Source organism: Aquarana catesbeiana, linkage group LG08 (genome assembly GCF_042186555.1).
Source record: "Aquarana catesbeiana isolate 2022-GZ linkage group LG08, ASM4218655v1, whole genome shotgun sequence".
Taxonomy (NCBI): domain Eukaryota; kingdom Metazoa; phylum Chordata; class Amphibia; order Anura; family Ranidae; genus Aquarana; species Aquarana catesbeiana.
This window is the reverse complement of record NC_133331.1, coordinates 245111587-245940252: the sequence shown is the minus strand read 5'-3', so window position 1 is coordinate 245940252 and position 828666 is coordinate 245111587. Positions and strand designations below refer to the sequence as shown.

At 44.8% G+C, this 828666-nt stretch overlaps 1 protein-coding gene across 4 annotated transcripts; it reads left to right on the top strand.

Annotated features, from left to right (window-relative positions):
- The first annotated feature begins 283486 nt into the window (after positions 1–283486).
- SERPING1 (serpin family G member 1) lies at positions 283487–795489 on the top strand. Of its 4 annotated transcripts, XM_073596976.1 has the most exons (9): positions 283487–283757; positions 438291–438864; positions 619633–619773; positions 668625–668828; positions 671315–671457; positions 697444–697666; positions 717716–717850; positions 733162–733262; positions 795089–795291. In XM_073596976.1, the coding sequence occupies exons 1-9, from the start codon at positions 283647–283649 to the stop codon at positions 795152–795154; spliced, it is 1698 nt and encodes a 565-aa protein (XP_073453077.1). In that variant the 5' UTR covers positions 283487–283646; the 3' UTR covers positions 795155–795291. The 4 variants fall into 4 exon arrangements, with proteins under 4 accessions (XP_073453077.1, XP_073453076.1, XP_073453079.1 ...); XM_073596975.1 differs by lacking the exon at positions 733162–733262 and having other exon boundaries at positions 795089–795489; XM_073596978.1 differs by lacking the exon at positions 717716–717850 and having other exon boundaries at positions 283489–283757.
- The last annotated feature ends 33177 nt before the right edge of the window (positions 795490–828666 follow it).

The window sequence follows — 828666 nt, the reverse complement described above, 5'->3', positions numbered from 1 at the left end:
ACATCACCTTATGGTTAGTGTATGAGATGTTGTCAACCAATGCAAAGCACCACTTGACAAACCAAAACATATCTTCCATCCCTTACTCAACATCTCCCACTTTACACATATTGGAAGTTGCAAGTGTTGTAGACCAATAGAAGGTGGAGATGTGCCGTTCCAAGTTTGACAGCAGAACAGATTTGCAGGCAACAAGTATCTGCCACGTTTAGGTTACAATAGGACCAAGTACCATCTTTCTACCTACTTTTTTTATTTTTATTTTTTTTAATTTAACTATCATTCAAACTGTAAAATCTCTATTTGTGACTTCTATTGATTTACCAAACCTAGTTTATTGTAAAATTATTTTCAAAGTAAAACATGCTGGCTATAAAACCAAATCTTTATTCAATAATAATTAAAGTGAAACTTCACCCAAAAGGGGAAGTTTTGTTCTCCTCCCTGCCTCCTCTACCACATTTGACATAAACGTTTTTGTAGGGGGGAGTGGGTATGACCCCCACTCTTCACCTGCAGCTTTCTGGGACATGTCATAGGTCCCAGAAGGCTGTGAGACCATTCACAAACTGTGGTGTGCAGTAGAAAGCCAGCTATGAAGCCACAAGTTGTCACAGCTGGTTTCCTACAATAAAGATGCTGGCACCTGGGACCTGAAGGTTAGTGAAGAACTAGCCCAGGTGAGACCGGCGCTGGATCCCCAGACAGGTAAGTGTCATTTTTTTTCTTCTTTTTCTAGAGTGAAGAACCACTTTAAGATCTTTTAGAATAGCAATACCCATGTTGCTACACGGCACAATATAGGAATTGTTTACCATCAAAAATGTTATTACTACAGAATAACTAGATTATATAAGTATCCTGCTAAGTTATTCAGTGCACTAAAAATAATATTTCTCCAAGCATATGTGTGACAGACTCACCTGGGACAGAGGCTTTTGGAGAGGACTGAATGCCAGCCTCTTGCCTACCGATTATGGGCCCTGGCATTTCGGGGAACGGTGCACTTTGTGAGCTGTATGCCTGGGGACCCTTGAGGTGGTGTTACTTTGGATACGGGTCCTTGTCCCCAGGACACACAGACTCTGGGGACCCTGTATTTGCCATATTAGAAATAGTGACTGATTCATACTGTTGGGACACATACTGTGAGGAGATGCTAATATCATCAACTCCAGCCACCTGTCTGTTATCCTCTATAATGTAAATGAGTCTAGTCTGGCTTATCACAGATTTTAAGAGAATTTCCACCCGTTGTTTGTGCTAATTAACCCTGTGTTGATGTTTATGGTAATGTGTATTGAATAGTCAGTGAGCTAGGAGACGTAAAGTCTTACTCTGAAAGGTCATGTCTCTGAGTCACCTAGTCTGGATAAAGGATTAGATAATTAGCTCATGTTAATTAGGTTTCTCTGTACAGTTTTATTGTAAGCCTGCTGTATATATTTGGGTGTCATCTCAAATAAAATAGTCCATGTTAGCAACTAAACAAGTGTCGTCTTGTTTTGTGCTTGTGAGCGGTTGGAATACCTGATATCTATATCCAGACTGGGAGGAAGTGGTATACTGACGGAAGCACTCAGTGGAGTGAGGGACATTCCGTTACATTGGTGGCAAGCAGTGGGACGCTTCCTGCAGTCTGGGACATCCAAACTTCCACCTGGATCCAAGGTCCGGATAGCAGGAGAGGAGATGAGAGGTACAGATACCAGCCGCCATGGAAGAGAAAATCAGAAGGGGGTTGCGAGAGATGCAGATACTGCACAGAGGACCAGTATCAGAGCAGGTCCTGCTGGGATGGTTTGATTCTATTCGCTGCACCAGGGAAAAGTTCTCCCCTCCATCGAGGAAAGGTACTGGTCGCAGTATGGATTGCGGGTGCTGTTTTTGGGAGAAAAACCGCACAAGGAGCAGACAGCTGAATTAAGCAGGCTGGTCTGGGCAGAGATGCGGCTGGATGAGAGCTACAGAGCCCTCCGGTGGCATGTATCCCAAGCATACCCTTGGATAGTGGATGACAGCCCAACGGAAGGCTTTGGCTACAGCGGCCTGGGACTGTTGTATGTGAAGCTGACAGGGGACCCTAACTTTTGGAGTGTCAGAGAAGGGTCCTCTCCAGTCACATTCATCCTGTCCTTGGGCACGTGTGCGCTGGATTGGCGCTTCGGCACATGCGTGCACGTGGCCCGATGGAGCGGCGAGCGTGCGTGCGCGATAGCACACGGGTGCATGCGGTGATTCATGCACGCCCACCGTGACACTCTGGCGGGGCTATTTAAATCAGCTCCAGCACCCAGACTTGTAGCTGGTTTGTCTTCAGCTCCTGTTGCTTTCTGTTTCCTGTTTATGCTGACTTGATCTCCCGTTGTGACCCGGACTGCTCTTACCACGCTGCCTCTCTGCTGGATTGACCCCCAGCCTGATTAACGGACTTCCTCTGCTTAATACCAGTGTTTGACCCCCGGCCAGATTAACGGACTTCCTCTGCTTGATAGCAGTGTTTGACCCCCGGCCTGATTAACGGACTTCCTCTGCTTGATACCAGTGTTTGACCCCAGCTTGATTAACGGACTTCCTCTGCTTGATACCAGTGTTTGACCCCGGCCTGATTAACGGACTTCCTCTGCTTGATACCAGTGTTTGACCCCCGGCCTGATTAACGGACTTCCTCTGCTTGATACCAGTGTTTGACCCCCGGCCTGTTCTACAGACTTGTCTTGCTTATTGCCTGTGTTTGACCCTCTGCTTGCTTACAGTTTGTCTGCTCCACCCAGCAACGGGACTTCCACCGGTTCCTGGACTCCTGCATCCCGAGACACGGCTCTGCAGTTTCCCACAAGGGACCCATACCTGCTGGTGGCCCGTGCTCCTTAGTGCCACCCATTCCCTGTTTCATCTCCAGGGGACGGGGTGCACGTAGTGGCAAGGGCAAACCGCTCTCGGCATCTCAGCCTCGGTAAGTTCTTACCTGACAGTACAAACCAGCCAGATGTCTGAGGCCGACAGAGCGCGTTCCCCTTTAGAGATCCTGTGCCAGCAGGTCTCAGCCCTCACTGACGCAGTCCAGAAACTACAAGAGGGCTATACCCAAAATTGACAACCACCTTCAGCAACTATCCAGTCCGCCTCTACCTGCAGCCGCAGCTCCCGCACCTATTAGTGGGGCCTCCGCCCCTCAGCCCACTGCAAGCTCAACGGTAGTTATGGCGCTCCCTGAGCCCAGGGTCCCTACACCTGAGCGCTTCTCAGGGGATTGTAAAAAATACAGAGCCTTCAAGAATGCCTGCTCGCTCTATTTGGCCCTCCAGCCCAGGACTTTTTCTTCTGACGCAGTAAAAGTGGGGTTTGTTATCTCCCTTCTAGCTGAGGAGCCACAAGCTTGGGCTCACAGTCTGATGGAACAAAGGAGCCCTGTCTTGAATTCTATTGATAACTTCTTTGAGAGCATGGCTCAACTTTATGACGATCCACAACGCTCTGCTACCGCTGAAGCAACCCTGCATAACCTTTCCCAGGTAAAGAGGCCCATAGAGGATTACACAGTGGAATTCCGCAAGTGGGCAGCCTACACGGGTTGGAATGAGCCTGCTTTGAGGTACCAATACCGTCAAGGTCTGTCTGAGGTCCTTAAGGATGAACTGGCTAGGATAGAAACCCCAGCCTCTCTAGAGGAACTAATCTAATCAGCCACCAAGCTGGATAGGCGTTTACGTGAGCGACTCGCAGAACGTTTTCAAGGGCCACGACCTAGTTGGACCCCCTTCAGGCCAATGCCTATCCATACTCCACCTCCTACTGCTGCTACCTCCTCGACTCCTGAAGCCGAGCCCATGCAACTCGGACTGGTCCGTGCCCCCCTGACTCCTGAAGAAAGGCAACGCAGACGCCAATCCAATCTGTGTCTGTACTGTAGAGGTTCCGGTCATGTCCTCCACAGCTGTCCAGTGAGGCTTAGTAAGTCATACCAGCAAGACACTGTGAATTACCGATCCATGGGTATACCCAAGACTTATGCTTCTCTCCTTATTTCTCTACAGCTACCGGAAGAGGAAACCCGTCTGCCAGCAATAATTAATTCCGGAGCTTGTAGCTGCTTCCTAGACATCTCGCTGGCCCAAAATCTACATGTCCCTCTTCAGGCTAAGGCTCAAAGTCTCCTGGTACGTTTGGCTCATGGGTCTCTTCCCCGTTCTGGACCCATCACCCGAGAAACCAAGCCCATCCTTACCTCCACCGACTCAGGCCATCAAGAGTTTCTACGATTTGACCTTATCCATTCACCTATCTTTCCTGTAATCTTAGGCCTGCCCTGGCTCCAGGCGCATGAACCTCAAATTAACTGGAAGACCAAGGAAGTATCCTTCTCCTCTCAATACTGCTCCCAGCACTGCTTCACCCCAGCTCCTGGTATTTGCTCAGCCATTTCACCCGTGCCTGACAATCTCCAACACGTCCCTTCAGAATATCTTGAGTTCCGGGATGTATTTGACAAACAGAAGGCAGACTGCCTACCGCCTCACCGGCCCTACGATTGCCCCATTGACCTCCTTCCTGGCTCAGAAGTCCCATTTGGCCGCATTTTTCCACTGTCAGAAACCGAGCTGAAGGTCCTGAAGGATTATATTGATGAAAACTTAGAAAAACGCTTCATCCATCCTTCCTCTTCGCCAGCCGGAGATGGTATCTTTTTCGTAGAGAAGAAAGATGGGTCCTTAAGGCCGTGTGTGGATTACAGGCAACTAAATAACATAACGGTAAAGAACCGTTACCCACTACCACTCATTCCCAAATTGTTCCAACGATTTCGGTCGGCCCAGATCTTCTCTAAACTGGATCTTCGGGATGCTTACAATCTCATCAGGATTCGGCCTGGGGATGAGTGGAAGACCGCCTTTAGGTCCAGGTTCGGCCATTATGAGTACCTGGTGATGCCTATGTGGTTATGCAACGCCCCGGCCACTTTCCAACATCTAGTTAATGACATCTTCTGAGAATACCTTAACGATTTCTTAGTCGTCTACCTAGACAATATCCTCATCTTCTCTGCCACCATTGAGCTTCACCGAGTCCATGTTAAAAAAGTCCTTACCATACTCAGGAATCATAAATTATACCTCAAGGCCGAGAAATGCGAATTCGAGAAGACTGTGGTGCAGTTTCTGGGATTCATCATTTCCACCAATGGGGTCGCAATGGACCCACAAAAGGTCAAGGCAATTCAAGAATGGCCGGCTCCATCAGATAAAAAAGGGGTACAGTGGTTCATCGGGTTTGCTAACTTCTATAGAAGGTTTATTAGTGGCTTTTCATCCATTGTGGCACCTATCACTCAACTTACCCGTCAACACAACCGTTTCCAATGGTCACAGCAAGCACAGGAAGCCTTTACCAAGCTCAAAACCTTGTTTGTTTCTGCACCAATCTTACGACATCCTGATCCGGCTTTACCATTTGTGTTAGAAGTAGATGCTTCAGAAACTGCTACAGGAGCCATTCTCTCCCAGAGACATGGACCCAAGGCCATTCTTCACCCTGTAGCTTTTGCATTACGGAAACTGAGTCCACCAGAACTCAATTACGATGTAGGTGACAGGGAGCTGCTGGCCATCAAGTTCGCCTTAGAAGAGTGGAGGTATCTGTTGGAAGGGGCGTCTCATCCTGTTATGATCTTCACCGATCATAAGAATCTAGAGTATCTCAGGCAGCAAAACGGCTGAGGCCCAGACAAGCACGCTGGGCCCTCTTCTTCTCTAGATTTAACTTTCATATATCCTACAGACCGGGCTCTAAGAACGGAAAAGTGGATGCGCTCTCTCAGATGTTCTCTGAGACTCCTCAGATCACTGTGTCTAGTACCATCCTCTCTCTGCAAAACTTCCCTGGAGTCACCCAATCTGATCTAATGACTTCCATCAAATCCTTGTCTAGCCGCCTTTCCACTCCTGAAACACATGCTTTTAAAAAACATGATCAGCTGCTCTGGGCCAAAGAGAAAATTTTTGTTCCACAGGATGTAAGGCCTCTAGCCCTCAAAACCTTCCATGATCACAGATTTGCAGGCCACTTCAGAACAAGGAAGACTATTGAACTGATCTCCCGTTCTTTTTGATGGCCGGGGTGGAGACGGGATTGTAAAGACTATGTCTCTTCTTGTTTACCTTGCCAACGCAATAAGGGTCTAAACACCAAATCTTGGGGTCTACTCAAACCCTTGCCCATCCCGGAACAACCATGGGCGGAAGTGTCAATGGACTTTATTGTGGACTTACCTGCTTCGGCGGGGTTTACCACCATCTTGGTCGTAGTTGATCGCCTCTCCAAGATGGCGCATTTCCTACCCATAGTGGGCACCCCCTCTGCTTCTGATACGGCTAATGTCTTCCTCAAGGAAATAATCAGACTCCATGGTGTGCCCAAGGGCATCGTCTCTGACAGGGGTGTTCAATTTACCTCCAAGTTTTGGAAGGAGCTCTGCAAGACCCTGGAAATTAAAATGTGCCTCTCCTCTGCGTACCATCCTCAGAGCAATGGCCAGACGGAGAGGACAAATCAAACTTTGGAGCAGTACCTCCAATGTTTTTGTTCTGGTTCACAGGATGATTGGGCGACTCTACTACCATATGCGGAGTTTGCCTATAACAACTCCGTTCACTCCACAACAAGCCAAACACCCTTCTGGGCAAACTTTGGATTCCATCCTCCCTTCCTCCCTAACATCCTCCCTGAAATGTCTGTTCCTGCCATAGAACACCGGATAGGCTCTATTCAATCTAACTTCCAAAGGATCCAAGACACTCTACGGAAAGCTCAGGTCAATTATAAGAAACAGTATGACCGAGGAAGGAAGAAAAATCCAATCTTCAAAGTGGGTGAGGAAGTTTGGTTGGCAACCACAAATCTCAGATTACCTCTGCCCTCACGGAAACTGGGGCCAAAGTTCATCGGGCCTTTTTTTTTTTTTTTTTTTTTTTAACTTATAACAAACTTTTTATTTGCAAGATTGTACATAATACATGAAAAGCATTGGTATACATGTTTAACATCTTACAGAAGATATTCCGCATTCAAAGAACATGATACACATATATTACTATCATGTAGTTAGTTCTGTAGGTTCATATATAATCCGTACACTTCCACACTCATATTTAGTAAGTATCAGGATAAGCACCGTTTATATGCATGTCATAGACTCTTGTAACCATCTATCCCATATTCTGTTATACTTGTTTGGACAACCTCTGTTAATATAGAGGAATTTTTTATATGGAAGGGTTGTGTTAATGTCTCTTTTCCAGTCCACCAATTGAGGGGGTTCGGATCTCATCCATTGTCTGGCAATAATTTTCCTAGCTGAAAATAAAGTTTCATGTAGGAATATTAGTGTGAATTTGTCTAGTACATCTGGAAAAATTCCCAGTAGGCATTGTTTTGGGTCAAGAGTTAATGGGGACCCCATGTCGTCATGCAAGAAGGCAACTATTTGTTTCCAGTAATCTTGTATCTTCTGACAAGACCATATAAGGTGAAAGAATGTGCCTGTTTCAGTTCCACACATTGGACATGTGATGGATTGACTTCTTTTATATCTAGCTACCCTAAGAGGAGTGAGGTATGCACGATGAAGTATAAAGAGTTGGGACAGTCTGTCTGAAAGTTTGGGTGAAACCAACTTGCATGTTTCCAGGGCCTCCTCCCACTCCTCATCCTCCATCCTCCCAACCTCCCTCTCCCATCTTGGTTTCAATGCGTAAGCTGATTTTGCAGAGGCAGGGGCGGATAGCATGTTGTAAAAACAGGAAATTAGTTTTTTTGAGTCTGTATCCTTGACTATGGCTATAATAGAGTTAGGAGTGGGCTGAGGAAGGTCCCGTGAAAACTGCGTTTGGATCGCATGGCGGATCTGGAGATAACAAAAAAACATTTGATTCGGAATCTGGAACTCCATCTTAAGTGCCTCAAACGTTTTAAAAGTTCCATTTGTGAACAAATGGTGTAAATAGTATATGCCCTTGGCTGCCCATAAGTCTGAGTTCTGGACTCCATTAAGTTCCTGCATCTTGTTATTATGCCAAAGTGGTGTATAGTCATTAAATGATGGTATCTCTAGTTTAGAGGAGGCTAATTCCCATATGCGTCTATAATGATATAGCAAGGAATGTCTATAATCTTTTGACTGTGTGTTCCCTACACCCACCGCTATCCCGTTTATTGGGTCCCCAGTATGCTGAACCCAACGGGGGCTCAGCAGAATGAGAAAGCGTTCCTTGTCAGTTTTGTCAATGTGAAATAGTTGGGATAGCTGTGACGCTATATAGTAATGGTTAAAATCAGGAAGTGCTGTTCCACCCATGTCCGTTGAGCTTTTAAGTGTTTGCCATGCGAGTTTGTGTCTAGATTTCCCCCATACAAATGGTTTAAGTAGTGTTTCTAGTAGTTTAAAATACTTAAGGGGTAGATATACTGGAGTGTGCCATAGGACGTACAGTACCTTAGGCAGTAGTACCATCTTTATTAAATTGACTCGGCCCCATACTCCTAAAGGGAGGCGGGACCAGACCTGGATCTTAGATTTAATTAGGGAGAATAATGGTTCGACGTTCAAGGAAATATAGTCTACTGGATTCTTGGATATTTTAACGCCAAGGTATTTTATTATATCCACCCGTTGAAGGGGTAAATTAGCCTGTGATTCTGTAGGTGGAAAACTATCAATTGGTAATATCTGTGATTTACCCCAATTAATCCTCAAGCCCGAAAATGTCCCAAATTGCTCAATTACGTTAAGGGCTGTGTGTAGAGAGAGGCCAGGGTCTGCCAGGTAGAGGAGGGTGTCATCTGCATATAGGCTAATTTTCTCGGTAAGGGATCCGAATGTCAAACCTATTATCTCCTGGTTAGTACGGATGGACACGGCGAGGGGTTCCGATGCCAGAGCATACAGCAAAGGCGAGAGCGGGCATCCCTGTCTCGTACCTCTGCTTAGGCCAAATTCCCGAGAGGGGCATCCGTTAGCCACCACTCGGGCAGTTGGTTGCTGATATAACAGTTGCACCCATCTAATAAACTTGGGCCCAAATCCGTATCCCTCCATGCATCTCCAGAGACCCAAGTGCAGTATCTGTCGATCACTATCACTTACAAAACACTAGACACACATAACTGCAGCGTTCGCAGAGTCAGGCCTGATCCCTGCGATGGCTAACAGTTTTTTTGGTAGCGTTTTTTTAGTCGCCAACAGTCAGGAGCTTTTTTACCTGTGAGTCTCACTAGTGTACCACTAAATTTAGAGCCCAAAATGGCAAATCGAAGGTACACTAGTGAAGAGGCCTACATGTTTCTGAGCATGACAGCTAGTGAAGAGGAAGTCACTCATCTGTCAGATTCAGGCTCAGAATACGATCCTGTAGAGGACAGCGGCTCCATGACAGATAGCTCTGACGACGGAGTTGTGGTCCCTGCCAAGGTCAGGCGTACCAGACCCCGATCTTCTTCTGCTGTTGTTGAGGTGCAAGAATCCCAGGTCCCTCGTACGGAGCAGAGCAGTACTAGCGCCGCTATTGGTGAACTGGCAAGCACTGACCAAACTGGTCATAGTCAATCCAGCACTGCAGTAACACTTGATGACGTGGCGAGTCCCATAAGTGCAGTTCAAGCTGGTGAGGTGGTAAGCACAAGTAGTGTCTCGCTGCCACCAAGAAGAAGATGAACACAGGCCCTTCGTGCCCATAGTGCCCTTCCTGCTGCATTCGCCAATCCTAATTGGGAACCCACCACTTCTGCAGCACCCGTACTTCCCCCATTCACTGGCCAACCCGGCATTCAGGTGGAAACAGTTGATTTTACGTCACTTGATTTTTATTCGATCTCTATAGATCTATTGTGGACCAATGCAATTTGTACGCTGGTCAACACATTGACACTATTCCCCAATCCTTTCCCTCAACATGGGCATAACTAAAAAGAGTGAGTTGCTGTCATATTGGTCCACTGACCCAATTCACCATATGCCCTTGTTCTCTGCCTCCATGACCAGGGCACGATAAGAGCAGATTTTGCGGTTCATGCACTTCAACAACAATGAACTCTGTCGTCCTCGTGGAGACCCTGGATACGATCGGCTCTACAAAATTCGGCCCCTCGTAAATCACTTCAACCAATGTTTTGCAGACTTGTTTACGCCCCATCAAGTTGTCTGCGTTGATGAGTCCCTTATTAAGTTTTCTGGCCGCTTGTCATTCAAACAGTACCTTCCCAGCAAGCGTACCAGATACGGGGTCAAGATGTATAAGCTCTGTGACAGGGCCACAGGCTATACATGTAGTTTTATGGTTTACGAGGGCAAAGATAGTCACGTAGAGCCGACAAACTGCCCTGACTACATAGGAAGCGCTGGCAAGATTGTGTGGGACTTGGTGTCACCCTTATTCGGAAAGGGGTACCACTTGTACGTGGACAATTATTACACGAGAGAGACACTTTTTAGTCACCTGTTTGATCATCAGATTGGAGCATGTGGCACCGTGCGACCTAATCGCCGGGGCTTTCCCCAGCGGCTTGTAGATTCCCGTCTTAGGCTGGGGGAGAGAGCCTGCTTGCAGTGTAATAACTTGCTCGCTATGAAGTGGAGGGATAATAAGAATGTTTTCGTTCTTACCTCCCTTCATGCAGACACAACGGTCCAAATTACTACGGCGACTGGTGTTGTGGAGAAACCCCTCTGTGTCCATGAATATAACCTTAACATGGGAGGGGTGGACCTCAACGACCAGTTGTTGGCGCCGTACCTAATTGCCTGTAAGGCCAGACGCTGGTACAAGAAAGTGTGTGTTTATTTATTTCAATTGGCTTTGCTGAATGCTCAAGTGCTATACAGAGCTTCAGGACGGACTGGATCCTTCCTTAAATTCCAGGAAGAGATCGTCAGAGCCCTTCTGTTTCCAGACGGTGCTCCACCTCACCTTCCCCAACCAAATGCAGTAAGCCGGCTGCATGAGAAGCATTTTCCTTATCTCATCCCGAGTACCCCTACCCAACGAGCCCCCCCAAAGAAGATGTCGTGTCTGCAGCAAGCGCGGATATAGGCGTGACACCCGCTATTATTGTCCCTCCTGTCCTGACAATCCTGGTCTTTGCATTGGTGAATGTTTTGAACGCTACCATACACTAGTTGAGTATTAGCGTAGGGTACAGCACTGCACAGACTAGGCATACTTTCACAGGGTCTCCCAAGATACCATCGCATTTTGAGAGACCCAAACCTGGTACCAGTTACAAAAGTTATAGTTACGAAAAAAGTGTAAAAAAAAAAAAAAAAAACACAAAAAAATATAAAAACGCCAAAAATAGTTGTCGTTTTATTGTTCTCTCTCTCTCTCTATTCTCTCTCTATTGTTCTGCTCTTTTTTACTGTATTCTGTTCTGCAATGTTTTATTGTTATTATGTTTTATCATGTTTGCTTTTCAGATATGCAAGTTTTTATACTTTACTGTTTACTGTGTTTTATTGTTAACCTTTTTTTTTTTTTTCAGGTATGCAATTCAGCTGCAGCGCGGATTTATTTATCTTGACAGCAACAGCGTTTGCTCCCACGATACATAAAGCCGTGACTCCAGCGCTGTCGGAGGTGATTTCACCACCATAGTTACATACTTCAACATAAATGCCGAAGCATGGGGGCAGCAGGGGCAGAGGAGCGATTTGCTCCTACCTTTTGCGGGAGGATGCCCCCATGCTTCGGCATATATATATTTTAGACACAGGTTGCGTTAAAAAATGTTTTATTTTTTACTATGTTTTTTTGTATTTGCTTTGCAGGTATGGTAAGTCTTACTGTTATACTGTAATGTTACTTTGTTTTATTGTTAACCATCATTTGCTTAGCAGGTACGCCATTCAGTTGCAGCGCAGATTTATTTATCTTGGCAGCAACAGCGTTTGCTCCCACGATACATAAAGCCGTGACTCCAGCGCTGTAGGAGGTGATTTCACCACCACAGTTAAAAAAAAGAGCATATATGCCAAAGCATGGGGGCAGCAGGGGCGGAGGAGCGATTTGCTCCTAACTTTTGGGGCGGATGCCCCCATGCTTTGGCATATAAAAATGGTGCATGTATGCCCATCATTAGAAGTGGGTGGATGAAGGGAGGTATTCTAATGGTGGGCATACCCACCGATCAATCTCTTTTTTTCATGCAGCCCACAGGCTGCATGAAAAAAAAGATTACAATATATGCCCAACAAGGACCAGCAATGTATTGGTATGTTGCTGAAATTTGAGTGGTTATACCAGAATGATGCCTGCAGGTTTAGGTATCATCTTGGTATCATTCTTTTCAGCCAGCGGTCGGCTTTCATGTAAAAGCAATCCTAGCAGGTAATTAGCCTCTAGACTGCTTTTACAAGCTCTCCCATCCCAACAGGGAACCTGAGAATGCAGCCGGTGATTTGGCCAGCTGACCATAGAGCTGATCAGAGACCAGAATGGCTCCAATCATCTCTGTGGCCTAAGAAACCGGAAGCTATGAGCATTTCATGACTTAGATTTCGCCAGATGTAAACAGCGCCATTGGGAATTTGGGAAAGCATTTTATCACACCGATCTTGATGTGGTCAGATGCTTTGAGGGCAGAGGAGAGATCTAGGGTCTACTAGACTCCAATTTTTTCAAAAAAGAGTACCTGTCACTACCTATTGCTATCATAGGGGATATTCACATTCCCTGAGAAAACCATAAAAATTATTAAAAAAAAAAAAAATGAAAGGAACAATTTAAAAATAAGATAAAAAAGCAAAAAAAAAAAAAAGAAAAAAAAAATGCACCCCTGTTCCCCCCTGCTCTCACGCAAAGGCGAACGCCAGCGTCGGTCTGGCGTCAAAATGTAAACAGCAATTGCATCATGCATGTGAGGTATCGCCGCGAAGGTCAGATAGAGGAAAGTAATTTTAGCAGTAGACCTCCTCTGTAAATCTAAAGTGGTAACCTGTAAAGGCTTTTAAAGGATTTTAAAAATGTATGTAGTTTGTCGCCACTGCACGTTTGTGCGCAATTTTAAAGCCTGTCATGTTTGGTATCCATGTACTCATCTTTTTTATTGCATCAAACATTTGGGCAATATAGTGTGTTTTAGTGCATTAAAATTAAAAAAAGTGTGTTTTTTCCCCAAAAAAATGCGTTTGAAAAATCGCTGCACAATTACTGTGTAAAAAAAAAAAATATGAAACACCCACCATTTTAATCTGTAGGGCCTTTGCTTTAAAAAAATATATAATGTTTGGGGCAACAAAGTAATTTTCTTGCAAAAAAATATATTCATGTAAACAAAAAGTGTCAGAAAGGGCTTTGTCTTCAAGTGGTTAGAAGAGTGGGTGATGTGTAACATAAGCTTCTAAATGTTGTGCATAAAATGCCAGGACAGTTCAAAATCCCCCAAATGACCCCATTTTGGAAAGCAGACACCCCGAGCTATTTGCTGAGAGGCATGTCGAGTCCATGGAATATTTTATATTGTAACACAATACAAAGACAATTTTTTTTTTTTTTTTTGCACAAAGTTGTCACTAAATGATATATTGCTCAAACATGCCATGGGCATATGTGAAATTACACCCCAAAATACATTCTGTTGCTACTCCTGAGTACAGGGATACCACATGTGTGAGACTTTTTGGGAGCCTACCCACGTACGGGACCCCGAAATCCAAGCACCACCTTCAGGGTTTCTAAGGGTGTAAATTTTTTATTTCACTCCTCACTGCCTATCACAGTTTCAGAGGCCATGGAATGCCCAACCCCCCCCCCCCAAATGACCCCATTTTGGAAAGTAGACACCCCAAGCTATTTGCTGAGAGGTATGGTGAGTATTTTGCAGACCTCGCTTTTTGTCACAAAGTTTTGAAAATTGAAAAAAGAAAAAAAAAAGAAATTTTTCTTTTCTTTCTTCATTTTCAAAAACAAATGAGAGCTGCAAAATACTTACCGTGCCTCTCAGCAAATACCTTGGGGTGTCTATTTTCCAAAATGGGGTCATTTGGGGGGGTTTTGTGCCATCTTAGCATTTTATGGCCTTCAAAACTGTGATAGGTAGTGAGGAGTGAAATCAAAAATTTACGCCCTTAGAAATCCTGAAGGCGATGCTTGGTTTTTGGGGCCCTGTACGCGGCTAGGCTCCCAAAAAGTCCCACACATGTGGTATCCCCGTACTCGGGAGAAGCAGCAGAATGTATTTTGGGGTGCAATTCCACATATGCCTATGGCATGTTTGAGCAATATATCATTTAGTGACAACTTTGTGCAAAAAACAAAAAAAGTTTGTAATTTTCCCACAACTTGTGGCAAAATATAAAATATTCCATGGAATCAACATGCCTCTCAGCAAATAGTTTGGGGTGTCTACTTTCCAAAATGGGGTCATTTGGGGGGGGTTTGTGCCATCTTAGCATTTTATGGCCTTCAAAACTGTGATAGGTAGTGAGGAGTGAAATCAAAAATTTACGCCCTTAGAAATTCTGAAGGCGGTGATTGGTTTTCGGGGGCCCCGTACGCGGCTAGGCTCCCAAAAAGTCCCACACATGTGGTATCCCCGTTCTCAGGAGAAGCAGCAAAATGTATTTTGGGGTGCAATTCTGCATATAACCATGGCATGTGATAGCAATATATCATTTAGTGACAACTTTTTGTAAAATATTTTTTTTTTTTGTCATTATTCAATCACTTGGGACAAAAAAATAAAATATTCAATGGGCTCAACATGCCTCTCAGCAATTTCCTTGGGGTGTCTACTTTCCAAAATGGGGTCATTTGGGGGGAGGGGGGTTGTACTGACCTGCCATTTTAGCACCTCAAGAAATGAGATAGGCAGTCATAAACTAAAAGCTGTGTAAATTCCAGAAAATGTACCCTAGTTTGTAGATGCTATAACTTTTGCGCAAACCAATAAATATACGCTTATTGACTTATTTTTATCAAAGATATGTGGCCGAATACATGTTGGCCTAAATGTATGACTAAAATTGAGTTTATTAGATTTTTTTATAACAAAAAGTTGAAAATATCATTTTTTTTCAAAATTTTCAGTCTTTTTCCGTTTATAGCGCAAAAAATAAAAACCGCAGAGGTGATCGAATACCATCAAAAGAAAGCTCTATTTGTGGGAAGAAAAGGACGCAAATTTCGTTTGGGTACAACATTGCATGACCGCGCAATTAGCAGTTAAAGCGACGCAGTGCCAAATTGTAAAAAGTGCTCTGGTCAGGAAGGGGGTAAAACCTTCCGGGGCTGAAGTGGTTAACCTGCATTTAGGGCCCACCTCCGGATCCCCCCAAGTTATTTATTTTCAACCTTACTGATACCTTGCACCTCACTGATATTTGCCTAACGCTTGTAAAACAAACTTTAAACGTGCCATAAGTGCCCAGTAAATGCTACAGGTGCGTTTACAGCACATTACCATAAATTTGAATGCAAGGAGTTGACAAGCTTTAACATCTCACAGACTCGACATATAGCTTAATTTTTTCTGCAGTGATGCAAAGTGACAAACACATGTTTTTCAAATGTGAACAGCTCTGTTTGATGTCCATATTATTCACTGCAGGCTGCTTTACTAGGCATATTAGAAGCGGCAAAAATGCACCTTTAATGCCTGCTTTTAATGCAATATGAACAGGGCCTTACTGTACTTTTTCAGTTTTTGGAGCAATATACAGAATCAGCATTCATTATTTTACATGTAGTCAAACTTTATTACAGTCTTTTTTGCATATGCTTTGTTTTCTAGGAAACTGGCAGACTGTCCTCCTCTTTTGGATATAGAGGACATGATGCATATGAAGGTCCCCGATTCCAAATGTGTTTACACCTATGTGCAAGAACTGTATCGCAGCTTGGTTGCTAAGGGGCTGGTGAAAACCAAAAAGGCTTGAGATTATCAATGGCAAATAAATGAGGTAAGCAAAGATTATTCCTTGTATATAAAAAAAAAAATCAGAACCTAATAAATAAACCTAAAGGGACTATAATTGGTTGTGTCCTGGGCTGCCTCCGCATAGTGGTGGAATGTTTGTACATACCACTACTTTCAAAGTACAGTGGGTCAGGTTAGAAAGTATATTCACGCACTTCAGGTGCATTAAATGGATATTTCAAGATGATGGCACATGTATTTACCTAACACATCACCTTATGGTTAGTGTATGAGATGTTGTCAACCAATGCAAAGCACCACTTGACAAACCAAAACATATCTTCCATCCCTTACTCAACATCTCCCACTTTACACATATTGGAAGTTGCAAGTGTTGTAGACCAATAGAAGGTGGAGATGTGCCGTTCCAAGTTTGACAGCAGAACAGATTTGCAGGCAACAAGTATCTGCCACGTTTAGGTTACAATAGGACCAAGTACCATCTTTCTACCTACTTTTTTTATTTTTATTTTTTTTAATTTAACTATCATTCAAACTGTAAAATCTCTATTTGTGACTTCTATTGATTTACCAAACCTAGTTTATTGTAAAATTATTTTCAAAGTAAAACATGCTGGCTATAAAACCAAATCTTTATTCAATAATAATTAAAGTGAAACTTCACCCAAAAGGGGAAGTTTTGTTCTCCTCCCTGCCTCCTCTACCACATTTGACATAAACGTTTTTGTAGGGGGGAGTGGGTATGACCCCCACTCTTCACCTGCAGCTTTCTGGGACATGTCATAGGTCCCAGAAGGCTGTGAGACCATTCACAAACTGTGGTGTGCAGTAGAAAGCCAGCTATGAAGCCACAAGTTGTCACAGCTGGTTTCCTACAATAAAGATGCTGGCACCTGGGACCTGAAGGTTAGTGAAGAACTAGCCCAGGTGAGACCGGCGCTGGATCCCCAGACAGGTAAGTGTCATTTTTTTTCTTCTTTTTCTAGAGTGAAGAACCACTTTAAGATCTTTTAGAATAGCAATACCCATGTTGCTACACGGCACAATATAGGAATTGTTTACCATCAAAAATGTTATTACTACAGAATAACTAGATTATATAAGTATCCTGCTAAGTTATTCAGTGCACTAAAAATAATATTTCTCCAAGCATATGTGTGACAGACTCACCTGGGACAGAGGCTTTTGGAGAGGACTGAATGCCAGCCTCTTGCCTACCGATTATGGGCCCTGGCATTTCGGGGAACGGTGCACTTTGTGAGCTGTATGCCTGGGGACCCTTGAGGTGGTGTTACTTTGGATACGGGTCCTTGTCCCCAGGACACACAGACTCTGGGGACCCTGTATTTGCCATATTAGAAATAGTGACTGATTCATACTGTTGGGACACATACTGTGAGGAGATGCTAATATCATCAACTCCAGCCACCTGTCTGTTATCCTCTATAATGTAAATGAGTCTAGTCTGGCTTATCACAGATTTTAAGAGAATTTCCACCCGTTGTTTGTGCTAATTAACCCTGTGTTGATGTTTATGGTAATGTGTATTGAATAGTCAGTGAGCTAGGAGACGTAAAGTCTTACTCTGAAAGGTCATGTCTCTGAGTCACCTAGTCTGGATAAAGGATTAGATAATTAGCTCATGTTAATTAGGTTTCTCTGTACAGTTTTATTGTAAGCCTGCTGTATATATTTGGGTGTCATCTCAAATAAAATAGTCCATGTTAGCAACTAAACAAGTGTCGTCTTGTTTTGTGCTTGTGAGCGGTTGGAATACCTGATATCTATATCCAGACTGGGAGGAAGTGGTATACTGACGGAAGCACTCAGTGGAGTGAGGGACATTCCGTTACATTGGTGGCAAGCAGTGGGACGCTTCCTGCAGTCTGGGACATCCAAACTTCCACCTGGATCCAAGGTCCGGATAGCAGGAGAGGAGATGAGAGGTACAGATACCAGCCGCCATGGAAGAGAAAATCAGAAGGGGGTTGCGAGAGATGCAGATACTGCACAGAGGACCAGTATCAGAGCAGGTCCTGCTGGGATGGTTTGATTCTATTCGCTGCACCAGGGAAAAGTTCTCCCCTCCATCGAGGAAAGGTACTGGTCGCAGTATGGATTGCGGGTGCTGTTTTTGGGAGAAAAACCGCACAAGGAGCAGACAGCTGAATTAAGCAGGCTGGTCTGGGCAGAGATGCGGCTGGATGAGAGCTACAGAGCCCTCCGGTGGCATGTATCCCAAGCATACCCTTGGATAGTGGATGACAGCCCAACGGAAGGCTTTGGCTACAGCGGCCTGGGACTGTTGTATGTGAAGCTGACAGGGGACCCTAACTTTTGGAGTGTCAGAGAAGGGTCCTCTCCAGTCACATTCATCCTGTCCTTGGGCACGTGTGCGCTGGATTGGCGCTTCGGCACATGCGTGCACGTGGCCCGATGGAGCGGCGAGCGTGCGTGCGCGATAGCACACGGGTGCATGCGGTGATTCATGCACGCCCACCGTGACACTCTGGCGGGGCTATTTAAATCAGCTCCAGCACCCAGACTTGTAGCTGGTTTGTCTTCAGCTCCTGTTGCTTTCTGTTTCCTGTTTATGCTGACTTGATCTCCCGTTGTGACCCGGACTGCTCTTACCACGCTGCCTCTCTGCTGGATTGACCCCCAGCCTGATTAACGGACTTCCTCTGCTTAATACCAGTGTTTGACCCCCGGCCAGATTAACGGACTTCCTCTGCTTGATAGCAGTGTTTGACCCCCGGCCTGATTAACGGACTTCCTCTGCTTGATACCAGTGTTTGACCCCAGCTTGATTAACGGACTTCCTCTGCTTGATACCAGTGTTTGACCCCGGCCTGATTAACGGACTTCCTCTGCTTGATACCAGTGTTTGACCCCCGGCCTGATTAACGGACTTCCTCTGCTTGATACCAGTGTTTGACCCCCGGCCTGTTCTACAGACTTGTCTTGCTTATTGCCTGTGTTTGACCCTCTGCTTGCTTACAGTTTGTCTGCTCCACCCAGCAACGGGACTTCCACCGGTTCCTGGACTCCTGCATCCCGAGACACGGCTCTGCAGTTTCCCACAAGGGACCCATACCTGCTGGTGGCCCGTGCTCCTTAGTGCCACCCATTCCCTGTTTCATCTCCAGGGGACGGGGTGCACGTAGTGGCAAGGGCAAACCGCTCTCGGCATCTCAGCCTCGGTAAGTTCTTACCTGACAGTACAAACCAGCCAGATGTCTGAGGCCGACAGAGCGCGTTCCCCTTTAGAGATCCTGTGCCAGCAGGTCTCAGCCCTCACTGACGCAGTCCAGAAACTACAAGAGGGCTATACCCAAAATTGACAACCACCTTCAGCAACTATCCAGTCCGCCTCTACCTGCAGCCGCAGCTCCCGCACCTATTAGTGGGGCCTCCGCCCCTCAGCCCACTGCAAGCTCAACGGTAGTTATGGCGCTCCCTGAGCCCAGGGTCCCTACACCTGAGCGCTTCTCAGGGGATTGTAAAAAATACAGAGCCTTCAAGAATGCCTGCTCGCTCTATTTGGCCCTCCAGCCCAGGACTTTTTCTTCTGACGCAGTAAAAGTGGGGTTTGTTATCTCCCTTCTAGCTGAGGAGCCACAAGCTTGGGCTCACAGTCTGATGGAACAAAGGAGCCCTGTCTTGAATTCTATTGATAACTTCTTTGAGAGCATGGCTCAACTTTATGACGATCCACAACGCTCTGCTACCGCTGAAGCAACCCTGCATAACCTTTCCCAGGTAAAGAGGCCCATAGAGGATTACACAGTGGAATTCCGCAAGTGGGCAGCCTACACGGGTTGGAATGAGCCTGCTTTGAGGTACCAATACCGTCAAGGTCTGTCTGAGGTCCTTAAGGATGAACTGGCTAGGATAGAAACCCCAGCCTCTCTAGAGGAACTAATCTAATCAGCCACCAAGCTGGATAGGCGTTTACGTGAGCGACTCGCAGAACGTTTTCAAGGGCCACGACCTAGTTGGACCCCCTTCAGGCCAATGCCTATCCATACTCCACCTCCTACTGCTGCTACCTCCTCGACTCCTGAAGCCGAGCCCATGCAACTCGGACTGGTCCGTGCCCCCCTGACTCCTGAAGAAAGGCAACGCAGACGCCAATCCAATCTGTGTCTGTACTGTAGAGGTTCCGGTCATGTCCTCCACAGCTGTCCAGTGAGGCTTAGTAAGTCATACCAGCAAGACACTGTGAATTACCGATCCATGGGTATACCCAAGACTTATGCTTCTCTCCTTATTTCTCTACAGCTACCGGAAGAGGAAACCCGTCTGCCAGCAATAATTAATTCCGGAGCTTGTAGCTGCTTCCTAGACATCTCGCTGGCCCAAAATCTACATGTCCCTCTTCAGGCTAAGGCTCAAAGTCTCCTGGTACGTTTGGCTCATGGGTCTCTTCCCCGTTCTGGACCCATCACCCGAGAAACCAAGCCCATCCTTACCTCCACCGACTCAGGCCATCAAGAGTTTCTACGATTTGACCTTATCCATTCACCTATCTTTCCTGTAATCTTAGGCCTGCCCTGGCTCCAGGCGCATGAACCTCAAATTAACTGGAAGACCAAGGAAGTATCCTTCTCCTCTCAATACTGCTCCCAGCACTGCTTCACCCCAGCTCCTGGTATTTGCTCAGCCATTTCACCCGTGCCTGACAATCTCCAACACGTCCCTTCAGAATATCTTGAGTTCCGGGATGTATTTGACAAACAGAAGGCAGACTGCCTACCGCCTCACCGGCCCTACGATTGCCCCATTGACCTCCTTCCTGGCTCAGAAGTCCCATTTGGCCGCATTTTTCCACTGTCAGAAACCGAGCTGAAGGTCCTGAAGGATTATATTGATGAAAACTTAGAAAAACGCTTCATCCATCCTTCCTCTTCGCCAGCCGGAGATGGTATCTTTTTCGTAGAGAAGAAAGATGGGTCCTTAAGGCCGTGTGTGGATTACAGGCAACTAAATAACATAACGGTAAAGAACCGTTACCCACTACCACTCATTCCCAAATTGTTCCAACGATTTCGGTCGGCCCAGATCTTCTCTAAACTGGATCTTCGGGATGCTTACAATCTCATCAGGATTCGGCCTGGGGATGAGTGGAAGACCGCCTTTAGGTCCAGGTTCGGCCATTATGAGTACCTGGTGATGCCTATGTGGTTATGCAACGCCCCGGCCACTTTCCAACATCTAGTTAATGACATCTTCTGAGAATACCTTAACGATTTCTTAGTCGTCTACCTAGACAATATCCTCATCTTCTCTGCCACCATTGAGCTTCACCGAGTCCATGTTAAAAAAGTCCTTACCATACTCAGGAATCATAAATTATACCTCAAGGCCGAGAAATGCGAATTCGAGAAGACTGTGGTGCAGTTTCTGGGATTCATCATTTCCACCAATGGGGTCGCAATGGACCCACAAAAGGTCAAGGCAATTCAAGAATGGCCGGCTCCATCAGATAAAAAAGGGGTACAGTGGTTCATCGGGTTTGCTAACTTCTATAGAAGGTTTATTAGTGGCTTTTCATCCATTGTGGCACCTATCACTCAACTTACCCGTCAACACAACCGTTTCCAATGGTCACAGCAAGCACAGGAAGCCTTTACCAAGCTCAAAACCTTGTTTGTTTCTGCACCAATCTTACGACATCCTGATCCGGCTTTACCATTTGTGTTAGAAGTAGATGCTTCAGAAACTGCTACAGGAGCCATTCTCTCCCAGAGACATGGACCCAAGGCCATTCTTCACCCTGTAGCTTTTGCATTACGGAAACTGAGTCCACCAGAACTCAATTACGATGTAGGTGACAGGGAGCTGCTGGCCATCAAGTTCGCCTTAGAAGAGTGGAGGTATCTGTTGGAAGGGGCGTCTCATCCTGTTATGATCTTCACCGATCATAAGAATCTAGAGTATCTCAGGCAGCAAAACGGCTGAGGCCCAGACAAGCACGCTGGGCCCTCTTCTTCTCTAGATTTAACTTTCATATATCCTACAGACCGGGCTCTAAGAACGGAAAAGTGGATGCGCTCTCTCAGATGTTCTCTGAGACTCCTCAGATCACTGTGTCTAGTACCATCCTCTCTCTGCAAAACTTCCCTGGAGTCACCCAATCTGATCTAATGACTTCCATCAAATCCTTGTCTAGCCGCCTTTCCACTCCTGAAACACATGCTTTTAAAAAACATGATCAGCTGCTCTGGGCCAAAGAGAAAATTTTTGTTCCACAGGATGTAAGGCCTCTAGCCCTCAAAACCTTCCATGATCACAGATTTGCAGGCCACTTCAGAACAAGGAAGACTATTGAACTGATCTCCCGTTCTTTTTGATGGCCGGGGTGGAGACGGGATTGTAAAGACTATGTCTCTTCTTGTTTACCTTGCCAACGCAATAAGGGTCTAAACACCAAATCTTGGGGTCTACTCAAACCCTTGCCCATCCCGGAACAACCATGGGCGGAAGTGTCAATGGACTTTATTGTGGACTTACCTGCTTCGGCGGGGTTTACCACCATCTTGGTCGTAGTTGATCGCCTCTCCAAGATGGCGCATTTCCTACCCATAGTGGGCACCCCCTCTGCTTCTGATACGGCTAATGTCTTCCTCAAGGAAATAATCAGACTCCATGGTGTGCCCAAGGGCATCGTCTCTGACAGGGGTGTTCAATTTACCTCCAAGTTTTGGAAGGAGCTCTGCAAGACCCTGGAAATTAAAATGTGCCTCTCCTCTGCGTACCATCCTCAGAGCAATGGCCAGACGGAGAGGACAAATCAAACTTTGGAGCAGTACCTCCAATGTTTTTGTTCTGGTTCACAGGATGATTGGGCGACTCTACTACCATATGCGGAGTTTGCCTATAACAACTCCGTTCACTCCACAACAAGCCAAACACCCTTCTGGGCAAACTTTGGATTCCATCCTCCCTTCCTCCCTAACATCCTCCCTGAAATGTCTGTTCCTGCCATAGAACACCGGATAGGCTCTATTCAATCTAACTTCCAAAGGATCCAAGACACTCTACGGAAAGCTCAGGTCAATTATAAGAAACAGTATGACCGAGGAAGGAAGAAAAATCCAATCTTCAAAGTGGGTGAGGAAGTTTGGTTGGCAACCACAAATCTCAGATTACCTCTGCCCTCACGGAAACTGGGGCCAAAGTTCATCGGGCCTTTTTTTTTTTTTTTTTTTTTTTAACTTATAACAAACTTTTTATTTGCAAGATTGTACATAATACATGAAAAGCATTGGTATACATGTTTAACATCTTACAGAAGATATTCCGCATTCAAAGAACATGATACACATATATTACTATCATGTAGTTAGTTCTGTAGGTTCATATATAATCCGTACACTTCCACACTCATATTTAGTAAGTATCAGGATAAGCACCGTTTATATGCATGTCATAGACTCTTGTAACCATCTATCCCATATTCTGTTATACTTGTTTGGACAACCTCTGTTAATATAGAGGAATTTTTTATATGGAAGGGTTGTGTTAATGTCTCTTTTCCAGTCCACCAATTGAGGGGGTTCGGATCTCATCCATTGTCTGGCAATAATTTTCCTAGCTGAAAATAAAGTTTCATGTAGGAATATTAGTGTGAATTTGTCTAGTACATCTGGAAAAATTCCCAGTAGGCATTGTTTTGGGTCAAGAGTTAATGGGGACCCCATGTCGTCATGCAAGAAGGCAACTATTTGTTTCCAGTAATCTTGTATCTTCTGACAAGACCATATAAGGTGAAAGAATGTGCCTGTTTCAGTTCCACACATTGGACATGTGATGGATTGACTTCTTTTATATCTAGCTACCCTAAGAGGAGTGAGGTATGCACGATGAAGTATAAAGAGTTGGGACAGTCTGTCTGAAAGTTTGGGTGAAACCAACTTGCATGTTTCCAGGGCCTCCTCCCACTCCTCATCCTCCATCCTCCCAACCTCCCTCTCCCATCTTGGTTTCAATGCGTAAGCTGATTTTGCAGAGGCAGGGGCGGATAGCATGTTGTAAAAACAGGAAATTAGTTTTTTTGAGTCTGTATCCTTGACTATGGCTATAATAGAGTTAGGAGTGGGCTGAGGAAGGTCCCGTGAAAACTGCGTTTGGATCGCATGGCGGATCTGGAGATAACAAAAAAACATTTGATTCGGAATCTGGAACTCCATCTTAAGTGCCTCAAACGTTTTAAAAGTTCCATTTGTGAACAAATGGTGTAAATAGTATATGCCCTTGGCTGCCCATAAGTCTGAGTTCTGGACTCCATTAAGTTCCTGCATCTTGTTATTATGCCAAAGTGGTGTATAGTCATTAAATGATGGTATCTCTAGTTTAGAGGAGGCTAATTCCCATATGCGTCTATAATGATATAGCAAGGAATGTCTATAATCTTTTGACTGTGTGTTCCCTACACCCACCGCTATCCCGTTTATTGGGTCCCCAGTATGCTGAACCCAACGGGGGCTCAGCAGAATGAGAAAGCGTTCCTTGTCAGTTTTGTCAATGTGAAATAGTTGGGATAGCTGTGACGCTATATAGTAATGGTTAAAATCAGGAAGTGCTGTTCCACCCATGTCCGTTGAGCTTTTAAGTGTTTGCCATGCGAGTTTGTGTCTAGATTTCCCCCATACAAATGGTTTAAGTAGTGTTTCTAGTAGTTTAAAATACTTAAGGGGTAGATATACTGGAGTGTGCCATAGGACGTACAGTACCTTAGGCAGTAGTACCATCTTTATTAAATTGACTCGGCCCCATACTCCTAAAGGGAGGCGGGACCAGACCTGGATCTTAGATTTAATTAGGGAGAATAATGGTTCGACGTTCAAGGAAATATAGTCTACTGGATTCTTGGATATTTTAACGCCAAGGTATTTTATTATATCCACCCGTTGAAGGGGTAAATTAGCCTGTGATTCTGTAGGTGGAAAACTATCAATTGGTAATATCTGTGATTTACCCCAATTAATCCTCAAGCCCGAAAATGTCCCAAATTGCTCAATTACGTTAAGGGCTGTGTGTAGAGAGAGGCCAGGGTCTGCCAGGTAGAGGAGGGTGTCATCTGCATATAGGCTAATTTTCTCGGTAAGGGATCCGAATGTCAAACCTATTATCTCCTGGTTAGTACGGATGGACACGGCGAGGGGTTCCGATGCCAGAGCATACAGCAAAGGCGAGAGCGGGCATCCCTGTCTCGTACCTCTGCTTAGGCCAAATTCCCGAGAGGGGCATCCGTTAGCCACCACTCGGGCAGTTGGTTGCTGATATAACAGTTGCACCCATCTAATAAACTTGGGCCCAAATCCGTATCCCTCCATGCATCTCCAGAGATATCTCCATTCAACCGTATCAAATGCCTTGGCTGTATCTAATGTTACTATCACTCTTGTGCCCACATTATCATGCTTGGCCTGGAGATTGATAAATAACTTCCTTAAATTAAAGGAAGTGTTACGGCCAGGCATAAATCCTGACTGATCTACATGTATAAGGGATAGTATTACTTGGTTTAGACGTTTGGAGAGTACTTTGGCTAGTATTTTGACATCTACTTGGAGTAAAGATATGGGGCGGTATGACTCAGGGTATCCTAAATCTTTCCCTGGTTTGGGTATAAGTACTATCGTGGCCTCTCTCATGGATGCAGGTAGTGTTAAAGTTTCGAACATGGTGTTGTACAGAGTCAGCAGTTTGGGTGTAAGTATCTCAGAAAAGTGTGCATAAAATTCAATGGGCAAACCATCAGACCCCGGGGATTTGGACCTAGCAAAATCTGCAATAGCAATCTTTATTTCCTCCACCGTGAGGGGTGCCTCAAGAAGTTCGACTTGACTCTCTGAGAGTTGTGGAAGTATGATGTTGCTCAAAAACTGATCCATTATTGCCGTATCCTCCGAGACCGTTGATGTGTAAAGTTCTGTAAAAAAGTCTCTAAACTTGGAGGACACGACAAGAGGATCCGTGATCGGCTGTCTATCCTTATCATGAAGCGTGATTACAATTGGGGGTTTGTCTTCACTATGAACAAGATATGCAAGCAATTTACCTGCTTTTTCTCCATGTTCAAACCACCGCTGTCTACTGAAGAATAATTTCTGCTTGGCTTTTACATATTGCATCTGAGACACCACTCTTGTCTGTAGTTTAAGAGTATTGGCATTTGTTGTGGATGGTTCAGCTATATATGCTTGTTCTGAAGAGGATAGTTCTGTGATTGCTTTATCTAAGGCTTCCGCTGAGTTTGTTTTAATCTGATTGATGCATGAGGTCAGGACAGCTCGGACATGCAGCTTAAACGTGTCCCACACTACTGGCGCGGGAGCAGAATGTTCATTGTCCGTAAAAAAACGAGTCCATTCCACCTCAAGCATATCATCTTCTGGCAGCAGGGACAACCAAAATGGGTTCAAGCGCCAGGTCCGCTTCTGCTTGGCTAGGGGCACGCTGAGAGTAATTGAGTAAAGGCTATGATCAGACAACAGCCTAGGTCCAAAGGACACTGTCAATAATCTAGGTAAAAGTTGTTTTGATGTCAGAATGAAATCTATTCGGGACATCGAGTTATGTGTGGAGGAGAAACATGAATAGGCCTTGGTATGTGGAAATTTATGTCTCCATGTATCAATTAGATGAATGGATGAGGTTATTTTATGTAGTTTAGTGTCATTTGTCCTCATTGCAGCTACTGTCGGTGAGCGAAGTCTGTCTAGGGCATCATTCATTGTGGAATTAAAATCCCCCATCCATACTGCTTGCACTGTGGGGTATCTTGCCATGAAGGAGACACCCTCTAGTATTATAGTAATAGCAAATGGAGGGGGGACATAGAAAGCTAAGATTAGGAAGGGTTCTCCGTATAGTTTAGCAGATATAAACACATATCTGCCCTGAGGATCTGTGCATATCTCTCCTGGCTCAAAGTGTATGGATTTTGCAATTAAAATAGATACACCTCTTGAATGGGATGTAAACGTGGAATGATATGCCCATCCTACCCAGGGGCGACGTAGGGCCATCTGTAGCTTGCCATCTATATGGGTCTCCACCAATGCTATTACATCGGCCCTCTGTTTCTTAAGGAATGTGAAGGTTGCCGACCTCTTAAGCGGTTCACGCAAGCCCCTCACATTCCAAGTAAGGAATTTTATAGACGCCATATGGAGTTCTCACAGATCATTTTCAGTATTAAGGTGTGTATCCTGAGTCTCACCGGTGCCTTTATACAAGAATTATGTATGTATATGTACAGTACTACAAAATATAACAACAGAGGCAAATTTTCAATATTATTCAAAAAACTATATTGACTCGAAAAGTGTAAACATAGTACTTCTTGCATTTTAAGAAGTAACTTAAACATTTTCCCTCCCCTCTCCCTCCCAGCCCTGCACTGACCCCAACCTGTGCGGGCATACTTCCCAAACAAAACTGAGATTGAAATCCAGGAAAGAACAGTCAGCTTCATCAAAAAAAAAAAAAAGAAAAAAAACCAGGGTAGCCGTTGGGTTTTAGAACCCGGGGTAAACATATCCCACAAAATCATATGTAAAGAAAATGGTGCCATGTGTTCTCTGGGATAGTTAAATGCGTGTAATTGTAGTTGAACGGCTTCATTCCAGGTTTGGTGACTGATTTCCCTAAAGGTGCGTGGGGCAAAGTCACGCTGCACCATACATATGTTCTGTAGGACTATTGCTGACCCGAGGCTCCGGTCATCAAAATAATAAATGATAGTATATAGTTTCTCCTGAGGTATTAAGAGCAAAGTCTTTCATGTTGTAAGAAAAGAGGGCTGCGGTCTCCTGCCGCAATCCACGGCCATGTGCTGTGTGTATTGGGTTATTCATTCTCTTTCCTGTTATCTCGGCGCTCCAGCCAGGCGATGGTATCTTCAGGGGTTTCAAAAAAAACGGCTCGGCCATCATCCTCCACACGAAGACGTGCGGGAAATAACATTGAGTATTTAAGATTTTTAATGCGTAAGCGCCTCTTGGCTTCGGTGAAGTTTTGTCTGCGCTTCTGTACTTCAGTGGAAAAATCAGGGAAGATGGCTACCTTGACATTGTCAATGGGTATATTACCTTTCAACCTTGCCATGCGCAGCGTTGCGTCGCGGTCTTTGTAATTTAGCAATTTAGCGATAAATGTTCGGGGTGGGGCACCCTGTGGTGGCGGCCTAGCGGGCATGCGATGCGCTCTTTCGACAGCAAACGTGGGCGAAAAGGCCTCCCTGCCATACACTGTAATTAGTAATTGTTCCAGGAATGTGGTGGGGTCTTTCCCCTCCGTCCCCTCTGGTAGGCCAATGAAGCGGAGGTTGCACCTACGAAGCCTGTTCTCCATGTCATCCTGCTTTGCCAGGAGTTGATTAATCTGGTATTGCATGCGTTCAGAGGTAGTCTGTAATGGCGGGATCGCATCCTCCACCTCTCCTAGTCTGGTCTCAGATGTCTTAACTCTCTCCTTAAGCTTATGCAGGTCTTGTCGGACCAGGGAGACATCTACCTTCACCTCCTCAATTTTGGTCGTGAGGGCGGCCTGGAGCGCAGAGATGGCTTCCAGCACTCTATCTGTGTCTGCGCCCGCCACCTCCCTCCCCCCCGATGTGGTGCCGCCATCTTCTCCCAGGCTGTCTTTATCCTGTCGGCGGTACTTATCAAGTTTGACAGCTGCGTCGGTCTTGGGTTTCGTCGGAGCCATGACTGTTAATTAGAGGGGGCAGACGCAGCTGACTGAGCGGTTGCGGAGTTGGTATTGAGGGTAAGCTGTGGGAGTTTGGAGGTCAAGATCAACAGGATAGTCCTCACACAATTCGTCTAGGATAGGTCTTGAATCCCCGTTCACCCCCAATGAGCCCGAGTACCCCCAGCAGGTTTGGGTAGGGACAATGCTTTGGCGGGCAAGGGCGCTGGGATTATCAGCTGGGGCTCAGATCAGGCAGAGGAAAGATGGGAAGGTCAGGAGTGTCCAATATAGAGTAGTAAAGTGGATGCCGCTCACCTGGAGGATGCGGAGGTCCTCTGTAGGTCTGAGTACTGTGATGTCCCTGGAGGAGTTGCAGGGGGCAGTAGGTGGGTTAGATGATCCACTGTGTTATATGCAGAGTCCAGGAAGGGAGGATGTGTTGCTGGTAAAGAGGCAGGGAGCACCAAGATGGCCGCCGAGACTAGGCCCAGACCACGGCCCGGATTTGGGGTTGTCACTGTGTGGGGGGGCCCTGTTCAGTTCAGGCTCCCAGTCAGGATCAGATGCAGTTGGGTCAGCCTCTGGTGGAGGAGCCAGGCATCAGAGGGGCCAGGACACAGCACCTCCAAAGAGGCAGGGAGGAGCAAGATGGCCGCCGGAGCTCCGGACCAGGCCGAAGCCGCGGCCTAAATTTAAGAGCGCCCCCGCACAAAAGGGCACCGTTCCACCCGATCCCCCAATCGGAGGCCCGCTGAGCAGGGACCGCGTTCGGCAGGGGCTCCAGACACCAGGGAGGAGTATAGAAGAGGCGGCCGAGTGGAGCAAGACGGCCGCCGGCATCGACTAGGCCGAAGCCGCGGCCTGTAGTTGTGGCTGCGGCCGCGGAGGAGCGCCGTGCCGCTCGGGACTCCCGTACGGCCGGAGGACCGCTGAAACAGGTCTGTATATGGCTAGAGACCTCAGGAGGTATGCCAGGTTGCTTCCGGAGATTGCTGACGGGCAGGATTAATGGGGATGCAGGAGTATTGGACGGAGCTCGGGTCTTCCACGTCCTACTCCATGCTGTAGCAGGCCACGCCCCCTTTCATCGGGCCTTTTAAAATCAAGAGGATGGTCAACCCCGTGGCATTTGAGCTGGCACTACCAACATCTTATAGAATACATCCAGTTTTCCATGCATCCCTGCTTAAGCCTGTGGTGGCCAGCCCTTTCCCTGGGAGGAAGGAACTTCCTCCTCCACCTGTTGAAGTGGATAGGGAGAACGAATTCGAAGTGGAGTCTGTTTTGAGTTGAAGGAAGAGGGGCAGACAGCTCCAATATCTAATTCAGTGGAGGGGGTACCCTCCTGAAGACAATTCCTGGGAGCCTGCTAGGAATCTCCATGCTCCACGTTTAATCCAAGCTTTTCATCGGGAACATCCTGAATTGATGTCTAGTCTGGGCGTCCGGAGTCCGCCCCTTGGGGGGCACTGTCAGAGAAGGGTCCTCTCCAGTCACATTCATCCTGTCCCTCGGCGCGTGCGCGCTGGATTGGCACTTCGGCGCATGCGTGCGCGCGGCCCGATGGAGCGACGAGCGCCGTGCGCGATAGCACACGGGTGCGCACGGTGACTCATGCACACCCACCGTGACACTCTGGCGGGGCTATTTAAATCAGCTCCAGCACCCAGACTGGTCGCTGGTTTGTCTTCAGCTCCTGTTGCTTCCTTTTTCCTGTTTATGCTCACCTGATCTCCTGTTGTGACCCGGACTGCTCTTACCACGCTGCCTCTCTCCTGGATTGACCCCCGGCCTGATTAACGGACTTCCTCTGCTTGATACCAGTGTTTGACCCCCGGCCTGATTAACGGACTTCCTCTGCTTGATACCAGTGTTTGACCCCCGGCCTGATTAACGGACTTCCTCTGCTTGATACCAGTGTTTGACCCCCGGCCTGATTAACGGACTTCCTCTGCTTGATACCAGTGTTTGACCCCCGGCCTGATTAATGGACTTCCTCTGCTTGATACCAGTGTTTGACCCCGGCCTGATTAACAGACTTCCTCTGCTTGATACCAGTGTTTGACCCCTGGCCTGATTAACGGACTTCCTCTGCTTGATACCAGTGTTTGACCCCCGGCCTGTTCTACGGACTTGTCTTGCTTATTGCCTGTGTTTGACCCTCTGCTTGCTTACAGTTTGTCTGCTCCACCCAGCAACGGGACTTCCACCGGTTCCTGGACTCCTGCATCCCCAGACCCAGCTCTGCAGTTTCCCACAAGGGACCCATACCTGCTGGTGGCTCGTGCTCCTTAGTGCCACCCATTCCCTGTTTCAACTCCAGGGGACAGGGTGCGTAGTGGCAAGGGCGAACCGCTCTCTGCATCTCGGCCTCAGTAAGTACTTACCTGACAGGGAGTGATTTTGAGTGGCGGTTGGATGAAATCATGGATTACAAAGAAGGGCTACTGAACGTCTCGGAAGTGCACTGGGCACTGGAAGATATAGAGTTTCTGGCCGTTCAGGAATGGGAGCTGGAGATTGCCTACAGACGGCTGCTAGACTCTGCTCAGTGCCAGGGCTGGGCTCCCTTTGCCTGGGACTACCAGGAAATATCAGTTGACAACTCTGAAATCCTGGCTGAAGAGTCGGCAATGTGGCAGAGTAACAGTGTGTTTTGCCAACCTGCTCCCACAGCTATGAACGCGGAGGTCTTATGGCGGATGCAGCAAGTGCTGACTAACCTTGATTATCTTGTTTCTGCATGGGATGATCTTGGATGGAGCCGGCTCACCTCCCCAATGGCAGCTACACAGTTTGGGAGTGGAGGAATCCAGCCTCCTGCCCCAACGGTTAGCCAGAGCAGAGGTTGTGGAGTCCCCAGCAGAAGTGCTGGCAACAAGGCAGAGTGCTACCAACCTCTGCCCAGCACCGGCAACAACTATGGAGATTCAGGGAGCCAGGGCAGTCGGCCCCTCTCTCCGGCAACAAGCTGATGCAGTGAAGCTGCTTCTCCCAGCTGAATCACTGGCAACAGGGCAGAGCGCCGCTGGCCTCTGCCTAGCACCTACAGTTTCTTCTCAGCTTCAGGGAACTGGGGCAGTGGGCCCCTCTGCCCAGCAAAAGGCCAAGCCAGGGAATGGTAAACACCATCCAGCTGAAGCGCTGACAGCCAGACAGAGAGTCAATGACCTCTGCCCCACACCTACTGAGGTCAACTATTCCTTGCAGCCAAGAAAGGAGATCATGTGGACAGACTTTGTGAGTTCCCTCTGCCTAACGCATGTCCAAACCAGGTGGAGGTCTGGGACCTTGTTAGTCAACTTTTGATGGGGGAGAAATGTGACAGACTCACCCAGGACAGAGGATTTTGGAGAGGACTGAATGCCAGCCTCTTGCCTATTGATTATGGGCCCTGGCATTTGGAGGAACGGAGCGCTTTGTGAGCTGAATGCCTGGGGACCCTTGAGGTGGTGTTACTTTGGATTCGGGTCCTTGTCCCCCAGGACACACAGACTCTGGGGACCCTGTATTTGCCATATTAGAAATAGTAAGTGATTCATACTGTTGGGACACATACTGTGAGGAGATGCTAATATCATCAATTCCAGCCACCTGTCTGTTATCCTCTATAATGTAAATGAGTCTAGTCTGGCTTACCACAGCTTCTAATGCCGCGTACACACGAGCGGACTTTACGGCAGACTTTGCCCAGTGGACTTTTCGACAGACTTTGTCCGCTAGGTGTGCCGGACTTAAAAATGGATGGACTTGGACACACACGATCACTCCAAAAGTCCGGTGGTATTGAACGCAGTGACGTACAGCACGTACGACGGGACTAGAAAAAGGAAGTTCAAGCCCCACTACGGCACCCTGCTAATCTCGTGTTTATCTCGTGTTAGTAGAAGTTTGGTTAGAGACGATTCGCGCTTTTCACACTTCAGCTTATTTCGATCGTTTTCTGTGGTTCAGTTTGTGCTTGTGAGGTTTGTATCTGCTTTTCAGTGCGTGTTGGTCAGTTCGTAACCTGCCTAGCAGGCCGTTCTGGTCCGCTCGTTCCTGATTTTCAGGTCGCTCTTCATAGGCCTTGCTGTTCTTCAGTGCATTTGTTATAAGTTTGTTTGTTTGACCAGCCGACCGTTTTGAAGCCATGTCGCGTGGATGTACTCGTTCTCGAGTTCGTGCTGCGTGGGGACTTGGTTTTGGGGTTAATACTTTGACCCGAGTCCAGTCCATGAACAGGGCGAGGAGGAGTTCATGGATGAAGAATTGGTTGCGCCAGCGTGACCAATTCTCGCACATGCCTTTGCTCCGTGAGATCCGTGAGAATAATCCTGTGGATTTCAGGAATTATCTCAGGATGACAGACCCCGTTTTTGAACGTCTGCTGGCTATGCTGACCTCCTATGTCAGCAGGCAGGATACCTGCATGAGGCAAGCCATCACTCCAGAGCAGAGGCTAGTCGCCACCCTGCGGTACTTGGTGACGGGGAGAAGTCTTCAGGACTTTAAATTCTCGACAGGCATCTCCCCCCAGACTCTGGGGATCATTATCCCAGAGACCTGTTCTGCTATTATTCAGGTCCTGCAGAAGGGCTATATGAAGGTAAGTTTTATCCTTTAATATTACATGATATGTATTAAATGTTTGCTAATGTATTGTCTAAATGTCCTCGTTACCTAATTACCATGCTTGGAATATGCTGTGAATGTCCCCTTTATCTTTATGCATGCCTGTTTTTTTACATTAATCATTTTTTGCCCTACATGCATATTTACCTTCAATAACCTCCCCACCATGCAATCCTGGGTCCATTTATATCTCTAGCCTCTGGTCCCTTGAACAATGTATATTGTCAACTCCATTGTACTGTCTGACCCTCCCCCACCCCCTCAAATGTTTGCAACTGTCAGGTGTGTTTTTTACCCAAATTAGAACCCCTCCCCTACCCCCTCAAATGTTTGCAACTGTCAGGTGTGTTTTTTACCCAAATTAGAACCCCTCCCCCTCAAATGTTTGCAACTGTCAGGTGTGTTTTTTACCCAAATTAGAACCCCTCCCCCACCCCCTCAAATGTTTGCAACTGTCAGGTGTGTTTTTTACCCAAATTAGAACCCCTCCCCCACCCCCTCAAATGTTTGCAACTGTCAGGTGTGTTTTTTACCCAAATTAGAACCCCTCCCCCACCCCCTCAAATGTTTGCAACTGTCAGGTGTGTTTTTTACCCAAATTAGAATCCCTCCCCCACTCCCTCAAATGTTTGCAACTGTCAGGTGTGTTTTTTACCCAAATTAGAACCCCTCGTCCACCCCCTCAAATGTTTGCAACTGTCAGGTGTGTTTTTTAACCTAATTAAAACCCCTCCCCCACCCCCTCAAATGTTTGCAACTGTCAGGTGTGTTTTTTTACCCAAATTAGAACCCCTCCCCCACCCCCTCAAATGTTTGCAACTGTCAGGTGTGTTTTTTAACCTAATTAGAACCCCTCCCCTCACATTCAAATTGATCAATGGGCCATCAGAGGGGGTGAGTAATCTTATGTTTTTTAGAATTAAAAAAAAATATATTAATAATTTTCGACTGCTGTTGTTCAAGAATGTTTTTGTGTAATCTGATATCCAAGTTATGTTTAAAAGTACTTATCTTATTTTTTTTCTTGTTTCACTCCACAGTTTCCTTCCAGTACACAGGAATGGCAGACTGTGGCCTACCAGTTCGCTGACCATTGGGACTTTCCCAACTGTGTTGGGGCGATTGATGGGAAGCATGTCCGCATTGTGCCACCACCCCATTCGGGGTCTTATTTCTACAACTATAAGGGGTTCCATAGTGTAGTTTTGATGGCGGTGGTCTCGGCACATTTGGACTTTCTGTTTGTGGACATGGGGAAGAACGTCCGGATGTCTGACGGAGGAGTCTTTGCACAGACCGAGCTGTGCCAGCTTCTCCAGACTGGTGGCCTGGGATTGCCACCTGATGACCAGAATGTAGATGGAATGCGCCGAGCACTTGATGAGGCCGTTCCCCCAAAGGACACTCACCCCTGAGAGGAGGGTATTTAATTACCGGCTGGCCAGAGCAAGAAGAGTTGTGGAGAATGCCTTTGGGATTCTGGCCAGCCGGTTCCGTTTGTTCCTCTCAGCCATAAATCTGGCGGACTACAAAATAAATCATGTGATAATGGCTTGCTGCATTCTACATAATTATTTGAGAAGACATTCTGCTACATATATGACCTCTGTTGGGCCTGAGGCCGGACTTGTAGTCAGGCCCGGATTTACTCCCTTTGCCGCCCCAAGGCCGGGTCCTTCAATGCCGCCCCCCCCCCCCCCCACACACACACACACCCACACCACCATTCTCGTCCTTTATCGAAGACTGCTACAATAGATCAATTAAAAACATATCTCCACACACGAGAACACTGAAAATAACTGGCTTTAATTGTACAGACTGAAAATTCTCTGTAATGCAGAAAATGCCTTTTAAAGATTATAGCAGTAAGAAACTCCCTACAATTTTTTAGTTCTAACTTTTCTTTTGGCAAACTCATCGATAATATCTTCGTAGGACAAAGTATTTAAACGTTCTGACTCAATGGCAAGTAAAGCTAAACTGTTCAGTCTTTCTTCACCCAAAGATGATCGTAAATAGTTCTTTATGCAAATACATTTCATTCATTTCTATGCACCACAGCTCAGTTGCAGTGCATAGAAAAGTATGCATTTTGCACCACACTGCTCAGCACGCACTGGCGCTGTTGCAGTGTGAACAGGACACATAGAAAACAATTGGTTTTCCATTGCCCTTGGAGAGACCTGTGTTTTGCTAGTGCAGAAATCACAGACCCCCTTTTACATCAGTGTCTTCAGTCCCCCCCTTCACATCACATCACAGACCCCCTTTTGCATCAGTGTCCTCAGTCCCCCCTTTACATCACATACCCCCTTTTACATCACAACCCCCTTTTACATCAGTGTCCTTAGCCCCCCCCTTATGTCACTTCCCCCCTGCCTCATCACAAACCCCTGTCACAGAGCCTCATTACAGACTGACCCATCACAGGCTGACCCCCCCATCACAGACTGACCCCCCAAATCACAGACCCCTCATTACAGACTGACCCCCATCACAGACCCCCATTACAGACTGACCCATCACAGACTGACCTCTCCCATCACAGACTGACCCCCCAAATCACAGACCCCTCATTACAGACTGACCCCCCATCACAGACTGACCTGACCCATAGCTGAGCCCCCATCATAGACTGACCCCCCCATCACAGACTGACCCCCACCACAAACTGGTCCTGACCCATCACAGACTCCCTATCAAAGACTGACCCCCCAAATCACAGACTGACCCCTTTAATCACAGACTGACCCCCATCACAGTCCTCTCTCAATATCAAACTTCTTTACAGCACAGCACTCCCCCCTCCCCAAAGAACCCTACCTTATTCACACAAGACATGGAGTCCTGCCCTTTGTCTAGAGCGGCCACGCTTCATGTTTTGTGTGAATAAGAAAGGCAGTGTGGGGAGGGGGCAGTGCAGTGATATTAGAGAAGGCATGGACCTGCCATGCTGCTATGTTAGTGCGGAGGGGGGGCGGCCGACAGGGCAGGGCTGGCAGCCTTATGCCTGGGGGGCAAGTCCAGTCAAGTGGCCCACTGAACCACCGAATCAGCTCACCATCACCAGTGCCCATCAGTGCAGCCTCACCAGTGCCTATCAGCGCAGGGACCTGCTGAGCTGGCACAGGCAGCTGCCATCGCTGGGGTGAGAGACCCTGACACCCGCAGCTGAACCCCACATACCATCTACCCCCCCATACACCCTATTTACCCTGTCCCAGGCCAGTGCCCACCTAGTAGTCTAAAAATAGCCCTCAACACTGTGGGTCCTGCTGTGAGCTGGTCATGGCCTCTTGATCATGCTGGGAGCTGGCCATGGCCAGCAAGACCCACAGGCCAGCAGAATGCACAGGCCATGGCTAGCGGCCAGTAGGCTCCCTGCTGGGGGTCAGTGGGTGGGTGGCTGGCAGGCACAGTGCACACTGCTGCAGGTGGCTGGCCTGGCTCCTTGCTGTTAGAAAGTGTCCCTTCCAGGCCCCATTAGAGACTACAACAGAGTCTAATGGGACCTGGAGAGGGGGTCTCTCTCTAATAGTGTCCATTAGAAAGTCTCTGTTAGAGAGAGACCCCCTCCAGGACCCATTGGAGACTTCAAAAGGAGTCTAATGGGACCTGGAGGGGGGTCTCTCTAACAGAGGCCCATTCAGTGTCCATTATAGAATCTGTTAGAAAGAGTCCCCACCAGGTCCCATTAGAGACTGAAAAGGAGTATAATGGACCTGGAGGGGGCCTCTATCTAACAGAGTGTACAGTGAACACCTTCATTCACTCTGTTCCTCATGGGACACCCTCCTTGTGCCATGACTCTCACCCCTGCCCCAACCTCTCACAAAGTAAAAATAAAATTGGCACTGTGTAGCACTCCTCTTACCTTAACTATGGGTACTGCAGATGTTGCTGACTCCCGTGTCCTCTGTGGCTGGCTCCTGTTGGTGGCTGGCTGGCTCCCGCGTCCTCTGTGGCTGGCTGGCTCCCGCGTCCTCTGTGGCTGGCTGGCTCCCGCATCCTCTGTGGCTGGCTGGCTCCCGCATCCTCTGTGGCTGGCTGGCTCCCGCGTCCTCTGTGGCTGGCTGGCTCCCGCGTCCTCTGTGGCTGGCTCCTTTTGGAGGCTGGCTGGCTCCTGTGTCCTTTGTGGCTGGCTGGCTCCCGTGTCCTCTGTGGCTGGCTGCTGTTGGTGGCTGGCTGGCTCCTGTTCGTGGCTGACTCCCACGTCCTCTGTGGCTGGTTCCAGTGGGTGGCTGGTCAGCACCCTGCTGTGGCTGGCTGGCTCCCTGGTGTGGGTGGGTCACCGTGGGTGGCTCCTGTTGTGGCTGGCTGTTTTTCTGCTGTGGGTCAGTGGGTGGGTGGGTGGCTGGCACGGTGCACACTGCTGCAAGAGGCTGGCCTGGCTCCCTGCTGTAGGTCAGTGGGTGGCTGGCTGGCATGGTGCACTCTGCTGCGGCTGACAGAGAGGGGAGGGCACTGACAGAGGGGGGGGCACTGACAGAGAGGGGAGGGCACTGACAGAGGGGGGGGCACTGACAGAGAGGGGAGGGCACTGACAGAGAGGGGAGGGCACTGACAGAGGGGGGGCACTGACAGAGAGGGGGGGCACTGACAGAGGGGGGGGGCACTGACAGAGAGGGGGGGCACTGACAGAGAGGGGGGGCACTGACAGAGGGGGGCACTGACAGAGGGGGGGCACTGACAGAGAGGGGGGCACTGACAGAGAGGGGGGTCACTGACAGAGAGGGGGGCACTGACAGAGGGGGGCACTGACAGAGGGGGGGCACTGACAGAGGGGGGCACTGACAGAGAGGGGAGTCACTGACAGAGAGGGGGGCACTGACAGAGAGGGGGGTCACTGACAGAGAGGGGGGGCGCTGACAGAGAGGGGGGGCGCTGACAGAGAGGGGGGGCACTGACAGAGAGGTGGGGGCACTGACAGAGAGGTGGGGGCACTGACAGAGAGGGGAGGGCACTGACAGAGAGGGGAGGGCACTGACAGAGGGGGGGCACTGACAGAGGGGGGGCACTGACAGAGGGGGGAGGGCACTGACAGAGGGGGGGGCACTGACAGAGAGGGGGGGCACTGGCAGAGAGGGGAGGGCACTGACAGAGGGGGGGCACTGACAGAGAGGTGGGGGCTCTGACAGAGAGGGGAGGGCACTGACAGAGAGGGGGGTCACTGACAGAGAGGGGAGGGCACTGACAGAGGGGGGGCACTGACAGAGGGGGGAGGGCACTGACAGAGAGAGGGGGCACTGACAGAGGGGGGGCACTGATAGAGAGGGGGGCACTGGCAGAGAGGGGGGGCACTGACAGAGAGGGGGGGCACTGACAGAGAGGGGGGGCACTGACAGAGAGGGGGTGGGCAATGGCAGAGAGGGGAGGGCACTGACAGAGGGGGGGCACTGACAGAGAGGGGGTGGGCACTGACAGAGAGGGGGTGGGCACTGAGAGGGGGGCACTGACAGAGAGGGGAGGGCACTGACAGGGGGGGGCACTGACAGAGAGGGGGTGGGCACTGACAGAGAGGGGGTGGGCACTGAGAGGGGGGCACTGACAGAGAGGGGAGGGCACTGACAGAGGGGGGGGCACTGACAGAGAGGGGGTGGGCACTGAGAGGGGGGCACTGACAGAGAGGGGAGGGCACTGACAGAGAGGGGGTGGGCACTGAGAGGGGGGGCACTGACAGAGAGGAGGGGCTGATAGAGGGGGGGCACTGACAGAGAGGGACGGGCTGACCTAGAGGGGCGGGGCATAGAGAGAGGGACGGGCTGATAGAGAGAGGGTACACTGACTGTGAGGGGGTAGATGAGAGAGAGCGAGACCTCAGAAGACATACAGCACATCAGCACACCAGGCAGAGAGGCAGGATTCCCGCAGCAAGTGGTCGCGTTTACGCACAGACCAGCCCCGCCTCCACAGTGACTAGCTCCCCTGGGCCAATCAAAGGTGCCCATGACGGCCGCCCTCACATGACCCTGTTCGGCCAATCAGAGGGCGCTCGCCTGGACTACAGCTCCCAGAATGCCACAGCGTAGTGGCTTTCTGATAACACACCCCGCTGCGGCCGTGCCCCATAGTCTGTGGGCGGCCGCGGCGCCGCCCCTGTACCACTGCCGCCCCGAGGCCTGGCCTCGGTGGCCTTGTGGGAAATCCGGCCCTGCTTGTAGTTGACCAAACACTCACAGGCCTGGAAATTGGCCGTATTGGCTTGGCCCCCCCAAACCGCACGTCAAGTGCGTGACCGATATGTTAATTATTTTAATGACCGGGAGGCCATTGCTATTCAACAAGAGCTATAATTTTTTACAAAAATAAAGAAAATACATTTTGGATAAAATATCTTGTTTTTATTCTTGTTTGCATTTAATTTTGTCTGTCTCCTAGTGCACTTGTAGTGGCAAGTGCATTTCCCTTTAGTTAATAAGGCCCTTTGTCACTGTAACAAAACATCTTATTGATAAAAAATCAGCCACACACATTGTAGTAGTAAAAACATTTTACTGTGTGCACATTGAAAGGTGCATTTTTTTGGAAACGTTTTTTTTTTTTAAATAAAAACTTTTTTTTGTTTGTTATTTTAGGCATATTTCAACAAAAATAGACCTTGTTTACAAAATTACAATTAACAACAGTGTTTTTAAAAACATAAAAACATATATATATAAAAAAAAAGAACTTACAAAGTTCAACATGTTAATAACGGTGCTGGTAATGTCACCCTTGTAAAGACTAAAATTTGCAGATGCTCAAAATTTGGTATTAAAAAAGGTTCAAGTCAACATGTGCTATCTCCCATCATGGGGGAGCAATGTACGTGTTTTGTGTGTGCAATCCCTTTGTTCCTCTCACAAACGAACATTTTTCTGATGAAGGGGTTGCAAACACAAAACAAGTACATTGATATCCCCTGATGGAAGATAGCACATGATGACACACCGTGTGCATCTGCAAATTGTTTTTTTTTTTTTTTTTTTTTTTTTTATAAAACTTAAAAAATGTAAGAAATAACAAACTTGACAATGAAATGAAGAACATGATTGATGTTTTTTGGCAAAACGTTATTATATTCTGCCCAAAACATCAATCATGTTCTTCATTTCCTGTTGCATGGTGTCCAGCCGATTCCTCATGCTGTCAATTTGGTCACGCATTCGATCAATTTGGCCATTCCACAACATTATCTGGCCAATAAGTCTTTGTGCACTGTCTGTGCTAAATGGCTCTGCCGCTTGGCCTTCCACAACCAGAACCTCACCTAAAATGTGTGGATAAAAAAATTGGTTAAAATATGCATGCCTAAATAGATTACCTTAAGCTGGGGTGTCAGTCACTCACTTGGTGGGGTTGAAATCTCGCACACTTTCTCCACCTCTCCTTCCTCCAGCTCGTCAGGTGGGCATGGTCTTGGGCTGGGGCTTGGGGTAATGTCAGCTTCAGGCTGGTGACTTGGGGGGGTCCTGGGATCCTTGGACTGTTGTCTGAGTCTTTTCTCCCCTATGATAATTAAACAAAAGGTATAGTTAAAACACAGTGATATTTCTTTTTTTTTTAATTAATATGAAACGTTGGTTATGAGTTGGGGACAATTGACCTTTTTTGGCCACAAAAATTTAGAAGACAGGATGAAAATTCCCTCTGAACAACAATTATAAACAATACACATTTTCATGCAAGTTTCACAGATGCAGACACCTCAATGATCTCCTGTGTGCATTACCCCTCAAAAAATCCTTTATGGCCACATAGTACACTAGTGCTCGTGAGTCCAGATGTGGAAACAGCTGCTGTGTCCTTACATTACACTGAATCATTTTTGAAGAAGCATTATATTTTCAAACACATCTACACCACCTCACCACATTTTTGGAATACGACAAATACTCAAGACCTAAATGTATGTCCAACCCTGTACCATCGTTTTTGGCGAAAAAAATACGTCATTTTCTTAGTATCATATGTATTTTACAAAGAACGGTCTTTACGAACGATGTTGTATAAACGAAAAAAAAAGGATCAGCACGCAAGTTAAGTGTCTCAATAGGAACACACAACAAGTACTTACTTTTTTTAAGCAGCTTCTTTATTCGCCAATATTGTTCCGGCTCCCTACTTTTGATGTCAGACCACAGCTTCCTCAGTTGCTCTTTAGACCGTTTAGTGCCAAATTTTGCTTCTAGAGCGGTGACGACTGAGGACATTATTTTGTCTTTCCGCATATTCAGTTGTGGGTATGGTACTTTTTTCCCATCGTAGTCTCAATATGGACACCATCTCCACCATCTCTTCAAAAGCCATGTTGGTGGCCTTATATCTCCTCCTGGATGTGGATGGTTGTGGTTCCGGGCTTGCCTCCGCGCTAGTTGCAGATAATCTCTCCGCCATCTTTCTCTATATACTCCCACTGCACAACGAAGAGTGAAGGGGCGGGGACAAATCGTACTAAAGAACGTCAGGGGCGGGCGACGCAGGCGGAGCATGACACATGCGCAGTGTATATAAAGCTATTACTTTGGCCTACATATGTCCGTGCGGAAGTAGAGAGCGTCAGAAACGAAGGTAAGATTAAACATGGGTGTGTGCGTGTGTTTGTTGAATGTGTTTTGTGTGTGTGTGTATATGTGTCCCCTAGATTCTGCCAAAAATAATCCTGGGAGTTCTGACTGACATTACAGTTTTTATCTTGTGTCTTGTCTTTCAGCAAAAATGAATCCCTTTAAGGAGGCTGATTTTTTGTCAAGATTCATTTGTATCAGGAAAACAAAAACCTGTGGGAGGTCAAACACCCACTATATTACAATAGAGATGTAAGGAAGGCAACACTGGGCGCACTTTTAGAATTTGTGATGACTCGAGTCTCCCAGGCAGACCTCAAGTTTGTGGACAAGAAAATTGGTATCTTGCGCAACATGTACAAGCGGGAACACAATAAGATCCAGGAGTCGCTCAGATCCGGAGCAGCAGCCGACCAGGTTTATGTACCCAAGCTGTAGTACTACCACAAAATGCGATTCCTGGATGACCAGACAGAAGCAAGGCAATCACTTTCGACCCTTCCCCCCACCCTTCCCTCCAGCCTTCCCTCCAGCCTTCCCTCCACCTCCACCCCAGTTGAGGAGTCCCAGGAAGAACTGGGCCTTTTCATCCTTTATGAAGTGGATGCGCCCAGCTTCAGCCAGGTATCCTTTTTTGTTGAATTTGTGATTGTGTAAATATTAATGATGTAAACGTCTTAAATTTTTAAGTGCTTCATAAAAAATGACTTCATCACAAATATTAATATGTAGACATATCACTAGACAGTAGTGGCCAAAAATATACTTCTGCATAGGTGTGCGCAGCCTCTTGCATTAGGGTGTGCACCCCAAAGCTCAAATACAAATGCATGTGTATATGTACTGATGGTGTCAGTAGTTTTAATTTTATTATTTTAAAATTTTTTGATTTTGTAACATTTTTTTTTGTGATGAAATATCAGTGGTCTAAACAAGGGGGAATATGCACCACACAAGGCGATTAGGGTGTGCCTAGGCACACCTGGCACACCCTGTGCACACGCCTATGTACTTCAGATATTGGTGAGCAGCTGGAATAATGGTGGGGTCAAATAGATAGCCTTTACTATTTGTTTAGAATTATATTTGCAAGTCATGAGCTGAAAATTGTGTGTGATTGCGTAACCCAAAATTACAACTATGTCCCTTTTTTTACCCAGGATGACCTCAGCCAGGAGGAGGCCTTGCCCAGTGGGAGAGAGGAGGAGGCCTTGCCCAGTGGGAGAGAGGAGAAGGCTGTGGCTGGGCCCAGTAGAAGCCGCACATAGTGTCAGGTGCCTCCCCTCCGCATTACCACCAAAAGGCCCAGAAGAATAACCCAAACTGAGGAGGAATCCCTAGCCCTTATTTGTGAAGTGAGCAAAGTCATAAGCACACCACCCAATGCAGAGGAGGCGTATGGGACATATATGGCCAGCAGATTGCTGGAACTGGAAAAGGGGCAACGCCTCCTCTGTGAGGGTTTGATTTTTCAGGCCTATCAGAAGGGCTTGAGAGGGGAGCTTACTGCTAAAACACATCTAGCAGATGAAGCCACTCCTCCTCCTCCTCCTCCTGCCCCAAGTACACCACCAGAGGCACAGCCTCCGAGGAAGGCTGCAGAGAAGCGTGCAGGGAAGGCTCCACAGAAGAGCCAAAAGTGATTGCCTGGCTTCTGTCTGGTCTGACTGTGCTCCCTAGTCGCAAGACACCAATTTTCTTGTCCTAAAACTTGATGTGTGTCCTGGGAGACGAAAGGTTTCACAGATTCCAAAAGTGTCTCCAGTGTTGCCTTCCTCATTTTTTTTGCCAAAAATAAATGGATTTTTTATTTACCTTACATTATTGACTATGTGTTTTGATTCCAAAACGACATTTGGTTTGGGAGTAGGCAGGTACAGGTCAAAAAGACTATGTGTGTTTTTTCAAAAAGGCTAAATCATTTAGAAAATCAAGTGCAAAGTACTAGTGAAAAGTGCACTTTAGAAATTGCACTGCAAGTGCACTTGTTGGAAGTGTAGTCGCTGTAAATCTGAGGGGAAGAGCTGAAATGAGGGGAAGCTCTGCTGATTTTATCATACAATCATGTGCAAGAAAAAGTTTTGTTTTTTTTTGTGGTTCCTTGCATGTGCCCCTCGGATCCACAGCGAATGCACTTCCAAATGCTCTTTCTGTGCAATTCCAAGTATAATTTGCACTCGTAGTGAAAAATGAATTTGCCTTTGGAAAATAAACCCCCCTATGTCTAATTAACAAGGGACACCACTCTCATTAAGGTTCATTAAAACAACACAAAATATTAAGGTTATTGTGGTAACCTGAAACTCCAAAACGAAAAAAAAAACAAAAAAAACATTTTGTATAATTTAGCACACATTGTAAAATAGATATTGTTTAAATCTAAAAAAAAAGAAAGATGAGTCCAAAATCTAATTTAATACTTTATTTATGGAGATCTGGCTTTTTAAATATATCATATTAGTCATGGCATGAGGATAAATCATGAAGAAAGTAGTTTGTGAGAACTCTGTGTGAATATAAAGCAGCAAAACAACTTCATTCCTCTCGCATTATAAAGAAAAAAAAGCGCTGTATTAAAAGATCACAGAAGAGGAATGTGCTAGCTTCAATATGAAGGCTAGTTTTACCAGACCGAGCGCTTCCGTCTTGTACTTACTTCAGAGCATGCGTGAGTTTTGGTCCGTTGGACTAGCACACACACGACCGGTTTGTCCGCTAGAAAGCAGAGTCCGTCGGATAGATTTGAAACATGTTTCAAATCTAAGTCCGTCCAACTTTTGAGAAAACAAAGTCCGCTGGATCCCACACACGATCGAATTGTCCGACGAAATCCAGTACGCCAGACCAAGTATGCCGTAAAGTCCGATCGTGTGTACGTGGCATAAGAGTATTCCACCCATTGTTGTTTGTGCTAATTAACCCTGTGTTGATGTTTATGGTAATGTGTATTGAATAGTCAGTGAGCTAGGAAATGTAAAGTCTTATCCTGAAAGGTCATGTCTCTGAGTCACCTAATCTGGATAAAGGATTAGATAATTAGCTCATGTCAATTAGGTTTCTGGGTACAGTTTTATTTTAAGCCTGCAGTATATATTTGGGTGTCATCTCAAATAAAACAGTCCATGTTAGCAACTAAACAAGTATCGTCTTGTGAGCGGTTGGAATATCGGATATCTATATCCAGACTGGGAGAAAGTGGTATACTGATGGAAACACTCAGCGAAGTGAGGGACGTTCCGTTACAATATGTATGTTTGTATTGCACTTAAAGTGTTACTAATCCCAGTAATATGAAAATAGTTCCTATGCATTAAGGTGAAAAAAACTTCTGTCACTGAGCCACCCCTAAGTTTTACTCACCTGTGCCCCTTCACTCCCCCTCCGGAGACACACTCTACCTTTCTGGGCGCGGTTCTCGATTGGATAGATTGATAGCAGCGCATCCATTGGCTCCCGCTGCGGTCAATCAAATCCAATGACGCGGGTGCCGGGGGGAGGGGGCGGGGCAGAGTCCGGCATTCTGTGTCTATCGCTGCAAGGTAACCCCCAGGGAGAGCGCTTCTCCTAGAGCCACGAGCACCGTTGGGGGACCCCAGAAGAGGCAGACAAGGGCCACTCTGTGCAAAATGAACTGCACAGTGGAGGTAAGTATGATATGTTTGTGATTTAAAAAAAAAAAACTAGGGTTTACCATCACTTTAAGTTCCACAGTGAGTATAACAAGCATGCTATGCTGCATATACAGACTGATTTTACTGTTGTGGGTTTAGCAACACTTTAAATCCTGTGGCCTGATCTATACATTCAGTATTTTGAGAGCAGCAATGTTTCTTTTTTCATACATCAACAAGATGTCAATATCATCTGAATGTTCAAATTAAAGTGGAACTTCCGCTTTAAGGACTATTAAGGACTACATTTGGCATGTCATTTTTTGGAGGGGCAGTGGGTACCTAGTTTTGACAGGTACACAGCTGCCACTTCTGCTCTAGCCGCCTAGGCGACTAGAGCGGAAGTTCTCCTCTCCCCCTCCCTCCCTGCAATCTTCTGGGACACGTCACAAGTCCCAGAAGATTGTCCAGCCATTGAGAAGGCGCAGCGTGATGTGCGCACACAGCTGTGAAGCCACAAGCTGTCACAGCCGGGTGCCCACACTTGTGATGCTGGTGTTGTAAAAAAAAGCTTGACCTGTGAAAAGTCTCGACCGCGTCACTTCCGGTGCGGCTACGTCACTAAACAGCTGTTCGCGCGGCTTCACCGCGCCTACACCACACATGCACAGACACTATTCACGGTCCAGAAAAATTATAGACACGAGTGGGTGGGCGGAGGCAGTGCGAGTTGCTTAATTACGTCATCGGCAGCACCACCTCCAGCCCTGCCCCCAGCCTGCTCTGGAGAAGGGGGGCGGGTTCCGTGCATAATATCACTGTGTATATGTATGGGAGGTCGAGGAAAAAACAGAGCTGTGCTTGTGGGAGGGGCCAAGCCTTTGCATAGAAGACATTCCTCATCAATATGAGCAGCCATACTGCATGATGTATGTAATGTGAATGGCTGTTCAATCTGTTCAGGAACGAAAACAGCAGCCAGCAGCCTGACACACAGAGCCTCTGCTTACACAAATCTGTCTGTGCACAGCCCTGCAAAATACATATATGGGAGGTCAAGGAAAATTATAGAGCAGTGTCTGTGATCTCTGTCAAGTGCTTGGGGCTGGATCGCCTCTGCTGCTTTTCCTCCAATCAGGAGCCAAAGAAGCTAAGTGCGAGTTTACCTGTAGCCCTCACACTGGAGACTTGTACACCATCATCATGGCATCCCAGGATGGTGGGTACCGGGTCCCCCGAGGGCAGTGCGTATGTGTGACCCGCTTTGGGGGTCACTTGTGGCTTAAGGAGGAGGAGAGGGCCCCTGGGTGGACGTGGGAGAAGGAGAGGGCATCTGGGTGGATGTGGGAGAAGGAGAGGGCTCCTGGGTGGACATGGGAGAAGGAGAGGACCCCTGGGTGGCCGGGGGAGAAGGAGAGGACCCCTGGGTGGCAGGGGGAGAAGGAGAGGGCTTCTGGGTGGACGTGGCAGAAGGAGAGGGCTCCTGGGTGGACATAGGAGAAGGAGAGAGCTCCTGGGTCGATGTGGGAGAAGGAGAGGGCCCCTGGGTGGCCGGGGGAGAAGGAGAGGACCCCTTTGTGGCCGGGGGAGAAGGAGAGGGCTTCTGGGTGGACGTGGGAGAAGGAGAGGGCTCCTGGGTGGACATAGGAGAAGTAGAGAGCTCCTGGGTCGATGTGGGAGAAGGAGAGGGCTCCTGGGTGGACGTGGGAGAAGGAGAGGGTTCCTGGGTGGAAGTGGGAGAAGGAGAGGGCTCCTGGATGGATGTGGGAGAAGGAGAGGGCTCCTGGTTGGCTGGTGGAGAAGGAGAGGGCTCCTGGGTGGCCGGTGGAGAAGAAAGGGCTTCTGGGTGGACGTGGGAGAAGGAGAGGGCTCCTGGGTGGATGTGATAGAAGGAGAGGGCTCCTGGGTGGACGTGGGAGAAGGAGAGGGCTCCTGGGTGGACATGGGAGAAGGAGAAGGCTCCTGGGTGGACGTGGGAGAAGGAGAGGGCTCCTGGGTGGATGTGGGAGAAGGAGAGGGCTCCTGGGTGGACGTGGGAAAAGGAGAGGGCTCCTGGGTGGACATGGGAGGAGGAGAGGGCCCCTGGGTGGCCATTTAGTGAAGAAGAGGGCCTCTGGGTGGACATTTGGAGGAGGAGAGGGCACCTTGGTGTTTAGAGTAAGAGAGGGCCCCCAAGGTGAATGGGGGAGGAGGAAAGGGCCCCCAGGGTGGTTGGCAGAGAAGGAGTGGGCCCCTGGTTGCTTGTTGGAGAAGGAGATGGCCCCAGGTTTGGCCAAAATTGGAAGAGCTGGTTCTTGGGTGATTGGAGGAGGAGAGGGTGCCACCCCTCTCCCCCGAGGACTGGGACACCCTTCTCTCCTGGGCACAGAGTCCCCCCTTCTCCCCCCAGGGACAGAGTCCACCCTTCTTCCAGGAGGACAGGGACCCCCTTCTCTCCTGGAGGACAGGGCTCCCCCTTCTCCCCTGTAGACAGGGACTCCATTCTCCCCTGGGGACTGAGTCCCCCCTTCTCCCCTGGAGGACAAGGACACCCCTTCTCCCCTGGAGGACAGGGACACCCCTTCTCCCCTGAAGGACAGGGATACCCTTCTTCCCTGGAGGACAGGGACACCCTTCTCTCCTGGGGACAGAGTCCCCCCTCTCCCCTAGGGACAGGGACCTCTTCTCCCCTGGGGACAGGGACACTATCTCACCTAGGGATGGGGAACCCACCTTGCCTACGGACAGGAACCCCATCTCCCCTGGCAACGGGGACTCCATCTCACCTAGGGACCCCATCTTCCTCCCTAAGAACAGGAACCTGATCACCCTGAGTGTGCCAACCTCACCGCCCTGTCTGATCACCCTGTGTGTGCCAACCTCACCACCCTGCTTGCCCTGTGTCCTGTGTGAGGGCCCTCCTGTGACAGCTCTTATCAGGACTTCACCCCACTGTGTACTCTTACATGGATACATGGATGTGCTCCCACTACACGACTGACCCCTCTGTGTGCTTCTGCTACACGATTGACCCTTCTGTGTGCTCCTCCTACATGACTGACCCCTCTGTGTGCTTCCCCTACATAGGGGACCAGTCTGTTTGCTCCCCCTACATGTCTGCATACTCTGACCACCTCCTGTATCCTGTGCGCATGTTCTGACCAACTCCTATATCCTGTCCGCAGCCTCTAACCATCTCTTGTATCATGTCTGCAATGTCCGACTATCTCTTGCCTTTTCTCATGTCTGCAGTTTCTGGGGGGGGGAGTCTGGAGAGGAATCAAGAGTGAGAGCGCCGCCGGGATGGGGATTACGGGAGGAGTCAGACTTGTGTGGACTGTGGAGAGGAGACTATAGAATAAAACCAGAGCCACCAACCTGGAGCCGTCTAACAGCCCTGCACGGTGCACCTGAGAGGAGGTCAGTGACAGCGTTGTCAGGCCAGTTTAAAGGGGGGGGGGCAGGGGGTGTCACTGATGCAATGGGAGAAGTAAATACAATAATGTAAGGGGGCACTGCAGCCTTTTCCTTTGCATCTGAGTTCCCGTGCACCGCAAGGGAGAATCCTGCAGACTCTGATGTAAAGGGAAATGCCGGAAACTCTGATGTGGGGGCGGGTGGACGAGGGGTGGGAGACTCTGGTGACCAGAGACCACCTTCTGCAGAGTGAATACACCAAAGTAAGGGGGGGGTTACTAATCTAAGGCAAAATCTTTATATCGGTGCCCCCTTACATTATTTTATTTACTTCCCCTATTACATCAGTGACCCCCCCTCAGACTGGCCTGACGGCACTGTCACTGACCTCCTCTTAGGTGCACCGTGCAGGGCTCAGTTAGATGGCTCCAAATTGGTGACTCTGGTTTTATTCAATAGTCTCTTCTCCACAGTCCATACACGTCTGACTCCTCCAGTAATCCCCATCCCGGCGGCGCTCTTACTCTTAATTCCTCTCCAGACTTCCCTTCAGGGACTGCAGACATGATAAAAGACAAGAGATAGTCAGAGATTGCAGACATGGTACAAGAGATGGTTAGAGGCTGCTGACATCATATAGCAGGTGGTTAGAGGCTGCAGACATGGTACAGGAGGTGGTCAGAACATGTGCACAGGATACAGGAGGTGGTCAGAGGATGCGCAAAGGATACAAGAGGCGGTCAAAGGATGTGGAAATGGTACAGGTGATGGTCAGAGGATACAGACAGGATACAGGAGGCAGTCAGAGGATGTGGAAATGGTACAGGTGGTGGTCAGAGGATGTGGAAATGGTACAGGTGGTGGTCAGAGGATGTGGACAGGGGATACAGGAGGTGGTCCGAGTATGCCGACATGTAGGGGGAGCAAAGAGAACAGAGTGGTCTCCCATGTAGTGGGAGCATACAGAGGGGTCAGTTGTGTAGTGGGAGCAAATCCATGTATCCATGTAGGGGGAGCACACAGTGGGGTGAAATCTTGATAAGAGTTGTCACAGGAGGGCCCTCACACAGAACACATGGCAGGCAGGGCGGTGAGGTTCCTGTTCTTAGGGGAGGTGGGGTCATGGTCCCCAGGGAAGATGGGGTCCCTAGGTGAGATGCAGTCCCTGTTGCCAGGGGAGATGGGTTTCCTGTCCGTAGGCACATCCTCAGGGGATATGTGTCTCCATCCCTAGGGGAGATGGGATCCCTTTCCCCAGGGTAGATGAAGTTCCTGCCCCCGATAGAGAAAGGGGTCCCTGTCCCCAGGGAGATAGGGTCCCTGTCCCTAGGCGAGAAGGGGTGACTCTGTCCCCAGGAGAGAAGGGAGTCCCTGTCCTCCAGGGGAGAAGGGGTGTCCCTGTCCTCAGGGAAGAAGGGGGACTCTGTCCTCAGGGAAGAAGGGGGGACTCTGTCCCCAGGGAAGAAGGGGGGTGCCTGTCCTCCAGGGGAGAAGGGGGTCCCTGTCCTCCAGGGGAGAAGGGAGTCCCTGTCCTCCAGGGGAGAAGGGAGTCCCTGTCCTCCAGGGGAGAAGGGGGTCCCTGTCCTCCTCCAACCACCCAAGAACCAACTCTTCCAATTTTGGCCAACCCTGGGGCCATCTCCTTCAAACAGCCAGGGGCCCACTCCTTCTCTGCCAACCACCCTGGGGGCCCTTTCCTCCTCCCCCATTCACCTTGGGGGCCCTCTCTTAATCTAAACACCCAGGTGCCCTCTCCTCCTCCAAACATCCACTCAGGGGCCCTCTTCTTCACTAAATGGCCACCCAGGGGCCGTCTCCTCCTCCAAACACAAAGGAGCCCTCTCCTTCTCCACCGGCCACCCAGGAGCCCTCTCCTCCTCCCACGGCCACCCAGGGGTCCTCTCCTTCTCCCATGGCCATCCAGGGGTCCTCTCCTTCTCCTACAGCCACTCAGGGATACTCTTCTTCTCCCATGGCCACCCAGGGGTCCTCTCCTTCTCCACCAGCCACCCAGGGGTCCTCTCCTTCTCCACCGGCCACCCAGGGGTCCTGTCTTTCTCCACCGGCCACCCAGGGGTCCTCTCCTTCTCCACCGGCCACCCAGGCGTCTTCTCCTTCTCTCATGTCCACCCATGAGCCCTCTCCTTCTCCTACATCCACTCAGGGGCCCTCTCCTTCTCCCTAAGCCACCAGTGACCCCAAAGCGGGTCACACATGCGCTCTACCCTCGGGGGGACCTGGTACCCACCGCCCTGGGACGCCATGATGATGGTGTACAAGTCTTTAGTGTGAGGGCTACAGGTAAACTTGCACTGGCCCCCAGCACTTGACACATCACAGACACTGCTCTATAATTTTCCTTGACCTCCCATATATGTATTTTGCAGGCTATGCACAGACAGATTTGTGTAAGCAGAGGCTCCGTGTGTCAGGCTGCTGGCTACCGTTTTCGTTCCTGAACAGATTGCGTAGCCCTTCACATTATGTATACAGAACCCCCTAAATTTACATGCAAGCACCTGATCAACAGGAGCAGGGCACTACATGTACATCATGCAGTGTGGATGTTCATATTGATGAGTAAGGATGAGCTGTGGCGTGTTTGCACACCCCGCGTGCAGAGCCCGCCAGGAAGTCGGCACTGTGCTGCACTAATCACAGGCAGTGAGACATTTCCCGATCTCTGCAGCTGCGCATCGGGACAATGTCTCACTGCCTGTGATTAGCGCAGTGCAGTGCCGACTTCATGGTGGGCTCTGCACGTGGGCTGTGCGAACACGCTGGAGCTCATCCTTATTGATGAGGAATGTCTTCTATGCAAAGGCTCGGCCCCTCCCACAGGCACAGCTCTATGTTTTTCCTCAACCTCCCATACATATACACAGTGCTATTATGCACGGGGCCCACCCCCTTCTCCAGAGCAGGCTAGGGGCGGGGTTGGAGGCGGTGCTGCCGATGACATTACTTACAACTCTACTTCCTCCTCTCCTCTTCCTTTTTCCGTTGGGGTCCCCCAAGGTTCTGTTCTCGGACCTCTCCTTTTCTCAATCTACACCACCTCCTTGGGTCAGTTGATTGCCTCCCACGGCTTTAAATATCATCTCTACGCTGATGACACCCAAATCTATCTCTCCACCCCCCAGCTCTCTCCATCTGTCTCCTCACGCATTACCAACTTATTAGCAGACATATCAGCCTGGATGTCACATCACTTTCTCAAACTCAACCTATCCAAAACCGAGCTCATGATATTTCCTCCCTCAGGTGCCACTTCCCCTGATCTCCCTGTCAAGATCAACGGCTCAACTATCAACCCATCTCCCCACGCCAAGGTCCTAGGTGTAATCCTGGACTCTGAACTAACCTTTCGACCCCACATTCTATCACTATCCAAAGCTTGCCGCCTCTGTCTTCGCAACATCTCCAAGATACGCCCCTTCCTAACCATTGACACCACAAAGCTTCTAATCCACTCCCTGGTCATCTCCCGCCTTGACTACTGCAACTCCCTCCTCATTGGTTTACCTCTAAATAGGCTATCCCCACTTCAGTCCATCATGAACGCTGCGGCCAGGCTCATCCACCACACAAACCGCTCAGCGTCTGCTACACCCCTCTGCCAATCCCTCCATTGGCTGCCACTCAGTCACCGAATTAAATTCAAGATACTAACTATAACTTACAAAGCCATCAACAACTTGGCCCCTAGCTACATCTCTAACCTAGTCACAAAATACCAACCTAATCGTTCTCTTCGCTCCTCCCAAGACCTCCTGCTCTCAAACTCCCTTGTCACCTCATCCCATGCTCGCCTTCAGGACTTCTCCAGAGCCTCCCCCATCCTCTGGAATGCTCTACCCCAATCCGTCCGTTTTTCTCCTACTTTATCCACTTTCAGACGATCCCTGAAAACTCATCTCTTCAGAGAAGCCTATCTGGCCCCCACCTAACAACTGTACATTTATCTTCTCAATCAGCACATCACCCACAGTTATTACCTCTTGTATCTCTTGACCTCCCCTCTTAGATTGTAAGCTCTAAGGAGCAGGGCCCTCTGATTCCTACTGTATCAAATTGTATTGTACTTGTACTGTCTACCCTCAAGTTGTAAAGCGCTACGTAAACTGTTGGCGCTATATAAATACTGTATAATAATAATAATAATTAAGCAACTCGCACTGCCTCTGCCCATCCGCTCGAGTCTATAATTTTATTTGACAGCAAATAGCGTCTGCGCATATGCAGTGAAGCAGTGTTAACAGCTGTTTAGTGACATAGCCGCACCGGAAATGACGCGGTCGAGACTTTTCACAGGTCAAACTTTTTTTACAACACCGGCGCTGGAGAGAACCAAAGGAGAGAACCGAAGGTTCGGGCGGCTGGATCATGGGACAGGTGAGTGTGTGTTTACACTTTTTGTAGCTGTTGACTTTTAATAAACGCAACACCCAGTGAAACTCCGCTTTAAGAGAACTTAATACAACAAGTAACTTGCATGCTGACATTTGCGGTTAGGTTCATGAATACTTGAACAATTACATGATTTCTGTAATTCTGTCTTTGTACACCCCATGATAGATTTGAAGTGAAGTAATCAAGGTGTGACTAAAATGTAGACTTTTAGCTTTAAATTGTTTGTAAAGTCTCCACAATAACCTCCCATGATAGGTTTTCTTAGGCACTAAGAAAACGAAAGACAGAAAGACAGACATTCATTTGTTAATCTCATCGTGCGCATGAGGCATTAGTTGTTGTTAAGTTGTTGTTAATGCCTCTATGGAGGACCCTGGGCTGGGACAAATGGGACAGCTCCATCCCCTACAACTGGGACACCCCTTGGTACTACTTGGACACCTTCAAGTTTATTAAGGAGCTGGGGCTACATGGAGTGAAGCCCGACTTGTGGAAGCCAAAAACTATCCACAAGTTGATCAGAGCATCGGACATTGTTGAGACTGTTCCAGGCCTCCCTTCAGCCACTTGTAAAGTGGTCTGGAGGAATGTTTCTTCAAAGAGACTCACCAACAGGCACAAAGATCTGGCATGGATGGCAATCCAAGGGGGGTTGCCACTCAGGACATTCATGCATGCCAGAAACCTGTGCAGATACAGGCACTGCCCCTTTTGCATCATCCAGGAGGAAACTGCTCTGCATGTTTTCTGGGAGTGCCCCTTTGCACAGGACCTGTTGAGGGCCTTGGAACCTGAGCTCAAAGACTTTGTGCCTCAGACTGCAATCACACACTTTGGTGTGTTGAACGGACTCTTCTGTGGAACTCATTCACAGGAGGACATTGACGGTGCCTGGCGGGTGCTGTGTTGCTTTAAGGACGCTTTATGGTGCGCCAGAAAGCGCCTCATCCACCAGCGGGAGAGGATGTCCATCGAGGACTGTCGCAGACTGGTTCACAGTCTGCTCAGAGACTATCACCTGATGGACTTCAAGGAGGAAGAGGAGGTCTGAAGATTTCCCCATCCCCCCCCCTCTCCCCCGTGTATCCTTTGGCAGTTCAAATAAAGCTTCGGGCCTGTGAACTCTTTTACTCCCTCCCCTACCCCACCTCCTCCACCCCCCCCCATCACACCCGTTGCCCATTTGAATGTTATTTGACTGTATGACCGGATTTTTTGTGAAATGGTTTTGAAGTACTGCTTTCAGGGTAATGCGGCGTCATGCATGATGTGATGTTTCGGGGTATTATTACTCTGCACAACACATTAGGCATCATACCGCAGGATGAATGTAATTTATTTGTATGCTTGGCAATGTACTGTTATGTAGTGTATTTATGCGCTGCGTCGCAGTACTGAATGTACCCTGTTTAAGTATTTGTTTTTTGTATATTTTCTTGCAAAATAAAGTATACATTTTCAATCAAAAAATTAGTTGTTGTTAAGTCACCATGTTTAGTCCTGTTTGGTGAATTCCGGGATTGAGAAGGATAGGTATTCTGGGGCATGATCTGACCATAGGATATTTTCTATAGTACAACGTGGTTGGAAGGTAAGGGCGAATTGGCTAATGAAGAAATAATCTATGCGAGAGTATGAAGAATGGGTAGCAGAAAAAAAGGTATTTATTGGTTGGGTGGGAGACCCTACAGAAATCTACCAAGGTATGCCGGAGGAAGAAATTTTTGAGCCTATTAATCTCTGATCTAGATTATCAAGGGCAGGATTAAGAACGCAATTGAAATTCCTGGCTATTAGAGCTACAACCTCTGCAAATTCAATAAGGTCTTGAATACATTTAATACTTTCTTTCTTTCTTTTTTCTTTTTACATTTAATACTTAGGGCACTTTCACGCGGATGCGACGGCGGTAAAGCGCTGCTATTTTTTGCGGCACTTTACCGTCATTTTAGCATAATTTTTCGGCTGCTAGCGAGGCGCTTTTAACCCCTGCTAGTGGCTGACAAAGGGTTAAAAGCGTCCGCAAAGCACCGCTGCAGCGGTGCTTTGCCGGCGCTGCCCATTGATTTCAATGGGCAGGGGTGCTTTAGGAGCGGTGTATACACCGCTCCTAAAGCACCTCAATGAAGGACTTTTTTTAGTGTCCTGCCAGCGCACCTCTTCAGTGTGAAAGCCCTCAGGCTTTCACACTGGAGTGACAGGAGAGGCACTTTTTAGGCGCTATTTTTAGCGCTATAGCGCCTGTAAAGTGCCTCAGTGTCAAAGTAGCCTTAGGGCAATTTAATCACTGTTAGGGACATACATATACAGTATTCTGGGGTGTATGTTTTGCCATTCAAGGAAAGTTTTAGAAAAAGATATCACCCCTCAGGGTCCAAGCGGGTATCTAGGAGTTGGTAAGTCAGAGACATGTGGAGGATGATTGACACCTCCCTCGACTTAGACTGGGAATAAGTGCTATAAAATCACATTTGGAAATATTTATTCCTCAATGTTGGGATGTGTTTTGTGTGAAAAGGAGGCTCTTGAAAAAAGACTATTCTGACCTTGTGTTTGTGAAGATCATAGCGCACTTGGGACCTCTTGACAGGTTTGTTCAGACCTCGTGCATTGAATGTACACATACAGAAGTCATTGCACTGTCCTCGATGTAGTAGGGAGTCATCCAGGGCAGTCTAAGGTTCCTATAAAAAAAAGAGGGGGGGATAAAAAAACATGAGAGAGAGAGAAAGTGAAAGTTGTAAAGGTCAGAGAAAAAAAAAGTAAGGAGGACTTCCCATGCAGGAGCGCATGGTGTTACATGTGCCATAGTGATCCCTCCTTCCTGCCTTCCATGTGCCATAGTGATCCTTCCAGCCTTCCAGGTGTCATAGCAATCCTTCCTGCCTTACATGTGCCATAGTTATCCTTTCTTGCTGCCTTCTGGGTGTCATAGTGATCCTTCCTGCTTTCCATGTGCCATAGTGGTCCTTCCTTTCTGCCTTCCAGGTGTCATAGTGATCCTTCCTGCCTTACAGGTGTCATAGTGATCCTTCCTGCCTTCCATGTGCCATAGTGATCCTTCCTGACTTCCATGTACCATAGTGACCCTCCTTCCTTTCTTCAATATACCATAGTGATCCTTCCCTCTCTCTCTCTCTGTAAAGGTTCTTCCTACCTTCCATGTGCCATAGTGATCCTTCCTTCCTGCCTTCCTGGTGCCATAGTGATCCTTCCTGTCTGTCAGGTGCCATAGTGATCCTTCCTGCCTTCCAGGTACCATAATGATCCTTCCTGCCTTCCATGTGCCATAGTGATCCTTCCTGCCTTCCATGTGCTATAGTAATCCTTCTTTTCTTCCATGTACCATGGTGATCCTTCCTGCCTTCCATGTACCATAGTGATCCCTCCTTCCTTTCTTCCATGTACCATAGTGATCCTTCCTGCCTTCCATGTACCATAGTGACCCTCCTTCCTTTCTTCAATATACCATAGTGATCCTTCCCTCTCTCTCTCTCTGTAAAGGTTGGTTCATACTGCAGTACTTATTCTTTGGCTCCATCCCGGGCTCTATTTTAAGCTCTCTATTTTCAGTGTATTGAAAGTAATTTGCTAAATGATTGTGTTGAGGTTTATATGTATCCCTGAGACTCCAGTCAAAACATTTTATAGGTACAAGGAAGCCCAGGTTTTGTTTAACCAGTGCCCTTAAGCCCCTACCACGATCAAGTTTAGCCACACCCACTTTTTCCCTGAAGTGTCTCTCCTTCCCATGTTCAAAAAAGTTGGGAGATATGCGTATACATGGACAGGGCAAAGGGGGTGGAGTCATGGGTGGAGCCAGGGGAGTAGAAAAATTAGGTTTCGCCTAGGGTGTCAAAAATCCTTGCAACCCCCAAAAAACATGGGGTGGACATATTGTAGGGAGTTACAGTACCACTTGAGAGCTCACTCATGGGGATATCCCACATGTTGTGTTGGATAGTTCTCTCCAAGAGTCCTAAGGATAAACTCAAAACACAAACAAAAATGAGAACCATGATAAAAAGAAATACAATCCCACCAGACTTCCATATGGGAACTATGTAGGAGCTAGGTGAGAAATTTGCGGACCTCACTGAAAGGGTTAATCCTGTGTCTAGGGGGGGTCCCTTTTAACCTCTCAGACCTCGGATCGATGTATTATGCATTTCAGATATATCCGGAGCAAAGTCCCAAATTACAAACGAGACACACACGGTATTATGTCTTGGGAAATGGCTGCATTTGTGTGCCTCTTGGCATCTTTTATAGCAAAATTACAAGTCACACAGAAGATTCATAGTAAGACATGCGCAGTAGATATTAAAATGGTTACACCTGGTTAAGACAAACAGTCATTGTTCTCTGTTTCTCAGGCTGTTAAATACAAAGGAATGTGAGAACCAGATAACAAAGCATGAGACAATTCATTTTACAAGACTCTTATGTTTAGCCAGATATTTGTGAAGTTTAAAGAGTTATTCTAACTGTTAATTCCTTTCCCCCCCCCTCCCTTTTCTCCCCTCCCCCCCCCTTCCCTTCCCTCTCCTTCTTTTCCTCCCCTTTTTACCTCCTCCCTTCTCCCCGTCTTCTCCCCCCCCCCCCCTTTTCCTTCCCCTCCCTCCTTTTTTCTTTCCCCCCTCCCCCCCTTTGCCTTTTATTCTTCCCTTTGTCCCATCCAATACCGTTGGTCTGCTCTTCCCCTTCTCCTTTTGCTCACTTGTCCATTCCTTTGTGGTTTGTTGGTACTTTTACCCTATCAATTTCCTTATATATTTCGAAGTCGCATGGTGAACAATTGTCAGCAGGGCATTTGCTATTTTCTAGTTTAATTGTATTTCACTCACTCTTCCTTTACTCACTTTTTTCTTTCCTTTTCTTTTCACTCTCTCCTCACATGCCTTTCCTTTCCCATTTTTCCTTCTTCCGCCCTCTTTCCCCTTCCTCCCCTTTCCCTTCCCCCCCTTTCCTCCCCTTTTCTCCTTCCCTTTTTCATTCTTTAGCAATGCCCTCCTGTACATCCATGGACTTATAATTTAGTAAGCATACAGAACTCCAGGGTTGGGAAACTTCCCAACTACATGGTATGAATCAACTGACCCTCCGTTATTTTCCATTTTTGATTTGTAGCACTAACGTGAATCCTATCTGGGTGCGGTTTTGGATTGCCCGTCTCGCCCCTCCTCTTCCCTCCCTCTCCCACATGGGGGGCTGGTAAGCGTGATCTCTCGTAAGACTCATTTGGTCCATCACCCGTCCCTGGGGCAGTTGGTCCGACACGGGGGAGACAGGGGAGCGAAGGAATAATTGTACCATCTCAAACATTTTGCAATGTCAACAATGACATTGTAGTGTCACAATTCTTGCGATAGGTAACTATACAATTTATTCAATTACATTACAGGGTATGCTTGCATGGTTTCTAGCACCGTGGAAATTTGATGTTATGTTTGATATATGTTACCCCCTTTCTTTTAGTGTGGACAGCCATCCTCTGAAGAAGACCCGGGAAGGGTCGAAACGCGCCAGAATTAATACATACAATTATTGTTGTCCCACATACACTGTATGGCCTACTGTCTTTATTTAGAGGCATTTATTGTTATTTAACCCCAAGGCTCACAATTGGGGGAATTTAGGCTGCCCCCGTATACATTGTGTCTTGCATTGGTTTTCACTGTAGGCTGTTGTCTGTTGCATATGTACGCCATATTCAGTTCGTATCCTGACTCTAACAGTCAGTATTCATTTCAATGAATTTTCTCTTTTAACGTTATTTATATATATATTTTTTGTACCAATAAAACCCAATTTTTTCAACCACCTATATTGCATTTTATTGGCTGCTTAAAAGCCCCGATAGGGGGTTCTTTCTTGTTCTTTTCAGATATTTTCTACTTTTTGTTATAAAAAAATCCAATAAACTCAATTTTAGTCATACATTTAGGCCAAAATGTATTCGGCCACATGTCTTTGGTAAAAAAAAATGTCAATAAGCGTATATTTATTGGTTTGCATAAAAGTTATAGCGTCTACAAACTAGGGTACATTTTCTGGAATTTACATAGCTTTTAGTTTATGACTGCCTATGTCATTTCTTGAGGTGCTAAAATGACAGGGCAGTACAAACCCCCCCAAATTACCCCATTTTGGAAAGTAGACACCCCAAGGAAATTGCTGAGAGGCATGTTGAGCCCATTGAATATTATTTTTTTTTGTCCCAAGTGATTGAATAATGACAAAAAAAATAAAAATATTTACAACAAGTTGTCACTAAATGATATATTGCTCACCCAGGCCATGGGCATATGTGGAATTGCACCCCAAAATACATTCAGCTGCTTCTCCTGAGTATGGGGATACCACATGTGTGGGACTTTTTGGGAGCCTAGCCGCGTACGGGGCCCCGAAAACCAATCACTGCCTTCAGGATTTCTAAGGGCGTACATTTTTGATTTCACTCCTCACTACCTATCACAGTTTTGAAGGCCATAAAATGCCCAGATGGCACAAAACCCCCCCAAATTACCCCACTTTGGAAAGTAGACACCCCAAGCTATTTGCTGAGAGGCATGTTAAGTCCATGGAATATTTTATATTTTGACACAAGTTGCGGGACAATGACACATTTTTTTTTTTTTTTTTTTTGCACAAAGTTGTCACTAAATGATATATTGCTCACACAGGCCATGGGCATATGTGAAATTGCACCCCAAAATACATTTAGCTGCTTCTCCTGAGTATGGGGATACCACATGTGTGGGACTTTTTGGGAGCCTGATTTCATTGGCTGGGAGCGATTGCAAGGGGGGGCCACGAATGGATGGCCTCCCCCTCACCTCCGATCGCCGGGGGAGAAATGCCGACTGCCTCGGGCACCGGGGCCATTCTGCCAACGTATATCGTCATGAGGCGGTCGGCAAGTTGTTAACATAACCTTTCAACCCCCTTTTAAGTCATGAATATGACTTTCTACAGATCTGCAGCCTCCTGAAATCTATGGTTCTTTCTATGTTTGTTGTATTCAGTTACATAAAGCTGCAGATATTGTGTATATCCGTGAGAAGGTTGGTCTGGTGTAGCTTATTTCAAGCTTATTTTGCTCTAATACAAAGCAAAATAAGCTTGAAAATCAGATAGCCTATCAATAAGTTAACCTATATACTGGACTTGAAGTAACTTGTATGTGATGCTCCTGAGTCTGGCCTAGGGCTGACATGACTGGTACTTACTATGCTAAATAACATCATCCTTTCACTCCTGCGGGGATCCATGGCTAACAAATTTTACCACAGCATATGTATGTATTGTTTCCCAATGAAAAACTTCTTAGAGAACTATGCTGGGGCTCAGCTCCAGCCTCAAGCGCAGCACTAACAAGTTTACCCACAAGTATCCCAGAGGTTTTCTTGTATGTAGTAAGTTTACTAATGGTGTTGTTAAGGGATTGATTTTTGTAACTACACAACTGACCTGTATGTGTAAAATTACTAAAATTACTAGTGCGGATGGGAATACCCTTTGAAATGTTGAATACTGACTTGGAACACATACCTACTCCTTTGGATGTATTGCCTAACTGAACACGCCACTCGGGTTCATGTGTCATTCCTAAAGTGTAAAACATAATACTCTGATTGCGGTATCCTTCTGAGACATTCTTAATACTTAAGACTAGAGTATTTTTCAATAATGACTTGAGGTTTAGAGGGACAGCTAAAAATGGGATCTTAGCAGTTTCTGGGTGTAACTTGCTACAAATCCAGCATGTTTCATATCCTGACTTTCTAGCATAAGCATATTTAAATTTTAACAGTAACATTTTTCCAGAAAAAACTGTTTCTTTGATCAATTCATTAGAGACATCTCTTTTACTGTGATCTCTGTGGTGAAAGTCAGTATGGTTGGTGTGTACTTCACTTTTACCACATATGAGTTTCAAGACTCCTAAGTCATCAGGATGATAGGTACAGTTAGTTATTATCCACACTGGGACAAAGATCAGAAGTAGAAATGAGCGACATCACTGTCCTTTATTCCTATGTTTGTGTTTTGAGGACCTAAAACACCTGCTTCGCCTCTTTTCAGCATTTCTTCAATTCCTGGGCTTAGATCAACCTTTCTTATCCTGCTGGCATGGTTCCAGATAGGACTTTCCTCAGTAAGGATGGCGGTCCTGGTGATGGCTACCACTGGTCAATGTTCCGAATGGAACCTCTTGTGGCTTTCGACCTTTCTGAAGCCTCTGGACCACAACTTGATCACCGACCTGGAACAGGTGGGTTAGTACCTGTGAAGAAGAAGGAGAGGTGCGAGCAACTCTTCTTTCAAAAATATCAAGAGTTTCAATCAGTTTTTTTTACATATTCCTCCTGAATCTGTTCCAAATCACCTTCCTCCACCATCAAAGGATGATTAGCCCACAGTGTGGGGAATGGCCTACCCATGAGTACCTCAAAGGGGGAATAACCCATCACACTGTGAGGGGTCATTCTGATTTCAGCTAATACAGCTGGGAGAACTTTTCTCCATTTGCCAAAATTCCCACCCGTAGCTTTCCTTATCCTGTCTTTAATTGTTCTATTCATTCTTTCTACAATCCCTGAACTCTGTGGATGGTAGGGGAGGTGAAATTTCCAATCTATTTTTAATACTTTTACAAGATCTTGGAAGATTTTAGCTGTGAAGGCTGGGCCATTGTCTGAATTTATTTGTAATGGACATCCCCACCTGGGAATAATTTCCTGTGTCAGGATCTTCACCACAGTTTGTGCATTTTCATTGTTGGTGACAAAGATTTCTGGTCAGCGTGACGTCATGTCCACTATGACCAAAAGGTATTGTTGTTTCTTCCCTTCTTTGGGCATAGAGTTCACATGTGGCCTGCCAGCCCTTGTGACCCACTCCATGGTATTGTGCAATGAACAGAGGGGCGCTAGCAACAGGAATACACGGTCTCCCCTCTTGGCAGATTATTCCTTTTTTAGGATCTTTTTGCTCAATATCATCAGGGGTGGCAAAAACAAGCAGTTCCGTGAGCCAATGTGTCTCTTTCAGGGAACATGGCTGAGGTGTTAGCATGGGCATTTGAATGTTTGCCTTTTGTGTAGAGGCAGCTTCTTTGGCAATTCTGTCAGCTAGTGCATTCCTTTTGGCTTTATCAGTCATTTGGCCTTTATGTGCCTTACAGTGCATGATAGCTAGTTTTGAAGGCAACTGAATTGCATCTAGTAATGCTGTGACTAAGTCAGAATGTGAGATGCTCTTTCCATCTGCTGCTACATATCCTCTGCAAAGCCATATTACACCATGGTCCCAGACCACACCATGAGCACATCTGGAATCGGTGCAAATGTTTACCTCTTTTCCTGCAAACAGCTGGCATGCACGGGTTAATGCCATCAATTCAGCAGCTTGTGCAGACTGATAGGGTATTGGATTGGCCTCAAGGACAGCATCCGGCAGTTGGACCACAGCATATCCTGCGTGATAGACATTATCACTTGGTCTGCTGCAAGAGCCATCAACAAAAACTGTTTGTGCAGTAGGGATTGGTACTGAAAGCATATCTCCTCTAGGTGAAGTGTCCTGATGTATTGATTGTGTACAGTCATGAGGTGGTGGTAAGTCATCATGTTCTCCTTTAAGCCCTAATAAGGCATTCAAAATTGGAGCTGGCCCAGAGTTTGTTTGAACTTTTTATTTTCAGGTTTGGATTTGACAGGAGGATGACTTCATACTCACTCAATCTTTGTGCTGACATATGCTGAGTATGTAAAGTTTTGAGGAGTGTGTTGACATTGTGTGTAGTATGTAAGGTAGTGTCATGACCCAAGGTAAAAGGTGTTGCTATCTCTACAACCATTGCACAAGAAGCCAGTGTTCTGAGACACGCGGGCATGCCCTGCACCTGTACTGGAACCACCTTTGAGAAAAAAGCTACAGGGCGTAGTCTCTCACCATGTTCCTGGGCCAGTACTTCCGCCATGGTTTTGGAATTTCCCCTGGCAAACAAGTGAAACATTTTGCCAAATTCAGGGAGGCAGAGGCTCGGGCTGGTAACCATTGCACATTTCATCAGACCATTTTACAATATCAGTCATTTCAGAGAGGGTTGCTTGTCTCAATATATTGTCATAGAAAGAACAGTCAGGTATCCATTGGCGGTAGTAACCAATCAATCCAAGAAAGGTAGGCATGTCCTTCTTGGTAAGTGGGCGGGGCAGACACACAAGAGCGGCAGCTCTTTTGTGACTGACTTTCCTAACTCCCGGAGACAGCAAAAACCCTAGGTATTCAACCTCCTGTATACACCATTGTAATTTTTTCTTAGACACTTTGTGACCATATACATGTAACCATTTCAATAAGGATAGGCTATCAGCTCGGCAGTCCTCTTCTGAAGAACTACAAATCAAAAGATCATCAACATATTGCAACAGTACAGGACCATGAGGGGTAGTCCAAGGCCTAAGGGTGGCTTGAAGTACTATAGAATAGACCACAGGTGAGTCTATATAACCCTGGGGCATTCTACACCAGGTAAACTGGCGATTGTGTTGGTCAATCGACACAGTAAAAGAAAAGAGTGGCCGTGTCTGCTTGTCTACATGGACGGAGAAAAAAAACATTCTTTAAATCAATCACAGCCAAATAAAACATTTGGCTGTTTCTGGAATGGAGGACAGGAGTGATGGAACATCAGGTACAATGGGTACTATTGGGACTATGAGGTCATTTATGACCCTCAAGTCCTGTACAAACCTGAAGGAGCCATCCAGCTTCTTTACAGGGTTAACAGGTGTGTTGTATGGAGAAGTAATTTCCAGGATCCCAACCTGCAGAAACCATTTCACCATTGGCACTATGCCATCCATCTTTTCCTTAGAAAGTGGATATTGTTTGTGACAGATAGGAAATGCACCTTCTTTGAGAGTGGCTTTGTATGGTGTGCATGAAATAAGTCCTACATCCAGATCTGATGTAGACCAGACCCGGGGGTCTATATCCTCAAAATCTTCTTCACTACTTTGTTGTGACAGCATTTATAAACCTGGTTTACATGCTATTATAGTGATTTTATCTGAGGAAATATCTAGACCTCCTTCTGAGTTGGTTCTAATTGTGATTCCTAGTGGCCCAGTCTCTTCCCATCAAATTTACAGGGCACCTGTAAAGTATCATCCTAAAAGAGTGTGTGCATATGGTGTAACCTTCATCATCCTCTATTGGTAGGGTCCTATATGTTTTTGTCAGTATCCCATTAATTCCCAAGGAGGGTTCCACTGGTTTCCATTTGCCTTTGAAATGATCTTCACAAATAGTACTCCTATTGGCACCAGTATCAACGAGATAGGGAAGAAGTCTCCCATTTACTGAAATAACAACCATTGGACTGTCGGTGAAATCATTTTAACAAAAGGAATAGCTGGGACACTACCCTCTGGGCCCCATCATTGTTGTTGATTTCCCCATTTGATTGGAAATGTTGGACCTTGTTGGGTGGATGCCTGTGGTTGTTGTGTCTGGTTAGGGGCAGAGCTGGAGTCGAGAGTCTGTGGAGAGGTGGGGTGAGGACACTGACTTACCCAGTGATCCTCGGCACCGCAGTTGAAACATCCATTGTTCCTAGGGCGACTCATCCCTCTTCTATTTCTGCCTCTAAACCTGCTGCATCTTTCTGTGAAAGTGCTTTGCCAAAGTCAGTTCTAGAAAGGGTTGACCATTCAGTAATCATTTGTTTGACTGGGACCACTAAATGGTGTTTGAGATTACTCAGGAAAGTCTGGATCAATAATGGATCCATATCTGGCTGAATACCCAAACCGGCCTCCTGTGTCCACACATTATTGAATCTTTTCCAAAATTCAAGAACTGATTCTCCTGTCTTTTGTTTGCATGCTATGACGGTGGGCAATGAAAATTTTGGTTTTAAATCTCTAGCATGTGAGTTTTTAATTCAATCCACATATCATCTCTCCCTTGTTCTGTGTTAAGCTTTTAATCGGTTGCAGCTGTACCCGCCGATTCTACAGTTGATATAGTTCCGACCTTGGTCCAGTCCCAACCTGTACCAGTCCCTACAACACCCTCAATAATTAACCGCATATCTTCCTGTGTGTAGTTTCTGCCTTTACAAGCTTTTTTCAGGTAGGCGAGAGTGGTGGATTTATGTCTATGTTTTTCTTTTTAAACATTCTGATTAGGTTCTTGTAGATACTCTGAGTCTTTTTTTTTTTGGCAAAATGCCAATAAGCACTCCTTATGGTCAGAGGTTCCCCTGATCACAAGCAAGCAATACAACCTTGCTCACGGATCTGCTGTCTTGCTTGATATAACCCCCAGGGACATTACTCACCAAATATGCCCTGTGGTTCTTGAAACAAAATAGCACACATATACACTCACCACAATTCATTCAGCGTGATACTTTTAAAGCAGTTATACAATCATACACAGTTTACACAATACTTTGATCGTCTGTCTCTTGTTCTGTACCAAACAGAAAAAAACTCTAGAGTACTCTATAACTTTTCTTAAGGTCAAACCTTTTTAAAGGTCACTAAAACCTTTTTAAGTGTCCCCAAAACACTATTTATATGACCGGTCAACTTTTACCTATACTTATGAGAGGTTCTATAACCCAGCAGCAATCTCTATGGGGTGGAAGCCACACCGACCCCTGGCAAGTCAATTTCACTCAATAAGAATAAGATTAACTTACCAAAGGGTTAATCCGTTAAGGGTTGACTTCCAATCTCGGACTGAGCCCCCAGTGCTGAAAGGGTTAATCCTGTGTCTAGGGGGGTCCCTTTTAACCTCTCAGACCTCGGATCGATGTATTATGCATTTCAGATATATCCAGAGCCAAATCCCAAATTACAAACGAGACGCACACGGTATTATGTCTTGGGAAATGGCTGCATTTGTGTGCCTCTTGGCATCTTTTATAGCAAAATTACAAGTCACGCAGAAGATTCATAATAAGACATGCGCAGTAGATATTAAAATGGTTACACCTGGTTAAGACAAACAGTCATTGTTCTCTGTTTCTCAGGCTGTTAAATACAAAGGAATGTGAGAACCAGATAACAAAGCATGAGACAATTCATTTTACAAGACTCTTATGTTTAGCCAGATATTTGTGAAGTTTAAAGAGTTATTCTAACTGTAAATATTATTTAAGATGGCTGACAGAACAAGATGGAGGCATTAACATAACCTTTCACTCACCATGCGCTGATGGACTACCATAAGCTAAAGAAAAAAATCAGACATCTCCAAGGGGAGGTTGGATAAGTGGGTCATAAAAAGATAAGCACATAGAGACTAAAACAGGGAAGGAGGCGCCCCCACCCTTGGGGGAACCAAATGGCAAAGAGATGAGGAGTGGGTAATAAATATGCCCTGCTATAGCTTGCTGTGTCAGGCAAAAGTAGGATCTTTATAGATGTGGAAGCAAGCCCTAAAGCGCTCACCCAATAGGCGTAAATGCGAAAGTCACACCACCACCACCACAGAACAAATGTAGTACAGGCTTTCATATCAAACAGGGTAGTGGAGTCCCTGGCCAAAATTAGGAGCTGAAAAGCCAAGAAGTTACAGTCCATATATATCAGAAATCATGAACATGGGTGAGGTATACAGTATGTATAGCTGGTGAGGCTCCTCCATGGCAATCGGAGAGTCTTGACCTAGAGTAGAAATGGGCGGAAGAACTCTGGACAGCCGCAAATTTCTTATGCCTTTAATTATAAATCAGGACCACAAAGTACACAAGACACCACAGCAGAGTGGTACAGGAAAACAGCTGACACGTTTCACACTTATACTAAGTCCTTACTCATAGCTGACGATCATGGAAGTGAGAACCACATATATACTCTATGCTGTAGAACATGTGACAGTATGATTACACAAGAACTCAAGACAGCTGGGATCCAACCACATGAGATCTCTGCACATGTTGCTGAGTAATGGATTCTAAAGTGGAAACAAGCCATGGCCGTGTGGTGTATAAGCAACAGAATAAGAGAAAAGGTTAATGAGAAAATGAGTGAAGTGACCTAGCCAAAATTAAACATAAATTGAATGAAGAAAATAAAATAAAGTCAAACAAAATAAAGTGAAGAAAGACTAAAGTTAAATGGGACCCTTGTGCAGAGAGGGACATCACTATATGTGTTACTTAAGTCTAAAAAAAACTGGTGTGAAAAAATGAGAATAATGTCATGTGGCTGATAATATATAATTGATGATATATAAAATATATATATGTAGAATTTAAAGGTTGTGAGGCAGTTTTATATGGGAACGAAAGTAAAAAAGTGATGTCCTTAAAGACCTGATGGGTAAAGTGAAAGATAATAATGATAATAATATATGAAGGATTAAATAAATAAACCAAACCCCAAAGAGGGGGGGTAGTAAATAAAAAACATGAAATACAAAATATGGTGGTGATTATAATAAATATATCATAAAAACTGTCCGTAATATGAATCCAGCCTGCATGAATACGTATATTAATGTAAAAGTTGGGCCAAAAACGTATACAGTGTGGCAAAATGATGACAGAATGTGTAGGTGATTCTGTCAAAAAGAAAGGTAGTACTGTAATGATAATGTGATATGACTACCCAAATGTCTAATTAAGTTAGACTAGATGTTTGTTGGCATGTTAATATACGTTATAAGAAAAGGGCAAGATGACCCGAGCAACAAGTGCCGAGACCTCAATGGCCAAAACATGAAATACATAAGTAACTGTACAGAAAAAAAGAGACTAGTCCTAATATATAGCACCAGATCCCCGTCATTCACAACAATGTAGCCCATAATCTAAAGAAAGAGACAAATGTGTCAAATAAGCATTCATTCAATTCAGGATGTTCATAACCTAACATATAAATAAAAATAAGGTGAAAATAAAAGTGAAATAGACATGTCGACATATAAAAACATTTTGCACAAAGATCAAAACCGTGCTTATTGGACAGTTATAAACTATAGATCTCAGAATACTCATACAGATATATTATCAGAGGATCAATGAATAAAAGTATGTGAGGAATAACTGTCCTAAACCAAAATAAAGGGAAATGGGTGTCCGAAGGGTATGTTGGGTAATCACACTCAAATGGGCCCCATAAATAGAACTCTCATGGATTGCTGTATGTGTAAAGTTTAACTGAAGACCATCCATAGTTATTGTAGGTTGTGCAAATATAAAATAAGGTGCAGCGCTAAATAAAAACATCCAGGGAAAGATATGAAGATAACAAAGTAATATAAAGTCCTTAGGACAATGGTTTGTGAAATTAAAGAGCAATAACAATGTCCAAACACTCCTGTGAGATTCCACCAAACAAGCATGAAAACATGCCAGTGTGAGTGACTGATGGATGTGCCCTTCACCGGTAAACTGAATGGCCTCTCACCTGATGACCAGGACCCTTTAGTTACAGAGGGTCATTAAGAAATTAAAAATTGCACTTACATAGCAGGCACTTCACAAGTGCCAGGACGAAAGCAGTATACGATACAGCCGTGTGTAAACACAGGATGGAGCATGCGCGGTAGCAGCGGGTGACGTCACACCGTTACGTTCTGGACGCGTTGCATCCCAGTGGGCGGGGACTTCTTCAGCAGATCAATTTTTTATTTTTTAATAAGATTTGGGCAAACGGAGAGCACTATTCGTGTCCCTTTTCTATTCTATATGTCTTGTGAGAATTACCCTGATCCTCATCCAAGTGATAGCTGACGGATTTCCTGACTACCGATTTGGACCTTCATTTACATGACCCCTATGAGAATGCTTATGTGACCCTCTGTAACTAAAGGGTCCTGGCCATCAGGTGAGAGGCCATTCAGTTTACCGGTGAAGGGCACATCCATCAGTCACTCATACTGGCATGTTATCACGCTTGTTTGGTGGAATCTCACAGGAGTGTTTGGACATTGTTATTGCTCTTTAATTTCACAAACCATTGTCTTAAGGACTTTATATTACATTGTTATCTTCATATCTTTCCCTGGATGTTTTTATTTAGCACTGCACCTTATTTTATATTTGATCTAAGGGATTTGATTGTATGACCCTGGTTTACAGCTGCTTTGTTTTTTGCATATACGCGCTGATTTATTTTCATATTGTAGGTTGTGCAACTAACCTATGTTTAAATGTATAGACAAGTGGACGGTAACAGTTGACAAGCAACCTGATTGGCAACGTCTAACATAAGCCCGTTAAAAGAAAAAAGGAAGAAGCAGGGAAAGAACATGGCTATGTCCATAGACACAGCGATGTGTGAATCGAAAGGATTCTGCAACGACCTAAAAAGATCATCTAGTAAAACTAGTGATGGTATAAGGTTGAGGCATGGAGAACGAGAGACTTCTGGTGAAAATGGTTAATTAATTAGTAGTGGTCATGTCCCCCGCAGGAAACAGTAAATGGACCTCGCACCAGTATGAACAAGAGGCGACGATTACATTAAACTTTTAATTTTTAATTTTTATTATTAATTTTTTGTTTTTAATTTTCAATTCAAAGAGTTTCTTGTCCCAACGCCAAAATGGTAAGTAAAAAGGTGGTCCATCGTGCCAATCAAACCAGTGTGGAACACTGGGTTAGATGAGGAGATGGACAAGGTACAGATGGGGAGGTACATAGTCCCAAAGAACAGAGGAATTTGTCAGGCGCAGGTTAATCATAATAGTGGGAAACGTCCCATTCGAAATTCAAGCCTGACAGATTTCTAGCGTTCACAGAGAACATCCAGTACACCTCACGTTTACATAGTAACTGGAACCTGTCTCCTCCTCTAACAGGAGTGACAGTCCTTTCAATACCCTGAATGAAGTGGCTTATTTTATTTATTTATTTCTTTCAGGTACTTATATAGCGCCGTCAATTTACGCAGCGCTTTACATATACATTGTACATTTACATCAGTCCCTACCCTCAAGGAGCTTACAATCTAAGGTCCCTAACTCACATTCATACATACTAGGGACAATTTAGACAGGATCCAATTAACCTACCAGCATGTCTTTGGAGTGTGGAAGGAAACCGGAGTACCCGGAGGAAACCCACGCAGGCACAGGGAGAACATGCAAACTCCAAGCAGGTAGTGTCATGGGTGGGATTCGAACCAGTGACCCTTCTTACTGCTAGGCGAGAGTGCTACCACTACACCGGCTTGAAACCTCTTTGTGATGTACAGAATTCCAATGCTTGGCTACGTTAGTCAACCTGTTTTTCTCTATGTCATGTAAATGGTCATATAGCCGATCCCTAAGACGAGTGTAGTACGGCCTACATATTGAATCTGACAGATTTCACAGGTGATCATATACACCAAGAATTGGGTATTACAATTGATGAAAGAGGAGATGTCAAAAGTTCTGCCATTGACACAAGATTGAATATATTTGCCTTTTTTGAAATGGCCGCAGTAGTTACATCCTCTTTTACCGCATTTAAAATTCCCTTTGAGACTTAACCAATTTAATCTCAACTGACCAGTTGAGAACAGACTGGGTGAGAGAGAGCCACCCAAAGTGGGTGCTCTACGGGAAATCACCTTGATGCCTCCAGAGAGGATTTTACTGAAAACGGGGTCATTAAACAGGATTGTAAGGTATTTAGTGACTATACCTTTATAGTACATCACTCATTTCCTCATTAACCTTTTCTCTTATTCTGTTGCTTATACACCACACGACCATGGCTTGTTTCCACTTTAGAATCCATTACTCAGCAACATGTGCGGAGATCTCATGTGGTTGGATCCAAGCTGTCTTGAGTTCTTGTATAATCATACGGTCACATGTTTTACAACATAGAGTATATAGGTGGTTCTCACTTCCATAATTGTCAGCTATGAGTAAGCACTTAGTATAAGTGTGAAACGCGTCAGCTGTTTTCCTGTACCACTCTGCTGTGGTGTCTTGTGTACTTTGTGATCCTGATTTATAATTAAAGGCATAAGAAATTTCTATCGGAGTGCGGCTGTCCAGAGTTCTTCCGCCCATTTCTACTTTGGGTCAAGACTTTCTGATTGCCATGGAGGAGCCTCACCAACTATACATACTGTATACCTCACCCATGTTCATGATTTCTGATATATATGGACTGTAACTTCTTGGCTTTTCAGCTCCTAATTTGGGCCAGGGACTCCACTACCCTGTTTGATATGAACGCCTGTACTACATTTGTTCTGCGGTGGGGGTGTGACTTTCGCATTTATGCCTACTGGGTGAGCGCTTCAGGGCTTGCTTCCACATCTATAAGATCCTACTTTTGCCTGACACAGCAAGCTATAGCAGGGCATATTTATTACCTACTCCTCATCTCTTTGCCATTTGGTTCCCCCAAGGGTGGGGGCGCCTCCTTCCCTGTTTCTTCCCTGCTTATCTTTTTATGACCCACTTATCCAACCTCTAATTTCTATTGGAGTGCGGCTATCCAGAGTTCTTCCACCCATTTCTATCTGCAATGAGTATGCCAGTCCAAAACTGTATTTTAACCACTTCCCTCCCAAGGTATGTCATATGACGTCCTTGACTTTGTGGGGGTATATCTGAATGATGCCTGCAGCTACAGACATCATTCAGATAACATCTTTTAGTGCCAGCGATTCCCTACACCATAAGAATGATCATAGTGGCTGTTTCGCTGCTTGATCGTTCTTACAGGCGGCGAGAGGGGAAAACCCCCCTCCCGCTGCCCTCCGGTGCTTCTACCGACTAACCTCTTTCATCGGTGAGTCGGAGACAGGATCTGCCGTCCCCGGATGGTGATCATAGAGATTTCTATGATCACCTATGATCGTTCAGAGGCTGGGCGCGATGTTATGATGTCATGCTCGGCCTCTGCATTCAAACGAATGGCGTCGCCTCGGCTGGGGAGACGTGATCGTTAATTTTTGTTTTTTTTATTTCAGGCTTCCCAGCCTAGAGTTGAGATGTGGGGTCTTATTGACCCCATATCTCATTGTAAAGAGGACCGATCATGCCATATTCCAATTACAAGGGATGTTTACATTTCTTGTAATAGAAATAAAAGTAATCAATTTTTTTTTGAAAGTGTCAAACTAAAAAAAGAAAAGTAAAATTAACAATTAAAAAAAAAAAAAAAAATTTAAAGCCACCGTGTGCTCGCACGCAGAAGCGAACGCATACGCAAGTCCAGCCAGGGCAGGACTTAGGGTGGTGGGGGCCCCTGGGCTTGAGTCACTTTTGGGCCCTACCTTCTATACATATGCACAGCTCTATAAAACAGAAATAGAAAAGGACAAGGTGCGCCAGACTCAGTGCAGTATTAAAGAACTTCTGTTTAATTGGACAAGACAAAACAGTCAAATGGCTTCTCACAAAAGTAGATAATATATAGACGTATAAGTGGGTTATACTGTACTGGTATTCGTCCTGGGTCCATGATTAATAAAAGCAAAAAAATGGATAAAATGATAATTACCGTATTTATCGGCGTATAACATGGGCCGGCGTATAATGCACACCCCAAGTTTAGGAGGGAATTTTAAGGAAAAAACCTTTTAGGAGGGAAGTTTAAGGAAAAAAACTTACATTTAAATGCCCATCAATGCAGCCTTATCAGTGTCCATCTGCAGCCTTATCAGTGTCCATCTGCAGCCTTGTCAGTGTCAGTGCAGCCTTGTCAGTGCCAGTGCAGCCCTGTCAGTGCCAGTGCAGCCTTGTCAGTGCCAGTGCAGCCTTGTCATTTCCAGTGCAGCCTTGTCATTTCCAGTGCAGCCTTGTCAGTGTCAGTGCAGCCTTGCCCCAGTGTCAGTGCAGCCTTGCCCCAGTGTCAGTGCAGCCTTGCCCCAGTGTCAGTGCTGCCTTGCCGTTTAAAAATGGCACTGCCGAGATACCGAGCCGGCTTTCGGCTGCTCTTGGCGACTCTCGGCAGCTTTCAGCGGCTTTCGGCCGCTCTCGACAGCTTTCGGAACGGGCAGGGCCCCCTATTGGCCGGGGCCCATGGGCTTGAGCCCCGTCAAGCCCAATGGAAAGTCCAGCCCTGAGTCCAGCCCACATATGAAAATGGTGTTCAAACCACACATTATTATTATTATTATTATACAGGATTTATATAGCGCCGACAGTTTATGCAGCGCTTTACAACATTAGGGCAGACAGTAAAATTACAATACAATTCAATACAGGAGGAATCAGAGAGCCCTGCTTGTTAGAGCTTACAATCTAGGCGGGAGGGTCAAGTTATACAAAAGGGTAATAGCAGTGGGGATGAGCTAATGGAGAAATAATGCAGTTGTTAGATGGAGGCAGGATAGTCATCTCTGAAGAGGAAAGTTTTTAGGGATTGCCTAAAAGTGGATAAATTTGGAGACAGTCTGACAGATTGGGGTAGGTAATTCCAGAGGATGGGCGAGACTCGGGAGAAGTCCTGGAGGCGGATATGGGAGGAGGTGATGAGGGAGCTAGAGAGCAGCAGGTCTTGAGAGTTACGAAGAGGGCAATTAGGTTGGTATTTTGAGACTAGGCTAGTGATGTAACTGGGGGCAGAGTTGTGGATGGCTTTGTAACTTATTGTTAGTATTTTGAATTTAATTTGTTGGGTGAGTGGCAGCCAATGGAGGGATTGGCAGAGAGGGGTAGCAGACACTGAGCGGTTTGTAAGGTATATGAGACTGGCAGCAGCATTCATGATGGAGTGAAAGGGGATAGTCTATTTAAAGGTAAGCCAATGAGGAGTGAGTTGCAGTAGTCAAGGCGAGAGATAACCATGGAGTGAATCAGGAGCTTTGTGGTTTCATTGGTTAGAAAGGGACGTTTAGAGATGTTGCGGAGGTTGAGGTTGCAAGCTTTGGAAAGTGATTGGATGTGGGGCCTAAAGGAGAGTTCAGAGTCCAGGATAACACCATGTGAGGTATCACCGCGAACGTTAGAGCGAGAGCAATAATTCTAGACCTAGACCTTTTCTGTAACTCAAAACATGTAACCAGTAAAAAATTTTGAAGCATCGCCTATGGGGATTTTTACGTATCGAAGTTTATAAGATAGCTCAAGCACTGACGTGGTAGCAATTTTCAATAAATGAAATAAAACGAAACTAATCCCACATAAATGTGCTGATAAAAAACGTAAGGTGGTAAAATAAGAGATAAGATTCCACTTCTAAAAATAACAGTGAATATTCATTATTAAATTAAGTTCAACTGAACTAATCCCACATAAGTGTGCTAATGGAAAATGCACAGTAATGAACCTTGCTGTGTGTGTGCTTTAACACAGCTGTAAGCCCCTTATAATGAATATATTAGGTGAAATCTAATTAAGTAAAACAAATGAAATCAGAATATATATGTCATGCTTCCATGAGGTTTCTCCCAAATTATAAATACAAATGTGTAGAAAATTGTATAGACAAAAATCCTCCTTTGCCTACAAAACCTTCATGTGGAGTGTGGCTAATCATCAAGTTTTATAACATTAAGCCAAAACAGTGTCAATTAACTCGTGACAATGTTGAAACAAAGTGATGGTGAAAAAAGAATAAAATGTTACTTCTAACTCCTTGCGCTTTTTCTTCAATATTAATCACTTCTCCTCTCAGATTCCGGACATATAGGGAGAAAAAATTAACAATCCATTGCGCAGAGATTAATGATTCATTGGATAATAAACTTAAGATAGGGTTTTCTCACTCACAGACTCATTCTGGATGGGATTGCTTTTAGATTGATCAGGCTGCAAACAAGAGCTCAGCGGCACAGCTCTCCCTTCACCGCCGCCAATTCACACACTGCAGATGCTGGACGTCACAGGCTCCTCCTACATGTTACGTCACTGCCACGTGACTTTTTCAAGGATGCCTGTCCTTTCCATCTGCCGTGTATTTATAGTGTGTGTGTCCTTGTTGCTATAGCAATCATCATTTCAATGATGCGATCTCCCTTGCTTACTCATGATCATTCACACTATCTCCTGTGGCTAATTATAATGTTCCCTACTTCATTAATCTTTAATAAACACTTCTTAAATACAAATTTAATATGATCGGAAGCCATATAATCCTAACAAATTTAAGATATAGCTTCCTAACTAAAACAATATATACTAATCATTAAAACATATTGTCTTTCTCTCACCTAGAGCAATACTTCGCACACAACGTAACACCTGATATGTCTCCTACAAATATCTGGATGGCACATAAAGCAGTAATGAGAGGCCATCTGATAAATATTGCCTCAATTAAAAACAAATCCAAACTTGCAGATATTAGATCCCTTACAAACGATCTAGATAATTTATATCACAGACACAACCAAAACCCATCTAGTGACCTTTTTAAACAGATTCAAGAGAAACGCACTACCTTAGACACATTATTAGCATCGGACACCAAAAAGGCCCTCAGGTGGTCTAAAGCCAGATTCTTACTCAATAGTAATTCATATTCCACCATGTTCGCTAGAAAACTTAATCAATCTACAAAACCACCCCACGCATACAAATTAAGGAACCCATCTGGAAATATGGTGTCCCATCCCAAAGAAGTCATGAAACTGTTCTTAGACTTCTATAAAAATCTTCTTTCCACATCACAATCAGCCCCCAAACAGTCTTCCCTTGACTGGCTTAACAACATTACATTGCCCACTCTTTCTAAGGACCAAATAGAATCTCTCAATGCCCCTTGTACAGACATAGAAGTTTGCAGAATCATTAGAACTTTAAAGATATCCACTGCCCCAGGCCCAGATGGCTATTCCTCGTCCTACTATAAAAAATGTGCCCCTACCATTACCCCACACCTTACTAAACTATATAATAGTATTTTACAAGGCGGCCAATTCCCATCTGAAATGCTATTAGCCAACATGTCTCTTCTTCCCAAACCAAATAAAGACCACTCCACCCCTCAAAACTACCGCCCAATATCAGTTATTGATAATGACCTAAAAATATTTGGCCGGATTTTGGCAGACAGATTATCGGCTGTTATCTCCCCACTAGTTGATCCTGATCAAACGGGTTTCATTCCTAACAGACAAATAACAGACAATATACGATTGACCACAAATATCATTCAAGACTCCAACACAAATTCCAAATCCACACTACTACTCAGTCTCGACATACATAAAGCGTTTGACAGCGTTTCCTGGTCATATCTTGACACTCTACTCCCCAAATATGGCATCAACAATGAATTCTTACATGGTTTTAAGGCTCTCTATCACAACCCACAAACACGTATCAAACTCCCAGGCAACAACTCAGACTTTTTCCCCCTAACCAAAGGTACCAGACAGGGTTGCCCCCTCTCCCCTCTACTTTTCGCCCTCGCGATAGAACCCCTTGCCTGCGCAATTAGAAATAACATAGACATTAAAGGATACTCCAAGGGATCCAAGGAATACAAACTAAGTCTCTACGCAGATGACGTGCTTCTGTTTATAACCGACCCTCTTATCTCCCTACCCAACCTAACTAAAACCCTTGCCATCTTCCACGACCTGACAGGCCTGAGTGTAAATTTATCTAAATGCTCAGCTTTACCAATCAATATTCCTCCAGCCTTAATAGCTTCACTTAAGGACAAATTCTCATTTAATTGGAATATGGATTCATTTAGATATCTAGGCATTCAAATTACTTCTTCCTATAAAACGTTTTACCAAGCAAACTATCCTCCTTTATTTAATAGTATTAAAAATTTACTTAAACTTTGGTCATCATACCAGATTTCATTCTCGGGTAGAATAGTGGCTGTAAAAATGATGATACTACCCAAGCTTTTATTTTTTTTCAGAGCCCTTCCTATTATTCTACATAAAAAAGCATTAGATTCCTTACAGAGAGAGATCAACAAATTCATATGGCTAAACAAGAAACCCAGATTTAGCTATTCCCTTATGTTTAGACCCCAAGGAAAAGGAGGCCTCAGCATTCCTAATCTTTGGCTTTATTATCTATCGGCCAGATTTACCCAATTAGCCCAATGGTATGCCCCCTCACTTCAAATCCCTTGGCTCCAGTTTGAGGAAGAATCCGTCCTACCCTACAATCTACAAGGACTTCTCTGGTCCAAGACTATCCCACCACAAAAAATTAGACCATTAAATCTCATCGTCACTCACACCCTTCAACTATGGAACAGACAAGCCTCTAAATTCAAATTATCCTCTGACATTCCCCCCTTGGCCTCCTTTCTAGGTGACCCTCGTTTCCCCCTCCCAGACAGAGCTCAAGATCAAAACTCTCTAACGAATTGGAAGTCACATAACCTAACACATTTAAAATCGCTCTCCCACAACAATTCATTCCTCACTTTCTCCAGTCTACAAATAAAATATGATTTTCCACCTTCTTAACTAGAGAACTATACAAATATAAGACAATTCTATCAGAAATATCATTCACTTACACTTCATCCCCCCTATACACAATTTGAGCAAATTTGTATCTCTTTCCCCCGTGATAGAGGTTTAATCTTCAGATTATATAAAAGTTTAAATGAGACCAACATGCCTGAGAAGTCACATCCCACGCTACAATGGGAATCAGATCTAAATACCTCATTTACTCCTGATCAATGGGATACTATTTTTACAAATCTCCATAAATGTTCCAAAACAACCTCGATCAGAGAATCATCCATCAAATTGCTCTATAGATGGTATCTTACCCCCGCTAAACTTAACTCATTCTATCCCTCACTATCCCCACTCTGCTTTAGGGGTTGCCCCTCTCAGGGTACACTTTTACATATCTTTTGGGATTGTCCCCATATAAAAAACACCTGGCATAAGGCTAGCATAATCATTGAAAAAATATCCGGTAGGAAGTTTTCTCTTACACCCCAAATATGTCTTCTCTTCTCCCCTATACAGGATATTCCAATGACTAGCACAAGGCTAATCCACACATTTCTCAGCTCCATTCATTGGGCTATAGCCTTCAATTGGCGCTCCACTATGGTACCTTGGTCACAAATTCTCAACCGCATGTCGAACATCAGACTTTCTGAAAAAATTCACCACACGTTATATGACTCTATGCCTCTTTATCAAAAAAAGTGGACCCTCTGGGACACCACCTCTCTGATTTAGAAAAATTTCTATTTTATTTTCCTCACCTCCTCTCCTTAACACATACGTAATTGCCCTTCCTTCTTCCCTCCATGATAACTGGCATATTTATGACACTGTGCATTATTTAATCTGAATAACCATAACCCTTTTTTATTTCCTGTACAACATTCACTGTTAAAGATATTTGTATTTATACCTGTACCATCATTGTAATTGTTTTATACCTTGACCTTTTACATAATAAAAATCATTTGTAAACAAAAAAAAACATATTGTCTTTCTAATAGTATATTCATTATAATGTTCAATACTCCCCCTGCTGCTTTTGACATGGAACTTCACCCTTTAAAAGAATATCTTATAAGATCTTGTCAGATATCGAATCGCATATCTAATCCATATAAAACTTTAGATTATAATTTATCCCCTACCCGGGAGAGTTTTAAAGTTTAGAATATACTTCCAGATTAAAAAAAATTAAAAAATTTATGTTAAAAATTATATATATAAAAAATATATATAAAATATATAAAAGCTCACATAAAAAAAAATCGAAAAAATCCTAAAATACTTTTATTTAAAAATCTGATATAAAACAATTAAGATCAAAATCTATGTTTAGGCCTAGCGGCGTGAGTGTATGCATATTAAAAATCCATCTTGATTCCTGTTTGCTTAGTTCTTTCACCTTATTACTCCCTCTCCAATGTGCATTATATTTTTCAATGGCCCAAAATTTTAGCAGTGTTGGATTTTTTTGATGGTGTGTGGAGAAATGCCTTGAAACGCTGTGTTTAGGGAATCCTTTTATAATATTTTGAATGTGTTCCCTAATTCTTTTCCATAATGGTCTTTTCGTTCTTCCAATATATTGTAACGAGCACGGGCACTCCAACACATACACAACCCCTTCACTTCTACACGTCAGAAAGTCTTTGATCTCATACTGAATATTGGTACTTGTGGCTCTGAAGTTCATGCATTTTTGTCCATTTAACTTGGTGTTTGTGCATGCATAGCACCGTTTACGTGGATAGAACCCTTTTCTTTGGAAGAAAGACAATTTTTGCGATGTTTTTGGGGGGTCAAGAACGTTTTTTGCAATTATGTCTCTCAGCGTTGGTGCCTTCCTATATACAAATTTAGGTTAATCCGGTAATATTTTCCTTAATTGATGGTCCGCTAATAAAAGTGGCCAGTGCTTTTTAAAAATCTTTTCTATTTTACGGTGTTGAATGTTAAAATCCATAATCATAGGGACATCTTGTGACAATATAGGGGGTTCTTTCATTTTGTTCTGGATTAATCCATCTATGTTGATATTTGCAACCTCCCTTATTTTATCTTCAATAAATAACCTATTATATCCTTTCTGGACAAACTTTTCACCAACATTTCCTGCTTGTTCAAGAAAAGTGCATTTTTCAGTGCAATTCCTCCTTAGGCGGATAAATTGTCCTTTTGGTATATTTATGAGCCAGGGGTCAAAATGACAGCTGTCCACTGGGATAAAACTATTTCTTTCTACAGGTTTAAAAAATGTTTTTGTTGTGATTCCATTGTGGGTTAATTTTATCTCCAGATCTAAAAATTGTACAGATTGGGTATTAATTTCATAATTCAATTCTATGTTTCTTTCATTGTTGTTTAATTCTTCCAAGAAGCTACGGAGTGGTTCCTCTTCACCCATCCATAACATAATGCAATCATCTATAAATCGTCTGTACATTATTAATTGTGTGGGGGTGTTACTATATATCGCTTGCTCCTCCCATTCAGACATTAATATGTTTGCAATGCTTGGGGCATACTTGGCTCCCATCCCTATTCCATTTAATTGCCTGTAGTATTCCGAGTTGAACCAAGTATAATTATGTTGCAATCCAAATGCTAAACATCTTAATATAAATTTCTTTTGTTTTGATACTAAGTTTGTGTATTTATTCATAGCCCATTTTGTTGCTGATATGGCATTCTCGTGTCCTATATTGGTATGATGATACATCCACTGTAGCCAGTATATATAGTAGGTGAGGTTGAAAAAAGACACAAGTCCATCAAGTCCAACCTATGTGTGTGATTATGTGTCAGTATTACATTACATATCTCTGTATATTGCGGTCATTCAGGTGATTATCTAATAGTTTCTTGAAGCTATCAATGCTCCCCGCTGAGAACACCGCCTGTGGAAGGGAATTCCACATCCTTGCCGCTCTTACAGTAAAGAACCCTCTACGTAGTTTAAGGTTAAACCTCTTTTCTTCTAATTGTAATGAGTGGCCACGAGTCTTATTAAACTCTCTTCTGCGAAAAAGTTTTATCCCTATTGTGGGGTCACCAGTACAGTATTTGTAAATTGAAATCATATCCCCTCTCAAGCGTCTCTTCTCCAGAGAGAATAAGTTCAGTGCTCGCAACCTTTCCTCATAACTAAGATCCTCCAGACCCTTTATTAGCTTTGTTGCCCTTCTTTGTACTCGCTCCATTTCCAGTACGTCCCTCCTGAGGACTGGTGCCCAGAACTGGACAGCATACTCCAGGTGTGGGCGGACCAGAGTCTTGTAGAGCGGGAGAATTATCGTTTTATCTCTGCAGTTGATCCCCCTTTTAATGCATGCCAATATTCTGTTTGCTTTATTAGCAGCAGCTTGGCATTGCATGCCATTGCTGAGCCTATCATCCACTAGGACCCCCAAGTCCTTTTCCATCCTAGATTCCCCCAGAGGTTCTCCCCCCAGTGTATAGATTGCATTCATATTTTTGACACCCAAGTGCATTATTTTACATTTTTCTACATTGAACCTCATTTGCCATGTAGTCGCCCACCCCATTAATTTGTTCAGGTCTTTTTGCAAGATTTCCACATCCTGCGGAGAAGTTATTGCCCTGCTTAGCTTAGTATCGTCTGCAAATACAGAGATGGAACTGTTTATCCCATCCTCCAGGTCGTTTATGAACAAATTAAATAGGATTGGTCCCAGCACAAAACCCTGGGGGACCCCACTACCCACCCCTGACCATTCTGAGTACTCCCCATTTATCACCACCTTCTGAACACGCCCTTGTAGCCAGTTTTCAATCCATGTACTCACCCTATGGTCCATGCCAACGCACCTTATTTTGTACAGTAAACGTTTATGGGGAACTGTGTCAAATGCTTTTGCAAAATCCAGATACACCACGTCTACGGGCCTTCCTTTATCTAGATGGCAACTCACCTCCTCATAGAAGGTTAATAGATTGGTTTGGCAAGAACGATTCTTCATGAATCCATGCTGATTACTGCTAATGATATCATTCTTATTACTAAAATCTTGTATATAGTCCCTTATCATCCCTGTAGTGATCGGGTATATTAATATTATATTGGGTGATAGATAATTAATATGTAGGTAATTGTTATAATGCTGATGATGTAAGTACTCTTCCGCAGCAACCCAATTCTTCCAGAGAGATGCACTTTATTGACTTCCAACACAGAACAAAGTCCAAAGTCCACAGATGACAAAGAAATCCGACAGAGGAGATATAATTCAGAAAACCATATTATTCAGTCTTCCCAGCCATGCACAGACAAGCCTCCCCTACACAGACAAGCCTAACTCACTTTAAAACTTATAGACTGAATGCCATGTTATATTCACCAGGCATTGAATGGCTGAGCAATTTGATTGGCCTTTGATTAGCTTCAGTCTTTCAAACAGACAACAACCCCCAGCCGTGAACAGCTGTAGTCATAAACCACCCCAATTTGCACTCCCGCATATCAACATCAACAAGTCCCCTTTAGATATATGTAATTAGATTAGATTAACATACCACCTGAATACCCTTTGGAATGTTCAAATAGACTTGCATAAGATTAACACATCAAAGAGTCTTCAGCTGTTAAAATTCAGTTGGACAAATCAACCATTCGGTCAACATTGACTGCATGTGTACATACACACAACAATGTCCCACATAAATCGGTGAACATTACAACATAGTACAACATATACCCCCACTTGGGTCGGTTCTAACTACTAGAACTGACCCATAAATCAAACAACAAAAAATATCATTACGATTTAAGGTACTGGATGCTTTACAATGGCTCATATAAAATATGAAGTTGAAACTGGTTACATCTCTCTTCGCCAGCCTCTAAAATATCCCCATGAAACAGTTATTAGATAATATAACTTTTAGACCATGACTGGAAAAGGATTTGGTAAACGTCAGTGGCCCATACAGAGGTTAGGCCTTATTATATCACATCAAGATCTTGAATATTGCGCAAAGACGAGCTGATGTCACAGTCCATTCTTCGGTCTGACTTCATCACATCTCTCACCATCTCACTGAAAGTAAACTTGGTATGCTCTGGGAACTCCAATCCACAAGTCCAGGATTCTCTCATCTCCAGGCTCAAGCTTTTCATTTTTAAAGATGCTTTTACGCAAACACTCTACTTTCATCTTTATAGTAAGAAGAACTATCAATGTACCAGCACTCACTTTCAAGGTCAAAAGGTTTGGATATGGCAGTAAAAACTGTGCTTCAAACTATTTTCTTGCACTTGACATTCATGAGTCCATCTTTGTTGATTGCCAGTCACAATTTGCTTTTGTAATTTGCTGTAGGCCAACCCCTCATTGTCTTCAATAAAGCAGTTACTTGGATCATTCAGTCCACAATTACACTTGAATGGTATACCAACATATACATATACCCCCACACGATGGTTCAGATAGAATCAGCTTGACATCAGTGTTTATCAGATCTTCTATCCAGACAAAGCGGCAGTGGAAATTCTTGCCAGTATCTTCACCATTAAAGGTAGAAAGGTCTTTTTCATCCATATATGTCATAGCCTTTAGCATATTATAAACAACTGAATCAACAAAGTTTCAAATCATGACTGGAGTGTTGAATTTCACTCACCCCTCTTATAAATTTAGGAAAACCACCCAACATACTAAAATTTATGCTATGCCAAGCCATTGTGCAGCATCTCACCTTAGATGTCAAATATATTGATCAATACGCATTATGTAATATGTACAGATGTTATGAAAATTATTTTAGGTTAAAATGCCTCTCTTTGGTTTTAAGATAAAGTTCAAGAAATAAAACATAAAGAAAATAAAAAAACGAAAAGCAAAATATATCAGGAAAAGGGAGAAAAATTAAAAAAAATTAGGGTGTTGAAAAAAAAAGAAAAAAAGGTCCATTGCTTGATGAATTTCGAGAGAGTCCATGAATGCTTTATAATTCCATGTATAGTGATATATTGTCTATTCAGCATTTCTCCCATAATTCTCCACCACTATTCAATTTCAGACTTCTGCTATTCACATGCAAGCATCTTCAGACATCCCTGAAAAACAAAACTCTCCAACAAAACTAATTAGCAAGGTCCTTAAACATTGTTTGAAGTTAAAACAAAACACTATTTACACGTTTACAGTTTGAAGCTAATTCACCCCTACTGCTAGAGAAGTGTCATCTGCATTCAAAAACAGATCTGGAGAATGTACATCTTGTACATTCATGACACCCTGTACCCCCTTCAACTGCTGTAATAATTTATCACGTTCCCCTCTCATCTTGTCATACTCAATTTTCAGCTGGTCATATTTATGTTTTAACTGAGAGAACGGTATCCAAGTCTTTGACCTTTTCTTATTATTATTTTGGTCAGCTCTGTTTTTCATATTAATATCACCTATGTTTGACCCGGAGTGTCCTCTCTGGGTGTTGTCATAGGATATTATCTTCTGATCTTTATGTTCAGTATTTGTCCTAAACAATGTGGCTAAATCAATTTTGACAGCCTGCTCATTTGACTTTCTCCATAAATGGTCTGCTCTCAACAATATGTCTTTTAAATCATGAGGATTTGGGGTAACTAATAAAATATTTTGTTTGATATCTTCATGCAAAGCATCTAGAAACATACTCATATGTATCGAGCCCCCACGCTCAAATGCAAGATTATTACCGACCAATAATTCCATAACAGTTGCTATCCTGTGTGACAATTCATAGGGAGATTCATTTTGCATTTGTTGGATCTTTCCATGAATAGTAACATCAGAACGTACACCATACAAAACACATAATAATTCCAGTAATATGTCCCTTGTTCTCAGAGGCTGAATACAGATTTGTTTAATTCTCATCCAAAGACCACTTCCTACAGAATGTTGCAAAACTCTTTCTAAGTCAGATGGGTTGAGATTGTACATATCTCTGACTTGCTGCACGTCACAAAACCATTTTAAAAATCTGTTTAAATCATGGTATGGAACCATTCCTATTTCTTTAAGAATTGCGTCTAATAATTTTGGTTTCAATGGCTTCATTACAAGCTGAACTTCACCTGTATTATTATTATTGTTATAAACTGTGGTAGTCACAGTGGGGGCAGCTGGTAATGAATTATCAGATTTAATACGAGGTTCTGTTTTCTGCAGATTGCTGAATCCAAGATTTGATGCATATCTGCATTCCTGAGATCTCTTCTCTAATTCCATAATTCTTAATTTTAATCTCTCATTTTCCTCTGATAATTCATCACAATGTTTAGATTTCTCAAGTAAAGCTTCTCCAATGGTAACCGCATGCAATTTTAAATTTACTGTCTCGGTGTCTGATTGGTTTTGTAACCTCTCACAAACACTGTTGCTATTAGCAACTGCCTTCTGTAACTGGGTAATTTCCTCAACCTTATTATTCAAAGAACTTTCCATTGTTAAACAGCAAGATAACAAGCCCTGTATAATGCAACCTTTTCTTTTACTTTCTGAAATTTTGCTATCAAAAATATTTTTCTCTAAAAATTCCTTCATCATCGTCCATGTCTGCTTACATTTTTCTGGAATTTCATAAGGACCACCATGGCGCTTAATACATTTTAATACCCATCTGTTAACTTTATCAGAACTGACACTAGCTTCACACTGAGTAAGCATTTTGACTATATTACTAATAATTAAAAAAAATAAAATATTTTACTCACCGCATTAGTTACTCCTTTGGCTTCCACTTCAGGTCTTCTGGTACACGACACAGTCCTTTTTTTTGTTGTTGTTTCCGGTCTCCAGAGAATAATTCTGGGGTTCCCAACTTGTTTAAATTTGTAGATCAGACTCTCTTATGTCACAACCAGACATTCCAGACATTAGAGTCACAGCACAGCTCTTGGTTCTTCATCAGACTTCTGTCCACCTCACAGGATTGTTGTCACCACCGACTTCCGTTACTAAGTCCGAAAATGCACTTCTGGTCATATGAACGGCACCAGTGTAGTGATCTAGTATAAGTTCAAAGAACGGGTCACGGCACCAGTGTAGTGATCGGGTATATTAATATTATATTGGGTGATAGATAATTAATATGTAGGTAATTGTTATAATGCTGATGATGTAAGTACTCTTCCGCAGCAACCCAATTCTTCCAGAGAGATGCACTTTATTGACTTCCAACACAGAACAAAGTCCAAAGTCCACAGATGACAAAGAAATCCGACAGAGGAGATATAATTCAGAAAACCATATTATTCAGTCTTCCCAGCCATGCACAGACAAGCCTCCCCTACACAGACAAGCCTAACTCACTTTAAAACTTATAGACTGAATGCCATGTTATATTCACCAGGCATTGAATGGCTGAGCAATTTGATTGGCCTTTGATTAGCTTCAGTCTTTCAAACAGACAACAACCCCCAGCCGTGAACAGCTGTAGTCATAAACCACCCCAATTTGCACTCCCGCATATCAACATCAACAAGTCCCCTTTAGATATATGTAATTAGATTAGATTAACATACCACCTGAATACCCTTTGGAATGTTCAAATAGACTTGCATAAGATTAACACATCAAAGAGTCTTCAGCTGTTAAAATTCAGTTGGACAAATCAACCATTCGGTCAACATTGACTGCATGTGTACATACACACAACAATGTCCCACATAAATCGGTGAACATTACAACATAGTACAACAATCCCCTCCAAGAGTTTACATACTATTGATGTTAGGCTAACTGGTCTGTAATTCCCAGGGATGTTTTTTGGGCCCTTTTTAAATATTGGTGCTACATTGGCTTTTCTCCAATCAGCTGGTACCATTCCAGGTTGAATCTCAATCTTATTAAGTTCTTGTATCAGATGTTTAGTATCTTTTAAATACGCTGGTGTTTTGGGTACTAATGGTTGCAAGTAATAGTCCACATATTCTCCAAGTCTGGAATTAATGGATTGGATTCCATTAATAATAGGACGTCCGGGGGGTTTTGCTTGATCCTTATGTATTTTGGGTACTGTGTATATTACAAGGTACAAGGTATTTTTCCTCCTTCTTGGTTAAAATATCTCTCATACTTCCTTTTTTAATTAGTTCCTGTAGTTCTCTTTTGTACTCTCTTGTGGGATTACCCCTTAGTTTTATGTATGTATTGCTGTCATTGAGCTGTCCTTGAAGTTCCTCGTTGTAATATTCTTTGGACAAGATTACAATTGCCCCTCCTTTATCCGCCGGTCTTATTACTATTCTTTTGTTTTCTTCCAATTCTTTTATTCCATTTTTAATCACTGTTGGGTTGTTCATTTTTCTTATTTTCATCTTTTCGATTTCCTGTGTAATCATTTTGTTAAAAACATGAATGTGTTGATTATTATGCACTTGAGGGTTAAAAAGAGATTTGTTTCTCAGTTGGCTATATAAAACTTTTCCTGAGGTTTCTGTAACATCCCTGTTATTCCTATCAGTAGCCACTGTTTTATTTAACATATACTTTTTGATGTTTAATTTTCTCGTATATTTTTGTATATCCACATATAGATTGAATTTGTTAAGATTCCGTTTTGGTGCGTACTTCAGGCCTTTATCTAGCAGTTTTATTTCATTTTGTGATAATTCAATTCCACTTAGATTGTATATTCCTTCTCCAAGTACTCCCTTTTCCTTTTTGACCTTGTGTCCTCCTCTGCATCCCCTTTTACGTTTGGACTTCTTGGGTCTGTCGGTCTTAGTTGTCTTGGAGGGGTTATATTTCTGCGGCGTTCTAAAAAAGGAGTGGGTGGGTTGCTATCCCTGTAGTCTCTTAACGGTTCCTAACGGTTATACGTATGGATTGGGCTCTGTCTTGGTGCATATTGGTTTTGTTCATGCTGTTCTTGATTCCTTTCATAATTTTGTTGGTACTGGGGGTATGATCTGGCTTCTTGTCTGTCTTGATGGTTCTGGTGATAATAATCTGAATTGGATTCTCCATATCTCCCTTGATGATATTGTCTTTGATATCCATAGTTGGATGAGTTGTCCCTATTCCTGGAGTAATCATAATTGTTATTGGAATGTTTCTGTGATTTTTTTCCCCCATTATTTTTCCAGAATGGTTTTCTTGGAGATTTATTCCATGGTTTTGATTGGTAATTCTTGTTCTGCCACCATGGCCTTGGTGTTCTGGGTCCATTGTACTCTTGTTGTTTAGGTGGTTGTTCCATATAATTCCTAGATTGTCTTTCTTGTTCAATCTCATAGTGTCTTGTTGGGGATCTTTGCCTTTGCTTTTTTGTGGGGGTTAACATCCGTACCTCCCTTTCTGGGGATGATGTGACAGATTTTTAATATGCGTATACTCACACCCCTAGGCCTAAACATAGATTTTGATCTTAATTGTTTTATATCATATTTTTAAATAAAAGTATTTTAGGATTTTTTAGATTTTTTTATGTGAGCTTTTATATATTTTATATATATATTTTTTATATATACAATTTTTACCATAAATTTTTTAATTTTTTTTTATTCTGGAAGTATATTCTAAACTTTAAAACTCTCCCGGGTAGGGGATAAATTATAATCTAAAGTTTTATATGGATTAGATATGTGATTCGATAACTGACAAGATCTTATAAGATATTCTTTTAAAGGGTGAAGTTCCATGTCAAAAGCAGCAGGGGGAGTATTGAACATTATAATGAATATACTATTAGAAAGACAATATGTTTTAATGATTAGTATATATTGTTTTAGTTAGGAAGCTATATCTTAAATTTGTTAGGATTATATGGCTTCCGATCATATTAAATTTGTATTTAAGAGGTGTTTATTAAAGATTAATGAAGTAGGGAACATTATAATTAGCCACAGGAGATAGTGTGAATGATCATGAGTAAGCAAGGGAGATCGCATCATTGAAATAATGATTGCTATAGCAACAAGGACACACACACACTATAAATACATGGCAGATGGAAAGGACAGGCATCCTTGAAAAAGTCACGTGGCAGTGACGTAACATGTAGGAGGAGCCTGTGACGTCCAGCATCTGCAGTGTGTGAATTGGCGGCGGTGAAGGGAGAGCTGTGCCGCTGAGCTCTTGTTTGCAGCCTGATCAATCTAAAAGCGATCCCATCCAGAATGAGTCTGTGAGTGAGAAAACCCTATCTTAAGTTTATTATCCAATGAATCATTAATCTCTGCGCAATGGATTGTTAATTTTTTCTCCCTATATGTCCGGAATCTGAGAGGAGAAGTGATTAATATTGAAGAAAAAGCGCAAGGAGTTAGAAGTAACATTTTATTCTTTTTTCACCATCACTTTGTTTCTTTGTTTCAACATTGTCACGAGTTAGTTGACACTGTTTTGGCTTAATGTTATAACACTTGATGATTAGCCACACTCCACATGAAGGTTTTGTAGGCAAAGGAGGATTTTTGTCTATACAATTTTCTACACATTTGTATTTATAATTTCGGAGAAACCTCATGGACGCATGACATATATATTCTGATTTCATTTGTTTTACTTAATTAGATTTCACCTAATATATTCATTATAAGGGGCTTACAGCTGTGTTAAAGCACACAAACAGCAAGGTTCATTACTGTGCGTTTTCCATTAGCACACTTATGTGGGATTAGCTCAGTTGAACTTAATTTAATAATGAATATTCACTGTTATTTTAGAAGTGGAATCTTATCTCTTATTTTACCACCTTACGTTTTTTATCAGCACATTTATGTGGGATTAGTTTAGTTTTATTTCATTTATTTATGAATATTCACTGTTATTATTGGAAGTGGAATTTTACCACTCTTATTTTTACCACCCTTATGGGAATTTAATGTTACTACTAGAAGCATATTTTTACTCTTCATTTTTTATGGGAATATGAGGATAATACAAGCGCAACTGACCATTCTTACTACGTATCAAAGTTTGGCACCATTCTACAAGCGCGTGCAATTTTGAAGCGTGACATGTTAGGTATCTATTTACTCGGCATAACTTCATCTTTCACATTATGTAAAAAAATTGGACTAACTTCAATGTTTTGTTTTTTTTTAAAGCATGAAACAGTTTTTTTTTTTAAAAAGTGTTTGAAAAATTGCTGCGCAAATACCATCATTGTATTCTCTAGGGTCTTTGCTAAAAAAATCTTATAGAATGTTTGGGGGTTCTATGTAATTTTCTAGCAAAAGAATGATGAATTTTACATGTAGGAGAGAAATGTCAGAATTGGGCTGGATGGGAAGTGGTTAAGGGCGTGGTAGCCCACTTTTATTTAAAAGAACAAAAAAAGGTTCACAAAGACATCAGTAACCCACGTGGGAGGTTCCACCATTACTGTACCTTACAGACTCCAAATGCTTCAGCCTCCTGGCTTACGTTATTGCCACACAGCTGCTTCAGGCCTGTAGCCTAGGCCTTAGGTCTGCTCCTTAGAACAAATAAGTTTTCTTAAATTTAAGCTCTCTCCTTGCTTACTCCTGAACAGCACCTTGCTGCTCTGTCACAAAGTACATCTGCCTCCTGCAGACATGCATGCTCTGGTGGCACCTATGCAGCCTCTGACTCCTGCAGAGGAATGGGAGTCCACCTGACTCCCATGCACAGACTTCCTGTCTGTTGGGTGGGGCCCTGAGCCATAGCCAGGTCACAACTAAATAGCCCAGCACACAGCTGTGCAATCAGCGTGCCTTTCTCTCCAAAATCTGGCGTAAACCAGCTATCTTCCAGGTAGCACAGGGTCCCACTGCCGCATATCCTCCCCCTTGTTTCGAACCAGAGGGAACATGCAATGCCAAGTTGCTGCTAACAAAGCAAACATAATTTTGGCATGCATTAAAAAGGGGATCAACTCCAGAGATAAAACGATAATTCTCCCACTCTACAAAACTCTGGTCCGGCCGCACCTGGAGTATGCTGTCCAGTTCTGGGCACCAGTCCTCAGGAAGGATGTACTGGAAATGAAGCGAGTACAAAGAAGGGCAACAAAGCTAATAAACGGTCTGGAGGATCTTAGTTATGAGGAAAGGTTGCGAGCACTGAACTTATTCTCTCTGGAGAAGAGACACTTGAGAGGGGATATGATTTCAATATACAAATACCATACTGGTGACCCCACAATAGGGATAAAACTTTTTCACAGAAGAGAGTTTAACAAGACTCACGGCAACTCATTAAAATTAGAAGAAAAGAGGTTTAATCTTAAACTATGTAGAGGGTTCTTTACTGTAAGAGCGGCAAGGATGTGGAATTCCCTTCCACAGGCGCTGGTCTCAGCGGGGAGCATTGATAGCTTCAAGAAACTATTAGATAATCACTTGAATGACCGCAACATACAGGGATATATAATGTAATACTGACGCATAATCACACACATAGGTTGGACTTGATGGACTTGTGTCTTTTTTCAACCTCACCTACTATGTAACTATGTAACATAAACCCATCACCATGGATGGGACACCTCTATGCCAGCCATTAGCTGCGTAGGCCAATTTATTGACATCTGAAGGACTTAAAGTAGATGTAAACACACTCCCATCTTTTTTAAAGTACTGCCATAGGGGTGATCTATAAGGATATACATGCCTCCTACATGTATCCCTACCTTTCAAATGTCTCCCCTCTGTCTGTTTGCAGCCCCCAAAAAACGCCGGATTCAGTGGGCGGGTCCGTTGTACGGCGCTCGGTGGGCGGAGTCATGACATCACCAGACTCCCCGCCCACCTCTACACTCGCACCTGGCCGGAGTGAAAAGTGCGCACACAGGGGAAGAGGAGCGCGCTCATGGCTCCTGTCACTGTCCAGTGACAGTCAGGGATGATCGGTGCGGCAGGGACAGCTGTGAGCACGGATCCCCCTGAGGAGGCAGAGAAGGAGAAGCAGCTGATCAAATGCCATGCAGGGAGATCGCTGCTCACGGCTGTCCCTCCGCTGCACCGATCACCCCTGACTGTCCCTTGTGTCCTCCTCCTCCTCCAGCGCCTGACCTGTTCTCTCCACCACCACCACCTCCCCTTCTTCTCTGGCCCCCCTCCTGTCCTTAATCGCCCACTGTGTCTTCCTCCTCCACCCCCCTGCAGCCGACTCCCCTCCATTCCAGCGGGCTCTGTCAGGATGGAGAATGGAGGAAAGGACGGAAATGTACATGTCATTTACGGGGGGGGGGGGGGGGGTGGAGTGCTGCTGGACACAGCTTTATACAGTATATATATATATATATATATATATATATATATATATATGTAATATAGCTGTGTCCAGCAGCAACCCCCCCCCCCATCAGACCAGTGGAATGTCTGCAGCCAGGGCTGAGATTATGTGGAACAGCCAATCCTGGAAGAGCAGCAGAAGAAAGGAGTGGGAGGGAATTAAAAAATACTGCCTGTGTCTTACTTAGGCTGGTGCACAAGATATACTCTACAATATGACATAAAAAAAAAAAAAAAATTCGGGTTTACATCCACTTTAAGCCCATTAACCTGATACCACCCCTTATCCATAAACTCCACCCTTCCAAATCCCTCACAAATGACATGACCAGATTTGGAGTAAATGGCCTTGACGGCCTTTTTATTAACAAACTATAAAATTCAATAAATAACATTTTTTTTATAAATAACCCTTAATAAACTTTCTGTACTTTTTTTGGGGTCATGGAGGGAAAAACAACACACCACTGGTCACTGTGAACAACTTCTTTAAACTTCTGGCCTCCAGCCGGCAGCCCCTGACTCGGAGACGGTACCCAACCTTCTCAGTGACCTACCTTTTACCCCTTCCAGGTTAACCCCTCATAACCTGAAATTACCAGAAAAACCCCCATACCATAGATGGGTACCAACATGTTCAATACATGTAACATCTATCTTCTCCTCCTCAAAAGACCCAACACTGCAACCACACGAAAGGGGTAACACCTTACCCTTTTGTGCACCCCCACACCCTCAGCCCTCGCTGTATACCTTCCTGTAAGCCCAGAGCCCACAAATCAGTTCCCACATAGTTAAGGTGCACCCCATCACTCCTTAGATATCTCCATGTGTCCAATTCCAGCTCTCTGTGGCATATGGCCGAGCCCCCGTTTCTAATAATGAACCTGCTCACTTCTTTATTTACTTTGACTCGGGCCCTGTCTGCCTTTTTTGCTGACACGGCCCACCGCCAAGACGTCCTACCCACCATATCCAACCATACGATGACCATGCCTGGAAAAGCCGCACGTAAACGTAAAAAATCACATTTTACTTCACGTATGAGGTCACTCATGGATCTGGCTCCCATATCGTTCCCCCCTACATGTAGCACTAACACGTCCGGAGCCCTGTCCAAACGGGAGAACCGGTATACTTCCCCCAGCACCCTGTTCCACTGCATGCCCGGTACCCCAATCCATCTGACCTTAGCTTCCTGCCTGGGGATGCGCAACTGCCTACCGTTCGGCCGAACATCAGCTCGTCTGGCCCCCCAGTACACGTAGGAGTGACCCAGTATCCAAACTAAGCCCACCTCTCCACCTGTAAACAAAAAAGATGACAACACAAAGCAAAACCATAAAATATCCTTAACCAATACAATATCATACAATAACCTAAAACCATGTGAGACTTAATTCTGCATGAGATGTGGGCGAATATACAATTTAAATCTATCCGAGGCCCACCTTCTAATACGCCGTACCGCTTCCTGACTAAGACCAGCCCTAGAAGCCTCTGTGGCTGCCCCTATTTGAAAAGAATGGGAAGAGAAACTCTTTGGGTCATAGCCGGCTGCTTTCACGCATTTTCGGAACACCACTATGAACTGGAACCTTGACAAGGACTCACCATCCTTGTGTATTAGAAAAGAACCAGCGAGCCCGGGTCGCATGTACCGGAAGGATTCCACCGCCCTTGCAGGGCAGATGCGTAACTCTGCAATTTGGAACACCTGGAGTTGCATACCCTTGCCGGTCTGGTCTGTTTTTGAGCGTCTGACCCAGATTCTAATCGAATCCTGCAAATACTCTATATCCCCTAGCAAAAGCCCCCCTTGCACCCTTTTTGAAGGACTGACCAGCTCACTTATCCGTAGAGCCCCAAAGAAAGCCAGTGCAAAGGCCGCGCGGAATAGCGCACATTGATAGACTGAGCTGCAAACCTTTTTTAAACTAGAAAATAAAACCTGTAACATGTCGAACGAGACTGGGCGCTGCCCATCCCTCTGTTTATGCGCTCTCCTGTACCCCTTCACTGTTTGTTTTACCCAGAAATCCTTAGTAGAATCCCGTGGCCCTTGCCATTTAAAAAGAAAGGCCAAACCTGCCAACTTGCGGTCGATGGCAGCTGCCGAGATACCCCTCTCCAGTCCCATATTGATAAAATAGAGGACTGCTTGGGCAACCGCTGAACCCTCTGCTGCAATCCCAAGCTTGTTCAAGCAAGCAAACCATTCTTGCCATACCTTTGAGTAGGCATTCCATGTGGCCCTACTCACGGAGCGCTGAATCCACGCTGCTGCATTCCCAAAGCAATGTTCCACAACAAGTCGGGACAGGCGACCCTGTGTTGCTCCGCTTCTGGTGCCAACTCCCGTAACCTGTCCCACTGAAAATGAGACAATGCGTCAGCCAAAGTGTTTTCGACCCCTGGCAAGTGTACAGCGTAAATGAACGCATTCCATTGCAAACAGCGTAGTACCAAATGTCGCAACAACCTGACCACCGGCATGGATGCTACCGACAGGCGATTAACTACCTGAACCACCCCCAGGTTGTCGCAGTTAAGACGGACCTTCAAATTGCGGAAGGATTACCCCCATATTTTCATTGCCACTACAATGGGAAACAGTTCCAGGAGAACTAAGTTCTTCAGGAGACCGGCTTCCCCCCAAGCTGGGGGCCAAGGAGCTGTGCTCCATTGTCCCCTGAAAAAGGCTCTGAAACCCGTGGAACCTGCAGCATCTGTGAATAGCTCTAAATCGCAATTGCTGATGGGACCTGACATCCAGAGCGCGCGCCCATTGAATGACTCTAGGAAGTCCTGCCACACCCGCAAATCGTTCCTTGTTGAGGCTCACAAAGTGAGTGGGCACCCTAACTCCTGCGGTTGCTGCCGCCAGCCGGCGGCAAAAAACCCTACCCATGGGAATTATTCTGCAAGCAAAATTTAGCTTCCCCTACAAAGATTGTAGTTGGGGTAACTGTAACTTGCGTATTCCTATGGTCCCTCGCACCTCAGCCTTGAGTTTCTCTAGTTTTTCCCTTGGCAACCGGCAATTCATCCTGATCAAATTCATTTCAATACCGAGGAAAGTAATGGTTGACTTAGGGCCCTCTGTTTTTTCCGGAGCTAACGGGACCCCGAAACGTTACGCCATATGTTGTAAAGTCCCCAATAGGACGACGCAAATATTGGAACCTGCCGGGCCAACACATAAGACGTCATCCAGATAGTGAACGACCGAGTTGATCTCGGAAACGTCCGTACTGCCCATTCCAAGAATGAGCTAAACGTTTCGAAGAACGCACATGAGATGGAGCATCCCATCGGTAGACAACGATCCACGTAGTATGCCCCATTCCACGTGCAGCCCAGCAGCCGAAAGCTGTCTGGATGAACCGGCAAGAGCCTTAAAGCCGATTCAATATCAGCCTTTGCCATCAGTGACCCTTGCCCATAACGCCGCACCCATGCCACCGCGGCATCAAACAAAGTGTATGTCACCGCACACTCCTCGGGAGCAATTGAGTCATTGACCAACCCACCCTTAGGAAAAGAAAGGTGGTGAATCAATCGAAACTTGTTTGGCTCCTTTTTTTGGAACCACTCCCAGTGGAGTGAATGATCGGCTCAAGTTTACAGGTGAGCTCCTCATCCAGAGTGCCACATGAGAGACCACCAGATCTGGAAGAGGAATCTTACTAAAAGGGCCGGCCATGCGCCCCAAAGTAACTTCCTTCCCGATTTTTCTGAAACCACTGCAGGATGAAGCAGGGCCGAACTTAAATTCTTTGTTAGGGTGGAACGGTTGCCAATGTGCATGGTATTTTGAAACCGCTAGTGAAACCGGATTCTAACAGCTGAGCCGCTTTCCGGTCGGGGTATCTACTGAGGTAAGGAAGCATCCTTTCCACCCGCACCAGCGTCGTCCCTCTTACTTGCAGACTCTCCGGCACGGCCCTTTTCTCTCTTGAAGCACTTTGACAGTGCATGGGATCCTCTGCAGCCTGAACACGTGTGTTTGAAGCGACAGTTCTCCCCATACTTACACGTACCCTCGTTGAACTGACAACAGAAGCCCCATCTTTTCTCGGTCGGTTGTCCTGAGGCCCCTGTACCTCCGACCCCTGCCTGAAAAAACTGGTTAGGAGCACGCGCCGCTGTAATAAGCTTTATCCACAGGCTGATGTCCTTGTGGTCCCAGCGTAGCGACGGTCGGACGGCCATCCGTTGTCGAAACTGTTCGTCATACCATAGCCATGCCACGCCGCCGTACGTCCAGTGTGCTTCGCTAATGGCCTCAAGATACACAAACAGCGCCGAGCAGTGTTCGGGGGTCTTTTCCCCTACCACACTTGCCAATATTGCGAATGCCTGTAGCCAGTTCGAAAAAGTCAGAGGGATTAACCTGTATCTCTGTTTTTCTTCATCTTCTTTCTTGTTTTCCTCTGGCTTCAATCTGTCCAGGTTGAATTTCTCTAAAGGCAATAATGTGAATATCTCCACATATTCCTGTCATGGTTATGCAATAGAGTTTGTCGATCAGCATACCTGTCTCCATGTGTTCATCTCTAGAGACCAGCTGACCCTCACCTGACTGCTTTTGTAACCTCTCCTCTAAGCATGGCCCCACCCCAGGCCCTATCAGGGAACCCTATATTAACCTGTGCACTGCAAGCCAGCAGTGCTGATCAACCATTGTGTGTTAGCCTCTGTGTGTACTTGCTGTGTTTCCTACGTCTGATTCCTGTTACCGACTTTGGCCTGTTCTTAACTATTCCTGTCTGCTCGTGACCCTGACCTTTGGCGTGTTCCCGACCATCCCTGTTTGCCTGTGACCCTGAACCTTGGCGTGTACTCTGTTGTCCTTGTCTGCTTGTGGCCCCGACCTTGGCTTGTCCCTTACTTTCCTTGTTGTTCCAGCCTGCTGCCTCCTTCCTCTTCTCCTGTAGTCTACCGTGAGCGTGAGCTGTGAGACCCTGGGGGCCGCGACCTGGAGCCAGATTGCAGCTCAGTCCATCCTTACCATTAAAGGCTCTGGTGAACAGCTGCTGGCTCTTAGACTCCGCGCCCTGGGGAATCTATGCTCTAGCTCCCAGTGGGATCTGTGTCAGTCATCTAGTAGACCTGCTTCCTGAACCTCCCAGGGTTCAATCCGCAGCAGTCGGCCGTAGGGTCCACTACCTTGCGGTGCACTCCTGATCCCAACGGGGTGCATCTGTCACCCGGATACAGGTGACCTGACAGTTTGATCAGCCATGGACCCGGATTATGTGCCGCTACCCGCACATGATCCGTTGCCGGGCTTAGTTCGCAGACTTGAGACCCAGGAATCGCATCAGACCCAAGTGATGCGATTCCTTCAGGATTTGGCATCCCGTTTTGAACAGGTTCAGGCCTCATTAGGACCCCCGGTTCAACAACCTCAACCGCTATCTGCTGCTGCACCTATCGCACCAGTCGCAGCCACACATTCATTACAACTTCCAGCTCCGGCCTGTTTCTCTGGGGACTCCAAGGCTTGCACGGGGTTCCTTAGCCAGTGCACGATTCATTTTGAACTTCAGCCCCAAAACTTCCTGTCCGATCGGGCGAAAGTAGCCTATATTATATCCCTTCTGTCCGGCGAGGCGCTAGCTTGGGCTGCCCCTCTGTGAGAACTGAATGATCCAGTGGTTTCTAGCCTGTCTGATTTCTTGAAACTTTTTCGGAATATCTTCGAGGAACCGGGTCGTGTCTCCTCAGCAGCTAGCGCTCTTTTACGCCTCCGTCAAGATTCCGCTTCTGTGGGACAGTATGCTCTTCAGTTCCGTATCCTCACAGCTGAATTGAGCTGGAATAATGAGGCCCTAATTGCAACCTTTTTACATGGCCTCTTTGATAGAGTGAAGGATGAATTAGCAGGAAGATCCCTTCCTGCTGATCTGGACGGTGTCATCACCTTGTGTAACCAGATCGATATTCGCTTTCAGGAGAGGGCCCTGGAAAAAAGACGCCAGCACTCACCGTTCCTTAGGCAGCTTGAGCTTCCAGTCCCTTCTCTTCGGTCCGAGGAGCACCCCCTGCCCGCTGAGGAACCTATGCAGCTGGGCTGGACCAAGTTGTCTCCTGAAGAACACGCTAGGTGCAGAACTCTGGGCCTGTGCCTCTATTGTGGGGCCAAAGGTCATTTTTGTGACACTTGTTCTCTTCGTCCGGAAAAACGATCGGGTCTAATACATCTGGAAGGTGGGGTATTAGACCCTGAAGTATCACCTTCTCTTATTCTTCTTTCTGTGTTCCTTCATGTCGGCGCTTCCTCTTGTTCGGTCTCAGCACATCTGGATTCCGGAGCCGCTGGCAATTTCATGGATTGGGAAGCTGCATCTTCCATGAGACTTACCCTTTTGCCCCTTTCAACGACATTGGTGGTCTTGGCGATTGATGGCACTGTTCTCCCAGGGGGTCCTATCCGCTTCCAGACCCTTCCTGTTAAGATGTCGGTAGGGACACTCCACCAGGAGTGGATATCCTTCCTTGTCTTGCCTAAAGCTTCATCTCCTATCATATTAGGTCTTCCTTGGTTACGGTTCCATTCTCCACACATTGACTGGACTGCTGGACATATCCTGGCTTGGGGTTCCTCCTGTTCCTCTTCCTGCCTACTCAAGGTTACCCCAAAAGAGAAACTTCCGGTTGCCACCATCCCAGTATCTTCTGCTCTTCCCACTGCATATAGCGATTTCTGGAATGTCTCCTGCAATAGTCGGGCTGAGGCACTCTCTGGGTCATGTGGCACTCTGGATGAGGAGCTCACCTGTAAACTTGAGCCGATCATTCACTCCAGTTTGCATGGTCATTTACCTTTGCCTGTTCCTGGACCCCCTTGGACGCACACCCAGGCAGACTTGTCTACCAGTTCCACAGTCGCTACGCCCTGTGATGCGATTCTGGTGGTCGCTGCACCTGGCAATGCTGTTCAGTCGGCCTCTGCACCAGTTCAGACTATGCCCAGTGAAGCTATCCAGCTTGACTTCTGTGACACATCACTTTCTAAACAACCTGGCCTCAGGGATCCACTGACTTCTGCCCAGTCTGATGATCCTGTGTTGGATGTCCAGCTCATCTTTAAGGGTCTGGGGGACCCTGCTCAGACTCCTGATGGTTTTCTTATGCCTTTACCCATTCCTAAGAAGCCTTTAGCCCTCAATAAGTCCTCTCGTCCTCTCCCTACCTCGGTTTCGGTCTCTGAGGATAATCTTAAGTACGAGGTTAGTCAAGTTCTCGAATCCCGGCGCCGTAGAGGCATTCTTCAGTACCTCGTACATTGGAAAGGGTTTGGTCCTGAGGAGAGGTCTTGGATCACTGCATCTGAGGTCTTTGCTCCTCGTCTATTGAGGAGGTTCCATCTGGAGTTTCCCTTTAAGCCTGGGCACAGGCGGGGGAGGGGGAGGTCTTAAGAGGGGGGATACTGTCATGGTTATGCAATAGAGTTTGTCGATCAGCATACCTGTCTCCATGTGTTCATCTCTAGAGACCAGCTGACCCTCACCTGACAGCTTTTGTAACCTCTCCTCTAAGCATGGCCCCACCCCAGGCCCTATCAGGGAACCCTATATTAACCTGTGCACTGCAAGCCAGCAGTGCTGATCAACCATTGTGTGTTAGCCTCTGTGTGTACTTGCTGTGTTTCCTACATCTGATTCCTGTTACCGACTTTGGCCTGTTCTTAACCATTCCTGTCTTCTCGTGACCCTGACCTTTGGCGTGTTCCCGACCATCCCTGTTTGCCTGTGACCCTGAACCTTGGCGTGTACTCTGTTGTCCTTGTCTGCTTGTGGCCCCGACCTTGGCTTGTCCCTTACTTTCCTTGTTGTTCCAGCCTGCTGCCTCCTTGCTCTTCTCCTGTAGTCTACCGTGAGCATGAGCTGTAAGACCCTGGGGGCCGCGACCTGGAGCCAGACTGCAGCTCAGTCCATCCTTACCATTAAAGGCTCTGGTGAACACCTGCTGGCTCTTAGACTCCGCGCCCTGGGGAATCTATGCTCTAGCTCCCAGTGGGATCTGTGTCCGTCATCCAGAAGACCTGCTTCCTGAACCTCCCAGGGTTCAATCCGCAGCAGTCGGCCGTAGGGTCCACTACCCTGCGGGGCACTCCTGATCCCAACGGGGTGCATTTGTCACCTGGATACAGGTGACCTGACAATTCCTCTTTCCAGATTTTTTCCTTCACCTCTGTTTTGAAATGGGCACCCAGGGGGCCCTCAAAACAGACGTAAACTTCACCTTTTGTGGAGTTTGCCAACCTGACCGAGTCCGACTTTTTCTCCCGTCTTTCCCTGGCTGTCCGGAGCCGACACGCTACCCAGTAAACACGGGAGCCTCAACTACCAACCACTCCCGCTGCTGTCGTGGTCGGATCGCCTGCGACCCTGGCAGCTCCCGCTGTTAGCGGTGAGGACTGTGTCGGTGCCCATGCCTGCACTGGCGACGTATAGTTCCTTTGCGCTCGGCTCAAAACGCTGTATCAAGTCCTGCAGACCCGCCAAAAACTCCTGTAGACCCACACCACCTGACTGGAGTCCTGCCTCCCTAGACTGTACCACACTGGGCCTATCATCACCGGCCCCCGCTACCCCACCTGTCCCCGGGGGCCCGTGTTGTCTACTCTGATCAAACAGATTTTGCAATAAGGAAGAAATAGAAAGTGAAGAATTACACTCACCAGGCTGCCCAGGACGGGGCCCACCAGCCTCCACTCCAAACTCCAGTGCTGCCGGATGTCCCTGGTCCTCGCCACCTTCCGACCTGGACAGTTCACCCTCCGATCTGTCGCTGTTGTTTTCTGTCCGACTGACCTCTGGCTGAACCCCAGACGGGCTTGCTCTGGATGCTGGGGTTCTGCGTTGCTGTTCCCGTCCTTCTCTCCATCCCGACCCGCCAGACCCGCTCGCTGCCTCTCGTAATGAGCTCCTGTACCTCCTTCCCATCCGGGCAATTGTCACTCGACCTCTGCATTCAGTCACGATCGACACTGCACTCCTCACGGTCCCACTTCTGGTCAATGAGGGACTGCTGGCCGCCCTGGCTGCCTGGCCTGCATCCCGAGGATCATTTTTTCTTTGCTGGGCCGACTGACTGCACTGGTCCTCTCCCGCAGCCCTGGCCGCATGTTATGGACATATGCAACAAGCAGGGGGGACAGAGCCATGTGCTGTGCTGGGCTCCCCCCCGTGGCACTCCTGCCTCTGCGCTGGGTCCCTCTCTTGTCCCCATACCTGGATCCCTGGTTCTGCTGAGCACTGGGGGTTGGGGGTTCTCTCCCGTCCGTCTGTTGCTGTCTTAGCCTCTGACCACCAGGGGAGGTGTCAGGGCTGAAGCGCTCCAGCGGCCGGGACCGATGAGCACGTGGAGTCAACGTCCCCCCCGTTCGGCGCCGACCTCATTTCATTTTCTATGGCTACTAACTGTGCCTGCAGCCAATCCGCGCCCTGTGCAGCTACCGCCGCTCTCAGTTGGGGTAAAAAGCCGTCCATAGCTGCCATTGTGTTGTTGGGACAGGGAGAGATGAGCGGTGAGGGTGAATCTTCTCCTCCGCCGCTCTGGACTGACGTCACTTCCTTTCTCCCTCACTTACTAGCTAACGAACGCCTCTCTGCTCCCAGCTCCTCCCCTTTTCCTAAAGGGGACAACTTTTTTCTCAAATCAGCCAAACTGTGCTGTCCGGCAGTGTCATGCCATCCCTGCGCTTATCTTCTCCCTTTCTCTGCTCCGGGACTCTCTTTTTCCGGGTATGTTTCCACCAGCACTTCACCTTGGCATTTCTGTGCCAACTATCAGCAGCAGGAGTCCTAATTTTCCCAACCTTTTTTCTAAAGGGGCACTCCACCCACATCTTCTTCTGGGTGTGCTTACACCTGCACTTCTTCCTGAACTGTGGGCTCCCACTAATCTCTCTATCCCTTCTACTTTCTGGCCACGGGATCCTCCCTTTATTTTTTCCTCCCATAGACCTACTCTCCCGGGACTGTTGGGGAACCACTTCCATGAAATCTGTCAGGGACTGACCCCTCTCACTACCTGATGCAACACTAACCAACAACATCTGTTCCTCAGGTTCACTAACCCCTGTGTGGTTACCCTCGGCAACCAAACCATCTGAGATCAACACCACATGCTTCTGTTTAACCTCAATAGCAATGTTCCACAAGGGGTTATTCAACTCAATATTATCATTGTCATTAGGACCTCTTGTCACCTTGTTTGCTAGGACAGTGTCTATGGAGGGACCATCTACAGGCAAGCAGTTACTCCCTATGGGACATTCCCACAGTTTCACATCGCCCCCTGTTGTCCAACACTCCAATAGCCACTGTCCTACCAACGCACATTTTTCGCCACACATTTCCACACCAATCTCTTTAAACATTTCTGTGTCCATTGGTACCTCAACCAATACCTCTGAGCTGTCCGACAGTGCTCTACAGTGCTTCTCATACACTTTTCATTACAGTTCCCAACACTGTTATTTCCTGTCAGAGGAAATCTGCGGCGGATACATGCAGGTGTACAGCGGAAAGATTTTCACCAATTCCAACAACATCTCAGTTATTTCTAGACATGCCACATCTAAACACAGAACTCTAGGGACTTTTCCCTTATTAACGACATGGATTGGCTCATTTGCTAAGGCTTGAGAGGCCGAGACACTTAGAGACTTCCACCTCCGAGGCAACTGACAAAACTTGCGGCTCCCCATGAGCACTGCAAAACGCATGTGTAACACTATTCCTCTCATTTTCAGCAACACTAAGCCCTTCCAAGTCTTTATCCATTATCCCACCATCCTGACACTCAACAATACTCATCTCTTTTGCTGTGGACAAAACTTCTGCTATGTATTTCTTGATCCTTCTGCCTGGAGGAGGTTAAGTTCTGCAACAGCCAATGCACCAGTGTCTACTGGCTTTGCAGCCTCTCCATTTGTCACAGCAGCAATAGTGTTCACCTTACTATCACACATGAAGGTTTCCTTCAATACTACCATTAAGTTTCTTACCAAACTATCCCAGTCTATCCTGTCTGTGCTCCAGTCAACAGCACTCCGTAGTACTGCTCCATCTACCCAAGGAGACACAGGCGGACAGAGTGGCTTGGTATCAAACATCCGACACAAGTCATTGTTAACCACATTAGACTGCGATAATACATGCTCCACCATTTGAGCTATTTTCCCATTTTGTTCCTCCTGAGCAGTATTAGAGCTGTCCTGGACCACAGCCGGCTCCAACACAGGGAGTCCTCGTGAGATTTCCAGGGACAACTCTGCGTCACTGCCTGTGGTTACTATGGGAAAACCATCATCAACATTGTCAGAAATACATTCCTCATCATCATTACTGACTTTCACAGGCTGTCCCAGCTCATTACCAGCTTGAGCCTGTGGAATATTTATTACATCACTTTTTACTTTATAAGACACTCTCTCACCCGTTGGGGTGGCTACACAGTCATCCTCGGAAACCTCAAGGTCAGACACCATGAGCTCCTGGGAGGTCTCCAGGGACAACCTTGTTGCACCTGTCATGGTTGCTAGGGGCAATGGCACATATCTCTCAGTAGTCACCCCTGACCTATCTACTTCAGCACTTTGCTGAATCAGTCCTGTCCCTTGCACAGAACAGTTTGCTCTTTTAAACATCAACATAGAGGAAAATATATCACCATTTTCAGACTTAGTACACACCACATCGTTAGGTTTAGCTTTAACCCTTGTCTCTCTGCTACAAAGGGCATTGCATGGAGACAAGTCCTCAACAGTCCTCAAGTTTGCTGCAGGTTCAGCTTCAAACTGTGCTTTGCTACTAGACAGGGTATTCATTTGTAGCAAGTCTCTGAAAGCAGATTTTCTCACTGGACTTAGCCTGGGTTCATACATGTGCATTGCAAATTGAAGCTCCCGTTTCACTGCGAAGATAAAAATCAGTTGTTCAGAGGTTCCTCTGCATTTAGCTGAGGATCAGTGAGCAGGGAGAGGGGGGGAAGTGTAGTGAGGAGAAGGAGAGAATTTGTGTTCAGAACAGAATGCATTTGCGAATCAGATGCGTTACCATAGCAGATAATGGGCTTGTAATTCGCACCGCAATGCCCAGAAATCGCACACGTTTTTTGTGCAGTGCGCAGTGCGGATGCAATACACATATGTGAACCAGATGCATTCAAATGTATGTATTTTAAAATGTCCTGCGAATTGGATGCTGGGTAAGCCGCATCTAATTCGCATAGGTGTGAACGGGGGCTCACTCCTACTTCACAAGGAATAGTCCCCTGACCCGTCTCTCTCACATTTGTGACAGCAACAGTCTTACCATTCCATTTGGCAGGTGTTGAAAGCTTCAATTGAGGGTGTTGTCACTTCTTTGCTGTGCTCTCACAAGCTAATGCCCCCATGGCAACATTGCATCCTTCTTGGATTTTCCAACATCCCCTGCAGGCCAAAAAGGTTTCCTGTTGCCAGGGGTAACAGCAGACCCACACACATGGTCATACCCCTTGCAGGAGTCTGGATACTGTGCCCTCTTCTCTGGGCTGACCACTTCACACAAGCAGCCATAACTTGAAACCACTGGTTTCCTGTGCTCTCCATCACCCCCTGCAGGCTGAACAAAAATTTCCTTCACGGTTGCCAGGGGTGACAACGTATACTTTTGGACTAACCTCTTCACTCAGAATTTGAGCCACCTCTCTGCTGTAGCTCCTCCTTTCCGCAAACTGACTTTCTCCAGTTGCTATGGGAGACCACATCCTCCCTGCCGATTTTTTCCAACGCTCTCTAGATTGGATTGTTTCCAGGAAATTGATGTAGTCATCTCGGGAGGAAGCAATCATCGCAAAATCAGCCAAAAAGTCTTCAACATGTTCAGAAGGCAACATAGGCTGTATAAAGTCAGCCGTACAGATTTCTCCCTTGTTACCACGGGCAACCGCACCCATCTGCTCACTCTTTGCACTAAGTGACGGCTTGCTTTCCTTTTGTCTTTGCTCCAGTGCGACCAAATGCATGTTGCACCAGTCTGGGGCTTGTTCTGTTTGTAACAAGCCCTCCAGCCACAGGGTTCTGTCTCTCATCTCAGCAAACATTGCTTCCTTTTTGCGTTTTGACTGCCCCATCTCTGCAGTCAGGCCGCAACGCTTTTTAATCACTTCAGCCCTGGAAGATTTGGCTGCCCCACGACCAGAGCACTTTTTACAATTAGGCACTGCGCTGATTTAACTGGTAATTGCGTGGTCATGCAATGCTGTACCTAAACAAAATTTGCGTCCATTTTTCCGACAAATAGAGCTTTCTTTTGATGGTATTTGATTGCCTCTACGATTTTTATTGTTTGCGATTATAAACGGAAAAAGACTGAAAATTTTGAAAAAAAAATATTTTCTACTTTTTGTTATAAAAAAATGTAATAAACTCAATTTTAGTCATACATTTAGGCCAAAATGTATTCAGCCACATGTCTTTGGTAAAAACACTTTTCACACATTTGTCAAATAAAAAAAAAAAATGATAATTTTCCTTCGACTTCACAATTATGTGCCACTTTGTGCTGGTCTATCACATAAAATCCCCAAAAAATAAATTTTCAATAAGCGTATATGTATTGGTTTGCGCAAAAGTTATAGCGTCTACAAACTAGGGTACATTTTCTGGAATTTACACGGCTTTTAGTTTTTTGACTACCTATCTAATTTCTTGAGGTGCTAAAATGACAGGGCAGTACAACCTCCCCCCCCCCAAATGACCCCAATTTGGAAAGCAGACACCCCAAGAAAATTGTTGAGAGGCATGTTGAGCCCATTGAATATTTTATTTTTTTGTCACAAAAAAAAAATTACACAAAGTTGTCACTAAATGATATATTGTTCACACATGCCATGGTTATATGTAGAATTACACCCCAAAATACATTCTGCTGCTTCTCCTGAGTATGGGGATACCTCATGTGTGAGACTTTTTGGGAGCCTAGCCGCGTACAGGACCCCGAAAACCAATCACCGCCTTCAGGATTTCTAAGGGTGTACTGTACATTTTTGATTTCACTCCTTACTACCCATCAGTTTTGAAGGCCATAAAATGCCAAGATAGCACAACCCCCCCGCCCCCCAAATGACCCCATTTTAGAAAGTAGACACCCCAAGCTATTTGCTAATAGGCATGTTGAGTCCATGGGATATTTTATATTTTGCCACAAGTTGCGTGAAAATGAAAAAAAAATGTTTTTTCTTTTCTTCATTTTCAAAAATAAATGAGATCTGCAAAATACTCATCATGCCTCTTAGCAAATACCTTGGGGTGTCTACTTCCCAAAATGGGGTCCTTTCGCAGGGAGTTGTGCTGTCTGGACATTTCAGGGCCTCCGTAACTGTGATAGGTAGAGAGGAGTAAAATCACAATTTTATGCCTTTAGAAAGCCTGAAGGCGGTGCTTGGTTTTTGGGGTCCTGTACGCAGCTAGGCTCCCAAAAAGTCCCACACATGTGGTATCCCCGTACACAGGAGAAGCAGCAGAATGTATTTTGGGGTGTAATTCCACATATAACAATGCCATGTTTGAATAATATATCATTTAGTGACAACTTTGTGTAAAAAAAAAAAGTAAAAGAAAAAAAAAACTGTAATTTTCCCAAAACCTGTGGCAAAATATCAAATATTCCATGGACACAACATGCCTCTCAGCAAAAAGCTTGAAGTGTCTTCTTTCCAAAATGGGGTCATTTGGGGGGAGGGGGGGGGGTTGTGCTATCTTAACATTTCATGGCCTCCGAAACTATGATAGGTAGTGAGGAAGTGAAATCACCATTTTACGCCCTTAGAAAGCCTGAAGGCAGTGATTGGTTTTCGGGGTCCTGTACACGGCTAGGCTCCCAAAAAGTCTCACACATGTGGTATCCCTGTACTCAGGAGAAGCAGCAGAATATATTTTGGGGTGTAACTTCACATATGCCCATGGCATGTTTGAGCAATAGCTTATTTAGTGACAACTTTGTGCAAAAAAAAATGTAATTTTCCCACAACGTGTGGCAAAATATAACATATTCCATGGACTCAACATGCCTATCAGCAAATAGCTTGGGGTGTCTAATTTCCAAAGAGGAGTCATTTTGGGGGATGTTGAACTGTCCTGGCATTTAATGCACAACATTTAGAAGCTTATGTCACACATCACCTACTCTTCTGTGTTTTTCACACAGTATTTGCGCAGAGATTTTTCAAACGCAATTTTTTGGGAAAAAACGCACTTTTTAATTTTAATGCACTAAAAACACACTATAATGCCCAGATTTTTGATGAGATAAAAAAGATGATCTTATGCTGAGTACATGGATACCAAACACGACATGCTTTAAAATTGCTCACAAATGTGCAGCGGCGACAAACTACATACATTTTTAAAAGCATTTACAGGTTACCATTTTAGATTTACAGAGGTCTACTGCTAAAATTACTGCCCTCAATCTGACCTTCACGGTGATACCTCACATGCATGGTGAAATTGCTGTTTACATATGACACCAGACTGATGCTTGCGTTCGCCTTTGCGCGTGAGCATGGGGGGACAGGGGGTCTTTTTTTTAATTATTATTTATTTTGCTTTTTATTATATTTTTAAACTGTTTCTTTCATGTTTTTTAAATCATTTTATTGTTATCTCAGGGAATATAAATATCTCCTAAGATAGTACTAGGTAGTGACAGGTAATCTTTGTTGAAAAAATTGGGGTCTATTAGACCCTAGATCTCTCCTCTGCCCTCAAAGCATCTGACCACACCAAGATCGGTGTGATAAAATACTTTGCCAATTTCCCAATGGCGCTGTTTATATCCGGCGAAACCTAAGTCATACAATGCTCGTAGCTTCCGGTTTCTTAGGCCATAGAGATGATTGGAGCTGTTCTGGTTTCTGATCAGTTTCTACGGTCAGCTGCCAGAACCACCGCCTGCATTCTCGGGTTCCCTGTTGGGGCAGGAGAGCCCAAGAAAACCATAGAAGACGGTGGAAGGGGGGGGAACGTTCCCTCCCACTGCTTATAAAAGCAGTCTAGAGGCTAATTACCCTCTAGGATTGCTTTTACATGAAAGCCGACTGCTGGCTGAAAAGAATGATACCAAGATGATACCTAAACCTGTAGGCATCATTCTCATATAACCACTCAAAGTCCAGCAACATACCAGTACGTTGCTGGTCCTTCTTGGGCATACATTGTAATGTTTTTTTTCATGCAGTCTGTGGGCTGAATGAAAAAAAAAAGAGATTGATCGGTGGGTATGCCCACCATTAGAATACCGCCCTTCATCCACCCACTTCTAATGATGGGCATACATGCACTATTTTTTTTTTAACTGTGGTGGTGAAATCACCTCCGACAGCGCTGGAGTCACGGCTTTACGTATCGTGGGAGATGTTGCTGTCAAGATAAATAAACCAAAATAAACCTAAAACATTGCAATCTGTGCCTAAAAAAATATATGCCGAAGCATGGGGGCAATCCACCCCTAATGTTAGGAGCAAATCGATCCTCCACCCCTGCCCCCCTGCTTCGGCATACAGTGCCTTGCAAAAGTATTGACCCCCCTTGGCATTTTTCGTGTTTTGTTGCCTCACAACCTGGAATTAACATGGATTGTTTGAGGATTTGCATCATTTAATTTACAGAACATGCCCACAACTTTGAATATTTTTTTTATTGTGAAGCAAACAACAAATAGGACAAAATAACAGAAAAATTTAATGTGCATAACTATTCACCCCCCTAAAGTCAATACTTTGTAGAGCCACCTTTTGTGGCTATCACAGCTCCAAGTCGCTTTGGATAAGTCTCTATGAGCTTGCCACATCTTACCACTAGGATTTTTGCCCATTCCTCCTTGCAAAACTGCTCCAGCTCCTTCAAGTTGGATGGTTTGCGCTTGTGAACAGCAATCTTTAAGCCTGACCACAGATTTTATATTGGATTGAGGTCTGGGTTTTGACTAGGCCATTCCAACACATTTACATGTTTTCCCTTAAACCACTCAAGTGTTGCTTTAGCAGTGTGTTTGGGGTCATTGTCCTGCTGGAAAGTGAACCTCCGTCTTAGCCTCAAATCACAGACAGAGTGGTACAGGTTTTGCTCAAGAATATCCCTGTATTTAGCACCATCCATCTTTCCCTTTCCCAACTGCTGAAAAACATCCCCACACCATGATGGTGTTCTTTGGGTGATGCGATGTGCTGAGTTTGCGCCAGACATAGCGTTTTCTTTGATGGCCAAAAAGTTCAATTTTAGTCTCAAACCAGAGCACCTTCCTCCATACATTTTGGGAGTCTCCAACATGCCTTTTTGCAAACTCAAAACGTGCCATTTTGTTTTTTGCTGAAAGTACAGTAATGGGTTTCTTCTGGCCACTCTGCCATAAAGCCCAACTCTATGGAGTGTACGGCTTATTGTCATCCTATGTACAGATACTCCAGTCTCTGCTGTGGAACTCTGCAGCTCCTCCAGGGTTACCTTAGGTCTCTGTGCTGCCTCTGATTAATGCCCGGTCTGTGAGTTTTGGTGTGCAGCTGTCTCTTGGCAGGTTTTGTTGTTGTGCCATGTTCTTTCCATTTGGTTATGATCGATTTGATTGTGCTCCTAGGGATCATCAAAGATTTGGATATTTTTTTATAACCTAATCCTGACTTGTACTTCTCAACAACATTGTCCCTTACTTGTTTGGAGAGTTCCTTGGTCTTCATGGCAGTGTTTGGTTAGTGGTGCCTCTTACTTAGGTGTTGCAGCCTCTGAGGGCTTTCAAAAAGGTGTGTATATGTAATGACAAATCATGTGGCACTTAGATTGCACACAGGTGGACATGATTTCACTAATTATGTGACTTCTGAAGGTAATTGGTTGCACCAGAGCTTTTTATGGGCTTCATACATACGCACATGCCAATTATCAGTTTTTTATTTCTGAAAAATAGTTTTAGGTAAATATTTTTCTAATTTTACTTCACCAACTTAGACTATTGCATTCTGATCCATCACATATAATTCAGATTAAAAATCATTGAACTAAAGGCTGTAATGTAACAAAATAAAAAAAGCCAAGGGGGGTGAATAGTTTTGCAAGGCAATGTATATGCTCTTTTTTTAACTGTGGTGGTGCAATCACCTCCGACAGCACTGGAGTCACAGCTTTATGTATTGTGGGAGCAAACGCTGTTGCTGTCAAGATAAATAAACCCGTGCTGCAGCTGAATGGCGTACCTGCTAAGCAAATGATGATTAACAATAAAACAAACATTACAGTATAACATACCTGCAAAGCAAATACAATAAAACATAGTAAAAATAAGAACGATAGATATAGAACAATAGTGAGCGAACAGTAGAGCGGACAGTAGAGAGCGAACACAAGAGAGAGAACAATAGAGAGAGAGAGAGAAGAAAAATACAACCACACACAGCTATTTTTGGCTTTTTTATTATATTATTTTGTGCTTTTGTGTGTGTTTTTTTCCCACTTGTTTCACTTTTATAAAAACTGTAAAAAAACTGTAAACTGAATGTTGCAGATTAGGGTCTCAAAATGCGATGGCCATCACATCTTTCGAGACCCTGTGTACGTGTGCCTAGGACTGTGTGGTGCTGTACCCTACGCTAATACCCAACTAGTGTGTGGTAGCGTTCGAAACAGTCACCAATGCAAAGACCAGGTTGGTCAGGACATTATCGTTAAAATGCATGAACCGCAAGATCTGCTCATATCGTGTCCTGGTCATGGAAGCAGAGAACACGGGCATATGGTGAATTGGGTCAGTGGACCAATATGACCGCAACTCACTCTTTTTAGTTATGCCCATGAGGGATAGGCCCAGGAAGGTCTTAAATTCGGAAACCGTAATTGGTTTCTATTCTCTGGTAAGGGTCAGCTGGGGATTAGCGGCGATGAATTGACCAGCATATAAATTGCTTTGGTCCACAATAGATCTATAGAGATCTTCAGTGAAAAACAGCGAATAAAAATCAAGTGACGTAAAATCAACTGTTTCTTCCTGAACCTTGGGTTGGCCAGTAAATGGGGGAAGTACGGGTGCTGCAGAAGTGGTGGGTTCCCAATTAGGATGGCGAATGCAGCAGGAAGGGCACTGTGGGCTCGATGGGCCTGTCTTTGTCTTCTTGATATGTCAGGATATGAAATATGGTGTGGGCAATCCACAGAACAGAGGGGTGGAATCTCCATCATATATCAGTCACTTGCCCACCAGTCTTGCAAAACCCCATATATGTCCGCTTGGGAGAACAACATTTCAATAAATTGGGATGTAGAGAGATGGCGGGCATCCTACTCTAGATCCTTTAAGGGCATTAGGAATATTTCACTAATTGAATCCAACCTCAAGGTAATGACCAGATGGTACCTTACCCCAGCTAGACTGGCCAAAATGTATCCAACGACAGACCCTCAGTGTTTCCGAGGATGCCAACTTACAGGTTCCATGTCCCACATCTGGTGGGAGTGCCCCAGAATAAGGTCGTTCTGGAGCAAGATTTTCTCCCTGATCCAAAAGTGACAGATCTCCAAATACCAAGAACCCCAGCCAACGTCCTTCTCAATGCAACTCTAACCAAGACCTCTAAATACAACTGCAAATTAATCCACTTCATTTTACTGGGAGCCTAGCTGACTATAGCCAAAGCCTGGAAACAACCCAGGGTCCCCATTGCAGCTGCTAAACGTAAAATATCTTGGATCATGTCCCAAGAGACACTGACTGGCATCCTTCTTGGGAACCCTGGGCTCGACATATGGGCATCTCCCTCATACCAGGAGTACAGCCATACATATTTTCGGCCCACTCTGGGCCTTCAAATCTTCTCCGGTTGATAGGATCTTTCTGCTCTTTCCCCCCACTTCTCCCCTCTAATCTTCTTCTACCCTCCCCCTCTCCCCTCCCCAATATGGCCCTCTATGACACGCCGGAGAGACCCTCCGACTTAAGCGCCATTTGGCTTATTTAAACAGAGGGCACACTCGGAGCTATCCCAAAGTCCTAAACTTTGTGTTTGACTCCAGGCTTGAATATTGATAATGTGAATTTATAGGAGCTTGGGTAGGAACCACCAGGCACAGTATGCTCCCTTTAGGGGTGCCGGAGGAGCCTTCCCAAGTCCCTAGATGCTAAATTCTTCTGGCTGGAGTATATTACTGAGGAAGGAGCTGACACAGAAGCTAGTAGCCCTGCCTTACTGAATCAGTTATTGTTCTATAATGCATTTGGGTTATGTTATATCTCTAACGGATGTTGTATTGTACAATTAAAATAAAATTTTTGAAAAAAAAAAACACTTCAAAATTGTGTTTGCTTTTCACATTTAATTTTGAAACTTTCGATTTTTGGACTTTCCCAAACAAAAACCACATTTGCTGTTAGAAATTTGTAGTTTGAAAAAAAAAAAATATATTCTGATCCTTCAAATTTTCTCACTGTGGTGGTGATTTTATTAGAAAATCAAACATTCTGAAAATGAAAACATTTGAACAAAGTTCTACTAGTGTATGGCCAGCTTTAGATTTTAATAGCCTGGTCGAACATTGCTCAGCCTGTAGTGAGAAGGGAGTGGAGACACAGTGGATATTGACAGCAGCCAAGAGACTTCCTGTGTTTGAAGATGTCGATGGCAGCCATGTTCCTGACACTCAGGGGCGGACTGACCATTCGGGCACTCGGGCACTGCCTGAGGGCCCCATGCCACTAAGGGGCCCCATCAGGGTTGCCAGCCTCAATAAAACCAGGGACAGTATGTAAAAATGTGTGTCTTTTTAAAAATCCCAAGATTATAGCTGCCCCGCCTCTCCAGTACCTTTTCAGTGTGTGTATGTGTATTCTGTGTGTGTATAATGTGTGTGTATATTGTGTGTCTGTGTGTGTATACTGTATGTGTGTGTGTGTGTATACTGTGTGGCCCCATAATCTATTGCCTGGGGGCCCCATAATCTCCTATTGCCTGGGGGCCCCATAATCTCCTATTGCCCAGGGGCCCCATAATCTTCTCCTATTGCCCGGGGGCCCCATAATCTCCTATTGCCCGGGGGCCCCATGAGTTGTCAGTCCACCCCTGCTGACACTCCATCTTCAAGGTAACAGGCGATCTGTCTCTTTTCCTCTATGTACTTTGGGGGAATTTCTGCCACAAATATATCCCCCTGTTAATGGTGCCCTTTCTCCATAGGGAGCAAAAAAACTGAAATCTTGTGGCAGGAGGGATAAGAAGTTGAATCTCTGTGGCAGTGAGATCAATAAGAGCACACTCAGTTATATAATGTATAGTGAATCATCAGGGGACAGACTAATGTGTATGATCGAATGATAATATCTCTGTAAGTACTATGAGAAGCATAAATCCAATGTGTTTGGGAAATCATGTTTAATTTACCATACATTATATAAGTTGGGTGATAATTCACATGATTTTATTTTTTTTTACAGATCAGCTTGGGAAATTATGACATATTTAGCAATGAAAAAATAGACTGATATAAAGGTATTAAGCTTTGAAGAAGTGGCTGCATGCTATGAAACGCGTAGACGTGACCTACTTCAGAAAAAGATGCGTCTTAATTCAATGTCATATGGCTGTTACTGGTAAAATGTATAAATGCCGTTTTATCTGATGGATGATTATGTTTGTCGCCTTCCCTGTATGGTTTATTTGAAAAAAATAAAAAATATGTTTTACCTGTATGTATAAATAGTTTGTGTTTTTTAGGTTTATGGGTATACCAATAACATAGTCCCAGTCTCTGATACAATATTTCTTGCAAAGTCCATCTAAGTTTGCTAGTCCATCTAAGTTCATACTAGTACAGATGCAACTTGATCTTCTTTTCAGTGTGATTTTGTAGTGTGACCTTGGTGTGTTTTGACATGCTTTTGAAACGATTGTCATGCTGCTGTGTTTTTTTGTAGGTGAAGGAAGTTGCTTAATACACAATAACCCTGGTTGTTAAGGATTCAGCACCCGCCAGTGTCCTACAAACCAATGGCTCATTGGGATTCTCGGCTCACAGCATAATATAACCAAAGGACAGAAACATTTTAAAAATGGATGGGGCTTCCCTCAATGCATAGCAGGCCCTTCAGGTCTGTTATGTACATAAGAGGGGGGATCCTATGCCAAAGAGACAAAAGAAGGCATGAAGTCCCTCCACAATTCAGGGTCTGGTATGGCTTTTGGAGGAGACTAGACATGCGCAATTTGTTTTGGCTCAAATCTAAATTCAGATGAATTTTTAGTTATTGTATCCGAATCTCCAAATGACAATAGTAACGGATTTTCACTGAAATTCATTATATTTGTTTTCTAATGGATTCCAAATTTTCAGAACAATTCAGATCGATCGAAAAATCGACCGCTACGAATTCTGTGTGAAGAATAGCTGTTTTTTAAACCCTTGTGTTTTTTCACCTTAATGCATCCTATGCATTAAGGTGAAAAAACACCTGGCAGTGACTGGCCCCCCAGCCCCCCCATTTTACTTACCTGAGCCCTGGAATTTTACCCAGCAGAGATGCGCTCTTCCTCTGCCCGGGGTTCTCAGCTCTCGATTGGATAGATTGATAGCAGCGCAGCCATTGGTTCCCGCTGCTGTCAATCAAATCCAATGATGCAGGTGCCGGGGGCAGGGCCGAGTCCGGCATTCATGTCTTTGGACGTATATGCTCGCTACTCAGGAGCGCACCTGTAAGGTAACCCCCCCAGGGAGATCGCTTCTCCTAGGGGGTTATACGATGCGGGAAGGAGCCGAGAGAGCTACCGGGGGACCCCAGAAGACAAGGTTCAGGGCCACTCTGTGCAAAACGAACTGCACAGTGGAGGTAACTCTGACATTTTTTTTAAAATAACACAAACCTTCACAATCACTTTAAGGAGTTGGCCGGGAAGCCAGCCGCTGGGTCCTTAACAACCAATGACTCATCAGCTGTTAGCGGGTTTCCCCACTGACGGCTAAATGTAAACAGAATTGCCGACAATTAAACATTATAAAAAAATAACAGTGTGGAGGTTCCCCCCATCCATACCAGGCTCTTTGGGTCTGGTATGGATTAAGGCCCTTCAGATATGGTATGGATTCCTTTCTTTAGGTTTGGTATGGATTTTACAGGGAACCCTATCCAAAATTCATACCAGACCCTTATCTGAGCATGCAGCCTGGCAGGCAAGGAAAGGGGGGGAATGAGTGAGCGCCCCCCCCTCCTGAACCATACCAGGCCACATGCCCTCAAAATGAGGGATGCTTTGGGGCAGGGGGGCTCCCCCCAAAGCACCTTGTCCCCATGTTGATGGGAACAAAGGCCTCTTCCCCACAACCCTGGCCCAGTGGTTGTGGGGGTGCAGAAGGGGTGACTTATCGGAATCTGGAAGCCCCCTTTAACATGGGGGCTCCCAGATCTGGGGCCCCCCTATGTGAATGAGTATGGGGTGAATGAGTATGGGGTGAATGAGTATGGGGTGAATAGTTCACCAAAAAACAAGTTAAACACAACAGTTTTGGCAAGTCCTTTATTAATAAAAAACTTAAAAGCCAACCCGAACTTAAAAAAAAAAAAAATCACCACATGCTTTCCGCCGGAGACTGTTCTGGTCTAGGGACACAGCCAAATTACAGGTAAACATAGGGTGACATAACTGGGTGACCCTGTCCCCACGTCTACCTCTTACTGGACGAGTGCCAATATGGGGCGGAATCACAAGTGTCATTCGGGAATGACACTCGACCGATGAGAGGTAGACTTGGGGTGTTTTTTGTTTTGTTCAGGTCAGCGTTTATGTTTTTTTAAATTAGAAACTTCTCAAAAATGGTTGTGTTTTTTATTAACTCTTTGTGCACTTCCTGGTGAATGAGTAGGGGTATGTACCCCATACTCATTCACATAGGGAGGAGATCTTGGGGCCCTCGTAATAAGCACCTGCCCACAAACCCCTACAACCATAGGGCAAGAGGGCAAGGAAAGAGGGGAGATGAGGGGGGATGAGCAAGCACCTCTCCTGAACTATACCAGGCCACATGCCTTCAACATCGGGAGGTAATTTGGGCAGTGGGGCTCCCCTCCAAAGCACCTTGTCCTGATGTTGATGGGACAAGGGCCTCTTTCCCCCACAACCCTGGCCCGACAGCCAGGTTCCAGGGGCTGGGCACTTTAACAAGGGGGCCCCAGATACCCCCCATGTGAATGAATATGGGCTACAAAGTGTTGGAAAAGAACAGCATGTAAAGTTGTTAATACACTGACAATACTGTATGCATTATACCCATCTATGCAGCAGGTGGTGCTGTAGTATTACAGTGTATAGTTAATGTTTTCTATGATATAACAGGATGTATTGTCTATCTCAGTGCATGTACTTTTATATTCCTGCCTCCTGTTCGTGTTTCTCATGCTGTAAGACATGCATTGTAATCCCCCATAAAGGTAAAGCCGTTTGCTGTATACAGGAAGCTTCCAGCGCTTAATTGCAATACTCTGCACAATAGGTTATGGGTTCCAGGCACTCAGCAAAACCAGCAGCACTGGAAAGAATACTCAGTGAGTACAGCAAGTCAGTGAATACTGTATACAAGCTACTGAAACATGGCAAGTGGTTCAGATGTGAAGTTTTCAATTTCAAAGCTGAACAATTCCAATTACCAACTGTGGAAGTTTATACTGGAAGTGTTTCTCATCAAGGATCACTTGTGGCAAGTGCTGAATACAGACAGACCCACAGACGGAGAGACAGAGGACTGGGATAGGAAGGACAAACAGGCAAAAGCAATTTTAAGCTTACTAGTGGAAGATGACCAGCTTATCCAGACAAGAACAGAGAAAATGGCCAAAGGTATGTGGACTTCATTAGAAATCTGCATGAGCGTTCAAGTCTAAACAGCAAACTGTTTTTGCTAAGAAAGTTGTACTAGAAGAGACTACAAGAAGGCCAGCAAATGTGTGACCACGTGAAGGCTATGCTAGAGATCATAGAGCAGCTGCGTGGCATCAGAGAGGACATCAAAGATAATCATAATGTTGCCCTGCGCCTCTGCAGCCTTCCTGAGACATATACTGCTCTCATTGATGCTTTAGAAACCAGACCAGGGCAGGAGCTGACACTGGAATATGTCAAAGGGAAAGTAATCGATGAATATGACAGAAGGAAAAAATATGCACCATGATGACAAAGCTCTTAAGCTGTACAAAGGCATAAAGCACTAAAAGAAAGCAGAGCCTGTTTTCACTGTAAGAAGTTCGGTCACTTAAAAAAGGTCTGTTGGAAAGCTGAGCAGCGAACGCTAGAGCTATTCTCAAAAGAAAGTCAAAGCAGCCACAAAGGAAACTGCAGATACTTTATGGAGTGGCACCTTTAAAGTGACAGAGCGGCAAGCCAAGCGGCTGGTGCATAGACTTGGGTGCATCAAGCCACATGTTATAAAAAAGCAGTACAGCGCATACAATTAAAATCTACTATAAAACAATAAGGAACAGTCCATTTTCTAATGTTCAAGACAAAGGTTTCCGGCAAATATTCCAGTGACACGAGTGACATCCAAAAAAGATGAGTGACCGTAGTGAAAAGACCTCCACCATCGGTAACACAAGCCGCTCACCTCAGGAGATGGACCCCTAAGTGTATCAGTCAGGTCTAAAACAGCAGTTCCCTCAAGGGGATAATAGCAGGAACAGATGCACTGGTGACTGGTCGAGCACCGATATCTTGTAAACTTGCAGTAATCACATATAGGGATGAGCTTCGAGTTCGAGTCGAACTCATGTTCTACTCGAACATTGGCTGTTCGCAAGTTCGCCGAACAGCGAACAATTTGGGGTGTTCGCGGCAAATTCGAATGCCGCGGAACACCCTTTAAAAGTCTATGGGAGAAATCAAAAGTGCTAATTTTAAAGGCTTATATGCAAGTTATTGTCATAAAAAGTGTTTGGGGACCTGGGTCCTGCCCCAGGGGACATGGATCAATGCAAAAAAAAGTTTTAAAAACGGACGTTTTTTCAGGAGCAGTGATTTTATTAATGCTTAAAGTCAAACAATAAAAGTGTAATATCCCTTTAAATTTCGTACCTGGGGGGTGTCTATAGTATGCCTGTAAAGGGGCGCATGTTTCCCGTGTTTAGAACAGTCTGACAGCAAAATGACATTTTGAAGGAAAAAACTCATTTAAAACTACCGCGGCTATTGCATTGCCGACAATACACATAGAAGTTCATTGATAAAAACGGCATGGGAATTCCCCACAGGGCAACCCCGAACCAAAATTAAAAAAAAAAAATGATGTGGGGGTCCCCCTAAATTCCATACAAGGCCCTTCGGGTCTGGTATGGATATTAAGGGGAACCCCAGCCAAAATTTAAAAAAAAAATTGACGTGGGGTTCCCCCTAAATTCCATACCAGACCCTTCAGGTCTGGTATGGATTTTAAGGGGAACCCCGCGCCAAAAAAAAAAAAAAAAAACGGCGTGGGGTCCCCCTAAAAATCCATACCAGACCCTTATCCGAGCACGCAACCTGGCAGGCCGCAGGAAAAGAGGGGGGGACGAGAGTGCGGCCCCCCCCCCCTCCTGAACCGTACCAGGCCACATGCCCTCAACATTGGGAGGGTGCTTTGGGGTAGCCCCCCAAAGCACCTTGTCCCCATGTTGATGAAGACAAGGGCCTCATCCCCACAACCGTGGCCGGTGGTTGTGGGGGTCTGCGGGCGGGGGGCTTATCGGAATCTGGAAGCCCCCTTTACCAAGGGGACCCCCAGATCCCGGCCCCCCCCCTGTGTGAAATGGTAAGGGGTTACTTACCCCTACCATTTCACTAAAAAACTGTCAAAAATGTTAAAAATGACAAGAGACAGTTTTTGACAATTCCTTTATTTAAATGCTTCTTCTTTCTTCCTTCATCTTCTTCTTCTTCTGGTTCTTCTGGCTCTTCTGGTTCTTCCTCCGGCGTTCTCGTCCAGCATCTCCTCCGCGGCGTCTTCTATCTTCTTCTCCTCGGGCCGCTCCGCACCCATGGCATGAGGGGGGAGGCTCCCGCTCTTCTCTTCATCTTCTTCTTCATCTTCATCTTCTTCTTCATCTTCTTCTTCTTCTTCTTCTTCTCTTCTTCATCTCTTCTTCCTTCTTCATTTCTTCTGCGGGCCGCTCCGCATCCATGCATGGAGGGAGGCTCCCGCTGTGTGACGGCGTCTCTTCGTCTGACGGTTCTTAAATAACGGGGGGCGGGGCCATCCGGTGACCCCGCCCCCCCTCTGACGCACGGTGAATTGACGGGACTTCCCTGTGACGTCACGGGGAATGCCACAGGGAAGTCCCGTCATGTCCCGTGCGTCAGAGGGGGGCGGGGTCACCGGGTGGCCCCGCCCCCCGTTATTTAAGAACCGTCAGACGAAGAGACGCCGTCACACAGCGGGAGCCTCCCTCCATGCATGGATGCGGAGCGGCCCGCAGAAGAAATGAAGAAGGAAGAAGAGATGAAGAAGAGAAGAAGAAGAAGAAGAAGAAGAAGAAGATGAAGAAGAAGATGAAGATGAAGAAGAAGATGAAGAGAAGAGCGGGAGCCTCCCCCCTCATGCCATGGGTGCGGAGCGGCCCGAGGAGAAGAAGATAGAAGACGCCGCGGAGGAGATGCTGGACGAGAACGCCGGAGGAAGAACCAGAAGAGCCAGAAGAACCAGAAGAAGAAGAAGATGAAGGAAGAAAGAAGAAGCATTTAAATAAAGGAATTGTCAAAAACTGTCTCTTGTCATTTTTAACATTTTTGACAGTTTTTTAGTGAAATGGTAGGGGTAAGTAACCCCTTACCATTTCACACAGGGGGGGGGGCCGGGATCTGGGGGTCCCCTTGGTAAAGGGGGCTTCCAGATTCCGATAAGCCCCCCGCCCGCAGACCCCCACAACCACCGGCCACGGTTGTGAGGATGAGGCCCTTGTCTTCATCAACATGGGGACAAGGTGCTTTGGGGGGCTACCCCAAAGCACCCTCCCAATGTTGAGGGCATGTGGCCTGGTACGGTTCAGGAGGGGGGGGGGGCCGCACTCTCGTCCCCCCCTCTTTTCCTGCGGCCTGCCAGGTTGCGTGCTCGGATAAGGGTCTGGTATGGATTTTTAGGGGGACCCCACGCCGTTTTTTTTTTTTTTTTTGGCGCGGGGTTCCCCTTAAAATCCATACCAGACCTGAAGGGTCTGGTATGGAATTTAAGGGGAACCCCACGTCAATTTTTTTTTTAAATTTTGGCTGGGGTTCCCCTTAATATCCATACCAGACCTGAAGGGCCTTGTATGGAATTTAGGGGGACCCCCACATCATTTTTTTTTTTAAATTTTGGTTCGGGGTTGCCCTGTGGGGAATTCCCATGCCGTTTTTATCAATGAACTTCTATGTGTATTGTCGGCAATGCAATAGCCGCGGTAGTTTTAAATGAGTTTTTTCCTTCAAAATGTCATTTTGCTGTCAGACTGTTCTAAACACGGGAAACATGCGCCCCTTTACAGGCATACTATAGACACCCCCCAGGTATGAAATTTAAAGGGATATTACACTTTTATTGTTTGACTTTAAGCATTTTTAAAATCACTGCTCCTGAAAAAACGGCCGTTTTTAAAACTTTTTTTTGCATTGATCCATGTCCCCTGGGGCAGGACCCAGGTCCCCAAACACTTTTATTGACAATAACTTGCATATTAGCCTTTAAAATTAGCACTTTTGATTATTCATGTTCGTGTCCCATAGACTTTAACGGTGTTCGCGTGTTCGAACGAATTTTTTTCCTGTTCGCATGTTCTGGTGCGAACCGAACAGGGGGGTGTTCGGCTCATCCCTAATCACATATAATAAAAATAAAAGAGATCTCGTGCTCTCTGCATACTACATTAAAAATTTATTGAAAGTCAATAAGAACACTTACAAACAGCGCACTGTGCCCCAGTGCGAAGGATGAATCGCAAAATGGATGATCCACGGAGATCAGCGAGCAAGACCCGTGTGACGTCACGATCAATGTCACATGGTGGTATTCCGTACGCGTTACGTCCCTAAAGGGGGCGGGACTTCTTCAGCAGTGACGGCATGACGTGAAACACCCTCTTAATATGCATACCAGCTGATCGGAGCAACCAATGGGTCTAGGTGTATGCCAATCACCATAACAACCCAGGAAATAAAAAAGCGTTCGCAGTAACCATTAAAACATTATGTGAGAGATGCCCCTAATCTAATGGTATAACTGAAACAACTTCGCCACAAAATTAAGTAGTGAATAACTACAACTTTGTTGGCTAATGTAAAAGTTTACTAAATAAACAATGTTAAAAAATAAACAATGTTAAAAATGTGTGTGATAGTCAACCCGCGTTCGAGCTCGATCTCGTGGAACATCCATAACAGCAGAGAAGGGAGAATTGTGGTCTGAAGAAACCGCTCTGCCACCTCCATCCCTAAATACAGCAAAAAGAAGGGGAGGACGGCCTTGGGACTTTGAGTGAGGTGGGAGAGATTCAGAACACTTCCACAATCAGTGCAAAAAATGTTTTATTGATCACAGAGTGCTAAATACATAAATGGGATCAGCAAAAAGTGTGCGTTACCCGGGATAGTGGCCTAGTTTACAGCATAAGTAAAAAACAAATACAATTCATTACACTTGATTTATACATCCATAAGAGGTATTATAGATAGTGAATCGCTAGAAAGCTAAAAATACACATACATCATCTGAATTAGTAAAATACATAATACACATGCATGGATAGCAGCAGTGTGTGACCATATGATGACCAACTTCAAATACCCAACAAGATGGGCATGCATGTGGCATCGATAGTGCCCTACGCGTTTCGCGAGTCTCTTCTCGCTCATCAGGGGCTGATGCGTAATTTGTATGTCTAAAACAAAAAATATTGAGAATAATGAGGGTGTGAAAATAACTAATAAGTCGGGGTAAACAAGATGGTTGGCACGGGAGGTCTGTAACAAAACAACCCCGTACTTACCACTTGACTGGATTAGGTCACCAAAAAACCGGGTCTCAAGATGGCGGCAATGAGCAATGCCGGTACGGGGGCTGAGGGGGAGTGGCAACCAACAACCGCTGCAGGATAGACCAGGAAGCACAGCAAGGACTGCAGGAGCTAATGTGGTAAGTGGTCTGGAGGTGTCCATAAACATATCTAGAAAAAATATATATAGGGATGCATGAGTCTCAACAGATGTACCCAGAGTAGACTAAGCATCAGAGGGTCATCTCTAATCCTCAGGAATAACCGAAAAGGATTAAATTAAAAGTAAAAAATGAAATATGTATATATATGTACAGGGGTTAACATTGATTCCTAATATGAAATGGTAAGAAATAAAAATAAATGAATAGACCGTCATGATGACAAATAATTAAGGGCAAGGGCTGGAGGGAAGTGCACACATACAAATAAATATATAATATAAAAATAGATCTAGATTGTATAAGGGTAAATGTGTGAACCAGCGAAAAATGTTAAATTAAATTAAATTAAATTAAATTAGATAATCTTGTGTGTGGTGAGAGGGTATCACCGACGCAACAGGTTTTATTAAGTGGAAAAAAGATTTAAAGGAATAATACCTGAGTAGATGTAAAAAGTTCCAGGCATAAATGGTGCTCTCACAGACCCAAAACCATAACAGCAGACCAACCGACCACAAATGCAGGCTGCAGCTGCGCCGAGCCCCCGGATATACCCACAGCGGCCACGGAGGCCACGCGCCCAGCGTCATGTACAGATGGTGATAGGCTGATGCTGGAAACGCCAACCAGAGAAGCCGGATGGGCGTGACAACAGCCGCTCACCCATCCGGGGTGTTCCACACAGCCCAGGAACGCGAGGTCAGAAGACATTGCGCATTGGGCGTGGAAAACATGACACCGACGTGCAGGTGGGCCCGCCCACCCGTGAGGACAGGTGAGGGCAGCAGGAGGTCGGGTAAACCTCCCCTTTGCATGTCGCAGCCCCCAATGCCGGAAGTGCAGTGTCACCACCAAACAAACCACAGCAAAAGGGAGCCAAACCAACCCGGAAGTAAAACCTGATTCTAGCTGGATGTAATGGTGAAAATGGACCATTGGTTAAAACCGACCACCTTTTTGGCCTAATGGGTGTCTTCCACCCGGGTACATACAGAGAAGGGAGAATTGTGGTCTGAAGAAACCGCTCTGCCACCTCCATCCCTAAATACAGCAAAAAGAAGGGGAGGACGGCCTTGGGACTTTGAGTGAGGTGGGAGAGATTCGGAACACTTCCACAATCAGTGCAAAAAATGTTTTATTGATCACAGAGTGCTAAATACATAAATGGGATCAGCAATAAATGTGCATTACCCGGCATAGTGGCCTAGTTTAAAGCATAAGTAAAAAACAAATACAATTCATTACACTTGATTTATACATCCATAAGAGGTATTATACATAGTGAATCGCTAGAAAGCTAAAAATACACATACATCATCTGAATTAGTAAAATACATAATACACATGCATGGATAGCAGCAGTGTGTGACCATATGATGACCAACTTCAAATACCCAACAAGATGGGCATGCATGTGGCATCGATAGTGCCCTACGCGTTTCGCGAGTCTCTTCTCGCTCATCAGGGGCTGATGCGTAATTTGTATGTCTAAAACAAAAAATATTGAGAATAATGAGGGTGTGAAAATAACTAATAAGTCGGGGTAAACAAGATGGTTGGCACGGGAGGTCTATAACAAAACAACCCCGTACTTACCACTTGACTGGATTAGGTCACCAAAAAACCGGGTCTCAAGATGGCGGCAATGAGCAATGCCGGTACGGGGGCTGAGGGGGAGTGGCAACCAACAACCGCTGCAGGATAGACCAGGAAGCACAGCAAGGACTGCAGGTGCTAATGTGGTAAGTGGTCTGGAGGTGTCCATAAACATATCTAGAAAAAATATATATAGGGATGCATGAGTCTCAACAGATGTACCCAGAGTAGACTAAGCATCAGAGGGTCATCTCTAATCCTCAGGAATAACCGAAAAGGATTAAATTAAAAGTAAAAAATGAAATATGTATATATATGTACAGGGTTAACATTGACTCCTCATATGAAATGGTAAAAAAATAAAAATAAATGAATAGACCGTCATGATGACAAATAATTAAGGGCAAGGGCTGGAGGGAAGTGCACACATACAAATAAATATATAATATAAAAATAGGTCTAGATTGTATAAGGGTAAATGTATGAACCAGCGAAAAATGTTGAATTAAATTAAATTAAATTAAATTAGATAATCTTGTGTGTGGTGAGAGGGTATCACCTACGCAACAGGTTTTATTAAGTGGAAAAAAGATTTAAAGGAAAAATACCTGAGTAGATGTAAAAAGTCCCAGGCATAAATGGTGCTCTCACAGACCCAAAAACCATAACAGCAGACCAACCGACCACAAATGCAAGCTGCAGCCGCGCCGAGCCCCCGGATATACCCACAGCGGCCACGGAGGCCACGCCCCCAGCGTCATGTACAGATGGTGATAGGCTGATGCTGGAAACGCCAACCAGAGAAGCCGGATGGGCGTGACAACAGCCGCTCACCCATCCGGGGTGTTCCACACAGCCCAGGAACGCGAGGTCAGAAGACATCGCGCATTGGGCGTGGAAAACATGACACCGACGTGCAGGTGGCCCCGCCCACCCGTGAGGACAGGTGAGGGCAGCAGGAGGTCGGGTAAACCTCCCCTTTGCACGTCGCAGCCCCCAATGCCGGAAGTGCAGTGTCACCACCAAACAAACCACAGCAAAAGGGAGCCAAACCAACCCGGAAGTAAAACCTGATTCTAGCTGGATGTAATGGTGAAAATGGACCATTGGTTAAAACCGACCACATTTTTGCCCTAATGGGTGTCTTCCACCCGAGTACATACAGAGAAGGGAGAATTGTGGTCTGAAGAAACCGCTCTGCCACCTCCATCCCTAAATACAGCAAAAAGAAGGGGAGGACGGCCTTGGGACTTTGAGTGAGGTGGGAGAGATTCGGAACACTTCCACAATCAGTGCAAAAAATGTTTTATTGATCACAGAGTGCTAAATACATAAATGGGATCAGCAATAAGTGTGCGTTACCCGGCATAGTGGCCTAGTTTAAAGCATAAGTAAAAAACAAATACAATTCATTACACTTGATTTATACATCCATAAGAGGTATTATATATAGTGAATCGCTAGAAAGCTAAAAATACACATACATCATCTGAATTAGTAAAATACATAATACACATGCATGGATAGCAGCAGTGTGTGACCATATGATGACCAACTTCAAATACCCAACAAGATGGGCATGCATGTGGCATCGATAGTGCCCTACGCGTTTCGCGAGTCTCTTCTCGCTCATCAGGGGCTGATGCGTAATTTGTATGTCTAAAACAAAAAATATTGAGAATAATGAGGGTGTGAAAATAACTAATAAGTCGGGGTAAACAAGATGGTTGGCACGGGAGGTCTGTAACAAAACAACCCCGTACTTACCACTTGACTGGATTAGGTCACCAAAAAACCGGGTCTCAAGATGGCGGCAATGAGCAATGCCGGTACGGGGGCTGAGGGGGAGTGGCAACCAACAACCGCTGCAGGATAGACCAGGAAGCACAGCAAGGACTGCAGGAGCTAATGTGGTAAGTGGTCTGGAGGTGTCCATAAACATATCTAGAAAAAATATATATAGGGATGCATGAGTCTCAACAGATGTACCCAGAGTAGACTAAGCATCAGAGGGTCATCTCTAATCCTCAGGAATAACCGAAAAGGATTAAATTAAAAGTAAAAAATGAAATATGTATATATATGTACAGGGTTAACATTGATTCCTAATATGAAATGGTAAAAAATAAAAATAAATGAATAGACCGTCATGATGACAAATAATTAAGGGCAAGGGCTGGAGGGAAGTGCACACATACAAATAAATATATAATATAAAAATAGATCTAGATTGTATAAGGGTAAATGTGTGAACCAGCGAAAAATGTTAAATTAAATTAAATTAGATAATCTTGTGTGTGGTGAGAGGGTATCACCTACGCAACAGGTTTTATTAAGTGGAAAAAAGATTTAAAGGAATAATACCTGAGTAGATGTAAAAAGTTCCAGGCATAAATGGTGCTCTCACAGACCCAAAACCATAACAGCAGACCAACCGACCACAAATGCAGGCTGCAGCCGCGCCGAGCCCCCGGATATACCCACAGCGGCCACGGAGGCCACGCCCCCAGCGTCATGTACAGATGGTGATAGGCTGATGCTGGAAACGCCAACCAGAGAAGCCGGATGGGCGTAACAACAGCCGCTCACCCATCCGGGGTGTTCCACACAGCCCAGGAACGCGAGGTCAGAAGACATCGCGCATTGGGCGTGGAAAACATGACACCGACGTGCAGGTGGCCCCGCCCACCCGTGAGGACAGGTGAGGGCAGCAGGAGGTCGGGTAAACCTCCCCTTTGCACGTCGCAGCCCCCAATGTCGGAAGTGCAGTGTCACCACCAAACAAACCACAGCAAAAGGGAGCCAAACCAACCCGGAAGTAAAACCTGATTCTAGCTGGATGTAATGGTGAAAATGGACCATTGGTTAAAACCGACCACATTTTTGGCCTAATGGGTGTCTTCCACCCGGGTACATACAGAGAAGGGAGAATTGTGGTCTGAAGAAACCGCTCTGCCACCTCCATCCCTAAATACAGCAAAAAGAAGGGGAGGACGGCCTTGGGACTTTGAGTGAGGTGGAAGAGATTCGCAACACTTCCACAATCAGTGCAAAAAATGTTTTATTGATCACAGAGTGCTAAATACATAAATGGGATCAGCAATAAGTGTGCGTTACCCGGCATAGTGGCCTAGTTTAAAGCATAAGTAAAAAACAAATACAATTCATTACACTTGATTTATACATCCATAAGAGGTATTATACATAGTGAATCGCTAGAAAGCTAAAAATACACATACATCATCTGAATTAGTAAAATACATAATACACATGCATGGATAGCAGCAGTGTGTGACCATATGATGACCAACTTCAAATACCCAACAAGATGGGCATGCATGTGGCATCGATAGTGCCCTACGCGTTTCGCGAGTCTCTTCTTGCTCATCAGGGGCTGATGCGTAATTTGTATGTCTAAAACAAAAAATATTGAGAATAATGAGGGTGTGAAAATAACTAATAAGTCGGGGTAAACAAGATGGTTGGCACGGGAGGTCTATAACAAAACAACCCCGTACTTACCACTTGACTGGATTAGGTCACCAAAAAACCGGGTCTCAAGATGGCGGCAATGAGCAATGCCGGTACGGGGGCTGAGGGGGAGTGGCAACCAACAACCGCTGCAGGATAGACCAGGAAGCACAGCAAGGACTGCAGGTGCTAATGTGGTAAGTGGTCTGGAGGTGTCCATAAACATATCTAGAAAAAATATATATAGGGATGCATGAGTCTCAACAGATGTACCCAGAGTAGACTAAGCATCAGAGGGTCATCTCTAATCCTCAGGAATAACCGAAAAGGATTAAATTAAAAGTAAAAAATGAAATATGTATATATATGTACAGGGTTAACATTGACTCCTCATATGAAATGGTAAAAAAATAAAAATAAATGAATAGACCGTCATGATGACAAATAATTAAGGGCAAGGGCTGGAGGGAAGTGCACACATACAAATAAATATATAATATAAAAATAGGTCTAGATTGTATAAGGGTAAATGTATGAACCAGCGAAAAATGTTGAATTAAATTAAATTAAATTAAATTAGATAATCTTGTGTGTGGTGAGAGGGTATCACCTACGCAACAGGTTTTATTAAGTGGAAAAAAGATTTAAAGGAAAAATACCTGAGTAGATGTAAAAAGTCCCAGGCATAAATGGTGCTCTCACAGACCCAAAAACCATAACAGCAGACCAACCGACCACAAATGCAAGCTGCAGCCGCGCCGAGCCCCCGGATATACCCACAGCGGCCACGGAGGCCACGCCCCCAGCGTCATGTACAGATGGTGATAGGCTGATGCTGGAAACGCCAACCAGAGAAGCCGGATGGGCGTGACAACAGCCGCTCACCCATCCGGGGTGTTCCACACAGCCCAGGAACGCGAGGTCAGAAGACATCGCGCATTGGGCGTGGAAAACATGACACCGACGTGCAGGTGGCCCCGCCCACCCGTGAGGACAGGTGAGGGCAGCAGGAGGTCGGGTAAACCTCCCCTTTGCACGTCGCAGCCCCCAATGCCGGAAGTGCAGTGTCACCACCAAACAAACCACAGCAAAAGGGAGCCAAACCAACCCGGAAGTAAAACCTGATTCTAGCTGGATGTAATGGTGAAAATGGACCATTGGTTAAAACCGACCACATTTTTGCCCTAATGGGTGTCTTCCACCCGAGTACATACAGAGAAGGGAGAATTGTGGTCTGAAGAAACCGCTCTGCCACCTCCATCCCTAAATACAGCAAAAAGAAGGGGAGGACGGCCTTGGGACTTTGAGTGAGGTGGGAGAGATTCGGAACACTTCCACAATCAGTGCAAAAAATGTTTTATTGATCACAGAGTGCTAAATACATAAATGGGATCAGCAATAAGTGTGCGTTACCCGGCATAGTGGCCTAGTTTAAAGCATAAGTAAAAAACAAATACAATTCATTACACTTGATTTATACATCCATAAGAGGTATTATATATAGTGAATCGCTAGAAAGCTAAAAATACACATACATCATCTGAATTAGTAAAATACATAATACACATGCATGGATAGCAGCAGTGTGTGACCATATGATGACCAACTTCAAATACCCAACAAGATGGGCATGCATGTGGCATCGATAGTGCCCTACGCGTTTCGCGAGTCTCTTCTCGCTCATCAGGGGCTGATGCGTAATTTGTATGTCTAAAACAAAAAATATTGAGAATAATGAGGGTGTGAAAATAACTAATAAGTCGGGGTAAACAAGATGGTTGGCACGGGAGGTCTGTAACAAAACAACCCCGTACTTACCACTTGACTGGATTAGGTCACCAAAAAACCGGGTCTCAAGATGGCGGCAATGAGCAATGCCGGTACGGGGGCTGAGGGGGAGTGGCAACCAACAACCGCTGCAGGATAGACCAGGAAGCACAGCAAGGACTGCAGGAGCTAATGTGGTAAGTGGTCTGGAGGTGTCCATAAACATATCTAGAAAAAATATATATAGGGATGCATGAGTCTCAACAGATGTACCCAGAGTAGACTAAGCATCAGAGGGTCATCTCTAATCCTCAGGAATAACCGAAAAGGATTAAATTAAAAGTAAAAAATGAAATATGTATATATATGTACAGGGTTAACATTGATTCCTAATATGAAATGGTAAAAAATAAAAATAAATGAATAGACCGTCATGATGACAAATAATTAAGGGCAAGGGCTGGAGGGAAGTGCACACATACAAATAAATATATAATATAAAAATAGATCTAGATTGTATAAGGGTAAATGTGTGAACCAGCGAAAAATGTTAAATTAAATTAAATTAGATAATCTTGTGTGTGGTGAGAGGGTATCACCTACGCAACAGGTTTTATTAAGTGGAAAAAAGATTTAAAGGAATAATACCTGAGTAGATGTAAAAAGTTCCAGGCATAAATGGTGCTCTCACAGACCCAAAACCATAACAGCAGACCAACCGACCACAAATGCAGGCTGCAGCCGCGCCGAGCCCCCGGATATACCCACAGCGGCCACGGAGGCCACGCCCCCAGCGTCATGTACAGATGGTGATAGGCTGATGCTGGAAACGCCAACCAGAGAAGCCGGATGGGCGTAACAACAGCCGCTCACCCATCCGGGGTGTTCCACACAGCCCAGGAACGCGAGGTCAGAAGACATCGCGCATTGGGCGTGGAAAACATGACACCGACGTGCAGGTGGCCCCGCCCACCCGTGAGGACAGGTGAGGGCAGCAGGAGGTCGGGTAAACCTCCCCTTTGCACGTCGCAGCCCCCAATGTCGGAAGTGCAGTGTCACCACCAAACAAACCACAGCAAAAGGGAGCCAAACCAACCCGGAAGTAAAACCTGATTCTAGCTGGATGTAATGGTGAAAATGGACCATTGGTTAAAACCGACCACATTTTTGGCCTAATGGGTGTCTTCCACCCGGGTACATACAGAGAAGGGAGAATTGTGGTCTGAAGAAACCGCTCTGCCACCTCCATCCCTAAATACAGCAAAAAGAAGGGGAGGACGGCCTTGGGACTTTGAGTGAGGTGGAAGAGATTCGCAACACTTCCACAATCAGTGCAAAAAATGTTTTATTGATCACAGAGTGCTAAATACATAAATGGGATCAGCAATAAGTGTGCGTTACCCGGCATAGTGGCCTAGTTTAAAGCATAAGTAAAAAACAAATACAATTCATTACACTTGATTTATACATCCATAAGAGGTATTATACATAGTGAATCGCTAGAAAGCTAAAAATACACATACATCATCTGAATTAGTAAAATACATAATACACATGCATGGATAGCAGCAGTGTGTGACCATATGATGACCAACTTCAAATACCCAACAAGATGGGCATGCATGTGGCATCGATAGTGCCCTACGCGTTTCGCGAGTCTCTTCTCGCTCATCAGGGGCTGATGCGTAATTTGTATGTCTAAAACAAAAAATATTGAGAATAATGAGGGTGTGAAAATAACTAATAAGTCGGGGTAAACAAGATGGTTGGCACGGGAGGTCTATAACAAAACAACCCCGTACTTACCACTTGACTGGATTAGGTCACCAAAAAACCGGGTCTCAAGATGGCGGCAATGAGCAATGCCGGTACGGGGGCTGAGGGGGAGTGGCAACCAACAACCGCTGCAGGATAGACCAGGAAGCACAGCAAGGACTGCAGGAGCTAATGTGGTAAGTGGTCTGGAGGTGTCCATAAACATATCTAGAAAAAATATATATAGGGATGCATGAGTCTCAACAGATGTACCCAGAGTAGACTAAGCATCAGAGGGTCATCTCTAATCCTCAGGAATAACCGAAAAGGATTAAATTAAAAGTAAAAAATGAAATATGTATATATATGTACAGGGTTAACATTGATTCCTAATATGAAATGGTAAAAAAATATAAATAAATGAATAGACCGTCATGATGACAAATAATTAAGGGCAAGGGCTGGAGGGAAGTGCACACATACAAATAAATATATAATATAAAAATAGGTCTAGATTGTATAAGGGTAAATGTATGAACCAGCGAAAAATGTTGAATTAAATTAAATTAAATTAAATTAGATAATCTTGTGTGTGGTGAGAGGGTATCACCTATGCAACAGGTTTTATTAAGTGGAAAAAAGATTTAAAGGAAAAATACCTGAGTAGATGTAAAAAGTCCCAGGCATAAATGGTGCTCTCACAGACCCAAAACCATAACAGCAGACCAACCGACCACAAATGCAGGCTGCAGCCGCGCCGAGCCCCCGGATATACCCACAGCGGCCACGGAGGCCACGCCCCCAGCGTCATGTACAGATGGTGATAGGCTGATGCTGGAAACGCCAACCAGAGAAGCCGGATGGGCGTGACAACAGCCGCTCACCCATCCGGGGTGTTCCACACAGCCCAGGAACGCAAGGTCAGAAGACATCGCGCATTGGGCATGGAAAACATGACACTGACGTGCAGGTGGCCCCGCCCACCCGTGAGGACAGGTGAGGGCAGCAGGAGGTCGGGTAAACCTCCCCTTTGCACGTCGCAGCCCCCAATGCCGGAAGTGCAGTGTCACCACCAAACAAACCACAGCAAAAGGGAGCCAAACCAACCCGGAAGTAAAACCTGATTCTAGCTGGATGTAATGGTGAAAATGGACCATTGGTTAAAACCGACCACATTTTTGGCCTAATGGGTGTCTTCCACCCGGGTACATACAGAGAAGGGAGAATTGTGGTCTGAAGAAACCGCTCTGCCACCTCCATCCCTAAATACAGCAAAAAGAAGGGGAGGACGGCCTTGGGACTTTGAGTGAGGTGGGAGAGATTCGGAACACTTCCACAATCAGTGCAAAAAATGTTTTATTGATCACAGAGTGCTAAATACATAAATGGGATCAGCAATAAGTGTGCGTTACCCGGCATAGTGGCCTAGTTTAAAGCATAAGTAAAAAACAAATACAATTCATTACACTTGATTTATACATCCATAAGAGATATTATACATAGTGAATCGCTAGAAAGCTAAAAATACACATACATCATCTGAATTAGTAAAATACATAATACACATGCATGGATAGCAGCAGTGTGTGACCATATGATGACCAACTTCAAATACCCAACAAGATGGGCATGCATGTGGCATTGATAGTGCCTACGCGTTTCGTGAGTCTCTTCTCGTTCATCAGGGGCTGATGCGTAATTTGTATGTCTAAAACAAAAAATATTGAGAATAATGAGGGTGTGAAAATAACTAATAAGTCGGGGTAAACAAGATGGTTGGCACGGGAGGTCTGTAACAAAACAACCCCGTACTTACCACTTGACTGGATTAGGTCACCAAAAAAACGTTTCTCAAGATGGCGGCAATGAGCAATGCCGGTACGGGGGCTGAGGGGGAGTGGCAACCAACAACCGCTGCAGGATAGACCAGGAAGCACAGCAAGGACTGCAGGAGCTAATGTGGTAAGTGGTCTGGAGGTGTCCATAAACATATCTAGAAAAAAATATATATAGGGATGCATGAGTCTCAACAGATGTACCCAGAGTAGACTAAGCATCAGAGGGTCATCTCTAATCCTCAGGAATAACCGAAAAGGATTAAATTAAAAGTAAAAAATGAAATATGTATATATATGTACAGGGTTAACATTGATTCCTAATATGAAATGGTAAAAAATAAAAATAAATGAATAGACCGTCATGATGACAAATAATTAAGGGCAAGGGCTGGAGGGAAGTGCACACATACAAATAAATATATAATATAAAAATAGATCTAGATTGTATAAGGGTAAATGTGTGAACCAGCGAAAAATGTTAAATTAAATTAAATTAGATAATCTTGTGTGTGGTGAGAGGGTATCACCTACGCAACAGGTTTTATTAAGTGGAAAAAAGATTTAAAGGAATAATACCTGAGTAGATGTAAAAAGTTTCAGGCATAAATGGTGCTCTCACAGACCCAAAACCATAACAGCAGACCAACCGACCACAAATGCAGGCTGCAGCCGCGCCGAGCCCCCGGATATACCCACAGCGGCCACGGAGGCCACGCCCCCAGCGTCATGTACAGATGGTGATAGGCTGATGCTGGAAACGCCAACCGGAGAAGCCGGATGGGCGTAACAACAGCCGCTCACCCATCCGGGGTGTTCCACACAGCCCAGGAACGCGAGGTCAGAAGACATCGCGCATTGGGCGTGGAAAACATGACACCGACGTGCAGGTGGCCCCGCCCACCCGTGAGGACAGGTGAGGGCAGCAGGAGGTCGGGTAAACCTCCCCTTTGCACGTCGCAGCCCCCAATGTCGGAAGTGCAGTGTCACCACCAAACAAACCACAGCAAAAGGGAGCCAAACCAACCCGGAAGTAAAACCTGATTCTAGCTGGATGTAATGGTGAAAATGGACCATTGGTTAAAACCGACCACATTTTTGGCCTAATGGGTGTCTTCCACCCGGGTACATACAGAGAAGGGAGAATTGTGGTCTGAAGAAACCGCTCTGCCACCTCCATCCTTAAATACAGCAAAAAGAAGGGGAGGACGGCCTTGGGACTTTGAGTGAGGTGGGAGAGATTCGGAACACTTCCACAATCAGTGCAAAAAATGTTTTATTGATCACAGAGTGCTAAATACATAAATGGGATCAGCAATAAGTGTGTGTTACCCGGCATAGTGGCCTAGTTTAAAGCATAAGTAAAAAACAAATACAATTCATTACACTTGATTTATACATCCATAAGAGGTATTATACATAGTGAATCGCTAGAAAGCTAAAAATACACATACATCATCTGAATTAGTAAAATACATAATACACATGCATGGATAGCAGCAGTGTGTGACCATTTGATGACCAACTTCAAATACCCAACAAGATGGGCATGCATGTGGCATCGATAGTGCCCTACGCGTTTCGCGAGTCTCTTCTCGCTCATCAGGGGCTGATGCGTAATTTGTATGTCTAAAACAAAAAATATTGAGAATAATGAGGGTGTGAAAATAACTAATAAGTCGGGGTAAACAAGATGGTTGGCACGGAAGGTCTATAACAAAACAACCCCGTACTTACCACTTGACTGGATTAGGTCACCAAAAAACCGGGTCTCAAGATGGCGGCAATGAGCAATGCCGGTACGGGGGCTGAGGGGGAGTGGCAACCAACAACCGCTGCAGGATAGACCAGAAAGCACAGCAAGGACTGCAGGAGCTAATGTGGTAAGTGGTCTGGAGGTGTCCATAAACATATCTAGAAAAAATATATATAGGGATGCATGAGTCTCAACAGATGTACCCAGAGTAGACTAAGCATCAGAGGGTCATCTCTAATCCTCAGGAATAGGGATGAGCCGAACACCCCCCGGTTCGGTTCGCACCAGAACCCGCGAACGGACCGAAAGTTCGCACGAACGTTAGAACCCCATTGACGTCTATGGGACTCGAACGTTCGAAATCAAAAGTGCTCATTTTAAAGGCTAATTTGCATGGTATTGTCCTAAAAAGGGTTTGGGGACCCGGGTCCTACCCCAGGGGACATGTATCAATGCAAAAAAAATTTTTAAAAACGGCCGTTTTTTCGGGAGCAGTGATTTTAATGATGCTTAAAGTAAAAAAAAAAAAGTGAAATATTCCTTTAAATATCGTACCTGGGGGGTGTCTATAGTATGCCTGTAAAGTGACGCGTGTTTCCCATGTTTAGAACAGTCCCTGCACCAAATGTCATTTTTAAAGGAAAAAAATCTCATTTAAAACTGCTTGCGGGTTTAATGTCATGTTGGGTCATGGCAATATGGATGAAAATCAGTGAGACAAATGGCATGGGTACCCCCCAGTCCATTACCAGGCCCTTTGGGTCTTGTATGGATATTAAGGGGAACCCCGCACCCAAATTAAAATAAGGAAAGGTGTGGGGCCACCAGGCCCTATATACTCTGAACAGCAGTATACAGGCGGTGCAAACAAGACAGGGACTGTAGGTTTGTTGTTAAGTAGAATCTGTTTGTAATTTTGAACATTTTTAACGTGTTTAGCTCCAGCCAAAAAATCTTTTCTAAGCTTTTTGGAAAACATAGGGAAGGGTTATCACCCCTGTGACATTTGTTTTGCTGTCTTTCCTCCTCTTCAGAAGATTTCACCTCACTTTTTTGTCCCAATGAAAAATGTTTTTTGAAAATTTGGGTTTTTTTGTGGAACAAGGATTGGAAAGCATCAGTGGAAAGGAGAAATTGTTTTCCCATATTAACTCTTACAGGAAAGAATTTCCCTTCCTAGGGGTAGATTTCATCTCACTTCCTGTTGTCTCCTTCCGTTTGCAAGTAGGAGTCGTTTGTAAGTTAGATGTTTGAAAGTAGGGTCCTGCCCTATATACTCAGCAGAAATTTGGGCCTTAGGTGTTGCTGTGGCCACAACACTGTAAGCCCTCACAGGGCCCTGCTGTGAAATATTAGATCAAGAATTGTAATTACATGCCCCTGTTGAACAGGAGCTGAAAAATTAGGCCTTAGGCACTGGTGCTGGTGCCACAACACTGCAACCCCTCACAGACACTCTAGTTGGAACGCAGGAACGAGCCCTGCTGCAAAGTATTGCTTCAAAAATTGTAATTACACGCCCCTGTTAGACAGGGGCAGAAAAATTGGGCCTTAGGCACTGCTGCTGGTGCCACAACACTGCAACCCCTCACAGACACTCTAGTTGGAACGCAGGAACGAGCCCTGCTGCAAAGTATTGCATCAAAAATTGTAATTACACGCCCCTGTTAAACAGGGGCAGAAAAATTGGGCCTTAGGCACTGGTGCTGGTGCCACAACACTGCAACCCCTCACAGACACTCTAGCTGGAACGCAGGAACGAGCCCTGCTGCAAAGTATTGCATCAAAAATTGTAATTACACGCCCCTGTTAGACAGGGGCAGAAAAATTGGGCCTTAGGCACTGGTGCTGGTGCCACAACACTGCAACCCCTCACAGACACTCTAGTTGGAATGCAGGAACGAGCCCTGCTGCAAAGTATTACATCAAAAATTGTAATTACACGCCCCTGTTAAACAGGGGCTGAAAAATTGTGCCTTAGGCACTGGTGGTGGCGCCCAGAACCAAAAATGTTCTTACAAGCTATCAGCGTGATGATTGAGGAGGAAGAGGATAATTACTCAGGGATAGTCACTCAGCATCAGCATAGGCAGTCTTTGAAGGGATCTGAGATTTCAAAAAAAATTATTCGGTTACATCAGCATCAGGTGCTTGGTAGCTGGTGGTGATCCAAGACTCATTCATTTTTATGAAGGTCAGCCGATCGACCGAGTCGGTGGACAGACGCACCCTGTGATCGGTTACCACGCCTCCAGCAGCACTGAATGTGCGTTCCAAAAGAACGCTGGATGCAGGACAGGCCAGTAGCTCAATTGCATACTGTGCAAGCTCTGGCCAGTGATCCATCCTCAAGACCCAGTAACCCAGAGGATTTTCGGTGGGAAAGGTGTCCAAGTCTGATCTTGCCCCTAGGTATTCCTGCACCATGTAAAACAGACGCTGGCGATGGTTGCTGGAACCGATCATACCTTGGGGCTGCGGACCAAAAAATTGTCTGAACGCATCGGTCAGACGGCCACCTTCTCCACCGCTCCTTCTTTGACTGACCGAAGCCTCAGCAACACGTTGTCCAGAAACAGGAGTTTGTAACCTCCCAGTCTCTGGGAACGCGTTGCACAGACCTTTCTGCAAGGCCTCCCGAAGATGTTTCATCCTCTGCTCCCTCTGCGATGGCAAGATAAGGTCCGCAACCTTACCCTTGTAACGTGGATCAAGGAGGGTTGCCAGCCAGTATTGGTCCTTCTCCTTGATACCACGAATACGAGGATCCTTACGCAGGCTTTGCAGGATCAGGGAGGCCATGCAGCGTAGGTTTGCTGAGGCATTCGGTCCGGAGTCCTCTGGGTCACTAAGAACGACATGGTCCGCAGCCACCTCCTCCCAGCCACGTACAAGTCCATGTGTTTCTTGGGACTGATCCCTTAAAGACTGCTGCTGATGCTGAGTGCCAGGCTCCACCTCCATACTGACACAATCTTCCTCCTTCTCCTCTTCCTCCTCGTCCTCTTCCTGTGTGATCGGCGGGCACGCAGGAACACTGTCTGGATAAAGGGGGCCTTGAGAGCTAAGGAAGTCCTCCTCTTCCTGCCTCTGTTCTGCCTCAAGTGCCCTGTCCATTATTCCACGCAGCGTGTGCTCCAACAGGTGGACAAGGGGGACAGTGTCACTGATGCATGCACTGTCACTGCTCACCATCCTCGTGGCCTCCTCGAATGGTGACAGGACAGTGCATGCATCCCTGATCATGGCCCACTGGCGTGGGGAAAAAAAACCAAGCTCCCCTGACCCTGTCCTGGTGCCATAGTCGCACAGGTACTCATTGATGGCCCTCTGCTGCATGTGCAGCCGCTGCAGCATGGCCAACGTTGAGTTCCACCTGGTGGGCATGTCACAGATTAGGCGGTTCTTGGGCAGGTTAAACTCCTTTTGGAGGTCCGTCAGCCGAGCACTGGCATTATATGACCGGCGGAAATGCACACAGACTTTCCTGGCCTGCCTCAGGACATCCTGTAAGCCCGGGTACCTGCCCAAGAACCGCTGCACCACCAAGTTAAGGACGTGAGCCAAACAGGGCACATGGGTCATTTGTCCCTGTCGGAGGGCAGAGAGGAGGTTGGTGCCATTGTCGCAAACCACCATTCCTGCCTTAAGTTGGCGTGGCGTCAACCACCTCTGAACCTGCCCCTGCAGAGCTGACAAAACCTCTGCCCCAGTGTGGCTCCTGTCCCCCAAGCACACCAGCTCAAGCACCGCATGGCATCTTTTGGCCTGCGTACTTGCGTAGCCCCTTGAACGCCTACGGAGCACCGCTGGTTCCGAGGAAGAGGCCATGGAGGAAGAAGAAGAGGAGGGGGTGGAGGAGAGAGGTGTGTCACAATCAGCATTTTGGAGGCGTGGTGGCGGAACAACCTCCAACACTACTGCACCTTGTCCTGCATCCTTCCCAGCTGCCAGCAGAGTCACCCAATGCGCCGTGAAACTTAGGTAACGTCCCTGTCCATGCCTGCTGGACCATGAGTCAGCGGTAATATGCACCTTACCGCTGACCGCCCTGTCCAGCGAGGCATGGACATTGCCTTCCACATGCCGGTAGAGAGCCGGAATCGCCTTCCGTGAGAAAAAGTGGCGTTTGGGTACCTGCCACTGAGGAACCGCACATTCCACAAACTCACGGAAGGGGGCAGAGTCTACCAACTGAAAAGGCAGCAGTTGAAGTGCTAGCAATTTTGCCAAGCTAGCATTCAACCGCTGGGCATGTGGATGGCTGGGAGCAAACTTCTTTCGACGGTGCAGCAGCTGGGGCAGGGAAATTTGCCTGGTACAATCTGACGTCGGTGTACCAAAAGCAGATTGCCCACAAGTACTTGGCTGTGACACACCTAATTCTACACCTTCATTCCTCTCACTGCAGGTCTCAGAGAGGACTGAAGGTCTAGTGGGGTTGGAAATCTCAGCTGATGAGGAGCAAGGAGAGATCCTCTTTGTTCTTTGGTGTGGGTCTTTTAGATACGCTTGCCAACGAACTGCATGGCAGGTCAACATATGTCTGGTCAAGCATGTGGTACCCAAGCGGGAGATGTTTTGGCCACGCGAGATACGCTTGAGACATATGTTGCAAATAGCAGCGGTGCGATCTGATGCACTCGTCTCAAAAAAGGCCCACACCAAAGAACTTTTTGAATAACGCGCAGAGACTGCAGCGCCCTGCACATGTGGAGCTTTGGGGTGTGATGCAGTCAATGTGCTGCCCTTAGGCTGGCCCCTGGAGGGCATCCTGCCTCGTTGGTGATGTGCCGCCGCCTCCTCCTCCTCCTCCTCCTCCTCCTCCTCCTCCTCCTCCTCCTCTCTCCTATCAGGCACCCACGTTGAGTCAGTGACCTCATCATCCCCTCCCTCCTCATCACTGGAGCAAACCTGGCAGTATGCTGCAGCAGGGGGAGCATGACTGCCAGATTGCTGTCCTTCTTGGGCACCCCCTCTGTCCGTGCTCATGTTACTGCCTTCATCGAGCTCAGTATCATCATCAGAGCCTTCCAAACGCTGGGCATCCTCCTGGAGCATGTACCCAACACTGTGGTCAAACAGTTCGAGGGAATCCTCATGAGGACATGGTGGAGCTAGGGAAGGAGTCACTGATGACATTGAGCTGAGGGAAGAGGCCGCTGCTTTGCCAGACAAAGCACCCTGGGCATGGGTGAGAGAGGATGAGGAGGATGAGGACGGCTTGGTCATCCACTCGACCAAGTCTTCCGCATGTTGCGGCTCAACACGGCCAGCTGCCGAAAAAAAGGCCAAGCGTGTCCCATGGCCACGTGCTGATGAGGATGCACCGTCTCCACGACCAGCACTAGACACAGAGCCTGCTTGCCCTCTCTTATTGGCTTGTGACTGTCTGCCTCTCCTTCTTGGCCTTCCAGACATACTAATGGCCTGTAGCTGCACTAAGCTGGGATAGAACACCTGTAATTTTCTTCAAGTAGCTTTATATACTGTAACTAGACAAGCCTGCCTGTCAGTAGGAAGATAACAGGAACGGATCTAGCTGAACACTGTGAGCAGGACGCACTGTACTAAATGTAAATAGTCTAGCTGCCTGACCGTGGTACTAATAGGATCAAATAGAACACCTGTAATTTTCTTCAGGTAGCTTTATATACTGTAACCAGACAAGCCTGCCTGTCAGTAGGAAGATAACAGGAACGGATCTAGCTGTACACTGTGAGCAGGACGCACTGTACTAAATGTAAATAGTCTAGCTGCCTGACCGTGGTACTAATAGGATCAAATAGAACACCTGTAATTTTCTTCAGGTAGCTTTATATACTGTAACCAGACAAGCCTGCCTGTCAGTAGGAAGATAACAGGAACGGATCTAGCTGAACACTGTGAGCAGGACGCACTGTACTAAATGTAAATAGTCTAGCTGCCTGACCGTGGTACTAATAGGATCAAATAGAACACCTGTAATTTTCTTCAGGTAGCTTTATATACTGTAACCAGACAAGCCTGCCTGTCAGTAGGAAGATAACAGGAACGGATCTAGCTGAACACTGTGAGCAGGACGCACTGCACTAAATGTAAATAGCAGGAACGGATCTAGCTGAACACTGTGAGCAGGACGCACTGCACTAAATGTAAATAGCAGGAACGGATCTAGCTGAACACTGTGAGCAGGACGCACTGCACTAAATGTAAATAGCAGGAACGGATCTAGCTGAACACTGTGAGCAGGACGCACTGCACTAAATGTAAATAACGGGAACGGATCTAGCTGAACACTGTGAGCAGGACGCACTGCACTAAATGTAAATAGCAGGAACGGATCTAGCTGAACACTGTGAGCAGGACGCACTGCACTAAATGTAAATAGCAGGAACGGATCTAGCTGAACACTGTGAGCAGGACGCACTGCACTAAATGTAAATTGCAGGAACGGATCTAGCTGAACACTGTGAGCAGGACGCACTGCACTAAATGTAAATAGTCTAGAAGATAACAGGAACGGATCTAGCTGAACACTGTGAGCAGGACGCACTGCACTAAATGTAAATAGCAGGAACGGATCTAGCTGAACACTGTGAGCAGGACGCACTGCACTAAATGTAAATAGCAGGAACGGATCTAGCTGAACACTGTGAGCAGGACGCACTGCACTAAATGTAAATAGCAGGAACAGATCTAGCTGAACACTGTGAGCAGGACGCACTGCACTAAATGTAAATAACAGGAACGGATCTAGCTGAACACTGTGAGCAGGACGCACTGCACTAAATGTAAATAGCAGGAACGGATCTAGCTGAACACTGTGAGCAGGACGCACTGCACTAAATGTAAATTGCAGGAACGGATCTAGCTGAACACTGTGAGCAGGACGCACTGCACTAAATGTAAATAGTCTAGAAGATAACAGGAACGGATCTAGCTGAACACTGTGAGCAGGACGCACTGCACTAAATGTAAATAGCAGGAACGGATCTAGCTGAACACTGTGAGCAGGACGCACTGCATTAAATGTAAATAGTCTAGATAGAAGATAACAGGAACGGATCTAGCTAAACTGAATACAGTGTATATATATATATGCAACACCTGGAATGCATATATATACACAATACACTGTAAGTGCAGCTAACTGACTGACTGTTCTGCCTAATCTATCTAACTCAAATCAAATGACACTGTCTCTCTCTCTCTCTATCTCTCAGCACACCGGAACACACACTACACAGGGCCGCCGTGCAGGCGGCCTTATATAGTGTGGGGTGTGTACTAAATCCCCTGAGCCATAATTGGCCAAAGCCACCCTGGCTTTGGCCAATTACAGCTCTCTCTACTGACGGCGCTGTGATTGGCCAAGCATGCGGGTCATAGTGCATGCTTGGCCAATCATCAGCCAGCAATGCACTGCGATGCCGCAGTGAATTATGGGCTGTGACGCGCCACACGAATTTAGCGCGAACGGCCCATATCGTTCGCAATTCGGCGAACGGGCGAACAGCCGATGTTCGAGTCGAACATGGGTTCGACTCGAACACGAAGCTCATCCCTACTCAGGAATAACCGAAAAGGATTAAATTAAAAGTAAATAATGAAATATGTATATATATGTACAGGGTTAACATTGATTCCTAATATGAAATGGTAAAAAAATAAAAATAAATGAATAGACCGTCATGATGACAAATAATTAAGGGCAAGGGCTGGAGGGAAGTGCACACATACAAATAAATATATAATATAAAAATAGGTCTAGATTGTATAAGGTTAAATGTGTGAACCAGCGAAAAATGTTAAATTAAATTAAATTAAATTAAATTAACTTAGATAATCTTGTGTGTGGTGAGAGGGTATCACCGACGCAACAGGTTTTATTAAGTGGAAAAAAGATTTAAAGGAATAATACCTGAGTAGATGTAAAAAGTCCCAGGCATAAATGGTGCTCTCACAGACCCAAAACCATAACAGCAGACCAACCGACCACAAATGCAGGCTGCAACCGCGCCGAGCCCCCGGATATACCCACAGCGGCCACGGAGGCCACGCCCCCAGCATCATGTATAGATGGTGATAGGCTGATGCTGGAAACGCCAACCAGAGAAGCCGGATGGGCGTGACAACAGCCGCTCACCCATCCGGGGTGTTCCACACAGCCCAGGAACGCGAGGTCAGAAGACATCGCACATTGGGCGTGGAAAACATGACGCCGACGTGCAGGTGGCCCCGCCCGCCCGTGAGGACAGGTGAGGGCAGCAGGAGGTCGGGTAAACCTCCCCTTTGCACGTCGCAGCCCCCAATGCCGGAAGTGCAGTGTCACCACCAAACAAACCACAGCAAAAGGGAGCCAAACCAACCCGGAAGTAAAACCTGATTCTAGCTGGATGTAATGGTGAAAATGGACTATTGGTTAAAACCGACCACATTTTTGGCCTAATGGGTGTCTTCCACCCGGGTACATACAGAGAAGGGAGAATTGTGGTCTGAAGAAACCGCTCTGCCACCTCCATCCCTAAATACAGCAAAAAGAAGGGGAGGACGGCCTTGGGACTTTGAGTGAGGTGGGAGAGATTCGGAACACTTCCACAATCAGTGCAAAAAATGTTTTATTGATCACAGAGTGCTAAATACATAAATGGGATCAGCAATAAGTGTGCGTTACCCGGCATAGTGGCCTAGTTTAAAGCATAAGTAAAAAACAAATACAATTCATTACACTTGATTTATACATCCATAAGAGGTATTATACATAGTGAATCGCTAGAAAGCTAAAAATACACATACATCATCTGAATTAGTAAAATACATAATACACATGCATGGATAGCAGCAGTGTGTGACCATATGATGACCAACTTCAAATACCCAACAAGATGAGCATGCATGTGGCATCGATAGTGATCTACGTGTTTCGCGAGTCTCTTCTCGCTCATCAGGGGCTGATGCGTAATTTGTATGTCTAAAACAAAAAATATTGAGAATAATGAGGGTGTGAAAATAACTAATAAGTCGGGGTAAACAAGATGGTTGGCACGGGAGGTCTATAACAAAACAACCCCGTACTTACCACTTGACTGGATTAGGTCACTAAAAAACCGGGTCTCAAGATGGCGGCAATGAGCAATGCCGAAATGGGGGCTGAGGGGGAGTGGCAACCAACAACCGCTGCAGGATAGACCAGGAAGCACAGCAAGGACTGCAGGAGCTAATGTGGTAAGTGGTCTGGAGGTGTCCATAAACATATCTAGAAAAAATATATATAGGGATGCATGAGTCTCAACAGATGTACCCAGAGTAGACTAAGCATCAGAGGGTCATTTCTAATCCTCAGGAATAACCGAAAAGGATTAAATTAAAAGTAAAAAATGAAATATGTATATATATATGTACAGGGTTAACATTGATTCCTAATATGAAATGGTAAAAAAATAAAAATAAATGAATAGACCGTCATGATGACAAATAATTAAGGGCAAGGGCTGGAGGGAAGTGCACACATACAAATAAATATATAATATAAAAATAGGTCTAGATTGTATAAGGGTAAATGTGTGAACCAGCGAAAAATGTTAAATTAAATTAAATTAAATTAGATAATCTTGTGTGTGGTGAGAGGGTATCACCTACGCAACAGGTTTTATTAAGTGGAAAAAAGATTTAAAGGAATAATACCTGAGTAGATGTAAAAAGTCCCAGGCATAAATGGTGCTCTCACAGACCCAAAACCATAACAGCAGACCAACCGACCACAAATGCAGGCTGCAGCCGCGCCGAGCCCCCGGATATACCCACAGCGGCCACGGAGGCCACGCCCCCAGCGTCATGTACAGATGGTGATAGGCTGATGCTGGAAACGCCAACCAGAGAAGCCGGATGGGCGTGACAACAGCCGCTCACCCATCCGGGGTGTTCCACACAGCCCAGGAACGGGAGGTCAGAAGACATCACGCATTGGGCGTGGAAAACATGACGCCGACGTGCAGGTGGCCCCGCCCGCCCGTGAGGACAGGTGAGGGCAGCAGGAGGTCGGGTAAACCTCCCCTTTGCACGTCGCAGCCCCCAATGCCGGAAGTGCAGTGTCACCACCAAACAAACCACAGCAAAAGGGAGCCAAACCAACCCGGAAATAAAACCTGATTCTAGCTGGATGTAATGGTGAAAATGGACCATTGGTTAAAACCGACCACATTTTTGGCCTAATGGGTGTCTTCCACCCGGGTACATACAGAGAAGGGAGAATTGTGGTCTGAAGAAACCGCTCTGCCACCTCCATCCCTAAATACAGCAAAAAGAAGGGGAGGACGGCCTTGGGACTTTGAGTGAGGTGGGAGAGATTCGGAACACTTCCACAATCAGTGCAAAAAATGTTTTATTGATCACAGAGTGCTAAATACATAAATGGGATCAGCAATAAGTGTGCGTTACCCGGTATAGTGGCCTAGTTTAAAGCATAAGTAAAAAACAAATACAATTCATTACACTTGATTTATACATCCATAAGAGGTATTATACATAGTGAATCGCTAGAAAGCTAAAAATACACATACATCATCTGAATTAGTAAAATACATAATACACATGCATGGATAGCAGCAGTGTGTGACCATATGATGACCAACTTCAAATACCCAACAAGATGGGCATGCATGTGGCATCGATAGTGCCCTACGCGTTTCGCGAATCTCTTCTCGCTCATCAGGGGCTGATGCGTAATTTGTATGTCTAAAACAAAAAATATTGAGAATAATGAGGGTGTGAAAATAACTAATAAGTCGGGGTAAACAAGATGGTTGGCACGGGAGGTCTATAACAAAACAACCCCGTACTTACCACTTGACTGGATTAGGTCACCAAAAAACCGGGTCTCAAGATGGCGGCAATGAGCAATGCCGGTACGGGGGCTGAGGGGGAGTGGCAACCAACATCCGCTGCAGGATAGACCAGTTAGCAAAGCAAGGACTGCAGGAGCTAATGTGGTAAGTGGTCTGGAGGTGTCCATAAACATATCTAGAAAAAATATATATAGGGATGCATGAGTCTCAACAGATGTACCCAGAGTAGACTAAGCATCAGAGGGTCATCTCTAATCCTCAGGAATAACCGAAAAGGATTAAATTAAAAGTAAAAAATGAATTATGTATATATATGTACAGGGTTAACATTGATTCCTAATATGAAATGGTAAAAAATAAAAATAAATGAATAGACCGTCATGATGACAAATAATTAAGGGCAAGGGCTGGAGGGAAGTGCACACATACAAATAAATATATAATATAAAAATAGATCTAGATTGTATAAGGGTAAATGTGTGAACCAGCGAAAAATGTTAAAATAAATTAAATTAAATTAAATTAGATAATCTTGTGTGTGGTGAGAGGGTATCACCTACGCAACAGGTTTTAGTAAGTGGAAAAAAGATTTAAAGGAATAATACCTGAATAGATGTAAAAAGTCCCAGGCATAAATGGTGCTCTCACAGACCCAAAACCATAATAGCAGACCAACCGACCACAAATGCAGGCTGCAGCCGCGCCGAGCCCCCGGATACACCCACAGCGGCCATGGAGGCCACGCCCCCAGCGTCATGTACAGATGGTGATAGGCTGATGCTGGAAACGCCAACCAGAGAAGCCGGATGGGCGTGACAACAGCCGCTCACCCATCCGGGGTGTTCCACACAGCCCAGGAACGCGAGGTCAGAAGACATCGCGCATTGGGCGTGGAAAACATGACGCCGACGTGCAGGTGGCCCCGCCCGCCCGTGAGGACAGGTGAGGGCAGCAGGAGGTCGGGTAAACCTCCCCTTTGCACGTCGCAGCCCCCAATGCCGGAAGTGCAGTGTCACCACCAAACAAACCACAGCAAAAGGGAGCCAAACCAACCCGGAAGTAAAACCTGATTCTAGCTGGATGTAATGGTGAAAATGGACCATTGGTTAAAACCGACCACATTTTTGGCCTAATGGGTGTCTTTCACCCGGGTACATACAGAGAAGGGAGAATTGTGGTCTGAAGAAACCGCTCTGCCACCTCCATCCCTAAATACAGCAAAAAGAAGGGGAGGACGGCCTTGGGACTTTGAGTGAGGTGGGAGAGATTCGGAACACTTCCACAATCAGTGCAAAAAATGTTTTATTGATCACAGAGTGCTAAGTACATAAATGGGATCAGCAATAAGTGTGCGTTACCCGGCATAGTGGCCTAGTTTAAAGCATAAGTAAAAAACAAATACAATTCATTACACTTGATTTATACATCCATAAGAGGTATTATACATAGTGAATCGCTAGAAAGCTAAAAATACACATACATCATCTGAATTAGTAAAATACATAATACACATGCATGGATAGCAGCAGTGTGTGACCATATGATGACCAACTTCAAATACCCAACAAGATGGGCATGCATGTGGCATCGATAGTGCCCTACGCGTTTCGCGAGTCTCTTCTCGCTCATCAGGGGCTGATGCGTAATTTGTATGTCTAAAACAAAAAATATTGAGAATAATGAGGGTGTGAAAATAACTAATAAGTCGGGGTAAACAAGATGGTTGGCACGGGAGGTCTGTAACAAAACAACCCCGTACTTACCACTTGACTGGATTAGGTCACCAAAAAACCGGGTCTCAAGATGGCGGCAATGAGCAATGCCGGTACGGGGGCTGAGGGGGAGTGGCAACCAACAACCGCTGCAGGATAGACCAGGAAGCACAGCAAGGACTGCAGGAGCTAATGTGGTAAGTGGTCTGGAGGTGTCCATAAACATATCTAGAAAAAATATATATAGGGATGCATGAGTCTCAACAGATGTACCCAGAGTAGACTAAGCATCAGAGGGTCATCTCTAATCCTCAGGAATAACCGAAAAGGATTAAATTAAAAGTAAAAAATGAAATATGTATATATATGTACAGGGTTAACATTGATTCCTAATATGAAATGGTAAAAAAATAAAAATAAATGAATAGACCGTCATGATGACAAATAATTAAGGGCAAGGGCTGGAGGGAAGTGCACACATACAAATAAATATATAATATAAAAATAGGTCTAGATTGTATAAGGGTAAATGTGTGAACCAGCGAAAAATGTTAAATTAAATTAAATTAAATTAAATTAGATAATCTTGTGTGTGGTGAGAGGGTATCACCTACGCAACAGGTTTTATTAAGTGGAAAAAAGATTTAAAGGAATAATACCTGAGTAGATGTAAAAAGTCCCAGGCATAAATGGTGCTCTCACAGACCCAAAACCATAACAGCAGACCAACCGACCACAAATGCAGGCTGCAGCCGCGCCGAGCCCCCGGATATACCCACAGCGGCCACGGAGGCCACGCCCCCAGCGTCATGTACAGATGGTGATAGGCTGATGCTGGAAACGCCAACCAGAGAAGCCGGATGGGCGTGACAACAGCCGCTCACCCATCCGGGGTGTTCCACACAGCCCAGGAACGCGAGGTCAGAAGACATCACGCATTGGGCGTGGAAAACATGACGCCGACGTGCAGGTGGCCCCGCCTGCCCGTGAGGACAGGTGAGGGCAGCAGGAGGTCGGGTAAACCTCCCCTTTGCACGTCGCAGCCCCCAATGCCGGAAGTGCAGTGTCACCACCAAACAAACCACAGCAAAAGGGAGCCAAACCAACCCGGAAGTAAAACCTGATTCTAGCTGGATGTAATGGTGAAAATGGACCATTGGTTAAAACCGACCACATTTTTGGCCTAATGGGTGTCTTCTACCCGGGTACATACAGAGAAGGGAGAATTGTGGTCTGAAGAAACCGCTCTGCCACCTCCATCCCTAAATACAGCAAAAAGAAGGGGAGGACGGCCTTGGGACTTTGAGTGAGGTGGGAGAGATTCGGAACACTTCCACAATCAGTGCAAAAAATGTTTTATTGATCACAGAGTGCTAAATACATAAATGGGATCAGCAATAAGTGTGCGTTACCCGGCATAGTGGCCTAGTTTAAAGCATAAGTAAAAAACAAATACAATTCATTACACTTGATTTATACATCCATAAGAGGTATTATACATAGTGAATCGCTAGAAAGCTAAAAATACACATACATCATCTGAATTAGTAAAATACATAATACACATGCATGGATAGCAGCAGTGTGTGACCATATGATGACCAACTTCAAATACCCAACAAGATGGGCATGCATGTGGCATCGATAGTGCCCTACGCGTTTCGTGAGTCTCTTCTCGTTCATCAGGGGCTTATGCGTAATTTGTATGTCTAAAACAAAAAATATTGAGAATAATGAGGGTGTGAAAATAACTAATAAGTCGGGGTAAACAAGATGGTTGGCACGGGAGGTCTGTAACAAAACAACCCCGTACTTACCACTTGACTGGATTAGGTCACCAAAAAACCGGGACTCAAGATGGCGGCAATGAGCAATGCCGGTACGGGGGCTGAGGGGGAGTGGCAACCAACAACCGCTGCAGGATAGACCAGGAAGCACAGCAAGGACTGCAGGAGCTAATGTGGTAAGTGGTCTGGAGGTGTCCATAAACATATCTAGAAAAAATATATATAGGGATGCATGAGTCTCAACAGTTGTACCCAGAGTAGACTAAGCATCAGAGGGTCATCTCTAATCCTCAGGAATAACCGAAAAGGATTAAATTAAAAGTAAAAAATGAAATATGTATATATATGTACAGGGTTAACATTGATTCCTAATATGAAATGGTAAAAAAATAAAAATAAATGAATAGACCGTCATGATGACAAATAATTAAGGGCAAGGGCTGGAGGGAAGTGCACACATACAAATAAATATATAATATAAAAATAGGTCTAGATTGTATAAGGGTAAATGTGTGAACCAGCGAAAAATGTTAAATTAAATTAAATTAAATTAGATAATCTTGTGTGTGGTGAGAGGGTATCACCTACGCAACAGGTTTTAGTAAGTGGAAAAAAGATTTAAAGGAATAATACCTGAATAGATGTAAAAAGTCCCAGGCATAAATGGTGCTCTCACAGACCCAAAACCATAACAGCAGACCAACCGACCACAAATGCAGGCTGCAGCCGCGCCGAGCCCCCGGATACACCCACAGCGGCCATGGAGGCCACGCCCCAAGCGTCATGTACAGATGGTGATAGGCTGATGCTGGAAACGCCAACCAGAGAAGCCGGATGGGCGTGACAACAGCCGCTCACCCATCCGGGGTGTTCCACACAGCCCAGGAACGCGAGGTCAGAAGACATCGCGCATTGGGCGTGGAAAACATGACGCCGACGTGCAGGTGGCCCCGCCCGCCCGTGAGGACAGGTGAGGGCAGCAGGAGGTCGGGTAAACCTCCCCTTTGCACGTCGCAGCCCCCAATGCCGGAAGTGCAGTGTCACCACCAAACAAACCACAGCAAAAGGGAGCCAAACCAACCCGGAAGTAAAACCTGATTCTAGCTGGATGTAATGGTGAAAATGGACCATTGGTTAAAACCGACCACATTTTTGGCCTAATGGGTGTCTTCCACCCGGGTACATACAGAGAAGGGAGAATTGTGGTCTGAAGAAACCGCTCTGCCACCTCCATCCCTAAATACAGCAAAAAGAAGGGGAGGACGGCCTTGGGACTTTGAGTGAGGTGGGAGAGATTCGGAACACTTCCACAATCAGTGCAAAAAATGTTTTATTGATCACAGAGTGCTAAATACATAAATGGGATCAGCAATAAGTGTGCGTTACCCGGCATAGTGGCCTAGTTTAAAGCATAAGTAAAAAACAAATACAATTCATTACACTTGATTTATACATCCATAAGAGGTATTATACATAGTGAATCGCTAGAAAGCTAAAAATACACATACATCATCTGAATTAGTAAAATACATAATACACATGCATGGATAGCAGCAGTGTGTGACCATATGATGACCAACTTCAAATACCCAACAAGATGGGCATGCATGTGGCATCGATAGTGCCCTACGCGTTTCGCGAGTCTCTTCTCGCTCATCAGGGGCTGATGCGTAATTTGTATGTCTAAAACAAAAAATATTGAGAATAATGAGGGTGTGAAAATAACTAATAAGTCGGGGTAAACAAGATGGTTGGCACGGGAGGTCTGTAACAAAACAACCCCGTACTTACCACTTGACTGGATTAGGTCACCAAAAAACCGGGTCTCAAGATGGCGGCAATGAGCAATGCCGGTACGGGGGCTGAGGGGGAGTGGCAACCAACAACCGCTGCAGGATAGACCAGGAAGCACAGCAAGGACTGCAGGAGCTAATGTGGTAAGTGGTCTGGAGGTGTCCATAAACATATCTAAAAAAAATATATATAGGGATGCATGAGTCTCAACAGATGTACCCAGAGTAGACTAAGCATCAGAGGGTCATCTCTAATCCTCAGGAATAACCGAAAAGGATTAAATTAAAAGTAAAAAATGAAATATGTATATATATGTACAGGGTTAACATTGATTCCTAATATGAAATGGTAAAAAATAAAAATAAATGAATAGACCGTCATGATGACAAATAATTAAGGGCAAGGGCTGGAGGGAAGTGCACACATACAAATAAATATATAATATAAAAATAGATCTAGATTGTATAAGGGTAAATGTGTGAACCAGCGAAAAATGTTAAATTAAATTAAATTAAATTAGATAATCTTGTGTGTGGTGAGAGGGTATCACCTACGCAACAGGTTTTATTAAGTGGAAAAAAGATTTAAAGGAATAATACCTGAGTAGATGTAAAAAGTCCCAGGCATAAATGGTGCTCTCACAGACCCAAAACCATAACAGCAGACCAACCGACCACAAATGCAGGCTGCAGCCGCGCCGAGCCCCCGGATATACCCACAGCGGCCACGGAGGCCACGCCCCCAGCGTCATGTACAGATGGTGATAGGCTGATGCTGGAAACGCCAACCAGAGAAGCCGGATGGGCGTGACAACAGCCGCTCACCCATCCGGGGTGTTCCACACAGCCCAGGAACGCGAGGTCAGAAGACATCACGCATTGGGCGTGGAAAACATGACGCCGACGTGCAGGTGGCCCCGCCCGCCCGTGAGGACAGGTGAGGGCTGCAGGAGGTCGGGTAAACCTCTCCTTTGCACGTCGCAGCCCCCAATGCCGGAAGTGCAGTGTCACCACCAAACAAACCACAGCAAAAGGGAGCCAAACCAACCCGGAAATAAAACCTGATTCTAGCTGGATGTAATGGTGAAAATGGACCATTGGTTAAAACCGACCACATTTTTGGCCTAATGGGTGTCTTCCACCCGGGTACATACAGAGAAGGGAGAATTGTGGTCTGAAGAAACCGCTCTGCCACCTCCATCCCTAAATACAGCAAAAAGAAGGGGAGGACGGCCTTGGGACTTTGAGTGAGGTGGGAGAGATTCGGAACACTTCCACAATCAGTGCAAAAAATGTTTTATTGATCACAGAGTGCTAAATACATAAATGGGATCAGCAATAAGTGTGCGTTACCTGGCATAGTGGCCTAGTTTAAAGCATAAGTAAAAAACAAATACAATTCATTACACTTGATTTATACATCCATAAGTGGTATTATACATAGTGAATCGCTAGAAAGCTAAAAATACACATACATCATCTGAATTAGTAAAATACATAATACACATGCATGGATAGCAGCAGTGTGTGACCATATGATGACCAACTTCAAATACCCAACAAGATGGGCATGCATGTGGCATCGATAGTGCCCTACGCGTTTCGCGAATCTCTTCTCTCTCATCAGGGGCTGATGCGTAATTTGTATGTCTAAAACAAAAAATATTGAGAATAATGAGGGTGTGAAAATAACTAATAAGTCGGGGTAAACAAGATGGTTGGCACAGGAGGTCTATAACAAAACAACCCCGTACTTACCACTTGACTGGATTAGGTCACCAAAAAACCGGGTCTCAAGATGGCGGCAATGAGCAATGCCGGTACGGGGGCTGAGGGGGAGTGGCAACCAACAACCACTGCAGGATAGACCAGGAAGCACAGCAAGGACTGCAGGAGCTAATGTGGGAAGTGGTCTGGAGGTGTCCATAAACATATCTAGAAAAAATATATATAGGGATGCATGAGTCTCAACAGATGTACCCAGAGTAGACTAAGCATCAGAGGGTCATCTCTAATCCTCAGGAATAACCGAAAAGGATTAAATTAAAAGTAAAAAATTAAATATGTATATATATATGTACAGGGTTAACATTGATTCCTAATATGAAATGGTAAAAAATAAAAATAAATGAATAGACCGTCATGATGACAAATAATTAAGGGCAAGGGCTGGAGGGAAGTGCACACATACAAATAAATATATAATATAAAAATAGATCTAGATTGTATAAGGGTAAATGTGTGAACCAGCGAAAAATGTTAAATTAAATTAAATTAAATTAAATTAGATAATCTTGTGTGTGGTGAGAGGGTATCACCTACGCAACAGGTTTTATTAAGTGGAAAAAAGATTTAAAGGAATAATACCTGAATAGATGTAAAAAGTCCCAGGCTTAAATGGTGCTCTCACAGACCCAAAACCATAACAGCAGACCAACCGACCACAAATGCAGGCTGCAGCCGCGCCGAGCCCCCGGATACACCCACAGCGGCCATGGAGGCCACGCCCCCAGCGTCATGTACAGATGGTGATAGGCTGATGCTGGAAACGCCAACCAGAGAAGCCGGATGGGCGTGACAACAGCCGCTCACCCATCCAGGGTGTTCCACACAGCCCAGGAACGCGAGGTCAGAAGACATCGCGCATTGGGCGTGGAAAACATGACGCCGACGTGCAGGTGGCCCCGCCCGCCCGTGAGGACAGGTGAGGGCAGCAGGAGGTCGGGTAAACCTCCCCTTTGCACGTCGCAGCCCCCAATGCCGGAAGTGCAGTGTCACCACCAAACAAACCACAGCAAAAGGGAGCCAAACCAACCAGGAAGTAAAACCTGATTCTAGCTGGATGTAATGGTGAAAATGGACCATTGGTTAAAACCGACCACATTTTTGGACTAATGGGTGTCTTCCACCCGGGTACATACAGAGAAGGGAGAATTGTGGTCTGAAGAAACCGCTCTGCCACCTCCATCCCTAAATACAGCAAAAAGAAGGGGAGGACGGCCTTGGGACTTTGAGTGAGGTGGGAGAGATTCGGAACACTTCCACAATCAGTGCAAAAAATGTTTTATTGATCACAGAGTGCTAAATACATAAATGGGATCAGCAATAAGTGTGTGTTACCCGGCATAGTGGCCTAGTTTAAAGCATAAGTAAAAAACAAATACAATTCATTACACTTGATTTATACATCCATAAGAGGTATTATACATAGTGAATCGCTAGAAAGCTAAAAATACACATACATCATCTGAATTAGTAAAATACATAATACACATGCATGGATAGCAGCAGTGTGTGACCATATGATGACCAACTTCAAATACCCAACAAGATGGGCATGCATGTGGCATCGATAGTGCCCTACGCGTTTCGCGAGTCTCTTCTCGCTCATCAGGGGCTGATGCGTACTTTGTATGTCTAAAACAAAAAATATTGAGAATAATGAGGGTGTGAAAATAACTAATAAGTCGGGGTAAACAAGATGGTTGGCACGGGAGGTCTGTAACAAAACAACCCCGTACTTTCCACTTGACTGGATTAGGTCACCAAAAAACCGGGTCTCAAGATGGCGGCAATGAGCAATGCCGGTACGGGGGCTGAGGGGGAGTGGCAACCAACAACCGCTGCAGGATAGACCAGGAAGCACAGCAAGGACTGCAGGAGCTAATGTGGTAATTGGTCTGGAGGTGTCCATAAACATATCTAGAAAAAATATATATAGGGATGCATGAGTCTCAACAGATGTACCCAGAGTAGACTAAGCAAATCCTCAGGAATAACCGAAAAGGATTAAATTAAAAGTAAAAAATGAAATATGTATATATATGTACAGGGTTAACATTGATTCCTAATATGAAATGGTAAAAAATAAAAATAAATGAATAGACCGTCATGATGACAAATAATTAAGGGCAAGGCCTGGAGGGAAGTGCACACATACAAATAAATATATAATATAAAAATAGATCTAGATTGTATAAGGGTAAATGTGTGAACCAGTGAAAAATGTTAAATTAAATTAAATTAAATTAGATAATCTTGTGTGTGGTGAGAGGGTATCACCTACGCAACAGGTTTTATTAAGTGGAAAAAAGATTTAAAGGAATAATACCTGAATAGATGTAAAAAGTCCCAGGCATAAATGGTGCTCTCACAGACCCAAAACCATAACAGCAGACCAACCGACCACAAATGCAGGCTGCAGCCGCGCCGAGCCCCCGGATACACCCACAGCGGCCACGGAGGCCATGCCCCCAGCGTCATGTACAGATGGTGATAGGCTGATGCTGGAAACGCCAACCAGAGAAGCCGGATGGGCGTGACAACAGCCGCTCACCCATCCGGGGTGTTCCACACAGCCCAGGAACGCGAGGTCAGAAGACATCGCGCATTGGGCGTGGAAAACATGACGCCGACGTGCAGGTGGCCCCCCCCCGCCCGTGAGGACAGGTGAGGGCAGCAGGAGGTCGGGTAAACCTCCCCTTTGAACGTCGCAGCTCCCAATGCCGGAAGTGCAGTGTCACCACCAAACAAACCACAGCAAAAGGGAGCCAAACCAACCCGGAAGTAAAACCTGATTCTAGCTGGATGTATTGGTGAAAATGGACCATTGGTTAAAACCGACCACATTTTTGGCCTAATGGGTGTCTTCCACCCGGGTACATACAGAGAAGGGAGAATTGTGGTCTGAAGAAACCGCTCTGCCACCTCCATCCCTAAATACAGCAAAAAGAAGGGGAGGACGGCCTTGGGACTTTGAGTGAGGTGGGAGAGATTCGGAACACTTCCACAATCAGTGCAAAAAATGTTTTATTGATCACAGAGTGCTAAATACATAAATGGGATCAGCAATAAGTGTGCGTTACCCGGCATAGTGGCCTAGTTTAAAGCATAAGTAAAAAACAAATACAATTCATTACACTTGATTTATACATCCATAAGAGGTATTATACATAGTGAATCGCTAGAAAGCTAAAAATACACATACATCATCTGAATTAGTAAAATATATAATACACATGCATGGATAGCAGCAGTGTGTGACCATATGATGACCAACTTCAAATACCCAACAAGATGGGTATGCATGTGGCATCGATAGTGCCCTACGTGTTTCGCGAGTCTCTTCTCGCTCATCAGGGGCTGATGCGTAATTTGTATGTCTAAAACAAAAAATATTGAGAATAATGAGGGTGTGAAAATAACTAATAAGTCGGGGTAAACAAGATGGTTGGCACGGGAGGTCTGTAACAAAACAACCCCGTACTTACCACTTGACTGGATTAGGTCACCAAAAAACCGGGTCTCAAGATGGCGGCAATGAGCAATGCCGGTACGGGGGCTGATTCAGATGATGTATGTGTATTTTTAGCTTTCTAGCGATTCACTATGTATAATACCTCTTATGGATGTATAAATCAAGTGTAATAAATTGTATTTGTTTTTTACTTATGCTTTAAACTAGGCCACTATGCCGGGTAACGCACACTTATTGCTGATCCCATTTATGTATTTAGCACTCTGTGATCAATAAAACATTTTTTGCACTGATTGTGGAAGTGTTCCGAATCTCTCCCACCTCACTCAAAGTCCCAAGGCCGTCCTCCCCTTCTTTTTGCTGTATTTAAGGATGGAGGTGGCAGAGCGGTTTCTTCAGACCACAATTCTCCCTTCTCTGTATGTACCCGGGTGGAAGACACCCATTAGGCCAAAAATGTGGTCGGTTTTAACCAATGGTCCATTTTCACCAATACATCCAGCTAGAATCAGGTTTTACTTCCGGGTTGGTTTGGCTCCCTTTTGCTGTGGTTTGTTTGGTGGTGACACTGCACTTCCGGCATTGGGGGCTGCGACGTGCAAAGGGGAGGTTTACCCGACCTCCTGCTGCCCTCACCTGTCCTCACGGGTGGGCGGGGCCACCTGCACGTCGGCGTCATGTTTTCCACGCCCAATGCGCGATGTCTTCTGACCTCGCGTTCCTGGGCTGTGTGGAACACCTCGGATGGGTGAGCGGCTGTTGTCACGCCCATCCGGCTTCTCTGGTTGGCGTTTCCAGCATCAGCCTATCACCATCTGTACATGACGCTGGGGGCGTGGCCTCCGTGGCCGCTGTGGGTATATCCGGGGGCTCGGCGCGGCTGCAGCCTGCATTTGTGGTCGGTTGGTCTGCTGTTATGGTTTTGGGTCTGTGAGAGCACCATTTATGCCTGGGACTTTTTACATCTACTCAGGTATTATTCCTTTAAATCTTTTTTCCACTTAATAAAACCTGTTGCGTAGGTGATACCCTCTCACCACACACAAGATTATCTAATTTAATTTAATTTAATTTAACATTTTTCGCTGGTTCACACATTTACCCTTATACAATCTAGATCTATTTTTATATTATATATTTATTTGTATGTGTGCACTTCCCTCCAGCCCTTGCCCTTAATTATTTGTCATCATGACGGTCTATTCATTTATGTTTATTTTTTACCATTTCATATTAGGAATCAATGTTAACCCTGTACATATATATATACATATTTCATTTTTTACTTTTAATTTAATCCTTTTCGGTTATTCCTGAGGATTAGAGATGACCCTCTGATGCTTAGTCTACTCTGGGTACATCTGTTGAGACTCATGCATCCCTATATATATTTTTTCTAGATATGTTTATGGACACCTCCAGACCACTTACCACATTAGCTCCTGCAGTCCTTGCTGTGCTTCCTGGTCTATCCTGCAGCGGTTGTTGGTTGCCACTCCCCCTCAGCCCCCGTACCGGCATTGCTCATTGCCGCCATCTTGAGACCCGGTTTTTTGGTGACCTAATCCAGTCAAGTGGTAAGTACGGGGTTGTTTTGTTACAGACCTCCCGTGCCAACCATCTTGTTTACCCCGACTTATTAGTTATTTTCACACCCTCATTATTCTCAATATTTTTTGTTTTAGACATACAAATTACGCATCAGCCCCCGATGAGCGAGAAGAGACTCGCGAAACGCGTAGGGCACTATCGATGCCACATGCATGCCCATCTTGTTGGGTATTTGAAGTTGGTCATCATATGGTCACACACTGCTGCTATCCATGCATGTGTATTATGTATTTTACTAATTCAGATGATGTATGTGTATTTTTAGCTTTCTAGCGATTCACTATGTATAATACCTCTTATGGATGTATAAATCAAGTGTAATGAATTGTATTTGTTTTTTACTTATGCTTTAAACTAGGCCACTATGCCGGGTAACGCACACTTATTGCTGATCCCATTTATGTATTTAGCACTCTGTGATCAATAAAACATTTTTTGCACTGATTGTGGAAGTGTTCCGAATCTCTCCCACCTCACTCAAAGTCCCAAGGCCGTCCTCCCCTTCTTTTTATCCATAACAGCAAGACATAACAGAAGTACTGGGTGAAACATAATAATAGCTGTGAATAAAAACAAAACTTCTAACGGTCAGAAATAAAACAATTGACGTCAAATTCAACGTTCAAGCCTCCCGGTATGAGAACCTTGGTCTCGTGAATCCAATGGGATTCCCTGCGACTAAGTTGACGTAGGAAGTTGCCCCGCAGGGAATCCCATTGGATTCACGAGACCAAGGTTCTCATACCGGGTGTTTCACGTCATGCTGTCGCTACTGAAGAAGTCCCGCCCCCTTTAGGGACGTAACACGTACGGAATACCACCACGTGACATTGATCGTGACGTCAGCCGCGTCCTGCTCGCTGATCTCCGTGGATCATCCCTTTTGCAATTCATCCTTCGCAGTAGGGCACAGTGCGCTGTTTGTAAGTGTTCTTATTGATTTTCAATAAATTTTTAATGTAGTATGCAGAGAGCACGAGATCTCTTTTATTTTTATTATATGTGATTGCTGCAAGTTTACAAGATATCGGTGTTCGACCAGTCACCAGTGCATCTGTTCCTGCTATTATCCCCTTGAGGGAACTGCTGTTTTAGACCTGACTGATACACTCAGGGGTCCATCTGCTGAGGTGAGCGAATTGTGTTACCGATGGTGGAGGTCTTTTCACTACAGTCACTCATCTTTTTTGGATGTCACTCGTGTCACTGGAATATTTGCCGGAAACCTTTGTCTTGAACATTAGAAAATGGACTGTTCCTTATTGTTTTATAGTAGATTTTAATTGTATGCGCTGTACTGCTTTTTTATAACATATTTTTGGGGATTTGATCAATTTGACCCTCAGTACCATAGCTGCTTATTGTTAGTTCTATATGGTTTGCGCTGGTTGATTTCAATATATTGCATCAAGCCACATGACTAGTGGCTTGACGCACTGTTGTTTGTCGCAATGTTTGACCTTCTCAAACATTGATTACAGTGCAAAAGACAAAATTTTCCTAGCAAACGGGAAAAAGTATCACTGCCGAAGGTAAATGCCAGGGCTTCCTAAACTGCATTACACCACAAGGCAAGCAGAGTATCCTTGCAAAGAAAGTGCTGTATGTTCTAGAACTAGAAGGCAGCCTTCTATCAGTGAAAAGTCTTGCAGACAATGGTCTAATGCCTCGTACGCACAATCAGAATTTCAGCCCGCAAAAGACCGATGAGAGTTTTTCATCAGAAAATGCGACCGTGTGTATGCTCCATCGGACTTTTGCTGGCCTAATTCCAAAAAGCATAAATAAAAGAAAAAAAACGCGCTGAAAAATAATATAAACACTTAAAGCGGAGTTCCACCCAAATTTTGAACAATATCTGTATGTATTCTCTTCCTTGCCTAGATGCTGACATGCCGTTTAAAAAAATTTAAATCGCCGTAATTACCTTTTATTTTTCTATTCTTCTTTGCACTTCCTGGTTCTCCTCCCGTGGGAGTAGGCATGTTTCTAGCCTCTCCCAGACTCCTGGGAGCTAGTCTCAGGCTTCCCAGGATGCCACTGAGCATGTGCGGGAACGAGCAGTGAATGCTGGGAGCACAGCATTCACCACATCCAGGAAATAAATGCTTGTGGGCTTCAAATGCCCACAATGAAGGTGGAAACCGCCTGCAGTGAATAATATAAGTTATTCTTTCCAACGAAATCTGACACAGGCGGACATATTACACACAATATGTGAGTATGTAATGCTGAGAAGAAAAGTTTATGAATGAACTCAAAAAAAAATAAAAAGCATAGATAGGTGGACCCCCGCTTTAAAGCTGCATGAATAAAACACCAATACCTGTATACAATAAAAATAAAAGAGAAAACAAACGTGCGCTCATAATGAACATAATCTGTGTAAAAAATACATAATCTAAATCCCTGTAAGAAAATCAGAAATGTGCATCAAAAAAATATTGATAATTAATAAATGGTAAAAAGCTGTGAAAAAAATATGCTTAAAAATCGTCATAACATTTCAAGAAAAGTTTTCACAACCCAAATGGATAAGGAACAGTCCTTAGATGAAATACTCCAAGGAGCGAAAGTTCTTATGATGAACAGTAGGAGAGGGAGTCCCATACATAAACAGTTACTTCACAGAAGCAGGAGGAAGCATCCACCTTCCGACCAGTCAGACACTGCACATATATATGGAGAGGGAGGGAAATGAGGATAAGAGCTCTCATATAGTCCCACAGTATTAAAAGGTGGACCCTTACCCTCAATTATGGACCTCCTCTCTGGCGAGGTCTCACACACAGGCAGACTTTGCCCTCTGCAGGGACTGTGGATGGATGATGTCCGGATCCAGCTCATACAGTGTGCGTCTCCAGCTTGGCTTCTACCAACTCGTCCACCTGGGGGGGGAGGGAGTGACAAGCACATTCTTTTAAACGACCATCTCTTCATCCATAGTTTAGAAAAAGAAGGCCAGGAATTGTTTAAGAGAGGCTTCTCTCTTAAACAATTCCTGGCCTTCTTTTTCTAAAAAAAAGAAGATGTGCTGGAGATGCACACTGTATGAGCTGGATCCGGACATCATCCATCCACAGTCCCTGCAGAGGGCAAAGTCTGCCCGTGTGTGAGACCTCAGGTGGATGCTTCCTCCTGCTTCTGTGAAGTATATGTATGGGACTCCCTCTCCTACTGTTCATCATAAGAACTTTCGCTCCTTGGAATATTTCATCTAAGGACTGTTCCTTATCCATTTGGGTTGTGAAAACTTTTCTTGAAATGTTATGACACTTTTTAAGCATATTTTTTTCACAGCTTTTTACCATTTATTAATTATCAATATTTTTTTGATGCACATTTCTGATTTTCTTACAGGGATTTAGATTATGTATTTTTTACACAGATTCTGGCCTAATTCCAGCCAGAAAAAGACTGGGAGCATGCTCTCAATTTTTCAGTCCGCAAAAGTTCCTATACAAAAATGCGATCGTCTGTGGCAATTCCAATGCGCAAAATTCCTACGCATGCTCGGGAACAATTTGATGCATGCTCGAAAGCATTGAACTTCTTTTTCTCGGCTCATCGTAGTGTTGTATGTCACCGCGTTCTTGACGGTCGTAAGTTCAGCGAACTTTTGCGTGACCGTGTGTATGCAAGGCAAACTTGAGCGTAATCCCGTCGGAAAAGTCATCATTTCTTTTTCCGATGAGACGTTTGATCATGTGTACGGGGCATCACAGTTAAAGTTCCAAGGTGATGAATGCACAATTCACAATAATAAGTAATTCCTCGCAAAAGGAAAACTGGATGATCACCTTTACAGGCTCATCACCACAGACCAGCAAGCCAATATAGTCTAATGACCTACACAGCAAATGGATTCACTTATGGCACAGGTGGATGGGGCATAGAAGTCCAGAAGCTATACAGGACATTATAAAAAGAGGTTTATCAGACGATTTAACAATAGCGCCTTGCAAAGTGCTCATGAAATGCAAGCGCTGTATTGAAGCAAAAGCCATACGAATCTCAAAGAAAAACTACCCACCCCCTGCAGCTCATACAGAGTGACGTATGTGGTCCAATGAAAACTCCCACGTTAGGCAGGAACAGATATCTACTGACCAGGTACATAACTACCTCTCTGATGAAACACGAGACTGAAACCAAGAAACTTCAATAGTACGTTGCCATGTCTAGCAACAAATTCCAATGCAAACCAGGAATAATACACACCAACAATGGTGGAGAATACATAAGCAAAGAAGTGGCCTCATATCTGAAGAGACAAGGAATAGTAAACCAGACAACCACACCATGCACTCCTGAAAAAATTGGTGTAACAGAAAGGAAAAAATAAAAATCACACTCTTATAGAAATGGCCAGGTGCATGTTGTCGGATGCCAACCTACCTCACAAGTACTGGGGAGAAGCAGTCATGACTAGACATGTGCATTTGTTTTCGTCCGAATGCATTTTCGTCCGAATTTCGGGGATTTTCGCGTTCGTTTTAACAAACAATAACGAACGTGCAGAATCCAAAATCTGAAAGATCCGACATAAAAATGCTTTATTTTTGTTTCGTTGCGACAACAGTTCGATAATAGAAGATTTGACATGACAGTGACAATAGCGATCTGTGTCTATCGAACCTGCGGTTGAATGTGCCTAACCTAACCCTATTAGTCCAAGATTATTCGACATAGAGGGAAAAGATTTGACATTATAGAAACATGAAGATTCGACAAAGCAGCTAAAAACATACGAGCGGACATTTATGGTCAAATGCTCCGCCCATAGGCTATAGAACAATTCTAATGTTGGTTGACTAGTAATAATAATTAATTAATAAATATAATTATTACTAGTCATACAACATTAGAATTCTACTAAGAAAAAAAGGTATGGTGGCTAGTATGTCCTTAATAGATAAGGCACCTCATCCCAAAGATTGAGTACAATAAGGAGCAAAGGGAAGGGGATTATTGTGGTGCCATGAACCACTCAATACAATATATATAGGATAGAAAAAACTAATTTTATTACAATAAGTTAAAAGCCAATAGTGCAGTATATTGAATCACATATAACAAGGGAGCATTTTACAATGTTCTGTTGACCAAAAAGATGATGGTAAATTATAATAGCAGGTCAATTCTTCCCTACTAGGTTCGCCAAGGCATTGGCTTCATCAGGGAAATAGAATATAACCGAAAACAATTGTTGCTCTAAGAAGAAAAAGAACAAAAACATGAGTTTTTTAAGAAAAACAAAAACAGTAACAAAAATAACAACATGATGCGCATCACTGAATGATTGCATGGTACCACGTGTCCGATCCCCTCCTCCAGTAAACCAAGCCCCTCCAGGAATACTACCATATGATGGGAATATATCCCAAACACCCCCAATAAGTCACGCGAACATACTCTGAGAGTCCAACGGGGCAAGGTAGATGCGATCCAATGTCACAGGGCAGCAACCCCACACTGCAAATTTATGGCTGCAGAGGGCTAAAAAGAGGCCTCATAAAAGCTATAAAGGGAGAAATAAGTAAAAAACATATGGCTATAAAAAGCTCAATTATTTTACAAAGAAGGGGCTAGATAGCTTCAATACATATCAAAAACATAAAGGTAGCATCATAGAAAGGGGTGCTGTTGATACAAGAATCATGTGGTCAATCCAGAAGGGACGAATATGCTGAGTGGTTGACAAGATATTAACTAAGAGCCCTTTCACACTGGGGCGGTTTGCAGGCGCTATTGCGCTAATAATAGCACCTGCAAACCGACCCGAAAGTGCCGCTACTTTCATTCCAGTGTGAAAGTCCAGAGGGCTTTCACACTGGAGCGATGCACTGGCAGGACGGTAAAAAAAGTCCTGCCAGCAGCATCTTCGGAGCGGTGAAGAAGCGGTGTGTATACCGCTCCTTTACCGCTCCTGCCCATTGAAATCAATGGGACGGCGTGGCTATACCGCCGGCAAAGCGCCTCTGCAGAGGTGCTTTGCGGTGGTATTTAACCCTTTCTCGGCCACTAGCGGGGGTAAAACCGCCCCGCTAGCGGTCGCATACTGACGGTAAAACGCCGCTAATAATAGCGGCATTTTAACGCCGACGCCGCCCCCGCCCCAGTGTGAAAGGGCTCTAAATAAAAGTAAAAATTTGTTGTTTAATAAAAATAAATAAATAAATAAATAAATAAATAAAATTGAAAGCAAACTTATAAAGAACCTAACTGTATGCTGGTTAAAAGCTTACCCTGGAATCAGTGTGATACAGTCCAGGGCTTCAACAAGCTTAAACAGGTGGTAAACATCAGCAGGGAGCAGTAATTGAAAGCAGGGCCATATATGAATAGCCAAAGATATCCAAACAAACAGCATACACAAACCTGGTCAATGAAAAAATGTATGCCAGAGTAAGTGCTATAGCCTTCAGACACCTATCAACATGGGGCGAAGAAAGGCCGGAGGGCGAGCTAACTGTCATAGACAGTCAGCCCTAGGGTGTCCATACAGCCAAGGGCTGTGAATTGGTATGCGCTCCCAGGACTGAACAACAGCCAACCATGCACTGAAAGAGAACCAGAGGAAAGGGGGAAGAATGGAGAGGTGAAATGGAAGCAGTGGGGGAGGGATTGGGGAGCGAGATGGACAGGGAAAAGTCATGTAGTGCTCCATGTACATGACATACAGCCAATCATATATATATATATATATATATATATATATATATATATATATATATATATATATATATATATATATATTAATTTGTTAAAGCATCATAGTCAAATCTATAAAGAAATATACAAATGGGTAATTAAAACACAATAGCCAAAACAGTTGTAGCATGTATATAATTATCAACAGAGCAAAATAAACAACTAATGTAAATGAAAAATAATAATAAGTACAGAAAAGATAAATGATAGTAAATAATTTTTAAACAGCGGATAAACAACCAGAACTTTTTCTATGTTGATCCCAAGATGGTAGAGGGATCGGAAGAGCAGTGAAATATCAAAAGCAGAATAGGGAGAAAGCATGATGGAAAATAGGAAGGACCGAACGCAAACATCCTAATCAAACCAATTGGAGACACAGCTGGACCATCATTATGGAGTCCACCAAAAATTACATTGGATCAAAACTATAAATAAAATTGATAAAACAAATATAAATTATAGAAAAGATTAAAAACTAATGTATTCATTCAGACCTGGATATTTGATAGCATCCAGACTGGGTATCCATTTGGTCTCCAACTGTAATAAGGTAACGTCAATACCACCGCCTCGAGCATGTAAAGGTACATGCTCCAAAGCAGCAAAGAGAACAACATTAGGATCATAATCATGTTGACTGACAATATGTCTATTGAGGGCAGTGGTCATTAGTCGTTTGTATAATGGCATGATGTGATCCTTGATGCGCTTGAAAAACAAACGTTTCGTCTTACCGACGTAAAAACATCCGCATGCGCAGGTGGCTAGATAGACCACTCCGATTGTTTTACATGTGACTCTATATTTGACAGTGTGGATCTGGCCATTAGGGAGAATAATGTCTCCAGAATTAATAATGAAAGGGCAAATGTCGCAGCGTCCACATGGGAAGGTACCAGTGGTTATAGAGTTAACTGGATTTCTGCGCATGTGATGGCTGGTAACCAGATAGTCCCTCATAGAGGGAGCCCGTCTGTAAGCAATCTCAGGATAGGATTTTATATATTTCTTGGTATTATCTGCAGTCAACAAGGGCCAGATATTCTTAAAAATAGCTCTCATCTGAGTATGTTGTTTTGAGAACTGGGTAATGATACGGACCGATTGATCAGATCTAGAAGGTTTTTTAGAATTAATGAGATCTTGTTTGTTAAGTTTAACTACTCTATTGAATGCCCTTTTGAGTAAAGATCGACTGTATCCTGTTTGGTAAAGTGTTATATAAATCTTTGGCTGCAAGATGAAAGTCTGCATCTAGATTGCAGTTTCTCCTAAGTCGTAGAAACTGACTATAAGGGATACTGTCCAATAGAGGTTGTGGGTGTGCACTGGTGGTATCGTATTGCCTGCAGAAGGCTTACAATACAGAGATGAATGTAAGATCCCGTCGTTATCAACATTGATTTGTAAATCCAAAAAATTAATCTTAGACTGACTACATTCCATCGTAAAAGTGAGGTTATAAGCATTGATGGCCAGTAGGTCCATCAGTCGTGAGCGTTCATCCAAGGTACCTGACCAAAAAATAAGAATATCATCAATATACCTGTGCCAGGTGATGACATGCTGGAGTAGTTCTGATAAAGAGTCATTGGCAAAGAGGTCCCTCTCCCAACCTCCCAGGTACAGGTTGGCATAGGAGGGGGCACATTTGGTCCCCATAGCCACCCCCTGCACCTGGAGGAAGTGGGAGGAACCAAACATAAATACATTTCTGGTTAGGATGAACTCTAATAACTGAAGAACAAACTGGCTGTATAAACTGGACGATGGTCCAAGTTCATTTAGTTGAGTGTGAATAACCTCTATACCCTTGGCATGTGGGATGGAATTGTAAAGACTTTCCACGTCTAAAGCTACTAACCAAGTGTTGGGGGGAATTTGTTTGCCATCTATGTTTCAAAGCAAATCAATAGTGTCTTGGACATAAGAAAAAAGAGAAGTCACATGCGGGTTTAGACCTGGTACGGTGTTATTTTTGTTACTGTTTTTGTTTTTCTTAAAAAATTCATGTTTTTGTACTTTTTCTTCTTAGAGCAACAATTGTTTTCTGTTATATTCTATTCCCCTGATGAAGCCAATGCCTTGGTGAAACTAGTAGGGAAGAATTGACCTGTTATAATTTACCATCATCCTTTTGGTCAACAGAACATTGTAAAATGCTCCCTTATTTTATGTGATTCAGTATACTGCATTACTGGCTTTTAACTTATTGTAATAAAATTCATTTTTTCTATCCTATATATATTGTATTGAGTTGTTCATGGCACCACAATAATCCCCTTCCCTTTGCTTCTTATTAGAACTCTACTATAGCTTGTGGGTGGAGCATTTGACCGGAAATGTACGATTGGGGCGACATACAGTTTAGCTGCTTCGTCGAATCTTCTTAGAACTTTCGACAGACACCATAAGCCTTCAATGACAGATTCAACCTTAGTTAATTCTGTTTTTGGACGAATGCATTTTTTAACGAAACAAAATAAATAAAAAACGAATTTCAGAAGTAACTAAATAATTTTATTTTTCGGACGAAAACAAAATTCCGAAACGAAATATTTCAGTGTGCACATGTCTAGTCATGACTGCAACCTACCTACAGAACAGACTACCCTCAAGAGCCATTAAAAGTACTCCATTTGAAATGTGGCATGAATCAAAGCCTAGCATAGGGCACATCAGAGTGTCTGGATGTAAAGCATATGCCTATATTCCAAGTGAAAAGCGATCCAAGCTGGAGAACTGAGCCACAGAGGGCATTCTTTTAGGCTACAGTGAGCAAACCAAGGGTTACAGAATTCTACACCCAAAGGCTGACAAAGTGTCAATAAGCGGTAGTGTTTATTTTGATGAGAGCCCATCACCAGAAACACTGATGCCAGAAAGCTGTGAAGTGAATATGCCAAGCAAACCAGACGAAAAGGTCAAACCAGAAGGGCCTAGTATGGATGGGGGGGAACCGCGCTGTTTTTTTTTTTTCAGAATTTTTAATTGCTGACAATTCTTCTGTTTACATTCAGCTACCAGTGGGGAAACCCGCTGATGAGTCATCGGTTGTTAGGGACACAGCAGACGCCTTCCCAGGCTGTTCCCTAACAACCAGCTATTCTTCACACAGGATTCAGATTGGTCAATCCTATTTTGGTTGATCCTAATTCAAATTGTTCTGAAAATTTGATAGAAAATGAATAAGAAACTAAGCGAATTCCAAAATGAATTAACGGAACGAAATTAGTGACATAACGAATTTATCCAAAACAAAATAAAATACATTTTTAATTTCTGCACATGTCTGGAGGAGACCCCATGCAATTTTTTTTTGTTTTGTTTGGAATGAAGTCCCCCTTAAGATCCATATGGGACCCAAAGGGCCTGGGTGGACTGTGGACTAGCAATCAAGGAAAAACACTATTGCTGGCTTAGACTAGTCTGGCAACATTTGCAATGGTGTGGTAGTAATTAGGAACATAGTTGCTGGCTGCATTGTTGGGCTGTGCACTGCTGTGATGACCATTGTATTGGTACAACAGCAATCAGAAACACTGATCGATCAGGAACGATGTTGCTGGTGTACACTGGTTTGGAGACATGGGGGCTGCTGTAGCATCACACTCTCTAATGGGTCTGCAGGGTGCACATCTTCACCCCTTAATAATATCTAAGACACAGCAAACATCTTTTTTGGAAGAAATAATGGCTGTGGCACCTTTATTGGTTTTATTCTTAAACAATTAAACACCAGAACTTTATTTTGATCAAACATTTACAATACATTATTAACAAAACTGCCCAGTCATAGGACTTGAACATAACTTTGAAAAAAAAAACAAAGTCCCCCCTTGATCCAAAAGGTGACAGACCACACAAGGTGGCAACGACAAGGAAGGAGGGTGGGGAGTTCAAAGTCCAGTGTCCAGCCAATTGCAAAGCATGCAGCAGAACATCTGTCTTATTTACTGATCCACATAGGGTGCAGAACTTTTTGGAACATCACATGCTGTCAATTAGATTTTACCTGTACAGGTAAGCTCCAAAAGAGTCAGTACACCAAAATCATGCATTATACCTGAGGTACAAAACTGTTCTTATTTTTTAATCAGTAGCAGCAGCCGCAGGCCTAGCAAACGGTCGCAAATAATTTGTGCCCTTTTTGGCCATGGTCCCACTGCTGCACGTCTTAACCCTTTAATACCTAAATAAGACACAGCAAACATCTTTTTGGAAGAAATAATGGTCTCTGCACCTTTTTTGGTATTATTCTTAAACAATTAAACACAAGAACCAGAAAATATTGTTGTTTGCGGAAAATACATTTTTAAGATAACCAATATTATTTCTGCCAACATGAACAATAAAAACAGAAAGATAAGGCCACAAATTATACAACATTGAAAGTTAAAAATAGAGGTTACACCACCTCAGACTTCTAATACCATTCCAAAATATCTGTACATAATCAAATGGTAAAGAGATTTGCAGAGTAGCGCCTTTGTAGTGCTTGTTTGTGAGCCCATAAGACATATTCGTATACAGTATCTCACAAAAGTGAGTACACCCCTCACATTTTTGTAAATATTTTATATCTTTTCATGTGACAACACTGAAGAAATTACACTTTGCTACAATGTAAAGTAGTGAATGTACAGCTTGTATAAGTGTAAATTTGCTGTCCCCTCACTATAACTCACACAGCCATTAATGTCTAAACCGCTGGCAGCAAAAGTGAGTACACCCCTAAGTGAAAATGTCCAAATTGGGACCAAAGTGTCAATATTTTGAGTGGCCACCATTTTCCAGCACTGCCTTAACCCTCTGGGGCATGGAGTTCACCAGAGCTTCACAGGTTGCCACTGGAGTCCTCTTCCACTCCTCCATGACAATATCACAGAGCTGGTGGATGTTAGAGACCTTGCGCTCCTCCGCCTTCTGTTTGAGGATGCCCCACAGATGCTCAATAGGGTTTAGGTCCGGAGACATGCTTGGCCAGTCCATCAACTTTACACTCAGCTTCTTTAGCAAGGTAGTGGTCAACTGGTCATCTTGGAGGTGTGTTTGGGGTCGTTTTCATGTTGGAATACTGCCCTACAGCCAGGGCAGGCCCTACCAAGGGACCCGATGGTACCATTGGTCCCGAGTGGCAATTTCAGGGGGGGTGGCAAAATGCCACCCGCCAGCCAGCCCGCTCCGCTGCTTATCCCACTGTGAGGAGCCGAGGTGACAGGAGCAGGCCAGTCGGCAGGTGAGCGGGCTTGCTGGCCAATCAGCGGGTCCGCTGGCAGGGTAGCAGAGAGATGACATCTCTCACCGCCCACCCTGCATCACTGCAGTTCTGCCCTCACTGTGCAGCCACGGGCAGCAGAGAGATTACATCATCTCTCTGCTGCCTGCCTTCCCTCTGGGACACAGAAAGTGGCAATCCGCTATGTGTGGCAGGTGAAGTGGCAAGTGACAATCCGCAATGAGTGGCAGGTGACGTGGCAAGTGACAATCCGTTACGTGTGATAGGTGATGTCGTGGCTAGTGACAATCCGCAACGTGTGGCAAGTGACAATTCGCTACATGTGGTAGGTGACATCATGGCAAGTGACAATCCGCAACGTGTGGCAGGTAATGTCGTGGCAAGTAGCAATCTGCAATGTGTGGCAGGTGACGTCGTGGCAAGTTATAATCTGCAACATGTGGCAGGTGACGTTGTGGCAAGTTACAATCTGCAACGTGTGGAAAGTGACAATCCGCATCTGAAGGCAGGTGACATTGGCAAGTGACACGCTCAGGGCTCCCACTGATTCTGCATTATGGTGAGTTGAACTATTTTATTTTATAAAACCATGTAATAATAGAAATAATGCACTTCAATCATTCTTTGTATGGTCTGAGCACCGACGTGCTGACCCCCCACCCCTTCAACCTCTGCAGCAATGCATACATCTATTTCCCAAAGACAACCTCTGGATATGACTCTCAGCACGTGCACGCAACTTCTTTGGTCGACCATGGCAAGGCCCTTTCTGAGTTGAACCTGTCCTGTTAAACCGCTGTATGGTCTTGGCCACCGTGCTGCAGCTCAGTTTCAGGGTCTTGGCAATCTTTTTATAGCCTAGGCCATCTTTATGTAGAGCAAAAATTATTTTCAGATCCTCAGAGAGTTCATTGCCATGAGGTGCCATGTTGATCTTCCAGTGACCAGTATGAGAGAGAGAGAGAGATAACACCAAATTTAACACGCCTGCTACCTTACATTGGTGTCAGTAATAGTGTCTAACGAGTCACATGACACTGGGGAGGAAAAATGTCTAATTGGGCCCAAATTGGACATTTTCACTTAGGGGGTGTACTCACTTTTGTTGCCAGCAGTTTAGACATTAATGGTCGTGTGAGTTATTTTGAGGGAACAGCAAATTTACACTGTTATACAAGCTGTACACTCACTACTAGGGATGAGCTTCGAGTTCGAGTCGAACTCATGTTCAACTCAAACATCGGCTGTTCGCCAGTTCGCCAAACAGCGAATAACTTGGGGTGTTTGCGGCAAATTCAAAAGCCACGGAACGCCCTTTAAAAGTCTATGGGAGAAATCAAAAGTGCTAATTTTAAAGGCTTATATGCATGGTATCCATGCATGGTCCTGCCCCAGGGGACATGGATCAATGCATAAAAACTTTTAAAAACGGCCGTTTTTTCGGGAGCAGTGATTTTAACAATGCTTAAAGTGAAACAATAATAGTGTAATATTCCTTTAAATTTCGTACCTGGGGGGTGTCTATAGTATGCCTGTAAAGGGGCACATGTTTCCCGTGTTTAGAACAGTCTGACAGCAAAATGACATTTCAAAGAAAAAAAAGTAATTTAAACTACTCGCTATTAATGAATTGCCGGTCCGACAATACACATAAAAGTCCATTGATAAAAACGGCATGGGAATTCCCCACAGGGGAACCCCTAACCAAAATTAAAAAAAAAAAATGACGTGGGGGGTCCCCCTAAATTCCATGCCAGGCCCTTCAGGTCTGGTATGGATTTTAAGGGGAACCCCCCGCCAAAATTTAAAAAAAATGGTGTGGGGTCCCCCCAAAAATCCATACCAGACCCTTATCCGAGCATGCAACCTGGCAGGCCGCAGGAAAAGAGGGGGGATGAGAGAGCGGCCCCTCCTGAACCGTACCAGGCCACATGCCCTCAACATTGGGAGGGTGCTTTGGGGTAGCCCCCCAAAACACCTTTTCTCCATGTTGATGGGGACAAGGGCCTCATCCCCACAACCCTTGCCCGGTGGTTGTGGGGGTCTGCGGGCGGGGGGCTTATCAGAATCTGGAAGCCCCCTTTAACAAGGGGACCTCCAGATCCCGGCCCTCCCCCCTGTGTGAAATGGTAAGGGGGTACTCCCCTACCATTTCACAAAAAAAAGTCAAAAATGTTAAAAATTACAAGAGACAGTTTTTGACAATTCCTTTATTTAAATGCTTCTTCTTTCTTCTATCTTATTTCTTCTATCTTCTATCTTCCTTCGGTTTCTTCCTCCATCTTCTTCTTCTTCTGGTTCTTCTGGTTCTTCCTCCGGTGTTCTCGTCCGGCATCTTCCTCCGCGGCGTCTTCTTCCCTTCTTCTCCTCGGGCCACTCTGCATCCATGATGGCATGGAGGGAGGCTCCCGCTGTGTGACGCTTCTCCTCTTCTGATGGTTCTTAGATAATGGGGGCGGGGCCACCCGGTGACCCCGCCCCTCTGACGAACGGGGACTTGTCGGGACTTCCCTGTGGCATTCCCCGTGATGTGAGAGGGGGCGGGGTCACCCGTTACGTAACTCCGCCCCCTTCTGACGTCACAGGGAATGCCACAGGGAAGTCCCCGTCAAGTCCCCGTGCGTCAGAGGGGGGCAGGGTCACCGGGTGGCTCTGCCCCCCCCCGTTATTTAAGAACCGTCAGAAGAGGAGAAGCATCACACAGCGGGAGCCTCCCTCCATGCCATCATGGATGAGGAGCGGCCCGAGGAGAAGAAGATAAGAAGACGCCGCGGAGGAAGACGCCGGATGAGAATACCAGAGGAAGAACCAGAAAAACCAGAAGAACCAGAAGAACAAGAAGATGTAGGAAGAAACCGAAGGTAGATAGAAGAAAGAAGATAGAAGACAGAAGAAGTATTTAAATAAAGGAATTGTCAAAAACTGTCTCTTGTAATTTTTTAACATTTTTGACACTTTTTTGTGAAATAGTAGGGGTACTTTTGTACCCCCTTACCATTTCACACAGGGGGGAGGGCCGGGATCTGGGGGTCCCCTTGTTAAAGGGGGCTTCCAGATTCCGATAAGCCCCCCACCCGCAGACCCCCACAACCACCGGGCAAGGGTTGTGGGGATGAGGCCCTTGTCCCCATCAACATGGGGACAAGGTGTTTTGGGGGGCTACCCCAAAGCACCCTCCCAATGTTGAGGGCATGTGGCCTGGTACAGTTCAGGAGGGGGGGCGCTCTCTCGTCCCCCCCTCTTTTCCTGCGGCCTGCCAGGTTGCGTGCTCAGATAAGGGTCTGGTATGGATTTTTGGGGGGACCTCACGCCATTTTTTAAAAAAATTTTGGTTCGAGGTTCCCCTGTGGGGAATTCCCATGCCGTTTTTATCAATGAACTTTTATGTGTATTGTCGGACCGGCAATTCATTAATAGCCGCGAGTAGTCGAGTAGTTTTAAAGGACTTTTTTTCCTTTGAAATGTCATTTTGCTGTCAGACTGTTCTAAACACGGGAAACATGCGCCCCTTTACAGGCATACTATAGACACCCCCCAGGTACAAATTTTAAAGGGATATTATACTTTTATTTCACTGCTCCCGAAAAAACGGCCGTTTTTAAAACTTTTTTTTGCATTGATCCATGTCCCCTGGGGCAGGACCCGGGTCCCCAAACACTTTTTATGACAACAACTTGCATATAAGCCTTTAAAATTAGCACTTTTGATTATTCATGTTCGTGTCCCATAGACTTTAACGTTGTTCGCGTGTTCGAACAGATTTTTTGCCTGTTCGCAAGTTCTGGTGCGAACCGAACAGGGGGGTGTTCGGCTCATCCCTACTCACTACTTTACATTGTAGCAAAGTGTCATTTCTTTAGTGCTTTCACATGAAAAGATAATAAAATATTTTCAAAAATGTGAGGGGTGTACTCACTTTTGTGAGATACTGTACATACAGTATATTCATGATATCCTATAATCCAGATGGATTTTTTTAACATTCAAAGGTGCATTATTGTTGTCATTTAAAGTAAATACAGTATACCAGTTGACGTAGAACATAACATTTCATGCCAAGTAAACATATACAAGTAGATGAAAAGTAGAGGTGTTATGAACATCATATGCAGTAACTGATCAAGTGCCTAAAGCCTAAAGTGTATAGAGATTAGGGGGCTACTAGCAGGAACATTACAGTCCAATATAACACAGTAAATATGGTGAGCAATCGCCAAAGGCAACCTAGGTAGAGGTCCAAGGGGCCCACACTTTATTGTATTTCCACTGACAGCCCATATTTATACAAGTAATCCTTTACATAGGCAGGGCCGCATCTATCTGTGCCTCCCAAGAGGAGAGGGCCGGAGGGGAGGGCGAGATCCATTTCAGGAGAATCTCCTTTTTTGCATAGAATAAAAAGGTAAGAATTTAAAAGTTTGGAATGATGAGGGCGCTGGGCATCCTCATGAACCCCCAGTAAGGCCAGCTCTAGTAGAACCGGAAGGGACATTGTAGCCTCAAATTTATTTCGCTGAACACCACTATCCCATAGGTTGATATAATTGGGCATTCCCAAAACATGTGAAAAAATTTACCCACATGAATTTTACATCTGGAGCAGATGGGATCCCTGTCCGGAAATATCTGATTAAGTTTCTGGGGTGTGTAGTATGTCCTATGTTGGAATTTCATCTGGATGAAATTGTCATTGGAAGAGATGACTAGCTTTGGGCCGTGTTCCAGACAGTCCTCCCAATCCTGTCCAGTGAAGGTATGTCTCTATGCCATATTTCCCACAATCTTTCTATCTTGGGGGAGTCAGTGCCCAGGAGTGCTCCATATAGAGTAGAGAGGCGTTTACTAAGGTCTCTTGGTGACAGAAGTTCTTCAGTGTCAACAATCTCAACGTCAGCCTGGAGGAGAGGCAAATCGAGGAAACTAGGCCCTAGCAGCGTGTCGTAATTGTAGGTACTTGAACCTCATCCATTGGGGTAAGTTGTACTTAAGCATTAGGTCTGAGAGCAATATCAACACACCCTGGGGCATAACATGGCCCTGTACATATCTGGCCCATATGTGGGGGGGGGGGGCAACATTTTGAGGAGATTGATACGATCCAATAGATTAAGGGGTAGGCTCGCCCTGGCTACACACTTTGTTCGTAGGGTGGCCAAGACAGGGAGAAGATTTTTTTTCAAGATAATTAGACGGATGCTTGGTTACTTGCATCCCAAGATAACCCAACTATTTAGCCCACCGTAGAGGAGAGGGGGTGGCCACGTGAACTGCTCCTTCATCTATGGGAAATGGAACCGATTTAGCCCAATTTATCTTGATGCGTGAGAACCCACCAAATTCATAAAAAATTTGCAAAGTGGCCAAGAGCGAGGGGCCTGCGTCATTTACAGTAATGCGTCATCCATCCGCAGGCCCAGGACCTCTGGGGCACACCTGATCAAAATTACCAGGGGCTCCAGAGCCAAGGCGAACAGACTGGGGAAGAGCGGGCAGCCCTGTTGCGTACCACAGAGAAGACTAAATGGTTCAGATTAGCCAATTGTTCATTCGGACCCTTGCCCTAGGTGCTCTATGGAGCCGCTGGATCCCGTGGATAAATTTGGGGCCTAACCCAAACTGATGCAGGACCTCACAAATATATGATCATTCGAAGGAATTGAATGCCTTTTCAGCATCTAAGAAGGCAATGACTCTTGTACTCGGGTTAGCATGATTGAAAGAGAGGTTTAGAAAGAGCCATTTGATGTTTATGTCAGTCCCTTTACCCGGCATAAATCCAGTTTGGTCTATGTCAACCAAGTTCTGGGACAGTTGATTGGACAAGGCCTTCGCAAAAATCTTGGCATCCACATTTAACAAGGAAATGGGTCAATAAAATGCACAATCTTGTGGATCCTTGGTTTGAGGACTAGCACAATTATAGCCTTGTTCATAGAGTCAGGCAAAGATTCCAGGGTCACAAAGTTAGAAAGGAGTGAAGTCAACTTATGGGCCAGAAGTTCCGTAAAGTTGGTATAGAATTCGGATGGTAGGCCATCCGCCCCAGCGGCTCCCCCCCCCCCCCCGTAGACACCCCATTGCCAACTGCATCTCCTCCATGGTGACATCAGCCTCCAACCTCTCCCTATCCTCCATGGTTAATTGGGGGGTCCGTGATACGATCAAGAAAGGAGGAGAGATCAGAGTCTGAAAAATCAACCCGGGAGATGTACAGCTCGCTAAAAAAATCCATAAAGCGGGTATTAATGCTATTGAGTGCTATAAGCACCCATAATGCCCATCCCCGATAAAACCAATGAGTGGAAGGACTATTTCCCTTAGCCAACTATGCCAGCAGTTTCCCATTATTCCCCCAAATTCAAAGACCTTCTGGGCTGAGTATAAAAGACCCTTATCAGCTTGGGCTATCCTGACAGTGGACAGATTCTGCAGCGCCTGTTGCCAATCTCGGTAGTGATTGTCATCCAGGGCAGAGACATACTCTGCCTCCAGCTTAGTTGCCCTCTCCTCCAACGAGTGTGCGGTCTCCCTCTTAATGCATGATATTTTGGAAATATACTCCCCCCTAGTGTCAGGGCTGAGCCCTTCTCTGAGCTGGCTGCTCAGCTGTCGGCTAATTGCCAGCTTCTATATCTCCACAGGTACTCAGCTGTTGAGGATATCCTGCTCGTCAGTCTTGCCTACTTAAGCCGTCCAACCCAGAGGATCTCTGCCTTCGCCTTAGTCAACATCACAGAGATGCTCTCCTGCATTCCTGTTAAAAAATACTTGTTTGGCTGACATCCCTTCAGGCTCCAGATCCTGCTTGCTGTTTTACTACACTCTTCTCCGGCTCCCTCACGTTTGGCCTGTCTGACTATCCGTTCCGGTTCCTGAACTCTGGCTGTGTTGTGACTACTTTGTTCTATTTACTTTCACTATTAAACAAGTGTGATTAAACTGTACTTCTGTCTTGGTCTGAATTCATGGTTTGACACCTAGGCCATGACTTAAATGAGTCCCAGAGCACTGGAGGGGAGGCAAAGTCAGTGTTATAAGTCCAAAAATTAAAGATAGATGCAGTTAGAGGTTCCTGCAGGCGCTCATCATTCACCCCAAAATCTGGATAATCTACAGAGACGGGACTCAGGAGGGGTAGTTAGAGCCAGAGAAAGGCACAATGGTGTATGATCAGAAATGCCCCGGGGAAGCACACATAGACCCTGAACATATTGCAAGGCAGGTCTAGAAGCAAAAACCAAATCAATTCTGGACAAGGTCCTATATGTGGAGGAATGACAAGTATACTCTCGTAGTGTCGGGTGCATGCGTCTCCAGACATCTGTGAGGGCAAAGGTATTAGCCCATTGTCGGAAGTCAGGAGAGTCACGAGCCAAAGCGTTCAGCCTGTCCAGAGCCGCAGAGGGGACCATATTGAAATCTCCAGAAGAAAATCTAGATCTGTATTAAACTGTACCACAAGTTGCATAATCACATGTATGATCTGGGCTGAGGCCGGTGGTGGGACATATATCCCAACCAACACCACAGTCTTGTCATAAAAGTTAGCATGTACAATGACATATCTGCCCTCCCTGTCTGTCCTGACTTCAATAAGCTGGAACGGCAGAGTTTTCCTAACTAGGATGCAAACCTCACGAGCATACGTGGAGTTGGTGGCGTGGTAATTCAGGCCCACCCATGCTTTTTTCAGACAAGCAGTTTTAGTTCCCCGGAGGTGCGTCTTCTACATGATACAAATATGCAGATTATGCTTATAGAGGAAACAGAACACCAGGGAGTTTTTAACAGCCGAATTGAGGCCCCTAACATTCCAAGAAATCACTATAAACAGACATCTGGGGTTTGAAAAAATAGATCGATCATAAGGAATATGCTCACAGGGGTAGCAGCACAGCCCCGACTGTAAATATTCTAGCATGATATACAATCCTATGGCAAAATTACATGAGTAAGAACTAAACAAAGCACCTTTAAAAACATCGGCATTAACAACCCAAACAATAACCCTAACCCCCACCCCGCATCCCCCAAACAAGGAATGCTTAAATTCCCAAACATAGTACACCCAATGTTAGGGGGCGCAAACCAGTGGGTGTAGTCTCATAATGGAGTTAGTCTGGCCATATAGAGCAACAGTGGCTCCACCGCAGTAGGAGAAACTGGATAAGCAGAGGGCTTCACCTGCAAACATAAAAAAATCAATCCAGCAGAGAGTAAATTAAAGTAGGAACAGAACGTTCCCAGTCAAAAGGGCAAGAAACAGATGTAGCTATTTGCGGGGAATTCTTTTTACTGGTACATCTAGGATAGTGTTTAGGGAAAATGCACTAACAGCAGCAATCCAGATTGTGGATATTTAGCCATGCAATTCCTGGGATAGGCCACTAGAGTCCGCCAGTGGCCAGGTAAAAAAACAAAGGAATCACTTTCAGCTAGAGACTGTACTCATAGAAGCCATGAGAAAAAAAACGTGGCCCCACGTGACAATGACAGCTGATCACGTTATGTAAACAGAAGATCGGTAATCTGTTTTTTTTTCTCCTCACAAAAAAAAAAGCCGATCACCCGCAAAGCGCGCCGCTGCGAAAGATGGGCGTGGTTTACGCAAAATAGTGGGCATGTCTTACATGGGCATGGCTCAAAGGGGTTGTGGTTAGAGTTTAAGATGAATGAGGGATGGAGAGGCCCAGATCCTACACAATAATGGAAATATGTGTATTCTAGAAAGTTTAACAACCAGCAGATAAAGATACTCCAAACACCTGGTGTTAGCACTTCAATCATCCCGGCACCATGGTTGTTATGGTGTCAGGATGATTGAAGTGCATTATTTCTATTATTACATTGTAATATAAAATGAAATCATTCAACTCACCATAATTCCGAATCAGTGAGATCCCTGAGCATGTCACCTGCCACGTCGCCTGCCACCAGCCGTCCGTCCTTGCATCAGGTGCCCCCAGCAGAGTCCGTCCCTGCATCAGGTGTCCCAGCAAAGTCCGTCCTTGCATCAGATGTCCCCAGCGGAGCCCCCCCTTACATCAGATGTCCCCAGCGGAGCCCCCCATTACATCAGATGTCCCCAGCGGAGCCCCCCTTACATCAGATGTCCCCAGCGGAGCCCCCCTTACATCAGATGTCCCCAGCGGAGCCCCCCCTTACATCAGGTGTCCCCAGTGGTGCCCCCCTTACATCAGGTGTCCCTAGCGGAGCCCCCCTTACATCAGTTGTCACCAGCGGAGCCCCCCTTACATCAGGTGTCACCAGCGGAGCCCCCCTTACATCAGGTGTCACCAGTGGAGCCCCCCTTACATCAGGTGTCACCAGCAGAGCCCCCCTTACATCAGGTGTCCCTAGCGGAGCCCCCCTTACATCAGTTGTCACCAGCGGAGCCCCCCTTACATCAGGTGTCACCAGCGGAGCCCCCCTTACATCAGGTGTCACCAGTGGAGCCCCCCTTACATCAGGTGTCACCAGCAGAGCCCCCCTTACATCAGGTGTTCCCAGCGGAGCACCCCCCTTACATCAGGTGTCACCAGCAGAGCCCCCCTTACATCAGGTGTCACCAGCGGAGCCCCCCTTATATCAGGTGTCCCCAGCAGAGCCCCCCTTACATCAGGTATCACCAGCAGAGCCCCCCTTACATCAGGTGTCACCAGCGGAGCCCCCCCTTACATCAGATGTCCCCAGCGGAGCCCCACTTACATCAGGTGTCACCAGCGGAGCCCCCCCTTACATCAGATGTCCCCAGCGGAGCCCCACTTACATCAGATGTCCCCAGCGGTGCCCCCTTACATCAGATGTCCCCAGCGGAGCCCCCCCTTACATCAGGTGTCACCAGCGGAGCCCCCCTTACATCAGGTGTCCCCAGCGGTGCCCCCCCTTACATCAGGTGTCCCCAGAGGTGCCCCCCCTTACTTAGTAGGAGGGGGTATACAAAATAATGTCTCCCTCCGCCGGTCGCTTGGGTACAATAGAACCCCGCCCCTTTCCATAACAGACCGGCAGCGGGGCGGGGGGTAGATGGGCCAGTTTAAATACAAGATGACACACTCTGTTTGCAGCAGACTGAGAGGATGATCTCACAGTACCTCTCCTCACTTGTCAGAGGCACTGAGCTCAATGGACAGCTTGGAGCCTGCAGAGTATGACAGGCAGCACCGCCTGTCAAACTCGCCTATTGGTTTGAATGAATGAAAGACTTGTATAGCGCTGCAAATGCGAACTGAATCGCCTCAAGGCACTTATCTGTACTGTGTCATCCAGCTCCTTAGAAGAGGTAGGTCTTAAGTTTTTTTCTGAAGGCCTGATGGTTTTCTTCCAAGCGAATGTTAGTTGGCTATGGAGCATTCCATAGCCGTGGTCCTTGGACTGCGAATCTTCGGTCTCCCTTCGATTTGTAGCGGGATTTGGGAATGAAGAGTAGGTTTTGGTTCACTGATCGAAGATTGCGATTAGGTGTGTAGTGTTTTATTTTCTCGCATAAGTATTGAGTAGCGTTTCCTTGTATGCATTTGTGGGTAAGGCTGTATACCATATACTGCTGTTCAGAGTATATAGAGCCTGGGGGCCTGGGAAACCCCAAGCCATTTTTTTTAAATTTGGGTGCGGGGTTCCCCTTAATATCCATACCAGACCCAAAGGGCCTAGTAATGGGCTGGGGGGGGGGTAAACCCATGACTTTTTTTCAATGATTTTCATCTATATTGCCGGGACCCAACAATATATTACAGCCGCTTTAAATGTAAACGCTGTTTTAAATGCCATTTTTTGCTTTAGAAATTTAATTTTGCTGTGGTATTGTTCTAAACACGGGAAAAATGTACTACTTTACAAGCATACTAAGGACACCCCCCAGGAGCGATATTTAAGGGAATTTCAGTTTTATTGTTTCACTTTAAGCATTATTAAAATCACTTCTGCCGAAAGAGAAAAATTTTGCGCTGATGCATGTCCCCTGAGGCAGGACCCAGGTCCCCAAACACTTTTTATGGCAATAACTTGCATATAAGCCTTTAAAATTAGCACTTTTGATTTTTCACATTCGTGTCGTATAGACCAACTGTTCTAACAAATTTTTTGCCTGTTCACATGTTCTGCTACGAATCAAACCAGGGGGGGTTTGGCTCATCCCTAGTAAGCAGTAACGGAGTAACCTACAATGCAAAGACAGGTAATTAAAACTGAATATTCCGGGCTAGTTTACCCACAGACCGTGGTGGGTAGTCGTACAGATGTAATGAAATGAACGTGCATCGTATGACATATGGTATACAGGCGAGAAGATTGTCGTCAACAATTATTTAAAAACGAAACCTCAGCCCATAAGGATCTGTAGACGTGACAGATCCCTGAGATATGAGCACTAGCCAACTAAACCCAGGTATAGGTAATAAAAAATGTAGCGTTAACCAATAAACACAAATATGATAATATAAGTGAGGTGTAGAAAAATAATAGTAATTGATCCAAAAAAATATATATGGCATGTGAAATGTCCGATCTGTGAAAGATAATGTATAATAAAGTGGGGTAAACCCAAATCACTGGAAAATGTAAATCAAACCAGTGCAAAAGTATATATAGTGTTGTCCAACATAAACAATGATGGAAACAAGAGTCTAAGCGTCCAACACAGGATAATGCAGGAAAAGCAAATGCTGAACACTGTCCTATGTAGAAAGCATCAGGGATGGTACATCATCAACAATGAAAAGAAGTGCATGTGCCCTTACCGGAACAGATGGACTCCAATGTCAGCGACATGGAGTCATACAGACATAATTCCACAAATGGCTGATGTATGGAACTCCAAAGGGTCAAGGACCTCCGAGATGGAATCCAAAGAAAGGATGGAAAACCTCCAAAAGGGACCTCCAATCACAGGGACATCGACGCTGGATCTGGATGGTAAGATCAACAGGACATCGGAGCCACTCTCATCGGGATAATATGTGGAAAAAGAAAATGCTTCCACATAGTGTAATTCAAAAATGGTAATTTATTTCTAAAAACCAGCATACAAGAATAAAAATGTGATCAAAAAATAAAAAAGTACAGGGCAATGGGGAGAGCGATAAGCCTAGCCCTACGCATTTCAGCCAATGGGTCTTCAACAAGGGCATGTATCGACCTCCCCCCACACTGCCAATATATATATATATATATATATATATATATATATATATATATATATATATATATATACACTAAATAGGAATACATTACTTAGTACACGACCAATCGGCACATAGAAACCTCAACTGGCCACTAATTAGAGCAAAAAAAAGGTCAGATCACCACTGGGTTCCAAACCTCCTTTGGGGGACCAATAGTAAAACGGATAGCGCCACTCACGTGAGCTCATGGACCAATCACATGATGACCGGGAAGTGTGAGTAAATACAGCCCGGCAAACACATGGCAAACACAGGGCAAACATCCGGTCAAAAAAACAGCGAAAAACAGATCGTAATACCAGGTGACAGGCTCAAAAAATGAGCACATGACTGGGAAGGACATCACATGACCAAAACCGATGGAGCCTTGAGCTAGTCACGTGTGGATGGCGCTAGCCTGGAAGTTATGCTCCTTAATGAAACACATATATATATGGATGAATGATCGAGGGGTTATTATAGCCAAGAACCTATTGGTCCAAGCGGCCGGAAAAGCAAACAGCTGCCAGAACCAAAACATCAATGGAGATAAGACAACTTCCGGGTCCCGGGGCCAAAACCAGAAATGAATGGCCGCGCGACCGGAAGTGAACGGTCACCTGACCGGTAGTGATCCCAGACACCAAAATCAACTCCATCAGCGGTCACGCAATTACAAGTGCTTGGCTTAAGGATTATCACAGAACGGCACAAATGGGACACAGCATCACTGCTAAGCCGTATAACCAAATGGGCCATGAATGAATGGGGAAAAAAAACACAGTAATAACAACCACAAGTTAGTCAGAAATATGGCAAAATTAGTCAAATAAACCTATTAAATTATAATAAGATCACGATCAAATGAATGATAACAAGGGAGTAAAACCCATATACAATAAACAATATATGCTTAAATGTAGAAAATAAACAATACATAATGGTAAATCAAAAATAAAACACTTAATTATAAATCTGAAAATGCATAGTAATAAAATACATGAATGAACTTAAGCCTGATTGATAAAAGAGTAAATATCCCACTCCACGTTCATCCTGAACGGTGAGTAGGATCTGAGCTCATACAGTTGCAATAAAAAAGTATGTGAACCCTTTTGGAATGATATGAATTTCTGCACAAATTGGTCATAAAATGTGATCTGATCTTCATCTAAGTCACAACAATAGACAATTACAGTCTGCTTAAACTAATAACACACAAATAATTAAATGTTACCATGTTTTTTATTGAACACACCATGTAAACATTCACAGTGCAGGTGGAAAAAGTCTTACATAGTCTTACATAGTTAGTCAGGTTGAAAAAAGACACAAGTCCATCCAGTTCAACCTTAAAAACAATAAATAAATAAAATAAAAAATATCGTACAATCCAATATACCCAATTTTATACCCTCAGTTGATCCAGAGGAAGGCAAAAAACCCCAGCAGAGCATGCTCCAATTTGCTACAGCAGGGGAAAAAATTCCTTCCTGATCCCCCAAGAGGCAATCAGATTTTCCCTGGATCAACTTTACCTATAAATGTTAGTACCCAGTTATATTCTGTACATTTAGGAAAGTATCCAGGCCCTTCTTAAAGCAATGTGAAACTTTTTCTTTAAGTATGTGAACCCTTGGATTTAATAACCAGACACTTAAGGGTCTCAGTCTTGGAACTTTGCCATGATCACAAGTTTGCTGGTCTGCCTAACTTGTGCAATGCACATTCTGGTGGCCCCAGGTGGCATGTGACTGTAGACTGTGACATAGAACGTATGTGGAATCTTGCACCATCTGCACCTGAAACAAGAACAGCAAAGTCAAGGCCTGGGGTTTGCTGAAGCCATTGTAGTGCTTCCCCAGCAGAAGGCTTTCCTATCATCTTTGCGGTGGTAGATAGATTGTCAAAAATGGCCCATTTCATACCAATGAAGGGGACACCCTCAGCTGTGGAAACAGCGCAAGTCTTCATTAAAGAAGTCATGAGGCTTCATGGAGTCCCAGCCAATATTGTATCCGACCGTGGGGTGCAGTTCACCTCCAGGTTCTGGAAAGCCTTATGTGAATCCCTGGAAATTGAGCTATCTTTCTCTTCGGCATACCATCCGCAGATGAACATTCAAACAGAAAGAACCAACCAAACCCTAGAACAGTACCTGCGCTGCTCTGAAGCAATACATTTTTTCAACAATGTCAAGCAGAAAGCTCTGCGCTTATTACCAACAGAAGGTATGCAGCCCCCGACAGACCCCCTGAGGGGCTAGTGCATAATTAAAATCAATAAGATGGGGTAAGTGGCGCTCCCTAATTGGGGGGTGAGAAAATCCCTAATTGTGCACCATCAATACTCGTATGATGAAAATAATAAAACGCACAAAAATTGGTGAAAAATATGTAAACATAGGTAAATAGATAAAAATATATCAAAGTGATAATCTAATAGTATTAGCCCCCTATATTACATGACTGTAAATAATCACGGGGTAAAGTGTCAGTGTCAGTGACTGTTCACATCCATAGGCAATGTAACCATAAATATTAGGTGTTAAAACATATAATGTAGGAAACAATAATAAATCACTCTCGATAAAAATTGCATAAATATTACACCAATCATATATCAATGTGTGTGCACCATACCAGATCCAAAAAAAAAAAAAATAATAACAATTTTATATATATATATATATGTATATATATATGCACCATAACAAGTCTAGCTGAAAAAAAACAAACACAAAAATAAAAAAATCGTCCAAATATTAATGAAAAAGAAAAAGAAAAAGAAAAAAGGGGAACCAGAAAAAAGTGAAAAAATAAAAAAATTATTTTTGATATTCCAAAAATAACAAAAAATGTGGAAAAAGTGTTCAAAACAATCTGGTGACTCTTGTGCTCAAGCCGAACAGGTGACTCTTGTGCTCTCCCTTGTGGGTCCCCACTCACCAGCTCCTTGTACCCCTACAGGGGTGGTAGGCATATACAGATTAACGCGGATGATCTCTCTTAGTGGCTCTGTCACTGGCCCATGCTTCCATCTGCTAGCCCCAACAGCAAGGCATTTGGGAAGGTCATCCGCTCAGCGCAACCTCCGCCACCATATCCAAAAAGTGATACAACAGATCTTCAGGGTTTAGGTCCTCATTGGAAGAGATAAAACTCCCATAGTGTAGTAACGTTTAAAAAAATGACCTTTATTAAAATAACTTTAAAACAAAAGTAAAAAGACACTACAGCATATGGTCAAAAAGTAATAACAGGAAGAGCCGGCACACATCGTGTGCTCCAACTGCGTTCCAGGCTCCCTGTCTTCGTACCAGAATGACGTAAGTGCGTAGCCCCGCCTTACGCGTTTCATCATCCTCATTCTCAAAGGCAGCGCCTTTTTGCTACACCTCATACCTTATAAGGCGGACGGACATGCTCGATCCTCCTGCTTCCAGTTAATATAAAGGGCAATCATGGGCATCATGGATAAACCAAACCCTCCCCCATATAGCAGCCACCATAAGTAATAAAGGGATAAAGGGAACGCCCAGCTGGAGGAGCCTAATCCCATTGTGTATTTAGATGGACCAATGCATCTCTGTACACCTGTACATGTATATTAGCAGACATAGATCAAAAATTATATATACTTAATGGGCATCAAAGAACTTTATATTTGAATGCAAAACACTAAAATTATATATATATATCAATAGTAACGGATTTACCCTATCTGTGCTTGTAGTGGAATTTAGAGAAACCCCCCCATGGTGGGTAACAGTAATGCACCTATTAAGAAAAAGGGGAACATCTATACACAGCCAGATATTGTCTTAATAAAAGCCCGCAGATAATACGAGCACTGAAAACATCCCTGGGATAGGAAAAAAAATAGAAAAAAGAGATAGGGAAAAAATATATATATAGGGAAAAAAAATATATATATATATACCCCCTATACATTCACTTTCCTAGTAAATAAAAATATAATATAAAACTTTATAGATATATAAGGGATGTATTCATCCGGGGATGTTCAAATGATAGCTGATAATTTATTGTATTGACACCTATCCAGTACCTTCCTCCATATAATGTCCTAGTGTTATATCAGTATCAATGTCCTCCAGGTGTTAAATTATATATATAAGGAGACAAGCCCAGAAATGATATTATAAACCTTATACATTCAAGATATGGGGGTGTGAAAAGATAAATTAATTCATCCGTCCCCTAATAATCCACATATACCCCATTAGGTAAATTGATGACTATGGCAGGGGCACCCATAGCCCCATTGTATTGTATACCCAGGCAGTATTGCCTTCCTTCCCATAGCCTAAATGTAGATAAAAGTTCCAATACAGGATAAAAATAAAGATAAAAACTAGAATACAACTAAAATAAAAAGTTTTAATTAAACAAAATAAGATAATCAATAAAGATAATGTTTCCCAATTGACCTCTCATCCTCATAGGGGAATATTATGGTCCGATAAGGGGTATCTTTGATAATGGTGAGTACAGAGGTATTTGTTAGTGCATTCCTCTAAAAACCCTTGTAGTTTAGCTACATCAATTTCAACCTAAAAGTTCTAACCTCAAGAACAGATATGAGCATCTGAAAGGTAAAAAGCTACCATATATAAGGAGTTGGAGGCCCACAGCATCCACATTTGATGGTAGTGCCCAACATCACTTGAGGGATTAGCAATAGTCCCCTCCTTGGGGGAAAACGCTGTAGAGCCCCCTAAAGACAGGGGAATTTGTTATTTACATCTATGGGTTGACTATAAAGCAGTTGAGGCCTATGTCTAAATTCAGGCCCTTGGGGGCAAGAGACCCCAACTGATATATACACCCTGTCTCATTCCTGGAGATGAGTATCTGTTTATTGCCTCCTCTCCAATGGTCCCTAACCTGGTCAGTGCCATAAAAGATAAGTCCACTAGGGTCTTTATGATGAATCTCAGCAAAATGACGCGATAGGTGGTGTTTAGTGAACCCTTTCTTGATGTTATTAATGTGTTCCCGTATCCTAACACAAAGGGGGCGGGTGGTACTTCCCACATATTGGAGGTAGCAAGGACATTCAATAATGTAGGTGACATGAGTGCTGTGACATGTTATCAATTGTTTTATCTGGTATTCTTTCTGGTCCACTGTGGATTTAAATACTTCCTTCTTTCTCGGTTGGGATTTACTAACCCTACAGGGTAGGCATCTATGGCATCTATAAAAACCTTTCATATCGGAGAAAATTTGAATTTGTTTAGGGGGGTCCATAACATTATGTACAAGATGGTAGTCGCTTTTCTGTACACAAATTTAGTTTTTCCAGGGAGAATTTTAGATAGGACACTATCTTCGTTCAGGATAGGAAAATATTTTTTTAATAATACGTTCAACATCCTTGTATTGGTTATTGAACCCTGTGATGAACGCCAATTCTCTTTGTTCAGTCTTCACCCTGATTTTTTTGTTATTGAGTAAAGTGTTTCTGTCCAGATTCATAACCTCAAACCCCAGTCATATATTATACACCGAAGATCCACAAAAGATTGGATAAACCGCCTGGTAGGCCCATTATTAGTGGGATTAATTCAGTTTTCTCACGATTAGGAGAATATTTGGATAAATACATAAAACCACTGGTACAGCAGGGTAAATCGTACCTACGTGATAGCTTACAGCTCATTCAGGAACTTCAAGAAATAAAAGGTGTGGAAAACTAGGTGCTGGCAACTATAGACATAAACTCACTGTATACCAGCATTGAACAACAAGATTGACTTCTTGGAGTAGAAAAGGCAGTATATGAAAATACAGGGATGAAACAGCAGCAGATTAGATACATCCTTGAGGGCCTACAGCTAGCAATGGAATGTAACTACTTACGGTATAATAAGGAATATTTCGTACAAACAAAAGGTGTTGCTATGGGGGCTCGGTATGCTCCCAGCATAGCAAATTTGTTCATGAATATGTGGGAGGAGGAGCATGTTTATAGTAGGAACAATCCCTAAATCAAAGTGTATAGGAGGTACATTGATGATCTAATTATACTTTGGGATGGCACACCTGAGAGTTTTGAAAAATTTCTGGTAGATTTGAAAATGAATAGATACGGTATCACGTTTATGGGAAAGTGGAACTTTCATAAGATAGATTATTTAGATCTGGAAATCTTCAAATCAGGGGACTCTTTATGTACCCGCACTTTCTTTAAGAGTACTGACCAGAACTGACACATACCCACTTCTAGTTGCCACCATCCTAAGTGGAAATGTAACATCCCAAAGGGCCAACTACTTAGGTTACGTCAGAACTGTAACACACTTGAGGAATTTGAAGTACAAGCTGATGTTCTAATCCAAAGATTCCAGGAGAAGGGATATTCACATGACAACCTGATTAGGCTGAAGTTAGAGGTTATGAATCTGGACAGAAACACCTTACTCAATAACAAACAAATCAGGGTGAAGACTGAACAAAGAGAATTGGTGTTCATTACAGGGTTCAATAACCAATACAAGGATGTTGAACGTATTATTAAAAAATATTGGCCCATCCTGAAGGAAGATCGTGTCCTAGCTAAAATTCTCCCTGGAAAACCAAAATTTGTGTACAGAAAAGCACCTACTCTCCGCAACCATCTTGTACATAATGTTATCGACCCCCCTAAACAAATTCAAATTTTCTCTGACATGAAAGGTTTTTTATAGATGCCTACCCTGTAGGGTTAGTAAATCCCAACCAAGAAAGTAGGAAGTATTTCAATCTACAGTGGACCAGAAAGAATACCAGATAAGACAATTGATAACATGTCACAGCACTCATGTCACCTACATTATCGAATGTTCTCGCCACCTCCAATATGTGGGAAGAACCACCTGCCCCCTTTGTGTTCTGCCTCGTACACACGGTCGGATTTTCTGATGGAAAATGTCCGATCGGAGCGTGTTGTCGGACATTCCGACCGTGTGTGGGCTCCATCGGACATTTTCCATCGGATTTTCCGACACACAAAGTTTGAGAGCAGGCTATAAAATTTTCCGACAACAAAATCCGATCGCGTCAATTCCGACCGTGTATGGCCATTTCCGATGCACAAAGTGCCACGCATGCTCAAGAAATTCCGAGACGTAACAGCTCGGTCTGGTAAAATTAGCGTTCGGAATGGATACAGCACTTTCGTCATGCTGCAATGTCAAAAATAGTTTAATGCAGCGCACTAATCTTCTTCTTTATAATGTGAGAAGAATGAAGTAGTTTTGCTGCTCATATTCGCACAGACTTCTCACAAACTTATTTATTTATTATTTATTGGGATTCCCCCAATATATTTACATTCGTCACATCTGACCAAATATTTTTTGGGTTGTTTTTAAATATTTTTTTTTTCAAGGCTGTTTTTGTATTTGTTTGGTGGTTTGTATTTTTTCCAAGGTTGTTTTTTTTTTGTGGTTTGTATTTTTAAAAAGTCCGATGTTTTTTTTTTGTGCGTGTGTTTTACTCCATAATATTTTTGTGTGTGTTTTGTGTCAAGTTACCACAACACCATTATTATTTTGTATTATTGAATCTCAAGGAGGTTGCTTGGTGTTGGTGTCTCTTGTTAATTTCACATTGTATATTTGAAATGTACCTGTCTCCTCACAAACAAACTGTCCTTTTAAAAGGAAAACACACATAGGCGAGTATAATTGTAAAAAAATTCCTTTATTAAGGGCTCAGAACCAAACAAAGAGGGAGGCAACTCTGGAGAAACAGCTGAAATGGGTGAAGCCTTTGGCCCCCAGGGCACACATCAACTATTTTCTTGCAAAATTGGTGGTCTGAGGAGTCCATATCTAAGGGAGTGCAGCCTGGTCCATAAGTCCCAGAGATCCGGAAAGCATCAGATGACATCTGTGTCCCCAGGCTCTGGTTATACCAGAGCCTGCATCTTTGGCCAGACCAGACTGAACCCAGGGCCATCACTCTCTGGTCTTCCTTCCACGCTTCCTTCCACGCTGTGGCTGTGGTGGTGGAGTTGTGGCAGCAGGAGGAGGAGGAGGAGGGGCCAACTCACTCAGGTGGGTATTGGGTGTTAGTTCACCACTCACCCCCTTACTTAGGACTTTATAAAGCAGGTCCTCACATAGCTTGCGTTGACCCTTCTGCATCCCCCTCAGTTTGGTGGCAGCCATGCAAGCAAAGGCCTCTTCAGGAGTGGGTAAGGCTCTGAGGGACTCAAAAGCCTCCTGAATGAGCCTGAGCGCAGAATCCTGCATGTGAGTCGCCTTCCTCGCTCTTTTGTATGGAAGGCGGAGGGGAGGGACCTGCGATTCGGTCAGGCTGCGACTGGTCCCAGGCTTCTCCTGGCTGCCACTTAGCCCCGCCTCCTCCTGGCTGCCACTAACCCCCACCTCCTCCTGGCTGCCACATTCCACAGCCTCCTCCTGTGTGCCACATTCCACAACTTCCTCCTGGCTGAGGTCTTCCTGTGTATGAAAAAGGGACATCGTTTTAGTTTTTTATTCATCAATCACACACAATTTTCATCTCATGACTGTTGCAAATTGAATGTTAACAAATATAACAGACTATCCTTCTGAGCCCAGCATTTTTCAGTCTTGTCCAAAATCTTATTGCCCACTACTCTCTATTGATATGTAAAACACTTTTTTCAATCAGCATATAGTGATCAATAATAACATCTAGTAAACATCATTTATTTATTGACCAGAAATCTTTAGAACAATGCTATACCTGACTCCATCTGGGCTCCTCCACTTCTTCCTGGCTGGAAGTCCCAGGTTGGACATCAGAAGCCTCAGCTGGGGTGGAAGGAAGAGTGGAAGGAAGAGTGGAGAGGGATTCCCTGACTTCAGTGTGGTCTGACAGAAATCGCAGTCTCTCATAGTACCACAGCCTGGGGACATAAACGTCATCTGCTGCAGCTCCGGATCTCTGGGAATCCGTGACCTTCTTGCGCTCCCTAAGATAAGTGCTCCTCAGGCCACCAATTTTGGTTTTTAAATAGGGGATGGTTGCCCTGGGGACCACTGGCATCACCAACTCCAGTACTTTCTCCAGCGCTGCCTGCCTCTTTTGTTTATTATTGTAATGTGGATGTCTCACCTGCCACAGACAGGGCAGCTCCCTGTACTTGTCTATGAACAGGGAGAGGAAGTTGTGGTCATTGAAGCCATCCATTTTATTATCTGCAAGACACAACACAAGACAAACCCTAATGTCAGCCTAAAGTCTACTAAACTTGTGCAAATACAGGCCTCAATCTAGAAGCAGTATAGGCCCAATGTAAAATCTTACCTTCGCAATCAGGATCGGCGCCTCCGTTACTCCTTCCTCCGCTCACAGATCGTACGTAGTACGCACGCATGTTACGCTTTACAGACACTGCGCATGCATGAAACTCCGCCCGCCCCTGACATTCTTTCTAGTCTATTCCCTGCCCCTTCTCGTTTAGTGCAGTGGGGGAAGAGCACATGGCAGAAACACAGCAGGTATTGATAATTACACCAACGAGGAGGAGGAGGAGGAGGAAAGCCCGGAGCCAGAAACGTCCCAATCCAGAAGGAGACGATATAAGGCATCAAATATGTCCTTTGGGGAGATGTTGGAGATGGTCGACATCCTGAAGAAGGCCGACTTTGATGGAAAGTATGGACCTTACCCCAACCCCAATGTCAGAAAGGCCAAGATAATGGCAAAAGTAGTCAAGAGTCTGCACCGGAATTTCGGGGTACGACGATCGAAAGATCAACTCAGGAAGCGGTGGTCGGACCTCAAATTAAGAGAACATGAGCAGTACAGAAAGATCCAGAGAGTGCTGCAAAAAAGTAAGTAGTTGTGCTGTGTTCCTATTCTTTATGTTTATTACGTTCATGCTGCTCCATGTGCTTTTCTTAATAACTGTTATCCAGTTTAAAATGGCAACTTTCATGTTCATGGGCACATTATTCGTTCGTATCAAACATAGTTCGTTTGGCCATATGCAATTGCCATCATTTTTTGGGGCCTACTTGTGTGAAAAGAATTGGGTGGCGTAGATGTGTTTGTTACTAGAATGAAATGCCAACTCGATTCTGTGTAAGGAGAGGACACTCAGCAGCAGTTTTCACATCTGGATGCTGGAGCACTAGTGTGGGACACAAGAACACCCTTTTTATTAGGGGGCCCACACAGGTGCTCCAGTGTATACTATAGGGGGGTCTTGATCTGTGAAGCTTGTACAAGACAGGTAAAGTATTGAAGCTTGACAAAGGACAATAAAAATGCTACATCGTGGAACTCTGCCAAAATAGACAATTGTACCCCATTTCCAAGCAATGCTTCATATTTATATTTCTGACATTAAATATCTGTGTGCTAAGTATACCTATTTTTTTTTACATAGGGGATAAAAGACTCGGAGGACACCCCTCATCCGAGGAGACCACAGACCCCCCACCTCTGGAAGAAGGTGAAATCCCCCAAAGACAAGAAGAGCAGGAGGAGGAAGACATGGTGGAAATTGTCACCACAACAGGTGAGTGTCTGCGACCACAGGCTCAGGTAAGAGATGGATGCCGCCATATTTATAATACCTGTTTTTTTTTGTTTTCTCTCTTTTTAGGTGATCGTGATGTTGTGGATCCTGATCCTTTCACCTCTGAAAGTGCCCAGATCCTGATCGGGGAGATCATGTGGTGTAATGTTGCATTGGAAAACATCAAGAAAAGACATCAATGATGTTCTTCAAAAAAATAAGAACATCATTGATGTTTTAGGGCGAGTTTAAAAGCCCTCCAAATCCCTTTGTTTTTTGGTGTGCTACAATTTTTGAAAATGTTTTAAAAAATATTAGAAAAGCCAAATTTTGAAGATGCACACAGTGTGTCAACATGTGCTATCTGCCATCACGGGAGATCAATGGACGCGTTTTGGGGGTGCAACCCCTTCCTCAATAATAAAGTAGCTGTGAGGAAGGGGTTGCACCCCCAAAACACGTCCCTTGATCCCCCATGAATTCAGCTAGCACATGTTGACATTCTTAAATTTGTGTGTATCTTCAAAATTTGGCTTTTCCTGGGGTGACTTCACCCCATCTGAACGCAATATCAAACTCAGTTTGTAAATACTCATGTCTGATATTGCCTTCAAGTTCTACCAAATGTGAACTTTGTAAGTTCAAGATTTGTGTCTTTCTTGTTGGTTTTAAACATGCCTGTTTGATCTAAAATGGACATTTCTAATTTTTCTAATGTGACCCCAAAAATTGTTATACAACAAACATGTTGGTTTGTTTTAAAAAAAACTTTTCTAAATGCACATGTGATTGTGCTGGTATTAAAAAGATTATTAATCAAGATTGTGTGGATTATTGTCTCAACGCTACAAAACTTTTGTGCTGTAATGGGTGTTTTCTGTGACAATGGGTATTATTTCCTGAGGGGAAATCCACTTTGCACTACAAGTGCAGTTTCAGTGCAGTTTCAAGTGCACTTGTAGTGCAAAGTGTCTTTGCCTTTAGGAAATAACACTCAACAGTGCTTTGTAAGGTTACACAATCACGCCAATTTCAGGACTCACCACATTTCTCTCAGGGTCAGCTAAAACAAACACAAGTAGGAAATGTCTCCAAACCTTGGTTTTATTTTTTTTTATTTAAAAAATGTTTTAGACATTGTCTGGCATATTGATGGCCCCCCCTACCCACAAAGAATTCAAGGTATCTTAGCCGGACATCACGGGCACTCAGGGGGGGCAAGCCAGGGCGGCCACTTTCAAGCGCCGTCAGGGTTGGGTCATTAGGAATTCCGGCCTCAGGCCCAACTGAGCCAGCATAGTTGGCAGAATGTTTCCGTAAAAAGTTGTGTAGAACACAGCACGCCAGGATAATGTGATTCAGTTTGTACTTCGCCTTATGTATGGGTGTAAGAAATAGGCAGAACCAGCTGGCCATGATTCCAAACGTGTTCTCCACCACTCTTCTGGCTCTGGCCAGCTGGTAATTAAAAACCCTCTGGTCCGGGGTGAGGGTCCTCATCGGGAATGGCCGCATAAGTTGGTCCCCAAGCGCAAATGCTTCATCCGCAACGAAGGCGAATGGGAGTCCTTCCATATTGTCTTCTAAGAGGTGGCAAGTCCAAGCTGCCATTCTGGAGATGCCTGTAAAACTCTGTCTGGGCGATGACTCCACCATCGGACATCCGGCCATTCTTCCCCACGTCCACATGCAGGAACTCATAATTAGCCGACACCACCACCAACATCACAATACTATTGAACCCCTTGTAGTTGTAATAGTACGACCCCGAGTTGGGTGGTGGGATGATGTGGACGTGTTTCCCATCAATTGCCCCTCCGCAGTTAGGAAAGTCCCACCGCTGGGCAAAGTGAGAGGCCACAGTCTGCCATTCCTGTGGCGTGGAAGGAAACTGTGGAACCAAAACAAAATAAAAAATTAGTCATTTTACACATAAACAAGGAAAGCAGATTAGACACAAACATTCTTGCCCAACATCAAGCTAACATTTTTATGAGGGAATTTTTTAAGACCAAAGTATAAGGTACACCTATCAGATCCCCCCTCTCCTGGGCCATTTCTAACATTATAGGGGGGGGGGAACTCTGGGACAGGTAACCCTCTCCACTTCATTGAGATATGAATGCCTAAATAAATGCCTAAATAATGGGTATTACTTTTTTTAACACAGAAAATGTTTATTGAGTGATTTGCACTTTACAGTTGATACAATAACATAGCATTTCACTAGAAGTATCAGCGGATCATTACCACAGTTCTAGATAATATACATTGCATTGTCGGATGAAAACTGGGCCTGTGATCATACGTTTAACTCAGTTGTTAGTAAACTTTATTAATATCAAAAAAAGGAAGGAAATTCTCTTTCTCAACTACCTTAAGTATGACATCTATCTTTCATACATTATGCCATTGCTACTAGAAAGTCTTTTCCCCGTGAGAGTCTTCTTAGCTTAAAAATTTTTTTCGGTCTTAGGGGGGGGAGGGGGGGAGGAGCGAAGAAGGCAGGGAAGCTTTGAGTAGCTGAAAGGAATATGAGGAGGAACACCAAGAGGGACCAAGAGGGGAAGTAAGAGGGGGAATGGAAGAGCAAAAGCAGAATTGAGGGAGGGGGGGAGATAGGCTCCCAATTTGAGACCACCTGTACTATATGAGTAAAAGAGGTGAAGAGATGGAGAGAAGAGGATGGGAAGGCCAGTCAGAGCGAGGATTCGGGGAAACTCGCCCGTTATGTCTATACAATTGTGTGCTGGTACCTATCAAATTCAGAGGGTAGTATCTCCACCATCCACCCTAAGCCAGCCTGCCCCTCCAGGCCCATCCCATCGGTATGTCACACCACCAAGTGTCGGTCTGCGACCCAAGCTGCCCAGATTTTGTCGAACTTCTTGGGACAATTTCTGCCCATATAGGTAAGCTTGTATATTGGGAGTACTGCATTGATCTGCGCCCTCCACGCCTCAGCGGTAGGGGGGTCCGACCATTTCCAGCGTAGCAAGATTTCTTTCCTAGCATAGTAGGCTGCGTAAAATACAAAAAATTTGGTATACTTGCCCGCTGTCAAGTTATCCGTGACGCCCAAAAGGAACACCATTGGGTCTGCTTTCAATTGTAACCCCGCCACACCATTTACATCCGATACCACTTCACGCCAGTAGGCCTGGAGGACCGGAAACGCCCACACTACGTGAAAGAAAGTCCCCACTGACTGTCGGCACTTGGGGCACCTGTCTAAATAATGGGTATTACTTTGAACAACCCCTCCTTAGTTACACTATTGGCAGCCCACTGGACAGGTAAGAAGTGTCATAATACAAAGATATAAATACACACTGTACACATTTTAGCACATTTGGACATTCTGCTATTACCTATCAAGATAATAATAGTATACAAAAACTTGAAACAGTACCATTTGAAAGTATACAGGCAGGCCCTTGCACTACATGCTTTGGGGAATTCCTCCATAAATCAGAGCACAAAAGAGGTGGGTATAGTGTGTATGGGTTTGGAAAAGTCAGCAGATAGATGATTGAGGATAGATAGAGAATTGGTATCAGCTGACTTAGCAGTTGGGGGGAGGGAGGGTTCCAAATGATTTTGGGGACACCCAAAAAAAGCCTCTGGCACTCTGCCTGAATTTAAAGCACAAATCACATTTCTAAACATTTTAGGGGGTGTTTGGGGTAAAGCAATACTATGGAGCTGATAAAATACATTGTTAATTGACTACATGAGGTGAATAAAGGATAAAAATCTTTCCTTAATATACTCCTTCTGCAGGACCTGAATGATGGCAGAACAGGTCTCTGGGATAATGATTCCCAGAGCCGGGGGGGGGGGAGATGCCTGTCGAGAACTTCAAGTCCTGCAGGCTTCTCCCCGTCGCCAAGTAATGCAGGGTGGCGACCAGCCTCTGCTCCAGAGTGATGACTTGCCTCATACAGGTATCCTGCCTGCTGATATAGGGGGTCAGCAAAGCCAACAAACGGTGAAATACGGGGTCCGTCATCCGGAGAAAGTTCCTGAAATCATCAGGATTATTCTCACGGATCTCACGGAGCAAAGGCATATGACAGAACTGGTCACGCTGAAGCAACCAATTCTTGGTCCATGAACTCCTCCCCACCCTGTTCATGGACTGGACTTGTGCCAAGGTCAGGACCCCAACACCAAGCCCCCGCACAGCACGAACTCTACGAGGAGTACGTATACGCAACATGGCTAGAAAACGGTCGGCTGCTCAGAACGAAGTAACAGAACGCACTGAAGAACAGCAAGGCCTGTGAAGAGCGACCTGAAAAACAGCAACTAGCGGACAAGAATGCAATGAATAATCAAATACGAACTCACTGTACGCACTGAAGAGCAGATACAAACCCACAAGCACAAACTGAACAGCAGAAAACAATCTGAAAACCACGAGTCTGAAAAAGCGCGAATCGTCTCTCACTAAACTTTTACTAACACAAGATTAGCAAAAGGAGCCCAAAGGGTGCCGCGCTTGGTTCTGAAATGGCCTTTTATAGTCTCGTCGTACGTGGTGAATGTGACTGCGTTCTTGGCGATCGGAAATTCCGACAATTTTGTGCGACTGTGTGTACACAAAACAAGTTTGAGCCAACATCTGTCGGAAAAAATCCTAGGATTTTGTTGTCGGAATGTCCGATCAATGTCCGACCGTGTGTACGGGGCATCAGGATACGGGAACACATTAATAACATCAAGAAATGGTTCCCTAAACACCACCTATCACTTCATTTTGCTGAGTTTCATCATAAAGACCCTAGTGGACTTATCTTTTATGGCATTGACCAGGTTAGGGACCATTGGAGAGGGGGCAATAAACAGATACCCATCTCCAGGAATGAGACAGGGTGGATATATTGGTTGGGGTCTCTTGTCCCTAAGGTCCTGAATTTGGACATAGACCTCAACTGCTTTATAGCCAACCCATAGATGCAAATAAGAGGTCAATTGGGAAACATTATCTTTATTGATTATCTTATTTTGGTTTAATTATAACTTTTTATTTTAGTTGTATTTTAGTTTTTATCTTTGTTATGCGAAGATAGTATTAACAGCGCTAATTCAATTCTCAGATAGTCCGAGGCACTCTCCCCTGTACATCTGAGAGCCCTGCCCCCTACCACGGAAAGCCCCACCCCAAGACCTCTGAGAGCAGGAGGTGAGCCTGCTGACCAGACTGAGGAGGACAGAGGGATTCTGGTGGTGGAGGAGCCGATCTGAAGGAGAAAGGAGATGACAGGCTTGTTTTTGTCTTACCTTTGGTAAGCTCACATCCATAGGGGTTATTCACGCGGTGATGGTTTAGTTACCCATGGATATGTGCACTCCAGAAGAAATACATTCCCTGATTTTGATTATTGTCCGCCTTATGCAATGAACTGTTCTCATGAAATCTTGGAGTTTATGCAGTAGATACAATCAGTGTCCATACACTATTGCTGGTATTCTATGAACTATCGATTTGGGACTGTTGGTTCTCTTTTAACTGCATTGTACTTTTTTTATGATTATCAATTTCATGTCTACTCTCACCCACTTGGGAGTTTAGTTATATTATATTGATTAGCCTCGGACTATCTGAGAATTGAATTAGCGCTGTTAATACTATCTTCCCATAAGAGAGTATATTTTGTTGTATCAGTGTGTTTTTATTGTATAACAGCAGCTTGTAATTTGTTTCTGATTTATTATCTAAGTGGATTCACTTCCATTTTTGCTTTATCATCCCGTAAGCGCTTGGACCAGTGCTGCTTAGCAACTCTGGTATTTGTTTTTTTCAGTTTTTATCTTTATTTTTATCCTGTATTGGAACTTTTATCTACATTTAGGCTATGGGAAGGAAGGCAATACTGCCTGGCAATACAATGGGGCTATGGGTGCCCCAGCCATAGTTAGTCATCAATTTACCTAATGGGGTATATGTGGATTATTAGTGGAAGGATGAATTAATTTACCTTTTCACACCCCCATATCTTGAACGTATAAGGTTTATAATATAATTTCTGGGCTTGTTTCCTTATATATATAATTTAACACCTGGAGGACATTGATACTGATATAACACTAGGACATTATATGGAGGAAGGTACTGGATAGGTGTCCCCTGGGAATATACAATAAATTATCAGCTATCATTTGAACATCCTGAATACATCCCTTATATATCTATACAGTTTTATATTTTTATTTACTAGGAAAGTGAATGTATAGGGGGTATATATATTTTTTCCCTATATATATATTTTTTTTTCCCCTATCTCTTTTTTCTATATTTTTTTCCTATCCCAGGGACGTTTTCAGTGCTCGTATTATCTGCGGGCTTTTATTAAGATAATTTCTGGCTGTGTATAGAAGTTCCCCTTTTTCTTAATAGGTGCATTATTGTTACCCACCACGGGGGGGGTCTCTAAATTCCACTACAAGCACAGATAGGGTCTATCTGTTACTATTGATATGCATATAATTTTAGTGTTTTGCATTCATACATAAAGTTCTTTGATGCCCATGAATTATATATATAATCTTTGATCTATGTCTGCTAATATACATGTACAGGCGTACGGAGATGCATTGGTCCTTCTAAATACACAATGGGATTAGGCTCCTCCAGCTGGGCGTTCTCTTTATCCCCTTATTACTTATGGTGGCTGCTATATGGGGGAGGGTCTGGTTTATCCATGACGCCTATTATTGCCCTTTAACTGGAAGGGGGAGGATCTTGCATGTCCGTCTGCCTTATAAGGTATGATGTGTAGCAAAATGGCGCCGCCTTTGAGAATGTGGAGGATGAAATGCGTAAGGCGGGACTTACGTCATTCCGGTACGAAGACAGGGAGCTTGGAACGCAGTTGGAGCGCACGCTGTGTGCCGGCTCTTCCTGTTATTACTTTTTGACCATACGCTGTGGTGTCTTTTTACTTTTGCTTTAAAGTTATTTTAATAAAGGTAATTTTTTTAAACATCACTACACTATGGGAGTTTTATCTCTTCCAGTGAGGACCTAAACCCTGAAGAGCTGTTGTATCACTTTTTGAATATGGTGGCGGAGATTGCGCTGAACAGATGACCATCCCGGACGCCTTCCTGTTGGGGCTAACAGATGGAAGCATGGGCCAGTGACGGAGCCACTAAGAGAGTCCATCCACGTTAATCTGAATATGCCTACCACCCCTGTAGGGGTACAAGGAGCTGGTGCGTGGGGACCCACAAGGGAGAGCACAAGAGTCAACTGTTCGGCTTGAGCACAAGAGTCACCAGATTGTTTTGAACACTTTTTCCACATTGTCATTTTTGGAATATCATTATTAATTTATTATTTGTTCACTTTGTTCACTCTGGTTCCCCTTTTTTCTTTTTCTTTTCCATTAATATTTGGACGATTTTTGATTTTTGGTTTTGTTTCTTTTCAGCTGGACTTATTATGGTGCACATATATATATATATATATATATATATATATATATATATTTTTTTTTTTTTTTTTGGACCTGGTATGGTGCACACACATTGATATATGATTGGTGTAATATTTATGCTATTATTATCGAGAGTGATTTATTGTTGTTTCCTACGTTATATGTTTTAACACCTAATGATTATGGTTACACTGCCTATGGATGTGAACAGTCACTGACACTGACATTTTACCCCGTGATTATTTATAGTCATGTAATATAGGGGGCTAATACTAGTAGATTATCACTTTGATATATTTTTATCTATTTACCTATGTTTACATAATTTTCACCAATTTTTGTGCGTTTTATTATTTTCATCATACGAGTACTGATGGTGCACATGGGATTTTCTCACCCTCCAATTAGGGAGCGCCACCTACCCCATCTTATTGATTTAAATGTTTTCAACAATAACAACAAACTACTGCAGGAAACCATGAACAAGACGCAGGAGTATAACAAAAAGGTCTTTGATAAAAAGAAACGTGGAGAATTAATCTTGGAACTGGGCAACCAAGTATGGCTATTGACAACAAATCTAAAACAAGCATGCCCTTCAAGGAAATTGGGCCCAAAATTTGTGGGAACCTTTCCTGTGAAAAGAAAAATTTATAATGTAGTGTTTTCTGACTGCAGAAAAATTAAAGTTACACTTACCGGTAACGTCTTTTCCTGTAGTCTTTCAGGACAGCCACTATGAGAGATAGTCTCCTCCTCTCCCCCAGGAAACACTGTGCCAGCCCATAAATTCTTACATCCCCTGCCAGACCTCAGTTTTTATATGATCCCCCCCGGCCAGCTGGGGAGACACAAGAACACATTAATAACATACTATCAATCCTCAGTGCCTCAATACTTTGGAGTGGTGCTAGATGGGAGGAGTAGACGTGTGAGGTGAGAGTTCCCTCACACACCCAGATCACAGAGAGAGAGAGCTGCAGCTGATGCACCTGATTGGAGGTTGATTGCTCCATGCGCCAGCAACACAAACAGTGTTGGTAGGAGGAAGACAGAGAGGAGAGCTATTGCAGTTGAGGTGGATATGACCACTCGTAGGCGTGCAACCCTTCAGCCAGCCGGAGGAGAAAGCAGGACTGTGACCGGTGGATTGAGGGCATATATGACGCCGCAGAGAGAGGAGAACAGCACTGAAAGAGCGGAGATGGGCAGATACAGAAGCCCAGAAATCAGGGGACTTTGGGGTAAAGCCGGCCGCAGTTCACCTATGCCCCACACCGCGCATGGTCACAGCTCACAGAACCGGAGCCCGCTCACAAACGGGAGAGGCAGGCAGATGTCGGAAGGAGGGATGGAGCGGAGTGGCGGGGGCTGTGGCGGACACACAGTGTTTGGTGAGATGGAGCAGAAAGGTACCCTGTAGAAACCTAAAGGTATGGACGAAATCTTTTGGGGGGACGGACTTAAAAAAGACAAAGAGGGTCTTCCAGAGCCGGGGGATATCCCAATAGAGCAGGTGCTGGAGACATCAATACCCCTTAAGGACAGAGTAACACACCTAGTGGATAAACAGGGAGTTACCTTGGATGTAATCCCAAAAGAAAATTCAAAAGACTTAATACCAGCCGCCAAACCACTGAGGGGAGATGACCTGGACCCTGCAGGAATAGTGGCAAGTGCCAATGGAGCAAAGATTGGAGGAGACGGCGACGCCCCTGCCCCCTGTTGAACTAGTGGAGGGTGCTGTTGGGGAGCGTATGCTCCATACAGAGGGTGCAGAGATGGAGACAGCAGGGGGTGGTAATGACCAAGATATCTGAAAGATATCAGAGCCCTGATAAAAGAATTCCCCAGAAAATAGATATCCAAGAACTGATATCCATGGTAGAGAAATCATGCAAACAGGCAGTGGAAGACCTCAGGGAGGAAATGGCGGCGGTGGAAAATAGAGTGGAAGTGTTATAGGAAGGTCAAGATGAAATTAAACATGCTGTGGAACAGGTTCAATATATTATAAGACAACAGGAAGATATGATGAACACATATAGAGATCAATTGGACAATGTTGAGAACAGGGATCACCGTCAAAATATACGGATACAGGACTTACCTGAGAAATATAGTAACAAAGATCTCCTAGCAACAGTACAAAAACTTTTTTCACAAATTATGGGGCTGAGTATGAAGGAACCAGTAGAAATAGGCAGGGTCCACCGCATTAACCCTCTTATGAGGCAGAATAAAGAAAGGCCAAGGGATGTGATATGTAAAGAGGAGATGATAATGAAGACTGCACGAGACACAACCTTGATTAGATTTGAAGAGGCACAAATTTCTCTATTCCCTGATATATCACGCAGAACTTTAATGCAACAGAAAATGGTGCGTCCATTATTGGAAGCAATGCGACAGGCAGAAATTAGATATAGATGGGGATTCCCCTTTTGTATAACAGCAACACAAAATGGGAAAACGGCAGTACTACGTACAAAGGATGACCTAAAAAAGTTTGTGGAGACATTGGACCTTCCCCTGATTGACTTTGCTGACTAGAGAAGAAATAATGTAAACAACATAATACAATGTCCTGAACCCTGGTCCCAAGTACCAAAGAAAAACCGATAGAGGACTCAAATAGGAAAAATAATTGGAAATATTATGAAAATTTTATAAGTTAATGGGGAGAAGACGGAGGAAGGGGAAGAGGGGAAGGGAATTACCCCCCCCTTTTTTTTTTGTTCCTCCCTTTCCTCCCTCTCCTCCTCAGGACTAAAGATGGAAAAGGTGTGTTAAAATAGAGGAAGCAGCTACAAAAGAAAAAATTAGAAGGAATGGTCCGGGGCACAAATGAGGTAAAGGCTCCCTCATTACAAGTAGGTAGGTCATGATGAAGGATTGGATAATCTGCATTAAGCAGATGGGCGGGAGGGTGAGGGGTGGGCAAGAAGTGCCCATATGGGCTTACCCTCCTGGTAGATGGCACACCCTAATTAGTAGGGGGTTTTGTTGTGGCGGATTTAGGTTTTTAGTTTTTGATACAGATTTCCTAACAGAAAAGGATAATATAACAGACAGCAATAAGATTAAAATGTATAGATCTTGGGCATCTCTTGAGAAAACAGCTGATGGATAACCCATTGAGGATCATGACATATAATGTAAGAGAACTGAGTTCACCCCAGAAAAGGGGCTGCTTGTGGCAGGAAGTGCGTCACCAGGCTGTGGATATAATCTACATGCAGGAGACGCACTTTACGCCAGGAGCGGTCCCTAAATTGCCGTTATCTCAATATAATCAATGGTTTCATACACTATCCCCAATAGCAAGGGCAAGAGGAGTATCTATAGCTTTTAGGAAGACATGTCCCTTGATTACCATAGCAGACAAACAGACCTAGAGGGGAGGTATTTGTTTATTTTAAGGAACAATTTATGGATTTTGTTATACATTTGCAACTATTTACACTCCAAATAGTGGTACAGTAGATTTCTTATTGAAAACGTTAAGAAAACTAGATAAGTTTAAAGAAAAGTTGCGTAATACTGGGGGGGGACTTTAATATCATCTTGGATCCTGAATTAGATACTTCATCAGGGAAAACAGCCCTCTCATATAAAGTGCTTATACAAATAAAAAACAGCTACGATGCCTCCATCTGGTAGATAGCTGGCGGGCCTTTAATGAGGGGGCGAAAGATTATAGTTACTATTCAAAAACCCATAAAGCATATTCTAGGCTGGACCTATTTTTGGTCGACCAGTATTATTTGGAACAAGTGAGAGTAGTGGCAATAGAGCCAATAACGATCTCCGATCATGCCCCAATCGTAATGAAGTTTCTTCCGGTGTCTATGGGTCAATGGGAACAGACATGGCGATTAAACGAGTCATTGCTTGATGACAAACAGATAGCGGAAGACATACGAAAGAAAATAATAAGTTATTTTGAAGAAAATACATCAAGAGAAGTTTCAGAACAAACAATATGGGAGGCACATAAAGCTGTTATTAGGGGTGAGTTGATAGCCCATGGTTCATGACTTAAAAAGAAGAAAAGGAAGGAGTTGGAGGATTTATTAGGAAACATACATGAGCTATAGATTAAGCACAAAAGCAGTCTCGACCCTGAGGAATCAAAACAGCTGGAAAAGCTTAGAATAAAACTCTCTACATATCTGGATAAAAGATATGCACACAGATTCTATGAACATGGAAATAAATGTGGCAAATTATTAGCCAGACAACTAAAAAAACAACAAGAGATTTCCCATGTTCATAGCATCCGAGCAAATAATAAACTTATGTTTATTATTTGCACTAAATCTATAGCTAAGGAATTTGAACATTTCTACAGGGGTCTATATAATATACATTCAACTTTGTTGGGGTCTGAATAAGGAGATCAAGTAGGGGGAATAAGAGACTATATTAAAGAATCTAAATTACCACCTCTTCCTTCGGAGGCAGTGGAAAGACTGGAGGAGCAGATTACGGTAGAGGAAATAAAAAAAACTATAGAAAATCTGCCAATTGGGAAAAGCCCGGTGCCAGATGGCCTAACAAATGCGTATTATAAAAAATGTATTAATACTACACCAATTTGCAACTACTTCAATCAAATTATAGCAATGAATCCGCTACCCCCAGAAGCATTGTTGGCTTTCGTGACAGTAAAACCAAAACCTGGAAAGGACCCACAATATTGCGCAAACTACAGACCTATTTCCCTTTTAAATTCAGACACGAAATTACTCGCAAAAATATTAGCAACTAGATTGCAAGATAAAATAACACATTTGGTACATTCTGATCAAACGGGGTTCATGATGGGAAGAGAAGCTAAAGACAATACTATACAGACCCTTCATGTTCTCCACTGGATGCGGAATGGACCTAGTAAGACATCAAAGGTAGTGCTATCAATGGCTGCCGAAAAGGCCTTTGATAGAATGAATTGGATATTCATGATGGAAGTGTTAAGGGGAATAGGTCTGGGGGAAAGGATGATAGGGTGGATATCAGCATTATACGCAGGACCAAGGGCAAGGGTAAAAGTTAACGGAACCCTATCAAGCGGTTTTGAAATACGAAACGGCACAAGGCAAGGCTGCCCATTGTCCCCAACATTGTTTGCCCTAATGTTAGAACCTTTCTTATGCAAAATAAGGGAACATAAAGGAATACGGGGAGTAGAAATCGGATCCAGAGAATATAAAGTGTCAGCATATGAAAAAAATTTAATTAAATTGTGAGAAACCATACTAGCGTGCAGGAACTGCCATCATCCTAAATATATTGGAAGGAGTTATCTGCAACAAAGTGCATGTAAGGGATGCCCCTTTGGATTTTAAAGGCAGAAAAAGAGTATGGAGAATGTATAACCATAAAAGGCACCAACAGTGCCAACTTTATTAATGTACAAAAAATAGAAAAAAAAAGTCTAAAAAGACAAGACAAGCAATACAAGGTAATCAATCTCTTTACAGGAAAAATTATATCTGAGACATATAGAGCATAAATAGAGCATAAATAGATGGTATCACCCAGTGCCAGCGACCCCAAACCATCCACCCGCACAAGCTGAGTGTGGTGGGGGTAGGTGGCTAATGCATATATCCCGACATGTTTCAGAGAAGACCGTAGTCAAACTTGTATAATCCTTCTTCAGGGAAATTGTTTATACATACAGATGGGTGAAAGGAAATAATTTCTTGTCTCTAGAACATAAATATGAACATAAATAAGTAACATAGCAAAAAAAGGGTCCAAATGAATGGTCTACTTTGTGGCTATTGTTATATAACAGAAAATCATCAATCATAGTACTTCCATAGTGAAGCTCATGTCATAAATAAAAACAATCAGATGAGGAAATCAACATGCTGGTTGTGAAGGTCCTAAGGTGACAGAGAGAGCGCCCGTGACAACACGCGGAACCGCAAGAGCACCTTCACAAGGGACGCCCAATCCACCCTGTAGCAAACAATGTCAGCATTAGGGGGAAAGATTGCACAGGGAAAAGGCCAAAAGAACAATGTATTTGTTTTTTAAAAAAGTTTAAAGGAACTGGCTCTGTAAGACGCCAAATCCATAAAAAGCATGGTTCTTACCTGGGTTTAGAAAGTGGATCAGGGGCAACTGCTGCTGACAATCCGGTGTCTGCCACTGTATTGGCATGAGACATCCGGATGTGAGCAGAGGAATGGCCTATATATGCAAGCAATGGATCATTATGGCAGGGTTGCTAAAATTGATGCAGCTGTGTGGTAACACAGCTGAGGGAGATTGAATCAGGGGTGTGTGAGGAATGGCCAATCCGAGGCAGACTGAGAGGCCGCCCCGGCCACTGCGTTGACATGCACGCCGGGCGGGGACGTGCCTCAGGCACAAGGGCGCGCGACGCAGCCGCGCCCACAAGTGGCGCGATGGCGTCACGCTTCAGCGTGCCACCGGCGGGGAGGCCTCACCAATCGTCATGGGGATGGCGGTGAGGGCATGTAAACGCTCCACCCCGCACAGCCAGCACAAGACGGGAAGGGGAGACCATCACCGTCCTCGGCTGCAGCAGGGGGAGCCCACCCGCCGGGTGTCAGCGCGCAGGCAGCACCCCTTTCTCAATCCGAGATGAATGTCCTTAGGCGTGGCCTCACCTTTTGCCCTGATCGCGGTCTGGACAAATTTGACGCCATCAAGGACATTCATCTGTTCGTCCGCAAAATCCTACTCAAAAGTATGTTTAACAAAAAAACTGATCCGGACCCTCAGCAGTCCGACCAGGAAAGCCTTGCATTGGCCAATTTAATTGCATTACTCGACGAAAATGACCCCATTGAGTGCTCTGATTCTGAGGACCCATCCTATCTTACAGATCCTGATCACCTCCCTGAAACAGTTGGCTATACGGCAACTCCCTCAATAACTGAGGAGGTTCCCACCATGCCAACTACAGCACCGGTTCTTGATTTACCAAGAAAAATCAAAAAGAAATCCACACTTTATCCATCTCCAAGCTCCAATCCAAACACTTCTGCTTTTCTGAAGCTTGTTACAGCTGATATTGACAATATGAAACTTTTTCACAAACCCACAAGCAATCTCAATCGTGAGGAGCGTGAGGCGCTCGACACTTTGGCCCATGACCACGGCATTGTCATCAAACCATCTGACAAAGGTGGCAATGTTGTGGTCATGGACAATACCCAATATATAGAAATGTGTCAGAATCTACTTAAAAACAGGGAGTGGTACCGCCCTATTGGACGGTCCTCCTTAGACAAATTCACACACGAGTTTTATAATCTCGTGGATACAGCATTCCATCACAACATCATAACCAAAGACACTTGGGAATTTGTCAGAACTGACCACCCAAAAGAAGCTACCTTTTATGCACTGCCAAAACTGCATAAGGGACTAGACAAACCACCAGGCAGACCAATCATTTCCGGACGTGGCAATCTCACGGAAAACCTTAGTCGGGTGGTCGACAACCATCTGAAACCTCTCGTTGAATGTCAAGCATCATACATACGCGATACCATACACTTTTTACAAGCACTACGAGATATATACATCCCTGAAGGCACTCTCCTAGTCTGCATTGACGTTGAGTCCTTATATTGCAGCATACCACACAATTTAGGCCTTGTAATGGTGCGCTGTGCACTTTCTCAATTCAGTGAATCCAAGCCAGATTACGATGAGTTTATTTTAAACACCCTCGAATTCATACTATCTCACAACGTATTTTGTTTTGATGGTTCCCACTACCTCCAGGTACAGGGTGTTGCGATGGGGACTTGCTGTGCCCCATCGTACGCCAATCTGTACCTGGGGGACTGGGAACACTCCCTGATTACTAATGATTCCCTGTCTGTCTATATGTGCCACGTTTTAACGTGGCGCAGGTATATAGACAACGTTTTTCTTATATGGGAAGGCTCAGACAAACTTCTGCACAAATTTGTGGCTGCCATTAACTGTAATGAATTCAATCTAGCCTTCACTATGGTATACAGCGAAACTGAGATCACCTTTCTGGACGTGTCGGTCAAAAAACAGTCTGACGGCAGTCTTTCTAGTCAGCTGTACCGGAAGCCCACAGCAGGAAATTCCCTTTTACATGCTACTAGTTTTCATCCCAAACCCCTGTTGTCCTCCATACCTTACACACAGTATCTCAGGACACACAGAAACTGTTCAGACGACTCTACATTTAAGTAAGAGGCTGATAAATTATGGATTAGACTTCTCGAAAGAGGTTATTCTCGATCTTCCCTCAAAAAAGCCTACAAAAGAACACTAGCCTTGTCACGACATGACCTATTGGATTCATCGACACAACCCTCTACTGACAATACTATAAGAATTATTACCACGTATACCACACAACACTGACGATTGAAACAAATTCTGAATAGGTATTGGCACCTACTTAAAATGGACGCACTCCTGTCCCCTTTTGTCCCAGACACACCGGCTGTGACTTACAGGAGCTCCCCGTCTGTCGGTGACCGAATAGTGAAAAGTGAGTACAGGTCACACAGGGGGGACACTTGTAAAACCCTGGGTACCTTTTCATGCGGTGGATGTCCCTACTGTCAGTATATGGACCGGCGTAGGGACATTCACCTACCCAATGGACAGTTATTTCACCCAAAACATTTTATCAACTGCAAAACCCCAGGTGTGGTTTACTAACTTACATGTGAGTGTGGAGGTTATTATATCGGAAAGACCATTAATCCTCTATGGAAGAGAATATATCAACATGTCTCAACAATCTGTAAACGTGATCCCGACGTAACTATTGGCCGACATATGGCCCTGGCACACCCCACTTCGATCCCCAAAATTCATTTTCTGGGATTGGATCGCATCCACTTTAGTTCACGAGGTGGTGACTTTAACAAAAGCCTCCTCCAGCGTGAACTTAGGTGGATCCATAGTTTACGAGCTACTGTACCACCAGGTTTAAATGAGGCCTTTAACTTTAGACCTTTCCTCCCAGGCTTCTCATCAGGGGTCTGTGAACTCAACATGTAGGCCACCAGCTTGGTACAGTTTTCTTCCAACCAGTTTCACCATATATACCAATATACTCTGGTATATAGTGCTGGCTTGCTGCCTTATGCTTTATATAAAATTACTGTTGCTCTCCCTTTCCCCTGTTCATGTTTTTGTTTTTCTTGTTTTTTTCCTTTTTTTTCCTTTTTTTCTCTTTTTTTTCCTTTTTTTCTTTTTTCCTTTTTGTCTTTTTTCTTTTTTTCTTTTCATATTATTATTATTCACCTTTGCAACACCATCATATTTTTTATTCTTATTTTTTATTTATATGTATTTCTATTTTTCATGACACACTGTGTTTTCTTTGTCAAACATGCTGGTTGTCTTTCTTCATCCATCCACAAGATGGCAGGATCCGGCGTCTGCGGCTACTGTTGTGCTGCCTGCGCGCTGACACCCGGCGGGTGGGCTCCCCCTGCTGCAGCCGAGGATGGTGATGGTCTCCCCTTCCTGTCTTGTGCTGGCTGTGCGGGGTGGAGCGTTTACATGCCCTCACCGTCGTCTCCATGACGATCGGTGAGGCCTCCCCGCCGGTGGTACGCTGACGCGTGACGCCACGGATTGGCCTTGGATTGGCCATTCCTCACACACCCCTGTCTGCCTCGGATTGGCCATTCCTCGCACACCCCTGATTCAATCTCCCTCAGCTGTGTTACCACACAGCTGCATCGATTTTAGCAACCCTGCCATAATGATCCATTGCTTGCATATATAGGCCATTCCTCTGCTCACATCCGGATGTCTCTTGCCAATACAGTGGCAGACACCGGATTGTCAGCAGCAGTTGCCCTGATCCACTTTCTAAACCCAGGTAAGAACCATGCTTTTTATGGATTTGGCGTCTTACAGGCCTTTTCCCTGTGCAATCTTTCTCCCTAATGCTGACATTGTTTGCTACAGGGTGGATTGGGCGTCCCTTGTGAAGGTGCTCTTTCGGTTCCGCGTGTTGTCGTGGGCACTCTCTCTGTCACCTTAGGACCTTCACAACCAGCATGTTGATTTCCTCATCTGATTGTTTTTATTTATGACATGAGCTTCACTATGGAAGTACTATGATTGATGATTTTCTGTTATATAACAATAGCCACAAAGTAGACCATTCATTTGGTCCATTTTTGTGCTATGTTACTTATTTATGTTCATATTTATGTTCTAGAGACAAGAAATTATTTCCTTTCACCCATCTGTATGTATAAACAATTCCCCTGAAGAAGGATTATACAAGTTTGACTACGGTCTTCTCCGAAACATGTCAGGATATATGCATTAGCCACCTACCCCCACCACACTCAGCTTGTGCGGGTGGATGGTTTGGGGTCGCTGCCACTGGGTGATACCATCTATTTATGCTCTATTTATGCTCTATATGTCTCAGATATAATTTTTCCTGTAAAGAGATTGATTACCTTGTATTGCTTGTCTTGTCTTTTTAGACTTTTTTTTTCTATTTTTTGTACATTAATAAAGTTGGCACTGTTGGTGCCTTTTATGGTTATACATTCTCCATACTCTTTCTCTGCCTTTAAAATCCAAAGGGGCGTCCCTTACATGCACTTTGTTGCAGATAACTCCTTCCAAAGTGTCAGCATATGCTGATGATTTGTTATTTTTTTATCAAACCCTCAAGAATCTATTAAAGAAGTGATGCAGGAAGTGATAAGATATGGGGAATTATCAAACTTTAAAATAAATTTAGAGAAATCGGTGTTATTACCTAGCTATGTGCCACCATTACTAACTAAATCTCTGCAAAATAAATACCCATTTACATGGAATAAGAGGTCTTTGTCCTATTTGGGGGTGCAGATATCTAGCCCCATTGGGAGGATATCCAGGGTTTCCCCCGGGGGAAGAAAAGGGAGCATAATGTCCATGGTAATCAGGAGGAAACACAATGTGTCTAAGATATGCCCCCTTGGGTACTCTGATGCCCCAAGCTGAACTAGTATCATCACAGGGAGACATGAGGATGGCAGGATGGAGATACAACCAAATGCAAAACTTCTTTAAAAAAATAGAACATCAATTAAGGTCCCAAAATGACTTAACCATATTCGAGAAGATGTGTATGAAGATATCAAAACCCAACCATTTACTATCTCAAAAGTATGAACTAATGCTCAGTGAACAAGAAAATACAACACCATATTTTGTTAAAGAATGGGAAAATGAACTAAATTGCACCCCATCACAAACAAAAAAATTAATAGAAATAACATACTCCTCGTCTGTAAGCTCATCTATCCAGGAAATGTCGTATACATTTTTGTCTAGATGGCACAGAACCCCGGCACGATTGGCACAGATATATTCAACTGTAGATAATCGCTGCTGGAGGGGATGTAAAGAAAGTGGTACATTTCTTCATATATGGTGGACATGCCCTAAAATCAAGGTATTTTGGGAGGAAATAACACCCTGGATTAAAAAAATTACAAGTAAAAGTATAGAACTAACACCAGTACATTTCTTATTCCACGGGAGCATGAGATCCATAAAATCTTATAAGAACAGTGTAATACCACATTTATTAAACGCAGCAAAAAGGTTAATACTTAGGTACTGGAAACAGACTACATGCCCTACGCTGAGAGAGTGGAAACTGGAAGTAGAGAAAAAGGAAGCAGAAAAGTGGGTCTACAGGACTAGAAATAAACAAGATAAATGTGATAAAATATGGGAAAGTCTTGATCATGAATCAGATAAATGCTGTACCCAAACTAAATTTGTGTCCTTTTTTCCCCACAAATAGAGATACAAATAGAGCTTTCTTTTGGTGGTATTTGATCACCTCTGCGGTTTTTATTTCTTGCAATATAAACGAAAAAAGACTGAAAATTTTGAACAAAAGTTATATTTTCTACTTTTTGTTATAAAAAGAAATGCAATAAACTAACTTTTAGTTATACATTTAGGCCAAAATGCATTCAGCCATAAGTCTCAAGTAAAAAAAAATTCAATAAGCGTATATTTATTGGTTTCAGCAAAAGTTATAGCATCTACAAACTAGGGTACATTTTCTGGAATTTACACAGCTTTTAGTTTTTGACTGCCTATCTCATTTCTTGAGGTGCTATAAAAATGCAGTACAAAACCCCCAAAAAACAAAAAATAGTGTAGCGCTAATGTAAAACAACCATATGTTGTATAATATGAAGAGCAATGGATTCCTCAAATGCACATATCACAGCAGAGGACATAAAAAGTGTATCAAAAGATGGAAAAGTCCTAAAAGTCTTCAAGGAATGTATCTTGCAAAATGATAGTAGTCCTCAATACCTATATGACTTCATATTGCACGTATCCATAGACAAAGAAAAAGATGATTCGAAGGCACACCACCACCAATAATAAGAAGGCTTACCGGAAGCTTTGGACCCAAAAAAACCTACGTTCGATTGGGTCAAACAAGCTTTGGTCGTCAACGGCTGATGAACTTCCGTGGGAGGTGGAAGAAGATCCAGGGAATCCAAACAAAGGCCACATAGTGTAATCCCGTATGGAAAAAGTATGACAAATTTATTGCAAAGGAATTACACTCACATGTAAATAAATTAAAACCAGCGCTGTACAGATAAAAATGGCGGCAGTGGGGTCCTACAAAACCCCCCAAATGACCCCATTTTGGAAAGTAGACACTCCAAGGAATTTGCTGAGAGGCAGGTTGAGCACATTGAATATTTTATTTTTTGTCACAAGTGATTGAAAAATGAAAAAAAAAAAAAGAAAGAAATTGTCACTGAAATGATATATTGCTCACACATGCCATGGGTATATGTGAAATTACACCCCAAAATACATTCTGCTGCTTCTCCTGAGTACAGGTATACCACATGTGTGGGACTTTTTGGCAGTCTAGCCGCATACAGGACCCTGATAACCAATAACTGCCTTCAGGCTTTCTAAGGGCATACATTTTTGATTTTACTCCTCACTACCTATCACAGTTTCAGAGGCCATGAAATGCTCAGATAGCACAAACCCCCCCCAAACGACCCCATTTTGGAAAGTAGACACCCCAAGCTATTTGCTGAGAGGCATGTTGAGTCGATGGAATATTTTATATTTTGCCACAAGTTTTGGGAAGTTTATTATTTTTTTTCACAAAGTTGTCACTAAATGATATATTGCTCAAACATGCCATGGGTATATGTAAAATTACACCCCAAAAGACATTCTGCTGCTTCTCCTGAGTACAGGGATACCCCATGTGTGGGACTTTTTGGCAGTCTAGCCACGTACAGGACCCCAAAAACCAAGCCATGCCTTCAGGCTTTCTAAGGGCGTAAATTTTTAATTTCACTCCTCACTGCCTATCACAGTTTCGGAGGCCATGAAATGCCCAGATAGCACAACCACCCCCCCCCAAATGACCCCATTTTGGAAAGTAGAGACCCCAAGCTATTTGCTGAGAGGCATGTTGAGTATTTTGCAGATCTCTCTTTTTGTCACAAAGTTTTGAAAATTTAAAAAATAAAATAAAATTCCCTTTTCTTTCTTCATTTTCCAAAACAAACGAGAGCTGCAAAATACTCACCATGCCTCTTAGCAAATAGCTTGGGGTATCTACTTTCCAAAATTAGGTCATTTGGGGGGGGGGGGGGGTTGTGCTATCTTGACATTTCAGGGCCTCTGAAACTATGATATGTAGTGAGGAAGTGAAATCAGCATTTTATGCCCTTAGAAATCCTGAAGGCGGTGATTGAGTTTTGGGGTCTTGTACACGGCTAGGCTCCAAAAAAGTCCCACACATGTGGTATCCCCGTATTCGGGAGAAGCAGCAGAATGTATTTTGGGGTGTAATTCCACATATACCCATGGCATGTTCGAGCAATATATAATTTAGTGACAACTTTGTGAAAAAAAAAAAAAGTTTGTAATTTTCCCGAAACTTGTAGCAAAATATAAAATATTACATGGACTCAACATACATCAGCACATAGCTTGGGGTGTCTACTTTCCAAAATGGGGTCATTTGGGGGGGTTTGAATTGTCCTGGCAGTGCCCAACATTAGAAGCTTATGCCACACTCTTCTAACCACCAAGACAAAGCCCTTTCTGACACTTTGTTTACAAATTTTTTTTTCTTGATAGAAAATTACTTTTTACCCCCAAACATTTTATATTTTTTTAAAAGAAAATGCCCTACAGATTAAAATGGTGGGTGTTGCAATTTTTTTTCCACACAGTATTTGCACAGCGATTTTTCAAATGCAATTTTTTGGGAAAAAAACACCTTTTTGAATTTTAATGCACTAAAACACACTATATTTCCCAAATGTTTGGTAAAATATAAAAGATGATCTTATGCCAGGTAAATAGATACCAAACATGACATATTTTAAAATTGTACACAACCGTGCAGCGGCAACAAACTACATACAATTTTAAAAGCCTTTACAGGTTACCACTTTAGATTTACAGAGGAGTTCTACTGCTAGAATTACTGCCCTTGATCTGACGTTCACGGTGCAATTGCGGTTTAAATACGACATGTCACCTACGATTGCGTTCACTTTTGCGTGCGAGCACGGGGGGACAGGGGTGCTTTTATTTTTACACTGTTCCTTTCATTTTTTTTAAAATCATTTTTATTGTTATCACAGGGAATGTAAATATCCCCTATGATAGCAATAGGTAGTGACAGGTACTCTTTTTTGAAAAAAATTGGGGTCTATTAGACTCTAGATCTCGCCCTCAAAGCATCTGACCACACCAAGATCAGTGTGATAAGATGCTTTCCCAATTTCACAATGGCGCAGTTTATATCCAGCAAAACCGAAGTCATGAAATGCTTGTAGCTTCCAGTTTCTTAGGTCATAGAGATGATTGGAGCCATTCTGGTCTCAGATCAGCTCTATGGTCAGCTGGCGGAACCAGCGGCTGCATTCTCTGGTTCCCCAGTGAGACAGGAGAGCCCGAGAAAAGCATACAAGACGGCAGGAGGGGGGACATTCCCTCCCACTGCTTGTAAAAGCAGTCTAGCAGCTAATTAGCCACTAGGATTGCTTTTGCATGAAAGCCGACCGCTGGCTGAAAAGAATGATACCAAGATGATACCTAAACCTGCAGGCTTCATTCTGGTATAACCACTCAAAGTCCAGCAACATAGGTCGCTGGTCCTTGTTGGGCATATATTGTAATGTTCTTTTTTTTCATGCAGCCTGTGGTCTTAACGAAAAAAGAGATTGATCAGGGGGAATGCCCACCATTAGAATACCACCCTGCATCCACCCACTTCTAATGATGGGCATACATGCACTGTTTTTTTTTTTTTAATTGTGGTGGTGAAATAACCTCCGACATCTCTTGGAGTCGCTAATATACATATCGTGAGAGCAAACCCTGTTGCTGTCAAAATAAATAAGTCCATGCTGCAGCTGAATGGCGTACCAGAAAAGCAAACAATGGTAACAATAAAACATTAACTCAGTAAAACAACTTTTTTTACTGCAATCTGTGCCTAAAATATATGCTGAAGCATGGGGGAAATCCGTCCCTAATGTTAGGGTCAAATCGCCCCTCCACCCCTGCCCCCATGCTTCTGCATAAATGCTCTTTTTTTTAACTGTGGTGGTGAAATCACATCCTACAGCACTGGAGTCGCTGATTTATGTATCGTGAGAGCAAACGCTGTTGCTGTCAAGATAAATAAATCAGTGCTGCAGCTGAATGGCATACATGAAAAGAAAATAATGGTTAACAATAAAACACAGTAAACAGTAAAGTATAAAAGAATTACATAACTGAAAAGCAAACATGAAAAGACATATAAAACATTAGGAGAGAACAATAGAGAGAGAAGAACAAAAAATTGACAACTATTTTTGGCTTTTTTATTATATATATATATATATATATATATATATATATATATATTTATGGTTGGAGCCCTATGTCCGATATGGACATAGATAACATTTATAGTTAACATAAGACTTACCATCGGAAATAGACCTGGAAGTGTGGACTTACCCTATGAAATGGACCTGAAAGTGTGCCTTGGTCTAATGGCCGGTATGCCAAAATAAGGGGGCATACCCTGGTTTAAGAAATGATTATTCTGTAAAGAGAAATGAATAGTTGAGAAATGCTGTGAAATGGGGATGGGAGGGTGGGTATCGCGCACAGGAAACCGACAAGCACCACAGGTGAGCGGGCTGCTTAAATACCCCCCGGGCTCCTCCTATAAATTCAGGCCACCATACTGGCCTTCCTACTTATGGTTGGAGCCCTATGTCCGATATGGACATAGATAACATTTATAGTTAACATAAGACTTACCATCGGAAATAGACCTGGAAGTGTGGACTTACCCTATGAAATGGACCTGAAAGTGTGCCTTGGTCTAATGGCCGGTATGCCAAAATAAGGGGGCAAAAACATTCAGGTAGGGGTATAATATTTTATTGGTTTTCAGTTATTCATTGAGCCAATTTGCAAAATGCCTGTGCCATCTCTACTTGAGGATTGGGGATATACCGGGCGAAGCAGGCTGATTTCCACCTGCCTAGTCTTTTGATGACGTGGTCTGGGACCCCGTGGCGGGATGCTGCGGTGGCTGCTCCGATACGAAAGGAGTGTCCAGAGTACTGACTCGGGTTAAGGTGAAGATTGCGGAGAAGTATCCTTATGTGTTTCACAAACTGACAGGCGCTTAAGGGTTTAACTGGGAATGGTAGAAGAGGACTGGTGTCCAGTTGTTCAGGCAGGAGTGACAGGAGACTGTTGAGTACGGTGACTGGACACCAGTTGTTATTGGTTTTGTAGAGGTGAATGTCCACTCCAGAGCCTGTTTGCTGGGTTTTAGAAAGCTCGAGGTGAAGGACGAAATGGTCTTGGTAGCGAACCAAGTGCCGTCTGCATAGTACTTGGTCTGCGGGGTTGTTACAGGTAGGAAGTAGCCAGGATGGTCGACATATCCCTGAAGATGGGCCCTGTAATGGGTAAGCGCTTGGTGCTAATCACTGGTTGTTGTTTCTGAATGCCCCTTAGGATGGCTCGTATAGCGTGTGATGAGAACAGTGAAGATTTTGCGGGGTCTTCAAGAGTCAAGAAATGTTGTATGCCAGCTAGGTATAGCCGAATGGTATTGTAAGATAAGGCCAGCTGAGTGTGGCAGTATGAAATGAAGGCCAGTACCTGTTTGACATCTGTTGGTCCTTTACAGCAGGGTGTCAGGAATTTATTGAACGCCTTCCAAGCTGTCTGGTAGGTTTTGAGTGTGTTATGGGAGAGTGAGTGATTGATGAGCTGCGTTGCTCCTTGTAAATGTTGAACTAGTCCAGGGTCAGTTGTGACCAGACAGGGATAGGGGCCGACACTGGATCGGCTCCGGGAACCTGTTTGAAAAAGGAGGTGTAATTAAGACGTGACAGTGCGTCAGCAGCTAAATTGTATCTGCCTGGAATAAATGAACAGTGGATGTTAAACTGATGCTGTAAAGACAGTTGTACCAATCTGCGCAGGAAGGACATGACTGCTAGGGACTTGGACCTGCCTTTGTTGATAATGTCTGCCGTGGCCTGATTGTCGGTGGTGAAGACCACAGTTTGCCCTGTCCAATGATGACCCCAGAGCTGTGCAGCTGCCACTATGGGATAGAGTTCGAAGAGGGAAGATGTTCGGGTAAAGCCGGGTATCAACAGTATCTGTTGAGGCCAGGGTCCTGAAAACCATTGGTGGCCAAAAATTGCCGCAAAACCTGTAGAAGCTGCAGCGTCTGTCACCACCTGGGGTGAAAGGGCCGAAACCATGGGTATAAATAGGGATATGCCATTCCAGGCGGACAGGAATTCCTCCCACATAGATAGGTCTGCTATTGCTGCGGAGTCTAGATTCAGGATCTGATCGGGGTCTTGTGTTTCTGACAGGAATCTCAGCAGACGTGACACGAAGGTGCGGCCTTGTGGAATAATTCGCATGGCAAAATTAAGCATTCCCAGGAGAGATTGCAACTGCTTTTTGGTACACCCCTTGGTGTGGGTGAATTCGTGAAGGACCGCCCTAATGCGGGTTAGTTTGTCGAGGGGGAGACTGGCCTGCATAGTGCAGGTGTCTAAGTTGACCCCGAGAAAGGTGATGTTGTGTGCTGGGCCGTCGACTTTGTGCTCAGCGATGGGAACATTGAGATTTCCGAATACCACTCTGAGTTTGTCGAGGTCTCCTGGGGGCCTGCTGGGTGGTTCTATTAGTAGGAAGTCGTCCAGGTAATGGATGACTTCTTGGCACTGAGCCTTGTGTAAGAGTATCCAAGCGAGGGACTGAGCGAATGTGTCGAAGAGCCAAGGGCTACTCTTCGAACCAAACGTCAGTTTTGTGGCAAAATAGTATGCCTCCTTCCACTTGATGCCATGCCAGCACCAAAGGGATGGGTGGATAGGCAGGAGCTTGAAGGCATCCGAGATGTCGGCTTTGGAGAGCCAGGCACCTGTACCTGCTTTGATGACTGCTTGGATTGCTATGTCCACGGAGGAATATTTTAGGGAGAATTCTTCGGAGGGGATCAGGGAATTGAGACTGGGAATGTGGGAAGAATGAGGCGCAGACAGGTCGTACACCATTTATTTGTGAATTTGCCCTTGACAAGCCCAATAGGGCTGACTCTCCAAGTGCTGAAAGGGGGCTGAGTGAAGGGGCCTATAACGAACTCTCGGTCTACTTCTGCCTGTAAGAGCCAATCTATGGCTTGTTCATCAATGGCCGCTGAACGAAGATTCCCACATTCGTAGGTACTGTGGGGTAAAGAAATGAGGCCGGTGTGAAACCCTACTGTGAACCCCTGGATAAGGTAGGTGGCCAGGGAGGGAGTGGGGTGTGAGGTGAGGTAGAGTCCTAGCCACCAGACGTTGATCCGGCTTAGTCATGCCCTCTTTTGTTGTTTAACTTCGCACAAGTTTCTTGGGTGCGCTCTTTGGCATAAGGTGCAGATGTGGAGTAGGTGGCACTGACTGAAGTTGCAGGACCCATAGTTGTAATTATTGCAGATGGCTGCTCCTCCCACGGTTGGGACTGGGCGTCCGAATTTGTCCACCTGAGGCGTTTGTTCAGGGGCCGACTGACCCTGAAGTGCACTGGAGGTGGAGGGAAATTCGAAGGGACGTCTGATTGTCGCATTGGCGCACCAGGTGGCAGTGTGAGTGGAGGACTGGCAAATCGCACACAGGGGTGAGCGTAAGCCGTCAAAATGGCGGCAGAACAGCTCTGTGTCCATGAGACTCCAGTTTGTTGTTGTTTGAAATTGTGTGAGCCTGGCTGCCGCCTTTGCGGAAAAGGAACGGTGGTAGTCGTAAAAAGAAAATCCTCCATACTTGTAGCCCAAGTCTACTAACGTACAGAGGTATAAGTCCAGCTCTTCCTTTCTGCTGGGAGCGGCTGAACACAGGACATCTCTCAGCATGCCAAAGGCCAGGGTGAACTCTGGGACAGATAATTTCCGGTTCAGTCTGGGGTCTTTAGGCTTTAAGGACCACTGATATGTCACCCCAGGTATAGGCCTTATTTTCTGCCAGATCGTGGACAGAAATCAGGAGAGAGGCCAGGTTGACGTCCCTGCCGTCCAAGATGTCCTTCCTGATGCTGGTTGGCACCAAATGGGAGGGGTAGACAATGGGGCTCCAGCCTGTGGTACCTGCAGGAAGGGGTGTTAAAGGTTGGGTTACGGTTGGGTCGGGAATAGCCGCGGCCGGCCGAGCCTCCAGGAGTGCCACTCTGGTTTGTACATCTGTGACCGAGGTAGAGAGGGACGACACCATAGTGTGAAGTTGTGAGATGGCCGAGGATATCGACTGGAAAGATGCCTGCTGGGTACTGGGTCCTGCTGCAGCTGGTGGGGGGATGAGGAGCTTGAACAGCTCGCCTTACGTGGCTGTAGCGGGGAAGGGCACGCCTCTGCGTCTTAGCTCTGCCGTCAATTTGGGGATAGTCCATCCTCTGAGGGACTGCACGCTGCCGCTCTCTGAGACCGGAGAAGGTGACAGGGGGCTGTGAGGTCTTCACTGCCGGCCTGGGACATGGTTGATCTGGTAAAGATATCCTGTCCTTCAGATCGTGTTTTTTGGTTGACTGTAACCTATTGGGGGTGACATGAATTTCAAGTTTGCTTTGTTTCCCTGAGCCATACTTACCCAACTTGTTTTCTCCCTTTTTTTTTTTTACCTGGGGGGATATCGTCCAACCTGGTGCAGGGTGGACCTACTGAGCTTTGACTGACCTGGAGGAAAATGAAAGGTGATAATTCGTGAAGGGTTTGCTGGCTAACTTGAAGCAGTGACTTGTATGGTGATTTGCAATCTTAGTGACAACAAAATGATTTGAAATGTTTGCCTTGATTATGAAATGAGTGAAATCTCTTGCCATGACAGAGATCCGACTCGGTCGTGCCGTGACTGCGACCGACCGCGAACCGGGCTCTGGAGCATGTACTGAAATGAGGCAATCGAAAAATTGGTGCACACCGGGACAAATCGGTGCATGTTTGATGCATCTGGATTCGAATTGGAGCGCAGTATGAAACAACGAAATGACAGAAATGTTTTCACCTTGACCGAGGCCCGAATTGGTTGTGCCGCATTTGCGACTGGCAACGAACCGAGCTCTGGTATAGGTATGGATACGGCCGAAATAACTGGGGCATTCCGTAACGAATCGGTGCATCTCGGATGCGACTGGTTTCGAAAACGGTGATGCCATGTGGGAGTGAAATGAATGGTAATAGTTCCCATGACCGAGATGCGGATCGGTCGCCCGATATCTGCGACTAGCTATGATCCGGACTCTGGAGCATGTTTCAGAAATGAGGCCGAGCCCTTGGGCACGCCGTAACGAATCGGTGCATCGGGATGCGACTGGATTCGAACCGGAGCACAGTAAGTGCAGGTGTAACAGATTGTTGCCATGACAGAGGCGCGAATCGATCATGCCGCTGTTGCGACTGACTGCGAATTGGACTCTGGAGCATGTACTGAAATGTGGCAAATACCTGGGGCACGGCGAGACGAATCGGTGCATTTCCATGCGACTGAAATTCGTATCGGAGCGTGATACGTGGCAGTGAAATGATACCATGACAGAGGTACGAATCGGTGAGTCGTAACGAGCGACTGATAATGAACGTGACTCTGGAGCATGTACTGAAATGAGGCCGTAACTACCTGGGCACACCGGAATGAATTGGTGCATCTTTTGGATGCGACTGGATTCGAATCGGAGCGCGGTACGTGACTGAAATGAATGAAATGATTCAAAATGGTTGAAATGTTAGAAATGCTTAGAAATGTTCAGAAATGAGAAATGATTTGGTATCGAACTGACGTCGACAAGAAATTGCGACATTGCGAATTACAACGGTTGTCTGCGTGGTAACAATTTAGCCATGCCTGAAATTAAGCGACGTCTACGTCGCGGTGGTTTTACAAATAACGAGAAAACATAACGATAGTGCGAGTGGTATGCATTGCGGTTACGTTTGTGAAATTGCGAGTGATTCGTAAGTTTGATATCACGGTTTAGTGACATGATATCTAACAATGCGTGAATACAAAAGTCCGACGGGATCCTACCTGCGACAGCCGAGCCAGACGCGTGGTACGAACTACGAATCGGTAACACGGACTTCGAAACTCTCGAGCACGGAATTGCGAATGCGGGAGCTTGCGAAACAAGAACTTGCGGACGCTGGTATTCGAATAGTCGGCCTAGTGACGTATATTGCGCACAGGAAACCGACAAGCACCACAGGTGAGCGGGCTGCTTAAATACCCCCCGGGCTCCTCCCACAAATTCAGGCCACCATACTGGCCTTCCTATATATTTTTTTTTTTTTTTTTATACACTTTTATTTGTAACTGTTATGCCGCGTATACACGATCAGATTTTCCGACGGGAAATGTTCGATGGGAGCTTGTTGTCAGAAATTCCGACCGTGTGTAGGCTCAGTTGGACATTTTTCGTCGGAATTTCCGCTAAACAAAATTTGAGATCTGGATCTCAAATTTTCAGACAACAAAATCCGTTCTCGTAAATTCTGAACGTGTGTACACAATTCCGACGCACAAAGTTCCACGCATGCTCTCAATCAATTACGAGACGGAAGCGCTCGGTCTGGTAAAACTAGCATTCGTAATGGCACATTCGTCACGCTGCAAATTTTAAAATCTTTTAATGCAGAGCATTCTCTTCAGCTTTATAATGCTAGAATAATGAAGGTGTTTTGCTGCTGATATTCACACAGAGTTCTTAAAAAATGATTTCTTTATTATTTCTCATGATCTCCTGAATATGCTTTTTTTTGTCAGATCTCCATAATAATGTTTTTAATTTTTGTTTATAGTGTTTTTTTTTTATCAAGATCTCCTGCTTTTTTTTCTATTGCTCTCCATAATATTGTTTTTCTTCTTGTGTCAAGTTACCACAACACCATTATTATCTTGTATTTTTTTAACCTCAAGGAGGTTGGTTGGTGTTGGTGTCCCTTGTTAATTTGACATTGTATTTAGGAAATGTACCTGCCTACTCACATACAAAACGTCCTTTTTTAAGTAAAACACATAGGCAAGTATTTGTGAATCCAAAATAGCCATTTATTATGGGTCATAATAAAATAAAGAAGAAGGCAACGCTGGAGAAAATTGTGAAATTGGCGAAGCCTTTGTACCCCAGGACACACATCAACTATTTTACAGCCAAAATTGGTAGCATGAGGAGTCCATATAATAGTGAGCACAATCCAGTCCCGGACTACAAGAGATCAGGAACAGCAGCAGATGACATATATGTACCCAGGCTGTGGTCATACAACAGCCTGCGTCTTTTGTCAGACCAAACTGAACCCAGGCCTTCTTCCTTCCACTTTTCCTTCCAGGCTTGCTTTCAGTCTGTGGTTTTGGAGTTGTGGCAGGAGGTGGATGAGGAGGAGGAGGAGGATGGTCAAACTCACACAGGTGTGTATTTTTTGTGAGTTGGCCCCTCAACCTCTTATTTAGGGACAGATACATTCCTCACAGATGAGGCATTGGCCCTCCTCCATTTCCTGCATTTTGCATGCAGTCATGGAGGCAAAGGCCTCTTGGAGAGTGGGGTGGTTCTGAGGGCAGCATTAGCCTCCCGAATCAGCCCAAGCGATGCCTCCTCCATGTTACTCCTCTTCCTGGGCCTTTTGGTTGGAAGGTGAAGGGGAGGGACCTAGGATTCGGTCAGGCTACTGGGCCACATTCCACGCCCTTCTCCTGGCTGAGGCTTTCTTGTGTATGAAAAAGGGACATAGTTTTATTTTTTTATTCATCAATCACACACAATTTTCAGCTCATGACTGTTGCAAATTGAATGTTAACAAATAGAAAAGACTATCCTTCTGACCCCAGCATTTTTCATTCTTGTTCCAAACATTTTTGGCCACTACTGTCTATTGCAAAAGATTCCAATTTTTTAGTGTACTTTCACAGGGTGACACTGTGAGTACACAGATAGCAGTGTGCCAGCATCCTAATATTGGACATACGAGAAACAAAAAACTAAAAGAGTGGACTTCAAAGGCACGCAGGTAGACTGTCTAAAAATGATTAGATTGGTTTATTGGATACAAAATTAGTTAGGTGAAAAAGAGTTTTTTGTTACATATAAATACATATAAAAGTTCATATACTAGTATTGTGTACCCCACACATGAGCTCTGACACCACTTAGTACAATAAATAAATACAGTGATACATCCAAAAGAGCGGAAATTAAAAATTCCTGTGATATTCTTCAAATAAGGATGTAGGTAAGGAGGACTGTGGGTCGGGATGTGGATCCGGGCACAGTTGTTCTTTTATTCGCTCGATATGTTGTGCGTAGAGCTATGCTTCTTCAGGTGCATAGAGAGTTCTATTGAGTATGTATAAAGAAACAAAAGGTAACTTTACAGTTTATTAGCATATAGAAAGCTTAAAGACAAATAATCAACAAAAGATACAGGAAATTTGCTCTAGCTGGGTCGACTGACCACAAACAATCTCCCCAAAAAAGAATTGGCCACCTGGAGACAGGGAGCAAAGCCAGATTTATTGATTTTAAAGGGTTTTAGAGTTAATTGGACAAGTATGCCAGTCGCTAAAATAAACATGATGACAAATTGAGCAGCTATAGTACACTGAGAGTGTATATTGAGTCTACGTCTTAAAAAAGGAATCAATGTTGTTCCCAAATAGACTAATTAGGGTGAGCATAAATAACGACAAATATATCAGGAGATAGTGGAAATTAGGAGGTCCCTACGGAAATAATACTCAATAGTGTGAGTTAAGTAGAAATAAATATAAACTAGGCAAGCTATATAATGGCAGGGGGTTACTTGTATTGAGGAAGGATGTTGTAATACAAAAGGCAACAAACAGAGGTAAAGTAAATAAAAATAATCAGGCAGAGCTTACCATGTAGTAATCAAACGCATAGGGAATAACGGGATATATTGCTGGTAAGCAAAAATATCTGGATATATCCGCGGACAGGGAGGCATTAACACAGCCCTATAAAAGTGCAGATGCTGGTAGTGTGAGCCACCATTCATGTGGTAAAGGGGTCTGTTTGGGTATCATAGACAGAACAGACTGAAGGCTCAGAGAGGCCATTACCTATAATAGAAATAAAGAAGTATGGTATAAGGCTGGTAACTTGCTCAAAAGAGAGAAGCCATCAAGCTAATAATATGTAAGAACGCATAGGGTTTTTACCTCAAGGGTTTTGGAGCAGGGCTGTTTGATATGGATCAGTCTCCGGGTAGTCAGTACAGTGTCTGCTGACAGCATCAGGCAAGCTGGATGTATATGTGCGTGTATATGTACATAATCTCCTAACTGTAAATGATGCACACTGGCCCGACCAACAGCTACCGCGCATTCGCCAGATTACGCCGCTGACACGGCGGCAAACGGACAATACACGAGTAGCAGAGGCGGGGATTACTTGTGTATTGTCCGTTTGCCGCCGTGTCAGCGGCATCATCCGGCGCATGCGCGGTAGCCGTCGGTCGGGCTGGTGTGCATAATTTCTGTCTGGGAGTGACGCGCTTCTGGAGGGGTTATGTACATATACACGCAGCTTGCCTGATGCTGTCAGCAGACGCTGTACTGACCACCAGGAGACTGATCCATATCACACAGCCCGGCTCCAAAACCCTTGAGGTAAAAACCCTATGCATGTTCTTACATATTATTAGCTTGATGGCTTCTCTCTTTTGAGAAAGTTATCAGCCTTATACCATACTTCTTTATCTCTATTATAGGTAATAGCCTCTCTGAGCTTTCAGTCTGTTCTGTCTATGATACCCAAACAGACTCCTTTACCACATGAATGGTGGCTCACACTACCAGCATCTGCGCATTTATAGGGCTGTGTTAATGCCTCCTTATCCGCAAATATATCCAGATATTTTTGCTTACCAGCAATATATCCCGTTATTCCCTATGTGTTTGATTAGTACATGGTAAGCTCTGCCTGGTCATTTTTATTTACTTTACCTCCGTTTGTTGCCTTTTGTATTACAACATCCTTCCTCAATACAAGTAACCTCCTGCCATTATATAGCTTGCCTAGTTTATATTTATTTTTACTTAACTCACACTATTGAGTATTATTTCCCTGGGGGCCTCCTAATTTCCACTATCTCCTGATATGTTTGTTGTTATTTATGCTCACCCTAATTAGTCTATTTGGGAACAACATTGATTCCTTTTTTAAGCCGTAGACTCAATATACACTCTCAGTGTACTATAGCTGCTCAATTTATCATCATGTTTATTTTAGCGACTGGCATACTTGTCCAATTAACTCTAAAACCCTTTAAAACCAATAAAACTTAAATCACTATAATCATTACACTATCCTACAAGTACATTGCCCAGCTGGTTGGCTTTGCTCCCTGTCTCCAGGTGGCCAATTATTTTTTGGGGAGGTTGTTTGTGGTCGGTCGACCCAGCTAGAGCAAATTTCCTGTATCTTCTGTTGATTATTTGTCTTAAAGCTTTCTATATGCTAATGAACTGTATAGTTACCTTTTGTTTCTCAATAGAATTTTTAATTTCCGCTCTTTTGGATGTATCACTGTATTTATTTATTGTACTAAGTGGTGTCAGAGCTCATGTGTGGGGTACACAATACTAGTATATTAACTTTTATATGTATTTATATGTAACAAAAAACTCTTTCACCTAACTAATTTTGTATCTAATAAACCAATCTAATCATTTTTAGACGGTCTACCAGTGTGCCTTTAAAGTCCACTCTTTTAGTTTTTTGTTTCTCATATGTCCATTACTGTCTTATGATATGTAAAACACTTTATTAAATCAGCAATTAGTGATCAATAATAACATCTAGTTAACATCATTAATTTTACGACCAGAAATATGTAGAACAATGCTATACCTGGCTCAAGCTGGGCTCCTCCACTTCTTCCTAGCTGGAAGGACCAGGTTGGACGTCGGAAGCCTCAGTGTCAGGGTTGGACTCAGCCCTTCCTTCTCTGAGCTGGCCACTCAGCTGTTGGCTAATTGTCAGCTCCCATCTCTCTCCACAGTTACCCAGCTGTTGTTGATTCTGCTCATCAGTCCTGCCTACTTAAAGTCGTCCAGCTCACTTGATCTCTGCCTTCGCCTTTGTCAACATCACAGAGACTTTCTCCTGTGTTCCTGTTGAAGGCTTGCTCGGCTGATGTTCCTTCTGGCTCCTGATCCTGCTTGCTGTACTACTACATTTATCTCTGGCTCTCTGACATTTGCTTGGCTGACTACCCGATCCGGTTACTCTGGCTTGTTTTGACTATGCTTACTCTGTTTACCTTATTATTATTATTATTAAACAAGTGTGATTTAACTTTACTTCTGTCTCGGTCTGATTCCTGATAACAGGCGAAGGCCATGAATTCAGAAGATACAGTCAATTCACATGTTGGTAATATTTTTTCCAGATTGGATGAGCAAGATCACCGCATGGATCAGTTTGCCATGGCGTTACAAACACTCCTGAGTCGCACGGCTCACCTGGAAACTCCCACTGTGGCTGCTCTGGTACAACCTGGTACAACCTGAGTCGCAGGCCGACCCTGCTGCTGCGCCAGTCTGGGTGCAGGCACCCGCCTCGAGTATTACCTCTATAAGAGGTATGTCTGGTTCCGCTCCGCTTCCCCAGTGATTTGGGGGCAATCCAATTCAATGCAGAGGGTTTACTTTGAGATGCTGCCCCAGGCATTTCCCACGGACAGAAGCAAAGTAGGTTTCGTGATATCTTTGCTTTCTGAGAGAGCCTTGGCCTGGGCAAACCCTCTATGGGAGAAGCAAAAACCTGTTGACTTGAGTTACCCTGACTTTGTGGCCTCCTTTAAAAGGGTATTTGACATTCCAGCACACTCTGCTTCTGCGGCCAAGTGCCTCATGTCCATCAAACAGAGTACGGGAACTGTTGCCGACTACGCCATTGAATTCTGTACTCTGGAAGCAGAGGTTGCTTGGAACAATGAGGCCCTCGTGGCTGCTTTTTCTTATGGTCTCTCGGATTCCATCAAGGATGAGATAGCAGCCCGAGATATACCCACTGAGCTGGAGTGGTTGATCACGTTTGCCATCCTCATTGACTCCAGACTCAGAGAAAGACTCTCTTTTAAGGAGCGCTTGCGGAAGCCTCCTGTACGTTTGCCTCTGAGCTTTGCAGTCCCACCCGTGCCTCCCTCACCTCCCATGCCTCCTGGTACCGAGTTGGTTAGTGAAGATGAACCTATGCACTTGGGCTTCATGCATCTCTCTGCAGATGAGAGAGCCTTTAGGAGGAGGGAGAGATTGTGCCTTTATTGTGGCCAGGCAGGTCACTTTTTGAAGTCTTGTCCGACCCGTCTAGGGAACGCCTTGAGGTCCTGTCATGGACAGACCTTAGGTGGCGTTTCGTCCCCAATTATACAGAAGGATAAGCCCCTGGTTTCGGTCACCCTTTCTTGGGCTGAGTCGTCCATCGAGATACAGGCTCTAATCGACTCTGGGGCTGCAGGCCTGTTCATTGATGTTGCCTTTGTATCGCAGCACTCGATTCCGCTGCAGCTGCGTGACACTCCACTTGCCATCGAGGCTCTTGACGGGAGACCTCTACAGCCTGCCCATGTGACTCATGAGACGGTTCCATTATCCATGGCCGTAGGGGCTCTTCACCATGTGATAATCCAATTCCAAGTTATTTCCTCACCTAGGTTTCTGCTGGTTGTTGTTTATCCTTGGTTACAGAGGCACAACCCCTCCTTTGATTGGCTCCATGCTGAGGTTCTCTCTTGGTCACCACAATGCAGTGAGACATGCTTCTAGAAGGTAGCCAAGGTCCTGTGCACCTCTTTACTCTCCTCCCTGTCGGAGGAGTACCGCGATTTTAGCGATGTCTTTGACAAAGGTCAAGCCAGTAGTTTGCCTTATGATTGTGCAATTGACCTTCAACCTCGTGCCATACCCCTCGTGGCCGGGTTTACCCTTTGTCGGTCTTGGAGGATAAGGCCATGGAGGAGTATGTTGCAGACGCACTTTCTTGAGGTTTCATCCGCAAATCCTCATCTCCTGCTGGTGCTGGTTTCTTCTTTGTGAAGAAGAAGAGCGGTGAACTGAGACCTTGTATTGATTATAGGGGTCTCAATCGTTTCACGATTAAGAATGCCTACCCAATTCCGTTGATTACAGAGTTATCTGACTGCCTCAAGGGAGCAACGATTTTCATGAAGCTTGATTTGAGAGGGGCATACAATCTCATGCGGATTAAGGAGGGCGACGAGTGGAAAACTGCATTTAATACCAGAACAGGCCATTATGAGTACCTCGTAATGCCTTTTGGCCTTTGTAACGCCCCGGCAGTTTTCCAGGAATTTATTAACGATGTCCTCCGAGATTTGTTGCAGTTACGTTAGGTGGTTTATCTCGATGATATCCTCATATTTTCCAAGTCCCTGGAGAGCCACCACACAGATATCTGTCGTGTGCTTCAGAAACTAAGATAAAATCTCTATTGTAAACTGGAGAAGTGCGAGTTCCATGGTGAACAGGTTAAATTCCTGGGCTATGTCATTTCCACTGCTGGTTCTTCGATGGACCCAGAGAAACTTTCAGCAGTCCTACAATGGCCCCGACCTGTGGGTTTACGTCCTCTGCAGTGTTTCCTGGGCTTTGCCAGCTATTATCGGAAGTTTATTCGTAACTTCTCGTCTCTGGTCAAGCCCCTGACTGATATGACCAGAAAGGACGGTAACCCACAGAGTTGGTCTCCGGAGTCCAGTAAGGCCCTTGAGAGTCTCAAGGCTGCCTTTGTTTCTGCTCCTGTGTTGGCACATCCTGACCATACGTTGCCTTTTATCCTAGAAGTTGATGCTTCTGAGACTGGAGTTGGCGCCCTTCTGTCTCAACGTCCTAACTCTGAGAGCGCTATGCATCCGTGTGGCTACTTTTCCAAGAAATTGTCACCTGCAGAATGCAATTACGAGATTGGTGACAAAGAGCGATCATTTAAGCCCTGAAAGAATGGAGACATCTCCTTGAAGGTACCACTGTTCCAGTTCTTATTCTTACTGACCCTAAGAATCTCACATTCTTGTCTGAGGCTAAGTGCCTCTCTACCAGAAGGGCACAATGGGCTCTTTTCTTGTCGAATTTTAATTATATTGTCTCATTCTTACCCGGTACCAAGAATGTAAGGGCTGACGCATTGTCACGACAATTTTCCTCCACTTCCAAGTTGGAGTCGGTTCCAGTTCCTGTGATTCCTCCTGATTGTATCCTGGCTACGGTTCACATCAGTCTTACTTCTCCTTTGGGTGACAAAATTCTTGCTGCTCAGGGCCATGCTCCTCCTGAGAAACCTTGTGACCGCTGCTTTGTCCCAGAGAGTCTCCATACCGCCATGCTCCAGACTTGCCATTCCCCCAAGGCAGCTGGTCACCTGGCCACCCTGGGAAGAATCAACTCGTTTGGGCCATTTCCCAACAATTCTGGTGGCCTAGTTTACGGGCTGATGTAACTGCCTTCGTAGCTGCCTGTTACGTGTGTGCTCAGAGTAAGACTCCACGACACCTTCCAGTGGGCCTCCTACAACCCATACCGAATGGAGAGAGGCCCTGGACCCACCTGTCTATTGATTTCATTGTGGAGTTACCCAACTCCCAAGGCAACACTGTTATCCTTATGGTGGTTGACCGGTTCACAAAGATGTGTCATTGTATTCCACTTAAGAAGCTGCCCACTTCTAAGGAACTGGCTTCCATTTTTGCTCAGGAGATCTTTCGCTTACATGGACTACTCAAGGTGATTGTCTCAGACAGGGGTAGTCAGTTTGTCTCCCGGTTCTGGCGAGCCTTTTGTGCACAGTTGGGAATTCAGCTTGATTTCTCCTCTGCGTATCACCCGCAGTCTAATGGGCCGCAGAACAAGCCAATCAGTCCTTGGAGCAAGTCTTACGTTGCTATATTTCTGACCATCATAACAACTGGTCAGACTTATAACCGTGGGCAAAGTTTGCTCACAACAGTGCCTTGAATTCTGTTTCCCGATTGTCCCCGTTTATGACGCATTATGGCTTCCAACCTTCCATGTTGCATGACTCGTTTGTTCCGCAGAGTATTGCTGTGTTAGAGGAGCACCTCCGTGGTCTTCGTTCCACTTGGGCACACGTTCAGTAGGCTTTGCAACATGCTAACGATAGGTACAGACTCCATGCTGACCGTTGACGCCTGCCTGCACCTTCCTAACAGGTTGGGGACAGAGTCTGGCTGTCATCTTGCAACCTCCGACTTCATGTTCCTTCTTTGAAATTCGCACCTCGTTTTATTGGGCCTTTCCGTATCCTTCGCAGGATTAACCCAGTGGCTTACGCCTTGGACCTTCCTCCTAGTATGCGCATCTCAAATGTGTTTCATGTCTCCTTATTGAAACCTTTGGTCTGCAATCACTTTACCACCTCGGTGCCACGTTCTCACCCTATACAGGTTGAGAACCATGAGGTGTATAAAGTACAATCCATTGTTGACTCCTGTAGGTTCTGTGGGCACATACAGTACCTGGTGCATTAGAAGGGGTACGCTCTTGTGTCTCATCCTCAAACATATATGCCCCTGTCCTCCTCCGTGATTTCCATAGATGTTTTCCCCTCAAGGAAGTTGTGATCATTGAAGCCATCAATTTTCTCTGCAAGACACAAGACAAACCCTAATGTCAGGCTAAACTCTCCTAATCTTGTCCCAATATAGGCCTCAATCTAGAGGCAGTATAGGCCACTGATGCACCAAGTTAAACTTGTACCTTCGTTAGAATGATCGGCGCTTCTGCTACTCCTTCCTCCACTCACAGATCGTACGTACAACGCACGCGTGTTATGCTTTATATACACTGCGCATGTGTTAAACTCCGCCTGCCCCTGACGTTCTTTCTAGTCTATTCCCGCCCCTTGTCTTTTGGCGCGGTGCACATGGCGGAGAAAGACCAAGTGCATGCAGACAGCAGCAGCAACGACGAAAGGCCGGAGGAGATTTAAGGCCTCAAATATAACCTTTATAGAGATGGTGGAGATGGTGGACATCTTGAAGAGGGCCGACTATGATGGGAAGCATGGACCTTACCCAAACTCAAATGTCAGAAAGGTCAAGATCATGGCTAAAGTTGTGAGAAGTCTGCACAGGAATTTTGAGGTACAACTATCCAAAGATCAATTGAGGAAACGCTGGTCAGACCTGAAATTGAGGGAGCAGGATCAGTACACAAAGATCAAGAGAGTTCTTCAAAAAAAGTATTTGTTGTGTGTTCCTATTATTATTATTATTACTTGCATGCTGCTCCATGTGCTTTTCTTGACTGTTGTACAGTTTAAAATGGGAAGTTTCAGGTTCGTGGGCACAGTAATCGTTCGTAGTAAACATTGTTTGTTCGCCCATTAATACGATGTTTTTGGCAGATCCAGGTTAACTACATTTGTTCAGGCATATTTGTATTAACAGAAGTTTATTACATTGTTGTCTAGATAGGTTTGTACTAAAATGAAATGCAAACTTGATTCAGTGTAAGGAAAGGACACTCAGCAGCTGTTTACACATCTGGATGCAGGAGCACTAGTGTGGGACACCAGAACAAACTTTTTAGGGTGTCCCACACAGGTGCTCCAGTGGATACTAGGGGTGTCTCCATGTGTGAAAATTGTACAAAAAAGGTAAGCGGGGGGCAGGAGGCGGAGCCTAGCGGAGCAGACATGCATTGTTAGAGCTCCACACCGCTGAGGAGAGAAGAGAAGGACAAAGCGGAGCCTGCAGGCTCAAAAGGTATCCATTTGAACCTTTTTGCCCCAGGGAACAAACTGTGAAAGTTTGGGCAGGAAATATGGTACTGGGAGGAAACCGTGGCAGAAATAAAAATCACCTCACAAAGAGCTCACAGGCACTCACTGCAGCTGAAGCAGCTCCAGTCACCTTACAATATACAGCACCAGGGCGCTCTCACAGACAGAAAATGTCACAGCAAGACTCTCCATTTGAGTCAGATACAGAACAAATCCTCTCACAAACTTCTCCACAAGCCTCTTCAGCATCCCCAGTAATATTATTACAATTTGAAAAGATGCTTCATAAGGCTTTAAAACAAACCTCAGACCAAATAACAAAAAGCCTAACCAAAGAAATAAGAGAGCTGGGAAACCGCACCACAGCCTTAGAAATAAAAATGGATGAAATTGAAATTACAACCCAAGAAAATAAAACAGAATTGGAACAATTAAAAAAGGAGAATTTAATACTTCAAACTAAGCTCGAAGATTACGAAAATAGAGCCAGACGTTCAAACTTGCGCATAAGGGGAATACCTGAATCTGTGACAGACCTGCAATCTACTATTACTGCTCTATTACAAGAACTAAAGCCAGATATCCCTATTGAACGTTTAGAACTGGACAGAGTACACAGAGCCCTCACAGCCAAAAAGAAAGATGGACCCCCTTGTGATATAATCACAAAATTTCATTATTACAGAACGAAAGAACAAATACTAATTGCTGCAAGAGAAAAAAAGGAACTTAATTTTCAAGGACAAAATTATCAAATTTTTGCTGACCTATCCCAACTTACTATTACTAAAAGACGATCCATGAAACCCCAACTAATGGAACTGCAATGCCACAACATTATGTATCAATGGGGCTTCCCCTTTTCAGTCAGATTTAACTACCAAGGTACAATTTACAGAAGCAGATCAGCAGATGAACTACAACAAACCCTTTTAAAATTAAATCTGACAGAACCCACAAGCAGCAACACTCCCACACGCAGAAGAATGGCATCATCTTCACCTTCAGGCAGCACCCAGAAAATTTCAGAACAAAATGGGAATCATCATTCTCACAAAAGAGGCCGTTATGCCACATCATCCATGGACCAAGAAGATTCAATGGACTGACATCCTAATTCCTGATATCTCTTCATTTATTATACTAAGAGACGGTTCTCTATAAAAAACCTGTATTTATAACTGAATGTAACTGCATTCTGATAGTCACACACTGTTTGGGATCATGTTACATTCCAGTTATATTTCTTATTACTTCTGATTCATATAGCCTTAGTGAAATAAGGAAATTCTTGTTCAGTTATATATTATCAGGTAATAACAATAGATTTATTACTTTTTAGGACAAATATGTGCAATAATCCAGAAGTAATGGAAGCTTTTTCTTTCTTTTCTTAAAACAAATATATTATTACCTAACTAGTTCCTAGAATTATGTTTTTGTTTATTCTAATCTGAAGCAATACAACCTCAATTTTATGAGTTAACATATCTAAACAGTTACATATGATTAAAATATGTAATTGTTTACTCTAAAAGGGTTAAAATCCCAAAATAATTCAAACTATCTTCATCAATACCAAAGTTATTAACAGTAGCTTTCTAACTGAATTATTTAGCCTAGGGCAAGACTAACCATATACAACCACCCTGGAATAAATAATTTCAACAAAAACTATATTCTGCACTCCAATTAATGAAACATCATTTTGATGTCTTTTGACATAGCACTTCTATCCTGTAAGCGGAAGATCCGTGTACCCCCATTAGCCCTCCTCATTCTCCCAACCATATTATGTGGGAGTGTGATGAAGGCACTTATTCCCCTGAGAGAGATATTTATTCTCTTTCACGGGTAAATTGTGATTACTTGCAAAAAATAATTTATACAATGTATCATCTAATCTCATATGTTTTTTGTTTACTCTTTACTCCAGAATTCACTGGTTTCTTTTCTATCTATTCATCTCTTCAGTCCACACAGGTTGATCTGCGCAGTCAGCTCTGCATAACAAAAAGTAAGTCAAAACCATTTGATCTATTGCCATGGCACCACTGAATATACTTTCCCTGAATGTTCAGGGAATAAATGTCCCTCAAAAAAGGACCAAAGCCTTCCGTACTTTCCATAACAAGAAGGCTCACATAGTATGCCTCCAAGAAACACACTTCACCAAAGATTCTACTCCAAAATATATTTCTCCTTTTTATCAACAAATTTACATGGCTTCTGCCTGTACCAAGCAAAGGGGAACTCTAATTGCATTTCACCGATCCACACCATTCACCTTATCATCAGAAATTAAAGACCCAGAAGGTAGATACCTGATACTCATGGGTTATATAATGGATACAGCAATCACGGTGATTTCCTACTACGCTCCTAACAAACAACCTACACCATTCCTCTCACATATATTACAAGTGATTAATACACACAAAATAGGAACAGTGATAATGTGTGGGGATTCGAACCAGGTCCTCCTCCCATTTCTAGATAAATCACCTTTTACACCATCCAAAATAACCTCTAGATTACCTTTTTCTCAACTTCTTTCCAAATACAATCTGGTAGATTCGTGGAGAGAAAGTAACCCAATGAAAAAGAAATTCACTTATTTCTCGTACCCTCATCAAACCTTCACCAGAATAGATCATATTTTTCTAACAATAGGAATGATACCAGAAATTATTGCATCAGATATAATTCCGATTCCGTGGTCTGACCATAATGCAGTATACACTACTATAGCCTCAGCCATACCAAAAGCGCATGACCCAACGTGGTACTTACCGGACATAATGCACAAACACCCACTACATCAGATGGCCATTGAACAAGCTTTAAAGGAATACATATCAATTAATAATACAACAGACATCTCCCCAATAATACTGTGGGAAGCTCATAAGCCTGTCTTGCGTGGTACAATACAAAGACAAATGGCACTATTTAAACGGGAACACAAAAATCTAGCAAAAAAACTAGAACTCAATTTGAATGCAGCCTACATATCATTTCAAGATAATCCATCTCAGAGTACAAAATCTCATCTGGAAAAATCTAGATTGGAATACGATCTATTTCTCACTGAGTCAGTTGATAAATCCCTCAAACGCTCCAAACACAATTTCTACATGAATACAAACAAACCAGGTACATATTTGGCTCGGGCATTAAATTCAACTAACAAATCTTTCAAACCAATACGTTTGAAATTATCAAAAAATGTTTACACTTGTAATCCAGTTAAAATAGTCCATAAATTTCACTCACATCTCGCAACTTTATACAAGACAAACAATGAATTTAATCCTACAGAGGCTGAATCCTTCTTCTCAAAAATAACCTTACCTGAGTTATCTCAGAATCAAAAAAGCAGTTTGGATGAGCCTATAACTATAGATGAAGTTGCTAACGCCATAAAAGACCTAAAACTTAACAAAAGACCAGGCCCAGATGGCTACTCGGCTTTATACTATAAAACATTCTCAGAAATACTCTCTCCCATTCTCACTGAAACTTTTAACAAACTTCTAGATGGACATTCTTTTCGGCAAGAAACACTAATGGCAATTGTTTGTATGATCCCAAAACCCCTTTCTGATGATACTTCCTGTGTGAATTATCGGCCTATCTCTCTGTTAAACCTCGATATTAAATTATTAGCAAAAATAATAGCAAAACGCCTCAATAGCATTATAGGAAAATTAATACATAGAGATCAAGTAGGCTTCATGCCAAATAGACAGGCAGGCGATAATATACGCAGGGCAGTGTTATTGGCACATATTGCTAAAAAACGGAAAATCCCTTTATGTTTTCTATCTCTCGATATTAAGAGGGCATTTGACACAGTATCCTGGCAATATATGCAATATTCATTACAAAAATGGGGTTTTGGACGCCACTTTTTAACATGGATCAAAGCATTATATAATAAACCCAAAGCCTATATAAAATATGCTGGATACAAATCTGAAGCCTTTAATATCGAAAGAGGTACCCGACAGGGTTGCCCATTATCTCCCTTATTATTTGCCCTTATACTCGAACCCATGGCCCAATACATCAGAACAAACCAAACTATAACTGGCATTGAAGTAGGAGGTATTACACACAAATTATGTATATTTGCAGACGATATATTACTTTTTCTATCATCACCACAGGTCTCTGGTCCTAACTTAATACCAGCTCTTGATGGATTTGCAGCCCTATCCGGCCTTATGATTAATCCTAAGAAATGCCTAGTGCTTAATATTTCACTCACAAACATGGAATTGATCCCAGCTAGGGCTGCACTCCCATTCACATGGGCAGAAAAATCAATCCCATATCTTGGAATTCATTTAACAGCATCTCATTCTGACTTATTCTCAACCAATTATCCTCCTGTATTAAGACAGATCACAAATCTAATAAAACAATGGTCGCAACTTCCTTTATCCTGGATAGGGAAGATTAATGCAATCAAAATGACTATTCTACCCAAATTGCTTTATCTATTCAGAGTCCTCCCTATTCCAATTCCTTCCTATTTTTTGAGAATAGTACAAAAAAGAGCAACTTCGTTTATATGGGGCTCTTCTAAACCACGTATACCTATACACACACTACATCTTCCCAAGAATAAAGGAGGCCTGGGATACCCTAATTTTACTAACTACTACAGAGCAGCACATTTGGCCAGTCTGTCCAAATACCATGCAAAAAAGGAAATCCCATTATGGGTATTTATAGAGGCTTCAGAAAATGACCCTCTATTAATATCAAATTTATTATGGCTTGATCCTAAAGACCGCTTTAAAATTCATAATCCCATAACTAAACACTTCTTATCTCTCTGGGATAAACTAAAAACCAAATATCAGTTACAATCTCCACACAATCCTCTCCTTTCTTTTATCAGAAATCCGGCCTCGATCAGGGAGGGAGGAGCCGGATGTGGGCGAGGACGGATCGCTAGAGAGGTGAGGCGGCAGCTCGGCCTCCCTCTAGCCGTGATGAATACGATGTGCTCACGGAGCAAACACTAGCCGCCCCCCCCCTCGTCCCGGCGCGCTGTGACCACCGTGAGGAGCGCGCAGCCAATATCCTTTTGTTTCGCCCCCCTCTCCTTCGGCATCCTCCCCAGCTCCGGAGATCGAGGGCGGAGAGGAGGAAGGTGGTGACGGTGCGGCGACTCGCGGAGACGGCGGTGGTAGCAGGAAAGGAGTTCGGCCGGATCTGCGGCTGGGGATGCCGTCATACCCCCCGTCCCAGAGAGAGAGAAATTAGCCATAAGGAAGCTTTTTTTTTTTCAGCGTGGAAACCACTGAAAGAGGCACAGAAGCGCATGCAGCAGGAATCGAATGATTTCAACTGAGAAGCAAGCAAGTGGGAATCGGAGCACTGCGGGAAGTACCCAGGAGAGGTAATGAGCCAGGAAGGGTAAGACTCTGCAAAATACTAAATCCACGAGGAGGGTAAGTGACTGTCATAAATGAGATTTACAGCCGGCTGGACGTCCCCGCACCCCCATCCCTGAAAAGAGGGGGCTTTAAGTTAAGATGTCATTGGTATTAACTCATAACACAAAGTGTCTGTAACTATTGTACAAAAATGTATCTAATCAGCGCTAAGCAACCAGTACTAACCAGGAGATAACCGAAGGAGGGGTAGGGGGGAAAGGAGGGAGGCACGATAGACGATCCCATAACGATGTTGGTATTCCCAGAGCCCGTCACAGTTGGTGTACTTTTGGGATCATACGCAGGGTTGGAATAGTGGCACACGTCCCTGTGTCTACAAATTTACCTTTTAGACTTTTTTTTTTTTTTTTTTTTGTCACTGTTTTGAATAACAAGCACTACTAGCCTAGTAATAGACCACTAGGACTGAATTCTCAGGTACACTGTGAATGCCATTCCGGGGTAACTCTTGAGGACTCCCGCACTGTCAGGGTTAGCATATCTTGGTGGCTTACCCCTTTGAGGGACTGCAAGAAATAGGGAAATGAGGGGTAAGTCATCCAGAGGAAATACGGCTAATCCATCCAGGACTAGCACAAGCCCTGGTACAATTAGGAGATACATGACGAACGATGGTAGCAAAGAGAGTTCGAGTGAATCAACAGGGGCTACAGCAGCAACAGTGATGACAGGCACTAAAAACAAGACACCGGAGCGGGCAGGCAAAATGGGCACAAGAAAACAAATGGCTGAAGGGGATACAAGACCCATAAGTCAAAATGGAGACGAGGAATCATCAGGCGAACTCCAGCAGGGTAGAATACTCCCCACGAAAGAAGAAATAGCAGAGATGTTCGCCAGACTGGAGACATCAATCAAGGGAGAGATCAATATTGTCCATGAAAATATGAGCCATTTACTGAAAAGAGTTGAAGAGGCGGAAACCACAGTGGGAACACAGGGAGCCGAAATCCAAAAAATGAAACATCAGATAGAAGCTATGCAGATCGAACATAGAATGATCAAATATAGATTGGAGAACCAAGAAAATCGCAATAGAAGAAAGAACCTCCGGATTAGAGGTCTCCCGGAACCACAAGACGGAATAGAGAACCTCCAGCTTAAAATGGAAGAAATTTTTAATGATTCGTTGAACCCTGTGGAAGTAGGCCGAAAGCTGAAAGTGGACAGGGTGCACAGAATTAGGAAACCACCCGAAGTCAGAGGAAACCTACCACGAGATGTTATTGTGCGTTTCCACAATTTTGCGGACAAGGAACAAATAACTACCAATCTAAAGAGAAACCCCCAGGCAAAGTATAAAGACATAAACCTTCAAATTTTCCAAGATCTTGCAGCAGAGACACTCAACAGGAGAAGAATTCAGAAACCTCTCCTGGCGACCCTAAAAACGCATGGAGTACAATACTCCTGGGGTTTCCCAGCCTGCCTGATCGGACGTAAAGAGGGCCGTAAGGCCGTGCTCAGATTCCCTGAAGAAACACAAAAATTCTGTGAACATTTAGAAATCCCCCTGGTGGACATCCCGGGTTGGTGGGAGAAAAATACGAATCACGAATCAAGAGGGGAAACTCCTGGTTGGAGACCTGCTTGAAAGCAGTAATTGAGGGGAGAAAGAAAGGAAAGGGAAAGAGAAAAGAAAATTTAAACCTAACAAAATATAAAAGGAACAGTGGGAAAGAAGAAAAGTTAAAAAAGAAAAAAAAAGAGAAATAACAATAAAGGAAAAGGGAGAAAGTAGTAGGAATAAGGAATGTCAGTGGCCCGGGTATAGACGTCTGAACATTTTTACCGACGATGTAGTTGACCATGGAGCTGGTTGGGGAGGGTTGAGGGGAGGCGACCGGGACGGATGGGGGGAGGGGGAGAGGCACGGGGGAGGGAGAGCCAAGGCTGATAGCTCCTGTACAAGAAATGGAGCCCCGCGATCACGATCAAACCCCGCACCGAGCTCAACCTCCGGGGGACAACCGGGGGGCTGAGTGGTGGTGGATAACCTCGGTCATAATTCAAGGGCCTAGTCAAGGCCCGCCATACCCCCCAAAAAGCAGGGGAAGGGGATTCGGGGGGGGAGAGGGGGGTCTTTGGGGGGTTTTGGAGGGTGGGGGGGGAGTGGTGGGAGGGGGGAGGGGGGAGTTTGGTGGGTTTTGGAGGTGTGGGGGGGTTGATGGATGGGGGGGAGGGGGGTGGGAAGGGAAGTAGGGGAGAGCCCAACGCAACCCATAGCATTAGGAGCCTGTCGAAACTAGAAAATCAATAGAAAAAAGAGATGTCTGCGGACTTAATAGTCACCTCTTACAATGTTAGGGGACTAAACGCCTGTGTTAAACGTGCAAATATTTTGAGGGAACTGAAATTCTTGAAGGCTGAGGTGGTAATGCTGCAAGAGACTCATTTCAGTACTTATAGGAACCAAACCATCTTCTCCAGGGAGTTCCCAGTATGGTATTATAGTGACTCACCAATTAGGGGAGCTAGGGGAGTGGCCATAGGGTTCGCCAGGGGTACGAGATTCGAATTAGAGGAGAAGCTCTCCGATCCAGAGGGGAGGTACCTCTTCTTAAAAGGGAAAATGAACGGTCGGAAGTTCTCCCTGGCGAACATCTATGGGCCAAACAAAAATACGTACGGAACAGTAATGGCCATACTAACCAAATTTGAGATTTTTAAGACGGGGAGAGCAATCATAGGAGGAGACTTCAATCTATGTCTAGACCCCGCGCGGGGGAAAAGGGGTGGGTGGCCGGAGAAACTTAAAAAAAAACTCCACCAGCTCCAACTAGTGGATGTCTGGAGGATACATCAGGGTGACACAAGAGACTACACCTACTACTCCCCCGTGCATGGGACATACTCAAGACTTGATTTTTTCTTGGTGGAACACAGGATGTTGGAGGAAATCGCAAAGGTTACCATCGGCAATATGTCCTTCTCGGACCATGCGCCGGTGAGTCTGCATTTAAAGAAGGGCGAAACCGACGCACAGGGTACAGGATGGAGATTGAATGAGGATCTCTTAGCCGATAGTGCTACCCTAGAAAGATTAAAGGAGGAATTAGAATGGTTTTTTAAAATAAATATCCCCGGTGAGGTGAATGAGGCCACAATCTGGGAAGCGCACAAAACATACATAAGGGGGATCTTCATGATGATAGGTGGGGAAAGAAATAAGAGAATGAAAAACCAAAGGCTCGCGCTGACCAGAGAGATTCATAAGCTAGAGCAACAACACAAAGCATCAGGGGGGAGGGAGATTTTGAGGACCCTATACCATAAGAGAGAAGAGTTGAGGACATCACTGGAACAAGAAACACGTAAAACGTATTATTTGGTTAAAAAAGAGAGGTATATTAATAGTAATAGGCCCGGTAGATATTTGGCAAGGATCTTAAAAAAGAAGAAAACAAGTAATTACATTGAAAGAATCAGAAACAGCATGGGGGAGATTAAATATAATACGCAAGATATAGCCAAAACCTTTCAAAAATTCTATGAGGCATTGTATGCAATTAAAGCGGGTAACTCTCAAGAACAGGTCATACATAGGCAAGAAGCCAGCAAAATGTTCCTAAAAGAGGCAAGCCTAAATAAAATCTCGGAAGAGGACAGTAACATGCTGGATGCCCCCGTGACCCTCCAGGAGGTCAGGAGGGCCATCCAGGACATTCCTAATGGGAAAAGCCCAGGTCCTGACGGGCTGACTGCCCTCTATTACAAAAAGCTGCAGGAACCCCTTCTCCCTATACTATGCTCGTACATTAATGGGATAGGGGAAAATTGGGAGATAAGAAAGGAAGCGTTGGAAGCGAAGATAACGGTTATAAAAAAGGAGGGGGAGGACGGCACCATATGCTCTGGTTACAGACCCATCTCTCTCCAGAACATCGATATAAAGATCTATGCAAAGATCCTTGCAGATAGACTGAAAAGGGTTATTAAAGAGATGATCCACCCCGACCAAGTGGGATTCGTACCAGGGAGGGAAGGGAGGGATAATGGTATCAAAACCCTAATGGTGACCCAGATAATGAAGGACAGGGGAGCCCCAGGACTATTCCTGTCGATTGATGCTGAAAAAGCATTCGACAGGGTAGACTGGGGCTTCATGTGGAACACCTTGGAAGAATTTGGGATTGGGAACAAAATGATTAACAAGATCAGGGCCTTGTACACTTGCCCCACGGCCAGAGTCGTGATTAATGGTACCCTGTCTGAGGCCATTGAGCTGAAAAATGGCACCAGACAGGGCTGCCCACTATCACCGCTGCTGTTCGTGCTGACTCTGGAGCCGCTGCTGGCCACGATCAGACACAGCCCGGACATCAGCGGTATCAAAATCGGGGAAAATGAATATAAAATAGCAGCCTTTGCAGACGACGTTTTGCTATATGTCACTCGCCCAAGGATTACCCTCCCCAACATATTAGCAACCCTCAGGAAATATGGGTGGATATCAAACTTCCGGGTAAATGCGACAAAGTCAGAAGTAATGGAAGTGGTAGAAGAAAAAGGGGGGGATAAGGCCTACCAAACGAGCATTCCCTTTAAATGGGGGGTAAAGGAACTTAGCTACCTGGGAGTAAAAATAACATCAACAAAAGAAGAAATGTTTCAAGACAATTTCATGAATCTCCTTAATGAGACGAGAGCGGAGTTAAATAGAATCCCGCGGAACAGGCTATCATGGGGCGGGAGAATAAATTTACTTAAAATGTCAATTTTGCCCAAACTCACGTATAAAATGCAAATGATACCTTTGGCAATTACTCAGAATTTCTTAAAGAAAATGCACACACTTTTTTCAAATTTCATATGGAGAGGGAAGAAGCCGCGAGTAAAATATGCACAATTAGCGAGTAGTAAGAAGAGGGGGGGTTGGGGAGCACCAGATATCAGAAAATATTACACTGCAGTTACTTTATCCTGTATACCAGATTGGATTAATAACAACAAGGAAAAGCAATGGGTGAAGATAGAAAATATAATGAGCGGAGTAGAATTAGGAAAAAATATTTGGATACCACCACACGTTAGAAAATTAAACACTAAAACACTCAACATCACGAAACACGTTTTAAATATTTGGGACAAAATTCACACTAGAAAGAAATGGAAATATAACTAGCCGCTAGTCCCGCTTAAGGGCACAGATTATTTCCCACCAGGGAGAGAAGACGTGGCTGGGAGATGGATCCTGAGTGAAGAAGTCCAACTGAAGGACATTACCAGCCAGGGAACATTACGTACCTTTCAGGATCTCAGAGAACGAGAAACTCGGTTGGTGTTGGACAGCTGGAAATACAGGCAGCTCAAACATTTTGTGGAGTCACTCCCGCAGCCAATTAGAGCAATAGAAGATCTCAACCCCCTAGAGAGAGCACTCATAAAGAAAAATAGGAGGGGAGGAATGTCAAGAATATACAGAAGCCTGATTGATATGGAAGAAATAGACCGACCAAGATTTCTCGGGAAATGGGAGGAGGAATTAGAAATTAAGATCAGTGATAATGAGGCGAGGAGAATTCTGAGAAGGGCAAACGGTATGTCAGTAAACTATAGGATTGCGGAGATGAACTATAGAGTTATGGCTAGAATGTACATCACCCCGGATATTGCACATAAAATGCAGGAAGAGACTTCGCAGCTCTGCTGGAGGGGGTGTGGGGAAGTTGGGACAGCAGCGCATATTTGGTGGTCGTGCCCAGAAATTAAAAAATTCTGGGAAGAGGTACGAGATACCACATACTTAATAACCAAAAAAAAAATCCCGGACGACCCCTGGGTATGCCTGCATCATGGGAGCAATATACCATCCAAAAACTACCGCAAATGCCTAACACCACACCTCCTCAATGCAGCCAAGAGTCTCATCCCTAGACACTGGCGAGATAGTAGGAGACCTTCAATGCGGGAGTGGCTCAACAAAATAGATGAAACCTATCATATGGAATATTTGAGATATAGCGAAGGAATGGAGATGGAGGAGTATGAGGATACTTGGAGAGATTGGGCCAAATTCAAGGCCTCCAACCAGGCAGCCGAGGTGTGGGAGGATAAAGCAGAAAACTCACCTAAATGAAGCATCCTAAATAAGTTAGAGGTCTCCTACTGTGACAGGCTATAGAATCATTTGAAAAAGTAGGAAGGGATTACCAATAGCTTGAGGTTGCGTTGGTGCTCTCTCACTCAAATGGGGGGGGGGTTTTGCGGGAGGGGCGGGGGTGGGAGGGAAGGTTTATAGTAATAGGTCACGGAATTAATTCAAGAAGGCATAAGGCAAATATTGTTAAGTGAATATTGGGATTATAAGGCGCATCGGCCAATAGAAAACAGCCACGAGGATGTGAAAGTATGATGGGATAAGTTTGACTGAAAAGTTGAAATAAAATATCCTCATGGAAAATTACTTAGCTGATGTGGCAAAAAAAAAAAAAAAAGAAATCCGGCCTTTTATCCGGCATGGATCTACCCAAATTCTTTTAAAGCTTGGACAACATCAGGCATTCAGACACTAAATGACTTCATACCATCTAAATCATTCCTTTCATTCCCATCGCTTAGAGAAAAATATGATCTACCAAACTCTGAGATATTTAGATATCTCCAAATCAAAAATTTCTATACACCATTCCTAAAGGGGGATACACCATTATCCCAATTATCCATTTTTGAATCAATCTGTACAAAAGATCCATTTGCTAAAGGTACAATTTCATTACTTTATAATCAATTATATGGAGTAGCAAATCTTAATAGACCCTCTTACGTTCAGAGGTGGGAGGAGGACCTGGGACGAACTTTAGAAGACACGGACTGGTCTAACATATGGCTCACATCTAAGTCATCTTCACCCAACATCTTAGCACTGGAGACAAATTATAAAGTCCTAACTCGCTGGTACCTTGTACCCGCTAGAGTGGCAAAATATTCACCTAATACCTCAGCTCTTTGTTTTCGAAGATGCCCAGAAATAGGCACATATTTACACATATGGTGGACGTGCCCAGTAATCCAAACCTTCTGGAAGGAAGTCTTCGTGATTGCATCTAAAATATTTTAAAAAATAATACAACCAGATCCATATTTAACTTTACTTAATCTAAAACCGGAATGGTTAACACTCTCTCAATTCAAACTTATGATCCAACTAATAACGGCTGCAAAACAAACAGTGGCCAAGGCATGGAAATCTCCTACATTGGTACTAGCAGAAACAATTCACAGAATGAATAATACAATGTCCCATGCTAAGATGGTAGCCATCGATCTAAATCAAATTCCAAAATTTGAAAAACGTTGGCATCCTTGGATAAAACAACAGTTCCTGTCAAACTTTAATGACTCTGTCCTGTTGCCATGGTAACAGATTAAATGACTTACAGAGACACCCATTCTAAGGCTTCAAAGAGAACTAAAAAGAATAATAAACTGACGAGCGGGACAACCTTGTGGACCATACCTCTACCTTTCAACCCTTTTTCTTCTTTCTCTTTCCTTTTCTCCACCTTACGATTAAAGCTCATTATCAGAATTTATTTGACCTATATACACTCTACTTGTAAACAATATGTATAGTAGGTATAAATCATTTAAATACCTACAAAAGTAACTAAGGAAATGATATATATCTTTAATTTAGGTTTACGTGAACCCAATGTTTAATATTTGAAATTTCATGATATTTACCTATATAAACCCTACTGTAAAACAATGAGCTTACTTTATAGATCCTTGTAAACTTACTTTATGTATCTTTATAACATTGTATACTCAATAATCTTCTTTTGACAAGGAAAAAGGTAAGCATTCCAGCTTTATAAAGGGAAAAAAATAATGTCTTCAGCTTGGAACTCTGCCAAAAAAGATAATTATATGACACTTCCAAGCAATGTTTCATATTACTATTTATGGCCTTAAATATCTGTGTGCTAAGTATACCTTTTTTTATTCACATAGGGGAGAAAAAACTCAGGACATCTGAGGAAACCAGGGACCCCCCACCTACTAAAGAAAAGCAAATCCCCACACCACAAACAGAAGATGTGGAGTAAGGAGAGGTTATGAAGTGGGTGAAATAGTGATCACAACAGGTGAGTGTCTGAGACCACAGCTTCAGGTAATAGATGGATGCCTGCATATTTATAATACATGGTGTGTTTTTTTGGGAAATCCCAATTTTGACTCTCAATTTGTGTGCATCTTCAAAATTTGGCTTTCACAGGAGTGACATCACCCCATCTGATGAAGGCAAGATCAACACAGTTTGGGCATACTAATGTCTGATATTGCCTTCACTTTGTCAAAGTTGAACTTTGTAAGTTCCTGAGCTACAGTCAGGTCCATAAATATTGGGACATCGACACAATTCTAATCTTTTTGGCTCTACACACTACCACAATGGATTTGAAATGAAACGAACAAGATGTGCTTTAACTGCAGACTTTCAGCTTTAATTTCAGGGTATTTACATCCAAATCAGGTGAACGGTGTAGGAATTACAACAGTTTATATATGTGCCTCCCACTTTTTAAGGGACCAAAAGTAATGGGACAATTGGCTGCTCAGCTGTTCCATGGCCAGGTGTGTGTTATTCCCTCATTATACCATTTACAAGAAGCAGATAAAAGGTCCAGAGTTCATTTCAAGTGTGCTATTTGCATTTGGAATCTCTTGCTGTCAACTCTCAATATGAGGTCCAAAGAGCTGTCACTATCAGTGAAGCAAGCCATCAATTGGCTGAAAAAACAAAACAAACCCATCAGAGAGATAGCAAAAACATTTGGTGTGGCCAAATCAACTGTTTGGAACATCCTTAAAAAGAAAGAACGCACCAGTGAGCTCAGCAACACCAAAAGACCCGGAAGACCACGGAAAACAACTGTGGTGGATGACCGAAGAATTCTTTCCCTGGTGAAGAAAACACCCTTCACAACAGTTGGGCAGATCAAGAACACTCTCCAGGAGGTAGGTGTATGTGTGTCAAAGTCAACAATCAAGAGAAGAATTCACCAGAGTGAATACAGAGGGTTCACCATAAGATGTAAACCATTGGTGAGCCTCAAAAACAGGAAGGCCAGATTAGAGTTTGCCAAACAACATCTAAAAAAAGCCTTCACAGTTCTGGAACAACATCCAATGGACAGATGAGACCAAGATCAACTTGTACCATAGTGATGGGAAGAGAAGAGTATAGAGAAGGAAAGCAACTGCTCATGATCCAAAGCATACCACCTCATCAGTGAAGCATGGTGGTGGTAGTGTCATGGCGTGGGCATGTATGCCTGCCAATGGAACTGGTTCTCTTGTATTTATAGATGATGTGACTGCCGACAAAAGCAGCAGGATGAATTCTGAAGTGTTTCGGGCAATGTTATCTGCTCATATTCAGCAAAATGCTTCAGAACTCATTGGACGGCGCTTCACAGAAGCAGACTGCGAAAGCAACCAAAGAGTTTTTTAAAGGAAAGAAGTGGAATGTTATGCAATGGCCAAGTCAATCACCTGACCTGAATCTGATTGAGCATGCATTTCACTTGTTGAAGACAAAACTGAAGGGAAAATGCCCCAAGAACAAGCAGGAACTGAAAACAGTTGCAGTAGAGGCCTGGCAGAGCATCACCAGGGATGAAACCCAGCGTCTGGTGATGTCTATGCATTCCAGACTTCAGGCTGTAATTGGCTGCAAAGGATTTGCAACCAAGCATTAAAAAGTGAAAGTTTGATGGATGATTGTTAATCTGTCCCATTACTTTTGGTCCCTTAAAAAGTGGGAGGCACATATACAAACTGTTGCAATTCCTACACTGTTCACCTGATTTGGATGTAAACACCCTCAAATTAAAGCTGCAAGTCTGCAGTTAAAGCACATCTTGTTTGTTTCATTTCAAATCCATTGTGGTGGTGTATAGAGCCAAAAAGATTAGAATTGTGTCGATGTCCCAATATTTATGGACCTGACTGTATGTATTGTTTTATGGTTTTAAACATGCCTGTTTTAACACAAAAAAGGCTATTTGTACTGTCAACAAAAAAAATGTTATGACTAAAATATGTTGGTTTGTTCAAAAACCATTTTCTAACACATGTGAATGTGCACAGAGTAAAAAGTTTTCTAATCAACAATGTGTGGCTTCTTCTTTTAATGTTCAATATAATTTTTTGGACTAAGTTGGTGTTTACACTGAAATGGGGGTTATTTACTAAAGGTAAATCCACTTTGCACTACAAATGCACTTTCAGTGCAGTTTCAAGTGCACTTTTGCAGTGCACTTGGAGTGCAAAGTGGATTTTCCTTTAGTAAATAACTCCCACAGTGCTTTATAATTTGCCACAATCATGCCATTTTCGTGACTCTGCAAAATTCATTCATGGTGCTGAAAATGATGTATATTTTTAACAGTAATGCATTACATACATTAACAACAAAAACAAGGTGTGTGTGTAGCAGACCCACAACATAATAATAGTTAGCTGAAGAAGAAATTGTTACCTCATGTATCAAATAAATTACGTTTGCACTATTGAAAAAAATGCCCCCAAAAAAACCCATTGGAGAACCTAGGAGACAGCTAAACACAAGCAGTAAATCAATGGAAATATTATTTCAATTTAACTAAAAAAATGTATTTTTAAGATGTTTATTAAACATTTTCTGCCATATCAATGGCTCCCCTACCCGCAAAGTACTTCATATATTTTATACGGACCTCGCGTGCGCTTTGGGGGGGGCAAGCACTTAAAACCAGATACAAACCCACAAGCACAAACTGAAGAGCAGTAACGATCGGAAAAGTACAAGGCTGAAAATCATGAATCGTCTCTTACCAAACTTATACTAACACGAGATAAACACGAGGAAGAGCCCAAAGGGTGGCGCACTGGCTATTGAACTTCCCTTTTCTAGTGCCATTGTACGTGTTGTACGTCACTGCGTTCTTGACGTTCGGAATTTCCGATAAGATTTGTGTGACCGTGTGTATGCAAGACAAGTTTGAGCCAACATCCGTCATTAAAAAAACATGGATTTTGTTGTCGGAATGTGCGATCGTGTGTACGTGGCATAACTGTAAAGGTTCCAGGTTTGGGTCTCTCAAAATGCGATGGCATCTTTGGAGACCCTGTGAAAGTGTGCCCTGTGCAGTGCTGTACCCTACGCTAATACTCCAGTGTGTGGTAGCGATGGAAACAGTCACCGATGCAAAGATCAGGTTGGTCAGGACAGGAGGGACAATAATAACGGGTCTTAGGCCTATATCCACGCTTTCTACAGACACGACATCTTCTTTGGGGTGCTCATTGGGTAGGGGTACCAGGGAGGACATACAGAAAATGACTCTCATGCATGCGGCTCACTGCATTTGCATTGGGAAATTGGGCCACAGCACCATCTGGTAACAGAAGGGCTGTAATGATCTCTTCCTGGAATTTAAGGAAGGATCCAGTTCGTCCTGACGCTTTGTATAGCACATAAGCGTTCAGCAGAGCCAATTTAAATAGTTATACAGACACTTTTTTGTACCAGCGTCTGGCCTTACGGGCAATTAAGTACAGCGCCATCAACTGCTCGTTGAAGTCCACCCCTCCAATATTAAGATTGTATTCGTGGACACAGAACGGCTTCTCAACAACACCAGTCGCCGTTGGAGTTTGGACTGTCGTATCTGCGTGTAAGGAGGACAGAACAAAAACATTCCGATTATCTCTCCACTTCACTGCAAGCAAATTATTACACTTCAAACAGGCTCTCTCCCCCTGTCTAAGTCAGGACTCTACAAGCCATTGGGGGAAGCCCCGGCAATTAGATTGCACGGTGCCACGTGCACCAATTCCACAATCAAAAAGGTGACTAAAAAGTGGCACGCTTGTGTATTAATTATCCACATACAAATGGCACCCCTTTCCGAATAAGGGTGACACCAAGTCCCAAACAATCTTACCGCTTCTCCCTATGTAGTCTGGGCAGTTGAGGGGCTCCTCAGTGCTGTCTTTTCCCTCGTAAAGCATAAAACTATATGTATAGCCTGTTGCCCTGTCACAGAGCTTATACAACTTAACCCCATAGATGGGCACTCTTGCTGGGGAGATACTGTTTGAAAGACAAGCGGCCAGGAAATGTAATCGGGGACTCATCAACGCAGACAACTCGATCGGGAATAAACAAGGCTGCAAATTGTTAGTTGAAGTGGTTTATGAGGGGCTGAATTTTGTGGAGCCGATCGTATCCAGGGTCCACTCCAGAATGACAGAGTTCATTGTCCTTGAAGTGCATGAACTGCAAGATCTGCTCGGTTCTAGTCCTGTGGCACGCTTGTGTAATAATTGTCTACGTACAAGTGGTACCCCTTTCCGAATAAGGGCGACACCAAGTCCCAAACAATCTTGTCAGCACTCCCTATGTAGTCTGGGCAGTTGTGGGTCTCCATGTGACTGTCTTTTCCCTCAAAAACCATAAAACCAGTGGCAGCTGGTGAAGTTTTAGAATGGGGGGTGCCAGACCTTATAGAATGCACCCACTCCGTCCCCTGTATTCCACCCATAGTGTAAGGAGTATACAGCTCAGCATCACAGGGCAGGAGTATATAGCCCAGCCTCACAGATCAGGGTATATAGCCCAGCATTACAGATAGGTGTATATAGCCCAGCATTACAGATAGGGTATATAGCTCAGGATTACAGATAGGTGTATGTGGCCCAGCATTACAGATAGGTGTATATGGCCCAGAATTACAGATAGGTGTATATGACTCAGCATTACCGATAGGTATATATAGCCCAGCATTACAGATACAGTAGATGTATATAGCCCCATTTACAGATAGGTGTATATAGCCCAGCATTACAGATAGGTGTATATAGCCCAGCATTACAGATAATGGAAAATTGTTATCAATACTCACCATGATTTTCCTTTCCTGGTCAGTCCTCACGTCAGCACACTATGGGTTAACTGTTCCTCATTAACCCTCAGGACCACCTTCTTCCAGCCTTATAAATCCCTGTCCTCCCCTCCCCCTCGTGTTCTTTTGTAGCGGCGACAGGCCACTTAGGGAGGGAAGCAAAGTTGTGCTGACGTGAGGACGGACCAGGAAAGGAAAATTACGGTGAGTATTGATAACAATTTTCCGTTTTCCTGGTCATCCTCCCGTCAGCACACTATGGGATATACCAAAGCCAATATAGGGAGGGAAAGAAACAACAAAGACTCTTCTAATTTCGTGATACACCACAGTTTTAATTAATTCATTGGACAAAGGAGTCGACACTACCGCCTCTTCAAACATCTAAGAGCTAGCGGCGACCACATCTGGTTTGTAGTGCAGAGCAAAAGTCTCACAGGAACTCCAGCTAGCAGTCCTGTATATGTCTTCCACCGAGACCTTTGCCACTTACGCCCAAGAAGCTGCCATCCCTCTTGTAGAATGAGCCCGTATAGTGGAGGAGCAAGGCCCTGTTGCTTGTATGCCAAGGAGATAGTTCAGGTGTGATCCAGGTGGATAAGACCCTTGTGGTGCTGCCTCCCCCTTCTTGGGTCCCGAAGGGAAGATGAACAAACTATTCGATTTGCACATCTGTTGTGCCCTTTAAAGATATGTTGATATCAAGCCGACCATATCCAGAGGTCTCAAATCCAACTGGTTTGTCTGCTCTGGAGGTTGTGTAAAGCAAGGTAACACTGCCTCCCAGTTTACATGAAACCTTGACACAACCTTAGAGGCTAGGGCTAAAGAGGATCTCAGGATCACTCTGTCCGGATAAATAATGCAAAATGGTTCTTCACAGGATAAGGCTTCCGATACCCTTCTGGCCGTTGTAATGGCCGTCAAGAAGATCAGCTTGATTGTTAGAGACCCCAGTGTGCATGAGTCCGCCGGACTGAATGGGGGCTGCAATAGCGCTTTTTAGGACCGTGCCCAAGTCCCAAGTTGGGAAGAGGTTTTTCCTTGGTGGCCGAACTCTTATTGCGGCTCTGAGAAATTGCTTTATGAAAGGCTCTTTAGCTCATCTGTGTCCGGTGAAGCAGGACAGGGCTGATACTTGAACTTTAATCGAGTTGTATGCCAAGCCTATAGTTAATGCTTTTTGTAGAAATTCCAAAATATTTGCGATACCCAGAGTTAATGGAAAGAAATTATGTTGTAATGTAAAGTCCACAAATCTCCTCCAGATCCTGGAATATGTGGTATTTGTTGTAGGCTTCCTTGCCCCTAGTAACGCAGCAATTAGTTCCTCTAAGAGGCCCTGTGCATGCAGTCAGGCCGATTCAACAGCCAGGTCGTCAGCCGCTGTCATGCCTTCTTTAATAAGGCTTGTGATTTTCCTATTTACCCTTTGATTTAATTAGATTGCTCTATGCTGCCATCTAGCGACCATTTTGCATAACTGCGCTATATCTATTTCATGTAGTCATTTAGTATAGCTGGCTAGTTTTGGTACATGAAAGCCTCCGTACTTTCTATCCCATCAGGCCTTGCATCAGCTTCCTCCACCATTTTCATCTTTTCCTACCATGGAAGCATACACATCTGCTGCTAAGCTCTACGTTAGCCATCCGGATCCATCTTCGGTATGTTTACTAATTGTATCTTCAGCTAGATAGATAGATAGGTAGGCACTAATTGTATGATCTTTGTTAATTGCATTTTGTCTGTATCTGTTACAGTTTTACTCTATCTTGTATCAATAAAAGTTCAAAAGGATTCTGCGCCTACTGGAATGCATTGGTATGAGAGGAGTTAACAGTGTGCCCGAATACACCTCAGTCACGTGTAGTGAGGGGCATAACAGTAAAACGAAGGCTTCTAAGCACGGCTGGCATACAGAACAGCAGCAAAGGCTTCTAAGCACGGCTATCATACAGAACGCCAGTAATACAGCAGTGTTATCAGCTTCCATATAGCCGGACACCATGTCACAGACAAAGTCAGAGCACTTCACAACAAGGTCAGAAGTTTACTCCATGAGCACAAGGAGGTCAGTGAAAAGCGAAACAATTGCCATTGCCCGCGCAAAGGCGCAATCTGCAAAAGTAAAAGCTGACTTTGCGGTAAAGGAGGCCAAAATAAAAGCTGCATTCGCCGAAAAAGAAATAAAAGCTGCGGCCGAGATGCAACTTAAATTAGAAAAGTTACGTATGAAAACTGCATTGGAGGAACTAGCTGCAGAGAAGGAGTCAGCGGCTGCTGCGGCCGAGGCAGACATCTTAGAAGAACTTGCAAAGCCCACCAGTGAGCGGCTCAGCAACGTACTTGAAAGAAAATCCGTTCCTGACGACGGTACAGAGCGTACCTCAGAATATGTGCGGCGACACGCCGAACCAGACAGCTGCCCACTTACAGCACCGAGAGCGGAATCAACCCCTGCCATTCACATGCCTTACGTCAAGCAAGAAAGTAAACCCGCACTCAGTCAGTTTTCAGCACATTCTGCAGCCAGGCTATCAAAACACTACGTCACAGTTGACCAAATCGAAAATGAAGAACGACGGGTTAAAAGACACAGCGACTGTATCTCTGATGACCGCAAATACCCACCAAGTTCCTGGCACAACAGAGCGCCCCCTGGCTACTCACACAACAATCAAGGTATGTCAGATTTCTTCAAGTTCTTAGCACGACGTGAACTGTTAGCAAAGGGACTTGCAAAGTTTAATGATCGCCCTGAAAGTTATAGAGCATGGCGTTCGTCCTTCAGAAATGCAACTAGAGACCTTGAGCTAAATGCAAGTGAAGAAGCCGACCTCTTAGTCAATTGGCTGGGGAATGAGTCGTCAGAGCATGCAAGGAGAATCAGAGACATTAACATTAATTACCCAAGCAGAGGGCTGAGCATGATATGGGAAAGGGTTGATGAATGTTACGGTTCCCCAGAAGTTATAGAAAACTCTCTTTTTAAAAGAATAGATGACTTTCCCAGGATTCCTAACAAAGGCTACCAGAAGCTGAGAGAACTGAGTGACCTAGTGACAGAACTCCAAATAGCCAAAGCAGAAGGAGACTTGCCAGGCCTTGCCTTTCTGGACACAGCCCGTGGCGTTAACTCTATAGTGCAAAAGCTACCTTACAGCCTTCAAGAAACCTGGATTTCACGAGGCTCCAAGTACAAGCAAAAGAACAACGTCCCCTTCCCACCATTCTCTTATTTTGTGGACTTTATTCGCTATCAAGCAAAGGTTAAAAATGATCCTAGTTTTGACATCTCATCATCTGACTCTGCTTACCCTAGGTCAAGTAAGCCTGCTCTAACCCGCAACTTCAAAGACGCACCTGTTGCAGTACGCAAAACAAGTGTATCTCCAACACAGGATCCAAGCAGAGAGTGTCCTCTTCACAAGAAGCCTCATTCGTTGTCAAAGTGCAGAGGTTTTAGAGAAAAGACTCTCCAAGATCGCAGAACCTTCCTCAAGGAAAACAGACTTTGTTACAGGTGCTGCGCATCAACTTCTCACCTTGGGAAAGACTGTAAGGTGAGCATCAACTGCTCTGAGTGCAACAGCTCAGAGCACAACACAGCTCTACATCCAGGGCCAGCGCCATGGACTCTTACCCCCTCACCCACAGTGGACGAGCACGGCGGGGAGCAACAAGACACAGTACCTCCTGTAGTTACACCCCGGTGCACCCAAGTCTGTGGAGAAGGTCTGTCTAACAAATCCTGCTCTAAGATTTGTCTTGTCACAGTTTACCCCACGGGTCGCAGAGAAAAGGCAGTGAAGCTATACGTGATCCTGGACGATCAAAGCAACAGATCACTCGCCAGCTCAGCCTTCTTTGACACTTTCAAAATCAAGGAAGCAGGCTCTTCATACTTACTTAAGACTTGTACAGGGGTAAGTGAAGAAACTGGGAGAAGAGCCATTGGTTACCAAATTGAATCCTTTGACGGTCAGACAACCCTGCCTCTGCCAACTCTAATCGAGTGCAATCAGTTCCCAACTGATAGAGAGGAGATCCCTACACCAGAGGTGGCACTTCATCACGGACATCTGAAGGGCATAGCACATCTCATCCCTGAACTGGATCCCCAGGCCGAGATAGCGCTTCTCCTTGGGAGGGACATCATCAGAGTTCACAAGGTGAGAAAACAAATCAATGGTCCTCACAATTCCCCTTATGCCCAGAAACTGGATCTGGGATGGGTCATCATAGGCAACGTATGCCTAGGGAGCGTTCACAAACCAACCAGCGTGAACTCTCTCTTTACAAAGACACTAGAAGGTGGGCGTCCATCCCTATTTCAGCCTTGCACCAACAGATTCCTTGTAAGAGAGAAGCCTGCCAGTGTAATTCATTCCAACCCTTACACCGCTAATCTTCTTTGTCATGAAGACAGAGATCATTTAGGGTGCTCAGTTTTCCAAAGGACTAAAGAAGATCACAAAATTGGCCCATCTATTGAAGATCATATCTTCTTGGAGATAATGAGACAGGGATTCTACAAAACCAACGAAAACAGCTGGGTGGCACCCCTGCCTTTCAAAGCGCAGAGACCCCGTCTTGCTAACAACAGAGAACAAGCTTTGAAACGCTTTTCTTCCCTCAGATCCAATTTTCAAAGAAGAACAGAAATGAAAGGGCATTTCTTCTCATTCATGAGTAAGATGTTTGAGGATGACCATGCTGAGATAGCCCCACCTCTAAAAGACAATGAAGAGTGCTGGTACCTACCAATCTTCGGTGTCTACCACCCCAAGAAGCCAGGTAAAATCCGGGTAGTGTTTGACTCCAGCTCACGGCATCAAGGGGTCTCATTAAATGATGTCCTCCTAAAGGGACCAGATCTCAACAATACACTTCTTGGTGTTCTCATCAGATTCCGCAAAGAAGCAGTTGCCATAGTTGCAGACATTCAGCAAATGTTCCACAGCTTCCAAGTCAAGGAAGAACACAGGAACTTCTTGAGATTCCTATGGTTCAAAGACAATGACCCTACTAAAAACATTACAGAATACCGCATGAAAGTGCACGTTTTTGGTAACAGTCCATCTCCTGCTGTTGCCATCTATGGACTTAAGCTATCTGCCCAAGAAGGTGAGAAAGACGTTACACAGTTTATTGAAAGAGACTTTTATGTAGATGATGGTCTGAAATCACTTTCTTCACCTGAAGCTGCAATAAGTCTACTCAAGAGGACTCAAAGCACGCTTGCCTCTTCAAATCTCAGACTGCATAAGATAGCATCAAACAGCAAGGTCGTCATGGAGGCCTTCCCTTCCCAAGATTATGCCAGCGACTTCAAAGATCTGGACTTAGCTACAGACTCCCTTCCTATGCAACGCAGCCTAGGACTCAACTGGGACCTCAAGTCTGACACCCTTACCTTTCAGGTTGACCAAGAGACAAAGCCCTTCACACGGCGAGGTGTCTTATCCACCATCAACAGCCTGTATGATCCACTCGGGTTTGCAGCACCAATTACCATCCAAGGTAAGATTCTGCTTAGAGAGCTTACTGCAGACACATGTGATTGGGATTCTCCACTACCTCCTGAGAAAGAGACATTATGGGTAACATGGAGAGACTCTTTAAAGACTTTATCCAACCTACACGTACATAGACCATACACCCACTTTCCTCCCACAAGGATTCAGTCTACAAAGTTATGTGTATTCTGCGATGCTTCAGTTAAAGCAATAGGAGCAGTAACCTACCTCAAGTCAATAGACATCGAGGGCCAAGTTCAAATTGGGTTTGTTATGGGCAAAGCCAAGCTAGCACCATGTCCTGAAACCACCATTCCAAGATTGGAGCTGTGTGCTGCTGTACTAGCAGTAGAACTAGCAGAACTTATTACATCTGAGATGGATCTAGAACTCGAGGACACAGAGTTTTACACAGACAGCAAGGTAGTGTTGGGTTACATTTACAACGAAAGTAGGAGATTCTATGTCTATGTACACAACAGAGTCCTAAGAATCAGGAAGTCGACACAGCCCACCCAGTGGCATTATGTCTCAACTGATCATAACCCAGCAGATCATGCTACAAGGTCTGTACCAGCATCCCGTCTCAAAGACACTACATGGCTCACAGGACCACCCTTCCTGTACAAGTCAGCGCCTACTACTCCAGTAAGGGAGACATATGTACTGCTAGAACCTGAATCTGACTCAGATATCCGTCCTCAGGTTTCCACATTACATACAACAATTTCTAACCAACTGTTGGGATCCAAGCGCTTCCACAAATTCTCCACTTGGAAGTCCTTACAAAGAGCTACTGCTTCAAAACTCACACATGAGACTCTGACAACCTTCATGGCTGAAGTATCAGCTGTAATGAATGCCAGACCTTTGACATCTATACCTAATGATCCTGAAGATCCTTTCTTGCTTACACCTTCCACTTTGCTCACTCAGAAAGTTGAGGTGATCACAGCTCCTCCAGTCAATCTAGACACAAAGGACTTATACAGATGTCAATGGAAAAGAGTACAAGTGTTAGCTGACACCTTTTGGAACAAGTGGAAGAAACAATACTTGTCTAATCTACAGACCAGGAACAAGTGGCAAGACAGCAAACCCAACTTACAGCCTGGTGCCATCGTTCTCATGAAAGACTCTCAATCCAGGAGAAACGAGTGGCCTTTGGGTCTGATAACTCAAGTGTTTCCCAGTGAAGATGGAAACGTCAGGAAAGCTGAGCTCAAAGTCATTAGGCAAGGCCAGCCTAAACTTTTCCTCAGACCTGTTTCTGAACTTATTTTGTTACTCTCCTCCGGAGTGCCATGATGTGTGGTATCCATGGGAAACCAAGCGGGGAGTGTCATGCCTTCTTTAATAAGGCTTGTGATTTTCCTATTTACCCTTTGATTTAATTAGATTGCTCTATGCTGCCATCTAGCGACCATTTTGCATAACTGCGCTATATCTATTTCATGTAGTCATTTAGTATAGCTGGCTAGTTTTGGTACATGAAAGCCTCCGTACTTTCTATCCCATCAGGCCTTGCATCAGCTTCCTCCACCATTTTCATCTTTTCCTACCATGGAAGCATACACATCTGCTGCTAAGCTCTACGTTAGCCATCCGGATCCATCTTCGGTATGTTTACTAATTGTATCTTCAGCTAGATAGATAGATAGGTAGGCACTAATTGTATGATCTTTGTTAATTGCATTTTGTCTGTATCTGTTACAGTTTTACTCTATCTTGTATCAATAAAAGTTCAAAAGGATTCTGCGCCTACTGGAATGCATTGGTATGAGAGGAGTTAACAGTGTGCCCGAATACACCTCAGTCACGTGTAGTGAGGGGCATAACAGCCGCATTTTCTCCAGGTTGAGGTGCCTTCATTGTTCCTGCTGTAACAGATCCCTCCTGAGGGGGAGGTGTACTGGTGGGGCTGATGCCATCTGCAGCAGCAGAGGAAACCATGGCCTCCTGGGCCAGAAGGGTACAATTAAGATGGCATGCACCTCCTCCTTTGCGATCTTCAGTAAGGTCCTCATGAGTAAGGGGTCTGGTTGTCCAATCGAAGTTTGACTCGAGCTCCCTGAATCATCCCCTTGAATGCCACAAGGGCCATGTATGCTGCTTGAAGCTCCAGTAAATTGGAGTGTCTGGTTTCTGTCATGCTCCACCTGCCTTGAACCTGCTCATCGAGGCAGTGAGCCCCCCAGCCCTGGAGGCTGGCATCCAAGGTAATTACAATCCAGTCTCCCAGGCTGAGAGGCATGCCCCGCGACAGGGTTTCTGGCAAGGTCCACCAGTTCAGACTCTGTCGGATTCGTCCCGGTAACCAGATCTTCTGGTCCAATTACTGGCCGTCCCATTGTCCCAGGAAGGACAACTTGAAGGCTCTCATATGGAATCTTGCCCAAGGTAACGCCGGGATAGCTGCGGTGAATATCCCCAACATTGTCATGCAATCTCTTGCCGACAACATCGGTGTTTCCATTACCCTGTAGACACAGGCTTTCAGTTCGGCTACCTTGCAATCTGGTAGAAGAACCCACCCTGACTGCCTGTTGAACACCATGCCTAAATATTCCATCCGTTCTCAGTCTTTTTCACTGCCTGTCCTGCGGTCGACTTCACCTTGCGCAGAAAAGAGCTCTGTGTATCCCTCCATTGCGGTCTGTTGTATTCCCAGCCTGGCCTATATGACCTAGCCTCGCGGCCCCTTCTGGAATCAAACTGACCTGACCGAAAAGTTTGCTGTCTTTGCGTGTGCGTGTGCTATCAATCTATTAATCTTACCAGATCTATCGAAGACTCGGCTAAAAAGGCTGCTGTCAGGTTGAGTTCCTCCAGAGCATCAATAACTTTAGCTGATTTCACTCCAGTCCTCAGTGCCGTTTCCACAATGTGAAACCCAGACTTTTAGGGCTCTTGAGATTGATGTTAGGGCCTATGGATGGGTGACAGGCTGCTCCTGCAACAGTATATATTATTTTAAGATCAGCATCTGTCTTTCTATCCATGGGATCTCTAAATGTGGTGGAATCCTCCATCGGGAGGGAGACATGCCTTGCAAGGCATTGTAGGGCTGCATCTATCCCTGGTGCATATTCCCAAAAAGAGGCGTGATGGGTTAAAGGGATAGAGTTTATTAAAGTGATTTTGGATTCTCGCCTTTCTCTCTGGTTTCTCCAATTCGTCCTCCATTATTTGCCAGATTTCCTCCATAAATGGGAAAGATGGCCCTTGCTTCCTTAGATTAGGAAAAAAATCTCTTAACCTTCTCTGGAGGTTTTGAGTACTGATCCCATTCTATGGCCTTCTTTATGGCCGTAACATATGGCTCAATCAGAGGATAGTCGATCAAATGCTTGGCATGTCCTCAGTCTCTGATGAGGAGCCTGATAAGATCTCACAGATCCTTGACGATCTCTACCTTGATTTGTGGAGGTGCTTGGTTTAGGTCTTCTTTAGAGCAGGTTGCGCTGGAGGCTAGCTGCATACTTTCGGTCACTGCCTCATGTATATAATCCTTAACCCTCCGGGCTTCTGCTTCCTTATCTGTGGCCACATCTTTAATGCATTCGGCACGTAGAAGTTTCCTGACGCAAGCCCAGCATAAGCCATCTGCCGGGCTCCCGGACTGCCGTGTTTCTAACACTGAAGATTTACTGCAGCTTGGACCACTAGGAGATCGATCCCTCCATTTGGAGTGGGAACAGAGAGGGCCGATAGTAGCAACAGTAAGCAATTCAGCCAAACCTGGCTGGAAGGAAGAGCAAGAGGAGAGTGTAAGAAGCACATAAGACCTTTCAAGAAAGTTTGGGGAGGAGGACCATGAAATCACCTACCGGAATCCATGAAACACACAGCGATTGGCGCCTGCCCCTGCTGTGGTGTCTGGCTTTATGGTGTGTTGGTTACCCAGGCAATGCACGGCCCCGCCCCCCCCGTGAGGTAATTCAGCGGCGACCTCGACTCCAGAGGAAAACATGCAGGTAAATTCCTCTTCAGCTCGCCACAGATGAGTGTGTCCTTTAGACAACAAATGCCCACAGCCCAGCACAGAGCGTACAGTGTCATAGGAGGCTTTACCTCTATCCATTCTGGACCCTCCAACCCCAGGAGAGGCTCAACCTGGGGGGGGGGGGAAGGTTCGGTAGGGGGGTGTAGCTGGAATTCAGTCCGGTGGCCTGGCGACCATTGAAAAAGAACACGAGGGGGAGGGGAGGACAGGGATTTATAACCCTGGAAGAAGGTGGTCCTGAGGGTTAATGAGGAACAGTTAACCCATAGTGTGCTGATGGGGGGACGACCAGGAAAGATATATAAGGCCCAGCATTACAGATAGGTGTATATGGATCAGCACAGGGCCGGATTAAGAACATCATGGGCCTGGTGCTGAGGATTTTGGTGGGGCTTTTTATAAAAATAAATAAGTAGGATGAGAGAGAGAGGGGGATGAGAGAGAGAGGATGTACATGAGAATGTGTGGGAGTGAGAGCAACGTAGCCCGGCCAAGGCAAGTGACTGAAGGCACAGAACATGAAAGGAAGACCGATTGAAGATGGAAGTGCCCGGGAACCGCCATGCTGTGCATACTAATACATTCTGGCATAACCTACCTCAGAGCCTCTAAGAAGTAGTAATGTTAGCGAAGTTTACTACCACTTTAATATCACAGGATCTCAGGAGCCTCTCATGGGGCCCCCTACTGACCTAGAGACCATTGGGCAGTGCCCAAGTGCATAGTTGCCTACATTTAAAAAATATGTTTAGGGACAATCAGTGCTGCCAGCTATAGTTAGCAACACTGATCATTGTATTGTGTGGGTAGGGAAGGCTCCTCACTGGCAGAACACAATAACACAGCGGGAGTGATTCCCCCATCCATAATCTGCAGGTGAGAGGGCATGTGGGGACAGGCTGGGGAGAGAGGTCTGTCAGCAGGGGGGTGTGAGGTGGTCATGGAGGGATATCAATCAGTGGGTGGGGGGGGAGTAACTGGGAGTGATATCTTTTGGAGCAGTGTCTTTCATCTGCAGGTTGGGAAATGGTCACCTGTGATATAAGTTGAAGGGAGGTGGCTAACATGGGAAGTGGCTGGGGAGTGACCTGGTTGGTGGTGAGTGTAAAATGGATGATGTGTTTCAAGTTTCTTTCACATTTGCGGTAATGCTTACTGCCCTCTGAAAAGTGATTTGTGGTGGATTGCTTTTCAACGAGTGGTATAGCAGCAGCTGACAGGCATTCATGGGATGCTACTGCCACCTCCTTGTTTTTTTGTTTTTTTTTATAATGCTGATGGTAGTTTTACATTATTGGACTATGCTTCTACTGTGAGCGAGTTTGGCTTGCAGTTGCAGAGTGGCCCCATTGAAACCGATAACAAGCCTTAACCACATCTCCAAGATTATAGAAAAAGCAGTAGTACAACAGCTACAATGCCACCTGGACACACACGAACTCTTGGACCCTCTACAATCAGGATTCCTCCCAGGCCATGACACAGAAACAGCACTCCTCAAAATACGGGACAACGCCCTCGAAGCAGCAGATGACGGAGAATCATGTCTCCTGGTACTGTTGGACCTAAGTGCAGCTTTCGATACAGTGGACCACAATACATTACTCATCCGCCTCACAGAAATTGCAGGAGTCACAGATTCAGATCTAAAATGGTTCGCCTCATTCTTGGGAAATCGTTCTCAGACAGTGAAACTTGGAGCCTTCACCTCTGAAATCCGGGACTCTTATGCAGTCTCTCAAGGTTCACTCTTGTCACCAGTGCTTTTCAACATCTATATCCGCCCTCTCCTCAAAATCATCAGAAAATCAGACCTATGCTTCCACTCATACGCCAATGACACTCAACTCTACTTTTGCATTACCGGACAAAAAGACCAATATCACAAACTAGAAAAATGCCTCACATTGATAGACGACTGGATGACCACTAGCTCCCTCAAACTCAATGGATCCAAAACAGAGCTCCTTCTCCTACACGCAAACCAAAATACTGGAACCAAGACCCCGTGGACACCTCCCACCATCTTTGGACAGACTATCCCCCAAAGCACCAAAGCCAAAAGTCTCGGAGTCATCTTTGACTCAGAAATGTCAATGGATGCACAAATAGGATCAGTAGTCAGCGGATCTCACCATCTTCTCCGCCTGCTATGTAGACTCATCCCCTTCATTCCAGAAGAAGACAAAGCAGCAGTAGCTGGTACAATCATCAATTCCCGACTCGACTACATGAACTCCCTCTATATAGGACTACCTAAATATCAGATTGCACGCCTACAACTCATCCAAAATACGAAAGCAAGACTGGTAACAGGAAAAAAATCTGGGAATCCATCTCTCCGTCCCTGAGGAGCCTACATTGGCTAACCGTAAAGAATCGGATCACATTCAAGACCCTCTGCCTTACCCACAAATGCATACAAGGAAACGCTCCATAATACTTATGCGAGAAAATAAATCATTACACACCTAATCACAATCTTCAATCAGCAAATCAAAACCTACTCTTCATTCTAAGTCCCGCTACAAATCGAAGGGAGACTGAAGATTCGCAGTCCAAGGACCACGGCTATGGAACGCTCTACCAACTAACATTCGCTTGGAAGAAAACCATCAGCCTTCAGAAAAAAACTTAAGACCTACCTCTTCTAGGGAGCTGGACGACACAGGACGGATAAGCGCCTTGAGGCGATTCAGTTCGCATTTGCAGCGCTATACAAGTCTTTCATTCATTCATTCAAACCAATAGGCGAGTTTGACAGGCGGTGCTGCCTGTCATACTCTGCAGGCTCCAAGCTGTCCATTGAGCTCAGTGCCTCTGACAAGTGAGGAGAGGCACTGTGAGATCATCCTCTCAGTCTGCTGCAAACAGAGTGTGCCAGCTTGAATTTAAACTGAACCCTCTGTACAGTATGTAGCTTCTGACAGGCTGTGCAAGGAGCCCCGTATCTCCGGAACCATAGATGATAGGAGCCCCGCATTTTGATTCATTCAATGGTGGGGTAGGTCTTCAGCTACCTAACCCCTGGTCACTGAGCCACGACCCTCGAAGTCCATTGTTTTTTGTTTTTTTTTGTGATTTTTATTTATTTAATTATTTATTTTGGGCATATATGGGCCTATCTTGAGGTAAGGGGCCTGGAGCTGCAGCTCCAATAGCCCCTATGTTAATCCGGCCCTGGCTCAGCATTACAGATAGGTGTATATGGCCCAGCATTACAGATAGGTGTACTGTATATGGCCCAACATTACAGATAGGTGTATATTGCCCAGCATTACAGATAGGTGTATATTGCCCAGCATTACAGATAGGTGTATATGGCCCAGCATTACAGATAGGTGCATACAGCCCAGCATTACAGATAGGTATATATGACCCAGCATTACAGATAGGTGTATATGGCCCAGCATTACAGATAGGTGTATATGGCCCAGCATTACAGATAGGTGTATATGGCCCAGCATTACAGATAGGTGTATATGGCCCAGCATTACAGATAGGTGTATATGGCCCAGCATTACAGATAGGTGTATATGGCCCAGCATTACAGATAGGTGTATATGGCCCAGCATTACAGACAGGTGTATATAGCACAGCATTACAGATCGGTGTATATAGCCCAGAATTACTGATAGGCGTATATAACCCAACATTACAGATAGATATATATAGCCCAGCATTATGAGAGAGGTGTATATAGCCCAGCATTACAGATAGGTGCATATGACCCAGCATTACAGATAGGTGTATATGGCCCATCATTACAGATAGGCTTATATTGCCCATCATTACAGATATGTGTATATAGCCCAACAATACAGATAGATGTATAAGGCCCAACATTACAGATAGGTGTATATGGTCTAGCATTACAGATAGGTGTATATAGTCTAGAATTACAGATAGGTGTGCTTACCATGCTGTGGAAAGGATCGTCCTGTCCTGTGTCTTCTCTCACCCCCACAGTGCGGGCAGCAGCGGCCGCTCCTCCAGCTTTCTCCGCTGGCCACAGTGCTGCTAGGCATCCAATAGGATCGCCTGGCGCTTTGGCCAATCGGGAAACAGGTCTCACTGACCTGACTCCTGATTGGCGGGGAGGCACTGTAGAGTGAAAAATAGCGAAAATTAATTCAATATGGTCACACAATTGGCCCACTCTTTTTTGAAGCCTATAATGCTGCGTACACACGAGCAGACTTTCCGACAGACTTGGTCCAGCGGACCAGACTCCGTCGACAATTCGATCGTGTGTGGGCTCCAGCGCACTTTTTTCCCCAAAAGTCAGACGGACCTAGAAATAAAACATGTTTCAAGTCTTTCCGATGGACTCGAGTCTGGTTGAAAAATCCGCTCGTCTGTATGCTAGTCCGACGGACTAAAACCGACGCTAGGGCAGCTATTGGCTACTGGCTATCAACTTCCCTATTTTAGTCATCATGTACTAATCTGTCAGACTTTGCTGTGATTGTGTGTGTCCAAGTCCATTAGTTTCGAAGTCCGGCGGACCTACGCTGCAAAGTCCATCGGAAAGACGGTCGGACCTAGTCTGTCGAAAAGTCCGCTCGTGTGTACGCGGCATTAGAGCCTCTGGCTCTAATCAGGAGCTTCAAAAAAAAAAGAAAAACCCCCTTCCACCCCCGCCATAGAAATCCATGTGTCTGGCGTCCTAAAAGGGGCCTGGTGCATGGATAGTGAGGCGGCGGCAGGGATAGTGGGGGCGGCACCCTTGTACCCACAATGCATGGGCCGCCACTGCATAAAACTATGTAAAGCCTGTGGCCCTGTCACAGAGCTTATACAACTTGATCCCATATCTGGCACGCTTGCTGGGGAGATACTGTTTGAAAGACAAGAAAACGTAATTAGGGACTCATTAACGCAGACAACTTGATTGGGAATAAACAAGGCTGCAAACTGTTGGTTGAAGTGGTTTACGAGGGGCTGAATTTTGTGGAGCTGATCAAATTCAGGGTCACCCCGAGGACGACAGAGTTCATTGTCATTAAAATGTGAGAATGTTAAGATCTGCTCGTATCGCGTTCTGGTCATGGAAGCAGAGAACACGGGCATATGGTGAATTGGGTCAGTGGATTGGGTCAATATGACTGCAACTTACTTTTTTTAGTTATGGCCATGAGGAGGGATAGGCCCAGAAAGGTCTTAAATTAGGAAACCGTAACAGGTTTCTAATTTTTTGCAAGGGTCAACTGGGGATTAGCGGCAATGAATTGACCAGCATACAAATTGCTTTGGTTCACAATAGATCTATAGAGATCTTCCGTGAAAAACAGTGAATAAAAATCAAGTGACATAAAATCAACTGTTTCCACCTGAATTCCGGGTTGGCCAGTGAATGGGGGAATTGCAGAAGTGGTGGGCTCCCAATTAGGATTGGCATATGCAGCGGGAAGGGCACTATGGGCCCTACGGGCCTGTCTTTGCCTTGTGCTAGCCACCGCACCAGCTTGAACTGCACTTATGGGACTCGCCACATCACCATGTGTTACTTCAGTGCTGGTATGTCTACGACCAGGATGTACTAGGCCGCTGGTGCTTGCCAGTTCACCAGAAGGATGAGCGGCACTAGTAATGGCTCTCTGCTCCATACGAGAGCCCTGTGGTTGTTGTACCTCAATAACAGAACAGGGTCGGGTACAGCGCCTGACCTTAGCAGGGACCACTACTCCGTCATCAGAGCTATCTGTCAGGGTGCCGCTGCTCTCCACTGGTTCGTATACTGAGCCTGAATCTGACAGTGAGGTGGCTTGCCCTTTGCTCTCATCTGTCATGCTCAGCAATGTGTAGGCCTCTTCACTAGTGTTCCTCTGTTTGGACATTTTGGCCTCTAAATTTATAGGTACAACTAGTGCGACTCACAGGCAAAAGAGCAACTGATTGTCAGAGCCTGCTTCAATCACTACCAAAAAAACTTTTAGCGTTCGCAGGGATCAGGCCTTACTCTGCGAACGCTGCAGTTATGTGTGTTTTGTTTTGTAAGTGACAGTGATCGATTGATACTGCAGTTGGGTGAGCTGGGCTGGGTGGAGGGGCTAAATGCAGGTGCTAACAGGTATCTGGGCTTATCATGCTAACGCTGCGTTTTTGGAAACACTAAACTATTGAGAAGCTAGTATAGATCTGCTCAGATCAAAGATATTGATCTGTTCAAACACTATACTAGTAAGGGAGGTGTATGGTGCGTGTTTGGGTGTTAGCGCTACTGGCACTAATCTGACGCTGCCTGGGATTGATGCTAACCCTAACTTATGCTAAAACATAACTGATGTCACCTGCTGGGCGATCAGGGGTTTAAAGGTTTATTATGTAATATACCATGGGTACCCTGACGCTATTAAAAACAAACTAGCGTCACTCGTGACACTAATACGGTGATCCCTGGTAGGGATGAGCCGAACACCCCCCGGTTCGGTTCGCACCAGAACCTGCGAACGGACCGAAAGTTCGCACGAACGTTAGAACCCCATTGACGTCTATGGGACTCGAACGTTCGAAATCAAAAGTGCTCATTTTAAAGGCTAATTTGCATGGTATTGTCCTAAAAAGGGTTTGGGGACCCGGGTCCTACCCCAGGGGACATGTATCAATGCAAAAAAAACTTTTAAAAACGGCCGTTTTTTCGGGAGCAGTGATTTTAATGATGCTTAAAGTAAAAAAAAAAAAAGTGAAATATTCCTTTAAATATCGTACCTGGGGGGTGTCTATAGTATGCCTGTAAAGTGACGCGTGTTTCCCGTGTTTAGAACAGTCCCTGCACCAAATGTCATTTTTAAAGGAAAAAATCTCATTTAAAACTGCTTGCGGGTTTAATGTAATGTCGGGTCCTGGCAATATGGATGAAAATCAGTGAGACAAACGGCATGGGTACCCCCCAGTCCATTACCAGGCCCTTTGGGTCTTGTATGGATATTAAGGGGAACCCCGCACCCAAATTAAAATAAGGAAAGGTGTGGGGCCACCAGGCCCTATATACTCTGAACAGCAGTATACAGGCTGTAGGTTTGTTGTTAAGTAGAATCTCTTTGTAATTTTGAACGGGTACATTTTTAACGTGTTTAGCTCCAGCGAAAAAATCTTTTTTAAGCTTTTTGGAAAACATAGGGAAGGGTTATCACCCCTGTGACATTTGTTTTGCTGTCTTCACCTCACTTTTTGTCCCAATGGATTGGAAAGCATCAGTGGAAAGGAGAAATGTTTTTCCCATATTAACTCTTACAGGAGAGAATTTCCCTTCCTAGGGGTAGATTTCACTTCCTGTTGTCTCCTTCCGTTTGCAAGTAGGAGTCGTTTGTAAGTTAGTTGTTTGAAAGTAGGGTCCTGCCCTATATACTCAGCAGAAATTTGGGCCTTAGGTGTTGCTGTGGCCACAACACTGTAAGCCCTCACAGGGCTCTGCTGTGAAATATTAGATCAAGAATTGTAATTACATGCCCCTGTTGAACAGGAGCTGAAAAATTAGGCCTTAGGCACTGGTGCTGGTGCCACAACACTGTAACCCCTCACAGACACTCTAGTTGGAATGCAGGAACGAGCCCTGCTGCAAAGTATTGCATCAAAAATTGTAATTACACGCCCCTGTTAAACAAGGGCTGAAAAATTGGGCTTTAGGCACTGGTGCTGGTGCCACAACACTGCAACCCCTCACAGACACTCTAGTTGGAATGCAGGAACGAGCCCTGCTGCAAAGTATTACATCAAAAATCGTAATTACACGCCCCTGTTAAACAGGGGCTGAAAAATTGTGCCTTAGGCACTGGTGGTGGCACCCAGAACCAAAAATGTTCTTACAAGCTATCAGCGTGATGATTGAGGAGGAAGAGGATAATTACTCAGGGATAGTCACTCAGCATCAGCATAGGCAGTCTTTGAAGGGATCTGAGATTTCAAAAAAAATTATTCGGTTACATCAGCATCAGGTGCTTGGTAGCTGGTGGTGATCCAAGACTCATTCATTTTTATGAAGGTCAGCCGATCGACCGAGTCAGTGGACAGACGCACCCTGTGATCGGTTACCACACCTCCAGCAGCACTGAATGTGCGTTCCGAAAGAATGCTGGATGCAGGACAGGCCAGTAGCTCAATTGCATACTGTGCAAGCTCTGGCCAGTGATCCATCCTCAAGACTAGGGATGAGCTGAACACCCCCCTGTTCGGTTCGCACCAGAACATGCGAACAGGAAAAAAGTTCGTTCGAACACGCGAACACCGTTAAAGTCTATGGGACACGAACATGAATAAACAAAAGTGCTAATTTTAAAGGCTAATATGCAAGTTATTGTCATAAAAAGTGTTTGGGGACCCGGGTCCTGCCCCAGGGGACATGGATCAATGCAAAAACAAGTTTTAAAAACGGCCGTTTTTTCAGGAGCAGTGATTTTAATAATGCTTAAAGTCAAACAATAAAAGTGTAATATCCCTTTAAATTTCGTACCTGGGGGGTGTCTATAGTATGCCTGTAAAGGGGCGCATGTTTCCTGTGTTTAGAACAGTCTGACAGCAAAATGACATTTTGAAGGAAAAAACTCATTTAAAACTACCCGCGGCTATTGCATTGCCGACAATACACATAGAAGTTCATTGATAAAAACGGCATGGGAATTCCCCAAAGGGGAACCCCTGGTATGGATTTTAAGGGGAACCCCGCGCCAAAAAAAAAAAAAAAAAACGGCGTGGGGTCCCCCCAAGAATCCATACCAGACCCTTATCCGAGCACGCAACCTGGCAGGCCGCAGGAAAAGAGGGGGGGACGAGAGTGCGGCCCCCCCTCCCTCCTGAACCGTACCAGGCCACATGCCCTCAACATTGGGAGGGTGCTTTGGGGTAGCCCCCCAAAACACCTTGTCCCCATGTTGATGAGGACAAGGGCCTCATCCCCACAACCCTGGCCGGTGGTTGTGGGGGTCTGCGGGCGGGGGGCTTATCGGAATCTGGAAGCCCCCTTTAACAAGGTGACCCCCAGATCCCGGCCCCCCCCCTGTGTGAAATGGTAAGGGGGTACATAAGTACCCCTACCATTTCACGAAAAAAGTGTCAAAAATGTTAAAAATGACAAGAGACAGTTTTTGACAATTCCTTTATTTAAATGCTTCTTCTTTCTTCTATCTTCCTTCATCTTCTGGTTCTTCTGGTTCTTCTGGCTCTTCTGGTTCTTCCTCCGGCGTTCTCATCCAGCATCTCCTCTGCGGCGTCTTCTATCTTCTTCTCCTCGGGCCGCTCCGCACCCATGGCATGGGGGGGAGGCTCCCGCTCTTCTCTTCTTCTTTTCTTCTCTTCTTCTCTTCTTCATTTTCTTCTCCGGGCCGCTCCGCAATCCATGCTGGCATGGAGGGAGGCTCCCGCTGTGTGACGGCGCTCCTCGTCTGACAGTTCTTAAATAACGGGGGGGCGGGGCCACCCGGTGACCCCGCCCCACTCTGACGCACGGTGACTTGACGGGACTTCCCTGTGACGTCACGGGGAATGCCACAGGGAAGTCCCGTCATGTCCCGTGCGTCAGAGGGGGGCGGGGTCACGGGTGGCCCCGCCCCCCGTTATTTAAGAACTGTCAGACGAGGAGCGCCGTCACACAGCGGGAGCCTCCCTCCATGCCAGCATGGATTGCGGAGCGGCCCGGAGAAGAAAATGAAGAAGCGAAGAAGAGAAGAAAAGAAGAAGAGAAGAGTGGGAGCCTCCCCCCCATGCCATGGGTGCGGAGCGGCCCGAGGAGAAGAAGATAGAAGACGCCGCGGAGGAGATGCTGGACGAGAACGCCGGAGGAAGAACCAGAAGAGCCAGAAGAACCAGAAGAACCAGAAGATGAAGGAAGATAGAAGAAAGAAGAAGCATTTAAATAAAGGAATTGTCAAAAACTGTCTCTTGTCATTTTTAACATTTTTGACACTTTTTTCGTGAAATGGTAGGGGTATAAGTACCCCCTTACCATTTCACACAGGGGGGGGCCGGGATCTGGGGGTCACCTTGTTAAAGGGGGCTTCCAGATTCCGATAAGCCCCCCGCCCGCAGACCCCCACAACCACCGGCCAGGGTTGTGGGGATGAGGCCCTTGTCCTCATCAACATGGGGACAAGGTGTTTTGGGGGGCTACCCCAAAGCACCCTCCCAATGTTGAGGGCATGTGGCCTGGTACGGTTCAGGAGGGAGGGGGAGCCGCACTCTCGTCCCCCCCTCTTTTCCTGCAGCCTGCCAGGTTGCGTGCTCGGATAAGGGTCTGGTATGGATATTTGGGGGGACCCCACGCCGTTTTTTTTTTTTTTTTTGGCGCGGGGTTCCCCTTAAAATCCATACCAGACCTGAAGGGTCTGGTATGGAATTTAGGGGGAACCCCACGTCATTTTTTTTTAAATTTTGGTCGGGGTTCCCCTTAATATCCATATCAGACCTGAAGGGCCTGGTATGGAATTTAGGGGGACTCCCACGTCATTTTTTTTTTTTAATTTTGGTTCGGGGTTCCCCTTTGGGGAATTCCCATGCCGTTTTTATCAATGAACTTCTATGTGTATTGTCGGCAATGCAATAGCCGCGGGTAGTTTTAAATGAGTTTTTTCCTTCAAAATGTCATTTTGCTGTCAGACTGTTCTAAACACAGGAAACATGCGCCCCTTTACAGGCATACTATAGACACCCCCCAGGTACGAAATTTAAAAGGGATATTACACTTTTATTGTTTGACTTTAAGCATTATTAAAATCACTGCTCCTGAAAAAACGGCCGTTTTTAAAACTTTTTTTTGCATTGATCCATGTCCCCTGGGGCAGGACCTGTGTCCCCAAACACTTTTTATGACAATAACTTGCATATTAGCCTTTAAAATTAGCACTTTTGATTTCTCCCATAGACTTTTAAAGGGTGTTCCGCGGCATTCGAATTTGCCGCGAACACCCCAAATTGTTCGCTGTTCGGCGAACTTGCGAACTCGAAGCTCATCCCTACTCAAGACCCAGTAACCCAGAGGATTTTCGGTGGGAAAGGTGTCCAAGTCTGATCTTGCCCCTAGGTATTCCTGCACCATGTAAAACAGACGCTGGCGATGGTTGCTGGAACCGATCATACCTTGGGGCTGCGGACCAAAAAATTGTCTGAACGCATCGGTCAGACGGCCACCTTCTCCACCGCTCCTTCTTTGACTGACCGAAGCCTCAGCAACACGTTGTCCAGAAACAGGAGTTTGTAACCTCCCAGTCTCTGGGAACGCGTTGCACAGACCTTTCTGCAAGGCCTCCCGAAGATGTTTCATCCTCTGCTCCCTCTGCGATGGCAAGATAAGGTCTGCAACCTTACCCTTGTAACGTGGATCAAGGAGGGTTGCCAGCCAGTATTGGTCCTTCTCCTTGATACCACGAATACGAGGATCCTTACGCAGGCTTTGCAGGATCAGGGAGGCCATGCAGCGTAGGTTTGCTGAGGCATTCGGTCCGGAGTCCTCTGGGTCACTAAGGACAACATGGTCCGCAGCCACCTCCTCCCAGCCACGTACAAGTCCATGTGTTTCTTGGGACTGATCCCTTAAAGACTGCTGCTGATGCTGAGTGCCAGGCTCCACCTCCATATTGACACAATCTTCCTCCTCCTCCTCCTCCTCTTCCTCCTCGTCCTCTTCCTGTGTGATCGGCGGGCACGCAGGAACACTGTCTGGATAAAGGGGGCCTTGAGAGCTAAGGAAGTCCTCCTCTTCCTGCCTCTGTTCTGCCTCAAGTGCCCTGTCCATTATTCCACGCAGCGTGTGCTCCAACAGGTGGACAAGGGGGACAGTGTCACTGATGCATGCACTGTCACTGCTCACCATCCTCGTGGCCTCCTCAAATGGTGACAGGACAGTGCATGCATCCCTGATCATGGCCCACTGGCGTGGGGAAAAAAACCAAGCTCCCCTGACCTTGTCCTGGTGCCATAGTCGCACAGGTACTCATTGATGGCCCTCTGCTGCGTGTGCAGCCGCTGCAGCATGGCCGAAGTTGAGTTCCACCTGGTGGGCATGTCACAGATTAGGCGGTTCTTGGGCAGGTTAAACTCCTTTTGGAGGTCTGTCAGCCGAGCACTGGCATTATATGACCGGCGGAAATGCACACAGACTTTCCTGGCCTGCCTCAGGACATCCTGTAAGCCCGGGTACCTGCCCAAGAACCGCTGCACCACCAAGTTAAGGACGTGAGCCAAACAGGGCACATGGGTCATTTGTCCCTGTCGGAGGGCAGAGAGTAGGTTGGTGCCATTGTCGCAAACCACCATTCCTGCCTTAAGTTGGCGTGGCGTCAACCACCTCTGAACCTGCCCCTGCAGAGCTGACAGAACCTCTGCCCCAGTGTGGCTCCTGTCCCCCAAGCACACCAGCTCAAGCACCGCATGGCATCTTTTGGCCTGCGTACTTGCGTAGCCCCTTGAACGACTACGGAGCACCGCTGGTTCCGAGGAAGAGGCCATGGAGGAAGAAGAAGAGGAGGGGGTGGAGGAGAGAGGTGTGTCACAATCATTAGCATTTTGGAGGCGTGGTGGCGGAACAACCTCCAACACTACTGCACCTTGTCCTGCATCCTTCCCAGCTGCCAGCAGAGTCACCCAATGCGCCGTGAAACTTAGGTAACGTCCCTGTCCATGCCTGCTGGACCATGAGTCAGCGGTAATATGCACCTTACCGCTGACCGCCCTGTCCAGCGAGGCATGGACATTGCCTTCCACATGCTGGTAGAGAGCCGGAATTGCCTTCCGTGAGAAAAAGTGGCGTTTGGGTACCTGCCACTGAGGAACCGCACATTCCACAAACTCACGGAAGGGGGCAGAGTCTACCAACTGAAAAGGCAGCAGTTGAAGTGCTAGCAATTTTGCCAAGCTAGCATTCAACCGTTGGGCATGTGGATGGCTGGGAGCAAACTTCTTTCGGCGGTGCAGCAGCTGGGGCAGGGAAATTTGCCTGGTACAATCTGACGTCGGTGTACCAAAATCAGATTGCCCACAAGTACGTGGCTGTGACACACCTAATTCTACACCTTCATTCCTCTCAGTGCAGGTCTCAGAGAGGACTGAAGGTCTAGTGGGGTTGGAAATCTCAGCTGATGAGGAGCAAGCAGAGGTCCTCTTTGTTCTTTGGTGTGGGTCTTTTAGATACGCTTGCCAACGAACTGCATGGCAGGTCAACATATGTCTGGTCAAGCATGTGGTACCCAAGCGGGAGATGTTTTGGCCACGCGAGATACGCTTGAGACATATGTTGCAAATAGCAGCGGTGCGATCTGATGCACTCGTCTCAAAAAAGGCCCACACCAAAGAACTCTTTGAATAACGCGCAGAGACTGCAGTGCCCTGCACATGTGGAGCTTTGGGGTGTGATGCAGTCAATGTGCTGCCCTTAGGCTGGCCCCTGGAGGGCATCCTGCCTCGTTGGTGATGTGCCGCCTCCTCCGCCTCCTCCTCCTCCTCTCTCCTATCAGGCACCCACGTTGAGTCAGTGACCTCATCATCCCCTCCCTCCACATCACTGGAGCAAACCTGGCAGTATGCTGCAGCAGGGGGAGCATGACTGCCAGATTGCTGTCCTTCTTGGGCACCCCCTCTGTCCGTGCTCGTGTTACTGCCTTCATCGAGCTCAGTATCATCATCAGAGCCTTCCAAACGCTGGGCATCCTCCTGGAGCATGTACCCAACACTGTGGTCAAACAGTTCGAGGGACTCCTCAGGAGGACATGGTGGGGCTAGGGAAGGAGTCACTGATGACATTGAGCCAAGGGAAGAGGCCGCTGCTTTGCCAGACAAAGTACCCTGGGCATGGGTGAGAGAGGATGAGGAGGATGAGGACGGCTTGGTCATCCACTCGACCAAGTCTTCCGCATGTTGCGGCTCAACATGGCCAGCTGCCGAAAAAAAGGCCAAGCGTGTCCCATGGCCACGTGCTGATGAGGATGCACCGTCTCCACGACCAGCACTAGACACAGAGCCTGCTTGCCCTCTCTTATTGGCTTGTGACTGTCTGCCTCTCCTTCTTGGCCTTCCAGACATACTAATGGCCTGTAGCTGCACTAAGCTGGGATATATATATATATACTGATACTGCAGCTAGCAAAATCAACTGCCTGCCTGTAGTATGAGAACACCACCAACCTTCTACAGGTAGCTTTAGCTGAACACTGTGAGGTGGACGCACCCCACTAACTTGTAGGTTTAGCTGAACACTGTGAGCAGGGCGCACCCCACTAACTTGTAGGTTTAGCAGAACACTGTGAGCAGGACGCACTGCACTAACTGTAAATAGTCTAGCTGCCTGACTGTGGTACTAATAGGATCAAAAGAACACCAGCAATTTTCTTTAAAATACTGTAACAAGACAAGCCTGCCTGTCAGTAAGAAGATAACAGGAACGGATCTAGCTGAACACTGTGAGCAGGACGCACCCCACTAGCTTGTAGGTTTAGCTAAACACTGTGAGGTGGACGCACCCCACTAACTTGTAGGTTTAGCTGAACACTGTGAGCAGGACGCACCCCACTAACTTGTAGGTTTAGCAGAACACTGTGAGCAGGACGCACTGCACTAACTGTAAATAGTCTAGCTGCCTGACTGTGGTACTAATAGGATCAAAAGAACACCAGCAATTTTCTTCAGGTAGCTGTATTTACTGTAACAAGACAAGCCTGCCTGTCAGTAAGAAGATAACAGGAACGGATCTAGCTGAACACTGTGAGCAGGACGCACCCCACTAGCTTGTAGGTTTAGCTAAACACTGTGAGGTGGACGCACCCCACTAACTTGTAGGTTTAGCTGAACACTGTGAGCAGGACGCACCCCACTAACTTGTAGGTTTAGCAGAACACTGTGAGCAGGACGCACTGCACTAACTGTAAATAGTCTAGCTGCCTGACTGTGGTACTAATAGGATCAAAAGAACACCAGCAATTTTCTTCAGGTAGCTGTATTTACTGTAACAAGACAAGCCTGCCTGTTAGTAAGAAGATAACAGAAATGGATCTAGCTGAACACTGTGAGCAGGACGCACCCCACTAGCTTGTAGGTTTAGCTGAACACTGTGAGGTGGACGCACCCCACTAACTTGTAGGTTTAGCTGAACACTGTGAGCAGGACGCACCCCACTTACTTGTAGGTTTAGCAGAACACTGTGGGCAGGATGCACTGCACTAACTGTAAATAGTCTAGCTGCCTGACTGTGGTACTAATAGGATCAAAAGAACACCAGTAATTTTCTTTAAAATACTGTAACAAGACAAGCCTGCCTGTCAGTAAGAAGATAACAGGAACGGATCTAGCTGAACACTGTGAGCAGGACGCACTGCACTAAATGTAAATAGTCTAGCTGCCTGACTGTGGTACTAATAGGATCAAAAGAACACCAGTAATTTTCTTCAAAATACTGTAACAAGACAAGCCTGCCTGTCAGTAGGAATATAACAGGAACGGATCTAGCTGAACACTGTGAGCAGGACGCACTGCACTAAATGTAAATAGTCTAGAAGATAACAGGAACGGATCTAGCTAAACTGAATACAGTGTATATATATATATATATATGCAACACCTGGGATGCATATATATATACACAATACACTTTAAGTGCAGCTAACTGACTGACTGTCCTGCCTAATCTAGCTAACTCAAATGAAATGACACTGTCTCTCTCTCTCTCTAAGCACACCGGAACACACTGCACAGGGCCGCCGTGCAGGCGGCCTTATATAGTGTGGGGCGTGTACTAAATCCCCTGAGCCATAATTGGCCAAAGCCTCCTTGGCTTTGGCCAATTATGGCTCTCTGTTAAGGCGGCGCTGTGATTGGCCAAGCATGCGGGTCATAGTGCATGCTTGGCCAATCATCAGCAAGCAATGCACTGCAATGCCGCAGTGAATTATGGGCCGTGACGCGCCACACGAATTTGGCGCGAACGGCCCATATCGTTCGCAATTCGGCGAACGATCGAACAGCCGATGTTCGAGTCGAACATGGGTTCGACTCGAACACGAAGCTCATCCCTAATCCCTGGTGACAGGGTTAACTGGGGGGGGATTAAAACCATTATTGGGTAATATATGGGGGTACTCTGATGCTATAAAAGACTGACGGTGAAAATAACCAACAAACTAGCTAACTACCGTCACCCATGACACTAATGCCGCGTACACACGATCGGAATTTTTGTCGGAAAAACCTTGGATGGTTTTTCCGACGGAATTCCACTCAAGGTTGGCTTGCATACACACGGTCACACAAAAGTTCTCTGAACTTTTGACCACCAAGAACGCGGTGACGCACAACGCTTACGACTGCACAAAAGGGAAGTTCCATACGAAGCGCGCCACCCTTTGGGCTCTTTCTGTTTATCTCGTGTTAGTACAAGTTTGGTGAGAGACGAATCGCGCTTTTCAGCCTCGTGTTTTTCAGATAGTTACTGCTCTTCAGTTTGTGCTTGTGGGTTCGTATCTGTTCTTCAGTGCGTGTAGTCAGTTCGCATCTGGGTTTCAGTGCTTATTATTATAGTACGTATTTGTTTTTCAGTCCGTTCTTGTCCGCTCGTTTCTGATTTTCAGCTCACTCTTCTCAGGCCTTTCTGTTTGTCAGTGCTTTCTGTTAGTTCGTTCTGACCAGCCGACAGTTTTGAAGCCATGTTGCGGTTACGTACTCGTCGTAGAGTTTGTGCTGTGCGGGGGCTTGGGGTTCTTGCTTTGACCCAAGCCCAGTCCATGAACAGGGCGGGGAGGAGTTCATGGCCGAAGAATTGGTTGCTCCAGCGTGACCAATTCTGTCATATGCCTTTGTTGCGGGAGATCCAGGAGAATAATCCTGATGATTTCAGGAATTTTCTCCGGATGACGGACCCCATTTTTCACCATCTGTTGGCTTTGCTGTCCCCTTATATTACGAAGCAGGACACCTGCATGCGGCAAGCCATCACTCCCGAGCAGAGGCTTGTCGCCACGTTGGGGTACGTGGCGACAGGGAAAAGTCTGCAGGACCTCAAGTTTTCAACAGGCATCTCCCCCCAGGATCTGGGGATCATTATTCCAGAGACCTATTATGCCAATATTCAGGTCCTGTAGAAGGACTATATTAGGGTAAGTTTTCTCCTTTAACATCACATTCCATGTATTTAATGTTTGCTAATATATTGTATTTCTTTCACCATTCCCTAATTACCATGATTGTAATATGCTGTGAATGTCCTCTTTGTCCTCATGCATGCTGGAAGCTTTTCAACTTCCTTTTTTGTCCTTCATGCATATTTGCCTTCACTAACATCCCCAACATGCTATCCTGGGCCCATACACACCTAGTCACTTAACAATGTATTTTGTCAGCTTCATAGTAGTGCTTTACCCTAAATACCCCCTAAAATGTGTACAAATGTTATTGTTGTCCTTAAATTCAGGCAGAGTGCCATAATCTTTTTTTTTGGGTACCAAACTCATCTTGAACCCCTTCCCCCCTAAAATTTTTACAATGGGCCATCAGAGGGGTTGAGGAATCTGATAAGTGTACCTTATCTTTTTGTCTTTAAATACTCCTTCAAATAGATGTTATACTGATGTTGGCCAAGAATGTTTGTGTCTAATCTGTGCAATGTTATGTGCAAAAGTAGTAATTTTATTTTTTCTGGTTTGACTCCACAGTTTCCTTCAATGCCACAGGAATGGCAGACTGCGGCCTCCCAGTTTGCTGAGCGTTGGGACTTTCCCAACTGCGGAGGGGCAATCGATGGGAAACATGTCCACATTGTCCCACCACCCCACTTGGGGTCATACTATTTTAACTATAAGGGGTTTCATAGTATTGTGTTGATGGCGGTGGTGTCGGCGACATATGACTTTTCATATGTGGACGTGGGGAAGAATGGCCGGATGTCGGATGGTGGAGTCTTTGCCTAGACCGAGTTCTATCAACGTCTCCAGATAGGTGGCTTGGGATTGCCACCTGCTGAAGAGAATGTGGAAGAACTCCCCTTTGTGTTTGTCGCAGATGAAGCATTTGGTCTGGGTGAACAGCTGATGAGGCCATTCCCTCAGAGGACCCTCACCCCACCCCGGAGAAGAGGTTTTTAATTACCAGCTGGCCAGAGCCAGAAGAGTGGTGGAGAATGCATTTGGTATAATGGTCAGCCGGTTCCACCTATTCCTTACGGCAATCAACATGGTGGAGTATAAACTGAATCACATAGTGCTAGCATGCTGTATTCTCCATAATTATTTAAGGAGAAATGCTCCAAATTATGTGGCCTCAGTTGGGCCTGAGGCCGCAATTCAGGACATAAATACAATCATGGCGCTGGAAGCTGGCCATCCTGGCTTGCCCCCCCCAAAGCTCCCGTGATGTGCGGCAAAAGTATCTGGACTATTTTACAGGTAGGGGGACCATTGCTATGCCAGAAAATGTTTGATTCTTTTATAAAAAAAAAATAATTTTGATCTGAAATCATCTTGAATTTGATTTACTGCTTGTTTTTCTTTTAGCTGTCTCCTAGGTTCTCCTAGTGCACTTGAAGTGCCAAGTGGATTGTGCTTTATTATGTAACCACTATTGTCACTGTAAACACCAACTTAATACAAAAACTGGCATTGGAAGAAGAAGCCACACATTGTTGAGTATAAAAACTTTTACTCCGTGCACATTCACATGTGCGTTGTAAAACATTTTTCCACCAAAAATACATCTTTGTTTAATTAAGTTTGACATTTTAATTTTATATTTTGCTTTAACAGGCATGTTTCAAACCATAACATACACAACTCTGGAACTTACAAAGTTCAACGTACAAAAAGTGAAGGCAATATCAGACATGAGTATGTCAAAACTGTGTTGATCTTGCCTTCATCAGATGGGGTGATGTCACCCCTGTAAAAGCCAAATTTTGAAGAGGATTTCCCTCCTGATCTCATGCCTAATGTCAACATGTGCTAGCTCCCATCATTGGGGATCAAAGGACTTGTTTTGGGGGTGCAACCCCTTCCTCTCACCTACTTGAATTGCGAGGAAGTGGTTGCACCCACAAAACATGTACATTGATATCCCATGATGGCAGATAGCACATGTTGACACTGTGTGCATCTTCAAAATTTGGCTTTTAAAATGTATTAAAACTTTAGGAAATTTTTCAAAAAAATTCTAAAATGTTGTTGTTATTTAGATTCTCCCTAATACATCAATCATGTTCTTCATTTTTTGTTTAACATCATTGTTTTTTTGCTTTATGATGTCTAAATCCCGACTACACAACATTATGTCTTGGATTAGCATTTGTGCACTTTCACTTGTGAAATGAGATTCTTCTTCCACAACATGCACATCACCTAAAAACAAAAAACACACAATGTATTATAAATATGCAGGCATACAGCTATTACTTGAAGCGGTGGTCTCAGACACTCACCTGTTGTGGTCTCTATTTCAACCATGTCATCCACCTCTCCTTCCTCCACATCCTCAGGTTGTGGTGTGCTGAGTTCCCCTTCTTTAGGAGGTGGGGGGTTCCTGGTGTCCTCAGATGTCCTTAGTCTTTTCTCCCCTATGAGAATTAAACAAAAGGTATACTTAGCACACGGATATTTGAGGCCAGAAATAGGAATATGAAACATTGCTTGGAAGTGTCGTACAATTGTCTGTTTTGGCAGAGTTCCAAGCTGAATACATGATTTCTCCCTTACCAAAGCTGGAAACCTTTTTTGGACAACATTCACACATGTAGACACCCTTAGTATCCCCTGGAGCACCTGTGTGGGACACCCTAAAAAGTTTGTTCTGGTGTCCCACACTAGTGCTCCTGAGTCCAGATGTGTAAACAGCTGCTGTGTGTTCTCTCCTTACATTACATTGAATCAAGTTTGCATTTCATTCTAGTTACAAACACATCTAGACAACAATGTACTAAACTTATTTTAATACAAATAGGCATGACCAAATGTAATTAACCCTGTATCTGCAAAACACCTCGTATTATTAGTGGGCGAACGAACGATGTTTACTACGACTAATTACTGTGCCCACGAGCCTGAAAGTTGCCATTTAAAACTGTACAATGGTAAAGAAAAGCACATGGAGCAGCATGCAAGTAATAATAATAATAGGAACACAGGACAAATACTTACTTTTTAGAAGCACTTTCTTGATCCTTCTGTACTTATCCTGCTCCCTCAATTTCAGGTCTGACCAGCGTATTCTCACGCTTTGCTCCTTGGATCGTCATACCCCTAAATTCCCGTGCAGACTTCTTACAACTTTAGACATGATCTTGGCCTTTCTCACATTTGGGTTTAGGTAAGGTCCATACTTCCCATCATAGTCTGCCCTATTCAAGATGTCCACCATCTCCACCATCTCTACAAAGGACATATTTGAGGCCTTATATCTCCTCTGGGATCGGGACGTTTCTGGCTCCGGGCTTTCCTCGCCGTTACTAGAATTATGCACCTGCTGTGTCTCCGCCGTGTTCCTCTTCCACTGTGCCCAAAGAGAAAGGGCGGGAATTATCCTAGAAAGAACATCAGGGGTGGCCGACACAGGCAGAGTTTCATGCATGCGCAGTGTATATAAAGCGTAACGCGCATGCGCCAGACGTATGATATGTGAGTGGAGGAAGTGCCAATCGTGAGAACGAAGGTAACATTTAAACTTGGGGCATCAGTGGCCTATACTGCTTCTAGATTGAGGCCTATATTGTGATAAGATTATGAGAGTTTAGCCTGACATTAGTATTTTTCTCTTGTTTTTTGTCTTGCAGAAATAATGAATCCGTTCAAAAAGCCAGAGTTTATGAGCCAGTTTATCTATAGGTACAGGGAGCTGCCCAGTTTGTGGCAATTCAAACATAATTTATACCATAACAGACCAACTAGGAAGGCAGCGCTGGAGAAACTGCTGGAATTTGTGAAGACGGAGGTCCCCAATGCAGACAGTGATTTTTTGGATAGGAAAATTGGTAGCTTGAGGAGCACATACAAGAAGGAGCAGCAGAGGACGTGTATATACCCAGTCTGTGGTACTACAAAAAAAAGCGTTTTCTGGAAGACCAGACTGAAGTGAGGTCATCACTTTCCACACTTCCTTCCCTCGCAGCTGAGGCTTCTGAGGACCAACCTGGGCCTTCCATCCAGGAAGAAGTGGAGGAGCCCAGCTTGAGGCAGGTATAGTATTTTTCTATATATTTCTTGTCCTAAAATTAATGATGTTAACTAGATGTAATTATTGATAAGAAATTAATGATTGAACATATAAATAGACAGTAGTGGCCAAAAATGATTGGGACAAGAATGAAAAATGCTGGGGTCAGAATGATAGTCTTTTCTATTTATTAACATTCATTTTACAACAGTCATGAGCTGAAAATTGTGTGTGATTGATGAAGCAAAAACTAAACCTATGTCCCTTTTTCATACACAGAAAGCCTCAGCCAGGATGAGGGTCTGGAATGTGGCAGCCAGGAGGTGGCAGGGGGAAGTGGCAGCCAGGAGGTGGCCGGCCCAGTGGACTAACCCAATCCCAGGTCCCTCCCCTCTGCCTTCCACCCAAAAGGCCCAGGAAGGGGAGGAACGTGGCCTTGCCCTCATTCAGGATGCTCATGCAACCCTGAGAGACCCCCCCAGCGTTCAAGAGGGCTGCATAGTAGCAGCGAAAATGCAGCAAATGGAGGAGGGCCAATGCCTCATCTGTGAAAACATAATTTTCCTGACCCCAAATAAGGGGTTGAGTGGCTGACAGAAAATACACACCTTTCTGAGTTCGTCCATCCTCTTCCTCCTCCAACTCCTCTAACTCCTCCACCCCCTCTTCCTCCTTCACCTCCTGCCACAACTCGATGAACAAAGCCACAGCCTGGAAGAAAGTGTGCAAGTAAGACAAGAAAGTGATGGCCTGGGTTCAGTCTGGTCTGACAGAAGATGCAGGCTGTAGTACCACAGCCTGGGGACATATATGTCATCTGATGCTGTTCTCTCGGAGTCCAGGACCAGATTGTGCTCCCTACTGTATGGACTCCTCAGGCTACCAATTTTCTTTTTCAAATAGTTGATGTCTGCCCTGGGTCCAAAGGCTTCACAAATTTCTGCAGTTTCTCCAGTTGCCTTCCCTCTTTCTTTTGTTATGACCCAGAATAAATGGTAATTTTGTTTTCAGCAAATACTTGCCTATGTGTTTTTATTAAAAAAGGACAGTTTGTTTGTGAGTAGGCAGGTAAATTTCAAAAATACAATGACAAATTAACAAGGGACACCAACCTCCTTGAGGTTAAAAAATACAAAATGTTTTTTGACAAATTGCTGGTTGCTAAGGAGTGGGCCGGGAAGCCGAATGACTCATCAGCTGACAGCTGAATGTAAACAAAAAAGCAGACAATTAAAAATGATGAAAGAAAAAGAGTTTTTGACAGTTTTCGACAATTCTTTTATTAAAGAATAAAAAAACAGTGTCTCCCGATGTAAATCCATTGTCAATCACGCCGCCCGCCACACTGCCGACCCAAAAAATGAGGAAAAAAACGCTTCTGCCGTCCATGAAGGCTGGCCGCCTACTGCAGGCTCTGCCATATGACAGTTCCTATATATATAAGGGGTGGGGCCACCTGGTGACATCACCTGGTGGCACTGCCCCTCTTGTGACATCACAGACCCAGCATGCACCGGTCTGTGACGTCACAAGGGGATAGCCTCGCCCTTTACCTATAAAGAACTGTCAAATGGCAGAGCCTGCAGTAGGTGGCAAGCCTTCATGGACGGCAGGAGCATTTTCTTTTTCTCTTTCAGTGCGGCGAGCGACATGATTGACAATGGATTTACATCGGGGAGCACAGTTTTTTATATATATATTTTTAAATAAATGAATTGTCAAAAATTGTTAAAGCTTTTATTACTTTTTGATACTTTTTTGGTGAATGGGTAGGGGTACAATGTACCCCATGCTTATTTACATAGGGGCCCCCCTTGTTAAAGGGTGTTTACAGATTTTGATAAGCCCCCTGTCCACAGACCCCACAACCACTGGCCTGGGTTGTGGCTCTTGTCCCCATCAACATAGGGACAAGGTGCTTTGGGTGGGGTTGCAGAGCATGTGGCCTGGTATGGTTCAGGGAGGCACGCTCTCTTGTCCCCCCCTTTCCTGAATTGCCAGGCTGAATGCTCGGATAAGGGTCTAGTATAGATTTTGAGGGAAACCCCATGCTGTTTTTTTTTTAATCATTTTAAATTGTCGCCTTTTTTTTTACATTCAGCTGTCAGTGGGGACATCCATTGTTAAGGATGTATGGCCGGCCCGCTTCTTAGCAACTAGCTTATTGCGGTAAATTGCCGCATTAAATAATGCGGTAATTACCGCTAAATCTAACAAATACCGCATTCGGTATTTAACACAAAATTCTTAGTGAATTGAACTTTTACAAGTTACTGCATGCATTATTTTACTGCATTTTATTTTCTGTTTTTTAACTCTTAGTTAATTAATCCCAATGTCTCAGCAGGAGGGATTCCACTGTCAGCATTGTGTTGATGGAGGAATCTTTCCTGCAAGCAATAAATATATGCTTATTGAATTTTTTTTTACCCAAGACATGTGGCTGAATACTGGGACTCAAATGGTAAAAATCCAATAAACCCGTTTTTAGGAAAGAAAAAATTGCACTTCTCTATGGCCTGCATAAGTGTTTTTGTCTTTCGATATACACAATATTAGGACACAGGTTGTAGTTATGCCTCTGCTATTGCAACTATGATGGCAAAGTAACATGTTTTAAGGCAGTTGTTAAACAGAAGAAAGGTAATCTTCATCAAAATAATTACTGTTTTTTTAATCAATCCTGAGCTTTAACAACAACAAAATTGAAAAAAAAGATTGCAGTATGAAAGTTTCCAGTGTCAATATTTTTTGTGCTTGCGGAATGCTGGGGGAGGAACTATGAAATAGTCATCTGATTTACAGGAATTTGGGATAATATTTAACTGTTTATCTCTTTGTACTGACCAATAAAATCTTGTAAATCTATCTCTGTCCCTGACACTGCTTGATATGCATACTATGTATACATAAGAGAGATAGGGACACATAGTCAGACAATTTTCAATAGATTTTCAGACTGAAGATATTTTCTTCATCCTTAAGGTTTTTTTATTCTTTTTTTGAATCTCTACAATGAAGATGTTTATGGGTATTGTTTTTCTTCTTGGAATTACAATTTGTACAACAAATTCATATCACTTATTTGATGACAACCCAAAGAGCAATGCACAACATGCAGGAAAGGTAAGCAAACTACGTTTAAAGACAATAGTATATCCAAATGACATATTATACTTTACATGTAACTCTGCTTTTCACCACGGTTTGATTGTAGAGCAAATATAGGTAAATATATATATTTCTTCTTTTTACATTTGTAAAATGTGTGCTTAGATAGTCTCATCTATTACTGCAACTAAAACCTATGGAATGCTAAACAGTAACTCCACTTAGTGATTAATGTACATTAAAGGGATTTTACCATTTGAGTCCCAGCACCTTTAACCACTCAAGGACCAGAAGGATTTGCCCCCTTAATGACCAGAGCACTTTTTACAATTTGGCACTGCGCTGCTTTAACTGGTAATTGTGTGGTCATGCAATTCTGTACCCAAATGAAATTTGCCTCCTTTTTTTTCCCCCAAATAGATTTGGTGGTATTTGATCACCTCTGGGATTTTTACTTTTTGCGATATAAACGAAAAAAGACTGAAAAGCAGCTTATAGTTTATGACTGCCTATCTCATTTCTTGACATGCTAAAATGACAGGGCAGTACAAACCCCCCCCCATGACGCCATTTTAGAAAGTAGACACCCTAAGGAATTTGCTGAGAGGCATGCTGAGCCTGTACGTGGCTAAGCTCCCAAAAAGTCTCACACATGTGGTATTCCGTACTCAGGAGAAGCAGCAGAATGTACTTTGGGGTGTAATTCCACATATACCCGTGGCATGTTTGAGCACTATATCATTTATATAAATATAAAATATTCCATCGACTCAACATCTCAGCAAATAGCTTGGGGTGTCTACTTTCCAAAAAGGGGTCATTTGGGGGGGGGGGGGGGGGTCGAACTGTCCTGGCATTTTATGCACAACATTAGAAGCTTATGCCACCCACTCTTCTAACCACTTGAAGATAAAGCCCTTTCTGACACATTTTGTTTACATGAAAACATTTTTTTTTTGCTAGAAAATAACTTTGAACCTCCAAACATTGCATATTTTTTTTAAAGCAAAGGCACTACAGTTTAAAATGGTGGGTGTTGCAATATTTTTGTTCACACAGTATTTGCGCAGCGATTTTTAAAATGCTATTTTGTTGAAAAAAAAAACACTTTTTTGAATTCTAATGCACTAAAACACACTATATTGCCCAAATGTTTGGTAAAAAATAAAAGATGATATTATGCCGAGTACATAGAGACCAAACAAGACATGCTTTAAAATTACGAACAACCGTGCGACGGCAACAAACTACATACATTTACAGGATACCACTTTAGATTTACAGAGGAGGTCTACTGCTAGAACTACTGCCCTCGATCTGACGTTTGCGGTGATACTTCACATGCATGGTGCACTTGCTGTTTACGTACGACACGAGACCAACACTTGCATTCGCCTTTGCACACGAGCACGGGGTAATTGTTTTTTGGGGGGTTTTTTTATATTTATTTTGCTTTTTAATTTTATTTTTACACTGTTCCTTTCATTTATTTATTTTTTTTATCATCTTTATTGTTATCACAGGGAATGTAAATATCCCCTATGATAGAAATAGTTAGTGACATGTACTCTTTTTTGAAAAATTTGGGGTCTATTAAACTCTAGATCTCTCCTCAGCCCTCAAAGCATCTGACCACACCAAGATCGGTGTCATAAGATGCTTTCCAAATTTCCCAATGGCGCTGTTTATTTCTGGCGAAACCGAAGTCATGAAGTGCTCGTAGCTTCCGGCTTCTTAGACCATAGAGATGATTGGAGCCATTCTGGTCTCCGATCAGCTCTATGCTCAGCTGGCAGAACCACCAGCTGCATTCTCGGATTTCTCGTGGGACAGGAGAGCCTGAGAAAACCATGGAAGACAGAGGGAGGGGGGAGTTCCCTCCCCCTGCTTGTAAAAGCAGTCTAGCAGATAATTAGCTGATAGGATTGCTTTTACAGCCTACTGCCGGCTGATAAAAACGATACCAAGAAGATACCTAAACCTGCAGGCATTAGATCACACCGTGCCACATGTGCCAATTCCACAATCAAAAAGGTGACTAAAAAGTGGCACGCTTGTGTAATAATTGTCCTTGTACAAGTGGCACCCCTTTCCGAATAAGGGTGACACCAAGTCCCAAACAAACTTACCGCTTCTCCCTATGTAGTCTAGGCAGTTGAGGGGCTCTACAGTGCTGTCTTTTCTCTTGTAAACCATAAAACTATATGTATAGCTTGTTGCCCTGTCACAGAGTTTATACAACTTGACCACATATCTGGCACGCTTGCTGGGGAGATACTGTTTAAAAGACAAGCGGCCAGAAAATTTAATCAGGGGCTCATCAACACAGACAACTTGACTGGGAATAAACAAGGCTGCAAATTGTTATGGGGCGTACACACGGTCGGACTTTTCAGCTACAAAAGTCTGACGGACGCCGACGGACCAAATCCGGCGGACAATCCGATCGTGTGTGGGCTTCCCCGGACTTTCAGCAAACTTTTCCAGTCGCAAATCTGACGGACTTTAGATTTGGAACTTGCTTCAAATCTTTACGTCGTAACTCCGCCGGGCCCAGAAATCCGCTCGTCTGTATGCTAGTCCGACGGACAAAAACCCACGCTAGGGCAGCTATTGGCTACTGGCTATCAACTTCCTTATTTTAGTCTGGTCGTACGTCATCACGTACGAATCCTTCGGACTTTTGTGTGATCGTATGTAGACAAGTCCGTTCATTAGAAAGTCCGCCGCAAGTCCACCAAAAGTCCGTCGAAAGTTTGTCGGACGGGCTGTCGGACTTTTGTAGCCGAAAAGTCCGACCGCGTGTACGCCCCATTAGATGAAGTGATTTACGAGGGGCTGAATTTAGTGGAGCCGATCGTATCCAGGGTCCCCTCCAGGATGACAGAGTTCATTGTCGTTGAAGTGCATGAACCGCAAGATCTGGTGGTTTCTTGTTCTGGTCACGGAAGCAGAGAACATGGGCATATGGTGAATTGGGTCAGTAGACCAATATGACCGCAAAGCACACTTTTTAGTAATGCCTATGTGGAGGGAAAGGCCCAGAAAGGTCTTAAATTTGGGAACTGTAATAGGTTTCCAGGCAAATTCTCCCGCAAGGGTCAACTGGGGACTTGCAGCGATAAATTAACCAGCGTATAAATTACTTTGGTCCACAATAGATCTGTAGTGATCTTCCGTGAAAAACAGCAAATAAAAGTCAAGGGAAGTAAAATCTGCTGTGTCCATATGAATTCCGGGTTGGCCAGTGTATGGGGGAAGTACGGGCACTGCAGAAGTGGTGGGCTCCCAATCAGGATTGGCAAACGCAGCAGGAAGGACACTATGGGCTCTACGGGCCTGTGTTCGAACTCTTGGTGGCTGCGGGGCACTACTTGTGCTAGCCACGGCACCAGCTTGAACTGCACTTATGGGACTCGCCACGTCACCAAGTGTTACTGCAGTGCTGGTTTGTCTATGACCAGAATGTACTAGGCCGCCAGTGCTTGCCAGTTCACCAGAAGGTTGAGTATTAGTATTGGTTCTCTGCTCTATATGAGAGCCCTGCAGTTGTTGCACCTCAACAACAGAAGTACGGGGTCGGGTAAGCCTGACCTTAGCAGGGACCACTACTCCGTCATCAGAGCTATCTGTCAAGGTGCCGTTGCTCTCTACCGGTTCGTATACTGAGCCTGAATCTGACAGTGAGGCTTCCCCTGTGCTGTCATCTGTCATGCTTAGCAACGTGTAGGCCTCCTTACCACTGTCCCTCTGTTTGGATATTTTGGCCTCTAAATGTATAGGTACAGCTAGTGCGAATCAGACAAAAAAGCACCTGGTTATCAGAGACTGCTTCAATCTCTACCAAAAAACGTAACTGTTAGCGCTGCAGTTACGTGTGCTGTGTTTTATAAGTGACAGTGATCTATTGATACTGCACTTGGATGGGCTGGGCTGGGAGCTAAACGCAGATGCTAGGTGTCTGGGCTGATACTGCATTTTTGGGAACACTATACTACTGGGGATGCTAATATAGTTCCGATTTGATCAAAGATACTACTAACTGCCCTAATGCTGTTTAGTGTCACAAGTGACACCAGTACAGCGATCAGTAAAAAATCTGCACGTGGTGGCACTGTGAAAGGGAGTGAAAGGGTTAACTGGGGGGTGGCAAGTGTGCCTATGTGTCCTGGTGTTAGTGTAGTGCTTGGTGTATTCACAGTAGATGTCCTCTCCTCTCGCTCTGGAACCGAAAAGGGCTCCACGAGGGGAGGTGACATCATTTCCTCTGCCTGTGTTTACATTACACAGGCAGAGGACAGTCTGCCAATCGCCATAACCGGTCACCAGGTCCAGGCCCTGGAGACCGATCGGTTCTGTAATGAATACGATCGCTGCGGGAACGCAGGGTGCGTGCTCCCCCTAGGCAGCCATGCACCTGATGTACAATGACAGCGATTCCCCCAGGAGAGCCAACTTGCCGCATTACAACTGCGGCGGCTGGTCCTTAACTGGTTAACCTACACTACTGTGCAAAAGCTTTTAAAAATAGAAGTGTTAATAGTTTATTTTTTATCAAGTACAAAATGGAAAGTAAATGAACAGAAGAGAAATCCCAACCAAACCAATATTTGGTGTGACCACCTTTTGGCTCAGGGGGTTTAGTACACGCCCCACACTATATAAGGCCGCCTACGTGGCAGCCTTGTGTTGTGTGGTACAGCGGCGGCGGAGAGATAGACAGAGAGACATTATCATTTGATTTAAGTTAGATAGAGTAGGCAGTGCAAGTCAGTTAGCTGCACTTACAGTGTATTGTGTATATACAGTATACGCATCCTAGGTGTTGTATATATATGTAAATATATATATATATATATATATATATATATATATATATATATATATATATACTGTATTCAGTTTAGCTAGATCCGTTCCTGTTATTCTCTTCCTACTGATAGGCAGGCAGGTGTTTTTACAGTATTTACAGCTACCTGAAGAAAATTGCTGGTGTTCTTCTGATCCTATTAGCTACAGTATTTACAATTAGTGTAGTGCTTCCTCTGCACAGTGTGCACCTAAAGCTACCTGAAAAAAATTGGTGGTGTTCTTCTGATCCTATTAGTACTTCAGGCAGCTGCAGTATTTACAGTTAGTGTACTATGCCCTCTGCACAGCGTGCACCTAAAGCTATCTGAAGACAATTGCTGTTGTTCTGATCTTATTAATACCACAGGCAGGCAGCTGCAGTATTTTTTTCACAAGAGAGAAAATTTTTTTATGCAATTTTACAGTACAACGATGTACTGTTGTTGTTTACAGAGATGTTATTGCATGAATTGTCACAAAACAAATAGGCTGCACATTTAAACAGGAGAAAGATGTGCAGAGCTGTTAAATTACATCACATTAGGATATGAGTTCGGAAGTAGTAGATTCCAACAGTACTATTTAAGGAGGTCCTGGGGGAAAAGGGGGGGAGGGGGAAGGGTGCGGGGGGGAGGAGGAGGGCAGGGGGCGAAGGAGGGACCTCATCAACTTTGCTAAGTTCTCAAAGCTCAGACAATGGTTAGACATTCAGGACATCATAGCAGTATTACACTGTTACGGGGCAGGTCCAGCAGCAATCTCTCAATGGTCATCCGCCACCTCCGTGCCCCAGGCATCTATCCATCCCGACCATATTTTGTCAAATTTGCTAGGGCAATTTCGGTTGGCATAGGTAAGCTTATACAATGGCAGCACTGAGTTCAGTGTTAGGCGCCATGAGGACACCCTGGGAGGCGTATTTTCTTTCCAATGGAGGAATATCTCACTATGGGCATAGAAAGTAGCATAATTCAGGAATAGCCTAGTATATTTACCCCTTACCCTAGAGTCAAAAACATTAAGCAGCATCATTTTGTGGTCTGTTCCAAGTTCCAGGGAAGTAACCTGGCTAAGGGTGTCAGCTATCTCTGACCAATAGTCTCCGAGGCGGTGACAGGACCATGTCATATGGAAGAAGGAGGCAGATCTCTGATCACATCTAGGGCAGGCTACTGGGGTGCTAGTGTTCATAATTGTCAATCGCTTTGGAGTGTAATAGGCCCTATGGAGGAACTTGACCTGCATAAATCGGTCTCTGGCCAAGATCATGTTAGTGACAAAGGAAAGTACACATGTCTCCCAATCCTCCTCTGATAGATCTGGGATGTCTAATTTAAACTTAGCTAGGGTTTTTTAAGTTTCTTCAGAGGGGCTATGGACAAGCGGAAGTACAGGGAGAAAAGGGGTTTTTCTATGATCTTGGCAGTAAGTAGTCCCTCCACAGGGTCTGATCCCAGTATGATTTGCGCTGGCAGCTGTTTCCCATACTCATGGCGAAGCTGGTAGTATCGAAACAACATCCATCCCGGTAATGCGTAGGCACTTTTTAGATCAGAGAAGGATCTCAGTTTACCCCCGGTAACTATATGCTTCAATTAGACTATACCCTTCCTTGCCCAGACCTGGGGGTCTGGAACGGTATTCAAATGTGGTAGATTGGGATTGCCCCAGAGAGGAATGTGGGGAGAGAACATCTCAGGAGAGCCAAAACGGGCCCTGGCTTTGTTCCATACATTGATGGTTGTGCACATCAGCTCCGTGATGCCAGGGTGAGATCTCGCCCCCCTGAATACCACTTTGCTGAGGGAGGAGTATGAGCCCATTATGGCTGCTTCCAAGGTCACTGCTGGGTTGTCTTGTAATTGGGGAAAACCACCAGCTGACCGTCACCAGGACGGCCGCCCAGAAGTAGATCTGAAAATCTGGTAGGGACAGGCCCCCCTGGGTGACGGGCAGCTGAAGGGTGGTAATGGCTAGTCATGGGGGTCTTCCGTTCCAAACAAAGGAAGATATTATACTTTTTATTTTGGCGAAGAATGAAGCCGGTGGGATCAAAGGGGCATTTCAAAAAAGGTAAAGGAATTTGGGGAGATAAATCATTTTAACTAAGTTTACCCTACCTACTGGTCATAGGGGAAGGGTCCTCCAGGCTGTACATTTCTGCGAGAAGTTTTTAAGTAATGGTTGAAAGTTCAGCTCATAGTATGAGGACAATGTAGTCCCAATCTTTAAACCTAAGTATTTGAATTCAGATGTCCAGTTGAGGGGGGTGCCTGTTGGTGGGTGGTGACCCGATGCATTTAATGAAAAAAGGAGTGATTTCCCCCAATTAACCTTGATGCCCGAAAATGAGCCAAATTCATCTATTATGTGAAGCGCTGGTGGGAGGGAGGAGATGTCCTTGAGGAAGAGGAGGGTATCATCGGCATATAAGGATATTTTATCTGTTACTACGCCAACTTGGATTCCCTTTACTGAAGGGGCGGATCTAATACGAGCTGCCATAGGCTAAATGGCTAGCGCGAATAATCCAGGGGATAGCGGGCAGCCCTGTCTGGTGCCCCTGGACAGGGGAAACGGCAAGGAGAGCGAATTGTTTGTGCGTATACGGGCTGTGGGATTGTGGTATAGCATCTGGACCCAGCTGATAAAACAAGGGCCAAACCCGAATTTGCGAAGGACCGCCCAGAGGTAGCACCACTCAACCGAGTCAAAAGCCTTTTCAGCGTCTAAGGAGGCGACTACCCCCGGGCCGTCCCCGCCCGCCCTGGAGAAATGTGCAAGGAGCCGTCGGATGTTTATGTCGGCCCCTCTGCCTGGCATAAATCCAGACTGGTCCGCGTGCACCAACGCTGTAATCAGAGTGTTCAATCGAGCGACCAACACCTTAGCCAACAGCTTGGCATCCTCATTAAGGAGGAAGATTGGGCGATACGAAGAACACTGTTCAGGGGGCTTACCAGGTTTAAGGATGACCACTATAACTGCCTCAGCCATTGTCGGGGTAATGAGTTCTCTTCCATGGCCTTTTGCAGTACTAGTCTAAACGATGGTAATATTTCCTCAGCATAAGTTTTAAAGAATTCGGCAGGTATCCCATCTGGACCTGGCGTTTTGCTGTTTTGTAAGGAGGCAACTGCCCTCTGTAACTCCTCTAATAGGATATATATATTAGATCTAAAGCTTCTCTAAATGTGGATGTCAGGCAAGGGAGCTCCACTCCGTCGAGGTATGCCGTCAGTTCTTCGTCCATGCACTCCATTCGAGAACCATAGAGTTCCCGATAGAATGATGCAAATCTGTCATTGATGGAAGAGGGCTCTGTCAGAGTCGTCCCATCCGAGTCTCATATGGACGAGATAGTCACCGGGGAGGAGCTTTCCCTCGTCAACCATGCCAGCATACTGCCTGTCTTCTTCCCATGCTCAAAGATTCTTTGGGACTGATGTAGGAACTTTGTTTTGGTAGCTGATGTTCGTAGCAGTAGAACATCCCTCAACGCTGCCTGGAAGTTAGAATATGCTCTTGGAGTCCCCGACTCGGAGCATTCCTCCTCAAGTGCTGTCACCCTCTCCTCAGTCTTTTGGGTCTCCTCCCTCAGATCTTTACGGACCTTGTGGATATGCGACTGCAAGCTACCCCTGGTGAAGGCCTTAAATGCGTCCCAAGACGTGATCAGAGACACTGATTGATCCAACTCCCGCCAATATTGCATTGCCTCAGACCTATATGATTACGATATTCTGGAATCAGACAGCCAGAACCTGGACAGCCTACACAAACTCTCCCCCGGTGTACAGGACACGCACAGCTTCAAGGCAAGCGGGGCGTGATCAGATATGCCGCAGGGAGAATGGTGATATCCTGAACCCTGGGTAGGACAGATCCCCCCGCATAGGCAAGGTCTATACGTGAGAGGGTTTTGTGTGAGGCTGAATGGCATGTATAAGCCCTCCGAGAAGGGTTACGCCATCTCCAAACATCAGTTAGATTAGAAGCTTCCGCCCAGGAGAGCAGCTCTGAAGATGAGCCCACTCCGGGTGAGAGTCTGTCCATCCCAGGATCCGGGGCCAGGTTAAAGTCCCCCAACATCACCACATTAACGTTGCAGAGTCAACCAAATTATTCCGATTAGTGCCAAAGGAGAAAAAACAGGGCGGCGGGGGGGTGGGGGTGGGGGGTGGGATGTGGCAGGAGTCAACCTTTATGTATATCCCCCTTTGGTATGCCTCAATCAGCCTCAAGAAGGGCTGAGGGGCACCCTCTCCTAATACCCCTGTCACCCATGTAGTGGCATTTAGTGGATGATCCGAGTCAAGAGGCCCTACTCGGGCCAATGTATAAGAGAGGCATGTCTTTAAGGCCACAGGTGGCTATGGCACTGATGGGCTGAATTCCCTGCCATAGGGATAGTAATAGTTGAGTACATGCTGTTACATTCGGGGGGGGGCTGGGTCCAGGATGGGAAAGTGGGGGAAGGAGGGAAAAAGTAGGATACAGACCTGGAGCCATCATATCATGTAGCTACATAACAAGATACAGGGTTAAATTCCTCTTCAGCTGCAAGTTGGAGCACGCCCAAAAATACCGGGACTGACTGTGGGGCTGTCATTCCATTCAAATATATGATCTGTATTGATCAATGCAGGGAGTAAAATTACTCTATCAGGATCTGTGCACAAGATATTAGTGGCTAACCTATGGATATTTGGGAATATTTGCTCTGAATGATATGTTTATCAAGTATTTATTTTGAAACCATATTACTGGACAGCAATGAGTTATCCTGAATGAATATTTTTCAAATACATAACATCTATTGAGTATCCTACATCTGTGAGGGGGAATCTGGATTGTGGAGTGTGTGGGGAGGTGATTTGAGCATAGTGGTTTTTATTGATTTTATTTCTTTTTGTGTTTCAGTTGACTGTTTTTTGATATTGTAAGAGTGTGGTTCACCGGTGTTGAGGCACTAAGTTGCGTCACCTCTGATGAACCTCACGTCTTTTATCTTCCTTTTTTCATCAATAAAGTCTTATATATTTGTACCATAGACTGTAGCTGACCCTCAGATTTTTTACCATTCTTGAGACATCTCTTTGTCTTAACATTTTGTAGGCCATCAATGAGTACCTATGCGACTTTGGCACCAGGACAGGGTCAGGGGACCTTGGTTTTTTTTTTTCCCATGCCAGTGGGCTATGATCAGGGATGCATGTACAGTCCTGTCACCATTTGAGGAGGCCACAAGGATGGTGAGCAGTGACAGTGCATGCATCAGTGACACTGTCCCCCTTGTCCACCTGTTGGATCACACACTGCGTGGAATAATGGACATGGCACTTGAGGCAGAACAGAGGGAGGAAGAGGAGGACTTCCTTACCTCTCAAGGCACCCTTTATCCAGACAGTGTTCCTGCATGCCCGCTGATCACACAGGAAGAGGAGTTAGGAGAAGGAGGATTGTGTCAGCATGGAGGTTGAGCCTGGCACTCAGCATCAGCAGCAGTCTTCAAGGGATCATTTACAGTCTGAAGAAACCCATGGACTTGTACATGGCTGGGAGGAGGTGGCTGCGGATCATGTCGTCCTTAGTGACCCAGAGGACTCTGGACCTAATGCCTCATCAAACCTATGCTGCATGGCCTCCCTGATCCTGCAAAGCCTGCGGAAGGATCCTCGCATTCGTGGTATCAAGGGGAGTGATGTTTACTGGCTGGCATCCCTCTTTGATCCTGCACAGACGGAGCAGAGGATGAAACATCTTCGGGAGGCCTTGCAGAAAGGTTTGTGCAACGCGTTTCCAGAGCCTGAGGGTTACAATTTCCTGGTCCTCCTGGACAACGTGTTGCTGAGGCTTCGGTCAGTCACAGAAGGAGCGGTGGAGAAGGTGGCCATCTGACCTATGCATTTAGACAATTTTTTAGTCCGCAGCCCCAAGGTCTGATCGGTTCCAGCAACCATCGCCAGTATCGCATGGTGCAGGATTACCTTGGGGCAAGATCAGAATTGGACACCTTTCCCACCGAAAATCCTCTGGGTTACTGGGTCTTGAGGATGGATCACTGGCCAGAGCTTACACGGTATGCAATTGAGCTACTGGCCTGTTCTGCATCCAGCATTCTTTCAGAACGCACATTTAGTGCTGCTGGAGGCTTTGTAACCGATCACAGGGTGCGCCTGTCCACCGATTTGGTCGATCGGCTGACCTTCATACAAATGAATCAGTCTTTGATCACCAGCTACCAAGCACCTGATGCTGATGTAACCGATTGATTTTTTTTTTTAATGTGAGATCCCTTCAAGACTGCCTATGCTGATGCTGAGTGACTATCCTGCTATGCTGAGTCACAATCCTCTTCCTCCTCAATTTTCATGCTGATAGCTTGTAAGAACATTTTTGGTTCTGGGCACTGCCACCAGTGGCCAAGGCCCAATTTTTCTGCCCCTGTTTAACAGGGGCGTGTAATTACAATTTTTGATGCAATACTTTGCAGCAGGGCTCATTCCTGCGCTCCAACTATAGTATCTGTGAGGGGTTGCAGTGTTGTGGCACCAGCACCAGTGCCCAAGGCCCAATTTTTCTGCCCCTGTTTAACAGGGGCGTATAATTACAATTTTTGATGCAATGCTTTGCAGCAGGGCTCATTCCTGCGCTCCAACTATAGCACCTGTGAGGGGTTGCAGTGTTGTGGCAATTTTTCTTCCCCTGTTTAACAAGGGCGTGTAATTATAATTTTTGATGCAATATTTTGCAGCAAGGCTCATTCCTGTACTCCAACTAGAGTATCTGTGAGGGGTTGCAGTGTTGTGGCACCAGCACCAGTGCCCAAGGCCCAATTTTTCAGCCCCTGTTTAACAGGGGCATATAATTACAATTTTTGATGCATATCCATACAAGACCCAAAGGGCCTGGTAATGAACTGGGGGGTGGGGGGTACCCATGCCGTTTGTCTCACTGATTTTTATCCATATTGCCGGGACCCGACATTACATTAAAGCCGCAAGCAGTTTTAAATGACTTTTATTCCTTTGAAAATGTCATTTTTGCAGGTACTGTTCTAAGCACGGGAAACGCGCCACTTTACAGGCATACTATAGACACCCCCCAGGTACGATATTTAAAGGAATATTTTACTTTTTTTTTTCATTTTAAGCATCATTAAAATCACTGCTCCCGAAAAAATGTCTGTTTTTAAAACTTTTTTTTGCATTGATACATGTCCCTTGGGGCAGGACCCGGGTCCCCAAACCCTTTTTAGGGCAATAACTTGCATATTAGCCTTTAAAATTAGCACTTTTGATTTCGAACATTCGAGTCCCATAGACTTTAATGGGGTCCTAAAGCTCGCGCAAACTTTCGGTCCGTTCGCAGGTTCTGGTGCGAACCGAACCGGGGTGTGTTCGGCTCATCCCTAATCCTGACCAAGTCTCCAACTCCATTTGCAGAAATGAAGCTTCAAACTTGCAATGAACCTCCACCATGGTTCACTAATACCTGCAGACACTTATTATTGTACTGCTCTCCATTAGGGGTGAGCCGAACCCCCCCCCCCCAGTTCAGTTTGCAGCAGAACATGCAAAAAGTTTGTTTTAACACCATTAAAGTCTATGGGGCGCGAATGTGAAAAAACAAAAGTGCTAATTTTAAAGGCTTATATGCAAGTTATTGCCATAAAAAGTGTTTGGGAAACCGGGTTCTGCCCCAGGGGACATGTATCAATGCAAAAAAAGTTTTAAAAACTAACGTTTTTTCGGGAGCAGTGATTTTAATAATGCTTAAAGTGAAACAATAAAAATGAAATATTCCTTTAAATATCGTGCCTGGGGGGTGTCTATAGTATGCCTGTAAATTGGCTCAGTTTTCCCATGTTTAGAACAATACCACAGCAAAATGCTATTTCTAAAGGAAAAAAAGTCATTTAAAACTGCTTGTGGCTGTAATGTATTGTCGGATCCCGGCAATATACATGAAAATCATTGAGAAAAACGGCATGGGTCTCCCACCCATTACCAGGCCATTTGGGTCTGTTATGGATATTAAGGAGAACCCCGCACCCAAATTTAAAAAAATGGCATTGGGAGGCCCCCAGGCACTATATACTCTGAACACAAGTATATATACTATACGGCCTGCACTATATACTCTGTAGAAAATTGGGCCTCAGGTGTTGGTGGTACCAGAACACTGTAAGCCCTCACAGTTACTCTTGGTGCACGCAGGAATGGGCCCTGCTGTGAAATACTATATCAAAAATTGTAATTACATGTTCCTGTTAAACAGAGGCAGAAAAATTGGGCCTTTGGTGGTGGTGGCGGTGCCACAAAACTGTAAGCCCTCACAGTTACTCTTGGTGGGCTCAGGAACGGGCCCTGCTGTGAAATATTAGATCAAGAATTTTAATTACATGCCCCTGTTAAACAGAGGCAGAAAAATTGGGCCTTTGGTGGTGGTGGTGCCACAACACTGTAAGCCCCACAGTTACTCTTGGTGGGCTCAGGAACGGGCCCTGCTGTGAAGTAATAGACCAAGAATTTTAATTACATGCCCCTGTTAAACAGAGGCAGAAAAATTGGACCTTTTCTGGTGGTGGTGCCACTACACTGTAATCCCCCACAGTTACTCTTGGTGGGCGCAGGAACGGGCCCTGCTGTGAAATATTAGATCAAAAATTGTAATTACATGCCCCTGTTAAACAGGGTCAGAAAAATTGGGCCTTTGGTGGTGGTGGTGCCACAACACTGTAACCCCTCACAGATACTCTTGTTGGGCACAGGAACGGGCCCTGCTGTGAAATATTAGATCAAAAATTGTAATTACATGCCCCTGTTAAACAGGGTCAGAAAAATTGGGCCTTAGGCAGTGGTGGTGCCCTAAACCAAAAATATTGTTGGAAGCTAGTACCATCAAGATTGAGGAGGAATAGGATAGTCACTCAGCATAGGCAGTCTTCAAGGGATCCCACATCATTAGAAAAATCAAGCAGTTACATCAGCATCAGGTGCTCGATAGCTGTTGATCCAAGATTGATTCATTTTTATGAATGTGAGCCTAGCAACGGAGTCTGTGGACAGGCACACTCTATGATCCGTTACAAAAACCTCCAGCAGCACTGAATGTGCGTTCAGAAAGAATGCTGGATGCAGGACAGGTCAGTAGCCCAATTGCATATTGAGAAAGTTCTGGCCAGTGGTCCATCCTCAAAACCCAGTAACCCAGTGGCTGGTCTGTTGCAAAGGTCTCCGAGTCTGCTCTTGCCCCTAGATATTCCTGCACCATGTAATGCAGACGCTGGCGAGGGTTGCTTGAACCGATCAGACCTTGGTGCTGAGGACTGAAAAATTGTCTAAAGGCATTGGTCAGCCGGCCACCTTCTCCACCACTCTTCCTCTGACTGAAGGAAGCCTCAGCAACACGTTGTCCAGCACCAGGAAATTGTAGCCTCCCAGGGTCTGGAAATGCATTGCACAAACCTTTCTTCAAGGATTCCTGAAGATGTTTCATCCACTGCTCCTTCTGCGAAGGCAGGATGAGTTCTGCAACCTTACCCTTGTAACGTGGATCAAGAAGGGTTGCCAGCCAGTAATGATCCCTCTCCTTGATACCACAAATCCTAGGGTCCTTTCGCAGGCTTTGCAGAATCAGGGAGGCCATGCAGCGTAGGTTTGCAGAGGCATTCGGTTTTGAGTCCTCTGGGTCACTAAGGATCACATGATCTGTAACAACCTCCTCCCAGCCACGTACAACTCTTTGTGTTTCTGGGGACTGAAAACCATCCCTTGAAGACAAACACAAAGAGAGAGGCGCCTCTGGGTGCAGACGTAAAAGCAGTTTATTCACAAACACATGGAAGAACAACTCACAATTTGGAAGTCATCAGACAGCAAGCTCTTCCTGCCTGCTGCATGCTCAGCTGCGTATGGGGCGTACCGCTAGATGGTAAGCCAGCCGCGGTGGAGACAAACACCAAAATGAAGCCTGGAGTGCAGATGGACAGCGGGCAAGGGGAGATGATGTCACTGGCAAGCGATGCGTTTCATGAGCGTACGGGTTGTTATGACGTGGCAGCCGTGCTCCTTCAGCAAGCTATGGATAGATGGATGTAAAGGCCATAAGAGTCTAAGGGAGGGGGAGTGGCCAGAAACAGAAAGTGCTGTGATAGGTCTAGTGGATCTGCTGATATGTTAGCTGATAAAATATCACTAGTGTCAACAATGTGTGACGATGGATAACAACCAAAACATGGGGGAGTGGCCTAGACAATACCAGCCGGGGAAAATAAAAAAACAAGACCAGAAATGACACTAGCAGTACTGCATTATAATGCAGTAATGGATGTATGGCCTGGCAATGAATGGTATAACCATAATGCATGTATGTGTATTACAAAAAAACGCATAATAAATAAGAAATTAAAATGACTATGATTGAATGGATGGAAATGACACCTTTTTTGTGAAATAAGAATTACAAGGGAGGAGAGAAAAAGAAGGGGAGGGTTTTGGGTATTATACATAAGGCATGTATAATACAGGAATAATAATCATCATAAAAAATAATAAATATGTAGACAGGGATACAGGAATATCCCTCCACATGCAAATTGCGGAGGATGTAAGGAGAGAGGTAATGACCAGTAGTACGTCCAATATGTTTCTACTATACGCACAAAAAGTATAATATTATATGATGTATATGAATGTGGGCACGATGTAAACAATACATGGTGGATCTATGTATAAATATATATGTAAATAAATAAATAAATTATATATATATATATATATATATATATATATATATATATATATATACACAAATAGGAGTCTGGCCTTCACATAGATATAAATTGCGAAAATTAAAATGATAAAATTATAAGGGGTACTAATATGGGGATAAAAAATGAAATAAATATTATTAATAAAAATTAATTAAGACACCAACATAGGGGGTATGAGCGGGAATGATCGTGACCGTACCTGCAAAAACAAGGCTGCCAGGTCATCACAACCCGTACGCTTGTGAAACGCGCCGCTTGCCAGTGACGTCATCTCCCCTCGCCCGCTGTCCATCTGTGCTCCAGGCCTCGTTTTGGAGTTTGTCTCCACTGCGGCCGGCTTGCCATCTAGCAGTACCCCCCATACAAGGCTGAGCATGCAGCAGGCAGGAAGAGCTTTTGACTGATCTGATGGTTACCCCTCCCTGATGGATGTCTTAATTACATGCTGTCTGATGAATGTGAATGTGTTTGTGATTAAACTGCTTTTACATCTGCACCCAGAGGCGCTTCTCTCTGTGTTTCTCCTCAGATCTGGAACTTGGTTTCAGTTCCCTCTTGAAGGCAGCCCTGTGTGTGGATCCCCTACTCCATCATTTGGACTTTGGACTTTTATATCAAAATTTTATAAAATGATACATATTTTATTAATAATATTTTTACGGTCTCTAATTTTGTGTTTTTAAACTTTTTCCAGATATACATATGAGTTTTCTCTCTCTATATATATATATTGGTATGTGGGCTATGTTTTTTTTAACCTATTTTTTCCAGTTAAATGCACCTATACTTGTATTCCATCCCTTGAAGACTGCTGCTGACTGTTATCCTCCACATCCATGCTGACACAATCCTCCTCCTCCTCTTCTTCCTGTGTGTTTAGCTGGCATGCAGAAATACTATCTGGATCTCAGTGCAGGTTTTTTAGAGGACTGGAGATAAAGTGGGGTTGGAGATCCCAGATGAGGAGCAAGGAGAAGTCCGCCTTTTTCTTTGATGTGTGTCTTTCAAGTGCTGTTGCCAACGGACTGAATGGGAGGTCGTCATATGTCTGGTCAAGTATGTGGTGCCCAATCGGCTGCTGTTCTGGCCACACTTGATCCGCTTCAGACATAGGTTGTAAACAGCAATGGTGCGATCTGCTGCACACGTGTCAAAAAAGGCCCACACCAAGGAACTTTTAAAAAAAAGCAGCGCCCTGCTCCTGCGGAGCTCTCCAGTGTGATGCAGTAGGGTGGCTGCCCTTAAGCTGCCCCCTAGAGGACATCCTGCCTCGTTGGAGTTGTGCCTCCTCCTCCTCTCTTCTATCAGGCACCCAAGTAGAGTCAGTGACCTCATCATCCCCTCCCTCCTCGTCACTGGAGCAAACTTGGCAGTATGCTGCGGCTGGGGGAACATGACTGCCAGTTTCTTGTCCTTCTTGGGCACCCCTTCGCTCTAGGCTCACGTTACACCCTTACTCAACCTGGGAACCAACATCAGAGCCTTCTAATCACTGCGCATCCTCCAGCAGCATGTACCCGACACTGTGGTCGAATAATTCGGGGGATTTCTCCGTACATGATGGGGGGGCTATGGAAGGAGTGCCTGTGGACAAGGAGCCGGTGGAATAGGCAGCTGCATTGGAACGCAAACTACTCTCAGCCTGGGTGACAGAGGATGAGGGGGATCAGGACGGCTTTGTTATCCACTCCACCAACTCTTCTACATGTTCTGGCTCAATAACACAGCCAGCAGCAGAAAAAAAGGACAAGCGTGCCCCACAGCCACCTGCAGAGGATGCACCAGCACTGTTGACTGTAGACACAGAGCCTGCTTACCCTCTTTTAGTGGCCTGTGAGCATCTGCCTCTCCTTGGTGGCCTTCCGGACATGATGTATATTTTGTTTTGCAACATCACACTGCATTGTATTGTGTACTGTGTATACCACCAGAAAAGTAGGAGCAACTGCACTACGGTTGCACTGTATTGTGTAATGTGTACACCACCAGAAAAGTAGTAGCAACTGCACTACGGCTGCACTGTATTGTGTAATGTGTACACCACCAGAAAAATAGTAGCAACTGCACTACGGCTGCACTGTATTGTGTACTGTGTACAGCGCCAGAAGTGTAGTAGCAACTGCACTACGGCTGCACTGTATTGTGTACACCATGGAATGCACTGTAGATATAGGCTACACTGGATGCTGCAGAGTATATATATATATATATATATATATATATATATATATATATATGCTAGACTGTATATATATATTAATACACCGCCTGAAGTATATTAGAAATAGTACACCACAGAATGCACTGTAGATATCTATATCTATATCTATATCAATATCTATATATAGAGAGAGATATAGATATATAGATATATATATATATACTAGACTGTATATACAGTATCACACAAAAGTGAGTACACCCCTCACATTTTTGTAAATATTTTATTATATTTTTTCATGTGACAACACTGAAGAAATGACACTTTGCTACAATGTAAAGTAGTGAGTGTATACCTTGTATAACAGTGTAAATTTGCTGTCCCCTCACAATAACTCAACACACAGCCAATAATGTCTAAACCGCTGGCAACAAAAGTACACCCCTAAGTGAAAATGTCCAAATTGGGCCCAAAGTGTCAATATTTTGTGTGGACACCATTATTTTCCAGCACTGCTATATATAAGCCTTTAAAATTAGCACTTTTGATTATTCATGTTCAAGTCCCATAGACTTTAACAGTGCTCGCGTGTTCAAACTAATTTTTTGCCTGTTCGCATGTTCTAGTGCGAACCGAACAGGGGGGTGTTCGGCTCATCCCTACTCTCAAGTCTGTTTTCATGCCCAGATAATCTCCCACCATATGATGTAGACACTGCCGATGGGATGTGGAAGCTGTTTTGCCCTGACAAGAGGAGTTTGATCTCTTCCTGTAAAACTCAGCTGTCACTGATGGTTATATCTCTGATCACTATTTGATCCAATGTTTGTTCTATAACTTTGGCTGTATAGGTCATGTTCCCTGCATTCATTTGCTGTTTAGGGAAGTCCGATCCTTGATTTTGGTGTTGGGCAGGGGTACAAATTTGTGGTTTTCACTACAAATGTCCTTTTGTGGGTTTTTTTGGTATGTATGTGATGTGTATGTGTGTGGATGTTTTTTGCCTCGCCGCCTCCTCCTTCTGGGTTTACAGCCAGAAAGGGGCTTATTGATGGTCCACTGGGCCTTGTGTCCATGTTTTTCCTTGCCCGTCTTAGTCAGTTTTAACTATGTCCACTGTCACATGTATCTTAGGTGTATCTCCTGTAACGTATGGGGGCTAAATTCTAAATTTAAGAGGGCTTCTTTATTTTAATTGCTTAAACCTCACAAACCAGTGAAACCACATATACTATGCTTGTGGGAGACACATTTGATGGTGACTAAGGTTCTTGCACTTAAAAAACACTGGGTAATGCTTGGATATCACTCCACCTATTCTAATTACACCCAGAGAGTGTCAGTTCTAATCTGAAAGGGTCTCCCCTTCTTCTGTGACTGGGTGATTTCTGATCCTAAATGGGGATGAGCCCGATGTTCGAGTCAAACGTAAGTTCGACTCAAACATCGGGTGTTCGCCTGCTTGCCGAATAGCGAACAATTTGGGGTGTTTGCGGCAAATTTGAAAGCCGCGGAACACCCTTTAAAAGTCTATGGGAGAAATCAAAAGTGCTAATTTTAAAGGCTTATATGCATGGTATTGTCACAAAAGGGTTTGGGGACCTGGGTCCTGCCCCAGGGGACATGTATCAATGCAAAAAAAAGTTTTAAAAACTGACTTTTTTGGGAGCAGTGATTTTAATAATGCTTAAAGTGAAACAATAAAAGTGAAATATTCCTTTAAATTTCATACCTGGGGGGTGTCTATAGTATGCCTGTAAAGTGGCGCATGTTTCCCGTGTTTAGAACAGTCCCTGCACAAAATAGCATTTCTAAAGGAAAAAAGTCATTTAAAAGTACTCGCGGCTATAATTAATTGTCGGTCCCGGCAGTACACATAAACGTCATTGAAAAAAACTGCATGGGATTCCCCCACAGTCCATTACCAGGCCCTTTGGGTCTGGTATGAATATTAAGGGGAACCCAGGACCAAAATTTTAAAAAACAATTGCGTGGGGGTCCCCCCAAATTCCATACCAAGCCCTTCAGGTCTGGTATGGATATTAAGGGGAACCCCGCACCTAAAATTTTTTTAAAAAATGGCGTGGGGTCCCCCCAAAAATCCATACCAACCCTTATCCGAGCACGCAACCTGGCAGGCAGCAGAAAAAGAGGGGGGATGAGGGAGCCACCCCCCCTCCTGAACCGTACCAGGCCACATGCCTTCAACATGGGGAGGGTGCTTTGGGGTGGCATATCCTCACAACCCTTGCCCCCTTCTGTTGTTATGGGGAAGCCATAGGGATGTCCCCATGCGTCAGAGGGGACGGGGTCATCCGGCGACGTCACTGTGTGGCCCCGCCCTCAGTTATAAAAGAACTGTCCCCTGAGAGGATGGTCATTACGGCAGGTGCCTCCCATGGAGGCGGATCGGTGGCGGTGTGCAGGTTTTTTTTTTTTTTCTCGGTCCATCAGCAGAAAAAGAGAATAAGAAGACTTCTTGGGACATTTTTATTTTTTTATTTTTTAATAAAAGACTTGTCCCCAAGCCGTTTTATGTCATTTTTACCATTTTCATTTACATTTGTACCCCGTTACCATTTCACACAGGGGGGGGGGCCGGGATCTGGGGTACTCCTTGTTAAAGGGGGCTTCCAGATTCCGATAAGCCCCCTGCCCGCAGACCCCCACAACCACCGGGCAAGGGTTATGGGGATGAGGCCCTTGTCCCCATCAACATGGGGACAAGGTGCTTTGAGGGGCTACCCCAAAGCACCCTCCCCATGTTGAGGGCATGTGGCTTGGTACAGTTCAGGAGGGGGGCACTCTCTCATCCCCCCCCTTTTCCTGCGGCCTGCCAGGTGGTGTGCTCGGATAAGGGTCTGGTATGGATTTTTGGGGAGACCCCCACACCATTTTTTTTTAATTTTAGAGCGGGGTTCCTCTTAAAATCCATACCAGGCCCTTGGTGTGGAATTTGGGGAGACCCCCATGCAATTTTTTTTTTAAATTTTGGTTCGGGGTTTCCCTTAATATTCATACCAGACCCAAAGGGCCTGGTAATGGACTGTGGGGGAATCCCATGCGGTTTTTTTCAATGACTTTTATGTGTATTGCCGGGACCAACAATTCATTATAGCCGCACATACTATAGACACCCCCCAGGTATGAAATTTAAAGGAATATTTCACTTTTATTGTTTCACTTTTTAAAAAAAACTCAGCATTTTTAAAATCAGTGCTCCCGAAAAAAATGGACGTTTTTAAAACTTTTTTTTGCATTGATACATGTCCCGTGGGGCAAGACCCAGGTCCCCAAACACTTTTTATGACAATAACTTGCATATAAGCCTTTAAAATTAGCACTTTTGATTATTCATGTTCGTGTCCCATAGACTTTAACAGTGTTTGCGTGTTTGAATAAATTTTTTGCCTGTTCGCATGTTCTGCTGCGAACCGAACCAGGGGGTGTTCAGCTCATCCCTAATCCTAAAGGTCAATATGTTTTTCTACTCTGTGCTGTGTATACCATGCCATTGCTACTGGTGGTGGTATATGTCCCTCCCCGTCATGGCTGCAATCTTCATGGAGTTTTCATTTGTCTGATTTACCGGCAGTTGCTACTATTAGTATGGGGGATCTTCAGTTCAGTGCTTGACCCAACTTTGGACTGATTGGATTCAGAATGAAGAGGCTTCAAACTGTTCAGCCAGTGGTGTGCTTCATTTGGTTATGTACAGTGCATCCGGAATATATTCCCAGCGCTTCACTTTTTCCCACATTTGTTATGTTACAACTTTATTCCAAAAAGGATTAAATTCATTATTTTGCTCCAAATTCTACAAACAATACCCCATAATGACAATGTGAAAGAAGTTTGAATTCTTTGCAAATTTATTAAAAATAAAAAAATTTAAAAATCACATGTACATATGTATTGTATGATACTACAAGCTTGGGACACCTATTTTGGGCAGTTTTTCCCATTCTTCTTTGCAGGAACTCTAAAGCTTTATCAGGTTGGATAGGGAGCTTCGGTGCACAGCCATTTTTAGATCTCTCCAGAGATGTTCAATCGGATTCAAGTCTGGGTTCAAGGAAATTCACAAAGTTGTCCCATAGCTACTCCTTTGTTATCTATGTGTAATTAGGGTCTTTGTCCTGTTGGAAGATGAACCTTAGTCCTAGTCTGAGGTCCAAAATGCTATGGAGCAGGTTTTCATCAAAGGATGTCTCTGTACATTGCTGCATTCATCTCTCCCTCGATCCTGACTAGTCTCCCAGTTCATACTGCTGAAAAACATCCCCACAGCATGATGCTGCCATCACCATGCTTCACTGTGATGAGTGGTGCCTGGTTTCCTCCAGACATGACGCTTGCCATTCAGGCCAAAAGTTCAATCTTTGTTTCATCAGACCAGATCATAGAATTTTGTTTCTCATGGTCCGAGAGTCCTTCAGGTGCCTTTTGGCAAACTCCAGGTGGGCTGTCATGTGCCTTGTACTGAGGAGTGGCTTCCGTCTGGCCACTCTACCATACGGGCCTGATTAGTGGAGCGCTGCAGAGATAGTTGCTCTTCTGGAAGCTCCTCCTCTATCCACAGGGAAATGCTGGAGCTCTGTCAGAGTGATCATCGGGTTCTTGCTCACCTCCCTGACTAAGGCCCTTCTCTCCCGATCACTCAGTTTGGCCAGGCAGTATGCTCTAGGAAGAGCCCATTTACGGATGATGGAGGCCACTGTGCTCATTGGGACCTTCAATGCTGCAGAAATATTCTGTACCCTTCCCCAGATCTGTGCCTCGATACAATTCTGTCCCAGAGGTCTGTAGACAATTCCTTGGAATTCATGGCTTGCTTTGTGCTCTGATATGCATTGTTAACTGTGGGACCTTATATAGACCTGTGTGTGCCTTTCCAAAGCATGTCCAATCAATTGAATTTACCACAGGTGGACTCCAATAAAGTTGTAGAAACATCTGAAGGATGATCAGCGGAAACAGGATGCACCTGAGCTCAATTTTGAGTGTCATGGCAAAGGTTGTGAATAGTTATGTACATGTGATTTTTTCCTTTTTTATTGTTAATAAATTTGCAAATATTTCAAGCAAAGGTCTTTCACGTTGTCATTATGGGGTATTGTTTGTAGAAATTTGAGGAAAATAATACCTTTAATCCATTTTAAATAAGCCTGTAACATAAAATGTGGAAAAAGTGAAGCCCTCTGAATACTTTCTGCATGCACTGTAGATCTATGGCGATGGAAGTACCCTACGGACAGAGTTTACTCATGTCAATCTAAGTCTTACCACACTCTTTCCAGGCTGCACTATGCGTTAACTACTGCAGACTTGGTACCATGCATTTAGACAGTTTTCTATATAGCTCAAACGTTATCTGACCACTCTGCCCTTCGTGTCAACCTGATATTAGGGCACAGACTGTCTTTTCGGATGTGAAGACTCAGCCCTCTCTGGATATCCACCTCTGAATTTCAAAACCCCATTCGCACGAACATGATTCAGTATTGGGAGACGAATGACCACTCCTCCTCGACAGGCCCCACATGGAATGCCTTCAAGGGGTTCCTACCTTTCTAATATAGCCCGTCATCAAAAGACTAATCTTGCCAGCCCACAGACCTTAGAGGCCACTTTAGACGCTTTTAGACGCTTAGAGCGCAGTATACAGAACACCCTACTCTAGACTCCCATGGAGTACTAGTCGGGGCTCATAAAGCTCTCCAACTCCATATGGTAGATTTGACACAAAAACAGCTTTATCTATTGGCTAGATTGCATGAACACAGTGGGAAAAATGTGAAGCTTTCTCGCACAGAATATAGTAACAGCTCTATACAAAGGACAGGGTCGTCTTACTGAGTGGGCACCCCTGGGCCACATGGGACCCCATCAGAGCCAGACAAATAGCACTAGCAGTGGGGCAAGGGAGTCAGGCTGAGCGGGCACAGGCAGTCCAGTGGGCAGCGGCATCTTTTGTTCCGCCTGCCAGCTGGGCTGTCACCACCTCTCCGGAGCCTCCCTGAGTGACTGTGTAATGAATCATTGCCGAATATTGGCGGCTCCGCCTCCACCTGCCACCCAGCCAGGCAGAGCTGATCCTGAGTGGGTGCACGAGGTGCACCGCACCCAAGCGCTGCAAGCTAAGGCAGAGGGGGGGTGCAAAAGCTCAAGTGCAGCAGATCCCCCTCCTGTTTGCTCTCCCTGACGGCAGTCAAATAATAGGAGCGCCGATGGCAAGTGGGTTCATAGAGAAGAAACTGTGCTGCCACCCCCCCTCGAGCCGCCACTGTCAGGAGAGAGCTCTACGTCCTGCCTATCTCCCTCCTTCTGTCAGCAGTGGGGAGAGTGGCTGTGTCTCGGTCTGGAGAGAGCAGCTGCAGGCTTTTCTTCCCCCCTCCCTCTCCTCCTCATGCTGCTGTACTCGGGAGTGGAGCCCTCTCCTTCAAATTGGCCAGGTAAAAGAAATAAAAAAGGAGCACAAAGGAGGATCATGAGACATATAGTCCCAAGTACTGGCAAGCCCCAGCAATCCTAAGAGGGAAACTGCAGCCCCAGCATGCCCAGCTGAAGGGGAGGGAGGGAGAGCCAGGCTATGGGTGGCAAGTGATGCGCTGAATCTGGTGGCAGGGGATGCGCTGTGACGCGCATCTCCTGCCAGGTTATGAATGGCAAGTGACACGCTGAATCTGGTGGCAGGTGATGGGTGGCAAGTGACGTGCTCAATCTGGTGGCAGGGGATGGGTGGTAAGTGACGCGCTGAATCTGGTGGCAGGGGATGGGTGGCAAATGGCACGTTAAATTTGGTGGCAGGGGATGGGTAGCAAGTGACGTGCTGAATCTGGTGGAATGGGATGGATGGCAAGTGACGCGCTGAATCTGGTGGTAGGGGATGGGTGGCAAGTGACACACTGAATCTGGTGGCAGGGAATGGGTGGCAAGTGACATGCTGAATCTGGTGGCAGGGGATGGGTGGCAAGTGACGCACTGAATCTGGTGGCAGGGGATGGGTGGCAAATGATGTGCTGAATCTGGTGACAAGGGACCAGTGGCAAGTGACACACTGAATCTGATGACAAGGGACCGGTGGCAAGTGACACGCTGAATCTGGTGACAGGGGATGGTGGCAAGTGACGTGCTGAATCTGGTGACAGGGGACGGTGGCAAGTGACACGCTGAATCTGGTGACAGGAGACGGGTGGCAAGTGACACGCTGAATCTGGTCGAAGGGGACAGTAGCAAGATGGGTGGCAAGTGACACACTGAATCTGGTGGCAGGGGACCGGTGGCAAGTAACACGCTGAATCTGGTGGCAGGGGACAGTAGCAACTGGCACGCTGCAAAGTAGAAAATATTGTACTTTAATTCTTGAGAGTAGGTGCGTAAATTGAGGCAGGCTTGTAGGGGCCCCATAGCATTACTTTACCCAGGGGCCCATGATGCTATTAAGATGGCCCTGACCAAGGATACAATTACCAGTTTTCTCAGATCCTCTGATCATTAACCAGACGTTTAGGTCCTTCTTTAACAATTTCAAGGGTCTCCCGTTGAAACTGAGTTTAAAGGGTTCTTTGAGTCTATCCACTTCCCAGCACTAAATGACCTCACAGACTCATATTAGATAAGCCCCTGACGATTGAGGAAATTACAGAAGCTATTCACTCCCTTCCTCCTAATTAGACTCCAGGGCTTGAAGGTCTACCAGCAGAATGGTACCAAAACTATATGGACGACCTAGCTAAAAGACTGCATACTGTGTTTGGAATGGCATTGGAGGAGGGTGAGCTTCCAGCTTCTAGGAGTGAGGCACTGATAGTGGTATTGCCCAAACCTGATGAAGACAAACTGCAGTGTGGGTCATACCATTCCATCTCACTATTAAATAGTGACGTGAAAGTGCGAGTGAAGCTCTTAGCTCTGCAACTGCAAATAGGTCATTCTTCACCTTGTACATCCGGATCAAATGGGGTACATGTTTGGAAAGAGCACCTATGATAACATTTGTCGCTTTTATCTGCATATTTATAAAGCAGCTACTGACCAGAAAAGTGGGCCGGTGCTCTCGTTGGATGTGATTAAAGCTTTTGACACTGTCAGATGGTCTTTTCTGTGGGAGGCCATGTATCAGATGGGATTTAGCCTTCAATACATTAAATGGGTCCATCTACTCTACACCAATCCACGTGCCAGGGTATGCATCAATAAGGATATCTTGGCTACGTTCTCCTTGCAAAGAGGCATGAGACAAGGTTGCCCTCTCTCGCTGCTTCGGTTCGCACTTGCTATTGAGCTCCTTGCTCTGGCAGTGTGGCAGACAGCGGCAGTAGGGGGCATCTGTTACTGTGGGTCGCCTGAGAAGATCTCGCTTTATGCAGATGAGACACCTAGATGGTTCGGAGACGTCCTTTATTTCTTTGATGACAGTGGTGGAGGAGTTTAGGGTGGTCTCTGGCCTATGAGTTGGATGGGATAAATCTGTGGCTTTCCCAATTGGTCCAAAAACTTAATTATGATTATTTGCTTCAGTCAAGACTGGAAATAGGTATTTAGGAATCCAAATTATCTCTGATCTATCCACCTTTGAGTCTCTCAATGTAACACCCAGGGGCGTTGCTAGGTCTGCAAAAGATCTGGGGCTAGATCCCATAGCAGTGGTCACCAACCTTTTCAATTTTTCACATGCAATGGCACTGCAATCATCACGGCACCATGGTTGATATGGTGTCAGGGTGATTGAAGCGCTTTATTTCTTTTGTTACATTGTAATATTTGGTAAGTAGTTCAACTCACCATAAGGCAGGATCAGTGGGAGCCCTGGGTGTGTCACTTGACACTTCTCCCGCCACCAGATGCAGCTTGTCACTGGCCACCATCACCTATCACCAGATGCAGCTTGTTACTTGCCACCGTCACCTGCCACCAGATGCGGATTGCCACTTGCCACTGTCGTCTGCCACCAGAGGTGGATTGTCACTTGCCACTGTTGCCTGGCACCAGATGTGGATTGTCACTTGCCACGTCACCTGCCACCATTTTCGGATTGTCACCTGCCACATCACCTGCCACCAGATGTGGATTGTCACTTGCCACTGTTGCCTGGCACCAGATGTGGATTGTCACTTACCATGTCACCTGCCACCATTTTCGGATTGTCACCTGCCATATCGCCTGCCACCAGATGCGGATTGTCATTTGTCACTGTCGCCTGCCACCAGATGTGGATTGTCACTTACCACTGTCGCCTGGCACCAGATGTGGATTGTCACTTGCCACATCCCCTGCCACCATTTGCGGATTGTCACCTGCCACATCGCCTGCCACCAGATGTGGATTTTCACTTACCACTGTTGCCTGGCACAAGATGTGGATTGTCACCTGCCACGTCGCCTGCCACCAGATGTGCATTGTCATTTGCCACCATATGCAGATTGTCACTTGCCACGTCACCTGATGATGTGGATGATCACTTGCCATGTTACCTGCCACTGTTTGCAGATTGTCACTTGCCACACTAGCCAGTGCCACCAAATGTGCATTGTTGCTGCATTGGTGGCAGGCTGGCAGCACTGGTCCATTTAGCACAGAGGCAGGGGCAGTTGGCGGTTCTGAGTGAGGACAGGAGTGCAGTGATGCAGGCGGACAGTGAAAGATGATGTCATCTCGCTGCTCCCCGCCGCACTTCCGACAATGAAGAGGCCCGGCTGTGAGGGTGGAAGAGCGGTGATGCAGGGCAGGCAGAGAGAGATTATGTCATCTCTGCTTGTCCGCCCGCTCGCTTCTCTCATCTGCCTGCCCGGCTCACTCATGCAGCCCACCCACTCGCCGCACTTGCGGCCCGGCTGCAGAGAGGCCATGGCTCGCTGGTTAGGCAGGGACCCCTGCGGTAAGAGACTCTGGGCTATGGGCCACAGATCCGGGGCTATAGCCCCAATAGCCACCCCCTAGCAATGCCACTGGTAACACCAATTATATCATATATGGAAACTAGGCTGCGTACCTGGACTTCCTTGCCTTCCAATTTGATTGGCCATGTGAATATCATTAAAATGAAATATCTACCTACATTTTATATTTTTCAGGCATCCCCAGTTTTCTTGCCAAAAAAAATGTTCCAAAAACTAGACTCTATTCTGACCACTTTTTTTTTGGGCAGGGGCCTCACCCACGTAGTGCTAAAGTATCTTTCCAAGCTTCAAAATCTGACAATGGTTTGGCCTGTCCGAATCTTTGAAACTATTTTTTGGCGTCACAACTTACCTTTGTATATAAAATGTTCTCAAAATATAAAAAGGCGGCAACCCTATGTGGATATGTGTGACAGCTGCCCCGTTAAGTGTGAATCACACTAATAAATCAAACAAAAAGTATAAAGTAGGCACTAATTAAACTATATACAGTACATCCAAAAATTAACATGTGCTAGATAGTAAAGATTACACCCACTGTAATAGTCACTATTGTGCAATAACAAAAACAAAAAACACACAACAAAATGCACAAAAAATTGCACAGAATAAAATCGCACAAAAAAATTCCACAAAGATGCTGTGAGGAAAACTTTTTAGTTAAATACCAGTGTGCTGTCTGTGATAGCTTAATACATATACATTGAAAATTAAAATAATGTGATAATCACTATTGTGCAATCCAAAAAATGCAAAAAAAATGCACCAAAAATTCCACAAAAATGCTGTAAAAAAATTCCAATTATTAATACCAGTGTTCTGTCAGTGATAAATGAGTGCATATACATATAAAAAAATGAAAAGTGCTGTAAAAATATGCAAAATGAAGTCCTTATTCAACTGGGACCATTTCCAAGTCCTTGCAAAGTCCTTTAATTAAATTATTCGAATCCACTGTGTATCTTTATATGATTCCAAGAAAACGTGCTCCTCCACCAATATTGCAAATACTCACTCACCAGAGCCCAAAGGCCTGCTAAACCACAAAGCATGTGTAATGATATTATTACAATCTCCCAGCATGGGGTTCCAAGTTTTCTCCTTTCCAGCTCACATACTGTATGCTTCTTCCCCTCAGCAGGATATACACCAATCACCCAGAAAGAAGATAAACATGGTGATCATGCAACACAGTTTTATTAAAATTCCCTTTTAAAACCAATCCCCAGTATTTATTGCTGCCTCATGCTGTTTTGGCACAATTTGGAGGTCTGACCCAGGAGCTCTTTTCACCAATTGAGGTGTTACTGTCCCACCTCAACATCACTAAACTAGTTACTACTGTTTACTCATGTTTCCAGTCCGCTGAGATCAACCCCTTCCAACTTGCTCAGCAGAGGTGGGTGCTGATCCCTGGGCTGTCTGAGGAGGGTTGGAAGGAGGCTTTGGAGGTCTGTTTTCAGGATCTCATCAGTTCTAATGATAGATTCATACAATTTAAGTTTATACACCAGCTGCATTATACTGCTGCTAAATTAGCCCATATGGGATTTGATTCTGCTGCTGCTTGCTCCCGTTTTGGTTCTTTGGGAGCAGACCTTTTACACATGTTCTAGACTTGCTCAAATATTTCAACGTATTGCAAAGACAAATTTTCTTTTTTGATAGCACTCTCCATCTGCTTGTGCTCATACGCCGGAGGTTGAATTACTTGGTATTCTAAATGACTTTATACATCGGACACATGCTCGAACACTAGTTCGTGTGTTACTGTTTTACGTTAGAAAATTGATTCTGTTGAGATGGAAAAATGCTGCTGCACCCTCAGTACAGAACTTTTATCCTATGGTGAATAAAGATGTACCTGTTATCAAGCTGACATATAAGGGTAGGGCTTGCCCTGTTAAGTTCTTTAAAATCTGGCAGCCCTGGCTTGATATAGCGGACTCCTTTTGGAAAGACATTTCACTATCTCAACAACTGTAACACGGTAGATATAATTTAACCAGTTAAAGACCGCCTACCACATATATACTTCGGCAGGGCGGCTCTATTGTGTGAAACAACGTACCTGTACGTTGTTTTCTGCAATAGATACTGTGGGTGCGCACACCCACTTCATGGAGGAGGAGCCTTTGCGCACGTCCAGCAGATCCAATGTCTGCCAGCCACCCGCGATCGCTCTGCAGAGAGGCAAAACAGGGATCTGCCTATGTAAGCCAGACAGATCTCCTTTCTGACCGGGAAGAACATGGAGATTTGCTGTTCCAAGGGATTAGGAACAGCGATCTCTGTGTTATTCCTGTCAGCACTTCCCACACATATTAAGAAAGCACAAACCTTTTTTATTGCCCCTGGTGTTAAACCCTTCCCTGCCAATGTAATTTGTAATACAGTAATCAGTGCATTTTTTTTAGCACTAATCACTGTATTGGTGTCGCTGGTCCCCAAAAAGTGTCACTAAGGGTCAGACTTGTCTATCACAATGTCCCAGTCCCACTAAAAATTGCTGATCGCCGCCATTACTAGTAAAAAAATTAATTTACAGTCCATAAATCTATCCCGTAGTTTATAGACGCTATAACTTTTGCGCAAAAAAATCATTATACGCTTATTGGGAATTTTTTTTAACAAAAATATGTAGAACAATACATATTGGCCTAAATCGATGAAGAAATCTGTTTTTTTACATTCTTCTTTTGGATATTTATTATAGCAGAAAGTAAAAAATATAGTTTTTTTTCAAAATTGTCGGTCTTTTTTTGTTTATAGCACAAAAAATAAAAACTGCAGAGGTGATCAAATACCACAAAAAGAAAGCTCTATTTGTTGGGAAAAAAGGACATCAATATTATTTGGGTATAGCGTCGCACGACCGTGCAATTGTCAGTTAAACTGACGCAGTGCCATATCGCAAAATATGGCCTGGACATTAAGGGGATAAATCCTTCCGGGGGTAAATCCTTCCGGGGCTAAAGTGGTTAATACCCTCACACTGTTGGTTTGTTAAATACCATGCTGGGGGCTCTCCTGCTCAATAGTCAGGGAAAAGTTGGCAAGGGTACGATTGTTGTATGTTTGATTATGTGTTTGATTTAGACTTTTACACTGTAAATAAGAACGAGGGGTAATCTATTGGGCAATCTCTCAACCATAATAGTTTTGTTATTTTAATGTCCTGTCACTCCTTATTGGGAGACATCTGAGCTATGTCACTGCTTTGTTAATTTGTAATCTTGTTGTTTTTTTGCATATTCTTGTTATAATCTGTTAAGCTTTTGGAAAACAAGAAAAGAAAATGTTGTAAACACTTTAAAAAAAAAAGATATACATACATGTTGGGTCAAGTCACTAAAGGTTGCCACATGCGATATGAAGGTCACGTGACTCATTTTTTGGAAATATCGCATGAGATGATAAAAGAGTCAATTCATCAAAGTAAAATATCGAATGCGAGGTAAATACCACACATTTTTTAAAATAGTGAGGTAAATAAATCATTAGTCATTTCACTAAAAACTACACACATTCATTATTTATCACCTGGTGTTTGCTGGCAGTATTTTAGAAAAGTACAAAATAACAATTAGAGGGACCCTGAACTAGCCAGGAAGTGAAAAGTATATAATGTATCAGTGTGAAAATGTTCTCCTCTGAGCTCAGGAATGAAAATAAATTGTAACATTTCAGCAGAGGGAGATCATTTTGTGAACGAAAGCACCCTAGAATGTTTTGATAGTTTTACACTATTGCTGTGTGCCTTCTGGTGCAGTGTTAGCCTGCAAAAAAAAAAATAAAATTGAAAAACCCGCCAAAAATAACGCAATATTTAAAAGCTGAGTTCACCTTTCTTTTCTAAATTCCAGCTCCCCTATGTACCCTATGCTCCCCTATGTACCAATATAGCATTAATGTACTCATTTTGTAAAAATAAAACAGCTTTCCATTAATTTTACACAGGATTACCTCACTCTTTTCATAGCTGTTTAAACACACTGCTCAATTACTTCTGCCTTACTTCCTGGTCAGACTTTAAGTCATGACACAGGAAGGAGTTAACCAGCTGATCTCATGATCCCACACCCTGCATCATCTACCCTCAGCTGATAAACTCCTTCCTGTGTCATGACCTAAAGTCTGACCAGGAAGTAAGGCAGAAGTAATCGAGCAGTGTGTATAAACAGCTATGAAGAGAGTTAGGTAAGCCGGTGTGGAATTAATGGAAAGCTGTTTTACCTTTGCAAAATAAGTACATAGGGGAGCTGAAATTTAGAAAAAAAAGTGAACAAAGGTGAACTTAGCCTTTAAGTGCTAAATAAAGCAAAACATGAATATTTACTGCATTCTTTGAACACCTCAATACAGGGCACTTACACCCCCTTCCTGCCCAAGCCATTTTTCAGCTTTCAGCGCTGTCACACTTTGAATGACAATTGCGCAGTCATGCTACACTGTAACCATGTGAAATTTTTATCATTTTCTATACACAAACAGAGCTTTCTTTTGGTGGTATTTAATCACTCCTAGGTTTTTTATTTTTTCCTAAAAAAAAGGCCAAAATTTTGAAAAAATGTTTTTTTTTATTTTAACTCCTTTTTTTCTCCTTCACTGATGGGCGCTGATGAGGCAGCACTGATGGGCGCTGTGAGGCAGCACTGATGGGCACTGAGGTGGCACTTATGGGCACTGATGAGGCGGCACTTATGGGCACTGATTAGGTGACACTGATGAGGAGGCACGAATATGCCGCACTTATGGGCACTGATAGGTGGCACTGATATGTGGCACTGATGAGCAATGATAGGTGGCACTGATTGGTGGCACTGGTGGGCACTGGGCACAGATAGGCGGCACTGGTGAGCCCAGATAAGCAGCACTGGTGGGCACAGATAGGCAGCATGGATAGACGGCACTGATGGGCGGCACTGATGGGTGGCATTGATGGGCAGCAGTGATGAGCATTGATGGGCAACAGTGATGGGCATTGATGGGCAGCACTGATAGCCAGCACTGACTGGCATCACTGATGGCCACTGATTGCTGGCACTTGTGGGCACTGATTGCTGGCACTTGTGGTGCCAATTGTGGGCACTGATTGCTGGCAGTGGCATTGCTGGCACTGTTTGGCACTTAATTGTAATCACGGCACTGATGATCAGTGCCCTGATTACATCCCTAGATTTCCTCTGTGAGGAGATGCCGCTGATCATCTCTCCTCTCCTCACACTCTGTCCGTGTTTACATGTGACCTCCCATGATTGGATACAGTCAATCACATGGTTAAAGAGCCGCAGCTCTTTACACCGATTGGGGTTGCACAGTGTCCTAGCAACACGGCGCGGTCGTGATCACCACGCTGCGTGCCACGGGGGGCACGCGAGAGCGGTCGTTCTGGAGGGCCCTCATATGTCGTCCACCCAGAACGAGAGCCGCGCGGCCCAGCCATCATTTGATGGCCGGTGGCCGGGAAGAGGTTAAACAACGCATGTTTTTTAGGGAATTTACTACTTTTGGGTTAAATACTGCACAACTTATTTTAATTAATTCAGTATTTATCTCTTAGTGAATCTACCCCATGTCCTGGTCTTAGTTTCTTGGTGTAGGTATAGATATCTGGTCTCCCAGCTGATAAATCCTGACAATCTGATATATTTGGGAGACCTTTAAGGATGTGCTTTTTGAATGTCATTTGCAGACAATTCAAACTATATCATTTACTTTGTCAATTTCACAATGACATCCTACAAAAAGAATTTAAAAAAATGTGTAGAGTCCTCCCTAAAATACATACAAGACCCTTTAAGCCTTATAAAGGGATAGGTGAAAGGTTCGGCCCGAGCATAAGTTCGGGCCGAACTTTACTTTTTCAGTCGTTCGGCGAACATCCAAACAAACGGGTCGTTTGACCATTTGTTTGGCCCCCCAAACTGAACACAGTGCATTGCAGCGCGGAACAGTGCATTGCAAGCCCTGATTGGCTGAAGCAGTGAAAGCTTCAGCCAATCAGGGCACAGAGCACTGTCAGAGTCATGATTGGACACTGTCATCATGACTTTATTCAATCATGGCTCATTCCCGCCCCACAGTAAAAAAAAAGTATTCGTTCAGTGGCAGCCGTTATAGTGTGATTTTGGCGTGGAGAGAGATAGAACAGGGCTCTGTTCAATGCTATTAGTTAGTTAGTGTGCTATACTGTGCTATTTTTCTTCAATTGCCAGTAGAATATTACTTTAGTGTCAGTCCGGGGATAGTGTGAGTGTAGTGAGGAGGGCCATCATTCAGCTTTGCATAGTGTGCAGCTAGAGTAGGGACAGCTCATATAGTTTCAGTGTAGTGAGACCATGTCAGTAATCTTTACATTAGTTTATAGCTAAAGTAGGGACAGTTCAGATAGCGTCAGTGTAGTGACAGTTGAACACCATCTGATTGCGTTACTGCCAGTTTAATGCCATTTACTTCTGTGTGCCTTACTGCCAGTTTAACATCATTTACTTCTGTGTGCGTTACTGCCAGTTTAACATCATTTACTTCTGTGTGCGTTACTGCCAGTTTAATGCCATACAGTTTTGTGTGCGTTACTGCCAGTTTAATGCCATATAGTTCTGTATGCGTTACTGCCAGTTTAACGCTGTGACAGACCTAGCCGGGAAAGAGACTTTTGGAGGGGACTGTATGCAAGCCTCTTGCCGATCGATCAGGGGCCCTTGCATTTGGGGGAACGGTGCTCTTTGTGAGCTGTATGCCTGGGGACACTTGAGGTGGTATTACTGTGGATTCGGGTCCTGGTCCCACAGGACACACAGACTCTGGGGACCCTGGATTTGCCATATTGGAATAGTGGCTGATTCATAATGCTGGGACAGATACTGTTAGGAGATGCTGATGTAAATTCCAACACCTGTCTGTCTATTGTCTGCTGAAATGTGTATTGTAAATAAGTCTACTATGGGATCTAAGAGTCATTAGATCCCCATTGTTATTTGTGTTAATTAACTCTGCTATTGTGTGAAGAAGAGTCTGTGTTGATTGTGATAATGTTGATTGGATTTTCTGAACTACAAGACGACCAGTCTGGCCTAACGGTCATGTCTGAGTAATCTAGGCTGTCTAAAGGGATTAGTTAATTAGCTCATGTTAATTAGGTTACAGCTGCATTGTTAGAGTAATATGAGCAGGAGGTCTGCACCTCCACTTTGAGTGTATAAAAGCCTGTATTTTGTCAATAAAGATAGATTCCTGGTTGAACTTACATACAGCCTGCCTGGTGTTTGTTCTGAGCTATCACAACTGGGTTAGAACGGCACATAGCTGAAGTTCTAATCCCGGAGCATTGGATGACCGAACCATCAGACGTTGCAATCTGATTCAATAGCTGCAGAGGAGTGTCGGGAGAGTGGAACCGAGCGAGCAAAGGGGCTCATTACATTGGTTGGCAGCGTTGCAATCTGATTCAATAGCTGCAGAGGAGTGTCGGGAGAGTGGAACCGAGCGAGCAAAGGGGCTCGTTACAAACGCCATATAGTTTTGTGCGTTATTGCAAGTTTAACGCCATTTACTTCTGTGTGCGTTACTGCCAGTTTAACGCCATATAGTTTTGTGTGTGCTACTGCCAGTTTAACACCATATAGTTTTGTGTGCGTCACTGCCAGTTTAATGCCATATAGTTTTATGCGTTACTGCAAGTTTAACACCATTTACTTCTGTGTGCGTTACTGTCAGTTTAACACCATTTACTTCTGTGAGTGTTACTGCAAGTTTAACGCCATTTACTTCTGTGTGTGTTACTGCAAGTTTAACGCCATATAGTTTTGTGCATTACTGCCAGTTTAACTCCATATAGTTTTGTGTGTGTTACTGCCAGTTTAACGCCATATAGTTCTGTGTGCGTTGCTGCCAGTTTACGCCATATAGTTCTGTGTGCATTACCGCCAGTTTAACAACATATAGTTTTGTGGGTCACTGTATGTTTGGCACATTATATTGCAGTATATTATAGTGTATCCGTGGAGTGTGTCTGTGTAGTGTGAGTACTCAAATTAAAGTGCACCAAACACCACTTTACATTGATTAAAGTGCATCTACGTACAGATTTCCACTTTTTCTTTACACTTTCTTATAAGCACCGCCCCCTCCCTCCAAATAATGTCTGGGAAGACAACAAGGTGAGGCAGTCGTTCCCTTGGCACTGTAAGGGGGCCAGCAACAAATATGTCCACAGGCAAAGGTGGACGTGGTGGTCAGTCCTCAGGCAGGGCATCATTTCCTCGTCATTTTCCTGTTTAGTGATTTTGCCTGTGCTATCCAGCCACAGCATGCAGAGGAGGTGGTGGGCTGGCTTACTAAACCTTCCTCATCCTCCTAATCCTCTGTCAAACAAGCAGATACAAGTGTGCATCCCCCTGCAGTTGCCAGAGTGGATAAACCTGCCTCCTTGTCCACATCTATTCCTGCCATAACCCAAACATCCGCCATTGAGGAGTCAGCTAAGTTATTTGACCACAGCATCAGCCACTAGCTCCTTGATAATGCCCAGCCATTACTGGATTTAGATGTTGGTTCTGAGGTTGAGGATGACAGGAACATTAGCTTAGAGAGAGGGAGGAGCACTGGCAGACAAATTGGCATTCATGTTCTTGGTGTATTGCCAAGTTGTCCCCAGTGGTAATACTGATGATGAAGATGGAGGAGATGGAGATGATGATGATGATGATTGTGATGAGTTCATTGATGCGACTTGGGTGCCAGATAGAGCAGAGGAGGAAACTGAAGGTGAGGCTACACAACCCTAAGGAGGCAGAGAGCAGCCACCCTATTCCATCACATTCTGCAGCTGTTATCTCCCGTCCCACTCCCCAAAGCTCAGCGGTCTGGGCCTTTTTTAGCACATCTGCAGCAGATCACACTGTTGCTATCTGCAAACTGTGTCTCAGGCACTTCACACGTGGCAAAAACACCAGCCATTTAAGTACCACACACTTAACAAGGCATTTAACATCCAACCACTCAGCCCGTTGGCAGAAGCAAACATAAAAGCCACACAAAAGGAGCACAAATCTGTCCCTCCTCCTTACCCACTTCAGTCTGCCCCTGCTATACCGAGTCATTACCTTTCAGCAGCCCCCACTGACAGGGATGATGGTATAGCACAGGGTGTCCCAGGTCCTAGCAGCACATCTGCGAGCAGCACACCACCAGCTGTAGACTGTAGCCAGCAAATTTCTCTACCCCGTCTTCTGCAGCGGAAAAAAAAATACAGTTACTGCCACCCACATGCCCAGCGTCTAAATGTTGGCTCTCCAACTTCTGCCTTTCAACCTGGTGGATTCTTCCCCCTTCTGTGAATTTGCACAATGTGCTGTATCACAATGGCAGGTTCCTACTACTTTTCACATAAGGCCGTTCCATCTCTTTACCATCACGTGAAAGGGAATGTTATGGCATTGTTGTACAAGGCAGTCAGCCATAAAATTCACCTTACTGCTGACACGTGGTCCAGCAAGCATGGGCAGGGATGATATATTTCATTCACAGTACACTGGGTAATGCTGCTTGCAACTCGAAAGGATGCAGGACAGGGCACGGTGCTGCAGCTTGTTGTGCCCCACGTCTATATACAGCTGGTGGTGATGATGCCAGACATGTGATCTACTCCCCTCCTCCTCCTCCTCCTCCGCTACCTCCTACATGCTACCTCCTACACCTACATGCCCTCCTCTGCAGAATTGTCCTATGTACATCAAGCACCCCCTTAAGCGTTCAAAGGGCTATTCCATGAGTCAGGCTAAAAGGTGCCATGCAGTGCTTCAGCTGATGTGTTTAGGGGACAGGAACCACACCAGAGCAGAGATTCTTGCAGCTCTGCAGGGACAGGCCCAGAGGTGGTTCACACCACGCCAGCTGGAGCCAGGAATGGTGGTGTGCGATAATGGCTCAAACCTCCTGTCCGCCCTTAGACAGGGAAAGTTGACACATGAGCCATGCCTGGCACATGTCCTCAATTTGGTGGTGCAGCGTTTCCTAAATACGTACCCAGGGTTGCAAGATGTGCTAAACCTGGCCAGAAAAGTCTGTAGGCATTTCAGGAGGTCATACACAGCCAGTGCTCGGTTGGCTGAAATTCAGTGGGAATTCCACCTGCCCGTAAACCGCCTGATTTGTGGCATGTCCACCAGGTGGAACTCTACTTTGGAAATGCTGCAGTGGCTATACATGCAGCAGAGGGCCGTCAATGAGTACCTGTGCAAGTACAGCACGACGACAGGCTCAGACCGCCTCTGCTTTTTTCCCACGCCAATGGCTGATCATTAAGGATGCATGCACTGTATTGTCACCATTTGAGGAGGCAACAAGGGTGGCGAGCCATAACAGTGCATGCATCAGTGACACAATCCCTGTTGTGTTCCTGCTGGAGCAAATTCTGCGTGGAATTATGGACAGGGAACTGGAGGCAGAGCAGCAGGTGGATGAGGAGGACTTCCTTTCCTCTCAAGGCCCACTTTATCCAGACACTATCATTTCTATGTCACAGAACACACAGGAGGAGAGAGGGTAGGAGGATGAGGAGGAGGATTCTGGCACTTTCATAGGCTTTGAAGAAGAGGTAGAAATGCGTCAATCTGTAGGTGATGGTTTCCAACCCCAGGACCCTTGGGAGTATGGGAGTAGTACATGGCTGGGAGGAGGAAGTTCCAGATGCTGTCCTCCTGAGTGACCCCGAGGAGTCTGCTTCTCAATCCTCAGCAATTTTGAGGCGCATGGGCAACCTCATGCTTCAAAGCTTGCGAAAGGACCCAAAAATACGTGGCATAAAGGAGAAGAATGATTACTGGTTGGCAACCCTCCTTGCCCACCGCTATAAGGGGAATGTCCCAGAACTCATCCCATCCTCACAGAGAGTGTAGAAGATAAAGTCTCTTCAGGACACGTTAAAGAGGATTTTATTGAACATTTTTTCTGACTCCAGTAGGTTACAGTGTTGTGGAAAACGTAGTTTTGAGTCTTCTGTTGGTCAAGAGAGGAGCGTTGGAGAAGGTGTCCGCCTAAGTGAGGCATTTCGGATTTTTTTTAGTTCTCATCACCCCCAGGGCTGTCAGCTTCCACATCCCATTGGCAGCTTCTGCATCACATGGTGGACGATTACCTCTGGACCAAAACAGAGATGGAGAGCTTTCCAGCTGACGATCCACTGACTTACTGGGTCATGAGAATAGACCACTGGCCAGAACTTGCCCAGTATGCTATTGAGTTGTTGGGCTGCCCTGCATCCAGCGTGCTTTCAGAACGGACATTCAGTGCTGCAGGAGATTTTGTTACTGATCATTAGGGATGAGCCCGATGTTCCAGTCACACATAAGTTCGACTCAAACATTGGGTGTTCGCCTGTTTGCCGAATAGCGAACAATTTGGGGTGTTCGCGGCAAATTCGAATGCTGCTGAACAACCTTTAAAAGTCTATGGGAGAAATCAAAAGTGCTCATTTTAAAGGCTTATATACTTGGTATTGTCTTAAAAAGTGTTTGGGGACCTGGGTCCTGCCCCAGGGGACATGTATCAATGCAAAAAAAAGTTTTAAAAATGGCTGTTTTTTCGGGAGCAGTGATTTTAATAATGCTTAAAGTGAAACAATAAAAGTGAAATATTCCTTTAAATTTTGTACCTGGGGGGGTGTCTATAGTATGTCTGTAAAGTGGTGCATTTTTCCCAAGTTTAGAACAGTCCCTGCACAAAATTACATTTCTAAAGGAAAAAAGTCATTTAAAACTACTCGCGGCTATAATGAATTGTCGGATCTCAGCAATACAGATAAAAGTCATTGAAATAAACAGCATGGGGGTCCCCCCAAAAATCCATACCAGGCCCTTCAGGTCTGGTATGTATATTAAAGGGAGCCCTGCGCCATTTTTTTAACAGAAAATGGCGTAGGAGTCCCCCTCAAAATCCATACCAGACCCTTTAGGTCTGGTATGGATTTTAAGGGGAACCCCGCGCCAATATTAAAAAAAGAATGGCGTGAGGGTCCCCCCAAAAATCCATACCAGACCCTTATCTGAGCACGCAACCCGGCAGGCCGCAGGATAAGAGGGGGGACGAGAGAGCGCCCCTCTCCTGAACCGTACCAGGCCAAATGCCCTCAATATGGGGAGGGTGCTTTGGGGTAGCCCCCCAAAGCACCTTGTCCCCATGTTGATGGGGACAAGGACCTCATCCCCACAACTCTTGCCCGGTGGTTGTGGGAGTCTGCGGGCGGGGGGGCTTATCGGGATATGGAAGCCCCCTTTAACAAGGGGACCCCCAGATCCCGCCCCCCCTGTTTGAAATGGTAACGGGTACATTGTACCCCTACCATTTCACAAAAAAGTGTCAAAATGTTAAAAAAACCACAAGACATATCTTGGGACAAGTCCTTTATTAAAAAATAAAAAAAATTAACTGACAATTGCATGGTCATGCAATGCTGCGGTTTTTATTTTTTGCGATATAAACGAAAAAAGACCGAAAATTTTGAAAAAAATTATATTTTCTACTTTTTGTTATAAAAAATACAATAAACTCAATTTTAGTCATACATTTAGGCCAAAAAGCATTCAGCCACATGTCTCTGGTAAAAAAAAATTCAATAAGTGTATATTTATTGGTTTGCGCAAAAGCTATAGCGTCTACAAACTAGGGTACATTTTCTGGAATTTACGTAGCTTTTAGTTTATGACTGGCTATCTCATTTCTTGAGGTGCTAAAACCGCAGGGCAGTACAACCCCACCCCCCCAATGACCCCATTTTGAAAAGTAGACACCCCAAGGAACTTGCTGAGAGGCTTGTTGAGCACATTGAATATTTTATTTTTTTGTCATAAGACAAAAAAATGCTCACAAAGTTGTCACTGAAATGATATATTGCTCAAACATGCCATAGGCATATGTGAAATTACACCCCAAAATACATTCTGCTGCTTCTCCTGAGTATGGGTATACCACACGTGTGGGACTTTTTGGCAGTCTAGCCACGTACGGGACCCCGAAAACCTAGCACCGCCTTCAGGTTTTCTAAGGGCGTAAATTTTTTATTTCATTCCTCACTACCTATCACAGTTTCCGAGGCCATGAAATACCCAGATAGCTCACCACCCCATGACCCCATTTTGGAAAGTAGATACCCCAAGCTATTTGCTGATAGGCATGTTGAGTCTATGGAATATTTTATATTTTGCCTAAGTTTCGGGAAAATTACAATAATTTTTTTTCACAAAGTTGTCACTAAATGATACTTCCTGGTGCATCTTCATGGCAGCATACAGATGGGTTGTGACTCCGCCCCCACAACCTGATAGGACTGGTTAACTATAAATCAAAGACAGACCCGGCTCACAGCATTCTCCTTTTTTTTCCCTCACCTGATCAGGACTGAAATCGTGAGGTATACCTTATTGTTTGTTGCCCCAGCCAGGTTCAGCCTCTCCTGTGTGGAAGTCCTTCCTGTACAATCTCTAAATGAGCCTATATGGTTGGAGCCCCATTCTGGTGGTCTGGGGGGCATATTTCAGCCTCTCCTGGGTGGAAGTCCTTCCTCTACAGTCTCTAAATGAGCTTTATGGTTGGAGCCCCATTCTGGTGGTTCAGGCTTCTCAAAGAAAGCTTTGACGGTAAGTGACAGCGTTTCCTTTTGCTTTCCATATGCCTTTTTACTGCTTTTCTCTGTGTTATGGGCGTTTGCCATTCCCAAGATGGCTGCAGCAGTGCAAGTACACTCTGAGCATGAGAGGCAGGAAGTGATGCGGCCTCTGTTTCCTGGCTAAAGCTTTTCCAGGATAGTGATCTGAACATGCTCAGGCACTGATATCATCACTAATGGCAAATGTAAGTTCTAAATGGTTTTATGGCATTTTTGGGCAACAAATGGTGGAGCTCTCTACTCATGCATGCTGGATGCTTATGTGATCATTGTTTGCAGGTATGTTTTTCCTTTTTATGGCATTCACCTGTGTTTTTCCTATCTCCTTCTCAGTGTTGCTCTAGGATTATTGTGCTCTTTATGGCATTCACCTGGGCTCTTCCTATCCCCTTTTCATTGCTTGCTCTGGGATCACTGTGTTAGGCTCAGTTTCCACTAGTGCGACTTGTCACTGCAAAGTCACATGACAAGCCGTACCCCATGATTTCCAATGAGTACCGTTCATATCTGTGTTCATAGACCTTAAGAATACACAGGCATTGCTTCAAGTCGCATCAAATTTGCGGCAAAATCATGCGACTTTCAGGTCGCAATAGTGGAGACTTAGCATTATGCTGTTTTTCATTTCAGTCTGCTGCTTTGCTCTGTTTCTATGGGAAATTCTATCCAGTCAGACCACCCATTGCTTTAAAGGTATAGGGATTAGGTAAGTAGTGAAGATTGAGAAAGAGCCAATATCTATAGTCCTGTAAGGACTACAAGATGGAGGGAGCCTTCTGATGGCTATCTAAAAACAGACATCCAGGCAATGTTGTTTAAAGCGGGGTTCCATCCTAAAAAAAAAAAAATTAAAAGTCAGCAGCTACTAACACTGTAGCTGCTGACTTTAAATAAGTACTTACCTTTCCTATTGCGCACAAGCGAGTGGCGCTGCACTCCGTTCTGTGAATGGCCCTGTGGTTTTCTGGGAACACACACAGTTCTCAGAAGACAACGGGGCTGCTCACCAAGGAGCAGAACACACCACGGAAGAGGAAGAGGCAGACTAGGAAGATTGCCTAGCAACAAGGGTTTAGGTAAGTTTAAATTTTTTTTTTTTTTTTTAGGATTTTTGGTTTTTTTTTTTTTTTTTTTTTTTTTTTTTTTTTTTTTTTTTTTTTTTTTTTTTTTTCAGGGCGGCCCTCCGCTTTAAACTCATCTCACCCCTCATTATCATTGCTCCCCGTTTACAAACATCTCAAGTTACCAGCCCTAATAGTCGCTGCATTTGTTATGGAAAGTCATTGCCTGCCAAGCTAGTATGTCAAATCTGCTTATGAGGAATAGTATTGAATTTTCTTGACCCGAGTAGTGTTCAAAGCACTTCTGTCATTCACTCCTTTTAGCAAAAGGAGCAAGATTTGTATGATGCCTAGACAGCAGTGGAAGGGTAGAATTCTTAGGCTGTCAGTGGAGCTTCCTGTATCAATAATTGCAAATATATCATTTTGGCTTAGGAGGCTCTAATGTTTCTCTCTCCTACTCTTAAGCATTGAATCACCACTGCCGCTTCCAGTGATGACAGATTCGCTCTCATGGACAGTTTTGCCATCCAGCTCCAAGAGACTACTTTTGATGGCATGGAAGTTGAGGCAGTGGCTACCAAGTCAAGCATGCTCAGTGCAGGTAGTGCCTACCTTGTGTCAAACCAGAGAGGTCTTCATGAATAACTTTACCAAAGAATATGGGAAAATGATGCAGATCTCACACAGCAAAAGCCTGGAGTCCTTTATCACCTAAACCAGCCAAGGCTCTGCAGTTCTTATAACAGGGGCTGAACAGGGGGCTAGGTTCAAATATGTTTAAAGCTCAAAGTTTGGCCTTGTCTGCACTTGCAAGGGTTTAAGGAGTCCTTAACCCTTTAGTGATGCAATTCCTAAAAGGCTTGTATGAAGTTATAGACCTGCCAGGAAACCATTGTTCCCTAGGTGGAACTTGCTTATGGTTCTCATTTCTATCAAGGCCTAATTTCTATCCTACAGAATTGACTACACTCTGCAAACCCTAAAGACCGTATTTCTGGTTGCTACAACCTCTTTGAAAAAGGATGTCAGAACTGCAGGCTTTGTACTCAAGGAGCCTCACTTAACGTTCTACCCGGACAGAATAGTCCTAAAACTCCAGACTGCATTTATCCATGGGGTGTCTTTCTCCTTCTTTCTCCCAATTTTACCAGGAAGTTAATTTGCCATCTTTCTTGGTTGAGAGAACCACATCCCCTGGATGTTGAGCTAACGCTGGTGACCTGCTTGGCAGCTACTTTTTCATACAGGAAAGCTGAAATATGTTCTTGGTTCCAGCGTTGCTTAAGGCAGAGTCAGTCAGCATCAACACGTTCAGTCACCTCCTAGATTAAGACAATTAAAAGAGCCTACTCTTCAAGGCCTTCCTGTTTTGGAGGCCCTAGGAGCACATTTAACTAGGGCAGTGCCAGCTCTGTGGACAGCTCAGCGCTGAGTGTCTCCTGAGGTTATTTGCAAGTCAGCAATATGATCCTCCCAGGACACCTTCATTACACTTAAATAGGTGAACCCAGCTCAGGACAGTAAAATTTGGAAAATTCATAATGCATACTTGCGCTACTGATTACAACATTTTTCTTGCACCCTCCCATATGGCGAGTTAGTCCCCATATGTATGCTGCCATGATGCACCAGGAAAACGGAAAATTGTATACTCACCTTTCCGTAATTTTTCTTTCCTGGTGCATCTTCATGGCAGCATACAGATGCCCACCCAAATGGTGAGTTACAGAGAATGCTATGAGCCGGGTCTGTCTTTGACTTTTAGTTAACCAGTCCTATCAGGTTATGGGGGTGGAGTCACAACACATCTGTATGCTGCCATGAAGATGCACCAGGAAAGCAAAATTACGGAAAGGTGAGTATACAATTTTCCGTTACTGCTCAAATATGCCATGGGCATATGTGAAATTACACCCCAAAATACATTCTGCTGCTTCTCCTGAGTATGGGGATACTTTTTGGATGTCTTGATGTGTACAGGACCCCGAAAACTAAGCAACGCCTTCAGGCTTTCTAAGGGCGTACATTTTTTTATTTCACTCACTACCTATCACAATTTCGGAGGCCAAAAAAAGACCGGATAACACAACCCCCCCCCCATGACCCTATTTTGGAAAGTAGACACCCCAAGCTATTTGCTGAGAGGCATGTTGAGTCCAGGAAATATTTTATATTTTGCCACAAGTTTCACAAATTATTTTTTTCCACAAAAATGTCACTAAATGATATATTGCTCAAACATGCAATGGGCTTATTTTAAATTACACCCCAAAATACATTCTGCTGCTTCTCCTGAGTATGGGGATGGGGATACCACATGTGTAGACTTTTTGGCAGTCTCGACGTGTACAGGACCCCAAGTTTCTAAGGGCATAAATTCTTGATTTCACTCCTCCCTACCTATCAGTTTCGGAGGCCATGAAATGCCCAGCTAGCACCCCCCCCCCCCCCCCCATATGACCCCATTTTGGAAAGTAGACACCCCACGCTATTTGCTGAGAGGCATGTTGAGTTTTTTGCAGATCTCACTTTTTGTCACAAAGTTTTGAAAATTGAAAAAAGAAAAAGAAATTCCTTATTTTTCTTCATTTTCAAAAACAAATGAGAGCTGCAAAATACTCACCATGCCTCTTAGAAAATACCTTGGGGTGTCTACTTTCGAAAATGGGGTCATTTAGGGGGGTTGTGCTATCTGGACATTTCATGGCCTCTGAAACTGATAGGTAGTGAGAAATGAAATAAAAAATTTACGCCCTCTGAAAGCCTGAAGGCGGTGCTTGGTTTTTGAGGTCCTGTACGCGGCTAGACTACCAAAAAGTCCTACACATGTGGTATCTCCATACTCAGGAGAAGCAGCAGTATTTTGGGGTGTAATTTCGCATATGCCTATGGCATGTTTGAGCAATATATCATTTAGTGACAACTTTGTGAAAAAAACTGAAATATATTGTCATTTTTCCGAAACTTGTGGCAAATTATAAAATATTCCATTGACTCAACATGCCTCTGAGCAAAGAGCTTGGTGTGTCTACTTTCCAAAATGGGGTCATTTGGGGGTGGGGGGGTTAAACTGTCCTAGTTATGCACAACATTAGAAGCTTATGCCACACATCACCCACTCTTCTAACCACTTCAAGTCAAAACCTTTCTGACACTTTTTGTTTACACGAAAAGATATTTTTTTTGTGAGAAAATTACTTTGAACCCCCAAACATTATATATTTTTTTTAAAACAAAGGCCCTACAGATTAAAATGGTGGTTAAATTTTTTTTTCACACAGTATTTGCGCAGCGATTTTTCAAACACAATTTTTTTGAAAAAAAAAACACTTTTTAAAATTTTAATGCACTAAAACACACTATATTGCCCAAATGTTTGGTAAAATATAAGAGATGATCTCATGCCGAGTACATAGATACCAAACACAACATGCTTTAAAATTGCGTACAACCGTGCAGCGGCGGCAAACTACATACATTTTTAAAAGCCTTTACAGGTTACCACTTTAAATTTACAGAGGAGGTCTACTGCTAAAATTGCTGCGCTCAATCTGACATTCATGGTGATAGCTCACTTGCATGGTGCAATTGCTGTTTACATATGACACGAGACCAACGCTTGGGTTCACCTTTGCGTGTGTGCCTGGGGGGACAGGGGTGATTTTTTTCTTTATTATTCATTTTGCTTTTTTATTTTATTTTTACACTGTTCCTTTCATTTTTATTGTTTTTTTTATTATCACAGGCAATGTAAATATCCCCTAAGATGGCAGTAGGTTGTAACAGGTACTTTTTTTTTTTTTTTGATTGTGGTTTATTAGACTCTAGATCTCTCCTCTACCCTCAAATCATCTGACCACACCAAGATCGGTGTGATAAGCCAATGATGCTGTTTATATCCGGCGAAACCAAAGTCATAAAATGCTCATAGCTTCTGGTTTATTATGCCCTAGAGATGACTGGAGCCATTCTGGTCTGATTGGAGCCATCAGCTCTATGGTCAGCTCGCAGAACCACCGGCTTCATTCTCAGGTTCCCTGGTGGGACAGGAGAGGCTGAGAAAACTATGGAAGATGCCGGGGGGGACATTCCTTCCCACTGCTTGTAAAAGCAGTCTAGCGGCTAATTAGCTGCTAGGATTGCCTTTACATGAAAGCCAACCGTGGGATGAAAAGAATGATACCAAGATGATAAACCTGCAGGCATCATTCTGGTATAACCACTCAAAGTCCAGCAACATACCAGTACATTGCTGGTCCATTTTGGGCATATATTGTAATGTTCTTTTTTTTTTTTTTCATGCAGCCTGTGGGCTGAACGAAAAAAGAGATTGATCGGTGGGTATGCCCACCATTAGAATACCGCCCTGCATCCACCCACTAATAATGATGCACTGTTTTGTTTTTTTTTAAACTGTGGTGGTGAAATCACCTACAGTGCTGGAGTCACTGATTTACGTATCGTGAGAGCAAACACTGTTGCTGTCAAGATAAATCAGTGCTGCAGCTGAATGTGTACCTGAAAAGCAAACAATGGTAACAATAAAACATTAACTCAAAAAAACAATGTGTGCCAAAAAAAGAGTAATAAATATATGCGGAAGCATTGGGGCAATCTGCCCCTAATGTTAGGGGCAACCCCCCCCCACCCCTGCCCTCATGCTTTGGCATTGATGTTCTTTTTCTTTTTTAACTGATGTGGTGAAATCACTAACCTACATCGCTGGAGTTGCTGATTTATGTATCGTGAGAGCTAACGCTGTTGCTGTCAAGATGAATGAATCAGTGCTGCAGCTGAATGGCATACCTGAAAAGCAAACATGATAAAACTAGGAACAATAAAACATTGCAGTTAAAAAATACAGTAAAAAGAGCAGAACAATAGAGAGAACAATAAAACAACTGTTTTTGGCTTTTTTATACATTTTTTTTTTTTTTACTTTTTTTTTAATACTTTAATTTGTAGCTGTAACAGGTCCAGGTTCAGGTCTCTCAAAATGCGATGGCATCTTTGGAGATCCTGTGAAAGTGTACCCTAGACTGTGCCATGCTGTACCCTATGCTAATACTCCACTAGTGTGTGGTAGCATTCAAAACATTCACCGATGCAGAGACCAGGTTGGCCAGGACAGGAGGGACAATAATAGTGGGTGTCATGCCTATATCCGCGCTTGCTACAGACACATCTTCTTTGGGGTGATCGTTGGGTAGGGGTACCAGGGAGGACATACGGAAAACGCCTCTCATGCAGCTGGCTCGCTGCATTTGGATAGGAAAGTTGGGCCACAGCACTGACTGGAAACAGAAGGGCTGTGATGATCTCTTCTTGGAATTTAAGGAAAGATTTTTTGTACCAGCATCTGGCCTTACGGGCAATTAGGTACCACGCCATCAACTGGTTGTTGAGGTCCACCCCTCCCATATTAAGGTTGTATTCATGGACACAGAGGGGTTTCTCCACAACACCAGTCACTGTTGGAGTTTAAAAAGCATGAACCGCAAGATCTGCTCGTATCTAGCCCTGGTCATGGATGCAGAGAACACGGGCATATGGTAAACTGGGTCAGTGGACCAATTTTTTGGTCCGCAACTCACTTTTTTAAACTATGCCCATGAGAAGGGATAGGCCCAGGAAGGTCTTAAATTTGGAAACTGTAATAGGTCAACTGGGGATTAGCTTCGATGAATGACCAGCATACAAATTGGTTTGGTCCACTACAGATCTGTGGAGATCTTCTTTGAAAAACAGTGAATAAAAATCAAGTGACATAAAATCAACTGTTTCCACCTGAATTCGGGTTGGCCAGTGAATGGGGGGTGAAGTACGGGTGCGGCAGAAGTGGTGGGCTCCCAATTAGGATTGGCATATTCTGCAGGAAGGGTATTATGGGCTTGACGGGCCTGTGTTTGTCTTGGTGACTGCGGGACACTACTTATGCTAGCAACGCACCAGCTTGAACTGCACTTATGGCACTCGCCACATCACCACGTGATACTGCAATTTCCGCACGAAAAGTTGTATATCAGTGATAACATCAAACAAATCGAAATTTGCCTGAGGACAAAAACTCAAACCTCTGGAGAGTAATTGTATCTCCATTGCAGTTTAGTGGTGTGATGATAAATTGATTACACTTGGGGGTTGGGCTGGATCCGAATTACGTATGGGTCCAGACCTTTCCCTCCCCTGTTCATTTGGGTGGAGGAACAGGCCCTCCCCATGTTGAATTTAAAGATTTTGTCGTTGCGGGTTTTAGACAACCTGTCAGTTGGACAGTGTGACTAACATTGCTAGATGTGTCTGAGAGTGAGGAATGAGATTCCCCTGTTCCTGTATTATGTGTTAGATTTGTCCGTGTTGTGGACAAAGAACAATCAGTCTGTGAAGCATCATATGCATGATTGGAGTCTGTCTATAGTTCGTTTTTTGTTGTCCTGTTCCAAGGAGCCTCTATTATTGTGACTTCTTTTGTCTCCCACGCCCTCTCTGAGATGGATGGTAACCACGGTTTTCAGAGGGAAAAATATTTTGTTTGGAAATGTCTATATTTGGTTGCAAATCTCTAACCTGATATTGTTTTGTTGGTTGTGTTATTAGTATTCCATTTATATGCTCGTCCTTCTGCAAAGGCTGTCTTGTCTCTCCAAAATGTAATTTCCTTTTGTAAAATACAGTAAAACCTTGGTTTGAGAGTAACTTGGTTTGAGAGCATTTTGCAAGACAAGCAAAATGTTTTAATACATTTTGACTTGATATACAAGCAATGTCTTGATTTACAAGAAGCGTCACGTCACAATTGAGTATAGTCGTTCCACAACCATTTATTCATAGGGCCTTCAGTTTATAGTCCATATAAAAAGATTATAGCATTGTGACCAGGTTGTGTAACCATAAATGTCCATCCACAAATGGAAGCCTCCACAAGGGGATTAGAAGCAAAATCCAGCAGGAGTTAGAGTATTAAAGAGAAGAGAGGCACCTCTAAGTGTAGCAATATGGATACATTTAATAAAGGTACAACATTTAGCAACATATTGCTACACATAGAGGTGCCTCTCTTTAATACTCTGTAGCTCATGCTGGATTTTGCTTCCAATGCCCTTGTGGAGGCTTTCATTTGTGGATGGACATTTTATGGTTACACAACCTGGTCACATTGCTATAATGTTTTTATATGAACTATAAACTGAAGGACCTATGAATAAATGGTTGTGAAATGAATCATTTGAGTTTCCATTATTTCTTATGGGGAAATTCGCTTTGATATACAAAGGCTTTGGATTACAAGCATGTTTCCGGAACGAATTCTGCTCGCAAGCCAATGTTTTCTGTATTCTTGTTATATATGGATAGATTATCTTACAATTTAGCCTGCAGCTTGGAATATAGCTTATGGTCTATAAAAAGGAACCAGGGCCAATTCCAAGTTGCTTATTTCTAGATCCAACAATTCAATTTGCTTATTGTACTCTCTAGTTCAGGGGTCTTTAAACTGCGGCCCTCCCAGGTGTTCAGGTACTACAATTCTCATCAATGCCTAGTCATGTCTGTGAATGTCAGAGTTTTACAATGCCTCATGGGATGTGTAGTTCTGCAACAGCTGGAGGGCCGTAGTTTGAGGATCCCTGCTCTAGTTAGAATGAGCATCATTTTGTTTGAACACTGCCTCAGATTTTCCTCCCATTCTTTTTTGCATTCTTTACGAATTTGTTCCAAATTTGGAAAAATTTGTACACGTAACCCAAATCGGTTAATTGATTCCCTCACATATCTATCAAAAGACTTGGTCAGCCATAAAAGCACAGGATTTTTAAGTGTTCGACCTAATTTTTGAATAAGGGAGGAAATTCGAGTTTCAATCTGATCTCCCCTTTCAAAATCATAGTCTCATAGCCAGACGTAAGACTCTCCCATTCTTCACCTTGGAAAACACTCATCATGGGACTATTATTGTATATCACAGGGGCATTATACACAATTGAACAGAAGACACACAGCTCATATTACAACTCACAAGTATCAGGGGAGGGGGAGAGGGTGTTTAGCCACCCAAATAAATATATGTAATAGAAGATGACACTGATGTGAGGAATAACTGCACACCCCAACTATGTATTGAATAGGAGTTCCCCATGGGGTTTTTAAGCAGCAAAAATATCACAGCTTGTTATATGTATAAAAGGGCCTTTATTAAGAAAAAAATAGGAACACTTGTTGCAATTAAAACATGAGCTCTGGTCATGAGGTTAAAGTACATATACCATAATACAGTGATGTGAACATAGATATATGAGATTACAATGATACACATCCTAGAGGCTCTGATGCATTTCGACCTAGTCGGTTGTCTTCTGGGGGACAAATTGCTCTAGAATAGATGCATTCAAATTTAGATTTTTTTCAAAATATTTTTTTTTTTTTCAAAAACATGCAACAATTTCTATGTACATGAGCATTAATATATTTACCACTGAAAGCTGAAATGTAACCTTATGATTGGTGAGTCTAAAACTGATTGAAAAGATCCAGCGGACTTGACAGACGCCTCAACTTCACCACCCTAGCAGGAATGGGGAAAGAACTGGCCTGGAAGGCTTACGAGAAGCCACACTTTGTGCCCCCCCACACATAGGAAGGAGGGAAGGACAGAGGACGGCACCAATATACCACTTCCCAACTGTTGACAATATATCAAAGGAAGGTCACATTAGTATAATGATTTAAGAATTTAAAAATATTTTATGTATGTGTACTGTATATACGATTGAAAAAATAATAATAAACTAAAAATAAGTTTATTAATGTGCTAGAAAGGTGATAGGTTTGAATAATAGGTATTAGATAGTAAGTGGTGTGTAATTTCTATATCATAATGTGTAAACTATCTATAAGTATTATGCCGTGTACACATGGTCGGAATTTCCGACAACAAATGTTCGATATGAGCTTGTTGTCGGAAATTCCGACCATGTGTAGGCTCCATTGGACATTTTCTGTCTGAATTTTCGTAATGGAGATGGCACATTCGTCATGCTGCAAATTTTAAAATCTTTTAATGCAGCGCATTCTCTTCTTATTTATAATGCTAGAATAATGAAGTTGTTTTGCTGCTGATATTCACACAGAGTTCAGACAAACTGATTTCTCTATTTCTCGTGATCTCATGAATAATATTAGTTATTTTTTTCGTCAGATCTCCATAATAATGTTTTGTATTTTTTTTTTTTTTTTTTTTTAATCAAGATCTCCTGTTTTTTTTTTTTTTTTTTTTTTTTTTTGTTTTGTGTGTCAAGTTTCCACAACACCATTATTATCTTGTATTTTTTAACCTCAAGGAGGTTGGTATCCTTTGTTAATTTGACGTTGTATTTATGAAATGCACCTGCCTTTAAAAACTGTCCTTTTTAAAATAAAACACATAGGCAAGTATTTGTGAATCAAATATAGACATTTTATGAGGGGGCCATAAGAAAATAAAGAGGAAGGAGAAACTGGTGAAATTGGCAAAGCCTTTGTACCCCAGGGCAGACATCAACTATTTTACAGCCAAAATTGGTAGCCTGAGGAGTCCATATAATAGTGAGCACAATCTGGTCCAGGACTCCAAGAGATCAGGAACAGACTGAACCCAGGCCATCACACTCTTGTCTTCCTCCCACGCTTGTGACTTGGTTAAATTGATGACAGGCAACTCCTATCCTCATATTGATTAGTGGTTCCAAATTAATAACTACTGCAGTAGGGAACAGACAAAAAGATACGCTTAGCATCTTTCCAAATAACTGTTCTGCTTTATTATGATGCAATTGAAGGTTTTTATAAACATGATTACGTAGGTATCACATTAATATTACAATTGTATGTTTATGGTAACAAGGGGCGTTAGGCAGACTAATTCTAATCAGGACTTAAAAGAATGTAAACATGTAATGAAAACATTATTAGTGCTGTGTGCACAGTGAGGGCAGTGTGCAATACATACAAAATAGAATACAATTGTAGCACTAACTCTCGGTGGAGCTGCTGGTTTAAAGCGAGCTTGTTACCTTCACTCTCGATACCTCCTGTTTCACCGGCACCGGGTCTAGGGTTCCGTTGAGTTTACCTCTGGACGATATAAGCACCAAACACTTGAGTAGGTTTTCCAATGCTTTAATAAATGAATAAAGGAAGTAGCAGGAAAGAGGTAGAAGGAAAGCTGCAGGGAAGCTCAAATACCTTTCCTTAGTATTCTTTAGAACATTTCTCTGGAATTGGTCACTTGTAGTTGAAAGTGCTCCCATTGTGGGATTCAATCTTTTGCCCGCCTGGATAGACCTCTCTCACTTGTCTAGCAGCCAGCACGTAGCAGGAACTAAAGTCTCTGCCACAGACTTGTTTGAAGCAAAACCCGTACAATCCTCTGCCACAGGATGTATTGGTCTATGATGATTGTCAGACACAGTACTTTAACCCTCTAAGCCAACCCGGCAGTACTATACTGTAAGATTACTTCAGGATGCGTCCTCCAACAGACTCACCAGGCCCCTCTCCAGACCAGCACTCTGCATGATCCTTCCATGATCGGTCCTCCCCTGTGATCTCCTCGGTTGTCCAGCTTCTTCACTCAGGATAGACAGCTCAGGACCATTCCTCTGCTGCTGTGGTAGGCCCCAGACAGGCTTCTGGGCCCACCCACACACCGCAGCGACAGAGGCAAATCTAACTTCCTCTAATAAGCGACCCACTAGATTTACCTATCAGCGGTAGATTAAAATCTACCAGCGCTACACAATTATATACAGAACTTACAAATTTCCATTAGTATCCTCTCTTTTGATCAGTATTTTGATCACTAACCACACCTGCTATCACCTTTAACCTGGAACCTCCACACGCTTAGGTGAAGGTAGTCCTGGCCAAAGAGGCAAAAACTACCTTGTGGAGAAAATAGCTGAGCAGCTTTTTTCATTACAAAATGACTTTTCATTGTGAAAAACAAATGATTGATAAGACATATTTACAGAGTACTGGCTGTATACTCCTGTGGCCAGAATGGCCTTCTATCTGAATTGTTGGCATGCTGACTTATCAGCATATGTAAACACAGACAATTCTACATAAAGTGGAAGACGTACAAAAGACAAATATGACTACAACATGGTTAAACTACTTTATATCTATATCTATATCTTAATCTCTAATCTCTCTCTTACAATTAAAGTAAAGAAGGAAAGACAGTAGAAAGACATTATAAGATTAACATTTGTAAAACAATATGTTCACATCCGTAAAGAAAACCATCCTATGACTATACATAACCCCACGATCTATCTTAGCTAAAAAGCCTAACCGCTTGAGATCAAATGGTTCCTGAAAAGGAAAACATATTAAACACACATGCAACCTATACAATTTCAGGAGCAAAGTCTCATTTGAAGAAAATGAAACTCTCTTCCCATTATCTACACCAGAATAATCTTTAGGAGTCATATATATTTATATTATATTATATTATATTATATTATATTATATTATATATTTTTTCCTTTTAAAGTCCTTGGATTTGAAACACTGAGATGAGTATTCAGATCTTGACCATGAAGATCTCTATACGCTGACACTAACTACCCCAAAGTTCTTTTGTCCATAATTACCAATAAAACCGGGGATCTGGCAATGTCAGTGCTTTTCCCAGTTTATCCACTGTAGTGATGAAATATACAACGTCATCTTTTCCAGACCTGCAGAGTACCACTCTGTCAGCATAGATGTGCCGACCGAAATTCCAGTGCATAAAACATCCGCTGAAACGTTCATCCACTTTAACGGAACATCCAGTCTTTCGGAAAGGCTTAGGCACAGACAAATAGTCCCAAACAGCTTCACTGTACCAAAGCTCCCGGTTAGGTTCAATCACTTGCATTATGTCCTGAGGAACATAGGGAAACTCCAAACCATATTCCGCAGCTACACGCTTGTTCAATAGTCTCTGCAAACGTGCACGTTTCGGTAAGGGTCTATTTTTCCCCATACCAGGAGGCACATGAATTCAAAGATTTGCTCACTATAGACCCAGCCGTGTGTCTGAAGTGAACTAGCTACTTTTGACAATGTCTCATTTACAGTGCTGTTTGGCTCCACACAAGGTGACGTCTTCCCAGAACTCAGGGCTGTCCATTCAGGGAAAGTCATAGCAGAGGCGGCATCTTCGCCTTGAGCTCATAACAGCTCTTGTGACATAGTCTCAAATAGGTCATCATCACTGGAGAGATCCGACATGGACTCTATCTCTGAATCTCCCAGTTCATTTGCTGGCAGAGATCTATTTACAGTCCCAGATACATTCCCCTTTAATTGCTCACCTGTTCCTGTCGTGGACTTTGTTGGATCCGGTTCGGGTAGTCTCTGGGGTAGGCCTCAACCACGGCCGCGGGAAGCCTTCACATATCCCACCTTCCTCTGGACAGGTACAACAGGGATAGGTGTGGTGGACGTAGAAATTAAGGTAATGTCCGCTGATGAGACAGCAACAGCAGTGTCTCTCTCCGGAACATTCTCGGCAACAACAGGCAAAGTCACCGCCTGCCGTTCTCTTTCCGCAGCAGTAGCAGCTTCTACTGTGGCGATACCTGTCGCCCAATCCACTCGATAAGCACGGGGCGACACGGTAGGTTGCTCCACCATGAACAGATATTCTCCACATTGCGGGCAGCGACCAAATGGACGGAGATTTACGGTCAGTCCTTCACATTTGTGGCAAATCATGCCCAGCCCTTCGATATCTCTGGCGGTATAGAGAACAATCCTCCCCTGCGGCTTCAGACGGATACCGGTATCTGTAAGCAGAGTTCCGGTCAGCACAGTACTCGACACGGTGCTCGCAGGGAAAATTCTTGGTCCCATAATTGGCTGCATCACTGAAAAAGACATGGCCACACTCTGATCTTCTCAGCACGATCACAAGGCCTCCATTCTTCTCTGGCGCCAAACACATACACGCGTCCCACGCGGTATCAAGTAGGGTAGGCTCCTCCCACTTGTTCTTCTGATCACTTAGCTCCCGGGCTTTTACTGGCGCCCACCGCCTACGCAGTCAGAAATAAAGTCCTGCAACTTTTAACCTCTTCTTCTCCTGAGAAATTGACAAAGTCCAGCTCTCACCGTAAACTACCTGTGAAACACCTCTCCAGGTTGCGAGAATTGATGGCCAACAAACATATATATATATATATATAATCTCTCTTTTAACACTCCAAGTCACCTGGCTTTAGTTTTAGATTCTTCCAAACTTTTAGGATCTGGAATTGGGGAGAAAACACATAAATGAGTTTGTCAAAAACCTTAAAAGATCAGAAACATTCTCTGTGAGATCCGAATGGAGGACTTCAGCTCCTGAGACAAAATATAAGCAAGTGAGTAACACACTCCCAAACCAAATTTCATAGGGAGAGAGTCCAACATCCCCCTTAGGGGCCTGATAAACTATAAGAAAACATTCAGGCAAAAGTTTTCTAGTTTCTTACTCTACTTTGTCTGCTGCATTGTAGACAGTAGGGGGTGTAAAAATAAAACCTCAAAACTTCTAGTAAGGACTCTCCTATAAAAATGATTTCATCTGTTACTCTCTGTACTTTCTGGCACTCTGTACTTACAAACTACTTCTGATAACACTTTTTACTGTGGCCTTTGCAGTAGCATTTGCCACTGGACATCCAGAAAACATGTCCATACAGACAAAATGCATACTCGTAAAATCCTGACTTGGGCATCTGGATATATTTTTGTAATCTCTGGAAGGGATGTTCAGCTTTTGGTAACACCTTTGGTAACAGGTAAAACAAGAAGTGGTATGTTATAAAAACTGTGGTGAACCCTGGCTCTATCCCACGCTCATTTACTAAGGCAGCCATAACTGCTTGTGACTGATGACACGGTCCATGTGTCAAGCTGGAGGGAAAAGAGTGACTGGCAGACATGAATGATCACCTTTTCCAAAGTCCTGTTTCATAAGAAGTTGCCCCCTGTGGACCACTTGTTGTTCTCGTTCTGGGGTCCTTAACCACTTCAATACCAGGCACTTAGACACCTTCCCGCCCAGCCCAATTTTCACCTTTCAGCGCTGTTGCAATTTGAATGACAATTGCGCGCTCATGCTACACTGTACCCAAACAAATTTTTTATCATTTTGTTCCCACAAATAGAGCTTTCTTTTGGTGGTATTTGATCACCTCTGTGGTTTTTATTTTTTGCGCAACAAATAAAAAAAGACCGAAAATTTCGAAAAAAAACAAGTTTTTCTTTGTTTCTGTTAAATTTTTTTGTAAATAAGTACGCTTTCTCCTTCAATAATGGGCACTGATATGGCGGCACTGATGGGCAACGATGAGGTGGCACCAATGAGGTGGCACTGATGAGGTGGCACTAACGGGCACTGATGATGGGCACTGATAGGTGGCACTGATGGGCACTGATAGGTGGCACTGGTATGCGGCACTGATGGGCACTCATAGGTGGCACCGATGGGCACTCATAGGTGGCATTGATTGGTATATATGGGTGGTACTGATGGGTACGTATGTGTGGCACTGATGTGTGGCACTGATGGGCACTGATAGGTGGGCACTGATGGGCACAGATGGGCAATGACAGGTGGCACAGATGGGCAATGACAGGTGGCACTGATAGAGCATTGCTGGGCAGATCTGGGCATATCATGGACATAATAGTGCCAATCAGTGCCCATTTGTGGGCACTGATTGGCACAGATTGGGCACATGTGGATGGCCATGGGGTACATACCTGGCCATCCACGTTGCCCCTTCCCTGGTGGTCCTAGTGGCATCCCTGGTAGTCCAGTGGGGTGATCTGAGGGGGGGCTGCGCTGATAAACAATCAGCGCAGACCCCCCCTGCCAGGAGAGCCGCCGATCGGCTCTCCTCTACTTGCGTCTGTCAGACGCGAGTGAGGAAGAGCCGATCAACGGCTCTTCCTATTGACAGCGTGATCAGCCGTGATTGGACACGGCTGATCACGTAGTAAAGAGCCTCCGCCGGAGGCTTTTTACCAAGATCAGTGTAGCGGTGTGTCAGACTGACACACCGCTCCACCGATCGCCGCGATGCGCGCCCCCGGGGGCGCGCTGCGGCATGTTATCCTGCTGGACGTCATATGACGTCCAGTCAGGATAACACAACCACTTCCCGGACGTCAATCCGCTATAGGGCGGGCGGGAAGTGGTTAAAGTTGAATTATTAATCCCAGCTGTACTGGGCCAGAACTAGGGTGAAATCTGAGTTGCACAGACCCATCAAGTGTTCGGGGCTGTAATGCAGCATCCTTGTCACCTGGTCTGCTTCCATGTGAGTTTTAATGTTAGTATGGCTACCTCAGCAAGAACCTGGAAGGCTGAAAACAGCCAATCAAATAAACTTGGCATGCTTGATTGGTTTACCTGCCGACGTAAAAACAAACTTGTGGCCCTTCAAATGGAACCAAAAGCTCTCTATATCTCGACTATCTATATAAATATACACAGTTTTAATAGTTCACAGGCTTTGCTAAAATATGGAACTCTGCTTGAGCCAGGGAAAAAAGGATCCAATGACTTTAAATACAGAGTATCCTTCTGGGTGATAAACTGCATACTGAAAAAATTTTATTATGTAATTTTTAATATTATTCTGCCTATACCACTGTACTTACAGGGAAAAAGGGGCACATCATTTCACAATCCCCACATTCTGCTTTGGATTTCAAAATAAAAATAAATAAAACAAAAGGACCAACAATCTGTATGATGGACCAGAAAGCATCAAAAACTAAAAAACAACAACCCTAATAGGGTATGTGGACTTGATGTGATGGGTCTGTTATATTTAAATTTTATTTATTACTCTCACATCATGGACCGCACATCAAGTTATTATCAAAAACCTTAATTTCATTTTTGTAGAAACACTTATGTATCCCATACATCTTGGCTTTGTTAAATATTATGGCAGCTGTATTCCAAATAACAACCTCATCTTAATTTTTTTTTTTTTCTCTTAAGGGCTTATTGTATAAATGTAAAATTACAAAATTGTTATCTTAATCTAAACTAATCCCATTTTTACTAATTTCCTCAACCTGGATTTCATTTCCAACCAAAGGTTGTCTAAACCAGTTTCAATATATCTATTAATAAAATTGTTAAACTCATATTAGCATTTAATACTCATTATTAGTTTATTTTACTTAATTTCCCTTTTTTTTTTTTTTTTTTTTTTTTTTTTAAATGCACTGTTTCCACTATCAAAGGATATTCAGTTTGTGTAATACATGGTTAAATGTAACCTTCATTTTACCATGTCTGGAAAACAGATTCAAAAAATAATTGTGATCACATTGTTTATCATTAGATTCGTTAACCGGGCACATTTTGTTATAAATGTTTTGTCTAAAAAACTGAAATTGGCATGGTGTTCTTCCAGCTTATCACTAACCTCTCATCCCATCACATCTGCAAACATGACCAACACACGAGATGGAACTAAAAGTTCCAGCATTCACACATACACGAATATCTCTTTAAAATCGCTTACATTTTTCCCATTTGTACACAACACATGCATATCATTCTCTCACTTTCTTTTAACTCTTTAATCTTTCCCTGCTTAAATTCTGCATTCCTTATTTTGTTCAGATATCCTTTATATCTAGCTTTTATGATTCTATGATCAGACTGGCAGCCAGAGTGCTGCCTGACTTTACTAGTTGTAGTGCCTGACCCCAAATTCATCCCACAACTTAACATGAATGTCCCTTTCTGTCTAGTGTTAATGTCACCCTTGATCAATCCTGCTCACATAGATAGCTGTTTCTCTAGCTGTTTACTCTGCATGACTCTTAGTCCCTGTGGACTTTGGTAACCCAGTTACCCATTGTGGATCCCTGTCCACTTTAACCATTAATCTAGGGGCTCAGTATAGGTGGAACCATACCTTGGGTTCATATATAGCGCTCCTCTTGCACTGGGCATTTTTGAGGGTCTTTTACCCTTCATTCCCTTACTTAATTTAATGCCCATAATGACTGGCCAGTCTTCTCTACGTGTGCCTATACCCTATTGCCTCTAGACTACTTTATCTAGCAGATGTACTACATATACCTGTGAACAGCACTATTCTTCCCTTTCCTTATTTATAACACTCTGATGGACAGTAGACAGTGACAACATAACATATAACCACCAATCAAAGTTCGATCAAGGGGAGTAAAATGGTTACTCTTTGTCCCGAAAATGCCTTACTGATCAAGGAAGTCTGATAACTCAAATGTAAGCAAAAGGCTTAACTCAGCCGGCTGATTTATCAGAAATTCCCGGATCGTCTCAAGCTCCTCATTTCGGATACTCACGGTCACCTGGAAACCCCTAGGCAAAGCTCGCCATGCTGACTTGGTTAAATTGATGATGGGCAACACCTATCCTCATATTGATTAGTGTTTCCAAATTAAAAACTACTGCAGTAGGGAACAGACACAAAAGATATGCTCAGCATCTTTCCAAATAACTGTTCTGCTTTATTATGATGCAATTGAAGGTTTTTACACATGATTACGTAGGTATCACATTAATATTACAATTGTTTCCAATACCCCTCAATCTTATTGAACAGTGCTTATGGATTAAGATTCCCCCTGTGGATTCTCCTTTTACCCTGTAACCATTCTTTTTTCTTCCTTTAATTTGTTTTGTTGTATTTTTTTAATTGTTTTTATGGATCAACAACCATTAACAGAGCCATACCCAACTATGCTCTTATGGAAAAGAACCTGCAAATTTTGCAACGCACTTGTCCGCTCTGAGGACTACTCTAGAAGAAAAGTCACCCTGGAAGGTCATCCATCTCCATGCGACAAGCCGTCTCTCACCACAAGCGTGAGTACTATCAACCCTCGACATACAGCATATCTTCCAAATTGTTTCATGCCAGGTAAAATACTCTCCAACACACATGGCTTAAACCACCCAGCCAAGAGAGCATCCCTTTGGAAAGAAGCTGATTCTTCCCAATGCAATATTCTATGCGCCCAAGAGACACACTTTCATCATGCAGCCCCACCAAGATGCTCTCGTAGAAACTTCCAACACTACTTCTTCTCCAGTATGAATGCGAAAAAGAGGGGAGTCATGGTGGCTATTAAAGACTCTGTATCATTTCAACTTCACTCTGAAACATCTGACCCAGCGGGCCGTTACCTTATCATTGTGTGTGACATCAACTCCACCCGTTATACTCTAGTGAATGTGTATGTTCCCAATACCAAACAAATTAACTTCCTAAATAGATTGATGAAAAAGCTGAAAAGAATCAAACAAGGTTCCCTTATATTATGTGGAGACTTTAATGTTACCCCTGACCCGCGTATGGACTCTACCTCGATCCATTCCAAAAGATCTCCCTCTCTAAATATTACAATTGTACGTTTTATGGTAACAAGGGGTATTACATAGGCAGATTAATTCAAATCAGTACTTGAAAGAATGTAAACCTGTAATGAAAACATTATTAGTGCCGTGTGCACAGTGAGGGCAGTGTGCAATACATACAAATTAGAATACAATTATATACAGAACTTAAAATTTCCATTACACTTGCTTCCAGGCTGTGGCTGTGGTGTTGGAGTTGTGGCAGGAGGTGGAGGAAGAGAAGGATGGTCTAACTCACACAGGTGGGTTTTGGTTGTGAGTTGGACCCTCAACCCCTTATTTAGGGTCAGATACGTAATTTCCTCACAGATGAGGCGTTGGCCCTCCATTTCCTGCATTTTGCATGCAGCCATGGAGGCAAAGGCCTCTTGAAGAGTGGGGGTGGTTCTGAGGGCAGCATTAGCCTCCCAAATCAGCCCAATCACTACCTCCTCCATATTCATTCCCTTCCTGTGCCTTTTGGTTGGAAGGCGGAGGGGAGGGACCTGGGATTCGGTCAGGCTACTTGCCTGTGCCTCCTCCTGGCTGCCACTTACCCCCTCCTCCTCCTGGCTGCCACATTCCACAGCCTCCTCCTAGCTGCCACATTCCACACCCTCCTCCTGGCTGAGGCTTTCCTATGTATGAAAATGGGACTTAGATTTTTGTTCATCAATCACATACAATTTTCGGCTCATGACTGTTGCAAATTGAATGTTAACAAATAGAAAAGACGATCATTCTGAGCCCAGCATTTTCCATTCTTATCCCAAACATTTTTGGCCACTACGGTCTATTGATATGTAAAACACTTTATTAAATTAGTGATCAATAATAACATCTAGTTAACATCATTAACTTTATGACCAGAAATATGTTGAACAATGCTATACCTGGCTCAAGCTGGGCTCTTCCCCTTCTTCCTGGCTGGAAGGCCCAAGTTGGATGTCGGAAACCTCAGCTGGGGTGGAAGGAAGAGTGGAAGGTAGGGTTGAGAGTGATTGCCTGACTTCAGTCTGGTCTGACAGAAAACGAAGTCTCTCATAGTACCACAGCCTGGGTACATAAATGTCGTCTGCTGCTGCTGCTGCTCCTGATCTCTGGGAATCCTGGATCTTATTGCGCTCCCTATTATAAGTGCTCCTCAGGCCACCAATTTTGGCCTTCAAATAGGGGATGGTTGCCGTGGGGATCTTCGGGTTCACCAACTCCAGCAGTTTCTCCAGCGCTGCCTGTCTCTTTTGTTTATGATTATAATGCAGGTGTTTCACCTGCCACAGACAGGGCAGCTCCCTGTACTTGTCTATGAACAGGGGGAGGAGGTTGTGATCATTGAAGCCATCCATTTTCTCTGCAAGACACAACACAAGAAAAACTCTAATGTCAGGCTAAACTCTCCTAATCTTGTCCCAATATAGGCCTCAATCTATAAGCAGTATAGGCTCAAGTTAATATTGTACCTTCGTTATCACTTCCGCTACTCCGTCCTCCGCTCACAGATCGTACGTACGACGCGCGCGTGTTGCGCTTTATATACACTGCGCATGCGTGAAACTCCACCCGTCCCTGACCTATCTAATATATTCCCAGCTCCTTCTCTTTCAGCGCAGTGGGAGAGCACATGACGGAGAAAGAGCAAGTGCATGCAGACAGCAGCAGCAACGATGAAAGCCTGGAGCCACGAATGTCCTGATCCCAGAGGAGATTTAGGAGTCTGCACAGGAATTTTGGGGTACGACGATCCAAGGATCAACTGAGGAAACGCTGGTCAGACCTGAAACTTAGGGAGCACGATCAGTACAGAAGGATCAAGAGTTCTTCAAAAAAGTAAGTAGTTGTCGTTCCTCCTCCTCTTCTTCTCCTTCTCCTTCTCCTCCGTCTCCGTTCACTCACTAATACAATGTTTTTGGCAGTTGCAGGTTAACTACATTTGGTCATGCCTATTTGTCTTAAAAGAAGTTTGTTGTCTAGATGGGTTTGTAACTAGAGTGAAATGAAAACTTGATTCAGTGTAAGAAGTGGACACTCAGCAGCTGTTTACACATCTGGACGCAGGAGCACTAGTGTGTCGTCTTCCAGGACAGCCTTTGAGACACATAGGGCTCCTCCCTCCGGGACAGGAAACACATGCACCCAAATAGTGAAAAGGAGGTCCTCCAGGCCTTCCCCTTCAGTTTTGTTTCCTGCTGGACGGGAAGGAAGCATATGCGGAACCTGGGGAGCTCTATGTCCCAGGACTGTCCTGGATGAGTTTTCTGGTATACCATCTCCTCTGCCCAAAGTGCCCCTCTGTCTACAAGCAGTAAAGAGAGGGATGCTAGCACACCGCTCCCTAAAGACTCGGAGAGAGTCGGACCCCTGAAGAGTGGCAGGTCCCTACCTCTGTTTCGCCGTACACATCCTGCCCTCTGTCTTCCTGAGAATCTCCGGTGGGTGGACCCCTTTACTGCGGATGCAGCGTTCTTTACAGGCAGCGTCCATCGCAGGGGGCATGCTACCCATCTCTTCCGGGTATACAAACGTGCGTCAGAGGAGGGCGTCTGCGTTCCAACGAACGGAAGTGACACGGCTTTTGGCTGAGCCGCGTCATCAGGGGGCGCCGTGAGACGAAGGCTCTGGTCTCCAGGTGCAGCGTGTGGCTTGTTGGGCGTCTGGAGCCTGTGTGGATCCAGCAGAGGCTGTCACAACACCGAAGAGCCATGGAAAGCACTGCAACAGCTCTGGCGGTCAACTCCGGTTCTTCTGGCACCTGAACCTCTTGGGTAAGCATGGTGAGGGCAGACCATAGCTTACTCTGGGAGGGGGTTAGGGTCCGTTGTGGCCAGAGTCCTTCCCTGGGTGGGGAACCACAGGTGAAGGGCTGGGCACTTCTTTCCTTCCCTCTGAGCACAAGTCTCAGCTGATCCCAATCCAAGAAGTACTATACCTGGGATACAGAATTGCTTCAGTGGAGAGGAAGGTCTTCCTCCCATTAGAAAAGATAGAGAAAGTAGGTCTAGTGGCAGCGCAGTTTCAGACCAATCAGGAAGCCCAGGTCAGAAATGTCATGAGTGATAGGTTTAATTACATCCTGTTTTCCAGCAGTCCCTTGGGCAAGGTTCCACCAGCGCCCGTTACAGGCTCTCCTTCTGCAGTGCTGGGGTGGCAGCCAGCAGGGTTTGGATCAACCCATGCCTATTTCCACCAGGGTCAAAAGGACACTGGTGGTGGCAAACCAATTACAAGCTGGACAGAGGTCTGTTGTGGTCCAGACCAGAAGCTCTAGTGGTAACTACAGACGCCAGCTCTTTCGGCTGGGGCGCGCACCTGGAAAGGGATCTGGCTCAAGGATCCTGGTCTCAGGTGGAAGCCAGACGGACCTCAAATCAGAGGGAGCTACTGGCAGTCCAACGGGCGCTAGAAGCCTTCCAGCAAAAGATAAAGGGTCGGCATCTTCAAGTAAGGTCAGACAATGCAGCCACAGTAGCATACATAAACGAGCAGGGAGGGACCAGGAGCCCTGCACTGCAGAAGATAGCAGGGGAAATTTTCACCTGGGCCAAATCAAACTTGGCTTCTCTCTCAGCAGTACACTTAAAGGCCTCGGCCAGAAGAGGGACTCAAAACTCTGGCAGAATTTCTCGGTCGTCAGTCATCAGTGAAGCAGGACGAATGGTCGCTCAACCAGGAAGTGTTCGAGCAGGTGGTGAAGGTCTAGGGTATACCAGAGGTGGATCTGTTCGCCTCGGAAAACAACAAGAAAGTTGCTCAATTCTTCTCCCTGCACTCGCTGGATCAAGCCAGGGGGATGGATGCCTTTGTCAATACTTGGCACTTCCTCTCTGCTATGCCTTCCCCCCTGTAAGGCTAATTGTGGCGGTCCTTCAAAAATTTCTGACCCAGGAGACGGATCTCATTTTGATAGCCCCGTTTTGGCCAAGGAGGGCCTGGTTTGCAGTCCTAAAGAGATTGACCATATATCCTCCGATTCCTCTGCCAATGAAGGAGGATCTGGTCATTCAGGGTCCTATCCGGCATTCTCAGATAGAGACCCTCAAGATTACAGCATGGTATCTGAGGAACAGCTGGTAAGAGCCCAAGGGTTTTCAGAAAGAGTCAGTAAGACTCTCTTAGAATGCCGTAAGCCAGTAACCAGGGCTATCTACGCTGAGGTCTGGAAGAGGTTCAATTCCTGTTTAGCGGAACAGGGGCAGGAAGAACCAGGAATTCCAGCAGTGTTGGATTTTTTTCCAGGCTGGAGTAGAATTAGGTCTTTCTATTAGCACCCTGAAGGTACAGGCTGCCGCCTTGAACGTTTTTCTCCAGGTGTCTCTGCAACAGGAGAAATTTTTGTAAAAAATTTCTTTAAGGCTCTCTCCAGGTCCAGGCCAGTGAAGGTCAGAGCCTGTCCCTCATGAGATCTGTCCTTGGTCCTCAGCACACTTACAAAGAGTGAGTTGCAGGCGCTCTCGATTAGAGAGCCGTTTTTGTTAATTTTGAAGGATAGGGTTGTGCTTACAACAGTTCCTAGTTTCCTCCCCAAAGTTTCTTCTACTTTTAGTACGACTCAGGACATTATCCTGCCAACACTTTACTCCTCCTCAGAGGTCGAGGAGGAAGGAAATTCAGTTTAGTTGACATCAGGCGTAGCCTTTTAGTTTATTTAGATATCAGCAAAGATTTCAGGAAAACAGAATCTTTGTGAATTTTGCGGGATCATGCAAAGGATTTAAGGCCTCAAAATCCACCATTGCCAGATGGATAAGGATGAGTTTTAGAGGCATACAGGTTGGCAGGGAGGCAAGCACCTCTAGTTAGGGCGCATTCCACTAGGGCGGTTTCAACTTCGTGGGCAGAGAGCCAATGCCACTCTGGAGGAGATCTGCAGAGCAGCGACATGGTCCAGCTACTCCACGTTCGCAAAGCATTACCGCTTGGACCTGATGGCTGATAAAGAACAGGCATTTGGGCAAAAGGACCTCCAGGCAGTGGTCCCACCCTAACAGAGTAAGTTTCTTGCTTATCTCAGAGGCTGTCCTGGAAGACGATAAGAGAAAACCGGAGTTAGACTTACCGGTAACTTTTTCTAGGAGTCTTCCAGGACAGCCGGGTTTCCCACCCAGAGTTTTATAGCTGGTGCAAAGGGGATATACTAATGTTATGCCAGTGTGTTATGTCTTTCAAAGCCTTCCGGCGGTTCTTGTGGAAACTGAAGGGGAAGGCCTGAAGGACCTACTTAACTATTTGGGTGAATGTGTTTCCTGTCCTGAAGGGAGGAGCCCTATGTCTCAGAGGCTGTCCTGGAAGACTCCTAGAAAAAGAGTTACCGGTAAGTCTAACTCCGTTTTTTTAGGGTGTCCCACACAGGTGCTCCAGTGGATACTAGGGGGTGGATACTAGCTTTAGAAAGGTAAAAAATGTCTTCAGCTTGGAACTTGCCAAAACAGAATTGTACGTCACTTCCAAGCAATGTTTCATATTCCTAATTCTGTTCTCAAATATCTGTGCTAAGTATACCTATTTTTTAATTCACATAGGGGAGAAAAGACTCGGGACATCAGAGGACACCAGGGACCCCCAACCTCATAAAGAAGAGGAAGTCACCACACCACAACCTCACGATGTGGAGGAAGGAGAGGTTTATGAAGTGGGCGAAATAGTCACCACAACAGGTGAGTGTCTGAGACCACAGCTTCAGGTAACATATGCCTGCATATTTATAATACATGGTGTTTTTTTTTTTTATTTTAAGGTGATGTGGATGTTGTGGAAGAATAATCTCATTTCACCAGTGCAAGTGCACACGTCCTAATCGGGGAGATCATAGTGTGCAATCGTGATTTAGAAAAGATAAAGGAAAACATCAATGATGTTCAACAAAAAATGAAGAACATCATTGATGTTTTAGACAGAGTATAAAAACACACCTAAATTTTTCAATTTGTTTATATTTTTATTATATTGTAATCTTTTTTGAAGTATATAGAAAGCCAAATTTTGAAGATGCACACAGTGTGTCAACATGTGCTATCTGCCATCACGGGATATCAAGCGTTTTTGTGGGTGCAACCCCTTCCTCGCAACTAAAGTAGGTGAGAGGAAGGTGTTGCACACCCAAAAAACACGTCCATTGATCCCCCATGATGGGAGCTAGCACATGTTGACATTAGGCACGGGATCAGGAGGGAAATCCCGATTTTGACTCTCAATTTGTGTGCATCTTCAAAATTTGGCTTTCACAGGGGTGACATCTCCCCATCTGATGAAGGCAAGATCCACACAGTTTGGACATACTAATGTCTGATATTGCCTTTAAATTATCAAAGTTGAAATTTGTAAGTTCCTGAGTTGTGTATTTTATGGTTTTAAACATGCCTGTTTAACACAAAAAAGGCTATTTGTACTGTCAAAACCAAAAATGTTATAACAAAAAATATGTTGGTTTGTTCAAAAACCATTTTCTAACGCACATGTGAATGTGCACAGAGTAAAGTTTTTTAATCAACAATGTGTGGCTTCTTCTTTGAATGCTCAATAGCAGTTTTTGGACTAAGTTGGTGTTTACAGTGACAATGGGGGTTATTTACTAATTATTTACTTTTAGTGCACTTGTAATGCAGTTTCAAGTGTACTTTTGCAGTGCACTTGGAGTGCAAAGTGGATTTACATTTAGTAAATAACTCCCACAGTGCTTTATAATTTGCCACAATCAGGCCATTTTCGGGACTCCCAAAAATTAATTTATGGTGCTGAAAATGATGAATATTTTTATCAGTAATGCATTGCATACCTTAACATCAAAAACAAGGTGTGTGTGTGTGTAGCAGACCCACAATATAATATTTTGCTGAAAAAGAGATTGTCACCACATGTATCAAATAACTTACGTTTGCACTATTGATGAAAATGGCCAAAAAGAAAAGCCCATTGGAGAACCTAGGAGACAACTAAAAAACACAAGCAGTAAATCAAAGGAAATCTTATTTTAGTTTAACTAAAAAAAAAATTTTAAAAATGTTTCTTAAACATTTTCTGGCATATCAATGCCCCCCCTTCCCGCAAAGTACTCAACATACTTCTGTCTTGCTTTGAGGGGCAAGCCAGGGCAACCAGCTTCAAGCGCCGTCAGGGTTGGTTCTTGAAGTCCAGCCTCAGGCCCAACTGAGGCCACATAGTTCATTAAATTTCTCCTTAAATAGTTGTGGAGAAAGCAGCATGCAAGGATTATATGGTTAAGTTTATATTCCGCCATGTTGATTGCCGTAAGGAATAGGCGGAACCGGCTGCCCATTATCCCGAAAGCCTTCTCCACCACTCTTTTGGCTCTGGCCAGCCGGTAGTTAAAAACCCTCTTGTCTGGGTTGAGGGTCCTCATGGGGAACGGCCGCATCAGGTGATCACCCAGCCCAAACGCTTCATCAGCGACAAAGACGAACGGAAGACCAGCCAGGTTGTCTTCCGGAGGTGGCAATCCCAAGCCATCACTCTGGAGCTGTCAGGAGAACTCGGTCTGGGTGATGACTCATCCGGCCATTCTTCACCACATCCACATAGAGAAACACCACCACCAACATCACTATACTATTAAACCCCTTATAGTTGTAATATGACCCTGAGTTGGGGGGTGGGACTATGTGGATGTGTTTCCCATCAATTGCCCCCCCCAGTTGGGAATGTCCCGCTGGGCAAATTGTGAAGCTACAGTCTGCCATTCCTGTGGCGTTGAAAGAAACTGTGGTCAAACAAGAAAACAAAAATTAATCATTTTGCACATAAACATTGCAAGCAGATTAGACACAAACATTCTTGGCCAACATCAGTATTAACATTTATTTGGAGTATATAAAGACAAAAATATAAGGCCCACTTTTCAGATTCCTCACCCCCTCTGATGGCCCCTTGGAAATATTTTAGGGGGGGTGTGTTTTGGACAGGTAACCCTCTCCACTTCATTGAGAGCTGAATGCATAAATAATGTGTTACTTTGGCCAGCCCCTCCTTACTTACACTATTGGCAGCCCACTGGACAGGTAAGAAGTGTCATAATACAAAAATATGAATACACACCATACAAATTGAAGCACATTTTTACATATTGCAATTACCTATCAAGATAATAGGAGAACAAAACTTTAAACAGTACCATTTGAAAGTATTCAGGCAGGTCCTTTCACTACATGCTTTAGTGAATTAATCCATAAATATGAACACACAAAAGAGGTAGGTATAGTGTGTATGGGTTTGGAAAAGTCAGCAGATAGAGGATTGGGACTGGTTGACTTAGCGGTTGGGGGGAGGGAGGGTTCCAAATGATTTTGGGACCCCAAGGAAAAGCCTCTGGCCTCTGGTTTAGGGTAAAGCGCTACAATGGAGCTGACAAAATACATTAAGTGACTAGGCTAGGTGTGTGTATAGGCCCAGGATAGCATGCTGGGGAGGTTAGTGAAATAAAATATGCATGAAGGACAAAAAAGGAACTTTAAAAACTCTCAGCATGCATGAGGATAAAGAGGACATTCACAGCATATTCCATTCATGGTAATTAGGGAATGATGAAATAAATACAATACATTAGCGAATATTAAATATATATAACATGATGTTAAAGGAGAAATCTTACCTTAATATAGTCCTTCTGCAGGACCTGAATGATGGCAAAATGGGTCTCTGGAATAATGATCCCCAGAGCCTTGGGGGAGATGCCTGTCGAGAACTTGATGTCCTGCAGACTTCTCCCCATCGCCAAGTACCGCAACGTGACGACTAGCCTCTGCTCGGGAGTGGTGGCTTGCTGCATGCAGGTGTCCTGTTTCATAATATAAGGGGACAGCAAAGCCAACAGACGGTGAAAAATGGGGTCTGTCATCTAGAGATCATTCCTGAAATCAGCAGCATTCTCACGGATCTCCCGCAACAAAGGCATGTGAGAGAATTGGTCACACTGGAGTAACCAATTCTTCATCCATGAACTCCTCCCCGCCCTGTTCATGGACTGGGCTTGGGTCAAAGTTAGAACCCCAACACCAAGCCCCTGCATAGCACGAACTCTATGACGAGTACGTACCCGCAACATGGCTTCAAAACGGTCGACTGGTCAGAACGAACTAACAGAACGCACTGAAAATCAGAAAGGCCTGAGAAGAGCAAGCTGAAAATCAGAAACGAGTGGACAAGAATGCACTGAGAATCAAATACGTACTATAAAATACGCACTGAAAAACAAATGCAAACTGACTACACGCACTGAAACCCAGATACGAACCCACAAGCACAAACTGAAGAGCAGTAACGATATGAAAAGCATGAGGCTGAAAAGTGCGAATCGTCTCTCACCAAACTTCTACTAACGAGATTAGCAGAAGGAGCCCAAAGGGTGGCGCACTTGGTATTGAACTCCCCTCTTATAGTGCCATTGTACGTGTTGTAAGTCACCGCATTCTTGACGTTCAGAATTTCTGACATTTGTGTGACCGTGTGTATGCAAGACAAGTTTGAGCCAACATCCGTCGGGAAAAAAAACATGGATTTTGCTGTCGGAATGTGCAATCGTGTGTACACGGCATTACATACAAATGTTGTGAATGCGGTAAAAACATACAACATAAAAATAAAAAACCGTATTGGCAGGTTCATTTTGTGTTATGAAAGGGATTGTTTTGCTTGATTACAAACAAACTCAATAAGTGATGTGTTGATATAGATATGTGAATGCTGTAAAAGTGAAAAGATGGGAGGAAGAGATTGCATGAATGCTGATGTGATTGTGTAAAAAAGTAAAAGCACATTTAAATGATTTTAATATCAAATAAAGGCAATTAAAACAAAAAGAAAAAATTACAAGTGAAACAAAAAGTGAATATAAGTGAAAAAGTTTGCAAGTGACATAATTTACCTTGAATTTTTTATATAATTGGAGTGAGCCTTCACATTGCAATGAAGGATAGTATCAGGCTTGGAAAAGGACATAGCTTCTTATGGAAAGAAGCCAGAGGAACCTAATGATCAAAAAGATGAATGTAGATTAGGCTTGGTTGAATATTGGTAAGGATAACCTATCCTGACTGCCTAAATAGTCAGGCACAGCAATCTGGTTGAATTGTTACTCACTTTTAGCCAAGTAATAATAGTATCTGTCCATCTTAGTTGTTGCATGGGATTTTAATGAGATCCTCATGCCATTTAGCTTATGTATATTACCTGTAGTTCCTGTGTGGTGCCTGATTGGTGAGCGTCCTCTCCTCCTCCCCCCCAGGTGGAAGCACTCTGGCTGCACATGTGTGGCCACCGGGTGGCTTCCCCGGCATTCCAGAAGGCGATGCCTCCGACTACTGTCGTCACTTCAGCAGCAAAAGCGTGTGACCACCCTGACTTGCAGCACATGCTGATCTAGTGTGCATGTGTGGCCTGTCACGAATGTCCGTAGCAATCTCAGGATGCCGCCGGCAGGATAGTGCTCACCCTAGCGGACAACCCTAGGCATCGCCACCGCATGGAGAATTGTGTGGGGAAGACGTGAAGCCAAAAGGACTGGAACTCCACCCCATGTGAGCCGAGGGGTGTGCCATTTTGCTGCCAAGATCTGCAACCAAGCATATGCAATAATAACTTCCAATTAATACAGTTAAAATAGCAAACATTATGTATTTTAGGATAAGTCAAGTATATAATTTTGCGTTTTTCAAAACAACACAAGCAAATTAGAAAAATCATTCAACGCCACTGGACAATACTTACGGATGATCCAAAAGTCCAGAAGTTTATGTCCAATGTCCCCTCTATCACATTCAAGAGAGTCACAGGGTTCTTTTCCGTGTGGCCACTACTCCCACTGCCTCCTTATTAGGAGAGAGAGAAGACGTTTCTTCTCCCCAATGGGGAAACCTTTCTACCTATCCACTTTGCTAATTGCCAGACTAGTGGACTGATCTACATGATGCAATCTATTTAAATAATATAGGGATACAAAGGCGCTACCTCAAAAACCTGTATGCCTAAGCATATACAGGAAACATTAAGTGGAAAACGTTTTTTGTGAGCTTGTATGTGACCACGTTTTTCTATATGTAGGGAAATAGTGATGTTGTCACGGATTAGTAGAAGCTGACTAAACCACATAGATCTATATCAGCATGGGCTTACGTGCAACCTCCTGTGAGATATATAAAACCTATCACCAAACACCTATCTAACAGCCCATATATTCCTGATAGGTCAGTATACTATCACTAGATCAAAAACTCCAGACAACATATTCTATGCATAAAAAACCATATGTCGGCACATATATATTATGTCCTGTAAGAAAAACACAGATTTTTCCTCATACATATATATCTCTATGTTTCAGTGCAAAGCCGTATAATATGGAGATCAAAATATATTTTTGTGACAGTCCCATGCAGTTCGTGCCGCAATCAGGTTGTTCACCAGGTGACTTTCGTGCGTACAGCGTAAGGTGGTGACTTCTGTGACCCCCCTCAAAATGCTCACTCACCAAATGTAGGAACCCCTGCAGGGGTATCAGGCCTGTAATCCTAATCAAGGGCTTTCCTGTTCACTGCTGTCACATCTCCAGTTGTGTCCCGGTGGGTCTTAATCCTCATATATCAAAGAAAAGGAGACTTCCATAGTGTAATAAAGTCTCAAAGGTGTCTTTATTTTATAAAATTGTGTATATAATAATCCGAAAATATTTCCAAAATAAGGTAAAAAATAGTTTAAAAATGGTTTAAAAAACACATCCAAGCACAGTACTCCGCTATTCCTCCCTTGACCACTGGGGGGAGGATGATGCTCAGATACTGTCTTGTTTGGTATCCACCATCACTGTAAGCACAACAGATACCAGTGGGGGAAGTGGCGATCAGCTGGACAAGTATCTGATTCACCCACAGGTCTGTCAAGGAAGTGATGTGGGGAGCGTAGGTCCGTCGTGCGCGCTTCGTCCTCTGACGTCCGTCGCTGAGGATAGGTGTTTGGTGATAGGTTTTATATATCTCACAGGAGGTTGCACGTAAGCCCATGCTGATATACATCTATGTGGTTTAGTCAGCTTCTACTAATCCGTGACAACATCACTATTTCCCTACATATAGAAAAACGTGGTCACATACAAGCTCACAAAAAACGTTTTCCACTTAATGTTTCCTGTATATGCTTAGGCATACAGGTTTTTGAGGTAGCGCCGTTGTATCCGTATAATATTATTTAAATAGATTGTTACTAGGCAGGACACCCCTAGGAGTGTCTTTGTTTTAAGGGAGGCCGCAACCTAAGCAAATATACCATATAGACTGATCCTAAGCGCGTTTTTTTTTTCTGGTTTAATTGATCTACATGATAGTATGTGAATGTGGCGCATCCTACATAGGAAAAACAAAACAAGAGTTTTGGCACCGCATCACTAAACACATATACAGCATGCAGACAGGAAATCTATATTTACCACTTGGTAGACATGTAGTCTTCAAACACAAATATAAAATACCAAAAGTTTCCTTCGCCGCCCTCGATCGAATACACATTCCCGACAGGGGTGGCGATTGGAACAAAATTCTTTTGCAACGAGGGCAGAGATGGATCTTCAGGTTACAGGCCACTATGTATCCTGGCCTGAATGAGTCCATCTCTTTTGCTCCATTCTTGCAGGGTTTTGTATCGGGCAAGACACAATAATGACTATGATAAAGTAGAACATATAGGACACTATACGTCTTTAAATAATATTGTGTAAATCAAGGAGATATATATTTATTGAATGTATACACAGCTCAAGTTGTATAACGTATACTTGACTTATCCTAAAATACATAATGTTTGCTAATTATTTTAACTGTATTAATTGGAAGTTATTAATTATTGCATATACTTGGTTGCAGATCTTGGCAGCAAAATGGCACACCCCTCGGCTCACATGGGGTGGAGTTCCGGTCCTTTTGGCTTCACGGCAGGAAGGGGGGAAATGCAGCTTCTCCGTCTTCCCCACACCATGCTCCTTGCGGCGGCCATGCCTAGGTTTGGCCGTTAGGGTGAGCACTATCCTGCCGGTGGCGTCCTGAGATCACTCCAGACGTTCGTGACGGGCCACACATATGCGCTAGATCAGTGTGTGTGGCACGTCATGTCACACGCTTTTGCGGCAGAAATGACGACAGTCTGAGGCATCGCTACCTGGAATGCCGGGGAAGCCGCAAGGTGGCCGCACATCAGCGGCCAGAGTGCTTCCACCTGGGGGGGAGGGAGGAGGGGAGGACACTGACCAATCGGGCACCACACAGGAACTACAGGTAACATACAAACCTAGATGGCATGAGGATCTCATTAAGATCCCATGCAACAACCAAGACGGAAGGCTACTATTTGGCTAAAAGTGAGTAACAATTCAACTTGATTGCTGTGCCTGACTATTTACAGTAGACAGTCAGGATAGGTTACCCTTACCAATATTCAACCAAACCTAATCTACATTCATCTTTTTGATAATTGGGTTCTTCTGGCTTCTTTCCATAAGAACCAACCTATGTCCTTTTTGCTTTTCCAAGCCTGATACTATCCTTCATTGCAATTATATGAAAAATTCAAGGTAAATTTATGTCACTTGCAATCTTTTTCACTTCAATTCACTTTTTGTTTCACTTATAATTTTTTCTTTTGATTGCCTTTATTAGCACATTTAAATTATTTTAATATCATTTACTTTTTTACACAATCACATCAGCATGATTCATGCAATCTCTTCCTCCCATCTTTTCACTTTTACAGCATTCACATATCTATATATCAACACATCACTTATTGAGTTTGTTTGTAAAATGATCCTGCCAATGTTTTTTAGTTTTATGTTGTATGTTGTATGTTTTTACCACATTCACAACTTATTTATGTAATACTATATAGAAATTACACACCACTTACTATCTAATACCTATTATTCGAATCTAGCACATTAATAAAAATAAGTTGATACATCCTTACAATTTATTTTATTATTTTTTCAATCGCATTAAAACATACATAAAATATTTTTAAATTCCTAAAGAATTATACTAATGTGACCTTCCTTTGATATATTGTCAACAGTTGGGAAGTGGTATATTGATGCTGTCCTCTGTCCTCCCCTCCCTCCTTTTGTGTGGGGGGTACAAAACGTAGCTTCTCATAAGCCTTCCAGGCCGGTTCTTTCCCCATTCCTCCTAGGGTGGTGAACTGGAGGCGTCTGTCAAGTCCGCTGGATCTTTTCAATCAATTTTAGACTCGCCAATCATGAGGTTACCCATTTCAGCATATATTAATGCTTATGTACATAGAAATTGTTGCATGTTTTTGAAAAAAATATAAACGGTTACAGGCAATTCCTACAATTTTGTGAGGGAAGAATTTGATAAATATTTGCATGGTCAGTATCTCACCACTGTTTAAAAAGGGGAAGATGTTCAAAGGGCTACCAGTATATTCGATTTGTCCAAGCAGCAAAGTCCAACGAGATGGGAAGTGGTCAATTAATACCAAGCTTCCCGTTCGTCGAGAGTGTATATATCAGCGTGTGAATGTGTGGTCCTCAGTCTCTTGTATCATGTGTGTTTCTGCTTTTGTTGGGTGCAATGCCATTGTTGAGTTGTTACCGCCCCCTCTTCATTTTTACCATCTTGTGATTGGTTCCAAATATGGGAGGTAACTGCCCTAATTCTCACCCGCCCATCTGTGATCATGGTAAAGGTGTAATCAGATTATGTCTAGTATTATGAAATGTATTTTAATATATTTTATGTTAAGATAATGTGGTGATCGCTTGCCTTCATGTCCGGTTGTACGCTGTCCCCATCTCCTGCATTTTGCTGGCTATAAGAATTTTAAACAACTATATTGAGATTGACAGAGATTTATCACACAACCTTCTAACCATATAAGACTGGTGTCAAGTCCTTGTCCAATATGTGGATGACTCCAGTAGACATTGATTCTTACATATAGCAACATAGTAATTTAATATATATATTTTTTTTTTCTTTTGTAGTTTCAGTTTGAGCTAAAACTGGGTTTCAATTGGTGTATGATTAACTGTGTATCTTCACCATTGTCCTGGGCAAATGTTAGTCAACATTAGGTCTTTACTGAAGAGACGGTTTTAACCTTTCAGACGTGGTGGCTATTTACCCTGGGCCTTCTTTGGACAAAGGTCTTGATATCCTGATCTCAAAACACCAGGTCATTGCATTGTCAGTTGGTTTTGTGTAAAGCGGCATCATTGTTCGGGTTTCTCCTGTCTCCACCTAAGGGCTTGCATATTTATTTCCCTCCGCTTGAGAGGATAATCCAATCAACCTTTCCTCTGGTGTGAGGTAAATGCTCCTCTGGTAAGACATCTCCTTGACTGAATATTTAATGAACAAAAATTTTTATGTATCTACGCCATGACAAATCACCCTTTGCATTCCAGGTATGTAAGGAAGATGTGCATGGAATTCACTTCATCACATGGCATTGACCAAGTATTTGTTGGTAGCCTCCACTGATAGGTGACAACTCTGCAGGTATCCAGGGCCTTGTCTGTAAGTCATTTTCAGATAACTCCAGGTGCATTTTTGGGGATGAGGATTGGTCGTGGATGAGGAAGGTCCTGGTCAGGCCATGAGACTGGTCTGACTTGGAAGGGACCTCCCTTGTGCCCAGTCATTTATACTTCCTATCACTGGGGTGGACGGTGGCAGGAACCTCATTGTGCTCACGCTTACACTGTAAGGAAATACAGTTTGAGTATAACATACGTATTGATATATTGAGATAGAGAGATATATGTGTGTATATGTGTGTGTGTGTGTATGTGTGTGTATATATGTATATATATATATATATATATATATATATATATATATATATATATATATATATATATATATATTTACATTTACACACACTGGGGACAGAAAGTATTCAGACCCCCTTAAATTTTTCACTTTGTTATATTGCAGCCATTTGCTAAAATCCATTTAAGTTCATTTTTTTTTTTCCTCAATAATGTACACAAAGCACCCCATATTGACAAAAAAACACAGAATTGTTGACATTTTTGCAGATTTATTAAAAAAGAAAAACTGAAATATCACATGGTCCTAAGTATTCAGACCCTTTTCTGTGACACTCTTATTTAACTCAGGTGCTGTCCATTTCTTCTGATCATCCTTGAGATGGTTCTACACCTTCATTTGAGTCCAGCTGTGTTTGATTATACTGATTGGACTTGATTAGGAAAGCCACATACCTGTCTATATAAGACCTTACAGTTCACAGTGCATGTCAGAGCAAATGAGAATCATGAGGTCAAAGCAACTGCCTGAAGAGCTCAGACACAGGATTGTGGCAAGGCACAGATCTGGCCAAGGTTACAAAAAATTTCTGCTGCACTTAAGGTTCCTAAGAGCACAGTGGCCTCTATAATCCTTAAATGGAAGACGTTTGGGATGACCAGAACCCTTCCTAGAGCTGGCTGTCTGGCCAAACTGATCTATCAGGGGAGAAGAGCCTTGTTGAGAGAGGTAAAGAAGAACCCAAAGATCACTGTGGCTGAGCTCCAGATATGCAGTCGGAGATGGGAGAAAGTTGTAGAAAGTCAACCATCACTGCAGCCCTCCACCAGTCGGGGCTTTATGGTAGAGTGGCCCAACGGAAGCCTCTCCTCAGTGCAAGACACATGAAAGCCTGCATGGAGTTTGCTAAAAAACACCTGAAGGACTCCAAGATGGTGAGAAATAAGATTCTCTGGTCTGATGAGACCAAGATAGAACTTTTTGGCCCTAATTCTAAGCGGTATGTGTGGAGTAAACCAGGCACTGCTCATCCCCTGTCCAATACAGTCCCAACAGTGAAGCATGGTGGTGGCAGTATCATGCTGTGGGGGTGTTTTTCAGCTGCAGGGACAGGACAACTGGTTGCAATCGAGGGAAAGATGAATGCGGCCAAGTACAGGGATATCCTGGATGAAAACCTTCTCCAGAGTCCTCAGGACCTCAGACTGGGCCGAAGGTTTACCTTCCAACAAGACAATGACCCTAAGCACACAGCTAAAATAACGAAGGCGTGGTTTCACAACAACTCCGTGACTGTTCTTGAATGGCCCAGCCAGAGCCCTGACTTAAACCCAATTGAGCATCTCTGAAGAGACCTAAAAATGGCTGTCCACTAACGTTTACCATCCAACCTGACAGAACTGGAGAGGATCTGCAAGGAGAAATGGCAGAGGATCCCCAAATCCAGGTGTGAAAAACTTGTTGCATCTTTCCCAAAAAGACTCATGGCTCTATTAGATCAAAAGGGTGCTTCTACTAAATACTGAGCAAAGGGTCTGAATACTTAGGACCATGTGATATTTCTGTTTTTCCTTTTTTAATAAATCTGCAAAAATGTCAACAATTCTGTGTTTTTCTGTCAATATGGGGTGCTGTGTACATTAATGAGGACAAAAATGAACTTAAATGATTTTAGCAAATGGCTGTAATATAACAGAGTGAAAAGTTTAAGGGGGTCTGAATACTTTCTGTCCCCACTGTATATACTGGTGAGGTAACATAGGAAGGGTACGTGGGTTAGTCCTCTAACTTTAATTGGGACTTGGGGTGGCATGCATTTAACTGATTGATGTGCACCCATATCTCACTAATGTCACCATTCCGTGGAATATGTAACTTATATGCCATGGGGGAGATCCTATCAACAATGTTAAATGGACCTCTCCAGTATGGCAGGAATTTCCGTTCCTTGACCTGGCTCCTTGAGAAATTGTAGAGCTATACCTTGTCCCCAATTTCATGTCCTTCTTGGTGGTCCTAAGATCATAGTATGTTTTTTCACTAGTTGCGGCTCTTTCAATATTTCGCTGGGCGAAGGAAAAAGCATTCTGTAAGTGTTTCCGTAAATCCTCTATGTATTGGTGTGTTGTGGTGGCATTGACCAAATTATGGTCAGTAGTGCGGTACAAGAGGTGTTGGGGCAGGACCATCCACCTTCCGGTCATAAGTTCAAAGGGTGACATATTCATGACTGTATTTGGGGTTGCTCTTAAGGCCATCAAGACTAAGGGAAGCTTTACATCCCAGTCCTTGCCTGTTTCCTTAAATTCTTGAGGATGTTCACAATTGTCTGTACCGTTCTACTCCACCACTAGAGGCGGGCCGATATGCGATATGCAATTTCCTTTTTATGCCTAAAATTTTCCAGTTTGGTCATTACTTCACTAGTGAAATGCAAACCCCTGTCAGACTCTATTCTCTGGGGAGGGCCGAAGTGTGAAAAAATAGGATTGATTAATAGAGCTGCACATGTGTCAGAGCTGTTATTTGGTGCTGGAATACATTCAACATACTTGGTAAATAAACATGTCACGGTTAACATATATCAATTCCCTCATGAAGATTTAGTTGGAGGTCCAATGAAATCCATTTGAAGGTCTGACCAAGGCATGCAGATCCCCTTTTCTGAAGGGGTGACCTATGGGTGAGTGAAGCTGGTTGGAATTGAGGACATATGAAGCAGCCTTGGCAGTACACCTTCACATCACGCAGTATATGAGGCCAGTAGGTGTAATCCTGAAAGATCTCATAGGTGATCCTCTCTCTGCGGTGCCTGTACGTAGAGGCGTCATGGGCATGCTGTAGCATTAAACCTCTGAATTTAAGTGGGACTAACCATTGTTGGATACCCCCTTTTGAGGTGCGGATCAACAATCCCTGATGCAGCAAAAACTGGGATTTGGATTTCATTAATATGTTTTGTCTTCCTTGCCAGTATAGTTTTTTTTTTTTTTGTCTAAGGGGATTTTGGTCCGGGTGTTCTAAATGGTTAAAACAAGCCAATTATTGGGTCTTCTTTTTGGGCTGTGATTAAATCTTCACTGGGGGCTTCATGACACCATTGCAATACATTTGAATCATCAGTCATCCTAGCTTGTTGTCTAGTGACAGCTTCTAACTGTACTGTACCCAAGAGATGATCTATGTCTAGCAACTCACCTGTTAGGGCCCCTTCTTTGGCTATGGAATCAGCCTGATCATTCCCTTCCTTTTCTTCACCTAGGACTTTGGAGTGGCCCTTGGTTTTCTTAAAATAGAGTGAGCTCGTGTTCCCTTACCAATTGGTCTATTTGACAAAATAACTTGCCATGTTTGACAGGTTTATGGTTACTTTTTACCATGTTGTTCCTTTTCCACCAGGGAAGGTACTCAACAAAACTATTCCTGACATAATTTGAATTGGTGATGATGGCGAATTCTTTAAGGTGGTAATCTATGGCCATCTCAACAGATTTCACAATTGCTGCTCTTCGACCCAAGCTTGTATCCCACGGAGATTGGGGCTACACCTTGGGTCCATATAATCCCAATACCAGCCACTAGTTTGAGCTGTTCTTTGTCCTTATGATGATAGGTAGGGATTCGTGATGAGCTGCGAGTTCGAGTCGAACCCATGTTCGACTCGAACATCGCATGTTCGACCGCTCGCCGAATTTCGAACGTTATGGGTCGTTCGCGCCAAATTCGAGTGGCGCGTCATGGCCCATAATTCACTGCGGCATCGCAGTGCATTGCTGGCTTGGCCGATTGGCCAAGCATGCAATATGACCTGCATGCTTTGGCCAATCACAGTGCGGTAAGAACGGAGAGCCATAATTGGCCAAAGCCAGGGTCGCTCCCTCTCCTCCCTCTCCCTCTCCCTCCCTCTCCCTCTCCTCCCTCTCCTCCCTCTCCCTCTCCTCCCTCTCCCTCTCCCTCCCATCCTATTAGTTCTATTAGTTCTATTAGTTCTATTAGCTACAGTATTTACAAGTCCTCTGCACAGTGTGCACCTAAAGCTACCTGAAGAAAATTGGTACTGTTCTCGTACTAATACAGGCAGGCAGTTGATTCGGCTAGCTGCAGTATCAGTGTGTATATATCTCACTGCAGGAAATTAGTATGTCTGGAAGGCCAACAAGGATAGGCTGACAGTCACAAGCCAATAAAAGAGGGCAAGCAGGCTCTGTGTCTAGAGGCAACAGTGCTGGTTGTGGAGACGGTGCATCCTCATCAGCACGTGGCCGTGGGACACGCTTGTCCTTTTTTCGGCAGCTGGTCGTGTTGAGCCGCAACATGCAGAAGACTTGGTAGAGTGGATGACCAAGCCGTCCTCATCCTCCTCCTCCTCTCACCTAGGCTCAGGGTACTTTGTCTGGCAAAGCAGCTGCCAACGCGGCCTCTTCCCTTGGCTCAATGGCATCAGTCACTACTTCCCTAGCCCCACCATGTCCTCCTGAGGAGTCTCCCGAACTGTTTGACCACAGTGTTGGGTACATGCTCCAGGAGGATACCCAGTGCTTTGAAGGCTCCGATGATGGTACCCAGCTAGAGCAAGGCAGTAACGTGAGCCCAGAGAGGGGGTGCCCCAAAAGGACAGCAATCTGGCAGTCATGTTCCTCCAGCTGCAGCATACTGCCAGCTTTGCTCCAGTGATGAGGGAGGGGATGATGAGGTCACTGACTCCACATGGGTGCCTGATGGGAGAGAGGAGGAGGAGGCACATCTCCGAGTCAGGATGCCCTCCAGGGGCCAGCTTAAGGCAGCACACTGACTGCATCACACCACAGAGCTCTGCAAGTGCAGGGCGCTGCTGTCTCTGTGCGTTATTCCTAAAGTTCTTTGGTGTGGGCCTTTTTTGAGACGAGTGCATCAGATCCCACAGCTGCTATTTGCAACATATGTCTCAAGCGGGGACAAAACATGCCCCGCTTGGGCACCACATGCTTGACCAGACATATGTCGATCTGCCATGCAGTTCATTGGCAAGTGTACCTAAAAGACCCACACCAAAGAACAAAGTGGACGTCTCCTTGCTCCTCATCAGCTGGGATCTCCAACCCAACTATACCTTCAGTCCTCTCTGAAACCTGCACTGAGAGAATTGAAGGTGTAGATCTAGGTGTGTCACAGCCAAGTACTTGCGGGCAATCTACTATTGGTACACCGACATCAGATTGTACCAGGCAAATTTCCCTGGCCCAGCTGCTGCACCGCCGAAAGAAGTTCGCTCCCAGCCATCCACATGCCCATTGGTTGAATGCTAGCTTGGCTAAATTGCTAGCACTTCAACTGCTGCCTTTTCAGTTGGTAGACTCTGCCCCCTTCCGTGAGTTTGTGGAATGTGCGGTTCCTCAGTGGCAGGTTCCCAAACGCCACTATTTCTCTCGGAAGGCGATTCCGGCTCTCTACTGGCACATGGAAGGCAATGTCTTGGCCTCGCTGGACAGGGCAGTCAGCGATAAGGTGCATATTACCGCTGACTCATGGTCCAGCAGGCATGGACAGGGATGTTACCTATCTTTCACCGCACACTGGGTGACTCTTCTGGCAGCTGGGAAGGATGCAGGACAGGGTGCAGTAGTGTTGGAGGTTGTTCCGCCACCACGCTTCAAAAATTCTACTACTGGTGATTCTGCCACACCTCTCTCCTCCACCCCCTCCTCTTCTTCTTCTTCCTCCATTGCCTCTTCCTGTGCTGATTTGCCCTCGGAACCAGCAGTGCTCCGTAGGTGTTCAAGGGGCTACGCAAGCATGCAGGCAAAAAGATGCCATGCAGTGCTTGAGCTGGTGTGCTTGAGGGACAGGAGCCACAATGGGGCAGAGATTCTGTCAGCTCTGCAGGGGCAGGTTCAGAGGTGGTTGACGCCACGCCAGCCTAAGGCAGGTATGGTGGTTTGCAACAATGGCTCCAACCTCCTCTCCGACAGGGACAACTGACCCATGTGCCCTATTTGGCTCATGTCCTTAACTTGGTGGTGCAGCGGTACTTGGGCAGAGGGCCATCAATGAGTACCTATGCGACTATGGCACCAGGACAGGGTCAGGGGACCTTTGGTTTTTTTTTCCCCACGCTAGTGAGCTATGATCAGGGATGCATGCACTGTCCTGTCACCACTTGAGGAGGCCACAAGGTTGGTGAGCAGTGACAGTGCATCAGTGACACTGTCCCTCTTGTCCACCTGTTGGAGCACACGCTGTGTGGAATAATGGACAGGGCAAGGAGGAGGAGGAGGAGGATCCACGTTACAAGGGTAAGGTTGCGGACCTTATCTTGTGGGAGCAGAGGATGAAACATCTTCGGGAGGCCTTGCAGAAAGGGTTGTGCAACGCGTTTCCAGAGCCTGGGAGGTTACAATTTCCTGGACAACGTGTTGCTGAGGCTTCGGTCGGTCACAGGTGGAGAAGGTGGCCGTCTGACTGATGCGTTCATTTTTTAATCTGCAGCCCCAAAGTCTGATCGGTTCCAGCAACCATCGCCAGCGTCTGATTCACATGGTGCAGGATTACCTAGGGGCAAGATTAGGCTTGGGCACCTTTCCCACTGAAAATTCTCTGGGTTACTGGGTCTTGAGGATGGATCACTGGCCAGAGCTTGCACAGTATACAATTGAGCTACTGGCCTGTCCTGCATCCAGCTTTCTTTCAGAACGCACATTCAGTGCTGCTGGAGGCCATTGTAACCGATCACAGGGTGCGCCTGTCCACCAAATCAGTCAATCGGCTGACCTTCATAAATAAGAATCAGTCTTGGATCACCAGCTGCCAAGCACCTGATGCTGATGTAACTGATTTTTTTTTTTAAATGCAAAATCCCTTCAAGACTGCCTATGCTGATGCTGAGTGACTATCCTGTTATGCTGAGTCACAATCCTCTTCCTCCTCAATTTTCATGCTGATAGCTTGTAAGAACATTTTTGGTTCTGGGCACTGCCACCAGAGGCCAAGGCCCAATTTTTCAGCCCCTGTTTAACAGGGGCATGTAAATACAATTTTTGATGCAATACTTTGCAGCAGGGCTCATTCCTGCGCTCCAACTAGAGCATCTGTGAGAGGTTGCAGTGTTGTGTCACTAGTGCCTAAGGCCCAATTTTTCTGCCCCTGTTTAACAGGGACATGTAATCACAATTCTTGATCTAATATTTCACAGCAGGTCCCATTCCTGCGCCCACTAAGAGTAACTGTGAGGGCTTACAGTGTTGTGGCAACACCAACACCTAAGGCCCCAATTTCTGCAGAGTATATAGGTTAGGCCCCTACTTTCAAACATCCAACTTACAAACGACTCCTACTTGCAAACGGAAGGAGACAACAGGAAGTGAGATGAAATCTAACCCTAGGCAGGGAAATTCTCTCCTGTAAGAGTTAATATGGGAAAAATGTGTCTCCTCTCCACTGATGCTTTATCACCAATCCTTGTTTCACTAAAAACCCCACATTTTCAAAAAACATTTTGTCATTGGGACAGAAAGTGAGGTGAAATCTTCTGAAGAAGTGCACAGCAGCAAAACAAATGTTACAGGGGTGATAACCCTTCCCTATGTTTTCCAAAAAGCTTAAAAATAGATTTTTTTTTGGCTGGAGCTACACTTTAAAAATGTACCAGTTCAAAATTACAAACAGATTCTACTTAACAACAAACCTACAGCCCCTGTCTTGTTTGCACCACCTGTATACTTCTGTTCAGAGTATATAGGGCCTGGGGGCCCCACGCCTTTCCTTTTTTTTTATTTGGGTGCGGGGTTCCCCTTAATATCCATACAAGACCCAAAGGGCCTGGTAATGGACTGGGGGGGTGGGGGGTACCCATGCCATTTGTCTCACTGATTTTCATCCATATTGCCGGGACCTGACATTACATTAAAGCCGCAAGCAGTTTTAAATTACTTTTATTCCTTTAAAAATGTCATTTTGTGCAAGGACTGTTCTAAGCAACACGCGCCACTTTACAGGCACACTAGAGACACCCCCCAGGTACGATATTTAAAGGAATATTTCACTTTTTTGTTCATTTTAAGTATCATTAAAATCACTGCTCCCGAAAAAACGTTAGTTTTTTCAAACTTTTTTTTGCATTGATACATGTCCCCTGGGGCAGGACCAAGGTCTCCAAACCCCTTTTAGGACAATAACTTGCATATTAGTCTTTAAAATTAGCACTTTTGATTTTGAACGTTTGAGTCCCATAGACTTTAATGGGGTTCTAAAGTTCGTGCAAACTTTCGGTCCGTTCGCAGGTTCTGGTGTGAACCGAACCGGGGGGTGTTCGGCTCATCCCTAGTAGGGATGAGCTTTCTGCTCAGGTCGAACATGAGTTCGACTCGAACATTGGCTGTTCGCCCATTCGTCGAAAACCAAACATTATAGGCCTTTCGCGCTGAATTCGAGCTGCACGTAACGGCCCATAATGCACTGCGGGAGCGCAGTGCATTGCTGTATGATTGGCCAGAGCATGCACCATGACCTGCATGCTTTGGCCGATCACAGCACCCTCAGCTAAGAGAGCCATAATTGGCCAAAGGCAGGATGCCTTTGGCCAAACATGGCTCAGGGGGATTAAGTCCACGCCCCACACTATGTACGGCCGCCTGCACGTCGGCCTTGTGTAGTGTCGTTGGCATGGATGGAGAGAGAGAGTGTCATTTATATTGGGCAGGCAGGTGATTCAGTTAGCGTGTGTGTGTGTGTGTATATGTATGTATGTATGTATGTATGTATGTATATATGTATATATGTATATGTGTGTGTATATATATATATATATATATATATATATATATATATATATATATATATATATATATATATATATATATATATATATATATATATATATATATATATATATATATATATATATATAAAATATGTGTGTGTGTGTATGTGTATATATATATATATATATATATATATATATATATATATATATATATATATATATATATATATATATATATATATATATTAATGTGTATGTATATATTCTCTATATCTCTCCACTGTATCCAGTTTAGCTAGATCTGACTGCAGTCTCCGTTCCTGGTGTAATGTTTCTAATACAGTTCAGGCAGGTGGGTGATTCAGTTAGCTGCAGTGTATCTATATCTATCCATTGCATACAGTTTAGCTAGAGCTCACTGCAGGCCGTTCCTGGTGTACTGTTTCTAATATACTTCAGGTGGTGTACACAGTGCCGTGCACCACTGGTGCGGTTGCTACTACTTTTTCTGGTGGTGTACACAATACATACAGTGCACCCATAGTTGCTATTAGACTTCTGGTGGTGTACACAATACCATGCACCCATAGTGCAGTTGCTACTACTTTTCTGGTGGTGTACACAATACAGTACATCCATAGTTGTTGTTACACTTCTGTTGGTGTACACAGTACCATGCACCCATAGTGCAGTTGCTATTACTCTTCTGGTGGTGTACATAGAGTGCACCCATAGTTGCTATTAGACTTCTGGTGGTGTACACAATACCGTGCAGTTACTACTACTTTTCTGGTGGTGTACACAGTACACAATACAGTGTAGTGTGGTGTTGCAAAACAAAATCCCCTTCATGTCCAGAAGGATACCAAGGAGAGGCAGACACTCACAGGTCACTCAAAGAGGGCAAGCAGGCTCTGTGTCTACAGTACACAGTGCTGGTCATGGACACTGCATCTTCTGCAGGTGGCCGTGGAACACGCTTGTCCTTTTTTTCTGCTGCTGGGACAGGGGCAGAAAAATTGGGCCTTTGGTGGTGCCACAACACTGTAACCCCTCACAGATACTCTTGTTGGGCTCAGAAACGGGCCCTGCTGTGAAATATTAGATCAGAAATTGTAATTGCATGCTCCTGTTAAACAGAGACAGAAAAATTGGGCCTTAGGCAGTGGTGGTGGTGCCCTAAACCAAAAATATTGTTGGAAGATAGCATCATCAAGATTGAGGAGGAATAGGATAGTCACTCAGCATAAGCATTCTTCAAGGGATCCCACATCCATAGAATCAATCAGTTACATCAGCGTCAGGTGCTTGATAGCTGCTGCTGATCCAAGACTGATTGATTAATTTTTATGAATGTGAGCCTATCAAGAGTCTGTGGACAGGCACACTCTATGATCCATTACAAACCCTCCAGCAGCACTGAATGTACATTCATAAAATGCTGGATGCAAGTCAGGCCAGTAGATCAATTGCATATTGAGCAAGTTCTGGCCAGTGGTCCATCCTCAAGACTCAGTAACCCAGTGGATGCTCTGTTGGAAAGGTCTCCATGTCTGCTCTTGCCCCTAGATTCTCCTGTACCATGTAATGCAGACGCTGGAGATGGTTGCTTGAACCGATCAGACCTTGGTGCCGAGGACTGAAAAATTGTTAAAGGCATTGGTCAGCCAGCCACCTTCTCCACTGCTCTTCCTCTGACTGAATGAAGCTGTCATGGTTATGCAGTAATCTTTGTCAGCTTACTTCTCTTCCGTGTGTTCACCTTTAGAGGCCAGCCACTCTCACCTGGCTACTTAATCTCTCCTCAAAGCATGGCTCCACCCCAGCCCCTATCAGGGAACTCTATATTAACCTGTGCACTGCAAGCCTGCCTGGCTGATCAACCTTTGTGTGTTTAGCTTCCGTGTGCATCTTGCTGTGTCTTCTACGTCTGATTCCAGTTACCGATCTTGGCTTATTCTTGACTATCCCTGCCTGCTTGTGACCCTGACCTTTGGTGTGTTCTACGTTAATCCTTGTCTGCTAGTCGCCCCGACCTTTGGCTTATTCCCTTACTATTTCTGTTCTCTTGTAGCCTACTGTGGGTGTGAGCTGGGAGACCCTGGGGGTCACGACCTGGTGCCAGTTGCAGCCCAGTCCATCCTCGCCACTAGAGGCTCTGGTGAACATCTGCTGGCTCTTAGACTCCGCACCCTGGGGAATCTTGTGCTCTAGCCCCTGTCGGATCCGTGTTTGTGTTCCAGCAGACCTGCCTTCCTTAACCAGCTAGACTCCCATCCACAGCAGTCAGCCGTAGGGTCCACTACCTTTGTGGTGTGCATCTGTCACCTGGCCTCAGGTGACCTGACAGAAGCCTCAGCAACACGTTGTCCAGTACCAGGAAATTGTAACCTCACAGGGTCTGAAAATGCATTGCACAAACCTTTCTTCAAAGCCTCCTAAAGATGTTTCATCCTCTGCTCCGTCTGCAAAGGCAGGATGAGTTCTGCAACCTTACCCTTGTAATGTGGCTCAAGAAGGTTTGCCAGCCAGTAATGATTCCTTCTCTTTGATATCATGAATCCTAGGGTCCTTACGCTGCATGGTCTCCCTGATTCTGCAAAGCCTGCCAAAGTTTGCAGAGGCATTCGATTCTGAGTCCTCTGGGTCACTAAGGATCACATGATCCGTAACCACCTCCTCCCAGCCACGTACAACTCCTTGGGTTTCTGGGGACTGAAAACCATCCCTTGAAGACTGCTGCTGAGTGTTATTCTCTATGTCCATGCTGACACAATCCTCTCTCCTCCCTCTCTCCTCCCTCTTCCTCTTCCTCTTCCTCTTCCTCTTCCTCTTCCTCTTCCTCTTCCTCCTCGAGAGGTAAGGAAGTCCTCTTCCTCACACTGTTCTGCCTCAAGTGCTCTGTCCATTATTCCATGAAGCGTGTGCTCCAACAGGAAGACAAGAGGGACAGTATCACTGATGCATGCATTGTCGCTGCTCACCATCCTCGTGGCCTCATCAAATGGTGACAGGACAGTGTATGCATCCTTGATCAGTAGCCACTGGCGTGGCGAAAAGAAGCCAAGCTCCCCTGACCCTGTCCTGGTGCCATAGTCACACAGGTACTCATTAATGGCCCTCTGCTGCGTGTACAGCCGCTGCAGCATTGCCAACGTTAACTTCCACCTGGTGGACATGTCACAAATGAGGCAGTTGGTGGGCAGGTTGCATTCCCTTTGAATGTCAGCCAGCCGAGCACTGGCATTGTATGACCGATGGAAATGACCAGACTTTTCTGGCCTGCATCAAGAGATCTTGTAAGCCTGGGTACCTGCTCAAGAACAGCTACACCACCAAATTCAGGATGTGTGCCAAACATGGAACATGGGTCAAGTGTCCCTGGTGAGAAGGTTGGTGCCTTTGTCGCATACAACCATTCCTAGCTGAAGCTGGCGTGGCATCAACCACCTCCTGAGCCTGCTCCTGCAGAGCTGACAGAATCTCTGCCCCAGTGTGGCTCCCTTTCCCTAAGCAGTGGTTTAACCATAAACTACGTAGAGGGTTCTATACTGTAAGAGCGGCAAGGATGTGGAATTCCCTTCCACAGGCGGTGATCTCAGCGGGGGGCATCGATAGTTTCAAGAAACTATTAGATAAGCACCTGAACAACCGCAACATATAATCACACATAGGTTGGACTTGATAGACTTGTGTCTTTTTTCAACCTCACCTACTATGTAACTATGTAACTCATGCACCGCATGGCATCTTTTTGCCTGAGTGCTTGTGTAGCCCCTTGAATGCTTACCGAGGACCGCTGGTTCAGAGAACAAATCTGCAGAAGAGGCCATAGAGGAAGAAGAGGAGTGGGTGGAGGAGAGAGCTGTGGCAGAATCACCGCTAGCATTTTGGAGGCGTGGTGGTGAAACAAGCTCAGACAATACTGAACCCTGTCCTGCATCCTTCCCATCTGCCAGCAGAGTTACCCAGTGTGCCGTGAAGGAAAGGTAACATCCCTGCCCATGCCTGCTAGACCATGAGTCTGCGGTAATATACACCTTACTGCTGACCGCCCTGTCCAACAAGACAAAAACATTGCCTTCCACATGCCGGTAGAGAGCTGGAATGGCCTTCCGTCAAAAGAAATGTCATTTTGGAACCTGCAACTGAGGTACAGCACATTCCACAAATTCACAAAAGGGGGCAGAGTCTACCAGCTGAAAAGGCAGTAGTTGCAGTGCTAGCAATTTGGCCAAGCTGGCATGCAAGCTAGCATTCAGACTGTGAGCATGTGGATGGCTGGGACCAAATTTCTTTTTACGGTTTAACTGGGGTAGGGAAATTTGCCCTACCTAGAAGCAGATGGTGGTGTACTGCTAGCAGATTGACTGCAAGTACTTGAGACACCTATTGCTATACCTTCATTCCTCTCAGTGCAGGTTTTCGAGAGGACTGGAGTAGGGTTGGAGATCCCAGATGAGGAGCAAGGAGAAGTCTGCCTTTTTATTTCATGTGGGTCTACGGACTTGTTGCCTTATGAGTTTATGTGGAATCTACAATAACTGCTGTAAAATATTGGAATTATGAATATATTTAATTTATATTTAATTATATTTATATATTTTATATTTAATTTATATTTAATATATTTAATTCAGCTTTTATCTATGTAGGGCGGAACATATTATCTTCACAGAAATCTCTGGTAGACCAAACAAGTTGGTGCCTAGGCTTGTGTATACAAACTATGGGATCCAAACCTCGTTGTTTTACACATACTCACTTCAAAGGATCCCATGCTGGGATATGCAGTGAAGGGAGGCCAACCCGTAATCAATACTTAACTTCCCAGGAAAATTTAAGTTAAGCTCCTGCTCAGAATAGTCACAAGGATTTGAATTAAAGGGGGCTGACTTATGCAAAGTATACGGATTGGAGATGTAACCAGTCCTTAACCAGGAATAAGGAAGCTCACAAATCAGAGCTACGCTATACCAACCAATGAGGAATCAGCATGTAATGATATACACAGACTAGATGGGAGGGAAATACGCACTTTTATGGGAGAGCAACCATCAGAAAGGAACCTTGGTGCAAAGGGCAATTATGGGAAAGGTCTGCTTTTTTTACTTGTAACTAAATATGTTTGCAGATTAATGTTTTCAGGAATATACTCTGTATTCCTTCATGTAATTCTTATTTTAACCTAATATTTTCTTCCTTGGTGTAGACTATAGATGGTTGTGTATTAAATTTCACTCATGGTCAAAGAACTCTCATTTAACCAAAATCATCTGAGATTAAATCTAAAATATAGTATATGGGAAAAAGACTGCATGGGAAGTCGTCATATGTCTGGTCAAGCATGTGGTGCCCAAGCGGCTGCTGTTTGAAATGGAAATTTGGCTGCACACAGAGCACACAGCCAAATCTCCTGTTTCTAATAATAACAATTTCGTCTAATGATATAAATACATCTCACCTTTTGATCATATGTCTTTCCTTCTGTCGTAGCTCATCCTCTGGTGTGTGCCCCATGCTCACAAATAGACCCAACACATCCTCACGTTATCAGCTCCAACCTCGCTCTGCCAGCCAGCCTGCTGTAGCTGTCTGAGTGAGCCACTTTATCAGCATATCAATATGAAGTCCCAAAGCTCGAGGGTTGGGCTTCCAACGGCCGAACACCTCTTACAAAGCTTGCGACCTCACAAGAAATGAACACAGGATGTGAATGACCATATAAGGATTTAACACCACAATAAAATACATACAACCAAATGACGATGACTGGAGTTCCTCATGGATGGGAGATTATCTGCAGGTGTACGTCATGGCACCCCAAACATGTTGATCAGGCATACCAGGGGTGACCAGAGGAAACAACCGCTAAACCGATAATGGTTTTTGCAGAGCGAACACATCCCCACCAGACGATCGTTCTGTGCATTGCACAGGGGCCCTTTACAGTCAGTCTGCCCCAGTCAGCTCTTCAGAGCGGGCTGTGAGAGGACAGACACTGGGAGACTCTTATGACAATACATTAATATAAAATTTTCCACAACAGTCCCTCTTGTCATATGATCCCATATGTCCCTCGATGAATCCTGATCTTCTTCTTAGTCCATAAAAAGTAAAACACGGCTTGACATGTAGACTTTGTTGGAGATGACGTGGTGAGCTGTAGTTGCCGGTCGGTCTGAGATCCTCTGTGTCTTGTACGTGGGTCGGGCTTCGGGGCATCTCATCAGGGAAAACGTGGCCATCTGCTCAGGCTCTGGTCACGCGTCCAATCAGGCAACAGGAGCACCTCATCATGGCATATAGAAGGAATAGAAACAAAAACATGAGTATATATACCCCTACTTCCTTCACTATGATCCGCTGCAAGATAAAAATTAAATCCCCAACGATTCCCAAACCCTTAAAAAGGATTCCAACCTTCACTAGCTATAGCTCTGGCTTTGCCTTGCAGGGATCTAAACCTTATCCATATGGGCCTGAACTTTGTCACTACTCTCCCCGATCCAGATATAACAATCTTTACTTATGAATTCCCAGAAACCCTTGGACTGTGGGACCTTCCTTGTAGCTTCAACAGTTACATGCAAGTGTTTCATAAGCTCAAGCCCCCACTGTGTACAAGCAATTCCCTGCCAGCTGTCCCTGCCATTCTTACCTTCTCTCACGCCATCAGATCCTCATGATCGGCCGTGACATAAGGTGCTGGGACGAGCTTCACCAGCACTCATGAACCTCTTGCCTTATGGGAAACTACCTTTATAAGCTGTAGATCCGCATTTAATACCAAACTACAGTTGAAGCACACTTGTGGGCTACCTAGTTATCCCGATACCAAAGCTGGCAAGAACCAGAGCTATTGTTAAAATTATTTCATTTTACCCTCTAGAAATGTTCTGTTAAGTTCCTTTGACAGGTGTCTGTTTGGATTTTACTAGTCTGTCAAAACTCCTCACACCAATATGAATGTCCTATATATCATGTACGCTGTCATCGCTGGGGCACTAATACCCGACCATGTGTCCTGTTCTCTGTCAGGTACTCACCAAGGCCGAGTTGCTGAGAGAGGCTCCCCTTGCAGCTGGGCGCACGATACCCTCTGGGAGTTGCACAGCGGGTATTGGGCACGAAGAAGCACGGGTCGCCAGCAGGTTAGTAGAGTAGCTGGGCGGTTCCTTAGGTAGAGAAGAGATCTGTGCAGGGTGGTTGACACCTCACCAGAGCCGACTGAGCAGGAATCTGGAGATGAAGGCTGAAGCCGGATGCAGAGGGTCAAACACAAGGCAGAAGTCCAGGAACGGGCCAGGGGTCAAACATGGGTAGTCAAACAGGCAGGTAATCCAACACTGGGGTGAAGCAGAGACAAAGTCCAAGAGCAGGCCGGGGGTCAAACACAGGTAGTCAAGCAGGCAGATGATCCACACTAGGATGAGGCAGAGGCCAGTCCAGGAGCAGGCCGAGGGTCAAACACGGGTAGTCAAGCAGGCAGATGATCCACACTAGGATGGGGCAGAGGCAAGTTCAGGAGCAGGCCGAGGGTCAAACACTGGTAGATCAGGCAGGTAGAGAAGTCCAGAAGGCAGCCGAGGGTCAAGCACAAGAGGTTCAAGCAAAGTCAAGGTCGATCCGGGTCACAACGGGCAGGCACAGGTACACAGGTTCAGGAACAGATCACAGGAGCTGAAAAGACAAACCAGCAACAAACACAGGACATAGCTGTCTTTATATAGGCCCGCCAGGGGAACGTCCCATTGTGCGCGCACGCGTTCGTACTGATGCGCTGCGTCGTGCACCCACGTGAGCTGATCCGTTCGGGACACTCGCTCGTACCCGCTGATTGTGAAACGGTACGCGTTGATGTGCAATTCTACCACGCAGGCGCATGGGGAAATGCCTATACTGACAGGCTCTGATTCTGACATTCCCCTGACAGTGCCCCCCCCCCCAAGGGGCAACCTCTGGGTGCCCAACCTAGCTCGGATCCCAGGATGTCTTCTGTGAAACTCTTGCACTAAACGAGGGGCATGGATATTGCTAGCAGGCTCCCGAGAATTGTCCTCCGGGGGATACCCTTTCCACTTAACTAAGTACTGTTCCTGTTCCCCCCTCCATTTGTAATCTACAATTGCCTCCACTTCGAATTCTTCTTCCCCTTCAATCCGGATTGGTGGGGGAGGTAGTTCTTTTTCTCTTCCTGGAAAAGAGTTGGGGGTGACCGGCTTTAGTAAAGAGGCATGGAACACCGGAAGTATCCTATAAGAGTTAGGCAAGGTCAGTTCGAAGGCCACGGGGTTTACAACCCTCTCAACCCCAAAGACCAATGAATTTTGGGCCTAGTTTGCGTGATGGGCAAGGTAATTTGAGGTTGATGGCCGATAGCCATACTTTATCTCCAACCTTGAAACTTGGGTTACTTCTTCTTCCCCTGTTATAGAACTCTTCATAGCTCTTTTGGGCTTTCTTCATTGTTTCCTGAATTTGCAAAAAGTTTGTTTGGATAAAATGTATACGGTCTTGTACTGCAGGAGTTGAGACTTCGGGAATGGAATCCGGGAGAAAGGAAGGGTGAAAACCATAGTTTGCTCAGAAAGGTGTTTGGCTGATGGCGGAATGTATAGAATTGTTGTAGGCAAACTCTGCACACGGTAAGAGAAAAGACCAGTTGTCTTGGGAACAGGAGCAGAAACACCGAAGGTATTGCTCTAGAGATTGATTCATTCTTTCTGTCTGGCCATTGCTTTGTGGATGATATGCGGAAGAGGGATGTCTTGATTTCTAAGGACTTACACATATCCTTTCAAAATCTTGACGTGAACTGAATCCCCCTATCGGATACAATGTTGTGGGGAACGCCATGGAGTCTTACTACTTCTTTTATAAAGACTTCTGCAGTTTTGGAAGCAGAAGGGGTGCCTACTAAGGGCAGGAACTGGGCCATCTTCGAAAGGCGGTCGACAACCACCAGGATAGTAATAAACTTCTCGGAAGGGGGCAGATCATCAATAAAGTCCATAGAGACCTCCATCCAGGGACGTTCAGGTACAGATAAAGATTTTAAAAGTCCCCACGACTTGGCATTGGATCCCTTATTACGTTGGCAAGTAATGCAAGATTGTATATATCTTCTGCAGTCTTGTCTCCAACCCGGCCACCAGAAAGAGCGATTAATTAGTTCGGAGGTCTTCTGTATACCAAAATGTCCTGCCAACTTGTGATCGTGAAAAGTTTGTAGAATCTGAAGTCTTACCAGGGGTGGAACGAATACCTTGTCCTGGGCCCACAACAGACCGTCTTTCTTTTCTAGGGAGGATACTTCAGGTTCCATACATTGACTGGAGGCTTGTATAATAACTGACCTAAGATTGGGCTGAAGGAGGCTAAGAAAGTTGTGAGGAGATGGAATGGTTCCAGGTTCTTCTGATCCACTGGTTTCTGGGAACATACGGGAAAGCGCGTCCGCCTTCCCGTTCTTAGAGCCAGGTCAGTAGGTAATATGAAAGTTGAACCTGGAGAAGAACAAGGCCCAACGGGCCTGACGAGGTTGGAGGCGTTTAGCTGTTCGAAGATACTCTAGGTTACGGTGGTCAGTGAAGATCATGATGGGTTGAGATGCCCCTTCCAGCAGATATCTCCATTCTTCTAAGGCAAATTTTATAGCAAGTAACTCTCGATCCACAACATCATAATTCTTCTCCGGAGGGTTGAGTTTACGAGAGGCAAAGGCCACCGGATGGAGCAGGGCTTTTTGGCCACTTCTCTGAGACAGGATTGCCCCTATTGCTGACTCCGAAGCATCCACTTCAAGCACATAGGGTAAGACTGAATTGGGATGTTGGAGAATAGGAGACGATATAAAAAGTCTTTTTAGTTCATCAAAGGCTTCTTGAGCTTCCGGGGACCATTGGAATCTAGTCTGCTGGCGAGTTAGTTGAGTAATAGGGGAGATGATAGAGGAGAAACCTTCAATAAATCTGCGATAAAAATTGGCGAAGCCAACGAATCGCTGAATTACCTTCTTATCTACGGGAGCTGGCCATTCCTGGATGGCCCTAACTTTCTGCAGATCCATTGCGACCCCTCCTACTGAGATAATGAACCCAAGGAACTGGATGGTGTCTTTCTCAAAGTCACATTTTTTCCCCCTTTAAATATAGACCATGTTTTCTGAGGATCGAGAGTACTTTCTTCACATGGGTGCGATGTATTTCTAAAATGGTGGAAAAGATCAGGATGTCATCGAGATAAACAATTACAAAGTTATCTAGATACTCACGGAAGATGTCGTTGACTAATGTTGAAAAGTAGCCGGGGCATTGCAGAGGCCAAAGGGAATCACCAAATATTCGAAGTGCCCGAATCTGGACCGGAAGGCTGTCTTCCATTCATCTCCTTCACGTATCCGAACAAGATTGTATGCTCCCCGGAGATCTAATTTGGTGAAGACTTGAGTGGCTCGGAGACGCTGGAAAAGTTCAGGAATAAGGGGGGAGCGGGTACCTGTTCTTGGTAATTTTTTGTTAAGCTCCCTATAGTCCACACAAGGCCTCAAGGATCCATCCTTCCTCTCGACGAAAAAGATTCCTGCTCCAGCTGGAGAAGAACGGATGAATCCCTTTTCAAGATTTTCGTCAATGTAGGAGCGAAGGGCTTCTAGCTCGATCTCTGATAGAGGAAAAATGCATCCGAAAGGGATCTCTGATCCGGGTAGGAGGTCAGTGGGACAATCATAAGGTCGATGAGGTGGTAGACTGTCAGCTTTCTTATCAAAGATGATGTCCAGGAATTCATGGTATGCTGCGGGGACATGTTGAAGATTATCCGTTGCTGGTTGTAGAGTTAGACAAGGAACCGTTCTGTTGTATCTTGGTGAAAGGCAATGCTGAGAGCAGTACATAGAAGAGAAAAGGACTTCTTTCTTGCTCCAACTTATCTGAGGATCATGGGCCTGCAACCATGGAAACCCCAGAATGATGGGAAACATAGGTGAACTTATAATGTCAAAGCGAAGAAATTCTGAATGGTCAGAGTCCGTGCAGGTGAGGATAGGCTTAGTTTCCTGTGTGACAGGCCCAGAGCAGGGTAGGGACCCATCTGCCAGATGGATTTGTAGGTGTTGCTTCTTGACTTGTAGAATGTGCAGGCTTTGGGCTAAAGATGCATCCAGGAAGCAACTGCAGGCTCCTGAGTCAACGATGGCTGGCAACCGGACCTTCTCTTCCGCCACCTGTAATGAGATCATGAGGACAAGGTGAGACTGGCTTGAACTAGCAACTTGAAAGTTCGTGGCAGACCATGGGTGGCACTTACTGGGTCTAACAGGGCAGTTGTTTAAGAAGTGACCGGACCCTCCACAATATAGACAAAGGTTAGCCTGGCGCCGGCGGAGCATTTCGTCAGGAGAGAGTGGGGGTCGAACTAAACCCAGTTGCATGGGCTCACCATGGGAGGATGAAGAAGAGGCTGTAGAAGGTGCAGGAACAGGTGGTACCCGCGGCATCATCCAAGTGGGTCTTGGAGACTGGAAACGCTCGCTGCGACGCTCCCGTAAGCGTCTGTCAAGTTTAATAGTGAGCTGGATCAGGTCTTCCAGGGAGACCGGGGTATCTACTCGAGCCAGTTCATCCTTTTAGGGACTCTGAGTCCCTGGCGATACTGATATTTTAGAGCGGCCTCATTCCAATTGGTGTCCCCTGACCATTTTCGAAATTCCACAGTGTAATCTTCCACCGGTCTTTTTCCCTGGGTCAGGGTATTGCGGTTCGTCAGAAAGCAAAGAGATGATAAACCCCACTTTCACAGTTTCAGAATAAAAAGTCCTGGGTTGAAGGGCAAAGTATAGTAAACAAGCATTTCTAAACGCCCTGTGCTTCTTCCAGTTCCCGGAGAATCGTTCCAGAATGGGAACCCTGGGTTCAGGTAAGACCATTACTGCTGCAGGAGCTGGGTTAGCTTGATCCCGAGAGGAAGATGTCCCACTGGCAGACGCTGACACGGTGTCCGAGGGGCTAGGAAACGTGGTTAGATGTTATTTCCAGATTGAGACGACCCTCAATCTGGAAATAGCCGTCTTGGAGTCTCTGGACAGCCTGGGTGAGGGCTGTAACCTGCTGGCAGAGTGCCTCAAGGGGAGAGCCAGCTCTGTCGGCCTCACTCATGGCTGGTTTGTACTGTCAGGTACTCACCAAGGCTGAGTTGCTGAGAGAGGCTCCCCTTGCAGCTGGGTGCACGATGCTCTCTAGGAGTGGCACAGTGGGTATTGGGCACCAAGAAGCACGGGTCACCAGCAGGTAGTAGAGTAGCTGGGCAGTTCTTCAGGTAGAGAAGAGATCCATGCAGGGTGGCTGACACCTCACCGGAGCCGACTGAGCAGGAATCTGGAGATGAAGGCTGAAGCCGGATGCAGAGGGTCAAACACAAGGCAGAAGTCCAGGAACGGGCCAGGGGTCAAACACGGGTAGTCAAACGGGCAGGTAATCCAACACTGGGGTGAAGCAGAGACAAAGTCCAAGAGCAGGCCGGGGGTCAAACACAGGTAGTCAAGCAGGCAGATGATCCACACTAGGATGAGGCAGAGGCAAGTCCAGGAGCAGGCCAAGGGTCAAACATGGGTAGATCAGGCAGGTAGAGAAGTCCAGAAGGCAGCTGAGGGTCAAGCACAAGAGAGGTTCAAGCAAAGTCAAGGTCGATCCGGGTCACAACGGGCAGGCACAGGTACACATGTTCAGGAACAGATCACAGGAGCTGAAAAGACAAACCAGCAACAAACACAGGACATAGCTGTCTTTATCTAGGCCCGCCAGGGGAACGTCCCATTGTGCGCGCACGCGTTCGTACTGATGCGCTGCATCGTGCACCCACGTGAGCTGATCCGTTCGGGACACGCGCTCGTACGCGCTGATGTGCAATTCTACCACGCAGGCGCATGGGGAAATGCCTATACTGACAGGCTCTGATTCTGACATTCCCCTGACATTCTCTTTCTTAGCTAGTTGGGATGCTTTTCATCGTTACCTTTGCCAAAATTTATTAAACAAAAAATATAAATTAACGAAGATACTTCTCTACTCCTTGTGGTTGATCCGCTTCTTGCAGTGGCTGGCATGGTCTCATCCCTCAAGCTTCTTTACAATGCCCCAGTCACCTGGTTGGAAAGAATGTAAACTGGTTATTGTGTCAGGGTCCAGGATGGACTTGTGAACCCTGTGGTGGACTTTTTGAAAATCATGTTACAGTGATTGCACCTACCCCATCAGCTGAGAATGTAGGTGACAGCTAATGAGGAAAGTACAACTCTGTTTTTGGTTGACCTCCAAACAAACCTCATATGACAATAACCCAGACCATCTGGGGTGTAATACCTGGAACCAGTGACAAAAAGGTTCTCCTCATCTGGGATGGGAGCCTACTTCACCAGACTGCTGCTTGCTGATTCAAATTCTATCAAAGAAAGACAGTCGAAAGACAGTCTTGGCACAAACTTGGTTAGAATTAGAGCGGTTAGTATTGTTGGTTTGAAAATGTCATTCTCACCACTCACCCCCCCCCCCCCCTTTTATTCCCTCCTCATTACAAACTGGAGGAAGACATGCAGGGTTTAGAATGGTGCAGAATAAAACAGTGAAATAGCCTATGATACTTTTACCTTATACACCTGTACACACACTTCCAGAAACTCTTTGGACCTGAAAAGATACTTATAAACAAAGGTTATTACTCTATCCTTCAAAGAATGGTAAACATAACAACATTCATGTACATTGGTAAATTGTCACTGACATTCCACAAAACCGATAACTAAACCCTCTGTAAATCTTACTTTCATGTTTTGTTTTGTTTTGTTTTTCTAAAATACAACAGCCGCGACACGCAAGAGGGTTGTCGCGGGAGGTTCAAACATCTTGTTACCACATACAAACATTGAAACAAAGACAAACATTTAGATACAAATGTGGGGGAGACATTTCATAGTTCCCAAAAACGAAAAATGAAAAAAATAAAATTGACCAGATGGATTGCTGCCTTCACTCTTTTAGCGATAGAAAAAGAATACAATTTGAAAGGCACAAGAGCATTTCAAAATCTTTGCATAGACCAGCCACACAAAGTTCAAAAACAGGCCTGTATATTTTTTTTTTTTTCCATAAACGTTTTTAATTTATTAAGAGATAACAAGGTATACAGAGAGAAAAGCACAACAACAATAAAGTCACTACATCAATGTCATGGTGTGTATACAATCTCAGGATACATTTTGATAGAGTAATCGTATGTTGTGCATCTTGAGACGGCCCTTTAGGTGACAACCAGGTAGGTTGAGAGTTGGATGGATAGATGGAGCTTGTAGGAGTTCCATTCGAATACCAGGTAATTAGCTCCAAAGGAACAGGGGAGTAGATAAGATCGGAGTGTAGAGAAGAGGAAGGATAGGGGCAGGATAAGAAGAAGAGACAAAGGACTGGGCAAGGGGGAGGCTGTGGAAACGGGAGGAGGTGTTAAGGAATAATGGTAGGTCATTCCCGTGTGGCCCCACTCTTTCCTCCTCTATGGCCACCAAGTAGCCAACGAGGGAAGAGTAGATTCCTTATAGGAAATAAGAAGTAGCAGCGCTAACAACAGTGATATCGAACAATATGTTGTAGTAAACACCAAATTGATACAACAAAAAATAATACATATAAGAAAAAATGTCCATCTATATAAAATGTGCAAAGCCTTAAGCCCATAAATAAATCTTCATTGTGATGATTAGATTCGATGATTATATAGACAAATCCTCCACCGCACTGCAGTGATGACACCATATAAAGTGCACGCTTACCCCAAGGCAAGCTTTGAAAGCTTGCGACCTTTTACCCGGTCAGGGCCTTTATCCAAGAGGGAATCGGGGGGGGCAATATTCCACCAAGCCCCACGGAAGGGGTCTGTCCCAGCACAAATCTCGTCAAGCATACAGATCCAAGGTACCCAGATAGATGACACTCAAAGGTTCCCCAGGAAAAGGAAAAGAATCGACATAGCGTAATCCTGATAACTTGTATTTATTGGTAATTAAAAAGACACTTACAATGTCGTAGAGATAAAACAGCATATAGCAAATCACCAGGCTGGCTATAGTGAACACCCGTCCTGCAGACGGTACACGTGGAACGTCAGCACGTCAGCTCCTCCCGACGTGCGTTTCGTCACACAATGACATCATCTGGGGCACGGGCGACGCACTGACGTGTCGCATGTAAATACACATTGGTTTAAACCAAGCCTCGATGTGGGTCAAACCAGGAAATCACCTTGCGCTTCACCAGTGAACCTGGCAACGTTAAAAAACACCATCTTGGATGTTGGAAAAAACACGAAGATAGAAAAATAAACTTAAAGTTAATGTGAATGGAATAGAGTTTGGAGAGAGGATCGTAAGACCAAAAGTAAGAGGCTCCACTGATCTAAATTAACCCCTAACCAAACTCCTTGCACCTTTTATATAAAATGAGTGTGTTCTTATTTTATTGCATCTCGGGATAGAAAAAATAATGAAAAAAGAAAACATAATATATATTATTGATTTTTGTTTATGAAATTGATCTCTATTCCCATTTGTAGGTACATTGATCAGCTATTAAATAGAACCAAAAATAAAAAATAAATAAAAAATAAAATTAAAAATTAATAATAAACAACTAAGCCATAACAGAAATTAAGTGTCACGGAAGACAAGTCACCTCCGTCCGCCGGGCCGCTGGGCGCATGCGCAGGGGGTTGTTGTTGAGACGTGCACCCGTGCGCGGCCTGATGGTACGGCGCGCGCGCCGTCGCCCGTGCGGGTGCCCGGTAGCGCGTCACGCTGACGCGCTCACTGGGAGGTACTTTAGACGACACCAGCACCCAGTCGGGTTGCTGGTTTGTCGTCAGCTTACCCCGACCTGTGTTTTGAACCCTGCTTGCTGTCACTTGTAATACCGACCTCTACCGACCTCTGCCTGGATATAACGACCACTCTTGCTTGCTGGATACCCTGACCCTCTGCCTGGATATAACGACCACTCTTGCTTGCTAGATACCCTGACCTTCTGCCTGGATACACGACCACTCTTGCTTGCTAGATACCCTGACCCTCTGCCTGGATATAAGACCACTCTTGCTTGCTGACACCCTGACCTTTGGCCTGTTAAAGGATCACTCCAGACCTGTTGGATTTCCTGTCCTCTGCCTGTGCTTCCAACCATACTTCCCATGGGGCTGCCACCCCCTTGATTCCCTCAGTTCCAAGGACTTCCTTACCACCAGTCTGTTATCTCTTAACCTTTACCCTTGCATCTCCAGGCACTTCTTCAGAAGACTCTCCACCATCCGAGCCATCCTACAGCTTACCGGAGACCCGTGCCTCCGCGTGCTTCCGATCCCCTGTCTCACTCTCGGGGGTTCGGGTGCGCGTGGTCGTAAGGGCAAGCCGCTCTCGGCATCTCGGCCTTGGTGAGTATTGGCGTGACATTAAGACAAAAAAAGGGGACTAAAATAGGATTAGGAGTAAGGACAAAAGAAACAAATAGGGGATTGTAGATACCAAATCACCCTCTGCTAGTGTTAAATTAACTGGGACCCAAATTAAGCCCAGTTGTCAAGGGCAAACCCCCTAAACAATATTTATTACTCAAATTTCCAATACTTACATAAATAATATATAGGAGAAAAAATAAAGTGAAATACTAATAAAAAATGCAATGAAAGATGATTTCCATCAACTCACACGGAGGGTCGTTGATTAGCATATATTCGAATATGAGGACGTCTAATATAAAGACCCCATCTATTACTACAAAGCAAATGTCTAATACATATTACAACTAGTCAGGCCTAAAAAGACATGTATACATGTAAAAAAAAGGCTAAAAATACATCAATTGCGGTTTTTAAAATGGACCAGATTACTGTCAAGAATTATCAATAAAGGCATTAGTATCGGTATCTACGTTGAGCCCACATGGGGTATAACATTTCATTTTATGGATCCACAGCATCTCGAGTCTGGAGATACTCCTGACCAGAGAGCTCCCTCTCCAGTGGGGACGATACCTATCAATCCCCAAGAAGATGGTTTTGGAGGGGTCTTTGTTATGTGTGGTCAGATAATGTTTTGAGACTGAGTGTTTTGGAAACCCATTTTTAATGTTGGTAATATGTTCATTAAGTCGAACGGAGAGGGGTCGTCTAGTCCTGACCACATACTGTAACCCGCAAGGGCACTGAAGCAGGTAGACGACCCCCTCCGTTGAACAATTAATGAAAGGCTCAATGTCATGTTCAATCTGTGTACTGTGGGAAGTAAACTTCTGGGTACGTCTACACGTGCCAGTATTAAAGTCCTTAATAGAGGAGACTACTTAAAAGAGATGTACAGGATCTTAAGTGATAGAGACACCTACACTGCTCTCAAGTCAGACCCTAAAATCCCTTATCTAAGAGAACTAAACACAATAGTTGAAGGAGGATTCGCACAGGGGATCATAAATAAAAAGAGAAGTATCTTATCCCAAAAGCCCACCGCACTCCAGTTATATATTACTTACCTAAAGTGCATAAACATCCTACCTGCCCCCACGGGACGTCCTATTGTGAGTGGGATAGATTCCCTCACGTCCCGGGTGGGCAGGTATATCGATTTCTTTCTACAACCCTTGGTAGGGAAAATGCCCTCCCTTATCAAAGACTCGACATGTTGTTAATCTTTTGTCTAATTATACCCCCACTTCCACCATGGTTACGGCGGATGTAACATCCCTGTATACGATAATTCCTCATAATTTGGGCCTTTTTGCAGTCGAATATTATCTTAGGCGGGATTCTGAACTTTATAATGAACAAATTAACTTTATCATGGAGCTTTTGAGGTATGTGGCATCACACAACTATTTTTGGTTCGACAAACAATTTTACCGCCAAGATCATGGAGTTGCTATGGGGGCCAAATATGCCCCCAGCCTCGCAAATCTTTTTATGGCTCTGTGGGAGGAGGATGTCGTCAATGTTTGCCAGAGGCCCCAGTTAAAACTGTGGGCTAGGTACATTGACGACGTCCTCCTCCTATGGGATGGAGCCCGCAGCGACTTGGACCTTTTCATGGAAGATCTAAATAAAAATAATAGGGGTATTTTATTGAACCTTGAGGCTAGTCAGTCTAATATTAATTTTCTTGATTTAAATATAACTATTCAATGCAACCGGTTTGTCACCTCTACGTTTTTTAAAAATACAGATCGCAACTCTTATATCCCTATCGACAGCTGCCATCACAAAACTTGGCTCCGTTCCATTCCCAAGAGCCAATTTATACGTCTTAAACGTAATTGTACAGATGCCACCCAGTTTTTAGAACAAGCTGAGATTATGGTGGATAGGTTTTTGGAGAAGGGCTACCCTTTGGAAACCATAAAGTCCACTCTGAATGAAGTTAGTGATTTAGATAGAAACAAGTTGCTGACTGATAGGCCACCTCCTGAGAACAATTCTGTCCTCCTTGCATTCATTACGACTTATTCGGTACAGCATAACAACATTAAGAACTTACTGAACAAACATTGGCATATTTTGAGTAATGACCCCCTTCTGAGATCAGTTTTACCAGATAGGCCACAGGTCATATTTAGAGGAGCATCGTCCCTTAAAGACAGCTTGGCCCCCAATGTCCTCGATCCCCTTACCATCGGTATGAAAGGTCTTTTCGACAATCCTGACGGGTTACTATAAATGTGGAAGATGTCAGGTGTGTTCCTTTAATACTGGCACGTGTAGACGTACCCAGAATTTTACTTCCCACAGTACACAGATTGAACATGACAATGAGCCTTTCATTACTTGTTCAACGGAGGGGGTCGTCTACCTGCTTTAGTGCCCTTGCGGGTTACAGTATGTGGGCAGGACTAGACGACCCCTCTCTGTTCGACTTAATGAACATATTACCAACATTAAAAATGGGTTTCCAAAACACTCAGTCTCAAAACATTATCTGACCACACATAACAAAGACCCCTCCAAAACCATCTTCTTGGGGATTGATAGGTATCGTCCCCACTGGAGAGGGAGCTCTCTGGTCAGGAGTATCTCCAGACTCGAGATGCTGTGGATCCATAAAATGAAATGTTATACCCCATGTGGGCTCAACGTAGATACCGATACTAATGCCTTTATTGATAATTCTTAACAGTAATCTGGTCCATTTTAAAAACCGCCATTGATGTATTTTTAGCCTTTTTTTACATGTATACATGTCTTTTTAGGCCTGACTAGTTGTAATATGTATTAGACATTTATTTTGTAGTAATAGATGGGGTCTTTATATTAGACGTCCTCATATTCGAATATATGCTAATCAAGGACCCTCCATGTGAGTTAATGGAAATCATCTTTCATTGCATTTTTTATTAGTATTTCACTTTTATTTTTTCTCCTATATATTATTTATGTAAGTATTGGAAATTTGAGTAATAAATATTGTTTAGGGGGTTTGCCCTTGACAACTGGGCTTAATTTGGGTCCCAGTTAATTTAACACTAGCAGAGGGTGATTTGGTATCTACAATCCCCTATTTGTTTCTTTTGTCCTTACTCCTAATCCTATTTTAGTCCCCTTTTTTAGTCTTAATTTCTGTTATGGCTTAGTTGTTATCATTTATTAATTTTTAATTTTATTTTTTATTTTTAGTTCTAGTTAATATCTGATCAATGTACCTACAAATGGGAATAAAGATCAATTTCATAAACAAAAATCAATAATATATATTATTTTTTTTTTTTTTTTTTTTTCATTATTTTTTCTATCCCCTGAGATGCAATAAAATAAGAAAACACTCTTTTTATATAAAAGGTGCAAGGAGTTTGGTTAGGGGTTAATTTAGATCGGTGGAGCCTCTTACTTTTGGTCTTACGATCCTCTCTCCAAACTCTATTGCATTCACATTAACTTTAAGTTTATTTTTCTATCTTGGTGTTTTTTCCGACATCCAAGATGGTGTTTTTTAATGTTGCCAGGTTCACTGGTGAAGCGCAAGGTGATTTCCTGGTTTGACCCACATCAAGGCTTGGTTTAAACCAATGTGTATTTACATGCGACACGTCAGTGCGTTGCCCGTGCCCCAGATGACGTCATTGTGTGACGAAACACACGTCGGGAGGAGCTGATGTGCTGACGTTCCACGTGTACCGTCTGCAGGACGGGTGTTCTCTATAGCCGGCCTGGTGATTTGCTATATGCTGTTTTATCTCTATGACATTGTAAGTGTCATGTTAATTACCAATAAATACAAGTTATCAGGATTACGCTATGTCGATTCCTTTCCTTTTCCTGGGGAACCTTTGAGTGTCATCTATCTGGGTACCTTGGATCTGTATGCTTGATGAGATTTGTGCTGGGACTGACCACTTCCGTGGGGCTTGGTGGAATATTGCCCCCCCGATTCCCTCTTGGATAAAGGCCCTGACCGGGTAAAAGGTCGCAAGCTTTCAAAGCTTGCCTTGGGGTAAGCGTGCACTTTATATGGTGTCATCACTGCGGTGCAGTGGAGGATTTGTCTATATAATTATCGTATCTAATCACAATGAAGATTTATTTATGGGCTTAAGGCTTTGCACATTTTATATAGATGGACATTTTTTCTTGTATGTATTATTTTTTGTTGTATCAGTTTAGTGTTTACTACAACATATTGTTCGATATCACTGTTGTTAGCGCTGCTACTTCTTATTTCATATGTTTTTGTGTGTATCCCACTTATAGCGGCTACTTTTATTTTTAATTTTTAATTTTTGTTTTTTTCACATATTTTCAACAATTGATGATGGTAAATTCTTGTATCATAATTTAGACATAATTTTTTAATTTTCAATAATTTCATACAGCGCGGTATTTTTTCTATTACTTATCAGATTCCTTATAGGGCCTTTCTTAAGGTGCAAATTGGCGGTATCGTTCTGATGAGGTAAAGTGATTCCAGCACGCCCAAGTAAATGTAAACTTGTGTATTCTGTCTTATATGTAGATTAGTTCTTCCATGTTTTTTATGTGTGAGATTCTCGCCAGCCATTCCCTGATCGATGGTGCGTTTTTAGAGCGCCAGTGGTTTGGTATGCAGAGTTTGGCTGCGTTTACCATGTGCATGGCTAAGGATTTGTAGTAGATTTTTTTTCCCTTGGGAAGTATGGTGAAGGAGGAACTGTGCTGGGGAGTAATCTAGTGTAAATGTGGTGATATGTGTTATAAGGTTGTGAACCTCTTTCCAGAAAGGTTGTATTTTGTCGCAATCCCACCAAATGTGGAGCATGGTGCCTTCTGTTTTCTCACATCTCCAACAGATTTTGGAAATGGAGGGAGAGAATTTATGAAGGCGGGATGGTGTCCTATACCATCTGGTTATTACTTTGTAACAATTTTCTTGAATTGCAACATTCAATGAGCATTTGTGACAATATTCATAAACCGTTTTCCATTCCTCTCTGGATAGAGGCGTTTGGAGGTCTCTGTTCCAAGCTATCTGTGAGGAATGCAGTGCGGTGTCAGTCTCCTGAGAGGAGTGTGTAAAGAAGAGATATGAGATGCCTTTGTGGTGTTTTATGATGGCAAAGATCTTCGAAGGGTGTAAGCTTTCTCGTCCAATTGGATCGTGAGAAAGTGGTGTATTTGCCTAAAGGTCCAAAAGGGGAAAGAGGCGGTTTTAGAGATACTAATTCGTTTCTCTATGGGGATAGGAGAACCAGATGAGAAAAATTGAAGTGATAAAATGTCCTCATATGGCCATTCCTGGCGAAGGAAGTGTTGGGATTCTCCCGGAGGAAAAGCAGGATTCCCTCTGAGAGTAGTCAGGGGACCCGGTATGGGTGCAAATCTAGATTGTGAGGCTTTTTTGAAAGCCAGTAAGGATGGGTAGATAAGTGGATGGGAAGAGATATTAGGTGGCCAATGTTTTTGGGGTAACCAGGGGATCAGGTGTAGGGGATTGGGTGTAAAGGAGTTTTCCAGATGAACCCATTTCTTTTTAAGCGTGTGTATATTCCAGTCTGCTATTCTGGTAAGATGGCATGCCAAATAATACTTGTGGAGGTCTGGCAGCCCAATACCCCCTTTGGTCTTGTGAAGTGTTATACGGCAATATTTGATGCGCGGTGGGGTGTTCTTCCATATGAAGGTGGAGCACGCTTTTTGATAGCTTGAGAAAAAATTTGGGGGTAGGTGGATCGGAACTGGACTAAATATAGAATACGCGGGAGGATTATCATTTTGATCAAAGCTGAGCGCCCAAACCAGGAAACGTTTAAACCCATCCATGCTCTCATGTGTTTTTGAGCTTTGAGAAGGGCAGTGTGGAAATTTTTCATATATAAATCAGATAGGCAAGCTGGAATTTGAACACCGAGATATGTGATTGCATCCTTTTCCCATCTAAAGGGGAAAGAATTTTGGCAGTGGATTACTACTTGTGGGGGAAGGGTTATGTTTAAGGCATTTGATTTCGCGTAATTAATTTTGAGGTTGGAGAGGACACCAAAGAAGTCAATGTCTTTGCGAAGATTGGGCAACGAGGTTCGGGGAGATGACAAGGAGAGCAATATATCGTCCGCAAAAGCGACCACTTTATATTCCTCTCCTTTCATATTCACTCCTTTTATGTTGGGGTTGTTTCGTAGCCTATTAAAGGGTTTGAGGGTTAGGACATATATTAGGGGGGATAGGGGATATCCCTGGCGTGTGCCATTGGAGATGGAGAAGACATTCGACAGGTGACCGTTGACCTTGACGGCCGCAGTGGGGCAGGCGTACAGAGACAATATATGTGTCAGCATGCGTGACTCAAGGCCAAGAGCCACGAGTACTTCACGCATGTAGTCCCAGGCCACCCTTCTCCGCATCCAGGGAAAGAAGAAAGCCTTGAGATTTTGAGGATGTCAACCAGTGATGGATGTTGAGGGTGCGTATGGTATTATCCCTAGCCTCCCTGCCGGGGACAAAGCCCACTTGATCTGTGGAGATTATACCAGGCATTAAGGGAAGCAGTCTGTTGGCCAGAATTTTCGCATATAATTTAATGTCCACATTTAGGAGGGAGATCGGTCTATAGCTCGCTACTTGGGCAGGGTCCTTACCTTCCTTAGGAATAAAGTAAATATGTGCGGACAGCATTCTCCCTGGAGAAATAAGGGGATCTGCTAGGGCATTAAAAGTAGAGAGGATTTTGGGAGAAAGGAACATCATTGAATGCTTTATAATATTGGAGGGTAAATCCGTCCGGACCTAGGCTTTTACCGGGCTTCATTTGTTTAATGGCTATTTCGAGTTCCTCTCTGGTAAGAGGACTCGCCATCTCTCAGATCTGTTGAGAAGTGAGTGATTTCGGGATATAGTTCGCTAAAAATTGTTGTTAGTGCGTGTTTCAGTGGGGGCCTGGTTTGTTGGATTAGGGTGTAGGTTATAGAGTTTAGAGTAAAACTTCTCAAATTCTCCTGCAATCTCTTCATTTTTGGCCAGAGGTGTTCCCCGAGCGTCAGTAATATGGTGAATTGTAGATGAGGGTTTGGATTCTTGGACTGAACAGGCAAGTAAACGTCCACATTTGTTGCTGTGCTCGTAGAAAATCCTCTGGCTGAGAATGTATCGCCGTCTTGTGAGTTTGCCTAGTTCTTCCAGCAGGAAGGAGCGTGTACGTACTAGATCCTGGAGGGTGGAGCATGCTCGTGTCTGTTTATGGGTTAGTTCAAGCGACTTGATAATTTTAATTAAAGTATTTATCTTCATTTGGGATTCTTTATTGGTTTTTGCTGCTAAGGCTAGCAATTCACCTCGGACCACACATTTAGAGGAACATGGGTTCTATTGTGGATTGTTGTAGATATGACAAATCTGGTTGAGAGAGGAAAAAGTAATCGCTCCTGGAGTATTTCTGATGAGGGGCTGATAAAAAAGTGTAATCTTTGACTGAAGGTGATAGGGTTCGCCAAGCGTCGTGTAATGTGAGTTTCTGGGGTTCGAGCTTAATCTGGCGTAAGGCTCTATATGGTAAGTTAGAAGTGCCCGACGACGAGTCCAGAACTGGGTTCAAGGGAATGTTGAAGTCCCCTCCGAGAAGAACCATTCCCTTCTGAAAGGACGAAAGGAGATCGCAAGTGTTTCAAAAAAAGTGACATGGTGTTCGTTTGGGCAGTATATGTTGGCTAGCGTTATTGGTTTTGCGGCATATGTGCCCTTGAGGAAGATAAATCTACCTTCAGGATCAATAAGAGTCGCAAAGTTGGAAGTCAGCATGTTTGGATATTAGGATCGAAACCCCTTTAGTTTTGGAGTCAGGGTTTATGTAGTGGAAGGCAGATTGGTACATGTGGTTGGATAATTTGGGTATGGAATCCTAACGGAAATGTGTCTCTTGTAGGTAAATGAAATGGGATTTGTGCTTCGTAAGAGATGACATAACTTGGGATCTTTTTTCCGGGAGATTAAGGCCTTTTGCATTTAGGCCTGTATATTTTTAATCACACAAACGTGTACTACGCATCCATCAACTCACTCAACATTACAGACTTCTGAAGCCACAGCTGAACTACTTCCAAGGTATTTTTATTCTGGGGTCTCGTACCTCCAGACATCAAAAGTACCTTCCAAAGGAATACACCTTACTGTACCCTTCGACCATATCTGCCAATCTTTAAGGGGTCTCATGTCCGGAGCCCCAGACCCAGATCTCATGTGAGATGCAGCTGTCTGACTGGTGTGGAGCCTCATTTTTTTCCTCCAACGCATGGACCAACATTACCCATGACGATTCGACTCGCTTATGACGGTCCCTGCGTCCAGGGCACCCGTGCACTAGTTTTCGGATCAGTACTGCTTAGTGACTATTTTTACAGTACTGGCACCTGGCGTTCTCCGATTATTTTACACGGCCTCCCGGTGTGCTAACGTACTAATCCTCACATTTACATGCTCTACAACCGGTTATCGGCAGCCCTATAAACGTGTTGTCAGACAAACTACAAAGCACCATGAAATCCTCCACTATTCAAAACAATATTATGGCTTCTATCTGTACCTAGATATTACAACAATAACTTGGATGCCTCCTGTTTGCTCTCTACCCAAAACTGTATTACAGTATAAACATTAATATAATTTAAAACTAAAAATGATTTTGTCTTTCCAACCAAGTCAAAAGACCCCAAGCCCCTCCCACCAACTTCCTGTTGCACACCTGAGTAGGAAGAGGGAGGGGGAGGGGAAGCCTCGAATAGCTTCATATTTTGTCTATCAAGAAATTAGAAAAATCTATGGCTAATAACAAATAAAACTTTTGTCCAGGAGTGGGTGGAATAAACCCACATATTGCAAATGGGAGGGAATCCCTCTTGACTCACATATCCCCTGGGAAGTCAAACCACAAGTTTTGACCGAAATACCACACAACAGTGTAACAAAAGCCAAAAACTGAAACTCCTGCAAAAAGACGGCTGAAGGAGTTCAACCAGTCTTTCCCTTGCACTGCAAACCACAAACAAAATGGCGCCATTAACACATGAAATTTAGTTGTTGATTCCGCCAAAATCGAGATTTCTTCACTAGAAACATAAATGATTCTACTGGAAATGGAATTCAGTACAAAACCAGAGATATTTCGCTCGAGACTAAAATCGGCAGAAACAAAAAGGCAGTTGCAGCAATCGAAAATCGGTCCACGGCAAAATGGTGTGAATGAAACCCGGACTACAGAAAAATGGCCGACATTAACAAATGACAAGACAAACCAGGATTTCTTCCTACAAAAACTGACTATACAATTGAGACACCAATTTTAACATTTATCCCTAGACAAACACTTTAGGCTATGTCAATTAGGGTCTATACTGAAATATAGGCATATTTAACTGAACAATATTGGGTGGCACAGTGGTGTAGTGGTTAGCACCCAGCCCAGCAGCAAAAAGGGCCGCTGGCTTGAATTCCAACCATGACACCACCCGCCCGGTCTCTGCATGTCCTTCCTGTGCCTGTGTGGGTCTCCTCCGGGTACTCCGGTTTCCTCCCACACTCCAAAGACATGCTGGCAGGCCAATTGGCCTCCGTCCAAAATTGGCCCTAGTACATGAATGCAAACCGGGGACCCCGGACTGCGGGCTCCCCGAGGGCAGGGACCGACGTGAGCATGCAATGCACGTGTGGAGCCCTGCGCAAAACAATGGCGCTATATGGGTACCTTTAAACAAATATGAGCATCTCAATGAGACACAATGCACAGGGACAATAGCAGACACACACCCATACTCACTCAGGCCAAACTGGATGGACTGGTGTCTCCACCCAACCCCACCAACCATGCAATTATGTAATATATCCAAAACGCCAAAGTTACATAAAACATTAAATGTCTTAAACAATACACAATATTTGACTCAGAGTTAGAAAGTCAACAGACTCCCCCCATGTTATTACCTAGAAACCTGAGACCCCCACAGGGTGTAAACAGCTCTTATTGTGATGTCCCAACAATGCATGGGCACTTGGATATGCGACAGGCATTTCAACTTAAAACCAATATTCAATACAGAAGACGCAATAGTTTCCTTGAAAAGTATGTAAACCGTACAAAAATAGAATTCATTTAAAAGGAGAGAGAAGGTGGCGGCCCAGACTGCATGGCTACACACACACACAAAGGAACTTGGAGCAGCTTCCACTGTAAGAAGGTCCACCAGTCTTCAAAATGGCCGCCTATGCACATGGTGACCACAACAGAAGCCAGACCCCAACAAAATGGCGCATTTTCCCGCCAAATCCAATACAAAGATGGATAAACATTTCAAAGTTCACACACAAAGGAATAGAAAATGGCCGACCGCAGTCACATGGTAGACAACCACAAAAGAACAAAAGGAAATAGCAGACAAAAACCATTTTCCTGCCAAAACCAAAAATTTCTCCCCACAAAATTACACATTTGAGATACTAAATGAACACTTAGACAAACATTTAAAAGTGTTAAAGTTATGAAAAAGCACAACTTGGGAACACATGGTAGATGAAATCTGGGCCACAGCAAGATGGCCGATGACAAAAAGACCACATTAAAAAACACAAGCACACGGCTGCCACATACCCTCTCCTCAAACTCAGTTCACATCAGCTTTCACAGGAACAAGACATTGAGAGATACAGACAGTGAATGCTTGCATGTTCTTTTCATCTCAAAACAAAACCTTTCTATTGTTAACAGGGAGTAGCCAACTTTAAAATGCTTGGCCGCCCCTCCCCCAGGCAGCATGCTCACTTAAAAAATGCAGCAGCCATCTTCAAACTAAAAGCTTTCCTATACAACTATCAAAATCCACTAACTATCTGTCTTGAGACCATTAAACACTCTACAAAACTCATGTAATCTACTTGTCCCATACATAAGTAATTACAATTCATCCATTTCTCACATGCATTACAAACTTGTTACACAGCATCAGTCACACCCACATTGCAGGCTGCAAATAATCATACATTTCTATTTCTCATGTACTTATTACACAACATAGTTACTCACACATACACACAGCACGCAGTCTCCTTGCACAAACATTCGAGATACAAAACAAACACACACACACAGGCACACACCGGACATACGATCAAACTTCCAGCATTATTTCAAAAGACGAAAAATTTGTTCTTTTCGTGAAGCAGACCCTCCCCAGCACATCTTAATGATCCGATTCTGAAGGAGGTTCTGTTCGCTCCTACGTTCTGGCTCATCAAGCTGAAATGGAAATTCGGCTGCACACAGCCAAATCTCCTGTTTCTAATAATTACAATTTTGTCTAATGATATAAATGCATCTCACCTTTTTGATCATATGTCTTTCCTTCTGCCGTAGCTCATCCTCTGGTGTGTGCCCCATGCTCACAAATAGACCCAACACATCCTCACGTTATCAGCTCCAACCTTGCTCTGCCAGCCAGCCTGCTTTAGCTGTCTGAGTGAGCCACTTTATCAGCATATCAATATGAAGTCCCAAAGCTCGAGGGTTGGGCTTCCAACGGCCGAACACCTCTTACAAAGCTTGCGACCTCACAAGAAATGAACACAGGATGTGAATGACCATATAAGGATTTAACACCACAATAAAATACATACAACCAAATGACGATGACTAGAGTTCCTCATGGATGGGAGATTATCTGCAGGTGTACGTCATGGCACCCCAAACATGTTGATCAGGCATACCAGGGGTGACCAGAGGAAACAACCGCTAAACCGATAATGTCTTTGCAGAGCGAACGCATCCCCACCAGACGATCGTTCTGTGCATTGCACAGGGGCCCTTTGCCGGCGGACATGTCTTCTCTCTCCGCAAACACCTCTCTCCAAACACCAGGAAGTTTTCCACTACCTAACAGGTCTCAACCAGCGTCAGTCTGCCCCAGTCAGCTCTTCAGAGCGGGCTGTGAGAGGACAGACACTGGGAGACCCTTATGACAATACATTAATATAAAATTTTCCACAACATGTTGTGGCCATGCTTGGTCCGCTTCAGACATAGGTTGCAAACAGCAACGGTGTGATCTGCTGCACATGTGTCCAAAAAGGCCCACACCAAGGAACTTTTCAAAATAGGCGGGGAGTCAGCAGCGCCCTGCACTTGCAGAGCTCTGTGGTGTGATGCAGTAGGGTGGCTGCCTTAAGCTGCCCTCTAGAGGACATCCTGCCTCAATGGAGTTGTGCCTCCTCCTCTTTTCTATCAGGCACCCAAGTAGTGAGTGACATCTCCTCCCTCCTCGTCACTAGAGCAAACTTGGCACTATGCTGCAGCTGGGGGAACATGAATGCCAGTTTCTTGTCCTTCTTGGGCACCCCCTCTCTAGGGTCACATTACTCCCTTCCTCAACCTGGGAACCAACATCGGAGCCTTCAAATCGCTGCCCATCCTCCAGCACATGTACCCGACACTGTGGTCGAATAGTTCAGGGGACTGCTCCGTGCATAATGGTTGGGCTACGGAAGGAGTGACTGTGGACAAGGAGCCGGTGGAATAGGCCGCTTTGGCAGCTGCATAGGAAGGAAAACTACTGAGCCTGGGTGACAGAGGAGGAGGATGAGGACGGCTTTGTTATCCACTCCACCAACTCTTCTGCATGTTCTGGCACAAGTGTGCCCCACGGCCACCGGCAGAGGATGCACCATGTCCATGACCAGCACTGTTGACACAGAGCCTGCTTGCTCTCTTTTAGTGGCCTGTGAGCGTCTGCCTCTCCTTGGCGGCCTTCTGGACATGATGTATATTTTGTTTTGCAACACCGCACTACACTGTATTGTGTACTGTGTACACCACCAGAAAAGTAGTAGCAACTGCACTACGGCTGCACTGTATTGTAATTACAATTTTTGATCTAATATTTCACAATAGGGCCCATTCCTGCGGTCAACAAGAGTATCTGTGAGGCTTTAATGTTTGTGCCACCACTACCCACCGCCTAAGGCCCAATTTTTCTGCCCCTGTTTAACAAGGGCGCATAATTACAATTTTTGACCTAAAATTTCACAGCAGTGCCTGTTCCTGCAGTCAACAAAAGTATCTGTGAGGCTTTACAGTTTTGTGCCACCGCCTAAGGCCCAATTTTTCTGTCCTGTTTAACAGGGGCATGTAATTACAATTTTTGATATAATTTTTGACAGCAGGGCCTGTTCCAGCACCCACCAAGAGTAACTGTGAGGGCTGTGTATAGGGCAGGCCATATAGTATATACAGGCAGTCCCCTATTTTCAAACATCAGACTTACAAATGACTCCTACTTAGAAATGGAGGGAGACAACAGGAAGTGAGAGGAAATCTACCCCTAGGAAGGGAAATTCTCTCCTGTAAGAGTTAATATGGGAAAAAGGTGTCTCCACTGATGTAAAAAAAGAGAGAGGACAAAAGCGGGACTTTGCGTGAGACATGTCAGCGGATAAATAACAATTAATTGGTCAGGCTCAAAAGGGATGGCCTATATCCAATACAAATCCATAATCCATGGTATCAATACTATTTAAGGAACAATGGGCATAATCGCAAAGGATTTACATCTGGTATTCATAGAAAATATAGTTTTAATACATCATTAGACATAAAGGAGCTAATATAAAATCAATCAATAGACATGATAAGTACAGAGAATACAGTTACAGTACAGGTGGTTATTAAGGTATAGGCATCCATAAGTTGTTAACTCAACGCGTTTCTTGGCTTACAACCAATCATCAGGAGTTCAGATGCATAATGACTAAAAATATATCCAAAGTAATGACTTTTTGTATATCCAAAGTATTGGATATACAAAATCACGTGCTGATGAGGATGCACAGTCTCCATGACCAGCACTGTTGCCTCTAGACACAGAGCCTGCTTGCCCTCTTTTATTGTAGTATTATTGGTATGAGAACACCAGCCATTGTCTTCAGGTAGCTTTAGGTGCACACTGTGCAGAGGACGCACTACACTAACTTGTAAATACTACAGCTGCCTGCGGTACTGTACTAATAGGATCAGAAGAACACCACTAATTTTCTTCAGATAGCTTTAGGTGCCGAGGATGCACTACACTAACTGTAAATACTGTAGCTGCCTGCCTGTGGTATTAATAGGATAGGAACACCACCAATTTTATTCAGGTAGCTTTAGGTGCACACTGTGCAGAGGACACACTACACTAACTGTAAATACTGTAGCTGCCTGCCTGTGGTATTAATAGGATCAGAAGAACACCACTAATTTTCTTCAGGTAGCTTTAGGTGCACACTGTGCAGGGGACGCACTACACTAACTTTTAAATACTGCAGCTACCTGCGGTACTGTACTAATAGGATCAGAAGAATACCACTAATTTTCTTCAGGTAGCTTTAGGTGCATAGGACGCACTACACTAACTGTAAATACTGTAGCTAATAGGACTAACAGGATCAGCAGAACACCAGCAATTTTCTTCAGGTAGCTGTAAATACTGTAAAATCACCCACCTGCCTGTCAGTAGTAGGAAGAGAATAATAGGAATGGATCTAGCTAAACTGAATACAGTGTGTGTGTGTGTGTGTGTGTAATATATATATGCACTGTGATGCCGCAGTGAATTATGGGCCGTGATGCGCCACTCGAATTTGGCGCGATAGGCCCATATCGTTTGTAACTCGGCGAACGACCGAACACACAATGTTCGAGTCGAACATGTGTTCGATTCGAACACGAAGCTCATCCCTAGTCACTGGAAGTTCAACATGGTACCTCATGGCAAATAACTCTCTGAGGATGTGAAAAAAAGAATTGTTGCTCACATAAAGATGGTCTAGGCTATAGGAAGATTGCCAAGGCTCTGAAACAGAGCTGCAGCATGGTGGCCAAGACCATACAGAGGTTTAATAGGACAGGTTCCAATCAGAACAGGCCTCGCCATGGTCAACCAAAGGAGTTGCGTGCACATGCTCAGCGTCGTATCCAGAGGTTGTCTTTGGGAAATAGACATATGAGTGCTGCCAGCATTGCTGCAGAGGTTGATGGTGGGGGGTCAGCCACTCAGTGCTTAGACCATACGCCACACACTGCATCAAATAGGTCTGCATGGCTGTCCTCCCAGAAGGAAGCCTCTTCTAAAGATAATGCACAAGAAAACCCGCAAACCATTTGCTGAAGAAAAGCAGACTAAGGACATGGATTACTGGAACCATGTCCTGTGGTCTGATGAGACCAAGATAAACTTATTTGGTTCAGATGGTGTCAAGTGTGTGTGGTCGGCAACCAGGTGAGGAGTACAAAGACAAGTGTGTCTTGCCTACAGTCAAGCATGGTGGGGGGTGTGTCACATGGTCTGGGGCTGCATGAGTGCTGCCAGCACTGGGGAGCTACAGTTCATTGAGGGAACCATGAATGCCGACATGTACTGTGACATATTGAAGCAGAGCATGATCCCCTCCCTTCAGAGACTAGGCTGCAGGACAGTATTCCAACATGTTAACAAACCCAAACACACCTGTATACACAGTATATTCCAACATAACGACCCCAAACACACCACTGCCTTGCTAAAGAAGCTGAGGGTAAAGGTGATGGACTGGCCAAGCATGTCTCCAGACCTAAACCCTATTGAGCATCTGTGGAGCATCCTCAAACGGAAGGTGGAGGAGCGCAAGGTCTCTAACTTCCACCAGCTCTGTGATGTCGTCATGGAGGAGTGGAAGAGGACTCCAGTGGCAACCTGTGAAGCTCTGGTGAACTCCATGCCCAAGAGGGTTGAGGCAATGCTGGAAAATAGTGGTGGCCACACAAAATATTGACACTTTTGGCGCAAGCTAAACGTTTTCTCTTAGGGGTGTACTCATTTTTGTTGCCAGCGTTTTACAGTTTTACACATTAATGGCTGTGTGCTGATGTATTTTGAAGGGACAGCATATTTACACTGTTATACAAGCTGTACACTCACTACTTTACATTGTAGCAGAGTGTCATTTCTTCAGTGTTGTCACATGAAAAGATGTTATAAAATCTTTACAACTCTGTGAGCAGTGCACTCACTTTTGTGAGATACTGTGTACACCGCCTGCACTGTATTATCTACTGTATACTGTCGAATGCACTGTATATATAGGCTATGCTGAATGCAGAGTGTGTGTGTATATATGTATGTGTGTGTATATATGTGTGTGTATGTGTGTGTGTATGTGTGTATATATATATATATATATATATATATATATATATATATATATATATATATATATATATATATATATATATATATATATATATATATATATATATATATATATATATATATATATATTATGTATATATAACACTAGTCTGACTGTGTGTGTGTGTATATGTATTTTCTCACATTTTTGTGACAACACTGAAGAAATGACACTTTGCTACAATGTAAAGTAGTGAGTGTACAGCTTGTATAACAGTGTAAATTTGCTGTCCCCTCAAAATAACTCAACACACAGCCATTAATGTCTAAACCACTGGCAACAAAAGTGAGTACACCCCTAAGTGAAAATGTCCAAATTGGGCCCAATTAGCCATTTTCCTTCCCGGGTATCAGGTGTGAATGGGGAGCAGGTGTGTTAAATTTGGTGTTATCGCTCTCACTCTCATACTGGTCACTGGAAGTATAACATGGCACCTCATGGCAAAGAACTCTCTGAGGATCTGCAAAAAAGAATTGTTGCTTTACATAAAGATGGCCTAGGCTATAAGAAGATTTCCAAGACCCTGAAACTGTGCTGCAGCACGGTGGCCAAGACCATACAGCGGTTTAATAGGACAGGTTCCACTCAGAACAGGCCTCGCCATGGTCAACCAAATAAATTGAGTGAACGTGCTCAGCGTCATGTCCAGAGGTTGTCTTTGGGAAATAGACGTATAAGTGCTGCCAGCATTGCTGCAGAGGTTGAAATGGTGGGGGGTCAGCCTGTCAGTGCTCAGACCATACGCCGCACACTGCATCAAATTTGTTTGCATGGCTGTTATCCCAGAAGGAAGCCTCTTCTAAAGATGATGCACAAGAAAGCCTGCAAACAGTTTGCTGAAGACAAGCAGACTAAGGGCATGTATTACTGGAACCATGTCCTGTGGTCTAATGAGACCAAAATAAACAAATTTGGTTCAGATGGTGTCAAGCATGTATGGCGGCAGGGCCGGACTGGGAATGAACACCAGCCCTGGAAAAAATGTCATACCAGCCCCATAGCATTATTATACCAGCCCAACAGCATAACGTCATTATTTTCTTGTTCATAAAATGGAAAACCATGCATTTTAAAGCACATTTGGCTGCAATTGATGGGTACAGTGGCTGCGTTTGATGGCACAGAGGCGGTAATTTATGGGTACAGTGGCTGCGTATGGCACAGTGGTGGCAATTTATGGGTACAGTGGCTGTGTTTGGGCACAGTGGCGGCAATTTATGGGCACAGTGGCTGCATTTAATGGGCACAGTGGCTGCGTTTAATGGGCACAGTGGTGGCAATTTATGGGTACAGTGGCTGCGTTTGATGGTATACAGCTTTTCCACGATAATCTGGCACTTGAACAAAACATGAACTTGTACACCTCCCTGAAGACCAAACTGCAGACAAATGTGACTGTCACAAAAAAGGAGAGAGAGAGAAAGGAAGAGAAAGAGGGAGAGGGGGGTGGGGGAGAGAGGAGAGAGAGAGAGATTTTTTTTTGTACCTTAATTCCTGTGCTGCAGCTGCACGGGCCGTTCACTTCTCCTATTCTCCTCGTGCAGATTAGTGGGCGGTGCTGGCGCCGCACGGGACCAGTCACAAAGGTAAAATCGAGCAGCACGGTGTTCTCCTGCTCCTCCCCTCAGGCACACAGAGGCATATCACTATTTAGTTCTGTGGCCGGTGCACCGGATCGGAGGAGGCGGCACACACAGCCATTGGGTAGTGCGGCGGCGGCCGCCGCTGCTCAGTATTTTGCTGACAGTCAGCCAGCCAGCCAAGCTCAGAGCCAAAAATGGCCCCAGGGGTACTAGGTGCAGACAGCCTACCGGGAATCTTCCCGGTATCCCGGTAGGCCAGTCCGGCCCTGTATGGCGGCAACCAGCATGAGGAGTACAAAGACAAGCGTGTCTTGCTTACAGTCAAGCATGGAGTGGGAGTGTCATGGTCTGGGGCTGCATGAGTGCTGCCGGCATTGAGGAGCTACAGTTCATTGAGGGAACCATGAAAGCCAACATGTACTGTGACATACTAAAGCAGAGCATGATCCCCTCCCTTTGGAGACTGGGCTGCAGGGCAGTATATTCCAACATAACGACCCCAAACACACCACTGCCTTGCTAAAGAAGCTGAGGGTAAATGTAATGGACTGGTCAAGCATGTCTCCAGACCTAAACCCTATTGAGCATCTGTGGGGCATCCTCAAACGGAAGGTTGAGGCGCGCAAGGTCTCTAACATCCACCAGCTCTGTGATGTCCTCATGGAGGAGTAGAAGAGGACTCCAGTGGCAACCTGTGAAGCTCTGGTGAACTCCATGCCCAAGAGGGTTAAGGCAGTGCTGGAAAATAATGGTGGCCACACAAAATATTGACACTTTAGGCCCAATTTGGACATTTTCACTTAGGGGTGTACTCACTTTTGCCAGCAGTTTAGACATGGCTGTGTGTTGAGTTATTTCGAGGGGACAGCAAATCTACACTGTTATACAAGCTGTGCACTCACTAATTTACATTGTAGCCAAGTGTCATTTCTTCAGTGTTGTCACATGAAAAGGTATAATAAAATATATTGAGATAATGTATATAATATGAAATGGACCTGAAGTGTGCCCTGGTCTGATGGTCAATATACCAAAATAAGGGGGCATACCCAAGATTAGTAATAAATGTTTTGTGGAGAGAATTGAATTTGAGAAATGCCCTGAAAAGGGGATGGGAGGGTGGGTTTTGCGCACAGGAAACCGACAAAGACCACAGGTGAGTGGGCTGCTTAAATACCCCCGTGCTCCTCCCATAAATTCAGGCCACCATACTGGCATTCTTACTCGGGCCTTTTTTTCTTAGATTATAGGTGCCGGAACTCCCTCCTCCTGAGTCACCCTTTGTCTCTGCCCCCTCTGAGCACTGTCTCCTTGCTCCAACCCCTACCCACTTCCCAAAATCGTCCCTTTTAGAGAATACAAAACCAAGTATCATTTTGTGCTACTAAATAATTTGTATGGAATTTGATAGACCCCACCCCAGCAATAGTAGATCCTCCAGCAACAATAGATCCCCCACACAACAGACCCCCCCCCCCGCAACAAAATACCACCCTAATAACCCCACCTACAACAACAGATCCTGCAGCAGCCAGCAACAGTAGACCTCTTTCTCAATAGTAGATCTTTCCCAGCAACAATAGACCTGCCCAATAACAATAGACCCCAAACACAAAAATAGACTCCCAACAATGACAACAGATCCCCAGCATCCAGCATCAATAGACACTCCAGCACACCCCAGCAATCCTTGCCAAAAAATACATTCAGTTGCGGAGGTGCCAGAACTGCGTTCCCCCACGTTCCCGCTGAAAAAAAGCCCTGTTCTTACTTATGTTCGAAGCCCTATGGCTGATATGAATATGAACAAGATAGACTTAACATAAGACTTACAATATGAAATGGACCTGAAGTGTGCCCTGGTTTGATGGTCAGTATACCAAAATAAGGGGGCATAGTTTTATTAGCTTTATTCATTGAGCTAGTTTGGTAAATGCTCATGCCATTTCCACCTGAGGATTGAGGATGTACCGGGCGAAGCAGACAGACTTCCATCTGCCTAATCTCTTAATAACGTGATCTGGGACCCCATGCTGGGACACGGCTGAGGCTTCTCCAATTCGGAAACAGTGACTGGAGTTTGATCGGAAAAGGTAGTAGGGGACTAGCGTTTGATTGCTCTGGTAGGAGTGACAATAGGCGGTCGAGTATCGCTACTGGACACCAGACATTGTTTTGTAGAGATGGATGTCTACCCCAGAGCCTGATTGCTGGTTTTGGATACTGCAAGTTAGAGGATAAAATGGTCTTGGTAGCGAGCCAGGTGACGTCTACGCAGAACTTGGCTGGCGGGGTTGCTGCAGGTGAACTCGCTAGGCCGCAAGATCCCATAGTAGGCTAGGTATGACCAGGCTTGGGATGAGGCCAAATGGAGAACTAGCAAGGATATTAAACATATCCCTGAAGAAGATGGCACTTGTTATAGGCAGACGTTTGGCATTGATTATGGGTTGTCGTTTCTGGACGCCGCATAGGACACAAATAAAGATGGTTTTGCGGGATCTCGTAAAGCCAGAAAGTGTTGGATGCCAGCTAAGTATAGTCGGATAGTGTTATGAGATAGGGCCAACTGATAATGGCAATATGAGATAAAAGCCAGTATGTTCTTGGTGTCTGTTGTTGTTTCCTGTGGAGCAGGATGCTAGGAATTTTCTGAATACGTTCCAAGCCGTGTGGTAGGCTTTGAGCGTGTTGTGGGATAGAGACTGGTTGATGAGTTGGTTTGCTCCATGCAGATGCTGTTCTAGTCCAGAGTCAGCTGAGACCAAGCAGAGATAATGGCTGATACTGGGTCGGCTCCGGGTTTCTGCTGAAAAAGAAGTGAAATTAAAGCTGGACAGTGCATTTTGCTGCAAGGTTGCACTTGCCCAGAATGAACGTACAGTGGACATTAAACTGGTGACGTAGAGATAGTTGTGCCAGCCTGTGTAGGAAGGACATAATTGATATCAGCCATTTCCTAGTTGTCGGTGGTGAAGGCCACGGTTTGTCCTGTTCAGATATGACCCCAGAGTTGAGCGGCAGCCACGATCGGGTATAGTTTGAATAGAAAGGAAGTCCGGGTAACCCGGGGATTAGGAGTATCTCTGGGGTCCATGGTCCTGAAAACCAATGGTGGACAAAATTTGCAGCGACGCCTGTGGAGGCTGCGGCATCTGTCACTACCTGCGGTGATGGGAGCAATACTGATGGTATAAACATGGATATACCATTCCACGTATTAAGGAACTCCTCCCACATTGACAGGTCCGCTACTTATGCGGTGTCTAAGTTAAGGATCTGATCGGGGTCCTGTGTCTGGGAGAGGAAGACCAGGAGGCGTGACACAAATTATCGACCCTGGGGAATGATCCTCATTGCAAAATTGAGCATTCCCAGGAGAGATTGAAGCTGCTTCTTAGTGCACCCCTGTGTACGGGTGAAGTCTTGGAGAACTGACCTGATGCAGGTCAGCTTGTCGAGGGGGAGGCTGGCCTGCATGGAGCAAGTGTCCAGGTTGACTCAGAGAAAGTTGATGGAGTTGTGCTGGACCTTCTACTTTATGTTCCGCAATGGGAACATTGAGATTCCCAAAGACGACTCTTAATTTATCAAGGTCTCCTGGGAGCACACCGGGCTGTTCAATTAACAAGAAGTCGTCCAAGTAATGGATGACTTTCTGACACTGAGCTTGGTGTGACAGTATACAGGTGAGGGGCTGCGCAAAAGTGTTGAAGAGCCAGGGGCTATTCTTGGAGCCAAAGGTCAGTTAGGTAGCAAAGTAGTATGACTCCTTCCATTTTTAATGCCGTGCCAAAATCAGAGGGACGGGTGGATGGGCAGAAGCTTAAAAGGGTCCAAAATGTCAGCCCTGGAGAGCCAGGCGCCTGTGCCTACTCTGATAATGGCCTGAATTGCCATGTCTACTGAAGCATACTTCAGGGAGAATTCCTCCGAGGGAATTGGGGAATTCAGGCTCGGAATGTGGGAAGAATTAAGCGCGCAGACAGGTCGTACACCAAGCGTTCTTTATTTGAGAACTTGCCCTTGACAAGCCCAATAGGGCTAACTCTCCAGGTGTTGAAAGGGGGCTGAGTGAAGGGGCCTATGATGAAGCCTCGTTCCAGTTCGGCCTGTAACAGCTGGTCTATGGTCTGTTTGTCGGTAGCCGCTGAGCGGAGGTTCCTACATTCATAAGTCATGTGGGGCAGAGAGATGAGGCCGGTATGAAATCCTGCTGTAAATCCTTGGATAAGGAAGGAAGCCAGAGAGGGAGTGGGGTGTGATGTGAGGTAAAGCCCCAGCCATAGGACATTTACTTGGCCTAGTCAGGGCTTTTTCTGTTGCTTGACCTGGCATAGATTTTTTGGATGCCCCCTGTGGCATATGACAGACGTGGAGCAGGCGGCATTGGCTAAAATTGCACAACCCATAATTAAAATTATTGCAGATGGCTGCTCCCCCTATTGTCTGAACGGAATGTCCAAACTTGTCCAACTGGGGCTTTTGTACTGAGGCCGATAGGCCCTGAACTGCACTGGAGGTGGAGGGGAATTCGATGGGGCGACTGACTGCCGCGTTGGTGCACCAGGTAGCGGTGTGGGTGGAGGACTGGCAGATAGCGCATAGTGGTGAGCACAGGCCGGCAAAGTGACGGCAGTATAACTCTGTGTCCATGAGGCTCCAATCCGTGCCTGTCTGAAATTGTGAAAGTCTGGCTGCTGCCTTGGTGGAGAAGGAATGATGATAATCGTAAAATGAGAGGCCATATTTATAGCCCAGTTCCACCACGGTGTGAAGATACATATAGGTCCAGCTCTTCCATCCTGCTGGGAGTGGCCAAGCATAGGACATCCCTCAGCATCCCGAAGGCCAACGCAAATTCTGGAATGGATAACTTGCGGTTGAGCCTGAGATCTTTGGCCTTGAGGACCACTGACACGTCTCCCCAGGTATACGATTTGTTTTCTGCCAGGCCGTGGACTGAAATGAGGAGGGAGGCGAGGTTGATGTCCTTGCCTTCCAAAATGTCCTTCCTAATGCTGGCTGGGACCAAGTGTGCTGAGAAGACAAATGGGACTCTTCCCTGTGGTACCTGCAGGAAGGGGTCTCAGAACCTGGGCTGCGGCCGAGTCAGGGGTGGCTGGGCGACCCTCCAAGAGTAAACAATCAAAAGCAAACAATCAGCGCAAAACCTAATAAAAGCTAAAAACCGCTGAACACTAAAGGCAAATATATAAACCCTTTTAAGCTTAACTATAACAGACAGTGCAGCGCTAAAAAGATAATCTAACAACTATAAGTAATAAAAGTCCATATAAAATCATGTAAGGAAAAGACATAGATGTAATTGGAAAGCCGGAGACATCAACGGTGGTAAAGGGTGCTTCATGCAAATTCTGAAGTGCTTCTTAATCCGTGCTCACACCACTTGCTAGCCAAACCGCTCACCTTACGAAATGGACCCCTGAGCTAACAGGAAGGTCACACAGGCATTCGCCACCAATGGTGGTTAAGGTTAAACTCTTGGATGGAAAGCCGGGCACCTCTTTCACTCCGTAGCTTAAAATGTTTATCTCCCATAGTCACATGACATGTAAAAAAATAATATAGTGCTCTCTGTATGGCTAGAACTAGATCCTTTATTATAAAAGACAGGTACTCACATAAGCGGCACTAAACCTAGTGCTGGGATGATAGGTATACAATGAATGGTAACAGCAAATGATAAGGTGGCTGCAGTGATATCCATCGATACTCCCGCACGCGTATCATCCAACAGGACTTCCTCAGCGGTAATGGAGACCCATAACGTCAGTTAATTATTTATAGAGAGCCCCTTAACCAAATCATCTGTGTAATAAAAAACCGAGCGGCGAACATCCAATCAGAACACGCCGCTCGGAGATAGGAAGTGTCTGTTTAATGTGGTTGCCATGGGGATCCCGGCGTAGTGACAACACGACGGCGGATCATGTGATAATCTACGTCAGAGGGTGCCTCCCACCTAGGATGGAGGATGAACCCAAACAACTGACGTAGAGTGACGCTCAGTCGCTTGACGTGATCCCAGCGTCGTGGCAACACGACGGCGGATCATGTGATACTCGATGTCAGAGGGTGCCGCCCACACAGGATGGAGGCTGGACACAAACGACTGACGTGGGATGACGCTCAGTCACTTAATGTGAATCACATCTCGTCAACTGGTGAGACCCATCCAGTCGGAGAGGCAGCATATCTCACACCCAACCCTCGTTATAGAGAGGTTGCTATGGGAACAGGGTGCTAATAAGAAACTTGCTCATAAGCATTCCCTCTATAGCTGTAAACTCTGCAGATGAATAATTCACTAAAACGAGATATATATATTAGCAGTAATAAACTTCAACATTCAGGAATAAACCTGAAATGGGAAGGGATCACCATATGATAATCTAAAATACCAAAAATTAAATAAAAAATATATGAAATGACCAATAATAATAAAAATGATGTCAATCACAAACATCAGCCAATATTGAGAAATGATAAGACAATCACTGCAGCCACCTTTCACAATACCTGAAAGATATAGTCACCTATTGATAAACAACAAAAGACCTAAATCTAAATAATATACAGGATAGATAATAGAATGAACTGCTAACTACCGATCAGAAATAAAACAGTTCAAATCGAACTCGACATTGAGCCCCGTGGGTACTCCCACGTGTGTTTCGTAAACCCAGAAAGACTCACGGCGGCTCAATTGTCGTATAAAGTTTCCGCCCCTCCAATGGGGTGTCACTTTTTCTACTCCCCAGAACTTTAATTTAGCAGGACTACGTTTATGGAAATGTTTGGAGACATTATGTGAATCAAGACCTTTCTTAATATTCGTAATATGTTCATCGATACGAACATGCAGGGGTCTAGATGTTCTCCCCACATATTGAAGGCCACATTTGCATTACATGATGTACACCACCCCCGATGTGGAACATGTAATGAAATCTTTAATTTGATAAACCTTCGTAGCTGTAAACTTTACGTTTTTTAATATTACCCTTGGCTTGTTTACATGGTGGGCAACGTCCACAAGCATAAAAACCTGTTAGGATACTAGATATCCTGTTTTCAAACGAGAGTGGTGGGTCAGTTACCCCAGGGGCCAGCTTATCTCTTAAAGACGGCGCCCTCTTGTAAACAAACTGGGGATGTTCAGGGAGCACAGGACCCAGTGTTTTGTCCTGTTTAAGAATGGGCCAATATTTGCGAATGAACTTTTCAAATTTTTTATATTGGACATTATAGTCCAAGATAATTCTGATGTTCCCAGATCCGTCTTGTTTGACCCTAGGGCCATTAGAAACAAGTGTCTTTCTCTCCAGTGCTCGAACGGTCTCAATATGTTTATTAATATCAGATTTGTTATATCCTTTTTGTACAAACCGGGCAGATAAAACTTCAGATTGCTCAAGATAATCATGCTTATGTGTACAGTTCCGTCTAATGCATACAAATTGACCCTTCGGAATGTTGCACAACCATTGAAGATGGTGGCAACTTCCAAGGGGAATGTACGCATTACGGTCCGTAGGCTTAAAATGATTTTTCAACTCTAACTGGTTGCCTTTCATGGAAATATCTAGATCTAGGAAGGTGACATGATCGTTGCCTACATTCCAGGAAAGGACGATGTTTCTATTGTTCTCATCCAGTTTCTGCATGAATGCATCAAGATTGGATCGGTCCCCCTTCCAAATCATGATAATGTCATCGATATACCGTTGGTAACAGATGAGTTCAGGGGGTATGTTTTTATAGATCACCTCTTCCTCCCAGTGTGCCATAAATAGGTTGGCAACACTGGGAGCGAACCGGGCCCCCATCGCAACACCCCTAGTTTGGAGGAAAAAACGTCTATTATACCAAAAGTAGTTTTTAGATAAGCAGAACTTCAGACAGTCCAGAATATAATTTTTGTGTATTCTGGTAAGGTCTGATCCAAAAGCCCATCGGACAGAAGTTAGAGCATCTTCGTGGCTAATGATCGTATAAGGAACTAACGTCCGCCGTTATTAGCAAACATGAGGATGAGAAGGAAAGGGATTATAGAATTTGAATAATGTGTTTAGTGTCCTTTTAAAAAGGAAAGAGTTCTCATGACCATAGGTTGGAGAAAAAAGTCAATGTATTGGCCCAGTCTAGATGAGACTGAGTCCATCCTATTGACTATTGGGCGGCTGGGTAGGTTGGTACTATTTTTATGAATTTTGGGCAAGAAATATATGATTGGGGTACGGCAGAAAAATGGATCTAAATATGAAGCTTCTTTAGCACTAAGGACTCCAATGTGTTTACCTCTTTCGATGAGAAAATGTAACTCTTCTTTAAACTGAAACATCGGGTCCTTAGTGAGTAAGACATACGTGTTATAATCACTAAGCATGTTCTCCATTTCATTGTTGTAATAAGTTTTACTTAGAACAACTAAGCCTCCCCCCTTGTCGGCTGGGCGTATCACAAGATCTTTCCGCTCCATCAGTGACTCAATGCCCTTTTTGATAAATGTTGGATCATGCACCTTCCGAATTTTAAGTGCATCAAGGTCTTTAACCACCATGTTTTTGAAAACTTCAACGTGTTTGGTATCACAATTAGGGGGATTAAAGACCGATTTATTGCGGAGGGTCGAATGAATACCCAATGGTTTCGGATTGCTCGATTGTGTGTATTGTGGTGTTAGGTGATATTTCTTAATGTTTAAACTTCTGATAAATTTTTGTAAACCAATATAAGTCTGAAACTTATTTAGGTTGCGAGTAGGGGCATATTTAAGGCCCTTATCCGGAACCTTAATCTCATCCTCACTCAAGGACGAGCCACTAAGGTTATAGATACCGGCCCCTAATGGGGTTTGTGTCTTTTGAGTTCGCCTGCCTCCTCTCCTTCCTCTCTGATTTTTCTTTTTCTTATTCCATTGTCCAAATTGGCAGGGGGCGGAACAACATCCAACCTCCCTCCTGGGTTGGGTGGGATGAACGGAGCTCCCCTCCCCATCCCTCTTGGGGTCCTGTAAAAATCCCCTCCCCTCCTGGGTCCAGAGTTTTGTAATGGTGCAAACCTATTCTGGATATGTATCGGGTTTCCATAGGACTGAAATCCTCTCCCTCTATTATAAGAGGAATTGTGAGATTTAGGAGGATACTGATTATCATTTGAACGACCGTTGGAGTAACTCCAATTCTGGTCGTTACCCGGGTAATAAGTATCATGATGGTGATGAGCATCATCATTAGTATAAGTAGGGGTTCCAAGGATATTGCCTATAAGGGGACTCATAGATATCTCTCCTTGTGCCCTTTCCTTTTTTGTTCTTACCTTTCTTGTTGTGTACAACTTTATATTGATTACTATTGGAAGGAGTTTCCGTATTAGTGTAATCAAACTGGTCGTAATTAGCGCCCACATCATCTTGATGGTTAGGTAAAGGAGTTTGAGGGGGTTCTCTAGTAGTAGGTACTAGTAATGGTTGAACAGTAGTGGCATCCGCAGGTTTGCTCTGTCATTTGTATATATTCCCTTTCCCAAAGTCCTCTAAGTCTCTCGTATTTTTTCTTCTTTTTGTTTTGAGTCTCATAATCCCATTTTATGAGTTTTTTTCAGCTCCGCTGGGAGTCTGAGAAATTCTTCAGACTCTTTATGGGACTCGATAGAACTCTTGAGTTCTGCAATCTGGGTTTCAAGAAGGATCATTTTGCGTTGTTTACGTGATAATAAAAAATCAATCAATTCAAGGCCTTTACTGGTGAAGTCTCCCCATTCTTTCATAGTGATCATCCATGAGACCATCATTGGGAGGTACCTCCCATCTGAGTCTCCTAGGGATCAATTTAGCAGTAAGGTATTGTTCGAACATGTCCCACCATGTTTTGATTTTTTTTCTCGAACAAGTAACCTAATTTCCTAAAACCGAGGGATAAAACATTCACCTCCTCAGGACTATGATTATTGGAGAAAATCTCTTCTAATTTGATCTCTTTTTTTCTATATAATGAAAAATCTCCATTGGTAATGCTGCTGGACTGTAATATATTATACGGATGAAGTGGACAATCAAAAGCAAACCATCGGCGCAAAACCTAATAAAAGCTAAAAGCCGCTGAACACTAAAGGCAAATATATAAACCCTGTTAAGCTTAACTATAACAGACAGTGCAGCACTAAAAAGATAATCTAACAACTATAAGTAATAAAAGTCCATATAAAATCATATAAGGAAAAGACATAGATGTAATTGGAAAGCCGGAGACATCAACGGTGGTAAAGGGTGCTTCATGCTAATTCTGAAGTGCTCCTTAATCCGTGCTCACACCACTTGCTAGCCAAACCGCTCACCTTACAAAATGGACCCCTGAGCTAACAGGAAGGTCACACAGGCATTCGCCACCAATGGTTCATCCTCCATCCTAGGTGGGAGGCAACCTCTGACGTAGATGATCACGTGATCCACCGTCGTGTTGTCACGACGCCGGGATCACCATGGCAACCACATTAAACAAGACACTTCCTATCTCCGAGCGGCATGTTCTGATTGGACGTTCGCCGCTCGTTTTTTTATTACACAGATGATTTGGTTAAGGGGCTCTCTATAGATAACTGATGTTATGGGTCTCCATTACCGCTGAGGAAGTCCTGTTGGACGATACACGTGCGGGAGTATCGATGGATGTCACTGCAGCCACCTTATCATTTGCTGTTACCATTCATTGTATACCTATCATCCCAGCACTAGGTTTAGTGCCGCTTATGTGAGTACCTGTCTTTTATAATAAAGGATCTAGTTCTAGCCATACAGAGAGCACTATATTATTTTTTTACATTTCAAGTGACTACAGGAGATAAACATTTTAAGCTACGGAGCGAAAGAGGTGCCGGGCTTTCCATCCAAGAGTTTAACCTTAACCACCATTGGTGGTGAATGCCTGTGTGACCTTCCTGTTAGCTCAGGGGTTCATTTCGTAAGGTGAGCGGTTTGGCTAGCAAGTGGTGTGAGCATGGATTAAGGAACACTTCAGAATTTGCATGAAGCACCCTTTACCACCGTTGATGTCTCTGGCTTTCCAATTACATCTATGTCTTTTCCTTACATGATTTTATATGGACTTTTATTACTTATAGTTGTTAGATTATCTTTTTAGCGCTGCACTGTCTGTTATAGTTGAACCTCCAAGAGTGACACTCTACCTTAGACGTCCGTGACTGTGGTAGACAAGGATGACACCATGGTGTGGAGATGAGAGATGGCTGCAGATATGGACTGAAAAGACGCCTGCTGGATGCTGGGCCCAACTGTGGCTAGCGGAGTGAAGAGGAGCCTGAAGAGCTCTGCCTTCCTAACTGTAGCCCTAGATGCGATGTCCTGTCCTTGAGGTCGAAAGTTGATCGACCAGAACCTATATTAGGGGTGACATTAAAGTCGAGTTTGATTCTCTTTTCTTTATATGCATACACATACGTACACCATTCCTGCCCCTTTGTTTGTTTGTTTTTTTCTTTTTTTCCGGGGTAATAACATCCAACCTGGTGCAGGATGGACCTACTGAACTCGACTGACCTAGAGGAGAAATGACAGATGACAAGTGGTGAGAGGCTTTGACTACCTAATTTGGAAGGTGACTAAGTGGCCGAGTTGTGTAACTTTCTAGTGCGTTTGTGTGACTGTAAAGGGAAGTATTAGGAGAAGAAAAGTGGGACTTTAAATGAAGCATGTCATTGGGAAATTGAATGTGAATAAATTAAATTGATTTGGATTTAATTTGTCATTAACCCCTAGGGGTAGTCCGTGATTATTAAGCATATGCTAATAGTCATAAAATTGGAGTACAGATATAATCAAAAAGATTAATATATTTGTAATGATAATCAAAGAATCTTTTGTGCAAACAAATCAATGGACATACATTAATACAGTTCATAACTGAAATACATAAATAAAATTACCAATCAGAATTACATAAATCACATGATATAAGTACAGACTCGAAAAAACATTGGTTAAATTCATGATTAAAAATAGACTTGAATCGGTACCCCTAGTTTAAAACCGGACGCGTTTCTTGGCTACTTGCCAGTCATCAGAGGTAGGATGCACATATTTACTGAAAAAGCAATAGGATAGGATAAATATTAATATATGTAAAACCTTGGTTAAATAGAGAGGAGATAGCAGAATAATCCACTTGTTGGAAAAATTACTTACAAATTAGGCCATGACATGGGCGAAACTTCCAGCAATGGGATTTGTTGTGGTCTGGAATGAAACTGTCTCACCCGGGGTAGAGGCAGGGTACCTCCCTCCCCCCCCCCCCCCCCCCCCAGAAAACATCTCAGAGAGGGCCAGGGGAAACAACAGCCACGGGCCGAACCAGACACCCTCAACACTAAATTATATTTACATCTTTAATCATATTTTTATTACATAGTTTCAGTTATATTCTGACAACTTATATTTTATATATGTTTCCTTGGGTTATAGGGAACTACTTCTTGATTTTCTCAGCGATCCCCCCCCAAGACTACCCATTAACAAGCCTAGCTTATGGGCTGTGGGGCTGGATATATGTTAGTCTCTTCTCTGGGGGTTGCGATGCGCTTAGCCCCCCCCGCCTCCCTTCTCAATTTCTGGATGGGGTGGGGTCCGATCTCAGCGCATTGACGTCATGCCTCAAACGGACCCCGCCGGTTTGAGGCATGATGGTGGCAGTGGTGTTTGTTTTGTTTTTCCCACTAGACGTGGCAGCGGAGATGGGTGGGCACCCACTGAGGTATAATATTATCCTCAGGTGGAGTGTTCCCTCACCTCCCCCTTGCTGCTCAGACGTCAAAGCATGACGCTGGCAGGGACCCGCCCAGGACTGGGGGTACTTCAGCTGGGACTGATTTACAGTTCACTCCTCCACAAGGTGTTCCACAAGGAAAGGACTACCTTGAGCAGCTTTCACCAACACATGGGTAATGGCAGACCTATTCACGTCTCCACACACATTCCATGCACACACACTATAAATTTTTCAGTGCACACCTTCACACTCCCTAATGGATGAGTTTAGATTATCTTTGAACACAACAAACACATACACATATTCCCTAAACATTTCATTTCTACACGTTTAAAACCCCATGTGTTTAATACACACACATATTTTTTAGCATTCAACATCATCATGACATTCACTATTTTTTCACGTTTTTACTTATTTCTTTTTTCAGCTTTTTCACAGATTTGGGCAATAAATGCACATTTAATACCCATTGGGCAGGTGTTGAGGGTGTCTGGTTCGGCCCGTGGCTGTTGTTTCCCCTGGCCCTCTCTCCGAGATCATTTCTGGGGGGGGGGGTCGATACCCTGCCTCTACTCCGGGTGAGACAATTTCATTCCAGAGCACAACAAATACCATTTCTGGAAGTTTCGCCCATGGGCTAATTTGTAAGTAATTTTTCTAACAAGCGGATTATTCTGCTATCTCCTCTCTATTTAACCAAGGTTTTATATATATTATTTATCCTATCCTATTGCTTTTTCAGTAAATATGTGCATCCTACCCCTGATGACTGGTAAGTAGCCAAGAAACGCGTCCGGTTTTAAACTAGGGGTGCCGATTCAAGTCTATTTTTAATCATGAATTTAACCAATGTTTTTTTGAGTCTGTACTTATATCATGTGATTTATGTAATTCTGATTGGTAATTTTATTTATGCATTTCTGTTATGAACTGTATTAATATATGTCCATTGATTTGTTTGCACAAAAGATTCTTTAATTATCATTGCAAATATACTAATCTCTTTGATTATACCTGTACTCCAATTTATTTTATGACTCTATTAGTGTATGCTTAACAATCGTGGACTACCCCTAGGGATTAATGACATTAAATTAAATCCAAATCAATTTCATTTATTCACATTCAATTTATTTACTTACATCCGACTCAAACTCCCTAGTAATTTTCATTCCCTCCTCCTGTATTCTCTGGGACAAGCATACTAATGCATCTGACCCCTTCAGTTTTTGTCCCTTTTTTATGTTTATAGGGAGTAAGAAATTGTTTTTGCCCCTGGGAATGATAATTTCTCGAGCTACAGGAACCTCAACAGCATAAGGCATTTGTTGCTGGAATTTCAGGTCATATCCTGGTATCCCTCGGGGTCCCCTTTTAGTCGACTCTATAAGTAGTCCGTTATCAGGTCAATTTGGGTGGCAAATCGATGCAATAACTCATTGCCAAAGTGCAGAGGCTAGACTTTGTAAGGCCTTAGGCAAACCTTTAGACATGAGTCCCCACTCACTCCCATCATAGGAAAAATAATTCAAGCGATAAAAATTAACTGTATAAATTGCATATATAAAGAGCCTTACCCTAAATCCTATGAACTATGAATTTACAGTTTCTAGAACTTTCTCTAACCAATTCTTCTTCTTTAACCACTTGCCGACCGCCTAACAACGATATACGTCGGCAGAATGGCACGGGCAGGCAGAATCACGTGTATATATACGTGATCTGCCTCCCGCGGGCGGGGGGTCCGATCGAACCCCCCCCCGGTGCCCAAGGCGGTCGGCTTGTGACTGGGAGCGATGAGAGGTGAGGGGGAGACCATCCGTTCGTGCCCCCCCCCTCGCGATCGCTCCCAGCCAATGAGAATCTTCCTTTGCTGCTGTATGCTAAACAGCAGCAAAGGAAATGTCATCTCTCCTCGGCTCGGTATTTTCCATTCCGGCGCCGAGGAGAGAAGACATCACTGTGAGTGTAAAACACACACACTCAGTAGAACATGCCAGGCACACATTACACACCCGATCGCCCCCCAATCACCGCCCAATCACCCCCCCCCCCCCCGCCCTCACACTGACACCAAGCAGTTTTTTTTTTTTTCTTTTTATTACTGCATGGTGTCAGTTTGTGACAGTTACTGTGGTAGGGCAGTTAGGGTTAGCCCCCTTTAGGTCTAGGGTACCCCCCTAACCCCCCTAATAAAGTTTTAACCCCTTGATCACCCCCCGTCGCCAGTGTCACTAAGCGATCATTTTTCTGATTGCTGTATTAGTGTCGCTGGTGAAGCTAGTTAGGGAGGTAAATATTTAGGTTCGCCTTCAGCGTTTTATAGCGTCAGGGACCACCATATACTATCCAATAAATGTTTTAACCCCTTGATTGCCCCCTAGTTAACCCTTTCACCACTGATCACCGTATAACTGTTACGGGTGACGCTGGTTAGTTCGTTTATTTTTTATAGTGTCAGGGCACCCGCTGTTTATTACCGAATAAAGGTTTAGCCCCCTGATCGCCCGGCGGTGACATGCGTCGCCCCAGGCAGCGTCAGCTTAGCGCCAGTACCGCTAACACCCACGCATGCAGAATACGCCTCCCTTAGTGGTATATTATCTGAACAGATCGATATCTGATCCGATCAGATCTATACTAGCGTCCCCAGCAGTTTAGGGTTCCCAAAAATGCAGTGTTAGCGGGATCAGCCCAGATACCTGCTAGCACCTGCGTTTTGCCCCTCCGCCCGGCCCAGCCCAGCCCACCCAAGTGCAGTATCGATCGATCACTGTCACTTACAAAACACTAAACGCATAACTGCAGCGTTCGCAGAGTCAGGCCTGATCCCTGCGATCGCTAACAGTTTTTTTAGTAGCATTTTGGTGAACTGGCAAGCACCAGCCCCAGGCAGCGTCAGGTTAGCGCCAGTACCGCTAACACCCATGCACGCACCGTACACCTCCCTTAGTGGTATAGTATCTGAACGGATCAATATCTGATCCGATCAGATCTATACTAGCATCCCCAGCAGTTTAGGGTTCCCAAAAACGCAGCGTTAGCGGGATCAGCCCAGATACCTGCTAGCACCTGCGTTTTGCCCCTCGGCCTGCCCAGCCCACCCAAGTGCAGTATCGATCGATCACTGTCACTTACAAAACACTAAACACATAACTGCAGCGTTCGCAGAGTCAGGCCTGATCCCTGCGATCGCTAACAGTTTTTTTGGTAGCGTTTTGGTGAACTGGCAAGCACCAGCGGCCTAGTACACCCCGGTCGTAGTCAAACCAGCACTGCAGTAACACTTGGTGACGTGGCGAGTCCCATAAGTGCAGTTCAAGCTGGTGAGGTGGCAAGCACAAGTAGTGTCCCGCTGCCACCAAGAAGAAGACAAACAGGCCCGTCGTGCCCATAATGCCCTTTCTGCTGCATTCGCCAATCCTAATTGGGAACCCACCACTTCTGCAGCGCCCGTACTTCCCCCATTTACATCCCCAACCAAATGTAGTCGGCTGCATAAGAGGCATTTTCTTTATGTCCTCCCGAGTACCCCTACCCAACGAACCCCCCCCCCCCCCCAAAAAAGATGTCGTGTCTGCAGCAAGTGCAGATATAGGCGTGGCACCCGCTATTATTGTCCCTCCTGTCCTGACAATCCTGGTCTTTGCATTGGTGAATGTTTTGAACGCTACCATACACTAGTTTAGTATTAGCGTAGGGTACAGCATTGCACAGACAAGGCACAGTTTCACAGGGTCTCCCAAGATGCCATCGCATTTTGAGAGACCCGAACCTGGAACCGGTTACAGTTCTAAAAGTTAGTTACAAAAAAAAGTGTAAAAAAAAAAAAAAAAAACACAATCAAAAATATAAAATAAAAAAAAATAGTTGTCATTTTATTGTTCTCTCTCTCTATTCTCTCTCTATTGTTCTGCTCTTTTTTACCGTATTCTATTCTGCAATGTTTTATTGTTATTATGTTTTATCATGTTTGCTTTTCAGGTATGCAATTTTTTATACTTTACCGTTTACTGTGCTTTATTGTTAACCATTGTTTTGTCTTCAGGTACGCCATTGACGACTTTGAGTGGTTATACCAGAATGATGCCTGCAGGTTTAGGTATCATCTTGGTATCATTCTTTTCAGCCAGCGGTCGGCTTTCATGTAAAAGCAATCCTAGTGGCTAATTAGCCTCTAGACTGCGTTTACAAGCAGTGGGAGGGAATGCCCCCCCTCCCCCACCGTCTTCCGTGTTTTTCTCTGGCTCTCCTGTCTCAACAGGGAACCTGAGAATGCAGCCGGTGATTCAACCAGCTGACCATAGAGCTGATCAGAGACCAGAGTGGCTCCAAACATCTCTATGGCCTAAGAAACCGGAAGCTACAAGCATTTTATGACTTAGATTTCGCCGGATGTAAACAGCGCCATTGGGAAATTGGGGAAGCATTTTATCACACCGATCTTGGTGTGGTCAGATGCTTTGAGGGCAGAGGAGAAATCTAAGGTCTAATAGACCCCAATTTTTTCAAAGAAGAGTACCTACCTATTGCTATCATAGGGGATATTTACATTCCCTGAGATAACAATAAAAATGATTTAAAAACAAAAAATGAAAGGAACAGTTTAAAAATAAGATAAAAAAGCAAAAAAATAATAAAGAAAAAAAAAAAAAAAGCACCCCTGTCCCCCCCCTGCTCTCGTGCTAAGGCAAACGCAAGCGTCGGTCTGGTGTCAAATGTAAACAGCAATTGCACCATGCATGTGAGGTATCACCGCGAAGGTCAGATCAAGGGCAGTAATTTTAGCAGTAGACCTCCTCTGTAAATCTAAAGTGGTAACCTGTAAAGGCTTTTAAAGGCTTTTAAAATGTATTTATTTTGTTGCCACTGCACATTTGTGCGCAATTTTAAAGCATGTCATGTTTGGTATCCATGTACTCGGCCTAAGATCATCTTTTTTATTTCATCAAACATTTGGGCAATATAGTGTGTTTTAGTGCATTAAAATTTAAAAAAGTGTGTTTTTTTTTTCCCCCAAAAAATGCGATTGAAAAATCGCTGCGCAAATACTGTGTGAAAAAAAAAAAAAAAATGAAACACCCACCATTTTAATCTGTACGGCATTTACTTTAAAAAAATATATGTTTAGGGGTTCAAAGTAATTTTCTTGCAAAAAAAAAAAAATTTCCTGTAAACAAAAAGTGTCAGAAAGGGCTTTGTCTTCAAGTGGTTAGAAGAGTGGGTGATGTGTGACATAAGCTTCTAAATGTTGTGCATAAAATGCCAGGACAGTTCAAAACCCCCCCCAAATGACCCCATTTTGGAAAGTAGACACCCCAAGCTATTTGCTGAGAGGCATGTCGAGTCCATGGAATATTTTATATTGTGACACAAGTTGCGGGAAAGAGACAATTTTTTTTTTTTTTTTTTGCACAAAGTTGTCGCTAAATGATATATTGCTCAAACATTCCATGGGAATATGTGAAATTACACCCCAAAATACATTTTGTTGCTTCTCCTGAGTATGGGGATACCACATGTGTGAGACTTTTTTGGAGCCTAGCCTCGTACGAGACCCTGAAAACCAAGCACCGCCTTCAGGCTTTCTAAGGGCGTAAATTTTTTATTTCACTCTTCACTGCCTATCACAGTTTCGGAGGCCACGGAATGCCCAGGTGGCACAAAACCCCCCCCCCCCCCCCCAAATGACCCCATTTTGGAAAGTAGACACTCCAAGCTATTTGCTGAGAGGTATAGTGAGTATTTTGCAGACCTCACATTTTGTCACAAAGTTTTGAAAATTGAAAAAAGAAAAAAAAAATGTTTTTCTTGTCCTTCATTTTCAAAAACAAATGAGAGCTGCAAAATACTCACCATGCCTCTCAGCAAATAGCTTGGGGTGTCTACTTTCCAAAATGGGGTCATTTGGGGGGGTTTGTGCCACCTGGGCATTCCATGGCCTCCGAAACTGTGATAGGCAGTGAAGAGTGAAATCAAAAATTTACACCCTTAGAAATCCTTAAGGCGGTAATTGGTTTTCGGGGCCCCGTACGCGGCTAGGCTCCTAAAAAGTCCCACACATGTGGTATCCCCATACTCAGGAGAAGCAGCTAAATGTATTTTGGGGTGCAATTCCACATATGCCCATGGCCTGTGTGAGCAATATATCATTACTGACAACTTTTTGTAATTTTTTATTTTTTTTTGTCATTATTCAATCACTTGGGACAAAAAAAATTAATATTCAATATATCATTTAGTGACAACTTTGTGCAAAAAAAAAAATTTGTCACATTCCCGCATTTTGTGTCAAAATATAAAATATTCCATGGACTCAACATGCCTCAAAGCAAATAGCTTGGGGTGTCTACTTTCCAAAATGGGGTCATTTGGGGGGGGGGGTTTATGCCATCTGGGCATTTTATGGCCTTCAAAACTACTAGGTAGTGAGGAGTAAAATCAAAAATTTACGCCCTTAGAAATCCTAAAGGCAGTGATTGGTTTTCGGGGCCCCGTACGCAGCTAGGCTCCCAAAAAGTCCCACACATGTGGCATCCCCGTACTCAGGAGAAGCAGCTGAATATATTTTGGGGTGCAATTCCACATATGCCCATGGCCTGTGTGAGCAATATATCATTACTGACAACTTTTTGTAATTTTTTTATTTTTTTTTGTCATTATTCAATCACTTGGAACAAAAAAAATTAATATTCAATGGGCTCAACATGCCTCTCAGCAATTTCCTTGGGGTGTCTACTTTCCAAAATGGGGTCATTTGGGGGGGTTTTGTACTGCCCTGCCATTTTAGCACCTCAAGAAATGACATAGGCAGTCATAAATTAAAGGCTGTGTAAATTCCAGAAAATGTACCCTAGTTTGTAGGCGCTATAACTTTTGCGCAAACCAATAAATATACACTTATTGACATTTTTTTTACCAAAGACATGTGGCCGAATACATTTTGGCCTAAATGTATGACTAAAATTGAGTTTATTGGATTTTTTTTATAACAAAAAGTAGAAAATATCATTTTTTTTCAAAATTTTCGGTCTTTTTCCGTTTATAGCGCAAAAAATAAAAATGGCAGAGGTGATCAAATACCATCAAAAGAAAGCTCTATTTGTGGGAAGAAAAGGACGCAAATTTCGTTTGGGTACAGCATTGCATGACCGCGCAATTAGCAGTTAAAGCGACGCAGTACCAAATTGTAAAAAGTGCTCTGGTCATTAAGGGGGTAAATCCTTCCGGGGCTGAAGTGGTTAATCAAAGAATATAAACAAAGGGACACATTCTCCAATGCAAAAATTGTATATTGTATCAATTGCTCTCAAGGCATAAAAAGATTACAAATAGCTACAGTACAGTTGCGAGCATCTCATGCTCTTCCTCAGGCTTCGTGCAATAATCCATTACTAACCACATACTTTTATATTCAACACTACAGGGTGTAGCCTCACAGGTGTATCACACTCAATTACTGCTAATTAATCAGAAGCAGTTTAACCTGCTAACCTACCTCAAACCCCCTCTAGAAAAAACATCCTTAATGTATACATATCATACATCTAACAATTACATTATCCAAAACGGAGGTCAAGTTCGATTATTATTATATCAATTAGATAATAACAAATCGGCATGTAAAGGATCAGAAAAGGAACAAAAAAATAGAAAAAATTGCATAGATGCACACACGAACATAATTGCAAAAGAGTCCTGTATTTAAATAAGGCTATTATATCAGTCAAAATCTTGTTCAGGGTGTATTCCATCTTTCTTGTCCTGTATATGTCCACTAACCACTTCAGCCCCGGAAGAATTTACCCCCTTCCTGACCCAGTGCGTTTTTTTGCGATTTGACACTGCGTCGCTTTAACTGACAATTGCGCGGCCATGCGACGTGGCTCCCAAACAAAATTGACATCCTTTTTTTTTTTTACCACAAATAGAGCTTGGTGGTATTTGATCACCTCTGCGGTTTTTATTTTTTGCGCTATAAACAAAAAAAACCGCATTACTTTTTGCTATAATAAATATCCCCAAAAAATAATTTAAAAAAACTTTTTTTTTCCTCAGTTTAGGCCGATACGTACTGTATTCTTCTACATATTTTTGGTAAAAAAAAATCGCAATAAGCGTTTATTGATTGGTTTGCGCAAAAGTTATAGCGTTTACAAAATAGGGGATAGTTTTATGGCATTTTTATTAATCATTTTTTTTTTTTTTTTACTAGTAATGGCAGCGATCGGCGATTTTTATTGTGACTGCGACAATATGGCGGACACATCGGACATTTTTGACACATTTTTGGGACCAGTCATTTATACAGCAATCAGTGCTATAAAAAATGCACGGATTCCTGTGTAAATGGCAGTGAAGGGGTTAACCACTAGGGGGCGGGGAGGGCTTAGGTCAGTACTAGGGAGTGTTTTATAACTGTAGGGGGGATGGGCTAGCTGTTATATGTCACTGATCTCTGCTCCCGATGACAGGGAGCAGAGATCAGTGACACTGTCACTAGGCAGTGTTTACATCAGCATCTCCCCGTTCGTCCTCTCCATGAGGCGATCGCAGGTATCCCCGCAGCGATAGAGTCCGCAGGACCCGCAACCTGACTCACGGAGCTCCCGGCCGGCGGCGCGCACGCAATGGCATGGCGGAGAATTCAATGGGACTTACCTGTACGCCCATTTGCCCAGCCGTGCCATTCTGCCGACGTACATCGGCGTGCGCCGGTCGGGAAGTGGTTAAACCTATAAGAAGCATGAAATATATCTCACACAAATTTTATAGAAATAAGTATAAGTCATAATCTCTGTTCATTCCTTCAGGGTGCAATGACCTCAGTCTATGTATCCACCAAACCTCTCTTTGTTTTAATTTGAGTATCCTGCCACCCCCTCTCTGATCCCTAGGTACCTCCTCTAAAATCATGAATCACTATGACCCTGCTCAAGAAAATGCCTGGAAACGGGCAAACCTGGCTGCTTATGTCTGATGGTACTGCGATGCTGAGCAATCCTTTCTTTAATTTACGTTGGTGAAACCACACAGAAAATTAAGTGACAAGGACATGTTGGAATATAAATGACATATGAGGATTGACAAGTAGGAAACCCTTTTACAGTAATTCTTTCACCATTAACTGAATGGATACTGTATAATGATCACCCTTCATCAATCGATTACATTGAATACAGTTCAAGCAAGGAAAACAGCCATTCCTCTTTTTACCCAAAAAGGTCATTTTAGATTGATATTCCCTCAGGCGATATTCAGACCTTACTAGTGAATCTCTAATTGTCTTGTTCCTCCTATATGCTTTCGTTGGTACATGCTGAATTTCTTCTACCTGAGGGTAAGCTCGTCTGAGTAATGGCCAATTTCTTCTAATAATTTTAAAAATATCCTCACTGTAACTGTTAAATTGGAAAATGAACGGTAATCTCACACCACATTTACGTTTATCTGTGGTAACCCTCATCTCATCCTGTAAAAGTTTATGTTCTTGTGCAATAATATTTGCAGGGTATCCCCACTCTCTCACTTATAGCACATGTCATCCAATCTAGTCTCTATCACTGTCATGTCAGTAAAAATACATCTTGCCCTACACAGTTGGCTTCTTACAATCGATCTAAAGACATGTGGTGGATAGAAGCTGTCAAAAGACAGCAATTGATTTTGATCGGTGAGTTTTGTGTATAAGGCCAGGTTCACACTGGTGCGACACGACACTCGTCCTACTTTGGATCCGACTTTGCCCTGCGACTTGAAGTCAGAGACACGTCCAACTTCAATGAACGGGGATCCAACTTTACCAGGCACTGTCTGGTATGAATCTTGAGGGGGAATTCCATGCCAAATTTTAAATAAAAAAACGGCATGGGTTCCCCCTCTAAGAGCATACCAGGCCCTTCGGCCAAAAAAACAGCAAGGGGGTCCCACCAAAGTCCATACCAGATCCTTATCCGAGCACGCAGCCCGGCCGGTCAGAAAAGGGGGTGAGGACGAGCGAGCGCCCCCCCCTCCTGAACCATACCAGGCTGCATGCCCTCAAAATGGGGGGTGGGTGCTTTGGGGCAGGGGGGCCCCCTGCGGCCCCCCACCCCAAAGCACCCTGTCCCCATGTTGATGAGGACAAGGCCTCTTCCCGACAACCCTGGCCGTTGGTTGTCGGGGTCTGAGGGCTTATCGGAATCCGGGAGCCCCCTTTAATAAGGGGGCCCCCAGATCCCGGCCCCCTACCCATTCACCTGGGGGGAAAAGTGTCAAAACACACTAGACAGGTTTTTTAAAGTAATTTATTAGGCAGCTCAGGGGGTCTCTTCTGACTTCGGGGGTCTCTTCCGACTTCTTCCGTTCTTTGGTATCTTCTGCCGGGCTCCTCCGATATCTTCTGCCCGCTCTTTTGCTAGCGGTGGCCGGTCTTCTCCGTCGTCTTCTTCCCTCTTCTTCTCTTCTTCTGATGTTGACGCGACGCTCTCTCACGCTGCAATGCTGTGTGCGTGGTGCGCAACGACTTGCGTGATCGTTGCGTGGTGCGCAACGACGTGGTCACCGGATGATGTCGCCCCATGCCTATATAGGTCGTTGTGCACCGCACACATGGCATTACAGCGGGAGAGAGCGTCATTGATTTCCATACGAATCATCATAGAAACAGTAGAAGTAACCCTCCCGAAGATTTATTAATTTATTATATATATAATTACACACACACAAATATAGATACCATTTGTGCAGCTGCCACTAGCAATATGTTTAAGGTATAACGAGTCAAAACCATATTTCTCCATTTACATGAAGGTCAGGTTAATATAACCCAGCACAGAGTTCCCCCTTACATCGCAGTGTGTAGAATTCCCCCTTCCACTGCAAGGAGAACTTTGATGTAAGGAGGAATGTTGGAGACTTTGATGTAAGGGGGGGCTCTGGTGATGAGATCACCTTATATCAGAGTCCACTGCATTCCCCTTTACATCAGTTACCCTTTATGTCATTGTCCACAGAGTTCCAACTTGCATTTAAAATTGAAACTCTAATGTGAGGGGGTGGGGGAGAGACTCTGGTCACCATAGAGCACCTTCCGCAGAGTGAATGCACTAAGGTGGGGGGGGTGGGTCCTGATATAGGGGGTAACCTTCATATCAGTGCCCCTTTACCCTACTGTATTCACTGCCCCCTACATCAGTGATCCCCCTCAGACTGGCCTTGCTACGCTGTTACTGACCACCACTCTGGGCTCCAGCTTGATGGCTCTCGTTTCATCCTATATTAGACTGTGTGGCCATAATACAATAGATGGTCAGAGACTGCAGACATAGTATGGGAGATGGTCAGAGACTGCAGACATAGTATGGGAGATGGTCAGAGACTGCAGACATAGTATGGGAGATGGTCAGAGACTGCAGACATAGTATGGGAGATGGTCAGAGACTGCAGACATGATACGGGAGATGGTCAGAGACTGCAGACATGATACGGGAGATGGTCAGAGACTGCAGACATGATACGGGAGATGGTCAGAGACTGCAGACATGATACGGGAGATGGTCAGAGACTGCAGACATGATACGGGAGATGGTCAGAGACTGCAGACATGATACGGGAGATGGTCAGAGACTGCAGACATGATACGGGAGATGGTCAGAGACTGCAGACATGATACGGGAGATGGTCAGAGACTGCAGACATGATACGGGAGATGGTCAGAGACTGCAGACATGATACGGGAGATGGTCAGAGACTGCAGACATGATACGGGAGATGGTCAGAGACTGCAGACATGATACGGGAGATGGTCAGAGACTGCAGACATGATACGGGAGATGGTCAGAGACTGCAGACATGATACGGGAGATGGTCAGAGACTGCAGACATGATACGGGAGATGGTCAGAGACTGCAGACATGATACAGGAGATGGTCAGAGACTGCAGACATGATACAGGAGATGGTCAGAGACTGCAGACATAATTGGGCTGAAATTGCACCTGGGTCACATGTGCATTGCATAGAGCGCACAGCACGTTCCTGTGTTTTTCATAGTGTGAACCCGCCCTGTGACCTGAAACCCACACTTTGCTGCACTAACTTGCCTGGAAGGGGGTACTAGTATGGGCACATGGAGCAATTTTGCACATCTCGTGTGGGGTGCCAAAGGCCACCCCCTCTGTAGCAGACAGCATCTCTTTGATTTTGGGGGGGGGGGGTCTGAGCTAAGGGGGGTGGATTTATGCCCCCTTGTAGCATAAGTCCTAAAAGCCCCCTAGAACATATCCTCTCCCCCCAAATCACTGAAAGTGAACTTTAGGCTTGTCCCCCCCCCCCCCCCCCTCCTCAGGAAGACTCACTTTGGAATAGTGCAGACAGTTAATCTCAGACAAGTAGCGTTATCTCGGCAGCATGGTGAGCCTCCTTTCCCTCTGTGTACACAGGAAAACATCACAGCAGGAACAGGAGGGGGCGGGTTCAGTTCTCTCCACAGCACTCTGCATTGTGTATGTGTCAGGCAGCTGGGGACTGCAGGGAGAGATGTCGGCTCTCTCTGCCATAAAAAGTGGAGCTTGTGGGCGTCGTGCGGGAACGAAAATAGCCCGCACAAGCTGCGGGCATTCCATGACTCTAATTTGCTGGGGAAGAGTGAGGTATGGGCAAATTAGGCGGCCGCGGGCCCCCAGGAGGGCGAGGCCTAAGGCGACCACCTAATTTGCCTTGTTAGAGAGCCAAGGTGGATTGGGGACTATCCAGGACTATGAACACGTGGGTGGTTGTCTTATTATTATTATTATTATTCAGGATTTATATAGCGCCAACAGTTTACGCAGCGCTTTTTTCAATATAAAAATTACCTATAGTGATATTTAAAAGGCATCTAGCAATTGAGTTATGGTCCGCAGAATCATCAATGGCATCTGACATCCAATGTGAGGATCTGCCTCCAAATGTAGCCCTGTTATAGGAGGGGGGTCATATGAAGTTGCCCTCTCCACATAGGCTATGACGTTGCACTAACCTGCAGGTAACCAAATGAGCCAGAGCCTTCACTAAAAAAAGAGTGGACTATGAAAGTATAATTGGCAGTGCCTCCACCTAGAACAGGGCTCCAGCTTATGTAGATGATCCCTTTCTAGGACAATAACTAGTAACTCACCCAAAATAACTGACAGCAGTAGTACTAATAAACCCAGCATAGATTTCTAAGAGTAAAGATATGCAGACATACCAGCAGGTGATTAGTGTAACTTTATATATGATAAAGTGATGGCATTACATACAACCAAAGCAATAACAGGAAGAATGTACATATGTCTTGGAAAGGACAGTGTATACAGTATATGTATCTGGATATATAACTAAAGGCCTTTAATACCAATACCTCCAATTAGGCCCTGTGGCACAGTTCAGTTGCAGGGGGTCCCGATGAGCTGGCTTGCAAGGAGTAACACAATCCAGTTTGAGAGGACGAACGCTGATGCATCTGTCGAGCGGTGGCTTCCTGGGGACGCTTGTACAGACAAACACACTGATGGTGAAGAAGTCCGGAATGCGCCACCTGCAAGGCAAATCAGGCCTATCTAGCCTATCTCTTGGTCCCTAACCTGACTATAGGCTATCAATGCTACCGGGCCTCTACCTATCTAAATGGCCATCGGAAGCGTAACCTGTCGCTACCCTGAACTGTTTACTGTTTGCTGGGCTAATACTAGCTAGGAACCCCCCAGACCAAAAAGGGACACTGTTGCTTTAAGTAATGAGGGTGCAGATATACACTTCAACACAAACCAGTCACTTGATAGGTTATAATCAAATGAGCTTTGCTCTCATACACTTAATAGCCCATATATTTCGGTATGCAAATAGAAAGTTTCAGTGAATCAGAGCCTATAATACAGCGGTCCCCAACCTTTTTGGCACCAGGGACCGGCAGTGTGCAAGAAAACTGTGCCAAGGCCCGGTGGGTAAGCAATTTTTTTGTGGGCAATTTTTCAGGGCAATGGCTGGTGTTAGTGCTTAAATCATCCCAGGAACCATGGTTGGTATGGTGTCCGGATGATTGAAACGCATTATTTCTATCATTACATTGTAATATAAAATATAATACTTCAACTCACCATAATGCAGAATCATTGGGAGCCTTAAGCTTGTCACTTGCCACCATCGCTTGTCACTTGCCACTATGCCTGCCACCAGATGGGGATGCCACTTGCCACTATGTCTGCCACCAGATGGGGATGCCACTTGCCACTATGCCTGCCACCAGATGGTGATTTCACTTGCCACTATGCCTGCCACCAGATAGAGATGTCACTTTCCACTATGCCTGCCACCAGATGGGGATGTCACTTGCAACGCTGCCTGCCACCAGATGGGGATGTCACTTGCCACGCTGCCTGCCAACAGATGGGGATGTCACTTGCCACGCTGCCTGCCACCAGATGGGGATGTAATTTGCCACGCTGCATGCCAGCATAATGAATTTACATGTAAAATCAATCTCCCCCCCAGCATTGCAGAGTACTTGCAGCCAGGTACAAGGCTGTCAGCCTCTCCTCAGTGTGGGTACAGCTGCAGGTTAAACACAGGCACATGTGAGGGAGATGAGAGTGAGGGCGGGCGGTGAGAGATGACGTCATTCTCTCTTCTGGGTCGTGGCTGCAGCTCTGTGTAGAGCAGCCTTCGCAGCCCTGTAAGTAAGGGCGGAACAGCGGTGTGGGCAATGAGAGATGTCATCTCTCTCCCCCGCCGCCGCACCGCTGACATTACTTGTCTCATTCGCGGCCCGGCATTAGAGGCGCCACGGCCCGGTGTTGGGCCGCGGCCCACAGGTTGGAGACCTCTGAGCTACACAGTGCAGTAACACTTCCCTATTGTCCCTTTTCAGCCTGGAAGGATGGATGGATACAGCACAAAATCAGCCTGCAGCACCTCCTGGCTTGCAGAGCATGTGGCTGGCCACTCTCTCCCTTCACTTGCTGTAAGACATCCACATATAGCCTTGAGGGGTCTCCTGACCCTTTAGCAGGGGCAAGAAACAACCTCTTAACAGGAACAATCTGTTTATAATAAGAACTCTATGGTTGGTACCAGTACCAAGATCTTTTACACTTGTATCTGACAGTATGTTATTGTGGTAAAAGAGGCTCAGATTCCATGCATTGTTGTGCAAAATTGCATAATATAGCATCAATATAATAAAACATTTAACCCTTTTGCTGCCAGGTCTGTACGTCATACGCACCTGACAGCAGGGGGTTTTACACACATCCCCGGTGGCTTCGGCCACTGGAATTATGTGTAAATCTGACAAGTGGACTACTGCCTGTCAGGTGGAGGCATTCGGCAGCTGAGTTGCCACTCAATTGCTTCCAAACAGCCCCAGTAATGGCGACTCCCCCGTGCGTGCCCCTGCTATGTATGTATCCCAAGCTCCACTTGCCCATCTGGGGGCCAGGATCAACTTAGTTGGTGCCACCGGGTAGAGGGGAGGGAGCAAAGAGGACACACGTCCACTCTCCTCCCCTCCTTGCTGCTGACCCAAGAAGCGACATGTTTGACGTCACTCCCATGTCCACCTCTGTGTCTCCATCCAGCATGGCCAGGAAAGCATGTAATGCAATGCGATCTGCATTGCATGACATTAATTGGAGCACAGGATAGACATCTAGGGTCTTTTAGACCCTTGATGTCTCATTAAAGAGAACCTATCACCAAAAAATCATCACATAGGGGACTTTTTGTCCTCTATGTGATGAAAAGACATTAACCACTTGCCGACCGCCGCACGCCAATATACGCCCAAACTTTGGCGGTGGATATCGTTGTTATGGCAGCAGCTAGCTGCCATAACCTTGGTATCCCCATTTTCGTGCGGCGGTCGGCTTTCAGATAAAAGTGGTCTCTACGGTGGATTCGCCGCGAGATCACTTTTATCATTGGCAGGAGAGGGGCCCCCCTCCCGCTGTGATCCGGTGCCCTCCGCCGCTTACCGGAGCCATCGGTAGCAGTGGAGGCAATCGCGTCCCTCTCCGTGCTGGTCCTGGAGACGAGTGAGGCTAAGATGGCGCCCACTCATCTCCATGACACTGCTGGGCGGAAGCGACGTCAAAACATCTTGTTTTTTTATTCAAAAAAGTTATTTTTTTCAAAAAAAGCACGCTTGTAAGACCGCTGCGCAAATACGGTGTGAAAAAAAGTATTGCAATGCCATTTTATTCTCTAGGGTGTTAGAACCCCCAAACATTATATATATTTTTTTCTAAACATGTTTTTTAAACATGTAAACACCTACATTCCAAAACGAGGCTGGTCCTTAAGTTGTTAAAGGAGCTGTAAAGTCTCAAGGTTTTTCACCTTAAAAAAAATTAACCTTTAAAATCATTTTAAGTAAGAAAAAATTAAAAGAAATGTAAATTGTAAAAAAATAAAGACCCAAGCACATACAATTTCCAGCACATATATGCATGTACCACTGTAAGGGCACTCGTGGGGGGCGCCTATGCATGCAAACTTAGATTGTGATACATACGTTACATGTTAAGTCACGCACGCCGGAGTGAGAGCAATATTTCTAGTATCAGACCTGAAGTTTGTCACCGTTTCACAGACGTACGCAAATTTAAGGTTTGACATGTTTGGTATCTATTTACTTGTCTTTTATACTCTACCAAACAATTGGGTAATTTATTGTTTGTGTGCTTCAGTGTATTTTTAACTGAAATGTTTGCATTTCCTAGACCTTTGTGGTAATTTTGTGACATTGACACATTGGAACTACCAGGATTTTATTCTCTAGGGTGTCTGCTTTCAGTAAATATATATAATGTTTTGGGGGCTTTATGTAATCTTCAGGCCTATAATGATTTTTTGTTGTGACGAACCCCTGTCCTCAACAGGTCTATGTACACCGTAAAATGCTTCCTCTGTCCAGAACCAGCACTATCCAAGACCCTTTAGCCCACCCAGTCACCAGCCGTAACACAGTGTAGGGTGAACAACAACATCAAACTGCTTTATTCAAGCACATGTTACAACAGATATACAACTCAGAGACACACCCTTGGATTCAGTGCGGGGTAAACTGTCCAATCACAATAGACACACAGGTCAGGTGTATTCAAATTTCTCATCAGTAAACAGTCTTATCAGCAGGAAGAGCTGTTGGAGGAATTCGCCCCCCCCCCCCCCAATCTCACAGCTAATCTACATACACATGCCATAATATTCAAGGCAGACACAATAGAACATTGGAATACAACCCCACCCCAAGCAATCACAGTAAAGAGTCCACAACAGCATGTGACAACACACAATATATACATATATACAACATTCCAGTGTGGCTGTACAGTGTGTCTAAATGGCACAGATCATAGTGGGGTTCTCAGTTACTCTGGCCCCTAATGGATGCAGGGTGATTTACACATAAGAGCGGACAGGGGAGCTGGACACTGAGTCTCCAGAGCTCTCCAAGGTAAGCTGAATTCCACAAACCCTCCACCCAAAGTGACTCCTGTCCCTTTCGGCAGGAGACTCACAGGAGGAGACCCCAGACGGGTTGACTCTGAAGTTAGTCAGTAGTTCCAGTCCCTCACAGTATCCCAAATAAATTGTCCCAAACATAGCATTACTCACCCAGCCAACCCCTGCCTCTCTGAGAACATGCCCGCCGCTGGGGAGAGGCATTGACTGGCCTTGCTCCCTGGAGTCCTTTCAGCAGCTGGAGAGAAGACAGGGTGACTGGACTCACTCTATCATGCTTTTGGGGATCTGGGCTGACTGCCCAGCATCCCTGGGGTATACAAGTGGAGACTGAAGTCCCATCCACTTTTGGTAGGTGAAAATCCCCCCCGTGTATGCAAAGCCTGGCTGACATCCTCCTGTCTCTGTGCCGCACCATTTTCTGGGGTTTTGTCAGTAGAGACCGAAGTCACCTCCACTTTCAGAGGAACTCCCTCTTCTGTTGAGGGCAGAGGCCAGCAACACTCTGCCGTGTTGCCAGCCCTTCTGCTGGGTTGCTGTGAGTGAAGACCACAGTCCCATCCACTGATATCAGCTCAAACTGCAGTTGTGTGTAGAGGGCAGTAGCATTATCCCCTTGTGCACTTCAGCTGAGGACCCCACATCATCCACTCCAGCTAACCGCTGGGGTGGGAGGCCGGCTTCCTCCACTCCCAGACTGTGGATTTGCTGCTGGGGTGCAAGGATGATCTCAGTCTCTCCCAAACTTTGAAGCTGCCATTGTGGAGGTGAGCCGGCTGCTTCCTCAGACGTTCCCTCATCTGGCTGCTGGGATGACATGTCCCTGGTACTCAAGCCAAAGGGAGGGAGTACAGGGATTATAGCGGTGCCAAAAGAAACACAGTATACTCAGAATAAAATCCAAATAATTTTTATTAACACAAATTATTAAAATTAGACATAAGGATCACACGGACATGGTGTGCATGATCTATAAAAACAATTGTGTAGCAAAATTTATCACGTGACTTGGCCTGAAGAGCGTGGCGGCCAGTTCAGTGGATAGGTATTTAGATATCCGACATGTTTCGCCAGTTTCTCAGGGACAGATGTTTAATACCTATGACGCTACAATTCACTCTATAGAGAGAAATATAACAATCAAACAGAATTCTAAGACATTTGGTACATTAGATACAGAAAAAGTGTACATATGTTTGCGGACTGTCAGAATAAACCACTCCCCACCACCCAAGGTGAACCCCAAACGATCCCCCGTGCATCAGGGTACCAATGAAAACCCCAACCAGGCTGTCTAAAGATGGTAAATACCTGCAAGTCACCAGGGATAGATGCGACACGCATCCGGGACAGGGCCTCAAACAATGATTACAATGGGCAGCTGCAGGGGGCAATCAGAAGGGCCTGACGGAATGTATGTCTAAAATATAGAATTGTATATATATAAATACATTGGGGTGGGTCCTGGAGAGACCCCATAGGGACCCATCAATTAGAAAAGGAAAACATATTATAGGACTAACAGTCTCTAACTTATACTTACATTAATTCTATTTTAAATAAATTACAGGACACCGGAGAGAAATCCATTCAGGATAATTTGCCATAGAGTACAGGGTGGAATATGTATCTCTGAGGATTAATGAGAAATAAAATATATGCAGTATATAATACTGTCCCAAAATAAGTCAAAAGATACAAGTTGCAAACTAGCTGTGTCAACAAATGACACAGACTCAGTATATGCAAAAATTATTTGACACTTACCAATAAGTGTAGTACAGAGTGGAATAAATGGCTGAAAAAAAGGGGGGGTTTTACAGCCAATTGAAATGCCCGGTGTAACAAGCTGAGGAACAAAGAACACCATCAGCATAGTGTAAGCAGGCTAATAAAGAACAGAGGAGACTAAGTCTGCAATATATATATATATATATATATATATATATATATATATATATATATATATATATATATATATATATATATATATATATATATATATATATATATATATATATATATATATATATATATATATATATATATATATATATATATATATATATATTATACAATTCTATATTTTAGACACACATTCCGTCAGGCCCTTCTGATTGCCCCCTGCAGCTACCCATTGTAATCATTGTTTGAGGCCCTGTCCCGGATGCGTGTCGCGTCTATCCCTGGTGACTTGCAGGTATTTACCATCTTTAGACAGCCTGGTAGGGGTTTTCATTGGTACCCTGATGCACGGGGGATCGTTTGGGGTTCACCTTGGGTGGTGGTGAGTGGTTTATTCTGACAGTCCGCAAACATATGTACACTTTTTCTGTATCTAATGTACCAAATGTCTTAGAATTCTGTTTGATTGTTATATTTCTCTCTATAGAGTGAATTGTAGCGTCATAGGTATTAAACATCTGTCCCTGAGGAAGCCATCACTGGCGAAACATGTCGGATATCTAAATACCTATCCACTGAACTGGCCGCCATGCTCTTCAGGCCAAGTCACGTGATAAATTTTGCTACACAATTGTTTTTATAGATCATGCACACCATGTCCCTGTGATCCTTATGTCTAATTTTAATAATTTGTGTTAATAAAAATGATTTGGATTTTATTCTGAGTATACTGTGTTTCTCTTGGCACCGCTATAATCCCTGTACTCCCTCCCTTTGGCTTGATTTTCAAATTATTGGGATGAGGTGCCGTATTAGAACGAGGGCCACCCAGCCACATTTAATTTAATGTCTCTGGTACTGTCTGCAAGGTGCATAGATCTTTGCTGGGGAGGAAAGATCGCTTCCTCCACCCTGGCCAACTGTTGGGAAGGGAGGACGAACACCTCCTCTCCCTTCTCCCCCTGGATCTTAATCTGCTGCTGGGAAGTGACCATCTCCTTTTCACACTCCGGAACTGCCGCAGGTGTGGGGCAGAGGTCTTAGACCCTCTGTCCAGTTGTCAGCGCTTCAGCTGCATACATTTCTGGTAACTCCACCGATGCTGCTGGGAGAAAATCCCAGGTCTCTGTCAGTATTGTGGGAGAAAGGCCAACTGCCTCTTCTCTCAGGGAAGCTGAAGCTGCTGTTGCTGCTGGGCAGAGGCTAGCAGAGATTTGCCTTGTTGTCAGCACTTCAGCTTTGGAGACGGCAATCTCCGGAGTTTTCACTGCCGATTCTCTGGCATGCTGCTGAACGTGTTCTATCAGTTTTCTGTATGCCCTTTCCAGATGCTGTTCCTTCCTTAGCAAACAGTCTAGATCAGGTTTAAGCTCTGAGACCCCTGCAAGACCGAGCATAGCCTCTCTGTATTCTTGCAGGTCTTCAAGGGTAGGTTACCCTTCATCGCCAAACACAGAACAATCTGAAAGGCTCTCCCACAGCAATCCAGGGCCACCAAAGTCATATCCCTTTGGAGAGCATTCTGTTGTCTCCTCTAAATATTCCTCCTCTGCGTACTAGTGCAGAGCCTGATACCGATTGTCCAGCTCTATCTACTGCTGGACCAGCCTGTCCAACTCAGTCACCCATTGCTCCTGGGGCCACTCTCCCAGAAATTGCATCCGTAATTCCCGTTGTTCTCTGGCCTGTTGCTCTGGGGTTGGAAAGCACTTGCCCTGTTGCATACCAGCAACCTGGAGGGCTCTAATCCAGTGTCCTACCTGAAACTGCTGCCTGACCTCCAGGTATTCATCTGCAGACACAGACCTGGTGTATGCTGAAAGGACAATCTGCTGCAGCTCTGGAAACTCTGATGCCAGATCCATATCTCTGCTGGGGTGACTGAAGTCTGCTATCCCGATCTTGGATCCAGGTGGAGGTTTGGACGTGTTCACAGCCAGGAAGCACGATCCCGCCGCTGCCAACCAGTTGTGATGAACCCCTGTCCTCAACGGGTCTATGTCTGCCATAAAATGCTTCCTCTGTCCAGAACCAGCACTATCCAAGACTCTTTAGCCCACCCAGTCACCAGCCGTAACACAGTGTAGGGTGTACAACAACTTTAAACTGCTTTATTCAAGCACATGTTACAACAGATATACAACTCAGATTCAGACCCTTGGATTCAGTGCAGGGTAAACTGTCCAATCACAATAAACACACAGGTCAGGTGTATTCAAATTTCTCATCAGTAAACAGTCTTATCAGCAGGGAGAGCTGTTGGAGAAATTCGCCCCCACCAATCTCACAGCTAATCTACATACACATCCCATAATATCCAAGGCAGACAGACACAATAGAACATTGGAATACAACCCCACCCCACAGTTCACAACACACAATATTCCAGTGTGACTGTACAGTGTGTCTAAATAGCACAGATCATAGTGGGGTTCTGTCACCCTGGGCCCCTAATGGACACAGGGTGATTTACACATAAGAGGGGACAGGGGAGTTGGACACGGAGTCTCCAGAGCTCTCCAAGGTAAGCTAAGTTCCACAAACACCCCCACACAAAGTGACTCCTGTAACAAGCATATGTGCTAAAAAATGCAAAAACGGCACTGGCAGCAAAAGAGTTTAACAATTTCTTCCAGTGACTTTTTTTTTCTCATTTAACATTCTATTCTGTCTTTTTCTCCAGGGTCCCAATTCTGACCCCTCTCTGTCTATATCAACAACTACAAGTTCACCTGTTGAAAAAAAACAGGAGGACCAAACTGCTGATAAATCGGATGCACAATCCAAAAGTAAAAATACAGTTCCTCCAAGGATAAAAGATACCAAGTCACCAGAAGACAATCAGACTTTGGGAATGCAGCAAGAGGAAACTGAAACTGTGGAACAGTACAAACAAACAGAAGCAACAGATAAGATCTTAATGGGTCAAGAACCTCAAATTGCAAAGGGTACTGAATTCCCTAAGACCAAACATTCTGGTTATGAAGCAGGAGAAAGTGCAGTATGTCACGAACAGATTACAAAAAACAAGGTTGTTATTGAACATGACTTCCCTCAGGTGAAGAAGACACCATGTTGTTCTATGTTGTGGCCAGTATGCTCAGGGAAGCATTTTGATAATGCACTTAATGAGGTTGCAAAAGATCTGATGACTTTTACGCTGGACCTTTTCCAAAAGCTGTCACCACTGGATTCCAGGCCAAATCTTGTAGTATCTCCTATTAGTGTTGCTTTGGCATTGTCAAATCTAATGCTAGGTAAGATATACAAACTGTATTTCTTAAATAAATATAAAATGTTAAATATCTACATGCTACAAACTTTAAATAGAACTATATGCAAAACTTATTTTTTTCATTTTGGATAGAGCAAGGGAGGGTTATAAGTCCTGACAGTTTTTATTTTTGCCATCTGTGTCCCAATGGTGAGATTTCTGTGTACTTCCTGTCCCCTAGCAAAAACAAGAAGTGAGAGAAAATACCTGCAAATTAAGGAAATTCATTGGACCCCCCAGGTCACCAAAACTAGTATCCCCCTCCATTACTGTTCTATAGACTTTCTTTTAGTTTCACTTTTGATGATAACAGTAAACAGGACAAATAGAGAGGGTAATTCTCCCTAACAGAGGCAGAAGTAGGAATAAAAGCCTGATGGGTGTTCTAATCCATCTCTACTCTGTCCAAAACGAATAATGTCCCAGAGCTAAGTGAATGTGGTGACATTTCCTACCCAAAATCCTCTCTTCCTAATGCAATTTACTTTCACAAAATCATCTGGCCTAATCTCAGGTTACTTCATAAATTTCGATAAATCAAAAGCACTCTATTTAACCAAATGTGATAAGACCCCATAGAGCAATATTTACCCTTTTTTTGTGCAAGGAAAAATTATGCTACCTCGTAGTATCCATTTACAAAAATACCCATAATCTATATAAAGAAAATATTCCTACATTGCTACTCCACAAATAAATCCCTGGCTACTTGGCAACATTTCAGTATTTCTTATATGGTTAGACTAAGCTTAATAAAAATGGTAGCTTTTCCCATACTTTTTTTTTTTTATACTGCATCATACATGTCCTCTGTCTAATGCTTAAACACACCAACCTCAAATGTGTCTACAAGATGCTCTGAGAATTTATTTGATGAAGGAGAGCAACAATAGGTCTATGTACCCTACAACAACCTCCTAGTAAAGGATGTAATTTTCCTAATCAAGACATGTATAATTTAGAATCTCTAACTAGATACAGTATATAAGGAACTGGATTCATGGCACCTTGTTGTACATGGATACTGAACTTTATCAAAGCATGACCCTTTGAAAACAACTTGTTATGTTCTTTACATACACATAGTTAAATAGTTAGTTACATAGTAGGTGAGGTTGAAAAAAGACAAGTCCAAGTCCAACCTATGTGTGTGATTATATGTCAGTATTACATTGTATATCCGTGTATGTTGTGATCATTCAGGTGATTATCTAATAGTTTTTTGAAACTATCGATGCTCCCCGCTGAGACCACCGCCTGTGGAAGGGAATTCCACATCCTTGCCGCTCTTACAGTAAAGAACCCTCTATGTAGTTTAAGGTTAAACCTCTTCTCTTCTAATTTTAATGAGTGGCCACGTGTCTTGTTGAACTCCCTTCCGCAAAAGTTTTATCCCAATTGTGGGGTCACCAGTACAGTATTTATAAATTAAAATCATATTCCCTCTCAGGTGTCTCTTCTCCAGAGAGAATAAGTTCAGTGCTCGCAAACTTTCCTCATAACTAGGGATGAGCCGAACACCCCCTGGTTCGGTTTGCACCAGAACCTGCGAACGGTCTGAAAGTTGCGCAAACTTTAGGACCCCATTAAAGTCTATGGGACTCGAAAGTTCAAAATCAAAAGTGCTAATATGCATGTTATTGTCCTAAAAAGGGTTTGGAGACCCGGGTCCTGCCCCAGGGGACATGTATCAATGCAAAAAAAAGTTTTAAAAACTGACGTTTTTTTCGGGAGCAGTGATTTTAATGATGCTTAAAGTGAAAAAAAAAGTGAAATATTCCTTTATCGTACCTGGGGGGTGTCTATAGTATGCCTGTAAAGTGGCGCGTGTTTCCTGTGCTTAGAACAGTCCCTGCACAAAATGACATTTTTAAAGGAATAAAATTCATTTATAACTGCTTGCGGCTTTAATGTAATGTCGGGTCGCGGCAATATGGATGAAAATCAGTGAGACAAACGGCATGAGTACCCCCCCAGTCCATTACCAGGCCCTTTGGGTCTTGTATGGATATTAAGGGGAACCCCGCACCCAGATTAAAAAAAGGAAAGGCGTGGGGCCCCCTGGCCCTATATACTCTGAACAGCAGTATAGAGGCGGTGCAAACAAGGCAGACTGTAGGTTTGTTAAGTAGAATCTGTTTGTAATTTTGAACTGGTACATTTTTAAAGTAGCTCCAGGCAAAAAAAATCTATTTTTAAGCTTTTTGGAAAACATAGGGAAGGGTTATCACCCCTGTAACATTTGTTTTGCTGTCTGTGCACCTCTTCAGAAGATTTCACCTCACTTTCTGTCCCAATGACAAAAGTTTTTTGAAAATTTGGGGTTTTTAGTGAAATAAGGATTGGTGATGAAGCATCAGTGAAGAGGAGACATGTTTTTCCCATATTAACTTTTGCAGGAGAAAATGTCCCTTCCTAGGGGTAGATTTCATCTCACTTCCTGTTGTCTCCTTGCGTTTGCAAGTAGGAGTCGTTTGTAAGTTGGATATTTGAAAGTAGGGGCCTGCCCTATATACTCTGCAGAAATTGGAGCCTTAGGTGTTGGTGTTGCCACAACACTGTAAGCTCTCACAGTTACTCTTGGTGGGCACAGGAACGGGCCCTGCTGTGAAATATTAGATCAAGAATTGTAATTACATGCCTTGAACAGGGGCAGAAAAATTGGGCCTTTGGTGATGGTGCTGGTGCCACAACACTGTAAGTCCTCAGTTACTCTTGGTGGGCACTGGAACGGGCCCTGCTGTGAAATATTATATCAAGAACTGTAATTACATGCACCTGTTGAACAGGGGCAGCAAAATTGGGCCTTTTGGTGGTGGTGTTGCCACAACACTGTAAGCCCTCAGTTACTCTTGGTGGGCGCAGGAATGGGCTCTGCTGTGAAATATTAGATCAAGAATTATAATAACATGTCCCTGTTGAACAGGGGCAGAAGAATTGGGCCTTAGGCACTGGTGCCACAACACTGCAACCCCTCACAGATGCCATAGTTGGAGCGCAGGAATGAGCCCTGCTGCAAAGTATTGCATCCAAAATTGTAAATTATATGCCCCTGTTAAACAGGGGCTGAAAAATTGGGCCACTGGTGGCGGTGCCCAGAACCAAAAATATTCTTTCAATCTATGAGCATGAAAATTGAGGAGGAAGAGGATTGTGACTCAGCATAACAGGATAGTCACTCAGCATCAGCATAGGCAGTCTTGAAGGGATCTCACATTAAAAAAAAAATCAATTGGTTACATCAGCATCAGGTGCTTGGTAGCTGGTGATCCAAGACTGATTCATTTTTATGAAGGTCAGCCGATCGACCGATTCAAGCCTCCAGCAGCACTGAATGTGCGTTCCGAAAGAACGCTGGATGCAGGACAGGCCAGTAGCTAAATTGCATACTGTGCAAGCTCTGGCTAGTGATCCATCCTCAAGACCCAGTAACCCAGAGGATTTTCGGTGGGAAAGGTGTCCAAGTCTGATCTTGCCTCTAGGTAATCCTGCACCATGTGACTCAGACACTGGCAATGGTTGCTGGAACCAATTATACCTTGGGGCTGAGGACTAAAAAATTGTCTGTGTAATGTTTCATATTCCCATCGCACACGTTCCTGGTATAAACTCAAAAGGTTGGGTGCTGCAGCAACAACCAGCTGGATACTGGTTCAAGTCACAATGTAGATACTTGCCAGCACACCAAGGATCAGCACAGTATGGCGTCCAAACGGTTTCGTTTATTGCATGATCACAACACAGAGGTACAACGTTTCGGAGTCACGCAGGACCCCTTCGTCAGGCATGTGATGACGAAGGGGTCCTGAGTGACTCCGAAACGTTGCACCTCTTTGTGTTATGATCATGCAATAAACTAAACCGTTTGGACGCCATTCTGTGCTGATCCTTGGTGTGCTGGCAAGTATCTACATAAAAAAAATGTCTGAACGCATCAGTCAGATGGCCACCTTCTCCACTGCTCCTTCTATGACTGACCGAAGCCTCAGCAACGCGTTGTCCAGGAGGACCAGGAAATTGTAACCTCCTAGGCTCTGGAAACGCATTGCACAAACCTTTCTGCAAGGCCTCCCGAAGATGTTTCATCTTCTGCTCCCTCTGCGACAGCAAGATAAGGTCCGCAACCTTACCCTTGTAACGTGGATCAAGGAGGGTTGCCAGCCAGTAATGATTCCTCCCCTTGATACAATGAACACGAGGATCCTTCCGCAGGCTTTGCAGGATCAGGGAGGCCATGCAGCGTAGGTTTGCTGAGGCATTCGGTCCAGAGTCCTCTGGGTCACTAAGGACGACATGATCCGCAGTCACCTCCTCCCAGCCACGTACAAGTCCATGGGTTTAAAGAAAAAATCTTGCGAGCCACAATAATCCAATGCCCAATGAAGGACTAACTTAAATCAAAGTACCCAGCTGCGAACGCAGATCACGTATTCATGACCGTGCACTAAACATAAATAAAAAATTGCGCTGCGCTTAGGTGTGTGCCATATGTGTCTGTTCACCGTGGTGATACCATATACAATAAAATATAAAAAAATAAACCTAATTCCTCCTAAAGTGCAATGTGCAATTAATTAGGTTATCTTAACCTATAATATACTTTGTGTACATGGAATGAATCAAAAAAATTATCAAAAGTGAAAAAAACACCTATTAATCAATACTCTGCATAGAAATAAATAAATAAACAAATGAAAAAAGACGTGCACTATTTACAATACTCTACACAAAGTGTAACATGCAATATTTTAAATACATTCATATGAGTGACAGGTGATACTTAAATCAAGCAGTGTAATCCCTAATAGTGAAAAATCATCCAAAAAAACTTCATATAACAGTGTCCAAAAAAAAGTTCCAAAAAGGAGATTCTGTGCATAAAGTGTTCAAAAAGGATAAGTAAATATCTGATTAATCCAACGTGCTGAATCCAAATGTCATAAACATGCCGTGATGTGCCTCAGTGACCCCCAAAGTGATTGCGCTCACCTTAGAGCGTGTGACACAGTGTTTAGCTGCATCAAATCACGCTATGGAGCCACCCCCGGGCTCTGTGTAGCTAGTAAGAAACGACCTCCAATCAGGCTCTCTATGGCTCCATAGGCATCATACCAGTAAATAAAAAGACTATATAGTGTAATACCGCCAAACAATTTTTATTAAAAAATATATACCCAATCCCCACAAAGGGGTACTCACATTTTACAGGTGCTTCTGTGCACCATACAATATAGATCTAAAATCGCCGATCGGCGTGCTGCGGGGTATTGGATTCTCACAACCCAGCTCTGTGCTGTCCACTCCGTCCTGGCTCCTCCCCTTATAATGCAAGTACATGAATATTTAAATAGCTAAAAATCTCAGAGATACAGAATATATGACGCATTAAAGTGTCAATCAAAACAGGTTACAGAAAGGAAACACAGATGAAAATGGAACGTTCATACATAATTGTTAATTGAGTACACCTATGGGTAGTTGTAAGCTCTACGCGTTTCGGGACCTTTTAGCCACTCGTCAGGAGCAAAACCACAATGGTTACCTATGGATATGGAAAACAATCGCATTTTAAAAGGGAAGGATTAATGGAAAATGGTGGGCAAATGTAAAGCATGTCCCCTCACACATATACACATTTAGCCCCCAAATTTACACATATATATATCTGCGCATAGGCGGTGTGGCCAGCCAATGATACCATGCCCCGAAGCTGAGGGGGCCCATCCGGGCGAGCAACCACAGCCCAAGCACCACCTCAGGTGGGTCACAGAAAGGAGTGGCAATGGTGAATGGTGAGAAAGAGAAGGGGTGAGTGGGACGGTTGTCCCCATGATATGGGGGACCTGTGAAAAAAGGGGTGACATATAAGTCAGGCTAGTAGAAAAGTGTGAAGCAAGTGAAATAAAGTGAGAGAGAGAGAAAGGGAGAATAGGAAAGGGAAGAAGAAGCAGGGGAAAGAAAAGGGAGAGAAGTAGTGGGGATAGTGAAAAGGAAATATACCTGCTGCAGAGTGAGTGGGAGAAGGAGCACCAAGATACGTGAAATTCCAGAGTGAATGGTGACAGGAGAAGGCCAATCTGGGGGACCCAGACCAAGGGGTAGCTCAGGCGGGAGGCACCGTATTGAGTTATAATCGCAAATATCTGTCAGTTTTAAATTGTGCCTTTTTGCGAAATGGTGAAAATCGAATGTACACAAAAAAATGTAAATATCTAAATCTCTCAAAAAATCTAGAGGTTTTCATTTTTCACTTAGTTTTTAGAGTTTGTAAAAGATCTCCCCCCCAAACCATATATTTTCTGAAAGTACATGACCAGTAGAAAAAAAATAAGGTGCTACTGATTTTTAAGACATTGCGATATTTGTGCAAATGTTTATCAAAACGATATTTTCTCTAAAAATACACTAAAATCATTATTCGCAGATACAAACACAGCACCTTTTATAAAACCCTGCTATATCCCTACAAAATATAAAAACTTAAAAATGAAAGCCTCCAGATTTTTTGAGAAATTTTTGCATACGTTAGATTTTCACCATTTTGCAAAAAGTGACAAATATTTGTTCTTAACTCAATAGAGGCTTTGATTTTTCACGTACAGCTTTCAGAGTTTGTAAAAGACCCCCAAACCACATATTGTCTGAAAGCACATGACCAATAGAATAAAAAGAAGTATTGCTACTGTTACGACTAGGCCCACAATAGTTGCACAAATGTTTATCAAATCACTATTTTCACAAAAAAAAAAAAAAACGTACAAAATTCTTGCTAAACTCTTACTAAGGCCTCATTCAATGGGGTGTGCTACAGTGTACGGCCATGGAGGGCTGTGTTTATCCACACGTGGATGCACAGGTGTTCTGTACATTCCTGAGAATCAAGTCGTCTAGATGCAGCAGCTGCAAGGACAGATCTGACATCCATGCAGGTGTAGGTACATGTCCCCAAACGTAGACGGTGTGAGTTCAGGGACATACACCCACATAGATGTCAAGTTGGGAGCAGTGGCTGTCTCAATGATATGAATGGGACTGCCTGTTCAGGAATGCATGGAACACCTGGGCATTCCCGTGCAGTCGCTGTGTCTCAATTGACATCAATGGGACTGCCTGCATAGGGGTGCACAGAACACCAGTGCAGGTAAACATGGCCTCACTGTAGTATGCTCTGTATGAATGAGGTCTAAGGCCTTGTTTAGACTTTTGATTGGGGATAGGAAAAATGTGCAGTTAAGCTGTGTTTTTGCTGCCTGCCAAAGGGCCCCCCCACCCCTTAAGCTGCAGTAGGCAGTGGACAGGGTGCTGATGATGACTGTGATGCTTCGTGCCCTTTGCAAAGTTGACCCAACTTGTAGCGATGCTATCTGGTGAACACTACCCATTCATGTCAACGGGTAAATGCCGCAAACGCCCCGCAACCTCGTGCAGTGCATGTGGTCATGCCACATTTGTTGGTAAAATAGGGTTAAAACAGGCAGTGAGGAGATGTCGCATCCCTTCTTCACCGCCTGTCAGTAGCCACTGGAGTGCGATCCAAACATGGATCGGGCTTCAAAGGCAAGAGAGATTTAGACACATGTCTAAATCTACCCTTACTAGGTTTTTTTATTGCTATTTTTGTTTTTTTACAACTTTATTTTTTTTATACAGGTACATTTATATTTTTAATATTTATTTTTTATTTTTTGGGGGGGCTTTGGAAATTCAGGGGTCCAAACAGACTTTTAATTTCTCTTTTTTGAAACTAGAAAATGACAGACGATTGACTGAAGACAGTCCCTTTCTCTGCAGCCTCAGCTGCACTGTAGATGGATGGATAGGAGTCTGTATAGAGCAGGGGTAGGCAACCTTTTCAGCATAATGTGCCGGTAAATGTTCTCAAGGAGATTGAGATTGCCAGTTATACAAAAAAAGTCAACTTCACCCTCTCAATCACGCACAAGAATTTTGGTAAGTGGTAAAGTAAATGGTACCTTCCCTTGTTCCAGAAGATGTGTGCTGCGAGGTAAGTACGGTAGGGTTGAAATGATACGCCAGCTGAGTGCTTCTGCAAAATATACAGTTGGAAATTAGGTGTGAGGTGATAGTGGTCAACCTAATAAAGTTTTCTCAGATCAGGCCCAATTTCTGCACCTTCACACCTCAGATCGCTCTCAATTCTTGCACCTTAACACCTGAGATCAGCCCACATTTCTGCACCTTCATAATTGAGGTCACCCTCAATTCCTGGACCTTCACATCTCAGATCACCCCGATTCCTGCACCTTCACACCTCAGATCAGCTTCAATTCAGGAACCTTCATTCCTCAAATCAGCCTCAATCCCTGCACCTTCAAACCCCAGATCAGCTCCAATTCCAGCAATCATCACACCTTAGATCATCTCAATTACTGCACCTTCACACCTCAGTTCATCCCAATTCCTGCACCATCACAGCTCAGATCAGCTCAATTCCTGCACCTTCACCCCTCAGATCAGACCCAATCTCTGCACCTTCACCCCTCAGATCAGCTCTATTTCCTGCAACTTCACACCTCAGTTCACCCTCAATATCTGCACCTTCACACCTCAGACCAGGGGTGGACTGACCATTTGGGCACTCTGGCACTGACTGAGGGCCCCACAGCCACTAGGGGGCCTCATCAGGGTTGCCAGCCTCTGTAAAAGCAGGGACAGTTTGTAAAAATCTGTGTATTTTTACATCTGTCCCTGAAATGGCCACTACGACATCATTTTGCTTGGCTTTTTTGACATAGGAGCAGGAGATGCCAACAGCTGGATGAGAGGAGAGGGAGGAGGGGACAGCCTTCAGTGTGGGTACGGACTGCTGCCTGATAGAAGGTAAGCTGGCTGAGCTGAAAGAAATGTATTATCAGTGGCTTACCCTGGGGGGGGAGGGGGGAGAATGTGTTACCTCTAGCAGGGTTCCTCCTGTCTCTTAGGCTGCTGTTACATCGATGCTCTGTGTGTAAGAACTGCCATGCTTCTGGTGGAAGGATGTTCTGAACTTCCCTAATCTCTGATACATCTCCCTACTCATCACCCACCAGTACACAGGCACATCATCCTCCTCTCCTGTATTACCACATCCAATGTCTGAGCTGCTGGGGCACTACAAGTCCCAGCATGCCAGGAGATGGGGGCAGCAGCAGTGTGTTCTATCAGGATGATTTTTGGGTGAAAAGTGCTGGTGTGTGTATGTTTATATTATATATATATATATATATATATATATATATATATATATATATATATATATATATATATATATATATATATATATATATATATATATATATATATATATATATATATATATATATATATATATATATATATATATATATATATATATATATATATATATTGTATACTATGTATGTATACTGTGCATGTGTGTGTATACCAGGGGCGGCCCATTCATTAATGGCACCGCCACCTCTATCACGCCACCCCCTATATGTAGAATGATAGATTCATGCATAGCATAAATCTATCCATGGCCACTGCGGGCACCCCCTATTCGGGCATCCGGCCCCTTTTAGGACGCCAGGCGCCTGAATTACAGCGGCGGGGGTGTTTTTTTGAAGCACCTGATTAGAGCCATAAGCTCTAATAGGCTTCAAAATAGGGTGGGCTCGGAGGGCAGAGCTCCCGGAGCCCATCCAAGTGTGTTAGAAAAGCAAATTAATATTTGTTTTTCTAACACTGAACCGCCTCTCCGCCAATCAGGAAGTGCGAGTCTGATACCCATCACACGATTGGCTGAAAGGACAGGCACTCCTATTGGACGCCTAGCAGGAGCAAAGAAGGGATGCAGGGAGTAAGCATAGAGGACATAGCTCGCCACTGCCTGTCCCACATCTCACCACCGTCACCCGCTGCCTGACCCGCCATCAAGATGGGATAAGTGCCGGTCAGACAACGGGTGGGGGTGCTGGTTAGATGTCACCGGGGGTCACAGTGGCTGCATTTAATGGGGCACAGTGGCTGCAGTTAATGGGGCACAGTGGCTGCATTTGATGGGCACAGGGAGGCTGCAATTGATGGTTTTTTTTTCCAGTATTTTTCTGAATTTTTCCCATTTTGTTTGCAACCCCCAAAAATTTTTGAGCACCAGCCGCCACTGGTGAATACTGTGTGTGTGTGTGTGTGTGTGTGTGTGTGTGTGTGTGTGTGTGTGTGTACTGTATAATCAATGTGTGCCCACTGCTGCTCAACAGAAGTCGCTCTAAAGGGCCGTACACACGATCAGACTTTTTGACAACAAACATGCAAATTAGCTGTTTTGGAGCAACATCCGACTTTGTGTACGCTCCATCGGACAAACTTTTTCAGTTTCCATCGGACTTTTGTTGGCTGTGCGAACGGACAAACTTTCCGGCAACAAAAGTCCGATGGAGCAAAGTCCGATTGTGTGTACACACAAAGCCATCGGACTTTTGTACAAACTACAGTACGCAGCCGCGAGAATGTTTCCAGAGCGATCGGATCGCGCTGGTTCTCGGCGGCAGGGTACTGTACATCTCGCGCTAGCTGCAATAGGAAAAACACATTTTCCTACTGCGGCGGGCGCGAGAGGTAATTCTCCTCTGGGGAATACCAAGCCCTTCGGTCTGGTATGGATTTTAAGGGGAACCCCCTACGCCGAAAAAACGGCGTGGGGTCCCCCCAAAGTCCATACCAGACCCTTATCCTAGCACGCAGCCTGGCTGATCAGGAGAGGGGGTGGGGACGAGCAAGCGCCCCCCCTCGAGCCCCCCACCCCAAAGTACCTTGTCCCCATGTTGATGAGGACAAGGGCCTCTTCCCGACAACCCTGGCCGTTGGTAGTCGGGGTCTGTGGGCGGGGCGCTTATCAGAATCCGGAAGCCCTCTTTAATAAGGGGGCCCCCAGATCCCGGCCCCCCACCCTATGTGAATGAGTATGGGGTACATCGACTTCGGGGGTCCTCTTCCAACTTCGGGGGTCTTCTTCAGACTTCGGGGGTCTCTCCGGCGTCTTCTGGTGTCCGCATCTTCTGCCGGCTCCACCGCTATCTTCTGGCGCTCTTTTGCCAGCGGTGGCCCAGACTTCTGGATCATCTTCTTCCCTTTTCTCTTCCAGAGATGTTGACACGACGCTCTCTCCAGCCGGAATGCTCTGTGTGCTCCGCAACGAACTTATATAGGCGGTGACCCCGCCCCCTATGACATCACAGTCCCGGGGCATGCTGGAACTGTGAGGTCACAAGGGGGCATGGTCATGTCACCCTATGACCACCCCCCCTTATGACCTCACAGTCCCAGCATGCCCCCTCAAGATTCATACCAAACACAGTGCCTGGTATTGGCGGGGATCCAAGTCGGATCCCCGCACCAGTGTCAACCTGGCTCGCAAGGTGTCAATCTCGTCAATAAAAGTGGCGAGATTGACACAATATCAGACAACAATACAGAAGTTGACCAAAGGGTGGTGGTAAAGAGCTGAAAAACCACATGATATGGTGAAAGTTGGCTGGAAAAGTCCTGTCTGTATGCAAGACAAACTTTTGGGCAACACCCTTTGTACAAAAATCCAAGGGAAAGTTTGTACAAAGTCCTATTGTGTGTATGGGGCTTAACAATCTCATGCCCGTGAAAAATGCACTTGTTGCCATTCGGGGCCATCTGAATGGTGAACTGCTGAGCTTGGCCTTGGATCAGGCAGCAGAGCAGGTCTGGGTGCACACCTGCGCAGTGACATCATGGCACACATCAAGCATGGCTTTTGTTCACATGCCCCACTGCCCGATCTGAGGCCAACCACAGCAGTTCACTATTCCGCTGGCTTTACGACTCACTTGCGCAGTTCAGAGGCTGCAACAAGTGGATATTTTTTAAAAGTCTTTTCCTGCCAGCTGCCTAACACACCAAGCATCAAGGTGCAAAGGTGTGTGTGTAAGGGGACACTGATGGAAGGTGACATTGGTTGCTCTGCCACAGGGTGGCACACTGGGGGGGGCTCTGTCGTAGGGTGGCACACTGGGGGGGGCTCTGTCGTAGGGTGGCACACTGGGGGGGGCTCTGTCGTAGGGTGGCACACTGGGGGGGGCTCTGTCGTAGGGTGGCACACTGGGGGGGGCTCTGTCGTAGGGTGGCACACTGGGGGGGGGGGGGGCTCTGTCGTAGGGTGGCACACTGGGGGGGGGGGGGCTCTGTCGTAGGGTGGCACACTGGGGGGGGGCTCTGTCGTAGGGTGGCACACTGGGGGGGGCTCTGTCGTAGGGTGGCACACTGGGGGGGGGCTCTGTCGTAGGGTGGCACACTGGGGGGCTCTGCCGTAAGGTGTTACTCTGGGGGCTCTGCCGTAAGGTGGCACACTGGGGGCTCTCCCGTAGTATGGCACTCTGTGGACTGTGATATATAGGGAGAATGTTGGGACTTTGATGGAAGGGATGACTCTGATGTGAGCGTGGCACTCATCCTGACTGCTGTACTCTATATGTTGTTTTGTTTGTTACTTACTCATGACCCCTGTACTCTGTACATTATACTGTATATAGACCTGACCAAGGTGTTCATTGTCTCAACAGTTGATGGTTTTAATTACATTCTTTTGTAATTTTGACTCAGTAAGCCAAAAATATCTTTTTTGTGCATAAAAAAACATATATAATTGAAACGTTTATTTTAAAAACAAATGATCCTTTGACTGAAATTCATTTGTGCCTAAGATTATCAGCTGCGACGCAGTAATTAGAAATGTATGGGTACAAGGTCTGTGGTGTGTTTGCATTGTTTAGAGCAGATGCAGATTCTGTTCAATACTCTTAAGACTCTCCCACTGGTCATGCCCATTCGCCATGGTACACTATGTATGCCGCAGGTCATCATCTCTCTGGTAGGGGTCCCAGTGCAGTATTTTTCCCAGGGGCCCATGATGCTGTTAAGGTGGTACTGCCCATGAGAGGCTCCTGATGAATTGACTGGGTCACCAGCTCTAAGTCTCCTGCCACTCAGCATGTCACCAAGCTTGGTGCCCCTCCCCTCCGCATGGGTATGCCCACATTCATGTTGCATCAAAAAAAGATGGCTGCTGCATGGCGGCCATCTCTAAGCCTGGGGGCCCCATAATCTTCTATTGCCTGGGGGCCCCATGAGTTGTCAGTCCGCCCCTGCAAATCTGTTCCACCACTGTACCATCCTGCTCATCTGTCCCACCACTGTACCATCCTGCTCATCTGCCCCACCACTGTAAACCCCTGCTCTTCTATTCCACCACTGCACCACCATTGTACACCCCTTCTCATCTGTCCCTCTACTGTACCCCTTGCACATCTGCCCCACCACTGCACCTCCTTTCTCATCTATCCCACCAATCTACCTCCTGCACATCTTTCCCACCACTGTATCCCCCTGCACATCTGTCCCAGCACTGTACCCCCCTGCTGATTTGCCTCACCACTGTACTCCCTGCTCATCTTTAATATGCGCAATGTGCAGATCAGTTCAGGGAAGTGGAGGTGATACATAGCTACCTCTCATCCTTGTTACATAGCACACTCATCCCTGTTGATCCGCCTCACACCCAACCCAGGTGCTTGTTTGGGATGTTAATAGATCAGTAATAGATTAGATAATAGATTCGATTAAATAAACATATACACGCATACAGCGGGTAAAAATATTGAACACGTCACCATTTTTCTAGGTAAATATGTTTTTAAAGGGGCTAGTGACATGAAATTTTCACCACATTTCGGTAACAACCCATGCTATCCATACCTACAAAGAAACCAAAACAAATAAGTTCAGAAATTACATTGTGTGTAATAAAACAGAATGACACAGGGAAAAAGAATTGAACATGCTAACTGAAATTTATACTTCGTACAAAATCCTTTGTTGGTAATGACAGCTTCTGTATGGAGAAACTAGTCACATGCAATGCTCAGCTGTGATTTTGGCCCATTCTTCCACACAAACAGTCTTCAAATCTTGAAGGTTCTGTGGGCCAATTCTATGACCTCTGATCTTTAATTTTTTTTCTATAGATTTTCTATTGGATTCAAGTCAGGTAGTTGGCTGGGCCATTCTACCAGCTTTATTTTCTTTCTTTGAAACCAATTGACAACCCACAGATGTTTAATAGGGTTTATTTCTGGAGACATGCTTGACCAGTCTATCACCTTTACCCTCAGCTTCTTTAGCAAGGCAGTGGTCGTCTTGTAGGTGTGTTTGGGGTCGTTATCATGTTGGAATATAGCCCTGCTGCCCAGTCTACAAAGGGAGGGGATCATGATCTGCTTCAGTATGTCACAGTACATGTTGGCATTCATGGTTCACTCAATGAACTGTAGCTCCCCAGTGCCGGCAGCACTCATGCAGCCCCAGACCATGACACTCCCACCACCATGCTTGACTGTAGGCAAGACACACTAGTCTTTGTACTCCTCACCTGGTTGCCGCCACACACGTTTGACACCATCTGAACCAAATAAGTTTATCTTGGTCTCATCAGACCACAAGACATGGTTCCAGTAATCCATGTCCTTAGTCTGCTTGTCTTCAGCAAACTGTTTGCAGGCTTTCTTGTGCATCATCTTTAGAAGAGGCTTCCTTCTGGGACAACAGCCATGAAGACCAATTTGATGCAGTGTGTGGCGTATGGTCTGAGCACTGACAGGCTGACCCCCCACCCCTTCAGCCTTTGCAGCAATGCTGGCAGCACTCATACGTTTATTTCCCAAAGACAACCTCTGGATATGATGCTGAGCATGTGCACTTAACTTACTTGGTCGACCATGGTAAGGCCTGTTCTGAGTGGAACCTGTCCTGTTAAACTGCTGTATGGTCTTGGCCACCATACTGCAGCTTAGTTTCAGGGTCTTGGCAATCTTCTTATAGCCTAGGCCATCTTTATGTAGAGCAACCATTCTTTTTTTCAGATCCACAGAGTTCTTTGCCATGAGGTGCCATGTTGAACTTCCAGTGACCAGTATGAGGGAGTTAGAGAGATAACACCAAATTTAACACACCTGTTTCTTATTCACACCTGAGATCTTGTAACACTAACGAGTCACATGACACCAGGGAGGGAAAACGTTAGTTTGAGGAGACAGCAAATTGACACTGTTATACAAGCTGTACACTCACTACTTTACATTGTAGCAAAGTGCAATTTCTTCAGTGTTGTCACATGAAAATATATAATAAAATATTTTCAAAAATGAGAGGGGTGTACTCACTTTTGTGAGATACTGTATATATACTCTGCATCCAGTGTAGCCTATGTCTACAGTGCATTCTGTGGTGTACTGTTTCTAATACACTTCAGGCGGTGTGTGTATAATAAATATATATATTTACAGGGGGTTTAGGAAAGACAAATCCACTTTGCACTGTAAATGCACTGGAAGTGCACTTGGAAGTGCAGTAGCTCTAAATCTAAGGGGTAGATCTGAAATGAGTGGAAGTTCTGCTGATTTTATCATCCAATCATGTGCAAGCTAAAATTATGTTTTTTATTTTCATTGCATTTCCCCCTCAGATCTACAGAGACTTTACTTTCAAGTGCACTTCCAGTAAATAACCCCCATAGTCTTGCCTGTGTGTGTATATAATACACATACACTCTGCATCCAGTGTAGCCTATATTTACAGTGCATTCTTCTGCGATGTACTGTTTGTAATACACTTCAGGTGATATAGATATAGATAGAGATATATATATATATATATATATATATATATATATATATATATATATATATATATATATATATATATATATATATATATATATATATATATATATATATATATATATATATATATATATATTCTCGTATACAGTATGTGTGTGTGTGTGTGTGTGTGTATTTCTACCACACTTCTGGTGGTGTACACAATACAGTGCAGCCGTTATAGTTTCTAATACTTTTCTGGTGGTGTACACAGTATCTAATACAGTGTGTACAGTTTCTACCACACTTCTGGTGGTGTACACAGCACCCCCCTTCTCTCCAAAGGCATCAAACTTCTCTCCGCCCTCCGACAGGGACACTTGACCCATGTTCCATGTTTGGCACACATCCTGAATTTGGTGCAGCAGTTCTTGAGCAGGTACCCAGGCTTACAGGATCTCTTGAGGCAGGCCAGAAAAGCCTGTGGTCATTTCTGACAGTCATACAATGCCAGTGCTCGCCTGGCTTACATTCAAAGGGAATGCAACCTGCCCACCAATCGCCTCATTTGTGACATGCCCACCGGGTGGAACTCAACGTTGGCAATGCTGCAGCGGCTGCACACACAGCAGAGGGCCATCAATGAGTACCTGTGCAAGTATGGCACCAGGACAGGGTCAGGGGAGCTTGGCCTCTTTTCGCCATGCCAGTGGCTACTGATCAAGGATGCGTGCACTGTCCTGTCACCATTTGAGGAGGCCACAAGGATGGTGAGCAGCGACAATGCATGCATCAGTGACACTATCCCTCTAGTCTTCCTGCTGGAGCACATGCTTCATGGAATCGTGGACAGGGCATTGAGGCAGAACAGCGGGAGGAGGACTTCCTTACCTCTCAAAGCCCCCCTTATCCAGATAACATTCCTGCGGGCCCGCCAAACACACCGGAAGAAGAGGAGGATTGTGTCAGCATGGATGTAAAGGATAACACTCAGCAGCAGTCTTCAAGGGATGGTTTTCAGTCCCCAGAAACCCAAGGAGTTGTACGTGGCTGGGAGGAGGTAGTTACGGATCATGTGATCCTTAGTGACCGAGAGGACTCAGAATCGAAAGCCTCTGCAAACTTACACTGCATGGCCCCCCTGATTCTGCACAGCTTGCAAAAGGACCCTAAGATTTGTGGTATCAAGGAGAGGGATCATTACTGGCTGGCAACCCTTCTTGATCCACGTTACAAGGGTAAGGTTGCATCACTCATCCTGCCTTTGCAGAGGGAGCAGAGGATGAAACATCTTCAGGAGGTCTTGAAGAAAGGTTTGTGCAATGCGTTTCCAGATCCTGGGAGGTTACAATTTCCTAATGCTGGACAACGTGTTGCTGAGGCTTTGTTCAGTCAGAGGAAGAGCGGTGGAGAAGGTGGCCAGCTGACCGATGCCTTTAAACAATTTTTCAGTCCTCAGCGCCAAGGTCTGATCAGTTCAAGCAACCATCTTCAGCGTCTGCATTACATGGTGCAGGAATATCTAGGGGCAAGAGCAGACTTGGAAACCTTTCCAACAGAGCATCCACTGGGTTACTGGGTCTTGAGGATGGACCACTGGCCAGAACTTGCTCAATATGCAATTGAGCTACTGGCCTGTCCTGCATCCAGCGTGCTTTCTGAATGCACATTCAGTGCTGCTGGAGGGTTTGTAACGGATCAAAGAGTGCGCCTGTCAACAGACTCCGTTGATAGGCTCACATTTATAAAAATCAATCAGTCTTGGATCAACAGCTATCAAGCACCTGAGGCTGATGTAACTGATTGAATTTGCTATGGATGTGGGATCCCTTGAAGACTGCCTATGCTGACTATCCTATTCCGCCTCAATCTTGATGATGCTAGCTTCCAACAATATTTTTGGTTTAGGGTACCACCACCCAAGGCCCAATTGCTCTGCCCCTGCTTAACAGGGGCATGTAATTACAATTTTTGATATAATATTTCACAGCAGGGCCCATTCCTGCACCCAACAAGAGTATCTGTGAGGGTTTACAGTGATGTGGCACCACCACCAAAGACCCAATTCTTCTGGCCCTGTTAAACAGGGACATGTAATTCTTGATATATTTCAAAGCAGGGCTGTTCCTGCGGCCAACAAGAGAAACTGTGAGGGCTTACAGTGTTCTGGTACCACCAACACCTAAGGCCCAATTTTCTGCAGGGTATATAGGGCAGGCCGTATAGTGTATATATACTGCGGTTCAGAGTATATAGTGCTTGGGGGACCCCCACGCCATTTAAAAAAAATTGGGTGTGGGGTGCCCCTTAATATCCATATCAGACCTGAAGGGCCTGGTATGGATTTTGGGGGTGACATCCACACCATTTTTTTATGGTATTTTTGATATACATCGCAGCCACGAGCAGTTTTAAATGACATTTTTTCCTTTAGAAAAGTAATTTTGCTGTGGCACTGTTATAAACATGGGAAAGATGCGCTAATTTACAGGCATACTAAGGACACCCCCTGGCACGATATTTAAAGGAATATTTCATTTTTATTGTTTCACTTTGAGCATTATTAAAATCACTGCTCCCAAAAAAACCTGCCATTTTTAAAACCTTTTTTTGCATTGATACATGTCCCCTGAGGCAGGACCCGGGTCCCCAACACTTTTTATGGCAATAACTTGCATATAAGCCTTTAAAATTAGCACTTTTGATTTTTCACGTTGTGTCCCTAAGACGTTTATGGTGTTCACGTGTTCAAACTTTTTCCCTGTTCGAATGTTCTGCTGCAAACCGGGGGGTGTTCGGCTCATCCCTACCAGGGATATATCTTGGTCCTTTTTTAAATATTGGTGCTACATTGGCCTTTCTCCAATCAGTTGGTACCATACCAGTCAGTATACTATTCGTAAAAAAATTAGGAACAATGGTCTGGCAATTACTTGACTGAGTTTTTTGAGGACCCTTGGGTGCAAGCCATCTGGTTCCGGTGACTTATTAATGTTAAGTTTTTCCAGGCTATTCCTAGTTATATCCTCTGTTAGCCAGGAGGGTGCTTCCTGTGACGTGTCCTGAGGATAAACCTTGCATTTTTGGTTACTGAAGCCCCCCTTCTCCCTCGTCGTGAAGACTGAGGAGAAGAATAAATTCAAAGCCTTTGCCATCTCTCCATCCTTTGTAATCAGATTCCCTTAATCATTCTTTATGGGGCCAATATGATCTGACCTCCCTCTTTTACTATTTACATACTTAAAGAATTTCTTGGGGTTTTTTTTTTACTCTCCCCTGATATGTGCCTTTTGTGTTCTATCTTATCCGCCCTGATTGCATCCTTACATTTCTTATTGCATTGTTTGTAAAGTTGAAATGCTGTTGATGACCCCTCAGCCTTATACTTTATGAAGGCCTTCTACTTAGCTTTTATATGCATTTTTGGGTTGGCATTAAGCCACCCAGGACTTTTTTTTAGCTCTTTTAAATTTATTTCCCATTGGGATGCATTGGCTAATACCCTTATTTAATATGCTCTTAAATCACGTCCATTTTCCTCTGTGTTCATTGTTCCTAAGATTTTATCCCATTTATAATCTTCTAGCAAGAAGCATTGTTTATGGAAGTTGGCTCTTTTGAAATTTAGTGTCTTTGTATTCCCCTTATGTTTCCTATTTGTGATTTATACTGAAAATAATTTACCTGTGATCGCTGTTTCCTACATTGCCCCATATTTTCACATCTGTGATTAGGTCTGTATTGTTAGTAATCTGTAGGTCTAATAAAACTTTGTTTCTTGTTGGTGCATTTACCATCTGACCCATGAAAACCGACGGTTAGACTTACCAGTAACTGTGTTTCTACGAACCTTCCAGGACGGCAACACATGAGAGATAGGCTCCTCCCTACAGGAAAAACAATCAGTTCCCAGCTGTTTAAAAGGCCCCACCTTACCCCTGTGTCCTCATTTGTTGTCCCAACCGATTACCAAGGGTTCTTTCAAATATTTAGGCACTTGCCACCTATTGTATACATTCTCCCCCACCCTTAACAGGGCAGGAAGATGGCCTGCCATCATGGAAAGGTCCATAGAAACACCATTACCAGTTAGTCTAGCTGTCGGTTTTCTCATCTCACCTTCCAGGATGGCAACACATGAGAAAATAATCAAGTAATCCACAGGCCTACCTTAGGGTGGGACCACTGCCCGTAGCACTTTGCGACCGAAGGCCAGGTCTTGCTGCGAAAGGACCTCCACTCGGTAGTGCTTCAGGAAAGTGTCTTGGCTGGACCAGGTGGCTGCACTACGAATTTGCTCCCAGGAGGCTCCTGCTTTTTCAGCCCAGAAGGTTGCCAGGGCTATAGTTGAGTGTGCTTTCAACTTTGCTGGTGCAGGTATACCTGAGCTTTCATATGCTACTTGAATGGCTTGCCTTATCCACCTAGAAACTGGAGGTTTTGAAGCTTTAAGTCCCTTCCTTGGTCCAAAGAAGAGGATTAAAAGGTGATTAGATCTCCTAAATTATTTTACCCTCTGCAGATAAGTGAGGAGGCATCTTCTGACATCTAAACAATGACATTTCTTTTCCCCCTCATTTTTTGGGTTCTCACGAAAGGATGGTAGGGTTATTACCTGTGTCCTATGGAACGCTGATGACAGGCAGATACAAAGGATCTGGCCTGAGGGTGATCCTATCTGGTAGGATTGACAAGAAGAGTTCCTTAATGGATAGACCCTGTAAGTCCCCTACCCTTCTAGCTGTAGTAATAGCTAGGAGGAAGGCTAATTTTAAGGTCAAAAACATAAATGAAACTTCTTCTAAAGGTTCAAAGGGGTGTCTAGATAAAGCCTCTACTACCCTCGTTAGGCCCCAAGATGGGAACATATCTTTCGTGAAAGGGATAGCCCTATCTCTAGCCACCAAAAATCTTTTAATTAAAAGGTTCCTTTGCTATTCTAGCGTCAAGAAAAACAGAAAGCGATGCCACTTGTACTCAGAGTGTTGACAGCCACACCCTTCTACTCCATCCTGAAGAAATTCTAGGATTAGAGGAACAGAGGGGGAAACAATCTGTTTGCGTTTACACCAAGTACAAAAGATTTTCCATATTTTAGAGTATATCTTCCGTGTTACCCACTTCCTGCTCAAGAAGAGAATGTATCAGTCTGGGCAACCCTTATCCTTGAGGATCTGACGCTCACTAACCAGGCAAAATCAGGTGAAAAAACTCCGGTCTGGGGTGCAGCACTAGACCCTAAGAGAGAAGGTCCAGAAGATCCAGGAGCTTCCAGGCAGGTGCTACTGACAGTGCCTTCAAGGTCACAAATCAAGCCCTCCTCGGTCACCACTGGGCTACTAGGGGGAAAAGGCCTGAGTACTTGCTGAGTTTCTGAATGACTCAAGGAATCAGTGCCAGAAGAGGGAAGGCGCAAGCCAACTGGAAGTTCCAGCTCTATTCCCAGGGCATCTAGGCCCTCTGATTCTCTTTCCTGACAGAGATAGAAAAACGTATTTACCTTTCTGTTCTTTTTATTGGCAAAGAGGCCTATCTCTGGGCAGCCGAACTTCTGAACTAGCCCTTGAAATATTGTCGGGTTCAGTTCCCATTCTCCCTGCCTGACCAGTTGGCTGCTGAGGAGGTCCGCTTCCTGGTCGTCTGTGCCCTTTATGTGGACCGCTGACTTTGGCTCTGGTCCCCCCTGATGGTTCAGATAGGCTACAGTCATAGCATTGTCTGAGCAAACCTGGACTTCTTTGCCTGCAACCCTGCTTTCCAAGGCTTTTAAGGCTTCACCCACGGCTCTGAGCTCCCTGAGATTGGAAGAAGACCTGGCTATTCCCTTGTCCCAGGATGCCTGAGCCTTTGCTTTTCCTAAGTGGGCTCCCCTTCCCTGAGCGCTTGCGTCTGTGGTGACTTTTAGTGGATCCCGCTGAGCCCAGGGTCTGCCTTTTTCCAGATTGCTTGGGACCAACCACCACTTCAGGGGAGGATTTTACCTGAGAAGTGATGATTAGACTTTCGTCTAGGGATTCGTTCCTTTTGTCCCAAGAGGAAATATGGAAAAATTGCAGGTCTCTTGAGGGCAGTTGTGCCCAAACCACTGCTGGAATGCTGGCTGATATGAGTCCCAGGGCCCTGAGGATCTCCCTCCTGGAACACATGGGGGCATCTATCAGCCTTTTGACGGCTGCAACTATTTTCTCCGCCTTTTCCCTTGGGAGGAAAAGCTTTTGAGCCTGAGAATCTACCCAGTACCCTAGGTAGGTTTGTACCTGAGCTGGTTCCAGGAATGATTTCTCCCTGTTTACCTGCCAGCCTAGCTTTTGCAGGACCAGGGTCACCCTTTGGGTGTCTGTTTCCACCTGAGCAGCTGACGGACCGAAGATGAGCAGGTGGTTCAAGGTATTAACGCTATCCCTTAGAGATGGAGATAGGCTATTGACTCTACTAGGATCTTCGTGAAGATCCTTAGACTGGCCACTAGTCCCAAAGGAATTGCCCTGAATTGCCAGTGGAAAGTCTCTTCCTGGGTTACCACCGCAAATCTCAGGAATGCCCAGTGTTCCGGGAAAATAGGAACATGTAGATGGGCATCCCTGAGATCCAGGGTAGTCATAGAAACATCCTTTAACAGGTTATTTGACATGGAGTAAATACTCTACATGGAGAACCTCTTGTATTCTAGGAATTTGTTTAAGTTCTGATAAGACAATACTTCCCTGAAGGCTTGGGTACCACAAAAATGTGGAAGTAGAAGCCTTAGTATTGCTGTTTTTTTGGTACTGGAACTACCACCGGTTGTTCAATCAATTCCTGAATGCCTTCTAATAGGGCCTTTTTTTTTACTGCATCCTTGGGAGGATGTGTTAGCGTAATTATAGGCAGAGGCTTTAATGAGAACTCTAGGCGGGAGCCTTCTTTGATCAAATTGATAATATAGACTGTCTGAAATTCTTTCCCACTGGGAGACAAAAGGAGACAGTCTGCCCCCTACCTTGATTCTTACGTCACTTGGACACTTTGGTATTTTGGCCTAGAAAGGGAAAGAGCAAATTAACTTTTTGCCTTCCTCTACCAAACCCCACCTTCTGTTTGGTTCCTTCTTGTATTTTTGCTGATTTTGAGCCTCAAAAATTTCCTGTACCTTTCCTGTCTGAGTTTGACAGGAAATTTGTTCCTTTTTTTTCTGAGGACCTGGTCAAAACCTTATCTAAGCCTGACCCAAACAGCAAAGACCCTTCAAAAAGGGAGACCACACAGTTTGGTCTTTGTAGTAAGATCCCCTTCCAGGCTTTAACCCAGAATGCCCTTCTGGCTGAGTTAATCAGGGCACCCGTTTTGACTGAGGCTTTTGCTGAATCCACAGCCGCATCTGCCAGGAAAGCTACAGCCTTTCCTATTACTGAAAGAGTATCCAGAACTTCCTGAGACTTATTACCCTGTGAGAGATGTTTATTAAGTCACTCTATCCAGAAGTCTGCTATCCTGGCAATGCATGTTGCTGCTAAGGCTGGGGCCATAGTGGAGGAATTAGCCTCCCATGCTTTTTTCAACAGGGACTCTGCGATCCATAGCATCCCGGATGTTCCCTGCATCCTCAAAAGGAGAGGTCAGACTTTTTTGATACTTGAGAAAGAGCAGCGTCCAACTTCGGGACCTTTAGAAATATTTCCGCTTCCTTCTCTTTGAAGGGAAACCTTCTTTTCCAAGTCTTAATCTTGACCAGACACCTTTCAGGAAACTCCCATTCATGGAGGACTAAATCTTTCAAGGATTGGTGTAGGGGAAATACCCTAGACTTTCTTTACCAACCCCCTGTACATCTTCTCTTGCGCAGAGGTTTCCTTAGCTGGTTCAGGGATCTCTTCAGTGGTACAGATAGCAGGAAGGAGTCCCTCCAAGTCCTCCAAGCCAAAGAGATGTCTGTTTAGCCTGATATCTTCTACATCACTATCCAGACCTGGATCAATCTCCTCTTCTGAACTGGGCTCAGATTTTACCTGGCTTTCTGTATCCTCCAGCTCCTCTTCCTCCCTGGCCTGAGCCTGGGTGAGTCCCTGACATAGAGGTAGAAGAATACTTGGACCTGGTTTGGCCACTAAATTCTCCTGAGAGGAGGGGTCCTCTTTGAGTTCCTCTGAGACTACTATCTGCGGGGTGGCTACAGAGGTGTGGAAAGAGTAAATAGTGGCCATCATTTCCTCCTGCACATTTTTAAGGAAATCCTTCATTAATCCTGAGGCCTATTTCCCAGCCAGTTTAATACACCGATAACAAAAAGGCTTGTTGTGAGATTTAGACAATCTTTCCCTGCAATTACCGCACTTTTTAGAGGCGCTAGTGGATGTAGAGGGTGGATTATCAAAGACCTCCTGAGCTCCTCTTAGGGAATCCTGCAAGAGAAGAGGAATCGATCAATAGTAACTCTTCCTGTCCCCTTTAACATGGCTGCAGGCCCCTATCCCCAGCAGGTGAGAGCATGGGGGTATATGACTTGATGATTTGCTCTTGCCTGCAGCCACCTGTGCTGCCTTTCCATCTTCCTTTTCCATGAGATGGGTCATGGCAGACTTTCAGCTCCTTGCAGCTCGCTGAGTCCTGGTGCAAACAGGAAAGCTTCAGCCTTCGCAGCCACATGGGTCCGGTGTCTCCTCCACGCTTTAAACCCACTTCCTGGGTCGTTATGGGCGCACTCCATCCTCTTCCTGCCCTAACTGGAAGCTCTGGTTCAGATCAAGGCCTGGAGCATGCTAGGTCCTTTCCCTTGGTGTCTTTACACCACCCGGACTCCAAAGAAATGGCGCCCGCTGCACAGGGGGAAGACAGGAGGAGACCCGAGCTGCTGAGTGGCGTCAACGGCGGGGGGTTCGATTACACCCAACCGCCTGCACGATGCACTGGTGACTACCTGTGAGAAGCTCTGAGGCAGGAGGTTAATGCAGCCCTCACCAGCATTCCTAAACCTGGCTCACAGGGGGACCATCCAACTCTTAGTATTCTGGTCAGAGTAAAAAAATAAACGTTTCGCTGTGGGAGAAACACAATCAATATACAGGTATAATCGCAAGGAAAATCTGCGCTAATCTGTAAATAACTGATGAATACAAGCAGCCAGCATAGTTGATATCCAAATGCAAAAATCCAAAATCTATATAATGCGTCGCTAAAAATAACTGGTAAAAAGTCCAAAAGAACTGGAAAGCAGGAGTAATCCGATCACCAGCTATAGTGCATATAGAGGAGCACTCAACACCACGTGATAAGGTAGTCTGCTTACCAGATGACTGTAAAAGATATGCATGTGAAGTGAGAAATAAGTGACCAATAATGTCAACCTGCCTAAGCACGCTGAACGCTGCAGCCGATTGTCCCATTTGATGCATGCATTCTTGAACCTAACTGTAAGTTACTACAATAAATTGTATTTATATTTATTACGGGCTTCACTATTGGTCACTTATTTCTCTCCATTGAGCGTTTGCTGACCACTATACTGAAAGTCCTGCTTCTGGTGTGAATTCTGGGAGAAATTGATAAAAGGAGAATTCTATCTGGATATTGCTGTTTCTTATCCGATGAGGGGTTCCAGAGAGCCGAATAAGCTGGATGTGTCTGGAAATATTTTCACATGCATATCTTTTACAGTCATCTGGTAAGCAGACTACCATATCATGTGGTGTCAAGTGCTCCTCTATATGCACTATAGCTGGTGATCGGATTACTCCTGCTTTCCAGTTCTTTTGGACTTTTTACCAGTTATTTTTAGTGCCACATTATATAGATTTTAGAAACACAATCCATACTGAGGACACAGGGGTAAGGTGGGGCCTTTTAAACAGCTGTGAACTGATTGTGTTTCCTGTAGGGAGGAGCTTATCTCTCAAGTGTTGCTGTCCTGGAAAGTGAGATGAGAAATTGTCCTGTAAGACAGCAAATGGCAAACCTTAGACAAATGCGCAGTTCCTTCTGCCCAGTGTATGTCTGGATAATTAAAATTCCCCATTATAATGACACTTCCCATCCTTGCCGCCATTCCAAACTGTGAAAGGGGTTCCACCTCCCCCTCCTCCCACTGGTTAGGGGGCCCATAGCATATTCCCAGTATTACTTTCCCCTTGGTTTCCTCCCTTTGAAGCTCTACCCATAAGGATTCCACCTCCTCCCTTGTTCCATTAGTGACGTCGTCCCTCACATTCACCTGTACATCATTTTTTTTATGTACAGGCATACCCCTCCACCTTTTTTACCCTCCCTATCTCTGCGATATAGGGAATACCATTGAATGGTTGCCAGCCAATCATGAGAGCTGTTGAACCAAGTCTCTGAAATTCCCACAAAATCAAAATTGTCCTCATACAACAGCAGCTCTAGTTCTCCCATCTTGTCTGCCAGACTCCTGGCATTAGTGAACAAGCCACATAGTTTTGTTCGGACACATACTATCTGTCAGGGACCGATGTGACCAGAAAATATGTGGACTGTCACAGAAAATCCAAGCACAGGTTCAGTATAAATAATAGAATTTATAAAAAGGTAAGTGAATATACAAAGTAAACGCACCTCCAATATGGAAAACAGTGTACAAACCAGCAACCAAAACCACAGTGACACACAACAAATGACTACCAAAAACAGGTGGGTGTGTATGTATGTGTGTGTGTGTGTGTGTGTGTGTGTGTGTGTATGTATGTATGTATGTATATATATATATATATATATATATATATATATATATATATATATATATATATATATATATATATTATACACACATACACACACAATGTATAGGTATAGGTGCGGGATACAACCGTTATCATAACAAGCCAGGGTCATACACGGGAGATCAAGCAGATAGGGTTGGGAGGAAGACTGGACAGGGAGAGGATTCCTGCAATCAGTATCAGGGGATGCCTGATTGCAGGAGATGTCAGCTCCAGACTACCGAGAATCACCCGCTGGTGGACGCTGGAACTGCAGCCCATAGATCTGGGAGCCACAGCGCCACCAGCAGGTGAAACCTTTTCCTGACAGTAGCCCCCTTCGAAGGAGCGACCGCCGGATGCTGCAAACAGTTGTAACTGAAAAAGTCCAGGAAAAAGTCTCGTAAGTCCAAAGAGTGTCGAGTTTGAAATCAGAAGCCTTGCTGCCGGGATCCAAAATGAAGCTAGGTGTTCCACTGCCTGAGTCTGGTAACTGGCTGGGTACCCCACCACTGGGGCGAGGCCACTGGCTAGGTATCCTGTCGGACAGATTCTTAGAAGCATAGGCCCTTTGATCCCTCAAAACATTAGGCATCCCATTCGCAACTTTAGCCCTGGAGTCAAGTGACAATACCGCAACTCTGACACCAGAATGTCTGATTACAACCATGTATCTTGCCTGATCTCCAGGACTTCCACACTCCAATGGCCATCTAGGTTTCCCCAAGGCACTGGTTAGTCGACACGGGTCCCCTAATGCACCTGAAGTTGTGGCGATCGCATCTGCGTTGTGGCAAGGCACAAATGGTGCTCTACCACTCCCCTGGAGGCTGGAGCTCACCACTACCAAGGTCGTGAAGGCAAACTTGGCTACCAATTGTGAAGGGTATGTCCAGATCACCAGGCTTTGGCGCCATCAGAGTAACGTACGGTAGGAGGGACCCAATTGAGGCAACTGAAAAAAGTACCTTAGGTAGAACAGGTAACCCATACCAGGTACCCAAAGACTCAGATGTGCCAGACCCAATGGCAGATGGAATCCTACCTTCCACAGGACAATCTGGCAGGGCAGTAAGCATAAAGTCCATAACATCAAGCCGATCTTTGGTCAAAGGATTATCAGAGGCGGGCTGGAAAGCAGGCATTGGATCAACAGGCACAGGATTATCAGGTTGGGCAACGGTCAGAGACACATCGGGCTGGGTGATGGGCAGGGGCACATCAGGCTGGGTGACGGGCAGGGGCACGTCAGGCTGGGCAGCGTGCAGAGGCACATCAAGCTGGGCAGTGGGCAGAGGCACATCAAGCTGGGCAGCGGGCAGGGGCAAATCAAGCTGGGCAGTGGGCAGAGGCACAGCAGGCTGGGTAACGGTCACTGGAACATAAGGCTGGGCAACAGGCACAGAATCAGCAGGTTGGGCATCAGGAACCAAATCACCAGGAACCAGATCATCAGGCTGGCTATCAGGAACTGGATCATCAAGCTAGGAATCAGATCAAACTGGGCATCGGGCACCAGAACAGCAGGCAGTGCAGTGGGCACCAGAACAGGCTGGACAACGGGCACTGGAACAGCAGGCTGGACTGTGGACACTGGAACATCAGGCACCGGAACATCAGACTGAACAGCGGGCCCCGGAACATCAGATTGGGCATCAGGAACCGGATCATCAGGAACTAGATCATCAGGCTTGGTATCAAGAAAACTAGATCATCAAGCTGGGCACCAGAACAGCAGACTGGACAGCAGGCACTGAAACAGCAGTCTGAGCAGCAGGCACTGGAACATCAGACTGGACAGTGGGCACTGGAACATCAGACTGGACAGTGGGCACTGGAACATCAGACTGGACAGTGGGCACTGGAACATCAGACTGGACAGTGGGCACTGGAACATCAGACTGGACAGTGGGCACTGGAACATCAGACTGGACAGTGGGCACTGGAACATCAGACTGGACAGTGGGCACTGGAACATCAGACTGGACAGTGGGCACTGGAACATCAGACTGGACAGTGGGCACTGGAACATCAGACTGGACAGCGGGCACTGGAACATCAGACTGGACAGCAGGCACTGGAACATCAGACTGGACAGCAGGCACTGGAACATCAGACTGGACAGCAGGCACTGAAACAGCAGTCTGAGCAGCAGGCACTGGAACAGCAGTCTGAGCAGCAGGCACTGGAACATCAGACTGGACAGTGGGCACTGGAACATCAGACTGGACAGTGGGCACTGGAACATCAGACTGGACAGTGGGCACTGGAACATCAGACTGGACAGCGGGCACTGGAACATCAGACTGGACAGCGCGCACCAAATCATCAGGCTGGACAGTGGGCACTGGAACAGCAGGCTGGACAGCGGGTTCGGGTCTATCGACGAAGGCCCAACCCCATTGGCCATCGTGGAGGTAGACTGAAGCAGGTTGGTTGGTGTGGCGGCAGAATTAGATAGTGGCAGGATTGTGTGGGTTGGAAAAAAATTGTTTGTTTTTAGGTTTCGCTACTGAAGACCTGTAAGCGACTGCAGGGCTGTAAGCAGGAGGTGTAGCAAATGGAAAAGAGCAGGAGGATGGTAAACAAGAGGGAGCAGTAGCTAAGGAGGATCTTTGTGGGATAGTTGCAGATAGTGGAGAAGAGGTAACTGGGTTAAAGGCAGGGTAGGTGCAGCAGGTGGAAATGGGGTACTGATATTTCATTGGTAGCAGGGTATGCGGGGCTGCAACTGGGGTTGCTGTGGGTGATGGAGAAAGAGACCACTGAGCAGTAGGGATGAGCTTCGAGTTCGAGTCGAACTCATGTTCGACTCGAACATTGGCTGTTCGCAAGTTCGCCGAACAGCGAACAATTTGGGGTGTTTGCGGCAAATTCGAATGCCGCGGAACACCCTTTAAAAGTCTATGGGAGAAATCAAAAGTGCTCATTTTAAAGGCTAATATGCAAGTTATTGTCATAAAAAGTGTTTGGGGACCTGGGTCCTGCCCCAGGGGACATGGATCAATGCAAAAAAAAGTTTTTAAAACGGTCGTTTTTTCAGGAGCAGTGATTTTAATAATGCTTAAAGTCAAACAATAAAAGTGTAATATCCCTTTAAATTTCGTAGCTGGGGGGTGTCTATAGTATGCCTGTAAAGGGGCGCATGTTTCCTGTGTTTAGAACAGTCTGACAGCAAAATGACATTTTGAAGGAAAAAACTCATTTAAAACTACCCACGGCTATTGCATTGCCGATAATACACATAGAAGTTCATTGATAAAAACGGCATGGGAATTCCCCAAAGGGGAACCCCGAACCAAAATTAAAAAAAAAAAATGACGTGGGAGTCCCCCTAAATTCCATACCAGGCCCTTCAGGTCTGATATGGATATTAAGGGGAACCCCGGCCAAAATTAAAAAAAAAAAATGATGTGGGGTTCCCCCTAAATTCCATACCAGACCCTTCAGGTCTGGTATGGATTTTAAGGGGAACCCCGCGCCAAAAAAAAAAAAAAAAAACGGCGTGGGGTCCCCCCAATAATCCATACCAGACCCTTATCGGAGCACGCAACCTGGCAGGCCGCAGGAAAAGAGGGGGGGACGAGAGTGCGCCCCCCCCTCCTGAACCGTACCAGGCCACATGCCCTCAACATTGGGAGGGTGCTTTGGGGTAGCCCCCCCAAAACACCTTGTCCCTATGTTGATGAGGACAAGGGCCTCATCCCCACAACCCTGGCCGGTGGTTGTGGGGGTCTGCGGGCGGGGGGCTTATCGGAATCTGGAAGACCCCTTTAACAAGGGGACCCCCAGATCCCGGCCCCCCCCCTGTGTGAAATGGTAAGGGGGTACATAAGTACCCCTACAATTTCACTAAAAAACTGTCAAAAATGTTAAAAATGACAAGAGACAGTTTTTGACAATTCCTTTATTTAAATACTTCTTCTTTCTTCTATCTTCCTTCATCTTCTGGTTCTTCTGGTTCTTCTGGCTCTTCTGGTTCTTCCTCCGGCGTTCTCGTCCAGCATCTCCTCCGCGGCATCTTCTATCTTCTTCTCCTCGGGCCGCTCCGCACCCATGGCATGGGGGGAGGCTCCCGCTCTTCTCTTCTTCTTCATCTTCTTCTCTTCTTCTCTTCTTCTTTTCTTCTTTTCTTCTCTTCTTCATTTTCTTCTCCGGGCCGCTCCGCACCCATGCTGGCATGGAGGGAGGCTCCCGCTTTGTGACGGCGCTCCTCGTCTGACAGTTCTTAAATAACGGGGGGCGGGGCCACCCGGTGACCCCGCCCCCCTCTGACGCACGGTGACTTGACGGGACTTCCCTGTGACGTCACGGGGAATGCCACAGGGAAGTCTTGTCATGTCCCGTGCGTCAGAGAGGGGCGGGGTCACCGGGTGGCCCCGCCCCCCGTTATTTAAGAACTGTCAGACGAGGACCGCCGTCACACAGCGGGAGCCTCCCTCCATGCCAGCATGGGTGCGGAGCGGCCCGGAGAAGAAAATGAAGAAGAGAAGAAGAGGAGAAGAGCGGCAGCCTCCCCCCCATGCCATGGGTGCGGAGCGGCCCGAGGAGAAGAAGATAGAAGACGCCGCGGAGGAGATGCTGGACGAGAACGCCGGAGGAAGAACCAGAAGAGCCAGAAGAGCCAGAAGAACCAGAAGATGAAGGAAGAAAGAAGAAGTATTTAAATAAAGGAATTGTCAAAAACTGTCTCTTGTCATTTTTAACATTTTTGACAGTTTTTTAGTGAAATGGTAGGGGTACTTTTGTACCCCCTTACCATTTCACACAGGGGGGGGGCCGGGATCTGGGGGTCCCCTTGTTAAAGGGGGCTTCCAGATTCCGATAAGCCCCCCGCCCGCAGACCCCCACAACCACCGGCCAGGGTTGTGGGGATGAGGCCCTTGTCCTCATCAACATGGGGACAAGGTGTTTTGGGGGCTACCCCAAAGCACCCTCCCAATGTTGAGGGCATGTGGCCTGGTACGGTTCAGGAGGGGGGGGGCCGCACTCTCGTCCCCCCCTCTTTTCCTGCGGCCTGCCAGGTTGTGTGCTCGGATAAGGGTCTGGTATGGATTTTTGGGGGGACCCCACGCCGTTTTTTTTTTTTTTTTTTTTTAGCGCGGGGTTCCCCTTAAAATCCATACCAGACCTGAAGGGTCTGGTATGGAATTTAGGGGGAACCCCACGTCATTTTTTTAAAAAATTTTGGCCGGGGTTCCCCTTAATATCCATACCAGACCTGAAGGGCCTGGTATGGAATTTAGGGGGACTCCCACGTCTTTTTTTTTTTTAAATTTTGGTTCGGGGTTCCCCTTTGGGGAATTCCCATGCCGTTTTTATCAATGAACTTCTATGTGTATTGTCGGCAATGCAATAGCCGCGGGTAGTTTTAAATGAGTTTTTTCCTTCAAAATGTCATTTTGCTGTCAGACTGTTCTAAACACGGGAAACATGAGCCCCTTTACAGGCATACTATAGACACCCCCCAGGTACGAAATTTAAAGGGATATTACACTTTTATTGTTTGACTTTAAGCATTATTAAAATCACTGCTCCTGAAAAACAGCCGTTTTTCAGCCCGGGTTCACACCATAATACGCTGCGCACCGCACAGGAGCGCTGTGTGTCCCTGTTCACCGTTTCAGGGACGAATCAGGGCCGATTCTATGCCTGAATTCGGCCCTGAAACGCAGCCAAAGAAGCACAGCGTTTTTGTGCAGTGCGCACCGCAGCCGCCCCGGAGATATGTGAACCGGCTCCATAGGGAGCCAGTCACATTCTCCTGCTATGCGAATTAGAGGTGCGGAAACGCACCTCTAATTCGCATAGGTGTGAACCCGGGCTAAAACTTTTTTTTGCATTGATCCATGTCCCCTGGGGCAGGACCCAGGTCCCCAAACACTTTTTATGACAATAACTTGCATATTAGCCTTTAAAATGAGCACTTTTGATTATTCATGTTCGTGTCCCATAGACTTTAACGGTGTTCGCGTGTTCGAACAAACTTTTTTCCTGTTCGCATGTTCTGGTGCGAACCGAACAGGGGGGTGTTCGGCTCATCCCTACTGAGCAGGCAGGTCTCTGGCAGCAAGAATGGGCTGTTGCAATCTGACTGAGGCTGAGTGTAAAAGATCTGACCATGCCTGTATTAAAGCTTGAACAAAATTTGGCTTACATACTGCCTGTCTAACCAGAGACTGTACTGCCTTAATACACTCTACCAACACCTGCTGAGAACATGAGGAATAGAGCTCAAAGAAATAAACCGGGTCATCCTCCAATAACCACACCAGAGATTCAACCTGATACAAACTGAAAGGGGGGGGGGGTCATCACTGCCTTTTGGAGTACATGACAAGGCTAGCTCTGCACACACTTGAATCAAAGGCTGAACATCTTCAAACAGCATACTGCCCTAATCAACTAGAGAATGAGCAAGACGGATACAGTCTAAAAGCTGGTCCTAGGCCCACTCCTTCAATATCTGACGGCAATACTCCTTATCCTCTGTTATCAGTAAAGAAAACTAGACAACCTCTTCCGGATGCATTTTAGCACAAACAGCAGAACCAAGATGGCTCCTCTGTGCAGTCACTTCTGGTCATGGATGGCCTTGGTATTATGGCTCAGTCTGAGGCTGTGGAACTCTGTGTAAGTGGAACTGGTATAAGTGGTGAGTTAAAAACCAGAGTTTAAAACAGGAGGTTATAACAGGGGTCATAGTACCTGTGTAGTGTGAGTACCTGAGTGTTTTCTGGGTAGTGTGTGTGTGTCGTTAGTACTTGTGTATTGTGTACTGTATACTTGAGTATTGCGAGTGCACGTGGGTCTGCGACTGTTCTGCGATTGCACGTAGGTCTGTGAGTACCTGGGTATTGTCTTGTTGTGTACCTGTGTATTGTCTTGAGTATTAGTGCAAGGAAGCTAGCTGTTAGGTAATTTGGACAGGGTAAAATCCCCAAATCCTCACTAAATTTAATAGGTACGATGCCCGGCGGGTGTGGAGAGGCGACTCTTTGTACATCTTGCTGCATGTATGCGTTCCTTGATCATCCGATCGAGGGCGAATACTACTGTGCAAAATGTAAGCACATTGTTTTCCTGGAAGCCCAGGTTCTGAATCTGGGGAAGCAACGGTCAGCACTGAGAAGTCCCTCCATACTAAAGGAGAGCCAGGAACGTACACAGCAGGTGCCGGCAGGGGCCAGCACAGAGGAGGCTGGAGACAGAGGTGCAGGCACTAGCAAAGAGTAGATGGGTGACAGTCAGGAGGGGTAGAGGGGGAAGTGCCAGGGAGAGGCCGATCCAGGACTGGAGCATCCCAATAAGTACGCTCCATTGAGTGACATTGGTGAAACCAGTCAGGGACCAGCACTGCTGGAGCTGAGGGACTCTCCTAGCTGCCAGGGGAAGAACTCCTCCAGTGAGAGTGGGGGGGCAGCAAAGGGAAAGGAAAGACAGATTCTGGTGGTAGGGGACTCAATTCTTAGAAGGACAGAGAGGGCAATCTGTAACCAAGACCTGAAGCGCCGAACAGTATGTTGTCTACCGGGCGCTTGGGTTCGGCACATCATGGATCTTGTGGACAGATTACTGGGAGGGGCTGGGGAAGACCCAGCTGTCATGGTGCACGTTGGCACCAATGACAAAGTCAGAGGCAGATGGAGTGTCCTAAAGAACGATTTTAGGGACTTAGGAGCTAAATTGAGGAAAAGGACCTCCAAGGTAGTATTCTCAGGAATACTACCGGTACATCGAGCCACACCAGAAAGGCAGAGGGAGATTAGGGAAGTAAACAAGTGGCTGAAGAGCTGGTGTAGTAAGGAGGGGTTTGGGTTCCTGGAGGACTGGGCCGACTTCTCAGTCGGTAACCGGTACTATAGAAGGGACGGACTGCACCTAAATGAGGAGGGTGCAGATCTGCTGGGAATGAAGATGCCTAAAAAGTTAGAGGGGTTTTTAAACTAGGCGATGGGGGGAGGGTCCAGAGACAGAGATAGCCAGCGCGGAAGATATTCCAGAGGGTAGTATTGGGGGCATTAGTGGTAGGTTAACCAAAGCACAAAAACACAAGGTGAGTATAGTAGCAAGTCCTAGTTGCAATCTCGAAACACCCAATACGAGGACAATATGCGACCGGTCTAAACTATGTGGCATTTTCACCAATGCCAGGAGCATGGCGGACAAGATGGGTGAACTAGAGATACTGTTGTACAAGGAGGATTTGGATTTTGTGGGAATTTCAGAGACCTGGTTCAACAGCTCTCATGATTGGCTGGCAAACATTCAAGGGTATACCCTATACCGCAAGGATAGAGAGGGTAAAAAAGGGGGAGGGGTATGCCTATATATCAAGAATAATGTACAAGCGAATGTGAGAGATGACATCACTGAGGGAGCTAGAGAGGAGGTGGAATCCTTATGGGTAGAGCTCCAAAGGGATGAAGCTAAGGGGAAAATAATACTGGGAGTATGCTATAGGCCCCCTAACCTGAGGGAGGAAGTGGAGACGGATCTCCTATCACAAATTGGATTAGCAGCAAGGATGGGAAGTGTTATCATAATGGGGGATTTTAATTATCCAGACATAGACTGGGCGGAGGGAACCGCGCATTCATTTAAGGCTCGCCAGTTCCTTAATGTCTTGCAGGACAATTTTATGGGTCAGATGGTAGACGCACCAACTAGAAATAAAACATTACTGGATCTACTGATTACCAACAATACAGACCTGATCACGGATGTGGAAATACGGGGCAATTTAGGTAACAGCGATCACAGGTCAATTAGTTTCAGTATGAATCACACAAATGGGAAACATGAAGGGAACACAGACACTGAATTTCAAAAGAGCCAACTTCCCTAAACTACAAACCTTGCTAAAAGGCATAAATTGGGATAAAATATTAGAAACAAAGAATACGGAGGAGAGATGGGTTTGCTTTAAGAGCATATTAAATAAGGGCATTAGCCAATGTATCCCATTGGGTAATAAATTTAAAAGAGCGAACAAAAATCCTGGATGGCTTAACTCCAATGTAAAAATGCATATAAAAGCAAAGGAGAAGGCCTTCAAAAAATACAAGGTTGAGGGATCATCCTCAGCATTCAGACTTTATAAAGAATGCAACAAGAAATGTAAGGGTGCAATTAGGACAGCTAAGATAGAACATGAAAGACACATAGCGGAGGAGAGCAAAAAAAATCCCAAGAAATTCTTTAAGTATGTAAACAGTAAAAAAGGGAGGACAGACCATATTGGCCCCATAAAGAATGAGGAAGGACATCTGGTTACAAAGGATGGGGAGATGGCGAAGGTATTGAATTTATTCTTCTCCTCAGTCTTCACGGGTGAATCGGGGGGCTTCAGTAACCAAAACTGCAGTGTTTATCCTCATGACACAATACAGGAAGCACCTCCATGGTTAAGAGGACAGAATTAAAATTAGACTTGAGAGGGCTTGGCTTAGCAATGGCCGAGTGAGGAAGCATTTTCAGTGAGCTCCTGGCATTGCCCCTCGGTCTCCCACTATTTGACGGTTTTTCGTTAATACATACAAGGCATGATATCTACTAAAAGATACAGGACACGTTTTTCAGCCAGCGGTTCCAGCTCCTTGACCCCTCGGAGTGGTATTAAGCGCTATTTCAAGGATCAACAGAGGACATCTCCAGGCGCCATTGCTACGTCGCCTCGTGGACTGGCCCAGAGCGGGACGAACAAACTAGACTTATTGGTTCCACCGCACACATCCACGGCCTCAGACTTAGTATCTGACATCCCAGAGATACTCTGGGTAAACATGGCGAGCTCGTCGCAGCGGCACAGCGGCATTCCGGAGGACCTTCGGAGCATTCTGCAAACCCTACCTACCAAGGCGGATATCGAGGCCTTGCCTTCTAGATCTGACATGGAGTCCCTCATTCTCAGACTGGAGGAGGCGCACAGTCGAGATATGCAGGAGCTGAGGACAGAGGTACAAGATCTCACAGCCAAGGTAGACTCCAACGACCTGACGGTGTCTTCTCTCACACAGCGGGTCTTAGCGCTGGAGAGATCACAAGAGACACAGGCATTAAAGGCGGTTGACCTACAACTTCATTTGGAGGATTTGGAGGACCGCAGCCGCCGCAATAATTTGCGGCTGCGAGGCATCCCTGAAACCGCAACCGCAGAAGAGCTGGCAACATCGGTCACGGCCATTTTTCACAAGCTCCTGGGCACAGCTCCGCCGCTTCTGGAGCTAGATCGAGTGCATAGAACACTTGGTCCCAAGCTGGCCGAACCGGAGAGACCCCGGGATGTTCTGTTTCAGCTCCACCATTATACCCAGAAAGAACTCCTTCTGAGGAAAGCATGGGATCAAGGTGAGGTGGAATGGGACGGTGCTATGATTAAAATCCTCCCTGACCTATCCAGAGCAACACTACAGAGGAGAGCACTGCTGAGACCGGCTTTGGAGCTTGCCAAATGCCAAGGCTGCACATATCGCTAGGGATACCCTCTGGCGGTTACGTTTCGCAAGGGAACTACCTTCTTCACTCTGCGCACCCCGCTAGAGCTGCCAGCTTTATTTGAGTTCCTAGCCGCAGAGCCAGTTCCGGTGCCAGACTGGCTGGCGTTCGTCCCAAATCCGAGGAACCGAATAGGCAACGATGCCCGCCGAAACCAGCAGCCACGTCAGCAGAGGGCTCGTAGGAGGAACCGCTCACCCTTGGCTGAGGGGAGGAGGGGACCGTGATCATAGATCTTTGCGGCAGTACAAGCAGCCCCATGCGTTTGTTCTTTGGACAGGAGTTTTATGTCCCCTCCTTTGTTGGTCAATCTTTTGTTGGTTTTTTTTTTGCCTGCCTACAGGATGCTGCCACACAGGCTGGTATTGGCTGTTCAGCACCGTTCCGAGCCGCTCTCCCATCTCAGACAAGATCCTGCAGTTCACACATTGCCATGGACTCCTCGCAAGTGTCAGATGTCCTGACTGCGTAAACTCCAAAGATTTCTGACATGTGCTCACCGCCACCACTCCAAGAGAAAAGGAGGAAAGGCACGAGAGAACTCTAATGGAGAAACTCTAGTTCTCAGGGATACATATCTGCACAATGCTGATCACTGGCTCCAGACAGAGAAGTCTACACACACACCACTGGCGAAAACTACACACGCTGACAAGGTCGGGACTCTCCCTGTTGGAGCCAGAAGAACGTCTGAAGGACAGTGAAGAAGCATACTGTCAGCATGTGCAGCCGGGCTATGGGACATGCTCACCAGGTATAAGGCTCTATCTGTGACATTCCTTGCTTGACTCCGTTTGTATCAGATCTGAACCCCTTGTCTACGGTATATCACTGGAGAGGGAGATGGTATAAGACTTGGTTATACAGGGAGGCCTGGAGCAGGTGGAATAGAATGAAGCTAGCAGAAGGCCGGCATGACAGGGGGATAAGGGTACAGCAGGGGTTAAAATAAAAGTTGTTTTAGATTTATTCTTAGGGGATTGGGTAAAAGTTAATGTTTTAATGGGAGGGGTTTAGGTTATTTAAGGGTCAGGAGGGGTGTCCCGGGCATCATTGCGGGGAGAACTACAGTGAAGAGGAAGTTTGTGTCCCCAAGCAATAGCGCAATGGCAGATCTGGACAGTTTATTGGCCCAGCTGCGGGCGGCGGCGACCACCCACGGCCCTGGATGGCTGCACAACCAAGTGGCTAGACTCCTAGGACCTCAGGCTGGAGAGGAGGTGAGGGGGCAGGATCTTCCACGCGCCCGGAGGTCTCGGCCTCCGGATCGTTTTTCACCAGAAGCCTCCCCCAGAGCTGCACGCCACGTTAGGAGCCCCCCCGGAGCGGGACCCGTCGGGACCACCGGCGAAACGACACCCTGTTTCTGCCGTTGTGGTTCCCGGGCGGAATCCTCGGCATCGGCGGAGCTCAGTGGGCGGGGCTTTGGTAGGACCCAGCGTTTTCCCCCCCCGCCCGCTCGACGTGGGCAGCGTGAGAGGACGGATTATCCCTGTGTTGTGTACGCAGCCAGGGGGAGGTCTCAGCGCAGGAGGATGACGTCAACGGCCGCCGGGCTTTCCCCATCCCCGGCCGGCGGCTCGGAAGTCCGGAGCGTTACCCCTTCCAGGAGGAGTGGGCGGCCCAGCAGTCAGGTCTCCAGGATGCCTGTGAGGAGGACAGTGCCAGTGGTGGGAGGAGCCAGCGTCGGGAGGCGTGGCCAGCGCGGTCAGGAGACGGCAGCATTCAGGCCCTCTTCCCCGGGGATGGATGACACGGAGCCCCTGCAAGAGCCCGGTGACCGGTCCGAGGGAGAGCTGAATGGGTCTGAGAAGGAAGAAGTGCAGGAGCGTCTGGCGCCATCGGATTCGGGAGCAGCGGCGGCAGGGACAACCCCTGGTCGGCCCGGTAAGTCACGTCCTGTTGCTTCTCACACACTTACAAATGCCTTACAGGGGTTGTTGGAAGCGGCTGATGTGGGGGGGACTGGGACCACATTGGGTGGGCCGCAATCTGGGACGGTTTTGGCGGCCGGTCCCCAGCCAGCGGGCCCAGGGCCTGCTTCTGGGGGCACGGATGGACAGTTGCAGGCTTTATTAGGGGGTTTGCGAGAATTGGTCCAGAAGTTTGGACCGGGTAAGGATGGGCACGCGCCGCAGACGGCAGTGTGGGTCCCTCCACGTGCAGCATCGCAGGTGGTTGGGGAGGTGCCCCCTACGGCTGATGCGGGTGTGCCAGCCCCCTCGGGGTCGGTGCCCCCGGTGGGGTCCGCGCCGACCACTATTGTGGTGGCTGCAGGTGAGGGGGAGAAACGGACGGACGTGGTTCGCATTGTGGATGCCGCAAAATGCGAGGTTTATGTCTGCTTCGAAGGGCCGCTTGGGGCACATTTTGAAGTCGGAAGTGCGGGAGAAAATTGTGAAAGGGGAGTATGTGGAGATTTTTTCCCTTCTCCCTTTGGAAAAGTTTAACCTGGATAGGGTTAAGCCAGATGACAGTAAGAAGGAGGATGAGGAAAAACGGCGGTATCGGTTGATTCCGCGCACGTTTTCTAATTGGCTGCAAGCGTTCGCGATTCTGGCGAGTGTAATTGGTGAAAAGAACCCTGAACATTGTTCGGCGCTCTTTTGCTACTTGGACGCCATTGGGGAGGCCTACAGAGTTTATGGGGGTACAGCATGGCTCAGGTATGACGAGCAGTTCCAGCAACGGAGGGCGGTGCGCCCCTCCCTTCGCTGGGACCATAAGGACATTAGCCTCTGGATGAAGCTTATGTCCTCAGCTCGGGCCCCGAATTAGTTTTTTCCAGGGGGGGGGTGGCGGTTCTTCTTCACCCGGACAGCCGGCCGCAAAAAAGTGGGGCGTCTGTTGGCAATACAATGACGGAATGTGTAAATTCGGGGGCGCCTGTCATTTTAAACACGAATGCTCAAGTTGCGGAGGATCTCACCCAGGATCCCGTTGCTTTAAAAAAGGGAAAAGTCGCCCAGGAGAAGTGGGTAACAAAAGGGAAGACACCAGTGAGGGTGGAAAGGATGCAGCCTTTCCTAAGTAGGTACCCGGACCGGGCGGCCGCTCGGCTTCTGCAGGAAGGGTTCCTGGAGGGTTTTAGAATCCCTAGTTCATTGACTGTTATCCCGCCGGTTGCAAAGAATTTACGCTCGGTTCTGAGTTACCCCAGTGTGGTTGAGGAAAAATTGGGGAAGGAAGTGGCGTTGGGCCGCATGGCCGGGCCATTTCAGGAGCGGCCGATGCCGAATTTGGTGGTATCTCCGCTAGGGGTGGTCGCCAAGAGGGAACCGAATAAGTTTCGACTTATACATCATTTATCATTCCCCAAGGGCGGATCGGTCAATGATGCAATCGACCCTGATGCGTGCACGGTTTCTTACACACCCTTAGATGCAGCGGTGGGTTGGGTACGCCGTTGTGGGAAGGGAGCGCTTATGGCAAAAGCGGATATCGAATCGGCCTTTCGCCTCCTCCTGGTACACCCAGACAGCTGTTGGTTGTTGAGGTGTTGCTGGCAGGGTAGGTTTTATGTCGATCGCTGCTTGCCTATGGGTTGTTCGATTTCATGTGCATTGTTTGAAACTTTTAGCTCATTCGTTGAGTGGGTGGTTCGGGATGTTTCAGGTTTGAATTCGGTAATTCATTACCTGGATGATTTCCTATGCGTTGGCCCCCCAGCATCTAAGACGTGTGCTGTGCTGTTGGCCACATTACAACACATGGCTGGTATTTTTGGTATCCCGTTGGCACGGGATAAAACAGAGGGCCCGACCACCGTGCTTAGCTTCTTGGGTATAGTCATTGACTCCGAGGCAATGGAATGTCGATTGCCGGAGGATAAGTTGGTGGCTTTGAGAAGGGAGATTCGGGCGACCGTGGCATTGCGTAAGATTCAGCTTAGAGGCCTGCAGTCATTGCTGGGCAAGCTTAATTTTGCGTGTCGCATAATTCCCATGGGCAGGGTGTTCTGCCGACGGCTGTCGGCAGCTACAGCAGGTATCAGGTCCCCTCATCATTTTATCCGGATGACCCGGGAACATCGGGCCGATCTGAGGTTGTGGGACACCTTTTTGTCCACGTACAATGGTAAATCGCTGTGGTTGGCGGGGCCGCTAAGCAATTGCGATTTGCAGCTGTTCACGGACGCAGCTGGGTCTTCGGGTTACGGGACGTTTTACCAGGGACATTGGAGTGCTGAACCATGGCCGAGGGAATGGCAGGAAGTGGGATTCTGCAAAAACCTGGTGCTGCTGGAGCTGTTTCCGGTGGTGCTGGCAGTTGAAGTTTGGGGTGAGTCGTTCAGGGATTTGAAGATCCGATTGAACTGCGACAATTTGGGGGTAGTGCAGGTGATTAACCGCATTTCGGCTTCATCGCCACCGGTAGTTCGGCTGTTGCGGCACTTGGTGCTGCGCTGCTTACAGATGAATATCTTTTTGTATGCGTTACATCTTCCGGGGGTGGATAACACGTTGGCTGACGCCTTGTCTCGTTTCCAGTGGGACAAATTCCGGGACTTGGCTCCGTCGGCAGACCAACAAGGGGTTCGTTGTCCCCGAGGGCTGTGGTCGATCGTTTTGGAACCCTCGCTCGATGGATAAAGGGCTCGGTGAGTGTATCCACCTGGGAGGCTTATGAAAAAGTGTGGGCCAAGTGGTGGGCACTTGTCAAGCAAGTTGGAGTGGACCCTGGAGCTGAAGAGGTGAGGTTGCTAGTGGTCTATTTTGTCTCTAGGAATGTGGAGCAAGGGGTGTCGGTTTCGATGATGGACCGCAAGCTCGCCGGTTTGGCATTCTTGTTCAAGTTGCAAGGGGGGACAGATTTTACAAAAGATTTTTGGGTGAGACAAGCGATGAAAGGTTATCGGCGGTCGATGAAAAGTAAGGATACTAGGAGGCCATTGACTTTTCACAACCTGCGAGTTTTATCTGATCATTTGGGCACAGTATGCGCGTCGGCTTACGAGGCGTTGCTATTCCGGGCAGCTTTTTCGCTGGCCTTTTTTGGTGCCTTTCGGATAAGTGAACTGGTTAGCCCTTCTAGGAAGGTTTTGGGGGGCTTGGGGGTACAGGATGTGAAGGTCACGGGGTTTAGCTTGGAGATATGGTTGAGACGGTCAAAAACGGATCAGATGGGCAAAGGGGTTAAGGCGCACCTATATCGGATGCCGGATTCTCCGGTATGCCCGGTGAGTGTGATGCGGGAATTTTTGGGACGCCGCCCGTTGAGGGAGGCGACTTTGTTGATCCACAATGACGGGTCTCCTTTAACGAAATTTCAGTTTGTGGCAGTTTTCAAGAAATGCTTGAAAGCGGGGGGTCTGGATGGTACGCAGTATGCTTCGCACTCCTTCCGCATTGGAGCGGCCACAGAGGCGGCTCGATGTGGGTTGGACGAAGCGGCTGTTAAGCGCATTGGCCGTTGGGAGTCTAGGAGATTTTGTACATATGTGCGGCCGCACATGGTGGTCGAGTAGAAGTGCGGATCATTGATGGTTTTGGGGGAGGACGGGGGTTTGTTTTGGGAAAGGGGATTGATTATGGTGTGTGTTATTCGACTTTGGTTATCTGTGGTTTTCTCCTTTCTTTTAGGTGGAATCAAGAGGGGTCTCGTATGGATATTGGGCCACTCCTATGTGTTTTGGGGGGCAAAACGGGCAGATATGAGACCTAAGGGGAGGCAGTTGGGGATTCCCAGGGAGGATGCTTGTATACGTTGGGTAGGCAGGCCAGGGATGCAATGGGCTAGGGTGTTGCCTGAAGTACAGCATTTTGCACGCCTGGACAGACCACCCGGTGTGTTGGTGCTTCATGTTGGAGGCAACGACCTGGGTGGGCGTCCCAGCCGGGAGCTCATAAAGGATGTTAGGATTGATTTCTTACGTTTGAGAACTTCCTTCCCTGAGATGCTGATTCTTTGGTCCGATATTGTGGCCAAGACGAATTGGAGGTTGGCAAGGTCGGTAGACCGCCTAAACAAAACCAGGATTAAAGTGAACAAAAGGGTGGGCCAGTTTGTTATACGGAATGGAGGTTTGGTAGTTCGCCACAGGGAGTTGGAGAAGGATGTTGGGCTATATTTGAGAAGGGACGGGGTTCACCTGTCGGACGTCGGGATTGATCTTTGGTCCATGGGCTTGGAGAAAGGGATTCAGAGGGCACTGCATGTGTGGAGGAGCTCCCAAGGGTAAGGGGGGTCACCCTTGTTAGCGTTGGCGGTGGTGGTGGTCTTTGATGGTGGTAACTAACCCAGGAGATGGAAGTGTGGGGGGACTCAACGGTTATGGGCCCCTATTGGTGTGTACAGTTAACACTGATTAGCTGAAGATTGTATGGTGACACTGCGGGTAACGAGTTGTTTTTGGGCTGATGTTATCACGGCCGTAGGCCTTTTATGATAGAAGGCCCGCAGTGTAGATGTGGAACAGAATTTACGTTGGGAAGTGCCGTCATTGACCACCAGGAGGAGAAACTGACAGTTGATTTTGTTACGTTTAAAATGTTACAGATATATATATATATATATATATATATTATATAGATTTATATTGGTTAATAAAAGGCTGCTATGGCCAGTTTTACTCCAACAAGGTGTTGTGTCGTCAATATAGTTAAGGATAACGGGGACTTAAAGTTGGGGTATGATAGATGGCGGCAGCCATAAAAGGGAAAAGGTGTGCATCTTATTTACACTGGTCATGAGTTTACCAGCCTTATTTCAATTTGAGATAGCTGCGAACCATAACACTTAAAAGGGTGAGTGAAGGAAGGATTAGATCTGGTAGCGGTTTCCACGACTACGGTCTCTGAATGACCCGCCCTACGCAGCCATAATGTAAATGTGTGCAGTTATGACAGCATGTTTAAGTTAATTGCCAGGCAAGCTACAGATTTATATGTTGCAGTATTAGTAGTTGGGAGCTGCTTGGAACCTATAGAAGTGTATGACACAACTGGTACAAACATACATACAGCTTATATAATAATAATATATGTTATAATCCTCCAGAACCGAATTTTGTGCCTTCGTTTTCATTTGCCTTTTGACCGTTATAGGATAGATGTAGACAAATATCACATTATTAAGGGATGCAGAGGGGTAGCCAGCGAACTCCTTACTGGCTATTTCTTTCCACTACCCTAATTAGGCCAGCGCTCGATTACTGGGCTAACTCCAGTGAGCGTCTTAGCACTAGTGTGCTACCTACATAGAAACAATTTCTGTAATATACTAGTGTTCTCTAGTCTCTGACCCTCTTTTCTTCTCCTATACTGTTCTACGTTTCTATATCTTTTGAGCTTCTGCCTTTCCTTACTGCTACCCCCCCCACCTTCCCTCTTCTCTGGTTCAGTTTTTTATTTTTCACGGGCGACATGGAGTCGGTGAATATCCTCTCATTGAACGCTAAGGGCCTAAACGTGCTGGAAAAACGTTGCATGTTACTACAAGACTTAAAACGCCATAAGACAGACCTAGCCCTAATTCAGGAAACACATTTCAAAAATGGCAGTCTCCCTGTCTTGAGGAATAGGCACTTCCCGGTGGTGTACCACGCCACAAATGGATCCACTAAAACCCGTGGAGTATCCATATTAATTTCCAATAGAGTACCCTGGAAATGTGCGGATACAATGTTTGATCCAGAGGGGAGATATCTGTTCCTCAGGGGGGAGATTGGGGGTGTCATGGTGACCCTTGCAAACATTTACGCACCAAACAACCAACAAGACAATTTTTTGGTTAAAGTGTTAGAGGACCTGATGACATTTGCGAGAGGTCATCTTATAGTTGGGGGGGATTTGAATATCCCGCTTATCCCCTCTGAGGATACCTCATCGGGGACCTCCTCTGTCACTCCTAGGGCTAGGAAAAGGATTTCTAAAGCATTACATAGGGCACAGTTGATTGATGTATGGAGGCTCCTACATCCGAATGAACGTGACTACACCTTTTACTCTAACCCCTATAAACAATATTCCAGGATCGACTACTTCCTGATACCTCATGCTCAATTACATGCCCTTAGAGACTCCAAGATAGGCTCCATTACGTGGTCTGACCACGCTCCGGTCCTTCTGACGTATGCCCTGACCGACAACACTACTGACAGACCAAAGACCTGGAGACTAAATGAAAGCCTCCTACAGGACGAAGAGGTGCTTAAGGATGTAACAAGAGAATTAGAGTTTTACTTTAAACTCAATAATACCCCTGATAGTGACCCTGGTATTGTTTGGGAAGCCCATAAGGCTGTGATCCGCGGCATCCTAATCAAGCATGGGGCACGTATAAAACGAGACCGATCGAAACAACTGACAGCTCTCTTACGGGACCTACACTTAGCAGAAGCAAGACACAAACATGCCCAAACACCTAAGGGAGAGGCGGAACTCTTGCTTTTACGTAACAAAATCACGGATTTAATGCAATTTAGAGCAAAAGCCGCGATGCAAATCTGTAGAAGGGTGTCTTATGAGTCAGGGAACAAGTGTGGGAAACTACGGGCCAAATCACTTCGGGAACAACACCTTGCAAATTATATCCCCCACATTATGTCGTCTTCTGGACAGAAGATGACTCTCCCACAGCAGATAGCCACGGAATTCAAAGACTTTTATTCGTCCCTATATAATTTACAGCGGACACCCACATCACAACCCCATATAGAAGATTATTTGTGTAAATCTGGAATGCCCAAATTACCAGCTGAAGCCAGTGAGTTACTGGATGAACCCATTTCTATGGAGGAAATTCAAAGTGCAATTAAAGCCATGAAGCTAGGGAAGGCACCGGGACCGGATGGCTTTACGGCTTTATACTATAAATCTCTACTACCGTCCCTGGGAGCCCACATACACAAATTCTTTAACTCACTGGATTCTAGCACACATATTCCCAGAGATACACTGCTAGCACATATTGCAGTAATTCCAAAGGAGGGGAAAGAAGCTGGGATGTGCGGAAGCTACAGGCCAATCTCGCTACTAAATTTGGACTTAAAATCTTTTACAAAAATATTGTCCACTAGACTCCAAACATATCTCCCGTCCCTGATTCATTTGGACCAAGTTGGGTTTATCCCAACCAGAGAGGCCAGGGATAATACGATTAAAGTCCTAAACATCCTACATGTAGTTAACCAACATAAGACTCCTTGTATCTTTTTGAGCGCGGACGCGGAGAAGGCCTTCGACAGGGTGGATTGGCGTTACATGATCTCGGTCCTAAAACATATAGGCCTTGGAGGCAGGATGCTGACTTGGATAGAATCACTATACTCCAATCCCACGGCGCGTGTTCGTGCTAATGGGATCCTGTCAGCTCCCTTTGCGATCCGGAACGGAACCCGCCAGGGATGTCCCCTGTCTCCACTCCTGTTCGCCCTGTCGTTGGAGCCTTTCCTGCGGACCGTGCGTGCCCATCCAGATATAACAGGTGTAAATATGGGAGAGACACAGCAGAAAATCGCGGCATATGCAGATGACATGCTGTTTACTCTCACCAACCCAGTAATCTCCCTGCTCAACCTCCTCCAAGAATTTGAATCTTATGGCAATATTTCCAATTTGAAGATCAATTTTAACAAATCGGAGGCAATGGGTGTGGGGGTGCCCCCACACCATCTAACTGCTCTTCAAAATAACTTCAAATTTAAGTGGACCACCACAGCACTAAAATATCTTAGCACATACATCCCCCCGAAATTATCCCAGACATTTGGCCTAAACTTCCCTCCGCTTCTAACTACGTCAGATCCCTTCTCTCCACTTGGAACACAGGCTTATACTCCTGGTTTGATAGATGTAACATCCTAAAGATGTGCATTCTACCAAAATTCTTGTACCTGATACAAGCGTTACTGGTCCATATACCCTCGCACTATTTTATCCAGGCTAGCGCCCATTTCTTTATCTTTATTTGGGCACACAAGAGACCCAGACTTAATAAACGACTACTCACTCTACCTAAAACATATGGAGGTCTTGCGGTACCGGACCTTCACAAATACCAACAAGCAACCCACTTGACCAGACTTATTGATTGGAACCGCCACCAATCCACGAAGTTATGGACACAATTAGAACAGAGCCAGTGCCCCGTACCATTAAACAGGGCCCCCTGGTGTCACGTTTCTTTACCGGAAAACGTGAAGAGGCACCCCTTAATAGGTGTCACCACACGAACCTGCGCATCGCTCTTTGCTCGTGTACACCCCTCGCTCCGTTTGGTTCCCCACTACGTCCAATATTGGGCACTCCAGAATTTAGCCCGGGGTGTACCGACCCAATCTTTAAATCTCTGCGTAACATGGGTTTCTCGCAAGCATCCCATTTCATTACAAATGGAAAGTGGGTCTCCGTTACTGACCTCATGCGACCGGAGGGTCCGTTCCGATTAGACTTTTGGAGAGTTCATCAGCTTAACCATTTCCTTAGATCTCTCCCTTCTCTGAAACAATTTGAACGAGCACTGACCACCTATGAATTATACTGTTCGGAAGAGGGTGCTCTCCCCACTCATTGTCGTTGGCATATCAGCTGTTAAACATTCCTCCAGATAACTTTCAGCTACCTACTCTTGAGGCGTGGGAAAGAGACTTACAGTGTACCCTCACGTCAAAGCAAAAACAGAATATTTTACACTTTACATTTAAGTCATCAATATGTACTAAGACGCAAGAAACAAACTACAAGTTACTCACCAGATGGTACAACACACCCGCAAAGTTCCAAAAATTCTTCCCATCTTCATCAGGGCTCTGCTGGAGATGTGGCGAAGAATCGGGTACGATTCTCCATGTGTTTTGGTCCTTCCCTAGGCTAGAACAGTTTTGGAAATCTATACAACAGACTATACAAAGGTTCACGGAACGTCCCGTTTCAGCTGACCCTGCCTTCTTTCTGCTTCACGCAACCACCATGTCCAGTAAGACATACAAAAAATCCTTGATCCGTCATCTTTTAGATGCGGCAAAGGCATGCATCCCATTGCTATGGAAATCTACCGGGACCCCAAGTATGGGTATGTGGCTTAGGAAAGTAGAGGACGTTAGGAAAATGGAGGATCTTATCCTCACAGCGCGCAACCAAAAAGAACTGTATGATAAGACCTGGACAACATGGATGTTATATATATTTTCAGATGAGGGCCGCAATCTTCTATCTGATTCAGGAAATACAGTAGTCGGCTAACCAGAAATGGCTGTCACAGGACACATTAGCTCACCGACTCCGTGCACCCCTCTTCCCTCCCTCCCTTGCCCGCCTCCCCGTCTCCCTTTCCCCCGGCTCTTGCTTCTTTTCCTTCTCTTTGCCTCTCATTAAATTCTTCTCTATAATCCTCCTGACTTATTATTCTTTCTTGAAAAAAGGAAAATGACAGGAAAAAAAGGGCTTCCTAACCAGATATGAGTAATAAAGCAGAGTGGTATCCTTTCGCATGTTCACATCATTTTTTTTTTTTCTTTATTGATTCTTGGAAGACTCTGTATTGGACGTAATTATTATTGTTCTGTCATTTGCATAGTTGCTTGAGGCTGCGCCCTCGATGCATGTTTATGTCCAAAATGTCTTATTTGGCCCTTGGCCTTCCTGCATTTGAATAAACTTATATTTGAAAAAAAAAATTAGACTTGAGAAACTTAACATTAATAAATCACCGGGACCAGATGGCTTGCATCCGAGGGTACTTAGGGAACTCAGTCAAGTGATTGCCAGACCGTTGTTCCTAATTTTTACAGACAGTCTATTGACTGGAATGGTACCAGCTGATTGGAGAAAAGCCAATGTAGCACCAATATGTAAAAAGGGCCCAAAATACATCCCTGGGAATTACAGACCAGTTAGCCTAACATCAATAGTATGTAAACTCTTGGAGGGGATGATAAGGGACTATATACAAGATTTTAGTAATAAGAACGATATCATTAGCAGTAATCAGCATGGATTCATGAAGAATCGTTCTTGCCAAATCAATCTATTAACCTTCTATGAGGAGGTGAGTTGCCATCTAGATAAAGGAAGGCCCGTAGACGTGGTGTATCTGGATTTTGCAAAAGCATTTGACACAGTTCCCCATAAACGTTTACTGTACAAAATAAGGTCCGTTGGCATGGACCATAGGGTGAGTACATGGATTGAAAACTGGCTACAAGGGCGAGTTCAGAGGGTAGTGATAAATGGGGAGTACTCAGAATGGTCAGGGGTGGGTAGTGGGGTTCCCTAGGGTTCTGTGCTGGGACCAATCCTATTTAATTTGTTTATAAACGACCTGGAGGATGGGATAAACAGTGCAATCTCTGTATTTGCAGACGATACTAAGCTAAGCAGGGCAATAACTTCTCCGCATGATGTGGAAACCTTGCAAAAAGACCTGAACAAATTAATGGGGTGGGCAACTACATGGCAAATGAGGTTCAATGTAGAAAAATGTAAAATAATGCATTTGGGTGGCAAAAATATGAATGCAATCTATACACTGGGGGGAGAACCTCTGGGGGAATCTAGGATGGAAAAGGACCTGGGGGTCCTAGTAGATGATAGGCTCAGCAATGGCATGCAATGCCAAGCTGCTGCTAATAAAGCAAACAGAATATTGGCATGCATTAAAACGGGGATCAACGCAAGAGATAAAACGATAATTCTCCCACTCTACAAGGCTCTGGTCCGGCCGCACCTGGAATATGCTGTCCAGTTCTGGGCACCAGTCCTCAGGAAGGATGTACTGGAAATGGAGTGAGTACAAAGAAGGGCAACAAAGCTAATAAAGGGTCTGGAGGATCTTAGTTATGAGGAAAGGTTGCAAGCACTGAACTTATTCTCTCTGGAGACGCTTGAGAGGGGATATGATTTTAATTTACAAATACTGTACTGGTGACCCCACAATAGGGATAAATCTCTTTCGCAGAAGAGAGTTTAATAAGACTCATGGCCACGCATTACAATTAGAAGAAAAGAGGTTTAACCTTAAACTACGTAGAGGGTTCTTTACTGTAAGAGCGGCAAGGATGTGGAATTCCCTTCCACGGGCGGTGCTCTCAGCGGGGAGCATTGATAGCTTCAAGAAACTATTAGATAATCACCTGAATGACCGCAACATACAGGGATATACAATGTAATACTGACACATAATCACACACATAGGTTGGACTTGATGGACTTGTGTCTTTTTTCAACCTCACCTACTATGTAACTATGTATATGTAACTATGTCAGGGACCGATGTGACCAGAAAATATGTGGACTGTCACAGAAAATCCAAGCACAGGTTCAGTATAAATAATAGAATTTATTAAAAGGTAAGTGAATATACAAAGTAAATGCACCTCCAATATGGCAAACGGTGTACAAACCAGCAACCAAAACCACATTGACACACAACAAATTACTTTGTATATACATATGTATATATAGGTGTGGGATACAATAGTTATCGTAGCAAGTCAGGAAGGAAGACTGGACAGGAAGAGGGTAACGGGAGACAGAGAGAGCAGGCGGGAAGGGATCTGCCTGCAGGGCAGGGGTCCAGGAATGGATGCAGAATTCAGGATACAGAATTCAGACTACAGGAACACAGGATTCAGGAACACAGGTCTGGGCACATGAATAAAATACTAAGGCGAGGTGTGCTAGTAATCACCGGGTTTAAATGTGCTTCCTGCAATCAGTATCCAGGGATGCCTAATTGCAGGAGATGTCAGCTCCAGGCTGCCGAGATTCACCCGCTGGTGGATGCTGGAACTGCAGCCCATAGGTCTGGGAGCCACCAGCAGGTGAAACTTTTCTGACACTATCTTTTTATTGGGTGTTTTGAGGTTGCAAATAGGACTTGCTACTATACTTACCTCGGGTTTAGGTTCTTTGGTCAACCTACCATCTGGACTCCCCCTTCGCCTAGTTTAAAGCCCCTTTAACTTGTCAGCCATCTTCTCAACTAGCCGAGCTGCACCCGCTCCATTTAGGTGCAGTTCGTCCCTGCTAAAGAGCTGGTAACCGATTGAGAAGTCAGCCCAGTTCTCCAGGAACCTGAACGCCTCCTTTCTACACCAGCTCCTCAGCCACTTGTTTACTTCCCTAATCTCCCGTTGCCTTTCTGTTGTGGCTCGAGGTACCGGTAGTGTTTCTGAAAATACTACCTTAGAGGTCCTATTCCTCAATTTAGCTCCTAAGTCCCTAAAATAGTTTTTTAGGACACTCCATCTTCCTCTGACTGTCATTGGTGCCAACGTGCACCATGTTAGCTGGGTCTTCCCCAGCCCCTCCCAGTAATCTGTCCACCAGATCCATGATGTGCCGAGCCTGAGCATCCGGTAGACAACATACAGTTCGGCGCTTCAGGTCTTTGTGACAGATTGCAATCTCTGTCCTTCTGAAAACTGAGTCCCCTACCACCAGAATCTGTCTTCCTTTTCACTTGGCCTCACCCCCGCCCTGGCAACTAGGGGCGTCACTCTGCTCCAGCAATGCTGGTCCCTGACTGGTTTCCGCAATATCACGCAAAGGGACGTACTTATTGGGATGTTCCAGCCCAGGATTGGCCTCCCTGACTCTTTCCCCTCTACCCTTCCTGACTGTTACCCATATACTATGCTCTTGTGCCTGCACCTCTTTGTCTCCACCTGCCTCTATGCTGGCCCCTGCTTGTCACCTGCCAGGTACGATCCAAACTCATCTTAAGTATGGAGAGTTTTCTCAGTGTTGACAGTTGCTTTCCAAATTCAGAACCTGGGCTTCCAGAGAAACAATGTGCTTACATTTTTGCACAGCAGTATTCGCCCTCAATCAGATGATCAAGGAACGCATACATGCCGCAAGATGTCGTATCTCCATACTCGCCGGCCATCGTACCCCCAATTTAATGGGGATTGGAAATTATGCTCTGTCCAATTAACTAACTAGCTTCCTGACACTAATACCCAACAATACACAGGTACTCTACAATACAATACACATGTAATCACAGCACACAGAGCTCAGGTACTCGCTGCACTCGGGTATTAACAGAACCCAGGTACTCACAGCCAGTGGCGTAGCGTGAGTTGTCAGCACCCGGGGCAAGGCAAGTAATTTGCGCCCCCTAACCTGCAGACTTTTAGCACTCCCCGAGTCCCTTCCAACAATACAATAGTACTGACCAATCTGATTCCTTTACTGACCATTACACACTACACTGACCACTATACTATACTGTCCACTACACTGACCACTATACTGTACACTACACTGACCACTATACTAACCACTATACTGAGAACTATACCGTACACTACACTGACCACTATACTGTCCACTACACTATACTGTACACTATACTATACTGTCCGCTACACTATACTATACTGTCCACTACACTACACTGACCACTATACTGTCCACTACACTGACCACTGTACTGTCCACTATACTATACTGTCCACTATACTATACTGTCCACTACACTGAGAACTACACTGACCACTATACTGTCCTCTACACTTACCACTACACTGACCACTATACTGTCCACTACACTGTACTGTCTACTATATTGAGAACTACACTGACCACTATACTATCAACTACACTAACCACTATACTATACTGTCCACTATACTAACCACTATACTGTCCACTACACTGACCACTATACTGTCCACTACACTGTACACTACACTGACCACTATACTGTCCACTACACTACACTGACCACTATACTGTCCACTACACTGAAAACTACACTGACCACTATACTGTACTCTACACTGACCACTATACTACACTGTCCACTATACTGACCACCATACTACACTACACAGAACAAAGAAGGTAACCCCCTCAAATGGGACTTTGACAGACCACCCACTCAAAGTAAGATAAAATATAATCTTTAATAATATAGAATAAAAAACATATAAAATCTACATATGACAAAAATGCACAATGTGTATCACATGGAAAATAGACTGTACACATGAACGTCATACAATGTGAATGCCCAAATTCCCGACGCGTTTCCGGTATGAAGTGTTCAAATACCTTCCTCAGGGGCCGAGGGTTTGAAAAGTTTTTTTACATATATATTGGTTCTAAAATTACAAAGGGATATGTCATACAGTTCATACAATCAGAGCGTGAATGGTCTTGAAAGAAAATTAGCCATATACAAAAACTGTAGTTGGATATAGATGAATAAACAAGGTATTTGAACACTTCATACCGGAAACACGTCTACATGGAATCATCACACTGGAACCAATATATATGTAAAAAAACTTTTCGAACCCTTGGCCTCTGAGGAAGGTATTTGAATACTTCATACCGGAAACGCGTCGGGCATTTGGGCATTCACATTGTATGACGTTCATGTGTACAGTCTATTTTCCATGTGATACATTGTCCATTTTTGTCATATGTAGATTTTATATGTTTTTTATTCTATATCATTAAAGATTATATTTTATCTATCTTTGAGTGGGTGGTCTGTCAAAGCCTCTCAGAGTCAACTCTCTCTCTCTCTCTCTCTCTCTCTCTCTCTACCACGTTCAGTGTCCGGCGCACTGTGATAGGGCGTATGGGGGTCATGTGCGGAGGCGGGACTGCAGGAGCGATCGTGGACAAGCCAGCCCTACACCTCACATGACCTCTGTACGCCCAATCACAGGGCGCCGGATACTTAACATGGCGGCTGAGGCTTGGGGGACACAGGAACTTAAAATTAGGAGGAGGCAGCCAGTAGTGATACATACTGGCGTGAAATTTCGCCTCCCTAAATGTCGCGCCTGGGGCCACGGCACCCCCTGCACCCCTCACGCTATGCCACTGCTCATAGCACCTGGGCACTCACATGCACTCGGGTGCTCACATGCACTCGGGTACTCACGGCACCCCGGTACTCACAGCACCTGGGTACTCACAGCAATTGGGTTCTCACAGCACCTGGGTACTCACAGCACACGTGTACTCACATCAGGATTGATCAATTTCCAGATATATGCCATAGTTTGTGGACTCTAACTTTCCTACAGATTAAATATACATTGATTTTGGTTATTTTCACTAAAGAAATGTAGCAGAATACATTTTGGCCTAAATTTATGTAGAACGGTTATTTATTTGCAAAATTTTATAACAGAAACAAAGAATGCATTTTTTTTTTCAAAATATTATAATAGATTTTTTTGTTTAGCAAAAAATAAAAAACCCGGTGGTGAATAAATACGACCAAAAGAACGTTCTAGTTGTGGGAACAGAATGCAAAAATGTTGCTTGGGGTACATTGTTGCATGATCGTGCAGTTGTCATTCTTTCACTTGAATTTTATTAAAAACGATAAAAATGGACACTTAGTGCAAGAGGATTTATGCGATAACAGAAACAGATTCAAAAGGAGTTTCTCTCCACAAATATTGAACATTAAACAAAGATGCAGAACAAGAATAACCAAGCCAAGCAACATTAAATTGTTAGGTGATCAAATAACAGAGCCATGCCTAAAACTGCGATACGCTTCGGGTGCAAAAAGGGGGCCCCTCAGCTAGGGACCCTAGAACTAAAAAACAATATGGTCGTCTATGGGACCAAAAAAAAGTTCTAGCTTGTGGACAAAAAGCCAGTTCCAGAAAGAAAGACAGAATGAAGGGGGGGGGTGGGAGTAATCTAGCCAGGGCTGCAGAAATGTATAATGTGTGTCAATTAAAATCGCCATCAATTTCTCATTCACTAGGGTTCCGTGCACCAGACTATTTACTTCATTGCAGTTGAGAATCGGCATCTTCCACACCATTGCAATTCTCTGTTTCGTGGCCGAGAATATATTGGTCACAAGAGCGCGCTTTCATTTGGTAGCGCGGATTTCCCAGGGGTCTTTTCACAAGTTTATGTGTAACACTGAATTGACTATGTTGTAGACCATTATCCACAGTCGTTTGACCTCAGGGCATGTCCACCATATATGCTTCATATCACCTAGGTCTGAGCATGCCCTAAAGCATGTAGAAGGGTAGGTAGGTTCCAAAAGTGATACTTCTGCCTGATTTCCCCCCCCTCCGGTGCTACATTCGGAACCTTTCCGGCGGGAGCAGGTACCTGTCCCTACTTTCGTCAGACCTTGCCACCGCGAGTTAAGTCAGAAGTTCGGCCCCCCTCCTCCTTCCCCTGCTTCCGGGCCAGTAAGAGAGCGCAGTGCGCTTCACGCATGCACAGTAGGTACCCAGCTGCCGAGTTCACTTACCAGCAATGGCAGCGGCAGCACCAGACAGCCGATGGAAACATCGGCTGAGATGCCGACATCGCTGGATTCCAGGACAGGAAAGTGTCCTAATATTAAAAGTCAGCAGCTGCAGTATGTGTAGCTGCTGACTTTACATTTTTGGAGGGTGAGGCGGAACACCGCTTTAATTCATAGGAGGAACTAAATAATGCCTCCCAGATTTTATTCCATGTCTCGGGGTTTGCTTGTCACTAAAGTCCCTTTTTCCAATTGGAGCAATAAAATGGGGTATGCAAGTTAAAATTATTTAAAGTGGAGGAGTATAATAGAGAAATTAGACCTTGGGTAGTGGGGACATCTGACCAATGGCGTCCCTAGGGGGGGGGGCAAAGGGAGCCCACCATGTAAGCCCCCCCCCCCATTTAAAAAAAAAAAAAAAATTTTTCACAAAAAATCAATGTCTAAGAGGGAGAGAGTACCCAGTCAGCTCCTGCGGGTGATTCTTCCCCCCTCCCTCTGCTTGCTGACACTGCATAATGTGAGCGTTCACACAACCACAGCCGCCCGATCTGCTCCTTCCCCTGCATCCTCATTGGCAGGGAGAAGAGCGAGTTGCAGGAAGGACTCCACCAGGACTCTCAGTTACTGAAAAAACAGACTGATTTCTCCCATCCTTAGGACAGGAGAACCAGCCTGTAAATTCCAAGAGATGCCAGACCAGAGCAGTCAATAGCAGGGGCAGGACAGCAAGAGGAGGCTGGGAAACCCCACAGTGGCAGAACACCAGGGCCCGGAGGCAAGACAACCTTTGCAACCCTGATAATTCTCCCACTGCTTGGATCCTTATATTTTCTTGGTATGCTGGTGACATATATATCTTGTTTTCTGCCCCAATACAGTAGGAAGGGAGCTCACTGCAGAACATGTGAAAGGGCCGTTGTGGGGTCGTAGTAAAGGGCCCCAGTATATATTAATATATCTATCTATCTATCTATCTATATTTTATAGTTGCCCCCCTACTTTTGTCCCTGTCCCCCCATGTGTCCCCCCTAAATATGAAAGATGGAGACGCCACTGCATCCGACGTCTGGTTTCGAATGCTGTCACTGTCATTGACTAATCATGTTTTTTTTTTTTTTTTTTTTGTCAGGGATACAGGTGGAAAATTTGGTAGTAATGACATTTATCAGAATCTGAACTATCATACTGTATGTCTCTTTGAGGTATTGGAAGGCGACGATGCTCCAAAGGGACAATCAGAGCTGAACCATTGCCAAGCCCTTGCTGTGCCACCAGTGGTAGCTCTAGGGTATCTCCAAACCCTGTTTGAGTAAAGGGTATTGGAATATTTCAAGAAGGGGGAGGTGTGGCGATATCAGATGGGCCAAATATTTTATAGAGTCCCATACCACAAGGGTATGGGACAGGACAGGGTTTAAAGGTTTAGGGCACTGGTAAAGAAGAAAGTGAGGTAAGTTTGAAGAGAGACAGCGCACACAGCGGGGAACTCCCAGTTCAATTTGCAAGATCCTCTTTAAGAAGAAAGTGAGACCTGGTCAGTGTCTACTACATTGATAAGGGTCCAGAGAGGTGCAGCCTTTCCTGCAAATAGTTGAACAAGAGGAGCTATTTGAGTCGCTTTTTATTAAGTGATATTCGGCATTCTTGAAGCCCTGAGTTATGGGCTTCATTCACACCTATGCAGTTTGCTTTTGAGCGTTTCTGCAGTGCTTTTTGCTGTGCTTTTTGAGGGTTTTTTAACTGCGGTTTTGCCGTGATTTGCATTTTCAATGTTTTTTGTTTTTTTTTAATCAAATTTGTTGTAGGGCAGATTAAAAAATGCAAATCATGTCAAAATCGTGGCAAGGAGAGTCATCTTTACAGTATCTTTCCACCCTAGCCAGGAAATTTTTTATTCCACAATTCTAGTAGCTGAGCTCTAATGAGAGGAGGGTATTTTGCACCATATATGGCAGAGTATGTCAGGGTAAACATGATTCCAAGCTAAGGAATGGAGTCGGACGATTGAAAGGAAAATTGGGTTTGCACCATCTGAAGAGTGGCATCCGGCGAAGATACATTTAGTGCGTGGGATTTGGCCTGATTTACATAGAGACCTGGAAAGGGAGGAGAAGCCATTAAACCGGGATACCAAATTGGGAAGCGTGATATGCAGGGATGTGATGTACATCAAGAGATCATCAGCAAACTTAACTAACTTATGGTGCACACTGGTCAATTCAATATCCCTGATGTCAGGACTCAGACAAATGTGTGCGGCCAGAGGTTCCAGGGCAATTATAAAGAGGAGTGGGGAGAGAGGACATCCCAGGCAAGTGCCTCGAGCTATAGAGAAAGAAAGCGATTCATGTCCCATATACTTCACAGTGGCTGAGGGGTAACTATACAAGACAGCAATCCATTTAGGGAATGAGTCGCCCATGCCCCTATGGGTCAGAGACACTCTTAGGTAGGTCCAGAATAGGGTGTTGAATGTTTTCCGAATGTCTAAGGAAAGCAACATTAATCGGTGAGCCCAGTGGAGTGCCATGTGAGTGAGGAGTGGTCTTTAAGGATCAGGCAGTGTAAAACCCAATTCGGTCACGTAGCAAGCAAATGGGCCAGAATTTTTATATCAACGTTAAGGAGTGAGATAGGACGGAAGTTGGCCAAGGTTTGGGAGTCTTTATCCGGCTTGGTGTGCATCACGATAGAAGCCCGTAACATTGTTTTGGATACGTTTTCACCATGCTTAAGGCATTTAAAAGGGAGGTAAGATGCGGAACTGCTACGTCCGATAATTGTTTGTAGAAAAGGGCCATAAATCTGTCAGGACCAGGTCATTTGTGGGGTTTTAGATCCTTAATAACCTGCCGTACTTCCCTGTCCTTAATGTCAGCTCTTAAGGATTCCCAGTGGGCTGGTTTTAAAGATGGCAGGGCTGTCTCAATGAGAAAGGAACTAAGGTCCATAGAAGGCGGGTCAGTTGGGGAGGAATAAAGTTTCGACATGTGGTGTAGAAGTTTGTCAAGGATCTTGACCAGGTTAGATATGTAGGCTTGAAATCTGGTTCTGAGGGAGACAGCAGATTGTCTGGGGGCAAAGGATTTCAGTTTGTTTACAAGCTTGGTTCCAGACTTCTTGGCGTAGCATTTTTGTTTGGTCCACTGCAAATGGCATTCAATTTCAGTCAGGCACAGATCAAGAACTCTCTGGAGTCGGTCCACCTCTGTTCTGCTACGCTTACTGGAATTTTGTTTCAGTGGGGTTGTGGCTGTAATTAACTCAGATTCTAGTCGAGAGATATGAGCCTGTCTCTCTTTCTTCTAGCAGGGAGCATATTGAATTAGGTGGTCCAGGATTATTGCCTTATAGGCTTCCTATAAGGTGACCGTAGTTTGAACTGAGCTGAGTTAAGTATTCTGCCGAGTTGAGTCGTAATTCTTCAAAAAGAATGGGACAGTAAGGACAGTGGATGAGTGGCCTCTGGGACAGAGAAGGAGAAACGGGGGGGGGGGAATGGAAAAATTAAGAAAGCAAGAGAGATAGCGCAACTAAAAAAAGGGGGGACAAATTGGTCGGTGGTCTGAAACCTATTCAGTTTCATACGTGCACAACGCTGGGTAGCATTGTTGCCAGGTGTTGGTTCCCAGGTATATCGCCAACTAACGTGTGGTATCCTAGCCCAATGAGAGGGTGGAGACATGGGTCACCTCGGGCGAGTGGAGTCTCCCAAAAAAAAGGGCTATAGGTGATTATCATGGTAATCCACTGCAAAAGCTTGATATCAAACATGCATATTAAAAAGCAACACCGCAGCTTCCAGCAGGGCTCTCTAAGGAAGGGAAAGCGTAGAATCAACAATATTACAATGTGAAGGGAAAACAGACCGTGCATATAAAACTCAGACTCCAGAGGCAACGCAGGGCCGTCAAGCTGACCTGACCACCTGGCTCAGTAAGCGGACTGCATTAGCATAGCAGTCCAACCGAATCAGGAGGTTAGAGCCATAAATATAGGAGGAAGGCCACTTCAGGCTGAGTACAAAATAACAATAATTTTAACTGTGAGTCCAGAAAAAAAAGACCTAATAAGTCTATAGAACCAAACATTTTAGCAGACGTAAGGGCAAGTAAATCTGTTGAAAACCTTGGGGGAGGACTTTAAGTCTCAAAAACAACTAAATGTAGGGCCCCCATATCCAGGAAAGAAAAAAATAAATATGGCATGATGAGATATGTGGTGACGGCAGGAACACATCGAGGTCAGTCTAGTACTTGTGGTCAGCAGTTCGTCGGGACAGGAACCCATGTCCAACATGGAGGGGTCACAACTCCAAGCCAAGAGGGCAGATGGTAAGGAGCCCATTAACAGAGAGAGTGCCCTGTCTGTAACATAACTATTGCTGTGAGCATGTCTCATCCACTAAGGCGGTAGGGGGGAAAGAAATGCAGGGCCCTCCAGGATAAGGTGCATTAGCTGAAAAGGTGATGATCAGCCATCCAAAGGGGATTGAAGCACCTGAGAATGAAGAGCTGATTTCTGAGAGCTGGCACGTTTGTTACGTAGAGCCAGTCCGGTCTGTGACAGGCTGATGTTTTGAAGGTGACGGAGCTGCGAGAAGGATGAGGCTTCATAGTGGTCCTCGTGGTCAAATTACAGCTTAAAGGGGAACCCCCACCAATATTTAATATACTGTGCTTGTAAGATTTGCAGGAGGCGTTTAAGCACCCTGTTTTTTTACAATGGTTGACTGTGCCAAGTCAGAATAAATCTGGTATGGGTGTCCTTGGAACTGCAGCTTGCATCCCTGGTGCGATAAAAGTGGAATTTTAGAATTATGTTCCTGGGGGACATCTGGAAGTTTAGACATTTGGGCTCTGTGGACACGGTTCATTGTCCTCCATTCTGGGGGAATGGTAGTAGTGAGCCCTGAAGGTCTGTAATTGACTTTGGGGGGCCCCCCGATCTAATATTGCTACATCTGGGCCTGTTTTCTGTGTCCTCTACCTGAGAGCAGAGCGTAGCTATCTCGCTCTGCAGTTCCTCCAGGTCTGTTTCATGGGCATCCAAGAGAGTGGTGACCACATCAAGCCTGGTTTCAGAAAGTGCAGCACGCCGACCCAGCTCTTTCAGGTCTTAAAGTCTGCTTAGAGTCTCTTTGCTACAGTGGTGAGCTCCTCTCTCACTCGCCTCTAATTTTGTCCAGCCATGAGGAAAAGTAAAAAAGGGGAACCAGATAGTGACACTATCCGGGTTCCCCTTTTTTACTTCTCCTCCTGCACCCACTGAGAGACAAAGACGCACAAAGAACCCAATCTGGTCCAAGAACATAAGGGAGAGACAGCCATTACCAGTGTTTTATATGCGGTTACCTCTTTGCCGCAAGGTAAGAGGCCACTTCTCACCAGTGTGTGTTTTGTGCACAAAGAGGAGACATCCATTTCCCTGGCTCCTTATTTCACTATTTGCACATTGGAATGCTCTTTCATAGAAAGAAGATAAATTCCTACTGAACTATATTCACAGCCCTATTGCATTTTATACACTGTTGATTTCTTTGGACTATTCATAATTTTTGCAGTTTACGCATCTGTGTATATGCTGCACACCGTTTGTATTTTGCACAAGTTTTTTGCACTTTTGCACAGGAAGATTGCTATTGCTGATTTTGCACATTTTTTGCTTACTTGCACAGTCCATTCAGTTTTTGGATATACTGTATATTACACCTATAGTGTTATTGATTTACTTCTGCACATTGCACTTTGTCATTATCACTTAATACTGTGCTATATCACATTGCACCTACTGTTTTTTAGAAGTTTTATTACTGTAGTTCTATATCTCTGTATTTTGGATTATGCTTATTGACACCATCCATTTATTTTACCTATACTTGTACTACTACCTTTAGCAGCATATTTTTTTTTTCACTCTCTGGAACAGCGCAGCACCAACCCCTATCCTTATACCACTCAGGCTGTGTATAAAGATTTCCTCATGGGTGCTGGCCCCGGCTCACCACCGTCAATAGTAATTGAAGAAAAAGATTGGTCGCACACCATAGAAGGAAGAACTTCTGTATTATAGTTAGTTTATTGTCAAGGTGCCAAAGGACATTGACAGGACATTACAGGAACATTGGTAGACCAGTTTCACATGGATAACTCGTGCTTGTTCACAACAAAAATGTAGCCCCAAACCTGAGCTATTTAAATGTTACATCCTAAAGTGATGCAGCAAAAAAAGCCTGGTTTGATTGGCTGACCAACATGTATAGCAATTAAACACCAGATAAAATCAATAAATCACAAAGTGTGTAAAAACTAGACTTGAAAAAACTGACATAATGAAGATAGAACAAAGAGTACAGCATGGGGAGAAATATACATAAACTTATATATAAATATATATACATAATGAAAAATCCCAAAAAGTACAAAGAAAAATATAAGAATAAAACCAAAACAAAATGAATATAAAATATACATTGGTTAGTTAAACCGGAACAGAGAACACAAGAACCTCTGAATCTAAAAGTGAGAACATATATATCGATTGTAGGAGAGTGAGCGAAAAAAAATTACATGTAGAAAAATTATTACATAACAAAATAAAAACCATATATAAATGTGTATACAATCAGATCACAAATCCAACAACAGAAAAAATCCTCTTTTGATCTCTTATAAACATTTATCTGAATATATGTAAAAGTACACACGGAAATATATAAGAGTGTTTGGAAGAGTATGAGACCAAAACAACCATACAAAAACAATTGTAAGAAGCAGAGATGTAAGAAATGGTGTGCTAAATAAAAATGCAGCAATAGATATCCAATATTCACAAATGCTACATTAAAGCAATAAACATTCTAAGAAAAAGAGGGCAATCTAAAACATCCAAGTATCATGATTGATAAAATATTATGACAACCTTGTGGAATCCAATATTATATTTAATCCTTAAGGATAGCAAAGAATGACATGACGGTAAACCCTGGAAAACTGTCCAGCATGAAGACAAATATCTGTGCAAAAACTCAAAATGACAATAAATACCAAAAATGATAAATCACTAGTTCATGAATGAGAACATAAAAACGACCTAATTTAGTCATGAAAATGTGTGATATCCCATTCATAATTGAAAACATACGGTATACGAGTTTTGAAATAAAAGATCCAAAAACCTTTCGTTTACACACAGATTTAAACGCATCCCCTCCCCTTTTAGGCGGGCTGACTTCTCAAGGATCTGTACTGCTACTGCTGTGGTGTCACCATTATAGTATTGATTAAAGTGGCGAGCAACATTGGTGGAATGATTTTTCTCAATACTGAATAAATGCTCGATGAATCTATCCCTAAGACGTCTGTGCATCCAATGTACTGTACATTGCAGAGTCTGCATGTGATGATATATACAACATGTTTGGTATTGCAATTATAGAATGACCGCAGTCCCTGTTCTTTCAAAGTAGAATAAGAATGCACAACCACCCCTTTGATAATATGCCTACAACAAGGACATTTGGATGCACCGCAGCTGAAATAGCCTCTGAGGTGTAACCATGTTATAGATTGTTTTCAGAGGCGGCTCTCTAATTAGGCAAAGTAGGCGTTTGCCTAAGGCCTCACCCTCGCCTACTTTGCCTAAAGAACTGCCTCTGGCTATCCTCATACTACATCAGTCCCAGGTACAATCAGCAGAGCTTCGTGCCGCCTCATTTAGAGTAGTCAGTCCACCTCCTCTCTGCTCTGTAACACCCCGTCCCACCAGGGCACTGCCCAGTCTCCGCTCCTTTCAAGAAAACTCCACTGGAACAGCAGGTGTCCTTCTCGTCAGAACACCAGCAGACACACACACAGACCGTCAACTGCCCCGCCCGCCAGCAGATCCTGTCCGTCCTTTCAGCCGATATCTTGTGCAAGGGCACAGCTAGCACCTCAGCACAGGATCGTGGAGTCCACCCTCCTTCCAGGGCGGGGCTTTTGTGGTGGAGGCGGAGCCAATTTCAGTACGCTGTAGCCTGTCTTAGTGCAGCTGACTGACTGAGCTGTGAGGGGACAGAGCCTTGCTATGTGTGAGGTACATGGGCTTGGGGGGGGGATTACATGTGACTGGGGGAGGTACATGTGACTGGGGGTGTGCAGGTGACTGGGGGGTACATATGACTGGGGGGTGTGCAAGTGACTTGGGGGGGTGTGCAGGTGACTGGGGGGGTGTACATGTGACTGGGGGGTGTACATGTGACTGGGGGGTTACATGTGACTGGGGGGTGTACATGTGACTGGGGGGTGTACAGGTGACTGGGGGGTGTGCAGGTGACTGGGGGGTGTGCAGGTGACTGGGGGGTACATGTGACTGGGGGGGTACATGTGACTGGGGGGTGTACATGTGACTGGGGGGGTTCATGTGACTGGGGTGTGTGCAGGTGACTGGGGAGTTGAGAGCACTCACACCAGCGCACAGTACTAAGTATTATTTAAAATTAATTGCATATATTAAGAGCACTGGTGTCAGTGTGCTCTCAGTGCTGGTGTCAGTGTGCTCTCAGTGCTGGTGTCAGTGTGCTCTATCTCAGTGCTGGTGTGATGGAGCACACTGACACCAGCGCTAAGATAGAGAGTACTGACACCAGTACTCTTAATATATGCAATAAATTTTTATTGCTTGAATTATTATTTTTTTCCCATTATAGACCTTAATGGGGTCTCATGTCTAGGTTATGCCTAAGGCCTCACAAAGCCTAGAGCCGCCTCTGACTGTTTTTGTTGGCAGTAAATGTAGCAGAATGTCTAACCTTTTCCAGTCTAATGATAACCTTTCAGGCCACAGACTGCTGACATCCTTCAATATGTAGTGGGTTGTGAGGCATAGTGGGTGCAAAGGCGGTAAAAGTCATTGGGCGACAGACACTTCTTGGATACAAAAGAGGTTTTATTTCTTTTAACAGTCCTTTTATATTTTGCAAGGGAAAGAGGGTTGGGGCCAGGACACCCTTAAGTAGTTGCAATTTCAATAGGCAGACTCTGAGACTTCAATAGGAGGACAGCCATACAGGGAAAGGCCCCAGCAAGTTGCCACTTCTGCAAGTGCAGGTTTGCTGTCCCCTATGGCTACAGTACTTAACAGTTCCTAATTCAAACGTAAAAGTTCTCTCAGCTTTACTACAACTTCTACTTGTAGTTCTTCAGCCCCTTGAGCTACTGGTCTCTCACTGTACCCTCTGATTCACTAACTCTGAATCCCGTGAGTTTCTCAAGGCTTTTGTGGTGGTATCTCCCTCAAGCGTCACCCACGATTCCCTGCTGGGTCCCTAGCTTGGCACTTCGGATACCTTCAAGCTTTACCCCTGCTGACCGGCTCGGTCCCTAGCTTGGCACACAAGGCTGCTCCGCAAGCATCACTCCGCTGGTTGGGTCCCTGACTTGATCACCACTTGAAGTTTCCAGATTCTCCACTGTGCCCGTTCAGTGAGAATACTGCTCCGGTACTTGCTTCAGTTACTCACTGTGGTTCCTGGTAAAGGTGGTTGGTCCCTTAGTGGCGATAGCTTCCCTTCTACCTCCGACCATGACAGGCTCTCCGGCCGGCAGAACCGTCACTTTTGGATGGACTGCTAGCCTCTGCATTGCCCTCCTATTTCTGGATAGGCCCTCACACAGCCTGGCAGCCAGATGCCCCCGGGATAGGCCCAATCTCTGGCCTAGCAGCCTGGGGCAGACGACACACGTCCACCCAGACGGCAGTCCAGTTGGCACAGAACACAAATCACCTGATCTCTCCTGAATATATAGGTTCTCCCAGCAGGCCAAGGGATTAAAAAAACCCTGCCTATTGGCTGAGATACCCCATATACCCATAACCTGACCTTGGGTTGCCCTCCTCACATCTAGTACCACCAAGTTCCCGACCACCTAGTGGTAGAAGAGAAAAGTGCAACAAAGCCAAACTTAGGGAGAAATCAATAAATTTCTATCAATCGACCAAGATGACTACTCTTGGCAAGTGAATTTGTGAGGAGCTCCCTGACTAAACCCCAGGGTGCTACATAAATAGGGTGATAAGTATTTACATAGGGATGGAGCTCTCCTTGAAACCATATTGACACCATCCTTCAATAGATCAGCACAAGTCTGATCCTCAGAAAGCATGGGAAGGTATCTGTATACAATCCTTCTTATATCCTCAAACTCCAAGCTGAAAGGTGTACTGAGTGCGAGTCGCTCTTTACTGAATCCCTTCTTGTTGCTCCTAGAATCTTTGTTTTTATTTCCACTGAGCAAATCGTTCTATCTTTGGATCTCGCAATGAACAGGGCGAAATGAACTAGCATCCATGATGGATAACCCCTTTGTATAAAATGTAAGTAAAGAGCTTCAGCCTCAGCTTCCTCCTTAAAAACCTGTTGGTCACTACACTACCCATTGGCTGATCCCACCAAAACCAGCACAAACTGAGATTTCTTCACTAGAAAATCGAAATGTCTCCCCACAAAAACTGACTACACATTTGAGACACCAAATGAACACCGAACCGTAGACAAACATTTTAGGCTACATGAACTAGGGCCCATAGGAGGACTAAAACACAGGCTATCCAACCAAACAGGGCCGTCTTTAGCGCAGGGCAAACGGGGCACTTGCCCTGGGCCCAATCTTTGTTGGGGGGCCCGCGCTAGCTGTGAATTGGGGCCCCGATGACAGCTTTACAGAGCGCACAAAGGACACGGGAGGATGTATTCCTCGCTAGCCAGCTGAGAGGGGGCGGGGCCGGGAGCTTCACTGACGCTCTGACCCCGCCCACGTGCAGCCTGTGTACTCGGAAAAGAGCTTCTGTAGTGAGAGCCAGTGATCGGAGTGGGAGTGTCAGTGGAGCTTCCGCCCCCGCCCCCTCTATACTGGCTGCTGAATACAGAGGTCCGTGGCGGGGCCGGGAGCTCCAATGACACTCCCACTCCGATCACTGGCTCTCACTACAGGCGCTCTATTCCCAGTACACAGGCTGCACGTGGGCGGGGTCAGAGCGCCAGTGGAGCTCCCGGCCCCGCCCCTCTTAGCTGGCTAGCACGGAATACATCCTCCCATGTCCTCTGTGCGCTCTGCAAAGCTGTCATCGGGGCGACCATTCACGGGTGATGTAGGCCCCCCAACAAAGCATCAGTGGAGCTCCCAGCTGCTTTAGTGATAGCAGAGAGTGGAAGCCCCGCCCACAGTCCTGAATGTATGTAGTAAGTTTGGCTGGCCAGGTATGTCCTTACAACCATAAAATGCCTGACTGTTTAAACCCTGACCTGTGTTATTTAAACTGTAAAGCTGTGCATTGCTGAAAGTTCTCTGACCATCCCCTGTATAATGTCTCCAGTCTCTAATTGTCTCCTGCAGTATGTCCGAAGTCTCTGGTAGTCTCCTGCAGTATGTCAGCAGTCTCTGATTGTCTCCTGCAGTATGTCCGCAGTCTCTGATTGTCTCCTGCAGTATGTCCGCAGTCTCTGGTAATCTCCTGCAGTATGTCTGCAGTCTCTGGTAATCTCCTGCAGTATGTCCGCAGTCTCTGATTGTCTCCTGCAGTATGTCTGCAGTCTCTGATTGTCTCCTGCCGTATGTCCGCAGTCTCTGGTAATCTCCTGCAGTATGTCCACAGTCTCTGATTGTCTCCTGCAGTATGTCCGCAGTCTCTGGTAATCTCCTGCAGTATGTCCGCAGTCTCTGATTGTCTCCTGCAGTATTTCCGCAGTCTCTGATTGTCTCCTGCAGTATGTCCGCAGTCTCTGATTGTCTCCTGCAGTATGTCCGCAGTCTCTGGTAATCTCCTGCAGTATGTCCACAGTCTCTGATTGCCTCCTGCAGTATGTCCGCAGTCTCTGGTAATCTCCTGCAGTATGTCCGCAGCCTCTGAGTGTCTCCTGCAGTATGTCCGCAGTCTCTGGTAATCTCCTGCAGTATGTCCGCAGTCTCTGATTGTCTCCTGCAGTATGTCCACAGTCTCTGATTGTCTCCTGCAGTATGTCCGCAGTCTCTGATTGTCTCCTGCAGTATGTCCGCAGTCTCTGAGTGTCTCCTGCAGTATGTCCGCAGCCTCTGAGTGTCTCCTGCAGTATGTCCGCAGCCTCTGAGTGTCTCCTGCAGTATGTCCGCAGCCTCTGAGTGTCTCCTGCAGTATGTCTGCAGTCTCTGGTAATCTCCTGCAGTATGTCCACAGTCTCTGATTGTCTCCTGCAGTATGTCCGCAGTCTCTGATTGTCTCCTGCAGTATGTCCGCAGTCTCTGAACCTCTCCTGTAGTATGTGTATTAATGTGCCCCTTTACTTGCTCAATTATTTGGGATTGCTCCACTGCTCAGTGAGAGGTAATGATGTGCATGAACCTCTAGCAACCAATCAGCAAACAGTAGTGATCTGATTTAATCTCTAGCAACCAATCAGTAGGTGCTAATGATGTGCTGTAACCCCTAGCAACCAATTAGTGAGCGCTAATAATGTACATTAACCTCTAGCAACCAATCGGCAAGCAGAAAATATGTGTTGTAACCTCTAGAAATCAGCCATTGAGCAGTAATGATAGGCTGTAACCTCTGGCAAATAATTGCAATCGCTGCGTGATCTGCTGCAGTAAACTGATTTTGAGTCTACCTGCTATTTGTTGTATGTCTCAGAATGGAGGGGGGGCCCCAAGAAAATGTTTGCCCAGGGCCCAATCAAAATTAAAGACGGCCCTGCAACCAAACATATTTAAAAAATGTTACATAAAACACAAAATAACACGGGTTAAACATACACTCTTGTTCCCAAATACAAACAATACTTAGCTCTGAAAGTTGGCAGGTCGACAGATACACAGGACCATCAGCAATACTGGTTGCATGTTTGATTTTCTCATAGCTCAAAACAATAGAGTGTCAGGGCTGGGCTCAGCTCTTCCTTCTCTGAGCTGGCCGCTCAGCTATCGGCTAATTGCCAGCTCCCATCTCTCTCTCCACAGTTACCCAGCTGTTACTGATTCTGCTCGTCAGTCCTGCCTACCTAAAGCCGTCCAGCTCACTTGATCTCTGCCTTCGCCTTTGTCACATCACAAGAAACCATCTCCTGCGTTGCTGTTTAAAGACTGGCTTTGCTGACATCCCTTCTGGCTCCTTATCCTGCTTGCTGTTCCTCTACTTGGATCCCTGACTTCTGGCCTGGCTGATTACACAATCTGGTTACTGAACTCTGGCTTGGCTGACTACCCGATCCGGTTAATGGACTCTGGCTATGCTTTGACTACGCTTACTCTATTTACCTTTTTTATTTTTATTAATAAACAAGTGTGATTTTACTGTACTTCTGTCTGTCTGGTTCATGGTTTCTCACATAGATCTCCCCCCTCCTATTGCCCAGAAACCTGTATCCCAGAGACCACCCACAGGGCATAGCCCTTTCAACAAACAGCTCACCCTGTGAGCAATGTCCCAGCAATGCATGGCCGCATGGCCACTTGAATATGCGGCAGCCATTTTAAAATACTTCCTACGGAGGGAGCGCATGCACGGCCGGCCGGAGCAGATGGGCCTCTGAGCTGCTCCGCACACCCCTGGCAGACAGCCATATTTAGCGGCCCTGCACCTCGCTCGCCGCATCTAACCACCCGGTCCTCCTGGGGTGAGGACTGGGAACCCATCGGATGCCACACCAGTCGCGTGGAAAGCCCCAGGTTGGCCTCCGCTACTCCTCCCAGGCTACAAGCAAGGAATCCAAGATGGCGACCAGCTACAACACATGAGGGACGCCGGCACCCAAAGAGGAGAAACTGCTCTTACAGAAGGTGGTCCCTAAACCTCCTGTTCAAGGCAGCCTCCAGACAAGCCTATCTATGCCTTCCCCAGCCGCAGGTGAGCACACAAATACACGCTGTTCACTCCCTAGCCCTGCACGGTCTCCCTCACAGGCTGCAGCCCTATCACCCAGCCAAGACTCCCATACATCCTCTCTTCTTGATAGAGAGATGACAGACATTTTATGCAGCCAGCCCAGCAGCCAAGAGCTAGATCAGGACAGTATTACTGATTTCCCTGCTATCACATCAGCTCAGCCACAATATTCAGGAGACCCAATACTTTTAGTGGATCTGCTACAAAGAGAACTGGCTAAAGCTACTGACAAATTGGCCTTGGACATAAAACAGGATTTCCAGGAGCTGGGGAACCGGCTGGAAAGCATTGAATCAAAAGTAGATCATACGGTTCACAGAGTGTCCCAAAATTCGAATGATAACTGACCTACAAGATCGCTTAGAAGAAGCATACTCCAAAATCAACGATCTCGAAAACCGCGCCAGGCGCTATAATTTTCGCATCAGGGGCATTCCTGAAAGTGTAAAAAGATATCACCTCCGTCAGTTATTCACTAATGCAAGCGGCAGTACCTGACATTGATGACATTCATATGGAAATAGATCGCATCCATAGGGCTGTGGTCCCCCCCAAAGCCTGACGGCCCCCCCAGGGATGTTATCGTAAAACTGCACTTCTTCCGGATTAAAGAAGCAGTGATGCGTCATGCCAGAGAAAACCCAGATCTGGAAATAGATGGTCTCAAGATTCAAATATTTGCTGATATCTCCCAGGCCACCATCCAAAAGAGGCGATCATTTAAACCTTTGTTGCTGTCGCTGATCCAACGAAACATTCGCTATAGATGGAACTACCCCTTCAAGCTCCAATTCACCTTTAACAGCAAGTCCTACTCCTTTTCTACATTTGCTGAGGGTGAAAAGATTTTACTGAAATTGGGCTTCATTTTTCATAGCCCCTCACCACAGAACCGGCCTGGATCTAGCGATCCCCCTCCTCCACTCTCCCCTCTTTGGTCAACTAAGCCGAAGAAGAAATCAGCCTCTTCCTCTCATGCATCTTGAGAACTTGTTCCATATTGCTGGATGGCCCTTTCGTTTAGAGCGGCGGCTTCTCAGTGGTCCTGTCACGGGACATTAGCCGCTGCTTCTGCTTTTTTGCGAACATTGATGTCACATACATCTACTGCCTAATGGTTCTACCCAACCTTGAAATTTTTTGTTTTTCTCTTAATTAAGGTTAACATACTAGTTTTTTTTTTTTTTTTCAGGTTGGACATTTTTTATATTAACGTACATACCATTTTGTATATTATGGTTATTTCACTATGTGGTTTTATAAGTTTTCCTGGGCGGTGTTATGGGACCAAAAATGTACATAGATGTGCCTTTATTGCCGGGGGATGTCTATGCACTCTCCTCACTCGAAGGACTCTTCCCATCACTTGCTTTTGGTGAAGACTCCTCACTCTGAGCTTCGGCTCCGAAACACTTTTAAATTGTTTACTAGTTGCTATACATGACTTTCTACATTTCTATGCCATGTTACTCAACGCCGGGGGTTTCCTGGCCAGACTATATTGTTTTTTTCCTCTTTTTTTTTTTTCTTTCTCTATTTTTGCTTTAACTTTTTCTACTACTGTTCTTTCCTGAGGGTTGCCTGGAGATTCTACCAGGGTTTCTGGATTTGAAAGTTCGCAGATCGGTGGGTGAGTCTGTCAGTGATTGGCTGACTGTTTCCTATGTCTAGTGTAATGTCTACCTCCCAAAACATCCGCCTGCTCTCCCATAATATTCAGGGTTTCGGGTCACTCGCTAAACAGATTAAGGCCTTTACACATTACCGATCTCTGGGGGCAGACATTGTTGTTCTCCAGGAGATGCACTTTACCTCCCTATTTACTCCTCGGTATCTCCAAGACTATCCTCTTTGCTACTATGCAAATGCATCGGAGACAAAGAGGGGAGTGGCCCTCTGCTTCTCTAGATGCGTATTATTCACCAAAACCAAAGTTCTTAGGGACAAAGATGGGCGTTACCTTCTAGTTAAAGGTCATCTGGGAGAAACATTAGTTACTTTCCTAATTAACTACCCTCCCAACATAAATCAAACCGCATTTCTTCACTCCCTCTTATGATCCATGGCTCCTGAATTTGAAGGTGAAGTAATTTTAGCGGGTGACTCTAACCTAGCCTTGGATCTTATTAAAGAAAAATCACACACCGTGGGGCTCCAACCCCCTCCTAAACAGAGTCACAAATTTGCACAACTACTTTATCATTATGATTTAGTGGATGCCTGGAGGGAAGCAAACCCCACCGCTAGAGATTACTCTCATTATTCAAGAGCACATGGACATTACTCACGTATAGATCACATATTTCTCCTCTCGGTACTGTTGCCTAAATTGAAGTCCGCCAAAATATTATCTACTTCCTGGTCAGACCATGATCCAGTTATGGTTCAGATCCCGGACCTCACCAGTAGGACAGCAAATCCACATTGGCGATTGAATTGAATCTCTCCTCAGTGACGAATCTCACTATCTTGACATTTCTAATTATTTACAAACTTACTTCGACATTAATATTCCAGGAGACACATCCCCTGCTATTAACTGGGCCGCACACAAATCTTCTGTCTGGGGAGCCTTTATTCAATTGTCCTCCAGACTCAAAAAAGCTTGCAATGAATTGATCTCTGCCAAGACCAAGGAATTTGAAGCTTTAATTAAACAACATAAAAACGCTCTCTGTCCCCTAATCTATTTATTAAAATGTAACAATCCCACTTGGAACTTAATATCTGCCTTACCACAAGGGCCGAGAAACAACTATGGTGGGCGAATCACAAGTTTTTCACTTGGCGAGACTGCCCAGGTTCTTTATTAGCACACAAGCTTACCCCTAGGGAATTTTTGTGTATCTGACGAATGAGCATATTGGGCGCACCCAGCACCCGATAGGCGAGTTTTTCCATGTATGGTGGATCATATTTATTGGTATGTCAGGTCACCTAGAGGCTGGGTGACAGATGCACACCGTTGGGATCAGGAGTGCACCGCAAGGTAGTGGACCCTACGGCTGACTGCTGCGGACTGAACCCTGGGAGGTCCAGGAAGCAGGTCTACTGGATCACTGACACAGATCTCACTGGGAGCTAGAGCATAGATTCCCCAGGGCGCGGAGTCTAAGAGCCAGCAGGTGTTCACCAGAGCCTTTAATGGTAAGGATGGACTGAGCTGCAGTCTGGCTCCAGGTCGCGGCCCCCAGGGTCTCACAGCTCACGCTCACGGTAAACTACAGGAGAAGAGGAAGGAGGCAGCAGGCTGGAGTAACAAGGAAGTAAGGGACAAGCCAAGGTCGGGGCCACAAGCAGACAAGGTCAACAGAGTACACGCCAAGGTTCAGGGTCACAGGCAAACAGGGATGGTCGGGGACACGCCAAAGGTCAGGGTCACAAACAGACAGGAATAGTGAAGAACAGGCCAAAGTCGGTAACAGGAATCAGACACAGGAAAGCAGCAAGTACACACGGAGGCTAACACACAATGGTTGATCAGCACTGCTGGCTTGCAGTGCACAGGTTAATATAGGGTTCCCTGATAGGGCCTAGGGTGGGGCCATGTTTAGAGGAGAGGTTACAAAAGCAGTCAGGTGAGGGTCAGCTGGTCTCTAGAGATGAACACATGGAGACAGGTATGCTGATCGACAAGCTCTATTGCATAACCATGACAGTACCCCCCCTCTTAAGACCTCCCCCTCCCCCGCCTGTGCCCAGGCTTAAAGGGGAAACTCCAGATGGAACCTCCTCAATAGACGAGGAGCAAAGACCTCAGATGCAGTGATCCAAGACCTCTCCTCAGCCCCAAACCCTTTCCAATGTACGAGGTACTGAAGAATGCCTTTACGGAGCCGGGAATCCAAAACTTGACTAACCTCATACTTTAGATCCTCAGAGGCCGGAACCGAGGTAAGGAGAGGATGAAAGGACTTATTGAGGACTAAAGGCTTTTTAGAAATGGGTAAGGGCACGAGAAGACCATCAGAAGTCTGAGCAGGGTCCCCCAGACCCTTTAAAGATGTGCTGGACATCCAACACAGGACCATCAGACTGGGTAGAGGTCAGTGGATCCCTGAGGTCAGGTTGGTTAAAAGGGGACGTGTCACAAGAGTTAAGCTGGATAGCCGGAACACAAACAGAATGCAGAGAGCCCTGAACAAAAGATTGAAAACCCCACCTGGCCGAATGAGGCAGTCTATCCAAAGGATAGATTGAGCCTCTTAAGCAGGTTTGAATGGATGTAGTAGCAGTAGGGTGAGGCCAGGTTACAGAAGGTCCTGAACAAGAAGCAGGAAGCTCACTGGGCATAGGCTGGACTGGTGCAGAGGCCGACTGAACAGCATTGCCAGGTGCAGCGACCACCAGAATTGAAACTGTGGAACTGGTGGACGAGTCAGCCTGGGTGTGTGTCCAAGGGGATCCAGGGACAGGCAAAGGGAAATGGCCATGCAAACTGGAGTGACTAATTGGCTCAGGTACACAGGTAGGCTCCTCATCCAGAGTGCCACACGACCCAGAGAGTGCTTCAGCCCGACTATTGCAGGAGACATTCCAGAAATCGCTATACGCAGCGGGAAGAGCGGAAGATACTGGGATGGTGGCAACAGGAGGATTCTCTTTTGGGGTAAACTTGAGTAGGCAGGAGGAGGAACAGGAGGAACCCCAAGTCAAGATCTGTCCAGCAGTCCAGTCAACATGTGGAGAATGGAGCCATAACCAAGGAAGACCTAATATGATATGAGACGAAGCCTTAGATAAGACAAGGAAGGATATCCACTCCTGGTGGAGTGTCCCTACCGACATCTTAACAGGGAGGGTCTGGAAGCGGATAGGGCCCCCTGGGAGAACAGTGCCATCAATCGCCAAGACCACCAATGGCGTTGTAAGGGGCAAAAGGGTAAGTCTCATGGAAGACGCAGTTCCCCAGTCCATGAAATTGCCAGCGGCTCCGGAATCCAGATGTGCCGAGACCGAACGAGAGGAAGCGCCGACATGAAGGAACACAGAAAGAAGAAGACATGAAGGTGATACTTCAGGGCCTAATACTCCACCTTCCAGATGTATTAGCCCCGATCGTTTTTCCGGACGAAGAGAACAAGTGTCACGAAAATTACCTTTGGCCCCACAGTAGAGGCACAGGCCCAGAGTTCTGCACCTAGCGTGTTCTTCAGAAGACAACTTGGTCCAGACCAGCTGCATAGGTTCCTCAGCAGGCAGGGGGTGCTCCTCGGAACGAAGAGAAGGGACTGGGAGCTCAAGCTGCCTAAGGAACGGGGAGTGCTGGCGTCTTTTTTCCAGGGCCCTCTCCTGAAAGCGAATATCGATCTGGTTATGACACCGTCCAGATCAGCAGGAAGGGATCTTCCTGCTAATTCATCCTTCACTCTATCAGAGAGGCCATGTAAAAAGGTTGCAACTAGGGCCTCATTATTCCAGCTCAATTCAGCTGTGAGGATACGGAACTGAAGAGCATACTGTCCCACAGAAGCAGACTCTTGACGGAGACGTAAAAGAGCGATAGCCGCTGAGGAGACACGACCCGGTTCCTAGAAGATATTCCGAAAAAGTTTCAAGAAGTCAGACAGGGTAGAAACGACTGGATCATTCAGTTCCCACAGAGGGGCAGCCCAAGCTAGCGCCTCGCCGGACAGAAGGGATATAATATAGGCTACTTTCGCCCGATCAGATAGGAAGTTTTGGGGCTGAAGTTCAAAATGAATCGTGCACTGGCTAAGAAACCCCCTGCAAGCCTTGGAATCCCCAGAGAAACGGGCCGGAGCTGGCAGTTGTAATGAATGTGTGGCTGCGACTGATGCGATAGGTGCAGCAGCAGATAGCGGTTGAGGTTGTTGAACCGGGGGTCCTAATGAGGCCTGAACCTGTTCAAAACGGGATGCAAAATCCTGAAGGAATCGCATCACTTGGGTCTGATGCGATTCCTGGGTCTCAAGTCTGCGAACTAAGCCCTGCAATGGATCATCTGCGGGTAGCGACACATCAGCCGGGTCCATGGCTGATCAAACTGTCAGGTCACCTAGAGGCTGGGTGACAGATGCACACCGTTGGGATCAGGAGTGCACCGCAAGGTAGTGGACCAGGAAGCAGGTCAACTGGATCACTGACACAGATCCCACTGGGAGCCAGAGCATAGATTCCCCAGGGCGCAGAGTCTAAGAGCCAGCAGGTGTTCACCAGAGCCTTTAATGGTAAGGATGGACTGAGCTGCAGTCTGGCTCCAGGTCACGGCCCCCAGGGTCTCACAGCTCACGCTCACGGTAAACTATAGGAGAAGAGGAAGGAGGCAGCAGGCTGGAGTAACAAGGAAGTAAGGGACAAGCCAAGGTCGGGGCCACAAGCAGACAAGGACAACAGAGTACATGCCAAGGTTCAGGGTCACAGGCAAACAGGGATGGTCGGGGACACGCCAAAGGTCAGGGTCACGAACAGACAGGAATAGTGAAGAACAGGCCAAAGTCGGTAACAGGAATCAGACACAGGAACACAGCAAGTACACACGGAGGCTAACACACAATGGTTGATCCGCAGTGGCGTCTCCAGCTTTCACATTTGGGGGGGCACATGGGGGGACAGGGACAAAAATAGGGGGGCATTATAAAATGCAAATATATATATATAGATATATATATAGATAGATATATCTGTCTATCTATATATATTTTATCTATCCTGGGGCCCTTTACCCCTTTACTACGATCCCACAACGGCCCTTTCACATGTTCTGCAGTGAGCTCCCTTCCAACTGGGGCCCCCCCAGGGTGACAGAGAACAAGAGATATATGTCACCAGCATACCAAGAAAATATAAGGGTCCAAAGCAGTGGGAGAACTATCAGGGTTGCAAAGGTTGTCTTGCCACCGGGCCCTGGTGTTCTGTCACTGTGGGGTTCCCCAGCCTCCTCTTGCTGTCCTGCCCCTGCTATTGACAGTGCTGGTCTGGCATTTCTTGGAATTTACAGGCTCGTTCTCCTGTCCTAAGGACAGGAGAAATCAGTCTGTTTTTTCAGTAACTGAGAGTCCTGGTGGAGTCCTTCCTGCAACTCGCTCTTCTCCCTGCCAATGAGGATGCAGGGGAAGGAGCAGATCGGGCAGCCGTGATTGTGTGAGCGCTTGCATTATGCAGTGTCAGCGAGCAGAGGGAGGGGGGAGGAATCACTTCGCAGGAGCTGACTGAGGACGTTCTCCCTCTCAATAGAGACTGCGTTACCCCAGCGGTGGCCCGAGTAAGATGCAGCACATCCGATATGAATACAAACAAAAAGAAATTGCCTTTTTGTAAAAAAAAAAAAAAAAAATTTTTTTTTGGGGGGGCACATGGTGGGGCCCAGCATAATGTTGGGGGGGTCAGGGCCCCCTCTGCCCCCCCCCTAGGGTCGCAATTCAGCACTGCTGGCTTGCAGTGCACAGGTTAATATAGGGTTCCCTGATAGGGCCTGGGGTGGGGCCATGTTTAGAGGAGAGGTTACAAAAGCAGTCAGATGAGGGTCAGCTGGTCTCTAGAGATGAACACATGGAGACAGGTATGCTGATTGACAAGCTCTATTGCATAACCATGACATGGTATAACTGTTGGTGCTATTATTGCCAATTTTAACATATGTTACTCTAATAAACTTTATTTAAATTTTAATACCACTCTCCCCTCATTGTCCATTATATCCTTAGTAACTGTCTTTGGGCCCGAGAGAGTAACTTCCTTGTGCCTCTCTTTGACCCCTCAACCTTTTTTGAACCTTAGGCACTCCCACCTGGCACTCCCCAAAATTAGAGTGTCCAGAGGCCATCTCTCTCAGGACCCCCGAAAAATTCTTCGGGAGTTTCACGATTTTTACACTGACCTATATGGAAGTCCTCGGGACACTGCCCCTCCATCCATCAGGGAATTCTTGGGGAATCTCCCCCACTTGTCCATCGCAGATGATCATAAAGACCTTATGGACCAACCTTTTACGGGCGAGGAGATCTGCGATGCTATCAAAATACTTTCACTCCATAAATCTCCTGGCCCCGATGGTCTTCCTAATCTTTATTATAAAAAAATTTCCGGACAGTTGGTTCAACATATGGCTCTATTTTAATTCCCTGCGGGATGGAGGTACAGTCTCTTAGGATGAAAATAAGGCATATATTAGTGTTATTCCAAAACCCAACAGGGGCCCTACTGACGTTCGTAACTACCCCCAATTTCACCCCCAAAATTGCAATTTAAAGATCCTCATGAAAATTTTGGCCTCTCGCCTTATTACCTTTTTAGAGCATTACATTCATAAAGACCAATCGGGATTTATAACAGAACGTCAGACCCTAGATTAAATTCGTAGATCCATAACCCTGATCTCAGCCGCACGTTCCAACTGGGATGCACCACTCACTCGGGAACTCTTGCTCCTTTCACTGGACCTTAATAAGGCCTTTGATAGCCTAAATTGAAACTACCTTTTTGTCACTCTTGAGACCCTAGGGTTTGGCCCTACGTTCTTTCCTTGCTGAAAACATTCTATAATTCCCCAATAGCCCAAGTTTCCATTAGAGGTCATAAATCGCCACTATTCCCTGTCCAGCAGGGTACGAGACAGGGATGCCCACTCTCCCCTTTATTATTTGCGTTGGCAATAGAACCCCTAGCTATGGCGATTCGTTCCCACCCTGACATTCACGGTATTCATTGTGGCCAACAGGAACATAAATGTGCATTATTTGCCGATGATGTTCTTATGTACATCACTATTCCCCAAGTAACTTTGCCTAATTTGCTGTCCCTACTAGACCATTTCTCACAACTCTCCCGCCTGTCTCTGAATTCTCAAAAACAGTAGTATTTAACATATCATTACCCTCTACTGAGGTGCAGACTCTTCAAAATACATGTAGTTCTAAGTGGGCTCCTTGTTCTCTCCCATACTTCGGGGTCCAGCTGACTTCCTCTATAGACACTAGATATAGATATCTCTCTCTCTCTCTCTCTCTCTCTCTCTCTCTCTCTCTCTCTATCTATATCTATATATATCTATATATAGATATATATAGATCTATATATAGATCTATATATATAGGGCAAATTACCCCCCCATTATTTAAAAGACTTAAGGAGGATCTTTGTTGTTTGGCGGATTATTCCCTTTCATGGTTTGGCAGAGTCAATTCAATAAAAATGACGTTTTTACCTAGACTCCTTCATTACTTTAGAACTTTACCAGTGGCAGTCCCTGAGGGGAGACAGACATACGTTTGCAAGCTGAAGTCCTGTATTTTGTGTGGGGTAACAAGAGACCTTGGATACAAAAGCGAACGCTTTATACACCTAAACCTATGGGGGGGCTTGGTCTTTCCAATTTACGGGCATATTTCCAAGCAGCCCAGATTGCCCAGCTAGCCTACACTACAGCTAAAGGCTCAGTCCCCTTTTGGGTCTCCAAAGAAGCACTTGCCTGCCATCCGTTTGCTATAGGATCCTTAATGTGGCTTCCTAGTCGTCTACGCCCGCCTATACTATGCCCCACTTTATAACATTCTTTAGCAATATGGGATAGGACACGCAATCGCAGCCCTTTATCATCCCCTCATACACCACTAGCTCCCATTCTCTGTAACCCCGGAGTTTCCACCTGGTTTGACTCCGCAATTGTTCCAGTGGTGGCTTAATAAGGGGCTACTGAGAATCGTCGATTTCTTTAATGAGGATCAGTTATATACTATACAACATTTTAAAGACGAGTTTCTAATGCCTCCTAATGAAATATTTCAATACAACCAAATCGCATAATTTGCCAGATCCAAACGTAACCAAGTGGTGGGCCCCCTTACGCTTACAACATTTGAATTGACATGTCAGGCCAGAGGCTTCCAGAGGGGTCGGATATCTACGATATACACTTCTCTTACTGAGCCAGATTCAAAACTTGCCTAGATAGACCAGTGGGAGAGGAATTTGAACCTTACCTTTGATCTGACCGAATAGCAAGATATCGCTTATCAGCTATCCAAAGTTTCCATTAATACCACTCTTATAGAGGCCAACTATAAAACGCTCCTACCTTGGTACTTGGTACCCACTAGGGTAGCTAAGATGCATCCTTCTACTTCGCCAAATTGCTTTTGTCGATGTGGACAATTGGGGACGATGCACCACATCTGGTGGCAATGCCCCCTCATAACTAGATTTTGGATTCGGATTTTCAATTTAATCAACTCAGTAACAGGTGTATTTGCAGATCTCCAGAAGCCGCTCTCTTTCACAAACTACCTGACGAAACACCCAAAAAAAAAAAAATCGGTAAAATTGATTAATTATATATTGTTGGCGGCGAGAATCATAATCGCTAGACACTGGAAACAGTCTGTAATTCCTCTTGACCAGGTCAAAAGTAAACTCAGTTTACTCAGGATTATGATTAATGATAAACTCACCCATATACTTTGTAATAAAACCAAGAAATTTAACAAGATATGGGACCCGTGGATCGATTACATTTTGACTCCGTAGTGAACTCCTGGACGACCCTCTCTCTCCTCATCTCCCTCTTTTTCTCTCGTGAGTTTTTTTTTTTTTTTTCTCCTTCTTTCTCCCCCTCGCCTCTCTTCTCTTCTCTTCATTACTTGTTTCCTCTTCTAGAAATTTTATACACAATACAGATGATCAAGCATGGGGCCTCATACAACCATGAGTCCTGAGATTGTCTCAGGGATCGCGACCGGGATTCCTTGTGACTCTGGATCTCTACCATCCTTTCATATAGGGGTACTCTGGACCATAGTTGGGCGACTACTGTTACACCCCATTGGTTTTTAGATACATATCACACATGTTACGTTCTGTTATTGTGATAGATGATGGATATGTATTATGGCCATACCTTCTATTTCTCTGTATTGTGATGTTGACGATTTGAAAAATTGACTCAATTCTGTCAATGTGTCTGGTCATTCTAGACTGTTATTCTTTCAATAAAAATATTGAAATATAAAATACTTCCTACAAAATCATTTTAAAACCACTTCAAAGTCCACCAAACCATCTGTGGGTGAGAGATATTATTACACATGTATGGGGACATGTGTCATTAATCAGTTAAACAATATACACAACTGATGCAATCTACTTGTTGGTCCCATACATAGATAATAATCACAATTCTTACATTTCTACACACACACATTACACAATACAGACAGTCTCCAAGTTACGAACACCTGAGTTACAAATGACTCCTACTTACAAACGGCCTCAAATGCCAGCCACTTGTGCTCCACGCAGGTCCTGGATACTTTTCGAGCACTTCCATACACATTCCACACTGCTGTACTAGGCCCCAGACAACATAACAAGCGCCCGGAACATCCCACATCCATGCACAGGCGGCAGTTACACTTACGAACGCAGTGTTCCGACTGGAAGTTACACTTACAAGTGCAGTGTTGCGACTTACGAACAACTTCAACTTACAAACAAACCTATAGTCCCTATTGTGTTCGTAACCCCAGGACTGCCTGTATAGAGTTACTTAACCTACAATAAAAAATCCCTCCATTATACCAAAAGATGAAAAATTGGTTCTTTTTGCAAAGCAGAACTCCCCTAACACAGTGGACAGAGAAGACCGACCCCTTGGCCTCAGGGCAACACAAGATTTCAAAAACTGAAATAAAATGGCTGTTTTTGTTGTCCCGGACCACGGACCGGCTCTCCCTCCTCCTGGCCCGCTGTGTAGGTGTTTCTGTTGGCTCCATAAAATCCTGGCTCTCCATCCTGATGTGGAGATTTCTCGCTATGCTATTCGTAATCCATGTCTCCTGCTCTAATAAGCTCTTTGGTATAATGCATCTTAGTACAACCCTGTTTCCTGAGTAAAACAGACATAGCCACCGTCCTCACATCCTTAGCTCCACAGGCAGACTTCCTGACAATGGGAGCGAAGTTTATTTATAGTACTTAGCATAGTCATAACAGTAGAGCTTGATGGCTTCACAATAGGCCAACCAAGCTCAGGCAAACAGGAGGAGTTATACAAATCTCAACCAGCGAACAATGACTAGTGGAGTGTCTGGGGCGTGTCTGTGCAGGGCAGTGTGTATGATTTCCTGCCCCCTGTCCCTGTAAGCTGTGCTCTTCAGCTAGACAAAGAAAGCCACATGGCTGGCCATGAACGCTGTCCCCAACCAAAACCCATGCAAAGACTCCCGTTTTTACCATTGGCGTGAATCCTTATTCTGCATTGTTCAGAGAACAACGCATACACAGATTCTACCATTCCTGTTGATGGGAGATTATCTGCAGGAACAATGCCATAGCCCCTCCATGTGCTGATCAGACACACAGACACGAGCTTACATCCCCACATAACCAACACATTCCTCCCAGACGATTGTCTGTGCATTGCACAGGGGCCCTTCACTGGTGGACATATCACCACTCTGCAAACACTTCTCTGCAACCTCAGGAAGCTTGTCACTACCAAACGGGTCTCAACTGGCATCAGTCTGCCCCGGCCCACTCTAGGGAGTGGGCTGCAGCAGAACTAACACTGGGAGACACTGTGACAATACATATTGAATACATCTTAATCAAATGTCCACATCAGTCATTCCCAGCAGAGTCCCTCCTTACACAAGGTGTCCCCAGCAGACTGCAGAGTCCCTCCTTACACGAGGTGTCCCCAGCAGAGTCCCTCCTTACACGAGGTGTCCCCAGCAGAGTCCCTCCTTACACGAGGTGTCCCCAGCAGAGTCCCTCCTTACACGAGGTGTCCCCAGCAGAGTCCCTCCTTACACAAGGTGTCCCCAGCAGAGTCCCCCCTTACACGAGGTGTCCCCAGCAGAGTCACCCCCTTACATCAGCTGTCCCCAGCAGAGTCCCTCCTTACACCAGTTGTCTCCAGTTACCAGTGGTGTCACTAGGGTTGTGTCACCCGGTGCAGAAAAACATGGTGTCACCCTCCACTATAGTCCTCCCTAAGTTCAGACCTCCCTCCCACAGTGCAGGACAAACCACCCCCCATCTGTACTGACCCCCCAGGACAACCCACCCCGTCCATCTGTACTGACCCCCCAGGACAAATCACCCCCCATCAGTACAGACCCCTCCCAGGACAAACCACCCCCCATCAGTACAGACCCCCAGGACAACCCACCCCCATATATACAGACCCTCCCCCAGGACAACCCACCCCCCTTCATATGTACAGACCCCCCTAGGACAACCCACCCCCCATCAGTACAGACCCCCAAGACAACCCACTTCCCTCTATATGTACAAACTCCCCTAGGACAACCCACCCACCTCCATATGTACAGACACCCCTAGGACAACCCACCCCCCCATCAGTACATACCCCCCCAGGACAACCCACCCCTCCATCTGTACAGATCCCCCTCTCCTCATGCACTGGGCAGCAAGAGGAGGATTCAGCGTGCAGCCGCCCGGAGAGTTGCTTGCTCAGACTGTCACTTTCTGGGAGGTGCGCTTGTGACAGGAGGCAGCCACAGTGAGACAGAGCAGAATCTCACTCAGCCAATATTGTGGTGCCGGGAACCAGGGCTCTCCATCACAGGAGACCAGCTCCTGGATGCCAAAGGGGAAGAAACAAGAGGCGGAGCCCGGGTGGCAATGAATGTGGCTGCTAATAGAAATGGAGCTCCATTTCTATTAGCAGCCGCATTCATTGCCACCCGGGCTCCGCCTCTTGTTTCTTCCTCACAAGCTGGACATCTGTAAAATGGTGACGGAGACAACACAGATTTCCGGGACATTTTCCAGGAAACAGACCGGGACAAAGGTCTAAATCCCGGGAAATTCGGGACAGTCGGCAAGTATGCTAATGATGTAGATAAGGCCTTTCAAGGTTATGCTTCAGGGGAGGAGGGAGAGTGGATCAAGGTGGGGAGAAGGGGCAATAAGATAGCCCTGTCCTCAGCCTCCTCGGCATTATCTTTAGAGGTAGATGATCTACCTCTGGAAAACAAGTTTGGGACCTCTGAGGGGAAGGAGGAGTCTTCTAAATCCATGTCTCAGATGGAGGAGGATGGGGTAAAGTGTTCTCTAAAGAGGTCAGGGTCTCCACTAAGAGGGGAGGGAGCTCAGGCTAAGAAACGCCTTCCTCAATCACCCTGATGGCAGTTCCCACACCGATAAAGGTGGCAACGAATAATGTTGCCAGCATAGTGTAGTGGTGTCCCTGACCTCTAAAGGCCTAATGGTGACTTCCAGAGTCAGGGAGAGCTGAGAGCTGACATCCTTCCTCGAAGCGCGGGTTATTAGGCATGGTGGGTGTAATGCAAGTTGGAAATATGGGCAACAGTCACTTTTTTGAATGCAAGAAAAAGATTTATTGTCTCTTAAATAGAACTGGTGGAGACAGGGTTAGGGCCAGGACACCATTAGGCAGATGCAATAGCAATTGGCAGACCCCGAGGCAAAATTAAAAGGCAGACAGCTATACAAGTGGAGGGCCTTTAAGCTGGATGCAGCAACTGTATTTGTAGAACTACTGTCTCCTATGGCAACGGAATTTTCAACAGTCAATAAAGATTTATACACGGGACTCACAGTAACCCATTACAGATCTTCTCTCGCATCTCACATTATTGCACTGTAGATCTTCACTCACTAAACTCCTGGTCTCTCTCTAGACTTCAAGATCCCAGTCATCATTGGATCCCCTGAGCTCTTTCACAGCTAACCCGCTGTAGACTTTTCAAGCTTCACCCCTGCTAACCCACTGGGTCCCTGGCTTGAAACTCTGCTGAAGCTTTCCCACTTCTTCATCATCCCCGGCTGGTGAAAAGGCTGGTGTGGTACTTCTTCAGACTTTTTATACACTGGCCTCCAATAACAGGAGTGGTTGTCCCTAGGTGGCGACTGCTTTCTTGAAGAGAGAAGGATAGATGGGGGACAGAGAGGGGGGAGAAACAAGACAAAAAGAATAACAAAGACATGGGTCTTCTAACAAGACCTGCGGCGACTGGCGGTGGTGATTTCCGCCAGACACCAACCCTTATATGTCGGTCGCCTCTAGGAGCTGACCGACAACCCATGCCAGAAAAACACATTCGGTTTCCAAGGAATGGGTGGAGGCGCAAGGGGGCCACCCCGGACCCTTGCAAGAATCTGTGAATAAAACAAAAACTTTGCACAACTAATATAGGCTAGTCTTCGGTGCTATCTACTATTTTGACAAAACAAAAAACAAAAAAAACCCAAAACAATGTTACTCTAATGCCCCGTACACACGGTCAGACATTGATCGGACATTCCGACAACAAAATCCTAGGATTTTTTCTGACGGATGTTGGCTCAAACTTGTTTTGCGTACACACGGTCGCACCAAGTTTTCGGAATTTCCAATCACCAAGAACACGGTGATGTCAACCACGTACAACGAGACTAGAAAAGGCCATTTCAGAACCAAGTGCGGCACCCTTTCGGCTCCTTTTGCTAATCTCGTGTTAGTAAAAGTTTGGTGAGAGACAATTCGTGCTTTTTCAGATTCGTGGCTTTCAGATCGTTTTCTGCGGTTCAGTTTGTGCTTGTGGGTTTGTATCTGCTCTTCAGTGCGTGCAAGCAAGCTATGCGTGACTTTACTTAGTCATTGTGTTCTTGTTCGTTCGTTACTGTTTTTCAGGTCGCTCTCTTCACAGGCCTTGCTGTTCTTCAGTGCATTCTGTTACTTCGTTCTCAGCAGCTGACCGTTTTCTAGCCATGTTGCGTATACGTACTCCTCGTAGAGTTCGTGCTGTGCGGGGGCTTGGTGTTGGGGTTCTGACCTTGACACAAGTCCAGTCCATGAACAGGGTGGGGAGGAGTTCATGGACCAAGAACTGGTTGCTTCAGCGTGACCAGTTCTGTCATATGCCTTTGCTCCGTGAGATCCGTGAGAATAATCCATCACTCCGAAAAAGGGCTTGTCGCTACCCTGCGGTACTTGGCGACGGGGAGAAGCCTGCAGGACTTGAAGTTCTCGACAGGCATCTCCCCCCAGGCTCTGGGGATTATAATCCCAGAGACCTGTTCTGCCTTCATCCAGGTCCTGCAGAAGGAGTATATGAAGGTAAGATTTTTATCCTTTAATATCACATTTTATTGTATATAATGTTTGATAATATATTTTATTTCTTTCCTCATTCCCTAATTACCATGATTGGAATATGCTGTGAATGTCCCCTTTGTCCTCATTCATGCTGGAATTTTATGTAATTTTTTTTTGTTGTCCTTCATACATATTTGCCTTCACTTACCTCCCCAGCATGCTCTCCTGCCCCTATATTCACCTCATGTAGTCACTTAACAATGTATTTTGTCAGCTCCATAGTAGTGCTTTACCCCAAACAACCCCTAAAATGTTTAGAAATGTGATTTGTGCTTTAAATTCAGGCAGAGTGCCAGAGGCTTGTTTTTGTGGTGTCCCCAAATCATTTTTAACCCTCCCTCCCCCCAACTGCTAAGTCAGCTGATCCCAATTCTCTCTCTATCCTCAATCATCTATCTGCTGACTTTGCCAAACCCATACATACTATACCCATCTCTTTTGTGGTCAGATGTATGGATGAATTACCCAAAGCATGTAGTGCAAGGGCCTGCCGGTATACTTTCAAATGGTACTGTTTCAAATTTTTGTATCCTATTATTATCTTGATAGGTAATAGCAGAATGTCCAAATGTGCTCAAATGTGTACAGTGTGTATTTATATCTTTGTATTGTGACACTTCTTACCTGTCCAGTGGGCTGCCAATTGTGTAACTAAGGAGGGGCTGTTCCAAGTAATACCCATTATTTAGGCATTCATCTCTCAATGAAGTGGAGAGGGTTACCTGTCCAAGATCCCCCCCCTATAATGTTAGAAATGGCCCATGAGAGGGGGAGGGAAGGTGAATATGATAGGTGTACCTTATACTTTGGTGTTGTAAAATTCCCCTTAATAAATGTTATCTGGATGTTGGTCAAGAATGTTTAGCAGTCTAATCTGCTTTCCATGTTTATGTGCAAAAATACTAATTTTTTGTTTTGTTTCCCTCAACAGTTTCCTTCCACGCCACAGGAATGGCAGACTGTGGCCTCCCACTTTGCCCAGCGGTGGGACTTTCCTAACTGCGGAGGGGCAATTGATGGGAAGCACGTCCACATCGTCCCACCACCCAACTCGGGGTCGTACTGTTATAATTACAAGGGGTTCAATAGTATTGTGATGTTGGCGGTGGTGTCGGCTAATTACGAGTTCCTGTATGTGGATGTGGGGAAGAATGGCCGGATGTCCGATGGTGGAGTCATCGCCCAGACGGAGTTTTACAGGCGTCTCCAGAATGGCAGCTTGGACTTGCCACCTCCAGAAGAGAATGTGGAAGGACTCCCATTCGTTTTCGTTGCGGATGAAGCATTTGCATTGGGGGACCATCTTATGCGGCCATTCCCGATGAGGACCCTCACCCCGGAATAGAGGGTTTTTAATTACCGGCTGGCCAGAGCCAGAAGAGTGGTGGAGAACACATTTGGAATCCTGGCCAGCCGGTTCCGCCTATTTCTGACACCCATCCATATGGCGGAGTATAAACTGAATCATATAATCCTGGCGTGCTGTGTTCTACATAACTTTTTACGGCAACATTCGGCCAACTATGCTGGCTCAGTTGGGCCTGAGGCCGGAATTATAAAAAAAAAAACCCTGACGGCGCTTGAAAGTGGCCGTCCTGGCTTGCCCTCCCTGAGTGCCCGTGATGTCTGGTTAAGATACCTTGAGTTCTTTGCGGGTAGGGGGGCCATCAATATGCCAGACAATTTGTGAAACCTTGATCCAATAAAAAAAAATAATTAAGCAAATCTTTGGTGACATTTACTGCTTGTGTTTGTTTTAGCTGACCCTGACAGAAATGTGGTGAGTCCAGAAAATGGCGTGATTGTGTAACCTTATACAAAGCACTGTTGGGTGTTATTTACTAAAGGAAAAGACACTTTGCACTACAAGTGCACTTGAAACTGCACTTGTAGTGCAAAGAGGATTTGCCCTTAGGAAATAAGCCCCATTTTCACAGAAAGCAGCAATTACATCACCACAAAAGTGTTGTAGCGTTGAGACAATAATCCACACATTCTTGATTAACAATCTTTCTAATACCTGCACAATCACATGTGCATTTAGAAAAGGTTTTTAAAACAAACCAACATGTTTGTTGTATAACAATTTTTGGGGTGGCATTATCAAAAATATAAATGTCCATTTAAGATAAAACAGGCATGTTTCAAACCAACAAGAAAGACACAAATCTTGAACTTACAAAGTTCACATTAGGTAGAACTGGAAGGCAATATCATACATGAGTATTTAGGAACTGTGTTTGATATAGCGTTCAGATGGGGTGAAGTCACCCCAGGAAAAGCCAAATATTATACGATCTGTGAGCGGAGGAAGGAGCATCGGAGGAGCCGATCGTAATAACGAAGGTAAGAGACAAATTTGGGCCTATACTGCTTCTAGATTGAGGCCTATATTGTAACAAGATTAGGAGAGTTTTGCCTGACATTAGGATTTGTCTTGTGTTGTGTCTTGCAGTGCAAATGGATATCTTTAAAGATACCGACTTTATGGCAATCTTCATTGACATGTTCAGGGAGCTGCCTTGTCTGTGGGAGATAAACCACCCACATTATAAGAACCAAACAAAGAGGAAGGCAGCGCTGGATCAATTGGTGGAAATTGTGAAGCAGGTGATCCCCACGGCAGACATCACCTATTTGAAGATCCTAATTGGTGGCCTGAGGAGCACATATCTAAGGGAGCGCAAGAAAGTCCAAGATTCGCAGAGATCCGGAGCAGCAGATGACATCTATGTCCCCAGGATGTGGTACTACGACAGGCTGCATTTTCTGTCAGGTCAGACTGAACCCAGGCCAGCACTCTCCAGTCTTCCTTCCACGCTTCCTTCCACCCCAGCTGAGGCTTCTGACGCCCAACCTGGGCCTTCCAGGCAGCAACATGTGGAGGAGCCCAGCTTGAGCCAGGTATAGCATTCCTCTAAATATTTCAGGTTGTCCAATCAATGATGTTAACTAGATGTTAGTTTGGAGTACTAATTTATGATTGTGATTGATGATGTAAAACATTAAACCATGACCCTTTTTCATACACAGGGAAGTCTCAGCCAGGAGGTGGCCGGGCCGAGCAGGCTGCCTGATATGCAGGTCCCTCCCCTCCACCCGCAAAGAGAAAGTGGCAGGAAGAGGAGTACCCTAGAGGAGGCTGCCATAGGCCTCATTTGGAAGGCTACAGAAGCCCTGAGAGCCCCCCCCGCACAGGGGAGGAGGACTTTACTGGCATAATTGCCTGTATAATGCAGCAGATGGAGGAGGGCCAACAACTCATGTGTGAGTCATTAATTTTGGAAGCTCTCAATAAGGGGCTGAGGGGCCAAATAACATCTGCTACCCACATTTGTGACCTCACACATGGTCCTCCTCCTCCAGGTCCTACTCCTCCTCCTGCCACATCTCCAACAGCAAAGCCACAGCCAGGAAGGAAGCGTGGAAGGAAGACCAGAAAGTGATGACCCTGGATCCAGTCTGGTCTGGCAAAAGATGCAGCCTCTTGTAATACCACAGCCTGGGGACATACATGTCATCTGCTGCTTTCTGGATCTCTGGGACTTCTGGACCAGACTGCACTCCCTTACATATGGACTCCTCAGGCCACCAATTTTGATGTTAAAGAATTGATGTCTGCCCTGGGGGTCCAAGGCTTCGCTAATTTCTGCTGTTTCTCCAGCGTTGCCTCCCTCTTTGTTTGGTTCTGAGCCCTTAATAAAGGATTTTTGGTTTCAGTTATACTCTCCTATGTGTGTTTTCCTTCAAAAAGGACAGTTTGTTTGTGAGGAGGCAGGTACATTTCTAAAGTACAATGTGAAATTAACAAGGGACACCAACACCAAACAATCTCCTTGAGATTAAATAATACAAGATATCAATGTTGCTGTGGTAACTTGACACACAACACACACACAAATATTCTGGCGTAAAACTAAAAATAAAATAAAACTAAGATCAGCCTTGGAAAAAATACAAACCTAAAAAAAAAAAAAAAATTCTGCCCTTAAAAAAAAAAAAAAAGAACACAAAATATTTTTGTCAGATGTGACAAATCAAAATATATTAAGGGAATCCCGATAAATAATAAAGAAAGAAGTTTGTGAGAAGTCTGTGTGAATATGAGCAGCAAAAGAGAGTGCGCTGTATTAAACCATTTTTAACATTGCACCATGACAAAAGTGTTGTATCCATTGCGAATGCTAAGTTTACCAGACCGAGCTGTTCCGTCTCGGAATTTCTTCTGAGCATGCCTGGCACTTTGTGCGTCGAAACAGGCCACACATGGTCGGAATTGACGCGATCGGATTTTGTTGTCGGAAAATTTTATAGCCTGCTCTCAAACTTTGTGTGTCGGAAAATCCGATGGAAAATCTAAGATGGAGCCCACACACGGTCGGAATTTCCGACAACATGCTCCGATCGGACATTTTCCATCGGAAAATCCGACCGTGTGTACGGGGCATAAGAAAACCAGCCCTCCCAATACGCACCTGGATCCCCCCGGCCCCTCCCCCGCCGGGGGGGAGGCGGGAGAGGCCGAGGAGACCCAGAGTCAGGGAGGCAAAAATGTTCCAGGCCCCAGTACCAGGAAGGGGCAGGAAGGGCTCACTGACGAAAACTTGCCAAGAGACCCCCTATAAATCTGAACCTATGTTCTCTAAATAAACAAAAAGAATGGTAGTTGCGCTGTGATGAAAAGGGGAAAGGGGGAGTGGAATAGGGGGAAGGACTAAGTATAAAGTAAATGTGATAGAGAGGTGGAAAACAGCTCCAGAAAGGGGCCACAGATAAAAAGAAGGTAACAATATACAAAATGGTGAACTCAAGTGTGGTAAATATATAAGTGTGGCGATTGCAATAAATATCTCAAAAAGTAAATATACAATATATGGAGTTGAACAAACTTGAGTGAAAAAACAATAAAACGTCCCAGTTGCTCTAGTCTCCAGACTAGCACAAATTAACTAACCTAAATATGAAGACTGGATACAGTGAGTCCATATGAGAGAATAAATAACCGTCCCACCACCAAACGTGTAAGTCTTCAGTGTAAACACCTCCAGTAGGTTTGAGAAGGAGTGTGTTTTTCCGTGATTAATGAACTTCACCGCGAATGGAAAGGCCCAGTGATACTTAATGTCCCCTTGAGCTAGGACCGTAAGCAGTGGTTTGAGAGATCGCCTTTTTTGAATGGTGGAAGGAGACAGATCAGTGAATATCTGCATCTGGTGCCCCTGGTGCTGTAGTTTAGGCTTCATGCGAGATTGGTGCATGACCTCCTCCTTGACAGCATAAAAGTGAGGTTTAACGATGACATCCCTTGGGGTGCCATCTTTTCTGGGGGGCCCCAGGGCCCTATGCGCTCTGTCCAGTTCGAGGCGGTGAAGGTTTCTGGTAGGCCACAAATTCTAAAGTTATATCTCCTGGACCTATTTTCGAGGTCCTGGAGAGGGCCGTGTCCAGTTGTTCCTGCAGGGTCTGAATGTGCGCTGCATTTTGGTTGGTTCTGATCACTGTACTGCCTATTTTGTCCTCCATGGCCTCCATTCTGGATCCCAAGCTTGCAAAATCCGATTTAATGGTGTTAGTGATTTGGGCTTCCGTGTTGGCCAGTCCTCTCTCCAAGAGGGTAGAGAGTTTAGCGAAAAGGACTTCTTGTAGTGTGGTGAAGTCCTTGACTGAATAGCCTGGGGAAGGGTTAGCTGATAGATGAGGTGGAGAAGGCCCGGACGGAGATAATGCATAATCCTCCATGTGAAGGCCGAGCAAGGACTCTGTGGATGCCGGGGAGGGAGCCTGGGGCATGTGTTGGCCGTGAGGGGCTGCTTGGGGGAGGTTGGGGCTGCTTTGGGCCACTTGTGAGTAGGTCACAGTCGCTGGGGCAAGGACTTGCCTGTTTTCTAGTGCCCTGGTCGGGTAGGCCGCATGAGGCTGTGCTGAATCAGTGGCGGCGGGCATCTTGGTACACCCGTCCTCCACCGCTGAGTTGAATTCCGGCCTGAGGTCCCGTCGTGCGGGAGGACCGGCCATCTCTGTGTGTTCCCCGAGGGTTCCTGGGCCCAGTCGGGCAGGCGGTGTGAGTCCCAAGAGGGAAGGGCGCTGCTTGTGCAGCTCGTCGGTCCGGGTGGTGTGGAGCTCTCGGTTCAGGCAGCCATGACAGAGCTCTCGTGCATGCGCACTTCTGGCGACTGCTTTCTTACCTGCCCCTGGTGACAGGAGTGGTACTCCCTTATGGCAACTGTTTCTTCCTTACAGCTGGCAACAATTCGGTTTCTCTCCGGTGGAACCTCTGCAACTTGGTTGGGCTTCTGGCCTGAAGCCCCAACCCCACGCTGCTTCTCTCAAACCTCGATAGGCCTCAGCAGGCCTCCTAGTGGTGAGAACGGTAACTCCGTTGCAGTGGGTTCCAATTGTAAACTCACCAAAAATCTGCCTGACCATTTTCCCCCAATACACTTCAACACAGAGTGAGGTATGTGTTGTTGTAAGTTGGCTGCCTAGATGAACATTGAGTGCACATTAGAAATTTGAAACGCCCCCAAACACATGCACAAAGTACGTGTCCAACAATCCTTATATTGTGTATGGAAAGGGTAGACCCCCACTGTACCAAGATTAGTGGTGTATTTAGGTTTTGTGCTGCCCTAGGCCTGACTAAACTTGTGCACCCCCTAATTTAAATATGACCCACCCCTTTATGTCAATGTCATGCCCCTTCCTGTTTAAGACCTGCCCTGTCATCTGTAAACCACACCCCTTCCTCTTTAGGCTCCACTTTTTCCTCTTAGAGCCCCACCTCTTCCTCTCTGTTCATTAAAAGTGGGTACCAAGTGCATCCTCAGTGCCCATCAAAGCAGCCTCATCAGTGCCCATCAAAGCAGCCTCATCAGTGCCCATCAATGCAGCCTCATCAGTGCCCATCAATGCAGCCTCATCAGTGCCCATCAGCGCAGCCTCACCAGTGCCCAATAAGGGTCTCCCATTGCATTCTAATCATACCAAATTATGTGAGCAGACTGCAGTTCCTCTTTAAGCACCTGTTCACATCGGGCCGATTTGGCATGCGAATTTACATGTCAAATCGCATGCCAAATTAGCAGCTATTGCTGGCAATGGCACCGTCCGAATTGGTGCAATGCCAACTTTGCGGTGCCGCGCCGATTCCCAAAAATAGTTCCTGCACTACTTTTGGCGACTTTGTGGTGTGATTTGTGTAGACATCGTTCCTCCACAGAAGTCTGTCAAATCACCCCCGAAGTTGGACTGCATTGCCAGTTTGAAATTGTGCGAGTTCAGCTGAACTCACACGATTTCTAACCCGCATCAGTGTGAAACTGGGCTTAAAGCGGTTGTATACCCGCACTTTTTTTTTTTTTTTTAAACTAAAAACCTGCAAGGCAAAAGGCATAATGAGCTAGTATGCAGCACATTATGAAATTCATAATTATTTCATTATGAAATACTCACCTTAGAACGAGGCCACGACATCTAATCCCGGTCCACGCCGAGGGAGCTGACATGTTCCCTCAGCGTTTACTTCGGGTATTGCTGCTTCGGTGCTGTGAGTGGCCGAAGCCGCAATTACCTCACTCCTGCGTATGCGTGCGGGAGTCTTCTTCCCGGCAAGGTCCGGCACGTCTGCCGGACCTTCAGCCGGGCCTTCACAGTACATGCGCCGCTGACATCAGCAGCTGCATGCAAAGTAAATCTCTCGTAAATTGTACAGGTTTAGAAGATATTAATTTTACCTACAGGTAAGCCTTATTATAGGCTTACCTGTAGATAAAAGTAAAAAAAAAAAAAAAAAGGGGGTATACCGCTATATAACCGGTATATAACCGCTTTAATGTAGTCAGCAGGATGGGTAATAAAATCCAGACTGATCTATGATCAGAAATGACACTTTTCTTCATATGTCAGAAGGCAGCATTAGCTATACAGGTAGCTATGAAAGGTTAACCACATATAGACCTCTTTCACACTGCCAGCATGCCATGCTAGCGGTAAAATGATGCTAGTTTTAATGGCACTTTATCGTTGTTTTAGGGGTGCTTTTCTGCCGATAGTGGGGCGCTTTTAACTCCACTAGCGGCCGAAAAAAGGGTTAAATGTGCCCGAAAAGTGCTACCGAAGCACTTTGCAGGCGCTTCGGCAGCGGTGCCCATTCATTTCAATGGGCGGGGCGGTGGAGGGGCGGTGTATACAGCGCTCTCGCACTGCCCCAAAGATGCTGCTTGCAGGACTTTTTCTAACGTCCTGCAAGCGCACCACAGGGACTGCAGGGGAGGCATTTTTCAGGCACTTTACAGGCGCTATTTTTAGGCCAAAAGCACCTGAGAAATGCCTCCAGTGTGAAAGGGGTCTTTATAAGCAGACACCAGGTGTTAAATGTAATTGATTCCAGAAGCACCAGCCTGCAGATATTGAGCTGTAAAGAGTTAACCATATACAGTAGTGACGGAAAGTATTCAGACCCCCTTACATTTTTCACTCTTTGTTATATTGCAGCCATTTGCTAAAATCATTTAAGTTCATTTTTTTCCTCATTAATATACACACAGCACCCCATATTGACAGAAAAACACAGAATTGTTGACATTTTTGCAGATTTATTAAAAAAGAAAAACTGAAATATCACTTGGTCCTAAGTATTCAGACCCTTTGCTCAGTATTTAGTAGAAGCACCCTTTTGATCTAATACAGCCATGAGTCTTTTTGGGAAAGATGCAACAAGTTTTTCACATCTGGATTTGGGGATCCTCTGCCATTCCTCCTTGCAGATCCTCTCCAGTTCTGTCAGGTTGAATGGTAAACGTTGGTGGACAGCCATTTTTAAGTCTCCCCAGAGAAGCTCAATTGGGTTTAAGTCAGGGCTCTGGCTGGGCCATTCAAGAACAGTCATGGAGTTGTTGTAAAGCCACTCCTTCGTTATTTTAGCTGTGTGCTTAGGGTCATTGTCTTGTTGGAAGGTAAACCTTCAGCCCAGTCTGAGGTCCTGAGCACTCTGGAGAAGGTTTTCGTCCAGGATATCCCTGTACTTGGCAGCATTCATCTTTCCCTCGATTGCAACCAGTCGTCCTGTCCCTGCAGCTGAAAAACACCCCCACAGCATGATGCTGCCACCACCATGCTTCACTGTTGGGACTGTATTGGACAGGTGATGAGCAGTGCCTGGTTTTCTCCATACATACCACTTAGAATTAAGGCCAAAAAGTTCTATCTTGGTCTCATCAGACCAAAGAATCTTATTTCTCAACATCTTGGAGTCCTTGAGGTGTTTTTTAGCAAAGTCCATGCGGGCTTTCATGTGTCTTGCACTGAGGAGAGGCTTCTGTCGGGCCACTCTGCCATAAAGCCACGACTGGTGGAGGGCTGCAGTGATGGTTGACTTTCTACAACTTTTTTCGATCTCCCGACTGCATCTCTGGAGCTCATCCACAGTGATCTTTGGGTTCTTCTTTACCTTTCTCACCAAGGCTCTTCTCCCCGGATAGCTCAGTTTGGCCAAACGGCCAGCTCTAGGAAGGGTTCTGGTCTCCCCTAATGTCTTCCATTTAAGGATTATGGAGGCCACTGTGCTCTTAGGAACCTTAAGTGCAGCAGAATTTTTTTTTGTAACCTTGGCCAGATCTGTGCCTTGCCACAATTCTGTCTGAGCTCTTCAGGCAGTTCCTTTGACCTCATGATTCTCATTTGCTCTGACATGCACTGTGAGCTGTAAGGTCTTATATAGACAGTAGGGATGAGCCGAACACCCCCCTGTTCGGTTCACACCAGAACATGCGAACAGGAAAAAAGTTTGTTCGAACACCGTTAAAGTCTATGGGACACGAACATGAATAATCAAAAGTGCTCATTTTAAAGGCTAATATGCAAGTTATTGTCATAAAAAGTGTTTGGGGACCTGGGTCCTGCCCCAGGGGACATGGATCAATGCAAAAAAAAGTTTTAAAAACGGCCGTTTTTTCAGGAGCAGTGATTTTAATAATGCTTAAAGTCAAACAATAAAAGTGTAATATCCCTTTAAATTTCGTAGCTGGGGGGTGTCTATAGTATGCCTGTAAAGGGGCGCATGTTTCCTGTGTTTAGAACAGTCTGACAGCAAAATGACATTTTGAAGGAAAAAACTCATTTAAAACTACCCGCGGCTATTGCATTGCCGACAATACACATAGAAGTTCATTGATAAAAACGGCATGGGAATTCCCCAAAGGGGAACCCCGAACCAAAATTTAAAAAAAAAATGACGTGGGAGTCCCCCTAAATTCCATACCAGGCCCTTCAGGTCTGGTATGTATGGATATTAAGGGGAACCCCGGCCAAAATTTAGAAAAAAATGATGTGGGGTTCCCCCTAAATTCCATACCAGACCCTTCAGGTCTGGTATGGATTTTAAGGGGAACCCCGCGACAAAAAAAAAAAGGCGTGGGGTCCCCCCAAAAATCCATACCAGACCCTTATCCGAGCACGCAACCTGGCAGGCCGCAGGAAAAGAGGGGGGGACGAGAGTGCGGCCCCCCCCCGAACCGTACCAGGCCACATGCCCTCAACATTGGGAGGGTGCTTTGGGGTAGCCCCCCAAAACACCTTGTCCCCATGTTGATGAGAACAAGGGCCTCATCCCCACAACCCTGGCCGGTGGTTGTGGGGGTCTGCGGGCGGGGGGCTTATCGGAATCTGGAAGCCCCCTTTAACAAGGGGACCCCCAGATCCCGCCCTCCCGTGTGAAATGGTAAGAGGGTACAAAAGTACCCCTACCATTTCACTAAAAAACTGTAAAAAATGTTAAAAATGACAAGAGACAGTTTTTGACAATTTATTTAAATACTTCTTCTTTCTTCCTTCATCTTCTGGTTCTTCTGGTTCTTCTGGCTCTTCTGGTTCTTCCTCCGGCGTTCTCGTCCAGCATCTCCTCCGCGGCGTCTTCTATCTTCTTCTCCTCGGGCCGCTCCGCACCCATGGCATGGGGGGGAGGCTCCCGCTCTTCTCTTCATCATCTTCTTCCTCTTCTTCTCTTCTTCTCTTCTTCCTCTTCTTCCTCTTCTTTCTCTTCTTTCTCTTCTTTCTCTTCTTTCTCTTCTTTCTCTTCTTCTCTTCTTCTCTTCTTCTCTTCTTCTCTTCTTCTCTTCTTCTCTTCTTCTCTTCTTCTCTTCTTCTCTTCTTCTCTTCTTCATTTTCTTCTCCGGGCTGCTCCGCACCCATGCTGGCATGAAGGGAGGCTCCCGCTATGTGATGGCGCTCCTCGTCTGATAGTTCTTAAATAACGGGGGCGGGGCCACCCGGTGACTCCGCCCCCGTCTGACGCACGGGACATGACAAGACTTCCCTGTGGCATTCCCCGTGACGTCACAGGGAAGTCCCGTCAAGTCACCGTGCGTCGGGGGGGCGGGGTCACCGGGTGGCCCCGCCCCCCGTTATTTAAGAACTGTCAGGCTAGGAGCGCCGTCACACAGTGGGAGCCTCCCTCCATGCCAGCATGGGTGCGGAGCGGCCCGGAGAAGAAAATGAAGAATGAGAAGAAAAGAAGAAGAGAAGAAGAGAAGAAGAAAAGAAGAGCGGGAGCCTCCCCCCATGCCATGGGTGCGGAGCGGCCCGAGGAGAAGAAGATAGAAGACGCCGCGGAGGAGATGCTGGACGAGAACGCCGGAGGAAGAACCAGAAGAGCCAGAAGAAGCAGAAGAACCAGAAGATGAAGGAAGATAGAAGAAAGAAGAAGTATTTAAATAAAGGAATTGTCAAAAACTGTCTCTTGTCATTTTAACATTTTTGACAGTTTTTTAGTGAAATGGTAGGGGTACTTTTGTACCCCCTTACCATTTCACACAGGGGGGGGCCGGGATCTGGGGGTCCCCTTGTTAAAGGGGGCTTCCAGATTCCGATAAGCCCCCCGCCCGCAGACCCCCACAACCACCGGCCAGGGTTGTGGGGATGAGGCCCTTGTCCTCATCAACATGGGGACAAGGTGTTTTGGGGGGCTACCCCAAAGCACCCTCCCAATGTTGAGGGCATGTGGCCTGGTACGGTTCAGGAGGGGGGGGCGCACTCTCGTCCCCCCCTCTTTTCCTGCGGCCTGCCAGGTTGCGTGCTCGGATAAGGGTCTGGTATGGATTTTTGGGGGGACCCCACGCCGTTTTTTTTTTTTTTTTTTGGCGCAGGGTTCCCCTTAAAATCCATACCAGACCTGAAGGGTCTGGTATGAAATTTAGGGGGAACCCCACGTCATTTTTTTTTTTTTAATTTTGGCCGGGGTTCCCCTTAATAATCCATATCAGACCTGAAGGGCCTGGTATGGAATTTAGGGGGACTCCCACGTCATTTTTTTTTTTTAAATTTTGGTTCGGGGTTCCCCTTTGGGGAATTCCCATGCCGTTTTTATCAATGAACTTCTATGTGTATTGTCGGCAATGCAATAGCCGCGGGTAGTTTTAAATGAGTTTTTTCCTTCAAAATGTCATTTTGCTGTCAGAATGTTCTAAACACAGGAAACATGCGCCCCTTTACAGGCATACTATAGACACCCCCCAGCTACGAAATTTAAAGGGATATTACACTTTTATTGTTTGACTTTAAGCATTATTAAAATCACTGCTCCTGAAAAAACGGCCGTTTTTAAAACTTTTTTTTGCATTGATCCATGTCCCCTGGGGCAGGACCCAGGTCCCCAAACACTTTTTATGACAATAACTTGCATATTAGCCTTTAAAATGAGCACTTTTGATTTCTCCCATAGACTTTTAAAGGGTGTTCCGCGGCATTCGAATTTGCCGCGAACACCCCAAATTGTTCGCTGTTCGGCGAACTTGCGAACAGCCAATGTTCGAGTCGAACATGAGTTCGACTCGAACTCGAAGCTCATCCCTAATAGACAGGTGTGTGGCTTTCCTAATCAAGTCCAACCAGTATAATCAAACACAGCTGGACTCAAATGAAGGTGTAGAACCCTCTCAAGGATGATCAGAAGGAACAGACAGCACCTGAGTTAAATATAAGTGTGTCACAGCAAAGGGTCTGAATACATAGGACCATGTGATATTTCAGTTTTCCTTTTTTAATAATCTGCAAAAATGTCGGCAATTCTGTGTTTTTCTGTCAATATGGGGTGCTGTGTGTACATTAATGAGGAAAAAAAAATGAACTTTAAATGATTTCAGCAAATGGCTGCAATACAACAAAGAGTGAAAAATTTAAGGGTGTCTGAATACTTTCCGTCCCCACTGTATGTAAGCAGCAGTGTATAAGTGTCCATTGATGAAGAGAAGAAAAGCACATTCCTCTCCTAGCACCAAGGACACAGAGGGTTAATTATCACATACCTCCCAACATTTTGAGATGGGAATGAGGGATACCTACTAACAAATGTACGTAGGCATAGGACACGCCCCCTGTCACACCCCCTTAAAGGAGAATTAGCCAAAAAATGGTTAATTAAATCCAGAAGGGCGTTTTTTTTTTTTTTACCACTACTATTCCTTTATATTGGCTTTTAAAATGTGCAAATGCAGCAGTTTAGAAATTGGATGAAAGGTTTAGCACTGGGAAACACTTTTTGAACAATAAAAACTGCATTTAATATACAACTATATAGATCAGACCAAAATGAGGGACAAATGAGGAGGAAAGAGGGACATTGCTCGAAATCAGGGACAGTTGGGAGGTATGTTATCAGACAATCGTCCCTATTTCAGATAACAGGTAGATAGGAGAAACAAGTGAAAGCTGGTGTATAGATAAGCTCTGAGGTTTGTAAGGAGACAAAGTGAGGAGGCTCTGTATCTATAGTTACTCTCACCCCCTCCAGGATATGCAGAATGTAGCTGACAGCTGAAGCCACAGACTGACCCTGCAGGCTCCATGTGCACCTGCTGGAATCAAAACACAGGAGGCTGACCAGTTCTTTCCGTGCTCTCCTGTGTGGAGGGGAGGAGGAGGGGGGAACTGTCACCACATGCTCTGCTCTGAGAGACGCTGCAGTGAGTGAATGGACTGACTCGGGGGGGGGGGGGGGGCTCCTTGTTGGCCTAGGCCAAAATACAGCACTGACCAAGATCCAATATTATAGAAAGAAGATTGAATGAGTTGAAATCAACTCAATCAAAAAAAGGGGCGGATTTTATGGGCACAACATGAGACAGTATATTCTTTAAAAAAATACAAATCTTTATTAGCGGGAATGCTTCAGCAGTCCCACTATTGTTTGTTTTTTTATTTATTTTTCCTTGTCAAAAGAAGTTTATTGAGTATACAATGTTATAAAGATACATAAAGTAAGTTTACAAGGATCTATAAAGTAAGCTCATTGTTTTACAGTAGGGTTTATATAGGTAAATATCATGAAATTTCAAATATTAAACATTGGGTTCACGTAAACCTAAATTAAAGATATATATCATTTCCTTAGTTAGTTTTGTAGGTATTTAAATGATTTATACCTACTATACATATTGTTTACAAGTAGAGTGTATATAGGTCAAATAAATTCTGATAATGAGCTTTAATCGTAAGGTGAAGAAAAGGAAAGAGAAAGAAGAAAAAGGGTTGAAAGGTAGAGGTATGGTCCACAAGGTTGTCCCACTCGTCAGTTTATTATTCTTTTTAGTTCTCTTTGAAGCCTTAGAATGGGTGTCTCTGCAAGTCATTTAATCTGTTACCATGGCAACAGGACAGAGTCATTGAAGTTTGACAGGAACTGTTGTTTTATCCAAGGATGCCAAAGTTTTTCAAATTTTGGAATTTGATTTTGATCGATGGCTACCATCTTAGCATGGGACATTGTATTATTCATTCTGTGAATTGTTTCTGCTAGTACCAATGAGGAGATTTCCATGCCTTGGCCACTGTTTGTTTTGCAGCCGTTATTAGTTGGATCATAAGTTTGAATTAAGAGAGTGTTAACCATTCCGGTTTTAGATTAAGTAAAGTTAAATATGGATCTGGTTGTATTATTTTTTTAAATATTTTAGATGCAATCACGAAGACTTCCTTCCAGAAGGTTTGGATTACTGGGCACGTCCACCATATATGTAAATATGTGCCTATTTCTGGGCATCCTCGAAAACAAAGAGCTGAGGTATTAGGTGAATATTTTGCCACTCTAGCGGGTACAAGGTACCAGCGAGTTAGGACTTTATAATTTGTCTCCAGTGCTAAGATGTTGGGTGAAGATGACTTAGATGTGAGCCATATGTTAGACCAGTCCGTGTCTTCTAAAGTTCGTCCCAGGTCCTCCTCCCACCTCTGAACGTAAGAGGGTCTATTAAAATTTGCTACTCCATATAATTGATTATAAAGTGATGAAATTGTACCTTTAGCAAATGGATCTTTTGTACAGATTGATTCAAAAATGGATAATTGGGATAATGGTGTATCCCCCTTTAGGAATGGTGTATAGAAATTTTTGATTTGGAGATATCTAAATATCTCAGAGTTTGGTAGATCATATTTTTCTCTAAGCGATGGGAATGAAAGGAATGATTTAGATGCTATGAAGTCATTTAGTGTCTGAATGCCTGATGTTGTCCAAGCTTTAAAAGAATTTGGGTAGATCCATGCCGGATAAAAGGCCGGATTTCTGATAAAAGAAAGGAGAGGATTGTGTGGAGATTGTAACTGATATTTGGATTTTAGTTTATCCCAGAGAGATAAGAAGTGTTTAGTTATGGGATTATGAATTTTAAAGCGGTCTTTAGGATCAAGCCATAATAAATTTGATATTAATAGAGGGTCATTTTCTGAAGCCTCTATAAATACTAGACATGTGCACACTGAAATATTTCGTTTCGGAATTTCGTTTTCGTCTCAAAAATAAATTTATTTAGTTACTCCCGAAATTCGTTTTTATTTATTTCGTTTTTCGTTAAAAATTGCATTCGTCCGAAAATCCAAATTAAGGTCGAATCTGTCATTGAAGGCTTATGGTGTCTGTCGAATGTTCAAAGAAGATTCGACGGAGCAGCTAAACTGTACAATGCCGTATAGTTTACCTGCTCCGTCGAATCTTCTTAGAACTTTCAACAGACACCATAAGCCAAAGTACGTGTGTACTTAGTTCTAGCTATTTTACTGCTCCACCTCTTTGGTTACAATCAGCCAATAACATTCATCATCATCATTATTTTTATTTATCTTTTCTCCCCTACGTCGAATCTTTCCTCCCCTACGTCGAATCTTTCCTCCCCTACGTCGAATCTTTCCTCCCCTAAGTCGAATCTTTTCTCCCCTATGTCGAATCTTTTCTCTCTACGTCGAATCTTTTCTCTCTATGTAGAATAATCTTGGACTAATAGAGCTAAGGTTAGGCACATTCGACCACAGGTTTGATGGACACAGATTGTTATTGTCATCATCATGTCGAATCTCCTATCTATATCGAACTGTTGTAGCAACGAAAACAAAAATAAAGCATTTGTTTATGTCGGATCTTTCGTTTTTCGGACTCTGCACTTTCGTTATCGTTTGTTAAAACGATAACGAAAATACCTGAAATTCGGACGAAAATGCATTCGGACGAAAACGAATGCACATGTCTAATAAATACCCATAATGGGATTTCCTGTTTTGCATGGTATTTGGACAGACTGGCCAAATGTGCTGCTCTGTAGTAGTTAGTAAAATTAGGGTATCCCAGGCCTCCTTTATTTTTGGGAAGATGTAGTGTGTGTATAGGTATACGTGGTTTAGAAGAGCCCCATATAAACGAAGTTGCTCTTTTTTGTACTATTCTCAAAAAATAGGAAGGAATTGGAATAGGGAGGACTCTGAATAGATAAAGCAATTTGGGTAGAATAGTCATTTTGATTGCATTAATCTTCCCTATCCAGGATAAAGGAAGTTGCGACCATTGTTTTATTAGATTTGTGATCTGTCTTAATACAGGAGGATAATTGGTTGAGAATAAGTCAGAATGAGATGCTGTTAAATGAATTCCAAGATATGGGATTGATTTTTCTGCCCATGTGAATGGGAGTGCAGCCCTAGCCGGGATCAATTCCATGTTTGTGAGTGAAATATTAAGCACTAGGCATATCTTAGGATTAATCATAAGGCCGGATAGGGCTGCAAATCCATTAAGAGCTGGTATTAAGTTAGGACCAGAGACCTGTGGTGATGATAGAAAAAGTAATATATCGTCTGCAAATATACATAATTTGTGTGTAATACCTCCTACTTCAATGTCAGTTATAGTTTGGTTTGTTCTGATGTATTGGGCCATGGGTTCGAGTATAAGGGCAAATAATAAGGGAGATAATGGGCAACCCTGTCGGGTACCTCTTTCGATATTAAAGGCATCAGATTTGTATCCAGCATATTTTATATAGGCTTTGGGTTTATTATATAATGCTTTGATCCATGTTAAAAAGTGGGGTCCAAAACCCCATTTTTGTAATGAATATTGCATATATTGCCAGGATACTGTGTCAAATGCCCTCTTAATATCGAGAGATAGAAAACATAAAGGGATTTTCCGTTTTTTAGCAATATGTGCCAATAACACTGCCCTGCATATATTATCGCCTGCCTGTCTATTTGGCATGAAGCCTACTTGATCTCTATGTATTAATTTTCCTATAATGCTATTGAGGCGTTTTGCTATTATTTTTGCTAATGATTTAATATCGAGGTTTAACAGAGAGATAGGCCGATAATTCACACAGGAAGTATCATTAGAAAGGGGTTTTGGGATCATACAAACAATTGCCATTAGTGTTTCTTGCCGAAAAGAATGTTCATCTAGAAGTTTGTTAAAAGTTTCAGTGAGAATGGGAGAGAGTATTTCTGAGAATGTTTTATAGTATAAAGCCGAGTAGCCGTCTGGGCCTGGTCTTTTGTTAAGTTTTAGGTCTTTTATGGCGTTAGCAACTTCATCTATAGTTATAGGCTCATCCAAACTGCTTTTTTGATTCTGAGATAACTCAGGTAAGGTTATTTTTGAGAAGAAGGATTCAGCCTCTGTAGGATTAAATTCATTGTTTGTCTTGTATAAAGTTGCGAGATGTGAGTGAAATTTATGGACTATTTTAACTGGATTACAAGTGTAAACATTTTTTGATAATTTCAAACGTATTGGTTTGAAAGATTTGTTAGTTGAATTTAATGCCCGAGCCAAATATGTACCTGGTTTGTTTGTATTCATGTAGAAATTGTGTTTGGAGCGTTTGAGGGATTTATCAACTGACTCAGTGAGAAATAGATCGTATTCCAATCTAGATTTTTCCAGATGAGATTTTGTACTCTGAGATGGATTATCTTGAAATGATATGTAGGCTGCATTAAAATTGAGTTCTAGTTTTTTTGCTAGATTTTTGCGTTCCCGTTTAAATAGTGCCATTTGTCTTTGTATTGTACCACGCAAGACAGGCTTATGAGCTTCCCACAGTGTTATTGGGGAAATGTCTGTTGTATTATTAATTGATATGTATTCCTTTAAAGCTTGTTCAATGGCCATCTGATGTAGTGGGTGTTTGAGCATTATGTCCGGTAAGTACCACGTTGGGTCATGCGCTTTTGGTATGGCTGAGGCTATAGTAGTGTATACTGCATTATGGTCAGACCACGGAATCGGAATTATATCTGATGCAATAATTTCTGGTATCATTCCTATTGTTAGAAAAATATGATCTATTCTGGTGAAGGTTTGATGAGGGTGCGAGAAATAAGTGAATTTCTTTTTCATTGGGTTACTTTCTCTCCATGAATCTACCAGATTGTATTTGGAAAGAAGTTGAGAAAAAGGTAATCTAGAGGTTATTTTGGATGGTGTAAAAGGTGATTTATCTAGAAATGGGAGGAGGACCTGGTTCGAATCCCCACACATTATCACTGTTCCTATTTTGTGTGTATTAATCACTTGTAATATATGTGAGAGGAATGGTGTAGGTTGTTTGTTAGGAGCGTAGTAGGAAATCACCGTGATTGCTGTATCCATTATATAACCCATGAGTATCAGGTATCTACCTTCTGGGTCTTTAATTTCTGATGATAAGGTGAATGGTGTGGATCGGTGAAATGCAATTAGAGTTCCCCTTTGCTTGGTACAGGCAGAAGCCATGTAAATTTGTTGATAAAAAGGAGAAATATATTTTGGAGTAGAATCTTTGGTGAAGTGTGTTTCTTGGAGGCATACTATGTGAGCCTTCTTGTTATGGAAAGTACGGAAGGCTTTGGTCCTTTTTTGAGGGACATTTATTCCCTGAACATTCAGGGAAAGTATATTCAGTGGTGCCATGGCAATAGATCAAATAGTTTTGACTTACTTTTTGTTATGCAGAGCTGACTGCGCAGATCAACCTGTGTGGACTGAAGAGATGAATAGATAGAAAAGAAACCAGTGAATTCTGGAGTAAAGAGTAAACAAAAAACATATGAGATTAGATGATACATTGTATAAATTATTTTTTGCAAGTAATCACAATTTACCCGTGAAAGAGAATAAATATCTCTCTCAGGGGAATAAGTGCCTTCGTCACACTCCCACATAATATGGTTGGGAGAATGAGGAGGGCTAATGGGGGTACACGGATCTTCCGCTTACAGGAGAGAAGTGCTATGTCAAAAGACATCAAAATGATGTTTCATTAATTGGAGTGCAGAATATAGTTTTTGTTGAAATTATTTATTCCAGGGTGGTTGTATATGGTTAGTCTTGCCCTAGGCTAAATAATTCAGTTAGAAAGGTACTGTTAATAACTTTGGTATTGATGAAGATAGTTTGAATTATTTTGGGATTTTAACCCTTTTAGAGTAAATAATTACATATTTTATTCATATGTAACTGTTTAGATATGTTAACTCATAAAATTGAGGTTGTATTGCTTCAGATTAGAATAAACAAAAACATAATTCTAGGAACTAGTTAGGTAATAATATATTTGTTTTAAAGAAAAGAAAGAAAAAGCTTCCATTACTTCTGGATTATTGAACATATTTGTCCTAAAAAGTAATAAATCTATTATTATTACCTGATAATATATAACTGAACAAGAATTTCCTTATTTCACTTATATATTCAAAGGCTATATGAATCAGAAGTAATAAGAAATATAACTGGAATGTAACATGATCCCACACAGTGTGTGACTATCAGAATGCAGTTACATTCAGTTATAAATACAGGTTTTTTATAGAGAACCATCTCTTAGTATAATAAATGAAGAGATATCAGGAATTAGGATGTCAGTCCATTGAATCTTCTTGGTCCATGGATGATGTGGCATAACGGCCTCTTTTGTGAGAATGATGATTCCCATTTTGTTCTGAAATTTTCTGAGTGCTGCCTGAAGGTGAAGATGATTCCATTTTTCTGCGTGTGGGAGTGTTGCTGCTTGTGGGTTCTGTCAGATTTAATTTTAAAAGGGTTTGTTGTAGTTCATCTGCTGATCTGCTTCTGTAAATTGTACCTTGGTAGTTAAATCTGACTGAAAAGGGGAAGCCCCATTGATACATAATGTTGTGGCGTTGCAGTTCCATTAGTTGGGGTTTCATGGATCGTCTTTTAGTAATAGTCAGTTGGGATAGGTCAGCAAAAATTTGATAATTGTGTCCATGAAAATTAAGTTCCTTTTTTTCTCTTGCAGCAATTAGTATTTGTTCTTTCGTTCTGTAATAATGAAATTTTGTGATTATATCACGTGGGGGTCCATCTTTCTTTTTGGCTGTGAGGGCTCTGTGTACTCTGTCCAGTTCTAAACGTTCAATAGGGATATCTGGCTTTAGTTCTTGTAATAGAGCAGTAATAATAGATTGCAGGTCTGTCACAGTTTCAGGTATTCCCCTTATGCGCAAGTTTGAACGTCTGGCTCTATTTTCGTAATCTTCGAGCTTGGTTTGAAGTATTAAATTCTCTTTTTTTAATTGTTCCAATTCTGTTATATTTGCTTGGGTTGTGATTTCAATTTCATCCATTTTTATTTCTAAGGCTGCGGTGCGGTTTCCCAGCTCTCTTATTTCTTTGGTTAGGCTTTTTGTTATTTGGTCTGAGGTTTGTTTTAAAGCCTTATGAAGCATCTTTTCAAATTGTAATAATATTACTGGGGATACTGAGGAGGCTTGTGGAGAAGTTTGTGAGAGGATTTGGTCTGTATCTCACTCAAATGGAGAGTCTTGCTGTGACATTTTCTGTCTGTGAGAGCGCCCTGATGCTGTATCTTGTGAGGTGACTGGAGCTGCTTTAGTTGCAGTGAGTGCCTGTGAGCTCTTTGTGAGGTGATTTTTATTTCTGCCACGGTTTCCTCCCAGTACCATATTTCCTGCCCAAATTTTCACAGTTTGTTCCCAGGGGCAAAAAGGTTCAAATGGATACCTTTTGAGTCTGCAGGCTCCGCTTTGTCCTTCTCTTCTCTCCTCAGCGGTGCGGAGCTCTAACAATGCATGTCTGCTCTGCTAGGCTCCGCCCATCTCCCCTCGTTTTTTTATTTATTAATTTTAATTAGTGGGACTGCTTTAGCAGTCCCACTATTGTTATTTTTATTTCTTTATTTAATTTTATTCCGTACGTTTTTTGGCTCTGCGTAACTTCTGCATACTTTAAGCTATTAAAACCATTCAACTTTTAAAATGTTTATCTCTTTCAGCTGATGATGGAACTTTTTCAACTTTTTTTCTACTATTTATACTTTTAAAAATATTAAGCTTTTTAACACTTTTTTTAACATCGAAGTCAATGGGAGCATGCTTCAAATTCTTAAAATCTTCTTCCGCTCCCAAAAGTTTCAGCTCCTTCATACCTACGTCCATACAGACGCCAAACAAACTTTAAAACGTTCACAAAATATTCAGCTATCTGGCTATATCTTTTCAGTTTGATATCTTTTAAAGTTTTTGTGAAAAAGCTGTTTTAGTGGTCATTTCAAGAAATTTTATCGCTTAACAGTGTACTGTGCTGCTTTTGTTGCCATGGTTACCAATGCTTCTGTTATACACAGTGATGGGTGGTGGGGGAGGTGGCTGGAGCATCTCAGCTCTGATTACAGAGCTCGGGGAGGGGACAGATACACCATGTACTGATTTACAATAGAGGAATATGAAGGGGCAGTTGTGATGGGGCAATTCTGATGGGGCAGTTTTGATGGTGGCAATATGATGGGGCAGTTTTGATGGGGACAATTTTGATGGAGCAGTTTTGATGGAGCAGTTTTGATGGGGACAATTCTGATGGAGCAGTTTTGATGGTGGTAATATGATGGGGCAGTTTTGATGGGGGCAGTTTGATGGTGGCAATATGATGGGGCAGTTTTGATGGTGGCAATATGATGGGGCAATTCTGATGGGGCAGCTTTGATGGTGTCAATATGATGGGGCAGTTTTGATGGGAACAATTTTGATGGGGCAATTCTGATGGGGCAGTTTTGATGGCAGTATGATGGGGGCAATATGATGGGGCAGTTTTGATGGGGAAATTCTGATGGGGCAGTTTTGATGAGGACAATTTTGATGAGGACAATTTTGATGGGGCAGTTTTGATAGGGCAGTTTTGATGGTGGCAACATGATGGGGCAATTCTGATGGGGCAGTTTTGATGGTGGCAATATGATGGGGCAGTTTTGATGGGCAATTCTGATGGTGGCAATATGATGGGGCAGTTTGATGGGGCAGTTTGATGGGGCAATTCTGATGGGGCAATTCTGATGGGGCAATTCTGATGGGGCAGTTTTGATGGGGCAGTTCTGATGGGGCAGTTTTGATGGTGGCAATATGATGGGGCAGTTTTGATGGGGCAATTCTGATGGGACAGTTTTGATGACAGTATATTGGGGGCAGTTTTGATGGTGGCCGTTTTAGCAATTCAGCTATTCGGCTTTCCCACGCATTTTCACCAGGAAATGCATTTTCTAGTTGGTGGGAATGCTTTAGCAGTCCCACTATTATTATTCGATTTTATTTATTAGTGGGAATGCTTTAGCAGTCCCACTATTGTTGTTCGATTGTATTTATTTTAAATTTTATTATTTAATTTTATTCCGTACGTTTTTTGGCTCTGCGTAACTTCTGCATACTTTCAGCTATTAAAACCATTCAACTATTAAAATGTCCAGCTCTTTCAGCTGATGATGGGACTTTTCAACTTTTTTTCTACTATTTATACTTTTTAAAATATTAAGCCTTTTAACACTTTTTTTTAACATTGAAGTCAATGAGAGCATGCTTCAGATCCTTAAAATCTTCTTCCGCTCCCAAAAGTTTCAGCTCCTTCATACTTTCACCTACAGACGACAAACTTTAAAATGTTCACAAAATATGCAGCTATCTGGCTATATCTTATCAGTTTGATATCTTTTACAGTTTTTGTGAAAAAGCTGTTTGTTTAGTGGTCATTTCAGGAAATTTTAGCTATTAAACAGAGTGTACTGTGCTGCTTTTGTTGTCATGGTTACCAAAGCTTCTGTTATACAAAGTGATGGGCGGTGGGGGAGGTGGCTGGAGCATCTCGGCTCTGATTAAAGAGCCCGGGGAGGGGACAGACACACCATGTACTGATCTAATGATGGGGCAGTTTTGATGGAGCAATTCTGATGGGGCAGTTTTGATGGTGGCAATATGATGGGGCAGTTTTTATGTGGGCAACCAGGATTTTGTTGCCATGGTTACCAAAGCTTCTTATACACAGTGATGGGCAGTGGGTTATTACAGAGCCCAGGGGACAGCACAGAAACACCATGTACTGATTTAAAATAGAGGAATATGATGGGGCAGTTTTGATGGGGCAGATTTGATGGTGACAATATGATGGGGCAGTTTTGATGGTGGCAATATAATGGGGCAGTTTTGATGGGGCAATTCTGATGGGGCAGTTTTGATGGTGACAATATGATGGGGCAGTTTTGATGGCAATATGATGGGGGCAGTTTTGATGGGGGCCATTTTAGCAATTCAGCTATTCAGCATTCCCACGCATTTTCCCCAGGAAATGCATTTTCTAGTTAGTGGGAATGCTTTAGCAGTCCCACTATTGTTATTTGATTTTATTTATTAGTGGGACTGCTTTAGCAGTCCCACTATTATTAGATTCTATTTATTTTTATTAGTGGGACTGCTTTAGCACTATTGTTATTCGATTTTATTTATTAGTGGGAGTGCTTTAGCACTCCCACTATTGTTGTTCGTTTTCATTTATTTTTAATTTTATTCTGTACGTTATTTGGCTCTGCGTAACTTCTGCATACTTTCAGCTATTAAAACCATTCAACTTTTAAAATGTTCGTCTCTTTCAGCTGATGATGGGACTTTTTCAACTTTTTTTCTACTATTTATACTTTTCAAATATTAAGCTTTTTAACACTTGTTTTTAACATTGAAGTCAATGGGAGCATGCTTCAGATCCTTAAAATCTTCTTCTGCTCCCAAAAGTTTCAGCTCCTTCATACTTTCACCTACAGACACCAAACAAACTTTAAAATGTTCACAAAATATTCAGCTATCTGGCTATATCTTTTCAGTTTGATATCTTTTACAGTTTTTGTGAAAAAGCTGTTTGTTTAGTGGTCATTTCAGGAAATTTTAGCTATTAAACAGAGTGTACTGTGTTGCTTTTGTTGCCATGGTTACCAAAGCTTGTTATACACAGGGGGGAGGTGGCTGGAGCATCTCAGCTCTGATTACAGAGCCCGGGGGAGGGGACAGACACACCATGTACTAATTTATAATAGAGGAATATGATGGGGCAATTCTGATGGGGCAGTTTTGATGGGGCAATTATGATGGGGCAGTTTTGATGGTGGCAATATGATGGGACAGTTTTGATGGGACAATTCTGATGGGGCAGTTTTGATGGTGGCAATATGATGGGGCAGTTTTGATAGGGTAATTCTGATGGGGAAGTGTTTATGGGGGAATTCTGATGGGGCAGTTTTGATGGTGGCAATATGATGGGGCAATTGTGATGGGGCAGTTGTGATGGGGCAGTTGTGATGGGGCAGTTGTGATGGGGCAATTCTGATGGTGACAATATGATGGGGCAATTTTGATAGTGGCAATATGATGGGGCAGTTTTGATGGGGCAGTTTTGATGGTGGCAATATGATGGGACAGTTTTGATAGGGCAATTCTGATGGGGCAGTTTTGATGGGACAATTCTGATGGGGCAGTTTTGATGGGGGCAATATGATGGGGCAATTCTGATGGAGCAGTTTTGATGGTGGCAATATGATGGGGCAGTTTTGATGGGGCAGTTTTGAAGGTGGCAATATGATGGGGCAGTTTTGATGGTGGCAATCTGATGAGGAAGTTTTGATGGGGCAATTCTCATGGGGCAGTTTTGATGGTGGCAATATGATGGGGCAGTTTTGATAGGGCAATTCTGATGGGGCAGTTTTGATGGGACAATTCTGATGGGGCAGTTTTAATGGGGGCAATATAATGGGGCAATTCTGATGGAGCAGTTTTGATGGTGGCAATATGATGGGGCAGTTTTGATGGGGCAGTTTTGAAGGTGGCAATATGATGGGGCAGTTTTGATGGGGACAATTTTAAAGGTGGCAATATGATGGGGCAGTTTTGATGGGGGCAGTTTTGATGGGGGCAATCTGATGGGGAAGTTTTGATGGGGCAATTCTCATGGGGCAGTTTTGATGGTGGCAATATGATGGGGCAGTTTTGATGGGGACAATTTTTATGGGGCAATTCTGATGGGGCAGTTTTGATGGCAATATGATGGGGGCAGTTTTGCTGGGGGCCGTTTTAGCAATTCAGCATTCCCATGCATTTTCCCCAGGAAATGCATTTTCTAGTTTTATTTAACTGTATTCCGTACGTTTTTTGGCTCTGCGTAACTTCTGCATACTTTCTGCTATTAAAACCATTCAACTATTAAAATGTTCGTCTATTTCAGCTGATGATGGGACTTTTTCAACTTTTTTTTTACTGTTTATAATTTTTAAAATAATAAGCTTTTTATCACTTTTTTTCAACATTGAAGTCAATGGGAGCATGCTTCAGATCCTTAAAATCTTCTTCCGCTCCCAAAAGTTTCAGCTCCTTCATACTTTCACCTACAGACACCAAACAAACTTTAAAATGTTCACAAAATATTCCGCTATCTAGCTATATCTTTTCAGTTTGATATCTCTTACAGTTTTTGTGAAAAAGCTGTTTGTTTAGTGGTCATTTCAGGAAATTTTAGCCATTAAACAGAGTATACTGTGCTGGTTTTGTTGCCATGGTTACCAAAGCTTTTGTTATACACAGGGGGGAGGTGGCTGGAGCATCTCAGCTCTGATTACAGAGCCCGGGGGGGGGACAGACACACCATGTACTGATTTATAATAGAGGAATATGATGGGGCAGTTTTGATGTGGCAATATGATGGGGCAGTTTTGATGGGGACAATTTTAATGGAGCATTTTTAAAGGTGGCAATATGAAGGGGCAGTTTTGATGGTGGCAATATGATGGGGCAGTTTTGATGGTGGCAATATGATGGGGCCGTTTTGACGGTGGCAGATGGCGAAGGTATTTATTCTTCTCCACAGTCTTCACGAGTGAATCGGGAGGCTTCAGTAACCAAAACTGCAGTGTTTATCCTCATGACACAACACAGGAAGCACCCCAGAATTAAAATTAGACTTGAGAAACTTAACATTAATAAATCACCGGGACCAGATGGCTTGCATCCGAGGGTACTTAGGAAACTCAGTCAAGTGATTGCCAGACCGTTGTTCCTAATTTTTACAGATAGTCTACTGACTGGAATGGTACCAGCTGATTGGAGAAAAGCCAATGTAGCACCAGTATTTAAAAAGGGCCCAAAATACATCCCTGGGAATTACAGACCAGTTGGCCAAACATCAATAGTATGTAAACTCTTGGAGGGGATGATAAGGGAATATATACAAGATTTTAGTAATAAGAACGGTATCATTAGCAGTAATCAGCATGGATTTGTGAAGAATCGTTCTTGCCAAACCAATCTATTAACCTTCTATGAGGAGGTGAGTTGCCATCTAGATAAAGGAAGGCCCGTAGACGTGGTGTATCTGGATTTTGCAAAAGCATTTGACACAGTTCCCCATAAACGTTTACTGTACAAAATAAGGTCCGTTGGCATGGACCATAGGGTGAGTACATGGATTGAAAACTGGCTACAAGGGCGAGTTCAGAGGGTGGTGATAAATGGGGAGTACTCAGAATGGTCAGGGGTGAGTAGTGGGGTTCCCCAGGGTTCTGTGCTGGGACCAATCCTATTTAATTTGTTCATAAATGATCTGGAGGATGGGATAAACAGTTCAATCTCTGTATTTGCAGACGATACTAAGCTAAGCAGGGCAATAACTTCTCCGCAGGATGTGGAAACCTTGCAAAAAGACCTGAACAAATTAATGGGGTGGGCAACTACATGGCAAATGAGGTTCAATGTAGAAAAATGCAAAATAATGCATTTGGGTGGCAAAAATATGAATGCAATCTATAAACTGGGGGGAGAACCTCTGGGGGAATCTAGGATGGAAAAGGACCTGGGGGTCTTAGTAGATGAAAGGCTCAGCAATGGCATGCAATGCCAAGCTGCTGCTAACAAAGCAAACAGAATATTTGCATGCATTAAAAAGGGGATCAACTCCAGTGATAAAAGGATAATTCTCCCACTCTACTAGTCCGGCCGCACCTGGAGTATGCTGCCCAGTTCTGGGTACCAGTCCTCAGGAAGGATGTACTGGAAATGCAGCGAGTACAAAGAAGGGCAACAAAGCTAATAAAGGGTCTGGAGGATCTTGGTTATGAGGAAAGGTTGCGAGCACTGAACTTATTCTCTCTGGAGAAGAGACGCTTGAGAGGGGATATGATTTCAATACACAAATACCGTACTGGTGACCCCACAATAGGGATAAAACTTTTTCGCAGAAGAGAGTTTAACAAGACTCGTGGCCACTCATTAAAATGAGAAGAAAAGAGGTTTAACCTTAAACTACGTAGAGGGTTCTTTACTGTAAGAGCGGCAAGGATGTGGAATTCCCTTCCACAGGCGGTGGTCTCAGCCGCGAGCATTGATAGCTTTAAGAAACTATTAGATAAGCACCTGAATGACTGCAACATACAGGGATATATAATGTAATACTGACACATAATCACACACATAGGTTGGACTTGATGGACTTGTGTCTTTTTTCAACCTCACCTACTATGTAACTATGTAACTATATTGCCACCATCAAAACTGCCCCCATCATATTGCCATCAAAACTGCCCCATCAGAATTGCCCCATCAAAATTGTCCCCATCATATTGCCCCCAATCATATTGCCACCATCAAAACTGCCCCACCAAAACTGCCCCATCAAAACTGCCCCATCATATTCCTCTATATAAAATCAGTACATGGTGTGTCTGTCACCTCCCCCGGGCTCTGTAATCAGAGCTGAGATGCTCCAGCCACCCCCCCTGTGTATAACAGAAGCTTTGTTAACCATGGCAACAAAAGCAACACAGTACACTCTATTTAATGGCTAACATTTCCTAAAATGACCACTAAACAAACAGCTTTTTCACAAAAACTGTAAAAAATATCAAACTGAAAAGATATAGCCAGATAGCTGAATATTTTGTGAACATTTTAAAGTTTGTTTGGCGTCTGTAGGTGAAAGTATGAAGGAGCTGAAACTTTTGGGAGCGGAAGAAGATTTTAAGGATCTGAAGCATGCTCCCATTGACTTTAATGTTAAAAAAAAGTCTTAAAAAGCTTAATATTTTAAAAAGTATAAATAGTAGAAAAAAAGTTGAAAAAGTCCCATCATCAGCTGAAAGAGACGAACATTTTAATAGTTGAATGGTTTTAATAGCTGAAAGTATGCAGAAGTCACGCAGAGCCAAAAAACATACGGAATAAAATTAAATAAAATTAAAAATAAATAAAATCGAAGAACAATAGTGGGACTGCTAAAGCATTACCACTAAAAATAAATAAAATCGAATAACAATAGTGGGACTGCAGCAGTCCCACTAAATAAAATCGAATAACAATAGTTATTAAAAACTAATAAATAAAATACGAATAAAAACTAGAAAATGCATTTCCTGGGGAAAATGCATGGGAATGCTGAATAGCTGAATTGCTAAAACGGCCCCCATCAAAACTGCCCCCATCATACTGCCATCAAAACTGCCCCATCAGAATTGCCCCATCAAAACTGCCATATCAGAATCGCCCCATCAAAACTGCCCCATCATATTGCCACCATCAGAATTGCCCCATCATATTGCCACCATTAAAACTGCCCCATCATATTGCCACCATCAAAACGGCCCCCATCATATTGCCACCATTAAAACTGCCCCATCATATTGCCACCATCAAAACTGCCCCATCAGAATTGCCCCATCAGAATTGCCCCATCAAAACTGCCTCATCATATTGCCCCCATCGAAACTGCCCCATCATATTGCCACCATCAAAACTGCCCCATCAAAACTGCCCCATCAAAATTGTCCCCATCAAAACTGCTCCATCAAAATTGCCACCATCATATTGCCACCATCAAAAATGCCTCATCATATTCCTCTATTATAAATCAGTACATGGTGTGTCTGTCCCCTCCCCCGGGCTCTGTAATCAGAGCTGAGATGCTCCAGCCACCTTCCCCCCTGTGTATAACAGAAGCTTTGGTAACCATGGTAACATAAGCAGCACAGTACACTCTGTTTAATGGATAAAATTTCCTGAAATGACCACTAAACAAACCGCTTTTTCACAAAAACTGTAAAAGATATCAAACTGAAAAGATATAGCCAGATAGCTGAATATATTGTGAACATTTTAACGTTTGTTTGGCATCTGTAGGTGAAAGTATGAAGGAGCTGAAACTTTTGGGAGCGGAAGAAGATTTTAAGGATTTGAAGCATGCTCTCATTGACTTCAATGTTAAAAAAAAGTGTTAAAAAGCTTAGTATTTTAAAAAGTATAAATAGTAGGAAAAAAGTTGAAAAAGTCCCATCAGCTGAAAGAGATGAACATTTTAAAAGTTGAATGGTTTTAATAGCTGAAAGTATGCAGAAGTTACGCAGAGCCAAAAAACGTACGGAATAAAATTAAATAAATAACAATAAACTAGAAAATGCATTTCCTGGGGAAAATGCGTGGGAATGCTGAATAGCTGAATTGCTAAAACGGCCCCCATCAAAACTGCCCTCATCATACTGCCATCAAAACTGCCCCATCATATTGCCACCATCAAAACTGCCCCATCAAAACTGCCCCATCATATTGCCACCATCAAAACTGCCCCCATAATTTTGCCATCAAAACTGCCCCCATAATTTTGCCATCAAAACTGCCCCATCAGAATTGCCCCATCAAAACTGCCCCATCATATTGCCACCATCAAAACTGCCCCATCATATTGCCACCATCAAAACTGCCCCATCAAAACTGCCCCATCAAAACTGCCCCATCATATTGCCACCATAAAAACTGCCCCCATCATTTTGCCATCAAAACTGCCCCATCAAAATTGTCCCCATCAGAACTGCCCCATCATATTGCCACCATCAGAACTGCCCCATCATATTGCCACTATCAAAACTGCCCCCATCAAAACTTCCCCATCAGAATTGCCTTATCAAAACTGCCCCATCATATTGCCACCATCAAAACTGCCCCATCAGAATTGTCCCATCAAAACTGCCCCATCAAATTGCCACCATCAAAACTGCCCCATCAATATTCCTCTATTATAAATCCGTACATGATGTGTCTGTCCCCTCCCCTGGGCTCTGTAATCAGAGCTGAGATGCTCCAGCCACCTCTCCCGTGTATAACAGAAGCTTTGGTAACCATGGCAACAAAAGCAACACAGTACACTCTGTTTAATAGCTAAAATTTCCTGAAATGACCACTAAACAAACAGCTTTTTCACAAAAACTGTAAAATATATCAAACTGAAAAGATATAGCCAGATAGCTGAATATTTTGTGAACATTTTAAAGTTTGTTTGGCGTCTGTAGGTGAAAGTATAAAGGAGCAGAAACTTTTGGGAGCGGAAGAAGATTTTAAGGATTTCAAGCATGCTCCCATTGACTTCAATGTTAAAAAAAGTGTTAAAAAGCTTAATATTTGAAAAAAGTATAAACAGTAGAAAAAAAGGTCCCATCATCAGCTGAAAGAGACGAACATTTTAATAGTTGAATGGTTTTAATAGCTGAAAGTATGCAGAAATTACGCAGAGTCAAAAAACGTACGGAATAAAATTAAATAAAACTGGAAAATGCATTTCCTGGGGAAAATGTGTGGGAATGCTGAATAGCTGAATTGCTAAAATGGCCCCCATCAAAACTGCCCCCATCATACTGCCATCAAAACTGCCCCATCAGAATTGCCCCATCAAAACTGCCCCATCATATTGCCACCATCAAAACTGCCATATCAGAATCGTCCATCAAAACTGCCCCATCATATTGCCACCATCAGAATTGCCCCATCATATTGCCACCATCAAAACTGCCCCATCATATTGCCACCATCAAAACTGCCCCATCATATTGCCACCATCAAAACGGCCCCCATCATATTGCCACCATTAAAACTGCCCCATCATATTGCCACCATCAAAACTGCCCCATCAGAATTGCCCCATCAAAACTTCCCCATCATATTGCCACCATCAAAACTGCCCCATCAGAATTGCCCCATCAGAATTGCCCCATCAAACTGCCTCATCATATTGCCACCATCGAAACTGCCCCCATCAAAACTGCCCCATCAAAATTGTCCCCATCAAAACTGCCTCATCATATTCCTCTATTATAAATCAGTACATGGTGTGTCTGTCCCCTCCCCCGGGCTCTGTAATCAGAGCTGAGATGCTCCAGCCACCTTCCCCCCTGTGTATAACAGAAGCTTTGGTAACCATGGTAACATAAGCAGCACAGTACACTCTGTTTAATGGATAAAATTTCCTGAAATGACCACTAAACAAACCGCTTTTTCACAAAAACTGTAAAAGATATCAAACTGAAAAGATATAGCCAGATAGCTGAATATATTGTGAACATTTTAACGTTTGTTTGGCGTCTGTAGGTGAAAGTATGAAGGAGCTGAAACTTTTGGGAGCGGAAGAAGATTTTAAGGATTTGAAGCATGCTCTCATTGACTTCAATGTTAAAAAAAAGTGTTAAAAAGCTTAGTATTTTAAAAAGTATAAAACCAAAAAGCCAAAAAACGTACGGAATAAAATTAAATGAATAACAATAAACTAGAAAATGCATTTCCTGGGGAAAATGCGTGGGAATGCTGAATAGCTGAATTGCTAAAACGGCCCCCATCAAAACTGCCCCCATCATACTGCCATCAAAACTGCCCCATCATATTGCCACCATCAAAACAGCCCCATCAGAATTGCCACCATCAAAACTGCCCCATCATATTGCCACCATCAAAACTGCCCCCATCATTTTGCCATCAAAACTGCCCCCATCATTTTGCCATCAAAACTGCCCCATCAGAATTGCCCCATCAAAACTGCCCCATCATATTGCCACCATCAAAACTGCCCCATCATATTGCCACCATCAAAACTGCCCCATCAGAATTGCCCCATCATATTGCCACCATCAAAACTGCCCCATCAAAACTGCCCCATCAAAACTGCCCCATCAAAACTGCCCCATCATATTGCCACCATAAAAACTGCCCCCATCATTTTGCCATCAAAACTGCCCCATCCGAATTGCCCCATCAAAATTGTCCCCATCAAAACTGCCCCATCATATTGCCCCCATTAAAACTGCCTCATCATATTGCCACTATCAAAACTGCCCCCATTAAAACTGCCCCATCAGAATTGCCTTATCAAAACTGCCCCATCATATTGCCACCATCAAAACTGCCCCATCAGAATTGCCCCATCATATTGCCACCATCAAAACTGCCCCATCAAAACTGCCCCATCAAAACTGCCCCATCATATTGCCACCATAAAAACTGCCCCCATCATTTTGCCATCAAAACTGCCCCATCCGAATTGCCCCATCAAAATTGTCCCCATCAAAACTGCCCCATCATATTGCCCCCATTAAAACTGCCCCATCATATTGCCACTATCAAAACTGCCCCCATTAAAACCGCCCCATCAGAATTGCCTTATCAAAACTGCCCCATCATATTGCCACCATCAAAACTGCCCCATCAGAATTGTCCCATCAAAACTGCCCCATCAAATTGCCACCATCAAAACTGCCCCATCAATATTCCTCTATTATAAATCCGTACATGATGTGTCTGTCCCCTCCCCTGGGCTCTGTAATCAGAGCTGAGATGCTCCAGCCACCTCTCCAGCCACCAGAAGCTTTGGTAACCAAAAAAAAGTGTTAAAAAGCTTAATATTTTAAAAAGTATAAACAGTAGAAAAAAGTTGAAAAGGTCCCATCATCAGCTGAAAGAGACGAACATTTTAATAGTTGAATGGTTTTAATAGCTGAAAGTATGCAGAATTTACGCAGAGTCAAAAAACGTACGGAATAAAATTAGATAAAACTGGAAAATGCATTTCCTGGGGAAAATGTGTGGGAATGCTGAATAGCTGAATTGCTAAAATGGCCCCCATCAAAACTGCCCCCATCATACTGCCATCAAAACTGCCCCATCATATTGCCACCATCAAAACTGCCCCTTCAGAATTGCCCCATCATATTGCCACCATCAAAACTGCCCCATCAAAACTGCCCCATCATATTGCCACCATCAAAACTGCCCCATCATATTGCCACCATCAAAACTGCCCCATCATATTGCCACCATCAAAACTGCCCCCATCATATTGCCACCATCAAAACTGCCCCATCATATTGCCACCATCAAAACTGCCCCATCATATTGCCAACATCAAAACTGCCCCATCATATTGCCAACATCAAAACTGCCCCATCATATTGCCAACATCAAAACTGCCCTATCAGAATTGCCCTATCAAAACTGCCCCATCAGAATTGCCCTATCAAAACTGTCCCATCATATTGCCACCATCAAAACTGCCCCATCAGAATTGTCCCATCAAAACTGCCCCATCATATTGCAATCATCAAAACTGCCCCATCAAAACTGCCCCATCATATTCCTCTATTATAAATCAGTACATGGTATGTCTGTCCCCTCCCCCGGGCTCTGTAATCAGAGCTGAGATGCTCCAGCCACCTCCCCCTGTGTATAACAGAAGCTTTGGTAACCATGGCAACAAAAGCAACACAGTACACTCTGTTTAATGGCCAAAATTTCCTAAGATGACCACTAAACAAACAGCTTTTTCACAAAAACTCTAAAAGATATCAAACTGAAAAGATATAGCCAGATAGCTGAATATTTTGTGAACATTTTAAAGTTTGGCGTCTGTAGGTGAAAGTATGAAGGAGCTGAAACTTTTGGGAGCGGAAGAAGATTTTAAAGATCTGAAGCGTGCTCCCATTGACTTCAATGTTAAAAAAAGTGTTAAAAAGCTTAATATTTTAAAAAGTATAAATAGTAGAACAAAAGTTGAAAAAGTCCCATCATCAGCTGAAAGAGACGAACATTTTAATAGTTGAATGGTTTTAATAGCTGAAAGTATGCAGAAGTTGCGCAGAGCCAAAAAAACGTACGGAATAAAATTAAAAAAAAATAAATAAAATTGAATAACAATAGTGGGACTGCTAAAGCATTCCCACTAATTAAAAATAAATAAAAATGAATAACAATAGTGGGACTGCTAAAGCAGTCCCACTAATAAATGAGTTGCAGGGAATATGGAGAGTGGGCCATATAACGGGACATCACCATCGATATCAATAATGATTACTGTTATCAACTCCCTGAGAGGGGAAAGAAGATCCAGATGTCCACTGGATGTATCTACCCAACTGTACCTCTAGTTTTCAGGTAGATATGCTGACTGGAGTCTTTGGTATTTGTTTGCAGCACTTCCTCCTATTTAGTGGGGGCTGAAAGGGTAAAGCCACACTCAAATCATTTCCCAGATGGAATATGGGAATCTGCTATCCACCAAGATGGGTATAACCAAGGGTGTCCCCGCTGGGTGTAACCTCGCTGTGGCAAGGTACACCGAAAGCAGAGGATTAAGCATACATAGAAGGTATTTACATTGCTGCAAAGAAAAAACCCCAAAGTGTTCAAATGGGTGTCACAAACTGATCATGAATGCGCAGGGGCGGGGGTGAAAAAAATGCCTGGAACTTCGCTTTAACTGTAGCTTACCACTAAGGGCCATTTCACACTGGGGCGGTTTGCAGGCGCTATTGCGCTAATAGCGCCTGCAAACCGACCCCAAAGTGCCGCTGCTTTGATTCCAGTGTGAAAGCTAGCATGACGGGAAAAAAAGTCCTGCTAGCAGCATCTTTGGAGCGGTGAAGGAGCGGAGTGTATACCCCTCCTTCACAGCTCCTGCCCATTGAAATCAATGGGACAGCGTGGCTATACCGCTGGCAAAGCGCCTCTGCAGAGGCACTTTGCAGTGGTTTTTAACCCTTTATCGGCCGCTAACGGATAACGCATACCGACAGTAAAGCGCCGCTAACAATAGCGGTGCTTTACCGACGCCCCCGCCCCCCCCCCCCCCCGCCCCAGTGTGAAAGGGCCCTTACAGTGGTTCAAACAGGTAATGTCAAACTGAGCTGTTTGCAAAAATAGAATGTCCCTTAAGAACACCCTTGGGAAGCTAGAGGTGCGAGGCTAACACTGGACACGTTGTGAGGACAAACTGCAGTGGCAGAGCAGATCTGAGTGAGAACCAGGTAGAGGAGTGACAGCAGTATGAATTGTGGAAAGCTCAGCTAATAGTGGAGCACTGTGAGTCCTTGAAAAACTGGGGCACTGTGAGTAATGTCCGGTACACAGGGAGTTTTTTTTTAGTTCAACCCAGTGGGCTGAGTGAAAAAATACTGACAGATTACTGTTCTATAGGTATGAGCTTTATGTTTGGGTTGAACACGAGTTTGACTCGAACGCACTGGCTGTTCACCCGTTCGTCGAATAGCTAACAATTTGGGGTGTAATAAAAAGTGTTTGGGAATCTGGGTCCTGCCCCAAGGGACATCAATGCAAAAAAAAAGTTTTAAAAACGGCCGTTTTTTCGGGAGCAGTGATTTTAATAATGCTTAAAGTGAAACAAAGTCAAACATTCCTTTAAATTTTGTACCTGGGGTGTGTCTATAGTATGCCTGTAAAGTAGCGCATGTTTCCGGTGTTTAGAACAGTCCCTGCACAAAATGACATTTCTAAAGGAGAAAAAGTCATTTAAAACTACTCGTGGCTATAATGAATTGTCGGGTCTCGGCCAAAGATAAGTCATTGAAAAAAACACCATGGGATTCCCCCACAGTCCATTACCAGGCCCTTTGGGTCTGGTATGATTATTAAGGGGAACCCTGAACCAAAATTTAAAAAAAAAATGCGTGGAGGTCCCCCCAAATTCCATACCAGGCCCTTCAGGTCTGGTATGGATATTAAGGGGAACCTCACAACAAAATGTAAAAAAAAAATGGCGTGGGGGTCCCCCAAAAATCCATACCAGTCCCTTATCCGAGCACGCAACCTGGCAGGCCACAGGAAAAGGAGGGGACAAGAGAGCGCCCCCCCTCTGGAACCGTACCAGGCCACGTGCCCTCAACATGGGGAGGGTGCTTTGGGGTAGCCCAACATAACCAGGTGACCCCCGCCCCCTCTGATGCTACGGGGAAGCCATAGGGATGTCCCCGTGCATCAGGGGGGCGGACCAGGTGGCCCTGCCCCCTCTGACGCTACGGGGACGCTACGGGGAAGCCATAGGGATGTTCCCGTGCATCAGAGGGGGCGGGGTCACCCAGCGACTTCACCGTGTGGCCCCGCCCTCAGTTATAAACGAACTGTCACCTGAGAGGACGGCCATTACAGCGAGTGCCTCCCATGGAGGTGGATCGCTGGCGGCGTACAGGTTTTTTTTCCTTTTTTTTTGGTCTGTCGGCGGAGCAAGAGAAGAAGAAAAAGACTTCGTGGGACAGTTTTTTAAAAAAAAAATTTAATAAAGGACTTGTCTCCAAGCCGTTTCGTGTCATTTTTACTATTTACACATTTTTTTTTGTGAAATGGTAGGGGTACATTTGTACCCCATTACTATTTCACACAGGGGGGAGGCCGGGATCTGGGGGTCCCCTTGTTAAAGGGGGCTTCCAGATTCGATAAGCACCCTGCCCGCAGACCCCCACAACCACCGGGCAAGGGTTGTGGGGATGAGGCCCTTGTCCCCATCAACATGGGGACAAGGTGCTTTGGGGGCTACCCCAAAGCACCCTCCCCATGTTGAGGGCATGTGGCCTGGTCGGGGCAGGTTGCGTGCTCAGATAAGGCTCTGGTATGGATTTTTGGGGGGACCCCCATCCCAATCTTTTTTTTTTTCTTTTAATTTTGGCGCAGGATTCCCCTTAAAATACATACCAGACCTGAAGGGTCTGGTACGGATTTTGAGGAGGACCCCCATGCAATTTTTTTTTTTAATTTTTTGTTTCGGGGTTCCCCTTAATATTCATACCAGACCAAAAGGGCCTGATAGTGGACTGTGGGGGAATCACATACCGTTTTTTTCTATGACTTTTATGTGTATTGTCGAGACCCGACAATTAATTATAGCCGCAAGTACTTTTAAATGACTTTTTTTCCTTTAGAAATGTCATTTTGTGCAGGGACTGTTGTAAACACGGGAAACATGCGCCACTTTACAGGCATACTATAGATACCCCCCGGTACAAAATTTAAAGGAATATTTCACTTTTATTGTTTCACCTTAAGCATTATTAAAATCACTGCTCCCGAAAAAACGGCCGTTTTTAAAACTTTTTGCATTGATACATGTCCCCTGGGGCAGGACCCAGGTCCCCAAACACTTTTTATGACAATAACTTGCATATAAGCCTTTAAAATTAGCACTTTTGATTATTCATGTTCGTGTCCATAGACTTTAACGGTGTTCGCGTGTTTGCCCAAATTTTTGCCTGTTCGCATGTTCTGCTGCGAACCGAACTAGGGGGTGTTCGGCTCATCCCTACTCTACTAACACAAGCGATGTTAGTACAGCTATCTCCCCCGCTGAGCTATTGTGTTCTGACAGGGGGACTGCCCCCCCACCAGAACAAGTGGTCAGTGCTCACAGCTGTTGACTGCAAGCGCTGATCGGGGGCTGGTTTTCCAGCATGCCCGTTTGATAAAAGCTGACCATTACACTGGCTTCTGTCAGAGAGGCTGCTGTACACATGGGCCCAATGTCGGGTGGTTTCTGTTGAACTGCCCAATACTAGACGATATTCGACCCATGTATACCAGGCTTAACTTGGGGCACTGTGAGTAACTTGGATCACTATGAGTAACTTGGGGCACTGTGAGCCCTGCCCAGACCAGCACGTAACTTAGAGCATGGTAAATAACTTAAGGTACTGTCAGTAACTTGGGGCAAGTGAGTACCAAGTCAGAGTAACTGGGGCACTGTGAATACTAATGCCCCGTACACACGGTCGGACTTTGTTCGGACATTCTGACAACAAAATCCTAGGATTTTTTCCGACGGATGTTGGCTCAAACTTGTCTTGCATACACACGGTCACACAAAGTTGTCGGAAAATCCGATCATTCTGAACGCGTTGACGTAAAACACGTACGTCGGGACTATAAACGGGGCAGTGGCCAATAGCTTTCATCTCTTTATTTATTCTGAGCATGCGTGGCACTTTGTCCGTCGGATTTGTGTACACACGATCGGAATTTCCGACAACAGATTTTGTTGTCGTAAAATTTTATAGCCTGCTCTCAAACTTTGTGGGTCGGAAAATCCGATGGAAAATGTGTGATGAAGCCTATACACGATCGGAATTTCCGACAACAAGGTCCTATCACACATTTTCCGTCGGAAAATCCGACCGTGTGTACGGGGCATTAGTCTGGGTAACTGAGGATCTGTGAGTAACTGGCGGCATTGTAAGTAACTGTTCGCACTGTTCCTTGGAGCACTGTGAGTAACTTGGGGGTACTGTGAATAACTGGAGTAACATGTCTTCTTAAGAGGACACATAATTGCAGTATACAAATACTGTATATAAATAATGACTATATAAATAATATAGGGAGAAAACTATTAAATCTCAGAATTGCTTAAGAAGACATGTGGCCACTCAGTGGAGTTGGACAAGAAGCTGCTCAACCTTAGGCTGTGTAGGGGTTTCTTTACGGTTAGAGCGGTAAGGATGTGGAACTCCATCCACAATCGGTAGTGTCAGTGATTGGCATCTTAGCCAACATAATATACAGGAATATGATCAGCTCTCACACAGACTATTGAATAGACAGAGAGAGAAGAGGAGATAGCTGGATGATGGAGCCACGTAAACTGAGCAGCAGCAATGATAAACGTGTACAACATAGAAAGGGACAATTGAAAGGGACAGGAGCATTTTTTTTTTAGGGTTACAACCACTTTAAATACTGTACATACACACATCCACAGCTACACAGGTTGAACTGGATGGATTGATTTTTTTTCAACTCTACCAACTATGTAACTTGCATGCAACAGGCATGCTGTATTCTAATATATTCAAAGCACATAATAGATTCTGTAAACGAAGGAGCTACAATAAAATAATTTACTGGGACTTTTGTTGAGTGTAGCCTGGATTGGCAGGTCCAGGTAAAAAATTTAGCTGAAACAGAATGAGAAAATAAAGAATCAAATGGGGAAATCTCAGGTAAAATAAATATACAAGTACTGACCTTGAAACAGCTGTTTAATTTTCTTTCCTGGCCCATCCTCCCGTCGGCACACCATGGGTTAACATCTCCTCTGGAGCCCCAATTACCACCTGTATAGCTGAATAAAAGGCAGCTCCTCATTAACTAACAGTTATTCTTTTTTGGTCTTCTCCAGGCCACCTGTTCATTGCAGCTGGTAAGTAAGTTGTTTTGCTGCATCCCCCCCCCCCCTGCCAAACTTACCCCTCCATGTTCAGCTTCACTATTGCATCCCCAAAGTCGCACAACTTTTTTTGCCACGACTTGAAGCAATGCCTGTGTATTCTTGAGGTCTATGGACCTCAAGTCGCATCTAAGTGGGACCTAAGTAGTGCAGGCACTACTTTTAAGTCGCTGCGTCTTGAAGTCGCACAGATATGAACGGTACTCATTGAACATCATGGGGTGCAACTTGTCATAGGACTTTTCAGTCCCAAATTGCATGAAAAGTCGCACTAGTTGAAACCTAGCCTTAGGAGCACATCCACTTAAGCATGTGGTCTATACATGCTGAAGGAGTTGTTTTCCACTTACCCTGTGAAGGGACAGGATCCAGGAAACTGGCACAAATGCGTCTGTCAGCATGATAGAGAATGCCTCACCTAGCTCATGATGCATTTTGGGTCTGCATGCAGTCTGCAGTGCCAGAGAAATGAAATTGCACAGGTTGCCTTACAAGGATGTGGTTGTGCCAAACTCTTAGCCCTATTAAGGCAGCTATTGTGGAAAGGATGCTACAATTATCCACACCACAAGCAACACCCATAATGATAGAGCGTAAAGTGCTCATTGATGGATGACAGATACCTTGTCAGAAGACCTATTTACAGTAACAGGTTCTCTAAACTTTATCCATATATATGGCTGCTGTATGTTGGTGCACTGCACTTCCAGGGGTGGATGCTGCCCTCTAGTGTCTGGTGCAGCAAGTGTCTGCCTTTTTATAAAGTGGTTGCCTTCAGAGATCCTATGGATGAGAAAGTGGACTTGTTCACACCGAATGCAGTCCAGTGCGTCTTTATTCTGCATCAGGAATGCATGGACAGTGTTTAACTTTGATTCCAAGTTGCATAGTTCACACCAGTACAGCGCATTCTAGTACAGTCAACAAAGGTAGAATATTGCATTGTTTCTGTATGGAACACATCTAGAAGCGGCAAAACGCATTGAGAATGCATCTAAACACTCATGCAGAAATACATCTGGAACAGAAATTGTGGTGATCTGGTCATCAGGCTTGCACAGAATCTATGCAGTGACAAATTTTGCCTGCCATCAAGCAATACGTTAACGTTGATATATATTACTTTAGATAAGGCATTACATTCAACACTGGAAGCTACAAGATTTGGCATCGTTTCTGGAAAAATTGGAACCTGGCAACTGACTTTTGGATGATGCTTTTGATAGTCCTAGTACAAGCGCTGGCACACCCAGTCGCTGCTATGAGAGCATTGTGGTTACACCACTTGAAGGCAGGTGGAATGTCTACACAAGCCTTTACCATTTCCTATAATGGGGGGTTATTTGGCCAAACGCTGAACAACGCGATTAAGTGATTGACAGGAGGAAAAGAGTCTGGCCACAGACTAGTAAGAGGAACCCGCCATCCTTCACTCAAGCCTACTAAACTTCAGAGGGTGCAGGAGGCCAAATCTTATAGGACAGATTACAGATTGATAGATCACAGTGGAGGTGTCTTAAAATTACTTTTAAAATTAAATCAAGTCCAGAGCAAGCTACTAAGATGTCTGGAAGGTCTTTCTTAAAGGTGCGTCCAACCAGTCTCTTCCATTGGCCTTCCGGAGGGTTTGGACGACAGTCAAAGACCAGTGGGTCCAGAAGACAGGTGAGCGTACAATGGGAAATTCCAAAGCTGACCACTGAATCCATTTAATCTATGTCCAACAGATGTCAGAAGAGAAGATGTTGACAAGATTTTTATATTGCTACAAAGCCATCATGCCAGTGATGCCGAAAACATGGAATCATCTGGGGGCCTTTCTCCCCAGTTTTAAGGCAGGAGCCTTCAGGCCTGTTTTAGTTTGAATGAATCAAATGTGTTCATATACGCCAATCGGTTCAAGATGGTTCATGCAGACAGTCACAGGAAAAGTTCAGCTGAAGGACCAAATGGTATCAATCGACCGGCCGACTCATATTTCCATGTACTGATCAATGCCGAGCGCCAGAGGCATTTAAGATTTTCAGTGGCCAGATGTCAGGTTCAGGTGCCTTTACAGAATTGGCACAGTCCCAGGAATCTTTTTGAAAGATCTTGTTGGCAGTGGTGGTACCTTGGGCCAGGTGGCCCATGAGGGCGTTTCAATTTTGTTTTCTTTAGCCTATGAGCTGGGCTATCTATGGATCAGAAAATCTGTTGTGCCTATACAAATTCGACAAGAACTGGAATTTTGGACATTGCCACTGTTTTTTTTTTTTTTTTTTTGGAGGCATGCCTCTTAGCCCAGGAGATAGGATGAATGATTCTGAAGCCAGTCTGTCTCCGGGGCTGGGGAGTCCATGATGTGAAGAAACAAGTGCAAGACCATTGAAGAGCGGTGTAGCACAGACTCCCCAAGTATTTTGAATGGAAGGAAGCCTTTTCTAGAATTGCAAGCCTTTCAGGATCTTTTGAGGGGCCCTAGTAAGGTTGACAACAGGACAGTAGTAACCTACATTGCCTGACAAGGGGACACCAAGTCTTTTCTTGTTACATCTTGCAAAGAAACTTTTTGTGGGCAGAAAACCACTTGGTCAGTTAAAATTGGTCTTCTTGCCAGGGAACAAAATCAATTATTGGTTTGGTTATGTAAATTTTGGCCCTATGGGGCATTCCAGCAGTAGTTTTCAGGGAGACTTCACTGAACATGCAGCTTCTGATAGTTGCAACAAGATACCAATGCAAAGACTGTCATACAAGTTGCAGGGTGCCATGGAATTTTTTTTTTTTTTTTTGTCTCTGATCAAGTGAATTCTTCTATGGCAAGGTCAGGAAGTACGCTTTTCTGCTCTGAAATATTGCAAGCCTATTTGACTAGAGGAGTGGCAGCCTTTGAGGCAATTATGCCAGGATTGCTTGGAAGATATAGGTAAGGGCTAGCTTAAAGGTCGGTTGCGGGCTTCATTCAACCTTACAAACTAAATGTGTGACCAGCATGTTTGGGACCAGAGAGATCAGTTCCTTCTGGTTTTAGCATCTTTTCTTTTAGATGTGTCTCTCTTAACTTCGTTCTCTCCCACCCTATATTAAGCTTTGGTATATCCCATGGTGTGCTGACAGGAGGATGGGCCAGGAAAACGGAAAATTGTTATCAAACACTTACCGTAATTTTCCTTTCCTGGCCCATCCTCACGTCAGCACAGGACTCCCTCCCTAGTGGCCTGTCGCAGGCTAAGTTATCGAACTGTCTTAGTTAGGGAGGAGCTGCCTTTTATTCAGCTATACAGGTGGTAATTGGGGCTCCAGAGGAGGTTAACCCAAGGTGTGCTGACGTGAGGATGGGCCAGGAAAGGAAAATTACAGTAAGTATTTGATAACAATTTTCCGATTTATATGGGTGAAAAAACAACGCTTAAAATGACAAAAGGTATTGAAGCTACATGGACAGCTGCGACACAAATGTGTGATATCACAAAAACAGCATAGTATAAAACAGAGTCGCGCTTAACTAACATACAGCAGAAAACATCTAATAGTGAACAGTCCTCCTTATTGGAAAAAGGGATGTGAAGAGCAGGGTGATAAGTAGACAGCAGTGCCAAAATGTTGGAATTAGTCCATGTGTAGACTTTCAGACACAATATAGTCCCTTTCAATCCCCTGTGTAATGGACACCATATGCGACCACCACCGATGATAAGAAATGCCTGCTTACCAGATGTACTGGACCTTTAGAAGGGTCAGTAACGCTTGTGGCTAAATACCCGCCAGGGCCTTTGGATTGCAGTCCGACCAAAGATCAGTAGTCCTGCAGGCAATCTCTCTCTCATGATGTTATTAACGTCCCAATTCAAAAATAATAGAGACTCTGCATCGTATAAATCTAACGATTTATTGGTTAAAAGCACCTCTCACACACAGAGGAATGGTAAAACACCGGCCTGTAAAAACATACAACAAGCACCCGCGATTCCAGGACTCGGAAGTAGCGATGACGTCAGCATGTCGTACATCCTATGAGTTTCATCTGAGATTGATGTAGTCCTGGGGCACAGCGAAGTACTGCGTCATCGTCTCTTATACATAAAATCAAAAATCAAGCCGCAATTAGATACCCGAGGACTCGGTCAAACGTCAAGCCTCATTTTTACATCAAAAGGCTGTTAGATGTCAAGCCTCGTTTTGAGGTTAAGCTGGACACCAATGGGATTACATACAATATGGCAATTCCCCACCATCAAACTTCAAAAAAATATAGGCATAACAAAAAACAACAAATACACTTTAACTTAGACATCCAAAATCAACTGTGTAATAAGTACCTATATAACCACTTCCAAAGCCAGACACTGCAGTAAAATCTTGCATGGTTGAACCTGGAAGTGGGCAGAATGTCCACAATAGGGACACTCTACCATACTGCTCTCTACAGGAAGCCCTGCATATTGCACCTAAATTAACTTTGATCCAAAACCTAATCAGAAATGGTTTCCAAAGATATTTACATGGTCAGGGCTGTAACCCCTCCACTGTATGAGAAATTGGCGTCCGCTGCCCCTTCTATGGCAGTCCAGGATGGCCTCTACCACGTACTCCTCAATCCCTTTAATAGAGGGAGGCGGAGGATGGGGCCCCACGTTCCCCAAAGGGGTTCAGGGCCATGGGCTTTAGGAGGAAGGCATGGAAGACAGGGTGGATCCGGTAAGTTGAGGGCAGTTTGAGTTTGTAGACAACAGGGTTGAATCGGAACAGGACAGGGAAGGGCCCAATGAACTTAGGGCCCAATTTCTTGGGACAGGCCAACTTTAAATGCCTGGTAGACAGCCAAACCTTGTCTCCCGATTGAAGAACCAAGTCCCCCCGCTGCCTTTGATCATAGATGGTCTTGTAATCCAGCTGTGCCTTGGCCATGGTATCCTTTAGGAGCTCTAAGTTGTTGTGTAGAAACTCCACTCTGTTCCAGACAGCCGGGTCCAAAGCGGAAACTGGTAGGACAGGAGAAAAAGAAGGGTGGTATTCCAGGTTGGCGTAGAACGGCGATTGCTTAGTGGTAGAATGTATTGCGTTGTACGCGACTTCTGAGCAAGGAAGTAGGGACGCCCAATTGTCTTGGAGAAAGGTGGAGAAGCAACAAAGGTACTATTCAAGAGTTTGGTTTGTGCGTTCCGTTTGTCCATTGGTCTGAGGGTGGTAGGCCGAAGAGTAGTGGTTCTCGATATCTAGAGCAAGACAGGGCTCAGAATTTAGAGGTGAATTGGACCCCGTGATCTGATACAATATTGCTGGAGACCCCATGGAGGCGTATGATCTCCTTGATAAAAGCCTGAGCTGTTTCTGGGGCGGAAAGAGTGCCAATCATGGAATAAAATGAGCCATTTTTGTAAGGCGGTCCACAACAACAAATCTGAGCACAGGAACTCTCAGTTGAAGGGGCACAAACACAGCATGGTCGTGGAAGAAAAGTCCGTCCTTTTCTTGCAGATGTTCTCCTGAGGGCAGTTGGTCTAGAGAGGAAGCCAATTTTATCCTGGACAAGAGGTCATCCGTAAGTAGGAAGAAATTATAGGCAGGGAGTATTGTGTCCATTGTTGGTGAGTTATCTGATGTGGGATAAATGCGGGATAGAGCATCAGGGTTACAATTCTTGGATCCCAGACGGTACGTGATATGCATTTGAAATCGGGTGAAGAAGAGAGCCCATCTGGCTTGTCTAGGTCTGAGATGTTTAGCTGTATGGAGGTATTCCAAATTCCTGTGATCAGTGTAGACAAGTATAGGGTGCGAGGCTCCTTCCAATAGATATCGCCATGGCAGGTTGGCACATACCCCAGCAGAAGTCTGAGGACCAAATGCGTAGGTTTTCTCGGCCCATCCCAGCCATTTTTTATCACGCTTTTTAACATTTTGAAATCTATTCTATTGTCATGGTTTTTTATTGATTGGAAGACACAGTTTCAATAAACCCTATATCTGTTTTTGGATTTACACTATGTGGAGGCTCTCTATTTTTGATTCCATATTTTGAAAATTACCCTCTTGATTGAGAGATTTGTATACATCTTGGAGTGAGACGAACAGGACAATCGGATGTTCAAGTACAAGGCATTTATCTCTGGCAAGCAGATGTCCAAGTTCCCCTTCCAGCAGGAACACTCCACCGCTTTAGACCAGACCTACACCTACCGCATGGCGGTTTAAGCCTTTTTGACTCACCGCTCATGGCTTGTGAGTCCACCATTGCTGGTAAGAGTACCTCATCTTTTCTTACCATTTGAGATCACCATTGTGAAGGCAATAATTTGAATATCATCTAGCCATCCAGAGCCTTTTGAGAAACATATGAGAGATCTGCGATCACCACCACTGTATCCCTATGAACTCTTTTTTGTTAGTAACACTGACTATATACTTGTGTATGCACCTATTGATTGGTGCTTACAATATATACACTTTCTGCATTTTTGATGGTTCACCTATGATTATGTATTCTTGTATTTAAGTTTGTAAGTTTATATTTGTTTATGTGTATTTTACACCCAGGGCCGATCCTAGGGTCACAGACGCCTGGGTACAGAAATATTTCTGGCGCCCCCACGTGGGTGTGGTCATCTTACCAACTCCTCCCCTTTACAAATGTTACTATGGCAACGACTCAAATGCAGAGATGCTCCCCTAAGAAGTCTTTGTTACCCTGGGATCCTCCCATGATCTTTTAACAATAAAGAAAATACAGGAAGAGCATACACTAATGAGACCTGGAGGGGAGTCTCTCTGATGCACACAGAGAGGGCTTCTGTTAGAGAGTCTGTTAGAAAGAGCCCCCAGACATACTACAGGAGATGGTCAGAGACTGCAGACATGTTACAGGAGATGGTCAGAGACTGCAGACATACTACAGGAGATGGTCAGAGACTGCAGACATACTACAGGAGATGGTCAGAGACGACAGACATAATACAAGAGATGGTCAGAGACTGCAGACATGTTACAAGAGATGGTCAAAGACTGCAGTTCCTATGGACGTTAGTAGATAATGGCCGATCGGCCCTCTCACCTGACCCAGCGATACAGCAACAACGGTTCCTCTGACCAGGAGTCTGCTCACTCTTAATTGCCCGTGGCGACTCCGCTGGGTAGCACCCAGATCTGTATTCTGGCAATGTCTCCATTCCTTTCTCCGCCAGGGATGGCACTAGGCTGTGTGGCTTTCCCTCTGGTGGCGCAGGGCAGTGGGGTTCTCTCTCTGATGGTGTTCCCTCAGCACTGTCCTCTCCCTCTGGAGTCCTGGGTGTACTTCCCTGAAAGCTTTCCCAGGCTCCTTGCGCTCTCTCTCTCTCTCTCTCTCTCTCCCATTCAGCTGAGCATGCTGTGTGGGCTGCAGTTTCCGTGTTACAGTGGGGCTGCCAGTCCTCGGGACAACACGTCCCACAATCCTCTTCTTTGCTCCTTTTTTTTTCTTCCCTGGCCGATATGAAGGCGGGGGAAGAAACATAGTGCGCTGCTCACTAGTACAGCAGCGCGCGCGAAGAGGAGAGGGAGAGGGGTGTCACCCGGTGCGGTAAAACATGGTATCGACCCCCCTCCATCAACTATAGTCGCCCCTCAGTACAGACCCCCCTCCACTAAGTATAGACCCCCCTCCGTCAGTGCAGACCCCCCACTAAGTATAAACCCCTCCCTCAGTACAGACCCCCCATCAGTATAGACCGACCTCTATCAGTATAGACCCCCCTCAGGACAAACCAACCCCTCCTCTATCAGTATAGACCCCCCTCAGGACAAACCAACCCCTCCTCCATTAGTACAGACCCGCCTCAGGACAAACCACCCCCCTCCATTAGTACAGACCCCCCTCAGGACAAACCACCCCCCCTCCATTAGTACAGACCCCCCTCAGGACAAACCACCCCCCTCCATTAATACAGAACCACCCCCTCCATTAGTACAGACCCCCCCAGAACAAACCACCCCCCCTCCATTAGTACAGACCCCCCCTCAGGACAAAACCACCTCCCTCTATTAGTACAGAACCACCCCCTCCATTAGTACAGACCCCCCTGAACAAACCACCCCCTCCATTAGTACAGACCCCCCCTCAGGACAAAACCACCCCCCTCTATTAGTACAGAACCACCCCCTCCATTAGTACAGACCCCCTGAACAAACCTCCCCCTCCATTAGTACAGACCCCCCTCAGGACAAACCACCCCCCCTCCATTAGTACAGAACCACCCCCTCTATTAGTACAGACCCCCCAAAACAAACCACCCCCCTCCATTAGTACAGACCCCGCAGAACAAACCACCCCCTCCATTAGTACAGACCCCCCTCCATTAGTATAGACCCCCCAGGACAACCCCCCCTCCATTAGTATAGACCCCCCAGGACAAACCCCCCCTCCATTAGTATAGACCCCCCCAGGACAAACACCCCCCTCCATTAGTATAGACCCCCGACAAACCACCCCCACCCCTCCATTAAGCTAATTAAAAAACACCCAGGCGGCAGCTGGAGAGGAAAGTGTGCAGCCACGCCGCCCGGGTGGAGAACAGAGCTTGTCAGGCTTGGGCAGGAGTTACGCACAGGAGGAGGAGAACTGGAACGCGTCGGGCATGGACCCCCCCGTGACGTCACTCTGCACACAGAGACACAGCCGCTCCGATCTCCGGCTGATTCCGCTCTACTCTAAAAAACAGAGGACAATCAGCGCAAACTATACTAAATGACGGATGCAAGCTGAACACTAAAGGATAACACCAACCTCATTAACAATCATAAAACAAATAAGTGCAGCGCAAAAAGAAACAATCAAAAAACAATCATCCAATATCCTGGGAAGATCCTTACCAGACAGGGAGATCCGTAACTCAGACAGTTTTATGAGCCAGGTTTCATATCATTTCACTTTCACAATATACACTGAAAATCTCCAGTCAAACCGAGCTCTTTGCCTTGAATCCTACGCTTCCCGTGTTTGACATCAATGCATTTATTCAGTGCACTGGTCCGGCTGGTTCTGCCATGCTCCTTGTTTCTCCTTCTCTGACCTCTCCTCTCCGGACAATCCCGCTTGCAGGCTCCAAGCAAACTATATACTGTCTGCCTTGATATTAGGAGAAAGGCTGAACACAGGCGTCGGCCTGGCTTATAAAACTGTCTGAGTTACGGATCTCCCTGTCTGGTATGGATCTTCCCAGGATATCGGATGATTGTTTCCTGCAGATGAAATTTAGCAGAGCAGTTTGCCATTGGTTCAATTACGTTTCATTGACCCCCTGTAATTAAGGGGTCCACCTGGTCTGGTAAGCGCATTCTCATGATTTTACTTACCACATCTGTTGCAATATGAAAAGTGATTGGCCTGTGTTTACCAAGAGGAATTGAATTACAGTTCTGATCATATGGACTTTCATATAATATACATTTATTAGCTCTGATCATATGGACTTTTATATAATTTATTTATGAGTTTCTTTTTGCACTGCACTTATTTGTTTTATGATTCCGCTCTACTCCTCTGACAGGAGGAGGGAGGGGGGATGGGCTTCGGCAAGAAACACAGGGGCGGCGGTGACCGGCGGAAAGAGTCGCCTACAAACAAGGAGAGGAGGAGGAGGGAGGGGAGCACTCTGGCACTTCAGCGCCCCCACCTCTGTGGCACCCGGGTGCACTGCACCCCGTGCACCCTGGCCAGGATCGGTCCTGTTGTGATGCGATCTTGACTGGAAGTGCTTGAAATAAGAATAGAAACTTCGGGAGTATACACATCCTAAAGAAGGTTGTACCTGCCGAACCAGGAGTGTAGTCCTTTGTTCCACTCCTCTAGCAGTAAACGGGCCTTGGTTAGCAGGGGTGGAAAGTTAACTTCAAAGGTGTGTGTCAAGTCATTAGGAATAAGGGATCCAAAATATTTGAGGGCGCAGTCTGACCATTTGAAGTTGAACTAGATTTGTAAAGATCTTAGTCTATTTGGTGCTACATTAACCACTTTAGCCCCGGACCATTATGCTGCCTAAGGACCAGAGGACTTTTTCCAATTTGGCACTGCGTCGCTTTAACTGCTAATTGCGCGGTCATGCAATGCTGTACCCAAACGAAATTTGCATCCTTTTCTTCCCACAAATAGAGCTTTCTTTTGATGGTATTTGATCACCTCTGCCGTTTTTTATTTTTTGCGCTATAAACGGAAAAAGACCGAAAATTTTTTAAAAAAATGATATTTTCTACTTTTTGTTATAAAAAAAATCCAATAAACTCAATTTTAGTCATACATTCCTCCCTTGTTTACCCTTCCACCCATATAACACCTTATGCCTCATTTACCATTGCCTTTTCCTATTTGGTTGGTCACCCTGTAATCTTTTATGCCTTACATAATACGCTTTCAATTATTGATATCCTCCACAATTTCACCCAACCCCCCTTGTCATCACCCCCTCTCTATACTCACCAATTGATATATCACCTCCTTTTGTATATGGCAACCTGGGTTACCTTAATTCCGATATACACTTATCCTTACTATCCTGTTATCTTGTTAGCTCCCCCAGGCTGCCGTGGGAGATCATTCGTTGGTGTTGGGGCCTTGCGCCTGGGGTCTGCTGGGACCTGGGTAAGCAGATTCGCTCTCTCCCCCCTCCCCCTCCCCTATTTTCATTACCTATTTGTATAATTTGATGCTGGAATAATAATTGTATGATAATGTATCTTTATAAATCTTGTATATTTTTAATTGTCAGGTTCAGACTGTTTAGTCAGAAAAACTTATCTCCAGATAACCTCCTGATGAAGCGGATTGTGTCCGCGAAACTAGTCGAGGAATATGATATCTGAGATCTTGTGCTGTACTGTATACTATCGAATCCATTGGTGATATGCCTGTACTTTTATTAAATGTTCTTGTATTACCATGTCCTGTCCGTTGCATCAATAAATGAATTATAATTTTTATTACTGCTGTTACTTGCTCTTATGGTTACCCTTAATTACTGTACCGTAATAGTCCAATATGCCCCATTTTTGGTCGCCTGACTGGGGATCAGGCTTCCAACTGCCTTTTTGATATTGATTTCTGGATGATGGTACATATGCACCTTTGCTACCTTTATATTTTACTTTAGAGAGGCCTTTGCCCTAATTGTAGTCATACATTTAGGCCAAAATGTATTCGGCCACGTCTTTGGTAAAAAAAATGTCAATAAGCATATATTTATTGGTTTGCGCAAAAGTTATAGCGTCTACAAACTAGGGTACATTTTCTGGAATTTACACAGCTTTTAATTTATAACTGCCTATGTCATTTCTTGAGGTGCTAAAATGGCAGGGCAGCAAACCCCCCCCCCCCAAATGACCCCATTTTGGAAAGTAGACACCCCAAGGAAATTGCTGAGAGGCATGTTGAACCCATTGAATATTTATTTTTTTTGTCCCAAGTGATTGAATAATGACAAAAAAAAAAAAATTACAAAAAGTTGTCACTAAATGATATATTGCTCACACAGGCCATGGGCCTATGTGGAATTGCACCCCAAAATACATTTAGCAGTGTGACGGGGGGGGTGATTGGGGGGTGATCGGGGGGGGAAATCGGGGGTGTATTGTATGCCTGGCGTGTTCTACTGTATGTGTGTGTGTTGTACACTCACATTCCAGTCTTCTCTCCTCGGCGCCGGAACGGAAAATGCGGAGGAGGAGAGATGACATCATTTCCTCTGCCTCTGTGTACAATACAGAGGCAGGGAAATGATCCCATTGGCTGGGAGCAATCGCGAGGGGGGGCCACGAATGGATGGCCTCCCCCTCACCACCGATCGCCGGGGAGGATTAGACGTCCGCCGCAGGCACCAGGGGGGGTCCGATCGGACCCCCCACCCGCGGGCAGGCAAGGACGTACCTGTAAGTCCTTTTGCCTGCCCGTGCCGCTCTGCCGACGTACATCGCCATGCGGCGGTCGTCAAGTGGTTAATCCCCATTGCTGCAGATTTATTGAAGTTAATTTTTAGGTTAGACAGTGTTCCATATTTATCAAACACTTTGAGGAGATTCAGCAAGGACACTACGGGGTTAGTTAATGAAAAGAGGAGATCATCAGCATAGGCCAATATCTTGTATTGGGTGATACCTAATGTTATTCCCGATACGTCTGGGTTTGAGCGCATGGTACACAAAAAGGGTTCTAAGGACAAGGCAAAAGGAAGGGGAGAGAGCGGACACCCCTGTCTGGTGCCATTGGTAATGGGGTAGGGATCTGAGAGGACACCATTCACCATTAGCCTTGACCTGAGCCCTTGGTGTGGAGTAAATATTGCAGCATTTTGTGTCCCAGACCAATGTGCGGACAGAGGACATGATCTTCCAGTTGACACGGTCAAACGCTTTCTCAGCACCCGTGCTGAGGAAGACGCGCGTCGTTTTAGTCGCAGAGGCAACATGAATGAGGTTGAGCACTTTGGTGGTATTATCTCTAGCCTCTCATGAGGGGATAAAGCCCACCTGGTCTAGATGAACTACATTCTGCATGTATTGGCCAGTATCTTCGTAAAAAGCTTCAGATCTATATTTAGAAGGGAGATGGGTCTATAGGTACTGCATGTGGAAGGGTCCTTACCGTCCTTAGGTATAAGGGATATGTGGGCCTTCAGGGTATCTCTAGGAAAATGCACACCCTCGCTGAGGGTGTTGAACAGCTTCACCATAAGGGCCTAGAAGTGGTAGAAGGGATTGGTAATACTGTAGGGTGAAACCATCAGGACACGGAGCTTTGCCAGGTTTCATCCCCCCCACCGCTTTTTGCAATTCTTCTAGGGTGATGGGGACATCCAGCTCCACGCCTACTTCTGCCGTGAGTTGGGACGAGGCAATGTAATCCTCTTTTGCTGCTTCATTGGATGACCGTCCCAGGAGATTGTATAAGGAAGAGTAGTAGTCCCCGAATTCTTTCGCAATCTGGGTGGGCATGACCCTTTTTTGGTCCAAGGGAGTTATAATTTGGGGTACATATGTATTAAGTCTGTGATTTCTAACTGCTTTCGCCAAGAGTTTCCCGTATTTATTGCCGGATTCGCAAGTAAGCTTCTGGCAGAATTGTAGCACCGCTTTTGCTCTATAATGTAGTAAATCCACAGTTTGCCTTCTAAGAGACAACAGTTCCGTTTCCAGTGAGGCTATAGGTGTACGTTTATGCCTCAATTCCACTTTATGTATCTCATGAAGAAGCTTAAATGGGTTGAAGAGTTTGTGTGTTTTCACCTTAATGCATCCTATGCATTAAGGTGAAAAAACACCTGGCAATGACGGCCCCCACAGCCCCCCCATTTATTTACCTGATCCCGTTCACCTGCTGTGCGCGTCCCCCGGCATCCTCTTCTCCACGGAGTCTGGTCGTTGATTGGATAGATTGATAGCAGTGCAGCCATTGGCTCGTGCTGCTGTCAATCACATCAAATGATGCGGCCGCCGGGGGGGGGCGGGACCGAGTCATACACTATGTGTCTATAGACGCAGAGTATGACAGGGAGCGCGCCCGCAAGCTAACCCCCTCAGGATAGAGCTTCCCAGAGGGGGGGGATTAGCTATTGCGGGGAGGAGCCAAGACAGCCGCAGAGGGACCCCAGAACAGGAGGATCGGGGCCACTCTGTGCAAAACTAACTGCACAGTGGAGGTAAGTATAACATGTTTGTTATTTATTATTTTTGTTATTTTATTATTTAAAAAAAAAAAAAAAAAAAAGACCCCATACAACCCCTTTATCAGTTGTTCTCTTTCCCGTTTTAAGTGTGCACCATGTTTAATCAACACCCCTCTTATAACTGTCTTATGAGCTCCCTCATAGGATACCCCGGGCAAAATTCTGCACTGTCATTCGTTTGGAAATCGTGCTTCAGCTTGTCCTTAACGTCGGTTAGTACTGCTGGGGTCTGTAAGAGACTTTCGTTCAGTTTCCAGAACCTAGTTCTGGTGGTTACATGCTGGGGAGTTCTGGAGGATATAGGCGGAATTGAATTTTAAGCTGGTTTAGGCTGAGAAGGGCTGGGAGCTCCAGACACATTTCCTTACATGGAAATGTCCAGACCACGCCCTGTCATTAAGGTTTCAAGGCTGACATTTGGTAACTCGAACCTTCAGCTCCCTCCACATATTTTCTATGCGATTAAGGTCTGGAGACTGGCAAGGCCACTCCAGAACCTTACTGTGTTTTTTCTTTAGCCACTCCTTTGTTGCCTTGGCCCTGTGTTATGGGTCAATGTCATGCTCGACCAATTCACGACCCACAACCCATTTTCAATGCCCTGGCTGAGGGAAGGAGGTTCTCACCCAAGATTTGACGGCACTTGGTCCCGTCCCCTTAGCAGAAAAACACCTCCAAAGCATAATGTTTCCACCTCAATGTTTGACAGTGGGGATGGTGTTCTTGAGGTCATAGGCAGAATTCCTCCTCCTCCAAACACAGCGAGTTGAGTTGATGCCAAAGAGCTCGATTTTGGTCTCATCTGACCACAACACTTTAACTCAGTTCTCCTCTGAATCATTTAGATGTTCATTATCAAACTTCAGACGGGCCTGTACATGTGCTTTCTTGAGCAGGGGGACCTTGTGTGTGCTGCAGGATTTCAGCTTTTCATGGCGTAGTGTGTTACCAATTGTTTTCTTGGTGCCTATGGTCCCAGCTACCTTGAGATCATTGACAAGATTCTCCCGTGTAGTTCTGGGCTGATTCATCACCATTTTAATGATCATTGAAACTCCGCGAGTTGAGATCTTGCATGAAGCCCCAGACTGAGGGAGCTTGACAGTTATTTTGGGTTTCTTTCATTTGTGAATAATCGCACCAACTGTTGTCACCCTCTTACCAAGCTGCTTGGTGATGGTCTTGTAGCCCATTCCAGCCTTGTGTAGGTCTACAATCTTGTCCTTGACATCCTTGAACAGCTCTTTGGTCTTTGATTCTGTGGACAGGTGTCTTTTATACAGGTAACAAGCTCCCTTGAAAGGATTGCTCCTAATTTCTTTTTTTTTTTTTTTTTTTTTTTTACTTTTCTTTTTTTTTCCAACTGTTTTTTATTAAATTTTAACAGATTACAATTATAGACAGTAATCTTTGCCATACAGTTATATATATTCTTTCAAGATTCAGTATACAAAAAAGTATGACAAAATAAAACTTATTCATTTGCGATGAGATTAAACTGTGAGATATCTATGTGGATTTAATGCAGGAGGCTCAGGATGCCTTCCATCAGCTCCGATCACCCCAATTGGGTTCAGACTGTGTCCGGAGGAGAGAGTCGGCACCCTCTATTTTGTGTAATATCCGGTCTTTTCTTTTTGTGATATAAGAAAGTAATGGATACAGATATCACGATTTGAGTTAGATATCTCTAGAGTAATGTAAGTTGAGGTAAATGGTAGGAGAGAGGGGAGATAAAATAAAATATAGAAGGGAGGGAAAGGATGAAGGTTGGAAGGGCCTAGAAAAGATAAGGGGGGGGGGAGGAGAGGTTAATGTGTTTGTTTGTTCGGGTATTTGGAAGACTTATTTGGGCGATGTAGATTTCGAAAAGGCTAATGTTTGGATATTAGAAGAGCTGTTTTGGGTTATTGATTCGAGAAGTAAGGCAGTTGTACAATTATTAAGGTGTGTGAGCAGTGTTTATTATTTCGAGGGGTTATTTAGTTTTCTAAAATCAGAAGATGATTGGAAGTGGAGCCAGCAACTCCATTTTTGGGTGAATTTAGAAGGATTTTCCTGAGCAATATGAATTAGTTCTTCCATTTCTGATATTTTTCGGATTCTAGCAAACCATTCTCTTAAGGTGGGTGTTTGTGGGGAGTTCCAATGTATGGGGATGCATTGTTTCGCTGCGTTTGTCATGTGCATTGCAAGTGATTTGTGGTATGTTTTATGTGGTAGAGGGGAGAGGTGAAGTAAGAATTGTGCTGGGGAAAGTTCAAGGTCATAGGATGTGACTTGTGAAGTGATTCTATGTATCTCCCTCCAGAACGTTTGTATCAAAGGGCAAGATCTCCATATGTGTAGTAGAGTTCCCTCATCTAAATGACATCTCCAACAATTCGCAGATGTAGCAGGATAAATTTTGTGTAGTAGGGAGGGAGTACGGTACCACCGTGAGAAAATTTTGAAACCATTTTCTTGTGTAGTGACGTTTCTTGATCCTTTATGTATGTTGAGGAAAGATTGAGTCCCATTGAGTCGCCGAGGGTGAGATAGAGAGATCTTTTTCCCATTTTTGACAGGCTATGTTCTGGCTAGTCTGCATGCTTGTGAAAAGGAGATTGTGAGTTATAGAGATTAGGTGTGATTGGGCGCTAGTTTGGTTACATATTGTTTCAAAAAGGGTGAGTGGTCTTGAGCATGCAACTAGTTTATCTTTTGATTGCAGGAAATGAGCAAGTAGAATATATGTCCAGGGGGAGATGGGTGGTTTTCCTATTTGGGTAGAGATTTGGGAGGCAGTAAGGATTTTCCCTTAATGGAAGAATTGGTGTGCCTTTATGTTATCTTGTGGAAAGTTCTCAGATAGGAAGCGTTTATGCATTCCAGGAGGAAAATCTGGATTTAATTTCACAGGGGTTAGTGGACCTGGGGCAGAGGATATATTCACTTGGGAGCAAACTTTATTAAAACACTTAAGTGTGGGTCCTATTAAGGGATGTGAAAATAGTGTCATAGGTATATGCTGTAGATTCATCCATGGTAGGGAGGCTAATGGCAGTGTTGTGAGAGATGCTTCCAAAGCAACCCAGTCTTTGTGGCTTGAGTGAATATTCCAATCTACTGTTCTAGTAAGATGAGTTGCATTATAGTAGTTGAGAATATTCGGAAGACCTATGCCTCCTAGGTGCTTTTGGTTTGGTGAGTTGTTTAAAGCTAATTCTAGGTTTCTTTGGCCCCCATAAGAATCTGGAGCATGCTGATTGATATGCTTTGAAGAACGTTTGAGGAACTAAGATGGGAATTGTTTGAAGGATGTATAGTACCCTTGGTAAGGCATTCATTTTTAATATCGCGGCTCTGCCGAACCACGAGAAGGATGGGTTGTTCCAAAGTTTAAAGTCTGAAATTAACTTGTTCAAGATGGGTATATAATTTTTTATGTATAAATCGGTGAGTTTGGAGGGAAGTTGTATTCCTAGGTAGGTTATCGATTCTTGTCTCCAGTGAAAGGGAAAATTTTTTTTGCATTGGTCTACTAACTGGTGAGATAGGGAGATATTTAGTGCGAAGGATTTCGCAAAATTTATTTTAAGGTTGGATAACACTTGAAAATGTTTGAATTCTGATAGTAAGACGGTAAGGTAATCAGGGGTTGTGATAGGAACAATAAGATATCGTCCGCAAAGGCGGCATATTTGTATTCCTTGAGGGAAGTGTTTATACCATGAATGTCTGGATTGAATTTTAGTTTTCGAAGAAGGGGTTCGAGGGTCAGGACAAAAAGAATAGGGGACAGGGGGCATCCCTGTCTTGTCCCATTACGTATGTGGAAGGCATTCGACAGAGTGTTATTGACCCTTACTCTAGCTGTAGGGTTTGTGTAAAGGGACAGAATCAGACCAGAGAAGTAAGGTCCAATTCCTATGGCTTGTAACACTGCTGCCATGTAGTCCCATGCCACTCTGTCGAATGCCTTCTCTGCATCTAGGGATAGAAAAAATCCTTTTTGGTTGGTATGGGTGATGATATGATGTAGATTGATTGCTTTGACTGCGTTGTCTCTAGCTTCTCTACCTATGACAAAACCTGCTTGATCTGTGGACACAAGGGAGGGGAGGAGGGGAGTTAGTCTATTTGCCAATATTTTGGAGAATATTTTGACATCTACATTCAATAGCGAGATTGGTCTGTAATTTCCTGTATTTGTGGGATCTTTACCTTCCTTGGGGATGACCGAAATATGGGCTTCTAGCATTTCTTTGGTAAGTGGATTAGTAGGGGAAAGTGTGTTAAATGCATTAAGAAAGGGGCTTTTAAGTGTATCTGTAAATGTCTTGTAGACTGCTGATATGCTATCTGGGCCTGGACTCTTGCCCGGTTTCAACTGTTTGATTGCTTGTTCCCATTCTTCTGGGGTGATTGGAGATTCTAGGGATGTCGAAATTTCTTCTGAAATTTTATCTGGGGAGAATTGCTCTAAAAAAGTTTTTATTTCGTTATGTCTTTTGGACAGGTCTATAGGGGGAGAATTTGTCGTGTTTAGGGAGTATAGAGAAGTGTAATAGTTTTCAAACTCTTTCGCTATGTCATGGTTTTTTGTGATTGCTGCTCCTGTTTGTGAACATAGTTGATGTACTGTATTATTGGTTCTTTTTGTGCGGAGGGCCTAAGCAAGCAAGCGGCTACATTTGTTTCCGAACTCGTAGAAGAGTTTCTGAGATAGTGCAAATTTCTTCTTAAGTTTATGTCCCAGCTCTTCCTGTATTTGTGTGCGCAGTTTCTATTAAATCTAGGTGAGTTCTCTGAGCTAGGTTCTTTTTATGAGAGGCTTCTAGTAGTTTAAGTTTGGAAAAGAGGTCAGACAGTGTCTTTTTCCTTTCTTTCTTTATTGCCGCTGTCATGGAAATCAGTTTACCCCTAATAACACATTTATGTGCTGCCCACTGTGTCATTTTGGTGGTGTCAGGGGTGTCGTTTTCTTTGAAGTAATTGGTTAAGCATGTGCGAATTTACATTTCCTTTATTTTGTCTGTTAGGATAGATGGATCTAATCTCCAAGTGGGAGTGCAGGTGGTCTTTTCTGGGAAGCTAAGAGTGAGTGAAATGGGATGGTGGTCAGATAATGTCATTGGTTCAATGGAGGTAGTTTTTAGTGTTGGTAGGTCTTGTTGTGTGAGAAAGAAGTAATCTAGACGGGAGTATTTATTATGAGGGGTAGAGTAAAAGGTATAATCTTTTTCTTTTGGGTGCAGGGTGCGACAGGTGTCGTGAAGTTGTAGCTCTTGGAGGCACCGTCTAATCTGTTTGATCGCTTTGTAAGGCAAGTGAGATGTGCCTGAGGAGGTGTCTAATAGAGGGTCGAGAGGAACGTTAAAGTCGCCCCCTAATATCAGTATTCCTACTTGGAAAGTGGCTAGAAGGTGGGTAATTTCGCGGAAAAATGGTACCTGGGCAGAATTAGGGCTATAAATATTCGCAAGCGTGATTTGGTGTGTTTCTAAAGGTGCCTTTGAGAGAGATGTATCTGCCCTGATCGTCTATTAGGGAGTCCGTAATTTTGATTGGAACATTTTTGGATAGGAGTATGGAAACCCCTTTGGATTTCGAGATTGGGGAGGTGGCATGAAAACTGTGTGGAAAGGAGTGGTTAGAAAATTTAGGGATGGCGTTGGTGCGGAAGTGGGTCTCCTGAAGGTATATTATGTCTGACTTCATTGTCCTCATGGCCGTCAGTACTAGGGAGCGTTTCTCTGGTGTGTAGAGACCTTTTGCTTTAAGGGATAGAAGTTTCAATGATATGTCGGCCATTTTGGGCTTTGAAGATGTCATTATGATGGGAGAGGAGTAGTTGTGAGCTGTTGCGAGAGCTTCTGGGAATGGGAAGCCGGAGAGGATCTCAAAAAAGAAGAAGAAGAGAAGGCCCTCTCAGAGTTTACCCTGCACGGACATCAGTGTATCAATTAGGCATTACAGATGATGTATTACCAACTACACAAAAAATTAAAAAAAATAAAAAAACAGTTAGTAATACTATATCTACCTTATACCTCTATTTTGCTATCAGCTTCTAATGGGGAGGGAGGGGAAGGTGAGGGGTGAAAAGGTGGGAGTGGGAGAAGGGGATGTGGAGAGGGGAGGGAGGGGGGTTAAGGGAAAAAGAGGGCAATAGAGGGGAGGAGGGAATAAGGGTAGTAGTGAAGCACGTGTATAGCTGGTTTTTAATGACAAAGATAAGTTCAGTGACTGCCTTCCGGTTGTCTTCTGGGGACAGGTCTTCTGGTCAGCTTGTCTGTGTCTGTTTAGTATAAGGCTTGATGGCTTATCTCCTTGCTGATCTTTTTGCTTGAGAAAGACTCGTGTGGTTGTAGCACTGTATGTTAGGTGTAATTGTGGAAAGATTAGGACACTGGTAATCATTTTCTGGTTGTAAAATCAGTTTCTTATTATCCAGGGTATGATAACATCAAGTCTGGTCCAAAAAAGAAGAGGATATTATCTAATTGGCTTCAATGATATAAAGACCAATAGTTATTGGATAGACTGTTTGTTGGTCTAAGTAAAAGGTAAAAGGTGCAGCATTAAATTAATAATACAATACCAAAAAAAATTTGCATAAATTAATCATCTAAAATTTAAATCTGAATAAAGTTCAAATAAGTGGTAAAAGAAAAGTTCAAAAAGTGTCCCAAATAACACTGTGTTGATTCCAAAGAAATCCAGAAGAGATGTTTTTGCAGGGTTCGGGAATATTTGATCCACCTTTCGTGCGGCCCACCACCAAATGGAAAAAATGAAGGCTTACCGACAAGCCTGCGACCGCCCTTATTCAGGGGGGTCAAAACAGGCTTAGTAGTGGAAATCTCCAAGGATGATGGACCCTCCGAACTTCCTCTCTCCTCGTCAAACCGGCAGCCCACCGCAACGGGGACAATAATATGGAAGTATGTTCACAGGAAATCCTCTACTGTTCCTTCTCAGAAAGGCTCAGGCACAGGTAAGCCACAGCTGCTTGTCCGGTGCCCGCCCCTCGCCCTCCACCTTGTCTCTCCTCACGCTGACAGCGTGAGGAGAGCCTGGTTGTGTAAAAGGGACATCTACACTGATAATCAGGGCACTGATTAATACAGTCCCCCAAAGAATGCAGATAACTGGCTTGTGTTTCATCGTGATCAGCTGTGATTGGACACAGCGACAACAGAGCCTGATGCAGTGGTCACGGGGGGGGGGGGGGGGGTGAGTCATGACACCTTCCCAGAACTGGCTTGCCCACGCTGTAGCCATATTCTGGCTATAGCGCTGTCGGCATGTGGTTAACCTATTATTATAGGAAACTAGCAAACTTACACTTTTAAACCTGCACAAAATTTCAGGCTCACCAGTTACACACTCTGCCATCTCTCTCCCTTCTTGTCCCTCTCCTCTCCTGCGTAAGAGTCTTGCCAAAGCTGGCACTCCATCACAGTTCTTTACTGCCATTTTGTTCTCACGTGAAGGGCCATATGAGAGATTCTTTAGTGCCCCACATGCTGCAAGTCTGACAGGAGCCATTGAATCCTCCAGAAGACTGATCAGAGGTGGTATTCCACGTAGGCGGCAAACCTTCAAAGGAGGAAAAAAAAAAACATAAAGATTATTATAAGATAAATCAAGGCATCAGTGTACTTGGAACTAACAAGGAGAAATTATTAAAAAAAAGGAAGAAATAGCAACTGCAGTTTCATATACAAGATTAATTTGCACAGTTATCAGACATTTCCCAAATATCTAAAATGTTTACAAATTGTTTTATAAAACAAAGTAGTTATTTCTTTGGGAAAATAAATATGCAATATAACCCTATGCAGCAAACAAATTAAAATGTCTTGCAGGACAATTTCATGGGTCAGATGGTGAATGCACCAACAAGAAACAATGTGTTACTAGACCTACTGATTACTAACAATACAAACCTGATTGAGGATGTAGAAATATGGGGCAACTTAGGAAACAGCGACCAAAAGTCAATTAGTTTCAGTTTAAATGAAAGAAATAGGAAACACAAGAGGAATACAAGGACACTGAATGTCAGATGATGATATTAAATGGTATAATGTCCCAGGAAAAAAAAAAAAAAAAAAGAGTATGGAGGAAAAAAAATTGGAGAGCTTTAAGTGCATACTAAATAAAAGGTATTGGCCGGTGTATTCCAACGGGAAATAAGTTTAACAGAGCTGAAAGAAATCCTGGCTGACTAAACTCCAATGTAAAAATGCATATAAAAACAAAAGAAAAGAAAAGGCCTTAAAAAAATACAAACCCATTGTCAGCATTTCAACATTACAAAGAATGCAATAAGAAATGTAAGAGTGCAATCAAGGTGGCTAAGATAGAGCACAAAAGGCATATAGCAGAGTATAAAAAAAAAAAAAAAAAAAATTCTGTAAGTACTGTATTTATCGGCGTATAACACGCACATTCATTTTAAGAAGAAATTTTCAGGGAAAAAAAAAAATTTAAATAAGGAACTTTGAAGCAAAATAAGGGTCAGTGCCCATCTGCAGTCTCACCATTGCCATCAATACAGCCTGTTCAATGCCCATCTGCAGCCTTACCATTGCCACCAATGCAGCCTCAACAATGCCCATCTGCAGCCTCACAAGTGCCATCAATACTACCTCATCAGTCCACATCAATGCAGCAGTCTCACCATTGCCATCAATGCAGCAGCCTCACCATTGCCATCAATGCAGCAGCCTCACCATTGCCATCAATGCAGCAGCCTCACCATTGCCATCAATGCAGCAGCCTCACCATTGCCATCAATGCAGCAGCCTCACCATTGCCATCAATGCAGCCTGATCGATGCCCATCTGCAGCTTAGAGGGGACAGGGTTGGGGGCGGCCCAGGAGAGGGGACTTCCTTTTACAGAGGCCGCCAAGTAAACATGAAATTCTCCTGTATGTAATCTGACAGCGCTCGTCCTGCCCCCCTCCCTGTCCCCTCCGAGGCATCTAAAATTGAAGTATTGGCGTATAACACGCATGTGCTATTTGCACCCAATTTTTAGGGTGAAAAAGTGAGTGTTATACTCCAATAAATACAGTATATAAATCGTAAGAAAGTGATGTCAAAACAAATTGGTCCCATAAAAGTTGATGTAGGGAATTTGGCTACAAAAGACACAGAATGCAAAATTTTTGAATGTAAAGGGGCCGAGATATATCCCTGGGAACTACAGGCCGTTTAGCCAAACATCAATAGCCTACAAGCTATTGGAGGGGATGACAAGATTTTAGTAATGAAAACTGTATCATTAGTATTAATCAGCACGGATTCATGAACAATCAATTTTGCCAGACCAATCCATTAACCACTTAAAGCGATTGTAAAGGCTCGCTTAAAAAAAAAAAAAAAAAAAAAACACAACATGTTATTACCTCCTCTGTGCAGTTGGTTTTGCACAGCGCAGCCCAGAGCCTCCTCTTCTTGGGTCCCTCTGAGCTGTTTCCTAGTCCCTCCCTCCTTTGAGTGACCCTCAGCCAGCAGCTTGTTACAGGTTGTCACCCAAGCCAGAGCTCAGTGTATCCATTCAGACACGGAGCCCCGACCTGGCCCCACCCCCTCTCCCCCGATTAGCTAACTGACTTAGATTGACAGCCACGGGAGCCAATAGCCCCATCAAAGCCCCCCTGTAGATCTGTGTCCCCATCAGAGCCCGCCTGCAGATCTGTGTCCCCATCAGAGCCCCCCCTGCAGATCTGTGTCCCCATCAGAGCCTCCCCCTGCAGATCTGTGTCCCCATCAGAGCCTCCCCCTGCAGATCTGTGTCCCCATCAGAGCCTCCCCCTGCAGATCTGTGTCCCCATCAGAGCCTCCCCCTGCAGATCTGTGTCCCCATCAGAGCCTCCCCCTGCAGATCTGTGTCCCCATCAGAGCCTCCCCCTGCAGATCTGTCTCCCCATCAGAGCCTCCCCTGCAGATCTGTATCCCCATCAGAGCCCCCCTTGTACGTTTCCTCCATCACAGCCCCCTCCCCCACATTTTTGTCCCCCATCAGACCCCCCCTACACTTGTATCCCCACCAGAGACCCCCTCCTACACTTGTGTCCCCATCAAAGACCCCCCCCAACCTTGTGTCCCCACCAGAGACCCCCCCCAACCTTGTGTCCCCACCAGAGACCCCCCTTACACTTGTGTCCCCACCAGAGACCCCCCTTACACTTGTGTCCCCACCAGAGACCCCCCTTACACTTGTGTCCCCACCAGAGACCCCCCTTACACTTGTGTCCCCACCAGAGACCCCCCCTACACTTGTGTCCCCACCAGAGACCCCCCCAACCTTGTGTCCCCACCAGAGACCCCCCTTACACTTGTGTCCCCACCAGAGACCCCCCTACACTTGTGTCCCCACCAGAGACCCCCCTACACTTGTGTCCCAACCAGAGACCCCCCCCCACTTGTGTCCCCACCAGAGACCCCCCCCCACCCTTGTGTCCCCACCAGAGACCCCCCCTACACTTGTGTCCCCACCAGAGACCCCCCTACACTTGTGTCCCCACCAGAGACCCCCCCTACACTTGTGTACCCACCAGAGACCCCCCCAGCACATTTTTTTCTCCATCAGTCTCCCTGCACTGCCTCATATTTCCCCTGTAGATCAGTGTCCATTACGGCTGTAGTACACATCTGAAGGGTTGGCTGTAGTGCAGACCTACTGCACTTCCCGGCTCCCGGCCCGTTGTTACACAGGCACGCTGTATGTTATATTACAGTGGTAAAGGACACTGACATTACTGAGGCGGGAGCCGGAGAGGTCCAGCAGTCAGGTTTCTTGGGTTGCCGGACTTGCTACACACCCTCTCAGTGCCCCTCAGTATGCAGAGCAAATTCTGCAACCCAAGCAGAGACCGTCCCTGCAGCGAGTCCGGTGACTAGCTGCGGGCCGGAAGAAACATCCTAGCCGGCCGGATGTGGCCCGCAGCCATACTTGAGGCTCCTGGTCTAGAGGAGTCAATAGTTCCTAATTGAACATAGACGGGTGTTCCAGTTGTGGGTTTAACTGGAAGTAATCCGCCCCCCCCCCCCCCCCACACACATCTGTATGGGAGGTGTAGCTCAGTAAGCCCCCTCCTTTTTGTTTATGCTCAAGAGCTCAAGCATAATCCAAAACATCAAAATTCATCTCCAAGTCTTCTCTAAACAATAAATAAATCCTCTAAACATTATAAAATATCTGCCTGGGGGAAGCAGTGGTCCAAGCCAAGAGTCCTTGTACAACATGAATGCTGTAATAGCCATTCGATTAAACGTGCAAGATTTAGTGCTAAATGCAGATGCAATTTCTATACAGGCATTTCTTGACAACCTATATAGCTTAACCACCTCACTACCCAGCTATAGACATATGACGTCCGCAGATGGGAACTCCCATCATGGGCGGGCGTCATATGACATCCTCGGCTTCCCAGCGGTATAGGGGGCGCACGTTCGCCTGCCGGGTCACCGAGGAGCCGATGCGCGTGCCCAGTGGCCATGATGTCCGCCGGGCACCCGTGATCGCTTGCGACAGAGCAGGAACGTGGATCTGTGTGTGTAAACACACAGATCCACGTCCTGTCAGGGGAGAGGAGACAGACTGTGTGTACCTAGTATATAGGAACTCCGATCGGTCTCCTCCCCTAGTCAGTCCCACCCCCCTCAGTAGGAATCATTCCCTAGGCAACACATTTAACCCCTTGATTACCCCCTAGTGTCAACTCCTTCCCTGACAGTGACATTTACACAGTAATCAGTGCATTTTTATAGCACTGATCGCTGTATAAAGGTCACTGGTCCCAAAATAGTGTCAAAAGTGTCCAATCTGTCCGCCACAATGTCACAGTCATGATAAAAATTGCAGATCGCCGCCATTACTATTAAAAAAAAAAAAAAATGCCATAAAATCAATAACCTATTTTGTAGGCGCTATAACTATTCCCCAAACCAATATACACTTATTGCAATTTTTTTTACCAAAAATATGTAAAAGAATAAATATCGGCCTAAACTGAGAAAAAAATTTGTTTTGTTTTTTTAAATTGGGATATTATAGCAAAAAGTTTAAAAATTCTGCGTTTTTCAAAATTGTTGCTCTTTTTTGTTTATAGCGAAAAAAAAAAAAAAACGCAAAGGTGATCAAAATACCACCAAAAGAAAGGGGAAAAAAGAAAAGCAGGAGAGGGGACAACAAAAATTCTGCTGGAAATGCGCACAATTTACTTATAGATAATGATAGTTTCTGAGGCCAAGGAAAGGGGGAAAGTTTCTAACAAGAAAGTGACTGCTCTGGGCTTCAACAAAATGATGGTCTTCATGAATAAGAAATAGGAGCAATGCTGGGGGCAATTTACAGCACACACTAATTCATTGTTATCATGTTATAAGTAAAGTTACATTTTAAGCAATGAATAAAATGGAGGGAAAACAAAAGGCTAACAAAACTGTGCCAACGGGCCTAACAATAAAAAGGGTCAACTGACCCGTTAAAGTGATTGTAAAGTCTTGCTTCAAGAAAAAAAAAAAAAAAAAGAAAAAAAAAAAATCATGTTATACTAACCTCCTCTGTGTAGTTGGTTTTGCACAGAGCAGCCTGCATCCTCCTCTTTTTGCTGCTCCTTGCCCCTCCCTCCTGATGAGTGCCCCCATAGACCAGCAGCTTGCTCTGGGGGCACCCGAGCCAGGGCCGATCCTAGGGTCACAGACGCCTGGGTGCAGAAATATTTCTGGCGCCCCCACGTGGGTGTGGTCATCTTACCAACTCCTCCCCTTTACAAATACAAAGATGCTCCCCTAAGAAGTCTTTGTTACCCTGGGATCCTCCCATGATCTTTTAACAATAAAGAAAATACAGGAAGAGCATACACTAATGAGACCTGGAGGGGAGTCTCTCTGATGCACACAGAGAGGGCTTCTGTTAGAGAGTCTGTTAGAAAGAGCCCCCAGACATACTACAGGAGATGGTCAGAGACTGCAGACATGTTACAAGAGATGGTCAGAGACTGCAGACATATTACAGGAGATGGTCAGAGACTGGAGATATAATACAGGAGATGGTCAGAGACTGCAGACATACTACAGGAGATGGTCAGAGACTGCAGACATGTTACAAGAGATGGTCAGAGACTGCAGACATACTACCGGAGATGGTCAGAGACTGCAGACATACTACCGGAGATGGTCAGAGACTGCAGACATACTACCGGAGATGGTCAGAGACTGCAGACATACTACCGGAGATGGTCAGAGACTGCAGACATAATACAGGAGATGATCAGAGACGGCAGACATAATACAAGAGATGGCCAGAGACGGTAGACATACTACAGGAGATGGTCAGAGACTGGAGATATAATACAGGAGATGGTCAGAGACTGCAGACATAATACAAGAGATGGTCAGAGACTGCAGACATGTTACAGGAGATGGTCAGAGACTGCAGACATACTACAGGAGATGGTCAGAGACTGCAGACATAATACAGGAGATGATCAGAGACGGCAGACATAATACAAGAGATGGCCAGAGAGGGCAGAAATAGTACAAGAGATGGCCAGAGACTGCAGACATAGCACAGGAGATGGTCAGAGACTGCAGACATGTTACAAGAGATGGTCAGAGACGGCAGACATAAAACAGGAGATGGTCAGAGACTGCAGATATGTTACAAGAGATGGTCAGAGACTGCAGACATGTTACAAGAGATGGTCAGAGACTGCAGTTCCTATGGACGTTAGTAGATAATGGCTGATCGGCCCTCACCTGACCCAGCGATACAGCAACAACGGTTCCTTTGACCAGGAGTCTGCTCACTCTTAATTGCCTGTGGTGACTCCGCTGGGTAGCACCCAGATCTGTATTCTGGCAATGTCTCCATTCCTTTCTCCGCCAGGGATGGCACTAGGCTGTGTGGCTTTCCCTCTGGTGGCGCAGGACAGTGGGGTTCTCTCTCTGATGGTGTTCCCTCAGCACTGTCCTCTCCCTCTGGAGTCCTGGGTGTACTTCCCTGAAAGCTTTCCCAGGCTCCTGGCTCTCTCTCTCTCCCATTCAGCTGGGCATGCTGTGTGGGCTGCAGTTTCTATGTTACAGTGGGGCTGCCAGTCCTCGGGACTACACGTCCCACAATCCTCTTCTTTGGTCCTTTTTTTTTCTTCCCTGGCCGATATGAAGGCGGGGGAAGAAACATAGTGCGCTGCATGAAGAGGAGAGGGAGAAGGGTGTCACCCGGTGCGGTAAAACATGGTATTGACCCCCCTCCATCAACTATAGTCGCCCCTCAGTACAGACCCCCCTCCACTAAGTATAGACCCCCCTCCGTCAGTGCAGACCCCCCACTAAGTATTAACCCCTCCCTCAGTACAGACCCCCCATCAGTATAGACCGACCTCTATCAGTATAGACCCCCCTCAGGACAAACCAACCCCTCCTCCATTAGTACAGACCCCCCTCAGGACAAACCACCCCCCTCCATTAGTACAGACCCCCCTCAGGACAAACCACCCCCCCTCCATTAGTACAGAACCACCCCCTCCATTAGTACAGACCCCCCTGAACAAACCACCCCCTCCATTAGTACAGACCCCCTTCAGGACAAACCACCCCCCCTCCATTAGTACAGACCCCCCTCAGGACAAACCACCCCCCCTCCATTAGTACAGACCCCCCCAAAACAAACCACCCCCTCCATTAGTACAGACCCCCCAGAACAAACCACCCCCTCCATTAGTACAGACCCCCTCCATTAGTATAGACCCCCCAGGACAACCCCCCCCCTCCATTACTATAGACCCCCCAGGACAAAACCCCCCCTCCATTAGTACAGACCCCCCCAGGACAAACCCCCCCCTCCATTAGTATAGACCCCCGACAAACCACCCCCACCCCTCCATTAAGCTAATTAAAAAACACCCAGGCGGCAGCTGGAGAGGAAAGTGTGTAGCCGCGCCGCCCGGATGGAGAACAGAGCGTGTCAGGCTTGGGCAGGAGTTACGCACAGGAGGAGAAGAACTGGAACGGGTCGGGCATGGACCCCCCCCCCCCCCGTGACGTCACTCTGCACACAGAGACACCGCTCCGATCTCCGGCTGATTCCGCTCTAAAAAACAGAGGACAATCAGCACAAACTATACTAAATGACGGATGCAAGCTGAATACTAAAGGATAACACCAACCTCATTAACAATCATAAAACAAATAAGTGCAGCGCAAAAAGAAACAATCAAAAAACAATCATCCGATATCCTGGGAAGATCCAAATCAGACAGGGAGATCCGTAACTCAGACAGTTTTATGAGCCAGGTTTCATATCATTTCACTTTCACAATATACACTGAAAATCTCCAGTCAAACCGAGCTCTTTGCCTTGAATTCTACGCTTCCCGTGTTTGACATCAATGCATTTATTCAGTGCACTGGTCCGGCTGGTTCTGCCACACTCCTTGTTTCTCCTTCTCTGACCTCTCCTCTCCGGACAATCCGCTTGCAGGCTCCAAGCAAACTATACACTGTCTGCCTTGATGATATTAGGAGAAAGGCTGAACACAGGCGTCGGCCTGGCTTATAAAACTGTCTGAGTTACGGATCTCCCTGTCTGGTACGGATCTTCCCAGGATATCGGATGATTGTTTCCTGCAGATGAAATTTAGCGGAGCAGTTTGCCATTGGTTCATTTACGTTTCATTGACCCCCTGTAATTAAGGGGTCCACCTGGTCTGGTAAGCGCATTCTCATGATTTTACTTACCACATCTATTGCAATATGAAAAGTGATTGGCCTGTGTTTACCAAGAGGAATTAAATTACAGTTCTGATCATATGGACTTTCATATAATATACATTTATTAGCTCTGATCATATGGACTTTTATATATATTATTAATGAGTTTCTTTTTGCACTGCACTTATTTGTTTTATGATTCCGCTCTACTCCTCTGACAGGAGGGAGGGAGGGGGGATGGGCTTCGGCAAGAAACACAGGGGCGGCGGCGGTGACCGGCGGAAAGAGTCGCCTACGGACAAGGAGAGGAGGAGGAAGAAGGGGAGCACTCTGGCACTTTAGCGCCCCACCTCTGTGGCGCTCGGGTGCACTGCACCCGTGCACCCTGGTCAGGATCAGCCCTGTTTACACCCTTTATTGGACACTTTTTATGCATGTGTGGGTGACTTGTTGTAATAAGGGTCTTACATTATACTCATATTTAGTTTCACAGGTATTTTTATCAGCATTGGTATACCCTTACGCTTATACATGAGTTCACATATTACACTCACAAGATTTTTGCGACTTTAGGTGTTTGCCCAGTCGCATTGCTGCAGATTGATATATATTATATATAATTTTTGCATGGAGTCTTGGAGTGTCACTTCAAGCCTTTTTTCTACTGCACATCATTTTTTTTATTCACTTTCTCACATTTAGTGCCACACTTTTATTTCACAATTGCATCTTGAGTTTGTCGAAAGCGGTTTGCGCTGAGGGGGACCACAGAAAAAGGCTGTTTTGCTTGGTGAGTTGTGTGATAGGTGAAATTATTGACGAGAAGCCTTTGATGAATCTTCTATAAAAATTGGCGAATCCCAAGAACCTCTGGACGCTCTTACGATCCAAAGGTATTGGCCATTCAAGAACTGCAGTTACCTTCTGGGGGTCCATGGAGATGCCATAAGTCAAAATAATGAGGCCAAGGAATTGTATGGTATCTTTCTCAAACTCACATTTTTCAAGCTTAGTGTAGCGTTTATGGGCTCGGAGGTGAAAAGGGACTTTTCGCATGTGGATGTGATGTGCCTCTAGTGAAGGTAAAAAAACAAGGATGTCATCTAAGCACACTATCATAAAGAGGTCAAGAAAATCCTGAAAGATGTCGTTCACCAAGTGTTGGAAAGTTGCTGGGGTGTCACACAGCCCAAATGGCATGACCAAATACTCAAAATAGCCAAACCTAGTACGAAAGGCCGTTTTCCATTCATCTCCCTCTCTTATCCATATTAAATTGTAGCCCCCCCCGTAGGTTAAATTTTGAGAATACTTTGGCGGTGCGGAACCTCTGAATGAGCTCAGGGACTAGAGGCAAAGGGTATCGATTCTTGATTGTGATACTGTTTCATTCTCTGTAGTCGATACATGGTCTTAAAGAATGGTCCTTGTTTTCCACAAAGAGTCCAGCACCAGCAGGATAGGTAGAGGGCCGGATGAACCCTTTCCTAAGATTGTCATCAATGTATTTTCGGAGGACTTCTAATTTAGGCTCAGAGAGGGGGAAGATCCTCCCAAATGGTATTGCAGAACAAGGAAGAAGCTCAATGGGGCAATCATATGGCCGGTGAGGCGGCAGGGATTCAGACCCCTTTTTGTGAAAGACATCCAGCAAGTCTCTGTAAACCTGGGGGAGAAGAGTGTTGTCATCTGTGGAAAGGGGTTGAACCATCAAACAGGCTCATTGTGGGAAACAATGGTGTAAGCAATAGGGTGAGCTGAAAGACAACTTCAGTGGACCAATCAATCTGTGGTTGGTGCTGTCGAAGCCACGGTAACCCCAAAATAACCGGAAAAACAGGGGAAGAAATCACGTCCAGCTGAAGATATTCCCGATGGTCTGCTTCGGTGGTGGCCAATATTAGGGTGGTCACAAGGGTTATGGGACCCGAGGTTGGTGTGGAGCCATCTGCCAGATGAACGGTAAATGACTTGGGCTTCTTGCATAGTGGGATTCCATTCTTTTTGGAGAAGTGGATGTCAATAAAGCAGCTGCAAGCCTCAGAGTCAATAATGGCTGCTACTCGGATTATTCTTCCCGGTATCTGCAAAGAGAGGCAGAGAGTGAGATGTGAAGATTTAACAGCGTACGGTGAAACAGATGGGGGTTCGATCCACTTACTCGGCCTAATGGGACATCCCTGAAGAAAGTGACCCGCTCCACCACAATACAGGCATAGATTGTTCAAGCGACGGCGTTGTCGCTCGGGTGTGAGGGGTGCATGAACTAAGCCGAGTTGCATCGGTTCTGCGTCATGAATTGGGGTTGATGCTTGAGTCTCAGGGGTTCTCGGGTGTGAAGCCATGGGTACTCGTGGGAGCATCCAGGTGAGACGGGCCATACCGGATCGTTCCCTGGGACGTTCTCTGAGTCTGCGATCAAGTTGGATAGCCAACTGAATTGTAGGTTCCAAAGTATCAGGGAGCCCCACTCTTGCTAATTCATCTTTGAGGGGCTCAGACAGGCCCAAGTGAAACTGATGGCGCAAGGCAGCGTCGTTCCATGCAGTGTCTGCAGCCCACTTGCGGAATTCTGTTACGTAGTCCTCAACAGGGCTTTTCCCCTGTTGTAGAGAGGTCAACACTGTTTCAGCCGTGGTGGTTCGTTGTGGGTCATCACAGAGGATTGCCATGGCATCGAAGAAAGAAGACAGTGAGTGCAGTATAAGACTGTCCCTTTCCAATAGCTGATGAGCCCATGTTTGAGGTGCTTTAAGTAAGGCTACTATGAACCTGACCTGTGTATCCTCTGAAGAGATGGTCCTAGGCTGTAAGGTAAAGAATAGCCAACAGGCATTCCTGAAAGCCTGGAACTTGTGGCGAACCCCTGAAAAGCGTTTCGGCATAGGAACCCATGGTTCAGGAGATGGAGTAAAGATGGGTTGCTTCATAGCCATAACAGGTGGTTCTGCAGGGCTCAGAACTGAGGGATTGGCAATTGCAGTCAGCTGACCTTCCAGTTGAAAGTACCCCTCTTGTATGGACGCCAGGGTCTGAGACAAAGAGGCCACTTGTTGGCACAGGGCCTCAAAGGCGGAAGCACTCCCCTCAGTCTCAGACATGGCTGGATTATTCTGTCACAAGGGCCACATACCTGAATGGCATGCCTAAGCTGCAGATACTTATAAAATTGGGTTCTAGGGAGGGCAAACTCCTCTTGTAGTTCCATAAAGGATTTAAATGTAGTGCAGTTGAACAGCTGGGAGATATAGCGAACGCCCACCCTCTCCCAGAACTGAAAGTCCTTAAGTTTGAGCAGTTCTTTGTAATATTTGTTCCTCCATATGGGGTAAATGAACAAACGCCCCGGATATTCAGAATGGCTGTAGTATATTTCCAGAAGGTGTTTAAGAGGAGTATTGTGGGGAGTGTTTGTGATTGATGTGAGAACCCTGCCTCTAAGTGGGACAGTGCCAGAATAAAGGAACTGTCTGGTACCAATAAGGACCTGATGGGGTCTGTTACATTGTCACGAGGGCCACTTACTTGATGTGAGACCAAAGTAGTGGGGAGGCCTCCCTTGCACCTCGGGTCCTTAAAGCCTTTGGAAATGGAGACAGAGTCTTGGTGGACACCGAGTAGCAGGGGTGCGGAGCACCGTGCAAGCCTTAGTCTGAGATCCGAGCCAAGGTCAAGTCCAGTTGGGCAACGAAGCATAAAAGGGTAATCCGAAGAAGAATGGTCGACATCTAAGCCGGGGTCGGTTCCAATCTGGCAGTACAAAAGGGGCAAAGAAATAGAATGGTTAAGGTACAAATCCGAGGTCAATGGCAAGCAGCAATCAAGAGTAGTCAAATAGGTTTCCAGGTCACAACAGGTTCAGACAGATCACACTTTAGCACAGGAACAAGGGGGGACTGAAGATAATCCAGCAATTTAGCAGTGTCTAGGCTGAGCTTATATAGGGAAGTTTGAGGTCACTTCCTGTGCGCCTCCTGGGGATTTTCCCGCCTTTTTCCATCAGGTTGATGTCATTTCCTGTGCGCCTCCTGGGTATTTTCCCGCCTTTTTCCATCAGGTTGAGGTCACTTCCTGTGAATGTCCTGGGCATTTTCCTTTCCTTTTCCATCAAGTCTTCTGCGCAAGTGCACGGATTTCCTCCAACGCGTCACTGGTGCATGCGCAGTAAGCCCTGGACACTTAAATACATCTTCGCAGCCCCAGTTACCGAAGTGTTGGATTTGGGAGGCCACAGAGTAGAATCTAGTGTGCAGAATTGCCAATCCACCTTGATCTTTGGTGAATTGCAATGTGTATAAGCTGATACGTGCCATTTTATTACCCCATATTAAAAGCTCTGAACTGAGAATCTATTTGGGCAAACCATTTATGGGGTATCCATATGGGAGCATTATGGAATATATATAAAAGTTGCGGAGCCCATGCCATTTTAAATAAATTGGCGCTCCCAGTGGCTGACAGTGGAAGTTTGGTCCATGCTGAACATTCGGTCCTGAAATTGCAGAGCAATGGAACCAGATTCAGCGTAATGTATTGACTTGGGTCACTTGTATTCCAAGGTACAGGAATTCAGTGACCCTTAGTACATCCGCTGCAACGTCGGGTAAGGGTCATGACAATTGATCTAGGGGCATGAGCACTGATTTATTCCAATTAATGTTGAACCCTGACAAATCTCAGAAGTCCGCTATTAGTCGCATCACATTCCTCAAAGAGCTGTCCATGTCCCGCAGATAAATCAGAGTGTCATCCGCATATAAGGAGATGACGTCTTTTTGGGTACCCTGAAGAAAACCTACGATATTTTGTGAGGCTCTGACATGGATGGTTCCAGGGCCATGGCAAACAACATGGGTGAAAGTGGGCACCCCTGCCATGTGCCCCAAAAAAGCCTAAAGGCTTCCCATATGTACCCATTAATTTGCATTCTTGCTGAAGGAGTGGTATATAACAGCTGTACCCATCTGAGGAAGGAGGGACCTACCCCAAATCTTGTCAGTACTTCCCATAAATAGGGCCATTCAACGCTGTTGAATGCTTTAGCCGCGTCTAAAGAGAAGATGGCCCTATTACCGGGGTTGTCAGTAGGTAATTGTAAGTTTTAAAAATAGTCTGCGTTGGTTTTGGGATGGGGATCTCGTCAGTATGAAACCAGATTAATATTTATGGAACACTTTTTGGATGCATTTGGCTAACCTATTAGCCAGTACTCTAGTCAGAAGTTTGACGTCAGATGTAAGTAGCGAGATCTGATGAGAGGGCCTCCTTTCCTGGTTTTAAGAGGATGACTATAAGCACTTCACTCATAGAGGGGGGAAGTTTCCCTGTTTCAAATGCCTTATTGTAGACTTGAAGGAGAGTCTGAATAAATTGTGTGGTTGTCAGGGCTGGGCTCAGCCCTTCCTTCTCTGAGCTGGCCGCTCAGCTGTTGGCTAATTACCAGCTCCCATCTCTCTCCACAGTTACCCAGCTGTTGATTCTGCTCATCAGTCCTGCCTACTTAAAGCCATCCAGCTCACTTGATCTCTACCTTCGCCTTTGTCAACATCACAGAGACTTTCTCCTGTGTTCCTGTTGAAGACTTGCTCGGCTGATGTCCCTTCTGGCTCCTGATCCTGCTTGCTGTACTACTACGTTCATCTCTGGCTCTCTGACATTGGCTTGGCTGACTACCCGATCTGTTTACTGAACTCTGGCTTTTTTGACCACTGTAATATCAGGGACCATTAGCTCTCGTGGCAGATGCGTTTGTCAGTGATTCAAGCCAGTCAAGAACTATATTTAAGGGCATGGTAGCCCATTTTTCTTAAAAAGGCAAATAAAAGTCCGTAACAAAAGGTTCCCACACAGGGGTTCATCTTCAGCAAATAAACACAATAGAAAATGCTAGCCCACCTTGCTCTCTTTAGCAGTACCTCTGCTCTTTATCCTGGTCACACAGACCACAGGATTCCTCAATGTGGATGGCTTCACTTTAGCGCCCACAGCTCTGCTTTGGCCTTAGTCCTCAGGCCATTCCACTGCCTCTTGCAGTCACACGTTCTGGCTGCCTCCTGCAGCCCCTCTGACTCCTGGAGACCTGCTGTCTCTCTGGGTGTGGAGCAGTCTCCAATTGGGAGCCATGAGATCTTCCCATACCCTCATTATAAGTGCTGTGCTCACCTGAGCACACACCCTGCTGGTAATCTACAAAGTCTGGACACAGGGTTGGAGATCCTATCCCACCCAAGACACTATGGAATCTCCAAACTACAGAGCCCCATGACCGAATACCAAAACCTGGAGAAAGCTGCGAAAGCAGTTTTCTCCAGTCCACATTTATGCTCTGTAGCCTTGCACCAAGCAAATGTGCATACCCTGTGTCCCCCAAACTATCAATTTTACCTTGACAGCATCTCCTACTGTCACACCACGCTTACTCAGTTTACCTTTTTTTATTATTAAACAAGTGTGATTTACCTATACTTCTGTCTCGGTCTGATTCATGGTTCCTGACATCGGTATATCACTTGTAGACTTCGGACGGCAAACCATCAGCTTCAGGCACCCGTCCATTTTGTGCATGAGCCAAAGCTACAAGGAGCTCATCCTCAGTCAATGGGGCATTGAGCAGGCTTGCGTCCGAAGTGGACAAACGTGGTATAGGGTACCTAAGAAGGAATGGAGGTCATCAGATGAAGGTTGAACTTTGGATGTATAGACATCCTCAAAAAAATCTTTAAATATGTTCATAATAGCTTGAGTGGGCTAGCAGGGTGTGCCCTGTGCATCTGCCACCACCACTATATGGGAGGGGGGGGGTTGTTGTGTTTTAGCCAGTAGGGCTAGCATATGGCTCGTATTTTCTCCCTCTTCAAAGTGCTTCTGCTGTATAAAGAACCTTTTATTTTCTGCTAGGTGTAGTAAAAGTTGCCTGAGAATTGATTGTGAAGCTAACAATGCGCTCTTGGAATCATCAGTGGGGTCAGCCACATATGTTGCTTCAGTTCTTTGAGCCTCTGATATAACCAACATTTCCCACTCCTTGGTCTTTGTCTTTATGTGAGATATCAATCTAATGAGCTGTCCACGTAAGTAGGCCTTAGCTGTATCCCTTACATTGGCTATATCCGTAGATCCTATGTTATGTCTAAAAAAGGAGGTCAATAGATCTGGGATCAGATCAGGGTCCGGTAGTAGTGACAACCAGAAAGGGTTGAACCTCCATAGCGTTTTGCTCCGATCTGCCCCTGCACGTATATCTATCAGAAGTGGGGAATGGTCAATGACCTGTTTAGTGGAGTACTGTGAGGAGACTACCATAGGCAACATGAGTTCATTCCCTAGGTCCAAGTCAATCCAGGACAGTCCCCCTATCGAGGCAGATTGACATGAGAACACCCAGGCGTCTGGGTTGTGCATCCTCCAAACGTCTGTAAGGCCAATCTCCAGGAGCAGGCAGGCAAAAGGTTTAGGCCCCTGTTTTTGTAAACCGCCACTGACATTAGCAGCGAGTTTCTTTCCCATAGTCGAGGTGTTTTTTAAAGTCCCCTAGGACTAAGACCGGTATGCCAGGAAAGCGGGTTACAAAGTCTGCCAATATTGTAAGGAGACGGGCCGAAAACGGTGGAGGAATGTACAATATATATTTTGTCCCATAAAGGGAGCACAATATAAATACATAGCGACCATCCGGGTTGGTTTTAACTTCCATGCAGGAAAATGGTGTACCCCTTCAGGACACTCACTCCCCTCGAATACACAGAGTATGTGGCATGGAATTGGGGAAAAAAACTGTCTTTGGGCGAATAAAGGAGTAGGGGAGATGAGTCTCCTGTAGACAAATCACATCTGCATTTAAACGCTTGATCGTGTGGAGCACAGCCAATCGTTTAACCGGGTTGTTTAAGCCCCGGACATTCCAGGACATTACTCTGGTTAGTGTAGACATTATAAACAATAGTACTCAAAAAAACTGCGCCCTCCTTGAGTCCCTACCACTGCGCTCAAAAAGAGTGTATGTCTCACCCCTGTGTATAAATCAATAAAAACTGTGGAGTATGTGAAACTCCGTGAAATTTTCCAAAGCTGCCACTTTAAATGTGAAAAATGAATAACCTCTATTAAGTTGCAACAAACAGAAAATTAATATAAGCGGCGCTAATACCAGTGATATAACACAACCCAGTGTCCAAAATGTGTGACCAGTGCACTGTAGTGGTATTAAATAACAATTGTGTATATCACTCAAAAAAAAAAAATATATATATATATATATACACACAATAAATCAATAATGCATCATATGTGAAACAAAAAATAGATAGTAAAATCCATCCATAGAAATGTCCATAAAGAGAACACCGTGAAATAGTGTGCAGATTTCTGAAATGTCCACCAAATCAAACGTGCCAGTGATTCCTCTCCCTCTGGATTCAACACTCACCGGATGAATATGCCTCACACTCTCGTGTTTTGGCAAATGAGCATGGTAAACTGTACAATCAGGTTAAGGTGAAAAATCCAAGTTCCATCCGTCCCAGTGTTATTTCATTCCATATGCAAATAAAAAATGCTCAAATAGTGTAATGCCGTAAAACACAAAATTTATTAAACTGTGTAAACTTCAATCATTGCAGTCACATAACAAACTCTTTGAATCAAGCCAAAACAACACAGCAATCCGAGTTCTCAATCCTCCTATGTAAACGCCCAGCACCAATGTAAAGATAGTCACGGCGGACCCAAGGTAAGCGGAAACAGGCTCTCACCCCCACTCGCTAAAGCTCGTCTGATCGAGCAAGGATCCTCCGCTCACACACGGAGATGAGATGCAGCATCTCCTCCGTCACACTCTGCTACTGATGGATGCCGTACAGCCACGCCCCGACATGTTTCGTCATACCTGACTTATTCATTGGATACATCTTTACATTGGTGCTGGGCGTTTACATCGGAGGATTGAGAACTCGGATTGCTGTGTTGTTTTGGCTTGATTCAAAGAGTTTGTTATGTGAGTGCAATGATTGAAGTTTACACAGTTTAATAAATTGTGTTTTACGGCATTACACTATTTGAGCATTTTTTATTTGCATATGGAATGAAATAACACTGGGACGGATGGAACTTGGATTTTTCACCTTAACCTGATTGTACAGTTTACCATGCTCATTTGCCAAAACACGAGAGTGTGAGGCATATTCATCCGGTGAGTGTTGAATCCAGAGGGAGAGGAATCACTGGCACGTTTGATTTAGTGGACATTTCAGAAATCTGCACACTATTTCACGGTGTTCTCTTTATGGACATTTCTATGAATGGATTTTACTATCTATTTTTTGTTTCACATATGATGCATTATTGATTTATTGTGTATATATATATATATATATATATATATATATATATATATATATATATATATATATATATATATATATATATATATATATATATATATATATTTTTTTTTTTTTTTGAGTGATATACACAATTGTTTGTTATTTAATACCACTACAGTGCACTGGTCACACATTTTGGACACTGGGTTGTGTTATATCACTGGTATTAGCGCCGCTTATATTAATTTTCTGTTTGTTGCAAATTAATAGAGGTTATTTATTTAGTTTAGACATTGCATTAGTATTACAGTAAAATAAAAAATAGGAGCGGCGTGAGTGAATGGCGGCTTAATTCCGCAGCTCCGCAGAAAACCTGGCTCTAGCGACAACCCAGCTACCCCAAACAGGGTCACAAGTACTCCACCTCACTCTTGCAGTACACTAGCACCTTCCGTCTGCCATGTCCAAGCGGAGGAAGGAGTTCAAATTGCCACGGAAGCTCACAGCCTTCTTCTCTCCTCCCGGCCTGAGCTGCAATCAAGATGGCACCGGCGGGACCCAGGGAAACACAGCGCGGCTCTCTTCCCTTCCTCCGGATCAGTGATATCACCAGCTGTCAGGAACGATCTCCCCCACAGGCAACAACGGTAAGTCCTCTCCCCTTAACTCACCCTCCACGGCCAGCCCTGCCAAATCAAGACCTAGAACGGAGGGACCAGAGTATGATCAGGACAGTGCAGCCCCCTGCCTATTCTCTCTCCCTCCTCCACAACAACCATCACTGCTAGACACGTTCCCTGCTTCAGATCAGCCCCTGTCAGAACAGACAATGAAGAATATGCTCCTGTCCTTAAAGCAGACTTTGTACACTGATCTATCCACAGCAGTATCCTCCTTATCTATGTCTGTACAAAAGCATGACCAGAGTATTAACACTTTAGAAACCAGAGTAGATGAGCTGTACACTGCTCACAATGAAATGGTGGATGCAGTCACAGACCATGAGGATGAGATCCAACTAATCTGACTCAAATTGGCAGACCTAGAAGACCGCTCTCGCAGGAACAATATCAAATTCTGTAATATACCGGAATCAGTCCAACCATCTGATCTGACTAAGTTCCTACGGTCCTTCATGTGCTCCCTGACCTGACTAATCGTGATCTGGAGATTGATAGAGCACATCACCTCCCTAAACCTCCCCATCTGCCACCATCCACACCCAGAGATGTTCTAGCTCGCATCCATTTTTTCATGGTCAAGGACCGTTATATGTATGCAGCAAAATGCATGGCTAGCTCCCTGAACCCTTTTCCTCCATCAATCTTTATGCTGACCTCTCCAAAGCAACCATGGAAAATCACAGGCAGCTTGCAACAATCACTAAAGCCCTTCAGAATCATAAAATCCCCTACAAATGGGGATTCCCCACCAAATTTCTCATCACTTATCAAAGCAAGACCTATGCCGTGATAACTCTCTTCAGGCCTCCAACTCCTGAAAGATTGGCTTATTATCCCAGGGGACACCCTTGATCCCACTGACCAGACCACTTCTCAAATGGAAGCGGGAGGAACCTACAAACAAGTCTGAACTTTCTCTAAGACCCTATTTCTCATAAGCCAAATGTGTCGGGTACCTGCAGTACCTCGTGACCGCGTGCCTGGACTTTTGTTTGTAGACTCACCCGAATTGAGGTAGTCTACCTGCCCCTATACAGGTACCCTTTCAGCAGTAGTTACTGCCCGTTGAGCTCCAAAGTTCTCTCCTTTTGGGGCTCTTACTTTTTACTCACCTTCCACCCCACCCTAGTACCAGCTCCACAGGGCATACTTTTTTATTTTTTTTCTACTGAATCTTATACATCCATAGACAGTCTTATACAGCACTAGTCACCTCGTCATGGCTTTCAAACTGCTCTCGATAAATGCAAGGGGCCTGAACACCCCCCAGAAAAGATCAGCACTTCTCAAAGAAGCTAAGACGCAAAAAGCGGATATTGTCCTAGTGCAGGAAACACACTTTGCCATGACCAAACCCCCCCCCCCCCCAATTCAAACTGAACAACTATAACCAGATTTTTGTAGCCTCAAGCCCAAAAAAAAAAAAAAAAATGGAGTCATGACTGCCATCCGGGGCTCCTTACACTTTAACCTACACCAAACTATTGCGGATCCACAAGGTCGGTATTTGATCCTAATCTGTGACATCAACCGAATTCTGTACACTTTAGTCAACATTTATGGCCCAAATAAACAGCAAATTCGCTTCTGCAAACGTCTATACAAAAAAAGTAGCCAGTATCAAAAGAGGCAAAGTTATGATAGGAGGTGATTTTAATATAATTGGGGACTCTGACATGGACACCAAATCAACCTCCCGTCACCGAAGACCTACCCTGAACCCATTTCTTGAAGCACATTGACTGTACGACATCTGGAGATGCCACCACGGCTCAGAACGAGACTTCTCCTATTTCTCTCCATCCCAATTATCCTATTCCCGCATCGACTTTTTTCTGGTTGACAAACAGACGCTTCAACACATCACAGACTCAACAATTGGAACCATCACGTGGTCAGACCACGCCCCTGTCACCAACACTGTAGGAGAGCGGACAACAGGCCCATCTCGAATCTGGAGACTCAACACCTCCCTTCTCGCGGATCAGGGTACTATCCACAATATTAATGATGATGAACATCGTTTCTTCTTTGAACTCAATGATCAGCCAGATATAGACCGAGTTGTACTTTGGTCTACATACAAAGTGTAAATGCAGGGCGTTCTTATTAAATTGTATAGTAAAATAAAAAAACAGGACGCAGCAAATTGAGGAGATACTATCCCAAATTGACCAGCTAGAAACACTCAATAAACAAACCCCGTCCCATACTATTACTAATAAGATTCTCACTCTTAGATCAAAAATCCGCTCCATACTACTCTACAAGTTTGAAACTAACCTTAAACTTAGCAAAGCAAATTTCTATGCACTGGGGAATAAAACCAACACCTTACTTGCCCACCAAGTAAAAACCCAAAGGACTTAGAAAAAATAAAATCGCAGGCCTACACCACCCTACCACAAAACAATTACTAAGCAACCCTCAGGATATTGCAAATGCTTTCGGTGATTATTACTCATCTCTCTATAATCTAACCACTGACCCCACCACCCCACAGCCCATAGACACCCTCATCCAGGAATTCCTGTCAAAGGTTAACCTCTCATCTATATCCATGGATCAGCTGCAGCAGCTGTCAAAACCATTTACAGGAGATGAAATCCTGGACGCAGGATCCCTCCCCTGCAATAAATCTCCAGGCGAAGATGGATTCGTCAATGAGTAATACAAACAATTTGCCAACATTCTTTCTCCCCATCTTACTAATCTCCTCAACTCTGCTGCTTCCTCTGGCTCCCTCCCACTGAACATGCTATGATCCCTCATCACAACCATACCTAAACCAGACAAAGACCCCACCTCCACCACTAACAACAGACCTATATCTCTCCTTAATACTGACGTCAAACTACTAGCCAAAGTTATAGCATCCAGACTAATCCCCTACTTACCAACCCTAATCCATCCGTACCAAGCTGGTTTCATACCTAACAGACAAGCACCAGATGCAACTAGAAGAGTGATTAATCAAATCCACCGAGCCACCCAATTGAAAGTGCCTTCTCTGCTCCTATACCTGGATGCAGAGAAGGCATTTGACAGGGTACATTGGGGATTCCTGAAAGCAGTGCTCTCCAAATTTGGTATCAAAGGCTGATTTCAGGCAGCAATACTCTCTCTATACTCCAACCCCTCTGCTAGAGTCCTAACGGAAGGTATGCTATCCAAACCCTTCGGGATCTCCAATGGCACATGCCAAGGCTGTCCGCTCTCCCCAATCATATTTGCCCTCTTAATGGAACCCCTAGCATCCACAATTAGGACTGACCAACGAGTTTCGGGGATCTCCTGTAATGGTATAGATCACAAAATAAGTCTGGTCACGGACGACATCATTCTTGTGATCTCCAACCCAAACCAATCATTGCAGGCAATTCAGGAAATTCTCCACCAGTTCAGCTCTGTGTCTTTCTACAAACTCAATGCCTGCAAATCCCTCATCCTTCCAATGAACATCTCTGAACAAGAAGAATTACTTCTAAAACAAAAAATTCCCTACACATGGGTTACTCAGGCTATTCCTTACCTAGAAACTAAACTATCACCAAACCCACACCAGCTATATGACCTAAACTACAGAGATCTCCAAAAACGACTTCCCTAATACTCAACCAACTGAAAGCCTCTGGCCTCTCTACACTGGGTAGAATAGCCTCATTCAAAATGATGGTCTTGCCCAAACTCCTATATCTATTTCGCACAGTAGTATTACCAGTTCCGCAGTCCTTAACCTCGGTACAAGGACAACTCACAAAGTTCATATGGAACAAAAAACCCCCAAGGTGCGCTAACCATATTTTAACAAGACACCATAACTAAGGTGGAGTAGGGTTTCCCCATATTCGCACCTACTACTACGCCTCTATTCTGGACCAACTATACTACTAGTGGCACCCTCAAACAACAAACTTTGGTCGAGTATGGAAGCCTCACACCACGCGAATTATACGCCATCAGACACTCTTCTTCTCACTACTGCAGGCTCTCCAATATTTACATCACCTTCCTCCCCGTCAATAAAAGCATCACTCCTGGCCTGGAAGAAGTTCACATATGACACACCCCCTATTCAACCCACGCACTCCTACTCCATCCCTCTCAGAGCACTAATGGGCCAAATCCCAGATCTCAGAATCCAGCGTTGGCACACTTACGGAATCAACTCTATACTAGACCTCACATTACAAAACTCACTGAAAACATTCAAAGACCTCCAAAATGATCACCACCTCCCAGATTCTGAAGCATACACACACGCAAGAATCAGCCACTTCCTTAAAACCTCTAAACTTTCGTCTGTAGCCTCCATCCCTGAAGAACTCCATGGATTTTACTCTCAACCCACATACTCCAAACATGACATATCCATTATATATGCAGCCCTAATGGACCAATGTCCCCTCACCCAAATTAACACACTATCAAAATGGAAAACAGAACTTAACCTCACTACAACCCCGTCCAAGTGGCAGAAAGCCTTCAAATACACCTACGCGGCATCCCATTGCTCCAATCACTGGGAAACTTATCAAAAAACCCTACACAGATGGTATCTAACACCCTACAGATTGTCAAAAATATACACTAACTCACCCCCTACTTGTTGGAGAAATTGTGGCAGTATTGGCACAATTGCACATCTTCTTTGGTTTTGCAAATCCCTTAGCTCCTTTTGGAGGTGAGTCTTCTCCCTAATTTCCTCCATAACGCAAAGCCCTACAGAACCCTCCCCATCACTAGCTTTACTCCATTTGGGCATAGAAAAATTCCCTCCCAGATTCAGAGACATAATCATGCATCTTTTACTGGCAGCAAAAGTAAACATTACCAGACAGTGGAAAAATACCGAACCCCCGTCCCTAAAATCAACACTAGCTGACCTTAACTACCAGTGTGACATGGAAAAAACTGTAGCCAGGAAAAACCTAGCCATGAATACATTCCTCTGCAAATGGTCCACTTGGCTGTCCCACCCCAGCTGTACTGTACAAGTGTGAGGACTTATGTTGACTATTGAAATGTACTGTACTCTTGTAAGATATTTGCTGGTACCTCCCTCCATTCCCACCTCTTCCTTCCCCCCCAGGCCCTTGCCCTCTTCCTCTGGAGTCTCTTCACAGCTACCTTCAGATGAAGATACACTTATACGTCTCTGTTTTAAAATTCGTTATATTTCTTTTATATACCAATGTTAAGAGTTGTCTTCTATATTACCCAATGTTTTACTCCAGTTGGAACATCAGTTAAGTTTTCACATGTAACGTGAAATGTGTATTTCAAAAAACCCAATAAAACATGTTAAAATAAAAAAAAAAAATTAAAAAAAAAAAAAGATCCTATAGGTGGTGTACAGCTCGATTCCAGGGCAATGGGATAGCATACAGTCAGGCGATTATACCAGCGAAAAGAATCGGCCCTTAAGTTCAGTAAACGATCCGTTGGAGGTGGGAGTGAAGCATCAAAGTGGAATGTAGGAACAACAAAAAAAAGAGCCATGGTAAAAAACTAAAAAAAATAAAACGTAAAGTACCTGGCCAACGGGGCATTATAACCTTGCCATAGGTTGGCTAGGGGTCTATGCCAGACCATCCTGAGGCAACAGTGGAAGTGCACTCAGTGTCATATAACTTCTCAACAGCGAGAACGAAAGCCGTAGCCTTTAAACAAAACTTATGGTAAAAACAGTGGACTCCGCCTTGACATGAATGTCCGTGGACAAGATGAACCGTGTATTCATTGCGAGTATAGTACCTTTCACAATGTTGCAGGACATCTGTTGCGTGCCTCACGGAGTGATTGTTTTTCCCGGTCCAGCCATTGTGTAGCTGCAAACGGTGTATCAAAGAATTGGACCGAGGTGTATAACATATATATGCAATGTGATGTAAGATAACACACTGTGATTGCCCAGATATCTGTGTTCGACTGTGTTCCTTGAATAAATAAAATAATTATAAAAAAAAAAAAAAAGAATTGGATCGAGCCCATCGACTCGCAGGCGAGCCGGGTATAACATAGCATACTTTAATTCCAGATCTGAGGTGTCATAGGCATCTATGAATTTAGCTCTTTGTTTCTGCAGGTCTGCTGAGAAATATGGAAGAGGGATATCTTGACATTATTAATCTTCAGGGCTGCAGGTCCATCACATACCTGGTGGAAACTGGAATGTGATGGAGGCCTCCCTTGCTCCTCCCACCTACACTCCTGAAGGTGGGAACAGAAAGTGTAACAGCAAGGAGTGGCACGAGTGCTGGGTAGCTGGCTTGTGATGTCCCCTTTGTAGGTGGGTAGAGCTGGCAGTCACCATCCTTGGAGCAGGAAGTAGAAGCAGCTGGGCACCAGAGCATGGACAGGAGCGGAACCAGGAGAAGAGCAGTAGTCAGCAACAACCAGGCAGCAGGGTACCGAATCAGCAGGCAAAGCAAGTCCAGAAGGCAGGCCAAGGTCGGATAACAGCTGGGCAATGTGGTACCAAGTCAGAAGGCAGTCCAATAAACAAGCCAAAGTCAGGATACCAGGTAACAGAGTAACGGAGTAAGCAGAGGTGAAGTCCAAAGGTGAGCCGGGTCATACACGAACAAACAGGAACAGCAGATCAGAAAGGAGCTGAAGATCATCCAGCATTGTTTACAGTGACAGAGCAGTTTAAATAGGCCACTGGGCGCCAAGTGCTAATTGGTGTGTGTTCGCGCACGCACACATACCCGCGAGCGATGAACTGGCATTGTGGGCATTATGTTGGTTCTTTGCTTATGAATATTAGCACGAGTGCTAATATTGGTTACTGGTTCTGGCGTTGTAAAGGATTGCATCTCTATGCTTATAATTAAGGCGTTTGAACAGGAATTGACACGGTGGGGCTCCTGGCTGTGGAGGCCTAGCCAGGACCCTGTGCACCCTCTCCACTGAAAACATTGGAGAGAACACCTCTTTGCCGAAGACGGTAATGAGCCATTTTTCAATAAATTGAACAGGAGATTCTTACCTTCTACTCTCTCAGGTAGACCTATGGCTCTCACATTATTAAGTCTCATCCTGCTTTCTAAATCTTCTAAATGAGTGGCATGCTGTGAGGTGAGTATTGTAAGTGAGGTCCCATTGCATGGGCGCCATGTCATCCTCTATGGAACTCACTCTCCCCTCTAAAGCTGATGTACTCTCCCTCAGCTTTTGGGTGTCTTGCCGCAAAAAAGTAATCTCCATTTTGACCCTTTATCTCTGTGGTAAGGGAAGCTATAGATAGGCTACAAGTATTCACTGCTGTGAAAATGTCCCGTAGTGTGGGTCCACCCACGGCGTCAGGAGCGGTGGGGTCAGGGGGCCTAGCAAAGATATCCCCCTGGAAGAAAAACTTATGCTAGTGTTGCTGCTACAGGATCTGGGAGGGGAGAGCAAGCAGGGAAGGAAAGGGGGCGTGACCGGATGGACGGGTGTGTGCGGCGCTGTGTGATGGAGCGAGTGTGAGAGCGCGGGATGCTGCGCGGCTCTCCCCACCCCCAGTTATACATCTCTGGCCGGCTGAGCGCTCTCCTCGGGCTCATCCCCGAGCAAACCTGAGCAGGCTGAAAGCCGCCTGTAGGAGCAGAGAGAGCCTCGGACATTCAAACCAAACTTCAGCCCCTCTTTGACTCCCCTACCCCCTATCCCAGGCGGACTGAGGGAGCCAAGGAAACTTCAGGCGTGTGGTCAAATCCCCGCCCACCGACGGAGCTCCGAGGCAGCGGACCGAGCGTGTGAGAGGCGACCGGCCGCTTCCAGCTTCAGTCTCATCCGGGAGGAGCGCCTCATCTAAAGTTCTGAAGGTGGTGGGGTACAGTAAGTGGCTGTGTGCATATAAATTCACTCCTCAAACGCAGGTAATATCCAGCATAACTTCTCCTGGGAAGCCCAGATTGTTTTTTACTGCTATTTATTGCTTATGCTGCTTTCTCCCTCAGCTGTGCGGGCTGCTTGAAGTTGTTATATTACCCCTTGCTACACATTCCAGCTACTTTGCATAACGTGGGACTGACATGGAAGTGGAGTAGGAACTGTGGGACTGTGGGAGGACTACGAGGGACGGCCAGTATCACCAGGGCGGTTTTGAATCTCAAGGTGGAGTTACCCCCCACGTATTGCCCCATACTACCCCACATACTACCCTGTGCATATGCTAACTAAAGGGTAATCCAGTTGGTAACTCAGCACCCTTTTTAATACGCTTCATAGCGGGGGCCATTCAGCTGGACTCATAACTTGGTGTAATTGGTGCTCTCTTTTTTTTTTTTTTCTCTTTCTCTCCTTGTTGGATTGGATTCCTTGACCCTTATACTCCACCCATATAAGTACTGTGCTGGCTAGTAGTGGTGAGGAAGGTAGCGTACAATGCAGAACTTACGTTCTGCTAAAGATAAAAACCCGCAGCTCTCAGTAGCAGTGTCAGCAGCAGAGAAGCTAGAGCAATATGCTCACGCTCCAGTTGTGACCCCCCCAAAGAAGGGGTCACAATCAAAAACAAACCAGGGGGGGGGCACCTGATAGGAAAAGTCTGTGTCAACAGCAGGTATTGACATCAGGCGCTACTCAAGTGGTCCATTCATCTAAAACGCACAATACAAAAGGGCTAGGGCTAAGTGATCAAAATACGAACACTAATATGGAAGGGGGTACCAATCCAAACTTGCCCAAAGAACCAACTCTTACTGATGTATTTATGGCAGTTGGGGTGTGTAATTCCTCGCTTAAAGAACTTTGTGAGCAGATGAGGGGAGTAAAAGCGGACCTGTCGCTGGTCAGGCAAGACTTACAGAAAACGGCCGAGAGAACAACAGCTCTGGAAGAAAGAGTAGGGCTACTGGAAGACGACAGGTCCCCAATGATTAAGGAAATGAAATGGTTAAAGGAGCAGATATCCAAACAAGCTTCCAAACTAGACGAAATGGAGAATAGGTGCCGAAGGGACAATGTGAGGCTGGTGGGACTACCTGAAAAAAGCGAGGGCATTGACCCGCCAGAATTCATAGAAAAGTGGCTGGTGGAATTATTTGGAAGAGAATCATTTTCAGCATCCTTCTCAATAGTAAGGGCCCATAGGGTCCCCTTTAGGGCTCCCCCAGCTGGGGGCTTTCCTAGACCTCTTCTTATAAGGTTCCTTAATTATAGAGATAAAGTGGTGTTGCTCCGTAAAATAAGGGAGGCAGGAAATGTCCTCTTTAAAGGGACTAGAGTATCTTTTCATGCGGATTTCTCTCCAGACCTGCAGAAGAGAAGGGCAGAGTTTATTCAATCAAAACGCACCTGACAAAAATTTAACCTCTCTTATGCCCTTCTCTATCCAGCGAAGTTACGGGTATCTGCTCTGGGAGGTACCCTGCTCTTTGATTCCCCTGCTGGTGTGGAGAAATGGCTCGAGGAGAACAGAGAAAAACTTTCAAGCTCAGCATAGAGCGCTATGAGGGGCATGATAACACATGGTTTATTCTGGCTTCATTGGGGGGGGGGCTATGCAGGCGTCTGTTGGGGGGGTGTTGAATGGGAGAGGAGTATAGGTGGCAGTATATGGTGCTAGATGGAGTTAGATGGGTAACGGTCACGGTTAACCCTCAGGGGGTTCACCTTGATAGGTGGTGGGGGGATAGGAGGGGGAGGGGAAGTGGGATGGGCTGGGGTAGGGGTAGGTGGGGGGGAAGTGGGAGGGGGGCTGGAGGGGGGAGGGGAGCGAGATGGGGAGGTAGGGGGGATGGGAGGGGTAGTTTGATCGAAAAATTTAACACAGAAAATCTACACACTGGTGGAAAACACCTGGGCTGGAACCAGGGATGCACAATTAGATACACACATAGACACAATGACAGGAAACTGGCTCTTAAAATTATTTAAAGCTCACGTTTATATCAAGTTAAGTATTATTATGGTCTCTTGGTTTCTACGAGGGATAAGCATAGTGCAAACACATGTAATTGCAACTAAATTAAGTTCTGATAGGAGGTTTTGTAAGGGTTATTTGCTGCTTCCTTACTGTATCTTTTTAAATAACGTGGGATGCAGGCTGAAATGGTGAAAGTTGGATCCTGGAATGTTAGAGGACTGGGGACCCCTCTCAAAAGGCTGGCAGTGCTCTCCGAGCTGGAGAACTACGGGGTAGACTTGGTCTGTCTGCAGGAAACCCATCTCACCAGGGATACAATACAATCTCTACAGATGCATAAATTTCAACACCAATATCATGCGGTCCACTCTTCTTATAGTAGAGGGGTGAGTATCCTGGTGGGAACGGGAGTCAAATTTTCCTGCAGACAAGCCAAGATAGATGAAATGGGTCAATACATTTTTTTATTTTGCTCTATCAATAATGCTATGTATATACTGGCAAACGTATACATCCCTCCCCCTTTAATTTAGATGTTATGCTCAAACTGAATGAATTCCTAATAGATAAAAAAGATGTTCCTATCATAGTAATGGGAGACTTTAATGAGGTATTAGACAGAAAGTTGGACCCCTTTCTGAGGAGAACCCTCTTGGAGTATACCGCCAAGAGCCGTCTAAGTCAGTTTATGGATGAGGTGGGGCTGGTAGACCTATGGCGGGTGCGGAACCCGGGAGTGCCTCAATACACATGCAGATCAGCATCACACTCGACCCTTTCGAGGATAGACATGGCCCTGGGGAATGACAGAACACTCCAGCTACTAGGAAAAATAGTGTATGGGCCAAGAGGGATTTCAGACCATTCTCCCATGGTAGTATCACTGAGGGCAGGGGAATATAGCCCCCGGAAGGAATGGAGAATAAGCCCGCATTGGTTCGAGGTACTCAGGAAGGAGAAGGGTATTCTATCTGCTCTGAGGGAATTTGTAGGTTTCAACCAGGGAACGGTGACATCAGTCGTATGTTGGGATGCTTGTAAAGCGTTCCTTAGAGGGGTGTTAATACAACAGATGGCTAAATATAATAAAGAAGATAGACGTGAGGTTGAGAAGCTACGGCAGAATGTAATAGAGGCTGAAAGTAACTTCATTAGAGACCCAACCCCGGAAAAGGAAAAGAGCTGGCAAAAGAAACAACGGGTGTATAAACAGACTACTCTACAGAAGGCTGAGACCAGAAGGCTTCTCCAGTGCCAGGTATCTTCGGTCGAGGGTGAGAGAGTGGGAAGAGTGTTAGCACAGTTGGTAAAATCTAATAAGGCCCCATCAACGGTCCTCACTATTAGAGCGCTGAATGGAGAAATCCTTTCAAGCTCCCCAAAAATAGTGCAAACTTTTGTAGACTATTATAAAAAGCTGTACACTTCTCAGAAAAAAAATAAAGAAAGGGTGATGGGGGACTTCTTGGGGAAGCTGTCAGTCCTGCTCTTATCGCAAGAGGAGCGGATCTGTTGGAATCCCCAATAGCAACTACAGAATTACATCAAGCGATCAAAAGCATGGCGGGTCTTAAGTCGCCTGGCCCCGATGGAATACCAATCGAGGCCTACAGGCATCTTGGGAAGGTGCTAATCCCGGAACTAATGAAGACTTTGGGGGAAGCGAAAGAGGGGGGGCGTCTCCCTGCATCAATGCTAGAAGCAACAATCACAGTCCTGCAGAAAGAGGGGAAGGACCCCCTTGATATGGCTGCCTATAGGCCAATTTCTCTAATCTGTGCTGATGCTAAAATTCTGGCCAAGGTTTTGGCTGCCAGATTGAGCAGAGTTATACATAAACTAATCCATGAGGATCAGGCGGGCTTTATGGCCAATAGATCTACGAGCCTAAATATCAGAAGGGCCTTCTTGAACCTACAGTCTCCCACTTTAAATGAGTGCTCAAGAGCTCTGCTGACCTTTTCCAAGGCTTTTGATAGCGTGGAGTGGGAATACATGTGGTATGTGCTGGGAAAGTTCGGCTTTGGGCCGTCCTTTATTGGATGGATTAAGATGCTCTATAATAGTCCTAAGACAAGAGTCAAAATAAATAACGAATTTTCAGACTGGTTTGTGCTTGAGAGGGGGACTAGACAGGGGTGTCCATTATCTCCTTTGCTTTTTGCACTGGTAATGGAGCCCCTTGCTATGGCAATCAGAGCAAGCCACGAGATAAAAGGGTTCCAGAGGGGGTCAATTGAGGAAAGAATTGCCCTATATGCAGACGACATCCTGTTATTTTTAGGCGATTGTAAGAGATCAATGGCAGGTGCAATGAGATTAGTGGAGGAATTCGGTAAATTCTCTGGCCTGGAAATAAACTGGGAGAAATCCGAGCTCGTACCGTTTGACCCTCTAGGAGTACCAACCGTACCTGGATTTTCCCAGGTAGCAATTGTGGAATCACTAAAGTACCTGGGAATTGTCCTAACTAAAGACCCCAACCAATATATTAGCAAGAATTTAGTACCTCTCCTGGCCAAATTTAAACAAAAAATAAGCATCTGGAGACGCCTCCCCTTATCAGTAGCAGGTAGATGCAGCCTGATAAAAATGATATGGATGCCGCAACTGCTTTACATCCTGCACAACTCCCCGGTATGGATTAATAAAAGCTGGTTTAGGAAAATAGAGGCTCTATTCAGAGACTTGATATGGAAAGGTGGGCAAGCCAGGTTACGGCTGCAAGTTCTCCAGCTTCCTACCAAGGAGGGGGGGTTTGCCCTTCCCCACCCGGAGCGTTACTACCTTGCATCACAACTACAGCATTTAATGGGCTGTGGAATCCCAGAGGGGGGCACTCCGAATGGCAGGCTAATTTTGTTAAACGCTCGGCATAACATGCTTATCGAGGCGTTAGAGGCAGATATGTTTCACCATGAATCCCCGACAACTAGGTTGCTAATTAAGTTATGGAAATCTGTTAAGAAAATAACGGGGTATGAGGGTTTTACGGATTATACCCCTATTTGGAACAACCGGAATCTACAGGAAATTCTAAAAATAGGAAAGAGTAGGGCGTGGGAGGCCGGTGGTATTAAAAAGCTAAGACAGCTCTACTCAGGAAACACCCTTAAAAAATTCCCCGAGCTGATTAGGGAATTTAAGATCCCTCAGAGCTCCTTGTTCCTCTACCGGCAGATAGAACATGCTCTAAGGGCTCAATTTGGTGATCAGCCCCCTAGATGGGTTGAAATGCCCGTTGCTCGTCAATTACTACAAGTAGGATCCACTAGGGGGCTGATAGCTAAAATTTACGACCAACTAAGTAATTCAGAGAATAGACGGGAAACACTTCAGAAGGTAAGAGTTAAATGAGAGGAGGAACTAGGGGCAATTCCTGAGGAACAATGGAGGAGAATTTTAGAGATGGCACCTCAGGTGTCAGTAACTCCTTCGCAGAAGATCTCTCATTTGATGCTGCTTAATAGGGCCTATTATACTCCAAGACGGCTCTTTAGGTTCGTTGGAAGGCCTAATGATAATTGCCCTAGGTGCCAGGAGTCGGGGAACCTCATCCATTTACTCTGGAGATGCCCCAAGCTGTATCGATACTGGGAGGGAGTGGCTGGCAGTCTGGGCGATGCCTATCAAACGTCAGTAAAGAGGGAGGCGGTGGAATGCATTCTGGGATACAGAAGGATAGAGGGGGAGAGGAGGGATACCACTCTGGCAATACTGAGAGGTTTATTCCAGGCTCGAAAAATGATAACGCTAAGGTGGCAATCAAAAGAGCCACCGACAGTGAATGACTGGATAGATACACTCGATGCCTCTATTGGCAGGGAGAGATTGGAATATATAAAAAGGGGGAATCTCCAGGAATTTGACAAAATATGGAAGCCATGGATGGATAAGGCGGCCTGCTTAAGGGGAAAGTTTGGAGTGTAAGGTATTAGGGTAAAAGCTAAGATATTTATGCACTAGTGAAATACAGAACCAGTGAATCACATAAAGTAATTCAATGTTATTGGTGCTTCGATTCAAGTAGGTAACAATAGTAAACATTAAAACTCTGTGTTTGGGGCGATTTTGTATAGAAGGGGTACAGGGGTGGTAGGGGGTGGGAGAAGGGGAACGGGAAGGGGTGGGGGGTTTTCACAAACACGTAACAGTTCACTAGTGGTCTTAATAGGGGGCTATGGGTGTGGGGACCCCAATAGCCTAGCATCATATACGAGGTCCTCATAGATTCCATCGACGGGTGGCGCTTTGTATAGTCTTTGCAACCTGGTCTGATCAGCGTTGTGTAGCGGGTATAGATCCCATTCAGGGTACCCCCGGGAGGGGAGAAACAAGATTTACACAATTTGTTTTTTTAAGTAGCTGAGAATAAGCGGACTAAGAAATCCCTCAACAGGGTATTTAATAAAGCTGTATATAAGTGCTTGTTATATCCCTGTCAAAAGTAAGAAGTGAAAGAAGGAAAAAATAAATAAACAAATAAAAAAGGAAAGAAACCCACAATGATGTGAATCTAAGTTGGCGACATTGCATGAATGTGACGCTGATTAAGGCCAGCTGGCAGTGATCACTGATGTGGAAAAAAAAAAATAAAAAAGGAAAGATATCCCCCTGGAGTACTCACTTTGTCCCAGTCCTGTGCCGTTGTTATCCTCCAGCAGTACTGTGTCATCTGCTTCATGGATAGTGGCATGGAGAACAGCTTTTCAGCTGCCTCTCTGTGTCTGTCTTTAGCAGAACGTTAGGAGAGGGTGCCATTTTGGACCATGAGGTCCGCGAACCTGGCCACATTCTGTCACTTTGTAGATGCCATCGAGAGTTAGTCGGACAGACAAGGATAGTACCATGTTCAGTGGATCTTCCGATAACCGCTATGCTGTAGCCGGTGTGTTGTATAGTGTGTCCTCAACAGATTCTCAGTGGAGAGAACTGAAGGTGCATCTGGCTATATCCACTGCCTGGCCACGTCCCCCCTGAAATGGATTTTAAAGGTTGGATGTTTTTCTCCTTTGGGCCTCAACGTGGACATAGATGTCAATGCCTTTGTAGATAATTCATAGCTAGCAGGCATCGGGAGTGGATTATCCTGAGGGTAACATCAATAATTGTGGATGAATTGCAATGTATGTTGTTCATTAAGTCTGCTTGACCATGTAAATATCATTGGAAACCATTTCTGCTTAGGATTTGGAGCAAAGTTAAAGTGGAGGTTCACACAACAATTGAACCTCCGCTTTTTGGAACCCTTCCCCCTCCGGTGTCACATTTGGCACCTTCAGGGGGGAGGGGGGTTTCAGATACCTGTCTAAGACAGGTATTTGCACCCACTTCCGGGCATAGACTCCCACGGGAGTCTATGCCTCTTCCCGTCCCGCCACGCTGTCTGCTGGGACACACACGGGTCCCAGAGACAGCACGGACCATTCAGATTGTGCTGCGCGACTCGCGCATGCACAGTAGGGAACCAGGAAGTGAAGCCGCAAGGCTTCATTTCCTGATTCCCATACCGAAGATGGCGGCGGCAGCATCCGAGGACCGAGGGACGGTTTGGCCTTGGGTGCCGACATCGCTGGACCCTGTGACAGGTAAGTGTCCATATTTTAAAAGTCAGCAGCTGCTGTATTTGTAGCTGCTCAATTTTTAAATAAAATTTTTTCGCGGGACTCCCTCTTTAATTATGTATGTACATTATGAAGGATTATCTGGACCCCAGTAGGGTATCTACCTTGCTTCCAAATAAGAGGTATTATGTGAAATTTAATTATAATTAATTATATATTTTGAATTTTTAGATTTGTATAATTTCACCTAATACGTTCAATGGTGGAGAATCGCCATATCATAGGTAATACCATTGGTGTCCAGCTTAACCTCAAAACAAGGTTTGAAGTCTAACTGAGCCTTTTGATGTCAAAATGAGGCTTGATGTTTGACCGAGTCCTCGGGTATCAGAACCAGGCTTGGTTTTAGATTTTATTTATAAGAGACGATGACGCAGTATGTTGCCCGTGCACCAGGACAACGTCAATCTCTGACGAAGCACATAGGACGGACGATGTGCTGACGTCATCGCTTACGAGTCCCGGAAGCGTGGGTGCTCATTGTATGTTTACCGTCTGGTGTTTTACCATCCCTCCGTGTGTGAGAGGTGCTTTTAACCAATAAATCGTTGGATTTACACGATGTGGAGTCTCTTCTGTTATTTTTGAGGGGGGCATTCCTAACATTGGGAGAGAGAGAGATTGCCTGCAGGACTACTGATCTTTGGTCGGATTGCAATCCAAAAGCCCTGGTGGGGTCATCACCCACAAGCGTTACTGACCTTTCTAAAGGTCCAGTACATCTGGTAATCAGGCATTTCTTATCATCGGTGTTGGTCTCATATGGTGTCCATTACACAGGAGATTGAAAGGGGTGTCTGAAAGTCTACACATGGACTACTAATTCCAAGATTTTGTCACTGCTGTCTACTTATCACCCTGCCCTGCTCTTCACATCACTTTTTTCCAATAAGGAGGACTGTTCACTATTAGATGTTTTAAGCTGTTTAATTTTGTCTGCCTTTGTATTGTTCAATTAATAATTTATGGCTTATTTTACATGGTTGCATGCAGGAGCTAATGGAAAAACAAAGGATGACATGCTGAATGCATTATACAAGGGAGTAAAAGATGTCCATTGCATACCTGAGGCAATGCAGAATTTGACCACTCATGGTTCATTTCTAAGTGCATCAGAGATATTCTACAATAAAGGTGAGAGCTAAAAAAAAAAAAAAAAAAAAAAAAAAAAGTTAAAATGTAAGATAAATTGTAAAATGTAATGCATGGTAAAAGGGTTCCATGTCTAGGGTTACCTTACAAAAGGAGGGTGATGTTATAGCCCTTACTAGAAATACTACGCCGCTCGGACCTGTTCACATTCTTGGAAATCAAGTCGATTCCACTATAGGACTGGCTGCGCCCGCTATCTGGCAAAGATGCTCACTCAGCTAATGTAGAAAAGGAAAAATTGGGGGGGGGGGGGGGGTTAGCAGCAATTATGAGTCAAAAAAGAATTTGTAAAAATACATAGGTAATTTTATTATCAAAAAGACACATGGACAAAACTGATACAAAACATGAGCTCTGGTATATACAATGCGAGACTATTGGATTGGAAAAGGGGAAACAAAATGTTAGCAATACCATATGGATTAGAAAAAAAATGAAATTTTCTGATTTATCAACCTACAATCATTGAATTGTGGCTATACTGTCCGATGTTCAGGAAAAAGGCCCAATGCATTTTGACCTAAATGTTTACGGTCTTCCTCAGGGGGTTCTTATATTTCTATAAATACATCAAAAGATCATAATCAAAAACAGAGAAAAAAAAAAAACAGTTGATTTCCTCACTGATGGTCCTGGAGACTGCTGGGAAGCCATCCTCACCTCCACCCCTGTTTTTTTTCTGTGTGTGTTTTTTAACAAGAAGTCTCTGGATAAGCGAGCCCATTTGGTGGAGAGGGTAAATATGATGAAATTACCGTTTTTTTTATACATGATAGATGCATAAATGATTATGACTGCACACCATACTATATACTATTGAAACCTGTCTTTTGATGTATTTATAGAAATATAAGAACTGCCTGAGGAAGACCGTAAACATTTAGGTCAAAATGCATTGGGGCTTTTTCCTGAACATCGGACAGTATAGCCACAATTCAATTATTGTGGGTTGATACATCAGAAAATTTCATTTTTTTCTAATCCATATGGTGATGCTAATATTTTGTTTCCCCTTTTCCAATCCACTAGTCTCACATTGTATATACCAGAGCTCATGTTTTTAACTCTTGTATCAGTTTTGTCCATTTGTCTTTTGATAATAAACTTACCTATATATAGTGGGGACGGAAAGTATTCAGACCCCCTTAAATTTTTCACTTTTTGTTATATTTCAGCCACTTGCTAAAATCATTTAAGTTCATTTTTTTCCTCATTAATGTACACACAGCACCCCATATTGACAGAAAAACACAGAATTGTTGACATTTTTTGCAGATTTATTAAAAAAGAAAAACTGAAATATCACATGGTCCTAAAATATTCAGACCCTTTGCTGTGACACTCATATATTTAACTCAGGTGCTGTCCATTTCTTCTGATCATCCTTGAGATGGTTCTACACCTTCATTTGAGTCCACCTGTGTTTGATTATACTGATTGGACTTGATTAGGAAAGCCACACACCTGTCTATATAAGACCTTACAGCTCACAGTGCATGTCAGAGCAAATGAGAATCATGAGGTCAAAGGAACTGCCTGAAGAGCTCAGAGACAGAATTGTGGCAAGGCACAGATCTGGCCAAGGTTACAAAAAAATTCTGCTGCACTTAAGGTTCCTAAGAGCACAGTGGCCTCCATAATCCTTAAATGGAATAGGTTTGGGATGACCAGAACCCTTCCTAGAGCTGGCCGTCTGGTCAAACTGAGCTATTGGGGGAGAAGAGCCTTGGTGAGAGAGGTAAAGAAGAACCCAAAAGATCACTGTGGCTGAGCTCCAGAGATGCAGTTGGGAGATGGGAGAAAGTTGTAGAAAGTCAACCATCACTGCAGCCCTCCACCAGTCGGGGCTTTTTGGCTCTCCTCAGTGCAAGACACATGAAAGCCCGCATGGAGTTTGCTAAAAAAACACCTGAAGGACTCCAAGATGGTGAGAAATAAGATTCTCTGGTCTGATGAGACTTTTGGTCTTAATTCTAAGCGGTATGTGTGGAGAAAACAAGGCACTGATCATCACCTGTTCAATACAGTCCCAACAGTAAAGCATGGTGGTGGCAGCATAATGCTGTGGGGGGGTTTTTCAGCTGCAGGGACAGGACGACTGTTTGCAATTGAGGGAAATATGAATGCAGCCAAGTACAGGGATATCCTGGACGAAAACCTTCTCCAGAGTGCTCAGGATCTCAGACTGGGCCTAAGGTTTACCTTCCAACAAGACAATGACCATAAGCACACAGCTAAAATAACGAAGGAGTGGCTTCACAACAACTCTGACTGTTCTTGAATGGCCCAGTCAGAGCCCTGACTTAAACCCAATTGAGCATCTCTGGAGAGACATAAAAATGGCTGTCCACCAACGTTTACCATCCAACCTGACAGAACTGGAGAGGATCTGTAAGGAGGAAAGGCAGAGGATCCCCAAATCCAGGTGGGAAAAACTTGTTGCATCTTTCCCAAAAAAGACTCATGGCTGTATTAGATCAAAAGGGTGCTTCTACCAAATACTGAGCAAAGGGTCTGAATACTTAGGACCATGTGATATTTCAGTTTTTCTTTTTATTTATTTATTTTATTTTATTTATTTCAGGTACTTTTATAGCGCCGTCAATTTACACAGCTCTTTACATATACATTGTACATTCACATCAGTCCCTACCCTCAAGGAGCCAGGGCCGGACTGGGAATAAAAACCAGCCCTGGAAATAATTTCATACCAGCCCCATAGTATTTTTATACCAGCCCAACCGCATAACGTCTTTATTTTCTTGTTCACAAAAGGGAAAACCATGCATTTTAAAGCACATTTGAAGAGTGTATTATATATAGATAAAAGAGACATGGCTTTTACAAACAGCAGCAATTTTTTTCAAGGCAAAAATCATGCCATTTACTGGCACATTTTTTATTGACACTGCAAAAAAAAGGTGCCGTAAATGGCAGTTTTCAGTGCAAATATCAATATTTAAGCTATAAACTGCTATCAGCAATGTGTTACGTTAAACAAAAGTCAAAAACCATATTTCTCCATTTACATGAAAGTCAGATTAATATAACCCAACACAGAGTTCCCCCATACATCAGGAGGATTCCCCTTTACAGTGCAAGGGAACTCTGACATAAAGGGGAACATTGCAGATCATGATCTAAGCGGGAACTCTGATATAAAAGGGGTGCACTGGTGACCATAGACCCCACTTATATCAGAGTCCACTGCATTCCTCTTTACATCAGAGTTCCCCCTTGCACTGTAAGACTATGATGTAAAGGGGAACTCTGGGAATGTGGGGAGGACTCTGGTGACCAGAGAGTACCTTCCGCAGAAAGAAAACACTAAGGTAAGGGGTTTACTGATATAAGGGGGAAACCTTTATATCAGTGCCCCCTTACAATATTGTATTGACCCCCCCCCCCTCAGGTAGGCCTGGCGGCGCTGTCACTGACCTCCTCTCAGATGCACCTTGCAGGGCTCAGTCAGTCGGCTCCAGCTCAGTGGCTCTGGTTTTATCCTGTAGTTTCCTCTGTAGTTTCCTCTCAGGCAGGAGGTCAGAGGCTGCAGGGGGGGCAGGAGGTCAGAGGCTGCAGGGGGAGCAGGAGGTCAGAGGCTGCAGGGGGGGGACAGGAGGTCAGAGGCTGCAGGGGGGGGGACAGGAGGTCAGAGGCTGCAGGGGGGGGGGCAGGAGGTCAGAGGCTGCAGGGGGGGGGGCAGGAGGTCAGAGGCTGCAGGGGGGGGGACAGGAGGTCAGAGGCTGCAGGGGGGGGGACAGGAGGTCAGAGGCTGCAGGGGGGGGGACAGGAGGTCAGAGGCTGCAGGGGGGGGGACAGGAGGTCAGAGGCTGCAGGGGGGGGACAGGAGGTCAGAGGCTGCAGGGGGGGACAGGAGGTCAGAGGCTGCGGGGGGGGGCAGGAGGTCAGAGGCTGCGGGGGGGGGGCAGGAGATCAGAGGCTGCAGGGGGGGCAGGAGGTCAGAGGCTGCAGGGGGGGCAGGAGGTCAGAGGCTGCAGGGGGGCAGGAGGTCAGAGGCTGCAGGGGGGGGCAGGAGGTCAGAGGCTGCAGGGGGGGGCAGGAGGTCAGAGGCTGCAGGGGGGGGCAGGAGGTCAGAGGCTGCAGGGGGGGGCAGGAGGTCAGAGGCTGCAGGGGGGGCAGGAGGTCAGAGGCTGCAGTGGGGGGCAGGAGGTCAGAGGCTGCAGTGGGGGCAGGAGGTCAGAGGCTGCAGGGGGGGCAGGAGGTCAGAGGCTGCAGGGGGGGCAGGAGGTCAGAGGCTGCAGGGGGGGCAGGAGGTCAGAGGCTGCAGGGGGGGCAGGAGGTCAGAGGCTGCAGTGGGGGAATAAGGGGGTGCATAAGGGGGAAACCTTTATATCAGTGCCCCCTTACAATATTGTATTGACCCCCCCCCCTCAGGTAGGCCTGGCGGCGCTGTCACTGACCTCCTCTCAGGTGCACCTTGCAGGGCTCAGTCAGTCGGCTCCAGCTCAGTGGCTCTGGTTTTATCCTGTAGTTTCCTCTCCACAGTCCATACATGTCTGACTTCTCCCATGACCCCCATCCCTGAGGCAATCCCACTCTTGACTCCACTCCAGACTTCAGACGTGATAAAAGACAAGAGATGGTCAGAGGCTGCGGATGGTACAGGGGAGGTCAGAGGCTGCGGATGGTACAGGGGAGGTCAGAGGCTGCGGATGGTACAGGGGAGGTCAGAGGCTGCCGATGGTACAGGGGAGGTCAGAGGCTGCCGATGGTACAGGGGAGGTCAGAGGCTGCCGATGGTACAGGGGAGGTCAGAGGCTGCCGATGGTACAGGGGAGGTCAGAGGCTGCCGATGGTACAGGGGAGGTCAGAGGCTGCCGATGGTACAGGAGAAGGTCAGAGGCTGCCGATGGTACAGGGGAGGTCAGAGGCTGCCGATGGTACAGGGGAGGTCAGAGGCTGCCGATGGTACAGGGGAGGTCAGAGGCTGCCGATGGTACAGGGGAGGTCAGAGGCTGCCGATGGTACAGGGGAGGTCAGAGGCTGCCGATGGTACAGGGGAGGTCAGAGGCTGCCGATGGTACAGGGGAGGTCAGAGGCTGCCGATGGTACAGGGGAGGTCAGAGGCTGCCGATGGTACAGGGGAGGTCAGAGGCTGCCGATGGTACAGGGGAGGTCAGAGGCTGCCGATGGTACAGGGGAGGTCAGAGGCTGCCGATGGTACAGGGGAGGTCAGAGGCTGCCGATGGTACAGGGGAGGTCAGAGGCTGCCGATGGTACAGGGGAGGTCAGAGGCTGCCGATGGTACAGGAGAGGTCAGAGGCTGCCGATGGTACAGGAGAGGTCAGAGGCTGCCGATGGTACAGGAGAGGTCAGAGGCTGCCGATGGTACAGGGGAGGTCAGAGGCTGCCGATGGTACAGGGGAGGTCAGAGGCTGCCGATGGTACAGGGGAGGTCAGAGGCTGCCGATGGTACAGGGGAGGTCAGAGGCTGCCGATGGTACAGGGGAGGTCAGAGGCTGCCGATGGTACAGGGGAGGTCAGAGGCTGCCGATGGTACAGGGGAGGTCAGAGTCTGCCGATGGTACAGGGGAGGTCAGAGGCTGCCTAATGGTACAGGGGAGGTCAGAGGCTGCCTAATGGTACAGGGGAGGTCAGAGGCTGCCTAATGGTACAGGGGAGGTCAGAGGCTGCCTAATGGTACAGGGGAGGTCAGAGGCTGCCGATGGTACAGGGGAGGTCAGAGGCTGCGGAGGGGGGATGACAGGAGGTCAGAGGCTGCAGGGGGGGGGGATAGGAGGTCAGAGGCTAGGCTGCAGGGGGGTGACAGGAGGTCAGAGGCTGCAGGGGGTGACAGGAGGTCAGAGGCTGCAGGGGGGTATGACAGGAGGTCAGAGGCTGCAGGGGGGTATGACAGGAGGTCAGAGGCTGCAGGGGGGTATGACAGGAGGTCAGAGGCTGCAGGGGGGGGGGGACAGGAGGTCAGAGGCTGCACGGGGGACAGGAGGTCAGAGGCTGCACGGGGGACAGGAGGTCAGAGGCTGCACGGGGGACAGGAGGTCAGAGGCTGCACGGGGGCAGGAGGTCAGAGGCTGCAGGGGGGGCAGGAGGTCAGAGGCTGCAGGGGGGGCAGGAGGTCAGAGGCTGCAGGGGGGGCAGGAGGTCAGAGGCTGCAGGGGGGGCAGGAGGTCAGAGGCTGCAGTGGGGGAATAAGGGGGTGCATAAGGGGGAAACCTTTATATCAGTGCCCCCTTACAATATTGTATTGACCCCCCCCCCCTCAGGTAGGCCTGGCGGCGCTGTCACTGACCTCCTCTCAGGTGCACCTTGCAGGGCTCAGTCAGTCGGCTCCAGCTCAGTGGCTCTGGTTTTATCCTGTAGTTTCCTCTCCACAGTCCATACATGTCTGACTTCTCCCATGACCCCCATCCCTGAGGCAATCCCACTCTTGACTCCACTCCAGACTTCAGACGTGATAAAAGACAAGAGATGGTCAGAGGCTGCGGATGGTACAGGGGAGGTCAGAGGCTGCGGATGGTACAGGGGAGGTCAGAGGCTGCGGATGGTACAGGAGATGGTCAGAGGCTGCGGATGGTACAGGAGATGGTCAGAGGCTGCGGATGGTACAGGAGATGGTCAGAGGCTGCGGATGGTACAGGAGATGGTCAGAGGCTGCGGATGGTACAGGAGATGGTCAGAGGCTGCGGATGGTACAGGAGATGGTCAGAGGCTGCGGATGGTACAGGAGATGGTCAGAGGCTGCCGATGGTACAGGAGATGGTCAGAGGCTGCGGATGGTACAGGAGATGGTCAGAGGCTGCCGATGGTACAGGGGAGGTCAGAGGCTGCGGATGGTACAGGGGAGGTCAGAGGCTGCGGATGGTACAGGGGAGGTCAGAGGCTGCCGATGGTACAGGGGAGGTCAGAGGCTGCCGATGGTACAGGGGAGGTCAGAGGCTGCCGATGGTACAGGGGAGGTCAGAGGCTGCCGATGGTACAGGGGAGGTCAGAGGCTGCCGATGGTACAGGGGAGGTCAGAGGCTGCCGATGGTACAGGGGAGGTCAGAGGCTGCCGATGGTACAGGAGAGGTCAGAGGCTGCCGATGGTACAGGAGAGGTCAGAGGCTGCCGATGGTACAGGAGAGGTCAGAGGCTGCCGATGGTACAGGGGAGGTCAGAGGCTGCCAATGGTACAGGGGAGGTCAGAGGCTGCCGATGGTACAGGGGAGGTCAGAGGCTGCCGATGGTACAGGAGAGGTCAGAGGCTGCCGATGGTACAGGAGAGGTCAGAGGCTGCCGATGGTACAGGGGAGGTCAGAGGCTGCCGATGGTACAGGGGAGGTCAGAGGCTGCCGAGGGGGGATGACAGGAGGTCAGAGGCTGCAGGGGGGGGGATAGGAGGTCAGAGGCTAGGCTGCAGGGGGGTGACAGGAGGTCAGAGGCTGCAGGGGGTGACAGGAGGTCAGAGGCTGCAGGGGGGTATGACAGGAGGTCAGAGGCTGCAGGGGGGTATGACAGGAGGTCAAAGGCTGCGGGGGGGGCAGGAGGTCAGAGGCTGCAGGGGGGGCAGGAGGTCAGAGGCTGCAGGGGGGGCAGGAGGTCAGAGGCTGCAGGGGGGGCAGGAGGTCAGAGGCTGCAGGGGGGGCAGGAGGTCAGAGGCTGCAGGGGGGTATGACAGGAGGTCAGAGGCTGCAGGGGGGTATGACAGGAGGTCAAAGGCTGCAGTGGGGGCAGGAGGTCAGAGGCTGCAGTGGGGGCAGGAGGTCAGAGGCTGCAGTGGGGGCAGGAGGTCAGAGGCTGCAGTGGGGGCAGGAGGTCAGAGGCTGCAGTGGGGGCAGGAGGTCAGAGGCTGCAATGGGGGCAGGAGGTCAGAGGCTGCAGGGGGGCACCAGGAGGTCAGAGGCTGCAGGGGGGGCAGGAGGTCAGAGGCTGCAGTGGGGGCAGGAGGTCAGAGGCTGCAGTGGGGGCAGGAGGTCAGAGGCTGCAGTGGGGGCAGGAGGTCAGAGGCTGCAGTGGGGGCAGGAGGTCAGAGGCTGCAGTGGGGGCAGGAGGTCAGAGGCTACAGTGGGGGCAGGAGGTCAGACAGAGGCTGCAGTGGGGGCAGGAGGTCAGAGGCTGCAGTGGGGGCAGGAGATCAGACAGAGGCTGCAGTGGGGGCAGGAGGTCAGAGGCTGCAGTGGGGGCAGGAGGTCAGAGGCTGCAGTGGGGGCAGGAGGTCAGAGGCTGCAGTGGGGGCAGGAGGTCAGAGGCTGCAGGGGGAGTAGGAGGAAGAGGCTGCAGGGGGAGTAGGAGGAAGAGGCCACCAGACGAGTACTCACTGCCGCTGCGGTACTTTTAAAAATGGCGCCGCTCGGCGCCACCGTGTCACTGCGCATGCGCCCGCATTTCCGAGAATTGCCGAGTGTGTACGGACTTTCCCGAGCACGGCTAGCTCGGGAAAGCCCGTACACACTTCCGAGAATAGCGCTAGCGCATGCGCAGTTGCACGTCAGCCTGGCGGCCCCGCAGCCATGTTTCTTTCAGGCGCCGCTGCCCTCACAGCGGCACCAGGGGCAGCCAGACAGCCGGCCCACCGGGGGATTTCCCGGTATCCCGGTAGGCCAGTCCGGCCCTGCAAGGAGCTTACAATCTACGGTCTCTAACTCACATTCATACATACTAGGGACAATTTAGATGGGATCCAATTAACCTTTTTTAATAAATCTGCAAAAATGTCAACAATTCTGTGTTTTTCTGTCAATATGGGGTGCTGTGTGTACATTAATGAGGAAAAAAATGAACTTAAATGATTTTAGCAGATGGCTGCAATATAACAGAGTGAAAAATTTAAGAGGGTCTGAATACTTTCCGTGTGCGGCCTCTCAGACTCCGTATATGTGTCATACTATGCTATAGAGATCCCCGCTCAGCTACCCGGGTCCCCAGGTCGTGTTTGCCACGCCGCATTTCTAGAAGATAGAGGGGGGGGCAGGGCACGGGTGAATGATCCTGAAATGTGAATCCTATGTTGGATAGCTGTGAGTTTACCAAATGTTGAGCTGGGCAAAGCTTGGTCCGGCTATGTAATTTGATCCAGCTATGTGAAAATATGGGGACCCCCCCCAGTTTCTAAAGAGATGCTCCTTGGCCATATCTCTAGAGATTCTGTCCCCCTCACAAACCCCCTTCATCCACCAATCTGCTACTGTGGTGGCCCTTGGGGCCACAACCAGTGTCATCTCCTGGGCTCCACACTGTGAACTTGCCTTCCTGAGTGCCTTGAGAGGTCTGGTGTATCATGTGTAAAAGCAAAGACTCACCTGCTATTTACTGAACTACTCACTATCCCCCCCTTTTTGTTTAGATCTCTGCAGTGTCTGCGCTCGGGGAGGATTTTCTCAGGTTGGGGTGTGGTTTTTTTTTTCACATTATTATTAGTATTTGTGGCGGGTGGGTGAGGGTTGGGAGGAGACTACACGCCAGTCTTTGGGGCCAGATCTTGCTACAGATATTAGTTGTGTTCATATAGCCTGTAATAAAAATGTTTGAGCCTCTTGGTTCATGTTTTAAATGTTCTCTCGCGGAACCTTGGAATAGTGCAACGTGGGCCACATATCTAGAGAGAGGGGTCCGGCACTTACTTTTCCCTTTTGTTACCCCTCCCATCTCAGTGTTCCCTAAGCCTTTTCCTGTAGAGAAAAGTTTCAAAGGTTGCTGCACTTAAAAATGTGTTGCTTTATTCCATCAAATCTTTGGAAATAGATTAAAGCAAGTAGAGTCATTCCAGACAAAATCGTTACAATAATCTATTCAGACAAAGATTACGTTTTGGGCTGATTTATTCGCGCCCTTCCTTAGATCAGTCAGAACACATCTGATGCAGTGGGGACGGAAAGTATTCAGACCCACTTAAATTTTTAATTCTTTGTTATATTGCAGCCATTTGCTAAAATCATTTAAGTTCATTTTTTTTTCCTCAATAATGTACACACAGCAACCCATATTGACAGGAAAAACACAGAATTGTTGACATTTTTGCAGATTTATTAAAAAAGAAAAACTGAAATATCACATGGTCCTAAGTATTCAAACCCTTTGCTCAGTATTTAGTAAAAGCACCCTTTTTGATCTAATACAGCCATGAGTCTTTTTGGGAAAGATGCAACAAGTTTTTCACACCTGGATTTGGGGATCCTCTGCCATTCCTCCTTGCAGATCCTCTCCAGTTCTGTCAGGATGAATGGTAAATGTTGGTGGACAGCCATTTTTTAGGTCTCTCTAGAGATGCTCAATTGGGTTTAAGTCAGGGCTCTGGCTGGGCCATTCAAGAACAGTCACAGAGTTGTTGTGAAGCCACTCCTTCGTTATTTTAGCTGTGTGCTTAGGGTCATTGTCTTGTTGGAAGGTAAACCTTCCACCCAGTCTGAGGTCCTGAGCACTCTGGAGAAGGTTTTCGTCCAGGATATCCCTGTACTTGGCCGCATTCATCTTTACCTCGATTGCAACCAGTCATCCTGTCCCTGCAGCTGAAAAACACCCCCACAGCATGATGCTGCCACCACCATGCTTCACTGTTGGGACTGTATTGGACAGGTGATGAGCAGTGCCTGTTTTTCTCCACCTATACCGCTTAGAACAAAGTTCTATCTTGGTCTCATCAGACCAAAGAATCTTATTTCTCACCATCTTGGAGTCCTTCAGGTGTTTTTTTAGCAAACTCCATGCTGGCTTTCATGTGTCTTGCACTGAGGAGAGGCTTCCGTCGGGCCACTCTGCCATAAAGCCCCGACTGGTGGAGGGCTGCAGTGATGGTTGACTTTCTACAACTTTCTCCCATCTCCTGACTGCATCTCTTGGGCACAGCCACAGTGATCTTTGGGGTCTTCTTTACCTCTCTCACCAAGGCTCTTCTCCCCGATAGCTCAGTTTGGCCAGACGGCCAGCTCTAGGAAGGGTTCTGGTCATCCCAAACATCCTCCCATTTAAGGATTATGGAGGCCACTGTGCTCTAAGGAACCTTAAGTGCAGCAGAAATTTTTTTGTAACCTTGGCCAGATCTGTGCCTTGCCACAGTTCTGTCTCTGAGCTCTTCAGGCAGTTCCTTTGACCTCATGATTCGCATTTGCTCTGACATGCACTGTGAGTTGTAAGGTCTTATATAGACAGGTGTGTGGCTTTCCTAATCAAGTCCAATCAGTATAATCAAACACAGGTGAACTCAAATGAAGGTGTAGAACCATCTCAAGGATGATCAGAAGAAATGGACACCACCTGAGTTAAATAAATAAGTGTCACAGCAAAGGGTCTGAATACTTAGGACCATGTGATTTTTTCAGTTTTTCTTTTTTAATAAATCTGAAAAAATTTCAACAATTCTGTGTTTTTCTGTCAATATGGGGTGCTGTATGTACATTGAGGAAAAAAAATTAACTTAAATGATTTTAGCAAATGGCTGCAATATATACTCTGCATTCAGTGTAGCCTATATGTACAGTACATTCGGTGGAGTACTGTTTCTAATACACTTCAGGCGGTGTACACAGTATCTAATACAGTGTGTACAGTTTCTACTACACTTTCGGTGGTGTACACAGTATACAATACAGTGCAGCCGTTGTATAGTTTCTAATACAGTGCAGACGGAGTACACAGTATCTAATACAGTATGTACAGTTTCTAATACAATTCTGGTGGTGTACACCGTAAATAATACAGTGCAGCCGTTGTACAGTTGCTAATACAGCGCAGGCGGTGTACACAGCATCTAATAGAGTGCGTACAGTTTCTACTACACTTCTGGTGGTGTAAACAGTATACAATACAGTGCAGCTATTATACAGTTTCTAATATATTGCAGGAGGTGTACACAGTATCTATTACAGTGTGTACAGTTTCTACTATACTTCTGGTGGTGTACACAGTATAGAATACAGTGCAGCCGTTATACAGTCTCTAATACAGTGCAGGCAGTGTACACCGTATCTAATACAGTGTGTACAGTTTCAAATTGTAAGGGCTTACCTTGGTTGGAGTCCATAGTGCAGAGATGTATGCTCACCCTTGCAAATATACACAGCCCACAGTAACAAGGTAAGAAGCTACCTGGGCTGTGAATCTGTGCACGGGGGCTTGACAGGAATTTGCCAAAGGATTGTCCAGGTAAAGCCGTGGTCAGGGATTCCAGAAGTCAGAATAAATGATAAACAAAGCCAGGGTCAGCAGCCGGGGTCAGTTTTGGAACACTGTAACTTGAACACAGGAACACTGGAATACTGGAACAGAGAATACTTAGGCAAAGAGACACAGGAACCTTTGGCAATGATAGAGACAAGAGACAATGAACTGACCAAGTCCTCAGAGTGAGGCACTGTTTTATACCCAGCTAATTAGGCAAACTGCCTCAGCTGAACCAGGAGTGCCAGGTACTAAATGCAACAAGACCCAGAGTATAGCCCTAGTACTTCATGCATAACTAGGCATAGCTGGAAAGCAGACTGAAATAAGAACTGAGGTGTGGCTCAGAGGCAAAGCGCCAGGAGCAGTAAACAGAAGGTTATAGGTTCAATACCACCTTGAGCCACTTGGTGCATAACCATGCCTGGCCTTTTGCTTGGCACGGTAGGGGCCGTGACACAAATACAGTGCAGGCGTGTACAGTTTCTAATACAGTGCAGGTGTCTAATACAGTGTACAGTTTCTAATACACTTCAGGCGGTGTATTAAAATATATGTGTGTGTGTGTAAATATACTATGCATTCAGTGTAGCCTATATATACAGTGCATTCGGTGGTGTATACTTTCTAATACACTTCAGGCGGTGTATACAGTGTAGAGTAGTGTTGAAAACAAAAAATACATCATGTCCGGAAGGCCACCAAGGAGAAGCAGATGCTCACAGGCCACTAAGAAGAGGGCAAGCAGCCTCTGTGTCTACAGTCAACAGTGGTGGCCATGGACATGGTCCATCCTCTGCAGGTGGACGAGGGGCATGCCTTGTCCTTTTTTGTTGCTGCTGGCTGTGTTATTGAGCCACAACATGCAGAAGAGTTGGTGAAGTGGATAACAAAGCCATCCTCATCCTCCTCATCCTCTGTCACCCAGGCTCAGAGTAGTTTGCCTTCCAACGCAGCTGCCAAAGCAGCCTATTCCACCGGCTCCTTGTCTACAGTCACTCCACTTCCATAGCCCTACCATCATGCATGGAGGAGTCCCCAGAATTATTCGACCACAGTGTCGGTTTTATGCTGCTGGAGCATGTGCAGCGATTTGAAGGCTCCTATGTTGTTTCACAGGTTGAGGAAGGGAGTGACGTGAGCCTAGAGAGAGGGGGGGCCACAGAAGGACAAGAAACTGGCATTCATGTTCCCCCAGCTGCAGCATACTGCCATGTTTGCTCCAGTGGCGGGGAAGAAGAGGATGATGAGGTCACTGACTGTACTTAGATGCCTGAGAGAAGAGAGGAGGAAAGTGAGGAGGAGGGGTCACAACTCCAGCGAGATAGGATGTCCTCTAGGGGGCAGCCTAAGGGCAGCCACCCTATTGCATCACGCTGCAGAGCTCCGCAGGTGCAAGGCGTTGCTGACTCCCCACTGACTTTTAAAAGTTCCTTGGTGTGGGCCTTTTTCGACACGTGTGCAGCAGATCGCAACATTGCTGTTTGCAACCTATGTCTGAAGCGGATCAAGCATGGCCAGAACAGCAGCCGCTTGGGCACCACATGCTTGACCAGACATATGACGACCTGCCATGCAGTCCATTGGCAACAGCACTTGAAATACCCACATCATAGAAAAAGGCGGACTTCTCCTTACTCCTCATCTGGGATCTCCAACCCCACTATACCTCCAGTCCTCTCAAAAACCTGCACTGAGAGGAATGAAGGTATAGCAATAGGTGTCCCAAGTACTTGCAGCCAGTCTGCTAGCAGTACACCCCCAATTGATTTTAGCAGGCAAATTTCCCTACCCCAGTTGCTGAACCGTAAAAAGAAATTCTGTCCCAGCCATCCACATGCTCAGTGTCTACATGCTAACTTGGCTAAATTGCTAGCACTGCAACTGCTGCCTTTTCAGCTGCTGGACTCTGCCCCCTTTCATGAATTTGTGGAATGTGCTGTACCTCAGTGGCAGGTTCCAAAATGCCATTTCTCTTCACGGAAGGCCATTCCAGCTCTCTACCGGCATGTGGAAGGCAATGTTTTGGCCTTGTTGGACAGGGCGATCAGCAGAAAGGTTAATATTTTCACTGACTCATGGTCCCGCAGGCATGGGCAGGGACGTTACCTTTCCTTCATGGTGCACTGGGTAACTCTGCTGGCAGCTGGGAAGGATGCAGGACAGGGTTCAGTGTTGTTGGAGCTTGTTCCACCACTATGCTTCCAAAATGCTAGTGGTGATTCTGCCACAGTTTTCTGAAACATCTTCAGGAGGCCTTGAAGAAAGGTTTGTGCAATGCATTTCCAGACCCTGGGAGGTTACAATTTCCTGGTGCTGGACAACGTGTTGCTGAGGCTTCGTTCATTTAGAGGAAGAGCGGTGGAGAAGGTGGCCGGCTGACTGTTGCCTTTAGACAATTTTTCAGTCATCAGCGCCAAGGTCTGATCGGTTCAAGCAACCATCGCCAGCATCTGCATTACATGGTGCAGGAATATCTAGGGGCAAGAGCAGACTTGGAGACCTTTCCAACAGACCATCCACTGGGTTACTGGGTCTTGAGGATGGACAAAGGATGGCAATTGATCTACTGGCCTGTCCTGCATCCAGCACATTCAGTGCTGCTGGAGGGTTTGTAACGGATCATAGAGTGCGCCTGTCCACAGACTCCGTTGATAGGCTCACCTTCATAAAAATGAATCAGTCTTGGATCAGCAGCTATCAAGCACCTGATGCTGATGTAACTGATTGATTTTTCTATGGATGTGGGATCCCTTGAAAACTGCCTATGCTGAGTGACTATCCTATTCCTCCTCAAACTTAATGATGCTAGCTTCCAACAATATTTTCGGTTTAGGGCTCCACCACCACTGCCTAAGGCCAATTTTTTCTGTCCCTGTTTAACAGGGGCATGTAATTACAATTTTTGATCCAATATTTCACAACAGGGCCCATTCCTGTGCCCAACAAGAGTATCTGTGAGGGGTTACAGTGTTTTGGCACCACCACCAAAGGCCCAATTTTTCTGCACCTGTTTAACAGGGGCATGTAATTACAATTTTTGATATAGTATTTCACAGCAGGGGCCCTTTCCTGCGCTCACCAAGAGTAACTGTGAGGGCTTACAGTGTTCTGGTACCACCAACACCTAAGGCCCAATTTTCTGCAGAGTATATAGAGCAGGGCATATAGTATATATACTTCTGTTCAGAGTATATAGTGCCTGGGGGCCCACCACGCCATTTTTTTCTATTTGGGTGCGGGGTTCCCCTTAATATCCATAACAGACCCAAAGGGCCTGGTAATGGTCTGGGGGGGGGGCCCATGCCATTTTTCTCAATGATTTTCATGTATATTGCCAGGACCCGACAATACATTACAGCCGCAAGCAGTTTTAAATTACTTTTTTTCTTTTAGAAATGTCATTTTGCTGTGGTATTGTTCTAAACATGGGAAAACTGCGCTACTTTACAGGCATACTATAGACACCCCCAGGCACAATATTTAAAGGAATATTTCATTTTTATTGTATTACTTTAAGCATTATTAAAATCACTGCTCCCGAAAAAACAACCATTTTTGAAACTATTTTCTGTATTGATACATGTCCCCTGGGGCAGGACCCGGGTTCCCAAACACTTTTTTTAATGCAATAACTTGCATACAAGCCTTTAAAATTAGCACTTTTGATTTTTCACATTCGTGTCCCATAGACTTTAATGGTGTTCGCATGTTCGAACAAACTTTTTGCATGTTCACATGTTCTGCTGCAAACCGAACCGGGGGGTGTTTGGCTCATCCCTAGTTGCGATATCCTGACCGGACGTCATATGACGTCGCCATGATATCAAGCCATTGCGCGCCCCTGGGGGCGCACATCGCGGCGATCATTGTTGTGGTGTGTAAGTTTGACACACCGCAACTCCGATCTAGGTAAAGAGTCTCTGACAGAGACTCTGTAGCATGTGATCAGCCGTGTCCAATCATGGCTGATCACGATGTAAACAGGAAGACTAGTCACCACCAGGTATGCCACACATGGCCACCAGGGATACCAATCAGTGCCCACAATGGGCATCACTGATTGGCAGGCATTGTTTGGCACTGATTGGCATCCATCAGTACCATCTATTAATGTACATCAGTGCCACCTATCAGTCCCCATCCATGCCCATCCATGCCGCCTATCAGTGCCCATCCGTGCCGCCTTTCAGTGCCCATCAGTGCCACCTATGAGTACCCATCAGTGCTGCATATCAGTGCCTATCAGTGCCGCATATCAGTTCCGCCTTATCAGTGCCCGTCAGTGCAGCCCAAAACTTACTTTTTTACAATGTTTTGTAAGAGAAACCAAAAAACTTTTTTTTTTCCAAAATTTTCGGAACGCACGCCAACATGTTTGCGCTCCAGGCAGGAGGAAGGGGTGGGCCTAGCGTCACTTCCTCCGCGTCATCCGTCGCCCATTAATGACATATGCAGCGGAGAGCGGATCGGTGCCATATTACTGGGGGCAACAAAAGAGGTCAAATAGAGACATGCCCCAGCTGTATGAGCAAGCCGCTCATCAGGCTGGACAGAACACAGTAGCCGCCCGGCGCCAGCCCAACTACTCAGCCACCGCTTGGGCAGCATCACAGGTGGAACAAAAGACATTGCAGCCCCAAATTAAAGTGACAATTGAGCACCAACTAAAAGTGAAACTAGTAAAAGGGAAATCATAATGTAGATACACATTGTATATGTATATCCCCATGCATGCCATATATGTATACTCATACCGATGGTTTATAGTAAAATTGACCTAGGAATGTCAAGTGGGAAGGTGTCTATAAAGTGTGTATAGGTACCTCCCAGACAGAGAAGCACCTAGCTAGGGATGATGCTGAAGGAGGCGAACATATGCTGCACTTAGCAATATCATTGCAAAGTGCAGCATATGTGGTTAAAGTAAGTAAACTTCCTGAAATATTTTTTCTGTGATTAATAACATGTCTAGATCATGCATATATCAAGGTACTGCTGAATTCATTGCAAAATATTAGATTTTGAGCTTGTTATGTCAGTATCGTAATTTTACAATGTTGGGTTAAAGGAGTAGCAGAATTTGCCCCAACACTAATTTCTCTGGTGAGGATATCACTAATGATGCTGTCTCCCTCAATACACCATTGGATACTTCCGAAGGTTTGTGTCAGAAGACATGATCCAGGCTTTGACAGATCACACCAATGAGTACAGTGTTTTTAAAAAGGAGCATCAATAAATACTAACACAAAAGAAATAGAACAAATGATTGGAATGTATTTGAATATGGGCCTAGTTCAAATGGCTGAAGTCCGTATGTATTGGGAAACAGACACGCAGTACACCCCTGTTTCAGATGTGATGTCACGGAACAGATTCCAGTCTCACTCGCAATCATTACATTTTGTAAACAATTTGACAGTGTCTGATATGGAAAAAAAAGACAAACTTTGGAAACTCAGACCATGGCTTGATGTGTTCAGGGAGAAATGCCTGCAGGTGATACCAGAAGAACACAACTCTGAGGATGAAATGATGATTCCTTTTAGGGGGAAATTCAGCAGCATCAAGCAATACATGCGTAACAAGCCACCATGAGGGTTCAAGGTGTGGATAAGAACAGGCATCTCTGGCATACTGTGTCACTTTGATGTGTACCAAAGCAGTGTGAACAGAATACGTGCTAGATATGAACTTGGATTGTCAGGAGATGTTGTGATGAAGCTGGCCTCCACACTTCCATAAGGTCACAACTACAAGATCTATGCAGACAACTATTTCACCTGCGTCCCACTGATTGTTAAAGCGGAGTTCCACCCATTTTTTTATTTATTAAGTCAGCAGCTACAAAAAGCATGGCTGCTGACTTTTAATAAACCGACACTTACCTGTCCCACGGTCCAGCGAAGCGGCCGCCCGGAGACTCGCTCCTCTCCCCCTCCTCTCCTCGGCGCCTTCATTAATACTGTGGGCACCCAGCCGTGACAGCTTAGGGCTTCGCGGCTGGGCGCGCACTGCACATGCGGGAGTCGTGCTGCGCTCTATTGGCCAGCCAACCTTCTGGGACCTGTATTGTGTCCCAGAAGATCGCTGACAGGGAGGGGCCGCCTAGGGCGAGAGGAGGAGTTGCCTAGGTGGCCAAGAACAGGAAGGAGGAAGTGGGACAGGAAGTCCCACTAAAAAGAGGGTACACACCCCCCCCCCCCACAAAAAAAATTACATGCCAAATGTGGCATGTCAGGAGGTGAGGAGTGCTTAAAGCGAAAATTCCACTTTTGGGTGGAACTCTGCTTTAAGCTGCTTGACCAGGGAATTCATTACACTGGAACAGCCAGGCAGGTCTGCCTTCCCAACTATAACCTTGATAGTGAGAAAAGCCTAAAGAAAAAGGGCAGAGGAAACTTTGATGTAAGAGCGGAGGTGAGCCTCAACATCTGTGCAGTGAAATGGTATGACAACCGGGAGGTCACACTTGTGTCATCCTTGCTGGCCCAGAACCGGTGGGGAAGATTCAACACTGGGACAAAGCCACCAAAAGATATGTTGAAGTTGGGAGGCCTTACATTGTGTGTGTCTATAACAAATTCATGGGTATTGTGGATATGTTGGACTCATTTGCAGCAAAATATAAGTTTCCTTTGAAATCCCGCCGTTGGTACATTTATATCTTCTGGCACACCATCATCCTAGCTATGATCAATGCATGGCTGCTGTACAAACAGGACTGCAAAGCACTGAATGCTCTGAAGAAAAAGATACTAAACAGGAGGCTGTTTCAAGCCCAGTTAGCATCCTCTCTTATCCTAGTCGGTACACCTGTCATAAAACCAAAGAGAGGACGACCAGGTTCAATCACAGGGAGCCCCTTAAATGACTGGAAGAGACCATCCACAGAGAGTCCTTCAAATGGCACCTCAGCCAAAAGGTCAACTGTACATCCACCTAAAGACATTTTTTGCAAGGATATGTTTGGACATGTCCCTATAAAAACAAGCAGAGGATGCTGCAGACAATGTGGTAAAGGATATACCAACACACTTTGCAGCAAGTACGATGTCCACCTCTGCTTCTCAGAGGAAAAGAACTGCCTTTGGGACTATCATAACTAAGCATGGCTATAAACATTGCTAAACATAATACATGTCAAAGTTTTCATTCAATGCAGTAGGTTTTGTAAAAACAGTTTGAACATAGTGTTATAATAAATGATTATTAATAAAAAATATGACTTGCATCATTATTATTTTGTGATAATTAGTGTATAGATATATGGCTACTGTTGAAGGACTAAATAAGCAGAAAGCCCTGCAAATAAACCTTTTGTTAGTCTCTACATTTGTTCTGACAGTAAGAGTAAAATTACTAAAATTCTGCTACCAAACAGGCCCAATGTTGCAAAATGACAACGTTCTCCTAAACACATTCTAAAATTTCAAAAATGTTAAGACCCAGTGATTTCTGCATTAGAGGCCTCCTACAACAATAACTAAAAGGTGAAAAAATTTTTTTTGCAGTTTTCTTCTATATTTGGGTCTTCTGGGGTTAAAGACATTTTTCATTTTTAATGTTTCACTTAAAGGGGGGTTCCCCTCTTTACGTGAAACAATAAAAATGTAAAATTCCTTTTAAATATAGTGCCCGGGGGTACCCTTAGGCTGCCTATAAAGTGGTGCTTCTGTAGCATGTATAGACTATGCTGCAGGAAAAATGACATTTCTAAAAATGCATGAAATGACATGCAATACAATACCATTTCCGGCAATAAAAAAAGTTTTAAAAAAATGGCGTTGGGTTCCCCCAGTCCATACCAGGCCCTTAAAAAAAGGATTTGTCAAAAACTGTTTCCTGTGGTTTTTACTTCTTGACACTTTTTTGGTACATGGGTACGGGTACGATGTACCTGTACCCATTCACATAGGGGGGCTGGGATCTGGGGGCCCCCTTGTCAAAGGGCGTTTTCATATTCCGATAAACCTCCCCCACCTGCAGACGGGCATCAGTCCAGGCACCTGGCGGATCCGACTTCCATTATCACGATGACACGGTGCCTGGACTGATTCCTATGACGTCAGCAGAGAGTGGACTTCGGAATTGCACTCCTGTGACCCATAGGAGAAGCCCAGCCAAACAAGCTTAGGCTGGACTTCTCCTTTAAGGATGCGGGCGGCCGGCTTCCCGACCAGCTGCTTAACAACCAGCTATTTCTTTACACAGAATTCAAATCGGTTGATCGACCGATTTGAATTCTAATTATTCTGAAAAGTTGAAATTTGTTACTATTTCGTTACTCTTTGTTACTATTTCATTTGGAGATTCAAATGTAACTAAAAATTTGCCCAAATTTGTATTTGGACCAAAATGAATTGCACATGTCTACTATGATTGGCATTATACTGTTTTAGCCCTTACCCGATTTCAACATTATTTTTCATGGATGGCTGTTGCCCTTCATTATATGGGCATAAATATTGTACTGGACTGCCATTGGTACAAATGAACCTTTACTCCCTTTCTCTGATTCTTTAATAATGGGAACCACCCATTTTTCAGCAGAACCTTGGGAATCTTTGTCCATTGATTGTCTACAGCATGCTCGGCCATGGTGTTTTTGGGGGTAAGCTAGCCATTTATAATATTCTTATGCCTTTTATGATCTCCTTCTTATGTGGTGACTGATGTTACCATCTGGCCATCTATACAGGTGGTGGTTGTTCTATATAGACCCCTCTGGACTTTGAGGAATCTCTAACATAAACCTCTACTTTGGCATTTTTTGTTAAATATCCCTTTGCTATTTAAGTCCATACCACCTATATTTTTTGTAGTGGGACATTGGTCATTTCTGTGTCCTAATCTTTAATCTTGGGGCTCTTTATAGATAGATACGCCCCAGACTACCTGACCCCCAAGACTCACCCCCGATAATCATCGATCTTCAAAGCTGTGGACAACATAACTTTATACATATTTTGGACCTACTTTGTCTGTGTTTGTTTACTAGGGGAGTAGTTTTGATGGTGGCCCAGTACATCCAGAAGTACATGCCTGTACTTCTGGTGTAATAGCAAAAACACTTTTGTTCTTATATATACCAATCTATTAGGCCCATATCCCTTGAACTACCCACTAGCTTATGGGTACCTGGATGTACTCTGGTGGTGTCTGGAGATACTTGATCTTCTGCAACATTTGTGAGTTATAGCTATCAAAATGTAATGCGTTTTATATATTTTTCTTTATATACCTTTTTTTGTTATCTAATAAGTGGCTTTTATGCTTCCTTTGTCTCTAAGAACCCCCTGAAGAAGACTCTTCAAGTTGAAACGCATAGGAGTCATTTCTGGGGTTTAATGCCCATGTGACAGATATAGAGTTTAACTGCTTAAGGACCGCCTGCCACAGTTGTACTGCGGGCAGGTTGGCTCCCCTGCGCGAATTGCCATCATTGTACGTCGGCTCCCGAAGGCAAAGTTGCGGGTGTGCACCACTGAGGGAGTGTGCCCGCGGGTCGGACAGACTCAATGTCTGCCTGCGACCCGTGATTGCCTAGTACAAAGGCAGAATGGGGATATGCCTTTGTAAACAAGGCGGATCCCCATTTTGACAGATAACATGACAGAGATCTACTGTTCCCAGTCATCAGGAACAGTGACCTCTGTCATGTCCCAGGCAGCCCATCCCCCCCTACAGTTAGAACACACTGAGGGAACATAGTTAACCCCTTGATCATCCCCTAGTGTTAACCCCTTCCCTGCCAGTGTCATTTTTACATTGATCAGTGCATTTTTATAGCACTGATCAATGTAATAATGTCACTGATCCCCAAAAAGTGTCATTTGGGGTCAGATTTGTCTGCCGCAATGTCGCTGTCCCACTAAAAATCGCAGATCGCCGCTATAACCAGTAGAAACAGTAAAAAAAAAGTCCCTAAATCTATCCTATAGTTTGTAGACGCGATAACTTTTGAGCAAACCAATCAATGAACGCCTATTGTTATTATTATAGCAAAAAGTAAAAGAAAATAGTTTTTTTTTTTCAAAATTGTCGCTCTTTGTTTGTTTATAGTGCAAAAAATAAAAACCGCAAAGGTAATCAAATACCACCAAAAGAAAGCTCTATTTGTGAGGAAAAAAGGATTTCAAATTTGTTTGGGTACAGCATCTCATGACCACGCAATTTTCAGTTAAAGCGACGCCGTGCCTGGTCTTTCAGGGGGCGACTTTGTGAACGAGTCACGAGATTGTGACGAAACCGGTAGAAGGAGCTTGATCGGCTGATGAGGAAGGAAGTCTGCAGTCTTTTATACTACAGGCTTAAAAAGGGGTGAACGATGGGAACCGTGGTTGCAGATTCAGTCTCCAGGTAACATTATCACCCCCCTTTGCCCATAAAGCATATTAAGGCGTGTTTTTATTGTGCTAAATGTGAGTGTACATCTATGTGGGATTTTAAGTTGCAATAAACCTGTTTTAAAACATTATCACACCATTGCAAGTCTCTATTGTCTTTCACATGTGTTATACATGAGGAGATTGCTTATCAGCAATCTCCTCATGTATAACACATGTGAAAGAAGGAAACTGTGGCTTGTGATCAGGAAGGAGTGACCTGTGTATCAGCATTTAAGCTACAAATAGCCACTACATGAAAGAGGAACTATAGGAGGATCTTTCCAAGCTGATAAATATTATTTATCACAGGCTTTTTTACAAAGCCCTTAAGGTGAGGGTACACCTGGTGGGGGGGGGGGGGGGGGCGTGAGCACATCTCATGAAGATATCACCATCACGTTTTTTGTTTGGCCTGTTGGATTTTTAGGATTTTTGTGCAATATAAAGAGCATGTGCACTTTTCTTACATATTGGACACTGCTAGAAGATATTATCATCACGATCGATGTTTATTTTTTTATAATGGACTGTTTATATTATTGAGGATTTGTGCATCACATGGAGCATGTGCACTTTAATTATATTTTTGTGATTTCAATATTTTTATATTATAGGTTATAGTATAGGTTATATGTATTTAGTTATTAGTTATTTCATTTATATTAGTTATTTTATTTTTAGCGCCGCACATTTGGTATATTGGCTTTCAAAGTCCCCCCCATATTTTTGTTTCTCTGAACACTTTAATACAAGTTTATCTCCATGCGTGGCTGTGTGAATTGTTGTCACTGCACCCCACTCACACTTGGCAGCAGACAGCTGGATATGTCCTTGACAAGGGGTGCGGAAGGAGGACTGGGCTTCAGCATGGCTCCACTAGGATCAGCCTTAGCCCTTATACCAAAGTTCAGTGTCTCTAACAACCCTCTGGCAGAGTGGGAGGAGAGGCTGGAGGTGCCGCACATCTGTATCGGGTTCCAGCCTGGCTGGTGGCGGACCTGGCCATTAATTCCTTAGAGGGCGATGCCCGCCATGCAGTGATGGCAATGCCGGAGGAGGAACAAGCTATTTTACCACAGTTCATGTCACATCTGGAGAGCCTGTTTGGGGAGAAGGGCCTGTTTGCCAGAACTGTAGCGACGGTTCTTCCTAAGTAAATAGCAGGAGGATGAGAGCCTCACTCGCTATGCGGTAGTCGTGCAGAACCTCTGGAGGCGCCTAGAAAAAAAGGACATCCTAGACTGCGCTAATAACGCTGATTTAGACCATATACTGAGGGACCAATTCATTACTGCCCTGAAAGCAGACCCAGTTCTGAGAGCCCTGCAGGAGAAAGTTAGGGTGCAACCTACCACTTCCTGCCACGTTGCAGTGGTGGATGCAGTTGTGTGGGACCAAGAGGAAGCGGGTGCAACTGTGGCAGTAACCAAGCAGTTTGCAGTGTAAGCAGTGTATCTCAAAGAGGAGGTTTTGGCACCTTCACCCCTCTCTGCCATGCAAACAGCCCTAACTAAACTGGCTCAGGATCTGGCTGCCTTGAAACAGAAGGTAGCTGATTCTAGGAACTGCTCACCCCCCACCCCATCGGGACAAAAACCCATTGCGCAGGGACCAAAAATGCTGGCGGTGTGGCCACTATGGACACCTATCTAGGAACTGCAGGCGGTCTGGATTCAGGAATCCTTCCAGGCTGTTGTTAAACTGTTAACTCCTGGAGCAGAGGGATAATCCCCGGGACAGACAACCCTAAGTCCCAACAAAGCTAAAGGGGTGGTTGCTCCAAGCCCAATGGTCTCTGCCCTAGTCAATCGGTAGGAGGCCCCATGTCTGATTAACACTGGGTCAGAGGTCACCATCATAGCACATGGCCTCTACGTATGTACTGTACCTCGTCACTGCATCACTGAAGCCCAGCCAGGGGTGGAATCAGTGCGTGCCCCCTTGCAGGCAGCTATGGCTTTTTTTGATGAGTCCCAATACAAGTCTCTAAAAGAAGCAGTTGGATTTCTTCTGAGGTAAAGGAAAGCCTTTACCTCAGCAGAGACTGCTCCATTAGCACTTCTTGGTGCTCACTAGGGATGGGCGAATGGTTCGGCCCGAGCATAAGTTTGGGCCGAACATTTGTTCTCCAAACGTTCGAACAAACGGGTCATTCGACCATTTGTTCGCCCCCCCAAACCGACCACAATTCATTGTGGCATTGAACATTGCATTGCAAGCCCTGATTGGCTGAAGCAGTGAAAGCTTCAGCCATTAAGGGCACAGAGCACTCTCCGAGTCATGATTGGACACTGTCATCATGACTTTATCCAATCATGGCTCATTCCCGCCCCACAGTATAAGAGTATTCTTTCAATGGCAGCCATTTTCAGTGTAATTTTGCTGTGGAGAGAGATAGAACAGGGCTCTGTTCAGTGCTATTAGTTAGTGTGCTATACTGTGCTATTTTGCTTCAATTGTCAGTGTAGAATATTAGTTTAGTGTCAGTCTAGGGATAGTGTGAGTGTAGTAAGGAGAACCATCATTCAGCTTTTCATAGTGTGCAGCTAGAGTAGGGACAGCTCAGATACAGTACCTGCCACCGATATTGTGTTTCTAGCAAAATGGGATCGCGCTGGAAATCACCGCTGTGAGGCTGTGCTTCTCGCACTCGCCATCCCCACCAGATGCCACGCATCCATAGGAATCCATTGGGGGTGGCGAGCGGGAGGAGCGACAGAGCATAGGAATCTATTGGGGGCGGCGAGTGGGAGGAGCGACAGAGCTCGACGCTGGCTCCCGCGACGGGGCTCACAGGTGTCAATCTCGCTGCTAGTGTAGTGATCGGGTATAATAATATTGGGTGGATAGTGGTATGATAATGAATTAGTAAGTACTCTTCCACAGCAACCCAATTCTTCCAGAGAGATGCACTTTATTGACTTCCAACACAGAACAAAGTCCAAAGTCCACAGATGATAAAAAATCCGACAAAGTATATATAATTCAGAACCCCATGTTCCTAGGTCTGTGTGTCCATACACAGACAAGCCTAACTTAAAAACTATAGACTGAATGCCATGTTATATTCACTAGATATTGAATGGCTGAGCAATTTGAGTGTAATTTTGCTGTGGAGAGAGATAGAACAGGGCTCTGTTCAGTGCTATTAGTTAGTGTGCTATACTGTGCTATTTTGCTTCAATTGTCAGTGTAGAATATTAGTTTAGTGTCAGTCTAGGGATAGTGTGAGTGTAGTAAGGAGAACCATCATTCAGCTTTTCATAGTGTGCAGCTAGAGTAGGGACAGCTCAGATACAGTACCTGCCACCGATATTGTGTTTCTAGCAAAATGGGATCGCGCTGGAAATCACCGCTGTGAGGCTGTGCTTCTCGCACTCGCCATCCCCACCAGATGCCACGCATCCATAGGAATCCATTGGGGGTGGCGAGCGGGAGGAGCGACAGAGCATAGGAATCTATTGGGGGCGGCGAGTGGGAGGAGCGACAGAGCTCGACGCTGGCTCCCGCGACGGGGCTCACAGGTGTCAATCTCGCTGCTAGTGTAGTGATCGGGTATAATAATATTGGGTGGATAGTGGTATGATAATGAATTAGTAAGTACTCTTCCACAGCAACCCAATTCTTCCAGAGAGATGCACTTTATTGACTTCCAACACAGAACAAAGTCCAAAGTCCACAGATGATAAAAAATCCGACAAAGTATATATAATTCAGAACCCCATGTTCCTAGGTCTGTGTGTCCATACACAGACAAGCCTAACTTAAAAACTATAGACTGAATGCCGTGTTATATTCACTAGATATTGAATGGCTGAGCAATTTGATTGGCCGTCTCCATTCAGGTCTTTTATATACTTTAGTCTTTCAGATAGACAACAACTCCCAGCCGTGAACAGCTGCAGTCATAAACCACCCCAATTTGCACTCCCGCATATCAACATCAACAAGTCCCCTTAGATATGTGTAATTACTCCACACTCCAAAGACATGCTGGTAGGTTAATTGGATCCTGTCTAAATTGTCCCTAGTATGTATGAATGTGTGTTAGGGACCTTAGATTGTAAGCTCCTTGAGGGTAGGGACTGATGTGAATGTACAATGTATATGTAAAGCGCTGCGTAAATTGACGGCGCTATATAAGTACCTGAAATAAATAAAATAAATTAGATTAGATTAACAGATACTACCTGAACACCCTTTGAAATGTTCAAATAGACTCGCATAAGATTAACACATCAAAGGGTCTTCAGCTGTCCCCTTGCTACGTTAAAATTCAGTTGACTTGGACAATTCAACTGAATTTCTGGTCATCATGGCACTCCAATACAATATTATACATAAATTGGCCAACATATTACAACATATACCCCCACTTGGGTCGGTTCTAACTACTAGAACTGACCCATAAATTAAACAACAAAAAATATCATTACGAGTTAAGGTACTGAATGCTTTACAATGGCTCATATAAAATATGAAGTTGAAACTGGTTACATCTCTCTTCACCAGCCTCTAAAATATCCCCATGAAACAGTTATTAGATAATATAACTTTTAGACCATGACTGGAAAAGGATTTGGTAAACATCAGTGGCCCATATAGCTGTTAGGCCTTATATCACATCAAGATCTTGAATATTGCGCAAAGACGAGCTGATGTCACAGTCCATCCTTTGGTCTGACTTCATCACATCTCTCACCATCTCACTGAAAGTAAACTTGATATGCTCTGGGAACTCCAATCCACATAAGTCCAGGATTTTTTTCATCTCCAGGCTCAAGCTTTCCATTTTTAAAGATGCTTTTACGCAAACACTCTACTTTCATCTTTATAGTAAGAAGAACTATCAATGTACCAGCACTCACTTTCAAGGTCAAAAAGTTTGGATATGGCAGTAAAAACTGTGCTTCAAACTATTTTCTTGCACTTGACATTCATGAGTACATCTTGCAAGCATTTTACAATTCACATCTGCTTCTTTCCATTTCCACAATTTGAACAAAGATGACCGGGTTGTGTACTTGTCAAGTACCAGAATTTGTTGATTGCCAGCCACAATTTGCTTTTGTAATTTGCTGTAGGCCCACCCCTCATTGCCTTCAATAGAGCAGTTACTTGGATCATTCAGTCCACAATTACACCTGAATGGTATACCAACATATACATATACCCCCACACGATGGTTCAGATAGAATCAGCTTGACATCAGTGTTTATCAGATCTTCTATCCAGACAAAGCAGCAGTGGAAATTCTTGCCAGTATCTTCACCATGAAAGGTCTTTTTCATCCATATATGTAATAGCCTTTAGCATATTATAAACAACTGAATCAACAATGTTTCAAATCATGACTAGAGTGATGAATTTCACTCACCCCACTTATAAATTTAGGAAAACCAGCCAACATACTATAATTTATGCTATGCCAAGCCATTGTGCAGCATCTCACCTTAGATGTCAAATATATTGATCAATACGCATTATGTAATATGTACAGATGTTATGAAAATTATTTTAGGTTTAAATGCCTCTCTTTGGTTTTAAGATAAAGTTCAAGAAATAAAACAAACAAAATAAAAAAATGAAAAGCAAAAAAGGGAGAAAAATTAAAAATGAGGGTGTTGAAGAAAAAGGAGAAAAGGTCCATTGCTTGATGAATATTGAGAGTCCATGAATTTTTTTATAATTCCTTGTATAGTGATATATTGTCTATTCAGCGTTTCTCCCCCACTAGCCAGCAATTTCAGATACTTCTAGTGCTTCTGCTATTCACATGCAAACGAGCATCTCCAGACGTACCTGAAAGACAAAACTCTCCAACAAAAACTCATTAGCGAGGTCCTTAAACGTTGTTTGAAGTTAAAACAAAGCATTATTTACACGTTTACAGTTTGAAGCTATTTCACCCCCACTGCTAGAGAAGTGTCATCTGCATTCAAAAACAGATCTGAAGAATGTACATCTTGTACCCCCTTCAACTGCTCTAATAATTTATCACGTTCCCCTCTCATCTTGTCATACTCAATCTTCAGGTGGTCATATTTCTGTTTTAACTGAGAAAACGGTATCCAAGTCTTGGACCTTTTCTTATTATTATTTTGGTCAGCTCTGTTTTTCATATTAATATCACCTATGTATGACCCGGTTTGTCCTCTCTGGGTGTTATCATAGGATATTATCTTCTGATCTTTATGTTCAGTATTTGTCCTAAACAATGTGGCTAAATCAATTTTGACAGCCTGCTCATTTGACTTTCTCCATAAATGGTCTGCTCTCAACAATATGTCTTTTAAATCATGAGGATTTGGGGTAACTAATAAAATATTTTGTTTGATATCTTCATGCAAAGCATCTAGAAACATACTCATATGTATCAAGCCCCCACGCTCAAATGTAAGATTATTACCGACCAATAATTCCATAATAGTTGCTATCCTGTGTGACAATTCATATGGAGATTCATTTTGCATCTGTTGGATCTTCCCATGAATAGTAACATCAGAACGTACACCATACAAAACACATAATAATTCCAGTAATATGTCCCTTGTCCTCAGAGGCTGAATACAGATCTGTTTAATTGTCATCCAAAGACCACTTCCTAAAGAATGTTGCAAAACTCTTTCTAAGTCAGATGGGTTGAGATTGTACATATCTCTGACATTCTGCACGTCACAAAATCATTTTAAAAATCTGTTTAAATCATGGTATGGAACCATTCCTATTTCTTTAAGAATTGCGTCTAATTCTTTTGGTTTCAAAGGCTTCATTACAAGGTGAACGTCACCTGTATTATTATTATTGTTATAAACTGTGGTAGTCACAGTGGGGGCAGCCGGTAATGAATTGTCAGATTTAATATGAGGTTCTGTTTGCTGCAGATTGCTGAATCCAAGATTTGATGCATATCTGCATTCCTGAGATCTCTTCTCTAATTCCATAATTCTTAACTTTAATCTCTAATTTTCCACTGATAATTCATCACAACGTTTAGATTTCTGAAGCAAAGCTTCCCCAATGGTAACTGCGTGCAATTTTAAATTTACTGTCTCGGTGTCTGATTGGTTTTGTAACCTCTCACAAACATTGTTGCTATTATCAACTGCCTTCTGTAACTGCGCAATTTCCTCAACCTTACCCTTCAAAGAACTTTCCATTGTTAAACAGCAAGATAATAAGCCCTGTATAATACAACCTTTTCTTTTACTTTCTGAAATTTTGCTATCCAAAACATTTTTCTCTAAAAATTCCTTCATCATCGTCCACGTCTGCTTACATTTTCCTGGAATTTCATAAGGACCACCATGGCGCTTAATACATTTTAATACCCATCTGTTAACTTTATCAGAACTGACACTAGCTTCACGCTGAGTAAGCATTTTGACTATATTACTAATAATTAAAAAAAAAAAGAAAATATTTTACTCACCGCATTAGTTACTCTTTCAGCTTCCGGTTCAGGTCTTCTGGTACACGACACAGTCCTTTTTGTTGTTTTCAGTCTCCAGAGAATAATTCTGGGGTTCCCAACTTGTTTAATTTTGTAGATCAGACTCTCTTATGTCACAACCAGACATTAGAGTCACAGCACAGCTCTTGGTTCTTCATCAGACTTCTGTCCACCTCACAGGATTGTTGTCACCACCGACTTCTGTTACTAAGTCCAAAAATGATCTTCTGGTCACTTAAACGGCACCAATGTAGTGATCGGGTATAATAATATTGGGTGGATAGTGGTATGATAATGAATTAGTAAGTACTCTTCTGCAGCAACCCAATTCTTCTAGAGAGATTCACTTTATTGACTTCCAACACAGAACAAAGTCCAAAGTCCACAGATGACAAAAAATCCGACAGAGTATATATAATTCAGAACCCCATGTTCCTAGGTCTGTGTGTCCATACACAGACAAGCCTAACTTAAAAACTATAGACTGAATGCCCTGTTATATTCACTAGTTATTGAATGGCTGAGCAATTTGATTGGCCGTCTCCATTCAGGTCTTTTATATACTTTAGTCTTTCAGATAGACAACAACTCCCAGACGTGAACAGCTGCAGTCATAAACCACCCCAATTTGCACTCCCGCATATCAACATCAACAAGTCCCCTTAGATATGTGTAATTAGATTAGATTAACAGATACTACCTGAACACCCTTTGAAATGTTCAAATAGACTCGCATAAGATTAACACATCAAAGGGTCTTCAGCTGTCCCCTTGCTATGTTAAAATTCAGTTGATTTGGACAATTAAACTGAATTTCTGGTCATCATGGCACTCCAATACAATATTATACATAAATTGGCCAACATATTACAACAGCTAAAAGCGGCAAAATTGACACAATATCGGCGGCACCTACTGTAGTTTCAGTGTAGTGTAGTGAGACCGTGTCAGTAATCTTGACATTAGTATATAGCTAGAGCAGGGACAGTTTAGATAGCGTCAGTGTAGTGACGTTTGAACGCCATCTATTTTATTGCGTTACTGCCAGTTTAATGCCATATTTTATTAGGTGCTTTATTGCCAGTTTAACGGCATATCGTTTTGCGTGTGTTAATGCCTGTTTTTAATGCCATATAGTTTTGAGCGCGTTACTGCCAGTTTAACGCCATATCAATTTGTGTGCGTTACTGCCAGTTTAACGCCATATTGTTTTGCATGCGTTACTGCCAGTTTAACGCCATATAGTTCTGTGTGCATTACTATAAGTTTAACCCCATATAGTTTTGTGCATTACTGGCAGTTTAACGCCATATAGTTCTGTACATCACTGTACGTGGCGCATTATATTGCAGTATATTATATTGTATCCGTGGAGTGTGCCTGTGTAGTGTGAGCACTCAAATTAAAGGGCACCAAACACCTCTTTACATTGATTAAAGTGCATCTACGTACAGATTTCAACTTCTCCTTTACATTTGCTTATAAGCACCGCCCCCTCCCTCCCAATAATGTTTGGGAGAACAACAAGGAGAGGCAGACGTTCCCTTGTCACTGTAATGCCGCGTACACACGACCAAACTTTCCGTCAGAGTAGACTCTGACGGTCTTTCTGATGGAGTTCCAATAGAGTTCTGCTGAAACGGACTTGCCTACACACAATCACACCAAAGTCCGTTTGTTTAGAACGCAATTACGTACGATGGGACTAGAAAAAGGAAGTTCAATAGCCAGTAGCCAATAGCTGCCCTTGCGTCGTTTTTGGTCTGTCTGGACTAGCATACAGACGAATGGTTTTCCCGATAGGAATTGAGTCCGTCGGAAAGATTTGAAACATGTTCTATTTCTAGGTCTGTCAGAATTTTAGAAAGAAAAAGTCAGATGAAGCCCACACACAATCGGAATGTCCAGAATGATTCCGTCTGACTTTTTCTGCCGGAAAGTCCAGTCATGTATACATGGCATTAGGGAGCCAGCAGGCTGCCTAGCTTCGAGGGTGTTCAATTATTTAACCTGGAAGAATGTTTTTGGTATAGGTTTCATGGGCACAATTAACACCCAAAGACCAATTTTTCTGAGACGTGTATATGCTTGCAAATTTTTTTGCCTTCATCAAGGACACCTATATAGGGTTACGGTGGGAAGGCGCCCCGACACCCAAAGACCAATGTTTCTGCACCTGTTTGATAGGTGCATATCATTGCAATTTTTTATAGCAAGGCAAATTCTTGCTTACATCAAGAGTACCTCTATAGGGTTACGGTGGGAAGGCGCCACCGACACCGACACCCAAAGACCAATTTTAACGCACCTGTTACTTCTATCCAAAGTCAAAGTGACACCAGAATGTATCCAAAAAATCTCTAATCTTGTTTCCAGTGCACTACATTGTGGCCTCATCATACACACTGGCTCCCCAGCTGTTGCTGAGCAAAATAAAGGCAGCTTGCAGGAAAAATGTCATTTTTTTGGCTTTATAAATCCAATTATTGCTGCAGCAGATTCTAGACATGGTACAGATCTGCCACTTTACAGTTATGCCGCGTACACACGGTCGGACTTTTCAGCTACAAAAGTCCGACAGCCCGTCCGACAGACTTTCAATGGACTTTTGGCGGACTTTCAACAGACTTTCTAACGACCGGACTTGCCTACACACGATCACACCAAAGTCCGACAGATTCAGGGGCCATGTCTATTTGGTAAGCAGGCACTTTATCACACACCTGGTGATGGTGGCTGTTGATGGCACTGATTTAGTGTTGAATTTAAAGGAGCACTTTAACACAGATTCACTGGATTTGATCAATGGGACTTTTTCATGGACTATTTAATATTTCTTTCTTTTTTTAATAAGTTATTTGATTGATTTTATCACTGTTCACTGTTTTTTTTTATGTATTTTGTTCCTCATGCATTACTTTTTATATATTTGATCTTAGCGCAGCACTTTTTTATAAATACACTGAGTGGGAGGAATACTATCTCTTATGTGTTTGCAGCTTTCAAAACATTTAAATTTAATTTTTTAGCACAAGTGCATGTTTTTTCCCCCTTTTGTTTATTCTGACTATGTTGTTTGGAATTGTTTACTGTTCTTCCTTAACCTGCTTGGTTGTACATTTTTATTAAAAAAAAAAAAAAAATATTTAGCAGAAACCGCTATTGAAAATAAGAGTTGGAAGCCCATGCCACATCCCATAAATAGAAATTTGCAAAAGGAGAATGCCCCAGGTATTGTGCGGGCATGGGAAATAAACCAGATAATATAGAAGGTGTAATATAGTAAAAAAGTACAAAATCTATTTGAAATACATATAGTCAATGAACTTGATATACAAAAATGAAATACCTATAAAAACAATGATGTATGACACACTAAATAAACAGCAAACTATTACTGATAAGCACACATGGTCTAGACATAAAGTCGACCAAAGCGTGTATTACAAAATACCCAACATGTTTCGGAAAAATAGGTATAGTATTTATTTCCTTCTACAAGGGTTGAGTTGAAGAATGCTGTTTTTTCTAGTGACAAAAAGAAAAACAAAATAATAATACATAATTCATAGTAAATACAATTATCAATATATGTAATACAATGGCTGTTTTATAGCATGGCAAGACACTGACAATTGTGGAAGGTGTATAATACTCACATAGTTCGTGTCTTTTTACACAACAAAATAGATTTTTAGAAAGCAAGGCTGAAAACTTCTTATTCCGCTCCACCACATGTTCTCTGGACTCAAAAGGTTTGTATATAGGGGCCAATGGGGCCTCACATAGTTTGGTAATACATGAATCCAAATACAGCAAACAAGGAGAGTGAAAAGGCTATGTACTGAAAAGTAGCAGCGCTGGGGGGGGGCAGGAGGCGGAGCCTAGTGGAGCAGACATGCATTGTTAGAGCTCCACACCGCTGAGGAGAGAAGAGAAGGACAAAGCGGAGCCTGCAGGCTCAAAAGGTATCCATTTGAACCTTTTTGCCCCAGGGAACAAACTGTGAAAGTTTGGGCAGGAAATATGGTACTGGGAGGAAACCGTGGCAGAAATAAAAATCACCTCACAAAGAGCTCACAGGCACTCACTGCAGCTGAAGCAGCTCCAGTCACCTCACAAGATACAGCATCAGAGCGCTCTCACAGACAGAAAATGTCACAGCAAGACTCTCCATTTGAGTCAGATACAGAACAAATCCTCTCACAAACTTCTCCACAAGCCTCCTCAGTATCCCCAGTAATATTATTACAATTTGAAAAGATGCTTCATAAGGCTTTAAAACAAACCTCAGACCAAATAACAAAAAGCCTAACCAAAGAAATAAGAGAGCTGGGAAACCGCACCGCAGCCTTAGAAATAAAAATGGATGAAATTGAAATTACAACCCAAGAAAATATAACAGAATTGGAACAATTAAAAAAAGAGAATTTAATACTTCAAACTAAGCTCGAAGATTACGAAAATAGAGCCAGACGTTCAAACTTGCGCATAAGGGGAATACCTGAAACTGTGACAGACCTGCAATCTACTATTACTGCTCTATTACAAGAACTAAAGCCAGATATCCCTATTGAACGTTTAGAACTGGACAGAGTACACAGAGCCCTCACAGCCAAAAAGAAAGATGGACCCCCACGTGATATAATCACAAAATTTCATTATTACAGAACGAAAGAAGAAATACTAATTGCTGCAAGAGAAAAAAAGGAACTTAATTTTCAAGGACACAATTATCAAATTTTTGCTGACCTATCCCAACTTACTATTACTAAAAGACGATCCATGAAACCCCAACTAATGGAACTGCAACGCCACAACATTATGTATCAATGGGGCTTCCCCTTTTCAGTCAGATTTAACTACCAAGGTACAATTTACAGAAGCAGATCAGCAGATGAACTACAACAAACCCTTTTAAAATTAAATCTGACAGAACCCACAAGCAGCAACACTCCCACACGCAGAAGAATGGCGTCATTTTCACCTTCAGGCAGCACCCAGAAAATTTCAGAACAAAATGGGAATCATCATTCTCACAAAAGAGGCCGTTATGCCACATCATCCATGGACCAAGAAGATTCAATGGACTGACATCCTAATTCCTGATATCTCTTCATTTATTATACTAAGAGATGGTTCTCTATAAAAAACCTGTATTTATAACTGAATGTAACTGCATTCTGATAGTCACACACTGTGTGGGATCATGTTACATTCCAGTTATATTTGTTATTACTTCTGATTCATATAGCCTTAGAATATATAAGTGAAATAAGGAAATTCTTGTTCAGTTATATATTATCAGGTAATAACAATAGATTTATTACTTTTTAGGACAAATATGTTCAATAATCCAGAAGTAATGGAAGCTTTTTCTTTCTTTTCTTAAAACAAATATATTATTACCTAACTAGTTCCTAGAATTATGTTTTTGTTTATTCTAATCTGAAGCAATACAACCTCAATTTTATGAGTTAACATATCTAAACAGTTACATATGAATAAAATATGTAATTGTTTACTCTAAAAGGGTTAAAATCCCAAAATAATTCAAACTATCTTCATCAATACCAAAGTTATTAACAGTACCTTTCTAACTGAATTATTTAGCCTAGGGCAAGACTAACCATATACAACCACCCTGGAATAAATAATTTCAACAAAAACTATATTCTGCACTCCAATTAAGGAAACATCATTTTGATGTCTTTTGACATAGCACTTCTCTCCTGTAAGCGGAAGATCCGTGTACCCCCATTAGCCCTCCTCATTCTCCCAACCATATTATGTGGGAGTGTGACGAAGGCACTTATTCCCCTGAGAGAGATATTTATTCTCTTTCACGGGTAAATTGTGATTACTTGCAAAAAATAATTTATACAATGTATCATCTAATCTCATATGTTTTTTGTTTACTCTTTACTCCAGAATTCACTGGTTTCTTTTCTATCTATTCATCTCTTCAGTCCACACAGGTTGATCTGCGCAGTCAGCTCTGCATAACAAAAAGTAAGTCAAAACTATTTGATCTATTGCCATGGCACCACTGAATATACTTTCCCTGAATGTTCAGGGAATAAATGTCCCTCAAAAAAGGACCAAAGCCTTCCGTACTTTCCATAACAAGAAGGCTCACATAGTATGCCTCCAAGAAACACACTTCACCAAAGATTCTACTCCAAAATATATTTCTCCTTTTTATCAACAAATTTACACGGCTTCTGCCTGTACCAAGCAAAGGGGAACTCTAATTGCATTTCACCGATCCACACCATTCACCTTATCATCAGAAATTAAAGACCCAGAAGGTAGATACCTGATACTCATGGGTTATATAATGGATACAGCAATCACGGTGATTTCCTACTACGCTCCTAACAAACAACCTACACCATTCCTCTCACATATATTACAAGTGATTAATACACACAAAATAGGAACAGTGATAATGTGTGGGGATTCAAACCAGGTCCTCCTCCCATTTCTAGATAAATCACCTTTTACACCATCCAAAATAACCTCTAGATTACCTTTTTCTCAACTTCTTTCCAAATACAATCTGGTAGATTCATGGAGAGAAAGTAACCCAATGAAAAAGAAATTCACTTATTTCTCGCACCCTCATCAAACCTTCACCAGAATAGATCATATTTTTCTAACAATAGGAATGATACCAGAAATTATTGCATCAGATATAATTCCGATTCCGTGGTCTGACCATAATGCAGTATACACTACTATAGCCTCAGCCATACCAAAAGCGCATGACCCAACGTGGTACTTACCGGACATAATGCTCAAACACCCACTACATCAGAAGGCCATTGAACAAGCTTTAAAGGAATACATATCAATTAATAATACAACAGACATCTCCCCAATAACACTGTGGGAAGCTCATAAGCCTGTCTTGCGTGGTACAATACAAAGACAAATGGCACTATTTAAACGGGAACGCAAAAATCTAGCAAAAAAACTAGAACTCAATTTTAATGCAGCCTACATATCATTTCAAGATAATCCATCTCAGAGTGCAAAATCTCATCTGGAAAAATCTAGATTGGAATACGATCTATTTCTCACTGAGTCAGTTGATAAATCCCTCAAACGCTCCAAACACAATTTCTACATGAATACAAACAAACCAGGTACATATTTGGCTCGGGCATTAAATTCAACTAACAAATCTTTCAAACCAATACGTTTGAAATTATCAAAAAATGTTTACACTTGTAATCCAGTTAAAATAGTCCATAAATTTCACTCACATCTCGCAACTTTATACAAGACAAACAATGAATTTAATCCTACAGAGGCTGAATCCTTCTTCTCAAAAATAACCTTACCTGAGTTATCTCAGAATCAAAAAAGCAGTTTGGATGAGCCTATAACTATAGATGAAGTTGCTAACGCCATAAAAGACCTAAAACTTAACAAAAGACCAGGCCCAGACGGCTACTCGGCTTTATACTATAAAACATTCTCAGAAATACTCTCTCCCATTCTCACTGAAACTTTTAACAAACTTCTAGATGGACATTCTTTTCTGCAAGAAACACTAATGGCAATTGTTTGTATGATCCCAAAACCCCATTCTGATGATACTTCCTGTGTGAATTATCGGCCTATCTCTCTGTTAAACCTCGATATTAAATTATTAGCAAAAATAATAGCAAAAATAATAGCAAAACGCCTCAATAGCATTATAGGAAAATTAATACATAGAGATCAAGTAGGCTTCATGCCAAATAGACAGGCAGGCGATAATATACGCAGGGCAGTGTTATTGGCACATATTGCTAAAAAACGGAAAATCCCTTTATGTTTTCTATCTCTCGATATTAAGAGGGCATTTGACACAGTATCCTGGCAATATATGCAATATTCATTACAAAAATGGGGTTTTGGACCCCACTTTTTAACATGGATCAAAGCATTATATAATAAACCCAAAGCCTATATAAAATATGCTGGATACAAATCTGAAGCCTTTAATATCGAAAGAGGTACCCGACAGGGTTGCCCATTATCTCCCTTATTATTTGCCCTTATACTCGAACCCATGGCCCAATACATCAGAACAAACCAAACTATAACTGGCATTGAAGTAGGAGGTATTACACACAAATTATGTATATTTGCAGACGATATATTACTTTTTCTATCATCACCACAGGTCTCTGGTCCTAACTTAATACCAGCTCTTGATGGATTTGCAGCCCTATCCGGCCTTATGATTAATCCTAAGAAATGCCTAGTGCTTAATATTTCACTCACAAACATGGAATTGATCCCGGCTAGGGCTGCACTCCCATTCACATGGGCAGAAAAATCAATCCCATATCTTGGAATTCATTTAACAGCATCTCATTCTGACTTATTCTCAACCAATTATCCTCCTGTATTAAGACAGATCACAAATCTAATAAAACAATGGTCGCAACTTCCTTTATCCTGGATAGGGAAGATTAATGCAATCAAAATGACTATTCTACCCAAATTGCTTTATCTATTCAGAGTCCTCCCTATTCCAATTCCTTCCTATTTTTTGAGAATAGTACAAAAAAGAGCAACTTCATTTATATGGGGCTCTTCTAAACCACGTATACCTATACACACACTACATCTTCCCAAAAATAAAGGAGGCCTGGGATACCCTAATTTTACTAACTACTACAGAGCAGCACATTTGGCCAGTCTGTCCAAATACCATGCAAAACAGGAAATCCCATTATGGGTATTTATAGAGGCTTCAGAAAATGACCCTCTATTAATATCAAATTTATTATGGCTTGATCCTAAAGACCGCTTTAAAATTCATAATCCCATAACTAAACACTTCTTATCTCTCTGGGATAAACTAAAAACCAAATATCAGTTACAATCTCCACACAATCCTCTCCTTTCTTTTATCAGAAATCCGGCCTTTTATCCGGCATGGATCTACCCAAATTCTTTTAAAGCTTGGACAACATCAGGCATTCAGACACTAAATGACTTCATAGCATCTAAATCATTCCTTTCATTCCCATCGCTTAGAGAAAAATATGATCTACCAAACTCTGAGATATTTAGATATCTCCAAATCAAAAATTTCTATACACCATTCCTAAAGGGGGATACACCATTATCCCAATTATCCATTTTTGAATCAATCTGTACAAAAGATCCATTTGCTAAAGGTACAATTTCATCACTTTATAATCAATTATATGGAGTAGCAAATCTTAATAGACCCTCTTACGTTCAGAGGTGGGAGGAGGACCTGGGACGAACTTTAGAAGACACGGACTGGTCTAACATATGGCTCACATCTAAGTCATCTTCACCCAACATCTTAGCACTGGAGACAAATTATAAAGTCCTAACTCGCTGGTACCTTGTACCCGCTAGAGTGGCAAAATATTCACCTAATACCTCAGCTCTTTGTTTTCGAGGATGCCCAGAAATAGGCACATATTTACACATATGGTGGACGTGCCCAGTAATCCAAACCTTCTGGAAGGAGGTCTTCGTGATTGCATCTAAAATATTTTAAAAAATAATACAACCAGATCCATATTTAACTTTACTTAATCTAAAACCGGAATGGTTAACACTCTCTCAATTCAAACTTATGATCCAACTAATAACGGCTGCAAAACAAACAGTGGCCAAGGCATGGAAATCTCCTACATTGGTACTAGCAGAAACAATTCACAGAATGAATAATACAATGTCCCATGCTAAGATGGTAGCCATCGATCAAAATCAAATTCCAAAATTTGAAAAACTTTGGCATCCTTGGATAAAACAACAGTGCCTGTCAAACTTCAATGACTCTGTCCTGTTGCCATGGTAACAGATTAAATGACTTACAGTGACACCCATTCTAAGGCTTCAAAGAGAAATAAAAAGAATAATAAACTGACGAGCGGGACAACCTTGTGGACCATACCTCTACCTTTCAACCCTTTTTCTTCTTTCTCTTTCCTTTTCTCCACCTTACGATTAAAGCTCATTATCAGAATTTATTTGACCTATATATACTCTACTTGTAAAAAATATGTATAGTAGGTATAAATCATTTAAATACCTACAAAAGTAACTAAGGAAATGATATATATCTTTAATTTAGGTCTACGTGAACCCAATGTTTAATATTTGAAATTTCATGATATTTACCTATATAAACCCTACTGTAAAACAATTAGCTTACTTTATAGATCCTTGTAAACTTACTTTATGTAACTTTATAACATTGTATACTCAATAAACTTCTTTTGACAAGGAAAAGTAGCAGCGCTAGCATCACCGCACAACACATCGATGCTCACAGGGATCAACCAAAAGGTTGGGACACTCAGGTCTATCGCAGAGGGAAAAGAATATAATGCAATCAGTATGCTTGCACAATAGTACCAAGAATTGGCTCAATATGAGAGCCTATATTTGTGGAGCAGATTGTTACACCCTTTGGGGACAAAACTCCACATTTGTAAGGAGGTGTCAGCCAGAGGGTAATGCTCAGATCATCCAAAGGAAAAGTACCAAAGGTACTCGCCTATTTTGATCCTAACAACTTGTATTGCAGAGATTTGAAACATATGGGCTGTGCAGCAAAATAGCTCTGAACCTACCTGTCTAATAAAGGAAGTATGAGGGAAGGGAACCACCCTTCAGCATGTGCATCCATCCAATTGGTGAGGGTAGCGTCTGACAGGTGATCGGCAGGGTCATCAAGTTGATGAGCCCTGGTAATACACCTGTGCGTCCAATCTGTGAGCCGAGACATCCCATTGATAATCCCCCGGCTTATGCGGCGTCCGACGCTTCCGCATCACATGACGTGATGACGTCAGACTTCGACAGAGCCACCAACACAGCAAGTGGGCAGCGACAGGTGTTCAGATGGAAACACAAAGTGCGCAAGCGCGGGCCCGCAATAAAGAGAGCCAGCGATAGCACACTGCTGCTGCAACCTAAATAAAAGGGAAGGTTTTATCTCTCTTTTTGGATGTTGAAATATACAAAGATGCTACGAATGTGCTTTCAAGTAAACTATTTAGAAAGCCTACTGCAGGTAACACTATTCTGCATTCATCTAGTTCTCACCCCAAACCCCTTGTCAATTCAATACCATATAGTCAATATATGCGAATCCAACGTAATTGTTCTGACTATGCAGACTTTAAAAAGGAGGCCAACAATTTGAAACAACGATTGTTAGACTGAGGTTACAGTCACAAATGTCTCAAACAGGCATTCAATCGTGTAGAAAAGGGAAGACCAAGTCCCCTGAGATTCAAATCTCCATGATCATTACTACTTACACTAATGATCATTCCAGGGTGAAGGGCATTCTTGACGAGTATTGCCACCTTTTAACATCTGACCCCACTGTGGGACACCTTGTATCCCCAGCCCCCCGGATTACATATAGAAGCGCCACCTCTGTAGGTGATTTGATAGTTCAGAGCGAATTTTGGGGTTCTACCAGTGGTGATCCCTGCAAACTTACTGGGACATTCCTCTGCAGCTCATGTAACTACTGCAAGTACATGGACCCCAGGAAAAATATACGTTTACCCATTGGTAACCTTTTCACCCCCTGACATTTCTCTAACTGTCAAACTATGGGAGTGGTATATCTTCTGCAGTGTAGCTGTGGCTGCTATTACATAGGAAAAACGATACAGAAACTGTGGCAAAGGATTTACCATCACATGGCCATGAAAATCAGTGACCCCGATTCACCTTTAGGTAAACATGTAGCACAGGCTCATAGTGGTGGGTTTCCAAAAATATCCATCCTCGTCATCGATAGTGTACATCCTAGCTCTAGAGGAGGAGACTTCAACAAGTCTCTCCTACAACGGGAGCTGAGATGTATATCAAATCTCAGTGCTACCCTTCCACCAGGCCTGAATGAGGCCTTTAATCTCAAACCCTTTTTACCAGGTTTTTCCTCTGGGGGTTTTGATAGGGATTTGTAAATTCATGGTACGTGTTATCTGCAGGTTGTAGGCCTTATGCCTTAATAATAACAATTCTTTAATTGATTTTCTTGAGTACTGTAAATATTGTATGTTTTCTTCTTTGGATAAATATTGGATTGTTTAGCAGCCATTGAACTGCCTGTCTGACAAATTCTAATTTAATTCTAAAATTCTTGCAATTTTTTAGATGTACAAGCAATGATGCTTCCGTGCTTCATCAGAATATTATATATATATACTCTATTTACACTGTATTGTGGCAGCGTATTGCTCTCCTCTTGAGACATCGAGGCTCCCTGGCACAGGGGTCCCCTTGGTGTTTTTATGCGTCCTTCCCTTTTATTTGGGTTGCGCCAGCAGTGTGCTATCGCAGGCTCTCTTTACTGCGGGCACGCGCTTGCAAACTTTGTGTTTTCATTTGAACACCTGTCGCCGCCCACTTGCTGTGTCGGCGGCTCTGTCAACGTCTGACGTCATCGCTTCATGTGACGCGGCGGTGCCGGACGCCGAGTGAGCCAGGGGATCATCAGTGGGATGTCTCTGCTCACAGACTGGACGTACAGGTGTATCGCCAGGGCTCATCAACTTGATGACCCTGCCGATCACCTGTCAGACACTACCCTCACCAATTGGATGGCTGCACATGCTGGAAGGTGGTTCCCTTCCCTCATACTTCCTTTATTAGACAGGTAGGTTCAGAGCTATTTTGCTGCACAGCCAGGACTGCACATACATTTCACATCTCTGCCATACAAGTTATTAGGATCAAAATAGGTGAGTACTTTTGATACTTTTCCTTTGGATGATCTGAGCATTATCCTCTGGCTGACACCTCCTTAAAAATGTGGAGTTTTGTCCCCAAAGGGTGTAACAATCTGCTCCACAAATATAGGCCCTCATATTGAGCCAATTCTTGGTACTATTGTGCAAGCATACTGATTGCATTATATCTTTTTCCCTCTGTGATAGACCCGAGTGTCCCAACCTTTTGGTTGGTCACTGTGAGCATTGATGTGTTGTGTGGTGATGCGAGCGCTGCTACTTTCCAATACATAGCCTTTTCACTCTCCTTGTTTGCTGTATTTGGATTCATGTATTACCAAACTAAGTGAGGCCCCATTGGCTCCTCTATACAAACCTTTTGAGTCCAGAGAACATGTGGTGGAGCGGAATAAGAAGTTTTCAGCCTTGCTTTCTGACAATATATTTTGTTGTGTAAAAAGACACGAACTATGTGAGTATTATACACCTTCCACAATTGTCAGTGTCTTGCCATGCTATAAAACAGCCATTGTATTACATATATTGATAATTGTATTTACTATGAATTATGTATTATTATTTTGTTTTTCTTTTTTGTCAATAGAAAAAAAAGGATTCTTCAACTCAACCCTTGAAGAAGGAATTAAATACTATACCTATTGTTCCGAAACATGTCGGGTATTTTGTAATACACACTTTGGTCGACTTTATGTCTAGACCATGTGTGCTTATCAGTAATAGTTTGCTGTTTATTTAGTGTCATACATCAATGTTTTTATAGGTATTCCATTTTTATATATCAAGTTCATTGACTATATGTATTTCAAATAAATTTTGTACTTTTTTTTTCTATATTACACCTTCTATATTATTTCCCATGCCCGCACAATCCCTGGGGCACTCTCCTTTTGCAAAGTACATTTTTTTATTACTGCTGTTACTTTTGTTCCCATGTTGCTGCGATGTCAAGGATGGCATTTGTTAAAGAGGGGGAAGTGTAGGCAGGTGTAGTTTATTTTCTCCACGCAAGTGGCGCTCAATCATAGCGGCTCTGCAGCCGGAGGGGAAGTCAGGAGGAACTCGGTTCCTCTGTTTTCCTGGGTCACTAGGGAAGCGATATGGTTGGATGCAGTCGCCCCATGTGACTCTGGCAGTCATCTTTGGTCAACTACAGCCTATTTAAGCCCCTGGTCCCGTGGTTTAGTGCGATTTATGTATGTGGGTAGTGCAGGGAAAGGTAACCTGTCTGTTAGGGACAGTACTAGCATTGGGGAAAGTATTGTACTAGCATTGGGGTTCCTAATGAGGAGGGAAAGTGTTAGGTTGCATCCCTCTAAACATCTTCCTGACTGGGCACGAACCGCCAGGCCACAATCTGCCCCTCTACAGATGTTGTAATTTTGGCTGGAACTCGCTGTGTTCATGTTACTGTAACCGTGAGTGTACCTGGTTGGCGTCTTCCCACCAGGCTTATTGCAAGCTGTTGTTGCATTACTTTAATACATGTTCCTCACTGTACTTGACCGTGTGAATTATTGTCGCCGCTCCCCACCTACATGTTCTTTTAACCGAATCCTTAAGTTTGGTCCTGCCAATGGGAATTAAGGATTTGGTAAAGAGAACATATTTGTTTTATTTTAGGGAAATTGATAAACGCCCCCTCCCCAAACAGTAGGGGTGCGCATCTTCACTGGCCTCACGATTCGATTACGATTATCAAGTCAACGATTCGATTCGATTCGATTCCGCGATGCATCACGATGCATCACGATTACAGCGCAAGTCCGCAGGTGCTCATGGTTTTCATCAGAGACTGCAGACAGACATGCTACAGGAGATGATCAGAGACTGCGGACATGCTACAGGAGATGATCAGAGACTGCAGACATGCTACAGGAGATGATCAGAGACTGCGGACATGCTACAGGAGATGATCAGAGACTGCAGACATGCTACAGGAGATGATCGAAGACTGCAGACAGACATGCTACAGGAGATGATCAGAGACTGCAGACAGACATGCTACAGGAGATGATCAGAGACTGCAGACAGACATGCTACAGGAGATGATCAGAGACTGCAGACAGACATGCTACAGGAGATGATCAGAGACTGCGGACATGCTACAGGAGATGATCAGAGACTGCGGACATGCTACAGGAGATGATCAGAGACTGCGGACATGCTACAGGAGATGGTCAAAGACTGCGGACATGCTACAGGAGATGGTAGGAGATGGTCACAGACTGCGGACATGGCACAGGAGATGGTCACAGACTGCGGACATGGCACAGGAGATGGTCACAGACTGCGGACATGGCACAGGAGATGGTCACAGACTGCGGACATGGCACAGGAGATGGTCACAGACTGCGGACATGGCACAGGAGATGGTCACAGACTGCGGACATGGCACAGGAGATGATCACAGACTGCGGACATGCTACAGGAGATGGTCAGAGACTGCGGACATGCTACAGGAGATGGTCAGAGACTGCGGACATGCTACAGGAGATGGTCAGAGACTGCGGACATGCTACAGGAGATGGTCAGAGACTGCGGACATGCTACAGGAGATGGTCAGAGACTGCGGACATGCTACAGGAGATGGTCAGAGACTGCGGACATGCTACAGGAGATGGTCAGAGACTGCGGACATGCTACAGGAGATGGTAGGAGATGGTCAGAGACTGCGGACATGCTACAGGAGATGGTCACAGACTGCGGACATGGCACAGGAGATGGTCACAGACTGCGGACATGGCACAGGAGATGGTCACAGACTGCGGACATGGCACAGGAGATGGTCACAGACTGCGGACATGGCACAGGAGATGGTCACAGACTGCGGACATGGCACAGGAGATGGTCAGACACAGGGACATGGCACAGGAGATGGTCACAGACTGTGGACAATAATGCAGAGTTGTGGTGTGATGAAGGCACATAGAAGACAATTCTATGATATGGACTTGTGTCACAGCGCCCGCCCCCCCCCCCCACTCTGTACTTACATGCTGCTCTGCCGGTGGCAGCCTGTAATGAGCAGGGCGATCTGCCTGCTCACCATCTCCCCCCGATCTCCATTCGTGCAGCCGGTGTTCCGCCGGTTGTCACATCTCAGGTCAGCAGTGAATTCTCCCGGGAGAGCGCTCCATGCATAAAGTTGTTATTAGTGTGTGTATATTCCGGTCATGTGACTCTCAGCCGCGCCTCCCTCCTCTCACGTCTCTCCTGATGTCAGCCCCGCCCGCCTCTCTTCTGACCTGATAGCTCCAGTCAGTGGGCGGAGCTGACACCAGGAGAGACTGAGAGGAGGGAGGCGCGGCTGAGAATCACATGACCGGAATATACACACACTAATAACAACTTTATGCACGGAGCACTCTCCCGGGAGGGGGCGGGGCCAGACATCGATTTTTCGGGTCGCATGCATCGATGCCGCATTGGGGACACCCGAATCGCGATGCATCGATGCTGCGATTAATTTCAGCAGCCCTACCAAACAGGGGTGTTTTTTAAAGGTATTTCTCCACAAAATAAATCATGGAGACATGTATGGATAGGTGGGTTTGCTTTGAATATTAAAAATTAATTAAATAGCATTTTCAGTTTGTGCTGACACAGTTAAGTTCCGCTTTAAATGATGCAGGAGGAAGAGGATTATAATATACAGTGCAATTGTAATATATAGGGAACACTCTACACCCCTGTGCTATTCCTTGTAACAACAATCTTTATCAATCAAAATTCATCAGATGTGACACAGGCAGTTTTGTTTTATACATAAACAGGACATTTTTACACAGACCAGTAAGTGAATAAATTTCAACAGAAATTTACATTTCAAAAAATATATTTCAACAGATGGATCAGCCTAAATTGTAAGTGTGCATTACAGTCGTTTGACACTGAATAATGCATTCACGATGGGGTTATGACATGCTGACTGTGAGGATTGGAATTGTATTGTACAGATTGCTTACTGTGATATTTTGTGATACTTTTCCAGCAAGCACTGATTGAACTCTATTATACAGCCTTACCATGTGTGGATAGCTGGGGGATATACTGTATCTCAGTCTCAGCTGCTGCTAATTGGATATAATTTCCATGTTGTGCTTAAGGCCGGGTTCACACTGGTACAACACGACAGTCGTACCACTTTGGATCCGACTTTACCCTGCGACTTGTAGTCCGACATGCGTCCGACTTCAATGAACAGGGATCCGACTTTGATCGCCGACAATACCAGGCACTGGGTCTGGTATGAATCTTTAGGGGGAACTCCACGCACAATGAAAAATAAAACGGCATGGGTTCCCTCTCCAAAAGCATATCAGGCCCTTCGGTCTGATATGGATTTTCAGCGGAATCCCCACACCGAAAAAACGGCGTTGGGGTCCCCCCAAGATCCATACCTGACCCTTATCTTAACACACAGCCTGGCAGGTCAGGAAAGGGGGTGGGGAGCGCCCCCCTCTCCTGAACCGTACCAGGCTGCATGCCCTCAACATGGGGGGTGGGTGCTTTGGGGCAGGGGGGACAAGGGCCTCTTCCCGACAACCCTGGTCATTGATTGTCGGGGTCTGCTGGCAGGGGGGTTATTGGAATCTGAAAGCCCCCTTTAACAAGGGTGCCCCCAGATCCCGGCCCCCCCACCCTATGTGAATGAGTATAGGGTACATTGAAAAAAGTGTCAAAAATAAAACACAGTACACATGTCTTTAATGTAATTTATTAAGGTAGCTTTGTCATCTCTTCCGATCTCTTCTCCCATCTCCGGCTCTTTTGCCTCCTCCGCTGACGTCTTCTCCCCACTCCAGGACTTCTCCACTCTCCACTGATGTCTTCTAGCCCTCTCCGGTTCTTCTCCCTCTGTCCGCTGTCTTCTGCCTCTGCTGGGTCTTCTCCGCTATCTTCTTGCTCTTTTGCTGGGTCTTCTCCACTGCCTTCTCCCTCTGTTCTTCTCCTGATGTTGACTCAACGCTCTCTCCCGCTCTAATGCTGGGTGCGTGGTGTGCCACTACTTATATTGGCATGGGGCGGGGTCACTGGGTGATGTCATCAGGATGCCCCGCCCCTTACGACATCACCACCCGGGGTATGATGGGGCGGTGACGTCATAAGAGGCAGGTCTCCAGTGACCCCGCCAATATAAGTAGTGGCACACCACGCACCCAGCATTAGAGCGGGATAGAGCATCCAGTCAACATCGGAAGAACAACAGAGGGAGAAGATCCAGCAAAAGAGTGAGAAGATAGCGGAGAAGACAGCGGACAGAGGGAGAGGAACTGGAGAGGGCTAGAAGACATCAGCGGAGAAGACCCGGAGAGGGGAGAAGAGCCGGCAGAGGCAGAAGGCGTCAGTGGAGGAGGCAGAAGAGCCGGAGATGGGAGAAGAGATCGGAAGAGATGACGGCGCTGCCTTAATAAATTACTTTAAAAACGTGTTTTATTTTTGACACTTTTTTAAGGTGAATGGGTAGGGGTACAATGTACCCCATACTCATTCAGATAGGTTGGGGGCCGGGATCTGGGGGCCCCCTTGTTAAAGAGGGCTTCCAGATTCTGATAAGCCCCCCACTCGCAGACCCCGACAACCAACGGCCAGGGTTGTCTGGAAGAGGCCCTTGTCCTCATCAACATGAGGACAAGGTGCTTTGGGGTGGGGGCACAGGGCCCCCCTGCCCCAAAGCACCCACCCCCCCATGTTGAGGGTATGCAGCCTGGTATGGTTCAAGAGGGGGGGCGCTCGCTCGTCCCCACCCCCTTTCCTGACCTGCCGGGCTGTGTGCTCGGATAAGGGTCTGGTATTAGTTCTGGGGGGGACCCCAAAACCGTTTTTTCGGCGTGGGGGTTCCGCTGAAAATCCATACCAGACCGAAGGGCCTGATATGTTCTTGGAGGGGGAACCCATGCTGTTTTTTTTTAATTGTACGTGGAGTTCCCCCTAAAGATTCATACCAGACACAGTGCCACATACCAGACACATTCAGACCAGACACATTCATAAATCATTGACAGCATTGACAGCTTACTGGCCAGAAAGGTTTGTTCAAACAGATGTATATATTTTGCCATAGTCCTTTTTTGTTATCGTCTTCAAACTTGCTGTGTCTCTCCATAGAACTCCATATAAATAAGGACTTCATAGATCAGTCTTCAAAGTTTTATGGATCAAAAAGCGTACCATTATTCAAAGATAAAATAAAAAGCCTGGAAAAGATTAATTCTTGGGTCTCGCAAAGAACAAAAGGGCTCATCCCAACATTACTGCAAGAGCTTCCTCCAGACTTGCAACTGATTTTGGTGAATGTTATCCATTACCAAGGTAAGCAACCATGAAGTCCGTATTTGAAAATAGTTTTTTTGTGGTACAGTGAAAGCAACGCTATTAATGCAGGACTTATGAGTACCGTATATTGTGTGTGTGTGTGTGTGTGTGTGTGTGTGTGTATATATATACACTATATACAGCGGGGCAAAAAAGTATTTAGTCAGCCACCAATTGTGCAAGTTCTCCCACTTAAAAAGATGAGAGAGGCCTGTAATTGTCATCATAAGTATACCTCAACTATGAGAGACAAAATGTGGAAACAAATCCAGACAATCACATTGTCTGATTTTTGAAAGAATTTATTTGCAAATTATGGTGGAAAATAAGTATTTGGTCAATATCAAAAGTTCATCTCAATACTTTGTTATATATCCTTTGTTGGCAATGACAGAGGTCAAACGTTTTCTGTAAGTCTTCACAAGGTTGTCACACACTGTTGCTGGTATGTTGGCCCATTCCTCCATGCAGATCTCCTCTAGAGCAGTGATGTTTTGGGGCTGTCGCTGGGCAAAACGGACTTTCAACTCCCACCGAAGGTTTTCTATGGGGTTGAGATCTGGTGACTGGGTAGGCCACTCCAGGACCTTGAAATGCTTCTTACGAAGCCACTCCTTCGTTGCCCAGGCAGTGTGTTTGGGATCATTGTCATGCTGAAAGACCCAGCCACGTTTCATCTGCAATGCCCTTACTGATGGGAGGAGGTTTGCACTCAAAATCTCACGATACATGGCCCCATTCATTCTTTCATGTACACGGATCAGTCGTCCTGTTCCCTTTGCAGAGAAACAGCCCCAAAGCATAATGTTGCCACCCCCATGCTTCACAGTAGGTATGGTGTTCTTTGGTTGCAACTCAGCATTCTCTCTCCTCCAAACACGACGAGTTGTGTTTCTACCAAACAGTTCTACTTTGGTTTTATCTGACCATATGACATTCTCCCAATCCTCTTCTGGATCATCCAAATGCTCTCTAGCAAACCTCAGACGGGCCCGGACATGTACTGGCTTAAAGTGGAGTTCCACCCACTTTTACAACTCTTCAGGATACCTCACTAAACTGTGCACTGCAAACGAATTGGATTTTTTTTTTCCTCAGCATTTACTGTATATCTGCTGTATTCATTTTTCACCTCCTCCTCCCTGACTGCGGCCCATCGCATCATTTCCTGTTTGCAATGCCTTCTGGGAAGGGGCGGCAACTTCCTCTGACACCGCCGTTGCTATGGAAACCTGACCTGAAACCTATTACACTGCTTGTGCTGCATTAAGCATGTGCGAGATTTGCAAGGATGAAAGATCCAGGAAGAAATACAGACTGGCTTCAGATGCCCAGACTTAAGATGGCCACGGCCTGCTGTAAGTTTATAAAATAACAAACTACTGCTATAAACTAACAAAACAGACCTTAGTTTACAGACTAACTTTACTAGAATACATTAAGCTTGTGTATTATAGGGGTATTTTTATTTAAAAATATAATTTCGGCCGGAACACCAATTTAAGCAGGGGGACACGTCTGGCACTGCAGGATCTGAGTCCATGGTGGCATAGTGTGTTACTGATGGTAGCCTTTGTTACGTTGGTCCCAGCTCTCTGCAGGTCATTCACTAGGTCCCCCCTGTGGTTCTGGGATTTTTGCTCACCGTTCTTGGGATCATTTTGACCCCACGGAGTGAGATCTTGCATGGAGCCCCAGATCGAGGGAGATTATCAGTGGTCTTGTATGTCTTCCATTTTCTAATTATTGCTCCCACAGTTGATTTCTTCACACCAAGCTGCTTGCCTATTGCAGATTCAGTCTTCCCAGCCTGGTGCAGGTCTACAATTTTGTTTCTGGTGTCCTTCGACAGCTCTTTGGTCTTCACCATAGTGGAGTTTGGAGTGTGACTGTTTGAGGTTGTGGACAGGTGTCTTTTATACTGATAACAAGTTCAAACAGGTGCCATTAATACAGGTAATGAGTGGAGGACAGAGGAGCCTCTTAAAGAAGAAGATACAGGTCGGTGAGAGCCTGAAATCTTGCTTGTTTGTAGGTGATCAAATACCTATTTTCCACCATAATTTGCAAATAAATTCTTTCAAAAATCAGACACTGCGATTGTCTGGATTTGTTTCCATATTTTGTCTCTCATAGTTGAGGTATACCTATGATGACAATTACAGGCCTCTCTCATCTTTTTAAGTGGGAGAACTTGCACAATTGGTGGCTGACTAAATACTTTTTTTGCCCCACTGTATGTATGTGTGTGTGTGTGTGTGTGTGTGTGTGTGTGTGTGTGTGTGTGTGTGTGTGTGTATATATATATATATATATATATATATATATATATATATATATATATATATATATATATATATATATATATATATATATTTATGCAGTCTGTGTCTCTGTACCTTTACACTTAATCTAAATTAAAATTATAGAAGATATTGATGTTTTTGGTGTTTTTTATTTTTTTTTAATTTTTTTTTTAACAGGAAAATGGTTATCCCAGTTTGATCCAAGCCTTACAAAGAATGAAAACTTTCACCGCCCATCTTCAGATTCAGTTAAAGTTCCTACAATGAATGCCCATAAATATCCTCTGCAGATCCTTAAGGATAAATATTTGCAAGCCCAGGTATAAATGGGTGCAGTGATAATAAATGTACATCACATGAGCTAATAATATATATTATCAGATATAATTTAAACATTCTCAAACCTGCCTGGACTTTATGTTCCCTTTCATTAAATTTGCCTAAAGACCTACATAGTGTTCCTTACAGTTTCTCAAATTGAGAAGCGCTAATATGATGAATGTAAATATGATTTCTCTTATTTGGCTGTATTTATCATATAAACCAGTGCCTCTGGCTCCAAATAGACATTAAGGAGTAGTTTGCATATGTCTTCCCACAAATCCCTAAAGGAGTTGTAAAGTCTCTAGGTTTTTCACCTTAATGCATTCTATGCATTAAGGTAAAAAACCTCCTGTGCTGCAGCAGCCCCCCAGGGCCCCCCCTTTTCTTACCTGAACCCGATCATTCCAGCGTCGAGGATGAGCCCAGCAGCTCCAGGCTCTGTCTTGAGTTCTCATTGAACAGATTGATAGCAGCAGGAGCCATTGGCTCCCACTACTGTCAATCAAATCCAGTGACACGGGAGCCAGGGGGCGGGGCTGAGTCCTGCTGTCTGTGTCAATGGAGGCAGCAGGACTTGGGAGCGCTCCAGCACGGGTGCCCCCATGGAAACCGGCTCTCTGTGGGGGCCCTCGATGAAGAGGATGGGCCAGGAGCGCCGCCGGGAGACTCCAGAAAAGGAGGATCGAGGCCACTCTGTGCAAAACCCTTGCACAGAGCAGGTAGGTATAACATGTTTGTAATAAAAAAAAACTTGAACCTTTACAATCACTTTAAGAAATAAAAACAGTAGAATTTTAGTGTAAGGTTGGCTGTTTTTATTTTCTGAAAAAGCAACATTTGTGCAAGAGAATATCAATCATTTAGGAGTACAGAAATCATTTTAAGAAAATAAGTTTAAAGCAGAACTAGCAATTTAAAGAATAGGCAGGAAAAAAAAAAGTGCACAGTACTTTATAATATGTATCCTTATGGTAAAGAAATTCTGAATGTCTGTAGCAATTTATAACATGACCCGTGTTTACCCCCGATGTCCCCAAACTTCTTGATATCTGCCCAACCACTGCCTAAATTAACAAGACCACACCTGGAATTGGAGTACAAATGGCCATAGCAGCCTTTTTATGAACAAAATATTAAAATTTCACAACCTTTAACACATAAACATCTGTAAACAAAAAATCAGTCACTCAGTCTGTAGGTCTTTGACGGCACCCCAAAATAACACATATTCCACCTCTACACTGCGGGACCTCTTCCCACAATAGGCCTCCAGCCGTAACACACCAGCTCAGAGACAACCCACTACCAGCAGTGCAACCATACTAACTATGCAACTACCGATGAGTCCCCAACACTTCCATCTTGTATGCTTTTTTTACATCATCAAAGACCAAAACACTGCCACCGCTCAGCTGCTATGATGGAACCTGCTCACACTGCTCCTGTAAATAAAGAAAACAAACAGACAAAGCAAACAGGGAGGGTGGGTGGAAAACTACTTCCTACTCTTCTGCCCCTACCACTGCTGCCCGGAAGCCCCTCCTCCCCTTTAAATAAACAAAACCCCTCCGAGCTCTGATCTTTTACACCAATCCTTTCCTCCCCTTCCTTGTAAAAACTTCACTGCCTTTTAACCATTTGTTTGCATCCCCTTTTCACACTGTCATGCCCGGCCCTTCTCTATTTTCTCTTCTCTCGCTTCGGGCCTCACTTGACCAGTGTAGCCCAGATGTCCCCAAACTTATTGATATCTGCCCAATCACTCATACTCCCCCTCCCCCCTTACCTAAATTAACGAGACCACACTTGGAATTGGAGTATAAATGGCTATAGCAGCCTTTTTATTAACAAAATATTAAAATTTCACAGCCTTTAACACATAAACATCTATAAACAAAACTATCAGTCACTCAGTCTGTTGGTCTTTGATGTCAAGCCAAAATTAGCACATATTCCACCTCTATACTGCGGGACCTCTTTCCATGATAGGCCTCCAGCCGTAACACACCAGATCGGAGACAACCCATTACCCGCTGTGCAACCATTACCGTATTCCAGCTAACCGTTCTAACTGGAATACACCAGAGGGGCACATACTACCGATGAGTCCCCAACATTTCCATCTAGTACGTTTTTCTTACACCGTCAAAGACCAAAACACGGCCACCGCCCGCAAGGATAACACCTTACCCTTAAGGGCTCCTCTTCACCCACAAAGCAGGCTGAATCCCATCCTGTAGCCCCAGGGCCTATAAATCGATACCCATGGCAGACAGGTGAACACTATCCCCCCGGAGGTACAGTCCAGTATCAGATTCTAATTCCAGATGGCGGATGACCATGCCCCCATTACGAATAATGAATCGGCCCACCACCTTATTTACCTTTATGTGGGCCTTATTGAGCCTTGCCACTGACCTCGCCAGGTGCCAAGTTGTCCGAGCCACAATGTCCGACCACAAGACCATCATGTCAGGAAAGGCCATGCGGAGCCGCAGGAAATCAAACTTGACATCCATAATGAGCTCCCTAACGGAACGAACCCCCAAATCGTTCCCGCCAACATGGAGTACCAAAATGTCAGGTGGCCGGTCCAGACGTGCAAAACGATGCACCTCTGGCATGACCCTGCTCCACATCATCCCGAGTAGCCCTAGCCAATGAATACACACCTACCGCCTAGAAATACCCAGCTGCCTGCCAACCGGCCTAATGTCAGCTTGCCTGGCCCCCCCAAAAAACATATGAGTGGCCCATAATTCAGACGAGGCGTAGCTGCACTCCATCTGAAAGAAAAGAACAAAAACACCAGGGGATAACACCAAGACAAACAATGGACACTCACCCCACATAGAAAAACACATAAAGATATGCAGTCGCTACTTCCCCTCCCCCTCCATCAGCGGCTTATCTAACAACAAATGCGGGCAAATGTAGGTAGGGAACCTTTTGGAATCCTATCTACCAATCCGTTTTACAGCTGCCTCGTCCAGCCCACACCGTGCAGCCTCTGTGGCCGCCCCGATGTGGAAGGAGTGTGAGGAATATTGTGTGTGATCCAAACCCGCTGCCCTAAGATTCTTCTGGAAAACTGAGAAACTGAAACTTAGATAATAGTGACCCATCCCCATGTAACCTCCAGGACTGGGCAAACCGCTAAGAACTCCCTTACCAACCCCACTGGGCAAACCGGGGAACCCAGCAGGGGAAACTGCTGCACCCGCACACCCTTGCCAAACTGATCTGTCTTGGACCTGCGCAGCAATAATTGGACCCTGTCATCCCTACAAATCACGTCCTACACCAAAAAATCTACCGGAAACCCTCTTAGATGGGCTGACCAGTTCACTGATCCGAAATGCTCCAAAAAAAGGCTAAAGAAAGCGCTGCTTTACATACTGTAAGCAGACCTCGTAACTCAATGTACACAACGACCCCAGCGGAACAAAAATGTGTAAAAAATACGTGCAGCGCTAAAAAAATATAGTGTGTCGAACATGAATATGTAAATTAGTGACAAACAACTATAAAGTAATAATGATCAACACAATAAACATTGGTGAGTTGTATACACATGTCCCAAAGAAATGTGTTAAATATGGATATGTCCAGGAGTAAGACTAAAGTCAAAGACTAGAGTCAATACATATAGGTAGAAGATGTCTTCTCAAACACAGGGGGTGCTTGAATACATGATCTTGACTGAAGACTGGAAAACACATCAATCACAGACGACACGTCATAAGTATCTAAGGTTAGGTACTCTTACCAGATCCAGTGGGACGTATCAGCCATATAGCAGTACGTCTATCAGAGCTTGTGTGAGTAGCCTCCCGTGAACTCTCCCCAAAAGGTTCACCCTTCGGTCACGATCTCCGATAAGCAGGTAATCACTTGGGTCACGGTCACCGATAGCCAGGGCAGTCAACGGTGGGGATGGTCAGTTCACTCCCACACTCTCCGGTTCCGGGCAGGTTCAAAAGGTCTCAAGAAACCAATCATAGATGAAATCATAAAGAAAAAAGGGGCTCCACATGGCGTAGGTCAAAAATAAAAGGGATTTATTGAATAAAAGCCTTACAAGATAAAAAGTGATCACTAAATAAAATTGGTGGCAATGTGGAAAGCTTGAACGCCCTACACGTTTCGACTGAAAAGCCGCTATCAGTGACCGTGACCCAAGTGATTACCTGCTTATCGGAGATCGTGACCGAAGGGTGAACCTTTTGGGGAGAGTTCACGGGAGGCTACTCACACAAGCTCTGATAGACATACTGCTATATGGCTGATACGTCCCACTGGATCTGGTAAGAGTACCTAACCTTAGATACTTATGACTTGTCGTCTGTGATTGATGTGTTTTCCAGTCTTCAGTCAAGATCATGTATCCAAGCACCCCCTGTGTTTGAGAAGACATCTTCTACCTATATGTATTGACTCTAGTCTTTGACTTTAGTCTTACTCCTGGACATATCCATATTTAACACATTTCTTTGGGACATTTGTATACACCTCACCAATGTTTATTGTGTTGATCATTATTACTTTATAGTTGTTTATTGTCACTAATTTACATATTCATGTTCGACACACTTATATTTTTATAGCGCTGCACGTATTTTTTACACATTTGATGCGACTTGGCTTGTTTGTGTGCTAGCAGCTTTTCACCACTTGTTCACATATATTTTTTCTTGGGGTCAGCGTAACTTCTCATTTACACCACGGACCCAAAAATCTGTTGTAAAATCCACCATGCCCTGTAATTTGAAGAAAAACACCAAGCCAGTCAGTTTCCGCTCAATGGCAGACACCGACTGTCACGTACCTGGTAGGTTTTGAGCCTGAAGTGCAGAGAAAGACCTCCCTTACAGCTCCCACTCCCGTTCCTCTGGAATGGAGACAGAGGGCCCAGGGGTGAGGAGTTGTATGGGTGCCTGGCAGGATCAACAGTCACCAGAAGTTCAGGAGTGGTGGCACCCTCTGGAACCTGAAGCTGAAGAGGAGACTGGAGACTGGAATGCAGAGTGGACCAGGAACCACAGCAGGTAAGTAGGCAGGAACTGAAGAGCTGGACTGGAACCAGGAACAAGCAGTAGGTAGTAGACTGGAACGCTGGGCTGGAACCAGGAACAAAGCAGCAGGTAGTAGACTGGAACGCTGGACTGGAACCAGGAACAAGCAGCAGGTAGTAGACTGGAACGCTGGACTGGAATCAGGAAAAAACAGCAGGCAGTAGCCTGGAACACTGGCTGGAACCAGGAACAAGCAGCAGGTAGTAGTCTGGAACACTGGCTGGAACCAGGAACAAAGCAGCAGGTAGTAGCCTGGAACGCTGGGCTGGAACCAGGAACAAGCAGCAGGTAGTAGTCTGGAACTCTGGCTGGAACCAGGAACAAACAGCAGGAAAACAGACTGGATACTGGTATCAGGCAGAGGGATGGTCAAACAAGCCGGTGGTCGGTATCGGTCGAGCAGCAGAGGTACCAGGGAATACACAGAAGGATGGTCAGGCAAGCGAAGAGGGTCTGGTGCAGGCGGATAGCAGGATGGTCTAACAGGAAGCCGGGTCAGATAACAGAGTACATAGGTCAGATCAGGTTTTGGCACACAGAACGCTGTAGAGCAGACAGCGGGAAATGAATGAAAGTCCGGCCAGTTTAAATAGCCCGCCCGACACCAGCGGAATGCGCGTGCCCATGCGTGACAGCACCCGTGAACGTGCGCGCATGCGCGGTAGAACCTGTGGCCATGGTCCCGTGCGTCTGGATCGCTGATTACTGGCAGGATCTTCATGATGCTCCGGATGCCCCTTTGGAGGAATTTCTCTGGATGGAACCTTTTAAAAGATTGCAACAGATCTTCAGCATGAATATTGTCCTCAGGTTCCCATGAATTTTCTCCTGGGCCAAACCCCCTCCATTTTATCAGAAATTGATTTTGGTTACCTCTTTTCCTATGGTCCATGATAGCTTCCACCTCGAATTCCTCCTCCCCATCTACCAAAATTGGATCAGGAGGATCCGTACTTCGGCCTGGAAATGGATTAGAAATAGAGGGTCTGAGCAGAGACACATGAAATACTGGATGCACTTTTAGTGAATCCGGGAGTTCAAGTTCGTATGCCACCTCATTAATTCTCCGCTTGACAGGGAATGGTCCAAGAAACTTGGGACCCAATTTCTTTGAAGGGCAAGCCATCCTGAGATTTACTGTAGATAACCATACCTGGTCCCCGGGTGTAAGTAACAGCTCACCTCGCCTCTTCTTATCCAAGATTGCTTTATTATATTCCTGGGTCCTGGTCATGGTCTCCTGTAAAACTTGGTTGTTGGAAGTAAAGAAATTCAACTTCTCCTGAACTGCGGGTACTGTACACTCTGGAAGAGAATTAGGCAAAAATGAAGGGTGGAAACCATAATTCGCAAAAAATGGAGTTTGTTTGATAGCGGAATTAATAGAATTGTTGTAGGCGAATTCAGCCAATGGGAGAACAGAAATCCAATCATCTTGGGCAAAAGAAGAAAAACAGCGTAAATATTGTTCAAGAGTCTGGTTTGTTCTCTATGTTTGCCCATTAGTCTGGGGATGATAAGCAGATGAGAATGAAAGCTCAATGTTCAGTGTTTTGCACAGAGACCTCCAGAATCGGGAGGTAAACTGTACCCCCCGATCTGAAACAATATTGACCGATACCCCATGGAGCCTGATGACTTCTTTAATGAATGCCTGTGCCGTTTCTGTAGCTGAAGGAGTGCCCTTCATTGGGACAAAGTGGGCCATTTTTGACAGCCGGTCCACTATGACAAAAATCGAGGTGAAGCCCCCGGCCGGAGGTAATTCCACAATAAAGTCTATAGAAAGCATTTTCCATGGCCTATCTGGGACAGGCAATAGTTTTAGCAATCCCCATGCCTTGGTTCTGTGCCCCTTGTTCCTAATACAGGTGGTACCGGACTCAACAAATTTCCTACAATCTTCGTGTAACTGAGGCCACCAGAAGGTACGCTGTACCAGATCAGTGGTCTTAGCCACGCAAAAATGCCCAGCCAATGCATGATCATGACAGAGTTCTAGTACTGGAACTCGTAGTGTTTCAGGTATAAAAATCCTATTCTCGTGCCACAGTAACCCATCCTTAACTTGGAGTTCTGACCTAATGGAAGATCCCAATTCCACGGAAGCCTGCTTAATCTGGAAAAGCAGGTTTCCCTGAAGCAAAAGAAAATTCCCCGGGGACAGAATGGTGTCCGGAGGGGAAACCTCTTGGGACTTGTGAAACATCCTGGATAGGGCATCAGGTTTGGTATTTTTTGGAGCCAGGGCGGTAAGTGACATGAAAGGAGAACCTGGAGAAAAAGAGAGCCCACCTGGCCTGACGTGACTTCAACCGTTTTGCAGATCTCAAATACTCCAGGTTCTTATGATCTGTAAAAATTAAGACTGGGTGAGCGGCACCTTCCAGCAGATAGCGCCACTCCTCTAACGCTGATTTGATTGCCAACAACTCTGTCACCTACATCATAATTTCTCTCTGCCGTGGACAGTTTACGAGAGAAGAAGGCCACAGAATATAACAGGGCCTTAGTTCCCTGTCTTTGGGACAACACTGCCCCTACTGCAATTTCAGATGCGTCCACCTCTAGTACGAACGGCAGAGAGGAATCTGGATGCTTTAGTACGGAGGCGGAAGTAAAAAGGCCCTTGAGGGTCTCAAAAGCCTTTTGGGCTTCAGCAGACCAGTGGAAGCGTGTACCTTGTTTAGTTAGCTGTGTGATGGGTGTAATGATGGCTGAGAACCCCTTAATAAATTTACGGTAAAAATTAGCGAATCCAAAGAATCGCTGGATTCCCTTCTTGTCTGTCGGGACTGGCCAATCTAAAACTGCAGCGACCTTTTGAGGGTCCATCCTAATGCCTTTACTGGAAATGATTAACCCCAAAAATTGAATACTTTCCTGTTCAAATTCACACTTCTCATCTTTTGCATATAAGCCGTGTTGTCGAAGCCGGCCCAACACACTTCTGACGTGCCTGTGGTGAGATTCAAGGGAACAAGAAAAAATGAATATGTCGTCTAAATAGACGATAACGAACAGATCTAGAAAGTCTCGTAAAACATCATTGATGAAATATTGAAATGTAGCAGGGGCATTGCACAGACCAAAAGGCATCACTAGGTACTCAAAATGTCCATAACGGGTACGAAAGGCGGTCTTCCATTCATCTCCGTCCCTAATACGAACTAAATTGTAGGCTCCGCGGAGGTCAAGCTTAGTAAATATGATGGCCGTCCCAAGTCTTTGGAACAACTCTGGTACCAGAGGAAGAGGGTAACGTTTTTTTACAGTGATTTTATTTAGTTTGCGGTAATCCAAACATGGTCTGAGGGTTTTATCTATCTTCTGTACAAAGAAGATGCCTGCACCTGCTGGAGACGGGGACGGACGAATGAAGCCTTTCTTTAGGTTCTCATTGATATATTTCTTTAATGCCCCTTGTTCTACTTCAGTCAAAGGGAAGAGTCTTCCAAAGGGAATCTCAGCACCGGGAAGTAATTCGATAGGGCAGTCATAGGCCCAGTGAGGAGGTAAGACTTCTGCCCCCTGCTTGCTGAATACATCTAAGAAATCATGATAAGCTGAAGGGATGGAGAGATGTAGACTGGGATCAGTATCTAGGCAGAGCAAGGTAGGGTTCTCCTGAGCGTTCTGAATTCTGCAAGACTGTTGGCAATATGAAGAAGAAAAGGTAACCTCACCTGTGGTCCAATTAATGTCAGGATTTTGAGCCTGTAACCAGGGCATGCCTAGGATTATGGGAAACAGGGGTGAGGCGATGATATCCAGGCGTAGCAGTTCTTTATGAGAATTGGAGATAGAAACGGGTATTGGAACAGTCTCTTGGGTAACAGATTTGATGGCGGTTCCATCAGCTAGATGAATGGAAAGTCCATGGGCCTTAGGCAACAAAGGTATCTGGTGTTGGGTAGCAAAAAGAGAATCCATGAAACAACTGCAAGCTCCAGAGTCAATAATGGCGGTTATTTGCAGAGTCTCTCCTGGAAGCTGTAACAGGATAGAGAGAGCAAGGTGAGTAGTATTCTTGGTCAGAGGTGCAACATAGTCAGTGGACAGGGATAGGCACTTACGGAGTTTAAGGGGACAGTTCCTGACATAGTGCCCAGGTTCCCCGCAGTACAGGCACAAATTATTCACTCAACAACGTTGTCGTTCCTCCTGGGTAAGAGAAGGCCGCAGGACCCCTAATTGCATTGGCTCAGGTGGGTTAAACGTGGAGGTGGGTGGTGTTGGTGAGGTATGATGAAAAACTTTAGGGGTAACCCAAGTTGGGCGAGAAGATCCCATAGCTCGCTCAGTCCTACGTTCTCTTAGGCGTCGATTGATCTGAATGGCTAGATCGATCAAGGCATTTAAAGTCTGTGGTGTACCCACCCTGGCCAATTCATCCTTCAAAGAGTCAGAGAGTCCCATTCGAAACTGATAGCGGAGAGCCGCATCATTCCAGTTTGTGTCCGCACTCCACCTTCTGAATTCAGCCACATAGTCCTCTGCTGCCCTGCGACCCTGTTGAAGGGTGTGCAGAGCCTCCTCTGCAGTCACGGACAGCTGGGGGTCATCGTTTAACTGACCTAATGCATCAAAGTAGGTGGAGAGATTGGTCAGGGATACGTCCTTTTGCTCCAAGAGGCGATGGGCCAAGGTTTGGGGGTCACCAGAAAGCAGAGAAATTATGTAGCCCATCTTGGTAGCCTCCAGGGAAAAGGTACGTGGCTGAAGAGCAAAGAACAATTCACAGGAGTTGCAGAAGGCCCTGAATTTATGACGATCCCCGGAGAATCGTTCAGGTGTCGGGACTTTGGGTTCTGGAGGGAGCATCACCACCGTTGAGGAAGGCCCAACTGAAGGAGCAGAAGCAGGAGGAACTCCCTGGACCCCAATGGGATTAGACAAGGTTAGCACTCGTTCCTCCAGCCTGGTGTATCCTTGCTGCAGATTCTTGACTGCTTCAGTCAAACCTGCCAGGTGTGCACAAAGTTCCTCCATGGAAGAGGTTCCCTGCTCAGGCTCAGACATGGCTGTCTGCTACTGTCACGTACCTGGTAGGTTTTGAGCCTGAAGTGCAGAGAAAGACCTCCCTTACAGCTCCCACTCCCGTTCCTCTGGAATGGAGACAGAGGGCCAGGAGTGAGGAGTGGTATGGGTGCCTGGCAGGATCAACAGTCACCAGAAGTTCAGGAGTGGTGGCACCCTCTGGAACCTGAAGCCGAAGAGGAGACTGGAGACTGGAATGCAGAGTGGACCAGGAACCACAGCAGGTAAGTAGGCAGGAACTGAAGAGCTGGGCTGGAATCAGGAACAAGCAGTAGGTAGTAGACTGGAACGCTGGGCTGGAACCAGGAACAAAGCAGCAGGTAGTAGACTGGAACGCTGGACTGGAACCAGGAACAAGCAGCAGGTAGTAGACTGGAACGCTGGACTGGAACCAGGAACAAACAGCAGGCAGTAGCCTGGAACGCTGGGCTGGAATCCAGGAACAAGCAGCAGGTAGTAGTCTGGAATGCTGGCTGGAACCAGGAACAAAGCAGCAGGTAGTAGCCTGGAACGCTGGGCTGGAACCAGGAACAAGCAGCAGGTAGTAGTCTGGAACACTGGCTGGAACCAGGAACAAGCAGCAGGAAAACAGACTGGATACTGGTATCAGGCAGAGGGATGGTCAAACAAGCAGGTGGTCGGTATCGGTCGAGCAGCAGAGGTACCAGGGAATACACAGAAGGATGGTCAGGCAAGCCAAGAGGGTCTGGTGCAGGCAGATAGCAGGATGGTCTAACAGGAAGCCGGGTCAGATAACAGAGTACACAGGTCAGATCAGGTTTTGGCACATGGAACACTGTAGAGCAGACAGCAGGGATTGAATGTGACCGGCCGGTTTAAATAGCCCGCCTGACACCAGCGGGAGTGCGCGCGCGTGACAGCACCCGTGAACGTGCGCGCATGCGTGGTAGAACCCGTGGCCGTGTTCCCGTGCGTCTGGATCGCCGATTACTGGCAGGATCTTCGTGACACCGACACACCTCGCTCCAGGTTTCTGGAAACAAGGTAAAGAACCAGCAGCCTCACCTCCAGACCGTCCTGCCCAACCCCAGCTTGCTGAACCATCCCCAACCATTCCTGCCATACCTTGGCGTAGGCCGCCCACGTGGACTCACTCACAGACCATCTGATTACGTAGAAAGCCCGCGTCTACCCAGGAACACAGCCAAGGTTCCAAGCTCCAGTGACCCTGATAGAAAGCCCCATAACTTGTTAACCCGGCTGCGTCCGTAAACAGCTCCAAGTCAAAGTTGCTCACCCGACTTCCAAACCGATCGACCATCATAGGATTCCAAAAACGTGTGCCACACCCTCAAGTCCTCTTGATGTTCCTTATTGATAAAATGGGTTGGGGCCTTAACCCCTGCAGTAGCCGCCGACAGCCATCGGCAAAACACCCTACCCATGGGAATAATGCGACATGCAAAATTAAACTTTCCCAACAGGGATTGGAGCTTCTGAAGCTGAATCTAGCGCCGTCCCAAAGTCCCCTGAATCTCCATCTTGAGCGCCACCAATTTATCCTCCTACAGGCGATACTCCCATAGTGCCCAAGTCAGGAACTATGCCCAAAAAACTGATCACTATAGTCAGGCCCTCCTTCTTATCCGCAGCCAATGGAATACCGAATCTACCCACAATGTCCTGCAACATGGACAGAAGTATCGCACACACATTAGATGAAGGCGGCCCCACGCAAAGGAAATCATCCAAATAACGAATGGCGGAATTCAGACCCAATACGTCACAAACCACCCATTTAACAAAAGAGCTGAACGTTTCGAACAAGGAGCAGGAAATGGAGCAGCCCATTGGCAGGCAGCGATCCATGTAAAATTCCTCTTGCCAGCAGAACCCAAGCAGACAAACTGTCTGGATGGACTGGAAGCAAGCAAAAAGCGGATTCAATGTCGGATTTTGCCATCAGCGCCCCTTTACTATATTGGCAAACCCAACCAACTGCTGCGTCAAAAGAAGTATATGACACCAAACATGTTTCCAGATTTATAGCATCATTGACTGAACCTCCCTTGTGAAAGACAGCTGGTGAATAAGGCAAAACTTGTGCAGCTCCTTCTTAGGCACCACCCCCAGAGGTGAAATCCCCAAGTCCAGCAAAGGCTTAACCGAGAATGGCCAGCCCATGCGACCTAGTGCAACTTCCTTAGCCAACTTCTCCGAAACCACCCCAGAATGCTGCAATGCAGAACGCAAATTCCACGCCATAGGCGGGACAGCAGCCATTGAACATGGGATCCTAAAACCGTCCACGAATCCTGCGCCAAACAGCCTCACCGTGTCCTGGTCCGGATACTTATTAAGGAAATGTTGCATCCTTTCCCCCCTCAACGGCATCATCCCTCTTGTTAGCAAACTCTCCGGCACGGCCCCTACCTTTTTTGAAGCAGCGGGACATGGGATGTGAACCTCCACAGCCGGAGAACTCATGTTTAAAACGGCATGATCCCCGAAACTTACATGATCCCACTTTGTACTGCCAGCAGAGACCCCATTTTTTACCAGCCGGTTGTCCTGGGGAAGGTGCACCCCGCCCCCCCCTGGAAAAAACTGACTCTGGGCCCGAGCTGAGGAAATAAGACGCATCCAGAGGCTAATGTCTTTGTGGTCCCAGCACAGAGACGGATGGACAGCCCTACGCTGCCGGAACTGCTCGTTGTACAGTAGCCATGCCGATCCCCTGTAGACTCGGTGAGCCTCTCCGAGAGAGACTCGGAGAGACTCCTCACGAGCAGACACCACTGAGGGGGAGGCGTCCCGGACATGTCCGCCAAACGTGCGCGTCCAGTAGCCCCACCCGCCGATGGCGAGGATTCCGTCCAGGAAGCCGAGGGGCGCTTCGCCGGTGGGCCTGACGGGTCCCATGTGGGGCTCCTACCGTGGCGCAAAGCTCTGGGGGAGAGTTCCATTGAAAAACACTCCGGATGCCTAGACCTTCGAGCCCGTTGGGACTCCTGCCCCCTCACTGCTGACCCAGATGCCTGGTCCTGTAAAAGGGAGGACACCTGGCTGTGCAGCCACTCCACCTTGGTCGCGGCAGCTGGCCTTAATCAGATTGATGTCGGCCATGGTGCTGTGATGTTCAGCAGCGTGAGCTCCCCTTTTCACACTGTCATGCCCGGCCCTTCTCTATTTTCTCTTCTTTTCTCTCGTTCGGGCCTCACTGAGTGAGGAGTGTTCATAGACCGAGAGGTTAGGTATGTTCTGGAGTTCCAGACAAATAGAAGTCATCCACAAATTAGAACAATTACAATAAAAAAAAAGAAGTGTGTCCAGATCTCATGCAAAAAAAGTATGTCCTTTATTATGTAAAAACTTTGAACATACATACCATGGCCAGTGGTGGAGCTTATTCCTACACACTAGTAGAAAAAACTCAGCATCGCCTATGAGCAGTCCTAGCTGGTATAAACCCCCTCTCTGCTATAGGCAAGCCAGTTATTTCTGCCTAGTGTTTTAGAAGTAATGACCTACAGTGGAACCTCGGTTTGCGAGTAACGTGGTTAACGAGCGTTTCGCAAAACGAGCACTGTCGGTTTGCGAGTGTTGTCCCAAAACAAGCAGGATTCAGGCCAAAAGCGGTGTGCAGTACCGCTTTTGGCCTGAAGTGGGGGCACCGGAGCCGAACAGCGCCGATCGTCGGCATTCAGAAATGCACAGAAAGGCCCGAGGACAGTCCGACTGACCTCGGCAAACCTCGGAAAGTCTTTCCGAGGTTTGCCGAGGTCAGCCGAAGTGTGCTCAGGCCTTTTCGGCCATTTCCGAGGCTCTCCGGCGCCCCTCGCCTCTGGCCGCATGCGGTATTGCATCCCATTGAAGTCAATGCGGAACAAATTATTTTCATTTCCATTGACTTCAATGGGAAAACTTGCTTTGATATGTGAGTACTTTGGATTATGAGCATACTCCTGGAACGGATTACGCTCGTAATCCGAGGTTCCACTGTAGTTCCTTGCTGGGACCTGTGGTGGTCTTTTTTTTTTTTTTCTTTTTCCTGGGATTTTTTTCCTGCAGAGATATTCAATCAACAGCTGGGCTGGACAATATAGATCCAGTGGTCACCGCAGTGCGGCCAATGAGTACATGCAGAGCTTCAGCTAAGTGCTGGGTTGGCTTCCACAAGCCCCGTCCTGGCTAAATATCTCATGGGTGCACATATGATCGTTCACCAGTCTGTGTCACAGCCCTACCCTGACCAACAGTCCCCCCATCTTTCGGTGGAGAGGAGGATCTGTCACCCGCTCTCCATCAGATTGGTATCCCCCCTCCCTTTTTTTAGGGCGTAGGTGGTCCATGGGATGGTCAGCCCTGCAGGGGTTCCCTTCCTTCACTTCAGGCTTTCCCTGCTACCTTTCTTCCCCCCTTCATCCCCAGGGCTGTGCTCCCTTTACTGGATGGCTCACTGTGCGGTGGTTGGGGCTGGGAATCTCCCACCTTTCCTCCTGGTCCATACAGGGTTAACTGGCTGCTGGAGGGCGGGCACAGTGCCATGGATTCTGTCCATGGAGGGTTAATGGCTGTAGGGCAGGGAAGCCTGATATTTCCTGCAGTCTTTAATGTTTGTAGCTGGGGGAGGGGGGCGATAGCATTATTTGGTTTATAGTGCACCCTGGTACCTGCAGCTACTCGGCGAGCACCTTTCCTTTCTCGGTTGTGACGGGCAGCTTCCCTTTTGTTTGACTGACGTTGCCTGGTGGTTCCTAGAGGCAATTTTTCTGTGGTCCTGTGGCAGCCACTTTTGGGTGGCCTCATAGGCTGTGTGCACCAGCCTTCTGTAAACGAGGATTTCTGCAGTCATGTTCTTGGAATACCCTGGCGGCGCCCATCTTACTCCCCTCTAGCATTTCCCTGCTTGCTATTAGGCAGTTCTTCCTGGGTTCCTGGTGGTCTGGTATGCTCTGCACATGGCACCCAGCGCTCTTGTGGTGTGGCAGCTTCCAGGCTCTCTCTACCTAATTCTGAGTGGCGGTGAGTCCTGCTAGGGTATATCTCCACTCCACTGATTTTTTTCTGGTGGGCTTCCCTGGTGATGCCTCTCTGGTGGGTGCTTTTTTTTACTAATAGATTTGCAGGATCACACTTGACCCCTTTCTGGAGGCCTTTTTTGGAGGTCTTTTTTGAGCCACCCTGGATTAAATCATAAAGAATCTCACTGGGGGAAGAGTACTTTCCTTCCACAGTCCAGGAAGGGGAAGGAACCTTGTTGAAAATGCGGTCCTTCGTCAAATCTTTTTCTTTCCTCTACATTCTCTGCCAAAGGCAGCAAGCTGCAAAGAAGTCCTCCTCGGCATGAAGGCATGCCCCCACCCATCTCCAGGGTGGGGGTCATCTTTGCTGGTTTGCAGGCCCGTGGACCTTACGGTTTATCACAAAAAGTGGGTCCACAAGCTGATTTCGTCCAGTTACAAATGAGAATTTTGTCCTTGTCCACCAGAGAGGTTCTTTCCACATCTCTCCTGTTTCAGGGGGTGATTGCTCAAATTTCGATTTTGGAAAGGCTTCGGGGGTTTTACCCCAAACTGTTTACACTACCCAAGATAGAAGGAAGGAAGAAGTTTGCTTGATTTTGGACCTCAAGGCTAATTGCTAAGTGAGGGTGCAGAAGTTAAAGATGGAATCCATCCGGTCTGTGGTGGCCTCCCTTCATCAGGAGCATTTCCTAGCCTCTATAGACATCAAGTAAGTGTACCCACACATTTCAGTTTGCACAGGGCACCAATGTTTCCTATATTTTGCGGTAGGGGAGGCACATTATTGAAAGCTCAGAGATAGATGGGAGCATGGCCAAATTTACTATCACCAGATCAATCCTGGACAAAGTACCGTGGGTTTTGGAAAAGCAAGAGAATTGTTTATCGAAAAAATTTCTGTGTCACCAAAAATCAACCCATCCCACCTCAGTCATTTACTGGAACAGAGAGGTCTCTCTCCAAGGAATGAGATCCCTCGGAGCTGGGTGCTTATCTATACATGAATTCAACAGCTAAAATCTCCCACTATCAGCAACAGGAGGTCCAGCTTCCCTTCAAGATAGGATAGGAGGAGTTGAAGCACCAGCACAGTGAAAGGCTGGGGGTCTGTAAATACAAGCCAAAATACACTGCAAAACCCCAATACGACAATATAAGAAAACAAAACGTCCCTCAGAGTCAACATTAACATTATATTCCTGATAATCCAAGGAGCCATGCACCAATACACTCTTCCCCTGAGAAAATGAGGTGTGAGTGGAGTGGTACGCCCATCCCACCCAAAGATATCGCAAGCAGCTCTTAGTGTCCACCGTCAAATGCATTTCCTGAAAACAAAAAATGGCAGGATGAAACTTTTTAAGGCAGGTAAGAAACATTGTTTGCTTAAGAGGGGTGCTTTAAGCCTCTAATATTCCATGAAATCACAGGGATTTCCGTCATGGTGCGTGTACACTTAGCAATAAAGACAGGCACATATTTCTCATGATAGTACATTGGGCACTATGGCAGCACAAAGCAACCAGAGCAGAGAATGTTCTGACTGAGCAAATTTCCAGAATTACTCCACATATTGCTCAGCCCCTGACATAAGGCTGTGTACCATAATGAAGAACAATACGGCACAACCATGCCAACTACTGCAACCAGGCCTGTGATAAGCCTCATAAAGTCCAGACAATTGCCAAAACAATCAAATAAGAAAAGAACCCCCCCCCCCCCCCAAAAAAAAAAAAACAGGTCCTCCAACAGTGCAGATCCTAAAGTTTTAAAGTTCTACAGAAGTAGGCAGATGAAACTGCTGTTGCATTGAAAGAAATAAACAAGTAGTGAAGTCACAGTGGAATTCCTAGTGCATGTAGCAATATCATGTCCCCCAGCAAAATAGGATGGACTTGGAGAGTAAAAGGATAGAAAAAAAAAGCCCACCAAGTGACTTTGGACCAGCCATGCGTGACAACAAAGGATTTCATACGGTTCATTCACCTGCATCATTATTCCGGCAATGGCGTAGGCGTTTTGCAGGGTACAGCATAGCATAGGAGAGTTGCAAATTACGCAGGTGTCCCTTTACATCAGCAAACCTAGCACAGCTTCTCTGTACCTGTGCAGAGGGGGGGTCCCCGAGGGGAGTGGCCGACCCAGAGTGTGGTGAGCCCTTTCAATGGTGAAAAAGGGGGAGAAAGCCTCCTTACTGAACAAATCTAGAAGCCAGCTTTCTACGAAGGTGGTGGGCTTCTCTAGCCAAAGGTGGCAGTTTATCGTCAATATCACTGACTCTGCTTTCCACAGCAGTCGTCCTTTCCCGGATATTTTGGAGGTCCTGACGCAGCAGCGGCGCCTCCTTTCGCAGGCCCCTAAACTGATCTTTTAATGTATTGACCGAAGCCGTGCACATATGCACTGCCCTCAGTATTTATGCTAATGTAGGCTGCTCTTGTTCATCCTGTACAGAATCAGTAAGCAGGGGAGTCTGAGAGTCATCATCATCATGGCTGCTCAGCCTGGCTTCCTCAGCCTGCCCTCTCTCTCCTTGTGCATGCTGACCATCAGACCCAGCACTCAGCAGCCTCCCCACGGTCAGTCTCAGCAAGCCACAGTTTTTGGGCATAATATAGCATGTCTCTTGTCTGATCCTTACCCTGTGTTTTCAGGGTGTTCTTGCTGCTCCCATCCTTAAGCTTCTCTGCAGCCCGTGGAGTGCGCTGAGCCAGGGCTGCGGCAGTGCCAACTTGGGCATCCAGGCCGCCGCTGTAGGGGAGGCACATTATCAGTTTGTGGCAATGCCCTTCGGGTCTTACCTCTGCTCCTCCAATTTTCACCAAGGTGCCAACTCTGATTCTAGCCTTTCATGAGACAATAGGGGATTGCCTATCTGAATGACCTGCTTTTAAGGGCGGAGACTCACTCAGCCCTAATGGACAATGTGGAGATCACGCTCCGTACTCTAAAGGAGTTTGGTTGGATCCTTAAATTCCATCCGCGATCTTACTTGGTGACTAAGGTTTTGGCCCTTCTTCAATGGGGCATGGAGAAAAAGCTTGCCTTAAGTACTATTAAAGGTGATTTTCTTTCAGTGACCCCTGGCCATGCACTCCTTGATTCATACTGTCATTTAGGTGGTTCGACATGTGGTCCCTCCGAAACCTTTTCTTTTAATACCGTGGGATTTGAATTTGGTTCTTTCAATCAAAGAAGCCTCAGTTTAAGAACATTAGGGATCTTCCCTTGCTGATGCTGTCTCAGAAGTGGCTTAGTTTTTAGTAGCTATCACATCTGCACGCTGAGTGTTGAAGCTGGTGGCCTTGTCCTGTAGGTCTCTTTATTTGGTCTTGCACAAGAAAAAGGTGGTTCTCCATCCATGTCATTCTTTACTTCCGAAGGTGGTGTCTGATTTTCATTTGAATCAGGACATCGACATGCCTTCCCTGTGTCCATGCCCTTTGCACCCTAAGGAGGTTGCACTGAATTCGATTTGGTCCTGGCATTTCGTCAAGAAAGGACTTGGCGGCCACCTCTGCCACCATTTCTAGGGGATCAGGCAGACGGTGGTTCAGCCATACAGCATTAAGGTCACTTTCACACTGAGGCGTGGGGCGTTGACGGTAAAAGCGCCGCTAGTTTTAGCGGCGCTTTACCGCTGTTCTGTGCTGCACTTTTCGGCCGCTAGCGGGGAGCTTTTAACGTCTGTTAGCGACTGAATAAGGGGTTAAAAGCGTTGTCGGCGCACCTAAAGTGCTTCAAATATGCTGCTTGCAGGACTTTTTTTAAAGGCTCCAGTGTGAAAGCCCTCTCACACTGGAGTGACAGGAGAGGCACTTTACAGGGGCTTTGCAGGCGATATTTTTAGCGCTATAGCACCTATAAAGATCCCCATTGTGAAAGTAGCCTAAGGGGCAGATTTCTTCTTTCCCCATTATGGCACATTTTAACAGGGTAATTAGTGCCACCTAGGTGTTTCACAAGCAGGCATTATCATCTCAAGTTTGTAAGGTGGCTACATGTTCATCTGTGCATAATTTTACTAAGCTTTCTAAGGTGTATATGTTTGCAAATACAGATGCTTTTTTTAGCCTTAAAGTTTTGCAGGTGGCTGTTTGAGGTTTTCTGTTCCTCTTGCAAGGCAGTTCCTGTTTGGGAACATGTTGGCTGTTTTGACTCCTGTTTTCCTCCCCTCTTTTGTGAGCACTGCTTCAGGACGTCCCTATGGTCAAGAATAAGAAGAGGCTGTGTCTGTCAACGAATGGAAGAGAAGATGGGATTTTTTCTAACTCACCGTAAAATCCCTTTCTCTGAGCCATTGACGGACACAGCACCCCCCCTCTTTGTTGTTTGTGGGTACTGCTTGTTACTAACTGGCTTGCCTATAGCAGAAAGGGGGCTTATACCAGACAGGGCTGTCCATAGGTGGTGCCAAGTTTCTTTTCTGCTTAGTATCCTATTCCTGTAGGTGGCTCTATAAACCCTTTGGTCAAGAATAAGAAGAGGCTGTGTCCGTCAAACTCAGAGAAAGAGATTTTACAGGGAGCAACAAAAAAATCACTTTTTTTGGAACGTTTTTTATATGTTCAAAACAAGACATTAATGGTACGAATATTTTTGAATGACAGCAGTAAATTCCCTAAGTACATATTTAAATTCCAGCGTATAATTGGAAGTGACTTTCCTTTCTCTAGGCACTCTCTACAGCCACATAATACATTCCAATTACCGAAGAGTTATTATTGATTTGTTGCAAGTATGCGGGATTGTTAATTCTATACGTCCGAGTTATTACAATGTACATTCCAGATGCACAACAGAGTTCCTCCAAGGCAATTGTTGTACAGGGAGAGCTAGCAATCCAGAAACAACTTAAGAAGACAACGAGGCAAGGCATAGGATTTAATGAAAAAAAATGGCAGCGCAACCGAGAGCAATTTTCCCATATGGATCTCCCGCATGAGTTAATAGAGGAGAACAATCCTGATGAATTTAGAAATCATTTGCAAATGACTGATGAATGCTTCCAGCAAATACTGTCTGCTGTGACACCTCTCATTCAAAAAAAAAAGAACTCCCTACTGCGGCGCTCTATAAGTGCTGAACAAAGTAACTATGCTTTCTGGCCACAGAGAGCTGCCTTCAGAATTTGAAGTGTACACAAGCACAAATATTACTGGAGATCCGCAGGGCTCTCATCAAAGTTTTACAGGATGAATATATCAAGGTACAGTGCATTTATACTGTTTTATATATTTATGTACAAAATTATGAAATAACTACCGTGCATTTATCATGTGTATACATATTAGTACAGTAAATGTATTTTTAATGCTACTATATACCTGAACACATGAATATCAAAAAATGGTCAAAAACCAAAGATTACGTACACATTCGCATAATTCATCTTGCACCCCAGCATTGTGTTTGAGTGTTTCTCAACCTTTCTTCAGTCAAGGCACCCTTGAAAAGTATTTTTAGTTTCGGGGCACACAAAATCACATCTCTTCCCGACACACAAATTAACAACCTTTTCTTTACCCGATGTGCTGGGGTGCCATTAATTCTTAATTGGCAAACACAGTACATTTTCGGTGCTGCACGATATTATAAAAGGGCATCTGCCCCGAACGCAGCATTGAGCCACACAGATCTGAACACCCCGTGACTCCTACCACCATCATGTCGTGCAAGTCTGGATGTCGCCTGCAACACCTGGGGACCGCTATGTCACCTGTAACACCTGGGCACCCTGTCGGTACCTCCATGTCACCAACATCTAAGTACCACCTGGGCTCCCCCATGTCACCAGCAATACCTGGGCACCAGTTTCTCACTTGTCAGACAACTCTACTCCATTATGAAAGCAATGGCAGCCTGCACGTAACAGAGTACAGAGCAGGCTGTCCTGGACACTGTCCCTGCCTGTCACCTCTGGGATCTGGTCTTGTTAGCCTCAGAGCACAGATTACATCTCTGTTGGTGGTGTCAGTAATCTCCTTTCCCACATCTCTTCTCAGCATCTCCTTTGCCTCCAACAGATCTTCCCCAGCAGAGGCAGCCAGGAACTCCACCCCCCGCTACCAGCACCCCTATCTGCCAAGACTCCCCTGATCATCCAGACACTTCCTCCGGCACTGCAAGAGGGATTCAGTCGCCTCCTGGTTGGTGCAGGACACCGCGCACTGGCAAAGTTGCACCTTCTGGCTGTCATGATCGAGCTCCTACTCTGTCAATGCACCGTTCGGCAGAGCAGTGGGAGTTAGGTGTGGTCTGAATGCTATTCTCAACAAGGATTCCGCGGCAACCCTGACGATCTCAGATGACACCCGGTTGAGAAAGGCTAATGTATACTCTCATGCTAAATGTGTATTGCTTTTGTAACTGTTGATCTAACTTTTATATCTATTTCCTTACAGTTTCCCACCAACCCTAAAGAGTGGAAAGAAGTAGCCAAGTAGCAATAGACAGCAAACATGTCCAGATAGCACCACCATCAAATTCTGGGTCATATAACTTCAAGGGATTTTTTTTAGCACTATCCCACTTGTGGTTAGTGCAAATTATGAATTCATCTGAATTAATATACATATTGGGAAAAAAGTCTGCAACTTTGGCGGAGGTGTAATTGAACATAGTTCTACCAGCGTCTTTAAAATGGGACTCTAAACTTACTTGCGATGAAACTGTGGAAGGCCTTAAAGTGTCATTAATAAAATATATGATGTAACAGCGCTCAAGTCCGTGGATATAACAGTAAAATAACGTTAAAATAAGTATCTAAATATATATCTCTCTCTATCTATACGATGATAGGTCAAATAATCTATAGAGAGGGTAAAAAACAATAAACAGTGGCCCATAAAAATAGTCCAGAAAAAAGTCTATAATGTGTAGATCATCCGTAATGAAGATGGATAGATGTGGGGGATCTGTGCAGCCAGGATACCAAGGGCAGCTTTCTGTAGAGTGAAGTCAGCTCTCCATGTATACATAAAAAAAAAATTACTTTAATAAACCAATGATACTTAAGAGGCGCTTTCTTTTTGGATTTTTTTTTAAAGTGTCATTAAATCCAGACTATTAAAAACTCTTGTTACATGCTATATAACAGAATGTTCATACCCATAAAGATTCTAAAGCAATTATTTTGTGTAGAGTGAAATATGTGGGCATATACACAGTGGTAAATGATGCTCTCCTCCCTACCTCCTCCTCCATGTCCTCCTATTGCTAAACACTATGGGGGTGGGATATACTGTAGTATGCTGATTGCATTCACTAAAAGACTTACAAAAAGTTTAGTTTTATTATATACCAGTATTAAATATATCAAATGCAATTGCTAATACCTGTAAAGTAAAAAAAGGGCCTTGGCTGCAGATGCCACCTGAACAAAATGAAAGCTTGTGTTAATCATCTTTGACTCTGCTTACATCATATTAGTGTACAAAAAATACACATCTGATGATCAATAAAGATTTATTGAGAGCTGTAGAACAGTTATTTGATATTTATAATTTACTTTGAATTGCTCTCCTGAAACTGGTGTTTATTTTGTCATGTGACTGGCACAGCACCAATCAGGGCTGGCCAGACACAGACTTACACTGTAGAGAGCATAAATCAGCAGAGTAATATAAGGATCTTTCCCTGCAGATGCTAAAGAACAGGGAAAGATCATGTCACCACACAACAGCACTGCACTACTTTCAAGTAATTGTTTTACTTCCAATGATACCACCAACATGGGGGCAATTGTTTCCTTCCAGTGACACCACCAACTTAGGCATTTTTCTTTCCAGTCACATCACTGACCTGGGGTCATTTTTAATTCCATTCACATCACCAACTTGGATACATTCTTTCATTTCCATGACACCATCAACCCAGGGACTTTTTTTCCTTTGCCACATATTTGTGCACATATTTAAACTTTTCACTGCATGCCACAAACATAACAAATGTTTTGTCACTCACCACTATTGGCCCCTTTTCTACCCAACGGACACAATTTCCCATCTTCACCCTAGTCACCAGTTATCCTTGTTCCAGCATTGATTGGTATATCCAATTCATATACAGTATATATGTAGATAGATAGATAGATAGATAGATGTGTGTAAGTGAACAAAAACTTCAGGAAACAATAATCTGGTGTTTCATTGCTGCCATGTAGTGGCACTCAAGGAGCTCAATTGGGGCCACTTAGACATATGAATGGAACACCGCACACCTAAAAAAAACATAACAAATGTACGTGCGTGCCGTTGCTTCAGTTTGCTTCAGTGCGCATTTGCCGATGATGTTGGCACATGCAAATACAGGGATATCTCCTAAACCGTTCAGGTTTAGGAGAGATCCGGGGTAGCTACAGCTAAGCCTTATTATAGGCTTACCTGTAGCAAAAAGTGTGTTGTAAGGGTTTACAACCACTTTAATGGCTTGTTGGCCCATGTTTATTAAAGGAAAAACAAAACAAGTCCAATAACAGAAGAGTTGCCCACTCAGGGGTTTCAGCTTTCCACAGCAGCTTTCCACAGCAGCAATGTAAGTTACAAACAGAAAATACCGAGCCACTGCTGCTCAGGCTTTATGCTTCAGCCCCTGTACAAACACTGTACCTCTTTTCCAGCTTTTTGTGCTGCTCAGCCCACAGGCCGGGGCCCTCTGTCTAACTATACCATGCAGACGTGCATGCTTCTCCCTTGCATGACTGGACTCCTCGGGAGGGTGGAGCCCAGAACTATGGTCAGGTGTCTACAAATAGTCCAGTACACACCTGACCAGTCAGTGTGCTGGTGAGTCTCAAAATCAGGACCCAGGACTGGGGATTTCATCCCACCCGGATCGCTACGAAATCCCCGGGCTCCAGATCCCAAAACGGATTTTCCTAAACAATGAGGAAACTGAAAAGCCAGTTTCCTCCCAAATAAGCAAGTCCCCTGGAGCCCCTCAACCTGCCTGGTTGATAGGGATGAGCCGAACACCCCCCTGTTCAGTTCGCAGCAGAACACTCAAACAGGCAAAAAATTTGTTCGAACACGTGAACACCGTTAAAGTCTATGGGACGCGAACATGAATAATCAAAAGTGCTAATTTTAAAGGCTTATATGCAAGTTATAGTCATAAAAAGTGTTTGGGGACCTGGGTCCTGCCCCAGGGGACATGTATCAATGCAAAAAAAAAGTTTTAAAAACGGCCGTTTTTTCGGGAGCAGTGATTTTAATAATGCTTAAAGTGAAACAATAAAAGTAAAATATTCCTTTAAATTTGTACCTGGGGGGGGTGTCTATAGTATGCCTGTAAAGTGGCGCATGTTTCCCGTGTTTACAACAGTCCCTGCACAAAATGACATTTCTAAAGGAAAAAAAAGTCATTTAAAAGTACTCACGACTATAATTTATTGTCGGTCCCGGCAATACACATAAAAATCATTGAAAAAAACGGCATGGGATTCCCCCACAGTCCATTACCAGGCCCTTTGGGTCTGGTATGAATATTAAGGGGAACCCCGCGCCAAAATTAAAAAAAAAAAATGACGTGGGGGTCCCCCCAAAAATGCATACCAGACCCTTATCCGAGCATGCAACCTGGCAGGCCGCAGGAAAAGAGGGGGGACAAGAGAGCGCCCCCCCTCCTAAACCATACCAGGCCCATGTTGATGGGGACAAGGGCCTCATCCCCACAACCCTTGCCCGGTGGTTGTGGGGGTCTGCGGGCAGGGGGTTTATCGGAATCTGCAGGCCCCCTTTAACAAGGAGACCCCCAGATCCTGGCCTCCCCCCCTGTGTGAAATGGTAATGGGGTACAAGTGTACCCCTACCATTTCACAAAAAAAGTGTGAAAATGGTAAAAATGACATGACACAGCTTGGGAAAAGTCCTTTATTAAAAAATTAAAAAAATAAAAATGTCCCACGAAGTCTTCTTCTCTTGCTCAGCCGACGGACCGAAAGAAAAAAAAAACCCACACACCGCCACCAATCCGCCTCCATGGGAGGCACTCCCTGTAATGACCGTCCTCTCAGGTGACAGTTCTTTTATAACTGAGGGCGGGGCCACACAGGGATGTCCCCAGGTGACCCCGCCCCCCTCTGACACACGGGGACATCCCTATGGCTTCCCCGTAGCGTCAGAGGGGACGGTGTCACCCGGTTACGTCACCGGGATTTTTAGCAAGTGAAGCGCTGATTTTTAGTTTAGGGGTTTTTTAAGATTTTAAAGTTACACTTCGGTTTGTCAACAAAACAATATTCCTGTAACAAAAAACTTAGTTTTATTTATAAAGATGTTATATATATATATAAAAACACATGACTACATCTGTGTCTGTAGTATATGTACAAAAACCTTAATACCATAAATAACATGTTTTTAGATTTTTACTCCAGGAGTTTGGAAATTCTAGAGAAATGCTTAAATAATGTAAATAATAATTTAACTAAACCCAATAGATTTTAGTCAACTAAAATGAATTTGAAATTTTAGTCAACTAAAATTCGACTAAAACAATACAGATGACCAAAATACAACTAAAACTAAAATGCCATTTTAGTCAAGACTATGACTAAAACTAAATCAAAATTAGATGTCAAAATTCAGTCAAAAAGCTCCTGATCATTTGACCACTGTGATAGTCAATCACAGTTAGTCACATTATCTGAAAGTCTGTCTTTTCCCTTGCCTTGAAACCAAGTTAAAGTGCTATAGCAGGCACAGAAAGGAGTTGTAACTTAACTATATTGTACTTTTCCTAAAAAGGCAGTACTTGTTTATGAGTCTAAAAAGACAGACCGTAATAGTGAAAGAGACAAATGTTGTAAAACATACTGCTGTTAAATTAAATGATTCTGTTTTATCACCTAATATGCCACTGTGTGTTGTCCACTCAGGTTGCTCGATTCCCTTTGTCAGACAATTGCAGCCTTCTCATTCTCTTGCCTCTGGGACATGCAGCAGATGCTCTGAAAACAATGGAGAAACGTCTAAATCAAGAAATTGTGAATCTGCTCATTAAACAGCTTGAAGAGGCGCCTATTAGAGCAGCATCTGTGTCTCTTCCTCAGATCAAAATTGATACCAACTTTGGATTGAATGAAGCTTTAAGTTCACTTGGTGAGTGAAGACTTCAAGTTAGAGACTTAGGCAGCCTTTATGTGATAATTTTTTTTGATCAACTAGTGGGTTAAACGGAAAAAAAATGATTCCATTTCCCTATCCACATCAAATGTTGAATGGGGGAACCGGATAATTTTTTTTTTTCGTTTAACCCGCTAGTTGAACGAAAAAAATCCTTTCCGTTGTGGTATTGTATACTGACAGCGGAGAGCCTTCCCATCCTTTAGAATACAATGATTGCTCAGGAAAAACCCGACAGGCCGGCCTGTCCATACGACCAGGTTAGTTTTTACTGAGCCTGCTGAATATTGATCCATGTATGACTGGCCTTATTTAAATAACTTGTGAGTTGTAATTATGTATGGCTGGCTTTATTTAAATAATGTGTGAGCTGTAATTATGTACATACAGGGGCGTATTTGCCGCGAGGCAAACAAGCTCCCCCCCACCTGTCCGTCCGCTCGCTTGCCCGCCCGCAGAAGGGACACTAGTGGTCAGACTTGGCTGCCGATCAGTCATTCCCCGAAACCTAGCCCACAGCAGAACTGCAGATTTACCGAAATGAGAGCCGCAATAGCACTGGCTCTGTGTCCACCCCCACCTCCACCACTGACTGAGGCTATTACTGGTCACTGGTTCCTAGAGCCGCCTAGCGTCTAGCAACAAGTGACGTCATGGCCGCGACTCCCCACCCTTCAGAGGGAGCCTGTAAGCCCTAGCATTTAATTTATCCTCCTCCATGCCAAGTGCGCTCTATGGTCCTCCCACCTCCTCTATGATATGCTCTGAGGGAAGAAGAGAACTGTCTGTGTGAGGCCTGAAAGTTGACGCTCAGCACAGGCCAATTTTATATAGTGGTGTCATGTGCAGTCTGCAGAGACCCATACAAAGAGGAGGGGTTCATGTTGGGACTTGTTGATGTTACCCCCCAAAAGTGAAGTATTACAAGTCCCAGCATGAACCCCCTCAGAGCTGAGGATGTGACACCCCCGCCCCCCTTAACCGTTTCAGCCCCGGAAGATTTTACCCACTTCCTGACCAGAGCGATTTTTGAGATTCGGCACCGCGTCGCTTTAACTATCAATTGTGCGGTCATGCAATGTTGCACCCAAACAAAATTGACATCCTTTTTTTCCCACAAATAGAGCTTTCTTTTGGTGGTATTTGATCACCTCTGCGGTTTTTATTTTTTGCGTTATAAACAAAAAAAGAGCGACAATTTTGAAAATGCTGCATTATTTTTTACTTTTTGCTATAATAAATATACCCCAAAAATAAATAAAAAAAACTATTTTTTTCCTCAGTTTAAGCCGATATGTATTCTCCTACATATTTAAAAAAAAAAAAATCGCAATAAGCGTATATTGATTGGTTTGCGCAAAATTTATAGCATCTACAAAATAGGGGATAGTTTTATGGAATTTGTATTATTATTTTTTTTATTAGTAATGGCGATCTGCGATTTTTATCAGGACTGCGACATTATGGCGGACACATCGGACATTTTGGACACTATTTTGGGACCATTGTCATTTATACAGCGATCAGTGCGATAAAAATGCATTGATTACTGTGTAAATGACACTGGCAGTGAAAGGGTTAGGTGTGTCCTACGGAGTGATTCTAACTGTGAGGGGGCTGGGCTTGAACACACAGGACAGCGATCACTGCTCTCGATGACAGAGAGCTGTGATCACTGTCCTGTCACTAGGCAGAATGAGGAAATACTTTGTTTACAAAAAGCATCTCCCCATTCTTCCTCTCCTTGACACGATCGTGGGCACCCGTTGGATAAAGAGTCAGCGGGACCCGCACTTGCGACACCACTTCTTAAAGGGGACGTACCTGTATGCCCTTTTGCCTACCAGTGCCATTCTGCCAACGTAAATCGGCGTGCGCTGGTCGGCAAGTGGTTAACTAGTGAAGGACTACAGGTCCCAGGCTTGAACCCAGGAGATCTAAGGGGTTACATACATTAAATCTCAGGGATTCATGCTGGGACTTATAGTCCTTCAGTTTTGGAGGGAGTCACACCCTTAGATCTAAGGGGTTCATGCTGGAACTTGTAGTCCTTCACTTTTGCGGGATGTGACCCCCCAAAAAAAGTTAAGGACTACAGAAAACTAGAAGACTAGTGAGTCATATGCAATTGCTGCGGGAGCTCCAGGAGAATAATCCAGATGATTTTCGGAATTATCTCCAGATGACAGACCCCTGCTTTCACCAACTCTTGGTATTGGTGACCCCCTATATTAATAAGCAGGGCACATGTATGAGGCTTTCCATCACTCCAGAGCAAAGGCTCATAGTCACCTTGCGGTACTTGGCGACGGGGACAAGTCTCGAAGACCTCAAGTTTACAACTGGGATCTCCCCCAGGCTCTGGGAGTCAATATTCCAGAGACCTGCTCAGCCATCATTCAAGTCCTGCATAAGGACTATATTAGGGTAAGTTTTTACCTTTAATGTACTTTAATAATTTGGTGATTACATAATTATCAATATTGTAATATGCTGTGAATGTCCTCATGCATGCTGTAAGCTTTTCCTCCTCCTTTTTTGGCCTACATGCATATTTTCCTTCACTAACCTCCCCAGCATGCTATCCAAGGCCCATACACAACTAGCCTGGTAATTTAACAATGTTTTTTGTCAGCTACATTTTGAGGCTTACCCTAAACAACCCCTAAAATAAGTAAAAATGTTATTGTTGTCCTCAAATTCAGGCAGAGTGCAAGAGGCCATTTTTTTGTGCCCAAACTCATTTGGAACCCTCCCTCCCCCCCAAAAATGCGAAGTCAACAGATCCAAATACTCTGCTGACTTTGCGAAACCCATACACGCTATCCCTCTTTTGTGTTAAAATTTCTGTATAAATTCTCCAAACCATGTAGCGCAGGGGTGTTTTGCTTGCATCTATCTAGCAAGGTTACTCTGTGGTATAAGCAAGGAAGCTGAGATTTCTGCAATGTGTAAATGTGCTTTTACTATACAAAGATGCTGTGCATACAAAACTATTACAATATTATTAATGCAATACAAGACTGACAGATATCTATAACAAGCAAAATGCCTAGCAAATGAACAGCCTATGGTCTATACACTTAAAAGTTACTTATCTTCTGTTCGTGATCTCCATTGGCTTCTGGACATCAGGCACCGTTCTTGTATCATAAGTGGCTCCTGATCTTACAGCATGATGGTGTGTGTGTGTGTGTGTGTGTCCCTAGCTTATGCCTGAATCCCACTTTTATGTGCCAGGCTGTTTACCATAGTTACCAAACAGAAAACATACCTGTTTACTGTAACTGTGTAGACAATGGACTGTTGAAAACTGTATCTACGTACCCATTATCTAATCTAGCCAACACCTGACAGTAATCTAACAGTCATTCTTTCAGTTTGAGAGCTGAAAAAACCTCAAACAAGTAAATCTCTTACTTGTGTACTGTAGCTATAGAGACAATAGCCTGTTCAAACTGTAATACAACAATGGTATCTAACCCCATTGTATGAAACCGCATTTGTTTGAGAAATCTACTCGAGCCAAAAAACTGAAATTATCTCACTATTGTAATGTTATGTCCCATGTATCTTATGTCTGATTAATAAAAAAACATTGTAACAAACGCAACACATTCCGCCCTAGATTTTTTTTCCCTTTCAGACTCCATACAGAAAATCACTTCATTACTATGAAAACTCATTTTAAACATTCATTTTCCTTGAATGCAACACCTTCCATATTTCTGTCATTGAGAATTCAGTCTTTAAAAGTTCATTAGAAAGTCCATTCTAAAGTTCTTTAGAAATAAGTCCAGGCTTGTAATACATCAAAGGCCTTGCTCTCCACAGGTCTTGCGATCTTCCGTCATTCTTTCCGTCATGTCCTATGGATCAAATCAGAGTCAGCCTGTGGAGTGGAAAACAAAGCGGATTATCTGTTCCTTCTAATAATACATAAACAGTAGATCCAGGCCCTTCAGCTAAAATCTCTCCTCTAAGTGGCTTCTTGCCTGGATATCTGACTAACACTTTGCCCCCTGCCTGTACCCACTTCTGACCCTCCAAAAGAACATCAATAGGGAGGAAAGGAAATATACTGATATTTCCCAGAAGATCACTGCTGTTTATTTTGGAAGGCTTGCTGTTATGTAGTCTCACTTTCCACTCTTGCTGAGAAGTATACACTAACCAGTCAGAGTCCCAACCACTGTTTTGAAGCTCATCTGTCAATGCAAATGTAACTTCAAACCTTCCTGTCAGATTCCCTCTCATTCCTAGATAAGCTTCTGCTTCAGATACATCACTCTTGGTTTCTATGTCATGGGAAGCAGTAACATGGTATCTGTTAAGCCCTGTTCTTTCAGGAACCTTACATAAATACTGAACTCTGCACTCCAGCTGTGGAATCTGTGCCCCAGCCCCTACCATCCTCTCATATGGTGTGCTTTTGGCTATTGGCCTAGAATTTAACAACATGACTGCCTGTGTGAGGACCCGATCCCACCCCCTTAGTGTATGTGTGGGTGTAAGTTTGCGTATCTGGTCCTTCAATAGCCCGTTGTATCTTTCAATCAAACCAGCTGCCTGTGGATGGTATGGGATGTGGCACAACCAGTACACTCCAGAATCTTTGGCCCACTGCTGTACTGTTGATCCGGTGAAGTGTGAGCCATTATCACTTTGGACTTGTTTGGGACAACCATAAGCAACGGCAAGTTTCTGGAGCAGTTGAAGCGTTGCGGCTTGATCTGGACGTTTGCAAGGATGAACAAACATAAGTCCTGAATAGGTGTCCACTGCAGTGCAACAATATCTCAGTCCATTGTTTCCCCGGGGAAGGGGACTGATGAAGTCGATCTGCCAGATCTCTGCAGGCCTCTCATCCCTCTTAATCGACCCGGTGGAGTACTTTTGCAATGGCCATTGTCGCACTTCTCCACACACTGTACAGTTCCCTATTACAGTCTTTATCATGTCCATGGATATAGACAATCCTCTCTGCTGTGCCCATTCATATGTTGCTTTCTGCCCCAAATGTCCAGATTGCTTGTGGGCCCAGTTGGCCAAGTTTATCAAGACAGGATCAATTGGCACAACTGCCTTCACTTTGGCGATATTATCTGCAACTCTGTTATAGTTCTCAAAGTCTGGGACTAGGGGCACATGTGCATCAACATGCCCCACTTTTATGGTGTGGGAGTGAGCTTCCTTCCAGATGTAGTCCCAGACTTCCTTGCCTCCCCACACCACCTTTCCATGAATCCAAGTTGTCATTCCTTTAAAAACCGCCCAGTTGTCAGTGTAGATAGTGACATGGGAAGAAAGATCCTCCTGAAGAGTCATCACCACAGCTTTCAACTCTGCATACTGACTGGACCCTCCAATTCCGGTCTCCTGCAGGACTGTGTCTGTACTTGGGTTGTAGGCTGCTGCTGTACATTTACGTCCAGACGAGGTGACTATGGCTGAACCATCAGTGAACCACGCTGATATTGTACCATTCTGCTCCACTACATCCAGCTGAAATGGTACTCCTTGTCTCACGGGTCCTAATCCTTAATGCTGCAAAATAGCTTCTTTAGCAGCCAGGAATGCAGTCCGCTGCTCTGAACCCCATGAGAACTCAGTCTTTTTTCTGGTGACATTATATATAGGCCTCAGAATCAGTCCAAGATGTGGGATGAACAATCTCCAGAACCCCACAAATCCAATGAACTTCTGTGCCTCCTCTTTGGTAGTAGGGGGCGACAGAGCCTGGATAGTGTGCACAACTGTCTCTGGAATTTTCCTCTGCGGCCCAGTCCACATCATTCCCAGGAATTTCTCTTCTGTGGCAGGTCCTTGGACTTTGTCTCTGTTGATAGCCCACCCTCTGTTCTCCAAGTGCTCTATCAGCAGGTGCAGTGCTTCAGTTACTTCTTCTTTTGTCCCAGAGATCATGATGTCATCAATGTAGTGAAACACAGCGACTTTCAAATTCAGGGTACTTAAATCTCGGGCAATCAGTCCCTGACAAATCGTTCGAGAATGAACATAGTCTTCAGGAAGCACGGTGAAAGTGTACTGGCGGCTGTCCCACACCATAGCAAACTGGTCTTGACACTCTGGGTCTATTAAAATCGAAAAGAGAGCAGTAGCCAGGTCTATCACAGCATGATATTCTCCTGCATCTTTAGCAAGTTTCTGGACAATTGAGATCATATCTGGTACAGCTGACTTCAATGGAGGTGCCACTTTGTTTAGACCTCTGTAATCCACAGTCATTCTATATGTCCCATCGGGTTTCTTTACTGGGAACACCGGAGATGAGAAAGGACTTGGTTTGGGGCTAACAGGAGGGGTCTGTTCTGCTTTCTCTAAGTCCAGGCTGATGTTATCTTCACTAGGAGTAGTGTTTCTAACCCTGACAGTTTCCCCTACTAAATGTTTCCACCTCTTCAGCATTTCTGCAGTAGAAATGCCATATATCTCATCTTTAGGTACGCCTGCCTTTAATAGGTCCACCCACATTTCTTTCCTAGAAATCACTAGCCTGGTTTTCTCTTCACTTCATGTCTTCTCTACCCCATTCCCTTACTTCTCTGTTCTTTTCTGCTTGTATTCTTCCTGTCTGGCCTTGACCTTATGTTCTGCCCTGACAGGTTTTGTTTTAGCCACCTCTAGCTCCCCCAACTAGCTTAAAAGGGTTGTGGCTTCATGAATCTTGCTGTTTAATCCCAGACCTCCCAACAAGGACAATAATGGAGCCCTGAGATTAAATGGCGCAGATTTCATCAGCTTAGAGCGCAGAGCAGACGTAAAGGGTTCCATATCTGGACCCATCCATTCTGGAAACGTATTTAATCAGGTTATACAACCCATCTCACGTAACCTGGAAATACCCTCCATTGCTCTCCAGGGGTAGGTATTTTTCAGGTCAGTAGGACTAGCGTATGTTCGGACTATTCCATCTCTCACGAGGTCTAACAGTGAAAAATTCACGCTAAATTCCCGGGCTTTACGCATTGCCTGACGCAATTGTGGATCATGGGTTAACACTCCCATAGTCACTGCTTCCTTACCTCACAAAACAACACTGTCCGCCCCTTCATCCCATAAGCGTAGGAGCCAGGTCAATAGGGGCTCCCCAGACCTTTGTTTGTATTGTTTTGCCAGCTCATGGAGTTCAGTTTGTGTAACCTCCCATACTTCTTCAAATTCAACATCTCTAGGGTTGCGATAATGCACCTCCCCATCTGCCATATCCTCTCTATCATGTTGCCATTTCCTATGCTTAGTAATGAGAGGTATGGCATACCTTTTCTTTCACACTAGCAGATCATCATGCGAAATATCAAACTCTATCTCCTCATCCTCACTATCAGTTGAGGAGAGCACATCCTCACGCTCCCAATTTTGGTATGTGACAATAGCACGTACCCTGGCTTTACTAACAGGTTTACGGCCCTTCCATTTCCTTAAGGCATTAATTGATTTGGTCATGAGGGCTGCACACTGCTCTTGCAAATCATCAGCCCGACTAGCGATTGAACGTACACACTCTGAAGCAACTGCTAGCTGGTCTTTTAATACCTTAACTTCTGCCTCTGCCTTCTCCTTTCAATGTGATTTGGTGTAAATAACATGGAGAAAATACCAACCCACTGTGGACACTATCCTCTTCTCTTTTTTACTTAAATCCAACCCCTTAAGGCTAAAATCTAAAAAATGATCTGAGACTTTATCACCCCAAGTCAGCTTCAAGGGAAAAGCATACTTCACAAATTCTTTAGCAAGAGGCTCCCACTCATTGTCTCTGGCCCAGATAGGCAATCTGCACACTTCCTTCTGGCCACCAGAACCCTCTGCAGCCTTGCTTTTCCTAAACAGCTTACGCAGCATTTTACCTAGCACAAGCTACACAACACACTACAGAAAAAAACAGGTCTGCTTCAATTGAATTATAGCACAGATCCTGGACGAGCCCCCAAATGTTTTGCTTGCGTCTAGCTAGTAAGGTTACTCTGTGGTATAAGCAAGGAAGCTGAGATTTCTGCAGTGTGTAAATGTGCTTTTACTATACAAAGATGCTGTACATACAAAACTATTACAATATTAGGAATACAATACAAGACTAATGCCGCGTACACACGGTCGGACTTTTCAGCTACAAAAGTCTGACAGCCTGTCCGACAGACTTTCGACGGACTTTCGACGGACTTGTGGCGGACTTGCGGCGGACCTTCTAACGAACAGACTTGCCTACACACGATCACACAAAAGTCCGTCGAATTCTTACGTGATGACGTACACCGGACTAAAATAAGGAAGTTGATAGCCAGTAGCCAATAGCTGCCCTAGCGTGGGTTTTTGTCCGTCAGACTAGCATACAGACGAGCGGATTTTTCGACCGGACTCGAGTCCGTCGGAAAGATTTGAAGCATGTTTCAAATCTAAAGTCCGTCGGATTTGAGGCTGAAAAAGTCCGTTGAAAGTCCGGAGAAGCCCACACACGATCGGATTACCAGCCAGCTTTAGTCCATCAGCGTCCGTTGGACTTTTGTAGACGAAAAGTCCGACCGTGTGTACGCGGCATAACAGATATCTATAACAAGCAAAATGCCTAGTAACTGAACAGCCTATGGTCCCTGCCTGATTACCTACAAATTGAAACTTAAGTTTTTGTCTCCTATTATATTGATTGGTTAAGTCAAAATGTACTGCAATTTAGACAGTGTGTATCCAGCTTTTTAGATTATGATACTTCTTTCCTGTCCACTGGGCTGCCAATAGTGTAAGTAAGGAGGGGCTAGTTAAAGTATCACTGATTATTTATGCAAACAGCTCTCATGGAAGTGGAGAGGGTTACCGGTCCCAAACACCTACCCATTAACCCCCCCACCCTAAAAGTTGTCTAATGGGCCACCATTAGAGAGGGGGTATAAGTTGACTTTCCACTTTTGTCTTTAAATACTCATTTAAGTGTGTCCTTATGTTGGCTAAGCATCTTTATGTCAAATCTGATTGCAATGTTATGTGCAGAAGTAGGAATATATATTTTTTTAATCCAGTTTCCTTCTAACCCAGAGCAATGACAGGACATTGCAGCCCAGTTCCATCATCAGTGGGATTTTCCCAACTGTGGTGGTGCTATTGATGGCAAGCATGTCTGGATTGTACCACCAGCCAACTCTGGCTCATATTATTTAACTATAAGGTTTTGTAGCATAGTCATGCTAGCTGAAGTGTCTGCCAACTACGAGTTCTTGTATTTGGAAAGTACAGCCGCAACTCTGAAGAAGGAGCGATTATGCAGACAGTTCTACAAGCGGCTTCAGAGTGGCACCTTAAACTTGCCACCTGCTGAGGAGAATGTTGAAGGCCTCTATTTTGTTTTTGTGGCAGATGAAGCCTTTGCTCTGGGGGAACATCTGATGAACCTGTTTACTATGAGGAACCTCTCCCCCGGAGCAGAGATTTTTCAATTACTGGCTCTCTTGCACCAGAAGGGTGGTCAAAAATGCCTTTGGAATCCTATTGAGTCGTTTCAGGCTGTTTGACTCCAATCAACCTGGCATTCTACAAGATAAACCATGTGGTCCTGTGCTGCTGTATCCTACATATTTTTTTAAGGAGGAATGCTCCTAGCTACCTAGCCTCACTGCCAAGTGACGTGGACCCTGCAATGGCAGGCCCAGCTGAAGAGGCTGTAGCTCGTCTGTCTGTGGGCATGGAGAGGGCTACTGAAAATGCCCGTGCTGGATTGTCCTCACAAATTGCCCGAGATTTACATCAGAAATACCTTGACTATTTTGTGGGTAGAGGGGCAGTGGCTTGGCAGCAAATTGTAGCTGATCATTTCTAATATTTTTTGGAGATCATAAACTCCTATTTCATTCAAGTACTGTTGTCTGTGTTTCTTATATGTTCCCAAATGGGCTTTACTTTGGCCACTTGCTGCAATAGTGCAACTGTACCTTAATTGCTACATGAGATGACAATATCTTCTTCAGCTACCTATTATGGTGTACTGTGGGTCTGCCACACACAATGTTTTTGTTCTTAATAGATCTAATACATGATGTTCACAAACATTATGCCTTTACAACTCCTTTAATTTTTTGGAGGCCTAAAAATTGCAGGAGTTGTCCACATTAAAGAGCACATTGTCACTACAACAACTTACGAAATACACTGGTACTGAGCAATTAAATAAGCCACACATTTAGTAAAAAACATATTACTCAAAGCAAATTCACATGTGCGTTTTAAGGTTTTAAAACAAACCAACATCTTGGTGTATAACATGTATGTTTTGCATTATTTCTCCTTTTTTGTTGCCAAACAGGCATGTTCTAAAACATTAGATACACATCCCAAACTCAGTAACTTACAAAGTTCGAGTTTGGCAAAGTGAAGGCCCAACGAGACATTAGTATCCCAAGACTGTGTGGATGTTGCCTTCCTCGGATGGGGTGATCTCACCCCTTTAAAAGCCAAAATTTGAAGCCACGTACACATAGAGGCCTAAGTATTAAATGTCCCTTATGATCCCATGCCTAAAAAATGTGTGTAGTTACAATCATCTACTTTTATAAAACTACCAAAACAGCGTGTCATATGTGTTATCTCCCATCACGTGTTATCAATGGACACGTTTTGGGGGGGTGCAACCCCTTCCTCTGAGCTACTTATGAGGAAGGGGTTGCATCCCCAAAACACGTCCATTGATACCATGTTAAGGCCCAATTTGGGGGCACCTTCAAATTTTGGGTTTTAGAAAAAAAACACACACACCCCACATAAACATTACAGAGCCTCTGAAGAAGGAGTAACCTTCAAAACGCTTCAGCCAGCAGAGGTTTGTACGTCTTCTTCGTAGGATCTGGAGACTGCTATCAGTGGACAGACTGTCACAAGTCAAAGACTATTTTAAGCGTGATTTTTCATCTACCTTTGTGAGTAGTTTTATTACGTGTTCTTTTAAATAAACTTGTTAAAGGATAATGCACAAGGCCAGTGCGCCCTCTCTTTTCTGTTTTCTTTTTAAACTACAGACCACGCAAGATGAAATTCAAATTTGGCAAGCATGTCCACAAATTCTTATTCTTCACTGTAAAGCAGTGGCAGCATCCTTGATTTGCTCCAGTTCCTTCAAACAGTGCAACATATCTGCCCTCATTCTGCCAATAGTACATTGTGGAAGATCATGACCTAGTAAGAAAACTAAAAAGTATTAAGGGAACGATGGTCAAGTGGCTGAGGCGCTACATAGTGAGTTATGGTCAAGTTACTAGTCAAATTCAGAAAATATTTACCTACATAGTCTATTGTTGCTAGCCCTTCAGAGACCTACACTACTAGGAATGTACACACTGCAACTACTCTGTAATCTTGGCCCTGATGCCTGGGTCCCCCAAACTCGAGGCCTAGCAACACCGCAATCTCCTTTCACCTCTTTCTTCTCCATGGTAATGTTAAGGCACTACATACTTTGCTAATGTGTGGAGTAGGTGTTTGGACATCTAAATACTCGACATGTATACACATTTAAAGCAAGATTCCAAGAATACTTACTTGCGTAAACAAGAGGCTCCCGAATACTTTCTTCCTCTTCTGGTTCGCTTTGGCCCTCACTGTGACTCGCTTCTGGGGATTTGACTTCCACAATGTCAATGTCTGTGCTGGGTCCAGGAGTCAGATCCCATGGCTCCAAAGAAACATTCTGGGTGAGCTGACCATACTCACTTTCCTCTAAAAAGAAAGAATACGCCATTCATTAAGCCACCCAAGTCGCATCTGTTTCTAGCATCCATTTTGCTACATTAGTTGACCAACCTTGCACTTAGTCTGATGTCAGTGGTTATGCCTGACTAGTGGACTCCACCATGCTGCACTCTAGTTTTTTTTCTGTGAAAAATGCATCGAAAAAGGAAGGTGATGGCATTTTCCAGAGGGCAAACACTTGACAAGTGCCAACATTGAAAAAGTCCTGCAGTTGCCCCCCACCCCTCGTCTAATATGGGATACATGATGACCATTCTAGCAGGCGTGACTCTGACTAGGAGCCCCGGGCCTCTCCTCTACCCAGGTCTACACTGGCAAGGCTGCATTAAAGGGCACCGATGAGCCAGGCAGCAACCAGAAATTGTTGTTTACCCCTTAAGTTCTGCCCTAAGCCCATGGCCTTTGGCCCTCCTAGAAACACCCCTGTCAGTGGCTAAATGAGTGTGTTTGAAGTTGGCACTTATGTTTTTTTGGGGGGGGGTGATGGCCTTGTTGCCTCCCCTGTTGGGGCCTGAGCGAGGGTAGCCTCCCTTTGTCCCTTGTGGTGGCTTGGCTGGAGCCTCCTTTTTTTGTGCCTCCCTGTTGAAAGAAGAAAAAATAAGTTCAAAAAAAAAAAGGGGGGGGAATGGCCAAAAACCATGACCAAATAAGAATGTTCATACATGCTTTATATTTACCTTCATCTTTGGAATCCCAAGTCATACAACGTTTAGAAAAGCTTATATAGAATTCTCTAGAGCTACTTGGAGAAAGAACATGTACAGACAGCTAATTTACACAAATACATATAGTTTAGATCAAAATATTGCTTACTTTTTTTATGATCTGATGTATGTACTCCATCTGGTCTTGTTCACGGTGTTTGAGATCAGACCATCATTTTCGGATTTGGTCCTTTGATCGTTCCACCCGAAAATTCACACTGCAAAACGGCGATGACCTTTTCCAAAATTATGTAATTTCGGCTGTTGGGCCTTTCGTAATTGCGCAGCTTGCAGTCGTAATTGTGGTTCTCTAGAATGCGCACCATCTCCACCATCTCACCCTTGCTCATAAGGGGTTGCTTTGTGCCTCCTATGAGCACCACCACCGTTGGGCTGGTTGTAATCCTCTGAATCTGCCATGTTGTCCCTCCCGAATGTTCAGCCATGTGTGTCACATGCAGAAGAGAGATGTCACTCCCCAGCATCATGACGCAGAGAGAGCGTAGTTTGATGCATGCGCAGTGTGTATAAAGCCAGCATGCACGGTCAATTGAACGGCCATAGGAATGAGCTTGGAGTGGAGGTAAAAAAGGATCGCCAATGCACGAAAGGAGCAGAAAATGAAGGAACAATTGGAAATTGAGGTGGGTAGTGGCCTAAACTGCTTAGATTGAGGCCTATATTGGGACCAGATTATTGGTTAAGCCAGACATTATGGTTTCTCTTGTGTTCTTGTCTTGCATGCATCATATCATGACGGATACATTTATTTCACCAAAATTTCTCCCAATTCATTGACCTATACCAGGAGCTGCCCTGTCACTGGAAGGTGAAAAGTAGAGACTACTCCAATAAAATATTGAGGAAGGCAGCTTTGGAGAAACTGGTGGAGTTGGTCAAACCTGTGTACCCCAGGGCAGACCCCAGCTACGTAAAGCAAAAGATAGCCAACCTTCGGACTATATTTATTTAAAAGGGATCTGAACAAGGTCCTGGACTCAGATCTGGAGCAGCTGCGGATGACCTATATGTCCCCAGGCTGTGGTATTACCACAGCCTGAGGTTTTTGACAGACCAGACAGAACCCAGGCCATCGCTCCCTTCGACGTCTGCTGAGGCCACAGCTCCTGAGGTCCGCACAGAATGAAGATGTGGAGGAGCCCAGCTTGAACCAGGTATAGCATTGTTGAACATTTGTATCCAAAAATACAATGGTGATAACTAGACGTTATTGTGAAAATATTTCTGCCTTAACAAAGTGGTTTCCATATCAATAGACAGTAGTGACCAAAAATAATTTGAACAAGAATGAAAAATACTGGGGTCAGAATGACAGTCTTTTCTATTTCTCTTCATTCAATTTGCAACACTGAGTAGATAAAAAAAGTGTGTGATAGATGACCAAAAAAAATAATTCTAATTATGTCCCATTTTCATACACAGGAAAGTGCCAGTCTGGAGGAGCCAACAGCCAGACAGAGTCCAAGATCCCTCCCCTAAGTCCTCCTGCTAAAAAGGGCCAGGAGGAGCAGGAATCTGGAGGAGTCCACAGCTGCCTTCCTCAGCCAGGCCACTACTGATATCCAGACACACCCAGATGAGGCTGAGCCATTTGGGTGTGTGATGGCCAATAAATTAAGGCAGATGGCCAGTGAGCAAAGGAGCAGTTGTGAGGAATTCATCCTGCAGCTCCTCAACAAGGGGGTGAGGGGCCAAATTTCAGAAAGCACCCACATTTCTGATTTTGTGGTCCCACCTCCACAGCCAACACACACACGACAGCCACCCCAATGACCACAGCAGCATGGTGGTCAGTGGCAATACCAGCCACAAGAACCCCAACAACCCCACTGGACTGGGGATTTTAACCTCTTCATCACTTACTAATTTCTATTTTGTTTTTTTTGGAATAATGATTTTATTTGTTATATTTTTGTATGCATGCAATGCACTTTTTGGTTAAGTTCTTTGTATTTGGATGGCAAATAGCATGTCTAATTTAATTTGGGCTATTTTCTTTCCCCCGCACATTAAAGAAACTGTGTAGAATACTACTTGGATATGTGTTTTACTTCAAATGACAGTTTGGGAGTAGGCAGTGACAAAAAAAAAAAAAAACACAAATCAAATTGCAGCCACTGTGCCCCATCAAACGCAGCCACTGTGCCCCATCAAATACCGCCACAATAGTGATATCATTTATTCAATTTTACCTGCTGTACTTCCCTCTTGCTCCTTTCAACGTCACAGCTAGACCCCGCCCCGGTGCCGAGGAGAAGATTCAGTGAAGGAAAGCCGTGCGGAGGAGGGTAGGTGGAGCATAAGGCTCCACCTCAGTTAGTCACCTTACATGCAGCCAGTCACTGGCCGCTTAAGGGGGCGTGAGTCGTCCCCCCTAACTCAGCCAAGCACGCCCATACACACCATACTGCATAGGTGTGCGAAGCCTATTGCTTTAGGGTGTGCACCTCAAAGCTCCAACACATATGCATTTGTGACATATTAACCGGCCTCTTCCCCGCGTGTCATCCTGAAACAATGGGGGGGGGGAGCACACGGAGGGCCTGGGCAGCAGAAAGAAGAGGAACAGGCATAGCTCCCAACTGTCCCTGATTTCGAGGGACTGTCCATGATTTGGAGCAATGCCCCTTTGTCCCTCATTCCTCCTGATTTGTCCCTCATTTTTGCCAGATCTATATAGTTGTATATAAAATGCACTTTTTATCTAACAAAAAGTGTTTTCCAGCACTAAATCTTTCATCTGATCTCTAAATTGCCGCATTTGTAAATTCCAAAAGCCAATATAAAGGAATAGTAGTGGTAAAAAAGCATTTGTGGGTTTAACCAATCTTATTTTTTTTTTTGTACATTTCTCCTTTAAGGAGGTGTGGCAGGGGTGTGTCTTATGCCTGCTTACTTTTGCTGATAGGTGTCCCTCATTCCCATCTCAAAAAGTTGGGAGGTATGGAACAGGGACAAGAAGGGTGGCATATATTGGTACTGACCCCCTGTATTTTCCTCCTGTGACAGCTGAATGTCAGCGAGAAGGAGAGGAGGAGAAGCCTACTTTTAGCTGCTGCAAAAGAAAATACAGATCGGTTCCACTAATTTCCACCCCCGCCGCCAGGGTCTGGGGGTTGGCAAGTAAGGATCGCGGCTTACCTGCCACCTGCCCACAATTGACGGATTGCCAACTCCAGGATTAGGGTGTGCCCAGGCACACCTGGCACACCCCTTGCGCACGCCTATGCCATACTGTTAGTTCCCCATATTTGCAAGTGCCGGCGCCGCTACAGCAAGCCTGCCACCGTGGTCTGCGTTTGTGCGGGAGGCGGCAAGCGAGAACACAGGGGCCCCCCCTTTTCATGCGGGGGGGGGCATGAGAAAGCATTTTTGCTGCCCCCCCCCAAAGTGTTAGCCTAGGCCAAAACACAGCACTGAGTGTCAGTATAGCACTGTCACTTCTGATACGTTGCACAAAAAAACTGCAGGGTTAGCAGGATCAGGTCTGATCTCTGCTAGCACTAGCAGGTACATTTTATGCTGCCAGGTGCCCTTTCCCATGAGTCGTACTAGGTATCGGTAAATTTGGTGGCCAAAATGTCCAAAGAAAGGTACTCTAGTGAAGAGGCCTACAGGATTCTGAGCATGTAAGATGAGAGCGAAAGAGGGTTCTCTCCGACAAAATCCGCCTCAGAATAAGAACCTGTAGAGAGCAGAGGCACCCCCGACAGGCAGCTCAGATGATGAAGAGGTCACTGCTAAGGTCAAGGGTACTTGACCCCGTGCAAAGTTTGCTGAAGTTCTAGAATCACACAACGATTCTCATATGCAGCAGAGTGCCAGTACTAGTGCCACGCTATCTTTTGGTGAACTGGCAGGCACCAGGGGCTTAGTACATCCTGGTCTTTTACACACCAGCACTGCAGTAACACTTGGTGACGTGGCAAGTCCCATGAGTGCAGTCCAAACTGGTGCGGTGGATCAGAAGTAGCGTCCCACACCCACCAAGAATTTGAACACAGGCCCGTAGAGCATATAGTGTCCTTGCGGATGTGCTTCCAAAGCGTAATTGGCATCCCGCAGATTCTGCAGCACTCATACTACCCCCATTCATTGCCCAACTTGGAATTCAGGTGGAAACGACAAATCTAACAACTCCCCTTTTTTGAGCTGTTTTTCACAGAAAAAAAAATGTATAACGATCGATTGTGGACCAAAGCAATTTATATGCTGAGCAGTACATTGCCACCAACCCAAATTCAAACCTTGCCAGAATATTTCGCTTGGAAACCTGTAATGTCCCGTACACACGGTCGGATTTTCCGATGGAAAATGTCCGATCGGAGCGTGTTGTCGGAAATTCCGACCGTGTGTGGGCTCCATCGGACATTTTCCATCGGATTTTCCGACACACAAAGTTGGAGAGCAGAAATTTTCCGACAACAAAATCCGATCGCGTCAATTCCGACCATGTGTGGCCTGTTCCGACGCACAAAGTGCCACGCATGCTCAGAAGAAATTCCAAGACGGAACAGCTCGGTCTGGTAAACTTAGCGTTCGCAATGGATACAGCACTTTCGTCAGGCTGCAATGTTAAAAATGGTTTAATACAGCGCACTCTCTTTTTCTTTATAATGTGACAAAAATTAAGTAGTTTTGCTGCTCATATTCACACACACTTCTCACAAAGTTTTATTTTTGTTTTTTTATTGGGATTCCCTGAATATATTGTTATTAGTTGTCGCATCTGACAGTATTTTTTTTTTTTTATTTAATTTTTTTGGGGAGTTTAAGCCTTTTTTTTGGATTTAATGTTTGTATTTTTTCAAAGGCTGATCTTTGTTCAATGTTATTTTTATTTTTCCTCCAGAATATTTTTGTGTGTGTTTTGTGTGTCAAGTTACCCCAACACCATTGATATCTTTTATAATTTAATCTCAAGGAGATTGTTTGGTGTTGGTGTCCCTTGTTCATTTCACATTGTATATTTGAAATGTACCTGAATCCTCACAAAAAAACTGTCCTTTTTGAAGTAAAACACATAGGAGTATAATTCAAAACAAAAATCCTTTATTAAGGGATCAGAACCAAGCAAAGAGGAAGGCAACACTGGCTCAACATGAGAAATTACAGAAGCCTGGGACCCCCACGGCAGACATCAATTCTTGAACATCAAAATTGGTGGCCTGAGGAGTCCATATGTAAGGGAGGGCAGTCTGGTCCAGAATTCGCAGAGATCCGGATAGCAGCAGATGACATCTGTGTCCCCAGGCTGTGGTACCACAAGAGGCTGCATCTTTTGGCTGACCAGACTGGATCCAGGGTCCTCACTTTCTGGTCTTCCTTTCACGCTTCATTCCGGGCTGTGGCTGTGCAGTTGGAGATGTGGTAGGAGGAGGAGTAGGACCTGGAGGAGGACTGGGAGGACCTGGAGGAGAGGGAGGACGAGGAGGAGGACCTGCAGGAGGAGGACCATCGCAAAGGTATGTCTGAGCTGTCATTTGGCCCCTCATACCTTTGTTAAGAGCCTCCAATATGAGTGCCTCACACATGACTTGTTGGCCCTCCTCCATCCACTGCATTTTATAGGCAATGACGGCAGCAATGTCCTCCTCCACGGTCTGTCGTGCTCCCAGGACCTCTGTAGCCCTCCAAAAGAGTCCTCCTCTAGGGCACTCCTCCTACTGCCACTTTCTCTTTTCAGGGGGAGTGGAGGGACCTGCAGATCAGCCAGCCAGCTCGGCCCGGCCACCTCCTGGCTGAGACTTCCCTGTGTATGAAAAAGGGACATGGTTGTAATGTTTTGCTTCATCAATCACAATCCTAAATTAGTACTCCAAACTAACATCTAGTTAACATCATTGATTGGACAAGCAGAAATATTTAGAGAAATGCTATACCTGGCTCAATCTGGGCTCCTCCACATGTGGCCTGGAAGGCCCAGGTTGGGCGTCAGAAGCCTCAGCCGGGGGGGAAGGAAGCGTGGAAGGAAGACTGGAGAGGGATGGCCTGGGTTCAGTCTGGCCTGCCAGAAAATGCAGTCTATCGTAGTACAACATCCTGGGGACATAGATGTCATCTGCTGCTCCGGATCTCTGTGAATCCAGGACTTTCTTGCGCTCCCTTAGATATGTGCTCCTCAGGCCACCAATTAATATCTTTAAATAGGTGATGTCTGCCGTGGGGATCACCTGCTTCACAATTTCACACAATTGCACCAGTGCTGCCTTCCTCTTTGTTTGGTTCTTGAAATGGGGGTGGTTAATCTCCCACAGACAGGGCAGCTCCCTTAAGATATCTATGAATACTGACATGAAGTCATTGTCTTTCACTAAGATATCCATGTTCACTGCAAGACACAACACAAGACAAAGCCTAATGTCAGACAAAACTCTCCTAATCTTGTTACAATATAGGCTTCAATGTAGAAGCAGTATAGGCACAAGTTTGTCTCTTACCTTCGTTCTTACGATCTGCGCGTCCAATGCTCCTTCCTCCGCTCACAGATCGTACGTAATACGCACGCGTGTTATGCTTTATACACACTGCGCATGCGTGTAACTCCGCCCGCCCCTGACGTTCTTTCTAGTCTATTCCCCGCCCCTTTTCGTTCGGCGCAGTGGGTGAAGAGCACATGGCGGAGTTAGAGCAGGTGTGTGCTAATTATAGCAACGAGGAGGAGGAGGAGGAGGAGGAAAGCCCGGATCCGGACACGTCCCGATCCAGAAGGAGACGTTTTAAGGCCACAAATATGTCCTTTGGGGAGATGTTGGAGATGGTCGACATCATGAAGAAGTCCGACTATGATGGAAAGTATGGGCCTTACCCCAACCCCAACATCAGAAAGGCAAAGATCATGGCGAAAGTGGTCAAAAGCCTTCACAAGAATTTTGGGGTACGAAGATCGAAAGATCAGCTCAGGAAGCGGTGGTCGGACCTGAAGTTAAGAGAGCCAGAGCAGTACCGAAAGATCCGGAGAGTGCTGCAACAAAGTAAGTAGTTGTGCTGTGTTCCTATTCTTTCTGTCTTTATTGCGTTCGTGCTGCTCCATATGCTTTTCTTAATTGTACAGTTTAAAAGGGCAACTTTAATGTTCATGGGCCCATTATTCGTTCGTATCAAACATTTTTCTTTCGGCCTCTAAAACACCATTGTTTAGGCCATATGCATTTTCCCACATTTTTTTGGGCCTACTTGGATGCCAAATATTTGTTTGTGTACATGGGTTTGTTACTAGAATGAAATGCCAACTAGATTCTGTGTAAGGAGAGGACACTGAGCAGCTGTTTTCACATCTGGACACTGGAGCACTAGTGTGGGACCCCAGAACATCATTTTTGATAGGGGGCCACACAGGTGTTCCAGTGTATACTATAGGGGGGTCTCCATCTGTGAAGCTTGTACTAAACAGGTAAAGTATTGCAGCTTGACAAAGGCCAATAAAAAAAATACATCTTGGAACTCTACTAAAATAGACAATTGTACCCCACTTCCAAGCAATGTTTCCTATTTCTAGTTCTGCCATCAAATATCTGTGTGCTAATTATACCATTTTTGTTTTACATAGGGGAGAAAAGACTCGGAGGACACCCCTCATCCGAGGAGACCAGAGACCCCCCACCTCTGGAAGAAGCTGAAATACCACCAACCCAAGCTGAGCAGGAGGAAGAAGAAGATGTGGTGGAGATTGGCACCACAACAGGTGAGTGTCTGCAACCACAGGCTCAGGTAAACGAGATGGATGGTGGCAGATTTTTGAGACCTGTTTTTGTTTTGTTTCTCTCTTTTTTGGTGATCGTGATGTTGTGGATCCAGAACGTTTCACATCAGAAAGTGCCTAGATCCTGATCGGGGAGATCATGGGGTGTAATGTCGAACTGCAAAACATACAGCAAAAAATCAATGATGTTATTAAAAAAAATAATAACATCATTGATGTTTTGGGGCGAATTTAAAACCCCACAAAATCACTTTTTGGATTGTTGTCCAATCTTTTAAATTTTTTTGCAATGTTTTGAAAAGCCAAATTTGGAGGATGCACACAGTGTGCCAACATGTGCTATCTGCCATCACGGGAGATCAATGGATGCGTTTGGGGGTGCAACCCCTTCCTCAATTATAAAGTAGCGTTGAGGAAGGGCTTGCTCCCCCAAAACACGTCCCTTGATCCCCCCTGATGGCAGCTAGCACATGTTGACATTCGTAAATTGGTGTGCATCTTCCAAATTTGGCTTTTCCAGGGGTGATTTCCCCCCATCTGAACGCTATATCAAACACAGTTCCTAAATACTGATGTCTGATATAGCCTTCAGGTTTTACCTAATGTGAACTTTGTAAGTTCAAGTTTTTTTGCTTTCTTGTTGGTTTTACACAGGCCTGTTTTATCTGAAATGGACATTTCGATTTTTGATAATGCTACTGCAAAAATTGTTATACAACAAACATGTTGGTTTGTTTTAAAAACCTTTGGTAAATGCACATGTGATTGTGCAGGTATAAAAAAGTTGCTTACTCAAGAATGTGTGGATTATTGTCTCAACACTACAATACAACACTTTTGGGGTGATGTAATTGCTGTTTTCTGCAAAAATGGGTGTTATTTCCTAAGGGCAAATCCTCTTGGCACTACAAGTGCAGTTTCAGTGCAGTTGCAAGTGCACTTGTAGTGAAATGTGTTTTTGCATTTAGGAAATAACAGCCAACAGTGCTTTGTATAAGGTTACACAATCACGACATTTTCTGGACTCAACACATTTCTGTCAGGGTCAGCTAAAACAAACACAAGCAGTAAATGTCCACCAAGAATTTCTTTTTTTTTTTTATTATAAAAAAAAAGGCTTCACAGATTTGCTGGCATATTGATAGCCCCCCTACCCACAAAGAACTCCAGGTAGCGTAACCGGACAACACGGGCACTCAGGGAGGGCAAGCCAGGACGGCCACTTTCAAGCGCCGTCAGTGTGGTTTGATGTAGGATTCCGGCCTCAGGCCCAACTGAGCCAGCATAGTTGGCCGAATGTTTCCTTAAAAAAGTTATGGAGAACACAGCACGCCAGTATAATATGGTTCAGTTTATACTATATGGATGGGTGTCAGAAATAGTCGGAACCGGCTGGCCAGGATTCCAAATGTGTTCTCCACCACTCTTCGAGCTCTGGCCAGCCGGTAATTAAAAACCCTCTGTTCCGGGGTGAGGGTCCTCATTGGGAATGGCCGCATCAGGTGGTCCCCCAGCGCAAACGCTTCATCAGCAACGAACACAAATGGGAGTCCTTCCACATTGTCCTCTGGAGCTGGCAAGTCCAAGCTGCCATTCTGGAGACGCCTGTAGAACTCCGTCTGGGCGATGACTCCACCATCGGACATCCGGCCATTCTTCCCCACGTCCACATACAAGAAGTCGTAATTAGCCGACACCACCGCCAACATCACTATACTATTAAACCCCTTGTAATTATAATAGTACGACCCCGAGTTGGGTGGTGGGACGATGTGGATGTGTTTCCCATCAATTGCCCCTCCGCAGTTAGGAAAGTCCCACCGCTCGGCAAAGTGGGAGGCCACAGTCTGCCATTCCTGTGGCGTGGAAGGAAACTGTTGATGAAAAAACAATAAACATTACTATTTTTACTCTGAAACATGGCAAGCAGATTATACACATACATTATGGGGCAACCTCCAGATAGCATTTACTAAGGGGAATTTAACAACGCCAAAGTATAAGGTACACCTATCATATTCCCCCTCCCCCCCCTCTCATGGGCCATTTCTAACATTATAGGGGGTGTGTGTAAATCTTGGACAGGTAACCCTCTTCACTTCATTGAGAGCTGAATGCCTAAATAATGGGTATTACTTTGAACAGCCCCTCCTTAGTTACACTATTGGCAGACCACTGGACAGGTAAGAAGTGTCTGAATACAAAGATATAAATACACACTGTACACATTTGAGGACATTTGGACATTCTGCTATTACCTATCAAGATAATAATAGGATACAAAAACTTTAAACAATACCATTGGAAAGTATACAGGCAGGCCCTTGCACTACATGCTTTGGGGAATTCATCCATAAATCTGACCAGTAAAGAGGTGGGTATAGTGTGTATGGGTTTGGCAAAGTCAGCAGATAGATGATTGAGGATACATAGAGAATTGGGATCAGCTGACTTAGCAGTTGGGGGAGGGAGGGTTACTAAAAATTATTTGGGGACACCACAAAAAAAAGCCTCTGACACTCTGCCTGAATTTAAATCAAAAATAACATTTCCAAACATTTTAGGGGGTGTTTGGGGTAAAGCACTACTATGGAGCAGATAAAATACATTGTTAAGTGACTACATGAGGTGAATATAGGCCAGGAGACACCATGCTGGGGAGGTTAGTGAAGGGCAAATATGTATGAAGGACCTAAAATAATAATTACATAAAAATCCAGCATACATGAGGACAAAGGGGACATTCACAGCATATTACAATCATGGTAATTAGGGAATGAGGAAAGAAATACAAGATATTAGCAAACATTCAATACAATAAAATGTGATATAAAAGGATAAAAATCTTACCTTCATATACTCCTTCTGCAGGACCTGGATGATGGCAGAACAGGTCTCTGGGATGATGATACCCAGAGCCTGGGGGGAGATGCCTGTCGAGAACTTCAAGTCCTGCAAGCTTCTCCCTGTCGCCAAATACTGCAGGGTAGCGACCAACCTCTGCTCCGGAGTGATGGCTTGCCTCATGCAGGTATCCTGCCTGCTAATATAGGGGGTCAGCGAAGCCAACAAACGGTGAAACACGGGGTCCGTCATCCTGAGAAAGTTCCTGAAATCATCAGGATTATTCTCACGGATCTCACGGAGCAAAGGCATATGAGAGAACTGGTCACGCTGAAGCAACCAATTCTTGGTCCATGAACTCCTCCCCACCCTGTTCATGGACTGGACTTGTGTCAAGGTCAGGACCCCAACACCAAGCCCCCGCACAGCACGAACTCTACGAGGAGTACGCATATGAAACATGGCTAGAAAACGGTCAGCTGCTCAGAACGAAGTAACAGAACGCACTGAAGAACAGCAAGGCCTGTGAAGAGCGACCTGAAAAACAGCAACGAGCGGGCAAGATCGCACAGAAAACTCCGATACGAACTGACTGCACGCACTGAAGAGCAGATACAAACCCACAAGCACAAACTGAACAGCAGAAAACGATCTGAAAGCCACGAGTCTGAAAAAGCGCGAATCGTCTCTCACCAAACTTTTACTAACACGAGATTAGCAAAAGGAGCCCAAAGGGTGCCGCGCTTGGTTCTGAACCGGCCTTTTCTAGTCTCGTCGTACGTGGTGTATGTGACCGCGTGGTTGGCGATCGGAAATTCCGACAACTTTGTGCGACCGTGTGTAGACAAAAAAAGTTTGAGCCAACATCCGTCGGAAAAAATCCTAGGATTTTGTTGTCGGAATGTCCGAACAAAGTCCGACCGTGTGTACGCCCTATAACAGTTTCCGAGGTTACATTCTTTTTGGGCTCAACCCTCAACATGGGCATTACTAATAAGCAAGCGCGCCAGATCTGGCATCAAAATGTATAAGCTCTGTGAGAGGGCAACAAAAAGATTTGTTTGGAGCCCCCGGGATGCCCAGACTACATGGGAAACAATAGCAAGATAGTTTGGGACTTGGAGTTACCCTTGTTCAGTAAGGGGTACAACTTTTATATAAGAGTGCCCCTATTGGACACTCATTTTATCTTGGAATTGGCTTATGTGGCACTGTGTAACCTAATCGCTGGGGCTTCCCCCAATAGCTTGTAAACACCCAACTTAGAAAGGGGGAGAAAGGCTGCTTGAGAAATAATGAGATGCTCGCAGTGAAGTGGAAGAACAAACAGGATGTTTTTGTCCTGCCTTTCATCCATGCAGACATGACAGTTCAAATTTGCATGGTATCTGGTGTTGAGAAGCCCCTCTGTGTCCACGACTATAACCTTAACATGGGGAGGTAAACTTCAATGACCAGATGATGAAGCCGTACTTAGTTTCCCAAAAAGCAAGATGCTGATACAAAACAAATGTCTATATTTATTTAAATTGGCTCTGTACAACAATTTTGATTTTAAAAAGCAACTGGATGAGAAATATCAGTCCTTTTGTATCCAGAAGATGCTGTGGCCCAAACTCCCAATCCTGATGTGGTGAGCTGGCTGCATGAAAGGCATTTTCCTGATGCCATTCCTGGTACCCCAACTCAAAAAAAGATGTTGCATCTGCAGCAGACACAGAATTAGATGGGACAGACATTTTTTTGTCTCTGCTGTCCTAGCCAACCTGGTCACTGCCTCAAGGACTGCTTCCATCGCTACCACACACTAGTGGAGTATTAGCGTAGGGTACAGCAGCGCACAGTCTAGGGCACACAATTCACGCAGGATATCAAAAGGTGTTAGGTCGTCAGGAAACTGGCTTTTGCATTTTAAACACTTCAGTCCCGGAAGAATTTACCCCCATCTTGACCGGGCTATTTTTTGCAATACGGCACTGCGTCGCTTTAACTGACAATTGCGCTGTTGTGCGATGCTGTACCCAAACAAAATTGATGTTCTTTTTTTGCCCACAAATAGAGCTTTCTTTTGGTGGTATTTGATCACCTCTGCGTTTATTTTTTTGAGCTTTAAAACAAAAAAGCGACAATTTTAGAAAAAAAAATACATATATATATATATATTTTTTTTACTTTTTGCTATAACAAATATTCCAATTTAAAAAAAAAAAAATCCTCCTCAGTTTAGGCTATGTATTCTACTTTTTTTTTAACCAAAAATAACACCCCTGTCCGTCCGTGCGCATGTGAAAAGGTGAATGCAAGCATAGGTCTTCTGTTGGTATGTAAACAATTGCACCATACATGTAAGGTATCACCATGAACGTCAGATTGAGGGCAGTAATTCTAGCACTAGACCTCCTGTGTAAATCTAAAGTGGTAACTTGTAAAGGCTTTTAAAGTGTTGCCTATGGATATTAAAAAAAAAATGTAATTTGTCGGCGTTGCACGCGTGCAATTTTAAAGCATGTAAAGTTTGGTATCTATTAACTTGGTGTAATACATCTTTTATATTTTACCAAACAATTGGGTAATATATTGTGTCTTTATGCACAAAAAAGTGTGCAAATACTGCGTAACAAAAAAAAAATAAAAATAAAAAGTTTTTGTCATCTTCCAAAAACTTGTAGCAAAAAAATAAAATATTCCATGGACTCAACATGCCTCACAGCAAATAGCTTGGGGTGTCTACTTTCCGAAAAGGGGTCATAGGGGGGGAGTTTGTGCTACACTGGCAATTCAGGGCCTCTGAAATGGCTATAGGTAGTGAGGAAGTGAAATGAGGAAACATACCCTTTGACAGCCTGAAGGTGCTCATTGGATTTTTGGGGCCGGTACGTGGCTAGGCTGCCAAAAAAAAAAAAAAAATCACATGTGGTATGCCCATACTCAAAAGAAGTAGCAGAATGCATTTTGGGGTGCAATTAAACATATACCCGTGGCATGTGTGAGCAATATTTCATTTAAGTGACAACTTTGTAAAAAAAAAAAAAAAAAAATCTTCCATGGACACAACATGCCCCTCAGCAAATAGCTTGGGGTATCTACTTTCCAAAAAGAGGTCATTTGAGGGGCTTTTGTGCTATCCTGGTATTTCAGGGGCCTCTGAAACTGATCGGTAGTCAGGAAGTGAAATGGGGAAATGACGCCCTTTGAAAGCCTGAAGGTGGGCATTGTTTTTTGGGCCCAGTACGCAGCAAGGCTCCCATAAACTATCACACATACTCAGGAGTAACAGAATTTGTTTTGGGGTGTAATTCCACATATACCCATGGCATGTGTGAGAAAACGGAAAATTGTATGCTTACTTGACGGTAATTTTCCTTTCCTGATGCAAAGCATGACAGCATACATGAATGGATAGACTCCGCCCCTCACCCAATCAGGACTGGTTATACTATATATAAATGAGTCGCCTCCCCCCAGGCAGCATTCTCTTAACTATACTCAAATGCGAAATCCACAAGGGATGGACCTGTATGCTGTCATGCTTTGCATCAGGAAAGGAAAATTACCGTCAGGCAAGTATACAATTTTCTGTTTTCCTGACACAAACATGACAGCATACACGAATGGGATGTAGCACGCTAACAAAACCTATAAGGGAGGGCCATGCTGAAGCATTTGAATCAACAGAACTGAAGTCAACTCCCCTGCTTACAATGTTGCTTAATTGACTTTGCAATAGGCAAAAAAATGGTTTGTAGTATATGAACTTGGTTGGTATCCTGTAAAATTCTGGACCTCTGAATTTTGCCCATGAGCACGCCACCCATCTGATAAATTCATCAATATAGTGCAGAGCTCACTTTATCTTCATCCTATAAGCCCCTTAGGCTAATCTGACCCGAGATAATGCCATTGTCCTAGTGGACAGTGTAAAAGTCCTTGATACTGCCAGGCCTGAAGAGGCCACTGTCTGACCTTCTAGAGAAGGGCCACTTCTATGTATTTCTTCCACATAGACACATAGAGTCCATTACTCCAGCTTGTGGTGATGCAGACATTTCAGTTTGGCAAATATGCATGTAGGCGAAAAAAGAGCATTAAAAGCATGCATGAGGATAAAGGGGACATTCACAGCATATTCCAATCATGGTAATTAGGGAATGATGAAATACATACAATACATTAGCAAACATTAAATACAAAGAATGTGATGTTAAAGGATAAAATGTACCCTAATATAGTCCTTCTGCAGTACCTGAATGATGGCAAAACAGGTCTCTGGAATAATGAACCCCAGAGCCTGGGGGGGATGCCTGTCAAGAACATGAGGTCCTGTAGACTTCTCCCAGTCGCCAAGTACCGCAAGGTGGCGACTAGCCTCTGCTCCAGAGTGATGGCTTGCCGCATGCAGGTGTCCTGCTTCATAATATAAGGGGTGAGCAAAGCCAACAGACGGTGAAAAACGGGGTCCATCATCCGGAGAAAGTTCCTGAAATCAATTATTCTCCTGGATCTCACGCAGCAGAGGCATATGAGAGAATTGATCACGTTGGAGTAACTACTTCTTGGTCCATGAACTCCTCCTTACCCTGTTCATGGACTGGGCTTGGGCCAAACTATAAACCCCAACACCAAGCCCCCATACAGCACAAACTCTACGACGAGTACGTACCTGCAACATGGTTTCAAAACAGTCGGCTGGTCAGAATGCACTGAAGAACAGCAAGGCCTGTGAAGAGCAAGCTGAAAATCAGCAACGAGCAGACAAGAACGCACTGCAAAACAGACACAAACTGACTGCACGGACTGAAAACCAGATAAAAGCAGTCTGAAAAGAACGAATCGTCTTTCACCAAACTTCTACTAACACGAGATTAGCAGAAGGAGCCCAAAGGGTGGCGCACTGGGTATTGAACTTCCTTTTTCTAGTCCCGTCATACGTGTTGTACGTCACTGCATTCTTGACGGTCGGACTTGTGTTTGTGTGTACACAAGACCGTTTCAGCGGAATTCCGTCGGAACCCCGTCGGAAAAACCTTGAGAGTTTATTCCGACGGGAAAACCGGTCGTGTGTACAGGGCATAACTAACCCCTATCCCTGGACTAAATGGTTGAAGATTTTCCTCTAAATGGGACTTTGAAAAGGTAGTATACATCTAATCAGTCAGACAGTATTGAAAAATATATATAATGTTTTTAATAGCGTAAAGTTAAAAAGTAATGTGTACAATACATAGAATATACGGGATGCAGATACAGAAATATGCAATAACGCAACAGTTGACAACAACCAATTAGTCTGGTGAAAATAGGAGCAACAGAGATACCCAACACGTTTCAAGTCTGTGATATTGGTTCTCTTCTTCAAGGGTAGGTAGTTACAACAGGGCGTGAATATGTCATGCAGATTGCATAAACACTCAAAATATCTTGCATCCAGATTAAAAATGCTTGGAACATACTGCGGATACAGGCCCACCCATTATGGTCCAGGGAGAGATGACTGCACGTAAAGGCACATCAGAGGCCCAACAGGAAGTCACTCCCAAAGGGCGCCCCAAAATGGCCCCTCAGAAATCCCCACCTGTATCCTAGATCGACTAATTACTCTAACTAGTCTCATGGAATTCTAGGACCTAGTGTCACATACCTGACGGTAGAGCCTGATATGCAGGGAACGGCCTCTCTTGCTCCTCTGATTCTGGCCCCCTGATAGAGTAGACAGGAGGAGCATTAGTGCAGAGTCGCACAAGTGCCAAACAGTTTGTCTTCTCTGTAATGTAGAACAGCGGCAGGTGGCACGGTGCTGGAGCAGGGTTCTCCAATGAGCGGAAGATGCAGGTCAGGCAAGCCGGGTCAAACACTGGCGGGAACGTCAGGAGCAAAAGCAGAGGCAGGAGCATAGTCTGGATGCAGGCAGGGTCGGCAACGGGCTGGCAGCGTGGTAGTAGAAGGAGCAGGCAGATGCAGAGTCAGAACAAGCTGGGTCAGATGCAGGCAGCAGGTAGCAGAGTCAGAGGCAAGCCGGGTCGGTAAACAGGTGCAGGTATCACGGGTAAAGCAGGCAGGAACAGACGGGAACGCTGTAGAACGGACAGCACTGGATGCAAGCACAGACCAAGTTTAAATAGCCTCTTGGTAATGTGCACACAGGTGCACCAAAGGTGTTCTGGCAGAAGCTGAGGTCACAGGTCGACTTCTCTGTAGGCCATCTTGAGTACTGGCTGGTCTTCCCTGACAGGCTGAGGTCACAGGTCGACTTCTCCTTCGGCCATGTTGAGTACTGGCTGGTCTTCCCTGACAGGCTGAGGTCACAGGTCGACTTCTCCTTCAGCCATCTTGAGTACTGGCTGGTCTTCCCTGACAGGCTGAGGTCACAGGTCGACTTCTCCTTCGGCCATCTTGAGTACTGGTTGGTCTTCCCTGACACCTAGAAAGCACCTAATAGTGGTTAAAAAAAACACTGGCTTCAATGAGAAACTCCAATAGCACCAAAAAGCAGAATACCAGGCCTTATATAACGCTTGTTGTTGGTGTGGGCCTGTGCGCTCCTGGGTGTTGTAACTACCTACCCCTGAAGAAGAGAACCAATATCGCAGACTTGAAATGCACTGGGTATCTCTGTTGCTCCTATTTTCAACTGACTAATGGTTGTTGTCAACTGTTGTTATAGAACAGGCCTGAAGCAAAAGAGAACCTGGGAGAAGGGCCCGCATGACTAGGGGGGCAGCTGTGGAGGTAGAACAGGTTAATTCCTAGTAAAAAGTGGTACAGGTCAAAAGGGGGGGCTATGGTCAGTGGGAAGGTGGTAGGTGTGGCATTAGATCCTTTTGTCCCTGGTGGGGGAGGGGTCAGCTCAGTCTGGGGGCAAAAGGAGAAAGGCAGCACAGAAGCAGGATTTTTTTCTGTGTGCCGCGCTAATGGAGACATTTGAAAAGACTCCTAGGCCAACTGCGGACGGCTGTGGAGGAGAATGGCACACAGTGGCTGAACTCTCAGCTGACTGTGTTGCTGCAGGGGTCAGGGCGGGGACCTGCTCCGCCTGCCCCCATCCTAACTCATGTGAGGAGGTCATGGCCTCCTGCGCGCTTCAGCCCGGATGAGACCCCTAGGGTGAGCCGCTGCTCCGGGAGCCCAGTTACGGACCTTCCAGCACCCAGTGCGAAGCTTCCTGCCACAGATGCCACTGCGGGGGCTGGGAGGAATCCCCATCATGGGCAGGACCCGGCCGGGAGGGTGCCTGTTTCCCCCTCCAAGCCTCCTTCTCCTGGGTATCTGGACACCGCAGCCCGCTGTGCACGGTAGTGCTCTGCGTGGATGGTCTGCGGCCTCTGGCGTGGGCTCCTCCCCCCGGGCGCCTGTGGCCATTGTGGGAGGAAGTCGAGGTTGATGAGGAGACGGCGGTAGTGTGGGAGCTGCGTCTGCAGATCAACAGAGTGCTCATCGGGGGAGAAGTGTTGCAGCCAGCCATGTGGATCGGAGGGTGCGGGCTGATGATGTCACGGACGGGCAACCGGTTCCATCCATGTCCACAGCACCCCCTAGTGGCCAGGGGGATCAAGGTTCTGAGGGTGAGCTATCTTATTCAGACTGGGATGGGTCTTTGTCTATTCCTTTGCCTGTGTCTAATTTGTCTGTGTCCCCCCCTTCCCCAGTCAGTTCCCCCCGGGTTCTTGGTAGGGGGTGGGCCAGCCCCGGCACCTGTCATGGCTGCTGGGGTTGGTTCTCTGGGTAGTAGTGTGGCCTCTTTGGGGGGTTTGGGTGTCCTGGGCATAGGCACTGGTGACGTGCTGTTAAAGCATTTGCTGGCGGTGCTGGTAGCGGGCAGTAGGGATATGGGGTCCAGGGTTCTGGGGCGGCTGCCCCCAGCCCCCTGGTTTCGCCTGTGGCGGCTTGGCTGGTGGGGGGGAGGGGCGGCCGGTCTCAGCATCCCCGTCTGTGGTCACGCCTGCCGTGGTGGCAGTGATGGCTAGTGTTCCTGCAGTGGTTGCTGGATCTTCACAGGTGAGTATGAGAACAGCTGTGACACCAGGGAGGGTCAGTAGTGGATGGGGTAAGGCTAGCGGATGCAGCGCGGTGTAAAGTCTAGGTTTGCTACAAGGGCCCTCTGGGTCCCCATCTGAAGGCGGAGGTTAGGGAGAGGATTTGGAAAGGGTAATACGTGAAGATCTTCTCGCTACTTCCGCTGGAGAAGTTTAACCTGGACAAGGTTTAAGCCAGATGAGAGCAAAAAGGAGGAGGAAGAAAAACAGCACTATAGGCTTATCCCGCGAACGTTTGCAAACTGGCTGCAGATGTTTAACATACTGGCGAGCATCATAGAAGAGAAGGCTACGGAGAATTGTTCGGGGTTATTCTGATATCTTGATTCCATCAGTGAGTCCCAACGGGTGTATGGGGGGGTGGCTTGGATTCGGTACGATGAGCAAATCCGGCAGCAGAAGGCTCTTTGAGATGGGACCACAAAGATATTGGTTAGTGGATGAAGCTCATGACACAAGCTAGGGCTGCGCCGCCACCCTTTCCTGGCGGGGCAGGGGGTACCAACATCTCATCACCGTCGGCCACAAAGCGCAGGGGGTTCTGTTGGCACTTTAATGGGGGGACCTGCAAATTCGGAGGTACCTGTTGTTTTTGCCATGAGTGTTCTGGCTGCAAGGCGCCCACCCTTTGTCAAAGTGCTTCGGAAAAGGTAAGAAGCCGCTCGACACTGGAAAAAGGGATGGCTCCGGTGAAAGTGGAAAAAAATGGCACCTTATCTAAGTAGGTATCCGAATAGGGGGGCGGCCCGGACGTTGTGGTTGGGTTTTCGGGAGGGCTTCCGATACCGAGCACCTTAGATAGGGTCCCCCCTGTTTCCGCTAATCTTAGGTTGGCGTACGAGCATCCGGAAGTAGTGGGAAGTAAGCTGCATAAGGAGGTTGTGTTGGATAGGATGGCTGGCCCATTTTCTAAGCCGCCGGTGGGGGACATAGTGGTTTCCCCTTTGGGTGTTGTGCCTAAGAGAACCGAATCAATTCCGGCTTATCCACCATTTATCTCACCCAAAAGGGGGGGGTCGGTGAACGATGCGATTGATCCTTCTCTCTGTACTGTGTCTTACGCCTCGTTTGACGAAGCGGTGAGGTGGGTGCAGAGGTTTGGGAGAAGGGCGTTTATGGCCAAGACCGACATTGAGTCGGCTTTTCGCCTGTTGCCGGGCCATCCGGATAGTGTTCGTTTGTTGGGTTGTTGCTGGGAGGGGCAGTACTTTGTGGATAGGTGCCTACCGATGGGTTGTGCTATCTCTTGTTCTTACTTTGAGCTGTTCAGTTCTTTCCTGGAATGGGTCATCAAGGACTTGTCTGGCCTTAGTTCTATTTTGCACTGGACAATTTCTTGGTGATGGGTTCATCGGGGGATCGGTCCTGTCTCATTCTGTTGGCCACTTTGCAGCCTATTTTTCAGGTTTTTGGGGTTTGACTGGCTCAAGACAAAATGGAGGGCCTGGCCATGGTATTGAAGTTTTTGATACCACTTTGATGGAGTCCCGAGCGACAAACTTGAGGATCTTTGGGTGTTCGTGGCTGCGGTCGCCCGGCGATCTAAGGTTCAGCTAAAGGAGTTGCAATCTTTGTTGGGCAAACTGAATTTTGCATGCAGAATTATGCCGATGGGGAGAGTTTTTTGTAGGCGCCTGGTAGCCCAGGAGTCAAGTCGCTGCATCATTTTGTGCATCTTGGTCAGGACCATCGGGAGGATCTGCAGGTGTGGGATTTGTTTTTGGAGCAGTACAATGGTAGGTCTTTTGTTGGCTGGGGCCTGCAGTCCAGGCTGCTGAGCTTGATCTGTTTATTGATGTGGCAGGGTCGGTGGGGTATGGGTGTTCTTTTCAATTGGTGGTGGTGTGCGGACCGGTGGTCGGAGGAGTTATCGGGGTCTGATCTCATTAGGAAACTTATGCTCTTAGAGCTGTTTCCCATAGTACTCGCAGTGGAACTTTGGGGATCAGAGTTCACGAACCGGAGGGTTCATTTGCATTGCAACAATTTGGGGGTGGTCCAGGCCATTAATTCACAGTCAGCATCTTCCTTACCTGTGGTAAGGTTGCTGCGGCATTTGGTGTTACTGTGTTTGCGATTGAATATTTGTGTGTCTGCGGTGCACATCCCGGGGGTGGAGAATGAGGTAGCTGATGCACTTTCTCGTTTACGGTGGGACAGGTTCCGGCAGTTGGCACCAGGGACAGAGTGTCTGGGAGTCCTGTGCCCCAGGCGTTTGTGGGAGCTCGTTTTGACACTGTGATGTCATTGTTGCGGCGGTCAGTGGCAGATGCTACCTGGCGTGCGTATGAGAGAGTTTGGCGGGAATGGCTGGATTTGGTGAGTAGTGTCGGAGGTTGTTCCAGTGACGAGGATGGACTTCAGGTATTGTTGTATTTCCTGGGTAAGAACCGTGAGGAAGGGGTGTCCGTGGCTTCGGTGAACAGAAAGATGTTGGGCCTTGTGATTATGTTTAAGTTGAGTGGGATGGAGGATGTTGCGAAGGCTTTTATAGTGCGTAAGGCTTTGCGGGGTTACAGAAGGCGCTGCAAGCTGGATTCCCTGCGACCGGTGTTGTTGGGGATGTTAACAGTTTTGGCGGGTGTTTTACCCCGGATTTGTTTTTTCTCAGTTTGAGGTTCAGTTGTTCAGGACAGCTTTTGTGTTGGCCTTTTTTCGGGGTGTTACGGGTGGGTGAATTGGTTAGCCCCCCGAAATCGGTAGTCGGGGGCTTGGCGGTTTTGGATATGTCCGTGCGGGACGATTCGGTCAAGCTGGTCATACGTAGGTCAAAAACAGATCGGTTAGGAAAGGGGGCGAGAGTGTTGTTGGGTTTGGTAGCAGGATTGGAGTTATGCCCAGTAGCAGTTACCCAGGAGTGGCTGGGAGTACGGCCTTCCGGGGGGGTGCCCCTTCTTGTGCATGCCAATGGTTCGCCTTTATCTAGATACCAATGTGTCCGTGTTCCAAAAAAGTTTGGTGTTGGGTGGGTTCTCCCTGCAGGATTACTCTGCGCATTCCTTTAGAATAGGGGCGGCTACGGAGGCGGGTTTAAGTGACCAGATTCTGCAACGTATTGGTCGCTGGGAATCTCAATGTTTCCGGCTGTATGTTCGCCCTCATTTACTGTAACGGTCGGGGAGGTGGGCTGGGGATATCGTAGTGCCCGGGTAGACAGGTCCTGTCTGGTGTTGTCTGTGTGTGTGTCTTTTTGTGGGTTTCAGATGGGATTTGTTTGATATTTCATTATGCGGGGTGGTGTGGATAGTGTTTGGTCTTGTGTGTCTATGTTTCCCTTTTGTGTTTCTGTCTTTCAGGCCCAGTGTGCCTTATGTAGATCCTGGGGCATTCTTATATGCATTGGGGGGGCAAAAAGGGCCCTGGTCAGGCAGGAGGGTAGGCAGCTGGGTTTCTAACGGGGGAGGCCTCAGTCCATTGTATTGGGATTCCGGGCATGTTGTGGTCCCGAGTCCTGCCAGAAGTGTAGCAGTATGCTAGGTTGGATAGAGCTCTTGACGTGCTGTTCTTGCACGTCGGGGGGTAATGATCTGAGTATCAGAGCCTCTAGGGATCTCATTCGGGATATAAAATGGGACTTCCTTTATTTGAGGTCAGCCTTTCCAGAGACCATAGTGGTGTGGTCGGATATAATTGGCAGGACAACCTGGAGGGGAGCCCGGTCGGTTGATCGGATTAACAAGACCAGGATAAAAGTCAATAAGGCGGTGCCAAATGTGTGGTGCGTAATGGGGGACTGGTTGTCCACCACTGCAATTTCGAGGGGAACAACAGCCTGTACTAAAGAGCTGATGGGGTTCACTTGTCAGCAGTAGGTATTGACATGTGGTTCCTGGGGCTCCAGGAAGGGCTGCAGCGGCTGTGGCGAGCCTCCCACACGTTAGTGGTCACTGGCGGAAGTCTGTGGCAGGGGTCTCTGGTTCGTGAAGGTTGGAATGGTGGAAGGTAAACAGGATATGGCGTGGGGACGGGTTGGACCTATCTCGGTATGGGTACCCTCCCTATCTGGAAATAATGGGCTATCGGTCATCAGGCTGCATTGGCAAGAAGGTGGCAATAGTTTGTCCCTGAGCTGGTGAGATCGCAGCTAGGGGCCAGGATCCGAGGTGGTGGTGGTACAGCCGATGCGATAGAATACCTTCCTTCATGAACCTCAGACATAGCAGTCAGTTTAAAAAGTTGGGGTTATATATGTTGTATGTATGTATGTATGTATGTATGTATGTATGTATATATATATATATATATATATATATATATATATATATATAAGATATAATATATTTAAAATGTATTTAGTTATTTTTATAAAAATTTGTTATATGTTAATAAAGGGGCCGGATGGCCATTTAATCCAGATGGAGTGGTGTACTTATTTGTTTAGATAAGTCAAGGTAAAAAGGTTGGGTTATGTTTTTTCAGGTGGGCAGACGGGACATCAGCTATACACCGGTCAAGAACAGGCCCGGAGCAAAAGAGAACCTGGGAGAAGGGCTCGCATGACTGGGGGGACAGCTGTGGAGGTAACACAGGTTAATTCCTAGTAAAAAGTGGTAAAGGTCAAAAGGGGGGGGGGGGCTATGGTCAGTGGGGTAGGTGGTAGGTGTGGCATTAGATCATTTTGTCCCTGGTGGGGGGAGGAGTCAGCTCAGTCTGGGGCAACAGGAAAAGAGGCAGCACAAAAGCAGGATTTTTTCCCACCCACCCTCCCTGATTTTAGCAGTATGTTTTTGTAATGTTGTGTGTATTGTGTTGGGTTTATGGTAGCAGGGGTCTCTGGTTCGTGAAGGTTGGAATGGTGGAAGGTAAACAGGATATGGTGCGGGGATGGGTTGGACCTATCGGTCATCGGGCTGCATTGGCAAGAAGGTGGCAATAGTTTGTCCCTGAGCTGGTGGGGTCGTGGCTAGAGGCCAGGATGCTGAGGTGGTGGTGGTACAGCCGATGTGATAGAATACCTTCCTTCATGAACCTCAGACATAGCAGTCAGTTTATAAATTTGGGGTTATATATGTTGTAAATATATATTTCAGTTATATTTATATTTAAAATGGAGTTATTTTTATGGAGTTATTTTTATGGAAATTTGTTATAGGTTAATAAAGGGACCGAACGGCCTTTTAATCCAGATGGAGTGGTGTACTTATTTGTTTAGATAAGTCAAGGTAAAAAGGTTGGGTTATGGTTTTTCAGGTGGGCAGACAGGACATCAGCTATACGCCAGTCATGCATATTTCTGTATCTGCATTCTGTATATTCTATGTATTGTACACGTTACTTTTTAACTTTGCTCTATTGAAAACATTATAATTTTCAATACTGTCTGATCGATTAGACGTATACTACCCTTTCAATGTCCCATTTAGAGGAAAATCTTTAACTATTTAGTTAGGGATTGCTTTTTTGCGCTGATTGACCCTCATCTATTTTTCCTCTGTTAAGTTCCTCAACTGACCCCACTGCTCTTGCACCCACTCACTGGGTGTACAGGAAGTGGGGGGTGCTGGGGGGGTTGAGTAGAATGTTTACTGGCATTCGGAAAGTGTAAGTAGCTTTTCCTTTCAGAGCTCTCATTCCAGAAACACTCTGCTGCTTCTGGATAGTCACAAAGTGTTTCTTCTCCAGCAGCATCTTCAAATAAGGAAGTGTTACAGACCACGGCCTCCCAAAAATACACAATCCCTTCATTTATAGAGATACTGACACCTGAAAATCTGGAGGAAATTGATCAAGATCTTAATAGAGCAATATATGCTTCTGGATCAGCATTGTTACTAATTGAAAATGCATATTGGCATAAGCTTTTATATTAATATGAGGGAAAGTGGGGTGGTTACCTGTTCTCAAGTATAGGTGAAATGTTCTTAAAATATACAGTCCTTGTTATTCCCTATGTTTTGTTTTTTTTGTTGTGTTTTTTAATGAAACAGGTTCTTTATTGAACTGAAAACAAATAATATCAGATACAGATATAGAGATAGATACATGCCGGTGGTAGTCGTCCATGGATTACATTTAGATTACCGGAAGGATGAATAATTTGTGGACACATATGATTCGAGCACTCATATATACATCCCAAATGTTGACAACCAAAAGTTACCCCATGTAACCATATTAAGTACACACAGCCTCCAAATGCGCTGTTCAACATACCTAACTTAAACTTAGCTGGTGTGTGTATGCATTGCACAAGCTGCATCTGAAAAAGCTCACACGGGCTAAGGCCAGGGGTGTCCAGCCAAGGTGCCCATAACCTTTCAAACTCACCTGAGCATCCCCTGTGTCGGTACACACATTTTTCAAAAATAAGGTGTGGCCCTATTAGGGATATCCAAGACAGCTGTCCAATAATGGTGTAGTTTAGGGCATCTCCAGAGAAGGTGGAGAAGGTTACCCCTTTATCATTTACATCTTTAACACAAGGGGTCAGCTATTAAGCCCATTTTATACAATTTGGTGGGTGTGAGATGAGCTCTCGAAACTATGTATAACTGGGATCGTTTTTGTGACAAGATTAGGGAGCTAGATACCACCACTTGCAGCACATCACCTCACTGATCACCAGGCAGTGGGCCAACGTCCCCCTCCCATCTCTCTCGAGCCTTGGTGGGAGAGCTATCATGATAATCACCCAATAACATATTGTAGCACTGAGAAATAAGACCTTTTGCATGCTCTACTGAGGAGATCGGTGTGAAAATAGGGGTTGGCGATAAGGTCCAAGGAGTCTCATCATCCTGAGCCCTAACCATGTGTTGTAGTTGAAAATAGTAGAATTGCATAGAAGAGGAGAGGTTATACTTACCCTGGAGAGTTGGAAAGGGGAGGAGACTCCCATTATGAAAAATGTGTTTCAAATGAGTCACCCCATATGCCTTCCATCTGAGACCCTGTTGCATTTTAAACAGTTCCCCCATAAGATTTATTTCCCCAGATCAGACTATAGGCTGTAAACCCCTCAACCCCCTTCAGCTGTTTGGCCTTATTCCATACCTTTTGTAAGAGGCTGGAAAAAGTTTTTTATGTGGTTTACCAAACAGCCGGCTTCTAAGCCATTAGGGACAGAGTCAGCTCCCGCACATCTTAACATAATATGGGTAGCTGATAATAGTGGTCTGGATGTTAGCCCTTGACATAGATTCAGGTAGACGTTGGGCTTCGTATGCACCATTCAAGACCTGTAGTAGTTTTGGCAGAATAGATTCCCCATACCTAGTATACACTTCTACTGGAATACCATCATCCCCAGGAGCATTGGACACAGGAAACGAGGCAGCCGCCCTTTGCACCTCATCCAAGGTCAATGGGGAGTCCAGTTTAGACAGCTGACATTTTGTCAATGCGGGTAGCTCCAGAGTACTCAGACATCTAGTTCCTTCATGGAGTATTGAATCTGTGATTGGTATAGGGTGGCATAACATTGAGTCAGCTCCTCAGTGATAAGTTCAGGGCGATTCACTATACCGCCATCAGAGGCGCGTATAGCCCCTATGGTGGGGGAAGACTGCTTGCTAGAATAGCTCAGTCTCACCAAACGCTCTGTCTTCTCTCCCTCTTCATAAAACGCCATTTTAGAAAAAATAAACGCTTACATTCCGCAGCAGATGTTTTCAATCGATCCAGAGGATTCTGGGCCGATATCCACACCTCCCTTGCGGAGTCGAGTGAGGTAGAGATATATTGTAGTTCCAACTGCCGCACCTGGCTTTCAACTGTAGAACAAACTCAGGAGGGCTTTTTAATTGCGTTAATTTCTGCTATAAAGATTCCTCTTAAATATGCCTTTAAAGCCTCCCAGCGTAATAGTCTATTACCTTGGTGGACAATGAAAAAATTCTTTATCTGGGCATCTATACGTTCGTGAGTAGGAAATAAGTTATTCCATTTGTAATAACAAATACAAGTTTAAAAAGCAAGTTTAGTTTATCTACTGAATAAGCTGTACTTTTATTTCCAGCATAATACTTTTATATACACTGCATTTCACCTTCCCAGTATAACAAAATGACTTTCAATTTGTAAAACTACTGCACACTGATTTTTTTTAATTGTTCCAAAATTTTAATTTTTTCCAGAAAAAAAACAGGGATTTTTTTTTTTTCTCATGGCTTTAAAATTTTCAGAAATTGTACATCTCTACTCAGGCAGCATAGCTCAGACAGAATCTGTGAAGCCAAGGTTGGGACCTGGTCTGACAGTATGCATTTGGGACAGAAATATGGTTGAACCACGTTTCCAGAACAGTTTAGCTGTGGTCACAGTTGTCTGATCCTGGTTGGACACTACCACTGCGAACTTTGTTAAGTGATCCACAAAGACAGTAAGGAAGTTCATTGTCACCAGCTCAAAGGGCTCCAAGGTGGTGTTAGTCATTAGCCTCGTCTTCTCTTGGGGGGCTTTGTGTATGGTTGCATGCTGCACACTCCCGGGAAGTTAGTTGCACCCTTTCTGCCAGTCATGGACAAAATAATTATCTCTTGACCAGGGCCTCATCCTGAAGTGTCCTCCAGAGGCTTGCATCATTTGACAGACCTGCAGGGTGTGTGACTAGGGGACCACAATTTGTAAAAGGTCCCATTGTTCGGTGGGGATGCATGCCTGCCAGTATGACTCGAGCACCTCCCACTACCTCAGGAGTGCTCTTACTGTATCTGGCAATTTTTGACACTCCCAAAAATGTATGTTGGGAAAGGAAACATTGTACCTGCATAAGGTCGGGAGCCTTCTGTTGGATCAGGGCCCGCTCCTTAAGTGTGTGGATCACAGAGGCCCCTGCCTCGGAGTCCAGTTGCTGCACCTGGAAGCAGTGGAAAAAGGCAGCTGCAGGCAACACTGGGAAACCCACTTCTGTTCCAGTACCCCCAACTTGGCCATTTCTAGGTAGGCAAGAGGGTTGTTGTCTGTAAAAACTCTGACCTCTGCCCCCACAAGTTATTTTGCTAATTTTTAAGTGATGGCCCATACCAGAGCTAATAATAATAATAATTAAAGTTTAAAGGAGCTATAATTGTAGGGATTTCATTCAGTGGGCTGCAGACTGCAGCTCGCATAGGTGATTACTATGTGGACCCCATACCCAAGACGAGTATGTCCGCCATATAAGCTTCCCTTGCCCGGTACCAGCATGATCCAAGATCCCCTAGCCCACCTAGTCACTTGTCGAGACATCAGTGTAGGGTGGTAAGAAACATAAGACTGTTTATTTCATAGGTTTTGACTTGATGGACTTGTATCTTTGTTCAACCTCACCTACTATGTAACTATGTTTATTCAAACACAAGTACAAAAAGCTATACACTCAGGGGACAATCCCCCTTCTTTGCATAATGACTCAGGGCAGGGTTACATAGTTAAATAGTTAGTCAGGTTGAAAAAAGTCCATCCAGTTCAACCTTAAAAACAATAAATAAAATAAAAAATATTGTACAATCCAATATACCCAATTTTATACCCTCATTTGATCCAGAGGAAGGCAAAAAACCCCAGCAGAGCATGCTCCAATTTGCTACAGCAGGGGGAAAAAATTCCTTCCTGATCCCCCAAGAGGCAATCTGATTTTCCCTGGATCAACTTTACCTATAAATGTTAGTACCCAGTTATATTATGTTATATTATGTACATTTAGGAAAGTATCCAGGCCTTTCTTAAAGCAATCTACTGAGCTGGCCAGAACCACCTCTGGCGGGAGTCTATTCCACATTTTCACAGCTCTTACGCAAAGGTTTCTTCACAGTATTTGGAGATGAAATCTCTTTTCCTCTAGATGTAAAGAGTGCCCCTGTGTCCTCTGTGTTGACCGTAAAGAGAATAACTCAACACCAAGTTCACTATATGGACCCTTTATATATTTGAACATGTTGGTCATATCCCCCCTTATTCTCCTCTTCTCAAGAGTGAATAAATTCAGTTCCTCTAATCTTTCCTCATAGCTGAGCTCCTCCATGCCTCTTATCAGTTTGTTTGCCCTTCTCTGCACTTTCTCCAGTTCCCCAATATCCTTTTTGAGAACTGGTGCCCAAAACTGAACTACTAATGATTTGAACAGGGGCAAAATTATATCTCTCTCTCTGGAGTCCATACCTCTCTTAATACAAGAAAGGACTTTGCTCGCTTTGGAAACCACAGCTTGGCATTGCATGCTATTATTGAGCTTATGATCTACCAAAACCAACAGATCCTTCTCCACCACGGATTCCCCCAGTTGTACTCCCCCTAGCATGTATGATGCATGGATATTCTTAGCCCCCAAGTGCATAACTTTACATTTCTCAACATTAAACCTCATCTGCCACATAGTCGCCCAATTAGACAGTGCATTGAGGTCGGCTTGTAAATTGGACACATCCTGTAAGGACGTTATTCCACTGCATAACTTGGGGTCATCTGCAAAGACAGAAATGTTACTTTTGATCCCAGACCCAATATCATTTATAAAGATATTAAAAAGTAAGGGTCCCAGCACTGAACCTTGGGGTACACCACTGATAACCTTAGACCATTCAGAGTAAGAATCATTAACCACTACTCTCTGAATTCTGTTTTTAGCCAGTTTTCTATCCATTTACAAACTGATATTTCCAAGCCTGTAGACTTTACCTTACACATGAGCCATGTGTGGGGAACTGTGTCGAACGCTTTTGCAAAATCCAAGTATACCACGTCCACAGCCCCCCTCTGTCCAAGGTTTTACTTACCTCTTCATAAAAAGAAATCAGGTTTGTCTGACAACTTCTGTCTTTCATAAATCCATACTGTCTGTTACTTAAAATGTTTTTTTTTCCAGCAAGAACTTGTCTATGTGGTCTTTTATTAAACGCTCCAGTATCTTCCCGACTATAGAAGTTAAACTAACAGGTCTATAGTTACTTGGTAAAGACTTTGATCCCTTTTTAAATATAGGCACCACGTTCGTCCTGCGCCAATCCAGTGGTATTATTCCCCTCATTAATGAGTCCCTAAAAATGAGATACAATGGCTTTGAAATTATAGAGCTCAATTCTTTTAGGATCCGTGGGTGGATGCCATCAGGTCCAGGTGCTTTAGATCCACCTTTATTCTGTCTAAATATTTCTGGACCATATCACTTTTGAGCCATTGTGGATCATTCAGGGCTGTGTCACTACCACCCCCATTATGGACATGAGCTCCCCCATGCTCTTTTGTATGCACACAGAGCTGAAGAAAGTAATAAATGTGCCTTCTCTTTGTCTCCAGTCACCAGACTATTTTGTAAAGGGCCTACATGCTCAGACCTGGCCTTTTTACTATTAATATATTTGAAGAATTTTTTGGGGTTTGTCCTACTATCTTTTGCAATCTGTCGTTCATTTTGAGTTTTTGCTTCCTTGATTTCCTGTTTACATATTTTGTTAAATTCTTTGTAACATTTAAACAACACTAGTGTTCCTTCATTTTTATATTTTTTAAAAGCTCTTTTCTTTTTGTTTATAGCTTCTTTAACTTTGGCCGTGAGCCACATAGGTTTTGTTTTTAGCCTTTTAAACTTATTGCCCATGGGAATATACTTTGCAGTGAGGTCCCAAACAGTCTTTTTGAAGAATTCCCATTTCTGTTCTGTGTTTATCAATGCAAAAATTCCCTCCCAGTCTAAATCCTGGAGAGCAGCCCTCATCCTTGGAAAATTTGCTCTCTTGAAGTTAAGCGTTTTTATCTTTCCCATATGTATTTCTTGTTTACAGCTAACATCAAATGAAATCATGTTATGATCACTGCTACCCAGATGTTCCTTTATCTGGACATTAGTAATAAGCTCTTCATGGTTTGAGATTACCATGTCCAACAGAGCTTCATTCCTAGTTGGGGCCTCAATAAACTGGACCATAAAATTGTCCTGTAATAGGTTTATACATTTTTGCCCTTTAACTGTCCCAGCAGTGCCATTACTCCAGTCAATTTCTGGGTAGTTAAAATCTCCCATTATTATCACCGTCCCAGTCCTTGCAGCCCTTTCCATCTGTGCAAGGAGCTGAGTCTCCACCTCCTCGTTAACATTGGGTGGTCTATAACAAACTCCAATGATTAACTTTGAACTACGCCCATCTACTGTATATGCAGTTCCACCCGTAATGCTTCAGACTCATCACACTCTCCATCAACCAGGTCCTCTTTCACACTTGCTTTGAGATCACTTCTCACATAGAGACAGACCCCGCCACCTTTCCTTTTTACCCTGTCTCTCTGAAAGAGGGAATATTAATAGCCCAGTCATGTGAGGATTGAAGCCAAGTTTCAGCAATACCGATTACATCATAGCTCTCTTCATGCACCTTAGCTTCCAACTCACCTATTTTGTTTGGCAAACTTCTGGCATTGGTGTACAAACACTTTAATGCATTATTACATTTTGTTCTGGTGTTTTTCATACCATTTTTAGTAGTACAAATGGCACTATAGTTTCCAATGGCTGTTTGCAACATGGGAAATTTCTTGTCACCTGCCATAACCCTCCCCCCATCTAACCCCATTCCACCCTCCATTAATGTCTGACCCCTAACTGACCTGTCTGCCCGATGTAATTCTAGTTCACCCTCCCCCCTCAATCCTAGTTTAACTACTCCTCCAGCCTTCCAATAAACCTCTCTCCAGCACAGAAGACCCCCTTCCATTCAAGTGCAAACCATCTTTAGCATATAGGTTGCACCCCAATGAAATGTCAGCCCAGTGCTCTAGAAATCCAAATCCCTCCTCCGTACACCAGGTCTTTAGCCATGCATTCAGCTCTCTAATCACCCCCTGCCTTTCCTGTGTTGCGCATGGCACAGGCAATATTTCAGAGAATATCACCTTGAAGGTCCTTCCCTTCAACTTGCAGCCTAGTTCTTTAAAAATTGATTCTTAAGAAGCCTCCACCTTCCACGTATACTGTCATTGGTTCCAACATGGACCAAGACAGCTGGGTCATGCCCAGCCCCTGTCAGTAATTTATCCACCTGGTCCACCACATGCTGAACCCTAGCAACAGGGAGACAGCAAACCATTCAGTTGAGGCGATCCTGGCGACAAATTACTCTCAGTCCTTCTGATTATAGAATCCCTTATAACCACAAACTGTCTAGGCCTACCTGCACTCCCCTCACCACCTCTGCTAGATGGGCTACTCTCACGGCTGTTAGGGGTAGCAGTGACATCTAGGGCTGCCACCTCTGTTTGCCACCGCCACATCTTCACCAAACTTGGCAAATTTGTTTTGATGTACAAATACAGGACTGGCCTTCCTTTTTTGTGAGCCCCTTCCACTCCCTCTAATTACATTAACCCATCTTCCTATCTGATAATCTAAACTACATTCCAACTTTTTATCAGTATACAGTCTTTAGGAAGGGCTGTTGCAGAAATCCCCCCTCCCCTCTAGCAACTAATAGCTGACAGTGATGCCATTAACCTTTAAGCTAATCCACATAAGCATATACATCCCATAATCGTTTGCTCCTAAGACAGACAGAAACAATAGAACAATAGGATACAGCCACTTAACAATAAACACTTAAACCCCCAACCCCACCTCAAACGATCTGGTAAAATGTCTACAACGGTCTATGAGACCAGGCTCATACAATATTCCAGCAGTCTGAAAGGTGGAATTAATTTATCTTCATATATTTCTTGAGGGATATGCTTCAGAAATATTACTGTTCCAAGGGAAAAAGAGCCCCTTCATTAAGTGAGTCCAGTGTGGTTATACTGGGAGTCTGGTTAGGACAGACCCTACTGGGCTTCTCGGTCACCCTGTGCCCCTAATAGACACAGGATAACTTACACATAAGAGGGCCAGAGGAAGCTAGAAAATGGGTTTTCAGAGCTCTCTAAAGGTAAGCTGGGTTCCACAAACCCCCTGCCCAAAGTGACTCCCATCACACTTTGATGTCCATTCTGTTCCTGGACGAGGACCGCCTCCAGGCCCTGTAAGCTCTCATCTCTGTATACCCGTAAGGGTTTTGAGTAATCGGAGTAGGCAAAGAGGGGAGTGGACATCAGATTTCACTTCAGGGCATCAAATGCTTGCTGTTGTGGTTCTTACTACTGGGACTGGATCGACGGGGAGGATCCCTCTTTCTTTTGTGTGGGATGACCGCTCAACAGCTGGGTGAAAGGTGTGGCGATCTGTGTGAATTTGGGGATGAATCGCCTGTAGTATCCCATCAGTCCTAGAAAGGAGTGTAGTTCAGGGACAGTTATCAGTTCTGGGGGGGGAAGTCACTCCTGTACTGCCTGAATCTTGGCCGGGTCTGGTGACCCCCCCAGGCCTCTGCAACATGCCCCAGGTATTGAATAATTAATGGGCACGGCACCAAGATTATGTGCAACGTGTGCTATACCAAACTGATGCTGCTCCTAAATTAATAAAATTACTAATAAACAATATGACAAAACTATAGGGCGCATAAAATGTGCAATATATTATGATGTAAACCTATAGATTATGCAAAGAAAGTGCTATAGTGCGTGAACAATAAATGTGCTGCATTGCAATAAAGTAAATCCAATATATTATGCAATATGTTATGATGTGAACCTATAGATTATACAAGAAAAGTGCTATAGTGCATAAACGATAATTGTGCTACATTTGCAATAAAGTGAATCCAGTGCATCAAATGAAGTGTCCTCAAATATTTTGAAGAGAACACACAAAGTTCTTCCTAGTAATCCAATATATTGGATTATATTATATTATTTTATTATTATATATTATATTATATTATATTATTGGATCGTGAAAAGGTGCAATATTCTAGGCTCAAAGTGTCCCACTTTAATCAGCTAATTAAGCCAGAACACCTGCAAAGGATTCCTGAGCCTTTAAATGGTCTCTCAGTCTGGTTCAGTAGGAATCACATGGGAAAGACTGCTTACCTGACAGTTGTGCAGAAAACCATCATTGACACCCTCCATAAAGGAGGGAAAGCCTCAAAAGGTAATTGCAAAAGAAGTTGGATGTTCCCAAAGTGCTGTATCAAAGCACATTAATAGAAAGTTATGTGGAAGGGAAAAGCATGGAAGAAAAAGGTGCACAAGCAGCAGGGATGACCGCAGCCTGGAGAGGATTGTCTGGAAAAGGCCATTCAAAAGTGTTGGGGACTTTCACAAGGAGTGGACTGAGGCTGGAGTCAGTGCATCAAGAGCCACCACCAACAGACGGATCCTGGACATGGGCTTCAAATGTCGTATTCCTCTTGTCAAGCCACTCCTTAACAACAAACAATGTCAGAAGCGTCTTTCCTGTGATAAAGAAAAACAGACCTGGTCTGTTGCTCAGTGGTCCAAAGTCCTCTTTTTTTGATGAGAGCAAATTTTGCATCTCATTTGGAAAACAAGGACCCAGAGTATGGAGGAAGAATTGAGAGGCACACACTGCAAGATGCTTGAATTCCAGTGTGAAGTTTCCACAGTCTGTGTTGATTTGGGGAGCCATGTCATCTGCAGGAGATTTTGGAGCACTTCATGCTTCCTTCCGCAGATGATCTCTATGGGGATGCTGACTTCATTTTTCAGCATGACTTGGCACCTGCCCACACTGCCAAAAGCACCAAAACCTGGTTCAATGACCGTGGGATTACTGTGCTTGATTGGCCAGCAAACTCGCCTGATGTGAACCCCATAGAGAATCTACGGGGCACTGCCAAGAGAAAGATGAGAGACATGAGACTGAACAATGCATTAGAGCTGAAGGCCGCTTTTGAAGAATCCTGGTCTTCCATAACACCTCAGCAGTGCCACAGGCTGATAGCTTCCATGCCATGCCGCATTGAGGCAGTAATTGCTGCAAAAGGTGCCCAAACCAAATACTGAGTACATATGCATGCTTTTACTTTTCAGAGGTCCGATATTGTTCTATGTATACTCCTTGTTTTATTGATTGCATGTAATATTCAAATTTTCTGAGATTGTGGATTTGGGGTTTTCATGAGCTGTAAGCCATAATCATCACAATTATAACAAATCATGGCTTGAACTATCTTGTTTCGAGTGTAATGAGTTTATCTCGTATATTAGTTTCACCGTTTTACGTTGCATTAGTGAAATAATTGAACTTTTGCACAATATTCTAATTTTTCGAGTATCGCCTGTATATAGAGAACTATTGGCAAAGGTATTTCCTTAACCCAGAAACTCTTGTAGAATGGCATAGCATGATAGAAATTATCCTGGTAATGGTTCATGAGGCTCAGTTCATCAAACAGGGGGAGAGGGTGGGGATTGTAGAGACCAATAGGCAGGAGGGGTGAGAAACAGGCCGTTCTGATTCACAGCATATAAGCCTCAGGTGACATCCTATACCAACATACATGGAAACACTCTTATCTCATCACCTCAGCCGTTTCCACTGCCTCACCCACCAAGAGCTCCTCCTTCCTGTGTTCAGGCTGCAAGTACTGTCCTGTTATAGTTGAGCCAGCGATTCCATCTAGATGGGACACAGTATCTCCACGTCCAAAGACTGTAAACAGTCCCGGGGTCTCTATGCCATCACTATTAGAAGCTGCATCTGTTGCACACTACATGCGGCCTCTCGTCATCGACGTGCTAATGCTGCGTTGCTTTAGCTAGGCTTGCTAACCTCTTCAGAGCTATATATAGAGAACTATTGGCAAAGGTATTTCCTTAATCCTGAAACTTTCTTAGAATAGCATAGCATGATAGAAATTATCCTGATAATGGTTCCTGGGGCTCAGTTCAAACAGGGGGTGAGGGTGGGGATTGTGGAAACCAATAGGCAGGAGGGGTGAGAAACAGGCCTTTCTGATTCACAGCATATAAGCCTCAGATGACATCCTATACCAACATACAGGGAAACACTCTTATCTCACCACCTCAGCCATTTCCACTGTCTCATCCACCAAGAGCTTCTCTTTCCTGTGTTCAGGCTGCAAGTACTGTTCTGCAGCCTGAACACAGAAAAGAGGAGCTCTTGGTGTATGAGGCAGTGGAAATGGCTGAGGTGGTAAGATAAGAGTGTTTCTCTGTATGTTGGTATAGGATGTCACCTTAGGCTGTGAATCAGAATGGCCTGTTTCCCACCCCTCCTGCCTATTGGTCTCCACAATTCCCACCCCCTACCCCTGTTTGATGAACTGAGTCCCAGGAACCATTATCAGGATAATTTCTATCATGCTATGCCATTCTAAGAAAGTTTCAGGATTAAGTAAATACCTTTGCCAATAGATCTATCTATCTATCTATCTATCTATCAATTTTTGCTTCCAATACTATGTAATGTTAATAAATTAGTATTTGGCACTATCTAGTGGCCAAAATGTGAAATGGACTTCATTTATTCACTATTTCAAGGTCATGGAGAAATGTACAGGAAGTGACTGTTGTTTACATTTTACAACGACCTGCTTACCCAGAATGCCGAGTGACCTACCCATGACCACTCAGTGCTAAAATGCATGCTGGGTAGGCTATAAAAGGACTCCGCGCGGCCATCTTAGGTCTCTTCTGGACGCATGGCCTGCATGTGAGGACCTGTGCAGAGGTGTTCCAGAGACCGCGGCTTACACCTACTGCGGAGCGGCACAATCAGCGACTCTGCTGTGCACCAGTGAGCTGGAGTCTCTGGGACAAAACTGAGAAGGATCCAGAGATGACTGTCGGAGCCATCAGAGAGTCCCGGTCCATCTTGCAGAGCAGTGTAACAGCGCTGGCCGACGGGAAGCAAGACCACGTGCACCAGGGCGGAACTGTTCTACTACACAGACCTGGTTGGGTGAGAGGGCTGCTGCCCAAAGTTTTCCTAACTGACTTTTACACACCTGAATCTGTAACACAGTGTGCTGGGACCTATAGTCCCACACAGGAGAATTGAAGGAACTAGAGACTGAGTTCAAATAGGCCTCAAGCCTACCCTTCACTGCACTATTAGCACTGTGTTACACAAAGTTAATTGCATCAGAGACAGTTACAGGTTACTACACTCCAAGAATAATCTTCAGCATCTACTTTATCTAACCCTGGTTTATTTAACTGTTGGATTACAATTTGTGATTCATAAATAGCTAGCAGAAGACAAAGAAAAGACTGCCTCTTTCATTGCAAGGCCTTGCATCCTAATTTCTGGTTAATAGAGAGTTTACACTCTAAAGCAGGGGGAGCTCCCTAGGGATTGCATTTGTGCTATATTTAATAGCGTTGTCTTCTTGTAGTTACAAGCATGCACTGGAAGTGGGAAGGTGCCCAGAATTAAGATATTTCCCATTCTGGCATTAGTCCCACTTGGAGACGCACTTCCAGAGACCAGTTAATACAATTTCATGTGTACAACCTATTGTGTATATTTACTGGGCTGTTGCGCTACGTTTGTGTGACAGTACCAGTATTGTAATACTACTTTTATACTGATTCCAGTAAAAAAATTACATTCCTGGTTAGATACAACTTGTGTGGAGTGTTGTTCCTTTTCCAGTAGGTGGAGATATATACACATATACACACACACACACACACACATATACAAATTCCAGTTAAAAGTGGTCAATCATCAAGGGGACCACCTTCCGCAGAAAGAATACACTAAGGTATGGGTGTGGGTTACTGATATAAGGGGGAAATCTTTAAATCAGTGCCCCCTTACATTATTGTGTTCACTCCCCCCTTACATCAGTGACCCCCCCCCTCCTCAGACTGGCCTGGCATTGCTGTCACTGACCTCCTCTCAGGTGCACCGTGCAGGCTCCAGCTTGGTGGCTCTGGTTTTATCCCATAGTCTCCTTTCCAGAGTCCACAGTCTGACTTTTCCCATGACCCCCATCATGGCGACACTCCCACTCTTGACTCCTCTCCAGACTCCCTCAGAGACTGCAGACATGATAAAAGACAAGAGATGGTTAGAGGTTGTGGACATGATACAAGAGATGGTTAGAGGCTGTGTCAGAGGCTGCGGCTGTGATACAGGAGATGGTTAGAGACTGAGGATATCATACTAAAAATGGTAAGATAATGCAGACATGATACAAGAGATGGTCAGAGACTGCAGACATAGTACAAGAGATGATCAGAGACTACAGACATGGTACAAGAGATGGTCAGAGACTGCAGACATGGTACAAGAGATGGGTAGAGACTGTAGATATGGTACAAGAGATGGTCAGAGACTGCGGACAGGATACAAGAGATCAATGCAGCCTCACCAGTGCCCATCAAATGCAGCCTCATTAGTGCCCATCAAATGCAGCCTCATCAGTGCCCATCAATGCAGCCTCATCAGTGCCCATCAATGCAACCTCACTGTACCCATCAATGCAGCCTCACTGTGCCCATCAAATGCATTTTTACGGTGCCCATGAATGCAGCCTCACTGTGCCATTAATGCAGCCTCACTGTGCCCATAAATGCAGCCTCACTGTGCCCATAAATGCAGCCTCACTGCCCATGAATGCAGCTTCACTGTGCCCCTTAATGCAGCCTCACTGTGCCCCTTAATGCAGCCTCACTGTGCCCATGAATGCAGCCTCACTGCGCCCATGAATGCAGCCTTACTGCCCATTAATACATACTCACCATTGCCCCTGGATCCAAAACACACAGCAGGCATCTCCTGCTGTGTGTCACGGAGCTGAGTCTGTGTTCAGCGGCGCTGTAACAAGGTCTCGCCCCCCTAGACTGACTTGTGTGATAGGCGGAACACTGATTGAATCAGTGTTCCATCTACTATCACACAAGCCAGTCTAGGGGGGCGGGACCTTGTTACAGCGCCGCCGAACACAGACCCTGCTCCGTGACACACAGCGGGAGATGCCTACTTGTGTGACACATAAGAGGGGAGAGAGAGGGAGGGGAGTGCTGCAGCCAGCCACACAGCTCAAAGCGACCCAGGGCAGACGGCCTACCGGGAAATTTCCCACTATCCATTCTGGCCCTGTATGCATGGATAAACACAAACAGATATATGGAAAATGGTGAAGCGCTTGAAAAAGTCCAACATGAACCCAAAGTATATTGCTGGCACAGACTTAACTGGCACAAACATATAATGTAATCCACTTAAAAAAAAAAAAGCCAAAAGGATGTGTCTTGAGGTATCAGATAAGTGAAGAGACCGCCACCGTCACCCAAACACACTGCCTCTTACCCTTAGGTAGATGATAACAAGCATGAATTTAAATCAATAACAGCTCCTCAACAGCACGGGGATGACTCTGTAACTCCTTCACAGTCTGTCAATTGAGGGAAATGTTGATGTAAAAATTCAGTTATTTTTGAAGACGTTCTGACTCCAATTTTATCTCCTCTGCGCCCACTTCCAGCAATGTCTCCTTTCTACTTCCTCCCGACCATCCTGTCTGTACCTGACATCACTTCCTGTCTTCCATAGAGAACTGAATTTTTACATCAACATTTCCCTCAAGTGACAGACTGTGAATTGGGTGGTCTGTCGCCTCAGTGCAGCCATAGTCTTAATAACTAGTTGCAAAGACCAGTAGGTGTTTCTTCAGTAGTTGATAGGGGAGACGCTGCTGAAACAGAGGGCAACCCTAAAAGGTGATGGCCAGTTGTTTCAGCAGCTATTGTTTGTCGTTCATGGACGTCATGGCAGCTTGCAATGGGGCACAAACAGCTTCTACCCCTGGCTGGGCGCCAAAGATGCAGTGACTGGCAACCACATAGAGGTCTGTGATGGTGGTGTGATTTGGGAGTGGGACTAGGGTGGTTCCCAAGTTGATGAGCTGGACTAGCACCCTAGCCCTGTGAATTTTAGACAAGGTGCAGGTTGCCAACCACTTCCCCAGCATCCCAAGGTCATTGCGGGGCTACTCCATCATAGTGGCCCCTTGCAGCTTTTGTGGGCCCCAATAGGCAGGGAAAACCTCTTGTAGGTGTGTCAAGAGTAGCTTTTGTTCAGGGGGCACACACAACTCCCACCTGCACTGTCTGTCATCTATCTGCTCGCTGGTAGGCCTTGAAATCCCAGATTACATTGAGCTAAACAGCTCGCAGGCTGCAGCCCCTTGTGCATCCTGTTCCATCTTGGCCAGCATCTTGGTAGGTCCAGGTCCTTCAGGATGTTCATACCCAGGAGAATAGGCACTGCAGAACTGACTGGACTGCAGGTCACCACGACCCCTACCTGTTCCATTACCTGGTTATCTATCTGTATCTTCACCCAGGTAACTCCTTCCATCACGATGGGCATATTATTGGCTGCTTTCACGGACAGCCAAAATGGGTCCAACTGGTCCTGATTCCCAAACTATTAAGCCTAGAACCCATACTTATTAACGGTGACTTTGGACCCGGTGTCAACTAAGCACGGGGCCATTTGGTCATTTACTAAGGCGTTGACTACTGCACTTGGCACAACTATAGTCTGGCCTTCTGGGATCTTGTGGCAGAGGGATGACCCCCGGGAGTGTAATGCTTTCCGTCTATCAAGTTCTTGTGGTAAAACCAAGGAAGCTTAGACTTCTGAAGTGTATCAATGCTTTACTAAACAGGGAAAAATCTGCACATACAAACTGTAGGATGCACAATACAACACAACTTCTAGCTTACAAAATATGCCTACAAATATAAGCATGTACAATATGTACATTAAGTAAACTAAACAGTTACTCAATTTAGGGGTCAAGATGTCCTTCATAGTTCCTTGCTCAGAGTCCAACTCACAAAAGCGTCTCCAAAGTTATCGAGCTCCTCGCATCCATGTCTTCCTCTTTGTCCTTCCAAACACATCTGTTGTCCGAACACATGTTTCTTACAAACGCTCCCCAAGCCCCTCCCACCCATTTCCTGCAAAGTACATAGTGTCTCAGTTATTTAAATATCACTGGTGAGGGAAGGGCCTCTATAAATATTTGCTGTTAATAAACCTAACTCTATATTATTGCATAAGGTCACTATACAAATGGCCATAGCAACACAGGGAGGCCATAGTTTAACTGTGGCCTCTGGGTGTTCTCACTTTTAGACCGACCACAGTTGGCTACATGCCCAAAGCGTCCACACAGCCAACATTTCCGGTCTTTATCCGGTTCCCTTTTCAGCAGATTCTTGCCCTTGGAGAGGTGAGCCAACTCTGGGTTAGTTCCCTGATGGCAGTCTGCATGGCCAACAGGGGGGACAGTGCCAAACAATCCTCTTACGTATAACGGTTCATGTTTCTTTGTCATGGCAACAGTAGCTTCCGCATCCTCCTGTTCTTGCACAACCGAATTCACCACAATGTCATTAAGGGTGAGGGAGGGTTGCACTCTTGCTTGTTACTGCAGGGCTCTCTTGACAAGGCTGGCCTTCTTCCCTACCGCAAACTGGTCCCACAGTAACTTCTCTTAAGCGCTTATATCAGCACAACTGTGTTGTGCTCCTTCTCCAACGGCATGCAAAGATTTTAGAGGGCTATTGAAAAGGGCCTCACAGAGGATTTTGTCCTTCTGCAGTATGTTTTAATCTAAACTATTCCATTGTAGCTTTGGCTGTATGTTTAGGGTCATTGTTAGGGGTGCAACGGATCGTCACCAATCCGTGATCCGTACGGGTCAACCACCGCGGATCGGAACACCTGCGATCCGTGGAGCGCTCTGTGGCCTCGGCCATAGGAAAGGGCGCGGCTTCGACCTAGCTCCGGAGCGGCGGCCATCTTGGTACACCCGACGGCCGTTTATCACGTGATCGCTCCGTCTCCGTCAAATGACGGAGCGATCACTTGTAAACAAACCGGCGTCATATCATGCCGCCGGTTCCTCTGTCCCCTCTGTGTACCGATCTGTACAGTGGAGGGGAGAGATCGGATGGCAGCAGTGCCGATACTCTGCCATACCCTGCCAATACTCTGCCATACCCGGCAATACCCTGCCAATACTCGCCAATACCCTGCTAATATATTATTACAGTGGGGGAGATTGTGGATATTACAGTGGGGGAGATTTTTTTTGTTGATCCGAAAATGATCCGAACCATGACTCCTGATCTGAGGAACGATCCGAACCGTGAGTTTTTTGATCCGTTGCACCCCTAGTCATTGTCCTGCTGGAAGGTGAACCTCCGCCCCAGTCAAGTCTTTTGCAGACTTTAAGAGGTTTTCTTCTAAGATTGCCCTGTATTTGGCTCCATCCATCTTACCATCAATTCTGACCAGCTTCTCTGTCCCTACTGAAGAAAAGCATCCCCACAACATGATGCTGCCACCACCATGTTTCATGGTGGGGATGGTGTGTTCAGGGTGATATGCAGTGTTAGTTTTCTGCCACACCTAGCATTTTGCTTTTAGGCCAAAAAGTTCAATTTTGATTTTATCTGGCGAGCACCTTCTTCCACATGTTTTCTGTGTCCCCCACATGGCTTCTTGCAAACTGCAAACGGGACTTCTTATGGCTGTCTTTCAATGACTTTCTTCTTGCCACTCTTCCATAAAGGCCAGATTTGTGGCGTGTACGAGTGTGGACAGGTTCTCCCACCTGAGCTGTCGATCTCTGCAGCTCCCCCAGAGTTCCCATGGGCCTCTTGGCAGCTTCTCCGATAAATGCTCTCCTTGCCCGGCCTGTCAGTTTAGGTGGATGGCCATGTCTTGGTAGGTTTGTAGTTGTGCCATACTCTTTCCATTTTGGAATGATGAATTGACCAGTGCGGTTTTGGTTGTAACATGACAAAATGTGGAAAATTTCAAGGGGTATGAATACTTTTTCAAGGCACTGTACTTATCACTAAAGTGATTGTAAAGTCTCGTTTTTTTTTTTTTTTCAAAATAACAAACATGTTATACTTACCTCCTCTCTGTAGTTGGTTTTGCACAGAGTAGCCTGGATCCTCCTCTTCTCTGGTCCCTCTTCGCTGCTTCTGGCCCCTCCCTCTTGTCGAGTGCCCCCACAGCACGAAGCTTGCTATGGGGGCACCTGAGCCAAGTCACAGCTCCCTGTGTCCATTCAGACATGGAGCCCCGACCCAGCCCCACACCTCTCTCCCGATTGACTAACTAACTTTGACAGCCATGGGAGCCAATGGAGGAGAGTCCCGGATGGCTAAAACTCTCATGGACATCGCTAGAGAGAAAGGGGGTTCAGGTAAGTAATTAGGGGTGCTGGGTAGGCTGCTACACACATAAGGTTTTTTATCTTAATGCATAGAATGCACTAAGATAAAAAACCTTCTGCCTCTACAACTCCTTTAACACTAATTAACATTAATACTATTGTTTGTACAATTTTTCGATCTTTTTGATGTTTGGTATTTTGGATCTGACATTAGGAGGGAACAATCTTTTTTTCACATAGGGTCTTATTTAGAACACCAGCATATTAAAGCAGAACTAAATTCTCCTGTCCTTTTCAGCCAAGGAAGCTGCCGTCTTACTGCCGGTTCACACAGGGGCAACACGACTTGCAGGCCGACTCACAGAGGCGACCCGCACACGACTTCATTGGCGACTTGCAAAAGGACTTCTGTATAGAAGTCAATGCAAGTCGCCCCGAAAAATAGTACAGGAACCTTTTTCTAAGTCGGAGCAACTTGCGTCGCTCCTATTAGAACGGTTCCGTAGTACAGAATGGGACGCAACTTGTCAGGTGGCTAAGTTGCCCGACAAGTCGCCCCTGTGTGAACCGGGCTTTAGTCTGTTTGATCTGCAACTGCCATGTGGCTGCACATGATCAGTTATGACACCAGCCATTTGAATGTTTGACAATTTGGTTGCGAGCACAAGCAATTGTGACAGTTAGCATTGCCAGCATGCCAGTAATATAACCATTTTTTTAAACCGTTAAATTGATGGGTTTTGTTCAGCTTTTATTGCACATATTAAAAGCAGTTTTGTACTTAATACTGGCCACCCCCACCTTTATGATTGGAGTTCAGTTCTGGTGAAACGCATTTTGAGGGGTGTGGCCAAGTTTGGGTACTGTACAGAAGCCCATGCCTCATAGAATATACGTTGGGGTGTTTGCTTTCCAAAATGGGGTCATTTTGTGAGTAATTCCACTGTCCTGGTGCTCCAGGACCTTCAAAAGTGTGATAGGAAGGAATAAAATGAGATGTCTAATTTATGCTCCTAGAATGCCTGAAGGTATTACTTCAATGTTGGGCCTCTCTATGTGGCAGACTGTGTAAAAGTCTCACACATGTGGTATCGCCATACTCAGGATGAGTAGAAGAATATATTATGGGGTGTAATTTTTGCTATTTACATGCTTAGTGTTAAAAATATTTTATAATTTGACAACTTTGTGTAAAAATAAATACGTTTTCATTTTCTTTCCACCTTTTCCGAAGACTTGTGGAAAAAAATGAATCTGTCAAAAGACTCATAATGCCTCATAGAATATATGGTGGGGTGTTTGCTTTCCAAAATGGGGTCATTTTGTGGGTTATTCCATTGTCCTGGTGCGCCAGGGCCTTCAAAGTGTAATAGGTCGTTAGAAAATTAGAGGTGTAATTTATGCTCCAGAATGCCTGATGGCGCTGCCTGCATGTTGGAACTCTCTATGTGGCCATGCTGTGTAAAAGTCTCACACATGTGGTATCGCCGTACTCAGGAGTAGAAGAATATATTTTGGGGTGTAATTTTGCTATATACATGCTTTGCATTAGAAATATCTTATAAATTGTCAATTGTTTGAAAAAAAAGATAGTTTTTCATTTTCTTTCCACGTTTTCCGAAGACTTGTGGAAAAAAATGAACCATTCAAAAGACTCAAAATGCCTCATAGAATAGACGTTGGAGTGTTTGCTTTCCAAAATGGGGTCATTTTGTGGGTAATTCCATTGTCCTGGTGCTCCAAGCCTTCAAAAATGTAATAGGTCGTTAGGAAATTAGAGGTGTAATTTATGCTCCTAGAACCCCTGATGGTGCTCCCTGCTAGGGATGGGCCGAACACCCCCGTTTGGTTCGCACCAGAACATGCAAACAGGCAAAAAATTTGTTCGAACACACGAACATGAAAAATCAAAAGTGCCAATTTTAAAGGCTTATATGCATGGTATTGTCTTAAAAAGTGTTTTGGGGATCCGGGTCCTGTCCCAGGGGACATGTATCAATGCAAAAAAAGTTTTAAAAACACACGTTTTTTCAGAAGCAGTGATTTTAATAATGCTTAAAGTGAAACAATAAAAGTGTAATATTCCTTTAACCACTTGACCACTGGGCACTTAAACCCCCTTGTAATATCGGGGACCATTAGCTCTCGTGGCAGATGCATTTGTCAGTGATTCAAGCCAGTCAGGAACTATATTTAAGGGCATGGTAGCCCATTTTTATTAAAAAGGCAAATAAAAGTCTGTAACATAAAGGGTTCCCACGCAGGGGTTCAACTCCAGAAAATAAACACAATAGAAAATGCTAGCCCACCTGGCTCTTTAGCAGTACCTCTGCTCTTTATCCTGGTCACACAGACCACAGGATTCCTCAATGTGGATGGCTTCACTTTAGTACCCACAGCTCCGCTTTGGCCTTAGTCCTCAGGCCGTTCCACTGCCTCTTGCAGTCACACGTTCTGGCTGCCTCCTGCAGCCCCTCTGACTCCTGAAGACCTCCTGTCTCTCTGGGTGTGGAGCAGTCTCCAACTGGGAGCCATGAGGTCTTCCCATACCCTCATTATAAGTGCTGTGCTTACCTGAGCACACACCCTGCTGGTAATCTACAAAGTCTGGACACAGGGTTGGAGATCCCATCCCACCCAAGACACTATGGAATCTCCAAACTACAGAGCCCCATGACCGAATACCAAAACCTGGAGAAAGCTGCGAAAGCAGTTTTCTCCAGTCCACATTTATGCTCTGTAGCCTTGCACCAAGCAAATGTGCATACCCTGTGTCCCCCAAACTATCAATTTTACCTTGACAGCATCTCCTACTGTCACATATCCCCTCCCCTTGTTTCGAACCCGAAGGGGGCAGAACACACCAGCCCGAATCCTTGATTGGGGCACCTCTGCGCCAGCTGTTCGCTGCGTAGGCCCAATCTTTTTTTCGGGTGTGTTTCCAGGCACGCCCTACCCTGGATCGCAATGGGGTCCTACAGTTCTGTACCCTCACCCTACTCCCTCTGTCCTTGGGGTTCCTGAGCTTACATTTTTCTGTTGGCCCACTGCCTTTCCTGCTACTTCCTTCCAACTCAGTTTCCCGATTCTGTAGAGAACCTGCTCCAGACACTACGCCTGATGAATAACCACCCTCACTGGTACCCGTTTTCCCCATCACACTAGGTCTCTTGGGTTTACCAACTCTTTTGCCGTTACCTTTGACTACCAACTCCCCAGAGCTCAATATCTGTTTATCATCCCTCACTGGTACCCGTTTTCCCCATCACACTAGGTCTCTTGGGTTTACCAACTCTTTTGCCGTTACCTTTGACTACCAACTCCCCAGAGCTCAATATCTGTTTATCATGCTCATTTTCCAAGGAAAGATTAATTTTCATATCCAAGCCACTATTTACATTAACATTCAGCAATAAGTCACCATTTCTCCAATTACCAATACCATCAGTTCTTTCTTGCTCGGGGTTTGTTAGGGCCAGGCTCAAGGAGGGACAACACACAAGTTAGCAGCTATCCCCTATGAGACCTTTACAAGGCTTCACTTCACCTGTTGTCCAAATCTCTGTGGGCAGTTGTCCTAACAATGCATGACCCATTTCTAGCAGTACCAATCTTTGCCAGCTCACACTTTTCCACGTCACAATTTTTGTTCCTCTCCATACTATATTTGAGAGCGTCTCCGGGTACCCCAATTTGTACCTCTCTGCAGGTGACAGAATCTCTGCTTTTGCCGCGTCCATATCTGGCCCTTCCTTCTTAGGAGGTCTAGAGGGTGAGGCAGTATCCGCGCCATTTACTAAACCCTGCTCAGCCGCACCTTGGACCGCACTAGCAGAGATGTCCATCACCACAAAAGGTGGAGAGACCTCCGATGTCTCCAGCAGCCCCCCAGAGCGCCTTCCGTACTGAACTGTATCCGGAAGCACCCTCACAGGGAACTGTGAGATCACTTGCCAGACTATTAATAAGCACCGTCCCACACAGTTCCACCGGTGATTAATGTTACCCAGCACAGCTTGCATTACCTGGCTCCACCCTTTGGTACCATGCAGCACTACCACATCTGACCGTAGTGGAGGCACCCAGGTATACAAGGAATGTGCCTTCACCAGTTCCACTAGCATATCTGTAAATTCTACACACTCCACATCAATATGCAAAACATTTTTGGGGACCTTTCACTTATTAGGAGACATGGAGGGGCTCATTCACTGCAGCTTGAGGGGGCCACGACATTTAAGGGGGCCTCCACCTCACTGGAAGTACCCGTCACAGCCTGACACTCTTCTGAACCACTGTCAGACGCATGTCTCCCACTCATGCCCTCTAACTCACTAATAAGCCTCTGCAAGTCAACATTCATTACATTGACACTTGACATTCAGCTGCTGGGCTGTGAACCCCACATCTGCCATGCATGCGCCCTGATCTGGTCCTTCTGACTGGAGGGAAACAACCCCTGCAGGGACCAACGCACCCTCAACCATCGGTCGCTCTGCAATCTCCCTGTCTGGCATAGCAGTTGTTGTACTCACACCCCTGTCACTCAACATAGCCTTGTCTAACATGGCTAGTAATTGTTTGGCCCAACTGTCCCAATCCATTGTGCTTCCATTATGAGGGCTCAACAGTACCTCATCATCTGCTCTAGGAGGCACCTGAGATTCTGCAGCACAAACAGTACCTTTGTCATTTCTATATAAATCACATTTTGACAACATGCTTTTACTCTTTGCTAAACAAGGCAGGCTGCAATACACCATCACCATCTTGCTCCTGGGGCGCTAACACACTCATCTGTGTACCTTCAGCTTTGGCCAGCTGACTTAACCCCTTACCAACTGGGTTACACAGATGGTAAACGTACTGCTCACACAAACTCTTACTGCATGGTGTAGACCCAGCCTGTTCCACCAGAGCAAATTCAGTGCTGTCCTAGAAAATCTCTGGCTCAAACGCATGGAGAGGCCCTGAGACTTCCATGGACAACCCTGTGGCTCTGCGTCTGGTTGCCAAGGGAGATATCCCTCTTTCCTCATTACTTTTGAACACATCACAATAAGTACATGTATCATCAGCCATACCTTTACCATCAGCATTCATAGACATAGCAGTGTTATAAGCTTTAACAGGCCGTTTTTCGTCAGAACACACAGCACCCCGTGTACCGCTCAGCACACCACCCTTCCTCTCCAAAGGCATTCTTTTGCCCACTAGGGCGGCTCCACAGTTGTCCTGGGGAACCACGTGCCTCACCACTGCGGTCTCCTGGGAGGTTTCCCTGGGCATCTCTGTAGCACCTGTCACTAGGGAACCTGGCACACAAACTGTATTGGTCACCCCTAGGTTACCACTTCCAGCACTCTGGTGGATTACACCAGGCACATACAGAGTCCAGCCTTTTTGAGTTCTTAACCCTGCTGCAGGTTGAGCTTCAACCTGTGTCTCCCCACTACTCGGGGTAGCACACTGCAGCAAGTCCATTTTTACAACTTCTGCCGATCTCCCAGCCGGATATACTCCCACTTCACTGGGATCAGTCCCACAAACTGCAACAGTCTTACCATAATCTGTAGCAGGTAACTCTGGCTTCATTTGAGTACGTTGTCTATCCTTTATCGCACTCCCTGCAGGCACAACAGGTACTTCCTCACTATTGCCAGAGGTGATTGAAAACATGTTTGTACAAAAATCTTTAGTGGGACGCCGTTTCACATCTCCACTGTATCTCCTCCTCTCTTGTTGCTAAGGGAGATAGCACTCTTCCAGCTGTACTTTGCTGACTCTCCCAGCGACTTTGCACTCCTTGAAGCATTGTTGTTTTCAACTTGCCACGATCTTCTGTCGGCAATAAGTTTCTCGCAGACTTGACATCACCGCCATTGCTACGGGCAACCACATACTTCTCGAACTTCTGATCAGCCTTTTGGACACTCCTGGGACTTAAATCAGGCTTCCCAAACATTGTTGCAGACCTTTGTCTGGCCATGTCACCTTGTATTGGAGACTGAGACAAAGGGCACTTGGAGACAACGTGCCCCCACTCTCTGCACCGCAAACAGCGCTCTTGCTTTAGAGCCTTGACAGGGCTTCCCCAATTGCATCCTCTTGTAAGCTTGGGACTTTGCACATTAATAGCTGGCCTGCTTGTACCAGGGGCAACAGCATGCACTTCCCCTTAAACTGGAGTTGGTGTAGCAAAAAACAGTCTGCAATATTCTCCGGCAGGCTCAAACTCTTGCTTCATCTTTGCAGTCACTCCACCACACTTTTGCGCCCTCCAGCAAAAAATGAAACACTGTCACTTTAAAGCAAGTTGCTTTTCACTTCATGCAAGCTTTCCTCACCTGCACAGTGCACACACAGATTGTGCTGTCTCATGCACACAAACACAGTTCATAGCAGAAAAAATAAGTTTGGCTTTTCATTCACAGGTACACCACCTGCAACACGCAATGCCTTTTGCCTGGCTGCACTTCCACACACAGCCAATAGTTCCTGACTTGAACTCACTGTGGAGCAAGGACCCAGATTCCGCCGTCTTGTGCCCGCATCCAACAACCACTTGTAATATCGGGGACCATTAGTTCTCGTGGCAGATGGGTTTGTCAGTGATTCAAACCAGTCAGGAACTATATTTAAGGGCATGGTAGCCCATTTTTATTTAAAAAGGCAAATAAAAGTCCGTAACATAAAGGGTTCCCACACAGGGGTTCAACTCCAGCAAATAAACACAATAGAAAATGCTAGCCCACCTGGCTCTCTTTAGCAGTACTTCTGCTCTTTATCCTGGTCACACAGACCACAGGATTCCTCAATGTGGATGGCTTCACTTTAGCACCCACAGCTCCGCTTTGGCCTTAGTCTTCAGGCTGTTCCACTGCCTCTTGCAGTCACACGTTCTGGCTGCCTCCTGCAGCCCCTCTGACTCCTGAAGACCTCCTGTCTCTCTGGGTGTGGAGCATTCTCCAACTGGGAACCATGAGGTCTTCCCATACCCTCATTATAAGTGCTGTGCTCACCTGAGCACACACCCTGCTGGTAATCTACAAAGTCTGGACACAGGGTTGGAGATCCCATCCCACCCAAGACACTATGGAATCTCCAAACTACAGAGCCCCATGACCGAATACCAAAACCTGGAGAAAGCTGCGAAAGCCGTTTTCTCCAGTCCACATTTATGCTCTGTAGCCTTGCACCAAGCAAATGTGCATACCCTGTGTCCCCCAAACTATCAATTTTACCTTGACAGCATCTCCTACTGTCACACCCCTTAATAACCAGACCAATTTTCAGCTTTCAGTGCTCTCACATTTTAAATGACAATTACTGTCATGCAACACTGTACCTATATGAAATTTTTGTCCTTTTTTTAATACAAATAGAGCTTTCTTTTGGTGGTATTTAATCACCGTTGGGTTCTTTATTTTTTGCACTATAAAAGAAAAAAGACCGAAAATTCTGTAAAAAAATGCATTTTCTTCGTTTCTGTTATGAAACTTTGCAAATTAGTAATTGTTCTTCATATATTTTGGCCAAAATTTATACCGCTACATATCTTTGGTAAAAATAACCCAAATCAGTGTATATTATTTGGTCTTTGTGAAACTTAGAGTCCCAAAAGCTATGGTGCCAATATCTGAAAATTGATCACACCTGAAGTACTGACGGCCTATCTAATTTCTTGAGACCCTAACATGCCAGAAAAATACAAATACCCCCCAAATGACCCCTTTTAAAAAAAAAGAAGACATTCCAAGGTATTTAGAAAGATACATGGTAAGTTTTTTGAAGTTGTCATTTTTTCCCACAGTTCTTTGCAAAATCAAGATTTTTTTTTCTTTCTTTTTTTTTCACAAAATTGTCATATTAGCAGGTTATTTCTCACACACAGCATATGCATACCACAAATTAAACCCCAAAACACATTCTGCTATTACTCTCGAGTATGGCGATACCACATGTGTGAGACTTTTACACAGCATGGCCACATACAGAGGCCCAACATGCAGGGAGTACCTTCAGGCATTCTGGAGCACCCAGGCCAATTCTGACATTTCTCTCCTACATGTAAAAAACATAATTTATTTGCTAGAAAATTACATAGAACCCCAAAACATTATATATGTTTTTTTTTAGCAAAGACGCCAGAGAATACAACTTTTTATCTCGCATGGTATTTGCGCAGCTATTTTTCTAATGGAAAAAGAACTGTTTTGTGCTTTAAAAAAAACAAAACAGTAAAGTTAGCCCAATGTTTTTGCATAATGTGAAAGATGAAGTTATGCCGAGTAAATACCCAACATGTCACCCATCAAAATTGCACACACTCGTGGAATGGCACCAAACTTTGCAACTTAAAAATCCCCATAAGCGACAATTTAAGTTTTTTTACTGGTTACATGTTTTGAGTTAAAGAGGAGGTCTAGAGCCAAAATTATTGCTCTCGCTCTACCGATCGCAGAGATACCTCACATGTGTGGTTTGAACACTGTTTTCATATGTGGGCGGGACTTACGTATGCATTCGCTTCTGCATACGAGCACACGGGGACAGGGGTGCTTTAAAAAAGCATTCATTGTTCATTTTACTTTATTTATTTTAGTTTGACGCTTTTTTCCAAAAAATAAATTTTTTGATCACTTTTATTCCTATTACAAGGAATGTAAACATCCCTTGTAATAGGAATATGGGATGACAGGTCCTCTTTACAGTGAGATATGGGGTGAATAAGGCCCCAAACCTCACCTCTGGGCTGGGAAGCCTGAAATAAAAAAAAAAAAACGATCCTGGCATTGATTGTAGAGGTGAGTCAGTAGAAGCATCGGAGGGCGGCGGGAGGGGGGGACATCCCCTCTCGCCTCCCGTAAGAACGATCAAGCAGTGGAACAGCCGCTATGATCATTCATATGGTGTAGGGAATCGCCGGCTGAAAAATCTGATATCTGAATGATGCCTGTAGATGCAGGCATCATTCAGATATCCCCGCACAAATTCAAGGACGTCATATGACGGCGGGCGGGCGAAAACGCATTTTTTTTTAACACAAAGTTGTCCATTTATACAATATTTCTAACACATAGCATGTACACATACCAAAAATGACACCCCAAAATAGATTCTACTACTCCTCCTGAGTACGGCGATATCACATGTGTGAGACTTCCACAGCCTGGCCACATACAGAGGCCGAGTACAGCCGAGTATGGCTGAGCATGGCTGAGCATGGCAGAGCATGGCTGAGCATGGCTGAGTATGGCAGGGTATTGCAGGGTATCGCCGAGTATGACTGGGTGTGGCTGGGTATGGCTGGGTATGGCAGAGTATGGCTGGTTATGACCGAGTATGGCAGAGTATGGCTGGGTATGGCTGGGTATTGCAGAGTAGTGCAGGGTATTAGAATATGGCTGAGCTTGGAGGGGTGGCTGAGCATGGATGGATGGATGGATGGCTGGATGTGACTGAATTTGTCACAGAGCAGCGCTGTGGGCACTACAGATCCAGCCCACAGCGCTGCTTCCATCCTATCCCTCCCCCTCTCCTCTCACACTGTACCGATTGGTACACAGAGGAGAGAGAGGAACCGGCGTCATATAATGAATTGTCGGTCCGGCAATACACATAAAAGTTCATTGATAAAAACGACATGGGATTCCACCACAGGGGACCCCGTGCCAATTTTTTTTTTAAAAATGGCGTGGGGGTCCCCCTCAAAAATCCATACCAGACCCTTCAGGTATATGGTAAATGGTAATACCATTTCACAAAAAAAGTGTCAAAAATGTTAAAAAGGACAATAGACGGTTTTTGACAATTCCTTTATTAATGTCTTTATTAATGTCTTTTCCTTTCCCCACTTCTTCTTCCATCTTCTTCTGGTCTTCCTTCAGTGTTCTTCTTCTTTCTCCATCTTGTTCTTCCCCCGCTTCTTCCTCTATCTTCGTTCGCTTCATTCTCCGGTCTTCTCGCCCGGCATCTTCCTCCGGCTTCTTCTTCTTCTGCGCTTCGTCCTCCGATCCACCTCAATGGGAGTCTCCCACTGTGTGATGCTTCTGTTCAGGTGATAGCTCTTACATAACGGAGGCCTGGTGACCCTGCCCCCCTCTGCCCCCTCTGACACACAGGTACTTCCCTATGGTTTTCTCCTTGTTGTCAGAGGGGGGTGGGGTCACCCATTTACGTAAATGGGTGACCCCGCCCCCATCTGACACCGCCACACATTTTTTTTTAATTTTGGTTCGGGGTTCCCCTGTGGGGGAATCTCATGCCGTTTTTATCAATGCACTTTTATGTGTATTGCCGGATCAACAATTCATTATAGCCGCAAGTAGTTTTAAATGACTTTTTTTTCCTTTAGAAATGTCATTTTGCTGTTCTAAACATGGGAAACATGCACCACTTTACAGGCATACTATAGACACCCCCCTCCCCCCCCCCCCGGTATGAAATTTAGAGGAATATTACACTTTTATTGTTTCACTTTAAGCATTATCAAAATCACTGCTCCCGAAAAACAGCCGTTTTTAAAACTTTTTTTTTGCATATATACATGTCCCCTGGGGCAGGACCCAGGTCCCCAAACAATTTTTATGACAATAACTTGCATATTAACCTTTAAAATTAGCACTTTTGATTTCTCCCATAGACTTTTAAAGGGTGTTCCGCGGCTTTTGAATTTGCCGCCAACACCCCAAATTGTTCGCTATTCGGCGAACGGGCAAACAACCAATGTTCGAGTCGAACTCATGTTTGACCCGAACATAAAGCCCATCCCTACTCCCTGCATGTTGGATCTCTCTATGTGGCCAGGCTATGTAAAAGTCACACACACGTGGTATCGCCATACTGTAAATGTATTTTGGGGTGTAATTGGAAATATGCCTATGCTGTGTGTGAGAAATAACTTTGTTATGACAATTTTGTGAAAAATAAAATAAAAATAAAAAATTCTTCATTTTCCCCAAGAATTGTAGGAAAAAATTACAACTTCAAAAAACTCTCTATGGCTCTTACTAAATACCTTGGACTGTCTTTGGGGGGTATTTGTACTGTCCTGACATTTCAGAGCCTCAAGAAATGATAGGACGTCAGTACATTAGGTGTGATCAATTTTCAATGATTTGCACCATAGCTTGTAGACTCTATAACTTTCACACAGATCAAATAATATACACTGATTTGGGTTATTTTTACCAAAGATATGTAGCAGTATACATTTTGACCTTCATATGAGGATTTTTATATTTTCCCTTTTCCTTTTTATACATGTTTTACATACATGGCACTTCATTGTTATCAGTGTATGCCCTTTTTTCACTTTTTTTTTTTATACATATTTTCTTTAACAGAACATGCACTAATTCAAATTTCTTTGTTTTGGGGCCACCACATGCACTTCCCGTTCGCTCTTTGCATTTCCAGGTTATGTGCAGGATGTTGTCAGGCAGAGATGCCTACACCGCCTCAATTCACGTCTGTCTCTATATCACCGTTTTAACACGCATGCGCACTTCATGCCTCCTCAGCTTCACGCCGTCATTGTGGTTTATTCCCACATTGGCGTCTTTTATTTTATTTTTGCCATCGTACACGCCCATCACGCACTGCACGCTGTTGCCATCACCCCTTCATCTGAGGTTAGCCCTCACTTCGATGGCACTCGTCACTCGTACTGCGCACGCGCATCACGCACATGCGCAGTATACCACCGCGCTCTGTGTATATTCCCACCGTTCCTATTGAACGGTTTCATTCATCACGGTTGGCATCTTTTTATATTTACATGGATTGCACACTGTATATAATCTTCTTTATAGATTGCACATTGCACTTTTTGCTAGTTATGACTATTATTGACCTTTTGGTGTAGTTAACCTCATATGCTGTCTCATCCACTTCCGGTGCCCAGGGTGAGGCGTGGAACGCACGCCGGGCGGCCATTTTGGGCCAGAAACCGGAAGTGATGTTTTTACAGTCGTGGAGCTGATTCCCATTATTCTAGTTGGATCCCCTATATATACTTTGGTGGCTATAGTGGGGGGAACCCCCCAGATGATGTCTATGAAGACGAAACGCGTCGGGTAGGACCCCACTGTCGCCACTTTTTTTCTCAGCGCTGTTTTACTTGGATTTACATGTGAGTGTAATCTTTTTATTTCAATAAATCACCTATTTTTTACGGATTCACACTATGTGGCCATTCCTTTTTTTTTCCATTTGTCCACACCATCGTTTGGCTTTTTAACTACATTTCGAGGGATACGACAACGCTTGGTTTGTTTCATCCATATTGCTTCCCCTGGTTCCGGCACCCACCGTTCAGAGGGATACAGCATCAAGCGGGTCAATCCACAAGCATCGTCTCCCGGTCGTTTTAAACCACTCACCACCCAAGCCTATCCGACCCAATTCGGCGTATGCCCTTTGGGTCCATCCCATCCGGTAAGCCTCTTCATCTCTAGGGGTGGTGTGTTTGTTTTAACCTCAGATGCCGTGTATATTCCTTGAAGTGTTCAGTCCGTTGGAGACTCCATATCTGTATACATACGGATGACTTTTTATGGTTTACATTTGAACTATTTTTTCTATATGTTTTTTTCATATTGGACATTCATTCATCAGCGCTACACTTATTTTTTCTTTTTTACTTTTGTTATACCTTGTTGGTTGTGTTAGCTGCTTGTTCTTTCTTTTTTCAGGGCAGCGCTGAATTGTTTTGTATATAGTGCTAAAAAACTGCACTGATTACTGTGTAAATGTCACTGGCAGGGAAGGGGCGATCAAGGGGTTAACTGTGTTCCCTAAACATGGAAGGCATGCAACTAGTGCATGAAAAGCCACCCCCTTGGACTTTTTAGGCAGAAAAAAGTATAGAAGTATATAAAAGGCAACTATGTGCCACTTTTATTAAATACAAAACAGTAAATATTGCCAACAGACAACGATCATTAACCACTTGACAACTGGGCACTGCTGAGCTCTGATGAAGAAGGGACGAACCCTTCGAAACGCGTTAGCGGGCAGTGCTATATGTTCCTCTAAAGACCTTTGGAAGGCTTCGCTCATTATTTTAACCACTTGCTGTTAGTTGATGCTCGAGGTTTACGGCACCTGATTTTACTACTGCTTGTGAGTAATTTCCTTTATTATTTTATTCAATAAATGTTTTACAAAAGATAATGCACATGGCTGGTGCGCCCTTCTCTCTTTTTATTTCTTTGTCTGCTAGGATTCCCCATCCTTGAGGGCAGCAAGGCCTGTGTCTTCCTTTCATCTATCTGGTCGACCACTTGTGCGCAGGAGTCATTTTCTGTTCTTGTATAGCTTTAGGTGCACACTGTGTAGAGGACGCACTACACTACCTTGTAAATACTATAGCTGCCTGCGGTACTAATAGGATCAGAAGAACACCACCAATTTCCTTCAGGTAGCTTTAGGTGCACACTGTGCAGAGGACGCACTGCACTAACTTGTAAATACTGCAGCTGCCTGCGGTACTAATAGGATCAGAAGAACACCACCAATTTTCTTTAGGTAGCTTTAGGTGCACACTGTGCAGAGGACACACTACACTAACTGTAAATACTGTAGCTAATAGGACTAATAGGATCAGAAGAACACCAGCAATTTTCTTCAGGTAGCTGTAAATACTGTAAAAACACCTGCCTGTGCCTGCCTGTCAGTAGTAGGGATGAGCTTCGTGTTCGAGTCGAACCCATGTTTGACTCGAACATCGCATGTTCGACCGTTCGTTGAATTGCGAACGATATGGGCCGTTCGCGCCAAATTCGAGTGGCGCGTCACAGCCCATAATTCACTGCAGCATCGCAGTGCATTGCTGGCTGATGATTGGCCAAGCATGCACTATGACCCGCATGCTTGGCCAATCACAGCGCCATCTGTACAGAGAGCTGTAATTGGCCAAAGCCACAGTGGCTTTGGCCAATTATGGCTCAGGGGGTTTAGTACACGCCCCACACTATATAAGACCGAATGCACATCGGCCCTGTGTAGTGTGTTTGGGCGTTCAGAGACAGAGAGACAGTGTCATTTGATTTAAGTTAGATAGATTAGGCAGGGCAGTCAGTCAGTTAGCTGCACTTACAGTGTATTGTGTATATATATGCATCCCAGGTGTTGTGTGTGTAATATATATATATATATATATATATATATATACACACACTGTATTCAGTTTAGCTAGATCCGTTCCTGTTATTATCTTCCTACTGACAGGCAGGCAGGTGTTGTTACAGTATTTGAAGAAAATTGCTGGTGTTCTTCTGATCCTATTAGTCCTATTAGCTACAGTATTTACAGTTAGTGTAGTGCGACCTCTGCACAGTGTTCAGCTAAAGCTACCTGTAGAAGATTGGTGGTGTTTTTCTGATCCTATTACTACCGCAGGCAGCTACATAAATTTTTAGTGTAGTGCGACCTCTGCACAGTGTTCAGTTAAAGCTCCAAGTTAGTGTAGTGCGACCTCTGCACAGTGTGCAGCTAAAGCTACAAGTTGGTGTAGTGCGACCTCTGCACAGTGTTCAGCTAAAGCTACAAGTTAGTGTAGTGCGACCTCTGCACAGTGTTCAGCTAAAGCTACAAGTTAGTGTAGTGCGACCTCTGCACAGTGTTCAGCTAAAGCTGCAATTTACTGTAATGCGACCTCTGCACAGTGTTCAGCTAAAGCTACAAGTTACTGTAGTGCGACCTCTTCACAGTGTTCAGCTAAAGCTACAAGTTAGTGTTGTGCGACCTCTGCACAGTGTTCAGCTAAAGCTACAAGTTAGTGTAGTGCAACCTCTGCACAGTGTTCAGCTAAAGCTACAAGTTAGTGTAGTGCGACCTCTGCACAGTGTTCAGCTAAAGCTACCCGTAGAAGATTAGAAGATTAGTGGTGTTCTCATACTAATAATACTACAGGCAACAGTTGATTTTGCTAGCTGCAGTATCAGTATGTGTGTATATATATATATATATATATATATATATATATATCCCAGCTTAGTGCAGCTACATCTCACTGCAAGCCATTAGTATGTCTGGAAGGCCAACAAGGAGAGGCAGACAGTCACAAGCCAATAAAAGAGGGCAAGCAGGCTCTGTGTCTAGAGGCAACAGTGCTGGTCGTGGACACGGTGCATCCTCATTAGCACGTGGCCATGGGACACGCTTGGCCTTTTTTCGCCAGCTGGCCGTGTTGAGCCGCAACATGCGGAAGACTTGGCTGAGTGGATGACCAAGCCGTCCTCATCCTCCTCATCCTCTCTCACCCATGCTCAGGGTACTTTGTCTGGCAAAGCAGCTGCCAACATGACCTCTTCCCTCGGCTCAATGACATCAGTGACTCCTTCCCTAGCCCCACCATGTCCTCCTGAGGAGTCCCTCCAACTGTTTGACCACAGTGTTGGGTACATGCTCCAGGAGGATGCCCAGCATTTAGAAGGCTCTGATGATGATACTGAGCTAGATGAAGCCAGTAACGTGAGCACGGACAGAGGGGGTGCCCAAGAAGGACAGCAATCTGGCAGTCATGTTCCCCCTGCTGCAGCATACTGCCAGGTTTGCTCCAGTGATGAGGAGGGAGGGGATGATGAGGTCACTGACTCAACGTGGGTGCCTGATAGGAGAGAGGAGGAGGCACATCACCAACGAGGCAGGATGCCCTCCAGGGGCCAGCCTAAGGGCAGCACACTGACTGCATCACACCACAGAGCTCCGCATGTGCAGGGCGCTGCTGTCTCTGCATGTTATTCCAAAAGATCTTTGGTGTGGGCCTTTTTTTGAGATGAGTGCATCAGATCCCACCGCTGCTATTTGCAACATATGTCTCAAGTGTATCTCGCGTGGCCAAAACATCTCCCGCTTGGGCACCACATGCTTGACCAGACACATGTTGACCTGCCATGCAGTTCGTTGGCAACTAAAAGACCCACACCAAAAAACAAAGAGGACCTCTCCTTACTCCTCATCAGCTGGGATCTCCAACCCCACTATACCTTCAGTCCTCTCTGAGACCTGCACTGAGAGGAATGAAGGTGTAGAATTAGGTGTGTCACAGCCAAGTACTTGCGGGCAATCTGCTATCGGTACACCAACCTCAGATTGTACCAGGCAAATTTCCCTGCCCCAGCTGCTGCACCGCAAAAAGAAGTTCGCTCCCAGCCATCCACATGCCCAGTGGTTGAATGCTAGCTTGGCAAAATTGCTAGCACTTCAACTGCTACCTTTTCAGTTGGTAGACTCTGCCCCCTTCCGTGAGTTTGTGGAATGTGCGGTTCCTCAGTGGCAGGTTCCCAAACGCTTATTCACATGGAAGGCAATTCCGGCTCTCTACCGGCATGTGGAAGGCAATGTCTTGGCCTTGCTGGACAGGGCAGTCAGCGGTAAGGTGCATATTACCGCTGACTCATGGTCCAGCAGGCATGGACAGGGACGTTACCTAAGTTTCACGGCACATTGGGTGACTCTTCTGGCAGCTGGGAAGGATGCAGGACAAGGTGCAGTAGTGTTGGAGGTTGTTCTGCCACCACGCCTCCAAAATTCCACTACTAGTGATTCTGACACACCTCTCTCCTCCACCCCCTCCTCTTCTTCTTCCTCCATGGCCTCTTCAAGGGGGCTACGCAAGTACGCAGGCCAAAAGATGCCATGCGGTGCTTGAGCTGGTGTGCTTGGGGGACAGGAGCCACACTGGGGCAGAGGTTCTGTCAGCTCTGCAGGGGCAGGTTCAGAGGTGGTTGACGCCATGCCAACTTAAGGCAGGAATGGTGGTTTGCAACAATGGCACCAACCTCCTCTCCGCCCTCCAACAGGGACTAATGACCCATGTGCCCTGTTTGGCTCACGTCCTTAACTTGGTGGTGCAGCGGTTCTTGGGCAGGTACCCAGGCTTACAGGATGTACTGAGCCAGGCCAGGAAAGTCTGTGTGCATTTCTGCTGGTCATATAATGCCAGTGCTCAGCTGGAAGACCTCCAAAAGGAATTTAACCTGCCCAAGAACCGCCTAATCTGTGACATGCCCACCAGGTGGGACTCAACGTCGGCCATGCTGCAGCGGCTGCACACGCAGCAGAGGGCCATCAATGAGTACCTGTGCGACTATGGCACCAGGACAGGGTCAGGGGAGCTTGTTTTATTTCCCCATGCCAGTGGGCCATGATCAGGGATGCATGCACTGTCCTGTCACCATTTGAGGAGGCCACGAAGATGGTGAGCAGTGACAGTGCATGCATCAGTGACACTGTCCCCCTTGTCCACCTGTTGGAGCACACGCTGCGTGGAATAATGGACAGGGCACTTGAGGCGGAACAGAGGCAGGAAGAGGAGGACTTCCTTATCTCTCAAGGCCCCCTTTATCCAGACAGTGTTCCTGCGTGCCCGCCGATCACACAGGAAGAGGAGGAGGAGGAGGATTGTGTCAGTATGGAGGTGGAGCCTGGCACTCAGCATCAGCAGCAGTCTTTAAGGGATCATTTACAGTCCCAAGAAACACATGGACTTGTACGTGGCTGGGAGGAGGTGGCTGCGGATCATGTCGTCCTTAGTGACCCAGAGGACTCCGGACCGAATGCCTCAGCAAACCTACGCTGCATGGCGTCCCTGATCCTGCAAAGCCTACAAAAGGATCCTCGTATTCGTGGTATCAAGGAGAAGGAACAATACTGGCTGGCAACCCAACTTGATCCACCTTACAAGGGTAAGGTTGCGGACCTTATCTTGCCGTCGCAGAGGGAGCAGAGGATGAAACATCTTCGGGAGGCCTTGCAGAAAGGTCTGTGCCACGCGTTTCCAGAGACTGGGAGGTTCCAAACTCCTGTTTCTGGACAACGTGTTGCTGAAGCTTTGGTCAGTCAAAGAAGGAGCGGTGGAAAAGGTAGCCATCTGACAGATGCGTTCAGACAATTTTTTAGTTCGCAGCCCCAAGGTATGATCGGTTCCAGCAACCATCGCCAGCTTCTGTTTTACATGGTGCAGGAATACCTAGGGGCAAGATCTGACTTGGATACTTTTCCCACCGAAAATCCTCTGGGTTACTGGGTCTTGAGAATTGATCACTGGCCAGAGCTTACACAGTATGCAATTGAGCTACTGGCCTGTCCTGCATCCAGCGTTCTTTCGAAACGCACATTCAGTGCTGCTGGAGGCTTTTTAACCGATCACAGGGTGCGTCTGTCCACCGACTCGGTCAATCGACTGACCTTCATAAAAATGAATCAGTCTTGGATCACCACCAGCTACCAAGCACCTGATGCTGATGTAACCGAATAATTTTTTTTTAAATGTCAGATCCCTTCAAAGACTGCCTATGCTGATGCTGAGTGACTATCTTCTTATGCTGAGTAATTATTCTCTTCCTCCTCAACGATCATGCTGATAGCTTGTAAGAACATTTTTGGTTCTGGGCGCCGCCACCAGTGCCTAAGGCCCAATATTTCAGCCCCTGTTTAACAGGGGCGTGTAATCACAATTTTTTATGCAATTTTTTGCAGCAGGGCTAGTTCCTGCGCTCCAACTAGAGTATCTGTGAGGGGTTGCAGTGTTGTGGCACTAGTGCCTAAGGTCCAATTTCTCAGCCCCTGTTTAATAGGGGCGTGTAATTATAATTTTTGATGCAATTCTTTGCAGCAGGGCTAGTTCCTGCACTCCAACTAGAGTATCTGTGAGGGGTTTCAGTGTTGTGGCACCAGCAGCAGTGCCTAAGGCCCAATTTTTCTGCCCCTGTTCAACAGGGGCATGTAATTACTATTCTTGATCTAATATTTCACAGCAGGGCCCTGTGAGGGCTTACAGTGTTGTGGCCACAACAACACCTAAGGCCCAAAGTTGCTGAGTATATAGGGCAGGCCCCTACTTTCAAACATCCAACTTACAAACGACTTCTACTTGCAAACGGAAGGAGACAACAGGAAGTGAGATGAAATCTACCCCTAGGAAGGGAAATTCTCTCTCCTGTTAATATGGGAAAAACTTTTCTCCTTTACACTGATGCTTTATCACCAATCCTTGTTTCACTAAAAACTCCAAATTTTCAAAAAACATTTGTCATTGGGACAAAAAGTGAGGTGAAATCTTCTGAAGAGGAGCACAGACAGCAAAACAAATGTCACAGGGGTGTTATCCAAAAAGCTTAAAATAGATTTTTTGGCTGGAGCTAAACACGTTAAAAATGTACCAGTTCAAAATTACAAACAGATTCTACTTAACAACAAACCTACTGTCCCTGTCTTGTTTGCACCGCCTGTATACTGCTGTTCAGAGTATATAGGGCCTGGGGGCCCCACACCTTTCCTTTTTTAATTTGGGTGCGGGGTTCCCCTTAATATCCATACAAGACCCAAAGGGCCTGGTAATGGACTGGGGGGTACCCATGCCGTTTCCCTGACTGATTTTCATCCATATTGCCAGGACCCGACATTACCGCAAGCAGTTTTCAATGACTTTTATTCCTTTAAAAATGTCATTTTTTGCAGGGACTGTTCTAAGCACGGGAAACACGCGCCACTTTACAGGCATACTATAGACACCCCCCAGGTACGATATTTAAAGGAATATTTCACTTTTTTTTACTTTAAGTATCATTAAAATCACTGCTCCCGAAAAAAAGCAGTTTTTAAAACTTTTTTTTGCATTGATACATGTCCCCTGGGGCAGGACCCCGGTCCCCAAACCCTTTTTAGGACAATACCATGCAAATTAGCCTTTAAAATGAGCACTTTTGATTTCGAACGTTCGAGTCCCATAGACGTCAATGGGGTTCTAACGTTCGTACGAACGCAGGTTCTGGTGCGAACTGAACCAGGGGGTGTTCGGCTCATCCCTAGTCAGTAGGAAGAGAATAACAGGAATGGATCTAGCTAAACTGAATACAGTGTATGTATATATATATATATATATATATATATATATATATATATATATATATATATATACACGATACACTTTAAGTGCAGCTAACTGACTCGCCTGCCTACTCTATCTAACTTAAATCAAATGACACTCTCTCTCTCTCTCTATCTCTCTCTCAACGCTGGAACACACTACACAGGGCTGACGTGCAGGCGGCCTTTTATAGTGTGGGGCGTGTACTAAACCTCCTGAGCCATAATTGGCCAAAGCCACCCTGGCTTTGGCCAATTATGGCTCTCTGTACAGACGGCGCTGTGATTGGCCAAGCATGCAGGTCATAGTGCATGCTTGGCCAATCATCAGCCAGCAATGCACTGCGATGCCGCAGTGAATTATGGGCCGTGACGCGCCACTCGAATTTGGCGCAAACAGCCCATATCGTTCGCAATTCAACGAACGGTCGAACATGCGATGTTCAAGTCAAACATGGGTTCGTCTCGAACTCGAAGCTCATCCCTACTGGCAGATTAGGAACAAAAGGGGCAAGTAATGAATCCATGGTTAATAAGTGCCAGTACTTATTAAGGCTACATCTGACCTGTTTATGTTGTGTCGAGCAGGTGGTGATAATCCTAGTATCATTTTTCTTAGGAGATTGTTTATCGACATTTAATAGGTCATAGCGGGATAGACCAATAGTCCTCTTAAATGCTTTTTTAAGGCAAGTATTGGTGTATCCCCTTTCCAAAAGTCTATCTCTCAGAGTGTCAGCTTCTTTTTGGAAGCTGGCATCATATGAGCAATTGCGACGTGCCCTCAAGTATTGACTGTATGGGATTGATGCCAGTAAAGGTTTGGGGTGAAAGCTTGATGCATGAAGTAATGAGTTCCCTGCTGTATATTTTTGATACAATTCACTGGATAAACAAGCACATCCAAGAATGTAATCTCGGTTGTGCTATGTGACATAGTAAAACTCATGTTGAAGTCATTTATATTAATAAAGGCCATGAATTCATGCAGATCATCATCAGATCCATCCCAGATGACGAACACGTCATCAATGTAACGGTACCATGCACTTACATGGCCCATATACACCGATAGTGAGTCGTTGGTAAGCAGTGAATGTTCCCACTCCCCCAGGTACAGGTTGGCGTACGATGGGGCACAACAAGTCCCCATCGCCACCCCCTGTTCCTGGAGGTAGTGGGAAGCATCAAAGCAAGGCATTGTGATGGAGTATAAATTCTAAAGAGGTCAAAATAAAATCTGTGTATCTAGAATCACATTCACACTTCATGTATTATTAATTCCATTGGTGTACTTTGTATAAACATTTTTTAATGATTGTTGTCTGTTGGCAATATTTACTGTATTTAACAAAAGTGGCACATAGTTGCCTTTTATATACTTCTATACTTATATACTTTCTTCTGCCTAAAAAGTCCAAGGGGGTGGCTCTTCATGCACTAGTTGCATGCCTTCCATGCTTATAATATAGGATGTTGGCAGCCCCTCACATTCCATTCCCCAGTCATTTGTTTTAACTGTGTTCCCTAGTGTGTGTTATAACTGTGGGGGAAGGGGACTGACTATAGGAGATGACAGATCATGGTTCCTAGCTATTAGGAACTCACTATCTGCCTCTCCTCACAGAATAGGGATTTGTGTGTTTACACACACACACACACACGTCCCTGTTCTGCCTCCCGTGCATGCGATCGCAGGGCTCAAAATTTCAAGTCCTGAGCTACTAGCTAGGCCTCAATTATTACTCACCACCAGTTCCCCCTTTCAACCCCTACCCTGCCCCACCCCTACTTACGCCCCTAAACACGCCCTCATAAATTATCTCATGAAATGACACTTAAATGTAAATATTAACAACAAGTTTATCCATGCCCAAAAATGCAGCCTGCCCGTGTCCACCAATGCAGCCTGCCCGTGTCCACCAATGCAGCCTGCCCGTGTCCACCAATGCAGCCTGCCCGTGTCCGCCAGTGCAGCCTGCCCGTGTCCGCCAATGCAGCCTGTGTCACCAGTGCAGCCTGTGTCCCCTAATGCAGCCTACCTGTGCATGGGAAGAGAGCCATCGCCTGGTTGATCAGTGCATGGGGAACATAACAGCTTTCATTTCAATAGCTGTGTGTTCCCCGCCGTGCGACGTGTGTTCCCCGCCGTGCGACGTGTGTTCCTAGCGCTCTGATCAACCAGGTGGCGGCCCTCCTCTCTCTTCCCCTCCGATCGCTGGGAGAACGGCTCCCATACAACCCAGGCTGCTGGCGGTACTCGCCCCCCACTCCCAGGCAGCCCACTCAGGCGAGTGGAACATTCATTTGTCCCAGGCAGCAACAAAGCAGTAAACTTCCAGCAGTCAGTGGACGTCTGAACCAATCAAGGGGATATCATCACCAAATGGAAATAAAGCAGCATATAGTGAAGCCCGTCTCACTTGTGAAAGGATTTATTGTAGCAACTTACATGTACAGTCAATAAGAACAATAATAAGAACATAAAACAAAACAGCCGCAGCATTAAGCGTGCTTGTGTCTCATATCCAGCCTGAGTAAAGATATACCTGATCTACATGTGGGCGTTCGAGCATTATAATGCAGGCATTAATTATGCCACATATATTTTCCCACATATAAAAGCAGTGAAATGTAACACATTGTTCTGCTTGATACTTTAATGCTAAGGACTTAAGAACCGGAAGGATTTGCCCCTTTTAATGACCAGGCCTTTTTTTTGCGATATGGCGCTGCTGACAATTGCGCGGTCATGCGACGTTGTACCCAAACAAAATTGATGTCCTTTTTTTCCCACAAATAGAGCTTTCTTTTGGTGGTATTTGATCACATCTACGGTTTTTATTTTTAAACAAAAAAAGACAGACAATTTTGAAAAAAAAAATATTTTTTACTTTTTGCTATAATAAATATCCAAGAAAAAACGTCTTCCTCAGTTTAGGCCAATATGTATTCTTCTACATACTGTTGGTTAAAAAAATAGCAATAAGCGTATATTGATTGGTTTGCGCAAAAGTTATAGCCGCTACAAAATACGAGTTATATTTATGGCATTTTTATTATAATTTTTTTTTTTACCAGTAATGGCGGTGATCCGCGATTTTTTTTTTTTTTTAAATCAGAAAGGTTTTTATTTTGCATAGGGAACAAAATCATACATCATACATGTTAACATATTGATTGTACATATATTTTAGAGTATTAGTGCAGTTTGTCATGAACACAGTTGGCCACATTTTAAGATTGTCAAGAGGAGGTTCTATTTGTATTCCACCAAAAGTAAAGGTAATTGCATTATTATCCTTGAACAATAAATTTGACATATAATATGCCTCTTAGAAAGTACATGTCTGATTGTCAAATGGTGTACTCGGATATTGACTAGAATACTATCTCCCTTGTATAGGAAAACTCCTGTGTTATACAGTATCTTTAAGCTGTAAAAAGGGGGAGACACAGTTATCTTCCTATAAAATCAGCGAGATCCACCACAGTATAATACAGCTCTATTATGATTGTCTGTGTTCATTGTATTTAGTGCAATATAACATTCTCCAGTATAGGGAGGAAAAAGAAAATATCAATCAATAAAAAGAGGAAGAAAAAAGAAGGAAAGAAATCGGAGAAAAAAGCCATAACAAAACAAAACCAAATCTTGCCATACATTGTAATATTGCATAATCTGTCTCATACCTCTCGGGGAGTGTATTGCCTTGTTTATCCCTTTCTTTTTACATACTTTTATTATCCATATAGTGGTCATGTCCACATTAGCCCAAGAGTAACCTATCTTTGATTAGTTGGTGTGGGGCTAGACCAGGAACATCCAACCATGCCTGCCATATCGATAGAAACTTTTGTGGGACTTTTCTATGTTGGTAAGCAGACTTTTCTCTTATTAAGAGCCTATTGACACTATCTATCCATTGCTTCTTGGTGGGCACTCGCGGAGTGATCCACCACTGAGCAATTAATTTTCTTGCCATATACAGCATTCGGATGAGCGCTATGCGGGTGGGTGGTGGTATCGACTCGTCTTCTATCCCTCCTAATATACATGTTACTGGGTTTCTCTCAAGGGGTATCATAAATATTTCTGTTATTGTGTCTAGTACATCTTTCCAGTACCTAAATAGTTTGGGGCACTTCCATATCATATGGAGTAAGTCTCCATGATCACGTTCACATTTTGGGCACATGGGAGAATCTCTAATTCCCCACTTATATAATTGGAGGGGCGTTCTATATGCTCTGTGAAGTAAATAAAGGTGTGAGATTTTCTGAGATGCAGATAGAGAGACCAAGGGGGCGTTTGCCAAGCATGTATCCCAACTGTCTCCGTCTATTGCCCCTATGTCTTCCTCCCAGCGCTGTCTACATGGTAGTCTAGAGGGGTCTTGTATTCGCGTGACAAGGGTGTTATAGCAGTGGGATATCATTCCTTTTTTATTTTCTTCCATGAGAACTTCCTGAACAATCGGATGTTCTGTGTGGTGGATTCTGACAGTTCTGCTCTGGGTTTGTAAAGCATGTCGCAATTGGAGATACTTATAAAAATTGTTATGTGGAATCTCGAATTCTATTTGGATCTGTTGGAATGATTTGAGGGTATTATTTTGGTATAGTTGCGAAACAAATTTGATACCTGCGTCCTCCCAGTTCTTAAAACCTTTTAGTTTTTGTATTTCCTTAAATTGCCTGTTTCTCCAAAGAGGTGTGCAGGACAAAAAACCTGTAACGCCCAGTAGTTTTTTTACAAAAGACCATAGCATGATCAACAATTTAATTGTAGGGGCCTCAGGGTCTAGATGTAAGAACCCCGCTTCCAAATTTGCCAGTGCTGAATAATTATTTTCGTTTTCGTTCCCCACCACAAGCATTCGAATCGGGTCTGTGTGATCTGATAGACCCCATCCTCCCAACTGTTGCAGTTGGGATGCCAGGTAGTACGTTCTAGGGTGAGGGACAGCAAGTCCCCCCTCCTCCTTGCCGTATTGTAATGTGGATAGTTTTATCCTTGCTACCTTTTTCTTCCAAATAAGCTCCCTGAACTGGGTTTCTATCCTATCGAACCATCTCTTAGGTATCCATATTGGGGAGTTGTTAAAGATATATAATAGTTGTGGCGCCCAAACCATTTTAATAAGGTTAACTCTCCCAGCCACTGACAATGGTAATTTACACCAAGCTCTGCTTTTTTCCCGGAATTTAGTCAGGAGGGGCGTCAGGTTCTGATCAATATAGGTGTCCGGGCTCGATGTCACCTGAATCCCTAGGTAGCGAAATGAGCTCACCTGTTGTATCATTTCTGCACCCTGGGGCAGCGAGGTATTCAGGGGGTCAAGCGGCATCAGCACCGACTTGTCCCAATTGATGGAGAAGCCCGATAGTTCCCCAAAATCCTTTATGAGGGACATGACCGTTTGTAGCGTATCTTTTGTGTCTCCTAAGTACAGTAGAGTATCATCTGCGTACATGGATACCACATCTCTATTTCCACCCCTCTGAAAACCCACTATTCTTGAGTCCCCTCTAATTTTGGCCCCCAAAGGCTCTAAGGCCAGGGCAAACAGCAGGGGCGACAGTGGGCACCCCTGCCTAGTGCCCCTAAACAGAGGAAAGGGTTCCGAGAGCTCCCCATTAATGCGGATCCTGGCGGTGGGTGTGGCATACAGAAGCTGTATCCAGCGGATAAAGGTGTCCCCCAATCCCATGCTCCGTAGTGTCTTCCACAGATAAGGCCACTCGACACTGTCGAAGGCCTTAGCTGCATCTAGTGAAAAAATTGCCCTGTTGCCTGGGTTGTCCACTGGGAGTTGTAGATTTAGGAATAGCCGCCTTATATTTTGGGCCGTGGATCTCGTGGGTATGAATCCAGATTGGTCTCTGTGTACTAGTTTGTGAATTACCTTGGCTAACCTGTTTGCTAACATACGAGCCAGCAGTTTAATGTCTGACGTGAGCAATGATATGGGCCTATAAGAGCCAGGGGAGTTCGCATCTTTACCTGGTTTTAAGAGGACAATGATGATTGCCTCGTTCATTGAGTTTGGTAGGGACCCTTCCTCTAGTGCCTCATTATAGACTTTTAGTAGTGCAGGGAGCATAGAGTCCGCGTAACGTTTATATATCTCTGACGGGAGACCATCCATGCCTGGTGATTTGTTATTTTTGGTTTGGGATAGGGCAAGGTCTAGTTCTTCTGCTGTTAGAGGGGCATTAAGCATGGTTCTGTCTTCTATCTGGAGACTGGGGAGCTCACAGCTTCCCAGAAAATCTTCTATTGCACTTTCAGTGGGCATCACCTTTGAGGAGTAGAGATTGGTATAATAATCACTAAATACTTTCAGGATATCAGAGGTAGAGGTTTTCAAGGATCCTTGCTCATCTCCAATGGCGGGGATGAGAGAGGATGATTGCTGGGACCTTGCCATTACTGCAAGCATATGTCCAGTTGTCTCTCCCTCCTCAAAGTGTGATTGTTGCAGAAAAAAGCGTTTATTTTCCGCTAACTGCAGTGCTAGTTGGCCCGACATTGTCTGCGCGCTTAACCACGCTCTTTTGGTATCTTCCGTGGGATCATTAGTGTAGGTATTTTCAGTCTCGGTGACCATATTTCGTACCAGCAATTCCCAAGCCTTAGTGTCAGTCTTGATTTGTGAGATTGTTTTAATAAGTTGTCCTCTCAAAAAGGCCTTCGCTGCATCCCAGACCACCCCCAGCTTAACAGTGCCAATATTATCCTGCATAAACAGCCTGAGTGCTGCATGTATGGGGTCAGGTTCGGCAAACAGCGAAAGCCAGAAGGGATTAAGCTTCCAGACTGGGCGGCTGGTCTTATTTGGCAATGAAATGGTCACCCAGAAGGCAGAATGATCAGAGATATTCCTATCTGCATATCTCGATTCCAACACCAGTTGTAGCATCTTATAGTTTCCCAAACCCAAATCTATTCTAGACAATCCGGCGTGGGAGGCCGAGTAGCAGGAGTATTTTTTGTCCTCAGGATGTTTGCATCTCCACACATCTATCAATCCTATTTCTTCGAGCATTTTAGCAAAAGGAGTTTTGCTTTGTATTTGACCTGTATTAACAATGGGTATAGGCATTTTATCCTTAGTGGCGTTTAAAAAATTATTATAATCTCCCATTGCCAACAGGGGTACTTCTGGGTATTGGGCCATGAAACTTGCCAGATGTTTAATAATCTCGGATGTATATGGTGGGGGGATATAAATACTAGCAAGAATACATTTTAGGTTTGATATTGTGCATAGGAGAAATATATATCTACCGTCCGTATCTATGCGTTTTTGTATACAATTGAATTGAACATCCCTCCTGATCAAAATACTTGTACCTCTAGAATAGGTGGAATGGGTTGCATGAAACTGGGTTACATATAATCGTGGGTTGAGGCTGGGGGTAGGGTCCGCCGAGAAGTGAGTCTCCTGTAGGCAGACCACCCCCGCACCCAACGACTTGAGATGCCTGAGGACCGCCATCCGTTTAATTGGACTACCTAGCCCTCTGACATTCCAAGTCACGATCGTTAGCTTAGCCATCCCCATGTCACTTTAGAAATTTTAGGCAGTCTAATAGAACCTCTAGTAGCACCCACAAGTCGTGTACCAGTATGATACCAATTGTATAATAGAAAAAACATATCAAACTTAATTTCCCTCTTCTTGGGACAGTTAGGCATCTGTGGGCATGAAATCAGAATACAAAACAGCAAGAAAAAATATTTCAATATGTTAGGGTATAGGCACAGAAAAAAATAGCTTTCTAGCTCAAAATATACTACTCTGTATGGCGCAACTCTAAAGGGTGATAGTGCACTCAACTGTAACAGTTGCATTGTTAGCTTTTCCTCCACACAACAGGTGTGGGGGGGGGGTAAAAGCCTTGAAAACTCCCGGTTAACCAGCAGGTCAGTTCTTGCAGGTGTTTTACAGAAGCGGCAGGCACGTACTCCTTCCTTGCTTGCAATTCAAAAAAATGAAAAATAAAGAAGGGTGAGGGGAAGGGGAAAAAAGCAGGAAGAGTAAGTTGAGATGAACAGGGCTCCTCATCCGCCTAAGCAACGGATATGGGTGTAGGAACTGTCCACATTTATCAGTAGGCTCAGGTCTTAAGGCCCGCATTCGGCTCAGGCGCCCTCTCCAAAAAAAGGGGGGGGGGGAGAGAGAAAGATGGGGGAGGGGGGGACAGCATGCTGGACCCCTTCAGTCCAACATCAACACAAGACATATCGCTTAGGGGGAACATCTCTTTGCGGTCTAGCTGCTTTAAGGGCTCTATCTTCTCTATCCAGCCACTGAGCCGCCATATCCGGCCGGTCAAAAAAACGGGTTTCTCCAAGTGCGACTACTCGCAGGCGGGCAGGATACAGCATGGCGTAGGGCAAGTTTAGATCCCTTAATCTTCGCTTGACATCCATGAACTTTGCTCGCTGTTTCTGGAGTTCAGCCGAGAAATCCGGGAATAGGGATATCTTGGAGTTTTCTATAGCCAGTTTGCTTCCCATGGTTCTGGCCTTGGCAAGGATGGCATCTCTATCTTTGTAGTTGAGAAGTTTAAAGAGAAAAGCGCGAGGATGATTGCCAGGTGGTAGTGGGCGAGATGGGACTCTATGCGCTCTCTCAACTGCAAATAATGGAGAGAAAGCGTCTTTTCCGAATGTGTTGAGAAGCCATTGCTCGATGAAGGTGACCGGGTCTTTACCCTCTATTCTCTCTGGGAATCCCAGTGCGCGTACATTATTGCGGCGCATGCGGTTCTCTAAATCATCCAAACGTGCTGCGTGCTGGTCTACTACATGACAGTTATACTTTAAGTCCCTCTGCATGGGTACAAGATCATCTTCCATCACACTGACCCTGCTCTCTATTGCAGCTGTGCGCTCTCTCAGTTTTTGCATGTCCTGTCTCACATATGATATCTCAGCTTTGACTCCTTTAACTTCATCCGTCAAATGTGATATGGATTTGTTGCATGCAGTCACTGCTGAGAGAATGTCTCTGAGAGTGGGTTCAGTATTATCCACTGGCATGCTTGATGTCTGGGTGTCCTGACATGTGTGTGATACTGTACTCACTGCGGTCCAATCTGTAGGGGATCCAGTGCCATCCACCAGTGGTATAGTGTTGTCTAACTCCAGCTGGCCTCCCTCCTCTTCACTGAGGTCGGATGCGGGCGAGGATGGCTCTTTGGAAGACTTGTTGCCAAACAGGAGTCTCTGAGCGGCCTCCTTGTATTTCTCCTTCTGTGATCTCTGTGGCAGAGCGCCATCTTGGGCCTGAGTCACAGGCGGGCCGGTGCCTTCTTTTCCCCGTTTTGGCATGCTAAACAGCCACGGATCAAACGCCGATATGGACCGGGTTAGTCACCCGTAGTGTGCGGTTCCGATCGGGGGTGTTATCGGGTCGGATGAGTGATCCGCAGGATCAATTACAGGATTCTCGGCGGAGCAGAGGAGAAGTGCGTCCTGCTACATGCGCTGCCTGGCCACGCCCCCTCGTGATCCGCGATTTTTAGCGGGACTGTGACATTGCGGCAGACAGATCGGACACTTTTGACACTTTTTTTAGGACCATTGACATTTATACAGTGATCAGAGCTAAAAATAGCCACTGATTACTGTATAAATGTCATTGGCAGGGAAGGAGCTAACACTAGGGGGACGATTAAATGTTAAATGTGTGTCCTAGGGACTGTTTCTAACTGTGCGGGGATGGGACTGCCTGGATGAGGAGACATATCACTGTTCGTAATCAGTATGAACAGCAGATCTGTCTCCTCTCTCCTGACAGAACAGAGATCTGTCTGTTTAAATTGACAGATCTCCGTTCTGTCTCAGGAGCGATCGCGGGTGCCCAGCGGACATTGCGCCCATCGCCGTGGGCGCGCACCCCCTAGTGGTCTTAAAGCGGCCGACGTACAGCTACGACGATTTGCCCAGGGGAGTCAACCTGCCGTAGTATAACTGAGGCGGCTGGTCCTTAAGTGGTTAAAACTGTCAAAAATCTATTCTAGATTATTGTACATGAGCATTAAAATCTGAAGCAATTTAAACATAGCATGCTTTCAGGAAATCCAGAGTAAGACATACTGACAACTTTATTTCCAGGAGTCTTCCAGGAAATTACCCCTTTTTGGAAAGTAGACATTCCAAGGTATTAAGTAAGAGCTTTTTGAAGTTGACTTTGAAGATTTTTTTTCACAAAATTGTCATATTAACAGGTGATTTCTCTCACATGGCATATGCATACATGCAACTGCACCCCAAAACACATTCTGCTACTCCTCCTGACTATGGCGATACCCCATGTGTAGACTTTTTCACAGCCTAGCCACATAGAGAGGCCCAACATGCAAGGAGCACCTTCAGGTGTTCTAGGGACATAAATTACACATCTAATTTCCTGACTACCTATTACACTTTTAAAGGCCCTGGAGCATCAGGACAATGGAAACGACAACACCCCAACGTATATTCTATGAGGTATTAAGAGTCTTTTGAACATGCCATTTTTTTCCACGTTTTTGGAAAATGTGGAAAGAAAATGAAAGCGCATTTTTTTTACACAAAGTTGTTCAATTATAAGATATTTCTAAAACATAGCATGTATATACCAAAAATTACACTCCAAAATACATTCTGCACCCCCTGAGTATGTGAGATGTTTTCACAACCTGGCCACATACAGAGGCCCAACACTGATGAGCACTGTAGAGGCACCATAGGACACTGATGGGCACTGATGGAACTGTAGTGGCACTGATTAGCACTATAGTGGCACTGATGGGCACTGATTGGCACTGTACAGGCACTGTAGAGGCACGAATTAGTACTGTAGTCGCACTATATGGCACTTTAATAGCACTAATTAGCACTGTAGTGGCACTGATGGCACTTTTTAGCACTGTAGTGGCACTGTATGGTCACTGATTAGCACTGTAGTGGCACTGTATGGGCACTGATGGCACTGATTAGCACTGGAGAGAGAAACATCGCAGCAGCATGAGCTGAACTGCGCATGATCCCACTTTGTTGACAAAGTGATCGCTCCATCATTGGACAGAGTTATCACATGGTAAGGGGCCACTGTGATCATCCCTTTATCCCGATCCGTTATGCGCCGACTCCCAGGGACCCAGGATTCACAGACATTTCCTGATGCATGCCCCAGGGGGCGCGCAAGAAGCATGAGCGTAGGAGGACATCAATAGATGTCCTCCCAGAACTAGCTGGCCACGCTGTAGCCGTCATTCAGCTATAGCATGGTCGGCAAGTGGTTAAAAGCAAACTAAAGGACTTGCTCAGATGCAAAACACATACATAAAAGAAGATCATAACACAGGGGTGAGAATCCTGCTGTCGTGAGGATTCCTGGAAATAGTTACCAGTAATTCTAACTCTGGATTTCCATTATAGTCTTCCAGTACAGCACATGGGAGGATAACAGGGAATGTGGTAGATTATGGGTGAAAAAAAGCCTGGCGTACTCTCCTACCAAAGAACTTCTCAGCAGTGGGATAGGGAACAAATGCAGGAAACCTAAACTGCAGACAAAAAGTCTGCCATATAGAAAAAATATCTGAAATGATAGCAAAAATAAACCTATGAGCCCCAGACTACACTGTACTTAATTACACAGTACTGACTCAACAGGAAAATATACGGTCTGTATACAATCACCCCCTTTAAAATAATCACATTTTGTTGCTTTGCAGCCTGAAATTAAGACAGTTTTTGTTTTATCCAGCTGTATTTACTTATAAAAGTAAATCAAAAACAGAATCACTGAGTTGGAAAAAGGATGACCCGCTTCCTAAAAATGACTTGTAAGCTCAATCAGGTGTAGCTAATCAACTTCTTAATGGCACACTAAGCCACTTTCAACTGTCATCAGCTGTGGTCGTGATTAGCTCAGTAACATCTCTGAGCAAATTATATAAATAAGTTTTATAATAATTTTTAGATTGTCAATTCATAATGTTGTGATAAATTATAAAGTTTTTAATTATATGTTTATTGGGAATTTGTTGTACAATCAGGACTGCATAGTGAACATTCGTCAAAGAGCTTAATGGGCAGGATATTATGTTAATTTTATGTGATTAATAACATAGCCGCTATCGGTGGTTAATTTTGTATTAGCAACATGACCCGATGATTCACCCATCACCTAGGTTACCAGTACACACAACAGGGCTCTTAAAGCCCAGCGCTCGTCATTAAGCTCCCATCCCTTTGAAGAAGCCACGTTACAAGTGACGCAACGCGTTGGTTGGACCTGGTGACCTCAGTTCCGGTGTCTCAAACATCGGAATTAGCGGTGAGGAGGCGAGGAGCTCGCAGCTTGGAAATATTACTTGCATTCTATACAAGATGTGGAAATTGTGAGTGCACATTTCTTATGTTTTAATAAATCTTTTTTTAAATGGTATTGCGCAATGAACTCATAGTAGGTGAAGTCGAAAAAAGACACAAGTCCATCAAGTCCAACCTATGTGTGTGATTATATGTCAGTATTGCATTATATATCCCTGTATGTTGCAGTCGTTCAGGTGCTTATCTAATAGTTTTTTTAAATTATCGATGCTCCCCGCTGAGATCAGCATTTGTGGAAGGGAATGCCACATCCTTGCTGCTCTTACAGTAAAGAACCCTCTACGTAGTTTAAGGTTAAACCTCTTTTCTTCTAATTTTAATGAGTGGCCACGTGTCTTGTTAAAATCCTTCCGCGAAAGTTTTATCCCTATTGTGGGGTCACCAGTACAGTATTTATAAATTTAATCATATCCCCTCTCAAACATCTCTTCTCCAGAGAGAATAAGTTCAGTGCTTGCAACCTTTCCTCATAACTAATATCCTCCAGACCCTTTATTAGCTTAGTTGCCCTTCTTTGTACTCGCTCCATTTCCAGTACATCCTTTCTGAGGACTGGTGCCCAGAACTGGACAGCATATTCTAGGTGCGGCCGGACCAGAGTCTTTTAGAGCAGGAGAACTATCATTTTATCTCTGGAGTTGACCCCTTTTTAATGCATGCCAATATTCTGTTTGGTTTGTTAGCAGCAGCTTGACATTGCATGCCATTACTGAGCCTATCATGTACTAGGACCCCCAGGTCCTTTTCCATCCTAGATTCCCCCAGAGGTTCTCCCCCAGTGTATAGATTGCATTCATATTTTTGCCACCCAAATGCATTATTTTACATTTTTCTACATTAAACCTCCTTTGCCATGTAGTTGCCCACCCCATTAATTTTTTCAGATCTTTTTGCAAGGTTTCCACCTCCTGCGGAGAAGTTATTGCCCTCCTTAGCTTAGTATCTTCCGCAAATACAGAGATTGAACTGTTTACCCCATCCTCCAGATCGTTTATGAACAAAATAAATAGGATTGGTCCTAGCACAGAACCCTGGGAGACCCCACTACCCACCTCTGACCATTCCGAGTGCTCCCCATTTATCACCACCCTCTGAACTCGCCCTTGTAGCCAGTTTTCCCATCCATGTACTCACCCTATGGTCCATGCCAATGGACCTTATTTTGTACAGTAAACGTTTATGGGGAACTGTGTCAAATGCTTTTGCAAAATCCAGATACACCATGTTTACGGCCTTCCTTTATCAAGATGGCAACTCACCTCCTCATAAAAGGTTAATAGATTGGTTTGGCAAGAACGATTCTTCATGAATCCATGCTGATTACTGCTAATGATACCGTTCTCATTACTAAAATCTTGTATATAGTCCCTTACCATCCCCTCCAAGAGCTTGCATACTATTGATGTTAGGCTAACTGGTCTGTAATTCCCAGGGATGTATTTTGGGCCCTTTTTAAATATTAGTGCTACATTGGCTTTTCTCCAATCAACTGGTACCATTCCAGTCAGTAGACTGTCAGTAAAAATTAGGAACAATGGTCTGGCAATTACTTGACTGAGTTTTCTAAGTACCCTCGGATGCAATCCATCTGGTCCCGGTGATTTATTAATGTTAAGGTTCCCAAGTCTAATTTTAATTCTGACCTCTATTAACCATGGAGGTGGTTCCTGTGATGTGTCATGAGGATAAACACTGCAGTTTTGGTTACTGAAGCCCCTTGATTCCCTCGTGAAGACTGAGGAAAATAATAAATTCAATACCTTTGCCATCTCCCCATCCATTGTATCCAGATGTTCTTCCTCATTCTTTATGGGGCCAATATGGTCTGTCCTCCCTTTTTTACTGTTTACATACTTAAAGAAATTCTTGGGATTTTTTTTGCTCTCCTCTGCTTTTTGTCTTTTGTGTTCTATCTTAGCCACCCTAATTGCACCCTTAGGTGTTCCTGATGATTGAAGATCTCCTTTTACTTATACACAAGGTTTGATTAGACCCTTATGGGTCTTTTTTTAAGGTGAGCGGCCAATTCACTCAGAGTTGGATGGTGGTGGTGAATGCACATCCATTAATTTGTGGCATGATTTGTTACTTGTAAGTGAGAGGGACATCCACTTATTTCAGAATCATCACATCTGCTGGACGTTTTTATTATTTGGACTTTTATTGTGGTTTTCACCTTTTTTTTAAATATCTCTGTTTAGTTGTGGAGATAGATATTTTACAGGATCTATTTATAGTGCTGAATAAGCGTACCATTATTTGCATTTTACTTTTAAGCGTCAAAAAGGCTTTCTTGGAGCATTTCAGTCCCTGATAGTGCAACTGAAGCAAACACCCACCTATGGGTCGCAAGGCACTGTAAAAATATCTCTGAGATAAAGTTGTGGACAGGCAAAAGTCTGGAGATAGATATAAAAGCATTTAAAATGCTTTATCAATGCCTAGAAGCACAGTAAAGTCTATTATTAGGAAGTGTAATGTATTTGGTATAACACAGACCCTCCCTGGATCAGGACGTCACTCCAAACTGGATGAAAGAGCCAGGAGGAAACTGGTCAGAAAGGTTAGCAAGATGCCTACAGCAACTCTGAAGCAGTTGCAGGAATTTATGACAGAGTGGTCATTGTGTGCATGTGACAACAATATCACAAATTCTCCACAAATATGGCTTGCATGGGAGGATTGCAAGAAAAAGTCACTCCTCAAGAAAGTCCACATGCCGTCATGACTGAGCTTTGCCAAAATGCATCTTGGGACTAAAATTGAATTAATTGGCCTCCACACCAAATTATATGTCTGGCGGTAATCCAATACAGCTCACCATCCAAATATTACCATTCCTACAGTAAAGCACGGAGGTAGAGGCATAGCCAAGAGCGCCATGTGCGCGGACCTCTCTCACAGAGCTCCCGCCCCTGATCCTTCTATGATCCTGCTCCCAGCCTGATCATTTGATTTTACCACCTGATCGCACCATCTCCTGCACAGACCTCTCTGGAACCACTGGAAGCTGGCCCAAGCAACATGGTGACCCGCAAGCAAAAGGAGAACGGCATGCAGCCCAACTCTTCAAAATGGAGGAGAAAACCAGAAGGATGCAAGTAAGCCTTGCAAAATCCCCAAAGCTAATAGCAAAGACCCCCCTAAAGACATACTTTATTATGCCCAAAAACTCTCTGGTGCGGCAAGATAGTCCCCAGCTTAAGACTTGGAGGCCACCTCTGTTCTATTTTCCATACTCCAAATAATCAGAGTGCACAGCAGTGGCCAAGGGATGCATTAGTGAGGTGGAAGACAAGTTAACCCCACTTTTAAGAGAGTCCCAGATAACAGCGAGGCTCGCTAAGTTTAATGAGTTGAGAGCAGAGGATATTGAAAACCGCCTCAGACGTAATAATGGCCAAATTGTGGGACTCCCAGAAAAGGCTGAGGGAAGGGACCCCACAGATTTTGTGGAGCGCTGGCTGGTAAGATCTTTGGGAAGGAGGCGTTTACACCCTTATACTTGGTTAAATGTGCGCACAGCCTAGGCCTCTTCCTCAGGGATTTCCACCTCACACTCTCCTTGTTAAATTGTTTAACTTCAAAGACAAAGGAATAATTCTTTGTTTGGCAAGGGAGCGACTGAATATCCAATATAATGGTTCCAGAATATCCTTCTATCCTGAATTCTCAGTGGAAGTACAACGCCGCAGAGCCCGATTCGCTTATGTCAAAAAGCGATTACACAAACTTCAAGCTACGTACGCATGCTGTTCCCAAATTCTGCATAATAGCCAGAGGTAAGGCTCACTTTTTCAAACCAATCAACATGGCTGCCAATGAAAATACAGTCAGGTCCATAAATATTGGGACATCGACACAATTCCAATCTTTTCGGCTTTATACACCACCACAATGGATTTAAAATGAAACGAACAAGGTGTGCTTTAACTGCAGACTTTCAGCTTTAATTTGAGGGTATTTACATCCAAATCAGGTGAACGGTGTAGGAATTACAACAGTTTGTATATGTGCTTCCCACTTTTTAAGGGACCAAAAGTAATGGCACAGATTAACAATCATCCATCAAACTTTCACTTTTTAATACTTGGTTGCAAATCCTTTGCAGTCAATTACAGCCTGAAGTCTGGAACGCATAGACATCACTAGACACAGGGTTTCATCCCTGGTGATGCTCTGCCAGGCCTCTACTGCAACTGTCTTCAGTTCCTGCTTGTTCTTGGGGCATTTTCCCTTCAGTTTTGTCTTTAACAAGTGAAATGCATGCTCAATCGGATTCAGGTCAGGTGATTGACTTGGCCATTGCATAACATTCCACTTATTTCCCTTAAACTCTGTGGTTGCTTTCGCAGTATGCTTCGGGTCATTGTCCATCTGCACTGTAAAGTGCTGTCCAATGAGTTCTGAAGCATTTTGCTGAATATGAGTAGATAATATTGCCCAAAACACTTCAGAATTCATCCTGCTGCTTTGTCAGCAGTGACATCATCAATAAATACAAGAGAACCAGTTCCATTGGCAGCCATACATGCCCACGCCATGACACTATCACCACTATGCTTCAATGATGAGGTGGTATGCTTTGGATTATGAGCAGTTCCTTCCCTTCTCCATACTCTTCTCTTTCCATCACTCAAGTTAATCTTGATCTCATCTGTCCATAGGATGTTGTTCCAGAACTGTGAAGGCTTTTTTAGATGTTGTTTTGGCAAACTCTAATCTGGCCTTCCTGTTTTTGAGGCTCACCAATGGTTTACATCTTGTGGTGAACCCTCTGTATTCACTCTGGTGAAGTCTTCTCTTGATTGTTGACTTTGACACACATACACCTACCTCCTGGTCAACTGTTGTGAAGGGTGTTTTCTTCACCAGGGAAAGAATTCTTCGGTCATCCACCACAGTTGTTTTTCGTGGTCTTCCAGGTCTTTTGGTGTTGCTGAGCTCACGGTGCGTTCTTTCTTTTTAAGGATGCTCCAAACAGTTGATTTGGCCACACCTAATGTTTTTGTTATCTCTCTGATGGGTTTGTTTTGTTTTTTCAGTCTAATGATGGCTTGCTTCACTAATAGTGACAGCTCTTTGGATCTCATATTGAGAGTTGACAGCAACAGATTCCAAATGCAAATAGCACACTTGAAATTAACTCTGGGCCTTTTATCTGCTCCTTGTAAATGGGATAATGAGGGAATAACACACATCTGGCCATGGCCATGAAACAGCTGAGCAGCCAATTGTCCCATTACTTTTAAAAAGTCCCTTAAAAAGTGGGCGGCACATATACAAACTTTTGTACTTCCTACACTGTTCACCTGATTAGGATGTAAATACTCTCAAATTAAAGCTGAAAGTCTGCAGTTAAAGCACATCTTGTTCGTTTGACTTCAAAACAATTGTGGTGTTGTATAGAGCCAAAAAGATTAGAATTGTGTCCATGTCCCAATATTTATGGACCTGACTGTACGTGCGGCAGCAGAGGAGGACTGACGGCATGCTTCGTTCAAGCATAAAGGGAGTGAGAGCGCTTCATTCCACTCTCTCCTGTCATCTTTGTTACTTCTTGATACTGGCTGGGTATTCAATGCCACTTCATGCTACATGAGAGTGTAATCATTCCCTTACACTTTATTTACTTACAGTTACAAGCTTTACACAAGTCTGGTTAATAGTTCAGCGCAACCTATGTGGAGGATGAGACGGGTCAACCTGTGTGACCCCCTGTTAACTTTGTTTTGTGGAATACAGGTTTTTCTTTTTGTTTTTTATTACTTAATTGTTGGCCTAAAGGGGCTGTGTTTTAAAGAAGTTCAATTGATTCAGTCTATCCAGTTGGATAGAGAGAGCCCTGTTTATCTAATACAATCACAAGATTCCATTTCAGTTCTGTGTTCTTACAGTTCCAGAGTACGCTGTTTCATTTCTTTCATGTCATCGAGGGCTTCCTGATGCAGTACCCTTTGCCACATTTTCACACACCAGCATGTACCATTGCTTTCTGAGCTATGCCAATCCGTTGGTCCTGAGGATTGTCCATTTCCCCATTGAACAGCTTCCCAATGAACACTGTGCCAATTGTTTCATGAAACACTAGGGGTGTCCAAAGTCCTCTTAAGCATACAATGGTCTCTACAGCTATCCAAAAGCACTTACTTGCTATTTGTGCACTTCAGGAGACTCACTTGGTGTTGGACACTTTGTCATGCTTAACCTTTTTTTTGGGTAGGACCACTCTACCCACACCTCCTACTCTAGAAAGGTGAGTGTGCTGGTAAACCGTGCATTGGAATTTCAGGAGTATGACAAACTGATTGATGTGGGGGGACAATATGTGATTTGACTGTGTCGCATCTTCCAATTGAAATTTATACTTGCTTTTATGTATGTTCCACCACCCTTTAATTCAGTTCATTTGAGAATGCTTCTGACATACCAGTTGGGTAACCCTGAGATCCCCCTACCTAAACTGCTATCTTAACTCTTAATCCTGAGTTAGACAAACACCCCCTGCTCACTACAGGTTCTGGTAAATGTTGGACGGCATTACTGAAATTTATAGGAGAGGCAGGGTGGATAGATCCGTGGCGCTGCCGTCACCCTCAGCAGAAACCGTTCCCCTGTTTCTCCAAGACACATCTCAATCTGTCCAGGATTGATTTGTGTCTCTGCTCACCTCCTACCATTCCTTTGATCAATGATGTCCAATACTTGGTAAGAGGTATCTCTGACCATTCCCCTCTGATTGCGTACAGTATTTAAATGCTAGGCCCGCCACAACCTTAGCGGGAGCCCCATGGAAGATGAATGCCTTTTGGTTAAACCTCTTCACCTCACATGACAAGCCCAGATCATGCTGATCACTCGAACCTTATTAATACAGTGCCTTGAAAATTTATTCATACCCCTTAAAATTTTCCACATTTTGTCATGTTACAACCAAAAATGTAAATGTGTTTTATTGGGATTTTAAGTGCTAGATCAACACAGTGGCACATATTTGTGAAGTGGAAGGAAAATGATAAATGGTTTTCCATTTTTTTTACAAATAAATATGTGAAAAGTGTGACATGCATTTGTATTCACCCCCCTTTACTCTGATACCCCGAACTAAAATCTAGCGGAACCAATTGCCTTCAGAAGTCACCTAATTAGTAAATAGAGTCCACCTGTGTGTAATTTAATATCAGTATAAATACAGCTGTTCTGTGAAGCCCTCAAAAGTTTGTTAGAGAAACCTTAGTGAATAAACAGCATCATGAAGGCTGAGAAACACACCAGACAGGTCAGGGATAAAGTTATGGAGAAGTTTAAAGCAGGGTTAGATTATAGGTTATAGGTTTTATGTTATAAAAAAATATCCCAAGCTTTGACCATCTCACAGAGCACTGTTCAATCCATCATCTAAAAAAATTGGAAAGAGTATGGCACAACTGCAAACTTACCAAGACATGGCTGTCGACCTAAACTGACAGGCTGGGCAAGGAGCAGGGCCAGCATTACCCATAGGCAAGGTAGGCACCGGCCTAGAGCACACACCAGTGGGGGGCACTGCGGCCTTCTGTGCCCCACAGCAGAAGGACCAGGGAAGCACACAACCACTCCTGCCCACAAACAGTTCCTTGGATCCATGCTCCTGTAGGGGGCCTGGGCTCCGTGACTTCACAGGGTGGTCTGGCAGCATCTTCAGATTTCATGCAGGATGTGTACAGTCAGAGTCAGCCAGTGTACACATCCTGTTTCCTGAATCCCCGCCATGGCTCCCGGGTAATTGTATTCCCTGAGGGGGGCCCCAACAGTTTACCCAGAGGGCCGGGAGACTGTAGATCGAGGGGGACTTTTTTTTTCATTTTCGGCACACGCATCTGCGGTGGAAGTCTCTAAGTCCCTGCTGCTGGCCTGGCAGAGTGATTCAGCTTGCCCTGCACACTGCCTGACTCCTTCAGCAAGTTGCTGAGGGCCTGGAGGCACTAGCTTTTGTAAAATCTAATAAAATTTTCCCTACATACATGTGAGTCTACACAAGTCTACACACCCCTGTTAAAATGTGATGTAAAAAAATTTGACAAAGATAAATCATTTCAGAACTTTATCTACCTTAAGATATAAAATCAAGAGTTAAAGTGAGGTAGGGTGTTACTTTGTATGTACCTTTGTTGGGTTTGAATAAAGATATATGCCACAAATTTAAAAGAAGTGTATTTAAACTTTATTTTACATCTGTTAATTAAAAACGTATTAAAGTTATACAGACACAGTTGTACACTGTTAATTGGGTCCAAGACATGCTGATCCTGGTATGATGAATCAAAAAGTATGGCCTATGCGTTTTGCAGGAAACCCTGCTTTGTCAGGGCCTTAGAACAGCACGAGTACAATAAAAATATTGCAGTAACCTAAGAATACAATATTGACAGAATTGTAAATCGATGTTAACAAATATTTTAAAAAAATAATATTGAAGATATATAACATTTCCAAAACATTACCATTGAAAGTTTATAAAGTATTCACAGTTACCCAAATATTCTTATAGCAAAATTGATATAACAATTCATTTTCTATCAAGATAGAATTACATACAGCTTATTTGATGTCCAGCAATATCTAGGGGCAAGCCAAGGAGGCTCAGAGTCCTTTCAGATAAGCAAACTATAGAATAAAGACTTATCTTTCAATTGGTTCGTCTTATTAATTTATTTATCTTTAAACTGTAAAGCTTGAAAAACTTGACATACTGGTCCAGTGGAAAAAAAAGCCTGGGGAACCAGTGGGGATAACCTCCCTGTGCTCACCATGGGGTAGCAGGGGGGAGTCCTAGATGTGTGTAATTATATCATGATGTTGACATCGATTTACAATTCCGTCAATATTGTATTCTTAGGTTACTGCAATATTACTATTGTACTCGTGCAATTCCAAGGCCCTGACGAAGCGGCGTTTCCTACAAAACGCATAGGCCATACTTTTTTTGATTCATCGTACCAGAATCAGCATGTCCTGGACCCAATTAACAATAACTGTATCTGTATAACTGTAATACGTTTTTAATTAACAGATGTAAAATAAAGTTTGAATACACTTCTTTTAAATTTGTGGCATATATCTTTATTCAAACCCTACAATGGTACATACAAAGTCCCCAGTGCACAAACCATGTGCCCTCTGGTATTATTTTGCAAGTTGGTAGTTATCTTATTGACCACACCACAACTCTGTTGCTGCATCTGTCCCCCGCCAGCTCTAAGATTGAGAACCAAGCGATCAAAGACCACTTATCGCTCAGTTCTCAGAGCTCCGTGAGCAGAGAGCTGATGACTGTCAGTCACTGATGTCTTCCCTGCACCCCCCTACCTACCCAATATGGACCTTCTCAGTCACTGAAAAGGGAATCAGTCCCAGGTGTCTTAGACCCCTTAAAGAGAAAGGAACTGGAGAAGCAAAGATCAACAAGAGTACCACCATCAGGAGGGTAGGGAAGGATTAAAAAAGGGTTGTGGGTGTAAATTTGCAGAGGGCAATCCTCCTAGCACTAGGCTCCAAGCAATGACTCGCCCCTGGAAGGAGGAAACACAATAACACTCAGGCTGGGTTCACACGCATCCAATTCACATGTCAGCAGATTGTGACCGGCTCTCTATGGCTCCGGTGCGAATTGCACAGGAGCCCTGTGCGTCTTCTGGTCCATTTCAGGTCCGACTTCAGGCAAAAATTCAGGCTGAAAGCAGACCTGATACGGTGAATTGGCATGCACCGGACCCCTGCTGTGAGCAGCTGTGCTGCGTTGTGAACCCAGCCTCAAAGTGTTTTTTTTGGTATTTCCTTCCTTCCTGTTTGAGGAGGAGCCTCGTGTGCTATATTGGAAGATGATTTTGGAAAAATTGCTTTTGTTATGAAATGTGATTCCATACATTTATATAGACATCACTAATTGAGAAACCTAAGTTTGCTGTACCTGCACAGCAAACCCAATAAAGGGTTTCCACTGCTCTTCTACTCTAAGGCTTTTTTTAAGAATATGTTAAAATGTACCATTTTGAATCAGATCTACTTACATATTTTTCCTTGTTGGCTTTTTCATTTTTAGGTCTCTATGATTTATTCGAGTATCCAGATCTATGTGCTCTATCAAATAGCACAGACCTTGCTGTAAGCGATGTCCTCCATCATGCACTTCTGCAAATCAAGGAAGAAGGAGTGAAGGCTGTGGCTGCCTCTGCTATAACCATTGCTCGCACTGTCACAGTTTTTGCTGTGCGAAGACCTTTTCTCTTCATTCTAATGTCTGATGATATAAGAGTTCCTATCCTTATTGGACATATTAAAGACCCAAGTCAGTGAGGAGAGAAGAACAGGCTAAAGGAAGTGCCTTACTGCTAGAACTAAAATCTGTTAATTCTGCTAACTACAAAAAAAAAGCAAGATTGTTGCATGCCATTAATAATGCAGATATCAAAATATTGAATATATTAAATATGCTTAAGTTTCCCATGTCTCTACCCATGTCTCTTTATTGTCCTATTCAGTCCACATTTAATAGCAACAGGCATAAATCAGTCAAGGAAAAAAGGAAGCTGCACTCAAAAATAAGTGCCATGGTAAGATGTTTATTAATCCATTCAGTGCACAAGCAGTCCACTGGAACCTCTACCCTTTAACATGTTTCACTCAACAATGACCTTTTTCTAAGAATTAATCATAATCTATGAATAAGCTCATAGTTGAATGAAATGTGTTATATGGTGGAAGTTCAAGTGGACTGATTTGCACTGAATGGATTAAAGAGTGTCTAATGATGGCTCTCTTTTAAGTGTGTTTTTTTTTTGTCTTGACTGTTTAGATTAAAGCCAACGGTGACCCATTGGAAAAGCCAGCACCCGTAGTGTCCAGACAGGTGATCAGTACCAGAGCTTTGGATTATTTAGGAAGAGAGATAGTACAATATAAAGTATCAGACTAAATTTCAATCAACCTTTTTCATCTTGCATCTTTTTACATGGGTCTACACACCCTCCACTGTGTGCTAATTGTCATTTTACAGGGCAGAGAAAAGAAGAAATAGTTCTGTTAAACACACCAATTCACACATATGCAATTCCCTGCACTGCATTGCAATCGCACTGTGTTTGTGATCTGATGAGGGTGTCAATACAATGCTGATGACACCCTAAATGGATCGCAAACGCAGTGCGGTTTGTCTGCACCAGATTGCATTGTACATAACAACCATGAAATCTAGTTGCAATGCAGCTCCAAAAAAGGTGACTGCACGCCTTTGTTATTTAAAATGAATAGGCGCAAATCACACTGCACTGAATGACATGTGAATTGCACAGGAATGCTGTGCAGTTCCTGTGTGATTCACATGTGGGTTATAGTGTGAACCGGGGCTAATTAAAAGAATAAAAAAAATGATATATTGCATTTTACCAGTACTTAGATATGGTGGCTGCATCTGTTTTCCATTATGAGGACATTATGAGTACATACAATTACAAATCCCTGTTTATCTTACTAGACATGCATTATGCTTGTTTCTGTGAAATCAGCTGAAAAAAAAAAGAGGAGGGCGTGCTTGTACTTCAGATTAGGAGAGAAGTTTAGGGTGAAATCACAGCTTCTTCATGCAGTTGAGTGAGCCAGCATTGTCACCTTAGGACAGGATGTCTGTTAATGGCATAATAGCCAGGTAAAAGTAATGGAAAAAAGCCTGATAAAAGAAAACCAATGCAGCCATCACATGGGCTGGTAAACTGAAATAAAAACATTTTTGTTTTAGGGTTTATATGTTTTACCATCAACAGTCATGACTGTAGCTTATAACTGAACAATAATATGAATAATATTTATAACCAGAACAAGCTAAACCCTCCATTTTTCTTTTTTTTTTAGAATCCTAATAAAAAGCAGAGGTGTCTGTTTCATACACATTTACAAACATCACAATAAATTAGATTCTGTAAGAAAGGTAGTACTATCTGTACAAAATGAGTATATGTATGTACAAACGTGAGCCTAGAGATCCTTGGGCTTGAAGACGTAAATAGTTTCAGTGCCTGTTTGTAAAACAGAGAACAAAGAACAAGTATTCACATTTAATTGAATAGCAAAGAAGATCAAAAGTAATGCTAAGGTTATTTCATTTCACCCTGTTATCCAGTAAGGTTAGTGATCATCACATCCATAGAGATTTAAAATAAAGATACAATTTCAGTGCTTACACACCTCTTGCTGCTAATTCAGCTGTGCCAGGCTATATCACTGACATTGTACCTCTGGATCTGTCCATTGTGATCCCAAGTAGGTAACAGCAATGTTCCTCAGCTACTTCAGGGAAAATGTAATCCCACTTCCTTTGAGTACTTGTCCAATACAAATTATATAGACTGGTACAGAATATGCATATCTCAGGATAAATGCAGACAGTATCATGTATGTGAACCTCACACATTTTTTTATTTGAAAAAAGATCAAGCGTTCACTGAAAGTAAATTTTTTGTAACTATTTACAAAAAGTGCCAAAATGTAATATTTTTATTAAATTATATGTAGTGCTTAACCCTAAAGGAACTTCTATTTTTTTCAGGTCCCCAGTTATATATCTCCACCTACTGTATAAGAGATTGGACATTACTGCAAGGAGACTGTAGACTAGCCCAAGGGTATATAAACCCCTTCCACACTGCCATGCCTCAGTTTTGTAGCAAGGGAAGGATCTGCATCTCTCAGTGGATTCCAAGAAGGGATTTTTTTGTATGATAAGTAAAATAAATCTTCTTAATCTATTGTCCATTGAGAGACACAGAATACTCCCAAAGCAGTATGCCAAGAGGCTGGTTGCATAGTATCCCTGCTGGTATGATGGGGACTCTGAAGGCTAGTACCGGCTGGAACAGAAACCGGGGCACCCACTGGCAGTTGGGGCATGGGAAAACTGGGTGAGCCCAGTTCCTCCTGATTTGAATGTATCTACATTGTATGGCCATGGGCTGGGAAGGCAGAGAGTCCACAGTGTTTTTGCCCCCTAAGGAGTTGTTGCCCTAGGGGTGATCTTAGTAACACTTGTGGGACCCCATGGTGTTAAAAGGCACATGATCACAGCACCAAAAACTTTTTTTTGCACTGCGCCATTTAGGGCTAGGCCTTTTGCCTTAGTCTGGGGAAAATTTTTGTTACCAGGTCTCAGGGCCTAGCCAGTGCACATTGCACGGCTACTTATGTATTTTTCTCCACTTTTTTCACTTTCGGCAGAGAGTCCACAGTTTTTTTGCCCCCTAGGAGTTGTTGCCCTAGGGGTGATCTTAGTAACACTTGTGGGACCCCATGGTGTTAAAAGGCACATGATCACAGCACCAAAAACTTATTTTTTGCACTGCGCCATTTAGGGCTAGGCCTTTTGCCTTAGTCTGGGGAAAATTTTTGTTACCAGATCTCAGGGCCTAGCCAGTGCACATTGCACGGCTACTTATGTATTTTTCTCCACGTTTTGTCACTTTCAATTTTGTGTGTGTGTTTTTTTTTTTTTTTCTCACTGGATGGAGGGTGAGTCCTCGGGCTTGCCCTAATGTCTAGGGCAGTGGTTCTCAACTCCTGTCCTCAGGACCCGCTAACGGGCCAGATTATAAGTATTACCTTGGATGCTGACTAGAATACTATGATCACTGAGCAGCAAATTATATCACCTGTGATGTATTTCAGTTATCTTGCAAGCCTGGCCTGTTAGTGGATCCTGAGGACAGGGGTTGAGAACCACTGGTCTAGGGCGAGGATGTGTGTCCCCTGAACTTGGCGGGATCTCTTTTTGGGAGAACCCCTTGACCTAGTATTCAGTGATCGGCTATGGCTGGCCAGGAGGCTGCCTAGGTGTTCCATGGGGAAAACTATGTCCCTGTCAGGAGCCTTGCATTTCGAGGTATCGGGGAGAGGTCCTACCCCTTTGGGGGGGGGGGATAAAGGATAAAGCGCACCCTTAAGTGCACCTTTTAGTGTTTGTACACCTGCATGATTTTGTACACTTAATGGTTTTTGTTTTTCATTTTCAGCACCAACCATAGATTAAAAAAAAAAGAAGAAAACTCCAAAAATAGGGATGAGCTTAATATTCAGTCCACAAGGAAAGGCGCAAATTCTGGAAAGTGCCTAAAAACATCACAATTAGCAGTTAATGATCACAAATATTAACAATGTATGTAATGCTTATATAAAGGAAAAGGGAATGGTATATTAGTCCATAAAAGTCCATATAGGGGATCTGTGGGAAGGAATGTTGGTATGGGATCCACACACAGGGCTGCCTTCCAGAGAACTGAAACCAAGCTCCAGGATCTGAAGGAAAAACACAAGGGGAAAGGTGCCTTTGGGTATAGTATAAAAACTATTTATTAAAAGCCAATGTGCAAACAACTCACATTTGGATGATCATAAAAACAGCATCTAGTGAACTGGAAGGATGATGCATCGTGGGACAGTTCGTCAGATTGGTCACGGTAGTCTCTGCTAGTATGCCGGGCGTGTGGCTTGCTGTACACCGCTGAAGCTGGCCGTGGTGGTGATGTACCTCAAAACGAGGCCAGGAACGCAGGTGGAAGGCAGACGTCACTGGTGAGCGAAGCGTTTCCTGAGCGTACGGGCTACGATATTCCGGTAGCCGCGCTCCTTCATCAAGCTATAGACGGATCATGATGCTGGCTTAAATGGGCCAGGGGAGGGGGGTGGCCAAAGTGAACACATTAAAACAGGTCCGATTTCATATACAAACATTAGGGGGATGTTTGAAAAGATAAGCAATAAACAAATGTTAAAGATCTCAAGACTGCAATAAAACACAATGAAGTAAAAATAAATGACCACCTGTACCCACGCTGATTCCTTTGGTAGGCATGTATCAGTGCCGAAAGGCTCTATGCAAAACTTGCAAATTTGTCCAACATGGACAGAAATCATTTACCACCAAGGGCAAGACCTATGTATTTAAGGAATTCTTCAACTGCTCGTCCGACTTCGTCATCTATGGCCTAACTTTTCCCTGCTGCCTAATTTATGTGGGCCGGACAATTAGGACCCTGAGACAAAGGTTTGGCGAGCACAGAAGACTTGTTGAAGGGGGAACGGACCCCCATAGTGTTCCAAAACACTTTGCCATGGCACACCAGAGTTCTTAGGGTCTGGGTTATTTAACAGATACCTCGGTCACTCCCGGCTGCGGAGAGATTTAAGAAACTCTGCGCCCGTGAGACCTACTGGATCTACACCTTGGATGTACTTTCGCCAGGGGGTATAAATGAGAGCATTGAGATTGCTACCATCTTATGAATATACCATCTAGTGTTGCCTCTCTGAATCTAGCCCCCCAGCCATGTTCGCGGGTATTTTAACCATTTAAATCTGTACCCACAGGTTGATCTTCTTTTTGATCCCTCTTTTCTTTATGGGTGGCGGGCTGGTGTAAGTATAGACTATACACTGTTTCGTACAGTCCCAATTGACTTTGTTGTTGTAATACTATAGTCTCCTTTCTTCCTTCCCTCTAATATTTTTTCCATATCTGAATGTATTATTTTTATCCATTTACTGTACTGCCTATATGAGTCTGCACTGCACCTTATGCATGACCTTATGCACAGATTGGACTTTCAAATGAGTTCTTCCATCTGTATACATATATGCATAGGTCTGCTTTAAAAACTTGGCTAATTATGTTTATGTATATATATCGTCGAGCTTTATCGTATTGCTGACTATATTTCTGAGCTTATTTGCATTTCCCCTCCTCAGCATTTTTCATTAATTGTGATCTTATTGAAATATATATGAGAAATATATATGTAAGGATATGTATTTTTCATATGCTTAAGATATATATATATATATATATATATATATAAATATATATAATATTTATTTTTATTTTTTCATTTATTTTTACATTGGTGTGTTTTATTGCAGTTTTGAGATCTTTAACATTTGCTTATCTTTTAAAACATCCCCCTAATGTTTGTATATGAAATCGGACCTGTTTTAATGTGTTCACTTTGGCCACCCCCCTCCCCTGGCCCATTTAAGCCAGCATCACGATCCTTCTATAGCTTGAAGAAGGAGCGCGGCTACCAGAATATCGTAGCCTGTACGCTCAGGAAACGCGTCGCTCACCAGTGACGTCACAACTCTGCATCTACCTTCCACCTGCGTTCCTGGCCCCGCCTTGAGTTACATCACCACCGTGGCCAGCTTCAGCGGTGTACAGCAAGCCACACGCCCGGCATACTAGCAGAGACTACCGTGACCAATCTGATGAACTGCCCCACGATGGATCATTCTTCCAGTTCACTAGATGCTGTTTTTATGATCACCCAAATGTGAGTTGTTTGCACATTGGCTTTTAATAAATAGTTTTTATACTACACCCAGAGGTGCCTTTCCCCTTGTGCTTTTAATATTTAGTCCAACTGTTTGGACATTCAGCTGAATGTTTAGGGCATCCAGCATGGTCGCTAAAGAAGTAGTAGGTGCTATGGCCATATTTGGGCAATTATGTCATCACCACAGTTCCCTTATATAGCTGATGATAGTTGTGAAGTTGTCATTTGGTGAGTGGTGTCCTCAGGTTAAGGTCATTGGGTTTTTATTTCAGCAGGCATTGGGCTGCATGAATAATGTGAATATACTTCAGGGGGGTTCTAAATAGAGGACATGTCAAAAACTGTGTTTATTTACTTTTCAGTTTGTTTTTTTTCGCGAATGAGTAGGGGTGCAGTATCTGGGGGACATTTTTATGTTAAAGTGAGTTGGAACTGAGTTAACTGAGTTGGAAAAAGGATAACCCCCTTGTTTCAGTATTTTGTTGAACCACCTTTTGCTTTAATTACAGCCTTTAGGCTGTTGGGATAACTCTCTACTAACTTTGCACATCTAGACTTTGCAATTTTTACCCATTCTTCTTTTGAAGAACTGCTTAAGTTCAGTTAAATTTGATGGTGACTGTTTGTGGACTGCAGTCTTCAAGTCATCCAACATATTTTCAATGGGGTTTAAGTCTAGGCTCTGACTAGGCCATGCAAGGACATTCACCTTTTTCTCCTCTAACCACTGTGTAGTAATTTTGCTGTGTGCTTTGTAGGGATGAGCTTTATGTTCGGGTCGAACATGAGTTCGACCCGAACATTGGCTGTTCACCCGTTCGCCAAATAGCGAACAATTTAGGGTGTTTGCGGCAAATTCGAAAGCTGCGGAACACCCTTTAAAAGTCTATGGGAGAAATCAAAAGTGCTAATTTTAAAGGCTTATATGCAAGTTATTGTCATAAAAAGTGTTTGGGGACCTGGGTCCTGCCCCAGGGGACATGTATCAATACAAAAAAAAGTTTTGAAAACGGCTGTTTTTTCGAGAGCAGTGATTTTAATAATGCTTAAAGTGAAACAATAAAAGTGAAATATTCCTTTAAATTTCGTACCTGGGGGGTGTCTATAGTATGCCTGTAAAGTGGCACATGTTTCCCATGTTTACAACAGTCCCTGCACAAAATGACATTTCTAAAGGAAAAAAAGTAATTCAAAAGCACTCGCGGCTATAATAAATTGTCGGTCCCGGCCATACACATAAAAGTTAATTGATAAAAACGGCATGGGATTCTCCCACAGTCCATTACCAGGCCCTTTGGGTCTGGTAGGAATATTAAGGGGAACCCCGAACCAAAATTAAAAAAAAAAATGGGTTGGAGTCCCCCCAAATTTATGAAGATCGAGTGAAGCGATAAAGTTGAGAGTGAAAAAATAATAGTGAATAAAGTGAGTGTATGAGTGAGGTGAATCAATATTAGGAGAATGTGAACTAGGGAAAAGGTGAGGGGGAAAAAATACCATCAAAAGTAGCGTGAATGGTGCTAGTGCATGGATGTGTGTGTGTGGAAGGGGATGTTGCAAAAACGGAAAATTGTATACTCACCTTTCCGTAATTTTCCTTTCCTGTCGCATCTTCATGGCAGCATACACGTTGGGGTTGTGACTCCGCCTCCACAACCTGATAGGACCACATAGCTATAAATTAGAGAGTAGACACCTGCCCCAGTATTCTCTGTAAATATATACACATGTCACCTTAGAGGGTGGGTGATTGTATGCTGCCATGAAGATGCGACAGGAAAGGAAAATTACGGAAAGGTGAGTATACATTTTTCCGTTTTCCTGTCGCATCATGGCAGCATACACGTTGGGGAGTAACTCGCCAAACTGGGTGGGAATGCAAAATCAAAATTTATTGACAAGAAACAGAAGAATTGGCCTGTATAACGGCCCTCCCAAATTCGACTGCTGCTAAGCGTGCAGCGTCTATTCTATAATGAGAAATGAAGGTGTTCCTTGAAGACCAAGTGGCCGCTCTACAAATGGTTTCCGCTGAAACTTTACAGTAAGCTGCCCATGAAGTAGCCATTGCCCTGGTGGAATGCGCTCTTAGATCTCCCGGAATCTGCAAGGTGCTTAAGGAGTAGGCCTTCTTGATAGCTTTCACGAGCCATGAGGCGATGGTACGGGCAGAGGCTGCTTGGCCCTTCCTGAACCCATGTGGGATGACTAAAAGGTTCTCGCATTTCCTGAATGGCTTGGTTACCGAAAGGTAATGGAGAATGTTACCCTTGACATCCAGGGGATGAGGGACGCCCTGATCCGTGATCAAAGCCGGGAGGTCAATCTCCTGGTTAAAGTGGAACGCAGAGGAGACTTTTGGAATAAACCTGTCTGAAGGCTTCAGGGTTAGTCTGTCTGGGTAAACCATCAGATACGGTTCTTTGATCAGCAAGGATTGCATTTCTGAGACCCTCTTCGCTGATGTGATGGCAACTAGGAATGATACCTTTAGAGTCAGGTCCCAGAGGGAGGTATCCTCAAGTGGGAAAAATGGTTCTCTGGATAAAACCTCTAGGACAGTTGATAGGTCCCATATTGGAAATGAAGGTTTCCTGGGCGGTCTTAGCTTCAGGCAGGCTTTTTGAAATTGCACCACCAGAGGGTTAAGTGCCCACCTGACCCCTGTCAAGGCAGAGATGGCAGAGACTTGGACTTTCAGGGTGTTAGACCTAAGGCCTTTGTCTAGACCTGACTGGAGGAACTCGAGCACTTGTACTGCTGATGGGGAAGACGGGTCCCAACCTTGTTCCTGAGCAAAGGAAGAGAATCTTTCCCAAGTTCTCTCGTAGGTGCTATTCGTGGAGGATTTCCTGGCTTGAAGCAGGGTATCGACTACCTTCTGAGAACATCCTTGATCTAGGAACCTAGACCTTTCAGTCTCCAGGCCGCTAGGTGCAATCTCTCTGGATTCGGATGTAGTAGCTGGCCCTGGGTTAGTAGATCCGTTGTTACCGGGAGTGGAAGTGGATCCGCTGTGCTCAGTTGCAGGAGGGTGGTGAACCAAGGCCTCAGTGGCCAAAAGGGAATCACAGCCAGTACTAGAGCTGTTGAGTGTTTGAGCCTCAGAAGGAACTTGGCTATCAGTGGGGTTGCTGGAAAAATGTAGCCTAGGCGAAAGTTCCAGGCGTGCTGGAGACAATCCGTACCCTCCGCTGCGGGGGAGGGGTTCCTCGATAGAAACCTCTGACACTTCTTGTTCTCTGGTGTTGCTGCGAGGTCTATGTCTGGATGACCCCATGTCTGGCATATGAGGGCAAAGGCCTGTGGGCTTAGACACCACTCGTTGTTGGAAACGAATGTTCTGCTGAGAGAGTCCGCCAGTAAGTTCTGAACCCCCGGAATATAGGTCGCCTTCAGGTCCCACAGGTTCAGTTGAGCCCATTGCATCACCGGACCGACTTCCCGCATCATGGAGATGCTCTTGGTACCCCCCTGCCTGTTGATGTAGGCTACCGCCACTCGGTTGTCCATTTGAATGAGGACTTGTTTCCCTCTCAGAAGTGAGCTGAATGCCAAGAGGGCTTGGAAGGCTGCCTTCATCTCTAGGACGTTTGATACTACATCCTTGGTTTTGAAGAGCCAGCGGCCCTGAGCTGCATAATGTAGATAGTGTGCCCCCCATCCTTCCAGACTGGCGTCTGAAGTTACTACCTCCTGGTGGAGGATGACTATCTGCTTGCTCCTGCTGAGGTTGTCGCGGTGGGTCCACCACCGTAAAGATAGCCTGGCTTCCTCTGGGATGCGAATCAATTGGGACATGGACCATCCGTCCCACTGGCGCAGGAAGGAGGCTTGTAGGGGTCTGGTATTCCATTGCGCCCATCTGACCATTGGAATGGTTGCTGATAGGGAACCTAGGAGGCTGAGGTATGCTCTGGCCGGTAGACATGACGCTGGGATAGCCTCTTTCACTTTCTGAATGAGTAGGGACAATTTCTCCCTTGGCAATTCCACTGTGTTTGCTCGGGTGTCCAGTTCGGCTCCCAGGAAGACCATCCTTTGGGTAGGTTGGGTGTTGCTTTTCTGCCAGTTGATTATCCATCCTAAACTCGTTAGGGTGGAAACCAGGATCTCGCGATGTTGGACGAGTGATTCCCGGCTGCTTGAGAGGAGGAGGATGTCGTCCAGGTAATGGTGGACCCTTAGACCTTTCTCCCTCAAAAAAGCTATTGCTGGTAGTAACACCTTCGTAAATGTTCTGGGGGCTGTTGAGATGCCAAAGGGAAGGCTTCGAAACTGGAAGTGCCCTTGACCCACCGAGAATCGCAGGAATTTCTGGAATGCCCCGTGGATTGGAATATGCAGGTAGGCATCCTGGAGATCTATGGAGAGCATCCAGTCTCCCAGATTTATGGCCTGTAGGATAGACTGCAAGCTCTCCATCCTGAATGACTCTACTCTGATGAACCTGTTGAGGTTCTTTAGGTCTAGAACCGGACGAAAGTCCCCTGACTTCTTCTTGACGAGAAATAATGGAGAGTAGAATCCCCTGCCTCGTTGTGCCAGTGGAACCTCTACTATTGCTCGTTTTTGGAGAAGATCTTGGATGTAGTTCAGTAACGACAACCTTTTTTCCCGAGATGGGGGAATACGGGTTGGATAGAACTGATCCCCTGGGGGCCGGTTTTTGAAGGACCACCTGTGGCCGAAGGTGACAGTGGCCAGGGTCCAGGTATCTCTTATGGTTTCCGCCCAGACCAGCTTGAAACTGGAGAGTCTTGCTCCCACTACCGCTGGTCGGACGGGCGCACCTTCAAAAGGGCTTCTGGTCACTGGAAGCAGGCGCCTTAGGCTTCTGAAACTTCATAAAGGAGGTTTGAGGATTCTTCCAGCTCCTTCGATACTCCTTGCCTGGTCTGTATGCTCTCGCGTCCCTATACCTCTCTGGGAGGTTCCGCTTAAAGGGAGGAGGTCTCTGTTGCTTGGGCCTCCTGTCTGAGGGGATGAGCCCGGACTTTCCGCCGGTTACTTTGGAGATGGCTGTGTCCAATTTTGTTCCGAAGAGGTGCTCACCATCAAACGGAATACGACACCAGTTGGATTTGGAAGCTGGATCCGCCGTCCAGGGCTTCAGCCACAATGCTCTTCTGGCTGTTACTGAGGCCAGCATAGATTTAGACGCAGACCTGATGGTGTCGACTGAAGCTTCAGCCACAAAGTCGCCCGCCAGGCTTAACTCTTGCAACGCCTTTATTATCGTTTCTTGGTCAGCCCCCTCTGATACAAGCTTTTCCGCGCTTGTGGACCAGCTTGAGATGGCTCTTCCTACTGCAGCAAGTGCTATTGCAGGCCTGCAGGCGCCTCCAGCCGACAGGTAAGCCCGCTTGAGATCCGTGTCGATCTTTCTGTCGAGGACATCTCTAAACGTTACCGCGTCTTCTAACGGGAGGGTAACATGCCTGGCTAGGCGCATCAGGGATGCATCCACTACCGGAGGGGACACCAGAGGGTTCACCTTAGGCTCCTTGAGTGGGTATAGTTTCAGGAGTCTGTTATTCAGACTAGACTTCTTTTCCGGCCTCTGCCATTCTTCCTTGATCAGGTCCTCCAGTTCGTCAATGAACGGGAAGGATTCTGGATCCTTTCTGAGCTGAGGAAAATACCTCTTTTGTTTCGGTTGGGCTTCCTGGGGTTCCTCCCATCCTATCGCCTCCTTAACCGATTTAACAAACGGCTCTATCAGACTGAAGTTGAATCCGGCCGATACCTCCAGACCCTCATTATCAGACAGGGAGTCTTGCTCCTTTGATGTGCTAGCCCGGGCTGGAGAGGTAGTAGTGGAGAAATCCACATCTGATGTCGAGGCCTGGGGGGCTACGGCCCCAGCTGAATCTCCGACCTCCAAGACTCTCTCTCTTGTGGCCTCTTCCAGGCATTTTTGACAGACCAGTTTTCCCGGAAGAGCCGCTGCGCCGCAAACCCAGCATGCGTTCCCGGCAGGACGGGAGTGGCGTGCGGGGGAACGATGCCTGCGTGAGGGCGATCTTCTGCGGGATCGGCCGTGTCTAGAGCGCGACCGGGAACGGCTTCTTCTGCGGCTTCCTCTCGAGCGGCTTCTTCTGTGATAGGAACGGCTCCTTCTGTGTCTGGAGCGACTTCTCCTACGTGAGGACTCTCTTTGTCTTGAAGCAGACGTTCTTGAAGACCTGGTAGGGCTGACCAATTTAGACAGCGTTAGTAGTGCTCTCTTTTTCAATCTTCAATACTTACACTTGTCTTCCCCCCCCTTACCTAATAGGCTGATGGTGATCTGCTGGGGCAGCGGTCTCCATGGAGAGAACGGACTGGAAACTGCAGGGAGAAAGAATAAACAGCGCTATGCAGAGGAGACTTCAGAGGGAGCAGGAATCCTAACTTAAAGGCAGTGTAAAGGAAGGCCACTTACCTTTGTAGAGCGCTTTGGAGTCCAAACAAACGATCTGTCATGCATAGACAACCAGCAGCAGCAAATACAGCTACTGCTGGGCTTTTAAATCCGCCGCCATCAGCGTCGGATGCTCGCGCATGCGCAGTAGCGCCGCGGGACGCCCGGCGCCATCTTGGAAGCTGGAAAGCGGCCCAGCGGTGCCCAAACGACGCACCGCGCATGCGCGAGGATGCCGAGAACGCTCAGCGCTCCGGACAGCAGATCTGGAGAACCACAGAGCCCAGCAGACGGGCAGAGGTACTGGTAAGAGAGGGGGAAAGAGGGGGGGAGACCGCTGCACACAACTAAGCCTGTTTAAGGCTTATTTCATGAGGCCACAATGATGTTTTCCTGGCCATTCCTCCAGCAAGCCTGTTTAAGGCTTTTGTGGGCTGCTGCACTTGAAGCCTGTTTAAGGCTTATATTTGTGGTCAGACAGCTGAGTGAGATGAGAGTATGCCCCTGAGATCACCAGAGTGGGGCTCCTTCCATTTAGCTCGTTTAGAGGCTGTACAAGAAGGACTTCCATCCAGGAGAGGCTAGAACCTGGCTGGGGTGAAGCGGTAAGGGGGTGCTGATCCGTGCGTCCTGACAGGTGAGGAAAAATAAGAGAATACTGGGGCAGGTGTCTACTCTCTAATTTATAGCTATGTGGTCCTATCAGGTTGTGGAGGCGGAGTCACAACCCCAACGTGTATGCTGCCATGATGCGACAGGAAAGACTGATAGTGAAAACATGAGAAATGAGGGATGATAAACAAGAACAAAACAAAACAAAACAAAATAGAAGCAAAACAAAGTCAACCCAAACCCAGGACGGGGGAGATGGATGGATGTAAAAAACATGAGAGATTAGTGCGGTATGAGAAAAGCTGCAGGGAAGAGATTGGTGACTGTGATGTATGCATGGAGTAAAAATGTGCTGTGAAAAAAAGTGTTAATATTGTTAAAAGTTAGTGTTAAAAGTTAATAACTTTCTGTCTGATGGCAGTAGATATTCCTCAAGAATTTGATGGTATTTTGCCCCATCCATTCTTCCTTCTATCCTGACAAGTGCTCCAGTCCCTGACGCAGAGAAACACCCCCATAACATGTTATTCCCACCTCCATGCTTTTTTATCTCCAATAACATTTTTATTAAAGAAAAACAAAACAGAACATCACAGAACAATACATGTTCCAGAGTATGCACATCAAAAAATACACTGAAAAAGAGCAACGATTCCATTTATTATCACATATGGCACAACTCATACTCAATAGACTATGATCTCCACTTCACTATCCAATTCCATAGCGGACACATGAATTTAGACATGGCACCAGCACTATTGACAACCAATGGTGCATTAAATTAGTAGATGGTCCAAAATTATTTTTACAGGAGAAAGTCCTCGGGTATCAAGCCAGGGGATCACAATTTGTCAAATTTGCCCGGGTATCCTCTGCACTGGAAAATATATTTCTCCAAATGCAGCATAGCTCCCATTTGGGCAACCCACTCCTTCAGCTTAGGGTGGATCAGCATCCTTCAAGTGTCTAAAGATTAACTTGCATGCCTGGAAGAGTGCTCTATCTATGGCTTGTTTGGAAATGTCTTTGCAATCATCTAAGAACCCAAAATGCAGGGTTTTGGATCCGCCTGAATATTTACTTGGAATACCTTATTAATAGTGTTAAGCATGCCTGTCCAATGTAGGTGTAACTTTGGACATTGCCATAGAAGATTAATTAGATCAGGAAAGGGATATAAAAAGAAATTGAGAATGCCAATCTGCAGTGTTCAAACTCTAATCAAGAAGTGGAAAATGAGGGGTTCTGTTGAAACCAAACCACGGTCAGGTAGATCAACAAAAATTTCAGTCACAGCTGCCAGGAAAATAGTTTGGGATGCAAAAAAACCCCACAAATAACTTAAGGTGAAATACAGGACTCTCTGAAAACATGTGGTGTGGCTGTTTCAAGATGCACAATAAGGAGGCACTTGAAGAAAGATGAGCTGCATTGTCAAGTCGCCAGAAGAAAGCCATTACTACGCAAATGCCACAAAGTATCCCGCTTACAATATGCCAAACGGCACAGAGACAAGCCTCAAACCTTCTGGCACAAAGTTATTTGGAGTGATGAGACCAAAATTGAGCCTTTTGGCCACAACCATAAACCCTTCATTTAGAGAGGAGTCAACAAGGCCTATGATGAAAGGTACACCATTCTTACTGTGAAACACGCAGTGGCGTCGCTATGGAGGGGCGGGGGGTGTGGCCCGCACCAGGTGACACCCACCAGAGGGGTGACAACGGGCTGCCGCTACACAGTGGACTATATTGCGTGCACTTGCAGAGCTGCAGGGAAGTTGTGCGAGCAGGACACGCAGCCCGAGTTGGTGGGCGAAGCAGACTCCTTCAGTCTGGCTAATACCACGGCTGAAGGAGGAGAAAGAGGCAAGGACACAGCAGTCTCAAGTGTCTTCATCTCTGCAGCTATGCTGTAAGGTAGAAAAGAAATAAAACGTGGTGCTGCACTAATCTAGCCACAAAATATTAAAATGAAAAATAAAAATAAAGTGTCGGTGCTAATGGTATACACACTAATCCAGCAACAGAAAGTAATTGGAGTACACCATAAAATGAAAGTGACAGTGCTACATTATACACTACATAATAAATAACAGCTAGTGACTATAGCAAAAAGATAAGTAGAAACACATGTGACCAAAAACATGTGAAAAACAATTAAGGTGTATAAAAGTGCAACTTGCAAGCACAATAAGTGAAAAATAGCACCAATGGATAAACTTCTGGAAATATACCTGTTAAATGCAAACAGTGCAAATTGCTAAAAGGAATAACTTAGATAAAGTGCAGATGTACAATGTGGATAATATAGTACTGTGCGTGACATGCACACAGCAAACATACACTAAACAAAGTGACTTGTGCAAGAAACAATCCTTGTGACTACTAGTTCATAAAGTCCAAATAAAATAATCAATGAACATATGAAAGTCCTCCTTTATAGGGTGAAACAGCTGGAACAAATCTACAGTGGCGTTTCCTCTTCGTGCAACAAACCACACACTTATAAGTAATGGCCCCTTACCTTCAGGTAATGGGGTAACAGCATAAGACCAGTATTGGAAGGAACAGCCCTTTATCCTAATGCAGGAACTTAATCCTTTCAGGTAACGGGGTAGCAGCGTAAGACCAGTGTTGGGAGTAGCAAACTTTTATCCTATATTCGACATCCTAATGCAGGAGCTCAGTCCCTCCACGGGTATAGGGGGGTAGAAATGGAAAAAAGGAAGGTCCCAAATAGTGTAGTATTGTAGGCTAAAAGCTTGGTTTTATTAGCATAATAAAAGTACTCACATAACAACAATAAAAAAGGTGCCTTATCTCTGATGAGCGGCGAGCTCGTAATCTCCAGTCAGCATAGAGTGCCTGTCCCGTCCCTACACGTGACGTCACACACCACAGGACTTCATCAGGGGATACAGGGAGGCACAGTAAATGTCTTTAAATAGCTAACCCATAGACAATAATGGGCGGCTATTTTCATGTAGTCTATAGGGGATAGCATAGCAGCCATTTTCCCGGAGGTTGACGGGCGTGGCCATTTTGTTAGTTATCAACTCTATGGCCGAGCAGTCGTCAATAGGGCTATGGGCGGTGTTACGTCTTTTCAGCTGAATGTTCAACAGCCTATGGGCAAGCTCAGCAATTGTGATGACACCGACTGTCAGCAGAGAAGGAAAACAATAAAAACCGTAAAAATAACAGCATACTCTCCTGAATAAAAAATATGTTCTAGGAAGGTATTCCCGGAACGAGTTCTTTATTTATTAAAAACGTGTCCAAAAAATAAAAATTACCGAAGCTCTAGAATATATATATAAAAAAAAATGGAAAATAAATATTAATTAAAAACGCTAAACCCGATCGGAAGGGATAGGTATTGCTGCTGACAGGAACAGATAATAACCATACAGCGGTGGGAGGACCTCCACCTACACATGGCCATCCTACAGTAGTGGCACTAAGCAGGAGGCCATCCCACAGCTCAACTAAATGAATGGAATAAAATAGAAATATATTGGTCTCATAGGGGAAAGGTACAAACAATAAACAGATGGCAATAAAATCAATGGGCAATACAAGCAAGGCAACACTACAGATAGACGTAGGAGCCATGACAGATAGATTATAATATGCAAGAGCTTCTGTAAGCTTAAACTAGATTGAGGTAGAATTGCGGGTAAATCCAGATACTGGGAGAAAGTTACCATACTATACCAGAATAATAATAAAAACTAAATATATAAAAAATGCTAAATTATTAAAAATCACTAAGAAAACAATTGAGGTCAAATTCAATGTTCAGGCCCCTCGGCGAGAATGTGTCTAAAGTAAAAATCCATTTGGATTCCAGCTGACTGAGGGTCCTAACCTTATGTCCCCCCCGCCAGTGTTTAACGTATGGTTCAATACCCCAAAACTTAAGGTGAGAGGGGTCCCTATTGTGACAAAGCAAAAAGTGTTTGGATACACTATGTTTATCGTATCCATTTATAATATTTTGAACGTGCTCTTTTATTCGCACTTTGAGGGGTCTTTTCGTGCGGCCAATATATTGGAGGCCGCAGCTGCATTCCAGGGCATAAACTGCCCCCTCAGTTTTGCAGTCTCCCGTACTTGTAGATGAAAAGTGAAAAATCCAAATGGATTTTTACTTTAGACACACTCTCGCCGAGGAGCCTGAACATTGAATTTGACCTCAATTGTTTTCTTAGTGATTTTTAATAATTTTGCATTTTTTATATATTTAGTTTTTATTATTATTCGAGTATAGTATGGTAACTTTCTCCCAGTATCTGGATTCACCCGCAATTCTACCTCTAGTTTAAGCTTACAGAAGCTCTTGCATATTATAATCTATCTGTCATGGCTCCTACGTCTATCTGTAGTGTTGCCTTGCTTGTATTGCCCATTGAATTTATTGCCATCTGTCTATTGTTTGTACCTTTCCCCTATGAGACCAATATATTTCTATTTTATTCCATTCATTTAGTTGAGCTGTGGGATGGCCTCCTGCTTAGTACCACTACTGTAGGATGGCCATGTGTAGGTGGAGGTCCTCCCACCGCTGTATGGTTATTATCTGTTCCTGTCAGCACCGATACCTATCCCTTCCGATCGGGTTTAGAGTTTTTAATTAATATTTATTTTCCAGTTTTTTTATATATATATATTCTAGAGCTTCGGTAATTTTTATTTTTTGGACACGTTTTTAATAAATAAAGAACTTGCTCCAGGAACACCTTACTTGAACATATTTTTAATTCAGCAGAGTATGCTGTTATTATTACGGTTTTTATTGTTTTCCTTCTCTGCTGACAGTCGGTGTCATCACAATTGCTGAGCTTGCCCATTGGCTGTTGAACATTCAGCTGACCAGACGTAACACCGCCCATAGCCCCATTGACGACTGCTCGGCCATAGAGTTGATAACCAACAAAATGGCCACGCCCGTCAACCTCCGGGAAAATGGCCGCTATGCTATCCCCTATAGACTACATGAAAATGGCCGCCCATTATTGTCTATGGGTTAGCTATTTAAAGACATTTACTGTGCCTCCCTGTATCCCCTGATGAAGTCACGTGGTGTGTGACGTCACACGTAGGGACAGGACAGGCACTCTATGCTTACTGGAGATTGCGAGCTCGCCACTCATCAGAGATAAGGCACCTTTTTTATTGTTGTTATGTGAGTACTTTTATTATGCTAATAAAACCAAGCTTTTAGCCTACAATACTACACTATTTGGGACCTTCCTTTTTTCCATTTCTACTCCCCTATACCAGTGGAGGGATTGAGCTCCTGCATTAGGATGTCGAATATAGGATAAAAGGTTGCTACTCTCAACACTGGTCTTACGCTGCTACCCCGTTACCTGGAAGGATTAAGTTCCTGCATTAGGATAAAGGGCTGTTACTTCCAATACTGGTCTTATGCTGTTACCCCATTACCTGAAGGTAAGGGGCCATTACTTATAAGTGTGTGGTTTGTTGCACAAAGAGAAAACACCACTGTAGATTTGTTCCAGCTGTTTCACCCTACAAAGGAGGACTTTCATATGTTCATTGATTATTTTATTTGGACATTATGAACTAGTAGTCACAAGGATTGTTTCTTGCACAAGTCACTTTGTTTAGTGTATGTTTGCTGTGTGCATGTCACGCACAGTACTATATTATCCACATTGTACATCTGCACTTTATCTAAGTTATTCCTTTTAGCAATGTGCACTGTTTGCATTTAACAGGTATATTTCCAGATTAAGTTTATCCATTGGTGCTATTTTTCACTTATTGTGCTTGCAAGTTGCACTTTTATACACCTTAATTGTTTTTCACATGTTTTTGGTCACATGTGTTTCTACTTTTCTTTTTGCTATAGTCACTAGCTGTTATTTATTATGTAGTGTGATACCATTAGCACTGTCACTTTAATTTTATGGTGTACTCTAATTACTTTCTGTTGCTGGATTAGTGTGTATACCATTAGCACCGACACTTTATTTTTATTTTTCATTTTAATATTTTGTGGCTGGATTAGCGCAGCACCACGTTTTATTTCTTTTCTACTGGTTATTAGGGGCAGGGTGTACCCTATCCGGTGCAGGCAGCTTTTCCACTAGTGCCATTATAACACACATGATAGCGCAGGAATAATCATACATCTATGCTGTAAGGTACTGCACACTGTGACTACATAGAGTCCTAACCTACCCCACCTCAACCTGCCACTATACCTCCCTAACCTGCCCTATACAACCCCAAACTGCCCTATACCACCCCAAACTGCCCTATACCTCCCTAACCTGCCCTATACTTCCCTAACCTGCCCTATACCACCCCAAACTGCCCTATACCACCCCAAACTGCCCTATATTACCCTAACCTGCCCTAAATAACCCTAACCTGCCCTATACCACCCAAACTGCCCTATTGCACACCAAACTGCCCTATATAACCCCAACCTGCCCTATACCACCCCAACCTGTCCTATACTACCCCAAACTGCCCTATACCACCTAACCTGCCCTATACCATCCTAACCTGCCCTATATCACCCCAAACTTCCCTATATCACCCCAATCTGCTCTATACCACCCCAAACTGCCCTATATTACCCTAACCTTCCCTATACCACCCTAACTTGCCCTATACCACCCCAAACTGCCCTATATTACCCTAACTTTCCCTATACCACCCCAAACTGCCCTATATCACCCTAATCTGTCCTATACCACCCTATACTACTCTAACCTGCCGCTATACTACCCTATACTATCATTTATAGGTGCCGGTTTGGGGTGCGTGACTGTGTACTGCCTGCAGGGTGCTGGGCAGGTTAGACGGGGGTGACGCCATGTTTTGCCACACCAGGTGAGACCAACCCCAGTGATGCCACTGGAAACATGGAAGTGGATAACTGATGTTTTGGGGATGTGTGAGCTACAAGGGCACAGGAAATTTGGTCAAAATTGATGGCAAGATGAATGCAGTATGTTATCAAAAAATACTGGAGGAACATTTGCATTCATCAGCCAGGAAGCTGTACATGGGATGTACTTGGACATTCCAACATGACAATGATCCAAAACACAAGGCCAAGTCGACCTGTCATTGGCTACAGCAGAATAAAGTGTAGGTTCAGGAGGGGCCGTCTCAGTCTCCTGACCTCAATATCATTGAGCCACTCTGTAGAGATCTCAAATGTGCCCTTCATGCAAGGCTTTTTGCTAAAAGAAATGGGCAGCTTTACCATCTGAGAAGAAAAAGAGCCTCATCCAAAAATACCACAAAAGACTTTAAGCTGTCATTGATGTTAAAAGGTACATGGTATTAAGAACTAGAGTATGTAAACTTATTATGATTTAAAAAGAGTAAACACAGTTGACTGATCATAAATGGCTTCAGCCAAACACTAACCATGAGAGAAAGAAAAGTTTTTGTGTTATCATTCATATTCTCTAAAAAATGGCCAGGGTATGTAAACTTATAAGCACAGCTGTGTGTATATATATATATATATATATATATATATATATATAGGAAGGCCAATATGGTGGCCTGAATTTATGGGAGGAGCCCGGGGGTATTTAACCAGCCTGCTCACCTGTGGTCTTTGTTGGTTTCCTGTGCGTGGTACGTTACATCTCTAGGCCGACTCTTCAAACTCATTGGCGTTCATGAGTTGCATGTTCAAAATTTCAGCGGCTTTCGGTTCCCGTTCGCAGTTTCTGAGAGGCTTCCGTTCCCATTCGTAGTTTTTCGTACAAATGTGTCTGGCTCGGCTGTCACAGGTAGGGTTTCGTTGACATTTCTTCATTTCATGTATCACCATTTGCTAGATATCGTGTGTCGCTCAAACCCCGATACGGAACTTACGAGTCATTCGTTAAGAAACCCTGCACGTAGCCGTAGCACTCAGCCACCGATTCCTGCCTCTATCATTTCTAAAACATTTTTCATTCATTTTTATGTACCTCACTCTGATTCGAATCCAGTTGTGTCCGCTTCGCACCTGTTTGTCCAGCCGTGTCTCAGTTGTTCTTGTCTCAGGTTTTATACCATGCTCCACAGTCCGGGTTGTTATCAGTCACAGTTACGGCACACAGATTTGTGCCTCTGTCATGGCTTATCATTTCACTCATTTCACTAATTTCACTCATTTCACTGTCACGTATCATGTTCCGATTCTAATCCAGTCACATCCGTGATGCACCAATACGTTCTGGCATGCCCCAGTTATTTTTCGGCCTCATTTCAGTACATGCTCCAGAGTCCGGTTCATTGTCAGTCGCAGTTTACGGCTCACTGATTTGTGCCTCTGTCATGGGAAATCATTTCACTGTCACGTATCACGTTCCACTTCAAATCCAGTCGCATCCGTGATGCACCGATTCGTTCCGGCGTGCCCCAGGTATTTTCACATTTCAGTACATGCTCCAGAGTCCGGTTCGTTGTCAGTCGCAGCATGACCGATTCGTGCCTCTGTCATGGCACATGCCTCTACCATGACAAATCATTTCATTCATTTCATCATTTCACTAATTTCACTGTCACGTACCGCGCCCTGATTCGATTCCAGTAGCATCCGAGATGCACCGATTCGTCCTAGTGCACTCCAGTCGAAAAAAAAAAATGTTTTGGCCTCAACACCTGCACCAAAGCTTGGTTCGCTGTCAGTCGCAGCTGCGGCACAACCGATTAGTGCCTCTGTCATGGCAAAACATTTTCATTAATTTCAATCTAAGGCAAACATTTCATTCATTTCGTTGTCACATGCCGCGCTTTGATTCAAGCCCAGGGCATCCGTCAGGCATCAAATCATCCCGGTAAGCCCCAGTTGTCTTGGCCTCATTGGCGCAGTCGAGGCACACCGATTCGCGCCTCTATCATGGGATAAACATTTCACTCATTTTATTTAATTTCATGCACCTGTCGCTTAACCACTTCAGTCCCGGAAGGATTTACCCCCTTCCCGACCAGAGCACTTTTTACAATTTGGCACTGCGTCGCTTTAACTGCTAATTGCGCGGTCATGCAATGCTGTACCCAAACAAAATTTGCGTCCTTTTCTTCCCACAAATAGAGCTTTCTTTTGATAGTATTTGATCACCTCTGCGGTTTTTATTTTTTGCGCTATAAACGGAAAAAGACCGAAAATTTTGAAAAAAAATGATAATTTCTAATTTTTGTTATAAAAAAATCCAATAAACTCAATTTTAGTAATACATTTAGGCCAAAATGTATTTGGCCACATGTCTTTGGTAAAAAAAAATGTCAATAAGCGTATATTTATTGGTTTGCGCAAAAGTTATAGCGTCTACAAACTAGGGTACATTTTCTGGAATTTACACAGCTTTTAGTTTATGGCTGCCTATGTCATTTCTTGAGGTGCTAAAATGGCAGGGCGGTACAAACCCCCCCCCAAATGACCCCATTTTGGAAAGTAGACACCCCAAGGAAATTGCTGAGAGGCATGTTGAGCCCATTGAATATTATTTTTTTGTCCCAAGTGATTGAATAATGACAAAAAAAAAAAAATTACAAAAAGTTGTCACTAAATGATATATTTCTCACACAGGCCATGGGCATATGTGGAATTGCACCCCAAAATATATTCAACTGCTTCTCCTGAGTACGGGGATACCACATGTGTGGGACTTTTTGGGAGCCTAGCCGCATACGGGGCCCCGAAAACCAATCATTGCCTTCAGGATTTCTAAGGGCGTAAATTTATGATTTTACTCCTCACTACCTATCAAAGTTTTGAAGGCCATAAAATGCCCAGATGGCACAAACCCCCCCCCCAAATGACCCCATTTTGGAAAATAGACACCCCAAGCTATTTGCTTTGAGGCATGTTGAGTCCATGGAATATTTTATATTTTGACACAAGTTGCGGGAAAGTGACACATTTTTTTTTTTTTGCACAAAGTTGTCACTAAATGATATATTGCTCACACAGGCCATGGGCATATGTGGAATTGCACCCCAAAATACATTTAGCTGCTTCTCCTGAGTATGGGGATACCACATGTGTGGGACTTTTTGGGAGCCTAGCCGCGTACGGGGCCCCGAAAACCAATCACCGCCTTCAGGATTTCTAAGGGTGTAAATTTTTGATTTCACTCTTCACTGCCTATCACAGTTTCGGAGGCCATGGAATGCCCAGGTGGCACAACCCCCCCCCCAAATTACCCCATTTTGGAAAGTAGACACCCCAAGCTATTTGCTGAGAGGCATGGTGAGTATTTTGCAGCTCTCATTTGTTTTTGAAAATGAAGAAGACAAGAAAAACATTTTTTTTTCTTTTTTCAATTTTCAAAACTTTGTGACAAAAAGTGAGGTCTGCAAAATACTCACTATACCTCTCAGCAAATAGCTTGGGGTGTCTACTTTCCAAAATGGGGTCATTTGGGGGGGTTTTACGCCACCTGGGCATTCCATGGCCTCCGAAACTGTGATAGGCAGTGAAGAGTGAAATCAAAAATTTACGCCCTTAGAAAGCCTGAAGGCGGTGCTTTGTTTTCGGGGTCCCGTACGCGGCTAGGCTCCCAAAAAGTCTCACACATGTGGTATCCCCGTACTCAGGAGAAGCAACAGAATGTATTTTGGGGTGTAATTTCACATATTCCCATGGTATGTTTGAGCAATATATCATTTAGTGACAACTTTGTGCAAAAAAAAAAAAAATTGTCTCTTTCCCGCAACTTGTGTCACAATATAAAATATTCCATGGACTCGACATGCCTCTCAGCAAATAGCTTGGGGTGTCTACTTTCCAAAATGGGGTCATTTGGGGGGGGGTTTGAACTGTCCTGGCATTTTATGCACAACATTTAGAAGCTTATGTCACACATTACCCACTCTTCTAACCACTTGAAGACAAAGCCCTTTCTGACACTTTTTGTTTACATGAAATTTTTTTTTTTTTTTGCAAGAAAATTACTTTGAACCCCCAAACATTATATATTTTTTTTAAAGCAAATGCCCTACAGATTGGTGGGTGTTTCATTTTTTTTTTTTTTCACACAGTATTTGCGCAGCGATTTTTCAAACACATTTTTTGGGGAAAAAACACACTTTTTTAAATTTTAATGCACTAAAACACACTATATTGCCCAAATGTTTGATGAAATAAAGAAGATGATCTTAGGCCGAGTACATGGATACCAAACATGACATGCTTTAAAATTGCGCACAAACGTGCAGTGGCAACAAAATAAATACATTTTTAAAAGCCTTTAAAAGCCTTTACAGGTTACCACTTTAGATTTACAGAGGAGGTCTACTGCTAAAATTACTGCCCTCGATCTGACCTTCGCGGTGATACCACACATGCATGGTGCAATTGCTGTTTACATTTGAAGCCAGACCGACGCGTGCGTTCGCCTTAGCGCGAGAGCAGGGGGGGACAGGGGTGCTTTTTTTTTTTTTTTTTTTTTTTTTTTCTTTATTATTTTTTTGCTTTTTTATCTTATTTTTAAACTGTTCCTTTCATATTTTTTTTTAAATCATTTTTATTGTTATCTCAGGGAATGTAAATATCCCCTATGATAGCAATAGGTGGTGACAGGTACTCTTTTTTGAAAAAATTGGGGTCTATTAGACCCTAGATCTCTCCTCTGCCCTCAAAACATCTGACCACACCAAGATCGGTGTGATAAAATGCTTTCCCAATTTCCCAATGGCGCTGTTTACATCCGGCGAAATCTAAGTCATAAAATGCTCGTAGCTTCCGGTTTCTTAGGCCATAGAGATGTTTGGAGCCACTCTGGTCTCTGATCAGCTCTATGGTCAGCTGGCTGAATCACCGGCTTCATTCTCAGGTCCCCTGTTGAGACAGGAGAGCCAGAGAAAAACACGGAAGATGGTGGGGGGCATTCCCTCCCACTGCTTGTAAAAGCAGTCTAGAGGCTAATTAGCTGCTAGGATTGCTTTTACATGAAAGCCAACCGCTGGCTGAAAAGAATGATACCAAGATGATACCTAAACCTGCAGGCATCATTCTGGTATAACCACTCAAAGTCGTGAATGACGTACCTGAAGACAAAAAAATGGTTAACAATAAAGCACAGTAAACGGTAAAGTATAAAAAATTGCATACCTGAAAAGCAAACATGATAAAACATAATAACAATAAAACATTGCAGAATAGAATACAGTAAAAAAGAGCAGAACAATAGAGAGAGAATAGAGAGAGAGAGAACAATAAAACAACAACTATTTTTTTTTATTTTATATATTTTTTTGTTTTTTTTTTACACTTTTTTTTGTAACTAACTTTTATAACTGTAACCGGTTCCAGGTTCGGGTCTCTGAAAATGCGATGGCAACTTGGGAGACCCTGTGAAAGTGTGCCTAGTCTGTGCAATGCTGTACCCTACGCTAATACTCAACTAGTGAATGGTAGCGTTCAAAACATTCACCAATGCAAAGACAAGGATTGTCAGGACAGGAGGGACAATAATAGCGGGTGTCACGCCTATATTCACGCTTGCTGCAGACATGACATCTTTTTTGGGGGGGTTCGTTGGGTAGGGGTACTCGGGAGGACATAAAGAAAATGCCTCTCCTGCAGCCGACTGCATTTGGTTGGGGATGTGAATGGGGGAAGTACGGGCACTGCAGAAGTGGTGGGTTCCCAATTAGGATTGGCGAATGCAGCAGGAAGGGCATTATGGGTACGACGGGCCTGTGTTTGTCTTCTTCTTGGTGGCAGTGGGATACTACTTGTGCTTGCCACCTCACCAGCTTGGAACTGCACTTATGGGACTCGCCACGTCACTAAGTGTTAATGCAGTGCTGGTTTGACTACGGCCGTGGTGTACTAGGCCGCCGGCGTTTGCCAATTCACCAAAACGCTACCAAAAAAACTGTTAGCGATCGCAGGGATCAGGCCTGACTCTGCGAACGCTGCAGTTATGCGTTTAGTGTTTTGTAAGTGTCAGTGATCGATCGATACTGCACTTGGGTGGGCTGGGCCAGGCGGAGGGGCAAAACGCAGGTGCTAGCAAGTATCTGGGATGATTCCGCTAACACTGCATTTTTGGGAACCCTAAACTGCTGGGGACGCTAGTATAGATCTGATCGGATCAGATATTAATCCGTTCAGATACTATACCACTAAGGGAGGTGTACGGTGCGTGCGTGGGTGTTAGCGGTATGGGCTTTAACCTGACGCTGCCTGGGGCGACGCATATCACCGCCGGGCGATCAGGGGGCTAAACTTTTATTCGGTAGTAAACGGCGGGTACCCTGACACTATAAAAAATAAAGGAACTAACCAGCGTCACCCGTAACAGTTATACGGTGATCAGTGGTGAAAGGGTTAACTAGGGGGCAGTCAAGGGGTTAAAACATTTATTAGATAGTATATGAGGGTCCCTGTCGCTATAAAATGCTGACGGCGAACCTAAATATTTACCTCCCTAACTAGCGTCACCAGTGACACTAATACAGCAATCAGAAAAATGATTGCTTAGCGACACTGGCGACGGGGGGTGATCAAGGGGTTAAAACTTTATTAGGGGGGGTTAGGGGGGTACCCTAGACCTAAAGGGGGATAATACTAACTGCCCTACCACACTAACTGTCACAAACTGACACCATGCAGTAATCAGAAAAAAAAAACTGCTTGGTGTCAGTGTGACAGGGGGGGGAGGGGTGATCGGGGGGTAAAGGGGGGGGATCGGGGGGTAAAGGGGGGTGTTATGTATGCCTGGCATGTTCTACTGTGATGTGTTGTGTTGGTGCACTCACATTGGAGTCTTCTCTCCTGGGCGCCGGAATGGAAAATGCCGAGCCGAGGAGAGATGACATCACATCCCCAGAGGCAGGTGAAGATTCTGATTGGCTGGGAGTAATCGCGAGGGGGGGGCACGAATGGATGGCCTCCCCCTCATCTCTGATCGCTGCCAGACCAAAGCCGACCGCCTCGGGCACCGGGGGGCTGTCCGATCAGACGCCCCGCCCGCAGAAAGGCAATCACGTACCAGGTACGTTATTTTGCCTGCCCGTGCCATTCTGCCGACGTATATCGTCGTTAGGCGGTCGGCAAGTGGTTAAACGCGTTACAAGTCACTTTTTCAAGTCAGGTAGTCAAACCCTTCACCGGTTGTCATCTGTCATTTTCCTCCAGGTCAGTCAAGTTAAAAAAAAAAAAGCCACACCCCTTCTTCCTTCGAAGTTCAGTCATGGTCCCAATTCATTCATTAAAACCTTCACCTCACTACTATTCCCCCTTATAGTCGCACAATCTGATTCATGTTGGTTTCATTCCACACAATTTACAAATCGATTCGTATCAGGATTTGTTGTATACAACTTACGAATGATTCATATCGGTTTAATTTCATACACACTACAGTTCGATTCAAATCTAGTCGCGTTGGTGGCACAGCGATTCATATCGGATCCATATTCATACTCTCCATAGTCTGATTTTATATTGGATTAATTTTCATACACTCTACAATCAGTTCGTATCAGATTAATTTCATATAACCAATTCGTATCGGATTCATTTCATACACTTTACAACTGATTCATATCGGATTAAATTTCATACACATTCAAGCACAACTTCTTGCAATCATTGCAAGCACGCATCGAATCACAACTTCTTGCAATCGTTGCAAGCACGCATCCAAGCACAACTTCCCACAATTGTTGCAAGCACGCATCCAAGCATAAACTTCTTGCATTTGTTGCAAGCACACATCCAAACATAACTTCTTGCATTCGTGGCAAGCACACATCCAAACATAACTTCTTGCAATCGTTGCAAGCACGCCCAAGCACAATTTCTTGCAATCATTGTAAACACGCATCCAATCATAAACTTCTTGCAAACATTGCAGGCATGCATTCAAGCATAACTTCTTGCAATCGTTGCAAGTATGCATCCAATTACAACTTCTTGCAATCGTTGCAAGCACACATCCAAGCATAACTCTTGCAGTCTTTGCAAGCACATGCAGTAATACGAACTTCTCACAGTCACTACAAACACATCTCCAGAGACATAAACTCCCTTGCAGTCGTTGCAAGCACACATTTAAGCACAACTCTAATGCCCCGTACACACGGTCGGACTTTGTTCGGACATTCCGACAACAAAATCCTAGGATTTTTTCCGACGGATGTTGGCTCAAACTTGTCTTGCATACACACGGTCACACAAAGTTGTCGGAAAATCCGATCGTTCTGAACGCGGTGACGTAAAACACGTACGTCGGGACTATAAACGGGGCAGTGGCCAATAGCTTTCATCTCTTTATTTATTCTGAGCATGCGTGGCACTTTGTGTGTTGGATTTGTGTACACATGATCGGAATTTCCGACAACGGATTTTGTTGTCGGAAAATTTTATATCCTGCTCTCAAACTTTGTGTGTCGGAAAATCCGATGGAAAATGTGTGATGGAGCCTACACACGGTCGGAATTTCCGACAACAAGGTCCTATCACACATTTTCCGTCGGAAAATCCAACCGTGTGTACGGGGCATTACAATCATTACAAGACACGCATCTTAGCATAACTTCTTGCAAACATTGCAAGCATGCATCCAAGCATAACTTTTGCAATCGTTGCAATCACGCATCCAGTCACAACTTCTTGCAATTGTTGCAAGCACGCATCCAAACATAACTTCTTGCAATCGTTGCAAACACGCATCCAAGCATAACTCTTTGCAGTCCTTGCAAGCACATGCAGTAATATGGACTTCTCACAGTCACTGCAAATACATCTCCATTGACATAAACTCCCTTGCAATCGTTGCAAGCGCGTATTTAAGAACAACTCTTGATATCATTGCAGGGCTCTTAGCATGACTTCTTGCAATCATTGCAAACACATTCCCAGTGGCACACATCAGCCACACATCATTCTTCAGTGACACTTAATCGGCCAATTGTCTCCAGTGGCATCTTCATACGAGCCACTCACCATTTTCTGTATCATTTCTGGCTTAGGTCAGTTGAGTTCAGGTTCCATTCCGCACCAGATATCGTATTGCCACATGCAGCTGGCTCCTTCTCATAACACTATCAGGCTATACCTAGCCAGCATCCAGCATTTCCTGTCCTTACAGGACTCCAGAGAGCCGTCTGTGTTTACGGCCCATACAGTAAGATCCTTCTACGTGAAATCCAGAAGCATCAGCCCATAGCTAACGGCAAACGCTTGCCCATCACAACTGCCATCTTTAGGGACATGTCAAAAATCCTCACACGTTCCCCAGTCTAGTCATCCAAGCAGCCATCTACCTGGCCCTCTACGGTTTTCTACGGCCTAACAAATTCACTTTTAGTGGCACTGGCAGCCAAGTACTATGTAGACACCACTTGACTCACTGATAAAACCAATACATCCTTCAGCTTGTGGTCTCCAAAACTCCACAATCCGGAACCGAGGTCTACAATAACCTCTTTCGAACTAACAACTCCACGCAGGCCAGCCTCCCCCTTGACAAGCTAACCCGCATCAGGCCAGTTCCCCAAGACTTCACCCATACACGGGAGTGTACTAAGAAGCAGCTTCAGTCCTTCTTGGGAATGCTCAGTTTTGCAATACGGGTCATTCCCCAGGGTCGATCTTCTGTGTCATGCTTCCTGGTCTTCCTCTCCCAGACACAGGACCCCTTTCAGATCCTTAATTTAGATGCCGTGGCGGTAGCGGACCTATCAATGTCGGAAAGTTCCGTACTATGTGGATCGGTATATCAATGTTTATACCATCTATGTCGCCTCTATCACTCCAGGTAGTGACAGATGCCGCAGCCTCCACAGGCTTCGCTGCAATTTTTGACCACCATTGGTTTTCAGGAACATGGCCTCCAGAGATACTCCTAAACCCCAGGTTTACCCAGACTTCCTCCCTCTTCAAGCTATACCCGGTCATGGCAGCCGCTCAACTCTAGGGTCATATCTGGACAGGACAGGCTGTGGCTTTCGCCACTGACAACCGGTCCGAGGCCGATCTTGTTGATGAAGCTAGGTTCGCATCGCTCTGTTATGTCCTTCCTGCGCTGGCTGGTGCAATTATCTTGGCAGCACCAGTTTAATGTCCGCTGTACGTTCATTCCAGGCTGCCATCTTCCAGGACATGTCTACTATCTTTACTAGTTCACCATTTGCCCTTCTCCCCAGTCTGCTCATACAAGCAGCCATTTATTTTTGCCTAGTTCTGGCGGCCCAGCGAGTTCAATGCCGCAGGACAAGTTCTGTGTAGTTGGCTCGCTACCAACACCATTTCATCCTCCACCTTGCAGTGTCTAAAACCCAGCAATCAGACTCTAGGATAGACATCCATCTCTATAAAATAAACAACGTCTGGTGTCCAGTAACCATACTCGACCACCTACTGTCACTCCTACCGGAACACTCAAACTCTAGTCCCCTATTACCTTTTAGGGCAAACCCTTGAGTGCCTGCCAGTTCATCAAACACCTGGGGGTTCTTCTACGCAGCCTACTCCTCGACCCCAGTCAGTACTCCGGTCACTTTTTAGTATTGGGGCAGCCTTGGCAGCATCTCGGCATTGGTCACAAATCACGTCATCAAGAGACTTAGCAGGTGGAACTCTGCCTACCTCACTCGGTACATCCAATCCTCAGGGGGAAATGGCACAAGCATTCACCAAACTTGCTCAATAAATAAAGCTAAAACTAATAAAACTATACCCCTACCTGAATGTTTTTGCCCCCTTATTTTGGTATATCGACCATCAGAGCAGGGCACACTTCAGGTCCATTTCATGTTGTGAGTCTTATGGTAAGTCTATTTGTTCATATCCGTATCGGCCATAGGGCTTCGACCATAAGTAGGAAGGCCAGTATGGTGGCCTGAATTTATGGGAGGAGCCCGGGGGTATGTATGTATATATATATATATATATATATATATATATATATATATATATATATGTTGTACAGGACGCCGTGGCTGGGTCCTGGAAGGACGCTATGTTTCCCCTCTGTTTGGACTGTGGTCCCTTTAAGGGAACAAAAAGGGTTAACTCACCTGTCAGAGGAAGTGGGTTTAAAACAAGACAGGAAGTTGGAGAGGGGGTGGAGGAGTGTAAAGGAGAATGTGGATGGTGGATGGTGTTTGTTGTGCAGCAACAAAAGTGAATAGCAGTGTCCTGCCTGGAAGTCTCCTGCCAGGGGAAGCTAGCTGCAACAGAAATTAAGGACTGTTTAACTGCGATAGCAGTTCTGGACTTTGCAAGTCGGTGAGACTAAAACCTTTTTCTTTTGTTTTGCTGCTGTAAAGCTATTTAAGTTCAATAAATCTCCTTTTGAGTGAAAAGCCTGTGTCCTGCGATCTAGCTGGTCCCCCAAACATTACAAGTGGTGGAGAATGCGGGCAGGACAGAGTAACAGGCATTTTTCTTGCTGTTTTTTTTTTTTTTTTTTTTTTTTTTGTGTATTGGACTTAAAACTGACATTTAAAGGGACAGTACAGTGGATTTATGTCCTGGGTTAAAGCCGCACAAACCCTGAAAGCTGAAGCAATGGAGGAGCTAATTAAACAGCTGTCCTTGGCTAATATACAAGCGCAGACTCGCCATGAGGTACAGCAAGAAAACACTCGCCTGTTGGTGGCCCAGTTGGCAGCCCAGCAAGCGACCCAGCAAGAGGTTATGCAGGCTCAAGTGACTGTCTTAAAAGAAGTAGTGCAGCAGCTTTCTCAGGGCCGTGAGCAAGCGGCTGTTGCCCCTGGCAACCAGGTGACCGTGAGGGCAAGCCATTTTTTGCAGAAATTGTCCCTGAGTGATGATGTAGAGGCATTTCTTGCTACATTTGAGAGGACGGCAGAGAGAGAAGGGTGGCCCCAGGACCAGTGGGCCGGCCTAATTGCTCCTTTCCTAACCGGAGATCCGCAAAAAGCCTACTTCGACCTGCCACCAGATCACGCTAAAGACTATCAAAAATTAAAGGCAGAAATATTGGCTCGTTTGGGGGTAACTACAGCTGTTCGGGCCCAACGAGTGCACCAATGGAAGTATCGTCCAGATCGTCCACCACGGTCTCAAATGCATGACCTGGTGCAACTGGTAAAAAAATGGCTGCAGCCCGAAATGTTGTCTGGCCTCCAAATCGTGGAGCGGGTCGTGCTGGACCGATACCTAAGGTCACTGCCAGACGACCTTCAACGGTGGGTCAGCCATGGAGACCCCAAAACAGTGAACCTCCTTGTCGAGATGGTAGAACGATACACAGTGGTGGAGGATCTGTTTGGCCCTACCAAGCGCCAAGGACCCAGTCTGCCACGGCCTATTCGTTCGACTGCTGCCCTTCGAAAGGACGTTCCCCGGAGCCCTGGAACCAACACCCCAGAAGGTCAAGAGTCACTCCCGATACCTTCTCAGCGACCTGTTCCTGTTCGGAGAGGAGGGGATGTACAATGTTGGCGATGTCATTCCTGGGGCCATACCCGGGCCCACTGCCCACTGCAAGAGGAGCCCATGGAATGCGGGGTTCTTCGGAGGGGGTCTTTTTATGCCCATAAAGCATGTACAACACATATCGATCTTGGAGAAGAGAAATTCGAGTGTGAAGTCCAAGTGAACCACCTCCCTGCCCGGGCTTTGCTGGACTCCGGAAGCATGGTAACCCTGATCCACCCTAGAGTGATTGGGAAGATCGGTCCGGTAAGAAAAACTTTACGGGTGGTGTGCATTCACGGGGACACTAGAGAGTACCCTCTCATCTCGGTGACCATCTCCGCAGCATGTGGCACTGGTACTCAAGAGGTGGGGGTGGTAAAAAACTTGGTACATGATGTGATCATAGGACGAGACTGTCCGTTATTTGCAAAACTGTGGGGACAAGGAGAACTACCTGAACGGTCCAGAGACTGGGGAGAAACTAGTCCCTCTGTTCCTGCGGTTGAGAGAAATAACCCTGAAATGCCGAATGTTCTTGAAAATGCTAATGATTTGGTTAATGGTGATGAAAGTAGTGCTGATGTTATTAAGGGTGTCAAGATGTGTGGTTCACAGACCTACCTGAACACTGAAGAGGGGGGGGAACCTTTCCCACTTCAGGTAATGCTGGGGGAAGAGGATGAGGAAGTGGCCGTTACCCCTGCCCTGCCGGATTTGGGTGTTCCGCAGGGGGCATTTGGTACTGCCCAGATGCAGGACCCCACTTTGGCCCATGCACGGGAACAGGTGGTAGTATTAAATGGGGTTCCCCAAGAGCCAGGTGCGAATGAGAGGTGGCCACACTTTGCAATATGTAATGAATTGCTTTATCGGGTTACCAAAGTGAGA

What these genes read in the sequence shown, in the direction of transcription:
- SERPING1 (XM_073596975.1), top strand. Translation starts at nt 283,647, where the DNA reads ATGAAGATGTTTATGGGTATTGTTTTTCTTCTTGGAATTACAATTTGT. An exon ending in ATGCACAACATGCAGGAAAG is followed by an intron (nt 283,758 to 438,290) that starts GTAAGCAAACTA and finishes CTTTTTCTCCAG; the next exon opens with GGTCCCAATTCTGACCCCTC. An exon ending in GGAGATTGGCACCACAACAG is followed by an intron (nt 717,851 to 795,088) that starts GTGAGTGTCTGC and finishes TTTCATTTTTAG; the next exon opens with GTCTCTATGATTTATTCGAG.